The 1,153,433-nt window shown below is 39.1% G+C and overlaps 11 protein-coding genes, 4 long non-coding RNA genes and 2 pseudogenes across 45 annotated transcripts in view; 9 read left to right on the top strand and 8 right to left on the bottom strand.

Moving 5' to 3' along the window:
• HTR4 (5-hydroxytryptamine receptor 4) overlaps positions 1 to 351,122 on the top strand; it is a 369,414-nt gene extending 18,292 nt beyond the window's left edge. Inside the window, exons 2-10 of one of the 3 annotated variants that reach the window (XM_079916531.1) lie at positions 82,997 to 83,067; positions 158,031 to 158,273; positions 193,655 to 193,727; positions 272,068 to 272,193; positions 273,471 to 273,671; positions 297,233 to 297,386; positions 298,317 to 298,358; positions 300,988 to 301,556; positions 350,300 to 351,122. In XM_079916531.1, coding sequence (XP_079772657.1) covers positions 193,702 to 193,727; positions 272,068 to 272,193; positions 273,471 to 273,671; positions 297,233 to 297,386; positions 298,317 to 298,358; positions 300,988 to 301,556; positions 350,300 to 350,381 — 1,200 coding nt within the window. In that variant the 5' untranslated portion in view covers positions 82,997 to 83,067; positions 158,031 to 158,273; positions 193,655 to 193,701 and the 3' untranslated portion in view covers positions 350,382 to 351,122. Of the gene's footprint in view, positions 1 to 82,996; positions 83,068 to 158,030; positions 158,274 to 193,654; positions 193,728 to 272,067; positions 272,194 to 273,470; positions 273,672 to 297,232; positions 297,387 to 298,316; positions 298,359 to 300,987; positions 301,557 to 350,293 lie in introns of all 3 variants that reach the window. The other 2 variants (XM_079916530.1, XM_079916532.1) reach the window with 2 other exon arrangements.
• On the bottom strand, positions 28,000 to 31,379 carry ADRB2 (adrenoceptor beta 2). Its single transcript, XM_079916529.1, has one exon. The coding sequence runs from the start codon at positions 30,176 to 30,178 to the stop codon at positions 28,922 to 28,924; it is 1,257 nt and encodes a 418-aa protein (XP_079772655.1). The 5' UTR covers positions 30,179 to 31,379; the 3' UTR covers positions 28,000 to 28,921.
• A 4,604-nt stretch (positions 351,123 to 355,726) lies between the features above and the next one.
• On the bottom strand, positions 355,727 to 410,575 carry FBXO38 (F-box protein 38). Of its 8 annotated transcripts, none has more exons than XM_079916521.1 (22): positions 410,433 to 410,575; positions 403,277 to 403,466; positions 399,210 to 399,343; positions 396,241 to 396,404; positions 395,866 to 396,031; positions 394,443 to 394,580; positions 393,143 to 393,280; positions 391,152 to 391,245; positions 390,007 to 390,137; positions 386,064 to 386,234; positions 384,273 to 384,415; positions 383,163 to 383,373; positions 375,572 to 375,691; positions 373,951 to 374,130; positions 371,641 to 372,378; positions 366,476 to 366,576; positions 366,163 to 366,265; positions 363,128 to 363,294; positions 361,071 to 361,216; positions 360,483 to 360,586; positions 359,878 to 359,991; positions 355,733 to 359,089 (listed from the first exon to the last, which is right to left on the bottom strand). In XM_079916521.1, exons 2-22 carry the CDS (start codon positions 403,402 to 403,404, stop codon positions 358,911 to 358,913), a joined length of 3,570 nt encoding a protein of 1,189 aa, XP_079772647.1. In that variant the 5' UTR covers positions 403,405 to 403,466; positions 410,433 to 410,575; the 3' UTR covers positions 355,733 to 358,910. The 8 variants fall into 8 exon arrangements, with proteins under 8 accessions (XP_079772653.1, XP_079772654.1, XP_079772647.1 ...); XM_079916522.1 differs by lacking the exon at positions 410,433 to 410,575 and adding an exon at positions 409,914 to 410,360; XM_079916524.1 differs by having other exon boundaries at positions 355,734 to 359,089; positions 371,866 to 372,378.
• Positions 410,576 to 410,639: 64 nt separating this feature from the next.
• LOC307183680 lies at positions 410,640 to 420,065 on the top strand. The gene is made up of 3 exons (XR_013827556.1): positions 410,640 to 410,762; positions 411,076 to 411,203; positions 417,655 to 420,065. It is a non-coding gene; the product is annotated as an uncharacterized lncRNA (long non-coding RNA).
• A 23,860-nt stretch (positions 420,066 to 443,925) lies between these two features.
• LOC307183679 (uncharacterized protein) lies at positions 443,926 to 497,857 on the top strand. Of its 12 annotated transcripts, none has more exons than XR_013827551.1 (8): positions 443,926 to 444,203; positions 481,137 to 481,235; positions 482,094 to 482,131; positions 483,085 to 483,199; positions 484,144 to 484,322; positions 492,797 to 492,862; positions 493,210 to 495,890; positions 496,852 to 496,863. XR_013827551.1 is itself a non-coding variant. In XM_079916535.1 (7 exons), exons 1-6 carry the CDS (start codon positions 444,083 to 444,085, stop codon positions 492,824 to 492,826), a joined length of 561 nt encoding a protein of 186 aa, XP_079772661.1. In that variant the 5' UTR covers positions 443,926 to 444,082; the 3' UTR covers positions 492,827 to 492,862; positions 493,210 to 497,857. The 12 variants fall into 12 exon arrangements, 7 of the variants coding, with proteins under 7 accessions (XP_079772661.1, XP_079772665.1, XP_079772664.1 ...); XR_013827553.1 differs by lacking the exon at positions 496,852 to 496,863 and adding an exon at positions 486,463 to 486,483 and having other exon boundaries at positions 484,144 to 484,301; positions 492,801 to 492,862; positions 493,210 to 493,259; XR_013827552.1 differs by lacking the exons at positions 492,797 to 492,862; positions 496,852 to 496,863 and adding an exon at positions 492,669 to 492,796 and having other exon boundaries at positions 484,144 to 484,301; positions 493,210 to 493,286.
• SPINK7 (serine peptidase inhibitor Kazal type 7) lies at positions 446,739 to 450,180 on the bottom strand (the record flags this gene model as incomplete). Its single annotated transcript, XM_079917854.1, is given in 5 exon segments — positions 446,739 to 446,780; positions 448,196 to 448,248; positions 448,251 to 448,323; positions 449,141 to 449,166; positions 450,021 to 450,180. Coding segments are annotated over 5 exon segments (255 nt in total). The 5' UTR covers positions 450,082 to 450,180.
• Positions 497,858 to 523,675: 25,818 nt separating the features above from the next.
• Positions 523,676 to 538,497, bottom strand: SPINK6 (serine peptidase inhibitor Kazal type 6; the record flags this gene model as incomplete). The annotated part of the gene is made up of 4 exons (XM_079915724.1): positions 523,676 to 524,067; positions 525,954 to 526,069; positions 535,672 to 535,694; positions 538,440 to 538,497. The coding sequence occupies 4 exons, from the start codon at positions 538,495 to 538,497 to the stop codon at positions 524,022 to 524,024; spliced, it is 243 nt and encodes an 80-aa protein (XP_079771850.1). The 3' UTR covers positions 523,676 to 524,021.
• On the top strand, positions 529,386 to 622,051 carry LOC307183354. Its single transcript, XR_013827449.1, has 4 exons — positions 529,386 to 529,418; positions 538,850 to 539,007; positions 610,696 to 610,776; positions 620,473 to 622,051. It is a non-coding gene; the product is annotated as an uncharacterized lncRNA (long non-coding RNA).
• Positions 601,105 to 924,911, bottom strand: SPINK5 (serine peptidase inhibitor Kazal type 5). 4 transcript variants are annotated; one of them, XM_079915720.1, is made up of 30 exons: positions 924,883 to 924,911; positions 839,402 to 839,449; positions 817,658 to 817,749; positions 704,233 to 704,322; positions 678,890 to 678,984; positions 672,002 to 672,128; positions 670,671 to 670,696; positions 665,338 to 665,465; positions 663,415 to 663,484; positions 652,422 to 652,549; positions 650,636 to 650,702; positions 647,025 to 647,152; positions 645,528 to 645,609; positions 643,281 to 643,408; positions 641,726 to 641,807; positions 640,488 to 640,612; positions 639,969 to 640,050; positions 639,495 to 639,622; positions 636,469 to 636,517; positions 628,497 to 628,624; positions 627,786 to 627,846; positions 625,326 to 625,453; positions 623,650 to 623,761; positions 622,060 to 622,187; positions 618,371 to 618,443; positions 617,343 to 617,470; positions 617,111 to 617,189; positions 610,694 to 610,824; positions 608,164 to 608,251; positions 601,105 to 602,789 (listed from the first exon to the last, which is right to left on the bottom strand). In XM_079915720.1, the coding sequence occupies exons 6-30, from the start codon at positions 672,054 to 672,056 to the stop codon at positions 602,781 to 602,783; spliced, it is 2,343 nt and encodes a 780-aa protein (XP_079771846.1). In that variant the 5' UTR covers positions 672,057 to 672,128; positions 678,890 to 678,984; positions 704,233 to 704,322; positions 817,658 to 817,749; positions 839,402 to 839,449; positions 924,883 to 924,911; the 3' UTR covers positions 601,105 to 602,780. The 4 variants fall into 4 exon arrangements, with proteins under 4 accessions (XP_079771846.1, XP_079771844.1, XP_079771847.1 ...); XM_079915718.1 differs by lacking the exon at positions 601,105 to 602,789 and having other exon boundaries at positions 607,944 to 608,251; XM_079915721.1 differs by lacking the exons at positions 601,105 to 602,789; positions 665,338 to 665,465 and having other exon boundaries at positions 607,944 to 608,251.
• On the top strand, positions 622,165 to 625,835 carry LOC307183355. Of its 2 annotated transcripts, none has more exons than XR_013827450.1 (3): positions 622,165 to 622,375; positions 623,899 to 624,014; positions 625,328 to 625,835. It is a non-coding gene; the product is annotated as an uncharacterized lncRNA (long non-coding RNA). The 2 variants fall into 2 exon arrangements; XR_013827451.1 differs by having other exon boundaries at positions 625,302 to 625,835.
• Positions 765,116 to 767,207, bottom strand: LOC307184892 (eukaryotic translation initiation factor 3 subunit E-like; annotated as a pseudogene). Its single transcript has 2 exons — positions 767,191 to 767,207; positions 765,116 to 766,052 (listed from the first exon to the last, which is right to left on the bottom strand). The product of its transcript is annotated as a eukaryotic translation initiation factor 3 subunit E-like (transcript).
• On the top strand, positions 815,593 to 823,424 carry LOC307183351 (uncharacterized protein C5orf46 homolog; the record flags this gene model as incomplete). Its single annotated transcript, XM_079915723.1, has 3 exons — positions 815,593 to 815,662; positions 820,033 to 820,180; positions 823,376 to 823,424. The coding sequence occupies 3 exons, from the start codon at positions 815,593 to 815,595 to the stop codon at positions 823,422 to 823,424; spliced, it is 267 nt and encodes an 88-aa protein (XP_079771849.1).
• SCGB3A2 (secretoglobin family 3A member 2) lies at positions 861,424 to 864,682 on the bottom strand (the record flags this gene model as incomplete). The annotated part of the gene is made up of 3 exons (XM_079915722.1): positions 861,424 to 861,559; positions 861,956 to 862,158; positions 864,628 to 864,682. 3 exons carry the CDS (start codon positions 864,680 to 864,682, stop codon positions 861,536 to 861,538), a joined length of 282 nt encoding a protein of 93 aa, XP_079771848.1. The 3' UTR covers positions 861,424 to 861,535.
• LOC307184891 (serine protease inhibitor Kazal-type 1-like) lies at positions 915,664 to 922,249 on the top strand (the record flags this gene model as incomplete). Its single annotated transcript, XM_079918652.1, has 4 exons — positions 915,664 to 915,718; positions 917,437 to 917,468; positions 919,035 to 919,141; positions 922,204 to 922,249. 4 exons carry the CDS (start codon positions 915,664 to 915,666, stop codon positions 922,247 to 922,249), a joined length of 240 nt encoding a protein of 79 aa, XP_079774778.1.
• Positions 923,086 to 951,670, top strand: LOC307183353. 2 transcript variants are annotated; one of them, XR_013827447.1, is made up of 3 exons: positions 923,086 to 925,477; positions 932,871 to 933,031; positions 950,887 to 951,670. It is a non-coding gene; the product is annotated as an uncharacterized lncRNA (long non-coding RNA). The 2 variants fall into 2 exon arrangements; XR_013827448.1 differs by lacking the exon at positions 950,887 to 951,670 and adding an exon at positions 943,129 to 943,205.
• Positions 951,671 to 951,680: 10 nt separating this feature from the next.
• JAKMIP2 (janus kinase and microtubule interacting protein 2) lies at positions 951,681 to 1,126,489 on the top strand. 4 transcript variants are annotated; one of them, XM_079915714.1, is made up of 22 exons: positions 951,681 to 951,973; positions 1,055,554 to 1,055,829; positions 1,067,269 to 1,067,766; positions 1,071,342 to 1,071,551; positions 1,073,382 to 1,073,480; positions 1,074,741 to 1,074,887; positions 1,075,778 to 1,075,918; positions 1,077,960 to 1,078,016; positions 1,078,936 to 1,079,055; positions 1,079,993 to 1,080,121; positions 1,082,780 to 1,082,863; positions 1,083,547 to 1,083,609; positions 1,086,144 to 1,086,242; positions 1,087,544 to 1,087,642; positions 1,089,337 to 1,089,390; positions 1,090,704 to 1,090,769; positions 1,094,828 to 1,094,896; positions 1,096,451 to 1,096,528; positions 1,099,279 to 1,099,482; positions 1,104,662 to 1,104,727; positions 1,125,096 to 1,125,218; positions 1,126,429 to 1,126,489. In XM_079915714.1, exons 2-21 carry the CDS (start codon positions 1,055,701 to 1,055,703, stop codon positions 1,125,144 to 1,125,146), a joined length of 2,463 nt encoding a protein of 820 aa, XP_079771840.1. In that variant the 5' UTR covers positions 951,681 to 951,973; positions 1,055,554 to 1,055,700; the 3' UTR covers positions 1,125,147 to 1,125,218; positions 1,126,429 to 1,126,489. The 4 variants fall into 4 exon arrangements, with proteins under 4 accessions (XP_079771840.1, XP_079771842.1, XP_079771841.1 ...); XM_079915716.1 differs by lacking the exon at positions 1,083,547 to 1,083,609; XM_079915715.1 differs by lacking the exons at positions 1,125,096 to 1,125,218; positions 1,126,429 to 1,126,489 and adding an exon at positions 1,118,688 to 1,118,866.
• A 12,202-nt stretch (positions 1,126,490 to 1,138,691) lies between these two features.
• LOC307183982 (ruvB-like 1) lies at positions 1,138,692 to 1,140,062 on the bottom strand (annotated as a pseudogene). The gene has a single exon. The product of its transcript is annotated as a ruvB-like 1 (transcript).
• Between the last annotated feature and the right edge of the window lie 13,371 nt (positions 1,140,063 to 1,153,433).

The raw sequence follows: 1,153,433 nt of genomic DNA, 5'->3' as shown, positions 1-1,153,433 counted from the left end.
ACATTCTGTGTCCCAAAAGAGTATTTGGTGGCAGGACACAAGTGCACAAAGGGAAAAAAAGAGCAGGAAAATTTGTGTTGGCTCTTCTAACCAGGAGCTCAGATGGGGAGTGTAAAGAGTGACTGTTGGGGCTTCCTTCCCAGTGGATAAGACTCTGCGCTCCCAATGCAGGGGGCATGGGTTCAATCCCTGGTCAGGGAACTAAGATCCCACATGCTACACAGTGTGGGTACCCCCCCGGCCCCCCCAAAAAAAGAGTGACTATCTTCCACTTAACTCTTTGGTTGCTCTGTGAGGCTCACATCACACAAGCTGTGCATTCCCAGCCAGCACACTTTGCTCTCAGGTAGCAAAGCAACTTCCACCGGAAGAGAGGGGCAGCGAGGAGTGAGGGTGAGGCCAAGGCAATGAGGCAAGTCCTGCACAGTGGAACAGAACCCTAGACTTGGTGTCTCAGCCCCTATCAATTTCCCTCATATGTGGAATATAAAAAAATAAAAAATAAATGAACAGGCCAAACCACATGAGAATAAGCATATAAATACAGAGAACAGAGTATTGGTTACCAGAGGAGAAGGGTTGGGGGGAGGGCAAAAATGGGTAAAGGCTGTCACTTGTATGGTGATGAGAGGAAAATAAACTTTTGGTAGTGAGCACACTGTAGTGTATAGAAATTGAAATATAATATTGTACACATAGATATATAATAAAGTTTTATTTTAAAAAAGCCAGCTGGGGGAAGGGCAAAAATTCTGGACTTGGGGCCCAGACCTGGGCTGAAGTCCCACCTTACTAGTTGTGTTATCCTCTATGGCAGTGGTCCCCAACCCCCAGGCCGCACAGCAGGAGGTGAGTGGCGGGTGAGCAAGTGAAGCTTCATCTGCCTTTCCCCATCGCTCGTGTTACCACCTGAACTGTCCTCCCACACCCCCACACACCCGCGTCCTTGGAAAAACTTCCACAAAACTGGTCCCTGGTGCCAAAACGTTTGGGGACCGCTGCTCTACATCACAGGTTGTGATGGTATTAAACCGGAAACCACAGGTAAAGGGACTGCTGTAAAATGCACAGTGTCCCGTGTGAAACAAAGATACCATTCCCCAGAGATGAGGAAACTGAAGCATAACAGGCAAGGTCTTTGCCTGGGCCCAGAGCAGTAAATGAAAGGCAGAGCTGAGAGGAAGGTTCCATCTCTTCAGGCCAGATGGGCAGGTTGCAGGCAGGCCAGGGTCATCTGAACAGCCAGGTCCTTTGCTTCAGCCACAGGAGCCAGGCTGGGTCTGATGAACACAGCCAAAGTCATATCTGCTGCACATTTCAGCAGCCCCAGCCTTTGCCGCCGCCCAAGCACACAGGTTGGTTGTGGGGAAGCCCTGGGGAGCCGAGAGGAAGAGCTTGGAGAACATGGGGGAAATTGAGCCCGCCAAGAGAAATGAAAAACACCTTAGCTGGTGTGAAGGGAGGAGGATGCAGAGACGTTATCCATACCTTCAGTGTTTCCATCATCTATGGCAGAAAGGTGAAGGTGACTTTCTGCAGGGCCAGCCCCAGTCCAAAGCCCAGGCTGCTTAAGCAAAATGCCTTTAGACTTCTCTGTCAAAAGTTTTGCACGTAAAGTGACAATGACAAAATCACTGCAATATAAATGTGCAGAATTTCCACAGCTTGGCTTCCAGGTTGGTCCATGGAAACCAACTTGTGTGTACTTTGAGGAATGGAGTGGGAATGGGGAGACTGTAGTTTAGTGACACATTTCCTGACTTTCTGAGTCAAGAGGCAAGGATGCAGGTGGGCTTCCACATCAATTGGCTGTGGTTTGCTGAACAAAGTATCTATCTGCCCTGCTTGAGTCTATTATTCCTCAGCAAGACATCTGGATGGGAAGAGTTATGGGGTCCTTTCTAGGCCTAAAAATGTGAGGCATGTGGGAGAAGAAGGGGAAAGCATGGACATTTATTAAGTATCCCTAGTTGCTGAGGAGTACTAGCTTACATATTTTATATTTATATATATATATACACAATATATATAATATATAAAACAATATATATAATATATATAAATTATATATATATATATATATATATATACACATACACACATTAAAGTATACCCTTTAAGGTTTCCCTTTGAGGACTGTGTTACTGTGTTATTGTTCCTAGTTTAGATATGAGGAATCTGAGGCCTGCAGAGGTTTCAGACTCATCCAAGGTCACACAGCCAATAATCACAAAGTTGGGATTCAAAGTCATGTCTGTTGCCCTTCAAAGACCATGGTAAAATAGCGGGAGCAATACTCTCGCCCCTGAGAATGATGCTGTCATTGAACATGCATCCCTTGTTTCCCTCATGGGCCTGTGCCATGTCCTAGTTCTGGATATTTTAGGGGAAAGATCTCTAGCTTTGGAGATGGGACAGAGAAGTGTGTGCTGGAGCTGGCTTACACTGTGTCAAAAGAGTCAGTTGTGCGCATCTCTTTCTCAACTCCACATTCAGTGACGTCATGTTGGTGGCTTGAAACTGGCCATGGGAGGAGTATGGAAACAGGCACACTGCAAATCAAGGGCTTGCCCCCACCAAGAGCTGGCTTACTAACACACCATTGGATGTTTTATCTCCATCAACACCTGAGACACTAAGCATTTAGAAACCCAGATAGTAAATGTGGTGTTGCTGTGATATTCAAGTACATGAAAAGTGAACTTGTCTCATTGAGCTGGGTTAGACTGGTTGGGTGTTGGTGAGTATCAGAATTACCTGGCATGCTAAGAGAGAGAACAGAGACCCAGTTTCCTTGAAATAGGGTAGGGCTTACTGTGTTTTTACCACATTCCTCCGTGATTCTGATACCCATTACAGTTTGAAAACTGCTGGTCTATAGTACAGACTGTGAATAGGAATCCCTCCCTTGACCTTCCTCACAAGAATGATTACTGGAAGTATAAACAAACAAAATCAACACTTAAAAAGGAAAGAAAGCATCATATAAGTGCCACTGAGGCCCCATCTCCTTGACTATAAAATGTGGATAATTCTGCCCTTGCCCATTGGTTATAGAGAAGGTAATACTGTAGTAATGTTTTTATAAGTGGGAAAACTCTGTATGACATGTGGCATTGTGATGATAAAAATAGAGGATGAGTTCTCCTTTGGCTCTACTTTCCTTGGAGTGCTGGGGAACACCCTTTTTCACCTTCTGTTCCCACACCCTATTTTTGAACCTGGCATATTTTGGCCGAGGGATTAAATGACCACTGGGGAGAGCGAACCTGCGTGACTGCCCTGCCCCTGCATTTCCCAGCCCCTCTGCTCCTTGCAGCAGCTGACCCGCCTCCTCCCAGTGCCAATCACTGGCCTCCAGCCCGGGCTGAAGACACCCAGCAGCTCCATCTCCTTTCCCAGGGTTGCTTTTTAAAATCTGACACTTAGCTTTTTATGTAGTAGCTACCTCACCTCAGGAGGCTACTCAGTTTTAATTTTTTATATATCCCTTTCTCCCCTGTGTTTTGCAGTAAAGCCAACCTGACCCTAGCCAGTGACCTCTCCTATTCTTGGGTACAGCTCAAGTCCCCAAGCCTGTGGGGCAAGGGCCAACATTTTAGTGTGCACTTGCTACGATCGTGCCAGCTGGTGTTCCTTCTCAGGGTCTCCCTTCCTCCTTTGGTGTTTCCCACAAGGGAGCTGTTGGCATTTTGTGTGGGATGATTCTTTATTGTCCCGGAAATTGCAGGGAGTTTAGCATTCCTGGCCCCCAGAACTAAATGCCAGTAGTGTCTGTTTTGTCAACAGTGACAACTTTAAGCATCCTCACACATTTTCAAATGGGCCTGTGGGGCTGCTTCTGCTCAGGGACTGTGTTCTGAAGGGCCTCAGTTTCCTCATCTGGTAAATGAACAGGAGAGACTCCCCAGAACCAGAGGGGCCTCACTCAGGAGCAGCTACAAGAACTGCCTGGGGCTGGAAGGAAAAGCTGTGTCTCTGCCCTGATCTGACCAAAGCTCTGCTTGGATTTATTTAATCTATAGCGGTTCCACAAAATAACTTGTTTGGAGAAAACCTTCTGTGGCTGAAAAAAAAAGTGTGAAAACCACTGAACTGGATCAGAGGTTGCCAACTGACAGCCCAAGGGTCCAATGTGCTCTGCATACATGTTTTGTTTGACATGGGATTTTAAGATATTTGGAATCAGTGTTGAAAAAAAATCTGGATTTTAGGCTTCTCAAAAAAAATAAAAACAAGCAAAAAAGAAAACAGGAAGATTTGGCGACACTAAGCCCAGATTTCTACAAGCAACGGTGGGCTACAGCCGAGCACAGGCTGCCCGCTGAAGTGGAGTCTGTCCTGTCTTCATTTCCTCTACTTGCCTAGCCTCGGAGGCAGCTTGATGTGCAATGTTTGGATTAGATCCGTGGTTCTCAACCCAGAATACCTGGAGGAGCTTTTAAAATTCCAGTACTAGGACCCTAAGCCAAACTAATTTAATAACTGTCTCTGGGCGAGGGGCCTAGGTATGAGGTGATTTTACTGTCCAGGCAGTCATGAGAGCCAGCAGACTCTAGAGGATCTCTAGTTTGGAAACCAGCTCCAAGAAGTCCAGATTCATGGCAGGGCTCCTGATCCCTACCTTTCTACCCCTTAGGCTCCCCAGCCTCCTACTCTTCCTCTGGAAACCCTTGATCTGCCCCAGACTCAGCCCATCAATCTCCTTGCTTGATTAGTGGGTTCTCACTTGGCAGATTGTCCACCTGGCCTCCCCTGGGTTGAGTGCTTTCCAGTTGGATCCAGTCATTGCTCTGTTCTTACCAAGGCCCCCGGGCTCAGTGCCCTTTCTTGGGGCCCCAGCCCCTCCCCCCCATCCAGGGAAACTCTGCAAGCCTCATAACTCACCAGCTCCTGTCAGCCTCTACCACAGAAGCAAGTCCAGGCTCCTTCCTAATACTAGTCCTTCTGGACTCACACCTACAGGACCCTCTTCTCTGGGCCTTCATTTGCATAAACACAGAAAAGCAACTTGTAAAGCAGGGTTCTCAGCCTCAGCATTTTGATATTTTGGGCCAGATAAATCTTTGTTATGGGGGCTGTCTTTGTGCATTGAAGGGTGTTTAGTAGTATGCCTGGCCTCTACCCACTAGATGCCAGAAGGACCTCAATCCCCTGCTCCCCCTGCCCCTGCAAGTCATGAAAACAAAGAGTCTCCAGACATTACTAAATGTCCCTTAGGGGCAGAGATCACATCCATTGAATACCACTGCTGTAAAGTAATTCAAGTTCTCACTTTCTCTTAAGGCGTAGGTAATATTTGCTAATACTCCACTTCTTATGCCATCCACTTACCTGTACACTCTCCAGCCCGTGCCCCCTAGAACCACGTTTCCCTTTATAGTAAATAGTTCTCTCTAGTCCCATCCACCTCTAATGTTCCTTTACCACTTCAATAATAGCACATCAATTCACCCTGCTGCTCAAAAGCCTAAAAGTTTTCTTTGAGTCCTCTGATTCTCAGTTTCCATAACCAGGCCATCAGCAAATCTGTTTTTTTTAGCAAATCTGTTTTTAATAAATTTGTTTATTTTATTTTTGGCGGTGTTGGGTCTTCGTTGCCGTGCGCGGGCTTTCTCTAGTTGTGGCGAGAGGGGGCTACTCTTCGTTGCGGTGCACGGGCCTCTCATTGCGGTGGCTAGTCTTGTTGCGGAGCACGGGCTCTAGGCATGCGTGCTTCAGTAGTTGTGGCTTGTGGGCTCTAGAGCGCAGGCTCAGTAGTTGTGGTGCACGGGCTTAGTTGCTCCGTGGCATGTGGGATCTTCCCGGACCAGGGATCAAACCCGTGTCCCCTGCATTGGCAGGCAGATTCTCAACCACTGTGCCACCAGGGAAGTCACCATCAACAACTCTTAATAGGATCTATGTTTAGACATATCCCAAATCCTTCCACTTCTTTCCATCTCCATTGTTACTAATTTTGTCTATCTTTTTTTGGTCAGGGCTATTTCAATGGCATCATTCTGTCTTCTACAATCCATTCTCCTTCCTGCAGTCAGAGGGGTCTTTAAGAAATATAAACTGTAGATCTAGTTGCTTACCTGCTTAAGAGCCTTCAGTGGCTTCCCATTCTTCAAGTAAAACCCAAACTCCTTACTAGGGCCCATGAGGCCAATCTGGTCCCATCCTACTCCTCCAGCCACTTCTCATGCTACTTTTCCCTTATTACATTCCAAGCCATACTGGTCCCCTTTCCACTCCTTAAATCTACCAAATGCTTTCCTGCCTAAGGGTCTTTGCACACACTATTCCCTCTACCTGTAACTTCTTTACATCCTGGTGTCCACAGCTGCTTCCTTCTCAAGTTTCAGATTTCGCCTTAAGTGCTGCTACTGCAAAGAGTCACTCCCCCATCCCAAGTTAGTCAATATCCATTCAGTAAAGTGAATTAATCCATTATATATTTTTTATTACCTTTCAAGCAGTTATTACAGACTGTAATTATCTTGCTTGTTTCTTAGTTTCCTGTTATTACGTATCTTGCCCCACTAACGTACGTGAGGGCAGACATCTCATCTGTCTTATTGATGTCTGTATCCCAGGCCCTAGCACAGTGCTTGGCACGTGGCACAGGCACAGTAAATTTCTGCTGAAGGAACCAGCGAATGGATACCCATAATCTTCAGGTCCCAGACTCCTCAGTGTACCCATAGTGGATGATGATGACAGATGCCCTTCCAGCTCTGACATTTTAAGATGCCACAGACTCTGCACCATTAAAATGTCAATTCACAGTGGGCCACTGGGAATGACATGAGTCAGGGGATTATTACTATCTTAGTGCCTCTGGGACCATAATAGACCTTCTTTGGTAGAGGGACACTGATTTCTTAAATGTCAGTGCCAGAAAGGAACTTACAGACAATGAAAGCACAGTCTCTTCATTTGTCAAGTAAGATATAAACTCTTAAATTTTATCATCCACTGACCACTGTCCCTTGCTACTAAGATACATTAAAAGTTACAGAACACAGGACCATTCTTGCTGAGAGAGTCAAACCACCTTTTTCCACTGGTAAAAAATATTGCCTTTCTCTTGGGCCTGGTGTGAGTGCCCTGACGCTTGGTCAAATGTTCTGGCCATGACCTGTACTTTCTGGTACAAAAGAAGTAGAAGGGAAGGGATCATACCTTACGATTTTCACCGGTAGCCTTGAGGTTGGCAGAAAGGCTGATCTCAAAGAATTTTTGATGATACTGTCTTACCTGATAGCAAAGGGAAACTGAGTTATTTAGAAAAGTTTACACCCACTCAAAATAGATATAGCTTAGTGCTCAGTTTTCGTTGTCCATCAGCAGAGTATAGAGGAAAAAGTCTGTGAAACTGAGTTGTCAAAGATTATTAGGAAGAAGAGATAAAAGACTAAAAGAAAAGGAAGAAGGAAAAGTTGAAAGTACAAGCTACTATCTGAGATTAATTTGAAATCCCAAGGTCCAAGGAAGAGAGAGTTTCCTCTTGGGCTCCATGCCTCTCTCTGCCAAGAATTTGGTATGTGACAACGTGCAAACTCCATCCTCTGTCTGGTCCTCTGTAAAATGAAAACGGTGGAGCAAATGGTCTTGAAGTAATTTCTAGAGTCCTGTTTATTTGTCGCTTTTTGATTCAAAACCACAGACAGATCCCCAAATAGAGCTGAGAGCGGGCTCTGACATCCTTTCAGTTATGTGCCAGTTTATTCAAAATCAATTGGGGATTTCGAAGCCTGATGGCCCAGAGTGACAGACTGAAGTAACAACCAGTAAAAAGCAGAGCTGCTTCTTTTTACTTAGGCAGTTAGCTCTGCATATAAAGTTCCTGATGACACCTGAACACCATCCCATTTTTTTTTTCCACCAGAGCCTAAAGTCCAAAACACTTTGGATTAAAAAAACCAATAATAAAAGCCCTTACATTTGTATATATGCCTTTTGAAGCTTATAAAGTGCTTTTTCTGATTTTATTTCATGTAAGTCTAACAAACAAATGTGAGAGTTATTATTCTTCTCAAATTGCCAATGAGGAAACTAAGACTCTGAGGGATGAAGTGATTTGCCGAGGGTCACCTGGGGTGCCCATCAGCCTGTGTTTGTTTTCTTCTCCTTTCTGCATACTTCCTCTGCTCTGCTCTGCATCATGGGGACCTCCACCCTGCAGGTTCCCCACCCTGTTGCTTCAGGGAAAGTTTGGCTAATGGGAATCTATGATAGAAGACTGGAGGTGAGGAGGGGAGAAGTGGCTGTTTCTCCTCTCTTTCTGTCTCTTGTGGTATCTTTGGCAAATGGCTTCGTGTGTTCTGTGCCTCAGGCTCCTGCCAAATAAGCGCCCTGGCTTCTGGGATCTTGTAACACCACCTTCTCCTCTGTCCCTCCAGACCCAGGAGCAGCAGCATCTTCCTGCTGTTGCTAATCTCTGGTTCTTCACCATCCCCTGTTTGGCTTTGCAGCTCTTCTATCACCTGTGCATCCAATTCCTTATATTAAATTTCTTATTTTGAAAGATCTAGAGTGGTTTCCATTTCCTGGTTGGACCCAGTCCAAATCCCCTGACTGGGTAGTCACTACTATGAGGAGCTATAAGCATGGCAGAAATAGCTTGAGATAGCATATCATACTAGTGTATGTGTGTGCATTTCATTATTAAATGGTGAGAGCCTTTTCACCCAGGAACCGAGTTTATACAGCTTTAGGTCTTGAGGTTCTAGCACAGCGCCTGGCACTCAGCAGGCACCAGTACAGTAAATGTTTGTTGACCTTATATATTTGTTTGGTAAAACAAACCCAGCCAGAGTGGCTGTTTAGTTTATATCTCTGCGTGTCTATTTAGACATAAGAATACAGGTCCTTCCAGTCTATACAGTGTACCCCAGTGAGCCATTCGGCCACGCTCTACAAAGCCACACAGGGAACTGCATCATTTGCAATTTCTATGGGATATTTCTGACTTTGAACCATAGTAGTTATTTCAGATGGGAAGATATTAATGAGTTGAAACTTGGAAAAATATACAATTCACCAAAAAAGAAAGTGGATGAAAACCATGGGAAAACAGGAAAATAGTTTTTTCTAATTATGTTAGTTTTCATATGCTTATATAGGCAGAGTTTAACTGAGTATAATGCTGGACTGGGATTGGAAGATTGGGTGTTTGTGTCAGCTCTGCCACTAACCAATTGTGTGGCCTTGGGCAAATCATTTCTCTCTGGCCCTTGGTTTCCTTCTTGGTAAAATGAAGTAAGATTAAATGATCTCTTGCTAAAATATCCAATAGCTCATCAGTGACTAGAGAATCGAGCCCAAATTTATTGTCATATAAAATAAGACCTCACCTAGTCTGACCCTAACTTACCTTTCTAGCCTCACCTCATTCACCAACCCTCTATGCTGCCTGCTTAGCCAGCTCCTTACAGACCTTGACCTTTAATCCTGTTTTCTCTACTTGCAATTCTCTTCTCTGCTCTCTTCACCTCACTACATGATGTGACTCAGCTAAAATTTCCTTCCTTTTCACAGTGGTCTCATGTTCCCCTTCCTTATGGGATAAAAAGAATAAGATTCCTTGTCCTGAAGAGGCAATGTGGGGTGCTGGTTAAGAGAGTGGACTTTGGGGCCAGAATGAGTGTGTTTAATTAAGCTCTGGGCCTGCAATTTACTAGCTGTGTGACATTTGGAAAGCTACTTGCTGACTATGCCTCAGTGTTTTCATCTGCAAAGTCCTGATCGTAATAGTACCCACATGAAATTTCTTATGTGGAAAGACCTAAGGTGATTCCCATCTTCCTGGTTGGGCACAGACTAAATTACCTGGCTGGGGAATAATAACCAGGATGGGAGCCATAAACATGGCAGAAATGGACTAAGACAGTATATTAGATATATGAGTGTGTGCATTTCCTTATTAGGCAGAACAAGTATTTCCACTCTGATCAAAGCTTATATATTTTTGGACCTCTGGGCTTAAGCATAGTCATTGACATGGCAGGCACTAATGAAGGTTTGCTGAATTTAATCCTGACAAGGATTAAATTAGATAATACATTCTGTGCTTGGCAGTGTATGTGGCACACAGAGATGCTTGGTGATACAGCTATTATGAATATTAACCACTATCTGTTCTCCACAAGGTTTTTACTTTCCTGTATTACAGCAGTTATTATCATTCCATTTTTGGGCACGTCCATCCCTTTCATTAAACTGTGAGCTAGTCAAGACTGTTATTGACTGAATTGTGTACCCCCCAAATTCATATGCATTGTGTACCCCCCAAATTGATATGCTGAAGTCTAAACCTTCACTATCTCAGAATGTGGCTATGTTTGGAGGTGAAGCCTTTGATGAGGTAATTAAGTTAAAATTAGTCCATTAGGGTAGAACCTAATCCAGTCTGACTGGTGTCCTTCTAAGAAGAGATTAGGACACACAGATAGACACCAGGGATGTGGGTATACAGAGGAAATATCATGTGGCGAAGCAGGAAGGTGTCCTTAGAGGAAGTCAACTCTGCTGGCACCTTGATCATGGATGGCCAGCTTCTAAAACTGTGAGAAAATATCTGTTGTTTAAAGCACCTAGTCTGTGGTATTTGTGATGGCAGCCCTAGAAAACTAATACAGAGACTATGTTTTTATTCATTCATTCAACAGATATTTATGGAGCATCTATTACGTGCCAGGCACTGATCTGTGAAATAGGGTATAGAGTGCTGAGAAAACAAGGAAAGAAAAAGAGCTTCTGCTCTCAGGAAACTTATAGCCTAGTGGGAGAGATGGACAATCAAAAGATCACATGAGTAGTGTGGTAAGAATGAGGGAGAGGTTGCTGTGCTCTGAGGGTGCGTGATGCTGGATGGGGGTGGGGGATGGTAAGAGAGGGCTGTTTAGTTGAATGTACTGTTTTATCCTCAGCACAGTTGCTGCAGTGCTGTGCTCACAGCTGATAACTGTAAATCTTAGTTGGCTTTTGTTGAAGGCTACAATCTCTCAATTCTCTACGTGGAATAACTAGAATTTTTAGCACTCAAGGAAAGAGAGCCCACAGGCAGATGCTGCCAAGTGTGACAGTTTATAGGGCCCCACGAAGCTGGGGCAGTAGAAGGACTGATGGATGAGAAGAACGAGGAAGTTGTTCTCATCTCAGCCCTGCCACAAGCTGGTGGTGTGGGGACCTACTACAATGCCCTTGTCTAGACCTCCGTTTCCTCATCTTCAGCAATGATGAGGCTGGGCTGGAGTAGTTCATCTCTAAGATCCCTTCCAGCTCTGTGAAATCTTTTCTGAAATCTAGTTCATATACGACTAGTACTGAAAAGAGGAAGGAAAGGACAGAGGGAGGCAGGGATGGGGGAGGGAGAAGCGGAAAGAAGCTCCACCATTATTTGCTACGGGACCCTGGGCAAGAGGTTGCCCCTGATCTGAACCTCAGTTTCCTTTTTCTTAAAGTGAGGAAGTTATTTACGTTTAATATTCCTTTCAGTTCATGAAGATTTTATAAGTCTGTGAGTATTTGGAATTCTTGAATCTTCCCTGAGCATTAATTTCAACAGGAAAACACCCTTGGGTTAAGAGTGTGCATTGAAGGTACCCTGATGGCCTCTGTTTCCCTGTGCACTCCATTCAGTTGTGAACACTTACATTGGCTTATGTTTCAAACAGGAAGTTTTAGAAACACAACTCTTTACTAACCACAAATCTTAATAAATAGATCATCAACTAAGTCAATCCGCACTGAAAGAGGTCACAAAAAACATACAAAACTAAGGGTTGGTCTATAGATATTTCGTGGAAAGGAAGTAATGTCTTTTTTCCAACTACTTGCAGTGAGAAACAGTTACTCCAGGTACCTTAAAAGCCAGGTTCTATCAGAATGGTTTGCACAGAAAATAGATCAATTAGAAAAAAATTAAATTGTCATTGTCCAACAATAGGGAGTTGCTTAAACTACTTTTGATACATCCATATGAAACTTTATGCAGCACAGAAAATAGTGTTTAAAAAGATTGTTTTAATTTTTATGGAAATATGTTAACATAAATGTTTCAGACATTACATGAAATTTCTAAAAATCTTAAAAAAAGATTGTTTTATAACATGTGGAAATACAGTATAGAGATAAATTAAAAAGCAGGATATAAACCATAACTTAGAATAATCTTAATTTTTAAATATATACTATATATCATATATATGTATACACACAGAAAAAAAAACCTGAAAAAAGAAATAATCCAAAATATTAACAGAAGTAAAATCCAGAAGGGGGAAGTATGAGTGATTTTTATTTGCTTCTTTATACTATTCTGCATATTCAAATTTCCTTCAGTATGTACTTATTTGTTTGTTTAGTTTGCTGAATATTTAGAAATATTCAGCAAATATTTCTTATGTATCAACTATGAGCCAGTTGTGTTGTCGAGACTAAAGACAGAAGCAAATCTCAGCTCTCCCGCAGCATACCCTCTAGTGAGTGGACACAGATAATAAAGAAAAATAAGTAAACGTGCAAGATGATGCAGATGGTGGTCCATGCTGTCAGTGCCTCCAACCAAGGGGATGGGAAGGAGAATGCGTGGGGTCCTGCATCAGCCTTGGTCAGAGAAGGCAACCCTGAGGTGGTGTCTTTAAACTTGAGACTGAACAGCACAAAGAAGTCTGATCTGGGAGAAGAGCATTCCAGTCAGAGGGAACAGCAAGGTTGCAGGGACCTGTCCACACATAGGCTTGGGAAGAAGTTTGACTTCCTACTTTAGCTGCAGCGGGGGCCACAGAGAGCTTTCTCATGGGGAGTAACAAGGTTGCACGCCCCTCAGACAGATGACTCTGGCTGCAGAGTGGAGAGAGGCTCCTGCTGATAGAGGCAGAGTAAAGCAAAGAGACCTACTACGAGACATGTTTTCTTATAATTTGCCAATTCTGTGACATCAGTTTCCACTACTGTAAAATAAGGCAGTAGGGCAAGGTCAGTGATTTCTAAGAGCCCTTCAGTACTTAAAAAATAAAAGCATTATTATTTTGCACACCTTTTAAAAAAGTGTGTAAGCTTCTTAAACCCAGGGCCTAAGTCTTACTCTACTCCTCTTTTGATTCCCTGCATGCTGCCTTGCACCTCACAGGACTGAATGAAGGGACATGCTGTGGGCTGGTATCACTTGAGGTGCATCATTACTTCCCAGCCTGAGTTTCCACTGTGCTTCTGTGGGCTCACCTGCTGAAGCCTTTATCCTGAAAGTAACAGGGAGCCACTGAAGGCTTTTCAGCAAAGGTTGACTTCTGTGTGTTAGAAAATTCACACTGACAGTGATGAAGGGGGTCTGGAGTGGTCCACAAGCAGAAGAAGCACAGAGACAGAGAGACACGTTGCTTCCTTGAGAATCCCCCTGGGCTGTGATACTGAGACCTGCCAGTGGGAAAAGGACACCTCACCTGCACAAAACCACCTCGACAGGGGGCCCTCACACACTGGGAGAAAGTGCGAGATTCCGCCTATTTATAGTTGGGGGGAAATGAGGCACAAAGAGACAAGTGGCTCATATGCCAAGGATTTCTGGCTTCAGGGCCCCTACTCAGCTAATGTGAAGCCAGGCTGCACTTAGCATGTCATGGGGCGGGAGGACTTTTGCTTGTGCCAGAACAGAAGGGAGCATCAGGGGCTGGGGCAGGGTAGGGAAGGGGGAAGACACGAATCCTGGGCAGAAGTGGTGACAAATGTTCCAGTACCTTCATTTTGACACTCCCATAATCCAAGAAGGGCTAAAATTGGCTGTAGAGCTTGTGTTACGAAACCAGAGCAGGTCAAACAAAAGAAATAAGCAAAACTTGAGTCAGCCGGATGATAATCCTTGTGGTGAGCATGCAAATCCAAGCGAAAATAGATCAGAGACATTTTCCCAAGAGACACAGAACTTGGAGATCCTGGAAACAAACCCATCACGTGAAAGATGGGGAGGCAAAGGAGGGAAGGGAGGTTAGCATCACACCCTGGAGAAGGAGGCAAACTTTGCTGGCAGAGCCAGGACTGGGACTCGAACCCAGCTCTCCCCATTCTGACATCAGAGCTCACATCACTCCTTCAAAACTAATTATGGGTCTAACGTTTTATTTGCCAAACCTACTGATAGGCAAAAGAGCAGGAGGCAGTTAAAGTGATTTCAAAGCACCCTGTGTATACTCAGTGTGGCCATGCGCACACACACACACGCACAGAGCTTTAGTTTGGCGAAATCTTTCTTTAATTAAGTACTATGGACTAATTAAATATCTGCATTCACTGCCCCAAATCAGAGGCACAGCTCATGGGACCTAGAAGCTATCCTAGTCCAGCCTTTTTATTTTATAGACAAGAACTGGAATCCAGAATGGATGAAGTTGCAGTCACTTAAACCAAGAACCAGGGCACCCTGCCCCTGAGTTCAGTGCTCTTTCTAGCCCTGGCCCTAGCACCACAGGCAGGAAAATTGTAACCTTTAATACACATGCATTACTTTATGTTCTTCAGCATGGATTCTCAAAGGGAAGGTGTTGGAGACAATTTCCAGTGTATTACTTTGACTGGGGCCTGAAATCTTGGCACACTGATTAGTGAATTTCAGGAGAAGGCTTTTAACTTCTTTAGAAGTTTTTACCATGATGATAACAATCACAGTCTTCCATTAAATAAACATTTATTGAATGTCCACTATGTACCAGTCACTCTGCTGGGTCATTTATGTACTTTTAATTTCTTAATTTTCATAGTACTATGATACAGGTGTCATCATTCCTGTTTTATTTTTTTTTCCCCCCACAGTGGGGAATACAGTTTGGAAAGTTTAAACATTTTGTCCAGGTTATAGACTCAGGAAGCGCAGAGCTGGGATTTGACCCTCTGTTGTCTTTTATTATGCTGAGCACCTTAGATATGAAGTGATCTGTACTATACCACGGATACTGCATGGGGCAGTCTCATAGTTCTAGAGGTGTATGAGGCTGGGTTTCTCCAGATCCCATGTTTTTCTGGGCTGCTAAGTTCAGCTGTGAGCTCTATGCTACATCTCAGGTTTATAAGCCACTCCCAGAGGCTCAGAGTGGGGTTTCCGACAACCAGGACCCAAGGTAGCTGGGCTGGGCTATGAAGAGGCCCAGACCAGAGCAAAGATCATTAACTTGTGAGGACTAATCTCCTAGAAGGATTTGGCTTATAGATGTGAAAGGAACATAGTAACAGTGACTCCAGGGTGGATGGACTCAGACGGCAGAAAGCATATAGATCATGGGACAAAGTTGTTTTTTTTTTTTTTTTTAAATTTTATTTATTTATTTATTTTTGGGTGTGTTGGGTCTTGGTTTCTATACGTAGGCTTTCTCTAGTTGCGGCGAGTGGGGGCCACTCTTCATCGCGGTGCGTGGGCCTCTCACTGTCGCAGCCTCCCTTGTTGCGGAGCCCAAGCTCCAGACGCGCAGGCTCAGTAGTTGTGGCTCACGGGCCTAGTTGCTCTGCGGCATGTGGGATCTTCCCAGACCAGGGCTCGAACCCGTGTCCCCTGCATTAGCAGGCAGATTCTCAACCACTGTGCTACCAGAGAAGCCCTTTGGGACAAAGTTTTAAAGAAAGGTTTGCTGTTCTGTGTTTTATGTAAATAAAACTTTCATAACAGACCCGGAGAATTTCCTACACATAACAAGAATTTCCTCTAACGTCCCTGATGGCATTTTTGTTTCTTCTTTAATGTCTCCAGGAACAGGGAGCTCATTACCTTTCAGACTCTTGTAATTGTTAGAAAGTTCTAGTCTTCAAATTAGATAAAAAATCTGTCTCCCAGATGTGTTCATGCATTGGGTCCAGATCTGCTCTTCGGTTTACAAAGACTAAATCTGCTTCCTTCCTACTCAGCAAGACTTTGGATATTTGAAAACAACATTTATTTTTTATATCAGCATTCCCCAGAGTGCGCTGAGCAGAGTAGTAAGTTTTCACAGTGTTAATAGGTGTCCTCTATAAAACAAACATATCAAAACAAACAGACAAAAGCCCATAAATAGCACTCTGTGGGCATGCTAGGTTAAATCAGGTCAACCAGATACGTTTCCTGCAAGGCTGCTCAGGACGTTTACTACGCTGATGCAGAGTATGGATTCCAAAGTGGAAATACTGGGCATGCAGTGTTTCCCAAACTTTCAACCTCCCAGATTTTTTAATCTCAAAACCCTTTTTTTCCCCCAGTATACCTTTTACTATTTTCCATATATACTTTTAGAAACTCTGTTTGGAAAATGCTTCCCTACACAAGTCTAGGTTCTTACTCTTTTCTCCAAGCTAAAAAGCCAGGCTCCTTCAACTATTCATTTTCAGACAAAGTGTTGGGTTTCCTCACAGTCTTCCCTCTGGTTCTCTACTAGGGCTGTCAGTTTAAAATACAGGATGCCCAGTTAAACTTGAATTTCAGGTAAACAATGAATAATTTTTTGGTATGAGCATGTTCTATGCAAAATTTGGGACATACTTATATGAAAAAGAATTTGTTGCTTATCTGAAACTGGATGTCCTGTATTTTTATCAGCTGAATCTGGCAAACCTAGAAGGGCCCCGAATGCCCTTCTTCCCTTGAAAAATGTGGCCCTCAGAGCTGGGCACATTATTTCAGATGTGGACCAAGACAGAGACAATTGATAACTTTGTGAGCCACCATCAACTCCGATTTTCCCAGAGACATTTTTAAAGGGATGATAGAAATATTTTTTGTAGATGATTAGAGGCCAATCTGAGACTGATCCAGATATCTTTCTGAATCTACTGGCAAAATGCAGAAGCCGATTTCCCATCCCTCACTCCTGTTCATAAGTATACTTAAGTTTCTCTGGTGTGAGTATTAGGGAACTCGATCCAAATACCATTTATAATTCCCTTTTCGTGGTCTGTCTTCTCCATTAGACCGTAAGAAACTAAAACAACAGTGACCAACCATGTCTACCTCAGTCATGGCTGTATCCCTGGTAGTTAGTACAGGTTCTGGCATATAGAAGTCTTCAAACATCTTTTGAATGAATGAATGAGCAAATTAGTCACACATTGCTTAGAAAGCTAAGTAAACCAGATAAGCTTACACTCTGAGGAGAAGAGATGGCCAACAGGAGCTTTCCTTGTGGTTGGATTTGTCATCCACTCCAAGCTTTCCCAGATCCATTAAATACAGTTAACCTGTGCTGAAGGCACCTCTATTGGAAGATATGTGTGTAAAACAAGAACACCTAATTGCTCTGACTAAAATAATTTCAACCCAACACAAGCCATTTTCAAGAAATTGAAATACTTCCTGGAGCCTGCAATTTTTATCGAGGTGTGGAACTTGGCCCTTAAAAGAAGGCTGGGCTGTGGCCCAATGTGTGTGGGATTGGGGCAGCAAATCCCACTGGGTCTTCCCACAGGAACATCCTGATCCCAGAGGAATTGGGCAGAGTGAACAAGGACAGCCTCAGTGGAGCCCTAAGTTGCCAGCAGGGCATGTATGGGAAGCTGGACATGTGATTCCATAGCTCTGACTTGGTGAAAGTGCATCTGGTGACTGTCATGAGGAGCCCAGAAGGCTTGGAGCTTCTGCTCTAAGCCATAGTTGATAGAGCTGGGCCCTGCCTTCTCTGAGCTTGAGCTCACACAATCTCGGGGCTTGTCAGTATTGAAAGCATCCTGGGGACTGTCCCTGGAGCTGGCAGTCACTTATCTGCTGCTTGGCAGCTGTGGCTGCTGTGCTGGGGAGTGTTAACCGTAAAATTTTAAGTTAAAATGCAGCAGAAAGCAGGAAAATATAGTGAGAAGAGTCCTGGGTTCTAGGAGGGTAGCAGAGTGTGAAAAAACTTCTTTTTTTTTCTTCATATTTCATATGAGTATGAAGACCTAAGTTTAAGTCCCAGCCCTGCCATGTCTTAGTGCCATGCCCTTAAGCAGGTTTTGAACCTCAATCTTTTTATCTGTGAAATGTGAACAACCATGTTGACCTCAGAGTTATGAGGATTAGAGAAGATGGCATATAAAAAAGCCCTTTGTAAACTGCTAAGTGCTGGATCAATGTGAGGGATTTGCTACAACAGTAGCCCCATGAGCATAGTGCTGTGGCCTTCAGTCCTTGATGCATCTGGTACTTTGCTGCTGTGACAGCATAAAAGAACCACCCAACTGAAAGAAAAGAAGGATGTTCCTTACACAGCCTGAAGCAAAATAAAAAGAGCTTCAAATTACATTATATAATTCCTTTTAATTATGGAGGAAAACATTTTGCAAGCACATATTTGAAAACATAAAATATCAGTGGGTAAGAGTCTTTAGAATATATACATAAAAAAATCACTTGGGAACATCCTTAAGACCCTAAGATGTAAGGCTCTAGGTGAGCCTTTAATTCTGCATGAATGTTTCTGTTGATCTCCCTGGAGCCTGTCACTGCCTCTGGTCAAGGCCTTTGCTGGTAAACAGGAGCAAAACTACAAGTGTCGTTCTAGTTCATTTGAGGGAAAATAATGCAAGGTATTGTGGCTGATAATTACTTGCTACTTCTTCTGCTGTGAGATGGTACACCCACTGGGGGAAAATTTGTATGTGTAGATATGTATGTACATGTGTTTTCTGTGCCAGGGCAGTAAGGGACACCTCGTCAGACATCTTGCCTTGAAAAGGCTTTCTTTCCTGGCTTTCTCTTTTTCTTCCTCCAGTGTCACGTTTCACACAGTGGTTAGTTATGGAGCACATTACTTGGAGTCCCATTGCAATCGCCATAAGGACCCACAGACCTCTGATTGTGGATCCTTATGTTAATATCTTGGTATAGCTGACTCTGTGCAAAAATTACTTCAGGCCTGGAGCTGGGCAGAGGCTCTGCTTATAAAGTTCTGGGGGGGCACAAGGCAATCTTTATGCAACCTGACCTGCCCACCCTCACCTCCCTGCCTGGGCCAAGAATCGTGAACGATCCTGTTCTGGAAGAAACCCCACCTTGCCACTGAGTGCTTTGAGCCAAGAGAAGGGGGAGCAGAGCTGGAGGCACAGGCATGAGGCCAAGCCACAAAGCCCAAAGCTCCAAAGTCAGAGGGTTCAGATCTGATACACCATTTGCCTTGTCCCTGCACCGTGGACTGGCTTTGATAGGCCTGATGGTACCTGGCAAGGAAGGTGTTTCTCTGCCTCCTGATGCCCACTGGATTTATATGTACCATGAATATAAACACATAAGAGTATGTTCACAGAGGCAGAGTTTGCAAGTGAATACTTATATGTAAGTGTGCATTTTAGGAAAACATACACAAGTGTACATAGGAACACATATGTGTGCACTTACCTATGTGAGAATGCTTTTGTATGGACAAGCATATCTTCAGAGAGTCTTTCAAAATATACATCTGATCTCTGCTGTAAACATATTAATGGCTTTTACATGCTTTTAGGATAAAGAACCAAAACCTAATGCAGCTTATAAGGCCCTTTATGTGTGGCCCTGCTATGCTCCCTCTCTCTGCACACCTCTACACTGATCTTTGCTTAGTCCTTCTTATGCATGAGGTTTCCTTTCACCACAGGACCTTTATACATGCTTTTCTCCCTGAATGGTAAGTTCTTCCCTTCTCTCCTTTTCTAGAAATTACCTAGTCATCCTTCAGCTCTCAGTTGAAGCCTTACTTCTATGGGGGAACCTTTACAAACCTCTCAGAATTAGTCAGATTCCCTCAAAACACTCTGAATCTCTACATAGAAATTGCCACAGTTAAAAATCTGTCTTCATTAAAAAAGAAACTTATCCCTCCCATTACACAAACTCAATAAGGGCAGAGATAAACGGTTTTTGTTCACTCACTGATCTTCAGCACGTAACAATTCCTGCCACTTAATAAGAACTCAGCAGACATGTATTGAATCAGGGGTGTATACATTTACCTAGGAAGAAGGGCCAGTATAGGAACTTGTGTGCCTGTGTGTACTTAGATAGCGGTGGGACCATGATTACGTGACATGGCATATTTTCTCATTTGGAGCACACGAAAGTGTGCTTAGGAATACCCATGTGTATTTATCTAAGGGAGAATGTTTAGGTTGAGTACACCTGTGTCCTGTACGTGTGAACATATTCATATGGGAGCATACACAAAAGAACATAGATGTGTCCGTACATCTAAGTGAAAATGTATGTGTATATACTTGTGTTGATATAGATGTAGGCATCAATGTAAAAGTCTGTGTGTGTTATGTGTGTTTATTTGGGTATGTGCATATATGGAAGTGTATGTATATGTATGAATCATCCTGCAGCTGGGTGGGTCCTCCTTCAGATTTCTAAGTAGGAGGGTTTATGTAAATTAGGCAAATTGATTCAGATAGACTTTAGTATGATTTGACTTAATCATAGCAGAGTGTCCAGGAGGAAGGAGCACTGGACTAAGAGTCCATCCCTGCAGCAGAATCCTTTTTTCTTCCTGTGCTGCTATTTCTTGGTCTACATGCAGAGGGTTCAGGACAATGAGACAATGATGCTGTTGTGGAGGTACAACTGTGTAGATGCCATGTTGTCACAAAACACATTTTAAATCAAGTGCCTAATTGCTCAATGCACTTTATTATCACCTTCATCTTTCATAGTAACTTTTTATCATTTATAAATTATATTCATCTACATTGTTTTATTTGATAACACAGGGAAATTAGGATTCTGTTTATTTGACAGAATGGTTATTTTTGTGAATGTATGCAGATGTACAGGATCAATTTTTACAAGCCTACATTTTGTGTTCTTGAGCAGGAAGAGTGGGCAGGGGAAGACAGTGAGATCCCTAGGTACCCAAATTGCCATCCTAGGAGCACCTGCATCACAGTCCTCTGGGGGAAGTAGTGACAAAATGCAGATTGCTGGCCCCCAACCACAGTCCTGTTAGAATCTCAGGGAAGGGGGTCAGGAATGTGTATTTTCTCAGTGCAGATCATTTTTGGCCTCTGTAAGGTTTGGGACCCACTGCAATAACAACATAATGTCAAAAGACTCACTACCTAAACCAACAACACAATTTTATAGAAAGAAATTTCTAAGGCTGCCCACCTCAGGCCCTCGAGATTGACCCTTGCTTGGTTCTCTTAGGTTGAGGAGGCTAGGTGAGCATCTGGATTTATAGAAAGACACTGTGGGAACTAAAACAAGAAAGGAAGTCTGACAGGCTTATTGTTGCAATACATATTGTGAGAACTGTGAATCTCTCTCAAACAAAACAATAAAAACCCAGCAGATTGTCAGGGTTGACTGTAGTATTTAGAGACATATAGTAGAATTTTTATAAAGAGAAACACTAGGCAGTCGCATAGAGACAGAATTGTCTAAAAATGAAGGAATCTCCCCAACAGCAGTTGTGGCTTCTGGGCACAAGGCCTGAGGCTGCAACGCCAGTATGGTGTGGTAGAAAAGAAAGCAAGCAGGGATTACCTAGGACTCCAATTCTGCTTTGTCATGGGTGTTGCCGTTATGATTTCAAAAACTGTTTTCCCTTCCTGGAGAAATGAATACATGCAGACACTCCAGTCTTTCCCTCATAGCACTAGAAAAATAATAATAAAACAAGCCACGAGAGATGCTCATCTCCAGGTCCCTGTGTTACCTTGCCACTGACGTTGCCTCTTGGAATCTGGGGTCTCTTAGTACACTAAGGGCGTATGCACTCTCTCAATGCCCCTCCTACCCTGATATTCTCTATTGTGGAGACTCAGATGCAGACACAGACCTGGGCAGAGAAATGGAAAGAGCACCCCATTTCCAGCTGTCAGGAGCTTCCTGACCCTAAAGCAGTGACTTGACTCAGCACAAACCCATGTGCTGTTAGCAGGCGCCTCCCTCTGCCTCCTTCCTGGCCTTGGTGGGGGAAGATCACTCAAACTGTGCCTGAATAATGGTGAAAGAGTGTGCTCCCAACTCTCAGCACAGATTCTAAATGCAGATTCTCCCAACTCTCAGTCTGGTTTCCTAGCTGATACTTAGCCACTGCCTACCTAGAGGGCATAGGCTTGCCCCTTAGCTCCAAGGCTCAGAAATCCATCGGACCTCTCTGAAAAGAGTCCCTGGAGAATAAAATGCACCCATTAAAAATCTCCTCTCATCATTGTCTCCCTCCTTCTTTCTTACCTGATCCCCAACAGGAGGAAATATTGCCTATCTTAATGGTAAAGCACACGGGCTCTGGCTCAGAATACATGGGTTTTACTGCAGTATGGTCTGTAATCTTCAGCAACTTAGTTGATCCCTTCGAGTCTCAGTTTCTTGATTTCTAAGATAGGGACAAACATAATAGTACCTATTTTGTAGGGTTGCTGTGAGTACTAAATGAGATCATGCATGAGAATTGCCAAGTACAAGGCCTAGTTCATGGTAAGTGCACTGTGTTTATTAGCCATCATGATCACAGCAAGTGCTCTATGGAATGGAAACCTGCTGTTGCACTTTTCAGATGGTAGGTATTGGTCACTATAAAACTTGATTAGACTTATTTTAACACAAGTCGACAGGCTGGGTCAGAGGCACTTAACAATGCAGAAAGAACCCTGCCCTGGAAGTTTGGTGGTTAGTTTCTCATGCTCTGAAAGCAGATCAGAGCCCGTGAAAGGAGCTTTCAAAGAGACAAGTACAGCATAGAAACATCTTTTTCAACCACCAGTAACAGGAGAGGGAGCATTCTGTTTAATTTACAAAATTTATCTCTGTAACCTTGTTCCTCAAAACGTGGTCCTTGGAAAAAATCCATGGGAACATGCTAAAATGCAGATTCTTAGGCCCCAGCTTAGATTTCCCAATCCAGATGCTCTGGAAATGATGATTCTTTTGTACTCCTAAAGGCTAAAAACTGCTAAATACTCTGCCAGGCTAGTAGCAATTACGATATCTGGATCATATTATATATAAAACATACTCAAGGAGGTATTTGTTAAAGTGTTATCAGTGGGTACAAAATTGTATGAATAATAATCATGTATGAATAATCTAATTCTGTTTTTATTCAAAAAAATATTTCTACCCATAGCCATGCTTAGGACAAAGGCTAAAAGTATATACATCACATTTAACAATGGCTGTCTCTAGGTGGTAATGTTGTATGTGATTTATCTCATTTTGTGCTTTCGTATATTTTTAAGTGTTTTACAATGAGTTCTGTTACCTTTTTTTTTTTTTTTTTCCTGTGGTATGCGGGCCTCTCACTGTTGTGGCCTCTCCCGTTGCGGAGCACAGGCTCCGGATGCGCAGGCTCAGCGGCCACGGCTCACGGGCCCAGGCGCTCCGCGGCATGTGGGATCTTCCTGGACCGGGGCATGAACCCGTGTCCCCTGCATCGGCAGGTGGACTCTCAACCACTGTGCCACCAGGGAAGCCCTCTATTACCTTTTGAACAAGGTAAAAATGTGCTTTTAAAATAAGAGCCATCCAGCCAAATGTGCAGCACTGAAGACTTCCTGAAATCTGACAGAGTTTTGGAGAAAGAAGGAAATGCAGGACTTATGTAAACCAAACCATCTCTGCTCAGAGATGATTAAACAGGTCTAGAGAAGGGAAGTGACCTGCCTGAGGTTGCCCAGTGATTAGGGGTAGGCTATACAGTTCCCAAGTCTTCAGGACCTTAGGCCAGAGGGCTTTGAAGTGCTCCCTGTGCTGGCCAGGGACCTGCCTCCCTTCCTTTCCGTCCTGTGAGGGTGATGGAAAGACCACAGGAAGTGCAGTGATTCTGAGTGTGGAGAAGGATGTAATAGACTTTGCAGAGAGGACTTTTCAGCTCTCATTATTTTCTCTCTGGGAGTTAGTAGGTCATTTGCAAAAGGCATGGGAAGAGCAGCTGATGAAAAGGTTTAATAGTTTGGAAAACTGCTTAACCATATTGCTCTATTTCTGGATTTCCCCCCATGGCCAAGGACTGTTGAGATCCTGATTTTCCCCAGAGGTTTCCTGGTTAGGAATGTAGTGAAACCTCTGAAATCCCAAGGAATTGGGGAGAAGGCCAGCTGGAGTTAGGGAATGGTCTGAATACTTTTTAAGAACATTTAGGTCTGTTGTTTTCAAGGACATAGAATCACAGATTTGGAAGGTTAGTCCAGGCCCTGCTCAGTGTAGGAACCCCTTGTGCTTCATCCCACACAGAGCTTTATTTGGACTTCTCTTGAATGCTTCCAATGAAAGGAGACTCACTACTCTGATAGAGAACCTGTTTCACTCTCAGAAAATTTTTCTTTCCCCTGAGCTGGAATCTATCTTTCTGTAGTGTTCTACTTGCCTTCTGGTATTCATCTAAAACAGGTATGCTCCTTTTTCCCAGATGGTCCTTAAATATTTGAAGGCAGTTATCATGTACCAAATAGTCCTTCACAGCATTCTCTTCTGCAAGCTGACCACCCCCAGTACCTTAAACCGTTATTTATATGACAAATGTCATCAACTCTAATTAGAAACAAACTGTTGTCTCTAATTAGCCTCTTAATTAACAGCTATATAAATTCAGAGCTAAGCAGAGCTTAGAGACCACCTGCACTAGCCTCATTATTCTACAGATGAGCAAACTGAGGTCCACTGAGAAAACAGGAAAACTGCCTTACCCAACTAGAGAGAGAGAGACAGAGAGAGAGGAGAGGCAGAGTTGAGACCTGAAATCTAGTTGCATGAATCCCAGTGCAGGCCTCTTTTCGCCTCACCCGGCTTTGCGTTATTCGTGAGACGCAAGAATTTCTCAAGTTCTTGAAAGTGGCTGGGAAGTTTGTTCTCTTAGGTATTTCAAAAATTCCTCCTTAAAATTATATTTGCACTGTTTGTGAAGTAGGGATTAGCATAGGGCTGAATTTAGTGGAGGTTATACTGTCAATGGAAAGCATCCTTCAAAGTGTATTAACTCTCATTGCTCTCTGCTGTCAGAAGTTCATTTCCATTGCCCTAAATGCTAGCTCAAAATGGCCAGCACATGTATAGGGCCACCTAGGCCTGCCAAATTTTCCATAAGGTCCAGATACCTGCTCAATGTAGGAGACCTTCCCAACTCTGGAACCAGAAAATGAATTTGCCAGGACGTGAAGCAGGCTGTGTTTCTGCTTTACCCTGTGCTTGTTTTAAAGTTTCGTATCCTCTTTTCAGTCTGGACTGATTCGCTGATGAAAAGACAAAGCAAAGACTCAGAGAAGCAAACTAGACACTTCAGTGATTGGTTTCCTTTCCCAGTCCACAGCAAACTCTGCAGTCACATGCTTCCAGGGGAACATTCCTCCCTGCCCCAATCCACAGCAGTCTCCCTCTTCTCTCAACAAGGTATTGCATTTCCAGTTTTTACACTTGTTCTGGCATGGATTATAAATTGCCTCATGCTGCTCTCTGGTTTCCATGTGTGCAGGAATCACTGCACCTGGGTTTCAGTCCTAACTCTGCAACTAGCTGGCGGTGTGGCTTTGGAAGGTGACAACCTTTCTGAAACTCAGTTCCCTCATTTGTTAGATGAGGACAGTTTTGCTACCTACCTCATAAGACTGTCAAGGTCACATAATGCCTAAAAGGTGCCTAGCACAGTTCCTAACATTTAGTAAGATTTTAGAAAAGATATCTATGTAGTATTATTAATATTATGCTCCAGAATTCAGAGACAGAAACCTGTATTTTTCTCCTGCTGCACTCAGTAGTTGTAAATACCCCGATTGATCCTGGTCTAGTCTTCTTTTGGCAGTAGATACATCGGAAACATTCTAAGCATCGTGTAATGACAGTTCCTATTTCCCAGCTCCCTTTTCCCCAGATTCCCTCTCTCAATAATGATCTCAGTGGGGAGGCCCACCCTGTCCTGCCACTTTGCACACCTGTCAGCTTGCATCTCAGCATAAGTTTCTCATTTGACAGACTCTGAGAACTTGCTGTCCAGGCAAAGACAACTTTATGATGATGAATCCAACACAAACCTTATGTAAGCAACCTGTCAGCAAACAGAGGGACAGGGAGACACTGACAAATGCCCACCCCCAAAAGAAACAAAGCAGAACAAAAGGAGAGAGAAAGCAAGGGGTTGAGATAGGCCTAAAATGCTCTTGCTTGTCAAAACCCTTAAAACTGGTCAATGTTCTTATATTTAAAGTATTCCCAAATGAACATGAATTAGGCTAAACTGCCTTTTAGCTGAGAGTCTGTGAACTAACATTCATAGCAGAGTTCTAAACTGAAATTACATTAAAATGCATCTCTAACCAAAAGAGTATATATACATTGTTTATTAATAATATTTATTGTCCATGGGACTTAACAAATGATGACAGAAAAGTTTCCAACTTTTTTTTCTTTTAAATAAAACTGTGGGAAATTTCTACCTGGAGTGGCTTGAAATCCCTTCAGGTCATAAAGAGTTAAGGAATCTCCCAATTTCCCTAAATGCTGAGGATATCCTAGTGAACTCTTGCCGAGAAAAAGGAATAATTCTTTCTTTTGTCCCTATCGCAGATTATTTGTTTATTGCCTGCGTTTTGTATTAAGGATGTGAAAGAACTAAAAATATCTGCTGAAATGAATTTGTTAATGTGACAACCCCAGGGAAAAGCTTCCGCAATTGAGGGTGAGGGCAGAATTCAATGACAATGTGGTGGAGAGCATACACCAATTCCTGGTATGACAGCCAGATTCGCTGGCTTTAGCCCCATCTCTGACATCCTTGGCTTCTTACTTTGGGCAGGTCATCCCCCCTCACAGGCTTTTGGTCTCTTTGGATGTCAAATGCTTTCTATGCTTTCTCTTGCAAGTCTGATATCCCATGAGGCTATGAGGAGTGTGAAGATTAGCTGGAGAAGCTGCCTGCATCTCTGAGTGCAGGGCCCAGAGCAGGAGAAGAATGTGATAATAGGTATGAAAGCCCTTGGAGAAAAAGCAAAGTGCTAAAGGGCACACGCTCTCCAAGGCTCGATGGCACATTCTAGAAACACGGGCAGCTAACTTTCTCTTGAGAGCTCAGGACTCACCCAGAAACACCCCATCACTGAGCTGACAGGAAGCAGAGGAGACTAATGCTTTTCTGGTTGGGGACCATGGCTGGGACAGAGGGAAGAAAGGAGTGGAGTCAGCTTCATGAGCGAGTGAAATGGCAATGAACCCTGCAGGCTGATCCTCTCCAGGCTGCCGTTGCCAAGCAGGATGATCCACTTGGTCAAACCTGGGCCAAGCTGTGGCTCAGACACACAGGCAAAAATAGAAAGGGGGTGGTAGAAGAAATGTGTTTACTTTTGTGATTTTTCCTTTACGTGCCTCTTAACACTATTATAATCTCTCCACAAACAGGCAGTAACGGCTCACAGTCCTCGCCTTCATTGATAAACGCTCCAAAACAATTCATGTCTCACAGGCAGTATGTGGGCAGCTGGAGAATCAGCTTGGCAGGCAGCGTGATGGAGTAGAAAGAGCACTGGCCCGGGGTCTGTCACTAACTGGGTGAACCGTGAGAAATTCCTCTCTGACGCTCTGCACAATGAAGTGGTTACATTAGGCAGAATCTAAAAATCTGTTTAGATTTTTGAAGTTTCTAACTGTAGTTCTCAGCCAGGGGTAATTTCATTCCTCAAGGGAAGGGTACTTGGCAATGACTGGAGACATTTTTGGTTGTCACAACTCAGGGGATGCACTGGCATCTAGTGGGTAGAGACCAGGGATGCTGCTGAACATCTGACAATGTGTAGGACAGCCCTTCACAATGGAGAATTATCTGGTTAAAAATGTTAATAGTGCGAGGTTGAGAAATTTCGATTTGTACAGAAGTGACTAGAGTCACAGGGAGAGGGGAAAAAAGGGACAGCAGTTCAGAGGAGGAGGGGTCAAACCCTGTTTCTAGGTCATGAGGTATTCACCAGTTAAGTGTTTCCCAGCTTTTCTCCCTATAACCCACGACCTTTTCATTTCCCTTGGAATTACCGGGCTATGTTTGAGTAGCTTTTTCACAAGAACTTTCTTATCCTTAAAATGCCAAGCCCTGATGCAGTACAAAGATCTCTACTGTAAGACACGGCAAAGATAAAAATATAAGCAGCTACAAAACAAGTAGAACTGGAAGGTGGGCGGTGGGGGCACATGAAGGGACACAACAGATGCCCTTAACTCTGTTTCCATGAGTCAGTGTTTCTGATGTTACAACACAAGAATAATACCCGTAGGAAGAGCAAGATGAGCTGTGCTCAGGGCGGGCAGAACTGATGTGGGGGCACCAGTGTCAGGAGAGATACAGGTTTACAACAGCAGATTCAAAGGCAAATGAACAGGTTAAGCAATCAGTGCATGTCATTCCACATTAAGTCACTGGGAAGTTATTGCAAATAGTTACCTGCAGTTTTCAGTGGGGGAGGCAGCCACACTCCAGTCAAGGGGTTTTGGAGAAACAGGTGCAATTAAGTCATGGTCAAACAATTTATTTACTGTAAACTTTAGACTTTGCTCAGGAAAACAACCAAAGCTGCCCCTCAAATCCCTGCCTACAACACCCCGTTTGAGCAAATAAGAGGGGCGGGGAGAGTCCATGTTCACAGCAAAAGGTCCGAGAGACTCGAGTTTGTCCAGTCCAAGGGTGCAGGAAGGAAAGTCTCCTTCAGATACAAATTACCAGCAGCAATATATTACCCCTAATACTTGATCAATGAGGTAGATATGCGGGAAAAGTCATTAAAACATAGCAGCCCCAGGTCCTCTGAGACTGAAGCCCTTCAGACATAAACTTACGAGTTCCATGCAAAGAGGAACTGAACTGTACAAGAAACAGTCACTCAAATACGTTTTCTCTTTTTTACAACTTAAAAAAATAAAAAGGCAGAAGGATATCCTTCCTCCTGCACATCTCTATACAAGTTTATTCTAAATTTATTACACTCAAGTTAAATAGTCTGTTTAGTGTTTTGTTGGGTGGGGGGAGAAGGGGTCTTAAAAAGTAGAAAAAGCGCATTACAGCAGTGAGTCATTTGTACTACAGTTCCTCCCTTGCGAATCAGTGTTATCATTGGGCACAGTACCTTGCCGGTTCACAAAGTCTTCCGTGCCTGGGAGATCCTCACACAGCAGTTCATTGTCTTTCTCCTCCCCCAGGTGATATCCACTCTGTTCCCCTGGGTAGTCAGTTCTGCCATTGCTGTTGCTGGAGTAGCCATCCCCAGAGGCCTTCAAGGAAGACTTGCGCTGGCACAGGAGCTCCTGGAAGGCAATCCTGAAATCTGGGCTCCGGCAGTAGATAAGGGGATTGAAAGCAGAGTTGACATAGCCCACCCAGTTTAGAAGGATGTAAACTTCCTTAGGGATGAGGTTATCCTGGATCACGTGCACAATGTTGACAATGAAGAAGGGCAGCCAGCACAGGGTGAAAGTGCCCATGATAATGCCTAAAGTCTTAAGGGCTTTGTGTTCCTTCAAGCAGAACTTGGAGGCCCTGCGTTGTCCGGGCCCGCTCCGCCCATCCTGCTCCATTTGGCTGATGTTCTGGGTATGGAAGCGGCCCTCAGATTTGTCGATCTTCTGGAGCTGCCTTTTGGCTACCTGGAAGACCTTGGAGTAGACGAAGACCATGACCACCAGGGGCAAGTAGAAGGACACAATGGAGGAGGCAATGGCATAGGCTTGGTTCGTGAAGAAGTCACAGCAGGTCTCCTTGGCATAGCAGTTGATGGCTTCCTGGTGGGTGGCCCGGTACCAGTGCATCTGAATGGGCAAGAAGGAGGTAAGGCCGGACACGACCCACACCATCAAAACGACCACCCGCGCCTTATTCTTGGTCAGCAGGCACTGATACTTGAAGGGTGATGTGATGGCAAGGTAGCGATCCACAGCGATCACGCACAGGGTCTCAATGCTGGCTGTGACGCACAACACGTCAATGGACGTCCAAAACTCACACCAGAAGTTGCCAAAAGCCCACATTTTCATGAGGATGTGGCAGGCCCCAAAGGGCACCACCGCCAGGCCCATGAGCAGGTCAGCACAGGCCAGGGAGGTGATGAAGTAGTTGGTGACCGTCTGCAGACGCTCGAACTTGGCGATGGCTGTGATGACCAGCACGTTTCCAAACACGATGGCCAGGACGATAAGCGACATGACGATGCCCATGCCTACCACCCACGCCTCGTCCCGTTCCTGTGTGACGTCTTGGTCCGGTGCGTGGCTTCCGTTGGGCGCCAGCAAAAAGACGCTGCGGTTCCCGGGCTGCCCCATGGCGCGCAAGCTGGCAGGTGAGCGCACGGGCGGCCAGCGCACCAGCCGCCCCTCAGCGAGCGGACCTCCGGCGGGGCGCTGCGGGCAGCAAGCGGGCACCTGGAAGCCTCATTCAGCGGCCGTGGGGTGGATGTGGTGGGGGCGCGTGGTGTTCTCAGCTCCGGGGGTGCTCTGGGCTCGCGGTGCCAGTCAGTCCCAGCCTGCGCTCTGGAGAAACAGCCTCGGAGTGCGCGGGGCCCGTTATGGGCACAAGGCTTTAGGGGAACTGCCCTCACCGTGACGTGCTGGAACTTTTGACCAATAGCGTGTGCGGGAAGCCCCGAAGGGGCGAGGCCCTCCGCCCCTTCCCTCCTCTCTCCCGCCCCCTCCTGGGGGTGGCCCGGGCGGGGCACCCCCCCGCCCCCCACGGCCCCGCCGCTCTCGGCGGGCAGGCGGGCGAGCCGGCCACCGCTCCCTCCCGGCTCCCTTGGCTGGCGCCGAGGGCTGAAGCTGGGGCTGGCGTGCTTACCAGCCAACCCAGGAGGTGCTGGTTCTTCCGTGGCTGCTACCTGTCTGCGCGGGGCGCCTGTGCGGCCTGAGATCTCGGAGCAGAGGGCGGTAGGCAGGCCTTCCTTCCCGTTCGGAGATGGATGAGAGCGCCCACCGAGACACGCACCGGACAGGCAGTGTACCCCGACAGTCATGCACAGACTTACACGGAACTAGAGCCACAGACATTCATACACCCGTCCAGCGCACCGACAAGTGCGCGCGCAGGCACAGAAGCGGACCGGCACAAAGTCACCCCTGTCCCAACACAGAGACACGGCCGGGGGCAAACCAGGAGCACCCAGAAGCACAAAGACATGGGCACACACACAAAAAGAAGTATGTAAACAACATGCAGACACCCACTTGGAGGCAAGCAGTGCTCCACAGCTAAGGACTTCCCATCCAGGTACTCCAAACTCCTCAACCCTGCATCCTGGACATCCACTCCCTCTTCCCCAACACGGGGGCACGCGGCATATTCCCTTTCAAACATTTGGCAAGACCACAGGAGGTGACTTCAACAGCAGCCGATTTCCTCAGCACGCTTGCCGTCAAGTACTTTTGGTGCCCTCCTTGGGAATTTGCAGGCATTGAGACATAATTTTACACTTGGGATTTCATTCGGAGCTGGGGTATACACGTATGTGCATGGGGACGGAAAGTTGTATGCTTTAATTTTTAATTCTAGGGAGTGTGGCATCACTCCATTATCTGTTAAAATGAAAATGCGTTGAAAATGAGATTATTTTCCTTTCAAGTTCAACTTCCTCAGTAATCCCTTTGCAACTAGAAAAATCATCTGCTGGGTAGTTGGTTGATCTGTTGGGCTGAGCCATATGAAATTGTCACTGTTCTGTTGTGTCTGACTTTAAAAAAATGGCAATTTCATATGGCTCAGATTATTAAGAACGTGTTAACATTAAGAATGTTTTGAAACCACAGAAAGCAAAAGATAATTTCTCTTAAAAAAAGAGTCAGACCAAATCTTCAAACTAGGGTCTTTGCCATGAAATACTATCCTTCGCATCTGGCATATGCCTTTACTGTTAAAAGGAAAATATTTTTCAGGATTTGATTTCACATGTATCAGTTGTGCTTTTGAAAAATGGAAAGTATTTCACGCAGTGTAACCAAACATTTTCTAGATTACGTAATATCATAACTATGGCTAACATTTATGGAACATTCTGCTATCCGCTTTTCATGCATTATTCCATCTAATCCTTCCCACAGTCCCATGGTGTGTGTTGTTGGGGGGGTGGGAGGGTGTAACTATTTTTAGCTTAATTCACAAATGGGTCTCAAAGAAGAAAATAGTTTGCCCATGGGCACAGGGCCAGGCAGTGCCAGAAGCAGGAGTTGAACCCAGTTCTGTTTGACTCTAAAATCCATCTTTTAATTCTTTCAATGTACTGTATCACCGCATGCAGAAAGGAATGGAGGATGGGGAAGAAGGATCACAACTGGAATTGGAATATCAGCTTCCAAATCCCCATCTTAGAAGTTTCTAGCTCACATTCCTTAGACAAATTAAAAATGTGGACTCTAATTTCCTCCATGTCTAAATGGGGAATAAAGTCACTTCTATTGATCTGAGTGAGAATCCAATGATATAATGACAAACATAATAGTGTTTTGCATGTATAAATGCCACACAAATATAGGTTATAAATAAAATTTATATAAATTAGTAGTCTAGAATATGTTGTTAGTGTTCTCTAATAGAACACTAAGATACTTTAGGACCAAAGTAACTTGGGCATTTACACTAGAAGTATAACTCAGAAACAAAATTTAACCTACATGCCCTTTTTAACTTCCTTCGCTAGCAGAAATTGTTTTTGCATGAAAGATGCCTTAAAAAGCAAGTAGTTTCCATAAAAACCACGTGTATTAATTAAGAATGTATTATGTTCACATAGTTTGCAAAATATACCCATCCCATATTTGTGTTTTCCAAAATTGGCTCTGGTGTGATGCATTTTAGGAAGAGGCAGTGTGCATTATGCAATATTTCTTTAAATATATATCTACCCCAAACTGTGGAACTGAGCCATTTAAAGCCTCCTTCCTCTTTGTGAAGCTATGGAATAAATAAGCATATTGTTTAAACTTCTCATAACAAAAAAGGAACAAAGAAAGCCCTTTTAGGACAAACACTAATTGATCATTTAGATATACACATAAGTCACTTAAAAATTTAACTTTGATTATTTTGGTAAGCACCTTTAAAAAAACCCACAGACATTAAATCTAGAAGGGAGGTCTGCTCATGTCAACAAAGTTCCGGACCATTGTCTCATCAGCCTTGCCAAATGGACAATACCTCTCCCTCAGTCTCTTCCCCTTTCTTTTTCCTGCATCACCGCGGCTGGTAGGAATTTCAAAATGTCTTCACGCCAAGAGTCTTTTTCCTGACCTCCCTTTTAGAATTATAGGATTAAAGAGAGTTAGAATGGGAAAGAGTTTAGTAGATCATTTACTTTATTCCCCCCAGTCCTCCATTTTGCAAATGAGGAAAATGTCCAGTCAAAGGTGGCAGGGAAGATTGGGAGTCCAGGTCTGTTCCTGGCCTCACACGTTTTCACTGCCCAACATTGTGGCGTCATTTCCCAGTGGAAGAATGTGACCAGCACTGCTTATTGAGCTTGTGGTCTTAGCTCATGCTTTAGTTGAACTGGAAAGTTCTTAGTAGATTAAATGCACTTTTATCTGATATAAGAAAAAGCAGGCTCTTTTATGGTGATTGATAGTGTCTAATTACATGTATTTTGTCAATACCTTAAGACACTGATTTGTCATTTCCTGCCTGCCAAACAGGAAAAAAACCCCACATTTTGATTTACCAAACAAATGTTTGAATAGGAGTAAGGCTGTGTGAGCCAGGGAACGCTCTCACATGAATATCTGGACGCTTTAGGAAAATCTTATCCTGGTCTTGGCTTGGACAAGATTCCTTCCATCTTTTAAAACATTTTTTTGTTGCTGTTGAGGTGTAATTGACAAATAACATTATATCGGTTTCAAGTGTACAACGTAATGATTCAGTATTTGTATTCACTGAGAAGTGATCACCTCAATAAGTCTAGTTAACATCTGTCACCATGCATCATAGTTAACTTTTAGGATTTATTTTCTTGGCAACTTTCAGGTATGCTCTACAATATTATTGACTACAGTCACCGTGCTGTACATTACATCCCCGTGACTTATTTATTTTATAATTGGAAGTTTGTACCTCTTGACCCTCTTCATCTGTTTCACCCTCTCCCCATCACCACTCCCCTCTGGCAAATACCATTTTGTTCTCTGTATCTATGATTTTTGTTGTGTTTTCTTTTGTTTGTTCATTTGTATTGTTTTGTAGATTTCACATGTAAGTGAAATCATACGGCATTTGTTCTTTCTTTGTCTGACTCATTTCACTTAGCATAATTCCCTTAAGGTTCATCCATGTTGTTGCCAATGGCAAGATTTCATTCTTTTTTTATGGTAGAGTGGTAGTCCATTTATGTGTGTGTGTATATATATATATAGATAGATAGATAGATTCTATCATATATCATATCATTTCATATCTCCCTTATCCACTTATCTATCAGTGTACACTTAGGTTGCTTTCTTATCTTGGCTATAGTAAATAATGCTGCAGTGAACATGGGGGTGCATATATCTTTTTGAATTAGTGTTTTTGTTTTCTTCAGATAGATACCCAGAAGTGGAATAGCTGGATCATACAGTAGTTCTATTTTTAATGTTTTGAGCAACTGAACCCCCATACTGTTTTCCATAGTGCACATTTCCTCCAGCAGTGCACAAGGGGTTCCCTTTTCTCCACATCCTTACCAAAACTTGTTATCTCTTATCCTTTTGATAATAGCTGTTCTAACAGATGTAAGGTGATACCTCATTGTGGTTTTGATTTGCATTTCCCTGATGACTAGTGATGTTGAGCATCTTTTCATGTGTCTGTTGGCCACCTGCATGCCTTCTTTGGAAAAATATCTACTCAGATTCTCTGCATATTTTTTTTAATTGAATTATTTGTTTACTATTGGGTTTTATGAGTTCTTTATATATGTTGGTTAGTAACCACTTATCAGATATATGATTTGAAAATATTTTCTCCCATTCAGTAGGTTGTCTTTTCATTTTGTTGATTGTTTCCTTTGCTGTGCAGAAGATTTTTAGTTTGATGTAGTCCCACTTGTTTGTTTTTTATTTTGTTGCCTCTGCTTTGGATTCAGATCCAAAAATTTTTTGCCAAGATCAGTGTCAAGTAGCCTACCACCTATGTCTTCTTCTAGGAGGTTTATACAAAGTGGATACAGAGGGCATGTACCTCAACCTAATCAAGGCCATATATGACAGGCTCACAGCAAACATCATACTCCATGGTGAAAAGCTGAAAGTTTTTCCTCTAAGATTAGGAACAGGACGACAAGGATGTTCACTCTCCCCACTTTTATTCAACATAGTATTGGAAGTCTTTGCCAGAGCAATTAGGCAAGAAAAAGAAATAAAAGGTATCCAAATCAGAAATGAAGAAGTAAAGCTGTTACTATTTGTGGATGACATTGATTTTATATAGAAAACCTTAAAGATGCCACCCCAAAACTGTTAGAATAATTGAATTCAGTAAAGTGGCAGGGTATAAAATAATATACAAAAATCGATTGTGGGACTTCCTTGGTGGCGCAGTGGATAAGACTCTGTGCTCCCAATGGCCCAGGTTTGATCCCTGGTCCGGGAACTGGATTCCACAGTTAGATGCTGCAACTAAGAGTTTGCATGCCACAACTAAGGAGCATGTATGCCGCAATTAAGACCCAGTGCAACCAAACAAATAAATAAATAAATATTAAATAAAATCGAGGGCTTCCCTGGTGGCGCAGTGGTTGAGAGTCTGCCTGCCGATGCAGGGGACATGGGTTTGTGCCCCGGTCTGGGAAGATCCCACATGCCGCGGAGTGGCTGGGCCCGTGAGCCGTGGCCGCTGAACCTGCGCGTCCGGAGCCTGTGCTCTGCAATGGGAGAGGCCACACAGTGAGAGGCCCACGTACCACAAAAAAAAAAAAAAAAAATCGATTGCATTTCTCTATACTTAACAGCAAACTATCAGAAAGCGAAATTAAGAAAACAATCCCATTTACAACTGTCAAAAAAGAATAAGATACCTAGGAATAAATTTAACCAAGGAGGTGAAAGATCTGTACACTGAAAATGATGTCATTGATGAAAGAAATTCAAGAAGACACAAAGAGAATAATATTCTGTGCTCATGGAGTGGAAGAATTCATATTGTTAAAATATCCATATTACCCAAAGCAATCTACAGATTCAGTGCAATCCTTATCAAAATTGCAATGGCATTTTTCACAGAAATAGAAAAAGCAATCCTAAAAATTGGAACCACAAAGGCCCCAAATAGCCAAAGTAGTCTTGAGAAAGAAGAATAGATCTGGAGTCATCAAGCTCCCTGATTTCAAGTTATATTACAAAGCTATTGTAATCAAAGTAGACACAAAGATTAATGGGACAGGATAGAGGACTGAGAAATAAACCTGTACATATATGGTTAATTAAGTTACAACAAAGGAGGCAAGAGTATACAGTGGGGGAAAGAACAGCTTTTTCAATGAATATTGTTGGGAAAATTGGACAGCCACATGCAAAAGAATGAAACTGGACCACCGTCGTAACACCATACGCAAGAATTAACTCAAAATGGAGTAAAGACTTGAATGTTTCCTAGAAGAAAACATAGGCGGTAAGCTACTTGACATCAACCATGAAGAGTCCTTCCATCTTTACAATCCTCTAAGCAGAGAAACATCTATAGATTTTTTTCTAAATGATGGTCTCAAATGTTTGTCTTTAGTATTATCTCTGTACAGTATCATCTCATTAAGCTTACATTAAATGAGACTAAATGCATGCAAAGCTTAGCATGCTGCCTTGGAAAAGAGATAGCCATTACTGAAATCTTATTTTTGAATCAAAATGTATATATACAATACATGTCTTAATCAGATCATGTTGTGAAAAGACACTTTGAACATAATGAGTAATTCATTTTTAATTTGAATTTCTGTGAAAATGAATTTAAAAAGGGATAAAACTTGGTTCCTTAGAAAGAAGAATGATCCTAAAAATGACCATCATCACTGAGTTATATAGCTGGATGGGATGTTAGTGGTTTTTGAATGAAGCATCTCACAGCCTAGTCAGCTCCTTCCACAGTGCAACCACCAAAACTCTTTGACAGCCATCTCTAATGAAAGCAAGCTCACCAGTTCCTTTCATCAGTGTGTATTTCTCCAACTATCCAGATATTGAACTGAAATCCATCTTCTGATAGCTTCTACCCGTGGATCTTAAGTCAGCCCCCTTGAGGCCACTCAAACAAGTCTCCTCTCTCTTCCCCAAGATTGTCCTTGAGATTTTGGTAGAATCCCTTAAGAGTTCTCCTGAGTCTTCGACTCTTCAGGTTAAATATTTCTGTTCCCTTGGGTCTAGAGTCTTCTTTACCATCATGGCAGGTCTCTTACTAGTCATACTTGGGTTTGTCAATGTGTAAACTTAACATCAGTACCTAGAATGATCCAAGAACAAGTCATCAAACAATCAGTTTACAATTACCTTGGCAACCATAAAGTAAGCAAGAGCAACCAGCAAAGTTTTCAGAGCAATACCAGATGAATTTAATTTCCTGCTATGCTAGCATTTTATGAGAGACATGCTAATAAATTCTCTGTGTCTCAGGGGGACTGAACAAAGAAAGATGGCATTAAATTAAAGCAGGAGGAACTTCAGATGGTCATATGAAGGACTCTTTGGCCTGAGGACAATTAATCTTCAAAAGGGGCTAAACTCTAGCAGCTTTCCGTGGTTGGGGTTTTGCAAGAGGATTAAACCCTACAGAAAAATATTTGAGTGGTCATTCTTCCCAATTCTCCCAAGGATGGTACAAAACTATTACCCTACTAAGAACATATAATAAAATAGATGCCTTAGGGAATAGGGCTTAATTTCTCTTACTGAATCTGAGTAGAACTGCTTGGAGTCTCCTTTAGCTGTGGGAATGAACAGTGTGTGATGGTAAATACAAGTCATCATCAATCTGATGCAGAGGAGAGAGCATGAATTGGGGATAAGGAGACCTAGGTTCTGGTCCCAGAACAGCTATAATGTTATCCATAACCTTAAAGAAGTCACCTTCTTTCTTAGAGTCTCAGTCTTCGTCCATAGTTGGCATCTAAGAGCCTTCCTTTTCTAAACTGAGCAAGCCTGTAGTGGGAAGGAAGCACATTGAGGGCCATTGAGGAGCTGAGTTCCTGCTCTGAAGAGCTACTGAAGAGTTGGCAAGCAAAAACTGTCAGTATCCCACAGAACAACTTGGTTATGTTTGGTTTCTTTTTGGCATACTTCACCATTGTGATTCCTGCTATTCTGAGTAGCAGGTGTACTATTATTTACTGAATACTTCTTTTTGACACTGACTTCTAAAACTCAAATACATTTATTTATCTATTTATATTTTTAAAATCAATTTTTTTTTGTTTTTTAAATTTTATTTATTTATTTTTGGTTGCATTGGGTCTTCGTTGCTGTGCACAGACTTTCTCTAGTTGCAGCGAGCGGGGGCTACTCTTCATTGCGGTGCATGGGCTTCTCGTGGTGGCTTCTCGTTGTGGAACATGGGCTCTAGGCATGTGGGCTTCAATAGTTGTAGCACGCGGGCTCAGTAGTTGTGGCTCACGGGCTCTAGAGCACAGGCTCAGTAGTCATGGTGCAAGGGCTTAGTTGCTCCACGGCATGTGGGATATTCCCTGACCAGGGCTTGAACCCGTGTCCCCTGCATTGGCAGGCAGATTCTTAACCATTGTGCCACCAGGGAAGCCCTCAAATGCATTTATTTTTAAAGAAAATTTTGTATTACTGCCATTACAGCAGGAGAAGGTAACCATGAAAACGAAACAATGTTAATAAATTCTAGCTAGATTTTGTTGCCTGCCAAAGTTCTAAGCCTGGGGCCTGCTCTCATTTTATTGAAAAGGAAGATTAGGAAGTGCCAGGAAGATATTAACGGTATTCTAGTAATAAATGGGACTTTCTCCATTTATTTTAAAAGATCGAAATAAAATTGAAAAGCATAAAAATAACTTCAAAGTAGTACACTGTTATTCAATGTAGTGTTACTGAAGTGTTTAAAATAATCTCTTATTACATCTAAAGGTATCTCAGCCCCAGGCTCGGGCTAATGGAACACACTGCTGTGAAGGAAAGAGCCTTGGCTTTGGAGCCAAATGGATCTGGGTTCCAACCCTGATAATGCCCTTAACCAACTGAGCGCTGCAGGTAATATACTTGAGACCTCTGGGCCTCAGAATGTTTGTATGTAAAATGAGGATAAAATCTCTTGGATGACTGTTAAGGAAATAGAAAGAATGTATAAAAAACTGGGTTTGGAAAGGGAGGGAGAAAAACCAAGAGATGAGGCAACAGAAGAAATCAGTCTAAGTTGGATTGGCTGGGGGTTGAGGAGATGAGTCAAAGGAGTGGGGGCCGTTGCCCAGCAGGTGTGAGGAGAGCAGTGGCCTAAGTGTCTGAAGCACAGGAAGGAGTGATGAATTCCGATATAGCCACATCAAGTTGGAGGTTTTGGTTGGACATCAAAATGGAAGTTAAAATATCATAATGTTTAGAAGATAAACACATTTGGGGTGATGTGTCTGTTGGTGGTTGCCATTACAGTGGAAGCATTCCCTGAATAGCAGTACTCTCAGAGGACACTTTTGATGGTTAAATGAAATAATGCATTTAAGTTACTTAACACAGTGTTTCCAAAAGAAAGTGTTTATCGTTGTCATCATCATCACTGTCATCATTATCGTCATCTTAGACTTTCTAGCACGGCTTCAATTTCACAACACTATATTTGTTTCTCTGAGGGCAGTCCTTTAAGTGAATTAATAAATTTATCCAACATGGAAAAAAAATCCTTTGTATATATCAAACTACTAACAGTGATAACCTTTGGGGTGGATTGTTGGAAGAAGTCTTAGGTTGGATTTTCTAGCAGCAGCTGCTGAGATGAGGGTTTGTGAGCCAGTAATTGTTGAAGGAACAGCTCCCAAGAAAAACCCGTCAGAGAGTGGGAGAAGCAAAGCCAGTGGTGGTTTCAGACAAAAACCCGGGCATGACCTGATTGATCCTTTGAATGGGTGTTCTAGAGTGTCTCTGGAGCCAACTGCTTGGTTTGAAGCCCTGCTTCCTCCAGTTCTTAGCCGTCAAACCCTGAGCAAGTTACTTAATTTCCCTGTGTCTTGACTTCCTCATCTGTAAATTGGGGCTATTGATAATAATATCTCACAACCTCTTGGGGGTGTTCAGAGGAACAAATGAGTTAATATCTGCAAAATGGTTAGAACTGGCCTGACACATAGTAAATGCTGAATTAATTACTGATATTAAACCTAGAGAAGCCATGGAAAGGTCTGCTGGCCATGGAACTGAGGAAACCTCTCACGGGGAAGAGATTGTACATGCAGCCTCTTGGGCTGAAGAGCCCCTAAGCGCTAACTGCCCAGTGCTGGAGCCCAAGAAAAGGAACTGCAGTTGCGGGCCCTGTAGGAAAGTAGGGATGAAACAATTGTAGGGATCAAGAACTGTCTGCTTGAAGAAAAGAAGCAGAACTGACAGGGAAACAATGGGAGAAGGTAAAGCCAACTGTGACTGGGGAAGATGAGCAAAGGAGGAGAAATGCCTTCCAGGTGCTTGAAAGGGAGCAGGGCTGGCCTCCTTCCAAAGTGGTGCCTTTTGCTGATGCCACAGAGGGAAAGATCTCACTGGCTCAAGGTGAGAAGGTACAGATGCCCCGCTGAGTCTAATCACTGCGGGGTGGTGAAACATGTGCTGGCCTGGAGGAGGAGAGTCCATCCTGGCCCTCACCCCTGTTGTGCAACTGCCCCTCACTGGGCCTCAGTTTCCTCAACTGTAAAATGGGAAAGTTGAATCACATGATCCCTTCATAGTTCGTTGGTGGTTGTTACGGGGTCTGAAAGACAACAGGCATAGGTTTTATTTATTATGTGCATATTCTACATACCAGGAGCTATGTGTAGCACCTTACCTGCAGTCTCTCATCTTTTATCTCATCTCATACAGCACTACGAGGTGGCACAGTTATTCCCATTTCACAGATGAGAAAACTGAGGTTTAAAGAAATTAAGCAGCCTGCCGCAGGTTACACCATAGGTAAAAGGAAGAGGAGAAGGGCTTTAGACCCAGCTCTGTCGGATCAAAAGCCTGCCTCTGAACCACTTAGTCAGGATTCAGACTCAATGAAAGTACTGCGTGTTAAGGCTGCTGAGGTGGAAGCGCCCCAGTTGTCAGGGTCTTGGAGCTAGGTTTCACCACACTGCTGGAGACTGGAGTAGTGGCAGCACTGTCCAGTTACCAGTGGGGAGAGAGGTTGGAATTCGTTGGCCATGAGCCTCTGGGCTTCATCCAGCCTCCTTCCTCTACTCATAGTAGCTCCCTATTCCACCTCCTTTCCTTCTCCCCTCATCTCCTGCATGGTCCCCATCCCCAGCGCACACGCACGCGCACACACACACACACACACACACACACATACATACACACATACACACATACACACACACACACACACATATACACTCACACTCACACACACTCATGTTTTGTCAGCTTCCTCCAGGAAGACTTGCTAACTATGAAACCAGGTTAGATGCCTCTGGTATGTGCTGTTGTGTCACACCAAACAGTAGCACTTGCCCTATGTTAGTATTATTCCTCATTTTGCTTTCTAGTACTAATTTATTCATCTTTGTATCACTAACACCCCAACTCAGGGTCCAGAATACAGAGGGCAGATACTATACGTATATGTGTGCGTGTATACACACACACACACACAAACACACACACACACATATTTACTTAGATATCCTTAAAGTATGTGGCTGAGGAATGTAAAGAAATGAACAAGGCAGGGCTCTTGGCGTTGAAGAAACTCACAGGCTAGTACTGGAGGTTAGTACATAAACTTCAGTTCCATATAATGAAGTAAATACTGTGAGCTGGGAACTTGATTTTATGCACAAAAGAGGACTGATTCAGTAACCAATTTCCCCACATAAATACTGGGGAGGAGGCATGGGGAAGACTTCCAAAAGAGAAGGGAGTATTGGATAATAAAGAGTCTTTAGCCAAGAGACTAACAGGATTTTAAAAAAGAAAATAAATTGGCACAGCTGTTTCGAGAGTAATTTGGTAGAATTTATTAAAATGTAAAATGTATATATCCTTTCACCTAGCAATTCTCTTGCTGGAAATTTGTTTCTTTTTTTTTTTTTTTTTTTTTTACGGTACGCGGGCCTCTCACTGTTGTGGCCTCTCCCGTTGTGGAGCACAGGCTCCGGATGCGCAGGCTCAGCGGCCATGGCTCATGGGCCCAGCTGCTCCGCAGCATGTGGCATCTTCCCAGACCGGGGCAAGAACCCATGTCCCCTGCATTGGCAGGTGGACTCTCAACCACTGCGCCACCAGGGAAGCCCTGGAAATTTGTTTCTTAAATGTCAGATGTTTATGTAAAGATACTGTTTCACTTGTGATTAAAACAAAACTAATTGTTCAAAAAGGGGAAATGGTTCAGTAAATTAGAAGAAATATATATTGTGACGTGTAGTTATTAAAAAGAATGAAGTAGACCAAAGCTTGCAGACTCAGGAAGTTGTCCACGCTTTATCACTAAGGTATGAGAGCAAATTATATGCCAGATTGTATGAAATGGTTTCATTTTTGTCATGTTCAAAACATACATATGAGAGTTTTGGGGGGCACCTTAGTTACTACTTCTGGGTCCTGCTGAAAGCTCTGGGGGGACACAGTTAGCTGCCTCCCAAAGATTTACTGTAACACAGTGAAGTTAAGAAGGCAAATTATGATATAACAGGATGTGTGATAAAGGCTGTAAAAGAGGTATAAAAGAGGCCTGCATTCAACAGAGAGCTGGTCTTGTTAGTTATGTGGGCGAAGACAAAGAGAAATTATAAAAAGTTTCATTGACTTGGTGGCCATTGAGCTTGGCTTGAGGATGGATGTGATTTGGGTAGTCAGGAAACAGAAAGAGAATACCACAGAGGAGATATGATGTGAACAGATGTGGAAGTGGGAAACCTTGAATTATGTTTGAGTAACAGTAACTATTGCAGGAGAGCTATAACACCTGATACATGAGGAGAATAACAGTAAGATGTGAGTCACAGTATGTATTTTGAAAGCCCCTGAATGCTGGGATAAGCAGTTGAGGTTTAAGAGAAATTACAGAAGGAGGCAGGCAGGCCATGTAAAGCTAAAATCTGGAAAAAAAAATTGGTGGTAGGATAAATGAGGCTATTTCACAGAAATGTGCCCAGCAGCTGTGTGCCAAAGGAGCAGATGAGGAAAGAAACCAATTTGGCAAGGGGCGTGATATGGCACTGCTCCTGTGGGCCTTGCTGGGTGACAGGTCTTTGTTTCCACATTTGTAAAGCAGAGTGTTACTGCACTCCTACCTGCCCTCAGACTGGTGGTGAGATCAAGTGCACTATGTGCGTGCAATTGTAGGGCTGGATGCCGGCAAAGGGCTGATTTCCTATAGAGGATTGTGATTAATGCTGCGAGAAAATACAGGACAGACCTCACAAGCAGGGAACTCAGGTTGACACAGGGAGAGGGATGTGTGACAACCTGTGGGAGCATATGGCGTGGTCATCTGGGCACTGAGGGAGGAAAGGAGGGAGTAGATTGCCATACAAAATCCAGAAACAACAGCAAAAATTTTTTTCTCTACCACACTGGCAAAATCGAATGCTTTACAAAAACTCAGGGTTGGAACCAGACTAGGATAGACACTGTTATTGTCTCATTGAAATTTAAAGTGCACATATTCTCTGACTCAGCAATTGTACTGCTAGGAATCTAGGAATTTCTCTTGGAGATATATGCACACGGATATGCAAAGGATATATACAAAGGATATTCTTTGCAGTGTTGTTTAGCATAATTTAAAAGCTCCCAAACTGGAAATAACCTAAATGTTTGTAAAAGGAAAATGGCTAAATAAATTTATGTATTGACAGTCAGTGGATTATTATGTAAACATAGATGTTTATAGCAGCTGTATTCATATTTGCCAAACTTGGAAGCAACCAAGATGTCCTTCAGTAGGTGAACAGATAAATAAACTGTGGTACATTTGGACAAAGGAATATTATTCCGCAGTAAAAAGAAATGAGCTATTAATCCATGAAAAGGCATGGAGGAAACATAATGCATATTACTAAGTGAAAGAAGCCAGTCTGAAAAGGCTGCATACTGTATGACTCCAACTCTATGACATTCTGGAAAAGGCAAAATTGTGGAGACAGTAAAAAGATCAGTGGTTGCCAGGGGTTAAGGATGAGGGAAGGATGAATAGGCACAGCACAGGATTTTTAGGGCAGTGGAACTACTCCATATGATACTACAGTGGTGGATACATGTCATTCTACATTTGTCAAAATCCTTAGAATGTACATCAAGAGTGAACTCTGAACTATGGAATTTGGGTGATGATGATTTATCAGTGTAGGTTCATCAACTGTTAAAAAATGTAGCACTTTGGTGGGGGAGGCTATGCACGTGTGGGGCAGGGGGCATATGAGAAATCTCTGCTTTCCTCTCAATTTTGCTATGAACCTAAAACTGCTCTAAAAAAATAAAATGTCTTATCAAAAAAAAAAAAGAAGTAGCTCTGTACCAGCTGATATGAAGCAATATCCAAAATATATCATAAAGTAAAAAAGCTAACTGTACAACAGTGTAACATGTCCCCATTTGTGTAAACAAAGCATCGTATGTGGCATCTTCCTAACAACATACACATCAATAAGGAGATGTGTAAATTGATTAAACAAATTAGTGTAACCATACAGTGGAATGTGGAATTTTATGCTGCAGTTCAAAAGAATGGGATAGTACATGTGATAGATAAAGCTCTCTAAGATATTAAGTGAAAAGGGTTGAAGCAAAACAGTATGTGTATCACCTTTTTGTATAACATATGTTTCTATTTTCACAAGCATATTTTGGAAAGACACTGAGAAATAATTAACAGTGTTTGATATATAGGGGACCAGGGACTGGGAGATGGGGCTGGTGCGGAAGGCAGGACAGTATACTTTTACTTTTACTTTTTACTCATCTGCTCTGCTTGAATTTTCACTCTGAGTACTATTAAAAAGCATAGTTTAGGGCTTCCCTGGTGGCGCAGTGGTTGAGAGTCCGCCTGCCGATGCAGGGGACACGGGTTCGTGCCCCGGTCTGGGATAGATCCCACATGCTGCGGAGCGGCTAGGCCCGTGAGCCATGGCCGCTAAGCCTGCGCGTCCGGAACCTGTGCTCCGCAACGGGAGAGGCCACAGCGGTGAGAGGCCCAAGTACCACAAAAAAAAAAAGAAAGAAAAAAAAGCATAGTTTAATTTAAAAAAAAAAAGTAATGCACACAGAATTCTAGAAAATACTGTCATGGCCACAAGAGTCTTTTCCTTTGACTACTCTTTTTTGGTGAAGAAATTGAGGTGCAATTTAAGCAAAAGTTAGTGAATTCTCTGTAATTATGGAGAGTGAGGGTGGGTTTGGGGAGGGGAGGGGAGTGCGGTAGATAACAGCAAAGAAATCAAAGTAGAAATTATTAGAATTTTTCAGTAACTTCTTTGGAGGGAGAAGAGGAAGGATGTGAGAAGAAACCAGGAGATGAAAATAAAGATGGCAAAAACTTGAGCAAATGCGGAAGCTATAAGAGAGAAGACAGAGCTTGTTAAAGCAGTTTCTGGGGCCTGTTTTCTATTTAGAGTGTACATGAGTGTGTATCTCTGCTGATGCGGCCCTTTTTGACAGTCCAGTGGATTAACAGGGCTGTGAATCATTCCACCCTGGAATTGGAGTGCTCTTGAGGATTGCCTAGCTCAGAAGGGTCCCCACTTCAGCAGAAGGCCCTCAGAGGCAGCCACAGACACAGGGAGGTGGGTGGAGGTCCTGGGTTCCCACTCCAACCAGAGCTGCTCCCCTTGTAGTTGCCTTTTTATATCCTGCCTCTGCATACAATTAGATTTGTGCAAATCTTCCATCGCTAAAAAGATACCCATTAAAAAGATATTCCAACCCTCTCACAGTAGGAATGGGGAAACTGAGATCCATAATGAGGAAGAAAGTTGAGAAATGTCGCAAAGATAGTTGGAGGGATGTGTCAGAAGCCAGGGCTTCTGACTCTCAATCTTTCTTATGGCTTTTTATTCTTATGTTTTAGTTGAGACTGAACAGAAGAGGAACAGGCCTGCAGGCAAGCTTAAATTTCAGTGGCTTAAGTTGTAAAGGAATGTTTCTAGGGAAAAAATACTAGACTCACAAAGACCAAAAAGGAGGAAAAACAAATCAGATTGACAGAATGACAGAGGAGAGTAGACAAAGGAGGAAAGTTAAGCCTAAATATGTTTGAGGATGAAATGGACCATAAAGTGGAAACTTACAGAACTGGACAGCAGGGATTAAAATATATATTAGCTGGTGCAACCAACAAATATGTTTTGGTTACCCGCTATGGGCCAGACACTTTTTATACCCGTTACAGTGATGAATAAATGAGCTGCAATTCCTGTCCTCAGTGGATTTGCTGTCTAGTGTACAGTTCGGCAGTTTGCACAAAACAGGACCATGGATTCATTTATACAAGCTGTCATTTGACATACCCTCGTGACGTACTAATTATTTGCAAAGAGCTGCACAGCCTGCTGTGCTGTTTGGCATAAAAACGATGTTGGCCTCAGCCTTTGTAAAGCCCCTAGTCAAGAATGAAACTAGCCTTCAAGGGCAGCTGTTGAGGGGGAGAGACGTAAGGCATTGCTTACTGGTTATGGTTACAGGAAAGTGGAGGAGAGGCTGGGTAAACAGAACAGCCAGGGGAGCAAAGCGGAGTGTTGCTAAGAGGAAAGGGAAGGAGGGACAACAGAGGCTCCTGCCTGACAGTGGAGCTGACATGCTGTGATGTACTAAGTGGGTGAAGGAGCCAGTTGGTGACCACCCAGCTCAGAGGATGCAGTATAGACTCTCAGACCCTTAGAATCCTAGAGCCACCCATCTCTGTCTGCGTAGTGGAGGAACCTGAGGCCCGCAGGTGGGAAGGAGCTTGCTCTGTCACACAGCAAGTCGGAGGCCGTGCTGGTAGCAGAACCCAGGAGTTTTCTTATTGCTCCATCCTTCCCTGCTAAAAGAATATCACAGAGCTTAAATGCAGTGTATTTTGGAGTCACATAGACCGGGGTCTGCATCCTAGTTCTTCCACTTGTTGCTGGCTTTGTGATCTTAATAACTTTCTTTCTTAGCCTCTGTTCCTTCATCTGTACGGTGGTACTGTGGTGGCTTATCTCCAAAACAGTCATCATTGACTCCTTCCCTCCCGTATGCACATGCCATTGCCCCATCAAAAGATGGGCTTTATTCTTCCACCCCCTTGAGTCTGGTCTGACTATGACTGCTGTGACCAATGGATACAACAGAAGTGACACTGTGGCATTTTGGGTGCTAGTTTTTATGAAGACTGGCAACCTCTGCCTATCTACCTGAATAACTTGCTCTGGAGGAAGACCTCTGCTATATAACTACCCAGAGACCTCATGTGAAGAGGCAGCACAAACTAGCCACGAGGTGGAGAAGCCCCTTGGAAAGAGATGCCCCCTGCTCTTCCAGCCACTCTAAATAGCTCAGCCCCAGCCACCATCTGGCTGAAAATGCACGACGAGTCCCAAGCAAAATCCACCCAGCTGAGCCCCTGTCACAATCAAGAGACAGGATAATGAAATGATTGTTGTTAAAGCCACTGAGTTTGGCAGATGTTTGTTACACAGCAGTGGTAAAGGGAGCATGTACCTCCTGAGGCTATTGTGTAGACTCATGAGACAATTATTTAGAACAGGGCCTGGGACATGTGAAACTGAATAAATGATAGCTCTTTATTTTAACTAAAAGCAAATAACAAATCCTAAACACTCCCATCAGTCTCTCATGGAAAGTGTGTCTGTGGCACCCCTAATGGATGCATTTGCAGACTGCACAGAACAAGCCTCATGAGGATAGCCTCCCAAGTCCCTCATGGGGTGCTCCCACCACACTGGCCTTCTCAGTCCTTCCTGTGAGTCAGGTATTTGCACATGCTGTTCCTGATGCCTAAAAGCCTTTCCTTCCCCCTGTTTACATCATTAGTGCTCACTCATCTCTTAGCTCTCAGATGAATCATCATTTCCTATGGAAGTATAGGTCCCCACCTCTGGGACACACCCTCAGAGCACTATACCCCTCTCCTTCCCATCACTTATCTCAGTTTTGCACCTTTGCATTTGTTTTTGAGATTATTTTATCTGTATCTTTCCAGAAGACTCCCTCGGGGTAAGTACATCAGTTTTATTTGCTTTTGCTTATCACTATCGCCCCAAAACCCAGCACCAGCTGGAACCCTGCCACATGTAGATGCTCAATAAATATTTTTGCCAGCAAGCCAGCCAACTCCTCTTTCCTTTGTGCCTTTTCTTCAGGCTAAGCATCCCCAGTCCCTTCAAGGTATAGGACTTGGTTCTGACTTTATTCCTCCTCTCTTCTCTTGACCTCTGGTCCAGATTACTGAGCCCACATGCCCTTCCCTCCCTGCTACCTTCTTGGCTCTGACCTCAAACCCTGTAATGGGTGGCTTGTTTAGTCTTTTTGCTATTTTGGGAGGAGGGCTCTCTAATGCTAAGTGGTTCCTCCTCTCCAGTTGTCTGTTATCAAACAAGGTACTTCCTTTCTCAAACTTGAACAGTGGGTCCCCAGGGCTTTAGGCAAAGCTGTGACATTGGTACCCCTCTTGGGCACCTGGCTCCTCCCTACATCATCAGTTCTCCCAGCACTCCCCCCGCCCCCCACCACCGCTTTCCTCTCCACTGCCCCAGTTAAGGCACCAATCATTCCTCACCTGGAATATTATCTTTCCGCTACCTCTAGTTTCTTCCCACTTCAATCTCTCCTTCATACCAGGTGCCTCAGAAATTTTCTCAGGAATTTTCTGCTCCTGTTACTTCCCTGCCTAAGACCTTCAATGAACACGCCCCTACCCTCTTTGCCTTTAGCAGAGGTTGCATATTGATAGCTATAGGCCACATTTGGCCTACAAATGTCTTCGGTTTGGCTTAGAGAGAGTTAAAACATTAATCAGGCACTAACATTTAAAAATTGGGGACTTTCACATATTTATATGCTCAGCTCGTCTTAGAAATATAAGCGATCCAGCCACACTGGAAATATGGAAGAATGAGTTGGGGCTAAGTAGCCCTTGGAGCACATGGTCTTGAGTTTGCCACAGCCTACACCACTCCCCAGCAGTCCTCACCTTTCAGGCCAGCGTTCAGCTGCCATTTACATTGAACTTGCAGTGGTGCGTCTCAGGTGTTTCACTTGATATCCCACCTTCCTGTTTTCTGTAGGCCCTTGCGTTGCCACCTGGTCCTGGCTTATAAGAATTCTCAATTTCTGAATCTGTTAAGAAGTAGAAAAGAAGGAAAAGAATAAAGAACATTGTCACCAGTCAGACCCTAGTAGTCCAGTAGCATTTGTAATTCACAGAGGAATCTTAATTTTGTGTATGTGGCGGTGAAATTGTAGTTAATTTTTATTTTCTTCTCTGTGCTTTCCTATAGTTACCAAATTTTCTGCACTAAACATGCATCGTTTTTTGCAAAGCTAGAATTAAGTAGGGGATATACCTACAGAATTTCAGCTATGTCTATAAAATCTAGAGTACTTAGCTCTGCTTTATATAGTTATACTATTGGCTTTGTTATCTAAGTAGATCACTTCTTATCACATGATACTTTTTAGTCCATAAATTAAACTAAATTTAAATCGCCTTTTACTTCTTACAGTTTTACTTTTTTTGGGTAATTGTTTTATTGAAGTAAAAAGCATACATGTAAGTGTAAAAATCTTAAGCATATACTTAGTACATTTTTATAAATGCACTTTAATGCTTCATTTATTTTATTTTATTAAATGACTACACTTTTGTAAACAGCACCCAGAATGAGTAGGCACTTCCACACATATTAGCTCATTTGATCCTTATGATCTTGAGACGCAGGCAGAATTGCAGGCGAGGAAAATAAGGCTCATAGGAGGCAAAAATAAATACCTTGCCTTAGGTCTCCTGCCTGGCATGTGGTTGTGCTGAGACTTGAACTGAGTCTTCTACAGCATGGTTGGACTCCCAACAAGGCCACAGGGGGCAGAGAGCAAGGCCAGGCCAAGGGGACTGGAGAAAATATTGTTGCTGTGCATCAGACACACAGTATATTTAGGCCCTGTGTGCACACAAAACATTTTTTCTTTTCACTTGCCTCCTCCCACTTGCTCCTGCCTCCCCTGACCCCCCACCCTCTGCAATTCAGTTATTTGGTCACTTAACTAAATGTGAAACATTACCCTTAATGGCTATTTTGGGATTGGTTTGTCTGAGACAGTCACCATATTGGAGAAATGCAGCCCTAGCTTCCTTCCTCTGCCTTCTTTGGAGCATGTAAACAGTAGCTGCAGAATGGGAAGAAGGAAATGTCTTATTTATATGATGGCTAAAGCCTGAGATTGGATCCTCTAGAGTGACATCATCATTCAGAAATCCCTAGCAACTCCCTAGTGCTTCTGCAGTCAAATCCCTGCTCATACATAGAAAGGCCCTAAGAAATCATCTAGTTCTTCTCCCCTGCCACGGATGGGGAAATTGAAGCTCAGAGGAGGGAAGCTGCTTGCCCAAGGACATAGTCAACCTGTGACAGAGCCATGGTTTGAAACCCACTGGCAGGAATCTTTCATAATTATGTGAAATATATATACCTTTGTATCAGATTCTTAGTTTGTGCTAGTTATGTGTCCATTGCCTCTCAGCTTGTATCCCACCTTCCTATCCCTGCTCTGTGATTCTGGAGTTGGGAGTCTGCAAACTATTGTACATTGCCTAGACTTCCATGCTGGGTATCTTGAGGTTTCCCTCTGACAGTAGAGGACAGACATGGCTCCAGCTCCAGCAACCTTCAGCACACCCTGTATCACCTATGGTGTTCTCCAAATCGGAGGTCTAAGCTACAGCCATGTGGTTTCTGCCTGTCTGAGATCTAAGCTTCAGCCATACCTGACACCCTCCTCTAACTCTTAGTTTTTGGTAACATTTCCATTTCCCTTCTATTTCCTCAGTCCTAGGAGTGGGAGCTGCTTCCTGTAGTCACTCATACCTGGATTTTCTCAGCATTCTCTGTTTGCCTTCCCTTTCTTCCAACAACTGTGTAACTTTTATTGGAAATAACTAGCACGGATACTGATCTTCAAACTAAACTCCAACTGATACTCTGCTTAACAAAATTTTGCTTTCTAATTTTTTTCTAAAAATTTTGCTTTCTACTTTTTTCTCCCTCTAACCATCCATAGAAACAAAATAGGTGGTGCCAGAATCTGGAAAGAGATGTTAGCATTCATTAATTCAACAAATGTTTACTTAGAATCCATCTGGGTTCTGAGACATAATTTTAGGGAATCTTTGTTGAAAAGATATTTGAAGTCTTGTGGGGAGACAAGCAGTAAACAGGCAAGTATGGTGCCAAGTGATAAGCGTCGTGGAAGGTGTAAGCACAGGGACACTAGAAGATATGAAAAAGGCTCTAATCTAATTGGTGGGTTTGCAAAATGTTAGGGAGGAATTATCCTAGAAAGCAATATCAACTGAAACTTGAGAGATGAGTAAGAGTTTGCCAAACAAATTGGTGACTGTGTTAGTTTGTTGGAAGAGATATTATGGGCAAAAATGGTAAGAGAACACGTCAGGGCCTGTTATCGGTTGAGTTATATCTCTCCAAAATTTGTATGTCGAAGTTCCAACTCCCAGTATCTCACAATGTGACCTCATTTGGAAATAGAGTTGTTGTAGTGTGAGGTCATACTGGAGTAAGGTGGATCCCTACAATATGACTGGTGTCCTTATAAAAAGGGAGAAATTTGGAGACACAGGAAAAATGCCATGTGAAGATGAGCGCAGAGATTGAGGTGATGTATCTGTAAGCCAAGGAATGACAAAGATTCCCAGAAAACCACCAGAAGCTAGGAGAGAGGCCTGGAACAGATTCTCCCTCCAAGCTCTCAGAAGAAACCAACCTTGCCAACACCTTGATCTTGGATTTCTAGCCTCCAGAACTGTGAGCCAATGAATTTCTGTTGCTTAAGCTACTGAGGCCACGATGCTTTGTTACGGCAACCCTTTCAAACTAGTATAGGTTCTAATCATGAAGAGTATTAAAAGCCTTGTTAGTAATACTGTACATTTAATGAGCACTTATACATCATGCTCTGTTCTAAGGGCTTTATAGGAATTAACTCATTTAATCTTCATGACAACTCTAAGAGGTAGGTACTATTATTATCTCATTTTGACAAATAAGGAGAATGAGTACCAAGAGTTCAAGTGACTTGGTGAAGATTACACAGTTAATAAGTGATATTATGAGGCTGGGCTTTGAATCCAGGCTGAGAAGGAACATCTAATCCACTATGTAATACCACCACCCTGTGAAAAGTTAGATTTTTACCTGGAGAGCAATGACTATCATTAGAGATTTTTTAAGTCGGATTTATTGAGATGTAGTTTACACACTGTAAAATTTACTCTTTTTAGGTGTGTGCTTCTATGGATTTTGACAAATGCATAGCATTTTGCAACCACCACCATTATGAGCTATGTAGTCACCGTTGTTGGGGGGTTTTCAGAACAGTGACATGATAAAATTTTTGTTTTAGAAATATAACCCTGGCTACAGTATAGAGAATGAATTGGAAGGGGGTGAGCATGGAGACAGAGATAAGAGATGGTGGTGGCCTGGATGTGAGCAATGGTGGTAAACATGGAGAGAAGTGAACGGGTATTAGAGATCTGGAAGAGGTAGAATCCATGGACCTTAGAAATAATTTCTTGGGTCAAATACAATCTGAATGACCCCAGATCATCTGCGATCTTTCAGTAAAGACATTTTTTAACCAAGTTATCTGATACACCAGCAATAATGTCTATTCACCTATTGTTGCTCCTTTTCTGTAACCTACTCTGGCCAGGAGTCTCTCAATTAGGCTTAGAACAATTAGTATTTACAATGAAACCTGAGCAAATTATATAATTTGAGGCTACTAACTTATACTAAAATTACATCATGAAATTGGATTCATGATGGAAGGTTTATTGACAAAGGGGGAACAGGCTTAAACCAAGCTCCCACATGCATCTAATTTAAATTTGAGGCAATTTCAATAGTTATTTAACAGCTGTGGGCCTTCTTGGGTATTAATGCCTATAGTTCCAATTCCTTGTAGCCTGTGTATACTCATTTCTTACTCCTTCCTTCTCATCATTCTGTTCTTTGCTCAAAACTCCCCTCCCCAGAGTGCCTTCACTGACCACTTCATATAAAACAGCCACCACCCTGCATCTGTCACTTTCAATCTCTGACCTTATTTTATTTTCTTCATGGGCTAATCTTTTTCTGAAATTTTCAACCTGTTTATTCTGTATTCCTCACCCCTGCAACACACCTAAAATACAAAATCCATGAATACAGGCACTTTGTTTATATTGGTTATTATCATATTCTCAGTGTATGGAATGGTGCCTGGCACATAATGGGCACACAGTAAATATTTGTGGAATTAATGAATAAAGCTATAGCTGACTAAGGAACATCCTCAACATCCAGTCATTTGGATTTGCAGATGAGGAAACTAAGGCCTAGGGAGGGACAGAAATTTGCTTGAGCTTCCAAGCAGGTTGGCTGGGCCCCAGATGTTCCCTAAGTTCCCTGGTTCCTGGCCAAAACCTCTTTTGACTGCTTTATATGGCCTCGCAAACCTGTCCAGTCCCAGCACAGCAGAGTGGGTTAAGAACATGGACCTCAAAAACCAGACCTTGGTTTAAATCTAAACTCTACCATTTGCAGAGGTGTTGCTCTACATCTCTGGCTCTGTCTCACTCACCTGTAAGTCAGGGATAAAATAAAACCTACCTAGTAGCATTGCTGTGAACCTTAAATTGATAATTCAGTCAAAGTACTTTGAGCAGGGGGCCTGGCACAAAATAAATTGCCCATAAATATTGGATATTGCTGTTCTTTCATGAGAACCACCAGTGGGCATCTTGGATGTGATTTTGCAGTGATTTACGTCATCTTGCAGTGATTTACGTCAACGAGTGTTCTTCCTATGTTTTCCTCTGAGAGTTTTATAGTATCTGGTCTTACATTTTGGTCTTTAATCCGTTTTGAGTTTATTTTTGTGTGTGGTGTTAGGGAGTGTTCTACTTTCATTCTTTTACATGTAGCTGTCCAGTTTTCCCAGCACCACTTATAGAGGAGGCTGTCTTTTCTCCATTGTATATTCTTGCCTCCTTTATCAAAGATAAGGTGGCCATATGTGTGTGTGGGTTTATCTCTGGGCTTTCTATCCTGTTCCATTGATCTATATTTCTGTTTTTGTGCCAGTACCATACTGTCTTGATTATTGTAGCTTTGTAGTATAGTCTGAAGTCAGGGAGCCTGATTCCTCCAGCTCTGTTTTTCGTTCTCAAGATTGCTTTGGCTGTTCGGGGTCTTTTGTGTTTCCATACAAATTGCAAAATTTTTTGTTCTAGTTCTGTGAAAAATGCCAGTGGTAGTTTGATAGGGATTGCATTGAATCTGTAGATTGCTTTGGGTAGTAGAGTCATTTTCACAATGTTGATTCTTCCAATCCAAGAACATGGTATATCTCTCCATCTATTTCTATCATCTTTAAGTTCTTTCATCAGTGTCATAATTTTCTGCATACAGGTCTTTTGTTTCCTTAGGTTTATTCCTAGATATTTTATTCTTTTTGTTGCAGTGGTAAATGGGAGTGTTTTCTTAATTTCACTTTAAGATTTTTCATCATTAGTGTATAGTAATGCCAGAGATTTCTGTGCATTAATTTTGTATCCTGCTACTTTCCCAAATTCATTGACTAGCTCTAGTAGTTTTCTGGTAGCATCTTTAGCATTCTCTATGTATAGTATCATGTCATCTGCAAACAGTGACAGCTTTACTTCTTCTTTTCCGATTTGGATTCCTTTTATTTCCTTTTCTTCTCTGATTGCTGTGGCAAAAACTTCCAAAACTATGTTGAATAAGAGTGGTGAGAGTGGCCAACCTTGTCTTATTCCTGATCTTAGTGGAAATGGTTTCAGTTTTTCACCATTGAGGACAATGTTGGCTGTGGGTTTGTCATATATGGCCTTTATTATGTTGAGGAAAGTTTCCTCTATGCCTACTTTCTGCAGGGTTTTTATTGTAAAGCGGTGTTGAATTTTGTCGAAAGCTTTCTCTGCATCTATTGAGATGATCATATGGTTTTTTACCTTCAATTTGTTAATATGGTGTATCACAGTGATTGATTTGCGTATATTGAAGAATCCTTGCAATCTTGGGATAAACCCCACTTGATCATGGTGTATGATCCTTTTAATGTGCTGTTGGATTCTGTTTGCTAGTATTTTGTTGAGGATTTTTGCATCTATGTTCATCAGTGATATTGGCCTGTAGTTTTCTTTTTTTGTGACATTTTTGGTTTTGGTATCAGGGTGATGGTGGCCTTGTAGAATGAGTGTGGGAGTGTTCCTCCCTCTGTTATATTTTGGAAGAGTTTGAGAAGGATAGGTGTTAGCTCTTCTCTAAATGTTGGATAGAATTTGCCCGTGAAGCCATCTGGTCCTGGGCTTTCGTTTGTTGGAATATTTTTAATCACAGTTTCAATTTCAGTGCTTGTGATTGGTCTGTTCATATTTTCTATTTCTTCCTGATTCATCTTGGCAGGTTGTGCATTTCTAAGAATTTGTCCATTTCTTCCAGGTTGTCCATTTTATTGGCATAGAATTGCTTGTAGTAATCTCTCATGAGCTTTTCTATTTCTGCAGTGTCAGTTGTTACTTCTCCTTTTTCATTTCTAATTCTATTGATTTGAGTCTTCTCCCATTTTTTCTTGATGAGTCTGGCTAATGGTTTATCAATTTTGTTTATCTTCTCAAAGAACCAACTTTTAGTTTTATTGATCTTTGCTATCGTTTCCTTCATTTCTTTTTCATTTATTTCTGATCTGATCTTTATGATTTCTTTCCGTCTGCTAACTTTGGTTTTTTTTTTGTTCTTCTTTCTCTAATTGCTTTAGGTGCAAGGTTAGGTTGTTTAACCGAGATGTTTCTTGTTTCTTAAGGTAGGATTGTATTTCTATAAACTTCCCTCTTAGAACTGCTTTTGCTGCATCCCATAGGTTTTGGGTCATCGTGTCTCCATTGCCATTTGTTTCTAGGTGTTTTTTGATTTTCTCTTTGATTTCTTCAGTGATCACTTCGTTATTAAGTAGTGTATTGTTTAGCCTCCATGTGTTTGTATTTTTTACAGATCTTTTCCTGTAATTCATATCTTGTCTCATAGCGTTGTGGTCAGAAGAGACACTTGATACAATTTCAATTTTCTTAAATTTACCAAGGCTTGATTTGTGGACCCAAGATATGATCTATCCTGGAGAATGTTCCATGAGAACTTGAGAAAAATGTGTATTCTGTTGTCTTTGGATGGAATGTCCTATAAATATCAATTAAGTCCATCTTGTTTAATGTATCATTTAAAGCTTGTGTTTCCTTATTTATTTTCATTTTGGATGATCTGTCAATTGGTGAAAGTGGGGTATTAAAGTCCTCTACTATGAATGTGTTACTGTCGATTTCCCCTTTTATGGTTGTTAGTATTTGCCTTATGCATTGAGGTGCTCCTATGTTGGCTGCATAAAGATTTACAACTGTTATATCTTCTTCTTGGATCGATCCCTTGATCATTATGTAGTGTCCTTCTTTGTCTCTTGTAATAGTCTTTATTTTAACATCTATTTTGTCTGATACGAGAATTGCTACTCCAGCTTTCTTTTGATTTCCATTTGCATGGAATATCTTTTTCCATCCCCTAACTTTCAGTCTGAATGTGTCCCTAGGTCTGAAGTGGGTCTCTTGTAGACAGCATATATATGAGTCTTGTTTTTGTATCCATTCAGCCAGTCTGTGTCTTTTGGTGGGAGCATTTAATCCATTTACATTTAAGGTAATTATTGATATGTATGTTCCTATTCCCATTTTCTTAATTGTTTTGGGTTTGTTATTGTAGGTCTTTTCCTTCTCTTGTGTTTCTTGCCTAGAGAAGTTCCTTTAGCATTTGTTGTAAAGCTGGTTTGGTGGTACTGAACTCTCTCAGCTTTTGTTTGTCTGTGAAGGTTTTAATTTCTCCATCATATCTGAATGAGATCCTTGCTGGGTAGAGTAATCTTGGTTGTAGGTTTTTCTCCTTCATCACTTTAAATATGTCCTGCCACTCCCTTCTGGCTTGCAGAGTTTCTGCTGAAATATCATCTGTTAACCTTATGGGCATTCCCTTGTGTGTTATTTGTTGTTTTTCCCTTGCTGCTTTTAATATGTTTTCTTTTTTTTTTTTTTTTTTTTTTTGCGGTACGTGGGCCTCTCACTGTTGTGGCCTCTCCCATTGTGGAGCACAGGCTCCAGATGCGCAGGCCCAGCGGCGATGGCTCACGGGCCTAGCTGCTCTGCAGCATGTGGAATCTTCCCAGACTGGGGCACGGACCCGTGTCCCCTGCATCGGCAGGCAGACTCTCAACCACTGCGCCACCAGGGAAGCCGCTAATATGTTTTCTTTGTATTTTATTTTTGATAGTTTGATTAATATGTGTCTTGGCGTGTTTCTCCTTGGATTTATCCTGTATGGGACTCTGTGCTTCCTGGACTTGATTAACTATTTCCTTTCCCATATTAGGGAAGTTTTCAACTATAATCTCTTCAGATATTTTCTTAGTCCCTTTCTTGTTCTTTTCTTCTTCTGGGACCCCTATAATTCGAATGTTGGTGCGTTTAATGTTGTCCCAGAGGTCTCTGAGACTGTCCTGAGTTCTTTTCATTCTTTTCGCTTTATTCTGCTCTGCAGTAGTTATTTCCACTATTTTATCTTCCAGGTCACTTATCCGTTCTTCTGCCTCAGTTATTCTTCTATTGATCCCTTCTAGAGTATTTTTAATTTCATTTATTGTGTTGTTCATCATTGCTTGTTTCACCTTTAGTTCTTCTAGGTCCTTGTTAAATGTTTCTTGCATTTTCTGTATTCTATTTCTAAGATTTTGGATCATCTTTACTATCATTATTCTGAATTCTTTCTCAGGTAGACTGCCTATTTCCTGTTCATTTGTTAGGTCTGGTAGGTTTTTTTTTTTTTTTTGCGGTATGTGGGCCTCTCACTGTTGTGGCCTCTCCCATTGCGGAGCACAGGCTCCGGACACGCAGGCTCAGCAGCCATGGCTCACGGGCCCAGCCGCTCCGCGGCATGTGGGATCTTCCCAGACCGGGGCACGAACCCGCGTCCCCTGCATCGGCAGACGGACTCTCAACCACTGCGCCACCAGGGAAGCCCAGGTCTGGTAGGTTTTTATCTTGCTCCTTCATCTGCTGTGTGTTTTTTTGTCTTCTCATTTTGTTTATCTTACTGTGTTTGGGGTCTCCTTTTTGCAGGCTGCAGGTTCGTAGTTCCCGTTATTTTTGGTGTCTGTCCCCAGTGGCTAAAGTTGGTTCAGTGGGTTGTGTAGGCTTCCTGGTGGAGGGGACTAGTGTCTGTGTTGTGTTGGATGAGGCTGGATCTTGTCTTTCTGGTGAGCAGGTCCACGTGTGGTGGTGTGTTTTGGGGTGTCTGTGGCCTTATTATGATTTTAGGCAGCCTGTCTGCTAATGGGTAAGGTTGTGTTCCTGTCTTGCTAGTTGTTTGGCATAGGGTGTCCAGCACTGTAGCTTGCTGGTTGTTGAGTGAAGCTGGGTGTTGGTGTTGAGATGGAGATCTCTGGGAGATTTTCACCGTTTGATATCACGTGGAGCTGGGAGGTCTCTTGTGGACCAGTGTCCTGAAGTTGGATCTCCCACCTCAGAGGCACAGCACTGACTCCTGGCTGGAGCTCCAAGAGCCTTTCATCCACACGGCTCAGAATAAAAGGGAGAGAAGGAAGGAAGGAAGGAAGGAAGGAAGGAAGGAAGGGAGGGAGGGAGGGAGGGAGCGAGGGAGGGAGGGAGGGAGGGAAGGGATAGAGAGAGGGAGGGAGGAAGGAAGGAAGAAAAGAGGATAAAATAAAGTAAAATGAAATAAAATAAATTTATTAAAATAACTAATAATTATTAAGAAAAGAATTTTTTAAAAGAAAACAAACAAAAAATGGACGGACATAACCCTGGGACAAATGGTGAAAGCAAAGCTATACAGACAAAATCTCACACAGAAGCATACACGTAGACTCTCACAAAAAGAGGAAAATGGGAAAAAATAATATATCTTGCTCTCAAAGTCCACCTCCTCAATTTGGGATGATTTGTTATCTATTCTGGTATTCCACCGATGCAGGGTACATCAAGTTGATTGTGGAGATTTAATCCGCTGCTCCTGAGGCTGCTGGGAGAGATTTCCCTTTCTCTTCTTTGTTTGCACAGGTCCCAGGGTTCAGGTTTGGATTTGGCCCTGCCTCTGCGTGTAGGTCGCCTGAGCGCGTCTGTTCTTCGCTCAGACAGGACGGGGTTAAAGGAGCCGCTGATTTGGGGGCTCTGGCTCACTCAGGCCAAGGGGAGGGAGGGGCACGGAGTGTGGGCCGAGCCTGCGGCGGCAGAGGTCAGCGTGATGTTGCAGCAGCCTGAGGCGCACCGTGCGTTCTCCTGGGGAAGTTGTCCCTGGATCCCAGGACCCTGGCAGTGGTGGGCTGCACAGGTTCCTGGGAGGGGAGGTGTGGATAGTGACCTGTGCTCGCACACAGGCTTCTTGGTAGCGGCAGCAGCGGCCTTAGCGTCTCATGCCCGTCTCTGGGGACCGCATTGATAGCCGCGGCTCGTGCCCGTCTCTGGAGCTCCTTTAAGCAGCGCTCTTAATCCCCTGTCCTCGCGCACCAGGAAACAAAGAGGGAAGAAAAAGTCTCTTGCCTCTTCGGCAGGTCCAGACTTTTTCCCGGACTCCCTCCTGGCCAGCCTTGGTGCACTAACCCCTTAAGGCTGTGTTCAGGCCGCCAGTCCTCTCCCTGTGATCCGACCGAAGCCTGAGCCTCAGCTCCTAGCCCCCACCCGCCCTGGCGGGTGAGCAGACAAGCCTCTCGGCCTGGTGAGTGCCAGTCGGCCCTGATCCTCTGTGCGGGAATCTCTCCGCTTTGCCCTCCGCACTCCTGTTGCTGTGCTCTCCTCCGCGGCTCCGAAGCTTCCCCCCTCTGCCACCCGCAGTCTCCGCCCTCGAAGGGGCTTCCTAGTGTGTGGAAACCTTTCCTCCTTCACAGCTCCCTCCCACTGGTGCCCGTCCCGTCCCTATTCTTTTGTCTCTGTTTATTTTTTTTTTCTTTTGCCCTACCCAGGTATGTGGGGGAGTTTCTTGCCTTTTGGGAGGTCTGAGGTCTTCTGCGAGCGTTCAGTGGGTGTTCTGTAGGAGTTGTTTCACCTGTAGATGTATTTCTGATGTATCTCGACCGCGACGACATGGTCTTGAAGCACTTCACCCGGTTCTTCCTGCGCTGCTCCCATGAGCACAGCCGGCGGGCCCAGGGCCTGATACGCCTGCAGAACTAGCGCGGGGGCTGCCTCAACTTCTAAGACATCAGGAGCCAGTCAGTGACGAGTGGAAGAGCGGCCTCAAGGCCATGAAGTGTGCCTTGTTCCTGGAGAAGCGCGTGACCCGGAGCCTGCTCCACCTGCCTCTATGTCTTTTAATTGAAACTTTTTCAAGTATTTTCAAGAATATGAAGTTTTATAAGATTGTCTTTTAAAATTTTTTAGATAGAAGTCTTCACGTAGGATTAAAAACTTGCAGTTATGGAGAAACATAAAGCGTTAACAGGAGCAGGTGTCTTCAAGGCTGTGCTTCCAGGCTTAAGGATCTTGGTAGGGGCCTTAAGCCCACTTGCTTTTAGCATAGTTGTTGTGCTTAGTATGTCAGAGCTGTTTTTCCTTCTCCTGTTGCCACTATCTTTCCCCAGTTGTTGATACAACTGTGGGTGTTTCTATAGTGAAGTCAGTCTCTGGGTTAAATCTCTCGCTGCCACCTTGGTCGCCACCAGTCACCCCCACGTGCCCCACTGCAGCAGTAGGAGCAGCAGCAGCAGCAGCAGCCGTGTGGCCGTTGCCTCCTGCCTCCTCCTGGGATCATTTCTCATTTAAATTTTAAGCTGTTGATGACAGCAAAGTACTAGGAGATATGTTAATGTATGATGGAAAAAAAGGGGAAAGGGTTCCCCTGCATGGGAGGGAGACACACATATGGAAAGAACTAGTCCCTTCCTCATTAAATCCGATTTTACTTATCTGTAGAGTGGAAGGCTGCGCTCCATAATCTCTATGATACTGTCTGTCTGGCATCTGATGATTCATCCCCTGAAAATAGAATGAGGTTAAAATGGCTCATGCTGAGTATGAGTTTAGAAGTTGAAGGAAGGTAATCTTGTGTGCCAACCTCTTTTTTTACCCCCCTAACAATAGTGGATTGCTTTGAAATTCATTTCTTTCTTAATGAATAGGTCAACACATGTCTATTATATGCTGGACCCTGTGATGAAACTGGGAATGGCTTTGTCTATGAGAATCTGAATGGAGGGGTTTTCCCAACTTCCTTCAGGTCAAGGGTGCTCCTGGGCCAAATGCTCTGTAGATCACTGTGTTAGTTTCCCTGGGCTGTCATAAACAGGGTGGCTTAAAATAACAAAAATTCATAGTCTCACAGTTCTGGAGGCTAGAAGTCCAAGATCAAAATGCCAGTGGGTTAATTCCTTCTGAGGACTTTGAGGGAGAATCTGCTTCTCTCTCCTCTCAGCTTGGTGATTTTCCAGCAGTCTTTGGCATTCCTTGACTTATAGATACTTCACCCCGATCTCTGCCTTCATCATCATATGATGTTCCCCCTGCGTGTCTGTTCCTGTGTCCAAATTTCATTTTTCATAAGGATGCCAGTCATACTGGATTAGGATATACCTCATTACCTTAACTTGCTCATTGGCAAAGACCCTGTTTCCAGATAAGGTCACATTCACAGGTACTGCGGGTTAGGACTTCAACTTCTTTTGTTGGGGACACAATTCAAACCATAACAAGCACCCTTCCAGCCTTAAATAGCAACCCTGAGCCTTCCCTACAGAGTCCAAAATGTGTTCTCTTGGCTTTGACTTCCCATGGAATTAGGCTCAGAGCTCCTGAATACCATGAGACCATTAGTACAACCCAAGATTCCATTTGTGTTTCTGGCAGTCACCTCCCATCATGGGCTCATTAAGCTTGTGGTCAATTAAAAGGCCCAGATTTCTTTCATATTAGTTGACAAACCAGTTCATCATACCCAGTGCTTGAACAGCTGATTTATGAAACTAAGTACCAAACTTTACACAGATTCCTAAACAATTAAATTTTGAATGGCTCACGTTGGTATCATGAGAACTTAAGTTATTAACAACTTTAGGTCCAGAAATAATTTCTTTAGTTGCCATTTCTCCATGACCCCAGGATCCAGTTAGAGGGCTATTTTGTTCAAGCAATTGGTTCCATTAGTCACAGGCCTGTAGCTGCTCGTAAGCATTCTATCCCAGCACTGGAGACTTACTTGTAAGGTCTCCTCAGGCACTGGTGCTGGAGGTCCCCAGATATGGCTGGAATGAGGGTGAGGTGAGTGAGGCACTTGCCTCAGGCACAAATTAATGCAAATATATCCATGATGAGCAAAATATCCAAATTTTAAATAAGGACCAGAATTAGAATGAGGTGAGTGAGGTGAATCATACAAAAGCAGGGTTAGATACTATCTTTATTTAGAATTTAAATATTTTGTTCATTATGGATGTTTTGTATTCTGATTTTTAAAAATATTGCGTGAAAGTATTAGCTTAGCATCCCTTTAAAATTTGCACTTTAGGTAAGTGCCTCACTCAACACACCCTGGTCCTGGCTTTTGGTCCAGGTGTGGATTCTTGTGGGTCAGAGTGGAGTCTGAGATCAGCCTCATAACTGGAAGTCAGGATACCTGGGTCTCATCGAGTTCTACTATTAATTACCTGTGTATAATTGAGTAAGTTACTTTCCCTTGGTGGGTCTCAGTTTCTCCAAATGCTAAATTATGTGGATAGAATATGATCTGTGACTTTGGGCAAGTCACTTCCCAGTTAAGACAGACAGACTTTCTTCTCTCCACTAGCTAGGGTGCAATTGAAATGATCTGCAAGGCTCTTTTGAGTTCTGTACTTCTCTGATCCTTTTTCTGTTTAAATGTAAACAAGAATATCCAAACACCATAAAGTACTGGCAGCTAGGAACCAGTTGCAAGCAACTATATTTTATCAAAGGGACTTTCTTAAGAGCAAAGTTAGTTATTTGGCAAGATGTCAGGAAGCCTTCTCTACAGGGAAAGAGAATTCAGTGTCAAACAGGCAATATCTAAGTATTGTTTAATTTTGAAACACCCTCATTAGAAACTTGAGTTAGTGTGTTTTGCTGTTGAAGACGAAAGTACGGATCAGGGTACTGTATTTTTCATTGACATGTTGACATTTCATCCAGTGATGTGGAGAGGGCCCTCATGGAAGCTCAGTGTGAGTGTAACCTTGAGAAAGGCTCATGACTTGTGTGGAATTCTTTTTCCACAGAAAATGATAGGGACAACAAGACCTGCTCGTGGGGTTGCTGCAGAAATCAAGTAAGGTCTGAGTATAGATGGAAGTACAGTTTAAGCTAAAGAGTTCACATAAGTTATGAAATCTCATTCAAAATTACCAGAGGGCAATTTGAAAATGCGTATCAAAGACGTTTAAAATGACTCAGTAATTCAGCCTCCAGGTATTATGTTTGGGGAACTAATAAAGAATATAGACAAAGATGTAGTTGCTGTGCATTTATTGCAGCACCTTTATAATGGAAACACACTAGCAAAAATGAGCTTTCTGGAATAATAATAGAAGATTGGTTGAGCATGTTGTAATAGCTCCATTTGGCGGAATGTGTTGAAAATGACTTCGTAGAAGCATATTTATTGACATACATAGATGCTCAGAACATATTGTTGAGTGAAAATTACAAAGTAGTATATATAGTGTAAGCCTATTTTTGTAAAAATAAGCATGGGTTATCTCTGGGTGGTGATATGATAAGCTTTATCGCCCCCTTCTTTTTGGTTTTATCTAAGTTTTCTGATTTTTCTACAATGAATATATATGACATAAAATTTTTAAAGGCTTTCTTAAAAACAGAGATATATTCAAGAGATTGTTCTTCTGAAAATAGTGTTGAGCACATGTTAAAAAATTAATAAATATCAGAGGATTTTATGATTTTTTTTTAGGAAATGTTAGTGTGGGATCTTGATCTAGAAAATTATATTCATTTTGCCCAAATTTTCCTGCTGTATATTCTTTTGCTGAGTCCTCTGCATATACTTATTCACTGATTCATTCACTGATTCATTCATTCATCTTGCCAACACGTGTTGAACACTTATCATGTCCTGGACAGTAGGCTAAATACTACAATCAGTGCTGCAATATGGTTGCATAATGATTGATTGGCCCCCTTGTTCTATTCTGTCTCAGTTTCCTCAACAGAAACTTCAGCCATCTCCAGAGCTCCTAGAGTTGGCATCACCATTCATTCCACTCCATATCAATTGTGTCATAGTTGCTGCTGATGACTACCTCTAGCTCCCCAACACCCTCTCCTCCCTAATGCCACTCCCATCAAGTTCCTGATTTAATTCCTTCTTCTTTACTTTCACAACCATATCTTGATGCAAGCACTGTACATTTCCTTCTCCAGGTCATCTAATCTAGCAACCTCCAAGCTTTTTGTGATCAGACATACATCCTTAACCATAACATTTTTGACCACCCAAACGCAATGTATATATTTATAAATCATATGTGCCACTTTCAATCCATTTAGTAAGTATTAGAGTATTCATTTCTTTATGATTTTTTGAAACAATATAAACAGATATGATATTTTCTTCCCATGCTCCACTGGATCATCTTGTAAACTCCCTGGAATGTTTGGAGACCTTTGCTCTACCTGTAGTTCTAAACAGGACACAAAAAGTGACCTTCTTATGTTTTTATTTGTTATAAACTTAGTTACGAACTTTGGTAAGTTTACACTGGCCTCATATTAACCCAAAATGCCTGATCCCTGGATTCAAGGGCTATTACTCATTACATCCCTCCAAATAGGTCTTAGCTGGTTTTAAGCTGAAGTTGTTACACTGGGGTTTCCCAAGGTGTGTGTTTTCTTGTTTTTTTTTTTAAATTTTGTTTATTTATTTATTTTTGGCTGTGTTGGGTCTCCGTTTCTGTGCGAGGGCCTTCTCTAGTTGCGGCGAGCGGGGGCCACTCCTCATCGCAGTGCACGGGCCTCTCACTGTCGCGGCCTCCCCCGCTGTAGAGCACAAGCTCCAGACGCGCAGGCTCAGTAGTTGTGGCTCACGGGCCCAGTCGCTCCGCGGCATGTGGGACCCTCCCAGACCAGGGCCCGAACTCGTGTCCCCTGCATTGGCAGGCAGACTCTCAGCCGCTGCGCCACCAGGGAAGCCCCCCCAAGGTGTGTTTTATGTGAAGAGTCCTGCAGTTGAATAAGGTTGAGGAGCCCTGCCAACTTCAGCCCTGTTGGAGTCTACTTGCAAATGACCACCCTGAAGGTTCAGAGAAGGCCCTAGTAAAGAGGGAAAAGCAACATTTTCTAGACTGACTCGACCCTTTATTGTGTAACATTTATTCGCACACCTTGAAACTACTGTTAGCATAAGATTCTTTGGGAAATACTAAGTTACACAGCTTACTGACTTCTGCCTACATCACCACGTATATATTTGCCATCACCAAGAATGGCTTCCTGCTTCTTATGTCTTTTCCTCACTAGGATCCATGTTCATCCCTTAATGAAATCATCCCAGATGGACCATGACAAGCCACAAAACTTTATTATTATTTAAGAAATCACCTGGTCTTTCATGGACAGCCCTGTATAACAATCAGTTATACATTAGTCTTTTAAAAGTACAGATTGTATATGTTATTTCTCTGCTCAGAATCCTTCATTGGTTTCCCAAAACATGCAGAAGAAAATACAGCCTCCCTAGAGCCCCATGATCTGCCCCATCTGCTTCTCCAACCTGATTTTCATCCCCTTCTTACATCTTTCTAGTCACACTGGCTTTCCCTCAACCGTGCCAGCTTATTCTTGTTTTGGGATCTTTGCACTTGCTCTCCCTTTCACCTGGGATGCTCTCAGTCCAGAACCCATGTGGATCACTCCCTCTCTTTGCTTAGGATTCTCTCACAGATCACCTTCACAGTGAGGTCATCCTGGACCTATGCACCTCAAGCCCCACTCCCCGCATTGGCTACTTTCTGACCCCATGCTCTGCTGCTTTTTCTCCATAGTCTTACCACTACCTCCCTTATGCCATACAATCATTAGTTTATTTATTTCTTGTCTTTATCTCCCACAAGAATGTAAGGCCCAAAAGGGAAGGGAATTTGGTTGCCTTCTTCATCACTCTATCCCCAGAGCCTGGAAGAATGGTTGGCACATAGTAGGAGTTCAAGAAATATTTGTGGAATAAGTGAATAAATAAAAATGCTTAGTCAAGGTTAAAATTCTGGTTGTTTGCATGATTTAGTGAAATAACTGGGCCTCTATTTATGTTTCTCTCCCATAGGGCTGTTTTAATAAATGGGACTGACTGATTATTTTTATTATTATACTCAGCTCAGTAACCCAACTACTAGACTATAAATTTGAGAAGAAAGGAATAGTATTTTATTTATCATTCCATAGCCCACTGACACAAGCACAGGACCTTAAGAATAAAAGGCACTGGAAACTTGATTCCTTCTAGTTCTGATTAGCACAACTCGCTAAAACTTGGAGATACGTAGCTTTCTTTAGAGTATTTCAGTTTGACAGTAATGAAAGCTTTATTATGTTTTTTATTATTTTTCAAGGCAAAATGCAATTTTAACCTTCAGCACGCCAACTTTGTTCTTTATGAAGAATCTATACAGTCTGAATGGCTCCTAAATACAGTTGTAGGTGTTCTTTGTTGTTGTTTGTATTGAATTTTAGGCATTTTCTGATTCGCAGGCAGTGGGTTAAAGGTACTGAGGCTGGAAAACCTTGGACTACACATTCACTTGACTTCCTTCAAAAAAAAAAGGAGATGAGAGGCCTTAATAAACATTGAGTTGAATTCGTTGGTAAACAGAAATGTGCCCAGCTCTAATATTCATTTCTGGTATGACAGTGGGCAAGTCACTTGACCACTTTTGCAAAACGGGTATAATGATAGTACTTGCTGCATATGGCTATTATGAAAATTAAATGAACAATGCATGTAAGGTGTTGGGCACATAGATATTATTCATTCATTTTATTGTTTTTTCTGCACTGACTCCATTGCCTAGCACATAATAAGGATGGAGAAAACGTTAGCTAATATAATTATTAACTCAGATACCTCCTTTTCCCTAAAGTTTGCAGACTGATCCTTTACCAATCAATCGATGCATATTTTCAGAGGTTTTTCCTGTATTTGGCACTCTACAAGGCATTGTAAGAGGGTATGTATACATATGAGATATGTACTTGAGATGATTGTAAGTCAGGGAGAAAGCATAAATGTATAATATCATTTGAAAACTGGGAAGACTTGAAAATGGACTGTAAATGATGAGATGCCTGGATAAGTTATGCTCTGAAGGATAAATACTACTTGACATACAGGGAGAGGAAAGGGCTCTCCAACGATGGAGAACATAGAGAGGAAAGGGGCAAGATCCAAAAGGGAGAGGTGTGGTGACAAAGGAAGGGGGATTGATAGCCAGGAGGATAGTGAGACATGCAAGGAGAGATAAAGCCAGGGAGAGATAAAGCCAGTATGGGAAGAATCATGGGTCTTGGTGACTATGAATGATTAAAGTAGAGGCAAAGGAAGAAGACGGACTATCAGGTTTTCAGCTTGGGCTACCAGAAGGGGTGGTGCTGCCTGTAACTAGATGGGGGTCCAAGAGGAGGAGTGAGTGTAGGGTAGAAGAGGAAGTAAATGGCACTGTGAAGACGGAGAGTAGCTCTGAGATTAAGTTCCTGGGGAAGGTTGGAAGGAATGAGGAAATGGAGGATTTGGCTTAAGGAAAGAGATGTTTCCCAGAGATTGGAGGAGGGATGGGGGGAAGATAATACCAGTGATTAAATCAGATGTGCATAAAAGTACATTGATAATAAGTATCATGTAACATGCCCTTGTCAAGTATTATCTCATTTAATGCTCATGGTGGTTCTATGAGACAAATTCTTTGAGGATTACATAAAGGCCAAGTAATAAAGGTTGCTTGTCCAGGGTCACACAAAACCTAAGAGCAGAGATCAGATTTACATTCAGAGTCAGACTCTAGAATCCACTCCTCAAACCTTTTGCTGCCAGTTGTCCAAGGACAGGGAGGGCTATGATGCATGCAGGAGTGAGGCTGGGGTTAACTCAGGAATAAGTGATAGGCTGAGAGAAAAACTGGGAAGTGGCGTTGGGGAGAAAGGAGAGGCCAGAGTCCTGCGGGGTGAGTTGAGGATTGAAGGAAAGAAGTCGTCCAGAAAAATCACTGTGGGAAAGTATGTTGGGTAGAAAAATGCGAAGGAAAAAGGAGGCCTGACTCAGAACAGCATGGGGATCTGTTCACAGTGGGGCAGAGAAAGTCATTTGAGGTGAAGCCTGGAGACACACGGAAGGCTTTCGTCCTCATCACCAGGGCAGCCTTTTAGAGTTCAGGGAAGGAGTTTTCAGTATCTCTCCTGTAGGCTGAACATCGCTCTTTCCTGAGTGGGTAACTCTGAGATCTGGATCTGCTTAGGGTGCAGTGAAGTTGTGGCTCTCTGTGGGTCTGAGAGGCAGAACAGACCAAGATTCAAACTCAGCTCCTCCACCACTGGCTGTAGAGCCAGGGGCCAGGAATCCTTGTGCCTCGGTTTCCGTAACTACCCAGCACCCACTTCAGAAGAGTGTTGTTAGAATTAAGTAAAGTTTATAACATAGGCTGTTGTAACTTCCCTAATGTATACATTACATCCTGAGAACTATAAATGGCTATACCAAATAAAGGGAAAAAAAGATTCAAACCATGGCTATTGGTTATTGGTTTAAAGAGAATTATATTCCAAAAACTCTATATAAGCTGTTGAACTTTAGGCATTATGTAGATATCATATATCACTATTATTACTTGCTGTAAGCCAAGTAATGATTTTTTTTCTAGACCCAACTCATTGGGTTAGCCTTTTGCTTGTCCTTTTGCCATCTCTCTCATTCTGTTATTCACTTTTCACTGAATGACACCAGTTTACACAAAGTACTTTTCACTTATATTATCTCATTTCATTTTTAAAGCAAACCTATCAAGTAGATGCATTTATTAGTCCCATCTTATAGATGAGGAAGACTGAGGCCCACATACAGAAGGTGACTTCCTCAAGGCCCCATGAATTTTCTACCTCCAAAATCGTTTTTTTTTTAAATGTGAAAATGACTCTGCCAACACCCCTCAAAAAACGGCTGTGTTGATAAAATAAGAGACGTGATTATGCCTTGACCACATAAAAAATGCTATAGTAGGTTGTGGGGTTTGGGAAGCAAGGATGGAGGACAGAGGAAACCAGGATGACTTGGCTTGGAATCCTGGCTCTGCCTACTTGGGCAAGTCACCTAACCTCTTTGAAATTCCATTTCCAGTTACTTATCATCTCTAATCCCTTAGCTTCTGAAAACATATAATAATCATTTTTACTAATGGAGTTGTTATGAGGATTAAAAGGCATAGTGCATCTGAGCATTGATCCTAGCCTAAAATACACTGAGTTAATTATGAATTCCTTCATCTTTTATTTCATACAGTCTCTCGTTGGTCCACAAACCACCTATTTATCTTTAATGCAAGGAGGGCCCCTCCCTTGCCAGCTTCTCGTAGATGTAGTAAAATCCCCTAAAGATTTTAGGAGCTTGGTCTAGTGGTTAGAAAGCAGAGTCTGAGTCACAAAGTCTGTTTCCAAAGTGAGTCACTTTGTAGCTAGCATTTTGCCTCAGCAAGAGTCAGCTGGGGAAGAAGGGAGACCCATCAGTGGAGTAGGGGTTAAGGATGGGACTTCTGCTTTCCATGGAGAGCAGCTCTGTAAAGACCAAGTGGTGTTTTACTGGATGAATTATTTCAGTTTATCATTGCTTCCATTGTTTACATGTTACCAGCTCCTTTCTTTTTACTCCTCAAAAACTTGCCCTTGGAAACATCAGTTGTACTTGCTGTGTGCCCTTGGCCAGGTCTCTTCCCCTCTCTGTACCTCATTCTCATCTGTTAAGTGATGGGATTGTGTCTGACATCCTTAAGGTTCATTCTTCTTTGGCATTCAGACCCTCTGGGATGGGGAATGGAGACTCAGGTGTGTTCTTTCTGTGCCAAGGAAAAGAACATGACATGATCATCACACCCAGCTTTTCCTGGTCCCTGACACATCATCCTGTAATTTTTGACTGGCTCCCAGGGCACCTCATGCCAGAGAGTTATTTTCCATCCTCCCTACAGCTCTGCCATTCTCCTGGCATGAGGAAAATGGTGCTGGTGCTAGAGAAATTTAGAATTTTCAGGGGGACAAAATACCCCAAGGGCTGCTTGCTTCTTTAAGCCCCCAGGTGATGGCTCAGGAGCCAGAGGGATGGCTTCAGCCTGAAACAAAACCATTCATCAGGGGTCATTTCCCATTTATGGCTGGTTGTTGTGGTTACCAAACAGATGGACATATATGGAATTGTATTTTCCCCTCTCTCTCAAGTTTTTAATAGTGAGGTGGGGCCATTATAGGATTAGCTTAGAGCTGTGAGTCACTGGGTACAGGGCATGTTCCTATTTGTCTTAGCATTTTATTATTATTATTGAAGTGTGTGAGGCCCTGTGGGTACTGAGCCCTAGCTCCACCACTTCTTCTCCTCCAGATGGCCTCCGTGTTCCCATATGCATCACGAGCACGATGAGGAACAGCTATGTAGACATTCAGTAATGAAAGACATGCCTGTTGAAGATACCAGATTTCTGCATACCTGACCAGTTTGCAGGCTTATAATAGTTGAAAAGATTGGAGAATTTTCAGAAAGGGGAAAATGGAGAGAACATTGAATTGGGAACCAGGAGTTTAAGCTCAATTATTAACCATTATATAAATTTGGGTGAATGATTTCACTACTTTAAGAGAGCAGGGTGATGGGGAGAGATAAAGAAAATAAAGTTCATCCAGTTTGCCAGAACCAATTAATTGGTAGTTGCTGTCTGATGTGGCATGCTGAGAATTATGGGGCATGATTTGGGCTCCAGGGAAGAAGACCCTCTAGGAAAGTGACAGCACTGGGACTCTGTGTGCAGAGCTGGGTTCAATTAGCAATGTCCATGACTGGCTCTAGGGGCAAGAGTGTCAGGGGGTGTCAGCCATTCAGGTACTAGATGATCTCTAAAGTCCCATTTAGCTCCTCCAAACATTTCATAATTAGAAATTAAAGAAAGAAACTTGTCCCAAATCTGTCACCACTTCAATTTTGTCAGTGGGACTTGATCACCAGGGTATCTAATTGTCAAATATAGCTATATTCCTGGAAAAGTGAATGTTTCTGGGACTTTTGTTACATGCACAGCACACATTAGCTCTGAATAAGATTCCAAATAAGAACTATAAAGAACTTTAAGTCATCATAAAAGAGATGTCCTCTACAATTTTCAAGGGGACTGAACGTAGGGTGGATGAACAGCATGTGCAGTTTTAGAAACAAGTGTGTTCCTAATACTTACTGCTTTCATATTATAAACTTCAAAACACAACCTCCCCACCTCCGTTTCCCCGAAACCCCTTTCAAATCTTGACTCATGTATGGGGCATGTGTTTAGAAGGCATAAGAAATATTGCCAGTCATAAAGCTGAGGCAGCTTTTTGAGAAGAGTAAACGATGTTTGGATGCAGAGAGGGGTTGCTGGAGTGACAGAAAGTGAGGTAGGAGTCTTTGGTAAACACAAGCTCTAATACACCAACTAAATTTTTGGGCTGCTAAAAAGCTGAGCTAATCTTCGGCTAAATTAATAGACGTACAATAAGTGTAAAATTTCTCCATACTGTAACCTAGCAGATCTACATATGGGCAACTATACTCTTGTCTGAGCATCATGTGATCAGGATGGCGAGATATTTGGAACCACGTGTGATTGTGCACGATAGGAAAGTCAGGGAGAAGAGAACTGGGGAACCAGAGTTTTATTAGGGTTCCCTCTGGTTGTCTCCCATCTCAGCTGTCACCGCTCAGCCCCATTTCCTCCTTCTACAGTTGGGATTCCTCCACAGTGACATAGGCCGGGTTTTCTGGGAAAACAGACTGTAAGATGGAGATCTGTTTGGAGAGTTATTCAGAACATCAGCTGTGGAGAAGTGAAGGAAGTGGGGTGGGGTCAAGGGAAAAGTTAGGCTGCAGTGCTCTCACAACAATGGCCTTAGCCCACCCACCACGTGGGGGTCTGGAGCTGGGAGAGCTCTTCAGAATTGTCCTGGGTGGAGGCACAGGAGCCAGGTGTTTCTACTCTATATTAGCCAGTCACTGGATGTGGGCTGTCTGCACCTGGAGAGGGCATAATCATGCTCCAGACAGTTCCCTTAGCTCAGAGGAAAGACTCAGCTGTGAGCCTCCAGCAAGCAAAACTCATGGCATTTGGGGGAGTAAATGCAATGTATCAATCCTGAATCTGGTGGCACATCTGGTGGCCCATCACAGCATCCACTGCAATGAGGCCAAAGACATGGCTACCGGTAGCCCTAGATCTATACTTTCCTAGCCCTATGACTTCAGAGAAAAAAGAGTCTCAATTCTGGCTTTAGTTTTAAAAAGTCTTGGAGAAGACTGGGTTGGCTTGGGGCACCAACTCTGGCCAGACGTTGAGGAATTATGATTGACTGATTTTGAATGTGGTTGACCATTATGGCAAAGTGGATGAAACTGGTTAGCAGAAGAAAGAGTGATAGCAGTACTGTGGGGAGCAGCCAGCTTTTGTCATGTTACCTGTCCTGGGAATGAGGGAGCTCATTGGCTCTGCATAGCATTAGAAGGCAAAAAGAGAGTGAGTTCAGCTCCATGGAAAATTAATTCTCTTTTAGTAATTAAAAATGCTTTCTAGGGAATTCCCTGGCTGTACAGTTGTTAAGACTCCATGCTTTCACTGCCAAGGGCCCAGGTTCAATCCCTGGTCAGGGAACTAAGATTCCACAAGCTGTGCTGCATGGCCAAAAAAAAAAAGCTTTCTGTGGGGAAGAAGCTCCATAACTAGAAACATTCCAGCAAAGGCTATATGCCTCTCTTTCCAGTACTCCGTAGAGAGATTTTCTATATTTGGATCACATCAGAATTAAATGAAGAACTTTAAAACGATACTGATTGCTGGGCTCTGTTATGAGAAGTTCTGATTCAGTAGGTCCAGGGTGAAGAGTCCATTCCAGGACTCTTGTATGTTTTAAAATCTTCGTATTTGATTCTTATAAGCTGCCAGGTTTGGAAATCCCAGAATATGAAGCAGATATTAACAAAACTGCTCTGTTGAATTGTTTGAAGCACCAGAGGGAAGTATAGGAGGCAGGTAGAGACAAAGGAACTGAGTTTGCTTGTCCACCCTGTCACCCCGTTCTCATAAAGGTGATATCTAAGCCATCTATATGGGACAGAATTTAAAATCCACTATACTAAAATTTTAGACTACTAGCTCTAAAAACTCATTGACCCCCATGGATATTCCAGGTAAAATAAAGCAATAACTGTGCTCATTGTTCTTTACTGTTTCGGATAAATTTGCGCATTTCTGAACTGAGACTTACTTGGTGAAAAGAGGTTTATTAGATCTGTCTTATTTGTAAATGTTTCCTCAGACTTGCATAAGGCACAACTAATTGTGGGCCCAGGAGTAAAGAAAGAAAAGCGAGTTACCTTTGGAAACTTTAGAATTATGACCGGTCTCTTCTGATTCAGCAGAGGAGATAATTTGGGAGTGACCGAAGATATTTTTCCTTCTTTAAAAAAAATGCATGCTTGCATAATACTATGAGGCAATTAAAAAAAACAAACTCTTTTGAAACTATTAAGCTGTTAACCCCTTGTCTTTGATATCTTCCTGTCATTATCAAGGTGCAAACAGAGATTTTATGCAGCTCTACATGGGTTTATGCAATCTATTTTATTTTTTCCACTTGGCATTATTTTATATATGCATCTTTATGGCTCTTGTAGTTCTTTCTTTTATGGCTATGTAGTATTTCATTGCCTTAATATGCCATGGTAGACTTTTATCTTACTCTAATTTGGGGTATTTGGGTAGTTTTCATTTTGTCAGTATACATTTGGGTCGTTTCCTTTTTGTCACAGTGCATTGCGTTGCCATGTACCATCTGGTACCCGTCCTCACCTGTAACTGCCCCACTTCCAGAATTCCTAACTTTGAAGCTCCTTTCCCTGACTACAAATTCTCTCTGGTCACTATTGTCATGTAAGGTTTTTAGCTTTAGTACATAAGGATTGCTCAAGAAATATCAGCTATTATGATAATGACTGTGATGATAATCATGATTATTGAATTCAGGGTCAGTGTCTTACTCATTGTTACCCAATTCACTACCCAAGAGTGTCTGACCCACAGACATCCCATCACAAAGTTATTTGCTCAATGAATGGATGATTTTAATATTATTTTTATCAAATGTTCTTTCTCATGTTAAATAATAATCCATTTTACCTTTTTTAATATAAAAATATCACAATGAATTCCTGGAAGACAGAAAACATATCTTATTTTTCCTTTTATTCCCAATACCAGTCTGATTTCTGTCAAAATTTGATAGAGAATTTTATCAAAACTCTTTTTGATGGTTTCTGCTTTCCTTTACTGTGTTAGTAGTTTTCTTTGAATTTTTCCAGTTTTGTTATGATAGGATAAACTATATTTAATCACAGATAATGAGAATAATTTTCTTACTATATGGATGAATTCTATTTGCATAGATTCAGTTTAGAATAGTCTCATAATAAAACGAATTGCTTATAACAATTTTCTTGTTATTTATGAACAGGGAGTTTTCTAAATGAAAATTTGAAAGAAAAATTTCCTGTAACACCAATTATCTTTTTGTAATAACATTAACAGTTCTTTAAAAAATTTTCCAATTTTCTCTTGGTTTTTTAGTAAGTTTACACCTCTTTATTTCTTTCTGGTCACTTTTGGTCATTTTTAGTTTTGTAAAGGCTCAACCATGTCACTGTAAGTTCAAATATATTAGCATGACACTGTGAATAATACAAACACTAACTTCTTAAGGCACTTTTCCCTTAATAATTAATTTCCTTAATAATTAAGGAAATAAGTAAAGTAGTAGTAATGCATGCATATATTTAAATAATTCAAGATATAGTTTTTAATGAAAAATAACAATTCTCTGCCCTACATATTCATATCTTAGCTCCAGTTCCCAGAGCCAACCACTTTCAACTCTTCTAACTGTAACCTCTATTATCTACTTCAGTATTTCTGCATAACCTACTTATGCTGCCATTAGTTTTTCAGGTAATCTACATGTGTCTTAGTTCTGCTCTATTCTCACTCTCAGAAATCCTGGGACCCCAATTCCTGGGTGGCTGGTTCTGCAGCTGCCCCCTCCTTCCAAGATTTTGTGGGCATCCCATGTTGGAGACTGTCTTCTCTTCTTTTTGACTTACTACTTTAAAAAAATATCTTGTCTTATCTATTTAGTAGGTGTCAGGAGGATATAGAGATAAAGCATATTCACCACTTGCCATGCTTAACTACTAGTCTCTAATAACTTTTTAATGAATTCAGTTAATTAATTAATTAATCATGATAAATAAACTAATCTCCATGCTCAAAATTCAGAAGGTATAAAAAGTTTTAGAGTGAAAACACTCCTTTTACCATGGCCCCTGGCCGAACAGTTCTCTGCAACTAATGTCAGTGGTTTCTTGGACAGCCTTCCAGAGATACATTATGCATGTATGTGCAAATATATGAATGTTATTTAGTCCCTCTATACACAGAATTCTGCACACTGCTTTGTTCCCCTCACTTAGCAATACGTCTTGGAGAACATTTTTTATCTTTATATAAAGAGTTTATCTTTTAGTGGCTACATAATATACCATGATTTATTTAAGCAGTTCCCTGTTAATGTTCACTCATATATTTTCTAATATTTTGCTCTCATGACCAGTGCTGCAGTAATTAACCTTGTTTTTTTGTCATTTTGTAAGTCTGTTAATTGATTTGTAGGATAAATTCCCAGAAGTGCAGTTGCTGGGTCAAAAGTACACCCATTTGTCATTTTGTTAGTCTGCTAAATTACCCTCCAGATAAGTTGTATAACTCACATTGTTCATTTTGGCAAAGTTTTAACGTGTATTTTTCTCATTACGAGTAACGTGGGTCATCTTTTCATATAATCAAAGCCACTTGAATTTCCTTTTCTGTGAATATTTCATCTATTCTTTGCCCACTTTTATAATGAGTGTTGTTCTTTATCATTTTTCAGAGGCTCTTTATATGTTAAGGAAACAACATGTGGTTGATCATATGAGTTGCATTTTTCCCAGTGTGTCATTTGTCTTTTAATTTTGCTCATAGCTTATTTTGCTGTGTAGACATTTTAAATTTTTATGTAGTCAAACATCAAACCAAATTAATCAAACATCAAACCAGAGAGGATTTTTTACAGGCCTTGAAACCCAGTGGAATTTGCCCCTTGGGTTTCAGACTCACTTGGGACCAGAGACCACTTTATTCCTTCCCATTTCCCCCAGTGGGAATGGGAATGTCTATCCGATCCCCATCCCTGCATTTTGGATCCAAGCATATAACCTATGCTCTAGTTTTGCAAGACCACAGATAGAGAGAAATTTTGTCCCTGGATGGATGAAACCCAGACTCTCATTCAGGCTTGATTTGAATAATTTAGATCATGAGGTTTGGGACTTTTTGAATTGATGAGATTTGAGACTTAGAGTTGATGCTGGAATTGATTAAGACTTTAGGTGATGTTGGGGTGGAATGAATGTATCTTGCATGTGTGATGCACATGAATTTTGAGGGGCCAGAGGATAGACTGTGGTGGGTTGAATAGTGTGTCCCCCAAATTCATGTCCACCTGCAACCTCAGAATATGACCTTATTTGGAATAAAGATCTTTTAAGATGTAATTCAGGTGAAGGTTGAAATGAGATCGTACTGGATTAAGATAAGCCCAAAATCCAATGAGAGTTTCCTTATAAGAGACAGAAAAGGAGACACAGAGAAGAAAGTGATGTGAAGATGGAGGGAGAACTTGGAGTGATGCATTTATAAGTCATGGGACACCACAGATTGCTGACAATCACCAGCAGCTAGGAACGAGGTGTGAAACACTGTCCTTAGACCCCAGAAGAAATCAACCCTGCCAACACCTTGATATTTTAGACTTCTGGCCTCCTGAACTGTGAGAGAATAAAGTTCTGTTACTTTAAGCCACCCAGTTTGTGGTAACTTGTTATGACAGCCCAAGGAAATGAATAAACACTAACCTGGAGTATAGGAAAAGGCAGAGAGCTGGCAGTGTATGGGAATACTGAGGGATGATGGTTAAAATCATGGCAATTTATAGGTTCACTCATTTGACAAATATTTACCCCCTGAAACATCTGAACTCCTCTTTGGTGCATATCTTGTATATACTGGGATATACTGGGATATATTTATTACAGATATATTTATTACAATATGCTCACATCCTGGGATGCCTAGGTTGAGAAGGGCAAAAAGATGAGATGGTGAATCTTAGGAAATACCATAAGTAGAGCAAGCCTCAGGGAAGAGTTGAGGAAGGAAACAGAGAAGTGGTTGGGGACACAGATGGAAGACTGTGAAGGAGCTTTATCACTGAGGTCAAGAGGGGAATGGTTGGTGGTGGAAACTGCTGAGGGGGCCGTTTGAGTTGGGAAGCCTTTTGGATTAGACCGTTGAGGTCACAGATGACTTATAAGAATGGTGAGAGCCTTGAGAATCAGAGTTAATGTGTTAAGGTGCCATTTTTTCAGAATCTCAGAACTAATATCTTCCTCACAGGTTGTCTTTTATTATCTGTCAATTCATCCCCCACAAAACATGGGCCAGTACTGCACCAGGTACAAGTGTACAATGAGGAACGAGGGCATGGTCCCTGCCCTCTTGGAGATTAAAGTGCATTCAAAGAAACAATATTAACCGATACAATTATGGAAAGTATTATTTTATTTCACCTGAAACAAGTGTTATGAAGGAAAGTGCATTGGGAACATGTGAAAGGCCAATCTTACCTAATTTTCTGGGGGAACTGAATGAAGTAGCTTGTCATGGGAGCATGTGGCATATCTTATGCTTAATATGCACCAACTGATACTAAAAGAAGTCTTTTTGCTTTAAAGCTGAAGAAACTTAGGCCCAGAAAAGTTCATTGACTTGCAGTGTGTTGTTAGAAAAGCCAGGATTATAATTTAAATCTTAGTCCTCTTTCGTGTTCTTCTCTAAACTATACTAACTCCCATAATCACACAAACACACGCACACGCAAGTACGAATCTCTACCTATATCTATATCCACATCTATATCTATTTCTGTATACACATATATGATGTATCACTTATATTATTAAAAAGTATAGTTTATGAAATATGAGTCAGTTTAAATTTTGGATTGCACCCATACATGAAGGAAACATTGTATATAATCCTGTCTCTTTACCTATATTGTCATTGGCCACCCAGGTTCTTTCTAGAAATGGATGAGTTATACATCATTAATTATGGAGTGGTTATTTTATCTGTGGCCTGGGGATTCTCAGCTCCTGAGCCTTTAGGAAATACTCCAGTGATGGTGTTACCTTTGTTGGGGCTATCTGTGTCACAGGCTTCCCTGCAGGGCTGGAGAGGATTTTCATGGTGAGAAAATTTTATTTACTTGCACAGCCCTCACCCTTGGTGACTCTCATGGCTCCATTGCCCAGATGTCAGTTATGACGGTCTCTGCAGGCCAGCCAGGGCTCCTCATACTCAGTGAAGAGGTCTGCTCTCTAGCATTTACAGCCTCTCCTCTGAGTTGGGGCCACTCAGGAAATCCATGTTTACGTGTACAGGCAGTGCCTTCTCTTCACTGTAATGTTGTTCTGGAAAAAGCAGTTGGAAAGCAGATTGCCAAACAGCAGGTTTAATTTTCCCAATAATGTTATCATTGGTTCTTTGTTGGTGACCAAGGATTCTGCATCAAACCAGTCAAGAGGAAGACCAAAAGCAGGTCTGAAAAGCAAAGGTACAGCTATCAACCACCACTAATATTTGAGGTTAATACGTTATGCTTACTTCCAAATCTGGAAAAACAATCATAAATAGATTGTGTCCATTGATTATTGCAAGGGGCATCTTATGCCGTAAGTAATACATGCAGGACATGAAATTTAACCTATGTCATTAGGCTGACAATATTTTTCTTACTGTGGAAAGGGAGAAAGCAAATGAATTTGGGGACCAGGTGCATCAAGTGTGAATTTTGGCTTTATTACTTCTAGCTAGATCACTTAAAGTTAAATCTCTTCTGAGACTTTTTTTCTTCCTCTGTAAACTGAGAATGATTTCTACACTAAGGGCATATTATGAAGATTTAAAGAAAGTAAAGAATGTAAAATATCTAGCACAGTGCCTAAGTATTTTTTTTTTTTTTTTTTTTTTTTTTTTTGTGGTACGCGGGTCTCTCACTGTTGTGGCCTCTCCCATCGCGGAACACAGGCTCCGGACGCGCAGGCTCAGCGGCCATGGCTCACGGGCCCAGCCGCTCCGCGGCATGTGGGATCTTCCCGGACCAGGGCATGAACCCATGTCCCCTGCATCGGCAGGCGGACTCTCAACCACTGTGCCACCAGGGAAGCCCCTAAGTATTGTTGACATTCAACAAATATTAATTTTCTTAACTCTGCATTTTCCCTTTATTTTTCAAATGTAGAATGTCTGGAGGATGGTTTGAATGAGTCAGATCTCTGACAAAAACTACTTTGATAATTTTGAATGTCTTGTGGGAAGAATATTTTTAAAAGTACTAAGCTAGTTGTTTTTTTTTTTATCTCAAGTTACCCCTAACAGTTTCTACAGTTTTTATAGCCCATGGTTAAATAATACATAATCTGATAGGAAAACACTGTTAATTTGCAACAAGAAAAAAAAATACATGAGAGGGAAAAAATATTTCTTGAATCTGGATTTTACATGTAAAGAGCCAAGCCAGAAAAGTCCCAGCAAAGATTATTTATCGACCATGGATTAGAAGGATGGAAATAAGAAATAAGAGCAACTCCTGCCATACCAGGGCAGGGGTGGGAGGCATGTGGAAATACCCCAAAAGGTTTAGGAGATAGCAGGTAATAGATGCTAGGAAGTGGCATGGGAAGGATGTAACTTCATATTTGGCAAGGTGCATAGCATTTATGTCCATGTGGCAGGACAGTGTAGAGAAGCAATGCCAAAGGGAGATGCCTGGGTGAGTGGGGTGGGTGCGGGAGGAACCCTGATCACTTCAGCTTGGTGAGAGTTTCCTGGGCCCCCAGAGAGAAGTGTGAAAGAGTTGAGTGTTTTGACAGACCAGAGGGACTGTGTTTGGGCTGAGAAGGTCCTAGACTACAGACATCTTATGATCAGAGTCCATAGTCAATGGACATCAGTAGTGGAGGCCAGTGCCATGACCTCAAATCCAGTTTGGGGAATCATATCCAGTTGATACCAGTGGAGGGTGCCCAGAGTCTGGGGCCAAGAAGGTCAGTTAGGTTCTGGATTCCAGCCTCCAGATTTGATATTCCTCACTCCCTAACCCAAAGATGCCATGCTTGGGAGCTACCCCGCTTTCCCCTAGATGCCACTGCAGGACAGAAGGGGAGTGGAGAACCCTGAGTGGGGTAGAATAGTCCTGATATGGAAATTGAAATATGCATTGCTTCAGCTTATACCTTGGTGGTAAAAAAAACTCCTAAGTTTAAAAAAAAAATTAAATTTCTGAAAAAAGTTTTTTGGAGGGAAGGAGCATTTAGAAAGAAAATTAAATTTTGTTAGAAAAGTAGGGAATTCCCTGGTGGTCCAGTGGTTAAGACTCCAAGCTTCCACTGCAGGGGGTACGTGTTTGATCCCTGGTCGGGGAACTAAGATCCCACACGCTGCACGCTGCGCGCTGCTTTTTTGTGGCCAAAAAAAAAAAAAAAAAATCCATTCCTGGCCATTTGATTTTTTGAGTATAATTTTTATACCTGCTCCAAGCATAGGACTTCATTCCTCCTAAGCTGATCAGCAAGAGGAGGATATCCAAACCCTTCATGAGTATAGTGCATAGCATCTTTTAGTATGAATGCCTGTTTACTTGCCTGTCTCCCCCACTAACACGAAGGAACCTGAGGCCATAACTGTATGCTGTTCACTTTCCCCAGTCTGGATAGGACTTGGCATATGGCAGGTGCTCAATAAATATTTGTAGAATCATTTAATGTCACTGGCTTTATTGCTGACACATGAGATAGATGTGCCTTTTAAAAAATAACTGGTAGGAATCTTTTGCATGACCAGACTGTACACAAATGCATCTATAAACATATATTAAAATTGAACCAGTCTCATATTAGGAAGGCTGAATTGAATGGAGCAAAGTGACCATCCTGTGTAAGCAATGAAGTTCCTAGAAATCACAGTGCTTTTTACAGAACAAGATTGCATATTACTATGTTACATTTAAAATTAAAAAAAGCATTCAAGCTGTGCTAAATCAGATGTCATCTTATACTTGATTCTAGTATTGACCAGAATTGTAGGAACCAACAAGTATAAAATAACTAATAAAATTCAGAAAGTTCTGTTTACTAAATATAAGTGCTTTGCAAAGTACAATAGGCAAACTAGTGGTGGAATATGGATAATTTTAGAGGCACATAGATGAACATCTTAATAGTTATTTGTGTGTTTTAATGAGTATTAGAAAAAATATGACCAGCACAAAAGCCCCATGATATCACAAATCTTATTGCTTTGGGTGAAGCTAAAGTAGATATCTGAGTATAAGAGGTGTGTTGATTTGAAGAACAATGTGAAGTAAAGAGTAGCACAGGAGGTACAGTTTTGGCAAAAGGCACAAAGGAAGCACTGAGATCACAGAGGTTTGGCATGCCCAACATTAACTGTTTTTATTAAAAAAAACTTCAATTATTTCCCAGTTGGTTTATTTTGAAGTGGATTAGACAGAGTGGATGGATTGCCTGCTTTGTAGTTTCCTGGTTCTCATCAGGGGGTAATTTCCCCTGATGGAGCAAGTCAGGGGGCTAGAATCCTCATCTCTTACATGCAGAGGTTGGACTGAGCCAACAGTTTCGAGACTATATTCCTTAAAACTAGGGTTCCATACTTCCTGATTTGCCCAGGGCAGTCTCAGTTTACATCGGTTATCACAGCATAGTTATTAATGGAGTCTCTTTTCATGCTCAAGTGTCCTGATTTGGCAATATATCATATGGCCCCTTTACTTGGAGCCAACTCAAAGCACTCCAAGCAGTGGGTACAGGGCTGGGCATTAAGGAACATGAGCAGGCATTGCTCAGGAGCCCCTATTTCACATGGAGCAGTTATACTTTTATATAGTAGGGTTTTGCATAAGATCTCATTTGGGGGACAAAAAGAGGATTATAAAAATAACAAAAACAAAAACTAAAACTGCTTCACAAAATGAACTTCAAGTTCCTTTCTCTCTCCAGCTCAGTTTGACTGAATTCAGTGTATTCAGTCCCTGTGGGGCTGTCTGGAGATCTGAAAGTGAATGAGAGAGCAGTGATTTGCATCACTGTGTGCAAAGTCTCAGGAAACAGCAGGCTAACTTTCCAGTCCACTGTCAAGGAGGAGAAATAGCAGAGCATTGTAGTGTTGGTTTTTCTCTCCTAATCGCACTTCTTTTGATTCTAGGTGTCGCCAGCACCAATAGACTGAAGACGTCTGCAGAACATCAGGGTTCTTCCTTCACAGTTAAAACTCAGGTAACATGGCTTTGTGAGATTAAGATAATCTTAATCTCAGGACTTCTTTGATATTTCACATCTCTTTTTAAACATCAGTATATAAAACTGTATTTCATAGGCCACAGGGGATAAAAATAGGGTCATGACAACACAAGACAATGTGTCTCTGGCTCTGCCTTCTCTATGGAAACATCAGTTGCTCTCAATTTTTTCTGTACAGTTTTAGGAGTCCCCAAGAGGAGTCTCCCATGTAATTCAGAGACTGGCTCTCCAATTGGCCAAATGGGATCTGCCATTTCTCTTGTTGTGTTGATGTCTGGTTGCTAGTGTCCCTGCTGGTGGCAGTTATGCTACCAAGAGGGCTGGGGTGGAAAGAGCATCAGCATATGATATCAGATTCTGCTCACACAGAGTCATCATACTTCCATCATACTTTCATCATACTACCAGAAGACTCTGGCTTCAGGTTGCCTAGAACAAAATCCTAGCTTTGCCAGTTGGTAGTCATCCAGCTCCTCAGACATCAGTTTCCATGGGGGAGACAATGATACCTGCTTGACTGGGCTGTTTAAGAGAGACGATTGTGTAGAGTTTAGTACTTTGCCTTCATTAAATGTTAGTTATTTCTCTTATTACTACTATTGTTTTGAGTCACTCCCTCCACCCTTCTCTGGACCACTTCTCAGAATACTTTTTAGTGTCTCATGTAAATAAGTTTCTGACAGACCTGCCGCATAGTTCTTTCCCTTGAATCCTAAAGAAAACACAGCTTAGGCTTAAGCTGTGTGTCTGCAAATAATTGATTAAATTCCAATCATTTAGAAGTTGAGCTAAATATTTAAAAAGGTACTTTATTACATTTATTATATAAATTAACTTATTTGTTTATATTATTAAACAGATGATACAAGCACATGATATATTTAGGCAAGACAAAAACATTTCCAATGAAAAATGTACCTCCTCCTCTCTCTATATCCTCAGCCTCACTGCCTTGAGGCAACTGACTTCAGCAGTTTCTTGCATGTTCTCCCAGAAGATTTTATGCACATATGCTGATGTACATGTGTGATTGGAACAGGTCTGGGTTTGCTTCATCATTTTAGTGTAATAAAAGTCTCAGTTGCCAAGTACGAAGATTGATAGTAAATGAAATCTGTCATGCTTGAGGGATTTGCCTTCCTTAGGGTAGTGTAAGACTCTTAGGAGGTTAAAGGCTATGGGAAGTGAGGAAAGCTGGGTCCTAATAACAGTGCCGGCGCCCACCATTATGACTCCTGCTGTGGCTGCTCCATGCTGCTGGCCATTACTGGTCCTGCACATGGGCTCGGAGGTGGCTGTCATACCCTTTCTCTGAACTGAGCCAGGCTCAGCTACAGAGACCTTCCCTGCTTCTCTCAGGAACATATGGCTTAGGGTCTATGATCCATAGATATTTAGCAGTCAGTATTCCAGAAAGTTATCTGTAAAAACTTGTGAACCGCTACAATATTACTTAATCTCAGATAAGCTATCTCTCAGTTGGAGCTTTCCTTCTCTTTAATGCAAAGCCTGAGCTTCCATCCCTTCTGGAAACACTCAGAAGTATCCCCTACATGCCTAGAAAGGGCTGGTGGGATTTGTCTTCCCTAATCCAACAACTTTTGATTTTGGCTGTAAAACCAAGAGCTCCTGACAATCCTGTAGAGCAAGAGTGCCGTAAAATCCTGTCTGTGAGAAGAAAGATGTGTTAGGAGCAAGGAATACAAACACAGAGACAGTTATTCCCTTCAAGTAGTTTACTGTCTAGAGTAGAAGAAAGACAAATGAAAGATTTTAAGCAGTGTGCAAAGCATCAGCGTAAAAGGATGAACAGATACAGTGAAACAGTGGAGATCTCAAAATTAGATTTGGGGAACATCCTGGAAGCTTTGTGGAAGAAGTGATGCATAGGTGCAAAATTTTTAAAACATCGTTTAAAAATAAGGCATTTTTGTGTAGCATGAAATGTTCAGACATCAGTTATATAAACTTGAGCTGGAATTCTGGGCTGTACCATTTGTCAGTTGTGTGACACTGGGCAGGTGATATGCACATTCTTTTAAAGTTTTGTTTCATCATCTATAAAATAGTGATGAAAATAGTACTGATTTCATTCTGTTATTGTGAAAATAACATAAAGCACATACAGTTCTTAATCTAGTGTCTGGAACATATTTACTATTCAGTAAATAACTATTTGTTATTACTTTTATTGTTATTATTTCACACATTAATCAGTATGTGATCTAATCAGATTTTCTAAATATTTGGCCTTCTCTGTATTTTCAGAAATATTACAGAAATGCTTCATTCTTTTATCAGAGGAGGTTTTGGGGTAGAGGTCACAAAATGCACTTGGGTGTATGAGGAATCTATGAGAAGGTGCCAGAGAGGAGGCTGTGTGGGACCCTGGGTGAATGCCAATCAATCGGGATTTTAATCTGGAAACCTCCCTGTAATTTGGAAATGACTCTGGAAGCCAAGGTGGGAAGGGGTGGGGCTGCTCTGGGATTTCAGCATCCCTAACTACTTCAAATCTCTTCCCAGCTTGAGTGCATTGCAACATCAACAATGAGGCAGGCGCCTACCCCACCTTCTCTGGACTATCTTCTCCATCTCCAGAAAAACACAAACAGAATGGAAGGAAGGAAAAGGCACAATGGGCAAAACATTAGGAAACACTTTCCTTTTAGAGTTTCTGGCAGCGAGCAAGCTTTTCTGTTTTGGGGTACAGTTATTTGGACATTTAAAATATCATAGGGTCATAGAAGGAAAGCTTTATGGAGATCTGACAAGACTAGTCCATCTGTCGATTTTATAGATGAGAAAACTGAGACCCAGACAAGTCCACAGAGGAAATGAAAAGAATCAAAGTTGGTGAGATCTGGAATCAATTATCTGAGGGGTTTCTAGAGGGAAATAGCAAAAGGCTGACTGAGGACCAATGGGTGGTAATGTCAGGGGACACATTTTGTTCAATAAAGAAGGTTAATAACTTTCAAAGCTGCTCAGAGATAAAAAAGGATACCTTGGGAGGCTAGGCCACCACCTAATAGGAGTGTTTCAAAAGTTGTAGGGTGGAAGTGGTGAAGAGAGAAGAGGAATAGTGGGTCTGATGACCCTCTAAGAATCCTTTCAACTCTGAGCTTCTAATGTGTTTAAAAGCAGCCAAAGAACGTTAGGATCCTTTTTACTTGGTGATCCAGTAATTTACATTTCAGTAAATTCAGTACATTTCAGGTACTTTCAGTAAATACAAATAAACTTACCTGTATTTCTGGCTAACCCATGTTCTAGAGGTGGGAAATAGTAAAGAAGGGCATTTGGAGTTGAAACACTTATTGTCTGTATGCTTTTGGGAAAATCACTGGCATAGTCCCTGTGTCCTCATCTGGAAAACAGGCAGTTGTGTTGACTGAATAATGTAGCATATGTGAAAATGCTTTGCTAAATTGCTGAAATGATTAATAATATTTAAAGATGGAAAATAGCAGTGAAATATAGGACCACACAGGTTAAGACTTCTGTGTGCTGAAACTATTTATAAATATAATGATTTTCTTTCATAGCTAATCCAGGGCATAGCTAGAATTTCAAATGATTCATGACTTTTGTGTGTGTACAAACCAGAGATAATCCCCAGGTTTCCAGGTGAGAAGTTTTCTCTAGCTGGGAGGGAGCTAGGCAAGTAGGTCACCTTACAAGAGAGGAACTCTTGTAATCAGCTCTAGGATGACCAAAGTTTGTTGTGGCAGAAACTTTTTTAAAGGCTTTATAGTTAAGTTGAAATTTAGATTATCTTGTCCAACAATCTGGAGCAAACACCCTAGCTCCACCACTTATTAGTTAGGATAACCTTGGCCAAGTTATTTCAACTCTTTGCAAGTAGATATCCTCATCAGTAGAACATAATGGTTGTAGAATAGTGCCTGGAACATAGTAAAGTTTTAATAATTATAAGTGGTTGTTATTATTATTGTTGTTGTTGTTTATTTTATTATTAGAAGTTAGTGCCCAGAAAGGAGTCAGGACTTGTCCAGGGCCACACAGTGAGGTGTACACTATGAATAAAATCCATTTTTTTCCCTTGCAGATTATTTCTTTTTTCAGTACAGCCCCTTTGCTTTCTAGCTAGCAATCTGTGTTCATAGATTTCAGCTTGTAGAGGCCATTAAGCTACTGATCAAATTCCACAGCCCTAACCCAATTTCTACCAGCTTCCACTTGTACATCAACAGTCTCAAATCCTACTCAGACTTGTCAGTGCAGCTTAAGTCCAGCCACCTCCATGAAACCTTCCAGTATGTGGCCCAGAGAAATATTGACAACCCCCTACTTGGAAGCAGTGATCTTAAAGCAAGTCCAAGTCCTTTTGCAAGACCTGTCACTTCCCCTCTCTGGACTTTTATTTCCCCAGTTGTAAAATGAGAAGGATGTAAAAGAGTCAATAAACAGTTGATTGCTGACTGGGGGCTGGGCAATGTGCTAGACGACAGAACAAAAGATGATTTAGACCAGCTCCCTGTCCCCAAAGATTTTATAGTTTACTGCAAGAGACAGGAGAGGAAATGTGAAGTTGTATGGACTGTTATAAAAGTCTCTGCTCCCCAAGCAGTAGACTCTTAACAGAGATTTGAATAAGTAGGTGGGGAAAAATGAATGTACCAAGAGTGTGGGGAGTTAGAAAAAGTGGTATTCAATTTAGGTCTTCTTAACAGGGAAGGAAAGAGGAAAGGAAAGAAGGGTAAACAGCATGTACAAAGGCTCAGAGGTATCAAGGAGTAAAATAAAGTGGTTAATTATGGCAAAAAGTTTTGTGTGCTGGGGAAAATTTAGGGAGGGCAGTGATGGCAACAGAGGAAGTAGAGGAAGATGAAATTGAAACTGGTCTCTTGTCTCCCTCATTAGACTATTGGCGAGGGGAGGACAGAGATCTCAGTCACCACTCCTTCCTTTTTTGTTTTGTTTTGTTTTGTTTTTCCAGCAAATAGGATGTGAACAAAAACATTTGGTGAAAAAACCAAAGGAAAGAATCATATGCCATGAGAATTATATGCCATGCTCTGGCATTTGGACTTTCTCTTGTCCAAACAGGGGCTCTGAAAGTTGTTAAACAGAAATAACATAATTAGATTGGGTCTGTGGAAAAGATGGGTAGAGGACAAAGCAGGGTAGAGGACAAATAAGAAAAGATTGAGACTGGAAGTAGGACAATGTGTCAGGAGACTATTTCGCTCATTTGGGAGAAGGATAAGGCTCTGAAATCAGTGGAGGTAGATGAAGAGAGGAAATTTAAAAAAAAAGAATTGCTGGGACCTGGGAGCTCGCTGGTTGTGGAGAGTGAAGCAGGCACGAAGCCTCAGGAATTATTGAGATTTCTTTCATTGGAAGTTGGTGAATGGTATTCTGTTTGGCCTTTTGGGTAAAAGTTACTAGTGAGTCGTCTAGGAAAATGTGGCCTCGTAGGCAGTTGATATCTAAGTCCCTTCCAGGTCTCTCATTCCAAGCTGTTCTACCTAATTTCAACTTTGCACTGCCATCTCTCTAGTAAATGTTAATAATACATCTCGCCTGGACTACTGCAGCAGTCTCCCAGCTGTTTCACCCACATTAATTCCATTCTCCGTGCAGCGGCCAGAATACTTCTGAGACAAAAATATGATCATTTTCTCTTTCCTTAAAGCACTTCAGTGGCTCCTCATTACAATGTATCATTCACAATGTCCTAGATACAATCAAAATTACTAACATACAAAGAGCAGGAAACTGTTGACTCCTACTTGAGAAAAAAGGCAATCAAAGGAGACTGACTTTGAGATAACCCAAATGTTGGACTTGGCAGACAAAATTTTAAAGCAGCTATTATAACCATGCTCAGAGATGCAAAGTTAAGTAATTATTGTAATTAATAGCCAAATAAGAAATCTCAAAAATACTATAAAAACTGAAAATTCTAGAGCAGAAAAATGCAGTATCTGAAATAAAACATTTACTGAATTGACTTAACAGTGAGGAGAGATGATAGAAGGAAGAGTCAATGAACTTGAAGACAGAGCAATAGAAATAATTCAATCTGAAAAAAGAAAAAAAGACTAAAAATAATTTAATACAACCTTTGCAAATTTTAGGGATCATATTGAAAAGATGAATATATAAGTGGAATCCCAGAAGGAAAGGATTGAGAGAATAGAACAGAAAAAATCTTTGAAGAAATAAATGTACAGATAAATTTACAGATTCCAGAAGAACAGTAATCCCAAATAGAATAAATACAAATAAGACTGTATCTAGGTACATCGTAGTCAAACTGCTGAAAACAAGAGATAAAATCTTGAAATCTGCCTGAGAAAAGTGGCACATTCTATAAGGGAATAACACTACATATCATCTCTGACTTCTCATTAGTAATGATGGATTCCAGAAGAGAGTGGAACTACATCTGAAAGTGCTGAAAGCAAGGGGAGGTGGGTGGGGGAAACAGACAAACTTCTCAACTTGGAATTCTACATCACTAAAAACATCCTGCAAGAATTAAGGTGAGGGCTTCCCTGGTGGCGCAGTGGTTGAGAGTCCGCCTGCCGATGCAGGGGACACGGGTTCATGCCCCAGTCCGGGAGGATCCCACATGCCGCAGAGCAGCTGGGCCTGTGAGCCATGGCTGCTGGGCCTGCAGGTCCAGAGCCTGTGCTCCGCAATGGGAGAGGCCACAACAGTGAGAGGCCTGCGTACCGCAAAAAGAAAAAAAAAAGAATTAAGGTGAAATAAAGATATTTTCAGATAGAAGAAAACTAGAGAATTTATCACCAGCAGACCTACACTTCAAGGAAAACCAAAAGATGTTTTCCAGGCTAAAGGGAAATCATACCAGACTGAAACATGGTTCTTGCAGTAAGAAAAGAAAATATCAGAAATGATAAACATGCGGGTAAATATTTTTTAAAAAAGTAATTTTTCTTCTTAACTTCCTTAAAATACATATGACTATTTAAAGCAAATATTGTAACTTTGAATTGTGGAGTTGCTAACATTTATGTATGTAAAAACTATAATAACTATAGCATAAAGGACAGTGTTGGGGGTGGGTAAATAAATGTATATGGTTACAAGTTTCTTTCATTTAACATAAAGTAACACAATATTAACTCTAAGCAGACTGAAATGTTAAAAATATATGTTGCAACCCCCTAGAGCTACCACTTGAATAATGAAAATAAAACAATAATAATGCAAAGGCATATAGCTAAGAAGCCAATAGATAAAATGGAATTCTAAAAAAGAAATATTAAATTATCCCTAAGAAAATCAGGAAGGGAAAAACAGAAGAACAAAAAACGAGTGAAACAAATAGAAAATAAATAGTAAAACAGAAGGCCTAAATCTCCATTAGCATGTTGACTCCATAAAGACAATGACCGTATTCATTTTTATTCATGATTTATCTGAATGAGTAGGTGAGGGAGTGAGTGAATAAACGTATGCTCTGAGCAACAGCTCCTCCAGTCCTGGGGTCTCCTTGATGACTTCTTGTGATAAACAGGACATATTATACATTTGTTGATGTTCTGTTCGCCAGAAAGTTTTCAACAATTTGGGTTTGTAATTCTTCGGGTAACTTCTTGAAATATATGGAAAGACATGGGCTAAAAGTTGAATTGGATAATCCTTTATATTGAAATTCTGCAAATCTACTTGTCAAGAAAATCAGTCCCATTTCTCTACATGGAAACCTGGCTGTGGACAGTGTTGCCTAAGGAAGCCCCCCAGGATTTGGTGGGTTACTTTGGCTTTTACTGTGAGACATGACTGTTGAAAACTAATAACAAATAATTTAATTATATGATTGATTTTGATTTGGAGGGGATTCCAGCTGTAGGGAAAAGTAGAAAGTCTCGAGTCACGTTCAAGTATTTCATGGAATGAGAATGAGAGGCAGAGGATTCTTCTAAGGACCAAAATAGTCTAAATTTTTCTGAAATGATGTTTAAATATTGATACTTGGAGACTTTTTTTTTTAGTACTCCAAGGACCTCTTCTTTGGAAGATAACTCCTAACTGATGAGTTCCCACTGAGGATACAGTTTTCCTATCAAAAGTGAGGGGTGGACTGAATGACTAATACATTTAGCAACTATTTGTCAAATATTGATTGTGACCACTCAAGATTTTAATTTTTTCTCAGCTGAAAAAAATTATGCTTAATGGGGGAACTCACTTTAACAGAAGCCAGATATAGTATAAAGAGAGTAGATTGGGAATGGGGGGATGGTCCTCATTCACCAGTTATTTATATGATGTCTGCTTTCTCAAAGGAATTTTGGGATTCCGTGGGAGACCTGAGGTCAGAAAACCTCACTTTCACTCCCACTCTGCCACTTAGCAGCAGGTTACGCTAAAACAAACCACATGACTTCTCTGAGCCTCCGTTTCCTCCTCTGTAAAATGGAGAAGTAATAACATCTTTTCTACAGACCTAGGATGAAATGAGAAAATAGATGTGAAACAGTGGAGCGCTGGATGAGTATGAGAATAATCACAACCAAGAAGAAAAATTTTATGTTTTTTTCTTTATGAAAAAAATTACATTTTAAATTTGTTTGCCTTTTTACTTTTATGGGGCTTGAGGCAATACTAAATACCTTGCATGTTCACTTTGATGTCTTCTATAATGCTTTTATTAGTAATAGTGCCATGTTAAACAGCAAACCAGTCAGTAATATACCCAAACACATAGGGAACTAAATATACAATAAAGGGAGTATTTAAAATCAATAGAAAAAGAAGGATTATTCAGTGAACAGTTTGGGGAGGCATAAAGTTCAATTCTTACCCTTATAAATTCTATGAGAATACAAAATTTAAATGTAGAAATGAAATCATAAAAGTACTAAAAGAAAATATTGATATATATTTAAAAAATCTTGCTTGGAGTGAGGAAATTCTTTCAAAGCAAGACACAGAAACCTAGCAGCTATAAAATGTGTGATTCATTTACCCATATAAATGCCTGCTAGGCAGAAAAATAAATTGCAACACATAAGATGGTATGCTATTTTTTTTCTGTTAAAGAGCTATAACAAGTTTGGAAGAAAAACAATGAAACTGGTTAAATGATATGAACAGGAAATCCACAGCAAATAAATAAAATGACTTCTAAATTTATGAATGTGTTCAACCTCATTCATAATTAAAGAAATGTAAATGAAAACACTGAAATGCCATTTTGCCACTCATAAGGTTAACAGATATTGAAAAGAATGGCAATATAGCAGAGATTTATCTTCATATGCTATGTGTGTGAGAGTACAGTTTGGTGCAGCTTCTTTGAACAACAATTTGGCAAAATCTGCCAAACTTCTAAATGCCCTTCCTTTGGACAGCAAAGATGTACGTACATGATCATTTATTATAATAGTTTATTTTGTAGTAGCAAGAAGCTGGAAAAAAAAAACCTTTGTTGTTCATTAGTAGAAAACTATTAAAAATTTATGGAACATCTGTATAGTAGAAAAACATGACACCATAAAGAAAGAATGAAGTAGAACTTTATTATAGCTCTAAGGTATATTGTTACGTGATTAGAGCAAAATCCTAAACAGCAGGTATGGTATGTGCCCTTTGGGTTATAAAGAAAAAAAAATTTTTTTTTGCATATTTATATTAGTAGTCCCAAAGGAATTAAAAGGCAACTGCTAAACAAATGTTCTTTAAATGGATTAATTCACTTGCTTTAATCCATGACATAATAGGCTCTGGCTGCCTGTGAGGAAGACATACTTTTCAAGGCTGGAATCTCCTCTCAGCATTCCTCCTCATTAATTTTTAATGTGCTCAGAAGAAACATTCATACACACACACACACACGTGTGCGTGTGTGTATATACGACCCTTTAAATAATGAATAAGGAAGAAAGGAAGGAAGGAGGGAAGGAAGGGAGGGAGGGAGAGAGGAAGGGACTTGGTCTAGCAACATACATGGTTAGAACCTTAAGATACCAGATGTAATTATGCCCAAGGAAAAACTTTTGACTCAAAACTTAAAATTTTTGAAAAATTTTTAAGCAGAGATTGATAACAGTTAAGACCAAATAGAAATAAAAAGTGTGCCTCATGTGTTTATTTTATTTAACATTTTGTTTCTCAAGAACATTTATTTCCTTTTTAATGGTTATGACATTTTAGTAAACTCTATAAAACATGTTATTCTCATTCTTGGTTTAGGAACTTTAGGAACTCTCTCCATCTGGACAATGAAATTGAAGGTACTGCATCACCACTTACCTTGCTCATGGATAAAATACCCAAGAGAAATCCTGAGAATATTTTGGGCAGAGCTTTCCGTGGAAACAATTAGATAACATTAGCAGACAGCACACAATTTGAAAACTATCAAGTATGGAAATATAGACAAATTTCAGTAGGTGTTATGAGTAGTAGGAATGGAGTTGGGATCGCTGTGGGCTGGAACCTTTGGCTGGGTTTTCATAGAGGACTTGGCAATGAAAATAGGACTTGGAGTAGTTGGGAAGAATTTATAGAGAAAAATAACAATGGAAAGTGGGTCAGGAGCACCAGCAAAGACAGAAGAAAGGCACAGGATGTGCTTGAGAGCCAGTAAGAGAATTCAAATGACTGGAGTACAGACTGTGAGTGAGGAAGGCAAAGCAGATATGATAGGCCAGGCTCAGGACTTGCATGCTGAGGAGAGATGTAGCCATGTGGAAGCTATTGGAAGTTCTTGTGTCTAGGACTGACATGAAGAAAGTGTGTAAGGAAGATTAGCTGTATGATGGGTAGATTAAGAAATGGAGGGACCAGAGGCAGGAAGAACCATTGCAAGGGTCTTGTAGGGCTACGACCACAAGGAGAGAGCCAGGAGTAGGCAGGTAGTTCTGGAATAGACACTACCACTATGATTTTCAAGCTTGGTATGCTGACCAAGCCCTGCAAAGGAAAAAACATTTCTTATGGTTCCCAGTGTTGACATGTTTCTTTTAGTATAATGTTATCTACATGTACATAAACGTAGGAATACCTTGTTCATTTTATAGCTTGTATACAACTAAAATGACAAAAATAAAGTTATAAACTGAATGCAAATAAAATGACAAAGTAACTACAATTTAAGTGGACAAATTTAATTACATATGAAAGATAGTCCTGTTTGGCTGAAAGGAATTCTCTGCTTACACCTGCTCTGACAAGGTCCTTTGGAGTTTGATTTGTCTGTACTTACTTGAGCCTCAGATCTCCCATCACAGGTTTTCTATTTGCATTGTTGCAAAACTTTTGTTCCATGAAGTTCTGTGATGTCATTTGGCTTTCACTTGCTGTGAAGACATCACTTATTCATTAAGACTTCTTTTTTTTTTTTTTTATTACCCACGACAGCTAAGTAGTATTACTTGAGGCCAATGCCAATTTGCTTACAAACACAACAAATACAGGCACTTAAATCTCATAAATAGTAATGCAGGTGACCCAAGTATTAAAAGTGTTTGAATGGTTATAAAAGTCAAAGGAAAATTATAACATTATCATAGGATGCCCAAGAATTTGTGGATCTCTGAGACTCCACTGAGAAGTGGAATACCTATAGAAAGGTTTCCTGGGCTTACAGCCCCTTTCTAAGGGAGCTGCCTTTTCTAAGCCTCTGCTACTTAAGTGACCATGTCCTGTGCCTTATCACCCATTGGCCTTTCCCCACCCCCACCCTCTCTGGCCACTGTGGGTTGGGTCAGGAAGGGAGGGTGCACTTGAGCCAACGATATGCAATCCACTGGCTAGTCAGTAGCCAGAAATTTTTAGACAGCAAAAAGAGAGTTGGCTGTATTTCATCCCTCTAACTTCTCTCTCCCAAATATGGAGAGAAGTTGCCAATTGACAACACATATGAATGCAGAAAAGTGATGTCAAATGGGGGCTAGAGACCTATGTTGCCCATGAGCAAAGTGAAGTTATGGGGAAATGGACACTGAGCATTCTGAATCACTCCTCAGTTGCAAGTATCAACAGAGCCAGCACAAGTTATGTTAATCAAAGAAAGGAAATGTCATTGCTCCAAGATGGGCAGGTCAATCATTTCACCTGGACCAAGTTTCTCTCCTTCCAGTTGTTCTACTTTCCTCTATGATTGCTTCATTTCCAGATACCACATGATGGTAAGAAGGAAAGTGGACACACCTCTCCACTAAACATTAAAAGTCTTCTTGTATCTCGTTAACTCTAACCAAGTCTATAGGCCCATCCCTGAAGAAATTTGTGGGACCTCCAAAGTCTAATACTGTTACTCACGTGCCCCATCCTGAGAGTGATAAATGGTGTTGTCAGATCTTCTTAAAGTACATGGACTGAAAACGGGAGTGTGTTCCCCAGAGGAGGACTAGGACAAGGATGGAGGGATGTTTGGCAGCATCATTACTTATCCACTACACATCTTGTCTCTGCACCCAGTTTCTTTGTAAAATGATAATAGTAATCCTGCTCTGCTCACCACTCAAGATAGTTGTGAAAATGAAATGAGGCAGTGGGTATAAACACATTTCTAAACTATAAAGTACATACAATATGAAATAATATTGTTTCAAGGGCTTGCTATCCCCCCTTGTCAGGTACACAAGAGCATAATCGAGCTGCATGGGCACTTTTCACCCTACTGACTGCAGCTTCAAGTTTCCTGGGACCAGTTCCTCTTGCAGGATTCAAGGGTATTCCCCTTAGTTTATTTTGGGCAGCACATGTGGTTCACAGAATGCAAATATTGCTATTTTAATGGCAGCTGCTAGAGGTTTACGGAGTCATTAATTTTAATAGTCTGAAGGCTTTCTCATTATCCAGAGTCTTTCGCTTCACAGTTAGAAGGCATGTACAACTTGCATATTTACTGGAATCTGGACTGGCAGAGAATGATTATAGCTCAAAAGAGGAGGGGCACTCTAAGAAAGCTGACAGTTTCTGCATGTTAAAGGCTTCCTTGATTTTGAAATGTATGTGATTCAAAGAGCCAAAGAACACTATACTCTTTGTGTGTCTTCTTTTGGACAGTGCACAGTTTGATGCAAGAGTTGTTAGGGTAGATTGGTGTTTAAATAAGCAACCCCTCAGGAGGGAGGGTTAGTGGTGAGAGGGGCAGCAGACTTGGAGCCCAGAAAAAACTCTCATGTGGCAAAAATAATAGTTAATCAATAGGGCCTACTTGCTGGGTTTCTTTGATGTGAAAACTGAGCCCAGATATGCCTGAAAGAAGCTGGAAACTAAGGCATAGATGGAGCAATTCTGATTGGACTTTGTGTTCTAAATTGGAAAAATGTAGGTGAACTTCTTGGATTTATATCACTGTGTTGAATACAAATCCCATCCTCAATACCAGGAAAGTTCAATATGCACTTTTGGCTGTATTTTCTGTATAACCTGTGTCAATGTAAGGATTATGGAATTTGTTATTAGATAACATTTGGAGGAAGATGGCTTGGAAATACAGCAATTACTGTACAGTCTGCAGGCCACTCTGGCAGAGTGCCTTTGTGTGAATAACAAAATGGCATCTGCTCCAAAGGAACCAAGAACAGGAAAGCTCTTTCTCCTCTGGGCTAACACAGTGCTTTACCAAGGCCCATGGCTGGCCCTGGCAGCCCTCTTGGCTGGGGTCCTGTGTGCAGGCACAAGGGTATACACACTCCCAGGGAGAAAACCTGGGAAGGTATGTATCCTAGTTTGCTTGAATTAGGGGAAATAGGAGGGACAAAAGAGTCACATTTGTTGTTTTAATCAGCATTTTGGGGGCATCTCCTTGAAGCAGAGTTTCTTAAGGAGGGGACTTAATAAGAATTTACTGAAGATACATTTTTAAATTTGGGTGCATAATTCTCAACCCGAGAAATTCCTATTTAGGATGTCTGGGTTAAGGGCTAGACATGTGCATCTTGAAAATACTTTCTGGAATATGCTGATGCTCAGTCCTGATGTCATCAGTTATGTTCCTTTGGGGTTAACTGGATGTTCTCTTTCCCTTCCTCACTGAGTTCAGTGGCTCCTTGATATGTGGCCAGATATATCCTTGTGAGAAACCACTACTCCCCACTTAGGGCTTCACTATGATGTCATTCCTGCCTCTTCTGAATTCCTTCAGCACTTTGTGTTGCTCACACAATACTTATCTCCATGTTCTGTATTGGAGTTATTTATGAACGTGTCTTATCTCCTAACACACAAGTCCCAAAAAGGCTGAGACTCTGTGACACCCAGAGGTCACCCACTGGGGCCCTTGGATTGCATCCTGTCTGTAGATATGTTTTCCTTGGCTTAGAGTATTTAAAACTTTTTTGAATTACTTGCCAGCTTTTAAAATCATAGAGGTATTCCTCCCACCCCTGACTTTCCCCCTAAATATAATGACCATTGTGCAATAATTTTTCTGTTGAAATATCTGAAGTCCTGTCAACACAGGCCCCACATTCCTGCATTGCTGCTATTGACTAGAGCTGAGTAAGTTTCCCATTTCAAATGGGGATTGCACTCTCCAGTTCACTACGGTCCCCACCACTCCCTATTGTATTACACTAGACTGCTTCTTTCATTAACCTTTCTCTCCTGGCACCTGTTAGGCATTTGAATTTGTAACCCCATTAAGCATTTTTGATTTCTTCACAGTATCTGACTTTTTTAGATGCTTCATAAATATTTGTCACATGGCAAAACGAAAGTCTAAACTGCTCCAGGGGTATGGGTGCTTAAGTGGACTTTTTTCTCTAAGCTGCCAGATAGGAGTTCATAAGAAGAACAAAAGAGTATATTATATTAGATTTTGTATTGTGGTTTTCCCCAGTCAAGAATTATGAGCTTGTTCCTCATTTTCAGGAGCTTTATCTAAATCTCTTTACTTACCAGTTGCCAAGTAGCTAAGCAATCCTCCTCAAGCTAGAGGAAATTGATACTAAACATGGGAATTTGAGTGAGCAGGTTGTTCTCACCCAGTCTCTCCCTGAATTTTTCTGTGTTAACCTGCTATTTGTCAGGGCTTTCAAAATTGGCTTTATGTACATCTCCACTGGAAAGCCCCTTGGGCTGAGCAGTTCTTGTCCAGGAGTATCCTTTTTTATGGCTGCCAGGATCATCATCATGGTTTTTAGGAGATATAAATGGAATAGTGCTTTCAGTGCTGATTTCTGAAGTAGCAATCTCACCTCCTTAGCTCTCTAATTAAAATTTCTCAGTGTCCTCCATTCCCACATCCTATATAGGATGTGAACCACTCGACAAAATTTTAGGAGGCATGTGAGAATTTTATTGGTCTTGTGCTCAATTTTCTGGTTACCTGTTCTTAATGGCAAATGATACTGTCTTTCTGTATATAGTATTGACAATATTATTAAGCTTTCCTTTAAAATATTTTACATAAAAGTTAAGTTTATTGAAAAAAAATAAGGAAGTAACAGTTCTGTTGGAATGAGGCTGTGGCAGAAATGCTAAGTTTGCTATGGGTATGACACATGTTTGGGAAAGACTAAATTTTAAGATAAAAGTCTGAGGCCTTCTGCAAACAGGCCTCAGCTCCCACCAATGTCTTTCCCCCTTTTCCACTCTACATCCTAATATAACAGGAACATTTTACTGTTCCTCAAATATCCTGGGAGGTTTCCCCACCTTTCAGAAATGGTTTCACAACGGTTAAATGTCTTCTTCCTGGAGAGCATTGGGTATTCTCTCTGCTAAAAGGATCCTCTGGGCCCCCACTCCCACCTCACCATCTTGTTCCTATGACTAATGGTTCTCATCCTTCATTTGCAGCTACAATGCATCCTCCTCCAGAGTCCTCACTGGACCACCCTATATAATATAGGCCTTGCCTCCTATTTCCTTCACAGCATCCTACCTTTTTCCTTCCCAGTTCTTCCAACAAACTGTATTTAAAAAAAAATCTATTTCCTCTCTTGATTAGTAAATGTCTCTCTCACTGCATTGTGAGTTCCTTGAGGACAGGGCCCTTGTATCCTGTTCACTGCTGCATCCCTAATGGCCAGGAGAGTGCCAGGCACACATAGTTGCTCAGTAGATATTTGACGAATGAGTGAATGTTCTTCCTGCCTTTGTACCGTGGTGAATTCCTTCTTATCTTCAAGGTCCATCCAACCCATGAACTACTCACCTGAGGACTTCCTGCACCTTCCTCAACCAAGACAGAATAGTCTCTCTCCTATCTGGGTCCACAGGCATCATCTCCACATGACCATTACAGTATCAAATACATTGTATTATAGCCAAATACATATAATCAAATACATTGTATTATAAAGGTCTATTTATCCAAAAAGACTGTGTGCTTCTTGAATACACAACACCTCCACCCTGGCCCCGCCATCTAGTATTCATCCTCTATTTCTAACCATGATGCTACTCACACCAAGGGAAACCATCTCCTTCTAATGACTTTGTATCCAGAGCTGACTGGGGTGGGAAGTGAGGAGGGAGAGCAAGGACAATGAGAAAACATTCTTGGTATTTATGGGATGTTCAAGCTAAGTATGCATGGCTTGTAGATGTGCCCATAAAACTATCTTAATAAAAGATGTTATTTCTTTAGAGAATTGTTTGACTTAAGGTAAATCCTCCCACTCAGAGATCTCCAATGTGATGTTTCCATCTGCAGAAAAAACTGAACTTTGCCAACTAGTGGTAGAAATCAAGAACTGCAGACATACATTCATTTTTCATTTATTCTCTTTCTCCCGCTCAGCGTCTATTTATTGACCACTTAGTATGTGCCAATAATTGATGCAGAGAAGTCTCTGTCCTTATTTAGTTATTCATATATTGATCACTTTCTATGGGTGGTGAATCATGTTGTTTGGAGCTTTAGTGTCTACAGGTTTAGATAAACAGACCCAAGGGAAGCCAGGTCTATTGGTGCAAAGGCCAAACACTGGCATCTCGGGGCTCATGCAAGTTGATTTTTAAAAATATAAACAAGTTGGAGAGACTTACACACACACACACACACACACACACACACAGACAGACAGACTACATGGACTTCTGGCTTCTCTGGCAAACAGTGCCCTGCATTCTTGCATTTCAACAGTTGGCCGGAGCTGAGAAGAAGCTTGTCCTTCTAGCTGGGGTGACTCCGTCAGCCCCGCATCAGCTGTCTCGTGCACTTACTCATTTGCGTGTGATCTCTTTTTGGACATATCCAGACACTTGGATTTTGATTCTCTACCTTTATTCTTAAAGAAGGACATCTCCAAATCTCTCCAATACTTCCGAGAAGGCCCCTCTTTCCAGTAAGTGCAATTATAACTGCACAATTATCAGTAACATGCTTCTTGATGACCCCTAGATTAAGGGCCATTTACTCCTCTGTGTTTCTGTCCTTAAGAAAAACCTCTTTGCTCAAATCCCGCCCCCTCCCCCCATACTTGATTGTTTCCCTTTCCTACCTTGCTTGGTGAGATAGAAGATTCTTATGGAAATGTTGAATATTTCTGCCACTTATTTGTTCAACAGAGACTTAATGAACATTTCCTAAGGGCTAGGGCCTCTGGTTCATATGGGAGATGTAGCTGAGTATGCAACACACATACCCTCATTGGGGCTGGCTATGTGGCCATCATAAAAGGTCCGTAATGCCATGGGAAAGTATACAAGGAATGCATAAAAGGAGCGCTGGACTTAATATAGGGGTAGAAATGGATTGAAAAGTGTCCCTAGAGAAAGTAACATTGAACCTCAACCCTCAGGATCAACAGGAATTAGCCAAGGGGGGATAAAACCTGCACAGATGCCCAGATTCAAGAACACTGTTGAGCGTGGAGAGAGAAATTCAGTAGTGCCTGTGAACTCTTTGCAGAAGCACAGACTTCATTCTACAGGTGATGGGGAGCAAGAAGAACCGACAGTCAGCGGGTAAATGTAAATGTTCACATCTTCGTTTTCAGAAGATCCCTCCACCCAGAAATCCATTTTAAGAAATTTGGCTGAGAGCTAGGGCTGCTGGTTCCTTTGAACACCTCCTAGTTCAATTCTGTATGGGACAGTTTTGTGGTGAAGGACTCGGGAAGAAGCACCTTTGGCATCCTGAAGGCACGGTGCTGATGGCTATTGTCCCATCCCTGTAGCAGTTTTTGTTTTGCCCTTTAAATTCTTGTTTTTCTGTCTCCACTTTCCTGGGAGTTCTCTCTGTTTTCTCCGTAGTTCCTCGTCACTTTCCATGTAATTCAGGCATCTTCCTGGAGCTGCTGTGGGTTTGCGGTTGCCTAGAGAACCACAGCAACAAGGCCCTGAACTCCCCACCCACCCCAGGGAGCCCTTATATCAAAAAGTTAGCTTCAAAGCCTAGTTGGAAGTAGTCGATATGAAGCAAAAAGTCAACAAACATTTCCCTGGAGTCTTGGCACCAGAAGGTCTTTTTCTTTTTCCTTTTGCTCAATTCCCAGCTGGTTAGCAGCCTGAACTTCTGCCTACTCATCCGATCCCCATGGCAGCTACCAACTGGGCTGTAGTAGTGCCTGTTGTGGTAGGATGTGATCCTCCCCCCATCCAGGAACCCTTTCCTTTTCTGACAGCAGGCCAGTCTCCTTTTAAAATGAACTGGTTTAGGTTCACCCCATACAGGAGCCCTTTCCTTTTCTGACAGCAGGCCAGTCTCCTTTCAAAATGAACTGGTTTAGGTGCCTAACACACCCACATTCTGGTTTGAGCTGCTGTGATTGCTGGCTGTGTCATCTCAGGAAACTTATTCCACCACCTTGGGCTCGGGTTTCCTTGTCTGTAAAATGGGAATGATAGTCCCTGTTCTGCCTACTTCACAGGGTTATTTTGGAGAGGAGAAAATGACTCTACAGATTATTCAACCATTTACAAAACAGTTATTGATTACTCAGCCATGTGCCAGCTGTTGGGGGATGAAAGCCCTTGTTAAACTGTAGCGTGCTACACAAATATGACATTCTCAGATGCAAATAATTCACTACCGACTGGGTCAGATTGGGTGTGTTTGTTCTGCTTCCCTCACCTGTCTTGCCCCCAGGTAGAAGCAACCACTAGCTACCCGAGTACTGCCCGCCCATACGCATTCAAGGCAAAGCTTTAGTAAGAGAGTAATAAATAGAAGATATCAGCTAGCAATCGAAAGATCTGTGGTGGCTGGGTTGTGTTTGGAAGCTTAATTAAGTCCTGCACCAGATGCTGTAAGAGGATGGTCAGCCATATTTTCCCTATTGCTCCAGCACTGAGAAGAAGGGCCCAAACAGTGGACAAAGAGGAGTTAGTCCCTTATTCCAAAAAGAGTTTTCAACAGTTGGGGCCAGGACATCCCTCTCCCCACAAATCCTCAGGGCTTCCTAAAAGTCAAAACTGGCCTTCCACCGTGGGCCTTTCAGCTTCCTCCATCTTCCCCTCCAGGCTACGTAATAGAAGTCTAGGAGAGGAGAGGAAAGGAGAGTCATTACAGGGTCATCTTTGTTGGGAGTGAAGTGCTCATGAGAAGGTGTGTAAGGGTTAGGGTCCCAGTGGGAAACAGATGGGACCTCACATTAGAACAATCTAGGGAACGTTTATCTACAGAGAGGAACCACAGAGGCTGGTCAAGCAGGGGTAGTAGCAGCAGAGCTCTCACCACTTCTAGGCACAAAGAAATGAGGGGAAGGAACTGAAACCAGAACCCAGATGGAGAGAACCCTCTTTAGACCAATCAGAAATCTTTTTCAGTGGTTGGCCAGGGTATTGATGAGCCCCATATAAAAGTGACAAGAGTATTGGAGAGAAAGGTGAAAACATGAGAGCTATTTGGAAGGCAGACTTCACGAGGCTTGCAGATGGAATGGATTGTGAAGGAAGAAGGAGAGCGAGGAAAGGGAAACTTACAGGTTTCAGGCTTGGGCAACTGGGTGATTGATGGTGCTGTTAATTCTAATTGGGAATGCAGGATGGAGGTTGGGAGGGTTGGAGGATCTATGTTCAGTCTGGAACCTGAAGGTTGAGATGACTGTAAAGCATCTAGATGGAGGTGTCCAGTATTCAGTTGGATATGGCATCTGAGGCTCAGAAAAGAGACCCCAGCCAGAAATACAAAATTATGCTATATGTGAACAATTATAATTACATTTATTAAAGGCTGCTATGTAACATGTACATGAGGCTGTGAAATCTAATGCTTCATAGGTGAAGAAATCAGTCCTTGGCATTTTGAAAAATTTTTTTTGCTACCACCCTGGAATTATGGCCACACCTGGAAAAGATAATACCATTATGCTGGCCCATGCTAATTACTGTCCACAAAATAGCCATTTTGTGGTAGAGGAAATTGAGGCCCAGAGAGATGAAGTATAGTATTCTTCCAAGTGACCAAAATCTCAGTTTAAACCAGCTTAAATAAACAAAGAAATTTATTGGCTCAGATCCAGGGGTGCTTTTTGGCTTCAGGCACAGTTTGATCCAGAGGCTCAGAAAATGTCATTAAGGCACAGTGTCTGTACTTTTCTGTTTGTTCTGCTTTTCTTCATGCATTTGTTGACTTCATTCAGACTGGCTCAGATTCATGAAAGCAAGATGGCTACATCAGCTCCAAGCCTCACATGCTCATGCCTTTAAATCTAGTGAACAGATACCAAACTTTTCTCTCACAGAAGCCCTTTTACAGGTGTCAAGTCTTCTCATTGCTCCAAGCAGGTCCTGTTCTTAGCCCTGATCCATCACTGTGGCCAGAGGGTTAGGATGTGCCAATTGGATTGAGACAGTAGAGCTTACTCGAGAACTGGAAGAAGTGTCAGTCCCACATAAACATTAGGATTTCATAATAGAAGAGGGGTGTATCCACAAGTGAAAAACAGTGCGGTCACCTGAGAAGAGATGCTGGAGAGGGGAATAAACAATAACCATGGGAAGAAGGGACCTGTTTGAGGTCACCCAGCTTGTCAGCATCAAGTCTAGAGCTCAGGTATTCACCCCATCTTACTTTCTTCAAACCCTACTGCCTCCTGAAAGCTTTGTTTCCACCAGTGTTCCTAGAGACTTCAGGTGGTCAGAGACCAGGAATGGGTTAATAAGAAAAGTAGTAGTACTAAAAAAAACATTAGAGAAGTCACAAGTCCTTCAGGATCTTCCTCTGGTCCAGGGTCACAAATTGGCCAAAGTTGTCTCCAGAGTAACAAAAGGAAAGGCACTGCCCCAAGTGGGCAGGCAGGAAAACAAGCTGGTCAGAAAAGCTGCTGCTGACCACTTCCCCAGCCCACACTCCCTCAGCCTGGAAGAAGTCAGACCATAAGCAGCCAGGGAACTTTCAAGACCTGCAAAGAGCCGGTTAGGACCAGTCCACAGTGGTTTCTACACGCATCTCCAGTTCATTATTCACTGTCAAGTTATTCCATGTGACTGTATCACTCTTTTCTCTCTGTCTTTTCCAGCCTCAAAAAGTTTTGCTGCTTCTGGTTATTTTTAGCTCAGTTTGGCCCTTGGGGATCATCAAATCCAACTCTCTGGTTTTGCAGAAGAGAGAAATGAGACTCAGTGTTTCTAAGTGAGTTATTAAGGCCACACACTTCCTATCAGAGTTGGTTGCCCTACTTGGGTCTCCGGGCTTCCAGCCCATGGATTCCATGGCACCTGGCTGCTTTCAACCACCTGTTTGTGGTCTCCGCAAGGTGACCAGCTGGGCTGTGCCTTATTAAAGAGCCAAATGTGGTCCCAGCACTGACAGACACAGATCATTTTTATCTTAGAAACAGGGTGGATTCCCAAGGAAGATTTGCAAGTCGATTTTTCAGTTTAGGAACAGTTCCCATAGAAAAAATGTTTTGTTTTATTAGGTTCTCAGTCTCACAAAGCCCACTGGACCTGAGATACCATAGACCAATAGTGAAAATTAGTTAATTCCTGTTTCTACTCTTAAGGGGCGGATACTAAACTTCACTTTGGGACTTCTTTACAGGAAAGCTTTAGGGGCCTCCACAGGATGCTTTTCTTTGGCATTTTGTTTGCAGCCTGGGGCCCACTTAATTTCTTTGCTCTTGAATGATGGCTTCTTTTTTTTCAGGGCTGGCGTCAAGGGTTTGCACTCTGTGTAGTTAGTTGTCCCGGACCCACACTCAGCATGTCCTGTGTTTAGTTTAATGCTCTGTTGTGGCTATCTTGAAATTCTTAATAATTTTATCTTTGAACTTGTGTTTTGTAAGTAAAGTCCAATGGGACAATGGAGCATTCATGTGAGCAGAGGAGATGCATATGTAATATACGTGTCCACTGCTGTTCCCCACAGACCCATTTGCATACAGCATTCACGATGTCCCATGAACATGGAATTCAGCTGCACCCATGATGCATGGAAGTTCAGTGAAACTCACGTGAGTACCAGGCAAGTGTGTTATAGGTACCACTGAGAGGCCATGCTTCTGTTCAAGTCAGAACTTGCTCTGAAAACAGAAGGAAGACAGTAGCATCCTAAGAAACACGAGTGACCAAGGGTCCCCCCATCATATCCTTTCTTATTCATGTTACTTCTGTGTATTAGACAATACTTAGGCTGAAAATTAGGACACAGGAAGAAAGTATGTTTCTTTCCTATAGTTCCTTTCTTTTCAGTCCTTCCTTATAGGTAAGGTGAAGGTAGGCAGTGTTGGTAGAATGTACAGGTAACAAGAAGTGAAATAAAAGTTGAGTTAGTACTTTTGTAGCATTTCCATTGTTCTGGTAAGAAGGAAATACATATACATGTGTGAACTACAAAATACGTATTCAGCATATGAATTTTGGGGGACACAGTTCAGCCCGTTACAAGGGCTTTTACACTCTTTTCTTTTTGGCGGTACGCAGGCCTCTCACTGTTGTGGCCTCTCCCATTGCGGAGCAGAGGCTCCAGACGCGCAGGCCCAGCGGCCATGGCTCATGGGCCCAGCTGCTCTGCGGTATGTGGGATCTTCCGGGACCGGGGCACGAACCCGTGTCCCCTGCATCAGCAGGCGGACTCTCAACCACTGCGCCACCAGGGAAGCCCTACACTATTTCTTTTTATAATAACCTTGAGGGAGCAGCCAGTACACTTATTTTGTAAATCCATTCATTCACTAATTCAACAAATACTTACTGGGGACTTACCAATTGCCAAGCACCAGCTAGCTGCTAATGATATAATGACCAAGAAGACAGGCAGGTTCCTGCTCTTGTGGAAATTAGGCTCTAGTGGGAGACAGGCAAAAAACAATTAAGCAAATAAAACAATTACAGACAGTGGTAAGTACAAGTAAGATCCTGCACACAGTGCAGTGATAGAAAATAAAGTGGGTTAGATTTTTGATAGGGTCATCAGGGAGGGTCTCTCTGAGAAGGTGACAGTTAACCAGGTTTAAGCACTGAGGATTCCTTAATGCAAATGAGCTCAGTAGAAGAAAGAGTCAGCAGGGGAAACAGCGAGTGTTCCCATAGGTGGGAAAGAGCTTAATATGTTCTAGGTATTGACAAAATGCCAGTTTGTGGGAGCATAGTGTGTGATGTGGTGGTGCAGTGAGATGGCAGGAGCAGGAAGAGGCAGGGCTCTGGAGGCCTTGGTTTAGGGCTTTAGGATTGATTCTGAATGCAGTGGGAAGTCACAGAAGGGTTGCTGGCAGGACAGTGGCCTGGTCTGCCCTACAGTGTAGAGGATGACTTGGTGGTGGGCAGGAGTGGGAGGTAGAGAAACTGAGTCCCGGAGGTGTTCAGTGACTGCCATTCACACCACTTCTAAAAGGCAGGGCCGGGCAGGTAGACACTGAAAGCTGGGACGTGCTTTCATGGAGGATACATGGAGGAGGGTGCCCTCTGCTGTTCCAAGTATTCTTTAACCCTCCTTTGAAGGCAGGTCTTCTAGGAAGTGAAGAAAGGAACCTCCCAGCTCTTGATTGTGAAATTCTCCAATCACATTTCCAAAATAGACATATCAACATTTTGAAGTGAAGAAAAAGAGGGGGTGAAGACCTTACCAACCAGAATGTGCAACCTTTTCAGTAAAGCTGGGTTGGAAATGGAATAAGCTGGCCCTTTTATTTTTAGGAGTAATTAGTCATGTTACTTTTCTTTTAAATTGTACATGCTCATTACAAAAAAAAATCAGGCAATACACAAGCATAAAAAAGCAGAAAATTACTCCAGATCTTACCACTCAGATGTAACAAGTAATAACATTCAATGAACATTATTTTAGTCATGTGCATGCATATAGATATACAGGTTGGATAAAAATGTCCTCTATAAAGATCCCTCTACAGTTAAAACAATTAATATAGCAATTTGAAAGACACAGTCTTTTTTTGTTACATATTTCAATTGTAGTTATATGGATATATTTATGGATATATTTATATAGATATATTATATAGATATAATATAGATATAAATATAGATATACATATATATATCTATATATTTATATAGATACATTTATATAGATATATTTGCAAACATTTTTTTGTAAAGGGTCACAACCATTCTGCTCTGACATTATAGCAAGAAAGCGGTCAGAGACAATACTTAATGACTGAGCATGACAGTGCTCCAATAAATCTTTATTTACAAAAGCAGGTGGTGGGCTGGGTTTGGCCCGAGGCTGTAGTTGGCTAAACCCCTACTACTAAAGAGAATTACTGTGCTTATTTTCCTTCCACCTCACTATTCCAGATTTTGCTTACAATATTTTCACTTTGTTAAGGCTCTGATATGTATATTCTTTTATGCTTCCTTCATGTCTACACACGATTAGCTTTAGCTGTGAAATTAAGTAAACTTGATGTTTACCTTAGTCCATTTGGACTGTTAAAACAAAAACACCCAAAGCTGGCTTATAAACGACAAGTATTTATTTCTAAGCGTTCTGGAGGCTATGAAGTTCAAGATGCTGACCTCAGTAGATTTGGTGTCTAATGAGGGCCCACTTCCTAGATGGTCATCTTTTTGCTGTATCCACACATAGTGGAAGGGGTAAGGGATCCCTCTGGGCTCTCTTTTATAAGGGCATTAATCCCATTCATGAGAGCACCACCCTCATGGCCTAATCACCTCCCAAAGGCCTTACCTTCTAATACCATCACCTTGGGCATTAGGATTTCAACATATGAATTTTGGGTGGACAAAAGTATTCAGACTATAGCAGCATTTCACAGTACTTCTCTTTTTCATCGTTTTTTCACTCATGAGTTCTTTATTTTATTTTTATTTATTTTTTTAAAACCCATGAAATATTAAGGGATAAATTTAATAAACTATACAATACACACAATGAATATCACAAAACATTGCTAAGTGAAATCAATCCTTAAATAACTGAAAGAATATAGCATGTTTGAGATTTAGAATACCCAATGTCTTTTTTTTTTGAATTTTATTTTATTTATTTTTTTATACAGCAGGTTCTTATTAGTCATGTATTTTATACACATCAGTGTATACATGTCAATCCCAATCTCCCAATTCATCACACCACCACCCCAACCCCCTGCCGCTTTCCCCCCTTGGTGTCCATACGTTTGTTCTTTATTATTGAGTTCTTTATTATTATGAGTTCTTTATTATTGTTCGACTCTTGTTCAGCTAGGATTACAGTTGATTCTTGAACAATGTGGAGGTAAGGGGCACTGACCCCTGTGCAGTTGAAAATCCTTGTATAACTTTTGACTCCCCCCAGACTTAACTACTAATAGCCTACTGTTGACTGGAAGAGTTACTGGTAATATAAATAGTTGATTAACACGTTTTGTATGTCATATGTATTATATACTATATATTCTTACAATAAAGTAAGCTAGAGAAAAGAAAATGTTATTAAGAAAATCGTAAGGAAGAGAAAATACATTTACTGTACTGTACTGTATTTATCAGTACTGTATTTACCATAAGTTTACATTATCTGAATTGTCTGTCAGTACCTACATTAATATTGTCTTATATGATACAAAACACTGTAGATGTTATACGTAATACTAAGACTAGACATCAAAAATGAAAAGATAATATGCAAAAGCAATTCATATTTATTTACAAGTATAACAATTCGTGCATTGATAACAAAGAAGTAGCAATATAATTGCTTTATGGTAGCCTAGCTTATACACTAATTTATAATGTTGTTATAAAATTTTTATGGCATACAGTATTCCAGTCATATGCATAATACAGTATTGGAAACATTGTTAACCTTTTTTTAAAAAAACACTTACCTGGGATGGTAGACCAATACGCAGTTTCTCCACTTATGGGAGAAAGAGGGGCAAACTATACAGTAATGTAATTCTTTGAAAGCAAAGTTATAAAACAGTAAGAAAACTAACATACTATTAATTTTATATTAAATATCCCTATATAAGGATAGACTAGTATCTACATATATTTTATGCATTCATGACATAACATTTCTTAATTGTTTTGATATTTCTAGAATACACAGTTTGTGACTTTTTTTTCAGATTTCCACAAAATTTTCCGATGTATTTATTGAAAAAAATCTGCGTGTTAAGTGAACCTCTGTGGTTCAAACTTGTATTGTTTAAGGGTCAACTGTATTTGTCAAATAGCTTTGCTTAGTTTGTTTTGTTTTAAAACGAGTTCATGGGTATTATATTTCCTGAACTCTTTCATATCAGAAATTATCTGTCTTTTATTTCCATACTTGGTAACACCCTGACTTGGTCTAATATTCTTGGGCACACTGCTCTCAGAAGTTTGTAGTCATTGCTCCACTGTCTCTGGGCATTGGAGTTGAAATGGAGGAGCCTTGAAACCCACCTGACTTCTTCCCCTCATGTGGCTGACTTGCCTTTATCTCCCTGAATGTCTGAAAGATTTTTTTCCCTTAACATTGAATAGTTTAACCCGGAAAGATCTCAATTTTGATCATTCTCTATCAAATTTTCTTAACCTAAGGTGTGCCCCTCTTATCTGTGAATACAGTTTTTCCTTTCAGGAAATTCTTCCTAGGTTATGTCTTTGAATTCATTTTTGTTTTTCTTTATACTCTAAGGATGTAATGTCTCCATGTTGGATGATTTTTTCTCTATATATCTTCTTTCATCTGTTCTTTAATCACACTGTCTTTTCACTCTGCAGTTTCGATGATTATCCCCAGCCGCTTCTCTGTGATGTTTTCAACCCCACTTTTCTCTCTTTTGCCATTTATAACTTATTAAATCCGTAACAACGTTGTTTCATTTCTCTGTTTTTTTCTTAGCTCTACAATCACTTCTTTCATCTTAGTCAATTGTTTTATGACTTTTCTTTGAGGTCTTGTCTTATTGAATTTGTATCTTAATGAATTCTTCTCTATAATGAAGCATTGAAAGGGAATCAGCATTTCTCCTTTGGGTTTTATTTTCTTCCTGAGGGTTTTTGTTTGTTTGTTTTATCTTTGTCTTGCCTGATATATTACTCATTTTCATTGTAGTAGATTTGTATAATTTCTGTACTACTTCTTTTCATTTTGCTCACGTTTAACGATGAGTAACTTCGCTTTTAGCTTCTCTGAAGTGGTGTAGATGGATTCTCCTGAACACCTTTCCCACTTTAACTGGGACCAACTTGTCTACCCTGCATCACAGGATTGTTTAAGAGCTGAGTGCAGCTTTCTATTTACTTTTCAATTGACGACATCATTTTGAATTCCCAGTATTTTGTTGACTAACTCTGTTTTGGGAGATGGGTGTGACCTTAGGAGTTGTCCTCAGTCACATTGGAGTCTCTTTTCTTTTCATGGCTACCAAACCTAAAAGATAGTGGTTCAGGTGCTACTCTTTTCCTCTCTGGTTGCTGCTGATTAATTATTGGCCTTAAAGAAATAACAACTTCATCAGATGTGGGAAGAAGTTTCTGTGATCTTGTTTTACTCTGCTATCTTTACGTGGAAGTTGGGTGTTGAAGAAAGAGCCAAGTAAAATTTTGGAAGGATTGAGTTATGAAATGGAACAGACTAGATGAATGTTTTTTTTTTTTCAGACTTCAAGAAAGACTAGATGAATTTTAAAGTCGCATTTAGTTACATCTTCTGAGACATGACTAATATAACAGTTGAGGTCACGCAACCACTAAAAATTGTCAGGGGCTTCCCTGGTGGCACAGTGGTTGAGAGTCCGCCTGCCGATGCAGGGGACACGGGTTTGTGCCCCGGTCTGGGAAGATCCCACGTGCCGCGGAGCGGCTGGGCCCGTGAGCCATGGCTGCTGAGCCTGCGCGTCCAGGGCCTGTGCTCCTTAACGGGAGAGGCCACAACAGTGAGAGGCCCGCGTACCGCAAAAAAAAAAAAAAAAATTCTCAGGAAGTGCAAAAACAATTTAATGATGAGGCATTGCAAGTTTTAGACCGCTAGAGGGCAGGACTTGGCCACAACTTGAAGTAGTTCCATAATACAACTATTGTCAAAAATATTATACTGGATTTCATTTAAACTATTGTAAAAAGTGCAAAAAGGAAAAACAGTGAGGGGCATGGAGCTAGAATTATCTGGCAGACAAGAGCTACTCACTGGTAAGATGGATCCCATGTTTCTTTCTCTGGGCATCTAAATCCAACCCCACTTATGAGCTCATTTCTGTCAATCCCCCCGGTCTTCTATGTTTGCAAACTATTAAACCACACCCCAGTTCTCAGTCATCTGTGCTGTTTTCCAGCTAGAGTGCAGAAAGGTGAAATGACTTGCCCAGAGTTACAGCCACCTACCTTGTAAATGGTAAAGACCTGAAATGGAGCACCCCTGTATTCTGGGCTCCTGGGCCTTCTACGGGTTTCTCCAGTAGAACAAGCTCTTGCTTCTGATACTCTGTGTTCAGGATTGCAGCCTAAAGAGAACCAATGCCAGCAAGAAATAAATCAAAGTCCTCCCTTCAGCCCTAGTTGTCTGCAGCTCCCTGTGGCATTCTGCGTTGTTACTCCTGACTGAGTCTTTTGTGGCCCAAAGATAAGCCTCTGTACAACAAAGATGATGGAAACCTGCCTTTGCTGGCAGCAGCGTAACATTTGTTTCTTAGACTAGATCTTATTGTTGTAAGTACCATTTGCCAATATGAACTTTCAGCTTCTTGCTCACCAAATTCCTCCTTATATCAATTGCAGTGCTTCAACAGGGAATTTAAGGCTCAGTTTTTCCTTCTTGGGCTGCATTCTTAGCCTCAAGTCTTTAGTGAAATGTTTAATCATGTACATTTAAGATAAATGTCCACTCATCATTGTACTCAGGGAAGCCCTGAACCCACAAAATCACTCAAACCCTGCCAAAGATTTCAGGTTGGGGTATAAAGTACTCTGTCATAACAGATATTGGGAGTATCTTCAACAGGACTGCATCCTTACAGAGAAGAGGCATTTTATTTATTTACTTTTTATGTAGATTTTATTTGGTCTGTCCCAGAAAATCATGTTGTTTTCCTTGGGAAATACGTTGGCTTAAATACTGTCGTTAGGTTTTCACAAAACCAGATCCCTCCCAACAGGAAGCAGGTAGGTTTGATCTTTCCTTCATGATGAGGTGTAAGCATGAGCTATAGCTGGTGTGGTGCAGTTCATTGTGGGTTAAAGTGTCCAGTACTCCCTCCCCAGCACCTCCCCCCTATCTTTTACGCTGGAAAAAGATGCAGAGAATTACACTTTCTACCACTGGAGTTGCTTTGTTTGGACTCCAGCATGGGGGCAATGATATATGCTTATTGTTATTTTCCATGGTGAAGAAATGAATAGAGCCTCGGATTAGGGCGGGGGTTGGCTCCGCTTCCTCCTTTCTCTGGGGCTGAAGGAAGTAAAAGCTTGGACTTGGGGCAAAAGAGAAAAACAACAAAGCTCTCTTGGAGGAGGTGACCCAGTCCTTGAACTATACCTCTGTGTAGTGGGGAAGGAAACCAGTTTCAGACCTATAGATCCTAGGAGCTGTGCTGCTTAATATTGAGTTCAAAATTTCTTTTTCCTTGCATTATTCTCAAGATTTCAATAGTATTTTATCACTCATGTGCTGGATTATGGAGAATTAGGACAGGGCTTGTACCCTCCTGGTGTGGGCCATACCAAGACAGGGGGCATGTCCTTCAGGCTGTACCCTTTAACAAAGTCTTGTAGTGAGAGCCTGTAAAACAACGGTGAGATGGTGAGAGGTGACCAGCAGAGGGGTGCAAAGCGGTGGTCCATAGTGAGAGATGGTAAATGATGATCAAAGTGGATTTGTTACAATGTGGAATTATGCCCTGAGGATTCTCAGGAATAATAAGGAGAAGCCCCCCCACAATAAATATGGATATTTCATAATAAATAAATAAAATATAGGATAGGGCCCAGCAAAATTAGTTGGATATTAAGCAGAAGGGCCTCCCTTGAACACTAAAGAAACTTGAGAAATTGGGGGTACCTATTGTTAGGGCTTTCTTGTTCGATTGTCTGCAACTTTCCATTTCCTAAAATAAACTCAAATGAAGAAGGCTGGGACAGAGCTTCCCTGGTGGTACAGTGGTTAACAATCCACCTGCCAATGCAGGGGACACAGGTTCGATCCCTGGCCCGGGAAGATCCCACATGCCACGGAGCAACTAAGCCCATGTGCCACAACTACTGAACCTGCGCTCTAGAGCCCATGTGACATAACTACTGAAGCCCGTGTGCCTAGAGCCTGTGCTCCGCAACAAGAGAAGCCACCGCAATGAGAAGCCCGCACACCACAACGAAGAGTAGCTCCCGCTCACCGCAACTAGAGAAAGCCCATGCACAGCAACGAAGACCCAACACAGCCAAAAATAAAAACAAATAAATAAATTAATTAAAGGAAAAAGAAGAAGGCTGGGATCACCTTTATTGACAAGTTCAAAGAAGAAAATGTATATTATCTTATGATCAATGTCTGGCTGGAGTGTACCTAAGGGAAAAACAGAGTGGAGTTCATTGCTAAGCAAACATACAGTTTAGCCCTAGAGGGAAATGCAAGATGTTTACAATGCCAGGAACAAGAACTAGGAGCATATCTGCAGAGAATGGAGCCATGTAGGTAGTGCAAAGAGCAGCCTATTTAATTACTTTATGGTTCTAAAAGGTGATGGGAAAATCCTGTGTCTTAAATAGGAGTGAGTTTAGTATTACAGAGAGTTATAGATCTATGGAGTGAAATGAGAATCTCAGTAAAGATGCGGCTAGGTGTAACAATGTATCCTATGCTTAAGTAAAGTATTCCATAGAAGGAAGATTGGAAAGATTGATGAATAATAAGTGATATTGGGAATAATTGGAGAACAATTTGGGAAAAAAATTATCTTAGAATGATACCTTATACCATGATATACTGGAAAATTGTTAAAATAATCTTGAATCTATTCCTCCTTCCTATGATAATAAACCTTAACTTTGCTTGGGGGAATAACCTCTTCTTTTGCATGTGCACTGTGGGTGGGACTATAAATCAAGGTTCATTGCCTTTTTCTGGTCAAGGGGTGGCTGTCACCCAAGTCAGAACAATCAGAGTCTGTCTCAAGAAACTGTGAACAGAACAAAGGAGGAATATGTATTGAGTACCTACTGTGTGCCAGGCAGAGGTCCCTGCCCCCATGGAGCTTACGTTCTGGTGGGTGAGGAAGGGGGCAGAGGACTGTAAGTGCCCCTTCCTTTTGCTGCCATATTCCTTTTATGTCTGATGAGTGGTTTCTCCTGCCAAGATCCCCAGAGCTGCCTGGTTATTCCCTCTCCAAGCCAAGCTCATCAGCTTTCACTTCAATTCTCCCCAGTCTTTCCAGTAAATTCCTTTTTGGCTTAAATTATTCTGAGTCAATTTATTGCCTGCGAACATAAATGAAAAATAAATTTCATATGATTTAAATAAGTGATTTTCAAGCTTCAGAAGAATCACAGAGGGTGGTTAAAAATACACATTTCTATGATCCTTCTAGAGAAATTTTGATTAATTAGGTTTGTCATGGGTATTAGCAATGGGCATTAAAATAAACAAGCAAACAAAGGAGGTAATCTGGTGCAGATGATTCTCAGACCACCCTTTGAGAACCATTAGGTTTAAGAGTCAATTATGGGCTTCCCTTGTGGCACAGTGGTTAAGAATCCGCCTGCCAATGCAGGGGACACGGGTTCGAGCCCTGGTCCCGGAAGATCCCACTCCTGAGCCTGCGAGCCACAACTACTGAGCCCACGCACCACAACTACTGAAGCCCACACACCTAGAGTCCGTGCTCTGCAACAAGAGAAGCCACTGCAATGAGAAGCTCACGCACCACAATGAAGAGTATACCCTGCTCGCTGCAACTAGAGGAAGCCCGCGTGCAGCAACGAAGACCCAATGCAGCCAAAAATAAATAAATTAAAAAAATTTTTTTAAATAAAATTTAAAAATTAAATTAATGACGACAAAAGATTCAAAGAAATGACAATAATGCACTGGCTAGGGTAGGCTGCAATTATCAGTCTCCTGCCCCACTGGTGGCAGTTTAATTGGGATTGAGGAAACTCTTGGAAAGCTATATTCCCAGAAATGACCAAGGTGTTCTTCTCTATTTTTGAGGTCCGTGAAACCTTTAATATAAGACTTCTGCTTTTAGAATTTATTGCTATAAAGGAATAAGTCCCAGCTCATCCCAAAGTCCAGCTCCTTCAGTCCTTCTGGCCTAAGGCTTGTTGTCTGTTAAAGACATAAGGGCCCAAGTTCCAACACTGCTCTATGCTAGGGCTGCCAGATTTAGCAACAATTAATAATAATAAAATATAGAACATGCATTTAAATATTATGCAGGATATACTTATACCAAAAAATTATTCATTGTTTATCTGAAATTCAAATTTTAACTGGACACCCTGTATTTTATCTGACAGCTTTACCCTAAGCATACATATCCCATCCTTTCTCTCCTATGAAGCTTGCAAAAAGACCCCCATTGAACAGTCCAGGAAAACCTCCAGCTCCAGGCATTAGTGGTACCTTAGATGCTTGATTTCTTAGAACCATAGAGCACAAGGGCATGACATTTTTCAAACTTTCACATCTACTAACTCAACCAGGGACCTTTAATTCAGAAGCTAGGGTCACTTTTAGTGGGGTGCCTTGACTCTTGACCCTCAGACTCTTGACCCTCATATAGCCAACAATGACCCTGGGAGTAGGTGGATTCTTGAACAGCCAGAGATCAGTCCAGAGGAAGACTCAGTCACCTTCTTCAAACTTTGCATTCCTTGTGTGGTAAAGGAGTGTGAATAATACTATCTCCCTTCAGTGAAAATAAGAATATATATTTTCTTTTTTTGTGTGTGTCTGCAGAAACTAAGAAACCAGACAGATAAACAAGAGACGAATCAAAGTGGTTACCTGTAAGGGGTGAGAGTGGGAATGGGATAGATGGCGATAAAGATGGGGGGTACTTCTCAGGTATAGCTTTTTGTATCATTTTAGTTAGGAACCATGTGAGTGAATTATACACTTGAATAACCTCCCTTGCAAGGCTGTTCTGAGGATAAAATGTGGTCATGCAGGTACAGTGCCCAGCACACTCAGGGGTACTTGTAAAATGGTGCTAACATTATTTCCACCACAGCACCTTGAACCTGTAGGGGACCTGTTCCTTGTCTGGCACCTAATGGCGCATACACTAAGCAGTGACAAAAATCATCAACTTTGTTCTCAGGGAGCTGTTCTAATATTTATTTAAACCCTAAAGTTTGTGGTGACTCTTGCTTCCATGACTTCTGCATTCTTTCCTTCCTGCCTTGCTCCACCCATGTCTAGTCCAGTTTGGTGCTTCATGATTTCATTCTGGCTCACTACTACCCACCCGTTTTCCTTCCACCAGTTAAATGCTACCTCTTCTTGGACAGTGCAGCCAGTAACTTGTTATGTCTTAGATGAAGCAACTCTAATAGCAGGTGTCAAGAACTGTACCAAGGAAAGAGTTGGCTCTGAGTGGATGTGGTCTTGTGGGAAAGCAATGAAGTGAGGAGATTTAGGAGGCATTTGATTAATACCAGTAATTTAGAGATTCATTTGCCATTACTGGATTCCAGAAACCCTTCAGGCTGACTTCATCCAGTTTCTGGGAGTGTCTCTCTGGGTCAGGATTTTTTTTTTTTTTTTTTTTTTTTTGTAGTACGCAGGCCTCTCACTGTTGTAGCCTCTCCCGTTACGGAGCACAGGCTCCGGACGCGCGGGCTCAGCGGCCATGGCTCACGGGCCCAGCCGCTCCGTGGCATGTGGGATCTTCCCGGACCGGTGCACGAACCCATGTCCCCTGCATCGGCAGGCGGACTCTCAGCCACTGCGCCACCAGGGAAGCCCCTGGGTCAGGATTTATTTGTGATAAGATTCACTTTCCAGCAATGAAAACAGAAGAAAGGAAGAACAATAGAAAAACTTGTATTCCAGATTTATGAGAGGTGGCTGGGAAAGGAAAGAGATAAGGACTGAGGGGCTTTAGGGCAGGAGGTGTGGAAAATTCCTGGTGTGAGTAGCCCAGCCTCAGCATTCAAGATGGGGATACACATCTTCACTGGGCTGTTGCCATTTGTTTAATGGGTGATCCAAGTTCTTTCTGAACCTGTAAAATGAGGACACCAGAAGGCTCTGCATCCTTCGCCAATCATGGAACCTCAAATGAGCCTACTTCATTTACTGTAAATTTGTCTTAGCAAGAGCTACTCCTAGGAGTTAAATGAAATCATGAGCCAGTGATTGGAACTCTAGATTCAGAAAGCCGGGGTTATAATCCCACTTCTGCCACTTGCTATCTTTGTGACCTGGGGACAAGGTATTCAATCAGTTATTTTTTCCAGTTTCTTTATGTAAAAAACAGGAATAAAATGTATTGAGCACATACAGTTGTTGTAAGGACAAATAAAATGATCTATGTAAAACATGGAGAACAATACTTGGCAGAAAATAAGTGTCCAGTGAATGTTTCATGGAGTAGTGATGGTAATATTAGTAGTGAAAGGTAATGCATATAAAGATGGGTGCAAAGCCTGGCACATAGTAAGTCTTCCGTATGTGGTATCTGTTATTACTCTGGCTTCTCCTACCTTCAGGATCTCCTCACAACTGTGTCTGCCCCCAAGTTCTGCTCCAGCTCTAGCCCTTCCCTGAAACAGGAACTCCATCCCTACGAGCAGGTGTGGACTGAGAGTAGTTTGGTGCCCTGTGGTAAGGGGAGTGATGCAAATGGGCATTTCTTGTTTATCATGGCTATGATTTTCAAGTCCTCAGGACTGTACTTGTGCCTGGTTTTCTGAGGTTATTACTGTATCTCTGCCACATCCAGAACCTGGCAGTGTGTTCCAATCTGTCCAATAAACTGATTCCTCCTTCCTTTGGCTTGTTTAACCCTACTCGGGTCCTATTTCAAAGCTACCTGGGACTGTGATACTACCACTCACATGATGCAGAATATTCTCTGGGCATTGACACTTGCTACAGTGCTCAGCTCTCTGTATGAGCTACCTTGGATATCCAAGCCTGCTGAGGCTGGGTGGAACTGTCTGTAAGCCTGCTGCCCTCCTTTGGGGGACCAACTCCTTATTTAGCCTAGGATGCTCCTCTTGAGCTTTTTGTCTTATGTTTCCTGTCTTCCTGGTCCCAGTTCAAAAATGTTCATGAAACTTTCAATCATGGGGTTCTATTACCCCTTGTTGAACTTGAGAAGCATATTATAACTTCAAAAATAAGTCTCTGTGTTGTAGAAAAGGAGCATATGTCAAAGATACGGCAGGAAAGGTCTTGGGTCAGAATTTCCTTTGAAGCTCAATAATGTGGAGGTATCTGGAGAAATAGACTTACATTTTTGTTCACTCCATTTTTCTTTTAAAAACATTTTTGGTAAGTATGTGCTGGCACCTAGCAAAATCTTGGGACTTCTCTCTGTCACAGTTTTTGTCTGTTGTTTTTTGTTTTTTTACTTTTCTTGGGAAAAAATGCAGCAAGCTCAACTATCAATGGAAAACCTTAGGACGTGGCATTTATTAAACAAATGTTGAAAACTAGTGCAAGTTATATTCATGATACTACTGTATTATGTTTCAGCAAGAAGTGTTGCTTGCTAATTTCATCCTCCAAGTGACATTTTAGAAGGTTTCATTGAATTGAGGCATTTGCCTCAATGAAACCTCTGAACATGGACATGAAACCTCTGAAAGTTTTGGCTTCTGAGTAAGGAATGTAACACTTAGAATACAAATTTGATTTTATACCCTGAAATCACTCTATCTTTAGTTTGTGCATGAATACATTTTTGAATTGCTCAAGACTTTCATTGCTAGATATGGAAAAACTGACTGTAATGAAAACTGGGTTATTTGGGTTGGAGCTATTATCTCTATTTAGGTATATGTTTGAAAATTATTAGCATAAAAAGTTAAACATGCATATTGCACAATGCCGTGAGTGATTCAGATTAATATTGCTTTTCTCTGCTCTCAATGAACATGCAGTTTGGTGAGGAGAGAAGCTAGGAATAAGACAATTATACTAATTCATGCAATTTGCGTTACCTACTAAAACAAGACACTTTTCAATAAGTAATGGAGATACAGAAATGAACAAAATAAAGTATCTACCTTTACAGAGTTTACATTATTGCTTAATAGGATCTTACTTAATAGAATTTTGAATTACAGGTTTCAGAGGAAGAGAATTTTTTTTTCCACCTGCGAACTGGTGGTTGAGAAAGACTTTTTTTTTTTTTTTTGCGGTACGCGGGCCTCTCACTGTTGTGGCCTCTCCCGTTACGGAGCACAGGCTCCGGACGCGCAGGCTCAGCGGCCATGGCTCACAGACCCAGCCGCTCTGCGGCATGTGGGATCTTCCCGGACCGGGGCACGAACCCGTGTCCCCTGCATCGGCAGGTGGACTCTCAACCTCTGCGCCACCAGGGAAGCCCAGTTGAGAAAGATTTTGACATAGGATGTGGAAAGGTTCAAGACTTAAGGAGTCGTCTTAACGAAGGCACAATGGTGTAGATATGCAAGATGTATCCAGAAAGTTGGGCTATAGTAAAAATTTTACTGCAATAATAAGTGGAAGCATGGACAGATTATGAAGGAACACACTTCTAATTTTCCTTTCTATAATGTTAAATCTAATATTTTAAACAAATCACTGAGCATAGGCAACTCCTACATATAAGTTTTAAGGAAACCAAGGATCAAAATTTGGAAACATTGGCCAAAACATCTGATTGCATTGAGAATTTTTCAGGTAGAGAAGAAAGTGGAAATGTTAATAAGAAGAAAGTAACCGATTGGCTGGTCTTCCATTTGATGGGGTTAACTCACCCTGGGTTAAAATGACCTTGGCAAACACAATGGTACTGATTAAATTCCTACTCAAAACTGGCATAACGAGAATTTTTACCTAGCCATGTTCAATTGGAGTTCCACCAGTCAGGAAAAGTAACATGTGTCTTTGACATGGGGCATTGATTCTTTTTTTTTTTTTTAATTATTTATTTATTTATGACTGTGTTGGGTCTTCGTTTCTGTGCGAGGGCTTTCTCTAGTTGTGGCAAGCGGGGGCCACTCTTCATCGCGGTGCGCGGGCCTCTCACTATCACGGGCTCTCATGTTGCGGAGCACAGGCTCCAGACGCGCAGGCTCAGTAATTATGGCTCACGGGGCTTAGTTGCTCCGCGGCATGTGGGATCCTCCCAGACCAGGGCTCGAACCCGTGTCCCCTGCATTGGCAGGCAGACTCTTAACCACTGCGCCACCAGGGAATCCCCGGGGCATTGATTCATAATGAAAGAGTAATTTCAGACAGAAGGTAGCTAGGTCAGTATAGAATTAAAATGAAAGGAAGCTGAAAATTTTAAGCACCAAGCTGGAACATTTGATAAATTGTCATCTTCTCTCTGGGAAAAACTCTACCTCACTTTCTGATGAATTACAAACCTTCCCAGTGGGCAATACTAGTCACACTGACCATTCTTAATCAGAATTTCTCATTTTTAAAGACCCATTTTCTTGGGCTATGAGAGAACTACATGTCAGGGATTATATTGCTTGAGTCATATTTTAGTCTTCTCCATCATATATGAGAGGCACCCTAGTTTAATCAGCAGCACATTCTTAGATCTTATTACTTCTGCAGATGGTAATCTCATCTGCTTCACATGGCTTCTCTGGAGGGTGACTCATTAAAAAAAAATTTCATTGCTTATTTTCTTAGTATAAAAGTAATACACATTTGATGTAGGAAATTTGAATATAAACATAAACAAAAGGAAAAAACCCAAATCTTCTATAATTCCATACATACGAAAGGAAACGTATATACCTTTTGATAATTTGCTTTTGCTACAATGATTTAAAAAATCTTTCTATGTAATTAAATATCCAGGTATGAGATTCTTTTCTTTTTATTGAAGTATAGTTAATTTACAGTGCTGTGTTAGTTTCAGGTGTACAACAAAGTGATTCAGTTATAGGCATACACACACATACATATTCTTTTCCATTATATATTATTACAAGTTATTGAGTATAGTTCCCTGTGCTATACAGTAGGTCCTTGTTGTTTACCTATTTTATGTATAATAGTGTGTATATGTTAATTCCAGACTCCTAATTTCTCTCTCACCACACTCCCCCCCTCCATGCTATCCCCTTTGGTAAGTGTAAGTTTGTTTTCTATGTCTGTGGGTTTATTTCTGCTTTGTACGTAAGTTCATTTGTATCATTTTTTTAGATTCCACATATAAGTGATATCATACATTTGTCTTTGTCTGACTTACTTCACTTAATATGATAATCTATAGGTCCATCCCTGTTGCTGCAAACGGCATTATTTCATTCTTTTTTAAGGCTGAGTAATATTCCATTTTGTGTGTGTATATATACACACACACACACAACACACACACACATATATTATATATATATATATATATATATATATATATATATATATATATATATATATATATATATATGCCACATCTTCTTTATCCATTCATCTATTGATGGACATTTAGGTTGCTTCCATGTCTTGGCTATTGTAAATAGTGCTGCTGTGAACACTGTGGTGCATGTATCTTTTCGAATTAGAGTTTTCTCCAGATACATGCCCAAGAGTGGGATTACTGGATCAAATGGTAACTCTCTTTTCAGTTTTTTAAGGAACCTCCATACTGTTCTCCATAGTGGCTGTACCAATTTACATTCTCACCAACAGTGTAGGAGGATTTTTTCTCCACACCCTCTCCAGCAGTTATTATTTGTATACTTCTTAATGATGACCATTCTGACTGATGTGAGGTGATACCTCATTTTAGTTTTGATTTGGATTTCTCTAAGAATTAGTGATATTGAACATCTTTTCATATGCCTTTTGGCCATCTATATGTCTTCTTTGGAGAAATGTCTGTATAGGTCTTCTGCCCATTTTTTGATTGGGTTGTTTGTTTTTTTTGATATTAAGCTGTATGACTTGTTTGTATATTTTGGATATTAATCCCTTTTCAGTAGCATTGTTTGCAAATATTTTCTCCCAGTTCGTAGGTTGTCTTTTTGTTTTGTTTATGCTTTCTTTTGCTGTGCAAAAGCTTTTAAGTCTAATTAGATCCCATTTGTTTATGAGATTTTTTAAAAATAGCTACACAGTATTTTATTGAGTGCATATTCCCTGCTTTACTTAACAAATCCCATGTTGTTGTATATTTAGGTTAAATATATTAGGTTAAACGTTTTGCTGCATTGAACATTCTTGTAGTTTATTTTTACTTTTGTTTAACTTTCCCACTCAGTCATGGTTATTTTCATGAGACGTTTCTATATGTAGAATTGCTTGGTCAGTCTACATCCACATCTTAAGGCTTTTGCTAAATATAGTCAAACTGATCTCTTAGAAGGTTGTATAATGTATATTCTGAACTGCATTGTTTGAGGATGCTTGTTTTCCTAGATGAAGTGTGTTCTTTTTGACTTTGTCTCCAAATTATGGAGTTTTCAAATTTAGAACCTATGAATTATTTTATAGATGGTGACTGTATGGGAAGAATAGTGAATTCCTGCCAATGATTCCTGCCAATGTTTGTTACATTTGTTAATAAAATGAATAAATTAGGTAAGAAAGTTGTTTTTAGAAACAGTAGTACCAAATTCAAAGTCTTTAGTACAATGGAAAGGACTGAATATCAACGTAGGTGACATGGCTTGAATTCTGGCTGTGTATTCTTAAAGAAGTAAAATTGCTATAAGCTTCAGTTTTCTCATCTGTACAAAGAGGCTCCAATCTGCCTTATCTATTGGTAAGTGAAATGAAGACCATGTGGTCTAGATTGACTGATTCCATTCCCACTTAGAGGGTAGGCTTTGATTGATATAAGCCCAAAAGTATAATCCTCTCTCCCTTACCTGGTAAGGTTCAGGGATGAACAACCCAATTTATCCCAGTCAGCACATAGAATTTGTAGTAGATTATGCTATGTTCAAAGTATATCAAGCTCATCCCATCTACCGATGATCCGACCAAAAGATCTTAATCCCATCCCACTGACAACACACTTAGGCAATGATTTTCTTTGCCCCATAAAATGTGGGTGGTACTTTCATGTGCCACTTCCAAGTGGAAGTTTTAAGGGGCAGCATGTGGTTCTGCCGTCACTCTTCCCTCTCCCACAAGAGTAATAATGCTCTAGAAATGGGCTGCCCCTTCAGTCTTGGACATCGCAGTTATCCCATGGCTTCCATCTAGTAATTCCCTCCCCATTAATGCACCATGCTCTGAAAACTAGACAGTTTTAAAATGCTCTCTTTTGTTAACATCTTGATTAAATAATTTTTGCTGTGCCTTTCTTATTTTACCATACAGAAGATGAATCAGTTAGGAACTGTATTTGGGGGCTAGTAACAGAAACCTGAAATAACATGGTTTAACAAGATGGAGGTTTATTTTTCTCTCATATATAGGCAGTCTGGTGGCTGACTTTTTATAGTTATTACAGTTGTTCTATGACACAATCTGTGCCCTAAGCTTCTATCTTTTTGTTCTATCATCATTAGCATGTGACTTCCAATTTTAAGGTGCAAGATGGCCACTGCAGCTCCAGACATCAAGTCTATATTCCAGGCAGAAGGAAGGAAGAATGGGAAAAATGCAAAAGAGCCTCCTACCTAATTTAGCAGCCCTCCTGAAAGCCTTATCCCATACTTGCTTACCTGGCTACCCTTTTCATAATGTGATGCTGGATAAAGTAGTTTTGTATCAGTGCACATTGATGCCACCAACAAGATCAGGTTTCTATTATTAAGGAAGAAGTGATGATGGGTAATTATCAGCTTCTGTCACACCACATTCCTGAAGTATGTCTTAAATAATAATTCTTACCTGAATAATAATTACTAATATTTGTACAGTGTATTAGGGTGTCAAAACCAAACACTTCAATGGTCACGGCCTCTTGTGGTCCTGGGTGATTTAGAAGAACACAGAGACCATTTTATCCAGAAGAACATTAGGAAATTTTATTTGCTACAGGGTACCCAGCCATAACCCATCTGAAAGAGAGACAAAGGGAGAAACCTTCTCAAAGATTTTAATAAGTTCAAACATTATATTGACTTCCCTAGACGCCTCCTAGTAGTTTCACCTGCAGTTACTCTGGAGCAAAACGGACAGAGTATGAGGTTCTGGTGCTTCCTTTGCAGAGGCCCTGTCTAATCTCTTGCTCTTCCGGTTGGATTTATGTCATTTCCAATATCTTCAGCAGTGGGGTTTTTTTAAGGTGAGTTGCTTAACGTGTTAGTCATCAATTGGAGTGCATCCCAACTGGGGAATCAGGAGGTCATTGCAGAATTCTAGACCTGGGGCAACAGGAACAAAACAAAAGATATTCATTGTGCAACTATCTGGCCATTGACAATTTTCAAAATTGTTCTGCCTTGGGGAGATAATGACAGATGGTTGTGTGTGGGGTGAACGGTGTGAGCAGTGCAGGGAAGAGACAAATAGAAAAAGACTGGACAATCTTCTGAGTTTGATGTAAGGAAAATACCCAGCAGATAGCAGGTTAGCAGGTGCTCACTCAGTGTTAGTTCCCTGTGCCTTTGTGGTTCTGGGACTAGGAAGTTTAAGAACTGTGAGGGAGATTATCTCACAAAGACATTTCATTTCAACTTATTTTTGTGCTATCACCTAGAAATAATGAGAGAAACTGAGGCAAAAGTACTGAGACCTTTTTCCTACCAAGGGTTAGAAAATATTTCCTCCACCATCTTCTTGGAATCATGTAGTATTTGTGGGTTAGACCTTACCCAGAAGCTGTTTCTGTCAGCAAAATGCAGCTTCCTTCTGTCCCACCACCCACTTCTTAGTTCAGGTATGGAAAGATGTCATTTTTCCTGTGAGGTCTCTTTGTCCTCGTCTTCTGCCGATGCTATCTTAGAACAGCCATCAGTATGCAAAGTTCAGAAGCAGTGTCATTGTTTGGGAAGAGCATATGGAACCTGAATTTCATTTCTCCCCTGGGACATATGCTGTAAAGGCAGATTCTAAAGATTGCAGTCAGAGTATGTATTGTCACACTGGAGAGAACTGAAAAATCCACTGAATGTATTTCAGCTTCATGTCAATCATTTTATATTTGAGTGAAAGTAGTGAGCTATTTGTTGTATATCACATTTAACAGAGGTGGTTAATACACTGCTTAATATCCTTCAGTGCATTCCCAACTCTTTGGAGAAAGTCTGAACTCCCTAATATAGTCTCTAAGACCTTTTGTGACCTGATCTCTGGCCATTTACCTTTTCAGCCTCATGTTTTACTACCTTCTAATATATACTTTATTATCTAGCCATATCAAGCAAATAATAATAATAAAAGCCCACATTTGGGGGCCAGCATCTATGCTGAACACTTAACATAAACCTCATATAGCTCAAAGTAAGAATCCCAGAAATAGGATTCCTGAGTAAATTAAGGTCTCAGGGGTATGCTCCTTATAGGCGCTTGTATACATTGTTCATTGCTGATTGTTTTTCTGTTCTTTTCACATTCCCTGAAACCATCATGTGTCTTTGATCACAGTTTCTACCAATGTCCCTTAGTTGGATTCCAAGTTGATGCCGCTGGGCTGCAGGGCCATTCTTCATACTGCGCCAGGTCTGCAGTCAACCCGATTGCTAGCTCATCTGCATCCTCTGAGCTGCAGCCATTTCCTTTTTTTTTTTTTTACATCTTTATTGGAGTATAATTGCTTTACAATGTTGTGTTAGTTTCTGCTGTATAACAAAGTGAACCAGCTATATGTATACATATATGCCCGTATCCCCTCCCTCTTGTGTCTCCCTCCTATCCTCCCTATCCCACTCCTCTAAGTGGTCACAGAGCACAGAGCTGATGTCCCTGTGCTATGCAGCTGCTTCCCACTAGCTATCTATTTTACATTTGATAGTGGATATATGTCAATGCAAATCTCTCACTTCGTCCCAGCTTCCCATCCGCCCCCACATGTCCTCAAGTCCATTCTCTCCGTCTGCGTCTTTATTCCTATCCTGCCTCTAGGTTCATCAGAACCACTTTTTCTTTTTTTTTTAGATTCCATATATATGTGTTAGCATACGGTACTTGCTTTTCTCTTTCAGACTTACTTCACTCTGTATGACAGTCTCTAGGTCTGTCCTCCTCACTACAAATAACTCAATTTTGTTTCTTTTTATGGCTGAGCAATCTTCCATTGTATATATGTGCCACATCTTCTTTATCCAGTCATCTGTCGATGGGCACTTAGGTTGCTTCCATGTCGTGGCTATTGTAAATAGAGCTGCAATGAACATTGTGGTACATGTCTCTTTTTGAATTATGGTTTTCTCAGGGTATATGCCCAGTAGTGGGATTGCTGGGTCATATGGTAGTTCAGTTATTAGTTTTTTAAGGAACCTCCATACTGTTGTCCATAGTGGCTGTACCAATTCACATTCCCACCAACAGTGCAAGAGGGTTCCCTTTTCTCCACACCCTCCCAGCATTTACTGTTTGTAGATTTTTTGATGATGGCCGTTCTGACCAGTGTGAGGTGGTACCTCATTGTAGTTTTGATTTACAGTTCTCTAATGATTAGTGATGTTGAGCATCTTTTCATGTGTTTGTTGGTGATCTGTATATCTTCTTTGGAGAAATGTCTACTTAGGTCTTCCACCCATTTTTGGATTGGGTTTTTTCTTTTTTTGATATTGAGCTGCATGAGCTGCTTGTATATTTTAGAGATTAATCCTTTGTCAGTTGATTCGTTTGCAAATATTTTCATTCTGTGGGTTGTCTTTTCATCTTGTTTATGGTTTCCTTTGCTGTGCAAAAGCTTTGATGTTTCACTAGGTCCCATTTGTTTATTTTTGTTTTTATTTCCATTTCTCTAGGAGGTGGGTCAAAAAGGATCTTGCTGTGATTTATGTCATAGAGTGTTCTGCCTATGTTTTCCTCTAACAGTTTTAGAGTGTGTGACCTTACATTTAGGTCTTTAATCCATTTTGAGTTTATTTTTGTGTATGGTGTTAGGAAGTGTTCTAATTTTATTCTTTTACATGTAGTTGTCCAGTTTTCCCAGTTTTCCCAGTTTTCCCAGCACCACTTATTGAAGAGGCTGTCTCTTCTCCATTGTATATTCTTGCCTCCTTTGTCAAAGATAAGGTTCCCGTATGTGCATGGATTTATCTCTTGGCTTTCTATCCTGTTCCATTGATCTATAGATTTGTTTTTGTGCTGGTACCACACTGTCTTGATTACTGTAGCTTTGTAGTATGAAGTCAAGGAGCCTGATTCCTTCAGCTCTGTTTTTCTTACTCAAGATTGCCTTGGCTATTAGGCATCTTTTGTGTTTCCATACAAACGGTAAAATTTCTTGTTTTAGTTCTGTGAAAAATGCCATTGGTAGTTTGATAAGGGATTACGTTGAACCTGTAGATTGCTTTGGGTAGTATAGTCATTTTCACAGTGTTGATTCTTCCAATCCAAGAACATGGTATATCTCTCCATCTGTATGTATTGTCTTCGAATTCTTTCATCAGTGTCTTACAGTTTTCTGCATACAAGTCCTTTGTCTCCTTAGATAGGTTTATTCCTAGGTATTTTATTCTTTTTGTTGCAGTGGTAAATGGGAGTGTTTCCTTAATTTCTCTTTAAGATTTTAAATTGTGAGTGTATAGGAATGCAAGAGATTTCTGTGCATCAATTTTGTATCCTGCTACTTTACCAAATTCATTGATTAGCTCTAGTAGTTTTCTGGTAGCATCTTTAGGATTCTCTATGTATAGTATCATGTCATCTGCAGATAGTGACAGCTTTACTACTTCTTTTCCAATTTGGATTCCTATTATTTCTTTTTCTTCTCTGATTGCTGTGGCTAAAACTTCCAAAACTATGTTGAATAATAGTGGTGAGAATGGGCATCCTTGTCTTGTTCTCGATCTCTGAGGAAATGGTTTCAGTTTTTCACCATTGAAAATGATGTTGGCTGTGGGTTTGTCATATACGGCTTTTATTATGTTGAGGTAGGTTCCCTCTATGCCTACTTTCTGGAGAGTTTTTATCATAAATTGTTGTTGAATTTTGTCAAAAGCTTTTTCTGCATCTATTGAGATGATCATATAGTTTTTATCCTTCAGTTTGTTAATATGGTCTATCACATTGATTGATTTGCGTATATTGAAGAATCCTTGCATTCCTGGGATAAACCCCACTTGATCATGGTGTATGATCCTTTTAATGTGCTGTTGGATTCTGTTTGCTAGTATTTTGTTGAGGATTTTTGCGTCTATGTTCATCAGTGATATTGGAGTGTAGTATTCTTTTTTGTTTGTAACATCTTTGTCTGGTTTTGGTATCAGGGTGATGGTGGCCTCATAGAATGAGTTTGGGAGTGTTCCACCCTCTGCTGTATTTTGGAAGAGTTTGAGAAGGATAGGTGTTTGCTCTTCTCTAAATGTTTGATAGAATTCGCCTGGGAAGCCATCTGGTCCTAGGCTTTCGTTTGTTGGAAGATTTTAAATTGCAGTTTCAATTTCATTACATGTGATTGGTCTGTTTATATTTTCTATTTCTTCCTGGTTCAGTCTCAGAAAGTTGTGCTTTGCTAAGAATTTGCCCATTTCTTCCAGGTTGTCCATTTTATTGGCATAGAGTTGCTTGTAGTAATCTGTCATGATCCTTTGTACTTCTGCAGTGTCAGTTGTTACTTCCCCTTTTTCATTTCTAATTCTGTTGATTTGAGTCTTCTCCCTTCTTTTCTTGATGAGTCTGGCTAATGGTTTATCAATTTTGTTTATCTTCTCAAAGAACCAACTTTTAGTTTTATTGATCTTTGCTATTGTTTCCTTCATTTCTTTTTCATTTATTTCTGATCTGATCTTTATGATTTCTTTCCTTCTGCTAAATTTGGGTTTTTTTTGTTCTTCTTTCTCTAATTGCTTTAGATGTAAGGTTAGGTTGTTTATTTGAGATGTTTCTTGTTTCTTGCGGTAGGATTGTAGTGCTATAAACTTCCCTCTTAGAACTGCTTTTGCTGCATCCCATAGGTTTTGGGTCATCATGTTTTCATTGTCATTTGTTTTTAGGTATTTTTTGATTTCCTCTTTGATTTCTTCAGTGATCTCTTGGTTATTAAGTAGTGTATTGTTTAGCCTCCATGTGTTTGTATTTTTTACAGTTCTTTTCCTATAATTGATATGTAGTCTCATAGCATTGTGGTCAGAAAAGATACTTGATATGATTTCAGTTCTCTTAAATTTACCAAGGCTTGATTTGTGACCGAAGATATGATCTATCCTGGAGAATGTTCCATGAGCACTTGAGAAGAAAGTGTATTCTGTTGTTTTGGATGGTATGTCCTATAAATATCAATTAAGTCCATCTTGTTTAATGTATCATTTAAAGCTTGTGTTTCCTTATTTATTTTCATTTTGGATGATCTGTCCATGGGTGAAACTGGGATGTTAAAGTCCCCTACTATTATTGTGTTACTGTCGATTTCCCCTTTTATGGCTGTTAGCATTTGCCTTATGTATTGAGGTGCTCCTGTGTTGGGTGCATAAATATTTACACTTGTTATATCTTCTTCTTGGATTGATCCCTTTATCATTATGTAGTGTCCTTCTTTGTCTCTTGTAAGTCTTTATTTTAAAGTCTATTTTGTCTGATATGAGTATTGCTACTCCAGCTTTCTTTTGATTTCCATTCCATGGAAAATCTTTTTCCATCCCCTCACTTTCAGTCTGTATGTGTCCTTGCTTTGAAGTGGGTCTCTTGTCGACAGCATATATATGGGTCTTGTTTTTGTATCCATTCAGCCAGTCTATGTCTTTTGGTTGGAGCATTTAATCCATTTACATTTAAGGTAATTCTCGATGTGCATGTTCTATTACCATTTTCTTAATTGTTTTCAGGACGTTTTTGTAGGTCTTTTCCTTTTCTTGTGTTTCCCACCTAGAGAAGTTCCCTTAACATTTGTTGTAAAGCTGGTTTAGTGGTGCTGAATTCTCTTAGCTTTTGCTTGTCTGTAAAGCTTTTAATTTCTCCATCGAACCTGAGTGAGATCCTTGCTGGGTAGAGTAATCTTGGTTGTAGGTTTTTCTCTTTCATCAGTTTAAATGTGTCCTGCCACTCCCTTCTGGCTTGTAGAGTTTCTGCTGAAAGATCAGCTGTCAACCTTATGGAGATTCCCTTGTAGGTTATTTGTTGCTTTTCCATTGCTGCTTTTAATATTTTTTCTTTGTATTTAATTTTTGATAGTTTGATTAATATGTGTCTTGGTGTGTTTCTCCTTGGATTTGTCCTGTATGGGACTCTCTGTGCTTCCTGGACTTGATTGACTATTTTCTTTCCCATGTCAGGGGAGTTTTCGACTGTAATCTCTTCAAATATTTTCTCACACCCTTTCTATTTTTTAAAATAAATTTATTTATTTTCAGTTTTACTTTATTTTTGGCTGTGTTGGGTCTTCGATGCTGTGCACACACTTTCTCTAGTTGCAGCGAGTGGGGGCTACTCTTCGTGCAGTACATGGGCTTCTCATTGCAATGGCTTCTCTTGTTGCAGAGCATGGGCTTTAGGCACGTGGGCTTCAGTAGTTGCAGTGCATGGGGTCAGTAGTTGTGGTTCGTGGACTCTAGGTCACCGGCTCAGTAGCTGTGGTGGATGAGCTTAGTTGCTCTGTGGCATGTGGGATCTTCCTGGACCAGGGCTTGAACCCATGTCCCCTGCATTGGCAGGTGGATTCTTAACCACTGTGTCACCTGGGAAGCTCCTCTCAGACCCTTTCTTTTTCTCTTCTTCTTCTGGGACCCCTATAATTTGAATATTGGTGCGTTTAATGTTGCCCCAGAGGTCTCTGAGACTGTCCTCAATCCTTTTCTTTCTTTTTTCTTTATTCTGCTCTGTGGCAGTTATTTCCACTATTCTATCTTCCAGGTCACTTTTCCGTTCTTCTGCCTCAGTTATTCTGCTATTGATGCCTTTTAGAGTATTTTTAATTTCATTTATTGTGTTGCTCATTATTGTTTGTTTGCTCTTTAGTTCTTCCAGGTCCTTGTTAAACATTTCTTATATTTTCTCCATTCTATTTCCGAGATTTTGGATCATCTTACTATCATTACTCTGAATTCTTTTTCAGGTAGACTGCCTATTTCCTCTTCATTTGTTTGGTCTGGTGGGTTTTTACCTTGCTCCTTCATCTGCTGCGTATTTCTCTGTCTTCTCATTTTGTTGAACTTACTGTGCTTGGGGTCTGCTTTATGAAGGCTGCAGGTTTGTAGTTCCTGTTTTTTCTGGTGTCCTCCCCCAGTGGGTGAGGTTGGTACAGTGGCTTATGTAAGCTTCCTGGTGGAGGGGACTGGTGCCTGTGTTCTGGTGGTTGAGGCTGCATCTTGTCATTCTGGTGGGCAGGGCCACATCTGGTGTTGTGTTTTGGGGTGTCTGTGAACTTAGTATCACTTTAGTCAGCCTGTCTGCTGATGGGTGGGGTTGTGTTCCTGTCTTGCTAGTTGTTTGGCATGGGCTGTCCAGCACAGGAGCTTGCTGGCCGTTGGGTGGAGCTGAGCCTTAGTGTTGAGAGAGAGATCTCTGGGAGAGCTCTCGCCGATTAATGTTACATGGGGTCAGGAGGTCTCTGGTGGTCCAACATCCTGCACTCGGCTTTCACACTTCGGAGGCTCCGGCCCGAAACCTGGCCAGAGCACCAGGACCCTCCCAGCTGCATGGCATGGAAGAAAAGGAAGAAAACAAACAAACAAACAAAACGAACAGACAGAACCCCAAGACAAATGGTAAAAGCACAACTAAACACACAAATATCACACAAAGAAACATACACACTCACAAAAAGAGGAAAAAAGAACAAAAAAAGGAAGAGAACAGTGAAACCAATAAACAAACCCACAAATGAAAACAAACATCAAAAACTAAACTAACATAAACATAAAACCAAAAAAATCAAATGCAGAAAGCAAACCCTAAGTCTACAGTTGCTCCCAAAGTCCACAGCCTCAGTTTTGGGAACACTCATTGTCTATTCATGTATTCCACAGATGCAGGGTACATCAAGTTGATTGTGGGGATTTAATCCTCTGCTCCTGAGGCTGCTGGGAGAAATTTCCCTTTCTCTTCTTTGTTCGCACAGCTTCTGGGGTTCATCTTTGGTTTTGGCCCCACCTCTGCGTGTAGGTCGCCTGAGGGTGTCTCTTGCCCACCCAGACAGGAGGGGTTAAAGCAGCAGCTGATTAGGGCTCTCTTGCTCACTCAGGCTGAGGAGAGGGAGGGGTACAGTAGTCAGAAGTGGGATGGAGGGAGTGCCTGTGGCGGCAGAGTCTGGCATGTAGTTGCAACAGCTTGAGGTGTGCTGTGTTTTCTCCTGGGGAAGTTGGCCCTGGATCACAGGACCCTGGCAGTGGTGTGCTGCACAGGCTCCTTGGGGGTGTGGGTTGTGACCTGCATTTGCACAGAGGATCCTTGTTGGCAGTGGCGGCAGCAGTAGCGGTCCGTGCCCGTCTCTGAGGTCCAAGATGATAGTCATGGCTCGCAGCCATCTCTGGAGCTTGCTTAGGCGGTGCTCTGCCATCTGTGGGCACACAGAGCAGGGAGCCCCTCTCCTCACACACCCCGAGAGACCTCAATGGTCTTTTGCGCCTTAGGTAGTTCCAGACATTTTCCCAGACTCCCTCCCGGCTAGCTGTGGCGCACTAGCCCCCTTCAGGCTGTGTTCACGCCGCCAACCCCAGTCCTCTCCCTGGGATCTGACCTCCGAAGTCCGAGCCTCAGCGCCCAGCCCTCACCCGCCCCAGCAGGTGAGCAGAGAAGCCTCTCGGGCTGGTGAGTGCTGGTCGGCTTTGATTCTCTGTGTGGGAGTCTCTCTGCTTTGCCCTCTGCACCCCTGTTGCTGTGCTCTCCTCCGTGGCTCCGAAGCTTCTCCCCTGCCCACCCCCCATCTCTGCCAGTGAAGGGGCTTCCTAGTGTGTGGAAACTTTTCCTCCTTCACAGCTCCCTCCCAGAGGTGCAGGACCCATCCGTATTCCTTTGTCTCTTTTTTTCTTTTGCCCTACCCAGGTATGTGGGGATTTTCTTGCCTTTTGGGAAGTCTGAGGTCTTCTGCCAGTGTTCAGTAGGTGTTCTGTAGGAGTTGTTCCACATTTAGATGTATTTCTGATGTGTTTGTGGGGAGGAACGTGATCTCCATGTCTTACTCCTCCGCCATCTTGAAGGTCTCTCTCTCCTGCAGCCATTTCCTTGAAGCCTCCTGGGGCTGCTGTTACACTTGCATTTCAGAATGTAGATTGACACCTGTCCTTTGTTACCCTTAGGGGAGCTCAGTCTTGTTACCTACGCCATCTTGGTCAGCTGTTATGGGTCAACATTGCTTGCCAGAATGCAAAATAAATGGCACAGAGGAAATTAACAGAGTAAACTATACATCTTGATCAATACTTTCCATGCAGCCCGTTCTTGAGCTCTCAATTGGTGGTGAACAAATGTGTGCATATAGAGTGCATTATAATGATCCATTTTGTGTAACTTACTGTAATGATTTATATGGATATACAGTATATTTTAATAAAAATACATCAAAGACAACTTTATTACAAAGCAGCATTTTCAGTAGGGTCTAGCTGTACATGTTTCCTCATTTAGTTCTTGCAAAACCTTTGATTTAAATAAATTAGATTAAGTACTGTTATTATTACAGATGTGGAAACCGAGGCTTAGAACAACCTCAGTGGTGTGTTTAATGTGGCATACAGCAGAACAACTCAGCCAGTATACCAGAGGGAGTGCACTAATAGCTCTCAGGTTGAAATCAGCCATAGATTTGGGGATGGGGGGAGAGAAGAGGGCACAGTAGGTTTTGTTATTACAATTTTAGACATTCAAATTTACTAACAATTTCATACATGCATCTCAACACAGACTTGTATTTCTGTTGAAAAATGAAAATTTGTAGGAATACTAGGTCCTGCCTAGCATCAGTCACTGGAGCTGTGGGGGTTGATCTTTTTGAGTGCAGCATGCCCTCCGCAGTTTGCCACAGTCTCACTACTCTCTCTTGTCCTTCCCAGGACCTAACCGACTCCACTCATTCACATTACCTCTGGCTCCTATGGACATTTGAGGTTAAGACCACTGAATAACACACACTCTCTCTCTCTCACTCACTCTCTCTAGCTCCTCCAGAGCACTATAGTTTGCCCTTTCCGTCCTTTACAATTGCTCAACTGTCCTATCACTTTAACTCAACCAGTACAATTCACTTCCTTTCCTGCCTCTCTATCACTCCCTCTTCCCAACACTTTCCACCCCTGCTAACACATGCCTCTCTCAGCACTCTGGGCAAACCTCTCTTAGTCCTTCTGCAATGTACTGTAATTGTCCTTTAAATGTGTTGTTCACACAAGCCTACTGACAGCTGGGAGTAACATAAATCTCGAGGCCTAGCTTGCTCGTGTTCAGTAAGGATTTGAATGAGTAGATGAATGAATAAGTGGATGGATGGATGTGTGAATGCATGACTTGTTGACCAGAACTCAGGTGAAACCACTTTCTACTCTCCTTTCCAGAGTAGGGGAAGTGAATATTAAAAGCCATCGGTAGTGATCTACCCTTGGCTTTTGACTGGAGCATAGCATGTGCTTGAACTGCTTGCTGGTCTGCTCAGCTATTGCTCCTAAACCAAAAATATCCAGGAGGAAAGAATACGATGTCTTTTTCTTCCCAAAGGAACTCAGAGCAGCAAATACTATTAAACCATTGATAAAGCTGAATGGTCATTTAGTTTTTAAGAATTGAAAAGAGCCAGTCTGTAGGATCTTAGTCGCTATAGTTGAGTGCTGAATTTAGCCTGAACTAGTAGTAAAGGCAATTCTAGTCCACTTAAGAGAAACAGTTATTAAACAAGACATTCTAGCCAGAAAGTTAAAAAAAAAAGCCTCCTTATCTGATCACGTTACTGAAATATTTTAGTTCACTCTTATTTCAACTAGGCATTCTGCCATCTGCAAATAATGATATTTTACATATACTTTCCCAACAGTTAGATTTTTTTTCTTCCTTTCTAACCATTACAATTGCACAATTCTCCAATCCAACATTAATTGTGAAGTTAAATGCCAACCTTGTTCTGGCCCCTTCTTAAAAAAATTATCAAAGTAATACATTCATAGGGTAAAAAAATGAAGCAGAAGGCTCACAATAAGAAACAGCTGTCCCTTATCCCTCCTCCCCAGTTTCTCTCTCTAGTAGCAATCATTTCAAACTATTTTTAGTTATCTCTTATTTTAACTAAATATTTCTAAATGCTCACCTTTACTGCTTTTCTATAGTTATTAATTTTAGATATTATGTACTTGACTCCTTGTTATAGAAGATGGTGGTTCAACTCTCATACCATCCTTCTTCTACTCTATCCCCTCATCTTTCTCCATATGTACAGCAAACACTACTATTTTAAAAACAAAATCTGTATCCAGTCATTGTTACTTTTGCATGCAGTAGCCCCTCAAAGTCGCCTTGTTTCTACCCTTGTCTCCTTACATTCTAGTCTTAATAGCAACCAGAGGGCTCCTTCTAAAACGCAAGGAAGGTCTTGTCTTTTCTCTGCTCACAACCTTGCAATGTTTCCTCAACTTACTTGGTGTAAAAGCTCAAGTCCTTACAATGCCCTTCAAGGCCCTGCACTATCTGACTCTCATTACCTTCTGATCTAGTCTCTTGCTACTCTTTGCTTTGTGTACATCTTTCTAGACATGTTGGTCTTCTTGTTCTTTGTCAAGCATCTCAGACCCACTCTTACCTTAGGGTCTCCACTAGGGCAGTTGCATTGGAATGTAACACCCTTCTAAATATTTTTATGGTCAACACCCTTACCCTCCTCTGAACCTGCCCCCCTCCTGCCTCTTCTCATCATTTTTAGGTCCCTTCATTCTGTTAATTGTAATTTTTCAATAGCCTTTTACTTTTTCAGTAGCAGTTATAACCTTCTAACCTACTGAATTTATTTACTTATGTCTCAGTTTGTTGTCTGTATTCCTGCTCCTTGCTAGAAGCTCTGTGAAAACATGGATCTTCATTTTGTTTACTAATGTATGCCACATACCTAGAAGAGTGCCTAGCACATAGTAGCTGCTGAAAGAATTGGATAAGTGAATGAATCAATATTATGATTAAATGTGACACACTGTAGGGCCAGGTATAGTGTCATGGGGAGGTCATTGCCTTTCTTACAGTTTTCTTTTTCTCCAAGAGTTTATAACTATGCTTTTTTTCTCTTATCCCATCTGTTATCCATTCATTCTAACTTTCATCCCAAATGTTCTGTAATATCAGGGTTTCGCTTTTAAGGAGAATGACTGATGTCTCTCTAATAAGTATAATTTTGGCTTTGTCAAAAGATTTTTTTATCATGTTAAGAGAGCATTCTTAAACTATTTTAAAACAGCTTTTTTTTTTTTTTTTTTTTTTTGCGGTACGCGGGCCTCTCACTGTTGTGGCCTCTCCCGTCGCAGAGCACAGGCTCCGGATGCGCAGGCTTAGTGGCCATGGCTCATGGGCCCAGCCGCTCCGCGGCATGTGGGATCCTCCCAGACCGGGACACGAACCTGTGTCCCCTGCATCGGCAGGCGGACTCTCAACCACTGCGCCACCAGGGAAGCCCAAAACAGCTTTTTAAAGATATAATTCACAAATCACACAATCATTCCTTTAAAGTGTACAGTTTGATATTGTGGAAGAATTATGTCCCTTCAAAATTTATATGTTGAAGCTCCAACTTGCAAGACCTCAGAATGTAACCATATTTGGAAATAAGGTTTTCAAAGAGACAATAGTTTAAAATGAGGCCATTAGGGTAGGATCCTAATTCAATATGGCTGGTGTCTTTATGAAAAAGAAGAGACACCAGAAGTGCAGATGCACAGAAGGATGACCATATGAGGAAAATGAGCAGCAAGAGGGTGGCCATCAGCCAGCCAAAGAGAGAGGTCTGGGAGGAGACCAATCCTGCCAGCACCTTGTTTGTGAACGTATAGCCTCTAGACTGTGAGATAATACATTTCTGTTGTTTAATTCATTCATTCTGTGATATTTTGTTATGGCAGCCCTAGAAAACTGATACAGATGTTCTTTTAGTATATTCACAAATATGTGCACACATCACCACAGTTAATTTTAGAACTATTTCATCACCTCATAAAGAATCCCCATACCCTTTAGCTACCAGCACCTTCTACCCTCTCTGTTCACCCCAGACTTGGGCAACCACTATTTTGTGTCTTCATAGATTTGCCAATTCCAGAAATTTCATATTAAAGACATCATATAATATGTGGTCTTTTGTGACTGACTTCTTTCACTCAGCAGGTTTTTAAGGTTCATCCATGTTGTAACATGTATAAGTACTTCATTATTTTGTGTGTGGCCTAACACTGTTCTTTGTGTGGGTATACATTTTAATTTATCCATTCACCAGTTGATGGATATTTGGGTTGTTTCCACCTTTTGGCTATTATGAATAGCCCTGCTACAAACTTTTGTGTACAAGCTTTTGTGTGGACATATGTTTTCACTCTCTCGGGTATATACCTAGGAGTAGAATTGCTGGGTCATAAGGTAACTCTATGATGAATTGTTTGAGGAACTATCAGACTGCTTTCCAAAGTGGCACCATTATATACTCTCACCAGCAGTATATGAGGGTTCCAATTTCACCATATTCTCACCAACACTTGTTATTATCTGACTTTTTTATTATAGCCGTTTTATTAGGGGTGAAGTGGAATTTCATTGTGGTTTTGATTTGCATTTCTCTGATGACTAATTCTGTCAAGTATCTTTTCATGTGGTTATTGGCCATTTGTATATCTTCCTTGGAGAAATGTCTGTTCAAGTCTTTTGCTCATTTTAAAATTGGGTTATTAGTCTTATTGTTATTAAGTTGAAAGACTTCTTTATATTTTCTAGATACAAGTTCCTAATCAGATATATGATTTGCAAATATTTTCTCCCATTCTATGGATTGTCTTTTCACTTTCTTGATAGTGTCTTGCAACACAAAAGCTTTTAATTTTGCAGAACTCCAGGTTACCTATTTTTTCTTTTGTTGCTCATGATTTTGGTGTCATATTTAAGAATCCATTTCCAAATCTGAGTTTGTACAGATTTACCCCTATGTTTTTTTCTAAGAATTTTGTAGATTTAGCTTTTAGATTTAAGCCTTTAATCCATTTTGAGTTAATTTTTGTATGTGATGTGAGGTAGGGGTCCAACTTCATTCTTCTGCATGGTGCTATTCAGTTGTCCCAGCGCTATTTGTTAAAAGAAAAGACTAGTCTTTCCTGAATTGAATGGTCTTGGTATCCTTGCCTAAAATCAGTTGACCACAGACACATGAATTATTTTTGGCTTTCAGTTTTATTCCACTGATCTATATGTCTATCCTTATGCTAGTACTATTCTGCCTTAATTATCATTGTTTTGTAGTAAGTTTTAAAATTGTGAAGTTTTAATTCCTCCTACTTTGTTCTTCTTTTTTAATATGGCTGTGAATATTCTGAGTCTATTGCAATTCGATAAGAATTTTAGAATCAGCATGCCAGTTTCTACAAAGAAGTCAAGTGGTATTCTGACAGGAATTGTGTTCCATCTGTAGTTAAATTTGGGGAGTATTGCCAGCTTAAAATATTAAGTCTTCTGGGCTTCCCTGGTGGCGCAGTGGTTGAGAGTCTGCCTGCCGATGCAGGGGACACGGGTTTGTGCCCCAGTCCGGGGAGATCCACATGCCGTGGAGCAGCTGGGCCTGTGAGCCATGGCCGCTGAGCCTGCGCGTCCAGAGCCTGTGCTCTGCGACGGGAGAGGCCGCAACAGTGAGAGGCCCGCGTACTGCAAAAAAAAAACAAACAAAAAAAAAACAAATAAAATATTAAGTCTTCTGATAGTGAACATGTGATGTTTGCCATTTATTTAAACCCTTTAACATTTCTTTCAATATTGTTTTATAATTTTCAGAGTATAAGTTTGCATGTCTTTTGTTAAACTTATTTTTAAATGTTTTATTCTTTTGATGCTAGTGTAAGTGGAATTGTTTTCTTAATTTCATTTTTAGATTGTTCATTGCAAATGTACAGAAATACCATTGACATTGTTCTTTTTTTTTCTTTCATTCTTTTTTCTCTGTGTTCTTTGGATTGTGTAATCTCTATAGATCTCTTCATGTATGCCAGTTCTTTCTTCTGTCAGTTCAGATCTGCTGTTGAACATCTCTAGTGAATTTTTCATTTCCACTATTACACTTTCAACTCCAGAATTTCCATTTAATTCTTTTGTTAATAATGTCTCTTTACTAATATTCTCTAGTCAATGCAACATTGTCATCATATTTTACTTCTTTAATCATGGTTTTCTTTAGCTCTTTGAACATATTTTTTTGATGGCTACTTTGAATGCCTTGTCTGTTAAATCTAACACTTGGTTGTCTCACAGGCAGTTTATTCTATCTGCTTTTTTCCTCAGTGTATATTTCATACTTCTCTGTTTCTTTGTATGTCTTTGCAGTTTTGTTGGAAACTGGATATTGTAGGTAGTATATTGTAGCAACTCAGTACTGCCTTCTCCCTTGTTGCTTTTCATTGCTGTTTGCTTAGTGACTGGATGGATTATTTTAGTGAAGTCTGTTTCCCTCCTGCATAGTGTTAAGCATCTGATTTTGCTTCTTAGGGGGTGCAGCCTTGTATATGTCTACTGTCATTTTGGGCTGACAAAGGTTTTGGTAGTGCTCTCTTTGACCATCTTTTTCCCTGTCCACAACCAACTGTTAAACTCCATTAACTGCAGGTTGATTACTCCATTAAAAAAAAAAAAAAGGGGGCTTCCCTGGTGGCGCAGTGGTTGAGAGTCCACCTGCCGATGCAGGGCACACGGGTTCGTGCCCCGGTTCGGGAAGATCCCACATGCCGCGGAGCGGCTAGGCCCGTGAGCCATGGCCGCTGAGCCTGCGTGTCCGGAGCCTGTGCTCCGCAATGGGAGAGGCCACAACAGTGAGAGGCCCGCGTACCAGTAAAAAAAGAAAAAAAAATGCCCTGGAGTATAAATTGCTCCACAGATGAAAATTTAGTCTCTTTTGAAGGAACAGTACCCAAGGTCAGTGTTTGTGATTTGTTCTGACCCTAAATGTCTCCTCCCAGCTGTGCCTTTCCCTGGTTCTCTTGGATAACTAGCTGGTTTACAGTTCAGGCTATAAATCCAGTGAATCTACCAATCTCCTCCCAATTGCCTTTAACCACAACTTTCACTGTTCTTGAGAGTGTCCTTAGGCTTGAACTTCTCTACATTCTATTCCAAGTGAAGTCAGTTCCTTTGGGAAGAGATTAGGATCTACCTACGTTATGGCCTGCTTCTTCCCTCAGGCAAAATATCTGAGAGGGTTCTGGAGCTGAGGGTGGGGATAATGAACCATTTCTCTCCAAGTGATACCACCACTTTAGGAGCTGAACTCCTGGTGGAGGTGGGAGCAGTAGCCCCAGTCTTCTCGGCTTGCCTGTCCTGCATGGCACCACCGCCTTAGGGCAAGGGCTGTTGGGACTCCAATATTCTCAGAGACAGCATACCCAAGGTAGAGCCTTCACACCACAAGTGGAGGGTGAGTGGAGGAAGAGAGCTCCCACCTCTCAGTGGCATTTGTCTGGAACTTAGCCTCACCAGCAGGTAGCTAGGGGCAAGATGAAAAGTGCTAACGTTCTGCTCCTCCTGGGAAGATAGCCCTTTGACTGGGAGCTGAGGGAGAGGGAGACCCATTTTTCTATCTGCACCAGTCTGGAGCAGAGTTTCCATCTCACTGATTTCAGAGGGAGAAGGACAGAGTATGTCTCAGTTGAAATACCAGACTTGCTATTATTACCAAACTTTAATAGATTTTCTTGAGTAAATTTCATTTGCTGTGTTTCCTTGGGACCATTTCCAGAGACTCTAAATGGTTGTTATTTTTTTTATATATATAATCTTCACCAGTTTCATTGGAGAGCAAGTCTGTGGAGCTTGTCATGTTGTCATGCTGCCCTTCACTATTTTTAAACCATCCAAAAATCAGGAATGGGTCTTAGGTTCTGTCAAATGACTTATTGCTTCTATCAGTGTGATTTTTTTGTGTGTGATGAAGCTTTTGAAATGAAAATATTAAGTAGAATATATTTCCCTTTTGTTGTATTCTTCTAGCATGCCTGTATTCTGCTGACATCTTCTAGCATGTAATAATTTATCACTTTATTCAATTTGCTTTTTTATTGAAAAGTTTATGTCTATAAGGGGAAAGCTCACCATTGGTGTGTGTGTATGTGTATACCCTAATCACTATTAGGAATAAAACCAAGTTTTTCTTTTATAGTGGTTTAGGTAGTTTGCTCTTATTTTCTTTTTTGGAGAATGAAATACGTAGTTAGGTTACTATTTGCTATTTGAAAGTTTGGAGAAGTTTTGATCAAAACAAGTATATCCAGTTATGTGTGTGTGGTGTGTGAACAATTTTTCAACATATTTAGTTACTAGATATTCAAGCTTCCTCTTCCTTACTGTGACTGTTTTGACGTTTTACATTATTAGGATGAAAATGTGGAAAAGTATAAATAGTATAGGCCTTACAGATCTGAATTTGAATTCCAACTGCATCTCTTAGTAGCTGGGTGACCTTGAGTATACAGCTTCATCTCTCAAAGCTTCAGTTCTTTATCTCATGGGGTTATCACAGCAACAAAAGGAAAGAGTGCACATAAAACACTCAGTGCTGTGACTGGGTACCAAGTCAGTACTCAGTAAGTGATAATTCCCTTGCTTTTGAGAAAATAATTTATTTCAGATAGAACTTAAAATAATTAGCATTTAACTGTGCAAAATGTTTCCTGATAATTTTTTCCTATTATCGTGGATGCTCTATTTCCTGCCCATTTCTAATTATATTAGTTTTCAAATTAGACTTGCTGTTTTTGGCCATTTGTTAGTCTTTTCCAAGTTATCTTCCAAGTTATCTTTGGTTATATCAATCACTTCTTTATATTTTAGTTATTATTAAACTAATTTGTTGTTCATTTTATCACATTCACAGTTTCTTATCCTCTTTTTTACTCATTTCCTCATCTTATATAATAAGGTGATAATTTAGTTGATTTTCCTTTATTTTTTAAAGAATGAAGACAAAGTTATGAGCTCTCCTCTAAATATTGTTTCAACCACTTTCCATAGATTTTTGATTCATAATTATTATTCTCTTTATATTCTGCTGCTGGATTCTGAGCACATGATTAGAACCAGACTTTCAGGGATGGACTAGAAGTAGGGACTAGTTAAAGAAGCTATCACACTTGTGAGCTGAAAAGCTATACCCAACTATCTAGACTGAGAATACTGTTGGGTGCCAGAATATCTGGGGCTTAGTAATAAAATCAACCAATACCAGCTGAATGCCTATTATGTGCTGAACACAGTTCTCCTGATAGCAATTTTGCATATGTATCTCCTTAATTCCCACATCAGTATTGTGACCCATATCTCATTCCTTCTTTTCTGCAATTGAAGATATTGAAGTAGTCAGATGACTTGCCCAAGAGCACAGAGCAAGTATAATCCATTCATCAGGAATCCTGATTAGATGTTCTCTTCACTGCTATGTCCTGTCACCCCATTATACATCTCTCATAGGCTTCTTCTTAAGCCAAGTTGTATTCTCCAGACTGTCAATGGTGAGCATTGTTATCTTTTAATTAACTTTTTGGGGACAGAAATGGTTTGTGTTTACTTTGCAGTGTTACTTAAGATGAGTTACCCTAAGAGAAAACAAGGGTGTCACTGGGAACAGTTTTCAAAGATAGGAGAAAACTTACATGTGGAAGAGCTTACTGATCTATTTCACAAGCTTCCATAAGACCAAGCTAAGTAAGAACAAGGTGTAAAACACTAATAGTAGCTACAGTTAATTAAATAACTACGATTTGCCAAGCATTGTGCCATAAGACTATTACACGCATTATTTCAGTTAATCCTTATCACAGTCACAAGAGGTGGGTATTATTTTTTTTATTCTTCCTTATTTATAGATTGGGATATTGCCACTCCAAAGTATTAAGCAGTTCATCCCAAGTTGCAGAACCAGGAAGTGGCACAGCTGGCAATTAAATTTAGGTTATCTGACTTCAGAACCAGAGACTTTATCTTTTTTGCTTAATTGCCTCCCCTGGAAGCTATAAGAAGGCAGACTATTAATCAACACAAAGGAAAATATTAAGAATGTTCTACTTCAGGAGGTGGTGGACATTTTTGTTTCTGGAAGGATCCAAGCAGAGGCTTGTGATCCTCTGTCCACAAAAATAAGAGGAAATCTGTGACCTGCAGGCCACCGTGATACTGACCCTGAAAAATACTCTAGAATAATTGTAAGAAATAGGGTAGTATGTGGTAGAAAAATCAGACTGTCTTGTGAGGTAGTGAGACTCCTGCCAGTGAGTCAGGTGGGGTAAATGGTATATCTTTTTGCAGATAGAGTCTAAATTTGGATGTGTAATTTAACTCAATGGCCATTTAATTTTTTCTGATGACATTTTAAGGACGTTTTACAATCGAATATCTTAAATATTAATTTTGATTTTTTTCCAGAAATAGACATTAGAACAGCAGTGTTCAGGTTTTTGTGTATGTGTCTTACATTCAAACACTAAAAGTTTAGAGCTTCCCTCAAGGGATCAAGAGATTCAAAGAGCTCTAAACAAGTCAGCAATAACTGCAATGTAAACACTAATCCCAGGTACCGGTGCCTCAGATAGTCTGTAGAAGCATCCATAGTTTGTACTGTGTAAATTCATCACCCATCCGCATTGGGGAGCTCCTAGGGGAGAGCCTTTTATTGCTCTCTCCTGCTCCTCCTATACTCATGCAGCCATATGCCAGCAAACATGCATCCTTTCTTAGATGCCAGCTGGGTACTGAGCTGTACCAATTATTTAAAACATGTTCTACCAACTCTACGTTATTTCAGTAAACCATTCAATTCAGCGTTACACCTGACAAGCTGCTGTAACAGTGTGAATCAACAGTTAAAGCAAAATTAAGTTTACACATTGAGTAACTGTAGGAGCACACCTGTGATGAGACCATAGTACAATTCTTATTATGTGATGAGCACTTAAGAAACTGTTGTATTTTGATCACTAATGCTGCCTGGGACACAAGCTGGTGGCTGAATTAAGAAGCCTTTTATCATTACTGTCCATGAACTAGACATTGTCAGTAAATCTGGAACATATCTTAATTCAGAGAAAAGATCTGCCCCTTATTTTATCGTGGGCTAGAATAACCCCTATCTGAAGTCTTCAGACTGCATGGGGAAATCTGACTGTGACTCAGTGACCACTGTTGCCCAAGGTGAACAAACTCCATGAGCCCCTGTTTCCAAGCCTCATACCCTTCTGTTGACTTATTGCTATGCAATCTAGGCAAGTCACTAAATTTTTGTGATCCTCGATTTCTTTATCCGTAAAATGGTTATATTAATATTTTCTCTGTAAGATTTTACTGTGGAGGCAAAATGAAGTAAAGACTATGAAAGATCTTTATAAACTATAAAGTGCCATGAAGGAAAAAGAGTAATTATTATTTTAAAAGTGATGTTCTGGCAGAGCCTGGACTGTAGCCGAAAGCAAGCTGACTCAGAAGCAGGTTTGTAGGGGAACTGGAAGCCTGCTGGGGCATTTCTAAGGAAACCAGCAGAGAAATGTACGTTACTGAGCCCCATCCTTATCTGCCCACTGCAGAGTATCTACCAAGAGCACAAACAGTGCAAGGGACCGGTCATGGATAATTTGGGAAGGGAGAGAAGGTGGGAGCAGGCTCCAAAGAAGGAAAATATTCCTCTTGGTTACAAAGAGGAAAACACTTCCTGAATATTTCTAATCGACATGTATAATGCCATCTGGAAGGCAGAGGGAGAAAGCTGGCTCTTAGGTTTCCTTTCAGAAGGAGAAGCCTTTGTCCCTGGCATCATTTTTTTTTTTTTTTTTGCGGTACGTGGACCCCTCACTGCTGTGGCCCCTCCCGCCGCGGAGCACAGGCTCCGGACGCGCAGGCCCAGCAGCCATGGCGCATGGGCCCAGCCGCTCCGTGGCATGCGGGTTCCCCCCGGACCGGGGCACAAACCCACGTCCCGCGCATCGTCAGGCGGACTCCCAACCACTGCGCCACCAGGGAAGCCCCCCCGGCATCATTTTGATATTTGTAAGTAGATGAAGTTTAGTAGCATAAGCCCTGGGAGTCCCTGGGCTCAGCTGATGGGTTCCACTGTCAGCTTCTTTGTTGAGTATAACAAGTTCAAATAAAAATGAATCTTGTGACCCTGGGAATGAAATTGTGGAAAGTTCTCAATGTGTCCCTTTGAATCTCTGCAACATCTCTCATATGATCCCCTTCCTTGCCATGAATACTTCTCCTACCATTGTCGTGATTTCCATGATGGGTTATTTTCCTTGCTCACTTTATACCTGAAATGGAGGATACCTAATAAGCGTTCTAAATTCAACTTTCCTTAATGGAACTCCTTATTGCCCATTCTCACCCTTAAGAGTGCTTCTCCCCCAGCATTAGAATTCTAGCCACTATTGGACCACTTAAGTTACGAACCTTGAGGTTATTTTGACCCTTTTTATTGTCTTACCTAGTATAATATCAAAACATCCTACTGAATTTATCTTCCTTGATCTGCCTAGTCCACTGGGACTTTCCAGATTTGGGCCTTCACCATATCCTGCCTGGACCATGGATTTGGGCCTCACCTCTAGCTTTCAGTCACTTTAATACCTCTTCCTGAAGCAGCTAAATCCACCTTTTCAAAAGTTATGGCAAACTTTTTCTGTAAAGGGCCAGATAGCAGATACTTTAGGCTTTGCAGGCCATATATTCTCTGTCACAAGTACTCAGTTCTGCTGCTGTAGCATGAAAGGAGCCATAGACAACATGTAAAAGAAGGGGTATGGCCATGTTGCAATGAAACTTTATTTATGGAACTGAAATTTATATTTCATATCATTTTCATATGTCATGAACTATTCTTCTTCTTTGGATTTTTTCCCAACCATTTAAAAAGTAAAAATCAATCTTATCTCATGAGCTGTACAAAAATAGGCAGTGGGGCCAGATTTGGCTCACTGGCCCTAGCAATTTAACTCATTACTTTGGAATACTCAGTTCTCTCCAATTTACAGTTTAAATCATTATGTCAAATGATTTGCCAGGAACAACCTGGCTTGATGATACTGCCTTTTCAGTATTTATAACATGGCATCACTCCTCTCTGCTTTGTTAACTATTACATATTCTTTGAATCTCAAATTTGTAATTCTATTTTTAATTTTTTAAGGAACCTCCATACTGCTTTCCATGATGTCTGTACCAATTTACATTCCCACCAACAGTGCAGAAGGGTTCCCTTTTCTCTACATCCTTGCCAGCACTTGTTACCTCTCATCTTCTTGGTAATAGCCATTCTGGCAGGTGTGAGGTGATACGTCATCAAGTTTTGATTTGCATTTCCCTGGTGATTAGTGATGTTGGCACCTTTTTGTATACCTGTTGGCCATCTGTATGTCTTCTTTGGAGAAATGCCTATTCAAGTCCTTTGTCCATTTTAAAGTCATGCTATTTTTTAATTTGCTGTTGAATTGCTTGAGTTCTTTATACATTTTGGTTATTAACCTCCTATTAGATATACAGCCTATATGTTATATGGCAAATACTTTCTCCTCTTCCGTAGGTTGCCTTTTTATTTTGTTGATGGTTTCCTTTGCTGTGCAGACACTTTTTAGTTTGATGTAGCCCCACTTGTATATTTTTGCTTTTGTTGTCTGTGCTTTTGGTGTCAAATCCAAAAGTTATTGCCAAGATTTATGTCAAGTTGCTTACTACCTGTGTTTTCTTCTAGGAGTTGTATGGTTGCAGGTCTTATGTTTTGGTTGATTTTGTGTATAGTGTGACATAGTGGTCCAGTTTCATTCTTTAGCATGTGGCTATTTTTTAGCCTTAAAAAAGAAGGAAACCCTGCCATTTGCAACAAGATGGATGGACCTGGAGGATATTATGCTAACTGAAATAAGCCGAGCACAGGAAGACAAATACTTTATAATCTCTCGTACATGCAGAATCTAAAATAATCAAACTCAAAGAAGCAGAGAGTAGAATGGTTATTGTCAGGGGTTCTAGGAAGCGAGAAATGGGGAGGAGATGGTCAAAGGATACAAAGTTTCAGTTATGCAAGATAAATAAGTTCTGGAGATCCACTATACAGTATGGTGCTTATAGCTAACATTACTGTATTGTACACTTTAAATTTGCTAAGAGGGTAGATATTTATGTTAAATGTTCTTACCACACACACACACAAAATAATACAGAGAACAGGAGGAAACTTTAAGAGATGATTGATATGTCTACGGTTATGGTGGTGGTGATGGTTTCAAGTGAGTTTTATAAACTCACTGAGTTGTATAGATTAAATAGGTACAGCTTTTTAGCATGCCAATCATACCTTAATAAAGTGGTTGAAAATCTCAATGGGAACTTCAGTTCTTAGAAAAACCTTTCAAGAACCATAATTGGAATTAAAGTATGTTTTCTCATAGGTTCTTGTACTTTTGGGCACTTATAATTTGTATTTATGTCTTTATTTGTGAGATCAGGTAATTACACCTGATCTCCTACAAAACTGCAAGCATCAGGAGAAGAGAAACCATGGTCATCCTTTTCACCACCTGTTGTATCCTAAGCTCTAGCAAAGTGCTCGACACATAGCGGGGACTCCATAAATGTTTGATGAATGAATGAAATATAGTTTCCTTTTATCTGTTCCTCCTCCTGCTTTGAAGCGAAGCAGGGCCCCTAAAAAATGGCACTTGAAAAGTCAGACTAACTGTGGAGGCAATAGGAGAATTTCTTGCTCAGGTCTTAAAATGAGGGCAGTTAGAACTAAACTCAGAACTCAAACATGGAGAAGAGTTTGAGTTGCAACAGGGAATCACTTCCCACATTCTGAAAGCTTGACCTCTGTTAATTAGGTCATTGTTGCTCCTAGCTCCCCCTATTTCATACTACTTACTGCAGTTGTAATTACACATTTATTTTTGTGATCATTTTATTATTGTCTTCCCTCCATGAATGGAGGGATTATGTACATTTTGTCTAAAAATTGTCAAAATAGGAAGACTTTTAAGACAAACACAGAAGTGGGAAATTGTATTAGATCAGATAAATGAGCTGGAAAATGAGTCCATTAGGCACCTTTATTTGGAACACAGTTTTTGGTCAACTTTATTTTTCAGCTCTTAATTTTGTCTAGTTCTTACATTGTCAGGTTACTATAACTCTGACTGATGCTCTGACAGGTTTAGAATATGTTTAACATATTGTTTTAAGATAATGCCAGAGAAAGGCTGAGAATTTATTTATTCATTCAATGAATATTGAGAAATGCAAGATTACAAAAATATGGTCCTAGCCTTAAAGAAGCACAGTGTGGAATATGCATACCACTTCCCTTCCCCGTCCCTATCCCATCCTTGGCTTGCTCTTGATTCTGTAAATTGGCATTTGGTTTAGATCAAATCTGAATTACTCTAAGGAGCCCATGACCAACAAGAAAGTTTGCACTGGTTTCTGGCCCTCTCTCTTTTCCTGAGATATTAGCATAAGTGAGGGGGGACTGTCGTGTCTTGTATCCTCTACAGACTGAGGATCCCCTTTCTCTGTCCCTGTGTGGAGTGAGACCCCAACAATAAGATTTGGCCACAACTCTGTGTGAGGAATCTCCTGCCAGTGAAGGAAAGAAGTCTGAAGGGCACTGGATGGCAATTTGGAAACCTTGGTTTCATCCTGGCTCCTCCTCAAACTCACTACATAACCTTAGGCAAATAACTTTTCTCCTATAGGACTTTAATTTCCTATAAGAACAAGAAAATGAAAAATTAGACAAATGACTTCTAAGATGTTATTCAGGGCTCACATTCTCACTTTCTACTTATCACTGTACTCCTGTAGTTGAGAAAGCACAATTATAAGATACATTGTTCTTAGTTTACTAACCATCCTGTTTGGTTAAAATTAATTTTTCACTGTCTCTAAGAAAACAAGTTCAACCCCTTTATTAGGTCTCTGGCTGAAAACAGATGAAGATTAACAGGCTTTATGGTATGAAGTGGCAATTGAAATTTTTTAAGGAAGGGGAAGGCTTCACCTTGATCTTGAAGATCCTTTTGGGGGACTTCTCTTTGGATGAGCCCCAACCTGATAACAGGCAGAGGGAGAAGGCTTTTATAATTCAGAACAGTTAACATTTATTGAGCATCTGTTAGATACCAGGCACAGACCTAATTGCTTTGTATGTATTAGCCTCATTTAATCCTCTCCACAACAGTGTATCATTCAAACAGAAAATTGAAAGAGTTCTCTTCTAACAGGCCAGCAAGGAGCAGGATGCCTAACATCAAGATGAAAGTATTAAGGGAGCAATTAAAAATGCATTTTTATGAGTTCATGGCTCTGCAATGAAATACCAGTGTTTATTTTATTCACCAAAGGCTTTCTAGCAGTCTTTTTGGTCCAAAGCCACTAGTTATCTCATGTCACTGCAGCTTAAATCCCATGCTTAATTGAAAAGGATAATGGAGAGGAATGAGGTGAGCCTACTAAAGAGAAAAAGACCTGAACAAGTAGGTGAAGGGGAGTATGTGTTTGCTCTAGATTTATTAGCCCAGGGGATAGTTCATGTAGTTTTAAGTGAGAGAGTAGTTTGGAAGGGTAAATTGAGGAAAATTACTAGAAAGATTTATTCTATGATAAAGTTACTGTGTTTGTTTGCAGGGGACTCAGAAGCCAGATTATGAATGCTTGGAAGTGACAGATATAAGCAATTGTAGGAAGTGCTAGTAGGCAACAAGGGCTCATTCTGGAAAAAGGTGGAGGCTACTTCAGGATGAGGAAGGCCCAAGAATGTGTGTAGGAAGGGAGCAAGTAGTGGAGGGAAGGAGGGAGAAGGGAGAGAGCTCGAGAAAGGGAGAGTCAAACTCTCCCTTTAGCTGTTCTACTTGGATCTCTCAAAGTTTTTACAAAATCAATATTTCCCACTTTGCGGAAGAAAACAAGTTCAAACCCATTTTATTCTAAACACTAACTTTATCATAGAATAAAATGGTGCTGAACTTGTTTTCATTCTATCACAGGATAAAAACAACCCCTTCCCGGGCTTCCCTGGTGGTGCAGTGGTTGAGAGTCCGCCTGCCGATGCAGGGGACGTGGGTTCGTGCCCCGGTCCAGGAAGATCCCACATGCCGTGGAGCGGCTGGGCCCATGAGCCATGGACCCTGAGCCTGCACGTCCGGAGCCTGTGCTCCGTAACGGGAGAGGCCACAACAGTGAGAGGCCCGCGTACAGCAAAACAAAACAAAACAAAACAATCCCCTCCCTAGTTTTACCCATCTCATTAAAAAGCATAACCCAATTGTTTATACCTGAAACCTGGGAATCATTCTTGATTCCTTCCCTGACCCCCTACATTTATAAAACAAAATTTGTTGAGTCCCTATCATGTAGCACACTCTGTTCCACATTCTGGGTATCTCATGGAAGCTTCTCCCATTCCAGTGCAAAGAGTCGAACAGTGAAAAAAAAAAAAAATGAAATAACACAACATGTTAGAAGGTGGAAAGTGCCAAGAAGAACATTAAGGCAGGAAGGGTTATAAGGATTGCCAGCGTGGGGGCATGCAGTCTTAAAGAACATGGTCATGGAGGGCTTTAATGAGATTCATTTGTGCAAAGAGGAGAAGAGTTGAAGGGGTGAACCAAGAGAGGAAACTGGTGAAACATCCTGGGGAAAATTATTTCAGGCAGAGGGAAGAGAATAGCTGACAGCATGGCTTTAATGTTCAAGAAACAGCAAGGAGGTGAGTGTGGTTGGAATGAGAGGGAGATGAGAGCAGAGTGGTGAGGGGAGGGGCAGATCCTGCAGAATCCTTACCTTACACTGAGTCATAAGAAGAGCCATCAATGGGTTTTGAACAGAGAAATGACACAAGAAGTCCTTTCAAAATATTCCTCAAGCGCTTTTACATCTCTCTGTCTCTACTGCCACTATCATTGTCTAAACCACCACTAGCTCTCGTTGAAATTCTTGAAAATCTCATTCCTGGCTTTTACATTTTGTTACTCACCCTGTCAAAACTGTTGTCTGTGCAGCAACCACATGATCTTTGAAATGTATATTGGATTATAACACACTCCTGGCTAATAGTGCTTCAGTGACTGAAATCCTCTCCACCACACATAGTCAGTTTCTTTCTTTTGTACTCTGCTAAGGGCCACATGAACCTTCTTTCCATTCCTCAGCCCCCTGACTCTCTCTGCCTGCAGCTCTTTGTACCTGCCTGGAACAGTCCTCCCCCAGCTCTTCATAGACCAGACCCTTCTCATCTTAAATGCCTCATCCTAAGAGATGCCCATCCCCACTCTTCCTCTGTTAGTCTCCATCAGAGCTCCTTTCTAGTTCCTGCACCTCCCCTGTGCAGTTGGTAAGGATGTGTTTATTTGTTTGCTTGCTTTTTAAGTTGTCTATTTCTCCTGTTAGACTGTGAACTCTGTGAGGGAAGAACTCCTCTTACTCATGGTTGTGTCCCCAGAGCTGGCCATGGTGTCTGGCAGGTTGTTGTTTGCACTTGTAAAAAAAAAAAAAAAAAAAAAAAAGACTGAATGAATAAATGAAAAGAAGAGAGAGAGGGTCATAGATACAGACCCTGCAAGGACCTATATATTTTTTGTTCTGTCACAGTCAGTTTGGGCTGCTATAACAGAATATCGTAGACTGGGGGACTTAAACAATAGACATTTATTTCTTACAGTTCTTGGAGGCTGGGAAGTCCAAGATCAAGGTGCCTGCAGTTCTGGTGTCTGATGAGAGTCCTCTTCCTAGTTTTCAGACTGCCAGCTTCTCATTCATCCTCATATGGCTGAGAGAAAGATCATTTCTCTCCTGTCTGTTCTTACAAGGGCACAAATCTCTTTCATGATGGCTCCATCCTTGTGACCCAATTACATCCCAAAGGCTCCACCATCATATTGGGAGTTAGGATGTCAACAAATGAATTTTGGGGGGACATAAACATTTGGTCCGTAACACTATACAAATAAATTGTATTATTAGGATAAAGGAGGTAAGCTTTGTAAGTAATAAAAAGCTATCGTTTTATAAGCTGTCTTAAACATTTTCCTAAAAGAAAGGGCAGCAAATATAATGTGAATACTTAAAGAAGTGACATTCTTTTTACTTTGTAAAACGATATTTTTAGTATGTTCATTTCTCTTCTAATTGTTACTGCATTTATTTTGGTTCCCATGCGAACCTAGAGAGGGACTTTCCCTATTTTCCCCACCCCTTTGGGCTTCAGTAAAGGAAAATGGACATAAGGGATTCTTCAGGAACTGCTTCAAAATTCACTGTTCATCAGGTGGTTGACGATAGCAAGTACTTGCTGGGACTTGCTCAGTGCCAGATACTGTGCCTGGCATTGTGGAAAAGGAGGTGAATGAGATAGTGCTTACCAGGGAGGTTGGTGGCCACTACCTGAGTCATTTCAAAACAGTGTAGTAAGTGATGTGATGGGCTTTGCACAAGGTGTCAAGTGCAAAGAGATAAGTCAAAAGAGCTTCTGGAGAGACAGTGCCTAAACTGTGTTTGAATATTGTCCTGTAGCTACCCAAAAAATGGAAGGGAGAGAGAGTGGGAGGAACTCTCTCATCAGTTGTTAATTATTTTCCAATTTCAATTTAAAATCATTAAGAAGAATTGAAGCACACAAGGAAAAAAAAAGAGAGGAATTAAACCTCCGAAAAGTAAAAAGTACATCCTGCCCATTGCTTATGTCCTGTGCAAACGATTGACATGAGTCTAGGTAAAGAAAATTATGAACTATGTAAGAAAAGGAAATAACTAGACTTTTGTCATCTTAGGTTTTCCCAGATCAAAAAGGTCGAATAGCCACCTTTGGGATGTATTCAATAATATCATGTAAGGGAGTACCTTAGAGCAGGGGTCCCCAACCCCCGGACCTTGGCCTCTTAGGAACTGGGCTGCACAGCAGGAGGTGAGCAGCGGGCAAGCGAGCAAAGCTTCATCTGCCGCCCCCCATCGGTCCCCATCGTTCGCATAGCCTGAACCGTCGCTACACCCCCGCCCCCGAGGTCTGTGGAAAAATTGTCTTCCACAAAACCAGTCCCTGGTGCCAAAAAGGTTGGGGACCGCCGCCTTAGAGTACATGTGGGGTGGGGAGGGGTGTATCAATCTGAAAGGGGGTAAACCTGACCAGGTGACTGTTGGACTCTGCAGCCAGTAGGAAGGCTGATAATGCCACAGGTGAGGGGGTGATAGAGGGGGGTGCCCTGGTTGGTCTAGGACTAGTGTTTTATCAAAACACATCCAGCTATGTACAGTCATTTAAAAATAAACCAAATCCTTTGTAAATATGTCTCAACAACTGAAGTGGAAACATAATCCCTAAGGACTTTCAAGTTCTCTCTTTTCCTGCTTTCTCCTAGCTACCTCTCAAACTGCAGATTCTCCCTTCCAGTTTCTCTGCCCTCTCTCTCCCCATATCCTCATGTTCCTTCTGTTACCCTCACACACATCATTTCCTTTTGATCCTGCATCTTATAATCCCAAGAATGATAGGGAGGATCTCCCTTCCCAGGCAAGGAAGGACCTTCAAAAGCTAATTATTTTCATTCTGTCAGATGCTCATTAATTGAATCTGCAGAACTCAATTCTGCTACAGACATAGAATCCTAAGATGTGAGAAGCAGAAGGAAATGCGGGATCTTAGTACAGTGCTCTTGCTTTACAGATGAGAAATCTGAGGTACATAGAGGGGAAGCCAGAGTAGTTTCTCAGGACCGGGAACTATCTGATAAGTGAGGCCATATGTTCATATTTTAATAACTAAACTCCCTTGAATGAGGCTCAGAACTTAATTTCCTTATATTGAATTCCCATCCCCAGAAGATTCCTATTGTGTCACAGTGGGAATCACAATGCTACCTTAAAGATTCTTCTCATGAAGCCAGAATACATTTTTCCCTTCTACTTCTATGTTTGAACATGGTAATAATGTTTTTAAAAATTGCCTTCCTTGTTGGCATTTTTATTGATTCTTTCCCGGCAACTACCCAACATAATTAAATACATAATATGGAGCAAAATGTATAGAATCATCCAAATGCTTATTCTTGGTTATGATCTGCCAAGTTAAAACCTTGTAGGGAGAGAGTTTAGAACAAATGATAATAACAACGAGGTGCCTGGCACTGAGCCTAGAGGCTTGCATGCCTCGCTCAAGCCTTACAACACTCCTGTGAATGATGGGCCGTCATGTTTCCATTTCAGTAAGTCAAGGTTTAGAGAGATTAGGCTCCAGGTCAGATGGTAGAGCCAGACTCCAAGCCTACGTATGGTAGAATCAACGTCTGGGCGCTTAATCCGTCCATTTTACTCATCAAAAGACAAAATAAATCGATTCAAAGGTGTAATAACTTTACATTTCACAGTCTAGTTGTCATAGATGGATGCCATGAGAGTAAGCAGTTTCCACTGTGTGTAGAGCCCTGAAAATGATTTAATTTGGGGGGACTTTTTCCTATGGGCTGTGAGAAGGCTCATTAGATAGCCCCTTTGGGGTAGATCAACCAAAGTATCTGGTGACAGTTTCAATGTCTTATCAATTCCTGCCCTGCAATTCTATCTCCTTGTTCCTCCCTGTTCTCCAGTGTGTGTCTCCTGGAAATCTTTTTGGATTTCTGAGTCAACAGCAAAGTCAGTCCTTCCTGAGCAGGTCATGTGGCCTCACTGGTCATACACACACACACACACACACACACACACACACATATCATGATTGTCTCTTTTGCTTCACAATTCACTGTCAGTGTTTTTCTGGTTCAGGTACCAACATAAAACTATCTTTACATTCCTTTGATGATTATTACAACTCTGCTTGTCTATTAACTTTTTTTTTTTTTTTGCGGTACGTGGGCCTCTCACTGTTGTGGCCTCTCCCGTTGCAGAGCACAGGCTCCGGATGTGCAGGCTCAGAGGCCATGGCTCACGGGCCCAGCCACTCCGTGGCATGTGGGATCTTCCCGGACCAGGGCACGAACCCGTGTCTCCTGCTCGGCAGGCAGACCCTCAACCACTGCGCCACCAGGGAAGCCCTGTCTGTTAACTTTTAATTATTATTAAAAATAAATAGGGGGACTTCCCTGGTGGCACAGTGGTTAAGAATCTGCCTGCCAGTGCAGGGGACACGAGTTTGATACCTGGTCCGAGAAGATCCTGCATGCTGCGGAGCAACTAAGCCCGTGTGCCACAACTACTGAGCCTGCGCTCTAGAGCCCGCAAGGCACAACTACTGAAGCCCGCGCGCCTAGAGCCGGTGCTCCACAACAAGAGAAGCCACCTCAATGAGAAGCCCGTGCACCATAATGAAGAGTAGCCCCTGCTCACCGCAACTAGAGAAAGACCGTGTGCAGCAACAAAGACCCAACACAGCCAAAAATAAATAAAATAAAATAAATTTACTAAAAAAAATTAGACAAGTTATCTGTAGCTAAGTAATTTTTAAAGAAAAAAACTTAAAAAAATAAATAAGTAAATAGGATACAGTCACTGTTAAGTAACTAGGCTTTAATCAGGAATGAAAGCATAATGTAATTTCTCTTCCTTTCTCATCAGCCCATGGAGAAATCCAAATAGTGGTAGCAACTGTTCTTCAAGGTTAACATATTTTCCTGTAACTTTTTGTGGACCTAAGAATGCCTTAACCTAACAGATGACCCCCTAGGAAGGATTTTAGGCTTGGTAGTGGTCATCCATGCTTGTGGCATTAACAATGTGAATAGGTGCTTCATTTCCATTTCTAGCCTAATCTCTCATCCAAGGTACCAATGCTTAACCTCAGATAACTTGGAGGCATTGCTTTCTACATGTCCTTCAGCCAAAACAAATTGAATAAGTTTAAAACTGGACTCATTGTTATTCTAGAACTGTACTCTTCAGTATGCCATGTGTGGCTATTGGGCACATGAAATGGAACTAGTCTGAGTTGAGCTGTGCTCTAAGTGTCACCCACACTCAACTTCAAAGACTGAGTACAAGAAAAAGAATGCATAATATCTCATTAATGGTTTTTATATTGATTACATGCTGAAATGATCTTTCGTATGTATACAATTAAATAAAACATATTAAAATGCATTTCAGCTGTTTCTTTTTACTTTGTAAAATGTGGCTATTAGAACATTTAAAATTATGTAGCTTATGTATATTTCTGTTGGACAGTGATATGCTAAAATATCAAAGCTGGGAGGGATTGTCTAATCTCATCCCTCATTTTATGATTGAAGAGGGATAATAACTCATTATTGAGTAAATTTCACATACCTGATAATGTACCTTAGCACTTACATGTATTATCTAATTTAATCTTTACTGCAATCCTATGGTAGCTACCATGGTTATGCTCATTTTGGAAATGAAGTCTATGGAGGGGAAGTAGCTTGTCCAGTGTTGTAAAGCTTGTAACTTGGATGCTCTCTGTGTAGCTTCAAATTCCTATGAATGATGAAATACACAAGTACTTTTCAAGACATAGATACCATGGGTATGCTTCCGTGGTTCTCTCTCACTGAATCCACCTTTCTGTGGTAGCCACAGTACTATGGGCTAACTCCTCAACTATCTTTGCCTCCAATTCTGATCTCATTTCTCTTTGAAAAGAACATATACCCAGTTTAAAGGAAAAAGTCATTCCCTTGGAGCAGGGACCTCTACGATTACTGCAAAATTGATTTTATTAACTACCAAAGTCAAAGGAAAGTGACAAAATGTTAAGCTCTGTGATGGAAGGTGAGTTTCCATTCTTCCTAAAGCATCTTGCCTGTCACAGCAATGCATGCCCATGTGCCCGTGCACACACACGCACACTCATACATGTGTTCACACACGTCGCAAATCACTCTTCCCAGACTTAGTAGACATTTACAGTGTTTCATTTTCTCCCTAAAATCATGATGATTTTGCTTTGTGTTTAAAAGTCAATTGGCTAATTCATTTCAAAGGTGACTCTTCATATACATTTTATTATATATAAAATAGATAACCAACAAGGACCTACTGTATAGCACAGGGAGTTCTACTCAATATTCTGTAATAATCTAAATGGAAAAAGAATTTGAAAAAGAGTGGATATATGATTAACTGAATCACTTTGCTGTACACCTGAACATTGTACAGCAAACATTAATACAGCACAAACAACACAACATTGTAAATCAACTATACTCCAATATAAAATAAAAATTTTTTAAAAAGAAAAAAAGGTGCCTCTTTGACTTTGTGTTCTTAATCTGGAGTTTGTTGTAATTACTGGTGCCAACAAGAGATATCTATTTCAACTTTGTACCTTCTTTCCTTTTCTTTCCTCAAGGTACTTTATGACCCAGGTTGCCTTCTGGATCAGAAAGATACTGGAAGCTGTAAAACACACAAAGCCAGGTTTTATCACCTATGTGTGCAGAAGGACACCAGCCCTGAGTGTGTGCCACTTCATGCCCCTGTCACGTGATCCTCTGTTTACCTGACTCCACTTTTCCGGGTCCATCCCTGGATAGAGGATGAAAGAAGCCACAGTAAAACCTGGCTGCCTCGGGCTAGCTGCCCATTCATAGAGGTGAGTTGCTGTGTTCCTATGTTCATGTCTGTTTAGAGTATGTGGAATGCACTCTCAGGCTACACCTGCTGCTCTTAGCCCTGAGAGTGTGGCCCTCAGCACGAACGTGAGGACAGCCCAGTTAGCCTTTGGGGCGAGGCTGCTTCATTTCTCATCACTCTCAGCCCAGGTGTGGTCATATCCCCTGCTCTAGTTTCCCTCAACACAGCTGATGCCAGCTGGTGTTCCAGAATAGCTGTGTTATAAATGCTCAGGACTCTTTTCAATTAAAAAATATTTTAAACACATTCGGAAAAAAGTATATTGCCTTTTTCTGATCATCAAGTAAGATATGTAGAAAATTTGACAAATGCTGAAAAGTGTAAGTAAAAAAAGCAAGCATGAACTATGATTCTGCCACCCAGAGACATCCACTGCTAATATTTGGGGAAATTCCTCAGGAAATTCCTCATAGATTTTTAGTCCTGTACCACAGGCATTTCTACAAGTAGGATGCTATTAAATGTGCTGTTAGGCATCCACTTTTTTCTCTTCATATTATTTTGTGAATATTTTTACATATCATTTAGTAGTCTATGAGACCTGTTTGAAAATGTTTGTATGTGTGTATATACATGTACACAGTGCTTTCTAGTGATTTCTTCCATAATTTAAAATTTCTCTTAGATGGAGAATTATCCTGCATTCTGTATAACATTAATCTTCATGTGTGGTAGCCCTAGAGCTCCCCTAAATCATGTATTTTGGTGTTTTACTTCTTACTCTGTGGCCTCTCCATGACTTATTATATTGTCTTCATATTTTATTTTTTACATCAAAGTTTTAAAAAATCACATAATGCAGTGCTTATAGGAAAGAGATAGTCATCTGTCTATTTTTTCAACTATCCAAGAATCATTTGTCTCCAGAGAAGAGAATTTTTCGTTTGAGTTCATCTATCAGGACTGTTCAGTTTTGCAAATTACAGAAACATCAGCTGTATTGGTTAAGAATAGGTTTACTGAATATAATAGAAAATACAAATTAATAGTACGTTAAACACTTTATCATTTATTTTCTTGGGTAAAAAGATGCCTGAAGATATTCAGTCAGTCTTTGCTATGTAAGCTCCACATTGATCAGGGACCTGGGCTCTAATTTCCCCACTTCCTCATGGCTTCCATTTTCAAGGTTTCAAAATGCTTGCTTCTGGAGCTCCTCCGTCCACACAACAGGAAGGAGTAAGGAGCAAAAGAAAGATGGCATGCTCTAGCCATATTAAGAAACTTGAAGGAGTCTTCCTGGAAGTTCCATACAGAACATCTATTTAAATTTCATTGGCCAGAGCTCAGCCAAGTTCTGGGAGTTTGAGAATGTAGTCATTTATTTGGGATCAGTGCACCACTGAATAAAATTGGGTGTTTATTACCCATAGAAGTGATGAAGAATACTGTGTAGGCAATCAGGAAATATATTGCTTTACATAACTAAATAATTCAAGGTTTATCTATGGCTTCAGGTACAGTTTGATCCAGCTGATGATAACATCATCGGACTTTCGTTCCATTTCTCAGAGATCCTCTGGCTCATCTTCCTCATGCATTGTTTTTACCCACAGATGGGATCTGCCTAGAATGACAGAGTTGACTGGAGTATTTTATGATATTGTATCCTACACCTCACTGCCCAGAGAAGGACATTTTTTCTTTCTTCATTTGTGGTTGTTCATTGACCTCCCAATATCATATTCTCAATTCCTTCTCTGGTCACCTCTGCAACTTTAAATAGCACAATTAAACCTTCATTTCTTATTCCATTAATCACAGGGATGGACATCTCTTGACTCCCACGTTGTATGATAAGGACATTTACCACACGTTTAACCATTTACCACACCTTCTCACTTTTACCTGTCAAACTTTGCCAGTTTTACCTTTATTTATATAATGTTGAGATGGAGAAATATACGTTCTGAGCATCCTAGTTAAGTCTTCTTAAATGCCCCTAGGCTGATTCTAGAAGCTTAAAACAGAAAATAACATTTAAATCATTATGATATTATAAATATTGTCCTTGAGCATCCAAATGGTATGCTAGATGGTCAAAGAAACAAGTCTGTGCCACTCTAGTTAAAATCCTTCTAGTTTTGTTGTTGCTGCTGCTGTTGTTGTTTGGCCATGCCGCACGGCACACGGGATCTCAGTTCCCCGACCCGGGATCAAACCCGTGCCCCCTGCAGTGGAAGCGTGGAGTCTTAACCACTGGACTGCCAGGGAAGTCTCCCAATCCTTCTGTTTTTAAACACCACCAAACACCTTTACCATTTCTATAAGTTTTCTAAGATCCTGTTTAAACTGATTCACCTTTTTGTGTTTTTCCATAGAGAGGTCTTTTCCATGGTCATCTAGGCCAAATTAGACCAAGTGCTCCCAAGACCAGCAGCTTGGATATCTTATATCCAAGATGTAGGTCTGGAGCTCTGAAAAGAATTCTGGGCTAGAATGTAAAATTTGGGACCTGTTAGCATACAAATGATAAGGCAAGCACAGTGGATGAAATAGTATAGGGGCCTATAGAGAGTAAAAGAAGAGGAAGGGCTTTGACATTTAAGTGTTAGCCAGAGAAGGAGCTGGCAAAAGAGACTGAGCTTTTCAGATTTCAGCATGAGAGAATCAGTGAGCTGGGGGAGTAGCAGAGGTGATGTTGAACCTCGCACCTGGAACAGGGGTTCTTGCTTCAGCATTCCTGGCAGATGGCACCCAGCCTGTGCTTTGATACCTACAGTGCTAGACGGCTCCAAATGTTGAGACAGTCTTACACCAAGCTGAATTGTTTCTCCATAATATCCTGGCCCCTGTTTCGCTTTCTCATGCATGAAAAATCCAGCCCGATTTTATTGTGTCTCTCTGCATAATAGCTTTTGAAATAGTATGAGATAGTTAAGCGCCCAATACATATAATATCATCAACCATTAATGTTGCTTATTGTTATTATTATGATTTTTATTTCATGGTTGCTCTCAGCAAAGTCTTTGAAATCAGACAGCCTGAATTCTAACCTTGACTCTGACCCTTTCTAGCCATGTCATATCATCTCAATACCAAGTTCCTTAACCTTTTTTAGCGATGTGATTAGCAAATCATATGCACTCAATAAATGTTTGTTATGTAATAATAAAGAACAATAACACATACCATGAGCTCCATTTACCACTTGTGCTACCTTATTAACTTTTACAATGTGTTGAAATGATCTGTGTCCAACCCTATCTCCTGTAATTGGCTCTGGGTGCTTTGAAAAGAGGGATCCATCTTCTTATCTTATTCATCATATCCCCATGGTTGAGCACAGGGTCTGCCACAGAGGAAACTAGTAAAACTTTTGTGGGACAGATATTTGCCAACCCCCTAGCTACCCAGGTTGCCCTTCTTTAAACATAAAATGATAGCTCAAATCATCCACTAACCATCCTATTGTAAGTGCCCCCTTATTATCTGTGGGAGACCCCAAAAAGGGATTCTACACATGTACCTGGAATCCAAAGATGTCAGCCATACTCACCTTGTCCCTCTTTGCTCTGACCACCTCTGTTGCCTTCAGTGCTTCTTGGTGACAGGTCACTGCTGCCTCTGCCCTTCATGGGACTGTTGGTGTCTGTGCCAAGGAGTCTGGCTCTGAATGACCTGCTTCTCCAGGTGCAAGGATGGGCTTCCTCCCTGGGTCTGAGCTCTGCTTCATTAGTTGGGCCCTGAACACAGAGTATTGACTTGTGCCCAGCCTCTCACAAATCCTTCCTGAAGGGTCCTATTGGTTTTTGCTTCTAATCCCTTCTTGCTACAACTTAAACCAGTCCAAAGAATCTGGTGGGGTGAGAGGCCACTCCGTATCCCCAACTTTTCTCTTCTTCCCACTGTAGCTTCTACCCTCATTAGAGCCCCATCTTCTAGTTCCAGGGAAAAAGCTTCCAAATTTATGAATGGAACAAACTGATATAAGGCAGGGGAGGATGGGCAGTGTGGAGGGAGAAGCGACTTGTTCATATTAGGCAAAGCTAGTCAAAAGTATCCCACTACATAGAATATCCCCAAATACCCTGGTCCATGTTAAAATTAGTTTTGCCATATCCTGAATGTGGTGGTGGTTACATAACTCTATACATCTGTTAAAACTCACGGAACTGCACACCAAAAAATACAGTTAATTTTTACTATGTACAAATTTTAAAATAAGTTGTACAGTTTCAGTTGTGTCAGAGTTTTACCTGGCAGATCACACTCATGATGTTTTTCTTATGACTTGGCTGTTCTTGGAAGATTTGATTTTTATTGATAATAAAACATGGATTAGTTAACGGCCTTTTCAAACATAAATAGATTAAACCCAACAATATCAGGATGACTAGAGGACAAAGAACAACAAGCACAAAAAAGGGCCAGGAGCCTCTTATCTGGACAGTGATAACTCTGCTTGGCTGCCCTTTATTTGCCTCTATTCTCTGCTAATTCAGGCATTCAGTGTTCAAAGCAGGTTCATACAGACTTTGCCACATAGCAAGTTACTAAAAAGAGCCTATCTTTGAATTCTTGTGGTCTCATACTCTCTTCCTTAATACTGTTAATCCCCTTTGGAATAGACTGACTTCTGGACAGCTCTTTTCTGGCCAGAGGCAACCTGAAGCTTCTCTCCTCCTTCTCTGGATCCTCATCCACTTTTCATTTGCAGACATAATGTCACAGCATCTGAACCACCTGTTCCATTTCACAGCCCCTCCTGCACACTAGCCTATATCTCCCAAAGCCACATCCTCTCACAGAAGTGCATGATCATCCTTTCATTCACAGGGTTGTGGGTTCCTTTGGCCTCCAAGAGCCCTTGGTTCTTGGGCAACTCTGACCCACTGGAAAGCACAAATGCAAATCCAACTGTCTGTTCCTATTTCTATCCATTCAACTCTTACCAAGGAGTATCCGCTCTAAGCCAGGCTCTTCCTGAAGTTCAGAGTCTCTTACCTCTAGTAGCTTATGTTTTACTGGAGAGGCAGAGAGTAAGCAAGTAAAAAAAATACATCAATGAATTAGTTACAGAGTGAGATGAGGACTGTAGGTGACATAAACGGAGTGCTAGAACAAAAAATAATGGGATAGGGGATAGCTGGTCAAGGGGAATCCTCTCTGTACAAGAGATACTTAGGGCCAACCAGAGGAGAAGCATTTCAGGTTTATGAAACAGTAAACGCAAAGGTCCTGAGGCCAGAGAGCCGTGCGTGACTAAAAACCTATAGACCAGCATGGGTAGAACTCAGTGGGAGAGCAGAGTGTGTGAGCTGGGGTAGAAGAGGTAGCAGAGTTCAGGACAAAAGCTCCCTGGAGGCTGAATTGAGGAGTCTGAGCAACAAGCCTTGCTCATCAGGTCTGATTTGGGTTTGGGGGAGTGGGAGATAATTATATACTCCAGAATGTGTAGCAAAGTAAGAATAAACACGACCCTCTGTGGGAAATTTGATTGTTACAAACAACAAATTGCAAATGTTTCTCCATTTTCAACTTTAGAGGAGGCTTTGTTAGAAGTTGTTTCCTGACATAGAATGATTGTCTACAACAAGGTTCCCCAACCCCCAGGCCGCAGACTGGTACCGGTCTGCGGCCTGTTAGGAACTGGGCCACACAGCAGGAGGTGAGCAGCGAGGGAGCAAAGCTTCATCTGCTGCTCCCCATCGCTCGCATTACCGCCTGAACCATTCCCCTCGGCCATCCCGACCATGGAAAAATTGTCTTCCACTAAACCGGTCCCTGGTGCCAAAAAGGTTGGGACCGCTGCTCTACAAGGTAAACGGAGGACTCCAGTGAATGAATCATGTGAATGACATGTGCCCAGGGATGCCACAGTGTCTTGTTCTAGGGTCTTATTTATTCTGTGGTGTTTATTGAAATGAAGCCAGCCACTCTGGCTTCATTATAGGAAAGGTATTCACAGTTTGGTTTCCGTTATTTTACAGCTGCATTAAAACTCTTTGTCCAGCTGTTTAAATTTTTAGCAGCTCTTAGTGGATGGAAGGTATGCAGACTTCAGGTTTGTGAGTTCAAGAGAAGTTTTGATTTATTTCAGCAGTTTGGATTTGATTTCCATCTTCTTTGTTCCTTCCTCTTTGTCTCTGCCTACTTTCTTTCTCTCCGTCTCCCTCTCTTTCTCTCTCTCTCATACACACTCTATCTTGCAGCTAAGGCACCCAGAGTCAAATAAAGTTAAAACAAGCTTTGAAACTTTTAAGATAACCCCCATGGTGTGTTGCTGATAAGGTGCTTCAGTCCGTGGCAGGCTGCTATGCAGTAAATACGCAACAGGACATTTGTACCAGTTGAGCAAAGTGTGGACAACCAGAAGAGAAAAAATAGTATTTTTTTTCTGTAGACTAGAAGAAATTAACAATAGAAAACCTTAACATTTTTAAGTTTATAAATGAAGTAATAGAATCAAAGCTTTCTTAATCTCCTGTGAATGGTGTTTCTGGCCTGGTAGCTCCACTGAGCTGTTTGTACCAGAGGCTTCCTGGCAGGGAAGCTTGGCCTGGAAGGCAGAACAGCATGATGCCAGGCACATCTCAGGGGCTCGTAGTGGCCATTTATTATTTTCAGGCTGTCAGCTTCCATTTTGCCTTCCTAACAGCACCCCAAATTTACTGGGGAAGTAAAATCTCCCCTACTGTGTGTAGTCTTGGTGAAAGGACTAGGTCTTTCCTTCCTCACTCTCTGATTCAGAACAGGGGAAGGAGGGGATACAAAGTTAACTTCAGCCTGTCTGGTGTGTTCTCCAGTGACTTTGGACTTGGTTGAGTGACCCAAGGATGGAGAACTGGTAGAGGCCATTCGCCATATCAGGAGGGATGGCACACGGTCCTGATGGAGTTCCTCTGTGAACCAGGTGCTTCACTTTCTGCTTTTTGGTTCTCTGGAACTCTTCCTGGTACCTGATTCTCCAAGCTTGGCTTCCAGTAGCTCAGCAATTCTGTATGTCCCTAAATAACATTCCAATAATTTCCCTTTTGCTTAGGTTATCTAGAGTTCTTTTCTGTTGCTTGCTGTTGAAGGCCTTAATTGAGATGGTACAATAAATGTTCCCAGACTGAATGAATTAATGGAATGAATTATATTTCAAGCCTTTTGTGATTTTCCCCTTCTTTTGTCATAGTCAGAGAATTAAATCTCATCTGTAGATGAATTTTCTTGGAATTTGGAAAAATATCAAAGTTTTATACAATTTTCCTATTGGAGGCAAAGCTATTTTAAAAAAACAATTAAACCTAAGTTTTAAATATAGGCTTATTGTATGGTAGTTAGGAAATAAAGATAAACATAAAAAAGAATATAAAAAATTCATAAACATCTTTCTATGTAATAAATATCAGTTGACAAAACAATGTTTGATAACTGAATGGTATCTCATGGTAGAGATAATATATTTAGAGAATCCCCCATTACATTTGGGCTATTTCCAATGATTCACTCTTATAAAAGATCCTGCATTGAACATGCTCTTAGATAATCCTCTGTAAACATAGGCTTATTATCCTTATGATACATTTTAAGTAGTAGAATTGTTGGACCAAAGAGTTTGCATGATTATAATCATTTTACTTATAATAGTAGCCCCTTTTAAATGAAGTGGATAAAAAGGAACTTTTATTGTGGGAGTCTTCTTCAGCAAAAGCAAAACAAAAACAAACATAAAACAAAGAAAAGGAAAGAAAAGTCTATGATTTAAGCTATGAATCAAAGCAGTCCCATTTAAAACCTCATTGCATTAACTGAGGTGCTTCAATTGACCAGCCCAATTAAATAGAGCCAGACGGTACAAGAAAAAATTATTAATAGCCCTGTCTGTTCAACACAACCAGACATTGCACTTGCTCTCTTCATCCATTCATTCAAGAAATGGTTATTGAATCCCTACTGTGTACCTGGCATGGATCTAGGGGCTGGGATGTAGAAAGGGAGGTAAGACCTGTTGTCCACCTTGGAGGCACTCACTACCCAGTGTCCAAGCAGAACTTTAAATAACTCACAGTCACACAGTGTGGTGGTAACTGCTGCAGTAGAGAGAGGAAAACAGCATTGTGGGAACAGAGAACCTGGAGCAGTTTCAACCTGTACATGTAAAGTCCATTCTTCTCTCTCGTTCCCTTCTCTCCCATTAGAAAGCACCAATTGAAATGGAATATACCTTGAAAAATGCAAAGTTCTTTGTATTTGAGAAATTAAGGAAGGGAGAGATCACGGACAGCTCCATGGAATCCATGAGCGTTGAAGAGAGGTACGACAGGCAGCATCTGGAGGAGGGCACTCTGGAGAGGACATTGTGAGCACTGGTACAGACAAAAGAAAAGCAAGTGTTCAGGGAACAGATTGCTTGAAACACAAGGTTTGGGTATACCAAGAAGGCTGAAAAGAGGGGCTGCCTTGGATTGCTGTTAATAATAAGACAAGGCATTCATGTGTACCTCCATAAGTAAAAGAGAGGCATTGCATTAGTTACCTATTCCTGGTGCAACAAATTACTTAGTGGCTTAAAACAACCCAAATTCATTATTGTTCAGCTGTCTAGAGCAGAGGTCTGACATGAGTCTTACAGCACTAAAATCAAGGTGTGTTCAAGGCTGCCTTCCTTTCTGGAGACTCTAGAGGAGAATCTGTTTCCTTGCCCCCACCTCAGCTTCTGTATTCCTTGGCTTGGGACCTTTCTTCTTCCTTGAAGGCCAGCAACAGCTGCTCAAGTCCTTCTCACACTGCATCACTCTTGACCTCCTCTCATGCCCATCACTTCTACTTTCAAGGACCCTTCTAAAGGCCCACCTGTGCAACCAGGATAATCTCTCATCTCAAGATCCTTAACTTAATCACATCTGATTCAGTCCAATGGGAATAGGGAGGAGAGAACAGCTGCCTGTGGAAGAGTGGGGAGAGACTCCCTAGGAAATGGGAAGAGGTTGAGTGGAGACTGGGGAGAAGGGGAAGAGAGGTAGAGAGTTGTCAGAGATGATTCAGGCTTTGCACTCCCAGGAGGGTGAGGATAATGGTGTCATTCATCAGGAATATTTGGTTTAGGGAACTGGCATAGTGGTAAATTTAAGTTTGGATCCTTAGAGAAATAACTGACTTTTCCACTTTCAAATTTTGAATGGGGATATAAGATCAATAAAGATTCAAGACATCTACAATCCAGGGAGAGAAATAATGGGTGGGAACGGCTGAGAGTGAGGAGTGTTGACACAGAGACAGGGCACAAAGAAAGTAAAGAAGAGATACCTAGGGTGGGGAGAGACTGAGATGGGAAGAGAGAGATAGAACAGAGAAAAAGTGTACAAGTAAGATGGGGAAGAAACACAGACCATGAGGAAGACAGACCAGGCTGGCAAAAGAAGGAGGAAGAGAAAGGCAGGAATATCAACAGAGAGAATCTCAGAAAGGGACCAGCTCAGAGGTTTCTGGCATGAATACATTAGTCAATTTAAATTTCCAGTTCACTTGGGTTGTGCTCACAATTGTAAGTTAATCATTTTTAAGATTGTCTGGAAAGATTTATTTACTTTTGCAGGTTAATTACTGTCACAGCTCCTCTGTTTGTCAGGCTTCCACGTAGACTCTGTGTTCCTGGAGGGGGTGAATTATCCTACCTATAGGACCTTTGGCCCCTCACCTGTCTCATCAAAGGAAGACTTCTTTCCTCTTCCCTTCTCCAAATGGCCTAACTCTTGAATTGTTTTGTCCCTGGAATCTGAGGCCTTGGAAAGATGTGTTGAGGAAAAATGTTTTTCATTCTTTCACAGTTCTTCACAGATATTACAATGCACTAGTGACACACAGGCAGGAGCTTTGGACAGTCTCAACACAACTGGGAGTTTATGGTCCCCGTTTTACAGATGGGAGCAGTGAGTCTGGGCTTTCGTCTAACCCCATACTCAAGGTCACAAGTGGAAAAAGCTGGGAGAATAGGCTTCCTGCAGATGGGGGAAGCAAAACAAGTATTGGCAGGATCACTTAGGAAGACCAGTCGATTGAAACACTGACCCTGGAAAACCTGGAAGCCTTGTATCTAAGGGACTACGGATCTCACTCTGAACCCTGCTCCCAAACTAACTGTGCCCAGGCAGAGTCAGAGGCATGAGAAGGAAGTAGGCTGTAGATTTCCCTTAGCACGGACACCACAGGCACTTTCCGTGTTCACGTTTATTATCTTTCAGTAGAGGAATGAGTACTCAGAGAGGTTAACCAAGTTGCCCAGGGTTACCTAGGAGCCAGCAGTGAGCCCAGGGCTAGCTTCCTCTGTTGGGCAGCGCTCCCCGGGGAAGGCGCCCTGCTGGCCCGCCCCGAGGGGTGAGGTCCCTCCGTCACCCCTGCGCCCACTGCCTTGCGCGCCCGGACGCGCCACAGCCACCCTCGGCGTCCGCAGGGGGCGGCCGCGAGGACCACGCGGGCTGGGGGCTGCTGAGCCTGAGGAGCCAGTCTCGGCCGGCCGGGAGGAGGACGATGCTCGGCCAGCCCCGGTGAGCCTGCGCTGCGGTCCCTCCGCCCGCAGACCCGGGCGGGCCCGCGCCTCGCGCTCGCCAGCCTCCCAGTGCGGGGGATGAAGCCCGCACCCGAGGGGGCGGCGGGGAGGGCGCAGGCAGCGGCTGGGAGCGCGGCGGCAGAAGCTTGGCTCCGCGGCGAGAGGTGGCGGGTCCGGTCCGCCGGGGCGCCTCGCTCCCTCGCCTCAGGCGGAGGGTAAGGTGCGGCGAGGGCGCAGGGGTCACGACCCTGCGAGTCCTCGTGTTGGCGGGGACGCGGCGGGGGCGGGGCAGCGCGACGGCGACGCGCTGGGGGCTCTGGACTTATGGGACCCGGCTTTACCTCAGGGATGGGCTGCATGGCGGCTCAGGCTGTAGGTGGGCTGGCTGGTCGTGTAGGACATGCTTCCAGCGTGGGACCACTAGGGTTGGGGCTAGTGCCCTACACTTGTGTACGTAAGTACTTGTGAAACTGTGTGCTCGCTGGCTCTGTGAGGTAGTGTGTGTAAAGGGTGTGTGTGAGAGAGACATAACATAGGCTGTGCGTATATAACCGTGTGTGTGTGTGTGTGTGTGTGTGTGTGAGAGAGAGAGAGAGAGGGGGGGGGAGAGACAGGGAGAGACAGGGTACATGTGTGGACAGTATGGATGATCCTCTGTCTAACTGTGTGTGTGTGTGTGTGTGTGTGTGAGTGAGACAAGATATGCATACCCGGAGTGTATACCTGGCTGTGTGTGTAAGTGACCGTGAGTGTGTGGCCATGCTGTGCTGCATGAAATGTTCGCTGTGGCTGCCAGTGCTAGCTTCCTGTGGTTGTCTTTCACAGAATCCCAATCCCAATTTAAGATGCATTTCTTCTCAACTTGCTACCCAGTGTGTGGCACTGTGGTGTTAGTTGCCTTTGGAAGAAGTGGTTGTTGATACAGGGAAGTGATGTCTGGCAGAGGTGGAGAAGTCATGGCATGAGCTTGTCTTCCTAGAAGACATTGGTTTGATTTCCCATTGGTTCATTAAAATACACAAAAAATGTTTCTTAGGGTACAGGTTTGGCATGAACCAAACGGTGGCTTTTGATGGAAGGACACTGAGGCTAGTTTGCTCTCCTGTCTTAATATTGCTGGGACGGAGTCCCCAGGTCAATAGCTGTGGGTGACCCTGGAGGTGGTGGGTGGTGTTTGCCTAGTCCCCTGTGTGAAACTTCAGCATCGGTGATGAGGGAGGAGAAGTTGCTGCGTGCTGCTGGTGAGCCCAGATGATGAAGGGAAAGGACACTGGTGATGGATGCAGTTCCCTAGAAACAAGGAAGAAGTCAGGACATGGGATGAGACTCGTGGAGCTCTGAGGAGCAGCTCTCAAGAAACGATGAGTGCGGAAAAAATTAGTATAAAGTAAAGAGGATTTGCATCATCCTCAAGTCGTTTTTCTGTCTTACGTTTATTTTTTCCATGCCACCCTTACTGAGCCTACACTCACTCCTGTGTTTTGGGAAATGTCTTCGTTATAATTATTATTGTGCAGTTCAGTGGGTCATCATTTAAACTCCAGGAGAACTATAGCACATCAGGCTAGCAGGAGCTTCAGGGAGTGTTCAATTCAGCACATGTTGAGCAGACAGAGGTCCTAGGGCTCAGAGGACAGTGATGCTCTTGGTTCCTCTGAGTTATCTGGATTTCACTCCTGAAGCTGCTCCTTCTAGGGGCCACAGCGGCCTTGTAACCTCCAAACTGAATGTGTTTTCTTCCATTCGAGTTCTCCCGGACCTCCCTGACGCTGTTCATCCCCTCATCTCTTTCCTTAACTTCACAGACTGAAGAACAGCACCTGAAACCCAGCATAAGTACCTGCTACCCAGATCACCTCCTGACTATCCCATCTATTACTGAACCACCACCATCCTTCAAGTCACCCTGGCTGGGAACTGAAGTCACCTCTTTATTTCTCCTCTTTCTTTATCAGTAGCGACCACAGCTTAATCAATAGTCGGGTCTTATCCATTTTTGCTCCATGTCTCTTGAACCTAGTTTTTTTGTTTGTTTTTTATTCCCACTTCCAGCACCTAATCAGGTGAGACCCATATTCAGGGATTTCCAGAGATAGGAACAGATGTAGACTGTGATCATTGAAAAATGCAAAATAAAGGCACATAGAGAAGTCCCTTGATATTATCAGTGAGTAATAAATAAGTTCTTTGGAAGAATCTGGACCTTCTGATGGTTGTAGTATTATGTGGCCTAGATCAAGTCTCTTGGCCTTTCTAAATCTCAGTTTCTTCATCTGTGAAATGAAATGGAAGATTTCAACTAGAATCTATTTGCTAAATCATATCCAAGGTTTTTTCCAGCTCTAAAATTATCTGATTATCATCGATGTTCTTTGTTTTAGTGAGAAAATTTTATCCTAATGTCTTATGATTACCTTCCAATATCTAACCGTCTTTTTTAAAAAAGAAATTCAGTTTGTCTTCAGGGAAAGGAATTAGGCAAAGGGAAAAGGGTGAAAATGCACTATTGACTTAGTTTTGTGGTTGAGCATTAACTGCACACATCAAGCCTTAGAGTTGAAAAGGTCTTATAGGTCACCCATTCTCACCTCCATCAAGTGCCAAAATCTTCCATACTATTGCCTTTTTGAAAATTAAAAAAAAAAATCCGTCAAGCCTTCTTAAGATAACTTCAAACAACATTGTAATTCAGGGTTTCTCAGACCTCTTGTACCATTAATGTTTTGGGCTAGATAATTTTTTGTTGTGAGGGCCTAGCTTGTCCATAGTAGTACGTTTAGCAGCATCTCTGGCACCAATTAGATGCCAGTAGCAACTCCCTGTTGTGATAACCAAAAATATCTCCAGATATTACCAGTATCTCCTTGGGGGACAAAGTACCCCCCAAACACCTGTTGAGAACGACTGTTGTAATTCAAACACAAGTCTTGGGGTCTTGAACAGACCTTACAACAAAGTATTTTAGTAGATAGATGAACTGCTGTGTTGCTTGCTGCTTTTCCACCCCTTTCCAAATTAGCCACCCTCACACGTTCACCTTTATCCCTTCTGGTTTCTCACTGCCTTGTTGCTATGTCTGGAAATGCTCAAGATGCTGCTGAAGGCTGAGGAGTGTTTTAGAGACAACATAGTAATGATCCTAATAACTTACATTAATCCAGCCCTTATTATGTGCTAGACACAGTTCTAAATGTTTTACATGGATAATCTCATTTAATCTGCATTAAGAATCCTATAAGAGAGATACTTTATTCTCTCCGTCTTAGAGGTGGGGTAACTCATACTTAAGAGAGGTGGAATAACATGTCCAAGTTCATTTAGCTGTGAAGTGGTGGAGCTGGGGTTGGGTTGTGTGCTCCAGAGTCTTTGTTCTGAAACTTTATTCCCCACATTAAACTGCCTCTGAGAATGGGATCTTGATGTTACAGGGTAGAAATGATCTTAAACATTGTCTGTTTCAGTTGTAGAATCAAGTCTGCTTCTAGGAAGATTAGACACTGTGAGGTTGATAGTTGTGTTCAGTTGACATATTGTGACTTCTTAGCTTTTTTGTCTTCTCTCTCTCTGTAATTCAGGTTATTCAGAAATAGCTCTAAGGCATATGCAGAGTGAGAGAGGTGGTGGCAGGGTTGGTTAAATTGGGGGAGAAGGGCTCAAGGGAAAGGAAGAATGGCAGAAAGAAGCAAACAATGGATGAGACATTTCTTTTTCCATTAAGTCCTCACTATTATCTAAACTTTTGGTATCTCTTCTATCACCCAAACTAAAGTTGCCATATTTTTATCAATTCCCTCCTTCTGTATTCTTCTTGGCCTGCCCTTTCATTCTTCCATTCTGCTTGCTGTTTTTATACTTTGGGGCAGTAGAAAGTAGTACACATTTGGACAGAGGGAAATATAAGTGTGATATAAATAGCCACCAAACAGGCTTATCGTTGGGGCTAACCTTAAGTACAGTCAGAGTAAGAATGACTACTTTACCAATTACCATTAATATTGAAGATCCAAGGCAAGCCCTAAGAAGGTTGACTTTAAGACCCTATATCAACATACAGATTGCTGATCCCCACTCCTAGAGTTTCTGATTCAGCGCTTCTGGGTTAGGGTCTGAGGATTTGCATTTCTAACTGATTCTCAGATGATGCTGATGCTGCTGGTCCAGGGACCACAATTTGAAAACCACATGGTTAAGACCCTATAACCAAATAAAGCTCACAACTCACCCATTTGAAATTTTTTAAATAAAAAGATATCTTATTTTTAAGATAACTAAATATTTGGATTTAGGAGAATCAATAAATAAAGCAAGATTGAAAGACAATAACTGCTAGGGGCTAATTGACATCTCTCACGAAGCGTCTAAGCTTTGCCTCTCGTTTTGAATTTCAGAAAAATGTATTCTTTTTCTCAGCTGTGATACTTCTGAGTTAATAGTTATGATCTTAGATCTTTTCTTGTTCCCTCCTTCCACCTACAACTCAATTTGGGTGATAAAAGTCCTCATTAGTCACAGAATAATCCCAATAAAAAGTACTTTAATATCTTATCTACTGTCAGATAAATTCTGACCAGTCTTTCTGAGATTAAGAAATATATGTTATCTGTGCATCCAGCGTTTGCTTCCTGTTGCTTTGTACATTTTTCCCTTTCGAATCATCAGCAGCACAATGAAGAAACCCAACAGAAACTCCAGTCAAAACATTAATATGTAACTGATTAATTTTTTTTTAATTTCAATCAGAAAAGTTTCTTTTAAAACCAAATTTCAAACTCAGTCAACTCCTTCCTTCTTCTTGACTGCCAGCATCAGTCTCTTTTTGCATGACCACACATCCTCCACCTAAACAAGGTGTCTCCGAGTACTTACTCAGAAAGATTTAGTTATTGTGAAACTCAGATGCAATTAAAATAATGTTTATTGGATATTTACTCTGTACTGTGGAGTTGTTACACCTAGTCTTTTTAAATTTTTCAATCAGTCACTGAGAGATGAGGGGTTTTTGTTTTTGTTGTTTAGAGATGAGGAAACCAAGGCCTGGAAATTTAAATAAACTCTTATATTATTAGAAAGCTAATTGTATTAGTAAATATATATTTTTCCTCATACATAATAAAAGCCAACTTTAGCTTGCTTAAACAGAAAGTGAAATTTATTGGAAGGATAATGGGGCTTCTCATAGATCAAGGAACTAGACCCCAGGAAGGACAGAAACCAGGTCATCTCTGGAGAACTCAGTTGCAGGCATTCACAATCTTCTCCCCATTGCTCTTCAGTTAATATGACACATTCCCACAAGTGTGTCTCTTGGTTCAAACTCTCAAGAGAAAGGATCTGATGGCCCAAGGTCATAGCAGAAGAGTAGTTGCCGTGGGCTCATGCTTGTATTGTGGTAGGTATTCCTAGTAAAAGTGGTCTAGAAGATGCTTGAATGAATATCTCCTGTTGTCACATACCTAGTTGGCAGAGACAGAATTTGAACTCAGGTTTGACTCTAAATCTGATGCATGTCTCCTACCAGAGGGATAGTTGAGAGAGAAACACATTAATTTGGCATGTAATAATGGCCATTTGCCTTTGTTTTCAAGGTCCTCCCCATGTTAACCATTCCCTGTGTAGGGTCCTGCACCTTTCGTTTGTGCATACCTCCTGGTTTCTCATACTTCTGTGACTGCATCCTGGCTCCTCTCTGTCAATCTGGTCTCTATGGCTTCTCACTCTGCTTATGCATGTCATGCCTCTGGCTCACCTAGCACAGCTCTGACTCACAGGTTGTACGAGCTGAAGGGATCTATCATCTTGTCCCATCTTCTACCTCTATAGTAAATAATCATTTCTAAAATATGACAAGCACTTACCGTGAGCATTGCTGAGAGCTCTATATCTGATCCAACTCTTCTACCAAACGTGTTGTTGCCTTTGTGGGGGTTTATTTCCCAATATTTTATTGTAAAAAAACGACTTAAAAGTTGAAAGACTTGTATAGTGAATACCCATATACTTACCACATAGGTTCTACAATTAACATTTTACTAACTTGCTCTATCATATTACTATCTATTCACTCCTCTATCCATTCAGCAATTCATTTTTTGGATGATTTCAAAGTAAGCTGTTGTTCCTTTTTTAAAAATTTTTAAAATTTTTTATTTTTATTTTTTTAAACATCTTTATTGGAGTATAATTGCTTTACAACGGTGTGTTAGTTTCTGCTTTATAACAAAGTGAATCAGTTATACATATACACATGTTCCCGTATCTCCTCCCTCTTGCGTCTCCCTCCCACCCTCCCTATCCCACCCCTCTAGGTGGTCACAAAGCACCGAGCTGATCTCCCTGTGCTATGTGGCTGCTTCCCACTAGCTCTGTATTTTACATTTGGTAGTGTATGTATGTCCATGCCACTCTCTCACTTCGTCCCAGCTTACCCTTCCCCCTCCCCGTGTCCTCAAGTCCATTCTCTATGTCTGCGTCTTTATTCCTGTCCCTCCCTAGGTTCTTCAGAACCTTTTTTTTTACATTCCATATATATGCGTATATGTGTTAGCATACAGTATTTGCTTTTCCCTTTCTGACTTACTTCACTCTGTATGACAGACTCTAGGTCCATCCACCTCACTACAAATAACTCAATTTCATTTCTTTTTATGGCTGAGTAATATTCCAATGTATATATGTGCCACATCTTCTTTATCCATTCATCTGTCGATGGACACTTAGGTTGCTTCCATGTCCTGGCTATTGTAAATAGAGCTGCAATGAACATTGCGGTACGTGACTCTTTTTTTTTTTTTAATTTATTAATTAATTAATTTATTTTTGGCTGTGTTGGGTCTTCGTTTCTGTGCGAGGGCTTTCTCTAGTTGCGGCAAGTGGGGACCACTCTTCATTGTGGTGTGCGGGCCTCTCGCAGTCGCGGCCTCTCTTGTTGTGGAGCACAGGCTCCAGATGCGCAGGCTCAGTAGTTGTGGCTCACGGGCCTAGTTGCTCCGCGGCATGTGGGATCTTCCCAGACCAGAGCTCAAACCCGTGTCCCCTGCATTGGCAGGCATATTCTCAACCACTGCGCCCCCAGGGAAGCCCCATGACTCTTTGAATTATGGTTTTCTCAGGGTATATGCCCAGTAGTAGGTTTGCTGGGTCGTATGGTAGTTCTATTTTTAGTTTTTTAAGGAAACTCCATACTGTTCTCCATCAGTTTACATACCCACCAAAAGTGCAAGAGGGTTCCCTTTTCTCCAAATCGTCTCCAGCATTTATTGTTTGTAGATTTTTTGATGATGGCCATTCTGACTGGTGTAAGGTGGTACCTCATAGTAGTTTTGATTTGCATTTCTCTAATGATTAGTGATGTTGAGCATCTTTTCATGTATTTGTTGGTAATCTGTATGTCTTCTTTGGTCTTCTGCCCATTTTTGGATTGGGTTGTTTGTTTTTTTGATATTGAGCTGCATGAGCTGCTTGTAAATTTTAGAGATTAATCCTTTGTCAGTTACTTCATTTGCAAATACTTTCTCCCATTCTGAGGGTTGTCTTTTCAACTTGTTTATGGTTTCCTTTGCTGTGCAAAAGCTTTGAAGTTTCATTAAGTCCCATTTGTTTATTTTTGTTTTTATTTCCATTTCTTCAGGAGGTGGGTCAAAAAAGATCTTGCTGTGATTTATGTCATAGAGTATTCTGCCTATGTTTTCCTCTAAGAGTTTTATAGTGTCTGGCCTTACATTTAGGTCTTTATTCCATTTTGAGTTTACTTTTGTGTATGGTGTTAGGGAGTGTTCTAATTTCATTCTTTTACATGTAGCTGTCCAGTTTTCCCAGCACCACTTACTGAAGAGGCTTACAATGGAGCACCATATACTCCATTGTATATTCTTGCCTCCTTTATCAAAAATAAGGTGACCATAGGTGCATGGGTTTATCTCTGGGCTTTCTATTCTGGGCTTTCTATTCTGTCCCATTGATCTATATTTCTCTTTTTGTGCCAGTACCATACTGTCTTGATTACTGTAGCTTTGTAATATAGTCTGAAGTCAGGGAGCCTGATTCCTCCAGCTCTGTTTTTCTTTCTCAGGATTGCTTTGGCTATTCAGGGTCTTTTGTGTTTCCATACAAACTGTGAAATTTTTTGTTCTAGTTCTGTGAAAAATGCCATTGGTAGTTTGATGGGGAATGCATTGAATCTGTAGATTGCTTTGGGTAGTATAGTCCTTTTCATAGTGTTGATTCTTCCAATCCAAGAATATGGTATATCTCTCCATCTGATTGTATCATCTTTAATTTCTTTCATCAGTGCCTTATAGTTTTCTGCATACAGGTCTTTTCTCTCAGGTAGGTTTATTCCTAGGTATTTTATTCTTCTTGTTGCAGTGGTAAATGGGAGTGTTTCCATAATTTCTCTTTCAGATTTTTCATCATTAGTGTATAGGAATGCAAGAGATTTCTGTGCATTAATTTTGTGTCCTGCTACTTTACCAGATTCATTGATTAGCTCTAGTAGTTTTCTGGTAGCATCTTTAGGGTTCTCTGTGTATACTATCTTGTTATCTGCAAACAGTGACAGCTTTACTTCTTCTTTTCCAATTTGGATTCCTTTTATTTCCTTTTCTTCTCTGATTGCTGTGGTTAAAACTTCCAAAACTATGTTGAATAATAGTGGTGATAGTGGGCAACCTTGTCTTTTCCTGATCTTAGAGGAAAAGGTTTCAGTTTTTCAATATTGAGAACGATGTTGGCTGTGGGTTTGTTATATATGGCCTTTATTATGTTGAGGTAAGTTCCCTCTGTGCCTACTTTCTGGAGGGTTTTTATCATAAATGGTTGTTGAATTTTGTCGAAAGTTTTTCTGCATCTCTTGAGATGATCATATGGTTTTTCTCCTTCAATTTGTTAATATGTTTTATCACATTGATTTGCATATATTGAAGAAACCTTGCATTCCTGGGATAAATCCCACTTGATCATGGTGTATGATCTTTTTAGTGTGCTGTTGGATTCTGTTTGTATTTTGCTAGTATTCTGCTAATATTTTGTTGAGGATTTTTGCATCTGTGTTCATCAGTGATATTGGCCTGTAGTTTTCTTTCTTTGTGACATCTTTGTCTGGTTTTGGTATCAGGGTGATGGTAGCCTTGTAGAGTGAGTTTGGGAGTGTTCCTCCCTCTGCTATATTTTGGACGAGTTTGAGAAGGATATGTATCAGTTCTTCTCTAAATGTTGATAGATTTCACCTGTAAAGCCATCCAGTCCTGGGCTGTTGTTTGTTGGAATATGTTTAATCACAGTTTCAATTTCAGTGCTTGTGATTGGTCTGTTTTATTTCCTATTTCTTCCTGGTTCAGTCTCAGAGGGTTGTGCTTTTCTAAGAATTTGTCCATTTTTTCCAGGTTTGTTCGTTTTAATGGCATATGGTTGCTTGTAGTAATCTCTCATGATCCTTTGTACTTCTACAGTGTCAGTTGTTACTTCTCCTTTTTCATTTCTAATTCTATTTATTTGAGTCTTCTCCCTTTTTTCTTGATGAGTCTTGTTAATGGTTTAATAATTTTGTTTATCTTCTCAAAGAACCAGCTTTTAGTTTTATTGATCTCTGCTATTGTTTCCTTCATTTCTTTTTCATTTATTTCTGATCTGATCTTTATGATTTCTTTCCTTCTGCTAACTTTGTGGGGTTTTTTTTCTTCTTTCTCTGATTGCTTTAGGTGTAAGGTTAGGTTGTTTATTTGAGATTTTTCTTGCTTCTTGAGGTAAGATTTTATTGCTATAAACTTCTCTCTTACAACTGCTTTTGCTGCATCCATAGGTTTTGGGTCATTGTGTTTTCATTGTGATTTGTTTCTAGGTACTTTCTGATTTCCTCTTTGATTTCTTCAGTGATCTCTTTGTTATTTAGTAGTGTACTGTTTAGCCTCCATGTGTTTGTATTTTTTACAGATTATTTCCTGTAATTGATATCTAGTCTCATAGCGTTGTGGTCAGAAAAAAAAACTTGATATGATTTCAATTTAAGAAAATTTACCGTGGCTTGATTTGTGACCCAAGGTATGATCTATCCTGGAGAATGTTGCATGAGCACTTGAGAAGAAAGTGTATTCTAGGGCTTCCCTGGTGGTGCAGTGGTTGAGAGTCCACCTGCCAATGCAGGGGATGTGAGTTCGTGCCCTGGTCTGGGAAGATCCCACATGCCGCGGAGTGGCTACGCCCGTGAGCGATGGCCGCTGAGCCTGCGCGTCCGGAGCCTGTGCTTCACAACGGGAGAGGACACAACAGTGAGAGGCCCGTGTACCGCAAAAAAAAAAAAAGTGTATTCTGTTGATTTTGGATTGAATATCCTATAAATATCAATTAAATTCATCTTGTTTTATGTATCATTTAAAGCTTGTGTTTCCTTATTTATTTTTATTTTGGATCATCTATCAATTGGTGAAAGTGGGGTGTTAAAAGTCCCCTACGATTTTGTTACTGTCGATTTCCCCTTTTATAGCTGTTAGCATTTGCCTTATGAATTGAGGTGCTCCTATGTTGGCTGAATAAATGTTTACAGTTGTTGTATCTTCTTCTTGGATAGATCCCTTGATCATTATATAGTGTCCTTCTTTGTTTCTTGTAATAGTCTTTATTTTATTTTTTATTTATTTATTTTTTTTGTGGTATGCGGGCCTCTCACTGTTGTGGCCTCTCCCGTTGCAGAGCACAGGCTCCGGGCGCGCAGGCTCAGCAGCCATGGCTCGTGGGCCCAGCCACTCCGTGGCATGTGGGATCTTCCTGGACTGGGGCACGAACCCGTGTCCCCTGCATCGGCAGCCGGACTCTCAACCACTGTGCCACCCGGGAAGCCCTGTAATAGTCTTTATTTTAAAGTGTATTTTGTGTGATATGAGAATTGCTACTGCAGCTTTCTTTTGATTTCCATTTGCATGGAATATATTTTTCCATCCCCTCACTTTCAGTCTGTATGTGTCCTTAGGTCTGAAGTGGGTCTCTTGTAGACAGCATATATATGGGTCTTGTTTTTGTATCCATTCAGCCAGTATATATCATTTGGTTGGAGCATTTAATCCATTTACATTTAAGGTAATTATCAATATGTATGTTCCTATTACCATTTTCTTAATTGTTTTGGGTTTGTTATTGTAGGTCTTTTTCTTCTCCTGTGTTTCCTGCCTAGAGAAGTTCCTTTAGCATTTGTTGTAAAGCTAGTTTGGTGGTGCTGAATTCTCTTAGCTTTTGCTTGTCTGTAAAGGTTTTAATTTCTCCATCGAATCTGAAGGAGACCCTTGCTGGGTAGAGTAAACTTGATTGTAGATTTTTCCCTTTCATCACTTTAAATATGTCCTGCCACTCCCTTCTGGCTTGCAGAGTTTCTGCTGAAAGATCAGCTGTTAACCTTATGGGGATTCGCTTGTATGGTATTTGTTGCTTTTCCCTTGCTGCTTTTAATATTTTTTCTTTGTTTTTAATTTTTGATATTTTGATTAATATGTGTCTTGGCATGTTTTTCCTTGGATTTATCCTGTATGGGACTCTCTGCGCTTCCTGGACTTGATTGACTATTTCGTTTCCCATATTAGGGAAGTGTTCAACTATAATCTCTTCAAATAATTTCTCAGTCCCTTTCTTTTTCTCTTCCTCTGGGATGCCTATAATTTGAATGTTGGTGTTTTCAATGTTGTCCCAGAGATCTCTGAGTCTGTCCTCAATTCTTTTCATTCTTTTACTTTATTCTGCTCTGCAGTAGTTTTTTCCACTATTTTATCTTCCAGGTCACTTATCCGTTCTTCTGCCTCAGTTATTCCACTCTTGATTCCATCTAGGGAATTTTTAATTTCATTTATTGTGTTGTTCATCATTGTTTGCTCTTTAGTTCTTCTAGGTCCTTGTTAAATGTTTCTTGTATTTTCTCCATTCTATTTCTGAGATTTTGGATCATTTTTACTATCATTACTCTGAATTCTGTTTCAGGTGGACTGCCTATTTCCTCTTCATTTGTTTGGTTGGGTGGGTTTTTACCTTGCTCCTTCATCTGATGTGTGTTTCTCTTTTAATTTTGCTTAATTTATTGTGTCTGGGGTCTCCTTTTCAAAGGCTGCAGGTTCGTAGTTCCCGTTTTTTTGGTGTCTGCCCCCAGTGGCTAAGGTTGGTTCAGTGGGTTGTGTAGGCTTCCTGCTGTAGGGGACTGGTGCCTGTGTTCTGGTGGATGAGGCTGGATCTTGTCCTTCTGGTGGGCAGGACCATGTCCGGTAGTGTGTTTTGGGGTGTCTGTGACCTTATTATGATTTTAGGCAGCCTCTCTAATGGGTGGGGTTGTGTACCTGTCTTGCTAGTTGTTTGGCATAGGGTGTCCAGCACTGTAGTTTACTGGTTGTTGAGTGGAGCTTGGTCTTAGCTTTGAGATGGAGATCTCTGGGAGAGCTTTCGCTGTTTGATATTATGTGGGGCCAGGAGGTCTCTGGTGGACCAGTGTCTTGAACTCAGCTCTCCCACCTCAGAGACACAGGCCTGACACCCGGCCAGAGCACCAAGACCCTGTCAGCTACACGGCTCAGAAGAAAAGGAGAATAAAAGAAAGAAAGAATGCAGATAAATAAAATAAAATAATTAAAATGGAAAATTTAAATAAATTATTAGAAATAAAAAAATTAAAAAGTAATTAAAAAAAAAGGAAAGCAAAAAGCAACCAAACCAAAAAACAGATCCACCAATGATAACAAGTGCTAAAAACTATACTAAAAAAACAAAAAGCAAAAAACAAAAAAATGGATAGACAGAACCCTAGGGCAAATGGTAAAAGCAAAGCTATATAGAGAAAATCACACAAAGAAGCATACACAAGAACACTCACAAAAAGAGAAAAAGAAAAAAAAATATGTCTATATATGAAAAAAAGGAAGAGAGCAACCAAATCAATAAAGAAATCTACCAATGATAATAAGCTCTAAATACTAAACTAAGATAAACATAAAACCAGAAACCAGTCAGGCGCATACAGCAAACCCCAAGTCTACAGTTGCTCCCAAAGTCCACCACCTCAATTGTGGGATGTTTCGTTATCTATTCAGGTATTCCACAGATGCAGGGTACATCAAAGTTGATTGTGGAGATTTAATCCTCTGCTCCTGAGGCTGCTGGGGGAAATTTCCCTTTCTCTTCTTTGTTTGCACAGCTCCTGAGTTTCACCTTTGGATTTGCCCCTGCCTTTGCGTGTAGGTCGCCTGAGGGCATCTGTTACCTGCCCAGACAGGACGGGGTTAAAGTAGCAGCTGATTAGGGGGCTCTGGTTCACTCAGGCCAGGGGGAAGGAGGGGTACGGATGCTGGGTGAGCCTCCAGCTGCAGAGGCTGGCATGACATTGCATCAGCCTGAGGTGTGCCTTGTGTTCTCCCGGGGAAGTTGTCCCTGCATCACGGGACGCTGGCAGTGGTAAGCAGCACAGGCTCCCAGGAGGGGAGGTGTGGATAGTGACCTGTGCTCGCACACAGGGTTCTTGGTGGTTGCAGCAGCAGCCTTAGCGTCCCATGCCTGTCTCTGGTGTCTGCGCTGATAGACATGGCTCGCGCCCATCTCTGGAGCTCATTTAGGTGGTGCTCTGAATCCCGTCTCCTTGTGCACCCCGAAACAATGGTCTCTTGCCTGTTAGGCAGGTCCAGACTTTTTCCCGGACTACCTCCCGGCTAGCTGTGGCTCACTAGCCCCCTTCAGGCTGTGTTCGCGCAGCCAACCCCAGTCCTCTCCCTGGGATCTGACCTCCGAAGCCCGAGCCTCAGTTCCCAGCCCCCGCCCGCCCCGGCAGGTGAGCAGACAAGCCTCTCAGGCTGGTGAGGGCTGGTCGGCACCGATCCTCTGTGCAGGACTCTCTCCGCTTTGCGCTCTGCACCCCTGTTGCTGCGCTGTCCTCTGTGGCTCCAAAGCTTCCTCCTCCTCCCCCTCCCACCCCTGTCTCCACCAGTGAAGGGGCTTCCTAGTGTGTGGAAACCTTTCCTCCTTTACAGCTCCTTCTCTGAGGTTCAGGTCCCATCCCTATTCTTTTGTCTCTGTTTATTCTTTTTTGTTTTGCCCTACCCAGGCACGTGGGGAGTTTCTTGCCTTTTGGGAAGTCTGAGGTCTTCTGCCAGCGTTCAGTAGGTGTTCTGTAGGAGCTCTTCCTCATTTTTGATGTATTTGTGGGGAGGAAGGTGATCTCCATGTCTTACTCCTCTGCCATCTTGAAGGTCTCTCTTAAGCTGTTGTTTCTAATTCTCGTTTTTATCACTGGGAAACTGAGACCAAGACAGGTGACATGACTTGCCTAACGTCATTCCTGAGGAGGTAGTGGATTTAATGCTGTTGCTCTGACTCCCCCAAACCATTTTCTTAACCTCCAAGCAGCATTGTATCTCCTGGAAGGGGAGAAAGAAAGACTCACTCAGGGTCACTTAGTGGCAGGGCAATGACCAGCACCCAGGTCGTCTGATTCTCAAGCTCCTGAAATTTCCATTGCATTGAGCCGTGATAGTCTACTTTCCACGTAGAAGCAGTGTGTCTTCTGCTTCACAAATATAGGTACTTTACAACCTACCAAATCTCTGGAAAACCTGAGTTTTGACAGATGATTTTGCAAAACACTCTTCCTTCTCAACATTTTAAAATAATTTGTGGAAATGATAGGCTGGGAAATTATCATTCTAGATAACTTTTTACAGTGTTCAGAGAACTTTCACATGTGTTATCTTATTTGAACTTCATGAGTTATAGCAGATATGCAAGACAGGTGGGCTGGATATCTTAAACATGTTGAACAGCTGGAGACCTTGCGCTTATGGAAGCAAAATGAGGAACTCAGTGTCACATACTGCTATGAACAAAGTTGGGCTTTCGTAAAAAAAAATTATTCTCTTTCAGGTGGCGGTAGACATTCTGTAAGTTTTGATGAGCTACATAAATATCTAATTAATAAAACTGAACTGGAAAAGTTGATCTGCATCCTTTATGGTATAACTTAATGGTTGAAAGGTCTGGGCTCTGGTGTGGCCTTGGATAACATCTTCTTTCTATGCCTGAGTTTCCTTGTCTGTGAAATGGTATAATTGTAGTACTCCTTTGTAGCATGATGTGAAGATGAAATGAGGCAATGCCTGTGAAGAATTTGGTACTTAGTATGTGTTAAACAAATATCAGTTACAGAAACATGTCATTACTCCTCTCCTCCATCTTCCCCAGGAGCCTTCTCTTTTGTGTTAAGTGGGCCCCTTTAAAATCTATGGTTTGGTTTTATATTTTCCAAGAGGTTTTTTGGGGAACTATTGGTAGGAAACTGTGGGCAGCAGCCTTTTGGGAGGTAACATCTTATTAGTCCAGTAAAGATGCAGCTTCTGCCCAAGAATTTACATCTAAGCTCTAAATAGCACACGTCCTTTGAGATTGCACTGGCGTCCTTAATTGTATATGATAATCAGCACATGATATCTGAAGTAGAGAGTTCTGTATACACTGCTTTCTACTCCAGGAGGTTCAGGAGAAATGGAAAAGAGTGAGGACAGAAGAGGTATATATGCTGGCGGAGACTTTTCTTTTGGCATGCATAGCAAATATTGTAATCCTGGTCTCTCAGCTGATGAGGCATTTAAACAGATACAGGAAAACAATTAAAGAGGATTTCAGAAGGGTGTGCTCACCTGGTGGATTGCAATCCAACCTTGATGTGTTTTCCAAACTGCTGTCCATGAATCATCTGCACCAGAATCACTGAGACATTTGTTAAAATGCAGATTCCTAGACCTGGTGATTCAGATGTTCTTTGAGTGAGGCACCTGAATCTGCAGTTTTGCAAGTGATTTTTAGGTATTCGAATGTTTGAGAACAACTACTGTCAGCAGCATAATTCTGCGAGATACAAAACAACTAATTTGGAAGCTTAATTTAGATGGAATGCAGATTTTGGCTTGACCTGCTCCCAGTTCCAGGCCTCTGAAATCGGTGGTGACAAAACCCTTAGGGTATTTTCAGGTTCAGCTTTCAGGGACCTATTCTGTAGAGAAGAAGAATAATTTCTGTAACCACATCCCAAAGTAGGGGAGATCAGCCCCCAGGTGCCTAGCTGCCTTTGTGGAGAAGTAGAGTATGAAACATATAGACTCCAATGACTGAGGCACTGCCAAACTGGAGACCACCTTGATGCAATAGCTGGCTAACATTATATTGTGAACTTTCTGGGCACCTGCTTTGTAAGTATTCATTTTCATTTATTTTTTGCAGTAACCTTGTAATATTGGTATTATGCTTACCCCTGTTATACAGATGAGGCCACTGAGGCTAAGAAAAGTAAGTAATTTGTCCAAGGGCATACTGGTAATTGATGCCTTGAATCAGGGGCTGGCAAACTATCTGATTGGCTGCCTGTTTTTGACTGGCCTGCAAGCTCAGAATGGTTTTTACATTTTGTAATTGTTGAAAAAAATCTAAAGAAGTATACTATTTTGTGACAAGTGAAAATTATATGAGATTCAAATTCAGTGTCCACAAATAAATTTTATTGGAAAACAGTCATGCTCATTCATTTATGTATTGTCTATGGCTGTTTTCATACTATAACACCAGTTGAGTAGCTGTGATAATGATCTGATGCTTGAAAAAGCCTAAAACATTTGCTAAATGGCCCTTTACAGAAAACAAAAAACAAAAAAACAACTGCCAATCTCTGCTTTAAACCACTATGCTAGCATTTCCCAAACTTCAGTCATTTGAGTACTACCCTTGTGATTCTTGCCACCTTCTCATGCAAGCATCTGGAGCATTATCTACATAGCACTTTTCTTTAGAACAATTAGTTTTCCTTAAATAAATTTATTTTACAGAGAAAGAAAATTATAAGTGGAAACCAGTACCAATTGCAAGAGATGGAAGGTAACTGTAAAAAACAAATGCAAAAAACACAATGTATCAGATTTCAGCTAAATAGTTGGAGCAGATACTATCAACTGTTCCTCCCATTTTCCCACAGATCCCCTTACCATTTCTTTGTATACCATCCTGACTTCCAATGATGAACCAACATAATTTTTGGAGGGCTGTCCTCAGTCTGCTGAAATCAACCTTTCCCACAAGCAGAATGGACTGGAGATGCCTGGGAATCCATGTCCCCCTGTGGACAGCTCTTAAGCAATACAAAATGGCTGTGGGAGTATCAGTACCCCAGTTCCCTCCCCATTTGTCCAGGATAATTCTGAGGCATACGTTTTACACTGTTTCCCAGAAGTTCCCTGTGGGATTAAGCTTCAGTGTCTTATAAGCTGCCTTTCATCCTCTTTCCTGTATCATTACTTCCCTGCCAGTGTACCTGCACCTGCCAAATCAACTATGTGCATCTATTTAATCCTCACCTCAAGATCTGCTTCTTAGGGGGACCCCAGTAAGACAGTAGTGTTTCTAACAAAAGACTGTGAACCTTCAACCTGTTTTTTATTATAAAAGAGAGATTACCAAATATCAGGAAGGACTCGAAGATAAGCTAACACGTATATGAATCCTTTTCTTCAGTGTAAACAACAGTGATTAAAAAAGAAAATGAATAAACACATTTTTTTACCATATGATCCAATGGTACTTCTATCCACCTATTGCCTAATATCATGTGCTTTCTCCAGGAGACATGAGAAAACTTTGGGAGATCTATGTTTTACCTTAAGGAGTCATCCCAAGAACAGCAGCATCAGCAATACCTGGGCATTTGTTAGAAATGCAAATTATTCATTCTAAACTTACTGGATCAGAAACTTGGGGGTAGGACTCAGCCATTGTGTTTTAACAAGCCTCCAGGTGATTCTCATGCATGCTTAAACTTGAGAACCACTGCTCTACAGTAAACAGTCTCTTATTTAGTTCTGCTCTTGCTGCATTCCTGGATTTCATCAGAATTCAGAATCATCCAAGACTTGCTTCGTCCCCTCAAACGTGACTGACGGATGGTTTTCTGGATTCTGTTTGAGCCTCCCACTGAGGTGGACCTTGTTACTTGCCAAGGCACACAGGTCAACAATTGGACAGCTCTGATGTCAGATGATTTACCTCATAATGCGGTTCAAACTTCTCTTGAGACTCCCACTATCTCCCCTTTGGCAACACAAAGACAAGGCTACTTGCTTCTCTAATTATGAAGTTGAACTTTCATATCATGTCATGCCATTCATTCAAAAATACTGGTCACGTACTGTGTCTGTTTCCATGTAGAACCTGTGACCATATTGGGAGTGGGACATTAATCAAGTGATCAGAAAAATAAATATATAAATAAATGACTTGAATCTTCTTTTTTTCTTCAGGAAATATCCAGATCCACATTTAATTGGATCTGATTTCTTGTAACCTCACAGTCCTCATCACGTTATTTGGGGGTGGTGGGGGATCTATACCTTAAAAAAATATGATTTCTAGAAATGCTGTAGATATACTCCATTCAGTTCTACATGAAATGGAAGTTCATATTCCTCCTTTACATTTCCTGTAATCCATTTTTTCCCCAGAGGTAGAATGGGTATGCCTCTTAAATATTCTTTCATTGGTTAAGGGCTGTTTTCAATATCAGTTTTTTAATAAAGGGACTATAGCTGAGAAATGTTTTCTTACCTAGAAAGAATATTCTTAATTATTTTGAAAAAAATTAAAAGCCATTTTGCATGCTCATTGTATATGTTAGCGTGGTGGTCCCTTAAGTGTAACTGAGTTGGCATCTGTTTGGATTTTCAGTTATGGAAATGAAACAGCTAGAAGGTTTTTATTTAGACTAAATCTTTCTAGATGACTTAGCACAAGTGGCATTTTGACTACCAGCCCTAGAAAGAGACACTTGCAATGAAGATCCAGCTCCTGGAATACAGACTCTTTTTTTTCATGGTTTATATGCATTTGCACTTGTGAACTACCATCACTTAGTGTCTAGATAAACAAATAATGTAAATGTTTTCAGGACTAATTTACAGAGAGAAATTCTTTTAGAGGGTATGATCAGCTGATTGAAGTAAAAAAAAAATGGTGAAATAACATCCTATAAATTCCAAATATTTCCCAGAAAACAAAGTCATAGTAAATAGCTAAGAAGAGGGCTCTTTTTCTTCCATTTAGTGAGAATTTGCACGGTTGCAATTTTTCAGATGATCCAAGAGTTTTTATCACAGTGAAGGTTACTAGGAAATCATGATCACCATGGGATGCAGAAGACTATTTGGGAGAATGCTTGTGTGTTTGATCCTGGTGAGATTGGCTGTTTTGGTACATATGGCTGGTAGTGAGTTAGGGTAATGAGGTGATGAGGCCAACAACAAGCATTTGACAGCTAACTCTTAGCGAATATCTGGCTTTAGTTAATTGCACATTACATTGCTCTTCTTTTAGTCCCACCTGTTCCGAAATGTCTGTGATCATGCTCAGGAGATGGAGCCTGTTTGGGACAGTATATGTGAATTGATCATACATTTTTTTAATTTGGAAAATCATTCAAAACACTTGGTCTTTTGCTGGGGATTTGAGCAGAACTAACACAGACTATCACGGTCCTACAGTTTTAGCATTGGAAGAAACCTTATCAGTCACCAGAATCACATTTCTTGTTTAGACATCCTTAAATAATTACCCACAAGCTGCCTAAATGCCTCTAATGACAAGCAACTCACCTTTTCAAAATTTCCTTTAACTTCCGAGAAGTTCTAATTCCTTGAAATTTCTCCCTTTGTTCACCCTGTCCAGTACTCTCTGGCCTAGTTGATTCTACAGTTGGGACAGTTGAGACCTAGACTGATGAACAGACTTGCTTAAGAATAGGAACAGTGAGTTAGTAGCAGGTCAAGCTAAGTGACTCCTGGTCCAGTGTTCCTTCCATTGTGCCAAGCTCCCACCCTCAATTTGGCAATTAAGATAAATAATGTTTTACTTATTCCTGACACTTGTCCAAAACAAAGGTATTGGAATATGCCCTTTGATGTAGAAATTTAACCCATGTAGGCATACTCTATAAAGAAACGTGGTCAATCCATGCACAGTTATGCATGAATATCCGCCCATGCGGCCAAAACCAAAGGAAAAAAACCGAAGTGCAGCAAAGCAAACTGAGGTTATGACATAGCTCCAAGTTGGCAGGTGTTGGCACTGTACCAAACTACATCAATATTTCACTCCAATAGGTGGGGACTATTTACAGGTGAGCCCTGTGCTCACACTTCTCATAATAGAGATGCAACTACACACCTTCTGTTAACCATTAACAGCTGTTCCACAGCAATCTTTCAGAGTATTCTGAGTAAAAGAACAAGGGTAAAGATGGGGTGTGCTTACCTTCGGGGTTTGCCCTTTAGTTTTTTAAAATTTGTAAGCCAGAAAACTAAGGGTTGGAATCAGCATTTGGTGGCATAAAGAATTTCACCTCTTCCTCCTCCTTCTCCTCCCATTTTGAGGAAAGATCAGTCTCAATGTATCCAACAAGGAAAAGAAGCTCCAAGGAATCTGATGGAGTTGTATGTTGCTTTACTTTTGTGACAGATAAAGTGTTTTGAGTAATTAGTGACCTGATGTCCTATTGCTGAGATAATACTGAGACCTTCATTTGTACCTCACATGGTAGAAGGGTTTATTTGGCTCCCTCTTCCACCCCTTTCCCAGGACTTGCTGTGCTTTTTTTCTGATTATGAAGATCTAGGAGTGTTTCTCTGAAGGAGCTAAGGATACAGCATGACTATCATTAAAACACACACATACACACACATGCACGTGTACCATATGCACACGAGGTCTAATTGAATTTCAAATTAGAACTTTTAAAAGGGATATTATATAGCTTATATCTGAGCATGGGAGATGCTCTCAGTTGATTGTACTTTTAATTAACTGGGTAGTATTTTGTTAAGGAGTCAGAAATATAAGTATGCAACATAAAAGCATGGTTCCTTGCACATACCTGTCACTCTGAGCAGTCTTCCCAGCAAGTGGTGTCCCTATAATCACAGCTCAGATTAGATATCCCTGGTGAGCACGGCAGAAAATAGCAGACTATAATCGATGAATCAATTCAGGATAAGTACTAATCACCAGCTTCTCTTTTGTTACTGTTCCTTTATCTCTAACAAAATGCATGTTCTCACTGGCTTGTTAAATGGCAGTCATTTTAAATTTGCTCATTGAGTTTCCATGATCAAAATATAACAATGTACATTGCTATGAATATATGATTTTCCCCATGTTGTAACATTTTCAAATGCAGTTTCAATGAATGAACTTTAGCTAGCTTTTAACTGTTTTCCTTACTTCCAGCTTTTCTTCCTTCTCATCTGTATACAAATACAATGTGGATTTTCTTGTATATAACTAAGGATGTTTTTGTTTGTTTCAAATAATGGTTGGAACCCAACTCAGATTGGCTTACAGAGGAAAAAAGAGAATTTTTTGGCTCAATATAATTGGGAAGTTTAAGTATAAAACTGTCTTAAGACACTGCTAGACCTTAAGCCTCAAATTATCTCATCAGGACTCGGCATTCTCAGTGTTGCAACTCTGTTTTCCTTTGGATGTTAGCTTCGTTTTCAGAAAAGCTCTCCCCACAAAGTGGCACTGATGGCCACCAGCAGCTTTAAATTGAAAGTCTATCAGTTTAGCTACAGCAGGGGAAAGACAGGCTCTTTCTAGCAAAAATCCCAGGGCTGGCTTTACAGTCTAGCTGGTGAGTTAATGAATCCTTGTGGCTAGAGAATGGACTATTCTGATTGGCCAGTCCTGGTCATGTGCTCATCAGTGGGATTGAGGCAGGGGAGGCATTCCACAAAGGAAAATCAAGGCACTGTTCTCAGAGAAAGAGGAAATAAATGGTCAGCAGAAAATTAAAGCAAATATTCAGTTTCATGAGGAGTTTCCCTTGTTAACAGTGGGAGGAAGTGTGATAGGATGACAAAAGCTATGCAAGATAAAGCTTGAGTTTCAGAATTCACAACCCTGGATTGAATTCTCAGTTTGGTTAAGTGCTAGCTGTGTGACTTTGGCAAGTCAGTTAACCTCTTTGACCCTTAGTCTCTTCATCTAACAATAGACATAAAGTCTCAGAGGTTGGAGGAGAACGAAAAGGACAGGATTTGGCACCTGTTAATATTTAGTAAAGAGTAAATAAATAAGAAGAACTGGTTTTTGATACTTTTAAAAATTACAGTATTTATTCTGGAGTGGTTCATATACTACCTCCCAGAGGGAAAGTCACAAGCTCTCAAACCTCAGTTTCCTCATTTGCACAATGAATTAACTACTTAGTTGACTCAAGAAATATCTATGAAGAGAATACTTTAGGCATTTTTCTAGGCACTGAGGTTATAATAGTGATCAAGATATAACTATGCCCTCTTGAAACTTATATTTTAGTAAGAGAGATAGATCACTACTAAAGAAGCAATGGCGTATATATAAGGTGTGTACGAAGAAGAAAAAAATAGAGTGGATACAGAGGATGGAAACTTTCAGAAAATGAGGTCTGAAATTTTATTTAGATGGTCAGGGAAGTGACAGCCTTATTTCCTGTGTCCCTAAGGAAGTAAGGGAGTGATCTACATGGTAGCATTCCAGGGAGAGGAAACAAGTGAAAAGGCTTTGAGGTGAGAGCCTACTGTGATGGTCAAGGAAAGACACAAAACCAAAGAGTTCAAAGGTGGTGAGGGGGTGGGGCATGGCTAACGTTGAGTTGGAGAGGAGCTGGGACCAGATCATGATAAGGAGTTTGGATTTTATTTTAAGCATGACAGAAAGCCACTAGAATTTTATATAGGCAAGAAATGATCTGACTTCCATTTAAAAAATATTCTGGCTACCATGGGGAGAAGAGATGATAGTGGAGCTAGCAGGAGACCAGTTAGGAAAGTTAGGAGAGTAGTTAGGACACCAGTTGGGAAAGGAGATGGTGGCTTGGACCAGTGCTGGTTTTGGAGGTAATGAAAATAAGTCAGATTGAGGAATCATTTTCAAAGCAGAGGGAGTGAGTTTGCTGATAGTTTGATTGTAGGATGTTAAAAAATGTGTTTTATCTGTGCGACTGGATAAATAGTGGAGCCATTTACTGAGATGGAGAATACTAGGGGAGGAGTAGGTTTTTGTGCTGGAGTGGGAAATGAAGGGTTTAGTTTGAAATGCTTTTTAATCATACAAGTTGAGATGTCAGGTAGGTGATATGAGTGTGGGAAAGGCCTAGACTTTATAACTTTGGAAATCTCTAGTGAACAGACTGTCTTTTAAGCAGTGGGAATGGATGTTAATCTGTTATTTTTTGCTCCTTCCAGAAACATAGGTTATTTATACAATCTGCATTAGGACACTAGCTAGTGAAAATAGGTAACTGTATTGTTATGATTAAAATAGTATGAGTATTTTCAGTTTTTTTAAACCGTTTTTGAGGGTGGGTAATCGTATCCCTTTGAGAATCTAGTAAACTCTTGATCATCATCTGCCTAGAAAAAAAATAGATGTGCACACGCATCATCTCACTTCAGGAATGATTTTAGATAGAGGGGTACAAAGGATGGAACCCTGCCGCTTCAGTAGTTAGGGCTTTGTACTTATGTACTTCAAATAAAAGATTATTCCAGATTCAAAATGTAAAAGAGATAGAAGTAGACAGAAGTGCTTTGCTTGAGATCAGAGTAGGGGATTGAGTCCTGTAGGCTGAGCCTTCCTCATACCTGTCACAAACCCAGAAATGCCCTTGGGAGCCCTTGTTAATCTTAGAGGCTTTAAAGAATAAACTTTGAAAAACACAGAGAAATCCATGTCCTTTCCAGCTCTGGTGGCCTGCCATTCTTTTCCTGGCTGCCAGGCATATATGTTTGGTTCACCCTGACCAAGGAATCCAAGGGCCCAGGCTGAGTTTCATGGTTTTATGTAGATAAACAGATTTACAGTTTCTTCCCTGTAAAATTTTATTGGAAAACCAGCAGATGGAATTATAGAATGTCAGAGCTAGAAGTAAACCCAGGGATCATCTCTTCCAATCCCTTCTGTTTATTGAGAAGTAGAGGATGAAGTTAGAAGGAGAAAGGGTTTTGCTTAGGGTAACCCCAAAAGAAACAGACTGAGATCCACCCCTACATTCTCTGGTTCACCATGTTTTAGAACAAATGTGGTGAAAAATATAGAAATTCTTCTGAAAACTGAAACTACACAGCCAGTTCAGAGAGCTGACTTGGTGGAGATCAGTGAGTGTCCATCCATTAAAGGGTATAAGGTCTTCTGAGGGTCTATGCTAGAGGAACTTACAGTAGTTTGAAAGTTGATTCCTCTTCAATTGTGAGTTCTTAGCCTGGGGTTCATGGAGGGGCCTCAAGGAATTACGGGCTCCCCAGAAAGTGTGTATGTATGTACATGCACATCTATTTTTTTTTTCTAGGAAGAGGATTCTCAGGAGTTTACTAGATTCTCAGAGATTTATCCATCCTCAAAAAGGGTTTTTTAAAAAAACAATCTGAAAAATCCTCATAGGAAACAAGATGGCTGACCATTTTAGGCAGTGTACTATTTTAATCATAACAATGCAGTTACCTGTTTTCACCAACTAGTGTCCTAATGCAGATCATATAAACAAGCTATGTATCTGGGAAGAGCAAAAAATAAAGATTAAACATGGAGTAAAAAGAAATACTTCTACGTTTTAATCTCTAAGAGATTAGTCAAATGTAAAGAAACTTTTTGCAGTAGTCAGCTGTGCCATACCTCAGTATGCCAATAGCTTTTTGCTGTAGTGTTATTTATTAAATACTTTTCTGACATGCTACAAAAGTCCTAATAATTAGGAAGCAATGATTATTGGCATTTGTTCCCTTCACGACTTTTATTTTCCTACATTACATTTTTGTCTAATCTCTTTTTTATTTCCCCATTATAGTACCCTGTGCACACTGAAATCCAACTCACCCATGCCTATTTCCTGTAATGGACGAACTTGATGCTAATGTGAGGTATGTTACATTTCTGTATATATTGTGCTGTAAATTGTGGTCATTTGAACTCTAAGGTCTCTGAAAAGTCTGTTGTAGTAGAGTTACAAAGCTAATAGATGTGGATTTTCTTCAATATTTCTTATATAATTGTGAGTGTGGTACTGTTTGATTATTAATGTTTTTTCATTTCTGCTTAAATGATAAATATAATATGGCTATAAATGATTCCAGATGCCTATACTAAAAGTCTGCATTACGGGAGATGCTCCTCCATGAAAATAGATATTCATCTCTGTAATAGGAAGAAAGAAGATGTATTTACATGGGGGTAAAAATAGCTTAAGAATATTTATCTGTACATCTAAACTTTAGATATATGTTTAAATAGCTTTTTGTGACAAGTGCTAGTTTGCCACTTCTTTTATCAACCAGGTCATTAGATTATGTGACATGATGGTTGCATGGTATAGTTACATAAAGCTAAATGATTTTTGTTTTGTTTTTCTGTAATTTCCTGCAACCCTTGGAGATCAAATAATAGGATGGCTTCTAGGGATTTTTTTTTTTTTCTTTAAAGGCTTGCTGCATTTTATTCGGTACAACCAAATATTGTGGAGAAAATTGTATTCAATAAGGCTTAAATATTATGAATTGGCATTTGAGGCTGAAGATATCATCGATAGCAGTAGCTGGAAGACATGCTCAGAAAATACATTCTTGGTGCAATCACAGGAGCAGTTTTTCTTTCATTTGAGATCTGTAGGAAAGCACATTTCAGGTATAGGTCAGGGGCACTATGCCTCTGTGTTTGACGTAGGAGAACGCTGTGACAAAATGGAGCTGTCAAATATCTTGACAGAAACTCACACAGAAACTCGAGTGTAATGTGACTGGAGCTGCAAAGATGTACTATCACCCCAATGCAGGGGTTCCTTAAAGATAGAATATGTCTCATGAATAATCCCTGGCACATGGTGGGTATTTAATAAAGAGTTATTGATCAGCCAGTAATTGTACATATATTTCAAATAGGGTGATGTTCTAGTACACTTAGGTATGCACAGAGACTCTATATTCAGCAGTAAAACATTTTACACTCCCAATGGAAGCATCGTGGACTTTGATATTTACCAAACACACTGACTTGGTGCAGTCTTAGGACTTTAACAGAGATTTTTAGGCTAGTACCACATACTTAATTTTCCTCTGAAAATTTGTGGCATTATTTGCACAGAGAAAGCAAAGTGGAATCTAGAGAGTCTCCATTTTATTTTTATTAATTAAAAGGCCAAAGTGAGCAGTGTCAATGGTGATAAGTTTATCAAATTATTTTAAGTTTCAGACACTGTATTAAGCTGGATCAGTTGGTTAAAATCAGTACTTCTTTCTGGATGATTCAGATAGTATGATCCCTAACATTTCCAGCTTTTCAACGTTTATTTATAGCAGCATTGGATTCTAATAGCAGAATACAATTCAATTAAATGAACATTAGCCATTCTCCTGGGTGCTGTAGATCTGCAATGCAGGCTACAAGATGATATCACCCCTCCGAATCTTGTCTCTGGACTATCCTCTCTGTTTGATTTCTAACCTGATCCCGTCAACGTATGCTCATCCTCACCTACTCCCCATCTCTACCCACAATATTAGTAACATGCAAGTGCCACAGACTTTCCAGCCATTTCCTTCTCAGCCCACCCTCTGGGTGTCCATAGTAAAGGACCTTTATTTACCAAATCGTGATGCATGGATCAGTAGTAATGCATGATGATTTTAGGTGGTACATGAATATATGTTTTATTTTTAAAAAAATATTTATTTTAAGGTAACCTTATGGTGGTAATACTATTTTGCCACTGATAGTAGTGAAATAGAGCTTTCTTTTAAAATACATTTACTTAAAATTTGAAAGTAAGTTTTACTTAAAGAAAAAAATTATTAGCAGTGTTTTATCATTATTATTATTGGCCATTTTGGGTTTTTGTTGCTGCACGTGGGCTTTCTCTAGTTGTGACGAGCAGGGGCTACTCTTTTTTTTTTTTTTTTTTTTTTTTTGCGGTACACGTGCCTCTCACTGTTGCGGCCTCTCCCGTTGCGGGGCACAGACTCCGGACATGCAGGCTCAGCAGCCATGGCTCACGGGCCCAGCCGCTCCGTGGCATGTGGGATCTTCCCGGACCGGGGCATGAACCTGTGTCCCCTGCATCGGCAGGCGGACTCTCAACCACTGTGCCACCAGGGAAGCCCGGGGGCTACTCTTTGTTGCAGTGCGTGCGCTTCTCATTGTGGTGGCTTCTCTTGTTGTGGAGCACGGGCTCTAGGTACGCGGGCTTCAGTAGTTGCAGCACGTAGGCTCAGTAGTTGCAGCACGTGGGTCCTAGAGTGCAGGCTCAGCAGTTGTGGTGCACAGGCTTAGTCGCTCTGTGGCATGTGGGATCTTCCCAGACCAGGGCTCGAACCCATGTCCCCTGCATTGGCAGGCGGATTCTTAACCACTGTGCCACCAGGGAAGTCCCTATACAGCAGTGTTAATTATATTTATCACGTTGTACTTAGGCGTTTGCATCTTTTACCTGCCTTCATCCTTGTTAAGAGAGTAAATCCTAAGAGCTCTCATTGCAAGAAAAAGTATTTTTTTTCTATTTCTTTAATTATGTATCTGTATGAGATCATGGATGTTCACTAAACTTATTGTGGTACTCATTTCATGATATATGTAAGTCAGCTCATTATGCTGTACACCTTAAACTTATACAGTGCTGTAAGTCAATTATATCTCCATAATGCTGGAAAGAAAGAAAAATAATATGTACTTTAAAAATATTCATTAATAAATGAATGTGAAAAAAATCACAAGGGTACTATGCAGATGACTAGGGTCCAGAAACCCATGTTCTAGGAGTAACTAGATAGAGTAAATTTTATCATTTGAAGAATAGGAACCAGAAATTTTTTTTTGGTAAGGAAATGTCTTCACTTGGTAAAGTGCCTGTATAGAGTGAAAGCCAAAGGGTCTGGGTCCCTGGTACAGGAGAGGAATTTTTTAACTTGCTCTGAAGACAGGAAATTGAGTGACCAGAGGAGGGAGAAGGTAGGAAGAGAGAAGATTCAGAGAAGGAGAGTCTGGATCCTGCTTAGCAGAAGGTGGGATATCTAGCTGCGTGGTGGCTGTAAGACATTGAGAGGAGTTAGGTTGCATCTTTTTGTTTGTTTGTTTAAAAATGCATGATGTGTGCTGACCTCTCCCAACACTGAGTTCTTCAGCAAAATTTTCTACCTTGGCTAGGAAAAGAGTGTGGAATGTTTACTATGTGTGAGGTCATCATGAGCTATAACCTTAACGTGTATTGTCCTTCTAATTTTTAAAACAATCCTCTGAGGCACATCATTATTATCCCCATTTTACAATGTGTGATAATTAAGGTACGAAGAGGTTAAGTAAACTGCTCAAGGTCATAAAACCACACTGCCTCCTACTATACTACAGATATTTTATATGAGTGTGTGTGTGTGTGCGCGCGCACACGCGCATGTGTAAATTGGTGAGATGCCTGACATTCCTGTCTGGGTAAACGTAGTTTGGAAGAGAGAATGCATGTGTGAGAATGAACAACCCAAAGGCACAGGATGAGTGTGAATCTGAAATCTGAGAGAAAGATTTCTGCGGGCTATAGAATTGAGAGTCTCCAGCCAATTTTCCCCACATATCAAGGAACAGAGAAGTCCTAGTTGACACTTAGGGCTAAATAAAATGTCTAGCATTTAAGTATTTTGTCAGGTCATACTGGTTACTTAATTTTTGGTTTGTTTGGTTTCATTTAATTGAGTTTGCTATTTCACCATGATCCTTGCTATTGTATATCTACCAGTGTTATTGACTATAAACATCAGAAACTAACTTGCTGGGTTTCCCTGGTGGCACAGTGGTTAAGAATCCGCCTGCCAATGCAGGGGACATGGTTCGAGCCCTGGTCTAGGAAGATCCCACATGCCACAGAGCAGCTAAGCCTGTGCACCCACAACTACTGAGCCTGTGCTCTAGAGCCTGCGAGCCACAACTACTTAGCCTGCATGCCACAACTACTGAAGCCTGTGCACCTAGAGCCCATGCCCCGCCATAAGAGAAGCCACCGCAATGAGAAGCCCACACCACAATGAAGAGTAGCTCCTGCTCGCCGCACCTAGAGAAAGCCCGGACATAGCAATGAAGACCCAACCCAGCCATAAATAAATAAATAAATTTATAAAAAAGAAAGAAAGAAAGAAACTAACTTGCTAACATATTCAAAGGTAATTTTTGGGAAGCTACAATGTATATGTTCAAAGAATTAAGGTGAAAATTCTGGGGGACCAGGTTTGTAAATAAACAAGAACTTTGAGAATTCTAGTAGAGCTAGGAAGTGGAACAGTGGCCAGCCATGGGAAGAAGTGGTCAGTACATTTCTGTGTCATGGATAATGTCCAACCATTTCCTCTTTCTATATGCTACTCAAGAGTCAGAGTCAGACATCTGATTGACCAGGCTAAGTCATGTGACCACTTGTTGTCCATTTCATAATGGGAGGCAGGTATCACTCAAGATGACATGCAGTGGAGGAAAGTTAAATCCTCCAAAGTAATTGATGCTTTTTAGGAAGGGGGAATTGAGGCTTGGTAGCCAAAATATGTTAATGTCCAGCTCCATTTGTTTTGTAGCGGTTGGATTTATTTATGGTATTTCAATAATGCTGCTCCATTGGTAAATAAAAATATGTGAGGGTTCCTTCATTAGTTTGATATAATTAGTTAAGCACCTAAACGATGTGCGAGGAAGAGTTAACATAAGTGCCTGTTCTTAAGGATCTCAAGCTAGAAGACAGTTGCACAAATAGCATGTAATACAATGACAAAAGAACCCAAATAGTGGGCTATACAATGAGCTGTATTCTCTGTGAACTAACTATAAGGGAGGACTAAAAAAAAAAAAAAAAAAAAAAAAACTGCTAAGTTTGGATTTTAGAAATAGGAGAAGCATTACAAGCATTATTTCCCTTAAGAGCTTTCACTGCAGAGAACAGTCGATATAGGATGGATTGACTCAGGATGAAAAGCTAGCAGTGAATCAGGCCCTGGTTGGAGCGGCAAGTTCCTGATGAGTCCTGTCCCTTGGTAAATACCGTAGTGTCTCACAAACTTAGCAGTCACCCCTTTCCAGGCAGTCTGACACCCACCTGATGTCAGTTTTTGGTCTGTTTGCTTCTTGTTGGGGCTCTAGAGGAGACAGCTGCATTCTTTTTGAAGGGTTGAAGAAAGGAAAATGGAAACAGTGGCTTCAGTGATTTTGTAGCAGATACTCTTTGAGGATATCATTGGCCTGTGTTTGGGCAGCGAGCCTGGTGGTGCCTTACCCCAGTGCTATCCCTAAGCCCCTGAGGCTGCTTAATGCAGCCCTGAAACACTGCCTGACTTCAGAGATAACCCATGCCTTCTGTTTTGTTTTAACTACCAGATTCTTCCCACTGACATGTGGTTTTCCTCAGCTCAAGTGTGATCCCTAAAGGTCACCCAGGTCTCCGTTCTTTTCTTCCTGCTGTTTATTACACTTATACAGTTTCTGCTTTCTAAGAATTTTTTTTTTCTATCAATTTCTAGTTCCAGAAAGTACAGGGTTCAGGCAGAAGATGTAAGGGGAGGAAAAGTCCAAATATACACACAGTTGTTCTTTGAAGATTTCTCAAGATAAATACCTCAGACTTTGAGTGGAGAGAAAGTTTATTTTTTAATCTTGATTCTTTTTAGCTGTGGCTTCTTCCTAGCCTTGACTCAGCGCCCTGCCCCAGTACACTTTCCTGCTGCACTGCCTCTCTTTAGTAAGAATACCTTGGTTTAATACTGTTTCTCCTCTACAGAAAAACTGTTGTGCTTTCTCATTAATGTTTCTCACTAGCAACCAAAAAAGCATCATATAAGAATGATTAATCATATAAATGGTAGCATTTCCCTCCTTTTGCTACGGTTTCTAGCAAAGTCAGAACCAAATTTATAACTACCACTGGCAACTATAGAAGATCTCCAGGCACTTATTATGGCTGTAACATGCCCTTATTTTATTTTTCCAGCCCTTTTTGTCACTTCATCTTACTTTGTTTGCTTTCTTAACTGCATCTTATATTGTTTATTTTTGTAAGCCACTTTAAGGAAAGAAGGAAGAAAGATAGGGAGAAAGGAATCCAAGAAGAAACCTTTTTTCCAAGGGAGAATCTTTCTTCCTTCTTTGGTAGGGCTTGATGCCATGTGCTGGGGAGCCAGTAATCATTGAACAGAAGATCAAGATGGCAAGCTTTTGTATAAAGCACAAAAAATCTGAATAAATGCCAAAAGCTGAATACTCTAAAATATAAAATACATACACGATGTAAGTACAACCACCTACTGTACACACATCACAACATTAATTAAAAGCCGTAACAAAGAAGAGTATCTGGCTTCGAGTTACAGTTAAACTTTGAACAACATGGGTTTGAACTGCTTGGGTCCACTTACATGCAGACTTTTTTCAAAAGTAAATGCTACAGTACTGCATGGTCCGAGATTGGTTGAATCCATGGATGTGGAACTATGGGTACTGAGGGCCAAGTATAAGTTATACACAGATTTTTCAACTGCTCAGAGGGTTTGTGCCCTTAAACCCCGAGTTGTTCAAAGGTCAACTGTAATTACCCAGTTGCTTTAATTCTGTCATGGCACTAATTTGCAATTCATTACTTCAAATCAAGAAATAAAATTAATTGTAAATCGATGTGCCTATGAGAATTAATTGAAATCCAATTTTAGCAAAGAGAAAAAAGAACAATTTTTAAAATAAGGGAGTTGATTTCTGGTTTGATTATTAGTACTGGTGACAATACTTATATTTCACTAAAGTCTCAGGATGAAGTTGGAATTTTTAATGCTAAATATTCTAAAGCCTTGAAATAACTCCTAGAGTTTAAAATCAATGTGTGCAAGTTGTCAGCCCTAAAGACTTATCAATATGTAATTGATTTGGAAGCAGAGTTAATTCATGTTTGTAACCTGGCAGTTGCAACTGTGAACATGTGCAACTTTAAGTCAGTGAAACGTTTTGCAGGAAATCTCTCTTCAGGCTTTGAAATTGTGACATGTATTAGCATATAAGGAGAAAGTGAGTGGGTACCATTTAAAATGGGTTATTTTTATGTTGCTTTAGAAATGTAAATAAGAATCATACTCAACTTTATTGCTTGACTGATACAATGGTGATTATTCAGTTAGTCTTCTAATTAGATCATGAGCATAGTGACTATGAACTGGAACTTACCCTGTAGTGGAAACCCCTGTTCCTCATGGGGTCACAGGGGACCTTAAGGGAGAGGGTGACATTTATGTTCCTAAAACAATGGTCTCTTGCAATGGGTGAAATTCGCTGGTTGTGGCACAAAGCTAGCAGTCCTCTACATCAGGGGGTCCCCAACCCCCGGGCCTTGGACCGGTAGCGGTCCACGGCCTGCTAGGAACCGGGCGGCCCAGGGCAAGCAAGCGAAGCTTCATCTGCCACTCCCCATCACTGACATTACCACCTGAAGCATACCCCCCCACCCCCCCACCCCCCGCCTCTGTGGAAAAATTGTCTTCCGTGAAACCGGTCCCTGTTGCCAAAAAGGTTGGGAACCACTGCTCTACGTGATGTCACACTACACAGCTTCTGAATTACATATATCACAGTGATTTCAACTGGCAGCATCACAGGAAGCTGGAAGAGTGGGATTTTGGGAAACAAAATGATGTGGGTTCAAGTCTTGGCTTTCTCATTTACTAGCTATATGACCTTGAACTAATTATTTCATTTTCAGAGCCTTTAGTTTTGGCATCTGAAAATGTTTTTTTGTAAGGATTATAATGTAGGTAATACTCTTAGCATAGTATCTCACACATACATGGATCGAACAAATGGTAAGTGTTGTCTTTGGTGCTCACAGTAACCATGAGATATTGGCTTTATTACCCCTAGGACTGATAATTAACTACTCTGTAAGTTTCTTGATTGCTTAAATTTGGTGTCCATTTAATTGGCTGACCTTATTAATCAGTTGTTAACTTTTTTTGACTATTTGTCCCGGATTGTGCCCATTCTCTGTTGAGGAAACTGAGGCTCCCAGAGGTGATAGAAACAAGGGGCATAATTGGGATGAGACCACGGCTCTTCTGTGCTCTATTCGGCACTGTTTTCTCTTTACTCTGCAGCTTCCATGAATGTGGATCCATTCCTTTTTGGGAATTGGAGGATCTAGGGTTCAATCCTGTGACTCTTTGACTCTTAGTCTTGTGTTCTATTCAATAAAGACAGCTCTCCATTATATGCAATGCATCCCTAGATTGAAGATCTTTGTTTAGAGGAAAACACCTCTGACTTGTTTCTTTCTGCTTCTATATTTATCAGTGTCCAGTTGGGAAAATAGAGGCTGTTTAATAAATTTCAAGAAAAGGAGGTTTAATGCAGGGCATTGGTCACAAAGCTCCCTGGAAGGGCAAGAAGAAGGGGATGTTAACCAGAGGTCATGAAGCTTCACGGATCCGCTGCAAGCCCTGCTCCCATCACATCTGTTGCTTAAGGAATCATCATTTGCTGCTGCTCTCACTGCTAATGGCACCTCCAGATATTGGAGAAAAAGGTTCTTTTTCCTTCTCAAAGTCCAGTTTCCCATTCTGAACCTCCTATGGAGAACATAACCAGAAGCTAGCTGGCAAGGAAGTATGGAAAATGTAGTTTTTAGGCTTCTACCCTTTCTGATTGAGATAAGTGCCATCATCCAGAGTCACATTTCTAGTAAGAAGTGAAGCCAGTGTTTTCACCCAGTTTGTTTGATGTCAGAGCCTAAGTTTCAGTTTGCTTGTGCAAAAATTTCTGTGTTGTAGAGTATCTGTTCTATACATTTTTAGACTTGGGTTCCCAAACTAAAGGCCTGGCACATATGTTTTACTGGCCTGTCTCAGTTTTTTTTTTTTTTTTTTTTTTAACATCTTTATTGGGGTATAATTGCTTTACAATGGTGTGTTAGTTTCTGCTTTATAACAAAGTGAATCAGTCATACATAAGTATATGTTCCCATATGTCTTCCCTCTTGCGTCTCCCTCCCTCCCACCCTCCCTATCCCACCCCTCCAGGCTGTCACAAAGCACCAAGCCAATATCCCTGTGCCATGCGGCTGCTTCCCACTAGCTATCTACCTTACTACGTTCGTTAGTGTGTATATGTCCATGACTCTTTCTCGCCCTGTCACAGCTCACCCTTCCCCCTCCCCATAACCTCAAGTCCGTTCTCTAGGAGGTCTGCGTCTTTATTCCTGCCTTACCCCTAGTGTCTCAGTTTTTAAAAATTGACTTAAGCACCTGTGGGGAGGCTGGGCACTCTCCAGTTTACCAGAGAAACAATGAATCCTGTTGCCTGCAAAGAACCATTACATTACCTTCCATAGCTACAGCGTCCAGTTGGTCAGGGAGTTTGATCTACCTACCACACCCTTGAAGGCATTTTATTTTATCACTTAAATTTTGAAAACAGTGGTAAGAATCATTTCTAATTTTATAGATCATATTATGACACTTAGTACCTGCTATTTTTTCCCTGGAAATTTGTCTTATTATCATTTAGCAAATAGGGTTGTACTGAATTAAAGAACTTTTTTCAATTAAAGAATTGGAACAGGTTTCTAAGTAAATATCTGCTAAGCGATTACCACTTGATCAGTCAGGTAATGATGTTCAGGCAATGTTCTTATTTGCATTTCTAAAGAACTGTAAGAAGAATCTTTTTTTTTCCCACTCTCTTCCGCCTACTCACTTGCTCCTGAGCTTATAATGGCTTTATTAATTTAAGTGCTTGCAAAAAGTATTATACAAAGTACTCATCCTTGAATGTTCCATACTATCGTGCCCTTTGCATAACAGATACAGATGCATATTTATTGTAAGGTCTCACTGTCAACAGTGTAACTGACATTTTTAGCCTTACCTTATCTCAAATGCCAACATTGTTCATTATGTATAATTATTGCAATCCAAACTGTCAAAAGTTGAATTCTAGAAAAAGTGTATGTGTAGATAGTATAGAACTCTGAAGTTGCTTTTTAAATATGAATAAAAGACAATTTCTCAGCATTCAAAAAATATTGGTAATAGTAAATGAAGAAAACTAGATATGGAAGGTTCATAAATGTGACCAGTCTGCACAAAAGAGGGAAAAGTCATGTCAGATATTGTGGGAGGATGACTCTGAGTACAGGCTGAATTACAGTGGATGACAGGAGTTATGGGCTCAGGGACTCAGGCGACTGTTATACTTGTCCAAGGGATGGTGGATAAGGACCGGAACTAGGAATGAGGGAGTAGGGATAGAGGAAGAAGACACAGATTCTAGAGGAATTTAAGAAGTAGAATTCATGGTAGAAGGTGACCAATTGAATGAGAAAGAAGAGGAAGACATTTTGAAGGTGACCATGGAGCAGTAGGGTGTCTGAAGAAATAGAGCATAGTTCGGAGCTGGTGGAGATGGAGGAAACTGTGAGACATTCTGGTGATAAACATCTAATAGAAAGTTGGCTAAATTGGTGTGGGGCTCAGAGGGGAAATGTTTGGGGAAAGATTCTGATCCCATCTGATGCATGATGGATCGAATGGAATAGAAATCGATCCCCAAAGCTCTAATTATCTTCTAGACAAGAGAAAAATGAATGTAGCTCTCTAAATATTAATATCAAAGAGACTGCCTGTATATGAAACTTCTTCCTTCTTGAGACTTCAGGGGTTATTTCATTCTCTAACTTGCAAGTAATAAGGAAGTTTTGCACAATTAGGATGTGTGTAAGAGTTACAACTATGACCCTACTGAATTCCTAACCTCAGAAAACTTATGCAAGCAAGCCACCTCCTGTACATCTGGAAATACTAAATTATTTCCTTTGTAATTTCATTTCTAGTCAGTGTGATTGTGGGAATTGAGTCTAATATTTTTCATGGTAAATAAATTATTTATGACTCATGGGGTTATGATGTAAGAAAGGCACAAGTATTTGGAAAATAAATAGTGCATTGATTTACTGTGAGTTTTAGACAGGCTATGTTAATTAAGGATTTCAACCAATGTAGTACTACTTTAGTAAAGGATAGGATAGAATTCCCTCTGTAAAAGGGAATGTTTTCGTGGCTTGTCCTGGGATTGAATTTTATCATTGCATCACTGACAGAAGTTTTGAAAACAAACTGAGTTGCCCCAAAGAATCCAGAGAATCAGAAAAATGTGGCAGATTTCTGTTTGCAACTACAAACGTGTTATTTTCTATGGTTGTGTTACTGATGGGCTATCCAGTTTGACACTCCTAATTGACAGGAAGAAGTACCAGCCAACCAGTCTTCTAGCTTGTTGAGAGATTTTATAGGCCTCTCAGACCAGTTCTCTGGTGAGTCAGCCTGAGGTTGGGGTTATGACTTTTTTATACTAGTGAAAGAGGAATTGGCTCTGAGTAAAGATCAGCTTTGGAATCTGGGAAGCGCATTTGTGGGAACAAAAGCAGAAGAGAGAAACATTCAATCCACTTCAGAAAAAACTTTGCTTCTAAGAACCTCCACTTTAATTGTTTTCAGGAACATTGATGCTGCTAATTAAAAGTAGCAAAGTAGAAAGGTATTTAAAATATCTCATCTAGTCAAAAAGCCCTAAGCAGTTAGTCATATTTTTAAAAAATTTGTAATTCATATTTGATTGTGACATGCTTCTATGCAAGTTATGCTGAACTGATGAGGTTTTACTCTGTGGGAAAAAAAATAACTAGTAACCTTTTTACACCAGCTTAATTTTAGCACTGTTTTATTTAGAATTATGTAACCTTGACTCTGCAACCCTCTCCTCCTCTTCCTGTCATTTCTGTCATTAGACCTCACCATTTCTTTTCTGAGCGATTGGCGTCATCGCCAAACTCCTTTCTTGACTATGGCTGTCCCACCTCCAGTTCATTTAGAAGTCACATGACTGGCCATCTTTCTATAGCTTATGATTAATCATGCCCATCCCCTGTCTTTTGTCAACTTCCTATTCACACTTTGAATTCAAACTTATCTTCTACAGACCCACAAGCCTTCCCAACCTCTCCAGATCTCTGTATACAAATTGCTATTATCAATTGTTTGTAATTGTCAGAGTTGATTGTAGTTATTTGTTTAATATGTCTACCTCCTCTGCTGGATTTCATGTGGCCAGTATTTATCACACTGTCTGGCATATTATAGTGTTGGAGGAATTTAACTAAAATTGAGAAAGCCTTTATATTTCACTTTACAACTCTTTAGACAAGATCTCATCATCACTCCAGGCCTGTCATAGACAGGTTTGTGCCCAGTAGATATTAGCAACCACCACCTCTTCCTCCCACCCCCCATACACCAAATTTCACTTGGAGTTATGGATTCGGAGGCTATGAGATTTGGAGAGGAGACAGGAGGATGGAAAGAACACCAGTTCTCTATTTGAAGTTGAGAAAGCCTCTCCGGTGGGGCTGTTTACAGATTCGCAGCATGACCTCTAGTGACAGGTTTGGTGCTCCCTTTATTTTGCGTCCTTTGCCTGGGATGGACTCTTCTGCAGTGCTGCCACCACCATTCCTGCTGTGTCTCACTAACAGGTATTGAGCACTCAATAATGTAGGTGCTGTGCTGAACCCTTTATCACTACTTTTTCATTCACTCTATATAACAATTCTATGAAGGGTGTGATCTTATCATCTGCATTTTATAGGTAGTAACACTGAGACATAGAAAGATTAATTAACTTGCCCAAGTTCATACAGCTAACACATGGTAGAGTCAAGGATCCAAACTTAACGAGGTCTGACTCCTGAGCTCTGTCTCCTGACTCCTGTACTGCAGCTTTCTCTGTACCACGGTACCACGGTGGTGCATTACTGATGCTGGTATTATTATGCCAAGCTCTCAGACCACCATTACTCATTTACTTCTACGTCTGCTACTACTTCAACTATTATTATTAATTCTCTTATTTCTACTGTATTTAGAACCACAACTTTGAGCTCCTAATACTTTCTTTGTTCCAAATACTATGCTAAGTGCTTTATCAACAGTGTCACTGGGGAACAATACAGGTGGCCAACTCTGAGAAAGAAAGCCTGTGTCATGCCAGAGAGAGGAGCTCGTGTGCTCTGTGATCAGAGGAGATTATGCCCTTTTCAATAGGCTTTCTGTTTCTCTTTGTCTCATTCTCCAGGAATTCTTCCTCACCTCTAATAAGAAATCCATTAGTTGTATCGCTTCTGGTTTTTTTTTTCCCCATATTCAGAGGAGACTGAGATTGGGTGGGGACCTAGAATGTTAGCATAATTATGGTCCTTCAGAGACCTTAAGAGAGTTGAAGCCTCTCCCATATCAGAATTCCCACTGTGGTGTCCTAGAAAGTAGATACCTGCTTCTGCTTGAAAATTCCACTCCTCTTTTTAAGTATGTCCAGATAATTGGTTAAATTAGACTTAATCATCAGTTCAATCCAGATTATTATGTATTTCAGTGAAGAAAAGCAACCATGGTGAGACTGTCAAATTATGTAATATTTTAATAGTCAGGTCTGGCAATAGGTTTTATTTTACAGACTATTAAGTTTGCCCTCTGCGCCTTTACTCGTTCTCTCATTTTCTGTGCTGTTGTTTAACATGCTACTTCTTTGTCCAGTTGCTGCCCCTGTCTCTTCCCACAGAGCAGGCATCATCTGCATCTGCCTCCAGGGAACAGGTTTGCTGGGCTGGACGGCTTTCCTTAAGACAACTTTAGGGAGCTAGTTCTTTCCTATCTACTTGAAAGCCAGGAGCCCATTTCCATCTCAGTCCCTGGGTTTCCCAAGCAGATAACTCTAGTTTAAGAATGACTGACGCCTTTTCTCTTCTGTCACCTTTTCCTGTTCCCTGCTGTCTTCCTCTTCTACATTGTGTTCCTGGCATGTCACCTTGCATCCCTCTCTCCCTGTCTCCCCTAGTTCTCTTTTTCTCTTGCATTTCTACTCTGCTTGGCACTTCTACTCTCATTTACAACCCATCGTTTTCATCCTCTTCTTTTTTCTCAATATTTTTATCTCCCCTAACCCCTTACTTAGTTCATTGTCAAATATTTTTCTTTTGTTTTACAAATGGATTTTTAGGAATACTTGCATACAAACTTGACAAGTGTTCACCAACTATCTACAATATGTATGGGTGTTTGTGGTTGAAAAGAAGTGTGAGATAACAGTTCTGACTAGTGATAAGACCTCATATTAATAGTTTATTTACAAGGTATTTCAGAGTTTACAGTGTGCTTTATTTTAAAATTTTTATTGGAGTATAGTTGATTTACAGTGTTGTGTTAGTTTCTGCTGTATAGCAAAGTGAATCAGTTATATGTGTACATATATCTACTCTTTGTTAGATTCTCTGCCCATATAGGTCATTACAGAGTCTTGAGTAGAGTTCCTTCTGCTATACAATAGGTCCTTATTAGTTATCATTTTTTTTTGGCCGCACCACATGGCTTGGGGGATCTTAGTTCTCTGACCAGGGATTGAACCCATGCTCCCTGCAGTGGAAGTGCAGAGTCTTAACAACTGGACCACCAGGGAAGTCCCTAGTTACCTATTTTATATACAGTAGTGTGTATGTGTTAATCCCAATTTTCCAACTTATCCCCCTCTCCCCCTTTCCCCTTGGTAGCCATAAGTTTGTTTTCTACATCTATGACTCTATTTCTGTTTTGTAAATAAGTTCATTTGTACCCTTTATTTTTAGATTCTACATATAAGTGATATCATATGATATTCATCTTTCTCTCTCTGACTAACTTCATTCAGTATGACAATCTCTAGGTCCATCCATGTTGCTGCAAATGGCATTATTTCATTCTTTTTTATGGCTGAGTAATATTCCATTGTATATATGTACCACATGTATATCCATTCTTCTGTTGGTGGACATTTAGGTTGCTTCCATGTCCTGTCCACATCCATTGTTACCTAATTCTCACAACATCCAGCAAAATAGGGCAAGTATTATTACCCTAACTTACAGATAAAGGAAATGAAATTTTTTTTTTTTTTTTTTTGCGGTACGCGGTCCCCTCACTGCTGCGGCCTCTCCTGTTGTGGAGTTCAGGCTCTGGACACGCAGGCCCAGTGGCCATGGCTCATGGGCCCAGCCGCTCCATGGCATGCGGGATCCTCCCGGACCGGGGCACGAACCCGCGTCCCCTGCATCAGCAGGCGTACTCCCAACTACTGTGCCACCAGGGAAACCCAGGAAATGAAAATTTGACAGGTTATGAAAAAGATTTTTTGTGCTTAAGGTCACACCACTGGTATATGACAGAACCAAGATTAGAATCCAGGTGTTTTGATTCTGAGTCCAGTGTTATTTTTACTATACATTGGGCAGTAAGTACACACAACAGTATCATAAGTATATCAGCATGGTAACAGTGGTGTTATATGGTGCTAAAATGTAAGTAGAGAGACATGATGTAACTAGGTATTTGTTCTAGGTTGGGATATGTGGAAGTGTTAACTGAAGTCTGGTGAGAAGTGGTGGAGACCTAAAGACAAATTATCCATCAGGATAGGTTTGTTTACAAAGAAACATAACAGGTACATGATGGAATGGTTAGTCCATGAAGTGATGTTATAACAAGCAGCTGGCATCAGGCAAACCCAGCAAATGGTAATATTCCTACCCAGCAGTGGGGAATCTGGAAGTTGACCATTTAAAATCATATAGATCATTGTCCTTAAGGAAGTTTCTCAAGATGTACTAGGGACCAGTGGGAGGAATGGTGAGGGAGACCTCTGACGCTGAAGTGACTGGGGTATGGGAGGTTATTACAAGAGGAAGTCAGAAACATAGGGGTGCATTTGGATACCAGTCAAAGCTGGAATGCAAATTGGCAGCTGGGTCTCAGGCTCCATACTGAAACCGAGAGCCCAGAGCTGGGATGTAACCCAAATGAGCAGTAAGGATGACTTGATGTCGAGGATTGTCAGTAACTCAGCATGAAATATTGACGTGACCTTTGAATTCTCTTGATTATGGATGGACCAGATTTCCAAGGCAGGTTCTAATAAAGAAAATGTGCCCTACAGACCATTTGTTGAAAAGGACAAAATAAAGGGAAAATTCAGGGTGAGCTTACATCAACAGGGGAGCCTTCATGAGAAGTTGCCTTTGAAATACAGGAAAAATATAGATTATCCACGTAGTGGCTAAATATTGGAAGAGTGCTGTTAGTCAGAATTCTTCCAGTTTCAGGCCAATTCAGAGTAGCTTAAGCAACAATGAGAATTCATTAGCTCACCAAACTGAAAAGTTCAGGAGTGCAACTTGCTGGACCAGGGTCTCAAACAAGATCCTTGGAATTGGTCTCTCTCTCTCTCTCGACTCTGCCATCCTCTTAAAGCAGGGCCTTTCAATGTAGCAATGCCTTTAAGTTCTAGGCTTACAACCTATCAGCTTCTAATATGGATAATACAAAGGTCTTCCTTCCTAACAGAGTCCCACAATTAAGTCCATTGGATCAGTTTACATCCATGTAACCATCTCTAAACCATTATGGTTTGCATTATATTTCTGTTGAAATGTCTAGGGGAATTAAATATGGCAATTGGCAAGACCTAGATTCTGTGCTGTCCCTGGAGATGAGATGGGAGAGAATAGGCTCAGTCCCACCCAAACCTCAAGATGGTTCCCCCAAGGAAAATGGAATTCTTTTACCAAATGAAGAGGGGATGCATGCTTGACAGCTTAAAATTGCAGATGTTCAATACAGGGGCCAAAATCCTTGCTTAAAGGAGACTAACCTCAGAGATCTTTGAGGTTGAGTTGTGAAGGAAATCCTTTGTTCACTGACGTAAGAGTGTATCATTTTGCAAATTTTTGTATAATTGTATCATTATGTAAAATTATTGTATCACCATGGTGGACCAGACAGAGTTTAGATCAGGAGTTTGATGTAGTTGGCACGTACTGAGAGATAGGTATGCCAGGTGATAGGTTCCAGTGAAATTGACAAGGCCGTAAGGATCAGGTGGCTCTTAGGATTCAGAGAGAGCAAAAGTCCAGAGAAGATGACTAAGAGAGCTGGATCCAATTGTGCTGGTTGGTAAATCACACTAGAGTTTTTCATTCCAAGATACAAGCTTGGTTTTCATGCTCAGTTATGTATGAGCAGCCCTGGAACTCTTGATAACAGGTAGAAGACTTATGCTAGAAATACCTCTCAGTGAACTGGCTTCTTGTTAGAAAATGGGAGACACAAAGTTCAAACACTTCTTTTGAATTTCAAAGCATTTCTTCTTGTTAACAAGCATTAATGACTCTCCCTCATTCAAACAAATGATTGCAGTTGACAGTAGAAATGTAAATCTCACTGTAACTAATGATGCTGCTGATACTCCTACCTATTTATGGATATTATTCTGACATATACGAATATGATTGTATACATATATGGTAAGTGGTTGTACACGTGAGGAGGTGATGGTGACTGTTCTTCTAAGTAAGTGTATATTCCTGAGTGGGTGTGAGTTGTGGTGTGGATACAGCAGTTGTTGAGTCTCAATGTGGTTTTCTTTTTTTTTTTTCTTTTTTAACATCTTTATTGGAGTGTGTTAGTTTCTGCTGTATAACAAAGTGAATCAGCTATACGTACACATATATCCCCATATCCCCTCCCTCTTGTGTCTCCCTCCCACCCTCCCCATGCCACCCCTCTAGGTGGTCACGAAGCACCAAGCTGATCTCCCTGTGCTATGCAGCTGCTTCCCACTAGCTATCTGTTTTACATTTTGTAGTGTATATATGTCTGTGCCACTCTCTCACTTCGTCCCAGCTTACCCTTCCCCGTCCCCGTGTCCTCAAGTCCATTCTCTATGTCTGTGTCTTTATTCCTGCCCTTCCACTGGGTTCTTCAGAACCATTTTTTTTTTAAGATTCCATATATATGTGTTAGCATACAGTATTTGTTTTTCTCTTTCTGATTTACTTCACTCTGTAGACAGACTCTAGGTCCATCCACCTCACTACAAATAACTCAATTTCATTTCTTTTTATGACTGAGTAATATTCCATTGTATATATGTGCCACATCTTCTTTATCCATTCATCTGTCAAAGGACACTTAGGTTGCTTCCATGTCCTGGCTATTGTAAATGGTGCTGCATTGAACATTGTGGTACCTGACTCTTTTTGAATTATGGTTTTCTCAGGGTATATGTCCAGTAGTGGGATTGCTGGGTCGTATGGTAGTTCTATTTTTAGTTTTCCACTTACAGCACATCAGAATTTGGACCACATTTCAAATGTTAAATAACTACGTGTGGCTAGTGGCTACCATAATGGACAGTGCAGTCCTAGAATCAAGTTCCAAGATCAGCAGATTACTTGAATGAGCCACCACTGTCCATTCTTATCCCACCCCTCATCCCAACTGCAAATGATACTAGTCTATTACTCTGCATTCCCATGACCTGGTTCTGTGACCTTACCATCCTTCTGGACAGTTTTTGAGGCTGTCACTACCAAGTGACCAGTTACTGGACAAGTGACTTAAAACCATTTTGCCAATGCAGATAGTTCAACCTCTGATTTTTCCTCTGTATACTTCTCACTGGGTTCTGCTACAGGTGTCCTGTCCTTGCCTGACCTTGTCCTGAGTAAACATGTAAGTCTTTCCCTCGTTTTCCCCCAATATACCAACAAGTTTAATTTCCCACACTCAGTTTGTCTATTGCCTGTTCTTGTACCTGGCTGTTTATTTATTTTTTTAGGGGATTCTTTTGTATATATGTCCATGCCACTCTCTCACTTCGTCCCAGCTTACCCTTCCCCCTCCCCGTGTCCTCAAGTCCATTCTCTGCATCTGTGTCTTTATTCCTGTCCTGTCCCTAGGTTCTTCAGAACCATTTTTTTTTTTGGATTCCATATATATGTGTTAGCATACAATATTTGTTTTTCTCTTTCTGACTTTCTTCACTCTGTATGACAGACTCTAGGTCCATCCACCTCACTACAAATAACTAAATTTCACTTCTTTTCATGGCTGAGTAATATTCCATTGTATATATGTGCCACATCTTCTTTATCCATTCATCCGATGATGGACACTTAGTACCTGGCTCTTTATAATGGATATTTTTAGCATGAAATACCTCAGAGCTTAAAAGGTTTTTTTTTAATTCTTTTTAATAATATCAACTGCCTCATTTCTGAATAAACAGGCTACATTTTCCAAGCTCCTTCTTTTCAACTGATATGTTTCATGTTTTTCTGTTTTATTTTGTGACTCTGTCAAGTTACAGCTCATTTCCTGCTTCGGCCTTTTTCTGATCTTCCTCCTACAGCTTCCACAGTCTTGGCTGGACCAGGCAACCTACACAAAGTAGTGCAGGGACTCCCTCCTCTTCAGACTTTCAGCTGTATTTCTAATCTTGCATTGCATCCATGGCCAGGCTGTGTGGGCTCCTGCTGGCTTCAGTAGTGCTTTTCTTGGGCTTCACTGAAGATCCCTATTGATAGCCCATGTTGTCTGTACGTAAAATTTGGTCTGAGGCAAGAAGCCGAACAAAAACAATTTTGTTTTGAATTGAGGTCAGTGCCTTAGGTTTCCATTCCATTTTTGTTTTCTTTTTTTTTTTTTTTGTGGTACGTGGGCCTCTCACTGTCGTGGCCTCTCCCGTTGCGGAGCACAGGCTCCGGACATGCAGGCTCAGCAGCCATGGCTCACGGGCCTAGCCGCTCGGCGGCATGTGGGATCTTCCTGGACCGGGGCACGAACCCGTGTCCCCTGCATCGGCAGGCGGACTCTCAACCACTGTGCCACCAGGGAAGACCCCATTCCATTATTAACTTAAATGATTGCCTAGTTTTCAAAAATAATTTACTTTCTTGGTCAAGAGAGGCATTTTTATCCAACTTAGTAAAATATCTTTATTTTCTTTGAACTGGCCGTGTTTGTGAGTGCATTTGTTTTGCAGGCATCATTAATTGTAGTTCATTAGGACTAAACATATTATTCAAATCCCAGTATTTGACAGATCAGATCAATGAGACCCAGTGAAAGACCCAGTGGTCCTAAGTCCACGTACAATGAGTTATAGGCAAAGCTGGGGTGAGTTTCCAGGTTTACTGACTCCAAAGTCAGAACTCTTTATCACTATGTTCCTTTTTTTTTTTCAAATTCCCTCCCTTCCTTCCTTCCTTCTTTCAGTTTTTTCTAGGGAAGCTAGAGCAACTGCATTAAAGTATAACCTTCACAAGGTATATTCCAGATACACACTACTAAATCAAACGAATATGAAAGCAGTTGGAATCACTAGTATGTGTTACAATCTTCAGTGATTTCTGTGGTTGCCAAAGCTCAGATAACAGTGACAGGTAACTTGTATTAAATTGACTGTAGCCCTTAGCCTTGAACTTTCAGTGTTCCCGTTTATTTCTTGAATGAGGATTTTAATGGTTAACCAGATTTGTGGTTGATCTGAAGGAGCACTGATAAGTTGAGCAACCTGATAGGAGGCTGCACCTGGCAAGGTCCCCTGGAAAGAGAATATGAATGGGGTAAAGGTGTGTGCAAGGTTAAAAGAACAAGGGGTGGTGGAGTACCCTCTGGCTCACACAGCATGGAGCTGTTACCACCCCTGTGTCTGAGGAGCAAAGGGAGAGAATTATTAACAGAACTGAAAGAGGATCTGTAGTTGGTTGTAGAAGTTTATCCACGAGGAGCTGTCTTCATTACAGCGATACAGCTACTGCCAACTGGTGGACCAGCAAGGAGGGAGATGGAGATATTCTCTGACTTGACTCTCTTGTTGATGCCTCCTGTTGACTAAACCCAACCAGAAACCAGAGGAAAGGGAGCTGATTGATATGATTCCTGCACAGAGCCCAGGTGGAGAAGGGTGGCGAGCGGATCTGAAGGAGCAAATGGAGCACAGAGGATAATGGTACCCCCTTTCCCTGGTAACAGCTCCCTGATTATGCTTTAGGGAATGACCCCTCCTTGACTCTTGTGCTTTTGTGTTTATTGGATATGGTAGACTTTGTCCCCAGATTCCAGAGTGAGCATGTCCTCTAGGCCTGGCCCCCCTCAGAGTGCCTGGCCTCTGGCCACAGTGGTTGGTCATCAGAGTGACTCCTAGGATTAAATCAGAGGAATGCTTTTTCCTCTGGAATTCCTGAGAACATAGAAGCCTAGAGATGCTGACTAGCCATCTGGTCACTATTAGGGGAAAGCCTTCCCAAGAATTAAGCCATTACAGAAGAGGGAATTGCTGGGAGGTAGAGGGAGTGAGGCCTTGTCCCAGTGACCTTATTTGAGTCCATGGATCCCACTATGCATTCAGCTAGCCCCTGCTAATGAAACTTTCAGCCATATAGCTATACATTTACTTTTGCTTCAGCCACTTTGAGTTGGGGTTTCTGATGTGTAAGACTGAAATTCATTAATGTAAGAAGCCAGGTTAAGAGACTTGTACTAGGTTCATGCTAATAGAAATGGAAAGGAAATAATGGTATGCGACTGGGGAATTAATAAAGCTAGCTGTGGTTATGTTCAGGAGATGAACAGGAAGATGCAATAAGATTAGTAAAATTATCTGTAACGGTCATTTATTCTGTTAATTATCCCAAGTTTTATGGCAGTGCTTAAATAATTATGGCATAGTATAGAAGCCATTAAATACTATGTTGGCTATAGTTGAGTTTATAAGACATGTTATGACTTCACGTATACAGGTGATGCAATTCTGTAAGAAAAATAATCTGTGTGCATATGCACAGAAAATAATCTAGAGTGATGTGCACCAAGATATTTACATTGGTTGTTTCTTGTGAATAGGATAATGGATAGTGATGTTCATTTACGTGTCTGTATTTTTCTGCTTTTTTGTTAATGATTATGCATTGCTTTGTAATAAGAACAAAATAAAACAGACTTAATTATAGTCAACAGCATTATATTTTTCACCACAACTGAATAGGGTAAATGCTGATCACAGGGGATGGGAGTTGCTGCTAAGGAGATAGAAAATGCCCTTGTAATTAATCAGTTAGGTGAGATGAACTGGTGTGGATGGGGAGGAAACAAGCAGAGATCAGGCTGAAGGCTGTTGAAATAGCCCGAGTTATAGGTAATGCAGGCTTGAACTTGGCAAATAGAAATAGAGGCCATTTTTACCTAATTTCGCCATTCAAGCTGATAATCATTACAACATACTGTGCCAACTTTGCATCGAGGAGAATTTTCAACACATCTTGGAAAAATAAACCACCAGAAAGGCTTAAAATAAGTGTGCCTTGTCCCTTCTCAGGCAAATCCAGGAGCATGTGAGTCAAAAAGTACTAACTCCTGTGGTTATCAAGACAGTTCACTCACAGGCTCCTATTTCTCCTTCGTGCAGATGCTCAGGATCCATTCATTGAGCTCATATGTGGCCCTTGTTGCCTAGCAACATGAGTGGAATTGCTATGTTTGCTTCTTAATCACTGTGAAGTCTTGTCCTTTATTTTATATCAAAAAATAGAAAGGGGAGAGGGAAAGAAAGACTATGGAAAACAAAGTGAAAAAGAAAATGCCCAGACAGTATCTTCCAGCTGCAAATTAATTCATAGCATCTGAATAAATTTAGGCAGGGGAAATATTTTTTAAAAATATTTTTGGTTTCACCTGAGGGATTGATTGACAAATGAAAGTCCTGAGTCAGCATTTTACCTGAGCAGTTGGCAAAAAAGGAGTTCACAGAACGCCATCATTTCTTTAGGAACGTTCATCTGCAAGGTCTTGAGGGCTGGAAAAAGCCCCCACTCATTCTTTTTCTTGGATAGTTGTGATGAGCAATGTTTTTTTCGGAAAGATAACATCATACTAGGGTTGTTTTGAAACCCCTCTAGTTTCTTTCATAACCCTCCTGGAACTTATAAAATTGGTATAAATTGGGATTTTTAGGTTCTACAACTCTTAGGGTAGTGAATTCCATTATTTACTTTTCCTTGAAGTGGAATTTCACTCAAGGGTTCTCAGGGTCAGTGCCTAAGGTATATTTTCACATAGTAAAAAATCATCCTTAAAAATTTCTTAAGCTGTAAGCATTAAAGTACACTATACAAAAGTGGAGACCAGAATGCCCTCTTTCAGTAAATCCACATCACCACTTTTCTTCTCTTGAGAACAATATTAAGTAATTGTCTCATATTTTGCAGAAGCATGCTTTTGGAAATTCAAAAATGCCTTTCTTTGATTACCAGAATTACAACCAGAGTAGCAAGGATTGTACCCAGTGAGGGACAGTGGGAACCAAGTTGACTGAATGAACAGCTGATACCCAGTTCCCTTCTCATGCTTATTTGGGGGCATGTGGTCATTCAGTAGAACAGTGAGCAGAATGCCTGTAGTATTCAATTGGTCCCTCCCTTTCTCTCAGAGTAAGTTAAATGAATACACAGTGCAACTTCATTTTAAATAGTGTGCTTTATTTTTATGTCTAATATCTTACCAATTTTTAGGCAACAAGGGGATCCCTACTTCTATTATTCAAGAAATCAGTGAATAAATAATTATTTACTCTTAATCCCTATTGCCAGCACAGAATCAAAGTACTGCAGACTTGAAAGGGATCCTGAGTGAAGTGAACCAGTCCCCTACCTGACATAAGAATCCCTTCTGTATTAATATCCCTAATAGAATATATCATTTTGATTAACCACCTAGGAGTGATGGTTGAAGATCGGGCAAGCTCAAAAACTAATAAAATATTAAGTCCTACTGCTTCTATCTCTTAGAACATTGTCATCTCTTCTTCTGGCTTATTGCAACAGCCTCTTCCCTGGTCACACTGAGGGACTGATGGAAATGTTCTCCTCTTGTCTCCCTTCAATCCATTCTGCACACTGCATCTGGAGTGACATTTCTAAAACGTGAATCTTGTTATGCTGCTTCCCTACTTAAAAGCCTTTAGCAGTTTCCTGTTGTTCTCAGATTAAAATCCAAATTTCTTAACATGGCTTTTAAGAATTTCTGCAATTTGGCTCCTGCTCTGTCTCTTTTGTATCATACCACCCTCCCCTTTACTACTTGCATCCAGTCCTAGTGCAGTACTTCCATTTTTCCATCTATTGCATTCGCTTACTACTGAGAGCATTCTTCCCTGTTTCTTCACCTGGTTAGTTATATCACATCCTCCAGGTCTCAGATGTTGGTTTCACCCGGAAGCTTTTGTGGACCACCTAAGCTTGTATTACCTGCCCTTCCAAGCTGTCCCCCTAATATTTCATTATAGCACTTATGATTTTGTATGATAATTGCCTATTTATTTGTTTCCTCTACAAGGTCTTAAGGTATATGAAGGCAGAAACTGTCTTGTTTTATCCAAATTCTTAGCATAGTATATGCTCAATAAATATTAGTTGAGTAAGTGCAAAGGTAAACCAGGTTTACACTTTGGGCTCTGACATAGCCATAGTTGCTTCTTGATAAGATAGCTCTTCATCCAGACAAGACTATATAGACTATATTTTTGGATGGACTTCAGATCTTGTGGTGTGGTCCAGACTACCTGAGTTTCCAGTTGTAGTTAGACAGTACAGAGTAAGTGTCTAGGCTTCTGGACTATTCTTAATCTTAGCTGTCTGTCTCCAGTGTTCTGACTGGAATCCACTAGGGATCACGGACTTGGCAGTATAAAACTTTGCCAAGTTAACTTTGAAAGTCTAAAGAAGTAAGTTTCATGTTTTTTTTCATTTCTACATTAACTCACCTAAAAACTAGTCACTGAGTGAGGTGGGGCTTAAACCATGGAACTTAATTATGTTTTAGATTCTAAGTATTCAAATATAGTAGGAAGGAAATAATAGAGAATCTTCTCTTGGTAGTTCCTACACGTCTCGTTATTCTTAGGAATGGACCAACTTGGGTCATGTGCACCATGATGAGCCAATCACTGTTGCCAGAGAAATTTGGTTCTCTGATTGGCTGGGCCTGTGTCACATGCTTCATCTCTGGAGGCAAGTGGTGACCCTCCCCCGAGGCCACTTGGACTGTGAGTGGGAGTAGAGAGATTTGTCAAAGATGATTTAGGGCCCTGTTAGGAAAAGAATGGGGAAAGGATGCTAGAGAGAGGGGTATAAAAACAACAAAGATCCATAAAAAAAAGACTAATTTTATTTCCTTCAACTATCTTCAGTCAATTATGACCCTTCTATAATATGCATTATTGCTGCCTATGGTAGAGAATTGGACAGGCCAGGTCAGTGTTGGAACTATCTCAGACTGTCTGGTCCAGTCTGTGCCCACTGCTTTTTTCAGTGTTTATGTGGTATTCTGAGAAAATGGAAAGGAAGTAAATATGTGCCTAGGCACTGTGTTAAGAGCACAGGTATTTTATTTCAGTACTTTATAAATGAGGGATTGGATACCTGAGAGACAAAGCAACTTCTCTGAAGAGGAAGGAATACTATTAGACTCCAGTCCAGATCAAGCTGATTCCAAAGGCAGTGCTTTTTCCCCACAATACATTTTTACTTCTCCGATGATGAGTAAGGTTTAACTGAGACAGGATCAGCTTTATTCTTGAGAAATGGTTTACTGTAGTATTGCTCAAGTGAGAGGGGTATAGAAACATTACCAGGTAGGCTTTATGTCTACAGAGTATCCACATCCTTCAATCAAATGTTGCGTACTTCCAACATGCTATTATTTTTTATGTGAGGCTAATCCATGGAAGTTAACTGAGTTATAGACCCCTTTTATACATATATAAAAAGATAGGTTCCCATCACTAAGTTCTTTTTACAGACTTGAGCCATAGCATCACATACACAAATTGTAATAAAATTTACAGTACCTCAATAGCTGATTTTTAACCATCATTACGTACAGGCTTGAGTATATATGTTACTCTCCTTTATAGTGGTAGCTGTGGAGTATGAGGATCAGGAGCTGTCAGATACTTGTTTTCCCCATGTAGGGAAATCTAATTTGCAGTAGCAGAGAAAGACTCAAACATGTGGAGAAAAGCAGAGACCTCAGGAGAACACACAGGAACGTGTCCTGGCCACATTAGATTCCCTAGGTCCAGTTGGTCCTAATACCCAGCTCAGCCAACACCCTTTATTGTGGTTATGTGAGATGTTTCAGTGAGTTTCTATATTGCCTGAGCTATGAAATAGAATGGGTATAATGATATCTTACTTTACATCACAGTTTACAGTTTGCAAAATGCTTTCCTTCCCTCATCTCATTTAATACACTCATTTAATGGTAGCCAGCCATCTTCTCCATCTTCTTACCCAGATGGCCCTGGGAAGTGGTAGAAAAAAATGTTATTCATGGAACAGCTGTGCCTGTGATTTTACTGTTTTTACAACAGTTGCAGCTATATGAGGGATGAAGTATTCTGTATTTGTAACCTTCTATATTATGTAAGTGGCATTATTATCTTGTTAAGATGTCAGTTTTGATAAAGGTGTATCTGGAATCCTTTCAAATGAAAATTGGATTATAAAATCAAAGGAAGACATCAGGAAGACTAGGAAATAACTTACGTAAGAGAAAACAGATAGAGGAAGAGCCTGATGAGAAAAGCAAATATGATTAATTATTTTTAAGTAAAATTTTTATTGAAGTAGAAAACGTACCTAGAAATGTGCCGAGACAAGGATACACCTTAATAAATTTTCTCAAATGAGAAGACTTATGTAACCAACACCCAGACCAAGAAATATGTTTCCTACACCAGAATGCTCAGTCACAAACCCTCCCCATCAAAGGTAACCATTATCCCACCATCTAACATCATAAATTAGTTTTGAATTTCATTTAAATGGAATCATAGATTATGTGTTCTTTCACTCATCATTATATCTTTGAGATATCTTTATATCTTTTTTCATTTTGTTGCTTGTAGAAGTTGTTAGTCCATTCTCAAGACCATTAAGTATTACACTGTAATGAGTGTACCACAATTTATTTATTCATTTTACTGTTGAGTCTTTGAGTTGTTTACAGTTTTAGGCCATTATGATTAATGCTGTACAGACTTTTTTTTTTTTTTTTTTAGTGGATATGTACACCCATTTCTTCTGAACCTGAGCTAGCATTGAGATTGCTTGGGCCACAGGATATGAGTGTGTTCAGCCTAAGAAGAAACTATCAGTTTCCTATCAAAAGTATATGAGAGTTCTAATTGCTCCATATCCTTGCCAATGCTGGTATTTCTTTTCTTTTTTTTCAATGCTGGTATTTCTAATGAGACATTTGTTCAAGTCTTTTGCCCATTTTACTATTGAATTGACTGCCTTTTTTTTATTGATTGTTAGGAGCTCTTTCTACAATTCTGGATTAAACTCCTTTTTTCTGCCTATATATGTATTGTAAATATCTTCTGCCACTCTCTTAAAGGTGATTTTCTTTTCTTTTTGGGCATCAGGTCTTTGTTGCTTCACGCGGGCTTTCTCTAGTTGCAGTGAGCGGGGTCTACTCTTCGTTGCGGTGTGCGGGCTTCTCATTGCGGTGGCTTCTCTTGTTGAGAAGCACGGGCTCTAGGCGCATGGGCTTCAGTAGTTGTGGCTCGCGGGTTCTAGAGTGCAGGCTCAGTAGTTGTGGCGCATGGGCTTCGTTGCTCTGCGGCATGTGGGATCTTCCCAGACCAGGGCTCAAACCCATGTCCCCTGCATTAGCAGGCAGATTCTTAACCTCTGCACCACCAGGGAAGCCCCAAAGGTGATTTTCAATGAACAGAAGTTCTTAAAAATGCAATCCAGTTTATCAATAGCATTTTTTATGGTTAGTACTTTTTTTTAATATCCTTTTTAAGAAATTAGGTTACCTCAAGGTCAAGAAGATATACTTGGAAGAGTTCTTCAAGAAAATTTATTAATCACTCATATTCAGATTTATAATCCATTTGAGATTGAGTTTTTATATGGTATGTGGCAAAAATTAAAATGAGTTTTTTCAATATAGATATTTAATTGACTCAGCACTGTTCATTAAAAAAGGCATTTTCCCCCATTGCACTCAGTATTCTAAGTCAGTGATGATTATGTGGGGGTTTGTTTCTGGACTCTGTTCTGTTCTTTTGGTTTGTTAATTTCTTCTTATACCAACACCACACTGTCTTAATTACTGTAGTTTAAGACATTTGATGTACGACTATGCATCTATAAATAGCATCATTTAAAATTTCATTTGCTAATTATTTTGTTGCTGTTATGTAAAAATAAAATTTACTTTTAAATTGACCTTGTATCTAGCAAATTTGCTAAATTCTTTAATTCTAACAGTTTGTTTTCATATTATTTGGGATTTTCTATATATATAACCATATTTCTTTGCAAATAATAACAGTTTTGCTTCTTTCATTCCTATTTTTGTACCTTATTTTCTTGCCTTATTACCCTGGCTAGGATCTCCAGCACACTGTGTCTCCAGACATAGTGAAAGTGAACATCTTTGCCTTCTTCTTGATCTTATAGAAAAACTTTCACTATTTCTCTATTAAGTATGATATTTGGTGCACAATATCTTTATATGATATTCTTTTATACTAAGGAAGTTTCCCTCTATCCCTAAGTTTGCTAAGAGTTTTTTTCTTTTTAAATTACAAATGGAGGTCAAGTTTTCTCAAATGCTTTTTCTGAGGTGATAATATGAGTATTCTTTATTTTTTTAATGGGAGAATTGCATTGATTTGTGTTTGAATATTAAACTAACCTTACATTACTATAATAACTAATTTATTGTTTTAGATATTGTTGCATCCAATTTGTTAATGTTTTGTTTAGGATTTTTGAATCTATATTTAGGAGATAAGTTTGCTATAATAATTCTTCTTGTAATGTCCTTTCAGATTTTGGTACCAAGGTCATTCTGGCCTTTATTTTCTAGAAGTTTTTGTGTAAGATTAGTGTTACTCATTTCTTAAATGTTTGGAAGAATTCACCAGTGAAGTTATCTGGTCCTGGAAACTTTGTGGAAAGGTTTTTGGTTAGAGATTCAATTTTCTTTGATAGACGTGGGCTATTTAGATTGTTAAACTTTCTTATTGAGTCAATTTGGTAAATTGTGATTTTCTAGGAATTTGTCCATTTAACCTAAATTTTAAATTTATTAACACTAAATTGTTCATATTCTCCTTTTATTACCATTGTAATGCATATAGAATCTCTGCTATGTTCCATATTTTATTTCTATGCTAGTAACTTGTGCCTTATGTCTCTTTCTAAAATTTCTTTAATAATATCTGTCTCGGGTCAACTTTATTAGTCTTTTCAAAGAAGGAAGTTGGGGTTTATAATTTTCTGCACTGTTTGTTTTAATTTCTGCTTTAGCTTTTTCTGTTTCCTTCATTCTACTTTCTTTGGGATTCTACTTTCTTGAACTTGCTCTTGTTTTTCTAACTTCTTAGGTGAATATTTAAATAATTTTAAAAGTTTTTATTTTTTATTATATTCTCAGTAAATGCTTTTTTACAATATATGCTTTTAAGGTTATAACTTTACCTCTAAGCCCTGCTTTATTTACATCCCACACCACAGATATAATCTATATAAAATATATCATATTTTAATTTTTATTCAGTTCAAAATACTTTCCATTCACATTTTGATTTCTTCTGTGACCCATGGTTTATTTAGAGACATACTGCTTGATTTCCAAATATTTTTTAAAAATATTCTAATTTTGCTGCTGATTTCTAGCTCAGTTCCACTGTGATCAGTGGATTACTCTGAATGTTTTAATTTTTCAGAAAATTTCTTGAGATATGCTTCTGATCAGCATATGGTCAGGTTTGATAAATTTCTGTGTGTACTTGGAAAAAAAAATTCTGTCATTGTTGGGTACAGTGTTCCATGTGTCAGTTAGGCCACATCTGTTAACCCAGATCCTCTATCCTTACTGATTTGTGTGTGTGTGTGTGGGGGGGTTGCTACCAGTTCATGAGAAGAGAGTGTTAATGTCTCCCACTCTGATTGTGGATATGTCTATTTTGCCTTTTAGTTTTGTCTCTTTTTTTTCTTTATATGTTTTGAAGATATGATATTAAATACATAAAATTTTGGAATAAATATATCTTCTTGATGAATTGATACATTTGCCATTTTGAAACATTCCTTTTTACCTCTGAAATACTTCTAGCTTTAAGTTTACCTGTTCTGATATTACAATAACTATATCAGTTTTCTCTTAGTTAATGTCATATATATGTGCATGTGTATATACATGCATGCATATTTTTATATGTATATATATATATATTTGACCCTTCAACAATGTGAGGATCAGGAGTGCTGACCTCCCAGCAGTCGAAAATCTGTATATAATTTATAGTTGGCCCTTGGTATACACAGTTTATCTGCATCCCCCATTCCACATTTGTGGATGGAACCAACTCTGAATCCTGTAGTATTTACTATTAAAAAAAATTCACATATAAGTGGAACCACACAGTTCAAGCTCTGTCATTCAAGGGTCAAGTGTATTTATATTTATGTTTATATTTTACTTGTGTCCTTATACTTAAGCTATATTATAAGCAGCCTATATTTTTTAATCCAGTCTATCTTTTCCTTTTTATTGGTGTATTTAAACTGTTTACATTCCAATATATTTGAGTTTGTGTCTATTATTTTAATTTTCTAGTTGTCCTATCTGCTTTGTGGTTATTTTCTTTGCTTTCCTGACTTATTTTGGACTAATAATTTATTTTTTTATTATTGTATTAACTTCTTTATTAGCTTGTTAGATGTACATCCTTTTAGTCATTACTCTAGATATTAAAATGTGCACTAATGTGTTATTAGAGTTTAAAACTAATTTGTACTTTTACCACTTCTCAGACAACCCTAAATTCTTAAATACTTTTTCATTTATCTTCTTCCCTTCTTTTATGTTTTGCATGTTAAGTCTACATAGATGCTGAACACCGCACTATGTATTGTTTGTACAGTTAGAAATAATTTAGATTTATGCATATATTTAACCTTCCCATTGTTCCTCATTCCTATCTGTATTCCCATGTTTTTCTTTGGGGTCATTTTCCTTCATAAGGAGAACTCTCTTTAAGATTGCCAGGGGAGACTTCCCTCGTGGCTCAGTGGTTAAGAATCTGCCTGCCAATGCAGGGGACACGACTTCGATCCCTGGTCTGGGAAGATCCCACATTCCTCAGAGCAATTAAGCCCGTGTGCCACAACTACTGAGCCTGCATTCTAGAGCCCACAAGCCACAATTACTGAGCCCATGCACTACAACTACTGAGCCTGCAAGCCACAGCTACTGAGACCACATGCTTCAACTACTGAAGCCCACACTCTCTAGGGCCCACATGCCACAACTGCTAAGCCCGTGTGCTGCAGCTACTGAAGCCCACGCCTGTAGCCTGTACTCAGCAACAAGAGAAGCCACTGCAATGAGAGAGAAGCCTGTGCACTGCAACGAAGAGTAGCCCTCGTTCACCGCAACTAGAGAAAGCCTGCATGCGGCAACGAAGACCCAAAGCAGCCAAAAAAAACCCAGATTGCCTTTAGTGCAGGACTAATGATGGCAAATTCTCTTAGTTTTACTTGGGTGAAAGTGTTTTTATTTTTCTTTCACTTTTTAAGGATATTTTCACTGGATATGGACTTTCTAGGTTGACACTTTTGTTTTCTTTCAGCGTGGCAAAAATATCATTATGTTGTCATTTGACTTCCATACTTCTTGTTGAGAAGTCTAGTGTAAATCTTTTTGCTTCTTTGAAGGAATGTCTTCTCTGGCTGCTTTACAATTTTTCTATTTGTATTTGAGTTTAAAACAGTTTTTATTTTTTATTTGGTGCCTAGATGTGCCTTTACTTTGTACTTATCTTGGTTGGGTTCATTGTATTTCTTGAATCTGGAGTTTGATGTATTTTAGTAGTTTTTAAAATGTCTTCAAATAATGCCTTTGCCTCTTTCTTCTTTTCACCTTTTCTTGAATATTGTGTCTACGTTAGATCTTTTCAGTGTGTCCTATCTACCATGCTATTTTTTTCCATTTGAGTTTTATCTCCAAGATTCAATCAGCATTTTTCTACTTACCTATCTTCCTATTTTTTAATGTTCTCTTAATCCGTATCCAATCTGCTATTAAATCCATCTATTACATTCTTAATTTCAATAATTGTATTTTAATGTTATAGAATTTCCATTTGAGTTTTTAAACAGTATTTAAAGTTTTTATTGTGAAATTCTGTCTATCTTGTCATCTATTTTCTTGGACATATTAATTACAGTTATTTTAAAGTCCATGTCTTTTTTAAAGTTCAAGGTCTAGATCCCCCACCAGTGATTCTACCAGTGATTCATTCTATCATTCAACATGAATTTTGTTACCAGAAGGAAAGCTACTAGGCAGGCAAGCCCAAGGACGTTAGCCACACTGCTAAAGGAGTAGGTTTAAGTAAAAGTAGGTTTAGTTAGAATCTATTAAGCAAATGTTTATTTAGTACCTGCCATGTGCCAAGGCACTTTAAAAAATGCTAAATTATGTGGCTTGAAGATCTCACTGACCACTAACTTTCACTTATTTCACTTATTCTTATCTCATCTCCTGGCTTTCTGAGCATCACCTTCCTATTCCATTTCTTCATCCCCCTTCCTACCCCACTGCAATCTATCCTTCCCTCACTTTCTCCTTATTCCTTCTGACTGTCCTATTCTACTTGCACTTTTCCTGGTCTACTGTTTCCTCTTAATCTCAGAATCTTCACTTAGAGTTCTCTGGAGTCAAGCTTGATGGATCCTTAAGTAATCTCAGATGAACCTTTCTCTGCCTCCAACAACATTTAGTCAAGAGCTTTGAATGCCTGGGTAAGAACTGGACTTTGAACAGTACACGGTGAGACCCAATCTAGGGTTGACATTAGGGAGTGACTGAATTTGAGGTTTGTTTCAGGAAGATGAGTTAGGATTATTTGTCAATGAGTTAGGGGTAATTGTACCATTTCAATGAAAACATCAAAACAAGAGTTTACTGGGACACATTCAGAGACTAGTAGTAGGGCATTATCATCAAGCCCTAATGTTTTTATAAGCACATTTTCACACACGTGTTTGTCACTTAAAATGGGTGTCAGATAGCTACAGTCTATACATTTTGGGGTTGTGAGACTTCTCATTAGCACTTGTTTAATTACTGTGTCTTCATCTGCTGCTCTAGGTTTAATAGAAGCACAAATGCCATATGCTGTGATTGATTTCCAGCCACAGTCTTTGATCGGAAGTCTGTGGGCTGCAGATTGGTGTCTGAAGCAACTGATCTTCTGCACGATATTTTTAACTAACTTGGAAAGATAAAAACATGACGTTGCAATGATTATTAGTCATAGCAGTAAATAAGTGTGTCACTACTGTAACTCATGCAGCTCACAGTTTTATGGATTTCATCCCGGTAAATGGGTGGTATCATTTTTAGAATTTATATCATTTAAATTGGAAAAAGATTTTTAAAACAATCTTTTGAGGATGCTGGAGGGTGGAGTGAGTAGGGGGCCATAGAAAATTTAGAAATTATCTCTCACATCTAGCATAAAGGACTAGAAAAGGACAAACTGAGTTATTTATTACATTTGGAATCAATATTAATTGCTTTCAGCAAGGTGATTTATATAGAATGGTCGATGTGTCAGTCTCAGCAGGCTAATAATTAATATAATGATGTCATATAAGTTAAAGCAACAAATATATATGAAGATTTCTCCTGCTACAAATGTTATATCACTGTATTGTAAGATCTTTAAACAGGTCTCTGGTGTTTGGGGCATTTTTCGTTCTTTGTGGGTAGAGTATGTCCTGTGTCCTGGGTGCTGTCAGTCATATCCACTTCAGTGAATTACTTGGAAGAAAAGAATGTGAGGATGCAGATGCCGTGGGAAATCCATTTTCTGGCTTTGGGAGGCAGTGGAGGATCTGGCTTTGGCAGGAGATCAGTACAGGTGGTGTTGGCTCTGATGCCTACCCAAATCCAGAATGTGAGCTGTGCCTTCTGTGCCCAGTGGTGGTAGCAGCGCTGAAATTTTCCCTGGAGTACTCCCATAATGTTGTTTGTGTTTTTTCTGATTGAGTGGCTCCAACCCCAACTCTTTTGTCTTCCTAGAGATTCTGGAACTTTCTAATGTTTTTTAATAAATGGCTTTTCTATCTAAGTTAGCTAAAGAGTATTTTGCTGTTTGCAACTAGAAATTCTGACTAATAACTCATGTATGATCCTATATTTGGTTAAAAGAGATTATGTTTCCATAGAAAAAAAAAGTCACAGTGCTTATTTCTGCCAGATGGAATTTCTAGAGGTTTCAATCTTTTATGTGTTTGCTTTTCTTTAGTTTTGAAATTTTCTACAATGAGTAGAAAGTATTTCTTATGTCAAAGCTTCTGGGTAGTAAATACATGGGAAAACTTGTTACTTTATAGCATTAATCCATTAATGGAAGATGAGAAATGAGAAATCCTATTGATTTTCTGAGATTAGGTTGAAATTATTGTAAAAAATATTATAAGTCATAGCCATAGCTCTTTATGAAGATTTATGAGATCGGGTTTGTTGCCAGCTTTGCCTCTGACTAATTGTGTGACCTTGAGTACCTCATCACCTCTTTGGGCTTATGTACTTTCATTTGCACAGTGACTGGGGTTGGGGTAGATGAATGATTTTTAAATTTGGCTCTGTGTAGCCTCTGTGTTTCTGGCAAAAGAGAGATAGATTACATGTGCCTAGGGCCGCAGTATCCTATACTGTAAATTAAACCAGAAGAGACTGACGTGTCTGTCTTGCATGTTGGATTTCAAAAGGTTTTTAAAAATAAAAAAACAGTTTCCTGGCTAGTAACAGATCTGAGAAACTATGGACCTAAATTATCTCCAAGGTCACTTTTTGTCCTAATATTCTATGATTTCATTACTTTTCACACTGAATTGCCCTTATTATAATACTAGGTAGCTTTACATACACACACACACACTCCTAATGCAAAAGTACAGAATGTTGAACATCAACTTTTTACTGTTATAATTTCTAATCATATCTAAGAAACTAATTCCCCTTTAAGAGCTTACTTGCCTTAAGACAAGCATTTATGTTTATGAAGAGTCTATTATTATATTTGCCATTGAAAGTATGTTTATAGGACATAAAATATCTTATTATTAGGAATATATATTATGCCGTGACTGAATATGAACAGATGAAAGTAATTCCACTAGAATTACCAAAAAAGTAGAATATTGTTGCTGACTACAACAATTTAATATGCTTTCACTACTAAGCATAATGAAGAATAACAATTTCATCATCAGGAAAGATATAATAATTCATGCTGAGAAGCTTGCTCATGGATTTTATGGATCAGCTCATTGATTTTTTGTAGCATATTCAAAATACATTCTGGGGAATTGAAGTAGATTGAAAATCTACTGTGGTTAAGGCATTGGTCATTTGGAGGCACTGAGGGGAAATTAGTAAGAGATAAAAGCTTAAAAGAGAGATCAGATTATCTATGGTCTGAATTTCATCTTAGATTTTGAGTTTTATTTTGAAGGCAATGGAGGGGGGCCGTAAAGGTTTTTAAGCAGAAGAGTGACGTAATTCAGTTTGAATTTTAGAAAGATCAGTCTGGCTGCAATGCAGATAATGAAGTAGAGGAAGTCAAGTCTTGTGGCAGAGGGAGTAACTAGGAGGCATATTTCAGATATGAGATTAAAAAACTAAATTAGTTACATTAGAGATGGAGGAAAGTAGATGCATTCCATTAAAGAGATAGAAGCTGTAAGACTCACATATTCCGATGTGGGAGTAAAGAAATATGAGGCCTATGAAGGATGATGTGTTATTTTCTCAGTTTTCTTTTTTAACATCTTTATTGGAGTATAATTGCTTTAAAATGTTGTGTTAGTTTCTGCTGTATAACAAAGTGAATCAGCTATAAGTATACACATATCCCCACATTCCCTCCACTTGCGTCTCCCTCCCTCCCACCCTCTCTACCCCACCCCTCTAGGTGGTCACAAAGCATGGAGCTGATCTCCCTGTGCTTTGGGGCTGCTTCCCACTAGCAATCTGATTTACATTTGGTAGTGTATATATGTCCATGCCACTCTCTCACTTCGTCCCAGCTTATCCTTACCCCTCCCCATGTCCTCAAGTCCATTCTTTACATCTGTGTCTTTTTTCCTGTCCTGCCCCTAGGTTCATCAGGACGATTTTTTTTAGAATCCATATATATGTGTTAGCATACGGTATTTGTTTTTCTCTTTCGAACTTACTTCACTCTGTATGACAGGACTCTAGGTCCATCCACCTCACTACAAATAATTCAATTTCATTTCTTTTTATGGCTGAGTAATATTCCATTGTATATATGTGCCACATCTTCTTTATCCATTCATCTGTTGATGGACACTTAGGTTGCTTCCATATACTGGACGTTTTAATAGTGGTGCAATGAACATTGTGGTGCATGACTTTTTGAACTATGGTTTACTCAGGGTATATGCCCAATAGTGAGATTGCTGAGTCATATGGTAGTTCTATTTTTAGTTTTTTAAGAAACCTCCATACTGTTCTCCATAGTGGCTATATCAATTTACATTCCTACCAACAGTGCAAGAGGGTTCCCTTTTCTCCACACCGACTCCAGCATTTATTGTTTGTAGATTTTTTGATGATATGCATTCTGACCAGTGTGAGGTGATACTTCATTGTAGTTTTGATTTTCATTTATCTAATGATTAGTGATGTTGAGCATCCTTTCATGTGTTTGTTGGCAATCTGTATATCTTCTTTGGAGAAATGTCTCTTTAGGTCTTCTGCCCATTTTTGGTTTGAGTTGTTTGTTTCTTTTGATATTCAGCTGCATGAGCTGCTTGTATATTTCAGAGATTAATCTTTTGTCAGTTGCTTCGTTTGCAAATGTTTTCTCCCATTCTGAGGGTTGTCTTTTTGTCTTGTTTGTGGTTTCCTCTGCTGTGCAAAAGCTTTGAAGTTTCATTAGGTCCCATTTGTTTATTTTTGTTTTTATTTCCATTACTCGAGGAGGTGGGTCAAAAAGAATCTTGCAGTGATTTACGTCAAAGAGTGTTCTTCCTATGTTTTCCTCTAAGAGTTTTATAGTGTCTGGCCTTACATTTTGGTCTTTAATCCATTTTGAGTTTATTTTTGTGTGTGGTGTAAGGAAGTGTTCCACTTTCATTCTTTTACATGTAGCTGTCCAGTTTTCCCAGCACCACTTATTGAAGAGGCTGTCTTTTCTCCATTGTATATTCTTCCCTCCTTTATCAAAAATAAGGTGACCATATGTGCGTGGGTTTATCTCTGGGCTTTCTATCCTGTTCCATTAATCTATATTTCTGTTTTTGTGCCAGTACCATACTGTCTTGATTACTGTAGCTTTGCAGTATAGTCTGAAGTCTGGGAGCCTGATTCCTCCAGCTGCACTTTTCTTTCTCAAGATTGCTTTGGCTATTCGGGGTCTTTTGTGTTTCCATACAAATTGTGAAATTTTTTCTTCTACTTCTGTGAGAAATGCCATTGGTAGTTTCATGGGGATTGCATTGAATCTGTAGATTGCTTTGGGTAGTATACTCCTTTTCACAATGTTGATTATTCCAATCCAAGAACATGGTGTATCTCTCCATCTGTTTGTATCATCTTTAATTTCTTTCATCAGTGTCATAGTTTTCTGCATACATGTCTTTTTTCTCCTTTGGTAGGTTTATTCCTAGCTATTTTGTTCTTTTTGTTGCAGTGGTCAATTGAAGTTTTTCTTTAATTTCTCTTTCAGATTTTTCATCATTAGTGTATAGGAATGCAAGAGATTTCTGTGCATTAATTTTGTATCCTGCAACTTTACCAAATTCATTGATTAGCTCTAGAGTTTTCTGGTAGCATCTTTAGGATTCTCTATGTATAGTATTATGTCATCTGCAAACAGTGACAGTTTTACTTCTTTTCCAGTTTGGATTCTTTTTATTTCTTTTTCTTTTCTGATTGCTGTCACTAAAACTTCCAAAACTATGTTGAATAATAGTGGTGAGAGTGGGCAACCGTGTCTTTTTCCTGATCTTGGTAGAAAATGTTTCAGTTTTTCACCATTGAGAATGATGTTGGCTGTGGGTTTGTCATACATGGCCTTTATTATGTTGAGGTAACTTCCCTCTATGCCTACTTTCTGGAGGGTTTTTTATCATAAATGGGTGTTGAATTTTGTCGAAAGCCTTTTCTGCATGTGTTGAGATCATCATATGGTTTTTCTCCTTCAGTTTGTTAATGTAGTTTAGCACATTGATGGATTTGCGTATATTGAAGAATCTTTGCATTCCTGGGATAAACCCCACTTGATCATGGTGTATGATCCTTTTAATGTGCTGTTGGATTCTGCTTGCTAGTATTTTGTTGAGGATTTTTGCATCTATGTTCATCAGTGATATTGGCCTGTAGTTTTCTTTCTTTATGACATCCTTGTCTGGTTTTGGTATCAGGGTGATGGTGGCCTAGTAGAATGAATTCGGGAGGTTCCTCCCTCTGCTATATTTTGGAAGAGTTTGAGAAGGATATGTGTTAGCTCTTCTCTAAATGTTTGATAGAATTCGCCTGGGAAGCCATCTGGTCCTGGGCTTTTGTTTGTTGGAAGATTTTTAATTGAGTTTCAATTTCATTACTTGTGATTGGTCTGTTTATATTTTCTATTTCTTCTTGGTTCAGTCTCAGAAGGTTGTGCTTTTCTAAGAATTGTCCATTTCTTCCATGTTGTCCATTTTATTGGCATAGGGTTGCTTGTAGTAATCTCTCATGATCCTTTGTATTTCTGCAGTGTCAGTTGTTACTTCCCCTTTTTCAGTTCTAATTCTGTTGATTTGAGTCTTCTCCCTTTGTTTCTTGATGAGTCTGGCCAGTGGTTTATCAATTTTGTTTATCTTCTCAAAGAATCAGCTTTTAGTTTTATTGATCTTTGCTATCGTTTCCTTCATTTCTTTTTCATTTTTTTCTGATCTGATCTTTATGATTTCTTTCCTTCTGCTAACTTTGGGGGTTTTTTTTGTTCTTCTTTCTCTAACTACTTTAGGTGTAAGGTTAGGTTGTTTATTTGAGATTTTTCTTATTTCTTGCAGTACGATTGTAGTGCTATAAACTTCCCTCTTAGAACTGCTTTTGCTGCATCCCATAGGTTTTGGGTCATCATGTTTTCATTGTCATTTGTTTTTAGGTATTTTGTGATTTCCTCTTTGATTTCTTCAGTGATCTCTTGGTTATTAAGTAGTATATTGTTTAGCCTCCATGTGTTTGTATTTTTTACAGTTCTTTTCCTATAATTGATATCTAGTCTCATAGTGTTGTGGTCAGAAAAGTTTCTTGATATGATTTCAGTTCTCTTAAATTTACCAAGGCTTGATTTGTGACCGAAGATATGATCTATCCTGGAGAATGTTCCATGAGCACTTGAGAAGAAAGTGTATTCTGTTGTTTTGGATGGTATGTCCTATAAGTATCAATTAAGTCCATCTTGTTTAATGTATCATATAAAGCTTGTGTTTCCTTATTTATTTTCATTTTGGATGATCTGTCCATTGGTGAAAGTGGGGTGTTAACATCCCCTACTATTATTGTGTTAGTGTTGATTTCCCCTTTTATGGCTGTTAGCATTTGCCTTATGTATTGAGGTGCTCCTATGTTGGGTGCATAAATACTTACACTTGTTATATCTTCTTCCTGGGTTGATCCTTGATGATTCTGTAGTGTTCTTCTTTGTCTCTTGTAATAGTCTTTATTTTAAAGTCTATTTTGTCTGATATGGGAATTGGTACTCCAGCTTTATTTTGATTTCCATTTGCATGGAATATCTTTTTCCATCCCCTCACTTTCTGTCTGTATGTGTCTCTAGGTCTGAGGTGGGTCTCCCGTAGACAGCATATATTTGGGTCTTGTTTTTGTATCCATTCAGCCAGTGTGTGTCTTTTGGTTGGAGCGTTTAATCCATTTACCTTTAAGGTAATTATCAATATGTATGTTCCTAATCCCATTTTCTTAGTTATTTTGGGTTTGTTATTGTAGGTCTTTTTCTTCTCATGTGTTTCCTGCTTAGAGAAGTTCCTTTAGCATTTGCTGTAAAGCTGGTTTTGTGGTGCTGAATTCTCTTAGCTTTTGCTTGTCTGTAAAGGTTGTAATTTCTCTGTCGAATCTGAAGGAGACCCTTGCTGGGTAGAGTAATCTTGGTTGTAGGTTTTTCCCTTTCATCACTTTATTAAATATGTCCTGCCACTCCCTTCTGGCTTGCAGTTTCTGCTGAAAGATCAGCTGTTAACCTTATGGGGAGTCCCTTGTATGTTATTTGTTGCTTTTCCCTTGCTGCTTTTAATATTTTTTCTTTGTATTTAATTTTTGATAGTTTGATTAATATGTGTCTTGGTATATTTTTCCTTGGATTTATCCTGTATGGGACTCTGCGCTTCCTGAACTCGATTGAGTATTTCCTTTCCCTTACTAGTGAAGTTTTCAACTATCATCTCTTCAAATATTTTCTCAGACCCTTTCTTTTTCTCTTCTTTTGGGACCCCTATAATTCAAATGTTGGTGCGTTTAATGTTGTCCCAGAGGTCTCTGAGACTGTCCTCAATTCTTTTCAGTCTTATTTCTTTATTCTGCTCTGTGGTAGTTATTTCCACTGTTTTTTCTTCCAGGTTACTTGTCCGTTCTTCCGCCTTAGTTATTCTGCTATTGATTCTTTCTAGAGAATTTTTAATTTCATTTATTGTGTTGTTCATCATTGTTTGTTTGCTCTTTAGTTCTTATAGGTCCTTGTTAAATGTTTCTTGTATTTTCTCCATTCTATTTCTGAGATTTTGGATCATCTTTACTATCATTACTCTGAATTCCTTTTCAGGTTGACTACCTATTTCCTCTTCATTTGTTTGGTCTGCTGGGTTTTTACCTTACTCCTCCATCTCCTGTGTGTTTCTCTGTCTTCCCATTTTTGCTTAACTTACTATGTTTGGGGTCTCCTTTTCTCAAGCTACAGCTTTGTAGTTCGTCTTGTTTTGTGGTGTTGTTGTTGTTTGTTTGTTTTTTTGCAGTACGCGGGCCTCTCACTGCTGCGGCCTCTCCTGTTGCGGAGCACAGGCTCCTGACGCACAGGCTCAGCGGCCATGGCTCATGGGCCCAGCCGCTCCATGGCACGTGGGATCCTCCCAGACTGGGGCACAAACCCACGCCCCCTGCATCGGCAGGCGGACTGTCAACCACTGCGCCACCAGGGAAACCCTTCCCGTTGTTTTTGATGTCTGCCCCCAGTGGCTAAGTTTGGTTCAGTGAGTTGTGTAGGCTTCCTCGTGGAAGGGACTTGTGCCTGTGTTCTGTTGGATGAGGCTGGATGTTGTCTTTCTGGTGGGCAAGGCCATGTCCAGTGGTGTGTTTTGTGGTGTATGTGAATTTATTATGATTTTAGGCAGCCTCTCTGCTAATGGGTGTGGTTGTATTCCTGTGTTGCTAATTGTTTGGCTTGGGGTGTCCAGCACTGCAGCTTGCTGGCCATTGAGTGGAGCTGGGTCTTAGCACTTAGATGGAGATCTCTGGGAGAGCTCTTGCTGGTTGATGTTACATGTGGCTGGGAGGTCTCTGGTGGTCAGTGTCCTGAACTTGTCTCTCCCACCTCAGAGGCTCAGGCCTGACACTAGGGCAGAGCACCAAGACCCTGTCAGCCACATGGCTCAGAAGAAAAGGGAGAAAAAAAGAAAGAAAAATTAATTAATTAATTAAAAGATTAAAATTATTAAAAATTACTAGAAGAAAACATTTTTAAAAAAGTTATAAAAAAAAAAGAAGAGAGCAACCAAATCAATAAATAAATCCACCAGTGATATGAAGCACTAAAATCTATACTACGATAAACATAAAAATCAGAAAGAAGTCAGTCGCATACAGCAAACCCCAAGTCTACAGTTGCTCTCAAAGTCCATTGCCTCAATTTTGGGATGATTCGCTGTCTATTCAGGTATTGCACAGATGTAGGGTACATCAGGTTGATTGTGGGGATTTAATCCAGTGCTCCTGAGACTGCATGGAGAAATTTCCGTTTCTCTTCTTTGTTCGCACAGCTCCCGGGGTTCATCTTTGGTTTTGGCCCTGCCGCTGTGTGTAGGTCACCTGAGGGCGTCTGTTCCCTTCCCAGAGAGGATGGGGTTAAAGTAGCAGCTGATTAGGGGGCTCTGGCTCACTCAGGCTGGGTGGAGGGAGCAGTACAGAATGCGGGGCAAGTCTGCAGTGGCAGAGGCCGGAATAACATTGCAACAGCCTGAGGCGCGCCTTGTGTTCTCCCGGGGAAGTTGTCCCTGGATCACGGGATCCTGGCAGTGGCAGGCTGCACAGCCTTCTGGGAGGGGATATGTGGATAGTGACCTGTGTTTGCGTACAGGCTTCTTGGTGGCTGCAGCAGCAGTCTTAGCGTCTCATGCCCGTCTCTGGTGTCCGCACTTATAGCTGAAGCTTGTGCCCCTCTCTGAAGCTTGTTTAGGCAGTGCTCTGAATCCCTTCTCCTCGTGCACCCTGAAACAATGGTCTCTTGCCTCTTAGGCAGTTCCAGAACTTTTCCTGAACTCCCTCCTGGCTAGCTGTGGCACACTAGCCCCCTTCAGGCTGTGTTCATGCAGCCAACCCCAGTCCTCTCCCTGGGATCTGACCTCCGAAGCCCGAGCCTCAGCTCCCAGCCCCCAGCCACCCTGGTGGGTGAGCAGACAAGCCTCTCAGGCTGGTGAGTGCTGGTGAGCACTGATCCTCTCTGCGGTATTCTCTCCGCTTTGCCCTCTACACCCCTGTTGCTGTACTCTCCTCTGTGGCTCTGAAGCTACACCCCCTCCCACACCCTGTCTCTGCCTGTGAAGGGCCTTAATAGTGTGTGGAAACTTTTCCTCCTTCACAGATCCCTCCCAGAGGTGCAGGTCCTGTCCCTATTCTTTTGTCTCTAATTTTTCTTTTTTCCTTTGCCCTACCCAGGTACGTGGGGAGTTTCTTCCTTTTGGGGAAGTCAGAGGTCTTCTGCCAGCATTCAGTAGGTGTCTGTAGGAGCTCTTCCTCATTTTTGATGTATTTGTGGGGAGGAAGGTGATCTCCATGTCTTACTCCTCCGCCATCTTGAAGGTACCCCCTTAGACAGTTTAATGGAATAAAATCAGAAGAAAGAGTAATTTGGGAGCAAATGATGAAAAATTGTATTTTGTAAGGGAAATGTGAGGTTCGAATTTCTGCTACTTTACTAGTCCGGGAACTGGCAAGCCAAGAAAATATCGTAAAATTGGACCTGACAGGTCTCCTACCTGAAGAAAGTTCAGATATCTTCTGGAGAGAAACATGCCAAACCTAGGTTGTCTAGAATTCTCACAAAGTCCCACCAAAGAAGAACTGAGTCCAAAATTGCAAAGTATATGAGAGAAAAGGTTGCTTTCACTAAGAGTCAGCAGACCCCCAAATCAACAGGATTTTAACTTAGAGAACTTGAAATAGTAGACCAATTTAATAGAAACTACAAAATAATCGTTTACAGTGAATAAAGCTATAAAAGAAGGAATCAAAACCATAGGACAGTCATCAGAGGCAATATTCAAAGAAATTATGGCTGAAATTTTTCCAGAATTGATGAAAGAGATGAGTACTAATGTATAGGAATCACAATGCGTCCTAACTAGAAAAAATGAAGAGTAAATCCATTTATAAACACATTTTAGTGAACCTGTGCAACATTAAAGACAGAGAGAAGACTAAAAGTTATCAGAGGAAAGAACAAGGTTATCTACAGAGCAGCAGCAGACTTTCAGCAACAATAGAGGCCAGAAGATGGCCTCTATCAAGGGACTATATCAAGGGACTATTACCTTCAAAGAGCTGAGAGGAAGTAATTATTAATTTAAGTACCTGTATCCAATCAAAAGTCTTTCAGTATTAATTCTGAAACAACCACATCTCAGACAAGACTGAGAGCAATTATATATCAGTCCCTGACTTAAGTATTAAGGGTGGAATTTAGGAGGAAGGAAACTGAACCAGAAAGTAGAAATACAATGCAAAAAGCAATATTAAGCGAAGAATTTGATGAACATACGCATAATACTAAGCAAGTATTTGTTATGCTGTTCTATAAAAACAAAATAAAAATAATGGTAGTGATTTGGTGAAATAAAAACAAGATAGACCTGAAATCCCGGGGAAATAGCATTTTAGATTGGAGGCGTATTACAAAGACCTAGTATGGTATTAGAGTAGGAAAAACATCTTTAATGAGACACAAAAATCATAACCTAATAGTAAAAGATTGCTATGTTTGACTACACTAAAATTAAAGCTTCTGCCTGGCAAATATACCAAAACAAAATTTAAAAAACAAGCCAAACTAGAGAAGTTATTTGTGAACCATATAACCACTGCTTCCCACTAGCTATCTATTTTACCTTTGGTAGTGTATATATGTCAATGCCACTCTCTCACTTTGTCCCAGCTTACCCTTCCCCTTCCCTATGTCCTCAAGTCTATTCTCTACGTCTGCGTCTTTACTCCTGTCCTGCCTATAGGTTCGTCAAAACCATTTTTTTTTTAGATTCCATATATACGTGTTAGCATACGGTATTTGTTTTTCTGTTTCTGACTTCCTTCACTCTTATACACTGAATTTTAGTGTACTGGTAATTTCTGGGGAGGGAGGGTGAAGGAATCAAGGCTTATAGCTACACCTAGTTTTTCCCTATCGTCGAAGTCCAACACTGTCCTAGAGTTTAACCTGTAGTCAGCTGTCATAGAACCCTGCCATCACACTTGCTCCTGGACCTCAGAGTTTTTCTCCGGTAAATATTGCTCAGGCCTGGGTGTCTGGTCTTTTCATCCTTGTTTTCTGAACTCAGTGTATTATTTTCCTTACTTTTTGCAATGTTTGAAATGTTTCATAATTTATAACTGTTCTAGAATTTTAAAAGAGGCTCTTAATCAATAATGCCAGGTGGTGCCGCAATTAAATCAGACAGATGCTGAGAAAAGTCTCTTGGTCCTGTAGTCACAGAACTGATTAATGGTTTAGCAGGGGAGACCCAGAGCTGGTTGGTGGCAGAGAAGGAACTAGCTTTGAGTCTTAGGAGTCTTGTTGTTTGAAATTTCTTCCATCTAATCACAGTGCTTTCTGTTTTGGTTAAAATTACTTCCAATGTCCCTAAATCTAGTTAGAAGGGAGCAGGGAAAGGCTGATAGTAAAAGGGGTGAGGTAGGAAAGGCCCAGGGTAGTTACCCCCCCCCCCCCCGCCACCACGCAGAGGCTGTCATGGCCAGCAGAGGAAGTGTAAGGGTGTGGGGGCTGCCAGTACAGCTAGCAAAGCGCCTTCCAGGCACAGCTTAGATACCTGCTGCGAGGTGCTGAGTCTGATTTACTGACTCTCGCTTCTTGGTGGGACTTTCTCTGGAGCCCAGGTGGGAGGATGTGCAAGAAAAGAGAAGAGAATTCTCCAACTGGAGTTTCCCTCTGTTCAGGACTGTCTCGTTTCTTCAGAGGTTTGGTTAAAGGAACATTATTCTCTTCTAGAGTAAACAATAATTAGTTATATAAAGTGGCAGAAAAGATACAGATACAAATTAGTGAAGGAGGATGAAGGCACAGATATATCATTATGTGGGAGGAGCAAGCATCCTACCTTTCAGAGTGCTGCTGGGAGGAAAAGCCTGAAAAAGGTGGGCTCAGCCCAGACAGAAACTTGATGATGTTCTGAACTCCTACCCCGTACCACCCAGCCTCCTCCCACCTCCAGGACCTCAAAGCATCCCTACCCTGTACCAGACCAGTTTGGTGTGATATAAGCAAGTTGAGTTCCATCCCAAATCTACCACTACCTTACTCTGTGATTTAAACATGCCGTCTGCCTTTCTAAGCTTCACTTTCCTCATTCTCAAATGAAAGAAGTGGAATCAGACCACTTCTACAGTTTTTCTACCTCTGATATCCTATATAGCTATAAATATCTTTAAAATATTTCTCTCCATGCCACAAAATTAGTCCTGGATCCTTTACTCATGGTCATGTTTTATCTAGTGCTAAGAGCTGGGGAAATTACATTTTAGCCCTGATACCAAGATGGTAAACTCAGATATCTTCCGGGACCAGGCAGGTAATATAAATTTCTGAAGCAGGCAGGTGTGACATAGTAGGGGGCTGTGTGGGTGTTGGGGAACTGGAGAGTGTCTGCTTACCCAAAGGCATTCACGTGCAAATGTTTCATAAACACCATGCTGAACAAACAAAGATTTTCTGGGGCTGGGTTTGGGCCAGGAGCCACTAGTGTACAGCCTCTGATAAAAGAAAAGGAAAATCTGTGATGGGATTTCAGCCATTGATCACGGGAGGTTTAAGAGGATTGGGGCAGCAGGGAGTGAAGAAATGAGAGATGTAAGGGCATATTACAGTCAATCATCATTTCCTATCTCATCCAGCATCTATCTAACATTTTAGACAGGTGGCCTGTGATAGATTTATCCCCAACCTCACCCCCTATTACACATTAGTTGAATTCAGTCAGTTGGATCTTGAGGCAGGTCCTGGGCTTCACTTTCCTCCTGTTTCACATGAAAGGGTTGGAGTAGCTTTGTTCCAAGATCTCTTCTGCATCATATGTTCTACAAAGCTAAATATGAAATGCCTTCAGGATTCATTCATTCAACATAAATTGCCAAGCATAGCTCACAATTATTTACCAGATGAAGATTGCTTCAGGAACCTAGAATTCTAGAGCTGAAATTCAGTGTTCATTTGACAGATATTTATTGGGTGCCAATTTTGGTTTCAGGCATTGTTCTGGCCTCTGGAAAGCAGTTGTGAGCAAGGTAGACAAGATTTCTATTCTTATTCAGACCAGCAACAAGCATGTTGGAAAAAATTAGTAAGATAATTTCAGCTGGTTACATGAGCTAAAAAGAAAATGGTTGAGTAGAGATGATAATCTTTCAGGGGGTGGTCCAAAAAAGTGGCATTCAAGTTGAGACCTAAATAATGAAAGAATGCCATCCAAATAAAATGAAGGAGGAAGAGCAATCAGATGGAGGGGACAGAGAGTGTGAAAGTCCTAAAACAAGAACAAGTTGACAAGTTTGAGGAAATACAACCAAGACCACACTTAATGGTGCATAGAGAGAATGAGAGGTTAGAAAATGAAAGGACCACAGGGATCAGATTTTGTTTCTCAGTCATGATGGTAGACAGCAAGGCATGCCTTGTGATGGTATACAAACATTTAAATTCAGGAGTATTCAGATACAGACAAAAAATAATGCAAGAGGCATCAGCAGGCTGGAGTTCTACTCTGACACCTGCCACTGGCTGCTGTGTGATCTAGGAAAGTCTGCAAGTCACTTCACCTCTCTGGGATGCAGTTTCCTCATCTGTAGAATAGTTGATCATAGCAAATTCTAGTGCCCCCACTAGAATATAAGGACTATGAGAACAGTGGTCTTGTTTCAGTTATTTACTGGTGTATCTACAATGACAGTGCTGCACATACATTTGGCACTCGATAAATACATGTTGGATAAACCTTGAATGATCTTTCTAGCTTTAGCATTCAGGATTCTGAGGCAATCTTCAGTGAATATTCATTAGTCTTGTTTTTGTAATTTGTGCCTTCCACAGCCAGTCTAGATATAAAGTTGTGAGGGTAATACATATTGTTTGCTGAGCAATTAGATTGACTCTGCATATATCCCCTGGTTATACATTGGATAATAATAAAATAATTTGAGTGAGATTCCTGGATTTAACCAGGCTACCACATACTGAGGGCTTGCAGTGTGCTGGGCACCATTATAAGCACTTTATGTACATTATTTTATTTAATCTTAAAATAATCCTGTGCGTTGGGAAGTCTGACACTCAGAGAAGTTAGGTAACTTTCTCAATGTCAGGCAGCTATCCAGGACTCAAACCCAGGTCTGTTTTGGGCAGTGTCTTTATCCACTATAACAAATTGCTTTCTGAATTGTTGTTTCTCATCTTGAATAAAAATACAAGTAGTTCAGGGCTGGTGAAGGAGGTCAGGGGTATCAAGAATCCACACTCCTTCTATCTTTCCATCTTATTGTCCCTTATGTAAGGCATCAAATTTAAGTTGAGAGGGAAGAAAGGGGAAGGGATGATGCTCAGGAGAGCAAAAGCTTTCCTTAACTCCCTAGCCAACTTCTGCTTATTGGCTAAAATTTTATCTTGTCACCCCTGGCGGCAGGGGAGATTGGAAAAGAGAGTAGCTTGATGGAGCTGGGCATAATGGTGCCCCCAAACAAAATTGAGGTTCTGTCACCCAGGAAGAAGGAGAGGATGGCTACTGGGAAGGTAGCTGTCAGTGTTTTCATTATGTGTGTAGAACAACCTGGCCACTCAATCATCACAGAGAATCTCTGCTTGCTCACTAGTGCTTTTAAGCTCTAGTGAGCTATTTTCACTTTAAAATCATTTATTTGGGTTTTTATATGTAAACACACACACAGAATGAAAGAAGCTAATTACTAAGCAGAGCCTTGTTGGGGGTGGGGAGGTATACACCAGTTGCCTGGTGGGGTCATGTAATTGGAGAGGATACAGCCCTGAGCGAGTGAATTCCTGCTGCCCATCTAGTCCTGGTTCTGCCTCTACCTCATGATTTTAAGAAAATCCTTTCTTCAGTTTTTCCATCAGTAAAATGAAGAGTTTGAACCAGATGAAATCTAAAGCGTCTTTGAGTATCACCCTTTGCTGACCTTATTTATGTTGATTATGGATTGACATTTGAAGAGAATGAAGGGCGTTAGTTTAATAGGAACAAAATGTTTTATATGCTTTTATAAGATGTGAGAGAGCTTCTGAATACCACGTGTCTCCACTGAAAGTTGGGTAAGAGGGGGTGAAAAGCTTTAAAATAAATAACAGGTAAAATTAGGTAAAGGAAGTTGTATAACCAGGAAACAAAGATCAAATGTAAAGGCCAAGAGGGCTGCATTTTGCACCTGGCAATGCAAATTCCACCATCAAGTTGGTGGTAAGAGACTGGAAGCTTCTGGATTCTGGTGTAGTCGGTTCCAGGACTAGAGTTTCAACAATAGCTCTCTCTAGGATATTAAAGAAGCAGCCAAAAAAATGACCAAGCATCTTCCCAGGGAACAGCAGCTCCTTAGAAATGCCTTGCAAAGTGCTCACCGTCTCCACGGTCTTTTCCTGGCTTGTGTGAGGAGTGGGTGTGTGGAAGGTGCTACTGTAGGCTTTTGGGGTTCTCCTTTCTAATGTAAAAGTGATGATGATGGTGGTGGTGGTAGTGGTGGCAGCTGATATACATTTGTGAGTGTTCATAGTATGTGCCAGATCCTGTGATAACTGCTTTATAGATATTATCTCTAAGCCTCAATTTATTCATCTATAAAATGTGGGTGTATTAGTCTCTGCCTTATTCTATTGTAGAATGCATAATTTTAGAGACCTAATCAGCAGCAGTCACCCAAGGAGCTTCTGTACTAGGCTTATTTCAAAAGGTCTGTCCGGAAAATGAAACAATGAAAACAGAGAGACTAATCCTGAGTATACTGAGTACCTGGAAGTGTTTGTCTTTGTTTCTTTGTATCCAAATGACTTTTTCGTTGTAGTGAGCACCTTTGTCTCCACTGTATGCCCAAAGCTTATGGGGCCAAAGTGGCTCACTGCTGAGTGTCAGAACTTGGAGATGCCCCCAAGATTTCCTGCTCCCTGGAGTACATGTTCCTTCTCCTATGTCCTTAATGGAATACTAATCTAGGTACTGCTGTGAAGGGATTTTGCAGATGAAATTAAGGCCCCAAGTCAGCTGACCTTTAAATAGGGAGATTATCCAGGTAGGCCTGAGCCAATCACATGAACCTTTTAAATCTAAGTCTAGAAGTAAAGTCAGGTAAGTCAGAGAGGGAGTTGATGTGAGGGAAAATCCTACTGGCTTTAAAGATGGAGGAAGCCCCATGGCATGGAATGTGGGCAATCCGTAGGAGCTAAGAGTGGCCCCAGCTGACAGCAGCAAGGAATGGGGTCCTCAGTCCTTCAACTGCAAGGATCTGAATTCTGGCAACAACCATGTGCACTCAAAAGAGGACCCAGAGCTCCACATGAGACCCTGATCTGCCTACGTCTTGATTTCAGCCTGTGAGATCCTGAGAAGAGAACTCAGTCATACTGTGCTCAGACTTTTGACCTATAAAACTATGAGCTAAAGAATGGATGTTGTTTTAGGCTGCTATTTAGCTATAGAAAACTGATGTGCTTACCATGAGGCACGTGACTACCCCATGACAGAGCTAGGATTTGAATTCAGGCCTGGCTAACTCTAAAGCTTTTGTTCTGAATCTCTCTTACACTGGGGAATGATGCAAATTCCAAATTTTATGTTAGATATTTTTTTAATTTATTATATTTTTTTACACAGCAGGTTCTTATTAGTTATCTATTTATACATATTAGTGTATATATGTCAATTCCAATCTCCCAATTCATCCCACCACCAGCATCCCCCGCTACATTCCCCCTTTGGTGTCTGTACGTTTGTTCTCTACATCTGTGTCTCGATTTCTGCCTTGCAAACCGGTTCATCTATACCATTTTTCTAGATTCCACATATATGTGTTAACATACGATATTTGTTTTTCTCTTTCTGACTTACTTCACTCTGTATGACAGTCTCTAGGTCCATCCACATCTCTACAAATGACCCAATTTCGTTCCTTTTTATGGCTGAGTAGTATTCCATTGTATATATGTACCACATCTGCTTTATCCATTCGTCTGTCAATGGGCATTTAGGATGCTTCCATGACCTGGCTATTGTAAATAGTGCCACAATGAACATTGGGGTGCATGTGTTTTTTTGAATTATGGTTTTCTCTGGTATATGCCCAGTAGTGGGATTGCTGGGTCATATGGTAGTTCTAATTTTAGTTTTTTAAGGAACCTCCATACTGCTCTCCATAGTGACTGTATCAATTTACATTCCCACCAACAGTGCAAGAGGGTTCCTTTTTCTCCACACCCTCTCCAGCATTTGTTGTTTGTAGATTTTCTGATGATGCACATTCTGACCGGTGTGAGGTAATACCTCACTATAGTTTTGATTTGCATTTCTCTAATGATTAGTGATGTTACGAAGCTTTTCATTTGCCTCTTGGCCATCTGTATGTCTTTGGAGAAATGTGTATTTAGGTCTTCTGCCCATTTTTTGATAAGGTTGTTTGTGTTTTAAATATTGAGCTGCATGAGCTGTTTATATATTTTGGAGATTAAACATTTGTCCGTTGGTTCGTTTGCAAATATTTTCTCCCATTCTGAGGGTTGTTTTTTCATCTTGTTTATAGTTTCCTTTGCTCTGCAAAAGCTTTTAAGTTTCATTAGGTCCTATTTGTTTATTTTTGTTTTTATTTCCATTACTGTAGGAGGTGGGTCAAAAAAGATCTTGCTCAGATTTATGTGTTCTTCCTATGTTTTACTCTAAGAGTTTATTAGTGTCTAGTTTTATATTTAGGTCTTTAATCCATTTGGAGTTTATTTTTGTGTATGGTGTTAGGGAGTGTTCTAATTTCATTCTTTTACATGTAGCTGTCTGGTTTTCCCAGCACCACTCATTGAAGGGACTGTCTTTTCTCCCATTGTATATCCTTGCTTCTTTTGTCATAGATTAGTTGACCATAGGTGCGTGGATTTATCTCTGGGCTTTCTATCCTGTTCCATTGATCTATACTTCTGTTTTTGTGCTAGTACCATATTTTCTTGATTACTGTAGCTTTGTAGTGTAGTCTGAAGTCAGGGAATCTGATTCCTTCAGCTCCGTTTTCTTCCCTCAAGATAGTTTTGGCTATTCGGAGTCTTTTGTGTCTCCATACAAATTTTAAGATTTTTTTTTTCTAGTTCTGTAAAAACTACCATTGGTAATTTGATAGGGATTGCACTGAACCTGTAGATTGCTTTGGGTAGTATAGTCATTTTCACAGTATTGATTCTTCCAATCCAAGAACATGGTATATCTCTTCATCTGTTTGTGTCATCTTTGATTTCTTTCATCAGTGTCTTATAGTTTTCTGCATACAGGTCTTTTGTCTCCTTAGGTAGGTTTATTCCTAGGTATTTTATTTTTTTTGTTGCAGTGGTGAATGGGATTGTTTCCTTAATTTCTCTTTCTGATCTTTTGTTGTTAGTGTATAATAATGCAAGAGTTTTCTGTGCTTTAATTTTGTATTCTGCTACTTTACCAAATTCATTGATTAGGTCTAGTAGTTTTCTGGTGGCATCTTTAGGATTCTCTATGTATAACATCATGTCATCTGCAAACAGTGACAGTTTTACTTCTTCTTTTCCAATTTGTATTCCTTTTATTTCTTTTTCTTCTCTGATTGCTGTGGCTAGGACTTCCAAAACTGTGTTGAGTAAGAGTGGCAAGAGTGGACATCCTCCTCTTTTTCCTGATCTTAGAGGAAATGCTTTCAGTTTTTCACCATTGGGAATGAAGTTTGCTATGGCTTTGCTGTGGGTTCCTCTTCGATTTCTTCAGTGATCTCTTGGTTGTTTAGTAACGTATTGTTTAGCCTCCATGTGTTTGTGTTTTTTTACGTTTTTTTCCCTGTAATTGATTTCTAATCTCATAGTGTTGTGGACAGAAAAGTTGCCTGATATGATTTCCATTTTCTTAAAGTTACTGAGGCCTGATTTGTGACCCACGATGTGATCTATCTTGGAGAATGTTCTGTGCGCACTTGAGAAGAAAGTGTAATCTCCTGTTTTCAGTTGGAATGTTCTATAAATATCAAATCTGTCTGGTCTATTGTGTCATTTAAAGCTGTGTTTCCTTATTTTCTGTCTGGATGATCTGTCCATTGGTGTCAGTGAGGTGTTAAGGTCCCCCACTATTACTGTGCTACTGTTGATTTCTTCTTTTATAATTGTTAGCATTTGCCTTATGTATTGAGGTGCTCCTCTGTTGGGTGCATATATATTTATAATTGTTATATCTTCTTGGATTGATCCCTTGATCATTATATAGTGTCCTTCCTTGTCTCTTGTAACACTCTTTATTTTAAAGTCTATTTTATCTGATGAGTATTGCCACTCCAGCTTTCTTTTGAATTCCATTTGCATGGAATATCTTTTTCCATCCCTTCATTTTCACTCTGTACATGTCCCTAGTTCTCAAGTGGGTCTCTTGTAGACAGCATATATATGGGTCTTGTTTTTGTATCCATTCAGCAAGCCTGTGTCTTTTGGTTGGAGCATTTAATCCATTCACGTTTAAGGTGATTATTGGTATGTATGTTCCTGTTACCATTTTCTTAATTGTTTGAGGTTTGTTTTTGTAAGTTCTTTTCTTCTCTTGTGTTTCCCACTTAGAGAAGTTCCTTTAGCATTTGTTGTAAAGCTGGTTTGTTGGTGCTGAATTCTCTTAGCTTTTGCTTGTTTGTAAAGCTTTTGATTTCTCTGTCAAATCTGAATGAGATCCTTGCCAGGTAGAGTAATCTTGGTTGTAGGTTCTTCCCTTTCATGTCTTTAAATATATCATGCCACTTCCTTCTGGCTTGTAGAGTTTCTGCTGAGAAATCAGCTGTTGACCTTATGGGAGTTCCCTTGTATGTTATTTGTCATTCTTCCCTTGCTGCTTTCAATAATTCTTCTTTGTCTGTAATTTTTGCCAATTTGATTACTATGTGTCTTGGCGTGTTTCTCCTTGGGTTTATCCCGTATGGGACTCTCTGTGCTTCCTGGACTTGGGTGGCTATTTCCTTTCCCATGTTAGGGAAGTTTTCGACTATAATCTCTTCAAGTATTTTCTCAGGTCCTTTCTCTCTTCTTCTGGGACCCCTATAATGTGAATGTTGGTGCATTTAATATTGTCCCAGAGGTCTCTTAGGCTGTCTTCATTTCTTTTCATTCTTTTTTCTTTATTCTGTTCTGTGGCAGTGAATTCCACCATTCTGTCTTCCTGGTCACTTATCTGTTCTTTGGCCTCAGTTATTCTGCTGTTGATTCCTTCTAGGGTAATTCATTTCAGTTATTGTATTGTTCATGACTGTTTGTTTGTTCTTTAATTCTTCTAGGTGTTTGTTCTTTAATTCCTCTAGGTCTTTGTTACACATTTCTTGCATCTTCTCAACCTTTGCCTCCATTCTTTTTCCGAGGTCCTGGATCATCTTCACTATCATTATTCTGAATTCTTTTTCAGGAAGGTTGCCTATCTCCACTTCATTTATTTGTTTTTCTGGGTTTTATCTTGTTCCTTCTTCTGGTACATAGTCCTCTGCCTTTTCATTTTGTCTATCTTTCTGTGAATGTGTTTTCATTCCACAGTCTGCAGAATTGTAGTTCTTCTTGCTTCTGCTGTCTATCCTCTGGTGGATGAGGCTAAGAGGCTTGTATATATTAGATATTTTAAATTGCTAAGTGCAAGTTTAAAATGCAAGTAAATGATGTGGATCATTTCTGTGGATGATGTGGAGTAAATACAATGATGTGGAGTAAATACTGAGAACTATGAGGAAAATAAATTACCTGGAAGTTATACATTCTATGCATAACTCAAACTAAAATATTATTAAAATGAATGTGAAAAAGGATGGTTGGCCATGCCACCAGCCCTAGTTTAAAGAAAGAATGGTGATGTATAAATACTTAAGTGTAGTTATCTAGTTGCCAAATTAGCCTGACAGGATCTGACAGCTATGAGTGAGCTGAAGAAATTCTCCTGTACAAAAAGAATGCCTGGAATTTGGACAAATAGAACTTGGTGTGCAGGAACCTAAAGACTGGACATTGCCATGGGTTCTACAGTGTTTTGAAGTGCAGCTGATTTCCAAAGGCTCACACAAGTAACAGAGGTGGGCAAAGGAACATCATAATTCTCCTGTGAAGTGACCATGAATTGGGCTTGGGGTAAGGATGCCATCATAAGAACCCTTCCCCATAAGGCATAGACAGTAGCTATAAATAATAATAATAATAATAATAATAGTATTTGTCAAGAACTCCCTGTGTGCCAGACATTTCTCTAAATGCTTTACCTGAATTTCCTCATCTAATCCTTAAGCAGTCCTGTGTGGTTGGTACTTGTGATTATCTCTGTTTTAAAGATGAGAAGCCTAAAACACAGAAAACCTGAATAACTTGCCCTAGGTAAATATTAAGCATTAAGCAGAACTCAGGCATGTCTCCAAAGGCTATTTTCTTAGTTGCTGTGCCCATCTCCCTGGGAAAAAAAGCTAAAGTTCTAGGAAAACGTATTTTTGTTAGTGAGGAAAGTATATTTATATGATCAAGAGATAATGTTAAATGAAAGTATACATGTTACATTATCACTTACATAAAAAGGAAAGACACACATGTTCAAACAATGCTATATATATTGAGTAGAAAAGAACTAATATATAAAGCAGAAACTAACACACCATTGTAAAGCAATTATACTCCAATAAAGATGTTTAAAAAATAAGAAAAAAAAAGAAGCTGCTCAAGCCAGTATAAACTGAATCATAAAAAGGAAGAAAAAAGAAAAGAACTAATAATTAATATCAGTAGATATCCCTGGAGTGTGCCTAGAATGAGGCTTTGGGTACTAGTCAAAGTGAGGTTTAAGGTTATTTGAAATGTTTGAACTTTTTCTCTAGAGTATTTACAATTTATTATGATGTAGGTCAAACTAACAAAATGGCACATAGTATAATGGAAAAAATTCCCACATACCGTTATCCAGGATAGGAAATAAGGCATGACAAATACAGTTGAGTCCCTCATGTTTGCATCTCCTTGCTTCCCTCAACAGAGGCGATTGCCCCCGAGAATTTAGAGTCTATTGTTCTGTTTCATTTCTTTATACTTTTTAGTATGTAAGCATGTATTCCAAAAAATATATTAATAGGTTAATAAAATATTCATGTTTTTAACTTTACATAAATAATATACTGTAAGTATTATTCTACAGCTTACTTTTTTAAACTCAGCATTGTATGTGCAAAATGTATTGATACTGGGGCTTCCCTGGTGGTGCAGTGGTTGAGGGTCTGCCTGTCGATGCAGGGGACATGGGTTCGTGCCCCAGTCTGGGAGGATCCCACATGCCGCGGAGCGGCTGGGCCCGTGAGCCATGGCTGCTGAGCCTGCGCATCCGGACGGAGCCTGTGCTCTGCAACGGAAGAGGCCGGGAGAGGCCGCAGCGGTGAGAGGCCCGCGTACTGCAAAAAAAAAAAAAAAAAAAAAAGTGGTGATATTGATGTTTATCTACTTTAATTTTTTTCACTCCTGGGTAGTAGGCCATAATTTATTTTTTGGTTATCTTGTTGATGAGCATTTAGGTAATTCCCAGTGTTTTGCAGTTACAGAAAATTATTTCATAAATTATCATGTCACTTTGGGTATATGTGTGCATTTCTGTAGGTTCTATGCCTAAGAGTGGTTTTTAGGGTATATACATCTCAACGTTACTAGGCAGTGCCACAATCCTCTCCAGTGTGGTTGTACTCCTACCAGCAGTTCATGAGAAGCTCCATTGTTCCAGATCTCTGTCAACACATGGCCATGTCAGATATTAATGATTACTAATCCAATTTTGTTAACTGAAGAATGTGTTCATGTTTTACCCATGTAATTACAAAGAAAGGGAAGGGGGAGGAGAGAGAGAGGCAGAGAGATAGAGAAAAAGAGAGAAAGGGAAAGAGAGAAAGAAGGAGGAAATCAGGCATAAGGCATAGGAAAGAAAGGAATCCTGTTGCTAAACTAGAGTGTGGCTTTGGTGTTTGGTTAGGGCCAAACTGGAGCCCCAGGCAGGCTGAGTTGAGGTGTAGACCTCTAGGTAATTGACCAGGGCTGCTTGCCTCTCCTTTTATTAAAGGCTATAGTAGCCCCAGAACTGGAGGTTGAGAGGAGCCTGTAGTGACTCCAAGCTAGTGAGAAGAGACCGGTAGAAATAGGTAGACAGAGAGGAGATGCACTCAGAAGCTCTTCTCTTGACTGGACCATCAGCCAGTCAGCCCTTTTATCTACAGATGTTTTGGCTCATTTTCAGGGTGCTTGGTCGTTAACTCTCATGCGGACCTAGTCATTAGTTATCCTGTAATTCTGGCTTCCTCTTGGGATATAGTAATCAGCTCCACTATGAGGACATTTTAACAGCATAAACCAGAGAAAATTATTTTATGTCACTTGGCGATTTATGAAAAGTAAAATGAATTCCATGGTGGGTAAAAATTTGACTTAATGCAGAATATCAAAGATAAATAATTTACCTGAGAACGTAAGAACTGCCCTATGTTATAGGACTCATGGTCCCTCAAGCCCAACCTTCCATCACTGACTCTGGCAATGGGGAGGCGTTGGGGGGTGATGAGGTGGCCCTTTCTCTGCTATGTCAGCTTTGACAGGCTAGCAAGTCCATTTTTGGCATACACCCGTTCAGGGGCTTTCCTGCACACCACATATATAGACTTAACAGTATTTAGTTAAGAGTGAGTGAATGAAATTAATCTTTTTGAACCTGAGTTTCCTTGTCCAAAAGTATCAATTATAATAACAATCCTAACTGCTCTGAAAAATGTACATTAAATAAGAATAACAAGGAAAGCTTTTGCTAACTGAAGGCTGAATTCAGATGTTAATTTTAAAAATCTATTGTGTGTGTGTGAATGAGACAGGCTTTAACGCAATTTCTCACGTGTTTTATCCATTGTTGCTTAGTCTGACTGGCTGCTAATGGGCTTGGGTGAACAACAGATCATTTCCTCACCTAACCATTTGCTGTCCTATCTGTTGCTGAATAGACTGCTAGTCAGGTTCTGGTTTTTATAAAGAATCCTGATAGCACTAAAAAGCTTGCTATAGGGGTTTCTCCCAGTGGAAATCTTTTGCCTTGCTTTCTGTTTGATTTTTCAGATCATTATCTCTCCTTGGGGAGAGAGGTAATGTGATTGACTCTTGTGGAGAAGAGAAGCAACGATGCAATGATGATGGTCAGCCCATGTTTTCGTCTGCTTTAGTTGAGTAAGATTCACTCCAGTGCTTGGCCATTTAGTTGGTTTGAGAACTAGTTATTTCTCTCTAAAGATCTGGCTGCATTTAGTACAAGGTTCTACAATGCCTAATTCTTTTTATATCATTGTGATAAAGGACTCATGTAGAAACTTAGAACTATGGGCTTCCTTATTGTTCCGTTAGTCTATCAGATAGAGGATAGACATTATGGTGTTTTTTGACTTACCGTCCTCTAACCTTTTCTCGCACCCGTCTGATGTTGGGGAGCTCACTGCATTGGGAAGCTTTGTAGGGCAGCTCTGGTGATTAGGGTAGGAATGAAAAGTACCAGACTGAAATGCCAGAATGTCTTATCTGGACCCGTGAGGTACACCACTGCTCACTGTGCATTATGCTACTCACTGTCCTCTCCTTCTGGGCACATTGTAGGTTTGAATATCCTACCTTCCTTATGGCTGTATGGGGCCATGTGTCTAGTTCTGTCCAGTTGTTGAGTGGAAATGACACGGACCACTTTCAGACAGGAGCATTTCATTACCAGTTTGTGATACACACACGCACCCACCCACTGCCTGAGTTCTCTTTCCCTCTAGAATGGCAACTGGCAGCATTTAAGATGGTGGCTACTCCATCAGTCTGGGTCCCTGAGTGAACGTGATGAGCAGAGGCTCCTTGACCACCCACCATGGACACATACGTTGAGTGAAAAATAAACCTTTGTTCTTTGAAAGTACTGAAGATTGAGGGTTGCTTGTAACCAGAGAAAAATCTAGCCCATTCAGACTGACACAGTGATGATTGAAGGCCCATTCTCAGTAACCTTCTCAATATAGCATTTCAGCTATACAAGTGGATTAAACTTGTAATATGAGAAAAAAAAGTATTTGTCATTTTGTCTTTGGATGAGTTGAATTCTACCGTCCAGTGTTTTCCCTCACTGGTCCCAGTCACACTTTTTAGAGCTACTTGACAGTATTTCAGAGACTAGAGTTAGGTACCCCAGCACCTTTGAGTCTTTTGGTCCTTAGGCTGAAATCCCCATTTCCTCAGCTGCTCTGCTTGTAATGCTGGGAATAATTCGAAGGGCTTTTTAAAATTCTGGTAAACTTTGTCTAGATATTTTTGTATCTATGAATAATTATTATCCAGGACAGTTCTCAGGGTAGCCTTAGACTTCTAGCAACTTTAGCATGCATATCTTTAAGATCCCATAACCTGCCTGGGGTGTGTCATGTTCTAAGGTAAGAAGGGTGAGGGCTAGTGAAAAAGTGTTAGGATCAGTGGATTGACTATCCTGAAAGACTGAAAGAATTGCTAGAGTCAGACTGCTGAAGGAATGAGTTCTAAAGATAGGAAATGATGGTTGGAGAGTGAGATATTTGAAATTGAGATTGTTGGGAGTTACAGCTATTGGTAATGACAAGTTCAAGGTTTGAACATTGGAGTGAGTAACTGAGGAAGTATGGAACACAGCTTACTGAAGAACAGGTTTAGAAACTTGTAGTTCTCAAAGGAGTTTCCAAAACATTATTTAAGAGGTAGCATTTATATTCGTCTGTATTCCAGATTATGTATTTTAACTTTTAGATTATCTTCATAAATTTTGCCACTGATTATGAAATTTTCTCTAACATATTGGAACATTTATCCTAGTACATCATAGGTTCTGGAGTTAGGGAGATCTACATTCAAATCTTGAATTTACTGTTTACTGGTTGTATGACTTTGGGCACATCAATTCAAATCTTTGAGCTTCAGCTTCTTCATCTGAAAATTGGATAGAGTAGTAATACCCATCTCTGTAGACTTGTTGTGACAATAGAATGAGTTAATGCATGAAAAAGAGCATTCTTGCTGGCACGTGGTGGCACTCAGGTAATGATAATAACTATTCTTTACCCCATTATTATTAAAGCAGAGAGGCCAAAGAGGCCTGAAGGATTGGAAAGCTGCCACAGTCAACCATAAGAGAATATCCTAATTATATTACATTACATTATGTTACATTACATATTACAGCCTAGCATTTATTTTCAAGCTAACCAAAAAATTAATTTTTCTATCTAAGCAGTTTCTAGCATGGAAGCATTTCTACCCCATAAATTATTGAGAATGAATAACACACACACACACACACCAGAATTCCACAAACTTGATTTGCAAATATTGTCAAATTAGATATTTATAAGATAATGAAATACAGCTTTTTACAGAAGATGTGTATTACAGCTGTTAAAAATCCTTCAGGACTATGAAAGAGAAAAGCTTGAAGCTAGAACTTTCTAATTTTCTTGATAGACAAGTGGTATGCTGCCTCTGCCCCTGCTCTTTTATTTCCAACCTTTGACATTCACTGATCTTCTTTAACTGCATATTTCCAGGATTGATAAATCAGGAATACTTCAGTGCTTTCATTTAGACAAGACACCTGAAGTTCAAGAGAACAAAACAGCCAAGCTCTTGTAAGTCATTACACTTTGCTAGACCAGTGATTCTTGACCATATCAGGTCAGGCACTACTCTGCCCTTTTTTAAACAAATATTTTGTAATACCCCTTGACTATACTGAAATGAGATCCATGAGTAATATAACCTGTCTATTCACAATTAAATTATGCACATACTTCCTTAACTGCAATACAAAATAGCAATAAAGCAAAAGTTATTTATAATATAGTATTTGTTTCATTATAAATGCTCAGACTTGTCTACAGTAGGAAACATAATAAAGTAGTCAGATATGTGTGGCTTGTACATTAAATCACTGTGAATGCAACAACTACTGATGAAGTCCAGCACAGGTGTGTTGGGTTGTCAACTCTAATACCACGAGTACCACGAGTGGCATCACTGTTGGTGACATTTAGAGAATCCCTGTTCTGAACAAAATGAAAGTGTAATTCCCCTTCATTTAGTGTATATAAATTACCATGCAAAAAATTATTTGTGTTTATATGTAAAAGGAGTTAAGTGCTAAATTGGGTAACTATAAACAAATTTTTCACTTATACAGATGGCTGATAGGACATTCTAAAATCATGGAGAATGTGGGATGTGATTTTTTAAATGAGAGATTGTCCTTCATATTGTAATGTCACCTGTCCTCTCACTAAATGCCTATAGTGTTCCCCAATCATAACCACAACCCACGGCCCCACAAGTATCTCAGAGAACCTCTGGGGGTGTTACCACTTCTACTGAGAATCATGTTCTAGGTATGTTGACTGGAGTACATATAATTAAAAGGTTTTAAAATTTCTAAGGCCAAAGTCCATCCAAATATAACTCACAGTTGTCCCTCTACACTCTAGACATGTCAAAATGTAAATCTGATCATGTCATCCTTAATGCCAACCTTCTTTAAACAATTTGTGACTCCCCACTGAACTCATAATGAAGACCTAAATACTTAGTGCAGCCTGTGGTCCCCTCCTGATCTGACCCTTGTTGGCCCCAAGTGCTGGTGGCTCTCCTGGCTCCCGGCACTACAGTTATGTTGGTCTTCTTTCAGCTGCTGGAATAAATCACATCATTTTCACCACTGCACTTTCAGCCCTGGCCCCTGACATTTCATACTTTTTTTCAGTCAACTCCTGCGCTTCCTTGAAATTGCAGCTCAATGATCACACCCTCAGAAGAGTGTTTGCTGATCTCAAAACAGGGTTAGCACCACCACGTATACCTCTTCTCATAGCCTCCACAGCAGGGGTAATTTTACGTATATGTATAGTTGGATTCATGTCTGTCTGCTCTGGTAGCCTTTGAGCTTACTGAGGGAAGGAACCATGCCTGCTGTCTCTTCTCAGTGACTGAAATACTTAGCCCCTCACATATTCCATTGAGTGCATACACAGATGACTGAGTAGACAAAGGGATGGTTGAATGAAAAAACGAGCAAACATATGCCTATAGCTAAGCTGACATTCCTGGGTCAAGCCTAGTTGGGTCAGTGAGTTTGTTTTCTAATCACAGCAGAGCTCACACCCAACTGCTTAGAGAAATTAATGCTCTCATGTATGACTTATTTGGCAAGAACAATATGTTAACCTTCTCGTGTGAAGTGAGAAGGGGTGTGGTTGAGAAGTGCAAGGGAAGATGAGATTCACAGCAGAGGGAGTAGTACTTCTGTATTCTTCAGCTGAATAAGTAATAAATAAATCTATTCTTGTCATTTCAAATTCTGATAATACCCTGAATGAAAAAGTTTCCCATTACCTTCTAGTCCTCTGCCCAAAACATTTATGATTAACAATTGGTTGTACATTCTAATGGCCATAACCTCTGAATTTAATTATATATATATATGCATAGATGCAGACATAGCTCTCCTTCTCTCCCTGTTTTAATTTTCCTTCAAATATAATTTTATTTGGATATAAAATACGTAAAGTCTTGTGGAAAAGATAGCATGTTCGATTTGTAAGTAGATGACTAAAGTACCTGAAAGCAGTACTTTGGTCAAAATAAATAACGACATGTTATTTGTTATAGATGAATTGTGCCTCCCTCCCACTCATATGTTGAAGCCCTAACCCCCAGTGTAGTGGCATTTGGAGATGAGACCTTTGGGAACTAATGATAATTGGATTTAGAAGAGGCCCTCATGGTGGGATTAGTGCCCTTATAAGAAGAGATACCAGAGCGCTTGCTCTCCCTCCACTGTGTAAAGACACAGAGAGAAGGCAGCCTTTTGCAAGTTAGTAAGAGAGCTTTCACCAGGAGCTGATCTGCCAGCATCTGGATCTTGTACTTTCCAGCCTCCAGAACTATGAGAGAATAAATTTTTGTTGTTTAAGTCACCCAGCCTGTGGTATTTTGTTATGGCAGCCTGAGTGGACTAAAGCATTATTGTAGCAGGTGATATAACCATAATTTCCAGGATAATCTAATGGCATCGTTTATTCCTTAATTTAAACAAATATTTGTTGAGTACCTACTATGTGCCAAGAAAACAAAGGCTCTGCTTTCATGATGCTAACAGTCTATTGGAGAGTGGGGGTGAAGGGGTTGGGAGATGCATTCAGTAGACACTAAAAAGCAAAGAAACATATGCTAGATAAATGCCATGAAGAAAAATAAAGCACTGGAAGGAATTTTACAAAATTCAGATGTAAGAAATGCCAGATTTCTTTTAATCTCTAAATTAGTAAACTTTTTAATGAACCTTCAAATGGGTTTCAAGGGGAAATTTAATCTCAGACATTTTGTGGACTTCTTCCAGTTTCCGGGACAAGCTGGACCTTTTTTTTTTTAGTCCACTCTGATTACCACACCAGGCTAGTTGTCCACTTTTACCTGGTCCCAGGAAGAAAGGAGGTTTTGCTGCTTCCATATCAAGCTTGACACTGGGGCCTTTGATTATAGCGGTTGGTCTCTATGGGTGCCGAGAGGGAGTGTGGTGTTCCCTTTTGCTGTTCTTGGAATCTGCAAACCCCTGCTTTCTCCTTGTTATAGCTCTACAGATCTCCCTCCCTCCTTAGTTAGCTACTTCTGCCTTTAGGTCAGATGACTATGCTCTGGTGCCAGAAACTGCTGCCTTCAGCTCTGCAACTTGAAAAACCCATAACCAATGTTGCTGATAACTCAAAACACAAATTTTAGTTATCTTCTTACAAGAGAGAAGAAAGATAACCATTCATTCCTCCTAGTCTTTTTTTTGTGTGGTTTTAATAAAACGGTCACAAGTTAACCTCTCAACAGTTATTTTCCTGGACCTTTATGTAAATACACATTTTTATAAAAAGTTGAACTTGTGATTTACTGTTTCATACCTGCTTTTAGCACTGAGCAATACTTATGAGAACTTTCCCCTGTTGTTAAATATTCTTTTCAAACCTGGATTTCAGTGGCTGTGTAAATATTAAATAAATATGAAATTGTTGATGTAACTGATACCCAAATTTAGACAATTAGGTTATCTCCAGTTTTCCTAATTAGAAGCAATACGGTTGTGAGTTATTTTTTATATATATATATATATATATATATATATATATATATATATAAAAATCTTTAAGAGCAGCTCTAATAATTTATTTCTTTAGGATAAATTCTTAGAAGTGGAATTATTGGAGCATGAATGTTTTTAAGATTCTTTTTACATTTGTCATAAGCATAGTCTGGACATGCATTTATGAACTGTAATACAATACAGTTCTTAGATTTGCCAGGTGGGAATGCTCCAGCAGTCATTTTTGTTTGTTTGATTTTTTGTTTTGTTTTTGTTTTTGTTTGTTTTAACATCTTTATCGGAGTATAATTGCTTTACAATGTTGTGTTAGTTTCTGCTGTATAACAAAGTGAGTCAGCTATACATATACATATATCCCCATATCCCCTCCCTCTTGCGTCTCCCTCCCACCCCTCTAGGTGTTCACAAAGCACCAAGCTGATCTCCCTGTGTGATGCAGCTGCTTCTCACAGCTATCTGTTTTACATTTGATAGTGTATATATGTCAATGCTACTCTCTCACTTCGTCCCAGCTTACCCTTCCCCCTCCTCGTGTCCTCAAGTCCATTCTCTACGACTGTGTCTTTATTCCTTTCCTGCCCCTAGGTTCTTCAGAACCATTTTTTTTTTAAAGGTTCCATATATATGTGCCATATAGTAGGAGCTTAATCAATATCACAGTCTCCCCACTTTCAAGGAGGAAGTTTTAAACCTAGAAGCAAAGAAAGTAATTTGCAATGGAGAAATGAGGGTTAGGGTAAAGGGCATCTTTCAAAATGCTGTAGGTCAACTGGTCTTCAAAATTGTAGTCCCAGACCAGCTGCATCAGCGTCACCTAGAAACTTGTTAGAAATGCAGATTTGGAGACTCACTCCAGATGTACTGAATCAGAAACTGTTGGCGGGCCCAGTGCTCTGTGTTTTAATCAAGCTTTCCAGGTAATTTTGGTGCTCCCTTGTGATTCTGGAACACCACTGCTTTGAAGCTCTTATTATGAAAATGTTTTATATGAATTATTTAATTTAGTCCTTCTGTTTTTTTAAAAAAAGCATTTTTAAGAAGAGAAGCATACTGTTAAAAAAAAAAGTTAACTGGGCCACCTGAAAAGTTATTAAAAACCCAACATAACATAAGCCAAATAATAAGAAATTCTTTCTCCCTCAGAAAAGACTTCTACCTAATTTGAAAATATAGGATTCCAGGTAAGTGTACATCTAGAGCATATCTGGAATGTGGAAACAAAGATCACACGAATCAGAACAGAGGCTATTTATCCAGAGCTTGCTATAGCAAGTCAGCCATCATCACTTGCATTTAGCAAAAGCTCAAAGTCAGGAGGCGGAGTAGAAAAGATTATAATGAAAAAAACAGGGCTTCAGCTGTGCTCTAACCAGAGGTTGTTGACCTAGGAAAGCAGGAGGTACACAAACAAGAAGTGGGACATCTAATGTAGTTGCTTTGGGGAGCATATTTGGCTTTCTGTGGTTAGTCTTGAGCTGGAAGCAGGTAGGAGGAGAAAAATAAGGAAGCTAGCAGTCATTGAACAAGTCCTGACCTTCCTGGGCTGGTTGCCACAGAGATTGTCAGCGTTTTATTGTTATTTATAGGGTCTGGCTATTGTTTGTATGTCAGTCTCTCAAGAAACCTAGAAAGAAAGGGCACATATATAAAGGTATGATGTATGCTTTAAAAAGGTTACAGTTACATTATTTATCAAGTTTTTTGGTTGTAGGGAAAAACAGTTAACATACTCATGGACCCTACTATTTCTGTTTTGATTAAAAAGGCATTTTGAACATTAATTTATATAAGAAATAGTGCCAATCCAAATATTATCTGAATTTAACTTTCCTACGTGTATTCCAACTGTCACGGATTTTGTTCATGGGGAGTAATAGAGGTAATGAAGACAATACATGCATGACATAATTAGTGGTAAAAAAAAACAACATATTCTGTCAAAGCAGAAATTGCACTGGACAAAGTTAACAGGTAAGGATGACTTCTTTCAAAGCTATTGCAATAGAGAGAGAGCCCAGAATATAATCTGAGCTCAGTTTCACTGAAATGACAGTCAGGAGAGGCTTTCAGAAATGGAGTGGGGGGCAGGGACCCTAAGCCATCTGTGTTTGCTAATTGACCTTTCCCAAAGGAAAGAGGAGGTAGTTTTACAACTTGGAGCAATGTGCCCACAGAAGGTAGGAAGATAGGCTTCTACCCTTTTATAGAGACTGGAGATGGGGGCTTTCTCTTCCTTGATGATTACATTTCAGAGGGATGGTTACCAGACCCTTGCAGAAGAAGACATCCTAGCTTGGAAAACTGGCAAGAGGCTTTTAAAAAGATTTACATCCCAGGGCTTCCCTAGTGGCACAGTGGTTGAGAGTCCGCCTGCCGATGCAGGGGACATGGGTTCGTGCCCCGGTCCGGGAAGATCCCACATGCCGCGGAGCGGCTGGGCCCGTGAGCCACGGCCGCTAAGCCTGCGCGTCCGGAGCCTGTGCTCCACAACGGGAGAGGCCACAACAGTGAGAGGCCCGCGTACCGCAAAAAAAAAAAAAAAAAAAAAAGATATACATCCCAAAGGGCCAGAGAAAGAATTTACAATTACAAGTTTTCTGAAGTATAACGCTCTAAGAAAAGGGAAGCCAGAGCCTAGAGTCAGGAAGAAGTCTATCTAAAGTTTAGTCAAGCTGAGTGAAAAGTTAAGGCCCTCTTGTTCAACACCCAGTCTTGTATTGCTATAGAAAACACCAGGGACCTTACACTTAAGGTTAATAAAATTCACACTGAGAAGAAAACATCCAGTTTTAGTCAGGCTCTCATTTAATTCAGAGTGTTTTTGCATTCTTTGTGCTGACTGTTGATTGGTAAGAAAATGAACACTGTTTGCTGTAATTTAAATGCAGTTATTTCATAAAGGATTGTGCAGTGGTGGGCAGGATGGGTGATGAAGGCCCTCAGATAGGGAGTATTTTGAACTGCTTGGAATCCTTAATGGATGTACTGTGTGTATTTTCAAGAAGAGCGTTTCCTGTGTGGTTGACACAACGGTGGCAGAGGAGAAACATTCTGCAGAGATCATTGGTCCAGTGATGGAGCTCTGTTGTCAAACATAATTTTATTGCAAAGCTCAATGCATAAAAAGAAAAGGAAGAACTACTATAGTTATGCTGCCTCCTTGCTTCGCTTCGTTCCCAGAAGTGGCCCTGCGGTATTCCCAGGGAACTATCAAGAAACACATTTTTTTCTCACTTGACACTTTCTTTGCACTTGGCTTCCACAGCAACACACTCACCTGGTGCTCCTCTGGCACCCCAGTGATGTCTCCTCTGCTTTCTTTCTCAGTTTCCTCGGCTGGTTCCTCCTTCTCTACTGCATATCTCAGTATCAGAGTTCATCAAGACTCTGGCCCTCTTCTTGAGTGATTGCATCCTTCCCCAAGGCTCTAAATTCCATTAAAATGCTGGAAATCCCAGTGTGTATCTCTGGCCCCATCATCCTTTCTGAGCTCCAACGTGAGTATCCATTTGCCTACTTGACATCTACACCTGAATGTTTTATACATATCTCACACTTAACATGTTTTCCCATCTCATTAAATTGTACCATCGTTTACTCAGATGAGCAAATCAGAATTATAATTTTCATTTCTGCTTCTTTCTATCCACTCATGGAATCTTTTGTTCTTACCTATCCCTTTACTTCTCAAATATACCCACTTCTCTCCATCTCCACAGCCACCACCCTATTCCAAGCCATTGTCTTCTCTTACCTGAACCCTGGCAAGGGCCCCTGACAAGTTTACTTACTTTCTCTCACATTTACATCCCCACTGTCACTTTTCTCCTTAAATCACTTTATTGTTTTCTCATTTGTTGTCTAATAAAACATGAACGTCTCACCAGCACATCCAAAACTCTCTGGATCCAACTTCTGACTACCTTTTGGAGCTCATTTCAGGTTCTTTATTCTGTGTTCATTCTTCTCTGATAGTACACACCAGATGTCTTTCCTGTCTCAGGGCCTTTGCACTTGCTCTTCTCCTGGTTCCTCTAACTCATGGATCCTTCATGTGTATCAGAAGAGCTATATCCACTATCCTCTGATTGCATGTTTTCCCTTTAACCTAGTTGTTCTCTATCACCATCATGCCAATGTCCTTGATAGTCTTACTGCCCCAAGTGTGATTCACGAACGAGTGGCAAGAGCATCACTGATGCTCTTCATGAGCCTATGTATGGGCTTGTGAGGAATGCAGAACCCCAGACCCCACATCAGACCAAATAATCAGAATCTGCGTTTTAATAATATCCCCAAAAGATGCATATAAACATTAAGGTTTAAGAGTGTAACTTTGAAACACTGATCACAAATTGTATTTCTTCGTTAGTTGTATACTTGCTTATTGTCTGTTTCCATCAGTGGTGTGAATTCCATGAAGGTAGGGACCTTGTCAACCTTTACTGTTGTATTCCAGTACTTAGCATAGGTCTTGGCATATGGTTGGTAATAAATACATATCTGATAAATGAGAGATTTATTCTAACTTCCTCAATTGATCCAGGATAAAACTGAGGCTCAGAAAAGGGAAGTGACTTTTTTGAAATTACATAGCTATTGTTAACGAAGCCAGTGCAAAAAAAAAAAACAGAGAGAGAAAAGTATTCTTGACTACTTAACAAAGTTTATTGTGTGTGTGTGTGTGTGTGTGTGTGTGTGTGTGTGAGAGAGAGAGAGAGAGAGAGAGAGAGACCTTGAAACCAATTATTCTGGATGATATAACAAGGCATAACCTAAAACTTCCTTAGCTATTGTCCCTAATGGGCTTCTGATATTAATAACAGTGATTACTTATTTATACTATACTTTGTCATTTACAGAGTGTTTTCACGTATACTAACCTATGTGAAAATTTACCCAGAATTACTGTCATGTTTTCATTTATTAAGAACAGAGAAAGTGGTAAACAGAGCAAATTGTAGAATTTCTTTATTCATGGATCAAGAGATCACTGGAAAAGGAAAAAAGAAGAGAAAGTAAAATTTCTCATAAGAATAACTGTCAAAGAACTGATTTAGTGGAGTGGATAGCTCTTTGGACAGATAAGAATTGTCTGGTGGTGGTTGACAGTAGTCTTGGAGGGTATCAGAGGTAATCCAAGGATCTAACATAGAGTCAGTAGAAGTGGTTCATAATTTATTTTAATTATCATTACTGGACTTCCATTTAGTTCAATGGACAGTTCCACCTAATTAAAAATGCTATGGTTACATTTTGCTCTTCACTCACAGTTTAAAGTTCAGCTATTTCTAGCTCCTAATTGGCATGCCACAAATAACTTATAACATTGAACTTGCAGTTCTCTGAGCCTGACATTCCCACCTAATTTGAAATATACATTCTCTGGAGCCAGAGGTGTTCACCTCAGACTCTGAATCTGTTCTTTTCTCTTACAAGAGGAAAGGCAGTGCAGGGGAGATTGTTCTCATGGTGAGGGTGTGGTTGATGGACAATCCATGTTCTGAGGATATGTTAGGATCACTGTCCATAGACAAGAAAGGGACCTAAAATCATCCAGTCCCACCTGCCTCCAGAACAAGAAACTATACAGCATCCTGATACAGGGCCATCCATGTATTCTTCTTTTTTATTGTGATAAAATATATGTAACATAAAATTTACCATTAATACATAAAGTAACCATTTAACATGTACAATTCAGTGACAATAAGTTCATTCACAATGGTGTGCAACCATCACCATTATCCATTTCCAGAATTTTTTCATCACCCCAAATAGAAATTCTGTACTCATTAAATAATTCCCCATTCCCCTCTCATACTACTTTGCTTCTCTATGTATTTGCCTATTCTAGGAATCTCATATAAATGGAATTATACCATATTTGTCTTTTTGTGTCTGGTTTATTTCACGTAGTGTAATGTTTTCAGGGTTTATTAATGTTGTAGTATGGATCAGAACTTCATTTTTTTTAATGACTGAATAAAATTCCATAGTATGTATATACTACATTCTTTCTGTCCTTTCACCTGTTGATGGACACTTGAGTTGTTTCTACCTTTTGGATATTGTGAATAATGCTGCTATGAACATTGGGGTGAATGTATCTATTCATGTCCCTGCTTTTGATTCTTTGGGGTGTATACCTAGGACTGGTACTGCTGGATCATATGGTCATTCTATATTTAGCTTTTTGAGAAACCACCAAACTGGTTTCCACAGCAGTTGCACCATTTTACATTTCTACCAGGAATGCACAAAGGTTCTAGTTTCTCCACATTCTCACCAACATTTGTTATTTTTCAGTTGTGTTTTGTTTTTATAATAACCATCCTAATGGGTGTGAAGTGGTATCTAATTGACACCTAGGTATTCGTAAACACTTCCTGAGCCAGGGCACTCAAAACAACACCAGAAAGCTATTGTGGATCATCCATTACTAAATCTTGCCTCCCTCTAGCAGTGATTCTCAACCTTGGTTGCACATCAGAATCACTTGGGAGCTTTTAAAAATTCTAATATTCAGGCTGCAAACAAGACTAATTAAATCAGCGTCTTTGAGGATGGGAGCCTAACATCAGGATTTTCTAAGGCTCTTCAGGTGATTTCTGTATGTAGCCAAAGTTGAGAACCACTGTTTACAGCCTGCTCACTGGTCCTATGTAGTCACATAACCTCAGGTCATAAAGTGTGACAACCCTATCACTGAGCCTTCACTGACAACCCCCATAAAATAGCCATTTCTTCACCCCGCCACTGAGAGTTCTCTCTTCCTTTCTCTCCTTGATTTCTTGCCATAGTTCATATTACTAGCTCACTTCACATATTTTCTTGCTTATCTATTTATTGCTATCTGTTTTGCTTATTTTTGCTTCCCTAAGACTACAACAATGCTTAATGCAGGATAGGTGCTCAGAAAGTATTGTTGAATGTGCACATCCACCAGAGGGCAGAAAGCAGAAGCAAGAAGAACTACAGTCCTGCAGTCTGAAACAAAAACCACCTTCACAGAAAGATAGACAAGATGAAAAAGCAGAGGGCTATGTACCAGATGAAGGAACAAGATAAAACCCCCGAAAAACAACTAAATGAAGTGGAGATAGGCAACCTTCCAGAAAAAGAATTCAGAATAATGATAGTGAAGATGATCCGGGACCTCAGAAAAAGAATGGAGGCAAAGATCGAGAAGATGCAGGAAATGTTTAACAAAGACCTAGAAGAATTAAAGAACAAACAAACAGAGATGAACAATACAATAACTGAAATGAAAACTACACTAGAAAGAATCAATAGCAGAATAACTGAGGCAGAAGAACGGATAAGTAACCTGGAAGACACAATGGTGGAATTCACTGCTGAGGAAAAGAATAAAGAAAAAAGAATGAAAAGAAATGAAAACAGCCTAAGACACCTCTGGGGCAACATTAAATGCACCAACATTTGCATTATAGGGGTCCCAGAAGGAGAAGAGAGAGAGAAAGGACCCGAGAAAATATTTGAAGAGATTATAGTCAAAAACTTCCCTAACATGGGAAAGGAAATAGCAACCCAAGTCCAGGAAGCACAGAGTCCCATACAGGATAAACCCAAGGAGAAACACGGTGAGACACATAGTAATCAAATTGGCAAAAATTACAGACAAAGAAGAATTATTGAAAGCAGCAAGGGAAAAATGACAAATAACATACAAGGGAACTCCCATAAGGTCAACAGCTGATTTCTCAGCAGCAACTCCAAGCCAGAAGGGAGTGGCATGATATACTTAAAGTGATGGAAGGGAAGAACCTACAACCAAGATTACTCTACTTGGCAAGGATCTCATTCAGATTTGATGGAGAAATCAAAAGCTTTACAAACAAGCAAAAGCTAAGAGAATTCAGCACCAACAAACCAGCTCTACAACAAATTCTAAAGGAACTTCTCTAAGTGGGAAACACAAGAGAAGAAAAGGACCTACAAAAACGAACCCAAAACAATTAAGAAAATGTTCATAGGAACATACATATCGATAATTACCTTAAACATGAATGGATTAAATGCTCCAACCAAAGGACATAGGCTTGCTGAATGGATGCAAAACCAAGACCCATATATATGCTGTCTACAAGAGACCCACGTCAGACCTAGGGACACATACAGACTGAAAGTGAGGGGGTGTAAAAAGATATTCCACGCAAATGGAAATCAAAAGAAAGCTGGAGTAGCAATATTCATATCAGATAAAATAGACTTTAAAATAAAGAAGGTTACAAGAGACAAGGAAGGATACTACATAATGATCAAGGGATCAATCCAAGAAGAAGATATAACAATTATAAATATATATGCACTCAACATAGGATCACCTCAATACATAAGGCAACTGCTAACAGCTATAAAAGAGGAAATTGACAGTAACACAATAATAGTGGGGGACTTTAACACCTCACTTACACCAATGGACAGATCATCAAAAATGAAAATAAAGAAGGAAACAGAAGCTTTAAATGACACAATAGACCAGATAGATTTAATTGATATTTATAGGACATTCCAATCAAAAACAGGAGATTACACTTTCTTCTCAAGTGCGCACAGAACATTCTCCGGGATAGATCATATCTTGGGTCACAAATCAAGCCTCAGTAAGTTTAAGAAAATTGACATATCAAGCATCTTTTCTGACCACACACTATGATATTAGAAATGAATTACAGGGAAAAAAACCATAAAAAACACAAACACATGGAGGCTAAACAATGCATTGCTAAATAACCAAGAGATCACTGACAAAATCAAAGAGGAAATCAGAAAGTACCTAGAGACAAATGACAATGAAAACACGACGATCCAAAACCTATGGGATGCAGCAAAAGCAGTTCTAAAAGCCTACCTCAAGAAACAAGAAAAATCTCAAATAAACTATCTAACCTTACACCTAAAGGAACTAGAGAAAGAAGAACAAACAAACAAAACCCAAAGTTAGCAGAAGGAAATAAATCATAAAGATCAGAGCAGAAATAAATGAAATAGAAACAAAGAAAACAATAGCAAAGATAATAAAATTAAAAGCTGGTTCTTTGAGAAGATAAATAAAATTTATAAACTGTTAGCCAGACTCATCAAGAAAAAGAAAAAGAGGGAGAGGACTCAAACCAATAAAATTAGAAATGAAAAAGGAGAAGTTGCAACAGACACCGCAGAAATACAAAGCATCCTAAGAGACTACTACAAGCAACTCTATGCCAATAAAATGGACAACCTGGAAGAAATGGACAAATTCTTAGAAAGGTATAACCTTCCAAGACTGAACCAGGAAGAAATAGAAAATATGAACAGACAAATCACAAGTAATGGAATTAAAACGGTGATTAAAAATCTTCCAACAAACAAAGATCCAGGACCAGATGGCTTCACAGGTGAATTCTATCAAACATTTAGAGAAGAGCTAACACCCATCCTTCTCAAACTCTTCCAAAAAGTTGCAGAGGAAGGAACACTCCCAAACTCATTCTATGAGGCCACCATCACCCTGATACCAAAACCAGAAAAAGATACTACAAAAAAAAAAACTTATAGACCAATATCACTGATGAATATAGATGCAAAACTCCTCAACAAAATACCAGCAAACAATCCAACAACACATTAAAAGGACCATACACCATGATCAAGTGGGATTTATCCCAGGGATGCAAGGATCCTTCAGTATATGCAAATCAATCAATGTGATACAACATATTAACAAATTGAAGGATAAAACCATATGTTCGATCATCTCAATAGATGCAGAAAAAGCTTTTGACAAAATTCAACACCTATTTATGATAAAAACTCTCCAGAAAGTGGGCATAGAGGGAACCTACCTCAACATAATAAAGGCCATATACGACAGACCCACAGTAAACATCATTCTCAATGGTGAAAAACTGAAAGCATTTTCTCTAAGATCAGGAGCAAGACACGGATGTCTACTCTCACCGCTATTATTCAGCATAGTTTTGGAAGTCCTAGCCATGGCAGTCAGAGAAGAAAAAGAAATAAAAGGAATCCAAATTGGAAAAGAAGAAGTTAAAGCTGTCACTGTTTGCAGATGACATGATACTATACATAGAGATACTAAAGCTAATCAATGAATTTGGTAAAGTTACAGGATACAAAATTAATGCACAGAAACCTCTTGCATTCCTATACACTAATGATGAAAAATCTGAAAGAGAAATTAAGGAAACACTCGCATTTACCACTGCAACAAAAAGAATAAAATACCTAGGAATAAACCTACCTAGGGAGACAAGAGACCTGTATGCAGAAAACTATAAGACACTGATGAAAGAAATTAAAGATGATACCAACAGATGGAGAGATATATCATGTACTTGGATTGGAAGAATCAATATTCTGAAAATGACTGTACTACCCAAAGCAATCTACAGATTCAGTGCAATCCCTATGAAATTACCAATGGCATTTTCTACGGAACTAGAACAAAAAGTCTTAAAATGTGTATGGATACACAAAAGATCCCAAATAGCTGAAGCAGTCTTGAGGGAAAAAAATGGAGCTGGAGGAGTCAGACTCCATGACTTCAGACTACAGTACAAAGCTACGGTAATCAAGACAGTATGGTTCTGGCTCAAAAACAGAAACATAGATCAATGGAACAAGATAGAAAGCCCAGAGATAAACCCACGCATCTATGGTCAACTAATCTATGACAAAGGAGGCAAGGATATACAATGGAGAAAAGACAGTCTCTTCAATAAGTGGTGCTGGGAAAACTGGACAGCTACATGTAAAAGAATGAAATTAGAACACTCCCTAACACCATACACAAAAACCAACTCAAAATGGATTAGAGACCTAACTGTAAGACCGGACACTACAAAACTCTTAGAGGAAAAGATAGGAAGAACACTCTTTGACATAACTCACAGCAAGATCTTTTTTGATCCACCTCCTAGAGTAATGGAAATAAAAACAAAAATAAACAAATGGAACCCAATGAAACTTAAAGGCTTTTGCACAGTAAAGGAAACCATAAACAAGATGAAAAGACACCCTCAGAATGGGAGAAAATATTTACAAACAAATCAACGGACAAAGGATTAATCTCCAAAATATATAAACAGCTCATGCAGCTCAATATTGAAAAAACAAACAACCCAATCCAAAAATGGGCAGAAGACCTAAATAGACATTTCTCCAAAGAAGATATACAGATTGCCAACAAACACATGAAAGAATGCTCAACATCATTAATCATTAGAGAAATGCAAATGAAAACTACAATGAGATATCATCTCACACCAGTCAGAATGGCCATCATCAAGAAATCTAGAAATAATAAATGCTGCAGAGGGTGTGGAGAAAAGGGAACCCTCTTGCGTTGTTGGTGGGAATGTAAATTGATACAGCCACTATGGAGAACAGTATGGAGGGTCCTTAAAAAACTAAAAATAGAATTACCATATGACCCAGCAATCCCACGACTGGGCATATAACCAGAGAAAACCATAATTCAAAAAAGACACATGCACCCCAGTGTTCATTGTGGCACTATTTACAATAGCCAGGTCATGGAAGCAAGCTAAATGCCTATCGACAGACAAATCGATAAAGAAGATGTGGCACATATATACAATGGAATATTACTCAGCCATAAAAAGGAACAAAATTGGGTCATTTGTTGAGATGTGGATGGATCTAGAGACTGTCATACAGAGTGAAGTAAGTCAGAAAGATAAAAACAAATATCGTATATTAACACATGTATGTGGAACCTAGAAAAATGGTACAGATGAACTGGCTACAGGGCAGAAAGTGAGACACAGATGTAGAGAACAAACGTATAGACACCAAGGGGGGAAGTGGTGGGGTGGTGGGGGTGCTGTGATGAATTGGGAGATTGGTATTGACATGTATACACTGATGTGTACAAAATGAATGACTAATAAGAACCTGCTGTATAAGAAAATAAATAAAATAAAATTCAAAAAAAAAAACTTTGGGGTTATTTAATAATGAAGCATTCAGAGAACCCCTTTAATTTTTTTCCTATTTATTTTAACAAAATTTTCTAAGGAAAATTTATCATAAACATATAAATAATTTTTAAAGCATGTTTTAAAGAGAATATTCTATATACTTAAAGCATCGTCTCTTGGTTAATTAGCTGTTTTAGCAAAGAGGGTATATTTTGCTTTAAGAAGTTTTCTTTATAATATGTAACTCTTATACAGTTAAGAGTTGTATGTTAAACGCAGCAAAAAAATAAACAACAACAAAGTATTGTGGAATGAATGAATGAATGCATAAATCTACTCTTATTTCAAAGGACCGTCCTCAGATAGTTAAAAATAGCTTTTATGTCTCATCCTTGGGTCTTCTCTTGTCTAGGTAAAAGCTTTTCTATACCTGCAGCCTGTCTTCAAAGACATTGAAGAATAAACCTCACCATTATGAACACAGTGTCTTTCACTCAGCAAGTAATTGTGCACTTCCTATATACTGCATCCACCTTTACACTACACATGCTGTAGATTAGACACCGTGCCAGGTGCTGGGAATTGTGGTGAAAAAGATAACCAAAAGTGAGTCTGTGGGGGTAGGGCACAGACAATAACAGAAGTAATTTCAGATAACAATAAATGTTATAAAGAAAATGAAAAATGTTTGTTGGCTGTGGCACATTAAATGGGAGTTAATTTTAATCTGAGACCTGAATATTGAGAAGAAGCATTCCAGGAAGAAGGCACAAGTGTAGAGACCTTGAGGGGGGAACAAGTTTCAGAGGGGCTCTGAATCAGAGCCTCTGAGAAGGACAAGGAAAAGAGCATTATCACCTCCTTTATTAGATACTTTACCTCAATTAACATGGCCTAAAATCAAAATAGTTTTGGATAGCCAAAACATGCTACTGAATTCTTTTTCCTCATTGAGTTAAATCTTACTTGTCCATTTTCCGTACTGTCGATAGTTGGAATTTAGGTGTGGAAGGGTGATTTAGATGGACGTACCTCAAATTTCTTTTCATCTGAACCCTAGTCATAAGGACTTAAGTGAAGCAATAAAACCACTTGTGAGCAGAGTGGAACTTTCTGACTCCTTATTCCAGTTGTCACCTTGTCTTCCATGCTAGGCCTAATGGAAAAAGTTTTGGACAAAGCCAGAGCCCAGACTTCATGGGCTGCTGCGATTTGGGACCAGCAGCCATCTTGGTTTTCAGTCAGAAGAGCTCAGTAAAGACAGATCTTTCTTGGTTCAGTGGGACCTGTGTTCCTAGTGGTGGCCTACAGAACAAGCAGCTTCTCCCAGACTAGCCACTAATATGCTCTGACAACTCAGTTCCCCTCTCTGGGCCTTAGTTTCTCTGTATTGAAATGTGCGTTTGGGTCTAAGAGTTTTAAGATCCTTTGAAACTTCATTTAAAAAGAACATTTTACTACTCTATTAAAAATGAAACTTTTCCTGTAGCTTCTGAATAACCTGCATTCATTATGCTTTTATTGATAGGGGACACTCACTTCCAAGTTAGTAAGACAAAATGCTGAGTTGACAGTAGGAGGGCAGGGTTTATAGAATCAAATCAGTTGCTGAAATTTACAAGAACACAAATTTGAACTGTTATATTGGGCACCAAAAGAAATGTAGTTCAGGGCAGTGAAAGGAGTCCCTGAGTTTATTGATTGTCTGCTGTCTTTCCAATGGGTTTTGCAGAATACGGGATCAGTTTGTCCAGGTCAGCCATATAAGAACAGCCTTCAGCCATGACCTACTCCTTGGACAGCCCACATGCACACAGCAGCTTCTGCGTGGGCTGGGATGCAGTACTGAAAACAGGGTGGTCCTTGTATTCACACAGTGGTTCAAGTTACTGTCATTCACTCATTCAAAGTCATCTTTCCTGCATTCGATAAATATGAATGATACATTGAAATTGAATTTGTCAGTGGATAAAACAGACGGTGTCCCTGCCCCATGGAGCTTACAACCTAGCTGAGTAGGTGTGCCAAACAAGAATCAACCAAAAAACATTTCTGAGCACAAGCTGAGGTCAGTGCTCTGAAGGAAAGCCTCAAGTTCCCTGATGGAGAATCACTGTGCAATCTCAAGATAGTTAATCCACCTCTCTGAGCCTCCTCATTATGTAGGAGTTAACCAGGATAACATGTAAAGTGACAAGTGCAGACATTGGCATATATTAGGTGCACAATATATGTGTGTTGCAGCTTTGATAGTGAAGTTACCTTCCTGAAGATGAATGAGGAAAAGACTAATTTTCTTTCCTGTGTCTCAGAGTTTCCTTCAATTCTTTGTGTTTGTGTGTCTTCCAGTTCCAAGGAGGGTTTCGGGACAGTGGAGAAAGTTGTGCTGCTCACATTTCTGTCGGCTGTTATCCTGATGGCAGTCTTGGGGAACCTGCTGGTGATGGTGGCTGTGTGCAGGGACAGGCAGCTCAGGTGAGTCACGTGAGGCAACCTCATGAGGAAACCTGGGTGGAGTTCTGGGCTGTCCCTGGAAAACTGAGGTCTGAATTTATAATTTCCATTATAATTTGTAATTATGAAGGGAAAAAGATTCATGGGAATGATGTTTGGAAAATAGAGCATGGAAAAAAATCACGTATAATCCCATAGTTCTAACATAACCAGTAGTACAAGCACATAAGTGAATTTCTATCCTGTGTTTTTTCCTCTGTTTCCTATGTTGTTTTTTCTGTAATAGTTGTGATCACTCTATATATAATTGCTGAGAGCACATCTAATCTAACCTCCCCACTTTATTAATTGGTTCAGAGAAAGGGTAGATGACTAGTAGTTGATCTAGGATTTAAACATGGGTCTTCTTCTCTTTCTGCTTCATCCTTGGCTGCATTTAGAATCACTTGAAGACCCTTTTAAAATTACTAATATGTGGCCTGAGTATGTCCCATGCAATATTTGTGATATATTAGAAAATTATTCGTTGTTTATCTGAAATTCAAATTTAATTGGGCGCCCTATATTTTATCTGGCAAACTTGGGGGTGGGTAAGTGGGTTAATCACACAGAGTCCCTGGACTAATTGATCTGGGGTGAGACCTGGGCATCAATACTTAGAAAAATTTACTAGGTGATTCTAGTGTGCAGGCTAGATTAAGAGCCACCAAGCCGTAAAGGGGGATAAAAGATGCAGTCCTATCTCATCTGCTGCTTCCTCTTTAAGCAAGACATGTTCTAATCAAGAAAGTGTAAAAACTAAATTCTAACAAGTGTGGCAAATGTGAGGCACATGGTAGTCAAAGAGTGGAAGACGGTGGAATTTGACACTTTTTTTTAAGGGGGCCCCTTGGGAGGGTGTTCTGAGAATGACTAAACCGAGGCCTAAAGGGTAGATGGAGTGTAGCTAGGCCAACGGTGGGGAGAGAGAGCACCCTGTAAAAACCCTTGAGACTCAGGGACTCTGTGCATCGGGGGCTCAAGTCAGGCCATTGTGGTCACAGGGGAGGGCAAGAGAGGGCTTCTGGTGCAAAGGGGTCTGGAGAAGTCTGAAGTGACTGGACCACGCATGTGACAGAAGGGGAAACTGAATCTCACAGAATATGTTGCACATCTGACTTTTCTTTCCTTTTCTTCCCTCCCTTCTTTCCTTCTTTCTTTGCTTCCTTTCCCCCCTCTTTTCTCTCCTACTCCTTTCCCCCTAACCTCCTTCCTTCATCCTTCCCACTGCTTCCTCCCTTATACTTTTTCACCCACAGGAAAATAAAAACCAATTATTTCATTGTGTCTCTTGCCTTTGCGGATCTGCTGGTGTCAGTGCTGGTGATGCCCTTTGGTGCCATTGAGCTGGTTCAAGACGTCTGGATTTATGGGGAGATGTTTTGCCTCGTCCGGACATCTCTAGATGTCCTGCTCACAACGGCATCGATTTTTCACCTGTGCTGTATTTCTCTGGATAGGTAAGGCCAGAGCCATTTGCGTAGTGGAGCTCCGTGCTGGAGACAACAGCCGGATGGCTATTGGGCTGTGTCTTTCTTTCTTCCCTAATTCATTAGAGGAAATGAATCTCAGAGAGGTAAATCTGGCTATTCACGTATTCATTCACTCTCCAGCTTTAGCAGAGCACCCTTTTTAGTCAGGCATTCTCTAAGGTGCTGCAGACGTAGAGATTAGTAAGGCCAAGAACCTGCCTGCAAGGAGCTTACAGTCTAAGCTGCAATCATGTTTCCCACAGATAAAGCCCTAAGTTGTATACTGATGGCACGAAGAAAATTCTGAGGATGCTGAGAAGCAAGAATTAATCTCTCTGCCCAGTAGGCAGCAGGGTGGTTCAGAATGAGAGTATTCTGTTTGAACATGACCTTCTGAAAATGTGTCTGTATCGTCATTTTGTGTGCATATTTAGGTTTGTGCCTGTGACCGGGGAGCCTCTTTTCCAGAAAGTCAAAGGTGATTATAAAATCCCAAATAATTGTTTGCTTTTTGGACCCAAGCTAGCATTTCATTCTTGTTGCATAAATGTGTTCTTCTTCTTCACATTTGACTTCAGGAGGCCTAAAGATTTCTATCTTTGCCTCATTTGTTGGAGGTGCATGTTTACCATTTGTATCAGCACTTTTCATTTTCCAATTCCTGCTTATTTATATTCAATAATAAAGTCAGAATGCAGTTGAAAAGTCATACTATTACACTAACATATGCTGCCATCACTGTAGTCATATCTTAAGGGTAGTTCCCAAAAGAAAGTGTGGTGTGAACTATCTCATGTTAGCAGAATTGCCAGGGACAATCTCTTACTGTCTCTTGATTAGTCCAGAAGACCCAGCTTTCCACCTAGTCTTGGGATAGGTCACTGTTTCTTTATTAGAGGAATAGGAAGAATAGTTGACTTAAAATTAGAGATTGTGCTATACCTAAAATATATACCTTTTACTGATGAACCTAGTGGCAGGGCAGGAATAAAGATGCAGACGTAGAGAACAGACTTGAGGAAGGGGAAGAGGTGGGGGGGAAGGGGAAACTGGGACGAAGTGAGACAGTAGCACTGACATATATACACTACCGAATGTATAATGGATAGCTAGTGGGAAGCTGCTGCATAGCACAGGGGGATCAACTTGATGCTTTGTGACAACCTAGAGGGGTGGGATAGGGAGAGTGGGAGGGAGGCTCAAGAGGGAGGGGATATGGGGACATATGTATATGTGTAGCTGATTCACTTTGTTGTACAGCAGAAACTAATACAACATTGTAAAGCAATTATACTCCAATAAAGATATAAACATTTTTTTAAATAAAACAAAAAATGTACCTTTATACACTAAAATCAGAGTTTTCCCAGGTAATTACTCATGCTGTGAAAGATCCTTAGGGACTGAAACCAGCTGAGGGAACAGCAAATTCATCTCCAATTTTATGGAACAGGTGCTTATTGATTAGAATGGCATGCGTAATGGCCTGATCTATTTAAATTGTACATGTTCTCTCTCTCTTGCTCTGCCAAGAACGTATAGATGAATGTACATAATTTAAATGCAATGTATAATGAGATTCCACTCTACAACTAGAGAGGGTAACATGGGTAAAACAGAACTGTTGGTTGGCAGGCAGAACCATAGTGTCACAATTTGAAATTTGTGTTTATTAGCTTATTTGCAACAATCTGATTTCAGTGCGTGAAAGACTTTTTAAGACAGTCAGTATATACTGTAAAAAAAGTTCACATTAGAAAAAATAAAATGTGAGGAAGCAGAAAATATATGGACATCCTGCAGGGTAGCCTACATGTGATCGTTGCCAAAATAAGTGGTGAGACCAGAAGTATTATAGGAACTTGGAGAAGGCAAAGTTGAGTAGCTCAGGGCACCTGGAGGTAACCTTGAGGTTTGGGCAAAAAGCCTGAGTGGGTGGGCAGTGAAGAATGGGGGAAAACGTAGAATCATCTTCCTGATGTGGATGGTTTTCTCTGGGCAGCCTTGAGAGAAGAATTGAAGGTTTCCTAGGAAGGTTTGGCTTCAGAGTTCCAGGTTGACTATCACCTTTTGAAACCATGAAATTTTCCCTGAGTAGGCCTCAGTTGTCATGAAGCAGTATGGGCTGGTAATTAAGAACCATCAGCTTTAGAACAGAGGTAATCCAGGTTCAAATCCCAGCTCAGCCAGTTTTTAGCTCTGAGAATGGTGATAAGTTACTAAGCCTTGCTGAGCCTCGGTTTTCTTACCTCTGAAAATGCGGGCAGTAGCACCTATTTTATCAGATGGCAGTTAGAGTGAAGTTAGATGATCCATTTAAGGCATAGCATTGGCCCAGCTTGGTGCAGCCCTCCATGTTAGTGGGTGTTAGTTCCAGTTTCTTGTAACTATCCATACAACTCATGATCTTTCTTACCAAACTTGGACCTCCTGCTCAATGCGTGGCTTTTCCAGCAGCTGCCACATCCAGAAACCAGGTAGTTACTCTAGACACGGTCTTCCCTTATCCCCTACATTTAAATAATGACAAGTCCTACTGATTTTCCTTCCTGCACAGATCCTAGTCTATTTCTTCCCATTTCTGTCATCCTAGTGCAAACTAATATCATCTCTTGTATGTCGCTGCAACAATCTCCCATTTTATCCCCACTAATTTATCCTCTATTTTATCCCTGCTAATCCGCTTGATACTTACAAGATCTCAGTGATCTTTTAATACTGCAGCTCTTATCCCGTAGTTCCTTTGCTTAAAACCCTTCAATGGCTGTTCATTGCATCGAGGATAAGACCAAATTACTTGACCTGTAGGGTTTTGCACCATCTATTTCCTGTCTATGTTCCCATCCCCACGTCATGCCCTTCATGCCCTTCACCAGCTTCACTCGACATTTTTTCTCTTTTTCCAGTGCTCTGTGCTCAGCCACTTCAGCCTTGGCTCATCCCTCTGCCCAGAAAGCTCCTTTGCTCCCTCCTCGCTTGAATGTCTTTCACATTTTAGCTCAATCCTCTCTTCCTTGCAGAAGTCCTCTCTGAGCCAATCAAAACCATCCTTCTCCTTTGAAAACTTAGTGCAATTGTGATTAAAACCACAATTGATTTTTCTTTAATTTTTTCTTAAATGTCTCTATCTCCCCCAATGGGAAAAAGATCAAGGACATGAATAAGGACAAGGCTCCTCCCCTCACAGAACTTACCTTTTAATTGGGAGATTGATAGTTTACTAGTAATTACATAAACACTGACTTAGGTATTTTGTAAACACCATTGAACAAATGGACCGTTCAGCACATTCTCTTTTTTTAATAGTTCTGCCAATAATTCCATTTCCTTCTCTGATAGTGGACATCAAAATTCTAATACTGTAAGTTAAATGGAGTCAAATGGTTTTGTTTTCTTCTGGGAGTCTTGGAAACTTGCCATTTATCTCCCATCATTTCCTGTCCCAAGAGTGACATTCTCATTGAGGTAGAAGGTTCACTCTGGATGTTACAGGACATTTTAGCCTGAAAGAGTATGATTTATTTACATCTAGCTTCTATTTTGCTGTATTCCTCCCAGCATGACAATTGGGCTGCCATGAGACAGCCTGAAGTACAGAGTGAACGTCTCAGAGAGGTGTGATGTTGCTGCTCGCCAAGTGACTCCTAGCAAGGTATCTTGTCCTTCTCTCTAAAGCTGCCCTCAGTCTTTGGGGGTGACTGATATAGGGTAGTGCCTCTCGAGCAAGAATGCTCACCTTGATTCCTAATTCCACCCAGATGGCAGACTTCTGTATCAAAGTAAAATGCAAGACTTCATTAATATATTATTGAATGCATTTCTCCAACCACCATCTTCTATCCACTGTGCTTCCTGGTGCTTTGAGAATCGAAACCTATTAATGAAAGTTTATTGACTCATTAGAAGTATTTTCCAAAATATGATTTAAATACATGCATCATATAGTATGGGTCACGGGAGGTCAAAACTGCATTAAAGCTTTACATACAGTTGATTATTTTAAATCTGAAGTTACTGTGAAAATTAAAACCAACCAAGTATTTGTAACAGAGTACTGGTTTTTAAGCGGAACATAATGCAGCCATTAAAAACCATGAGAAATAGCTCATGTGTTGTCCTAGAAAGATATCACTGGTTTATTATGTGGGGAAGAAAAGCAAGTTTCAGACTTTAATGTTTAGAATAATTCCACTTTTTTTTTTTTTTTTTTTTTTTGCGGTATGAGGGCCTCTCACCGCTGTGGCCTCTCCCGTTGTGGAGCACAGGCTCCAGATGCACAGGCTCAGCGGCCATGGCTCACGGGCCCAGCCGCTCCGTGGCATGTGGGATCTTCCCAGACCGGGGCACGAACCCGTGTCCCCTGCATTGGTAGGCGGACTCTCAACCACTGTGCTACCAGGGAAGCCCTAATTCCACTTTTATAAAGTAAATATATAGATGTTTGTATCTGGGTGTACATGAATGAGTGAGTGTGAGAGAGAGTAGGAATGAAATTGTACCAAACTATTAACAATGGTTATATGGGCACAGTAGGGGGTAGTGTTGGCTAGGCTGGATGGTCGTTTGGATTTTTGTTGGGAGCCTTCATTTTTACTAATTTCTGAAATATGTATTCAGTTTTCTCTTTACTAGAAGTTAATACTTCTTGAATGTAAGCATGTCCACAATAGCCTTTTAGCTGAAAGTGCTCCTGGGACAGCACATTCCTCAAATCGCTGAGAACATTCTGACTTTAGTGTTAGAAGTTCCCTCTGAGGTCAGAACAAGGTGGGGAGCATGGACATCTTTCTGACCAGTGAGTTCTCTCTGCCTCCTCACAAAATGCCCTAGGATCTACCCCCAAGGGAGCCTTCACCATCTCCTGTTGGCAGATTCTTCCTCGCGAGGACCCTCACCGTCATCTTTGATCACCCCACCCCAGTTCATGACCTTGTGTTTGATCTATTCCGGCAAGATCTTTTATAATCATCACAGTTTTTAAAAAATCATAATAATAATACCTGAGCATTGTAAAAAAAAAAAAAGTTATTTCACAAGTAAAAATGTAAAAATGTCCCCATTTCTTCCTCTCCACTTCCACCGCTGTACACCCTAGAGAGTTAACAACTGTAAATAGTACCCCCCTCTAAATCCCAATCATTTCACATACAATAAGCAGACTTGTTATGAACATGTTTTTAGTTTATTCAAATGGGTTTATTAAATAAGACTTTGAAGACGGCTTTCTCTGTATATATCCTAATGAATTGCCTGAGTATAGTGTTTTTACCAACTTGCTTCTCGGATGATGTATTACTGAGGTCTTTTTCAGCATCATGTAACAGAAAATAAACTGATTGGTTCGTAGCTGAAAAGTCAGGCTTCAGACATGGCTCTGCAGGGCTTGAACATTATCATCTAGTCTAGCTCTCTCCCTGTGTCTCTGTCTCCCTCTCCTTTTTGTCTCCTTCTTTCCTTCTCTTTCTCTCTGTGTCTCCCTCTCTGTCTCTATTTCTCTATGTCTGTACCCATATTTATATCTGTCTCTTTGTCCCTATGCTGTTTTGTTGTTGGATTCATTCTCAGGCTGTGTTCAGAAAAATAGCTATAGGCAAACATGTGTCTTAAACCATCCTTAACTCATGAGTCCAAAGAAGAGAAACAAATGCTATTTCTCATTGAAGAACTTTGGTTGGCTTTACTTGAGTCAGACACTCTCCTCATGACTAACCATCGTGGGGTGGGGATGACACATCAGGTTGCTGGTCAGAGGTGAGGCACTGTGACTGCCAGCTTTACCAGAAGCATATGTTGCAGGAAAATGACATTTCCTTCTGGAAAGAGGGATGTTGGGCAGACAAGGATAGCAGATATCAACTTCTCTTAAGCTGACCAAAGGACTTACAGGTATCTTTATGGAGCCTCTACAACATGACAGAGGTGTGTCATCCCCAAGTCTTCTTTATATTATGCCACATATTGCTAGATCCTTCCACTGGCTTCATATGCCATACTTCTCAGACTTTTAACCATTCCTATCCTCTTTCTCTGATCATGCTGTATTTTGCCCTGCATTTGGCTCAAATGTAGTTCCCTTTAAAAAAAGCTATTTCACTTCATTGAGGGTACCATCATCTATAGCATTGCAAGATTTTCTCTTTGATATGTCCATCTGAATTGTCACCCTTCCGCTTGGCAGCCCAGGAATTTGATGTGTTTTATCTGCAAAAATCCTCCAACAGTTTCTCAGTCACAGATTTTCTTTTAAAACAATTTTGCTTGTACAGTAAAACATACAATTCTGACTTAAAGATTGCATATTTCATCCTGTGCTGGAGATAAGTGTGCCTGCATTTCTTAACGATCTCCCTGGAGCATAACTCAATTTTGCAATGTATAAATGAAAAGTGTCTGTCACTGTGAACTTGTGTCACACAATTACATTTGTTTTCCCAATAGGATTGAAATACATTTCTGCAAGGAGTGGGGATTATAAGTTTCCCCTTCTCACATACTCTTTGAGGTTCATGCTTTGTATGTAATAATAATATTTGTTGAGTTTCATGCTAGAGGATATGAAATCTCATTTTTATATTAATTTCATCAAATACTTATTGAGTGCTTACTAATTGCCACAAGGTGAGTAGAGCACTGGAGGTGCAGTGGTGAACAATCAGAAAAGCTCTGAATCACAGAGATTTTAGTCTAGTGGAGAATACAGATAGTGAATAGGTAATTATAGTAAAATTGGTGGTCATTGAAATAGAATAAGGGGAAGTCAAGGAAGTTGTTGGAGCATGTGACCTCCAGTGCAGGGAAAGCTTTCAGAAGAAGTGATGCTGAAGCTGGGATCTGTAGATGATGTAGATGCCAGTAGGTGAAGGGGGAGAGGGTGAGGTATGGGGAGCGACAGTTCTAGACATCAGCATGTGCAAAGCCCCAGAGGTTTTTCAGTTTCACATTATCAAATATAGGCTAAATTCTTAGCTTATCTTTCAGTCCTTTTCCCAGAATTATCCTCAGTCTTTGTCTTTCGTATCTCTACTCCCACCCATGAGTGGTCTGTTATCATTTCCTGAGTATGGTGTGTTTCCTCGTAATTCCATGTTGCACCTGTATCTTGAGTTTCTTTTCTTTTCCTGGTGAACCATCCACCCTTCTTCAATACTCACCTTCTCCACTAACTGGCTGAGCTTCATTCCCAAAGAAAATTTGTTATTTCTTTCTCTGAGCTCCCATAGAATGTTAAATATTAACATAGCAGTTATCACTCATTTTAATAATTGGTTTATTTATCTGTCTCACCCTAGACTACCAGCTCCTTGAGAGTCAGCCTTTATCTCATCTGTTTCTGTGTTCTTCTTACAGATCCCCTGTAGCTGCTCCAGGCATGTTTAGCTGAGCATAGAATGCTCTCAGATGTGACTTGTGGTTTGATATGACTTTAGTGTTAGCTTTTCTCCTCTTTTAGAAATCTTGATATATAGATATATAAGAACGAGGCCTGGGGTGCTAGGTTTCCTGGATTCGATCCCAGATTGACCAGTTACCAACTGTATGATCTTAAGGAAGTCATTGAAATTCTCTGAGTTTAATCTTCTCATCGGCAAAATTGTATTAATTATAGTGTATTCCATTTGGAGTTTGTGAAGACTAAATTACTGATTATATGCAAAGAACGTAAACTAGTATGTGGCAACTAGTAAGCATTCAATAAATGTTAACTACAGTTATTATTCCATTATTGTTTCCCTTTCCCAATGCAAATTCCTGGTGACTCTTGTGGGTGCCTTCCTAGACACTGATACTTGTCTTTTGCTTCCTATTTGCATAGCTGAGTGTCCTTCAAGGTTAGACCCTCAGCCTTCCAGCCCTGGGTATCTCCCTTCTCTTTTTTGGAGACCTCACCCATCCTGTGGCTTTGCTTGCCTGCCCTCATCTCTCCTGCAGTCTTGTCCCATGCTGGGTCCTCTGCCTCTGTTGAACAGCTAGCTGCCTGTTCGACATCTTGCCTTAAGCATCTTTCTGTCTTCTCAAACCCAGTGTGCTCAGAATGGAAATTTCCATTGTAAACAGATATCCTTTTCCACTTTGTACATCAAAGGTGCATTTATTAGTCAACTTTTAGTCATTTAAAGGTAATTCTCTGAGGACATCTTTAATTTATTTACCATGACCAGCTGAATGCCAAGTCATAGCTATATTTTCATAAATATCTTTCAAACCCATCTTCCTCCTCTTTATACATTTTTTCATCCCATTTCGGATTATTGCAGTAGCTTCTTAGTTATTATTCCTGTGTATTATCTTATCTATCAGGTTAATCTTTAAATATGTCTTTTTTCTTGTGTCCTCAGCTAAAAAAGCTTAAAGGGCACTGCATACTTTCCTTCCTCTTCCTAGATAGGGTTACTTCTGTCTAGCCTTGCTTTTTGTCAGCATTACTACGGCATGGACTTTGGCAAATGTAGGTTTAAGTCCCAGTTTTACCATATCCTGGCTGTGTGATGTTGGGTAAATGGATTAAATTCTCTGGGCCTCAGTTTCCTTATATTTAAAATGTGGATGTTGAATGTTGCCTTGCAGAGTTGCTGTAGGAATTAGATATAATGTAGAATATACTTCTGACACAGAATATGTTCTCAAAAAATAGGTGGTGTGTATATTAGGAATAGTAGTAATTGTAGCAGAGAAGGAAGTGGATAATTATTACAGTTAGAAAAATGCTATGTCACAGATATCTCCAAGGTACTATAAAAAACGAGGATGGAGTTCCCTGGCAGTCCAGTGGTTAGGACTTGGCTCTTTTACAGCTGGGGCCTGGGTTCACTCCCTGGTTGGGGAACTAAGATCCTGCAAGTCACGTGGCATGGCCAACAAAAACCCCCCCAAAAACAAAAAAACCAGGACAGAGATGGAGAACCAATCCATATCTCTGACAGAAGGGAGTCTCTCCCCTTTGGTCCCTATTCATGATCTCATGTTGATGCATGCTAGATTTTTTATGTGACAGCTCCTGGCTCTGAGAAACCAAGGGTCCTCTTAACAGTTGGGCCTCGGACTGGCATACAACACTTCCAATGTACTCTGTTGGTCAAACAAGTCACAGGGCAGCCCTGTGGGAAGGGGGCAGATGCCTTACCTCTGGATGAGAGAAGTGGCCATCCTTTTTTTTTTTTTTCTTATTTAACATCTTTATTGGAGTATAATTGCTTTACAATGGTGTGTTAGTTTCTGCTTTATAAGAAAGTGAATCAGTTGTACATATACATATATCCCCATATCTCTTCCCTCTTGCGTCTCCCCCCTCCCACCCTCCCTATCCCACCCCTCTAAGTGTTCACAAAGCACCGAGCTGATCTCCCTGTGCTATGCAGCTGCTTCCCACTAGCTATCTATTTTACATTTGGTAGTGTATATATGTCCATGCCACTCTCTCACTTCGTCCCAGCTTACCCTTCTCCCTCCCCGTGTCCTCAAGTCCATTCTCTACGTCTTTATTCCTGTCCTGCCCCTAGGTTCTTCAGAACCATTTTTTTTTTCAGATTCCATATATATGTGTTAGCATACAGTATTTGTTTTTCTCTTTCTGACTTACTTTACTCTGTATGACAGACTCTAGGTCCATCCACCTCACTACATACAAATAACTCAATTTTGTTTCTCTTTATGGCTGAGTAATATTCCATTGTATGTATGTGCCACATCTTCTTTATCCATTCATCTGTCGATGGACACTTAGGTTGCTTCCATGTCCTGGCTATTGTAAATAGAGCTGCAATGAACATTTTGGTACATGACTCTTTTTGAATTATGGTTTTCTCAGGGTATAGGCCCAGTAGTGGGATTGCTGGGTCATATGGTAGTTCTATTTGTAGATTTTTAAGGAACTTCCATACTGTTCTCCATAGTGGCTGTATCAATTTACATTCCCACCTACAGTGCAAGATGGTTCCCTTTTCTCCACACCCACTCCAGCATTTATTGTTTGTAGATCTTTTGATGATGGCCATTCTGACCTGTGTGAGATGATACCTCATTGTAGTTTTGATTTTCATTTCTCTAATGATTAATGATGTTGAGCATTCTTTCATGTGTTTGTTGGCAATCTGTATATCTTCTTTGGAGAAATGTCTATTTAGGTCTTCTGCCCATTTTTGGATTGGGTTGTTTGCTTTTTTGATATTGAGCTGCATGAGTTGCTTGTATGTTTTGGAGATTAATACTTTGTCAGCTGCTTCATTTGCAAATATTTTTTCCCGTTCTGAGGGTTGTCTTTTGGTCTTGTTTATGGTTTCCTTTGCTGTGCAAAAGCTTTGAAGTTTCATTCGGTCCCATTTGTTTATTTTTGTTTTTATTTCCATTTCTCTAGGAGGTGGGTCAAAAAGGATCTTGCTGTGATTTATGTCATAGAGTGTTCTACCTATGTTTTACTCTAAGAGTTTGATGGTGTCTGGCCTTACATTTAGGTCTTTAATCCGTTTTGAGTTTAATTTTGTGTATGGTATTAGGGAGTGTTCTAATTTCATTCTTTTACATGTAGCTGTCCAGTTTTCTCACCACCACTTATTGAAGAGGCTTTCTTTTCTCCACTATATATTCTTGCCTCCTTTATCAAAGATAAGGTGACCATAGGTGTGTGGGTTTATCTCTGGGCTTTCTATCCTGTTCCATTGATCTGTATTTCTGTTTTTGTGCCAGTACCATACTGTCTTGATTACTGTACCTTTGTAGTATAGTCTGAAGACAGGGAGCCTGATTCCTCCAGCTCCATTTTTCTTTCTCAAGATTGTTTTGGCTATTCAGGGTCTTTTGTGTTTCATACAAATTGTGAGATTTTTTCTTCTAGTTCTCTGAAAAATGCCATTGGTAGTTTGACAGGGACTGCGTTGAATCTATAGATTGCTTTGGGTAGTACAGTCATTTTCACAATGTTGATTCTTCCAATCCAAGAACATGGTATATCTCTCCATCTGTTTGTATCATCTTTAATTTCTTTCATCAGTGTCTTTTAGTTTTCTGCATACAGGTCTTTTGTCTCCTTAGGTAGGTTTATTCCTAGGTATTTTATTCTTTTTGTTGCAGTGGTAAATGGGAGTGTTTCCTTAATTTCTCTTTCAGATTTTTCATCATTAGTGTATAGGAATGCAAGAGATTTCTGTGCATTAATTTTGTATCCTGCTACTTTACCAAATTCATTGATTAGCTCTAGTAGTTTTCTGGTAACATCTTTCAGATTCTCTAACAGTGACAGATTCTCAAACAGTGACAGCTTAACTTCTTCTTTTCCAATTTGGGTTCCTTTTATTTCTTTATCTTCTCTGATTGCCGTGGCTAGAGCTTCCAAAACTGTGTTGAGTAATAGCGGTGAGAGTGGACAACCTTGTCTTTTTCCTGATCTTAGAGGAAATGCTTTCCGTTTTTCACTGTTGAGAACGATGTTGGCTATAGGGTTGTCATATATGGCCTTTATTATGTTGAGGTAACTTCCCTCTATGCCTACTTTCTGGAGGGTTTTTCTCATAAATGGGTGTTGAAATTTGTCGAAAGCCTTTTCTGCATCAATTGAGATGATCATACGGTTTTTCTCCTTCAATTTGTTAATATGGTTATCACATTGATTGATTTGCATACATTGAAGAATCCTTGCATTCCTGGAATAAACCCCACTTGATCATGGTGTATGATCCTCTTAATGTGCTGTTGGCTTATATTTGCTAGTATCTCTGTTGAGGATTTTTGCATCTATGTTCATCATTGATATTGGCGTATAGTTTTCTTTTTTTTGTCACATCTTTGTCTGGTTTTGGTATCAGGGTGATGGTGGCCTCGTAGAATGAGTTTGGGAGTGTTCCTCCCTCTGCTATATTTTGGAAGAGCTTGAGAATGATAGGTTTTAGCTCTTCTCTAAATGTTTGATAGAATTTGCCTGTGAAGCCATCTGGTCCTGGGCTTTTGTTTCTTGGAAGATTTTTAATCACAGTTTCAATTTCAGTGCTTGTGATTGGTCTGTTTATATTTTCTATTTCTTCCTGGTTCAGTCTTGGAAGGTTGTGCTTTTCTAAGAATTTGTACATTTCTTCCAGGTTTTCCATTTTATTGGCATATAGTTGCTTGTAATAATCTCTCATGATCCTTTGTATTTCTGCAGTGTCAGTTGTTACTTCTCCTTTATCATTTCTAATTCAATTGATTTGAGTCTTCTCCCTTTTTTTCTTGATGAGTCTGGCTAATAGTTTATCAATTTTGTTTATCTTCTTAAAGAACCAGCTTTTAGTTTTATTGATTGTTGCTATCATTTCCTTCATTTCTTTTACATTTATTTCTGATCTGATCTTTATGGTTTCTTTCCTTCTGCTATCTTTGGGTTTTTTTTGTTCTTCTTTCTCTAATTGCTTTAGGTGTAAGGTTAGGTTGTTTATTTGAGATGTTTCTTGTTTCTTGAGGTAGGATCGTATTGCTATAAACAATACAATGGAATTGCTTTTGCTGCATTCCATAAGTTTTGGGTCATCGGGTATTCATTGTCATTTGTTTCTAGGTATTTTTTGATTTCTTCAGTGTTCTCTTGGTTATTAGTGTATTATTTAGCCTCCACGTGTTTGTATTTTTTACAGACTTTTTCCTGTAATTGATATCTAGTCTCATAGCGTTGTGGTCGGAAAAGATAGTTGATATGATTTCAAGTTTCTTATGTTTACCAAGGCTTGATTTGTGACCCAAGATATGATCTGTCCTAGAGAATTCCATGAGCACTTGAGAAGAAAGTATATTCTGTTGTTTTTGGACAGAATGTCCTACATGTCCATCTTGTTTAATGTATCATTTAAAGCTTGTGTTTCCTTATTTATTTTTATTTTGGATAGTCTATCCATTGGTTAAAGTGGGGTGTTAAAGTCATCTACTATGATTGTGTTTCTGTCGATTTCCCCTTTTATGGATGTTAGCATTTGCCTTATGAATTGAAGTGCTCCTATGTTGGGTGCATAAATGTTTACAGTTGTTATATCTTCTTCTTCTTGGATTGATCCCTTGATCATTCTGTAGTGTTCTTCTTTGTCTCTTGTAATAGTCTTTATTTTAAAAAGTGTATTTTGTGTGATATGAGAATTGCTACTCTAGCTTTCTTTTGATTTCCATTTGCATGGAATATCTTTTTCCATCCCCTTCACTTTCAGTCTATATGTGTCCCTAGGTCTGAGTTGGGTTTCTTGTAGACAGCATATATATGGGTCTTGTGTTTGTATCCATTCAGCCAGTATATATCATTTGGTTAGAGCATTTAATCCATTTACATTTAAGATAGTTATCAATATGTATGTTCCTATTCGCATTTTCTTAATTGCTTTGGGTTTGTTATTGTAGGTCTTTTCCTTCCCTTGTGTTTCTTGCCTAGAGAAGTTCATTTACCATTTGTTGTAAACCTGGTTTGGTGGTGCTGAATTTGCTTAGCTTTTGCTTGTCTGTAAAGGTTTTAATTTCTCCATCGAATCTGAAGGAGACCCTTGCTGAGTAGAATAAACTTGGTTGTAGACTTTTCCCTTTCATCACTTTAAATATGTCCTGCCACTCCCTTCTGGCTTGCAGAGTTTCTGCTGAAAGATCAGCTGTTAACCTTATGGGGATTCCCTTGTATGTTATTTGTTATTTTTCCCTTGCTGCTTTTAATATTTTTTCTTTGTATTTAATTTTTGATAGTTTGATTAATATGTGTCTTGGCATGCTTCTCCTTGGATTTATCCTGTATGGGACTCTCTGCACTTCCTGGACTTGGTTGACTATTTCCTTTCCCCCATATTAGGGAAGTTTTTAACTATAATTTCTTCAAATATTTTCTCAGTCCCTTTCTTTTTCTCTTCTTCTTCTGGGACCCCTATAATTCAAATGTTGGTGCATTTAATGTTGTCCCAGAGGTCTCTGAGACTTTCCTGAATTCTTTTCATTCTTTTTTCTTTATTCTGCTCTGCGGTAGCTATTGCCACTGTTTTATCTTCCAGGTCACTTATCTGTTCTTCTGTCTCAGTTATTCCGCTATTGATTCCTTCTAGAGAATTTTTAATTTCATTTATTGTTTTGTTCATCATTGTTTGTTTGCTCTTTAGTTCTTCTAGGTCCTTGTTAAACGTTTCTTGTATTTTCTCCATTCTATTTCCAAGATTTTGGATATCTTTACTATCATTACTCTGAATTCTTTTTCAGGTAGACTTCCTGTTTCCTCTTCATTTGTTTTGTCTGGTTGGTTTTTGCCGTGCTTCTTCATCTGCTCTGTATTTCTCTGTCTTCTCATTTTGCTTAATTTATTGCATTTGGGGTCTCCTTTTCACAGGCTGCAGGTTCGTACTTCCTGTTGTTTTTGGTGTCTGCCCCTAGTGGGTAAGGTAGGTTCAGTGGGTTGTGTAGGCTTCCTGGTGGAAGGGACTGGTGCCTGTGTTCTGATGGATGAGGCTGGATCTTGTCTTTCTTATGGGGAGGACCACGTCTGATGGTGTGTTTTGGGGTGTCTGTGGACTTATTATGATTTTAGGCAGTCTCTCTGCAAATGGGTCGGGTTTTGTTCCTGTCTTGTAGTTGTTTGGCATGGGGTGTCCAGCACTGCAGCTTGCTGGCCGTTGAGTGGAGCCAGGTCTTAGCATTTAGTTGGAGATCTCTGGGAGAGTTCTCGCCGATTGATATTGCATGGGGCTGGGAGGTCTCTGGTGGACCAATGTCATGAACTCGGCTCTCCCACCTCAGAGGCTCAGGCCTGACACCTGACCGGAGCACCAAGGCCCTGTCAGCCACATGGCTCATAAAGAAAAGGGAGAAAAAAGAGAACGAAAGAAAAATAAATAAATAAATAAATAAAAAGTTATTAAAATAAAAGAATATTATTAAAAATACAAAAAATAGGGCTTCCCGGTGGCACAGTGGTTGGGAGTCCACCTGCCGATGCGGGGTATGCGGGTTTGTGCCCCGGTCCGGGAGGATCCTGCATGTCACAGAGCAGCTGGGCCTGTGGGCCATGGCCACTGGGCCTACGCATCCAGAGCCTGTGTTCCGCAACACGGGAGGCCGCAGCAGTAAGAGGCCCGCGTACCACAAAAAAATAATAATAATAAAAAAATAAAAGAGTAATAAAAAGAAAGAAGAGAGCAGCCAAGCCAATAAACAAATCCACCAATGATAGCAAGTGCTAAAACTATGCTTAAAAAAAAAAAAAAAGGACAGACAGAACCCTAGGATAAGTGGTAAAAGCAAAGCTATAGTGAGAAAAATCACACAAAGAAGCATACACATACACACTCACAAAAAGAGAAAAAGGAAAAAAATATATATATATATATAAAAAGGAAGAGAGCAACCAAATTAGTAAACAAATCTACCAATGATAATAAGCTCTAAATACTAAACTAAGATAAACATAAAATCAGAAACAAATTAGATGCAGAAAGCAAACCCGAAGTCTACAGTTGCTCCCAAAGTGCACTGACTCAATTTTGGGATGATTTGTTGTCTATTCAGGTAGTCTAGAGATGCAGCGTACATCAAGTTGATTGTGGAGATTTAATCCGCTGCTCCTGAGCCTTCTGCGAGAAATTTCCCTTTCTCTTCTTTGTTCGCAGAGCTCCTGGGGTTCAGCTTTGGATTTGGCCCTGCCTTTACATCTAGGTCACCTGAGGGTGTCTGTTCCCCACCCAGACAGGACGGGGTTAAAGTAGCAGCTGATCAGGGGGCTCTGGCTCACTCAGACCTGGGGGGTGGGAGGGGTCTTTAGCTGATCTTGATTGGAAATTTGGGCTCAGTGATCACCCAAGATGCTGTCTTCAGCCATCTCAGTTAGAAGAACTGGGCCTGGATTAAGTCTATGAGAGGATACTACATCTAATCAACCCCTTTGATTGTAGCCAGTATGGTCTTATCGTTTCCATTCACCTTTAGGGACCAACTCATTTACCTTTTGTTTCTTAGAATCAACTACTAAGAGAGATGTTGAACCCAGTGGCTTCTATTTTATTTGTTAAATAATTTAGAGTCCCTGGTTCCAAAATGTATTTAACTTTGTTTACAGTAACATGCATGAAATAAGTATATGTATACATATAAGATCAGAGGGTCTGAGAATAAAAATAGTAACTGCTATTTATTAAGCTTTATGTGCCAGGAACTTCCTAAGTTTTAAACGTATTATTTCATCAATTCCCACAGCCAGTCAATGAGCTGGACATAATGATCTCCACTTTACAGATGAGGAAACTGAATCTTGGAGAGGTTAAGTAACTGATCCCAAGACCACAGAGTTGGTACCCAGATGCAAAAACGTATGATGACTGCTAAAATCTCCTCTGATTCTGAGAGTCTAGGGTTCCAGGTTGTTCTGTTTGCTCTTTCTGCCTTCACTGTGCTTGGGAGGGCAGGAAGTGAGGAGGAAGAATTTTCCTTAATTGCAGGTAGAGTGGGGAAGAGATTAGCATGGAACTTAAAATACATGACTGCCTTCTAAGAGTTGTCAAAGTAAATTGTGTCCCCAGAGACATTTAAAAGCAATTTGCTCACACATTTACACATGGCTGTGGTTGGGGAAGCTGATGGCTGGTCTACCAAAGTGGGTTTTAATGGAGTTTTGTGAGCAATACTTAGAACTGTTTTGCATAAGATATTACTTTGTAAATATCCTTGCTACATTTTAGTTAGTCCTGACCATCTGGAACCTCACTTGTCATTTGAACATTTACTTAACCACTGTGTAAAAGTTTTCTAGTTAAAAAAGAATGCCAATTGTCCAATGGAAGTCTAGAGAACAGACCTAATAGATTAGTCCTGAGATGAGACAGAATTGGTTTTTCTGATGAATACTATCCACCTAGCCTGTGAACCAACCACTCTGTCTCTTGAGTTTGTTGTAATTCAGCTCCTTTGGTAGAGCAGTGTTGATTGTGATGGACATTTTCCAGTTCAAAAAGAACTTTTGGTGATTCCTCCGAGTATAGCACTCCTCTAAGACAGTAGTTCTCAAAGTGTGATCTCCAAACCACCAGCAGCAACATCACTTGAGAACGTATCAGAAATGCAAATTCTTGGGCCTCATTCAAGATCTGCCTACAATCGGTGTTTCAACAAGCTCTCTAGGTGATTCTGAAGCACACTATGTTGGAGAACCATTGCTCTGAAATCTGCCCTTCAGCCAGTTTTCTAGGCTTACTTCTACTTCCAAATAAACACTCTACCATCCAGTTAACTTGTACTCTGTTATATTTATATGGGTATGTGGATACATGCATGTATATTTATAGATGGATATATATTTATATATATACAATTTCTGTGTCCAGGTCTTTGTCCATGCTCTTTATAGCAACTGGATTATACTTTCTCCTCCACTGTCCTTGCCCAGTCTCTGAAATCCAACTTAAAAGACACTTATTGGAGATAGCCTTTCCCCATCCCTCTACTAGATATGACCTTTCACATCCCAAAAACCTGGTTCCACATTTTAATGTAATTTATTTTAATTGGTAGTTATTCAGGGTTTACTATTTATTCAGCCCTTTTGTGAGCATTACTCTATATCTAGCATTGTACTAGACATTGAGGATACAATTGTGAACAGGCAAACATCTCTGGAACTTATAAATCAGTTAGGGGTAGACTTTTCTCACCTCCTGTCCTAGATCATAGCTCTGAGAAGGTGCAGGTGTCTTGTACTGCTGGGTGTCCCACAGGTTGTATTAAGTTATGGCAGGCAGGATAGAAGGTGACGTTCTTTCTTTTCTGGTCTGTATAGGATACACCAGAGTATTATGGTCTCCTTGTGGCTCCCACTCTTAAGAGGGAATGGCACACTGTAACATACAGAGGACACAGAGCCCCTGCTGTTGGTGAAAATCACCTCCTCTAAACCGAAGTTTCTCAAATGTGGCACTACTGTTCTTGTAGACCAGATGATTCTTTGTTGTAGGGGGCTGTCTTGTGCCTTGTAAGACATTTGGCAGCATCCCTGATCTTTACCCACTGGTTGCCAGTAGCATCACCCTTTCCAGTTATGGCAACAAAATATGTCTCCATACATTACCAAATATCCTTTGGCATGCAGAATCAACCCTGGTTGAATACAACTGTGAATATTTTTACCTGCAGAAAATAAAACTTAAGAGGAATGTAGAAGCTCTCTTCAGATATCTGTAGGAGTACTGTGCAGAAGAAGAATTAGAGATAGAAATTTTAAATTGAGACAGAGGGTAAAACTGGAAGTTACAGAAAATCCATTTTGGAGGAGACCTTTTTAACTTCAGGAGAGCCTTGAGTTTAGAATGTACTGTTGTAGGACTTGGTGAATTCCCAGTCCTTAGTGCATTCATGCAGGCTTGGATATACCTCATTTTAGAAGGGACTTGGGGATTTCAGGATTTTGAGGATCCTTCAAGTTTTGAGATTCAATATTTTTATGTTTCCAAAGTGGCTTGTAAAGAATTAGAATAATCCCTTGGGGATTTTGGGAAGGTGACAGAGTGAAGTGATAGTAGTGAAATTAACCTTCTGATCCTTGTGTCAGGCTGCCTGGGCCAGATCCCAGCTTGGTTCTTACCACCAGTGGGACCTTGGACAAATCTTAGCACTTCTGTGTTTCTGTTTCCTCATCTGTGAAAGGGGTGCATTTATAGTTCCTATTTCAGAAGTAGTTGTGAGGACCAAATGAGATGATACAGGTAGACCTCTTGGTAAGTAAATGAAAAGTAACTCTTATTATTAACTCAGCAAGTGTGCTTTGCCTAAACTCCAAATAACTTGCAAATTTAACTAGCTACTTCTGTGTATTTGTGTTGTACATGTGTTTGGGAGGCAGTTCATAATAGGACAAACATATTTGTTATTAGCACTGGTAATATAATCCAAATGTAAATATTAAAAAGCAACCATGATAGGTAAAGATCAAGTTTTCTAATTTCTAACTGGTCCTTGATCTGTAGACAAAAGTTAGCATTTTAAGGGTCAGTTAACACTAGAACTCAATTTTATTATTATTATTATTTTGCGGTACGCGGGCCTCTCACTGTTGTGGCCTCTCCCGTTGCGGAGCACAGGCTCCAGACGCGCAGACTCAGCAGCCATGGCTCACGGGCCTAGCCGCTCCGCGGCACGTGGGATTTTCCCGGACCGGGGCACGAACCCATGTTCCCCTGCGTCGGCAGGCGGACTCTCAACCACTGCGCCACCAGGGAAGCCCTAGAACTCAATTTTTATTAATCATTTTATTGAGTGATGTTTGTTTTCACATACTTAATTTACACTCTTGAATGCAGCCTTCAAGAGGATGTTTATTTTTCAGATCCTTTGCTAGAAAGCAAAGATTGGAAAGATATAAGGAAAGAAATTAGAAGAATATGAGGTGGCTTATTTATGGCAGCTGTCTCAAGGATGCCAAGGCCTTGGTAAGAATCTTGGGCCCATAAAATCGAGTGCTCTAATTTGAGCTCCAGATAAAAACCTTATATTCTCTACTCCGTGCCACTTAAAAATCATATTATTTTTACTGTAAGATATAGCACCAGATTGAAGATGTAGAGGAGAAGATTTAAGTAAAACACATACATAGACAGAATGTGGTATTTTTCTTATTCATCCTTACTATTATTCACAATTCAATCGGTATAATTTGAAGAAAATGAAATTCTTTTTTCCTTTTACTTATTGCTAACTTTTAAGGTAGGAAATGAAGGATTTTTCCCAGGCTTGCCCAGCCACCTCACATCATGCAAGAGTAACTTTCTACAGCTCTCTGTGCAAGAAACCATGGCTGTGTCCCACCTTAGCCCCCTGGGAAATGAGCTGTCCAAGGAACTTTATTGCAAGCACTCATTGTCCAGGGCACTGACTATGTATGTAAATGCATAAGGGATTGGTAGCATGTGTACTACATCCACAGGATTCCCCTTGAAGTTGAATTTCAAAAGGAAACCCGTCACCATTATTTATTTCTCTGTAGCAGCAGCTCCTAATAGCCTAGGGTAATGCAAATTAAAGCATAGAACATTTGGACAGCAGAACTTGGGGATTTCTTATGGTTGACAGGATATTCATCATGCCATGGGAATCAGACAGTCACCTGCCAAGTTAGACTTAGAAAGAAAGGCTTTCATAAAAATGTTATGAGCACCAATATAACCATGTATTCAAATACTTTGAATATAATCTACATGTTCTTCTGTAAATTCTATTGTCTTCCCAACATAATCCTCTAAACATCCATATCTACTTATGGAGGTCAGAAGAACATCTTGCTTCCTCAAATATACCTTTTGTCCTGCAAGGTGTTTAATTTGGCTTTGTCTTTTTGAATTTTTAGATTTATATGACAATGGAGATCCAACCCAAATTCCTAAAGTCTTATCTTTACCCAATATCTTGACATCTGTTCCAAACCTCAAAAATTATAAATTATACAGCAAAGGTAGGGGGGATATCTATTGGGTTAGCCAAAAAGTTCCTTTGGGTTTTTCTGTAAGATGTTATGGAAAAACCCAAACTAACTTTTTGGCCAACCCAATATTTTTCACTTATCCCTTGATTGCCTTCTTTGGGTTGGTAGATGAAGGGATGCTATAATTTGAGCTATGATCTGGAGGTATATTGAATAAAAACAAAGGTATTCTTACTTAGAACAAAGCATCTATGAAGGACATATCTGGCATTCAAAACCATTTTTATTGAGGCAAGGTACTTTGGTTGCAAGTAACAGAGGCTGCCTTTAGCCAACTTTGTTAGCTTTTGCTAGGGCTATCATAACAAAGTACCATAAACTGGGTGGTCTGGAACAACAGGATATTTATTGTCTTACAGTTCTAGAGGCTAGAAGTTTGAAATCAAGGTGTTAGCAGGGCCCTGCTCCCTCTGAACCTGTAGGGAAAAGATTCTTCCTTGTCTCTTCTAGCTTCAGTTGTTTTGCTGGCAATCTTTGGTGTTCTTTGGCTTGTAGAAGCATCATTTCAATCCTCTGTCTTCACAATGCCATCTTCTCACTGAGCATATCTGTCTGTGTCTAACTTTCCCTTTTTGAAAGGATTTCAGTCATGTTGGATTAAGGCCCACCCTAATGGCCTCATTTTAATTTTATTACCTCTCTAAAGATCCTATTTCCAAATAAGGCCGTATTCCAAGGCACCGAGGGTTTGGATTTCAACATATCTTTTGGGAGATGGGGACACACTTGCACACATAAGATCAACTTAAGCAAAAAGGAAATTTTGTGGGAAAATATGAGGTGACTTATTTAATTGAAGGAAGACCTAAAGAATGAGGACCCAAAGGGGCAAGAGCATGACTGCCCAGAGATCCAAGGAGCAGGAGCTACTCTCAGCCCCACCAGGAAGCTGCTGTGGGAATAGAGGAACCTTCTCTGACTTTGCCATTTTTGCATCACTCTGCATGACATTCAGAGTCCCAGGAAAATGTCTGATTGGGTCACTCCCCGGCTGGAAAAGTCAGTCCCATCATTTTTTTCCCCAGCTACATGACAGCAACAGAGAAGAGAATTCCCAAAGGATTTGGGATGCTATTACCAAGAAAAAGGAGGAAAAATGGTAAACGTACAAAACCAGTATCTAATCTAGGCCCTCTAGCAGGAAATAAGGAAGGGAGCAAAATTTGAAGAAAAAAGTATATTTTTATGTACTCCAAATTCATCAGCTCTATGTTAGTAAACCTCTGATGATTGTTAATACAGCCATTCAAGGAAAACTTGCCACTGTGATATAATTTGCCTTTCTTAAATAAGTGATGAGTGTGGAGAGAATTCCAGCTAATCATGGTTCTTTCCGTTACTGAGTTAGCTTTAGTTAGATTTGGCTACCATGTCAGTTTTACAGGTAGAGAAAGTTAGTTCCTGAGTAATTCCCTCTCCCATTGTTTGGTCTGTTGTTCTATACTCCGGTCCAGATCAGGATACCCCACTGTCTTGCTGGCCACAGGGAGCTCCCTGGTACAATGTGGTTAGCTACTCTTTGATGCCCTGTAGGGAAGGGTATAATCCCCTTGCAGCGCCTGAGGCACGCTCTTCTCATGCTTTAACACTAGGCTCTCCTTCTCATTGCACCCTCTCTCCCAACTCATCCTACCACCACCTTTTCAAAGAATATAGCCATTGTTCTATTAAGTTATGCTTTGAATTAAGAAAAGAAAGGAAGAGGTTGTAAAAATTAACAAAGTGAACTGCATAAAATGAGGGATATAAGGGGGTGGCTCATCATTAAATGGTGAAAAATCTTAAAGAATAGACTTAGCCCCCAGGCTGTCTCTTTGCATTTTTTCTTTGACTCTTCCAAAGACAAATGGCTGATAGAACTACCATGGTATTTTGCCTGTTGCCAGTTCAGTGAACTTCCTGGGCATGGAAGTAGTGATCTCCATGACTGGAACAACATACAAGGAGCAATCTGGGAGTTAAAGACCAGATCATTGAGTTTGGCAAGTTGCACCTCTCTCTGGAGATAAGAAGAAAGTTAGTACTCTAGGCAGAATCTGGGCTCAGGAAAGCGTGAGCAGAGAGTCCCATGAGAAGATCGGACCCTGATAAATGGGGATGAGATGGTCTCTACCAGTAGGTAGGAAATGATGGAGCAGGAAATATTTGGAACTTGACATTCTTGGCATCAGAGAAACAGTTAAATGGTTCAGCCCAGAAGTAACACATGTCAATTCTGTTCATGACTCGTAGGCCAAGTCACTCGGCCCCACTTAACCACAAGGAGGTCAGGAAGTGCATGTGCCCAAAAGGGGGAACTGGACATACCTAGCAAACAGCAGTAATGACTTCCACTTGTCAAAATGCAAACTCCAGATTCCTCCCTAACAGGCTCTAATTCAGGAGATCCTTGGAATCTGCATTTTAAGTAGGTCTCCTGAGGTGAGTCTGATGCAGGGGAGAAGGGCGGAATTTTTGGACCACAATTTAAAGAACACTGACTTAGAGCATCACCTCAGTATAGGTAGGTGATCAAGAGGATGGGGACAAGTTTGAGATACTGTTCTTAGAGCTCAGATATAGGGCCAACCCTGGGTCACCTCAAGTTGTTATCAGAGAGGACTGCATACATCTAGACACTGAGGCCCAGAGAGCTGGACAGAAGCTCTTAAAATGCCCAGGCATGAGGGTAGTGTTGGATCCGTGTCTGAGACTGAGAAGACCCTCAGGTATATGTTGAGCTTCTCAGATATTGGGAGAGGAAGAGGGATATGGGACCAATGCCTGGTTCTCATATGTATGATCTAAAGTTTATATTTATAATAGTAGAAACTCTTTGACCAATATAACATTTTATTGTACCATTGCTTTTTTCTTTCCTCTGTTCTTTTCCCACTTCTCTCTCCTTCTCCTTCACTTCCTCAACTACCCACTCACCCCATTTCCCCCCATTATTTTCTCTTCCTTCCTTATTTTTATTCTCTACCTCCCCCTCTAATTTTCCTCTTTCCCAATATCTCCTCTGCTTATTGCCCTTCTCCTTCATCCTTCTCCCCTCTTCTCTCTCATCAATTATGCTCCCTCCTTCTCCCTCTCATCCATCCTTTCCCTTGGCACCCCCCTATCCCCTCTCCAGGTATTATGCCATCTGCTGCCAGCCTTTGGTCTATAGGAACAAGATGACCCCTCTGCACATCGCATTAATGCTGGGAGGCTGCTGGGTCATCCCCTTGTTTATCTCTTTTCTCCCTATAATGCAAGGCTGGAATAACGTTGGCATAATTGATTTGGTAAGTACTCGTGCAGACCCCACTGGTTTACTGTCTGACTAACTTTGTTTGCTTGGGATTCTAAATAAACAATGTCAGGTTAGGTGGATATTCTAAGAAAGATTCTGGTAGCGGTCTGAGTAACAACAATAACAAACAAAAAAAGCAGGCTAACATTTTCAAAAGCTTACTGCATGCCAGAAAGTACACTATGTACATATAATCCTTACAGCATCCCTTTGGGAAAATTACAATACTTTTCCCCCATTTCACAGATGAGAAAACTCAGGGTCAAAAAGTGAAGTAACATGCCCAGTGTCACACAGCTATTGAATAGCAAAACAGGTGTTCAAAGCTTAGCAGACATACTCCAGAGCCTGAGGGAAGTGATGTGCCCCAAGAGGCGTTCATCTCATTTCATGCTGAGATCCTATGAGGCTTACAGTGACCCACAGAAAACCTGTCAAGGAGGTGGGGGCTTCTGGAGAATGTTTGGGCCAGAAGTCGAGAGAACTGGACCCTGAGCTCAGCTCCATCCCTGACCCACTTCCTGAAAGTCTGTGATGAGAAAATTCATGGGTCCTCAGTGGGAACAGTGTCTTCCAGTGGTGCAGGAGAACAACACGTGGCACAGGTGCCAGGCTTCTGCCAAGCCCTGTCTAGATGCTCATGAAGAGTTTCCAGCTCTGACATACTATGTTTTTAATATCAAACTTGTAATGAAGATCGAAAGCTATGGTCTGGATCCATTAGCAGGTATGTATATTCCCTAAGGAAGTTGTCAGGCAATCACTTTAAAATGGATCCCAGGACCGTGTTGTGGTAGGGAGGGGAATGGGGAGGAGAGATTGAGAGTGAGCTCTGGCCCAAGAGGACCAGTCAGAGTAGGAGCTGCCCCTTCCTCTCTCCATCCCATTCCTAGCCCCTAATCTTGCCTTATTCTTTGTCCAGGAAAGGATATCCAAACCAAGGCTGGGCCAGGATTTGCATGTGGTATGTCAGAACGAGAGTTCCTTGGGCTTCTGAAAGAAATGCTGGGCACAGAGGAGCGGAGAAGTGAAAGGGGATCCGTACAAGGGAGACTGTATTGATATTTTCTTAAATCCTGTCCCTCTTCTTTCAAACTTTCATTTTTATCATTCTTGGGGGAAATGAGATTCAAATTTCGAATAACCAGTAGAATAATAATTATAATGGCCAACAAATGTTGAACACTTACTGTGTGCCTAGCCCCGTGTTAATTTAATCATTATTATCTCGCTCAGGCCTCACAATAATAGTATATGTAAATCCTGTCATTGTCCTCAGGAAACTGAGGGTCAGAGAGGTTAAGTCACATTGTTAGAGAGTGGTGGTGACTATATCTAAGCCCAGACTTACTGGACTCCAGAGTCTGTGTTCTTATGTTTGTGCTAAACTTAATCCCTAATGGAGAAGCCTTTGGAAGCATAATCTTCTGTGCATTAAAACTTGTAGCAAGGGTACAGCACTCTTACCTTCTGACGTAGAACTTTCAAGGAGAATAACCTAGGGAATTTTGTTCATTTGTGAGAGTGAGATAGAAGCATCCCCTGTTTACTTCATGTAACTGAATGGGGCATCTGCTTACTGTTAACCTGCCTAGTATTTGCTCCATGGTATTACGATTGCATTTCATATCTTTTTACTCATTTGCACATTGAATCTGCCTAGAGGGAAACTAGCATAACCCAGATGTTCATAACACATGTACAGTTGATCCTTGTTATTCATGGTAATTAGGGTCTATAAAGCTGCTGCAAATACTGAATTAGCAAATCATGAATCTTTGTTCCTAGGTGAAATGTGACTTAAGGCAAGTAATACTTAGGTAAAAAGAGATTTTGTAATGATTAAAAATGTCAGTTCAATAGGAGGATATACTATAACCTTACAATATATCAATACTATAGGACAAGATACTAAATGTGTACACAATGAATGAAATAGTGTGTTATGTATCAAAATATATATGATACATATCTCTGTTCATGTGTATCTTCACACTGCATGCATGCTGACCTCCGGAAGGGAAGAGTCATTGGGTTACACAGCTCTCTTCAGCCAAGGACTATTTCTAGAGAAGGCTGGTAACTAAGAGCTGTCAGCAGGCAGAGTTTATAGGTGGAAAAAAAAGTCTCAATTCTTAAGAGGGATCTAGTATATCACAGTATCCAATACAAATGAGGTTTATGCCAGGAATTTAACACAATCAATGTAATTCACTATGAATAAAAGAAACAAGGGAAAACCCACATGATCATCTCATTACTGCCAAAAATGCATTGACAAAATTCAATATACAATCATAATTTTTTTTATGATGATGAATGTGTAAGTATACACAGAAATTTTATTTATTCTTTTTTTTTAACATCTTTATTGGAGTATAATTGCTTTACAATGGTGTGTTAGTCTCTGCTTTATACCAAAGTGAATCAGCTATACATATACATATATCCCCATATTTCCTCCCTCTTGCATCTCCCTCCCACCCTCCCTATCCCACCCCTCTAGGTGGTCACAAAGCACTGAGCTGATCTCTCTGTGCTATGCAGCTGCTTCCCACTAGCTATCTATTTTACATTTGGTAGTATATATAAGTTCATCAAACTAAGAATAGAAGGGAACTTTCTCAAATAGAGTGCATTGACAAAAAACTTACAGCAAGTGTCATACTTAATAGTAAAATATTGAAAGCTCCTCTCCTGAAACCAGGACAGTAACAATGGTGTCCACTATTACCCCTTTTATTCAGTATTGTACTGTTGATCTTATCAAGTTCAATATGCAAGGAAAATTGTATTAAGACTGGAAAGGAAGAAGTGAAATTGTCATTATTTGCAGATCACATGAGTATTCATGGAAAAAATTCAGAAGAATCTAAAGATGAAATATTAGTTACTAATTTAACAAAGTTCCTGGATACATAGCCAATATACAAAAAATTTTCACTGAGTTCTGTGTATTAGCAACAGACAATTACGAATAAGAATTTTAATGTAGTACTGTTTGCAATGGAATAAAAATAGAAATACTTAGGATTAATCTAATAAAAGATGTGTAAGATATTTACACAAAAATGTAAAATATTACTGAAATTCTAGAAGACTTAGGTAAAGGGAAAGAATTATCATGTTTGTGAATTGGAAGACTTAACATTGAAAAACTGTTATTTTTCCTCAGTCATTCTATTCTAACTCCAATCAAAATTCTAAAAGATTTTTATGGAAATTGATAAGCTGATTCTAAATTTTATATGGGAAATACTGAGATATAAGAATACCCAAAGCAGCCAAAAGTATATTCCTTTTCTGCCATCATGATTCTATGTGCTGTAGGCTTATTAGAAGAAAAAGAAAAGCTTTGCTGATAAACCTTCTTTTTTATTTCCTTTCCCTTCACCTTTTTCTTTTATTCATCCCTCCCTTTCCTTCACTATTCTTCTCCCCTTCTTTCTACCTTCCAAACCCTCCTTTTCTCTTCTTTTTTATCCTTTTCCTTTTCTTACAATTTTTCTCATTCCCCTCCTGCTTCTTCCTGTTCACTTTTTCCTTCCCTTTCTCCCTTCCTTCCTCATTTCCTCTCTCTCTCTAACTCTCAGATAGAAAAAAGGAAGTTCAACAAGAACGCTAACTCTACGTACTGCATCTTCATGGTCAACAAGCCCTATGCCATCACCTGCTCTGTGGTGGCATTCTACATCCCGTTTCTCCTCATGGTGCTGGCCTATTATCGCATCTATGTCACAGCTAAGGGGCATGCCCACCAGATTCAGATGTTACAACGGGCAGGAGCCCCCTCAGAGGGCAGGCCCCAGCCAACAGACCAACATAGCACTCATCGCATGAGGACAGAGACCAAAGCAGCCAAGACCCTGTGCATCATCATGGGTTGCTTCTGCCTCTGCTGGGCTCCATTCTTTGTCACCAATATTGTGGATCCATTCGTAGACTACACTGTCCCTGGGCAGGTGTGGACCGCTTTCCTCTGGCTTGGCTACATCAATTCTGGGTTGAACCCCTTTCTCTACGCCTTCTTGAATAAGTCTTTTAGACATGCCTTCCTCATCATCCTCTGCTGTGACAATGAACGCTACCGAAGACCTTCCGTTCTGGGCCAGACTGTCCCCTGTTCAACCACAACCATTAATGGATCCACACATGTGCTAAGGTGAGTGCTTCAGGGCTTGTTAGACTTTGCTCATTTGCAGGACTCAGAAGAGGTAACTTTCCAGTTTTCTGTTTCCAGATAGATTATTCTTGAAAACTTGTGCAGTACTTTCAAAGGTTAAAAAAAAAATTCTACCATCCATTAATGGAATAGAGTAAGGGCTCAGGGTAAGGGCTCAGGCACTGGGGGTGAATGACCTACATTCAAATCCAGCCTCCATAGTTCTTTGATTTGGGGAAGTCATTTAACCATTCTGAACCTTAAATTCATTAAAAAAAAAATGAAAATCATAATCACGATTTCTACATCACAGGCTTTTTTGAGGGTCAAATTAGCTAATATATGTAGAGCACATAGTACAGAGTCTGACACATAGTAAGAACTTAGTAAATATTATCTACTCCTACTTACAGGTAGTATTTTAGGATAGTGATTAAAAGCATGGTAAAATAGTCTTTATTTTGACTCTCAGTGCCACTGCTAATCATTTGTATGATCCCTTTTGATTTTTATTTTCTTCAACTGTAAAAAATGGTAATAATAATGATACCCATCTTATAGGGCTTTTATGACAGGGATAATGTATTCATATAGAGCCTGATACATAGTAAGTGCTCATAATACTACTAATGTGAATAGTAGCATATAACCTGATACCCTAAGATGACCATAAAATAACATGATAAACTAAACTAAAATAAATAGAATGATAAATATGCAATAGTAATGTTATGTGATACATGATATATTGGAAGTATGGACAATGTAGAGTGGAGATATGAGTAGGAAAGAAGCTGGCTTGGTTAAGGGAATCAGGGAAAACGTCACAGAACAGCATTTTATAAGAATTTGAGACTTGGAGGAGATGTCAAGGAAGGCATTCCAGACAGAGAACAGCATGAGGAAGGAAATGGAATATGAAGGAGTGTGGAAATGTCAGGTGGTTTACCCAAGGTCACGTAGGTTGACGGAGGTGGGAGTAACTTTGAAGTTCAGTGACTAGGCATGATGCCTCTTTCCAAACTGAGAATTTTCTTGCTACCCTGGCTTAGAGTTGTTCTCAGCTGTGTAAAGCTATGTGTGATAAATACATTCATCCTGTAGCAAAGATGAATTGTCAACGACAGTTTTTTCCTTTGCCCTGAGATGCACAGGAATTTCCAAAGAGCAGTTCCTTCTTTGAGAAAAGCATTTAATTTCTCTGATGATGACAATATTTAGCTGTTCTGGCAGCTGAAAACTGGGGACTTTTCATCTGCATGTGTAAGAAAAGAAGAAAAAAATAGGAATTGCTATGAAATATCAATGCTTTGCCTCAGAGACTGCTCAGAAGCATGAATTCAATTTTCTGCTACCAGTGTGGGCAGCCTTGTAGCTAAAGCCTAGTATGATGTTGAGATTCCAGCTGGTGGAAAGGCCTCAAAGGATACTCCTATAGGCTGTCATTCTTTCTTAATTATTGTGCCTTCGTCAGTGTCATAGAAAGGATCCAACAGTAAAGTGTATGTACAAGAACTTCTGTGCGGGTGCCAGCGAGTTTTTAGCTATTTAAGCTTAGCAGTTGCCCGAGTACAGGCTGCCGACTACTTACAGAGTGTGCTCCAGCAGTGCATTTACTAAGTCAGTTGTTTAGAACTGGTACCTTTTCCCGTAGAAACAGTCATAGAAAGAATTTAGGGTTTCTAGGGCATCCCAAGAAACCTATTTTACTAATACTATATTATTTTATCCCTGCTGCTTTTGGAAATCTGCAGCATGATTGTTAAGCAGAGATGGCAGTTTAGAGATGGCTTATGTGTATATTCTTCACACTTTATTCCTTACATTTATTTCTTCCTGAGGTCATGAGAAGTACAGAAAGTTGGTCTGAGGTGTTTTTCTGTGGGGGTGAGGAATCTTATAAGAGTGGGGGTGGCCTATACATAGAAAACTATTTGAAACTTGAATCCACTAGAGTGTAAGCCTTGCAAGGACAGGAATCCTGCCTGTTTTATTTCCTGCTACATAACAAATAACCCCATATGTTTCTTCATGGGTAAATTAACAAACCATAAAATTAATTCTCCAGATCAACTGTTTTAACTTAACACAATCTAAGGAAAATGTGTGTTTTTCTTAAAAGTCCCACAAATAGGACATCAACAAATTCACATGAGTTCATGAAATATAAAACCAAAACAATGAAAAGTAAAATCAGCTTTTATCCTGCTAATCCTACCCCTAGCCTCAGAGACAAGAATTACCACTAGTCTGCTAATCTTTTCAGTGCATTTACAAACATTCATAAAAACATACAAATTCATAGATTTTTCTCCCTTCATTTTACATAAATAGAGCCTTCTGTGTGTATTTTTCTGCACCTTGCTTTTTATCCATTAACAATATATTTCAGAGATCATTCCACATCAGAACATATAAATCTAACTCATTCTATTTAACTGTTCCATAATCTTCTGTACTAAAAATACATATTAAATTTTATTTAATTATTTCCCATTAGTAGATATGTAGGTGTCTCCAATCTTTTGCTGTTACAAACTGTACTATTTTTAATGCCTGGAACACATTTCTTTGTACATATGCCATTATTTCTCTCAGATAACTACCAAAAGTGAAATTGCACTGTTGACATGTATGTGCATTTAAAAATGTTATGCTTACCATGAAATTGACCTCCCAGAGCACCATAGTGCTTTGCATTTTCATCAGCAGGGTGTGAGAGTATCTGCTACTCCTTACCCTCACCAACACTGGATACTAAGCATCTTTTATGAATATACTAATTTAAAATATGCTCTTTCGTTTAATTTGCATTTCCCAGATGACTTGATAGATTGAACCTCTTTTAAATTAGTTATTGACTGCACCTTCATATGTTTGGTACTTTATCTGACAACTTTGTTCTGTTTTTCTGATTAATTTCTGGATGCTCTTTATTATATTCCAAATATTAATCCTTTGTTATATAATTTTCAAATACATCCTCCCATCTTCTGCTTGGTTTTGAACTTTGCTTAACTTTTGTCTTATAGAAGTTTCAGATTTTGAAAAAACTATTCTTATTTGACCTCTTACAGTTGACTCACTTCCTTCTTGAAAAATTTTCCACATTAATTTTCCTAAACACCATACTTGTCTGGTTTTCCTCCTAACTCACTAGCAACGCTTTCTTAGAATCCTTAACAGGTTCTTCCTTCTCTGTCTGGCCTCTCAATGTTGGAGTTCTTCAGGGCTTGCTTCCTGATACTCTCCTCAAACTACATTCTCACTTGGTGTGATTTAACCATCCATAGCTTTAAATACAATTGTCATGCTGTCAGCCCTCTCTTTAATTAATATCTCCAGGTCATAGCTGCCCTCTAAACTCCAGACCACAAGATCCAATTTGCTTCCTTGACAACCCCAGTTATGTGCTTCTTTGGAATATCAAATTTCATGCATCCAAAACAGAATCGTCCTATATCTCGTACCCCAACTGCAAATTTCCTGAGTCTTCCCTATCTCCATAAGTAGAGCTATCATCTACCGTGTTACTAAATCCAGACACTTTTTTTTGTAGTTCTGATAGGAAACTAACATGTTATAAGGCAGACTTAAAGATTTTAGAAAGGAGAACCAATCAGCCGGTATTGGAAATATGGAGTTAAATTGAAATAAATGTAAAATTCAACCATAGGAGCAAAATATAAACCACAGAAATGTAAGATGATGCCTGAACAAGTTTATAGCTGCATATATAAAATTTGGAACTTGATAAGTGTGCCTTCAGTTTCCTCATCCAAGGCATCTGTTGACAAAGTACTGGGCAGGCCACCAGAGACCTCCTTCCATATTAATGATAATGATTGTGATTCCTAACATAATTCCAGAAAAGACTGTGCCAGTTACTGTATTTAAGAACTCTGAATGCATCATTGCATTTAATTTTTACAACACTCAAAGAATTTGATATTATAATTATCGTCATTTTAAAGATGAGAAAACCAAGGTTTAGAGAGGGTAAGTAACTGGCCCAAACTCACACAAGTAGTAAATGATGAAGCTGGAATTCAGACGTAGGTCTTTCTGATTCCAGAGTTCAGTTTTGTCCAGCCCACTTAGAGTTGGGAATAGGGTTACCACTTCTCATGTTTATCTTGATTCTTTGGATAAATTTGGTGAAATATTTATCAAAAGGTCAACTCTACCGTCCTGCTTATATTTCTCTATCTTGTCTGCAAACCGTGAAGATTAGTAACTTGTTCAAATCCAGGCATTTTTCAGTCTCTTTTCTAAAAAGGGACTAAGGTTAGATCAGGTGGCCCTATTCTTAGTAATCTCAGATTGAGTCCTGTCCCTGGGTACATGTTGACTATTCAAAGAAATAATCAATTTAATACAAGCTCACCTCAGGGTAGGGACTAAACTCTACTATAGAAATCACCCTTTTCACATTTTTTCAATTGGATCATTTGTTCTTTTCTTCTACTTCTGAATGGCAGTGGCCTGTTCACAGTACTCTTTTTCATGGCATTTGTGCTGCTTTTGATTATAGAGTTCCTTATTTGACTCCTATAAGGCCAATTATTCCTTGAGGGTAGAAACTATGGCTTTCTTTTCTCCATGTACCATATAGCCCCTCACACAGTATCTGCAAAATAGTATATAGTCAAATGATCAGTACATTTTTACTGATGAAATATCTTCATGATTATCTTCAGGTTTATGAAGGATTCACATGCTCAAAATTGAAAATTATCTGTTTTTTCTTTTTTTAATCTTCCCTGAGGCTCTAAAAAGTATAGAGGACTTAGTCTACAACCCAAGACTCACATTGAGGAAAGCCAGTTCATGGCAGCACTATGAGACTATGAACTTTTTTCTCTTAAAATCTTTTTGAGAGAATGGAATTGTACTTTTCCAGGTTGAATTAAAAATGAGCTAGTCTGGCCTCAGTGGTTTAGAATAGTAAGTTTCCCATGCTTGGCCCTGTCCTCATAGCCCTTTGACTTACATGACATTTTATTATTAAACAAGCAGTTGGGTAGCCAGTGAAATAAAATATGCTTTTGCAAGACATTTTTAGAGGACTCTGATCACTCAGATTGTACTAATTACACACAGTAGCAGAGATGTCTGCAGTTGTGTTTGGTTGTTTTCTGTTGGATAATTGTCTTCTTTGGGAATATCCAGCCACAATCAAAATAGAAGTGAAGATAACACTTGGTTGGCTGATGAAATAGTTTGTCCTATAGATATGTACATTACATAGTCTTTTTTTAAAATTAATTTTTGGCTGCGTTGGGTCTGTTGCTATGCGTGGGCTTTCTCTAGTTGCGGCAAGCTGGGACCATTCTTCATTGCGGTGCACAGGCTTCTCATTGCGGTGGCTTCTCTTGTTGCGGAGCGTGGGCTTTAGGCACACGGGCTTCAGTAGTTGTGGCACGCGGGCTCAGTAGTTGTGGCTTGTGACCTCTAGAGTGGAGGCTCAGTAGTTGCAACGCATGGGCTTAGTTGCTCCACGGCCTGTGGGATCTTCCTGGACCAGGGCTCAAACCCATGTCCCCTGCGTTGGCAGGCAGATTCTTAACCACTGTGCCACCAGGGAAGTCCCGGGTACATAGTCTTTTTAAAAAATAGCTTCCAAACATGAATTAGTATCATAAAAATGTTTCTTGGGGCTATTTTAATTTGTATGCACACATATATAAGAAAGAGGCATAATGCCAGCATGTGAGCAATGGATTCTAACAGTTTCATCCTGTGTATGAACTGATTCTTAGTGAATTTGGAGCCAGCGTCTCTCTCCTTGTCACATCTTTAACCTGATTCTGTAACTGTGTTTTCCCCATCTGCCAACATCTCTCCTAGTCTCATAGAAGTTACTTTTGCCACTCTAGGAAACTCACATCAAACATAACAGCAGAGAAAGGAAGAAATATCCTAATGAGAAAACATTGGCTGCTTTCCTACTCAAGTCAGGAATAAGACAAGAATGCCTTGTCATCTCTGCTGTTCAACATTGTGTGTACAAAATCCAAATGACAGAAGGAAGAAACATGATAATTTTATCTGATGTTAACCAGTAAAATATGGGAGAATATTCTTTTGGAAGCCTGGCCTCAGCTCAGTCATTCTTCAAGCCAAGTGATACTCCCTACTTGGGAGGCATAGCGTGAACATATAGACTGTGACTACACAGAGTCACGTGGGTGACAGGTGATAGGAATAAGCCATATTGATTTGATTTGAGGTTAAATAGGGATTTGATTCTGGAATTCTTTGTTCACTGGATAAACGCCAAGGATTTTGCCAGTCTTGTTCACTGCTGTATCCTCTGAGCCTAGTAAAGTACCTGGAACATCATGAGACTTGACAAGGGAATGAAGGAATGCTTCTGTTCCTTCTCCCCTGGCCTAGCTTCTCTTCTATTTAGCTGTCTCTATGCTGATTAGCTCTGAGGGTCCATGGCAGAGTAGGGACTCAGGGTGCTGACAGTAACTTTAGACAGAGATTTTTCTGTACGTGAAATCCACTGAGGATTCCAGCTTTGGCTTCTTGGGTAAATAATTCCTATCCTGCCTATGTCACTACCTCACTGTGAAAATCAAACAAGATAATAGATGTGCAATTGCTTTCCTAACTGCAAAGCTCTGTCCTCATGGGAGAGATAAGTATGTTGTAAGAGCAGACTATTTATAAGTTAGGTAACACAAGCAGAGTTTACATGCAAAGTTTAGCTTTGTGGATGGGTTTCTCTACTCATGCCAGGCTTCAGCATCTTCCCTGGTTCTCCAAGTATAGATCTTGCTCAAACTTAGGTCACTCACCTGATTCCTAAGAAGGCTGAACATCTCTTCAAGCACTTCCCAAAGAAATTCTTACATATCTAACTTGGCTCTTGGCTGTCATCCTCTGTTCTCCACCCTCAATCCCCCGATGAAAAGGTTTTCCATTGACCTGGAGGTCTCTAGACCTGCCCTGTCCAATAGGGTAACCACTAGTCACATTCAAAGAGCTCAGTGGTTACATATTGTAAGTGGCTACTGGATTAGACAGTACAAATGTAGACTATTTCATTTATCGTAAAAAGTTCCAGTGGACAAAACAGCTCTAAAGCTGTTCTAAAGGTTCTAAAGCAATTTGAACCTTCTCTCTCGAAGGAAACAATGTATATTTTCCCTCATACTTATTAACTCCTGTTATCCACCAGAGCTTAATAATAAATAAACTGATTCTAGTGGATGGGCTATATTAAGTCTTTGACATTTCAATGCATAAGATTAGTATATTCAGATTTATATGTGGAATCAATAAAGAAAAATATGAAGATAGGGAAAAAGTGAAAGTAAGAAAGAGGCAAAGAGAATGAGGTTCCCCCAAAAAACAGTAGAAGGAAAAAAAATTCTTTCAGGTCATTATTGCCTCTTGTTATCAGAATTTATAATTGTATTCATGTCTTGTTTACTTCTTTATTATCTATCTTCCAGTCAGACTGTCAGTCCCTGAGGGCAGATAACATCCATTTTATTCCCAAAAGTTCCCCCAGGGTGTAGCACATTGCTCAGTTAATACATTTGCTGAATGAATGAATGGATGCCCTTATCAGACCCTATCTAGACCCTATTGTTCACATGGACAGTGTATACTGAAATAAATTTTCACCACTTAAAAATTTTTTTTTGTTAATTCCTTAACTGGAATAGTTTTTTGTTTGTTTTGTTTTTCCACTATGTAGACACTTGCCAACTTTCTAATTCACCCCATCAGAATTCCCCATTTAAATAAAGGTTTTCACATAGTAGATTGGAAGATTACCCATGGATGAGGAAATAATTTAGGTTTGATTTACTTTGGATCCTTAGAGGTTTCTGCTTGGAGGTTTTTGGCCTTTGCCTTGAACTTTGGAGGCTACAATTGGATTCAACATTTGCCTCATTGTTTTGAGCCAAAGCAGACTTAATCTGGGTAAACCAAGGCTGGGTGAGCATGACCTTGCCTTCTCTCCCCCAGTCTCCCCCAGGGGTGGCTGCATAATTCGCAGCCCCAATGCAAAATGAAAATGTGGGGCCCCTGGTTCAAAGGGCAGGAACACATTTCTGTTAAAAGTATTAAAATGGAAATCCTTTTTCCTTCCTCCTCAGTCTTTCTCTCAACTTGTCATATGTATTTTATTTGCTATTTACCTTTTCTCTAGTAGAAAAACAAAATGCAATTTTAAAGTATTAGCAGAAAATTTACCGTCTGTCTTTATATTGTGCACTGACAGTTTTAAATGCAAAAATAAGAGCATTTAACCTGTGTGTGGAGTCACCAAAATTATACAGATTACACAAATTGTATTTTGTAATTCAGACATGCTTATGTATTTTATTTTTACCAGACAGTGCACAAAACTAACGCAACTGTTTTTATTTCACTTCTTGATACACACACATTCTACTAACATTCTCCCTTCAGCTTACTGGGGAGTAAAGAAGGACTGAAGAGAAAAGAACCATGATTTGCTCTATCATATCCTTTCTTTCTATGTCAGTATTTTCAACATAAGTGCTTGGCTAATAGAGGAAGGCAATGCATGTGGAAAAGACTTGGTAGGGTTCCTTGATGGTTCCTTTTTCTTAGAAAATCACTGCCTCCTTTCTGCATCTGGCAATTTCTGGTTCAAATGGAAAACATGGGCTCTCAGGGCCACCAGCCATCTGCTTACTCAGTCATAGATGTGTTGATAGGAAACATGAGTGCAGAATTGTAGTGGACCCACGATCTGTGGGAATTCAGCAAGACTCAGCAAATACAAGGTAAGCATGTTACAGAAGCTGCTGACAAAAAGACGATGGGAGAAAGGAAGATGCTTTATATACATTATGTATTCACGTGTTTGCTTTGAGTCTTAGTAACTCTTTATGTATGGTTGGTCTACCAGAATTCTGTGCTCACAGGGCATCACTAACGTGAGAGGCAGCAAGGAACTATGGTGTACACACATACTGCACGTGTCATCTCTGCTCACATGCATGCTTCATTGTCCCTCAGAGATCACAAGTTCAAAGATAAAGTTATTGAGAATTCCAAGATGAGGACAAGCAGAACATTACACCAAGCTCTGGGTTCCTGTGTGACTGCTTTGGTCACACAGCCATGAAGCTGGCCCTGTCCTCAGTCCTTCCCCAATCCCAACCTGAAGGAGCTCTCACAAAACATTGTTCTTGTTGAGATCACACCGGGAAAACAGTGAGAATAACATCAGAAGAGCTCCACTTGCCTCATCAAATACTCAGGGTTAGAAAAGTTAGTGCTGTTTGCAGAGTGTACTTGCAAAAGTTCGGTAATCAAGTGGCTTAAGCTGCCCTCCAGGATGCCTACTGCTGGACTAAAGTGCTGAGGCCTAAAACATCATCCTTTCCACTGTCTCTGACTCAGAGGAAGGTGAACTTTGGTAAGTAAACAAAGGGGCATTGGACCCAATGTAGCATAATGGCTATAGGGGCTGGAGTCTGTCACATCTGGATGTCAGTCCTGTCTGAGATCTGTCATTTACTATCTATATAATCTTTAGCATGTGACCAGACATCTCTAGGCCTCTGTTTCCTCACCTGTAAAATGGGAATAATATTAGAACCCATCTCCTAGGGCTTTTGTTAAGGTTAAATATGATAACGTATGTGCAGAGCTGAGCCCAGCTTCTGTTACACAGAAAGTGCTCCATGCACGGAAGCTGCTGTAACTGTTGTTATTATAATTGTAGATATAACATTGTTCATATCTTGGTTAAAACAAACAACTTCTCCAGTTATTTTCTCAGCCTCCTGATAAGCATCTCTTAAGAAATGAGTCAATAGAAATCTCTGTGTTCTAAACACTGCTCCTTAAACAAGGAACGCAGAGCTCCCTCTGTTAGAAGAAAAGCCAGAAATGAATGAAATTAAATTAATTACACTGTTTATAAATAATTGTTTAAACATGAGACAAGACCTGTTTCCTGGGTACATCATGCCCTGTGCTGAACAGTTGGGACTCTTATTTTGAATATGCCTTCTGGCTTTTAAATTACCTGTAGGCATTTCTTTGATCCGACATAAAACATGCTAACTTGTCTAACAAGTTGGTTACAGTCTGTGTGTATTTGTTTTCCCCCTTTGGCTCTGCAGGTGCTCTTGTTGCTAGGTTGTTAGGGTTCCATGTACCAGCCCTCTGAGATTGGTGCCCACTGTGCATGTCATACTTCAGGGCAAACCCCAAACCACACCCAGCTGCAGTGGTGCTCAAGGTGGTTTATCAGAGGTCAAGAATAGAGGCAGTGTGATGTGGGGCTCTGGCCCTTGACCCTGGCTGCACACTAGAGTCACCTGGGAGCTCCTGGGTTCCACATGTAGAAATTCCATTTTAACTGGTCTGGTTGGGGACCAGAAATGCGTATGTTTTAGGAGCTCTAACGTACAGCAGGATTGAGAACCATCAGTGTTCTCAATGGACACTGGAAAGAGCAGGAAGCCTGTCTTCTAATTCCTTACTGATTGCTGTCATTTCTCTCAGCACCAATAAAATGAGAAAGTTCACATAGATAATGCTTCAAGTTTAGGTCTAGCTCCATGTCTTAAACTATTGAGATAGTCTGGATTTAAACTGGTAGTTCTCAACTGGGGACAGTTTTGTTTACCAGGGGACATTTAACAATGCCTGAAGGCATTTTTGGTTTTCACAACTGGTGGATGCTACTGGCATCCAGTGGACGGAGACCAGAGATGCTACTAAACATTCAAGAATGCATGGGACACCCCTCCCCAGAGAATTCTCTGGTCCCAAATTTCAAAATAAATCTGTGGTTGAAAAACCTTGCTTTAAACCAGTCCTCTGGGATTTGTAACAAAGAACCTCCTTACCTCTGCCAGGGGACAGCAGGAGGAGAGGTCTTTGATCAATGCCAGGAGTTGTGTGTGCTTTTATCTGCCTACTACAGTGCAGCCCCTGCATCCCTTGGCTCCTCTTAATCCACATCCACACCTAAGACAAGACAAGGGGGAAAAAACCCTGTAAAAGGCAATTATTTCTGAGAGGAAGGGCCCTGAATGTCCGTGGTTAGAGTGCCAGTAGTAACCTTGCAGATAAACCCTTTCTCCGAGGCAGGCTCTGTGAACTTGTTCCCTTACGGCATGCACTTGCCAGAGACACAGTCCTCCTAATTTAGTCGGAGCAGCTGTTCAGGAAGGAATTGCCTCCAAAGCACACTTAAGAGACCTACTAGGAAACCATATCCCTGTGTAAATGTGTGCTTAGTCCACACTGTAATGATACCTGACTCTGGCCCATAGAAGTGGTAAAGCTGCTTCTTACTCTGGGTGTCGACAAACTAGAGTGTCTCCAGGAGAGGAAAAACATCATGATTTTCTTTGCAGAATTCATGAAGGAATGGGGCATGATGAGTTTAGGGCTCAAAGAAGATTCAGGTCATGAGCGTTGTTTTTAATATCTCTGAAGGCTGTTTTGGGAAAGAGGGATCTGATTTGTTCTGCATGGTCTCAAGGGAAAGAGGTAGGTACAAAGGATTGAAGTTTTAAGAATGCATGTTTCAGCACAAAATGGAACGGATCCTCTTACTAAGTGTTGATGGACCATCAGTCACTGGAAGCATTGACTGATCATTTGTCAGCATGGCCAAGGAAGGGGTGGGAGGTCAAAGGAGATATTGTCAGACCCTTTCTTTGTGATTGTGTGAGTTACAGAACCACGCAAGTCCTCCCACAGTGCAGTTAAACATGAGAGAGCACAACCTACTTTAGCCAGTGTAGCACTTTGTTTGGTTGAAGCTGGAGACCTTCTGGAAAGGTTACCAGTGGGAAGAGATGTGCCAGAGGTGATATTGTCAATTGCAGGGACCATTTTCTTTTCCTTTATGATTCTTCTAGCAATCTGGCTAGTAGGAAATTTAGACACATCTAAGGAAGGAATCCATTCCTGGGTTCTATAGATGCCTGCTTAGTGGTTAAGCAGTTGATTTTATTCCTGAGATCCTGTTTGAGAAAAATGTTGTCATATCCACCTATCCAGATAAATTTCTGTTCTTTGAGGCTTTAATATGAATGGAATTGCTGTTTAAAGATTTGTAAGGAGAAGGACTGAGATTAAAGAAATATCCCCTCAACCTGGTTTTCATGTTCTTCCTTTTTCACATGGGGACAGTTAAGACCTGGACTTCTCTGGTCTGAAAGTAGTTAAGGCAGGGTCCCAACCTAGAGGAAATCAGAGTACTGATGAAGAAGTTTAGTGTTATGGCTAAAAGCATAGGACTTGGCATTTGATGAACCTCAGTCTGAATTCAGGTCCTGCCACTTTGAACCTGCATGATCCTGGGCAGGTTACTTGACCTCTTGCTGCCTCGGTTCCTTCCTGTGCAAAAGTGGAAGTAAAGGTGGTTCTTGCCTCATAACACTGTTACGAGGCTGGTGTGAGATACTGTACATATAGAGCTTGGGATAAGTAACTTATTGATATATTGTGATCTCCTTATCATAATCATCATCTTAGTAGGCAAAAAAGCAGGAACACTAGGTTGGGAAGACAAGGCTTCTTTTTCTGGAACACTGGTGCATTGTCAGAACTGGGTCTGAGGGGAAATGGTTTGGGGTCAAAATCATCATAATATCCTCCTCATAAGGTACAGGATAGTTCCTGAGCAATAAGTTCAGAAGCAGAAGGAAAATTACTTCAACTGCAAGGATAGGGGAACTGTGGGGAAGGGAGTGAGGCAGAAAGTTCTAGCTTCTGTGCTCCAAGAAATGCTGTGAAATCATCTCCAACCCTTGAGCAAGGAAACCTGGTGGATGGCTTCTGGTTATATAAACAAATATCTGAGTGTGCTCTGGGTTGTATTCAACCAAAGAGCCAAGAACCTGCTTTTTACCAAGTGATTTCTGAATTATTTTCTCATTCTCATTTTTTACAAGATTCTTGGAAACATTCACAGTTAGAATTGTCCTTGGAGAGCTTTTTGTTCTCTAAGAAATGGGTGAATCTGTATTTTGATAAACCTGACAAACAAATATATTTGGTGCCTACTCATGTTCCTTTTATTCTTTTCAAACTTTTATTTCCTTTGCTGGCTTGTATAATGGAATTTTTCTTCTATTTGTGAATTTTCATTGCCTGCTTAGAGTTTCTGACTTTGGCAAAAGGAGTGTGTGTGTGTGTGTGTGTGTGTGTGTGTGTGTGTGTGTGTGTGTGTGTATGATTGTCATGTATAATAACTAGTTGCCTAAGAATAACTTGGTTTCTTGGTCCAGACATCACCATCTTTATTATCGTCATCTTAGCATCTACCATTTACTGAACACTGGTTTTATATGCCAGCCATTGTGCTAAGTGCATTACATGTGTCATCTCATGGAATCCTTAATATAATCCATGGAGCAGGTATTAAAATCCCCATTTTACTGATGGGGAAATTGAGACTCAGAGAGATTAAATAACTTGGCTACTGTCCTGTAGCTGGTGAGTGGTAGGCCAGGATTCTAACACATGTTCACCTAATTTCAGAGCCCTTGCTGTTAACCACTAAGCTGTGCTCCTTGCTAGTTAATTAATCACTCTTGAAATAATGCAGAACTTTGGTTCTTAGACATGGAAAGGGCTTCAGAAGTGATCTGGTCAAATATCCCAACCAATGCAGTGATCTCTTCTACAACTTATCTAGTAGGTAGTTGTCTGTCTCCCCTCCCAATGAGGGGTAACTTATTATTATCCAAGGCAAGACATTGGCTGGGTTGCAAATTATAATTTTTTTGCCTCTGGTTTTCTTTTGGGACTATGTGTATAATATAACCATAAAGAGAGAAGCTATTTCATGTGTATCGTTTAAGAGAATGTTAAGGCCATTCAAACATGTGGGATTTTAAACTGTAAATGCCAGCTGGATTGAGCTGTAATAGAATAGCCTTGAGCAATATAGTGTGACTTGCAGTGGGCAGATAGTGAAGGGCATATAAAGCCCTTCTTGCCTGACCCAGTCTGGTTTTCCAACTCATTTCCCTCAACTCTCCCCCGACCTAACTCCCTATGCAATAAGCATGCAAGATTGATCAGTTTTCCCTAGATAAGTAGTGAATTCTCCAGCCTCTGGATTACTTCTGCTGTCTCAAATGCTCTTTCTCACTTTGCTGCCTGGCACAAGCCTACTCATTCCTTGAGGCACAGTTCCAATATGAGCTCTCTCAACTTTCCTGATCCCTACCCCCTGAATATTGGAGCTAACCACTTCCTCCTCTGGGCTCTCACACCTGCTTCTCTTTTTCTTGGAGGCTCAGCTCATCCTGTGGGATCTTAAGTAACTTTATGCACTTAAAACACCCTCTGCTCACATGGACAGCTTCTCGAGAGCAGGACATTTCCTACCTGCAGTGTCTAAGAGTCGAGGGTGCCTGTTCAGTGAAGGTGCACATTTAGTGAAGCTGGTATGATAAGACTCTGAGTTGGATTTGCCTGGTTCAGCTGGTGGCTCCACCTCTCCCTAGATGATTTGACTTGGGCAAATTACTACGCCTCATTCCACACAACTTGAGCCTGTAAATAATAAAACCTATGTGATAGGATTGTTGTGAAAATTATATGAGATAATCCATGATTAGTTTAGCACAATCACTGACACATAATAAACGCTCAATTAATATTGGCTGATATTATCACGGATCCATACTTTTCTCCTACATATTTTTAGGTTCTGTCATATCAAAATAGTTCAGCAGAAGAAGCAGGCAGACAGTCTGATCCCCCAGACTCAAAGTTCCAGTCTTTTATTTGTGCTTTAGGAACTGTGGTAGACAGTGGGAAAAAGCCACACAAGGAAATTGGTTTGACCTTTAATTATATGTGCACATTGAGAAATAGAAGTGCATTCGGATTAGAATAAGCCATGCGTCCTGACTTGATCTTGCACTTCAGCATGTTGAAACATGGACATATCTGAGGCTGGTGGTGCAATTAAAGAGCCCCTGAGAATATGTTTTGTCCAGAGCTACAAGGTTAGGCATTCCAAACTGTGCAAAGTTAGCTATCTGGGATTCTTTCTGCAAGCAGCACAAAATAATAGAAAGATCCCAGAGTTCCCACCCTGAGGATGCATTGCTTTATGTCCTTGTCAAGACACTGTCCTCCCTGCAACTAAGTTTTCTCATCTGGTAGGGTTTTTTGTCATTTGCCTGCTATTTTCACAATTTTTACCCATATCAACATTCTGCCCATGCTATTATTTATTTACTATATATCTTTAAATACATTTTTAATTTAAATAAATCTGTTTGTAAATGGAACTCTCTATTATGACCTTAAGTGAAAAATCATATAGAGAAGATGATTTTAAAATTAAATACAATGAAAACAAAACAAATTATTATTATTTGCATAACTTTTTTACTATTAAAATTTAATAATATTGTTTGCCAAAGTCTCTGAGTCAAAGGCCTGCTCTCCATTTTATTAGGTAGTAGAGAATTGTTAAAGGCCTGCTCTCCATTTTATTAGGTAGTAGAGAATTGTTAAAGGCCTGCTCTCCATTTTATTAGGTAGTAGAGAATTGTTAAAGTCAGAGTGGGGCCAAACTGAGTATGTCTCTTTGAAATGAGCAGAATGAGTAAAAGAAGTATTGGATCTCCTTACTGTGATTCAGATTGTTTAACGTTGTGCCTTTTTGTTTGGCATATCACCTGTGGAAAACATCCCATGTTTGGGAAATACTAGATCTTCCAGAGTCAATATTCTCTTCTGGTTGATAGTGATCTAAAGACAAATGAAGAAATTGGCCTAGGCCATCACCTTTTGAGCCATTGAGTTTACTGATAAATTAGCACAAGTTTATGTGCCTACTGTTTATAAACAGTTCAATTAGTTTTTATCAGCTAATTGTAACCAAGCATTCTATTTTTTTCATCACATGAAAAACACCTTAAAAAATATTGCTTTGTGCATCTCTTTACATTTTTTGCCACCTCATTTTCATGATTCATCACCAAGTCTGTCCTCTTTTCATCATCAGTGTCATAAAAGCGAACAAATACCCCTTGTCCACTTTGCTAAAATGGACTCTTTGCATGCATGTCAATGCTTCCTTTCTGATCCCTTGTGCAGAATCGCTGAATGTCTCATACTGCTAGCTCTGGCCCTTCCCACTCACTTGTCCTTTCTCTTACTGCCCCCTGTCTCCAGTGCTAAACTGTGCCTCAGGTGTGAGTAGAATAACTGGACATTCACCTGCTCAGGGAATCTTATACTCCCATGTGCCTAAGAATTATGTGAGAGCACTTTTTAAAAATGCAGATTTCTGCCCTCCCCATCCCACCCCTGCCCTCTCCCCACTCCCCACTCCCACCCTCTTGTCAGAGGTCTGATGTGGATCCTGGGAATCTGTATTTGCCATAAGTACCCAAGACAATTCTGATGCACACAGTCTCTGAACAATTTTGTGAAAGATGACTTAGCTAGTGATCTCTCTCATCTTCTCCTCTTTTTCCTTCTCCTCCTCCTCCTCCCTCTTCTTCTGGAACAAAGGGAATTGTAACTCTGTTTCATCAACCGTTAATATTAAACTTCATCACAAAACTCTTCCCACTGTACAAATGATTTCCATGTTTCCCAATGGACAGAATTCCTGATTTGGGAGGCAGAACACCTGATTTATAGCACTAGATCCACTGTTACCTAGCAATCAATCTATGCCCCTACATTGTACCTACTTTCCTTCCTTACAGGTTTGTGTTGAAGATTAAATGTGGAAAATGATACAAAAATGCTTCATAAATTGTAGAGGATTTTACTAAAACTATTAAAACAAAAAGCTGCATCTTAAGTCTGTTAAAATATCAGAGATTCTTTTTTAATGATGTTTTGCATCAGAAATTTTGAGCAGCTCTGCCAGTGTTTCTGATCAAGCATGTGTTTAAGGAAGGACAGTTGTGGTCTCGCTGCATTTTAAGTTGTGGCATCTCAGGCCCTCCCTATCCTATCCTAACGAGATACATTTAACAGCTTTGCAGTGTAACTTCACAGATTCAGAAATTGAGGTCTTTCAGATTCTTTAATACAAATCCAAAAATTATCCTCCCTGTTTCCAGCGAAACCTCTTCCCTCCACACAGAATATAAAGTATCAGATACTAACAAAAGAATATTAAAGCCAAATTTGAAGCAATTACCCACAGCTTTGGAGAACAGTCCCACACACAGCTGGTACCCAATAAGAAGGTCTGTATTTGTCACCCACCATCTCTGCTCCTCATAGAATCAGAATGTCAGAGCTGCAAGGGATCTTACAGATAATCCTCCTTGTTTAAAGAACGGGGAAAATGAGGCACAGGAAAGGGACTAAGTCCTCAGAGGCATGCATGGATGGAGGCTAAAAAGGCATTGGAATCCAGGTTCCTGTCTTCTGGTTTATTGTTCACATTGCTGAGTTAGTAGGGTGGCCTTGTGGTTGAAAGTGAAAGGGGCTCACTGAGTGTTAAAGCTGTGCCTCCTGAGTGTGATTCATTGTATGGGTCGAGGTCTCTTGGGGTGCAGCATATTGCACCATGACTTTGTATCCTGAATGAAGACCTAAAAGGCAGATGATATTAAATTGTTAACTGTGAACAATTAGACTAGTACAGGAGTGTAAACTGAGACTGACACAGGCCAACCAGGACACAAGATCACCCTAGCATTATTCTCAAGTCTCCTTTTTCCCTACTTAAAGGGAGTTGGTTGTGAGTCCTCCATGGAGTTAAGAGGCTGGGCCATTTTCGTTTATTCATGACTTCTCTCCTTGGCAAGGGCTATATTGATGTTGTCTGAATAAAAAGGAGTGGTACCAGGCACCCAATAGCAATTCTGCAGAAATCTCAGCCTTTATTTGAATATTTGGAAGGATTATATGAGATAACCAATATAACATTTTGGAAACACTTCCCAAAGAGCCTCCTCCTTGATCCCCAACTGCTCTGGAGCCTTCCACTTACCCAACTCAATGCTTCACTTTAGCCCAGATCTTCCTGCTTTGTCTTGCATCCTCTCTCCTCATTCTTCATTATGTTTATTCACTTAGCCCCTTCCTCTGCTCTCTCTACTTTCCTCCTGACTCTGCAGGTTCTTTTTCCTTTTCCACCTAGTCTCCCTGGTTCTGAATCACAGAAAATATATACACCTCTTGGCAAAGATGTTCTTTTAGTGGGTAAGAGGGGTTAGCAGGAAAGAGTCCCATATTAACATCCCAGTTATATTGTGTTTCAGTAAGAGGAGGAGACACATCATACTGTAGGCTTCCCAGGGGAAGAATAGATATAATATACACCCACGTACATATTCCTTTTACCCTGAGTCCATCATAGTGGGACAAAAAGATGCTAGAGACAGCAGAACATGAACACTGGACTTAGTGGTGGTTCTCAAGATGATGAGTGACAGTGTATCAGGACAATTCAGAGCCCAGACTTTGGAATCAAAATTGACTGGAATGTAAGTCTGATTCTGCCATTTATTAACTGAGTAAATTTGGGCAAATTATTTAAACTGAAACTCAGTTTCCTTGTCTGTTAAATGGGTTTAAAATACATGAATTAATGGATATAACACACTTAGCCCAGTGCCTGGCACACAGGTGCTGCCCTAATGGGTGATGGTTTTTATTGTTGCTAATAATGATAATAATAAGTATGATACAAAGGGAATTTGGCCAGTGAGAAATGAGAAACCCTTCCTTTCTCCCTCCCTCCCTCCCTCCCTCCCTCCCTTCCTCCCTTCCTTCCTTCTCTCCTTCCTTTCTTCCTTTCTATTCATTCATTCTTTCTTTTAATAGATATGTTCAGTGAATAAAACAGATAAAAATGTGGGGCATATGTAAAGACATTAGGCCACATCTTGAGTTTTCTAGAGAGCTTATACTTGAAGAATGGCATGTGGAAAATCTGGCAGAAGGAATGTATAACCAAAGATGAATCAAAAGGTATGTTTAGAGCAAGTAGAAAACCCAGAAATAGCTGTCATTATTTAGGGACGAAATCTTGCATATTCTGCTTTAGTAAGAATAATCTTGCAACTGGAAAGAAGAGCACATCACAGGGAAAAAGTTGCTGCCTGGGATTGATGGAAAACTTTTAACTGTCTCTGAGCCAAGATGTATTATTTCTCACGGGATTAAAGGAACTGGTTGATAAGACCTCTGACTGGAGCTCTTTTGTGGACTCAGGATATGATGGCAGCCTGGAGACCAGTAAATATTGTCCCAGTTCTTAAAGGAAGATAAAAGCTGGACTGCAGAAACTATAGACTCATAGCTTGAAATAGACCTTATCAAAATTCAAAGACAGTTATTATACAAATGATTTGTATGCAAGAGTCAGTGTTGTTTCATTAAAAAATAATTCATGCCAACTAATTTCATTATCTATTAGGACAGATTTACTGCTTGACAGAGACATTTCAGCAAAGCATTACACAAAACCTTCCATGGGTGGGTCCATTCTCAGGCACAGGGATTGTTACTGTCTGCTGGGAAGGCAGTCTGTGGTGGGGTACCACAATTCTCTGGCTTAGCCCTCTTCAATCAGTAGTTTTTTCTCTTGACTGAAGATTGAAGATCTAAGAAGATCTTCAAGAAGATCTAAACTGAAAAATCTAGGTAGCAATAGATTATCTGATCTTCCTATGTGTTGGTAAAATCCTTAAAGTCTAGCTTGAGTCAGTGCTAAATAATCCTATCTTGAATGTTGAAATTGTTATGATTTAGAATGATCTCAATTGACTAAAATGATACCAAATCAATAAAATGAAATTAAACTGAGACACATGTCCTCTATTTTGGCTAAATGAATGAATGAGTGAATAAATAAATAAATAAATAAAATAAACTGTACCAATGTAATAAAGAACCACAAGAATTGACAGCTGTTTGTATCAAAAAGATAAAAGTTGGCAATGAGTATAACATATAAGCCAATAGCATATTACCATTGTCAGAAATGAACTCAATGTTGACTGCATTCATAGAAGTAAACTAAATTGATGATGAAAAGTATGTGACATAAATCAGGCTCACTGTGTAAATTTGGGCTCTTTCCTGGTACTATATTTCAAGAGAGATAATTATAATAAGGATTGTGTTTAGAGGACAGTGCCCATTATGGGCAATAATCTGGAGACCATAATATATAATGAACTATTAAAGAAAATGGAAATGTGTAGCCTGGAGAAGAGAAAACTTGGAGGATATAATTAGTGGAGGGAAGAATTTTGAGTGGGCCTGGAGGGCATAGTAGTTCCACAGGGTAGAAGCTGTAGGAAGGCTGATTTTGGCAGAACATTAATAAGCTCTTGCCAATAACTAAAGTTGCTCAAAAATAATATGGCCTGGCCGGTCAGTGGAGATTCCTAAGCAGGGGCTAAACAACTACCCATCTGCATGGCACAAGGGGCTTTCCTGCAGTGGGTGGGCTCTTTCACCAGCCTATCTGTCCATTCCAACTCTGAGGTTCTGTGATCTTCTCCCCTCTCTAGGGATGCAGTGGAGTGTGGTGGCCAATGGGAGAGTCAGTCCCACCCCCCAACAACTTCTTCTTTGGTGGCTGCTCAGCCCAGTGACACTTAGGCCCCTGGGGCAGTGACCCTGAAGACAGCCATCCCTCCAAGAGAGGGCCAGGTCCTAAGCTGCTGCTCGTGCCTGACTGTGCCCGGTATTCTCTTCACCCAGCATCCATCCATTGGTGCAGGCACCCCATGCCCATTGGGCTTTTCCTCCAGGATTCCAGCAGGTGGCAGGGGACAGGAGGGCTCCCTTGTTCACTGGGGGTTCTCCTCCAGAGATCCCCCTTGAAGGGATCTTTTTATTTCCTAGCATTCCCTCTTCCTGGCTTCATAGTCACCCTGGCCTCATAGTCTCTGTTGTCCCCAGTATATCCCCTTACTGTGCCTGGTTTGTCTCGCTCATGTTTCAAACACAGTCACTCACTGTGTCCTGTCTCAGTCATAGATGTCCGCAAATATTCCTTCTTTGCTGTGCCTGCTCACATAACACTGTCAAAACACATCCTCCCTGCACCTGCCTTGGTCAGAGTTGTGTTCCAAAAGCGCGCATCTCTTGCTTGTTTGTGTCTGTCACCGCCATGTTCAAACTACTCACCAGCTCATCTGTGTCCTGCTCTGTGCCAGACACTAATACACGTTCCTCCCAGAATGTGGGTCCAAATGTGCATCCTCCTGGCCAGCCCCCCATACCAGTCACAGACTTCCACTTGCTTTACCTTATGTCCATATCAGTCCTTCTCTTCAGGACATGCTCCATTTATTCACCATGGAAGAAACAGGGCAAAGATCCTTCAGAGGAAAACAGTCTCTGCAGCAACCTCGGAGGGAAGCTGAAGACACACAGCTCCCTGCCAGTGCCATGGCCTCAGGCCCTCCTGCTGTGGAATGCTCGCTTTCCTGGAACAAATCCTCTCCTAAAGCGCCTTGGGCAGGGCTGGCGGCATCATAGTGTTTATTGAAAGACTTTGGAATCTTTCCCACGAGCTTGTAGCAAAGCCCATGGTACCGATTTATAACCCTTGAATCTGGCCTTGCTGCTCCCAAAGGAGAGAACAATTGGAGGCGCACACTGCCGAGACTTGTCACTCACTGCAGTTTCCCCAGGTGGAGGAGGCAGAACCAAGCAGCGCTTGGGGTGGAAAACAGTGCTTGACTTCAAGTCAGAGGACCTGAATTCCAGCCCTGGCTCCACTCCTAACATGTGGGAGATCGTGACCTATGCCCTTCCATCCCTGGACCTCACTTTCTGCATCTGTCAACTGAAGTTTGGACCAAAGGATCTCTAAGATTCCATTCTGTTTCTGTGACAACAGGATGCTGCTATAGCCATCAGCTACCTCAGAAAGGTGTGGCCTGCCTGCCTTTTGACTTTGTTTCAGAGGAACTAGCCACCTCATTTGGGCCTTCTAGACCCTTGACCTTGCCAGCTTTGCCCTTCAGATAAACCTGGATGTCTTTCATTCAAAGCTAAGTTCATGGCTCTTGCCACCTGCCCCAGAGTGAAGGTCCCAGGGAGGTAAACGCCACCACATCCCAGAGCTGTGTGAGGTTTCAACTTTGGTCTTGGCTGTGATTTGATAGCATCTCATGACTTTATCATACTATCCTTGTTCCTGCTGCTTAAGAAGTCAGGTGTCATTTCCATTGACGTTTACTTTAGTTCTGGAATTGCAACAGACTGGAAAGAGACTTGGAATGAGGAAGAGAAGATTGACCCAAACCATCCAAATACAAAAAAAAAAAAAAAAAAAATTATGTGCCCTGCAAAGGCTTACAATTTTGTTGTGGAGAAAGTCATTCCTTAGGGAAGGGGAAAAGCCTCTAATGAGAAATGTGACTCGGAACTCCCAAATGCTGTTGAGAAAGACTGCGCCACGCTGAAATGCTCCTGGTGTAGGCTGGGGCTCTCACTGATCAGTGGAGCAGATTCATCTGGGGACCTATTCTCGTCATATATGAAGAAAGTTTATTTAAGTCCTTAACTCGCACATTGACTCTGGATGGACCAATCCCCTGTGCTTTTTTTAAGTCACTGTTCCTCTGCCGTTAATGAGATTGGGGCATAGGAGGCAACCACCTTTTTGAGGATGATGCTTCTCTAATACAAAGGAGGGAGCAGCAAGGTATTGAGCCCCAAGGCCCTGAACCTGGCAGGGAGACTCACACTATCTGTCTGGCTGCTGCACACGCTGTTCACAACCTCTGTGAGCACACAGTAAGGATGGGTGCAGCAGAGAAGCAGCACAGGCACTAAATCAATTGCTGACTTACTGTGTGACCCTGAACTAATAACTGGACCTCTCTGGCCTCAGAAACAATCTCTCCTGCCTACTTCACGAAGCTGCTGTGGAGAAAAATAAGATAATTTTTGTGAAGATGTTCTGTAAATCATAAAATGACATTCTGTTTATTATGACTTTGGGTTACTGTGGATGCTCCTGGGAGCTCAAGGACTAAGAATTTCTTCACCAAGGGGTGGACCAATTTAGAGAGTGAGCTTTCTATGTTGAAAACTAATACCAAGGGATCATCTTTTTGGGGTCCATTCTTCCAAATTTACCCCTCTGCATTTAGTTATTCTAGGTTACCCAAAACACACAAACATTGAAAATTTATACATCACAAACACTCTTATTTGAGGGGATTTTGTTGTTCTCAAAGTAAAGAGGTGGATGGAGAGAGATGGGGACTACAGACTAACTTTGATGAGAATGAGTATAATTTTTCATGTAACTTCAAAGTCACATGGAATAAATTCAAATGCCTTTTTGCCATGAAAACATTTATTTAGAGGAAAAAGACTTGGGTCATCGAAATTATCCCCACCCTCTCTCTCTCTCTCTCTGTAGAATCCCCTGTGAAAAGACCCCTCCAACATAAATCAGATCATGAATGACCAGCTAACAAGAATGTTACATGAAGAATCTACTAAGATACTGAACCAGATAATTTTGAGATTTTTTTCCTAATCTGATAGTCTGTGTAAATTATTGTTAATTATCATTTAGTGTTATTTAGCTAACACTTTAATTTTGTTTACAGTTTTAATAAAGCAGAATTACAAGTGGGGCCACTCATACAGTTTCTAGCAAATTGAGTCCCTTTGTGTAATCAACATATAAAGTACATGTGTGCCCATTATACAGAACATGGAACTTAATTATATAACTCAAAGGCTTACAAGTTTTAATGATGGTTGTAGTTTTGGTTTTATGAAATTGTTAGTTATGCTTCTGATTTATTTGAAGCTAAAGCTTTGAAGTACTAGGACCCCTGATTCTAATTTGTTTCTATGGAAAACACCCTTGGCTTTACAATAATCCACTTTTTGATGCAGTTTCCCAGAATGTGTTCTAGGAAACATTGATAAAGTCTCTCTATTTATTGATAAACGTTAATAAATTACACATGTTTATATTTGTGCATTCTGTACATGTCTAAGAAATTATATATGGAGGGAAATATAAAGTCTTAAAACTATTAAGGGAATTTTGAGTATACAATAAAATGCCAAAGTCAATTCCATGCCTCAGTTCTGTGCAGCTTCTCTGTAATCTCTGTAACTCAACTCATCCCTTTGGGCGTTTGAAACTGGAGAATTTTTCGTCTCCAGTATCAGGTTCTCCTCAAGGTAAAGAAAGAAGTCCAGGACTCCTAGATAATGTAATTCTACCTGTCTGTCTGTCTGCCACCTTCGTCAGCCTCGAGTGCTAGGACAGATCTCTTACATGGGTGATCCCAAGAGCAGGTGATGTGGTAGGATTCAACCCAGCCACACTCAGGGCATATGCCATAGGAGCCATTCAAGTCAGCTTGTCAGTTGTACTCTATATTCAGAGGTCTTGAATTGAGGTTATTAAGCATGTGCCTCCTTTTTCTGGTGTCATGAACAACCCAGGATTCTGGAGTCCAACTCCCTTGCCATGGAGCTCCTGGGATTTTAGGCCTAGAGTACATGTCAGTGAAATCCAGGTCCCAACTCTTCTGAGTATGGGGCAATGGAAAGACCTCTATCAGGAATCAGGGGCAGGGTACTCACCCCAGTTCTTCTGTTCAGTCCTTGGGGCCACCATCATCTCACATATGAAATGAAGAGAGGGGACAAGAATTAGGTTTCAAATCAAAATACTTTCTTCATACACAAATTTACCTGGAACTCCATTGCAATAGGTCAGAGTAGGAAGGGGAACAGGTAGATCTGGGTCCCTCATCTCTACTCATTTTAAGCCATCCAAAAGCCCTAGGCAGCTGACCAGGCACTCTCCACTGAAAGTCTGTGATGGTGCTTGGCTTCCCCTCCTTAATTATTCTAAAGCATTCATAAGACTTCTGTGAGCTATTTCTCCTGATGACTTTCCTCGGGCGGGATCACACCTGTCCACTTATTTACAGAACCTCTTCCTGCATACAGAAAATGCCTCATCTCCTGAAACATCCATCTAGAATGACAACCTGAGCCTTCACCTCCTGTGAAGTATCTGCTGTGTCAAGGCAGAGAACTAGACCTCAGAAACTCGACTAACCTAGCCTTGGATGACTATACCCTTTTTTGTTTTCCTTCCAAATTGTCTTTCTTCACTTTGTAGCAGCCATTCTCTGGACCCATGCAAGGGGGAGGAATGAACATTGATTTAGTACTCACCATGTGCTAGGTGATTTCTGTGTGCTACATAGTTTAGTTCTGTCAATGTTCAGAGAAACATATTTTTTAAACACCTACTGTGTGCCAGGGCCTGTTGCCAGAGGTCCGTTAATAAATAAACTGATAAGATCTCTGCTCCCTCATTGGGAGCCAGAAAATAAACAAGGAGATATATATATATATATATATATATATATATATATATATATATATATATGAATTAGACAAGTTTAGATACACACAAGTGCTGTAAAGAACAAAAAAAAATTGAGATGAGGCAGGGGTGTGGACGTTATTTGGGACAGTCAGAAAAGCTTCAAGGAGGTCAGCCCCTGTGACGGGGGCAAGAATGTTGAAGAGGAGTCAGTCATGTGTTAATCTGGGGGAATATTATGTCAGGCAAAGGGAACAGCAGATGCAAAGAATATGAGGCAGAAATGAGCTTGGTATGTGTGCATGGCACTCAGTGAATGTGGGGAAAGTGGTAGGAGATGGGATCAGAGAAGCACGTAAAAACTGACAATAATGTGGTAGCTTTAATTACCATTCATCAGTTCCTTACTATGGGCCAGGCTTGGTGGGAAGCATTTTAAATGAAACCCTGCAAGGTAAGTATCATTTTCCCATCACATGGAAGTTAACCTGGAATTTCCCCAAGAACAGAGATTACTTGGAGCCAGAAATGGGGAAATGGAACCCAGGCCCTGCCAAGTCCAGCCTTTCTCCCCAGAAAGGCTGAGGGGACTTGATCCACCTGAGGCCTGTTCCTTTTAGTACCAAGAACCATCCTTGAAACAGATGAATTCTCTACTTGTCTTTTTCCTTTTGCTTCCCTTCTTTCTCCGTGGAGTGGTGGCTATCTGTAAACAAATGAAGATGCATTTATACAGTGATTCTTCATTGATTTTACATATGCTAATTCCAATAGCACCTAATTGGGAGTAAAAATCAATTCTTGACTAGTCAGAAAGTGATTTCCTATAAAACTATTCATCAGAGATTAGAGGAAATTCAATCTGGTTATATAATCAGTAGATTTTCCTCGTGCACTTTTTTATCTCCATCCTTCTACAGCTGATGCTATCTTCATCTGGACTGGGGAGTTAGGCTGTAAAACACAACTTTGAGCATGAAATTTCCTGGATCAAAACCTCCAAAGGACTCCTTATTGCCAACCAGATCTGGGCTGTCCGTAGTTTTCTAAGTCTACTATTTAGAGTTTCGCCTCTGGTTATTCCTCTTTATCCCTACAAAGCAGGCAGTCTGCTCCGTGTTCCCCTCGCTTGCTCTTTGCATTTTCACCTTCAGTTTATTGGTCCTTCTATTCTTTCCTTTGGGCGTACGTCTCCCAGCATCTCTTACGTGGTCTATCTCAAATGCCACCTTCTACTTGAAGTCTTTTCCACCCTCCAAGACAGCATAAAGTTTTTTTTTATCTATTCCAATCCCCAAAGTACTTTGTTTTCTGCTATGACATTTTCATATGCTTTTCAGCGTGGTTCATTAATGATGCCTATTGTGAACTTCCCTCCTGGATCCTGGATTTTGAGCTCCTTGAGAACAGGAGCCAATTCGTACCAATCATCTTTTTCCCCCCTTTTTCTTGTGCCCAACACAGGTTTTTATACAATGAAGCTATCCAGTAAATTCACTGAATTTACTTATTTGGAAGAACTTGGAGTTTTTGTTTACAGCATCTGCACTGCACCATCCTGCTTAGCTCTTTCAGCCTTCCAGTCTCACTGCTGCTCTGCTCTTTAATACTCCATCCACTGCAAAAGCTGCAGCCTTCTGATAAGAAGAAAATCTTTCTGTGACAATTTTGAATAAAATCAAGATATTTATCATATTTCTTGCAAGTAGCAAAGGATTGCAGTTTTAAAGTACCATTATTTCCGTGATTTATGGCAAGTTTTTTCCCCCTTTTTTGATTCATGTCTGTCTATAGAGAAAGAACTTAAGCTTAAAGTTTTATATTTATAGAATGTGGTAGTGAAGTGTGAGTTACTTGATGTTGTATAATCCTAGAGAACATTGGCTACCATTTCACCAATAATGGTATTTATTGACACAGCACAGAGCATGGAGTGAATGATGGGTGATGGTCCAGGCCATGGATGTGGAATGGACACAGTGGAGTTACTCAGGCTAGGGTATGATAGAGCATGCTCAAGCAACGTCAGGAAATGTGTCCTTTCTCCCCAGCATCCTAACTTGCTGTATGACTTTGCACATGTTCCTGTCCCTCTCTGGCTTAAGTTTTGCATCTATAAATTGAGAAGCTTTTTGTGGTTAAGAGCGTGGGCTTTGTCATTAGATAGACATGGGTTTAGATTCAGGCTTTTCCAGTTACTAATTGTGTGTGACTTTGGAAAAGTTCTTGACTATCTGAGCCTCAGTTTCTTCTTAGCATAGGGATAACGATAGCCCATCCTGTAGAGTGTTGTTGTGAAGATTCAGTGGATTAAAGCTTATAAACAGTGGAGCATAGTCCCTGTCATACACACTCACTGAAGTGTAGCTGTTACTATTATTACTCTGGATTCCATGACATTTGAAATTCCAAAGCTGCATGTAGAGACATATGGAAAGGGTGTTGAGAAACCAGAGGTGGGAAAGTGGTGAAGGTGGCAGGCAGTGGTTATTTCTATGTCAGTTGTCTGATCCAGAAAAGGGCAGGCTATGAACACTATTCAGGAGAAGCTGGAAATGCTAAAGTATTTGGTTACAGAGTCAGAGAAGATTTACATGATGAAAGTGGGCAGGAAATGGAGTTTAGTTGATTCAGTGTCTTGTTACAGAACGCCTGAAATGTCTCTTTATTTTCTCCAATTCATGAATTTTCTAAGCAATAGTGACACTTTGCCTTCTTTTTTTTTTTTTTTTTTTGCGGTACGCGGGCCTCTCACTGTTGTGGCCTCTCCCGTTGCGGAGCACAGGTTCTGGACGCGCAGGCTCAGCGGCCATGGCTCACAGGCCCAGCCGCTCTGCGGCATGTGGGATCTTCCCAGATCAGGGCACGAACCCATGTCCCCTGCATTGGCAGGCGGACTCTCAACCACTGCGCCACCAGGGAAGCCCGACACTTTCCCTTCTAAGATGGTAAAGTGACACAACTTTATTGAGCACCTAAGTTATGTCAATACTACTTTGACACTTGACATATCTTATAATGTTTAATTCTCAAAAAAGAGTATTGATTGTATTGAATCCTAGCTTCCTAAGTTGCCAGCTGTGTTTCTTTGGGCAAGTTAATTAACTTCTCTGAGCCTCAGTTTCTTCATGAGTAAAACAGAGGTGTTAATGCTACCTAACTTATGAGGTTATATAATTTAAATAAAATTTTGCATATGATAACAATTACAACACCACCAGGCAGATAATTGGTATTTTATTATTATTTTCATTGTTATTTTATATAATAACCCCATGTTATGGATAAGTAAAATGAGGCTTAAGGTGACTAAGTTTCTAACCCAGGTTACACAAGTAATTATGAGCAAAGCCAGGATATAAGCCTAGATTTGCCTATCCTGAGAGTTCATACTCTTTTTTTCTGCTTGTGTAGAAGGTATGAGACAGAACAATGTCATCAAACTTTGAAGAGACATTCCCTCCAAAATTAGAAGACATTTTATAATATGTGTGAGTATCCTGGTATCCTAAATGGAGCCTTGGATGAAAGGTCAGACATTATCTGTGCTTTTAAAAAACTTGGTTGAGATCAGATAATTCAATTTCAATTGAGTCTTTCTCAGTATTGAATGCCATTGGGGGGTTACGTCATTTTATTCCAGCCTTGGTCTCCTGAATTAGCATGATAATCATTAGGATATGGTCTTCTTGTCAACAGGGTCCAAATGGGGGCCCATATGCCACTGCTTAATGATGAAATTCTTGGCCAGAACACAGACCCTCTCTCCCACCCCACATTCTTTCTCCAAAGCCTTATAGCCATCTCTCTTTATCATCCTCAGGAACTTGCCTTGGAGGAGACTGTGAGTCATCCATTCCTAAGGCTTTGTGAAAGGGAAGGGAAGCCAGGGATTCATAATTTCAAGTGAAAAGCCCCTGGCTGACTGAGCCAAGGCACCATTTCTGGTGGACCTCTTGTACCAGCCAGCCAGAGAGTGGGCAGTTGGTCAAGGGGATGTGAGTCAGTGGAAGGAACCAGGAAAGAGTGGTTTTATCAGGGCTACCCTTATTACTGCATCTCCTTTCCTCAATGCAGAGCCTTCCGGAAACATTGAGCTTATAAAAGTAAAAGCCAAAGTCATTCCAGAATTCTGTCTCATCTAATAGCAGCCCTCTCAGTGGAGAGCAGTCTCTATTTATTTTCTAATTTTCTGGCATTTATTTGCTGTTTAAACCTTCCTTTGCAACTGATGGTTTCACTTGTGATAGCTTGTATAATGGGGAAAAAAAAGCATGGATTCTGATTCCGCCTTGAGTCCCTCACCAGCTGGGTGACTTCTGGAAAGTCACTTCCCCTCTGGGTCTCAAATTTCTCATAAAACATATGCCCTAGCCCCCCTCACAGATACCAAACTTTATTCACTTGACAAAGGTTTTTGTGCTACTGGAGGAGAGATAAATCAAATTTTTTTCTTTGGCCTTTGATGGCTTCCACGTTAGTAGCCAGGAAAAGATACAGTCACAAAAACTAGAAAGCCAGGCAAAAAGTGGTAAGTCCAGTGAGGTTAATTAAGACACAGTATTCTAAAATGTATAGGAATGGGCAACAAATGCAAAGTATTATTATTATTATTCTAGTATTCCAGGTGGGAAGTCATCTCTGATTTCTTTACCTTTTATGCTTAAATTTAGTCTCCAAATTCTCTTCCTTTGAAAAGACTTAAATCTAGTCTTTTCTCCCAGTTTCACTGCCACCCCTTAGAGCTTGTTCCCCATCACCTTACACTAGATAACTACCTTTATCTTCTAATTCTTTTCCTTTTACATCTGTATAGGTTAGTCTAGTTTTTAAATCACACATATACACAAAACAACTAACGGAAAGAAAAACTAAATAACACCCCCCTAAAATGTTCTATATGCTGAAAACTTTCCATATTCAACAGCTCTACTCGAAAACTTAAAGTGAGTCCCAGTTGCTCATCCATATATTGTCCACACCCATAACACAATGCCCAACTCAGAGTGGAATGAGTAAAAATGAGCCAAGTAGCACTTCCTTTTACAGCTGTTAGGTCCATATGTGATTTCTCCCTGCTCTGCAGCAGCAGCCCACTGTGCTTCTCTCCCACCACTTGCCATTAAAAGGCAAGGCCTAGTTCATGGACTGCCTTGTCTGTGAAGCCTAATCCAGCCCACCCTGGTCTAGGCCCACAGAACCTAATTCCCTGGGGCAACAGCCATAATCTCCAAGGACGGTTGCTCTCAGGCTCACAAACAAAAGAGAAGCATCCAAACTCGCTATCTCAGCATAAAACTATCACCAACAATAAACAGTACAAAGTAAAAAAACACCCTCTAATTGACAAAGACAAATGAGTCCATATAGACTGTATACTTGAGAGTATCTTAAGAGATAATGGAATGACACAATCTTATTAAGCATACCAGGAATGTAAGGAATAATTTTTATCAATATCATTATTACCCTAATCTGCATTCAAATAAATTTTTATTAAACACCCATTATGTGCCAGGCATTGTGCTAGGTGCTAGTAATGAAAAACAAACAAAAAAAGCCTTGTTATGACAGTCTCTGTGGGCCTGATCTTGGGGGTAAAGATAAAACTGGAAAAGACCCTGTTGCTGCGTTTTGTAGCTGCTTTTACCCTGCTGGTTACCCTGAGTGTTTGTCACTGCACCCAGATTAGACAGGTGATTAATCTGGTTGGATTTTAGACAGACTCCTGTGCCAGTGGGGAACTGGTGAGCTGCTTTAGGATCCTAAGTGGGTATCTTGAGAGTATAGCAAAGCATCATACTGACAGGGGTATCTGGAAAACCTAGCACTGATCACTACACACTGGCACGTTTTATCTTTCCCTTTTCCTCATCAGGTGCAGACTACACTGCAGCAGTTTTATTGTAGTTCTAACATTTAGGGTATAATAAAACTCTTTGAGAGTCTGATAAAATCTGTGGCCTTCCCTCTAGAAATCTGGACAGAATTTTGAATACATTTCCAAGAAGTTCACTTATTCCCTGAAGTAAAAACCGAAGGTTAAAATAAAGATCCCTGCTTTATTATGAGATTGTATTGGTGGATACAACAATATTAACTTGATGAAGTCACAGACTTGTCCCTATTCTACTGTTTCTGGCTAGTGATGTATTTATTTCAAAGTCATAAATAAGTCTCCAAGTGCCATTGCTGTCAATAGAACAATTCATTGTGGAGATTATATTTCTTTACATAATATCTTTTCTCCAAATAGTTCTATGGAAATTATCTCATAAATTGTTATAGATTCCCTATGAGCTAGATAAAAGAATATGTCATTGCCTTCATTTACAGACTCAAACACAAGGTCTAGAGAGTTTGAGCAAATGGCTGAAATCTTGGTTAATCACTGAATCTAATCAGAAATCAAAATTATTTCACTCAATAGAGATATATGACATGCCTACTATGCATCAGGCACTGTACTAGGCATTGGGTCTGCTAAATCTCAGCTGTTATCTTGTCCCCAAGTCTGTTCGAATAAGAAAAACCTATTCTCTGGAAATTGACTGGGATGACTATAGCATCCCTAACTCAGTGGTAATATCTTACATTTTAACAGCATACATGAAAGCAATAGAGTATGGGTTGATACATTTTCTGGAAGCAGACAAAACTGGATTAAAATCCTGATTTCAATTACTTAAGTACTTGAGCATTAGTTTCCTTATCTGTAAAATTGAAATTATCTCTAGAGCAAGGGTCATTAAACTATGGTAGGCCACATCCAGCTCTCAGCCTATTTCTGTGTAACCCTTGAGATAAGAATGGTTTTTACATTTGTAAAGGGGTTTAAAAAATCAACAACAATGAGAACTAAACCAGCCCCCCCGCAAAAAACAAGAAGAATATGCAACAGAAATGGCATGTGGGCCCCAAATCTAAAATTCTTACATCTAGTCTTTTATAGAAAAAGTTTGCCAGCTTCTGTTCTACAACCAGAATGCCTATGTTTGAATCCTTGTGGCCTCTTACCACCAGCTTGATCTTGAGCAGATTACCCAACTGCTGTATCCAATTTTTCTCATATGTCAGTTAGAGATGATAATAGTACCTATTTCACATGATGTAATGATTACTTATGTTAACATGCATAAAATGCTGATGCTGGAGGCTGGTATATAGTAAACACTTAAGAAATGTTAGCTTTTGTTATTAATATCATTATTACCATCATCACCAATTTTTCAAAAGATGTTTGTGGGTATTAAATGAGATTGTGTCTATTAAACACCCACTAGGGTGCATTTCTCATGATAGGCACTCAGTAAATGTCAGTTAACCTTGTTACTATTATCATCATCACCATAATCATTATAGTTTTCAAAGCTCTTTCATATACATCATCTCATTAAAAAGCTCCCAATAGCCCAGTGATTGGTGTTATGATCTCCCACTAATAAATGAGAAGCAGAAGCTCAAAGAACTGAAGGGGTAGACACTGAGGCAGGAAGAGGCAGTATATAGAATAGTGTTAGATGTTGCGTCTGGACCAGTGCTTCCTCTTTCCGCACCATGCTGCCGCTCCATCAGAACATCTGGGGATCTGTTGTTTGTTTTCTCCAAATGATATACTTTGAGTCCTGGGAGCCTGACAAGGCAGGCAAACACGCCTGTGTTCTTCCCTGGCAGGGCTCTACAGACAGGAAGCTGGGATAATTGGATTCCAGCCATTCGATCTTAGGACTGCGTTTGTAACCAGCCAACTGCTGATGACAAAGCCTAATGGAAAAAGCCCTGACCAAACAAACACAACGCCCCTGCAGGACCTCATTGTTAATGCTGCAGAGAGTGAAATTCATCAACAGCAGCCAGATCCCTTCTAATAATTCCTATCCAGGGCAGACAGAGATGGCTTCAGAATGTGCTAGACCTTAGCCTGCCACTAGGGACAAGCAGAGGTCCCTGGAGTAGGGAAGTGTGAGGTAAGGAGCCAGGACATTTTTGACAGCAGAGCTGATGTGGTCAGATCAAAGCTGTATTTTATTTGGTTTTGGCCAAAGGCTAAAGCACATTTGAACAAAGTGTGCACTAAGAGTCATGTTAAAGCAAGTTGTTAAGATCATAGTGGTACAACCTTAGAGTGGGTTGATGACTATAAAAATAGGTGATATTTCAAAGTTAGCTCGTAGAAGGAGTCCCAGTCATTTCTAATCAGCTTCAGCTTAGAACAACTTTAGGTCAGATTTTTTTTTTAGGTAGTAGATTCAAATAGATGCTGTTGTTGGGCAGTATGTAAAGTTGTGTTTCCCCATATTGTTGCTGCAAAAATAATGAAAATTACCCTTAAGAAGTTTCATCATTGCCCCTGATGTATAAAGCAGAATAAATGGAAGAACACTTTGTAGATAGGGATTTGCCATGCTAGGGGAAGCTGCCTTTGGTTATGACATTAAGCTTTGCTTAGAAACAGCTCTGAGACTTGGTCCTCAACTGTTGTCCAGGAGACATAGAGCCCTTAGTCTGAGGAAGAGGATGATATGACCTCCCTGCCCAGGGAGGACTCTGCTGTGGGTCCCTACCTTGGGTCAGATGTATGCTTCTCTTCTGCGCCTATGGCAAATGATTTTAAGGTATTAACTCAGAATTTGTGGATAAGACCCTTTCTAGTAGCAAAGACTTCCTCCAAGAGTAACAGGGGTTGACCTAATCAGGAAAGCCAGGGTTCTTAGTCAAAGCAGGTGGCAGGAGCTGTCCAGGTGTTTGAAGCACTCTGAGCCGTTAACTAGGATCCCAGCTCTCTGCCTGACCTCTTCCCTCTATCTGCCACCAAGCCTTGTTTCTCTGGCTTTGAGTTTTCCTAACACCTGCTGCGAGGCAGTTGGCTAACGACCAACCAATCCCCAGCCTGTCACATCCCCATCCAAACAACAGCCAAGTCAGCCTGCACGGTGCTGTTTCCTGGGTCTGTGACCTACCTCAGCTGTGTCCCAAGCTGCCAGGCCAAGACTCTGCCTGGACCGTGTTTGAATTTAAGAAAGATAAAACAGATCAGTTAGCGTGGTCTTCTACATTGTCTGGGCAGGGGAAAGGATGTGTGACTTCTTTCCATTCAAACTTTCACAATACCAACCTCCTGGGTTTGTGGTGAGTAAAAAATAAAATGATGATTGTCAAAGGCTTTGTAAGATCGTGGTCTGCAGTACAAATGTAAGGAACAATCTCTGTATATAAAAACATAGATTCCAACTAGACGAGGTCTTACATGATCACTCCAGCCAGTAAAAATTCAAACAGCCAGAGGTCACAGGAAAACTATTCAGCAGGGTTGACACAGACGGGACAGACAGTGAGGTCTTAAATACAAATTATAAAATTTATGAAAATCTAAACTTTTATTTTATAGTAATATTTTAAATTTCATCTTGTTTCTTCAATGTGTAACTTTAATCTCATCTCCCATGTTTAAGTGTATTGCAGTGCAAAAAAAAAGTGTTTGTAAGACTTATATCTTCTGAGATTTTCATAAGGAAAGGCTTTTATCCCCCCCAGAACTGCTCACTATTTCAGACATGTCTATAGCTTACCTACACGTTGCACTCCCAAAAGTTTGCTCATTAAACTCGTTAAGGGTTATATCCAAGAAAAACAATGTTGTTACTTGCATTTAAAAGGAAATATATAAATATGTAAGAGTAGTTAAATTTTTAATTAAGTTATTATGAAGGTCTAACACATATGTGCCAAGTATTAGTTATTTGTAATAGTTTGTATTATCCTACATGTAATCCCAGCCCCCGCACAGATTCTGGAAACCACTGAACTGTGGAAGACCCAGAGCCAAGGAGTGGTCTCAGCTCCTCTTGCACTAGAATGCATCACAGCTCCTAGTGTTTGAGTGGCCAGATACCAATTGTCTGATTTCCAGGAGAGCATATCATGCAAACAGACACCCAGATATTTAAATCTGTGATTATTTATAGCCCACTGAAAGTTTCTGAGTTTCTTTCTTAAATTTTCATGCCAGCATACGAGTTATTGAAATTGAAACTTTTCATAGAATAGACATAGTGTTTGGATGAGTGTTTAGAGAGTCTTATTCGTGAAGGATATTAAGGCATGTCATCAGGCTAGTGAAGGGCTACAGAGAACCAGTTGAAGGAAGAAAAAGTTGTGGGTCCATATCACTATGTAATCATGTAGTTAACTTAATGTTTGACTAGCACAGTACTGGCTAATATTTCATGAGCACCGTGCCAGGCATAATGAGCACATACGATCATGCCTCACCATAACTGGCTGAGGGAGGTACTGCTTTTATCTCTATGTCAGAGGAGGAAACTGAGGCATAGGGAGGTCCAAGATTGGGAGGCTTCTAAGTAATGGAGCTGAGATGAGAATTTTGGACATTTGACTCTCAACCACCATTGCTTGGCTAATGGCCAATAAAATAATAACTGTGCTAGATGAATAAGTTATGGTTCTTTCCCACAAGAGGCTTGTAATTTATCTGGAAACATGCTACTTAAATGCATATACAGTTGTATTTAACAAGCCACAGTAAGGGCTGTCACAGGCAGTTTATGTCATCAAATGAATTATAGAAACAGGAAGTGCTATGTTTGTTTAAAAGAGGGAAAGGGAATAACATTGAGATGGCCAGAGGTGGCTGTAAGGAGGAAGTGGCCAAACCCAACTACATTCTCAAAGATCCCTCAGCACAGACATATCATCGGAGGTTAGCTAAAGAAGAGGGAAGAAGGGCAAAGAGGGTATGGTCTGTGCTTTTTAATCTTTATGGTGAATTATTTTAATCAGATTGCCCTTAAGAATTCTAACTCCAGGTTCCTGGTTTTCTGTCTGGTCTCTTGCCTCATCTGAAGTAGAATTTGATGTTTTGATGAGAGAAGAAGTGGGCAGAGTAGGGAGAGCCTCTTAGAACCTGGGGCCCTGAAGGTATGGAGAGGATATTTGGATGGGGTTTCCTAATACAGTATCTCTGGGAAATATGAGGAAGCCATGCATGGCTTTTCCTTCTTGGAATGGGACCCAGAGCTCGAGAAGAGCTTCGTTGCTTGCCTGGTCCAGAATCTGGGGGTGGGGAGGATGGGGGTGGTGAATAAGTTGCTCTAGCCTTTAAGAAGGGAGGCTCTGAGGTCACGATGCTCAGTTTAAAGGTGTGTGCTTCTGAGTCAGAGGACCTTGAGGTCGAGTCACGGTTTTCCCTCTTACTAACTAGATTATTTTGGTCACACTGCATTTACTAAGCCTCAGGTTCCACATTAGGAAATGAGGGTTAATAGTACCTACCTCACAAGGTTGGTGGAATATTATATATGGGGATATTGTATATGGGAATATTATATGGGATGATTCATGCAAGGATGGGGCCTGGCTAATGATGAGGAAGAGGAAGGGGAAGGAAAGAGGGTGGCTTTCTGTACATATCTTGGCCATGATACCATGAAAGGTAATTCAGAACACTTGGCTTTTGTTCTGCCTTAGATGCTAACTATTGGGTGCCCTTGGACAAATAACTTTCCTCTCTGTGCCTGTTTTATGACTTGGTAAATTAAGGTAGTAACCTGCACTGTAAACCTCCCAAGAGTTTGTGTGACTCAAATGAGATTCTGGCTATAAAAGTTCTTTCCAGAGGTACAGTGTGGCATAACCATGTTATGCTCCCCTCCTTATCCTCCCCTAAAGGCACTTTGAGCCTAGTAGAATGCTTGCTTGGGCTAAGATCACCAATCCACTAACCTCTGTGTTTTCTTTCTTTTCTTCTTTCCCAACTTCTGCTTGGCTCTTCCTCATCTGTGGCTGTTTTCTGTTTCAACTAAAAGTGGCTGTTCCTCTGTCTCCAGCTTCCTCCTGCTTTTCTGCAATAGACCAGTTCCTGTCTAGCTCTGAACGTGCTCTGTAAGTCTGTCACTGTCTGTGTTGTGAGTCTGCCTGCATCTGTCCATTCACTTCTTCCTACAAAATGCCCTTGGTTTCTGCTTATTCTTCTGTCCTCACTGGACCAGGTTGAGTCCAGTGGACACATCATATATCCTAGAAATATCATGGTTGTTGGCAGAGGCCTGCCATGCCAAGAGAGTTCCTTCTGGACCTTGATTGCTGTTGATCTGAAGGCCAAAGATTTGCATGGTTTGAGAGCTTTGTTTTATTTTCTATTCCCTAATTTTAAATTTTGATTGGGGCTTCTTCCCTGTTCTGGGAGCATAGCCTTCCCAAGCCCTCTGGGAGATGAGCACTTGACTGAGCTGAATTCAGCCAGTGTTATCGTGGTCCTCAGAGGCTCATCTGGGTTATCCCAGACCCCAATTCATCCTGCATCTCCTTGGCTATAAGTGGTGAACTCCAACTTTCTCAAACAAATGATTGTGACTAAACTGATTTTTTTCCATTTTTTAAGAAATCTTTTCCTTTGAAACACTTTTATATCTATAGAAAAATAATACAGAGATAGTACATAGCGTGCCTATGTACCTTTCACACAGCTTCCCCCAATGCTAACGTTTTACATAGCTATGGAACATTTATCAAAAGCTAGAAAATTAACATTTATCCAATACTATTAAGTGAACTACAGACTTTATTTGGATTCCCCTAGTATCAAATCAGATTTTGAGTAACTTTGTTCAAAGTCATTATTTTGAATTTCCATTATTAAGTTATTTTACACTACAGTAATGGCCTTGAGGGATGTTTGAAATATTTTCCTCTGCCCTATATAGCCCTGGTTGGTTTTGCTATGTTGATTTTGTTGACCTTCTTATGTTTCTTTTTTCTTTGCACATGTCAGCTATCATTTTTCCTGCAATCAGTTTATCTACCACTAGCATTACGTATTTCCCTTCCCATCCTAGTTTCCAGTCTCTCCTCTGCTGTGTGTGGAAGAACCAAGCTTTCTAGAGTTGTATGCAAACTAAGTTTAAATATTCTCCGAGTGAAAAACGAGGAAGACCACAAGGAAAGTCCACACCTTTGGGACAACTACTCTGATTACTCAGAGACCTTTAAAAAGAACAAACAAGCAAACAAACAAAAAACACCTCAGTGCAGGTTTCTGGATAGTTAAGGTCACTGGATACCTGACCTTTAGATAAATGCAGTGTTGCTAGTAAAAGATTCACAGAAACACGTACATGCACGTGCCCCTCTGCTAGTTCATTTTCTCTTGATGCCTTAGGTTTTCCTGAGTTAATGACTAACGGCAAAAAAGTCCTATCTCCACAATCTGTACTGTTGTTTCCTGCTCTCTCCATCCATATTCTTTCTTTGACTCCTTGAGATCTCCTGTATTAGTCTGCTCAGTCTGCTATAACAAAATACCATAGACCAAGTAGATTAAACATCAGAGATTTATTTCTCACAGTTTGGGAGGCTGGGGAATCCAAGATCAAGGTGGAGGCAGATTTGGTTCCCAGTGAGAATCCTCTTCCTGTCTGGCAGACAGATGCCTTGTCACTATCCTCACATGGCAGACAGAGAGAGAGACAGAGACAGAGAGAGCATGGCAGTGAGGGTGGAGAAAGAGGACTCAGTTCTTTTTTCCTCTTCTTATAAGGGCACTAATCCTATCATGGATGCCCCACCCTTATGACCTCATCTAAACCTAATTACCTCCCAAAGGCCCCATCTCCAAATACCATCATATTTGGGTTTAGGACTTTAACATATGAATTTGGGGAGAGATTAAAAAAATTCAGTTTATAACACCTTCCCATCCTATACCAGTTGAAAAATATTCCTTTTGTATCCACAGACTCCTAGCTTCTTTGCCAGGGGTTTTCCATGGCAATGACCCAACCCATGATGTAAGTTTTGTGCTAGGATAGCTTTCTCAGTCTCCCTCTCATGGAAAGATTGAGAACCAGAAATACCCACAACAACAAAGACCCAACACAGCCAAAAATAAATAAATAAATTTATTTATTTATTTTTAAATTTATTTAGTTATTTATGGCTGTGTTGGATCTTCGTTTCTGTGAGAGGGCTTTCTCTAGTTGCGGCAAGTGGAGGCCACTCTTCATCGCGGTGCGCGGGCCTCTCACTATCGTGGCCTCTCTTCTTGTGGAACACAGGCTCCAGACGCGCAGGCTCAGTAATTGTGGCTCACGGGCCTAGTTGCTCCGCGGCATGTGGGATCTTCCCAGACCAGGGCTCGAACCTGTGTCCCCTGCATTGGCAGGCAGATTCTCAACCACTGCACCACCAGGGAAGCCCAATAAATTTATTTTTATAAATAAATAAATAAAAGTACAGGGCTGAAAGATTGTTTCTTCTTATCATATAATAAGATATGGGCTCTGCCTTCCAGGAGTGTCAGGAGGCCAGACATATGTCCAATCAGACACCTCACATTAGCAGATAATTTGTGTTCCTGTCAACACTAAATGCTCATGGATGGTGTAGAAGTCTTCTGGAATGGGTCTTAAAGGGTGGGTAGGATTTGGATGTAGCAGAATTTGGGAAGTCATAGTAGATGTGGAAGACAGGGATCATGGGCGTTATGTCATTTAGAATACTTTGGCCTATAAGCACTAGAATGCCTAAGTAAAATTAACTTTAAAAAATAAGATTATCCATTTACAAGATAGAAAGCTTGGTTTGGTAGAGTTTGGTAGTTTTAGTATTGGTTAATTCAGTAATTCAATAACACTGTGAAGAACCCAGATGCTTTTCCTCTGCTCTTTTCAGCCTATTAGTTTTCGTTCTGGATGATACTCTCATGGTCACAAACTAGTTGCAACAGCTCCAAACATTGTATCCTTCTCACATAACCACAACCAAATGCTAGAAGATAAGGCAGACTCTTATCATACTTGTCTTTTATTCAGGAGGAAAACATTTTCCATCAGATTCCCCTAGCAGACCTTCAAGTCATTGATCAGAAGATCAGAGGCCAAACCCTTAGCTGTCAAGCAGTGTTTTTGCCTGTACTAGGAGACAGGCTGTATTAGAAAGACAGAAGAGTGTGTGAGCACATACTTTTTTTTTTTTTTTTGCGGTACGCAGGCCTGTCACTGTTGTGGCCTCTCCCGTTGCGGAGCACAGGCTCCGGACGCACAGGCTCAGCGGCCATGGCTCACGGGCCCAGCCACTCCACGGCATGTGGGATCTTCCCGGACCGGGGCATGAACTCATGTCCCCTGCATCAGCAGGCGGACTCTCAACCACTGCGCCACCAGGGAAGCCCTGGGCACATACTTTAAAGTAAATAACTCACAGTGCCTACCACAGGCTCTAAGCCCATTCATGCTTCCTGAAGAAAAACAAAGGGAGATTTATTGGAAAGATACAGAGGTATCTCATGGATCCCCAGAGCAGGAAATTTACTGGCTTTCATGGTGACAAATAAGGAATATGGGTGCTTTTAGGGATTAGTGTTCCTCTTTCCACCTCTCTGAGATCATAATCTCTTGTCTAGTTTTCACTGTACATCAACTTCATTCTTTTCTCTTTCTGGATCAACTTTCTCTGATTCTATGAACACATGGGTCAAACCTGGCTCCCCCAGGCAGCCCTTCCCATTCTCAGTTCAAGCACTAAGACCCTGATAATATCTCCAAGTCCCCAGTCACATATTTCCTGGAGGTAGAAGCAGAGTAACTTTGGACTCTGCTATGGCCAGTAGGTAGAGCCTCCTGCAGGGGTGGGGACTTGTCCTTAGATTATGGAAGACAAGGGCTGGGGAGCACTGCCACAGCTGTGTCCTATGGTGAAGAAGCACATGTAAGAGATTGTGAGCCCGTGATGGCATGGGGTGGGGAGGCCAAGAGAGGAACACAGTTAAAGGAAGCATTCCCTGTTTTGGAATCACTATAAATGTCTGTGTAAATACAAACAGCTGAATCATAGGTGTGGATTTTGATCCTGGCTCCACTGATAATCAAAGAGAGGACCTGAGGCCAAAATCCCTTAACTGTTAACAAGAATATCTGTTTTCTAATGACAGAGATAAGCTAGTCCAGAGCAGAACAACCAGGGAGCCGAGGGAGAATAGGAACCCTGGTCTATGAGGAATCCTGAAGGACTGGAGGTGTTTCTCCTGGAGAAGAAAAGTCTCAGGGGGCTTGAGGGCTCCATAATGAATGACATGAGCATCCACTTAGGTCTTCAGGCTAAACTCAGACTGGACACCCTTCACGGTCAGTGGAATCAGTGAGCATGTCCTGCCCATCACTGTCTGGAAGGTCCTTCTCTTTCCTCCTGCCCACTGCTCCTACTTGTGCTTTAGACCTGTCTTTTCTCTTCTGGAGGAACGAGGCTCCACACTGGTCTCAGTGTCCCAATCGTCCCAGTTATTCCCCACAGTGCAGCCAGTGTTCATTTCACTCTCCATTACCTAAGACTCAGCCCAACCTTCTGAGCCTAGCTTTTAAGACCCTCAGTCATGGGGCCTCTACCTCCTTTAAGCCTCATCTCCCAGCACCCCCATCCTCACCATGTAGGATACACTCTTAGAACATTCACCATTCCTCAAACGTCACTCCAAGCTCTTTCCTGCCTCTGCACCTTGCCTAGCCCATGCTGTACCTTGAAAGCCCTCATTGCCCCCATGTCCAATGCATCAGTGGGTCCTGTCAGCTCTGTTTTCAAGATATATCCTGAATCTGACTGTTTCTCAACACCTCCACTGCTACCATCCCACATCTCTGAGTCACTAACATCTCTAGACACCTTGAAAATCACCTGTGATGTATATGTGTAACTGATTCACTTTACTGTACACCTGAAATTAACACAACATTGTAAATTAACAATAAAAATTTTTAAAAATAAAAATAGAGCCAGTCCACACTGCCAAAAAAAAAATTACTCTAAGCATAATAACAATGTTAAATTAAAATGAGCATATTCCATCTAAAAAAAAGAAAAGGAAATCACCTGTGTCAGCCAAAATAATGTCCAAAGAGATCCACATCCTAATCCCCCAAATCTATGAATGTATTACCTTAGGTGGCAAAAGGTACTTTGTAGATGTGATTAAGCTACAAGTATTGAGATGGGGAGATTATCCTGGGTTATCTGGGTGGGCCCACTGTAATCGCAAGCATCCTTGTAATAAAGAAGCAGGAGGGTCAGAGTCAGAGAAGGAGATGTGATGGTGGAAGCAGAGGTTAGAGCACTGAGACCACAAACAAAGGTATGTGGGCAGCCTCTAGAAGCTGGAAAAGGCAAGGAATGGCATTCTCCCCTAGAACTTCCAGAAAGAATGCAGCTCTGCCCAACGCCTTGATTTTAGCCCATTGAGACCCATTTTGACCTTCCGACCTCCAGAACTGTAAGATAATAAGTTTGCACTCTTTTAAGCTAATAAGTTTGTGGTAATTTGTTATAGAAGCAATAGGAAGCTAAGATGGCTCCTGATTTTCCTCTGGGCTCCCACTCCAACCTCACCTCTGCCCATTCTACACACCACAGCTAGAATGTTCTTCCAAAACATGAAGTCCTCATGAATCCATTCTCATTACCTTAGCCAGCTTCCTGCTGCTCTTATGATGAGCATAACAGCCCTTAGCAGGGTGAGTCTCTGAGTCTTCACTCTCCTCTTAAAGTGATGCTCGCCGTGTTCTACTCTCGCAAGGCACACCTACCCTCAGGACCGTGGTCTTTTACTCTTGCTGGCCCTTTTGCCAACATCTTCCTCCTCTTTACCCGTTTAACCCCTACCCATCTTTCAGTTCTCATCTCCCTCACTTCCTCAGTCACGCTACCCTGACACACTAACCTCGGCCACATCCCCTATGACATGTTCTCACAGCACCGCCAAATACCTCTCATCCCTAACACTTCTCAGGCCTGCGATTTTCCATCTCACTGTGGGTCTCCCGTACTACACTGTGAGCTCCTCGAAGACAGGGACTGTAGATTTTCCTCACCGCTCTGTTACTTCCAGGGCGTGACACAGTGGTAGGCACTCAAAATATATTTTTAAACAAATAAGTGGCTGAATGAATAAATGCCTAAGATTTGAAAGTCTCACTTCTCCCTGAACATCAAAAAACACCCAAGATGAGATCTTTGTTTCCAGGTAATGGGGCTCCGGCTTTCGTGAAACTGTCTTAGGGTTGAATCTCTTTAAACTCATGCACCTTGCGTTTTAATAATTAAAACATCTTGCAGTCGCCTCCATATGAGCAATGCCATGCGGGGTAGGGCCGGGATGATGTGTAATAAAGTCTAATCATTTCCTTATAATACTAGGCTGCGCAGGCAGAGGGGGCTATTATTATGCGACTAATTACATCCAGGCTGCTCTAAGTGTGATGCTAATTGCTCAGTGAATGAATTGTAGCCTCAGGTAATTACCAAACCTAATGTGGCTTCAGTCATGCTTGAGTAAATTAATGTAAAGAGGGAAAGCAACCCAGCTTGAAGGGAGCTGCCTCCTGCCTTGCTGTTGCTTGGGAAACAGCAGTTGGGTTTTTTCATCTGGACTTGGAACTGCCCAGGTACACCCACATATCTGGGGTCTGCTTTCCCCAGCACAGCTGCAAGATTGCAAGTAAGATATTACACCAAACAGAGCTGAGAGACTTTTGCCACTCAGAACAGATGACTGTCTCTCTTTGGGGCTGTTTCTTTGTCTGTAAAGCCATCTTCAAGGTTTCTTTCAGCCCTGTGATCAATGACTAAGTGAACAAACACTTGATCAATGATTAAAGAATGGATTTCTGCACTGAATCAGCTATCAAGCATTGTGTTCAAGTCTTACCTCTGTCATCAAATAGGAACAGTTCTCATAAACATTTATGGAGTGCTTACTAGCTGGCTGTCACTGTTCTAATAAGCATTTTATGTGCGTTATTTCACTGAATGCCCACAACAACCCAGAACATTTTGAATAATTCACAGAGCTAGTCGGTGCCAGAGGTAGGATTTAACCCGGGCATTCTGACTCAAGAGCCTATACTCTTAACCATTCCATACATAACTCCTTCTCTGACCCTGGGAAATTCACATTTTTTGCACCTTGGTTTCCTTACCAGTGAAGATTTCTGCACCCACTACATGTCCAGACCTTTGCTAAGCTCTTTATAGTTGTTCATTTTATCGTCCCAACAAAGCTGTGAGGTAGGTAGAACTAATCTACTTGATTAGGTCACACAACTAGTAAATGGTAGAGTCAGGATTTGAATGCTGTTCTGCAGTATCATGTACTTTCATGTACCCTTATTAGAGAAACACTGCACCATCATTCGTTGTCACCACAACATCATGTGGACCTGAGTGCAATTCAAGCTCTGAATTCCCAAGGCAGTATGAGTTCATAAGGTGGCTTCTAGATCATCCCAAATCTGCTCAGATTGTTTATTTACTATCAAAGTGAAAATACCAAATTAAAAATATATCTCATAAGATTTGGGAAAACCTCTGCAGGCCAGACTCCATGTGAGACACACTGCCCTCTGCTAGAGTCCTGCCAAGGAAATCTCAGACTAGCTCCTCCTTTCTGGGTGCATCACCCACCACGGTGAGAGGACCAACCAAAGGTTGTAACAGAACACATGCCTGTCTGCTCAGCCTCACATGGAACGAGAGCTGCTGCCTTTCCACTGAACTCTGGAGAAGGGGAGTCTCCACTTGTTATTCTGAACAATTCACTTACTAGCACATGAGAAATAGATACTCAGGAAAGACGTGTTCAAGGCTTCTGTAGACGTGTGCCTGATTCCATGCAGTATATCTTCTTATATGATCAGAAATGCCAAAAGGTACCTCAACCAGGACACCCTCTTCATGTGGACTTGATTGATTGCCAGTGAACGTGGCTTATTGGCCATGAACAGGGCAAAGGTTCAGGAGTGTGTTTTGAGGTTAAGAGTGTGGGCATCGTGGACACTGTGACCTTACATAAATTGCTGCTTGATTTCTCTGAGCCTCAGTTTTCTCATCTGTAAGGTAGGTCCCAGTATAGTTGCTACCACTTAGGGTTGTGAAAAGTAAATGATACAAATGAAGTCATGTATGTAATTACCAAAAATCATGCCTGGCGTATATCCTAATTCCTTCATAAAATGAGCTGTGTATGATTTTCAGATACTGCAGTACAGCCCCATTTCACAGGGGTGTTTGGTTCTGAGCCCTTGTTTGAAGACCTGTATTTAAGTCATTAAGCAATGCCATTCAGGGGCAAGAGCAACAGGCAAGCATCTGACTGTGGTCCTGGCCAGGCTTTGCCACTCACTTACCATGATGCTCAGTACTCACTTAACTGAGCTGAGTCTCAGTTTTCTCCTCTGTATAATATTGGTCTTATTGCCTACCTTGCCTGGCCTGAAGAGCTACTTATAAATAAAGTCATGGGTGGGAAAATCAGTTAGTGCTGTTTTGGTACACATGCTTGCCAAAAGAGCTCTTGTGATTCTGATAAGGGAGAAAGACAAGATATGGGAACCTTCTACATCTTGAGTTCTTTTAGGTTTTACCTATAAAGGAAAAAAAGGAGGAAAATATTTTTAAACAGTAAACTGCTGTGCATATATAATTCTTGTCATTATTATATACTCATAACTAAATGAGGTATTGAGGAAAAGAAGTAAACAGAATAATTTCAGTTTCAATATTTTGAGATTCTCCTTTGTGCCAGACCCTGTGCTAGCGTTTTTCATACATGATGCAATTTGGTCCACACACCAGTACTGTGAGGTCGGTATCATCACTCTCAGTTACACTGGAGGAAAATGAGGCATAGAGAGATTGAATAACTTGCTAAATATCACAGAGATGGTTAAGTGGTAGAGCCTGGTTTGGGAATGAGGTCTGTCTGACTCAAGTCTTAGTTTTCATCACTATGCTGCATAACACAGCCTCCAGTTGGTGAGCCAAGGCAAGGGAGACACTGACACATGTGACAGCGTCTGAGAACAGTTGTAAAGGCTAAACCTTCTGGTATGAAGTATAACAGCAAACTACTCTGTCACCTGGATTATTGCTGTAACCTCCTAACTGGTCTCCCTGTGCTCACCCCACCTCCATTCCATCTACTCTCAGTAGAGCAACCAGAGAGAGCCTGCTAAGAAGTCATTTCAGATCATGTCAGGGCGCTGCTCAAACCTTTCACATGTGGGAAAAGTCAAAGCCTTATCGGGACCTGCCAGCCGTGGCTCCTCCACGCCAACCCTCTGGCCCCGGCTACCTTACTGACCTCAGCTCTCAACTCCTTCCATTCCGCCCCTCACTCCTTCTGCCTTGGCGCCCAGCATCCTTGCTTTTCTTCAGACGTTCCAGACAGGATCTAGCCTGAAGCCCTTTGCAGTTGCTGTTCCCTCCACCTAGAATGTTCTTCTCCCAGATATGCACGTGCCTCCATTCTTCATTATATCTCACAGGATCCAGACAGAAGACAGAAACCACACCAGCTATTTAAACAATATTTTAATAGTGTATATGGAGGTAGCAACTGGAGGAAGCAACTGCTCCCTCTAGGGCTGAGGGAACAAAGGGAATAACCAAAAAAATGTAGAGACTTAGAGGGATCCCACAGAGCAGAAACTTGACCTCTGAGGAGGAGGCACTATCTCTGAGGGGCTGCCGTGAAGCTGGTTATGCAAGAGTTGGAAAGACTGTAAACAAGACTTTCCGCTGCTACTGCAAGGCAACTGCCAGGCATCGCCACTGCTGGGCGGACGAAGCATGGCTGGGGTGATGCTCATGAGAAGCAGGAATAGGTAGCAGGCTCACAGGAGCAGCAAGGTCCTTCTCCTCCTTCCAGGCTTCCAGGCTCTGCCAGTTGGAGGAGCCTGATAGGAGCTAGCCGACAAGCCAACATTTGGTTTGTAGAAGCACAAAGCCAAGCTTAGAAGGGTGGTGCTGAGGCTGAGAGATTATGACTCAATAGCTGGAATGCTGACCTCCCTAAAGCCTCTACTCACATATCTCACTGGGACCTGCCCTGGCTGCCCTCATGAAGACTGTGTGATCCAACCCTTTCTATAACCCTTCCCACTTCATTCTTCTCCTCAGCACTCACCTAGCAGGTGCTTGTGGTTCTTCAGGTCATATTCCGTCTGCTTACCTCTATCTTAGCAGCACCGGAGTGACAGTTCTGTGAGAGCAGACTCATGCCCTTCACTTTGTGTTCCTCAGCTAACACCTGCTTCTATCCAGCTAGGAGGACTTTTTATTCTAGATCGGGGCACTATGGACATCTGTGGCCAGATAATACTTTGTTGTGGGAGTCTGTGCTGTGTATTGAACAATGTTTAGCAGCATCCTCAGTCTCTACCCACTAGATATCTGCCAGTAGCATTGCCCCTGCCGTGACAACCAAAAGTGCCTCCAGATTGTTCCGATTAAGACTCACTGTTTTAAATTTATAGCTACTTGTGTGAGAACCAGTTAAGCATGTGGGTGTTGGTATCAGATAGACCAGGTTTGATTGGCTGTATCTTCACATATTACCTGTACTCCTTTGGGCAAGTCACTGAAGCTATGTGTCATTTTGCTTAAATGAAAAATAAACATAATAACCATCTCATGGGGCTGTCGTGCAGATTACATAAGGTAATGCATGGAGAGAGTTTAGTACCTGGTACCTTGTATATACCAACCAGCCAACATGAGTGAGCAATAAATTATTATAATTCAAAGGAAAGCATCAATATAATTCTTGAGAAACCACCCCCAAGTTGGTTGTCAACATACGATGCCAAGTAAGTGGTATGTGTTCTTTTATTTGTTTTACTGAATGGGCTTTACACTGGCCTTGGGAATGAGAGGTAATAGCGCTCCTAAACTGTATAATGTCATAAGAATAACTGCCAGGTGCTGGAAACCGGGTTACTGATGACAGGACCCACTTGCAGTTGAGGTTGATTTAAATGCAGTTAACATATTGAGTGTAACCGTGTGATACTGCAGAAAAATAATAAACACTTGTCAAGTAGTAAATGTCACTCTGATGCTTAGAGTCAACTTGCTGTTGGATTCATCTAATCGGTTTACTATCCCAGATGTCACCAAAAGGAATCCAGCTAACAAATAGAGCTACATTGTCTTTCAGGCTCTGAGTGGTTTATTAACCTCAGTCAGAACTTGGCTATTGCTGAACCCAGAGCCATCCCTTGGGAACTTAGCATATTTAGATACTGCTTGAAGTGGTACATAGGGTCCATTTTGATGAGTAACACGAGAGCCCCAGGCTTTGTTATGGGGAAATAAATCTGGGTACCAATCCCAGCTCTGCCTCTCACCCTCCATGTACCCCTTTCCTCCAGGACTTCAGTTCCTCACCTTTAAAATAAACAGTTCAGATGCTGTTATTTGGGCTTCCCTCTTGATGAAGTACCAGCCCCTGCCTGGCCCCACCTCGCCATGCTCTCGGAAGTGTACAGCAGAAAGGAAGTCAAGAGTGGTGGGAGTGCTGTCTTCGGTGCATCTGAAGGATGCCTGTCAAATTCTCAAGCTTTCTTTCCATCCTTCCTAGGTACAGAGTTCTGCACAGTGGACATCATCAGGAATTTGAGAAACTGCCCATACACCATGACCCAGAATCCCTGGAATCATGCTTCTGATTGAGGACGTGGCTCACAACTAAGCCATTCATTCCCATTCATGTCTGCATGAACAGGATACCCTGGCATCTCTCCTGACCCTCATCACCACCAGTGAGGCATGGGGCAGTGGGACCAAGGGCCCAGGAAAGGTACATGGATGACAGGGTTGGACAGGATCCAAGGCCAGAGCATGGAGGATCTCAGAGTTGAGAAGGGACTTCAGGCACCATCAGATGCAGGCTTGCGGCCAACACAGAAGCAGAATCCTCCATAGCATCCCTGGAAGTTGGTCAGTCTTTGCTTGTACACCTCCAGGGATAGGAGCTCACTACCTCCTAAGGCAGTTCCTTCTATTGTGGAGAAGCTTTAGTTATAAGGAAGGTCTTTCCTTTGTTGGAACACAAATTTGTCTCTGCTCTAGTTGCATCTGGGAACAAGCAGTTGGCCCCTTCTTCCACTGAGAGCCCTTAAATATTGGAAGACAATGATCTGCCGCCTACCCACCCTTTTAAGTCTTTTCTTTGAACTCAACAGCTCCTATTTCCTCTCCGTTCTGGCCATCGTCCTCTGGACTTTCATTGGTGGGTGAATTAATCAAGGCTTTTATAATGAAATTAGGTTGATAGTAGTGCCAAGTGTCTGTCCAGAAGAACTGAATTATGACAAGTGAAGCATCAGTGTTTTTTGGTTCATAGACCTGAATATTTTTCTTTTTTTCTTGGGGATAGACTTTGGAAACTCTGCTTAGGTTTTGGTTTGGATCCATTACCAGAAGGCATCTTTACAGCTGGTCTGGTGTGTGTGTGTGTGTGTGTGTGTGTGTGTGTCTGTGTGTGTGTGTGTGTGTGTGTCTGTGTGTGTGTGTGTGTGTGTGTGTCTGTGTGTTTAAAGATGACATTTTCTCATTGGCATACTGGCTGTGAGGTCATTTGAAGTAAATCTTGATTCACTCCCCTTCCATGACAATGGGGAAAGGACCTACATCTTTACCGAGAATGTCGATTGAGAATTGTCCTACAATTCAGATTTTGGGAGGGAAACTCAGTTGCTCCTATAAGACACCTTTTAGGGCCTTACTTTCTTGGGAAACTTCACTGGCCTCCTGCCTGTGAAGTTCCTGGGCTACCATTTTTCTACACCTTTTCCAGTATCTCATTTCCTCCAATCTCCTAAGGAGATGCTTCCCTAATGTCAAAGCTACCAACAAATGACTTTATGTTGGGGTGAATTATCCCCTCAGGTTGAGACTCTGAGGTTTTTCAGTTGCCTTTCTTTTGGCTGCTGATAAAAACCCTACTGAAGGGGTTAATTGCTGATCCTTATAGGGAAGCCTAGGGAACAGGCAATGTGGGGGATGGTTGGGAGCATACGTAACATGAACTACAAGATAAAGATGTGCCGTAAGTTTCTAACCTCACCAGTTCTCCTTGCCCTTCTACTTGGGCTGTGGGCCCCTCCTTCCTTCCCAAGTGATCTCAGAAGCGACAGTTGCCTCTTTCTCACTCATTTCATCCATGAGGGAAGAACTCATTAGCCCTCCCTCTTCTCTCTGTCCCCAGAAATGGTGAGAAGGATGGTCAGACTCCACATAGGATTAGGGTGACCAACACCCTGGTTTTAGCACCAAAAGTCCCACATTCTAGAAAACTTCTCAATCTCAGACAAACTAGGCTGGTTGGTCACCCCCTAGATGGAACCCTCCCTGTGCTGAGGGTTAAATAAGACTCCTCAGTGTTGCATTTCCTTTTTTTTCCCCACTTTTTCATGGAAAAGGCAGAGATGAGTGAATTTGGGGGTCCAGAGTTTTCCACATGCTGTCTTAATGTGGTCTCTCCTCTCATCAAAGCACAGAGAACTTCTTAGGGAAAGACTAAGACAGTCATAGAGCCAGCTCACAGTGAGGAGGAAAACGTTTAGTGCGTTGAGGCAGCTGGTAAACTTTAATACCTCCAAAGTCAATAATTTCTACTATTTAATACATACATGCATACACACATACATAAATACAGTAGGATTTCTTCCCTATGAAAAGTTTTTCTTCCCAGGAGCTTAGCAAGCATATCTGCTTATGCAAAATATTATTTCTCAGTGGCAGTCTCCCATATTAAATGGCAACTTGAACTTGACAGGGATCTATAGATTACAACATAGATGGGAAAATGAGACCTTACCATGTTACGGGTCCGTATCTTCTGGACTCTTTGGTCATGCTTGTGTGGGCCAGCCTATGAATGGTATCTGTAGAGGTAACATGCACCCTGGTTCAGGGAAAGGACAGCAATTGCAGGAATAGGAGCCCTTGCCATTGTCAAGAAGAAGGACCCCTTTGCGGAGAGGGCCTCACAAGCAAATTCTGCTGTCTCTTTGGAGCAGAGCTGGGATGGTGTGGGTGATGCACCAAATGCTCACATTGGAGCTTCACAGAACAGAAGCAGGCTTGCTCTATCTGGACAGCTACTAGCCTGGCATTACTTAAATCTCTGGCTCCCGGGAATCTAGGTAATATGGCATGTGTGTGAAAGCCTCAGAAGGAGGAGACTTGGAGCTTGTCAAGGAAGGAAGTACTTTGCTGTCTTCTCTGAGGCCATCCTCTTTCAGAAAGCCTGCAGTGTCATGAAGGGATGCTCCCAGGGAGAAGGGCCCATGGCCCCAGCCACATCTGCCAGATTGGCCTTGACAGTCACTGGGGTGATGGATGCTGCAATTAGACTGCCCCATGCCCGGGATAAAGGGGGTTCACCTGTGCTGCTTTGCACCTTGACTCTCCAGCCTACAGGGCTGTCCAGGTAGAAGCCCTGAAACTCCCTATCCAGCTCATGATCAGCAGCTAGGAAGCAAAAGGGATAAAAACCAACTTCAGCTAACACTCAAGTATATGTTTGCAGAAAAACTCGTTCTTTCTGAGACTTCACCTTTTCATCTCACCAACATTTCCACTTCATGCTGCTAGCTTGCTCTGTCCTAAAGCAAATTTCTGTCTAGCTGGGGGATGGGGATGTGGGCATGGGGGTGGATGAGGGAGGGAAATGGGGTGGATTGCTGGGGAGTGGCTATCATTAAATAGACTTTGTTATTTTCTTCAAGTAAGGACAAAAGTAATGTCTTCTTGGTGTTGTGCTGTCTACCCGTTTTTCTCTTTGGTGTTATATCTCTCTTTGGTGAGAGAGCAATATTGCCTTTCTCTTTTTCTGTATTACTTTGCTTTACTCTAGTCAAAGTCCTTACTGTAATAGCTGCTCTAGAGGGGGGGAAAAAAAGACTAATGCACTTACCTCTTCTAGTCATAATTTGCAATCTCTTTTCCATCTAGCCTAGAAAACTGAGGCCAAATATTTAGTTTGAATTTAAACAAATCAGGGATGGATTTGAAGGCTTGAGTTTGGGACACCATGTCACTTTGGGCCTTAACCAGCACTTGCTTCACTTATGTCATCTGCAAAATGGAGAAAATCTCTGAGCTGGTAGGATTGTTGAGTGTTCCAACATGTGTCACCCAAGGATTTTTACCAAACGTGTGTCCTGCCTATACTGTTATTTACTTAATATTTTTATTTAAGTCAATTCAAGTTTTCACTTACATAAATTTATCTTAGAAAGAAACACTGTATCAGTACCCCAAGTAGAAATTCAGAATTGCCATTAATAGAAAGCAGCCATAGAGAGGAATCAATGAAAGCAAAGCAAGATTATTAAGTTCTAACGGGAAGCCAACGCACAGAGCCTCCTCTCTGCTTCCGAGTTTGAAAGGGAGAGTGTCAGAGAGCTGTTAAGGCACCTGCCTCCCACGAGGGGTTCTTTAAGCCGAGAAGAGGTGAAAGGGAATTTACCAGAGAGAACTCCCAAACTTTATGAGCTAATGTGATTTCATGACAAGCTGCATTCCACATATTGTGGCAGCATAGAGAGAAAGGAAGTGAAACTGCTTATATTTTTAACTACTGTTATACTCGGTTCAGATTAGGTTTCTCCTTTCCTTTTCCTTCCTTTTTCAGCTCTCCCTAGAACATGTCTTAGGTAATAATAAAATGATAATAATAATGTAATAATGTAGCAATAATAAGAGAAGTAACATTTAATGAGCTCCTTTCTGCCAGGTACTATGTTAAGTGCTTTGTTTACATGGATCATCTCATTTAATCCTCATAAAACCCTTACAAGATAAGTACCAGAATTTACCCTGCTTTCCAGATGAGCATGCCTCCACTGAGAGATCTGGTGACTAGTCCAAGGTAATAGACCTGGGAAGTGTGGTTTGGAATGGGAACGTCGGCAGTCTGACTCTAAAGCCCATGGTCCTAGACGTGTGCAACACGGTTCCTTATTTGGACTTACTCCACATCCACGTGGCAGACCCTGTTCCAGGAGGGAGCAGTGAACAAGCCAAGGCTGGCCCCTTTCCTCATGCTGCCTAAGAACTTCCCTTCCATGTTATCCTGGGACCTGGAAAGGAACTTGGGACATGCCTACTCCAGAGTGAAACTCTGCCACACACCCTCTGTATCTTCTTCTGCTCCCTTTCACTCTCTGAGCCTCAATTTCCATCTTCATACATTTCAGGGATTCAGGTAGATGATTGATCAGGAGGAAAGGCCCTTGCACACTGATCTTTCATAGTCTTCCCAGTATTCAGCAGCCTGGAGTCACTGAGTAACCAGCAAAGAACCCTGGGAATCAGGTGTGTGAGCCAAAGAGAGGATTAGTCTTTTGTGTTTCAGACCATCGCTGGGGCTGCCCACAGCAGGAGGGACCCCAGTGGAAGGCAGTTTGACTTCCTCACATTTCTAGTTGGAACTTGGAACACTACATGGAAATGTTCCCATACGTCCCATCAACTCAGCACTGCAGGCTTCTCAGCACTTTACAGCTTCTATGCGCTTTCACAGCAAGATCTTTGAGCCTCTCCCAGCAGCTTGCGGGGAGGGATTACTGACTTCATTTTATAGAAAAGGAAACAGACTTTGTCAGGGAAAGTGATTTGCTCAAGGACACAGAGCTTATACGGGGCAGAAATCAGGGCTGAAAACACTTAGGGTCACTCCATCCTCACGGAGTGATTTCTTCCTCCTCTTCTAAATATTTTATTAGTAAATATGCAAATTATATATTTTTAGACTATATAAATGACAGGTTATACAAATAATGTATTTATGCACTCCACCCCCATTATAAAGAGTTCTAATAATAAAGATACCACAAAATACCCCTTGACACCAACTCAGTTCCACTCCCCTCCCAAGAATTGCCCTCATCACCTGGCTTATATAATTCAAGAACGTGTTCTGTGTATTTATATATGTCAAAATGTACATATAAAAATACATGGTTTTGGTTTTTGTGTATAAATAAGATGATGCAGTATATAATAACTGCAACTTGCCTTTGCAAAGGTATACCTTCAACATCATATCACATCAATACGTGATTTTTATTCATTCTCTTTAGTTCTGTGTATTTCACACGGTAGACGTTGTATAGTTTGCAGTGTTGTCTCTATTATGTTTTTACTGCATCCTGTGTCTGAGTGGGTCATTTGAGGCCTGCATCAGAAAATCAGCAGCCTCCATATTTTGGGACTGTACTAACCATGCGAAGGTCAGCTGGAGTTGTTTCAAGTTGAAGCGGCAGCAGCAACTCTGACTGGGCAGCTTCCCAACTAAGCCACTTTGCTCAATCGCTCGGGCTTTAGAGTCAGACGGCTTCCACTACTTTTTAGAATTGTTTTTGTAAGCAAGATATTTAACCTATTACACCCTAGTTTCCCCAACAGTGAAGTGGGGGACATAATGATCATACATATTTTAAAGTGTTGGTATGAGGATGTGTATGGAAAGCACTTGGTAAACGATTTAAAAAATGCTTTCACGGTATCGTTACTTCCTCACCAGTTCTCTCTCTGTTTCCTACCATCCTGGGATCTGGTCTAAGGAACAGAAGGTTATAGGAAGATTAGTTTAAAAAAAGAAAATAAAAGATAACCCTTTCATAATAAAGGGAATTATGGTGGAAGCAATACTACCTCCACTTGCAACTCATTGTCCAGTTTACTGAAGGCTCTCATTGGATCTTCACAGCTGCCCTGTGGCGTGGGTGTGTTAGTCCGGGCCATTTTACAGATGAGGAAACTGAGGCTCCAGAATAGGGCTTACGACCATCCACGTCATCCAGCAGTCATCTGAGGGAGTCAGAATGTGAGCCCAGATTTTCTGATTCCAAATATGAAGTTCCTGGAAGAATTGTGGTGCCAGTTATTATTTAGAGAGATTGTTAGGACTCACACACCTGGCAGCATTATAAGAGGGACATGATTCTCTCTCTAAATTTGACATTAATTCAGTAATCCATCCATGAAACATTTCTTAAGGTCTTTAAAAAATGTGCCAGACACAACTCAGTTCCCTGTGGCAAGCAGGTGTGGGCAAATGACAACCTAGGGGCCAAATCCTCCAGTCTGTAAACTAAGAATGGTTTTTACTTTTTTAAGTGGTTGGAAAACAAAAGATATTTTGTGACGTGAAAATTATGTGAAACTCAAATTTGTTTCCAAAAATAGTTTTATTGTAACACAGCCATGCCCATTCCTTGATGTTTCCTCTATGGCTGCTTTCATACTACAACAGCAGAGCTGAGTGGTTGTCATAGTTGAGCCTATTTACTATCTGGCTCTGCATAGAAAAAGTGTGCTGATAGCTGCTGTAGGGCAATCACTGTCCAGCCATTCATTCCATAGACATTTACCAAATGCATCTATCAAGTTTCATTTTTTTAGTTGTCGCAGTCTAGGCATCTTTAGAATGATTTTAGAGTGGATCAGGTTGAGACAGTGAGATAGACAAACCAACAAAAATTAGAGAGCAGTGGCCTCTAGTGGCCTTACATCTAAACATTATTTGGTTACGGTTACAGTGAAAAAACAGGTTTAGATCGAGTCTTAGCTGAGAGTTGGGGGTCTATATTACTTTGAAATATCTAGAATGTCCCGTAATTTGTTTCCCACCTTTTAGTGATCAGAGTTTTAACCTGGAGAGTGGAACACACTCTTTTAATTAGAAGAGAGGTGAGCTGAGTTAAAAACAAGGTAATAAAGAGATGACTGAATGCAGCACCAAACATTCTTCCTAATATAAGTAGATGAACTTAAAGTCTTGGAAAACAGAGAACTTTGAGGAAAGAAACTGATTATCATTCATACTATGAGTGTTTGTTAGGAAATACTTGCTGGCTTCTTGCATTTCTATGAATATTAATGATGAAGGTAGAGGCAGCCTGGTGGGAATTAGGCACTGAATTCTTAATTCCGCCTGGCCTCAACCAGCCCCTGACTGTGGGTTAGCCATTTTCCCTCTCGGTTTCAATTAATCCCCTGTAAATGAAGGGGTTGGACCCTTACACCTCATATAGACCATAATTACATATTCTGTTTGGGAAGAGTTTCTAAAATATTTCCACAGAACTTCAGTTTGTGCCATTTATTGAGTTCACTCAGCTAGCAAGTGACAAAGCCAGCCCTCAGACACAGGTGTTGCTCTGAAGCTTTTTTTGCTTTAACCCCTGACACTATGATACTGCATATTATCACTGCCATATATCAGGTGAATTTCTCTCCTTGAGAAAGGAGAAAGGCCATCTCCTGAAGACCAGATATTTGGGGAAATTCTGCTGTTCCCAGTGTTCTGTCATAAAGAGTTCTGTGAGTTAAACATCTTGCAGCCACAGAACTTTAAAAAAAGAGATCAGAGATTAGACTACACTGAAATCTTACTTAGACACAACTACACATTCCTTTTCTGTGTAGTATTTGCTACTCTTCTTTAAAATGAGGGATTCAGTTCCAAGGCAAGAAAAAAGTCTTTAATAAATTTTTATTTTTATATTCAAGATAAAGCATATACACAATATGGAAATAAATAACTAGAAATGCTTTGGAAACTTTTCCATTTCCCCCTCAAACTCAGTTTTTTTTTAAACCTATGAGTCTTTTTTTTACTTCATTTTAAGAAATATGGCAACTACAATACCAAGAGGAAAAAGAACCACAATTTTGTACAGAAACAAACATACAGCCACCTCTGACCATAGGGTTTAGTTGGAGTTTTAACAGTAACACAAAAAGAGCACGAGAGACAAAAAGACGCTTCAACAGGTTTACTCAAACAGCTCTGCTCGAGAAGAAAAAGGCACAGATTTAAGGGCGTGACAGTGATGATTAAGAATATAGTAAACAGGGGCTCAGCCAGAAAGTGACACCTTATGAACTGCCTGGAAAAATGAACAAAATGAACTCTTTCCAATTCTCTGCCTTCATTAAAATGAATTTTTAAATTAAATTGTATAAACATATGATATAAAGTTGGTACTTAGGAAATATCTTTGTGTATTTCCTCTATGTACAAATCTTTGTATACAACTTCAATGTTCCTTATACATTTCCTATATACCAAAATGCGCCGGAGCCTCCCAACTGCATGCCGCAAGCCTCTGTGAAGCTCTCTGGCAGCTGGATGGCCCCAGCAGCTTACTGCCAGAATAGCTGGAAAGAGGAGGGACCAGTTAAATGTAGTCATCTTCAACAGGCTCTCCATTGACGTCACAATAGTGGATAAAAATTGCCACTACTCGCTGAAACACGCCCTTCTTCATCTGACGCATCTCTGAAATTTCCTCTCCTATTGTTTCCATACAGATGTCTGCAGACAGCTGCCCTTTCCTTCGAGGAGCATAGATGGTGCCTTGGAAATTAGAAAGAAAAGGGGAAACAAGATTATCAGAATCATTTGGAAAGCCACTCTGATTTAGCTGGTCCATGAGATATGCCTGTATACTCTCATGCAGTGTAACTGATGTATGCATAGCTCATGGAATGGGTCCCCTCAGTTTGGTTATATACTCTGTTTGATGCCAAAAAGAGCACACATGATTAAAGGCCCAAGGTGAAAAATGTACCAGAGAGGTAAGTCATACATATATACATGTAGTTTATGAAATCGATTTCCTCCTAAAATATATATTTTTTTAACTTCCTACAAATGGATATTCAAGGGTGCTAACACTTAGAAGAACTATATTCCAGAGTTCCTTCAAGATCCCCCATCAAGTATCCACACCTAAATCATAAGTTCCCACATGCTACCCAACAAGAAGCAGCTCATAAGTAGCAGAATAATTAGTATAACGGGAACAGCTTTGAAACAATATAGTTGACCAAATTCTTCAATAAGGAGTAACAAGATTATAAACATTTAGGTAATAAAAAAATCTAGGTAGGACAATCTGTCTGAAGGAATCCTTTCCACCAACCTTCATATATCCCTAGTAAGTCAACTGGTTATCTATTGTATACATTTAGAGCTGTTTTTTTTTTAGCAAGGGGTGAACCAAACAATAACAAAAAGCAAAAACATTTATATGGGAAGTGATAAAAAGCTGCGCCGCTCGTAACTCAGACAAAATACTAAGTATCTAACACCGTAGGATAACCTCAAACTAGAGAATAAAAATCAAGTCAGGACATAATTACTTTCTTCATCATCCTCAAAATCATATCTGGCAAAGCTGTTGGGTTCTGCTGCCCGTAGTGATCTCAACCAAGGGAAGTCAGAAATCATGGAATACGGCGCTCCATCCACAACACCTAAAAGAAGACAGATCAACAGTGCTACTGGGGTGGAAGTAACGATAGGGCCGAACGCTGTTAGTATTTTGAAAGCAGCATCAGATATAAATTCCAATTCTAGCTCTGCTACTATTTAGTCATGTGATTTTGGTCATCCTTTGCTTCCATTAAGCCTCAGTTTCCCTTTCTATATATGTGTACATATATATACACACAAAATAAAGAGGCTGACACAGGTTTCCTCAAGTCACTGCAACTTTCAAACTGTATAGCAAGTTTCAATTTTCTTTCACTTTTTGTGTTTCAATACTGCTGATTATTTTAGGGATGGTAAAGACTCATACAGGGAGAGCACTATTTATCTGGTCCCTGCTACCTGCAGATATTCAATATTCCCATTATTTTGACAAATTGTTAGGCTCCTACTCCAATCTTCCCTAAGACATGTCTCTCCATCTAATTAGTTAACAGTTATTTAGCTTTCCAACCATTTACAAATAAATGCTCACCTTCTAAAGTATAGATTTCTCTACCCCATGGGTACTTGGGATACTTCTTTAAGTCATCTTCACTTCGTGTGGCTTCTGGGAAGAATTCATACTTAATGAGCTCTCTGGAGGCAACAAGAAAAATTAAATAAAAATTATAAAACTGAAAATAATGTTGGGATGTAGGTTAGAAAGGAACTATCAAAATGTGTTATGCCTAGATTCTAATGAAGGTCTCAAACAAAATATTAAAATAACAAATGCATAAAAAGTCAAATTTTCTGATGATGTAAAACATCACAGTTTTAAGATCTTTAATATCTCTTTTCCGTGCTGTAAGGCTAAAGGAATGAAACTAAATGTACATGTACGGTCTGTTCTTGTGATTCTTCTCTAAGTTTGAAAATAAAAAGTTACAAATATATATGTATGCATTTTAGTTTTAAGTCCTCATTTCCCTTTTTTTTTTCACATTACATTTCATGTTTCAGTGCCTGAAAAGCCCAGATGAAATCATTTAAAATGAAAAATAATTAGGATTTGTTGTTTCTGGGCATCCTTGCTCTGGGAACTGACTTAGAAGGTCGTCAGGGGCTGCAGATAACTTACTGGTTAATGTTTGCTATTGTGTCCATCCAGCTGCGAATGCGCACCTTGTTCCGGACATTGGGAGGGTTACTGAATTCATGGATAATACAGATGTGATAGGGGTAGGGACCACTAAATAGCTTCTGCTCCAACGTTAGTGTGTCCACCTGTGGAAAACACGAGAGAGAGGATTTTGGACCAAGGAAGAGAATGCCTTAGAAATCTATCTCCTAGGGCTTGAACAATCTTTCCTTGGGACCTCAGTTTTTAAATCTCTGGCTGATTTGAAAATCAAAGAGTCACATTCCACCCTGAACACAGCTTGCCATGCTAGGGATGAGGCTTAGCAAATTCAACTGTTTAGCAAGCTCAGCAGTTTACATCTCACTGTTATATAAATGTGAATTAAACCAGAGAATCCAGATTCAGGTAACTGATCCCAGCAATCCACTTCCGAATATATGCTTTACAGGTTTAAATTTTGACTGCACTATAGAACTGTGAATGTGTAGTACCATATACCCCATTCTAACTGGACTAATGTCCATTCCTAAAGACAGAACACACTTCCTTGCCCCCTTGTAACCTTTGTTCACATTGCTTTCTTCTCATGGAATGCCCTCATCCCTATTTTACTTACGAAATCCCACTTTGTCATCCTAATGACATATATGTCTACCCCCTTCGTGGAAAGGCAAACTTCTCAAGAAGGATGATGTCCTGTGTTATTTTTCAGCCCCAGCAAATTATAAACACTCAACAAGCAATTTGTGTGTTGAAATGATTCTTTTGAGGCCAGGTTCAAACACTGACTGCAAAGGTTCATATTTCCTTTAAACCTTCTTTTGACATCAAGCACAGAGTCTTACACACAATGTTACTCTTTTTTCCCCTAGTTTTATTGAGAAATAATTGACAACACATCACTGTATACCTTTAAGGTATACAGCATGATGTTGTTGGGTTTTTTTTAACATCTTTATTAGAGTATAACTGCTTTACAATGGTGTGTTAGTTTCTGCTTTGTAACAAAGTAAATCAAGCTATACATATACACATATCCCCATATCTCCTCCCTCTTGCGTCTCCCTCCCACCCACCCTATCCCACCCCTCTAGGTGGTCACAAAGCACTGAGCTGATCTCCCTGTGCTATGTGGCTGCTTCCCACTAGCTATCTGTTTTACATTTGGTAGTGTATGTATGTCCATGCCACTCTCTCACTTCGTCCCAGCTTACCCTTCCCCCTCCCCGTGTCCTCAAGTCCATTCTCTGTGTCTTTATTCCTGACCTGCCCCTAGGTTTTTCAGAACTTTTTTTTTTTGATTCCATATATATGTGTTAGCATACAGTATTTGTTTTTCTCTTTCTGACTTACTTCACTCTGTATGACAGTCTCTAGGTCCATCCACCTCACTACAAATAACTCAATTTTGTTTCTTTCTTTGGCTGAGTAATATTCCATTGTATATACGTGCCATATCTTCAGCATGATGGTTTGATTTACATATATTGTGAAATGTTTACCACAATAGGTTCAGCTAACAGCCATCATCTCATAGATACTATAAAACGTTTACTATTATAATAATGATGATAATAGTAACAGCAACTATCATATGATTGCTTACTACATTCCAGCAACTATTCTAGCACTTAACATGTATTAATTTAACCATCACAGTAACAGCAGGTTTTTATTCTTCTAATTTTAGAGATGAAGAAACTAAGACATAGAAGTTAAGTAATCTGCTACAGGTCAGTGAACCAGAACTGGAACCAGGAAGTCTGAAACCAGAGTCTGTGCTCTTTACCACAGGCAACTTTTAATAAGTATAAAACTTGCTGTATAACAACTCCCCTCATCATATAACTTGCTAAAAGCCCACAAAAATCTATCAGAAAAGCACTGATGAAGAAGATTGTCAAGGTAGTCTAGGCTGGTTAAAAAAACTCTGTAGAATCTAAAGAATCATTACTGTGGGTTCAGCAAATGAATAAAAGCCAATTTCAAAAAGGCTGAACACTAAAAAATATCACTGCAATATGTGATCACCAAAAAGAAGCAGAGCTCATTACCTGCTGCATGGGGCGTAGGTATATGATACGGTTTCTCTCAGGAGGCATCCTTAGTATCTGGTCTAGTACCTGATCCATATTCAGTTTCTTGCACTGTGCATAGTCAAATCGGTTTACAATTGGTGCATTTTCTACTTTTAAATGTTTCAGTACCCTGCACCTGGTAGCTACAAAATGAAAACAATGGTAAGCTCTACAGATAATTTATACAAAATTATAGAGCAACATATAACCTATTTGGAATCCTCTTTGGAGGACTGGCATACCTTTTGTTAGCATAAAATATTGCAGATGTAAACATCTTTAACATAGGTCAAGTACTAGTGCAAAGGACAACTGACAGTCATCAAAATGACTTGAAAATATGATTCTGTCCTGTTCAAAAGAAGGCAGTCACCCTCATGCTAGAAGGGAGATACCTTTTCCTATCTAAGATGTTACTGGCAAGAAATTCAAGTTCCAGAGAATGAGTTGCCTAAATATAGGGATTGTTTAGGAAATACATATTGAAGAGAATGAATGACGGCAACTACTGAATTATACAATTTTATGGGTAATGGTTCCTGGGATAATTCACATACGTTATCTTACATTCACCCATAGGAAATGAGCAGTGTTGATTTTAATTCTTACCTCAGGTATAAAACCAGAACCTTAAAAAAAAAAAAAAAGACCCAGAAATATTTGGATACTTCGGTCTAAAGTTGTACAGTCCAATGTGGTAGCCACTAGCCACCTGTAGCTATTTAAATTTAAATTAACTGAAGTGTAATAAAATTAACAATTTAGTTCCTCACACACTAGTCACAGTTCAAATGTTCAACAGTCACAAACAGCCAGTGGTTACCATATCGAACAGTACAGATACGGAACATTTCCATCACTGCAAAAAGTTCTGTTGAAAGTGCTGGTCTGAAACATGATTAAATATTCTTCCCATTTAACATACAAAATATTGAGGTTATAGAGAAAAGTAATTGTGATATAACAGACACATTTAACTACAACAGTATACCAACTTCAGAAAATTATCCCCTTCCTTTTTTTTAATCTCACATTTCAATCTGATCCAGTTTTTACCATAGATTTCAACCTGGTCCAACTCAAGAGACAGAATCAGATCAAAGATATTCTATCCATAAGGCCAACATGCCTGACCTTTTAAACATTTCATAAAAGACATGTTCTGTAACATCCTTGATCCAAATGTCATCATCTTACTGAGCAATCTAGCCCTGTAATTTTGATGTTTGAACACTGACCAAGTCTTATGCCTTTCAGACTCATTTTCTCCTGTGACACGGCAGGAGGAAGAGGAAGCAGTGTTGGGGACGGGAAAAGAGGGAAGAGAGGACTAGATGGCGATAAGGGTTCAGTGGTTCCCTGCTGTAAAACCAGACTTGGCTAAGGTCAGTTCTAATCTCATTTAGTCATCTCATCCACCGTTAACAGACAACCCATCCATCAGTGGGTGTCCAGGGACTGAGCTTCTTATCTAAGATCTTCTGTCCCACAATAAGCTGAGCTAAAAAGTTTGGTTTAAGGAGAGAAGATTGGGCCTGAGGCCATGTGATCCACCACTAATGTTAAAGAAGATATAGAGAGAATCAGCAAAGTCAAGTGCAGAGGTAAAAACCAGTCAGATTCTCAGAGAGCTCAGAATAGAGACAGGAATGAGAAGTTAACCAGCAGAGTCCGAAGGTAGAGTCTCAGACCTCAGAGAGTAGAGTGCTGACACACTGAAAGCTCTTATGCTAGTCTGGGCTCTGCTGTTGGCTATGATCTCTGAGCTTTTGAAAGACCCCCATTCCGTTTTAGGGGGACACTTCAACATGAGATAAAGTACCACCTTGTAAGGGTAAACACGGGGTTTGGGGTCCCCATGTCTGGAGTCTTCTAGAATTCAAGAGAGAGGTAGTGCTTAAATTTGTTTTATCTCTCCTTTTTGGGATTTTCCTAGTTTATGACAAAATGTTTGGTAAGGATTTCCTTGTTTTGTTTACTACCAGTATTGGAGAAGTGCAAAAAATAGAAAGCCCTCAAATATTTTTTTGCCATACTAATACTAATGAACATTTACTAGGCTTTTACTAGAGGTCAGACCCTCTACTGTGTTTATGTGTAGGTACATACATCCACATATACACACGTGTGCATGTATCAACCACTCCATTTAACCTTCACAAATGCTTTATAAGGTAAATAAAATTATGTATACTTCACACACCGAAAAAAATGAATGCAGAATATATATAAACTGCACAAGGCAAGGAACAAGTCAGTTCTTCATAATTTTATATGGATAGGTATCAAAAATATAAATTTGAGTAATAATGGAAAAATAAACAGATCATGTATGAGACATATTATGTATCTAAAAATTTAAAAACTCACACAAAATAATACCCTATCATTTGTTCAGAGGCAAATATGTCTATAAAAAAAGACATGAAAGATAGACTGAAAGGACATAACATTAAATACCTGACTACAGGTGATGGGAGCCGATGCGATTGGCAATGAGGGAGAAATGGGACTGAAAAGAAAAGTGGGGCTTGGACTAAGGATAATGTGCCATGAACTGAGGTTATGATTGATGATATCAATCAAATCCAGTGCAGTTAAGCACTTACAGCTCAGTCACTATTCCCCCCTCCTCCCAAAACATACATAAAACATGTCCAATATCACACAGCTAGAAAATAGCAAAGACAGGATTCGAGGTGAGGTCTACTTGACTCCAAAGCCCATATATGCTGTTAACTTAACCTCTGTCAGATCAGGTTGTAATTATCATTTGGAGGAAACTGGAGGAGAGGCTATATATTAAAAGATGAACCAAGGCTCTGCACATGGTCCCTTGTAAATACGATGGGATAATTAGTTGAGACCTACAGAATGAGGACAGAATTAGAAAAATCTAATAATGATTCTTTTGAAAAAGTAATATAGTAATGTTACTGTAGTATTTATGAGACTTTAATGCTTTAAACTCAATCATGATGCTCTTGTATGACATGGGCCTAAATACATACCATGGATAAACATCATCTTGGGACAGTCTTTCAGCACTAGATCTGTGATTCCACAGTTGGTCATAGTGACTCCAACAAGATTTTTGGATTTTAATACAAGGACCTACAAGAAGAAAAATTTAAAAGATGTATCTTCCTGTACTTTCTTTCTTTTTTTTTTTAAAGCTTAAGTGTTTTCACTGGCACAAGTGAGAAGCAACTACTACCAGTCTCTTTAGGGCAAAGAAACTATGTAAAGATGGGAACTTTAGTTCCTTTACATTATTCAGGAACTTGGCTGGACCAAAAGGTAAGCAAGGATTTTCTCCTTCACCTGCACATGGTCATCCTCAATCACAGGATCACTGGTACTGGTGGACTTATCTGCTGTCCGCTTCCGCTTCATGGCATGACGTGGCTTTGTTTTGGCAACCTCTAAAAAAGGCGAGAGGAAAATCCAAATTTTAGCCTTGCTGTCTTTCCTTCAAAGAGAGCACATTCAACTGCATATGTATGAACTCCACCAAGGAAACTCTCAATTCTACTACTTGGTTCCCAAAGGAATACAGTCAGACTGCCATTTCCAATTGCCTCTTCCAAAACAAGATCACCTTCCGCTGTCTCAAACATATCAACATCAAACATAACACTGCGCTCTTCACACCTGGCCCATTCCAACAGTCTAATCAACATTCTCGTCTCTAGGCACTCAACCCATCCTAAATACTACTGGTAGATTAAACGTACCACTTTCCTGCTAAACAACTTTAAAGCATTGACTACTACTGCTTAGTGAATACATTTCAATGCCTGACATTTGGAGCTATGCTTTAGCCCCAAATGTTCTCAATTTTATTCCATACCATATCCTAGTCATCTCCCATTGCCAGTGCCTCTGAAGCCATTAATTGTTTTAGCTTTTTCTGCCCAGAATACCATTCTTGACTTCATTTTTTGAAATACTACCCATCCCTGAAAGGTCCAGCTTAAATGCCACCTATTCTAATAAGTCACTTGTATCCCCAAACATCATATATGGTTCTGCAATTCCCTGTATATCTGTTTTATTTCTCCATTTAAACTAAAAGCTCCCTGAAGACAACATCATTGTCATTTCATCTTCGTATCAATGTCAGCCACTAACAATGAGCTAAAATGAACATTTATTGAATGAACTGGCACTCAACATTCACTGAATGAATGAATGTATCATAGATACGTCAATGTAATAACAATAACAGCAAATATTTACTGAGTGCTTACTGTGTATCAGGCACTTTTCTCAGGGTTTTACTTGTATTAACTAATTTAATCCTTTTAAAAGCCCTCTGAGATAGATTATTCTCTTTATTTTACAAATAAGTAAACTGAGACATGGGAAGGGAGAACAGTTTGCCAATGTATTTATCAGTATGCTAGAAAACCTGCAATCATTTACCTGCCAAACTCTGCCTAGTATGGCCCTAACTCATTTACTAGTACTGTTCTAAAATGTTATAGTTTAATTATAAAAACAAATATTATGTTGATATTATTTAAATACAAGTTCTAAATTCATCTCAAAAACTTAACAAGCACATACATATTGCAAGACAAGACACTAAAAGTCACTGTCTTCATTTTGAGAGTCACTCTGTAGCAGAGCATATATCGAATGAAAAAAGGTTGACCTTTACGAATTAAATCCCACCATACTGCACACTGCTACTACTACTAGATTACAGGGTTACCACTTGGTTAACTCTCTCACTTCAAACATGAAAGATTACAAAGAAAGATAGGGAAATGAGGTACAAATACTACAAATTCCCAAAGGCCTGGAGTTAGACAGGGACTCTACAGATCTAGTTCAAGTGTTTGTTTATTTTTTTCTTTTTTTCAATACACCAGAACCCTTTCCTCCACCATTCGAAATCTTTGTGAAATCTTATTATGCAAAACAATTGAAAGCAGCTAATTTGGTTGAAGCCTAAAAGGGAGCCCAAGAGTTTTATCCATCAAACTTTCTCCAAGGACCCTGAACCCAAGCAAAACACTGGGTTTCTGGAAGAGAAAACTACTGATCTAGGTGACCCACTGGAGGCCACCTTCCACAGTATTCCTGAAGGAGCTTCATGAACAATCTATTTTCACCGACAAGGAATCTTCTAACAGCAGCCACCATTTCATACAACAGCCAAAATTCATACTCCTGTTACAACCAATAATAGGTCCTGGTTCCCTCTCCCGGTACCACAAAATGAAGACAAACAAAAACAGGTCTGTTTCCATCCCTTCATCACAGTGTTCAAATAAGAATCTTCTATTAGCATGCTCCTTCTATGCTCCAGTTTTCAGCCTCTCACCTTCATGGGTTGCTTCCTTCCCCTACTCCTTAACTGATCAGAATATGGGATTCAAAGCTAAATTTCCTGCCCTCCTGAGTACCCAAACTGGCAGTTTGTTTTCTAAGAAAAGTTTATAAGACTAAGTCACACTTTATATGTAGATAATCTTGAAAAACAAATGCTTCCCAATGTAAAAAGAAAACAGAGTTCATTGTGTTTGTTATTTCCTTATGTCTCCCTCTGTTTATTAGGGACAGTAAATCTTTGTTTAGGGACAATCCTTAATGATTTCATACATCCACCAGCATCAACATACCTCATATGATGGCTCCTACCACTTATTAAGTTCACAATTATTCACTGAGCCCCATACCATGTAAGACATTGTGCTAGAAGCTGGGAATATAATGGTGACCAAGCAGACACTGTCCCTGACCTCATGGAGCTCATAGTCTACTGGAAAAATAGACATTAAAACACGGAATTACAACACACGGTGTAGTTGACATTAGCAAAGATGCTACAGAAACACAGAAAAGCAGACCAATCCAGTCATGGGGTGTCAAGGAAAGAGGTCAGTATTCATGAGAACCATATCATATTCATCTTAAGTGCTATTCTTTGACAATCCAATTAGTTATTTTTGTGATATTTATTTTATAAAGTATTATACAATGAGGGTAAAAGGAACAACTTAGAGGCATTTATTCCCAAAACAGGAAATCACAAGACAAATAACTACTTCTAACACGGTTTTAACACTATGTAAGGCCGTATATCAAAAACCAAATTAAAAACTCAAATATTTTCTTTGAAGGGATTAAAAAAAATACATAACAATCAAGTTCGTTCCTTTATTAGTTTGGATTTACCTCCTTAAAACTTTTAAAGCACAATGGCCAACAGATATCAAAAACATGCTAGATTAAAAATAACAGGTTGAAAGCCACCCAAATAACTTGTTCTTCTTTCCAAAAGAGACCTGGATAATTTAAAAATCAGCAGTTTGACATTTCTCCAGAAAAACTGTTATTGAAAGTAAATGGACATTTGTATTGTGTTTAAAAATATTGGCAAGTAATTTACCTACCATATACACATGAGCTACATACATTAGAAGTCTTCTCAAATTGGGAAAAAAAAAATCATTAAGACAACAGATATAATTAACCTTAAAAAGTAAAAAGCACTACATAAATGAATTTTTTAAAAAAATTCTAGAAAATTATTTAACCTAAGAAAAGGTTCTGGTCATGAAACAAGTCAGAAGAAAATGACAAAGGGAACAGCAGAACATAAGGCAAAGAAGATGTTAACCCCCCTCCCCCCAATATGGTTAATGTGAAGGACCCATGTTAAAAACAAAAACAAAACAAAACCCACCAAAACAGTAACAACTATAAAACTTTACCAAGACACATAAGACAAAATAGTCCCTAAATAGGAAGACTCAATGCTGTAAAAATGACACTTATCTTTTCAGTCAGTCAATGTAAAGGAATTGCAAACACAACACAAGAAGATTTGTTTCTGAAACTTGACAAAATTATTATAAAATAAAACTATAAAAATAAATGATAAATGCATGTCTAGCCAAGAAAATTTTGCGAAAGAGTAATGAAAGAAGACAGAACACTGGAACAGGACAGCATGCCCAGAGATAAACCACACTATGGTCAAAGTACATGATAAAAGAGCATTTCAAAATGACATACAGATGGATGTCAATAAATAGTATTGAGACAACTTGGTGACAATTTGTAATAAAAAATAAAATTAGTTCCCACAGATTAAGATAAAGAACTAAACTAAGATAAACAAATAAATGAATAAAAGAATGAGAAGATGTGAACAATTATCCGAGCCGGGGTAGGGAAGGCTTTCCACAGCATAAAAATAATGAAATCACAAAAGTAAACATGTAGATCTGACTTAACAAATATGAAAAACCACGCAACAAAGGGTGTCATAATGAGGTGTTTCTGTTTAATGGATACAGACTTTAAGTGTGGGAAGATGAAAAAGTCGAGACAGATAGTGGTGGTGGTCCCACAACAATGCGAATGTACCTAATGCCAATGAACTATATACTTCAAAACGGTTAAAATGGTAAATCCTATGTTACGTATAAAGAGATAAACCATTTAAAATTCAAGCTGGGAAAAGTATTTTCATCATGGCAGAACTGATGTTTGCAAAGCATAATAAAATCTGCAAATAAAACTCATATACTTTAATATGAGCTTAGGCTACTATGATAATTAGCACATAATTAATTAATATCTCCTATGTATCTTATGAAAGCTTGTTTTTGTTAGTTTAGCTCCACATGATTCAATCAGCTCTGTTTATTGCAATAGCAGATAAAAGGAACTCTATGTACTGGGTGCTGATTTTAAGATTTTCAAATTGAGTAAGGTTTAGAGAAAATAAAATATTATTATTCATTGACAGGTATTCATGACTTAGTAAAGGCAGGAGAGATTATTTAAAACTAAGATCAGAAATATAAACAGGATTATAATTAAGGAATGTGTTACCCCCGCCGAACCCCATGCCTCGGCATACACCTAAATGTTATTAATGAAATTATATACATATATGTGTCTTGAGGATATCTTCACCAAAATGATTCTCAGCTAAACTACCTGCTTTACTTACCTGCTTTTCTCCTGGCAAGCCTAACTGGCAGCAAAACTAGCCTTTGGGAAAAATTACTCAACGCTACAGAGGCAGGTGGAGGGGGGGCACCCGCACGCCGGGCTCCCCCAGGCCCAGCGACTTCCAGTCCTTACCTTTCAGCTAAGGTTTTAAAACTGCACTAGGAGTTAAGCCTCTGCAGTGTGGGACGGGAGCAGAGTTTACATACTGGGAGTGAGACGTGGGACTGGCACTGTATATAAGGTCAGTACACACACACAGTCGCACTCTTCTCAGAAGCTTAACTCTCTGTGCCTCTCCTGGCTGGTATTTTACAAGCTGTTTTACGTGCCACCCCCGCTCCCCACCCCCACCCCGTCACTGAAAGTGAGCTCAAAATCTGTATGAGCGCAGAACCCCAATGTAGAAATCAATTTGCCCAACTGGCTTAATGTAAGAAAACTTATGGAAGGAGCAAATGCCCTTCTCAAGTCCTAACCTGCAGTAGCTAATCCTGGCAGCGTTGTCATACCTGACTCAGATACCAGCGGTACATGGGAGAGTCTGCTCCTGGCCCTTGTTAGGGGCCTCCGAGGGTAGTCTTCATTAGACTGCACGTCACAGCTCTCAGGCTGGGAGCTCCCCCTCCTGTCCTCACCTGTAGCCCCAGAGCCACTCCCATTAGTCCTCTCATCATGTGCTGGGCCTGAAGACCCCCCTGGTGGCAGAGTCCTAAAGGAAAAGGCGGATCTCGTACCATCCGGGCCATTCACAACACAGGCTCGGCTGGTTGAAGGACGTTCCTCATCAGAACACCTGCTAGTTCTCCTTTGGGATTCCTGGGGCCTGTGACAGCAGCATCTGGGGCAGACAGAACTCTCTGCATCTCCCTCCTCCATGGCCTCAGAGTCCTCTGACCCACCGGGGGAGCAGACACACTGCCTGGACACATCCACTTCTGTAGGGCTAGGCTCGGAAGAGCCGCTGCTGTTCACCGTCCTTACAAAGTCGGGGCTTTGAGAAGCAGTGCTGTGCGAGCTGGAGTTCCCCACTGTGCTGGCGGTGGTGCTGCTGCAGCTGGGATAAACATCCTTGTTTTTTTTCTTTTCAGGAATATCCCTAGCTGCTTTCATATCGGCTTTGATCTGCTCACTGGTGACCTGACAGCCTTTCTCACAGCTGCTTTCCTCGAGGGGAAACTGCTTCGACTGGCCCATCTGATGGGAGTTGTACCTCTTTCGAAGTGGAGTCTTGCCTTTTCCACTTACTGCTTACAGAAAAAGAAGAATGGCCCGAGGAAAAGAAAAGATTTCAGTACAAATTCTGGACAAAAGGCAAGAGTAAATCTGGAACAGGAAACAATGTAAACTAATTTTCCTAAAGTATAAATGGTGACCACATCACTCAGCTGCTCACAAGTTCTCTATGGCTCCCTAGTGCCTACCTGGTTAATACTCCTTAGCTCAGCCTTCAAGGCTTACTGTGACCTAACTGAAAACTAACTTTCCATTCTTGTCTTCCCTATAAACATTCTACACCCCAGTCCGAACTTTTCTTTGAATATATCTCTGCCTTATTACCTTGGAGCCTTTACTCTCATCAATCCTTCTGCTTTGGACCTCTGTCCAATCTCTTTTGCACCCCACCCCAAAGCAAGTGCAGTATATGCCCTGTAATATTGTTATCTATGTTTCTGACCTGACTCTTCAGCCAGACTACAGAGAGAGAGAGAGACAGAGAGACAGTGAGAGAGAGGGACACAGAGAGAGAGAGAGAGAGAGAGATATCAAGACTTATTCATCTCACCCCTCACAGCACCTAACACAGTACCTGGGGCACAGTAAGCCTCAATGAATATACAAAGGAATACTTAAATAATGTTTTGTCTGGCTGACAGAAGATCTGGTTTCTAAATTCAGAAACTAAACTTTCTAGGAAACATCAGGTTAGTCAGCTGGTCACATTACTTTTCCTAAATTTCAGTGTCCATTAAAGCTCTTTCAATCACAGTGTAAAGATATCTGAATTTCTTAAAAGGAATAAAATGAGAATTGAGTAATCAGTCAGTGGTTAGTAAGTTATTCCAAGTCTAAAGAACTGAGCTTACCATACACTGAAGTGTGTATATATTTCAGGTTCAGTGTTACATGTATACAAATGTATACTAAACATTCAGATACATTAATGAGTAGGGTACCCAAGGAAAAATAAGTAGACAATTTTAAAAAACCTCATCCTTTGCAGAAAGTGGTAAGCATACGGTTCTGGGAAACAGAAGGGAAGACAAGGAAAGAAGTATAAATCTAAAAGTTAAGAGAATTACAGTTTCTTGGTGAGGCAAATGGCAGAAGGTTGTTGACTGGATTTAAAGGGAAACAAGGGATTGTAAGAACATACTTTAGGACTTCCTCAAGCACCAAACTAGCCACCAACATTTGCTAAACACAACTGGACAGATTACCAACTGGGGAATGGTTGTTTTTCACTGCTCTGGATGACTCAGTTGTCATCTTTTATGTAACGCACAGGCCCCTTGCTAATCCCTGATACTCTGATGCCACAACTTCCTAAAGCCTCCACTGTGGGACTGACAATCCTCACATCTTCTCTTCCCTGAGCCCCAATTCCACAATATTCTTATTGTGCTGCACCTGCCCTTGATAGCACCACCCAGATTTTCCTCTCTTGCTTGGGCTGCTGCCTTTCTTGCCTCCTGTCACATTTTGTAAGGATATGTTAACTGCACCACAAGCTGTGGCAGGGACACCATTATATAAAGGCCAGTGTGTCTGTTCTCATGGTGACTCTCACTAACAGGTCAGAGTAAGACACAGTCTCTCACCTGATAATTCCCTGGACTGTACAGACTCTCCGGTTTTTTCTTCACGCTCAGAGAAACGCCGGGCACCATTCTTAGGAATCCAGACTTCTTGGAGTTCTAGACTGTCTTCCTCATCGTCACTCTCTGAGTCATGGACAGTAATTGGGGTTGGTTTTACTACACGCTGAAGACCGCTGGGTCCTAAAAGAAAGAGCACAGGCGTAACAGTCACTTTTTGCCCAACAAAGGGTCTCACTCAAAGTACTGTTTCCAGGGATCTGGGCTCAGAGATGCTTTGGCTCTACGCAGCGTCCCTGATCACTCATTTTAATGAGCATATACTTGGATAAGACACTGAAAACACGTTAATTCTAAAGTAAACATTAAGTATGATTAATATACCACCCAACATTATATATCTCTAAAGGAAAGTTAAAGTAGAAGAGCATATGGCATCTCCCTTCAGGATCTTCACTGTTTGAAACAGTCACATAATCATCCTAAAAATAATCAAAATAAGAGTCATAATAAAAAATTTAAAAAAATAGAGTCATAATAATCATTTAAAAAATAGGCTAGATATTTTCCTAATTTTGCAAATGTATGAATGAAAGCAAAGCAAATGAAGATGAGCCTCTGACACCTATGGGACTGGTGAGAACTCTGCATTCTTTAATTAAGTATAGGTCTAATGCATTGGATGTCACAGACATGTTCTTGAAAGGCTAGATGCATGTTACAGTTTGCTTATTTGATTATATTTATGTCAAAAATGTTTTATCTTCTTGGCATTACACATTGTAAACCTTCAGCTCTTACAACCCACTTTTGACTGATATCTGCTCCATCAATAAAATGTAAGCTCCAAGGAACCTTCCCTGTCTTTTCCCTGTCACACTGTACAATGCCTAGCACAGAGCAGGCACTCAATAAATATTTGTTGAATAAGTGACTGCATCTGTAAGACACTTAAAACAAGAGTAGTTAAAGAATATGTTCAATTCAAAGACAAGGCAGCATCTGAACAGACCAGGAGTGAGAAAACTTGAGTTCTCATCTCAATTCTGTCCTTTGATCAGTAGCTGAGTGGTCTTGAGTAAATCATTCCAACTTTTGAAAGAATATTAGTTTCCCCATCTGTAAAGATGAAAGGTTATATTAGGTAATCTTTATGTACTCTATGACTCTTAGCCTGCCGTAAGTGACCCAGTGGCAAACTAGACTAGATCTTGGTCTGTTTATTAAATCAACCTCTCCACTGCTCCTTCTCCCCACCAAAATGAAGGGAGAGGACAAGCAGGATATTTAATCAGGGTGTTTATTTTCCTAGCTATAATTTGAGTGCTTGCTATCTCCACACACACGCACACACACGCACAAATATGCACATGTGTACAACAATATAGAAAGAGGAGTTGCTGCCACAGTTACAAAAAAATCAAAACCAAACTTTAATAAGACATGTATACACATGCGCAGCAAGAACATCAAAATGTAATACAGGCCTCGTCAAAAATAAGCAGCATGTAACACATCATTAGCTGAAATGCTGAAAAAAATAATCGTTCTCAGTGTTTTACTTTCTTCATTAGAGTCGGGCCTAGTTTTCAGAACCATGAACGTGGGAAGTCACACACTTTACCTGCTTGTTCCTCGTCGACGTCCACAGGAATAACTGCCTGACTGTGAGCTGGAGCCTCATGCTCACTCTCAGCCGTCACCTCTCCATCTTCTGGAACCATGTCTTCCATCTCGTTCAGTGCTTAAACAAAAATAATCACAGTCAAAATAAAACCAGGAGATGTCTAAAACAACCACAATGGCAGGCAAAACTGTGGCACCCTTGAGAAATGAACAGCCTCATGATCATTAGGCCCATTCGGAAAGAATATCATGTAATTGTGCTTCATTATGTCAACATCAATAAGGAGTGTCCAATTCTATAGGAGGGGAGATCACACATGGGAAAGGATCACTTGGTAGAGAAAGTCCATCATTTTAAGGTGAAAGCAGGGAGAAAGGCACCGCTGAAAGAAGAAAGCACCTGTTCATTCCTGAAGATGTTACCAGGGATGGCTTATGAGGCAACTGTTTGTCTCCCTCTAAGCTATTTGCCTGATGGCAGTGAGAGCCAGCTACTGGAAGACCTTACAATCATCTTGTAAGCAATTAGTCTTATAGTATCTGCCAGTTGAATCAGGATGCATTCATTGAGCAGGCAAGCTCAAATTGTGTATTTCTTTTCCTGCTCTCTAGAGATTGCATCATTTTTGGCTAATGTGTGGCAAGGATTATTAAACACTGTAAGTATATATTTAATATTTTAATATCACTCAAATGTTTTATTTGCATCTAAGTCTTCACTAGAGTTATTAGTGCCTATCAGTGAATGGGAACGTTTATATTTTCCCCAGATGATAAGCACAGTGAACAATATCAGACTGATAAGCTTCAATCACTGTACTACATCTTCTTAAGATACAACGGTCACTTTTCTACGAGGATCCTAAATAAAATAATTCCTGGCTTTGCCAGCTTTGTACAAGATTAAATCCAAATCCCTCAAGTCAGTATTCAACCCAGGACCCTCTTACTACCTACACCTAGGCTTGGGTTCCTGGTCCCAGTTTCAGTCAGGACAATACCAATACTGTCCTTTACATTTATAGCTCGGCCAGGACATAGAGGGCGGCAGACTGTGTTTACCCTGTGCACCACTCAACGCCTTCAGGTGCTCAACACTACTGCTGTGAAATCAACCAACCATCTGAATGAAACGAATAAACCAACACAGAAGAAAACAAGATCCTGTTCCAGAAAGAACTAAAGAATCTACAGAATTTGTAAGTAGACAGGACAAATTCATACAGTCAACAAAGAAACAAGATAAAAATATGAGTAAGCCAGAAAGATACCACTCAGATAAATGCCACTGGAATATACAGCAGAGAAGTCTGAGATTTCAGGGGGACAGTGGGGTTTGCTTTGGTCTTAAATATACACAACAGTACATTCCCCCTCATGTTTAGCCTCCCATCCCAAATTTTTGCCCAGCCCTAGCCCTCAATAACTACACTTTATTTAGGGCCAAAAAGAGAACTCACCTTGTTCGGAAACATTACATGATAAAAGCCAATCAATTTGCTTCTTTCATTCAACAGTGATTATGAACAGCGGCTAGTAATTAATGTGTACATACTCTATGTCTGGCTCTATGCTAAATGCTCTTATATACATTACCATATTTATTTCTTATAGCAATCTTACGAGGGTATTACTACTAGCCTCATTTTTGCAGGTGAGGAAACTGAGGCTTAGAAAGGTTAGTAATTTGCTAGGATTTGGAACGAGGTCTGTTTCCAGAGCCTGCTACAATACAGGGATGATGAATAGAAGGGAAATTTATAGTCCCTGCTCTCAGAGAATGCACACCTTCGAGCAGAAATGTTAGACACACAGAATAAGGTCAGAATATACTCATTAAGTGCTAGAACAGTCCAAGTAAGGGGGACATGGACAAAAAAGCAGCAGTTAATTTTCCTGTTCGACAGGGAAGGTTTCACTGAGTTGGGGTGACATTTCATATATACTAGGAAGCACGTTACATTTTCCAGAAGAGTAAGTAGCCCAGTGATAAAAAGAACAAGAGTTTGTGTTGAGATGAGGGTATGAAAGAGAAAAGAAAGCTAAAAAGGTTGTCTGGGTCCCAGATTGTGAAAAGCTTAGAATTGCTTCTTATAGGCAGAGGGAACCACTGGAACAGTACATTCTTATATCTACATGATAAGGTTTTCCAAGGCTGTTGAGCAACTGCATTTTAGGTTGCCACAACAACCTGTGGAAATATTTAATATAATATCTCAAGGTTATTTTAAACTAACTTCTTTAATTGTATCCATTCATTTGAATATTTATTTAGCACCTACTACAATGTGTTACTGTTCCTAGGTGCTAAGAAACAGTGGTAATATTCAATATCTCTATTTTCATGGAGCTTATTCCAGTTGAGGAAGGAAAAAAAATTTTTAATCAACAATAATGAAAATATCAGAAAATAATATCTTATGTAACAAAATTAAAAGAGGATGATATAACAGAATGAATTGGTGACAAAGTGGTAAGGTGATCAAAAGGTACAAATTTATAGTTACAAAATAAATATAAGTCATGGGAATATAATGTACAGCATGGTGACTATAGTTATTAATATGTATTGCATATTTGAAAGTTGCTAAGAGCAGATCTTAAAATTTCTAATCACAAGAAAAAAACGTTGTAACTATGTATGGTGATGGATGTTTACGAGACATCCTTACTGTGATCCTTTTGCAATATATACAAACACTGTCAATTATACCTCAATTGAAAAAAGAAAAAGATTAAGGTGGTAAGAAAAGACAGCTCTGAGGTTAACATTTAAGCTAAGACCTGAATATCAAGAAGAAGCCAGCCATGCAAAGATGGAGGGAGGGACATTCTAGGAAGAGGCAGCAGTTGGCGACAGCTTGGCACATTCATGCATGGTGTGTGAGGTGGGAAGTAGCACAAGGTGAGGACAAGCCAGATCATGTAGCACTTTATGGCCCAAATCAAGAAACTGGATTTTTTTCTAAGGCAATGCGTAGCTACTGGAAAGTTTTAAGAAAGGGAGTAACACTGTCTGGTACATGTTTTTTAAAAACTGCCCTGGCTGCTCTAAGAACTAATTTTACTTTGAAAGCTGTTAAAACATTTAGGTAAAAAAGGTCTGGTGCAGGGCTTCCCTGGTGGCGCAGTGGTTGAGAGTCGGCCTGCCGATGCAGGGGACACGGGTTCGTGCCCTGGTCCGGGAGGATCCCACATGCCGTGGAGCGGCTGGGCCCGTGAGCCATGGCCACTCGGCCTGCGTGTCCAGAGCCTGTGCTCTGCAACGGGAGAGGCCACAGCAGTGAGAGGCCCGTGTACCGCCAAAAAAAAAAAGAAAAAAAAAAAAAAAAGGTCTGGTACAATGAGGAAGGAGAACGTAGATGGATTGGGGAGATGTTTTAGAGACAGTCAACAAGACTCGCTAAAGGACTCGATGTTGGGGAGTGCAGGTAGGTGCAAAGAAAGGATGATGTCTCAACAGATGTCTCTGGTAATTAAATGAGATGATGCTACCCTTGGGCTAGGGAAAATGCAAGTGATTCTTGGTTTTGATTTTTTTTTCTTTGTTTCAAAATATTTTATCATTGGGCAGTACCTCTTTTTCAGAACAATTTTAAATTACAGAAACGATGTAAGCTATCTTTTAATCAAGTATCAATGTTTACTAAATATTCTGTTCAGGAGAAATGTTAAAAATCCTGTTACCAAATATAATCATAAACCTTAATGGATCTGAGCTATTTTAACAAATATATTAACTGGTCTCTTTTATATAAAACCTGATTCTAAATTTATAGCCTTCATTAACCATTATAAAATTAAAAAGTCACTGACATTTAACAAAATAATTTGCATGCAACAATTTCTGGTATCAGGAATAACTATTTAGCGGTTGACAAGTATTTGCCCCCAAATAGAAAACAAAATGAATCTACCGGGATTATTTTTCACATTGTAGCTGGTCCTCAGACTTCAAAAACAAGGATTTCCAAAAGTCAGTGGTTTTCAACATAGGATTCCCAAACAGCAGCATCAGCATCACCTTGGAACCTGTTACAAATGCAAATTACCTGGTCCCACACATACCTACTCAGAGCCTCGGAAGTGAAAGCCAGCAACCTGTTCTAACAAGTCCTCCAGGTGATTCTGATGCACTCAAATTTGAGAACCATTGCCCAAAATTAAGTGCTGCAGAGCAATTTCACTTAGTGGTTACTTTGTGGAGGTAGTGGTGAGGGAATGGAGTGGCACCCCACTATTAAAAAAAAGCAGTATGTGGGATTTGTTTTAAATCCAGATAGAAAATTAGTTAAATGATGTATAGGCAAAACTATGCTTTGTTGTTATAATTACTTCAAAAGTAATTATATTAAAATAATGTGGCAAAATGTTTTAGCAATTACAGAATCATGATTTTGACACATGGTAATGTTATGTTAGGCAATGTGAATTGTTAGAATATATGAACATCTCTTCCTGTTCTACAGTGCTGCAAAATGAAGGTAATGAACTTGTATTTTCAGTTAATATAACTAGCTCACAATAAAGCATTCTAAATCTTAACACTTTTGGAAGTGCAAATCTAAGAAAGATAATATCCTTAACCAAATTACAGAATTTTGGTAAATTAATACAGTACTCTGTAAAACAACAAAAGCATATTTTTGTTGGAGTCATCTATTACCTTAATGATAATGTTCACTATAAAACACCATATTTTATTTCAGTGGTTTATAAGGCAAAGACACAACTTATACAAATTAAATTGCTTTTAAAATTATACAGTGCCCTTCTTTGATAGGCAATTACTTCATGCAAGCTGATTAAGTTAAATACAACAGAGTAAAAGAGTGAGTGAATCCGCTTCATTCCAGCGTTGGTCCAAAAGCTCATGCATGGAAAGTTTTAAAATTCTACATTAAGGAAACTCAACATGTGAATACCCATTTCTAAACTAAACTAAAGTAATATTTAAAATATTGTTATGCTTGTACTTAAAGATTGGAAGCATCAATGTTAGTCATTTCAACTAACGTTATTTCCCAATGATCCCTTTTATTTTTAATCCCTGTACCACTCTTTATGTTTTTTCTGTTAGTTGTTTCTCTTTCTTTTATTTGAATTCTTTCCACCACTCCTGGTTTTGATCAACAGTCACATGGCCTTTCTCCAGGTCCCCCTTTTTTTTTTTTTTTGGGCCATGCCATGTGGCTTGTGGGTCCCGTGGTCAACCCAGGCCACAGCAATGAATGCACCAAGTCCTAACCACTGGACTGCCAGGAAATTCCCCTGGTCATTATTTTTTATTTAAAAGGATCAACCTGACATGTATGTAATAATAAATGCACATAAACATATTGCCAAGTTGGAAAGACCCATGGAACCTAACGTTTTATGCCAATCTTCATTTCTCTAAAATTCTGCCACCATCTTTGGTATTCTTAGGCTTCCTCTTGTTGAAGCTGTTGAATTCCTCAATCTTGGCATTTATGTCACTAATTCCTTTGCTTCTCAGCATTTGAAAATATCATATTTGACAAATACTGTACCTCAAGTATTTGGTTTGTAGTCATGTCTCTCATCTACTGAACCTTAGTTTCAAATGTTAGTAGATTTAAGTTTCCATTGTTCTCTCTTAAATCAAATACCGTGTTCTCGCATAAGTTTTAGCTCCTGCTGCATCAATATATGACTTCACAGTGGAAGGCATCCTCCATTCTATACTGAGAAGCCAATGGCCATGTAACTTTCTAGTGGAGTCTATAATCTGTCCAGTACATCAACTTCAACCACAACTGGGTTTGTAGGATTTGAGGAGTTCTGCACTGCAGCTGCTGTAACAGTTTTCTATGAACGGTTGGGTATTCTCTGAAGTCCAGATCCTTATGATGGCACTCAAGAACAAGGCAAAGAAACAATACCTGACCTCACTCCCCCCTCCTTCACCCCTAGCACCTGCTGGCTCTGCACTTTTGTTTTTCTATTTTAGGAGGAGAGATTTAGCCATAAGTTTGAAATGCCTAAGAGTACTCATGTGGAAATTAAAAGTATGAAATTGGATATAACTGCAAGTACTTTAAAAAATAGAAATATCAAAGCCGAAAATACAGGTTTAGAATTCATTAGCATATAGTTGGTACTGAAGCCATGAGACTGAATGAGGTCATCTAGAGAAAATGTGTAGAGAAAAAGGGAGAACAAGGACAAGAGTGGAATAGAGGAGGTGGTGCAAGCAAAGGAAACTGAGGAGGCATGTCCAATGAGATAGGAGGAAAACCAGGAAAATGGTTTCAGAAAGGCCAAGAGGAGCAAATATCTCAGGAAGACAGAAGTGGACAACAGTGACAAATGCAGCTGAGATGAGATGTCAAAGAAGATGCAAGTGGAGAAATGACCACTAGCCTTTATAAGAGAGTCACTGGTGGCTTTGGCAAGAGCCAAAATGGACAGTTCTATAGAGAACCTGTGAGGTAAGGAAGTGAAGACAATGCCTACAGATGATTCTTAGGTCAGGACATGCATACTCAGAGTGATCCTAAAGGAAATTACGCTCTATACACAGAATACTTTCATTATGAAAGGAGTTAATGACACCAGGGCACCCCATTTCTCATTAATTACTCTGCCTAAAAGAATGAGTGAAAGGGCAACAACCAAATAGTGGCTAGAAGAGATTCCTTTTTCAGTTCTTAAGGGTCAACTGGGAACCTGGAAAATTTTTTAAGGAAACAATTTCACTCCATTTTCACTCATCAACACAGGGGCAGATGAAGCCTAATAACACATGGGCTGGCACACAGCAGGAGTTCAGTCAGTATCAAAGAACTGGAATGGATAGTTACATAAGTGAAATCCCATAGGTCCTTATTAGCTCGTGTACTTAATTTTCTGGGTGGTTTTGAAGACTTAATGATGAAAGGTATATGAAAGGTTTCCAACACAGTGACTAGCACATGACTACTATTCATTTTTCCAGTTCTTGGAACACCCAAAAATGATCTCCACGTTCAAATCCAATGTAGCTATCTATTGGTCAGCAAGATATTGAAAGATGCTCCTTCACCCATATCCTGACAGTTAAATCTCCATTAAGCCAGGCCTCTAAGGCTCACTGTACCTTAATTCTCATGGCATCTAAGTCCTTCCCTTTCTGTAAACACCCCAATAGATTCCATGGACAAGAGGCATCACAAAGATAACTTTAAAATAAGCAAGCAGACAGGCAAACTCCATCCACCCCCTCATTTGTTTTTTGTTTGTTTGTTTGTTTTGCGGTACGCGGGCCTCTCACTGTTGTGGCCTCTCCCGTTGCGGAGCACAGGCTCTGGACGCGCAGGCTCAGAGGCCATGGCTCACGGGCACAGCCGCTCCGCGGCATGTGGGATCCTCCTGGACCGGGGCACGAACCCGTGTCCCCTGCATCGGCAGGCGGACTCTCAACCACTGCGCCACCAGAGAAGCCCCCCTCATTTGTTTTGTTAGCAAGGTCCCCCAACGTGTAAAGTGACAAACTGAAATAGGCGGTGAAGGAAAGAGAAGAGAGTAAGAGAAATATGACCCAAAGTAAAAATCATTTCTATCTGGAGCTCACAAAAGATCTGGGTTACCGTCGGCTGCAAACTGCTGCTCTCCTGGCTGCAGGTCTTGCCGGAAGTCATTCTCCTCGTCTGAGTCATCTGGGTGATGGTGATTGTTGTCGTGGATGTTGGCATTATTCTGCGCATTATTATCATTGTCATTGTTGGAGTTCTGATTGCTAACAAGGGCCGAGGAAACCCCAATTCCTGTGCCTGCACTCAGACCAACCCGAGCACAGCCCTAAAGCAAGAAGAAACCACGTGCTTATTAATTTGGGTTAGTGTAGAACCCTGCATTTTTAATATTCCTCCATTTCATCTTTACACAGAATATTTATATGGCACTTTATGAAATACTTTCACATATTCATAAAGGACCTCATTTAAGGCCCAGAACGCTTCAAGCAAGAAAAAGCGTTATCACTCTTGATTTACAGATGATGACATGCACAATGGGAAGGGATCTGCCCAACAGTGCACGACCAGTAAGTGGTACACCTGGGACTTGAAACCCAATAATCTGTCCTCAAACCCTGAGCTTTCCCCACTATATCACACTGCTTCAACAGTGGGAATATAACCATTAAGAACTGACAAGAGAGAACATAATTTGTTGAAACATTAAGTTTTTATTACGATGCGAGTATAAAGCTTTATGTGTTAAGCAGTTTTAAAATAACATTTTGTACAACTGGGCAACCTCAGATTTCCCCAGATATGCAACTGAACAGAAAAGGTAGCAGCAAAGTAAAACATTCCCAAAACAAAATTCCTAATCCTTACTTATATTTTGGGTTGCTAATTAGAGATTTAATCTTCCAACTAATTACTCTTGAGTAATAACTTTTGCTTTAGCTTAAATTTCCACCTTTGCTCTTACCTTCACTTTATAAACCTGATGGAGACAGCTTTGCACTTACTTTTTCCTTTCCTTTCTCTGGAAATCCCTTAATAGTCATTTACCAGAACAAGTGGCTATACATTATTATAACCTTTATGCCTTCCTTCACTGAGGCTGGCAGTAAAAAGTCAAATTAGAACATTGTAAAGGCATATTATTAAGAAAAAAAATTACTTAGGTTGTTTTATTTTCTTCCTTCAGTATCAAAATAAACAAAAATGCTCTCAAATGTGACTTACTTTGGGTGGTTCACGAAACATCTGGTCCAGTGAAATAAACTCCAGGCTGGGCAACAATTCAATAAACTGGCCAAAGGAGTCCAGCTTCAAAGCATGGCAACGCACTAAGTTGATATCAACCAATCGAGTCCATCTTGAGTGGTCTATTGAAGAAACGATATGGCCAGAGAGAATGTAACGAACACTTTCTCCATTACTCATGAATTTTGCTATAGGTCACAAAGACTTTCAAATCCTTTTTCCCTGAGTAAATTTTCTTTTATTTCATGATCTCTAACACTTGATGACTCTAAACTATGATGTTTCCTTACCTAATTTCATTGTGAGAAATAGATGGCTTGGAAATCATTAACTTGAAACTAAGTCAGCCTATACTTAAATGTGATTCACTTAAAAACCTACATGCCTATTTAACGATAGGATACTAGTTAAAAGAAATGTTGGCATATTCCTTTCATAAAACAGTATGCAGCTATTAAAAGAATGAAGAAGAACTGAATATGCTTACTAATATGGAAAGCTCTCCAAAATATTCTTAGTGCAAAACACAAGCTACAGGACAATGTATACACAGTAAGGTCCTTTCGTATATGTAAATCATTTTTAAATGCTATATATGTATAGGCTGCAATATGCACAAAATAACCTGTCCAGAAGAATATACAAGAAACCGTTGATGGTGGTTACCTTTGAGAAGAGGAGACTTTTCATTTTGTACCTTTCTGTATTGTTTGATACTGTTTATCAAGTGCATGTATGACTTTTAGTTTTTAAGTGTTAACAGGAGTTCTGAGTGATGGGATTATAGGCCATTTTTTATTTTCTTCTTTATACTCTTCTGTATTTAAGAAAACAAACAAACCAAAAACCCAATAAATGTTATTTTTTAAAAGCGATCTACGCCGCATACAGCCTAAAGTTTATTTCGCAATAACTTCTTGGTGCTGCTGGGCAAGGGGTAGAACTTCTCTTCTCATGGGTGAGACATGGCCATTCTAACAAATGATCTCAGCAGAGGCCTGGGAGCCCTACAAAAGGTCTGGAGATGGGTTTTGTAAGGAGCTACAGTATCCCTGTGCGGTGGCTCAGACGGCAGAAGAGACTGGTCTGCAGGTGTCAGTAAGGGGGCTTGGTTTGCTAAGAGGATGTCAAAACGAAAATTCTCTAGCTCTGAATTTATTTAAAGGCTTGTGAATTTAGGTTTTTAAGAAGGGCTTTAAAAGAAATAAATAGCATTACTCTCTCAGGGAGGGAAATAAACTCCCCTCATAAGGAAAAATACCAAGTGCAAAAGTCACACTTCTATACACAAGAGATACTGTATGGAGGGGAGATTTGAAATAGCCTAGGATTTTAAGGCAATAGAAAATTTCACAAGTTAATGTTTAATATGTCACCTAACTCAAGTTTTTAAAATACATACCCACTTTGTTGGTTCAGATGATATGCCATTTGAAGTTAATACAGAGAAAACAACCATAACATCCCAGGCAACAATTCCTAACCTAAACTTTACATGCCTGGCCCAAAGAAAAACAAATAAGTAAGGATCAGTACAACTGAATTATAACTTGGACAGTGCTAATTTCTAGGCAGAGAATTTCAGGAGTTCAAAGAGGCATTGAAAATATTTCCAACTCAGTTATCAAAGGTTCCCAGAACTTCTATGAATGATCCATATAAAATATCTACATTTTATATCAGGAATGTTAATTCATGACACACATGGAAAACAAAGATACATATTATTTTGACATTAATAAAATAGAGCCGCACTTAAGCATACAGTACCTGAGATCCAATTGTATGGGTTATGTAGATGGGGGCAATTATAAATTGCCAGATATTTGATACAGGAAAAAACTTCATTGACTGCCTTCATCCCTATATCAGTGATGATACCAGGATTTTCTACCACATCAGCCAAACCATACTTCACCAGATCTGCATTAGCCATTCTGCCTAGAAAGAGAAATTGATTTAAAAAACAAAAAAAGGTTCTTAAAGTGTCATGGAGTGTTGCCAATTCTTTACTTTAACATCCAGTATGATCAGTCTCTATGATCATCCGGCGTCATCTCTCCATCATCAGGTTCAGGTTCAGGTACAATTTTAGGTTAGGTATTCTGTACGAATGGTAGCCTTTATTTTGCAAAATAAAAATTTATGTTAAAAGTTAAGGGACAGCTAGTAGGAAAAGATTTTCAATTGTTTAGAAAAGGAAAAAAGAAGACAAAGTCTTAAAGCAAAACTGAGGGATAAATTGTACTGGTTTACATTTATGGTGAAGTTTTAGTTTAAGCTTTTAAAAAGAAAAGTAAAATCTTAAAAGTGTAACTCTTTCACTCTATAAGGATAATGTTTTTGGAGTCGGGTGTGGCCATGTGTAGAGAAGAGTACACTTTGAAATTCAGATTCATTTTTAGAACCATGTATAGGTTAGTAAATATGTACCTAACCTCAGAAAGTGGACTTTTAACTCACATATACACCCAACTCTCTCTGCCCTTGGGCTTTAGTGCCTACTGTCTTGTCACAGACTAGGGAGTGGGTTTAGTAAAAGGATCCTCCATTCTAGATTATGCTACAGGAAATCACACCTTATCCCTTGCTTCCTATCATTATTCCTGCCTCCTGCCTGACCTTTGCTCTACAGGATGGTCCACTTGACTATGAGCAATTTGAAGGAAAATGGGACTCTGCCTAGTTAGTTTATAGTTACATTTTCAATGTCCAGCATAATGCTGGGATATTATGATATAGGAACCCAATAAATGTCTCTCATGGTCCTTGCAATCAACTGACATAAAATACAAAGAAAACACTTGCTCTGGACAAGCTGCCCTGCCCTTCAGGGCAGGGATTCATACCTTTAGCCTGGACATGTTTAAAACAACCAGTCTACTCCCAACTCTTCCAGTTTCACTTTCCATACAGTTCATGGTCTCTCTCCTAGAGTCCCTGTTTTTTGTATTTACTGGCATTTCTTGGAGATTTCACCTTAACCAATTCTTCATAATTTTTCTGAGCAATTTTCTTTAGTCTCCTGGTAAAAACTTCTTTCTTGCCCTTTGGACTTAAAATTTGCCTTCTCCCTTATGATCAGGTAGATTTTGAACTGATCCCAGGTAAGGTGTTGTCAGAATAATTGCTACAGCCTAGCATGATAAATCTGTCTTACATTCATTCCTTTGAGACCTGTTCCTGCTCTTAGGGTCTCCTGATCATCACACTCCCTCAAAACTCTGATGACGTCACCTAGTACTCAGATTGTTTCTTTCTGATTCAGCCCAGAGGTCAGCTAAAAGTAAAAGCTATCATTCACTGAATGCTTTCTAAGTGTAAGAGATTGTAATAATAAAATACCATGTTTTCTCATTTGTTAAATGGAGATAAGACCGTTTCCCACTTTTTTATTGGGTGGTTTGAACCCAAGAAATAACTTGCCCTAGGTCCCATGATTAATGAACTTCCATCTCACTCCCTCTTTCCAAAGCCCCAGCCCTAAAGACTACTCTATACTGCTTCTGGATCTGAATGAGTTTTGCACCCCTATCACCTTCACATGAATCTCTGAAATCATGAATCTGTGTAAACAAAGAACCCCTAAGTATTCATCCTTGGATCACTTTTCTTATATTCCCAGTACACAGCATCTACTTTTCAGCACACCCATTTCCCCAATCTGGCACTGTCACTTTTACGATAAGTGTATGGGGACAAAGATGATGTTTCTATTTATATTTTGCCAGAAACTTTGTGACAAAGAATTGCTGCAAGTTTTACCAGGAGCCACCCTAACCTCCTGGAGAGATGCTTCAAAATCTAAGTGGCTGAGAAGCAAGAGATTAAGTGAAAGAGTATAAGCAGTGACCTCTCATTCCTCTCTACATAGTCTGTTAGACACACCTGGCACCTATTTTCATACAGAGAATCCCAGACTGTCTTTGGAGTAATAGAGGAGAGTACGTATACAGGAGAAATGGATGAACTGCAACAAATATGAAGAATGGTTTATAAAAAAAAATCAAAGCTAAGAGACTATTAAATATTAAGGAGACTATGAAACAAGTTACTTTGAAAAACGAGATAATGGTAGTCAAAAGGTAAAGTGTTGGGACTTCCCTGGTGGCAGAGTGGTTAAGAATCCACCTGCCAATGCAGGGGACATGGGTTCGAGTCCTGGCCCGGGAAGATCCCACGTGCCGCGGAGTGACCAAGCCTGTGCGCCACAACTACTGAGCTGCAACTACTGAAGCCTGCATGCCTAGAGCCCGTGCTCTGCAACAAGAGAAGCCACTGCAATGAGAAGCCCACGCACTGCAACGAAGAGTAGCCCCCACTCGCCGCAGCTAGAGAAAGCCCGTGCGCAGCAACAAAGACTCAACGCAGCCCCCAAAAAAGGTAAAGTGTTTTTCTATTGAAAATATGTGTTGAGGGGAAAGAAGCACTATAGGGAAATAGCTGGTTCTAAAGATAATTCTCAAGACATTCTTTCAGTGGACCTAAATGTGGCAATCATGAAAATACAAAATTTGTCAAGTTTTTAGCTTTCGAGAAAAACAAAAAACAAGACAGTAGAAAAAAACACCAATTACCAAGCTAATAATCTTAAGTTACTACATAGATACTATAGAAACAGAATGTTAGCAACTTCACTGAAAACCAGAAAAGCCTGATACCAAATACATTAATTTTATTTGAAATTACTATGCTAGTTTAGCATTTTAAAGCTACGTTGGTAAAAAGCTGATCTTTTCAAAGCTATATAGATTAAAAATGATTCCTGTGTTAAAAAGGCTAGAAAATAATGCTTTGATTTTTTTTAATGCTTCTCCTGTATTGGTGAGAACTGCAACAAAGTAAAAACAAAACAAAAATCCCAACTATTATTGTGACATATATCAGAAATGAAAAGGGACAAACAAGTCATATTGTTTGATCTAGACTAAAAAGAATTAAGCCTTCTTATGTTCTTCTACAATGCAAATTAGATCCAAAGAAAAAATGTCATCTGGTATGACAATGAGAGTTTAAGAAGACTTGTTACAAATTACATGGGTAAGAAACTAATTCTTGCAAAAATAAAAACATGCTGAAGGTGTAAATGTTTTTCCATGTCTGACTAATGTCATGTGGAAAAAAAGTTTGAATAATGAATTGACATGCATTCAAACCCAAAGGAATGAGTTCCCAATTGTAAATACATTCCAGAAAATGCTGTGAACAAGCCTTCCAACAGCAATCATCATTAAACGAATACTGACCATTATGTGCTCACACTATCTGGAAAATCCAGAACCCCCAGTGGGCTTATTACAGAAATGAAGAGCATGGGCAGGGAATGGGACCTCATCAGAGAGGACCATCAAAAGCTTCAAGAAGTGTGGCAGATCAAATTCAACAAATGGAACCAGGGATGACATTCTGTGAAAAAAATGAAGCAGAATGGGAAAGAAACTTGGGGAGCAAAGGGGGGACAATATCAAATGTAAATAAGGATCTTTTTTTGGGTAGACAATCACTACACTTTCTATAATATGCTAAAATCAGAGGCAATATAGAAAGAAAAAAATCACTGACACTTCAAGTTTAAATTTTTTAAGAAGTGAGAGCACCTAAGATTTTAAGCTGTTTTATATTCAAGAAAATAACGGCACATCCCAATTCAGAGTTCACTTTGTCAAGTAAGTTCCTGACAACAATTTTAGGGATTAAATGAGATGATTCTTACTCTGCAGCAAAAACTCATCTACATATCCCAGATGAAGGGTTTCAAACTGGGGGAACTCCAACTCTGCCATCTTCAGGGCAGAAAAGACGCCATCTTTGGTTAGGGAAGGCTGGATCCGAACTTCATGTAACCTATGAACAAAGAGATACATATAAAAGTAAAATGAAAGCCATCAGAATCAAAGGTACTTCCTAATGTAAGGCTCTGAAAGAAGTTTATCTTACTGAAGTGTCAAATGCAAACAACTTTCCCCCCTCCACTAAAAAATATCGGATGTTTCCTTTAAAAGGGTATTTTATAAAGTGCGGACACGCCTTACGTGTACACTGAAGTTACAGTAAATAATAATGAGTTACACTGTTATAATCTTATATCCTTTCTGGTACTTTCTTAAACCTGATTAAGTCAAGGCAAGAATCTGCATTTCTTTAATATCTTTTTTAGGCTAGTATTAAGTCCCATTTAAACAAAGAGTATAGTTCTATAGTAAGTAACAATATTTACTCACTTAAACTTAGATAGAGTTTTGTTGTATTTATATTCTTAATATTCTACTGATGGAAAGTAAGAGTTTTGTTTTTTAATAAATTGAAAAATGGTTAATTCAATTTAAGTATTATAAAAGTAAAAGTAGAGGTAGACTTTTGATATGTAGGAAATAATAAACATGGCATAAAGTGATGTGAAAATAGGTTAAAAATATAAAGATGTTAAAGGTCAGGACTCTGAAAAAGCTGACTTACAACACTGATTTCTGAATAGCAAATATTATCACCAACTAACTAAAACAACTGGGAAAACCATCTGGAGGTTAAAACAATGGCTCCTGAGCCGGCTGCTGACACCAAAGCATCAATGCTGACTTCTGTTGGAGTCTCAGGCACTTCCAGATAATTGACTGCTTTTCTCTGATGAGACCACACCCATTCAAAGCTTGCTAGGTCTGGAGTGCAGCTCAGTTGGTCATCAGTTGTAACAGAAGACTCCCACTAAGTGATAACCTACTGCTATTTAAACAACTCCTTTGTATTTTAAATCTGAAAAAGGCATGCCTCAAACTTCAAACACATATTCCCACTAATTTTTATAAAACAGGAAAAAACATAATTCTAAGACAAAAGAAACAATGGGAAGAGGAAACATACCTACGGGCAGCAGTGATGATGAGGTAACCAAGATCTACTTCAAGTGCATTTTTGCAAGCTCCCAAAACAATAGTGTGCAAATTTCTAAAACCACCTAGTTAAAGGAACAAAAACAATAATTCTTCCATTTGACCACAGCACTGTCAGTAAAGCATTTCTACATACTTTAGATGATAACTGTTTAGGCGTAATCATTTTAGTGCTTGTATATCACATTGTGGTTTTAATTTGCATTTCCCTAATGATTAGTGAAATTTATCCTGTTTTCATGTTTACTGGCCATTTAGATATCCTCTTTTGTGAAATTTTTTCTATTCAAAATGTTTTCCCATTTTTCCTATTGTGTTTTCTGACTTTTTCTTACTAATTTTAGTTCTTTCTGGATACAAGTCCTTTGTCAGCTGTATTGCAAATAGCTTCTCCCACTCTATAGCTTGGCTTTTTACTCTCTTACTCATGCCTTTTGATGAACAAAAAAATCGTTAGCACAGTTTACCAATTTTTTTCTTTATGCTAAGTGTTCTTTGGTATACTATTTAAGAAATCTTTGACTACCAGAGGTCAAGAAGACGTTCTCCTGAGTTTTCTTTTAAAAACTGTATTTTTTACATTTGGATCTATGAATCATCTGGAATTAACTATTGTGTAAGGTATGCTGGCTCCTTAAGTAAAATATAAGGTGGAGTCATTCTTAAACACTTATTAGGGAAGAAAAGTCTCTGCTGCTCTTTTAGGCCCTTTATGCAAACTCTTAGCTTTTGGTACCTCTCTCCAGGTCTTCTAATGAATGACTGCACTGTGGTCTTCTTTTCCTTTCATTTTTTAAGTTTATTTTTTACTTTTTATTTTTACAAGAGGTAAATAAACTGACACCAAGCATTCTTTTCCTTTCTGATTTTACCCTGTTAGCTAGAGCCATGGAATAAAAATTACACTGTTGGGCTTCCCTGGCAGCGCAGTGGTTGAGAGTCCACCTGCCGATGCAGGGGACACGGGTTCGTGACCCGGTCTGGGAGGATCCCACATGCCGTGGAGCGGCTGGGCCCGTGGGCCATGGCCACTGAGCCTGTGCCTCCGGAGCCTGTGCTCCGCAACGGGAGAGGCCACAACAGTGAGAGGCCCACGTACCGCAAAGAAAAAAAAAAAAAAAAAAAAAAAAAAAATTATGCTGTTGATCTTGAGGAAGTCTCCATCCCCTTCACACAATCTAATGACGTGTACTTGTACCAGACTTGATTAACTGACAAAATGCTAAAAATGTACTTACTCATATTTTAACAGTATTAATGAGAATGTCTATTTGTTACCAATGGTACTAGATAATTTTTCATTTATATTTTGGATATTCACAGTTACATTTTCTGATCCCAACTATTAATTATCTATATAGCTAAACTTCTTGGTCTTTTTGTTGCAGTGAGGAGATAATTAACGTGGAGCACGTTATGCTACATATGATCATTTAAAATATAATTATGGGAGCTAGAAAGTAAAATCTTTTTTTCTTTTAAAAGCCAACATCTGATGGATGGACCTAATATCCAACTGTTAAACATGAAAACATTTTATATACTATTAAGTATTAAGCAAATGTTAGATTAACAATACTAGTGCCTAAGTTCTTTTGTAGAACTAAGTTGTCTAAGTCAAAAAACATCTCTTCCCAGCAAAAGGCACTAGGATATCTCTGTTAACATCTCTCAGAAAGAGTCCAAATATAACATGAGTTATTAACTAAGCAATAAGTATTAACAAGCCAGAAAACATGCCTTATCACTCTACTATTTTGAGAAGGTTTAACACTGCATAAAAAGGAAATGAATACTGGCCACACTCATGGTTACTTATTCTTCACTAAATACATCAGACAGAAAATACAATTACTAACAAGCATTTTCTTTTATAAAGACTCAGAAGAGAAGCTAAATAAAAGCTTACTAAATTTTAAACTGATTTTTTAAAATATTTAGTAACTAAAGGAAAATGAATACCTGATCTCCAACTGTCTTCAACTACATGTTGGATAAGACCTCCAAGGAAAGGAACTCGAACCATTTCCAAATGTTCCAAGTTGCGGGCAGAGGCTAAGCCTGTTACTAAAGGGACATATTTCAAGGAGTTTGTGGGTCCTGGAGAAAGACAATTTCAATGGAACAATGTAAATTATAAAGATGATTTTTCAAATCAGCAACTGAAATGAATAACTTATAAATTCTATGTCTGAAAATGACAGCCAAGTGGCTGGCTCTCTGCGATTTATACCTCTCATTGGAAAGAGTATTAGTCTGTTAACCACATACTTATTCAGCATAAGGATTTTTCAGTAACGTTGGAGATTTAGTATTTTTTGTAAACTCCCTGAAGTTTCAATAGTTTTGAGCTCAAAATAAATAAGGGGAAAAGGCAAGTTGAAAATTTGATCCTTCACTCTAACAAACAGCTCAATGACTTAAACATCTCTCTATGTGACCAGTGTTATATTAGGTGTTATGGAAGATTACAAAAGATAGGATCCTATCCATCAAAGAGCTTGCAACTGACGCAAACATAAAACTAACCTGAATAATTATAAAAGAGATAAAACGGCAGAACATATCAGGTACAAAAATAAGATCCGATATACTACATAAAAAAGAAAAAAGAAAGTTTGAAGAACAAAACTTAAAAAATGTATACAAGTGAAGAGGAAGAAGGAAGTGTAAACCGCAGGACAAGGAAACAATAATACGGAAAAACACTCAGGCGAAAGCTGGTATGGCTGTTTGGGAACAGTGAGTAGGCAGGCCTGACAATAAAAGGAGTACCTTAGAAAGGAGTCTGAAATAAGGATATCAAGAGGGGCCCTGGGTATTATGAATTCTGAAGCAGAACAGTTCCCACTTGACACACTAGGGCAACAGAAGTACTGAAGGTTTCAGAACAGAAAAGTAGTATCATAAAAGCAGTGTTTTATGCTTTAAGGTAGATTAGGTCAGACAACTATTTACATGCAGAATGATCAGAAGGCCAGAGACAAAGAAAGTAAAAAAAATTTATTAAAACAATCCTATAAAAAGTGCCTATAAGAAATATGTAGAGACATTTTGACACCTTATTTTTTCTGCTAAGGGTCAAAGAAAAATCATATGTCTACTGTCTTTAAAACAAAAAGTACATTTACCTTCATAAGGTAAGTTACAGACATAAACAGTAATAGCATAATATAATTTCACTTACAAATGTAGCTATGGAGTTTGCTTTAGGACATTTTTAGAATAGTATATGTATAATTCCACAACTATGTACCCTTACCTGCACAGTTCCTCATGACAAAAGTTCGTAAGCTGATGCAAAGAAAATCTTTGAATGGCTGTGGTTTAGTGAGTCTTACCCACTTCATGTAAAGGTGCCTTAGCATTGGGATACAAGGAATTTCAGGAACATTCACCCCTAAAGCATATATACAAAAAAATAAAAAACAAGAAAACCACTAAAAGACTGTATTCTGTGTATAAGTTCAATAGTCTATTTTTCAAGTTAACAATATATCCTTCCTGTATATTTTCATCAGAACAAATTACCTAATTAACACGTAGGAAGATAAGCTTATTTAAAACAGGCTTGTAAAGAACAGTTTAAGAAAACAATAAACAGACTATTATTTCTTTAGAAAAGGCATATGGGAAGATGGAATTTAAAAAGTACTTCTACATTTTATACACACAAGTTTTTCTTGCAACTCTAACTCTTCCAGAGTTACTAGGAATCATACCTGCAGAGGACCATTTCTGGAAGAAAGGGGTTGTAGAGTGGGAGGATAAGTCAGGAGATATGGAAGGAGACAGAGCATGGGTAACTTGAAAATTCTTATGGTACGAAGCAGTTTGAGGAACCTGTCCAAGAGTCTAAACACTGTAGACTAGGGAACAGCCAAGAAGTGACACAATTCTCGGAGAGAAATACAAGGATCCAGGGTGATGGCATTTAAAAAGCAGTAGCTGGCAAAACCAGTTTAATGTAACTTTTAACCTTGAGTCAGTAGAAGCCCTGCTAGCAATAGCAACTAGAGAAAGCAAAATTGGGAGTACTTAAATTGTTGGTTCTTTGAAAGCTAAATTCTGCAGAATGCTCCTACTGTAAGGATTACTCCTTAACCTGGTCCACGCAAAAAAACATAGCTGGCTTTAGTACTGAACTATGCATAAACACTGTACTAACTGAGGATTAGTCCAAAGGAAGAAAAGCAGAAGAAGTGACGTACAGATTAGGACTCAAGATGCAAAACTCACAAAGGTACATTTAGCATCTACCATGATGGTGGTCGCTCCGACTAGGGAACCCAAGGGTAGCAAGGGTGAGACAGATCCAGACAAGACAGTTATAGTCTATGCCCAATCCACATTTTACCCCAAATCCATTCTATAAACAAAAAAGAAACAAAAAACAAAAACACAAAAACCCCAACAACTTTCAAAACTACCCAAACTGCCTATCAAAACGGGATCAGATTGGTTGTGAAATAGTAGTTCTCTCACCTACCTGTCTGCCGCCAACCCCCCACTCCCTGGGGCCCTTTAATGGGAAATCTAAAATTGTATACAAGTCTCACAAGCATTTCTTTTACCATCATCAATCAGCAAAGCCGTTTCTAAAATCCTCATTGTTCCCTTTCAGTGAATATTCAGTTGTATGGCATTTCAAGGAGTCACAAGCAACCCAAGAAACATGTACTTACCAACTAAATGTAAAGTTTGGATTTTGGCTCCTACAGGAATTTTCAGTTTATTTTCAGGAGGAATTGGAAATGCTCCATTACGATTACGAAACTTCCCCAAAATATGAACATGTGGCATGTATGTCCAAATAGATTCTACCAATTCCAAATGAGAAGTTTCCACACCCTACAGAATAATGCCAAAGCAAACACAAGAAAGGCTTTTAATTTAGCATCTAAAGCTTCTATTTCTGTATCATAAGATGCTAAGCATGCAGTGGAACTTAAAAGTTCGTTGTGGATGAAATTTTCATGTGACTGAACATGTTCTATCATTCTTTTAATTTAATATTTCATCAATTAGTTGATGTCAAATGTTCAACCAGGTGCACTCACCACTAAGTTCGGGCATGCCTGCAAAGCTTCCAGAACTCCTGGAATGCTAAAAGCCTCATGGCCCCGTACCCTTCGCCTCTCAAGGTATCTAGGGTGAAGGCCATATAGCTGTTCAACATCTGGCATCTTCTTCAATAGTGTCAGAAAACTGGAATCTGTGAAGCCTAAGAAGTTCACAAGTATTTAGAGCCAAGTTCATCTTTCTGTTGGTCAAAATTTATAGGCACTTGTAATTTTTATCAAAAGTTAAAACAACAACAAAAAAGATTTCCTTTTTAAATTTTCATAAGGCTAACACTACAGCTGAACAAATGGTTAAACAGAAAATATTTCCCTTAGTAACAGAGGAAATGTGTCAGGAACACCACTTATTCTGAGTTGATACTTTACAGCTGAAACTTTTAATTTACTATTTTCTTTTTTGTTGTTGCTCCTGCTTTTAAGGCACATAAATCTTCAACTAAGAACAACACACTTTTAAACCAGATGACTTGGACCTACTTGACTGATGTGAGAGGACGGACAACCTTTCTGGCCACCACCTTCCTCCCCCAAAGGTACTCTCTGGTCCATAAAACCTCTAGGCTCTATAGAGGTCACAACTAAAAAAATAAGTAAGATAGGATCCCCATCTTCAGGAAGCTCACAGTTCTAACCCAAATCCCATCTCAAACTGCGTTCTCTTAGTTACCCATTTCCCAATAATTACTTTATCCTGTGTTTAACTATCATTCCCAGGACATTTTAGACAACTCATTCTTTTGAAAAAGACGGATGCAAGTTAGCTAAGAGAGCATAAGCAATCCAAACTACGAGGATGCTGAACTGACAGAAAACTATTTATCTGAGAGGCCAGCTGTGCTCCACAGTGGGAAACAACCAGATGGGAGGAGAAAGATACAGGTTACTTCCACAGTACAAGTTGCTGGTGCGGTAAGTAAGGAGATAAGTCTCATACTGATGATACTTCATTATCTTACTTTTTGTTTTTAATAGAGGCCACCAGAAAGCTAACTGTCTACTCACTAATGATAAATAAAAATATTAATTTTCAAGAATAAAAATGAAGTCCCAAACCATTAAGTGTTACTACAGTTTTCAAAAGTTGTTCTGCTTGTACAGGGCTAGTCTAGATGCTATGTTAGCTTCAGATTCACAAAAAAATGAAGAGTAAGAAGGGACCTCAAGAGATTACCTGGTCTCTCTAATTATAATAACAGTTCTTATTATTGTCTTATACAGTAACTCTACTAAACGATTCAATGTGTTAATCATTTTACATATCTACTCTCACAACCCAATGAAAAGGTTTATCACCCTATTTAAAAATGTAAAAAATGAATGTGACCTTTGCCAATGTCCATCCTCTCTTGTTGTACATTACACGTTGCCTCTCTCCACCTTCTTTACAGAGATGGTGTGAGAGTCCAAGGAGATCATATATGTAAACCAAAAAGTGCTATATAAAAACCTTATTTAGCATTATTATATAGAGAATCAAGGTATAAACTCCAGAGACCAGACCAAGGTGGCATTAGCAAAGCAGGGTTAGTAAGACTTTATTCTAGGCCATAGAGACTTTGCTTTGACTCTCTTTTATATTTGTTGCAGTGATGGGAAGTCTTGGGCTCACAGGTATTTATCACAGTCTAAAAGAAGCCAGCAATGTGCAGACAAATTCTTCTCTAATTTGATACGGGGCAGAGATTTTAATTGTAAGATTGCACCACATGGGAGCTCTGCTATCCTATCTCTTTATGTAGTGCATTAACCCCATGTCCATATTTCCTACTGGCCTAACCTCCGTTAAAGAAAATCTAATAAAAGAAATGACAGTCCTTTCCACATTGCCCTGATTTTTTCTTTCCTGCTGTCTCTGCAATATGATGAATGCTTTTCCCTTACGATAGTTTCTTTAAAGTATTTGAAGACAAATGTGCTTTGCTTCCCATCAAGCTGTGTTCTAGCCTCAAGTCTCTGCAATGTTCTTCACAAAAAGATATAGTGATAACTCCGGCCAACTGATAAGAGTTATCAGTTGACTGATGACCCTCTTGAAAGCTTATGCAGCACCCCAAACTGTACAATATCTCAGTATTTCAGAGGCAGTCTGTTCTGTTCCACACAATAGAACAGAAGAAGACAATTATCTCCTCAGCCCTTCACTTCTATTAAGGACCCCTCCCCTTTGCCCAGCACCACAGCTTAATCACATTTTCAAAATATCAGGATCTGAATATTGTTGATGAAAGGTAGTTTAAAAAGATATTCAAAATTGCTAAACAACATTAACTAAAGCAGAATAATTAACAGATTGGTGTTAACTGAAAAGAAGCCTGATTAGCCCTTAATATTATTTCTCCCCTTTGAGGTGTGCTCTGCTTAACTAAAGTTATGAACTTTCTTTTCTGGTGGTCTCCTTACCTGAGGTCCATTTGTTGTGGTTAGGGTACTAACTTTGAGTTCTTCACACGCAAGGCCAATGCATTATTTGAGAAATCTCCAAGACCTAGCACAGGCCTTTTAAAAGTGCTAAAGAAATGAAAGTTCCAGAAGTGCAATTTCTGTGACCTACAACTAGAGCAGCTTTACAAAAATTGATAAATATCTGTTTAACCAGAGGGTGCATGAAAATCTGCATCATGGAAGAAAGGACACTTTGTCAAATGTGATAGACATATACTTAGCTAATCAAAGTCTCAATATGTATTTTCCAATCATATATTTGTGGAATAGACTGATGTAGTTTCTTAAGGAGTAGGAAATGAAAACAGACCACTAAAACAGTAAAGCCTCAGGCAAAACTCATTTCATCAACCTAAACTAACCTAAAAAATTTAGATAAAATCCTGCCTCCCTACCTACAAGGTGCCTAGATTGCCTATCCCAAAGTAACAAGTAGCTTTTCATGGGAACGTTAGTAGTTTCCAGTGGGGCTCCACTGTACATTACAGGCTAAATTTACTTACCACTCGGCATGTATTCCCACCATCGCCCTGCACAAAGATCCACTACCCTCACAACTCTCAGATACAGGGTGACTGCTTCCTTTAGCTTCCGGGAAAGACATTCCATACACATGATATCCTGCAGAGGGAGGTACCTTTGTAAGAGAAAGAAACTCATATTTATCAAGTGGGTAAGTACTTCATCTCACTGACAGGTTACTTTTTCCTTCCTCCATTCTCCTGCCCCTCAAATAAAATAAGACTGTAGTAATATTCACCGAGTTTTAAGATTAACATGCATACATACCTTTTTACTAAAAAAAAAAAAAAAAAATCAGCAAATACTCAAGCATCCAAATAAAGTGTGGAGCTCCCTCCACAGAGCATGTGATAAATCCTGCCTTTTTCCTTTTGATTTTAAGGACAAAGAAAATCTCAAAAAAAAAAAAAAAAAAAGGAAGGATAAAAAAATCTCAGTACATTTCAAGGTATAGTGATAAGGGAATGTACAAAAGATCAGAGAACTGATCAATTTGAACAAATATGTATACTAAGTTTATAGTGTACATTTTCCCCTAGATCTTTTACCTTTTAATCACATACTCTAATAAAAGTATTGCATAAGCATTAAGTGAAAAACACTCATCTGAATTACAATTTCCTTTTTTCCGACCTCCCCTGTTATCTCTTCCTTCATGAAGCTTTTCAACTAACCTCTACTTTTGTTGTTTCCAGTAATACCAATATATATATCTCTCTCTCAACAGACCTAGGTTAATTAAAAAAAAAAAAAAGGCAAAAGCTACCCTTTATTGAGCTGGTATTGTGTCACAGACACTGTACTACAGTCACTGTTTCACAACTTTTACAAGCTAGGTTCTTTTCCTGTTTGCAACACAGCCCTCCCCCAATCCTTTTTCTTCCCTTCTCTGTTCTGCTGTGTTCCCCACCCCTCTGACTATGAGGTGACTTTGGCCAACGGAAGGCAGGGCAAAGGCTTTCTGCTATTGCTAGTCCCCTAGCTGAATGAATCTTCAGCATCTCTTCCTGTTCCCTTAACCCTACCTACACCTCTCTGAATGATCCCTTCATTAAGTTATCTTCAAATTCCAGCCGAGGGTATCTTGTTTCCTGATACAACTCTCATTGATATAGTAGGTGCTATTGTTACTCCACTTTACAAGTGGTGAAATTGGCTCAGAAAAGTTAACCAGAAAAAAGTCAACAGCTAAATAATTTGAGAGAGGAAGAGCAAGGATGTCAACAGTTGGGTCTATTTCCTAAAAATTAAGCTAATTCTAAAGGAAAGTCCAGGTATACCTGCTGAATATTTCTCTGCTCTATTTTTTTTCTACCTCTGGCCCCTCTGCATTCTCTTTTATAACTATTCAAATAAAGAGAATAAAATAAAGTCAAATTCTCTACCAAAAAAGCATTATTGCCAACTTAATTTACAGTTTCCATAACTTAGATATGAGGATACTTTTCAGAAACTATATAACTATACACTTTATAAACAATGAAAAACTGAATTTGTTTTCTAAATCAAGTTTTGCCACTAAAACTTTTTTCCACAAATCACTGATTTTTATCCAAAGTATTTGCCTGAGTTAATATTACACTCCCTTGAAATACAAACATCAGTAATCTTATGGAGATTATCTTATATTTGCCCTCAGAAAAAGAATGTATTTTTACTCCACAGATACATAGTCAAAAAGCTGGAGTTCAAAACGCAGATCAAACATATTTTCGAAAAGATGTGTTTAACATGGCAGGTACAGCAAAGATTAAGTTTCTTTTAAGGAAGCCATGGTTTCTCTTGTTTCATGAAAACATGCTAAATGGTTATTACAGGACTACAAAATGAGTCCTCAGATAAAAACTTTAGAAGCCTAAAAATAAATGTTTATTTTTAGAATACCATATTCAAGTACTCAGCTTAGTTCACAGTTCTCCTTACATTCTGCCAATTTGCTGCATGTTTTTTTCATTATAACCAGGGTAACGTCCTTCTATTTGATTCCACTCCTTCTACTGTTATATTCTGTTCGAACCGCAAAATCAAATCCACTCTCAATTTAAAATATGATCAAATTTGTTCATAATATGCCCTACCATTAGTCAACAAACATCTAACACACATCCCTAGAAACAATTTTACCTATGCTTTCCTCTAGTATTTTAATAGCTTCATTGTTTAATTCACTGATACATTTAGAATATAGTTGTCAGATATGAGAGAGAGAACATGCTTTTATTATTTTCTTCAAATGTTTTTCGGTTGTGACATCATCACTGAGTAATCCACTCAGCTTTTCCTCACTGATGTGAATACCAAGTTTATCATAAACTAGATCCCCACGTATATTTGAATCTACATATGGAGCCTATATATGGAGTTTGTTTTACCCAACTGTCTGGCTATCTTCTCCCGTACCAAATCTTTAATTATTGTGTATTTTAGAATACATTTGAACATCTAGTAGGGTTAGACTCTTTTTCTGAAAAATTTTGGCTACAGAATTTTTCCTGCCCGATGAACTTTAGTATTATCCTGTTATGTTAAAAAAAGAAGTCTATTAGTTTAATTGGGCCTTCTATTCCCAGATAGAACTGAACAAAAACTATACTGTGTCACATAATAACAAACTGCAGAAGATAAAGACTAATACAAATTTATACTGGAAAAGAAAAATAAAGTGCCCATAGTTCCCTAAAATAACTCTGCTATCACGATTTTAAAACTTCTTAATCTGCAAATATTCAGTAATTTTTTAAAAATTCAAAACTTTTCTAGGAACTTCAAATATGGAAATCTCCCCTAGGTAAATAATCTAAAATAATGGAAAATTCAGATGCTTAGATAAATTAGTTGCATTATATAAGAGAAAAATTAGAAACAACAGAGACAAAAGAATACAAGAAAAGGTAATTATCATTCATAGTCAGTGGAATAGAAAGCAGTGACTAAAATGATAATTATGAAGACCATGCAGCAATATGAAAAAAGGCAAACACAATATAACCATTAACACTTACCAAGTGTTTATGCCATGCAGTGTATTGAGTGCTTTAAAAGCATTATCTCATTGAATCCTTATAATAACATCTTTATATCTATCACTGGTCCAGAGATAGTAAATGAGAGACTCAGGATCAAACTCTGGTCTCTCATTCCAGAGACAAAGTATATTAGGATGCGTTTATTTGAGTGGATAATGAAAGAAGAGAGCAGGAGAAACTATAATGAAAGGGTTTCATTGGTTGTTTTTTTGGTTTTGTCTCTGGTTTCTTTAACAATTGTTATAATACAGTTTAGATAAAAATATAATTTTAGGGCTTCCCTGGTGGCGCAGTGGTTGAGAGTCCGCCTGCCGATGCAGGGGACATGGGTTCGTGCCCCGGTCCGGGAAGATCCCACATGCCGCAGAGCGGCTGGGCCCGTAAACCATGGCCGCTGAGCCTGCGCGTCCAGAACCTGTGCTCCGCAGCGGGAGAGGCCACAACAGTGAGAGACCCGCATATGGCAAAAAAAAAAAAAAAAAAAAAAAAAAATTTATATATATATATATATATATATATATATATAGTTTTAAAAAAGGATTTTGAAAAAAATTTACCTCAAAACAACTTTAATGTGTGCACTGCATATACCAATGATGGGTATTATTTCACAAAACTTTTTTCATTTCCTTTCGTTTATGTGCACACAGAGCAAAAGTGTTTCTCACTGTGGACTGTAATCCAAAAGTCAGAAACACTGCCTTATATCATACACACAAGGTACTGTAATAATAAAAGTCAACAAATCTATCAGTCAGTAAGAATTCCAAGAAGCCTGGAATGTTAACACAGTCTAGATAATGGCTGCCCAATAAAACTTTCTCCAATAAAGGAAATATTCTCTATCTTCACTGTCTGTACTGTCCTATACTGTAGCCACTAGCCATACTGGATCTTTAATTTAATTTAATTTAAATGCCACATGTGGCTAGTGACTACCACATTGGACAGCATAGCTCTAGCATTTGCTCCTACATACTATACATTCCATGTAGGTTAAAATCAACCAAACAAAATCTTACCTAAAAATATGGCAAAGCACTTCATGTGAAAGTTGATTCATATAGTCCTTTGTTTCATCTGATATTGTCTCTTCAGGAATATCATTGTTCATGAGACACGTTTTAACACTTTTCTTTCGTGGACCCATTGCTGCGTTATCTCCAGTATCAAAGAGCAAATCTCTCCTTTTGGTTACTTGAGTTCAAAGACCTGAAAGCAAGCAGTGATTAGAATAGACTAAAACACACGAAACCCAGATGCAGAAATTATCTTGGTAAAACAATGTTTATTTTAGAATACAGACACACAAAGGTAGTGCTATTACAATGGTACAGACTACATTCAAATTAATAAAAATACTACACGAAAAGGCACAGAACATCTTTTTTCTGAACAGCAGTAGAGATAAAAATGCATTACTTAGAATGAGCAAAAATCCAAGGAATCAGGAGTCCTGGATTCTATTCGTACTCTGTTGCTTCCTAGCTAATTCACTCAATTTCTCCAAGCATCAAATTCCTCATATGTAAGATAAGATTAAACTAGACAAACAAAACCCTTTCCAACTCCAGGCGCTTGTGATTCTAGGACTGCCCCAACACAGCAGAAAGGAGAAGACTCTTGGATTCTAGTCCTGGATCTGCCACAAACTACTTCTATGAACTTGAATCACCTTTTAAATTCTTCCTTCTCCCACCTATAAAGTGAGGGGATCAGATTTCACTGGTGGGTCACATATCCCTTTACGAATTTGATAAAAAAAAAAAAAAACTATTAACCTTCTCCACAAAAAGCAATAACCAAAAAAACTACTTAATTTTACATGCAATTTCAGAGGAAGAATAAAACAACCCTTCTCCCTCACCCTCTCCCATAAGTATTAAGGAGCAGAGGTTAATTCACTTATGTATCAGATGTATGTTTTGTTTGTTTTTAAAATAAGCTTTAGTGAGGAAGGAAGAAGAGAAAGGAAGAGGAACGGAGTGGGGGAAATAACATAGAAGTCAGATGAGCGAACTTCTGCCCAGAGGTTTGTTTTATTTTGCAGATCAGGTTAAGAGGGAACTATGTGAAAACAGTGTCCTTTAAACAGCATTATCAATTATCTCTGGTAAAATTCGGGAAACTTATCTGGATTCAAAGTGAGAGAACTGTAGAGTTCAGAGCTTAATCATGCTACAGTGATGCAAATAACTGCTGTCGCAAATCTGTCAATCTCTGGATTAAAGTGTTTGCTCCCTTTTATGCACCAATGCTTTTTCTTTATTATAATCTGTTACTATCAAAAGTTTCTAAAGTGGACCCCATGCTTCCATTTTCTTACAGAGTTGCAATAAAAGTGTAATCTTTTCTTGATGACCTGAGGTTATCATTTGAATACACATTATATTCTGCAATATAGTCTCAAGGACTCCTGAACTATATGGAGTTTCTGAGGTTCCTTTGCTTCAGCAGCATATGGGAGCAAACTACAAGGCTAAGTGAATTCTTTTATTTCTTGTGTGTGTGTGTGTGTGTGTGTGTGTGTGTTTTCTGGTCTCTTCTCCCCTCACTGAAAGGTTATGCACTGTGACTTCTGACAGGTGTCAGCATGCTTGCTTCTCCCTGCACTCCACCCAAACACACACACACACCTCTAATTTGCTGCTTCTAATCAGCTATGGCCTGGGAAACCAAAGAAATAAGTTTTTAGAATTGTGTATGGATTAATATCAACAGGCAGTTAGTAGTATGGACTTAAGGAATTCTGCAAAGAGTAGGTACATGAGCTACATGTACATGAGTTCACTGAATTTGTTTTTAAAGAAATTTAATACACATGATCAAACAGAAACCAAATCAGCCTACAAGAAATCCTAGTTTGCAGAGGATAAAATCTTTCCAACCTGACCAAGCCACCTTTCCAATCTCATCTTTCACTTCTTATCACTTGCTCACTCCAGCCACACCAGTATCCCAGTTCATCCATTTGTTTAACATTCATCTTTTATTCCTAGTAAGCTATTAAATCTAATGTCCTTCCCTTCCTTCTTTTTTTTGGCCTGGAAAACCACTATTCTGCCTTCAAAATCTAGTTAAACGTTAAGTCCTCTGAAAAAACGTCTCCTACTAAACTCCTCTTCTGAGCTCCCTGTGAGACTTAACTAACATTAGCTTCTCCCATAGCAACTTGGATAGTATTATATTGATCATGTCTCTGCCAGGAAAAGGAAGAGAATCTCAATCTCCTGCCACTGGGTGATAACAAATCACACGTCTGATGTGTGAATATCCATCAGTCTTTCCATTATTCCATATGTGCCCAGTAGCTGCAAGGCTGCTAAGAACCATTTCACGCTCCTATTTTTGCCACCACAGCACTCAGTGATCTCAGAAACAAGCCTGTAACCCTGGCAAAAATGCAATCATACTTTACTCCAATAGGAACACATAACAATTAGCTACACTGAGGCATTCAAATACGCTGACAAGGCTATAAACCAGTACAGACCAATCCAACCATGGATTAATTCTCCAGCTATGTTATTTAGCACATGCTTCACCTTTTACACCCTCACCTTTGACAACTCTAACCGTTCATGGATACCACGTTCTTGATTTCATCCTCTAAGTGAAAATCCTTCTTGGCCCTTCCCCCTTCTTTTCCTTCAGCAAATCCACACCACTTAATAATTTCCACCCTCATCTTATGACTCCACCTTTTATTGCTCCTTATTTTGCAATACTGTGGTTTTGTGTGAATCAGATTTAGTAGCTCCAGTGCACAACATACACTTGAAATTTTAAACCAATAGATTGCACCTTAAATATCACTGAGTTTATATAAAGTTCCCTTGTTTAGAACTTACAAAAATATTTACTCACAGATATGACATTATACAACATTATAGAGAGGTTAGGTTAAGTCTCCAGCAAGCCCACAAAGATCCATTTAACCTACTATGCATTAACACTACTACCAAAGGGCCTAAATTAAGAGGACTACAACAAAAATTTAGGTGAAATTGTAACATAGTTCCCATATCACATCTAGAACTGAAAACTTGATCACAGAGCTATTTATTTGGCAGCAGGTGGAGTAGTGACTCCCCTGCTACAAGGCTTCGGTGGGAAAGGGACTTGTGGAGATGAACGTTGGGGTAAAGGATAAGACCGCCATCTTCCATCTAGGGGCTTTAACAGTTCAGGACCCATAGCTGGAGGAAATTCCTCAGTCCTCTCCAGTCCAAGTAGGTGCCCCTGGCAATATTAAGGAGATAAAAGGCTCATTCAAGGACTCAATTATTTGCCCTCACCACCATTCAAACTCTACTTAAAAAAACAAACAACAACAAAAAAACCCCACACAACTGTTTCAACTAAAGCTGGCTTCATCATCACTTAAGTGAAATACATGACTGGACTAGGCTGAGAGCATTTCATCCCAGGCACTGAGTACAGAGGCCTGGTATCCCTGTTTGAAAAGAAAACACCATGAAAGACGGAGACCTAGTGATGACAGAGTCTCTTTTATACGTGCATGTTCTCTCTCAATTGCTTGTCTTTTAGTGGGATGAGGGATAAAAGCAGGTGAGAATAGAAAACTGCCATGACTGGTCTTCTGTGTCTTGGTTTCTTCCTACCCCTATCTCCAAAATATCACCACTCACCACTTGAGAAACTCAATAAGGTAGAGAAGGTCCAAAGCAGCAGCAAGTAGAGGAAAAGAGGGAATTCCAGTTATCAACAGTAGATAAAGATGACACATAGGAACGGGCCTAGCAGAGGAGTTATGGAGGGTAAGGGAGAGGTGAGTATAAATAACAAGTGGGTATAAATATGCAGAGACTACATTTTGCAGCACTAGGTGTCATTTTTTAGGGTCAGCAAGTTCTGGCGGCTGAGATTCTAAACCTCAAAGAAATATCATTTTGAATCCCAGAAAGTTAAAAGGTGAAGAGTCCTTCACAGACTTAAAGGGTCACACAGTTCTTAATTTTTTGTGGGTCACAAACCCATCTGAGACTATATGAAAGCTGTACATCCCCCCAAGACAAAAACAAAACACACCCAGACTCATATATAATTTCAGGGGCTTCACAGAGACATGGAAGCTCATCCAGAGGACCCTATCCAAGGCTGGTCCCTCAATTTTTAGATGGACAAACAGAACCACAGGGTATAAGTCACTTGCCAAGGGCTTATATTAAGTGTCAGAGTTCAGGCTGGGATTCAGATTTCTCAGCCTACACTATACAACCTGTCATCAAGTCAATCCTTTGCAGCTCGGCTGGCTGCCTACATTCCAGAGCTATGCCCCAGTGCTTGGAGATGCACTTCTCGATGCTCTGATAGAACTGCTGCTGACCACACCCTCCTTCACAAATTAGAGCTTGTGGTCCATCTAATTTGGCTCACACACAGTAGCCTACAGCAGCCCTGGGTCTCCTACAGTCATCCTGTGGCTGGCTGTTTAGCAGACCTTAGCCACAGGAAGCATCACTTTTGTCCTAGTGGCCCAAGTATGTTCTAAGTAGTAAGCCTGAATTGTTTCTGAGCATTCTTTAAACTTGAGAAACCCAACAAGGTAAGGAAGGTCCTTCTCATTAACACATAGGTGTGCTCCTCTCCTTGCAACCTGCCGGTTCAAATCTCCTCCTATCCCAAACTAGACTACACTATCCTCTACTAAGTTAATTCATTCTGGTTGCTCCCAGATTTATCCCTATCTTTTAAACCTTAACCCTCCAGGCTACTTCAACCTCTTGTTGAGGAGCACCAACATTTCCTTGCTTGCAAAAATCATTTTCCTTTTTATTCTCTACTTTCATTATAGAGGTTTTAACATGTATTGTACACAATTCTGACAATCGTTGATACCTATAAAAGTCCTATATAAACCTACTCTTTTAGTCCCTACGCACAACTTAGAAATCTTCTTACACCTGTTCCATCTTGTCAACATCCTCTTTCATCCCTGTCTTATTCTTCTAATTACTCTCTTACTCAGATCACACTGGACCCTCCAAGGTACGTGTTTGTCTCTTACTAACATACTTTATAGGGCAGCGATAAACCGACTTACCTTACAACTAATGAGAAAACTTAGGGACCTCTTCTTTTATGAAACTTTCACAATGCTGAATCAATTTCCCCATTCTGTATCTAATTAATAGCAATTTTTTAAAAAGGAGTTTCTCCAGAGAATTGTTATTTTCTATCTATTCATCAGTCCATCCAACCAACCACTCACTCGACTACTTTTTTATTGCCTATTAGGTGCTAGGTGGTGACAAAGTCTTTCCTCCCATGAAGCTTACAGTCTCACAGTAGAGACAGATTCTACCAACAGTTTCTGACAACTCAGCCACTTCAATTACTATAACTTAAATTCCCCTTCATTAACCTCACCAAAAATATCTCTCTCCCATTTAAAACTTCCCAATGTCTTCAATCATCCTATCTGGTCAAGGGCTCCCCTGCCCTTCAGGTTTCTAACACCCTTCTTCAGTTTCTATTGGCTTCAGCTTGCTCATATCAATGTAATATTGCATGTCAATTTGACACCATTCCTCATCATAGATCTTCTATGTCTACTTCCTAGAACAGTCTCTCTTGCCTAAAGAAATGCCGCACCACATCCACCAAGCTGGTCAGATAAAAAACAAATAAGAAAACAGAATTATAGTACTGAAAATGTCCAGGAGTCATCCAGTCCAATCTTTCATTTTCCAAGATAAGGAAAGTAAGAACCAGAGAGGTAAGCTGCCTTGCCCAAAGTCACAAACCCAGAAAGTACCAATACCAGTGCTGAAACAAGGATCCATGTCTTTAACTCTAGTTCAAGTTCAATTTTATTTCACTATGTCACTTTTCCTTACTGTAATCTAGCTTTTCCTTCTTCTCCCATTGTGTATCTTTTTTTAACTAAAGTGTGTACTTCCAGGCACACAGTCATTTAAACAAACACACAAGTCTATATTCTTTACCCAAAGAGGACATAAGAATCACAGCATCACAAATTTTAAAGAGAAAGAACCTTAGTGATAACCTAGACCAGTAATTGTCAAAAAAAGTTAAAAATTACAAGCACAGATTTTTCAATCTATATGGCTACATAATATGTACTCTCCACACCTCACCTCTTCCCTCCCCCAGAAAATCATGGCTTTATGGAGCCATTATTTTATTCTTCATTCGTGCAGACTATGGGAAAGGGGATTAAGAACCTGTGACCTAATCTAACTTATTCGTTTGTCAGATGAGAAATCTCCAGTCCAGAAATAGGATGGTAATCCAGCAATTTAATAGCAGTTTTAAGATAAAAAACAAAGGTTTCCTATGTTTCACATTTGCGTGTTTTACACTGCTGGTATAGGTTTCTAAAACAAAGTCTTCAGGACAGAGCTTTCCACTACACAGGAAACATAGGAACCTTACGAAGTGCCAGTTGCCCTTGGCCGATTTGGCGTCTGGAAAGAAACATGGTAGACACCTCTGATAAGTCATCCTGGCTACACAAAATGCAGGGAAGAGATGCTTTTCTGGCCTGTCTCTAAGGTAAGATTCCTTGAAAGGGAGTTGAGAACCTGATTTTAGAGCTAGGAGGGGGATCAGAAGCATCCAACACCTTCGTTTTACAGATACGTAAACCGTGGCACAGAGAGGGTAACGGACCTGGGCAAGGTCAGAGAGTGAGTCGGTGGACGAGGTAAGTCTAGAACTCCGGGCTCCCGATCCCTTAGCTGGCCGCCTCTCAAAGATGTATTCACTGCGTCCTGCTCAGAACATCTCCTCAGTAAGCTGACTACAGTCCTTAACACACGGGCTTAAACACTGACTTAACGTTAAAATCGTGGAACTTCTGACGCCCAGAGTGGGATGGGGTCCCAGAAGTTGGCCAGGCCAAAAGTCCCCATTTTGTTGAGAAAATCAAGACTCAGGGAGGGTTCTGTATCCTGGGATCTTGGACCAGATTCAGGCAAGGTGGCAAACCCTGTCACCAGGGCCTAGAAGGCCAAGAACCACAAACCCAATCCCGGCTCTTCGGGGAGCTCTAGGCCCGAAAGGGGCCGAAGACATAGAGCCCGAGCGGTCGGGGGCCGCAGAGCCCCATCCAGCCGCCTCCACCCGCCGCACGCACCCCGGGCTCTGCAGTCCGCCGCCCGCCCCCAGCCCACCCGGCCGCCGCCTCACCTACGCCAGCCCTCCGTTTGTTGTAGTGGTGGAGGGAGGGAGAAACGCAACATACACTTCCCGCGGCCCCCACCGCCGGGGCGCTTCCGCTTCCGCCGCCCCTCGGGCACTTCCGGAGTGTTGGTATCCCGGGCTGGGCCCGCTCCCCATGCTCATGCTGGGTGTGGGGCGCGGGTGTCCAGGCCCGGCAGCCATGTTAAGCGTGGCGTTTCGGAGCGCGCTGGGGGCGCGTCCTTCATTCACGTGACAGCGACGCCACGCCCAAAGCGTCTAGCGTCGGACGCCGGATAAATGCTCGTGATTCTGCGGTTTGTTTTTTGTTGGCTTTGGGTGAGCTTTCGGTTTTCGCGTTTCTCTTTTGTAAAGTAGCGAGCTAGGTTCCAGTAGCGATATTTCCAGAATTCGTTCACCTGAAAACAGAAAATCCTTTTTTTTTGGGGGGGGGGGGCAGTTAAAGATGTCAATGTTAAATAAGCCCTTCCCTACTTTTGTGGCATTGTCCCTACACGTAATTTACAATATTTTATAGTTTCTAAAGGGTTTTCACGTCATTGTCTCATTGAAAACTCCCTGACACCGTGACGTATGGGCAGGAGTCAGTTTAACCCGTTTTTTGTTTTTTCCTTATAAAACTTATCTTCAGAGAGGATATGGACTGAAAAAAAATGCACAACCTGGAAGTTGAGAATTATGTTTTATTCAGCGCACTTGCTGAGGACTTGAGCCCGGGAGACAGCCTCTCAGATATCTCCGACGGACTGTTCTGAAGAGGTAACGGAGGAACCAAGATATGTAGGAGATTTTGCAAAAGAAAACAAAACGCAAAACAAAAACAGGTAGTTGAACATGAAAATATTACTGCTGATTAAAGAAAAAACAGACATGTCAAATTAGTGACTTTAGCTCTTTTTTATGTATGAGAAGATGTGAGAATCTGGGCTTATTGAAATCATTCCTTTGATATGTACCGTAAGCGTCTAGGGTCTGTAATCCTGTTTTTCTCCATCCTGACTCCCCGTAGGGTGCACCTTCAGGGACAGCTGCAGTGATTGATGGCTTGACGGCCACACCATTCTTTGCTAACTGAAATGGCAGGCAGCATTCGATGTCTACATAGGTAATTTCTCAGTGTCACACAGCTAGACAGAAACCCAGATTTTTACCCTCCAAATCCCGAGTTCTTGCCCCTAAGTGCAGGTAACCCTTGAATACCTCTGGGATTAGGGGCCAAAAATTCATTTATAACTTTACAGTAGGTCCTCCGTATTGCAGTCCACATCTGCAGGTTCAAGCAACCATAGAGTACTCGCTCTGTGACCTTGAGATGTCAGCTCTAAGCCTTGGGTTTGTTAGGTAAAAATGGACATCATTGTGGTACCTGCATAGCAAACCACTGCAGAATTTAGTGGCTAACACATAATTTGTTAGGATTCTGTGAGTTGACTGGGCTCAGCTGGGCAGTTCTAGATGGGGGTTTCATGCATTTGAAGTTCGATGTCAGCTGAGACTTTAGTTAACTTTGGGCTCCAATGGAGATTATATTGTAGGCACTTTAAGGTGTAAACCCTCTAGGGGCTCATCTAGAGCTATCCACCAGAGTGCCTACACATGGTCTTCTCCCTCTGGTTTGGATCTCTCAGGGCAAATCGCTGGGTTCTGATAGGGAACACTCGGAAATAGAGCAGAAAGTGAGCTGTTCCAAGCCATACAGCAGGAAGCTCAAGGACAGGACTTCATATGATCTAGCCTTGGGAGTAGAAGTTACTTCTGTCACATTTTGTTAATCAAGGAATCTCCCCAGATTCAAGGGGAGATAGGGAAGATTCCTCCTCTTAATTGAACGAGTAGCAAAGAATTTATGGCCATCTTTAATTTACCACGCTTTAATTTACCTCATTTGTTTGTTTTTAACTGTTTGTTCTTGGAGGGATGTATGTAGATTTTATTAGCACATGCATCAAAAAGGAAGGCTGGTAGCCCCACCAGTACAGTCTTGAGTCTGTACATGAATGATTCTTCACATGATTTCTTTTTAATTGTGGTAAAATACACATAACACAGTTTACCATTTTAACCAATTTTATGTGCACAGTGGCATTAAGTACCTCATTGGCATTAAGAATATTTACATTGTTGTGCAACTGCCCTGCCATCCACCTCCAGAATTTTTTCATCCCCCCTAATTGAAACTCTATGCCCACTAAGTAACAACCCCCACCTGCCCACCACAGCCCCTGGCAACCACCGTCCTACTCCCTGTACCTCATATAAGTGGACAATATTTGTCCCTGTTTGTTTGGCTTTTTTCACTTAGCATAATGTTTTTAAGGTTCATCCATGCTGTAGCATGTATCAGGCTTTTCTTTTTAAGGCTGAATCATATTGCATTGTATGCATGTATTATATTTTGTTCTTTCATCCATCAGTGGACATTTGGGTTGCTTCCCAAACGTCTGTTGTGAATAGACATTTGTGAATAATGCTTCAGGTAATATTAGTGTGCAGATATCTCTTCTAGATCCAGCTTTCCATTCTTTTGGATATGTACCCCAAAGTGGGATTGCTAGATCACATGGTAATTTTTAATTTTTCCATGGCAGTTGCACCATTTTACAATCTCACCAACAGTGCAAGGGTTCCAATTTCTCCACCACCTTTCTCTCATTTGTGTTTTGTGAGGTAATATTTGTAATCCACTTAAAGAGTGCCTGACACATAGTAAATATTCCGCAAAGGTTAGCAGTTACTGTTTGATTCTTCGGAAGCCTCTTTTTCTTCCTTCTTCTCAGCAGTGTTTGAAGTTGCAAGGGCTGAATTCTTAGGTTGTGATATTCTTAGCATGAAGTTCACTTTCAAAAGCATCATAAATTTTCCCAAGTTACATAAGGAAATGCTGTGAAAGGATGTTGTACGTAGGTATGTGCGTAGGGAATCGAAGTTTCAAAACCAAACACAAGGTGGTAGATTAGGCATGCACACACACGCACACACACAAAAGGAAAAAAGAAAAGAAAAGGCTGCATAGGAGGCTTTTATAAACATGAGGTCGGAGTGAGCATAAAGGAACAAGGCCCTTGTTTATCATTTTTAATTTGGACCATACTGTTCAAGATCAAGGTTATGTCCCAAGAAAGTGAAAAGATTTAGAATGAAACTTCAGAAACTCAAAAAGCTTTCTTTTAAATAATTAGCCTTGGTACTTCCCTGGAGGTCGAATGGTTAAGACTCTGTGCTTCCACTGCAGGGGGCATGGGTTCCATCCCTGGTCGGAGAACCAAGATCCCGCGTGCTGCATGGTGCAGCAGAAAAAAATAACAAATAAATAAATAGCCTTACTGTGTTTTCCCTGTCACTGCTTCTAGTGCTGATCTTTTAGCCTGATCTCTAGAGGTGTGAGAGTAAATAAGTTATTTTTTTAGAAAAAATGTTGTTTGAAATGCCAAGAGCTATTTACCATCAGCCAACGTTTACTAAGAGACTACATGGGACCTGGGAATATGTTAGACAGGGCTGCAAAGATGACTAGGAAACAGTCTCTGCTCCTAGGTAATCTGGGAGACATCATCTACAAGAACACTTGAGTGAAATTTGGGAAATCCTGGCACAGTGGAATGTCAGGATGCCCAAGCAGCACAGAAGACACTGAGTGAGTCCAGGCTCTATGCAGCTACACTTGAAATAGTAATTACAGACACCCTCTTCAGCTCACTTCTCCTTCCCCCATGAGCTTCTCTGTCACTACTTCTTAGTTGTGTCTCTGTATCATCATCCTGGCTCTAGTGTCTCTCTTGCAAATTCTTATCGTTTTGTTTTGTATTTTTTTAATCACAATGTCTCTCTACCAACCCTTTTAAATACATGATTATATTTAATCCCTATGAACTCTGTTGTAAGTATTGCTTGCCCCATCTTACAGGTAATGTATCTCAGGTTCAGAGAGGTTAAGTATTTTGCTAAAGCTCACACAGCCAGTAAATAAAGATAATCATTGTGAAATTTTCCCTGTCTTACTTCAAAACCCATATTCCTCTTGTGCAATCTTATCATTTTTCCTCCAAATAACAATCTGATTAATCTTCCTAAAGCACACTGGGTAATGTGTCAATGGCTCATTTTTTCTTCAACTTTAAACCTTGAAGTATACATTTGTAACTTGTTAATCAGACTTCCAAGGCCCAGTATTCATTGGTTGCAGCCTACCATTTCAATCTCATTTTGCTTCACAAACGTCACGTCCTATGTGCACACAGGACTCACTGTTTCCCCTTACATACCCTATGACTCTCCTGACCTTGACTAAATGAGCAAGTTGCCCCCCCATAAGTAGAAGGTGAATCAACCTCATCCAGCTGTTACAAGGAAAGAAATGGAAAGTGCTGGTGAACTGGGCCCAGCTAGGTGAGCCCAATACTGAGATGGAAACTGATCTCCCTTAAATTCCAAAAGTAGCAGGTAGAAAGCAGTTGTAGTTTTCAAAAGCTGGTTGCATTTTGAGCCTGACATGGTTCATTAATTCATTCAACAAATATTTTGGGGGCGAGGCATTGGACTAGGTGCAAGGGAACAATGATGATAAGTGGATATGTTTCTACCTGCAGTTTGGTAAGTGGAGACAATCAAATAAACATCCAGGTGAATCAGTTTCTCAAACATAAACGGGGGGCTGGGCACACAGTTAAGTTTAGTTGAAGAAGGGATTAAGGAAAGGATAAATACACTCAATTTTTGCTTTTAAGCACTTCAATTGTTTAACAAAAAACCTTCACAAGTAAATGTTACAAGTCTATTCAATTAAACATAAATATGGCAAATGACAACTTTTCAAAATGCCAATAACATTTACAGTCTTAATAAAATTTTTATTCTCTTAAAATTCTAAATTTAAATCAATAATTAAAAATTTCAAGTTGGAAACATAAGATTCATCCATCATATTCTTTACTATGCTATATTTTCTTAAAATATAAATATTTTAAATTACAATTATTTGTAGACTGTTTCTTAACCCAAACTACAATATAGATGTGATTTATTCCTCATTTCTATGCTTACGTTTAATCTTTTGGAGGTTATAAGACACTTACTTAAAAAATTCAATTCCCTGTACTGGGGGATTGCAGTTGCATATTGATGGGGGGGTGGCTAAGCCCCATGATTTCCCTTCTTCCCACCCCCAACCCTTTTCCTTTTGGCTCTTGAACTATGAGAACACCTGCCTGGGGGTGGTAGCAGCCATTATATCATCATGTAGATGGAGTCTGTATGGGAGATGATGAAACCAGCATGTAATGAAATTCATAGACTAGCAAAGGGCAGAGGTGGAGAGTAAAACTCCTGGCATTGCTTAAGTCTGGGGATACTGCGGTGCTTGAATTAAGACCCACCCTGGATCCTCCTAATCACATGAACCCACACAATTCTTGTTTGACCTAAGTTTCAGTTAGATTTCATCACTCTTAACCAGAATAGTCCTAATATATTTCCTATGCTACGTTAGCCATTAATCTCCTCTATTATCCCAGACGTTCAGAAAACGTTTGTTACCCCCAATAGTGCTTGAGGAATGAAGGAAGATGGGGAGAGTCTAACCTGCACCAAAGTGGTGGAGAATGAGGTGTCAGTATTAAAAGGTGAAATGAGGGGCTGCTGGAGAGCTCTGCAAAATTAGGGATACAGAGCAAGAAGGAACCATGAGAACGTAAATGCCCTGCGGTCCTCTGAATTTGGGAGGACACCAGACTGCCCATGGTTTGTGGGCCAGGATGTCAAATGATTTTGTATGGATACGAAAGTGTATTTTCCAGAAGCTTTAGCTCTCTGGGTGACATTTCCTTGCCTTCTGCCAATATAGTAAAGTGTTTCAGCTCCTGGGAGTACCATAACTTATTATGATACGAATAGGCTAAACACTTAAGTGTTGTAGAGGCAGAAAAATAGCAGGGGATTGAGCTCTGGGCAGGCCTGAGGACAGCCTCAGATTCAGAGGAGGGAAAAATGGCATCCAGAAAGGGTAGTGTCAATGCATGTTGTTTTTGCTTGACTTCTTTCATTTCTCCTGGCAGTAGTGCCTCAATATTCCTTTGGGGAACAGTTCTTTATCCTCTTCTAGTCCACGTAGCAGGGCTGTCTCGCCCCTGGCTCCTGCAATGCCTTGTAAATCAGTCCATTTCAATTTCAGTAATAGTTAAGCATGCTTGTAGCACTAAAGACTGATTCAGCAGTCCTGTCCCAACTAGTCTAATAAGCATCAAATCTTTTGTTTTGAGAAAGGAAAGTTCTCTTCTACTGAAGTTGTATCTCTAGAACTACCAGTGTCTACCACTGCAATGGGAACGGGATGGGGTGGTCAAAGCCTGAGAATGAAGACAACCTCGAGGAGAGCATGGATGGATCCAAAACATGGAGAGAGAAAGATTCTGGCAACATTTTTTGAGACTCCGTATCTAGCCATGCCTGAATTCAGAGACTCCTCTGGACTTTTCAAGTACAGGTGCCATGGAAATCCTCCCTGCCTCCCCCACTTCACTTCACATCCCCCCACCCCCCTTTTTAAAAATTCAGTCACTGAGCTGGATTTTCTTTTGGGTGTTATTCTTCCAAAGAAGTTCAATATGCTACATGTAGTTTCCCCACTAGAGGGTGTAGCTCACTCACTGTACCAGGAGCAAGCCTTCAGAGAGGTAATGCCGGCAGGCAGGCATTTGTTGTTAGACCTGTTGGGACGGTGCAGGGTCCCAGCCACAGAGGTCACATTGCTGATAGGGCCCTTGTCTTAGAAGACCTGGGAGAGCAGTCATGTTACCAAGTCCAAGCTCATACTGCTCACTGCATGACAGGCCAAAAAATCAAGAGACGAGGTATTGGGGCAAGGAATAGCAACTTTATTTGGGAAGCCAGGAGACCTAGAAGATGGTGGACTAGTGTCCCAAAGAACCATCTTACCCGAGTTAGAATTCAGGCTGCTTTTATACAAAAAGGGGAAGGAGTGTGACTGGTTGTTGTAAACTTCTTGGTGCCAGAATCCTTTGTGCTTCCAGCTGTCCACATAGGTCAGGTCACAATGTTCCTGTAAACTTCTAACAAGCCAGTGTTATTCTCTGTTCTGCAACTTTTTATTTCTATACAAATGAAAAGTCTTATACCTTTAAAGGTCAGGTTTGGAAGACAGAGCCTTGAGAATGGGCTATCATGTACATTTCAGGTTTTTTCTTCTCTGTTACAGTCAGATGACCAAGGCAAGGAAATGGAATAGGACCAGGGTGCCAGGTGAAGACTTCATCTCAAGAACAATGAAGCTTCCTTAGTCTTAAAAAAAGGTAAGGGCAAGAATGGCAGATAGATTTTGTCATCCATGCCAAATCTGATAGACACAGCATGCTTGGATTGCTATGTTGAGAAAGATTTTTGAAACCATATTCAGCTCAGTGGCGTATACTGACATTGATTTTTGATATCTGGTGTGGGCATGGAGAGAAGCAGGAGGGTTGGATGTGATAGATACTTTCCATCTATGGGTAAGATGTGTCTCAGTAGGAGTACTATTGGCATTTTGGATGGGTCCCTTCTTTACTGTGTGGGACTGTCCAGTGCATTGCAGGGCCTTCATCCACTGAATGCTAGTACTACCACTCCAGTCACTGTGACAAGCAAAAATCACATCCCAACATATTTTTAAATGCCTCTTAAGAGAACAGTACTGCTCTACTTGAAAATCATTAGATTTGACTAAGAGTGACTTGACTTGGACTCACCTGAGAATTGATCTAGAGCTTCTTAAGTTCTTCAAGACTAACAGGAAAAAGTGAGGATTTTTCTTTTAGAACCTGAGAACAGACTTGTTACCAGTAGTGGATAGGAATTGAAAATGGAGATGGGAATGAAGAGTCTCTAGTAAAGGGAAGAAGATGCTTATAAGGACGGGAAGTCAGGTAGAACCTGACAGCAGGTGATTAATATGTCATCCCTCGTTGGGGAAAGGGTAGAGGGAGCCTCAGCTGTTAGGGAAGGGGTATCCCATTAAACATCAGTGTTATTTGGAGTACCCCCATTCCACCTTAGCGTTCCATTGTCTTTAGGTGTTTCCTTAGGTCAGGAGTGTTGTCTTTATATGACAGTTCTCAGGGAGCTGCCACCTACTTTGTACCTCTGAATCCACTGAATAATATCAGCCACATTAAATTATTTTTGGAACAAGTTAGCATATAAGCCAATGAATGAATAAATAAATGAATAAACTGTTCCCTACCCCTTAATTTAAGAGTTCAAGTATCACCTATTTTCATATTCTTTATACCCCTGTCAACGCCCCTGCAGAGAGAAGTGAGAAAAGAGGGTTTGAACAACAGGCATGGTATTGTTGCCACTTTCAAGTTTTGCATTTGTCAAAGACCACGAGGAGCACTTTAGTTGGACAAATTGGGTTTATTATTCATCACCGCGAGGGAGGACACGCATGGAAGCCATAGGGTATCTCAGTAAAAGGATACTAGGAAGGATTTACTGTAGGATTTGGGATTATTAGGTTGATTTAGGGAAATTTTAAGGAAGACTGGCTTTGCCCTGGATTGGATGCTTTTAGGAAGTGAGAGTAATTCTATGATTTGGTATCTTAAAAAGTCTTATTTAGAAGGAGGGAAGAATAGCCACAGGCTAAAGTTGTAATTGGTAAAGAAGCAACAGTCACTCATATTAGCCTAGATAGGGGATGTTTGGTAGTTTGGGTAATGTTTATGTTTTGCCTGTGTTCAGGCGTAATTATGGAGTAGTATTGTCTTTGTCTTGATACATCATGGTTGCAGAGCAGCTTTGTTGGATGTTCATGTTTTGTGAAATTGTTTATGATAAACAGGAGAACATCAAGGCCTAGCTGTGAGTAGAAGGCCAAACTATAGCAATGCCATGGTCAGCTCCTGGATGTCATGGGTTGCTTTTGTCTTTCTCACATTTTATTATATTTTTTTAATCATGTTTTCTTGCTCCCTCACTGGATTGTAAACTGCACAAGGGTACAGACTTATTTTGATTACCATTGAGGACCCAGAATCTAGCCAAGTCTCTCAGTTTCATAAGCCCTTAAAGAATATTTACTGAATAAATGAATGAATTGTCCAGTTAGCCTACCAGACTGTGAGTTGCTTAAACTCAGGGGTCACTCAGTTGCTTAAACTCAGGGGTCCTACTCAGCTCTGTATTTCTAAAAACAAACACAATTCTGGTGCATCTCATTAAATATATCTTGAGTTAAAGAGGAGCTTTCCATAGGATAAGATTTATTGATTTTTTAAAAATAAGAAAATACAATGAATTCTGCTTTTTGAAGGAAAGATGATGCTTGATTCAAATCGGTTCACTCATGACGAACAAAGGAAAATCACTTCACATTCAAGATTTTTTGACCTTCTGACATTTTCCACTGTGTTGAATTGTAAGAGTGAGGTGCAAAGCTCTAAGAGAAATTGATATAAATATTTAGTGACAATTTGTATGAAATACAACCTTTCTTCCTTCTACTCTGGCTGTACCATGATAGGGATTTTAAGCAAGGACAGGTCTTGATCTGTAAACTCTTAACTTAAAAATAACCCGGAACTACAAAGATTTGCCTCTCCCTTCAATACCCCCTTCACTCTGGAGACCCTTCTAATTTGTAATCATGGTGAAATATTATTAGCGCTTTTAGCAAATGTATAAACTTGTATGTGAAGTAGGGGGAAGGGAAAACAATGACTCTCCTGAAGAACCATGGGAAAATCTTTTCACTTTTCTGAACCGGAATTTTCTTATTTGTAAAATCACCATAATTATGGTCATTTTGGCTACCTACTGAGATGGGCTCTTGGAGGCTCATAGTGAAAGTGCTCTATGAACTACAAACAAGGAGGATTCATATTGTGGGGCCGCAAAGAGCATAATGGTCAAGAAAAAGATAGATACCGCAGTGTGGAAAAACATAAGGGAAAATATTTGTCTTCAGCAGAAATGTAATAACAACAGCAAGCCAATTACTACATTCTGTGATAAATTATAGTCAGTGGACTTCTGTTATTGCATTTTTCTTGAAAAAGTGGTCCATTAAATAAAAAAAGTAACAGTAGCCACATAGGAAATAAAAAACATTGTTCATCTTCTGTAAATACTTCCTATTTGACTTGGGCAAAGCAATTAACTTTGGAGTCTTTTCTTTTTATGTGTAAAAAGGGAATAATCTCATCCCTGCCTACCATGCAGTATTGGTATGGGTTTCATAGGTGCCCTGTTTAGGAAAGTACTTTCTAAACTCTAGCAGGCTGTTAATTATATACCTGTATTATTTATAGTAATAGCCTGAGAGTAATAGTATCTTCTTCTTTTTTTTTTTTCACTTTACCTGCACCTAGCACAGTGTCTGGAACTTACTAGGTGTTTATTAAAGATTCATGAAACAAATGGACAAATAATGAGAGATTGTTTTAAAAAATTCTAAGGCTCTGGCCAAATATAAGATTCTAATCAAGATAATGTGAAGTTAAGCTTGAGGGCTCTGAATTTTAGATTTCTGGAATTGTTTCTTGGTTTCTCCCCTCATGAGCTATGAGATCTTGAATAAGTCCCTAAATTCTCCAAATCTCAATTATAAAATGGGAGTTAATACCAATACCTACTTCATAGGATTGTTTTGAATATTGAATGAGATAATTCCTATGTAGCATCAAGCACAGTGCCTGACATATAATAAACATTAAATTAAAGTCAGGTGTATTTATAAGTTTTCAAAAGCTCCCCATCATGTAGTCTCTTTAATATTTTATATTTTGGTATGTATGTAATAAATATATTTTCAAAAGTCTGGTCATACTGTATACATCATTTTATATCCTTACATTTTCTCGTTTTTAACTTAACATTGTATCATGATGGTTTTTAGAAAACTTAATGTGTAAGGTCTAGTGGGACTTTTTAAAAATCATATATGGCTTAAAAAGGATGAGCCTTTAAGCAAAATGTTTAGCCAGAGAGTTTTGGTGTTCTCAAGCAGATCAACCTTCTGACTGCCCCAGGATGCAGAAAGAAAGTATCAGATAGAACTTGAACTGGAACCTGAAGGATGGAGGCGCATGTGTTGTCAGTGTAAAAGTGTGCTTGAGCCCCTCATCTTATTATGTACATGCTCTGGCCTCACATTTGGAATGCCTTCATAATCTGAAAAGAAAGCAACTATAGGCTAAAGAAGATACTGTGAAAGTTGGGAACTCAAATAATTCTTATGTGTGAAATCTCTGAAACTGCTGGGCATGAGAAGCAGAATGGATTTCTCTACTGGCCTGGGACAAGAAGAAGATTCTCACGAAATAGGTGTACTAAACATCAGGGAGAGGCATGGACAAGGATGTTTAAGTGGCGGTACCACCCTGGGAAAAGGAGAAGATTTAATTTGAGAAAACTGTACTTCCCTTCAGTCCTGTTACTATCTTTGGAGATGCTAAGAACTATTTGGGAAATAAAAACCTTGGAAAATACTAAATTTCCTGCCAGTAAATTCAGAGGTCACTGGGGCATCTACATTTTTAGCATTACCATAAGCAGTGACACATTTCCTTCTCTGTTAGGAACTGTTAATTGCAGATATACTATAAATTATTGAAACCAATCATCTATTGTTAGAATACTTACTTTTCCCTTGTATGTTACTCTTAGAACTATTATGCTAAACAGATCTGTACATTATTGTTTGACACCACCTTTAATACTTTCTGTAGCACTCACAATAGCCAAAACAATTTGAGAAAGAACAAAGTTGAAGAATCCACCTTCCTAATTTCAAAACTTACTGCAAAGCTACAGAAATCAAGACAGTGTGGTACTGGCATAAGGATAGACATATAGACCAATGGAATAGAATTTAGAGTCCAGACATAAACCCTTATATTTATGGTCAATTGATTTTCAACAATGATGTTAAGATGCTTCAGTGGGAAAGAGTAGTCTTCAACAAATGGTGTGGAGACAACTGGATATCCACATACCAAAAGTGAAGTTGAATCCTCTACCTCATACCATATACAAAAATTAACTCAAAATGGGTCAAAGAGTTAAGTGTAAGAGTCAAAATTATAAAACTCTTGGAAGAAAACACAGGAGTAAATCTCTATGACCTTGGGTTAAGCAGCGGTTTCTTAGATATGACAAAGCACAAGCAACAGATAGATAAATTGGACTTCATCAAAATTAAAATCTTTTGTGCTTCATAGGACACCATCAATAAATGAAAAGACAATGCACAGAATGGGAGAAAATATTTGCAAATCTATATCTGATTAGATACAAGTTCCTTGTATCCAAAATATATAAAGAACTCTTACAACTCAACAATAAAAAGGCAAATAATCTGATTAAAAAGTCAGCAAAGAGTTTGGATAGAAATTTATCCAGAGAAGATATACAAATGGCTAGTCGGTCCATGAAAAGATATTAAATATCATTTCTCACTAGAGAAATTCAAATTATAACCATGAGATGCCACTTCACATCCACTAAGATGGTTGTCATAAAAAAGATGGACAATAACAGATGTTGACGAGGTTGGGGAGAAATTGGAACTCTCACACATTGCTGGTGAGATTGTAAAATGTTGCAGCTGCTTTGGATAACAGTTTGACAATCCTGTGAAATGTTAGACATAGAGTTACTATATGACTCAGAAATTCCACTCCTAGATATATACCCAAGAGAATGAAAAGATATGTCCACACAAAACCTTGTAGATGAATATTCACAGAAATATTATTTATAATAGCCAAAAAGTATATACAACCCAATGTCCATTAATGGACAAACGGATAAAAACAATGTGGTATAGCCATACAATGGAATATTACTCAGCCATAAAAAGCTTAAATAACTGATACATTGTACAACGTGGATGAACCTTGATAACCTTATGCTGAAGGAAAGAAGTCGGAAACAAAAAGCCACATATTGTATGATTCCATTTATATTGATTGTCTAGAATAGGCAAATCCATAAAGGCAGAAAGTAAACTGGTGATTCCCAGGTACTGGGGGGATGGTAGAATGGATACAGGTTTATTTTTGATGAAAATTATTCTGAAGTTAGATAGTGTTGATCGTTTCACAACTCTGTGAATATATTAAAACCTGGATTATATACTTCAACAGAGTAATATTCATCCTGCTTTTAAACTAAAACCCTAAGGATAAATTCTTAGCACTGAGAAGTTACTTTTCATTTCCCTGAAACCTTGGGATCCTAGGAAAATGGGTAGACAGTAAGTTTGAAGAAAGGATGGAAGTGAAGAGCTAGTAATAAATTTGGGAGAAGGGGTAGCAGTCATCTGTACAGTTTCTCTTCCCTCTAAGGAATGTCAGTGTGTTCCATGGAATTATCATGAGCACTCCCTTGGAAGCCTATAAGGTGAAGTTTTGAGATTGTCTGGAAGATAGTGTAGTACTGGCTGAAGATGACTATGATATAGGTTTTATGGTCTGAGTGAAGGAAAGACTTGGTAAATATGGAAGGAGAACTAGGGGCTAGGTATGAAAGCATGTTGATGGTAAGATGACAACTATTCCAGTCTGTCCGACACTGTCCTGTTTTAGCACTCAAATTTTTGCATCCCAGGAAAACCCTCAGTCTCAGGCAAACTGGGGCAGTTGGTCCTCTAGTTAGAAGCAACATAACAAGGACACTGATGGTCTCCTATGTGACAGGTATTATGCTAGGCTCCCTTTATGCATTATCTTTTTCAGTTCTCACGGCCAACCTCTCAGGTAATTACTGAGGTTAATTATCTGTCCTAGATCATAGTTTGAATAGAAGAGCTGAAATTCCAATTCAGGTCAATAAGGATCAGTGTTCACTCTTAACCACACTGTCAATTCTGAGAGATTGAGTCCATACAACAAGTGATAAAACTTCAAAAAAAGATAACTTATAAAGGATTAAGTTTAAAAGTGCTTTTTATACCCATTATTACTTTCATTCTCCCCAAGAACTCATTCATTCATTCAATAAGTACTTACAGTGCTTATGAAGTACTACACATAGTGCTAAGTACTATGAATAAATCAAAAACCTGCCTTCTGACTTCATGGAGCTTAAAATTAGGAAATAAAGAAATAGAAAAAAGGGGACTTCCCTGGTGGTGCAGTAGTTAAGAATCCTCCTGCCAATGCAGGGGACACGGGTTTGAGCCCTGGTCTGGGAAGATCCCACATGCTGCAGAACAACTAAGCCCGTGCGCCCCAACTACTGAGCCTGCGCTCTAGAGTCCGTGAGCCACAACTACTGAAGCCCACACACCACAGCTACTGAAGCCTGCGTGCCTAGAGCCCATGCTCCGCAACAAAAGAAGCCACTGCAACGAGAAGCCTGCGCACCACAACAGAGAGTAGCCCCCGCTTTCTGCAACTAGAGAAAGCCTGTGTGCAGCAACGAAGACCCAAAAGCAGCCAAAAATTAATTAATTTAAAAAAGAAATAGAAAATAAAGTGCGAGTTATAAGAATTATGAAGGAAACAGAAGCATATTAACGTGGAAAATGTCAGAGATAAATCTGTGCTAGGTAGAATGGTCAGGGAAGGCATCTGTGAGGAAGAGATATATAGGCTGAAACTTAAATGAAGAGGAAGAACTAGCCCTATGAAAATCATAGGGAAAACATTCTTATGTTTGTCCAAAGGTCCTGGAGCAGGAAAGAGCTTTGTACATTTGAAAATATTAGGAAAGAAGAGTCAGTGTGGTCAGAGCATATTTAGCAAGTGAAGCAGTAAATATAATCTCATATTTGTAAATAAGAACTCAAGGTTTGGAGGAGTTATGAGATTTCCCAGTATCACTTAACCACAAGGGCAGGACTCAACCCAAGATCTTCTGACTAAGTACTGAGACTTGTTGCTTTAATTGTTATCTTGAAAAGGGCGATTTGTCTGACAGCTATGATTTTCAAACATTTTAGGAACAAAACCTTTTTCACATAAAACCTCATATTGAAACTTAATGTTCAACACTGATAGAGGGAGGCTTCTCTGCTAGAGTTGTAGGTGAGACTCAAAATCTCACTTTAGTCCCTGTTACCCCACGCCCCTTGGATTCACCCAGCAGAACTGAAACTCCAATGATGCTGTTTTCAGTTTAGAGGATCACATCTTAAGGAGTTCACACACATTTTCCAAAATATGTAGAAGTGTTATCAGTCAGCTACACATTAGATTCTCAAAAGAGGGTTCTGTTTGGGGATTTTGGTTTTCACTTACATGTTCGCAAAGCAGTACACGCAGGAGTTAGAATATGTAACATTGTTAGAAGCACATAATGGGTTGACTCTTATGGAGCATATATGTTTCCGTTGTATAGCCTTCTTTTGATAATGATGGCACGAAATGTCCTAAAACAAAACTCATAGGTCAGACTCTCTACCCAGCATGATCTCTTAATGACTTCTAATATAAGTTCTCGGGTGTTTTGTGCAGAGAGGAGATAATGATCAAATATGTCTTCTTTTAGACGTCAAACATGAAAACTCTTAAATTCAGCAGTCAGAGTCTTTGGAATTTTCTCTGTGAAAGGCAGCTGAGGCTATTCAGCCCTAATCCTTGACTATTTTGTATCTGTAACTTCTTAGAAGGGAAGTAGATTATTCTGGGAAGTGGCAATAATGACTATAAACATTGTCCAGGTGCCTCTGGAGTCATTTTAGTTCATCAAAATCCACCCTCCTTTAACTCTTGTGCCTGGATTGGGCTACCCTGTGTGGTCCCACTCTGGCACTGGCTATAGTTCAGTCTTTTGAGGATTAGGAAGCTGGAATAGTGAGGGAAGAAGCTACCAGGTTCAGATTTTACCAGTTATCTCCCCCATTTTATCCTGATTTCTTCAATATTACCAGAGTTGGAGTAAGCTGGTCTTAGAGGAACTTGAGTGACAGAATAATTTGTCTGTAGGCAACAGGGAGACTTGGAAAGTTCATGAGAACTGTGTAATGAGCAGATTAGGAATGAGCTGCCACAATTCCCTACTCCATAGGTTCAGATCACAGTCTATCCATATATCCAGTTTTTTAGCCTACTGCCCTGTGTACAAAACTTCAGTGGCTCCCATTACGTACAGTAATGTTTCTCAGATTTCAGTTACTTGGTTCACGATTCCTTCTGAATTCATATGCCATTTTTCTTTAATTGGCTGCCTTTTTAAACTTGACTAGTCACCTTAGATTGGTCCTAAGCATGAATATTCATGATATCTTGAATTTGAAGTTGTACTTATATTTTTTCTAACACACATTTTAAAAAGCTATAATTATTGCAGTAAAAGATATTCATTGGCATATTAACTACAATCATCACTAATACTATAAGAAGGTACTCAAATCACTCTTTGGGAAATACTGTTTTTGTCTCTTACCTCGTCTTTTAATGATTAAGCCCATATGGTTTGTTTGGGAAGGATTTACCGAAGAATTGATTCTTTAGTGTGTTCCTAAAGAATGAAAATGACTTCTAAAATTGGATATAAGTATAGAAAGAAGGATAATTTAATTAGAGGGAATTACAGTACAAAGACAAATGGGAATAGCAAGGATCCCAAAATGGTTTAAGTTAGCTAGAACCTAAAGTGAGAAAAGGGGAGTTCTCCTTTTAGGGACAAAGAGGCTGGGTCAAGGAGGATATGCAAAAAGTTTACACTAAGGGTAGTAGGAGTCCTGCTTTAAGGAGGGTGGTGTCTCAATCAGATTTGAATTTTAGTAGGCCCATCCTTATGATTGTGGAGAAGATTACTGTAGGGATTGATAGACTTTTCCTATTAAGATCCAGGTAGTAGATATTGTCCAATTAAAAGCCGTACTACACTCTCTGTTGCTCAGCTTTGTTGTTGAAAGCAGCCAGAGACAGTATGTAAACAAAAGAGTGTGCCCGTGTTCCAATAAAATTCTGTTTTCAAAAAGTGGTGGCCGTGGTTTGCCAACCCCTGGATCAAACTAAGTGCAAGGAAATCGTTAGATGGCTCTTGAAATAATATGGGCAAAAAGTCAGAAGGGCTTGAATGAAAGCATCAGCAATGAACTTAGAGGGAAGAAAGTTATTAAAAAACAAAAATTAGGAGTTTTAATTGCTAGCGGTAGATAAGGAGGTGAAGGAGGAGTAAGAGACAGGGATGAGTCCTGGTTTTCCTCAGTATTTATTTTGACAGAGATGTCTAGCTTGAACCATATAAATTGCCACTGTGTAGCTCAAAAATGGTCAAATATTAGCAGTTTTATATGGTTTAATATAGTTCAACCTAATAGAAATACTACAAGCTTAGGATTGTAAAATCATTCTTATGCAGGAAGTAGCAAACTTACCTTATATGCAATGTTACCAAAAATATCTGGAAAAAAAAATTTAGTAAAAGGATCAAAAAAACGTAGTGTTGAGATGTGAACAGCTACTTTGCCCATTAAGTAACCTCATGCAAATCAATAACCATGAAAATCATAGAAACATATGCGGCTTCTTCACACAAGGTTTGTCTGACGAGGCCTGATTCCCAAACACTGTTTCCTTCCCCTCCTCATGCCTGACACACAATGTGCCGCCTGAGAATTCAGCATTAGCCCATTCTAGCTTTAATGCTGACCATAAGCAGGAGAGATTTAAACCCGGGGACTCAACATATCATCCACTGCTGGGCAGCTCATACATTGTCTAGACCCATTTTAGAGACAAGTCTAGTTCTTGATAGTCATCCTGGCTACCTGCTGACAGAACTCTTATATATATATATTTTTTAATTTCCTGTCTTGAATATACTCTTTCCAAATTCTCTATGTTTCTAAGGAAGCGTCTTCCTTTGTTTGACCTCTGTGTCAACAACTGCTTACCCAAACTATTAACTGTTCCTGTTACCTTCATCCTTTATGTCTACCTCACAGCCTTGACTTCTTTCAGCTCTGAGGCTGAAGCTTCTCTTTGCCTCCCCCTCTATCTGTGTCATCGTGCCAGCAGATTGTTTCACATCACGGACTTCCCTTGTTGGTGTCATTTTGCTGGACTTAGGAAGAGCTGAGCCCTCTCTTGAGATTTGATAACATCGGGTTGTGCTGTAATAGTAAGCCACGTCAGAAACTGACCCTGCTTTGTGTAGAAGGCCTTTGTGTGTGTGCACACGCACAACACAAGTGTGTGGGGGTGTCTGGCTGGTGGGCAAGTATCAGGAAGAAGAGGGAGGAGAGAGGAAATTGATTATCAAGTCAGAGACCGATTATTTATCAAATGTTCATTGTACATTTTAGGGATCATCCCTTAAAATATCTTGAGTCTGAACCTCTCTGTGGCAGAATTCTTGGGATATTAAAAAATGGACTCAACCACCAATAATCATTTTGGTTGAAGTAGTGAATTCGTTAACTCCAAGAGAAATGTCAAAATTTCAAAAATCCCAACATCCAGAAGTCAGTTATCATTGGCTGGTTACTTCCCTTAGAAGATCAAATGTTTACTCCCTCCCTGAGGTTCTGTGATAAATCCTTACATGAGAAATAGCCAATAGCCAAGACAGCCACAGAGAAAGGTTTCATCTTTTCCATAAAGAACAATGTGATTCATCCACGGGAGTTCCTTCAGTTGAAAGTTCATAGCAAATCCTCAAAGGCTCAGTTCTGTTGATGATCTGAGAGCTGTGGCCCCATTATGAGAACCTTAGAACCCATTATGAAGTCACTTTGCTAATAACTGTTTACATGTGACACTGAGGGCAAAGTCATCCTGTCACTAAAGAATAAGACTTGCAGGTAAAATGTTTCCTTCTTAACAGGCTTTGGAGCTGAGGCTTTGACAGCATGATATAACATTGTTTTGTTTGATTGTTAAATTATTATTCAGTTCCATAGAAGTATATATATATATATATATATATATATATATATATATATATATGTGTGTGTGTGTGTGTGTGTGTGTGTATACAGATTACTTTCCATTATGGGTTAATACAAGATATTGGATATAGTTCCCTGTGTTACCCAGTAAATCCTCTTTGCTTATCTATTTTATGTATAGTAGTTTGTATCTGTTAATCCCATACTCCTAATTTATTCCTCTTCACCTCACTTTTCCCTTTGGTAACCATAAGTTTGTTTTCTATATCTGTGAGTCTGTTTCTGTTTTGTAGATAAATTCATTTGTATTATTTTTTATATTCCACATATAAGTGATATCATATAATATTTGTTTTTGTCTGACTTTAATTAGTGTTATATTCTCTAGGTCCATCCTTGTTGCTGCAAATGGCAATATTTCATTCTTTTTTATGGCTGAAGAATATTCCATTGTATATATATACCTTCTTAAACCAATCATGTCTTGATGGGCATTTGGGTTCCATGTCTTGGCTATTGTAAATAGTGCTGCTGTTAATATTGGGGTACACGTATCTTTTCAAATTAGAGTTTTCATCTTTTCTGGTATATGCCCAAGAGTGGGATTGCTGGATCATATCATTGCTCTATTTTTGGTTTTTTAAGGAACCTCAATAATGTTTTACATAGTGGCTGCACCAGTTTACATTCTCACCAATAGTGTAGGAGGGTTGCCTTTTCTCCACACCCTTTCCAGCATTTATTTTTTGTAGACTTTTTGATGATGGCCATTCTGATCAGTGTGAAGTGATGCCTCATTGCGGTTTTGATTTGCATTTCTCTAATAATTAGCAATGTTGAGCATTTTTTCATGTGCTGTGTTGGCCATCTGTATGTCTTCTTTGGAGAAATGTCTGTTTAGATCTTCTCAGTTTTTTGATTGGGTTGCTTGTTTTTTTGATACTGAGTTGTATGAGCTGTTTGTATATTTTGGAGCATTTACCCCTTGTCAGTCGCATTGCTTGCAAATGTTTTCTCCCATTCTGTAGGTTGTTTTTTCATTTTGTTGGTTTCCTCTGCTGTGCAAATGCTTTTAAGTTTGATTAGGTCCCATTTGTTTATTTTTACTTTTATTTCTTTTGTCTTGGGAGATCTAAGAAAATATTGCTACGATTTATGTCAGAGAATGTTTTGCTTTTGTCTTTTCTAGGAGTTTTAGGCTGTTGTGTCTTATATTTAGGTCTTTAAACCATATTGAGGTTTTTTTGTGTACAGTTTGGAAGTGCTCTAATTTCATTGATTTACATGAGGCTGTCCAGCTTTACCAACACCACTTGCTGAAGAGACTGTCTTTTCACCATTGTATATTCTTGTCTCCTTTGTTGTAGGTTAATTAACTGTAGTCATGTGGGTTTATTTCTGGGCACTCTATTTTGTTCCATTGATCTATATGTCTGTTTTTGTGCCAATACAATGTTGCTTTGATTACTGTAGCTTTGTAGTACTGTCTGAAGTATGGGAGGGTTATGCCTCCAGCTTTGTTCTTTTTCTCCAGGATTGCTTTGGCAATTCTGGGTCTTTTGTGGTTCCATATAAATTTTAGGATTATTTGTTCTAGTTCTGTGGAAAATGTAATGGATTTTTTTGATAGGGATTACATTAAATCTGTAGATTGCTTTTAGTTATATGGCCATTTTAACAATATTAATTTTTCTAATCCAAGAGCATAGGTTAGCTTTCCATTTCTTTGAGTCATCTTTAGTTTCCTTTATCAGTGTGTTATAGTTTTCAACGTACAGGTCCTTCAACTCTTTGGTTAAGTTTATTCCTAGATATTTTATTTTTTTTGACATGCTTTTAAATGGGACATTTTTTTAAACTTTCTGATATTTCATTGTTGGTGTAAAGAAATACAACAGATTTCTTTATATTAATCTTCTACTACCTTATTGAATTCATTTATTAGTTCTAAGAGTATTTGTGTGGAGTCTTTAGGGTTCTCTATATAGAATATCATGTCATCTGAAAATAGTGTCATTTTTACCTCTTCCTTTCCAATTTGAATACCTCTAATTTCCTTTTTTTTTTGTCTGATAGTTTTGGCTAGGACTTCCAATATTATGTTGAATAGAGTGATGAAAGTGGGCATTCTTGTCTTGTTCCAGAATTTAGTGGGAAAGCTTTCGGCTTTTCACCGTTGAGTATTATGTTGGCTGTGGATTTGTCATAACTGACTTTTATTGTGTTGACATATGTTCCCTCTAGACCTACTTTGGTGAGAGTTTTTAGCATAAATGGATGTTGAATTTTATCAAATGCTTTTTCTGCATCTGTTGAGGTCATCATGTGCTTTTTATCTTTTCTTTTGTTAATGTGGTGCGTCACACTGATTGATTTGCATATGTTAAAACATCCTTGTGACCCTGGAATGAACCTAAATTTATCATAGTGTGTGATCCTTTTTATGTATTGTTGGATTGGTTTGCTAATATTTTGCTGAGGATTTTTTCATCTGTATTCATCGAAGATATTGGCCTATAATTTTCTTTTTCTGTAGTATCTTTGTCTGGTTTTGGTATCAGGGTAATGGTGGCTTCATAGAGTGAATTTGGAAATGATTCCTCTTCATTAATCTTTTGCAAGAGTTTGAGAAGGATCAGTATGACTTCTTCTTTTTGTTTGGTAGAATTCCCCAGTGAAGCTATCCGATCTTGGACTTCTGTTTGTGGAGATTTTTTCTTAAATTACAGATTCTATTTCATGTCTAGTGATTGGTCTGTTCAAATTATCTCTTTATTCTTGACTCAGTTTTAGCAGGCTGTAAGTTTCTAGAATCTTGTGCATTTCTTCTGGGTTGTCCAATTTGTTGAAATACAACTGTTCATAGTATTCTCTCATGATTTTCTATGGTATCATTTGTTATTTCTCCTCTTTCATTTCTTATTTTGTTTATTTGTGTCCCCTGTTTTTTTCTTGGTGAGGCTGGCTGGAGGTTTTTTATCTTGTTTGTCCTTTCAAAAAAACAGCTTTTGGCTCTACTGATCTTTTCTATTGTTTTTTTAATCTGTATTTATCTCCTCTCTGATCTTTATTATTTCCTTCATTCTGCTGACTTTGAGTTTTGTGTGTTCTTTTTCTAATTCTTTTAGGTGGTAGGTTAGGTTGTTTACTTGAGATATTCTTATTTCTTAAGGAAGGCCTATATCACTATGAATTTCATCCTTAAAACTGCTGTTGCTGCATCCCATAGATTTTGTAAGGTTGTGTTTTATTGTCATTTGTCTTGAGGTGTTTTCTGATTTCCTCTTTGATTTCATTGTTCGGTCACTTTTTTTTTTTTTTTTTGAGGTACGCAGGCCTCTCACTGTTGTGGCCTCTCCCATTGCGGAGCACAGGATCCGGATGCGCAGGTTCAGCGGCCATGGCTCACGGGCCTAGCCGCTCTGCGGTATGTGGGATCTTCCCAGACTGGGGCACGAACCCGTGTCCCCTGCATCAGCAGGCAGACTCTCAACCACTGCGCCACCAGGGAAGCCCCGGTCACTGGTTTTTTTAGTAGCATGTTGTTTAGTCTCCATGTGATTGTTTTTTTCCCATTTTTCTTCCTGTGGTTGATTTCTAATTTCGTACTGTTATGGTCAGAAAAGATGCTTGAAATAATTTCTATTCCCTTAAATTTGTTGAAGCTTGTTTTGTGTCTTAGTATGTGGTCTATCCTAGAAAATGTTCCATGCACTGTTGAAAAGAATGTGTATTCTGCTTTTCTTGGATGTAATGTCCTGTTGATACCAATTAAGTCTAGCTGTCCTATTATATCATTTAGTATCTGTTGCCTTATTAATTTTCTGTCTGAAAGATATTTCCGTTGATGTCAGTGGGGTGTTAAAGTCTTTTACTTTTATTGTATTCCTGTCAGTTTCTCCCTTTAAGTCTGTTAGTACTTGTTTGCTGTGTTTTCGGTGCTCCTATATTGGGTTCATATATGTTAACAAGTGTAATACCCTCTTCTTTTATTGATCCCTTTATCATTATATAATGTCCTTCTTTGTCTTTCTTTATGGACTTTGGCTTAAAGTCTATTTTGTCTGATATGAGTATTGCTTCTCGCGTTTTTTATCATTCCCATTTGCATGAAATATCTTTTTTCCATCCCCTCACTTTCAATCTATGTGAGTCTTTTGCCTTCAGCTGAGTCTCTTGTAGGCAGAATATTGTAGGTTCTTGTTTATTTTAATCCAGTCTGACACTCTGTCCTTTGATCAGAGCATTTAGTCCATTGACATTTAAAGTAATTATTGATAAGTAAGTACTTACGCCATTTTAAATCTCGTTTTCCAGTTGATTTTGTAGTTCTTATTTGTTCATTTTTTCTTTTGTTTTTCCTTTTGTGGTTTGATGTTTTTCTTTTGTAATTTGCTTGAATTCCTTTCTTTTTGATTTTTGTGAATCTGTGTTTTTAGTTTGTGGTTACTCTGGTTTTCAAGTATGTTAACCCATAACTATATCTACTTGCTTTAGACTTATATAAATTCAAACACATTTTAAAAGTTGTACAATTTTTTACTCCCCTACCCCACATCTTGTGATTTTGATGTCCTGTTTTATTTTTTATCTTCACATTTATCCTTTTTCTCTTCACTTTTACAAAAAAAAAGTTTTTTGATTGTTTTTTAATCTATGTAATGGCTTATTTAAGTGATCTTCAATCCCTTTATATATTTGCCTTTCCTATTGTGTTTTTCCCTTTCCTGTAGAACTTTGCTTCTTTTCTATTTAGAGAAGGTCTTTCATTATTGCTTCTAGGTGAGGTTTAGTATTAAAATAGTATTTAGTATTAGTGTTTAGTATTTAATATTTTAGTTTTTGCTTCTTTGAGAAATCTGTTATCTCTCCTTTTTTGTAAATGATAATCTTGCTGGGTAGGGTATCCTAGTTTGCAGGGTTTTCCCTTTCAGGACTTTGAATATATCATGCCACTCCCTTCTGGCCTACAAAGTTTCTGTAGAAAAATAAGCTGATAGCCTTATGGGGGTTCCCTCGTTATTGACTCTGTTTTTCTCTTGCTGCATTTAGAATCCTCTCTTTATCTTGAACTTTTGCCATTTTTAATTATATGTCCTTGTGTGGGTCTGTTAGGGGTTATCTGGTTTGGGAACCTCTGTGCTTCCCGTACATGGATATCTATTTCTTTTTAGGCTTGGGAAGTTTTCAGCCATAATTTCTTCAAATATATTTTCAATTCCCTTTTTCAGGAACCCCTATTATGCATAGGGGTTTATATTACCCCATATATCTCATATTTTGCTTTCTTTTTTTTTTTTTCATTTGTCTGTCTGCTGTTCTGATTGGTTGATTTCCATCATTCTCTTTCCCAGATCACTTGTTCATTCTTCTGCATTATTTAGTCTGCTATTCATTGCTTTTAGTTTGGTTTTTATCTCGGCAATTTAATTGTCTAATTTTGATTGGTTCCTCTTCATAGTTTCTAGTTCTTTGTTACAGTGATCTGCATTTCACTGTAAGACTGTAAGACTGTTACAGTCTTAATTCCTTGAGCTTTTTTATTACCTCCTTTTTGAACTCAATGTCTAGTAAACTGGTGAGGTCTGTTTCATTATTTGTTCTTTCAGGGGATAACTCTTGTTCTTTTAATTGGGAATAGTTCCTCTGCTTTTTCATTTTACTTAGCTTTCTCTGTCTCTGTGAATTTATGAGAAACAGTTATCTACTGTGGCCCTGAAGGGGTGTTTTTATGTGTCCCTGCGTAGACTGTGTGAGTCCTATATTTTTGGCGCCAGGGCTGTTTTTGGTATAGATGCCAGCCACGTCTTTCCTCAGAGTGTGCTGTCTGTTATCCCCTTAACAGGGGGTGTGCTGGTGTTGTGGTGTCCAGAGCCTGCACTGGATGTTCAGTGGGGCCTCCTCTTTGCTCTGTGCCTGTCACAGCCCTGTTGGGGGCCCTCTTGGCAGTCTTCACACAGCTAGACTGAGTCGTCTCCCAGGGCCCATCTTCCCAAGATTCAGTGCCTAGGTGCAGTTTGTACCAGCAGCTCTGCCCAGTGTGCACTTTGGTCTGGGAAGTGTGGCAAGGAGGCAGCTGTCAGTGCTGTTCTCTCTCCACCCTGATTGCTAGCAAGCCAGCAATGCGCACTCCTAATGAGCAGAGTCCAGACCCCTCCTGCCCCTCTTTCTGTCTTGGTGGACCTCCCAGCAGGCAAGGAGGCCTCCCAGGGTGAGGGGCCACTTGTGTGGACCTTCCATCCTTTACAGATCCCTCCTAGGGACACTAGTCCCATCCCGATGCCCCCCCTTTTTTTGCCATTATACTCTGTGACATGGGGATCTTTCTTGCAGCTTTGGTTATATAACAGATCTTCTGCCTCCCGGTTTTTGTGAGAATTGTTCCACATGTATATATATTTTTGATGTGTTTGTTGGGGGAAGGTGAGGTCCACATCCTCCTGCTCTGCCGTCTTTATCCTTTCCTAGAGTGATCTCTTTACCCTTTATTATTACCGTACCCATTCCTACTTCCCTGTTCATAGCATCTGCTATCTCATATTTAACATAAAACATATTAAGTAAATAACCAGGGTGCATGCATGGAGACTCAAGTCCATTATATGTGATTTCTATTATAATATGTGGCTTGTATAACAAGGCAGCGTCCTGCAGATCATGAATAAGCAGTAATTCTGTGCTGAAGGTTGTGTTATGACCAGGTGCAACAGGGCTTAATTCATATTGTTACCAAAACAAACACATGAGAAAATCAGGCCTAACTCCTAAGGAAAGACGTCTTATTTTAAAAATACCATCAGTTCTCAGATTTCCCCAGGATGCCCCACTGGGAAATTTGACTCCAGAGCTCAACAACTTAACCACTCTATTATTTAACATTTTGGCTCAATATAAACAGTTCATTGAGGACAAGGATGATCTTACTATTGCATCTTGGGCCCCTAGCCCAGTGCCTGGCATATGAGTGGTTAAAAGATAGTGAGCAAACAATTTCCTGAATCTTCAGGATACCTAACAGTGACACAGGGAGGCCTGTGCCTTAGGGAGGCCTGAATTCCCCATCTTCAGGGCTATCCAGACAGGAGTAAAAGTTGAATAACGATCTCTCAGAGATATGGAATCAGATTCCTCTTTGAATGGAAAAATTAAAGGTGTTTGGTCTTTTTCAAGCACTGAGATTCTGTGATTTCTTGATAGTCATAAAAACGCATTTTCACAGTGTCTGCCAGGCAACTGTGAGGTGACAATATCTGAGAATTCTTTGGGCAGAAGACAGTCATGGGGCTGCCGTTGTCTGGGGCATGGCTAGGGCAGTGCTGAAAGGGAGATACACACTGAAGACAGATGGAAAGCAAAGGCAAAGGGACAGGAGGCAAGTGCTATTCTCATTTGCTTGAGGTGACCAGGGGCAGTGAGGTAAAGTCAAGACAGGTAACCTAGCAGCGTCAGCCAAGCCTCCTGTACTTGCATTATTTTCGTAATTCATCTTGATTATTAAATCATCTCTTAGTGATTTGAGATGGTAAAAGCATGCTAGAAGTTTTTGCCAAGCTGGGAGAAGGCTTCATTTAGGAATACAAAGCTTACAGCCAGAAAGTAGAAATAGGAATACAAGACTCAAACTTCTCAGGGATACCGCGTGTACTGCTGGTCTGTACTTTAAAGTATTTAAGACCAGAAGAGCTTCTTCAAACTAACAGCCATGATAAATGTAGATTCTCCCTGATATTATAATGAATGACAAGGTCTTTTAGAGTCCGAAGGAGTCAGCTTTACCAGTATGCTACCTGTGTTCCGGTAGTACCTAATGGTGTTCCAAGCATATTCTAATAACAGCAACAGGAACAATAGCAACAACAACGTTTATATGTTTTAATATTGCTAACATTTTTATATGTTCTAAGTACTTCCCTTCCATGCTAATTCTTACAGTAGTTTTGAAAATTAAGTATCACTGCTACCATCTTTAAACCTTTGCAAAAGGGACTTCTTTGCCCTTGACCCCCAAGTTTCTCCAGCCATGCCTCTCCCTATAGGGCTAGGAGCTTGTAGGTCAAAGACATGTGCTGCACACACTTGTAATCTCCTTCTGGACTATACCCTGGAACCCTGAACTCCTGAATTCCCATCCCAGGCAGACTTGATTCTGCTTACAGGGCCTATGTAAATGTCTTCCTCGGCTCCATTCTCCAAGGCAGCCTGTGTTGCTGGGATATACACCCTTCACCCCAAGATGTGACCTAGGCATGACCATTTGCTGGGGTTTGAGTGAAGTTTGGACATGCAGGCTTTGGTGTGTAGGTCCATGTGCATGAGGCTCTTCATGAGGCATGACAGGATTGGGAGTGGAGAGAAGAGAGATACTGCATGCAGTCCAGGAGAGAGACTGATGACCTGGGGCCAATTTCTCCCATGCCACCATATTCCAGGAAAGAATTCTAAGGAGTCTGAGAATTTTACCTTTCAACCTGAGTTATCATATTGCAATAAAGCTATTATTTGCCAAGGTAGGAGGATATAATTTTATTTAAATGTGTCTTAGCTATAAATTTTCAGTACATGGGCTTCCATCTTAATTTTTGCCCTGAGCTCCCAAATATAATGCATGGGCCTAGATATTACTCTCATTTTAAAAATGTGTTAACAACTCTAAGATGACAAGTGACTGGCTTATAATCATAAAGTGAGACTAGATTTGAGACCAGCACTCTTTGGCACATGCCTATGCCCTTTCTGCCACATGTTTCCTCTCACATATATCATGACATGGTCCTCATTTTATGAAATGGGGTTACTTCTGTTTCCATTTTCGCCACTTTTCGAGGACTCTGACTTAGAGACCTGAAATGACTGGTCCAAGGTCCCATGGCACAGCCAGTCCTTAACCCATCTTTTGACTCAAATTGGTAAGTATTGTCATATGTCATGCTTAGATGAAGAGAATATTTTCCAAGAATGTTTAACCTGGAAAAGAGAAGACTGAGTATGAACCATGAAAGTCATTTAAAATCTATGATAGCCTGTCACTAAGAAGAAGAAACAGACTTGTTCTATGTGGGCACTGCGAGACAACTAGAACCCATGGGTAGAAACTAAAGGGAGAAATAGAGATTCAACATACGGAAGAAATTTCCAACCATTCAAAGCTTTCAGTTGTCAAGTTGATGAGCTCTCCATTGCTAGAGGTGTCCAAGTAGAAGCTGTCACCGATGTTGTGAAGAGGGTTTCTGCATTTGGTATCTGGATGCCTTTGGCTTTTCTCTGAAGTCCTTTCTAGAAATTCAAAATTCCAGTACTCTAATTCTATAACCAAACGGCCTTTAGTTGAAAACCACTTCCAGGGTGAGTGGAAAAATCCAAGCAGCCTCAGGGGATGTACCTGATATCTTCAGTTCACTTCTCCCTTCTTCACCCTGCTCTGTGCCCTGGGACGTTAACTGCTGTGGACTTTATCACAGGACTGTTTACCCTGTAGCTCCTGGTTAATTCATCCAATGGAGAGTGCAGGCAGGAGATGGAGGAGGGAGGTGCCCTCCCTATAGGGTCTCCATTGACTACTTTTCTTTCAGTGTGTCAGGTTCTGTCAGATCATTTTCTCCACGGAGGGCTTCCTCTTTCTGGGTTTCCTCCTGTTTCCCCTTCAGGCCTAGGGATGGTAAGGATGTACTTCTTTTTTTTTTTTTTTTTTTTTGCGGTACGCGGGCCTCTCACCGTTGTGGCCTCTCCAACTGCGGAGCACAGGCTCCGAACGCGCAGGCCCAGAGGCCATGGCTCACAGGCCCAGCCGCTCCACGGCATGTGGGATCTTCCTGGACCAGGGCTTGAACCTGTGTCCCCTGCTTTGGCAGGCAGATTCTGAACTGCTGAGCCACCAGGGAAGCTTGCAAGTTCCTTGTTTTATGTTTGGTAGAATTTCCCATTAAAGCCATTCAGTTCTGGACTTTTATTTGCAGGAAGTTTTGTTTTTTGTGTTTTTTTGTTTTGTTTTGTTTTGTCTACAGATTCTATTTCACTTCTAGTGATTGGTCTGTTCAGATTATCTGTTTTTTCTTCTTAACTCAATTTTGGTAGGCTGTATGTTTCTAGAAAGTTGTCCATTTCTTCTGGGTTGTCCAATTTGTTGGAATATAACTGTTCATAGTATTCTCTCATGGCTTTTGTTGTAGTTCTGTGGTATCAGTGTTATTTCCCCTGTCTCATTTTTTATTCTGTTTATTTGGGTCCTCTCTCTTTTTTTCTTGCTGAGCTTGGCTAGAGGTTTTTGTTTTGTTTATCCTCTCAAAAAACCAGGTCTTGGTTTTATTGATCTTTTCAGGTTTTTTTAAGTTTCTATTTTATTTATTTCCTCTCTAATCTGTATCGTTTCCTTCCTTCTGCTGACTTTGGGTTTTGTTTGTTCTTTTTCTAATTCTTTTAGGTGGTAGATTAGGTTGTCTATTTGTGGTAGTTCTTGTTTCTTGAGGAAGGCCTGTTATTGCTATGAACTCCCTCTTAGAACTGCTTTTGCTGCATCCCATAAGATTTTGTAAGGATGTGTTTTCATTGTTGTTTGTCTCAAGGTATTTTCTGATTTCCTCTTTGATTTCACCATTGACCCACTGGTTTTTCAGTAACATGTTGTTTAGTCTCTGTGTAATCGTTTTTGGGTTTTTTTTCTCATTTCTCTTTCTGTGGTTGATTTCTAGTTTCATACCATTGTGGTCAGAAAAGATGCTTGAAATGGTTTATGTCATCTTGAATTCGTTGAGGCTTGTTTTGTGACCTAGCATGTGATGTATCCTAGAGAATGTTCCATGTGCACTTGAAAAAAAAATGGGCATTCTGGTTTTTCTTTTGGATGTAGTGTCCTGTATATGCCAATTAAGTCCAACTGGTGTTGTGTCATTTAGGATCTGTGTTGCCTTATTGATTTTCTATCTGTAAGACCTGTCAATTGATGTCAGTGGGGTGTTAAAGTCTCCTACTATTATTGTATTTCTGTCCATTTCTCCCTTTATGTCTGTTAGTATTTGTCTTATATATTTCGGTGCTCCTATATCAGTGCATATTTGTCAATGGATGTAATATTCTCTTCTGGTATTGATTCCTTTATCATTATATAATGTCCTTCTTTGTCTTTCTTTATGAACTTTCTTTTAAAGTCTCTTTTGTCCAAGTATTGCTACCCCTGCTTTTTGTCATTCCCATTTGCCTGAAATATCTTTTTTACATCCCCTCACTTTCAACTTATATGTCTTTCACCCTGAAGTGAGTCTCTTGTATGAAGCGTATTGTAGTTCTTGGCTTATCTAATCTTTGACTCTATGTCTTTTGATCCAAGCATTTAGTCCTTTGACATTTAAAGTAATTATTGATGAGTATGTGTTTATTGCCATTTTTACCTTGTTTTCCAATCGATTTTGTAGTTCTTCTTTGTTCATGTCATCTTTTTGTTTTTCCTTTTGTGATTTGATGGTTTTCTTTTGTATTACGCTTAAGTTCCTTTCTTTTTGCATTTTTGTTTGTTTTGTCAGTCTATTATATGTTTTTGATTTGTGATTACCCTGCTTTTCAAGTATGTTAACCCATAGCTCTATCAACTTGCTTTAGACTGATACTTGTATAGGTTGAAACACATTCTAAAAGGTCTACACATTTTTCCTCCCTTCTTCACATTTTGCGATTTTGAGGTCCTATTTTACATCTTTTTGCTGTTGATTATAGTTATAATTGCTTTAAAAATTTTTTTGATTGTTTCTTAGTCTGTGTACTGGTTTCTTTAAGTGATCTTCAATCCTTTTATGTATTTGCCTTTCCTATTGTGTTTTTCCCTTTCCTATAGGTTTTTGCTTCTTTTCTATTTAGAGAAGAACTTAACTATTGCTATTATGTTTAGTATTGTTGTATTCTTTTAGTTATTGCTTCTCTGGGAAATTCTTTATCTCTCCTTCTATTGTAAATCATAATTTTGGTGGGTAGAGTATCCTAGGTTGCAGGTTTTTCTCTTTCAGCACTTTGATATATCATGCCACTCCCTCTGGCCTACAAATTTTCTGCAAATAAATCAGCTGATAACCTTATGAGGGTTCCCTTGTAACTTTTTGTTTTCCTCTTGCTGCCTTTAGAATAATCTCTTTAACTTTTGCCACTTTAATTATGATGTCTTGTTGTGGGTCTTTTTGGGTTCATCTTGTGTTGGACCCTCTCTGATTCTCATATGTGGATATCTTTTCCTTCAGGTTTGGTAAGCTTTCAGCCATAATTTCTCAAAATATATATATATATATATTTAACTAATTAATTTTATTTTTGGCTACATTGGGTCTTCAATGCTGCGTGTGGGCTTTTTTCTCTTGTTGCAGATAGTGGGGGCTACTCCTTGTTGTGGTGTGTGGGCGTCTCATTGTGGTGGCTTCTCTTGTTGTGAAGCATGGGCTCTAGGCATGCATGCTTCAGTAGTTGTGGCACACAGGCTCAGTAGTTGTGGCTCGTGGTCTCTAGAGCACAGGCTCAGTAGTTGTGGCGCACAGGCTTAGTTGCTCTGTGGCATGTGGAATCTTCCTGGACCAGGGCTCAAACCCATGTCCCCTGTGTTGGCAGGCAGATTCTTAACCACTGCACCACCAGGAAGTCCTCCAAATATATTTTTGATCCCCGCTTCTCTTTCTTCCCCTTCTGGAATCCCTATTATGCGTAAGTTTGCACACTTTATATTATCCCATACATCTCGTATGTTGCTTTCATCTTCTTTTCATTTGTCTTTCTGTCTGCTGATATGATTGAATGATTTCTGTTATTCTGTCTTCCAGATCACTTATTTATTCTTCTATGAAACTTAGTCTGCTATTCATTACTTTTAGCTTGGTTTTTATCTTGGCAATTGAATTGTCTAATTTTGATTGGTTCCTCTTTATAGTTTTTAGTTCCTTGTTACACTGATCTGCATTTCCATTGATAATCTTTCTTATTTCCTTCAGCATTTTTATTACCTCCTTTTTGAACTTGGCGTCTGGTAGACTTGAGAGGTCTGTTTCGTTGTTTGTTCTTTCAGGGGATTTCTCTTGTTCTTTTAATTGGGAATAGTTCCTCTGCTTTTTCATGATACTTAACTCTTTCCCATAAACTCATAGAGACAGAAAAAGTTATCTACTATGGCCTTGAAGGGGTGTTTTTATGTGGGAGCATCCGTGTGTAGACTGTGTAAGTCTGGTATTTTTGGTGCCAGGGCTATTTTTGGTATGGATGCCAGCCAGTTCTTTCCTCAGCATGTGCTGGCCATTATCCCCTTGATAAGGGGTGTGATGGTGTTGTGGTGACCAGAGCCTGCACTGGATGATGGGAGGGGCCTCCTCTTTGTCCCGTGGCTGTCACAGCCCTGTTGAGGGTGGGGTCTCCTCCCCAGATTTTAGAGTAGAAGCCCTGAGGGTTGGTTTCATTAAGGGTCCATTGCCTTTACATGTGTGCTCTGTCCCCAAGGCGGTGAGTGCTGAAGCAAGTGAGGCCCATGTGGTCAAAGTGAACCTATGGGCTGCACGTGCAGGTGTTTGTGGTTCTGCCCAGAGGCAGCCCAATTTTGCATCCCTTTCTCCATTGTGTTTGTCCCAGACCTAGTGCTAGGCTCTGGAGGCTGGGGTGTTGTGGCTCCAGGAATCGAAGTGATTTTGCTGCTGCCTGGGACCTGGTCTGCCTCGGTGGTAGGGCTCCCCCAGGATCTGTTCACCCTAGATGTGCTTCCAGGCTGTGGTGTTACGTGGGCAGAACCAGAGTGCTCCTGCCTTGAAAGGGACCTCTGGGTACTCCTTCCCAGGTGCTGGTCATTGGGATCCTGTGATGCCACCCACTACCTGGTGAGTGTACCAACAAAGTCCACAGCTGCTAGATACACCCCTGGACCCACCCCTGACGTGTGCATACATGATGTTGATTTGCCCCATCACTAATGATGCTAACTTTAATCACTCGAGTAAGTTAGTAGCTGCCAGGTTCTCCACTGTAAAGTTACTCTTTTTTCCTTTCAAAATTAATAAATACGTTGTAATAATATTCCTTGAGATTATGTAAATATCATTTTTATTACAATTTTACTCATGCTATTAAGTGGGGCCATGTTCAAATGGGGCAAACTATAGGTAAATGTGTATAATCTTATATGTTTAAACTACATATTCTCCTTTTCACTTTCTAGTATCAATTTCTAATGAACAGAAATGTTCCCATTTCTCAAACCAAGGAAAAATACCTGAGAATTTACTGGTCATGAGACTTTAACATGCCAAGCATATTGCAAAAAAAATATGGTATATGTTTTTATGCTTTTGTAAATGTTGGAGAAGAAAGGGCATACACATCATAATCATCCCTTTCATTTCTATCAGACTTTATAATTTACAAAGCATGTACACATGCATATCTCATCTGATTCTCACAATATACAGGTTAAACTAGGGATTATTATTCTCTTTATTTTATCAGTAAGGAAAAGGATATTGCACATATAGAGTGACCTACCCATAGCTACACACCTGGTAAATGTTCAGGTTGGGGTAAGCACACAGTCTTCTATTTAAAGGTTCGTTGAGTTCTCATGAGTTGCTTGGTGGAGTTTTATAATGAAGACAATGATGATGAGGTTGATAAAGACCTCAGTGATGCAAATGTTTATGAGTACAGAGAAGCGAGTAAAACTAAATAAAATCATGTGTTCTCCAAGGCCTAAACCTGGAAATGTAAAATTTTAAAAATAAATTTACTTCACATTTGCATTTGTGATTAGATATCTGGCTTTCCAGATCCAGGCTTATAATCCAGAGCTCCAAGTATGTGGGCAAGACTGATCCCTTCCCCAAAGTTCCCAAAGAACACAGAGGTCCCAGGTCATTGGCTTGAGGAAGCCACAAGTGCATCGTGTCTTCACTGGTGCGGCAGAATGACTGTGGAAGGTGAGGAACTTATTTGCTTGTCCTACCTCTCAGGCAACTCTGTGAGATTGCTTATAGACACGGTGGGAAATAAACAAGACTATTAGAAATAGACACTTCCTGGCAGCTTTTTAGGCACAAACTGATAACCAGGAGACCCAAGCTGAGAGAGACATGCAGTAAGGCAGACTCAGTTAGGTCTCGATAGAAGCAGCTTGTCACAGAGCCACAGAATTGGCTTGAAATCATTTAACTTTAAAGCAACTGGAGTCAAAGAAACAGTTCAGGTTGAAAAATGATTTTGTTATAAATGAAAATTCCTTAGCCGTGTTTTATTTTTTCTGTTATCTTGTGTTTTAAATTTTTGTTTTATTTCAACTTCAGCCTTTCAGTACTTGGGGAAACCAACAACAGGGACTTATTTGTACCAGTGTAAATAGTCAACAGTAAGATATTAAATGGAACAACCTGCATATTTATAAACTGAAAATGAGTAACTCACTATTTTCTCATGCATAATGACTTTCAAATACAGTTCTTATGGCCAGATCACTGGGGCCACCAGCAATGATCTGGTCGTCTATAAAGAGTCACGTGTGACCATATACCTAAGTACTTATTGACACACAAAGTGAGATTATAGCTTCCAGTGACACAGTCACACACAAGCAGAGTACCGTATTCATATAAACAGGCATTTTGATTCAATCAGTGAATAGAAATAAGACCCAGAGACAACAAAAAATTTGGTTGACAGTTTTAAAAGTTCAGGACTGACTTCAGTGTTGGTTCTCAGATTTATTTATATGAAATGAATCGTATGCAGAATAATGTTAAAGATTTCTATTTCGAGGTTTGAGTTAAAAGAGAGAATTAAGAGTTGGCTTTTGAGGAGAATGGTTAAGAATTACGCTATAGAAGTAACTGTGAAAGGTAAAAATTGGGATTTAGATATAAGGTGAACATTGTTTGGATTTATGTGAAATTAGTATTTATTTCTAAATGTTGAGATATAAGCTATAAATTAGGCCTCAAACCTAGGTAAGGATTTGACTACAGAATAATATATGTGATAAAAGTTTTGGAGGTGGGTCCCAAGCTCTCTTCATTTTGAGACAAATGTCTAAAAATATAAATTTTTCTGAAGGGTGTATGTGGGTATATGTGCTCATCTGACCATCGCTGCAAAGGGATTTACAGTCAGACCTTGAGGTATGGATGTTGGAAGGCTTGAATAAATAAAAGATACTTATGGGGGCTAGAGAGAATGAGAAAAAGGTATTGAATTTAAGGAAAAGTTAGGAAAAGTTAAAAGAGCAATAAAAAAATCACAGAGAAGGAATATATAGAAAGAGAAAAAAATAAGATAGAGAAAAGGAAAACTATTTGATAGGAAAAAGGAAATGAAAAGGAAGGAGAAAGAGTGGTCTTTTGTTTTTCTTCACTACTCAGCATTTCTGGACCAATATTTCTTCTCTTTTGTGCACTTACATACTGGTTCTTCATGTCTATGATTGGGTTGAGAAGGTGTGTCAGAAACATCAAAGGCTGAGAATTATTAGATTACTGAGCGTCTTACTGTGATTAACAGATTGGAGTCAAATATTGTGAGCTCAGTGTTAAGCATAGATTTGAGTTAAACACTATGAACTGGCTAGGTTTATGGATAAATTATGCATTTAACATTAGGATTAGAGGGTTGGGAGTCTAAAATCATGGGTCGGTATTTATTAACATGGAATAGCTGACGTTGGTGGCACAATTAGATTGATAATTAAAATAATAAAGGTGGTTCAGAGCTGTGTTAAATTTAGAGTAGCATTTACAAGTGTGCCCTACTCCCTGAGTAGAGTCACACAGCATCGTTGTTAAAACAGACTGGTATGTCAAGTAAAGAAGACTTGGAATTAGTTTCATTAGAACAATTAGAAAATAAATTACCCAAATAGTGTCTCTTTCATTGCAGATGAAAATTTTTTTGCCAATTCTAAAAATATACTTTTTAAACCTTAGGATTAAGTTAGATTGTTTAAGCTGTGTCAGAAAGTTCCCTGGTTTATTTTGATAATTTTTGCTATAAAATTATTACTATAAAAGGTATTTATGGAATAAGTTTGTAGTTATGAAGGCATGTCATTCCTAAAAAAATTTATGACCATTGCTCTTGGTGTTATACATATTTTGCTCTTTATGTTGCATTTAAAATGGGTTTTTATCTTTTGATCTGTTAAGGTTACTAGGTAGATGATAGTTCTACAAAGTTTTTAATAAGCGTAATTATTTTATTTGATACTTAGACCTCAACAACGAATTGTTAGAATTTCATTGTACTTTTTAGTTTATTTTGACATGTTTGTATTTGTCAGTCAGTGAGGTGGGGAGTCTGAAGGAGAGTGCAACTTTCTCCACCCAGCAAAGATGACACTGAATCTGTGTCTGCTCCCTCCCTACCAACCCCATCCCCTGGGAACCTGTGCCAACATGAGGGAAAAGGCCCAGGGATGATGAAGATGACAGTGACGGTATCCTTGCTCTGTAATCACGTCTGTGGAGAAGTTAACATCTTCCTTCACGAAGAAACTGAACTTTTTCAGTACTCTTCCTATGGGAACAACACAGTTAACAGGATTCATTAACACAAGAGGAAATTTTATACAATATTAGAGCTGAAAGGAACTATAGAGATTATAGGCAGAACCTCATCTTACAGATGAGGAAAATGAGTCCCTAAAAAGGAATGTCCTGGCCTCGGGCAGTTCCTGACAGAGGCAGAAGCAGAATGTCCCTAGACCAGTGACACTTCCATCCCACCTGCTGCCTCCACTTATCCCAGAGCCCAGACTGATCACCCAATGTGTTAAAACAAAAAAGAAGGAGGACTTCTGACAAGGAAAGCTGAGGTGGGCTTCCCCTCAGCCTTTTCTGGTCAGCAGGGCCTGTGATGAGGCTGGATCCTGCACTAGTGAGGAGAACTTCCACCACATGTCCCCTTCAGTGTCCTTGGACACAGGCTGGTTTCTAGGCTGAGGACCCAGTGTCTGTGCACATTAGAGAATCTTCCCTTTTGTGAAATAAAAGTTCCTGAGTAGGAATCGGTATGTAGACATATCCTTCTGGGCTCAGGCCCTAACTCCGTATTTTAACTTGGTAAGATAGTCACAAAGATGAAAAAACACAAGATCTGAGATAAGTGGCCAAAATCCAGTGGTCTAAAAGAGAGTTAACAGTGAGCAAAGGGGACTTGGTGTTAAGATAGCAAATGCTGAGTTGCCTGTTTTGTACCAAAGAAGTGACATCTGCCTGGTTGTTATTGCCTTCCAAAACCCTGTGCAGGCCAAACAAAATACTTAAAACATGTTCATGGGATTCTGGTCCAAGTACTGACAGCTTGTATTCCCCTATTTTAGATCAAAGAAAATATAATCTTTGTGGTAGCCTTATCCTCCCTGTCTCCCTAAGGCTGCAGATATTTAGAGCCACTAGGAAATTGAGGAGGTAAAGACCCTCTGGCTACAGTTTATCTAAGAATCATCTGTTGAGTCTCTTAGAAGTCATGTAAGATAGTGGTTTTCAATTTTTTAGTGTGGGATTCAGAACCCTTTCTTCCAATAAGAAATTATTTGGAACTCTACTCCTTAAAATAGTCCAAAGCTGGTTGGGGTTGGAGACCAACCCAAACGATCCCCTTAACCTCTTTGGTGGCTCCTGCCTTGCCTCTATGGAACCTCTGGGCTCTGGGGACAGCAGTTTGGAAGCTCATGGTCTTGTTAGTTGAGTCTAACAAGACTCAACTCTTTCAGTTGACAGACAGGAATTAGAGGTTCTGTCATGGAGGGACCAGTCCAAGCTGGCAGAGCAGGTGGCTCAACCCTAATCTGACTGTGAGGCAGCAAGTTTTCTATCTCTCTGGGTGGGCAGAGTATAGCTTCTGGAGAGTTAAGCAGGCTTGTGGAAAGAGGAGAAGATTGCAGTGGAGGACGCTGCCCTAGATGCTTTTTCTTCCCATGCAGTACTCCCAAGCTCTCAATACGCAAGTGGCATTCATTCCCATAGGTGATGTAGTCAGACCACAAACAGGCAGGTATGTGATGGGGCAGGGGATGGCCACCACTGGGTGCTTCTCATAAATGCTGCAGTCTACCTGTGACAGTCACAGGAGGATGTCCTGCTTTTCTCCTGGTCCTCAAGCTGGGCTACCCTGGCTTCTCCTGGACAGGAAGCACAGTACCATCTTGGAAGTCCCAGCTCCAATATTCTGATGCTGCTGTGGCTACTTCTATTGATAATAATATGACCACTCTGACAAATACTAGTACTACCAGCACCACTTCTATTATTTATTTATATGTGTGTGTGTGTGTGTGTGTGTGTGTGTGTGTGTGTGTGTGTGTGTGTGTGTGTGTGTGTGTGTATACATATGTGCATTTCTTTGCCAGGCATTAAACTTAAATCTTACATGAATTTTCTTTGTTTAATCTTCGGAACAACTGAATAGGGTAGGTTCTACTATTACCCCTATTTTACAGATGAGGGAAATTTGGGCTTAAAAAGAGAACTTGTCTAACATAAAAGCTGGTAAGAGGTAAAGCTGGGATCTGAATCCAGAGTCTGTGCAGTTAACCAAGGTAAATGTCTCTTGCCTCTCACATGTTATCCCTTCCATGAAGACATTACCATCTTCTCAGCTAGAAGTCCTCTCCTGCTCTTTCTTAATTCTGGAAAATTTTCTTTAGGCTGTGGTTATTTACATATATGTATGTCATATTTCTTCAGCTGCCTTCTGAAAAGCAAAGGCAATTTATCTGTGGCTGCCTTCCCTTTCACCCCCCCAAGCATACTGAATTAATCTTACATATATATTTCATAAGTATTTGTTGGCTAAATATAGTAAATAGGAAATTAAAGTAAAACTAAATAGGAAATTAAACTGAAATTAAAGTGTGGTTCAATATACTCACTGTTTTTAAAGGCAGACTGGCAGCTTCTGAAAGAGATATACAGTTGGAAATGTTAAAAATAAAGCAAAGTTGTGATGTCTCATTAATTAACAGAAAGTCTGTTGATTGAGACTCTGTAGTTCTCTGGTGATGAGTTTCAGCACCTACCCCGTCCTTTCACAAAACCCAGCTGTTTGCTGAGGAAGCCAAATGGCCAATAGGTTAGGTAAGCCTTGGTTCAAGTAAGAGAATCATCCAAAGTTCCTCCGTTTATTGACCATGGGACGTTTTCTGGAGTTCATCGTGTTTCTGATAATGTTTTACATCAGATAGCAATAAAAATATTGCAGTCACCACTTCTAAGAGCCTGAAGCACCATCTTTGATATTCTCCCCCTCCTAGTCGATATAAAGGAATGTAATGGAATATCTCCAAGGCATCAGAATCTTATTTAAGTAATTTTTCACTGTTTAAAAGTTTAATTGTTGACTCCTGGGTTTTGGAGAATCATGCTTTATATCAATCCTCCTGTATTGATTTGGAGAGAGATCCAAGTTTCTCTGAGTCTTTGCACTGAGTAGTATCTAATAGCACCAGCAATTTCTAGTGTCCTAATAAAATGGAAGACTTACGAAAAAATAAGGCTTTTCTGGTTTTTTGGTTTTTTTGGTTCCATGAATGGAAATAGAAATCCTTAAAAGGAATGCACTAGATCCAAATCCCTCAACTCCAGGTGGGACATAAGTGTCTCCTTTTCCAGGCCAGGGCTGTTTCTGTTACAAACCAGTATACTTTAAATCCACATGACAAGACATTTCTCTGAGATGTTCACATCCTATGAGGGGCTATTTCAGAGAACAAGCTTAATGGCTATACAGGGCACTATCTACCCTTAACTTACCTGAGCAGGTGCAGAGATGGGCCACTGTACAGAACAGAAGGAGATCCCCAATGATCTTCATGATGGAGATGGCTGTGATTCAGAGGCTGCTCAGGACCGTCACAACAACTGCATCAGCCATACCCTAGGAAAGGGGCATGTTTATAAGGCAATGCTTGGTTTCTCCACCTTTCCTGTGAGGTCATCCAGAGTCAGTGTTGGCTCTGAGAGGCTCTCAAAGCACAGTGTCACACCCTGGGTGGTGATACAGTCCTTGTCACTCAATTGCTACTTCCTGTCTGACCAACAGATTGATTATGCAAGGTGAGAAGTATTTTTCTGTCTGCTCTAGAGATGGGGAATGTTGTTACTTAGATTTCCAAACCTCATATAGTAGAAGAGATTAAGTATAGGCTGCTTGGCCTATTTACGAAATAAATGAAAATATCAAAATTTCTTTATTTCACCAAAATAGAGGATATTAAACTCAGATCAGACAGGTTACACTTAGGTTTATATTTTGGCTCCTGGGAAAATGTTGTTTTATTTTCGAGGCAATAAACCCATGAAGCAAGCTGGGATATAGTGGAAGGACTAGTGACCTTAGCACTTATGAGGCTTGGAGAAAGGCATTAACATTTTCTAGCTGTGTGATCTTGGGGAAGTCAGTTGTGCCATGAGCCTATATCAGTTAGGAAGAGCTGGTTATGTTGTGGTAACATATAATCCCAAGACTTCTGTGACTTAAAACAGTACAAGTTGATTTTTACTCAAGCTATACATGTATGGTGGTCAGCTGATGGTGCCGCATGCCTTCAATGGATTCCAAGTAGACAGGGTAGTCACCATTTGGAATATTGTTCATTGTCAAGGTGAAGTGAAGATGCATTCCTGAGGATTTCCATTTACAGCAATTGAATATTCCATCTCAGAAGTGGCACCAGTGTCACTCTCCTTCACTGTCATGTGGATGTGGCCTGGCCTAACCATAGAGGTTACTGGGTACAGTGTTACCTTGTCTCTCTCTCTTTTTAAAAAAAATTATTTATTTATTTTTGGCTGTGTTGGGTCTTCGTTTGCTGTGCACAGGCTTTCTCTAGTTGCATTGAGCAGGGGCTACTCTTCGTTGCGGTGTGCAGGCTTCTCATTGCGGTGGTTTCTCTTGTTGCGGAGCACAGGCTCTAGGCACATGGGCTTCAGTAGTTGTGGCATGCAGGCTCAGTAGTTGTGGCTCCCGGGCTCTAGAGTGCAGGCTCAGTAGTTGTGGCACATGGGCTTAGTTGCTCCGCGGCGTGTGGGATCTTCCTGGACCAGGGCTTGAACCTGTGTCCCCTGTGTTGGCAGGCAGATTCTTAACCACTGACCACCAGTCTTGAAAACCGGAATGGGAAGAACTGGAAATAGTTGGCAAACGACACAGAGACCACCCCAGAGCCTTAGTTTCATGCCATGTCAAGTGGGACCTATTGCTAGCCCCAATAGAGTTCACATAATTGGAGTCTTTTACATGAAAGTCTGTTTTCAAGTGCAGTGCATGTAATTGTTGCTGTGATTGTTATTATTATTATTGACAGGCCAAGAGTCTCCGCTGTGAGTTGCTGACATTAGATTTTAAACTGTATTTTCCAAGCACAGTTATCCAAATGTCTGTTATTTATCTTTTGATCTTGAGGACATATGTATGAAAACCTGGGGGAAGGCAGTAGAGTCTGCTTCACCAGTGCTTTGCTTGGCAGGCTTATTGTAGTACATTCTGAAGCATAACACATACAAAAGATAATAAATGACATTGCATGCCTCCCTAAAATTTACACTTTTACCTCTGTTTGGGGAGCAGTATAATCTCTTAGTTAAGAATATGTGCATTGGGACTTCCCTGACGGTTTAGGTGGTTTAGTCTTAGTGGTTAAGACTCCATGCTCCCAATGTAGGGGGCATGGGTTCGATCCCCAGTCAGGGAACTAAGATCCCGTACGCCACATGGTGCAGCCTTAAAAAAAAAGTGTTCATTGAGTCCCATGGATCTTATTTGCAATCTTGTTTCTAATAAATGTTGGCTGTGTGACTTTGAGTGCATAAGTTAAGTTCTGATATTTTAGTTTCCTCATCTGTAACATAGAAATAATACCTCACAGAGTGGTTTTGAGTGTGAAATACAATTATATATATATATATATATATATATAAAATGTGTCTATAAATAGGTAAAATCTCTGGTGTGTGTGTGTTTGTATATCAGATGCTAAGATCATAATTAGAGCTTGATATAGGGTAACTAATGATATGGAATGTTATATTCATGACAACTGATTGAGGGAGGAATTTTTATTATCCAGTTTTATCAGTGAGTAAGTTGAGGCTCAGAGGATTTAAGTAATCTTCCCAAGATCATGATACCAATTAATGTAGGAAACTATTAGGTTCAGTCACGGAAAAAAGGGGAAGTGAATGTTCTAATAAAGAGAGTGAATTATAAGCTTTATTGTTTACTGTGAAAGTTTGAAGAGAATGAATACTGAGAAAAAGCCATTATATTTCAAGAAGAGGTGTTTTGTTGCAGTTTAAAATGCAATTTTAGCTAAAAGGATTGGGAATGGAATCAAAGGGTGATCAGGATGAAGTGGAAAGATAGGGTTATTTTTTTTTAGATGTTTGATAGTCAGAGGAGAAGAATGGAAAAAACAAAGGCTTCAGCAAGATCTAGGATGGACTGAGCATGTCTTAAAGACAAAGGGAAGAAGAAGAAATTTAAGGTAACATGATGGAGGGTGTCTAATTAGAGGAGTATAGAAAAGTAAGAAATAAGATTAAGAGCACAAGTGTAACACCATTCCCTATGACATGGAAGACAGAGAAGAGTGGATGAGTATAGAGACATATTGTGAAAGGAAGAGAAAGAAAGGTGAAGGGGTACCCATTGTAAGCTTGGCTCTGACTGTTAAGTTCTGGGGTTGCTTTTTGCAGTGGAAGAATCAGGTTGGTCTGGAAGCTGGAGTAGAATGAAGAAGGCTTGGCACAGACCTGGATGGGAGCAAGTCAGGTAGTCAACAAAGGATATAAAATTAGTGGCCACTAGACAAAATTAGTACTAGTTTTTAGCAGACCCAATCAATACCATGCTTAACATTCTTCCCAAAATATGTTATGACACTGAGTCACTGTGGTTTTTGCCCTGTTACTTAGCTGGGGCAACAGGGACTTAGAGAAATGGCTAGTTTATGGTTAAGGTTAAGAGCCCATACTTTTTACTCACTCTGGTGTATTGCCTTTAAATCGAAATCTTAGAGGTAGACCTGAAGACATACTGGAAATTGGAGTAATAGGAGTAAAACCAGCCACATCAGAGCAGTCAGGAAGGAGAGCTGATGTTTTAAGTGAGCAAGCAGACAGGGCTGAGCACCAGGTCAGGGTGCATGGCTTTTTCATGTGTGAGAATCATCTGGAAAGAAGGGGGATCCCAGTGGGAGAGGGGATGATTGAGAATCAGGAGACAAGGCCTCATCCCCTGTCCTCCACCTTCATCTAAGGTGCAGTGCTGTGACAGTCCTTTTGCCACCTGGTGCTTTCTGCTTCCCCCACAGCTAGAGAGATTAACTAGACTGGTGCTTCAAGTTTTCAAGTTAAAAACCCCTCCTAGGAACCCTAATATGTACAAGTAATAAATAAGGCTGAGGATGGGGGCTGGCTGGGGAGAAGTTGGAACTCTACTACTTAATTCTGTTTTTCTCTCCTAATTTCTGTACCAGCTCACCCCCAACCCCTGGCTCCTTCCTTCTTGGCATCCAACACCTTCAAGGCCTTCTTGTGGCAGTTTAAAATCAGTGGCCTAGATTTGACTGAACTAGCTCTAGCCTTTTGTCTGTCCTCTTCTCCCTTCCCTATGTGGCCCCTTCACTCTCCAGCTCTTTTTTTTTTTTTTTTTGCCACACTGCACAGCATGTGGGATCCTTATTCCCTGACCAGGGATCGAACCCATGCCCCCTGTGTTGGAATCGCAGAGTCCTAACCACTGGACCCCCAGGGCAGTCTACTTCAACTCTTTTCCTCTCCCCTCCTCTTCCCTTCCTCCCCTTCCCCTCCTCTCCCCTTCCTCCCCTTCCCCTCCTCTCCCCTTCCTCCCCTTCCCCTCCTCTCCCCTTCTCTCCCCCTCCCCTCCCCTCCCCTCCCCTCCCTGTCCCCTTCTGTCCCCCTCCCCTCCCCCTCCTCTCCCCCTCCCCTCCCCTCCCCCTCCTCTCCCCCTCCCCTCCCCTCCCCCTCCTCTCCCCCTCCCCTCCCCTCCCCCTCCTCTCCCCCTCCCCTCCCCTCCCCCTCCTCTCCCCCTCCCCTCCCCCTCCTCTCCCCTTCCCCCCTCCCCTCCCCTCCACTGTGATCACGCCTCTGTGCACTGAGTCACAGTGACCCAGAGATCTGAATATTTGCATTTTGATCTTTGCATTTTGATTTGTGTCTGACAGGACCTTGTTCCCTGCCTCTTGTGGGAACAGGGAGTTAGCACATCTAGGGATCCTATGCTTTGGTTCTATTCAATTTCTTTGAATCACTGAGGCTTAATAGTTTCAATCATGGGACAAGATGTTGTGAATTAACAGTAAGGACTATTTCCTGTTGGTTCATGTTGCTTCTACGTGACCTGACACTATCTGGATCTGGATTACATACACACACACACACACGCCTCCCAGCTCCTGTTAGTAAAATCCTGTCTATTGTGCTCGGTGCTGAAGGGAACACCTGTAACCCTAGAGTTAGCCAACATTAGAGGATGTATTAGCCTGCAAGGGCTGCCATAACAAAATACCAAAGACTGGGTGATTTAAACAACAGAATTTATTTTCTCACAGTTCTGGAGGCTAGAACTTCAAGATCAAGGAGCCAGCATGGCTGGTTTTTCCTGAGGCCTCTCTCTTTGGCTTGAAGACAGCCGCCTTTGCACTGTGTCCTCACAGGGCCTTTGCTCTGAGTGTAAGAGGCCTGGTAACTCTTCCTCTTCTAATAAAGACATAAACCCTATTAGATTAGGGCCCCATCTTTATGACATCAGTCAACCTTAATTACTTCTTTGAAAGCACTTTTCCAAATACAGTTACATTAGGGGCTAGGACTTCATCACGTGGATTTTGGAAAGGACACAAATCAGTCCATAACATTCTTCCCTCTGCACTCCCACCCTCTACCAATTCATGTCCTTCTTCCATGCAGAGAACCCTAGACCTTTGATCTTCAAGACACTGGTATCCCATGAAATGTTAACTAGTATTTCTTGAAAAAGGGACTCTTTGGTCAATTAGACTTGGGAAACCCTAGACACTCTATTTCTTTTCGGGAGATTCATAATGCACTTTATTTTATTAAAGGTTCTATTAAATTTTCTACAATACAGAAATTTTTTTTCACTTTAACTTAATTTTCAGCAAACTTAATTTGCCACAGTTTACCCATTACATAACATCTAAAGAGATGTTGGTGTTTTCCTTGGACATTAACAAATAAGGAGTTACTCCAGTTTCCCATAAAGTCATGATGTTCAATATAAAGACTAGTTACCAAGGAAGATCATTGAATTTTTGGTCTGTTTGGACTGCTCAGAAGTTCTTTATCATATTGAACAGAACTGCATCTCTATCTGGTTTCCATATATTCTGGTTCTCTACAGTGGAGCCCAATAGAATGTGTCTGCTCTCTCCAAGTATGCAAAGGCAGCTCTAGAGTGCCTAGTCAAGGTCTCTTTTTTCTCCAGATGATATAGATCAGCTTCTTTAATATTTTTTTATAGTATATAATCCTGTATGTCCTCCCTACCCTGACATATCAATGCAAAATTACTTAATAATAATACAACACAGGTAATAACCTCACCATTTCCCTTCTCTGTTCCAGGCAGTGTTATCCACACTGGAGATACAGAGATAAATAAGACATGTGAGGACTTTATTTCTTGGACCTTACTTTCTTGTAGAGAAAATGTTTTAAAAAATAATATGATTTTGGATTTTTGTTGTTGTTGTTGTTGCATTACGTGGGCCTCTCACTGTTGTGGCCTCTCCCGTTGCGGAGCACAGGCTCCGGACGTGCAGGCTCAGTGGCCATGGCTCACGGGCCCAGCCACTCCGCGGCATGTGGGATCTTCCCAGACCGGGGCACGAACCCGTGTCCCCTGCATCGACAGGCAGACTCTCAACCACAGCGCCACCAGGGAAGCCCTGTTTTGTTTTTTAACATCTTTATTGGAGTATAATTGCTTTACAATGGTGTGTTAGTTTCTGCTTTATAACAAAGTAAATCAGCTATACATATATCCCCATATCTCCTCCCTCTTGTGTCTCCCTCCCACCCTCCCTATCCCACCCCTCTAGGTGGTCACAAAGCACCGGGCTGATCTCCCTGTCCAAGAACAGTTTTTATCACATAAGAAAGTTAAGGTATAGAGGAGAGAGGCTAACTAACTTGCTGAAGTTCACTTAAGTAACATGAGATCAAGTTGAGGTTTGAATTCAGGTAGTTTGGTTTCAGAGCTTGTGTTCTTAGCCATTTACCACTAATGACTAATGATGCTGAGGTGAGCCTTGTTCAGACTCATTAACACTTAGCCAGGCAATGTCTTGGGAGCATATGTGTCTCCCAGGAAAAAACACAAAACCATTGGGAAAAAAAAACAAAAAAAACCCCACTTCTCTTTCCCAAAGTCTCCTCTAAGGGGTATACATCAATGCCTCTCAACCTGAGATGCATTAAAATTCCACTGGGGATCTTGATAAATTGTAGAATTTGACCCAGCACGTCTGCAGTGAAATCTGCAATTCTGCATTTTTAACAAGCTCCCAGTGCTGTTCCTGACCATGCTCTGAGGAGAAAGGGTCTGGAAAGTCAGGAGGCAGATGAAGAAGTGAGAAATCCGCCATAGTGTTTACAGATAAATTACGTTCAGGAGTTGCGTCTAGAGGAGCAGGCTGTAGCTCAAAGTATTAAAGGAATACCCTTTTAACGGCTTCTCATCTCATTCAGAATAAGACCTAGACTTCTATCCGTGGCTTTAAGGCCTACCTACATGACGTCGTTGTATTTCCCAGGTCTCTCTGATCTCAACATCTGGTCTTGACTTCTCCTAGCCCCTCTAGCAATCTCTCTGCTTATAGCAGGCAGCATCCACTCCTGACCTTGCTACTCGTGGGTTTTGTTTATTTGTTTGTTATCATTTTTCCCCCAGCACTATGCTCTTACCAAGGTCATCTGAATGTGAACTCCTTGAGAATACAGGCCTTATCTGCCCAGTGCCTAGAACAGTGTCTGACACAGCATAGGCACCCAATAAATGTTCATTAAACAAACCAATAGGTTTTATTTGCCTGTGCTCTGTAAAAAATTTCTTACTGTTTTGTAGAGAATAAATAGATCTGGAGATCAGAAAACAGAAATGGCGATCAAGCCTAAAAAGTTGATGCTAAGTGAGTATTAACTAATTTACTTTAAATATCTGAAAAGTAAGCAGGAAACTTGGCTCCCATTTGAGGAATGATTTTATAATTTTGAAAACAAAATTTTATTTTGTTACATTATTTGTCCATTAGTGCATCTAGGCTCTCTTTTTCTAGTCCCTTTTGGGTTTGTAGACAACATAAGGTTGTGGTTAGGAGCAAGATAATTGAGTTTAAATTTCAGTCCTTTATAAACTACAAGATTGCATAGTTTACCTTGTCTAAGTTTAGTTTCCTCATCTGTAAAATGGGGGTGACAATGGTAGCAGGCTTATAGGACTGTGGAGAGGATTAATTGACATAAAGCAAATAAAACACAGCACTTGGCATGGTGCATGTGCTCAGTGAACATGGGCTAATTATTGTCAGAACTCTACCTCCTCTTTTAAGGCTGGGCCAAGATGTCAAACTGCCCTTCCTTTACTGGAATGCCTGTGTTCTCATCTAAAACTTCAGATGGTTATTTCCATTCTCAGCTTACACTTCATGTGAGCTTAGTTACCGTGTGTGTGTTCCTATCTGTCTCTCAGTCAGCCCAGCATTTTCACACAACAGAGAAGATGCTTGTTAAGTCGGGGATTTCTAACTATGCCTGTTTATTTTCCTACTAAAGTAGAATAATTGTGGGCTCTCTTTTTTTGGGGGGAGGGGAAAATAAAAGATAGAATTTTCCTGGTTCTCTCTTTTTTATTCTGTGGTAGGACAAGTTATACCTCCCACCCCTTTTTGAGGAGAAGATTCTGCTTTTGTTATTTTTGGTGAGGCAGAGATGGAAAGGTGAAATAAAGAAATAGTGTTCAACTATACAAGATGATAATTAACAAGAGAAGGTCTGTATTTTAAGAGACTCTTCATTTTAAGGGACCTGAGAGACCTGAAACTTTATCACCCCAGCTCCAAAAAGAGCCACCCAGCTGGATCCTACTGGCCTGGAGTGCTGGGGGCAGGAGGGAGGAAGACATAAGAGGACGAGGGTCTCCCCTGCTAGCAGAGGTGGACTGTGTATATATGCTGGGAAGGTGATGGAGAAAGTAGACTTGTGCATACCTTTCTGGACCTGTCTGGTTCAACTCGTCGGATTAAGTTAGAAGATTGAGGCTGGCATCTAGTGGCAACAACAGGTACTAACACAGAGCACACATGGCAAAGGAGAGAGCTCTTTTCATTTCCCCAGCCTCAAGTAAAATAATGACTTCATCTCCCTGTATTAGTCAAGACCTTTCAGCTACAAGTGACAGATTATAGACCAGATCAAGCAAAAAAAGAAAAGGGAATTTACTGAACGATGTAATGTGAACAATGGGATGGAGTGAGGATTAGGTATACTGCACTTGGGGGTCAGACGATGAGCACTCTCTCCCTTTCTCTCAAAAACATGCTTGTTCCCCAAAGCTCTTGGCTCTTCTCTCCTTCTGTTAGCATGTGGACCTTTTTCTCTTCTACTGAAAGTGGGCTTCATTTATGAATATGGAGTAGAAATTCTCAAACAACTGTGTGCATGTGTGGAGGGGATATTTTCTCTTTTGTTCATGTCTTTAAATGAGATTAGTGGGGCAGCGTCTGACCTTGCAGATAAGCCTGCAATCTGGAATAAACTGAATTCAGGGGAGTGTTCATAAGCACGTTTGATAACAGGCCTCAGCCCCAAGCAAACTGGGAGCTGACTTGAAACAATCAGTACCCAGAGATGAATATCTACCACCTTTTTCAGTATGGTGTTTATTTCTAATAAATGTGATACTCAGTTCTCCATTAGTTTTCTTTTGTTTCCAATGTTGTTCCAAATTTGGGTGCAGCATGGAGTTGTGTTATTTATTATAGACCCTCAAATTCCAAAAGAAATAGTTTTCAGAATTTAGTGAAAAGAATAAGCAAGTATATAGTACTCTGTTATCCATTAACCACATTTTCTGTATTTATCAAATTCAATATAAGGACCAAATTCCCTAAAGAAAAGAGAAGAAAAAAGAGATTAGTATCATAAGGAAAGGGGGCCTTGCTTCACATCCTTTCTCTTCCAAATGAAGTCCTGAGAAAGGGAGCTGCTTCTACAATTCTCTTTACCTCTGTCTCTTTTCATGGCCACCACAGTTGGCACATTCCCCCCCATGTCTTGATTATTCAAAAATTGCTCTGTGAAGTTTTTCAGTAGAGAGTCTTTCATTCCCCAGCCCATTCCCATGTTAATACCTTTTCATTCAGTGTAGCAATGTCAAATTTTTCTACCAAGAAGTAAAAGATAACCACAGCAATAATGCTATGCATAATAATTCACATAATTCACACGCTACTCAAATTTTCACTAGGTTTACACTGCCCATAGACTACAGTCTGTTCCCCTTACTTTAGGATTTATGTTTCCCAGAAGACTAGCCTCTGCCTAACTTTCCACCCTTATTTATTACTGTCCTTTAAATACCTGACATTCCTTTCAACACAATTTTTATCTTCCTTATTTCCCTAAAGACATTGCAGTTTCTCAGTTCCATGTGTTTTCCCAAGCAATGAGCCCTGTGTAAATTGCCCATTCTATTTTCTTTTGCACTTTTTCTTTTTTTAAACCTCTCAACATAGTATTAGCTTTTTATTTATTTATTTATCTGGTTGCTCCGGATCTTCACTGCAGCAGGCGGGCTCCTTAATTGTAGCTCGTTGTCTCCGTAGTTGTGGCTTGTGGGCTCCTTAGTTGTGGCACACGGGCTCCTTAATTGTGGCATGCGAACTCTTATTAGTTGCAACATGCATGTAAGATCTAGTTCCTTGACCAGGGATCTAACCTGCGCCCTGTGCATTGAGAGCACAGAGTCTTAACCACTGCGCCACCAGTCCCTGCACTTTTTCTTTAAGAATACTTTAACTGCCTCATGACAAAGGAGGCAAGAATATACAACAGCGAAAAGACATTCTCTTCAATAAGTGGTGCTGGGAAAACTGGACAGCTACATGTAAAAGAATGAAATTAGAACATTCTCTAACACCATATATAAAAATAAACTCAGAATGGATCAAAGACCTAATTATAAGGCCAGACACTATAAAACTCTTAGAGGAAAACATAGGCAGAACACTCTTTGACATACATGGCACCAATATCTTTTTTGATCCACCTCCTAGAGTAATGAAAATATAAACCAAAATAAACAAATGGGTCCTAGTTGAACTTAAAAGCTTCTGCACAGCAAAGGAAAGCTTAAACAAAATGAAAAGACAACCTAAGGACTGGGAGAAAATATTTGCAAACGATGAGACCAACAAGGATTAATTTCCAAAATATGCAAACAGCTCATCAGCTTAATATCAAAAAAAAAAAAGACAACCCAATCAGGAAATGGGCAGAAGACCTAAATAGACATTTCTCCAAAGAAGACATACAGATGGCCAACAGGCACATGAAAAGATGTTCCACATCACTAATTGTTAGAGAAATGCAAATCAAAACTACAATGAGGTTATACAATGAGGTATCACCTCACACCAGTTAGAATGGCCATCATTAAAAACTCTATAAATAATAAATGCTGGAGAGAGTGTGGAGCAAAGGGAACCCTTCTACACCATTGGTGGGAATGTAAATTGGTGCAGCCACAATGGAGAACAGTATGGAGGTTCCTTAAAAAACTAAAAACAGAGTTACCATATGATCCTGCAATCCCACTTCTGGGCACATATCTGGCTAAAACTCTAATTTGAAAAGATACATGCACCCCAATGTTAATAGCAGTATTAGCCAAGACATGGAAGCAAACTAAATGTCCATCAACAGATGAATGGATAAAGAAGATATGGGGTGTGTGTGTGTGTGTGTGTGTGTGTAATGGAATATTACTCAGCTGTAAAAAAAAGAATGAATTAATGCCATTTGCAACAATATGCATGGACCTAGAGATTATCATATTAAGTGAGGTAAGTCAGAAAAAGAAAGACAAATGTCATATGATACCATGTATATGTGGAACCTTAAAAAAGGATACAAATGAACTTATTTACAAAACAGAAATAGACTCATAGACATAGAAAACAAACATAGGGTTATCAAAGGCAATAGCAGGTTGGGGGGATAAATTAGGAGTTTGGGATTAACATATACATACTACTGTATATAAAATAGATAAACAACAAGGACCTACTGTATAGCACAGGGAACTATACTCAGTATCTTGTAATGACCTATAATGGAAAAGAATCTGAAAAATAATATATATATATTGCCTGCACTCCATTTGGATGGGGAACTGCTACTAGATAACTGTTGCTTATTTCTTGAATGTGAAATCCTAGCTTACTATTAATGTTTGATTTTTTAAAAATAAATTGGAAACCTGTATTTTTAGGTAAAATCTGATTTTTGAAATACTGTCAACCATAAAAACTTACTGAAATACTCTTCTGGTTAAACAGAACCAATACTGTTTTCTGTTATCATGAATTTTCTTATGTAATACATTCTTTTTGCCACATAAGACCACAAACTTATGAAGAGTCTGGGATCTGTTTCATACAACTCTATTTTCTTTTTCTTTTAATTTTTTTTATTTTTATTTTTTTGTGGTACGCGGGCCGCTCACTGTTGTGGCCTCTCCCGTTGCGGGGCACAGGCTCTGGACACGCAGGCTCAGCGGCCATGGCTCACGGGCCCAGCCGCTCCGCGGCATGTGGGATCTTCCCGGACCGGGGCACGAACCCGTGTCCCCTGCATCGGCAGGCGGACTCTCAACCACTGCGCCACCAGGGAAGCCCGACAACTCTATTTTCTTGGTAGTTATTATGAGGGCCCTACACTGAGTAGGCTTGGGGGATTCCTTTAAGGATAATGACTGATTTTTTTTTTTTTTTTCAATTCTGAGCAAGACGCACACTTCAGTTTTCTGTTTTTCAAGGGAGTTACATTGTTCATAAATGGCGGATATCTCTCAGGATTGTGAGTCCAGTTTCTCAGAATTTTTCTTCAAAACACTAGCTAAGAGCAGAGACAGAAGAATTACTCTTCTGCCTCCATTACTCAAAAGAGCATAATGACTATTCTTGTTGCCCCGAGATCCAGAAATGGCATGAAGGCCACGTTTATACATGCAAGTCACAGTGAGAATTAAAACAAATATACAGGCAACTGTACCATCCCTGCCATTGGCATCAGTGTTCTCTGTGTTCCAGAAATAGATATGTTTGATAAGAACTATGTTCATAATGGCTCCAATGAGAGAACCATTTTTTTCTTTTTTAATCAGCAGAGGCTCCTTATTTATACTTTGATTGAGAAAAAACAGTGTTCATAGTATATCTGGCAGACTTACAAGATAGAAAAGAAGGAAAGGAAGAAAGAAAGAAAGGAGAGAAGGAGAGAGAATGAGAGTGAGAGGGTGAGAGAGTGCCACAACAGATCAGAGGCATGCTGATAGAGCTTTTGAGACTTTCTCAAGTCTCCTAGATGAGGCTGAAAAAAATCTCAGAACCATCTTTGAGAAGCCGTTTGGTTGTAGCAGAGTGGAAAATCAAGTCCCCAATATAATTCTGCATCAACCTATGCTGATTTTCAGAAGCCCAGACCATTGTGGGTGGGTCCTTCTTATGCTGCTCATTTTAATGTTGTGCATCCAAATACCAGACAGTGTGAAAAAGGCTTATGTGGAAGAGCTAAGAAGACACTTCCCAAAGTCTTTTGCCTAATTAGCCCTGCCTGAGAAAGTGACAACCACCACATTTGGAAGGAATGATTATGTAATTTAATCATTCTACATAGTCTGCTAATATTCATGAATTCTCATTCATCTTTCTTTGAAGTCGATGGGAGATACTTGGTTAATTCACGTTTTTCAGTTCCCATTCTTTTCCTTTATGGTTAATTCACATTTTTCAGTTCCCATTCTTTTCCTTTAAAGTCATCCTCTGAGTCTAGTACTTGCTCTGAAGATGAGCAAGTATTACCTTTATTGGACTAGTTTCTACACCTCGTTTCCTTCAGTGCTCAGAAATAATTGCAGTGGCATGCTAATGTGATGCCAGAAGTCCGTGAAGATTCTTCTCAAAGGAAGATATGCATTAAAGAGTTAGCTCAGCAGACTTGAGATGCTCAAATCAGCTCATAGGAAGTAATCTCTACACCCTTGGGATATTCTGGCTGATAAGAGTAACTTTGTAACCTAGGGCCATAGGTCATGCCAGATAATTTACCCCGAGGTGAATGCCTGTTTTTGTTCACCTGGTGCTGAGCCACTCTGTATCAGTTTAACTCCTAGGGGGAGGGGGCTGGAGACTAAGTAGTTGTCAATCATGTAGGTGCTGCATGTCCCCAGTAAAAACCCTGGACACCAAAGCTTTGGTGGGGCTTCCCAGGTTGTCAATACTTTATATAAGTTATGACACATGATAGCTGGGAGAATTTAAGCACTGCCTGTGTGACTCCCCTGGGAGAGGACGACTGGAAGCTTGTACCTGATCTCCTAGACTCCACCCTATGAGTTTTCTGCCTTTGCTGATTTTATTCTGTATCCTTTCATTGTAATAAACTGTTAGCATGCATATAACAGCTTTTCTGAGTTCTATCAGTCCTACTAGGGAATCATCAAACCTGAGGGTACTCCTGGAGACTCCCAACAGAGAGGATCTCATAGGTCATGGAAGAGTTACTGACAAGACACGATAAGGCTGATTTGTAAAAACAATTTCAAATAGAGCTAAAATATATCACAAGGAATATTATTAACTTTTTAATCTAAATTTCCCATTGAATTTATTTGAAAGGCAAAAAAATTTGACAGTTTTTTTCCATGTAAGACCACATAATCACTTTGTTACTTACGTGTATATCTACACCTGTATTTATGTCTGTGTCTGTATGTCTGTATCAGTATCTATATTTACTTCTTCCAGGCAACAATATGGGTGCTACTCATAGGGATGTCACTGTGACTTGTTAAAGAAAATTTGATTTTTTTAAGATGGATTTCTATTTATTGCTTGAATATAATATATAGACTATCTACTAATATGATCTCTGTACAATTCTGCCAAAATACCATGTAAGCTTTTCTTTCTTTTTTTTTTAAATGAGTCAACTTTGAATGTTAACTAAATTTTTTAAAAAGACTTTTCTCTTTACTATGTATGTAGTCTGTCCTCAGTCTTTTGTGAACAATAGAAGCTATTAAAAAAAAAAATCCCATGCATCAGCAAATCCAGTTCCTTGCTAAAATTATTGGAAATTTCTGTGAAGAAATATAGAGAAAAAATAATGGTATTTTATTTTGAACTTACCACTGATCAACACAAAGGAGACACTCATTCTTGTAAGTGTGGCCATTTGTAGCACAAACATATGCTGTCACCTCAGGACAGTTTGCGTCATAAAGAGGATCCAGTGGGTAGTACATTTTACATGGGGGCTACAAACATCATAAAATATCGTATGAATAACAACTGATAGATTTTCCCTCATCTATTCCTGGCCTGTCACTTCTGCCCTACATAGAAATAATATCAAATGTTACTAGTCAATTGATCTTTTTGCAAGATTTCCTCTCCTCTGGGCTTTGGTCAGGCAAGTTTTTTTCTAACTACAGTATCCTCACTCATTCATCATTTGCTAGTCATAAGCAGTATAATAACTCAGCTTAAATCCCAAACGCAAAGTTTTCACTTAAACTTGGAGTCCCAATGCCAGTAACTCATTATAAGAAGTTTGTGAGTAGAGATAGTTATGTGTCTCTGAACTCCTAGAAGATAGGGGCTTAAGTGTAGTTTTTAAGAGTGAGGGTTCTGTATTGAGACTGGGATTAAATTGTGTATATACCATTGTTAAACTCTGTGGCCTTGGACAATTGACAGGTATTAATTCATTTAATGTTCAGAGATGCATCTTACTATTACAACGCTTGTGCTACATGGGAGTAAATCTAAGCCTGAAGAAGTTAAGATACATGCCCAAAGTCACATAGAAAACTTCCATTCTACTTAACCACTATGAAGTTTTAGGTCTCTCATGTCAGGAGAGTGATCAGATTAAAATCAGAATTCAGAACTTAGAAATTTAAATTTACCATAGGCCATTTAGAATAGTCATGGGGTTTGAAGATTTCTGCAAATAAAGTACAGACACAATAGGTTAAAAGAAACAGTTCTCCGTGGAGTTTGATTTCACTCACTGAAGTTACTGACTGAACAAAGAAATGTAATGCAATTACTTATTTGCACAAAGTATACAAAATAATTTGTGGCAACAAAATTTGTGGGTGGTATTCCTTTGTTAACTACTTCATCCATTTATTTATTCTCTCCTTTTCACAGTCCTGACTTCATTTATAAATTTGCTGTGTCATTGAGGAAAGAGTTAAAAACCATTTGGGGTTGTATGCTTAACTTGCAAACCGTGTTATTTTCATTAAGTCACTTGACTTTTGTTGGCTTTAGTTTCCTCGTCACGACAATTAGGATAAGTGTATGCATTTTAAAGATGGTTGTAAAAATTAAAAGTAATATAGTAAATAAAGGATTAGGCCAGTTCCTACCAAGATGCTGAACTAAAGAGGATACTAAGAATGATGACGAGAAAGCTTAGGAGTTCCTTGGCTCTGGAGAGACTGAGGGATATGGTGAACTGATTTGTGCGAGGAGTGCTGGTGTTGCTTAGGGATAGAGGATGACCAGCTGGCTATGGGAGAATAAAATAAGAAAAGACCTATTGAAGTTTTGCCCTATTTCTCACTGTTAGGTGATATTTAAAATATCCAAGAAAATTCTAGCTTTCCAAAAGTCAGAATTTACAAAGTTAGAAAAGTTGTACGATTTTAAAATCTTCACATAAAGGAAACAACAAGCCTCCCAACTTCTCCAGGAATAGACTATGCTGTTTACATATGTACTCTTTCAGAAAATAAAAAAGATGGAATGCTCCTCTCTAATTCTAAAAAGCCAGAATATTTTAATAACAAAAGCAGCTGGATATAGTTATGAGAAAAGAAAAATAAAAGCCTTCATCTAGTAAAAATAAAGTAATATATATACACTGCATACCATACATAAGAACAAACTTCAAATGGACCTGGATCTGAACATAAAAAACAAAACAATACAAAGATCAAAATATAACACAACTGAGTTGCTCTTTAATCTTAATATACGAAAGACTTTCTGATAATGACTCATTAATCTCTGGGCAGTAACAGAAAGGACTGATACATTTTATTACATCCAAATAAAAATAACTTTTTCATGACAAAATATAAACATAAACTAAAAAAGATATCTGATAAACTGGAAAAAATATTTGCAACACATATCATAGATAAAGGGCTAATATACCTGATACATAAAGAATACTTTAAAATTGAGGGGAAAAAAATCCCAATTGCTGAATGAGTTATATACATGGACCTACAATTCATACACACACACAAAACCCCGAAGATATGGAAATGACCCTTAAATTTGTGAAGGATATTCAAATGCAGTATGATAAGAAAAATGCTAATGAAAACTATGTTGAAATACCATCTATTACTGGTGAGAATGCAAGTTGGCACAACTTTTATGAAGTGAAATTTGTCAACGTTGAACAAAACTACTTTGCATTCACATTCAATCACAATTCAAGGAATCTACCCTGAAGATAAACTCCCAACGATAGAAAAATACATATGCATAAGATTATTTATTGCAGCATGGTTTTTAATTGCAAAATATTGGACACAAACTAATGCCCGTACACCTAAGACTGGTTGAATAAACTTTGGTACATCCATCCAAAAAAGTCTTATGCTGTTGTATAAAAGAATGAGGAAATCCCTGTGAACTGATATGTACTGCTTTTCAGAACATTCTGAATTGGGAAAAGCAGGATGCCAATAGGTACCTAAAATAAGACTGGTTACATAAAAGATGAGGGTGGGACTGCAGTGGAAGGAAAAGGGTATGGAGGCAGTGACATATCTTTGAACCTAAACTTTTGTTCATTTTGGTTTATTTTGTTTCATTTGTCATGTTCAAAATAATTTTAAATTGCTATCCAATAGCAATCCCTTTCCAATAGTGATACCCAATTGATACCCCATTTGTATTATCAAGCCCAAAGGCCTATGTTTCAGCAAAACTTTACCCATCCAGTCACAAATGACTCTTTTTCTCTCCTGCAAGTAAAAGACATATGCTTACCTGAAAAAACAATCTGTGCCAAAGTGGAGGATACCAGGAAAAATATGGTCATGCAGGGAAAGGCAGCCATTTGATCTCATCTAACGTCCTGCTTTGGTGAGGCCTGTGAAAATGCTCAAGATAGTTTATTCGTAATCTCTTGCATAACTGGCTTTCCAAACGTGAGAGAACCCACTACTCTGAATTGGTGCCGTTCCCATGAACTTGGCCATGGTGATTCCAAACTGGCCTGGTCTCTAGGGATTCAGACCTAAGAAGGCTCTTCTGCTCTAAAGAGGGAAAGAAAACCATTAAAATAACTTTTTTTTTCCCCTGCCAACAGCCATTGTACCCTCACTGTTTTGGCTTGGAAGAGGAATTAGCCTCAGGGCTCTCACCAGGGCTGACCCCGGCATGTTACGTATAAATAGGTTCATCCTACAATATATCATCTAAACTGAGACACTCATGTTAGTGAATATGGACACTAAGAATTCATAAGAATTCTGAGAAAATAGGTGTGAACTGAGGACTATGCTGCACAATCAGGGATGTGTCACTTTATAATACACATTGTTTGATCTCCTGGGATAGACCAGTTTCTCCCACATTCAAGTCCTCCATTTCCTAAGTAAGTTTCTTCTTCCAGGACAGTTACATGTGCTCAAATACAAAGAATAGATTGAAAATGGAATTGTTGGTCTGGGGTCATAAAAATTATGTATACCTTTCCTGATACACAAATCAGGATAATTGATTTTTATCATTTTTATGATTCATATATAGTACACATGATTTTGATGACACTGGTAAGTTCAAATTCTAGCTTCAACATTTCTTAGAAGTATGAGCCTCAGAAAAAGCATGAACATCACAGGATACTGAGAATATCAACTGATATTAATGTAAGTAGAGTTTAACTGTATTAAATTACCAGTTTCTTTAGCCAAACTCTTCTTTTGTAAGAATGGAACTATTTGGCCTAGAGAGAAGATACATTCCAAGTCATTTACTCAACTTCCCATGCCCTACTCTGCTCATTCTGTCTCTTCTCCAAATTGCAGCTGGTGGACACATAGAGAAATGAGAGAGAACCATATTAGCTGTGCAGAGGAAACAAAAGGAGGGTGCTGGAGGAAAACAAACATACTGGGAAACCTAGTGACAGAGAAGAAAGCCAAAGAGATACCATCACTGACTTAGAATAAGGAGGTGAAGAGATGTTTACCTGAATGAGCTTGCTGCAAAATGTGAGCCCACTGTAGTCACCCTGAGGTCACAGCTAGCCTTGAGCAAAGTTGCTGTTCCATGAGTCTGTGGCCCAGGGGCATGTTGAGCAGAGGAGGCAGGCTCCTTGCTCAGTTGGGTGACCAGTTGATTGGCAAGATATTGCGCTAATAGCTGTTTCCTAGTTTGACCCCTCTCTTAAACCACCTCCTCTGATGTTTCATGCTCCAGCAGGCAGGGACAGACCTGGAGGTTCTGTACTTGTGGTTTCTGATTGTGGATCATGAGAACAAGATGACATTTGCAAAGCAGGTTAATTACCTACCTTATTCCAGATAATCTGGTATACACTCACCAAATTCAAGGCTGATTCATTTTCCTGGTCTCTGCCTCCAGAGGTCATTTAGCCCATCCTGCTTCTCAGAAGGGTTATCTGTTTGATCTTTGTAGGACATGATTTCTGACATCAGCCAGGGAAACTCCAGCACCACGACTAATAATCTTTGCAATACCTAAGTCTTCTGAAGTCTCCATGTGTTTCCCTCCCCTCCACCTTAACGCAGGCAAGCCTGAAATTTTGCCATAATCTGGAAAATTTCTATCTCACACACTTTAAACTCTCCTGTAGTTAGTACTCCTTTTGCTGCTTGTCTTCCCTTCTCAGTCTGAGTCCCATAGACTGACATTTATATTTAGCCCCTTGGCATGAGCATGCTCTCTTGACAGCCTGTTCTTGGTTCTTCCCTCTTTCTTCCAAGCCGGGATAAATTCAGCATGCTATTTTCCTGCTCCAGACCTTGGCTGTGGAGCAAGGATGGAACAACTTCCATACAATGGGGTCTACAGTCCTGCTATCATCACTACTGACCTAGGCCCTCTAGACTCCTAAGGAGGTCTCTTATTATTTAATGTCAGGTTGCTACCTATGCCAGCCATCTCCATATAATTTCCATTTTTAATCCAATTTTTTCAACTGTTTGACCACACCTCTGCTACATTACTTTGAGTAGTAAACTTCACCTCTTCTTTATTGTGTAGGGAAACCTCAGGATGAACTAGCTTCACTTTTTTCCCCTTTGCCTTGTAATTCTGGAAATTTTATTATCTATCTTTCTACTTCTATCCTTCTCTCCATATCAACTTACCTAGGGATTTACACATTCATCCATTCCTTTCTTTTTGCCAGTACCTGGCTATGTGGTTTACATTTCTCATCATATTTATTCCTCACAATAATCCCATGAGGTTTATATCACTCTGAAACTTGTGTAAGGGGAAAAGAAAATGAGGCTGAGGGGAGTAAAGTCATTTGCTGAAGCTAACTAGCTACTAACAAAGCTACAAATGGACAGAGATGAGATTCAAACACAGGTACCTTTAACTCCAAAGCCCACGTTCCATTACTTTCTCTAAGTTTTCTTTCATCTTAGAGAATGAATGTTCCCTTTAATTTACTATCCATAGTCTTCTTAGACCAGTCTTGTGTGATACCCTATGCCTTTCTTGGCAGCGTCTTTGATTTTGCCCTCTAGCTCCTTCTCTCCACAGTCAGTACTCCTAATCTCTCCACGATACTACCCCCTAGATAATGAGATTGCATGCTCTATGAAGGAGAAGACCCTATCTTTACCTAATTTTGACCTTGTAACTGCAATGCATTGCAGGGTGTTGTTTTTGTTTTTTTTAAAATCACTTGATTAGTATTCACTAATACGTACAGAAGGAGGGAACAAAGAAATCCATCCATTTTTTTTAAACTGTGTTCTTGGATATTCTTGAGAGCGTATCATCATGGATATATTTTAGATACACTGTCTAGTCCACTAAGACATAATTCTACTGGAATTTTTATTGGAGTCACATAAATTTGGTAAAAGTAACATCTTTATAATATAGTCTTTTTTTACATTAGTATTTTTTATTACAAAAGGTCAAACATACACAAAAATGTAGAAAATAACATAATGAACTCATATATACCTATCATATAGATTCAGTAATTATCAAGATTGGCACATTCAATTTTTACCTATTCAATTTTTTAGAAATTTTTACCTTTTCAATTTTTACCTATTCAATTTTTTAGAAAAATCCTCAAGCATTATAAAGTGCTTCAGGCATAGTCATTTCATTCCTACAACTTCAGCCGGCACCTCTTATACACAGGAACATTTTCTTCAATAATCCTACTGAGATTCATACACTTAACATTAACAATAATTCTTTTGTATCATCTAAAATGATAAATGTTTATAATCAAATTGCCCTGTTGTCTCAAACATGCTGTTTTTTTAGAGTTTGAGTAAGAATCCAAAGAAGGTCCACTCTTGACACTGGTGGTTATTTCTCTTACAACTCTTAATTCGGAGCAGCCTACTTGTCTTCCTCTTCTTTCTCTGTGTCCTTGACTTGTTTAAATTGGATCAGTTTTTTTCATAGAACATACCACGTTCTGCATTTGCCTGTTAGCTTCCTTGTGGTATTATTTAACTGTTCCTCTGTATCAAATACATTTTGGAATTGTCAGTTTTCTATTTATAAATGCCTTCCTTGGACATAGATGAAGAAGCTAGGGGAATTTATTGGGATGAAGATAAGCTTTATTTTTCTCAGAAAGGCAGAACTGAATTTTTTAAAATTTTATTTGATTATAGTTGATTTACAATTTTGTGTTAGTTTCAAGTGTACAGCAAAGTCAGTTATACATATACATATATTCATTCTTTTTCAGATTCTTTTCTCACATAGGTTGTCACAGAATATTGAGTAGTGTTCACCATGTTATATAGTAGGTCCCTGTTGGGTATCCATCTTATATATAGTAGTGTGTATATGTTAATCCCAAGATCCTGATTTATCCCTCCCCCTACATTTCCCCTTTGGTAATGATGTTTGTTTTGAAGTCTGTGAGTCTGTTTCTGTTTTGTAAAGAAGTTCATTTGTATCTTTTTTTAAAATTGGATTCCACTTATGAGTGATATTATGTGATATTTGTCTTCGTCTCACTTACTTCACTTAATATGATAATCTTTAGGTCCATCCCTGTTGCTGCAAATGGCATTATTTCATTCTGTTTGCTGCAAATGGCATTATTTTGTTCTGTTTTATGGCTGAGTAATATTCCATTGTATATATGTACCACATCTTCTTTATCCATTCCTCCATCAATGGACATTTAGGTTGCTTCCATGTCTTGGCTGTTGCAAATTGTGCTGCAGTGAACATTGGGGTGCACGTATCTTTTCGAATAATGGTTTTCGCTAGATATGTGCCCAGGAGTGGGATTGCTGGATCATTTGGTAGTTCTAGTTTTAGTTTTTTAAGGAACCTCTATTTGTTCTCCATAGTGCTTGTACCAGTTTACATTCCCACCAACGGTTAGGAGGGTTCTCTCTTCTCCACACCCTCTCTAGCATTTATTTTTTATTTATTTATTTATTTTTCCTGTGTTACGCGGGCCTCTCACTGCTGTGGCCTCTCCCGTTGCGGAGCACAGGCTCCGGATGCGCAGGCTCAGCGGCCATGGCTCACGGGCCCAGCCGCTCTGCAGCATGCGGGATCCTGCCGCACCGGGGCACGAACCCGCATCCCCTGCATTGGCAGGCAGACTCTCAACCACTGCGCCACCAGGGAAGCCCTCTAGCTTTATTTTTTGTAGACCTTTTCATGATGGACATTCTGAATGGTGTGAGGTGTTACCTCATTGTAGATTTGATTTGCGTTTCTCTGATAATTAGTGATGTTGAGCATCTTTTCATGTGCTTTTTGGCCATTTGTATGTCTTCCTTGGAGAAATGTCTGCTTAGATATGCCCATTTTTTTATTGTTTCTTTGTGGGGGTATTGACCTTCATTTGCAAATATTTTCTCCTATTCGGTGGGTTGTCTTTTCATTTTATTTATGGTTTCCTTTGCTCTGCAGAAGCTTTTTAATTTAATTAGGTTGCCCTTGTTTATGTTTTTATTTGCATTACTTGAGGAGGTGGATCAAAAAATATATTGCTGAGATTTATGTCAAAGAGTGTTCTGCCTGTGTTTTCCTTTAAGAGTTTTATAGTGTCCAGCCTTTATAATTAGGTCCTTAATCCATTTTGAGTTTATTTTTGTGTGTGGTGTTAGAGAATGTTCTAATTTCATTCTTTTACACGTAGCTGCCAGTTTTCCCAGAACCACTTATTAAAGAGACTGTCTTTTCCCCATTGTATATTCTTGCCTCCTTTGTAGTAGATTAATTGACTGTAGGTGTGTGGGTTTATTTCTGGGCTTTCTATTCTGTTGCATTGATCTATATTTCTGTTTTTGTGCCACTACCATACTGTTTTGATTACTGTAGCTTAATAGTATAGTCTGAAGTCAGGGAGTGTGATTCCTCCACTTCTGTTTTTCTTTCTCAGGATTGCTTTGGCTATTCAGGGTCTTTTGTGTCTCCATACAAATTTTAAGATTTTTTGTTCTAGTTCTGTGAAAAATGCCATTGGTAATTTGAGAGGGATTGCACTGAATCTGTAGATTGCCTTGGGTAGTACAGTCATTTTGACAATATTGATTGTTACAATTCAAGAACATGGTATATCTTTCTGTCTTTTTGTGTCATCTTTGATTTCTTTCATCAGCATCTTATAGTTTTCAGAATACAGATCTTTTGTCTCCTTAGGTAGGTTTATTCCTAGGTATTTTATTCTTTTTGATGAGATGGTAAAGGAGACTGCTTCCTAAATTTCTCTTTCTAATCTTTTCATTGTTAGTGTATAGGAATGTAAGAGATTTCTGAGTATTAATTTTGTATCACACAACATGACCAGATTTACTGATGAGCTCTAGTAGTTTTGTGGTAGCATCATTAGGATTTTCTAGGTATAGTATCATTTCATCTGCAAACAGTGACAGTTTTACTTCTTCTTTTCCAATTTGGATTCCTTTTATTTCTTTTTCTTCTCTGATTGCCATGGCTAGGACTTCCAAAACTGTGTTGAATAAAAGTGGCAGCAAGAGACATCCTTGCCTTTTTCCTGATATTAGGCAGGATGCTTTCAACTTTTCACCATTGAGAATGATGTTAGCTGTCAGTTTGTCACATATGGCCTTTATTATGTTGAGGTAAGTTCCCTATATTCCCACTTTCTGGAGAGTTTTTATCATAACTGGATGTTAAATTTTATCAAAAGCGTTTTCTGTATCTATTGAGACGATCATATTGTTTTTATTCTTCAACTTGGTAATGTGGTGTATCACACTGGTTGATTTTCAGATATAGAAAAATTCTTTCATCCCTGGGATAAATTCCACTTGATCATGGCGTATGATCCTTTTAATGTGTTGTTGGATTCAGTTTGCTAAATTTGGTTGAGGATTTTTGTGTCTATGTTCATCAGTGATATTGGCCTGTAATTTTCTTTTTTTGTGGTATCTTTGTCTGGTTTTATTATCAGGGTGATGGTGGCCTCATAGAATGAGCTTGGGAGTGTTCCTTCCTCTCCAACTTTTGGAAGAGTTTCAGAAGGGTAGGTGTTAGCTCTTCTCTAAATATTTGATAGAATTTGCCTGTGAAGCCATCTGGTCCTGGACTTCTGTTTGTTGGAAGTTTTTAAATCACTGTTTAAATTTCATTACTTGTGATTGCTCTGTTCATATTTTCTGTTTCTTACTGGTGCAGTCTTGGAAGGTTGTATCTAAGAATTTGTCCATTTCTTCTAGGTTGTCCATGTTATTGGCATGTAGTTGTTTGTAGTAGTTTCTTATGATCCTTTGTATATCTGTGGGGTCAGTTGTAACTTCTCCTTTGTCATTTCTAATTTTATTGGTTTGAGTCCTCTCCCTTTTTTTCTTGATTAGTCTGGCTAAGGGTTTATCAATTTTGTTTATCTTCTCAAAGAACCAGCTTTTAGCTTCATTGATCTTTTCTGTTGTTCTCCTCTGTTTCTTTTTTTTTAGATTTCTGCTCTGATCTGTATTTCTTTCCTTTTACTTAACTTTGGGATTTGTTTGTTCTTCTTTCTCTCGTTGCTTTAGGTGTAAGGTTAGGTTGTTTATTAGAGATATTGCTTGTTTCCTGAGGTAAGCTTGTATCACTATAAACTTCTCTCTTAGAACTGTTTTTGCTGCATCCCACAGCTTTTGGACTGTTGTGTTTCTGTTGTCATTTATCGCTAGATATTTTTTGATATCTTCCATGATCCATTGGTTGTTTAGTAGCATATTGTTTAACCTCTATGTGTTTGTGTTTTTTACAGTTTCTTTTTTCCTGTAATTTATTTCTATTTTCATAGCGTTGTGGTTGGAAAAGATGCTTCATATGATTTCAGTTTCTTGAATTTACCAAGGCTTGATTTGTGGCCCAAGATGTGATCTATCCTGGAGAATATTCCATGTGCACTTCAGAAGAAAGTGTATTCTCTTGCTTTCAGATGGAATGCTCTATAAATATCAATTAAGTCCATCTGATCTAATGTGTCATTTAAGGCCTGTTTTACTTTATTGATCTTCTGTCTGGATGATCTGTCCATTGATGAAAGTGGGGTGTTAAAGTCCCCCACTATTATTGTGCTACTGTCAATTTTTCCTTTTATGGCTGTTAGCATTTGCCTTATATATTGAGGTGCTCCTATGTTGGGTTCATATATATTTACAATTGTTATATCTTCTTTTTGGATTGATCCCTTGATCATTATGTAGTGTCCTTCTTTGTCTCTTGTAACATTCTTTATTTTAAAATCTATTTTCTCTGATATGAGTATTGCTACTCCAGCTTTCTTTTGATTTCCATTTCCATGGAATGCCTTTTTCCATCCCCTCCTTTTCAGTCTGTATGTGTCCCTAGATCTGAGATGGGTCTCTTGTAGTCAGCATATATAAGAGTCTTGTTTTTGTATCCATTCAGCCAGTCTATGTATTTTGGTTGGAGCATTTAATCCATTTACATTTAAGGTAATTATCGATATGTATGTTCTTTGCCATTTTGTTAATTGTTTTGGATTTTTTAAAAGATTTATTTATTTATTTTGTCTGTGCCAGGTCTTAGTTGCAGCACACGGGATCTTTCTTGCGGCATATGGGATCTTTTGTTTAGTTGCAGCATGCGGCCTTCTTAGTTGCGACATCCAGAGTCTTAAATCGCGGCATGCAGACTCTTAGTTGCAGCAATGTGAACTCTTAGTTGCGGCATGCTTGCGGGATCTAGTTCCCTGACCAGGGATCAAACCCAGGCGCCCTGCACTGGGAGCACAGAGTCTTACCCACTGCACCACCAGGGAAACCCCCTGGATTTGTTTTTGAAGGTCTTTTTATCTTCCCTTCCTCTTTTGTTCTCTTGTCTTGTGATTTGATGTCTATCTTTAGTGTTGTGTTTGGATTGCTTTTTTTAAATACATAGTTAGTTAGTTAGTTAGTTTTAATATTTTTTGGGTACGTCAGATTTTAGTTGCAGCACATGGGATCTTTGTTGAGGCATGCAAGATCTTGTGGCATGTGGGCTTCTGTCTACTTGTGACATGCGGGTTTTTTTTCTTCTCTAGTTGTGGCGTTCAGGCTGCAGAGCACGTGGGCTCTGTATTTGCAGCACATGGGCTCCAGAGCACGTGGGCTCTGTAGTTTGGTGCCCACAGGCTCTCTAGTTGAGGTGCCTGGGCACAGCTGCCCCGTGGCGTGTTGGAACCTAGTTCCCCGACCAGAAATCGAACTCACATCCTGTGCATTGGAAGGCAGATTCTTTACCACTGGACCACCAGAGAAGTCCCCTGGATTGCTTTCTCTTTTTTGTGTTTCTGCTGCAAATTTTGGTTTTGTGGTTCTCTTGAAGTTTTGATACAGCAGTCTATATAATGTACAAGATTGTTTTAAGTTGCTGGTCTCTTAATTTCCAGTGCATTTCCTATATCATGTACTCTCATGTACTCATGTACTCTCTTCTCATGATTGCTGGTTTTGATATCATATTTGTGTGTGGATGATTTCCTACCTTTACTTTATGTTTGCCTTTGCTGGTGAGCTTTTCCATTCATAATTTTCTTGATTCTAGTTGTGGCTTTTTCTTTTCTGCCTAGAGAAGTTCCTTTAAGACTTCTTGTAAAGCTGGTGTGGTGGTGCTGAATTTTCTTAGCTTTTGCTTGTTATACTTTTGACTTCTCTGTTGAATCTGAATGAGAGCCTTGCTGAGTAGAGTACTCTTGGTTGTAGGTTTTTCCCTTTCATCACTTTAAATATATCATGCTACTCCCTTCTGTCCTGCAGAGTTTCTGCTAAAAGAATCAGCTGATAACCTTATGAGGATTCCCTTGTATGTTATTTGTTGCTTTTCCCTTGTTGCTTTTAATACTTTTTCTTTGTCTTTGATTTTTGTCAGTTTGATTAATGTGTGTCTCAGTGTGTTCCTCCTTGGGTTTATCTTGTGTGGGACTTTCTGTGCTTCCTGGACTTGAATGAGTGTTTCCTTTCTCATGTTAGAGAAGTTTTCGCCCTTAATCTCTTACAATATTTTCTCAGGCCCTATCTCTCTCTCTCCTCCTTCTGGGACCCCTATGATGCGAATGTTGGTGCTTTTAATGTTGCCCCCGAGGGTCTCTGAGACTGTCCTCATTTCTTGTCATTCTTTTTTCTTTATTCTGTTCTGTGGCAGCGAGTTCAGCCATTGTCTTCCAGCTCACTTATTTGTTCTTCTGCCTCAGCTATTGATTCCTTCTAGTGTATTTTTCAATCCAGTTATTGTTCATCTCTATTTATTTTTTGTTTAAATCTTCTAGCTCTTTGTTAAGCATATCTTATAACTTCTCAGTCTGTGCTTCCATTCTTTTTCTGAGATCTTGGATCATCTTTACTATCATTACTCTGAAGTCTTTTTCAGGTAGGTTGCCTATCTCTACTTCATTTAGTTGTTCTTGTGGGTTTTTACTTGTTCCTTCTTCTGGAACATATTTCTCTGCCCTCTCATTTTGTCTGCCTTTCTGTGTTTGTGGTTTACTTTCTGCTGGCTGTAGGATCATAGCTCCTCTTGCTTCTAGTCTGTGCCCTCTGGTGGGTGAGGTTGGTCCTGAGGCTTGTGCAGGCTTCTTGGTGAGAGGGACTGGTACCTGCCCATTGGTGGGTAGAGCTGGGTCTTGTTCCTCTGGTGGGCAGGGCCATGGCAAGGGTGTGTGTTTAGAGGTGGCTGTGAGCTCAGTATGGCTTTAGGCACCCTGTCTGCTAATGGATGGGGCCGTAGAACTGAGTTTTAATGCCAGCTTCTCCACTTAGTTGTTGTATAAATTCATATTTGTATACATTTTTTAACTTTTCCAAGTTAGTTTTATTATCAATAATTTCATGGGGTTGCTCTTTGTCCTTCTTCTTAAGTGAAGGAATTTCCCGTATCACTTTCTGGCAAATTTAAAATAAAAATTGAAAAGGTAATGCAGAGCCTTGGTACACTGAATAGCAAAAATTCCCAGAGCAGCCACAGCTCAAGACGTGTCAGTGAGCCCTCTCTAATATAGTCTTTTCATATATGAATGTGATATGCCTTCTTTGTGACTTCTAGGGAAATCTATCCATTCTCTCAATATTTAGGAGTTTCAAGAATGCTATTTCTGAGACACAAATCTGATGTAGTTGCCCTATTCAAGTCTTCCACTGGCTCTTCATTGCTTATATTATGCGGTTATTATTTATGGTAAAACTTGAATGTGAAGAAATGTAACATTTTATTTTGTGTAACTGAAATCTGTTTGTTCATGAACATCCATGAAACATGTACACCTGATAATAGGCAAAAAGTATGTTGGGGACTTGTGTCTTCTGGGGCAGGAGATGGAGGCTGAATTCAAGTATGGATTACAAGAAAAAGAGTATAGAGAAGGGTGAAGTAAGTTAGAAGGTCTTTAAATATGTTTAGCACTAGTGTCCACTTTTTGAGTGCCTTTAGAAGCACTTTAGAAATTAAATTAACATGCGAAAAGAAAACTGCCTGCACCCTCCAACTGAGGAGAGTTTTATCTGCTAAAGATTCAGAGTCCTTTGGCTACTAATTACCTGTTGCATCCCTGGGGCTCCTTTTCCCTTGTTCTCAAGAGCCAAAGTGATCCTTTGTTTACTAGCATAATTTTAGTTTTGCCAGGCAGAAAAACACTAATATTAAGATTAAGAAGATTTCCTTATCCCTATTAGAAAATGACACCTGGGTAAGTCAGATCTCCTCACACATCTCCACCCCGAACCCCCAAAATACAGATTAATTTGGAGAGCACATAAAATTGCACATGGCCTATGTCTGGAGCATAACTGGAAAAACAGACAATATGATCCACTTTGCATTCCCGAATTGTGTCCTTCAATCATAGTAAGAACCACAAGGGCCATTCCAGCCACAGCACTGGGAAAATGGGGCTGCCACAAGTATTCCAGGCCTCACACATTCCTAGCCGTTAGCATCTCCATCATTAGACTGAGACTGACATAATACATGTGCTTAACATACAAAGAAATGCAACTCTGTACAGAAGGTTGGTTGAAGTTCACTGTATTTGTTAGGATACAGGCTAAACTACTATAACAAACGTAAAAGACTATAGCACCCTTATTTACGATTTTATTTGTTTCCATGTAATGGTTCCAAGGTAGATGGATAGATCTGGGCCGCCATCCCCAAGTTAAGTCTTCCGTTTTGGGGTAGATGACAGATGGTGGTCCATTCCTGTCCACTTCTAAGCCAGTGAGAATTATGCTTAACTGGAAAGCCAAATGCTCATTTAAAATTTTTTTTCTAATGAAATGTACAATTAATATTTGAAAATAAGAGTATACCATAGTTACCATGTCAGGTTCATGGTAATGACTCCATAAATATTTTGGGGAATGGAAGGGTGATAAATATAACACCCTTTATAATTTGTAAATAAATTATAAATATAATTTAATATCTCAGGTGTCTATTCTTTATGTATTCATTAGAATGAAAATTTACTGAACAACATTTACTTGACCTCTAATAGATTTGCTTTTGAAGGAAAGGAAAATTTGCCACCCCTAAATGGATCTCTTTGGCATGAGGATTATTTTGGGTTGATTGTTTTTAAGAAAGAAAAGACTCAGGAAGAACCTTTGACCTAACTGCCTAAAGAATGTAGATAGAGGACCTGTTCCAGGAAGGGAGCTATCACCAGAGATACCTAGAGTATAATATAAACTGGGTGTGGTAGACAGGGAGGAACCTAGCACGCAAGCGCGTGCGTGTATCATTTTGCCTGTCTTTGGGATTTCTCATGTTTGGATTCGCCGTATTTAAATAATTAAATTTGATTTTCTCCTGTGAATGTCTCTTATGTCAATTTAATCCTTAGACCAACCAGAAGAACTTAGAAGGGTAGAGGAAAAAAAAATTTTTTTCTCCCCAGCACTTTCATCAAGTTTTATTCTTTCTTTAACAGGTAGTTTGTATAAGAGATACTTTAGCAAATGGTGATTTTTCTTAAAAGTTCTAAGAGTTTAGACCCCAGTTGAATTGACATTTCCAAACTCTTCTTTTTTCCTGCTTGATTCTCTTGTTCCTTTCCAACTCACATGCTTGGAAAGTTTTCACATTTCTTTTTTCCCCACATACCTTCTTACTGTAAAATCTATAACTGCAGGTATTTCCTTCTTTCCTCCTCATACTTCTGGGTTCATCAGATCAAACGGTCCCAAGCCCCCTGCTGAGGGAACATGTATTGCAAGGTATCTGTGAGGCATCACTCCTGACCTACTGAATACCCCCCAGGCAAGACACGGAATATCTCTGCCTCTTATCTGCCCTGAGTGCTCTGTATTACCCCACCAATCTCCTCACTCACAAGTCAGTAAGAGTGGAGATGGATGGTCAGGAAGGAAAGGTGAATTAGATAGCCACTGTTGCTTCACTCTTGATCTCTCCGTCAGGCAGGTCAAGTGGGGAACCTAGGGAAGTAGCCCTGGAACACTGCTGTCAGTATTGCTCCAGATTTATCATTCCAGAAATACCTATTGCTGTTTGTCAGAAGAACACACAGAGATTCAAATGTGCGTGTTTACTCGAAGTGCAGCCAGGCTCCTTGTGGGTTGACTCAAAGATTGGGGAGAATAATCAGCTTCTTCTCACCTATTCACAGAGCACTTTTCATGGGTTTTCTCTCACACTTTAGGGCAGTCTTCTGATGTCGTGATATTTCTTGCTGAATTGTAGGGTTGGGGGAGCAACAGATGGGACAGTCCACCTTAACTTGGGATCTAGGGAGTTGGAGTAGTTCCTCTACAAGTAAAACACTTTCTAAGTTTGTCTAGATTTCATTTACCTGTCTGTTGGAAATGGGCCATGTATCTCTGTGCCATTGTTTCAGACATCCTGAGGAGTTTCTCTGACAGATTCGATAAAATGCCTCTCACCTCATCATGGATCAAAGTGATTTTCATCATCTTGGCCATTACTCTTTATTCTGGTGAGTAAATTTTTCAGTCTTGGGGAAAAGACTTCATATATCCTAGAAATGCAGGAAGCATTTTGCTGTAACGTAGGAATGTAGTGGTGGTTTCATTGATTCGTAATTCTTAAATTGGTAAAGTGACACAGGGTTTACTATAAATTCCTTTTAAATGTTTCATCATTGAATTGCTTCTTCTCATTTCCCATATTAGAGAAGTTAAAACAGAGTGGTGCATTAGAATGGGCAGTAGACCTTATCTCTTCGTTTAACTAAATTATTTTTCCTTTTGGGGCCCAGATTCTATGGTTGTAATTACAAAGTGTGGGGAAAGAATGAGCTCTTCTATATCTGGTATTCCTTATAAATCTAAAGTTTTAGTTATCAGCTCTGAGTCCCCGAAATTAAGGCATTGTGTTAAGAAAGAACTCATTCATACCTCTGTTGACCAGTTATCTTCCTTAAAGTTCAAGGTGGCCCATAAAATTAGGGGAATAAAAGGAGCTGTTATATAGGTATTGAATAATACCCTGATATCGAGCAGAATTTCTTCACATTTAAGTGACTTCACCCAGGGCATTGTCTTCATCACAGTGAAATGTCTCTTTTACAGAGCTTTAAAAAATTGGTATCTTCAAGCAGGGTATTAGGAGTTACTAAAAAATATAATACATAATACCATTTTTCACAAAGCTAGAATAATTGGGGGATTATTTTTTTCTAAGATTTGTATATATTTGAGAATTTATGTTTTTGTTACTACTACAAAATTCTTACCTCATTAGTTGTAGTTCCTTGAATTGGCCACTTACATAGATTTCTACTGCCACTGTGTGTGTGGGCTTCTTATTTTTTTAAACTGTTCTGTGGTTGCAGAAACTGCTCTTACAAAAACATCAAGTTACAAGCATTGGGTAAGTTACTGCTGGTTCATTTGGAAGTTGAAATGTAAATTTTTAACCATTTTCAGTTTTTAAAATCACAGCAAAATTGATCAAACAGAATGTAAAAAACACTCCTTCAAAAAGTAAAAGTGTGTATGTATTATTATTACATCAAGGTTAAGAAATAGAATCTAGCAAGTAATACAAAACCATTTAGCAGTGTCTATACAAGGTGATAGCGTATTTATCCTATTACCTTAAATTTCCTATCATGGGTAGTTACTTGCTGCACACAAAACTGAGAGCTATAGAAAGTATGTTTAGAGTAGAATTATTCATCCTAACAAAATGAAAGGGAAAAAAGCACCATCCCAATTACCAGTGTGTAGGAGAATAGACAGTGATGATTTCTATATGGCCAAATAGTGGAATATTACTTAAGGGTGAAAGTAAATTACAGCTCTGAACATCAGTATAAATAAAGGTCATAAGGGAGTATAAAAAGAAAGGCATATAGAATACATATTGTATCATTTATTTGTGAAAATTACCAAGATACCCAAAACTATGAAATATATAAATATAGTGAAAATATATATGTATTGATATGTAGTGAAATTCTAGAGGGAGGTAGAAACTCAGTTTGGTGACTTTCTTGTGTGTGTGTGTGTTTGTGTGAGTGAGAGAGTGATAAGAAAAATATCACCTAGGAGGGGAAGGTCATGGGTGGGGGTGGGAAATTGGTTACATTATAAAAATAAACTCAGCCAGTTGCATGGCCTTTTTGTTAATACACTATTTCTATAAAAATACTGATATTAGTTTCTTATTTACTGGATGTGACTCCATAAAGTTTTCTCTTTAAATCTAAACATATATTGTATTTATCCTTTTCTGGATGTATGGCATTTCATATTAAGATTTAAGAAGATTGTATTCAAATATTCATTGTCTAATGTATATTATCTCTCTATATTTGACAGGTAGAATGGGGTCCATACAGTGGTGTGAAAACATGCACAAAAGAATATCATCCAGTCTTTGCAACCAATGGCCACACTTACTGCAATAAATGTGTTTTTTTTGTGGTTCACTCAAGTAAGAACACAATAGTGAATATTTACTCTTCCAAAGTAATTAAAAAATCATGAAATGATAAGAAAATTCATTTGCTGATAATGTAGACACAACATACACAGAAAATAACTATAATATTTCTCTAAAAGCCAAGGAGACACACTTCTACCATGTCTTAAAATTCTTACTTCTGAAAGTAGTATTAAACTATCACTATAACCATGCTGGATGTTTTGCAAATGAAAGAACTAGTTAACTTAGCTTAATTTAATTGATTATGAACTACTAATGGCTGACTAGTGGCCAAGATGATGTTATTCCAAAGCTCTGATGCTCAACAGAAGATCTCACTGAAGTCATGAGAATCAGCCTTGCAGACCTCCAGCCACAGGGGGCATAATTGAGCAAAGAACAGACTCATGATTACACACTGAAATCATGTGATTGTCAACTTTGTCTCCTGAAATCATCATGGCCTTTAAAACCTTCCTGAGAGTGCAGAGCAGTCTAGGACACCTCCACCCAAACTCACATCCCCCTCTCCTCCACTCGGAAGGAGTTTGTGGTCTAAAGCTTTGCCAGCCTTTTCTGCAACACTCCCCCATTTTGTTACACATGTGTTCCTCATAAAATCTTTGCCCACTTACTCCCAAAATTGTTTCTGCCTCTTGGAAAATCTGGATTAACACAATGCCTAATGACTTCCTTTCTTAGGTCTAGTCCAAAGACTGAGTCAGGACTGAGCAGGTAGGAAGGATCAAACAGCCCCACAGTAGGGAGAGGACATGTATAAGGCAGGGGAGCAGGCAGGGTCCAGCTCCTTCTGGAAGTAGAGCACAGCCTTTCTGTAATGTCCCATAGTTCAGATCTCCTCATTTAGAAACATTTTGTGTACTGCCACAGTGTTTAATTTTCTGTGTTCTTTTAATAATTTTTTTTCACTTTCTGTCTGATTCTTTCTACAGAAAAAGTGGTGGCAAATTTGCTATTGCTCATTATAGTGAATGCTGACTTTTTCCTGGAGCAACACATTCCTACAACTTCTACTGTGATCCCATTTTGCAGTGGATTCTACAGACAATTAGAGTTGCAGAATCGGGGTCTTCCATTCTTAGAGGACCAGGTGAACCCGGTAGAATACAAGGTGGAATGTAGTATATTCCAAGTTCTTTCTAACTTTAAGATCCTTTCATTTCAGCATTTTTACTCTCTATGTTCAGTTCTTCAATGACAGTTTGAAAAATTAGTATCTTAGTTATATGTTTGATAATGTAAAACCTAATGCAATTTAAAACCCTAAATATTTTGCTCCATGAAATGTTAAATGGTGTTACATTTTATTTTAACATGCCCGTTGTTTATTTCGTTGGGTAATGGGTTAAGACATAAACAATTTTTGATACCTATAGCCAAAAAGATATTTTCCAAATATGACCAAATATTAGATTACTTGGGTATTTATAAAAAGTACAGGGCTTCCCTGGTGGCACAGTGGTTGAGAGTCCGCCTGCCGATGCAGAGGACACGGGTTCGTGCCCCGGTCTGGGAAGATCCCACATGCCACGGAGCAGCTGGGACCCGTGAGCCATGGCCGCTGAGCCTGCGCATCCGGAGCCTGTGCTCCTCAACGGGAGAGGCCGCAACAGTGAGAGGCCCGCGTACCACCAAAAAAAAAAGTACAGATAACTGGATTCTGTCTGTTCTAAAGATTCAGAACTTCTAGGAGAGGTTTATGGGAAATTGAAATCTAACAAGCACCCCAGGTAATATTATGATCATGAATCTTAGGTAATACTGACTCTAAGACCTCGGGTATGTCTATAATTGAATAAATTTCAGAATGTATAGAAAGATAATATAAGATTTATGAGGCTTGGGAAAAATTTCTATGTTTTTCATTCTTGATCACAAGTCAGTTGAGAGGTAAGTGGGTGCTCCTGGGATGAGAAGCAACACGGCCTTTATTGACTTAGGACTTGCTTTATTAGAGCCAAGTCAGATGTCTCTCCATTAGTCTCAGTTTTCCAGCCACAAGAAGCAGGCTTTAGTTGTGTGCCCAAAGGATCATTCAGACCTTGAATGTAGTGGCAGAAATGTAGGTTGACTGTTGAATGACAACTGGGAATCTATGACATAGGCTATGCTAGGCATGCTGTTCTTATCAATAGATACTTTTACATCTAAAGAGTAATCAGTGTGGGAGCTATTAAATCATTTAAAATCTCAAATATCCCTCTTAAGGAAAGTATCCATTAGAATGTTAATTTGTAGAGCAACGTTATAAAAATGCTTTCGGCCAATTGCACCACTTTTTCTTTGCAGAGGACTTTGTGAAAAAGTTCTTCAGTGAACATGTGTATTCATTTATGTATTCTTTTTTTTAAAATTCCACATAAATAAAGGTCTATGTGTCAAGCCCTATTTAGATGCGAGAAATAAGATAACAATGATCAGCTCTGCTTTACTTATCATCTAGGAATTTAAATGTTATCGATTAAAAGTATTATCCACTAATGAATGGAAATCCTCCTTTTTGCATGACTGTTCTCCTCAAAAGCTCTGTGAAACAGTTTTCTACATGTTACCTAACTCAGTTCTTCTAAGGATCACATTAGGTAGACATCAGCTCTCTATTTTACATATTATGAAAATGAGACACAGGAAATCTTACAGTATTTTAAACCTGACCTTTTGGTAAAGAGAGTTTGAATACAAAGCTTGAAATTTTATTCTTTTTAAAAACCAGTTTATTGTTGTAATTACATACCCAAAATTAATCAGTTTTAGACATGATGTAATAATTGAAATATATAGAGAGAGGGAGAGAGAGAGAGGGAGAGAGATAAGCAACCATCAACACAATTAAAGTTTAGAGTGTTTACATCACCCCCAAATATGTGCCTCTCATCCTTTGGAGGTCATGCCCTCTTCCTACCCCCAACCCAAGGCAACTACTCATCTACATTGTATTCTCTTGTTTTACCTTTTCTAGACATTTTCTGTAAAGACAATGAAACAGTATGTTGTTTTTATATCTGCTTCCATTTTACAGGTTTTTGTGGTTCATTCACACTGTAGCTTATACATCAGTAGTTCATTACTTTTTAATGTTCAATAGTATTCCATTTTATATTGATATACCATGTTTTGTTTTACTTTTTCACTAGGTTATGAACACTGGAATTGTTGCCACTTTTTGGTTATTAAGAAAAATGGTGCTATGAACATTACTATACAAGTCTTTTTTTCTTTTCATTTTTTCTTGGTTAAACACCCAAGAGTAGAATGGATGCTTTGTATGGTAGGTTTATCTTGCGCTCTTCCAGAACCTATCAGTGTATTTTTCAAAGTGGCTGTATCTTCTTAACCATTCCCACCAGTAATGTATGAGAATTCCGTTTCCTCCACATCCTCACCAACAATTGTTACTGCATACCTCTTTTTTCTCTTCCAGTTTTATTGAGATATAATCGACATACAGCACTGTGTAAGTTTAAGATGTACAGCGTAATGATTTGACTTACATATATCATGAAATAATTATAGTAAGTTTAGTGAACATCCATCATCCCATACAGATACAAAATTAGAGAAATAGAAAAAAATTTTTTCTTGTGATGAGAACTCTTAGGATTTACTCTTTTAACTTTCATATATAATGCTCAGCAGTGTTAATTATATTTAACATGTTGTTCATTGCAAGCCTAGTACTTATTTATCTTATAACTGGAAGTTTTTACCTTTCAACTACTTTCATACAATTCCATCTCTCCTCACCCCCTATCTTTGGTAACCACAAATCTGATCTCTTTTTCCATGAGTTTGTTTTTGAAGTATAATTGACCTACAACACTGTGTTGGTTCCTGGTACACACATAGTGATTCTATATTTCTGTACATTTCAAAATGATCACCATGATAAATCTAATTGTCTTCTGTCACCACACAAAGATATTGCATAATTATTGACTGGATTCCCCACACTGTACATTTCATAGCTGTGATTGATTTATTTTGTAACTGAAAGTTTGTACCTCTTAATCTGTCTCCCCTATTTCTCTTCAGCCCCCAACCCCCTCCCCTCTGACATCTGACAACTACTGGTTTGTTCTCTGTATCTGTGACTCTGTTTCTGTTTAGTTGTGTTTCGTTTCATTTGTTTTTGTTTTTTAGATTGTACGTATAAGTGAAATCATATAGTATTTGTCTTTCTCTGTCTGAATTATTTCAATTAGCATAATACCCTCTATGTTCATCCATGTTGCTGCAAATGGCAAGATTTTGTTCTTTGTTATAGCTAAATAATACTCTGGCGTGTGTGTGTGTGTGTGTATCACTATCACATCTTCTTTATACATTCATCTATTGATTGGGCACTTAAGTTGCTTCTGTATGTTGGTTACTGTAAATAATGTTGGAATGAATATAGGGGTGAATCTATATTTTCAACTTAGTGGGGGTTTTTTCTTTTCTTTTTTTTTTTTTTTTTTTTTTTTTTTTTGCATAAATACCCAGGAGTAGAATTGCTGGATCATATGGTAGTTCTTTTTTTTAATTTTTGAGGAATCTCCATACTGTTTTCCATTGAGACGTCACCAATTTACATTCTCACCAACAGTGCATGAGGGTCCCCCTTTCTCTACATCCTTGCCAACATTTGTTATTTGTTGTCTTTCTGATAGTAGCCATTCTGACAGATATGAGGTGATATATCATTTTGGTTTTGATTTGCATTTCCCTGATGATTAGTGATGTTGAGCATCTTTTCATGTGCCTGTTGGCCATCTGTAGATCTTCTTTGGAAACATGTCTATTCAGGTCCTCTGCCCAATTTTTAATTGGGTTGTTTGTTTTTCTCATACTGAGTTATATGAGTTTTTTGTATATTTTGGATATTAATCCCTTGTGAGAAATAAGTTTGCACATATCTTCCCACATTCAGTAGGCAGCCTTTTAGATTTGTTGATAGTTTCCTTCTCTGTCCAAAAGCTTTTTAGTTTGATGTAGTCCCATTTGGGTTTTTTTGCTTTTGTCTTCCTTGCCTGAGGAGACATATCCAAAAACAAAATTGCTAAGACTTATGTCAAAGAGTGTACTGCTTATGTTTTCTTCAAAAAGTTTTATGGTTTTAGGTCTTAACATTTAAATATTTAATCCATTTTGAATTTATTTTTGTGCCTGGTGTGAGAGAAGAGTCCAGTTTGATCCTTATGTGTGTAGCTGTCCAATTTTCCTAACATCATTTATAGAAGAGGCTGTCTTTTCTGCATTGTATATTCTTGCCTCCTTTGTTGTAGATAAATTGCCCATATAAGTATGGGTTCATTTTTGGGGTCTTATTTTGCTCCACTGATCTATGTGTCAGTTTTCGTGCCAGTACCATACTGTTTTGATCATGGTGCTTTGTAGTATAGTTTGAAATCAGGGCGTGTGATACCTCCAGCTTTGTTCTTCTTTCTCAAGATTGTTTTGGCTATTCAGGGTCTTTTGTGTTTCCATACAAATTCTAGGACTGTTTGTTCTAGTTCTGTGAAAAATGCCTTTGATGTTTTGGCACTGAATCTGTAGATTGTCTTGGGTACTATGATCATTTTAATAACATTAATTCTTCAAATCCATGAGCATGGTAAATCTTTCCATCACAGCAAATGTTTCCATCTGTTTGTGTCATTGTCAACTTCTTTCATCCAGTTTCTTATATTTTCTGGGTGCAGGTCTTTTTATTCCTAGGTATTTTATTTTTTTGATGCAATTGTTTTCTTAGTTTCTTAATGGTGTTCATTTCTTAATTTTCTTTTCTAATAGTTCATTGTTAGTATATAGAAATGCAATAGATTTCTGTATATTAATTTTGTATCTTCCAACTTTGCTGAATTCATTGCTGAGCTTTAGTAGTTTTTTTGGTGGCATCTTTAAGATTTTCTGTGTATAGTATCATGTCATCTACAGTCAGTGACAGTTTTACTTCTTCCTTTCCAATTTTGATTCCTTTTATTTCTTTTTCTTTTCTGATGGCTGCAGCTAGACTTCCAATACTATGTTGAATAAAAGTGGCAAGAGTGGGCATCTTTGTCTTTTTCCTGATCTTGTAGGAAATGCTTTCTACTTTTCACCATTGAGTATAATGTTAGCTGTGGACTTGTCATAGATAGCATTTACTATGTTGAGGTGTGTTCTGTCTATACTCACTTTTTTATCACAAATGGATGTTGAATTTTGTCAAAAGCTTTTTCTGCATCTATTGAGATAATCATTATGACGTTTATTCTTCAGTTTGTTAGTGTGGTGTATCATATTGTTTGATTTCTGGAAATTGAACCATCCTTGTATCCCTGGGATGAACCTCACTGGATCATGTTGTATGATCCTTTTAACATACTGTTGAATTAGGTTTGCTAATATTTTGTTGGGGACTGTTTCATCTATGTTCATTAGTCTTTTGGCATGCTTTCCTTTATTGTACTTTTCAGATACTGTGTTTTTTGAAAATTGAAGGTTTGTGGCAACCCTGTGTTGTCAGATAATGGTTAGCATATTTTAGCAATAAAGTATTTTTAAATTAAGGCATGTACATTGTTTCTAAGACACAGTGCTATGGCACACTTAATAGGCTACATATGTATAGTGTAAACATAATTTTTTGCATTGGGAAACGAAAAAATTTGTGTTACTTATTTCATTGCAATATTCACTTTGTTTCAGCAGTCTGGAACCAAATCCTTCCGTATCTCCAAGGTATGCCTGTTATGTCATACTCAATAAAGCTGGAATATATATTTGGGGCAGGGGAACCTTGTGACAGTGTAAAACAGACTGCATTATCTTGTGCTCAGGGATCATCTAACAGGATCTCCTAAGCACCATAAACTTTGGAATATTAGAGAGGAAACACAGACATGTAGTTCAGCGTTCTCCAGCTACAGTTAACTCTAAATAGACAAAAGAGGCCGGGTAGCCAAAGTTCACCCATCACCACTTCAAATAAGTTGTTCCATTTGTATATGTATATATAACAGGAAGTTTCTCCAGAGATTTCCAAATTTCTCATTTACAGAACATAACTATGAATTGTGTTAATTAGAGAGGAATATTTTCTTCACATATTCAGCACTTAAATAATTTGGAAGTTAAACCATGTTTGTAGATGAAAATTCTTAAAAGTAAAAAAATAGAAATTATGACTTCATTAACTTATTTAATAAACAATTTCAGCTTATTTCCAGATGGAGAAATTTTGTCACTGAACAAAATCATCCAAATATATACATTTTATATTTTTGTATATATTTAACTGTGAGTGTGAAAACATGAATATTTCAGATGACACTCATTTGGTGAGATACAGAGAACCAACCATACTTGTAATCTGTCTTTTTCATAGTAAGATGATATAAGGCTTTCAGGAAGTAAACTGGTCTTATCTTTAAAATTTAAACTGCACATATTATGTGACTCAAAAATGCAACTACTAAAAATATAGAACTAATTGAATGAGCATGTAGTGACCTGCACAACCATGTTCATTACAACACTGGTAGCAAGAATAACTTAAAAGGAATTGTGTGTTTGTATATGCTTATATGAAGATATACCATTGATTGTTAAATGAAAAACTGAGTTACAGAGAAATGTCTTGATTTTATTCTTCTGTCTCTATTTTTATCTATCTATTTATCACCAGTCATCTTTAGGGCCAGCATCTTCAGATCTCTCTTAACTCCATCTTCATTTGGCCTTCTTTGTGTGTCTGCATCAAATCTTCTTCAGTCTCCCTTTTATGAGGATACTTGTGATGACATTTAGGGCTCACTTAGATAACTTACATATATAGATATCTACGTATATCTATCTATATGCTCTGTGTGTGTGTATATATATATATGTATCTATATTGTTAATGTTATTACATATATATGTGTTATTACATGTAAATGTTAGTATATTTGTGAATATATAGATATACAGAATTATATACATACATATATAGACATATATACACATGCATATATCTGCATATATACACATATGCATATATTTATATGTGATTTTAGTATAGTTGTATATTAAATATCTGTAACTTTGCAGTATAAATGTATTTATGCACATTAAACATTTTCAGAAAAAATATGCATCAAATAACCCACACATCTAACATTCCCTTTCATGGTTAATTTAGAAACCTCATGGCCTGTTGTATCTCATAGGCAGTGTCTTCTGCTCTTAACCTCTGCTAATGAATGCACATAAGAGAAAAAATCCAGTGTTGTGGGATTCAAGGACTGTACAATCACTTCAACTCTAAACTTCAGTTTAATTTTACCCTCCAAGGTCGTGTGCCAGAAGGATTATCTGCACAGATGTCTCTGATGGTATCTATGTAAATAATTCAAAATCTAGCGAAAGCATAATAACTTCCTATAATAAAGGAAAAATTTTAGCACTTACCAGATTTTGTATCCTCCCATTAAATTGGCACGGAACAGTGCTAGACTCAAAGGTTCTTTTCTCAATCTTGGCTTTCTTCACTGAAAGAAAAAAAGGTTCGGTTAGGGTGACACATGTAATCTAGCACAACTTTAAGTGCATCCTGTTTTAATATTTTATCCCTAATATTTATGGCAAATCGTTGAGACAGAAATTATTCCCACATTTAAAATTAGTAAATAGTGGATTAGGAAGTCTGAATATTGTCTCAAGGTTACTCAGTGGTAGATGGCATTTGAACTCAGGACTTTCATTTGCCAAAGTTCTTCCCACAGAGTCAGACTGTGAAGCAGATTAATTAAATAGCTCATATTATATACCTCTTCCTACTACTTCCAACCCTGCACAGTTTCCCACTTTACTTTGAGGTAAAGATCAAATTATTCATCATATAGTTGAGGGCATTGTCCCCTGTGGTCTCAATTTCATTCCCAAGCCTTCTTTCTCTTCTTAATATTCACATTCTGTCCTCTACCTCAGGTTTCCATAGCTGGTTGCCCTGACAGTCTTTTTGAACATTCTTGGTTGTGAATTTGTACCATAATTTTACAAGATGTTCTCAGTGGGGGAAATTGATTAAAAGGAACACAAGAACTCTCCGCATTAGTGCTTACGGCTTGATGAGAATCTCCATTCAACTCAAGATAAAAAGTTTAATAAAAAAAAAAAGTTTAATAAAAATCAAATCTCCCATTGAGTCTAATGGACTTCTACTGTCCTTCAAAATACTAAGGGTGTAGGTATGTATCTAATTATAGTTCCCCAAACTCGTTCTTTTCTTTCTTGTTTTGATTATCCTTTATTTTCAACTCAGGAACTCGGAAAGCTTCCCATCTCTTCTGTACCTTAGAGTTTCAAAGAATTGTTGTCACCTTCTCCCTTCCTCATACATGTGTTCATCAGATAAAATTGTCCCAAACCCCTGCTGAGAGATGATCTTCGTGAGGAAGAACACAGAAAACCTCAGGGTCTTATCTGCTGGGGGCCATCTGTTTTACCCCACCAGGCTGGTCACCAACACTCCAATAAAGGAGACTCTTCAGCTGGGGGAAGTGGTTGAGAAGGAAAGGGAATCAAAATAGGCACAGTCCCTGGAGCTGCAGACCTCACTCTCCACAGCCTTCTCTGTTTCAGGTAGGTCAGGTGGGGATGCTGTGGAGGTAGCCCTGGTGTGTCACATTGCTGTGAGGACTGCTGCAGGTCAGTCCTTGCTGAAATAACTATTTCTGTTTTCTGAGGAAAAACTGAAATTCCAAAGTGCATATTTCTTTAAATGCAGCCAGGCTCCTTGGCTGATCCAAGGGTTGGGAGGGTAAACCGCTCCTCCTTAAATGGGCAAAGAGAACTTGTCCTAGTGTTTCTCTCAAGTCTTCTACAAGGCCTTCTGTTCACATGTATGTCCTGTGGGTTGGGGGGAAGATTCCCACCATAATTACAAACCTAGGAGAGGGGGGCAGTTCCCTTAGCTGTAAGAAACTTTCATTTGGAAATGGGCAATTTGTCCCTGTGCCATGTGTTATAAGCATTCCTATGCATTTATTCTACAGACTTGATAAGATGTCTCTCTTCTCAGCATGGATCAAAGTTATTTTCATTATTGGCTTGGCATGTCCTCTTTATTTTGGTGAGTAAAATTTTCAGACCTGGATGAAGCAACTAACATATTTTAGGAAATGTAGGAAACAACTGCTATTATCTAGGAATGAAGGAGATTGCTGTTGGGTATGTAATACTTAAACGGGCAAAATGAAATGTTACAAATACCTATTTAAAAATTACATCAGTAGATTGCTTTTTCTCATTTCCCACCTTAGAAGGGTAGAGACAGAGGGGGTTAGAATGAGCAGTAAAATTTAGTTTTCTGTTTATTTATGATTAAAGATATTTACCTGATTTTTTCCCCCTTTTTGGAGGTCAGATTTCATCGTTGCTAAATGCAGAGTGTGGGCAGTAAAAAAGTCCTCTAGATCTGGTATCCTTGACAATCCTATTTGTTGTTTGCCAGCTCTGAGTCCACTAAAGTCAAGGCTTTGTGTAAGGAAAGAAGTAATTGATCCCTCTGCTGAAAACTTATCTTTCTTAAAGCACAAGATGGCCCATGAATTTCAGAGTAAAGTAGCTGTGAGATATTAACGAGATCCATGATACTCGAGTTGAATACTAAGTAGTAATTAACTTCTTCATATTAAGTGGCCTTAAGCAAGGCATTGTCTTCTCTGACTAGGATGTCTCTATTTATAAAAATGAAAAAAAGTGGTATCTTCACAGCAGGGTTTGGTGATTATTAAGCCATACTTAAAGTTATTTTTCAGAGTGAGATGAATTTAGAATTCTGTTTCCAGATTTGAAGTTATTTTGTGAGATGATTATTTTGATACTACCACAAAAGCCTCACCTCATTACTTGCTGTGTTTGAGTAGGTGATTTGCATAGATGTGGGTACTTCCCACCAGAGACACTGTTTTCCCCTGTTCGTCGTCTTCTTTTCAATTTACCTTTTGTGTGATGGTTGCAGAAACTGCTTTTGTACCCTTAAGAGAGACACGTGAAACTGTAAGTTCATACTGATTAATGTGGGAATTGAAAAAGGTAAACTTTTAATTTTTTTTATATTTTAAGTTTTAACAGCAAATTTTATCAAAAATATCTATAACAGAATAGTCCTTCAAAAAGTAAGATGAAGTGTCATTCTTACACTAAGTTCAAGAAATAGAATCTTGCCAGCTATATAAAACCATCCGTCATTTCAGACAAGGTAAAAATATCCCATTATTCACAGTTTTATTATTGAGCATAAACCTTGTTATATACAGGCATCAAAAAACAGTGTTTAAAGTGGAATTGTTCACCCTAGAAAAAGAAGAGGATTAAAAAAAACTAATTTAGGGGGCTTCCCTGGTGGCACAGTGGTTGAGAGTCCACCTGCCGATGCAGGGGACACGGGTTCGTGCCCCAGTCCAGGAAGATCTCACATACCGCGGAGCGGCTGGGCCCGTGAGCCATGGCCACTGAGCCTGTGCGTCCGGAGCCTATGCTCCGCAACGGGAGAGGCCACAACAGTGAGAGGCCCGCGTACCGCAAAAAACAACAACAACTAATTTTGGGCTTCCCTGGTGGTGCAGTGGTTAAGAATCCACCTGTCAATGCAGGGAACACGGGTTCAAGCCCTGGTCCGGGAAGATCCCACGTGCCGCGGAGCAGCTAAGCTGGTGTGCCACAACTACTGAGCCTGTGCTCTAGAGCCCACGAGCCACAACTACTGAAGCCTGTGCACCTAGAGCTTGTGCACCGCAACAAGAGAAGCCAATGCGATGAGTAGCCCCTGCTTGCTGCAGCTAGAGAAAGCCTGCACACAGCAATGAAGACCCAATGCAGCCAAAAATAAATAAAATTTTAAAAAATAAGTAAAATAAAATTGAAAGCAGGGACTCAAACAGATATTTATTTTTAAAAAACCCTAATTTTCCACTTACAGGAATATAAAATAATTTTCATAAAATCACAGATTGGAATATTACATAGAGGTGAAGAAAATCAACTGTATTTCTAAACATCTAAACAAACATTTTTAAAGATGCCTAAAAAGCAGCTCATGTAAGGATACACACACTATTGTTTATTTATGTAAATTACCAACACTGCCATCACTACACAAATTATATATATACACGTATATGGTTAACTACATATATACAAACATATATATGAACACATACATATACAGTGATAATCTGAAACTATCAGATTATCTATTAGTGAAACTATTGAGGAAAACAGAAGAATTATAACAAATTCACTTTTATAATTTTTTGTGGTATGAGATAATGGTGAAAATCTGATCCATGTATGAGGTGAAGTAGGGGCAGAGTGGCTAAATTATTAAAATGCGTTTAGCCATTTGTATGTTTTTAAAAAATACAAAAAATATTGGGGTTGCAAAAATATATCAAAATATTTTTATGTCTCTGTGCATGACTTATGTCTATTTTTAAATCTCAATATAGACTGTAGAATATATTTCATTTTGATGCATACCATTTTGTATTAGGAATAAAAAATATTTTATTCAAAAAGTTTATTATCTGAAAATTTTTATGTTGTCTGTTTAACAGCCAGAATGTAACGTGTATGTGGATCGGTTACATTTTTGCACCAGAGAAATGGACCCAATCTGTGCAACGAATGGCCGAACGTACTCCAATAAATGTGTTTTCTGCAGTGAAAAGCTGTAAGAACACAAGACTAAATATTGGCTCATCCAAAATAATGAAGAAACAATCACAAAATTATAGGAACCTCCATTTTTCTGATAGCCAGGTCACAGTATAGATGGAAAATAACTGTACTTTCTCTGTTAAAGCCAAAGAAACACACTGGTACCTTTCCCTTAAGTCTCATTCCTAAAAGTAGTTTTCATTTGACCTCGAAGTATACCCATCCCTGTTGGATGTTACCCAACTGTATAAATCAATTACTTTAACTTGATTTAATTGCTGTGACTTACTAATGGAAGTCTGGTGACCGATATAATGTAATTCTTAACTCCAGAGGCTGAATGAGAACCTCTATGATGTAGCTCCAAGCTACAGGGAGCATAACTGAGCAAGAAAAGCCACTGACTTCAGAAATTTAAATCCATCACAATGGACAATTTATGCTAGAAAGGAACTCCTCCAGTGGTCCATTTTGTCCCCTGATCTCCTTGACAAGACTCCAAACTTTCCTTAGAGAGCAGGGCATGCTAGGACACTTCCACCTAACCTCCCTTGCTGCCTCATTCCCCCGAGGGAATTCTCAGTCTCAAGGTTCAGCCAGCCTTCCTACTTCCCACCTCATTTCCTCTCACTGGTGTTTCCTCTCATTTAATCCCCAAATGGGCTTCTCCTTCTAGAGAACGATGAAAACAATCTCTAATCCTCCTCTCTGAGGTCTCTCCTCAGTGGGTTCCAAGGCTGAGTCAGGACTGAGCATGTAGGAAGAGTCAAGTAGCCCCAGGTCGTTGGGAGGACCTGTGTAGGGTAGGGGGGTAAGGAGGGGCCCAGCTACCTGTTTGAGGAAGGGGAGCACAGCCCTCCTAGCACTCTTATATTCAGATTCTCCTCATGGAGAAGGGCTTAGTGCAGTGCTCAGGCAATATTAAATACTTTTTTAAGCATAATTTTTCTTTTTTGCTTTTTCTTTCTTTACAGAGAAGATAGTGGAAAATTTGGTTTTAGTCATTGGGGTTGTTGCTGACTCTGCCTCAGCCACACATTCCTATGGCTTTTATAGCAATTCTATTGTGAAATGGATTCTACAATTAGTCTTCTCCATCAGGGCTTTAAATTCCTAGATGATCAGACAAAGCCTTCAATACTACAGAAGATGGAATATAGATCGTTGAAGAATTTTTCCAACTCTAAGAACCTGCCAATGAAAGATTTCTATTTTGTCTTCAGTTATTCAGTGACAGTTGAAAACCCATCTTAATTGTGTGTTCAATAATACAAAACCTAATGTAATTTGTAATCATGAATATTTCAATCAATAAAATGTTAAATAGTATTATCTTTATTAAAATACTCTGGTTGGTTGGTTAGTGTATTAAAAGACATGAATACTTCTGGTAACTGTAATTAAAGAAATAGTTTCAAAGATGAACAAATAATCCATTACTTGGGTGTTTATTAAAAGTGCAGAGAGTTGGGCTTCTCTTTATCCTAAAGAATCCAAAACTCTAGAAGAGGAATCTGGGAACTTGAATTCTAACAAGTACTCCAGGTCAATCTTCTGATCACCAGTGTTAGCCAAGACAGCTAAAACATAGCACATATCTATAATTGAATGAATTGCAGAGACTATTCAAAGATATTGTGTGATTTCTGAAGCTTGGGAGAAAACTATATTATTCTCTCTGTCTCTCACAAATAAGTCAAGAGATAGTTTGGTGATCCTGGCAGGCCAGGCAACTCTGCCATTACAGATCTAGGATATTCATTTGTGCTCCAAGTCTGATGCTTTTTTATTTATCTTCACCACTCAACCAGCAAGAAACAGGCTTCATTTGAGTGGCCAAATGTTCATCTATATATATTTTTTTTTTGCGGTACATGGGCCTCTCACTGTTGTGGCCTCCCCTGTTGCAGAGCACAGGCTCCGGACGCACAGTCTCAGCGGCCATGGCTCATGGGCCCAGCCGCTCCACAGCATGTGGGATCTTCCTGGACCGGGGCACGAACCCGTGTGCCCTGCATCAGCAGGCGGACACTCAACCACTGCACCACCAGGGAAGCCCCCAAATGTTCATTTAAAGCTTAGTTTTAATGGCAGAAATGTAGACCAACTACAAGAAAGCAAGTTTCAAGCTGCTATATCTGTGATATCAGACCTGCTCTGCTTTTCAGTAAACATTTTCACCTCTAAAAGAGTGACCCACATGGGGGTTACTTACTCATTTGCATTCTTCAGTACTAATTTTTTTGTGTGATACGTGGGCCTCTCACTGTTGTGGCCTCTCCTGTTGCGGAGCACATGCTCCGTACGCGCAGGCTCAGCGGCCATGGCTCACGGGCCCAGCGGCTCCGCGGCATGTGGGATCTTCCCGGACCGGGGCATGAACCTGTGTCCCCATCGGCAGGCGGACTCTCAACCACTGCACCACCAGGGAAGCCCAGTACTAATTTTTAATGAAAGTATCCATTAAAATGTACAGATTTAGAGCCACATTATAAAAACGCATTCAACCACCTTCATATCCTTTTTTTTTCCTTAGAAAAGACATGTATAAAAAACATTCAGTGGGAGGACCTTCAAGATGGCGGAGGAGTAAGACATGGAGGTCTCCTTCCTCCCCACAGGTACATCAAAAATACATCTACGTGTGGAACAACTCCAGCAGAACATCTACTGAACACTGGCAGAAGACCTCACACTTCCCCAAAAGCAAGAAACTCCCTACGTACCTGGGTAGGGTAAAAGAAAAAACACAGACAAAAAAATAGGGGTGGGACCTGCACCTCAGTCAAGGAGCTGTGAAGAAGGAAAAGTTTCCACACATTAAGAAGCCTGTTCACTGGCAGGGGCGGGGTGGGAAGCTCTGGAGCCACAGAGGAGAGTGCAACAACAGGGGTGCAGAGAGAAAAGTGGAGAGATTCACACACAGACGATCGGTGCTGACCAGCACTCACTAGCCTGAGAGGCTTCTATGCTCCCCACCAAGGCGGGTGGGGGCTGGGAGCTGAGGCTTGGGCTTCAGAGGTCAGATCCCAGGGAGAGGACTGGGGTTGGCTGCGTGAACACAGCCTGAAGGGGGCTAGTGCGCCACAGCTAGCCGGGAGGGAGTCCGGGAAAAAGTCTGGACCTGCCTAAGAGGCAAGAGACCATTGTTTCGGGGAGCATGAGGAGAGGAGATTCAGAGGCCGGCCTAAAGAAGCTCCAGAGATGGGTGCGAGCCGTGGCTGTCAGCGCAGACACCAGAGACGGGCATGAAACACTAATGCTGCTGCTGCAGGCACCAAGAATCCTGTGTGCAAGCCCAGGTCACTATCCACACCTCCCCTCCCAGGAGCCTCTGCAGCCAGCCACTGCCAGGGTCCTGTGATCCAGGGAAAACTTCCCCAGGAGAACACATGGTGCGCCTCAAACCGTTGCAACGTCGTGCTGGCCTCTGCCACCACAAGCTTGCCCCACATTCTGTAACTCTCCCTCCCCCTGGCCTAAGTGGGCCAGAGCCCCCTAATCAGCTGCTCCTTTAACCACCTCCTGTCTGGGAAAAGAACAGATGCCAGAGGGCAACCTACATGCAGAGGCGGGGCCAAATCCAAAGGTGAACACCAGGAACTGTGCAAACAAAGAAGAGAAAGGGAAATTTCTCCCAACAGCCTCAGGAGCAGCGGATTAAATCTCCACAATCAACTTGATGTACCTGCATCTCTGGAATACCTGAATAGACAATGAGTCACCCTAAAATTGAGGCGGTGGACTCTGGGAGCAACTGTACACTTGGGGATTGCTGTAGGCAGCTGACCAGTTTCTGATTTTTAAGTTTATCTTAGTTTAATTTTAGCGCTTGTTATCACTGGTAGACTTGTTTATTGGTTCGGTTGCTCTCTTTTTTTCACGTTATCTTAATAATATTTTTTTACTTTTTTGTTTTAATAACTGTATTATTTTTTTCTTTCTTTCTTTCTTTTTCTCCCTTTTCTTCTGAGCTGTGTGGCTGGCAGGGTCTTGATGCTCCAGCTGGCTGTCAGGCCTGAGCCTCTGAGGTGGGAGAGCTGAGTTCCGGACATCAGACAACCAGAGATCTCCCAGTCCACGTAATATCAGTTGGCAAGAGCTCTCCCAGAGATCTCCATCTCAATGCTAAGACCCAGCTCCACTCAACAACCAGCAAGCTCCAGTGTTGGACTCCCCATGCCAAACAACTAGCAAGACAGGAATACAACCCCACCCATTAGCAGAGAGGCTGCCTAAAATAATGTTTGCAGACACCCCAAAACACACCACCAGACACAGTCCTGCCCACCAGAAAGACAAGATCCGGCCTCATCCACCAAAACACAGGGAACAATCTCCTCCACCAGAAAGCCTACACAACCCACTGAACCAATCTTACCCACTGGGGGCAGACACCAAAAACAACGGGAACTACAAACCTGCAGCCTGCAAATAGGAGACCCCAAACACAGTAAGTTAAGACAAATGAGACGACAGAGAAATATGCAGCAGATGAAGGAACAAGGTAAAAACCCACCAGACCAAATAACTGAAGAGGAAATAGGAAGTTTACCTGAAAAAAAATTCAGAGTAATGGTAGTAAATATGATCCAAAATCTTGGAAATAGAATGGGGAAAATATAAGAAACATTTAATAAGGACCTAGAAGAACTAAAATAGCAAACAATGATGAACAACACAATAAATGACTAAACACTAAACTAAAACAATACTAAAAATTCTCTAGAAGGAATCAATAGAAGAATAACTGAGGCAGAAGAACAAGTAAGTGACCTGGAAGATAAACTAGTGGAAATAATTACTGCAGAGCAGAATAAAGAAAAAAGAATGAAAAGAATTGACAGTCTCAGAGACTTCTGGAACAACACTAAACGCACCAACATTCAAATTATAGGGGTCCCAGAAAAAGAGAAAAAGAAAGGGATTGAGAAAACGTGAAGATATTATCATTGAAAACTGCCCTAATACGGGAAAGGAAATAGTCAATCAAGTCCAGGAAGCACAGAGAGTCCCATACAGGGTAAATCCAAGGAGAAAGACACCAAGCCACATATTAAGCAAACTATCAAAAATTAAACACAGAGCTTCCCTGGTGGCGCAGTGGTTGAGAGTCCACCTGCCAGTGCAGGGGCTGCGGGTTCGTGACCTGGTCCGGGAGGATTCCACATGCCGCAGAGCGGCTGGGCCCATGAGCCATGGCCACTGAGCCTGCGCGTCTGGAGCCTGTGCTCCACAACGGGAGAGGCCACAACAGTGAGAGGCCCGCGTACTGCAAAAAAAGAAAAAACACAAAAAATATTGAAAGCAGCAAGGGAAAAGCAAAAAATAACATACAAGGGAATCCCCTAAGGTTAACGGCTGATTTTTCAGCAAACACACTGCAAGCCAGAAGAGAGCGGCAGGACATATTTAAAGTGATAAAAGGGAAAAACCTACAACCCAGATTACCCAGCAAGGATCTCATTCAGATTAGATAGAGAAATTAAAACCTTCACAGACAAGCAAAAACTAAGAGAATTCAGCACCACCAGATCATCTTTACAACAGATGCTAAAAGAACTTCTCTAGGCAAGAAACACAAGAAAGGAAAAGACCTACAAGAACAAACCCAAAACAATTAAGAAAATGGTAATAGGAACACACATATTGATAATTATCTTAAATATAAATGGATTAAATGCTACAGCCAAAGACACAGACTGGCTGAATGGATACAAAAACAAGACCCATACATATGCCGTCTACAAGAGACCCACTTCAGACTTAGGAAGACATACAGACCGAAAGTGAGGGGATGGAAAAAGATATTCCATGCAAATGGATATCAAAAGAAAGTTGGAGTAGCAATTCTTATGTCAGACAAAATAGGCTTGAAAATAAAGACAGTTACAAGAAACAAAGAAGGACACTACATAATGATTGAAGGATCAATCCAAGAAGAAGATACAATTATAAATATTTATGCACCCAACATAGGAGCACTTCAATACATAAAGCAAATGCTAACAGCCATAAAAGGGGTAATAGACAGTAACACAATCATAGTAGGGGACTTCACACCCCACTTTCACCAATAAACAGATCATCCAAAATGAAAATAAACAAGGAAACACAAGCTTTAAATGATACATTAAAGAAAATGGACTTAATTGATATTTATAGGAAATTCCATCCAAAAGAACAGAATACATTTTTTTCTCAAGTGCTCATTGAATATTCTCCAGGATAGATCATATCTTGGGTCACAATTAAGCCTTGGTAAATTTAGGAATATTCAAATTGTATCAAGTATCTTTTCTGACCACAACACTATGAGACTAGATATCAATTACAGGAAAACATCTGTAAATACAAACACATGGAGGCTAAACAATACACTATTTAATAACCAAGAGATCACTGAAGAAATCAAAGAGGAAATCAAAAAATACCTATAGACAAATGACAATGAAAACACAACGATCCAAAACCTATGGGATGCAGCAAAAGCAGTTCTAAGAGGGAAGTTTATAGCTATACAAGCCTACCTCAAAAACAAGAAAAATCTCAAATAAACAATCTAACCTTACAACTAAAGGAACTAGAGAAAGAAGAACAAACAAAACCCAAAGTTAGCAGAAGGAAAGAAATCATAAAGATCAGAGCAGAAATAAATGAAATAGAAACAATAAAACAACAGCAAAGATCAAAACTAAAAGCTGGTTCTTTGAGGAGATAAACAAAATTGATAAACCATTAGACTCACCAAGAAAAAGAGGGAGAGGACTCAAATCAATAAAATTAGAAATGAAAAAGGAGAAGTTACAGTGGACACCGCAGAAATACAAAGCATCATAAGGGACTACTACAAGCAACTATATGCCAATAAAATGGACAACCTGGAAGAAATGGAAAAATTCTTGGAAAAGCACAGCCTTCCGAGACTTGAACCAGGAAGAAATAGAAAACATAAACAGACCAGTCACAAGCACTGAAATTGAAACTGTGATTAAAAATCTTCCAACAAATGGGGCTTCCCTGGTGGCGCAGTGGTTGAGAATCTGCCTGCTAATGCAGGGGACACGGGTTCGAGCCCTGGTCTGGGAAGATCTCACATGCCGCGGAGCAACTGGGTCCATGAGCCACAACTACTGAGCCTGCGCATCTGGAGCCTGTGCTCCGCAATAAGAGAGGCTGCGATAGTGAAAGGCCCGCACACCGCGATGAAGAGTGGCCCCCGCTTGCCACAACTAGAGAAAGCCCTCGCACAGAAACGAAGACCCAACACAGCCAAAAAAATAAACAAATAAACAAATGTGGGGTTTAAAAGAAAGAAAAAGAAAAGAATTTTTTAAAAAAATTAAAAAAAAATCTTCCAACAAACAAAAGCTCAGGACCAGGGCTTCCCTGGTGGCACAGTGGTTAAGAATCTGCCTGTCAATGCCGGGGACACGGGTTCGAGCCCTGGTCCAGGAGGATCCCACAGGCCACATAACAACTAAGCCCGTGTGCCACAACTACTGAGCCTGCGCTCTAGAACCCACGAGCCACAACTACTGAGCCCACGTGTCACAACTAGTGAAGCCCACGTACCTAGAGCCTGTGCTCTGCAATGAGGAGCCACTGCAATGAAAAGCTCATGCACCACAACAAAGAGGAACCCCTGCTCGCCGCAACTAGAGAAAGCCTGCAAACAGCAACAAATGCCCAATGCAGCCAAAAATTACTAATAATAAATAAAATATTTCAAAAATCTTAAAAAAAAAAAAAAAAAGCTTAGGACCAGATGGCTTGACTGGTGAATTCTATCAAACATTTAGAGAAGAGCTAACACCTATCCTTCTCAAACTCTTCCAAAATATAGCAGAGGGAGGAACACTCCCACACTCATTCTACAAGGCCACCATCACCCTGATACCAAAACCAAAAATGTCACAAAAAAAGAAAACTACAGGCCAATATCACTGATGAACATAGATGCAAAAATCCTCAGCAAAATACTAGCAAACAGAATCCAACACACATTAAAAGGATCATACACCATGATCAAGTGGGATTTATCCCAGGGATGCAAGGATTCTTCAATATACACAAATCAATCCATGTGATACACCATATTAACAAATTGAAGGAGAGAAACCATATGAGAATCCCGATAGATGCAGAAAAAGTTTTTGACAAATTCAACACCCATTTATGATAAAAACTATCCAGAAAGTAGGCATAGAGAGAACTTACCTCAATATAATAAAGGCCATATATGACAAATCCACAGCCAACATCATTCTCAATGGTGAAAAACTGAAACCATTTCCACTAAGATCAGGAACAAGACAGTTGCCCAGTCTCGCCACTATTATTCAACATAGTTTTGGAATTTTTAGCCAGAGCAATCAGAGACAAAAAAAAATTTAAAAAAAGAAATAGGAAAAGAAGAAATAAAACCATCACTGTTTGCAGATGACATGAGACCATACATAGAGAATTCTAAAGACGTTACCAGAAAACTACTAGAGCTAATCAATGAATCTGGTAAAGTAGCAGGATAGAAAATGCACAGGAATCTCTTGCAATCCTCCACTAATGCTGAAAAATCTGACAATGAAATCAAGAAAACACTCCCATTTACCATTGCAACAGAAAGAATAAAATACCTAAGAATAAACCTACCTAAGGAGAAGAAAGAGCTCTGTGCAGAAAACTATAAGACCCTGATTAAAGAAAGCGAAGACGATACAAACAGATGGAGAGGTACACCATGTTCTTGGATTGGAAGAATCAACATTGTGAAAAGGACTATACTACCCAGAGCAATCTACAGATTCAATGCAATCCCTATCAAAGTACCAATGGCACTTTTCACAGAACTAGAACAAAAAATTCCGCAATTTGTATGGAAACACAAAAGACCCAAATAGCCAAAGCAATCTTGAGAAAGAAGAACGGAGCTGGAGGAATCAGGCTCCCTGACTTCAGACTATACTACAAAGCTACAGTAATTGAGACAATCTTCTTGGATTGATCCCTTGATCATTATGTAGTGTCCTTCTTTGTCTCTTTATTTTATAGTCTTTATTTTAAAGTCTATTTTAAAGTCTTTTTATAGTCTTTATTTTAAAGTCTATTTTGTCTGATATGAGAATTGCTACTCTAGATTTCTTTTGATTACCATTTGCATGGAATATCTTTTTCTGTCTCCTAACTTTCAGTCTGTATGTGTCCCTAGGTCTGAAGTGGGTCTCTTGTAGACAACATATATACAGGTCTTGTTTTTGTATCCATTCAGCCAGTCTATGTCTTTTGGTTGGAGCATTTCATCCATTTACATTTAAGGGAGTTATCGATATGTATGTTCCTATTACTGTTTTCTTAATTGTTTTGGGTTTGTTATTGTAGGTCTTTTCCTTCTCTTGTGTTTCCTGCCTAGAGAAGTTCCTTTAGCATTTGTTGTAAAGCTGGTTTGGTGGTGCTGAATTCTCTTAGCTTTTGCTTGTCTGTAAAGGTTTTAATTTCTTCATCGAATCTGAATGAGATCCTTGCTGGGTAGAGTAATCTTGGTTGTAGGTTTTTCCCTTTCATCACTTTAAATATGTCCTGCCAGTCCCTTCTGGCTTGCAGAGTTTCTGCTGAAAGATCGGCTGTTAATTTTATGGGGATTCCCTTGTATGTGATTTGTTGCTTTTCCCTTGCTGCTTTTAATATTTTTTCTTTGTATTTAAATTTTGATAGTTTGCTTAATATGTTACTTGGTGTGTTTCTCCTTGGATTTATCCTGTATGGGACTGTCTGTGCTTCCTGGATTGACTGATTATTTCCTTTCCCATGTTAGGGAAGTTTTCAAGTATAATCTCTTCAAATATTTTCTCAGACCCTTTCTTTTTCTCTTCTTCCTCTGGGACCCCTATAATTCGAATGTTGGTGCATTTAGTGTTGTCCCAGAGGTTTCTGCGACTGTCCTCAATTCTTTTCATTCTTTTTTCTTTATTCTGCTGTGTGGTAGTCATTTCCACTATTTTATCTTCCAGCTCACTTATCTGTTCTTCTGCATCAGCTATTCTGTTATTGATTCCTTCTAGAATATGTTTAATTTCAGTAATTGTGTTGTTCATCATTGTTTGTTTTCTCTTTACTTCTTCTAGATCCTTGTTAAATGTTTCTTGTATTTTCTCCATTCTGTTTCTGAGATTTTGGATCATCTTTAATTACTCAAATTTTTTCAGGTAGACTGCCTATTTCGTCTTCATTTATTCGGTTTTGTAAGTTTTTACCTTGCTCCTTTGTCTATAACATTTTTTGTCAGTTCATTTTTTTTTTTTTTTTTTTTGATGGGTGTTGCTGTATTCCTGTCTTACTGCTTGTTTGGCCTGAGATGTCCAGTATTGGAGTTTGCAGGCAGTTGGATAGAGCTAGGTCTTGGTGCTGAGATGAGGACCTCTGGGGGTCCTCACTCCGATTGATATTCCTTGGGGTCTGAGATTCTCTGTTAGTCCAGGGGTTTGGACTTGGAGCTCCCACCACAAGAGCTTGGGCCCAACCTCTGGCCTGGGAACCAACATCCCGCAAGCTGTGTGGCAAGGTAAAAAAAAAAAAAAAGGAAGAAAGAAAGGAAAAAAGAGCAGTATAATATCAAAGAATAAAAAACAAAATAGAATTAGAAAGATAAAAATTATATTAGGAAAAAGAACTATAATTGAAACAATTGCCACAAGGCAAAATAAAACCACAAAAGAAAAAAGAAAAAAAAAAACGGTGTGGGGGAATAAGCCAAAAGAGAACAAAAGAAAGTATAAAGAGTAAAACAAAATTAGAAAAATAAAAGATTTAATTAGGAAAAATAAAAATATAAAAGAATCAGTAACAGTGAATCAACAAGGTAAATGAGGAAAAAGAGAAAAAAAAAAAAAAGCCTTGTCTATGGGGGTGGAGTTTAAGCAGGGGTGGTACTTAGGCAGAGGCAGGGTTCAGTGTGGGGCAGGACCTGGGGGGTGTGGAGATGTTTGAGCATGGGGAGGGGCCTAGGCGGGGCCATGTTCAAGTGTGGGATGGGGCCTCTGCTTAGGACCTGTGTGGAAGGGGAGAGGCAGTACATGGAAACGAGGGCCTCTGGAGTGTGTGTTTCCAGAGTTTGGAGGTAGGACCTTGAGTGAGGCTGTGTGGGTGCGGTTTAGGCCAGTGCGTTGGAGCGGGTCTCTGAGTGTAGAGGTAGGGCCCTGGGTGGGGGTTAGGGGTGGGGTTTGGGTTCTGCATGGCAGGAGGGAGGCTCTCAGGGCAGAGGATTAGGACCAGGAATGCAACAGCCTCCTCGGTGCCTAAGTGGAGAGAGAAAGCACTGACCCCATTCCCTTCCATTCCTTTGAAACCCTCCCCCACCATTTCCCCCAGGGTCTCCCCCATCGCTGCTGGACCCCTAACTGTGGGTGGGTCTCTCTGGGTGTAGGAACTCCTCCCCTCACCCAGCCACCCCTCAGAGGTGCTGGTTCCAGAGGTCCGGCCTTTACTTTTGCTCCCCCTTCCCTCCTTCCCACTCCCTCAGGATCCACCCAGCTGGAGGGGACCTAGGTGGGCAGAGGATCAGGCCTGAGGTCTCAGCAGGTTCCGGGGGCCCAAGTGGGCAGGGGAAAACTGGTCATGCTCCCTTTTGTTCCTCTGCCCTCCTAATGGTTCCCCAATTTACCACTTTGGGTATGGGATGTCTTCCCCTATCCCAGCCGCCCCTCAGGAGGCCAGTCCCATCCTGCCTCCACTTCTCCTCCCCCTTCACTCCCCTCACACCCCACGTCTTACCAGTCACTGGGGTTTCCTCCCATCCCCTTAGGTGTCCGTGGTCCCCCACCGGTGTCTGGTAGGTGCCCTAGTTGTGAGGAGACATGAATTCCACATCCTCCTAGTATGCCATCTTGACTTCGCCCCCCCAGACATTAATTTCTAAAGACAATTCATTCTCTTTTATGTTCTCTCTTATTTAGCATGATTTAATTTTCAAAGTTTTATTTTCTCCCTTTTTGTTGCTTAGTTTCCTTTTTAATTCCCTTTTGTATGGTTCCATAAAGAAATCAATTTTATTTCTTTACTTTTCATTCGACAAACATTGAATACCTATGTTGTGCCAGTAACTTGAAATTCCATTGTAGTCTTGTCAAATTTCTAATTAAAATCTTACAACTGAATTTTGCCTCAAGAAAGCAACTTTTGCTTAGAAAGAGTCAGAGACTGAACAGACAAAACAACTACATGTAATCTCAGATTAAATCCTACACCAAGAGAATGATATTTTTGGGACAGCTGGTGAAATTTGAACAAGATGATAAATTAGCTAACAGTTATGTATAAATGTTAATTTCCTGATTTTGATTATTGTACCAAAGTTATATAAAATATTAACACTTGGGGGAGCTGCATGAAAGACATATAGTATTTCTTTGGACTATTTTTACTACCTGTATAAAGTTAAATTATTTCAGAATGAAAAGATTTTTTAAAAACTTAAAATATAAAAAGTCAGTTTAGACCTTTCCATCTTAAACTAAATCTTTTGGTAAGATGTATGGATCACAAAAACTTATCTCAAAATTCTTGTAGGTGTCTAGTTTTCAGAAAATAGAAATACTGTATTTCACATCTGATAGTTATCTTGTATATTCTCTAACATTTGCTGAATCTTTCACTCATTCATAAATTCATCTGTCCATCTACCAGTCCATTCATTTATCCATTCATCCACCTATCCATTCATTAGGTGAGGTATTTATTGAATTTTCTCCATGTTTAAAGACCTAGGATCCACACGAGAGAAAACACTTTCTCTGACCTTAAAGAGCTCACATTCTAAGAGAGAAGACTATCCGTGAAGGGTAGCATAATATAAATGTTGAATTAAGTATGTTAATAAAATCCAATAGAAATGCAGATGAGAAAGTAATAAATCATTCATAGGGATGACAGAGTAGAAGTGATTTTGCTCTTAGGAGATTTCCATAGATGTAGGGTACATGAGGGTAGATTTAAGGGTCCTTCTAAATGAGAGAATGAGCACACTTTTAACGATGGTGTGACTGGTAATTGTCTTTCAGAATGAAAGAGCAGCCTTAGCCAAGGCATATGAAAGGTCCTGGTATGCTAGAAACAGTAGGGCCGTTTAGTGTGGTCAAAGCATTGGGTCATAGGTGGATAGAGAATGAATGAGGCTGAACAAGGAGATTGTCAACAGATTGATAAGGGACTTGAAAGCCAGCTAAAGAATTTGGATATTATCTTCTTGGCAGATGAACATTATGACTTTGAAGTAAGAGAGTCATATGAATAAAGTTAAAATGTTAGAGCATTCTTTGGTATTAGTGTGGAGGATGTTTGTTGAATGAATTAACTTTAACTTTTTTAAAGTACTAGAGTTGTTTCTCTTTATAAGTCTTTATAAATATTTTGTTTAAAATATTTAATCTTCAATTAGAAATTTGAAATGATAAACGTAACAGTTATTAAGATTAAATCATTAAAATAAAGATTTAATAATAGTTCATTTTTATTTAGCATTTAGTATGCACTGAACACTTATGGGCTGTACAGAAATTAACTCATGTAATATTGAATTAAGTACTATTATTAGCTGAATTTTATTGATAAAGAAAGTGAGGCACAGAAAGATGAAGTAAGTTACCAAAAATCAAACATTTACTGAGTAACAATGCTGGAATGTAAACTTGAATATTCTCTTTCTCAAAACCCGTATTTCAAAGAGAAAACTATACTGACTACATTTAAAAAATTTTTAAGGTATACAGCTATTTTTTATGATTGTAGACCCTGTTATTACAAATTACTCTCTCAAGAATGTAGATTCTGTGATTACTAATTGCCAAACAAGCTACCAAAGATTCAGCATCTGTGAGTCTGGCAAGTACTCTCTCTCTATACCCAAGTGTGTTTAGTAAAATTTAGAGCTGTGATTCTCCAATTTTAATGTCAGGGGGCTTCTTAAAATGTAGATCCTAGGCCTCGACATCCCTAGATATTCTGGTTCAATCAGTAGGTCTGATATGTATGTGTAGGGAAGAGGAATGCATTTTATGAAGCATTCGTAAAGACTTTTATGAGCAAGGCACTCAGATCTAGAGTAACCGTGAGCTCTGAGTTGCCTGGATAGTCTCAGTTGATGATAGTCTTCTTGAAAATACTATGTAAAAACTACTTTCACTCTCAAAATTATCCTTATTTAGAAAACAAAAGATATTCATCCCATATTTTTATAAGCAATGTACTGCTTTAACGGCTTTAACTGTATATATACTCTTTCTATGGAAATGTGACATCTGACTAATTTAAAGAAAATGGGAGGTAATTTTCAAGTCCTTTTCTACTGTTAAGGAAAAGGCATCTGCACTAACAATGACATTTTGTCTAAATAAGCATGTTATGCTGTCATTCCACCTTCTCACCAGACCAACCAAATGAACTCAGAAGACCTTAATAAAATAGTCACAGTACTTCCCAACTCAAGATCACCTTTGTTGTGAGACAACCTCTTGTAATAGAAAAGGGCCCACGAGAGTGAGAAACACATACCCGAGAGCCTCCTTGTCTCACAGCCTCTGCAAGGAGAGAACAATGATAAATCACCACAGCTCAGGAAGATTCAAGAATCAGAATCTTAGAGTTAAAATTATCCTCAGAGACCATCAATTACAACTGTCTTGTTTTATGGATGAAGAACTGAGGCCCAGAGAAGGGAAGAAAACTGCTCCAGGACACACAGCTTGTTAACTACACAGCTGAGCTAGAGGCCAGGTTAAAAATGACCAGTACAAAGCTCTTTTCACTACATTTGCTATTGATGATTTATGTGGCTTTTATATAATCATGTTCACTTTAACGTTTACCTTAAAACTAGGCTATATCTTAAGAAAGGAAGGCAAAAATATATGCCAAAGAGACATATATTTAACCAGAAAGAAGTTGAAAATTCCAAAATCTAGAAGCCATTCGATTAAAGGATAATCAAGACAATTGGGCAACAAAGTGCTTATATAATAAAAAAAAAATACAAAATAATTTGGAAAGCACTGAAAAACAATCGTATAATTTACCACCATTCTCACTATCTACCATATACTGAGGGATTTCTATATCTCAAGCACTGAATTAAATCTTACATGCATTAAGTCATACTAATAATTCTATTTTAAAGATAAGGAAACTGAAATCTGGGGCAAATAACTTGTCTAAGAACATGCACCTTGTAAATGACAGAGCCAGGAATCAAACTCAGGTCTTAGATTCTAAAGCCAATGTACTTAACCATAAACTTTTATTGAAGTCTCAGAGCAAATGAGGTTCACACTCTATTTTAATATGATGAAGAGTAGCCAGAGAAAGGGAGTAAGTTGTTCAATATTAAAGAAAAAGATAGTAGCATGATGAAGATTAGAGGTCAGATATTAGGATCCTAGTCCTGGGCTCTTTCACTCGCGTGCTCTCTCTCTTTCTCTGTCTCTGTATCTCTCTCTCTGTCTCTAATTATCTTTTTTACTTTGCTTACCTACAGGGTAACTAAGAATGCCTCAGCTTTCAGTAAAATGGAAGCATCTCAGGAACATTCTGGTAGTTGAAGCTCTTTAGATAAGAATTTCTTGAAGGTGACTTTATATGAGAATTTCTAATTTCAATATAAGTTGTTACCTTGAAAAATAAAGCTTATTTGCAACCTTATGCTCTTAATTGTGGTTTGCTGAGGGCAACACAATTGTCCTGGAACTTATAGATTAGACATTTGGGGCCCATTTGGCCTAGGACAGACCATCTCATCCTATGAGGTATAAAATGGTTTTTGCAATTAGGTGACACTATGTCTTGCATAGTATTATAGTGGTAATTAAAGCTGCTAATTCTGTAAGTAAAAGTTTCCTCTAAAATTATAGTGTGATGGGCAGTCACCATCATTAACCATCCTTATCATCATCATCATAAACAATAACATCACATCATGACTGCTGACAATGACCAGTCTGGTCCAGAATTCCATTTTGTATATATATAGTACTCACCAGCAAAGATGAACAAATAGGTCACACTGACCAAAAGCAGAAGGGTGACTGATGACTTCATGGTCAATGATATCCGCTGGGTCTGCAGGGAATGTGTCAATAGAGTTCACCACTGTGGATGTTCTACAGGCTGTATTTATAAGTAGATCTATATGCATGCTTCTAAGTACCTATACATTTGGCAGCCAGCTGGATTCTCCACCCTGATTGTGTAATCTATTTCCCCAGCTATTAGAGACACCAGAAACTAAAGAAGCTTATTTCATGCCATTTTCAAATAGTCAGGAACAATCGTCCAAAATGTTATTTAGGCAGAATGAAGTGAATTGTATGTAATACACTCAGAACTTGCTCTCACCAGCATTCGGCAATAATTGTGATCAAGTAATTTTCTAACAATTTGCATATTTGAATCTGCCCCCATCAGAGCCTTGGGACCAGTCTGTACAATTTGTGCACAATATTAATAAAGTTTGTTGTCACAACTACTAGAAAAATAAAAATGTGAGGGATTTCAAGGTCAAGGAATTTATTAGAATGACTGAGAGAGCATACTCCTAATGGTCATTAAATTAAAAACCCTTGATATTCCCCATGAATGTGAATTAGGGGGCTATTTTCTTCAACCCCTTGCTTTTAGGCAATACATGCATGATGGTTCCTATTTGGCATTTTTATTTTAACAAGTATTTCACAGTTGGATTTTAGTCATTGGGCATAAATTCCATCCACACTTCTTTCTCTCTCTCAATTACACCAGGTACTTTTCACCTTATGGCTCTTGCTCTTATTGTTTCCTCTGCCTGGAAAATTCCTGGCCAAGAAACTTGAATAGCTAGTTTCTGGTTTTTTTTTAGAAAAATCAGTTCAAATACTACCTGCTCAGTGAAGATTTCCCTGTCAATTCAAAATACCTCCACCCCACCTCAGATCAATGTGCTTTATTGCTTCCATAATGCTTTTCAACATCAAAAATTGTCTTTCTTACTTATTTACTTGTATATTTTCCCACTACCAAATAAATACAATCATATAGACAAATGTAGGCACATACACATTAGGATATAAGCTCATGGATCTTTTTCCACTCCTGTGTCTCCATGTACAGACAATGTCTTGCACATAAAAGTATGTAGACATACTTCTGATTTTTCAAATGCTAACTAATAAAAATTCCTTCACTCAAATAATAATTGAACACCACTTACTCCAAGTATTGCTAAATGCTGACAATGAAATAAAGACAGATTCATACAGCTTACATTCTTTATTCTTTTCTCAAATAGTTCCTGAGTGGAACCTACTGATTCCAGGTACTTTATTTGATTCTGGAAATTTAAAGATAAGTAAGAGAAGCTCACAGGCTAAAGGAGAAGAAAACAATCTGATTAAAGTTACACACAAATGAGTAGGGGCGCACGGAAGAGAGCACATCCATTTGAGTAGGATGAAGGTATGGCAGAGAGGAGGTGGTCACAGCCAGACTTCACAGAGGATTTGGCCCTCAGAGTTATTAGAAAGTTGGAGACACATAGAGTGATAACCAGTATTTCAAGAATAAGGAATAATATGGAAAAAAGAAAACAAATAAGAGCTAACGTATATGTTTAGAAATGAAAGTAATGGTTAGACTCAAGTGCAGGCCTTAAGATTATAGATTTCACAGGCTATGCTAAGGATTGTCATATTTCTTGTACTTGGGGTCCATTAAGATGCCTGGATCTATGGGTTTCTTGTGTTCATCAAATTTAGAAATTGTGTAACTATTATTTCTTCAAATACATATTTTTATTCCCTCATCACCCTTTCCCAAGCTGCATGAAGTTGTCCCACAACTTACTAATGCTCTCTTCAATACTTTTTTTCTGTTTTTTCCCTCTGTATTTTATTTTTGTTCATTCCAATGCTGTATCAAGTTTACTAATCTTTTCTTCTGCAATAGCTAACCTACTGTTAATATCACATGGTGTATTTTCATTTTGCTTTTCTCAATACACTCTGGTTCTTTATATCTATTTATCCATGTATATCTTCCATCTATTAACATGCTCTATCTTTACCTTCTAGAACATAAGGGATAACTAATTTAATAATCTCATCTACCAATTACATCATCTGTGTTATTGCTGGATCTCTTTATATGATTGATACTTTTCCAGAAAATAGACTGACAAACTACTTATAGAACAGATGCAGCAAGAGCACATACAGAGTGATTGCTAATACAGATAGGGTTGATAGTGAGGACTAAGGCGGTCAAGGCCCCCAGTGAAGAGATAACCTTTGAGCTAGAGGGGCAAAGACAGAAATTCATGAAAAAGGATCATTCTTTTGTCATCTTTTTGTTTTACTTTGTCTACTGGCCTACACATTTCTGTCAAACAGGGCTTCCCTTGTAGTGTGTTTCTGCAGTATTGCACTTCTCACCTAGGCAGCATGGTTCAACAGTTTCCTTCAAACCAGGCGTGTAAAGAACTTATTAGCAGGTAGATGCAAGTTTCTTCCCAGACTCTAGGATCTAGAATCTAGGATCTAGGGAACAAAAAGCTTGGGTTCCTGAGAACGTTAGAAATGAAATGGTACCCGGTGATATGTTTATGAGATTCTGCCGGTTTCACTTACATAAAAGAGTATGAAGGTTTTCAGTAAGTCCCAGAAATTAACCTATAGTTATGACATCTGTAGGAGGGACTCAGTGCCTCTTTATAGGCTCAGAAGGAAGTATTTAATGATGTCTGCTTAAACTGTCCATAAAACAGTTTCCAAAGCACTGCACATCTAACAAGATTATTACCACAAAATGAGTGAGATTTTATTGGATGAACAAATAGTTTTCTGTGTAATGGCAACTTGACGATGGTATTTATTAAGTCAAATTATTCCTATGAAAAATAAAATAATTAAGGTAACTGCCATTGTTGCTCTGACCTGACAACTGCATGGTTCCCTTCTCCCACTACTGCTTCCCTTTCTCAGGAGATGATCTTACATACTTTTTCAGTACTGGAGTATTAACTTTAGTCACCATACTGTACAATAGAGCTCCACCACTGATTCACCTTATAATTGAAAGTTTGTAACCTTTCTCCACCCACCCAACCCTAGGCAACAACCATTCTCTCTAGTTCTGTTAATTTGACCTTTTTAGATTCCACATGTGTAAATGAGATCTTGCAATATTTATCTTTCTGTGTCTGGCTACTACAGTTAGCATAATGTTCTATAGGTTCATTCTTCTTGTCACAAATGGCAGAATTTTCTTCTTTATTTTTTTGGTTGAATAATATTCAATTGTATATATTGTTAAAGTAATTAAACAAGGAGGCCATTAGACTGAGGAGGCTCTAGTGACTTAGTAGCTATGTAGTAAGCAAACCCAAACTAAGCTAGAGTCAGTGCACTCGAATCCAAAAAAACAAAACTTAAGAACAACTAATTGCTAGCCACCAGCTAGGCTTTCCCAAATAAGGCAACCACTTAAGCTACAGCTTATCAAATAATTCTTTGCTTTACTTCCGCATCTTCTCTTTAAAGCCTTTCCCCTAGCTTGTCAGCAGAGCACTCCTAACCACTTTCAGTTTGGCACTGGCTGATTTAAATGGTTGTTTGCCCAAATAAACTCTTGTAAATTTTAATGTGCCTCAGTTTATCTTTTAACAATATATACCAGAATTTATTTATCTATTTATCTGTCGATGGCCACTTAAGTTGTTTCCATATCTTGGCTATTCTGAATAATACTGCAATGAACATGGGAGCACAGATATCTCTTGAGATCCAAATTCATTTCCTTAGGATATATACCCAGAAGTGGGGTGGCTGAACCACACGGTAGTTCTATTTTTAATTTTTTGAGGAATTTCCTTGCTGTTTTCCATAATGACTGTACCAATTTATAATCTCACCAACGGTGTACAAGAGTTTCCCTTTTTGCCAGCACTTGTTCCCTTTTTTTAAGAAAACTTTTTATTTTATATTGGACTATAGTTGATTTACAACGTTGTGCTAGTTTCAGATGTACAGCAAAGTGATTCAGTTATACATATACATGTATCTATTCTTTTTCAGATTCTTTTCCCATTTAGGTTATTACAGAATATTGAGCAGAGTTCCCTGTACTATACAGTAGGTCCTTGTTGGTTATCTACTTTAACTATAGTAGTATGCATATGTCAATCCCAAACTCTCAATTTATCCCTCCCTCTCACCTTTCCCCTTTGGTAACCTTAAGTTTGTTTTTTAAAGCTGTGGGTCTCTTTCCGTTTTGTAAATAAGTTCATCTGTATCATTTTTGTTTTTAGATACTGCATATAAGTGATATCATATGATATTTGTCTTTCTCTTTCTGATTTACTTCACTTAGTATGATAATCTCCAGGTCCATCCATGTTGCTGCAAATGGCATTATTTCATTCTTTTTAATGGCTGGGTAGTACTCCATTGTATATATGTACCACATCTTTATCCATTCATCTGTCAATGAACATTTAGGTTGTTTCCATGTTTTGGTTATTGTGATTTGCATTTCTCTAATAATTAGCAATATTGAGCATGTTTTCTTGTGCCTCTTGGCTATCTGTATGTCTTCTTTGAAGAAATGTCTATTTAGGTCTTCTGCCCATTTTTTGATTGGCTTTTTTTTTTTTTATATTGAGCTACATGAGCTGTTTCTAAATTTTGGAGATTAATCCTTGTTGGTCGCATCATTTGCAAATATTTTCTCCCATTCTGTGGGTTGTCTTTTTGTTTTGCTTATGGTTTCCTTTGCTGTGCAAAAGATTTTGAGCTTAGTTAGGTCCCCTTTGTTTGTTTTTATTTCCATTACTGAAGGAGATGGATCAAAAAAGATATTGCTGTGATTTATGTCAGAGTGTTGTTCCCTTTTGAATTTTTCATAATGGCCATCCTAACCATGTGAGGTGATAGCTCACTGTGGTTTTAATTTTCATTTTTTAAGATGGTTAGTGATGTTGAGCACTTTTCACGTACCTGCTGGCCATTTGTATGTCTTCTTTGGAGAAATGTCTGTTCAGTTCCTCTACCCATTATTTAATCAGATTTTTTTTTTTAGTTATATGAGTTCCTCATATATTTTTTTTATTTTATTTTTAAAAATAAATTTATTTATTTATTTTTGACTGCATTGGGTCTTCGTTGCTGTGTGTGGGCTTTCTCTAGTTGTGATGAGTGGGGGCTACTCTTCGTTGCGGTGCACAGGCTTCTCATTGCGGTGGCTTCTCTTGTTGCGGAGCAAGGGCTCTAGGTGTGCAGGCCTCAGTAGTTGTGGCACACGGGCTTCATTAGTTGTGGCACACGGGCTTCATTAGTTGTGGTTCATGGGCTCTAGAGCGCAGGCTCAGTAGTTGTGGCTCATGGGCTTAGTTGCTCTGCGGCATGTGGGATCTTCCTGGACCAGGGATCGAATCTGTGTCCCCTGCATTGGCAGGTGGATTCTTAACCACTATGCTACCATGGAAGCCTACCTTATATATTTTAGATATTAACCTCTTATCAGATATATGGTTACAAATATTCTCTACCATTCTATAGATTACCTTTTCACTTTTTTTCTTAATATCTTTATTGGAGTATAATTGCTTTACAATGGTGTGTTAGTTTCTGCTTTATAACAAAGTGAATCAGTTATACAGATACATATGTTCCCATATCTCTTGCATCTCCCTCCCTCACACCCTCCCTATCCCACCCCTCTAGGTGGTCACAAACCACCGAGCTGATCTCCCTGTGCTATGCGGCTGCTTCCCACTAGCTATCTGTTTTACATTTAGTAGTGTATATATGTCCATGCCACTCTCTCACTTTGTCACAGCTTACCCTTCCCCCTCCCCATATCCTCAAGTCCATTCTCTAGTAGGTCTGTGTCTTTACTCCCGTCTTACCCCTAGGTTCTTCCTGACCTTTTTTTTTTCTTTCCTTAGATTCCATATATATGTGTTAGTATACGGTATTTGTTTTTCTCTTTCTGACTTACTTCACTCTGTATGACAGACTCTAGGTCCATCCACCTCACTACAAATATCTCAATTTCGTTTCTTTTTATGGCTGAGTAATATTCCTACCTTTTCACTTTTGTTAACTTTTTTTTTTTTACTGTGATGTAGTCCTACTTGTTTAGTTTTGCTTTTGCTGCCTGTGCTTTTGGTGTCATATCCAAAATATCATTGTCAAGGCCAACGTCAAGGAGCTTTTCCCTATTTTTGTTTTAGGAGTTTTAAAACTTTGGGTACTGTTTTTAAGTCTTTAATCCATGTTAACTTGATTTTTGTATATGGTATTAGATGAGTGTCCATTTTCATTCTTTTGCATGTGGATATCCAGTTTCCCCAATGCCATTTATTGAAGAGACTATCCTTTACCATTGTGTATTCTTGGTGCCTTTGTTGAAGATTAGTTGATCATATACATGTTAGTTTATTTCTGGGTTCTCTATTCTGTTTCATTGGTCTATATGTGTCCATTTTTATTCCAGTACCATACCACTTTGATTACTATAGCTTTATAATAAAATTTGAAATCTGGTAGTGTGGTGTCTATAGCTTTGTTCTTTCTCAATATTGCTCTAACCCTTCAGGGTCTTTTGTGGTTCCATATGAATTTTAGGATTAATTTTTCTGTTTCTGTAAAAAATGCCATTGGAATTTTTATAGAGAGTGCATTGAATCTGTAGAATAGTTTAGGTAGTATGGACATTTTAACAATATTAATTCTTCCAGTCCATGAACACAGGATATCTTTCCACTTATTTGTGTCTTCTTCAATATCTTTCTTTAAGGTTTTAACAAGAGATAAAGAAGGTCATTATTTAATGATAAAGGGGTCAAGTCATCAAGAGGATATAACAATTGTAAATATATATGCACCCAACATTGGAGCATCTAAATATATAAAGCAAATTTTAGCAGAACTATAAGGAGAAATAGCAGTATAATAATAGTAGAGGACTTCAGTATCCTACTTTAAACAAAATATCATCCAGACAGAAAATCAATAAGAAACATTTGATTTGAACTACAGTGTACACCAGATGGACCTACGAGATGGACCAGATGAAACAGAACATTCCATCCAACAACAGCAGAATATACATTCTTCTCAAGTGCACCAAGAACATTCTCCAGCATAGATCATATGTTAGGCCACACGAAAAGTCTTAACAAACTTACAAAAATTGAGATCATATCAAATATCTTTTTCAATCACAATACTACTGAACTGGAAATCAATAGGAGGAAAACTGGAAAACTCACAAATATGTGGAAATTAAACAACACATTCCCCAAAAACCAATGGGTCAAAGGAGAAATCAAAAGGGGGGAAAACTTGAGACAAATGAAATTGGGAACACAGTATACTAAAACTTATGGAATTGTGCTTTCTTGTGTTCATTCCTTTAGTATACACATCTTATCAAATCTAAAAGGTAGCTGTAGTGAGGTAAACTTGGCCTACAAGGACACATTTTTTGGTTAGTTTAGGTCTAAATCTTTTCAAACTAAAGAAGGAAAAATCTGTTCAGCTTATTTTCCCTTAAGTCAAACTGCAGAACTGTAATGAGCCAAAATTCTGTAAAGTCACAAATACCAGCACTGGGAAAGAAGAAAGGAAAGTGTGAGAGAGACAGGGAACATTTCACTAAATGCCTATTTTAGGGTTAGTAGCCCTTTTGAACCAGGCCTTCTCAGGCTAGAGCTGTAGGCCCATCACAAAATTAACATAATTGTTCACATATTAGGAATTATGGAAGACATATGCCACCCTCTTTACATATTTGCTTAAGCCTTTGTTGAATTACGACTACTTCCATTTCTGATGTCTCCAAATATATACGATATAATCCCTCCAATTTAACACTTACATCCAAGTCACTCAAATTACTATGATTATGTGAAAGGTAGTTTAGAAACATGGGGTTGGCGTAACCATGTTGAGTAAATCCAGATTCTGAAACACACTGACTATAGGATCATGGCCAAATCATTTATATCTCTCTACCTCAGGCTTCTCTTTTATAAAATGGGACTATAACTTCACAACTATTGCTAAATTTTAATGTGATAATGTTTGTGGGCTTATCACAGTGACCATGGGAAATAGTATATAGTTGGTTAACCTTATTAGTGGTGAATTATTTCAGTCTTTATCTTAGTTATTATTTTCTCTGGCCTTTTTTCCCCCTCTTTTTCCCCTTTTCATTTTAGAGTGTGTGTGTCTGAGTTTGTGTGTGTCCACTTCAAGAAACCTTTACATTGGCACAGAAAAAAACCCAGACAAGCCCCCTTCACTTAAGCCTAATCACTGACACACCATTTCATATTTGCAAGGAATTTCACTTCAAAAAACCAGTAAATGGAGAAGAGCTGAGAAGGATGTGACTTGGCAACAGTTGGTGTGGGAAAAAAAAAAAAACAAAAAACATGCCTGAGGATAGTTAGTGGTTATAAGTTTATTGTGACCCAGTTTTGACAATGTTCCCATTGTCATCTGAAGGTATAATGATAGATATGGGTGTTCAGATCAAATAAATTTTTTTTTTTATGCTTTGAAGAGTACAAACTATACTTGAAACATTGTGTTCCTTCCTGGATATCACAACAATGAGGAACATAAACAGAATTATCAGTATCTGCTCCTGTTGGCAGAGTTTGTGTGTTTTAAAATATCATTAAAAAAAACACTTGTGGGCTTCCCTGGTGGCGCAGTGGTTGAGAGTCCGCCTGCCGATGCAGGGGACAGGGGTTCGTGCCCCGGTCCGGGAAGATCCCACATGCCGAGGAGAAGCTAGGCCCGTGAGCCATGGCCGCTGAGCCTGCGCGTCCGGAGCCTGTGCTCTGCAACGGGAGAGGCCACAACAGTGAGAGGCTGGTGTACCACAAAAACAAAAAAACACTTGTAAGGAAAAGTTTTAAACATACAACAATGTTAAAATAATTTTACAGTGATTCCCTATAAACCCACCTTCTAGATTGAACCATTAGTATTTTACTACACTTGTTTCATCCCATATTGATCCATTTATTTATTAATCCATCTTTGATGCAATTTAAAATAAATTGCAGATATCAGTGCCCTTCCCTCTGAGAACTTCACTATGCATGTTATAGCTAAGACTATACTACATGTTTACACCCTTTTCTTTTGATGTAAAATTCACAAAATATGATATGCATAAATCTTTAGTGTACATTCACTGAGGTTTGACAAATGTATACATCTTTGAACCCAAACTCCTGTATTTTGAGCATTGATTTTTATATATGACTTGCTTCTTCTTTCCAAGAAGCATATGATTGCTGGTCTTCTGTGGTTTGCTTTTTATATGCTTCCCTTTCATACCCAAAGAGTAGCTCAGAACTAGACAAGAGATAGTATTTTGCTCACTTACTCAATTATGGCACTGGAAATAAGCCTGCAAATAAATAGTAGTCTTAAGATGTAGATATGAGATTTGTATGAGGGAGAAAGGCAGGCAGAGTGACAGAAGGTGGCCCAAGAGGCATTTCAGGCAGGAGAGGGCGAAGTGGTAGAAATGTAATTTTTGTGTGGACACCTGACAGGAATCTGGCCTGGCTGGAGGTGAAAGTTCCAATAGGAGAAAGGAGGAGTGAGCCACGTAGAGAGGTAGTACTTCCAAAAATGTGAAGTGATTCAGTTATCAAAATACACACAGCACTCTAAATGTTGATGTTCGAGTAGCTAAATAACTTCAGGGAGCAGAAACTAAAGAGAAAAGGGCTTAATTTCTCTAATGAGCAGGGAATTTAGTACACAGATAAAATTGACAGAAAAAACCACCTCGTGAATTTTCAAAAATGTTAAATGAACAGAAGATAGACATTTTAAAAACTATGTAAATACTGAGAAAAAGAGCAAAGGTGTCCTGATCAGTGCTTTATAAAGACAATATAATGCTGAAATTGAGGACAGAATATAATAATAAAAGTTACTGATGTTTGAGCTCTTGTTACATATCAGAGACTAAGTGCTTACATGCATCATTTTCTTAATTTTCACAGTACATTTAGGAGGTAAAGACTAGTATCCCCATTTTACAGGTGAGTAAATCACAATACAAAGAAGTCAGATGACGTGTTCAAAAACACATACCTTATATCAGAGTCATGACTCACATTCTGGTCAGTACAATTCAAAGATCCACCCTCTTAAGAATCACCTTATCCTAATTATGTATTATGTAGTTATTTTTCTTCAGCAAGGGGAGCAACCTTTAAGCATGGAAGAGTGCAAATGCCACACTTGACAGAGGAGAAGGTATTTATTTTCCCTAGCACAACCTAATCCACTGCCAGGCTCTTTACCTAAATATCAAATGCATCCCCCAGTTTGGTTAGGCCCTCTTCCATTATATACATAAAGGGTAACATCTATGTGCATAAAATATAATTGAGATTTTACAAACAGAAACATGATCTTAATATCTATAGTTAACACACTTTTATATATAAAAACAAAAGAAAAAATCTTAACAATGACTACAAAATCTTTCATGATTTGGCTCATGCATCTCTGACCTTATCACCTGTAATTTGCCCACACACTCACTCCTCTTCAATCACCATGGCTTCCTTGCTGAACCTTGAATAAATCAGGTGTGCTTCAGCCTTCAGGACTGTGTTCTAGCTTCTTCATTTGCTGTTCTACAAGAAGTTTTTTGGCTAACTCCCTCATCTCCATGTCTTCCTAGTTAGGACTCTTCTAACCATCTGACTTAGAATTGCAATTGGCCTTAAGTATTACTATGTTATTATTATGGGGTTTTTTTTTTGTCTATTTCCCTTTCCTGGAACGTAAACTTCATTAAGATAGGGATTTTTTTTTTTTCATTTCTCATCCCTGTCCATCACTGGATTCTAAGCACGGAGAACAGAGCCTGCTTCAGAGTAGGCACCCAGTAACTGTTTGCTGGCAGAAGGATGATCACCTAGAAAATGCGTCTAGAGAGGACTTCTGTGTGAGTTCACGCAGGAAGATGTTATTTGTAAATACATGCTTTACTGAATTAGAGTACTCAAAGGGAGATTTTTCAATACTTCCAACTGGATGGCTAAGAATGAGATATTTGTATATTCAACTTGTTTACCGAGGATTGAGCCAGCTACGTGGAGACTGAGCTAATTATCAAAAGAGCTTTTTTTTTTTTTTTGGTACGCGGGCCTCTCACTGCTGTGGCCTCTCCCATTGCGGAGTCCGGAAGCGCAGGCCCAGCGGCCATGACGAACCTGCGGCCCCTGCATCGCCGGCTGACTCCCAACCACTGCGCCACCAGGGAAGCCCAAAGAGCTATGTTTTAACCTTGACTTTTCTGCTAACTGGAGATTTTTTCTTTGGCAGTATAAGTAAGCTTTCTCTGGGCCTTAAGATTTCTCACATTTCATCCAGTTCTCTCATTCCATGATTAAGATCAATTAACTACATTCTTTAATGTGCACACTTTTAGAAACTTTGCATCTATTCATTATTCATTGAATATATATTCACTTCTTTCTGTTAGACCCTTCGATGTTGCTGGGAAACCAAATAAACCGTGTCTTTATGTAATGTCTATTACGTAGTAATGTCATCCATCATTCCATAGAGATAAGAAAACTATGGTCCAAAGAGGATAAATGTTTTATTTTTATATAAAATACTCTTCCTGAAATTGGAAAGAACCTATAATTCATGATCTAAGACTTAAATGGTAGATATTGGAAAATAATTATAAACATATGGTCATTTTGTTAAAAATTATTCACATTGAAATTCCAAGAATAAGAGAGGGAGAAGGGATTTTCCTAAGATCCCACAGTGACTGCATGGTTGATTTTGATCAGAAAAGCAGATCTTTTTATCCAGGTTTACGCCAGGTCAATATTCCATATTGTATGTTTTCTTGATCACAAAGTAAAAACACAAACAGTACTTCTACAGAATTTACTTTATTGACGAGTGAATCAAGGGAAATATATATTGAACTCCCCAAGCTCAAGGTAGAGTAGAAGGTGTGTCTTTATAAATTGAAGGGATTCACTAGAGAAAAGTAAGAGCAGAGGCAAGAAAAGAAGGATGAGGGAGCTGGCAAGTCAGCAGAAAACGCTTGTTCTGATTCAGCATTTTCCAGGGTGCTTTAGGCTGAGCTTCCCACCACTTTTCCTACAAAAAAGAAAGACAAATATATGCTCAGTGCAATATCATTAGTATCCCTCACAGAGGTTGGAAAAAGGTTTAACTCTGTCATAGTCCATGTAATCATTTGCTTTACAGGTGTCCATGTCTGTGATTAGGCAGGGGTTATTTAAATGCACTCAGAGGTAACATCTGCCTAATTGCAGAAGGCCTGAATCTTAACAAACTTCAGAGTTTTACTAGGGTTTAGACTTTTTGGTTTTAACTGTTCATTATCTGAGAACAAATATGTATACAACTAGAAAAGGTAAAAGTGACAGGAGATATAATGGCAAGGAGACTATACTGTCATAGTTCTAACCTGATAGAAGATGTAAGAAGTTGAACCAAATATTCAGGCATTTGGCATTTTATAGCAGACATATATCAGGCCTTCTCAGCAATATGGGACCATTAAATCAAATCGCACCTTACCCTACTGCACTCTTCCTGGTAGATTTTGGTATTGATTTTTCAGATATGTTATATAGAAACATAGGCACACAGGTACTATGCATTGATTCAATATTTATTTATATCATTCTATGTGCTTAGCCCTGTTATTATTGATAGGGATTTATATAATCCCTGTGCTTAGGAATTTTATGACTAAATTGAGAGAAATTAAGGCATTCATAGAAGAAACTCTAATACAAGAAAATGATGACAGCGATAGAGGAAGTGAGGTAACTTTTATCTGGGTTAAACTTTTATCTGGGTTAAACCCCCTTGCTTTTAGAGCAATCAGACCAAAAGATTGGTTGGCTGATTGAATAAATTTTTATTAATTATAAATTATATTTAATCAGGAATCCCACAGTCAATTGGCTAAAATCTACAGCACCGTTCTTTCTTATAAACATGTAAATTCAATAAATATTGGCCCTTGATAGGATCTTCCTAGTACACTATCTGTAAAGTTTGAATGTCTGGATAATAAGGGATAATCCTCTCCTCTATTCTTTATTGAAAGGCTCTTTTCCTCAGACTAAAAGAGAAGAATGAATGGGACTTGGTGCCCTAGCAACATATAATTTGTGATAAAATAAAATGTCTGAAAGTAATTTGGTTAAAGTAATATTTTTCTTGATAAATTTTCTCACAAGTTTTTGATTTTGATGAATTTTCAAACTTGACTGCACTTTTATAAATTTCTTTCATCTTTTCCAAAATTATTAATAATAGCAACAAACATAACTGAATGAAAATTGTTGAAATTTTAATTAGAAATAAAGGAAAAAATAAGAAACTGTGTCAAAATCCTTAAAGATGTATAAATTTTAAAAATAATTTTCCTGAGTCAAATTTAATAATAACAAAGTAAACTAACTGTTTATGTTTTCAAATAATTTAGATAATTTTTTTGGTTTTTTTTGACCCATATGTTTTCTTTTTTTTTTAATTTTTTAATTGAAGTATAGTTGATTTACAGTGTTGTGTTAATTACTGCTGTACAGCAAAGTGACTCAGTTGTACATATACATGCATTCTTTTTCATATTCTTTTTAATTATGGTTTATCACAGGATATTGACTAGAGTTCCCTGTGCTATACGGTAGGAACTTGTTGTTTATACATTCTATATATACTGGTTTGCATGTGCTAATCCCAAACTCCCAATCCAAACCTCTCCCACCCCTCCCCCTTGGCAACCACCAGTCTATTCTCTATGTCTGTGATTCTATTTCTGTTTCATAGATAGGTTCATTTGTGTCACAGACCCATATGTTTTCAACCCATCTGCCTGCAGCTTATTTCTTCAGTTTGTATGGGTGGGTATGAGTAGAACTTTCTAGAATATCTCAAGGAAAGTGTTATAGTCTTATTCTGGAAGTTTGTGTTTACAAGGAAGTTTTGGTGAGTATGATACTTACACCATTGCCTTACAGAAGGTACACTTATTGCCATATGTCCGGCCATCAGAACCACAGTGGGGATTAGATTCTCGAGTGCAGTGGACCTTGGGGTCCTGGAACTCACCACAGTCAATCTAGCAAAGTAAACACATTGACATTGATATTAGTGCATTCTAAGGGACTGTCCCTCAGAACAGAAGTTTTGGACAGCAAACTTAGAATTATCTATAGTACTGTATGTAGTTGTGATGTAAAGTTTCCTGAAATAGGAAATCACTTTCCTTTTCTAACTAGAATATATTAAACATAATTAAGACTTTTTAAGAAATAGGAAATACATGGCTATAATTATTGTATTCAGGAGTAAGATAATGATGTAAGGCAGATGTTTACTTTTTACAGAAGAAGTAAGGCAAATGCTATAGGTATGACTTTCTGCTCCAACACTAAATTGTTCCAACTAAGAATAGATTTTGGTCTTTAAATGGCATTTTTTTTTTAAACTGTATTAATGTAACTCCAATAGCACTCGTTCTGCACTGCTTTAAAGATCACTGCTAGGAGCTCCCAGATGTTATCTGTTAGCTTGTTAGTTTTACCTGTGACTGCTACATCCATTTATTAACTCTTGAAAACAAAATTCCAATGTCATTATGTTAATTTACTCTGTCCCAGAGTCTGTTTGTAGAATTTGAACTTTTGTGCCTACTACAATAACTGAGTAATGGCTACCCTAAACTGCTCTGTTTTGAAGGATTCTGAGGTTGCATCAAGCCTTGGTGAGAACACACGCTATGACTGATTAATATCATCAAGTGCTCTATAGAAGGAATGATAGAGCTTATGCTACTAATATATCCCCTTGGTTCTAGTGGTCTCTCAGAAGTAGTCTGAAGTTTTAAGATTCTTTTCAATTCAGTGTCAGTTGAGTCAATATCTGCCGTGCAAATAATATTTGAGCCATTTTATTCCAGAGTACAGGCAATATGCAGTAGGTAGAACTGAACTTCTTCAGATGGCAGCTATGTTGAATGAAGTGACATTTAAACATGAATAGAGGGACCATACTTTACCCCATCACAGTTCCATTAAAATAATACTGTCTTATGTTTATTTATTGCTTCATAATCTCCAAACTATTCTCATATGGATCAACTCAGTGGTCTCACAATAACCCTGAGATGCACACTGAACAATATTATACATATTAGCTAATATGTATAATTGTTTTAAAAAATTATTTACTTATTATTTATTTTTGGCTGCATTGGGTCTTCGTTGCTGCACACGGGCTTTCTCTAGTTGCAGCGAGTGGGAGCTACTCTTCGTTGCAGCGTACAGGCTTCTCATTGCGGTGGCTTTTGCAGAGCAAGGGCTCTAGGCGCGCAGGCCTCAGTAGTTGTCGCACGTGGGCTCAGCAGTTGTGGCTTGCGGGCTCTAGAGCACAGGCTCAGTAGTTGTGGTGCATGGGCTTCATTGCTCCGCGGCAATGTGGGATCTTCCTGGACCAGGCCTGGAACCCATGTCCCCTGCATTGGCAGGCGGATTCCTAACCACTGTGCCACCAGGGAAGCTCTAGCCAATATGTATAATTGATCCTCAGGAAATTAAGTGGCTTACCAGTGCCACACAACCAGAAGCATTGAGACCAGTGCTTGAACATACTCCTCATAGCTGACCCAGAATTTCCAACAGTATACTATGGTTGATTTCCAACACATCCTCATAGAGAGAAATAAAGACCAAGTGTCATGGTATACCCTTGACCATGCTTATAGTCAGGCCACGTAGGCTTTATTAAAATACCTTATTAGGGGACTGTATGGGCAGAGGTAAGAGGAACCATTTGTTTAAAGTATTAGCAAACCATTATATACTGATAAAGCCCTCTGAAGGTTTGCATGAGAAAATGCCCAGCAAAAGAGCTATACAACTGAGTTTAAAAATATTATCACATACATCAGATTTAAGGTACCTGAGACTCTTAAATATATACTTTTTGTTGAAATTTGGCATCTTGTACTATTAAGATTGAGTAGTATGGTGCTAACCAGAGATTTTCTTAGTGCATGGTCAGATAGGAGATACCTAGGCTTCTTACAGTCCTACCTACAGGCCCACTCTCTCCTGTGCTCTTAAAGATCATTCCATCCTCTCATACCACTTCCAGGAGAGTAATCTTTTCTTTAGGTCTCCAAACAGAAAATAAAAGCTGGAAAATCTTTAGGATATTATAAAACATAGAATATATTTTTTTCAAAAGCTAATGCATTTTGTATTTATGTCATTAATATATACATTTGCAATTGTGTGCTTGAGTCAAGAAAATTCTTTAAACCACAGAATAATCATAGATATTTTCCTTTATTTCACAAAGAGCTAATGGGTAATTACTGATAGTATTTTGAAAACACAGTTTGGGTGCTAGTGATACAAAGAGGAAGTGGTTATAAATATCTCGATAAGCTCACCATCTTATCTGCATTAGGGAAACAGAGGGACAGGTAATTTCAGCACAACGTGTTGTAAATGACGTAGTGGGACAAATAGAGGCAATGTGGAAGCCGAGAAAAGGGCATCTCAAGTCAGAGATATGTGTGTCTCTACAGGTTCTAGATAAATATTTTCACGATAAACTTCTTTTCTGTAAGCATCTTTGCCACAAGCATTTTTGTCACAAACACTTTCACTGATAGCTAGTTGACCCTAAGGCAATTTTGCTCTAAAAGATAAAATTACTAAAAATAAAAGAGGGACATTAATGAGGATATAATGAAATTTATTTTTCATAGCAAAATTAAAAAGACTTTATTGCAAAATACAGCATGTTTGAATTCATTTAAAATGTGTGCAAATTCAGGGCCATATTGCACAAATACCTAATTTAATTTTGTGGGCTGTACCTAAGCATTTGCCATCAACGTCTTTAGTTCATAGTATTATATCTTTTTTTGCTTGATTCGTCTCCTCGTTTGGCATCGGCATCGCACTGTTTCTTTTTTGCTAAAATTTCTGCCTTCATTAACAGTGGTATTGTTTTCCAAATACTAGGATGCACATTTGTAACTAAGCTTTGAATTGCCTCGTAAAAGCTTCTACACTGTTGTTTGTTCCTGGTATATTGTCAAGTAAGTATTATCACCATGTTTTCTATCGAGCCCATACGTGTAGTCTTTATCATCCACTATTTTAAGACTGCCAGTGTGCTCTTCACCATCTAGACTATTATGAGGGCTAAGATTTATGTAATATAAAAATTGGAGTACTGAATCAATGGATAAATGAAACCAAACTGCCTACCAGTGCAAACCGAATCATCAACCCGAACGATCAACCTGTTAATCTTTTACGATCAACCTGTTAACTTTTACGGCAAAATTGCCTTACGGCTAATTAGTTACCCATGGATAAAACACCCGGGGCAAAGATGTTTACGGCAAAGACGCTTATGGGGAAGATAGCGGAGGTGGCGTCTCAGGGCAGGTAAGGAAAAGAAAAAAAGAAAGTCTCTTACATGAAAGAGACGCCTCCTTAAGCCACCTTTCCCTGGCAGCCGGCCTTCTCATCTTGTGATGTAGCGCCTTTTGTCCTTTAGAAAACAGATATGGGAGTGGCACTGGGGGAGGGTCTTCGTTTTGAGAATTTCTAGAACCCAGCTGCTTCCCCAAACCCACTTGCCGCTTCCACTGCCCCGTGGGAATGAGACTAGGAAAAGCAAAGGATTTCAGCGAATAAAACCTAATCAACCAAACGGTATATGAACAAACCTCCTTAACATAGATACAAGCCTACATACCTGTAAATTGCAGTGGCCTTTCATGATCCCTGAAGTAAGCTCAGGAATCATATTATAGAACTTGTTCTGCCATTTGCCATTGGCCAGTTGTGTTATCTTGGACAAAGTACTCAATATCTGCCCCTCAATTTTCTTAACCAAAAAATTAAAACCCCCAAACCAGAAAACACAGCTGCCATGTCTCATTCCCAGGGTTTTTATTAGGATCAAATGTGGTCACCTGAGAGTTGTAGAAAGTCAGTGCGGAATATTTGAAATAGTCCTGGAGGAGGAGTGTAGAAAAGAAACTATTCATTGTAGGCCTGCCCTAACTGTGTCTCTCATCACATTCTGAAAGGCTCTGTAACTCATAGAAGATGCTAAGTACCGTCAGACTAGATAAACTCTAATGATGGTCCAGCTTTGATAACCCAAGATTTAGCTGTGACTTCTTCCGGTGGAGTAGCTTAAGTAAAGCTGGGTCCTTAGTTGTGCAGTTGGGTGGGAGAACAACAACTATTGCCCAAATGCTTCCTCCTTTATGTCTAGAGGATCCACTACACTCACTGTGTGAAAATGTTTAGCTTGGTGACTGGGGGCAGAAAAGGACCACTCTCTGAGAGCGCCAGAGGTTGGGCGAGGTTAAGAATGCCTTTGTAGAGCCAGCCAGAAATCCCTTTTGTGAGACAAAGAGTGAGGCAGAGGAATGTCAGAGTTGAGACTAGAAAGAGCCCACATCTCTCAGAACCAAAAAGAAGTAGGCTGATTTTGGAGTGTCGTGTCATTCTTCTGCTGAGATTTTCTCTCCTCTTTTGTATTTTTATTTTAGACTCCTTTAAACGGAATCCAAGCAATTGGCTTCTCAGTCCAAGCTGAAGCAGGTCTAGACAAAGGGTGACGATAGGATTATCTTTTCTCCTTTAAAGTGTCCTCCATGAGGCATTTGGGAGACCTAGGAGAGCTGAAAGACAACCCCTACCCCCGCCTACTTCAAGTGCCCTAATACTCTGTAATTCTAGGGGATTATCCTGAAGATGGGATTAGACTAACCTAAATCTGAATTCTGTTTCTCCCACTTATTAGCTGCATTATTTTGTGCACTCAGTGTTCTGAGTTTAAATTTCTTCATCTTTAACAAGGGGCCGGTAATGCCTGTTTTCTAGGGTTGTTGTAATGATAAATCCTATGAAAACACTTTGTAAAGTGTCATGTGTAAGATTACTATTATAAACACTAATAATGTAAATTGTATCACGTTCTAGAATTTTTGAGCCCATTATTTCTTACCCTACTTTACTTAGCTTAAAACAGTTTTTTTTTTTTTTTTTTTTGCGGTACGCGGGCCTCTCACTGTTGTGGCCTCTCCCGTTGCGGAGCATAGGCTCCGGACGCGCAGGCTCAGTGGCCACGGCTCACGCGCACAGCCGCTCCGCGGCCTGTGGGATCCTCCCGGACTGGGGCACGAACCCGTGTCCCCTGCATCGGCAGGCGGACTCTCAACCACTGCGCCACCAGGGAAGCCCTTAAAACAGTTTTTTAAAAATTTTAGATTGGTGTTGAATTTAACAGGTGCCTCCATTTATTTCCTTAGATAGTCCAGCTTTCGGATACTGCTTCCAGGCATTGGGTGCCAGTGTTTAGTATCAGCCTGACCTCTTATGGTTCTTCAAAGAACTGTGCCTTCCTAAATATTTTGGAATGCAGTGACATTTTTGTTACCCAAATTAGTCATCTTTGCTAACAGTGACTACAAAATCATTTAACTTGGGTGTGAAGTGAGTTTATATGGTCACTAAATCAACTAAAGAGTCAGCATCATTGCTATTTTAGTTTAATATTTTAATTCTACAAATAAAGCCAAAGAAAAATTTGAGACCCAACTTCCCTCGGATGTAGGACTTCATTTCTTCTTCCCTTTACTACTTATGTGGTTAAATCAATCCCTTTCTTTATTGTACCAGTTTTCCTAACCCCTCCCTGACTTGGCTTCTACTTTCCCGGTTTTCACGCTCCTTCCACACTACCAAAACTGGTCTAAAAAAATGACATCTTTCAGGGAACATCCATTGGCTATTTATAAAATGTTCATGATTTCTTTATATGTGCTACTCTTGACCACTCCCATCTTTTCAAAACTCTTTCCTGATTTCTGTATATGTCAGTACTCCAGTTCTCCACCTGTATCTTCTCTATCCTTTTTATTGTTTTTTCTAGTTTCCTCCTGAGTATTCATGTTCATTTTCAAGAAAATTTTATACACTTGATTTTCTCTGAGAACATATGTTTTCCCAGGTGATGCTAATGAGTCCTAGACTTTTTTTTCTTGAGTCTTCAGCAAAATCTCTAACTCTAATGTCTGTTGGTCACAAATGTACAAGACACTTTTAGTCAACAATCTGATTCTTACTTAATATTCATTTATGACCAAAATATAACTTTATTTTTCCCTCCAAACTAGTTTTACATTCTAATTTTTCCATTTTTCATAACAGCACCATTCTTCAGATTCCCCAGCCTACCCTCAGATTAAAACATCATTTCTATCCCCTTGCAAGTGTTGTCTTTCATGTATTTCTTTATCTTAAGCAGCTTCACTAATTCCAAATTTACTACCTATACCCACCCTCAACATTTCTGACCTGAGCCAATGCAGTCAATTCTGTTCTCTTTTCCTCCATTTCCTTCAAGTTTCAGAATTCCTTCAACATGTGGAGACAGGTTATCTTACTTGAAACTATTGTTTTAATTACTTCTTTGTTTAAGACATGTATTTGTTAGACAATTATACTGCTCAAAGCACTTTCCCATGAACTGCACAATGGCTTTCTGTTGCTGGTTATAGGTAGCATGGAGCTGTGGAAGCTCACTCAGTATGGAGTCAGGGGTCCTGAGTTGTAGACTGCATAGCTTTACTGCTGTTGGTAAACTTGACTCAGCAAGGTCCTCTTTCTGAGGCTTCAGTTTTCCTCTGTAGTTAAGTCGTAGAGGCTGGTTAACATCTCCAAATTGTATTTAGGTATTCTGTCAGTATATTAATTATAAGTGAATTCAAGCTAATTAGGAAAAATGAACAGCCCCAAACATATTCTAGTCATGGAGCATTGTTTTACTATTAAAATTTACCATGTATTTATCTTAAAATACAAATAAAACTGAACTTAGATATCCCCAAAATTATTGTAAAAGAAAATGGTTGCCAATTATTGTTTTTGAGAGGTTTGTTAATTCCAATCAGAAATATTCATTTAAACATCTTTTTAAGTATATGGTTCCCAAATACACAGCCTGATAGGGGAAATAAGAAAAATAAACATAGTGTAGTAAGTGCTTCTAGAAGCAAAATGTATCCAGGTTAAAGGACTATCCTTATTCTGAGATTATGACTTTCAAGCATTTGTTATTATACTACAATTTCTGTAATGAAGGGTGGTGATGGTAAATTGTAGTTTTTAAGTTATTTTTATTTTATTATTATTTTATGTTATTTAATGTTCCTACTTGGAGTTGGTAGCATATTAGTCATTTACATTTACAGGGAAGTGACCATGAATTTGTAGGACCATGAATTCCAAAAGTCTCAGAACATGCTTTTTGTTTAGCTTAAATAATATTTTTGAAAGAATGAGAAACTTTTACAAATCTCTAATTTAGACTGCTAGCGGTAATCTCCCATCAGATGCTTCATAATGAAGAGACTTCTTGGCATGAAAAGATTGACTTGAGTGTTGGAAAAAATCATTCTTCCTTTTGTCTTGGCTGGATCAAACTTGGGCAGGCATGCTTCTAAGGTTAGTTTCAGCTTTTTCTGCCTGGCTTTGGGACTGTCACCCTCTTTCCAGGCATGCAGAAGAGAAGGGGTAGCCTTGATGTCATCCTAAAGGTGATACACTCTTTGCTCTTTAATTTGTGTATTTATTTATTTTTGGCTGCGTTGGGTCTTCGTTGCTGCGTGCGGGCTTTCTCTAGTTGCGGCGAGCGGGGCTACTCTTTGTTGCGGTACGCGGGCTTATTGTGGTGGCTTCTCTTGTTGCAGAGCACGGGCTCTAGGCATGTGGGCTTCAGTAGTTGTGGCTTGTGGGCTATAGAGCGCAGGCTCAGTAGTTGTGGCGCACGGGCTTAGTTGCTCCACGGCATGTGGGATCTTCCCGAACCAGGGCTCGAACCCATGTCCCCTGCATTGGCAAGTGGATTCTTAACTACTGCGCCACCAGGGAAGCCCCTGCCCTTTATATTTGAATGGAAAAGAGACAGCAGTCTTCGCAAGGCATGCTTGGTTCAGACTGATTCAGATACCTAAGCCAGAAGGGGCTTTAAAGATCATTAAATCCAACTCTTCATTTTACAGATGTAGAAACAAAGGCAATGAGAAGGGAAAGAGACATCCTTCAAACTACACAGGCAGGAAGTTTTCAAATTGGAGCTCATCTATATAGTCTCCAACATACTTGAGCACTCCAAAGTCAGTACATCCCAGCACTAGATTCTTAGAACGCAGATTCAAAACCTCCCACCTGGGATTATTGTTCAGTAAGCCTGGCATGGCCCCTGAGGATCTGCATATTAATATTTAGTAAGCATCCCCAGAGATCCTAAAGCAAGCAGATAGATTATTTTAAATGTACTTTAGGAACCACTAAAAATCTGGGAAACATTAACAATCTGGGAAATGAGAGCCCAAAGAAGGGAAGTGACTTTTGTGTTAATGAGAAAATCAGGATTAAAGTCCATATTTTAAAAACCTATGTGTAATGGTCTTAATCATATTTTACTACCTAATGGGATATAAAATGTATTGGCTGGATCTCATGTCCTTTTCATGTTTCTTTTTTTGGATATTTAACATAGGCTGTGCTACCATATGTATTTAAACATAAGAAATCAATTTTAAAATGTACAATTATGTATACCAGTACAAACACACGTGTGCATGCATTAGACACACACAGGTGCATGCACACACACACTCACAGAGGCAATTAATTGTAAGGTGTGTTTCATTGTAAGATACATTCCAATTTCTGAGATGCTAAAATTTGAAAAAAAAGTCTTATGCAATGTAGTAGTTATATTAGGATTGGAAAATATTTTTCAACTTCTTTGCCAACTCCAATTAGTTGGCAGTAGTGTCTGGAAACTTTTGATGCCAAGGTTTCTTGGGCACAGCAAGGCAAACAACAACCAGTGCCAAGTCAAGTATTAATGTTCAATATGGACACGGGATGTGATTGGCAGAGCAAATACCTCGTTTCTGTTGCCTTTTTGATAGTTAGAACAAGAAAACTGGAAAAATGTTGGTGGATTAATTTGGAAAAAATCAGCCAAACAATAAAGATAATTTGTGCCCATTCCAATTTTTAACCCAAGTTGTATTTAAGTTTGATTGATCAGTTTGTGTATACTCAGTACAAAGCACTAAAGAAGTTTTCTGTCAACTCTTGGTTGCCTTACTTCTAAAAAGAATATAATAACCGCTGTCTTAACTCTTTCAGAAGCTGTTAATTATTGATCAATAACTAATCCTTTCATAGTTTTTGTAACTATGCATAGTTTACCAAATGCTCCCACATAGTTTATGTAATTTAAGTCTAATTCTATGAGGTAAATAATAATATCCCTTTTCTATAGCTGTGGAAATTGTAGCTCAGAAAAGCTGAGTAACTTGCCTAAGATCACACAGTGAAATCAGTGAAAGAGCATAAATGTTACCACAAGTTCATTCTATTTTTATTTATATTCATTTTACTTTAACAAAATCTGGGGGTGGGTGTTTAGTTTCTTTTAAACTGAAAACAATATTCTCATAAAGATATTGTGGTTAGAAAACTAAGTACTTCTGCTGTTTTCTTCATCTGGCCTGCTTGTCCATTTCTTTGCTCTTTTACTCATAGACAACCTCTTTGGTCAGGGAGTACCAGCCAACAACCACTCAGGTCTGAAGGATAAATAAAATTATGTACTGACCTGAACTCCTTGACTGAAGACACCTGAAAAAAAAGCATAAAATCCAAACACTGTAATTTCTGAATACGCAAAAAGTGAGATTTGCAAAATGAGGAAATCCCCAAGTCTAGGATGATACTTGTTCTTGGTTCTTGGCCATCTCAACAAGTCATGGCTTGGTTATTTTCTTTTATATGTGCTCTCCTCTTAGGGAACAGTAGAAACTTGGCAAGTGATATGTGGATATGGACTGTGATGAGGTAATATTTCTTGGAGGTTGGAGTGGGGTGAGACAAATAGTCTAAGGATCTGGAGATTCTTGTTACCGTCTTGGCCCAGTCACTAATTTACTGTGGGAATGATTTTTATCATTTCTGGCATCACTTTGGAGAAGTTGGGTTGGAAAGTTTCCTCTAACTCTGCCATTCCAAATTTCAGTGCTTTTGGTCCCTCCCCAAAGACTTTGTCACAGGCAATTGAGGAAAGGGATTGGGTTTGTTGTTTGTTCTTTGAGTCCTAAATTGTTCTTCTGCTTTCTATACTCAGCTTTAAAGACTTGGCCCAAATTTAGACTGGCAAGGACAAACTAATTTTCTTTGCTGTGACTCATTTTTCCTGCTACATCTCTCTAAATTCCCAAAAGAGAAGAAGTCCATAAATACAGTCTTGCATCTTTATAATTGTATGTGTGATTTTAGGTTGTGGCTAATTAGCACAGTAGTTTAAAATCCTGAAATAATAAAAGTCTTAGCTTCAATCCTGGTACGAGCTGCTGAATTTTGATAAGGATAAGGAGCTTTTAAATTTGAAAAAATGTTAATGCTCATCTACTGTAGTGATTACGAACCTTAATGCAATGGTGTGACTGATTATTAAAAATACAGATTCCCAGGACAACCATTTGAAAAATTCCATTATATAAGACCAAATACGGTCTGGAAGTCTATAGTTCTGTAAACACTCCAAGTGATTTTTATAACCAGGGAAGACTCATTGTTACAATATTCAGTCATTTCTCAGCTGTACAGATCTTTGATCAGAAGAGGAGAGATTTTGCCCAACGTCTTATATGTATGAAATGTCAAAGTGGAAGCAAGCTTAAATAACAATGCCTGAGTCCAACTAGTACTCTTGTTATTAAAACTTAGTAATAGTAACATTAATAGACATTTTTTGAACACTTAATATGTTCCATCCACTATGTTAAGCACTTTACATGCATTTTCTCATTTACTTCCCTATTTAGCGCTAGTCCTTTTATATTCCCATTTTACAGATGAGGAAAATGAGACTCAGAAAGGTCACACAGCTATAAAATGGAAATGCCAGGACTGAAATTCATTTCTCTTGGTCTCAACATTAAGGCTCTTGGGCACTATGCATTTCCAAATGCCAACATGTCTATCAAGGACCCTGTTTTAGTATTATTGATAGTATTTGTTTGTATTGGTCAACCAGGTCCAATTAAATAGATCAATTAGCCTTTCTAAAGAGAAGCAATACGAGGATTGTCAGTTGATTTCTGAGTCAGTCTTTGCAAGTAGATTTTAATATAGTCAAATCTGTTTTTATGTCATCTCAGCAGTTGACTGAGCCACTTACTCGAGTTACTTGGCTTTAGTAGTCAAACTTACTACATAATATCACAGAAATCGTTTATCCATTTTTTTATATTTCTGAATGGATTTGTTTATGAAAATATGACCACTTTCCCGTGAACAATGACTTCTTCATCTGCTCAATCTCATTGAAAAATTGTTGTTTTTACATGTTTGGGCATTTAAATTTCTGATAGCAGCAAAATTCAACTACTTTTGTCATAGAAAATGGTACACCAGACCTGGAAGGTCCCAGGACTCAGTCTCATGTCTAGGATTCTAAAAATGAGAGAATCTCTCAGAGAGTTGAGCTGTTTCTCTAGTTGACACAGGACACTGGTAGATGAGATGGGCCTAGGTTTTGGGTCCAGAGACTCTAGTGTGTATTTTGCCCACTACAGTAGCATAGAGTAGAATAATAAAGAAGGAAAGAAATAGATGCAATGGCCCTGTTCATTCACACAGATGATGATGTGATGAAAAACATCAAACTGAAGTACAGTTGTCCTTTGAACAATCTGAATTCATAGAATATATGACTATTGCTCATTTAGGTGGCCAAAGATATTCCCCTACTTGAAGAATTATTTAGTTCACCAATAGCATATATGTTTCTGAATTCTAAGGTTCAATAACTTTTTTCTGAAGGATTCTCCAGTTGAGTTTCCTGTTTTCTGCTTGTTTCAATTTCAGTTGAGTCCTAATTAGAAGAATAATGAGGACTGGAAAGCTTTCCCTTGTCTTGGAAAGCCAAGCTAATATTTAAAATAAGTATCCATTCTCCATACTGTTTCTGTGGAACAGACATCATCTGTGATGTCTAAAGACCCGGATTCAAATTCCAAATTCTGCTTACTGGTTACAAGTCCTTGCAGTTTTCTTAACTGTTGGTGCCACAGTTTTCTTATATATGGAATTTGGATATGAATACCTTGCTATGTGTATTGGAGATAATGCATAAAAGCCCTGTACATGCCTAGAATATAGTATATGCTCAACAGATGAAAGTTATTTCTGTAATTATTACCATCACCATTTTCATCATCACAGTCACTATAATGATCTCTCAGAATTGGTCTTTTATATAAAAATTGTTAGGATTTTGAACTATGGTGGACAAATTCATTTGTCTTTTCCCGTTTAGTATAAGTATTGGATTTTAATTTTAAGGGGAAAAAAAACACAACTCACCTGAATAAAAGCCGAAAAGAGCCAGAGAGAGGAGCAGAAGGACACCTGATATTTTCATGGTGCTGGTTAGCTCACTCAGATTAAGGCTGCTTTGTCCAGCTCAGGTTCTCTGTCAAGACACTCCCCAGAGCTCTAAAACACACACTCAGACATATATATATAGACATGATGGAGGGAGCTGGGATCTCCACCTTCTTTATAAACTCACATTCTAAAACCATATGCAGTACTATATAGGCATTTATTGGAACCAGTCACCAACTTAAAGAATGCTTTATGCTTCCCATCAATCTTAAAAATTAGGGCAATTGTATGAGTCGTACCTTAGATCTTATTAGAGGATGTCATTTTCTGCCAGCAATCTGCGCTTTCCTAATAGCCAATACATCCTCCTTGCTCTTCCCTCTAAGGTTTTGCTGCATGAAAGGGTTGACTGACTCATTGATGGAGTCCCACTTGGTGCTATGTCTACATGTCTGTGATCCAGATGAGTAACCACAGGGGAATGGAATCTTGGGTGTAACTTGGATTTTCAGAGTCCACGTCATCCAAGGTGTACCTGAAAGAGGTAAGTAGTCTACATTGTCACCAGAACTGTATCAGCAAAATCATTTTCTGGGCAGAAATCTGATTGTTATTTTTTAAAATATTGTTGTCAAATGCCAGTGATTTTCAATTTTGAGCCAAAATGAACAAGGGAGTCAATGTATCTTTTTTTAATTTGTAAAAAATATTTTTAACAGTTACTGAACTGAGGAATATTTGAGATGCAGAATATTTAATATTTCTCCTTTTTCTGAAAAGTAAAAAAAGTAGTCATAATAAAGCTCTTTATGTTTTGACTCCTTGAAAATATACTTTTCATACAAAATTAGATGAATCCTACTGTCATGGCCAATTTAATTGCTAGACAGGTCAGAGTGGGATGCCAAACCTTTCTTTAAGGGAACAACAACAAAAAACCCCACCATGGTTATAGTGATAAACTATGAGAAAGTCTGTCTCAAATCATAAACTGCTACTAAAAATATCATGAAGAAAAATATAACAATTTCGAGTATGGGAAGACGATGAAAAATGTGCCCAATTTAAACACAAGTGATTAATGCAATGTATAAATAACTAACTTAGAAGTTATATATCTAAATAATTGGTTTCCTTTTAAAACAGTCACTTCAAGAAAATATATAGAAAGTTCAGCTACTATTCCCTTTAGTTCAGGATATTTGTTTTCCATTTGGAAGTTACATATTTTTAGGAATTTTACTTTGATTCATCTCAATATTTAGGATGCATTTTCTGTCTTTGAAAATGGCGACTATATTTCACTGAATTTGATAATCAAATAAGATATTACTGTTTATTCAGAACTGAAGCGTGACTGTGATAAAAGTGAGAGTTATTTTCTTTTCATTGCCTCCCTGACAATTTTTAAAGACTTGAACTTAAATGATAGAGGAGAGAGGAGTATAGATAGGATTGGGAAGGGAAAGTATGTGCCTGGCAAGTGTTAACCAAACCAGTGTTAACCACCCAATGCACAGCAAGCCAAATGCTGAGCTGCTGAGGTTTGCAGCAGAGAAGGGGTTTCTTCATGAGGCAGCCAAGCAAGAAGATGGGAGAACAGATCTCAGATCCACCTCCCTGAAGGCAGTGCTTGGAAACTTTGAAACATTGCAAAGGCTTGGTTTTAGGTATGGTGCTCCCTTCCTCTTCCCCATTCCACTCCCAATGCTTGCACTTTTGCCTTCTCCGTTTCTTTCTTCTTCTCTGTGATCAGAATATTTAGGGCCAGTCTAAGCATAACCTTGTGTTTCAAAATGAAAACAGTTCAAAAGAGTTAACACAGAATGAAAAACAGTGGTGGTCAGTGATATTCCATCATAAAAATCCATGGTGTCCTTCCTAAGATATCTGCTTAAACTTCTCTCCCCCAAATTTCATTTATGGTAGTTGCTTCTGTACCTTGCTCTAAACTCTCAGGATCTCTGTTTACCTAATGTTACTGTCTCTTCACCTTCCACTCTGTCCTTCCCTACCTCCCCCATCCTTCAAGAGCTTTCCTTCAATAGGCGCTTTGGTAGAATGATTCTTAGGAAGAATGAATCTACCCTCTTTTTCTGAATGTTTTCAGTTTTGTTTCTTCATCATTTACCCTGTTCACCACAACAAAGCTTGGGAGCACGAAAGCACAAATTAAATTTTGACTCTGGGCAGGTGTTGGGGAGGGAATATTGTATCAGTGGTATATATAAATATTTTAGGATATGTCCAGTATCTTGAACAATAATTTTTGTTAGGTTTTTGAGCCCATGTGAAAGATTTATTTTCTTTTCATACAACTTAAAGGGAAAGGTAAGCAACATGCTATGGGAATCACTAAATTAGCTCCTTTACTAAGAAGCTGAGATAATAGTTTACAGAGAAACTAAATGCTAAAGAAGCTGTGTATTTCTAGTCTTTTGGCTACAAGTAAATAGATGGGAGAAGTTTGAATTTTGTTTTCTGTAATACTCTGAAAGGAATATCGGAAATAATATAAGGGTAAGTTTCAATGAGTTGAATCATGTACACACACACAAAATAAATAAAAGGAGGTATGGGAGAAGGCAGTAAAAGTCATGGCTTTTATATAGACGTAGTAGAATGCAGTCCCAACATACATTCAGTTGACTTCCAAAAATTAGCTATGCACATTTTCTTTTATGTAATTAAAAGCAAAAACTCTGTAAAATTACATTTTCTGTTACATAAGGTGATACATTTACCCACAGGTATTACCATTCAGAGTAATATACACAAAATCATCTGTACACATTTAAAGAATTTTAAATTAAAATTTTAAATTTTAAATTAAAAACCCACACAATGTTTTTTAATTTTTAAAAAATAGTCCACGACTTTTACAGTTTGAATATTTAACAGGAAAATAAAACACAAGTTTGTTTTTTTTAATATTTGGGCCCTTCATTGCCATGGCAAAAGTCAGCTAAAGTTTAGTGGTAACTGCCACATTCAAATGTATTCTTTACTTGCTAACCCTAGAAGGCATTTGAGTTTGAGAATCTTGCCGTTTGACACTAGTAATACTTATTTTTCATAGTTCTTATGACATGTGTCTTTGCTTTTCTTGTGAAACTGTCCTACTTTGTAAAATTATGCCCATCAGACATATCCTCTATTTGTCTAGATGTTCCTTGTGAACAGAATCTATATCTTATTAATCTTTTATCCAAATTTTTGTCTTGTATTTAGCAATTCCACATTTATTCAAAAAAACAAATATGATTTTTAAAAAATAACTTGCACTATGTGTTCACCACAGGTCATTAGTTATTATTCTAGCTAACATTTTCCAAAGTCTGTCTTCTTCCTTGTTTTAAATATGTAGATATTTGCTTATGTCTAGTTTTCTACCATTCCTTTAATTTCTTTGATTTCCTGTAGCCACATTTCAACAGGACTGTAATCTCACTTATAAACCCCTCTATCATTCCCTGCTTCCTAATGAGATAGAAGGAATAGGTTCTAATTCTCACTGACTCTCATTCAGGAGCACATAGTTAATCACATCATTGGGAGTCAGATTTTGCAATTTGCACGTTGTTGAGTGGCAGCTCTCTCTCCCTCTCTTTTAATTCATGTAACCTGCACCACTGATCACCTCTTCCCCATAATCCACACTCCCTTCGTATCCTATTTCACTATGATCGAAGCTATCTACACTTATTTATATTACTTTAGCCACAGTGGAAATCAATCTAAGTCATAAAGTATAGTTTTCTATATAAAACTTTTGGAAGTTAACTGATGTTATAACTCTTTTTTTTGAATTTTATTTTATTTGTCATACAGCAGGTTCTTATTAGTTATCTGTTTTATACATATTAGTGTATACGTGTCAATCCCAATCTCCCAATTGTCAATCCCAATTCATCCCACCACCACCCACCCCCCGACCCCCCTGCCGCTTTCCCCCCTTGGTGTCCATACGTTTGTTCTTTACATCTGTGCCTCTATTTCTGCCTTGCAAACCAGTTCATCTGTATCATTTTTCTAGATTCCACATATATGTGTTAATATACAATATGTTTTTCTCTTTCTGACTTCACTCTGTATGACAGTCTATAGGTCCATCCACGTCTCTACAAATGACCCAATTTCGTTCCTTTTTATGGCTGAGTAATATTCCATTGTATATATGTACCACATCGTCTTTATCCATTCGTCTGTTGATGGGCATTTAGGTTGCTTCCATGACCTGGCTACTGTAAACAGTGCTGCAATGAACATTGGGGTGCCTGTGTCTTTTTGAATTATGGTTTTCTCTGGGTATATGCCCAGTAGTGGGATTGCTGGGTCATATGATAATTCTATATTTAGTTTTTAAAGGAACCTCCATACTGTTCTCCATAGTGGCTGTATCAATTTATGATGTTATAACTCTTAATATTGTCTTAAGAAAATTCATTCAGAGATTTCTCTCCTCTTGACTTTCTTTCTTTATTGTTTTTGTATACTTCTACTTGAATTCATTTTTAAGGTTGCATTTTGTATATGTGTTTTTATATTAAGCCTCCTCAAATCTCTTATTTTTAAATTTAAGTGTTACAGCTTGGCATTAATTTGGGTAAGAGAGAAAAAGAGATTATTATAGTATAGGTTTAGGGACACTGTGGAAGGATGCCATTATCCTTAGGTGTCAAGAAAAATAGGTCAGAGTAATTTTGTTGTCTTCTTTGACATGGTAACTAGACTGGTATATCTAAGGTATACAGTAGACACATATATATTCAGTACCAATTCAGGTTGGTACTGAACTGCTATGTTACAGTATTTACTGATTAATTCTTGTTTGGTAGCTTTATCTACAATGTGAGATTATGAGATTATAATGATCCTGAGGGCAAGACAGGGGTTTATCTTACTTTTCTTCTAAATTTTCCTACTGATATTTTTGAATGAAAAAATGCAAACTGTTTTCATATTTATTTATATTTTTTTACTCACTAATCTTTTGGTTACCTTAGCTCAACTGCCTCCTAATTTTCTATACCATTCTTGGAGTGTTGAGGCTTTTGAACGGTTTCTATAGGATTATTTGGCTTTGCTTCTTCTAGCTTCTCATAGCAATTTGCACGTTTTGAATTTAGCACTCATAACATTGTGTTATTCTTGTACTCGGGGAGCTCACAATTTAGCAAGTCAGATATAGACAATATAATTCAAATATAATGTAATAACATTCTAGAAAATATATTTTTCAAGGTGCTGTGAGTGCATAAAGATCCAATTAATTTTTCTAAGATAGTATCATCTTATACATCTTTTCTAATGATAGTATCATCATAGAAGTTCTCATTAAAAACATATACTTGCACAACTGTGAATCTTGAAGGAAAATAAGAGTTCTGTAGCAAAATAAGACTGGATGATGAAGTAGAGGAGGAGGGCACACAGGTATAGATAAAATCAAGCTGAAATCTACGAGAATAGACATGAATGTGTGAAGACTACTGACTATATGAATACCAAATAGTTCAGTAGGCTGAAGCATAGGATACCTGGTCAAGATAGCTGAAAAGGAGATTGAAAATAGGCCAGGACCCAAAAGTTCAGAGTGTTGTGCTGTTTACAGAGTGTACAGTGGCCCAAGGTGATTCAACTAGCTCTGAATCATATAGCATTAAAAATTCTTGCTGGCATACTGATTTTCTCTACCACCAAACAAAATCGGAACCTTTATTCACCCTCTGGAAAATATGATGGAAAGCAAGCTAGGGTAGATTGCATATTGGTAACAATAGGAAAATGGAAATAGTTTCAGCCCAACTCAATGTCTGACTTTGCCTGTTCCCTTTGAAGCTTAATTATAACCATCAGAGGAAGCCTCTTAAATGTTTGCTAATACATTCTACCATATGGGGGGAAAGTTTGCCAAAGTCTTTTAAAATCACAAGGAAGCAGTATTTCACAGGTCAAGTGATTTAGTTCGAACAAGGCATTATTAGGTTTGCCCTAAACTAGAGAAAAGCTTCTGCAAGAATTTTTATTTCTAAGTTCAACAATACTGTTATTTCTGCTACACAGATTCTCTCCCATGTCTATCAGCTCTGGTCCAGACAAGTTACTCCAGGTAAACAGTAACTGGGAGTGCCTCCCCATTGCTTACAAAGCTTAGCCAATAAAGTTAAAGAGCCTTAGCTTGGGATTCACGGTTCTTCTGTGATCTGGCCTACCTTCTGTTTCAATTTCATCTCCTGGTTTCCTTGCCAAGCATCAGAGGCTCGTACCACTAGACTCCTGAGTAATCTGTATTTTCTCTTCCTGCACTTCTGGTCATTAATATTTTCTCTAAAACAATTGTTGCTACCCCTGCCTATCAGAATCTGATTCAACTTGCCTGAACAAGCTAAAATAAAGACTGTTCTGAAATGTTTTCCACAGTTGCCCAAGAAGAAATCAATCTCTCTCTTCTGACTTATAATAAAACATAACATTTTACCTTTCATGGCATATAACATGTGTTATATTATGAGTATATACCTAACTTATAGATGTTACTCATTATTACTCTGTAGCCTTTGAGGGTGAAGATTTATTTGTCATATGCCAGTATCCTTCCTAAACACTAGAAAAAATAGTAGAAGCTAACTATGTTGGGTGGGAGGATCAATGCTTATATGATTCAATTTACAAAAGCTAGATTTTATTCAGTTATGTTACATATAGAAGTCAATATGTATGACTTGGTCTTGTTGCCTGAGTATACGAAAAACTGAATCCATCCTGTATCTGTCGGATAGTACAACCCAATAACCCCCTTATCTCCATACTCTTGATGCAGGTAAATTTCACATCATACCTTTTATTACAAATTATGGCCGTGCTTTGTGGCATGTGGGATCTTAGTTCCCTGACCAGGAATCAAACCCATACCCCCTGCAGTAGAAGCTCAGTGTCCTAACCACTGGACCGCCAGGGAATTCCCTACAAATTGTTTTATGTAGGATAATCTCAGTTATTGTAACAAATTACCCCAATGCATAATAACTTACACAGGAGGAGGTCTGTTTTTTCAATTGTGTCAAGTCCAGATGACTATCCCTGATTTACAGGCAGCTTCTCTCCAAGCTGTGATGAAGAGACCTAGTCCTCTTTCATTTCTGACTTCAACACATGGCTCGAATTTGCCATGCTCATTTGCATCAAGGTGATGGGAAGAAGAATATTATTGCGAAGGAGTCACACATGATTTTTTACCAACTTGGCTTAAAAGTAAAACACAACACACTCATCATTGCTGAGAACTAGTCACATGATCACAGTTACATGCAATTTGGGGTAGAAAAATCAATTCCCTTGTTGGGCTTCCACTTCCCAGCAATGATTGTATATTCTAACAGTGGAGTATGAATTTTGTAGACAATTATCCCCTGTGACTACTAGATAACTTTGCACACCCTTTTCCCCACACTTAGGACATACCCACTCCACTCCTCAAAGGAGACAGTATAAAGTGTTACCCAGTCACTGCAACCAGCAAAAAGTTTAGGATTACTGAAAGCAGCTCTTTATGGAGACCTATACATTATAAGGCATGTTGTCAGCCCCCATCATCTCCTCATACTCAGTAGGTAATGGGGGAGCTTGAACAGGATCACCTTCTTGGTGTGTACCTCTTTAGAATGCAGCCATCATGCTGTAAGAAGCCCAAGGTACCTGAGAGTGTCCCACATAAATGTTCCCGTCAAAAGTCCCAGCTGAACTCAGCCTGGCCAGATGTCAGAACCTCCAGATGATTTTCCTTCCCAGTCATTCAAGTCATCTCAAGCATTTGAATCTTCTGGAACTGAAGTTCCATGTCATGGACCAGAGAGAAATTATATTGCCTGTTGTCTGTTCCCTGCCCTGATAGAATCCATGAATACTATCAAATGGTTGTTATTTTATACCACTGATTTAAAGTTGGTTTATAATGTAGCACTAATAAGTATAACCAAATTTGGTATCTGGAAGTTGTGTGTGGAAGTAACAAATACATATAACAAACATCTAAACATATGGCACTGGCTTTGGGACTGAGTGGTAGGCAGAAGCTAGAAGGGCCTAGAAGAAACTATTAGCAGAAGGCTGATGAGCCTCAAGGAGGCCATTGGAGAGGGCTTAAATAAAAATGACAAAAATGTTACAAGAAGCTGGAGGAAAGAAGGCTTTTTTAAAAATTTAGTGATGAAAAGTTTAGCAAACATGGAAAATAGGAAAAATGTCATCTAATAAACTGATAAATCTTGCTAAGGAGATTTCTAGGTTAAATGTTGAAAATATCAACTGATTTCATCAAGAGGCACAGAAAAAAGAGAGCTGAGCTAAAGAAGGAATTGTTCAGTTTTCAAGCAGAATCTAGAGGGGATATAAAAACCTACGGCTTTCTGGATTTTAAACAATTGTCTCTCATCCCTAGTCTCTCTCAGAAAGAGACTCGGGACAAAAATAAAAGCCTGGTTGCTTCCAGTAAAACATCTCAAGGTGTATACAAGTATGAAACTATCAAACCCTCTTAAACCTCAGATGGTTTTCAGATGATCCTTCATAAGCCCCTTGTACTAGTTAGTCAGGACCTTCTAAGGACCCTAAGGATATATCTCATCAACTCTCTGTGAAACAATAGAGCACCTACTTGGCATTGTCTGACAGTAACCATACAGGGACCAGAGGTTGAGAAGGACTTCTCTCGAATAGATTTGAAATGTGCCTTTTGTCCAGTAAAGTGTAATGCAAAATGGTACCTGCAGAACCCAAAACATTTTTGAAGAAACTAAGCAAGCCTAGGCTGAAAGGGACAGACGGTAAAAAATGAAGAAGCCATGTTTTGTGAAATGTGATACAAAATATTTATGGGCAGAAAGTAGGTTAAGAAAATTACTTAGCTGTAAACATAAGCCATTTTTTTATGGGGGGGTTCTCCAGGGGAGGAGAGGTGATTCAGAGGGAATAACCAAGGGACCAGAGGACAAAATAAAAAACAACAGAGAATTGCTCCCAGGTAGGAGTATGGGGCCTTCATCAAAGAATTAACGTGGTTATTAGAGATTTATGATGAAGGAAGTGGCATGATAAAAATTTTATTTAGACAGAATTATTCTGGCTGAATGTGTTGTGTTGATGTATAATGTTGAATGCGTACTGAAAGAGGAAGCAAGGATGGTAATTAGAAGATTGTAATAGTTCAAGTGAAACAAGACAGTGGCTGCAACTGAGGATTAGCAATGGATTTAATGAAGAGTGGTTAGCTTTAGGGCATATTTTGAAGATAGAGCCAAAAGAATTTGCTGATGGGTCACATGTTGGGTGTGAGAAAAAGAGTATAGTCAAGGATTTGGCTTAGCAACTGGAAAAACTGGAGTTGCCATTTTATGAGTTGGGGAGCAGTAAGAAGGAAACAATTGTAGGAGGCATGTGGGATCTTAGCTCCCTGACCAGGGATCAAACCTGCACCCTCTGTGTTGGAAAGTGGTCTTAACCACTGGACCACCAGGGAATTCCCGTGCAATTTTTTAAAAGAATTGACATAAATGGAATCATGCGGGATGTACTCTTTGTCTGGCTTCTTTCACATATCATGATGTTTTAGATCCATCCCTTTGATTTCCAAATATACATTTTTGGTTGGCTTATTTACCATCCATATATATGCTTTGACATGTCCATTCAGATCTTCTGCACATTTGTATTTGGTTGTTAGTTTTCTTTATTAAGTTTTGAGAGTTTTATATGAGCTAAATTCCATTCTTTCATCAGATACGTGCTTTGTAAAGATTGATACTTTCTCTAGTTTGTCTCATCTTTCTTCCTTAAGTGTTTTTAAAAAGAAGATTTTAATTTTGATGAAGTCTATGTTGCACCTAGTTATTTTATAGATAATGCTTTTGGTGTCGTATCTTAGACTTTTGGCCAACCTAAGGTCACAAAATATTTTCTTCTAAACTTTTTATAGTTTTATATTTTACTTCTAGGATCCATTTTGAATTAGCGTTTGTATGTGATGTAAGCTGTGGATTGAAGTTCATTGTTTTTGCTTAAATACATCCAATCATTCTAGCACCATTGTTGAAGATTATCATTCTCCACTGAATTGTCTTTGCATCTTTGTAAAAATTAGTTATCTATAAGTGTATGGCGCTATTTCTGGATTCTCTATTCTTTTCCTTTTATCTATTTGTCTATTCTGACTCTAATACCACACTGTCTTGATTACTGTAACTTTATAATTCTTAAAACCAGTTAGCTTTCAAACTTTGCTTTTTTCGATGTTGTTTTGACTTCTCTGGGACTTTTATATTTCAGCAAATTATTTTTTCAATGTACAGGACATGCACAACTTTCATCACATATTTCCTAATAGTTCATATTTTTGATGCTGTTAGAATGGCATTATTTTTCATTTAAATTGCTGATTATTTCCTCTTAGTATATAGGAATAGAATTTATTTTGTATTTTGTTCTTACACCCTCCACCCTTGCTAAACTTACTAGTTCTAATAGGTTGCTTTGTAGATTCCATCATACTTCCTATATAGATGATCACGTAGTCTGCAAATAAAGACAATTTTATTAATTACTTTCCTATCTGGATGCTTTTTCTTTTCTTTCCCTTTTTTTGGCTGTTTCCTGCCTTATTGTACTGACTAGAACCTCCATACAATATTGAGTAGAAGTGTTGAGAGCCGAAACCCCTGTTTTCTTTCTGTTTTTAGGGGGAAAACATTAGGTTTCTCATAATTAAGTATAATGCTGGATCCAGATTTTTCACAGATACCCTTTATCTGGTTAAGGAAATTCCATTCCATATCTAGTTGGCAGAGAGTTTTTGTTTTGATTTTGTTTTATCCAGAAATACATATTGCTAAATTTGATTTGCTAATATTTTATGGAAAATTTCTGTGTATTGATTTTTTTCTTATCTTTGACTATGATGTCTGGGTAATGCTGGCCTCATAAAATGAGTTAGAAAGTGGTCCGTCCTCTTCTGTTTTGTGGAAGAGAGTGTGTAGATTTGGATTAAATCTTCATTAAATATTTAGTCGAATTTATATTTGATCCATCTGGCCCTGGAAATGTCTTTATTGAAAAAATTTTTAACTAGATAGAACTGTTCACATTATTTCTTCTTGAGTGAGTTTAATAATTTGTGACTTTCAATACATTGTCTATTTCATCTAAGCACTTCAATTCATGTGCATGGAGTGCATTCATCATATTATTATCCAACTAGTATCTGTGAGTTTCCTCCACTATTTCTGATACTGGTTATTTTTACTCCCTTCCTGCCCCAGCCCCCCTTTTTGGCAACCATTTTAAAATAAATGGCTTTTTGTTTCACTGATTTTTATCTGTGGTTTTCCTTCTTTCAATTTCACTGATTTCTGCCCTTACCTTTGTTATTTCCTTCCTTCTACTTGCTTTAGATTGTATTTACTTTTCTGTTTCCTGTTTCTTTAAATGGAAAACTTAGATTACCGATTAATACACTTCTTTACTTACACCATTAAATGCCATGCACTTCCCTCTAAGAACTACTTTAGATGCAACCCACAAATTTTGATAGATTGTGTTCATATATCATTCTGTTAAAAACTGCTTGAATCTTTCTCTATAACTCATGGGTTATTTAGAAACCATGTGTTAACTTTCAAATAATTGGGGATTTTTGAGATATTTTTCAGTTGTAGACTTCTAATTTAATTTCTTCTAGAGAACATACATTGTGTGATTTCTATTCTGTGAAGTTTTTAAAATTAGTTTTATATCTCATGATATGGTCTATCTTGGTGAATGTTTATGTGCAATTGAAAAAAATTATGTAATCTGCTGTTGTTTGGTGAAGTGCTCTATGCATATCAATTACAACAATTTGGTTGTGTTGTTCAGGTCTTCTATACTCTTAATGATTTTCCATCCACTTGTTCTATCAATGACAGAGAAGTGTTGACATCTCCAATTATATTTGTTAATTTTTAAAATTCTTTCTTAGAGTCTTATTGATTTTTGCTTAATATATTTTGATAATCTGATTTTAGATGAACACACATCTAGGATTGTTATTAGGTGAACACACATCTATAATTGCCTCCTTTATCATTATGTAATGTTCCTGTTTATCCCTGGTAATATTTCTTATTCTGAAGTCTTCTTTGTCTGCCATGTGGTTCTTCTAGCTGTCACTAAGATTAAGGAAGGGAGAAGTAAACTAAAAGAATTGCCCGTTTTTCAAGAAGAGTGTAGATGAAAAGCTCAGGGTTCAGGAAATTCTCTCCAGCCAGAAAAAAATATGTTAAAATTGAATTAATATTATTTATGGCAGAGAAGCTGAATAGAACAGATGCTCCCAGGTGATGGTTATGGCTGAGCTCCATGATATCAGGCGGTACCAACTGCAGCTTTGTGAATGAGGTTATTTTGAAGCTTCCAGCCACACTAGTACTCCAGCTGACCCCATGTGAAGCAGAATTAATTGGTCAATCCCCCAAATTGTGAAAATAACAAATTGTTGTTATTGTTTTAAGTCACTCAGTTTTGGAGTATTTGCTATCCAGCAGTTGATAACCAAAGCACAGTGGCAGAGTGAAATCAGGTCATAGAATTGACTTCTTCTAGATTTAAACAAATGAACCACAAAAATGAAAAGTGTGTCAAAATTTTCCATCAGCATCCAAAAAAATACATGGGGAACAGGTTATAAAGTACATTGCAAAATTTGAAAATAAGGAAAGAAAAAGGTGTCTCGTATGTCAAAGCTTAACTCGTAACCTGAAATTTAACCTCAGATGCAGAAATAATGAGATGACAAAATTCTGCAAATTTTTCACAGATAAGACTATTTGAAGATTTGGAAAAGGGCAGTTTTATTGTTTTCCTCTTCTGATAGGTTGGGTAGGTGAGGGGAAGAATGAAGAGAGACACCATGAAATAAAGGTTGAAAGAAATGAATTTAAAAATTAGATTTAGTCATCTCTGACGGAAAGTTAAACTCCGAAGTTCCGCACCAAAATGGGAGAATAAATGAATCACTAAGCTATTCTTTCTGTGTGCTTAAGATATATTACTGCTCATGTGAATTTTAAAAAAGGAGAGAAAGCAGAGGGAGCCTAATTCTTCCAGCAGTGAGTATATTCTTTCTAGCTGACCTCTCTATTTAATCTTAAAACTTAGACACCACATAGTTCTAATATGAGCCACTTGTTGGATATATGTATTGGAAACATTTTCTCCTGGTTGGTGGTTTACCTTTTACTCTACTAATGGTGTATTTTGATGAATTGACATTCTATTTTAATATTGCATGGTTCACCATATTTTTATTTAGACTTAGTGCTTTTTTTTTTGCCAGTTTAAATAATATTTGCCTACACTAAGTTCATGAAGACATATTTCCCTTCAAAAGATTTTTCGAATTGTTTTTATAAGTATCAATTCAAATTAAGATGAGTCAGTATTCATTTTCTCCAACGGGTATATCCCATGGGTATATGAAAGGATGTTCTCTTTCATAATTTTGCAGTGTCTTTTGTTGTTAATCAAATGATCATATATGTATGAGTCTGTTTCTAGACTCTAACTTCCATCCCAGTGGTCTCTGTCTATCTTTGCACCAATATATTTTCTTTATTATTATTGCTTGAGAATAAGTCTTGTTGTCTGGTAGTGTAAGTCCTTCATCTTTGTTTTTCTTCAAGATTATATTGTCTGCTCTTTATTCCTATTACATTTTCATATAAATTCGAAAATCAAATTGTTATTCTCAAAAAAAACTGCTACCTATTTGAGTAAGATTATATTGAATCTACAAAACAATTTAGAGTGAGTGTACCTGTTTATAATATTGAATTGTTTAATTGATGAATGGGTATATACTTGCATTTAGTTAGAGATTAAAACAAAATATTTCATGAAAGTTTTGTAATATTCAGAGTAGATATGATACACGCTATTTATTAGAGTTTTTCCTTATACATTTGTTATTTTTGATTTTCTGAGAAATATCTTTTAAATGTTTCATCTTCTATTTATTACACACATTTAAATTATAATTTCTTTTTTTATAAATTTATTTATTTATTTATTTTTGGCTGCATTGGGTCTTTGTTGCTGTGCACAGGCTTTCTCTAGTTGCGGCAAGCGGGGGCTACTCTTCGTTGCGGTGTGTGGGCTTCTTGTTGAGGTGGCTTCTCTTGTTGCGGAGCACGGGCTCTAGGTGTACGGGCTTCAGTAGTTGTGGCTCACGGGCTCAGTAGTTGTGGCTCATGGGCTCTAGAGCGCAGGCTCAGTAGTTGTGACACATGGGCTTAGTTGCTCCGTGGCATGTGGGATCTTCCTGGATCAGGGATCGAACCGTGTTCCCTGCGTTGGCAGGCAGATTCTTAACCACTGCACCACCAGGGAAGTCCCTGATTTCTTCTTCTTTTTGCATATGGACCTTGTATTCAGCAAATTCTCATTTCAAAAGTAGCATGTTCCTGTTTTTATGATATCATTTCTATTGCACTAAATCTATATACTTAGTCATTAAGGGAGAGAGAGGAACAGGAAGAGTTCAGGAAAGATTTTCATCTAATATTAATGACAGTGTGTCTTAGTTTTAATGTTTTGCTTAATTTTATTTTTTTATTTTTTTCATGTATAAGCCTTTTCATTATGCCAAGTTACAAATGTTAGAGCTTGGTTAATTTTATTTTTTAATTAAAATTTACTTTTCTGTATTTTTAAATTCTTCTTGAAGAGTATATATTATTATTTCAAAGCAAAATTACATTGAAATACAGATTTAAAATTTAAATTGAAGAAAACTAACTGCAGTGTAGGTTGTCTTATTTTTTGCATGCTGTCTCAAATAACAATGAACCTCTTTGGCTGCCTACACAGACCCACACTCCAACTAATTCCTAATTTTTGTTTGGAAAATATATGGTTAACAGTTTACTCAGTTCTGACTCTTTGAATTGATTTTCTTCGGGTAAAAAGGATCTAATCAGTAGGGGAAAAAATAAGCCCATAGAATTGTAAGAGTAATGTCTCGTTCATTAGTTAGAAACATTTCTCAACTCTCATCTAATGTGAAACCCGAATAAGAGCTCAGCATGGACTATTTTAGGAGCTCTCACCTTCCTGGGAAGAAGAAAGAAAGAAAAGTAACATCAGAAATTGCTGACATCTCTCTCCATCTCAAGCTTTCTCCCTTAACTGTGTTCAGAAATGGGCATTAATAAGTAGGCAATGAAACAGGGGCCCTCTTGTTTCTACCTAAGATTTTGCCCCCATTTGTTACTCACCTGGACATCTATTTAAACTATTTAACCTTTTAAAGTTTAAACCTATTTAAACTTTTTGGACCTTCATTTCTCCTCAAAATCCAGTATATGCTATTATTATCACCATTTTATTTTATTTTTAATTTTATTGAAGTATAGTTGAGTTACAATGTTGTGTTAATTTCTGCTGTACAGCAAAATGATTCAGTTATATATATATTTCTTTTCCATATTCTTTACCATTATGGATTATCCCAAGATATTGAATATAGTTCCCTGTGCAGTACAGTAGGGCCTTGTTGTTTATCCATCCTATAGATAGTAATTTGCATCTGCTAATCCCCAAATCCCAATCCATCCTCCCACCATTGCCCCCCTTCCTCCTTGGCAACCACAGGTCTGTTCTCTGTGTCTGTGAGTCTGTTTTTGTATCGTAGATATGTTCATTTGTATTGTATTTTAGATTCCACATATAAGTAGTATCATGGTACTTGTTTTTCTCTTTCTGACTTCTCTTAGTATGATAATGTCTAGGTCCATTCATGTTGCTGCAAATGGCCTTAGTTCATTATTTGTTTATGGCTAATATTCCAGTGTGTGTGTGTGTATGTGTGTGTGTGCGCACACACACATATATATACACCACATCTTCTTTATCCATTCAACTGTTGATGGACATTTAGTTTGTTTGCATGTCTTGGCTATTGTAAACAGTGCTGCTGTGAACATAGGGGTTCATGTATCTTTTTGAATTATAGTTTTGTCTGGGTATATGCCCAGGAGTGGGATTGCTGGATCATATGATAACTCTAGTTTTTTGAGGAACCTCCATACTGTATTCCATAGTGGTTGCACCAATGTACATTCCCACCAACAGTGTAGGAGGGTGCCCTTTTCTCCATACCCTCTCCAACATTTATTATTTGTAGACTTTTTAATGATGGCCATTCTGACCTATGTGAGGTGGTACCTTATTGTAGTTTTGATTTGCATTTCTCTAAGAATTAGCGATGTTGAGCATCTTTTCAAGTGCCTATTGCCATCTGTGTGTCTTCTTTGGAGAAATGTCTATTTTAGGGTTTGTGCCCAGTTTTTGACTGGGTTGTTTGTTTTTTGTTATTGAGTTGTATGAGCTGTTTATATATTTTGGAAATTAATCCCTTGTCAGTTGCATCATTTGCAAATATTTTCTCCCTGTCCATAGGTTGCCTTTTCATTTTGTTTATGATTTCCTTTGCTGTGCAAAATCTTATAAGTTTGATTACATCCCATTTGTTTATTTTTGTTTTCACTTCTATTGCCTTGGGAGACTGGCCTAAGAACAGATTGCTACGATTTATGTCAGAGGATGTTTTGCATATGTTCTCTTCTAGGAGTTTTATGGTGTCATGTCTTACATTTAGGTCTTTAAACTATTTTGAGGTTATTTTTGTGTGTGGTGTGAGGGAGTGTTCTAATTTCATTGATTTACATGTGGCTGTCCAACTTTCCCAACACCACTTGCTGAAGAGACTGTCTTTTTCCCACTGTATATTCTTGCTTTCTTTGTTGAAGATTGTTCATAGGTGTGTGGGTTTATTTCTGGGCTTTCTATTCTGTTCCATTGACCCATATGTCTGTTTTTCTGCCATTACCATGCTGTTTTGATTACTGGAGCTTTGTATTATTGTCTGAAGTCTGGGAGGGTTATGCCTCCTACTTTGTTTTTTTTCCTAAAGATTGCTTTGGAAAGTCTGGGTCTTTTATGGTTCTGTATAAACTTTAGGATTATGTGTTCTAGTTCTGTGAAAAATGTCATGGATAATTTGATAAGGATCACATTAAATGTGTTGATTGTTTTGGGTAGCATGGGCATTTTATAATATTCTTTCAATCCAAGAGCATGGCATATCTTTCCATTTCTTTGAGTCATCTTCAGTGTACTTTATTAATGTTTTGTAGTTCTCAGCATATAAATCTTTTACCTCGGTGAAGTTTATTCCTAAATATTTTATTTTTTTGGATGCGATTTGAAAAGGGATTGTTTGTTTACATTTATTTTCTGATATTTCACTGTTAGTGTAAAGAAATGCAACCAATTTCTGTATATTAATCTTGTATCCTGCTTCTTTGCTGAATTTGTTTATCAGTTCTAATAGTTTTTGTGTAGAGTATTTAGGGTTTTCTATATATAGTATCATGTCATCTGCATATAGTGACAGTTTTACCTCTTCCCTACCAATTTGAGTACGTTTTATTTCTTTTTCTTGTCTGGTTGCTGTGGCTAGGCCAGTACAATGCTGAAGAGAAGTGGCAAGAGTGGGCATTCTTGTCTTTTTTCAGAGTTTAGCAGGAAGGCTTTCAGCTTTTCACTGTTGAGTATTATATTGACTGTGTGTTTGTCATAATTAGCTTTTATTATATTGAGATATGTTCCCTCAGTACCCACTTTGGTAAGAGTTTTTATCATGAATGGATGTTGAATTTTATCAAATGCTTTTTCTGCATCTATTGAGATGAGCATGTGGTTTTTGTCTTTTCTTTTGTTGATGTGGTTTAACACGTTGATTGATTTGCATATGTTGAACCAGCCTTATGACCCTGGGATGAATCCAACTTGGTTGTGGTGTATGATCTTTTAAATTTGTTGTTGGATTCAATCTGCTAATGTTGAGAACTTTTGCATCTATATTCATCAAAGATATTGGCCTATAATTTTCTTTTTTGGTAGTGTCTTTATCTGGTTTTGGTATCAGGGTGATGGTGGCTTCATGGAATGTCTTTGGGAGTGTTCCTTCCTCTTCAGTCTTTTGGAAGAGTTTAAGAAGGATTGGTATAAGTTATTCTTTATATATTTGGTAGAATTTGCCTGTGAAGCCATCTGGCCCTGGACTTTTGTTTGTAGGGATTCTTATTTTTGTTTTTTATTACAGATTCTTTTTTGCTTCTGGTGATTGGTCTGTTCTAGTTATCTGTTTCTTCTTGACTCAGTTTGGTGGACTGTGTGTTTATAGAAAGTTGTCCATTTCTTCCAGGTTGTTGAATTTGTTGGCACATAATTGTTCATAGTATTATGTTTTTTTGGTATTTCTGCAGTATCGGTTGTGATTTCTCTTCTTTCATTTCTTATTTTGTTTATTTGGGTCTTCTGTTTTCTTCCTGGTGATCCTGGCTAGAGGTTTGTCAATTTTGTTTACCCTTTAAAAGAACTAGCTATTGGTTTTATTGATTTTTTTCTATTTTTTTAAATCTTTATTTTCTTTCTGACCTTTATTTTCTTCTTCCTTTTGCTGATTTTAGGTTTTGTTTGTTGTTCTTTTTCTAATTCTTTTAGGTGGTAGGTTAGGTTGTTTATTTGAGATTTTTCTTGTTTCTTAAAGGAGGCCTGTTTCACTGTGAACTTCCCTCTAAGAAGTGCTTTTTGCTGCATCCTGTATGGCTTGTGGGATCTTAGTTCCCTGACCAGGGATTGAACCTGGGCCATGGCAATGAAAGTGCTGAGTCCTAACCACTAGACCACTGGGGAATTCCCCATAGATTTTGTGTGGTTGTGTTTTCATTGTCATTTACCTCAAGGTATTTTTTAATTTCTTCTTTGATTTCCTCATTGACCCATTGGTTTTTTTAGAAGCATATCATTTATTCTCCATGTAATTGTTTATCATTTCTTTTTCTGTGACTGATTTCTAGTTTCATGCCATTCTGGTTGGAAAAGATGCTTGAAATAATTTCTGTACTCTTAAATTTGTTGAGGTTTGTTTTGTGCCCTAGTATGTGGTCAGTCCTAGAGAATGTTCCATGTGCACCTGAAAAGAATGTATTCTGCTTTTTTGGGGTGTAATGTCCTGAAAATATCAATTAAGTCTAACTCTTCTATTGTATCATTTAGAATCTCTGTTGCCTTATTAATTTTCTGTCTCCAAGATCTGTCCATTGATGTGAGTGGGAGGGTTAAAGTCTCCTACTATTATTGTATTCCCATCAGTTTCTCCCTTTATGTCTGTTAGTATTTGTTTTATGTATTTGGGTGCATAAGTGGTGATGAGTGTTATATCCTCTCCTTGTATTGATCCTTTTATCATTATATAGTGTCCTTCTTTATCTTTCTTTATAGCTTTTGTTTTAAAGTCTATTTTGTCTGGTATGAGTATTGTGACCCTGCTTTCCTCTCATTTCCGTTTGTATGAAATATCCTTTTCCATGCCCTTACTTTCAATCTATGTGTTTCCTTTGCCCTAAAGTGAGTCTCTTGTAGGCAGCATATTGTAAGCTCTTGGTTTTGTTTTGCTTTTTAATCCAGTATGCTACTCTGTGTCTTTTGATTGGAGCATTTAATCCATTGACATTTAAGGTAATTTTTAATAGACATGTATTTATTGCCATTTTAAACCTTATTTTCCCATTGATTTTATATTTTTTTCTTTGTCCCTTTTTCTTTTTGTTTTTTCTTTTGTGGTTTGATGATTTTCTTTTGTATTATGCTTGTGTTCTTTTCAGTTTTTGTGAATCTATTGTATATTTTTGATTTGTGGTTACCCTGTCTTTTGAATATATTAATCTCTTCCTATGTCTGCTTGCTTTAGACTGGTAGTTATATAGCCTCAAACACATTCTGGGGAAAAAAATCTACATTTTCTTACTCTCTTCCCCACATTTTATGATTTTGATGTCCTCTTTTATATCTTGATGTTCATCCTTTTGCTGTTCATTGTGGTTATCATCGCTTTCATAGAAATTTTTTGATTTTTAAAAAAAAAATCTGTACTGGCTTATTTGAGTGATATACTTTCCAATTATGATTTTGTCTGTCCTAAAGATTCTTCTTTTCTATTTTGAGAAAACCTTTCAATATTTCCTTTAGGATAGGTTTAGTATTGCTGTATTCTTTTAGGTTTTGCATGTTTGGGAAATTCTTTATCTCTCTATTCTAAATAATAATCTTCCTGGGTAGAGTATCCTAGGTTGTAGATTTTTCCCTTTCAGGACCTTGAATATTCCTTGCCACTCCCTTCTGGCCTGCAACATTTCTGTAGAGAAATCAGCTGGTAGTCCTCTGGGGGTTTCCTTTAATTAGCTCTTTGTTTTTCTCTTGTTGCCTTCAGAATCCTCTCTTTGTTAGCTTTTGCCATTGTTATTATAGTATTTCTTGGTGTAGTGCTGTTTGGGTTTATCTTGTTTGAGACCCTCTGTGCTTCCTGTACCTGGATATCGGTTTCCTCCTTTAGGTTTGGGAAGTTTTCAGCCATAATTTCCTCAAATACATTTTCAATCCCCTTTTCTCTTTCTTCTCCTTCTGGGATCCCTAGTATGTGTAGATTGGCAAGCTTTATATTATCCCATAGGTCTCTTCTATTGCTTTCATTGTTTTTCATTTGGCTTCCTGTCTGCTATTCTGATTGGGTGATTTCCATTGTTCTATCTTGCAGGTCATTTATTTGTTCTGCATTATTCAGTCTGGTATTCATTGCCTTTAGCTCAGCTTTCATCTCTGCAAATGAGTTCTCTAATTTTTCTTGGTTCCTTTTTATAGTTTCTAGTTCCTTTTTATAGTAATCTGCATTTCTATCAATAGTCCTTCTTAATTCCTTCAGTATTTTCATTATCTCCTGTTTGACTTCGATGTCTGTTAGACTAAAGTGGTCTGTTTCATTGATTGTTCTTTCAGGGGAATTCTCTTGATCTTTTAATTGGGAGTGGTTCCTCTGCTTCTTCATTTTACTTATATTTCTCTGGCTGTATGAGCTTGGGAGAAACCATTATATACTATGGTCTTGGAGGGCTATTTTTATGTGGGAGCGTTCCTGTTTAGCCTGTGTGGATTTAATATATTTTGTTGCGAGGGCTATTTTTAGTGTGGATGCCTGTTACCTCTTTCCTCAGTATGTGCTGGATGTTATTTCCCTTGATGGGAGGTGTGACTGGTGTTGTGACCAGAGCCTGCACTGGATATTGAGCAGGACCTCCTCTTTGCACTGTGGTTGTCACTGCCCTGTCACGGGCTGGGTCTGTTCCCTCGTTGTTGTAGTAGAGGGCCCCAGATCCATTTCTGAGCTGCATTTTTGAGCTGTGTTGGGAGGTAGGTGGGATTGGGGTGCTCCCACTGGGAAAGGAGCTACTGAGTATTCCTCTGCCAGAGCTGTTCACCAGTGAGTGTGTTCTGTTTTTTCACCTGTCACCCATTGTGCAAGCTCCCAAAATACACTGTTGTTGGCACTGCCCTTGGCCCTGCCTCAACCATGGGAATGTCGGCATTCAGCCCTAGTGTCCCTCAGGCATTGTTTTCACAAGGCCACCAGCACAGAGCCATTGAAGTCAGGTCCCAAGACTGCTGTAGTCATGCATCTGGACCCTCTGTGGCCTACAGCTGCTAAGGCCAGGTCCATCTTGGTCACAGGAGCACCCATTGTCCACTCGGATGTCTTGCAGGTGCTGAATTTAGAAAGCCAGTGGTGGAGGTGTAACTGAGGCTTGCGCAGCAGCAGGGAGACACTTTAGCCTTGCTTCCTAGCTTGTGCAGCCCCTGGGGCTTAGTTCTGGTTTCAGCCCTGCCTCTGCATGTGGGCAACCCATTGGCAATTGTTCCTGGAGCCCGCCAAGGTGGCAGTTGGGGTGCAAGAGCCCGCTGAGGTGGCAGCTGGGGAGCATAATCTGCTGAGGAGGGAAACCCTAAGACAGTGGCTGGGGCGTGCTCTCCTGGAGCCTTTGGAGGTGGGGGCTGGCGTGTGGATAAAGAGGCTGCTAAGGTGACCCCACCCCCCCCTTTTGCATGCCACTTTGCAATGGCACTTTGCTTCTATGGCAGGCCTGGGCTTCTTCCGCAGAGACTCCCAGATGAGACCATATCACACTCCAGCCCCTTCAGGCTGTCTTTGTGCAGCCAACCGCATTCCTCTCACTGGGTCTGTCCTCTAAACCCCAAGTTTCAGCACCCAGTCCCAACCCATACCAGCAGACGCATGTCTCAGGCTGGGGCGCACAGGGTGGTGGCATGACCATCTGTATAGGTCTCTCTCTGTTCGGCCTGCCACAAACTGTTTATTATGCTCTTCTCTGAGCCTCTGAAGCTCTCTTTCTGTCCCAGCTGATCTCCCCACAGGTGAGGGAGTTTCCCAGGGTGCGGGAACCTTTCCTCTTTTTCAGCTCCCTCCCAGGGGTGCAGGTCTTGTCCTGCTTCCTCTTTTTTTTTTTTTTTTTCCATTCATCCTATTTGGTTACGTGGAGATCTTTCTCGTCCTTTCAGGTGTTTGAGGTCTGCTAGTGTTCAGTAGGTGTTTTGTGAGAATTGTTCCATTTGTAGAAGTATTTTTTGATGTGTTTGTGGGAGGAGGTGAGTTCCACGTCCTTCTACTCCGCCATCTTGAGCCCTGTATTATCACCATTTTAAGTGGTGAGAAATATGTAGCTCATTGAGCATTAGCAGCTTGCCTCAAAATCATATTATTGGTATGTTATGAGTTGCTCATAGGTCTAGTCAAAGTTACTGATTTAAACGGCAGTGCTTTACTGCCACCTTATGGGTAAATGGGGTTTGTTAAAAGTCCTTCAAGAGTTATTATGGTTAAAGTTGGGCATAGAGTGCCTGTAGCAGATGAAAAACGTGTCTTATGAGTCATACTAAGATGTTTGTATTATAAGACAAAAAATAGTGCTTTTTAAAACAGATCATATTTAAATCATTATAGAATGGAGGCAGAATTATGTCTGGGAGAAGGGAATGGAGGCTGAGGTAATAATAAGAACATAAAAATAAACCATGAAATGTGATGAAGACTTGGATTAAATACATGTTTATGGGTTTAATTTATACTTAAGATGAAATAAGGAATATATAGAAATTATATATTGAAATTGAGTTTGAGTGAGAAAGGACTCAGTAGTGACATTAACTTTCATTAACTCTAAACACATGGAGGAGCACATTTAGAAAGGAAAAAATAAAATTTATATTGGATAGATTGATTTTAAAAATTCTGAGCCAGTGAAATTAAGATGTTTACTATCTGATACTAGGAAGATGGGTACCGTCTCATGATGTGAAAATGTGAGTTGTAAGTATATATAGGCAATAGAGTAATTATAGTTGTTGAGAGGGATTGTCAAGCAGAGGAGGTGGGGATGGGTAAAGAGAAGATGGCAATGACAAAAACCTGGGACTGATCAACAATGAGGGATTTCAGACAGACAGAGGGATTTCAAAATTTAAAACATCTGCCAGAGAGTGGGGGGGGGGGGAGGGAGGGAGAGGGAGAGGGAGAGAAAGCACAGGCAGTTGTTGTCAAAGCTAGGAACGCTAAGGGGGACTCTCCTTTCATGTTGACAATGGTGGGGTATTTGTGGAATTGATCATCTTTTAGGGGTTGCACTAAAAGGAAGGAAGTCTTGCATTTAGGTAAATATGCTCATCTCCTTTCCTTTTTTGAAAATGTCTACTCTCAAATAACAGAAAATAATATTATTATGAAAGTTCTTACTGTTGTGTATAGCAAATTTAAGTAAACGTGTTATTATCCTCTTTGGGGGGGGTTGTATTATTACAGAGTATGATCTTATCTTTTGGAGTCCTTAGAAAAAGTAAAATAATGATATTGTACTCTAGACTTTAGAAGATATCAGAGGAAAACATAAGTACAATGACATGATAAAGATAAAGCTGACTTCTACTTTCGGATAATATGGAGTAAGAGAGACCAGCTATGCTTCCTACCTGAAAAGACAAAAAATCAGACAAAATATATGAAACAATGACACTGTCTAGTCAGACAATGAAGAGTGCTGATTGCTGAGAGATGGGAAACAAATATGGTAAGCTCTATGGTTGGCCTTGGTTTCTGCATTGTGAGAGATTCTAGGAAGAGGAAAGAGGAGCCCCGAGAGGGCAAGTGGATTCCCTGAATTGAGGAGACAGAGCTGAGAGGAGAGAGACCAAAGTGGCTGTAGTTTGCAGGACCATGGGAGAACTGGAGAGAAAGCTCAGCAGAGTACTGATTTGTGCTTATGTGTGAGGAAACTACCCAAGGCTAAGAAAGAACCACCAGAGAGGATTAGAGATAACAGAGCCCATGTCTCATACAGAGCTGGTAACGGTGCTTGTTCCTATTAGCCAGACCAGAAAACCTTATAATCCATTGTGCAATGAGTAGAGTACTCAAAAGGGTCTTGCCTCAGTCATGAGGAGTAATTAGCCCACTTAGTGAATACTGCACTGATCCCATCTAACTCTTAAAAGCAAAATTCCAGAGGATCACAATGTTTCCAAGTAACTGAGCTATGTGTCAGAACAAAGCTCAGGAATATTTCTAGAAATACAAAAATATTCAGAACCAAACAAGGTAAAATTCATAATGTCTAATATCCTAAAATATAATCTATAATGAGAAGAAAAGCAGCAAACCCAGAATGGACACAGATATTAGAATTAGCAGATAGAGCCATAAAAATAGTTATTGTAACTGTATTCCAGATGTTAAAAAAAGTTAGGAACATGTAAGATATGAATCAAACTTGTAGAGATCAAAATTAATGTTTGAGATGAAAAAGCTACTGAATGGTGTTAATCGAAGATGGATTACTACTGAAGGAAGAATTTTGTGAACATGAAGTCAAAGCAGTAGTGTTGGAAACCAATCCTCCCTGGAGTTCTTGGTGTTCCTGCATGGCCCAGGATTCAGAGCAGTGGAAATTGACACACTATAAAGATAGAGACTGTCATTCTCCCCAGAGCTATTTGCTTTTCATATTCTAAAGATGATAGACCCAAGGTGATTGTTTCCACTGATTTACCCTAAGCTCTGTATGGTAGAGACTGCATATTGTGCCAGTTCAGATGGCATCCTTCCCTTGGCACCTCTGTAACAGATACCCAAAGTGTCAGTGGGAGAAGTCCATTGGCTTCTTTCTAATAAGATGCTGAGATAATTTTAAGAGGACCCTGGAGCCATGTGTCCCCCCATGTAATCAACATGGTAGTTAAGGTTAAAGAGCCAACAGAACATATAAACAATCTGACAACAGTCTTATAGGATATTCAGAGTCAAAAGAGATATTCTTTCCCAGGCCAGTAAGGAGCAAGCCACTGAGGAAAAGAGAACATGTTAGTTTTATGTTAGTCTTTCCATATAAAGTATGTGTGTGTGTATATGTGTGTATATGTGCGTGTGTGTGTGTGTGTGTGTGTGTGTGTGTGTGTGTGTGTGTGTATATATATATATAAAGAGACAGAGAGAGAGGGAGAGAATATAACCCAAAGAAGAACATGTCCCTATATGTTTCAAAGGTTAAAATGTGTCAAGAGTGTCAAGAGAACTTAAGAAAAAAACCAATGGTCAGGGTCTCCCCTGGTGGCGCAGTGGTTGAGAGTCTGCCTGCCGATGCAGGGGACACGGGTTCGTGTCCCGGTCTGGGAACATCCCACATGCCGCGGAGCGGCTGGGCCAGTGAGCCATGGCCTCTGAGCCTGCGTGTCCGGAGCCTGTGCTCCGCAATGGGAGAGGCCACAAAGTGAGAGGCCCGCGTACCACAAAAAACCCCAAAAAAACCAATGATCAATGGGACATTCATGAATACCATTAATGTAGACCTCCTCTACTGAGAAAAGGGGGGCTGTTGAAAATGTAGGGCCCTGCTGATCCAAGCCAGACATGCATAAATGCCTCTGCTTAAAGGCTGAGTCCAAAAGTGAAATTGTTTAATGTGGAAAGTGGGAAACAGGAATGGCCAGGAAGAGCACAACACTCCACGTTTCCTTTTTTTTTATTTTTTAATTTTATTTTTTTTTATACAGCAGGTTCTTATTAGTCATCAATTTTATACACATCAGTGTATACATGTCAATCCCAATCGCCCAATTCATCACACCACCCCCACCCCCAACCCCCGGCCGCTTCCCCCCCTTGGTGTCCATACGTTTGTTCTCTACATCTGTGTCTCAATTTCTGCCCTGCAAACCGGTTCATCTGTACGATTTTTCTAGGTTCCACATATATGCGTTAATATACGATATTTGTTTTTCTCTTTCTGACTTACCTCACTCTGTATGACAGTCTCTAGATCCATCCACGTCTCCACAAGTGACCCAGTTTCGTTCCTTTTCATGGCTGAGTAATATTCCATTGTATACACGTACCACATCTTCTTTATCCATTCGTCTGTCGATGGGCATTTAGGTTACTTCCATGACCTGGCTATTGTAAATAGTGCTGCAATGAACATTGGGGTGTATATGTCTTTTTGAATTACGGTTTTCTCTGGGTATATGGCCAGTAGTGGGATTGCTGGATCACATGGTAATTCTATTCTTAGTTTTTTAAGTAACCTCCATACTGTTCTCCATAGTGGCTGTATCAATTTACATTCCCACCAACAGTGCAAGAGGGTTCCCTTTTCTCCACACCCTCTCCAGCATTTGTTGTTTGTAGATTTTCTGATGATGCCCATTCTAACTGGTGTGAGGTGATGCCTCATTGTAGTTTTTATTTGCATTTCTCTAATAATTAGTGATGTAGAGCAGCTTTTCATGTGCTTCTTGGCCAATTGTATGTCGTCTTCAGAGAAATGTCTGTGTAGGTCTTCTGCCCATTTTTGGATTGGGTTGTTTGTTTTTTTAATATTGAGCTGCATGAGCTGTTTATATATTTTGGAGACTAATCCTTTGTCTGATGATTCGTTTGCAAATATTTTTTCCCATTCTGAGGGTTGTCTTTTCGTCTTGTTTATGGTTTCCTTTGCTGTGCAAAAGCCTTGAAGTTTCATTGGGTCCCATTTGTTTATTTTTGTTTTTATTTCCATTTTTCTAGGAGGTGGGTCAAAATAGATCTTGCTGTGATTTATGTCAAAGAGTGTTCTTCCTATATTTTCCTCTAAGAGTTTTATAGTGTCCGGTCTTACATTTAGGTCTCTAACCCATTTTGAGTTCATTTCTGTGTATGGTGTCAGGGAGTGTTCTAATTTCATTCTAATTTCATTTTACATGTAGCTGTCCAGTTCTTCCAGCACCACCTATTGAAGAGACTGTCTTTTCTCCATTATATATCCTTGCCTCCTTTGCCATAGATTAGTTGACCACAGATGGGTGGGTTTATCTCTGGGCTTTCTATCCTGTTCCACTGATCTATGTTTCTGCTTTTGTGCCAGTACCATATTGTCTTGATTACTGCAGCTTTGTAGTATAGTATGAAGTCAGGGAGTCTGATTCCTCCAGCTCTGTTTTTTTCCCTCAAGACTGCTTTGGCTATTCGGGGTCTTTTGTGTCTCCATACAAGTTTTAAGATTTTTTGTTCTAGTTCTGTAAAAAATGTCATTGGTAATTTGATAGGGATTGCATTAAATCTGTAGATTGCTTTGGGTAGTATAGTCATTTTCACAGTATTGATTCTTCCAATCCAAGAACATGGCATATCTCTCCATCTGTTGGTATCATCTTTAATTTCTTTCATCAGTGTCTTATATTGTTCTGCATACAGGTCTTTTGTCTCCCTAGGTAGGTGTATTCCTAGGTATTTTATTCTTTTTGTTGCAATGGTAAATGGGAGTGTTTCCTTAATTTCTCTTTCAGATTTTTCATCATTAGTGTATAGGAATGCAAGAGATTTCTGTGCATTAATTTTGTATCCTGCCACTTTACCAAATTCATTGATTAGCTCTAGTAGTTTTCTGGTGGCACCTTTAGGATTCTGTATGTATAGTATCATGTCATCTGCAAACAGTGACAGTTTTTCTTTTCCAATTTGGATTCCTTTTATTTATTTTTCTTCTCTGATTGCCGTGGCTAGGACTTCCAAAACTATATTGAATAATAGTGGTGAGAGTGGACATCCTTGCCTTTTTCCTGATGTTAGAGAAAATGGTTTCAGTTTTTCATCATTGAGAATGATGTTTGCTGTGGGTTTGTCATATATGGCCTTTATTATGTTGAGGTAGGTTCCCTCTATGCCCATTTTCTGGAGAGATTTTATCATAAATGGGTGTTGAATTTTGTCAAAAGCTTTTTCTGCATCTATTGAGAAGATCATATGGTTTTTCTTCTTCAATTTGTTAATATGGTATATCACATTGATTGATTTGTGTATATTGAAGAATCCTTGCATCCCTGGGATAAATCCCACTTGATCATGGTGTATGATCCTTTTAATGTGTTGTTGGATTCTGTTTGCTACTATTTTGTTGAGGATATTTGCATCTATATTCATCAGTGATATTGGTCTGTAATTTTCTTTTTTTTGTAGAATCTTTGGTTTTGGTATCAGGGTGATAGTGGCCTCATAGAATGAGTTTGGGAGTGTTCCTTCCTCTGCAATTTTTTGGAAGAGTTTGAGAAGGATAGGTGTTAGCTCGTCTCTAAATGTTTGATAGAATTCACCTGTGAAGCCATCTGGTCCTGGACTTCTGTTTGTTGGAAGATTTTTAATCACAGTTTCAATTTCATTACTTGTGATTGGTCTGTTCATATTTTCTGTTTCTTCCTTGTTCAGTCTTGGAAGGTTATACCGTTCTACGAATTTGTCCTTTTCTTCCAGGTTATCCATTTTATTGGCATAGAGTTGCTTGTAGTAGTCTCTAGCATGCTTTGTATTTCTATGGTGTCTGTTGTAACTTCTCCTTTTTTATTTCTAATTTTATTGATTTGAGTCCTCTCCATCTTTATCTTGATTAGTCTGGCTAGTGGTTTATCAACTTTGTTTATCTTCTCCAAGAACCAGCATTTAGGGCTTCCCTGGTGGCGCCGTGGTTGAGAGTCCGCCTGCCGATGCAGGGGACGCGGGTTCGTGCCCCAGTCTGGGAAGATCCCACATGCCGCGAAGCAACTGGGCCCATGAGCCATGGCTGCTGAGCCTGCGCATCCGGAGCCTGTGCTCCGCAATGGGAGAGGCCACAGCAGTGAGAGCCCCGTGTACCTAAAAAAAAAAAAAAAAGAACCAGCTTTTAGTTTTATTGATCTTTACTCTTGTTTTCTTTGTTTCTATTTCTTTTATTTCTGCTTTGATCTTTATGATTTCTTTCCTTCTGCTAACTTTGGGTTTTGTTTTTTCTTTCTCTAGTTCCTTTAGGTGAAAGTTTAGATTGTTTACTTGAGATTTTTCTTGTTTCTTGTGGTAGGCTTGTATAGCTATAAAGTTCCCTCTTAGAACTGCTTTTGCTGCATCCCATAGCTTTTGGATCATAGTGTTTTTTTTTTTTTTTTTTTTTTTTTTTTTTTGGATCATAGTGTTTTAATTGTCATTTGTCTCTAGGTATTTTTTGATTTCCTCTTTGATTTCTTCAGTGATCTCTTGGTTATTTAGTAATGTATTGTTAGCCTCCATGTGTTCGTGTTTTTTACGTTTTTTTCCCTGTAATTCGTTTCTAATCTCATAGCCTTGTGGTCCAAAAAGATGCTTGATATGATTTCAATTTTCTTAAATTTACTCACGCTTGATTTGTGACCCAAGATGTGATCTATATTGGAGAATGTTCTGTGTGCTCTTGAGAAGAAAGTGTAATCTGGTTCTGGATGGAGTGTCCTATAAATATCAATTAAATCTATCTGGTCTATTGTGTCATTTAAAGCTTCTGTTTCCTTATTTATTTTCGTTTTGTATTATCTGTCCATTGGTGTAAGTGAGGTGTTAAAGTGCCCCACTATTATTGTGTTACTGTCGATTTCCTCTTTTATAGCTGTTAGCAGTTGCCATATGTATTCAGGTTCTCCTATGTTGGGTGCATATATAATTATAATTGTTATATCTTCTTCTTGGATTGATCCCTTGATCATTTTGTAGTGTCCTTCTTTGTCTCTTTATTTATAAACTTTCTTTATTTTAAAGTCTATTTTATCTGATATGAGTATTGCTACTCCATCTTTCTTTTGATTTCCATTTGCATGGAATATCTTTTTCCATCCCCTCACTTTCAGTCTGTATGTGTCCCTAGGTCTGACGTGGGTCTCTTGTAGACAGCATATACATGGGTCTTGTTTTTGTATCCATTCAGCGAGCCTGTGTCTTTTGGTTGGAGCATTTAATCCATTCACGTTTAAGGTAATTATCGATATGTATGTTCCTGTTACCATTTTCTTAATTGTTTTGGGTTTGTTTTTGTAGGTTCTTTTCTTCACTTGTGTTTCCCACTTAGAGAAGTTCCTTTAGCATTTGTTGTAGAGCTGGTTTTGTGGTGCTGAATTCTCTTAGCTGTTGCTTGTCTGTAAAGCTTTTGATTTCTCCATTGAATCTGAATGAGATCCTTGCCGGGTAGAGTAATCTTGGTTGTAGGTGCTTCCCTTTCATCACTTTAAGTATATCATGCCACTCCTTTCTGGCTTGTAGAGTTTCTGCTGAGAAATCAGCTGTTAACCTTATGGGGAGTTCCCTTGTATGTTATTTGTCGTTTTTCCCTTGCTGCTTTCCGTAATTTTTCTTTGTCTTTGATTTTTTCCAATTTGATTACTGTGTGTCTCGGTGTGTTTCTCCTTGGGTTTATCCTGTATGGGACTCTCTGCGCTTCCTGGACTTGGGTGGCTATTTCCTTTCCTATGTTAGCGAAGTTTTCGACTATAATGCCTTCAAATATTTTGTCGGGTTCTTTCTTCTCCTTCTGGGACCCCTATAATGCGAATGTTGTTGCATTTAATGTTGTCCCAGAGGTCTCCTAGGCTGTCTTCATTTCTTTTCATTCTTTTTTCTTTAGTCTGTTTCACAGCAGTGAATTCTACCATTCTGTCTTCTAGGTCACTTATCCATTCTTCTGCCTCAGTTATTCTGCTATTGATTCCTTCTAGTGTAGTTTTCATTTCATTTATTGTATTGTTCATCTCTGTTTACTTGTTCTTTAATTCTTCTAAGTCTTTGTTAAACATTTCTTGCATCTTCTCGATCTTTGCCTCCATTCTTTTTTCCAGGGTCCTGGATCATCTTCACTATCATTACTCTGAATTCTTTTTCTAGAAGGTTGCCTATCTCCACTTCATTTAGTTATTTTTCTGAGGTTTTATCTTGTTCCTTCATCTGGTACATAGCCCTCTGCCTTTTCATCTTGTCTATCTTTCTGTGGATGTGGTTTTTGTTACACAGGCTGCAGGATTGCAGTTCTTCTTGCTTCTGCTGTCTGCCCTGTGGTGGATGAGGCTATCTAAGAGGCTTGTGCAAGTTTCCTGATGGGAGGGACTGGTGGTGGGTAGAGCTGAGTGTTGCTTTGGTGGGCAGAGCTCAGTAAAACTTTAATCCGTTTGACTGCTGATGGGTGGGCCTGGGTACCCTCACTGTTGGTTGTTTGGCCTGAGGCAACCCAACACTGGAGCCTACCCGGGCTCTTTGGTGGGGCTAATGGAAGACTCTGGGAGGGCTCACACCAAGGAGTACTTCCCAGAATTTCTGCTGCCAGTGTCCTTGTCCCCATGGTGAGCCACAGCCTCTCCTGCCTCTGCAGGAGACACTCCAACCCTAGCAGGTAGGTCTGGTTCAGTCTCCTCTGAGGTCACTGCTCCTTCCCCTGGGTCCTGATGCACACACTACTTTGTGTGTGCCCTCCAAGAGTGGAGTCTCTGTTTCTCCCAGTCCTGTCGAAGTCCTGCAGTCATATTCCACTAGCCTTCAAAGTGTGATTCTCTAGGTATTCCTCCTCCTGTTGCTGGACCCCCAGGTTGGGAAGCCTGATGTGGGGCTCAGAACCTTCACTCCACTGGGTGGATTTCTGTGGTATAAGTGTTCTCCAGTCTGTGAGTCACCCACCCAGCATTTATGGGATTTGATTTTACTGTGATTGCGCCCCTCCTACCGTCTCACTGTGGCTTCTCCTTTGTTTTTGGATGTGGGGTATCTTTTTGGTGAGTTCCAGTGTCTTCCTGCCGATGATTGTCCAGCAGCTAGTTGTGATTCTGGTGTTCTCGCAAGAGGGAGTGAGAGTACGTCCTTCTACTCTGCCATCTTGGTTCAGGTAAGACTGGTAGTTCTGAGAATGCTCTTATACCTTCATTTAATTTCTAGATAGCAGTTTCCTCTCAGACAAGAGCTGTGAAAGCTTAGAGTACTCTCCCAGGGTGTACTTTTTCTATTCCAAGTCTGTCTTAGACAAACTAGAGCTGGTGGATGGATGAATACTCTGGTTAGAGCTGCGAGGGGAAGCTCAGCTGGTTATTTTAGGCATGTTTCCTATTAATATATATATTTTTTTAATTCTGAAGGAATATGGAAGAAATTTCTGTTGTGTTCTTTGGAAGACAACCAGGAGCCTTTACGTACTGATAGATTATTCCACAGTTTACAGTATCAGAGACCTGATTAAGCCCTGTGTTTGTCTCTGACCTTTGGCTCAAATGTTCATTTTGTTCTACTTCTGAGGCTTGAGATACGGATCTGAGACCCATGTTAAATGAGACTTTCAGAAAAGTTTATTTATTAGGGAGAATATGGAAGGCAGCGAATCAATGAGGGGAGAGGTCTACAAGCTCACTAGGGGTAGCTCTCTGTCACTGAGAACACATCTAAGGAGGGGTGAGTTGCAAGAGAAGGATTTTCTCAATGGAAAGATAAAAAAAAGGTACTTCTTTCATGTCTGAGTCCACTCAGCATTTTCCATCCTGCAGAAATCTAATTTTTCCCTGAGATTTCCTGAAGGAAGAATCAGAATAAATATTTCATTAATATAATGTCAGAGCTACAAAAATACTTGTAAAATTATCTATCACCCTTATTTTATATTTGAGGAAACTAAGAGCATAAAGGACATTGATTACAGACAAAAGCCAGGTTATTGGATTTCCTACCCTGTTATCCTTCCATGATTCCAAGATGCCACTGAAGATATTATGACCTATATTACAAGCTCTTTGAAAATAAGTTACTTAATCAGACCTCAGCTTATGATATATGAGGCATATCAGTCCTCATCTTACTCTGTCAATACTCTTACACTTTGGCTGAATTCCTCATTAGTGGGGGTGGCCTGAAGTTTACACATTCCTGTCTCATTGCTCTTTGTGAAAATTACAAAATGATCATTGGGTGGAGGGCTTCAGTCTGGTGCCACGGGGAGAGTTTTTCTCCCTGTGAACTTCACTGTCTTATACAGAGATCAACCCTGAAGCCACAGTTTAGTGAGACTTAGTGTCTAATCACTGATAATCATGTCACATAAATCCAAAAACTAAACTAGCCAGAGGACCCAAACTTTATAGTCACCTATCCTAGCTCAGAGTTTCAGACACATATGAAGTTGAAGATATCTGAGAGAAGGCAAAAGTATAGTTTGTTTTAAAATCAAAGAATTTTAAGGACTCAAAGGGATATTTAAAGCTTCAAGTGAAAAAAAAATCTATCAATTGGCATATGGGAATGAGAAGGCTGAGAGAAGAAAGGGCCTAGCAAACACTACTGAGTACAGCGAGTCTGCTTTCTACTCCAGTGGGCTTTGTATTGCCACATGTTCTCCTGAGCAGGGACTGATTATTATCTGAGCAAACTGGAGCAAATTCCTGGCTTCAAGGCTGTTGTACTTGGTAGAAGAGGTAATCACCTTGCACTAAGCTTTTTCATTGTTCTCTTCTTTTCTCCCAGTACTACTCACATGCTCCCAACATACAAGATGCAGGGATTTTCATAAGTTACCAAATTGTTGCCACAGATGGGTTGATATATACCAGGGCAGGGGTTCACTGTTCCATTGAACCAACTCAATCTACTTTCTTATATGGACATTTCACCTGAAATTGAGTTGAAAAGAATGATATGATTAGAATTACACTCACAGACACCCCTGGACTTTACTAGGAAAATCTAAACATAGAATCATATCCTAGTCTGACAAAAGCTCTCTAGCTTCCCCCTCCACAAAGCAAGGGAACCAGAACCCACGTATGTCCATCAGCTAACAACGTACGTGATGCCCTTGTTGTCAGGACCTCCTGACAGGAAGAGAGAAAGGAGGCCTGCTATGCTATAGTGGGAAAAGGAAGAGTGCGTTAACAGGACAGATTTGGGAAATTTAGCTTCTCTCTCAATCTCCTTTATTCTCAGACTATTTGACCTGGAATTAGTCTTAGAGATTTTCTGTGGTAACTCAGCTAAGGAAACTGAAGCCCCATAATTGGAAAAGATGTTTCACTGAAATCTATATGCCTTGACTTAAAATATTTATCACATCTTATCTACTAAAAATATCTCCAGGCTAACTCTTATCTTGAAGGTGTGAAACATGAGATCATTTAGAGTAACTCCCTGATTTTGTAGGGAAAACTGAAAACAAAGGAAGGGGCATGTCTCAGTGGGACCAGAACCCATGTCTGCTTGCAATGTTGGTATCAGTGATGGCTTGAGAGCAGTGACTCTGGGATGATTGAGCTTGACAATGATAGTCTCAGGGGCTCTATGATTACCATACGATAGGTAGATAAAGTACCTCTAATACAAGGTGGGTAGGAGTTTGGGCTATTTAGAGAAAGAGGGATCATATTTGAGCTCTTCTCCCTTCTTCCCTTATCCAACACCAGCACCATGGCCAGGTCACCACCATCTGTCTGTCACCCAACTACTCCCTCCACTTTCTCCTTTCCTCTGTAGCCTCTAATTTCTGTAATTTAAATGTCCATTGAATCATATTATTCCTGTACTTATGCTCTTTTAATTGCATTTCACTGCACATAAAAAATTTCTTCTTAGTATAAGCTAAAAGACCCTATGTGATCTGTACCCTTCTGACTTTTCCAACCTTGTCTTATACCACCTTGCTCTTTGCCATTTTCCATGGGTTTTTTTTGTCTTTTTAAAAATTTTGTTTTGTTTTTGCTTCAAGTGCTCCATAGTCCCTCCATCTCAGAGTCTTGTGGTTTGTCACGACCCCCCCATCAAATGTATTGTCTTTTTCTTGAACCTAAACTCATTCTGCCTTCAGAGCTCAAGTTATGACCTACTTTCTCAGAGAGTTCCCAAAATACAATCCCAACTTTCCATTCCTTTTTTAGTATCTCTAATCAGTGTGTAATAAAGCATTTATACAATTATTTGACTAATTCCACACTCCAAAGAATTATAAGCCCATAAGGGTAGGGTCTGTTTCTGATTAGACTAACCTTTGTGTGTCCAGCACATATATTGGCACTTAGTCTTGCTCTATAAATATGTGCAAAATGAATAAGATTTTAAATAGTTCAAACTGAATGAATATAGTCAAATAATAGCAAGAGTAATTAGTATCATCTTTAAATATAGCTTTTCTTTCTCTTTAGAGTAGGATGTATATTCATCGAGTGAGTAGGCTATGTATTCATCTGCTGTGTAACTATAACATCTGCTGCGCCCTCTCCCTCCCTCTCTGTGTTCCAGTCACACAGGTCTTTAATCAGTGACTCAAGTAGGTAAATCTTCCTCACTGCTCTCCATCTGGGTGGCTCCTTCTCACCCTTCACATCTCAGATATCCCCATGCCCAAGAAGCCTTCACTGACCACATTGTTGATAGTAGTATCTCTACTTTCAAAAGATATTCTCTATTGTACCATCCTATTTCTTTTATTTATAGAATTATTTATAGAATTTACTATAAAAACAGTCACTCTCTTCGTTTTTTCTGGCTATTTTTGTAAGCTTCATGAGAAAATAAGTAAGAATGAGTAAGGTTATTTTTGTTTATAAATTTATGGACAAGTGGAGGACTACTCTTGCAGGCAACCTTCTTAAGAGGAAAACTCTAGGACTCAACTCTATGAGACTAGAGTATAAATCCTGGACAAATTCTATAGACTTTTTTGCTGGAGCTATAGCCTCTGACAGATTCTACACTCTGATCTCTGCGTCCCTTGAAGGCCAAGCTGCCCTCAAAACATCTTTCTCACCAGTCAACTCATGAATATATTTTTTAAGAAGTAAAATTTAAAATTTACTAATGAGACAAAAGCTTAAAGTGCAAGTGCTCCTGAAGTGAAGGAGTACAGTGATGCAAATCCACATCAAAAAACCAAAACAATCTTTCATTTCACTATTTCCCCCATTTATTAAACATTTATTTTACCCCACAATATATTCAGTGCTCAGAGGTATAGCTGAAAATGAAAAAGGTGTCTCTGTCACTTTGCCCTCATACAAGTTGGAAACAGAATTTGAGGCTCTGTTCAGAGATTTCCTGTTCCTTCACATTTCCTCAGTCTATAACTTAGAGTTGGCGTTTGCCATTCACAACTCCCATAGGCATTCTCTGCGTATCACAGGGCAGTTAGGAGCATTCTTTCCACCAAACTGTGAGCCCCTCCAGAGCAGAAACCATGTTATGCCCAAGTCTGTGGGCATATAAGAACCTGCCCTGTCCCCTGGCAACCGCCAGTGTCCATAAACATTTTCCAGGCACTACCGAGGGCTCTGTGGTATACCTATGACCAAATCTCAGCTTGGGTCCCAGTTTGGATTACTCTCCTCTGAGCTCCTATACCTACAGTGTACCTGCCACATTCATGTGACATTGAAGAACATCACTTGCCTCAGTAAGGTTCTAAAATAGTAATTCCAAAGAAAACTCAGAGTCTCGTTCCCAGGAAATTTAGAGGAAAATTACCTTAATATTTCCATGTGGTGGCCACCAGTGTGGAGGGCCTGAAACCATAACAAATGAAAATAGTTAAAGAATCTAGTATCTGGTAAGTCATAGCTTAATTTGTTGACAGAATAAAAGAGTTTTATGTAGTACCCAGAAAGCTTGCAATAATTGAAAACATTATTTCATTTATACGTATATTCATTCATTTTTTTAAATGTGGGGTAACTCTTTTACTCCTGGTAGATAATCAACAGAAGACTATATAGGTGCATCACTGCCAGTCCAGTGTACCAAATAATTTTTTGATTAACAGTAATTAGCCTGGGCTTGAGAGGATTCAGAGCTGACAGCCAATATATGAAAGAAATTAAGAAATGCTAGAACTTTAAAGAGATCTTTTAACCCAATCCCCATATCTTATGAAATGCCCAAGAATTCATGGCAGATATGTAAGAAAACTAAGCTCTTCAGTCTTTGAAGCTAGGTCGCTCTACATGACTTCTCTAAAAAAGGACACAAAAGATAATGACCCAGTCAAATATATGGCAGAGCATTTTCAAAAGTTCTGAATTTTTGTGATGCACTGTCTTGGAGGCATATTGCCAGTCACTTTCACACGTTACCTCACCCAGTCACCCAAGCCCCTGGTCCCCACGAGTTAGGTCTTATAGTCCGCATTAATAGATGGGAAAGCTAAGGCCCCTGCCCATTGGCCCAGAGCCTTTTTTTTTTTTTTTGATCACACTCCATTGTCTGTCTCTCTATATATACAGATATATAATATAGTAAAATGATACACTTAATAAAATATATATACACAAAAATCTCAAAGCATTCTCTTCTAGATTATCATGTCACAGCCCAGCAATCAACCTTACATCCCTGCGCAAAACAGCTACATTACTCACCAGAAGGTAACGTCAAATGTATCACGACAAAGAACAGAAGTGAGCAGAGTACTGGGAAGGATTTGGCCACTTTTTCTCCTGGCGTGTCCTTAGAATAATTCTCTGAGATACTGCTTCAGGATGTTGCCTTTTGATACAATCACAAAAGAAGAGGTTATCAGGATATTAAGACCACTTCTGAAGTGAATATTCATCTCCAGTATACGTATTGTATGCTCCTTCTCCGAGAACAAATGCTCAGGAATAAACTTTGGTTAGTTATAAATAAATGTATAGATCTCAGTGACAGACCTGTGACTACTTAGAAGACAGAAGTAAATCAGAGGTTACTGTTTGGGAATAACTGTATTATGTTAGGATGGAGATATTTTAAGTGTCTTGAAAAGGCACCTTACCTGATGATTCTCTCAAAATTTTTTTATTTGAAAGGATACAAAGAAAATGATGAGACTGCTAGAGGCTTCTAGACAACAAGGGCTTCTCAATAGAGGAAGCGGGTCTGTACTTGGTCATGAAGCAGAGATTGCCTCTTGAGATTAAGACAAAGATTTCTAATACTCCAGGCCTACTTGGCTGTGCTGAGAATCTTCTGACTCGGAAAGCTAAACCCTCTTGGAGCATTCTGAGAGACTGCATAGGGAGAAAAAAAGAAATACTCTATCTCACAGGAGTTCCCAAGCTATTTCATCCAGAATTCAGTGAGCAAATCCTCCCTTGGGATTGCCTTTCCTTGTAGCAGCCTTTCTGACCCTAAAGAATGGTATATGGAGGTTCCAGGTCCTGACCAAGGACCACATTGAACTCTCCCTATCTTCCTGTTCCTGCAAAAGTGACCTGGTCCTCCCTATGTCCTAGAGACCTTTTTCTCTGCTCTGTAGCATATGTTGATAGGTAATGTACATGAACTTGCCTTTATGCTATGGTGTGATATTTGTTATCTGAGACACTGAGATGTTTCCACAGTGTTCCACTCTCCAGGATGTCTGGAGGCTCCTGGCACAATGTCCAGAGCTGTCTGCTCGGCCCGCTCCTGAGACAGTCTAGGACTCCATGTTTTTCTAAATACATCCCCATCTCTTCCTGACATCTTCCCTGGATTACTTTAGGAATGGAGCTTCAACAGTGGAAGATCCAGCTGTATCAGAACACAATGCCAGATGCCCACTCTCCCTACCACGTGTACCCAGGTTGACTCACCTCAGAAAGGAAGTGAGATGTAATGTAATTCTTTGTGGCTGGTGCCTCTCCTTTAAGGAGCATGTGTTAGAGCCTCAAGAGGGGATAGAATAGCTGTGTAGGAGAGGGAAGACACTGATGCATTGTGTGCTGGGCTGAGCAGGCCCTGGGAGGCCAAACATTTAGGATGAGTCAAAGACAAACTCAGCAGGAGGTGTTGGGGAAGGGAGTACAGAGATGCCTACAAGACTTGGGTGGTGGGAACGGATCGCTGGCCAGGGCAGCCCTGGGTGGGCAATCCAAAGAGGCAATAGCAGAAGAAACATACCACAGTAGGAAAGAGCATAGAAGTATCGAATGTTCCACAACAATAATTAGTGCCTTTGGCCAGAATGAAAAATGTGGAAACAGCTGAGGAAGAGAGGAGGTTGCAGTGACAGATGAAGTCTGTGGATGCCATTTGCAGTGGGTCCAGCCTTGTCCTGTAGCAATCCAAACCTTTGCAGCTTTGTAACAAGGAAGATACCTTATCAGAGCTGGGTTTCCTCCTAATTTCTGAACTTCCTGCCTCTATGTTACATTTTTTAAAAAGCAATTCTTCTTATGTCAAGGAAATACAAGTTTAGAAAATTCAAAAAGTAGAAATATTAGAAAAGAAATAAAAAGACAAGAAACCTCAAAACCCATAGATAACTGTGAAACATAAACTGTATTGAATTATATCATTCCAGTTTTTTAAAAAAAATCTATATATACATACACAGAAATGAACACATATACAAGTTCTTGTCATATTTGATCAAATTTTTGTAGTATATATTGTTTTACACTTTTTTGACTTAGAAATGTACTGTGACATTTTCTTGATCTTTAAATATAGTCATATAGAACATGAATTTAGATGCCTAGTGTCATATTCTATCACATATATGGATTTTTATTATATTAATATTCTTCCATAGTTGCTCAATTAGGCTGATTTCAATTTCATTATTCTTAACAATACTGGAATGAACAAATTTTTATTTACCTCAGTTAATTTGTCTCATTACTTCATTTCAATAAAAGCCTAAAAACAGACCTACTGGAAACTTCCAGAAAGGACCTGGGTCACTTAGAATATGAAAGAAGTGGTTTTCATCCAACCTGTGGGCTCTGTAAGTCTAATATGGAACAATTTGAAAATACCCTGTCATCTTCCTAAGTATATCAGTCATCTCCCAGTTCAGAGAGGTAGAGGCATCCCATTGTTTAGGAAGGATTCTGGACATAAAAGCAAAAGATCAAGTTACAATATTTTTGTCAACTTGAAAAGTAATTTTTCCTCTCTGGACGGAATTTTCCCATTTTCACAATGGGGTAATCAAACCTTCCTTAAGGAACTCTTTGGAGGTTTAAGTGAGCTAACATTTAAACAGCTTGGAAAACTGCCTGCCTCTGCTACTGATATGGGCTTTATAGGCTCAGAGCCACAGATTGATTGCATTGTATGAGTATTCAAAGGTAATAATGAGCGTGAAATTACTTCCCACCTGATAATAAATAATTTACATTTTTCTCAACTTTGCTTTGTCACAAATTTTGTTATTAGCAGGGTATCACTGGTTAAATGAGTTCCCGTAGGCCTTCTACTGTTTGGGATTCTGGTTTGTCAGGAGTTGTGTGGGCACTGGAAATACAGCCGTGAAAAAGAATGGCATATTCTTGACCTTAATGGAGCTTATACCTTGGCAGGAGAATATTATTAAACAAATAATTACTCGTGGAAGGCAGACTTGAAGAAGCAGATTTTAACATTTGAGTTTCCTGACTCTTGTGACATTCCAGTATGAATCATGGCCCCTCTGATACCCATCCATAACAGCAATGAGAAATAAAACAATAATTTCCACAGATCCAATATCTTGACTCGGTAAAAGTGAAGCAGACCTTCCTAAGATAAAAGGAATTGCATATTATCAATATGTGACCCTGTTTAATAGCTGCAAAAATAAGATAACAGAGAGAGGTCTACAAACAGTATTTAATCCTGTAGATTAAATACATAGAGGAAAATACATAGAAGAAAAAGAAAAACATAGGAAAAAATCAAGCTAAAATAGTTTTAGCTTTTCCAAATTCCAGTTGAACTAATATTGGGAGAGGAGAGTAAATAAGACTGAGGGATCCCATCTTCCTCAAAGAATCCTTAGTCTTTGACTTCTTCATCATCTCTCATACCCATGGTTGAATTCCAGAAGCTACAATTTGGGGCTTGGTTCCTAGATGTCAGGCCCTATTCCTAGCTATGAAATAATTCAGTTTGTATGTTCCAGTGTCACCTCAAACGAATATTTTAAAAAGCCAATTCCTCACTGTACAGTCCAAAGCAGATTCTTTTTTTTTAAGTTTATTTTTTTATTGAAGTATAGTTAATTTACAATGTTGTGTTAGTTTCAGGTGTACAGCAAAGTGATTCAGTTATATATATATATATATAATAATACATATATATATTCTTTTTCAGGTTCTTTTCCATTATAGGTTATTACAAGTTATTGAATATTGTTCCCTGTGCTATACAGTGGGTCCTTGTTGTTTATCTGTTTCGTATACAGCAGTGTGTATCTGTTAATCTGAAACTCCTAATTTATCCCTCCCCCACCCTTTCCCCTTTGGTAACCGTAAGTTTGTTTTCTGTGTCTGTCTGTTCCTGTTTTTTAAACAAGTTCATTTGTATCATTTTTTTTTTTTTAGATTCCATGTGCAGGTGATATTATGTGATATTTATCTTTCTCTACCTGACTTCACTTAATATGATAATCTCTAGGTACATCCATGTTGCTGCAAATGGTATTACTTTATTAATTTTTATGGCTGAGTAGTATTCCATTGTACACATGTACCACATTTTCTTTATCCATTCATCTGTCAATGGACCTTTAGATTGTTTCCATATTTTGGCTATTGTGAATAGTGCTACTGTGAACTTAGGAGTGCATGTATCTTTTTGAATTGTAGTTTTGTCCAGATATATGCCCAGAAGTGGGATTGCTGGATCATATGGTAGCTCTATTTTTAGTTTTTTAAGGACCCTCCATACTGTTCTCTGTAGTCGCTGCACCAATTTGCATCCCCACCAACAGTGTAGGAGGGTTCTCTTTTCTCCACACCCTCTCCAGCATTTTAATGATGGCCATTCTGACTTGTGTGAGGTGATAGCTCATTGTAGTTTTGATTTGCATTTCGCTAATAATTAGCAATGTTGAGCATCTTTTCACGTGCCTGTTGGTTATCTGTACGTCTTCTTTGGAGAAATGTCTGTTTAGGTCATCTGCCCATCTTTTGATTGAGTTGTTTTCTTTTTTTGTTTTGTTTTTGATATTAAGCTGTATGAGCTGTTTGTGTATTTTGGAAATTAATCCCTTGTCAGTAGCATCATTTGCAAATATTTTCTCCCATTTTGCAGGTTGTCATTTCATTTTGTTTATAGTTTTCTTTGCCATGCAGAAGCTTTTAAGTTTAATTAGGTCCCATTCGTTTATTTTTACTTTTATTTTCATTACTCTAGGAGATGGGTCCAAAAACATATTACTGCAATTTATGTCAAAGTGTGTTCTGCCTGTGTTTTCCTCCAAGAGTTTTATAGTATCCAGTCTTACATTTAGGTCTTTAATCCATGTTGAGTTTATTTTTGTATATGATGTTAGAGAATGTTCTAATTTTTTTCTTTTACATGTAGCTGTCCAATTTTCCCAGTGTCACTCAGTGAAGAGACTGTCTTTTCTCCATTGTACATTCTTGACTCATTTGCTGAAGGTTAATTGACCATGGGTGTGTGGCCAAAGCAGATTCTTACCACCATTAGGGATGTGGAAATCCTTCACAGGATTTTACCTAAGACTGCATGTTCTCCAGTAGAAAGGAAAGTCAATTCCACTGCCCAAACCATAGAACTTTCACAGTCTAGTCCATTCTTTAACCAATTATCACTCCACCACAGTACTAATCTGCCATTCTTTAGGTCCTCAGAGCTGTTTCTCCATCACAGGAAAGCCACCATACAAGTGATTGGTCCCACCCTGGACCATAGGGGAAAGTCTTTCCCTTCTCAGGGTTTTTTATTGAAGCCACAGGACAACATTGTCCAGACTTGCATATCTGCCTAGGAAAATTTTGTTTAGACAAAAGCAGAGTTTATGTAAGTAAACTCACTTTTTCAATTTATAGGTTAAAAAAGAAAATTATGTAATTATTGTATAATTACATATATTTTTAAAACATAGGTTATATAATGTACTCTACAATATATCCACTCTACAATATGTAGACTTTGTCATTGTTGTTGTTTATAGTTAAGCAAATTATTTATTATTACAGGGTCAACACCCATGTGCCCACCATTCCAGTCATGAGCTAGCATGACCGTCAACCTAAAGGTCTCGCATGTGTTACTGCCTGAATATTTATAATCCCCCAGAATTCATATGTTGTAGTCAATCCTCAATGTGATGGTATTAGGAGGTAGAACTCTTCAGAGATGATTAGGTCGTGAAGGCATAGCCCTCATGAATGGCATTAGTGCCCTTATGAAACAGTGTCCGGAGAGCAACCTTGCCCCTTCTACCATGGGAAGACACAGCAAGAAGATAGTAGACTGTGAACCTGAAAGTGGGCTCTTACCTAGCACCAGATCTTCTGGTGCCTTGATCTTGGACTTCTAGAACTGTGAGAATATAAATTCCTATTGTTTAAGTCACCCAATCTGTGGTATAGACAGTTCCCTACTTATGATGGTTCAAATAACAATTTTTTGACTTTATGGTGATGTGAAAGCAATATGCATTTAGTAGAAACTGTACTTTGAAATTTGATCTTTCCCTGAGCTAGTGATAAGCAGTACAATACTCTCTTGTGATGCTGAGCAGTGAGCCACAGCACCCAAGTCAGCCATACAGTCACCAGGGTAAACAATCCGTATGTTGACAACCATTCTGTACCCATACAACCATTCTGTTTTTCACTTTTTCAGTATTCAATAAATTACATGAGATATTCAACACCTTATTACTTTATAAAATAGGCTGTGTGTTATATGATTTTGCCCAACTGTAGGCTAATGTAAGTGTTCTGAGCACATTTAAGGTAGGCGAGGCTGGTACGTTAGGTGCATGTATGATATTTTCAATTTATGATGGGTTTATCGGGATATAACCCCATCCTAAATGGAGGAAGATCTGAATTTTGTTATGGCAGCCTGGCATACTAATACACTAGCTCATTATATGACTAACAGCACCCTCACTCACCCTCCACATTGTTGCCAGAGTGATATTTTTAGAAACCAAATCTGATCTTGTTCAAATATTTAACTGATTCCATCAACAGAAAGCCCCCTCATGACCCATGCTTATCTCTCCAGTCTCATCTGCTCTGCCTTTTATCCCAGCTGAATTTAAGGACTGAATTCCCAGTGTTTCCTGCTCCTGAACATCCCTGTGCCTTTGCTTCTCATATTTATCCTACTTTGCATGCCCTTACCCACTTCATCCATCAGACTGACCGCTACTTCTCCTTCAAATATCATTTTACTTTTGTAACAGTTTCATGGCCGCATTTCTCTCCCTCACCCACCACAATGGGTTAGGTGCCCATCCTTAAAATGAACTGTCTTTACTACCACAACCCCATGTTTGCCGTTCTCTTATAGTATCACATTTCAAACTCTATTAAAATTATTGACTTTCCACTCACATAGCTCTTTACCCCTAAATTATCTCTACTTTTGTGTTCTTGAATTTTTTTTGTGCTTTTTAAATAACTTTTTTACTGTTATTAGTGTTCTTAAGTCCCTAATGTTCTTTTCTTAACCTGCTAATTAGTTGCAGGATTAGAAAATAACCACATGTATATCAATCTGCTCCAGTTAAGGGCTACGAATAAAGTTTGTGGAGTCTTCCTCTGGGTAAATAAATTATACTTTAGGTTTTGTGTTTAGGCTGGTCAGGTGTCTTATCTATGACTACTCATAGTCATAGATCATTTCTAGAATACATATCTGAAAACACTTTTTCTCGATGAAAGTGAGAAATTGTTAAAACATTTTATATTAAGAATAAATAAAATTTCTGTGTATACTTACTATATATATACTATATATATACATAGTATATATACTATGTATATATATAGTATATACACTATAGTATATATATAGTGTATATATAGTATATATACTATACTTACTTACACTTCATCATCATGAAGTTTCCTGAGTTGAGATCCTTTCTGTCTGGAAAAGTAGATTTTATTGAATGGGTCATACAGTTATTTGATATTTCATAATCTACAGAGTAAAACATAGTCATATGTCATTTTGTGCTGTCTGACCTGAACTAAGAATGAAGAGTGCTGGTTAATATTCTACCCTAGTTAGCTGATATTTACCATTAACATCCTTGATAGATGATCATTTTGCAAACAAATAAAAATATAAAAAATAAGACCAACATTAAAAGGAGATTGGGCACTTTTAAAATAGTCCATGAATATTCAGATGGAAATCAAAAGCATAATATAGTGTGCAAACATTTCTGCAGTTTTAAAAGAAAATATGCACACATACATCTCTGGCATTTACAGTTTATGTAATTTTGTTATAGTCATTTCTCCTTTCTGAGTATTAGATTTCTTCCTTCTAAAAAGAAGATATGAGAGAATATAATCAATACCATCTCAGTCTTCAGTCTCTGATGGTTTTATTAGGGCATGAATTTGCATATCCTGAGAGACTTTATTTTGGATAACACTTGCTATTATATTTATAAATTTTCAGAAGGTCTAGAAAAGGAGGAAAATTATAAAAAGGAAGAAGAGTTTATTTCTTTGAGTATTCACTCTTTGTCAGCTGCTTAGCTAAGGTTTGACATGTTTTATCACAGTGAATCCTAAACACTATTATAATTTCTGTCTTACTGAATACAGAATTGTGCAGCGAATTGGGTATTTGCCTAATGTCACAGATCTACAAACTGCAGCCTGGATTCTAATCCAGATGTATGACACCAAAGCCCATGATTTTTTTTTTTTTTTACATCTTTATTGGAGTATAATTGCTTTACAATGGTGTGTTAGTTTCTGCTTCATAACAGGGTGAATCAGTTATACATATACATATGTTCCCATATCTCTTCCCTCTTGCGTCTCCCTCCCTCCCACCCTCCCTATCCCACCCCTCCAGGCGGTCACAAAGCACCGAGCTGATCTCTCTGCGCTATGCGGCTGCTTCCCACTAGCTATCTACCTTACGTTTAGCAGTGTATATATGTCCATGACTCTCTCTTGCTTTGTCACAGCTTCCGCTTCCTGCTCCCCATATCCTCAAGTCCATTCTCTAGTAAGTCTGTGTCTTTATTTCTGTCTTACCCCTAGGTTCTTCATGACATTTTTTTTCTTAAATTCCATATATATGTGTTAGCATACGGTATTTGTCTCTCTCTTTCTGACTTACATCACTCTGTATGACAGACTCTAGGTCTATCCACCTCATTACAAATAGCTCAATTTCATTTCTTTTTATGGCTGAGTAATATTCCATCGTATGTATGTGCCACATCTTCTTTATCCATTCATCCAATGATGGACACTTAGGTTGTTTCCATGTCTGGGCTATTGTAAATAGAGCTGCAATGAAGATTTTGGTACATGACTCTTTTTGAATTATGGTTTTCTCAGGGTCTATGCCCCGTAGTGGGATTGCTGGGTCATATGGTAGTTCTATTTGTAGTTTTTTAAGGAACCTCCATACTGTTCTCCATAGTGGCTGTACCAATTCACATTCCCACCAGCAGTGCAAGAGTGTTCCCTTTTCTCCACACCCTCTCCAGCATTTATTGTTTCTAGATTTTTTGATGATGGCCATTCTGAATGGTGTGAGATGATATTTCATTGCATTTCTCTAATGATTAATGATGTTGAGCATTCTTTCATGTGTTTGTTGGCAGTCTGTATATCTTCTTTGGAGAAATGTCTATTTAGGTCTTCTGCCCATTTTTGGATTGGGTTGTTTGTTTTTTTGTTATTGAGCTACATGAGCTGCTTATAAATTTTGGAGATTAATCCTTTGTCAGTTGCTTCATTTGCAAATATTTTCTCCCATTCCGAGGGTTGTCTTTTGGTCTTGTTTATGGTTTCCTTTGCTCTGCAAAAGCTTTTAAGTTTCATTAGGTCCCATTTGTTTATTTTTGTCTTTATTTCCATTTCTCTAGGACGTGGGTCAAAAATGATCTTGCTGTGATTTATGTCATAGAGTGTTCTGCCTATGTTTTCCTCTAAGAGTTTGATAGTTTCTGGCCTTACATTTAGGTCTTTAATCCATTTTGAGCTTATTTTTGTGTATGGTGTTAGGGAGTGATCTAATCTCATACTTTTACATGTACCTGTCCAGTTTTCCCAGCACCACTTATTGAAGAGGCTGTCCTTTCTCCACTGTACATTCCTGCCTCCTTTATCAAAGATAAGGTGACCCTATGTGTGTGGGTTTATCTCTGGGCTTTCTATCCTGTTCCATTGATCTATCAATCTGTTTTTGTGCCAGTACCATACTGTCTTGATTACTGTAGCTTTGTAGTATAGTCTGAAGTCAGGGAGCCTGATTCCTCCAGCTCCATTTTTCGTTCTCAAGATTGCTTTGGCTATTCGGGGTCTTTTGTGTTTCCATACAAATTGTGAAATTTTTTGTTCTAGCTCTGTGAAAAATGCCAGTGGTAGTTTGATAGGGATTGCATTGTATCTGTAGATTGCTTTGGGTAGTATAGTCATTTTCACAGTATTGATTCTTCCAATCCAAGAACATAGTATATCTCTCCATCTATTTGTATCATCTTTAATTTCTTTCATCAGTGTCTTATAATTTTCTGCATACAGGTCTTTTGTCTCCTTAAGTAGGTTTATTCCTAGATATTTTATTCTTTTTGTTGCAGTGGTAAATGGGAGTGTTTTCTTGATTTCACTTTCAGATTTTTCATCATTAGTGTATAGGAATGCCAGAGATTTCTGTGCATTAATTTTGTATCCTGCTACTTTACCAAATTCATTGATTAGCTCTAGTAGTTTTCTGGTAACGTCTTTAGGATTCTCTATGTGTAGTATCATGTCATCTGCAAACAGTGACAGCTTTACTTCTTTTCCGATTTGGATTCCTTTTATTTCTTTTTTGTCTTTGATTGCTGTGGCTAAAACTTCCAAAACTATGTTGAATAAGAGTGGTGAGAGTGGGCAACCTTGTTTTGTTCCTGATCTTAGTGGAAATGCTTTCAGTTTTTCACCATTGGGGACGATGTTGGCTGTGGGTTTGTCATATATGGCCTTTATTATGTTGAGGAAAGTTCCCTCTATGCCTACTTTCTGCAGGGTTTTTAGCATAAAAAGCCCATGATTTTAACTACTAATCAGAAAGGAGTGAATTCAAGTTGTTGGAATGAAAAAAAAAAGAAAGTTGTTGGAATGGCTGGTAATAACCATTCTTAAAATCTCCTAGAAGCTGAGATGTTGTTTATAGTGAGGACTTAATATTTAATGGATGGGGCTGGTGGTAGTGAGGATTCCAACTAATTCCAACTCTGCGTTTGGGCTTTCATTCTCTTCCCTAGACCTCTCCAGACAATCAGAGAAGCAACATGATTCTCCTCTGGGGTATGAAGGATAGATCAGTCTTATAACAGTGTCCATGGCTAACAGCCCAAATATAGACAGCTGTCTTCTGAGTTTCCACTAAGTGATAAGAAAGATGTAACACAGGAGATTCATGAAACTTTGACCAAGAATATATTTCCCACCTGAGACCCAGTTTCCTTAAATGTAATGTGGGAATAAAAATGTCTATATGTAGCAGCTAATCTGAGGGACATTGTAGACTATAAATGAGAATTTGGCTGGATAGCAAAGAAATATATACACATATATATTCTTACATATAGCTATTTTTTCAAAACAAAGCAATGTCCAAAGAGTACTGGAGGATCATGACAAAAGGTAAGGTTTGTAAAACCATGTTTTTAAAAACCAAGCAGATTTTGGCCAATGTGAATTTTGTGATCATAAAACAAAAGCAAAACAGGGCTCCAAATTGAGTACTGTACTTACTGATTTAGCATACAAAACATGCATTCATTACTGTGAGTTTTCTGATCTATGTCACATAATGGTCTCCATTCCCTTGTGCATGCAATCCTGGCACTTTTTCTGTTGTATTTGGTGCAGTCCACCTGTAATTGGAAGAAAAATAATACCCTACATTCTCTTCCTTCAATTCTGCGTCATTCTCATATTGAGATGGTAAAGAGGGAGACGAGAGTGGAAAGAGTACTAGTCTCTTTAACTTTTCAGCAAACATGTCTAGAAGATCTTTTATGGACCAGGTGCTGCGCTGCAAAAATAAATCAGACCTAGAATAGTCCTTAAATGAGAATTAGCAGTTTAAGAAGGAAATATTAATCTCTCTTTTTAGGGTTATAATGAGAGTCCAGTGGGATAATGAATGTGAAAAATACTGAGAAAAGTTTAAAATGCTACCAAAAGGTAAAACTTTACTTTATCTGCTCTTCTCCTTTTGCAAGGAGATTCATTTTGTAACCTTTAAAGAAAGAAACACCACCAGGAAAGTACAGTAGGAACAGTTTTATATCCTAGGGAATTATTTCAGCCCACTGTGAGTCAGTTTAGCTACTTTCATGACTCATTTACACATTAGCTCTGATTTCATTTTTGCCAAGAGCATGCCGAAAAGGTACTCACCTCTGTCCCTATTGCTTGATGGCCAGAAGAGAGTAGGACGAGATTCATTTCGAGAGAAGGAATTGGAGAAATAGAAAATTCCACAGTTAGAAATGCAAAGCTGAATTCATTGTTCACAGTAACTAAAACCCATTTCCCAACATCCCTTGCCCAGGCCAGACCTAAAAGAGGTCACTTCTTTACTCAGGGCCAACTCGGGGGGAAGTCAGAGATATATGATTCTGACCAAAAACAAAAAAAAAATGAGGTGGTAGGGGCAATCTCTGGTCATTGGAGAAAGGGCTGTCCAGGAGATCCTGTGGGCATGCCCAGGGTAGAGTTGGAGTTATGGTCTCAAAGTTGTATAGGTGGTTTCTGAAAGGCCAAGTCAGAAACCTGAGAGATCCCGATGAGGAACTGAGCAGAAAGCTCACAATCCTTTTATTCTTCTCAGTCTCTCTTCCTCTTCCTCTTCCTCAAAGTCTGATTCACCCCCACTCTGTTGATTAGACCAATCAAAATAGATGTCTTCTAAATTTTCTTTTGACTTTAACATTCTATAATTACTGAAGGCTGAATATGTTGCAGTTAACGTTGTATGAATATTAAAAAGGAATCCTAACTTACCAGCTGGTGTGACAACCCATGTAGTGGCTGCCAGAGCAAGGATGACAAAAGCAGTGATGCTCTTCATAGTGATGATGAATGAGGGTAGTAGAGAGATGCTGTTCTGAGGCAAGAAGTTCAGAGAGAAAGAGAGAAAAAGCAGTCTGCCAAATACACATATATATACTCAGGGCAGGGTCCCATCCTCATTAAAATTGGCCTTTGCAATGATGATTGGCATTAATCCAAGCTAGGGTATTTATTTCATGTGTCAAGGAATGCTTCCTTATTATCTTGAGCTACAGACATTTGGAATAGTTACATCCTGAAACTCATCTACCAGAAGATCCCTTTGATCACTCAGCAAATATAATGGTGTGGCTATATTTGAGAACAAATAAAATCATAGGTGTAGTAAAGAGCAAATAGACATTTAAATGACGTGTAAAGGGTATTAAGATTATATTAGATGCAGGAAAGTTGAAAAGGATCATAGAAGCACATTTCTTTAAAATGTACTGTAGTAGACAACATTAATAGCACTGTAAACCTTGCTTATCTAGAGCATGAACACACTTTACAACATTTTATGAAGGCTTGTTAAATGATTAACCTTATGAAACAAGAAGAGCAGTATTATTGCTATTCTGCAGATGAAACAACAAAAACAAAAAAATTAAGTATATTCTTTTGGGCTTTCTTTGTGGTGCAGTGGTTAAGAATCCACCTGCCAATGCAGGACATGTGGGTTCGAGCCCTGGTCTGGGAAGCCCCACCCACCAGAACACAGGCACCGGTCCCTTCCACAAGGAAGACTACACAAGGCACTAAACCAATCTCACCTACTGGGAACAGACACCAAAAACAACGGGAACTACGAACCTGCAGCCTGCAAAAAGGAGATCCCAAACACAGTAAGTTAAACAAAATGAGAAGACAGAGAAATATGCAGCAAATGAAGGAGCAAGGTGAAAACCCACGAGACCAAACAAATGAAGAGGAAACAGGCAGTCTACCTGAAAAAGAATTCAGAATAATGAGAGTAAAGCTGATCCAAAATCTTGGAAATAGAATGGAGAGAGTACAAGAAACGTTTGACAAGGACCTAGAAGAATTAAAGAGCAAGCGAACAATGGTAAACATACAATAAATGAAATTAAAAATTCTCTAGAAGGAATCAATAGCAGAATAACTGAGGCAGAACAGATAAGTGACCTGGAAGAAAAAATAGTGGAAATAATTACTACAGAGCAGAATAAAGAAAAAAGAATGAAAAGAATTGAGGACAGTCTCAGAGAACCCAGGGACATTAAATGCACCAACATTTGAATTATAGAGGTCCCAGAAGAAGAGAAAAAGAAAGAGTCTGTGAAAATATTTGAAGAGATTATAGTTGAAAACTTCCCTAACATGGGAAAGGAAATAGTCAATCAAATCCCAGAAGTGTAAAGAATCCCATACAGGATAAATCCAAGGAGAAACACTTCAAGACACATATTAATCAAACTATCAAAAATTAAATACAAAGAAAAAATATTAAAAACAGCAAGGGAAAAGCAACAAATAACATACAAGGGAATCCCCATAAGGTTAATAGCTGATTTTTCAGCAGACATTCTGCAAGCCAGAAGGGATTGGCAGGACATATTCAAAGTGATGAAAAGGAAGAACCTACAATCAAGATTATTCTACCCAGCAAGGATCTCATTCAGATTCGACGGAGAAATTAAAACCTTTACAGACAAGCAAAAGTTAAAAGAATTCAGCACCATGAAACAAGCTTTACAACAAATGCTAAAGGAACTTCTCTAGACAGGAAACACAAGAGAAAGAAAAGACCTACAAAAACAAACCCAAAACAATTAAGAAAATGGTAATAGGGGCATACATATCAATAACTACCTTAAATGTAAATGGATTAAATGCTCCAATCAAAAGACATTAGACTGGCTGAATGGATACAAAAACAAGACCTGTATATATTACTGTCTACAAGAGACCCACTTCAGAACTAGGGACACATACAGACTGAAAGTGAGGGGATGGAAAAAGATATTCCATGCAAATGGAAATCAAAAGAAAGGTGGAGGGCTTCCCTGGTGGCACAGTGGTTGAGAGTCCACCTGCTGATGCATGGGACGCGGGTTTGTGCCCTGGTCCGGGAAGATCCCACATGCCGCAGAGTGGTGGGACCTGTGAGCCATGGCCGCTGAGCCTGCATGTCCGGAGCCTGTGCTCTGCAACAGGAGAGGCCACAACAGTGAGAGGCCCGTGTACCGCAAAAAAAAAAAAAAAAAGCTGGAGTAGCAATTCTCATATCAGACAAAATAGACTTTAAAATAAAGACTATTACAAGAGACAAAGAAGGACAGTACATAATGATCAAGGGATCAATCCAAGAAGAATATATAACAGTTGTTAATATTTATGCACCCAACATAGGAGCACCTCAATACATAAGGCAAATGCTAACAGCCATAAAATGGGAAATTGACAATAACAAAATCGTAGTAGGGGACTTTAACACCCCACTTTCACCAATGGACAGATCATCCAAAAGGAAACTAAATAAGGAAACACAAGCTTTAAATGATACATTAAACAAGATGGACTTAATTGATACTTATAGGACATTCCATCCAAAAACAACAGAACACACTTTCTTCTCAAGTGCTCATGGAACATTCTCCAGGATAGATCATATCTTGGGTCACAAATCAAGCCTTGGTAACTTTAAGAAAACTGAAATTGTATCAAGTATCTTTTCCGACCACAATGCTATGAGACTAGATATCAATTACAGGAAAAAAATCTGTAAAACATACAAACACATGGAGGCTAAACAATACACTACTAAAAATCCGAGAGATCACTGAAGAAATCAAAGAGGAAATCAAAAAATACCTAGAAACAAATGACAATAAAAACACGACAGCCGAAAACTTATGGGATGCAGCAAAAGCAGTTCTAAGAGGGAAGTTATAGCAATAAAATCCTACCTCAAGGAAACAAGAAACATCTCAAATAAACAATCTAACCTTACACCTAAAGCAATTAGAGAAAGAAGAACAACAACAAAAAAAAAACCCAAAGTTAACAGAAGGAAAGAAATCATAAAGAAATGAAAAATAAATGAAGGAAACAATAGCAAGATCAATAAAACTAAAAGCTGGTTCTTTGAGAAGATAAACAAAATTGATAAACCATTAGCCAGACTCATCAATAAAAAAAGGGAGAAAACTCAAATCAACAGAATTATAAATGAAAAAGGAGAAGTAACAGCTGACACTGCAGAAATACAAAGGATCATGAGGGATTACTACAAGCAACTATATGCCAATAAAATGGACAATCTGGAAGAAATGGATAATTGTTAGAAAAGCACAACCTTCCGAGGCTGAACCAGGAAGAGACAGAAAATATAAACAGACCAATCACAAGCATTGAAATTGAAACTGTGATTAAAAATCTTCCAACAAACAAAAGCCCAGGACTAGAAGGCTTCACTGGCAAATTCTATCAAACATTTAGAGAAGAGCTAACACTTATCCTTCTCAAACTCTTCCATAATATAGCAGAGGGAAGACACTCTCAAAGTCATTCTACAAGGCCAACATCACCCTGATACCTAAACCAGACAAAGATGTCACAAAAAAAGAAAATATAGGCCCATATCACTGACACACATAGATGCAAAAATCCTCAACAAAATACTAGGAAACAGAATCCCAACAGCACATTAAAAGGATCATACACCATGACCTAGTGGGGTTTATCCCAGGAATGCAAGGATTCTTCAGTATATGCAAATCAATCAATGTGATACACCATATTAAAAAATTGAAGGAGAAACACCACATGATCATCTCGATAGATGCAAAAAAAGCTTTTGACAAAATTCAACACCTATTTATGATAAAAACTCTCCAGAAAGTAGACATAGAGGGAACTTACCTCAACGTAATAAAGCCCATAAATGACAAACCCACAGCCAATATCGTTCTTAATGGTGAAAAACTGAAACCATTTCCTCTAAGATCAGGAACAAGACAAGTTTGCCCACTCTCACCACTATTACTCAACATAGTAGTATGTTGGAAGTTTTAGCCACAGCAATCAGAGAAGAAAAGGAAATATAATGAATCCAAATTGGAAAAGAAGAACAAAAACTGTCACTCTTTGCAGATGACATGATACTATACGTAGAGAATCCTAAAGATGATACCAGAAAACTACTAGAGCTAATCAATGAATTTGGTAAACTTGCAGGATACAAAATGAATGCTCAGGAAACTTTTGCATTCCTATACATTAATGATGAAAAATCTGGAAGAGAAATTAAGGAAACACTGCCATTTACCATTGCAACAAAAAGAATAAAATACCTAGGAATAAACCTACCTAAGGAGACAAAAGAGCTCTATGCAGAAAACTATAAGACACTGATGAAAGAAATTAAAGATGATACAAACAGATGGAGAGATACACCATGTTATGGGATTGGAAGAATCAACATTTTGAAAAGGACTGTACTACCCAAAGCAATCTTCAGATTCAATGCAATCCCTATCAAACTACCAATGGCATTTTTCAGAGAACTAGAACAAAAAATTTCACAATTTGTATGGAAACACAAAAGACCCCGAATAGCAAAAGAAATCTTGAGAAAGAAAAACGGAGCTGGAGGAATCAGACTATACTACAAAGCTAGTAATCAAGACAGTGTGATAATGGCACAAAAACAGAAATATAGATCAAGGGAATAGGATAGAAAGCCCAGGGATAAACCCACACAATATGGTCACCTTATCTTTGATAAAGGAGGCAAGAATATACAATGGAGAAAAGACAGCCTCTTCAGTAAGTGGTGCTGGGAAAACTGGACAGCTACATGTAAAAGAATGAAATTAGAACACTCCCTAACACCATACACAAAAATAAACTCAAAATGCATTAAAGACCTAAGTGTAAGGCCAGACACTATAAAACTCTTAGAGGAAAACATAGGCAGAATACTCTATGACATAAATCACAGCAAGTTCCTTTTTGAGCCACCTCCTAGAGAAATGGAAATAAAAACAAAAATAAACAAATGGGGCCTAATGAAAGTTAAAAGCTTTTGCACAGCAAAGGAAACCATAAAGAAGATGAAAAGACAACCCTCAGAATGGGAGAAAATATTTGCAAATGAAGCAACTGACAAAGGATTAATCTCCAAAATATACAAACAGCTTACGCAGCTCAATATCAAAAAAAACAAGCAACCCAATCCACAAATGGGCAGAAGGTCTAAATCGACATTTCTCCAAAGAAGATATACAGATTGCCAACAAAAACTCGAAAGGATGCTCAACATCACTAATCATTAGAGAAATGCAAATCAAAACTACAGTGATTATCACCTCACACCAGTCAGAATTGCCATCATCAAAAAATCTACAAACAGGGCTTCCCTGGTGGCGCAGTGGTTGAGAGTCCGCCTGCCGATGCAGGGGACACGGGTTCGTGCCCCGGTCCGGGAAGATCCCACATGCCGTGGAGCGGCTGGGCCCGTGAGCCATGGCCGCTGAGCCTGCGCGTCCGGAGCCTGTGCTCTGCAATGGGAGAGGCCACAACAGTGAGAGGCCCATGTACCAAAAAAAAAAAAAAAAAAAAATCTACAAACAGTAAATGCTGGAGAGGGTGTGGAGAAAAGGGAACCCTCTTGCACTGTTGATGGGAATGTAAATTGATACAGCCACTGTGGAGAACAGTATGGAGGTTCCTTAAAAAACTAAAAATAGAACTACCATATAATCCAGCAATCTCAGTACTGGGCATATACCCTGAGTAAGCCATAATTCAAAAACAGACATGTACCACAATGTTCATTGCTGCTCTGTTTACAATAGCCAGGACATGGAAGCAAGCTAAGTGTCCATTGACAGATGAATGGATAAAGATGTGGCGCATATATACAATGCAATATTACTCAGCCATAAAAAGCAACGATATTGAGTTATTTGTAGTGAGGTGGATGGACCTAGAGTCTGTCATACAGAGTGAAGTAAGTCAGAAACCGAAAAACAAATACTGTATGCTAACACACATATATGAAATCTAAAAAAAAAAATGGTTTTGATGAACCTAGAGGCAGGACAGGAATAAAGACACAGATGTAGCGAGTGGACTTGAGGAATGGAAAGGGGAAGTGTAAGATGGCACGAAGTGAGAGAGTGGCATGGACATATATACACTACCAAATGTAAAATAGATAGCTAGTGGGAAGCAGCTGTAGAGCATAGGGAGATCAGCTCAGTGCTTTGTGACCGCCTACAGGGGTGGGATAGGGAGGGTGGGAGGGAGATGCAAGAGGGAGGGGATATGGGAATATATGTATATGTATAGCTGATTCACTTTGTTTTACAGCAGAAACACAACACTGGAAAGCAATTATACTCCAATAAAGATGTTAAAAAATTCAGGGTTCAAGAATAATGATCTAAAAATTCACTATCCATGTTCTTCTCTTTCTGGAAATACTTATACGAAGAATTAATGTGGTCAACAGCCAACATGACTGCGTTTTCCTTTCACCATCTACTCAGTAACTAAGGATTTAAAAACAGTATATACAATTACCTGAAACTCAACATCATCACAATACATTGCCCAAATCAAAAAACCCTTCAACAAATCCACGCTCATCTCTATTACCAGTTCCTTAACAGGCTCAGTTTTTTTTTTCCAAAACTAATTGATTAGGTGTGATTCTGGGGCAGCCAGCCTTTAATATGGACATGCACTGCACAGGAATTCCTAGCAATCCCCAACATGGGTCCCACACAGAGTAGATGTCAGTTTCCATCAATAAGTGTATATGTAAAACATTATCTGTTTCTTTTTCTCTAAATAAAATTATGTCTGACTCTGAGGTCTTCATTCTGCCTAGATTTGGGGAGATTTGGTCTCATTCATTATAGGAGTTTATGAGGATCTGAGGTGCTTAAGCAGTGCACAGAAAATGAGAACAGGCCCTATTATCTCTGAACAGGCATGGTTGCTGCCTGCATCTCAGCAGTGCAAGCCAGCCTTCAATGGTTCCCCTCACTGAGGCTGCTCCATGATTCTGTACCACCCATGAGACAGGGTGATTTTTGACTGAGATTGAGAACCCCATGAATCTAGGGTTCAGCAGATACTTTGTATAGTCATACACTCAGCAGACTCTTCCTCTTCAGGAAGCTGCCGGGCAGCAGTCTTGGTCAATACTCCGTCCCTTTGATTTCTTTTGAAAATTTAATTTCTTCTGCTTTGGTTACTTTCTAATGTACTCAAGCCATTAAGAGTAATTTTTTGCCCCTTTTTATGTTTTTGTCCAGTTTATTTCAAATATCCTGTAAAGTAAAAATGCATACCTTTTTCTTCAAGCTTTGTGATAGAGAGTGAAGGAAAGATAAAAAGAAAACTAGTTAATAGCTTTTAACTACTGCCTTAGTTGTTGATGCTGTGTTATTACTTCTTGTTTGACATATTGACATTAAAATGACTATGTCAAAATTCCATTCATCTTTAAAAACCTACCTTGTGCTTCCAGATAAGTGCTAACCTGGGGGTAAACAGCTCCACCAGAAATTCTTCAGTGGGTACTTATAACTGGAGGTTCTCCAACTACCTACACCTCTCCTGGGTGCCTGGGAAGAGCCTCTGGGTAGAGACGGATGGGGCATTTCCTTCGTGAATCATCCATGTCTGTCTTGTGACCAGAGGCCAGGACCTAAGCAAATATCCTTTGTGAACACAACTTGTCAGAGCTCATTTTTAGAGACCTTGGCAGTAGGAGTTCTGGCAACTTTCTAACTTAAAATTTAAGGAGCAAAGTGGATCCAGAGATGAGAATATAATAGCTGGCAACTTTCCATTTTATTACTGCTCCCAGGACTTCTTTCGTGTTAAGTCAAGCCATTAGAATTCACTTTTCATTGCTAATCCCATTACTCTATGCTAAAAAATCTGCATGTGTACTGTCTCCTGCCACATGATCCATAGATTTGGAAGTGAAGTATTCCACAGATTAACAGACGTGACTGTTTCTGTAGATAATGAAGTTTTCTAGGATCATTTGATACAAAATCCACCCTTTTGTCTGAAAACATAATCAGATAGATAATTTTATTTACATGAAAAGCATGGAACTGTGGTTCATGAGGCCAGAGGGAGTGGTGTAAGGGACATGAGATTAAAAACCATTTACTTGAATTTGTATTTCTCCTTTGCACTCATCTGGGTAGGCTTAGAAAAATCACTTCCCCTCTTTTGGCTTCAGGATTCCCATATACTAAACATGCTGGATAAATCATCTCTAATTTTCTTCTAGCTCTGTCAGCCTGGGAGTTTATCAGTCTGAAGTAAAATAACCTTTCCCTGATTGAGATTTTCTTTATAACTACATATCATATATTTAGCTGATAAAGAGCAAATTAATTAGTTGAAAGTTACAATAAGGCTAATTATAACAATACACTTCACAGCATATTTTTTTCTGGGCTCCTACTGCTTTTGCATTCCTCTTTAGCTGCAGCCTTTTCTAATATTTCTGAGAAACATCTCATGAATCTAGCCTTCATCTGGGGAGGAGATACATTTTATAAGTTCATATTTTCAGGTAATTTTAGCTTGTTTCCAACCATCAGTGCCAGCAATTTTAAATTTGTACCAGGAAGGGAATGCAGAATCTCTAAGTTCTTTGAAAACAAAAGTCCTTGTAGGCTTTATGTCATTGACCATAACTGAGAGTGCCTGTTTTAAATTTTCTTTTAAGTCTCTTAAGGGTCTAGCTTTAGTCAACAACTTTTAATAAGCAACACTCCATGCTAGGTATTTTGCTAGGCACTGGAAATAAAAACAAGAACATTAAACCATCTCTTCTCTTAAAGAATTCACAGTCTAGTGAGAGAAATGGACTTGTAAATAAGCAACTAGGAAACAGTGACAGCTGGTAATATAGGTGAAAGGACAGGGTGTTATGGGAGCATAAGAAAGGAATAACTAATTCACAGAGGGGAAAGAAGTCATGGAAGGCTTCCAGAAAAAAGCTACACCTTTAATGGGGTGAGAAAAAATTATTCTAGAGTTTGAAGGAATGAACCTTGTGAGATGGAAGGAAAAAGTGGGAGAAGGACCAGGGGTGGATAAGGAGGATATGTTAAGAGGAGAGGACATAAAGGAACAAGTTTAAGGAAATTATTCAAGGGTAGAAGGGAAAGAGGAGAGTGTAAGAGCTGAGCCTGAAGAGGTGGACAGAGAGGCCTTGCATGTCAGGAGGAGTTTGGTGTTCATCTTGGGGGCTAGAGAAGCCACTTAAAAGTTTCATGCATATTACTATCAAATTTGGATTTCAGATCATCACTCTGCAGTGGAGAATGCAATGGATGGGAGAAGGCTGAAGCAGGGAAATCATGTATAAGGCTGTTTCAGTCAATCATGAATGATTGATGATGGTTTAAACCAAAGATTTAATAGATTTAGTGATTAACTGTACAGAGGATAAAAGGTATCTGGGAAGATAATGCCTGGGTTTCAGGTTTTTCTCGTTTTACTGTGTTTTAGTGCAGTGTCGCTGCTTAGTAGGAGTTTTCAAAAAAAAAAAAATTAAAATGGGGAATTATACAGATCTGTGTTTTGAAGAGGTCATTTGGAGATTAAAAAACAAGAAAGCTGTAAAGGATGGAGACAGGCAAGTCTGTTAGGCCATTGAAAAGTCCACTGAAATGAAAAACGGGATCTAAAATTCATTAAAGAAAAAAAATAAGGTAAATGTCTTTAGGCTAGAAAGATATTTACAAGGACTGTAACAGATAAGGATAGAGTGCATGGAATAGCCTGGAGGAAGACAGCTCATCATCCCTCAAAATAATCCAGAAGGAACTACTGTCAAGTGAAAAGTCCATCAAGGATGATGAATGTTTTATGAGATTTTTTTTCTTGGGACTGATTTTCAAATGACCGAGTCTTTCTTTCTATTCTCCCTTCATGCTTGAAGAATGATTTATAGTCACATATTATTTATATTTAACTTTAATTTCAATACTGGAAAGAAAAAGGGACTTGTGTGCCAGGATGGTAACAGAGAAAGAACAAGATGTCTTGTTATGCTTTTTACTATGAGGGAAACAAGTATTATCCATCATTGGTAAAGGCCACAGGGAGTGCTATTTGAGGGCACATTCCCTTCATTTACCATGATCTAATTGTGCTATATATGAGACTGGCCTTGGACAAAGTCAACCAGCAAGGCCACAAAGAGTATTGGATTGGAGTACAAATGTGCATTTTGAATGTGCTTTTCTCATTTGTAAGCACATATTAAATGTTTAGAGATGTCAACATTTATTATCTTCTATTATTATCATAGAATAAGAAGTGTGGTTGGTGTTTAAGTGTACAGAAGGGAGCAAAGAAGACAATTAAGTTACAAAGAAGAAGGATAAGGGAGATTCTTTTTTTAAAATTGAAATATAGTTAATTTACAATATTGTCTTAGTTTCAGGTGTAAAGCAAAGTGATTGAGTCATTATCTATCTACATCTATATCTATCTATATAGAGATATATTTTTTCAGGTTATTTTCCATTATAGGTTATTGTAAGATATTGAATATAGTTCCCTGTGCTACACAGTAAATCCCTGTTGCTTATCTATTTTATGTATAGTGGTTTGTATCTGTTAATCCCATACTCCTCATCCCTCCACCCCTCCCATTCCTCTTTGGTAATCATAAGTTTGTTTTCTATGTCTGTGAGTCTGTTTATGTTTTGTGACTTCACTTAGTATGCTATTCCGTAGGTCCATCCATGTTGCTGAAAATTGCAATATTTCATTCTTTTTATGGCTGATATTCCACTGCCTATATATACCACATCTTAAACCAGTCATCTGTTGATGAACACTTAGTTTGCTTCTATGTCTTGGCAATTGTAAATAGTGCTGCTATGAACATTGGGATGCATATATCTTTTTGAATTAGGGTTTTCATCTTTTCTGGATATATGTCCAGGAGTGGATTTACTGGATCATATGGTAGTTCTATTTTTAGTTTTTAAGGAACCTGCATACTGTTGTCTGTAGCGGCTGTACCAATTTACATTCCCACCAACAGTGTACAAGGGTTCTCTTTTCTTCACATCCTTGCGGATGTTTGTTTATTTGTGTTCTTTTTGATAATAGCCATCCTGGCTGGTGTGAGGTAATAATTCATCGTGGTTTTGATTTGCATTTCCCTAATAATTAGTGATGTGTTGAGCATCTTTTCATGTGCCTGTTGGCCATCTGTGTGTCTTCTTTGGAAAAATGTGTGCTTAGATCTTTTGCCCTTTTTTTGATTGAGTTTTTTTTTATATTGAGTTGTATGAGGTGTTTGTATGTTTTGGAAGTTAATCCCTTGTCAGTTGCATCGTTTGCAAATATTTTCTCCCAGTCGGTAGGTTGTCTTTTTGTTTTGTCGATGATTCCTTTGCTGTGCAAAAGCTTTTAAGTTTGATTAGGTCTCATTTGATTTTTTTAAAATTTTATTTCTTTTCCTTGGAAGCCAAATCTAAGAAACTATTTCTACGATTTATGTCAGAAAATGTTTTGCCTATGTTTTCCTCTAGGAGTTTTATGGTGTCATGTCTTTGTGAGTTTATTTTTGTGTATGGTGTGAGGGAATGTTCTAATTTCATTGATTTACATGTAGCTAAAGAGACAGATTCTTAACTATAACTGAGTTACAGCCTACAGGTCAAACTTGGCCCACCACCTGTTTTTATAAATACAGTTTTATTGGAACATAGCTATGCATATGAATTTACATAATGTAAATTCATTATATTAACACAACAGCAGCATTGAGTGGTTGTGACAGAGGTTGTTTATCCCACAAAGTCTATCTAGCTCTTTAGTGAAAAAGTTTTCTGACCTGTAGTCTATACAAGTGCTCTCTGTACTTGTTTCTGAAGCCTTGAGAGAGAGAGGGAGACTTCAGGTGAGTTCCTGACATGAAAAAATAAGGAGTTTAACAGTGGTACTTCTATGAAAACCCACATTCTGAAAGTGGAATCTGAAGTATAGTTATAGAGAAATGCGTAAGTCTGTGGTAGTGACCAGGAAGAGGTGATAGAAATAGTCTGGCCTTCTTTAGGTCCATCTCAGGATCATTTGTCACTTCCCGGTTTAGAATTTTAGGGCTGGTTTGTGAAACATCAGTAAGATGGGTCTGGTTTTCATTTACCTCCCATTCGGATGTCAAGATGTAACTCAGGAAGCAACTCAAAAATCAGTTTACTTGATAGTTAATACAGCTATTTTGTTGTGACCATTTTGACACAGATGACATTTTATATTTGCCTCCAGATTGTGTCTCCAAAATAAACAACTTTCAGTTGTTTTTTTTTTAATCTCAAGTAATGTGTTCAACACATTCACACTCTTAACCCCAATCCCAGAGCCTCAGTCCATTCCCTGCTTTATTTTCCTTGGTTCTCATTTCATCCCTGACCTCTGTCCCCCTCTTCACCCTTGACTTTGACTGGTCCCTGGAATTTTCTCCATTCCTGTGTCTCATCCTGTTCTAGACCACCCTATCCTTCACCTCACCATATCCCTGAGCCACACTTTCTCCCTGGTGCTCAGAATTATTATCAAGGGTTGCTTAAGCCTTGGGTGTGAGAGAACATAGTCTTCTGTGCATATTACCTGATAATCATAATCAAAATAATAATGAGGAAGGCAGTCCAGGGGGCTTGTTGTTGTTATCTCAATAAAATATTCAAAATGACATAAAGTGACTACTTCTCAAAAATCATATGTCTTGGCCAGGAAAATGGTATTTCTGGATTTCCTAGAAATAACCAAGAAGGAGATACAATCTCAGATGTTATAGTATCTGTAAACCCATTCTGTATGTCCTGGAATTACCAAAGAAAATAGCAACATTGTTTTCTCTTTTTTTTTTTTTTCTGAAATGGCTCTGTGTTTTCCTGCTTGAAAAATGATTTACAAGTCTTCTTTCTTTTTTCTTAATGATAACATAAAAAGAAAAAAAAAAAACATAGGGAATGATTTATCTTCACTCAGTTAAAGAGGACAAAGATCATAAAATCCTACTATAATGGGCCTAGTGGCAACTTATCTAAAAGAAAAAGGGCAGAGGAATCAATACAAAATTAACTCCCCAAATCCAAGTAGGCCTGCCATTCCCAGCACAGTTCTAGAGCTGAGAACAACTAGAAGCATGGTGGATTCCCCACAGCTTCCTCCATCTACAGTGTGTTCAGCATTAGCCTGGAATCTGCAAGTGAACAATGTAACTAGATACTGTCACAGGACACCGGTAGCAAGGTTCTGAGCATGAGAGTGTTTCAGCATTGAGGCAGGAGCTTATACGTGTTCCATCCACTATCTAGTGCTTATATTCTCTGGTGGATTTCTCATGTGTATTAGGTCGTTGTCTAGTTTAGTAGCCTCTAGCTATAATACATGTAGCTCTTGAGCACTTGACATGGGGCTTGGTAACTCTTGTTGCCTTGGTCTTCCCCCAGACTATGTATGGGTCCAAGGCCCTGATACAGGGAATTATGAATTATTGATTCATATCTGGTTTGGCTTTATATAGCTGTTGGCTGCCTGGGAACCCCTACATCCCCACCTCTCTTCTAGACATTCCTTCCCAGCCGTGACAGCAACTTGAATTTGAAGAAAGCATTCTCCATCCACCTATAGGCTTAGAAAAACAAAAAGGTAGAGTTCATTCAGCTTCTGCAAAAACAAGTTCCTATTTTCCAGGCAGTGACAAAGAAATCCCAGAAATGGCGTTCTGCAGGGTTTACTTTTATTGAACAAGCAGTTGGACAGACAGCATTGTGATCAGGAGGTTTCTACAGCACAGACTGGGTGAAGATGTCTCTGTGCCCTCAGATCACAGAATCTAGGAGGAAAGAGATGGAAAAGACTGAAAGTCAGTGAGTCCATTCCCCCAACGGTTCTGTATTGTTTTCTATAGTAAATAAGACGAGCTCTGAAGAATTCTTTGTATATACAGATGGTGAAGGTAGGCAATTCAGAATTGGAATACACATTTTTCCCTCATGGCTTTCACCAACTCTTTCATCATTTGACCTACAAGAGAAGATGGGTAGGTTAGATGTTAGAAACTCAAAGACGTTGTAGAAATGCAGGCTATACATTTATGATGGTAATAACATAGTCAAAGAAATCCATAGATTCCTGCATTCTGCTAAGAATGCACAATTTCAAATCACTTTCACATTTTATTCAGTTGACTCAGTGAGTATTTATTGAGTATCTAGTATATACTACCTGTTGAGGTGGATACAAAAATGAACTCTGCTCTTGATTACATGAGACCGTCATGGTAATGAAAAAAGGAAGGTGTCATTCACATCTTTTCACAAAGGAATAAATTAAACTTCAGAGAAGTTCACTGACTTGCCAAGATGTCACATTTGGTCAGGACTTAAGTCTAATTCCTCTAACAGTTAATGCTTTACTATTATAGTTTGTTTTAGGCCATGAGATTTTAATCAGCTGTCTTCCTGCCTGACTCATCCATGTAGTTGTATATTCTTGAAATCAACATTTAAAACATTAAATCAACGTTTAAATTTTTAAAAAAGGTAACTGCATCTTGTCTGCTGGTACTACCTGGAACACTAGCAGCATTATTATTCCAAACTCAAACCTCCACTTTAGTTCTCACATTAACCCCATCAGGCTTCCTTTGATTTGAGTTGGCAAGCTATGGTCTTGTTGAATCCTGGAAAATCTTTGTCATGGAATTGAGAATAGTCATTTATTCATCTCAGAAAATAGTACTGGTATTTTTCTTAACATAGGAATTTCCTTCCAGTGTAGCTAATCTTTATTTAATTGAGATAATGCCTTTTCTAGAGCCCTTGGTTTTCAGAATCTCCTGACAACTAAAGGATGGTGGCAGAGCACAAGAAATGAAGTCAGGGCTACAGTGGACCCCGAACAAATACTGATTAACTTTGGTAAATTGCAGGATTTCTCCCAGGCTGATTTTCTGTAAAGTGGGAAAGATAATGATCCCTGCCCTAAATACAGATTTACTGTGAGGACGCAGAAGGAAAGAGCAGATAAAGCTCTATATTAAATTAATCTTAGTAGTTACTGGATAATGAAAAGTACCTCGTAGAATAGGAAGTAAAAGTAGGATTTTCAGTCTATTTTTCCAGGAAAGTTGTGACTGCCAGGCCTTTTATTCATTCTTGGGATTCCAGACTCTCTTAGAGAATCTTCTACAGAGGAACAAGGTTTAGGCAATAGTTTCCAGCCTCCAGGATTTACACCCATAATGGTTTTCAGAGCAGTCCTGAGCCATGACCCACCCATATCACCTTGGGGTATCCAATATCACATAATTGAATCATACAGCAGGAATTGAACCCATGCCCAGGACACCTCTTGCTCTAATGATTTGTTCCATCAGATAAAACCATAAATAATTCCTGTCATTAATAATGCCTGTTATATAACTCTAGCGAGAAAAAAAACACCCCAAAATGAAAGGAAGGAAGTTGCAAAACCTTTTGTTCTTAGCTCTGGCAAGATGCTTCATTATTTGAATAAATACATCTTATTACTTTATTCTATGGCAGATTCCTCATAAAGTAGTTTGCATCATGTTGTCTACATGAGATTACAGCAAGGCATAGTCTAAGGTGTGGTCTATAAGACTTGCATAAAGATTATTTTTACCTCCCTGTTTGAGATGTACGTGACCAGGTATGTTTTTAAGATGGGGAGACAGGATATTCTGGCAATAAAATGAGAAGCAGACCACTAACAGTTTATATCTAATAAGATTAAGAAGATAGCCAACACAACATAGGGACTAGAGCAAAAGTTTAAAACCTCTCTTTATATATGTGTAATGCCCAGAGTAGATATATGACTTTTTTAACCCACATGAGAAAACAGTGAAGGTCTCCTGACTTCATTCCAGTACCCTGCCTCCTACCCTGCGTTCCAGCTGCCAGTGTGAAACCAGAAACACCTAGCTTATAGCTCTTGTTTTTCCACTTTCCCATATCAAGGCTCGCTGAGTTCTTCTGAATATGGTCTCATCTAGTATTGCTTAAGATCCTCACGTCTGGCAGAACTGTTTTTAATTCCATTATTGCCAAAGCTTTCTGTGCCAGTGGAATAGAGTAAAAACAGTTGTGAATAATAATAACTAGCTATCAAATCTTACTAAAATATTGTTTTATTAAAGATAAGTATATTTTAATACCAAATATAAATTTATTAAAATTATTTAAAAGAAATAAGCATTGTGCCAGGGTCTGTTTCTCTACATTCATACTTTAGGCTCCTAGGCCTGATAATAATAATAAATGCCATTGCTTTTTAAACACTGGGCCAAATGCTTAAAAGTATTTATTAAATATTTTCAATAACTCAGTGAGAGCTTTGGTTTACGTATTTATGTGATTTGCCAAAGGTCTCACATATGAAAAACATCAAAAACTCTGAACCCATATTTATCTGGTGACAAAAAGTTTTCTCTTATTTGAAAATTCCTAGTTTTTTCCCCAGGTCACATATCATCTTGCCTGAGGAAGAGATTCCTCAAATGCCATCACCAGGGAGAATGTTAAACTCAACACATTGGTCTTCCTTACCCTCGGGATATATGTTCCAAGATCCCCAGTGGATGCCTGAAACCACAGATAGCACCCAACCCCATATATACTATGCTTTTTTCCTATACATACATACCTCTGATAAAGTTTAATTTATAAATTAGGCACAGTTAGAGATTAACAACAACAATAATAAAATAAACAATTATAAAGTTATGTGAATGTGGTCCTCTCTCTCTCTCTCTCTCTCTCTAATATCTTATTGCACTGTACTCACCCCTTCTTGTGGTGATATGAGATAATACAGTGCCTATGTGATGAGATTGAGGTGAATGACATAGGTACTGTGGCATAGCATTAGGCTACCATTGACCTTCTGAATAGGTCACAAGGAGGATCATCTGCTTCAGGTAATCCATCAAACTATGACGATGTTGATGTCTGGATGACAGGAGCAGATAATGTCAATGGTTGGGAATCTTTGATAGCTTAAGGGTTTTTTTGCCAAAAACTTTTGGAAGGACATTGTAATCGGAAGGTGTCACTCTTTTTTTCTAACTCATCAAAGTGTTGCTGCAAAGGTTGTAATCCTTTGGTGATCATACGGGTGACTTTAATGCTGTGTTCCATCCAAGGATCGTATTCCATAATTTTTTCCTTTAATATCTGTGCAATTTGAAACACTTTGGCAAATTTTGGTAATGTTCACATTGCTGGTTCTGCTTCAATTTCTTCATCTTCCTCTCCCTCTGTAGATGACTCAGTAAGTTCTTCCAATTCCTCAGTCTTTAACACTTCTCAGTGGCCTTCAATATGTTCTTCCACTTCATCGAGCATGTCAGAATATCCTTCTCCGTCAACTTGTCTTGCCCTGTGAATGATTTTCCTAACTTCTCCATTGATCCCCAGGAAGCCTTTAAAATCATTCATGACTTCATACATTTTTCCAGCAGGCATTTACAGTTTCTAGGTCTAATTTATCCATTGCAGCTTCGAGGAATGTTATTGTGTCAGCAATAGTGAATGGTTTCCAGCAGTGCATTTTGTCCAGATTAGGGTCTGCATCAATTGCTGATCAAATGTAATCAAATACCAGGCGGGTGTATGTGACCTTGACAAATTGAATGATGCCCTGGTCAAGGGGCTGAAGTCATGAGGTTATATATAGAAGCAAAAATACAACCTTGAAATTTTCATTTTCATAGCAAATAGATTCAGGATGGCCAGGTGCATTGTCTGTTATTAGGAGGACTTTAAATTCCAAGCCTTCCTCTTCCAAGTATTTTTTCACTTCTGGGTTGAAGCATTGGTGGTATCATTCCATAAACAAGATGGCTGTCACCCATGCTTTCTGATTATGGTATCAGAACACAGGCAGATAATTTTTGTTTTTGAGAGCAAGTGGGTTCTTCACTCTGTATACTATGCCTGGCTTAATCATATGCCCTGTGGTATGTACCAGAGTTAATCTGGCTTTCCATGTTTTATGCCTTGGTGCCTCCTTTGCACTTTTATGAATGCAGGTTCTGTTGGGTATCTTCTTTCAGAGGAGCCTCATTGTAATTGAAGACTTGTTTTGTATGACATCCTTTCTCTTTAATCAACCTTTTCAACTCTGTCAGAAATGTGGCAGCAGCTTCTTCACTGGCAGACGCAGCCACTCCAGTAATTTTTATATTTTTCAGTCCAAACCTATTCCTGAATCTCTGTAACCATACTTTACTTGTAGTAAATGGCTTGGTGTCACTGATTTCACGGCATCCCTTGCTGAAGTCTTGGTAGAGGCTTGATGCTTTCTGGCCCAGCACCTTGCCACCAGTCAGAACACATTTTCTATTCATGTCTTCCACCCACAAATCTAATGCCTTTTCCATCTTAACTAAGCACTTATCACACAATGTGGCTGTAACTTGTGCACTTTGAGGTGGAGCAGCAAAACTAACAAATTTCTTTTTCCTTCTTCACAATTTCGTGGATAGAAGATTCATTCTTACCAAAGGTCTGAGCACCTCAGCACACAATATTTTTTTTCCCCCTTATTAAGGTGAGAACTTTTAGTTTGCACATAGAAGAAGAACTTTTGGGCTTTTCTTTGGCATATACAAATTGCCAGCGTCACTACTCTTGCACTCTGGGGGCATTATTCCTTCAAATAAGGGTTATTTGAACAAAAGACTGTGATGTCATGACAGTTGATCTGATAACCTAGATGGCTAGTAAGTGACTAAGAGGTGGGCTATGCTGGAAAAAGGTGAGATGGAGCAGGACGGTACAGGATCTCATCATGCTACTCAGAACAGCACATAATTTAAAACTTGTGAGTTGTTTATTTTTGGAATTTTCCATTTAGTATTTTTGGACCTTGGGTAACTACAACCATGGAAAGCAAAACCTCAGATAAGGTGAAAGTACTGTAATGTGTGTCATAACATCCTTGTAGGGATTTAAATGAAAAAGGCAACTTTTCATGTTGGTAAACAGCTTAATGCAAAGTATTGATACGAGGATATAACGTTTAAGTCCGCTTCTTTCAGTATCTGACCTCGCTTGGTCTCTGTCTCATCTTTGTATTGCAGATCACAGAAAATAAAATCAACTCTGCAGAAGTGTTACATTATGTACATTGCTCATAGTCTGTCATTGATCCCAGTAAACTGTAAACATTTAAAAATGTTAACTACTATATTTTTATTTCCACATATTTCAGTAATCACTTATCTTCACAATGAAGATTTGACCAGTTCTGGGGTTATCTAACCTAGTATCATTTCCCTGGCCAGAGAACTGTCCATCACTCAGTTCAAGAGAACAGAAGCAGAACCACCTGGTTCTGACACTGTAATCATGAACACCGGTGTACTTACAGATGCTGGCATGCTGAGAGGTGTTGTTTCTGTGTTGCTCTCCTCACACCTTCCTTCACTGCGTATGCGTATATTAGTTTGGCGTATTCTAAAACAGAAGAGGAAGTTTCAAAGATGGGAAAACTCAAAGTTATAATGAAAAAAAAAGACAAAACACAACCAAGGATCAATATGACATTTGGGCATCAAACCAGAACTGAAATTAGGGGTAGGGGCCGGGATCTGCATTCAACTGTTTTCCAGCAGGCATCATTCAGGTTTATTCTCTCTCTCCTGATTGAGCCCCAGATTTGTGCTCCAGGCCTGGATCTATTTCATCACATTTCATTCTCCTGTACACTATACAGTCATGGAATTGTTGAATGTCAGAAATAAACTTGGAGATCATCTAGAGCAAAAGCCATTATTTTATAGATGGGAAAACTGGATCCCAGAGAGAAGTTTGACTTTATTGGATACCTATAATGTGACTTGGAGATTATAAAATAGAATATATTTTGTAAAATGTACTTTATATAAATATATATAAATTCTATATGTATGTTATAAAATATAACAATATATGATCATAGAGTATGAATTTTATATCAATAGTTGGAAAGAATCTTAAAAGATGAATTTTAATGCCTTTCTCGTAAGAAATATTATATAGCAAACATCTACTTGTTTGCTCTGGTGATAGGAAACTCACTGTCTATCAGGACAGTTCATTTTGTCTTTGAACATTGTGCAAGTTGAAACTGCTTCCCTATAACTTCCTCTAAGACCATGGAAACCAATAATGTTCCATCTTGCCTGGGGTAGCCTGAATCTTCTCTTCCTAATGTATACTCACAGTTCTTTAGCTAAACAATCCTTTATCAATATTTTTATTATGGGCATTTCTGTAATTTCTGAAGCTCCCTTGAGTAAACTTACTGTGGGTTTATACAGTGAATGGAATGCTTGTAGAGCACTGGGTGGATAACTTAGGGCCTGACATTTACAATAAAGAGAAGTTGAAGGATTTCTGCGGTGAAAATAAGACATATATAGCAACAGATTCATGAATGGTTGTACTCATTCCTTAAACATTTAAGGCATTTAAGAATTAAGATTCCTTAATTATTAAAACTCTGTAAGATCCATGGATAGATCTCAAGAGATTTATGTGCCCACAGATATTATGCATACAGATTTTTAATGTTTCAGCATTTTCTTTTCCTTTGTGGAAAGAGGTAACTTTCTCTATATTATCAAAGGAATCTTTGCTCCCCAAATGTTTAAGGAACTACTGCCTTGGATATAACAGTAGTGTAGTGGAGAGAAAAGAAAACTGTGTTTAGACCCAAATCAACAAGATTAAAATCCAGTCTGATCTACTTCCTAGCTTTGTCATTTTAAACAAATTACCTGGACTCTGAGCCTCAGATTAACCATCTGTGCAATGAAGATGATACCACTCTGGAGTGAGCAGTGAGGATTCAGTGAAACTGTGAATATGAAAGTGACTGACTTACAGATATAACACATAAAGCACTCATATTCAGATTTTAGTCTATGTATATGAACTGCAGAATGGCTCTTGCTTTTGTGAGTTAGTTGATTTAAAAGGAAATAAATGTAAATTCAGATATTTTCCTGGGATTGAAAAGCAATATCAGTCCCATCCTCAAATTCTGGGCCTTGCTTACAGTGTTCTAAGAAGGAGAGAATGAACATATATGGACTGCAATGTAAGTTTGAGGTGGGGTGGGGTAGAAAAGTCAAGATTTGCCACCATGCCCTTATTTAAAGCTGGTCAAATGAAGGCTGGGAACAGGGTGAAGAATGTGAATGGAGGTGAGAGTAAATAGCATTCGAGCAGAAAAGCAACAACAAATCTACAACCAATAATTAAAGTATTAAAACAAATTCCTTGTATTTAACTAAAATAAAAATCGCTATTCTTCTCAATAATCCTGTGAAGTCAGCTGGCCCAGAGAACTATCTCAAGTTTTCCAGGGAAGAAAGTGAATCTCAGGATGAGATAATATGCCTGCAGATAGATTGTGATAAATTGAGAATAGGTCTGCCGGTTGCTCCAGTGTGCTTTCTTCTGCACGATAGCACTTCCTGCTCCAAGAAGACTTGGAGAGGATGGGAAATCTGTGACTATCAGGTAGTCATAAGGCCATTAGAGATTAGAGGCTGGGCTGGCTCTGTATCGCAATGATTTTCAACTTTTTTCTCTTTACACGAAGGGTAGATGATGTTCACGCTCCCATGAGTGCACATGGGCTTAGATTTTCTCTAATTATTGTAACCCCACCACTTTTTCCTTTCTCTTCCACTCAGTAAACTATATGAACAGTTTTATTAAAGGGATAACCTTAAATCCTCTCTATTTTATGCATGAATAAGATCATTCACAACATTTGAATTTTAACTGCTACGATTAGTAAATTGTTTGCAACACACCTCACATTCATATCAGTACACTGCTGTGGGTCAGCACTGTCATCAAGAGCCTCTACACTGGAAGATGGACTCATTGGACTTGTATACTTACAGATTTTCATGACAGAGCCTGCAAGGATTGCCGTATGTCTGGCCATCATCACCACAGACAGGCTGTAAATCCACTGGACAAAGGTAACCCATCCTGGGTAATACTCGGTAGTGTTTGCACATCTCAGAGTTCTGAACAAGCAAAACATAAAGTACATTTGCTCAATGGCACTCAAGAGATATGAGCTTGGGGAAAACCTCTTGATTTCCTCAATCATGTATGAATAAATGGTTAGTAAAGGAACTGTAACATAGGTTATACAAACTCACATATTCGTTTCACACCACTGTTAGGTAGATTTAACCTCCTAGATTTGGCTTCTTTTTACTAGGGAAGTTAAGTAGCTAAACCAAGATACAAGGAAAAACAAAGCAATAAGAAAACAGAAATCCTACATGATACTGGGCACAGATAAACTGAGGTATGCCCATAGGACAAAAACTACCATGCAAGAAATAATATCCCTTTTTTTTTTCTTAAATGAAGACACTGGTTATATACAATCTAGAAAGGAGAGACTCAGAGGTAAATGCTGGGTAACCATATGGGTTTTTGAGTCCCAGCTCTGCCACTAATTAGAGAAGTGATTTATCTGACTTCTCTGAGCCTTAGTTTCTCATCTGAAAAACATGAATAATTATAGCTCTTGCCTCATTTGTTTTAGGGAATCAAATCAGATAATGCATTTATATGCATACATAATACAGTGTTTGGCACACACTAAGTGCTCAGTATATGTTAGTTGTCAGTATGTTTCCCAAGGTGAAAAATACATAGATTTTTCATGTAGAAGAAGGAAGATTATTTGTTGTTGCTAGTCTTTTGGAAGTGTGAGTTTAATAATGATGATGATGATAATAATAATAACAACAACTTTATTAAAGTAGGACCAAAGGGAAAAAAACACAGAGAAATTTTAAAAATAGGATTATGAAAGACAAAAATTCAGTGGTGTCAATAATTACATTAAATATTAATAGGACCAAGTACTTCAGTTAAAGAACAGACATTATCAGACTGGAGAAACAAAATGACTCAACTTATAATATTAACAAGAAGTATACTTTATATCTTTTTTAAATAATAACTATTTTTAACATCTTTATTGGAGTATAATTGCTTTACAATGGTGTGTTAGTTTCTGCTATATAACAAAGTGAATCAGCTATACTTATATGTATATCTCCATTTCTCCTCCCTCTGCATCTCCCTCCCACCCTCCCTATCCCACCCCTCTAGGTGGTTGCAAAGCACCGAGCTGATCTCCCTGTGCTATGTGGCTGCTTCCCACTAGCTATCTATTTTACATTTGGTAGTGTATATATGTCCATGCCACTCTCTCACTTCGTCCCAGCTTACCCTTCCCCCTCCCCGTGTCCTCAAGTCCATTCTCTACGTCTGTGTCTTTATTCCTGTCCCTCCCCTAGGTTCTTCAGAACCTTTTTTTTTTACATTCCATATATAGGTGTATATGTGTTAGCATACAGTATTTGCTTTTCCCTTTCTGACTTACTTCACTCTGTATGACAGACTCTAGGTCCATCCACCTCACTACAAATAACTCAATTTCATTTCTTTTTATGGCTGAGTAATATTCCAATGTATATATGTGCCACATCTTTATGCATTCATCTGTCAATGGGCACTTAGGTTGCTCCATGTCCTGGCTATTGTAAATAGAGCTGCAATGAACATAGTGGTACATGACTCTTTTTGAATTATGGTTTTCTCGGGGTATATGCCCAGTAGTGGGATTGCTGGGTCATATGGTAGTGCTATTTTTAGTTTTTTAAGGAACCTCCATACTGTTCTCCATAGTGGCTGTATCAATTTACATTCCCACCAACAGTGCAAGAGGGTTCCCTTTTCTCCACACCCTCTCCAGCATTTATTATTTGTAGATATTTTGATGATGGCCATTCTGATCGGTGTGAGGTGATACCTCATTGTAGTTTTGATTTGCATTTCTCTAATGATTCTTTAACTATATCTTTATATTTCAACCAGTAGATTAAAAGTAAAAGGATGGAAAATATATACATGCAAACAAACACTCATCATACAAAAGGTGGTATATCTATATTAATATCCCACAAAGTAGAATTTAGGACAAGAAGTAATAGCAGAGATAAAGAAGAGAATTTCTAATTATAAAATAATAAGTTCAGTAATTAACAATCCCAAACATTTATGTACCTATAGTTTCAAAATATCTGAGGCAAAAATTGACTGACTGAGGGAGAAATAGGCAAATTTGCAAACATAAATGGAAATATTAACATACTTCTTTTTATAATTGATACCCCAGACAAAAAATATCAATGTATAATATTTGAAAAACAAAATTAACCAGCTTGACCTAAATGACATTTATAGACCTCTGTATCTGACAGCTGCAGACTATACATTCCTTTCAAGTGGACATGAAGTTGTTGCCAAAATAGACCATATTCTGGGTCATTAAGCCAGTGTTGATAAATTTCAAAATTGAAGTCATAAAATGTAAGTTTTAGGATCACAGTGGAATAATTATAGTAATAAATATGATAGCTATAAAATTCCTCAGTATTTAGAAATTAAGCAACACACTTCTAAAGAACTCATGACTCTAATCATAATGGAATGTAGAAGTGTTTTGAACTGAATGATAATGAAAATACAAAATATCAAAACTCAGTAGCTAACTCAGTGATTTGAAGGAGAGTTTTAAGTAAATACATAAAAAGTTTTAAAATCAATAAACCTCCATTTCAAGAAACTAGCAAATAATAAGCAAATTAAGCTCAGAGGAAATAGAAGAAAACAAATAATAAAGAAAAGAAATTTATGAAATAGAAAACAGAACAAAGCCAAACATTGGTTGTGTGAAAAGATTAATAAATCGATAAACTATTTACAAAATTGACAAAATGCAAGAAACACACATTAGCAATATTAAAAATAAAAAGTGGTACACTATATAAATATAGATATTAAAAGGATAATGTGGAAATGTTATTAATAACTGTGTGCCAATAAATTAGACCACTTAGATGGAATTAACAAATTCCTTGAAAACCACTTTCTGAGAAGAAATAGAAAATGTAATAGTAGTCTGTTGATAATTATTTCAGAGGCATAAAGAAGTATTTTCTAATTTGTTTTGTTAAATAATTCAAACATCTAAAGGGACTGTTTTAGACTCTGGTGAGTTCCTTATCAATAGAGATAATTCAGGGAGAGTTTAGACAAGCCCCTTCTAAGAATCACTGGTAAAGGTAGGACTGAACCAGGTATATCCTTAGTATTTTTCAGGTATCTGCTGCCCCAAGATTGAACTACTAAAATAAAGGATTATAAAGAAGCAACAAAGACAGAATTATGCTTCTCTTTTCTTACATAGCACATCAACTCTGAACAAATTCTCCACCTCCAAAACAGACTTAGGATTCATCCACTTCTCATGACCTCCACCACTACCACCATAGTATAAACCAGCCTCTGTGGATTACTGCTGTGGCTAACTAGCTGTCTAGCTTTTTCTCTTGTCCTTCTGCAGTGTATTTTCAATTCAGCAGGCAGAGGCATTCTTTCAAAACATAAATCACATCACGTCACTGCTCTTTTCAAAACCTTCATTCAGAATAATAGCTAACGCCTTTAAAATGGTCTACAAAATCCTACATAAGATGGCCTCCTGTTACTTTAATGATTGCCTCCTTTATAATTGTCTCTGTGGTCACTCTGTCAACTGTACTGGGCTCCTTGCTGTACTGTGATCCCTGCCTCAAGGCTTTGCTGTTCCTCTTCTTGGAATGTTCTCCCCTCACTTACATGTATGGAATTGATCCCTTTAGGAGGTGCAAATGTCACCTTCTCAGAGAGCTCTTACCTGTACAAGCTACTTAAAATTGTATCCCAGCATTTACTATAGCATTTTTCTACTTTATTTCCCCCTTGCTATTACATTTTATTTATTCGCATCATCTATGATCTGTGTTCTTCCAGTATAAACTCCATAAGTGTAGAGAGTTGTATCTGTTTTGTTTATGGCTATTGTTCTCATATGCACAGTAATGCTTGGAAAATAGTAGGTGCTTAATAATTATTTGTAGAATGCATAAATGATAGCTAAATAAATGACAAAATGAATAATGAATGTTGTTTTCTTCCCCAAGAGAAAGCTCAGCTCAAAACCAGGTTATTCAGGAGGAAGCATGATCGGGTTTCTGGTCTGCTGGTGATATCTTATTTCTTGATCTGGTGTTAATATCACAGATATGATCACTTAGTAATAGCTGTACACTTATGATATATACACTTTTTCTATATGACTATTATACTTCAGTAAAATGTTTTTTTTTAAATAACACATTTTGGGAGGGATAAATTGGGAGATTGGGATTGACATATACACACTACTATATATAAAATAGATAACTAATAAGAACCTGCTGTATAGCACAGGGAACTCTACTCACTACTCTGTAATGGCCTATATGGGAAAAGAATCTAAAAACAAAGAGTGGATATATGTATAACTCGTTCACTTTGCCGCATACCTGAAACTAATACAACATTGTAAATCAACTATACTCCAATAAAAATCTGAAAAAAAACCAGATTTTATTATTCACAAGAGCCAAGACACACACACACACACACACATACAGAGACACAGACAATGGACTATTATTCAGTCATGAGAAAAGGAAATCCTTCCATTAGTGACAACTTGGATGAATCCTGAGGGCACTGTGCTAAGTTAAATAAGTCAGACAAAGAAAGTCAAATACTGTATGACATCACTTATATGTGGAATCTAAAAAAGCTGAACTCATAGAAACAGAGAATGGACGGGTCGTTAACCAGGGGATGGTATTGGAGAAAATGGGAGACATTGGTCAAAGGGTACAAGCTTCTAGTTAAAAGATAAGTTCTGGGGCTCTAATATATGGTATGGTGATTATAGCTAATAATACTGTGTTATATACTCAAAGTTGGTGAGTAGATCTTAAATATTCTCACCACAAAAAAGGAATGGTAATTATGTGAGGTGATGGAGGTGTTAGCTAACACTATAATGGTAATCATTTTACATTCTTTAAGTCTATCAAATCAATGTGTTGTACACAAATTTACATAATGTTTTATGTCAACTATAGCTTAATAAAGCTGGGGGGAAAATAGCAGATTTTGTGAACAGCTCTTCTCCATGCTTAGGGATCCCTAGTATAGTGCCTAATTTACTAGAAATATGTAATTACTATGTATTTCACTAGTGTAACTCATCTATTATTCTACTTGATTTGGGAAAATAATTAGATAAAATTCATGTTTGATACCTTTCTTTCTTCTTTTTTTGGGTCATCAGATTAGGTGCTAAAGTCTCCCTTCTAGGACCCAATTCAAGATTGCACTTTGTGAATGAATATACTTCATGCTCTCATATCTTCTTTACTTCTTTCTACTCCTGACCTTGGCAAAGCTCTAAAAAAGCAATCCCATTAGGCTCAATGTAAATATAATAAGTATAAAATTACATATTTATATTTACATACGTATATAATCAGTATAAGTAAGTTCAGCATCGCATTCCAGGCTGTTGGGAAAAGGACTTGGTTTGGACGGGGAGTGGGAGGAAGTTGGGTGAAGAGCCTTTCTGGTCTGCTGAAAGAGTATTTCTTCTTGTTTGAAATTGCTAAAATAGATATTTTAAAACTTGAAAAAAAGTGATCAATATTAGAAATAGAATAGATATCCAGTAGAGATCATTTGAAGTTGTACAATAGTCTTTTCTCAAAGCTATTCATCTACCAAAATGCATAATTCCCAACGTGCTTTTCAAAAATGAACATTACTATTAATGTTTCATTTTGTGTAGTCAGTATAGAACTAATGAAAAGTTGCCTCATTAATGGGAAAACTTTCCTGGGGAAATTTCACTATTTCACTTTTCTAATTGAAGTCCATAGATGGATTAGAAGAGATTGTGCTGTTGTCATATTCTATGTGCTGCTATCATAAAGCATTGAACCTTATTTTTAAAACCCCCAATTGAATACAAGATGGCACTAGAATGCCAAGTCAAGAATTTATCATCTGGAGCTCCAAGCTTTTGATACTTTTTTTTCTTGTGTGTAATTTTGGCATCTATTTGCTTAATTGTTTTAAAACTTCAGAAAAAAAATCCACTTGATAATAACAATAATTTTACAATTACCACTGTTCCTGCAAATGTGTGGTAATTGCATCAGAGTTGCTCTTAGGGCATTGAATTCCATGCTGTTTCTTTGAAGTTCTGGCCGTGTCTTTCTTGTTTATCATTATATCCACAACGACTGGGACAGAGTAGGCATTCCATAAGTATTTGTTGAATGAATCAATCTTGCAACCAATCATCCAAATTTAAGTATAAGCACATCTAACATATATTACCTCTTTTCCATTGTTCTTTTCAACTGTGTTTGTCATGTAGTCCTGCTCTTTCGTTTTTCTTTTGGCTGCTTCCCTTCCCCTTGAAGAAAAACATGAGAAGAAACGCTTCAACTAAAGTGAACAAACACCTCAGGTGTGCTTTAAAAATAACTGTCATTTTCTCAAGCTGATGAGAAATGATTATTTCCTTTAAGACTCACAACTAAAGGCCCATTTTTGAAAAATAACTCACAGTTTTTCCTTACACATAGCACATATGTTGCCATGTGTCCTGCCATCTGGACCCTGGACAGGGTCACTTTCTTGGGTGCAAGTAAGTTGTCCATTTTCCATTTGACTTCTAAACTGATCACATACATCCTGAAAAGAAGGAAGGATTACATTGGAAATGGCTATTTTCACATAGTATTTGAGCTTGAAAATTGGAAGATTTTGACTCAGGAGTTGGGCAGCCACTTAACCTTGCTGTGGGAGGCTCTGTAATGGACCACAAAGGTGTCCAAGTTATAATTCCTGGAACCTGAAAATATGTAGCCTCACATGGCAAGCAGGAATTAAAGTTGAAGATGGAATTCAGGTTGCTAACCAGGTGACCTTAGAATGGAGAGATTATCCTGGATTATCTGGGTGGGCCCAGGGTAATCACAAAGATTCCTATGAGTGAAATAGGAAGGCAGGAAAATCAGTGTCAGAATGATGCAGCTTAAAAAAAAAAATCAGCTGGCCTCTGCTGATTTTAAAGATGGCCACAAGCCAAGGAATGCAGGCACTTCTAGAAATTTTTTAAAAAGGCAAAGAAATAGATCTTCCCCAGAACCTCCAAAAAGGAAAGCAGCCCTACTGACACCTCGGCTGTAACACAGTGAGACCCATTTAGGACTTCTGAACTCCAGAAATGTATGATGATGAATTTGGGTTGCTTTACCACTGTTGGTAGTAATCTGTTACAGCAGCCGAACCTCATTTTCCCCATCTATAAAATGAGGTTGAAAAAAAACTTAGTTGACCAGGCTATTGAGATACTTAAACTACTATTTATAAAACTGTTTTATAAAGTGTTAGACCGAAAGATTTCCATCTGGTGTTAAATTTCTACACTGAAAAAGTTATCAGGGATAGATATTCCCATTAATGATGACTTCTGATGTTCTAAGGGCAATATCCTGACTGGTAACATTGACAACCTCCTTCCACATTTTTGATAGTTAAGTAATGACTTACAGAAAGACCATTCTTGCCAAAACCTAGTTAATGATTCACCTTTCCTAATGCTGATTCATTCCCATTTGATCTGTTCCGAGAATTCTTTTTGTTTTCCTCTGCTTCTTTTTGCCTGGAAAAGAAAAGAGTCAGTAGTCATCTTGCAGACACATACTCAGATTTGGAAGGGGCCTTAGAGTTTATGTATACTAAACCACCTCCTTCACAGAGAACCTCTCTGCACCTCTCACAGATGGACAGTGACTTTGGTTATTAAGAAGCTCCCTCATTACAGGGTAGATATTCTAGGCAGATCAAGTCAAATTAATCTCAGAGTCTCCTTTATTTGTACCAAATTCATCTCCCTATAGCTTTCATCCTTTAGTTTTACTTCACATTCTCAGGAAAACACAGAACAAGCCTGCTGAATCCATTACCTCTTCCTGATATTAATCCTTTAGATATCTAAAGGCAAGTTTCAGGTCTCCAAGTCCGCCTTCCTCAGTTCTTTCACCTTTTTATCATAAGCTGTGGTTTTAATTCTTTACCAATTCACCATTCTTATTCCTCAATTTGTAGGTCAATCTATTATAGTACTATTTCAATTCATTATAATATCATTGGAGCCCAAGATAGAAAGAAGACAAGTGATATAGGAAGTACCTTAGGATCATGGTTTTTTGGGGTTTTTTTTTTTAACCTTTCACCTTTCTGATAAAATATTTATGCCAGTGGTTCCTAAGTTTTCATGTACATTAAGAATCAGCTACGAGATTTTTAAAATCAGATTCACCGTCAATCCCAACAATTTTACTGACAAGATCTACACTGGGATTCAGTAACCTGATTTTTAACAAGCAAGCCAGGTGATTCTGATGCAGTTGACCCAAGATCCAAATACTGCAGAACTCTAGTACACGTATTTCTCCTTCAAAGTTTCATTTGGTAGTGTATATATGTCCATGCCACTCCCTCACTTTGTCACAGCTTACCCTTCCCCCTCCCCGTATCCTCAAGTCCATTCTCTAGTAGGTCTGTGTACCAAACGTAAAATAGATAGCTAGTGGGAAGCAGCCGCATAGCACAGGGAGATCAGCTCGGTGCTTTGTGACCACCTAGAGGGGTGGGATAGGGAGGGTGGGAAGGAGGGAGATGCAAGAGGGAAGAGATATGGGAACATATGTATATGTATAACTGATTTACTTTGTTATAAAGCAGAAACTAACACACCATTGTAAAGCAATTATACTCCAATAAAGATGTAAAAAAAAAAGTTTCTTTTGGCTTTATGCTTAAAAGAAACGTGTATGAATGTATATAACATGAATGTGTGTGTGTGTGTGTGTGTGTGTATTTTACGGAGCTCCCTTTTCATATATAAGAAATAGGGAAGTGGTAGTAAATGTATCCTGAGGATTCAAACAAATATAATAAAGTCATGACATCTTAATCAAATACTAGGAAAAAGAGACCACCTGTAATGATTCAGTCTGGTGGAATTCAATCTACAATCACAGCTCTGCTCAAAAATCTCCAGTGGCTTCTGATCACACATAGAATAAAATCCAATGTCCTTCTCTTGGCCCAAAAAAGCCTTACATGATCTTTCCAAATTAATTTCTGCAATTTTCCACGCAGTAATCTTGAGACACAATGACCTCCTCTCTCTTTCCTGAGCTTGTGAATTTCATATATATATATACACAGAAACTTGCAGTGGCTCCTGCTCTGCCTGAAACTTTCTTCCTTCAGATGGCCAGCTGGCTCATTTCACTCCCTTTTTCAGGTCTCCCTTACTGTCAGGCTTTCCCCAAACACCATAAAGTAGCACCTCCAATCCCTTTCTGTTGCCTTACTCTGCTTTACTTATCAACACCTGGTCTTGTTATGTAGCTTTTTACTTCTTTGTTTATAATCTGTCTTTCCTATATTATAGTTCCATATGGCAGGAATTTTGTCTTGTTCACTTGAAGAGCACCTGTCCGTGAAGAGTGCCTATTATATAGTAGGCCATCAAAAACCATTTATTGTCAGATGCATGGGTTCCAAAGATTGTAAAATTATTTGATTTATGTTGTTAAATACTTTGTTATGTTGTTAAATATTTTGTTACCTGGAGTACCAGGTAAGTATCTTTTTGTTTTGTTTTTTGTGGTATGCAGGCCTCTCACTGTTGTGGCCTCTCCCGTTGCGGAGCACAGGTTCCGGACGCGCAGGCTCAGCGGCCATGGCTCACGGGCCCAGCCACTCCGCGGCATGTGGGATCTTCCCGGACCGGGGCACGAACCCATGTCCCCTGCATCAGCAGGCGGACTCTTAACCACTGCGCCACCAGGGAAGCCCCAGTTAAGTATCTTATAACATAGATGACATGGATTGTATCAGCAAAGTTTTATCTTAATAATTGTTTGCATCTGAGATTCATCATTTGTTCCTTCACAAAATTACCCACTATTAATATGTGATGCAGAAAGAAATAGTCATATGTGAAGAGCTATCTCAATTATGTACATCATACCTACGAAGTATGAGGTGTGCAAAGGGGCAACATAGGGTAGCATAAGAGATCATAATAGTCATTCTTTTATTGCTATTAATGGCGACACCTGTTATTTGCTGAACACTAATGACAGTGCTAATAGTGACCATTCACATTTTTTGTGCACCTCCTTTGTGCTAGGCACTGTGCTAAGAGTTTTACATAGTTTTTCTCATTTAACTTTCAAAAGAAACATCATGTGGCTACTATGATTATGGCTGCCCCACCCCCACTATAAATATGAGCAGATTAAAGCCTAGGGACGTGAAATAACGTGTCCAAGAACATGGAGCTGAAATAACCATATGATGCTAATACCCTAGCACTGCCCCATTCTGCCACCCTGCTTCTATTAAAGAATATTATGACATGGAATAAATACTAGGCTGGTATTCAGAAGAACTGGATTCTAGTTTCAGCTCTGAAGTCACTCCCCCATGAGACCTTGTACTTAAAGAAAAAAAATTCAGTTTTTCTCATCTGTAAAATGCAGCACTTGGAATAACTAGATTTTATCACATGGCCTGTAGTACCACAATCACAAGATTGTGATTTTTTTTCAAGGAGAAAAAAAATGTGTGTGGAGAAGCATTAAGTGCTCATTAAATGCATATCAATTAAATACCATAATTAATAACACTGTGATATATGCATCAAATTTTAGAACTATAAGTACCCATCAAGGTTACCTAGAAAACTACCTCAGTATACAGATGGGACCAATAGTGGTTATGTTACTTGCTGCAGTAACACAAATCAAGAGTGGCTGAGCTGGATCATTAACCACTCCAATCAGTACCATTCACCAAAAGAAAATAAATAGAAGGAACAAACCCTGGATTGTGCAATAAATGTGTCCCATACATACGACATGAAGCCACCCTCTTAAACTATGTTGGTTAACTATTCCAATGACCGTTGCAAACCATCCTTAGGATTTAGCCATGATGTGTTCTAAAGAGCAATTATCTACCATGATGACACAGTTCACAGAATTATGATAGAAAATAGAGTAGGAATCAGCCACTGATTAGCTGCCCTTACTAGGGCTCACTGTTCCTTAGGGGATGCAAGAGAAAGAGATAATATTTGAGAATTAACAAAAAGGGTAGTGTTCACGAAAGGAGCTATAGGCAAATGAGAAATAACCATTAATTCAGGAGGAACAGGTGGCTATCTTTTAAACATGCAGGTTGAGAGAATTACTTACAGTTTCTCTTTACACATGGCACACTTATTGTTGTATGATTTGCCATTTTCATTGCGTACAGGATCAATCTCCCGAGTACAGCTGAGTGGTCCATTTTTCATTTGTTTCCGATACTCAGCACATTGGTCCTGAAAGGGAAGAAGAGAGCAGGCCTCTTGGATGACTTGGTCTGTTGTATTGTTATTAAGTTTGTTAAATAATTTGAGTAAGAAGTTCTTGTCTATGTTCTCTTATAAGGCATGTAACATCTAGGATTGCTGTCTACAGAAGAGGAGGGGCTGGAATCATCCATATTCTAAGACATCTGTTGTCATGGGTAATGTTGCTTTTAAGGTTCTACAAAGGGAAATGATAAAGCTGGTTGGGATGTAATCGCACAAATCAAGGGTAAGCAGACTATAGCCTACAGGACTAATCTGTCCTGCTGTCTGTTCTTACATAAGAAGTTTCATATATAAAACTTGAAGCGCACCCTCATTCATTTAAATATTATTTATGGCTGCTTTCCCACAATAGTGGCTATTCAACAGAGTTGAATAGTTGCGACAGAGACCGTGTGACCCGTAATGCCTAAAATATTTGCTATCTGGCCTTTTACAGAAAAAAAAAATTTTGCTGACCTCTAATGTAGATAGAAGGGAGAAAGAAGTGCTGGGAGAAAGCACAGAATCATGCAAAATGCCAAGGAAGACAGGCTTGAGCAAATTATGAAGATAGAAAAAGGGTCTTAACAAGTCTATCATTTGAGAGTGAGAACTCAGGTTCCTACAGGAGAAAATATGGAAAAACAGAAAAGCCAAAATTTATCAAAGGCAGATATTGGGCCTGTGTCAGATCTGGAGGCAAAGAGATGGTCTTGATATCCCCAGGTCATAAGAATAGAAATAAGGTGGCTGTGATCTCAGGCAGTTGTGTTCACATGCACGAGGAGTGAGCTTACATGCAACACTGTCATGCTGACACTTAAAAAAAAAGTCTCAGGAAATGTGCTAAACACTTGCCTAAATTATTTTATTGTATCCCTGTAAGAGTAGTGCTAAGTAAGAAAAACTAGAGTTGAGTGAGATGAAGTGATTTATTCAGTGCTTTGCAAGTCCAAGTGGCATGGGTAGGATGATACCTCAAACTATCTGACTCGAAAACCTGTGCTCTTTCACCATATTATTCTGCCTAGGAACAATAGAAAATATACTTCCAAAAAGTGGCTCCATTCAGGGAAAGAGAGAATAATGAAAGGAAATGAAGAGCATGTGATGCTGATGTGGAACATCTCCACATTTATACCACTTACTCTCCTAGGATCATTTATTGGCCTGAAAGCTAGATGATATAAAGAGGAGTCAAGAGACTGGGGTCTGGTATTCATGTTAATTATTTCCAAGTTTAAAGAAGTCAAAGTGAGCCCTAGAGAAACTAAAAATTGCTCAGATACTACTCTACAGTCTTAAGGGGAAAATCCCCTTTCCTTCCAAGGATGCTTTCCAACTCAGCACTACACACATTCATAGCCTTTGACCATAGGGTCTGCCGGGGTCCCAGTGCCATTGAGTTGAGCCCACTCTGGTTATGGAAGTTAGAGGCTGCTCTCACCTCAGCTTTCCCTCTTCTGCCACGTTTGCAACCACTCCGTACAGCTTTTCTCTGATCTTCCTTTTCTTTTCTCTCCTTTTCTTTTCTCTTTCTTGCTTCATCTTCTTTCTGGCTGGAAATTGGAAAGTGGGAGGTAGGGAATAATAGATTACAGAGAGTGGAATGCATTTCTGTGAGTTTCTCATCATATGACCAGATTAGATTTGTATGGAATTCACCGGCATTTATTGAACACCTATTACATTGCAGGTCCTCTTCTTTGAAAATATCAATAGAAAGATGAATTATGTCACATCCTTTTGCCTGGAAGAGCTCTCATTGCAGTAGAAGAAAACCAGCGTTTACATAACCTCAAGCAAGACTAGGTGAGCAATTAATTAGCATTTTGTAAATGCTCATGTGAACCTCCAGCTGGATTTCTCTCAAATACCTCATGTTCAAAAGGTCCCAAAATAATTATCTTCTCTGCCAAATGTGTTCTTCCTCCTGGATTCTCTTTCACAAAGAACAAAACATTGGAGCCATCCCTAACCGCTCCCTCTCCTTCAGCTCGCATAGCTGTTGCCACAGGACGTTGGTTTCACTTTCAGTGTCTCCTATGTTGACCCACTCACCTTCTATTCTAGCTCCCTTGCTCTAGTTACCTCTCACTGGATTATTGTAATCCCCTACTACCGCCAGCGGTATTCTGAATTTTAGTCCCTTCCTCTTTTCTCCTTTTTACTGCTGACATATGAATCTTCCGAAAGGAACCATATTTACGCCACTTACTCTCCTAGCTGAAAAATTTTAGCAGCTTGCCACTGTATATAGAATTGACTTCAAAATCCATGATCTGGCATTCACAGTTGGTGAAGTGGGTAAGCTCTAACTAAACTAAAATGACTTGCTCTCTTTATGTACATACAGTACAGTTTCTTTAATTTTAGATTTTACTTACACTGTTCCTTTTTCCTCTCATTCCTTCCCATACTGTTCACATATGATCCAAATTACCAGATCTAGTTCTATTCTTCCATAAAACTTTCTATTAACGCTCCCTTTCCTAAACTACCATAACACACTGTATATATCATTTTTCACTTAGCAATTCCTCCTTTGTGTTATATTAATTTATGCCCATGTCTAAACCTTACTGAACTATATGATTTTTGGTAATACTGTTTCATTCAACTTTGTATAACCAACCGTTATACACATTACACATTGTACATGTTCAGCAAATGACTGTTAATGACAAATATTTTAGGTGTACTTCCAAACTTTGTGTAAAGCTATTTTTAGTTTCCTAGAAGTGTGATTGTTTTTTTTCCAAAAATGCAGGTAGAGGCGTTAGATTGATAGTAAAATCTGTGTATGTTCTTCCCGATGGGGATTACAAAATAATCCAGAAAAGGGATCCACCTGACAGCAAAGGGCTTAAGATTTTACCAAGAAAGATGGTGTGATCATTGTAAGGTGCTACCCCAGAACTAATGGAGAATGTAGTGTAATAACTTAGTCACCTATTGCCTATTTCTAGAATTGTGAATCTTAGCCTCTGTAAAGAGAGGTTCACCCCAAAATGCTTTAGAGATCATCATTTGTCATTTTTACATGTAAGGAAAGGACAAACACAATCTATATTATCTTCCCGGCTCTGCCACCCACAGCATGGGCTTCATCTGTGCACTCACAGGACTTCTTTGCACATGGCGCACTTGTTGCCATGGGTCTTGCCATCTGGGCCACGCACAGGATCATTTTCTCGAGTGCAGAAAAGACTTCCATTTTTCAGAAGGCGCCGAAATTCACTGCATGTATCCTAAAAGGAGGAGAAAAGGCAAGAGCTTGGGTATTTTCTTGGAAATTACTTTGTTGGGTCCCTACTAAGTGCTTCCTGGAAAAAAAAAAAAAAAAAAAAGAAAATGACCTATGAATGTTTCTTTCTGGCAACTGTTTTGTTCAAATCCTAGTAAGCACACAGGACTTAAAAAGAGGTTTCTGTTTCTTTGTCCTTGAGATATAGCCTCCAAATCCAGACTGAACCTGCAGTCACACACAAGCAAGAACCTCTTAATAAACTGGGTTCTCTGCAGACTGGTCACAGTCCTTAGTCAAGATTTTATTGTCGCTCTCTATTATATTATAATGCAATAAAAACACTGCACATGGCATAGAAGTTTAAAGAATTAAGGTTTAGGTAGAACTTTGAAGTTCACCTGGTGCAACCATCTGTACTACGTCTCAATCCCCTTTATGTCATGCCTGCCAAAAAGTGGTCTAATTTGCACTGGAATACCTGCAGTGATGAGTTCGTTACCCTCCAGATAGTTCATTCCAAAATTTCTTAAATCATTCCCACAGATTAGCCATAGTGCTACTTTGGGAGGATCTTGGAAAATATCTCTAATCAACCCTATAGGATCCTTATCCTTAGAGTTTTATTTTTCTAAGATGTCACTGCATGGGATGAATACGTTCTTTCAAACCAGTAAGCAAAGTCAACATATTTTACTTCCCTCAGAAAAATTGAGTATATTTTCCTTCCTGCACGCAGAAAGTCCTTCATATATTTGGAGAAAGCTTTCTTGTCCTTCTCCATAGCTCCCTATGTGCTTTTCCAAGAGCAAAGCATCCCCAGATACTTCAGTCTTTCTGTTCCAATCTGTTTCAGTCATTTGCACCATTTTGCATTCTTAATTCTTCCCTTTCAACATAATATTCCAGGTATGTCCAGACAAGCCCAATATGTTGACAGCTATATAATATCATTAGTTAGAATTCCATTCTGTCACCAAGAGACCTTGGATGAGGGGGTCTTGCCTCTCTGTGCCTCAGTTACCTCTTCTATAAAATGGAAATAATGATAGTATCTGTTTCACACAGTTAAAATAATAATGGCCAATATCTATTAAGTATTCAATATATGTGCTGAATTGTTATGAGAATAATGTGAAATAATGTATATCTGCTATATCTACAATGACTGACATCTAGGAAGTACTCAATAAATTTTAGCTTCAGAGTTATGAGGAATTGAGATAGAATAAGCAAATCACTTAAGATCATATAATTAATTACTGGTGGCAAGTAAGACTGAACTTGTGTTTTTTTCTGTATCTTTTAGTTCAAGTCAAAACTCAGTGAGGACAAGAGTGAGTTTTTTCCTAGCTTTCCTTCAAGGTTCACTGCCTGATTCCCTAACTGGTCATATTTAGCAAAAGAAATATGATATGAGAGGATAGTTTATGGATAGTAGCTAATGTGAAATCAGAAATCGTCTGATACTGAAGAATATTTTCTTATTGATGTTGAAAAGGGAAGCATATGAGCTCATATTATTTTTAAATTCAGGCTCACAATTGTGGGGAAAATAACTGTAAACAAACCAATCATACAGAATTCCAAGTGATACTTCATTATAGATTATTTTTAATATCAATAGTTTTTTGATGGGGGCAAGGAAATATCCACAAACCTGGAAAAATCTACCTGGAGTCATTCATTTTGAAACCAAGAAAATATTATTGGGGAAAGTTGCTCTTCTATTTTTCTGCCAACTGCTGACACCAGAGAGAATTAAAGTTAAAGCAAGGAACACACCTGGTTTGACCAAATGTGCTCATCCAAAGCTACATAGTGTGTTAGGAATAATGCTAGATTTGGTGTCAGGAAGTCTAAGTTTGAATTGTTTCTGTTTTGCAGCTGTGAGAACTTTGAAACAGTATGAAGATTCTGATACCAATAGTCTCACTACCTTTGTAAGCAAGTTCTTCCTCCTTCTGGATTTTAAATCTTCATTTAAAAATAGGGCATGGAGTAAATCAGAGGTTTGCAAACTATGGCCCATGAGCAAAATCTGGCCTACCACCTTTTTTGTGTAAGTAAAGTTTCATTGGAACACAGCCATGCCCATTTATCTGCATATCATCCATGGCTGTTCTAGAGCTACAATAGCAGAGTTGAGTAGTTGTGACAGAGACTGAATGGTCACAACCTAAAATATCTACTGTCTGGCCCTTTAAGAAAATTTTATCAACCCCTGGACTAACTAAACCTTGAGTTCTCTCACATAGGCCTTCAGTGATTCCATGAGTTATTTTTAAAGAGAAACTGCAAACCGCATTGTGGTATGAAGCTTCCAAGATAACTACCTTTTCAGCTCCTCTCTTAGGTCTTTTGGATTCAGCTTCTTCTTCTTTTGCTTCTTGCTGGCTATAAGAGAAAGGCAGGGGGAACAATCATTCCTAGTACCCAATACATATTATCCTAAAGGGGAATCTCTCTTGATAGATATATTCCATTACTTGTACACCTATACCAACTTAGCTTGGGAGTAGAAAGGTAAATGTACACCTCTCCATATTGTTCTTCTTGTTTTTAGTATTGCTTAAAGAGTAAGACACATATGCCATGGCCAGACAGTAAATAAATTTTCACTACTCTGTTTATTTTGGAAAACAAAGGTATCGGCCTTCTCCTCAGAAAGCAACTAGGATACTTAAAAAATGACTAAATATTAGCAAATTTTTAATTTGCTAGCACCCAGTGATTACATCTTTGGATTATTCATGACAGTATGTACGCAGAGAACAAAAATTCCAATCCTTATATGCCATTAACTCTGGAGGAGTTTCCTCTTAGCACATGGTCCTCCCTTAATGGCAATTCAGGTACCTTTCAGAACACTGAGAACAGTACAAAGAAATGCACCGAGTATATGGCTTTGTAAGAGTAAATCCCCAAACTCAGTGCAAAGATAGCCATCTGCCTCCTAGAAAAAACCTTCAATATCATCTCTCTTGCCCACCACAGGCCTGTCTTCTCCGACACTCAGCAGGAGCAGTGACTGCAGGTCTACTCACAAGAAGGCTGCACACATGAAGCAGGTGTTGCCGTGGATTTTCCCATCTGGGCCCTCGATGGGGTCGTTCTCTGTGGTGCAGGGAAGACGTCCGTTCCTCACATAGTTACGGTATTCACGGCACAGCTCCTGCCAAGTGAGGGAGGGTTTAAGAATCAGGTAACTAGGGCTTCCCTGGTGGGGCAGTGGTTGGGAGTCCACCTGCCGATGCAGGGGACGTGGGTTCGTGCCCCAGTCCGGGAAGATCCCACATGCTGCGCAGTGGCTGGGCCCATGAGCCATGGCCGCTGAGTCTGCACGTCCGGAGCCTGTGCTCCACAACGGGAGAGGCCACAGCAGTGAGAGGCCCGTGTACCACACACACACAAAAAAATAGAATCAGGTAACTAAATATTGAAAGCTTCCTCCACATTACCCCTCTGAAAACTATGATATAATGTCCCAAACGTAATGGATGCATCAAGAAGACGATGCAGAAGGTTAGTATTAGCCAGATGCTGTTCAGAGGCCTAGGTCACACATTGTTTGGAATATGAGATTGCTGTCACTTATCTAATTATAAAACCTTCAATTTACCCGAATATTATTCTGGGCTAGGCACTGTGAGAGATACAAAAAAGAATGATTTATTGTCCCTTTCGTAAAGCAATTTGTGGTTGGCAGAATAATAGCTCCTGCCCCCAAATTTGTCCAAGTCCTGATATCCAGGACCTGTGAATATATTGCAGGGCAGGGGGGACTTTGCAGATGTGTTTAAGTTAAGGACCTAGAGATAGGGATATTATCCTGGATTATCCTAGTATGCCCAATGAAATCAAAAGGGTCAGTCCTTAAAACTGGAAGAGTAAGACGGGAGAGAGTGAGAGGGAGATATGACTACAGAAGAACAATTAGAGATGCAATGTTGTTGGCCTTGAAGATGATGGAAACAGTCCAGGAGCCAAGGAACATGAACGCCCTCTAGAAGCTAGAAAAAGCAGAGACATTCATTGCAGAGTTCCTGGAAAATGAAGAAAATATGTTCTCAGAGTGGTTTCCTATCCTCCCTACACTTTTGTCTATTATGAAGACAAGTAATGCAGAGTAAGAAGTAAAAAGAAAAGTGATTACATGTAGCAGTAAGTCAGTAAGCATTTAAAAGTCTTCTATCGGGGCTTCCCTGGTGGTGCAGTGGTTAAGAATCCACCTGCCAATGCAGGGGACACAGGTTCGAGCCCTGGACTGGGAAGATGCCACATACCACGGAGCAACTAAGCTCGTGCGCCACAACTACTGAGCCCGCCTGCCACGACTACTGAAGCCTGCACAGCTAGAGCTCGTGCTCTGCAACAAGAGAAGCCACTGCAGTGAGAAGCCTGCGAACCACAATGAAGAGTAGCCCCCCCCTCACTGCAACTAGAGAAAGCCCGTGTGCAGCAACGAAGACCCAATGCAGCCCAAAATAAATAAATAAATTAAATTAAAAAAATAAAAGGCTTCTATCATAGACTCAGAATTGTGATGTCACTATAGTGGATCTGTAAATATTTACCATCAGCATTCTTTTGAGGGTGCTTAAATATTGGTGCAGGAGAAGGCTGATAAAATTGGTGGAGAGCAATATAAAATATATATGTTTATGATGTGTTGCACATCACAGTCTATAAAAGCTAGGAAAGATCAAGGTGAGGAGATTCAACAGGCCTGGAAGGGGAAGCTTCCTGGAAAAACTGAGAGTATACATACAGGATAAACCCTAGGAAAAACACACCAAGGCACATATTAATCAAACTAACAGAAACTAAATTCAAAGAAAAAATATTAAAAACAGCAAGGGAAAACCAAAATATAACATACAAAGGAATCCCCAGAAGGTTATCAGCTGATTTTTCAGCATAAACTCTGCAAGCCAGAAGGGAGTGGCCGGATATACTTAAAGTGATGAAAGAGAAAAACCTACAACCAAGATTACTCTACCCAGCAAGGATCTCATTCAGATTTGATGGAGAAATCAAAAGCTTTTCAGACAAGCAAAAGCTAAGAGAATTCAGCACCACCAAACCAGCTTTACAACAAATGCTACAGAAACTTCTCTAGGTGGGAAACACAAGAGAAGAAAAAGACCCACAAAAACAAACCCAAAACAATTAAGAATATGGTAGTAGGAACATACATATTGATAATAACCTTGAATGTAAATGGATTAAATGCCCCAACCAAAAGACACAGACTAGCTGAATGTTTACAAAAACAAGACCCATATATATGCTGCCTACAAGACACCACTTCAGACCTAGGGACACATACAGACTGAAAGTGAAGGGATGGAAAAAGATATTCCATGCAAATGGAAATCAAAAGAAAGCTGGAGTAGCAATACTTGTACCAGATAAAATAGACTTTAAAATGAAGACTGTTCCAAGAGATAAGGAGGGACACTACATAACGATCAAAGGATCAATCCAAGAAGAAGATATAACAGTTACAAATGTTTATGCACCCAATATAGGAGCACCTTAATACATAAGGCAAATGCTAACAACCATGAAAAGAGAAATCGACAGTGACATGATAATAGTAGGGGACTTTAACACCCCACTTACACCAATGGACAGATCATCCAAACAGAAAATAAATAGGGAAGCACAAACTTTAAATGACACAATAGACTAGATAGATTTAATTGATATTTATAGAACATTCCACCCGAAAGTGGCAGAGTACACTTTCTTTTCAAGTGCACATACAACATTCTCCAGGATAGATCACATCTTAGGTCACAAATCAAGCCTCAGAAAATTTAAGAAAATTGAAATCGTATCAAGCATCTTTTCTGACTATAACGCTATGAGACTGGAAGTCAATTAAAGGAAAAAAACTGTAAAAACCACAAATACATGGAGGCTAAACAGTGTGCTACTAAATAACCAAGAGATCACTGAAGAAATCAAAGAAATTAAAAAATACACAGAAACAAATGACAAGGAAAACACGACAACGCAAAACCTATGGGATGCAGGAAAAGCAGTTCTAAGAGGGAAGTTTATAGCATTCAATCTCACCTCAAGAAACAAGAAAAATCTTAAGTAAACAATCTAAACCTACACTTAAAACAACTAGAGAGGGCTTCCCTGGTGGTGCAGTGGTTGAGGGTCTGCCTGCTGATGCAGGGGACACGGGTTTGTGCCCCGGTCCAGGAAGATCTCGCATGCTGCGGAGTGGCTGGGCCCGTGAGCCATGGCCGCTGAGCCTGCGCGTCTGGAGCCTGTGCTTCGCAAGGGGAGAGGCCACAACAGTGAGAGGCCCGCGTACCGTGCGGAAAAAAAAAAAAAAACAACTAGAGAAAGAAGAACAAAGACAACCCAAAGTCAGTAGAAGAAAAGAAATCATAAAGATCAGAGCAGAAATAAATGAAATAGAAATGAAGAAAACAATAGGAAAGATCAATAAAACTAAAAGCTGGTTCTTTGAGAAGATAACAAAATTGGTAAACCCTTAGCTAGACTCATCAAGCAAAAAAGGGAGAGGATGCAAATCAGTAAAATTAGAAATGAAAAAGGAGAAATCACAAATGACACTGCAGAAATACAAAGGATTATAAGAGACTACTACAAACAACTATATGACAATAAAATGGACAACCACGAAGAAATGGACAAATTCTTGGAAAGGTACAATTTTCAAGACTGAACCAGGAAGAATTAGAAAATATGAACAGACCTATCAATATAAACAGTAATGAAATTGAAATCGTAATTAAAAATCTTCCAACAAACAAAAGTCCAGGACCCGATGGCTTCACAGGTGTATTCTATCAAACATTTAGAGAAGAGCTAACACCCATCCTTCTCAAACTCTTCCAAAAAATTGCAGGGGGAGAAACTCCCAAATTCATTCTATGAAGCCACCATCACCCTGATACCAAAACCAGAAAAAGATATCACAAAAAAAGAAAACTATAGACCAATATCACTGAGGAACATAGATGCAAAAGTCCTCAACAAAATACTAGCAAACAGAATCCAACAGCACATTACAAGTATCATACACCATGATCCAGTGGGATTTATCCCAGGGATGCAAGGATTCTTCAGTATATGCAAATCAATCAGTGTGGTACAGCACATTAACAAATTAAGGAATAAAAACCATATGATCATCTCAATAGGTGCAGAAAAAGCTTTTGACAAAGTTCAACACCCATTTATGATAAAAACTCTCCAGAAAATGGGCATAGAGGGAACCTATCTCAACATAATAAAGGCCATATATGACAAAGCCACAGCAAGCATCATACTCAATGGTGAAAAACTGAAAACATTTCCACTAAGATCAGCAACAAGACAAGGATGTCCACTCTCGCCACTCTTATTCAACATAGTTTTGGAAGTCCTAGCCATGGCAATCAGAGGGAAAAAAAGAACTAAAAGGAATACAAATAAAACTGATACAAGGAATACAAATAAAACTGTCATTGTTTGCAGATGACATGATACTATACATAGAGAATCCTAAAAATGCCACCAGAAAACTATTAGAACTAAGCAATGAATTTGATAAGGTTGCAGGATACAAAATTAATGCACAGAAATCTCTTGCATTTCTATACACCAACAATGAAAAATCAGAAAGAGAAATTAAGGAAACACTCCCATTTACCATTGCAACAAAAGGAATAAACTTATCTAGTAATAAACCTGACTAAGGAGGCAAAAGACTTGTACTCAGAAAACTATAAAACACTAATGAAAAATATCAAAGATGACAAAAACAGATGGAGAAATATACCATGTTCTTGGATTGGAAGAATCAATATTGTGAAAATGACTATACTACCCAAAGCAATCTACAGATTCAGTGCAATCGCTATCAAACTACCAGTGGCATTCTTCACAGAATTAGAACAAAAAATTTTACAATTTGTATGGAAACACAAAAGAACCCGAATAGCCAAAGCAATCTTAAGAAAAGCAGAGTTGGAAGAATCGGGCTCCCTGGCTTCAAATTATACCACAAAGCTACAGTAATAAAGACAGTATGGTACTGGCACAAAAATAGAAATATAGATCAGTGGTACAGGATAAAATGCCCAGAGATAAACCCACACACATACGGGCACCTAATTTACAACAGTGGAGGCAAGAACATACAATGGAGGAAAGACAGCCTCTTCAATAAGTGGTGCTGGGAAAACTGGACAGCTACATGTAAAAGAATGAAATTAGAACACTACCTAACTCTACACAAAAATAAACTCCAAATGGATTAAAGACTTAAATGTAAGACCAGACACTATAAAACTGTTAGAGGAAAACATAGAAGAAACACTCTATAACATAAACCATAGCAAGATCTTTTTTGACCAACCTCCTAGAGTATTGGAAATAAAAACAAAAATAAACAAACGGGACTTAATTAAACTTAAAAGCATTTGCACAGCAAAGGAAACCATAAACAAGACAAAAAGACAACCCTCAGAATGGGAGAAAGTATTTGCAAATGAAACAACAGACAAAGGGTTAATCTCCAAAATATACAAAGAGCTCATGGAGCTCAATATCAAAAAAACAAACAATCCAGTTAAAAACTGGGTGGAAGACATAGACATTTCACCAAGGAAGACATGCAGACGGCCAAGAGGCACCTGAAAAGATGCTCAACATCAGTAATTATTAGAGAAATGCAAATCAAAACTACAATGAGGTATCACCTCAGGCCAGTCAGAATGGCCATTATCAAAAAATCTAGAAACAGTAAATGCTGGAAAGGGTGTGGTGAAAAGGGAACACTTGTGCACTGCCGGTGGGAATGTAAATTAATACAACCACTATGGAGAACAGTATGGAGTTTCTTTAAAAAACTAAAAATAGAACTATCATACGACCCAGCAATCCCACTATTGGGCATATACCCTGAGAAAACCACAATTCAAAAAGAGACATTTACCACAATGCTCATTGCAGCACTATTTACAATAACCAGGACATGGAAGCAACTTAAGTGTCCATTGACAGATGAATGGATAAAGAAGATGTGGCACATATATACAATGGAATATTACTCAGCCATAAAAATAAACGAAATTGAGTTATTTGTAGTGAGGTGGAGGGACCTAGAGTCTGTCATACAAGTGAAGTAAGTTAGAAAGAGAAAAACAAATACTGATGCTAACGCATATATATGGAATCTAAAAAAAAAAAATGGTACTGATGAACTTCGTTGCAGGGCAGGAATAAAGATGTAGACATAGAGAATGGACTTGAGGACACAGGGTGGAAGGGGGAAGCTGGTGCAAAGTGAAAGTAGCATTGACGATATATACACTACCAAATGTAAAATAGTTAGCTAGTGTGAAGCAGCCGCATAGCACAGGGAGATCAGCTCAGTGCTTTGTGATAACCTATAGGGGTGGGATAGGGAGGATGGGAGGGAGGTTCAAGAGGGAGGGAATACGGGGACATATGTATGCATATGGCTGATTCACTTTGTTGTACAACAGAAACTAACACAGTATTGTGAAGCAATTATACTCCAATAAGGATCTATTAAAAAAAAAGAAAGAAAGACATATCTGAAACAAAGATATGGGGGAGAGAACAAATATGAAAGTATGATGCCTGGAGAAACTGACACCTTTCTGGGAGTTACTTGATAAAGTCCAGGGATGGGGGATGCATATTTGAAACAGAAGAGTAACAATGGGAGTGGAGAGGAGGAGGAATGTGTTAAGACCATTTGAAAAATCTAATAGGATTTAGAAACTGATCAAACATTATGGATAAAACAAATTTTCAATTCTGAATTACTAATAAAAAGATGGTTCCAGGTAACAGAAAGTTACTGAGAAAATGAATCAGTTTAAAGGCAACATTTTAAACTGTCAACTTCCCCCCCCAAATTATTAGGCTTATACTTTTGAAGCTGTTGTTAGGAAACAGAATAAATAAAGGTAAACCTTGTGTAAGGCTATGTGAGAGTAATCCTACATCTATGTAAAGACAGACTTTGCTCTGCTACTTATAAAATTGTAAAATTATAGAAATGTGAAGTAGATTAAAAATAATTAGAAAGTCAAAGGATTTAATTAATAGTCATAATTGAAAGTGAAAATACTAGTATTCCTCCATAGCTGGGTGCTGACAAAGATCAACTATGATAATATATGTGCTCTTTGTTTTGTAAATTGAACTAATGTGAATGATAGGGATGTTGTACTCTCTTTAAAATAGCTAAGAGGTAGGAATTATGTAACCTGAAATTAGTAAATTGTAAAAATTGATAGTAATAACCTGTGCCTGACAACAGAAATCTTAAGAAAAGCCAAATAAGTTAAACTCCATTTTTAATGAACTAAACCTTAAATTTTGAATTATCATGAAATAAAATTGATACTCAGGAAACTTGTACTTAAGACTTTTTTTTCCAGGTTAAAGGTTATATTTATTCATTTTTTAAATTAATTTTTATTGGAGTATAGTTACAATTTTTAAATTAATTTTTAATTTTTTAAATTAATTTTTATTGGAGTATAGTTACAATTTTTATTGGAGTATAGACTTACAATGTTTGTTAGTTTCTGCTATACAGCAAAGTGAATCAGTTATACATATACCTATATCCACTCTTTTTTGATTCTATTCCCATATAGGTCATTACAGAGTATTAAGTAGAGTTCCCTGTGCTATATAGTAGGTTCTTATTAGTTACCTGTTTTACATATAGTACTATGTATATGTCAATTCCAGTCTCCCAATTTATCCACCCCCATTTCCCCTTTGGTAACCATAAGATTGTTTTCTACATCTGTGACTCTATTTCTGTTTCATAGGTTCATTTGTACCATTTTTTAAGATTCCACATGTAAGCGATATCATATGATATTTATCTTTCCTGTCCCAAAAAAACAGGAAAACATTTATGCTAATGAGATATCTAGAATGTTATTGCAGAGAAAAAATGTCAGGGTATAATATAAGAATTTGTGAGAAGATTACCTTTGCAGTTTGTCTTTTAGCCTTTGCTCTTGCTCTTTCTTCTTGTTGACTGTAAGAAACAGGAAAAAAGAGAGACAGAAGAATCTTAATACAGTAGTATAGATTCTTAACATTCACAGGTTGATCATTCATTGCTTTGATTATTCTCAAGCAACTCCAAAGATCCACTCATAGTAGGTGTAATTTTATTGGGTAATAATTAGAATGATTTACCACATCTCAAGAGAATGGTGTTCAAGGGAAAACCCCTTAATTAATGAGTAAACCTATTTAGCTTCCCAGCAAATATCCTGGAATAGGACTTTCTTATTTGCTGATTCTTTTTCATCTGCAAAAGGTGCAGAACTCTTTATAAAGTGGTGATATTTAGCTTCTGGGAGGCAGTATAGCATGGTGATTAAGAAGAAAGTTAAGAAGAAAGACTCTGCAGCCAAATAGAATAAGGAACACAAAAAGTGTCTTAACCTCTCTGTGTTTTCCTCATCTTTAAATGGGGAAATGGAGTGGAGGGATAGAAGAGGTCATAAGAATACTTCTCTCATAGGACTGTTGTGAGCATTAAATAAGTTGATACATGTAAAGCAGTTAGAATTAGTATCCGGTACATAATAAAGTGATTGATAAAAGTGATTGTCATCATCAGCATTGTAAGCATTATTGAAAGTGAACACTCCAAAAACAGGCATATTGGTCTTCCCTGGTGGTGCAGTGGTTAGGAATCCGCCTGCCAATGCAGGGGACACGGGTTCGAGCCCTGGTCCGGAAAGATCCCACATACCGCAGAGCAACTAAGTCCGTGTGCCACAACTACTGAGCCTGCACCCTAGAGCCCCCAAGCCACAACTACTCAGCCCACGTGCCACAACTACTGAAGCCCGTGCTCCTAGAGCCCGTGTTCTGCAACAAGAGAGACCACCGCAATGAGAAGCCCGTGCACCGCAAGGAAGAGTGGCCCCCTGCTCACCACAACTTGAGAAAGCCCGTGTGCAGCAGTGAGGACCCAACACAGCCAAAAATGAATAAATAACTTTTATTTATATAAATAAAATAAATAAATAAAAACAACAAAAAAACAGGCACATGATGAAAATGAAATGAGAGTAATAGCTGTTAACCATTTTGGATGAGTAACAGTGTTAGAAATTGAGTTTAATATACTCAGTCTGCAGCATAATTAGATCTATAATGCAGATAATTCAATCATGTTGTAGAGACAAATAATTTGCTAAAACGTTTTCATACGTTACAGTCAACGTAAAAACTGCTCATTGATCAACTTAAAACTTTTTTAAAAGTTGAAAACACTATTTGTATATGATATTAAAGTGTTTAAGAAATGACTATGGAGGGAAGTATGGTTCTTAAGAAAGGCAATAGCCTTTGCTAACATATCCATAAAATATGAGGCAATAAAATTTTAGTTGGATAAGGAATTTTTATATTGATGGAACAAACTAAAATAGCTCCAAAATTGTGGGGTTTCTTATACTTCTTTATATGGATACTGATCCAAACTTTACTGTGAGTCTAAGTTGACTATAAAATTTAAGAAGCATTTTCTTTGCATAATGAAAACTTGTCAGAGGAAACAGCAGAGATGACCACTAGGTGGCAGACTTACTTCCTCATCTCTGAAAGATTAAGGTAAAGAAAAACAGACTGAGATGAGCGTAACAGGCAGATGTTACTACCAGAAGTTGATAATGGCTTTGCTAAATAATTATACCCTGTCTACACCCTACATTGAGAAATCTTATCATTTTCTTCATTTTTCCTGGGCCGAAATTTCCATCATTCTCATCTTCTCTGGGCCTTAATTTTTTTCCATCTATAACTTGGGATAATACAGAACCCATTTCATACGGTTGTTGTGAAGATTAAATGAGATTGGGTAGCAAAACCCAAGTATATGCCGATTATATGCCAATAAATGTTGGTTATGATAATTATATGGTCATCGTCATGACTTCCATCTAACAGATTTTTTAATGCTTCCATGGCTCACTTACACTATGGGACAAATCTGCTGGGTTGTATTGCTCTCCACTAGGGAAGACGGAATGACTGAATCCTTTCAGAGATTCTGGGCATCTAGAAAATAGAGTATCCCTTGGGACAAAGACTTAAGGAATACAGCAGACTCTGGTTTGAGAGGACATACCATGTTGTCTATTCTAAACTCATACTTTAGTCCCCTGTAAATGAGGTATTCAACTCCTATACAACAAAATCATCATTCCTGAAGCAGCCTTTCTCTAACTATTGCAGAGTTCATCTTCATGTTGTGCCCAAATCTGTCTCCCTGTATCTCTCATCAATTTTAATTCTGTTCCTTGAGGTCACACAGAACGAGTAGAAATAAAAATCATGAACCAACACAAAACAAAAATTCCTAAAATTTGCCATGCACCATAATGATATCAATATATTACATGTAATCTCATGCATTTCCTCTTTCAGCTGATAATCCTTCAGAAAACTAAAAGCAATTAGTATGGTTGTCATAGAGTATTCTCTTCTCTGAAAAAAGGATTCGGAGTTCTTTCTGAAATGTCCTGAAATTATTCTGCATTTTTTATATCACAGTAGTTATCATCTGAAAGCTCTCCACTTGGTTTTGGAGTTTTTTGTGTGTTTGTTTGTTTTTTAGTTCATTTAAATGTGACACACAAGAAGAGGAAAACTGGGCTTCCCTGGTGGCGCAGTGGTTGAGAGTCCGCCTGCCGATGCAGGGGACACGGGTTCGTGCCCCAGTCCGGGAAGACCCCACATGCCGCGGAGCGGCTGGGCCCGTGAGCCATGGCCGCTGAGCCTGCGCGTCCAGAGCCTGTGCTCTGCAACGGGAGAGGCCACAACAGTGAGAGGCCTGCGTACCGCAAAAAATAAAAAAAATTAAAAAAAAAAGAAGAGGAAAACTACACTGAAGTTTTACACTGAAGAGGAAAACGCATTATTCATAATTGTTGGAAAACTGCCCTTAGCAGTTCCCTGTCCCCACTGCCTCAGAAGCCCCAAGCTCTACTCACAAGAGAGCCTCACACATGAAGCAGAGGTTGACGTGCTCCTTCCCATCTGGGCCCTGGATGGGGTCGTTCTCTCTAGTGCAAAGAAGATGTCCATTCTTCATGGATTTGCGGTATTCCCTGCACAACTCCTGTGAAATCAAGGAGGGAAGTTTGAGGTGTTGAACACGGGTTGGATCAGATTGCAAAAACTGCTCAAGTTTATACATTTTTCTTAAATGGCGGTCAGCACTTAGCAAATTTTAGAATAGTTCTTAACTTTGAAGACGTGAATATTTTTAAATGATAAAAGTTACAGACCCTCAACCTAGAAATAGTCACATATGCACATGTGTACATGCACACATATAAACAAATACACAAACCACAAACTGTATCAATGTTTCATACAGTTTAAGGGAATTTATGGGTTCCCTGAACGCCATCTATGGATCCCAGGTCCATATGCCTCTGACTTGTTGAAGAAGGTCCCCTCACCTCAAAGGAAGATGTATTCTCAGATTGCCTTTTATTTTTTGATTCATCTTCCCTGTTTTTCTTTTCTTTTTTTTCTGCTTGGCTAAAAAAGAGTGATTTAAAAAGAGATGAGTAAGAATCATAGAATCTCCAGATTGAAAGTGATCTAAAATACTCAAATATCATTCAGTTATTACAGTTATATATATTATGAACCATGTATGAACTGATGTACTGTTTGGCATATTGATATGTTTGCTAGTGATCTGTCGTGTTTTCAGATGATTTCATATCCCACTCTGCAAGGGTATGATCCTTGTTTCATGTCATTTACACTTTCACGGGAACTCAACCAGTGATTGATATGCAGGAATCATTCTTTGACAATTATGACATTGTGCAAAAATGTGTCACAAAAAAATGCCATTGATAAGAAACAAACACAATTTAAGAAACAAAATAGAATAAAGCTCCAAAAAAGAGAAATGAAGCAGAAAGGACAAAACCCTCCCTCATTTTCCCAGCAGCAGCTCTACTCACAGCATAGTCGCACACATGGAGCAGGGGCTGTTATACATTTTCCCATCTGGGCCCTTGGTGGGGTTAATCTCTTTGGTGCAGGGGAGTGTTCCATTTGTCATAAACTTGAGGTATGGTCTGCACGGCTTTTGCCAAGATAGAGAAGGTAATTTGGACACACGTTTTATTCCCATTCAGAGCAGAAGTTTGAAGCATCTACATTGGTAGAAACTAATCTTTGAGCCCAGGATTTTAGTTGTGTTTTCTCTCACATATAAAATTCAATTGAACAAAAAAAACCCTCGTGATTTGCTAAGAGATGGAAACAAATAAGACATAATAGGATGTATAATAAAAGAGGTAGATAAGTAAACTCCACTATAATCTAAATAGAATAAAATAAGTGCAAACATACAGGTACAAGAAAATCTGAGAACTCAGAGGTTGGGACCATGAAATCTGATTGTGGAAATCAGGGAAGATGTCAGGGAACTAGGATACTTTGAGTGAGACTTTGAAGAGTAAATAGGATTTTCCTGGTTAAGAAATGGATTCAGAAATACACATTTTAGATTGCTAAAATAAGCTGAGAAGCACATGTCAGAAACTACATGGCCTATAGCAGAACATGAATTTCTGAATGACGGTAAGGAGCCAAATAAGAGAGTTAAGGAGATTGAAATGCATCCTTTAGTTGCTAATGAGTTATTTGTGCATTTTAAGAAGAGCAGTATTATGATCTAGTTAATATTTTGAAACTACTCCAGCTGTGTTAGGGAGGATGGTTGGATAAGAAAAAGAATAGAACTTAGAGGGAAGATTAGGAGACTTTCATCATCTAAAGAAGAAGTTAACGGTAACTTATATAAAGCCATGAAAATGAATATTGTAATATTTCAAAGGTAAAAACTATGTTTTCTGTGTGTGTACAATGTATTTTGAACCCAACTCAGATGTGAAATTTCAAAAATTCACATGTAGAAAATATACACTAAGTGTCTCAGGAAAGTGGTAAGCAAAAGCTAGCATAGTCTGTAAATGATGAAACTAGAACTAGAAATCATTTTTTTTCAGACTGCAAATAAGTTCTTTTTACTGTACAGAGTTAGTCTCCGAAGCAGCAAGAATTGATCCACTCCCATATCATTCATCTCAATGTCATCTCCAGATTGAAAGGTTAAGGTTTTCTGGGGATTTTTGCAGGGCAATATTCCAGCCTTTAGGCTCTTTGAAGTGTGTTCAAATTACAGTCTACTCACTGCATATGAGTCTACTCTTCCAGGTTCTCTTTTACTTCTTGCTTTTGCTTCAGCCTTTTTCTTTTCTTCAGCTTTTGCTTGGCTGAATTAGAAAAAACAAAACAAAACAAAAACAGGACAGATCCATAGGACCAAACACAGTCAATGGTTTCTCTACATTTCTGCATTGCTAATCTGTCCTCCCTCCTGAAGAAGGAGCAACTTTGCCCCTTTATCACTACATACTAATGAGAAGCAACAAAACAGCCTCCAGTATAAGATACCAGAACTTCTTCATAGTTTCTGCATAACACTGAAATGAAGATAGCATTACTTGTGGATTTGGGAGACTTGCTTTCTGTAAATTACCTTTTTTGGCTGTGGTCAGAAAAGGAACATCATCAGTGTTCATCAAGGAGATATCAAAACTAGTACCGTGGGCTTCCCTGGTGGCGCAGTGGTTGGGGGTCCGCCTGCTGATGCAGGGGACGCAGGTTCGTGCCCCGGTCTGGGAAGATCCCACATGCCACAGAGTGGCTAGGCCCGTGAGCCATGGCCGCTGGGCCTGCGCGTCCGGAGCCTGTGCTCCGCAATGGGAGAGGCCACAACAGTAAGAGGCCCCAACAGTGAGAGGCCCGCGTACCGCAAAAAAAAAAACAAAAAAGAACTAGTACTGTGGTGACATTACACCTGGAGCCTGAAAGTGGCCTTAATAAAGCACATTGACTGGTTCCCTTGTTTCACAGAGACAAGGTGAGGTGGTGAGGGCTTTGCTTATAATCTCAGGATATGACAACAACTAACCCAAATTTCTCCTCTCAAGTCTATGTTCTGTCTACCACGTCGTGTATGCCGTAGCTTTATTAATTCAGTTTACCTGTATTGCTTACTCATGGCTGTGTTATCTGTAAGAAAATGTAGGATGGGTGGAAAAATAATAATTTCCGTACATTGATAAACCAAATGAGCCAAATTTGCTTTGTACAATGGAATTGCATGGTATGTACAGTTAACTGATGGTATTTCAACCATACCTGGTTGTCAATCAAATTACAAAAGACCAAAGATTCTAAATGTAGTCAACTACTTAATCTGAACTCAATCAGATAAACTGAGTACAGTCCCAAATTTTGAAACCAAACTCAGTTATAACTTACTGAGAAATGTCACATTATATAAAGTAACATTTACTGTAATTTAATAAGAGTTCATGGTTGTTTCATGGGCAACTTCAATAATCAGTTTCTGCAGTAAGTGTTAACTTTGGGTCTTTGCCTCTCTGGAAGATGAGATGCCTATAAACTTGTACAACGGGTTCACAATATGAAGCTTCAGCAGTAGGGAGAATTTGATATTTGCATAAGTCAGGATGTTCCAGTGCTAAGAGAATGAGTGTCGGGGCTAACAGACATCTTGGCATAAATGCTCTAGGTACTTATTCCCAGCTCTATTACTTACATTCTCCATGTAATTTCCTGAACTCCCTTCCCAGTTTGCCCATCTATGAAACAAGCTGGTTCTATTAGATTACTGTAGGTTCCCTTTTCTCTTCGACATTCTAAAACTCTGTACTCACTAGAAGTCTTGACACATGGAACACAAGTTGCCATGCATTTTCCCATCTGGGCCACGAATAGGGTAATTTTCTTTGGTACAGAAAGGGATTCCATTCATTGCATGATCCTGATACTCACTGCAGAGTTTCTGAATAAAGAAAATAAGACAGTTTAGATATGGTTCTCTATAAACTTTAGATACTCTTTATCAAAGATATTGGAAAAGAGGAATTAAGGATAAAAAAATAAAACATTTAGGATGTATAATTGTCCAAAAGTTTTGTGATATTTCTCTTCTTGTAAGATTCATCCATTTGGGGCTTCCCTGGTGGCGCAGTGGTTAAGAATCTGCCTGCCAATGCAGGGGACACGGGTTCGTGCCCGGGTCCGGGAAGATCCCACATGCCGTGGAGCAGCTAAGCCCATGAGCCACAACTACTGAGCCTGCGCTCTAGAGCCCACGAGCCACAGATACTGAGCCCACATGCTGCAACTACTGAAGCCCGCACACCTAGAGCCCGTGCTCCACAACATGAGAAGCCACCACGATGAGAAGCCCGTGCACTGCAATGAAGAGTGGCCCTGGCTCGCTGCAGCTAGAGAAAGCCTGTGCGCAGCAACGAAGACCCAGTGCAGCCAAAAATAATTTTAAAAATAAATTAAGATTCATCCATTTAAGTGTTCAACAAATATATTAAGTTAAAGGGATTAAATATGAATGTGATTTAGCGCTTTTATGTCAAGTGAAAAGGATAAGGAATTGCAATATAAAAAGCTAAGGGATATGACACATGTCTAAATTAAGTATGCACTAGCATATAGGAAAGAATGATCCAAGGAAGTTCAGAGAAGAGCTTATATTTGAGTTGTATCTTTAGAATGTGCCTAGGAGAACAATGTGGCAAAAAAGTCCTCCAGGAGGAATTATGATATGCAAAGACACAGGCGTAAAAGAATATGTTATTTTGAGATAATCTATTACAGTCAGGAGTATAGTGGCTAAAGAATTAGCAGGACACAAAGAGGAAGGTTTGGGAACTCGTTAAAAGGAGACCTTGAAGAAAGTCAAAATCAGACTTCTAAACTTTGAAAGGACTTTGGACTTTATTCTTAGGAAATGGAAAACAATATTTATAGCAGAGAAGGACCTAATCAAATCTTTGTTTTAGAAAGATTATCCAGTCGGATGTGTGGAGGGTTTAAGTGACTAAAGACTGAAGCTAGGGAAACTATAGAAGAGAAGGAAGGAAGGGAGGGAGGGAGAGAGGGAAAGAGGGAGGAGGGAAGGAAGGAGGGAAGAAGGAAGGAAGGGAGAAAGGGGGGAGGGAGGGAAGGAGGGAGGGAGGGAGGAAGGAAGGGAGAAAAAGAAAAGGAAGAGAGAAAGGAAGGAAGAAATTGAAAGTGAAAGATAGGATAGTTGAGGGACATTTAACAGCTAAAATTAAAAGGACTGTGTAACCTAGGACTGAAGGAAAGAAAGCAGTTGAAACAGGCCTTAGCAATTAAGATATAGTTACATGAAGGCAGAAGGTGGACTACGGGAATGAGCTATTTTATGAAACTGAACTACACTTCATAGAAGGTGGGATAACTCTAAGGAATAAGTTAAATAGGGTCTCTTTAATGGAGTGAAATGGTCCAAATACACTCTAGAATACCTGTAAACATTAGATTTTCATAATGCCATTGGTTCATGGAAGTATTTCCTACTCTGTGAAAACAACATGGAAGAATAATTGAATCTTGAAGATTGAGGAAGATGTTGGCTAGAAGTATAGAGAACAGGCAGGATGCTAATGTATCAATGCAAAAGAAAGCTATTAGGTATCTGTGCTAAGATGACAGCAGTGGAAAAAAGGGAGATGACTAGTTAAGAGGTGTTTTAAAAGTAGAATGTCGTATGATTTTAAAAGGATCATACTAAAATTTTACATTGCTATTGCTTTCAAAATGAAAACCCCAAAACAACTGTCACACATTTGAAGAATGTATATCAGCTTTGAATTCAGGTAAGCCTTGATATATCACCTTCATTCAGGAGTGTAGAACTGTTTTTATTAATGTGCCTTAATTTCCTCCAAATAGAGCTGAAAATTGTAATGTCATAAGTATTCTAAATCTTATAAAATAGTAACTAAAAATTAGTCTCCAGAAACCCATTAGTAGTGGAGGAAAAATAAATAAATATTGAAAATGCATTCTAGAGTAAAGTACACACATGCACACCCTACAAAAGTCGTAACTGAATTGATCAAACTAATCCTCACCTCAGTTTCTCTTTTAACTTTTTCTTTAGCCTTTCTCAGGCGTTCATCTGCTGTATTTTTTTCTTCTGAAAAATGCTGTTTGCTGGAGTAAGAAACAAAAATAAGGAAGTGAATATAGATGTTTTGAATCTTCAAGCTACAAAATGGTCATTTAGATGCAAGTGGAAAAAAACAGCTAAGTGTTCCTGAGTTTTAGAACAAACATTTTCAAACCACCCTAAAGCCCCTTATGAAATTGAAATCTTCACCATTTCCCCAAAGAACCCCTTGCATTTTGCCTTTAAGTTTGCCATTTCCTTCCACTGTAACAATCTTTTTCTTTTTTTTTTTTTGTCATCTTCCCTTTTAAACCTTCCCAGCTTAAATTCTACCTTCTTTAAGAAGACATCCCATACCTCAAAGTGGAAATGAGTTCTACATCTTTCAGTGTGTTTTCATACTTGTATATTCTTCTCTTATAGGACAGTTTTCATTCTGTCTTGCAATGTGTGTGTGTGTGTGTGTGTGTGTGTGTGTGTGTGTGTGTGTGTGTGTGTACATCCAAGGATGATTTTTGCTATTAGCCTTAAGCTTCTTGAGAGCAGGGATCTTTGTCCATACATTCATTCATTCACTTATTTATTCAACATTTGGTTAGTAATTATTTTTCAGCAAGCATTGGAAAGCACTCTGGGCATATAGTTCAGTAGTTGACAATATAAACACATACCCTATCTTCTTAGAACTTACAGACCAGTAGAGAAGAGTGACAGTCAACAAATAGTACTAGAAATAATTATACAAATACCAACTATGATGACTAGTATAAAATAAAATTATCAAGTGTTATAAAGATTGAATTTAATTAGTGATTTTAGGAGATTTCATCCAAGGAAGGATAATCTTGAAATGCAAACCATAGAAGAGACATTAGCTGGCCAAAACAAGAACTGGCAGTCAGAAAGTGTAGGAAAGAGCTCATAGAGTTCAAGGATCTAAAAAAAAATGTGATGAGACCTTTCCTGAGCCATCTTTATAAGTGCCATAATTTATATGTTGTGGGATTTGCTCTTCCCCCAGGGTCAGATGTCCAAGATGAAAAGATAGAGTTAATCCAGTTCACATATGAACATGGATTTTTTTGTGGGCATCCCATCTATTCTGCCACAATGGGGTAATTACTGAAGGAAAAGAATCAAAGTCCTAGTGCCTGCTTTTAACCCTCATTCTGTACTATGACTAGCTCATAAAAAGGCCTACAAAGGTCATGGGAGAAAATGTAAACAAGTATTTTGTAATCCAGTCATCCTACTGGAAATTAGAATCCATTTGTATTAAAAAAGAAATGTATAGCATTAGAGCCTACTTATTAGGTGGTATTATGATTTGTAGAGGACATAAAACAGCTCAAAAATTCTCAACAACAAATATTCCCATGAACATTGTTCTTATTCATCATTTTAGTCACTCTCCACTTCACCTTTTGAGTAACTCCAAAGAAACCACATCCATACTTACAAAATTTCAGCACACAGGGCACATTTGTTGCCATGCATCCTGCCATCAGGGCCACGGACTGGCTCACTCTCCCGTGTACAAAAAAGTCTTCCATTCCTCACTTGGTTTTCATATTCCTTGCAGAAATCCTTTAAAAAGACAAGTAATTACATTTAGCACTTTTCTATTCTTTAATCTAGAAAATGTGCATCATGGATTTATAGTCAAAGAATGTCATATCTAGAAAGTGTTGGTGAACACACACAACGTATTAATGAGAAATAGTAATTACATTGTCAAATTACTCGGTACCTGTATATACTATGTCGTGTATTTATTAAAAGGTAAAAGATCCTAGGAAAGAATAAGGCTGAGCAAATACTTTCTAAAATCAGATAGTTTTTGTTCACTTTCAAATCTATGGGAAAAGATAATAAATAAAAGATCTGTCATGAGGTTCCAACAAAGACATAACAAAACACAGCAGCCAAGACAAAACAAAAGTGTTGCCAATGAGCAGAATATAGAATCTGTAAGATGAGATACTTAAGAGCTACTTAATATGGAACAAGTCAAGAACAATTTTACTTAGTTTGCAAGGAAAAAGGAATAAGATGGTATCCAACAGCATTATGCTTACTCTATTTGTTTCCTCTGTGGATCTGTGGACCATTTTTATATATACTCTGCCACCTTTATCAATGTTCATTTCTAACACTGCAGGTGGAAACCTCAGGAGTGAACCTAATTTTCCTTCATTACCCACTTAGAAATGCAGACCGTCAAGACTAATCTTTATTTAGAAAACCTAAAAATGTTGTGACTTCCTCCCAAAATTCAGAAGAGGTTTATACACACAAATTTCCTGATTGATGCTTGAATTCAGTATTTTCAAGTTTCTCTCTGTGTTTTGAAAATTCTATTTGATAAGGGCCATATATATGTGTGTGTGGGTATGTGTGTATACAAAAGTTATATTTAATTATATATGATAAATATATATATAAACTTTAAAACACTATACCAAAACACTACTTGATAGCATATATTACTATAATATAATCTATAAAAATGCTTCCTTCTCTGTGGCCTTTTTCAACTGTATGACCCTCATCTTCCCATTTCAGCTAAAAAAACGTGAGCATAAAGAGTATGGTTTATTCACTGCCGTATTATTTACAATAGCCAAGACGTGGAACAACCTAAGTGTTCATCAGTAGATGAATGGATAAAGAAGATGTGATATATACATATATACAATGTGTATGTATGGATGGATGGAATATTATTCAGTCATGAAAAAGAATGAAATCTTTCCATGTGACAGTATGGATGGGTTGTAAAGGGTATTATGCTAAGTGAAATAAGTGAGACAGAGAATGGTAATTACTGTATGACTTTCCTTATATGTGGAATCTAAAAAAACAAAACAAAGGAACAAATAAAACAGACTCATAGATACAGAGAGCAAACTGGTGGTTGCCAGTGGGGAGGGGAGTGGGGTGGGGTAGGGGAAATAGGTGAAGGGGATTAAGAGGTACAGACTTCCCATTATAAAATAAATAAGTCATGGAGATGTAATGTACAGCAAAGGGAATATAGTCAATAATATTATAAGAACTTTGTATAGTGACAAATGGTATCTAGACTTATCATGGTGACTGTTTTGAAATGTATATATATATATATATATATATATATACAAAATCAGTGTGATGTACACCTGAAACTAACATATTGCATATCAATTATACTTCAATTAAAAATTTTATTTTAAAAAAGAGTGTGGTTTGGAGTCAGAAGGGAAATTAAACTGTGGCTCTAACTCACTGGGAGACCATAGCAAAGTCACATCACCTTTGAGACTTCAGTCTCACTACCAACACAAAGGCAGTTTTCAGAATAGCTGCTCTTTAGGACCTTTTCTAGATCTAGTATTCTCTGATTTTAAAAAATATATAACTCACACTTCATTAGGACACTTTAAAAGAGAATCTAATGAGGAGATATTTGTCTTTAGAGGAGTAATGGGTGTGTTCCGAACTTCCTGGTTGTAACAATCTAGGAATACAGACGCAGAAGACAGTCACCTGATAATCACAGTGTGGTAATAAAATTGATGCTCAATGGTTCCCATAAAAGAAACAATGATAATTTCAGTTTATAAGTTGTGATTCATCCAAGGAGATTCTAAAGAAATGCTGCTGTGTGATCAACCCACTGACAGGTTAATTATGGGGCAAATATTGAGCCATCACAATAATGCAGTCCTGTTCAACATAATCATGTCCAATGACCCCACCAAAACAATGATCCCAGCCACAGACAAAAAGAAGGAAAAGTAGCTGAGGCATGATGAAAGACAAGGGAAAAGAAACTCCCTGTTTATGAAGTAATAAAATGTTGAATATCACAAGATGACCCAAAGTGTTATACTGAAATTTAACAACCACCACAACAAAATTGCTTTTCAAATCTCAGTGAGTGTTGAACACATTATGGATAATTATGAATGCTCTGTGTTTCTTAATTTAAATTCTGAATGCCCTATTTAGGGTGGGACATTTGTTTCATTGAATGGCATTATGAAGTGGAAGTTCAGCTCTTAAATACCAAAAATTGCACCTGTGTCTCCCCTTAGGAAAACATATGCCCTACAATCCACAAAAATAGTATCTTTTTATTAGCACCAAAGGGTGCAGGACACAGAATCAGAATCCAACAGGAGGGTAAAATTGAGATCATTTACCCAACCTCCTTATTTTACTAATAATGAAAATTGAGACCTGGACAGAAGAGATGAGTTGCTCAGTTTCACACACCCAGAGAAGGACTAAAACTCAGGTGTTCTGACTTTTCAACAAAAGACTACTCATTACCAAAGTAGCTGCTATCACTTTCATTGAAAGTAGGGTTTAATAACCTTGGTGATTTAAGAAATCCAGGCTGTGTTATCTACAGTGCATATTCAATTAACGAAAGGAATAATTTTTTATACTAGATTGAAAAACTAAATCATCGAATAATTTGAAAAACCTTAATTTTAAGGTTATTTTAAAAACAATATCAATAATTGTTTGAGGTTTTTGTTTAATCAGAAGCATGACCTTTATAATTGCATGCCTCTCTGAACATAATAACCATAATGGAAAAATGAATAACTAATTTGCATCAGTGGGAATATACATAAAATACACCAGTGGATATACTGTTTAAAAGATTCTGGAATTATTTTCAAGTTAGTCCTGTCAAATTTATATTAAGTTGCTTTTTTAACTAATTTATTCAAAGCAAAAGTAATTTACACTAAGTCAAAGAGAAGTCTGGTGGAAACTAAGCAGAATTTAAGTTGCATAAACTTTGTCTTCTCTTGTTTTTTTTAAGCAAGCAGAGTATTTTGAGCTTTAGGTGGGAAATGCTATTTTAACTTTGAATCTAGTGATTAATATACTTAGGAATATTATACTAGGAATACTGTACTAGGAATTCAACTTGGGAAACTTTAAAATTAAGGAGAAAAGTTCAATGTAATAATGAAGAACAATGACATGATTGAATTACCTTAAAGGTTCAAGTATAAATTGTTAATATTTATGTCCACAAGAACCAAATTGTGTTGATGAGAAATTTACCTTTTCAGCAGTTCGTCGAATTCTGGTTTCACCTTCTCGCTTGGCATTTTCTTCAGCTTCTTTTAAGCTGTTAAGAAAGGAAAATAGTTGGTCGGTTTATGACTTTATCATATCTTCAGTGTCCAGTTCTGTGCTAAGCACTTCCATATCCTTTGCTCAACTTGCTCAACCCATCCACTTACATGAGACAAGCTTTGCCTGTCTTGAATGTTTGAGCCAGAAAATTGCCAAAGATAAGGATGGGTGTGAAACTGACTCACTGACAATCAATTAGAAGCCTTGTTCTGTAAAACTGGATGGGTGTGACTCCTTGATTGACACACAAGATTGTCAGGAAAACTTGCTCTAACAGGAAGAACCAAGAGCTTTAAAACAATGCTGTGACAAGGATGAAACCAACTAAGCATTTGAAGTACATGTTGTCATCCACACCCTTATGTATAGCTTTTTTAAACCTTGTAAAGTACTTGTTTGCCTTCACGTAAAAGCACCCTTGTCAATAAAAGCTACATTGAACTGAGCTTCTAAGTCCTTTCAGATCTATTATCTAACTGCAGTTCAACTTGGAGATAGACAAGACTATCTTAGTTCTACAGAGGAAAAAACCAACCAGGAGTCAGGGAGGTCAGATTCTCTTTTTTAGCTAGCACATGGAAAGAAACACAGAATCATAGAATTAGGGCAGGTTTGAGCACTAAAAGTGCATGCCTCCTAGATAAGAAAGTGGAAATGAGGATGATTTCCTGTCTGGAAACCAGTTATAATAACTATTTTTAAACCTGAGAGGACATGCCCTTGAATTCCACACAGCATACTATAATTTTCAAAGACAGATGTGAAGTCCTTTAATCTGTTAAATCTTTCTCTCTCCTGATTTTAAAAATCCAGTGATATAAATAGAGCACTTTAAGGCTTGCTGACAAACGGATTAGAGAATCTATGCTTTAACAGTCAGAATATTAAAGACTCTGTGGATCTTACTCATATCTGTGTCTCAGTGCTCAGAGCAGTGTCAGGCACTGAGAGAAAGATTAACCCAACAGTTCTTCCCTTTCATAAAGTCCCACCTTTCATACAACTAATAAATCCAGCCACATGACATTATTTTAAATTAGACTGTCATCTTCAGTGAGAGTATCTATACATGCCTGAATGAAGCAGTACATGTCAAATGACTGACTTAGATTATTCCACAAGAGAGCACCTTTTAAATTTTGAAATATTATGCCTTATAAAACACTGTGCATTTTCAAGTCATTATAATTAAATAAATTAAATAACTAGCATAACCGCTTTATCTACTCCTTTTTTTTCTTTTCTTTTCTTTTTTTTTGCGGTACGCAGGCCTCTCACTGTTGTGGCCTCTCCCGTTGCAGAGCACAGGCTCCAGATGCACAGGCTCCGGATGCGCAGGCTCAGCGGCCATGGCTCACGGGCCCAGCCACTCCGCGGCACGTGGGATCTTCCCGGACTGGGGCAGAACCCATGTCCCCTGCATCGGCAGGCGGACTTTCAACCACTGCGCCACCAGGGAAGCCCTATCTATAGTGAGAGGCCCGCGTACCGCAAAAAAAAAAAAAAAAAGAAAAGAAACTTTATCAGATAATATGAATTAAAAAGAGAAGAAGCCACTCTGGGAGCAAGGCCCATTTCACCTTATAAAGACAAAGGATAACATGCTTGAGGAAAAGGACTTTATCTCTCTGTGGAGTGGTTCTCAGGATAGCAACCAAGTACATTCTCATCAGGTCCACCTGCTGGCCAGCTTGGGGGTGATGATACTTACAATAGCTCAGCACACATCACACACTTATTGACATGTGTCCTTCCATCAAGACCAAGAACTGGTTCATTTTCCCTTGTGCATCCAAGTCTTCCATCCTTCACATAAGGCCGAAAATCACTACATATATCCTGAAGAACAGGGAAAGAAACTTCACATTTACCATCCGGATGGTAATGCTTTCAGAAATTTTATAGAGCCCAGTGCCCCTCTGCCTAGTGCACACTAGCTACCTAGAGCAATGCCAGTCATGTAAAAGTAGGTCAGTAAGTACTGTATAATTCACATGGTTAACTATAGAACTCGTTTACTTGTTTATTCATTTATTAGTAAACGTGGATAACCTATGATGTGTTAGAACAAAGGTAGAACACAATCCTTGCCCTCAACTTGCTCACAATCTACTGGGTGATACAAAGAGACATTTAAAATACAACGTGCTACAGAGAACTGTATTCAATATCCTATGATAAACCATAATGGAAAAGAATATTAAAAAAAAGAATGTATATCTATAACAATCACTTTGCTGTACAGCAGTAATGAGCACAACATTATAAATCAACTATACTTCAATAAAAGAGAGAGTTACAAAAGATAAAACAATGTTACCTTCTCACTGTTTTTCTTTAATTATGGAAAATGTGGCTTTTTATATAAATAGGTTATTTATGTTAACATGTAAGGGGTTTATTGTAATTTAAAATGAAAAATAAACATATTTTTCAAGTTCTCAGTTTTTACTCCTGATACAATAAATATCTATAGATATAACTCACATAAACAAAGCTCCTTGGGGTCCTCAATAATTTTTAAGGGTTTAAATGAGTCCTAAGACAAAAAACATTGAAAACCACTATCCTAGAGTAATCCTACTTTCCAGGGATAAATGTATTTGTGATTTTTTAGGTATCTCCCTTTTTTCCCTAAGCATATAAAAGCAAAAGCATATTTACACACATATATTTATCTTTTTCTCATAAAAATAATGCTATACAGCTAAAAAAAATACAATGTGCTAATATCCTATGATAAACCATAATGGAAAAGAATATAAAGAAGAATGTGTGTGTGTATATATATAACTGAATCACTTTGCTGTACAGCAGAAATTAACACAACATTATAAATCAACTATACTTCAATTAAAAAAGACAAAAAATATAGTTTAAATACATCTAAAGAAAAAAATACAATGTGCTAAATGTCTTGATGGGGGTAACCTCACTCACTTCCCCTATTATCACAGGCTCACAGAATTTTAGCATAGAAAGAAGGTGTTAGCCCAACTGAAACGTTATTTGGCAACTCATCATTGTGACATAAGCCAGATATTCTGATTCAGAGTTAACTTGAACTTAATTTCTATCTAAAACCAAAGAATATGGTTCAGAACTTAATTTCTATCTAAAACCAAAGAACATTGCAAACCAAATTTTTTGATGTCATTATTGTCATAACAAAAATGTCTTTATTATAGATTTGGAAAACTTAGGATATGGACCTGTGACTTAGTATGGCACACAATATCAAGAATAAAGTAGGATAGACACAAATGTAAAATAAATTTTTGAACCAGAAGATTACACTGAGGAACTCTCCTAGAAGACAATTAAAAAGGAAAAAGAATTTAAACTAGAAAAGAAAATCTATGAAACATACCCCACTCTTCATGTCATATATTTAGGAAGAAGTTAAAAATAGAGTGAAAACAGGTTAAGTCATGGCCATATGTGCTACCCCATTCACTTGGTTGTTCATTTATTCCTCAAAACCCATAACCCATTTACTAGGCTCTAGGCACTCCACTAGACTGTGACACAGCAAAAAAAGAGAAAAGGAATATGTACTCTAACGGATTTACATTCGTTAAATAGGGGAAGAGATAGACAGTAAATACAAAAACTTTAAATTATAACAAGTGCTATGAAAAATAAACTGCACGATATGATAGCACCCAGAATAGGGGCTATTTTAAATATAGTGTCAAGAAAGATCTTTCTGCAAAGGTAACATTTGAGGTGAGATGGCATTAATGAGGAGGAGCCGGGCATTAAAGACTTGTGGAAAGAACATTCCAGACATGGAGAACTGCAGCTGCAAAAGATTTGTGATAGGAACTAGATTCTCCTGTTTAAGGGGCAGAAAGAAGAGAAGTGTGTTTGGAGCATAAGGAAAAAGCAGGAGCGTAAGGAAAAGCTGCTGATTTTCTCTCAAAAATCATTTCTGGAGAAATTGCAGAAGCATGGGGATAGGGATCCAAGCAATCAACTTGGGGCCATCACTCCTCTCCCGCTTCACCAGTGAAACCAACAGCAGCCTACTAGGTCACAGATGTTGGCAGGGTGATGGACAGATCAAAAGCCCAGCTGGGAGGTGATGAAAACAGGTGTAAGCGTTTACTACTCCACCTCCTCCTCCTCCAAACCCCAAGGGCTGGTGGATCACAGCCTACAGTGAACAATTCTTCCTGATGCTGACAATTTCTGAGAGCTTACAGATGGATTCTTGACATGCTGAAGTGGCAGCAAACTGGAGTTAACACTGGTTCTAGAACCTTCAGCTCTGAGTCTTATCCTTTGTCCTCTCCTGACACTTACCAGGAGAGGCAGAGGCTGAAGCTTGGCTTCAGTATTTTCTAACTCACCTTAGCAGAAAAAAATTTACTACAGAAAAATTAAAAAGCCCACAAATATTATAATAGGATAAGAAAAGATACAAGGCAAAAGTGAATAAGAAGAGAGCAGAAGCAAAAATATTAATATATAGAATTCAGTCCCAAATGCATCATAAGTAACAAAGAAGGACATTACATAAAGTAAAAGGAAGAAAAGAACAAGAAGGTATAATAATCATGAGCATACAGTCAATAATACAGGCTCTAAATATGTCAAGTGATAACCAATATAATTAAATAAATCAATAACTGGTGTTAGAGTTTTTAGCACACACTTCTCAGAAGCTGATATATCAAAGGAAAAAATTAAGGTACTTAAGTCATTAGATTTTAATAGAAAACTACATCGAAGAAACAGAAAATAAACCTTTTTTCAGAAGATATAAAACATTTATAAAAGTAGAATATTTATCAGGCCACAAAGAAAGTCTTAGGAAATTCCAAAGGATCAGTGTCATATGGCCCATGTTCTTTGACCACAATTCAATAAACAAGTTAATTTAAAATGGAAAAAAAGTACCACATATTTGTAAATCAAATAATGTGTTACTAAATAAATTTGGGAGGGAGGAAAGTTAAGAAATATTTGGCAAAGAATGACAAATGAAAACACTTCAAGTACAAATCTGAGACAAATGAACACTGATACCTTCAAATACACTTGTCATGAAATTTAGAAAGTTAAAATTTAAAGACTAAGTATTGCTCAATTCACTGTAAAATGAGCAGCAGAGCAAATAGGAATGAATAACATAAAGAACAGAAACTACAGAGAAAATTAATAAAAAAGCTAATGTTATAGTTTTCTAGTACAACTGATAAAAAAAAGAAAGAGAAGATGACAATTTAAAAATATATATAGTGATATTGGAAATAACTGAACATTAAGAAATAATACAATGAAAGCATATTGTGAGTATCCATATGCTAATGCATTTGAAAACCAAAATGGAGACATGGCTACAAAAAAAGTAGAAAATACCTCCGCTGGTGTCCTAAGCAGGAGGAAAGTTGAACGTATCAATAAGTATATTAACTAATTGATATACTGGTCTGAGATATTCTCTCCCCAAAATGCCCCATTTCTAATAGACTTAAAATACATTTTTCTAAAACTCTGAATTTAAGGAGTATGTACTGGAGACATAGTTGGGGTTTTTTCTTTTTGGCATATAATAGTCTCAGCCTTTTGATTGGGATGTTAAAACCATTTACAGTTAATATAATTATCGATAGGATTGTATTTACATATGCTATGTTTCTATTTGTTTTTAATATACTCTTGTTCTTTTTACTTCTCTATTCTTCCACTATTGCCTTCTTTTTGGGTTAAATATTACTAGTGCGTCTTTTTTATTCTCCTGCTGATTTTATGCATTTATTATACATGTCATTTTCTGATCGGTTACTCTAGTGATTACAATAAGCATCCTAATTTATCACAATCTACTACCAATTAATACTTAATTCTAGTAAAATATAGAAACTTGGCCCCAATTGTAGCTCTATTTTCTCTGTCTCCTTTCGTACTGTAACTATCATACATGTTATATTTGTACACCCAATAAAACAGCATTATAATCACTGCTATATACAATATTATATCTTTAAAAGAAGCTAGGTGAAAATAAGGGACATATATTTATAGAGTACTTCATATTAACCCCTATATTTACCATTTCTGGTGCTTTTTATTTCTTTTTCTAATTTCAAGTTACCATCTGGTGGTCATTCCTTTAAAGAACTTTATTATTACTTATAAGACAGATCTGTTAGCAACAAATTCTCTCAGATTTCATTGATATGGGAATATCTTCATTTTGCCTTAATTTTATAGGGTAATTTTTGTGGATATAGAATATTGGTTAACATTTTTTTTCTTTCAGCCCTTTGAGCATCTCTTTCCATTGCCTTCTGACCTTCATTATTTTAAATGAGAAGCCAGTCATATATAATGGGTTATTTTTCTTTTGCTACTTTTAAAACTTTCTCTTGATCTCAACATTTTGATCATAATGAGCCCAAGTGTAGATCTCTTTGATTTGTTCCATTTAGAGTTTGTTGAAATTCTTGAATATAAAGATTCATTCTTTCATCAAATTTGATACATTTTAGGCTGTTATTCGTTCAAATAATTTTTCTATCCAGTCTCTGTCTTCTATTTCTGGCATTCCTATTTCACATATACTGGCATTCTTGATGTCTCAAGGACTCTGCGACTCTGTGCAATTTTTGTCAATATTTTTTCCTTCTGTACTTCTTTTGTTAAACTTTATTAATCTTTCTTCAAGTTTACTAATTCTTCTTTTACTATACAATCTCAAAGCTGCTTTTGAGCCTTTCTACTGAATTTTTAAAACTTGACTTATTGTGCCCTTCATCTCCAGAATTTTCATTTGGTTATATATATACATACATATATATGTGTATATATATATATATATATATATATATATACACATATACAAGTGTATATGAGGGTGTTATATATAACTTTTCACTGAAAATCTCTATTCATTGTTATTACATTTTCCTTTAACTCTTCAAATATTGTTTTCTTTAGTGTTGGACACCTTATAAATAGCTTCTTTAAGTCTCTGTCTGTCAAACTAACATCTGGAACCACTCACACAGTTTCCATTAACATTTTTTCATGCCAACTATGGTTCATATATTCTATTTACTTTGCCTATTTCATAATTTTTGTTGAAAACTGGACATTATGGATAATATAGTTTAGCAACTCAATTTATTCCAAAGATGATTTTCGCTGTTTTATTGTTTGCTTCTTTGGTTGAGCTAAATCTCTGATCTCTTGCTCTCCCACAGTGTGCAGCTGTTGATGTGTATGCTAAGAAAATGTTTATTCAGTCATACCTTTGTATCCATTGGGGGAGTGGTTCCAAGACCCCCATGGATACCAAAATCCATAGATACTAAAGTCCCTTATATAAACTATGCACATCCTCCTGTATACTTTAAATTATCTCTAGATTACTTACAATACCTAACACAATTTAAGTGCTATGTAAATAGTTGTAAGTACAATATAAATACTATGTAAATAGTGGCCAGCATGGGGCAAATTCAAGATTTGCTTTTTGGAACTTTCTGGAGTTTGTTTGTTTTTAATATTTTTGGTCTGTGATTGCCTGAATCCATGAATGTGGAACCCACAGACATGGAGGGATGACTGTAGTTTTTTGGTTTTTTTAAGCCTGACTTTTTAGGTTTTTTCTCCCTGGATCTGTGTAACTTAGCAGTAGGCCAATGATTAGACAGAGTTTATGCTCAAGCTAGTAAGGTGTCTATCCTCCACAGATGGACCTGTGTATGTAGGAGAGGGTATTCAAATTTCAGGCTACTTTTACGTCTACCCTAGCATTTGCTTTCCACTGGGATTTTCTTGTGTCTTCTAAGTGCTTGCACACATCCCTATGATTGTCCAGGACTTTATGAATTGCTTAGTCCCTTTTTGTCTCTGCTGCCCTGTTATGAAGACATAGCCAGAAATATGCTTACTGCTATAACCTAAGATCATTCTCCTTACTGGAGTAACCAAAAATATCTCTGGATATGTCAGTTGCCCACTACTCAAAATTAAATAAACCCCTTTCAACATTTGCAGTGCAGTTGCTGATCCACATAGCCTGCTCTGTTTTGGTAGACCCTCCATATCAACCAAGCCATGGGAGTGAGATGGGACTATCATTAAGCAAGAACATCATAGAATCCCATTGCTCTTACCCAGAGTTCAACAGTTTTTCAAGCATAACTGATTGTCAGATTAACATAGGCTGCTGGTCAATTTCCAGAATGCTAAAATGGTTGTTTTACTCAATTTTGTGTAGCCTTATAGTTGTTCTTTGGGGAGGGAATTAGCTGACCTCCTTATTCAGCAATAGTCTGAAGTGCCACCCCCTCAGGGTAATTTTATATTGATTCCCAAACCAGATAACAATAATTAGCAAGGGGAAAGTATAGACTCATTTTACTTACAAAAATAGTTTCAAATTTTCTAAATAATAACTATGCAAATTCAACAGTGTATTAAAAAATGCATTACGATTATGATTTACCCTAAGAAAATAATAATGATTTAACATTTAGCATGGTTATCAAAAAATGTATTATGTTAATAGACTGAAAGAGAAAAATTGTAAAATTATTTCAATAGTTGCAGAGAAGGCATGTGATAATGATCAAAACATATTCAGAAGAATAAAAACAGAAAGGAACTTCTAAACTTACTAAAGTTTATAGAAAAACACCTATGGTAAACAATATACTTAATGGAGAAACTTTGGCTATATTGCATTTAATATAGGCAGAGAAAGGGCAGATTGAAGTCCATTATCATTGCTACTGTTGAACTACTGTATTGAACTCTAGATCCTCACCAATGATATAAGGAAAGAAAAAGAAAGAAGTGACAAGATTGAAAAGGAAGTTATAAAGCTTCTATTATTTGCAGATGATGTGATCAACTTACAAGAAAAAGACAACAGAATTAAAAGATAAATTATAAGAATTAACAAGATATCATAAAGGTTTTTAACAGAAGATAAACCTATAGAAATCAATAGAATTTGTCTATGCCAACAATAATCAGATATAAATACCATAAACAACAAAATACCACTCAAAAGAGCAATAAAATTACAAATTTTCTAGGTATTGGCAAAAAATACCTGTGGAGAATATTTTATAGATTTCATAAGATACACAAAAGTTATATGAATTAATAAGATATTCTATGCCTTTGACTTGGGCACGTTACTATTGTAGAAAGTCAATTTTACCCAAATTAATTTATAAATTCTCTGTAGCCTTTACCACATTGAGTTCTCAAACTCAAGTTGGATTTTTAATAAACTTAGTAAATTTTTTATTTCAAATATATATGTGGAAAAATATATATCTGTGCATAGGTAAGTCAACTTTGAAAAAGTGAGATAAGAAAGGGGACTTGTCTTATTAGTTATTAAAGAAATGAACAATATGAACAAAAAAGGGAACTTAGAAACACATACACACCTATGAATTTAATATCCTACAAAGTTGGCAACTTAAATCAATGAGAAACACTGAATGAATGAATTGATCAATTAAAAAACAAAAGTTTCTACATAGGCCAAAGATGTTAGTGATTAGAAATTATGGAGGATTTCAGAAAACTTGGGTGGTAGGAATGGAAATCATGAAAAGGAGTCAAATTGGAATATACGTTGGATGCAAAACCAAGACTTGTTGATGGATTGCATATCAGAGTCATAAGGTTAAAGGATGACATACATAGTAATGAAGAATAAATTGATGATGCAAGAGAGAGAGGATGTCTATAGGAGGAAACTTCTTGAACAAAGCATCTTATTCTGAGAGTAAGAAGCAGGGTTAATTTTCTTTTTATTAACATCTTTATTAGAGTATAATTGCTTTACAGTGGTGTGTTGGTTTCTGCTTTACAACAGTGAATCAGCTATACATATACATATATACCCATATCTCCTTCCTCTTGAGTCTCCCTCCCACCTTCCCTATCCCACCCCTCTAGGTGGTCAGAAAGCACTGAGCTGATCTCCCTGTGCTATGCGGCTGCTTCCCACTAGCTATCTATTTTACATTTGGTAGTATATGTAAGTCCATGCCACTCTCTCACTTCATCCCAGCTTACCCTTCCCCCTCCCTGTGTCCACAAGTCCATTCTCTACCTCTGCATCTTTATTCCTGTTCTGCCCCTAGGTTCATCAGAACCAATTTTTTCTTAGATTCCATACATATGTGTCAGCATACGGTATTTGTTTTTCTCTTTCTGACTTACTTCACTCTGTATGACAGACTCTAGGTCCATCCACCTCACTACAAATAACTCAATTTCGTTTCTTTTTATGGCTGAGTAATATTCCATTGTATATATATGCCACATCTTCTTTATCCATTCAGCTGTCAATGGACACTTAGGTTGCTTCCATGTCCTGGCTATTGTAAAGAGAGCTGCAATGAACACTGTGGTACATGACTCTTCTTGAATTATGGCTTTCTCAGGGTATATGCCCAGTAGTGGGATTGCTGGGTCGTATGGTAGTTCTAGTTTTAGTTTTTTAAGGAAATGCCATACTGTTCTCCATAGTGGCTGTATCAATTTACATTCCTACCAACAGTGCAAGAGGATACAAGACGAAAAGACAACCCTCAGAATGGGAGAAAATATTTGCAAATGAAGCAACTGACAAAGGATTAATTTCCAAAATTTACAAGCAGTTCATGCAGCTTAATATCTAAAAAACAAACAACCCAATCCAAAAATGGGCAGAAGACCAAATAGACATTTCTCCAAAGAAGATGTACAGATTGCCAACACACACATGAAAGAATGTTCAGCATCACTAATCATTAGAGGAATGCAAATCAAAACTACAATGAGAAAAAAAAAAAAAACTACAATGAGGTATCACCTCACACCAGTCAGAATGGCCATAATCAAAAAATCTACAAACAATAAATGCTGGAGAGGGTGTGGAGAAAAGGGTTAATTTTTGATGGGAAAAATCTAAGCAGAGAAAGTAGATTGTTTTCTTTTACAGTTAAGAGGAAAATAACAACAATAAAAATATACTATAATTGCATTAATCTATTCACACACAGACAAGTAAACATCTAGACAGAAATTACTTGAAGGCAAACAGCTAAATATTAACTGCCTTAATTTATAAGTAAATAATTTCCTAGGTAGCAAAACATGTAACCATAGGAACTTTATCTAGAGGTCAAAATTATAATTCAGGCATAAAATGGTAACAGAGAAGTATAATGTCTTAATATTCTATCATTTTATTTCTTAAAAATCCTATTTCATTAAAATTCAGTAAATGTGTGTCTACATATGAAAACGTACCACTAGTAATGTTTTAAAACAGTAGGTTTAAGAATGGTGTGTGTGTGTGTGTATGTATTGGGGGGATTTTTGTTTGTCACTTTCTTGTATTTTATATTTTTAAACACCAATGATATATCAGTTTTTCAGGAAGAAAAAAGAGGAGGAGGAAGAGAATGGATTTTATAGCATAAGCCTCTCTCTAAATGTCACAAAGAAAGGCAGATTTGAAAAGTATCAGTAAAGTTTTCTGACCCTCACAGATTTGGGGGAACATAGAAGCAGCTCCCTTTTGCTCAAAGAGTTTGTAGTTATTGACCAATTGTGTGGTGACTATGTTATTGTTTTAAAAGTGAGACTGGTTGAGCCCGGGCAAAGATTTGGTTGACTCGGTCTACTGCGGAGGCTGAGGTGCTCAGACAGTCCTGAGTAACACTGACAAGGAGAATGGTAGCTTGGTTAGACCAGGGATATTCATGTAATTTGGGTGTGCCTTCCCTGACTGATCATTTTAGTTATGTGTCAGAGGCAGGAGAGGAGGAAGAGAAAGAAGATATTGGAGAAGAAGCTACATAGGAGACCTGGAATAATATGAGTAGTTGTCAGAATACCTGGCAATAGCCCCAGCTTTGTCAATAACTTATTGTAAGACATCGTAGACAGAGAGTTCAACAAGTCTGGGCCTATAACTTTTATTTTTTTGTATAAATAAGAATTTTTGTATAATAAAAAATTATTTATAAAGGGAAATGGTTATGTGTTGGGTTGCATCTGTATAGTTTCTTTCATTTTATTTAATTAAAATTTTTTTTTTACCACAGAACAGTTTTCTCCAACAAATATTAGCCTGAATCCCAATTTGCAAAACAGATATAAATAAGCAAGTCTACTTGAATTAGGAGAAATCTCCAAGTATTAGAAAATATGTTCAGTCAGAAGAGAAAGAGGAAAAGAGAAAGGAAATAAAATGAGTCAAATGTCTGCTAACACATGTTAAACATTGTAGCTGGCTTTTAAAAGTTAGTTTCTCATTTGATCCACATTCCATTTCACAGGTGAAAAAACTGAGACCCAGGTATACATAAATTGTCCGAATTCTGAGACTTGAACTTAAGTTCTACAGTCCCGTGAATTCTCTTGTTGGAGCTAAGACAGGACAGTAGAAATGAGAAACGGCCGTGGAAGGCAGACATCACACTGGCTTACACCACCTCTTAGCATCTGTCAGTGCCCCAGATGTTTTCAGAGAGTTGGGTCATGGGTTGGACCTATGGACAAGCTGTACCAGATATTTAGCCTACCCCTGGACTACGCCATGTTCCCTCCCTTCTAAGTAGCTGGCCTCACAACAGGTATGACCTAGTAATTAAGAAATAAAGAGATCTGAATAGAGTTGAACATAATCTCTAAAGCAAATATGACAAGTTGACTCCAAATAGTCTCACCTTTGCTGGGGCAGTAGCCCTGGCTCTTGCTAAATGCCTGGCCCTTCTCTGGGATTTTGCTTCTTTTTCTCTGGAAGATAGCAAAGAACAGAATAGCTCAGATATGCTTGACCAATTTTAGGTCTAACATCATACATGGTAAACTTAATTTTGGCTATTCTTCTCAGCTTAATCTAGCTTGTCAGAAGTGGCGGTATGTCTGGAAATAACCACAGGTACTGTAAATCTCTCCTCAGGGCTGAAATATATCTCAAATGTGGTTCTATTAAAGGCAAGAATCTTTACTGTTAACTGTATAACTGATTACCCACCTTAAATACTTCCATCATCCAGGTGGTCACCAACTCTAAAAGCCATTTATATCATTTTTGGAATGCTCTCTTTGAAAGACCATATTCAGATTGATCCAAAATCTACCCACCTGTCCTGGTCTGAGGTTCCAATCTCTAAGGACCCACAGAGCAAATTCAGCAATTTAAAGATAACTTTAATGCCTCATACAGTCTCCTCCTTTCCAGGTTAAGAAGCCAAGTTTATCCCAATATAATTTACATAAGTAATAAAGATAATAATTGCGTGAGTGACCTCAAAGTGATAAATAACCCGCCTTGTATGTCTAAAGGCATTTAATTTTTATTTTAAATTATTTTTCAATAAATTTATTCTATTTATAGTTTCAGTCTCCTAACAAAACATCCTATGTAACAAGGAGGAAACTCTTTAGTAAATATTACACCTGCTGGTTTACATTCAGCTTTCAAGAGGCTAAGAAAGGATTGTTCAACTTGCCCTGGGAGTCCTTCCTCCCTAAATTTTGCCCTGCCTTCCTTCATCTTCCTACAGTGTCTTCATTAGGAGCAGCACATGTGATCAGAGCTTTGTTATCCCAATATCAATGACTATGTCAGATTAAATGCCTTGACACATTACCAACTTGGCATTTTAAAAGCTGATTATAATATAATTATCTTCAGTGGGTAAGTTTTGTGTTGGCTTGGTACCAGAGTTGAAGGTTTTTTTTTTTTTTTTGTGGTACGCGGGCCTCTCACTGTTGTGGCCTCTCCCGTTGTGGAGCACAGGCTCCGGACGCGCAGGCTCAGTGGCCATGGCTCACGGGCCTAGCCGCTCCACGGCATGTGGGATCTTCCCGGACCGGGCCACGAACCCGTGTCCCCTGCATCGGCAGGCGGACTCTCAACCACTGCACCACCAGGGAAGCCCCCAGAGTTGAAGTTTTGATGGTGGTCAGAAACCGAGAATGAATTCCCTGTTCAAAACCAAATTCGGTCCCTTTGATTTGAGGACTTGCAACTGATAACTCAAGCCTTTACCACCTATGGAGTGTCACTGGAGAGAAGGAAATAGTTAAGAAGCATTGCAAAGATGTCAGTAAACCTCCAGGATATTAATTCTTTCTGAGTTGTGGGGAGTTGGAAGCCACAGTCAATCCTAGGGTCCGTCTCATGCTAGCATAATCCTAGATGTCTGAAGACACTGGCAGCTCACAGAGTCAGGGTGTATCCTGATTCTCCTGGTTGGCTCTCACAAGAAGAGTCTGGCATCATTCTCAGGGGTACAACAGAGTCAGGTCTTAACAGGCTCAAGAATTCTTTTCTCCCAGGGTCAGAAAACTCAACTTGGAAGTACATCCTCAAAAAACTATTAAGTGTTGCATGAGGTACTGATACCAGGCCCTCTGGGATATTTTGGAATACCATGAGTTATTATTAAAATCTTTCAGAGTGGGTGGCATTTATCCAACTTTACTTGATGGTAGCTATCACAGTGATCTGCTAAGCATTTTTATTTACCCACTTAGATTTAGAAAAGTATATTTGACAGAAAATAAAAATAATACATTTAGTAGTTCAGAGAATAACTTGTAACTCAAAACACTTGAAAGAAAGATTGAACTTTACTCACAATATCATTTTGCATGTGGCACATTTGTTGATGAACACTATTCCATCAGAGCTTTGAAAAAGGTTTTTATCTCGGGAACAGAACAGTTTTCCATTTTTCATCAGTGCCCTATATTCATTGCATGTTTCCTTAGGAAAATATGAAAAAAGTGCTTACAGAAATCTCATCAAAGCAAGACTTTACCTTCTAAGAACAATATTATTTCATGACCACCACCCGCTTTGTATGGAAGACATTCACTCAGGTGATACAGATAATACAAAATAAAAGTAATGAATCTGGATTGTCTGTTGGAGATTGAAAATTCACCTAAAAGCATTCATCTAAAGTCATTAGTGAAATGGAAAGAACAAGGGACTTGGAGTCAAAAGATCTGAGCTTATCTTCCAGGGTTCTCACTTACAAGCCCAATAGCCATAGAAAATGAACTTCTCAAAGGCTCATTTACTCTATCTGTAAAAACAGAGGATATAAGTATATGTGTTTCACAAGTTTCGTGTGGATTAAATATCATAAGCATGTAAATCCCTCAAAGAGTGCCTGATACATAGCAGATATTCAATAATTAGATTCTCTACCTCTCCTCTTCCTCCTGCTTTATTATTATAGTTGTTGTTGCTATTGCCATTATTATTGGAATATGCTAAGATGATGCATATAAAATACCTAGCACACAGTTCAATAATATTGGCCATTAAAAGGTATATGAAAATGTTGCAATATATTTGATGAAGGCCTGCTATATGTCACTCACTTTTTTTCTAGGAGCTTAACATTAATGGTGCATTTGCACTACTTAGTAAAGTACTGATTTAAAATGTTATACTACCTATTAGTTTAGGAAATCCACTGGTCCTTTAAAGCCTTTGTAATCTATGTTTTCTTTTTTTTTTCTTTTGGTTTTTTGTTTTGTTTTGACTTTGAAAATACAAAGCATAAAGATCCTCGCACCAGAAAATATAAGTAAATCAATCAAGCCTTTGCTCCAACTCTGACATAGGCAACCTCTTCCAAAGGACAGATTATAGAATTCTATTCAGCCTCCTATATCTTCATAATAATCATTCAGTTAATCAACAAACACTTATTATGAGGATGCTATACTTTCCTGGGTGTCATGGATACAGCAATAAATAAGGCAGGAAGGATCCTTGCCTAAATGGTGCTTACCATCTAATGGATAATGATGTAACTAACCTAGCATCCTATAAACAGGAGGCAGTTGGTAGCACTTGCAGAATAAATGATTAATGGTGAAGAAGAATAAATAATTTCAGAGACCAGCCCTAGGAAATTTCGCTAAGGGTGACCTACTAAAACATCTCTAAGAGTATTACCACCACCCAGTGATCTTATCTGAGTAGCAGAGCAATAATTTCTGGCAACAGACTGACAACGGGGCCTCTTGAGATCCGTGTCTGGTCTCTGATTCTATAGTATCTTATGCCAGTATTGCAAGTTACTGCTTAGCTGGCTGGATATAACTGATTCTATAAAGTCCAGATAAAAACATTGTCATAGAACCAGAGAACAGCCTGGTGACTCTGTAATAGAAATATATCCCTTGTGAGGTGGGTCTTAAAGAAAGTGCTGAAAACAAAGATTCATGATAACACTAGAATAAAGCTTTAAATAGTTTTTAGTGGTCAACTGAAAAAGAACATTCTCAATCAAGATAATTCCTGAATTGGACTTCTCCTGTGTCATAATTAGAAAAATACCTAAATCCTAGAAAGACACACTTTTATTTTTATATGAATGGACAACTGAGTCCCAGAGAACAGGTAAGAAATTTGTTCACAGTTTGTAATTAGTAAAGATGGAACTCGATGCTATTTTTCTGAGTTATGAGGTTATCCAGTGTGTTCTTTTGGGAAATAGGAAAAGGCCATAAAAATTGAAATCAGCAGTTGTGTTTTTCTCTGGGAAAAAGGAAATAACCTCCCAATGACCATAATAGAGAGGGCTGAAACAGGAACAGGTCTGGACCGTAAAGGAATCCTGAGTTGGTGAGATGACTTCCCAGCAACCGATTACTTGCAATCTAACTTCCAGTCTTTGGCTCATTTTTGTTTTGTTTTGTTTGCTTTAGTTGCTCTTTGTGTTTTCTCCACTTGTCTCAGAGAAACTGGAGCCCTGTAGGGCCAAGCTCTTTCTGTTTTCCTTCACTGGCTGTGATATTGCCCAGTGTTTTCCATTTTTCCTCCCCAGGCATCACCATAAACCCCTCAGGAGCTGGCATCACCCCTGCTCTGTGTTAGAGCATCATCAAGGTTGCCATGGCTTCGTATTAACTCTTCTGGGATGACAAATTTAAGCATATGGTAAAGATCCTTGCAGATTACTCCAGTGCTTTTCTGTGCTATTCTGGCTCATGTTTGTAAAATTCAACATGTTTTTATGTTGTACTAGAAAGAACTTGAGCTACTGAACTTGGAAAATAAAATTTCCAGCACTATAAGAAAGACTAAATTAATAGTTTTCATTTCTGACAAAATATCCAAAGACTATGATCAGAAATATTTCCAGATAAATAATTATGTTTTATATTCTTTTTTGCTTATGCCAACACGAGAGGTGGCTAAATTTGTTTTTTAAATGTTTTTCAGTGAAATAGAGTTCAACAGTATGAGAAATATCAGTGCAAAACTTGAAATATCCACCGAAACTACTACCCATTATCATAGACACTGAAAAAAGAAAATCATGGCTTCATGCTCAGTAAGATTTACACAATACCCTTCTTTTTCCAGTATGAAATATCCAAATGAGCATGCTCTTCGATTCTCAAAAATCCAGGCTTTTTTTCTACCCTACCATCCCACTCTACTTAGGCAATAGAAGTTTCTGAACCTCTCTTTAATCAGCAAACTTAAATGTAAGGCCAGAAACTATCAAACTCTTAGAGGAAAACATAGGCAGGACACTCTATGACATAAATCACAGCAAGGTCCTTTTTGACCCACGTCCTAGAGAAATGGAAATAAAAACAAAAGTAAACAAATGGGACCTAATGAAACTTCAAAGCTTTTGCGCAGCAAAGGAAACCATAAAGAAGACCAAAAGACAACCCTCAGAATGGGAGAAAATATTTGCAAATGAAGCAACTGACAAAGGATTAATCTCCAAAATTTATAAGCAGCTCATGCAGCTTAATAACAAAAAAACAAACAACCCAATTCAAAAATGGGCAGAAGACCTAAATAGACATTTCTCCAAAGAAGATATACAGAGTGCCAACAAACACATGAAAGAATGCTCAACATCACTAATCATTAGAGAAATGCAAATCAAAACTACAATGAGATATCATCTCACACCAGTCAGAATGGCCATCATCAAAAAATCTACAAACAATAAATGCTGGAGAGGGTGTGGAGAAAAGGGAACCCTCTTACACTGTTGGTGGGAATGTAAATTGATACAGCCACTGTGGAGAACAGTATGGAGGTTCCTTAAAAAACTACAAATAGAACTACCATATGACCCAGCAATCCCACTACTGGGCATATACCCTGAGAAAACCATAATCCAAAAAGAGTCATGTACCAAAATGTTCATTGCAGCTCTATTTACAATAGCCCAGAGATGGAAACAACCTAAGTGTCCATCATTGGATGAATGGATAAAGAAGATGTGGCACATATATACAATGGAATATTACTCAGCCATAAAAAGAAACGAAATTGAGCTATTTGTAATGAGGTGGATAGACCTAGAGTCTGTCATACAGAGTGAAGTAAGTGAGAAAGAGAGAGACAAATACCGTATGCTAACACATATATATGGAATTTAAGAGAAAAAAAATGTCATGAAAAACCTAGGGGTGAAACAGGAATAAAGACACAGACTTACTACTAGAGAATGGACTTGAGGCTATGGGGAGGGGGAAGGGTAAACGGTGACAAAGCGAGAGAGAGGCATGGACATATATACACTACCAAACGTAAGGTAGATAGTTAGTGGGAAGCAGCCGCATAGCACAGGGAGATCAGCTCGGTGCTTTGTGACTGCCTGGAGGGGTGGGATAGGGAGGGTGGGAGGGAGGGAGACGCAAGCGGGAAGAGAAATGGGAACATATGTATATATATAACTGATTCATTTTGTTGTGAAGCTGAAACTAACACACCATTGTAAAGCAATTATACTCCAATAAAGATGTTAAAATGAAAAAAAAAACTTAAATGAAATAATAGAGACTATAATGGAATTCTCTAGAATATTCCTGTTTCTTTAAAAAAAAAGTAACAATAAAATACAGCAAGAGTATTTTAACCACATTTATAAGAGTTTTGGTGTAGAAAAGAATCTTTTTACTATTTTATTCTTTCAATGTTCGTGGTCTTTGAGAAACATAGCAAATACCTGCTACATAAGTAGAAATATTTTCAATCTGAAATAATGGCACAGTTGTGTGTGTGTGTGTGTGTGTGTGTGTGTGTATAATTGGCTCTTTCAACGTGTCTTTCAAATAGATTAAAAAATGTTTAATTTCTATAGAAAACGATTCCTTCATTTCTCAATCAAAAGATCCCTTAGAGTTGGTGCAGACCCTTCCAGAGTCAGGGCCTCTGCCATCACAGGTGCTTCTGCCTGGTCTGCTGAGAGTTACAAGTAACTTCATGATTCACTCCCACCTCACCTTTAGATCCATGTTCTAATGCTATCTTCTCAGAGAGAACTTACCTGACTATCTCATAAGAACTGATACCATCTCCATCCCCAGAAATTCCTGTCTTCCATCCTGCTTTATTTTTCTTCTAGCACTAATCATTATTTAATGTTGTATATATTTTACTAATTTACTTATTAACTTGTTTGTTTTCTTCCACTAAAATGTAAGCTCCATGACGGCAGCGTTCTTTTTTGTTTTTATATCCCTGGCATCTCAAACAGGATCTGACATACAATAGATGCTCAGTAAATATGTATTGAATGAAATATATACACTGACTATATACAAGATACAGACAGCCCCTTTTTGCATAATGATCACAAGAAAAGTTATTTCAGCTTCCTATGTGTATCATGACTTTTCAGCTGTTAAACTGAACAATAGTAATTCACTAGTGTGTTTGTTTATGGAATTTTAAAGCACTCCTTTAGTGTGGTAGATTGCCTCTTGCAGATATCCATTATCATTAAGACGTTGACTGGTGTGTGTGTGTGATTCATGTCTTGATTCATAAAGACCTGTTTCTGTGTTTTTAACAAAAGCTATTAGTACCCATGAGTATAATATATCTGTATTATAATATGAAGGTGTTGGCCACAGAACATTTTTCTTTAGGGATCTTGGAATGAATTCAATGAAGAGCAAAAGCAGGACTAACCTGATTTTCACCTTCACTGGCAGCATCTGGGACAAAAATACAGAAACCAAAGTTAAGGGAATGTAAAACATTTAATAAGTAAAACAATTACTGAGTGTAGTATCTTGCTTATTTTAATGGCAGTATATTTTAAAACCACAAATTGATTTGAACACATTAAAATTTACCACGGCAAATGAAGTGAGGGCACTGCACCAGGCAGTATATACAGTCAGAAAGATCTCTCGCTCATAAAGTTCCAATTACTTTGAAAAATCATACTTACTCATATGCTTTCTTACCCCCTCAAAATATCTGATTTCTAAAAGATCCTTTCAGAACAAAGTATTGCAGGCCTCTTTTAAAATTATAACATAGTACACATATCAAATATATCAATTATAGTTTTAAGGTATAGTGTAGCATAAAGTTTATATCATATATATACATAAAATTAAATTTTCTGAATTCTGGTAGCTCCGCCTCCTCATTATAGCCACAAAAATTAGAGATCTGGTAAATATTAAGATTAAACTCACAGACTAATATACTCTCTCATTAACAGACTTTTTTTGTACCCATACACTTTTTTAGGAAAGTGGGCATCATTTGTGTATAATGGTCTCCTCACTCTCCATCTCTGAGGTTTCCTTTTAAAATATGTAAATGCTTCATAGCAGGTTAAGTCTAGGCAATCTTGTGTTCCCTTCAAATTCAAATAGCAAAAGCAAAAACCTACTTCCTAGCTCCCACAGAAGTCCCTTACCAATTAGATGAAATATTTTCAATCCATTTAGGATTTGAAAACACAAAAATAAAATTTGCTAGAAAGCACTACTGCTTTAAAATAAAAACAGATGACTGAATTTGAGTTTTTAATGTTTTATTTACAAATATAGTATTAAAATATACATATTAAGTACATGTAAGTTTTAAATATCTGTTATACACATAATTCATATCAGCATCAATTCATAGGCTTAATATCCTACATATGTATAATATATATAATTCATATTGTTATGAACTTTTATGTTTGGTGAGGGGAATATGGAAAAGAATCTATTAGCTTTTCAGAATTAATGTTGAATTAATGGAAGGATTTCTGATGGATAAAAATTCAGATTATCTCAAACTACTTGTCATTTCTAAAGATAACATAGCTATAAAACCACGTATGTAATTCTTCAAAACTCTACATCTGGCAAGGTATTTCAGGGATATATATATATACACACATACATACATACATACATACACACACACACTGAAGAAGGAGGGAGAGAGACAAGTCCCTGTCCAGAGCTTTAGGATGTCTGGCAAGAGGCTTAGACTACAGGTAAATTGCTCACCTTGTATGAGGCAAAGAGCCAGGGTCAGAAGCATTGGCACTGCAGCTATCTTCATGTTGAAGACGATGTAAGTTGGTTACACGACTGCTCCTTGCATTGCTCACCAGCTGGTGCTCTAAGACTGAACCTGTGGAGATGCAGCTCATTTTTATAGTATACTATGGGTGACACCCACAACAACAGCCAAACTGTAAAACCAGTTGTTCAAGGTCATGCTAAACTTAATATACCACATCAATTTAGTTTCCATCTTTTAGGATCCTGTCAAGGTGGCAGATTTGAACAGATATTATTTCTAAAGTAGTTCTAATGTGTCTTCATGATACCTCCCCTAGAATGCAACAGATAATGTCCAAGGACCCTGCTCAAAGTTTAGTACTCCATAATCCTATATCAGAACTGAATTCCTCACCAACACCAGACACATTTCCTCATAGACAAACATGTTTCTAACTCAGCTCCCTTCATAAGTGGGAGGGGAGGGAAAAAGAAGACAGATGGGTTGTCCTACAAGCCAAGTAAAGATTTAAAGATTTCTACATCTGAAGAAAGCTGCATATAGCAAGAGCACCTAGGATTCCGTTTGCTTCCATCTGCATCTGTTCCAAAGTGTCTCAATTCAGTGTCACAGACACATATATAAGTTAGAATTGATGGGATCAAAGCCCCTTTAAATATTGTTCCAGAAAACTGATCTAAGGCTATCCAACGCTGAGATTGTGTCAATATTCCGAATCCCATCAAAGCTAGAATATTTCCCTTTCTTTTTTTCATGAATTAATTTCTTTCCTATAAAATATAATCATTGGTCTTAAGGTCTGTGCTATAAGCTTTATTTCTTTCCAGTGGGTTAGTGAAATTAGTGCCCATGGAAAACAAGTTCAAATTGCATGACTATCACAGGTTAGAAAATTGACTGTCTTAGCTTAATGGAAAAAGAATGGGACAGGGAGTCAGAAAATTTGTTTCTATTCCTGTCTTTGCAACTACACAGTGTAATGGAAATGAACCTGGCTTTGATGCATTTATAGATCTGGGTTCAAATCCTGACTCACGAGTTACTAGCTATGTTGTCTTGGGCAAGTCACTTATTTGCTTTCAGCCTCAGTTTCCTAATATGTAAAATAGAGACAGTAAAACTATATTGCACAATTGTTGTAAGAGTTAGAGGTAAATCGTGTGTGCGTGTACTGTTTAGAACAATTCCAAGCATATGTGGTAAGTTTTATAGTTAATGATAGCTGGCCTTGCATTTTTATCTCATTATAATGATGTGATTTACTAGGTAATTTCTAAGACTCCGAGAAAAGTCAACATCTCTTAAACGTGGTCCACAATGACAGATTTAAGTTTACTCGGCATAGAAATAACAATCCCCAAACATTCTGAAGTGAAATCAAAAAGTCAGGATATAGGTTCTCTTTTTCATCCTATCATTGTGTTCTAAACCATGACACCTGAAATAGATCAAAGTATTAACCATCTAAACTTTGTCAAAGTCATTGCTAGGTTTCGGTCATCACTGATGTCTATAAAAATCCTCCTCTGCATAATGACATACCAATACTAATCTTTTAATCTTCCATTTGCTCTGTTAGACCATATGAAATGTGTCCCAACCATACGGTAGAAAAGTTTAATGCCTTACAATAGAATTGGTGACTGTGTACTATGTTCTGATGAACACCAAATCTAGCCCAAATGGACAGTATTTCCAGGAGTGGAAGTAGTGATAGGGTGTAACAAAAGAACCAAAAGATGATTGCATCTCTAAAGTATCCCTGCTATGAGGGAAGGTTGAAGGAGTTGGTTTCTTTCTTACTGAAGAAGAGTTCCTTACTAACACCCAGAACCTTCTGAAATGATGAATAAGAGGATTCAGACTGATAACCTCTTCCAGCAGAATAAGATGGCCAAGAGAAGATTCAGTGAGCACCCCCAATACTGGAAGTACATGTCAGCCGGCTCTTGTCATCAGACCTACTTCTGCATTTCATTTTAGAAATGTAAATCCAGAGGTGATTAATCATACACTCTGTTAATCACTCCTTATTTTTGAAAACCATGGACTTTAAATTCAAATGAATGGGACTGAGGTTTTAGAGAACTGAGTTTTGGGTTAATAGAGTACTTTTATATTAGGTTATCAGAGTACTTTCCTGAAATTCTAAATTCTATTTTTTTGGGGGGGTGGCCAGCTCTTTCAATTATTCATCAAACGTGTAAAACCCTTTTTCTTCTCATTAAAAAGGAATGGAGTTAGGTTGTAAAAAGTATAAGCTTTACAATTCAAAACATGTATCGAGTGGCCCAGAATCTGAATTCACATCAAGGATATTGACACAGAGGGAAGAGATAAGAAAAATATAAAGTAAACAAGATTCTGTAGATCAGTAATATTACTAAAGACAAAGGTTATTTCCAAAATCCAAAGTTAGCAATTCATTGTTCAGATCTTCTCTTTTTCTATGCTGAGATATCCTTGATGATCACAATAATAAATAATTATAGTCCCTTACAATTAAATCACCTTCCGCATCTTTCCAAACAATCTGTCATCCATTGGCTCTCATGACTTGTTTATGCAATGCAGTGATGCAGCAGAGTAGGTGTTATTGTCCTTTCCTCACCTGCCCAAAATGGCGCCATTAATAAACCTCAGAGTAGGAACTAGCTTGGATGGTAATACCAGCCTTGCCACTTTCTCACCTTTTACACCCTATGTGGCCATCGCATAGCATTTCAGACAGTTCAAAGAGAATCCAGACGTTAACAGTGCTTTAAACTAGGTTCAACATTCTACTGCTAACGCAGTCCTTTATGTTTATCCGCTGCTCTCACATTCATACACACACACACAACCGTAAACCCATAATGACAAAAAGAATTACGTTGTGACCATGACTGAAAAAGTATATGTCCTAACAGTTCTTAGAAGATGAATTAATTTCTTTTTTATTTTCTTAATTTTTAATTTCCTTTCCTAAAATTCTCATGTTTTCCCCCATTAATTGAACATGTCTGTATTCTCCTTTTTTAAAAGACACTAACTGGAAAATAGATTTTACCCCCCTTCTTATCTTGAAATGTCCCATTAACAGGTACCTTTACTCCTTCTCTGGGAGTTCCTTTCTGTTTGTCTAGAAAGGCTGAGAAACTATAAAGATAAGCATGTCATTTTATCTAAGAACAGGATGAGATGGGCATTCTTTGATCACTAAGCATACAGACCCTACTATTTATAGACATAATTGTTGCTTATGTTAGATTAGGATTAAGAAAACAGGAATGTTTTAATACCTAATTTTTAACTGTATTAAATTTTATGTATCAGGTTATATTTTGTTCTTAAATACAATATCCAGCTTCTCCCTACAGCTGATGCTACTGGAACTCCTATTCCATGACCCTACACTATCCATCACTTGAAAATTCTGTACATTCTCAAGTCTCCTAGGATTCATTCTGACTGTAGAAAACAAGTTTGTGGAGCTATAGTCCTTTGGGAAAAAAATCACAATGAATTAATTCTGAAGTAGCTAGTATAATGAGTTTTGGCAAAAAAGTAACGCATATTTTACAGTGAAATACTTTTATGTGTGTGTATATACAATAAGAAAACTGTTAGATTTATAAGCAAAATTAGACAAAGGTGGTATATATATCTTTATTAAATTATTTGCAAAGAAATATAAAATTTGCTATCATTTATGGTACACTTACTAAGTGACAGGTACAACAATAAAGAGTATCATTTTTTTCTTTTTTTACAGGTTAAAAAATGGAGGTTTGGTGAGATTCTATAACTTTTCCAAGGTCATACAGCCTGTAAGCAGTGGTCTTTGCAAATGATAACACTCAATGAAAATAAAGGCAGTGAAATCCAGAGTCCAAGCTCTAAAATAACACACACTGTAGTGACCATATTATTTACACCTATAACTAGTTTATCTCAGACACTTCCTGTTATAGACTGAACCGTGTCCCTCCAAAATTCAGATTTTTAAGTCTTAAACCCCAGTATTGCAGAATGTGACTGTGTTCGAGGAGAGGGCCTTTACAAAGGTGATTAAGTTAAAATGAGGCCGTTAGGGTTGAGCCCTAACCCAAACTGACTGGTGCCCTTATAGGAGGAAATTTGGATGTAGAGAGAGACACCAGGGATGCCTGTGCACAGTCACTTACACCAGGCCACATGGTCTGTAAGCAGTCAAGCTGTGGCTCACATCTAGGTTTTAAGACTTAAAAATTTCATTCAAACAAGTAGCAAGTTAAATAGCACCAACCATTGTGTCATACAACAATCCTGATTCACTAGACAGAAAAAAGCAGTAAGAATGAAAAATAAATCAGAGAATCCTCAGGTATGGGACCAAATTACCAAAATGTGATTTAACAAGTTAAAAATATAAGTCCAAAGTTAGATGTTATGGTATTCCAATAGATTCTATAATACTCCCCACATGAATACAACAAATATTTACTGAATGCATACAATTATCTGTTATCATGTGAGAGCCCAGCATTAAGCTTGTGAATAAAATAGATGTGGTCTCTAATCTCTAAGAAATTATACTCTAGTGGAAGAAGCAGAAAATAATCATACAAATCATTGTTCACCTGACTCTGTGAAAATCTTTTAAAAACGATGTCCATAGAGTAAAACTAGCATATAATACAGATATTTGGCCTCTAGAAGGGAATTCCCTGATGATACTCTCAATTCTTAAAAAAATAAGCTGGGGTTAAAAAGGTGTATAGCCTTCAATCATCTGAAAAATTCAGTTAATCCAAATGAATCATTCCTTGTAGAAAATAAACTTATAGTTACTGGGGGGGGAGGTAAAGCAGGAGAAGGGATAAATTGGAAGATTGGGATTGACACATACACACTACTGTATATAAAATAGATAACTCATAAGGACCTACTGTATAGCACAGGGAACTCTACTCAATACTCTGTAATGGTCTATATGGGAAACGAATCTAGAAAAGAATGGGGGCTTCCCTGGTGGCACGGTGGTTGAGAGTCAGCCTGCTGATGCAGGGGACACAGGTTCGTGCCCCAGTCCGGGAAGATCCCACATGCCGTGGAGCGGCTAGGCCCGTGAGCCATGGCCGCTGAGCCTGCGCGTCCAGAGCCTGTGCTCCGCAACAGGAGAGGCCACAACAGTGAGAGGCCCGCATACCACAAAAAAAAAAAAAAAAAAGAAGAAGAGATATATGTGTATGTATAACAGATTCACTTTGCTCTACACCTGAAACTAACAACATTGTAAATCAAGTATACTCCAATAAAAATTTAAAAATATATATTTTAAATGAATCAGAGAATGAAATTGTGTTGTAGTCATTTCTTTTACCTGAATTTTAGTTTCCACTATATTACTAGTTAGTTAACTAACACTACTGGGGATGGGGGCAGGAGTTATTTAAAAGTGAATTTAAAAGTGAATACAGAAATTTAAAAGTGAATATAGAAATTATTTTGCATTTAGTGGGTTTTTTGTTTATTTTGAGTGACACCTCCCACATGATATTAATGCACTTCATCACCACGTCCTTACTATAAAACACCTCTATTTAAGAAGGTATTTTTCCAGAAAGTAATTTTAATATTTCTGAGCAAGAAGCTGTAAGTAGTGGACATTTGTTATCTACATACACAACCTTGGAAAATGCAATAACCAGCTTTAGTCTATTTTTTCTGTCACTTCTAGATAGAAAATACTACTTATGCTTCTGAGAAGTATTGTAAAACTGTATAGGAAATTATTTAAGAATTCTATGCAGTTACTAACATTAATAAAGGCTATTAATATACTTATTATTATTGTAGTTATAGAGCAATTGCATATAAAATTTATTTTTATAATAGGATATTTATATAATAATAGAATGCAATACTAATTTGTACACAATATGTATATATAAAAATATTTATATACTGTCTATATTTTATATATTTGATCCTCACATTAACTCTTTGAGGTAAGCAAATAATATCTTATTTCCATTTCATGGTCAGTAAAACTGAAAATCAGCATGGTTGAATGATTTTCTTCAAGTCTGTTAGCCATAAGTGCAAGAGCTGTGACAGGAATTCAAGTTTCCTGATATATATATATATGTATTTGTTCTGATATATTTTTTTCACACTCTCCCATATTTAACAGAGGTCTAAACACAAATTCAGTGAGATTAGGATAGGAAAGAAGAAAACATGGAAAGAGTACAAAAGAGAGGCATGTATTCAGAAAGAAAATAAAGGAACAGAAGGACACCAAATATACTGAAAGAGAGAAAAAATCAAGTTTGAACCAATCTTGGTGATGAAGGGCAATAATAACATGTAAAATGCTTTACAAATTACAATTTTTAATATTCTCATTTGGGCCTCATGAACAACCTTCTGAGTAGGTTGGACATACATTATTGCTAGCATCCCCATTTTACTAAAATTTAGAGAGATCGTTCCCAAAGATACAAACAGTAAGTGGTGAAAGCTGGACTCAGACTGAAGTCTACTCAATCAAGATTCCATTGTCTTTTCCCTATGCCCTTTGGTTTTTTTTTTTTTTTGAAGATCAAAGTTTATTTACTACCTGCATACAAAAACATATTGCACATCAAACAACCAAAATCAAAAAAATAATAATAATAACGGAAAAATGGGAAAAAAGAAAGAAAAAAGGGGGAGAAAAGAAAAGGAAAAGATACTCTACTGAAGACTAACATGTAGTTTATACAGAATAAACCTTCTGGAACACTGTGAAAGATGCTTGAAGCTTTCATAATTTCATTAGGAAGAAAATGATGAGAAGGCAAATAAGAAAACTAAAATAACTGAGTTATTTTCTGAAAAGAGAAACAAAAAAATATGTTTACCAGGATATACCAGGTTTTGTTTTGTTTCATTTTTAATGATAAGATTTCCACTTCTGGCCAAGATGCAGTAACAAGGAAAGAATATTTCCTCCCACCTGAAACAATAAAAGAAAAAAATTAGTTAAAAAAAAAAAGCTACATGAAACAAGAGTTTTCTGACACTGGACATTAGATAATGCAGGTCATGATCCTTGGGAGTGGGAATAGAACCCAAGTTAGCTCTACATTGCCACAGCTTACTGTCTATAGTTTCCAGTCTGTTGAATAGAGAGAGAAAACACAGGTAGAGCACAGCAGTCTCCCCGAGATGAGGATACAAAGCTAAGAGTTGAGGAGACCAAGGGAGGTAAAATTTACATGGCATGATACCAAGAAGAGAGAACTTCAAAGAGAGATTTGCAGCAAATTGTCCACCTAGAGTCTTCAACTGAGTGATAGTCAGTAACTGTGTGTGAGAAAACTACTCAAGGCTATGGAAAAAAGGGTGCTAAGAAGTAGAGGGAATAATATCCAGAGTAAAACAGGAGAGGAGATGGCTTGTGTTCCCACCAATCAAAGGGAAAAACCTGTCATTTAGTTAGAGATCTGAGAATGGTATTTCCCTAGTAGTGAGAAAAAATTAACCACAAAAAGTTGCTCTGGTTCCACCTAACAAAGCTTAAAAGCAAGGCTAGAAAGGATCAAAGTATTTTCAAGTAACTTTACTGTGTCCCAGCACAAACCTCAAGGACATTTAGAGGAAAGAAAAATATTCATCACTGAACAAAGTAAACATAAAATGACTAGCATACAATCCAAAATTATCAGACAAACCAAGAAACAGGAAATAGAATTTATGTTAAGAAGAAAAATCAGTCAAAAGAATTGACTGGACTCATGATTCTAGCCAAAAGAAAGTAATAGGAACTGGAGTTATATTACTGCCTGCAATAAGTAAACAAACAAATAAAAACAAACATAAAATACATGAAACAATGGTTTTCAAGATACTGGACAACAGTCTCTTGAAATGCAGACAAGTGATCCATGAGAGACAGTAAACAAACAAGCTGCGACTTGTAAGCTGCCCCAGCTTACTGTCTTAAGAAAATTTCCAAGTCACAGAGAATGAAGGAGAAACTCAGGCACAGCCATACAGACTCTGTTAAGGAGACAGCTGAGATTCCAGAGAGATGAAGGCAGCTGGAATTTACCAAAACAGAATACTGGAGATGAGAGAGCTGGAACAGAGTGGGTACCCTAGAAATATGAATAACACTTAAGCATTCAGCACAGTATGGATCACCAAAGGCACATGACATAACTATTCAAGACCAAAGAAAGATCCACCTGAAATAATTAGAGAGAATAGCACCCTATGTTCATACAGGGTCAGGACTAGTACCTGTTCCTATCAACCACACTGGAAAAATCTCAAAATTCATAAGGCATTGGATAGAGTACTCAAAAGGGCTATGTGTCAGTAGTAGGGGATAATTAGTTCTAGCCTGAATATTTCTCTGGTCCTACCTAACAAATGGTAATAGCAAGATCCAAAAGGATACATACACTTTTCCTAACAGAACTGTGTCCCAGGACAAAATTAAGAATTATTTATAGAAATACAAAATCATTCACTACTCAATAATATAAAACTAACAATGTCTGGTATTCAATAAAAAATTACCAAGCATGCTAAGGAAGCAAGAAAATATGAAGAGCAAGAAAATAGTGAGGAGAAAAATCAATCAATTAAAACTAACTCAAAACTGTTACGGATGTTAGAATGCAAGGACATTAAAACAGTTATAAATGTGTTCCATATATTCGAAAATATAAAGTTGAGATATGGAAGACATAAAAACAAAATACAAATTGGACTTTGGAGTATGAAATGAAAAATATACTAAATATGATTAATGATAAATTGGATGTCATAGAAAAAAAGATGAATGAATATGAAGACACATGATATAAATGATACAAAATAAAACACAGAGGAAAAAAACCTAAAGAGCATCAGTGAGCTGTGGGACAACTAATATAAGAAGACTGATATAAGTGTAATTGGAGCCCCCAAAGGTAGGCCTGGGAAGGCAGAAAAAAATATTTGATGTAGTAATGGCCCCAAATTTTCCACACTATAAACCAACAGGTCAAGAATCTCAATGAACTCCAAGAACAAGAAATGTGAAGAACTTATACCAAGGCACATCATTATCAAGTTGCTCAAAAATAGTGAGAAAGAGAAAATCTTCAGAGCAGTTGCAGGGGGTGGGTGAGTGGGGCAGGGAGAGAAGGCTCTGTTATATACAGAATAATAAAGATTAGGAAAGCGGCAGATTTTCTCTTTGGAAATAACACAAGTAAAAACACAGTGAAGCAACATCCTTAAAGTACTGAAAGAAAATTCTGTCAATCTAGAACACTATGCCCAATAAAAACATCTTTTAAAAGTGAAGGTGAAATAAAGACTTTTTTATGTATAAAAGTTAAAAGAATTCATCCCTTACTCCATACATTTACTGGAGAAAATATTAAAGGAAGACTTTCAGGCAAGAGAATAAAACATACCACATGAAAATATGGATCTACACAAAGGAAAGAAAATCATTAGAAAGGATAACGACATGGGTAAATATATGAGAATTTTTCTTATTATTTAAATCTCTTTTAAAAATAACTGCTTTAATAGTAAGAACTAAAGATCTATAGGTAGTAAATTAACAAAGGAGATGTAATGAAATCATAAAATACTTGATTTATCCAAAAGCAGAAAAAAGGAAAAAGGTAACAAGAAAACAGAAAGGACAAATAGAAAACAAAAAGATGGCAGACTCAACTCTGACCATATCAATAATCTGTATTATATTTAAACCTATATATTTTATGTAAAATATATATTAAATGTAAATATATTCTATATAAATGTATTAGACATAAACATGTGTGTTATATGTCAATATGTAAATTAAGAGACAGATTGTCAAATTAGATAAAAAAAAGGAAAATCCAATTATTTGCAGCTTTCAAGAAACACACCTTAATGTAAAGATAGAAATAGGTTAAAAGTAAAAGGACGGGAAAAGATATATGATACTAACATTAATCAAAAGAAAGCTTGATTGGCTATATGAATATCAGACAATCTAGATTTCAGAGCAAAGAATATTACCAGAGATAAGGAGAATCATTTCATGATGACAAAGATATCAGTTCACCAAGAGGACATTTTTACCACTCAAAGTGTTTGTACCTAACAAAGGAGAGGTAGTCAAGAGTTATAGAAATTACATGAGAGAATATTTCTTATTGTTTCATTAGATGAAAACCAAGCATTCATATGTTTATAAATCATAGTATCTGTTTATAACTCACCTTAAGCCAGAATTGTTACTCACTGGCATTTTGAATACTTAGGAAAGTCTTGAAATTCTTTATGATCAAGCAGAAAAAAAAAAGTTTTACTCCATGTAACCCAAGAAAGTAAAGCTAGAACCTGACTGAAGTTAGTAAGAGGCTGTTATGACTCCATTGAAAGGGAAAGCTCTCTAACAATGAAATCTGTCCAGATATGAAGCACATGGCTGCCTTGGAGAGACTGTCTTTTATGCCTCTGGGGATGGCAGAAAAACCATAAGTAACACTTAATAGATCACATGCATGGGCTGCTACTATCTGGGCCTAGGGTAGAATAAGCGGATTTTAAACTATAAAATTTGAATGCTATGTAGAAATTAACTAGATGCAATGAAGATAAAGATGGTATAGGATTAAGAAAATGTTCAACACAGAGATTTGAAATTAAGCATTTTCCTCTTGTATACTTATCTATAAGGATATTAATGCCAATCAAAAATTTAGATCAATATCAATTTGTAGGAGGCATGTTGAATTTCAGTAGTTGAAAGCTTGAAAACCATAGGTGCTGGAAGTAAGGAGAAAAAAATAAAGAATTTTTCTACGCTAAGGAATCTAGCAACCTGGTAAGGAAGACAATACTTGCCTCAGAAATAATTCAATAGAATATAAAATTTTTTTAAATTAATTAATTTATTTTTTGGCTGCGTTGGGTCTTCGTTGCTGTGCGTGGGCTTTCTCTAGTTGCAGCAAGCGGGGGCTACTCTTCATTGCGGTGCACGGGCTTCTCATTGCAGTGGCTTCTCTTGTTGTGGAGCACGGGCTCTAGGCATGCGGGCTTCAGTAGTTGTGGCACATGGGCTCAGTAGTTGTGGCTCCAGGCTCTAGAGTGCAGGCTCAGTGGTTGTGGCACACGGGCTTAGGTGCTGCACAGCATGTGGGATCTTCCCGGAGCAGGGATCAAATCCATGTCCCCTGCACTGGCAGGCGGATTCTTAACCACTGCGCCACTGGGGAAGTCCCAAACAAAATATTAAAGTGTCCTAAAATAAGTCCAAATGAAGTGTCCAGGAAAGATACAGTATTTCTATCTGGAAGATAGTAATGATTTTTTTGAACGATGTGGACTTTGGATTGGGTGGGCCTTGAGGCTTGAGAATATTTGAACATGTGGTGATGGGAATGTAACTGATATTTTAGCACAATGACATACGCAAAGTTCCAGGAGCAAAATAATGTGGGGTCTCCATGAAAGACTATGTAATACCTTTTATTTATTTATTTTTTTGTGTGGTACACGGGCCTCTCACTGTTGTGGCCTCTCCCATTTTGGAGCACAGGCTCCGGACGCACAGGCTCAGCGGCCATGGCTCACGGGCCCAGCTGCTCCGCGGCATGTGGGATCTTCCCGGACTGGGGCACGAACCCGTGTCCCCTGCATCAGCAGACGGACTCTCAACCACTGTGCCACCAGGGAAGCCCTGTAATACCTTTTGACTGCAACAATATATGAGAAAGTAAAGAGTAGAAAGTAATTTTAGAAGAGTGGGAGGTCAGAATGTAGCTAAAATAAACGATGGTGACCATCAAATGCTGGCAAGTATTTGGAGAAACCAGATCTCTCATACGTTGCTGGTAAGAATGTAAAATGGTGCAACCACTCTGGAAAATAAGTTGGCAGCTGCTTGAAAAAACTAAACACGTACGAATTATACTACCCAGCAGTTGCACATCTTGGCATTTACCCCAGGAAAATGAAAACTTATATCCACACAAAAATCTGCACACAATCATTCACGGTAGCTTTATTTGTAATAGCCCCAAATTGGAAACAACTAAAATGTCCCTCAGTAGGTGAATGGTTAAACAAACTTTAGTACACTGCACCACGGAATGCTATTCAACAATAAAAAGGAATGAATTATGTATACATGTAACTACTTGGATGGATCTCAAGGGCATTATGCTAAGTGAAGGAAGGCTATCTCCAAAACGCACATACTGTAATTCAATTTATATAACATTCAAAATTACAGACATGGAAAACAAATTAATATTGGCCGGGGGTTAATGATAGCTGTTGGATGGGGAGTGGGGGGTGTAGATGTGACTATAATGAGGTAGCATGGGGGAGGTCTTCGTGGTGATGGAAAATTGTATATCCTGATTGATGTGTTAATTACACAAAACTACACATTCGATAAAATAATATCGAACCACACACACACACATTTCATCAAAATCAAATTCCTAGTTTTGATTTTGTAGTATAATTATGTAAGACTTAATTATTGGGAGAAATTGGGTAAAGAGTACACAGAACTTCTTTGTACTATCTTTGCAAAATTCCAAACAAAGTTTTTAAAAATGTAGATTACAAAATCCTATGTTCTTTCTATAAAGTTTACCATGTACTTACGATAGGACCCAGAAATCTCACTCTTAAGTATTTACTCAAAAGAAAATTAAAACATATGTTCACACAAAACTTACAAAAGAATATTTATAGCAACTTTGTTCATAATCACTGAGAAACAGACATGACCCAAATGTACATCAATTGATGAATGGATTAAAAAAAAAACTATTGTACATCCTTACAGTGGATTTTTAATCAAGAATAAAAAGAAATGAACCTTCTCCAACATGGGTGAACATCAAGAACATTATTCTAAATGAAAGAAGCCAGATATAAAATTCCATTCGTATGAAATGATAAATATTTATTATGAAATATTTATTAATATTCATAATAAATACATAGTTATTTATTTATTTGGCTGCACCAAGTCTTAATTGCAGCACGCAGGATCTTTAGTTGCAGTTGTGGCATACGGGCTCTAGCTCCCCGACCAGGGATCGAACCCGGGCCCCCTGCATTGGGAGCACAGAGTCTTACCCACTGGACCACCAGGGAAGTCCCCATATGACATTTTTTAAGTGACAAAATTACAAGGGCAGAAATCAGATCAGAGGGTGCGAGGGGCTATGAATCAAAGGAGAGGATACAGGATTGACCACAAAGGTGCACATGAAAATATTTTGAGGTGATGGTAGTTACATAAGTGATTGTCAAAACTTATGTAACTGTACACCCAAAAGTTTAAATTTTGCCTTTATAAATTTCACTTCAATAAACTTAACTTTGGAAAAAAATTGACATTAAATATCATACTATTTTTAAAACATTTATACACTTAAGTATTAAGGAAGATAGAAATGGATTTACAAGAAAATCCTAACATTTATTATCTCTGGTGGAATTACTTATGATTTTTTAATGTTCTCCTTTCATTTTCCTTGTCTGATAAGTTTTTTGTACCAAGTAGGTATTATTTTTAAGAATAAAAATGCTATTTCTATAAATTCGTTAGGTATTTTTAGGGCTAGATAGAACACTGAAAGTCATCCAACTCCCCCCTTTAGTTTACAGATGAAGATATGAGGGCTAAGACAAATAGAATGATTTTTCCTAATTATTTCAATTAAAACCACACATCCTCAGTACCTTCATCCCCTAAGCGATATGATCTAACTGTAAATGTCATGATTTACTTTGATGGGGTGGGGGAGATTTTCATCCTTCCAAACCCCCACTTTGTAATGCTAAAGCAAAGTGTCTCAGGATTTTCCTGGACCATCTCCTGGAGGTGGATCCCAACAGTGTCTGGACAGAGAAGATTACTTCTCCAATCTGCACCACAGGAGACAAGCGGTTTTTGGAAATGTGTGACTTGCTAGCATTTTGATCTCAGACAAATCATGATAAGAGTATCATTCACTTGACAGAACTGTTGAGCAGATTGACATGATTGTGTGAAAAGGCTAAAGCAACTATTATTATTGGTAGCTGTTCAAGTTATACATGCTGAAGTCCTTCTTGAGAGCCAAAGGAGATGTAACTTAGAACTGTGTTGGGCTTTGGAGCAATGCTACCTGGATTTAAAAACTGGCTTTTTTGCTGTGTAACCAGGGACAATTTACCTAAACTCTGTCTCAATTTCTTCACCACTAACCTGAGAAGGGTAACATGATTGCCATGAGGATGACGTGAGGTAATTTATGTAAAGCCTTTAGATAGTACCTGGCGTATGGAGAGTGCACAGTGTTATCTGTTGCTAGAAAGGTCTTCTTGTTAGCCTGCTGGCTACATTGAATCAGAGATCACAATAGGGAAATCCACTTCCGGGTCTTTTAAAGTATTGAATATTTTGTGGGAAGTGCTAAAAACCAGTGCTAATTTTAGGGGTACAACTAATAGCCTCCAGGGTGAAGGAGTCATTTCCTCATTAGTGCCCCTTCCTTTGGACAACATATTGTACTTCAGGTGGTGCAGCTTTTGTAAGGAGTTGGGTCACCCTCAGTGAACGACAACCACACATGGCTGGATGGACTGACAGGTCATCTGAGCCATCAAGAAGTGACACCTGGGCTTCCCTGGTGGCGCAGTCGTTGAGAGTCCGCCTGCTGATGCAGAGGGGACGCAGGTTTGTGCCCCGGTCCAGGAGGATCCCACATGCCGCGGAGCGGCTGGGCCCGTGAGCCATGGCCGCTGAGCCTGTGCGTCCGGAGCCTGTGCTCCGCAACGGGAGAGGCCACAACAGTGAGAGGTCCGCGCAAAAAAAAAAAAAAAGAAGTGACACCTTTTTAAATAGTTCAGAAAATCAAAGAGCTCATTCTAAGCTCTTAAATTTTCAAACATTTTCCCTCCTTAAAAGAGAGGAAATGTCTTATTATCCAGCAGGGGATGAGACTGGAGGGAATGCCTTTTCTTACCATTACCAGTCCCTCTTATGCCTTTAGCTCATTTGCAAGTTCATGAATGAAGTCAAAATAGTGTTTGATGTGGAATTAGGAAGTCTGTGTTTTAATTCCAGTCCTCACTTTTAGCTGAAGTGAGACAGATTGCATTCCTAAACTACTCATGATGTGAGGCACATTGGGAAATGAACAAAGGGAATGAAAAGAAGGTAGGCCAGTTACACTGTACTGATGAAGTGTATCAACCAATATAATAAAGATATCTTCACTGAGGACTTTTAAGATAGTGAAACTACTCTGTATAATACTATAATGGTGGAAACATGTCATTATACATTTACACATTTGTCCAAACCCATAGAATGTACAATATCAAGAGCTAATTATATAAAGATATAATTAAACAGTACTAGTGGACGGACTCATGAGCTATAAGGTGCTGAGCAGAAGCTAGTTGCTGTTCTTGGTGTAGATTGGTATTATGTGCCTCAAGCTGCCTCAACTCCTATTTTATCAGGAATATTCACTTAAAAGGCTAGCTCATTACATCTCAAAATTTCAAACAATTATGTGGGGTTTGGGAAAGAAGAGAGGGAAGAGCTAACACATTTTTTTGCCCCTAGATTAATGACTATATGCAATTTTTAAATTAGTTAGTCCTTAAAAAATACAATTTGTCATCACCTGGGTGTGGCTGCATTATAAGATGCCACTGCTGTGAAGGTGGCTGGCAGGGGCACCAGGCCAAGTCCATTGTGGGTGTGGAGACATCCGGAGTAATAAAGCAGCACTCCACCCTGTTGTCTCGTTGCCTAATTAACTGCTGTGCTCTGAAAACAACTCTTGGGAGTCAGAATAATCTCTCCTCTTAGAGTTGTGATGCAATGGGAAAATGGCAGCCTACTTAGGGCAGAAATGCAGAACATCCTCTGATGTTGGTTTTCTGGGAAGAGAGGCAAGTGGACAGAAATGGGCTCTGAAATTCCCGTGGAAGTTCACTCTTGATTCCTTGCCCACTTGGCTTATGTTTCTGAGCTCAGCAAAAGGTGCTTGCATAACCCAGACAGCCTAGCCCCAGGCCTCTTCTCCAGAGGTGGAAAATGTGAATATCATCTTAGGGCCAAATAAATGCCTTTGCCAGAGCACACTTCTTTCCTTCCATTTCTCGTGGAAGTAAACAGTGAGCGTAGACATGGGCTGAATCCTGTTGCAAAAGGAAGAAAGAAAGACTGAAAACCTTTCAGGTCAGGCCCTGGCAAGAAAACACACTTAGCTCTCTTGAGTGTCCAGTCCTTGAGAGAGTTCAATACCCAAAGAACCAGGTGTGTGTACATTTATGAATAGTCACAAGCTTATCATAGTCTTTGAACAGGAATGGGCTGTGGTGTATTCTAGTATATTCAAATATCTTCTTTTTTTTTTTGCAGTACGCGGGCTTCTCACCGCTGTGGTCTCTCCTGTCGCGGTGCACAGGCTCCGGACACGCAGGCTCAGCGGCCATGGCTCACGGGCCCAGCCGCCCTGCGGCACGCAGGATCCTCCCGGACCAGGGTACGAACCCGCGTCCCCTGCATCGGCAGGCGGACCCCCAACCACTGCGCCCCCAGGGAAGCCCCCAAATATCTTCATTTTATCAGTAAGTCCTGACAAGGGGAAGCCATAGATTCAAGGACAAAAAATTAGAGACTGGCCCAGCTGGAACTCATTTCACTTCTCCTGACTCCTAGCCCCATGTGTTTTTCCCAAACCACAACTTTTTCAATCACTCACTCATGCCTGATTTGGGGATTGACTCTTTTTTTTAATCACCCTGTATTCCAGGGAACAAACTCAGACTCATATATAGTATTTTATATAATGGGGTTTGACCGCTAGTTTACATTTTTATTAGTTTTAATCTATTTTAAATAAAGGCAATTTTGCCCCCCAGGGGGCACTCAGCAATGTCTGGAGACATTTTTGGTTGTCACATTTAGCGATGTTCTACGGCCCCTAGTGGATAGCGGCCAGGGATGCTGTTAAACATTCTGCGATGCACAGGACAACACTCCCCACCCCAACAAGGAATTAGCCAGTCAAAAATGCCAACAGAGCGTTCAGAGACTCTACTCTAGAATTATTATCCAGAATTAGCTTCAAAGCTTCATTAATTATCTTGGTGATTATACAGCTGATTCTGGAACAAGGGATTCTGCTATGCCCCCAGAGGGTATAATGTACTGATAGAAAAGCCAAGTGATACTTATTTTTTAATGTCTTACAGGATTGGAAACTTTCTTATTTCTGATTTTAAAAATCAAATCCTCACCTGAGTGTAGAGTACATGAACAAATGTTGAATCCATCAATAACCCGTTTTTGCCAGAGAAAGGACCACTTTCAAAAAAAGATGTAGAATACTGGACATTTTACTTTGTCCTTCTTTCTGTTTCCTCCATGTCTTCCAATCATTATTTTGTCATTAGCATTTCCAGAACTGAACTTCTCTTAGATCTAACTTCAAGACCCTTTCCATCCAAGGATCTTTTTTCAGTGACTTTTCACCTTTGATGAAACTTCACCAAGCTACCTAGGAGTTCACAGCTGGTCACATACTAAAGGTTTATTTCTATTTCTGATTCTCTTCACTGTTAAAACCATGGTCTACCTTAAATTTGCATTCCAGAGAATGCTTTCCTATCTTCCATTCTTCTTGATTCTTTAGAACTTTCCTAAGTGTCTTCTGTTGTTTCTTTGGAGATTGGAACATTTCTGTCTTTGCAACATGTAATTCAATTTAAAAAAAATAAAATTTGTTAAAATAAGATCTTGAATATAACCATAACATACATAATACATAAAAGTGTTTTGTTTTCAACCAGAGATGGGAGGACTAATATGCCTCACCCAGCCTCCCCTTTTATTACAAGTGCAGAAACCGTAAGTTTTAAAATCTTGGAGAGGGGTACCTGCAAAGAAGTGTGTACTTATCTTATTAATCAAAATGAAAGAAGGAAGAAGTATAAACAGTTTGAAAATAACAACGATGCCAAGTGTGGACTTTTCACCCTATTTTCCCCCTGCATCTCAATTGCTCGGAGGTATCCTAAATCTTGTATCTGTTGAAAATTCCTCATGTTGTGAAGAATTGTATTATCCTCATTGAACGCATTATTCAGATTTGCTGCCCCTTTTCTTCATTTTTAAAGACCACTTCTCAGGCTTCCCTGGTGGCGCAGTGGTTGAGAGTCCGCCTGCCGATGCAGGGGACGCGGGTTCGTGCCCCAGTCTGGGAGTATCCCACATGCCGCAGAGCGGCTGGGCCCGTGAGCCATGGCCGCTGAGCCTGCGCGTCCGGAGCCTGTGCTCCGCAACAGGAGAGGCCACAGCGGTGAGAGGCCCGCGTACCGCAAAAAAAAAAAAAAAAAGACCACTTCTCATTTTCCATTAGCTCTACCAAAACCATTCACTCATTGTGCTTGCTTTGGCAGCACGCATAGTCAAACTCATCGATTCGCTGAGTCATTACTGAGCATCAATTTCAAAGTCAGTGGAAGTTACTGAAGATGAATCAGATAAAAGTCTTGCCTTCAAGGGTCTTGTAATAGAGTAGACAAGGCATATGCCCAATATAGCTTTACTTTGAAATAAAAAGTGATAACTGCCGAAACATAAAGTGGCATGGGAATTTAGAAGGAAAAAAATTACTATCAGCTGAAATATGAAGAAAAGGATTATAGGAGACATGAAATTTGAAAAAAAGCCTTGAGAGATGAATGGTCTGAACACATAGATATATGGGTGAGGCTCAGGAGAACTATATTTGGAGGAAAAGTAATATTGCAGCGCTTAATTCAACTGTGACAAAAGGTGACTGAAAATACTGATAGATACAATTATAAAAGGATATTGGGACCAAAATGTAAAGGGCACAATACCTGGATCTTGGGTCTCATTCTGCTTTATCTCTCGTGGCTCTTTCTACATGATTTTTTTAAACATCAAATATTTTATAGGAAGTCTGTATACTGGATTAATGTTCTATTAAAGAAAATCTTGGTTACCTATTCTGCTTTAAGTATTTGCTGATATGGACAAATTTTGGCATGCCAAATTGAAGAGTAATCTGATATACCTTCATAAGTTAGAGAATATAATAAGTGGAAACTTATCACCTACATATAATCAATAAGGAAATATTATTTAAAAACTTGGCCGAAGGTAACACAAATGACATTTTAGAATGAAATTGAACAGGTAATATTACTGGAAATGAGCCAAGCTTTATGTGTAATATTTTGAAAAAAGTAAAAAGAAAAATCATCAAATTTGTTTAAAAAGGATACTGCAAGCTTGTGGTTTTAAAATATACTTGTATATCTAATGAAAGGGTTGGCAAGAAAATCTATTGTTCCCAGAGATGAAGGCAGGGGTTCGAAGTATTGCAATTACATTGACACAGTTGTCTACAAAATATGGAATTCAAAATTGTAAAATTACTTATTAGAGAAATGCAAATCAAAACTACAATGAGGCATCACCTCACACAGGTAAGAATGGCCATCATCAGAAAATCTACAAACAATAAATGCTGGAGAGGGTGTGGAGAAAAGGGAAGCCTTCTGCACGGTCGGTGGGAATGTAAATTGATACAGCTACTATGGAGAACAGTGTGGAGGTTCCTTACAAAACTAAAAATAGAACTACCATGTGACCGAGCAATCCCACTACTGGGTGTAAACCCTGAGAAAACCATAATTCAAAAAGACACATGTACCACAATGTTAACTGCAGCACTATTTACAATAGCCAGGACATGGAAGCAACCTAAGTGTCCATTGACAGATGAATGGATAAAGATGTGGCACATATATATATAATGGAATATTACTTAGCCATAAAAAGAAATGAAATTGGGTAATTTGTAGAGATGTGGATGGACCTAGAGACTGTCATACAGAGTGAAGTAAGTCAGAAAGAGAAAAACAAATATCGTATGTTAACGCATATGTATGGAATCTAGAAAAATGGTACAGATGAACCAATTTGCAGGACAGGAATAGAAAGGCACATGTAGAGAACAGTTGTGTGGATGGCAGGGGAAGGGGAGGGTGGGATGAATTGGGAGATTAGGTTTGACGTAAATACACTACCATGTGTAAAATAGATAGCTAGTAGGAACCTGCTGTATAGCACAGGGAGCTCAGCTTGGTGCTGTGTGATGGCCTAGTTGGGCGGGATGGTGGTGGGGAGGGAGGTCCAAGAGGGAGGGGGTGTGTGTATGTGTATGGCTGATTCACTTCACTGTGCAGCAGAAGCTAACACAACATTGTAAAGCAATTATACTGCAATTAAAAAAAACTATAAAATTACTTAACACCAAAACATGTCTATAGCAGTTCACACACTTGAGTTTTACCTTTATGACTATGCACTGATTGTAACGTAATATTAAAACCTTAAAAAATAAAACTCTGGCACCTCAGCTTTGTAGGTCCCTTAAGTACATTGTCAGTTTTCCAATCGGATCATTTATTTGAACTACTTTTGGTCTTCCAAAAGCCTTTTGATGGTTCCCCTAGGATCCTTCTTTCTTCTTTTGTATTCAAATTGGGTAGAAACTACATAACTTGAGATTTATCCTCTTAAAAAAATCTTAAGTGTACTGTACAGTATTAACTGTAAGCACAATGTTGTACATCAGATCTCTTCAGATTTTTTTCATCTTGCATGACTAAAACATGCATGACTGAACAATTACTCCCCATTTCCCCCTCCCCCTAACCCCTGGAAACCATCATTCTACTTTCTGTTTCTGAGTTTGACTACTGTAAATACCTCATACAAGTGGAATCATATAGGGACTCCCTGGTGGCACAGTGGATAAGACTCTGCAGTCCCAATGCAGGGGGCCTGGGTCTGATCCCTGGTCAGGGAACTAGATCCCACATGCATGCCACAACTAAGAGTTCGCATGCCACAACTAAGGAGCCTGCGAGCCACAAAAAAAGGAGCCCACCTGCTGCAACTAAGGAGCCCTGCAGCCACAACAAAGGAGCCCATGTGCTGCAACTAAGACCTGGTGCAACCAAATAAATAAAATAAATAAATAAATATTTTAAAAAGTGGAACTGTAGTATTTGTCCGTGTGTGTCTGTCTTGTCTCACTTAGCATAATTTCCTCAAGATTTGTCTATGTTGTAGCATGTGACAGGACTGCTTTCTTTTCTGTGGCTGAATAACATCCCACTGTATGTATATACCACACTTTCTGTCTATCATCCTTCTTTCTTACTGCCACATGATATCCTCACAATTCATTCCCATTACTAGAGGTAGCTTGGGTAAAACCTCTTCTCCTCAGAGCCTAAAGAACTAATACGTTTTCCACCTGTCATCTGATTTAATGTTCCCCATAGACCTATGTGATATTTTATCTCCATTTTAAACTTAGAAAGTGAGGCTAAGAATCTTAACCTAAGTCACAAAACTAGAGAGTGGCACAGACTGGATTCAAACCTAGAAATGTGTGACCACAGAGGCCATGCTATTGTGCTGCCTTCCAGACTTAAAATGCCAACAGTTGGGAATGTAAATTGGTGTAGCCACTATGGAGAACAGTATGGAGGTTCCTTAAAAAACTAAAAATAGAGCTATCATATGACCCAGCAATCCCACTCCTGTGTATATAACCGGAAAAAACTATAATTCGAAAAGATACATGCACTCCAGTGTTCATAGCAGCACTGTTTACAATAGCCAAGACGTGGAAACAACCTAAGTGTCCATCGACAGATGAATGGATAAAGAAGATGTGGTACATATATACAATGGAATATTACTCAGCCATAAAAAAGAATGAAATAATGCCATTTGCGGCAACATGGATGGACCTAGAGATTATCACACTCAGTGAACTAAGTCAGACAGAGAAAGACACATTGATATTACTTATATGTGGAATCTAAGAAAAAGATACAAATCAACTTATTTACAAAACAGAAACAGACTCACAGACATAGAAAACAAACTTACGGTTCCCAAAGGGGAAAGGGGGTGAGAGAGGGACAAATTAGGAGTTTGGGATTAGCAGATACAAAGTACTATGTATAAAATAGATAAACAACAAGGTCCTACTATATAGCACAGGGAACTATTATATTCAATACCCTGTAATAAACAGTAATGGAAAAGAATATGAAAAAGAATATATTTATACATGTATAACTGAATCACTTTGCTGTATACCAGAAATTAATACAATGTTGTTAGTCAGCTATACTTCAATAAAAAAATTTTTTTAATGCCAGCAGGCTGTGATCTCACACTTCTAACTGACAATAATAGTGTAATATTTTTCATAATACTTTCATATCTTTAGCCAATTGGATAATAAGACTGTTTTACTTGTTCCTATGTAGGATATAAATGAAAAAGGTAATGACATTCTCATTTACAGATGAGGAACCCTAAGATTCCACCCAATTTGGAGACTGTATAAAGTAAACTACTGCAGAGCAAAAGACACATGCTTTAGAGCCAACCTGCTCCACGTAACAGGTACATGAACTTCTGCACCTCTTTAGTAGAGAAGGAGAAATAATGACATTGATCTCACAGAATAATGGGAGGATTAAAGTTAAATGAAATCTAGCCCAATAATGGGCAAATAAAAGGTGTTCAATAAATGACTGTTCTCTTCCTCTTCCATTCCAGATCCCACCCACCAATTCTTTTTAAGAACGAAATCACACTGTCCTTAATAGCCACAAAACTCTTCAAGGTCAAATTATAATGTGAAATGCATGAAGTATGATTCATCATATAGGATTTCCTTAGATTTAAAGAATGTCATTTTATCCAGGACTACTCATGTCTGTTTATGCTTACTTGCTAATTTATTTCCACCCCACCTTCTTCTAAAAAGTATTTGAGGCAGACAACTCAACTCCTAAATCAAATTTCCTAGATATAAACAGTGACATAAATATGAAAGAGCTCATTCTTTCTGAGATCTTCCAAGGAAACAATTGCCTATAGAAAAGGAAAGACGTGTTAAGGCACAAAGATCTGAAAGCCACATACATTTAGAATTGAGTACTGACTTTATCGTCAAAAAAGCTACATTCTAAAAATTTGCCCTCTCTGAGCCCTAATTTCCACATTGGTGAAATGAGAACGTGGGATTAGTTGATCCTTCATTTTCTTCCCAATTTTATGATGTAATGACATTATGGAAGAAGAGCATCAATCATGGAGTCTGCCCACTACCTTAAAATTGAAGTGCAGGAGAGTGCCAGCTGCTACAAAGAGCCTTCCCTGTCCACCTGGCTTCAGGAAACACTCCCTCCTCTAACCTCCTCTAGCATATATATATTGACTTGATCACCCATTTGACACATTATTTTAAGGATTAAATTATGACTTGCTTTTGTTTTCATAGCTGTATATCTAACAGAACAGAGACAGTACCTTATACATTTTCATAACCACAATACATGATAAAGTGTCAAAAGACAGTGACTGCCTGCTGATAAGGGAAACTTTTCATTTGCCCAAAATTTAAATTCTTTAATCCGTTTACAATTATGAATACTCCCTGGTCCATGCAGAACATTTTCTGTCATTAACATTGGTCTCAGACATTATAAACCACTTTCACCTTAATTATTACATTTGTTGCCTCCAATAACCTCAAATCTTGCACAGTTTTGTCTGATCTACATTTCTAGAACATTTTACAAGCAGGGAAGCACGACAAGTAAAGAACAATACAGATTAGGTTATGGGGCCTAAATCCACCATTACCAGCCATGAAAACCAGAAAATTACTTAAAATTTCTGAGACTTGGTTGAGACTAAACTATTTCATAGAATTATTGTGAGGATTAATTAGAAAATATTTGAAAATTCCTAGGATTTAGTAGGTACTTAATAAACGGTAACTATTAGTTCCATAAAAAATTAAGGTATTGGGAAGGAAAACATAAAACTATCTTTGTGCACAGATGACATGATCGTCTATGTAGAAAATCCAAAACAATCATAAAAAGACTCCCAGAATTAATAAGCAATTATGGCAAGGTTGCAAGATACAAGGTTAATATACAAAATCAATCACTTTTCTATATTCTAGCAATGAAAAATTGAATTTAAAATTAAAAACACAGGGCAGCTTGTGCTCTAGAGCATAAGCTTGTGCCTCTCCATTCTTCAATCAAAGAATGAAGCTTTCCTTTGCTTCTGAACTGAGCTCAGTTTTGTTCTATTGTCCTGAGAGGCACTGGGCAGGAGGACTGTTGTTAGGGACTGACTCCAGAGGGTGGTAACAAAACCAGCCATGTGGCTGACAGGGTCTCAGTGCTCCGGCAGGGGGTCAGGTCTGAGCCTCTCAGGTGGGAGAGCCAAGTTCAGGACATTGGACCACCAGACACCTCCCGGCCCCACGTAATATCAGTTGGCAAGAGCTCTCCCAGAGATCTCCATCTCAACACAAAGACCCAGATCCACTCAAGGACCATCAAGGTGTGGTGCCGGACATCCCATGCCAAATAACTAGCAAGACAGGAACACAACCCCACCCATTAGAGGAGAGGTTGCCTAAAATCATACTAAGTTCACAGACACCCCAAAACACACCACCGGACGCGGTCCTGCCCACCAGAAAAAAAGATCCAGCCTCATCCACCAGAACACAGGCACCAGTCTCCTCAAGCAGGAAGCCTACACAACCCACTGAACCAACGTTACCCACTGGGGGCAGATACCAAAAACAAGGTGATTTACAAACCTTCAGCCTGAGAAAAGGAGACCCCAAACACAGTAAGTTAAGCAAAATGAGAAGACAGAAAAATACGCACCAGATGAAGGAACAAGGTAAAAACCCACCAGACCAAACAAATGAAGAGGAAATAGGCAGTCTACTTGAAAAAGAATTCAGAGTAATGATAGTAAAGATGATCCAAAATGTTGGAAACACAATGGAGAAATTACCAGAAACATTTAACAAGGACACAGAAGAACTAAAGAGCAAACAGACAATGACGAACAACACAATAAATGATATTAAAAATTCTTTAGAAGGAATCAATAGCAGAATAACTGAGACAGAAGAACGGAGAAGTGACCTAGATGATAAAAGAGTGGAAATAACTACCAGAGAGCAGAATAAAGAATAAGACTGAAAAGAATTGAGGACAATCTCAGAGACTTCTGGGACAACATTAAATGTGCCAACGTTCGAATTATAGGGGCCCCAGAAGAAGAAGAGAAAAAGAAAGGGGCTGAGAAGATATTTGAAGAGATTATAGTTGAAAACTTCCCTAATATGGGAAAGGAAATAGTCAGTCAAGTGCAGGAAGTGTATAGAGTCCCATACAGGATAAATCCAAGGAGAAATACGCCAAGACACATATTAAGCAAACTATCAAAAATTAAATACAAAGAAAAAATATTAAAAGAGGTTGAGGGAAAAGCAACATACAAGGGAATCCCCATAAGGTAAACAGCTGATCTTTCAGCAGAAACTGCAAGCCAGAAGGGAGTGGCAGGATATATTTAAAGTGATGAAAGGGAAAAACCTACAACCAAGATTACTCTGCCCAGCCAGGATCTCATTCAGATTCAACAGAGAAATGAAAAATTTTACACAGAAGCAAAAGTTACGAGAATTCAGCACCAACAAAACAGGTTTACAACAAATGCTAAAGGGACTTCTCTAGGCAGGAAATACAAGAGAAGGAAAAGACCTACAATAACAAACCCAGAACAATTAAGAAAATGGTAATAGGAACATACATATCGATAACTACCTTAAATGTAAATGGATTAAATGCTCCAACCAAAAGACATAGACTGGCTGAATGTTTACAAAAACAAGAGCCATACATATGCTGTCTACAAGAGACCCACTTCAAACCCAGGGACACATACAGACTGAAAGTGAGGGGCTGGAAAATGATATTCCATGCAAGTGGAAATCAAAAGAAAGCTGGAGTAGCAATACTCATATCAGACAAAATAGACTTTAAAATAAAGACTATTACAAGAGACAAAGAAGGACATTACATAATGATCAAGGGATCCATCCAAGAAGAAGATATAACAATTGTAAATATTTATGCACCCAACATAGGAGCATCTCAATACCTAAGGCAAATGCTAACAGCCATAAAAGGGGAAATCGACACTAACACAATAATAGGGGATGTTAACACCCCACTTTTACCAATGGACAGATCATCCACAATGAAAATAAATAAGGAAACACAAGCTTTCAGACACATTAAACAAGATGGACTTAATTGATATGTATAGGACATTCCATCCGAAAACAACAGAATACACTTTCTTCTCAAGTGCTCATGGAGCATTCTCCAGGATAGACCATACCTTGGGTCACAAATCAAGCCTTGATAAATTTACGAAAATTGAAATCGTATCAAGTATCTTTTCTGACCACAATGCCATGAGACTAGATATCAATTACAGGAAAAAATCTGTAAAAAATACATAAACCTGGAGGATAAAAAATATACTACTTAATAACCAAGAGATCACTGAAGAAATCAAAGAGGAAATCAAAAAATACCTAGAAACAAATGACAATGAAAATATGACAACCCAATACCTATGGGATGCAGCAAAAGCAGTTCTAAGAAGGAAGTATAGAGCAATACAAGCCTACCTAAAGGAACAAGAAACATCTCAAATAAACAAATTAACCTTACATCTAAATCAGTCAGAGAAAGAAGAAGAAAGAAAACCCAAAGTTAGCAGAAGGAAAGACATCATAAAGATCAAATCAGAAATAAATGAAAGAAATGAAGGAAACAATAGCAAAGATCAATAAAATTAAAAGGTGATTCTTTGAGAAGATAAACAAAATTGATAAAGCACTAGCCAGACTCATGAAGAAAAAAAGAGATAAGACTCAAATCAACAGAATTAGAAATGAAAAAGGAAAAGTAACAACTGACACTGCAGAAATACAAAGGATCAGGAGGGATTACTACAAGCAACTATATGCCACCAAAATGGACAACCTGGAAGAAATGGACAAATTCTTAGAAAAGCATAACCTTCCAAGACTGAACCAGGAAGAAATAGAAACTATAAACAGACCAATCACAAGCACTGAAATTGAAACTGTGATTAAAAATCTTACAACAAACAAAAGCCCAGGACCAGATGGCTTCACAGGCGAATTCTAACAAACATTTTGAGAAGAGCTAACACCTATCCTTCTCAAACTCTTCCAAAATATAACAGAGGGAGAAACACTCCCAAACTCATTCTACAAGGCCACCATCACCCTGATATCAAAACCAGACAAGGATGTCACAAAGAATGAAAACTACAGGCCAATATCACTGATGAACATAGATGCAAAAATCCTCAACAAAATACTAGTAAACAGAATCCAACAGTACATTAAAAGGATCATACACCATTATCAAGTGGGATTTATCCCAGGGATGCAAGGACTCTTCAATATACACAAATCAATCAATGTGATACACCATATTAACAAATTGAAGGATAAAAACCATATGATTATCTCAACAAGTGCAGAAAAAGCTTTCAACAAAATTCAACACCTATTTATGATAAAAACCCTCTGGAAAGCAGGCGTAGAAGGAACTTACCACAACATAATAAAGACCATATATGACCAACCCACAGCCAACATCATTCTCAATGGTGAAAAACTGAAAGCATTTCCACTAAGATCAGGAACAAGACAAGGTTGCCCACTCTCACCACTATTATCCAACATAGTGCTGGAAGTTTTAAACACAGCAGTCAGAGAAGAAAAAGAAATAAAAGGAATCCAAATCGGAAAAGAAGAAGTAAAGCTGTCACTGTTTTCAGATGACATGATACTATACACAGAGAATCCCAAAGATGCTACCAGAAAACTACTAGAGCTAATCAATGAATTTGGTAAAGTGGCAGGATACAAAATTAATGCACAGACATCTCTTGCATTCCTATACACTAATGATAAGCAATCTGAAAGAGAAATTAAGGAAACACTCCCATTTACCACTGCAAGAAAAAGAATAAAATACCTAGGAATGAACCTACCTAAGGAGACAAAAGACCTGTATGCAGAAAACCATAAGACACTGATGAAAGAAATTAAAGATGATACAAATAGATGGAGAGATATACCATGTTCTTGGGTTGGAAGAATCAACATTGTGACAATGACTATACTATCCAACGCAATCTACAGATTCAATGCAATCCCTGTCAAACAACCAATGACATTTTTCACAGAGCTAGAACAAAAAATTGTGCAATTTGCATGGAAACACAAAAGACCCCAAATAGCCAAAGCAATCTTGAGAAAGAGAAATGGAGCTGGAGGAATCAGGCTCTCTGACTTCAGACTATACTACAAAGCTACAGTAATCATGACAGTATGGTATTGGCACAAAATAGAGATATAGATAAATGGAACAGGATAGAAAGTCCAGAGATAAACCCACGCACATACGGTCACCTTATCTTTGATAAAGGAGGCAAGAATATACAATGGAGAAAACACAGCCTCTTCGATAAGTGGTACTGGGAAAACTGGACAGCTACATGTAAAAGAATGAAATTAGAACACTCCCTAACACCATACACAAAAATAAACTCAAAATGGACTAAAGACCTAAATGTAAGGCCAGACACTATAAAACTCGTAGAGGAAAACATAGGCAGAACACTCTATGACATAAATCACAGCAAGATCCTTTTTGACCCATCTCCTAGAGAAATGGAAATAAAAACAAAAATAAACAAATGGGACCTAATGAAACTTCAAAGCTTTTGCACAGCAAAGGAAACCATAAACAAAATGAAAAGACAACCCTCAGAATGGGAGAATATATTTGCAAATGAAGCAACTGACAAAGGATTAATCTCCAAAATATGCAAGCAACTCATGCAGCTCAATATAAAAAAAACCAAATAATCCAATCCAAAATTGGGCAGAAGACCTAAATAGACATTTCTCCAAAGAAGATATACAGATTGCCAACAAACACATGAAAGGATGCTCAACATCACTAATCATTAGAGAAATGCAAATCAAAACTACAATGAGATATCACATCACACTGGTCAGAATGGCCATAATCAAAAAATCTGTAAACAGTAAATGCTGGAGAGTGTGTGGAGAAAAGGGAACCCTCTTGCCCTGTTGGTGGGAATATAAATTGATACAACCACTGTTGAGAACAGTATGGAGGTTCCTTATAAAACTAAAAATTGAACTACCATATGACCCAGCAATCCTACTACTGGGCTATACCCTGAGAAAACCATAATTCAAAAAGAGTCTTGTACCAAAATGTTCATTGCAGCTCTATTTACAACAGCCAGGAAGCAACATAAGTGTCCACTGACAGATGAATGGATAAAGAAGGTGTGGCACATATATACAATGGAATATTACTCAGCCACAAAAAGAAATAAAATTGAGTTATTTGTAGTGAGGTGGATGGACCTAGAGTCTGTCATACAGAGGGAAGTAAGTCAGAAAGAGAAAAACAAATAATGTATGCTAACACATATATATGGAATCTAAAAAAAAAAAAAAGGTTCTGAAGAACCTAGGGGCAGGACAGGAATAAAGACTAAAGATGCAGACGTAGAGAATGGACTTGAGGACACAGGGAGGGGGAAGGGTAAGCTGGGACGAAGTTAGAGAGTGGCATTGACATATATACACTACAAAATGTAAAAGAGATAGCTAGTGGGAAACAGCCGCATAGCACAGGCAGATCAACTCGGTGCTTGATGACCACCTAGAGGGGTGGGAGGGAGATGCAAGAGGGAGGAGATATGGGGATATATGTATACGTATAGCTGATTCACTTTGTTATACAGCAGAAAGTAACACAACATCGCAAAGCAATTATACTCCAGTAAAGAAGTTATAAAAAATTAAAAACACAATATCATTTACATCAGCACCCATAAAAATGAAATACTTAGGTATAAATATAGCAAAATGTGTACAAGATCTATATGTGGAAAACTATAAAACCATGATGTATGAAATTTTTTAAACAACTTAATAAATGAAGTTATATTCCATAGTCATGGATAGGAGGACTCAATATTATCAAGATGTCAGGGGCTTCCCTGGTGGCGCAGTGGTTGAGAATCCACCTGCCGATGCAGGGGACACGGGTTCGTGCCCCGGCCCAGGAAGATCCCACATGCCGTGGAGCGGCTAGGCCCGTGAGCCATGGCCGCTGAGCCTGCACGTCTGGGAGAGACCACAACAATGAGAGGCCCGTGTACCGCAAAAAAAAAAAAAAGATGTCAGTTTTTCCAAACTTGATCTACAGATTCAATGCAATCCCAATCAAAGTCCATCAAGTTATTTTGTAGATACTGACAAACTGATTCTAAAGTTTGTATGAAGACACAAGACCCAGGATAGTCAATTCGATGGTGAAGAAGTAAAACAAAGTTGGAAGAGAGATGCTATAAAGTTTAGACTTACTATAAAGCTACAGTAATCAAGACAATGTGGGATTGGCAAAAGAAGACAAAAAGATCAATGGAACAGAACAGAGAGCCCAGAAATAGACCCACATAAATATAGTCAACTGATCTTTGACAAAGAAGCAAAGGCATACAATGGCACAAAGATAGTCTTTTAAATATATGATGCTGGAACAAATGAACATCCACAAGCAAAAAATAAATAAATCCAGACATAGACTTTACATCCTTCACAAAGATTAACTCAATAGAAAGATTACCTTAAAATGTAAAATGCAAAACTATAAAACTCCTAGAGGATAAAGCAGGAGAAAACCTAGATGACTTTGGGTACAGTGATGACTTTTTAGATACAATACCAAAAGCATGATCCATGAAAGAAATAATTGATAAGCTGTAGATAACCAAAATTGAAAACTTCTGCTCTGCAAAAGACAATGTCAAGACAGTGAGAAGACAAGCCACAGACTGGGTGAAATATTGGCAAAAGATATCTGATAAAGGGCTGCTAACCTAAATATACAAAAAACTCTTAAAACAACAATAAGAAAACCTGATTTAAAAATGGGCTAAAGACCTTAAAAGAGACCTTACCAAAGAATATATACAGATGACAAATAAGCATATTTTAAAAATGCACCACATCATATTTCATCAGGGAAATGCAAATTAAAACAAGTGAATAAAAACAATGAATAAAAAAACATATTAAAACTACACAGCTATCAGAATGGCCAAAATCCAGAACACTGGAAACACCAACTGCTGGTGAGAATGTGAAGCAACAAGAATTCTCATTCATCGCTGGTGGGAATGCAAAATGGTACAGCCACCTTGGAAGAGAGTTGGGCAGTTCCTTACAATACTAAACATACTTTTACAATACAATCCAACAATACTGTCCTTGGTATTTACCCAAAGGAGTTTAAAATGTATGTCCACACAAAAACCTCCAATGGATGTTTATAGCAGCTTTACTCATAACTGTCCAGACTTGGAAGCAGCCAAGATGTCCTTCAGTAGGTGAATGGATAAGTAAAGTGTAGTACATCCAGAAGCAGGAATATTAATCAGTCTCAATAGAAATGAGCTATCAAACCATGAAGATATATAGAGAAACCTTAAATGCATATTACTAAATGAAAGAAGCCAATCTAAAAAGGCTACACACTGTAGGATCCTAACTATTGATATATGACACTCTTGAAAAGGCAAAACTGTAGAGATAGTAAAAAAAAGTCAGTGGTTGCCAGGAGTTGGGTGTGGGGTGGTGTTTAGAATGAATAATACAAGCAAAGAGGATATTTAGGGGAGTGAAAATACTTTGTATGATACCATAATGAAGGATACGTGTCATTACACATTTGTCCAGACCCATAGGTACATCATAGGATGTACAACACAAAGAGTAAACTATAATATAAACTATGGACTTTGGGTGATTATGATGTGCCAATGCAGGTTCATCAGTTGTAATAAAGGTGCCACTCCCATAGGGGATGGTGATAACGGGGAGGCTATGCATATGGATGTTGCAGGGGGTATATGGGAAATATCTGTATCTTCCCCTCAATTTTGCTGCTATTTTAAAACTGCTCTAAAAAACTGTCTTAATTTAAAAAAAATTTTAAATTAATCTTACCTTGTGACTTCCAGCCTCAAAAGTCTTCCAATGACTCCTCCCAGCTTCAGAATAAAAATCTTCCTACTCATCTCTGCTTTCAAAGTTCACATAATTTAGCTATGACTTACCTATTGGAATATATGTTGAATCTATGTGAGTTCTTAGACTTTGACAACATCCTGGCTTGTGAATATATCTTCTTATTCCTCCACTTGGCACTGTAGAAAGAGTAAGAATTTTAAAGCTAGACACAAACTGAGTTTGAATTCAGGCTCTGCCACTTCATATCCATGGGACCCTACACGTTTCACTTAATCTAGCTCCATCTGTGAAAAGGTGATGGTAACATAAGGATTGCTGATAATATCTATAGTGCTTATAACTCAGGACCTGGCACAGAGTAGGCACTCACTAGTTGGGAACGGTAGTGATAATGAGGATGATGGGTTTTTGGCCACTGAGCAGAGATGCAGAAAGTGGTAGTTAGTGGGAAAGAAAGAAGGTGATCTGATCAGAAAAGGGACTTTAGTTTTGCATCTTGGGGACTGAGGATTTCCATGTCATGATGAGGCCTAGGGTGTGTCTGCCAATGTGGAAAAGAACACATAAATGAATAGAGAACAAAATCAGCCTTCTGTTAGGAGAAGCGTGGAACACATGCTGAGTAGAAAACAGCACTGGTCACTAGAGGCCAATACATGGGCTTATCTCCAGTGTGGCAACAGGACCCACTTGAAGGAATGCTTCAGTCCCAAGGTTAGATGATAGCATTTGCTTCATAAATTCCTTTAAAATTGAAGACCTGATATTTTAGAGTGACAATACAATAAATACATTTCCATGGTTTATTAACTTGAATGACAGAAAATAATCATTTGTGAAGGATGTAAGAATTAAAGTAACGGCATGCTATTTTTTGTCATTCATTCACAAAGTTCATTACTTTAACAAGCAGTCACTGAGCAAGTGCTGTATGCTGGATAGAGTTCTAGACAGTGAGTATACCAACATAAATTCATCAATGTGTGTGGTCTAGGGGTGGGGGGAATGGTGACAAACATGTAAGTTATCACAATGCAACATTTTTCTTCCTATTCTATACAAAGTAGAATGGAAAAATGGTCCAATACACTGGGTCAAGTATATACATATACGATGAGAAATAATAAATACAATAAATAAGCATATGCTTACTTTCATCTTAGTAGCAACAGAATGGAGGATCTTTATTGTTGACCCTGTTACATAGACCCTAGGTATTATAGGTATTAATTCTAATTGAAAAATGAAATTGCATACAGATATAGATAGGTAGCACGGCTACTTTCCGAAGTGCAGTTCTAACAAGTCCAGCAGGCTGACAGCTAACTAACTACAAGATGTATTTGCTAAAGATATTACAGACAACTCTCTATAAAGAATAATAATTTAAAAGTGGAACTCAGAGACCCTCTAAGATCCCCCCAGACGCGGGCCCTCACTGATCCCCTGCGGATACCAGGGTCTCACCTGGGGGCCACCTCAGTGCCTGCCACCTCCCAAAACCAGTGCAGGGTCGGGGGTAGGGAGAGATTCATAAACAGTAACAGGACCCGGGATGGGCACTCTCTGGATGGAAGCCTAGAGCCTAAGTGTTCAAAAGGCTGCAGAGGAGGAAGATGGCGGAAGAGTAAGACGCGGAGATCACCTTCCTCCCCACAGATACACCAGAAATACATCTACACGTGGAACAACTCCTACAGAACACCTACTGAACGCTTGCAGAAGACCTAAGACCTCCCAAAAGGCAAGAAACTCCCCCACGTACCTGGGTAGGGCAAAAGAAAAACACAGAGACAAAAGAATAGGGACGGGACATGCACCTCTGGGAGGGAGCTGTGAAGGACGAAAGGTTTCCACACACTAGGAAGCCCCTTCGTGGGTAGAGACTGCGGGTGGCGGAGGGGGAAAGCTTCGGAGCCACAGAGAAGAGCACAGCAACAGGGGTGCGGAGGGCAAAGCGGGGAGACTCCCGCACAGAGGATCGGTGCCGACCGACACTCACCAGCCCGAGAGGCTTGTCTGGTCACCCGCCGGGGCGGGCGGGGCTGCGAGCTGAGGCTCGGGCTTCGGTCTGGAGCGCAGGGAGAGGACTGGGGTTGGCGGCGTGAACACAGCCTGAAGGGGTTAGTGCACCACTAGCCGGGAGTGAGTCCGGGAAAAGGTCTGGGCCTGCCGAAGAGGCAAGAGACTTTTTCTTCCCTCTTTGTTTCCTGGTGCGCGAGGAGAGGGGATTAAGAGCGCTGCTTAAAGGAGCTCCAGAGATGGGCGCGAGCCGCGGCTAAAAGCGCGGACCCCAGAGACGGGCAGGAGACGCTAGGGCTGCTGCTGCCGCCACCAAGAAGCCTGTGTGTGAGCACAGGTCACTCTCCACAACTCCCTTCCGGGGAGCCTGTGCAGCCCGCCACTGCCAAGGTCCCGGGATCCAGGGACAACTTCCCCGTGAGAACGCACGGCTCGCCTCAGGCTGGTGCAACGTCACGCTGGCCTCTGCCGCCGCAGGCTCACCTGCACCTCCCTCCCCCCGGCCTGAGTGACCCAGAGCCCCCGAAGCAGCGGCTTCTTTAACCCCGTCCTGTCTGAGCAAAAAACAGACGCCCTCCAGCGACCTACACGCAGAGGCGGGGCCAAATCCAAAGCTGAGCCACTGGGAGCTGTGAGAACAAAGAAGAGAAAGGGAAATCTCTCCCAGCAGCCTCAGAAGCAGCAGATTAAAGCTCCACAATCAACTTGATGTACCCTGCATCTGTGGAATACATGAACACACAACGAATCATCCCAAATTGAGGAGGTGGACTTTGAAAGCAAGATTTATTATTTTTTCCCCTTTTCCTCTTTTTGTGAGTGTGTATGTGTATGCTTCGGTGTGAGATTTTGTCTGTATAGCTCTGCTTCCACCATTTGTCCTAGGGTTCTATCCGTCCGTTTTTTAAAATTTTTTTCCTTAATAATTATTTTTTTTATTTTAATAACTTTATTATATTTTACTTTATATTATTTTATTTTATTTCTTTCTTTTTTCCTTCCTTTCCTCCTTCCTCCCTTCCTTCCTCTCTGGTTCCCTCCGTCCCTCCCTCACTCCTTTCTTTCTTTCTTTCTTTCCTTCTTTCATTTCTTTCTTCCTTCCTTCCTTTCTTTCTACTTCTACTTTCTTTCTACTTTTTCTCCCTTTTTCTTTCTTTCTTTCTACTTTTTCTTTCTTTCTTTCTAATTTTTCACCCCTTTTATTCTGAGCCATGTGGATGAAAGGCTCTTGGTGCTGCAGCCAGGAGTCAGTGCTGTGCCTCCGAGGTGGGAGAGCCAACTTCAGAACACTGGTCAACAAAAGACCTCCCAGCTCCACATAATATCAAACGGCAAAAATCTCCCAGAGATCTCCATCTGAACACCACCACCCAGCTTCACTCAACGACAAGCAAGCTACAGTGCTGGACACCCTATGCCAAACAACTAGCTAAACAGGAACACAACCCTACCCATTAGCAAAGAGGCTGCCAAAAATCATAATGAGTCCACGGACACCCCAAAACACACCACCAGACGTGGACCTGCCCACCAGAAAGACAAGATCCAGCCTCATCCACCAGAACACAGGCACTAGTCCCCGCCACCAGGAGGCCTACACAACCCACTGAACCAACCTTAGCCACTGCGGACAGACACCAAAAACAATGGGAACTACGAACCTGCAGCCTGCAAAAAGGAGACCCCAAACACAGTAAGATAAGCAAAATGAGAAGACAGAAAAACACACCGCAGATGAAGGAACAAGATAAAAACCCACCAGATGTAACAAATGAAGAGGAAATAGACAGTCTACCTGAAAAAGAATTCAGAATAATGATAGTAAAGATGATCCAAAATCTTGGAAATAGAAGAGACAAAATGCAAGAAACATTTAACAAGGACCTAGAAGAACTAAAGATGAAACAAACAATGATGAACAACATAATAAATGAAATTTAAAATGCTCTAGATGGTATCAATAGCAGAATAACTAAGGCAGAAGAACGGATAAGTGACCTGGAAGATAAAACAGTGGAAATAACTACTGCAGAGCAGAATAAAGAAAAAAGAATGAAAAGAACTGAGGACAGTCTCAGAGACCTCTGGGACAACATTAAACGCACCAACATTTGAATTATAGGGGTTCCAGAAGAAGAAGAGAAAAAGAAAGGGACTGACAAAATATTTGAAGAGATTACAGTTGAAAACTTCTCTAACATGGGAAAGGAAATAGCAAATCAAGTCCAGGAAGCACAGATAGTCCCATACAGGATAAATCCAAGGAGAAATATGCCAAGACACATATTAATCAAACTGTCAGAAATTAAATACAAAGAAAACATATTAAAAGCAGCAAGAGAAAAACAACAAATAATACACAAGGGAATCCCCATAAGATTAACACCTGATCTTTCAGCAGAAGCTATGCAAGCCAGAAGGGACTGGCAGGACATACTTAAAGTGAGGAAAGGGAAAAAACCTACAACCAAGATTACTCTATTCAGCAAGGATCTCATTCAGATTTGATGGAGAAATTTAAACCTTTACAGACAAGCAAAAGCTGAGAGAGTTCAGCACCACCAAACCAGCTCTACAACAACTGCTAAAGGAACTTCTCTAGGCAAGAAACACAAGAGAAGGAAAAAAGCTACAATAACAAACCCAAAACAATTAATAAAATGGGAATAGGAACATACATATCGATAATTACCTTAAATGTAAATGGACTAAATGCTCCCACCAAAAGACACAGACTGGCTGAATGGATACAAAAACAAGACCCATATATTTGCTGTCTACAAGAGACCCACTTCAGACCTAGAGACACATACAGACTGAAAGTAAGGGGATGGAAAAAGATACTCCATGCAAATGGAAACCAAAAGAAAGCTGGAGTAGCAATACTCATATCAGACAAAATAGACTTTAAAATAAAGACTATTAGAAGAGACAAAGAAGGACACTACATAATGATCAAGGGATCGATCCAAGAAGAAGATATAACAATTGTAAATATTTATGCACCCAACATAGGAGCACCTCAATACATAAGGCAAATACTAACAGCCATAAAAGGGGAAATCGACAGTAACATATTCATAGTAGGGGGCTTTAACACCCCACTTTCACCAATGGACAGATCATCCAAAATGAAAATAAATAAGGAAACCCAACCTTTAAATGATACATTAAACAAGACGGACTTAATTGATATTTATAGGACATTCCATCCAAAAACAACAGAATACACATTTTTCTCGAATGCTAATGGAACATTCTCCAGGATAGATCATATCTTGGGTCACAAATCAAGCCTGGGTAAATTTAAGAAAATTGAAATTGTATCAAGTATCTTTTCCGACCACAACGCTATGAGACTAGGTATCAATTACAGGAAAAGATCTGTAAAACATACAAACACATGGAGGCTAAACAATACACTACTTAATGACGCAGTGATCAAGAAGTCAGAGGAAATCAAGAAATACCTAGAAACAAATGACAATGGAGACACGACGACCCAAAATCTATGGGATGCAGCAAAAGCAGTTCTAAGAGGGAAGTTTATAGCAATACAATCCTACCTCAAGAAACAGGAAACATCTCAAATAAGCAACCTAACCTTGCACCTAAAGGAATTAGAGAAAGAGGAACAAAAAACTCCAAAGTTAGCAGAAGGAAAGAAATCATAAAAATCCGATCAGCAATAAATGAAAAAGAAATGAAGGAAATGATAGCAAAGATCAATAAAACTAAAAGCTGGTTCTTTGAGAAGATAAACAAAATTGATAAACCATTAGCCAGACTCATCAAGAAAAAGAGGGAGAAGACTCAAATCAATAGAATTAGAAATAAAAAAGGAGAAGTAACAACTGACACTGCAGAAATACAAAAAATCATGAGAGATTACTACAAGCATCTCTATGCCAATAAAATGGACAACCTGGAAGAAATGGACAAATTCTTAGAAAAGCACAACCTGCCAAGACTGAATCAGGAAGAAATAGAAAATACGAACAGACCAATCACAAGCACTGAAATTGAAACTGTGATTAAAAATCTTACAACAAACAAAAGCCCAGGACCAGATGGCTTCACAGGCAAATTCTATCAAACATTTAGAGAAGAGCTAACACCTATCCTTCTCAAACTCTTCCAAAATATAACAGAGGGAGAAACACTCCCAAACTCATTCTACGAGGCCACCATCATCCTGATACCAAAACCAGACAAGGATGTCACAAAGAAAGAAAACTACAGGCCAATATCACTGATGAACATAGATGCAAAAATCCTCAACAAAATACTAGCAAACAGAATTCAAGAGCACATTAAAAGGATCATACACCATGATCAAGTGGGGTTTATTCCAGGAACACAAGGATTCTTCGATATATGCAAATCAATCAATGTGATAAACCATATTAACACATTGAAGGATAAAAACCATATGATCATCTCAATAGAGGCAGAGAAAGCTTTCGACAAAATTCAACACCCATTTATGATAAAAACCCTGCAGAAAGTAGGCATAGAGGGAACTTTCCTCAACATAATAAAGGCCATATATGACAAACCCACAATGAACATCGTCCTCAATGGTGAAAAACTGAAAGCATTTCCATTAAGATCAGGAACAAGACAAGGTTGCCCACTCTCACCACTCTTATTCAACATAGTTTTGGAAGTTTTAGCCACAGCAATCAGAGAAGAAAAGGAAGTAAAAGGAATCCAAATTGGAAAAGAAGAAGTAAAGCTGTCACTGTTTGCAGATGACGTGATACAATACATAGAGAATCCTAAAGATGCTACCAGAAAACTACTAGAGCTAATCAATGAATTTGGTAAAGTAGCAGGATACAAAATTAATGCACAGAAATCTCTGGCATTCCTATACACTATGATGAAAAATCTGAAAGTGAAATCAAGAAAACACTCCCATTTACCACTGCAACAAAAAGAATAAAATATCTAGGAATAAACCTACCTCAGGAGACAAAAGACCTGCATGCAGAAAATTATAAGACACTGATGAAAGAAATTAAAGATGATACAAATAGATGGAGAGATATACCATGTTCTTGAATTGGAAGAATCCACACTGTGAAAACGACTCTACTACCCAAAGCAATTTACAGATTCAATGCAATCCCTATCACACTACCACTGGCATTTTTCACAGAACTAGAACAAAAAATTTTGCAATTTGTATGGAAACACAAAAGACCCCGAATAGCCAAGGCAGTCTTGAGAATGAAAAACGGAGCTGGAGGAAACAGCCTCCCTGACTTCAGACTATACAACAAAGCTACAGTAATCAAGACAGTATGGTACTGGCACAAAAACAGAAAGATAGATCAATGGAACAGGATAGAAAGCCCAGAGATAAACCCACGCACATATGGGCACCTTATCTTTGATAAAGGAGGCAGGAATGTACAGTGGAGAAAGGACAGCCTCTTCAATAAGTGGTGCTGGGAAAACTGGACAGGTACATGTAAAAGTATGAGATTAGATCACTCCCTAACACCATACACAAAAATAAGCTCAAAATGGATTAAAGACCTAAATGTAAGGGCAGAAACTATCAAACTCTTAGAGGAAAACATAGGCAGAACACTCTATGACATAAATCACAGCAAGATCCTTTTTGACCCACCTCCTAGAGAAATGGAAATAAAAACAAAAATAAACAAATGGGACCTAATGAAACTTCAAAACTTTTGCACAGCAAAGGAAACCATAAACAAAACCAAAAGACAACCCTCAGAATGGGAGAAAATATTTGCAAATGAAGCAACTTACGAAGGATTAATCTCCAAGATTTACAAGCAGCTCATGCAACTCAATAACAAAAAAACAAACAACCCAATTCAAAAATGGGCAGAAGACCTAAATAGACATTTCTCCAAAGAAGATACACAGATTGCAAACAAACACATGAAAGAATGCTCAACGTTGTTACTCATTAGAGAAATGCAAATCAAAACTACAATGAGATATCATCTCACACCAGTCAGAATGGCCATCATCAAAAAATCTAGAAACAATAAATGCTGGAGAGGGTGTGGAAAAAAGCAAACACTCTTGCACTGCTGGTGGGAATGTGAATTGGTACAGCCACTATGGAGAACAGTATGGAGGTTCCTTAAAAAACTACAAATAGAACTACCATATGACCCAGCAATCCCACTACATATACCCTGAGAAAACCATAATTTACTAAGAGTCATGTACCAAAATGTTCATTGCACCTCTATGTACAATAGCCCGGAGATGGAAACAACCTAAGTGTCCATCATTGGATGAATGGATAAAGAAGATGTGGCACATATATACAATGGAATATTACTCAGCCATAAAAGGAAACGAAATTGAGCTATTTGTAATGAGGTGGATAGACCTAGAGTCTGTCATACAGAGTGAAGTAAGTCACAAAGAGAAAGACAAATACCGTATGCTAACACATATATATGGAATTTAAGAAAAAAAATGTCATGAAGAACCTAGGGGTAAGACAGGAATAAAGACACAGACCTACTAGAGAACGGACTTGAGGATATGGGGATGAGGAAGGGTAAACTGTGACAAAGCGAGAGAGAGGCATGCACATATATACACTACCAAACGTAAGGTAGATAGCTAGTGGGAAGCAGCCGCATAGCACAGGGGGATTAGCTCGATGCTTTGTGACCGCCTGGAGGGGTGGGATAGGGAGGGCTGGAGGGAGGGAGACGCAACAGGGAAGAGATATGGGAACATATGTATATGTACAACTGATTCACTTTGTTATGAAGCAGAAACTAACACACCATTGTAAAGTAATTATAGTCCAATAAAGATGTAAAAAAAGATAAAATAAAATAAATAAAAGTGGAACTCAAATCTTATTTAAAAAAAAATAATAAATATGACCCATGCTTTAAGTACGTAGACAGAATACAAATACAATATTATTTAATCATCAGAAAGCCCCTGAGTAGGTATTATTACTACTACTACTATTATTATTATTATCACTACCATTTTACTGATGTTGAAACTGAAAATCAGAGGACGTTCAGCAATTTGCTCCAGGTATATGAGTAATGACAGATGAAAGGACGGATCCCAGACTTTCTTTTCTCCAAAGCCTGTGCTGTTAATGATTCAACCAGTGTTTTTCAAAACGTGGTCCATGGTCTACCTACATCAAAACCACCTGAGATGCTTGTTAAAAATGCAAACTCTTTAGTTTCACCCAGGCCCACTGAATCAGTATTGCTGAGATGGAGCCAAGAATTGTGCATTTCCTTGTGTTTTTTTGCCTACTGACTGTTAACACATTGCTAAGCTACTCTGCCTTCTGACATTTAAGACACCATTATGGCAAAAAGATGAAAATCTTACTAATAAGTGCATATGACCAAAGACCTTCTGAAGGTTATCCCATCTAGAAGCCTTCACCGAATAGATAGGAAAACCCAACATCTAGAAAGTATAGGGTCTAAGCTTTGTGTAACAATCCTAAAGTTACACTATGAGCGGGAAGGCCTGCTGATACCTGAGAATTCTGGAACTTTTCCCCTCCTTTCCAACTCCAATTTGCTCTATGACTTCGAAGAGGTCAATTTTTATGCCTGGGCATTGGTTTCTTTGCTGTTAGCTCTGGTGAGCTGACCTATGCTTCACAAGGCTGATCCCAAGATCCACACAGAGAAGGAACTTTCTCAGACTATATAGCTGAATCAAATGCTCCAGAATTTCTAGTGAGGGCAAAGATATGTTCAACAAAGCCAGGCAACAAAATATCACTTTTCACTTCTCTGTTTCAATGTCTTTGAAAACATTTTCCTATTATCATTTCCCACTATCCCTAAATTCTTTCAAGAGTAGAAGTGAATATAACATGTAAATAAATGTCTCTCCTAATTTCTTCCATATGGCCACAAAAAGTAGCAAGTTTAATAAAGTTTCCCCCAATTTTTTAAAGTGATAAAGAAGAGACCTTAAAAATATTTATTTTAACCCTCTTTGATTTTATAGGTGATAAAACCAGCCAGTGAATGGACCCAGTGGAATACTCCTGTGTTATTCCACTACACCTAATGAATGCTTATGCTTCTAGTCTCTGCTTCCTCAAAGCAGTGCTAGTGTTGCTATAGCTGCTGTGTGTTTTTTTATAACAGTAACCTTAGCCTGTTGCCCTGGGGCAGGGTAGTATTTCTCAAAGTTTGGGACTCCCTACTCTGGTCGACTACAAGAAGATTTAGTTGGTTTTAAGTAATACTGAATCACATAATAGAAAAATAATTCCTCTATCAATTTAAAAAATCTTTTTACTTACTTCAGAGAGAAAGTCTCAGGATGACTCCAATACAGGCTTAGTAGCTCTGTGACTTGGTAATCTCCCTTTTTAAGAAATTCAAAGTAGGCAGTTGATCACCTTTTCTTTATGGCAAGTGATATAAGCTTTCCAAATATGATAATGATGTGAACTTTTCTTTTAAAATCAATCAACTTAAAGAAGAGTATTAAGCTAATAATACTATAAGGGACATGATAAAAATTGTATGAGAATGATTAAAATGATGAAATGATTCAAAATACAGACTCTGGAGTCAAACACACATGGGATTCCAATGTGCGGAATCTTCTAGATGTCTAAGATGTAGAGTAGGTTATATATCCTTTCAGTGATTCACTTTTACTGTTGGCAGAATGAGGACATTTGTAATGCCTACCCATGGTTTGTTGTGAGGATTAGCCAAATGATCACTGTCAAGTTCTTACCACAGGGCCTGGCCTATGGTGAGTGGCCAGCAACTGCCAATTGCTATTTTATCAGCAGTGGCAGCGCCAACATTACCTTGGCTGAGGAATGTTGATACATTTTATTTCCTATAATCACAGATTATAAAACCTAGGGAATATAAAAGAAAAAACCTCTAAAGATTATCTAATCTAAATTTCCCCAGACCCCACCACCTGAGGGTGTTGAGAAAAGGGAACCCTCCTACATTGTTGGTGGGAATGTAAATTGATACAGCCACTATGGAGTTTCCTTAAAACACTAAATATAAAACTACCATATTACCCAGCAATCCCACTCTTGGGCATATATTCAGAGAAAACCATAAATCGAAAAGATACATGCACCCCAATGTTCACTGCAGCACTATTTACAATAGCCAGGACATGGAAGCAACCTAAATATCCAACAACAGAAGAATGGATAAAGAAAATGTGGTACGTATGTACAACGGAATGTTACTCAACTATAAAAAAGAACGAAATAATGCTATTTGCGGCAACATGGATGGACCTAGAGATTATCATACTAAGTGAAGTAAGTCAGACAGAGAAAGACAAATACCATATGATATCACTTATATGTAGAATCTAATAAAAAATGATACAAATGAACTTATTTACTAAACAGAATTCACAGATCTCAAAATCAAACTTACGGTTACCAAAGGAGAAACGTCGGGGGAAGTAATAAATTAGGAGATTGGGATTAACATATACACACTACTATATATAAAATAGATAACTAGCAAGAAACTGCTGTATAGCACAGGGAATTCTACTCAATATTATTTAATAACCTACTTGGGAAAAGAATCTGAAAAAGAATGGATATATATATAGATATATATATATATATGTATAACTGATTCACTTTGCTGTATGTACACTTGAAACTAATACAACATTGTGAATCAACTATACTCCAATAAAAACTTTTAAAAAATAAAAATAAAAGCAACATGTTTTCTAGAATAGCATGTCTCCTTTTAAGCTAACCAATGAATAAGAAAAATAATATCTGTTTAAAAAGTTTTAAAAAACAAACAACCTCTAAAGTTTCTCTAATCTAACCTTCCCCAGACCCCACCACCTGAGGCTTAAAGTTCCTCTAAAGGAGTTTTTAACCTTTATGGTTTATGACTTTTCATTTGTTTTAAATATTTTTAATGCTTTTATTAATCTTAAACTAAAATTTAGCATACATTTTAATTATGATATAGGCAGTAGTATATGCAGTACTCTGACGTTGTCACTAATAGAAATCACAGCCATTTTCACATTACATCTCTTGAAATATTTATATTCTTTGCCACTTAGAGATTTATGATCGCTATTAGAGCATCTGATTATTAGCATATTAAAAAGAAGCAAATTTATTACTAGATCACAAACTTATAATACTTTGATAACTGCATTTCAATATAATTGGTTTCCTTGTAATCCTATGCGTTTTATGTTATGCATTTACAAGCATTCTGAGAAGAAAACCACCGGCATTATCACACTGCCTCAGCTGTCCATAGCACACACAAAAAGTTTAAAGACCCCTGCTCTATCACCTTGCCAAGAAACGTCGATGCAGTCCACTTGCACACCTTGGGAGATTCCCCATCTCCAGAGAAAACCAGTTCTTAACTGCCCCGTGAGCCCTTAACACCATAGACAACAAATTCTCCTTGGTTATAGAAGAAACAGAAACCACTGTGCTAAAACAAATTTCTGAAAAACAGAAACTAATTCTGATATATACCTTGCAAAAGTATTTGATTTACCAGCCAAGAAAAATATTAACATAGGTGGCTGAATTTCCAAGATTTAAATCACCGAGTGAATCAAAGTAGCAAGATTTCATTCTATTTCATAGCATACTCTGTCTACAAGCCACTTATCTACTAAGTCAGAACGAATACTGCTTCACTGTTGCTCACACATCACTTGTATTGCTAACGACAAGAAGAAAGCGGTGTGGGGGGAGCATCAGCTTTCAATCATCTTAACTAACACACCTTCTCTGCAAAAGACATGTAGCTAATTAAATCAATTTTGTTTTATTTTTTCAACAAATGTTTTTCTCTTTTCAAAATTAGGAGGCAGTTACCTAATTCATGACATAACAAAGGACAAGAGAGTTAGGTTGGTGGTCAAGCAATGTGCAGATCCAAGGCATTTTTGCTTCCAATCGAATGCTCTCTCTAGCACTCAGGACCAGAGAAGAGGATTTGGGGAACAGGAGGTAGACGGAAGAAGAGAGAGAAAACGAAGAATAAATTAATAATTTTACATTTAACAAACGATTTCCATAGAATAGCTTTTCATGCTTCCCCCCAAACCCTGTGTAATATTATCAATACTTTTTTGTTAAAGAAATAAAAGACCAGAAAAATTAAGTGATTTGTTCAAATTCATGAAGCCAAAAGGAGCAGAGTCAAGGTTTGAGCTCAGGAAGGCTAGTTAAGAGGCTGCCTCTGACTTTGTCCTTGCCCTGCCTCAATCCATCCCCTTACAGAGCTGGTGGCACAGTCTTTCTAAAGGAAAGATCTGATCATGCCACTTTCAGATTCATTATCTTTTCAGAACCTTTGCAAAAAAGTCCAGGGCTTAAGAGATCCATCTTGATCTGGCTACTGCTTACTTCTGCTGTGCTACAGCTGGCTCCACTGGCCTTTGAGAAATGATTGTTAAATACTCACGAATTTCCAAGTCAGTTGATAAACTGTTGGTAGCTTGAATTTGGCCTTGGTGAGAATATTTACACCACAGAAATTGGCAAAAGTTACAAACGAAGGCTCTCTTTTTTTTTTTTTTTTTTGAGAAGAAATTTACCAACACACCTCTGCTCCGTAGCACACATCATTTGAACACACACCCCCCCTCTTATTTTCATCCATGCTGAATTACTTTCTGTTCCCTAATAAGCCATGCTATTTCTTTGCCTAGAACACTATTTTCCTTCTTCTCTTTCCCTGGCTCTAATCCTATGAATGTTTCAAGTTTTAATTTTTGTATGGCTTTCTTCCTGACCTTCATTGCCTTCTAACTTTCATCCCTGCAAAGCTGGGTGAGATATCCCACCCCAACACCCCACCCCCATAGCACACTAGGCTTTCCCCTCCCAAGGCAGTGCTGTAATTACCCTACTACTGGCCAGATTATGTCACTTGACTACAAACTACTCAGGTGCAGAAACTCCTTATTTTTTTATTTTAATACCATTCTCTACCATGTGTCTGACATCTACTGAAAGATCAATATTTGGTAAATAAACATGGTGAATGACAGAGTTAAGAAGGTCCCCAGGGACAAAATCCCTGAAAAACAGGACTTGTAACTTATATTCAGAGGTATGATACCAGGAATTGGGAAAATCATTCTCAAACCATAAAAGAACCCAAGGGAAGAAAAAGACAAAATGAGGGTCTTAAGAAACAGGGATGTCAGTTTATTTCTGGTTCTAGCCCAAGGATGACAAACAGTTATTTAGACGGCACCACTACCTATTACCAAGGGCATGAGATCCCCGTTTGATCTCTGCACCCTTTTCTGCTGGGCCCAGGAGACTCCTCCACGCCAGCGCCACTGTCATCAATCAAAGCCAGCATCTAAAGTGAAACACATTTGCCAACCCAGAGGAGGTCATGTGACAACGAATACTGCCTTCCTCCTAGAAGCCTTTCTGCCGTACTTTCAAGTATCTCACCAGGTTGCTTCCTCCCTTTTGGAGTCAGGATTGAAACTAAGAGAAGTGAAGAGGCGTAGGAGGAGGAAGTAAGGAAGCTGCATGGAAGGGGAAACTTCAAAAAGAGGATGTTAGGGAGGGCCCCCTGTAATCTGTTCTCACATTCCTCCTCCCCTTTCCTTTCTTCCCTTGAGTTTCTTCTTTTTCCTTCTTACTAATTCTCTCTGTGATTGTTTTCCCTTCTGCCCATCTCATTCCAGCTTTTGAGTCTTTGTTTACCTTTTCTCTCTGCAGCAGCTTCTCATTTCTTCTCTGTTCCCTTTTCTGACCTCCCCATCTCCCTTTCTCCTCTACCATCCTCCTTCTTTCTCAACTTTTGTTTCTTACCCTTCCTCCTGCCTTTTAACAGGTTCCAGTATCTCTCTCTGAATTTTTTTTCTTCTGTCTCATTTCCCTCTCTCTCTTTGTCAACTAGATTCTAGAAGAATTAATTACCTTTATTTTGGACACCATTTTCCTCCTCTTTCCCTGGTCCTACTTCTGCTTATCCTTCAAGTTTTACCTTCTGTATCACTTACTTTCTGACATCCATTCCCTTTAATTTTTATAAAGGAAAAAATTTATTTAGAGCACATTTTTCCCCCTAATAGATCTTTCAACTAAATAGCAAAATATTTTATTTCATCTAAAGGCAATAGATTAAAAAACAAATTGTACCACATACATAGTAATGTAATCTTGCAAATTATTTTCCAGCTGGCTTTATAAATTTTGCATATATTCTAAATGGATAATTTCATCAAACATAGTTCTCTTTAAATTAAAGCCTAACAAGCAGTGGCACAAAAAGAAAATTAATCTTGTCATTTCTTGAGCATTTACTATGTACACATCGTTCAATATATTACTCAAATTCTAAAGCCTTTGATTTTCCTATCTATCTTTACACGTAATCTGATTTCTAAAGATGTTTCATGGGAAATATTGTTTTTAAGTGAGCGCAGGCTGATTAGAGCATTTACATTTTTACTACCTGTTAGGGAACCTTGACTACCTGTAGTTCTTGGATAGAAAAATTATGTGTGACCTCCTTTCTTAATGAATATCTGTGCCTTATCTCTCATTAGTTTAGAAATATAAAAATGTAATACTGAAAAAAATGTAATGCTCTTTCTTACAAAATGGAACACAAAAATTCTGAGTTAATAGAAGTGTCATAACTAGGAAGACGCAGGTCATCATAGGCAAGGCATTCTGCAGAGGGTGGAGAAGCTTGGTTAACCTTGTTTTAGTAGAGAGGCATCAGTGTTTCCTCAAAGTCTGTCATTCCAGTGGCTGACCAAGTGCAAAAACAAGCTTAGAGCTAACAAACAAAAGAAATTCAGCAAATCTCTTAAGAAAATCCCCAGTTACCAGACCAGAAAAAAACGGAAACATCCTACAGAGAACTCTCTTATTTCCACCAAAAACTTACGACAGAAGAGCAATTAGGGAACATTAAGTCCAAATCCTCCACTTTACTAGGAAACACTTTGGTTATAATTAAAAATATGAGCTTTAGAGATAAAAAGACTTGGGTTTAAATTGTCACTCAGAAACTCACAACCTGTGTTCTAAGATAATAATAACACCTGAATATCAGGTTGCTCTAAGCATTAAATAGGTGAGGCTCATAAAGGTATGGCAACATAAGAAATGTTCAATCAATATTAACTATAAGTTCCAGAGAAGGAAAGGGTATTTCTTGAAGTCACATACTTGTCGAAGAGCAAGTTTAAGGCCAGCTCACTGTCAAATTGATTTTTATGTCAATGCTCTTTCAATTTCCTGAGATCATTAAACTATGGCCCACGGGCCAAATCTGGCCTCTTGTCTGATTTTGACAAGAGCCACACTCATTCAGTTAGGTACTGTTGATGGTTGCTCCAGTGCCAACATGGCAGAGTTGAGTAGCTGTAAACTGCAGAGCCAAAAATATTTACCAAAAATCCTTTACAAAAAAGTTTGCTGAGCCTTGTGACTAGGACTTGATTTCAAGTCTAGATCACTTAGGGAGACTGAGTTAGCTTTACTATAATCCTTCCTCTACCCTTAGCGGTCTTAGTCAAAAAGGTAAAGGTTTAGTGGTGAATTCTTACCTTCCCAAGTCTTAGTTTTGGTAGCTTAAACCAAAAACAAAAATAAAACAAGCAGGAGAGTAATTTGTTTCCTGTAATGAATAGACTTCAGATTCAAAAGGGTGATCAGAGTTCCTCATTCAGGTCTTCCAATTCCATGCAAATCTCAAATTTCTACCCTATTTTGCTCTCTACCAATTTGAGAATCTCTAAATGCAGTTAAAATTTATAGGCACCCCTCCTCCCCATGCAGCTATGTTTTCTTTATCAGGGTCAAGGAATGACAGTGCTAAATCTGTCCTTAGCACCCTCTTTGCCCAGATGGAGAAACTGATGTCCAGACAGGGACACTCTCTTGTCATAGATCCCAAGCACAGTGTTTTTTTTTTTTTTTTCATTAAACTAAAACTTCCCCCATGATTTACTTTATGTTGCTCAACTATTTAGAGTTTCAGTGGTGGCAAGTAAGATCACAGATTTAGAATTTTACAGTAAGAATTGTATCCTTTATTAATTTTTTTTTTTTGGCCGCACTATGCAACTTGCAGGATCTTATTTCCCCTGCCAGGGATTGAACCCTGCCTGGGTAGTGAAAGCACCGAGTCCTAACCATTGGACCACCAAGGAATTCCTATTAAATTATTTTTTAACTGCTTTGCTGGGAGAATGAAAGTCAGTGCTCACCAGCCAGGGATGAGAACCAACCACCTTATTTGAGTTCCTTAAAATATTAAAGTTATAGACTTACTTTCACACACAATTATAAATATTCCTCTGAGATTGCCTTTTTCGCCAAGAGGTGAGAAGAGGCCCTAATGGACTCAAAAGTAAAGGAGACCGCATGACACTGGGAAAAGGGAGAGGAAGGAGGTCCATGCAGCCATGAGCAGCAAAATTCAAAGAGGTCCTTGGAAATGTTGCTAATATACATTTGGAAGAAATGGTGAATTTATCTGGAAAAAAAATTATGATCTATAAAAGGGTTACATTACATTTGACCCTTGAACTGCAAGAGTGTGAACTGCATGGGTCCACTTACATGCAGATTTTTTTCACTAAATTTGTACTCCATACAAATTATACTACATAATCTGAGGTTAGTTGAATGTGCATATGCAGAACCACGAATACAGAGGGCCAACGGTAAAGTTACACATGGATTTTTGACAGTGTGAAGGGTTGGCACCCCAGCCCCTGCATTGTTCAAGGGTTAAATGTATTTATTAAGGATATATCTTTAGTTGGGACTTTAAACTCCAGCCCCTCAACCACTCCCCCCCTCATTATTGACAAAAGGCACTGTCATATATTCTGCAGGGCTGATGGATTGATTGCTTTCTCTGTGATTCACCGGTCTGTGGATATACAATAACATATTCACATCTATATGTCCACTAGGCTATCAATTTTATAGTGATGATATAATTGTTCATCATCCCAGTCAGGTCCTCCTCTGACTCCTGAGCTCTCTTAGGGTCAATCAACAAAGCATGAACACTTGAGAATCTCTCCTGTCTCTGGTATCCAGATTCAATCAGTGACCAAATCTTTTTAGTGTTTCCCTCTGAGTTATTTCTTAAACCTATCCTCCGCTTTCTATTTCTATGATATCACTCCAGTTCAGACTACCAGTAGTTCATGTCACGTTATTTCTCATCTGCGTATGGTCCCTCCTAATTCTAATCCTGTCAAACTACCACCAAACCAATATTCCTAAAAACAGTTTTGATCAGGTACCTCTCCTGCTTAAATACCTACAATATATCTCCTTTAAAGTCCAAACTTTTAATCAGGCATTCAAGCAACATTCTTTCCAATCCCATTTCTAGGATTTTGTTTTCCTCTTTGAAAACAAGGAGGAATAGCCTGCGTTTCATATGTCTGCATGTGTTGGGGAAGAAGAAATTTTCCCTTCTAGATTCTTTTGGCTGGTCTAAAAATTAAATTGACATGAGATAGATTAACAGGAGAAACATCAAACAAAAGTCGAAAAACATGAATATACAGGAGAGACCCAGGTAAAATGAGTAACTTGCCCAAATGGTCAAAGACCGCACCTTAAATATCATCTTTAGCTAAAGGCAAAAGAGGATGTTCGGGGTTGTAGTTTGGGACTTCAAAGGGGAGGAAGGTAATTTACATGGAAAAGCAAATGTTAAGTAAAAAAATGTTTGCTGGCCGTGCAGAGACAATTGGACACAGACTGGACTCTGATATCTAGGTCTTGCCTGAGTTTCCCCCTCACCACACCTAGCCCATATTCTTTGCAGACATCTCTGATGATAGCTCTATTCCTGGAACAGGCCTTTTATCTAAATTAGTTAGGCAGCCAAGGGGGAGGTATAAAGAAAGGCCTCCTTAGTCTTCTGGTTCTTAAAAATAATCAGCCTAAATCAATCCTCATGCCAAAGAGGCACAATTTGGGCTGGCAAATTTGGTTCTCCTACAGGGACAATTGGAGGAGATGGACATAGTGAGAAGTGAGGAAAAACCATCTGTCTTTGGTGCTATTAGATTTGTGCTTTTCCTGATCAATACCACAAGTCCTGAAGTTATTTGTTCTGTCACTAAACCTTGATTGGCAGTACCTTGAGATCTGCTATAGAGGCCACAGAATAATAGCTTTTCTCTCTAAATTAAAATTACCTCAGGCAGTAAAATCTTAGAGGTTACCTTTGAAGCAATTAATTTGCAAATCTGTTGTTCCATTTATAAAACATTTTAAATTACCCATATTTTAAAAATCACTTTGTCAACTGAAGGAAAAATGCACAATATTAAGAGCTGTAGGTTTCAGCTTTATTCAAGGAGCTTACTGAGGACAACAGGCTGGGAAACAGCCTCTCAGTAGTTCTGAGGGAATTGCTCCAAAAAGGTAGGGGGAGAAGCCAGTATATATATGATCTCTGGCTAGGGAATACACTCAGTCAAGCACACATCTTGGTAAAAGAAAACTGCTAGTCACAAGGAACAGATATCTCAGTCAATGATTTCAGTTCTTTTCTATGTATGGAAAGATGAATGAATTTGGGTTTATTAAAATTCTTCCTGAGATATACATCTAACTATCTAAGGGGCCTGTTTTTCCAAAGCACGGAGTGCCTCATTCTGCTTTTCATTTTGAATTCCTTTCAGGGTGCACTGTCTGTCAGTGACTGCAATAGCTTATGACTTAATCCTTGCAGAACTGGATGGTGGGCAACATTCTTTATTTTACAGCTTTAAAACAGCCTCTGAAAAATACTTGATTGATAACTTTTTAAAATGTAGTCAATTAAATACCCTAAAATTTTGAAAACTACATTTACAAACTTAATTTCCCTTTCAAGTATTTTAATTGTTTGATTTAACAAATAAATAATTTTTCAGTACTAATGAATTTTCATAAATTTAGCAAAATTGATAAACTTATCTGTCTTAGATATTGCAATTCTGAGAATAATATAGCAAAATATCAACATGAAGGGATAAATGTAAATCAATTATTCAATTAACCATTTCAAATCTATTTATGAGGTTATAATTTCAATTAACTAAACTTCCTTGTTTATTATAAATATATGAAATTACAAATATGCACACCCTACTCTTTCTTTTGAGATGTAACTGGCATACCCTAAATATTTTAAATGTACAATTTCATAATTTTGGACATATGTATACATATGTAAAACCATTACCACAATCAATGAAATAAACATGTCCATCACCCCCCAAATTTTCTCGTGCCTCTTTGTAAAGAATTCTCAAAACTCAATAATAGAAACAGGATTTCAAGCCAAATTGAAAAGTGGGGAAAAGATTTGAACAGATATTCGACCAGAAAGAAACAATTAGCACATAAGCACATGAAAAAATGTTTGGCATCATTAGTAACTGGGGAAATGAAAAGTACAACCACAATTAGATACTCTCACACACCTAATCGAGTGACTATACAGTAAGTCCCCTACACACGAACCTTCAAGTTGTGAACTTTCAAAGATGCGAACGTGCGTTCACATGTCCAATCACATAAGTTGGTTCATGTGTCTGGTGTACATTGTCACATGTGTGCATCCTCTACAAATGGTTGTGCTTTTGTGTACTTTACTGTACATACTGTATAGAGTACAATAATATAGTATCTTTATTTCAAGCCCAGGATGTCTGGAAGCAAGTGTAAAAGCAGCAGTGATGTAGCTGGTTCTGTATTGTACTTTTCCAGGTACTGTACTATAAGATTAAAAATGTTTTCTTTACTGTTTGTGTTTGTTTGTTTTTTATGTATTATTTGTGTGAAAAGTACTATAAACCTATTACAGTACAGTGCTATATAGCTGATTGTGTTAGGTGTGTATCTAGGCTAACTTTGTTGGACTTACCAACAAATTTGACTTACAAAGGCACTCTCCGAACGGAACTCATTCGTATGTACAGGACTTACTGTAATTAAAAAGATTGACCATACTAAGTGTTGGAGAAGATGTGAAGGAATTGGAACTCTCATATACAGCTTCATGATGCACAGTGGTACTGCAGAGTGGAACACCACTTAAAAAAAATAATTTGGGGGCTTCCCTGGTGGCGCAGTGGTTGAGAGTCCGCCTGCCGATGCAGGGGACACGGGTTCGTGCCCCAGTGTGGGAAGATCCCACATGCCTCGGAGCAGCTAGGCCCGTGAGCCATGGCCGCTGAGTCTGCGCGTCCGGAGCCTGTGCTCCGCAATGGGAGAGGCCACAACAGTGAGAGGCCCGCGTACCGCAAATAATAATAATAATAATAATTTGGCAGTTTCTTTAAATAGTTAAGCTTACACCTACTATTTCTAGCCATTCTCCTCCTAGGTACTCAAGACAAATGAAAGCATACTTTTATGTAAAGACTTGTGCTGGAATGCTCAAAGCAGTTTTATTGTAATAGCCAAATACTGGAATCTACTCAAATGTCCAACAACATTTGACGGAATGTATCAGTAGTCTGGGGAGGGAGGGAGGAGTGGGAGAGATAAGTTACAAGGGCCTTACAGAAAAGTTTGAAAGTTATGGAAATATTCATTGTTTTGATTGAGGTGACAGTTTGATGGGTGTATGCATGTGTCAAAATCTACCAAGTTATGTACTCTTAACTATGTGCAGGTTATTGTCTATCAATTATGCCTCAATCAAGTTTTTAAAAAATAAAACAATTGATCCAGTGCCAGTTAAAAAGCCTTTCATTTTTATTGCAGAGGATCAAGAAGATCCTCATTTTTTGGCTGTCAAGGAACACCTATAAAAACAGATAAAATTTTAAAAATAATTTATGACTCATGTCAAAATTAGACCTTGTTTCATATATCTGTTACTACCATTCTCACTTTTTAGATTATATAGAAACCACATGTATCAATGCGGATATGGCAGGTGATGCTGCATTGCAAACAATCCTAAAATCTCAGTATCTTTGAACTATAAAAGTTATTTTTTAAAACATCACATGGCCATTGTGGATCAGGGACTCCACTTATTTTATGACTCAGTGACCCAGGCTGAAGAGGACTCACAATACTGAATGCTGCCAGGTAATGCCCAGGCAGGGTGCTCTGGAGGGAACTTACAGTGAAATGCTCAGCCCAGAAATGACAAAGCTCATCTCCACTCGAAACTCTTTAGACAGAGGAGCTAAGGCGTAAGGTCCCACTCAAGTTCAAGGGCTGATTCACACCCAGAGCGTGACAGAGCAGGACTGTGAGGTTTCATCACACAACTCAGAAGAGCCTGCAATTTTAAACTTATGATTTATTTATGGAATTTTCCATTTAATATTTTTGGACTGCTCTTGAAATAGTTCACAATAATCCTCATTTATCTGTCATGATAAAGGAGTACTACAAAGAGAAGATAGCCTTCTGTTTTTGTTTGTTTGCTGTGTTTTGTTTTTCATTATGTTTTGCTTCACTGTTCAAAAACTAAAATTCTCATTTATTGAACTGAATGTCAGGGACCTTCAGGGTTAGTGTATACTGATGAAGAATCATGCCTCCCTTTCATGTTGGTCACCAGTTTCATTCACCTACCATATAACATTCTTTCCTTTCTTTCACTTTGAGCACACCTCAATTTAACAAAGTCCTGTTAACTCAAACTTAAGATTCTCTTTGGAATCCAGCACCTACTCTTTACTGCCATCAACACCACGTTAGTTCACATCCTCATTCTTCTCAAACCCGGGTCATTTCAATTGTGTCTATACTGATTTCTGTGCTTCCAGTCTCTCTCCTCCTTCTCATCACACACAGAAGCACACACAGGGTCATCTATTTGACATGAAAATATTATTGTTTCACTATTTTCTGAGTAATAAAGAACTGTAAAGGTCTTGAAGTAAGGGAAAGTTCACAATCATTATGATTGCATAAATGTTCCTCTTAATCTAGTCCAGGAGACCCTGCCAGTCTCCTCTCCAGTAACTGTCCCTCACAACAACAAGCTACACCCTCACACTAGTCTTTCCCCAAATCCAGTAATTTCTTACAGGTCTCCTTGTCTTTGTTTGTGCTATCACCTGTGCTTGGAATGATTCCCTCCCCTCTGTCCATTTGACAAATTGTCCATTTCCTGCTTAACTACTCAAATGTCTTCTTTGATGCCTCTTGACTTTCTGAAGTAGAGACATCTCTCTTCTCATGCCCATAAAATTGTGTGTTTTCTCTAACATGATATTAGTGATATGACACCTAGTCACATGTGTGAGTGTATATAGAGGTCTTCTTTACTAGTATTAGCTTCTCAAAGTCTTCACTATGTCCTTTTCATCATCTTGCCCAATATATGTGATACCCATATATATGATATGCAGTATATGTGTTATAATATGTTTCCTATATATTATACACAGTGCCTTGCCCAGTGGCTCGTAATGAATGGATACAAGCAAAACATCCAGTGAATGTTTGTGGAATGAAAAAATGGGGTCCATGGCATTAATCCAAAGAAGTACCTGAACCATAAAGATCTTTATTTGAAATCCTAGGTGCATTCTATAGGTAATGGGTTGGGATTTGGAGTATTTAAGAAATCTAAGCAAGAAAAATACCTGATTTTATTTATTTTCTTTAGAATTTAACTTTGACAACTTTGCCAAATATGGATTAAAGAGGAAGGGTGAGGCTGGAGACCCAGGCGAAAAGCAATAGATCAGACCACTTTCAATTAAGTCAAGTAACCATGGAAATGGAAGGAATAGAGACAATGGTTATTCAGAAGGTAAATTTAATAGAATTTAGTGATTAATTGGATGTAGAGAGTGGGGAGTGAAAAGGCAGAAAAGATTAAATTCCAGAGTTCTGGCAAGTTAGAATGAGTAGATAAAGATCCACAACAACACCAGGGATATACAAGGAAGGGCATATTTTAGGGGTAAAATTATCAGTTTTGGAAAGGTTGAATGAGAGATTTCTGAGATAGGCCTAGTTACTAAGTCACAACACCAAAATATTACAAGTGCTATACTAGAAATATGAATAAGGAAGGTTTTTGTTCAAAAATGAATTCAACATATGGCAAAAAGCATGACACATCCAATTACCTATAATACCATGTAATAAATATTACTCTAACAGCTTAGAGTGCAATAGAAACAAAGGGAGGTAACAATTAAATCAAATCAAATCTGATGAGAACTTCACAGTGCAGGTTAAGTTAGAGCTGGAGTTTGAAAAGTAAATTCATTTTTGTAGGAGACAAAAGGGACCTGGTTCTGTCCCCACAGGGCTTGCAGTTGCTCAGAGTTGGAGATAGGTAATTAAACAGAAATGTCATTGGAATTATAATGCAGTGTAATAATGACAATATCAGTGCTGGTTGGGACAGGAGACATTTTAAAGAAAAAGGTCAATAAGAACAAAAATATTATAAGGCATACTTCTCTATGACCATTCACATAGACATTCAGAAAGTAGACATCCAAGTCCTGTATCTGGTATCCACCATTGAAACTAAATATTAAGAAATGTTATCCCATCTGTGGAGACATTTGGGGAATACAGTGCACTGGGAAACATACAATGCTAGCAACAGAAATTAATCGTTAGACTTTTGCTGAGCTTCCTTCACTTCTTGTCCAACCCACCAAAATAACACAGGCATCTGGTGAGTTCCTGCTTTTAACCACGTGATATACAATTCTTTCACTGTAATTGCAATAATTATTCCGTGAAAATGATTTTAATAGGCATCACATTCTCAGGAAGATGCTCGTTGAGCATTTCTTGAACATGAAGTTGAAAAAACAAAAGTTTTAATCTCATTTATCACGCCTTATGATAATCTTTTACTTTCTTTCTTTCTGATGGATGATTTCTCATATAAGTGTATTTTGCATTTTAAATCAGTACGTTTTTCCCATATCTGACGGGGATCCACCTGCAAAGAGCACTCAAATTTCTCTCCAATTGGGAAATGATGGCACATTTAAAGTTTGCAATGCATCCATTTTCTTGTAAAATAAGGTCTGATTGATCATTCATGAGGCAATCTGCTCAAGTAAGGAAAAAGAATGAAACGATCACAGGGGCAAGTGGCATGTCTGCCCCTCTGTCTCACTTCTGTTGGGCTGGCCATCGCAGAGGGGCAAGCTATCTGGCTTTCTGCACATGCAGCCCTTGAATCTGTATGTACTGGTCACACAGGTGCTCCTTCAGGCTTATCCTGCCCAGGTTCTGGGCCAGTCATTGTTCTAGTCAAGAGAAGTATAAGGCTAAGGGACCAAGGGAGCCGTCCTGCTCCTACAACCCTAGGTTCATTTCTAGTAGAGCATAATATAAGGGAAGTCTGAGCCTTCCACTCCAGTTCTGCCATTGCTTGCTTCCCCATGGAACTTAATGAGTAACTCCTGCATTTGAACTTTAGTTAGCTTTTCTATAGAATCAGAAAATTGTACCACATGGTCTTTCAGTCTCTTCTGAACTGCAACATTTCTAATAGTTAAGAGTAGACGTGCTACAGTAAAATAAAAACAACCTGGATTCAAACCTCACCTCTGCTACTTACTTACTCAAATGTGTTGATGAGCAAATTATTTAACATCTGCACCTTGCTTCATACATCTTTAAAATGAGGATAACAATAGCACCTGTTTCATAGAGTTACTATATAGGTTAAAAGACACAATGCATACACAGCTCTTAGCACAGCGGCTGGTGTATAGTATTTGCTCAATAAATGTTGGCCATTATTAATATTATGATTACCTGTTCTCCAGGGTTTTCCCCCACATGTCAACTCATATTGGTTAGCCCTGTCTTCTGAAGCTACCCACAAACCTCAGTATAGTTCTACACCCTGTATGTGGCCAGAGCACCTAGACATATCAGAGCCCTCTTTTAAACTACCTTTGCGGCCCTCCTAGATTGTGTGCCCAACTCATCACAGGTATATTAAGTCTCAAAATCTCACCTCTTCCTGCTCTACCCTGTTTCACTGAGAGCATTAGCCTTGGTTCTGACATAAGTCTGTGATGAATCCATCAGCTGGGCTCCTGGTAATGACTTTGACCACAAATTGACATCATCTATCTGACAAACTGGGCTTTGTACCGAAACAGGTTCTGGCAGCCAAGTGGAACTGTTTACTTCAGACTGAAAGAGCAGGGTTTTAGTTCACGTTCCCTGAACCGCGCATTCCCATTCAGTCTTTTGCATTTCAGCTCCATGCTCTTCATCTACCCACTGCTCTCTGATGTTGTGCCGTCTGCTTTAGCACACAGCATTCTCTCTGTGTCATGGGAAACTTCCAATGAGCTCCTACGAGTGCTCTCAGTAGGGCTGGCCTCATTATACACTAAGTCCCCTAATTTCTATTGCAAAAAATCCTTTCAGAAGCTACTTCCCTCTGAGGGGTTAGAACTGGCATGTATCATTTCTGTATTAGTTCTATAATCAGTAACTTTAAATTCCTGACACTTCCCTTGTCAGTCTTCACGAGTAAATCTCTTATTCATCATCACCAAGCAAAGTATAAAACAAATTGATCTAGCCTGCCTATTTCAGAGAAAGTTGACAATAATGATAACGGTTATGTTGAAAATTAGTAGGTAATACTTATAAACACTCACTATTTTCCAATCTGCCAGGCTCTATGTCAAGCCCTTTTCCTTCATTTTCATTTAATTCTCAAGTAACACTAGGCAGTAGCTACCACTTTATCCCCATTTTAAGAGTGAAGAAATAAAACAGAGGGCTAGTGAGTTAAATTAGTGAAATTAATTCACCCAAGGTAACACGGCTAGTTAGTGAGTACTAGGATTCAAACACTGTTCTGTTTGACTTTAAAACCCACAAAGAAAAAGGAAAAAACACACACGCACATGCCTAATTCTGACACAGATAGGTATTACTAAGAGGCATAAGAGTAGTATTGGTAGAAGTTTGTAGGTGTCTAAAGAAGAATGAAACACCTTCCCGCTTAAAGGGAGAAAGTGGGAATGTGCATCTTTGGTATTTGAGCTTAGCTTTGAAGGATGGAGAGAAATCAAAGGACTAGGACAGAAAAAAGAGCAGGGACATCATGGAGATAGGAAGCCATAGGACATATAAAGTGAACATCTTTATTTTTGACTGGAGCCAAGCTTACCCATAAATAATTGATGAAAAAACACTTTTGAAAGAAATACTGGGACCAGAATGTGGGATACCTTTAATATTAGGCTAAGGATGGCTTCTGAGTAAAGTTTTACGCAGGAAAGAAATGCATTATCATATTATCATATTTGTGTTTCAGGGAGAGTCTTCAACTAGGGAATGAATGATGTAGTTTGAAGAGGGGAGAATATAGGCTGGGAGATGAGCTAAGTTATTTCAACAGTTTGGGTAAGACTTATGAGGGTCTAAACTGGGGTGGGGTGGGAGTGGATGACATTAGGAATGGAGAAGAGAGAACAAAGATGAAAGATGCTTGCTTCCAACATTGTATTAAATATAAAAGACTTTGTCTTCAAAAACTTCATAAGCTTCTTGGGAAGAAAAGGTGTATAAAAAACAAAATCAAATTATTTAAAATTTGGCAGTAAGTGGCACAAGAATACAGTGGAAGAATATATCACCTAAGGTTGAAACTTCTGGGCAACATTTTTAATAGCGGAGGTAAATTGAACTTAACCAGGGAAACTTTGACAGTGTCTGTAGACCTATTTGATTGTCACAGCTAGAGGGGGAGTCCTACTGACACCTAATGCATAGAGGCCAGGGATGCTGCCAAACATCTTAAAAAGCACAGGACAGCTTCCCTCAACCCTTACCCAACAAAACAATTACCCAGCCAAAAATGTCTATAGTGCTGAGATTGAGAAAGCCTGCTTTAAATGATTGCCAGGAATTTGATAGACACTGGGAAAGTTGACCCTGCTTCCTCATTGTAAAATGGAGCAATAAGAGCAACAGTATCTCCTTCATAGGGTTCATGACAACTTTAAAAAAGATGCTGGGGCTTCCCTGGTGGCGCAGTGGTTGAGAGTCAGCCTGCCAATGCAGGGAACACAGGTTCGTGTCCCGGTCCGGGAAGATCCCACATGCCACGGAGCGGCTGGGCCCGTGAGCCATGGCCGCTGAGCCTGCGCGTCCAGAGCCTGTGCTCCGCAATGGGAGAGGCCACAACAGTGAGAGGCCCGCGTACCGCAAAAAAAAAAAAAAAAAAAAAAAAAAAGATGCTGGTTAACTATTTATCATATGGTAAGTGTTTAATAAACCTCTATTGAATATCATCAGTTTTTTTTTCAAAAATGGGAAACTGAAGGGACAATAAATGAATTCACAATGAAAAATTTCAGCTCATCTGAAGTCACCATCTCTGCTACCAAGTCTAAAATATGTAACCTCAGTTCTGACCTCCCTACCAGACTCCCTTCCCACCACATGCCTGCCATTTTCATTTGACTGTCTCACCATTTTTCCAAACCAAACCTATATAAAATATAACTCATAATCCCCTTACTAACTCACCTCATTGTTTGTAGCAAAGACACATTCCCTTAGTTACTGAGTTAAAAGAAAGACAATGAGTGTGATTCAGGAAAACTGTCTTCATGATTCCTGTCTGTTACTAATATGGTGTATGCTGTGCAGCATTAGCAGTTCTGTTTCTTTTCTTGGCCTCAACTTCCCAACTGTAAAGTTGAGAATGTTACCTGAGATGATCCTATAGGCTCCTTCCAGAACTAATATTTTATCACTTGTAGTGAGACTTACTTTCTTTCTTTCTCTCTCTCTCTCTCTCTCTCTCTGCCAGATAATGCCAACAGTAATGTCAATTCTTTTCTGGAAATATCACTCACATCTGCCCACTCTTCCCCTGTCCCAATGGAAGCAGACCGAAGCAGGTGCTTGATGGTTTTTAAAAGGTAATATTGCAACAAATTCCTAACTGGGTTTCCCCCCTCCAGCCTTTCTTTTCCAATCCACTCTACATGCCACATGCATCCTCTTTACACAAATCATTTATGCTCCACACCTGCTCAGAATGCTTTGATGGCTCCCAACCACATGAGTCATTCACTAAAACGCTTCCACCTGGTACCCAAGGCGCTCCATGATCAAACCCGTCCCCCTTTCCAGTCTCATCTCCTATGGCTCTCCTCCATATACTACTCTCTGATCCAGACATTCTTTTCTCCTCATCAACACTCTAGCATGACATATTCATTCCTTACATGTTTCTTACATTGTTATGCCCTCTGAAATGCTTTTATGCATATCCAACCATCCCACAAATCATTCGGAAATATTAATCAAAGGCCCACTCAGACATAGCAAACACATAGAACACTATAGTGAGCAAAAAAAAAGCATGGTTTCTGCCCTTACAGAGCTGGCAGCCTAGAGGGAGAAATGGACATTTCTCAAGTAGTCTCATAAGTAAATGTGAAATTGTAGCTCTGTCGAGTACTCTAACTAAGAGGCACATTGTGCTATTGAGACAGGCAGACAAGAATGCAGCCATTTTAGAAAAGGACCAGGGAATGGCCTTGGACAAAATAGGCCCTGGAAGCTAAAAAAACAAAGGCCCACGGGGCCTGAGCCCCAGAGGAAAAAAAGAAACGGGCTCGAAGGAGTAAAAGATTAACTTTACCTCTGTTGCAATAAGGAGTATACCTAATTGCCACAAGACAATAAGCTCAACTACAGATTTTAACTTTATCCATTCCTATGCTCTCTAGAAGAAAATTCTCATGCATTTCTTTTCCCAAGGAAAATCAGTCCCTATTCCTGATAGCTACCATGGAGCCACAGGCTGCTGATCAAAAACGTTTGATGATTTCTGAAAATTATCAGTGATCAATGAGAGAAACCCTCCCTACTGTTATTAAAGCAACTCGTCCCTCCTATTCAGGGAACTGGCATTTCTCCCTTGTGCACAAGCGATCGCTTTTAATAAAAAGCTTGCTTGCGGCTAGAAAGATGGCGGAAGAGTAAGACGCGGAGATCACCTTCCTCCCCACAGATACACCAGAAATACATCTACACGTTGAACTGCTCCTATAGAACACCCACTGAACGCTTGCAGAAGACCTAAGACCTCCCAAAAGGCAAGAAACTCCTGCACGTACCTGGGTAGGGCAAAAGAAAAACACAGAGACAAAAGAATAGGGACGGTACCTGCACCAGTGGGAGGGAGCTGTGAAGGAGGAACGACTTCCACACACTAGGAGCCCCTTCGCGGGCAGAGACTGCGGGTGGCGGAGCGGGGAAGCTTCGGAGCCGCGGAGGAGAGCACAGCAACAGGAGTGCGGAGACCAAAGCGGAGAGATTCCTGCACAGAGGATCGGTGCCGACCAGTACTCACCAGCCCGGGCGGGCAGGGACTGGGAGCTGAGGCTCGGGCTTCGGTCGGAGCGCAGGGAGAGGACTGGGGTTGGCGGCGTGTACACAGCATGCAGGGGGTTAGTGCACCACGTCTAGCCAGGAGGGAGTCCGGGGAAAAGTCTGGACCTGCCGAAGAGGCAAGAGACTTTTTCTTCCCTCTTTGTTACCTGGTGCGCGAGGAGAGGGGATTAAGAGCGCTGCTTAAAGGAGCTCCAGAGACGGGCGCGAGCCGCGGCTAACAGCGCGGACCCCAGAGACGGGCATGAGACGCTAAGGCTGGTGCTGCCACTACCAAGAAGCCTGTGTGCGAGCACAGGTCACTATCCACACCCCACTTCCGGGGAGCCTGTGCAGCCCACCACTGCCAGCGTCCCCTGATCCAGGGACAACTTACCCAGGAGAACACACGGCGCGCCTCAGGCTGGTGCAACGTCACGCCGGCCTCTGCCGCAGGCCCGCCCCGCACTGCGTGCCCCTCCCCCCTCCCCTCCCCGGGCCTGAGTGAGCCAAAGCCCCCGAATCAGCGGCTCCTTTAACCACGTCCTGTCTGAGCGGAGAACAGACGCCCTCAGGGACCTATACACAGAGGCGGGGCCAAATCCAAAACTGAAACCCTGGAGCTGTGAGAACAAAGAGAAAGGGAAACCCTCCCAGCAGCCTCAAGAGAAGCGGATTAAATCTCCACAATCAACTTGACTACCCTGCATCTGTGGAATACCTGAATAGAAAACAAATCATCCCAAATTGAGGTGGACTTTGGGAGCAAGATATATTATTTTTTCCCCTTTTCCTCTTTTTGTGAGTCTGTATGTGTATGCTTCTGTGTGAGATTTTGTCTGTATAGCTTTGCTTTTACCATTTGTCCTAGGGTTCTGTCCGTCCGGTTTTTTTGTTTGTTTTTTTACTTAAACAAATTTTTTTTCTTAATAATTATTTTTATGTTAATAACTTTATTTTATCTTACTTTATTTTATTTTATCCTCTTTCTTTCTTTCTATTTTTTCTCCCTTTTATTCTGAGATGTGTAGATGAAAGGCTCTTGGTGCTGCAGCCAGGACTCAGTGCTGTGCCTCTGAGGTGGGAGAGCCAACTTCAGGACACTGGTCCACAAGAGACCTCCCAGCTCCACGTAATATCAAATGGGGAAAATCTCTCAGAGATCTCCATCTCAACACCAAGACCCAGCTTCACTCAATGACCAGCAAGCTACAGTGCTGGACACCCTATGTCAAACAACTAGCAAGACAGGAACACAACCCCACCCATTAGCAGAGAGGCTACCAAAAGTCATAGTAAGTCCACAGACACCCCAAAACACACCACCAGACGTGGACCTGCCCACCAGAAAGACAAGATCCAGCCTCATCCACCAGAACACAAGCACTAGTCCCCTCCACCAGGAAACTTACACAACCCACTGAACCAACCTTAGCCACTGGGGACAGACACCAAAAACAAGGGGAACTACGAACCTGCAGCCTGTGAAAAGGAGACCTCAACCACAGTAAGATATGCAAAATGAGAAGACAGAAAAACACACACCAAATGAAGGAGCAAGGCAAAAACCCACCAGACCAACAAATGAAGAGGAAATAGGCAGTCTACCTGAAAAAGAATTCAGAATAATGATAGTAAAGATGATCCAAAAGCTTGGAAATAGAATAGAGAAAATGCAAGAAACATTTAACAAGGACCTAGAAGAACTAAAGAGGAAACAAGCAATGATGAACAACACAATAAATGAAATTAAAAATACTCTAGATGGGATCAATAGCAGAATAACTGAGGCAGAAGAACAGATAAGTGACCTGGAAGATAAAATAGTGGAAATAACTACTGCAGAGCAGAATAAAGAAAAAAGAATGAAAAGAACTGAGGACAGTCTCAGAGACCTCTGGGACAACATTAAATGCACCAACATTCGAATTATAGGGGTCCCAGAAGAAGAAGAGAAAAAGAAAGGAACTGAGAAAATATTTGAAGAGATTATAGTTGAAAACTTCCCTAATTGGGAAAGGAAATAGTTAATCAAGTCCAGGAAGCACAGAGAGTTCCATGAGGATAAATACAAGGAGAAACACACCAAGACACATATTAATCAAACAATTAAAAATTAAATACAAAGAACACATATTAAAAGCAGCAAGGGAAAAACAACAAATAACACACAAGGGAATCCCCATAAGGTTAACAGCTGATCTTTCAGCAGAAACTCTGCAAGCCAGAAGGGACTGGCAGGACATATTTAAAGTGATGAAGGAGAAAAACCTACAACCAAGATTACTCTACCCAGCAAGGATCTCATTCAGATTTGATGGAGACATTAAAACCTTCACAGACAAGTAAAAGCTGAGAGAGTTCAGCACCACCAAACTAGCTTTACAACAAATGCGAAAGGAACTTTTCTAGGCAAGAAACACAAGAGAAGGAAAAGACCTACAATAACAAACCCCAAACAATTAAGAAAATGGGAATAGGAACATACATATTGATAATTACCTCAAATGTAAATGGATTAAATGCTCCCATCAAAAGACACAGACTGGCTGAATGGATACACAAACAAAACCCATATATATGCTGTCTACAAGAGACCCTCTTCAGACCTAGGGACACATAAAGACTGAAAGTGAGGAGATGGAAAAAGATATTCCATGCAAATGGAAATCAAAATAAAGCTGGAGTAGAAATTTTCATATCAGACAAAATAGACTTTAAAATAAAGACTATTACAAGAGACAAAGAAGGACACTACATAATGATCAAGGGATCGATCCAAGAAGAAGATATAACCATAGTAAATATTTATGCACCCAACATAGGAACACCTCAATACATAAAGCAAATACTAACAGTCATAAAAGGGGAAATTGACAGTAACACAATCATAGTAGGGGACTTTAACACGCCACTTTCACCAATGGACAGATCATCCAAAATGAAAATAAATACGGAAACACAAGCTTTAATTGATACATTAAAAAAATTGGACTTAATTGATATTTATAGGACATTCCATCCAAAAACAACAGAATACACATTTTTCTCAGGTGCTCATGGAACATTCTCCAGGATAGATCATATCCTGGGTCACAAATCAAGCCTTGGTAAATTTAAGAAAATTGAAATTGTATCAAGTATCTTTTCTGACCACAACACTGTAAGAGTAGATATCAATTAGAGGAAAAGATCTGTAAAAATTACAAACACATGGAGGCTAAACAATACACTTCTTAATAACGAAGTGATCACTGAAGAAATCAAAGAGGAAATTAAAAAATACCTAGAAACAAATGACAATGGAGACACGACAACCCAAAACCTAAGGGATGCAGCAAAAGCAGTTCTAAAAGGGAAGTTTATAGCAATACAATCCCACCTTAAGAAACAGGAAATAACTCAAATAAATAACCTAACCTTGCACCTAAAGCAATTAGAGAAAAAAGAACAAAAAATCCCGAAGTTAGCAGAAGGAAAGAAATCATAAAGATCAGATCAGAAATAAGTGAAGGTAACGATAGCAAAGATCAATAAAACTAAAAGCTTGTTCTTTGAGAAGATAAACAAAATTGAAAAACCATTAGCCAGACTTATCAAGAAAACAAGGGAGAAGTCTCCAATAGAATTAGAAATGAAAAAGGAGAAGTAACAACTGACACTACTGAAATACAAAGGATCATGAGGGATTACTACAAGCAACTCTATGACAATAAAATGGACAACCTGGAAGAAATGGACAAATTCTTAGAAATGCACAAACTGCCGAGACTGAACCAGGAAGAAACAGAAAATATGAACAGACCAATCACAGCACTGAAATTGAAACTGCGATTAAAAATCTTACAACAAACAAAAGCCCAAACCAGATGGCTTCACAGGCGAATTCTATCAAACATTTAGAGAAGAGCTAACACCTATCCTTCTCAAACTCTTCAAAAACATAGCAAAGGGAGGAACACTCCCAAATTCATTCTACGAGGCCACCATCACACTGATACCAAAACCAGACCAAGATGTCACAAAGAAAGAAAACTACAGGCCAATATCACTGATGAACATAGATGCAAAAATCCTCAACAAAATACTAGCAAACAGAATCCAACAGCACATGAAAAGGATCATACATCATGATCAAGTGGGGTTTATTCCAGGAATGCAAGGATTCTCAATATATGCAGATCAATCAACGTGATATACCATATTCACAAATTGAACAAGAAAAGCCATATGATCATCTCATTAGATGCAGAGAAAGCTTTTGACAAAATTCAACACCCATTTATGATAAAACCCTGCAGAAATTAGGCATAGAGGGAACTTTCCTCAACATAGTAATGGCCACATATGACAAACCCACAGCCAACATCATCCTCAATGGTGAAAAACTGAAAGCATTTCCACTAAGATCACGACAAGACAAGGTTGCCCACTCTCACCACTATTATTCAACATAGTTTTTGAAGTTTTAGCCACAGTAATCAGAGAAGAAAAAGAAATAAAAGGAATCCAAATTGGAAAAGAACAAGTAAAGCTGTCACTGTTTTCAGATGACATGATAGTCTACATAGAGAATCCTAAAGATGCTACCAGAAAACTACTAGAGATAATCAGTGAATTTGGTAAAGTAGCAGGATACAAAATTAATGCACAGAAATCTCTGGCATTCCTATACACTAATGATGAAAAATCTGAAAGTGAAATTAAGCAAACACTCCCACTTACCACTGCAACATAAAGAATAAAATATCTAGAAATATACCTACCTAAGGAGACAAAAGACCTGTATGCAGAAAATTATAAGACACTGATGAAAGAAATTAAAGATGATACAAATAGATGGAGAGATATACCATGTTCTTGGATTGGAAGAATCAACATTGTGAAAATGACTCTACTACCCAAAGCAATCTACAGATTCAATGCAATCCCTATCAAACTACCACTGGCATTTTTCACAGAAGTAGAACAAAAAATTTCACAATTTGTATGGAAACACAAAAGACCCAGAATAGCCAAAGCAATCTTGAGAACGAAAAACGGAGCTGGAGGAATCAGGCTCCCTGACTTCAGACTATACTACAAAGTTACAGTAATGAAGACAGTATGGTACTGGCACAAAAACAGAAATATAGACCAATGGAACAGGATAGACAGCCCAGAGATAAACCCACACACATATGGTCACCTTATCTTTGATAAAGGAGGCAAAAATATACAGTGGAGAAAAGACAGCCTCTTCAATAAGTGGTGCTGGGAAAACTGGACAGCTACATGTAAAAGTATGAAATTAGAACACTCCCTAACACCATACACAAAAATAAGCTCAAAATGGATTAAAGACCTAAATGTAAGGGCAGAAACTATCAAACTCTTAGAGGAAAACATAGGCAGAACACTCTATGACATAAATCACAGCAAGATCCTTTCTGACCCACCTCCTAGAGAAATGGAAATAAAAACAAAAATAAACAAATGGGACCTAATGAAACTTCAAAGCTTTTGCACAGCAAAGGAAACCATAAACAAGACCAAAAGACAACCCTCAGAATGGGAGAAAATATTTGTAAATGAAGCAACTGACAAAGGATTAATCTCCAAGATTTACAAGCAGCTCATGCAACTCAATAACAAAAAAACAAACAACCCAATCCAAAAATGTGCAGAAGCCCTAAATAGACATTTCTCCAAAGAAGATATACAGATTGCCAACAAACACATGAAAGAATACTCAACATCACTAATCATTAGAGAAATGCAAATCAAAACTACATTGAGGTATCACCTCACACCGGTCAGAATGGCCATCATCAGAAAATATGCAAACAGTAAATGCTGGAGAGGGCGTGGAGAAAAGGGAACCGTCTTGCACTGTTGGTGGGAATGTAAATTGATATAGCCACTATGGAGAACAGTATGGAGATTCCTTAAAAAACTAAAAATAGAACTACCATACAACCCAGCAATCCCACTACTGGACATATACCCTGAGGAAAGCATAATTCAAAAAGAGTCATGTACCAAAATGTTCATTGCAGCTCTATTTACAGTAGCCTGGACATTGAAGCAACCTAAGTGTCCATTGACAGAAAAATGGATAAAGAAGGTGCAGCACATATATACAATGGAATATTACTCAGCCATAAAAATAAACGAAATTGAACTATTTTTAGTGAGGTGGATCGACCTAGAGTCTGTCACACAGAGTGAAGTAAGTCAGAAAGAGTAAAACAAATACTGTATGGTAACACCTATATATGGAATCTAGGGGGAAAAAAAATGTCATGAAGAACCTAGGGGTAGGACAGGAATGAAGACACAGACCTACTAGAGAATGGACTTGAGGCTATGGGGAGGGGGAAGGGTAAGCTGTGACAAAGTGAGAGAGTGGCATGGACATATATACTCTACCAAACGTAAAATAGATAGCTAGTGGGAAGCAACCGCATAGCACAGGGAGATCAGCTTGGTGGTCTGTGACCACCTAGAGGGGTGGGATAGGGAGGATTGGAGGGAGGGAGACGCAAGAGGGAAGAGATATGGGAACATATGTATATGTTTAACTGATTCACTTTGTTATAAAGCAGAAACTAACACACCATTGTAAAGCAATTATACTCCAATAAAGATGTTAAAAAAAAGAAAGGTTGCTTGCTTAAGTGTATTTTGGAAGCAATATTCATTTCTATGGTATTGCTGTCCAAGAATCTGGAAAGAGTCCGGTAACACCATAAGAGAATAATGTGAGATTTGACCTATTTGAGGAGGGTTGGGGGGCGGATTCCAGCAGAAGGTCAATTGATCTGATACCTGCATAACAAGCTAACCAGGCCAGAGGGGCTAGAAAGCCCATTGTGAAAAAACAGAGGAGGTTTAAAATGCAAAGTTGACTTCTTATATATGTAGATATCAAAAATTTTTTAAATGGCATTAAGCTCAGTTACTTGGCGTTCCTTTAATTTATGCAGAAACAATATATGCTAACTCATTTGATCTTGATGGGAACTCTGTAATCATTAATAAGAGCCATTTTATAGATCAGTATGTGAGTTCAGACTTGTTAACTGGCTTGTCCAAGGGACAGAATCTGGAGTAAAACTATGGTCTCTGATCCCTAGTGCAGGACTTTTTCTCCTCAACTACTGTCACTGCCCCTGCAGTTTGCAAAACCCATTTGTCTCTGCTCAACAGGCAGACCAAGTGTGACTTTTTTCCTGAGGGCTTCTCAGTCCTTTTTGACCCACAATCAAATATAACTAGAGGAAAACAATGGTATCTTACAAACCAGAAAAATACCTGTAACATAGATGACAGATAGGAAAGGGTCACCATAAAAAGAGCTCATAAAATTGATGGGGAAAAAAAAATGAGAATCCAGTTAACAAATAAATAAAATTCTTGAAAAAGAACTACAAGGGGCTAAACAAATACAAAATAAAATGTCAACCTTTGCTAGTAATCAAAGTGCAAACAAAAGGGATAACTTTTACCCATTAAGCTAGTATTCTTTAATATATAACAAAAGGAAGAGCTGTGAAACTTGCCACAAAAATGGCATTAATGGGTTTCCCTGGTGGCGCAGTGGTTGAGTCCGCCTGCTGATGCAGGGAACACGGGTTCGTGTCCCGGTCCGGGAAGATCCCACATGCCGCGGAGCGGCTGGGCCCGTGAGCCATGGCCGCTGAGCCTGCGCGTCCGGAGCCTGTGCTCCGCAACGGGAGAGGCCACAACAGTGACAGGCCCGCGTACGGAAAAAAAAAAAAAAGAAAAAAAAAGAAAAATGGCATTAGTGTACATTGTTGGTGGGAGCACAATAAAAATAGCGAACAGTTACACAGAATGTGCAGTACCTTCCATACATCGCCTCAACTCTATAAAGTAGGTACATTGTGATTCCTGTATTAGAGATGAGGATGCTGAGGCACAGAATGTTTAAGTAACTTTCCTAGACCCAAATAAAGTAATACAACCATACTGACGATTACTGAGACTCTTTACAAGAAAATGTAAAGTATCAAAATTTGACCTAGTATCGATATAATAACTTACTGAAAAGATTTATGGACGAATGTATTCAAGACAGTGTTAGCATTCACATTGTTCCTGATTTTTCTCACTGTTATAAATGTGAATAGTAAAATGAAAGCGGGAAAACTTGGAATAATAAGAGAGGAACTGTTAAATAATTACAGTCTATCTGAACGGCAGAATATCATTCACCCCTCCAAAATAATATGAGTAATAAATTGTTGATCGACAATAAGAAAATGTTTTGGAATATTACTGAAAATGTTAAGGGAGAAATATAATACAAAATCATATACAGTATAATGACTCCAACTTTGTTTTGAAAAAGTAGTCAGTAAATATTTGAAATGCAGTAAATATTTGAATGCAGCTTCAAAGACAGATACATCATCCTTGGCTTGGAGAAGAAAAACGTATGTATAAATGTATAAATAAGAATATGGTACATCTCCTTTGAAGGAGCAACACAAAATTTACTGATTTAAGAACACTAGGGAGAATCTTGTTTTAAAAAGAGAATTGTGATGTATATTATATTATTATCTTCGTAAAATTGTTCAGAGTTTACAAATTGGAGGAACCTAAACCTAAACTTACTTTACACTTAAATCTTTCAAAAATGAATCACATTCATGAAGCTTTTTCAGTATTACATGAACAAAACTTAACTAAATCTGAACTACTTGGCCAGAACCCTGCTCTTCAGGTTTGGCCAGTCTCCTTGACCAGCTGGGGTTAGGTCCAGCTGACCCTCTGAACCCAGGAAGTGAGATTTAGGTGTCCTGTTGACTCCTTAAAGTATAAGAGTTCAGTAGAAAGAGCCTCACCCTCTGGTCCACCCAAAGGAAAACCTGCAGCCATCTCCAAACTCTAAGAATCTTCCTTCCTCTCCTGAGCCTGTATGGTCCCCTGAGATTCCAAAGCTAGCTACTGTCAACCCTATCTCTCTTCTTTTACTCAAGGCCTGAATATAATCCCCATGCCTCAGAATGCTCCTCACTGGGTTTGGAGACTGCACTGTACTAATGCAATACTAACAGAGCCTGGCCTGGTTCAGACCCTAACCACAGAGATCAAGGTCCAGCAAGACCCAAGTTCCTAGGATGTGGTGAAGGAATCCTACATCTCCACTTTCTCCTGCCCACCCTCACAATGAATGCAGGCTATAAATTTGGTCCAGTTACCTTGTCTATACATCTCCACTTTCTCAGCTGGAAAATGGCTATAATAATAATACTTATCTTGTTAGAAATATGCCATTAAAAAGTTTTTAGCACATAGGCACCAGGTCCATAAATGCTAACTACTATTATGGTAATGAGGAGGTAATGATCACCAAGAAGAGCTGGCCAATTCCCAGCCAGAGCAAGTACAGAAATTTAGCCAGACTGTAAACTCTTGGCTGTTTTAACCCATTATTTTATCTTCAGTACGTATAGTATAGTGAAGGCACATAGTTGACCCTTGAAAAAATATAGATAATTGAATAAGTAAATGGATTTGGCAAATCCCTTCCAGTAGCCCAGATTTTAGGCATCCCTGAGGAGTAGTGAGCTCTCACATATCTGGATCAAGACCATGGGATGTCTGGGAGGGGTATCTTGGTTTCCTAGCTGCTTCCAGAACCAGTGTCTAGGTATACTTTTCCTCAAGTGGCTGCCTTTTTTCCTAGATCTCTATATAACTCTAGGCAGAACTAAAAGTTCCAGTTAAAACTGAAATTTGTGCAAACACTGTCTGAGGTCACTCCCTCAGTTTGGGCAAAACAAGCTGGCACTGTTAGAATTGGAAGTCTGGCTGTGCAGACACATCCTGCCAGACCCTTGTCAGTGGAGAAGAGATTATATGAATTGCTCTGATTCAAGAAGCCACTCCCTGTAACAACCATCTGAGAAGTCCTGCAGCTTCTCTGTATGGGATGAACCTCATTAAACTCCATGAGGCAACAGCCACAGATTCAAGCAATCAAAATCTTAGGTTTACACAGCAGAGTGCAAGGGAGGGACTGTACATGGGTGGAGAAAGCTGCTTCTAAAAGTACCTTCCCTACCCACCTCCTCCTTGCCTAATTCTCATCTGCCCTTCTATCCCTTAGAATAAGAAATTCAGTAGCACAGACAGGTCCCTGTGTGCCTGGACAGGAAATTTCAGAAACTGGGTTTCTATTTTTTGATTCCCAGAAGACAAGCAATGCTACCACGTTAGCATTCCTAATTACCTAATATGCCATACTGTTTGTATTATGGACACAGATTTTAATGGGTATTCTTCAAAAGCAATTTGGCCCATTGGTTTTCAATGTTTAGTCCCTTGAACTGTATATACAGGAATAACCTAGGCAGCTGATTAAAAATTCAAATTCCTTGTCTCAAAACCCAGATATTTCAATTCAGTAGAGCTTAGATGGGGCCCAGGTATTTCCTTCCTTTCCTCCTTCCTCCCTTCCTTTTTCGTCTTTTTTTTAAAAAAAAAAAAAACTAAGTTAGAAGATGATGTTCAGTCAGGGCTGAAAGTCACAGATCTTCCAAATTCTAATTTCTGGTTTAACTCTTGAATCCTCTCCAAAATAGTCACATCCAATGATTATCAAATCCATGTTTGAAAACTACTAGTGATGGGAAGCTTGACTTCTAGAACTAAACCATCTTTTTACATAGTTATCCAGCTCATCATAATTTTACACTTTCAGTCTAGTTTTATCCCTCTTGGGACCTTGAAAAGTAAGTACAATCCTTCTTTCACATCCTAAGTTTCTTTGTTTGACATGGCTCTTTGTACAAAAATTAAAGGAGTATTCATAATTCAGTCTTTCACAAATTATGTTCCTGAGAACAGTGCTGCTAGGATGTGTTCCATGAAAAAGGTGGTCTGTTGTCAAAGAAGTTTGCTGCTTATCAAACACATAGGCTACATTCAGTGGTAGCAAATACATGCTATACAAGCAGAAGAAAGATGGTGATCCCCTCACACATGCACTGGAGGGGATTTTCACACTGGATGAAAGGACTAACTTTAATCTATGATCTCTACTCCCTTCATCACTGATATCTTTATGAAGAGGATAGAGTAATTCCTTCCTGCTCACAATACCCCAGTCCCATTTGAAACCTCATAGAAAAGCAGGGAAAAGTGAGCATTCCGTGTGTAATTCATCCCCAGTCATCAAGAGTCAGCCCTAGGTCACACCCCATCAGGAGGGTTTGTCAATTAGTCATGATCTTGAGGGATGGGCGGGGTCTGTCTACTCCCAATATAATTCACTTAGTTCTCATCAATGGCAATAGAAGAATTCACCCTTCAATTAGTAAAGGCTCAGCAGATTTCAGATGAAAGAGGATCAGAAGTCAAGGAGGTCCACACCTACTCTTTCCCAGACACTTGGGAAACTGACCTAGTTTTGTTTTATACCTTGTATACACCTTTTGGTAGTGTTAAATAAATTGTTTAAGAATGTGCACGTGTTATGACAACCTGTTTCATCAACGGCTACTGTTTTCTCACACATTATTATAATCCTACAGCAACCACATACATATTTTACATAGCTGTAATCATAGTGCACATATAATTTTGTGCTCTTTATTTCACATATATTGTACACATCTTTCGTATTTTTATGGTAGTCCTATTTATCATACAATATATATTCGGGAAGTTCACACTAAGTTCCTTAACATTTCCCCAACTTTGTGATTTGAACTCACTTCAAATATTCACTATGATAGAGTTTTAAACATTTTTGTACATAAGAATTTTTCCTTGTCTTTAACCCTTTTCTAAGTGTGGATTTTTATGAGTGGGATTATTGACCCAAAAAGCATAAACAATTTAAGGCAAACTAATCTTTTACAATGTTACACTAATTTATAATGATGCCAACAGGTATTAGAATTAGTGTTTTAGAATACACATTTCATTACAAATTTACCACTACGGTACAATATATTTTTCTTCTACATTCATCTACATATACAGAGCTTTTACAAAACTTTTAGAGAGAAGTAATGTACCGCTAGAATTTCTTTTCAAACATCACAGTACATATTCATACAGAAAGAAATTCTCAAGTAAGTCTTAAAAAATATTTCTCAAAAACCATGCAAAATTTGTATGATTTAAATTAGGTGTTGTGGTGGCAGAATTCTAAGAAGCCCCACGATTCCTGCCCTCTGTTGTACATACCTGGTGAGTGCCCTTGAGTGTGGCAGGTCCTATAAATAGGAGAGCAAACAACCACCAAGATTACGCTATGTTATATGACAAAGTAAAGGAATTTTGCAGGTGTAATTAAGTTCCCTGATCTATTAACTCTAAGTTAATTAAAAGGTAGATAACTAGGTAGGCCTGACTTAATCAGGTGAGCCCTTGAAAGGTAGTCTAGCAAGAGGTCAGAGACATAAAGTCAGAAAGTTTCAAAGCAGTAACATACACATTTCTGCAGATCTTGGAGAATAATACTGCCATATTTTGAAAAGGACCATGTCTCAGGTAATAAAAGGTGACCTCTAGGAGCTGAGGGCCTCAGTTCAACAGCTGTGAGGAACTAAATTCTGTCAACAACCAGTGACTTGGGAATAAACCCAGGGCCTCAGATGAGATTTCAACATCAACTGACATCTTGATTTCATCCTGTTGAGACCCTGAACATGGGACCCATCTAACCCTTGTCTGGATTCCTAACACACAGAGACCGTGAGATAATAAATTCATGTCATTTTAAGGCAGTAAGTTGGTGATAATTTGTTACTCAGTGAAAGAAAACTGACACATTGAATACTAAAGGTAAAAAAATCTTACAGGGCTTCCCTGGTGGCACAGTGGTTGGGAGTCCGCCTGCCGATGCAGGGGGGCACGGGTTCGTGCCCTGGTCCGGGAGGATCCCACGCGCCGCGGAGCGGCTCAGCCTGTGAGCCATGGCCGCTGAGCCTGCGGGTCCGGAGCCTGTGCTCCGCGACGGGAGGGGCCGCAGCAGTGAGAGGCCCGCGTACCGCAAAAAACAAAACAAAACAAAACAAAAAATCTTACAATAATCAAAGAAGCCAACCAACATTAGAGAAAGAATAAAATAAAATAAAGCATTAACTGCAAAGGGAACAGTTGGAGCTAATAAATATCCCAAATTAATGTAATGTTTTGAAGAAGTCTAAGTCATGATGAAAAAATAAAACAAAGTAGTTATAGATGGTTTCATTCTCCAGATTAAACAAAACAAAAAAATGCCAATAAGAATGGTCTCTTTGGGCTTCCCTGGTGGCGCAGTGGTTGAGAGTCCGCCTGCCGATGCAGGGGACACGGGTTCGTGCCCCGGTCCGGGAGGATCCCACATGCCACGGAGCGGCTGGGCCCGTGAGCCATGGCTGCTGAGTCTGCGTGTCCGGAGCCTGTGCTCCGCAACGGGAGAGGCCACAACAGTGAGAGGCCCGCGTACCGCAAATAAAAAAAAAAAAAAGAAAGAAAAAAGAAAAGAATGGTCTCTTTTTCCTATAAAATTAAGTTTAAAATTTATTTTATATGAGCATAAATAGATAATTTTATGGTTAATAATGTTTGAAATTATATTAGGAAATAACTAATGGCATAAAAAAAACCTTTCTCCTCACACAAAATTTTAAATGTAAAATCAAAAAAGGAGATCATCTGTGCACTAATAGTCAATCAATATAAATAAATCCAAGGAAGTAAGCAAAAAGATAACAAATATCAAATTATGAAAAATTATTCAGTGAATATAAAGGGTAAATATTCCTGATCAAAGGCAAGCAGTTTCCAACTGCACCTGAAAAGAAATTTAGTAACACTGCTTTTAAGAGACATTTCTAAAACAAAATTACAAATTAATTAACTACTATTTAATTAATTTAAAAGGCCGGGGGTGGGGGTGGGGTGGGGAAAATGTTTTAAAATAATGTTTAAACAAAAGAAGAACAAGGTTGCCAATATCAATCTCAGAAAAAAATATATGAGAAAATTAAAACATAGTAAGCAAGTTTCAGAGGCTTATTTTATAATAATTAAAGTTATAATAATTTAAAAATATATAAAAACATTATGAATGAAAGGAATTATAAAGTGTAATATGTTATACATATTTTTAAGTGATTAAAAACAAATATAATATTTTATGTTAATGCAAGAAATGAATCTATAGCAGATGAAACAGAAATTTGTGACAAAAGCAGACCACTGAAAAATATTTAAAATAATAAAAATTTAAATCCTACATACTAGTGTTTATAGAATCTGGTCAAAGAATTACTTAGAGCAAAAAATAAAATAAAACTGCACTACAAGAAAATTAAAAAAAGAAAATCAATTACATAAAAGTTATGTAATTGTTATGTAATAAGAAAAGTTGTTATGTAATAAGAAATTAGAAGCACATTTAAATTAATCAAGCCCAGCTCCTTAAATATTACTAGCAATATAGACCAAAAAAAATCATGGAATCTAATCAAGAAAAAAGCAGTAGCATAAACTTTGTAATATGGGAGAATACATTAGTAAAATGGTCATTTAAAGGAGTATGAGTTTTTTAAATAGTGCCATCAACATGAATGACGTTATATCAAAACATTCAAAATATCAAAAATACAATGCTAGAAGAAAACTGAACAAGGCTGAAAATAATAATAATAATGGAAATGTAACTTTATCAAGATGATTTTCTTTTCTTCTTTATGTTTTATGATAGAGGCAGTAGTCATATTTAAAGACCTTCCTAAATTAATACAAGGGCCTTTTTGTGTTAAGCCTCTTACATGGTTTATACTTCTCTTAAAACTCTTACTTATACATACACTTTTTTGGACAAAAGAATTTTCATTATTCCCTCCTGTGTGTGTGTTTAGACTTAGCACCAAATAAGGATACTCCAACATCCTCAGTGTGATACTAGTAAAGCTCTCAGAATCGCACTGAGAACACTGAAGTGTCCTCACTTCTTCTATGAAGTGTATTTTGGTAGAGGGTAGATTTTTATAAGGTCAGATATATGTTAGGCAGTCATTAAAAAAAGCTTCCTTCAAACAACCTAAGCATCCATCAACGGATGGATATGGAAGATGTGTACATCTCCTCCTTTCTCACTCTCTCTCTCTGTCTGTCTCTCTCTCTCCTACAATTTGCTCCTCATCATGTGAAGAATACCACACTGATGCTTACCTAGCAGCTGATGAGGGGAAGAAATACAGACCTGGCATATAAGGAACAGGCTTGCAAAATGATTAAGAGCTCTGGATCTGGACTGCCTGCACTCAACTCCTGAACATCTACTGTGAACTTGGGCAAATTGTGTAAGTCCTCTCTGCCTCAAATATAAAATATAAAAAAAAAAAGAAGAACAAGAAGGAGAAGAAAATAATAGTAGCTCCCTCATAGAAATGTTATATCACATGAGCTAACATATGTAAGCATCTAGAAGGGAGGGTGACACAGCTAATAATGTTCAGAGTGTTAGCAATTACTGATATTATAGCATAAGTAGTATCTGAATGTATGTTGAATAAAATGTCCATAGCTAAGTATAATCTACATACTCTAGGCTTCACCAGGATGTGACAATAAAGTGAGGGTATACTTCCTTTTCATAACCAAATTGTGATGGGATTAATGATCCTCTGGTCAAAAATCATCCATCCTTACAGGTCCCTCAAGTATTTCCCAGATTTTCCCCATTCCTGCTATTTATGTAGTTAGGAAATAGAACTTCTAGTTCACCTGCCCTCAGCTCTTTATCAAGCTGCCATTCTAAAGTCTCTGTTGCTGGTGACCCTTGGAACTTAATATTTTGTTGGTTACATTGTTGTCCGGAGGAGGTCAGCATTGCTACTCTCTTTGCTATCAGCTGGAGAAGGTGGTTTCCCCAAACTGTTGTGCCTTTGCTATTCAAAACATCCCTGAACAAAGGCTCTACTTTTTGACTGGAATTTACTGAAGCTTTGTGAATAATGAAAGGAAGGTAAAATACTGAGAATAACTTTAAAAGGCTTTTTGCATGGCTGGTTCCTCTTAATTTAAGGGTCATTTCCCCAGAGCGACCTTCCCAGATTATTTTCCCCTAACACATTTTCCTATGCAATTATCTTCTCCTCCTCCCTCCTCCTCCTTTTTATTCTTTACCAGAACCTGAAATTATCTTATATATTTGTTTACTTGTTTATTTATTCCCTTGTTTTAGAAAAGAAGTGCTTGTTCATTCCTGAGTTCTTGGAACCTAGAACATGGCATGTCTCACTGTAGGAAAACAACACACGTTTGTCATAAAAAATGATGAGTGAATGAATAAATAAATGAATGCACAGAACCAGACCTTCCTTAGGGTGTAGCTAATTTTTGTTCATTTTTTACGTATCAACTTGCACATGACTTCCTCAGGCAAGGTCCTCCATGACCCACTACACAGGATGAACACTCCCTGCTACATGATCCTTCTGTACCCTTTATTTATCTAAAATCATTCATTTCATTATCTGTCTTCCCTGCTTGATTGTCAGGTCAAGAATTATGTCTGTTTCATCTCATAATGGGTCCCCAACTCCTAGACAAGTGCATCCCATACAGTTGGTGTTTAACAAAACTTTTCCAAAAAAAAACTATTAAAAGATTATTCATCTTGATGAAATAACATACAATTAAGAAGTAGCCTTCTTATTTAATGGAAAACACAAAATTGAAACTATGTGAAGAAATCATTCTAATATAAAGGTGACCTGCCCAAGTTTTTACAAATTGCTCTTTTCTTTCTTGACTCTTAACATCTCTCACTCATGAGTCATTCTGTTCCCACCACGAATAAATATTACAAATTCTTTCACTGTCATTATAAAGAACTTTTCAGAATACCACTCAACAATAAATGCATCATTTAACCAATAAAGTACTAATACCTGCCACTAACAAATCTAATGACTAAGGAAATAGTTTCCCAATGTATACTTTCACATTATTCTGTAAGGGGGAAAAATTGTAATGGTCAGTGCTCATATTTCTTACATTTGGTGTCATCAGAAGAGAGCCACATTCAAAGTGACGTGTCTGGGAGTCAACCTGCTTAAGGATTCTCAGTCCTCAGGAATGTGAAGATGGTAGCATATTCCTACCCAAATTTCCATGGCCAAAGCAGTAAAACAGTCACTCGGCTATTTTAAACAGTCACTCGGCTATTTTCATGCTTAGGCTTTTTTTTTTTTTTTTTTTTTTGTCTGCGTTGGGTCTTTGTTGCTGTGCGCCGGCTTTCTCTAGTTGCGGTGAGCGGGGGCCACTCTTGGTTGTGGTGCGCGGGCTTCTCATTGCAGTGGCTCCTCTTGTTGCAGAGCACAGGCTCTAGGCGCTCAGGCTTCAGTAGCTGTGGCATGCGGGCTCAGTAGTTGTGGCGCACGGGCTTAGTTGCTCCATGGCACGTGGGATCGTCCCTGACCAGGGCTCAAATCCGTGTCCTCTGCATTGGCAGGCGGATTCTTAACCACTGCTCCACCAGGGAAGTCCTGCTTAGGCCTTTTTTTGTATTGTTTTTTGTTTTTCATGCTTAGGCTTTAAACACTACTTTTCACATATGTTCACACAACAGCAAAAAACACCATTTAATTAAAGAAAAAAAATCACAATTTAAATAAAAATTAAATATACAAGTATATAAAAACAACATTATACTATTTAATTTTATGGCAAAATCTCAGCCTAGAAGCACACTTTTTTTCTGCTTTGGAAAAAATATGTATTTTTTACAGTGCCGCAGTTTCCTCATTTGTAAAATGGATATAATAATGGCCATAGAGTTCAGAGAATTGCCTTATGGTTTAAGGGAGTTAGTAATCATGAAAACATTAATTATAGCTCCCAATTATGGTTTAAGAGAGTCAGTAATCATGAAAACAATAATTATAGCTCCCATGTATGGTTTACCATGTGCCAAGTATTGTGTTAAATATCTTATCTAGATAACCTAAATAAACTGTACAAAAACCCTATTTTATTGATAGATTTCAAATGAATAAATAAGGAACCAAGACACAAGAGATTAAATAACATGTCAGTGAGAACTGTCATAGTGTAAAACTCTAGTTGGCACCATTGATGTTGTAGTCTATATGTATGGCAATCCCTGGAATCACATACTCTGAGTGCCAGAGCCAGGATTAAGTATGGGGACAGATGGTTACTAGACTTACTGTGGTGAGCATTTTGTAATGTATCTAAATGTCAAATCACTATGTTGTACACCTGAAACTGACATAATGTTGTATGTCAACTATACTTCAATAAATAAAAAAGCTCTTAAACATAACACTCTACCACTTGGTTAACTATAAAGTACAGCACTAATGCAACAATATTAGCTAGTATCTCCATAAATGATTATAAATATTAAAATAATTTTATTTTGAATGTCTTGTTTAGACTTTCAAAGTACGCTAATTAAATGTATTTAAAAGAGAAAAATGGTTACAAAATTTACCAGAAATGAATTCAAGAGAAAGAGCATCTGATATGGGCTTGGAAGAAGCACAGGTTGACCCAAATAGGGTAGAAGAGAGTAGACCACTGGCTGAGTTTAAATTAGCATGATGGTACCATTCCCTTTCTCATTAACATCATGTAATGAGGTATAATTATGTTTTGCGGGTTCAGAATACAACAGCTATAGAAGCAGCAATATCACATGTGCTTTATGCAAAGAAAAACTGAGATTCAAGTCATATCTTATAAGGATCCATTGTATTTTCTGAGCAAAGTTTTTAGTCCAAGTTTCAGGAAACTAGTGTGTATCTTAAAACAAATCTTAATACGAACTTAAAATCTCTTTTGTTTCCTTAAGAATAATACAGAATGATTTACTAATAATAACTAACAATACTTATACTTAGTGAGGGCTTACAATGTTCCAGGCTCTGTGCTAATAATGTCACATTGATGACCTAATCTAATCCTTCCAACCACTCGAACAGTTATTAATATTATTATAATTTCCTTTTACAGATGCAGAAACTGAGGCATGAAAACAGTATGTTGCTTGCCAAAGGTCATAAGCTAGATGTTCATTTTTTGAAATGAACATCTTTACCAGTCTATGCCAAAGAGAAAAATAAGGCAATCATTTTAGGGAATAACAAGTTTCCAAAGGAGAAACTTCAGGTTCTTAGCTATTAAAAGTAGCCCCAAAATTACCAGTTTGCTAAACACTTAACCTGTATTACCTCAACTCAGTGAGAAGTGTACTGTTTTTTTATTTCCAGTTTGTACTTTACAGAGAATTTAAGCAATTTGCCCAACTACACACAGTTAGTGATAGAACTGGAATTTGAACCCAGCTTTGCCTGATCTTAAAGTCACCTCTTGTAACCACTATGTTTTGCTGACTCTCTCCACTCAATCTTATAGATGGTTCCACCAGCTGTCCCAACTATGTCCATGTGTCATTTCTTCTCTAGCCTCTTTACTGGATGAGTATCATCACCTTCCTTGTTTTTCTCCCTATTCATCTAGCTTAATTCACTGAATGATTTTGGAAGAGGCTATAGAAAAAATTTTATTCTTTTGTTTTTCTCATTCATAATTCCCAGAACCCACAAGCTTCTTCCATTTCTAGAAGCTTCAGTGAAAAGGAATAGAGAATCAAATCCTGACTCTAATTCTGGAAACTTCCTCCACAGACCAGGGAGGTGCAAACCCCAGAAATGATGTTCCTTCCTCACACAAGTGATCATCTCTGCTCAACTGTCCCATAATAGGGACTGTCACTCAGGCAAGAGTCTCCAACCATCCACACATATGCACAGAGTGAGTTTTATTATTAATAACAAGAACAATGACAACAATTAGCATTTATTAGAGTCTTCTATTTTTCTCAGTACTTGCTAAATGTTTCTTATACTTTACCCTATTTCATTCTCATTTCCACACCCTAAAGTAGGTATTACTATAACCACTTTGCAATTGATGAAACTAAAGTTCATGCAAATTAAGTAATTTTGTCACAAAGCCTGTAAGCTGGCGTATGAACACTGGGCTTTCTGATTCCCAAGCCCTTGCTCTGAACCCTTGTTCCATATTACATCTGATCCCATCCCATCAAAATATAGTAATGTTTGAGCATAAATATAACACTGATGTATTAGTACAAACAAATGCACGCATGCATACACATTAAATCACCATATTTACACATTATGCAATTCCACACCTACAGGTATTTTCTCACAGTGTCTTTCAAGTTTCACTTAGCAGCGCTGTGACCAAGCAAGCCATATGAATCCACAAATAGTATTGCTAGTCTGATGCAATTCAGTGGAAGCCCTACTATTATAATAAAACTGTCTGTGGCTTTTTACAGTTTACAAACATTTTATCTAGTTCTTACTTGATGTTCATATCAGTCATAAAATGTGCAATTATCTCATTTTGCAGAAGGGGGTACAGCTTCTGATAATTACACAACAACCTGAAATTAGAGGCTAGCAGAGGAAAGAGTGGGGAATTTAATCTCAGCTCAAACTTTCGTATCACTTCCCACTGCCTTTCTTCCTGTGTTTCATGGATTATTTCATCCTAAGCTATTCTCTTCACTCTGTAGTTGCTGATACTGGTCATTTTGTGGAGTCAAATATTTCCCAGATGGAAATCTCCAATCAATTGTGTTACACCAGAATGCTTTTACCTGGATGGAGTGCTTATTTCTTCCTCTAAGTATTTTACTTCCCAGTGAAATGCCCGCATACAGTTCAAAGTAAAATGAGTTAAATGGCCCCATGTCCTCTAATGCTGAGTCAGCTGAAGTGGGGTCTACGTGACTGAAGACAGTCTATCTCCAAAGGCAGACCTCTTTATCTTCTGGGTAGTCCCAGGGCTAAGAACCCAACAAGCCAGCACTTTGTCTGGGATGGTTTCTGGCTTCTACACTGCAGCACTTTTGTTTGTGACCTCTGTTTTCTAAGTGGATGAGTAGGAAAGATAAAAGCCCTCTCCCGTCTGAAACCCTGCATCTATAGTTATTCAATGCCTGCACATGTTCTGATTCCATACACTCATATGAATAGGACATTCAGCAATAATTCCAAGATAGGACTTGTTGTGAATTAATGTTAACTCCTACAAACCACTACCTGTAGCCCCATAAAAAAACCTACGGTCCCAATCCAGCTAAGAAAAGCCACTTATAGGATTTATAAGCAATTCCACAACACGGCGCTGCCAAGGCTGGTAAACAAGCTAGATAGCATGACCTATTCTTTATGTCCCATAGGCCAAACCACCATATGGCCTGCCTACACTACTGCAATAGCCACCAAACTATTCTCGTATATATTCTCGTACCCTTACAGTCTAATCACCAAAGATCAGCCAATGTGATATTTGAAAACATAAATTATATTATGTCACTCCCCTTCTTGCCACCATCTTATGGTTTCTCCTCAGTCTTAGAATAAAATCCAAACTCCTTACAATGCTGGTTAGATTTTATTCAGAGAACATCCTCAGAGGGACTCTTGGTAAATTCAAGAAGATCATCAGTCTATGAACACTCAGCAGAGAAAATATTTCCTATAAAATATTTGAATTCATGGGGAAAACCTGAGTGCTGCAAGACAAAGAGATCTTTACAATGAAAAGTGACAGATTGAGAGATAACCACCCAAAGCAAAAAATATGTTTCTAACGGAGATCTGAAGAAAAGCATTAAGAATCTATGCTGTACAATCCCACTACTGGGCATATACCCCAAGAAAACCGTAATTCAAAAAGAGTCATGTACCACAATGTTCACTGCAGCACTATTTACAATAGCCAGGACATGGAAGCAACCTAACTGTCCATCGACAGATGAATGGATAAAGAAGTTGTGGCACATATATACAATGGAATATTACTCAGCCATAAAAAGAAATGAAATTGAGTTATTTGTTTTGAAATGGATGGACCCAGAGTCTGTCATACAGAGTGAAGTAAGTCAGAAAGAGACAAACAAATACCATATGCTAACACATATATATGGAATCTAAAAAAAGAAAAAAAAGATTTTGAAGAACCTAGGGACAGGACAGGAATCAAGATGCAGACGTAGAGAATGGACTTGAGGACATGGGGAGGGGGAAGGGTAAGCTGGGACGAAGTGAGAGAGTGGCATGGACATATATACACTACCAAATGTAAAACTGATAGCTAGTGGGAAGCAACCGCATAGCACAGGGAGATCAGCTCGGTGCTTTGTGACCACCTAGAGGGGTGGGATAGGGAGGGTGGGAAGGAGGGAGATGCAAGGGGGAGGGGATATGGGGATATGTGTATATGTATAGCTCACTCACTTTGTTATAAAGCAGAAACTAACACACCATTGTAAAGCAATTATACTCCAATAAAGACGTTAAAAAAAAAAAAAAGAATCTATGCTGTAGTTAGGTTTTTACCAAAAAGGATTATTTGGCTGGAAATCAAGCAATGGATCTTTACTCAGTCATTTTTTATTTAAAAAAATGTTTTAAAGATTCTTGGGATTATGGGACCTGTGAAGCTAAAATGGAAACTAAAAACCAGCTATGCAAAGACCTCTAATTCATGGATGAGGAAAGTAATTCCCAAAGGAGAATGAGCGGCCGAGGGTCTCATATGAGTTGGTGTCAGGGCAGGGCTAGAACCGATGACTCCACACTGCCTCAGCACTTTCAAACAATTAGTTACAGAGAACCAACTTCTTTTTATCTTCTTTCTTTTCTTTCTTCTTGTTTGTTTTCTATGCTTCACAAAGCTTTAAATTAAATGAAACATACACAGCCAACCCTCCATTTCTGTGGGGGATTGGTTCCAGGACTCCTCATGAATACGAAAATCCACAGATAACTCAAGTCCCTTACCATGCATATGCCAAATGTGAGTCTACATTTCTCTACTGGTAGATTTAACAGACATAAAGCCACTCTGTAAGACTGATAAACAGCTGTTTAAATGCTTATTCCCAATCCTACAATCATCACATGCAGATCAGTAACAGTTTGAGGACCAGCGGCAGACTGCACTTTGAGTAGCGATGTTCTACGTGTCGTGCCTCAGCCATCACCCTTCCAGGTTCACAAGATCCCTCTCAGTAGCAAGTTGGCACTCAGCTTGCATAAACCATTACAAACCAGGCTGTTGCCATCTCCACATGCAATCTTTGTTCCTTAGAAATTAATCTCATCGTGAACTCACTTCCTCTGAGGAGAAATCCTGAACCTAGAAGTGACTTCAGGTAGAGGAGAGAAGGCCCCTCACGCTGAGCATTTTGGTCATCTTTAAAAAGACTCAGAATGACCGATGTTAAAGGACATACCAAGAATTTCTTCAGACATTTATTTCCCAAGGAAGATCACTGAGGAACATATCGTTTTTCCAAAACTGCCCTGTGGCATTTTCCTGTTCCTACCAACACTTCTCAATCTGTCTTGTTTCATTTTTTTTCCACATAACCATTCAGTCTTCAACATATTATATTTTATTTGTTTTCTTATATCCTCCAATAAGAGCAATATACATAAGTAAATTCATCAGTTACTATCCTAAGTGCTTTATGCACATTCATTCATTTAATCCTTAGAACTGTGAAGTAAACACTATTACTATCCTTATTGCAGATATGGGGCATAGAGAGAAAATGGATGGGTTCAATTTTGAACTTGGTGAGATTAAAACACCTGTAAGATACTCATGCATAGATATCCAGCAGGCTGCTGTACGTGATCCTGGAACTCAGGAGAGCAATGCCATTTGAATTAGACATTAGAATCCTCAGTCATTTGCATATGCAAATTAGGGCAGCAGACCTGGAGGAGATCTCTTAGGATCATTTGCAGAGTTCAAAAGGGGGCCAGACCTCTAAAGAGCACCAGATACACCATGATCTGTCATTAACAGCATCACATAAGGACAGTTACTAGATCCTGTGTAACTGAACTGCTACTGAGAGCATGTCCCTTTATAAAGAAAAAGGGGCCTAGTTTCCACAATCTTTTGCCTTCAAAAAAGGACAGAGACAAATTATATTAGAACATGATGTCAATGACTATGCTTGACAGAAACAGTGTATCTGTGGGAACAATGAAGAATGGCATGGAAATCAATAACAACAGGGCAAACACTCCATCAGCCTGCAGCCTTCTGAAGGATTCCCATTGGAGGCAATGGGGAGACTTGTTCTTTGTGGTTGAAGGAGATGAAACTAGGACAAGTGGGTGAAAGCTACAGAGAAACATGTTTCAGCTTGTTTAAAGAAGTGTTTCCCATAGCTCGAGCTCTCAAGGTGGACCTGATTGCCTGTCAGCAGTCACTATTGGGTAAAGGCCAGGTTCCAGTTGAGGGTTAGACAGGATGGGTCCTCTCTGTACCCATGAGAAATGCTCACAGCCTTTCCCACGGTTGTGAGGACAGAATGGGTATTTTTCCTGGTTGGGCAAGAACTATGGGACAATAGCTGTGTGGTTCTCTGACAGCTCTCCTTGACAGTGACGTGGGTTGTGAAAAGGTCAACAATAGTGCTCACCGAGCAATGGCTCTTTGAGTCCTGTTGAGCAGTACCTTAAGTGACCTCCCAACATGTAGTAGGAAAACTCTAGTTGCAAGTCTCTCTTGCATCCTGGAATTCACTAAAAGGCAGACTCACAGAAATCTCCCAGCTGGAATGACCTCAAAGTTCTAGCTGACCTCCCACCCACATAGGAATCTCTCTTGCAGCATCCCTGACAAATGCCTGCCTAGTCCTGTTTACATACCTTCCATGATGAGGAGCTTTCTGCTTCACAAGGTACCTGCCCATAGTTCAGCAGTTCTCATTTTTGTTGATAAAGATAAAAACAATAGCTAACATTTATGCAGTTCTCACTATGTGCCAAACTACGCCGAATACTTTCCATGCATTGAACTATTAATCCTTGCCACAAACTTATTAAACAGATGAGGAAATTACAATGGTAAGAATCAGAATGTTAAGAATATTTCCAAGTCCATGAAAAGTGATAGAGCTAGTTTCAAAGAATATGATTTTCACAAACTTCAATCACTCGTCTATCATTTCATTTGTACATGCCTGAAAATTCACCCTTGCTGTTATGCACCAAAAATTTCTCTTTAAATGATTTTGTTTCATTTTTTTAAAAAGTAAAATATCTACTTTAACCACTTCTTATATATCTGAAATCACAAAATTTGTCTACTAGTTATATATTTTCCCTAGTATGTATATTTTCCCTATATATTTCCCTATATATTCCCTATATATTCCCTAGTATGTATATTTTCCCTATATATTTCCCTATATATTCCCTATATATTCCCTAGTATGTATATTTTCCCTATATATTTCCCTATATTAAAATAAACTCAGAACTAATGAAAAATTTCAAAATGTTCAATCATGTCCTAAATAAAAACATCTTTCTTAGCACCATTTTGTGCTAAGAAAATACACTGTATTTTGGTAAACACTGTTCTAGGCTATATTACTTCTCTTTTTGTAAATATGTATTTTTGAATCAAAAACTTGATTTTTGCAATTATTTTTCACTGTTGGTATTAACTCTGCCCTGTAAGCTTGCAGAGAAAAAGTCTTGGCAATTTTGTCTTTAAGACTGGTTTTCAAGCATCTGAGAAGATTATATCTCCCTGAAGTCTTCTCCAGGTTGGTCATTTTCTGTTCCTCTAACTCTTGGACAGGGTTTCTAGCTTCCTCTAGACCCTCTTAGGCTGGTCACTCTTGCTTGAACTACCCTATTTTGTAAAACAGCCACAGTTGTTATTATATAAGGGCCTATACAACCCTAGATGTAGAGCCCAGAATCTTTACACCTATATCCAGTAGCTGCTTCTGTGCTCAGGTTCAGATCTACCCAGGGCTGGGGACGGAATACATACCCAGCTGGAAAGAACATGGTCCCAGCCCAGAAGACATGAACTATTTCACAGCTCTGCCTACCATTTGGCAATCACTTGATTTATAGGAGTTTGAGTTTACTCAATGGAGAAATGAATATGTCTTGTCTTGCCAGCCTCCCAGCATGGTTGTGGAGATAAAATGGACAAGTGACATGTAGATTTTTGTAAACTATGAAGAGTTACAGACAATAGTTATCATTAAAGTAGACCACACGGCCTCAGTACACCATTACTTAACCCTATGAGTGACCTGTGAACCCAGGCCGCCTTATAGATCTTTTAGAAAATATCGAGTTCAAGAAAGCATATGTGGACAACACTTGATAGTCAAGTAAGTCACCATGTAAGGGATTGCTATATGCTAGTCACTGTTCCAGGCCTGGGATATAGTGTTGAATATAGGAGACAAGTAGGGTTGATATTCAAACAGTACAAACTAATGGTCATACTGATTGCTAAGATCAGTATGCTAAGATTTCCACAATAATGGGCACATAGTTCACATGCATTGCTTAGTTAATAGGCATTGCTAATTAACATGCATTGCTTATGTACTCCAACCCCTCCCTCAGGACTCCTGGGCCTCCCCACACACCAACAATTTAAAGGTCGGAGGGCAGGTTAGGGGGCCTCCTGGACCCTGTCCCAGGACTTTGGCCATGGTCAATTCTGATTGATTAGTGCCATGTGATACTGGTTGCTAAATATTTGGAATATCACCCTGGGAAAATGGGTTCCATTCTACGGAGAAGATACAGAGTAAACAAGTGAAAGAAACAATGTATAATTCAGTTGCAGATTGTGATAAGAACTATAAAGGAATGAGATGGTGATGTGGGTGGAGCGGGGGGTGGACCTCAGATTGCATGATCAGAAAAGGCTTCCTTGAGGAAGTGAGATGTGTGTTGAGACAGGAAGAAGGAAGAAGGAATGAGAGCCAGCCATGCAAATATCTAGGGGGAAAGCATTGCAGGCAGAGGAAAGAGTAGGAGCAAAAGCCCTGGGGCAGGAGTGGGTTTGGCATGTATGGAGAAGAGAAAGAAGGCCTATGTGTGTTGCCCAAAGTAGGCCAACGGAAAAGCATGCGAGTGCTGGCAGTCTCCAGTAACAAGTCTGGGTTTTATTCCAAGTGCGAGGAGAAGTCATTAGAATGACTTAAGAACATTGAAATGTGGTTATCATATTTACAAAATGCCTTGTTCTGAGAAATTCAAATCTCGGAAGAGAGTTCATTTCCTATTTTCTCTCAACTACAATTGCAGACCTGAGGCTGATGAATGATCTGATAGATGTATATGTGGTGGATGATAACAACCAATTCACCAGCCTAGAGGGACCAACTTAGGAGGGAAATCAGACACCTAGAATTCTTGTCATGCAAGGCGGGAAGAACAGGAAATGACCAACCTATAGAAATCTTAATGGGAACATAGTTAATCTTTTCAGACACTTAAAAGCCAGCCTTAGAAACAAAGTTGCCAAAATGTTTTCCTTTCTTTTTTTTCTTGAAGTATAGTTGATTTACAATGTTGTGTTAATTACTGCTGTACAGCAAATGATGACCATCATTAAAAAGTCTACAACTAACAAATGCTGGAGAGGGTGTGGAGGAAAGCGAACGGTCCTATAAGCCTGGTGGGAATGTAAATTGGTGCAGCCACTATGGAGAACAGTATGGAGGTTCCTCAGAAAACTAAAAATAGAACTACCATATGATCCAGCAATCCTACTCCTGGGCATATATCCGGACAAAACTATAATTAAAAAAGATACATACACCCCTATGCTCATAGCAGCACAATTCACAATAGCCAAGACATGGAAACAACCTAAATGCCCATTGACAGAGGACCGGATAAAGAAGATGTACATATATACAATGTTTTCCTTTCTATAGTCTGATTTCCACAACAACAGGGTAAAGTGATTCAAGCAGAAGTTATCATTTCTTACCATTTTATAAGAAGTATCCGATTCTGAAAAGAAAATTACATTTGTGCTCTACAGAGCCATCAGCAGGAGTTATTTCACCTACTTTGCTTATTGAGAAAGAAATCAAGAATATTTGCCTGATGTTACATACAATTATCACCGTTGGGTTAACACTAGAATACAGGTGCTCTGAGCCTCTTTATAGTACTCTACTACCTCCTTATGACATTTGGGGAGCAGGAGAATTTTGTAACTTTTGGGCAAGTCAGTTGAAGAATGACCCAGCCAATTCCCAAGGTACTATTCAGCCCACACATGTGATGACAATCTGGTCAGGCATTCAGACAAGCTGCATGCTTTATCTAGTGTAGAGAAGGCATACATGCATTCAGTTTGGCATACATACACTGCAGTTCATTTTCATTTTAAATGTTAGAGATGGCTAAAATCTGCCCAGGAAATTACCTGTGATTGAACTGCCATCCAGTCAAAAAAAAACAAAAACTAAGCTTTCTAAAGATGACCCAGACAATCACAGTGGTGTAAGGGAAAGACAGGTGGATGAGGAAGAAAGAAACGCTTCTTTGTTCATTTTCCTAGAGACCCCTAACTCACCCATGGGTATCCAAAAAGTACAGCATAATAGAGGCATACATGTTCATGGTCATGATATGGCACTACTGAATAAGAGAATCTCAGAAACATGGGGAAAGGCTGTTGCCCACAGGATGGAACTGTATGTCAAGGCGGCCTTTCCCACACCTTTGCAATGGAGTTTCCCTCTGGACCCTCCTCCATGCTGCGTAGGTCTAACTTCATCTTCATTCAGTTCTTTCCCCATAACTTTACCACTCCTTCACCCATTCCCTTTGCTTACTTTGGTATTTTCTCTCTCCCATTAGTCTGCAATGTTCTTTGCGGACAGGGACCATGTCTCCTTTTCCTACTTCCATAGTACCAAGCGTGGTATTTTTCAGCACATCTTTATTAAATAAAATAAAATATAACTATGACTGCCATTTATGGAGCAACATGTACCAGGTATGACATTAAGTGTTTTACCTAGTTTTATTTTATTTAATCCTTTTAGCAATCCAGTGATGTGGGTGTCTTCAGTCTCATTTTACAGAGGAGCAGACAGAAGATTGAGGAAGTTAAATAACTTGCCCAAGGTCACATAATTAGTAAGTAGCAGAACTGGGACTCCATCCACATTTTTTCTGATGCAAACACAGAGTAACTTACACACTAATCTTGGCTGCCTCTCTGTACAGATTATTTCATTATAATATTGAAAGAAAAGAGCTGGAATGGTGAGACAGAGTTAGACAAGCAGCCACTTGCATTAAGGAAGCTGGACCAGTCGAACGGCCAGCAGAGTCCACATTCTTGCTGTGTACCTGGGTATTAGAGGGTGGGCAGGTATCTGTGGGAAAGGACTCATTCAGACCTTAAGCTAGTTGTCATGCCCTTTTAATACCAGACAAACAAACTGAAAAGGAGCTGCCCTGTGCTGAGGTGTACTACATGCTAATCTGCTAATCCTGTACTCCTTGGAAGAAGAGAAGGAGTAGGAGATGTTTTCTACAAGTCCTTTGCTTGGCAGAGAGCTGAGTCAGAGACAGTTGGCTGAAATTGTGAAAAGGCAGACCAGCAGCTTAAGAGAGGGTGGTGCAGATCTCTTGTTATTCAGCCTTTCCCAGGAGCTAGAAAGCAGGATGCTCTCACCACAGTGAGAATGGGGATTTAGAAAGAGTGGGAGGTATCCTGGTGAAGGGGAAATATGCCAATTTGGAAATCCAAGGTCTTGGAGTTGTTGAAAAAGTTATTGAAATGAATGAGGTAAAGGCAACACAACGGGGTGTGGTTTAGTAGAAATGAGCACTAGCCTTGGACTTAGGAATCGTACCTTTGAACTTCAATGTTGGAACAAATATTAAAAATTATGAAGATGGATAATATTTTGAAATATTAATTGTTTGTTTCCAGAATTTGCTTCATTCCTTGTTCCTTCCCACATTCAATCAGCTAAGCATTCTCCATAATTGCCTTGGAGGTGAACTGACAGAAGAAAGCAAAGAGAGTTGGTTGCTGGTTTTGAGTTTAGCAACCTACATATTATGACTCAGCTATAGACACATGAGATTTTGAGAGAATATATGATATGATGATGATATAAATGATAAGAGAAAAATTACCTTAAGGCAAAGGATGGGTTCCCAAGGCTGAGAAGAAAAAGATAAGAGAGACTTAGAAGACAGTTGGACAAAGAATGAGGAGACGTCGCCAGAGGGACCATAAGAACAGTATTGAGTCAATATCCAGGGAAAGGCCAGTCTCCATCAGAGCATGATCATATGTAGCTAGGGCCCAGGGACAGAAGCTACTGCCTTCAAACATGAAGTCTTATATGCTGCATGGACTGAGGAGCTATGATGAGTTCCTTCCTTTGACGGAAGTTAGCATCTGGCACACTGCTCATCAAGCAGGAGTGATAGCCATTTATACCTTGACCCTTAAGATTGTTCTGTTCCCATCCAGCATACCCTACCTAGAACTGTCAAGTATTTTGTTTTAATGAAAAACAGCCAATTTTGTTCAAATTCTCCAAAATTTATACTCATTATGTTGTTTCCAAAATGCTTCACGTTTATATAATGGTTTTATTATTTCACCTTTCTTTTATAGTTTTTATATTTTTTCTGTACAGTTCTTCAGTAGAAGCCAAAGTCCTGAGTTGCCCAGTTAAGAGCCTCTGACCTACCATTCTGATTATGTTTCTTCTCAATATTCATGACCAATATCTGGCTTCTAAATGAAAGGCTTTTGGCCTTTTCAATCACTTGCTGATAGGATGAGACTACACTGTCACCCATAACCACATGACCTAATTTAGAATCAATCTCGGCATCCAGTCTTGCATTTCTAATCAAATTTACAATCCACCTTTCAGCTTCTTCTGGAGTCACGATCAGTTTATCTGCCAACATGTTAATGCTGATACACTGATGAATGCAACAAAAAGTCTCAAATACAAAGAGACGGGTATTTTCAATGGACTCCTCCGGACAAGCCACCGAGAAGAAATCATTCACTAGCACTGATTCATAGTCCTTCAGCTTTTTCTGAGCCCCATAAAAGTCAAAATTAACATATAAGCACTCAACGAACTCTGTAATGGGTTTTTTATATGTGTAAGACTCCTATTGAATAACTTTGACCAGATCATTTAGCACGTGCCGGCGTTTTCAAACATCTTTGTTTGTTATGACTGCTGTGGTCAAATAGCCGAGAATATGTGGACACATCATCTGAATTACATTAAGGTACTGTGGCTGGTAGAGGAAGAGATCAATAATGTTATCACGTCCTTTGGGGTGATTGAAGAAAACATAGAGACTAATGAATGAGCATGTTTGCTGCTGAAGAGACTAGAGTGGCAAACTCACAGAATTATTATCTATGGTCTCTTTTAGCTACATAAGGTCTTCCATGGCTGCATTCCAATTCTGCATTAAGATTTCAGAGACCAGTTTTCCCCAGAGTGAACTCAAAGCATTTCTGTCCATTGTGGGAACCAACACTCTAAAGAAGTAAAGATATTCTGCTGCTCCAGAGTAGTTTCCACATTTATATTGGAATTTTGCATAACTTTAGGGTGTATCTAAATATAGAATTGTCAAGTCTAAATCAGCCTGCTGGGACACTTGTATACCAAAGAAATAGACACTTAGAGGGGTGGTAGTGTAGAAGAAAAATCCCCCAACACATGGACTTACTAGGTGGGAATGAATGAAGTCATCTAGGGATTTCTCGTGTAGCTGACAGTCCAAAAAAACGTTATCCTCTATGATTTTCAGGATAATGACCCCCCAAACGTACCTACATCCTAATCCCTAGAATCTGTGAATATGTTGCTTTACACGGCAAAAGAGACTTTGCAGATGTGATTAAGTTTAGAATCTTGAGATGAAAAGATAACCCTGCAATATCCTGGAGGATCCAATGTAATTATAAGGGTGCTTATAACAAGGAGGTAGGAGGGTCAGAGTCAGAAAGGGAGCTTTGTCAATGCATGGAAAAGTTGGAGTGATGTAGGGCAGTGAACCAAAGAATGTGGGTAGCCTCTAAAACCTGAAGAAGGCAAGGAAATGGATTCTCTCCTAGAGCCTCCAGAGGGAAACAGCTTGTCAATAACACAGAATCTTGAGCCTTTCTCTAAATCTACTAACTCAGATTATCTGCATTTGGGCCCAGACTTATGTATATTTTAACACTATCCGAGGCTATGCTATACAGCCAGTCTGTACTAGCCCATGCACAGCAGGTAGAGAAACACTGGATCTGAACTGACAAATGGGTCTCTGAGACCACTATCACATTCAGAAATGTTAATGTCCTTACCACATGAACACCAAGTGGTCACTCAGTTTCATAAGAACACTTAAAGGGATTATGATCTCATCACCTCTTGAATATTACTAACAACTTCCATTTATTGAACATATCCTAAGACAATCAGTGTGCTAATATTCTTATGCATTATCTCATTTAACTTCAGAGCAACCTTATAAAATAATTATTAATGTTATAATTTACAACAACAGCAAAAAAGGTCTAGGAAAGTTAATTGTAACCACATGGAAAGTCAAAAGTATCGTTAACATGTAACTGGAATTGCTGTTTTTAATGCAACTGGGTTGGAGCAGACAGGATCTCAAACCAGTTCTATTCATTCCTACCAAGGTACCGATGTGAGGATTCCCTTCCACATGATCTCTCCTCCTACAGGTGTTCAGGAGACATCCTGTCATCAAAGCAACACCTTAGAATATACCTAGTGAGTAAGAGTTGTTTCCACACAGGGAAGGTAAAATAGAGCTGAGCAAAGTTTTGGTCCCAAAGAGCTGCAACTCTCATAGGACAAAGACCAGCACTCTGCTAGTGTTTCATTAGGAGGTCTTTTCAAGATGTAATGAGGACAGCTGTATGGCATTGATGATTTACGACACTGGTCCAAATGCCTAATGTGATCCCATGATATCCATTAATGAGCTGACTCCCACCTTGTGATAGATGGTGTCTCTCTATTGGTAGTTGATGAGTCTTAGTGCCAGTTCCACAGCTCTCCCCCCGGTTCCCTTAGGCGTGTTGAGTCCCAGGCAGGCTAGGCTCCACCAATCTCCTCCCTCAACATTGTCTTTCCTCCACACATTAACTTCCAGCCCATGGAATTTTTATTTGGTCTTAGTGGGCAGTGCTGTGTGACTCCTACTTTATATTTCCAAACCTACTATTTCAGCATATACTTTGTGTTCTACTTCCTTCCAGACATTCTGGCCTTAGATTCTAAAAGCCAGACTCAAAATTCCTTTTCTCAAACTATTCTCTCAGCCTTGAATTTCAAAATCCTGACAGTATAAACTGGCAGTTGGCTGCATGAGGTTCAAGGACATGTAGGAGAGGGAAAAAAGAGGTCTATACATACAATATTGCAATATATTATTCTTCTCCATAACCATAATCCCCAGGGTCAAACAGGCAAGAGATGAAGCCAGGAATTATTCTCACTTCTCTCTGATGTCAAAGTCTATACGACACCCAGTTCATCATTGGACATCTCTAGCTAGTGAACCCAAGCCTAAATCCCAGCAAATTCTACCATAGGTCCTAGATCTGGGCTTATGAAACAGCTAAGTTCCTCCTTTTCCAGGACAGTCATTAAGATACTTGAAGATAATTATTTGGGCACCTGAGTCATTTCTGAGCTAAGTTACCACCCAGTTTATTCTACTCTTCTTCACAGACACGGTGTTTCTTATTTTTCATTATCCTGGACCTCGTTTTGAATGTGCACAATTTTGTGTGTGTGTGTGTCCCTCTTGACTTGTGACTTTCCTAAATAAGCTGCATCATCCCAATTAGTGAAGTCCAAAGTCAACTACAGAAACATTTCTGATCTTGTTCCTGACACCACATTCCTAAAGCAAAGGATATTTGTACGATGCAGCATGTGTGCAGATTTCTACTTCATCTGTCTACAAGATACGTACAAGCTCAGGGAAGACATTTGGGATGAATTTAGGGTATGCCTCAATCTCTTGCTTCAGCCCAAAGAGCACTCACATGGCCAGCACATACCAAGGTTCATAAAAAGACTAGGAAAAAGGCTTGTGAATGTATTACATAGTAGTAGGTCTAGTGCTAGAGAGAATCTGAAGTCACCACAGGTGAGCCTTACTTCAGAAACCCCAAGCTGGAGGACAGCAAAAGATGGGGTGGGCAGTGAAAGGGGCAAGGAGCCTGTAGCTTATCTGCCAATAACTTGCTCTGGGATTTTGAACAATCGTTTCATCACTCTGGATTTTATTTTTCCCACAAGTAAAACAATACAGTTAGACTAGAGTGGTTTCCAAAAGTACTTGATTACACACTTTGATCAGAAAAACATTTCTGCACATGCACATGAAATTATGTCTATTTTATTTATTTATAAAGAATATACATTCAACCCCAATATATAATATATAGTATAAAACATAATACAAAATATTTCTAAATAATTAGACTTCTAAAATGTAGTCAAAACCTTAATATATTTTCCTGTATCCCAGTGGGTCATCATAAGCATCTAGAACAGGAGTTAGCAAATTTTTTCTGTAAAGGACCAGATAGTAAACACTTCAGGCTTTGTAATCCATATATACGCTGTCCTAAAGACTATTTTGTCTGATATTAGTATAGCCACTCCAGCTTTTATGGTTGCTGTTTGCATATTACATCTTTTTCCATCCTTTTACTTTTAACCTATTCATATCTTTGAATCTAAAGGTGTCTCCTGTAGACAGAATGTAGTTAGATCTTGTTTTCTAATCCAGTCTGACATCTCTGCCTTTTGACTGGATTGTTTAATCCATTCACATTTAATGTTATTATTGATATAGTTGAATTTATATGAGTTATTTTTTTTCTATTTGTTTATATCCTTTTGTTCCTATATTCTTACTTTACTGCTTTCTTTTGCATTAAGTAAATGTTTGGTAGTGTAACATTTTAGTTCTTTTATGTTTTTTTTTTTTTTACCACTTTTAGGGTTTCTTTTGTTGTTTGTTTAGTGGTTGCTCTAGGGCTTACTATATACATTTTAATTTATCACAACTTACTTCAGATTTATACTAATGTAATCAAAGTGAGATAGAAATGTTACTCCTATATAGCTCTATTCCCTCTTTCCCCTTTTTGTGCTATTATGTTATACATATTATATCATATCTGTTACAAATCTAATAATACTTTATTATAATTATTACCTTATATTATTTTACATCTATTAAAGAAACTGAGATACAGTGTCCATTGCAACTACTCAACTCTGAAATTATTGCATTAAAAACAGCCTTCGGCAATATATATATGAATGAACATCACTGTGTTCCAATAAAACTTTATTTATGGACACTGAAACTGAATTTCATATAATTTTCATGCATTATAAAATATTCTTCTTTTGACTTTTTCCCTGTTATTAAAAAATGTAAAAACTAACTCACAGGCTGTGCAAAAACAGGTAGGGGGCAGGCTTTGATTCAAGAATGCAGTTTGCCAACCACCTGACTTTCAGCAATGATTTTCCAAACCCTTTTATGTGGCACCTTGGGGTTAACAGACATGCCTCCGGGCCTGCCATGGTGGCAAAGGTAAGATCAGAGACTGGGCTTCAGCATCCTACCTCCATTTCAAGAAGAACAGTTCTGCTTATATTTTGCTTATTTTTTCCAAACTGAAAAGATTCTGTTTAACAAAGTGTCCCTGGAAGGAAGAAGGAAGGAAGGAAGGGGGGGAGCAGGGGAGCAGGATAGAAAAAAGGAAAGGTAATCTCAAATGTTCTTTCTAGCTTTGAAATTCTATTACATTCATCTAAAATTGTACAAAATCATCAGCGACACTGGAACTATACTTCAGTTAACCTTGAAATCTAAACATTTGATATTATGCTGTACTTTCATTATTTCTATTAAGTTTTTCCTGAGTTTTGTAATCAAAGTTCTTTTCTGAAAATGGAATGAGCATTAAAGGAAAGAGAACGTTCTACACCTGGGCCTAAAGAACCAGAAGAGAGATCTTTTAGCACTGTCTTGTGTCCATAATTAGTGATAACAGCAACCCTGCTAAGTATTGGGGACATCTAATAAGGCCTAAGGCATCAGGGTGAAATGCATGGAACAAAGAACTTGAGGTAGTGACAGGGTTTGTCATTCCTTTTTCATACTGATCTGCTCTATTCAAATAAGTCTTCTACAAACAAGAATCCCTTACAAAGAAAAGTTCTTCCTTCCTCCTCTTTATCAAAATGCTACCCACTCTTTGAGAAAAAGTTGATCATCTTGAGTTCACCATAATAATTTCTTCTCTGCATAATTAGAGAAGTGAAGATTACTGGTTTTATTTATTTTCTCACATTCAGTTCCTTTATTAGCTTAGATAGCCAAAGGTTATTTGGAGAGATTTTTTTTTTTTTTCTTTTTGCGGTATGCAGGCCTCTCATTTTGTTGTGGCCTCTCCCATTGCGGAGCACAGGCTCCGGACGCGCAGGCTCAGCAGCCATGGCTCAGGGGCCTAGCCACTCCGCGGCATGTGGGATCTTCCCAGACCGGGGCATGAACCCGTATTCCCTGAATGGGCAGGTGGACTCTCAACCACTGCGCCACCAGAGAAGCCCATTTGGAGAGATTTTTAAGGTAAGATTACTGGTTTTAACATCAGGTATAAGTCTCAACTCTGCTCTTTACTAGCTGTGTAACACTGGGTACATCAGTTAACCTTCTCTCCTAAGTGCTTCTGCCACCACTTATCAATGAATGGAATCCCACACACCTAAGCATCGTAGCTTCCCCTATGATTGAACTAAGCAAAGTCACCTCCCCTCAAAAGTTAGAATTGGAGGCATAAGCCACAAAACAAACATTAAATTAGTCTTCGTCAAAATGAAAAACTTTTATGTGTCAAAGGTGTAAAAAATTAATAAACTAAAACCTCAATTGAATGGAGTTGGGAGACCAGAAGGGGGAGCTCTCGTGCCCCGCAACAATAGCAGAGACCAACACAAAGTAGAAAGACTCTTCTTTCCTGGCAACAACTCAGTCAATGAAAATCCATGGACTCTTTGTTTACTACAGCCCTCCCAACTTCCTTTTCCCCTCTATAAAAGAGTTCTTCTCTCCTTGCTGTGTAGGGACTTGCATGTGGCTAGCTAGCCATGGTTGCAGGCCCCAAATTGCAATTCTAATCCCAAGTAAGTCCATTTTTACTGGAGAAATAGCTGGCCGTCTGTTTATTTTAGGTCAACATTTTGGTGGCACATACAGGAATTTAGAGGAGACCCCCCAATGACTCCAGAGCTGGTGAGAAACAGGTGCAGTACCCACACTGAGCCCATTGTTGCTCATTGATTTTCTCCCTGACCGCGGAGTTCAAACGTATGTCTTTCTCCTGGATCCAAGCTTCCCCGCTCTTTGGATCTTGAAGTTCTCTAGGGTTTGTTTGAGATCTGTTTGAAGGTTTCAACTTTTCTAGTTAAGGCCTTGTTCTATCTGCGAGTGCTCATTTAGCACTTCGATCTGATTTGAAATCAGATTGTTCCAGTTGGGACTGGTTCAGCCTTTGGCCATATACATATATATATATATGGAATATATATATATATATATATATATATATATATATATTTGGAATGAGGGCTGTTCTATGGGAACTGAGCTGAGAAGGCTTCAGCTAGGTTCCTCTAGGACCAGACTGTTCTCTTAGAAATGGCTGGTATTAGGCCTACAGGTTGGTAGAGATATCTGAACTGTTTGAGCTATAAGCTGTTTGAGCTGAAAACTGTTTAGGTGGTTTGAAAATTATTCTGAAATAATTTTCAGAATAATAATAAATAAAATAATAATAAATCATAAAAGAAATTAATAAAAAGAAAATTATTCTTTTTCTGGAGGAAAAATTATGAGAATGGGACTGCAGTTATCTAAGTATTTTGAGGGCACTCCCCTACAGGGATTTGAGCTGATTTTATGTTTAAAAACCACGGTCTTTCCTCAAGTGCATTTCTAACTAAAGAAGCCAACATAATCAAAGGCAATTTAGAATATCAGTGGCCATTAAGAGGAATTTTGAAATCCCCAAACTTACTCTTCTTAAAAATAAACTGTTGAGATGATCATATGGTTTTTCTCCTTCAATTTGTTAATATGGTTTATCACATTGATAGATTTGCGTATATTGAAGAATCCTTGCATTCCTGGAATAAACCCCACTTGATCATGGTGTATGATCCTTTTAATGTGCTGTTGGATTCTGTTTGCTAGTATTTTGTTGAGGATTTTTGCATCTATGTTCATCAGTGATATTGGCCTGTAGTTTTCTTTCTTTGTGACATCCTTGTCTGGTTTTGCTATCAAGGTGATGGTGGCCTCGTAGAAGGAGTTAGGGAGTGGTCCTCCCTCTGCTATATTTTGGAAGAGTTTGAGAAGGATAGGTGTTAGCTCTTCTCTAAATGTTTGATAGAATTCGCCTGTGAAGCCATCTGGTCCTGGGCTTTTCTTTGTTGGAAGATTTTTAATCACAGTTTCAATTTCAGTGCTTGTGATTGGTCTGTTCATATTTTCTATTTCTTCCTGATTCAGTCTTGGCAGGTTGTGCATTTCTAAGAATTTGTCCATTTCTTCCAGATTGTCCATTTTATTGGCATAGAGTTGTTTGTAGTAATCTCTCATGATCTCTTTTATCTCTGCAGTGTCAGTTGTTACCTCTCCTTTTTCATTTCTAATTCTATTGATTTGAGTCTTCTCCCTTTTTTTCTTGATGAGTCTGGCTAGTGGTTTATCTATTTTGTTTATCTTCTCAAAGAACCAGCTTTTAGTTTTATTGATCTTTGCTATTGTTTCCTTCATTTCTTTTTCATTTCTTTCTGATCTGATTTTTATGATTTCTTTCCTTCTGCTAGCTTTGGGATTTTTTTGTTCTTCTTTCTCTAATTGCTTGAGGTGCAAGGTTAGGTTGTTTATTCGAGATGTTTCCTGCTTCTTAAGGTGGGCTTGTATTGCTATAAACTTCCCCCTTATGGAGAAAGGACAGCCTCTTCAATAAGTGGTGCTGGGAAAACTGGACAGGTACATGTAAAAGTATGAGATTAGATCACTCCCTAACACCATACACAAAAATAAGCTCAAAATGGATTAAAGACCTAAATGTAAGGCCAGAAACTATCAAACTCTTAGAGGAAAACATAGGCAGAACACTCTATGACATAAATCAAAGCAAGATCCTTTCTGACCCACCTCCTAGAGTAATGGAAATAAAAACAAAAATAAACAAATGGGACCTAATGAAACTTCAAAGCTTTTGCACAGCAAAGGAAACCATAAACAAGACCAAAAGACAACCCTCAGAATGGGAGAAAATATTTGCAAATGAAGCAACCGACAAAGGATTAATCTCCAAAATTTACAAGCAGCTCATGCAGCTCAATAACAAGAAAACAAACAACCCAATCCAAAAATGGGCAGAAGACCTAAATAGACACTTCTCCAAAGAAGATATACAGACTGCCAACAAACACATGAAAGAATGCTCAACATCATTAATCATTAGAGAAATGCAAATCAAAACTACAATGAGATATCATCTCACACCAGTCAGAATGGCCATCATCAAAAAATCTAGAAACAATAAATGCTGGAGAGGGTGTGGAGAAAAGGGAACACTCTTGCACTGCTGGTGGGAATGTGAATTGGTTCAGCCACTATGGAGAACAGTATGGAGGTTCCTTAAAAAACTACAAATAGAACTACCATACAACCCAGCAATCCCACTACTGGGCATATACCCTGAGAAAACCAAAATTCAAAAAGAGTCATGTACCAAAATGTTCATTGCAGCTCTATTTACAATAGCCCGGAGATGGAAACAACCTAAGTGCCCGTCATCGGATGAATGGATAAAGAAGATGTGGCACATATATACAATGGAATATTACTCAGCCATAAAAAGAAACGAAATTGAGCTATTTGTAATGAGGTGGATAGACCTAGAGTCTGTCATACAGAGTGAAGTAAGTCAGAAAGAGAAAGACAAATACCGTATGCTAACACATATATATGGAATTTAAGAAAAAAATGTCATGAAGAACCTAGGGGTAAAGCAGGAATAAAGACGCAGACCTCTTAGAGAACGGACTTGAGGTTATGGGGAGGGGGAAGGGTGAACTGTGACAGGGCGAGAGAGAGTCATGGGCATATACATAGTAACAAACGCAGTAAGGTAGATAGCTAGTGGGAAGCAGCCGCATGGCACAGGGATATTGGCTCGGTGCTTTGTGACAGCCTGGAGGGGTGGGATGGGGAGGGTGGGAGGGAGGGAGACGCAACAGGGAAGACATATGGGAACATATGTTTATGTATGACTGATTCACTTTGTTATAAAGCAGAAACTAACACACCATTGTAAAGCAATTATACCCCAATAAAGATGTTAAAAAAAAAAAATAAAAAAATAAAAAAAAAAATAAACTGGACTACCATAGTTCTAAAATGTCTCAAACTAAATAGAATGTCTATTTCGATTTGTATTTTGAGGATTCCAAACTTTATCAGAAGGCTAAAATTGCCTTTCTGCAAAATAATATTTTAAGATTAACTGATGCAAAGAAAGGATTAAAGAAAGTGAAAATGGCCCCAAAAGCCACAGGGCCTTCCTCCTTGGCTCCTTCGCCCCTGGTTCTTTCTCCAGGGCCGTCGTGTCTCTCCCTCCATTCCTTGTGCCCAAGCCCTGCCTCTGGCGCCATCCTCCTCCTTTCTTTCTAGGCCACCTACAGCCCTATACCCTCAGTTCCCCCATCGAATTCTCTCACTGAACTTCCTTTTTTCTCAGAAACTGACCTCACTTCCTTTGCCTCTGAACTTATCAGAATGTGTCCCTTTAAAAATTAAGCTTTCTGAGGATCCAGAGACTAACCCTTAATTTCTTATATTTCCTGGACTAAAGCTAAACTGTAAGCCACAAAGATCTTCCCAAAGCAACTGAAGATCCTCGCCGATTTGCTGAGGAATTTAATGCAGTCATTCAGACCTATCAACCTAGTTTCTGACTTATGTCAGCTAGTTCATATGCTTGTCAATGAAGGCCAGACAGCATTGGATGAAAATCACTAACTGGGAACATTCTGAAAAGTCTCTAAAATTACAACTGGGAGACCAGCCTGCTAACTTATCATACGATTAGGCTCAGGCAATGGGTGGGAGACTTCATCCAGTAATTTTTAGGGTGTTTCCAAAGCCTACTGACTGGTACAAAATTCAGGATTGCACATAAATTCTGATGAATCTTGTCGTGACTATTACAATGAACTTCAGATTATTTTTAAAGAAAATTTTGGTCTTCCTTCAGATGTTGATTCCACCCAGGTAGCTTTTACTTTTTTTATTTTTATTTTTTTTGAGTTTGGTGATGACTTTCATTTTATTTTTTTTACACCTTTATTAGAGTATAATTGCTTTACAATGGTGTGTTAGTTTCTGCTTTATAACAAAGTGAATCAGTTATACATATACATATGTTCCCATATCTCTTCCCTCTTGTGTCTCTCTCCCTCCCACCCTCCCTATCCCACCCCTCCAGGCGGTCACAAAGCACCGAGCTGATCTCCCTGTGCTATGCGGCTGCTTCCCACTAGCTAGCTACCTTACATTTGGTAGTGTATGTATATCCATGCCTCTATCTCGCTTTGTCACAGCTTACCCTTCCCCCTCCCCATATCCTCAAGTCCATTCTCTAGGAGATCTGTGTCTTTATTCCTGTCTTACCCCTAGGTTCTTCATGACATTTTTTTCCCCTTAAATTCCATATATATGTGTTAGCATACGATATTTGTCTTTCTCTTTCTGACTTACTTCACTCTGTATGACAGACTCTAGGTCTATCCACCTCATTACAAATAGCTCAATTTCGTTTCTTTTGATGGCTGAGTAATATTCCATTGTATATATGTGCCACATCTTCTTTATCCATTCATCCAATGATGGACACTTAGGTTGTTTCCATCTCCGGGCTATCGTAAATAGAGCTGCAATGAGCAGCTCATACAGCTCAATAACAAAAAAACAAACAACCCAATCCAAAAATGGGCAGAAGACCTAAACAGACATTTCTCCAAAGAAGATATACAGACTGCCAACAAACACATGAAAGAATGCTCAACATCATTAATCATTAGAGAAATGCAAATCAAAACTACAATGAGATATCATCTCACACCAGTCAGAATGGCCATCATCAAAAAATCTAGAAACAATAAATGCTGGAGAGGGTGTGGAGAAAAGGGAACCCTCTTGCACTGTTGGTGGGAATGTAAATTGATACAGCCACTGTGGAGAACAGTATGGAGGTTCCTTAAAAAACTACAAATAGAACTACCATATGACCCAGCAATCCCACTACTGGGCATATACCCTGAGAAAAACATAATTCAAAAAGAGTCATGCACCCAGGTAGCTTTAAACTTTACGTCAAAATGGGTTATTCATGGGCTGAACCAGGACCTTGCACTTCTAGTAAAAAGAACCAGGATGGAATGGGAAACTATGTCCACTCCAGATTTAGTTAATCTGACAGACCAGGTCTCTCTCACTGTGGATGAATCACCTCAAAGGAAGACAGCTAAAATTCTCTATTTTCTTTTTAGGATTTTTTTAAATTGAAGTATAGCTGATTTACAATGTTGTGTCAGTTTCTAGCATAGAGCAAAGTGATTAAGTTATACATATATGTATATATATATACTCTTTTTCATTATAGGTTATTACAAGTTATCAAACATAGTTCCCTGTGCTATACGGTAGGACCTTGTTGTTTACCTATTTTATATAGAGTAGTTTATATCTACTAATCCCAAACTCCTAATTTATCCCCCCTTTTCCCCTTTGGTAACCATAAGTTTGTTCTCTATGTCTGTGAGTCTGTTTCCGTTTTGTAAATAAGTTGTTTGTATCATATTTTGGATTCCACATGTAAGTGATATCATACGGTATTTGTCTTTCTTTGTCTGACTTACTTCACTTAGTATGATAATCTCCAGGTTCATCCATGTTGCTGCAAATGACAGTATTTCATTCTTTTTTATGGCTGAGTAGTATTTCATTATATATAGTATACATATTATATGTATTATTACATATATTATAAATTATATATACATATTGTATATGTATATATATTATATATGCGTGTGTGTATATATATATACCACACCTTCTTTATGCATCCATCAGGACAGATAAAATTCTTAACCTTCAACTTCAGCAAATGAAGGTCCCTAAAAAATATCAAAACCCTCTTGGTTTCTGCTATTATTGCAAAGAGCCAGAACAATGGAAAAAAAGATTGTTACAAGTTTAAGCACTTCAGGTGCCTTCAGCCTTTCTAACATCCTCCCAGTTTTAAATGACAGGGCTTTCCCCATTCCCTTCTATTCATCAGCTTGGAGAAACATTTTTCCAGATTAGGGATGAATCTCTTCCAGTTCTAATTGACACCAAAGCCACACTCTTGGTGCTCAACCCCACTATAATAAAGCAGCCCCTGCCTTGGAGTACTAAAATAACTCAAATACAGAGGATCTCTAATGAACCTTAAGAGGTTCCTGTCCATGAACCTGTTGTCTTTTGTTTAGGTCCCTTGAGAGATACATACCCTTCTCTCTTTAGTCCTGCTGCCCTTATCCATTTATAGGCAAAGACTTCTTAGAGAAATATCATGCTGGAATTTCTTTCTCCCAAACAGGGAAAATAAGTCTAGAATTTGACAGTAAAAAATCAAAGCAGCCAACCAGATGAATTAAATGATGCTTTTATGTCTTTATTTTCTCCATTTCTGACTATACTAGAGCTCATTCTGGAAACACTGACCACGTGTCTCTATTGAATCAACAACTACCTTTCTTATGGGCAAAATCTCCAACTGATATTGGCAAAATTCATAGCACATCTCCCATCAAGATTCAGATAGATCCCTCAAAAGCTCTCCCCAGAATGAATCAATGCCCTATGAGTTGAGAAGCCCTTCAAAGCATAAAGCCCATAGTAGAAGATTATAAGGCTCAAGACCTCATTATCCTTGGTACTAGTCCCTGTAATACTCCCACAACAGTGAGAAAACCTAAGGGCCAGGAGTGCAGGTTTGTTCAGGACCTGTGAGCTATAAACATTGTTATCCCTTGATACCCTGTTGTTCCTAACCTTCATATGTTATTAACATCCATTCCCACTGGAAGAAAATTCCTTACTATAATTGATGTATGCAGTGCATTCTTTAGTATTCCAGTTGATGAAGGTAGTCAATACCTTTTTGCCTTCACTTGGGAAGAAAAACAATTCACCTGGACAGTAACACCTCAGGGTTTTACTGAGAGTCCTTATTTCTCACCAATCCTGAAGGCTGATCTGGATGAAATAAAGTTCCCTAGAGGTTCTACTTTTTGTAATATGTGGATGATTTACTTCTTCACTCTCATTCTCAAGCCTTCTCACAGAGACAGTATCCACTTTGTAAAGCTTTTAGCCTTAAAAGGACATAAGATCACCAAGGAATAGTTGCAGTTTGCCCAAACCTAGGTTTTATATTTATGGCATCTGCTATCAGAACAAGGACTTCACCTAGATCCAGATAGCATGGTGTTCTAAGTCTCCCAAACCCCCAAACTAAGCACCAACTGTGAAGTTTTCTCAGGCTCGTTGGTTATTGCTGGAACTGGATTCCAAATTTCTCTCTTATGGCTAAACCTCTGTGTGTTTTACTGAAGAATAAGAATGCCAACACAATTTTATGATAAGAATCAGTGACATCACCTTTAAGGCTTTAAAGAAGAGTTTGGTGAATCCACCTGCCCTTGAGCATGCCAATTATCAGATTACCTTTTTCCTTTTTGTATATAAATAAAAAGAATTGGAATGCCCTTGGGATACTCATCAAAAACACGGGGACCAAAGACAAAATGAAATATCAAGGAGGTTTGTGCCTGAGATCATGTTGATGTGAAACCATGGATGGCCACCTTGTGCCAGATACACCAGAAATACATCTACACGTGGAACAACTCCTACAGAACACCTACTGAATGCTGGCAGAAGATCTCAGACCTCCCAAAAGGCAAGAAGCTCCCCACATACCTGGGAAGGGCAAAAGAAAAAAGAATAAACAGAGATAGAAGGATAGGGACTGAACCTGCACCAGTGGGAGGGAGCTGTGAAGGAGGAAAGGTTTCCACACACTAGGAAGCCCCTTCGCGGGCGGAGACTGCGGGTGGCGGACGGGGAAAGCTTCGGGGCCGCGGAGGATAGCACAGCAACAGGGGTGCGGAGGGCAAAGCGGGAAGATTCCCGCACAGAGGATCGGTGCCGACCGGCACTCACCAGCCCGAGAGGCTTGTCTGCTCACACGCCGGGGCAGGCGGGCTGGGAGCTGAGGCCCGGGCGTGTCGGTAGGAGCGCAGGGAGAGGACTGGGGTTGGCAGCTTTGTTTCCTGGTGCGCAAGGAGAGGGGATTAAGAGTGCTGCTTAAAGGAGCTCCAGAGACGGGCACGAGCCCCGGCTAAAAGCGCGGACCCCAGAGACGGGCATGAGACACTAAGGCTGCTGCTGCCGCCACCAAGAAGCCTCTGTGCGAGCACAGGTCACTATCCACACCCCCCTACCAGGGAGCCTGTGCAGCCCGTCACTGCCAGGGTCCCGGGATCCAGGGACAACTTACCCGGGAGAACACACGGCACGCCTCAGGCTGGTACAACGTCACGCCGGCCTCTGCCGCCGCAGGGTCGCCCTGCATCCGCATCCCTCCCTCCCCCCGGCCTGAGTGAGCCAGAGCCCCCGAAGCAGCGGCTCCTTTAACCCCATCCTGTCTGAGCAAAGAACAGACGCCCTCTGGTGCCCTACACGCAGAGGCGGGGCCAAATCCAAAGCTGAGCCACGGGAGCTGTGAGAACAAAGAAGAGAAAGGGAAATCTCTCCCAGCAGCCTCAGAAGCAGCAGATTAAAGCTCCACAGTCAACTTGATGTACCCTGCATCTGTGGAATACATGAATAGACAACCAATCATTCCAAACTGAGGAGGTGGACTTTGAGAGCAAGATTTATGATTTTTTCCCCTTTTCCTCTTTTTGTGAGTTGTATGTGAATGCTTCTGTGTGAGATTTTGTCTGTATAGCTTTGCTTCCACCATTTGTCCTAGGGTCCAATCCGTACTTCTTTTTCTTTTTCTTAAAAAAATTTTTTTTTCCTGTAATAATTATTTTTTATTTTAACAACTTTATTTTATTTTACCTTACTTTATTTTATTTTACTTTATCTTCTTTCTTTCTTTCTTTCCTCCTTCCCTCCTCCCTCCCTCCCACCTTTCCTCCTTTCTTTCTTTCTTTCTTTCTTTCTTTCTTTCTTTCTTTCCTTCTTTCTTTCCTTCTTTCTTTCTTCTTTTTCTCCCTTTTATTCTGAGCCATGTAGATGAAAGGCTCTTGGTGCTGCAGCCAGGACTCAGTGCTGTGCCTCTGAGGTGGGAGAGCCAACTTCAGGACACTGGTCCACAAGAGACCTCCCAGCTCCCCGTACTATCAAATGGCGAAAATCTCTCACACATCTCCATCTCAACACCAGCACCCAGCTTCACTCAACGACCAGCAAGCTACAGTGCTGGACACCCTATGCCAAACAACTAGCAAGACAGGAACACAACCCCACCCATTAGAAGAGAGGCTGCCTAAAATCATAATGAGTCCACAGACACCCAAAAACACACCATCAGATGTGGACCTGCCCACCAGAAAGACAAGATCCAGCCTCATCCACCAGAACACGGGCACTAGTCCCCTCCACCAGGAAACCTACACAACCCACTGAACCAACCTTAGCCACTGGGAACAGACACCAAAAACAACGGGAAATACGAACCTGCAGCATGCAAAAAGGAGACCCCAAACACAGAGAGATAAACAAAATAAGAAGACAGAAAAACACACAGCAGATGAAGGAGCAAGATAAAAACCCACCAGACGTAACAAATGAAGAGGAAACAGGCAGTCTACCTGAAAAAGAATTCAGAATAATGATAGTAAAGATGATCCAAAATCTTGGAAATAGAATAGACAAAATGCAAGAAACATTTAACAAGGACCTAGAAGAACTAAAGATGAAACAAGCAACGATGAAGAACACAATAAATTAAATTAAAAATACTCTAGATGGGATCAATAGCAGAATAACTGAGGCAGAAGAATGGATAAGTGACCTGGAAGATAAAATAGTGGAAATAACTACTGCAGAGCAGAATAAAGAAAAAAGAATGAAAAGTACTGAGGACAGTCTCAGAGACCTCTGGGACAACATTAAATGCACCAACATTCGAATTATAGGGGTTCCAGAAGAAGAAGAGAAAAAGAAAGGGACTGAGAAAATATTTGAAGAGATTATAGTTGAAAATTTCCCTAATATGGGAAAGGAAATAGTCAATTAAGTCCAGGAAGCACAGAGAGTCCCATATAAGATAAATCCAAGGAGAAATACGCCAAGACACATATTAATCAAACTGTCAAAAATTAAATACAAAGAAAACATATTAAAAGCAGCAAGAGAAAAATAACACACAAGGGAATCCCCATAAGGTTAACAGCTGATCTTTCAGCAGAAACTCTGCAAGCCAGAAGGGACTGGCAGGACATATTTAAAGTGATGAAGGAGAAAAACCTACAACCAAGATTACTCTACCCAGCAAGGATCTCATTCAGGTTTGATGGAGAAATTAAAACCTTTACAGACAGCAGAAGCTGAGAGAGTTCAGCACCACCAAACCAGCTTTACAACAAATACTAAAGGAACTTCTCTAGGCAAGAAACACAAGAGAAGGAAAAGACCTACAATAACAAACCCAAAACAATTAAGAAAATGGGAATAGGAACATACATACTGATAATTACCTTAAATGTAAATGGATTAAATGCTCCCACCAAAAGACACAGACTGGCTGAATGGATACACAAACAAAACCCATATATATGCTGTCTACAAGAGACCCTCTTCAGACCTATGGACACATACAGACTGAAAGTGAGGGGATAGAAAAAGATATTCCATGCAAATGGAAACCAAAAGAAAGCTGGAGTAGCAATTCTCATATCAGACAAAATAGACTTTAAAATAAAGACTATTACAAGAGACAAAGAAGGACACTACATAATGATCAAGGGATCGATCCAAGAAGAAGATATACCAATTGTAAATATTTATGCACCCAACATAGGAGCACCTCAATACATAAGGCAAATACTAACAGCCATAAAAGGGGAAATTGACAGTAACACATTCATAGTAAGGGACTTTAACACCCCACTTTCACCAATGGACAGATCATCCAAAATGTAAATAAATAAGGAAACACAAGCTTTAAATGATACATTAAACAAGATGGACTTAATTGATATTTATAGGACATTCCATCCCAAAACAACAGAATACACATTTTTCTCAAGTGCTCATGGAACATCCTCCAGGATAGATCATATCTTGGGTCACAAATCAAGCCCTGGTAAATTTAAGAAAATTGAAATTGTATCAAGTATCTTTTCTGACCACAACGCCATGAGACTAGATATCAATTACAGGAAAAGATCTGTAAAAAATACAAACACATGGAAGCTAAACAATACACTTCTTAATAACAAAGTGATCACTGAAGAAATGAAAGAGGAAATTAAAAAATACCTAGCAACAAATGACAATGGAGACACAACGACCCAAAATCTATGGGATGCAGCAAAAGCAGTTCTAAGAGGGACGTTTATAGCAATACAATCCTACCTTAAGAAACAGGAAACATCTCGTATAAACAACCTAACCATGCACCTAAAGCAATTAGAGGAAGAAGAACAAAAAACCCCAAATTTAGCAGAAGGAAAGAAATCATAAAAATCCGATCAGCAATAAATGAAAAAGAAATGAAGAAAATGATAGCAAAGATCAATAAAACTAAAAGCTGGTTCTTTGAGAAGATAAACAAAACTGATAAACCATTAGCCAGACTCATAAAGAAAAAAAGGGAGAAGGCTCAAATCAATAGAATTAGAAATAAAAAAGGAGAAGTAACAACTGACACTGCAGAAATACAAAAAATCATGAGAGATTACTACCGGCAACTCTATGCCAATAAAATGGACAACCTGGAAGAAATGGACAAATTCTTAGAAATGCACAACTTGCCAAGCCTGAATCAGGAAGAAATAGAAAATATGAACAGACCAATCACAAGCACTGAAATTGAAACTGTGATTAAAAATCTTCCAACAAACAAAAGCCCAGGACCAGATGTCTTCACAGGCAAATTCTACCAAACATTTAGAGAAGAGCTAACACCTATCCTTCTCAAACTCTTCCAAAATATAGCAGAGGGAGGAACACTCCAAAACTCATTCTGCGAGGCCACCATCACCTTGATAGCAAAACCAGACAGGGATGTCACAAAGAAAGAAAACTACAGGCCAATATCACTGATGAACATAGATGCAAAAATCCTCAACAAAATACAAGCAAACAGAATCCAACAGCACATTAAAAGGATCATACACCATGATCAAGTGGGGTTTATTCCAGGAATGCAAGGATTCTTCAATATACGCAAATCAATCAACGTGATACACCATATTAACAAATTGAAGGATAAAAACCATATGATCATCTCAATAGAGGTAGAGAAAGCTTTTGACAAAATTCAACACCCATTTATGATAAAAAACCCTGCAGAAATTAGGCATAGAGGGAACTTTCCTCAACATAATAAAGGCCATATATGACAAACCCACAACGAACATCGTCCTCAATGGTGAAAAACTGAAAACATTTCCATTAAGATCAGGAACAAGACAAGGTTGCCCACTCTCACCACTCTTATTCAACATAGTTTTGGAAGTTTTAGCCACAGCAATCAGAGAAGAAAGGGAAATAAAAGGAATCCAAATCGGAAAAGAAGAAGTAAAGCTGTCACTGTTTGCAGATGACATGATACTATATAGAGAGAATCCAAAAGATGCTACCAGAAAACTACTAGAGCTAATCAATGAATTTGGTAAAGTAGGAGGATACAAAATTAATGCATAGAAATCTCTGGCATTCCTATACACTAATGATGAAAAATCTGCAAGTGAAGTCAAGAAAACACTCCCATTTACCATTGCAACAAAAAGAATAAAATATCTAGGAATAAATTTACCTAAGAAGACAAAAGACCTGTATGCAGAAAATTATAAGACACTGATGAAAGAAATTAAAGATGATACAAATAGATGGAGAGATATACCATGTTCTTGGACTGGAAGAATCAACATTGTGAAAATGACTATACTACCCAAAGCAATCTACAGATTTAATGCAATCCCAATCAAGATACCACTGGCATTTTTCACAGAACTAGAACAAAAAAATTTCACAATTTGTATGGAAACACAAAAGACCCAGAATAGCCAAAGCAATCTTGAGAACGAAAAACGGAGCTGGAGGAATCAGGCTCCCTGAATTCAGACTATACTACAAAGCTACAGTAATCAAGATAGTTTGGTACTGGCACAAAAACAGAAATATAGATCAATGGAACAGGATAGAAACCCCAGAGATAAACCCACGCACATATGGTCACCTTATCTTTGATAAAGGAGGCAGGAACGTACAGTGGAAAAAGGACAGCCTCTTCAATAAGTGGTGCTGGGAAAACTGGACAGGTACATGTTAAAGTATGAGATTAGATTACTCCCTAACACCATACACAAAAATAAGCTCAAAATGGATTAAAGACCTAAATGTAAGGGCAGAAACTATCAAACTCTTAGAGGAAAACATAGGCAGAACACTCTATGACATAAATCACAGCAAGATCCTTTTTGACCCACCTCCTAGAGAAATGGAAATAAAAACAAAAATAAACAAATGGGACCTAATGAAACGTCAAAGCTTTTGCACAGCAAAGGAAACCATAAACAAGACCAAAAGACAACCCTCAGAATGGGAGAAAATATTTGCAAATGAAGCAACTGACAAAGGATAAATCTCCAAAATTTATAAGCAGTTCATGCAGCTCAATAACAAAAAAACAAACAACCCAATCCAAAAATGGGCAGATTACCTAAATAGACATTTCTCCAAAGAAGATATACAGACTGACAACAAACACATGAAAGAATGCTCAACATCATTAATCATTAGAGAAATGCAAATCAAAACTACAATGAGATATCATCTCACACCAGTCAGAATGGCCATCATCAAAAAATCTAGAAACAATAAATGCTGGAGAGGGTGTGGAGAAAAGGAACACTCTTGCACTGCTGGTGGGAATGTGAATTGGTTCAGCCACTATGGAGAACAGTATGGAGGTTCCTTAAAAAACTACAAATAGAACTACCATATGACCCAGCAATCCCACTACTGGGCATATACCCTGAGAAAACCATAATTCACAAAGAGTCATGTACCAAAATATTCATTGCAGCTCTATTTACAATAGCCTGGCGATGGAAACAACCTAAGTGTCCACCATCGGATGAATGGATAAAGAAGATGTGGCACATATATACAATGGAATATTACTCAGCCATAAAAAGAACCGAAATTGAGCTATTTGTAATGAGGTGGATAGACCCAGAGTCTGTCATACAGAGTGAAGTAAGTCAGAAAGAGAAAGACAAATACCGTATGCTAACACATATGTATGGAATTTAAGAAAAAAAATGTCATGAAGAACCTAGGGGGTAAGACAGGAATAAAGTCACAGATCTACTAGAGAATGGAGGATATGGGGAGGGGGAAGGGTAAGCTGTGACAAAGCAAGAGAGAGGCATGGACATATATACACTATCAAACGTAAAATAGATAGCTAGTGGGAAGTAGCCGCATAGCACAGGGAGATCAGCTCAGTGCTTTGTGACCACCTAGAGGGGTGGGATAGGGAGGGAGGGAGAAGCAAGAGGGAAGAGATATGGGAACATATGTATATGTATAACTGATTCACTTGTTATAAAGCAGAAACTAACATACAACTGTAAAGCAATTATACTCCAATAAAGATGTAAAAAAAAACAACAACACGGGGACCACTATCGACCCATAACAAACAACTGGACCCTGTGGAATGGGGATAACCCCCTTGCCCTAGAGCCATCACTGCCACTGCCCTTTTGCTTAAGACCACTGAGAAAATCTTTGTGTGATCTCCTTTAACCATTTTTGTACCTCATGCAGTAGAAGGCTCCTAAAGTCCCATTACACTCAATATTTCATAACCAGTCACCTCACCTCCTATGAAGTCCTTTTTTCAAACTGATGCTCACATAACTCTTTTAATAATAACACTGTAATAACATTGACCCTGCTACTCTTCTCCCCTTTGTCACCAATAATGTCCCTCACAACTGCTTAATGCTGATGGATCACTTCCTTACTCCTAACGATGACCTGCAGGAAATACCTTTTGGTAACACTGACTTCTCATGATTTACTGACGGTTGTTATTTAAAAATATGACAATGATAATTAATATGGTATTGCCACTCCTTTTGATATTCTTGAGACAGCATCTTTACCTATGGCTACTTCAGCCCAACAGGTTGAATTATATGCTTTTACATGGCCTTTCACTTTAGTTAAGGGCAAAACTGCCAATATTTTACTTACAGTAGATATCCTTTTGGAGCAGCGCATGGTTTTGGGATGTTGTGAGAACAATATGGCTTCCTTACTTCCAACAGAAATAAAATTTTAAATGGCCCCTATGTTCAAGAATTTTTAGATACAATACTTTTACCTGCCACTTTCGCTATTATGAAGATTCCAAGGCATTCTAAATTTGGATCTCTGGAAGCTAAAGGAAATCACCTAGCTGATGTTTCTGCAAAGAATGCTGACCTTAAAGGGACCAACAGCAGCCAAAACTCTGCAATGGTCCAGAGGGATATTTCCCCAAATGATAACTTAGAAAAATTGACTAGAGAAACCCAACAATTGGCCTCAGAAAAGAAAAAAACAAGATTGGAAATTCAACGACTTTTGGTTTGATACAAAGAAAAAGCTCTGGTTTGGGCCAGATAACAATTCAGTCCTGCTGGAGACTCTAAAATTACCACTTCTAACCACTCTACATGCATTAAACCATTGGTCTACTGACAAAATAATAGCATTCATGAATCAATATTGGTAGGGAAACATGAACAAAGCCGCAAAAACTGCCTTCCTTACTTGTCCCACTTGTCCAAAGTACAACCCAGGGAAGCATGTTGGTACTGCTTCCTGACATGCTACATTGCCTAATGGACCATTCATGGTCTGGCAAATGGATTTCATACAACTTCCTCCATCTCACAGATATAAATATGTGTTAGTCATGGTCTGTATGCTTTCACACTGGACTGAAGCCTTCCCTTGCAAATAGACTACTGCCTCTTCTGGGGTTAAAGTCCTTTTGGAAAAGATTATCCTTACCTGAAGAACTCCTCTTAAACTCTATAGTGTTCAAGGAACCTATTTTACTGGTCATGTATTCAACAAGTCAACATTATTTGACCGGTTTTACACTTCCACTGTGCCCTCAATCCTCTGGTTTCGCTGAACACAATAATGTCATTTTTAAGACTCGGCGGGCAAAATTTGTAAAGGCCCTCCAAATACCTTGACCAAAAGCATTGCCATTGGTCCTTCTAAATCTTAGATCCACCTCTTTTGGAACTCATAAGCTCTCGCCCTTTGAGATAGTCATAGGACATCCAATGCACTTGGTCCCTGCCTCTTATGACCTACAACTGATAAAAAGAGAGATACTCCACTATTGCAAACGTCTAATTGCTTCTATTAAAAATAATCATGTTCGGGCTTCCCTGGTGGTGCAGTGGTTGAGAGTCCGCCTGCCGATACAGGGTACACGGGTTCATGCCCCGGTCCAGGAAGATCCCACATGCCGCAGAGCGGCTGGGCCCGTGAGCCATGGCCGCTGAGCCTGCGCGTCCGGAGCCTGTGCTCCGCAATGGGAGAGGCCACGACAGTGAGAGGCCCATGCACCGCAAAAAAAAAAAAAAAAATCATGTTCTAGTAGAGCAGTCTTTTCAGAGTGCACTCTCAGGAGATAAAGACCTTAAGTATCACACCTTGCAACCGGGAGATTTCATCTATTGGAAAAAACATCTCCAGAAAGACTCTCTTCAACCTCACTGGAAAGGCCCTTATCAGGTCCTGCTAACAACCCTCACGCCTCCAAATTCCAGGGAATAGACTCTTGGATTCACACTTTAAGAAAGCACTGAAGCCTGACTAGACTTGTATGTCATCCGGCAACCTGAAAGTAAAGATTTCCTTGAATTGAAGCAGACAACATTGGATGAGACCACTTTCCCAAGATATCTAGACCAGGCCTGTTGGAAATTTGTCATCAAACCTTTGATGATGACCTAGTGCTTTAGATGATCTCCAATATCTATGATCTTGACAACATATGGACTTTAGATAAAAAGTAGAGAGTTTTTACTGAGAGTTCTCCCTCCTACCCTTCCTAGTTACTCATATGTGACCTCAATAGGTTTCCAATCTGTGCACCAACATGAGACACTATGCCTAAGAAAGGTCCTTCTTGGCATGAGAGAGAAAAAGCGACTAAAAATGTAAAACCTGTCTCTTGATCAGTGATGCTTCAGAGAAAGATCTTGATCAAAACGGGAAATGTAAAAAGAAATTAATAAACAAAAAAATCAATTAAATAGTCAGGAGACCAGAAGGGGGAGCTCTCATGCCCTGCAACAAGAGCCCAGCTAGAAGGACTTTTTTCCTGGCAAGGACTCAGCCAATGAAAAGCTATGAACTTTTTGTTCACTATAGCCCTCCCAACTTCTTTCCTTAAAAGAATGCTTTTTCCCTTGCTCTGTAGGGACTTGCAGTGGCTCTGTGGTTGCAGACCCCAAATTGCAATTCTTTCTGATCCCAAATAAACCCATTTTTGCTGAAGAAATATCTGACAGTCTATTTATTTTAGGTCAACAAATGATACTATTAAGAAAGTGAAAAGACAACATAACAAATGGAAGAAAATATTTGTAAATCATGCAGTCTATTCTTGCAAACAATGAATTAGCAAAAACTGAAACACTGCTCCTAGGTATAGATAGATAGATAGATACATACATACATAGATAGATAGATAAACAGATACAGAGCTCAAGATAGAGAGTAAGATATATATACATGAATGGTATATATGGAGAAGAGATATATACAGAGAGAAGAGATCCCTTCTATCGCTCTCTCTCTCTCCATATACATGTATATATACACACACATGTATAATGTATGTGTATCCTTTCTCTATATTTTTAAAAAGAGAAAACAAAGTTCACAAAAGTTTAGTGACTTGCCTGAGGCAAATGCCAGAGTTGGGATTCAACTATAAGGGACTATTATCAGAATATATAAAGAACTGTTATAACTCAACAAGAAAAAGATAAACACACAATTTTTTTAAAATGGGCAATGGACTTAGAAAGATATTTCTCCAAAGAAGATACACAAATGGCCAAAAAGAACATTAAAAAGGAGATCCATATCATTAATTATAGGGAAATAAGAATCAAAACTTCAAGGAGATACCTTTTTACACCAACTAGGATGACTATATTTTTTAAAGAAGAAAGAAAATAAGTTTTGGCAAGGATGTAGAAAATCAGAACCCTCACACATTGCGGATAGGAGTGTAAAATGGTGCAGCCGTTGTGGAAAACACTTTGTCAGTTCCTCAAAAAGGTAAACATAAAATTACCACATGGCCCAGCAATTCTACTCCTAGGATATACTCAAAAGAATTAAAAATAGGTATTCAAACAAAAACTGCAGCACTATTCACAATAGCCAAAGTGTGGAAACAAGACCAATGCCCATCAACAGATGAGTAGAAAAACCAAAGTGATATATCTATACAAAGGAAATTATTCAGCCATAAAAAGTAATAGTGTATCTATACAATGGAAATTATTCAGCCATAAAAGGAATACACGCTACAACATGGATGAACCTTGAAAACCTTTGCTAAGTGAAAGAAGCTAGGTACAGAAGTTCACATACTGCATGATTCCATTTATATGAAATAGAATGGGTACATCCATAGAGACAGACAGCAGATTAGTGACTGCCAGGGCCTGGAGTCAGTGAGAAGAGGAGTGACTACTTAATGGGTAAAAAGTTTCTTTGGGGGTGATGAAAATATTTTGGAGCTAAATAGAGGTGATGGTTTTACTCTGTAAGTACTAAGTGCCATTGAATTATACAGTTTAAAATGGTTAACTTTATATTACATGAACTTTACCTCAATAAAAAAAAGTGTATAACCAAAAAAGTTGAAATTGAAACCAAAAGAAAGCTTTATCTTTTTTTCAAGATTGCAGCATCTGTTGACATGTCGGTTCAGAAACAATCAAATGGTTATCTACCACCTGCCAAGTGGACAGAGGAACTGAGAGAAAGCTGTTCTAGAGAAAAGTAAAGAAGAAAGAAATATAATCTACAGTCAGGAGCATAAATTCTGGATGGAGAGAGAAGACAGATGACATTCCAGACTCTAGTTTCAATTCTTTCTTCTGCCTATGGACTTCTTGAGACACCTCCTGATTCTTATAATTCACTTTTTTTTCTTCAGAGTTATTATTCTAGTACCTGTAATCAAAAGTGTCCTATCTATTGCACAAATCCAGCTGAAGGATTACTTCTGCCATGAAGCCTACTGTGGTCCAGAGAAATTATTGCATTTTGAAATGTACTATAGAAATGTTGACTCTTAAGATTTGAAAATACCTTAATGGCTCTTCTTAGTGAGACACAATCCCTACACTACCTCTTGCAGTTATCAGCAGACTCTGCTTAAGAAAGCCAACTAATGAAGACATTATTTCCAAGGGCAGATGATTCCATATTTGGGCAACTCTGGCTATTAGACAATTATTCTGTATAAATGGGCGGAAATTTGTTCATCTAAAATATTATAACATTTGGAGTCATTTGGAAAAAAAACATGGAATTCCTTCCCCTATGACAACTATTTAGCAATTTAAAGACAGAGACCATACCTCCACCATACCCCTTCCTCTTTCTTCCTTTGTGTGTAACACGCATATACACACAGACTTCTCCCTGTAAATATTATTTCCTTTCCTACCCCTGTCACAATATCTTAGAATGGCTAAGATGACATGTTGTAACATCAGACTTGGATTTGATTTCAACTCTGCCTTTCCTTAGATGTGTAACTCTGGACAGATCAGTTACTCAGTCTCAGTTCCCTCATCTGTGAATTGAGCATACTAAGAGTATTCTATACAAAGGACTGTTGTGAAGAGTAAATAAAATAATTCAGCGTCTGCCACAAGCAGGCATTCAGTAAATGCTAGCTATTATTATCTTATTAATAATATTATTAATACTTGCTATTATCATTGCTCTTATCTAGCAATCTAGTTTTATTTGATAATGTCTTCAAACTGTGATATACAAAGACATCCTTTTTGAGCTCTCTGTGATTACTATAATACCAGGTACCATAGGACTGGTAGAATATCCCCTTTTACAGAGGAAACTGAGACAAAGGTTAAGTAGCTTGCCCACGTCACCCAGCTAATTCATGGCAGAGTAAGAATTTGAATCCAAGAATTATGGCCCAAACACTGTTGTAACATGCCAGCTACACCAGCATAGCTCATTATTTATCCACAAGGTGATGTTCAGCAATACATTATGGCTTGTTCGGCTAAGCCCTCTCATGAAAAGTACAAGCAACTCAAAAGGAGGCCCCTGGTGGTGAGTCAGTATTTTCAACAAAGGCATTTTTCCTCCAAGGGCAAGACTTTAAGTTAGTTTTTAAGGAGAGTAAAAAGTCATGGGGATGTAATTTACAAGGTGACTATAAATAATAATATTGCATTGCATATTTGAAAGTTACTAAGAGAGTAAAAGTAAAATAAAAAATAAGAAGATTAGGGCTTCCCTTGTGGCGCAGTGGGTGAGAGTCCACCTGCCGATGCAGAGGACAAGGGTTCGTGCCCCGGTCCGGGAAGATCCCACATGCCGCGGAGCGGCTGGGCCTGTGAGCCATGGCTGCTGAGCCTGCGCGTCCGGAGCCTGTGTTCCACAATGGGAGAGGCCCGTGTACCGCAAAAAAAAAAAGAAAAAAAAAGAAGAAGATTAGATAGGTGGTTTGGTCAGTAGCACAAATTTAGGCACAAGAGAGGCAATTAAATGCTTGAAGAAAATATGAAGGAAAAACTTTTATGAATGTTAACCAAAAAATAAGCAACTTTCTGCAACTACCTACCCTACGTCTGGGTCTCATACGACAAATTTCACATCCCCTTATCTGCTCTATGAATTCAGTCATTCCCTTGGAGAGATGAAAACAAACTATAATAAATTTAAACTATGTATGTATTAATTCATGTGTTCATTATCTTTCATCCTTTCCCACTGTATTAAAGAAAATTCTGCCTTATTCTGGGTTTTTCACTACACCTCAATCCCTCCTCAACTTCAAAAGGCAGATTCAGCATGCTCCAGTTCTGCTTCTAGCCCGTTTTTGACATAGAATTGGCAAATGAGAAGAGAGAAAAATGGAGAAGTGAAGTGAGAGAAAGGCAAATACTTAACTCAAGAGCATAAAATATAGAGGCTAAAGGATAAGAGAAGAAAAACAAAGAGTAACTAAGGCTTAGTTTTGTTTTGTTTTATATTTTTATCAAGATGAGTTTCGTGGAGGATTGAGGTACCTGCAGAGTTTGAGAGTTGTGAAGACTGGGAGGAACAGGGACAGAGCAGGACTGTAGATGGACTAAGTATGAATTACATTCCTGTTGATGTTTGCCAAGAGATTCAAGTAAAGATCGAATCACTTTCAGGACTTCCCTGGGGGTCCAGTGGTCAAGATTCCACACTCCCAATGCAGGGGGCCAGGGTCAATCCCTGGTCAGGGAACTAGATCCCACATGCCACAACTAAGAGTTCGCATACTGCAGCTAAAAGATCCCATGTGCCGCAACTAAAAGAACCTGCATGCTGCAACTAAGACCGGTGCAGCCTAAATAAATAAATAAATAAATAAATAAATAAAAATCTTAAAAAAAAAGATTGAGTAACTTTAATTACTTTTGGATATTGAACTTTATTCCGTGGAAGATGAATGCACGGAGAACTTCAGCCAGCTGGAATCCTCAGGTTTATTCTGGCTAGAACAACACTTGTCAGAGATATCCACACATGCACCCACCTTGCTGGAATGCACAATTCTTTTTCTTTTTTAATTGTGGTAAAAGTCATATAATATGAAACATACTATTTTAACCATATTTAACTGTACAGTTCAGTGGCACTAAGTACAATCACATTGTTATGCAACTCTCACCATCAACCAACTCCTGAATTTTTCACCTTCCTAAACTGAAACTGCGTCCGCGTTAAACACTAACTCCCCCTTCCCCTCCCCAACACCCCCACCCCCGGCCCCTAGCATCTGCCAGTGTACTTTCTGACTCTATAAATCTGACTATTCTAGATACCTCGTATAAGTGGAATCAAACGGTATTTATCTGCACCTCATGTATATTGGAATGCATTTTTAAAGTTAACTTTATATTTATATAAAGTTAACTCTATATTTATATATAACTTTATATGTCCTGCAAAGAGATTGTACCTTCTTTTTTGTTTCCCTCTGTGCTATACAGTAGGCCCTCACCAGCCATCTACTTCATATATAGTAGTGTACATAGTAGTCGATCCCAATCTCCCAACCCATCACACTGCCCTGCCTTGGTGTCCATACATTTGTTCTCTACATCTGTGTCTATATTTCTGCTTTGCAGATAGGTTCATCTGTACGATTTTTCTAAATTCCACATATATGTGCTAATATATAATATTCGTTTTTCTCTTTCTGACTTACTTCACTCTGTATGACAGTCTCTAGGCCCATCCACATCTCTGTAAATGGCACAATTTTGTTCCTCTTTATGGCTGAGTAATATTCCATTGTACACATGTACCACCTCTTCTTTATCCATTCCTCTGCTGATGGACATTTAGGTTGCTTCCATGTCCTGGCTATTGTAAATAGTGCTGCAGTGAACATGAGGGTGCATGTAGCTTTTCAAATTATGTTTTTCTCCAGGTATATGCCCCCAAGTGGGATTGTTGGGTCATATGGTAGCTCTATTTTTAGTTTTTTAAGGAACCTCCATACTGTTCTCCAGAGTGGCTGTATCAATTTACATCCCCACCAACAGTGTAAGAGGGTTCCCTTTTCTCCACACCCTCTCCAGCATTTACTGTTTGTAGATTTTTTGATGACAGCCATTCTGACCAGTGTGAGGTGGTACCTCATTGTAGTTTTGATTTGCATTTCTCTAATAATTAGTGATGCTGAGCATCTTTTCATGTGCATCTTGGCCATCTGTATGTCTTCTTTGGAGAAAGTCTATTTAGGTGTTCCACCCATTTTTTGATTGGGTTGTTTGTTTTTTTTGATATTGAGCTGCACAAGCTGTTTGTATATTTTGGAGATTAATCCCTTGTCATTTGTAAATATTTTCTCCCATTCGGAGATCAATGTAACAGGACAGAAAGCCTAAAGATAAACCCATGCACCTATGGTCACCTAATCTATGACAAAGGAGGTAAGAATATACAATGGAGAAAAGACAGTCTCTTCAATAAGTGGTGCTGGGAAAACTGGACAGCTACATGTAAAAGAATGAAATTAGAACACTCCCTAACACCATACACAAAAATAAACTCAAAATAGGTTAAAGACCTAAATGTAAGGCCAGACACTGTAAAACTCTTAGACGAAAACATAGGCAGAACACTCTTTGATATAAATCGCAGCAAGATCTTTTTTGACCCACTTCCTAGAGTAATGAAAATAAAAACAAAAATAAACAAATGGGACCTAATTAAACTTAAAAGCTTTTGCACAGCAAAGAAAACCATAAACAAGATGGAATGCACAAGTCTTATCCCATTTGCCATTCCCTGCCCCAAGGCAGAACTGGTCATATAAATCATTTTCAAAATACTGATAAACCAATATGAAGCAAATGATGCTCCCTGGCCATTTTAAAGTATATAATGTAAACACAAATCCCTTACACACATGCTGGTCTTTACAGTTTCCTTTTTCATCTCATTTGAACTTCACAACATTCCTGAAAGCAAGCAAGGGTCATTACTACTATTTTGCAAGATGAGGGAAAGGAGGGTCATAGAAGTTGCATGGCTTTCACAAGGTCACACAGTCTGTATGTGGCAGAACTGGATTTTAACTTCGATTTCTGACTACAAGTCTACTGGGTTCCATGGGACTTGTCAGCATACTTCTCCACTGTTCAAATGTGCTTCAAATACTATGTAATGGAGACCGCTGTGTATGTAGAGGCAAAAACACTTGGCTTAGAGTTTGAAGATATTGGTTCCAGTCCCTACATTCTATAACTTTGGATAAGTCATTTTTCTGCTCTGGACCTATGTTTATCAACTTCTTCATCCATTTGTATTTTAGAACTTCAATGTTCTACATTCGTGATGAACATAGCTATTATTACTGAAAGTTATAGCAGACAGACCCTAATGACAGGTATATGGATTCATCATCCATTTAATCTTCATAACCTTGCAAGGTTTCAGAGGGGTTAAAATAACTTTCCCTAACTGGTAAGTAGCAAAATCAGGATCTAAACACAGTCTGACAGATTATTTTTCCCAGTACGATATAGCTTCAAAATCTCTTGTTGAATTATCAGAACATGTGAATGATTATGAAAGAGGCAGACCACTCTAAATTGGTAGATGGCAGGCTTATTAAGTAAGGGAACATACATTTGAGGTTTGTCTTGGATGCCACAAGATGAGTAGATCTCTGCATCTGCCTGCCAGAATCTTAAAAGTTTATATGGAAGCCTTGAAGAGGGTTCAGTCATGTATCTAGTCCAGATGGTCTCAACAACACATTACACTTTCAAGGCTGTGGCTTGAAAGCGGCTCCAGCTATGGGACTGGTGGGTGGAACAGACATTCCAAGGGCAGGGGAGAGGGTGAGGAGCCTCCATCTGCCTGGGTTTGACTCTTTGGTTAACCAGCAGTCATGTCCTCTCAATAACCTCCTCCCCAGGTTTGGATCTGGGTTTGCCTTCCTCTGAATCTATGTTCTTAAAAACTACATTGCAATGCCCAGATAAGTGGGACTTTTGTGTGGTTCTTATACCTGAGCCTCTGTTTTGACTCTAGATGTGCAGAAGAACTTCTTTAAGTGTGACTAGAAGCCTCTGCTCCATGACCTCAGTACCCTTTTCTCCATGCCTACTTCCTCTTGTTGGTTGAATCCCCTGTCCAGAATTGCTGGTGTATTACCATCTACCTTCCTTTCCACTGCACTAAACCAGGATCTACTAGCTTATACAATTTCTATTTATCAGTATACAGGAAGGTAAACTTTAGGAACTTGATAAGAAATCCTTCTCTTCTTCCCATTAAAGGCTTGGGAACTTTATGTGGGAGAGTAGACAACGTCAAAATACCTGTTCAGACAAGCTTTTGGCTTCATTCTGGATTGTGGCTATATTTTTGAAACCCACAGCCTAAGCAAGTGGGACAGGTTTGGGCACTTAATCTATGGCAGAAGGCCCCCTTCAAGCCAAATGTAGGACTCTCCAAATCCTTACACTGGGAGAGGAAGCCAAGCTTTCACTGGGGAAAACACCATCTCCATGTCAAATAAGAAGATCACCAGAATTCACCTCTGAACTTCATGGGCACCAACCCACGGTGCTCTCCTCGCCCACAGGCAAGTAGGAATTTCCTACTCAGCTCAGACATAACCCTAGCATTCTAGACCATGACAGAGTCACCAGGCTGATCCCACGCCCTCTGACAGAGGCAGAAACTAAGGGCCAGAGACTTACTCAGTGACAGACGACTCCTATAAACTGTGCTCCCAATCCCCACCCTTTTATGAAAACTTGATGCCTCCTCTTGGGAAACCCAATATCCACTGGGAGTTATCCTGACCAGCAACTCCTGTTGGCAAAATCCTCCTTCCTTCCTGACTTTTCTAAGACAGATCCACAAACTTTAATACTCACAAATGGCCTTAAAGAGCCAGTCTAACATCTTCTCCAAATTATTGTGACAGAAAGAGAGAAAGAAAGAGAGAGAGAGAAGGAAAGAAAGAAAGAGAGAAAATGAGGGATGGAGGGAGGGAAGAAGAAAGGGAAAGAAAGGAAAGAAGGAAAAAAGAAAGGAAGGAGAAAGGGAGGAAAGAAATCTTTGTCAGCAAGTGCCAGAAATGCTGGATTATTCCAAGTTAAAGAGGTGTTTTACTTAGAACTTCTTGAAGCCTTTAATATGGTAAGAGTGTACCATGATCTCCTGATAGAGGAATAAGTTCGCCAACTTAATTTGTAACACATATCCTTTTTATTTTCTCCATTGAGAAGCACACATGTTTGATGTTCTATGAAGCATACTTCAGGATATACTAATGTAGTCCAGTATTCTTAAGATCCCATTTGCAATGTTCAGAAAGCTGAAATGGCTTAATGCCTTGCAGTGTGCATTTAAAAGAAGGAGGCATGACGATCCGTGAAATATTAGAAGAAAGAAAAATCATGATTTGTTTAACTATGAGATCACAGTCCTAAAAGTTGAAAAAGTACTTTTTAACTGCTGCAGCAAAACATTCTTAGGGGGAGTTGGTAGGAAACACAATGAACATCAGCTCTGAAGAGGAAGAGGATGAGGATGAAAACAAAGATAATGAAGATAATGTGGAGGATGGAGCTGGTCCACCCAAAGAATGAAAGGAAGAGAATAAGGAGAATGATGGCAAGATGAAGCAAACTCAGAACTGGGAAAGAATGCAGACGAAATAGATCTCTCATACTCAAAGAAAGAAGAATTTCAGAATGCATATTATGATGACTATGTTGACAGGGAGAGAGGAGAAGACAAAGAAGAAGGTCTTCAAGGGAAAGAGAAAAAAAATTTGAAGGATGAAAAAGAGAAAAAGACAGCTACATCATTTTAAAACCACATCCCTTAATGCAATAAAATGATCATTAGTTATTTCTATAGAAAGTAAGTAACATGTTACATTTCACAGGAAGAATGTATTCTACTATTTTCACATTGTCTTCATTCAAAATAAGCTTTATCTACAGTAATCAAAACAGTATGGTACTGGCACAAAAACAGAAATATAGATCAGCAGAATAGGACAGAAAGTCCAGGGATAAACCCACACACCTACGGTCACCTAATCTATGACAAAGGAGGCAAGAATATACAATGGAGAAAAGACAGCCTCTTCAATAAGTGGTGCTGGGGAAACTGGAGACCTACAGGTAAAATAATGAAATTAGAACATTCCCTAACACCATACACAAAAATAAACTCAAAATGGATTAAAGACCTAGAATGCAAGGCTAGACACTATAAAACTCTTAGAGGAAAACATAGGCAGAACACTCTCTGACATAAATTGCAGCAATCTCTTTTTTGACCCACCTCCTAGAGTAATGAAAATAGAAACAAAAATAAACAAATGGGACCTAATGAAACTTAAAACCTTTTGCAGATCAAAGGAAGCCATAAACAAAACGAAAAGACAATCCTCAGAATGGGAGAAAATATTTGCAAATGAAGCGACTGACAAAGGATTAATTTCCCAAAATATACTAACAGCTCATGCAGCTCAATATCAAAAAAAGAAACAACCCAATCAAAAAATAGGTGGAAGACCTAAGCAGACACTTCTCCAAAGATATATGGATGCACAACAAACACATGAAAAGATGCTCACATCACTAATTAGAGAGATGCAAATCAAAACTACAATGAGGTATCACCTCACACCAGTCAGAATGGCCATCATCAAAAAATCTGGAGAGGGCCTTGAGAGAAGGCAACCCTCCTATAGTGTTGGTGGGAATGTAAATTGCTTCAGCCATTATGGAGAACAGTATGAAGGCTCCTTAAAAAACTAAAAATAGAGCTAGCATGTAATCCAGTAATCCCACTCCTGGTCATATATCTGGAGAAAACCATAATTTGAAAAGACACATGCACCCCAATGTTCATGGCAGCACTATTTACAATAGCCAGGACATGGAAACAACCTAAATGTCCATCAACAGAGGAATGGATCAAGAAGATGTGGGACATATATACAGTGGAATATTACTCAGCTGTAAAAAAAAGAATGAAATAATGCCATTTGCAGCAACATGGATGGACCTAGAGATTGTCATACTGAGTGAAGTAAGTCAGACAGAGAAAGACAAATATCATATGATATTGCTTATATGTGGAATCTTAAAAAAGGGTACAAATGAACTTATCTACAGAACAGAAAGAGTTACAGATGTAGAAAATAAAATTATGGTTACAAGGGGGTAAGGAGGGGGGTAGGGATAAATTGGAAGATTGGGTTTGACATATATACACTACTGTATATATTGTAAAATAGATAGCTAATAAGGACCTACAGTATAGCACAGGGAACTCTACTCAATACTCTTGTAATGGCCTATATGGGAAAAGAATCTAAAAAAGAGTGGATATATGTATATGTATAACAGATCCACTTTGCTGTACAGCAGAAACTAACACAACATTTTAAAACAACTCTACTCCAATAAAAATTTTAAAAATAAAAAAAATTTTAAAATTTTAAAATAAGCTTTATTAATCTGTCCTTATAAGTAGAGAAAAATTTTCATTGATCTCATTGTCAAATTCCCTAGAAATATATTGTCTTAATTTTTCTCATTATCTTTTTCTTGTTAGTTATTATTAGCCATCAATTAAAACATGACTTATTTTACACAGGTTTAACATGGTACATTTTTTTCATAACGTTTTAAACTTATTTTTAAAATAACAGAAGTTGCTATACTATGAAAAGGCAACAGATTTTCCTTTTGAATGGAATGTTGATTATTTTCAAAACTGACCCAGAGATCTCTAGATTGAAAGCTCTTAGGTTTTTGTTTGCTTTTTTGTAAGAGTTTTTAATTTTATAAAAATATGTTTGTGTTTAACTGTTTTGTTACATGAGTAAGTTTGGAGAGTAGAAGCAAAGAAACAAAGATTCTATTCAGCCACATAGTGCATAGATTTTAACACTCATATGACAGTACACAGTCACATATATATATATATATATATATACACACACACACACACACACACATATATTTACGCATATTATATACACACACAGATAGATAGATAGATAGATGTATATACACACACGTATATAGAGTTAAATTCCTCATGAATCTCTTCTTAAAACTTTGAAATTATTACTCTTTGTGCAACCATGTTCTTTTAAGCTTTATTGGGTATAATTGACAATTCAAGCTCATGTATATGTAAGGTATACAACTTAACGACTTGATATACAGACACATTGTGAAATAATCACCACAATCAAGCTAAATAACATACCCATCACGTCACATAATTGTCATTGTTTTCGTGTTTGGTGAGAACACTTAAGACCTACCCTCTCAGCAAATGTCAAGTGTACAATACAGTATTGTTAACCACAGGCACAGTGTTGTACATTAGATCTCCAGAACTTACTCATCTTGCACAGCTGAAACTTTGTACACCTTGACCAATGTCTGCCCGTTTCTCCTTACCAACAACCCCTGGCAACCACCATTTTATTCTCTGCTATGTTCATTAAGGATATTAGCCTGTAGTTTTGTTTCCTTTTAGTGTTTTTGTCTGGTTTTGGTATAAGGGTGATGATAGTCTCATAAAATTAGTTTGGAAGTATTCCCTCTTCTTCAATTTCTTGGAAGAATTTAAGAAGGATTGGTATTAATTCTCTTTGAATGTTTGGTAGAATTTACCCATGAAGCCATTTGATCCTGGGTTTCTTGGTGTTGGAAGGTTTTAGATTACTGATAAAATCACCGTATTTGTTATTGGTCTGTTCAGGCTTTCCATTTCTTCTTGGTTGAGTTTTGATACATTGTATGTTTCTAGGAATTTATCCATTTCTTCTAGATTATCCAGTTTGTTGGCTTATATTTGTTCATAATAGTCTCTTAAGATCCTTTTTATTTTTACTGAGGCATCCATTGTAACGTCTCTTCTTTCATTCTTGATTTTATTTGAGTCTTCTCTCTCTTTTTATTTTTCTTAGTCTAGCTAAGGATTTGTCCATTTTGTTTCTTTAAAAAAAGAAACTCTTAGTTTGCTGATTTTTTTTCTATTTTTTATTCTATATATAATTTATTACTGCTAGATGTTTTCCTTTTGCTAAATTTTGGTCTCAGTTTGTTCTTCCTTTTTTCTGGTTCCTTGAGGTTAAAGTTAGGTTGTTTATTTCAGATCTTTCTCTTTTTTTAATGTAGATGTCTTATCACTATAAACTCAGTACTGCTTATGCTGCATCTCACACAACTTCCAGAATAATGGGCCAAAATGACTGACCATGGCTCACACTCACTCCAGAAACATTGAGGGATCTCTGCTGTCAACTGAATAGAATTAATTCCTCAGAAAGGCATTTAAGCCTCTCGTGATCTGATCCCTTAACTTACATTCTCAAGCTTAATTTCAAATACTTCCCATCCCACAGCCTCACCGCAACTTAACCCTTTACCATCTCTGAACGTACCCCATAAGGTTTCACCTGGTACTTTGCTTGCTGGTTCCTCAGCCAGCAACACCCTTCACCTGCTTGCTCCGCCCCACTCCCAATCCCACATCTAAATTATGCCTTTTACTGTTAATCATCTCTCAACTATCAGACCAAATGCCACTATCTCCACTCTGAAGGATTAGGAACACCTTGGAGTGAATTGAAAAAATAGCAACAAAGATGGAGAGGGGCTTTAAAAACATGGCTTTTGAGGACAGTTTGAAGAAACTGGGATATTTACCACAGAGGAGAGAATATTTAATGATGAGGGGTTGTTGTGGGAAAGTAGATTAAACTCACTGCTGCTGTTGCTGCCCAGACCCAAGAACAAAAGCTAGGGCCAATGTTTGGGAATTAGAAGGAAATATTTTAGGCCAAAACAATTAGGAAATATTCCATGAGTCAAAGTTGTGAAAAAGAAAATAAAAAATATCTATCATTTTTTAATATATTCTCTGTGCTGGAGGCTGTGCTGTTTGATCACACTTAAGTTTCTTAACAAGTCTGAGAGCTAAGTATTATAATCTCCACTTTACAGACAGGAAAACTGAGGTTTAGAGAGCTTAAGTAGCTTGCCCAAGATATCAATTGGTAGAGCAGCAACCAAACCTAGTTCTGTCTGACTTCAGAGCCTGGAACAGAACAGAAGCCTGCAGCACACTCCCCATCCCCCAAGTTCCAAGGTTCCTCCATGTTCCCTGCCTCGTGTTTGTAGAAAAGCTGAACTCTCCCAGGCCTCCCTGAGTCACAAAAGAGCAGGCTCAAGCAGTTAATATCTGATCCACATTCCTGAGTCACTTGACAGATACTATAGCTGCCACCAGAGGGAAAAAGTTAACTGCACGATGACCAGACTGCAGCTGTGACATAAGCTGCCCCATCTTGTGCAGTACTGAATCTATGGCTAGCACAATTCCAAGAACTAGCCTTAAGAGAATGGGATTGGGCTTCCCTGGTGGCGCAGTGGTTGAGTCCGCCTGCCGATGCAGGGAACGCGGGTTCGTGTCCCGGTCCGGGAAGATCCCACATGCCACGGAGCGGCTGGGCCCGTGAGCCATGGCCGCTGAGCCTGCGCGTCCAAAGCCTGTGCTCCGCAACGGGAGAGGCCACAACAGTGAGAGGCCCGCGTACCGCAAAAAAAAAAAAAAAAAAAAAAAAAAAAAATAGAATGGGATTAACACTATTGCTCAGAATAATCCATATTTTTGTGGGCATCAAAATAATTGTAGCTTGTTCTGCCCATATATGTAAATGGGCAACTCAAACTGTCAGCAAAGAGATGTGACAGACCCATGTCCACATCTTCCACACTAAGAATACAGCACCCTATGTCAGCATGAAGTACAGAAGGCGGACCTTTGTTCCTAATTCCATAGAAATGGAATGATGTTCTGAGAAGTGGGGATTTGTAAGCAGCTTCTGGCAGGAAAGAACTCTCTGCAGGAGGCTCCTTTTCTCTTGTCACTTTAGCAAAGCTATATTGTAACTGAACAAACCAGGCACCCCCATGCTCTACTCTTCTCTGGCCCAAGCACACCTTTTAAATCTTTTGATCACACAATATCTTGCCTAACCCATTCTTTCTACAGCTCAAAGAAGTAGAAATGAAGAAAAAGTAATTAACAGATGACCAGATCTCTTCCCTAGCTTCCCGTTCAGTAATCTCAAGAACAAACTGTGTGACCAAACTGTGTGAATGAGATAGCATCTAAATAAAGATCACAAGAAGTTGACGAGCCTGTACAGTGAGGGATGGTGACAACTCTGACGCCCTATCTCAATGATTAACTGAGATTACTTCCCTCTTTCCCTTTAAAAACTTTCACGGCTGGACAGAAGCTTGGGAGTTGGTGTTTGGGAACACTGAGTCTGCCCTCTCCCCAGATTTCTGGCTTTCTGATTAAAAGCAATGTTTTCCATTTCTACTAATACTTGCCTCTCGGGTAATGATTTTCGAGCTTCTAGCAGCCGGACCCGAGTTCAGTAACAAGCCAATGCCATGGAGCCACCACTATGCTGTCTGAAGAGGTAGTGAATGCCCGTCTCTAGAAGCGTAAAAGCAGTCTGGATGCACACTTGGGGGAACAATAGAATGAGGCTCTAAGCAGCTGAGGAGCTGAATGCAACCTTTGAGAATAATTCCAACCCCGACTTTAGCCTTCCCAATCACATGAACCTTTAAATTTTAAATAGTTCTATAATCTGGTAAATTCGACGGGACATTTAAGATGCAAGCGGCAGAACTAGCAAGAGCAGAATATGATTTCTCTCTGTCTCCTCTCTATGCCGAGATTATGACTTCATCATATTCTGCTTTATATTAAGGTTCTTTATATTTCACGTACTTCTGAAGTGGAGTGGGGCTGTCAACACCTGTGTTTCACAGATAAGGAAACCAGCTCTGAGACATGCTTGTTCCCATGGAACCTACTTCCTTGATTCTCTCACAGCGTGTAATGAGGCTTATCACCACCACTCCACTGGCACTCCTACAAGTGACCAAAGACCTCGCTGCTATATTTATAAAATATCACAATCCTTGTCTTCCTTGATCTCTGAGCCACATCCAACACAGCAGAACGGTACCCCCTTCCGTTAAGCCTCTCTTCCCTTAGCTTCTGTAGTATCTAAATATCCTCTTTTTTCCTTCTTTATTTCTGACAGCTTTTTCTAAATTTCTCCTACAGGGCCTTCTTGCTTTGTGGGGTCCTTACGTGACGATATTTCTTAAGTTCCTGTGTAAGTGCTCGTCTAATTCTAACCACTATCCTTGAATAGTCTCATCTATTCCCGTGGCTTTATTTTTCAGTGATGACTCTATCTTATGTGAAGTCCTCTCTTCTGAGTACAGGTCAGAAAATATTTGTTGATAAATGAGTAAATGCAGGAATTAATAAATAAGTTTATGAGAAGTAACCAGGTTCCCACATTTCAGACTAGAAACAAGTAAAATATATTCTTATCACTGGTTTTGTTCAAGTTTAAGCTCTCCCTTACTAGTAGCATGACACTGGATTAGTGAATTGAAAGACCTACACCTTAGTTTGTTTTACTTTGTCATTGTCGCTGTTAATTTTTTTCTTTTTAATAATTTACAAAATGAGGATAATTATACCGACTCTGACCTACATTGCAGGTAGGGTAATTGTGAGCAATGCATGAGTTCTCACATGGGAGAGGGCCTTAGGAATAGGAATTAATCTTACTAAACTGTATTGAACTCTTCTATCAAGAAAGACAGCAGGATGCCTAGCAGTGTACAAGACAGATGTTTGGCTTTGTTTTGTTTATCCCAAGGCTCTGGGGAAATATTGATGGTACCTGCTCACAGCCCAGCCATTAACAGCTTGGTAAAGGAAGGCTATGAAGGATACACAGCGGTGGCCAGATTAACTCCAGCCCTAGACATGCCCAGCACTCACCTACCTGTAATGTATGGTAATGGCTCAGAACGTGAGCCCAGCCCAAACCTCAACCAAAGTGCCTGGTCTCAAAGACTGAGGGAATACAAAGCAACTAGAGAAATCACCTCTTCAGTCATCATAGAATGCCAAGACTAGAAGGCATTTTATTCTAGTCATTATCCCATTCAACATTTTCATTGGAAAAATGGAGAAACTTGGGCCCCAAATGGGCAAAAACAAGTTAGCTGCATAGCTGGAGTACAAATGTAAGCCACCACCCCACTATACATCCCAGCCTCTCCGACTACCTCCACCATCCACAAGGCTATTATAATATTTGTTTCTTTTTCTTGATTTGGATATAATTTACTTAAGGTAAAATATTAAGCTATAATTTACACACGGTTTAAATTTACCCTTTTTACCATGAAGTTCTGTGAGTTGTACCAAACAAAAAAAATTATAACTAAAACCTTCCTCATGGTATAAAATGTCCATCACCCTGAAAATTCCCTCATGCCCATTTATAGTGCTATTAGAAATTATATATTTTAATTTCGACTTCTATTTGTTCTTCGCAAGCACAGAAAACATCCAATTGACTTTTGTACCTTAGTCTTGTGCCCTGCAATCTTATTAAATTCACTTAACAGTTCTAATAGCATTTTTGTAGTTTATTTAGGATTCTCTACATAGACAGTCATGTCTTCAAATAGAAACAATTTTATTTCTTCCTTTCCAATCAGTATGCCTTTTAACTCTTTTTCTTGCTGTACTACACTGGTAAGGACTTCCAGTGCAATATCAAAAAGAAGTAATGACAGAGTATATCTGTCTTTTGTTCCTGATCTAAGGGGGAAATCATCCATCTTTCAATATTAAACATGAAGTTAGCTGTGGATATTTTATAGATACTCTTTATCAAGTTGAGGAATTTCCCTTTTATTCTTGGTTTGTTGAGAGGTATATGCATATAATGAGTATGGAATTTTGTTAAATGATTTTTATATCTATTGAGATGATTACATGGCTTTTCTCCTTTAATCTAGCCACATGATAAATTGCATTTATTGATTTTCAAATTGCATTCCAGTTATAAGCCTAACTTACTTGATATGCTAGTACTTTCTTTGGGGTTTTTATGTTTATGTTTCTGAGGGATATTGATCTGTAATTTTCTTGTCTTATAGTTTCACTTTCTGATTTTGGTAGCAGGGCAATATTGGTCTCATAAAATGAGAGGGCCAATAAGCACAATGAAAGATGCTTAGTATTAAGCTATTCAGGAAATGCATATCAAAATCAAAATTATATACTACTTTGCACCTACTAGGATGGCTAGAATCAAAAAGACAATAACAAGGGTTGGCTATGAAATGGAAAAACTCATACACTGCTAGTGAGAATGTAAAATAGTGTAGCTGTTTTGGAAGAGTATGGCAATTCCTCAAAAGCTTAAACACACAGTTAGCATATGACCCAGCAGTTCCACTCCTACCTATGTATATACTTATGAGAAACAAAAACATACGTCCATTTAAGCACTTGTACAAGATTATTCATAGCAGCATTATCCATAATAGCCAAATAGTGGAAACAATCCATATTTCTATCAACTGATGAATGGATAAATAAAATTCAGTATATCCATACTTTGAATATTATTTGGTAATAAAAATGAAGTGTGATACAGGCTACAACGTAACTGAACCTTGAAAACATTATGCTAATGAAAGAAGCTTGGTACAAAAGGCCACACGTTGTATGGTTACATTTATATGAAATCTCCATTACAGGCAAATCTATAGAGACCAAAAGCAGATTAATGACTGCCTAGGGCTGGAGGGGGAAGGATTAGGGAGAGATGAGGAGTGGCTACTAACAGGTATAGGTTTCTTTGGGTGAGCAATGAAACAATGATAAAATTGGTATGACAACTCCATTAATACACTAAAAAAGACTGAACTGTGCACTTTAAATGGTTGATTTGTATGGTATGTGAAATATATCTCAATAAATCTCTTAAAACAATTAGTGGGGAACAGTTCCCTCCTCTTCTACATGCTGAATGAGTGTTCTGTAGATCCATTATTATTTGTTCCCTGATAGAATTTACTAGTGAAATTATCTTATCCTGGAGTTTCTTCTATTGGAAAGTTTTAAATTATGAATTTCATTCTTTAATAGATACGAAACTCTTCAAATTAGCAATTTATTCGTGAATGACCTTCTTCTGTTTGTGTCAAGGAATGTATCCATTTCATCTAAGTTATATCTATGGGCCTAGAGTAGTTCATATTATTTCTTATTATTTTTATAACTGTACAGTCTATAATGATATCCCCTCTCCAATCCTGATATTGGTAATTGTGTCTTTAATTTCTCTCTCTGTCTCTCTGATTGGCAAGTGTGCCCAGATATTTATCAATTTTATTGTATTTTTCAAAGGGCCAGATTCTGGTTTTACTGATTTTTCTCTTTCTCAATTTAATTGATTCATGTTCTTATCATTATAGTTATTTCTTCCATTTGAGTTTATCTTGATCTTTTTCTAGTTTCTTAAGGTAGAAGGTGAAGTCATTGATTTTATTCTCTTTTAATATATGTCTTTAACGCTATAAATTCACTGCTAAGCTCTGCATTAGCTGCTCTCATAAATTTTCATATATATATTTTTTTATTTTTATTGGAATATAGTTGATTTACAATGTTTAGTTTCAGGTGTACAGCAAAGTGAATCAGTTATACATATACATATATCCACTCTTTTTTTTTTTTTAGATTCTTTTCCCATATAGGCCATTACAGAGTATTGAGTAGAGATTCCTTTGCTATACAGCAGGTTCTTATCAGTTAACTATTTTATATATAGTAGTGTATATATGTCAGTCTCAATCTCCCAATTTATCCCTCCCCCTTTATCCCCTGGTAACCATATGTGTGTTTTCTACATCCGTGACTCCTGTTCTATAAATAAGTTCATTTGTACCCTTTTTTTTTTTAAGATTCCACATATAAGCAATATCATATGATATTTGTCTTTCTCTGTCTGACTTACTTCACTCAGTATGACAATCTCTAAGTCCATCCATGTTGCTGCAAATGGCATTATTTTGTTCTTTTTATGGCTGAGTAATATTCCATTGTATATATGTACCACATGTTCTTTATCCATTCCTCCGTTGATGGACATTTACCTTGCTTCCATGTCCTGGCTATTGTAAATAGTTTTTTAATCCAATTCAAAATATGTTTCAGTATCCCTTGGGGCATCCTCTTTGACCCATGGATTATTTAAGACTTTTAAAATTTAATTTGCAAATATTTAAGAACTTTTGACATACCTGATTTTTTGATTTCTAGTTTGATTCCATTATAGTAAAAAATATACTTTGTATTATTTCAATTCTGTTAAATGTGTGAGGCTTATTTAATGATCCAATAAAGTCTATCTTGAACAGTGTTTCCTTTGCAAACAAAAAAATGTGTATTCCACTGTATGAGGTAGCATATTTTATAATGTAATTTAGGTCAATTTGGTTAATAGTGGTATTCAGGTTTTTGCATCTTTCCTGATTTTCTATCTTGTTCTATCGACCACTGAGAGACTAGTTTTGAAGCCTTTATCTGTAATTGTGGACTTGTTTATTTATACTTTCTTGTCTGTCAGTTTTTGCTATATAGATTTTGAGGCTCAATTGTTAGCTGCATACACATACAAGATTATTTATATTCTTAAGGAATTGATTCCTTTATGATTATGTAATGACTCTGTCTCTGGTAATATTCCTTGATCTGAATACTACATTTTCTGACATTAATATAACCACTCCAGGTTTCTTTTGATTAGCGTTTGATGATATATGTTTTTACATTCACTTATTCGCATTATGTCTTTATATTTAAAGTGAGTTTCTGTATACAGTGTAGTCTGACAATCTCTGTCTTATTTTTATGGGTTTATACTGTTTACATTTAATATAATTATTAACATGGCTGTGTTAAAATCTACAATGTTGTGAGATGTTTTCTTTTGATCCCACCTATTCGTTCTTTTCCCCTACTTTTTGCCTACTTTTAGATTAAATGAATATTTAATCTTTTAATATTTTTAATCTATTTAATATTTAATAGATTTAATTTAATCTATTTAATATTTTTTATGGATCTATTTTTATCTTCATTATTATCATTATTATTATTTTGGCTACGTCATCGGGTCTTCGTTGCAGCATGTGGGATCTTCGTTGTGACATGCGGGATCTTTTGTTGCAGCACGTGGGCTCTTCATTGCAGCCCATGGGCTTCTCTCTAGTTGTGGTGTAAGGGTTTTCTCTTTCTAGTTGTGGTGTGCGGGCTCCAGAGTGTGTGGGCTCTATAGTTGTAGAACACAAGCTCCAGAGCGCATGGGCTCTGTAGTTTGTGGCACACGGGCTCTCTAGTCGAGGCACGTGGGCTCACTAGTTGTGGTACACAGGCTTAGTTGCCCCGCAGCATGTGGGATCTCAGTTCGCTGACCAGGGATCGAACCTGGGCCCCCTGCATTGGGAACGTGGAGTCTTACTCACTGGACCACCAGGGAAGTCCCTATCTTCATTATTGACTCAGTAGACATGCCTCCTTTAATTAATCACAGTTTTCCTTCTATTTATAGTTCTCAATTTATAGTTTGACAATTTATAGTTTTCAAATCAATTCTGTATCTACTACCTCATTTGATACAGAAAAACCTTGTGATTTAAGTATTATTATACCCTGATCTGGCAAAGATAAATTATATATGACTGGCATAGAAATTTTTACACTGTGAATTTAGTGCTAAGGTCTTCATAATTTGGGGGAAAGTCACTATTTCCATGTGATTAATTTATGCTTAATTTTTTGTTAACTCCCCATCATTCCATCCCGTGTGCCAAAGGCATGACCAAGTACCTCTTCTGGAATGTTGCCTCCACCCTCGCCTGTAGCTCTAGCTGCTAGAAAAACAAAAGCCACTAGACTTTTAACTAACCTTCCTTGTTTAGACCTAGTCTGTTAGTCTGAGTTTTGGCTCTCATTCCAGTGGAGCTCATAAATCACCTCTGCCACTGACTCCAAACATCCATTTACACATTTAATGAGCATCGATTGAACACTCACTGCATTTATTCATCACACTGTGTAATTGGGAGTCATGGTTGTGGGCGAATGGTATTTGAGGACAAATAAGGCATGGTCCACACTTGAGGAACTTGTAGCTTAATGAAGGTGTCAGAAATAAAACAATAACTTATGATTCAATGCAATACATACTACAATGGAGGTGTGTGCAGTGTGGGCCCACAGCAGAAGTGGTGAATTCTGCCATGGATTAGGTCAGGGATGTGACCATGATGTTTTTCTGAAGGATGTAATATTTGAAGTTGAGTTGGTGTGGGTTGGATAATCCATGCAAAACGAACAGGGTGATAGAATAAGAATCAGTCTGGAGGTATGCCTAGTAAAGTAGGAGGGGAAGTCATGTGCTCAGAGAGTGGTGGGAAGTTATAATGCAAATAGTAACATGTATTAGACCCGCACTGTGCTGAGTTTTTGTAGCATGATCTCATTTATGCTATAAAAATTTTATGAGGCTGCCACTCTTGTTATTTTCATAATGAAGAAGGAGAATTGAAGTTAGAAGAGTATCTCCAACTTGCCAAATCACACTGTAAAGGACTGGTAGGATATTGTACTATATAACAACGAGAACACAAATACTGACCCTTCATAGTGGACTGGATATAAACAAACAGTGTGAGCATTCCATACATGCCAGGCAAATACTAACCCTGATGAAATCAGAAATGGAATCCAGGCCATCAAACTGTAGACCCTGTGCTCTAAGACTTATTCTATACTACAACTAAGATAAAACTGGAACTATTGATTGAGAGTAAAACATGAAGGGCTTTAGGTATACACAGTAGGGAGACATGGAAATTATTAGAGATGGGAACTGACAGAAGATGTAAACATAATCATGTTTGAGAAAGATTAAATGACAGCAATGTTTAGGAGATGGGGGAGACATACATTAGGAAGACTAGACTACTATTGCAATAGTCAAGACAATGGCCCAAATTATGACACTATGTGGAAATGAAGAGAATTTGATAAAGCTGAAGGCTATTTGAGTGGAGAATTGATAGGACTTTGTGAGCAAATAGGTTCTGTGGTGAAAAGAGAGTTAAAGAAAATTTGTACTTCAGGTAATTGGATGGATGGCAATATGCTTATCTAAGATTGGAACAGGGAAACAAGAGCAGGGGAAAAGCTGACTCTGAGCTCTAATACTTAGTGGTTTGTGATTTCTTACTCCCCCCAGTGTTCTCTGTTTCCTCTTCTCCCTTTCTCTCTCTCTATTATCTCTTCCTAGCATGTTCATTAATTAAAACGAATTTCAAGATTCAGTTAGCTCACTTTAATTTTCACTTCTAATATCAAAACTCAGGAATTTGAGGGGTCATTCTTAGAAATATGCTCACTCTTCCATGCCTCTGTGCCTTTGCAGATGCCATTCCTCCCATCAAGGAGTCTTCTCCATACCTTGCTTGCATAGTGAACACCTACAAACCCACTTTTCCAGGCTCCAAACAAATGATACCCGCATGATTTCCTCCCCACGCAATGTTCCCACTCCCTGATAGTCTTCCATAGGAATCAGTTCATACCTCCATCAGTGTTTCTCGTATTTATATTGCAGTTGTTTGGTTACTTGTTCACCTCCTCAACAAAGGCGAGGTCAGGGACTGGTGTTTTGCATTTTTTTTTTGTCCCTGGTGCCTAGCAGAGCACCTGGCAAACGATGAAAAAGCTCAAGATGTGTCCACTGAATAAGAAGTTAATGAATTGATGGGTGGCATGACGATTGAATAAGTTATAACGTATGTGTAGAAAGGTGATTAGGGTGACAAAGCATATGGATACCATGGGAATGGGAGCTCTTCCTGCAGCCACGTGCATCCCTTCCAGGGCTGGTCTGAAACTTTAGGTACAGTGAACCAAGGACAAGAGAGGGGCTAATGATTTTCTTATGAGGAATACAGGTGTGAAATATGCCCCAGATGTGATATTAAAGAGGAACTGGGACTTTTCAGTAACTTCCACTTTCCATATATTATTTTAACTTCTCACATACTACCTTTTAATCAGTTCTTTGATTTCCCCCCCCTCAGTCCTGTCCTTAATTCTCTGATCTGAGGTTCAAAGTAAGAAAACACTGATGAGGGCCTCTCCAGGAAGGGTTGCCAGATTCAGCAAACAAAACTACAGGATGCCCAGTTACATTTAAATTTCAGCTAACCAACAAAATTTCTTTTTTTTTGTGTGTGTGTGTGTGTGGTACGCGGGCCTCTCACTGTTGTGGCCTCTCCCATTGCGGAGCACAGGCTCCAGACGCGCAGGCTCAGCGGCCACGGCTCACAGGCCCAGCCACTCCACGGCATGTGGGATCTTCCCAGACCGGGGCACAAACCCGTGTCCCCTGCATCGGCAGGCAGACTCTCAACCACTGAGCCACCAGGGGAGCCCCAGAATTTCTTTTAGTAAAGTATGTCCTGTGAAATGTTTGGGACATACTTATACTTAAAAAATTACTCACTGATTATCTGAAATTCAAATTTCATGATGCATCCTGTATTTAATTCTGTAGCCTTAGCTCCAGTTCACTTTCTGCCAAGGATCGAGAACGCGCTCTGTACCCTGCACCTTTGATAGATCAAACTGAGCTCAAACACAGGTGAATGATGCAGGTCAATGGGAAATCTAGAGACGAATGGGGAAAACAGACCAGATACAGATGGACCTGTGCACAAACAGGGCGGTGACTGCAGGGTTCATTGCGTGACCCCGACTTTCCGCCAGTTACAGCACTGAGCACATGCCGGTGCAAATAAGTTAATAGTTAAGAGTACAGACTTTGACAGGGAACCTTACTCAATACTCTTTAATGACCTATATGGGAAAAGAATCTAAAAAAGAGTCGATATATATATTATGTATAACTGATTCACTTTCCTGTACAGCAGAAACTAATACAACATTGTAAATCAACTATACTCCAATAAAAATTAATTTAAAAAAAACAGCACAAACTCTGAAGTCACATGTCCTTGAGTTCAATTCCTTGTTCTGGCTCATACATGATTTGTAACACTAGGCAAATTATTTAACTTCTCCAAGCTTGAATTTCCTTATATAAAATTAGGATAATAATGGCAGCCTCTCAATAGCTTTGTTGACATATTTCATCTAGTTTGATTCCTGGTCAGAGTTAACAACATTAGACTACTACTATTACTATTACTACTACTATTATTATTAGTATTATCATCATCCCTAATGCTGCTTGCATGACTCTCACTCCCTCCTCTGGGACAATCCAAGGTAGAACAGGATAGAATAGGATAGGGTAGGATAGGATAGGATAGAATAGAATAGAAAAGCAAGTTTACCATTTAATTTTTGCTTAGTATATACAAGATACTGTGTTGTTTGCATGTGTTTTTCATCAGTCCTCATAACAACCCTGAGAGATAGCATTATTCCTATTTTGTAGACATTGGATCCAAGGCATAAAGAAATTAGGAACTATTTCTAAGATCACACAGATACACAACTTGTAAGTGGCAATCTGAAACTTAAACTCAGTTGTCTGATTCCAAATTTCAACCACTAACACACACGTCAAGAGCTGGCTATGAGATTTCCAAATCAGACTACAAGCATTTCCTACCTGAAGAAAGAACTCTGATGACTTTCAGTTACACATGGAAATGTTCATTGGAATTACAGCATGCCATATTCCTTTTATTTTCATATCCTCTTGCCAAACTAGAATGGCATTCTGAAATAAGGTACTCATTTCCTTTTCCTAGCTTGGGTAAAACTGTCTTTCATAATCCCAGTTTCTCCTCTACCTAAAGTCAAATTCATTTGCATATGTCAATGGAGGGTAAGTCACAAGTTCTTGACTGCTTTTGATATGGTACACATTAAAGGTTCTCTACATTTTATCAGGCATTTTATCTGCTACCTCCTAGGTCCTTAAGATAGTGCAGATGACTAGGTGGGAAATTATGTTTCAGTTTTACAGATGAGGAATCTGAGACTTAGAGTGGTCTCAGCCATTTGCCAGAGTTACAAAGATAATAACTGATAGAACTATTACATGAGTCCATGCTTCTCTTCTGAAAATTATTTATTAACTCATTTATTCAGTACATATTGATGGGTATCTTTTATATGTAAGGCACTATCCTAGAAACCGGAGCTGCCCTTAACATATCTATAGGCTAAAGGAGAAGAGAGCTATTAAAGTACTTAGTTCCCAGACAACTGGTCAAGGGCAATATGGCAGGTGATGGCAGGTGATGGAGCGACCATCTGGAGAAGGGTGGAAGGGCCATGATGGAGATTTTGCAGAGAAGGGGGCATTTGAACCTGAGCCTGAGTAATAAGTAGGAATGTGTCAAGGAGAGATAATAGGGAAGCTATCCCAGGAAAAATAAAGGGCCTGAGCAACGGCATGGGAGTGTGAATGGGCATGCCCAGGTGGAGACAAGACACTAGCTCAGAGCATGGGAAGGAAGCAGAGCGCACAGGGAGGCAAGGAGGCACGCCTCACCAACTGTTGTTGCTTGCTCCTTGGCACTGAAAAGCAGTTCTGCCTGATCCCCATCTAATTGTCAATGCTGGCAGTGCAACTAACTCCAAAAGAATGATTCCGGTGCCATTTATAAACACACATTAGAAAAACCAAGAGGGTTTTTCTTTCCCTATCTGTAAAACCCTTAGTTTGAAAGCTAGGGCAGGGCTCATCAGTAGAGATCCAAAAGCAAGCTGTGTCTATCTTACGCAACAACCTGAATTCCATAGCAGATGATGTCACCTATAAATGCCCTATAAATGGAGCAAGGCTTCAGGTGCATCTGAACAATTTAACTGCATCGATACCCACTGCTACAAACATGGCTGTCTCAGTGCTACAGCTGACAGTTGTTTGGGGACTGCTTGTCTTAATCCTGACTTGCCAAGCCGGTAAGTACCTGCAATCACAGCTCACGCATTGTGCAGTAGTTAGCCATGACTGGAGGAAGTCAGTGGCGCAGATCCAGAACATAAAGGGGAGAGAAGGGAACTTTGGGCACTGCAGAAAGAGCACTGGACTGGGAGACAAGAGACAGATCTTCTAATAAAAAGAAAGTAGGACTTTTATTCAAATGTGCTTAGGTTACAGTCTCTATCAGTGAATGTACGACGTTTAGAATGACTTTTTTTCTTATATCTTCATGTGATATAGTGACACTATTATAATTTCCTTGAGAGCTGGGGGTGTTTATTTTTTAATGATTATAACTAATAATATTCAAAGGTGAAGAGTCTGGAATAAGACTCCTAGGCCTCGCTCTACCACTAGTCAGAAATGTAACTTCAGGCATGCTCGTTAACCTCTAAGGGCTTCACACTTAAAAGGGAATATCAGTAGTTAACTTTCTCATTTAGCTGTCATGAAAATTAAATAAAAGAGACAAAACATATTGGAAAAGTGTCTGGTCCATCATGAGCACCCAATAAATATTAATTGTTATTTTTATCATGTATCATCTCATTTGATTCTCATAATCTTTTTAAGTAAACGTGCACAGTTTTATCATTTCCCTTTTTGCAGGTAAATAAACTGAGCTTGCAGAGGGAAAGTTACTTGAGCATAGACACAGGTAGAAGTGGCACACTTGGGATTGAAACCCAAGTCTTTCGATTCTTTCTATTATAAAGCATCTACTTCTTTCAAGTCTGTTCCAAGCACATAGAGGACCAAAAGGCAGCATGCAGAATTCTCACTAATTAATTTTTGGTCTACAGAAGGCAGTGAGCTCTTAACTTATCTCTGATCAGAATGATAGGTCAGAAAACACAGACAGTACAAATAGTAACAGAGCTTTCTGAGCTCTTCTACATGTAACTTGGCAGAACTCCCACCCTCCATCACCCACTGTCCACTGGCACAACCCACAGGCAGACACTCCAACAAAGCTACAGCAGGGATGGGCTCAGAGACTACTGTGTCCATCTGCCCCTATAGTAATCACCGTGGTAAAGTAAAAAGTGAGATTTATATCTTAGAGACCAGTCCCAAATCTGTCTCTCATGAACTCTGAAACTGGTTAAAATCAGTTCACTGCTTTCAACCTCAGTTTCCTCATCTGTAAAATGGGATAATTACCAACTGCACCAGGTGAAATGAGCATGCTTTTGTAGTCACTTTGTAAACTATAAAATCTGTATAAATATCAGCATTACTGTATTTTTTCAGAACTTTATGATTATATTGACTAAGAAAATCAGGTAGTTAATGTAAATAAAGGCTACCCCATATTACAACTGAAAGGAGAAAATATTCAACTGTTGGCTTTGATAATTTGTTTCTGGTATGTCAAATGTCTTCATTTTTATTATTTTTCAGCATTTTCAAAGTTCTTAATATTTTAGCAGCATTTTAAAATTTTCGTATCTTTAAGCACTAGCGGAGAAAGCTACTATGAATCATTCTGTTGCTACTGTTATTAACAATAGTAATAATCATACAGTGAGCATTTATTGTGGGCTCACCTTAGACCTGGTACTGCAATAAGTGATTTATATAATATAGATATGCATATATATACATACATATCTATGATATACATCACAGATAAATAAAGTATCTTTCCATCTTGACAATAAGAAACTGAGAGAGTAATTAAATATTGTTTACACGGTTACATGGTGAACTTTTTGCTGAGGACAGAATCAAACTCAGGTATATAGGACTCCAAAACATCACCCACCATACTCTCATACCTCTCCTTACATATGCGATCCAAAGGCTGGAGCCAAGGATTTGATCTTCACACACACTGCAATCCAGGGCTCCTTGCATTTTGAAAAGTTAGCATTTAGCATCATATTAAAATAAAACGTTAAAGTAAAAATAATAAAATTAAATTGTTATGCAAGTAGGCAGATAGGAACACAGAAAAAAAAAGAACTCACTTTTCATGCAAGGAATTTCTGGTTCGCAGCTGGTAAATGTCTCCAGGGGACAGTTGCTTGAAGGCAGTATTATATCATATAGGGAACATGCTCTGTGAAATTAAAAAAAAATAAAAGTTCAAACCCTGGCTCAGCCACTTTCTATATGTGTGACTTTAGGAATTTCTCTGAGCATCTGTTTTCTCTCCTGTAATCCTATCACTGAACTGAATAAGGATTAGGCATGTGATAAAAGCACATCCTAGTACCTGAGCATCACAAATATACCTTCTCTTTCCTTCCACTTCATGTAATGAAAACAAAGCAATTCTGGTCACCGTGGTTGCCCTGTGCTTTATGTAACGGTCATGTCCATATATGTCCATTTTTGCCTTAACTCTTAGCAGCGTATGATATGTACATAATAGTAGGCTCAAAAACACTTGTTGATGAAAAAACCAACAGCTGAATAAATAAATACTTGGTGGTTAGTATACTGATCTTGGTTATAGGTCCCAGACTGGTAGTGCTCCTATTGAATCTTTTGCAGTGGCATAGTAAACAATAAATGTTTGCAGAATTGAAAGCCATATTTTTTACTAAGACTTTCTATTTTAGGATATAATATAAATGCGACTCTTCTCACTAATTTGACAGCCTCCACACCAAAAGCTAGTTACATCTCCTTCATTCAGAGTAATGGGGTAAATTGTACAGAAGTTGGGACTTCTTGAGTCAAAATTTGTGGTGGGGGGCTTCCCTGGTGGTGCAGTGGTTGAGAATCTGCCTGCCAATGCAAGGGACATGGGTTCGAGCCCTGGTCTGGGAAGATCCCACATGCCGCAGAGCAACTAGGCCCGTGAGCCACAACTACTGAGCCTGCGCTTCTGAAGTCTGTGCTCCGCAACAAGAGAGGCCGCGACAGTGAGAGGCCCGCGCACCGCGATGAAGAGTGGCCCCCGCTCGCCGCAACTAGAGAAAGCCCACGCACAGAAACGAAGACCCAACACAGCCAAAAATAAATGAATAAATAAATTAATTAAATTAAATTAAAAAAACATTTGTGGTGGGATTGACAGATAAAATACAGGGCACCCAGTTAAAGTTGAATTTCAGATAAACAATTTTTTCATTTAATTATGCACTAAATATTTCATGGGTCATTCTTACACTAAAAAAGTATTGTTATTTATCTGAAATTCAACTTTAACTGGGCATCCTGTAATTTTATTTACCAAATCTGCCAACACTACTTGTGAGGCTACAGTAAAACTAAAAGATTAAGGTCCTACTTCATCCTGGCACCAGGGTGGAAAGGGGAGGCTGTTCGTATCTTTAATTGCCGCTCTTGCATTGCTTTTAATCTCCCAAACCACTTAGACCACTAAGCAAAGCCAAACCCCCAGCCATGTCACCAACTTCACTCTGGACCTTTGGCCTCATTCCAAAAGGCATTTGACTAAATATCAAAAGTAAGAGACCTGCAGTTACAGTACCATCTTCTCTTGCTATTTGTAAGATCTTCTGCAGGTCACTTAATGTTCTCAGTTTCTGAGTCCAGTGAGCTCTGCATACTCCACAAGATTGGTCAAGCTTAAACTTACACAGTAGATGTAAAATCATTATTTACAGAACTATCACATGCTGTACAAGTGATAGAATTTCTCCTCGTCATCATTATTATACTACTTTCAACCTTATAATACACTTGTAGTTAGATCATACCTTTTCTGTCAAAGACTATGCAGTTCATCACAGAGTGCTTAAGAACCTGGATTTTAATACCAGGCAAACATGGGATTGAATTCTGATTCTGCCATTTACCGTCTCTGTGACTTTGACCCGCTTCTAAACCTCTCTCAACTTCCATTTCTTTACCTTTAACTTCGGATAATAACTTTGCCTCCCTCATAGTGTTGCTGTGAGAATAAAATGAGATAATGCATGGAGATTGCCTGTCATAGGTATGTGCTCAGAAAACACTACCTATTATTATATCATCCTCCTTATTATCATTTCCATAGGTCCAGGGATTACATGAGAAAAATACATTAAAACCAAGCAATCTGCATTTCAGTCCCAGCCCTGGCATTTACTAGCTGCTTTAACTCTGAACAAGTTACTTAACCTCCGTGAGCTTCAGTTTTCTCATCTGGAAAGAGAACCAATGTCTGCCTAAGCATCAATATCTGTTGCTCTGTTTGGTTTCAGGAATAAGTGACATAACGCACGTGAAGACAATAACCAGGCAGGCACTAGATATGCAATAAATGTAACTATATGAGGCTATATAATTAGTGAGAGGGGGTATAAAGAGCTCTAGGGTTCCCTACAATGAAAGAAACTTCCCTTTCTTCTTGCTGAGAATCACCCTGAGATTCCATTCTGTTTTTCAGATAACAAACCAGAGAGCAAGTCAGATGACAAGCCAGATGACTCGGGCAAAACCCTAGAACCAGCCTTTCCAAACTTCCTAAGCCTCTTGGGCTCGGAGATCATTGAGAATACGGTGGAGTTCATCATCTGCTCCATGATGAAGAGCAAGTAAGCACTGAGACAAACCTTGCTTTTGTCCAGTTCGCCATTAGTAATGACCGCATTGCATTAAAATGAATGAGAAACAAAATTGCATGCATGCCAATGTATTGTTTTAATTGAAACTTGTTGCCTACCTTAAGATATATTTGCATCTGCATGAATTTCCCTGAACTCTTTTGGGGTGAACACGTTCCCAAGGAATTTATGGAACAAGGGGTTCCATCAAATATTTTTAATTTCAGGACCGAGTAGGGAGGAAGAAGGCCACCGGACCGAGGGACGGAAAGCCGTGTTCTGGTCTTGACACAGGTGTTATTTACTGGGTGATCTGGAGTTAGGTTTTCCCTCCCTGAGTGCCTCAGTTTGCTAATCTGTAAAGTTAAAGGAATAAAGGACCCACCCAGTGCAGACACAGTAATTTGCTGATGAAGGTGGTGGGTAGAGGTGTGCTCATCAGTGAGAGGTATGGTGAGTCCCGTCTTTATTTTCTGGTTTGAGTAATTCAAGAGGGTTAGCAGACACAGTAGCTAATCTCTCCTCAGAGGCAATCTGAAGAACCTCTCTTATGAGGGTTTGTTTTGATCACGAGAGATTGCCTTGATGGCAAATTCCACAACCCTGACTCTTCCTATTATTTTCAACCTGCTTCCAAGCTCCTGTGCCCAACTCGTAATACATCCTACCCAAGTTTACATAGCTCTGATTTTTACATCTACTTTACCCTTTCTTCATTCTTCCGACATTAATCTTCCCAAGTTCAGCTCTCCAGGGTCTATTTCGTTCTTTTGAATTTCTAGGTGCTTTCAATCTCCACCTCTCTGAGGCTCTGCTCTCTAATTCTCTCCTTCACAGGCCCCTAAGCAGAGTTTGACAAAGTGCAGTCTATTACCTGCTTCAGAATCGCCTGGAGAACTTATCCAAAAGGCAGGTCCCTTCATCCCATCTTGCACTTTCCTGGAGCAAGGCTGTATAACAAGCCTTTATAACAAGCTTTGTAACAAGCGTTTTAACAAGCTTTCAGGTGATTCTTATATACAACAAATTTGAGAGCCCTTGATTGGATGCTCTGGGCTACGTGGCTGAGCCTTAAAGGTCCACACAGCCTTTAAATTTGTATTCATCTTTTGTGTAGATGTGAATCTTTGTATTTTTCTAGGGAAAGTGCTTCTGACTTTATAAGATTCTCAAAAAGGTCTATTACCAGTAACAGATTAAGAGCCACTTCTATATAGAAGTGATCAGGGGCCATTTTGTATCCCTTGATCTGCTTAAATCCATATATTACTATCATGTGAATGGGCATAATTCTGCATACAATCATCATGAACAAACTGTTAAAACACAGATGTTTATTTTGTGTTTTTATTTTTCATATTGTGGTTGCTTTTGCAACGGTTGAGTTCCCATGACTGTTAGTGTAAACAAGGGAAAAACTGAATAACATCTATTATGTACAAAGTAGAGTTTAGACTCCAGTTGAATTCATATGGTTATAAATCACAACAATAGCAAGGCCAAGAATTAGAATCATAATTCTTTTTATTCCTTCCCTGGGGAATCCCCTAGACATAAAATAGCCCTTGTCTTCTCTGTTAACTCTGAACGTTGACCATCTGAAATGCTAAAGAATTGTTAGCTCTGGGTTCAGAAACGGCACATCTTCTACCATTTTCTTTTTCCCTCATTTTATTCTGGGTATATGATATTCTTTCTGTTCTTGGAACTTACAACTGTCTCAGGCTCTCTGCTCGTCCTTTAATTTCTGCCTAAAATGCTCTTTTTCCCCTCCTAGTTAGTGCTTTGTCTTGCCTTGCATCTAAAAGTCACCTCCTCCGAAAACGATGCTATAACCACTCTTATTAATACAACTTCTTTTATTCCCTGGTTATTCTCTATCACTATATCTTGTCATTATGTCATTATAACATATCACCATGTCACATGATTATTTTTAATCATGTAACTATATGAAAGTAGAGATCAGATCTCTCTAGCTCATTGCTATAGCACAGTACCCTGTAAGTCATATCGGGCACTTAGTAAATAATTGTTGAATTAACTAAATAAGGAAAGGAATCTTAGAGATCAGATCTAAAGCTCACATACCCCTATTTGACTGAGACATTTTGAGGGATCTTTGTTGAAAGATACAGCAGTCCTTGCTCAAGGGAACAAATCTAACTGTCCTCACTCTGTCCAAGAAAAGACCATAAATATAACAGGGAATGGGAAATGGGAAGAGACCAGCAAGAAGTATTCCTAAGAACTTAATACATGCTTAGGAAAGTAGGGGCAGGAATTGTGAAGGAAAAACGTCTAGACTTTAAGCCCCTTCTCCTCAAAGAATTTGCCGTCCTTATTGTATAAGATGGCATGAGCAAATACAATGATAACTAAAATGCTGAATAAGGTAAATGTCAGCCAAACATCACAGTTAATGTCTAAGGAAAGGAGCTGTCACTGGGGCCAGGATGCTTAGGGGAGAGTTTCTGGCAAAGGTAAGAAGAAATTTGGGTCATAAAAGACTCAATGAGATTTCATTAGAAAGAGAAAATTACAAAAATATGGAACTTCATAAAGATAGAAAATTTGCTTTATTTAGTCCTATGTACCCAATGCCTAAATACTGTGTCAAGCACATAATAAATGCTGGACCATAATTTACTCATCTCTTACCTTCTCAGCAGCTACCGCACACCCAATCCTTAAACAGTGGAATGGCCTCTGGTATTAATTCATGCTTCTGGAGACCTAAGTTTTAGACTTTGCTTTGCAATTTACCAGCCATGTGACTTGGACAGGTTTTTAATCTCTTTGAGCTTCAGAGGTTTTTTTCATATGTAAAATGATTAAAATTCATTCATGTATCCATTCAACAAATATTTATTAATTCATACTATATGGTAGGCACTGTTCTAGGTGCTGGGGATATATTATGAAACAAATATATCAAAATATCTGTCTTTATAGAGTTTATATAGGAATAGACATCAAACTAATAGATTTGTTGGCAGATTTAAAGAGATAATTATGTATAATGGCTTGTCAAATTTGAACTATTATGGAAATCTTAGACCTTACTACTTTATGACATAGGAAAACTTGAAGTATTGCTCAAATATTATAAGATACCTTAGTGATGATTCTAACATTCCTGATCAGTCTAAATCATAATTCATTTTTTCCTCTTTTTTTTTTAAGAGGATATATGAAATGTGATGAGAAAAAAGAAGAAGATTCATCAGAGTGACTTCAACCAGGTGATTTTAACCTAAAAACTTACAACCAAAAAAATAGTATATTGAACAAAGGAAAAAGGGTCTGTCTGATTTACTTAATAAATTTGGGAACCCACATTTACCCATAAGCAGAAAAGGGGTATTTTGTGTGTGTGTTTTTGCTTTATTCTTGTAGTCGTTTTTTTAAAATTGATTTTAAGTAGATGTATTTTTATCATCTCAAAGTCACTGACTTAATAAGATTCTCTTAAGAGAAGAAGCACAGTTGTGGGGTGAAACAAGTAAGCACTGGAAGTGAGGAGATCTGGTCCTGTCACAACTCTGCTTGGAACTTGACTCGTGCAGGTTCCGCCTATGAAAGGAGGGGTTATATGCACTAAAATCTAAAGACCCAGGTAAACAGGCCATTAGTTACTCATGAGAAGAGTGAGATTTACTGAACCTAACTCCAGGAGAAAGGACTAGTAAGCTCTCTAATCCTGCAGTTAGATTTATGTGCAAACAGTCTGGTTTGAGTCCTCAGAGATACCTGCTGTTTCCTTATCCAGTTCTCTCCTGAGAATGGATATTGAAATATAAATACAGAAATGTCAGACTTGAGAAAGTAATTCTATAAGTAACTAGCATGAACTTAGTACTTCTGTTTTAGGCAGTAAATTAATGCTGTATATGTAGTACCTAATTTAATTCTATCTAACATTCCCTATGAAAAATATGTATTGCTATTCTTAAATTTTATAAATAATGAAACCAAGTCTCAGGGAGCTTAATTAATGTGGCCAAGTTAATACGGGAGGAGGGGTGGATCTGAATTCAAACAGCCTGATTCCAGTCTGTGCTCTATCACTCAGCAATAGAGCTACTGAACAGCGAATAGTGTAGGAAGAGGCAGTAGAGAATAGTGATTAAGCTGTGTGATCTTAGACATACCTCAAGGTGCCCATAGAAGTAAAACCCTACCCCTTTGGTTAGTTGAATTACCTTATATGCATCTCCAGGAATTATGGCCTTTCCCAACTTTTTCCCTACTGGCTTCATTTCATAACAAGGGAGTGATTGGCGTGAGCTTAGAAAGCTATTATCATATTACCCTGGAACTTAGCCCACCCTTTTCCTTAAGCTTCTAAGGAGGGAAATCAGACTTGCGCATTGGAATCAAGATGTGCTCAATGCAGACACACCTGAATCTCACCCCAAAGAGAGCTAAGCTTCTAAAAACACTCACTTATGTTTGCATCTTCCCATTCCCATCTTCTCAGGGAACAGCCTACCTCTTGTTGCAGGTATCCTAACCCTTTGCCTTCATTCAGGCTCATTGGTGCTCACACCCTGAATCTTTGGAGTGCCATCCTAGAGGCTCAATGTATGAGACAGTCCAATAAGCAAGTCAACATGAAATTTTAGAAAGAGCAAAAGCCATAGAGAAGATGTAAGTTCAGCTTCTATCTTGGCCTCTTATTGGTTGTGTGACCATGGGGAGGTCAGTTGGTCTCCATGAGTCTCACTTTACTCCTTATTAATACTTAAAACATTTGGAACTTAATTGTTCCAGACCTTAATGTCGGAAATTTTTTAACTGCATATAAAAAATCTTTGAGTGGATTCACAAACCAACTGTAGATGCCCTAATGGGCAGAGAGGAATGGCTCTGTCTAGGGATATAAACCAAATGGACTAGAGAGAAAGACGCTTCTAAGGCAGAGATTAAATTTTGGATGGTTTGATCAAGGCTGTCTCTCCAAACTCCAGTGACTGTTCATTTAATAAATAGTTTTAAAAGTTGCACTTGTATGATAAGTGTCTCATCAAATCAAAAGCAAATCATGACTTTAGAATGAGTGATTCACAGCAATGCCTATTTCTCCAGTATAGAAAATCTGGCCAAAGTTTTAGGTATTTCCTAAAGTAAGATAGGTAGATATATAGATATCCCGTTTTTCTCCTACGACATATGCCTCTATCTTACATAGTCCTTTAATGCTTATTTAACCCACGCCTACTATGTGTCAGATTCTGCCAATGCTACCAAGATGAGTAACACTGTCTCATCATTAACAAGTTTATGGTTTGGACTATCACCTAGCACAGTGCACCCCAGGATTGTGCAGGAAAACAATGAAGTTCTATGTACAAGTGCCGTGGACATGCCTTGGAGGAAAGGGTGGGCATTAAGAGGGCTTCACAAAGAAGGTGAATTTCCGCATGCAATCTCAGATGATGAGCAGAAAAGGGCAAGTTCTCAAAAACTAATCATCCAATAATTGGACACCTAATTAATCTGAGATTCTCCCAACCTCAGCTCAATCACATTGACATGATTTCGTTATGTTAATAATTTTACAATCTTAACTCCTAATGTCCTGCATCACTTGAAATCATGGGGATTCAAGTCTCCCAGTGTCTTAAGTCATTTGACATCTTAAAGTGTAAATTACCTTTCTTGTGTTAAAATAAGAATCCAATGAACCTCACCAAGATTATGAAACAAGTAAAAGATGGGACAGCACTTTGTGAATTCTTAATATCTATGTACATTTTTGAAATTAAGAACATAATATACTTGGACACACTCGATGACATGTTTCGACCTGCTGAGTCAGAACTTCCTAGTGAGGGAGCTAGGAATAAATAAATTTAATAGGAAATCCTCAAGTAACTAATGAGTAAAATTGCAGATGGGCATGACATCATTCAATATCCACCCCATGAAGTCTGATGGGAAATATTTCTTTTAGAATTTAGAGCAAGAAAAAAAAAATTCCTTCCCTCAGTACTGCTTCCTCATTTCTGGTTATAAGATTTATGTAGCTTGGTTTATTTCATTTATTTACTTTTCCTGTCTATCCAGAAACTCAAAGAGAAACTGATGACTCAATTTACTCCAGTAAACATATGTGCATTCTCCCTTCATCCCTGTTGTTGATTCTTGCCTTTTCATTTTTGTTGTTGTTGCTTGTTTCTTCAAATATATATTATAGTTGATTTCATTATAAATCATCTCAAGTTCTAAAGGGCAGAGATGTAAAAATGTTAAAGAAAAGATTAAAATATCTTTGTATTTTTCTTAAGTCTTTAAGCCCTCTTTAGCTGGTAATTGTTTCCCTGTCTCTGGTTTATATTTCTAAGGACACCTGCATGGCTCCAGAATAAGCCAAGGGCACCTGAATCCTGCTTTTCCAGTTTTCTGTTTCACAAGTCCTCCAGGACAGAGGCCTCAATGCAGCTTCCAGCAAGTTCTCAGGATTCAGGTCCTGGCTTCAACCAAAGACAGCTTCTTTTGAACATCCTGACTTTGCATTTTTGCTTCTAGAAGTCAAAATAATTGTGTCCTCTTTGGGGACACATATCCTACTTCATTAAGATTTTTGTTGGTGGAAGTAATTTTTCCTGAAGCATGTTTAAAGTTTTTAATTGATGCAAAAAATATGAAATATATAAAAATTATTATTATCCAGAATAACTGAAGAACATTTCAAATTAAGAAAACTAAATTTCAGATAACATCAGGCCAAAGTCACAGAACCAGTAAACAACAGAAAGATTTGAACCTGACTCCAAAGAAAAAACCCTTAACCCCTAAAAATGCATGAGGTGAATTTCAGAGTTAAAAGTTTCATAAACCCTTTTAGGAGAAGTTTTTCAAAAAAATCTGAGCCTACACTCCTGGGCTAGTAATCTAAAAACTGACCTTTAAAAAAAAATTAACAAGGTTATTGCTGTTCCACAGTTTTTATTACTCTCATAGAATAGCAGAGTGCCCTTGAAGACATTTGAAACTGGTGGATGGAAGAGTCCTTGACAAGTCTAGTGCAGTTCTTTCATTTCTTCTACCACTTGTTACACAGATGTAGGTTCTCAGTGGCAATTGGTGTGGTTCTTGCCCACTTGTTCATAAAGGATTGAACCATTGTCAAACCTGACCCAACTGAGCCAAGAAAATTCTCCCAGAATTATTTAATATGGACATAAGACGAGACTGAAATCATAAAGCACAATGACAGTTATGGCAGCACTCTAGTCTAGATGGGAGGGAAGCTCAAGAGGGAGGGGATATGGGGATATATGTATACTTATAGCTAATACACTTTGTTGTACAACAGAAACTAACACAACATTGTAAACTAATTACACTAAAATAAAGATATTAAAAAAAAATCTATGTGCTTCTGTCCTGGATTCCTGTTCTCCCAAGCACTTTGACTCTGAAAGCAACTCCAGTGTATTTTTAATAAACCTTTTTTTTTTAACATCTTTATCAGAGTATAATTGCTGTACAGTGGTGTGTTAGTTTCTACTTTATAACAAAGTGAATCAGATGTACATATACATATATCCCCATATCTCCTCCCTCTTGCGTCTCCCTCCCACCCTCCCTATCCCACCCCTCTAGGTGGTCTCAAAGCACCGAGCTGATCTCCCTGTGCTACACGGCTGCTTCCCACTAGCTAACTATTTTACATTTGGTAGTGTATATATGTCCATGCCACTCTCTCACTTCATCCCAGCTTACACTTCCCCCTCCCTGTGTCCTCAAGTCCATTCTCTACATCTGCATCTTTAGTCTTTATTCCTGACCTGCCCCTAGGTTATTCAGAACCTTTTATTTTTTTTTTAGGATTCCATATATATGTGTACGGTATTTCTTTTTCTCTTTCTGACTTTCTTCACTCTGTATGACAGACTCTAGGTCCATCCACTTCACTACAAATAACTCAATTTCATTTCTTTTGATGGCTGAGTAATATTCCATTGTATATATGTGCCACATCTTCCTTACCCATTCATCTGTCGATGGACACTTAGGTTGCTTCCATGTCCTGGCTATTGTAAATAGAGCTGCAATGAACATTGTGGTACATGACTCTTTTTGAATTATGGTTTTCTCGGGGTATATGCCCAGTAGGCAATTGTTGAGTCGTATGGTAGTTCTACTTTTAGTTTTTTAAGGAACCTCCATACTGTTCTCCATAGTGGCTGTATAAATTTACATTCCACCTACAATGCAAGAGGGTTCCCTTTTCTCCACACCCTCTCCAGCATTTATTGTTTGCAGATTTTTTGATGATGGCCATTCTGACTGGTGTGAGGTGATAGCTCATTGTAGTTTTGATTTGCATTTCTCTAATGATTAGTGATGTTGAGCATCCTTTCATGTGTTTGTTGGCAGTCTGTATATCTTCTTTGGAGAAATGTCTATTTAGGTCTTCTGCCCATATTTGGATTGGGTTATTTGTTTTTTTGATATTGAGCTGCATGAGCTGCTTGTATATTTTGGAGATTAATCCTTTGTCAGTTGCTTCATTTGCAAATATATTCTCCCATTCTGAGGGTTGTCTTTTGGTCTTGTTTATGGTTTCCTCTCTTGTGCAAAAGCTTTGAAGTTTCATTAGGTCCCATTTGTTTATTTTTGTTTTTATTTCCATTTCTCCAGGAGGTGGGTCAAAAAGGATCTTGCTGTGATTTATGTCATAGAGTGTTCTGCCTATGTTTTCCCCTAAGAGTTTTAGAGTGTCTGGCTTTACATTTAGGTCTTTAATCCATTTTGAGTTTATTTTTGTGTATGGTGTTAGGGAGTGTTCTAATTTCACTCTTTTACCTGTAGCTGTCCAGTGTTCCCAGCACCATTTATAAAGAGGTTGTCTTTTCTCCATTGTATATTCTTGCCTCCTTTATCAAAGTTAAGGTGACCATATGTGCATGGGTTTATCTCTGGGCTTTCTATCCTGTTCCATTGATCTATATTTCTGTTTTTGTGCCAGTACCATACTGTCTTGATTACTGTAGCTTTGTAGTATAGTCTGAAGTCAGGGAGCCTGATTCCTCCAGCTCCATTTTTCGTTCTCCAGATTGCTTTGGCTATTTGGGGTCTTTTGTGTTTCCATACAAATTGTGAAATTTTTTGTTCTAGTTCTGTGAAAAATGCGATTGGTAGTTTCATAGGGATTACATTGAATCTGTAGATTGCTTTGGGTACTATAGTCATTTTCACAATGTTAATTCTTCTAATCCAAGAACATGGTGTATTTCTCCATCTGTTTGTATCATCTTTAATTTCTTTCATCAGTCTCTTATGGTTTTCTGCATAAAGTTATTTTGTCTCCTTAAGTAGGTTTATTCCCAGGTATTTTATTCTTTTTCTGGCAATGGTAAATGGGAGTGTTTCCTTAATTTCTCTTTCAGATTTTTCATCATTAATGTATAGGAATGCAAGAGATTTCTGTGCATTAACTTTGAATCCTGCTACTTTGCCAAATTCATTGATTAGCTCTAGTAGTTTTCTGGTAGCATTTTAGGATTCTCTATGTATAGTATCATGTCATCTGCAAAGACAGTTTTACTTCTTCTTTTCAGATTTGGATTCCTTTTATTTCTTTTTCTTCTCTGATTGCTGTGGCTAAAAATTCCAAAACTGTGTTGAATAAGAGTGGTGAGAGTGGGCAACCTTGTCTTGTCCCTGATCTTAGTGGAAATGGTTTCAGTTGTTCACCATTGAGAACGATGTTGGCTGTGGGTTTGTCATATATGGCCTTTATTATGTTGAGATAAGTTCTATGTCTACTTTCTGGAGGGTTTTTATCATAACAGGTGTTGAATTTTGTCAAAAGTCTTTCCTGCATCTGTTGAGATTATCATATGGTTTTTATCATTCTATTTGTAAATATGGTGTATCACATTGATTGATTTGCATATATTGAAGAATCCTTGCATTCCTGGGATAAACCCCACTTGATCATGTTCTATGAACCTTCTAATGTGTTGTTGGATTCTGTTTGCTAGTATTTTGTTGAGGATTTTTGCATCTATGTACATCAGTGATATTAGCCTGTAGTTTTCTTTTTTTGTGACATCATTGTCTGATTTTGTTATCAGTGGATGGTGGCCTTGTAGAATGAGTTTGGGAGTGTTCCTCCCTCTGCCATACTTTGGAAGAGTTTGAGAAGGATAGGTGTTAGCTCTTCTCTAAATGTTTCATAGAATTCACCTGTGAAGCCATCTGGTCCTGGGCTTTTGTTTGTTGGAAGATTTTTAATCACAGTTTCAAGTTCAGTGCTTGTCATTTGTCTTTATATTTCTATTTCTTCCTAGTTCAGTCTTGGAAGGTTGTGCTTTTCTAAGAATTTTTCCATTTCTTCCAGGTTGTCCATTTTTTTAGCATAGAGTTGCTTGTAGTAATCTCTCATGATCCTTTGTATTTCACTAGTGTCAGTTGTTACTTCTCCATTTTCATTTCTAATTCTATTGATTTGAATCTTCTCCCTATTTTTCTTGATGAGTCTGGTTAATGGTTTATCAATTTTTTTAACTTCTCAAGAACCAGCTATTAGTTTTATTGGTCTTTGCTATCATTTCCTTCATTATTTTTTCATTTATTTCTGATCTGATCTTTATGATTTCTTTCCTTCTGCTAACTTTGGGGGTTTTTTGTTCTTCTTTCTCTGACTGATTTAGGTGTAAGGTTAGTTTGTTTATTTGAGATGTTTCTTGTTTCTTGAGGTAAGATTGTATTGATATAAACTTCCCCCTTAGAACTGCTTGGCTGCATCCCATAGGTTTTGGGTCACTGTGTTTTCATTGTCATTTGTTTCTAGGTATTTTTTGATTACCTCTTTGATTTCCTTAGTGATCTCTTGGTTATTTAATAGTGTATTGTTTGGCCTCCACGTGTTTGTATTTTTTACAGATTTTTTTTTACTGTAATTGATATGTAGTCTCATAGCGCTGTGGTTGGAAAATGTACTTGATATGATTTCAATTTTCTTAAATTAAGCAAAGCTAGATTTGTGACCCAAGATATGTTCTATCCTAGAGAATGTTCCATGAGCACTTGAGAAGAAAGTGTATTCTGTTCTTTTTGGATGGAATGTCCTATTTATAGCAATTAAGTCCATCTTGTTTAAAGCATCATTTAAGGCTGGTGTTTCCTTATTTATTTTCATTTTGGATGATCTGTCCATTGGTTAAAGTGGGGTGTTAAAGTCCCCTACTATTATTGTGGTACTGTCGATTTCCACTTTTATGGCTGTTAGCATTTACCTTAGGCATTGAAGTGCTCCTATGTTGGGTGCATAAATATTTACAACTGTTATATCTTCTCCTTGGATTGATCCCTTGATCATTATGTGGTGTCCCTCTTTGCCTCTTGTAATAGTCTTTATTTTAAAGTCTATTTTGTCTGATATGAGAATTGTTACTCCTGCTTTCTTTTGATTTCCATTTGCATGGAATATCTTTTTCCATCCCCTCACTTTCAGTCTGTATGTGTCCCTAGGTCTGAAGTGGGTCTCTTGTAGACAACATATATATGGGTCTTGTTTTTGCATCCATTCAGGCAGTCTATGTCTTTTGGTTGGAGCATTTAATCCATTTACATTTAAGGTAGTTATCGATATGTATGTTCCTATTGCCATTTTCTTAATTGTTTTGGGTTTGTTATTGTAGGTCTTTTCCTTCTCTTGTGCTTCCTCCCTAGAGAAGTTCCTTTAGCGTTTGTTGTAAAGCTGGTTTGGTGGGGCTGGATCCTCTTAGCGTTTGCTTGTCTGTAAAGGTTTTAATTTTTCCGTCAAATCTGAATGACATCCTTGTTCGGTAGAGTAATCTTGGTTGTAGGTTTTTCCCTTTCATCACTTTAAATATGTCCTGCCACTCCTTTCTGGCTTGCAGAGTTTCTGCTGAAAGATCAGCTGTTAACCTTATGGGGATTCCCTTGTGTGTTATTTGTTGCTTTTCCCTTGCTGCTTTTAATATTTTTTCTTTGTATGTAATCTTTGGTATTTTGCTTAATATGTGTCTTCGCATGTTTCTCCTTGGATTTATCCTGTATGGGACTCTCTGTGCTTCCTGGACTTGATTGACTATTTCTTTTCCCATATTAGGGAATTTTTCAGCTATAATCTCTTCAAATATTTTGTCAGTCCCTTTTTCTTTCTCTTCTTCTGAGACCCCTATAATTCGAATGTTGGTGCTTTTACTGTTGTCCCAGATGTCTCTGAGACTGTCCTCAATTCTTTTCATTTTTTTTTCTTTATTGTGCTCTGTGGTAGTTATTTCCATTATTTTATCTTCTAGGTCACTTCTCCGTTCTCTGCCTCAGTTATTCTGCTATTGATTCCTTCTAGAGAATTTTTAATTTCATTTATTGTGTTGCTCATCATTGTTTGTTTGCTCTTTAGTTCTTCTAGGTACTTGTTGATTGTTTTTTGTATTTTCTCCATTCTATTTCCAAGGTTTTGGATTAGCTTTACTCTCATTACTCAATTCTTTTTCAGGTAGACTGCCTATTTCCTCTTCATTTGTTTGGTCTGGTGGGTTTTTACCTTGCTGCTTCATCTGCTGTGTGTTTTTCTGTCTTTTCATTTTGCTTAACTTACTGTGTTTGGGGTCTCTTTTTCGCAGGCTGCAGGTTCACAGTTCCTGTTGTTTTTGGTGTCTGCCCCCAGTGGTTAAGGTTGGTTCAGTGGGTTGTGTAGGTTTCCTGGTGGAAGGGACTGGTGCCTGTGTTCTGGTGGATGAGGCTGGATCTTGTCTCTTTGGTGAGCAGGACCACGTCCAGTGGTGTGTTTTGGGGTGTCTGTGACCTTATTATGATTTTAGACAGGCTCTCTGATAATGGGTGGGGTTGTGTTCCTGTCTTGCTAGCTGTTTGGCATGGGGTGTCCAGCACTGGAGCTTGCTGGTCCTTGAGTGGAGTTGGTTCTTAGTGTTGAGATGGAGCTCTCTGGGAGAGTTTTCACCATTTGATATTTCATGGGGTTGGGAGGTCTCTGGTGGACCAATGTCCTGAACTCGGCTCTCCCACCTCCGAGGCTCAGGCCTGACACTCGGGCAGAGCACCAAGACCCTGTCAGCCACACGGCTCCCATCTGCATAGTCTGTATCTGCTCCACCCCACCAGACGTCTGAGTCAACCTCCTCTGCGTCTGCTGTGTCAATCCAATAAATCTTTTGTTTGTTGTCTTCCTATTTATACTAAGCCAGGATAGGTTTGCATGCAACACAAAGAATCTTTAATAATGCCGATAGCCAAACAAAGAGTGAATATGTACTAAATATTGAAAAATACATATTACTTTCCACAATAAATTTAGATAATCCACCCTCTAATTTTCCAGAGACCTCCAGTTTCTTTTTATCCCCAACTTCATTGAAATATAATAGACATATAACATTGTGGAAATTTAATATGTACAACGTGATGATTGATATACATATATATTGCAAAATGATTCCCACAACAAGGTTAGTTAACACATCCATCACCTCACATGGTTACCTTTTTGTTTGTTTGTTTTGTAGTGAGAACTTTTAAGATCTACTTTGTTAGCAACTGTCAAGTACACAATACAGTATTAACTACAGTCACCATGTTGTATATTAGATCTCCAACTTATTGATCTTATAACTGGAAGGTTGAAACCTTTGGCCAGCTTCACCCATTTCTCCCACCACCTCCTCTACCCCTGGCAACCACCCATCTTACTCTCTACTTCAATGACTTCCATTTATTTTTTAAGATTTCATATATAAATGAGGTCATACAATATTTGTCTTTCTTTGTCTAACTTACTTCACTTAGCATTACATCCTCATAATTCATCTATATTGTTGCAAGTGGCAGGATTTCCTTCTTTTTTAAGGTTGAAAAATATTCCATTATATATATATATATATATATATATATATATATATATATATATATATATATATACCACATTCAACCATTGACAGACATAGGTTGTTTCTATGTCTTGTTTATTGTAATTAATGCTACAATGAATGTGGAGGTACAGATATCTCTTTGAGATAGTGGTTTTATTTCCCTTGGATATATACCCAGAAGTAGGATTGCTGGATCATATGGTAATGCTATTTTTATTTTTTTGAGGAACCTCCATACTGTTTTTCTTTATGGCTACACCAATTTACGTTCCCACCAACAGTGCACAAGTGTTCCCTTTTCTCCACACCCTTGTTAGCCTTGTTATCTCTTGTATTTTGATCATAGCCATTGTAACAGGTGTGAGGTCATATCTCATCATGGCCTTGTTTTGTATTTTCCTAGTGATTAGTGATGTTGAGCACCTTTTCATACACCTGTCAGTCATTTTTATGTCTTCTTTGGAAAAATGTCTATTCAGGTTTTTTTAGGTCTTTTTCCTATTTTTTTAATAAAAAAATTTGTTTTTGCTATTGATCAGTATGAGCTCCTTATATATTTTGGAAGTTAATTCCTTACCAGATATATGATTTGCACATATTTTCTCCTATTCCATAGGTTACCTTTTCTTTTTGTTGATCATTTCAATACTGTGCTAAATTTAAACATCACATCCTCTTAATCAAAGTTACCTAAGGTTTCTATGATATTCATCATCTGACATGCAGACTGCTTCTTCCCAACAAATGTGAACCAAGAATCCCTCTTCATATTCTGAGTGCCTAACTTGTGCTTGGGAAATATATTTACTATAAGTAAAAGAATCAGTGTACTCCCTATGTGAGAGAGACATGCCCTATCAGAGCTTTGTCTTTAGCTTCATCTGTTTGTTGTACAATTTGAAATCTCACTTTCATGTTGGTAAAATAGCAAAACACAACACAACAAAACAAGCAACAACAACAAAAAAAGCAGGTACCGAATCAGTACTGGATTTTGTGCACTACAAAGACAGACCTGTTTAAGATCTCCAGCAACCTATAGAGATTTTGAAGATTTCCCAATTGCTTTACAAGGCATGTTACTTCTCTTCCCACCCTCCAATAAGACCCCTCTCTGCAGCCAGCAGGAACACCTGTCTTTGTTTTGTTTTTTTTTGTTTTGTTTTTGTGGTACGCAGGCCTCTCACTGCTGTGGCCTCTCCCATTGCGGAGCACAGGCTCCGGACTCGCAGGCTCAACGGCCATGGCTCACGGGCCTAGCCGCTCCACGGCATGTGGGATCTTCCTGGACCGGGGCACGAACCCGTGTCCCCTGCATCGGCAGGTGGACTCTCAACCACTGTGCCACCAGGGAAGCCCTGGAACACCTGTTTTTGAAGATGAAGAATCTCTCACATCTTTACGGTGTTTTTGTTTTGTTTTGTTTTGTTTTTATGGTCCCTTCAGACTATTATCTCACTGTAACCTTTAATTGCCGTACAGTTGAAGTAACCTGGTCAGGCATTATTTTCTTCACATAACAGGTGAGGAAACTGAGGCTCAGGGAAGGTAATGGACATCATGCCTAAGATATGAGAGCTGATGGAGGCTGAGTGGGAGGTTGGTCCAACCTCCAACACAACTCTGCTGCCCTGTGACACCCTGAGGACACAGTCTACTGCATCGCTCTGTCCTCAATCCCAAAGTCCCTACCATGAAATCAGCACTTGAGGGAATTCACCTCTTGCTCTTTACAGAGATGCTGAGCAGAAAGAGTACTTCTATTAAAATATAATTCAAATTGTATAAGTTCCGTCTGCTACTTCCCATCTCATTCTGAACAAAAGCTAAATTTTAAAATTTTCTTACAATGGTGGCTGAGAACCTCCCTGAGCTACCCACATCACATTTCTTCTACTGCCACTCATTCCTTTGCTACCTCCACTCTAGCCTTCTGGGATCCTTGCTGTTCTCTAACACTCCTGGAATGTTTTTTCCTCAGAGCCTTGCATTTATTCTATCTTTTGCCTAAAATACCCTTCCCCAAGACAGTCACTGGCTTGCTGGTTTGCCCCCTCAGTTCTTTAAATCTTATCTTTGAGATCACCTTTGCAGTGAGACCTTTGTTGGGTACTCTGCTTAAAATTGCACCTTCCGGGCCCACCATTTCTTATCCCTTTGGGCTGCTGTATTTTCCTCCATAGTGCTCATCTTTTAACACAATTTAAAACTTCTTCATTTATTTTGTTCCTTTTTCTGTACCCCGAATAGCCTATAAGCTCTATGAGGCAATAATTTTACCTCTTTTGTTCAATATTCCTGGAACTATAGTGAGAAATTAGAACAGTATCTGTCAGAGAATAACTGGTCAATAAATATTTATTGTGCTCTGTTTTAAGCAAAGAAATTAAAATCATAGTATTTCTACTTAAGGACAAGATAGTAAGGATGCAAAGTTGGACATTCTGTGGTTCTTGCCTTCAAATAGCGCACAACCTTGATGCAGAAGATATGAGCACATAATCAAGTAACCAAACTCAGCATGATCTTGTGTAACACAGGCACAAACACAGTAGCATACAAACTGGGACAGCCATTAATGCTCCCTTGGAAACTCTGGGAAGACTTCTCAGTGGTAATAATATTCGAGCTGTATCTTGATAGATGAGAAAGGATTTGGAGACACAGAGGAAGTGGAGGAAGGGTAATTCAACCACAGGGGACAACTTAAATTAAAGCTCAGACTGTGACAATACTTGACATTCAATGGTGGCTCTTCAAAAGCTAACTAAGTTGGTAAAACAATAGATATTGTTGGGACATTACCCATACTTGGACCTTCAGAAATGTTGTCTCATTTAGCCCTCACTTTAAGGGCAAAAATTAGGTATTAGCATTCCCTTTTGAAATAATGCAATTGAGAACCTGAAAGTTTAAGGAAACATCCCAAGATCACTCACATCACTACCGCTGGAGCCTGAACCTGAAGAAAATTCTGTGTGAGCCTAAAACCCTTGGTTTTTACTTCACTGCTTTTTAAGTTTGTGATAGGAGTTCCTTCTGTTTTTTTTGTTTTTATTTTGAGAGGGAGGGGAACTTACTGTCTAATGTGTATTAATTGACATGATGTTTTATTTAAAATTCCTCTTCAAAAATGATTAAAGTAGCATATGCTTACCCTAAGGGGACAAATGATGGGGAAAGTGAGAAAATGTATACATTTTAAAAGTTAATCACCTCCCACTCAAACACCATTATCCCCAAATCAGCATTCCCAGCAACCAATATTTACTCCATTCTCCTGTCCATCCAAATATACATACAAATGTAGAGGGAGATCTGTGTGTGCCCTCTATTCTGCAGTTTGCCTTCTTATTTAACAATATCTCATTGTATTTACTTTAGATAAGTAGATACAAATCTTTTAAAGGCTACCTGATAGCTCAAAATTTAAAACATTATGATTTCCCTATTGATGGGCATTCATAATACAATTCTTTCTACTTTTTCAGCTCTTAAAGGATGTTGCCATAACCATCCTTATACGTATAAACACATGCACTGATTTTTTATTTCTTTATAAAAGACTTCTAAAAACTGAATTGCTAGATCAAAGGACATTTTTATTATTTTTGGGGGGGGGGTAGCAGTATTTTATTTTATTTATTTATTTATTTATTTATTTTTAACATCTTTATTGGAGTATAATTGCTTTACAATGGTGTGTTAATTTCTGCTTTATAACACAGTGAATCAGCTATACATATACATATATCTCCCATATCTCCTCCCTCTTGCATCTTCCTCCTACCCTCCCTATCCCACCCAAGTATCTTTTCTGACCACAATGCTATGAGACTAGATATCAATTACAGGAAAAAATCTGTAAAAAATGCAAACACATGGAGGCTAAACAATACACTACTAAATAACCAAGAGATCACTGAAGAAATCAAAGAGGAAATAAAATACATAGAAACAAATGACAATGAATACACGATGACCCAAAACCTATGGGATGCAGCAAAAGCAGTTCTAAGAGGGAAGTTTATAGCAATACAATCCTACCTCAAGAAACAAGAAACATCTCAAATAAACAACCTAACCTTACACCTAAAGCAATTAGAGAAAGAAGAACAAAAAATCCCAAAGTTAGCAGAAGGAAAGAAATAATAAAGATCAGACCAGAAATAAATGAAAAAGAAATGAAGGAAACGATAGCAAAGATCAATAAAACTAAAAGCTGGTTCTTTGAGAAGATAAAAAAAATTGATAAACCATTAGCCAGGCTCATCAAGAGAAAAAGGGAGAAGACTCAAATCAATAGAATTAGAAATGACAGAGGACATTTTAAAAAATTATGATGGATATTGTCAAAAAATCTTCAAAATGTAGCAATTCTCTTACAGGCCCAAATTGACATTGTATTGACAAAAATTAGCTTAGATCTGTATCTCACAGTGTATGAGTAACTTTTTATAACTTTACTGAGGCATAATTGATGTATAATAAACTGCACATATTTAAAGTACACAATTTGAAGAGTTTTTACATATGCATATACCCATAAAACAACCACCACAATCAAGATAATGAATATATCCATTACCCCCAAAAGTTTTCTCTTGTCATTTGTAATTCATCCCTCCCTTTTACCACTCCCTGTTCTAGCCACAGTCAACTACTGATTTGCTTTTTGATACTATAGATTAGCTTGTATTTTCTAGAATTTTGAGATTGACTTTGAAGTACTTATTTTTTCCTTACCATGTTCTCAGTCCTGTCTCACACACTGACACAACACTTGACAACATCATGTGTCTAGTTTGCTTATGTGGGTCCTGAGCTACCTTGAGAAAGACAATACACATGATTGATATACCTCTAGCCCCAGGTAATATGTGAGGGAAATCAGGGGATTTCTAGCTTTTCAGTGTAATCCTCTTACCAATGTGGGTGGAGAATATAATGTTAATTTACAGCCAGACTAATACTAGACTAATACTAGGATAATGCTAGTATTAGTCTAGACTAATACTAGACTAATACTAGGATAAGTCCCCTATGCTTTCTTTAAAGAAAATGCCTTCTAGAGTATCTAGAAAATGAATCATCTACTAGGTGTGTATTTATTCATGTTACTCAATCATTTAATCATAAAATACTTACCGAATATTACTATGCCCCATGCTCTATGCTAGGTATTAGACTCTACCCTCTTGGAGCTTGCAAACAAGTGGGAGAGACAAATAATGATCACATAATCATGTATAAATATGTAATTATTTTTGAGAGACATGCTCAGGAAGGAAGGAACATGATTCTACTAGAGCCTCTAACAAATATATCTCACCTGGACAGGGAGGAGGGTTTCCTAAGACAGTGAGACCTGAGCTGTGATCTGGCAAAAAAAAAAAAAAATGACAAGGAGGTAATGAGAAAAAATTCAGCAGAAGTAAATGAAGAGGAAGTACTTATGAGTGAACAGCCTTTGAAAAATCCCTGTATCAGGCATCCTCACGCCAGAAGGTCAAGTGGCTGTGAAACAAATGAGAGCAAGAGAGGAAAGCAAGTGGTAGGCCTACAGCACTCACAGGCTTAATCAGGATTTCATTCTTAACTCCAGGAACAATGGAAAGCCACCAAAGGGTTTTAGGCATTAGAATGAGAATGATCATTGTTCCATTTTGAAAAGATACTTGGCTGCTGTGAGGACCAGACTGAGGGGTCCAGAGTAGAAGAAGGAAACCTTCTAGGAAGCTCTTACAAGAGAAGAGAGGGACTTGGATGAGGGAGTATCAGTGCAGATGGAGCCATGTGGGAGGATTCAAGAGAATATTAGGAGGCGAGGTTGATAGAACAAGGTGATGAGTTGGATATGATGTGTCATGGTTTCAAAAATGACTCCCAGTTGTCTGACTAATATAATTGGACCTGTGGTGGTGCCATTGATGGAGATTGGGATACTGGACACAAAACTGCCCATGACTCTCAGGATATTTGCACATTCAGGAAACACAACCCAGAATATTCTTTGGCCAAGATGGGTTCTTCACAAGCTCAAGTCCCAACTTAAGTGACATTTCCAAAGGGGGACTTCCTTAGCCACTCAAAATAAAACAGGGAACCTCTTGTCACTGTTACCATTCTTAAAATCTTATTTTTTTTATTGTTCTGATCATAATTTGTAATGATCTACTTACCTGTGTTTACTCACACAGTTTCTATGTCTTTCTTTAGACTGTAAAATCTGTGGAGCCATGTTCATTTTGTTTATCACTGTGTGCTCAATGTTTGGCACAGATACGGTAATTAATATTCAATCACCACTTGTTGAATTAAAAACATAGAGAGAACATATTTAATAACCAACTATTAGTCATATTAGTGGTTACTATTAGTCATATTAGTCATATTAGTGGTTACCATTATTTAATCACGAAACAAGTTCTCATTAGAAAAAGACCCACCTAGCTAGTGGCAGAGCAAAGAATTCACCCTTTAAAGACGCTCAAAATAAAGCCAGAGGTAGGGGCTTCCCTAGTGGCGCAGTGGTTAAGAATCCGCCTACCAATGCAGAGGACACAGGTTCGAGTCCTGGTCTGGGAAAATCCCACATGACGTGGAGCAACTAAGCCCACGAGCCACAACTACTGAGCCCATGTGCCACAACTACTGAAGCCCGTGTACCTAGAGCCTGTGCTCCGCAACAAGAGAAGCCACTGCCACGAGAAGCCTGCGCACGTCAACGAAGAGTAGCCCCCGCTTGCCACAACTAGAGAAAGCCCACGAACAGCAACGAAGACCCAACACAGCCAAAAATAAATAAAATAAATAAATTTTTTAAACATTAAAAAAAATAAAAGTAAAGCCAGAGGTAGTTACTAGAAAGGAGGAACATCAGATAATTTTCATTTAGTTGTGTTTCCCAGTGAAAAATTTAATAAATAGAAGGTGCTGATATTTCTTACTATATATCTTGAATAGATATATAAATAAAATGTCTCCTTTGATGTTGTTAACGACCTATGGGTATCTCCTGCTGTCTTTAATCTGCTTCAATAGCCTACAAGCTTTTAAGCTGGTTCCTTTCCAAAATTTAAAAAAATGCAGCAAATAAGTTTTACTTTATCTGTTTGTTTGTATTACTTGACTTAAACATGAAGGCCAGAAATAATATGATTCAGGTATTGCATCTCCAGACCTTCCAACACATCAAGCCGAAAAGGGATTTATTTCTTTCTCAGGCAGAACAATCATACCCCAAGCATTGTCTTTGGTCCCTAATCCATCTTTGGTAATGGACCTTCTCTGACCTCAATAACCTCAGATCCCAACTGCTCTTTTACATGGAACTTTGTCAGTAGCTATCAAAATTTTAAACACTAAAGAATTCTAGGCATTGCATTTCAACTTCCAAGATTTTTCTGAAGAGATAAATAGAAAACTACATGCAAATATATGGATGTTTACTGTAGAACTCTTTATAATAACAAAAATATACTAGAAATGATTTAAATATTCACATAGATGTCAGTTTAAATACAGTGTGGCTTATTCATATAGGAATGCTTTTAAATGAGCAGAAAATGTTTTGAAAAATCACATAAAACTGTGAACGGGTTTCTTCTAGTTTGTTGAACTTATGAAAGAAAGGAATTAAAGTTAAATATGTAATTATACACACATATAGTTATACATATATGAATATATATATCATATACAGAAATATAACTTATATTAATTAAATTGCATATAATATATATTTCTATATTCTGATTATCTCCACAATACTTTTAACTAAACTTCGTATTTTTTGATAATCATAGAGTCACGTGCAGTTGCAAGAACTGCATGTTCTCTACTAAGTTTCTCCAAATGGCAACATCTTGCAAAACGATGCTACAATATCAAAACCAGTATATTGACATCAACACATACATGATACAAAGCATTCCCACTGCCATAAAAATTTCTCATGGGGCCCTTATATAGCACACTCACTTCCCTCCTACTCCCATCCCCTTCTTAGCCCCTGGAACTCACAAATTTGTTTTCCTTTTCTGTAGTTTTGTCATTTTGAGAATGTTTATGTTTATATAAATGGAATCATACAGTATTTAACTCTTAGGATTTGACTTTTTTCACTTAGCATAAGTCTCTGAAGATTCATCCAGGCTATTGTGTGTATCAATAGTTTATTCTCAGGTTATTGATGATAGTATTCCAATCCTATAGTACAGCAGTTTGTTTAACCATTCATCCATTGGAGGACAACTGAGTAGTTTCTAGGTTTTGACTATTACAAATAAAACTGCTATGAACATTTGTGTACTGGGTTTTGCATAAATATAAATTTTATTTCTCTGGATAAATGTCTGGGAGTACAATTGCTGGGTTGTATGGTAGTTCCATGTTTAGTTTTTTAAGAAACTGTCAAAATATTTTTCCAGAGTAGCTGTACCATTTTACATTCACACCAGCAATGTACTAGTGATCCAATTTTTCTATATCTTTGCCAGCTTTTGGTGTTGTCACTTTCATAATAAATTGTATCAACTTCTGCCAAAATCATCAGGTTCTGCCTATGTTCCTAAACATAGTCTGTCTTCTAATTCCTTCTTAACTAAGTCATTCCCTTTGATACCCACTCAGAAAAAAAACCTCCAGACCCAACAGGCTGCTATATTACATTTATTATTCAAAACTTTGTGACACAGAACTCTTTCCTCAGACTTCTCCATTTAGCACCTTGAATGAAGGCATAATCATCCTCTCAAATATGCAAAACACAGCAAGCTAAGAGAAATAGTAATGAATAGCTTAATAATATGACTGATGGGAGAGAACAAAGGGTCAACCCAACAAGATAAAACTTAACAGAAAGACATCCATCTATTCAAAAACACAAACCCAATGCTGACTACCTACGAGCTCTGTGCTATGTGCTGAGAAAACAGACATAAATAAGTTTAAGTTCCTATTTTATTTCACAGTTGAGAAAGGAGATTTTGAAATAAGTATGAAAATAAGTATGTCTAAATCTGTGTTTTGAATATGTTTGTTGGTTTAAAATAGTGTCTGACTTTTTTTCAATCAGCACTAAAAAACTTTCAATGAGTTTGAAGCTAGGGAGTGACTCGTATTTTAAGAAATCACTTTTCCTTTTGTGCAGAAGACAGATTGGAAAAGATCAGCTTTGGGAATACAGAGGCCATTTGGGAGATTAACACAGTAGTCTGGTGAGGAATGACAAGGTTTTGGGAAAAGCAGTAGCTGTAGTGATAATGAAAATATGCATATGATAGATAAGGAAAAGGCTTATAATTAACAGGGCTTTCTTACCAATTAGAAAATAAGGCTGAGAAGAGGGAATACTTAGAATGATCCCCAAGTTTCTGACCCATGCAACAAGGAAAATAGTGCTGTATATTGAGATAGGAAATTAGAACATCAGAGTGTGTTTTGAAAGACAGAAAAGAAGTTCAGATCAATGTCTGTTGAGCTGAACTTTAAAAAACAGCATCTGTTGGAAGTGATTTATGGGTAATTGAATCTCTTCTCCTCAAAGGAAAAATACAGGTTGCAGCAATAGATTTTAGAGTACTTAACATGGAGATTATATTGACAGCTACAGGGACACATGAAAACTCCCAGTGAAGGCTATATGTAAAGTGAAAAGAGAAGAAGAATCAAGTTTAGAATTTTTGGAGGCATCAACATTCAGAGGAAGTCAGGATAATGAGGGCCATTTTAAAGAAACTGAAAAATAATGGTCAAATAGTAAGAAGGATACTAGAAGTGGGAGGAAAGAAAATCCAGCAGAGCAGAAAAGTACAAGTAGAGGGGAGATATGGCAGGTGGCAGTTACTTGGAAGTAGTCAAGTAATGTGGTAAATTACATTATGTTAACCCATATTTGGCACCCTTCCATTTGTAGAAATGTATATGCCCTTCCTAAATAAGTCAGGCATCGTCTTGTGACTTGCTTTGGTCAATGAAACAAGACAGGATCACTTCCAAGAAGAAGCTTTAAAAATTAGCCCATGGTTCACTAAGTTCTCTTTCCTCATGAGCCATGATGATCAGAAATGCTCCAGACAAAGACTGTTCCATCAGTTCTGGGTCACAGAATTCAGGCAACATGGGGAGAGCTATAGTCAACCCAAGATGGCCATAGTATGAGAAAAAAATTTAAATGTTGTGGATGTAAGCCCCTGAGATTTGGAGTTATATATTAATACAGCTGGGCAACCCAGTCTGTTCTTAGTAGACGCAGGCAAAGTGAGAAAGGAAAACAGGAAGTTTCACAAGGTTCAACAATTTTAGCTGTAAAAAACACGGGGGTTAAGAAATGACGGGAGGAGGAGACAAGGTGGAGGGATAGGAGGTTGCAGAATTTGTCTCTCCTCACAAGTACATCAAGAATCCATCTACAGGGCTTCCCTGGTGGCGCAGTGGTTGAGAGTCCACCTGCCGATGCAGGGGACACAGGTTCGTACCCTGGTCCAGGAAGACCCCACGTGCTGCGGAGTGGCTGGGCCCGTGAGCCATGGCCACTGAGCCTGCACGTCTGGAGCCTGTGCTCCGCAATGGGAGAGGCTACAACAGTGAGAGGCCCACATACCGCAAAAAAAAAAAAAAAAAAGAATCCGTCTACAAATGGAACAATTCTCACAGAACACCTGCTGAACATTAGCAGAAGACTTTGGACACCTGAAAGGACAAGAAAAATCCCCTCGCCAAGTAGGATGAAAGAAAAAAAGAAAAGAGGAATTAGAAAAGGGACCAGCCACCATGGCAGGAAACTGAAGGTGAGGAGAGATTCCTGCACTCAGAAAAACCCCTGCACCATGGGGAAATTAGCTGGGACAGAAAGAGACCTTTGGGGGATCAAAGGGGAACACAGCAGACAGACTGTGGAACGCAGGAGAAAGTAAGAACTGTGCACACGGTCTGTGTTACAGCCCTGCGCACCCCAGCCTGAGTCGTGTGTCTCCTGTTGCAGAGAGGGGCTGGGTGCTGGAAGGTGAGGTTTGAAGCATGGACCCAGGGAGGGGACAGCTGTTGGCTGTGAAAAGACAGCCTGAAGAGACAGGACTAAGGAGCTCTACAACCAGGAAAGTCTGTGGAGGGAGCCCGGGACACCATAGAAGCAAGGTGTCATTGTTGAGTGGCGCTCAAGGGGCAGGGCCACCACTGCAACCCCCTTCCCCACCTGCCGGCTTCAGCCTTCATGGGCACTGGGAGGGGCAGCCATCTGAGCAGGCTCACCCATCCCTCAAGCCAAGGCCTCCTCTGCCCATGTAGGCTCTGGGGTCCTGAGTGCTACTCATGCCAGAGCCTCCTTGAGGTGGTAATCTGCCAGTGCTGGCAGGGGCTGAGTGATTAAGCATGGGATTAAGAGAGCAGATCCAGGAAGAGGACTGCTGTTGGCTGCACGGATACAAGAGAGGGAATGGGAGTGACTCTGCAGCCAGGAGTGCCCTAGAGGAAGAATGGTCTGCCTAGGAAACAAGTTGCCATTGTTGCACATAAGGGGCTGGGCCACCACTACCCTCACAAGCCAGCCCCTGACTCTGCAGGCACTGGAAGGGACTCCCACCAGAGTGAGCATGCCCCAGTCTGTTGCAACTGCCTGCTGGTCTCTGCCACTTCACACACACCCCAGTTGTCATCACCGTACCCCTCCCCAGCCTGAGTAAGTGTGCCCCAATCAGCTGCTGCTTTCGCTCTCTCTCTCGCCTGGGTGGGGAACAGATGCCTGAGGGTGGTACACATGCAGAGGTGGGACCAAAACCAAAGCTGAGCCCCAGGGACAGTGTGACTAAGTAAGAGGAAGAGAAATCTCTCCATGCAGCTGCACAAGCTGTGGATTAAGTCCCCATGATTGGATTGGTAAATCCTGCATCTGTGGAATATCTGAATAGACAATGAGTGTTCCCACAACTGAGAACAGTCTAGCTTTAGCAGCAGTGGACTCTGGGGCCAAGTACACATGGGAGATGGGCCAGGTCAGAGTCTGAGCTGGCCCCATAGTACCCACAGCAGGTCCAGAGACCTAGCTAGAAGTACTGGGGGGCCTCTTGGAGAGGCAGGGGTTGGCTGTGGCTCACTGTGGGAGCAAGAACACTGAGAAAGAGTCCCCAGGAAAATATTCTTATTACTATTATTCTTTTCTTATTTGTTTCATTTTGCTCTGTTGTTGTTCTTAATATTTTTACTTTTTTTAATATATATTTTTTCTATTTTTACTTTACTTTGTTGTTGTTTTGTGTGTTTTTTCTTGGTTTTGCTCTTTGGAGTTTTTTTGATCATTTTTATGTGTTTGTTTTATGTATTCTTTGCTTTTTTTTAGTTGCTCTCATTTTGTTTTGTTTTTCATTTTTTGTTTTTGTTAGTTTAGGCTTTATTGATTGTTTTCATCTTTGAGTTCTTTGTTTCTTGTTTTCTTTTTTTGTCTGTTTCTTTGTTCCTGTTTGTTTGGTTTTCTTTTATCATTTGTCTTGGGTTTAGTTTGTCTGTTTATTTGTTTTCCTTCTTTTTTATGTGTTGTTATCATTGTTGCTGTTTGTTTTTGCTCTTTGCCTTGGGTTTTGTTTTTTGGATTTCTTTCTTTTTTTGTTTTTCTTTTTTCTCTGGCTGTGCTGTGTGGCTTCGTTCCCCAGCAAGGGATCAGGCTTGGGCCTCCGCGGTGGGAGTGCTGAATCCAGGACGCTGGACCACCAGAGAATTCCCTGGCCTAGGGAATATTAATTGGCATGTACTCTCTGGAGGTATCCGTCTTGACACCAAGACCCACCTCCACCCAACTGCCTGCAGGCTCCAGCGCTGGACACCTCACACTAAACAATCAGCATGACAGGAACACAGTCCCACCCATCAGCAGACAGGCTGCCTAAAGATGTACTAAGCTCACAGACACCCCAAAACACACCACATGATGCACCCCTGCCCATCAGAGGGAAAAGACTCAGCTCCACCCACCAGAGCACAGGCACTAGTCCCTCCCACCAGGAAGCCTACACCAGCCCCTGGACCAACCTCACTTACCAGGGGACAGAAAACAGAAGCAAGAAGAGCTACAACCCTGCAGCCTGCAGAAAGGAGACAACAAACAAAGTAAGTTAGACAAAATGAGATGACACAGAAATATATTGCAGATGAAAAAGCAAGGTAAAACCCACAAGACCAAATAACTGAAAAGGAAATATGCAATCTACCTGGAAAAGAACTCAGAGTACTGATAATAAAGATGATCCAAGATGTCAGAAATAGAATGGAGGCAGGATCGAGAAGATACAAGAAATGTTTAACTAGGACCTAGAAGAAGTAAAGAATAAACAATCAATGATGAAAACACAATAACTGAAATGAAAAATACACGAGAAGGAATCAATAGCAGAATAACTGAGGCAGAAGAATGGATAAATGAGCTGGAAGATAGAATGGTGGAAATAACTGCCATAGAGAATAAAAAAAAAAGAATAAAAAGAAATGAGGACAGACTCAAACAGCTCTGGAACATTAAACACAACAACATTTGAATTATAATGGTCCCAGAAGAAGAAGAGAAAGAGAAAGGGTCTGAGAAAATATTTGAAGAGATTATAGTTGAAAACTTCCCTAATATGGGAAAAAGAATACTCAGTCAAGTCCAGGAAGGGCAGAGAGTCCCATATAGGATAAATCCAAGGAGAAACACGCCAAGATACATATTAAGCAAACTATCAAAAAGTAAATACAAAAGAAATTTTAAAAGCAGCAAGGGAAAAATAACAAAAAACATACAAGGGAATCCTCATAAGGTTATCAGCTGATTTTTCAGCAGAAATTCTGCAGGCCAGAGGGAGGATATATTTAAAGTGATGAAAGGGAAAAACCTACAACCAAGATTACTCTACCCAGCAAGGATCTCATTCAGATTCGACAGAGAAATCAAAAGCTTTACAGACAAGCAAAAGATAAGAGAATTCAGCTCTACACCAAATGCTACAGGCAAGAAACACAAGAGAAGGAAAAGACCTACAATAACAAACCCAAAACAATTAAGAAAATGGGAATAGGAACGTACATATCGATAATTACCTTAAATGTAAATGGATTAAATGACCCAATCAAAAGACACAGACTGGCTGAATGGATACAAAAACAAGACCCCTATATAGGCTGTCTACAAGAGACCCACTTCAGACCTAGGGACACATACAGAATGAAAGTGAGGGGATGGAAAAAGATATTCCATGCAAATGCAAATCAAAAGAAAGCTGGAGTAGCAATACTCATATCAGACAAAATAGACTTTAAAATAAAGACTATTACAAGAGACAAAGAAGGTCACTACATAATGATCAAGGGATCATTCCAAGAAGAAGATATAACAATTGTAAATATTTACGCACCCAACACACACTCCAATACATAAGGCAAATACTAACAGCCATAAAAGGGGAAACTGACAGTAACACCATAACACTGGGGGACTATAACACTCCACTTACACCAATGGATAGATCATTTAGACAGAAAATTAATAAGAAAACACAAGCTTTAAATGACACATTAGACAAGATACACTTAATTGATATTTATAGGACAGTCCATCTGAAAACAGCAGAATATACTTTCTTTTCAAGTGTACACAGAACATTCTCCAGGATAGATCACATCTTGGGTCACAAAAAAAGCCTCAGTAAATTTAAGGAAATTGAAATTGTATCAAGCATCTTTTCTGACTATAACGTATGAGATTAGAAATCAATTACAGGAAAAAAAAAACCGTAAAAACACAAGCACTTGGAGGCTAAACAATATGCTACTAAATAACCAAGAAATCAAAGACAATATCAAAAAATAACTAGGAACAAATGATAAGGAAAACACGAGGACCCAAAACCTATGGGATGCAGCAAAAGCAGCTCTAAGAGGGAAGTTTATAGCAATATAATCTTACCTCAAGAAACAAGAAAAAACTCAAATAAGCAACCTAATCTTACACCTAAAGCAACTAGAGAAATAAGCACAACAACAACAACAAAAACCCCAAAGTTAGTAGAAGGAAAGAAATCATGAAGATCAGAGGAGAAATAAGTAAAATAGAAAAGAAGAAGACAATAGCAAAGATCAATGAAACTAAAAGCTGGTTCTCTGAGAAGATAAACAAAATTGATAAACTTTTAGCCAGACTCATCAAGAAAATAAGGGAGAGGACTGAAATCAATAAAATTAGAAATGAAAAAGGAGAAGTAACAACTGACACTGAAGAAATACAAAGGATCATAAGAGATTACTACAAGCAACAATATGCCAAAATAATGACAACTTGGAAGAAATGGACAGATTCTTAGAAAAGTACAACCTTCCAATACTGAATCAGGAAGAAATAGAAAATATGAACAGACCAATCACAAGTAATGAAATTGAAACTGCAATTAAAAATCTTCCAACAAATAAAAGTCCAGACCCAGATGGCTTCACTGGTGAACTCTATTAAACATTTAGGGAAGAGCTAACACCTATCCTTCTCAAACTCTTCCAAAAAATTACAGAAGGAGGAACCTCCCAAGTTTATTCTACAAGGCCAATATCACCCTGATACCAAAACCAGACAAAGATATCACAAAAAAAGAAAATTACAGGCCAATATCACTGATGAACATAGATGCAAAAATCCTCAGCAAAATACTAGCCAACCAAATCCAACAACACATTAATGGGATCATACACCTTGATAAAGTGGGATTTATCCCAGGAATGCAAGGATTCTTCAATATATGCAAATCAATCAATGTGATAGGCTGTATTAACACATTGAAGAATAAAAGCCATGTGAACATCTCAGTAGATGCAGAAACAGCTTTTGACAAAATTCAACACCATTTATGATAGAAACTCTCCGAAAATGGGCATAGAGGGAAACTACCTCAACATAATAAAGGCCATATATGACAAATCCACAGCAAACATAATTCTCAATGGTAAAAAACTGAAAGCACTTCCTCTAAGATCAGGAACAAGACAAGGGCGTCCACTCTTATTCAACATAGTTTTGGAAGTCCTAGCCACAGCAATCAGAGAAGAAAATGAAATAAAAGGAATCCAAATTGGAAAATAAGAAGTAAAACTGTCACTGTTTGCAGATGACATGACACTATACATAGAAAATCCTAAAGATGCCACCAGAAAACTACTAAATATCATCAATGGATTGAGTAAAATCGCAGGATACAAAATTAATACACAGGAATCTCTTGCATTCCTATACACTAACAAAGAAAAATCAGAAAGAGAAATTAAGGAAACAATCTCATTCACCATTGCAACAAAGAGAATAAAATACCTAGGACTAAACCTATCTAAGGAAGCGAAAGAACTGTATGCAGAAAACTATAAGATACTGACGAAAAAAATCAAAGATGACACAAACAGATGGAGAGATATACCATGTTCTTGGATAGGAAGAATCAGTATTGTAAAAATGACTATACTACCCAAGGCAATTACAGATTCAGTGCAATCCATATCAAATTACCAATGGCATTTTTCACAGAATTAGAACAAAAAAATTTTACCATTTGCACAGAAACACAAAAAACCCCAAATAGCCAAAGCAATCTCAAGAAAGAAAAACAGAGTTGGAGGAATTAGACTCCCTGACTTCAGACTATACTACAAAGCTACAGTAATCAAGACAGTATGGTACTAGCACAAAAACAGAAATATAGATCAATGGAACAGGATAGAAAGCCCAGAGATAAACCCACACACTGATGGTCACCTAATCCATGACAAAGCAGGCAAGAATATACAATAGAGAAAAGACAGGCTCTTCGATAAGTGGTGCTGGGAAAACTGGACAGCTACATGTAAAAGTATGAAATTAGAATACTCTTTAACACCATACACAAAAATAAACTCAAAATGATTAAAGACCTAAATATAAGGACAGATGCTATAAAATTCTTAGAGGAAAACATAGGCAGAACACTCTTTGACATAAATCTCAGCAAGATCTTTTTTGATCCACCTCCTAGAGTAATGAAGATATAAACAAAAATAAAGAAATGGGACTGAATGAAACTTAAAAGATTTTGCACAGCAAAGGAAACAAGACAAAAAATCCTTAGAATGGGAGAAAATATTTGCAAACGAAGCAACTGACAAAGGATTAATCTCCAAAATATACAAACAGCTCATGCAGCTCAATATCAAAAAAAACCAAATAACCCAATCAAAAACTTTGCAGAAGACCTAAATAGACATTTCTGCAAAGAAGACATACAGATGGCCAACAAACAAATGAAAAGATCAACATTACTAATTATCAGAGAAATGCAACTCGGAACTACAATGAGGTATCACCTCACACCTGTCAGAATGGCCATCCTCACAAAATCTACAAACAACAAATGCTGGAGAGGGTGTGAAGAAAAGGGAGCCCTCTTACACTGTTGGTGGGAATGTAAATAGATAGTCACTATGGAGAACAGTACAGGGGTTCCTTAAAAAACTAAAAATAGAACTACCATACGACCCAGCAATCCCACTACTGGGCATATACCCTGAGAAAACCATAATTCAAAAAGACACATGCACCCCAATGTTCACGGCAGCACTATTTACAACAGCCAGGACATGGAAGCAACCTAAAAGTCCATCAACAGAGGAATGGATAAAGAAGATGTGGAATGTATATACAATGGAATATTACTCAGTCATAAAAAAGAGTGAAATTGTGTCATTTGCAGAGACATGGATGGGCCTAGAGAGTGTCATACAGAGTGAAGTAAGTCACAAAGAGAAAAACTAATATCATATATTAATGCATACATGTGGAATCTAGAAAAATGGTATAGATGATCTTATTTGCACAGCAGAAATAGAGACACAGATGTAGAGAACAAACGTATGGATACCAAGGGGGAAAGGGGGTTCAGTGGGATGAACTAAGAGATTGGGACTGACATGTTTACACTACTATGTATAAAATAGATAACTAATGAGAACCTACTGTATAGCACTAGGAACTCTACTTGGTGCTCTGTGGTGACCTAAATGGGAAGGAAACCCAAAGTAGAGGGGATATATGTGTATGTATGGTGGATTCACTTTGCTCTACAGCAGAAACTGACACAGCAGTGTAAAGCAACTATACTCTAATAAAAATAAATAAATAAATAAAAAGAAATAGCAGCAATCAAGGTAATCTTCACAGAGGAGATGAAGTTAACAATATATTAGTCAGGAACCAACCAGGAAACAGAAACTATTTGTATGCTTAGAACAGAGGAAATGTAATGCACAGAATTGACTCAATAGATGATAGAAGACCTAAAAAAATCAAATAGGTGATGGTGAGGCAGCTTAGAAACTGATAACAGCAGGAAGCCACTATGAACTTCAGCTGGAGAGAAAAAGAAGAGATGGTGTAACAAGAGTCCAGGGACTGGAGTCACCAGCCAAAAGCTGAAACAAATATAAACTTATCCAGCAGGACCTGGTGGCTCAGACATAGTGCAGGCACTTCCAGAGACTTCTCCTAAATAGAGAGAGAGAGAGAGAGGGGAGGCCACACTCTGGGCTTTCCCCTTTTCCCACCTCCCATCTCCTGCCTGGGCCTCCTGGGGCAGAATGCAGCCCAAATGTCAACTGACATGGGAACCTGAGAAACTGACCTGGGAACCACCTGCAGGGGTCAGCATCATGTCCCCTCCCTCCCCCTAATATGGAGCAGAGCATGGAAAGCACGGGGAATGGATCTAAGAGCAAATAGCCCCAAGACTGGCACAAGCCCAAGTCTGGAGGCAGACCACAGCAGACATCGTAGGTGGGAAGAAGCTTGAGTTTTTTCATTAAGGCATAAAAGTGTTAGCAGCAGGGTTTCCCTGGTGGCGCAGTGGTTGAGAGTCCGCCTGCTGATGCAGGGGACATGGGTTCGTGCCCCAGTCCAGGAAAATCCCACATGCCGTGGAGTGGCTGGGCCCATGAGCCATGGCTGCTGAGCCTGCACGTCCGGAGCCTGTGCTCCACAACGGGAGAGGCCACAACAATGCAGGAGAGGCCTGCGTACCGCAAAAACAAAACAAAACATACAAACAAACAAAAAAGTGTTAGCAGCAAAGAGATTTAGTTATCTCTTCAGCATGGCTGGGGCTGGAGCACATGTGAAGAAAGGAATATTGATGAGACTAGACATGTAAAGTAAGGCCAGATCATGAAAGACCTTGTATGCCATGCTAAGGAGCTTGAAATCTATTTTATAGGTGGTCGTATAGAGCCAGAATTATGTCTTGGAAAAGATGATTCTGTAATCATAGTACACGGTAGCATTGGGGAAAGGAAAGGATAGTTCAGAACCATTTGCCAGAGAATGACGTAGCAGAGGCCTAACTTGGTGGAAGGGTCTGTGAAGCTATGGAGTGGCACTAATATAACTGCTAACTTAATCAAACCTCACATTCTGGTGATGTAGACTCCAAACAAATGAAGCTTGTAAAACTTCCCTTTTCTTCACACTCTCTCCAGCATTTATTGTTTGTAGTTTGTGTGATGATGGCCATTCTGACCAGTGTGAGGTGATATCTCATTGCAGCTGTGATTTCAATTTCTCTAATAATTGGTAATGGTTGAGCATCTTTTCATTTTTTGGAGCATCTACTCTATCTAAACTATCAGAGTGTCACCAGGTAACACCAGTGGAAGAGCTATCCAGGTGAACCCAAGGCAAATTGCAGAATTATAATCAAATAAAGTGCTTTTATTTTAAGGTTTTTTTTTTTAAAAAAATTCTGGACGAGGGGGAAGATGGCGGAAGAGTAAGACACGGAGATCACCTTCCCCCCCACAGATACATCAGAAATACATCTACACGTGGAACAACTCCTACAGAACACCCACCGAATGCTGGCAGAAGACCTCAGACCTCCCAAAAGGCAAGAAACTCCCCACGTACCTGGTTAGGGCAAAAGAAAAAAGAATAAACACAGACAAAACAATAGTGACTGGACCTGCACCAGTGGGAGGGAGCTGTGAAGGAGGAAAGGTTTCCACACACTAGGAAGCCCCTTCGTGGGCGGAGACTGCAGGTGGTGGAGTGGGGGAGCTTCGGAGCCATGGAGGAGAGCACAGCAAGAGGGGTGCGGAGGGCAAAGCAGAGAGATTCCCGCACAGAGGATCGGTGCCGACCAGCACTCACCAGCCCGAGAGGCTTGTCTGCTCACCCGTCAGGACGGGCGGGGCTGGAAGCTGAGGCTCAGGCTTAGGTCAGAGCGCAGGGAGAGGACTGGGGTTGGCTGCGAGAATACTGCCTGCAGGGGGTTAGTGCACCACGGCTAGTCGGGAGTGAGTCCGGGGAAAAGTCTGGACCTGCCGAAGAGGCAAGAGACTTTTTCTTCCCTCTTTGTTTCCTGGTGCACAAGGAGAGGGGATTAAGAGTGCTGCTTAAAGGAGCTCAAGAGGCGTGCGAGCTGCGGCTAACAGCCCGGACCCCAGAGACGGGCATGAGACGCTAAGGCTGCTGCTGGCGCCACCAAGAGGCCTGTGTGCGAGCACAGGTCACTATCCACACCCCCCTTCCGGGGAGACTGTGCAGCCCGCCACTGCCAGGGTCCTGTGATCCAGGGACAACTTCCCCGGCATGGCGGCCTCAGGCTGGTGCAACGTCCTGCCGGCCTCTGCTGCCGCAGGCTCGCCCCGCATCCGCACCCCTCCCTCCCCCCGGCCTGAGTGAGCCAGAGCCCCAGAAGCAGCTGCTCCTTTAACCCCATCCTGTCAGTGCAGAACAGACGCCCTCAGGCGACCTACACGCAGAGGCGGGGCCAAATCCGAAGCTGAGCCCCAGGAGCTGTGAGAACAAAGAAGAGAAAGGGAAATGTTTCCATGCAGCCTGAGGAGCAGCGGATTAAAGCTCTACAATCAACATGATGTACCCTGCATAGGTGAAATAACTTAAAAGACAGTGGATCATCCCAAATTGAGGAGGTGGACTTTGAGAGCAAGATATATTATTTTTTCCCCTTTTCCTCTTTTTGTGAGTCTGTATGTGTATGCTTCGGTGTGAGATTTTGTCTGTATAGCTTTGCTTCCACCATTTGTCCTAGGGTTCTGTCCATACTTTTTTTTTTTTTGGTATGTTTGTTTCTTAATTTCTTTAAAAAATATTTTCTTAATAATTATTTTTTATTATTTATTTTAATAACTTTGTTTTATTTTATCGTACTTTATTTTATTTTATCCTCTTTTTTTCACTCAACTTTTTCTCCCTTTTATTCTGAGCCGTGTGGATGAAAGGCTCTTGGTGCTGCAGCCAGGACTCAGTGCTGTGCCGCTGACGTGGGAGAGCCAACTTCAGGACACTGGTCCACAAGAGACCTCCCAGCTCCACGTAATATCAAATGGCTAAAATCTCCCAGAGATCTCCATCTCAACACCAACACCCAGCTTCACTCAACGACCAGCAAGCTACAGTGCTGGACACCCTATGCCAAACAACTAGCAAGACAGGAACACAACCCCACCCATTAGCAGAGAGGCTCCCTAAAATAATAGTAAGTCCACAGACACCCCAAAACACACCACTGGACATGGACCTGCCCACCAGAAAGACAAGATCCAGCCTCATCCACCAGAACACAGGCACTAGTCCCCTCCACCAGGAAGCCTACACAACCCACTGAACCAACTTTAGCCACTGGGGACAGACACCAAAAACAACGGGAACTACGAACCTGCAGCCTGCGAAAAGGAGACCCCAAACACAGTAAGATAAGCAAAATGAAAAGACAGAAGAACACACAGCAGATGAAGGAGCAAGATAAAAACCCACCAGACCTAACAAATGAAGAGGAAATAGGCAGTCTACCTGGAAAAGAATTCAGAATAATGATAGTAAAGATGATCCAAAATCTTGGAAATAGAAAAGAGAAAATGCAAGAAATATTTAACAAGGACCTAGAAGAACTAAAGATGAAACAAGCAATGATGAACAACACAATGAGTGAAATTAAAAATTCTCTAGAAGGGATTAATAGCAGAATAACTGAGGCAGAAGAACGGATAAGTGACCTGGAAGATAAAAGAGTGGAAATAACTACTGCAGAGCAGAATAAAGAAAAAAGAATGAACAGAACTGAGGACAGTCTCAGAGACCTCTGGGATAACATTAAATGCACCAACATTCGAATTATAGGGGTCCCAGAAGAAGAAGAGAAAAAGAAAGGGACTGATAAAATATCTTAAGAGATTATAGTTGAAAACTTCCCTAATATGGGAAAGGAAATAGTTAATCAAGTCCAGGAAGCACAGAGAGTCCCATACAGGATAAATCCAAGGAGAAACACACCAAGACACATATTAATCAAACTATCAAAAATTAAATACAAAGAATACATATTAAAAGCAGCAAGGGAAAAACAACAAATAACACACAAGGGAATCCCGATAAGGTTAACAGCAAGCCAGAAGGGAGTGGCAGGACATATTTAAAGTGATGAAGGAGAAAAACCTACAACCAAGATTGCTCTACCCAGCAAGCATCTCATTCAGATTTGATGGAGAAATTAAAACCTTTACAGACAAGTAAAAGCTGAGAGAGTTCAGCACCACCAAACCAGCTTTACAACAAATGCTACAGGAACTTCTCTAGGCAAGAAACACAAGAGAAGGAAAAGACCTACAATAACAAATCCAAAACAATTAAGAAAATGGGAATAGGAACATACATATCGACAATTACCTTAAATGTAAATGGATTAAATGCTCCCACCAAAAGACACAGACTGGCTGAATGGATACAAAAACAAGACCTATATATACGCTATCTACAACAGACCCACTTCAGGCCTAGGGACACATACAGACTGAAAGTGAGGGGATGGAAAAAGATATTCCATACAAATGGAAACCAAAAGAAAGCTGGAGTGGCAATTCTCATATCAGACAAAATAGACTTTAAAATAAAGACTATTACAAGAGACAAAGAAGGACACTGCATAATGATCAAGGGATCGATCCAAGAAGAAGATATAACAATGGTAAATATTTATGCACCCAACATAGGAGCACCTCAATACATAAGGCAAATACTAACGGCCATAAAAGCAGAAATCGATAGTAACACATTCATAGTAGGGGAGTTTAACACCCCACTTTCACCAATGGACAGATCATCCAAAATGAAAATAAATAAGGAAACACAAGCTTTAAATGATACATTAAACAAGATGGACTTAATTGATATTCATAGGACATTCCATCCCAAAACAACAGAACACACATTTTTCTCAAGTGCTCATGGTACATTCTCCAGGATAGATCATATCTTGGGTCACAAATCAAGCCTTGGTAAATTTAAGAAAATTGAAATTGTATCATGTACCTTTTCAGACCACAACATTATGAGACTAGATATCAATTACAGGAAAAGATCTGTAAAAAATACAAACACATGGAGGCTAAACAATACACTACTTAATAACGAAGTGCTCACTGAAGAAATCAAAGAGGAAATCAAAAAATACCTAGAAACAAATGACAATGGAGACACGACGACCCAAAACCTATGGGATGCAGCAAAAGCAGTTTTAAGAGGGAAGTTTATAGTAATGCAATCCTACCTTAAGAAACAGGCAACATCTCGAATAAACAACCTAATCTTGCACCCAAAGCAATTAGAGAAAGAAGAACAAAAACACCCCAAAGTTAGCAGAAGGAAAGAAATCATAAAGATCAGATCAGAAATAAATGAAAAAGGAATGAAGGGAACAATACAAAAGATCAATAAAACTAAAAACTGGTTCTTTGAGAAGATCAACAAAATTGATAAACCATTAGCCAGACTCATCAAGAAAAAAAGGGAGAAGACTCAAATCAATAGAATTAGAAATGAATAACAAGAAGTAACAACTGACACTGCAGAAGTAAAAAAGATCCTGAGAGATTACTACAAGCAACTCTACGCCAATAAAATGGACAACCTGGAAGAAATGGACAAATTCTAAGAAACGCACAACCTGCCAAGCCTGAATCAGGACGAAATAGAAAATATGAACACACCAATCATAAGCACTGAAATTGAAATTGTGATTAAAAATCTTCCAACAGAGGCTTCCCTGGTGGCGCAGTGGTTGAGAGTCCACCTGCCAATGCAGGGGACATGGGTTCGTGCCCCGGTCCGGGAGGATCCCACGTGCCACGGAGCGGCTGGGCCCATGGGCCATGGCCGCTGAGCCTGCGTGTCTGGAGCCTGTGCGTCCGGAGCTTGTGCTCCGCAACGGGAGAGGCCACAACAGTGAGAGGCCCGTGTACAGCAAAAAAAAAAAAAACAAAAAAAAACTTCCAACAAACAAAAGCCCAGGACCAGATGTCTTCACAGGCAAATTCTATAAAGCATTTAGAGAAGAGCTAACACCTATCCTCAAACTCTTCCAAAATATAGCAGAGGGAGGAACACTCCTAAACTCATTCTATGAGGCCACCATCACCCTGATACCAAAACCAGACAAGGATGTCACAAAGAAAGAAAACTACAGGCCAATATCACTGATGAACATAGATGCAAAAATCCTCAACAAAATACTAGCAAACAGAATCCAACAGCACATTAAAAGGATCATACACCATGATCAAGTGGGGTTTATTCCAGGAATGCAAGGATTCTTCAATATATGCAAATCAGTCAATGTGATACACCATATTAACAAATTGAAGGAGAAAAACCATATGATCATCTCCATAGATGCAGAGAAAGCTTTTGACAAAATTCAACACCCATTTATGATAAAAACCCTGCAGAAAGTAGGCATAGAGGGAACTTTCCTCAACATAATAAAGGCCATATATGACAAACCCACAGCCAACGTCGTCCTCAATGGTGAAAAACTGAAAACATTTCCACTAAGATCAGGAAGAAGACAAGGTAGCCCACTCTCACCACTCTTATTCAACATAGTTTTGGAAGTTTTAGCCACAGCAATGATAGAAGAAAAGGAAATAAAAGGAATCCAAATCGGAAAAGAAGAAGTAAAGCTGTCACTGTTTGCAGATGACATGATACTATATAGAGAGAATCTTAAAGATGCTACCAGAAAACTACTAGAGCTAATCAGTGAATTTGGTAAAGTAGCAGGATACAAAATTAATGCACAGAAATCTCTGGCATTCCTATACACTAATGATGAAAAATCTGAAAGTGAAATCAAGAAAACACTCCCATTTACCACTGCAACAAAAAGAATAAAATATCTAGGAATAAATCTACCTAAGGAGACAAAAGACCTGTATGCAGAAAATTATAAGACACTGATGAAAGAAATTAAAGATGATACAAATAGATGGAGAGATATACCATGTTCGTGGATTGGAAGAATCAACATTGTGAAAATGACTCTACTACCCAAAGCAATCTACAGATTCAATGCAATCCCTATCAAACTACCACTGGCATTTTTCACAGAAGTAGAACAAAAAATTTCACAATTTGTATGGAAACACAAAAGACCCCAAATAGCCAAAGCAATCTGGAGAACGAAAAACGGAGCTGGAGGAATCAGGCTCCCTGACTTCACACTCTACCACAAAGCTACAGTAATCAAGACAGCATGGTAGTGGCACAAAAACAGAAAGATAGATCAATGGATCAGGATAGAAAGCCCAGAGATAAACCCACGCACATATGGACACCTTATCTTTGATAAAGGTGACAGGAATGTACAGTGGAGAAAAGACAGCCTCTTCAATAATTGGTGCTGGGAAAACTGGACAGGTACATGTAAAAGTATGAGATTAGATCACTCCTTAACACCATACACAAAAATAAGCTCAAAATGGATTAAAGACCTAAATGTAAGGCTAGAAACTATCAAACTTAGAGGAAAACATAGGCAGAACACTCTATGACATAAATCACAGCAAGATCCTTTCTGACCCACCTCCTAGAGAAATGGAAATAAAAACAAAAATAAACAAATGGGACCTAATGAAACTTCAAAGCTTTTGCACAGCAAAGGAAGCCATAAACAAGACCAAAAGACAACCCTCAGAATGGGAGAAAATATTTGCAAATGAAGCAACTGTCAAAGGATAAATCTCCAAAATTTACAAGCAGCTCATGCAACTCAATAACAAAAAAACAAACAACCCAATCCAAAAATGGGCAGATGACCTAAATAGACATTTCGCCAAAGAAGATATACAGACTGCCAACAAACACATGAAAGAATGCTCAACATCATTAATCATTAGAGAAATGCAAATCAAAACTACAGTGAGATATCATCTCACACCAGTCAGAATGGCCATCATCAAAAAATCTAGAAACAATAAATGCTGGAGAGGGTGTGGAGAAAAGGGAACACTCTTGCACTGCTGGTGGGAATGTGAATTGGTTCAGCCACTATGGAGAACAGTATGGAGGTTCCTTAAAAAACTACAAATAGAACTACCATATGACCCAGCAATCCCACTACTGGGCATATACCCTGAGAAAACCAAAATTCAAAAAGAGTCATGTACCAAAATGTTCATTGCAGCTCTATTTACAATAGCCCGGAGATGGAAACAACCTAAGTGCCCATCATCGGATGAATGGATAAAGAAGATGTGGCACATATATACAATGGAATATTACTCAGCCATCAAAAGAAACGAAATTGAGCTATTTGTAATGAGGTGGATAGACCTAGAGTCTGTCATACAGAGTGAAGTAAGTCAGAAAGAGAAAGACAAATACCGTATGCTAACACATATATATGGAATTTAAGAAAAAAAATGTCATGAAGAACCTAGGGGTAAGACAGGAATAAAGACACAGACCTACTGGAGAACGGACTTGAGGATATGGGTAGGGGGAAGGGTGAGCTGTGACAGGGCGAGAGAGTGGCATGGACATATATACACTACCAAATGTAAGGTAGATAGCTAGTGGGAAGCAGCTGCATAGCACAGGGAGATCAGCTCGGTGCTTTGTGACCGCCTGGAGGGGTGGGATAGGGAGGGTGGGAGGGAGGGAGATGCAAGAGGGAAGAGATATGGGAACATATGTATATGTATAACTGATTCACTTTGTTATAAAGCAGAAACTAACACACCATTGTAAAGCAATTATACTCCAATAAAGATGAAAAAAAAATCTTTAGAAGTAGGGAAATAGGAACATAAGGCATCTGGAAACATTGTCAGATAAACAACAGTTGAAGAAAATGGAGACCTTCAATTTAGAGATAAGGAGATGGAAAAAATCATTACTCCTTACTGAAAATGCGAGCTGTCTTTATAACAACAGGCTCTCTAGAGTTTATAACACAAGGAAAAAATTATGTAGTTAGGCCCTTCTGAATAGAGTTTCCCAAATAAAAATAGGACAAACTGAAGTCTGTTCATTGTTTTATTCATTCTTTTCAGGGGTCACTGAATTTTAGGATGGAAGGAGTTTCAGCCAGGGTGGAGGAGAGCATCATCTCCCTCCCTCCTCCACTCTTGCTTTTTTCTGCTGTCACACCAAATATGAGAGTGCCTCCTGAAAGTCAAAAAGGCAATATTAAAAATAAGAGCAGTTTACATATCATTAGCACATCTCCAAAAATAGTCACTATCCTATTTCGCTACCATTTTACTTACAAAGAAACAAAAGCTCAGAGTGGTTAAGTCCCATCCAGAATCACAAAGCTGGGAAGTGGCACACATTTCACGACTAGCATATGTCTCCCTCATTCAAAAATTCCTTCTAGAACTGTGGATATTGCACTTTCCTTGAGATTCCAGGACATGTGAAATGTGTATGAGTACAGTAAGCGAGGGGGAAATACAGGTTCACAAATGAGAACAAGGTGGCGTGGGAGTGGGTGGAGAGGGTGGGCACTCACGGTGACTAAGCCCTGCCCTTTGATGAGTCAGCCCCACAAGCTGTAGTTACCAGCAGTTTCTTCACGGCCTCAGAGGTCTCTGGTCCCAGCTCACTCACACACTTCCTTAGCCCTTCCACAAGGTGCTCAACAGAAATGCCCAGAGTTTTCAGAAGAAGCTTAAGTGGGTCCATGACTGGGAGAACATTGTCCAGAGGTAAAGGTAAAGCCTTGTTGACAAGAAGTGGCAAACTGTTGATGAGGAAGGCGGTAGCTGCGGAGCAAAAGAGATCCCAGGTAAAACAAGGCAATTCCAGTTCGTATGACCTCACCACCTTCCACTCTCTCCATTAATGGCTCCATTCCAGCCCTACTCATCTTGATTTCTCAAGAAAACATCTGCTTCCGGACCTTTGCCCCTCCCATTCCACCTCTCTAGAACTTTCTTTCCCCAGATAACTACATGCCTTTCTTCCTTCCTAATTTGGTCTCTCCTCAGATGTTACATTCTCAGAGATGTATCTAAAATGGTATCACCCGTCACCCTCTATCTTTATTTTTTCTTACCACTACTTAAAGTATTAAATCTTTATTCATTCCTTTACTTTGCCTTCATCCTGTCACTAGTATGTAGGATTCAAGAGAATAAGAAATTTGAGTTTTATTCATTACCATCACCCACGCCTAGGACAGGGCATATAGTAAGCACTCAAAAGATACTGGTGATTGACTAGATGGGAGTATAGTTTGCATGTGGCTGTCTCCATAGCCCACAAGCTTGAAACCAAAGGGAAGATGCCATAATGAACCTCCACTTGGAGATGTGAATGGACCCAACCACAGCCCAGGAAACTGCTCCCAACCAGTCCAACTCAATGCTACAAACATAAGTGAATACAGACTCTATGCCAGTTGGTGCAGATACACAGATGAATAAAACAAGATATTCCACTCAGAGAACTCACACAGTCTGGTGGAAAATAAAGATTTATGTATGCCACAGTGCAGCATGTGCTATGCTAATATTATGGACAAAGCTCTATGGAAACACAAAAGAAGTGATGATTAATTCTAACCTAGGAGAATGCTACAGGAATCTTCCAAGAACAGATGTTGCAGGAGATGTGTCTTGAGGCAAATGCCAGGATCACAGGTAAATAAGGGGAGCAGCATTTTAAAGAGGAACAAAATTAACCAAGGCATTGAGATATTAAGGTGAAAGTGCATACACAGGATGGTGAGTCTTCTTCAGAATTCCAGTGTGGTGTGCTAAGGAGGGATAAAGAAGGTTAGGCTGCAACTTGGGTGGGGCGGATTTTCAAAGCCTTGAATGTCATACAGATGAGTTTGAGATTTTTTTCCCCAAGGGTAATGGGGAGCTATCAAGCCTCATATGGAATAATTGCATTTTTATACCTTCAGCTTTAGAAAGATAACTTTCACACAGAAGAGGTTAGAGAATGAGGATAATGCTTATGATACATATATTTACAAAACACATTTGCGTATGTATAAATACATACATGCAGAAGCGCACACATAAGACACACATCCTCCTGCTGGCTAAGACCCTGCCAGTACTTCATTCTCTTTGTAATACTTTTTATTTTCCCATTCAAATCTTAAAAATGAAGCTTGCGCACCTATTTCCCCTTCATCTTCTACCACCCATTTTCCCTCCAAAACTCTCCCCCAGAAGGGGGATATTTATTTCCCCTCCACCCATCTTTCTGCTGCCACGTCTTCCCATGTGTCCTTAGACACTAAAGGACAACAAAATAGCCAAAACTGGTGAAGTTACAAATCAGTTCAAAAATTCAAAAAAAATTCACAAGCCAAAGTTGCCAATGTAGGCATGGGTATCACACAGTTTCTCACGATTAATCTCCGTACTTCTTACTTTCAACACTTTGGTGAGTGTCTTCTTTGTACGTACCTACATATTCCAGGGGGGAGACCCTCAAAGCTTTTTGTTCTCCAAATGAGCAGTGGCCATGATGATGGATTTTGCAGATGCGCCCAAATATCTCTTCCTATATGACTCCCTCCAAAAAGAAAGGATCAGTTTCCATTCTCCTCCAAGAAATCAGACTCTATACCCTACCTAGAAATGGAACTGTTCACCCCTCAGCTCTCCCACAGAGCTCTATCTGTATTGTCATTGTGCATTAATGACTGGTCTAGTACGGCCGTAACTTCTGTAGAAGTCTTCTCTCCCTTGCCAGACTGTAAGAACCTTGAGAACAATATTTATGTTTGATTCAGGTCTGAATCTTCTAATGCCTATCCAGTGACCAACAGCTTATAGCCATTCAGCAAATACCCATTGATTGTCTGAACAGATAAATGTAGCTATGTCTCAAGAGAACCAATGCTGCAATCTGATTAGAGATGATAGCAAGAATGACTCCATATAGTTTCAGAAACATAAAAGAAAGAAGTCACAAAATCAGATCTTAACTCAAAATTAAGGAAAATTAATGGTGGCCAAAGTTCAATAATGAAGTGCTTTTGTTGAACCTCTGTGGTAGCTGGTTAACTTCTTTGTAGGATACACCAGGGATGTACTTGTATTGGGTTAGAGCTTGGAGCTGGGAGCAGGGGGCATCTGAAGTCCCTTCTGACCTTATTATTCTGTGGCTCTAAAACTCCCTCCACCATATTCCACTGGGAGCCTAGGCTTAATAGTTGTGTTCCTGTTAACAGAAAAATAGAGAAATATCATATGTTCCCGGCTACTTACCAGAGTAACTGCAAATGCTGATGGTCACCAGCAGGAACACAGTGACCAGCTTCATTGTACGTTATCTGTGATATTTACCTGGAGTTTAAGATTAAACTGGAAAACCTAATGAGTCCACCAAGCCAGTGGTTCCCCTTGCTGTACCAAGTGTGGCAGTGGCTTTTGCACACACCCATATTTATACACCAAACAGGGACCTGAATTTCAGTCACTACCACTTGACTCGCCCCAGGGAAGAAAAGCATGGAGGTCGTGTTTTCTCACTAAACAAATTGGAGGTTTTTTTCCGTTTTCCCTCATGTTCCCATGAGAAACAAAGCCCTATCTTAAAACACTCTCAAGGATCTCTTGCATAAGCTCTTAAACAGAGTTGCGGGTGGGAAGCAAAGAGTTCTAAAAGTCCTTCTGGAAGAACTCTGAAAAGAAGGGAAGGTTTCATATTGGGATTAAAGAGGGTGAAAATTATGTTGCTTTCCTCCAGTTTCCTAATAAAGTTTGGAGAAACATATTAACTGATGAGCTCGCCAGGTGTAGGAGTAATCCCGACCTCCCTTTAGCCCTGAAATAATACAGACTCAGCTTACTGGCATCTAGTGCCACATTTCTCTGGAATTTACCTCCACCCACCCCATCCCTGTTCACACATCTACTATGGCAAGATCTTCTACCATTTCTAGTGTCTCCCACTTATTTGGGGAACACCCAGGGTCATGCCTTCTCTGTGTTCTCATATAGCTCAGGATCGAAAATCAAAATGCCTTTTTAAAAACCTGGGATTCAATATTTACTCTTTGTGTAACCTTAGATTTGACGTATTTCATTCTATAGTATTGTTCTCCTCATCTAAAATGGGACATTTAACAGCTAACAGCAAGATGGTCTCAAAGGTGTGTGACCCTGAGAAAAAAAATTTTTTTACAACACCCCATCTATATGGACAACTTGGGTCACCAAAACATGCATGTCAGTACCCTTCTGGCAGTCCAGTCCCTTGTAATCATGCAAAAGAAATATTGTGCTGACCACAGGAACAATCTGCTTGCAAGGCTGCCCTCCTGCAACCAGTACTCAGCCATGGGGCCCTAGGATGACCCTATTTGTAAGCCCAAGTCCTAGCGTTCCTTGGGGTATCTGGTACCGGAAAGAGAGAAAGAACGACACTTGAAGGGGAGAAATAAGATCCAGGGTCCAGGTGGATCCCAGTCCCAGCTCGGAACTCCCTGACCAAATGACATTGCTGGCCCCAGCCTCCCCCTGCCACTGAAGGGGTACTCAGAACATTGTGAGGAAGATACGTCAAGGCATAGTCCCCTCTAGGTGCAAGGCCAGGAGTTGGGGCCCCACTTGAGGGTGTGTTATTGTTATGAGGATTTAATGTAGTTACGTAGATCCAGGATATAACTGTACCAAACCAAGATTAACACCTAACAAGTGTCACCTGCTATTCATTTGTGTACATTACCGAGTTATAACTGCCATTTCTTTAGTTTTCTGCTACATTATAAACTGCATGGAGGAGATCATGTATTACTGCCACATGTACGCAATCCTGCCCCTTCTACTGCTTTCTCTGCCAGAGACGGCTTCAGGTTTTCCTGGGGAACTATCACCTAGCCAGGGATGTTGATGTTCCAGAACTCTCACAGGGCCAAGGTTGTGTGTGGTAAAGTGGTGGCGAGTTGATGCCATCCTTTATTTTTATGTTATGACCTTTCTATAGGATACGAAAACTGTACTGCCCTCATCTCTGCTGGTTGTTTCCATTTTGCTCTCACATCCTTTCTCACATCCTTTCTGTGCATGTCCCCCCCTCTGCCCTGCACTATAGGAAGCTCAGTTTTACAAACTGTGGTCTCCAGACTTCCCAGCCAACTGCTTTCTGGTTAGGATCGGCTAACGGGAGGCACTGGGAAAGATTGGAGGGGAGAGAAAGGGAGAAATCAGGGTGCTTCTCCCTCTCTCTGCTTCAGGAGACATCTCGGGCAGTGACGGCCACTTCTCCATGGCTCCAGCTCCTTCCAGAAAGGCCCTTTCATCTGCGGTCCCTCACACACCAGGCAGTCCCACCATCAATCCGGCTTCCACGGTGCAGCCCCAGTCGGGCCCAACCTGCTCTCCCTATCCCTCCCGGCAAAGAAGTAGTAGCAGCTTCCTGCACTTTCTAATCTCAGAGTTGACTCGCCTTTCCCCTGGTTGCTTTAACTGCCTTTCTAGCATCTTGTAAATTATCCTTCAAGTTAAATTTTTCCTGTTTGATCACCTGGCATGGTTTTGACTTTCTGGCTATGTTCTGACTAACACAGCATACTAAAATATAGTAGAGCTTTTGGCAAAAAACAGATATTTCTGTTTGGAAACGTAGCCTCCCTCTCGCAACTGCCAAGTTATGAGTCCACAAGGAGCTGGACCAATCCAGGAGAAATAGAGCAATACACACAACGGATGCTTCTCCCTTTCTACCCCTGAAGTGTGTGGCACTGTCTCCAGCTTGTCTGCTGGTCCTGGAGGTGAGTTCTTTCCCAGGAAGTTCCTCAGACCTCAGTTCTTTCCCAGGAAGTGCTAATAGATTTCTGGTGGGCCCATCTAATAGTCAACTAGACATCATCTTGACCAAAACCTGGTAGTAAACATGGATGGCTTAGACTAAAGGCTAGAACCTCCTCCATGCAAAACACACACACACACACACACACACACACACACACACACACCCCCTCTCTCTCTCTGTCACACTCACAAACACAAATGTCCACATGCTTACACATATATGAACAGTAATATGTGCACGTGAACAGACAGACATCACATAACCTTCAAGCACTACTGTTTTCACTTCTTTTGTTCAACAAATAGTTATTGAGCATCTGCTCTGTGCCTGACACTGTCAGGAACTAAGACTGGAGTAGTAAATGAGGCAAGCAAATTTCTTGCTTTTGTGGAGCTGACAGTGTATGGGATAAACAGACAATAAACAGATAAACAAATAAGAAATAGTAGTAAGTCCTATGAAGAAGCTAATAGGGTGCTCTGATTGTAAAGAACAAGAGGACTGGGAGTACAGTCAGACCTGAAAAGAGACTCAGAGTTGGCTACTCCCATGCTTCCTGCATTCTGAGCCCATGTATTAGTCATGTCTTTTTATTCCATATTTCTGATGCTTTGACATTTTAGAGGCTTGCTGACCTTGGAGGGACTGCCCCTCCCAGGGCTAGCTAATTACTAGAGATAGCAAATGGCTCACCTGGGAGTGTACCTTTCATATGCAAACCAACCAATCCAGAGCCCACACTGCCAACCACCTCCTTCAGGGAGTCCTTGTCCTCCACCGGGCCACTGTCCACCTGCCTCAATCACCGCCAGGCCCAGGCAGGTACCACACAACTAGGGACAGTCCCTACACCCCAGAGCCCACTGAAATTATTCAAACTAGCCTATCCTAAACCTGCTTACCCTGTCTCCCCACCCCTTCCCATGGAAAACTCCTGGGAAGTTTGAGTAAAGGCTCCTGCCCACTCACCTGCCCCACCCTCCTGACAAACCCAGCGCCTCCCATGTGCCCTTACTGCCCTGTGGTGTGGCAGGACACTTTTCTTGGGAATCTGTCAGTAAAACAAGCTATCTTTTCAATGGCAGTTATCTCCTGATCTGATGACCTGAATAATAATAAAACATATTTTAAAACAGCCTTCTATGCTTTTCTTGTGCCTTTGTTATGCTACTGATACTGATATTATTTGTATTAATGTTTTCTTTCCCAGATGTTTGTTAACATCTCAGGCGGCTTTGTCTTGTTCACATTTGGATCCTAACACAGAATCCTACATACTTGATAATGTTATTAAGAACCACCAATCAGTGCCAGGCCCTAACTTTGCATATGGTGTCCATTTCATTCTCATAAAACCCCTGAAGATAAGAGCTTTTATCCCATTTTATAAATGAGAGGTCTGAAGCTGGAAGCAATGAATTAATTGCCAAGGTCACTTAGATAATATATAATGTGGCCAGAATTTGAGTCCTTTCTTCTGATTTGTATTTCTTTACCTTTAAACACTTAATTAATATGCTTTTCCAGTAAGCATTTGTTAGTAAATTAATTCATGAAAAGAAATGAAAAGGAGATGAATGCCAGTATTTCTAAATTAATTTTCAAAGTTTTTTCGAATGAATTTTTTGTGGAGATTAAATTTATAAGCGAGAGTGGAAGTTCAATTAGCCATTCAACAAGTATTTATGGAGCATGTTTGGTGGATCTGCCTCTGTGGTAGATTCTGGGAATACAGCAGGAAGAAAGCCGGCATGACTCTTGCCTCATCTTAATTATATTAAAGGAAACTGTTAGAAGCAAGTCAGTAAGTCCAACATAATAACAGCCATATACGACAAACCCACAGCTAACATCATACTCAATGGTGAAAACCTGAAAGCGTTTCCTCTAAGATCAGTAACAAGAAAAAGATGCCCACTCTCACCACTTTTATTCAAAATAATTTTAGAAGTCCTAGCCATGGCAATCAGAAAGGAAAAAGAAATAAAAGGAATCCAAATTGGAAAAGAGGAAGTAAAACTGTCACTGTTTGCAGATCACATGACACTATACATAGAAAATCCTAATGACACCACCAGAAAAACTACTAGAGCTCATCAGTGAATTTGGTCAAGTTGCAGGATACAAAATTAGGTTGCATTCCTATGCACTAACAATGAAAGATCAGAAAGAGAAACGAAGGAAACAATCCCATTTACCATTGAATGAAAAAGAATAAAATACCTAGGAATAAACCTACCTAAGGAGGCAAAAGACCTGTACTCCAAAAACAGTAAGATGCTGATGAAAGCAATTGAAGATGACACAAACAGATGGAAAGATATAAAGTGTCCTTTTTGTCTCTGTGAGGAGAATGACAGTTTTAAAGAAGCCAGCTGAATGTAGATTCAAGACACAAATCAGAAAAAGAAAAGAATCAGCCTGAGATTTCATCTCACACTCTTTCTTCTAGCTGAAAAGAGACAGTTATTGGGAAGTCACACTGGAGACATCCAAGTAGAGCTCATTATCTTCTCTTCTACTTTCTGTAAATTGGATGGTCAAAGTGACTTAAAGTGAAACCTAAATAAAACAGGATATAGCCTCAAAATTTGTCTTGAAAACACAAGCATGTAACAATCAAATGTCACAGCTTTGAATACCAACCTTATAGAGTTTGGAGAAAAGCAAAAATAATAATAACCTGTTCCTGGCTCTCTCCCCTATTGATTGAATCCTACTTAGTGAAAAATCAGTCCACTGTTGTTTAAGGCTAACTTTTAGCCCCTTTAGAGGCACTGCAAGGAAATCCAAATGGAACATGAGCCCATGAGGGTGAAACACAGGAAATGACACGTAAATCAAGACCAAATCAAAGTAAAAATCTAGGAAGCCTCAAAAAAGGAGAAAAGTGATTTGCCCAGGCTGGATGTTTCAAAGATGACTTCAAGTGGTTCTTGAATTCAAAAATTTGGATAAGAAGAGAAGATGAGAACTAAAAGTAGAATTTGTAATGTTTTATTTTAAGAAACTAACTGAGACAAGTAAGTAAGCTAAAAAGGAAGATGTGTGGAAAAAGTCTCTTTCTTCTTTCTCTCTCCAGCACTGTTCATCCACATGCCTGACCATGGCAAATTTCAAACAAATGTTTAGTTTACAATCAAACAATCGATGAATTGCATCAGATGAGTTAGTGAGAAGGTACGGCTATAAAAAACTAAACTCTGACGGCCTGAATGAGACTACCACTTGGTCTGGCAAGACTTGATCCATAGTGAGAAATATGGGTTCTTGAGCAGGGGCAAACCTGGTCATAGGGGTTTGTAAAGCAGATTAGTGTAAGGGAAGCGGAAAGGCCATTCAGTGAGGAGTCTGGGCCCAGATGACCCCGTACTCCCAATCCATGTTGCAGTCCCACATTCACAGCTAATGTCACTATCTTGTTAGGGGGCCAGAATTGCATCTGCTATAACTTCCTTCCAGCAAGGATGTCAACCCTCCCAGAGGGCAGCTCTTCAGTGCCTAGCAGACATTCTCCATGACATGAAAGTCCTACCTTTCAACTATCTTTTATAGGGGAATGACTTTACCATATTATCTGGTAACCTTGCAGGGATCCACATATGTGAAGGGTCGAACCATTGCTTATCTGGGTCTTGGGGGAACACCTAGAGATCCTCCTGGAACCTGAGAAGATGGGAGGACTACAGTAGCTGCTATGAGCCATCTCCCACGTGCCTTCACATCTCTCCAGGGAAGCTGTTGTAAGACATTGCCGCCCAGGTCCTATGAGGTGTGGGACTTTCTGCCCTAACGCCCCTTGGAACAGAACTGCAGAATATTAAAACCTAAGCCTCTCAGCTGCAGTGTAGAATTAGCTCCCCACAACCGGCCTTGGAGTCATCCAACCCCTTCTGTTTCGTTGTCATCCTTTTTAATGTATGGGACAAAGATGATAGGGAGCTGACACTTTTGGTCTATTCTTCTCTTTGCTGTCTATGTAAAGTGATAAATTGTCTAAGTCTAAAAGTGGCTCATTGTATCTTTAGCAACTAAATAAGTCAAGGCCTCGGCCTTGCCTGCTTTTGAATATGTGAGGTTAACACCCTTCCAAGAAACAACCAAACTGCACATTCACCCTGTGGGTGTGACTCAAAGAAGAACATGAAAAGTTCATGGTGTACTTTTCCAAGTTACAGGTCCTCACTCAGTGCCTCTGCTATAAATCATTTCCCCCTTTCCAAATGTTTACACTATGACTCTTGACCAAAAGTTCAGGGAGGGATAGGTCTTTTTACTAAGATGAGTGGGCTCCTGGCAAGCCTCAGGATGAGCATTCTATTTATGTTAGATATGATAATGATGATGATGATTACCATTATTTCCCTCTCTACGTTTTGTTTTCCAGCTTCCTAATTGTAACCTCACAGCAGCCACCATTACCAACAAGTTCATCAACACCATTTCTCCATTACTTAATTTTGAATGATATTTGGGGATTTTTATTTACAATTTTCTCTTTAAAGAATTCTGTATTTCTTTTGGCTTGCTTTATAGAATAGAAGGAGGGGAATGGATAATCACTGTATCCAGTAAAGAAATAATGGAGGTTTTTCTGGTATAAAGTTTTTAATTTGAGACAACTTCACCCTTACAGAAAAGATCTGAGTACAGTACAAAGAATTTTTTTTGGAACCATTTGAAACTGAATTGCTGACCCAATGCTCCGTCACTCAAGGAATACTGGTGGGTACTATGTGCAACGACACCCTCCTACGTGACCATAATCAGGAACTTAACATTGATACTTTACTACCACCTACTGAATTATACCTAATTCAAGTTTCACCAACTATCTGAATACTGTCCTTTGTAGCAAAAGGATGCAGTTCAGAATCATGTATTACACTTTGCCATTATGTCTTTTTAGTCTTCTTCAATCTGGAAGAGTTGCTCAGCCTTGCCTTGACTTTCATGAAATTTTTGAAGACCACAGGCCAGTTTTTTTGTAGAATGTTGCTCAGTTTGGCTTCATCTGATGTTTCCTCATTGGCAGGTTCTGGTTATGCAAGAAGCCAGGCTGTGTTCTCAGTGTATCCTATCAGTTGGTACATGATTCTTCCCCTTACCGATTTGAACTACTCATCTTGATCTCATGACTAAGGTGAAGTCTGCCAGACTTCTCCATTTTGCTCATTTTCCTGTTTAATTAACAATTGTTTTGTGGGAAGTTACTTTGAAACTATGTAAATATCCCATTCCTAATCAAACGTTCAATTTCTGCTTAAATACCAGAAGGGACTCAGGGTTTCCTACTTTATTAAATGGAGTATCATCCATTACTGTAATATTATATTTGATAACCAAAATGTCTCCAATATTGCCAGTGAAAGCCCCTGCAAGCTGGCCTGCCTGCCTTTTGGTGTGTCCTTGTCATTCTTTGTGCTTGCTTTCTGGTATTACAAGATGATCCAGGCTCATCTTCAATATTCTCTGCCCCAGCCCAAATAAACTCTTTTTCCAAGAAGTGACCCTTAGTTCTTTTTAGAAGAAAAGTAATATTGTGGAGTCATCCAGGTATTAGGTTACTCATTTCAATCAGGATGTCCTGCTTCAAGGCCCTCCCAGTGGACAGAGCTAGAAAGGATATGTATACATATGTAGGTATATGTAAATGCCCTCTTCTCACTGCAAGGGCTTTGACTCTCTTGCTATTCCGTGTTCCCTCAGTAAATGCCCTTCTTACTCTACTTGGGCCCTGACTCCCTATGCCAGGCCAAACCCCAGGGATGCCCTCACCTCTCTTAGTTAAATCAGTTCTCCAGAGAAAAAAAGTTGTTCTCTTCTTATCCTGTGTTCATGCCTCAGTTTGCCAGTTTTATTCATTTACATTAATGATGAAACAGAAAGAATATTTGACTAGGGTCAGAGAAGTTTTAATCAATCTCTTTCATTTAATTCCCATAGCAAATCATTCACCTTTCTGAATCTCAGCTCATTAACCTATAAAGGAAGATCATATATTAAGCATATATGGTTGTATGGATTAATTGAGATGGTGCATGTTCAGATCCTTGGTTTACACGTAGATATTACAATAATAAAATAATAGTTATTGTTCCATCAAATCTAGAAAAAAATTCAGGACTCATTCTTTGATTGGCAAAAGAGGGAACTGAGAAATAAGACAGAACTAATTTCAATGATCTTTTTTTTTTTTAACATCAATATGAGCAAAACGTGTTCTGATCTCAGAAATCATTTCAAACCCCACAGGCTCTGAAGATACAGCTATAAAAATCTACCAGAACTGTAAAACTGTGGTGTCAAAATCAAAGAAGAAAAAAACTTTATTTTGTTACTGGTTATTAGTCACAGTCAACATATTTAGATCTGAGTCTAATACTCTGAAGCCATTTGCAACCTGGACCTATTAGTTATTTAAAGCTGCATAACAAATTACTCCAAAGCTTAGTGGCTTAAAACAACCACAGTTTATTATTTTCATAATTCTTTGAAATTACTGCATTCTTCTGCAACGTTCTGTTTACTAGTGCACTGGGATGGCTGGATATACAAAATACTGGCATTTGTAGTTGGCTTTGGCCAGGAGCTCAGCAGCAGGCTGTCTGCAAGAGGCCTTTGTGGTCCATGAGTTCATATTGAAAGATATGAAAATTAAAACTGTAGATGTTCTAATGATTAGCCTCAAAAGATACACAGCATCGGGCTTCCCTGGTGGCGCAGTGGTTGAGAGTCCGCCTGCTGATGCAGAGGACACTGGTTCGTGCCCCGGTCCGGGAGGATCCCACATGCCGCGGAGCAACTAGGCCCGTGAGCCATGGCCGCTGAGCCTGCGCGACCGGAGCCTGTGCTCCGCAACGGGAGAGGCCACAACAGTGAGAAAAGATACACAGCATCTTTTACACTACATTCTGTTATTCCAATCAAGCCATAGGACCAGTCCAGATCTGAGCGGAGAGGAAACACACTCTACTTCTCGGTAGGAAGAATTGCAAAGAACACGTACCCATATTTAATCCACAACAAACCCATATTAAGAGGGTGTCCAGACTTTTGAAAGATCATATGAGAGACAGTTAATGAATGTGGGAACATCAGCCTGGAGATAAGACGAATCAAGGAGACCTTAAAATATTGTTCAAATACTTGGGGACCTATCACGATGAAGGAAGAATAGACTTGGATGTAAAATAGAATTTGAGAGTTCTCTTGAAATGCGATTAGAAACTACAGGAATGTACAGTTTAGTGTATCAGTATTGAAACCCCAAAATAGAGGTTAGCTAATGTCACATTTACTGTAGAAAAGGTTCTTATAATAGATAAAAGGATAGATTATATCCTCTTTATTACCCTTTCCAAGTCTATGATCATAGATTCCAACAGCTTCCTTAACCTGAAGCTTAATTCAAGAAGAAAGTGCTCAAGATTGCAATAAACCACTTTAAAATTAGTGAAGCTTCTCACCACCATTTCTCAGACTGCATCACAAGCAGAAGTCTCCAACTCAGTGAATGCTGATGCACAAATATTTTTCCCTATGGGTCTCAAATTTTTTAAGGTGTGGACTATCAAATGAGTAAAGTTATAATAATTCTTTTTTTTTTTTTGCTGCACCACGCGGCATGTGGGATCTTAGTTCCCTGACCAGGGATCGAACCCACACACCCTGCACTGGAAGCACATAGTCTTAACCACTGGATTGCCAGGGAAGTCCCAGTAAAGTTATAATAATTTAAAGTCAAAAGGAAAACTACTTGGTGCCCAACACCAATTTAAATGCTTAAAATATTTCTTTTTTAAAAATATTTAAAATAACTCACAGTGCCTCACCAATATTTAAAAGAGTAATGCTATCACAGGTCCTGCCATCTGGGGCTTTCAGGATGAGAAGCTGAATTAGATTATGTCTGATATGCCTCCCTGCTCTAGAAGCTCCACAAATGTACGTTTTATTTCTTCCACGGAGGAGTAAGTCCAAACCACGGGAAGCCGTGAGGGTTTGTGAAATTTGATGTTGAACCCAAATCAATTTTCAAAACAGTTCACAAGCGCCCTCTTGTGGCCAGTTCAGAGATTGTGTTACAGTTTGCTACAAAACAAAACAAAACAAAACAACAGACAATGGGTTAGTGAATACCTTCTTTATGCCAGGGCTTGTGCTACAGAGCAGTAATGAATTGCAAAGTTAAAAGGGAGGGTGGGGGAATTATTGTTTTTGCTTCTTGTTTTATTTCTCAAATGATAAGCTAAAAGAAATACTGTCTCAACTGTAGCAGAAGGTTTGGAAACTACATTACACTGGATTTGGAGATATGTGTGGGTGTTTACGGTTGGGGAGAGGGGGATGGCGTGCAGAGTGATGGCAGAGTAAGCAAAGTGACTAATGTCCCTGGAAGCCCTGAGAGCCTCTAATCCTCAGAGGTTTTTACAGCATCCTAAATATTTAGCAGTGTAGGGGGACACCTTCAGGATCTTTCTGTCATTCCAGAACGTGGATAAATAAGAAGGCATTCTGGTGAACACAGGCTGCGTTAATATTCAATCCTCTCTGCATTCCCTAGTCTATGGGTGCCAAATACAGGACTTCCAAGATATTGTCATCAGTAATAGTAGAAAGCATTTAGAAAGGCTAGACCTGTTTTCTGGTTCCACGTATAAGGAGCTTCAAAGTCACTGCTCTGTTCTAACAACAAGTAAAAATCTCAAAAGACTAAAAAAATCAACAACTCGTCTTGGATCCATAAGACCCATGAGGACACCAGGTAAACTGCCCCAAGACTGGAGAGAAAGCCAGGTGATCACAAGGAGTCACCGGCTTAGCGGCGCAGACTCAGGAGTGGAAACCACCTGGGGACCTAGTGCTGGGGTAGGAAAACCTGAAGTATAATTGAAGAAATGCTGGAAGCTCAGCATGGACAACTCTGGGAGTTAAAAACTCCAGAGGGACTCAGTCATGGGTGGGGAGAGGCACAATATTATGAGATCTATCTCCAAGAGCTCAACAAGATTTCCAGAGTAAATATCAGAGAAAAATCTCTTGGGCTTCAGGCAGAGCAAGGAGGAAAAGGAATCAATTTGAAATATACCAGAGCACTTTGTTCTTAACAAGGCCTGCCATCAGGGAAAGCTAGTTAACCAGAGCCTAACCAGCTGGAGTATCATCAGAGCCTAACTGATCTGGGGAAGGGAAACACCCAACTCCAGCCCACAATCCAGAGGCACAGGCTCACTAAGACTGAGACCTGATCGTAGGATGAAATGTTACTTTCCCTCCCCCAAAACCTCACCACCTCATTACTAAAGGCCTATTTACACCAGTTCCTTTTACCCAGTTCATCATATCCAGCTGTAAGAAAAAAAAAAAATTACAAGGCAGGCCAAAAACTACAATTTGAAGAAATTGAGAGAGCAAGTATCAGAATTCAACATGGCAGAGATGTTGGAATTATGAGACTAGGAATTTTAAACAAATATGATTAATATACTCACGATGCTAATGGATAAACTAGGCAGCATGCAAGAACAGATGGGCAATGTAAGCAGAGAGATCAAAATCCTAAGAAAGAACCAAAAAGAAATGCTAGAGATAAAAATGAACAAACACTGTCACAGACAGAAGAATGCCTTTGATGGTCTTAGTAGTAGGCTGGGCTTAACTGAGGAAAGAGTCTTTGAGCTAATTGATGTATCAATACCATCCCTGAAAACTGGACATCAAAGAGAACAAAGACTGAAAGCAATAACACAGAATATCCAAGGACTCTAGGACAGCTACAAAAGGTGTAACATACATGTAATGGGAATACCAGAAAGAGAAGAAAGAGAAAGGAACAGAAGAGATACTCGAAACAATAATGACTGAGAATGTCCCCAAATTATTGTCAGACACCAAACCACAGATCTGGAAACCTCAGAGAACACCAATCAGGGTGAATGCCCAAAAACGATACCCAGGCATATCATTTTCAAATTACAGAAAACTAAAGACAAAGAAAAAATTCTGAAAGAAGTCAGAGGAAAAAAAAAACACCTTACTTAGAGAAGAACAAAGACAGAATTACATCTGACTTCTCAGAAACCATATAAGCCAGAAGAGTCGACCAAAACATTTAAAGTGTTGAGAGAAAAAAAACATCAACCTAGAATTCTATACTCTGTGAAATTATCCTTCATGAGTGCTTTTATCCTTCATAAAGACTTTCTCAGACAAACAAAAATTGAGAGAATTTGTGGTCAGTGGACATGCCTTGAAACAAATGTTTTTTAAAGAGTCCTTCAGAGGGAAAGAAAATAATGTAGGTCAGAAACCTGGATCTACATAAAGTAAGGAAGAGCATCAAAAAAGGAATAGATAAAGGTAAAATTAAAATTTTATTGTTCTTATTCTTAATTATCTAACAAACAACAGTTTGTCCAAAATAATAATGGTAACAATGTATTTGCTTATATATGTTATATATATATATATATATATTTAGTATTCTTAACATACTTATTTATGCATATATATGAAAGTGAAATGAATGACAGCAATGATACAAGAGATAGGAGGGGGGAATTAAGATTACTTTGTTATTATAAGTTATTTGCACTACCCATGAAGTAGTATGATGCTATGTAAAAGTGGACTTAGATTAGTCATAAATGTATACTGCAAACTCTAGGGCAACCACTAGAAAAAGTTTAAAAAAAAAAGAAGTATAACTAATATGCTAAGAAATGAGAGAAAACAGAATCATATAAAATGCTCAATTAAAACCCCAAAAGGCAGAAACACAGTGGAAGACCAAACAGAAATAAATAAAAAATAGTAATGAACATGGTAGATATTAATCCAACTATATCAATTATCACTTTGAATATCAGTGGCCTAAATGCATCAATTAAAAGACATAAATTTTCACAGTAGAGCAAAAAACATGACCTAATTATATGTTGTTTACATATAAAAACAAACCTCTTTAAATATAAAGACACTTATAGATTAAAAGTAACTGGTGCGGGGGGGAGCATCCCATGCTAACACTTATCAAAAGAAAGCAGGAGTACAAATTTTAAAACTCTTTGTTCTAGTTCTGTGAAAAATACCATTGGTAATTTGATAGGGATTGTATTGAATCTGTAGATTGCCTTGGGTAGTATAGTCATTTTAACAATATTGATTCTTCCTCTCCAAGAACATGTATATCTTTCCATCTGTTTGTGTCATCTTCAATTTCTTTCATCAGCATCTTATTGTTTTTGGAGAACAAGTCTTTTGCCTCCTTACATCTGTTTATTCCTAGGTACTTTATTCTTCTTTCATGCAATGGTAAATGGGATTGTTTCCTTAATTTCTCTTTCTAATCTTTCATTGTTAGCATGTAGAAAAGCAACAGATTTCTGTGTATTAATTTTGTATCCTGTAACTTGACCAAATTCATTGATTAGTTCTAGTAGTTTTCTGGTAGCACCTTTAGGATTTTCTATGTATAGTATCATGTCATCTGCAAAGTGACAGTTTTACTTCTTTTCCAATTTATATCTCTTTTATTTCTTTTTCTTCTTTGATTGTTGTACTATGTTGAATAAAAGTGGCAAGAGTGGGTATCCTTGTCTTGTTCCTGATCTTAGAGGAAATGCTTTCAGCTTTTGACTGTTGAGTATGATGTCAGTTGTGGCTTTGTCATGTATAGCCTTTGTTATGTTGAGCTTTGTTCCCTCTATGCCCACTTTCTGGAGAGTGTTTATCATAAATCGGTGTTTAATTTTATCAAACGCTTTTTCTGCATCTATTGAGATGATCATATGGCTTTTATTCTTGTTTGTTAATGCGGTGTATCACATGATTGATTTGCAGATATTGAAGAATCCTTGCATCTCTGGGATAAATCTAACTTGATCATGGTGTTTGATCCATTTAATATATTGTTGGATTTGGTTTGCTAGTGTTTTGTTGAGTATTTTTGCATCTATGTTCATCAGTAACGTTGGCCTGTAATTTTCTTGTTCTGTGGTATCTTTGTCTGGTTTTGGTATCAGGGTGATGGTGGCCTCATAGAATGAGTTCAGAAGTGTTCTTTTGTCTGCATTTTTTGGAGTATTTCAGAAGGATAGGTGTTAACTCTTTTCTAAATGTTTGGTAGAATTCACTTGTGAAGCCATCTGGTCCTGGACTTTTGTTTGTTGGGAGTTTTTAAATCACAGATTGAATTTCAGAACTTGTAATTTGTCTTTTCATGTTTTCTATTTCTTCCTGGTCCAGTTTTGGGAGATTGTACCTTTCTAATAATTTGTCCATTTTTTCTAGGTTGTCCATTTTATTGGCATATAGTAGTCTCCTGTAATAGTCTCTTATGGTCTTTTGTATTTCTGTGGTGTCAGTTGTGACTTCTCTTTTTTCATTTCTGATTTTACTGATTTGGGCCCTCCCCCTTTTTTTCTTGATGAGTCTGGCTAAAGGTTTACCAATTTTGTTTATCTTTTCAAAGAACTCGTTTTTAGTTTCTTTGATCTTTTCTATTGTTTCCTTAGTCTCTATTTCATGTGGTATCTCAGAGTGCTATTATTGCATGCTTCTGACACCAAAGTACAGGACAACAGAGAGGTTAAAGGTGCCCTCTACCTTGTATTCCATAAACATGAGGTATTACTGTTATAATTAATATCAAACTCAACTATGCTTATGCACTCTTTTATTGGTGTTTTAAAAAATATTTGTTTAAAAACATTAGACAGAAATTCCATCAAGGATAAGGTTACATTTCCTAAAAGTTTCAATTATCTGGACACATAGCCACCAAACTTCAAGTTCCTGGTAAGTAAAAAATGTTCTTATCCTGGGTTCTTACCCTAAAAGAATTCTAGGATTTTAGACAGACAAACCCTATTACATGTCCTCAAGTTGCTCTCTTCAAATGCTTAGGGAATGGGTAGTATAAACCAAATGAAAAATAATAAGAACAACAAAAATAACATCAACAAAAATAATAATAACCAACATCATCAAGTATTTTTGATGTATCAGATATATTTCCAAGTATTTCACAGGATTATCCCTTTAGAGCTTAGCAACAATGCTATAAGGTATTAATACTACATATCCATGTTAAAGAGAAGGAATATAACACTCAGAGAGATTAAATCTTTTGCCTAAGACATTAGATGGTAAAAGTAAAATAAGATGTTATTTCTAAGACATATATTGAGACAGTGATTTGATACATAGGCATTGTTGCTGAAATTAAGCATATACCACGTACTATGAACAATCAGAGGAAGAAGCAACTCAGTCCACTAGAATATGAGTGTGCAGGAATTCACCAACAGAAAAGGGTGTGGGGGAGTCATTCTAGGCAGTAAGAACGGCATAAGCAAGAGCCTGGAGGCATTAATAGTGAAGTCTGCTCTTGCCATCTTTTCCATGATAGTGACTTTCCTCCTAGGCTTGTCTGGCAATGGCCTTGTCATCTGGGTGGCTGGTTTCTACACGCCCTGCACAGTCAACACAGCGTGGTACCTCAATCTGGCCGTGGCTGACCTCACCATCATCCTCTCGCTGTGTCTCCAGTTCGCCCTGTGGCTCTGCACTACCACTAGCCCTTTGGCTGATGCTCTGTACGCTAAATAGCACCATGTCTATCCTTAACTTTCCGGCCAGTGTCTTCCTTCTGATCCTCATCTCCATGGACTATTGTGTTGTGATCTTCTGGCCAATCTAGTCCCCAAAACCATCTCATACCAGCTAAAGCAGTTTGGGGGCTTTGAGAGGTTGACTTTTGGCAGTCTCCTTCTGTATCCCCTACTTGGTCTTCAAGAAAACAGTTCGGGTAGAAGGGGTCACCTATTACTTCAAACACTATGACCTGTGGAATGAAATTCAGGGGCGTTACCAACTGTGGAGGGAGATCATCATTCCGCAGTACCAAATGCTGATCTCTAGCCATTTTGTCCTTGGCTTCATTCTCCCCCTGGCCATAATCATCTGCTGCTCATCCTTGCAGCCTTGAATTAAGACAAAGCCAGATGACCAGGTCCAGCCTACCCTTCTGGGTCCTTGCAGTCATAGTGATTGCCCTCTTCCTCTGCTGGTTATCCTTGCAAGTGTCCCTGTGGCTGGACTTTGCCTCCTCCCAAGAGAACAGAGGGGACCTGTACCAGGTGACCTTACTCATAAGCCCCCTCGCCTGGTCTATGGCCTTTACAACAGCTGCTTCATCCCACGTTTCTATGTCTTCATCGGGCATGATTTTGGGAGCACCTAATAGTCTACAAAGGCCAAAAGAAAACAGCCCTTCCCTGCTTAACACTTATGATATACATAATGTAACAAATTCCCTTTGGGTTATAAATAATAAATCTTCTCCTTAAGTGCTAAGTGGTTCAGATGTTCATTTTTTCTTTGGTTAAACCCATACAGAGGAAAGACCTAGAGGGGAAAAAATAGATCAAATACGAAAAAGAGGACCTAATTCCTTAAGAGGCAGGCAGGAGGTAGGATGGAAGATATTTGCCATTTCAATGAGAACATTGTCTTGTCAGGGATGATGCACATGGATGAATAATAATCCCAAGGTTAGAGCCTATGCCAGGAATTATAAAATCTTAAAGGATAAAGATTTGCAATACATGATTTCAGAGACTAAGGAGATGAGTTCCTGGTCAAAATTAAATGAACTAAAAAAAAAATTATGTCAAAATTAAACTACTGAACAAAAAATGCATTCTGTGAATAAATAAAATAATCAATGTGAACCCTAATAAACTATGCTAAAACAAAGAAAAAAAATTAAATGAACTAACCAGCAAATCATGACAGCTGTTCCCAGTTTATACCCAATTCACAGTTAATTTATTGCTAAGAAAAAATCAGAAGAGAATATCAGAGCTCTTGATCAGAGCAAAAAAGGACAATAGGAGGACAATAGGAGATCAGCTACAGGTAACACCACTAACAACTAAAAAGGAGGTGGAACTTGGAATGATGTTCCTACAAAAGAGAGAAAAGCAAAATTTTGCTTATAGGTTTTCCCACAGAAAATTGCTTTCAAGGGAATCAGTGATAACCAATTGCATAGTCAATCTTGAGCATAATTCAAACACAAGTTACAATCTAGATAAACATTTTGAATATTTGTAATTCAAAGTTGCAGAGATAGAATTAAATCCTGAGTGCTGGGATGAGAATTAGCATAAGTGGCCCCAGGGGTGGGAAGATGACGAACACTGGTAATGTCTGAGAAAGTCTTCATGGCGAGTGGGAATTTAGGCCAGACGTAGAGGAATGGCCAAAACCTAGGAACATACAAGTGGGTGAGGGCAGATGGTATGACAGGAAGAAACAAGTAAGGCAGAGAAAATTCCAGCTATACTATCTCAATAAGCTTCCATGAAAATACCATCAGAAACTCAAGTACTAATGGGACCCTACATTCAGTCAGATTTGTGCCAGAAACCTCTGAACAACTAAAATAATGGTATTTGGTAATCACAACATTAGCAGTGTTGGTACTAGGGTGAAACTAGTAAGATACTCACCTCAGGTGCAAAATTTAGGGGAACACTGAAAAATTCAGCTTCAAGATAAATAATACCCTGATGCAATAATTTTTTACAAATCAAAATTAATGCAAAAATGTCCATGATGAACAAAATATAAAATTTTAAATGAAGACAAGGTCAAACTTTGCACTTGATGATTTGATGATGACCTCACTCCCCTCACCCTGGTCCTGGTTCTAAACAACAGGCTAGTGTTTCATCATCAAAGAAAGAGAAAAATAAACTCATACAACTCTGTATAGTAAATAAGAGGAAAGACTAATTAATTTTTTAACATCTTTATTGGAGTATAATTGTTTTACAATGGTGTGTTAGTTTCTGCTGTATAACAAAGTGAATCAGCTATACATACACATATATCCCCATTATCTCCTCCCTCTTGCGTCTCCCTCCCACCCTCCCTAAATATTTTTTCAACAAAGGTTGAAAACTTAAAATATTAAAAGAGATAACCAGCATTGAAAGGCCACGTGTATTTCAATGAATTTTAGGAAACAGAATTTTAATGGTGACAAATACATGCTTAATAACAAATATCTTTTGCAAAAGAGTCATCAGATAAAGCCAGTGCTATGAGCCATGACACTGCGCACCGTGGCAAGGTCCTTGCCTTCAGTAACTCCCTGTCTGGTATGTAGATGTTCAATTTCTTGGATGCAGAGGGAGAATGATAGTGGACGTACCAAAGGGCTGAAGGACGTACCAAAGGGCTGAAGGGAGGACTAAATTCCATCTGGGGAGGCAAGAAAGGCTTCACAAAAGAGGTGTATCTAAGTAAGATACAAAAAATGCCATAGGAACTTAATAGGTTAAAAAAAAGTGGGGTAGAAGATAAGCACTGGAATGGAAGTCAACTTCATGAGAGATTTGAGATTGTTAGAAACACTGAAAATTCTAAAATTGTAGGAGTTCAAGGTTTTGGTGGAGAATGATAAGAGAGAAAGAGTACTAGTCAAGGACCAGATTTTATTTTATTTTCGCAAAATTATCACATATACATGGCTTGAATGATACAAAAGCGTGTCTTATTTATCCTTTGACCATTTATTTATGTAAATAAGATAAAATATAAACAAGTTATTTTATTCCCTCTCTTTCATACCCAAACGATGGCATGCATCTCTTTTTCCTTCTGCTTCCAATATAACCTAGAGCCTTTTTCTAAACATGCAGTTTCTTCATTATCCTTTTTTCAGTTGTATATATTTCCAGTGTGAGCATACATTGGAGTTTAATTATTAAGTGCCAGGTTTTTAATTTTGAATGTCTTAATGAGAAGTTCACACAGTTTTCCTAGAGTCCATAAGGAGCCATGAAAAGTTTTTAGATGTAAATGGTATGATAAGAGCCATGTTTTGGGAAATCTACTCTAGCTGCAATGTGGTATGCAGTGAGGTGGGGTGCACCTGTGGTGATGGTTAGAGAAAAGGCATCAGAATAGACAACACAGTAGGAAAAATGTTGATAATTTCTATCTTAGTGCGCCTCTGAGTCAAGAATTGGATAATTGAGGTATTGTGCACTCATGAGGCAGCCTGATGCCATGGAAAGAACTTAAGAGGCAGGGCATATGGCCTCTAATCCCTGCTCTGCTTAACAGCAGCTGTGTAACCTCTGGCAAGGCATTCTTTCTGAGCAGAGGATTTTAAATGAAGGGTGCTGTGTTTGATGATCCCAAGCCTCCTTCCAGCACTAACATTCTACGTATCTACAATGGTACCTGCCTCCCCTGACCCAACACTCCTGAGCTTTTCCTTTGGGATCAAGAAGACTGGAGGTCTTTCAAAAGAGTGAGTAGTGTCTGAGAAGGCAGACAGCCAAGAGCCATAGATGCCTCATGACAGGTAACTGCTGGTGGCAACTGCTGATTTCTAAGTTCCTATCAGCTTTTCTTCTAGCAAAACCCTCTAAGGTCAGCTGTCCCGCCCAAATCTTCCCCAATGAGACTTACCATTTCATAAGCCCTAGACAGCAAGGCTGACATGCCTATAGCATTTCGAGAATAAATTTTTCCTAATTCAACAAGAGTAGCCGGGTTATTCCCTAAACTCTCACAGTTGCTCAGAATTCACCAACTCCTTGAATTTCCTTGTGGAAATATATACATAACACAAAATTTACTGTTTTAACCATTTTTAAATCTACAGTTAAGTGGCATTAAGTACATACACTGCTGGGCAACCATCTTCACCATCCATCTTCAGAACTTTTTAATCATCCCAAATTAAAACTTGTACCCATACAGTAATTCCCCATTTCCTTCTTCCCCCCAGCCCCTGGCAGCCACCATTCTACTTTCTGTCTCTATGAATCTGACAACTCTAGGTTCATGTAAATGGAATCATACAATACTTTTCCTTTTGTGACTGGTTTATTTCACTTAGCATAACGCCATCAAGGCTCATCCACGTTTTAGCATGTATCAGAATTTCCAAGGGAAATCAGCTCGGTGCTTTGTGACCACCTAGAAGGGTGGGCTAGGGAGGGTGGGAGGGAGACGCAAGAGGGAGGAGATATGGGGATCTATGTATATGTATGGCTGATTCACTTCGTTATACAGCAGAAACTAACACACCATTGTAAAGCAATTATACTCCAATAAAGGTGTTAAGAAAAACTTCCTTCCTTTTTAAGGCCAAATAATACTCTGTTGAATATATATACTACCTTTTGCTTATTCGTTCATTTTTCAATGGAAATTTAGGTTCTTTTCATCTTTTTGCTACTGTGAATAATATTGTTATGATTCACAGTACAAATATTGTATTAGGTGTACCAATATCTGTGAGTCCCCACTTTCAGTTCTTTTGAGTATTACCCAGAAGTAGAATCGCTGTATCATGTAGTAATTCTATGTTTCATTTTTTTGAGGAGGCTTTTTACTGTTTTCCACAGTCTGCATCATTTTACATTCCTACCAGTAATGAGCAGGGATACCAATCTTTCCACATCCTGGCCAACACTTGTTATCTTCTTTCTTTTTTTTTTTTTTAATAGCACTCCTAATGGGTGTGAATTCTCCGTTTCCTTTTTCACTCTAACTTGTCTTCCATACCTCTATTTACAGAGCAGAGTAGGAGTGTTCAAAGGCCAACACTATCACCTCCATAATCATAATCATTATTATGGTTTTACAGTTTACAAAGTTCTTTTTGTAAACTATAAAATATATATATTTGAAATAAATATATAATTTCATGTAATATCCACAAAGTACAGGAACTTGGCAAGTCTTAATATCTCTATTATGCAGAGAAGTGAACAGGTTTGGGTTCATTCGAATGGTCCTAATGTCATACCATAAACTGGTAGTCGGGATTGGACTCCAGATCTTCTGCATCTCATTCTAAGTCTCTTCCTGCTACCCAATGAGCAAAACTCAAGGCTCATCATGTGGCTGTTTTTCCGGTGGTCTATGACTGTCCTCAAATCTGTGTGACCTACACAGATGTAGGTGTTTGATCAGATTGGTAAATCAAAATGAGATTCAGGGAGGTACCCATGGCCCTGACCCAGCCTTGTAAATGACTGGGTCTATTCCCACCCTCTCTTCCAGGGAAAACAAAAAGTTATGAGGTCCCAAATCACTACGAAGAAGATAAGTAGAATTACACTCTCCTGTCACCAGCTTACTGGGCAACCAAAAAAATTGCATCTTACAATTGCTTATCAGTGAGAGACGCAGGTGAAGCCACTTATATACGACAGTGATTCTGAAAGTATAATCCTCAGGTCAACATCGAGGATTTCTCTAGAAACTTGTCACCAAACTCTCTGGCTCGCTCTTAAACCCATTGATTGTAACAGAAACTTGGCCTGCAGCCCAACAACGTGTGGTTTCATAAGCCCTCCAAGTGATTCTGATGCGTGTCAAAGTTTGAGAACCTCTGATATAGAAGAAAGAACGCTTGTCTTAAGATCAAATAGACCACAATGCTAGACAACTCTTGTTAACAGCACTGGCTTTGGGCCCAATACTTCATTTTAGCTGCTTTTATTCTTTAAAATTGGAAAAGTAGAGCCTCACAGTCTTGGTGAGTATTACTGAGTCATGTGTATTTGAGAACATTTAGTACTTAAATATCTTTAAGGAAATGTAGGGGGTTATGATTCTGCTGCATAGGCTGAGCCTAGGGATACCTGCTGTGCTGATGGAAGGAAGCTGCCTCTCCCATAGCGCCTATTTACTCGATGACCATGAGGGTTATCACAAGATCCCAATCCAGAGGCTCTAATGGATTTACCCCGGGACCAAGCACTAGCTCCAGAGCAGACAAGCTACAGGCTGGCCTGAGAACTAGGAACTATGGTACGACCTAGCGCACACACGTGCGCACACACACACACACACACACACACACACACACACACACACACACACACTGAGCTAGGTCAGAATTTTCATCTTAGAAACATGAAAATGTTAATCCAAGAAAATGAAGTAGTAGGTGGTAGAAGCTGAAACCTAAAGACTGCTTTGAGTCAAGACAGGTTATGGCAAGGTGAAATTATAAGGAAGCAGAAACTTTAAGAAAGATAAAAGATATAGAGAAGTTGCTGTCAGAGAGAAAGAGTAGAGCAGAGAGGAAGCAGGGTTGCCTTAAAAGATGGCAACCAGGGGCTTCCCTGGTGGCGCAGTGGTTGAGAGTCCGCCTGCCGATGCAGGGGGCACGGGTTCGTGCCCCGGTCCCGGAAGATCCCACATGCCACGGAGTGGCTGGGCCCGTGAGCCATGGCCGCTGAGACTGCGCGTCCGGAGCCTGTGCTCCGCAACGTGAGAGGCCACAGCAGTGAGAGGCCCGCGTACCACACACACACACACACACACACACACACACACACACACAAAGATGGCAACCCTGTGACCCACAAGAGGGGAAAGAGGAGCTGATCCCTAAAGCAATCGCAGCTTCTGATGGCTTTCTAGCACCACTTTGAATCCCTTCTAATGAATGACATTTTCTCTTGAGTGGGCCCCTGTTCCTTTAAAGCCAAAATCCTCAATTCAATACCTTTTCATTATTACCACATTTAGACTGTAGAAAAGAAGATCCAGCCTGGCAAGGAGGTGGGATAGTGGGTCGTTGCCTTCAGTTACATGGTGGGCTATGATAAAGATACAGGGCTTAGACCATGCGTCTCCAAAAGCCTGAATCAGAACAAATACATAGAAGTTATGATCCATGAGGGCTTAGAAAGGAGGTCTTTTCTAACAAGAAAATTTCCTTTTTATACAGCTTTTCTTTTACCAAATTTTATCATGAGCATGCTTTACAGTTTAAAATTAAAAACTGTTTTTTAAAATGTTTTCAAATATTGGATCTTTCCTGTAAACTTTAGAAAAAAATATTTCCTTTGGTAAACATTGTATTAGCAGTCAGTGTTTGTTAAATTCTTAATGTAAAGTTCAGCAGATGACTTATGGGATTTTAAGACTCTTAATTGGCCACAGTCTGTAACCTGAACTGTGTGGACAATGTAGGGTTTCACCAAGGGACTTCCTTGAGTGCTCAAATTCCAACCTAAGAGTCAACATACTGTTCTTTAGCGATTTCCTCCTTAATCCTTTCTAAAGAAGGAACAACTTGCTCACATGTTTAAGGCATAACCTACTTTCCAGAGACACACACAAATATTTCATTTCCACCAGTTTTAATGGAGCATGTAGGTGTAGAAGATGGCTTCTAGTGTGTGTAATAATGTGACTGTGTATTTACTAGGATCTGCTTCTAACTGCCAGTTCTAACAGTGTGGCCTCAAGTATGGCAAGTAGGATTCATAACACACATAACCTTAGTTTTCTTATCTGTTAAATGGGGATAATAATAGTCCCTAATGTGTTTTGTAGCATCAAATGAGTTCTATGGAATACGGCACAGTTGTTGGTACACATGAGTTCTTTTCATTATTTATTTTTATTATTTATCATAGATTTTTACTGCTACTGGTGCTTTTATTAATAATTATTTTTGGTTTTGCCATTATTATTGACTGAAGAAGAATTACTTTTGGCTTCTAAAGAATTACCAGTAATGCAAGCTGCCTTTTCAGTCCTTCTACCTAGTAACCACATACCTACAGAGGTAGACATTTTCCTAAACTAACTATATGTGATGATTTAATTTTGATAATGTCTGAATCAGGCACTTTACCAGCTTCAGGGACCACCAGTGCCTGAGGACCATTCTCCCCTCAACTCTGATAAGGCCCAAATTTAAGGGAGAAGCCAAATGAGAATGGAAGTTGAATATATAAAGAAACTCCAAAACCTTTCAAATTTTACATTTCAACAAGGACCTACTGTATAGCACAGGGAACTCTACTCAATACTCTATAATAACCTATATAGGAAAAGAATCTGGATAAGAGTAGATAAATGTTTATGTATAAATAAGTCACTTTGCTCTACACCTGAAACTAACCCAACATTGTACATAAACTATACTGCAATATAAAATAAAATTTTTTTTAAATGCCAAAAAATTTTTTTTACATTTCTAGGTACATCCCTTTCTCTTCATGTTTCCATCAGCTTAAGGGGACGTATCCTGTTGAAAAGAACGTTAAGACCTTAATTCAATGTCCCATCCCTCTGTAAAATTACTTCTGTCCTGTGGCCACCCATGTCCTCCCAAATAACTCAGGTAATTCATTACCTATTTGGACAGTACTGACCATTGACAAGTACTTTAAAATATTTGCCTAATAATCTGTCTTCTTTTACTTATTGTTCCTACTTCTACCTTCTGGTGCCACAAAGGAAAACGGTTTCCCATTTTACTCAATAACCCTTCAGATATATCTTATATCCCTTCATATCATTCTTGTATGTTTTAAATTATTACTTATTTACTCAATTCATTCAGAAAAGAAATTTTACCTACCACCCTATCAGATGCTGTACTTGGCATTAGGGGAGTACAACAGGAGGGAAAGTGATGCAGTCCTTAACCTCTTGAAGTTTATGTTACCGTTAAGTCTGTTTTCCAGGTCAAAATTTCTCAAGACATTCTTTTTTCAACTCAATAGCAAAAAAACTAAAAATCCAATTTAAAAATGGGCAAAGGATCTGAATAGACATTTTTCCAAAGAAGACATCCAAATGGCCAACATGTGCATGAAAAGGTGTTCAACATTAATAATCATCAGGGAAATGCAAACAAAACCACGATGAGATATGACCTCACACCTGCTAGAATGGCTATGATCAAAAGGACAAGAGATAGCAAGTGTTGGCAAGGATGTGGAAATAAGGGAAGTCTGGTGAACTGCTGATGAGAATGTAAATTGGTGCAGCCACTATGGAAAACAGTATGGAGGTTTTTCAAAAGTTTAAAAATAGAACCACCATATGATCAGCAATCCCACTTCTGGATATATATCCAAGGAAATGAAAACTAGAATCTTGAAGAGATATCTATACCCCCATGTTCATTGCCATGTCATTCACAATAGCTAAGACATGGAAACAACCTAAATATCCATCAATAATAAATGAATGGATATTACCCATGGATAAATAATAGATAGATATTATTCAGCCATGAGAAAGAAGGAAATCCTGCCATTTGTGACAACGTAGATAGAAATGATGGAAGGTTATTGAATATCTAGATTATTCCCAAATAAAATAAGATACTGAAACATTACTGAACATAGGCTTCCTTTTACAGAAAAACTAAACATTTTTAGGACTATTAATAAATATGTTTGGTGCCACATTGAGACATTTTCTGTAAGAAAGCACAGTTTTAGAAATTATAAATAGCATCTATAAGATTGTCATTCTACAGAATGCTAATGTAAAGCACAGTTTATAATTGCTTATTTCTTAGTTTTTACTAGAAATTAAGGTTTTTAAAGGTTAAGGATTCTAATTAAAATATGAAATTAAAACTAGTAAAAATTAATAGGGAAAACATCATTGCATGCAAAAGAAAGAAGGTATAAGGAATGGAAGTGCATTTTGTTATGGGAAAAGTAGGTGATTTTGTCCTAAAAAGAAGTTAAAAAAAGAGAAAAAGAGAAAGGGCTGGAATCTGAAGGTGAAGAGAGAATCTGTAGAAGTTTTGTGGAAAAGAAACCCTGAGAAAGGAGTTTTATATGTGATCAGAACTGGCTAAGATTGGAATGAATTGTAATATTAACAGTAAGGTGGTACAAAGTTAGAACTGGTTTTTCTCCCTGTTAAGAGGACAAAGTTTTCTTGGACTATTGATCTGATTTTTTTTCCTTTTTATTGAAGTATAGTTGATTTACAATGTTGTATTAGTGATCTGCTTTTGATAACAGACTATAAAATTTCTTTACCTTTTAAGTAATTTGTTGCAACACTCTGTATTTGCCTTTGAAATCTTTTATTGTCACTAAGCTCAATGAATAAGTATTGTTTCACAGTGACCTATGATCTTATTTGATCAAGTGTTTTAAAACCTTTTGGTATCTTTGATAAACTTCCTTAAGTCAAATTCTAATTGAAGTTCTTTTGACCTCTAGCTAACTTCGACATGATTCAGAGAGCCCCTGGAACATATCAGAGAGGCATTAAACTAATTAGGCTTATTTAGTATGTTAAATTACATGGAAATTATTGTCAAATGAGTGGTGATAAAACTTCTTAGGTTATATTGTATGAGTAAATGTCAACAATATAAATGTTCTAGGAATTATATGGAATTTCTAACAATTGAATGCGTCATGGTATAATGTTATCAGTCATAATTCTAGTTAATATTTTAATATTGTATGTCATAAAACTAACCAAATTTCTTTGACAATTACATTGTAATCAGGCCTTTAACTGTGACTTTTTGAGTCTTTTTTCATTTACAGACACATTGTTTTACTATGATGCTTTTGCAAAAATCCTTCATCTTCAAGAACCATAGAAAGGACTTTTTGACAAGCACAGGTTTCTGATAACTTTCAGATCATACCACTGAACTGGGTAATAAATTAACGAATTCTAATGGAAAACCCAATGGCTTCATAAAACTGTTAACAGAAGTCAAGATCAACAAGAATTAGTTACATAGGGCTGAATGATAATTTTTATGACTTTTTTTCTGAAATATTACTGGCTTTAATCTTTGTTTTCCAGATACAAGGAAACCTTTCCCCTTCAGCTAATTATGGCTTACAGCAATTTGGTAAGTTACACCTCTGTGAGCAGAATTGAAACAGTTATCTTTTCTCTCTAACTGATCCCTCCTCAATCTAGAACCTCAATAAGATTCTTATTTTCATGACAATATAATTATTTGCATAAGTTTAATGAGAATCTGTTTTTCCTATAATAGGACATAATTGGAAACACTGGTCGTATTACCATGGCTTTGACTGGAATGTCATATTTGAGAATGTGCATAGAATCAGGTTAAGACCAGACAGCTTTAAATAACTAAGGTGAACTTTATGGAGCCAGAAAGCTCCTTGGAAAAACAACCTGGTACCTTGCTTACAGGGTTCCCAGAAACCTTACCAGGTAAATAAAAAAGGTCACTTTCTGACAGGTACAGGAACCTCAAAATATTTTGAGAACCTTGAGAAGAGAGGAGCCAACACAAATCTGTAGACATTGTAGGTGAAATCTGATGACAAGTCCTTGGCAAGGCTCTCCAGGTCTTGAGAGATCTTTTAAAAGTTCAATCTGAGATTCCTTATGAAAAGTTCCAGCAAAGCCAATTTAAAAGGGCCTATATCAGGACTTCTCTGGCAGTCCAGTGGTTAAGACTCCGCCAAAACAAAACAAAACAAAAAACAAACAAAAAAGAAAAAGAGCCCATATGATCAATTACACTTATGTAAATAATCAGACAAAGTTTATTAAAAGCCAGAATTATTTCGCAAACAAATTAGTCTTAAGTTGACCATATTTGGTAGAAATGAAGGTAATGAGGTAAATTTAAAGAGAAAATTATGCTTCAGTGGATATTAAGTTCTAGTTTTAACTGTCTTTGTATTTAGCCTAAGTCTCACTTCCTAGATGGCTCCTTGTTACTATGTTGCATTATTGTAAAGTTTAATTGAATTATTAAAAGGACATTCTAAGCTTGTTCCTGAAGCTTATCACTTTAATCTATCTTTGGATGAAGATCAGATGCTCTGTGACCTGCAACCAGGAGATTATGTGCACTGGAAAAAGCATCAATTAAAGGACTGTCTTCCAACTAGTTAAAAGGACCCTTTATCAGGTACTCTTAACTAGCTCATGAGCAACAAAACTGAAGGGAATTAACTCATGGATTCATATTTTTCACTTAAAAAGGACTCCTGCACTGGATTGGTCTATAGAGAGGACTGCTGATCTTGAACTCATCTTAAAACAACACTCAAACAGAGGAGAAATGACACCCGTATCAGGATGAGAAGAAGATGACATTACAAGTAGATGGCTATCCCAAGATGCCAGACATGACCTGTATAATTATTCAGAGTGTTTTCTTGATTTCTTGGACTTTTGCATATGAATCAAATGTTTTTCTATCATGGGTTCAATCCTATGAAAATTTTAGAAATCAATCCAATGGTGGGGTTTGTAGTCAATTACCTACATCCAGTACTTCTGATTTACCTTGGTGGATTTCTTCTCTCTCCAGCTCTGATTGGATGATCTTTATAAAATTTATTTTAGAAGAAAGAAGTTGTAGTTCTGTTAAGACAGCTATTGATATTGCTAAATGGATCCCCTCATTTGGCCAATCAATCATACTTGCTCTGACCATGGCCATAAATAATAATTTTCTTTTAAGTTACTCAAGTTCAATCAGAACAACAAGCTTTCAGTCAAAGAATATAACTAATCAATTATTAGGAGGGACCCACCCTCAGTTATGGGATGGATCTATATGGCTAACACCAAGCTATGGTCAGTTAAGTTTAAGGCTCCCCTGTGTTGGGAACAATTAAATCATATGAAGATTATCAGCCTAATAATGCTAGAAAGTTAGGCTGGGTGCCTTAGGAAAAATGCCAACATATAATTTCCCCTAAAGAGAGAGATTGGTATGGAACAGACTGGGTCAGGCAACCAGGAATATACGAGGTCACACCTAATGGAACTCAATGGTTTTCAGCATCAATTTGTGGTCTTGGCTTCCTCCACGATGAAAAGGAAGATGTACCCTAGGATTCCCTTGGTCTCAAGGCCACATGCATACCAATTTAGATATGGCTCCAGCAAATTTACCATTGTACTAGCCAGATGGACCAAGAGATCTGTATCCCATTGGTATGACCATTTAGCACCTATTTTTGTGCCTTCAGTAAAACTGGAAGATGTAATTGCTCACGTCGAAGTCTTAACAAAATTCACCCAATAGGCCTTAAAACAATAGTGATCAGGCTATCAGCCTACTGAATTCTGAGGTCACTTTGATGAGAAAAGTGGTGTTACAAAATCACACAGCCCTCAATATCCTTCCAGCATCTCAAGGAGACCCCTGCACCATAATTCAAACTGAATGCTGTGTTTTTATACCAGATGAATCCTCTAACATAAAACATTTAATGACCCACATGAAAAATCAGATTTCTGCCTTAAGTGATCCACTTCCTAATATTGGTCATCTTCTAAAGAGTTTAATTCTGGAAGCTCATGGCTTAAATCCCTACTTATGACCTTATTAGTGCTATTAGCTATATTACTCATATCCTATCTATTTTATAAAATTGTTGTTTTTTGCATGTGTAACCAAGTCTCTGACAAACTTAATGTTGGCTAAACATCTTGAGGCAATTGATCACATATATAGCTCTACATAAAATTAATTGTATAGGGGACTTTCCTGGGCAGTCCAGTGGTTAGGACTCTGCGCTTCCACTGTAGGGGGCACGGGTTTGATCCCTGGTCAGGGAACGAAGATCCCACATGCCGCGTGGTATGGCCACAAAGAAAAAGAAAAAATAATTAATTGTATAGTGTAACTCTAGTTACAGAAAGAAGCAACAAGGGAAAACATTTCCTGGATCATGGTAGACAAGTAAGACATATGATCCAGAGAATTTATAGATTATTAACAGAGCCTAATCTAGATAGAGCACATGAATGGCCTATCAACAAAATCCTTACCTGAACTAGGAATGAGCCTTCAATAGCACTGTGGGACAAATCAGTCACAAAATGCCTCCCAAACCTGGGTCAAATTTATGACCAAAAGAGAGCAAGCTCCAAACAAAAGGAACAAAGATGGTCCTCATTATCTCCTGTGACAAAGTCACAACCCATTGCAGTTGCATACAAACATTGCACTCTGAGGGGAATTCAGGATGGAAAAAACAGGAAGCATTCTGTGCTTTGGTTACAGGGGCCCCTAGATAGTAAAGATGCATATCTAAGAAAGAAGTTCAAGTTCAATGACCTCAGACTCTTGCATCTTACCATACATAGAAAAGCACTAAAATGATTAACTCGATATGTCTGTTTTAATGATTAGCAGTAATCTTTTAATGCTCAACTACATTTGTTTTTCAGCAAAAACTCCTATATATCCTAGCTCCTCCCTTACCTCTTTAGAACAGTTCCTCAGAGCTATCTGAGAAGCTGTCTCCCAGGCTATATTTCTCAGTAAGATCCCTGAATAAAACTGAAACTCTCAGTTCTCATGCTGTGCATTTTTATTTCAGTCGACACTCTCCCAGTTAAATACCTTCAATATATCCCCTTTAAAGTAAAGTACAAACTTTTGACCAGGCATCCAGGCAACATCCATTCCAATCTGGTCTCTAGGATTTTGTTTTACTCCTTTATTCCTTACTCTTTGTATATGTTTCATTTAGGCACCAAAATTTGGGGAAAGGTATGTCTCATTCATTTTCACATTCTCTCCATACTCAGTAGATGCTCAAATGATGGAAAAGCAAATGTTTGGTAAACAAATATTTGCTGGGCCCTACAGAGACAAAGGGACACAAAGAAATTTTAACAAAGACTTTGCTAGGTTCCTCCGTCTTTACACACATAGTCCCTACTACAGATATCTATGTTATAGCTCCCTTCCTGGAACAGATCCTCCATCTACATTCTTTAGGCAGTTCAGGGGAAGCTCAAATAGTATTCCTGAGTCTTTTGAGCCTTAAAAATAATCAGCCTAAATTAATCCTCAGGTCAAAGAGACACAATTTGGGGTGGCAAATTTTGCTCCCCTACACATTATTAAATTTTGTTCTATTTTCTCCTTTCAATCTGTAGCATGTCAATTTAATTCTCAGACCAGACAGAAGGACTTAGAAGGTAGAGGAAAATTTCTTTCCTCCCCAACAAAAAGGCTTTCATATAAGGTTAAGGACTTCACAGTTTCTATCTACCCACATCACACTCTGAATGCTGATGTGCAATTTTCACAACAGTAAAAGAAGCTGGTAATCAAGTTTCCTTGTGTAACAGGAGCCTGATAATTCAAGGCATTAGTAATAAAAGTTTGAAAAAGGGTAGGTGCAATATCTGTCATATTTTGTCAACCAATGTACTCACATGTTCGTATCCCAGGAAGTCTTAATAAGATTGAAGTGATGTTTCCTCCTTTCTCTGTTAATCCAAATCTTAAGTATCTTTCAAGGCTCATCTCAAGAACTCTTTTAATGATGTTTCCAAGAAAAACTCTGGCAAGTATTAATTTCTACACTGTTCTGACCATTCATACAAGCTAAGAACTCTTATTTAATACAGTTCTTCATTTTCTTTTAACACATCATTCTCTGTGTCATGTGTCCAAGTCTTATATGACTTTATCCACACTGAGGACCCATGAATATGCTTTCATAGCAAGTGATTTTTATGCTTTCCAACACAACCCCTCAGCCCACCTTGATTTCATTATGAACAGCTGTGATGACCAGTTTTGTGCACACTGACAGTGTCTCATTTTAGAACTCTGTTGTGCCTCTCAATCTTTCTGCCTCAGAATCTTTTCCCTCCTCTAAGAAGCTTAAAAGCAAATGCAGGGAAGTTCACCTCCTGGAGCCAACCCTAAGCAATGGGAGCCAGAATTCCATAGATAAATACTCTGGCTTCCAATTTTATACATGTCCTCAGAGACCATCCAGTGGGGATTGAGTCCCAATTGCCCACAACAGTAATCAGGTCAATAATGCATCACTTTTCTTTTCTTTTTGGTCTTACACATCTAATTCCTTTCCTCCTGCTTCCTGCCAAGTAAATTTCTTGCCTTAGAATCTGTATTGTCAAGAGGAGGGGAGTGTTTGTGGGGAGAGGGTTCATGGGGGTTCATTATTTCATTCCTCAACTCTATTTTCTAGCATAATTTATATCTGTCAGTTGATTAAAATCACATAGAATTTTCACAAACCTACTCCATTACATTCAAACTAAAAATCTGTAAGAAGCCACCATGCCCATTTTTCAAATGAGGACACTGTGGTTAGTTGCCATAGTAAAGATTACGATATTATTCATTCAACACAGTTTATTCACAGCCTAATACCATGCAGTCAGAGCACTAAGGAAACACACAGAAAGGTTTTCTAAACCCATGTTTGGGGAGTGGGGCATTGGTGAAAAATGACTTCCCAGAAGAAGTGAAATCTAAACTGAGATGTGGGCGAATTGGTTCATAAAAAGGGGACAAATCATAAAGGATCGATTATGCCATGTTAAGGAATTTTTATTTTATCGTAACTGTATTCCATTATCATTCCGCTTCCAAGTGAAGAACAGATTAGAGGATTAAAAAACTGGCAGCAGAAAAATGGCTGATTCTAGGGCTGAGGGAGGGAAAATGCAAGATGAGTTCATGCATCTTGTAGTGACTGAAATTAAGGAAATGTTCCAAAAAACCCCCTAAAAAACAAAAGAAAAAGAGCACGCCATAGGGCTACAGGAGCTGAGTGGAAATCACTCCCAATGGCAAAGCTGGAATGATTTGACCAACAAAAGAAACAGCCTAGTATTAGATTATTTTAAAAATATAAAATAAATATTCATGAGGTTTTGCACTTACTTATATCACTATCTAGACTGTTGGGGCTCAGGGCAAGTCATCATATTGATTATTTTGAATTAAGGTGACTTAAGAAATGGCCAATGCAGGAAGGACACTCTAACCCTCCTCTCTGTCTCCCTGAAAGCAGGAAATAAATCTCATGTGAAAAGTGCACTCCCTGCATCTGCAGGTAGGACACCCTTATCGCCAGAGGCAGAGAATTAGGGCCAAGATGCCTGTATAAACAAACCTTGTTACTTCTTTACTTTGCTACCCCAAGTCCAAACTCTGTTTAGATTCTTCACTAATTGTGCACCCAAAACCTAAGTTTCTTTGTCCTGTCAATTACTCATAAATTTATTGTTTCTTTATCTAAAGAGTATAAAAGCTTCCTACTTTGGCCACCTCTTAGGTTCCAAGTCTATGAACTTCGTGTACACAAATTAAAATTTGTTTCTTTTTCTTCTATTAATCTATCTGTGTCAATTTTATTACTGGTCCAGCCAAAGAACTCAAGAGGGGTAGAGGGGGAAATTTCTCCCTCCCTGAAAATACTGATAATTATTGGATACATGAACAAACAAATAAGGGAGAAGAGACAAATATTCCGTATAGAGGAATTCAAAATAATTTATATAGATTCTCCCTCTTCAAGAAGATTGAACATAACTTCTTTTCTCCCTGATGTAGGCCACACTTAATGATTTTGTTCCAAATAATAAACTATGAAAAGAGGGAAAAGGTAACTTTGTAGTTGAGGAAATTGGCCAACACTACCTGAACAAGGTGACCAAGTTTAACATCATCAGTGTCAAGTCATGTTAATTGACTTGCCGAGATGTATGCCGAGAAAGGGTATTGCATCATCTCTGTGATGTTTTTCCCAAAATCTACAACCCCAGTCTGACCATGAGAAAAACACAAACAAACCCAAATTGAAAGACACTCTAAAAATACATGGCTAGTACTTCACAAAACTTGGGCAAGAATAGGCAAGGGGATTAACAAGGGATAACTGAGGAACTGTCTCAGATCAGAGGAGACTAAGGAATCATGACTATTAAATGTGATATTGTACCCTGGATGAGATCCTGGGACAAGAAAAGGACAGCTGTGGAAAAAGTAGTAAAATCTGAATAAAGTCTGAAGTTCAGTTAATAGAAATGTTCCAGTGTCGGTTCCTTAGTTTTGACAAAGCTACCAAGATAATGTAACAATACAGAAAACTAGATGAGGGGTATACACAGTTTCACAAGCTGAAATTTGTGAAAATTTCAGTTTCACAATCTGAAACTATCCTAAAATGAAAGGTTTCCTTTAAAAAAATAGTAGGATGTATTGAGAACAGTTCAGAGACTGTTTCAGTGAGTTGATAATGGTCTGAATTAGAGAGACACTGTCCCAGCAGAGAACAGAGTGAAGATTTTGAAAGTAGGTTCAACATGACTTGGTGACTGTGTTAGGGGACAAAGGAAACTGGTGATACAGAGATAGAGAACAGAGAGTACATTGCTGGTGAGTGGATTAACCAAGTCGTAAATCCAGGTCCTATGCCCCTTTAGAACTATTAGGTGCATAGCGTATAGCATATAGGAGAGCCCACCTGAAAGAACACAGGGAACTAAACCAGGCATGGTACAGAGTGATAGAATCGGAATAGAAAGAAGGATGTGGATCAGAGATGAACTAGGAAAATTGTAGTTGATTAGATCGAGTGCCATGGAAAAGTAGGGACAAAAGATGGCTTTAAGCCTAAGATTTGAAATGATGATGGCTCTCTAGCTTAGGAGAAGTTTGGAAAAGGAGGATTGATGGAAAAGATGATCAGATTTATTTGGTAAAGTGTTTGAAAATGATGTCAGGACATCAGTGGAAATGCTCCAGGGTAGAATGAAGCCAAGTAGAGAGTCTGGAGACATAAACCATAAATCTAGAGATGTGAGAAAGACTAACAAAAGATCATTTGAACTGGCAAGAATGAATTCATTAATAAAATGTGAGAGGTTAGTTTAAGAATAGTAGGACCAAAAGCCAGAATCTACTCCAATTGTTTTCATTTGCTTCACATTCTCTCCCTCTGGCTGTTCTTGTTCCATACCAACCTGCATTTTCTTGTTCGAAATGTGGTTAGTTATATATTGATCTTTTGTCCCTAAATATATGTTTCTACCTTTAGCCATAGAACTTTTCTTGGTTTCCATATCTCCCCAAAACATTTTGTTTTCTTCCAGTAAACATTTACATATCTCAACTAGACTGTTTCCTTCTCCCCTATTTGAGCATTTAGTTAATCATTGCTGGAGAGGAATCAGTGCCAGACTGGGAAGAGAGCAAAGCTGCTGGAAAGTGAGACTCAGGGCTGTATCAACAAGGAAACATGGGTGGGAGGTGGTCACAACCACTCTGGGTTCAATGGAGGTGGTCTTCAACACTGAAGGCTTGCCCCTTTTTTAAAAAGTTAATGCAAGAGTAGTTCAGAAGTTCCCTATAAATTAAATATACATTAGAGAAAGATTTTACCAATCAGAGAAAAGAGAAAGGGCAAGAAGTTGATCCCAAATCTATCATAAGCTCTACTGTGGCAGCAGTAGTAATAGTAACCATTTATTAAGCCTTTAGTGTCATGGTCTGAGCCATGAGCTTTATATACATTACCCTCTTTATTTCTAATGCCAACTCCATGAAGTAGGTATAGGTCCACAGTCCTTAATTCATAATCCCAAACCATACAGAGTTCTGAAATACAGAAGTTTTGTTTTATTTTGTAACTCATTTGACAGCAAAATCTGTCAAGAGATAATTTAAGGTTATTTATTTTCTTTATATTATGTGTTTTGCTGCAGAATTATTAGTGTGCTTTTCTAGAGAGTGCTGCCCTAGACACCACTGAGCTCTCTATAATGAATAGTATATGCATCATATGACTTTTCTAAAATTAAAAAAAAACCCTCTGAATTCCTAAACTCATCTGGCAACCGCGGGTTTTGGAGAAAAGATTGTGAAAACTGAGGGTGATAAATGTGAAGTTTAGCTCAAAGCCACACAGGCAGAGATTTTTTTTTTTTTTGGCTGTGTTGGGTCTTTGTTGCTGTGCACGGGCTTTCTCTAGTGGCGAACGAGGGCTACTTTTTGTTGTGGTGCATGGGCTTATTGTCATGGCTTCTCTTGTTGCGGAGCATGGGCTCTAGGCACACGGGCTTCAGTAGTTGTGGCATGCAGGCTCAACAGTTGTGGCTTGTGGGCTCTAGAGCACAGGCTCAGTAGTTGTGGCACACAGGCTTAGTTGCTCCACGGCATGTGGGATCTTACTGGACCAGGGATTGAACCCTTGTCTTCTGCATTGGCAGGTGGATTCTTAACCACTGTGCCACCAGGGAAGCCCCAGGCAGAGATTTGAAATAAGGTCTGTCATTCTCCAAAGACGGGGATTTGGGTCATTATATAACATGCTGAAAATGTTATTATTTTAAGAGCTGTCACCAGAATTTACCTTGGGGGAAGAACTGTCTTCATTGGGAAAGGAATTTGTTGGGTATGATATCTTAAGGATCTAGGTGTCATCCGGTCCTGCTTTAGAAGCTTGTTGTTTTGTTCTTGAGTAGACGGGGTAAAAAGAGAAGGAACAACCAAACATTTGTGGGTTTCGCTTCTGTTTGGGGGGAAATAGCCAAGAAAGATTCCCAAGACCTAAAGACCTATGTGTTACTTTATAGTATTTTGTTGTCCGGTGTGTGATATGATTTCCTCCATCATTATTTGCAAACTTATTAAAGTCTACTATGCCCACAAAGGCTTAGAGTGAATCATTTTCCCCATCTTATCAGGTGCCTCTAGAATAAACAGCATGTTTATCTCTGGAGAGGAAAAAAACAAGTCATGACCTCAAAGGGTTTAGTCTAGTAGAAGAGATAAGAAAAATAAAAAATTAGAATTTGTAGTTTAATGTTCTATAATTGAAGCATGCCTAAGTGCACGGTTTGCACAAATAAGTGAGCAATTCTTTCTGTCTAGCAGAGCACCATTATTCTAGCTGGGTACCCACAGGGGCAGCCAAAGCAGGGAAGACCGTATTCACATGACACTGAAAGCTATGTCTTTAATAACTGTTATTTGGAAATATACTACTAGGATTCCCAATGCAGGAAGAAATTTCCTTATTGAGTTCCAGAGTGCCTTTTGATCTCTGTAAGAAGTCCTTTTATTCAAAAATATGATTGCCTGGAAAGTTGCTGAGTGTAAATCTTAAAAGTTCTATTACAAGGAAAAATATGTGCAACTTTGTGTGGTGACACATGGTGACCAGACTTACTGTGGTGATCATTTTACAATATATAAAAATGTGAAATCATTATGTTGTACACCTGAAACTAATATAGCATTGTATATCAATTATACTTCACAATATAAAAAAGATTGTCTCAATCGATTTTTTTCCTTTCCAACGGTAAACACTTACCACTTGCCTTTCATGTGTTGAATACAGGAAGGCTCTGTTGAGGGTTTATGACATTATTTTCTTCCTACTCTGGTAAATGATTAAAGGAACTAGCAATTTTCAGTTTGCAGAAAAGAGTGTTTAAGAGATAGACTCACAGCCGTTGAAAACAAACTTATAGCTACCAAAGGGGATAGCAGGTGAGGAGGGGAGAGATAAATTAGGAGTTTGGGATTAACATATATACACTACTGTATATAAAATAAAGAAGGACCTACTGTATAGCACAGGGAACTATACTCAGTATCTTATATTGATGTAACAGAAAAGAATCTGAAAGAGAATAGATATATAACTGAATCACTTTGCTGTATACCTGAAACTAACACAACATTGTAAATTAACTATCCTTCAATAAAAAAAAGAAAAGAGTGTTTAGAATGGGCCTGATAGTTGTCTTCAGAAGTCTATATTTGAAGTACATTGTTTCGAATCTTAAGACCATTTTTGACCCCATGGCCACCTTCAGGAACAGCCTCTATTTCCTACTGTCTTTAGAGCAAAATTTCTTGAAATAGATGTCATTCTCTTTGTCTCCATTTTCTCACATTCTGTTCACTTTCTAACTTTATTTTTTTTTTGTAGATCTTTATTGAAGTCACAATACTGTGTTAGTTTCTGTTGTACAGCGAAGTGAATCAGCCATATGCATATATATATCCCTATATTCCCTCCCTCTTGCTTCACCCTCCCACCCTACCTATCCCACCACTCTAGGTCTTCGCAAAGCACCAAGCTGATCTCCCTGTACTATGCTGCAGCTTCCCACTAGCTAACTATTTTACATTCAGTAGTGTGTATATGTCCATGCCACTCTCTCACTTTGTCCCAGCTTACCTTTCCCCCTCCCCGTGTCCTCAAGTCCATTCTCTATGTCTGCGTCTTTATTCCTGTCCTGCCCCTAGGTTCATCAGAACTTTTTTTTTTAATTCCATATATATATATATATATATATATATATATATATATATATATATTAGCACACGGTATTTGTTTTTCTCTTTCTGACTTACTTCATTCTGTATGACAGACTCTAGGTCTATCCACCTCACTACAAATAACTCAGTCCCGTTTCTTTTTATGGCTGAGTAATATTCCATTGTATATATGTGCCACATCTTCTTTATCCATTCATCTGTCGATGGACACTTAGGTTGCTTCCATGTCCTGGCTAATGTAAATAGTGCTGCAATGAACATTGTGGTACATGTCTTTTTTGAATTATGGTTTTCTCAGGGTATATGCCCAGTAGTGGGATTGCTGGGTCATATGGTAGTTCTATTTTTAGTTTTGTAAGGAACCTCCATACTGTTCTCCATAGTGGTTGTATCAATTTACATTCCCACCAACAGTGCAGGAGAATTCCCTTTTCACCACACCCTTTCCAGCATTTATCATTTCTAGATTTTTTGATAATGGCCTTTTTTTTTTCTGGGCTTTCTATCCTGTTCCATTGATCTATATTTCCATTTTTGTGCCAGTACCATATTGTCTTGATTACTATAGCTCTGTAGTATAGTCTGAAGTCAGGGAGTCTGACTCCTCCAACTCCATTTTTTTCCCTCAAGACTGCTTTGGCTATTTGGGGTCTTTTGTGTCTCCATACAAATTTTAGGATTCTTTGTTCTAGTTTTGTAAAAACTGCCATTGGTAATTTGATAGGGATTGCATTGAATCTGTAGATTGCTTTGGGTAGTAGAGTCATTTTCACAATATTGATTCTTCCAATCCAAGAACATGGTATATCTCTCCATCTGTTTGTATCATCTTTAATTTCTTTCATCAATGTCTTATAGTTTTCTGCATACAGGTCTTTTGTCTCCCTAGGTAGGTTTATTCCTAGGTACTTTTTTTGTTGTTGTTGCAATGGTAAATGGGAGTGTTTACTTAATTTCTCTTTCAGATTTTTCATCATTAGTGTATAGGAATGAAAGAGATTTCTGTGCATTAATTTTGGATCCTGCAACTTTACCAAATTCATTGATTAGCTCTAGTAGTTTTCTGGTGGCATCTTTAGTATTCTCTATGTATAGTATCATGTCATCTGCAAACAGTGACAATTTTACTTCTTTTCCAATTTGTATTCCTTTTATTTCCTTTTCTTCTCTGATTGCCGTGGCTAGGACTTCCAAAATTATGTTGAATAATAGTGGTGAGAGTGGACATCCTTGTCTTGTTCCTGATCTTAGAGGAAATTTTTTCAGTTTTTCACTGTTGAGAATGATGTTTGCTGTGGGTTTGTCATATATGGCCTTTATTATGTTGAGGTAGGTTCCCTCTATGCCCACTTTCTGGAGACATTTTATCATAAATCGGTGTTGAATTTTGTCAAAAGCTTTTTCTGCATCTATTTAGATGATCATATGGTTTTTATTCTTCAGTTTGTTAATATGGTGTATCACATTTATTGATTTGTGTATATTGAAGAATCCTTGCATTCCTGGGATAAATCCCACTTGATTATAGTGTATGATCCTTTTAATGTGTTGTTGGATTCTGTTTGCTAGTATTTTGTTGAGGATTTTTGCATCTATATTCATCAGTGATACTGGTCTGTAATTTTCTTATTTTGTAGAATCTTGGTCTGGTTTTGGTATCAGGGTGATGGTCACCTCATAGAATGCGTTTGGGAGTGTTCCTTCCTCTACAATTTTTTGGAAGAGTATGAGAAGGATGGGTGTTAGCTTGTCTCTAAATGTTTGATAGAATTCACATGTGAAGCCATCTGGTCCTGGACTTTTGTTTGTTGGAAGATTTTTAATCAGTTTCAATTTCATTACTTGTGATTGGTCTGTTCATATTTTCTGTTTCTTCCTGGTTCAGTCTTGGAAGGTTATACCTTTCTAAGAATTTGTTCATTTCTTCCAGGTTGTCCATTTTATTGGCATAGAGTTGCTTGTAGTAGTCTCTTAGGATGCTTTGTATTTCTGCGGTGTCTCTTGTAACTTCTCCATTTTCATTTCTAATTTTATTGATTTGAGTCCTCTCCCTCTCTTTCTTGATGAGTTTGGCTAATGGTTTATCAATTTTGTTTATCTTCTCAAAGAACCGCTTTTAGTTTTATTGATCTTTGCTATTGTTTTCTTTGTTTCTATTTCATTTACTTCTGCTCTGATCTTTATGATTTCTTTCCTTCTGCTAACTTTGGGTTTTGTTTGTTCTTCTTTTTCTAGTTCCTTTAGGTGTAAGGTTACATTGTTTACTTGAGATTTTTCTTGTTTCTTGAGGTAGGCTTGTATAGCTATAAACTTCCCTCTTAGAACGGCTTTTGCTGCATCTCATGGCTTTTGGATCATCGTGTTTTCATTGTCATTTGTCTCTAGATTTTTTTTTTTTTTTTTTTGTGGTACGCGGGCCTCTCACTGTTGTGGCCTCTCTCATTGCGGAGCACAGGCTCCGGACGCGCAGGCTCAGCGGCCATGGCTCACGGGCCCAGCCGCTCCGCGGCATGTGGGATCCTCCCGGACCAGGGCACGAACCCGTGTCCCCTGCATCGGCAGGCGGACTCTCAACCACTGCGCCATCAGGGAAGCCCTTGTCTCTAGATATTTTTTGATTTCCTCTTTGATTTCTTCAGTGATTTTGTTTATTTAGTAACGTATTGTTTAGCCTCCATGTGTTTGTGTTTTTTACATTTTTCCCCCTGCAGTTGATTTCTAATCTCAAAGCATTGTGGTCAGAAAAGATGCTTGATATGATTTCAATTTTCTTAAATTTACTGACGCTTGATTTATGACCCAAGATGTGATCTATCCTGGAGAATGTCCCATGTGCACTTGAGAAGAAAATATAATCTGCTGTTTTTGGATGGAATGTCCTATAAATATAAATTAAATCTATCTGGTCTATTGTGTCATTTAAAGCTTCTGTTTCCTTATTAATTTTCTGCTTGGATGATCTGTTCATTGGTGTAAGTGAGGTGTTAAAGTCCCCCACTATTACTGTGTTACTGCTGATTTCCTCTTTTATAGCTGTTAGCAGTTGCCTTATGTATTGAGGTGATCCTATGCTGGGTGCATATATATTTATAATTGTTATATCTTCTTCTTGGATTGATCCCTTGATCATTATGTAGTGTCCTTCCTTGTCTCTTGTAACAATCTGTTTTAAAGTCTATTTTATCTGATATGAGTATTGCTACTCCAGCTTTCTTTTGATTTCCATTTGCATGGAATATCTTTATCCATCCCCTCACTTTCAGTCTGTATGTGTCCCTAGGTCTGAAGTGGGTCTCCTGTAGACAGCATATATACGGGTCTTGGTTTTGTATCCATTCAGCAAGCCTGTGTCTTTTGGTTGGAGCATTTAATCCATTCACGTTTAAGGTAATTATTGATATGTATGTCCCTATGACCATTTTCTTAATTGTTTTGGGTTTGTTTTTGTAGGTCCTTTTCTTCTCTTGTGTTTCCCACTTAGAGAAGTTCCTTTAGCGTTTGTTGTAGAGCTGGTTTGGTGGTGCTGAATTCTCTTAGCTTTTGCTTGTCTGTAAAGCTTTTGATTTCTCCATCGAATCTGAATGAGATCCTTGCCAGTTACAGTAATCTTGGTTGTAGGTTCTTCCCTTTCATCACTTTAAGTATATCATGCCACTCCCTTCTGGCTTGTAGAGTTTCTGCTGAGAAATCAGCTGTTAACCTTATGGGAGCTCCCTTGTATGGTATTTGCCGTTTTCCCCTTGCTGCTTCCAATAATTCTTTGTCTGTAATTTTTGCCAATTTGATTACTATGTGTCTTGGAGTGTTTCTCCTTGGGTTTATCCTGTATGGGACTCTCTGTGCTTCCTGGACTTGGGTGGCTATTTCCTTTCCCATGTTAGGGAAGTTTTCGACTATAATCACTTCAAATATATTCTCAGGTCTTTTCTCTCCCTCTTCTCCTTCTGGGACCCCTATAACGTGAATGTTGTTGCATTTAATGTTGTCCCAGAGGTCTCTTAGGCTGTCTTCATTTCTTTTCATGTGCAGATATACATTTTATATACATATATACGTGCACACACATATACATAAATGTATATACAGATATCTTTGTGGATATATGTATCTATATAGAGAGACACAAATATATGTATGTCAGTAATTGATCTCTGTGACCAGAAACATGAAAACTGAAATCTCTGTGCTTCAGTTTCCTTACTTGTAAATGGGAATAATAATGCCATAGGGTTTCTAAATGATGAAAATAAAGTCCCACAGTGCCCAGAATAAAAGTTTTGAAATTTTTCAGCTGCAGTGGTTATATTGTAATTATAGTAATGATGATGATCTAATTTTTAAAATTATTATTTTTTTAATTTTATTTTATTTTATTTATTTAATTCTTTTAGGCTGCATTAGGTCTTTGTTATTGCATGCAGGTTTCTCTAGATGTGGCGAGTGGAGGCTGCTCTTCATTGTGGTGCGTGGGCTTCTCATTGCAGTGGCTTCTCCTGTTGCAGAGCATGGGCTATAGGCATGCAGGCTTCAGTAGTTTCAGCACGTGGGTTCACTAGTTGTGTCATGTGGGCCCTAGAGTGAGCGGGCTTCAGTAGTTGCAGCGTGCAGGCTCGGTAGCTGTGGCGCATGGGCTTAGTTGCTCTGCGGCATGTGGGATCTTCCCAGACCAGGGATCAAACCATGTCCCCTGCATTGCATGCAGATTCTTAACCACTGTGCCACCAGGGAAGTCCTAAAATTATTATTATGTGATAGGTTTATGAACTGCCATGAGAGATTAAAGAGTAGGGGGAATCATTACTAATTGAATCAAGCACCACAGATATTTTAGCCAAGCTTTAGAGGATGGGTACAATTAAAATCACTGGTACTTGTTTGGAAAGTAAGCAGTAGAAGGAAAAGAAGGCATCATGTAAGAAAAGTCATGCAGGTCCATGAATAATGAAAAATAAGATTTAAGAGTTAAGATGCAGCTAAGTCAAAGAAGGTCTTCAAATTTCAGGTTAAATATATAAGGCTCTGTCTCTCCAGTCTCCATCATTTTTCATGCTAGTCAAACCTTGGGCACAGTATGTGAAAATCAACAGGTGCTCAACCAATATCACCATTCCAGCCAATATTATCTGTACTATTAGAACAGTTCTCTTAAGGTTTGTTATCATTCTTTATTCAGGTGAATAATTTGTCCTTGAAACAAGGGAGAGTAGGTCATAATATATCTGCTTGAGTTCCTGATGATATACATACATGGATATGTACACAGAGAGGTAAAATGAAGGAGAGATTTACGCAAGGCTGGGCCATGCAAACACATTAAATATGACTAATAGTCTAGCATAGTAACAGAGTTGTTCCAGCCAGTGCCCATCCCATCCCCTAGGGCAAATAGTATTTATTCTGTCAAGATATTAATCATATGAAGCTTAAATGCATTATCCATTATTCCAGTCCAGAGCAGGAAGTTATATTATTACCAGCTGGCAATTATTATTTCAGGGGAGATGGAAGACAATATTTTTGTACAATATTTATTTACTTTTCTAGGTTTATTCTCACTCCAAACAAATATATTATGATGTGCATTTTTATAGTTGAAGAAAATGATTTTCCCAGAGTCCTATCACAGTTGAAATGGCAGGCTTGTAATTGGAGCCAGGTTTGTCTCTTCATGTCCTCTTCAACTTGCTGCCTCCAAAGAGTCATTTTCCATCATAATTTTAGGGTGAGTTTCTAATTAGAATTTTATCTAAATTTTACAGCAATTAAGAAAACAAGAGTTGGGGACTACCGTGGTGGTCCAGTGGTTAAGACTCCGTGCTCCCATTGCAGGGGGCCTGGGTTTGATCCCTGGTCAGGGAACTAGATCCTACATGCCACAACTAAAGATCCCACATGCCGCAACTAAGACCCGGCACAGCCCAATAAATGAATGAGTGAATGACTAAATTAATAAATAATAAAAGACAGTCTTCACCCAAAAGAAGCTTACGTATTAAAAGAAAAGAAAAGGAAACAAGAGTGCATGGAGTCCATGGGATATCACTGTAGTGAACAGGTTTTCAAACTGCAGGTCAGGATTGGTGAACTGTGAGACAGGACAGAATAAAAAGTACCAAAAATCATCACATATAAAAAGGTTATGCTTGGGCTTCCCTGGTGGTGCAGTGGTTGAGAGTCCGCCTGCCGATGCAGGGGACACGGGTTCGTGCCCCGGTCCGGGAGGGTCCCGCATGCCGCGGAGCGGCTGGGCCTGTGAGCCGTGGCCGCTGAGCCTGAGCGTCCGGAGCCTGTGCTCCGCGGCGGGAGGGGCCACAGCGGTGAGAGGCCCGCGTACCGCAAAAAAAAAAAAAAAAAAAAAACAGAAATAAAAACAAAAGGTTATGTTTTATTTCTTAACAGTCTTACTTGTCTATACATATGTATGTATATACTAGGCCATAACACAAAATTTACTTTTTACTTTGGGTCCACAGTCCAAATGTTTAGTAATCATTGTTTTCGGAAGAGCCCGGGCTTTGGCATCAGATGGGTCTAAATCTGAATATTTCACTGCTGCTATTATTATCTAAAGAGTTCCTGCCTCAAGATCCAATTCCCTCTCCTCAGACTACTTGTGAAACCAAAGAAAAATCCCTTTTCTCAAATATTAACTGCTCCCCACCCTTTACAGTGGTTACTGGAACCTTCCTATTGGCAACAAAACTACTATTTAAATTATGATTTGAGATAAAATTATGATTTGAAATGAGTAAAGAATAAAACTCTACTCATTCAAACTACATCCATAAATGCTTAGCCTAAACTCCATGAGGGCAGAAATGATATGCATTTCCCTAGCACTCAGGCACCAGAGCTTTCAAATAGTAGGGCTCTATGAATATTTGATTATAACAATAGTTGAATAAATAAAAGACTGAAGAAACCAATGAATGACTACTCTATATCAGGCACTGAAGACACAGAAATGAACAAGGCATAAATCTGGGTCTTCAAGAAAATCTGTATATACAGGTACTACTTAATTCATGTTTTCAGTAAATATTTATTTAGAACCTACTATTTTCCAGGTACTTTGCTGCTACTACAGTAAACAAAAGACCAACTCTGCTCCCTAAAGGTGAAGAGATATTTCAGAATAATCATACAAACAGCTATAGAATAAAAGTTAAGCGCTATACAGGGTATCATGAAATGATAAAATAGCAAAGCTTAATCTAGATGCAGAAGAGAATTAGGGAAGGCTCAGAAAAGCAGCTCCATGAGAAAATTTAGCCTGAATCTTGAGCATTAAAAGCTAGATGCTTTTTCTCCCCCTCTATTATGAGGGAACAGAGAAAAGTCCAATGTAGCTTGACAGATTGAACAAGGAAGAAAATGGTGGGGGATAAAGTGAGAGAGGTAGAAAGGAGCCATATCATTCAAATCAATCCTTCCTGAGGATTTTGAACAATGGGAAACTGGAGAGCAGCATGATCACATTTACACTCTATAAAGATCATTGAACTGTTCTATGGTGAGTAGCTTTGAGGATGAAATAATGGTAGATGTTGTTGGGAAACTACCTGAAGGTAATTTCAGAAAGTCAAAGTGGAAATGATGGCATCATCTTAGATATGACAGTGTAAGGTAATGAGAAGTGTCCAGAATTGAGGTTATTTTGGACACAGAGTCAAGAAGAGAACTTGGTAACGAATTAAGAGTGGAAGATGGTCCATGGTAAGGGCAGAGGGAGGCATCAAGGAGAACACTTAGGTTTTGACTTGCCCAACCAGCTGGAAGGAAAAGAAGCCAGGAGGAGACTGAAGAGACAAATATTTGTGGTAAATGATTAAAACAGTAGTATAGAACATTAAATTTGAAGTGCCTATAGGATGTCCAAAATTGTCAAGAAGGCACTTAATATTTGGTATGAAGATCAAAGGAGAGATATAGGAAAGAGATACATATTTGAGAAATATATATATAATTATATATGTAATTTAAATAATGTGGATAAATGAGCTCACCTACAGAAATTGAAAAGTGAGGAAGGACTAGGACCCAGGACCAATACTTGAGAAACACCAAGTCTTCACTCATTTGAGGAGGAAGTGTCAACAGAGAGAATGGAGATGACGTGAGGATGAAGAAGGTATGAGGAAATGTAGGAGACTGTGGAATCATGAAACCCAAGAAAACAGATTATACTGCATTTGATCAAGTTTGAAGAATTAGAGGTCATGTGCTCTGGAAAAATGTTTACGGAATTAATCAACCTGAATTGGTGACCTAAACAAGGTGGAGGAAGCTAGGATGGTAAAGGTTGAAGCATCAGTGGAAGATGAGGGAGCTAGTTATATACACAAACAGTTTCAACAGTGTATTATGTATTATATTCAAGCATGTTCGAGATACCATGGAAACTCAGAATGAGCTGAGGACGCTTTCCAATAAGAAACAGCATTCAAAGTGAATTTTAAAGACTTGGGAAAAATTCATTGCTGTGTAAGTTTAAAGAAGAACCTTCTGGTTAGATGGAACAACATTTTAAATACTGAAAAAATAACACCAATAAAAATAATAGTGATGGATAATATTTCTAAATGTTTACCATGTGCCAGAAACTGTTCTAAAAGCTTTATATGTATTAATTCACCTCAACTATAAAATCAACCTCTTTCTTCCACTTTCACCATCGTCTCTTGGTTGGACTATTATAATAGCCTAACATTAGGATTTTTTGCTGCTGTTGTTGCCTTATAGTTTATTCTCATAGAGCACAAAACGCTTTTAGAAGGAATGTCATATCATGTCATTCTTCTGCCATAACTCTCCAATGGCTTTCTGTTGGTTAAAAACCAAAGTCCTTACTATGGCCCACATGGCTCTTCATTATCCAGGCCCCCACTATTTCCTTTATCTTACTGCCTATGTTTCTCTCTATCACTTTGCTCCAGCCAGACGGTCATCTTGGATGTTTCTCAAACACATCAGCAAGTTTCTGCCTCAGAGACTTTGCACTTTCTATTCCCTCTGTCTGGAGTGCATGTTCTTGGATATTTGCACGATTCAATTCCTCACTTCCTTCATGTTTCTGTTCAAGTGTCAATCAGCAAGGCATTCTCTGGCCAATCTGTGATAACTACCTCCCCAAACCTCTAGGTTTATCTTCTCTATTCTTTTTCTCCATAATATTTATTATAATCTTTATAATTATTTGATTACTTTTTTATTGCCTGTCTCCCCCAACTTAAATGCAATGGAAGCTCCATGAGGACCGGGGCTGTCATTTTCACTCACTGATCCATCCACATATATGAGTGCAGTTCTTAACATACATCAAGACCTGGGAGGGTCTATGATTATACCCTATACTTGGAAGCTGACATGTTAGCCTGCCACAGTTAAAGAGATGCTGGCAGAAGACACAGACTCCTGACTCAGACAAAAGAGATATAATCATTCAATAGCAATAGCCAGACTGCCAGCATTTGCTCTGGTTCCCAGGCCCAGCCTCCATAGGGTGACACAAAGAGGGCCAAGGGTACCTGCACAGGAAGCACAGTGTGTTACAAGGGAAGGATGCCAAGGTTTTAAAAATCCCTAATCTTGTAAATACAGCTGCAGTGAACATTGTGGTACATGACTCTTTGAATTATGGTTTTCTCAGGGTATATGCCCAGTAGTGGGATTACTGGGTCACATGGTAGTTCTATTTTTAGTTTTTTAAGGAACCTCCATACTGTTCTCCATAGTGGCTGTATCAATTTATATTCCCACCAACAGGGCAAGAGGGTTCCCTTTTCTCCACACCCTCTCCAGCATTTACTGTTTACAGATTTTTTGATGATGGCCATTCTGACTGGTGTGAGGTGATAGCTCATTGTAGTTTTGATTTGCATTTCTCTAATGATTAATGATGTTGAGCATCCTTTCATGTGTTTGTTGGCAATCTGTATATCTTCTTTGGAGAAATGTCTGTTTAGGCATTCTGCCCGTTTTTGGATTGGGTTGTTTGTTTTTTTTATATTGAGCTGCATGAGCTGCTTGTAAATTTTGGAGATTATACCTTTGTCAGTTGCTTCATTTGCAAATATTTTCTCCCATTCTGAGGGTTGTTTTTTCGTCTTGTTTATGGTTTCCTTTGCTGTGCAACAGCTTTTAAGTTTAATTAGGTCCTATTTGTTTATTTTTATTTCCATTTCTCTAGGAGGTGGGTAAAAAAGTATCTTGCTGTGATTTATGTCATAGAGTGTTATGCCTATGTTTTCCTCTAGAGTTTGAGAGTGTCTGGCCTTACATTTAGGTCTTTAATCCATTTTGAGCTTATTTTTGTGTATGGTGTTAGGGAGTGTTCTAATTTCATTCTTTTACATGTAGCTGTCCAGTTTTTCCAGCACCACTTATTGAAGAGGCTGTCTTTTCTCCATTGTATATTCTTGCCTCCTTTATCAAAGATAAGGTGACCATATGTGCATGGGTTTATCTCTGGGCTTTCTATCCTGTTCCATTGATATATATTTCTGTTTTTGTGCCAGTACCATACTGTCTTCATTACTGTAGCTTTGTAGTATAGTCTGAAGACAGGGAGCCTGATTCCTCCAGCTCCATTTTTCTTTCTCAAGATTGCTTTAGCTATTTGGGGTCTTTTGTGTTTCCATACAAATTGTGAAATTTTTTGTTCTAGTTCTGTGAAAAATGCCAGTGGTAATTTGATAGGGATTGCATTGAATCTGTAGATTGCTTTGGGTACTATAGTCATTTCCACAATGTTGATTCTTCCAATATACACTACCAAATGTAAAACAGATAGCTGGTGGGAAGCAGCCACATAGCACAGGGAGATCAGCTTGGTGCTTTGTGACCACCTAGAGGGGTGGGATAGGGAGGGTGGGAGGGAGGGAGACGCAAGAGGAAAGAGATATGGGGATATATGCATATGTATAACTAATTCACTTTGTTATAAAGCAGAAACTAACACACCATTATAAAGCAATTATACTCCAATAAAGAGGTTAAAAAAATCCCTTTTTATTTTTTAAAAAAATTATTTTTATTATTATTATTTTTTTTAATTTTTGGTTGCATTGGGTCTTCATTGCTGTGTGCGGGCTTTCTCTAGTTGCAGCAAGAGGGGGCTACTCTTCATTGCGGTGCGCGGGCTTCTCATCGTGGTGGCTTCTCTTGTTGCAGAGCATGGGCTCTAGACGCACTGGCTTCAGTAGTTGTGGCTCGCGGGCTCTAGAGTGCAGGCTCAGTACTTGTGGTGCCTGGGCTTAGTTGCTCTGCAGCATGTGGGATCTTCCCAGACCAGGGCTCAAACCCGTGTCCCCTGCACTGGCAGGCAGATTCTTAACCACTGCACTACCAGGGAAGCCCCCCCAAATCCCTAATCTTTTAATCTTTTTTTTTTTTTTTTTGCGGTACGCAGGCCTCTCACTGTTGTGGCCTCTCCTGTTGCGGAGCACCGACTCCGGACGCGCAGGCTCAGTGGCCATGGCTCACGGGCCTAGCCGCTCCACAGCATGTGGGATCTTCCCGGACCGGGGCACGAACCCGTGTTCCCTGCATCAGCAGGCGGACTCTCAACCACTGCGCCACGAGGGAAGCCCCCTAATCTTTTAAAAAGAGCACTATGCCTGCCTAAATTTCACCCTGGTGAAAGATACTATCTTATTACACCCAACAGTAAACAAACCTCCCCTTTACTCCAGAGAGAGACAGTATTCCACCTCCCAAGGTTGTTTGTTATACAAACCCTCTTGAAAAAGTTGTTTGAAACACAGGCAGTCAGTGTCTCTACTCATGACACATGCAGAAACATGAGAGATAATTGAGAATTGTCTCCCCAAACCACACATGACAGACACAATGCATATTTTAGAATGAAAGACCAACACTTTGAGGTAGCTACTATTATTATTTCTGTTCTCAGATGAATATACTGAAGCTCAGTGAAAGTGAACTACTTGTCCAAGGACAAAAAGCTGGTAAGCGTCTCTGGTGAGCCCACTCTACCTCGGAGCACACACACACCTTAGGGAACTGAGTCCTCCCTACCTCTACCCTGTCCCTCTCTCAGCTACTTTAGGCTTTGTGAATGAGTGATAGAAAAAGAGAGAAAAGAGAGAGAATAAAAAATGGAAAAGCTGAAGGAAAGGAAGAAAGAATGAAGGGAGTTTTTTAGATATTCACACCTATTCATGCACCCAGAACTACAGAGTACAAGGACCTTGGAGTTCACCTTACAGATGAGAAAACCAGGGCTTGAGAAAGGAAGGGCCTCTCCATAGTCACAGAGGAAGTTAGGGCAAGAACCAACTAACTAACCACTAGTCATCTCTTCCTAGCAGTCTTTACCTTGCACATTTTAGGCCCACAGCATTCCTCTCACCTTTCTTACACTGGTGCTGTGCTGGGTCCAGGCTATGCTACGGAGTCAATCAATAACCAAGGAGATCTGTGACAAAGGGCAGTAGGTGGAGACTGGGATACCATCCTGCCTGTATGAACCTTCCAGTCCCAGGATTCTAGAGAGAAGTGGTAAGTTGAGTTCAGTTTTTGACTGAGCCCTGGAGCCAGCAATCCAGCCATGAAGGTAGCCAGCATCTTCCTTCTCACTGCCTTGGTCCTATTGAGTTTATCTGGTAGGTGGCTTTGCTGATTTTGCTGATTTTTCTGATTTAAGTAAAACCTTTTTGACCAGTTGCTTTACTGACCACATTACTTTCTAGACTTAGAGTCTACTCTTGGACAGATCTTTTGGTCCCAGTGAGAGGAAATAAGATCAGTGGATGAGAATTATATATAGAAAGAGGGATTTTAACATAACACAGGAAAACAATTTTACTAGTGAGAACTGTCCAGACATGAAATGGTTTTCCCCAGGTAATGAGGCTGACTCTTTGTCAGAACTATGGTAGAAAATAGAAGGGATTATTTCAATATCAAGTATACTTCTAACTCTGTAAATATTTAAGGCCAATTTACAAATTTTATGTTCTCATGGAATTGCATAAATAGCTAACAAAGATTTCCAGTTACTCCAGTATAAACGGCAGAATTTGATTAAAATTTTTATTTTTGACCTACAGAATATTTCTAGAAAAAATATTCTTCTTGAATAGACTGTATGTTTATATCTTCAAACTGTCTTAATAATTTTGACAGATGATCTGAACCCCTGGCATTGGCATCAGCTTCCTTTTTGTCTTCGGAGATGGTTAACACTTTTAAATTTTTATCAGATCTAGCAAAGAAACCTACTGACAGCCAAATCAGCACTTCGCGAAGAAAAGGAACAATACTATTTGCTGTATTTGCTAAATATTTATGGGAGCAGTGGTCCCTTTTCCCCTTCTCATGCATATTAATTAATACATATAGATGCCTGCGGTGACTACGTGCTCATTAAATTTTAGACTCAACTCGATTCTAAAATTCAGTGGGACTCTCACCGCATCAGGTTCTGACTATTCCAGGGGCCTTCTTCTCCAAGCCCCTACTTTTCAATACATTTAGGTAGGAAGAACTACTTCCTCTAGATGACCTCAGAGATTGTTAGTATCAAAATCAAATCTCACCAACATTTCTTCCTCTGGATACTATCAAATTAGTTCTCCTTCCCTGCAGTGAGCTCACCCACAATCACCATCTCCTGATGGTGATGTCAACAAGACCTGCTATTTTCTAGAGAATGCAGCATGGCAATTTTAAGTATCTACCTGTAAATTCAAGAAATGTGAATTGAACTAATAGTCAGTATAATGCAATGGAGAGAGGGAGCTCTTTGGGAACTGAAGGTAAATTGTCAAAAGAGCTCCATTTTTTTTAAAACATTACTTACAAAAGAAGACTTACATGTAAGTGCAAAAGTTAGTTTTTCATCAGAAGACCTGGTTATTGCTAGTGTTCACAGCTAGTTATAGAAACTTTCCATATCTTTATCTATAAACTGAGATAAAGATACTTATATTTCCTACATCACTGTGAGATCAACAAGCTGGCTGTTACTAGAATGTCAGTGAGCGTTCAGAAGGTATTTGCTCTGTGCCTGACACATTTGAAGCAGTAAGTACATCATTTCTATTTTCAAGGAAATGGGTCAACTTGTCTTAAATATCAAATTGAGATACTTTGGTCCTAATCAAATTTTTGCTTAATTTTTTTGAGGTTTCAGCAGGCAGGGAGTGAATGGACACCAATGAGACATACTTGAAAAAAAATGGTAATAAGAAGGGGTGGGTGGTGGAAGAGGAAGCAGAGAAGTCACAGACTTAAATGGAAGCAGAAAATTCTGAATGAGAATACCTCAGGCTTCTCCCATTCATGACCCAACTTGACATGTCTGATTTATGTTTTCTAGGTAGTACTAGAGCTAACTTCCTGGAAAGAAAGGTAAAGACAATTTTGTAAATTTTTATTTCTGGGGCTAAGACTGTTTGTTCCACCCAAAGCGTAGTCTAACTCACCTTTCAATTTAAGTTAATATGAGGAGTATGAATGCTGGCAAGACTTAACCCATTAAATGTGGATAGTAATTGTAGTTCCGCCACAGGCGCTTATGTTGAAGGACAAATTGACTGACACATAGGCAATTTCTCTGTAGTCATATTATGCTTGCTGTGAAGGAGTTTTTATATATACTAGGGCTATCTGGTAGGACAAGGATTTTAAGTGGAAACCTTCTAAACATCACTCCAAGCAGCCCTTCCTCCTTACAGCCAGTTTGACCATGTTGCCATAAAGTTCTCTTCATCAGCAAGGTGGAGCTCTAATTTATAATGAGCAATAATAATAATAAACTAGGCTCTTCCTCTAGAAAAATATTCTATATCTAACTTTTCCAGTTTTTCTTGTACTTATAATGTAAATTTCAGTAAATTTGGATACCAGAGGATGAAGCGTCCCTCTTCTCGTTACATTTATATTTAGTGGGAAGGCCGATGGCAAACCAAAAGTGTATAAGTAAATAAATTACTACATTGGTGATGTGTTATAAAGAAGTTCTGGTTCCATTAGAAACCTAGCCTAGTTAAATCAGGGAAGGTGCCCTAAGCCAGTGAGATTTATTTTCAGCCCTGAAGGATAAATGAGTGTTAGCAAAGGGAGAAGTAGGAGAGTAAAGTGGTTAAGAGCTAAAGCTCAGGACCTAGATTGACTGGGTTTAAATCCTGGATCCAGTAATTATTAGGTGTGTGGCCTTGGGTGATTCAATTTCTTTGTGCCTCACTGCCTTTACCAGAAGAAGAGTATAATAAAAAGTTCATAGGATAGTCTATGAGTTTAAATATAATAATATTATTAATAATATTATAATATTAATATTATAAATATAATATTTATATATAATATTATAATATTAATATTATACATATTAATATTATAAAAATATAATAATACATGAAAAGCACTTAGGACAGTGTCTGCCCTGTGAAAGTCATTTGATAATTACTAGTTCTTACTGACAGTAAACAGGCTGTGCAAAAACCCCAAGGGTAGAAGGCACCGCGTGTCTTTAATTGCCTTAGAGAAGACCAGGGTGACAGGACTAGTGTGCAAGGAAGAACACGCCTCAAGGTGTGGCTGACCTGAGAGAGCCAGCACAGGTAGTAATTGTAAATTTGAACATTATCTCACTCACTTTATTCAAACCTCACAACGCCATGATGAGATAGGTAGGGAAACAACATCACTCCCGTTTTGCAGATGAAGTGACTGTGGTTCAGAGACACCAAGAGATTTACCAATGTCACACAGCTTGCAGATAGCAGAGGCATTACTTAAAACCAGGTTTTCTGACTCCAAATTTTGGATTCTTCCTCTTGGAACACTTAGTATCACTCTCCCAATCACAATCATGCTTCCACTTTAAGCTGATCAACTCCAGGGAGATTTTAGAGACTCTGCTATAAATTCAAATGAAAAATGATGGGAAATGATTCTGTTTCATTCCATTTTTAGGCTAAATGTACAAGTGCAGTGAGTGGATGTCCCAAGATTTATAACCCTGTCTGTGGGACAGATGGAGTTACTTATTCTAATGAATGCGTGTTATGTATTGAAAATATGTGAGTACAAACCTGAATTTCTTTTAAAATATATGTTTTAAGCTAGAAGTCTTCAAATTTTTACATATATTATCCCTTTAAGCCTCAAAGACTATACCAATAACATTAATCTCACCATGAGAGAAACAAAATACCTAGTTTTCCCCCAAACAATTCTTGATTTCTTTTTCTCCTTATTATATATGTTACGATTATATAGAGAGGTGTGCATGTGTGTGTGTGTGTGTGTGTGTGTGTGTGTGTGTGCGCGCATTATGATAGAAAGTAGTATTTATTATGTCAAGCATTATGCGAGGCACTTAATATTCACAATGACTCTATGAGGTAAATAATACTCAGCTTAATATACCCATGAAGAAATTGAGACTCAGTTTAAATAACTTGCTCAAGGTCACCCAGCCATGAGTGGCAGATCTGGTACAAAATCCTTGCTCCTTCCACTATACTTTAAAGTCAGGTACTAGACTAAATATTTGTGAGATCCACAAGAAAATCCAACATGTTTTGTCTCCCAGTTTGCTTACACTCAACGCTAACACGGTGTGGTCAATGGTAGTATAAGCAAAGTGCTCCGAGAGCACAAAACTAAAAAGAACTAATTGTGCCTGCTAGGATTTGGAAAAGTCTAAGTTTTCTCTAGAACATAAAGAAGGAGAGAGAGGTATTTCAAGATGAAGAAAAAACTGAACAAAAGTGAGAAAGGAATTAATAACATGGTGCTGTATAAAAGGTGTTAAAGAAAGGACAATGGGCTAGAGGAAGGAAAGTGTTTGAATGTTTCTTTCAATTAAATAAAAAAAAATCACTTCTACGATAAAAACCCAACCTTTTATAGCGAACAAGAGATAGTCTGGATTTTTTAAAGCCCACATACCCAAAATACCATTATACTTAAAAAATCATTCTTGGTGATAGCAATGATTGTGTTCACTAAAGCCCTGAAGTATGCAAATATGAATTATATAGATTAGGTGACCAAAAACATATTTTTGTAACACTTTATGTAATACTTTAGTGAACACAATCACTTATGGATGTGAGACCTAGCCTCAGTGGAGTTTCTGAACTGATTGTAGGTGGGTAGGTGATGGGAATTAGACTCAGGTACTCAGAGAAATAAATTCGCCACAGATTTTCTGTCTTACTCAGCTGCTGAACACTTATGTGCCAAGCATTGTGCTAGTCTCCTCTGCTTTCCTAGTGGATATAACTGAAAGAAAATAGCACAGATAAGGTAGCTTCTTGTAACTTGTGACAAGAAGTCAAATGAGGTGTGAGCAACATGCTACAGGAGTGAAGGAGAAATACAGATTGCTTCCTACTGGAAGGGTCAAGAAAGGATTCATGAAAAGGGTGTCATTTAAACTGGACTTTGCATTTTCATAGCATCACAAAAGCGCTCCAGGTTAAATAAAGGTGTAGAATGATCAAAACAAATAAAAGAGATCCCACAAGCCACCCAGAAAACTCTGTTATTTTGGAACTGATGTGGTATTAACACTTTGATTTAGGTTCAAATGACTGCATGCATTCCACATCTCTAATTCCTTGTACCATGCACCCTCTCCTTGGTCTGCTTTAAGTGGTTTCAGAAAATTCTCAGTATTTAACAAGAATTGTGGAATTAGGTCTCCAGGGAGAAACATCTAATATCCTGAAGTTTTAGGCCCAAAACACTGGATGTTCTGCTTTTTCAAAAAAATTTCCACATTAAGGACTTGTAAAAGGAACTTGAAACCACTTGTTAAAAGGAATTTGAAACCACTTGTTAATTTTCTCATGGCTTATGTTCTTGACCTTAAGGTCAAACATCATATTTCCATCCAAGGGGAGGAGAAAGCAACACAACAGCCTTGAGGCTTGGTCAATTTCCAAGAGCTGGCAATCAAAAGGCCCAGTATTTAGACTGAACCATTGGGAAAATATGAGCATAGAGCTGGGACACCCGGTTTCCTTAGACTTTAAAACCTACCAGTCTTACCTGCTCTTTCTATTCTTTTAAAATTATGTAAATATGGGAGCAACATTTGAATGCCAGAAAATGTAACTTCTCTTCCTATATTTCTCTGATAAGAAAACAGGTCTAGAGAGAAAATGTGTCTTTTTCAAATGCAACATATTTTCCAATGTACCATTTTGCCTTTGTCTCTACTGCCCATTAAAAGCCCCAAACAAATACATTGTATGGTTAACTAGAGCCAGGCTCTGACCTTAGTTGTTGAGCTTTGAGATGGGTAGACAAATAAGGGCTTGCATCTCCTTGATCATTAAGTGCTTAGCAGGTATATTCAGTAAGAACTTTTTTTTTCTAATTCCTGTATGTCTTCTTAGGAAATCTATACTGGCAAATTCTTCTCTATAGACTACTATTCTCCTGTAGAACTTTCTGCAATGACAGAAATGCTGTCCAATACGGAGGCCTCTAGCCATGGTACCAGCACTTAAAATGTGGCTACTATAAATGAAATCCTGGATTTTTAATATTACTTAACTTTAACTGATTTAAATTTAAATAGTTATATGGGATAGTGGACAGCACAGCTATGGAAAATAAGCCAATCCGTGGGCTCTGTCTAGATGCTAACTAAAGCAGCTATCATATGGGATAAGGATATAATTTCCTTTTGCAAGATCTCACAGATGAGAATCCCCAGAGTTCTGAGGCAATGGATCAATCAATTAGAAGGTCCTGAAGTAGCCCAGGCACCAGCTAAGATGGAAACCTGGTAGCTAGGACAATGCCGTCAGAAGGAAAAGAAGCAACAATGGATTAAAGATTAATTTCAGAAGCTTTTTATAACGCCCTGCTAGATCTGTAAACTCTGTAAGGACGGACATTTTTCCCTTTTGTTGTATCCTTAATGTATGTTATCGTTCTCAATCAATATTTGAGGAGTTAATGAATAAGTGAATGAGTAAATGAATAAGAGAAATTGAAATGGAAATGAATCTCAAACCTCTCTATTTTAAATAAAGCTGATCTTTTTTCCTTGTTTTTCTCCCGTTGTCACGTTTTATCAACAAAGTTTAAGCTGATTTTTTTCCCCCAATCTCTTCTATAGGAAACACAAGACTCCTGTCCTCATTCAAAAATCTGGGCCTTGCTGAGAACCAAGGTTCTGAAATCCCATAAGAACACTATGACGCGGTGGCTGGCCTGACTGTTGAATAAAATGCATCTAAACACTTCCTGTTGCTCCCATATGCTTTCTCCTCAAAGGCACGTTTGATTATACTGGGGACGGAGGATGGAGGCAAACTCAGAATAAGCCAAGTTTTACAAAATACAGCAATCCTGTAATTTTGGACAGGGTTTCCTTCATGCTTTTTCCTTCCCCATCTTCCTCACATTCTGAGGACTCTGTCTCAGGAAATGTGATTGCAGATATTAAGTGACAGGACATGATCGATCATGAATACATGTAATCCCATGAGGACTAGACTAGCATTTTAAGAAACAGTTGGAAAACTCTCAGTCCAGAAACATGTTGCCCATCACCTTTCACCGACTGAAATAATTCCTTTAGGGTTCCTTGGGATTTAACTGAGCATCTATTGTGCCTGGCACTGGTCTGGGTACAGAGGCATATGATTTTGAAATGCTGCCTGTCTGGTGAAACAGAGTTTAGTCTTAAGATTTTCCATATATCTCACAATGTAGATTTCAGGTGAGACACGACTTTTTCAAAGAGGCTCTGAATCATTGAGGAAACCAAAAAAGCTACATTTTCTCAACTATGCAGTGGAGAAGCCTCTGCATTCAGCCTTAATTCTCCCCCAGCAGAGGCCATTCCCTACTAGTTACTGAGGTGAGTAGCAGTGATGTAGAGCTCCCCATTTTCCCTGGTAGCCTGAGGACTATATCTCAGCCTTGACTTGGAGATCTGCTTCTTTGGGTCTGACAGGTTTGTGCTGAGATAACCAAAGAAGAACTAAGGCCTCATTTTGAATTAACTTTTACCACCAAACCATCCCCAAGAGATGATTTGCCATGGAAGGAAGGGACTACAGACCAGATGAACTGATCATGAGGCCGCTGTGTAGTTCACTTTGCTTTACATATGAGCCACAATAACCCTGGAAGGTTATCCTTATCTTGTGAGTAAACTTAGAAAAGTTAAGTAACCTGACTAATATCACCAGCAAATAGGTGGCAAAGTTAGGCTTTTAATTCAGGGCTGACTCCAGATCTAATGCTTCCTAGTCTAAACCACAATCACCCCAGGTGGACTATTCCTTCCCGATTTCTTTCACAGGAACTTTAGGTAACATCCTCATATTAAACGGCCTATGTGTTTATAGTCAGGGACAGCAACTAAGGTAGAAATAATGAAGTGCCTCAAAAGTAGAAAAGTATCTATAATCACAAAAAAAGAATAGGAGAAGCAGCTTGAATTCCTAAGCTCATACAAAGCAGCAGCCCAGAATGGAGAAGTGGGTAGAGGGTTAAGTGAACCTGAGATGCATCAGGTTCCCTGATAAATAGTGGAGAATACATCACCCACTGAACCAAAGGTAGCCAATAAAATCTGTGCCACACTTGGAAAACACAGTTGCCGGACACTCTAAGGGTTAGGTTAATTTCTTGTGCAATTCAGAATATACATGACTTGAGGTTTAAATCTGACCACTAGGGGATGCTGTGGTCTACCAAGTGACTCAGCCAAACCACCACCTCACAGTTCAGGTAAGTTATGAATGCAAGATGGCTTCCAGCATCTTGTCTGTGATGCTAGAGGACATTTCAAGGACAACGCTAAGCTTAAGGAACTTGGATACAGTAAATGGATTTAAACATTGAATGCTAGAAATTTTCGTGTCTAATTGGACCATATTACAGGAGAGAAGAGGTTTGGAGATTACAGGCAGAGCCAATACATAAACCCAGATTGTCTGCCTTTAATGGTTCTGCTCTCTTTCTGACCTGTTAATAAACTTAGGCAACCCACATTTCTGCCTGGCCATGCCCCCAAAGTGTTGCCAAGCCAAGTTCTCAGGACACAAAATAAGACGAACAAGAGGCAATAGCTGCCCCTGGGAAAGAAAGGATGGACAACGAATGGTACCTGAAAGCAAATTCACAAGTCACACAATTCAAGGATCTGAAACCGAGCAGGATCCTGTGGGGCCCTCCTGGGTACAAATCCTTTCCCTGTCCCCCATTTCTTGTTTGCAGGAAGAGGGCTTCAACCTCCTAGACCTTCCCGGAGTTCCAAAGAGCACATTCAAACAGTTGGTGGTCAGGAAAGTAAGAGAATGCAGAAACAAAGGCGGAGCAATCAAGAAACTATAGTGCGGTGATTAAAACCTCGAACTCATTCCCCCTCAAGGGATATACTTAACAGTATCTTTGAGTTCTTCTGCAGGAACTAAAGCCCCCACCCAGGTGGAGGATGGTAACTTCAGGCTGAGCCCAAGATTCCTGGAGCACCTCCCCGTTACCTCACCAACAACCAATCAGTAGAAAGTCACATCCTCTATAGCCCTCATCCCAAATTGTACCTATAAAAATTCCTCCCTGAGAAGCATCAGGGAGTTCGGAGGTTTTTGAACATGAGCCACCCTATTCTCCTTTCTTGGTCCTGTATTAAGCCTTCCTCTGCTCCAGACTCCGACATTTTGGTTTGTTTAGCCTCACTGTGTGTTGGGCACAGAATCTTGTGTTCCGTAACATTAAAATCTTACAAATGTTTTTCCCGCCAGTCTGGATTTGGAAAGGAAGGGACAAAATGAAACCTTACCTTCCTCTCTCGACCAGGCAGCACAGAAAGAAACAGAGATGGGCCAGCTGACTTCGGTAAGGATTCTTACCCTCGGCCAGCTCCTGCAGGATTTCCCTGGATCCTGTCTGTGGGTTCCAGAGAGAGTGGGGTGTCCCAGGGGGTTTTCCCTCTACCCTTCACGGTGAGCGCTTGGCTGAGACTCCATTTTCTCCAGGGCGCGTCATACACGAATAATCTTGTCTAGGTTCAAAGTTCTCCATTGCGGCCATTGTAATTCATGTTTATCTTTGGTAAGATTAACCTGCTCATTCTGCCTTCAAACAAAATTTTATTCGCCCGAGGCGTCACTCCGGACCAGTCCAGCGTTAAGTCGGACCAAGTCTGACGCGGGACCCGGTCTAGTTTCAGAGTCGGCCCGTCCATCACCGGAAACAGTCCGGTCTCTTATGTCCGTTGCATTCCAACTCCGGCCAGTTTCAGAACCCAGGCCAGGGGGAAAAAGTGCTCAAAGTCTGAAAGTTCTTAACACACAATGGATGGATGGAGGATTCGAGTGAATTTACCCACCACCTCCAGAGGCGGCGAGAAAGCCGCGACTCAAGGGCCTGTGCAGGTACCTTCACTGCTGTTTCTCGTCCCCCTGAGGGCTGTTGAGGGTCTCCTTGGGTTCCCTCTTCTGTCACCAGACCTGTGAAAAGATAAACTGAGGCATATTGAAAATTTTAAGTTTGAGGGGCTTCCCTGGTGGCGCAGTGGTTGAGAGTCCGCCTGCCGGGTTCGTGCCCCGGTCCGAGAAGATCCCACATGCCGCAGAGCGGCTGGGCCCGTGAGCCATGGCCGCTGAGCCTGCGCGTCCAGAGCCTGTGCTCCGCAACGAGAGAGGCCACAAGAGTGAGAGGCCCACGTACCGCAAAAAAAAAAAAAAAAAAAAAAAGAAAAATTTAAGTTTGAGCAAAAATTGATTCAAATCGGGCAGCGTCCAAACTAGCTGACAGGAAGGAGCTCCAAGGGTCAGTGCAAAATGGCATTTACAGCCAGAAAGGAGGGGGGACAAGGAAGTTACTAGACAAAGTTATTGCAATGTCACTTTCCTTTAGGGGATGGCAGGGGTTTAACAGGCAGATTATTTAACTAATGCTGATTAGGCGATTTCTGATCTACTAATTTAAGATTCCATGTCTCGAAATGGAAACTATAATTCAGTTAAGTCTTGGTTTGGTGACATGGGTCTTAGCGTAAGCAACTCCACTGGGGGCCTGTTGCCTTATTTTTAACAGAGCCATCAGAAAGCATGTGGATTACTGTGTTCATGTCTGGTTGGTTCATTTTTTAAAAAGATATTTACAACTGGAATATGTTTAGAGGAGACAGATAACCATGATAGATAAGAACTTGAAACTTTTTCCTATGATAGATGGTTGGAAGAAGTAGGAAACTTTTGTTTGAGGAAAGGAAAACCCTTAGAAATCTGCTGACTCTTTTCAAACAATTTAAGGGAGAGAATGCTAACACCATGAAAGCAGAAACTTTGTTCTTTTTTTATTGCTGTATTACAGGCTGGAAGACAGTACCTAACATCTACGAGGTGCTCAATTAATATTCTTTTTGTTACATAAATGAATGAGGAAGAGGAATAAACATGTTCTTGTTGGCCCCAAACGGTAGAATTTAGAATAATTGCGTAGGGATTAAAGGGAGATTGATTTGGGTTCAGTAGAAAAGCATATAGTATAATGGTTAAAATCAGGGTCTCTGATTTAGCGTGCCTGGACTGGAATCTGGTTTCACCACTACTTAACCATGTGTCCTGGAAAAAGGCAGAGGATTTCTCAAAGTCTCAGTTTTCTCATCTCTAATATAGGGTTAATAATAACAAGTCCCTCTTAGGGCAATCAGTACAATGCCTGCTCTACAGTAAGTGCTCAAGAAGGACTAACTATTATTATCACTGTTGTTATTGTTCATCTCATAACCCTTCGAGCTCACTAAAAAGGTCTCCTGGTACATGAACATTTCCCTGATAGGAAGAGCTCTGCTTCTTCAGGTAACAATTCACTGCATTATTGAATTGTTACCCTCTGGAATAGATTCCTTAACTGGGTACAAGAGTAGACTAAAATCACTCTGCTTTTAACTGTAGAAAATTCCAAGGTTATAAACCACACCCCCAAAACAAGAACTCAAGGGTAGTGACTGAGAATAAGTTTTGTGGAAGGAGAAGGGTTTTGTGGCCATGGTGGAAAATAGGGTAGTAAACCCAACTTCCACTGTTAGTTCCTCATCCCTAGGGAATTAGGAATGCAGGACAGTTGCCTTTACTGGTTTCAGAGTATTTGAAATATAAAGCTATCAGACAAAAATAGTATACAAAAAAATATTTTTGTCCCATTGAAGAAGTAAACTTGTTTGAAATAAAACATTTTTTAAAGTATTTCTAATAGTTTTTAAAACTATGATGATTTTTCATAGTTTATGAGCCTCCTGAGAAATAGGAACATGAGGAACATTGAAACTTTTATTTCCATTTCTCTTGCCCAATTTATCCCCTAAAAACCTTTACTTAATCCAACTAAGTAAAAATAAAATGTATTTGCATAATAAAAGAAGCAATTGCATAAAAAGGTGCAAAGCTCTTACATTTCAAAGCTCTTTTTTTTTTTTTTCTGGATTTTTAACCACTGCGCAGCCAGGGAAGTCCCTAGGAATTTGCATTTTAAGCCAGCTAAGCATCTGATGGGCTTGGGGGTTGGAGAACCTACGTGGGGGTAGTTGGGCACAGGTAGGGACCTCAGAACAGTTTTCTTGCCAAGAGGGTGCTAGACGCATGGGGAGAAATATTGAAAATGGGGATGGGGAAAAGACTTATACTGAGTAAGTATAAAACGTATACTGAGTACTTAGCACTGCTAACAATTTCCTTTTCTTTTTTTTTTTTTATTTTTTATTGGAGTATAGTTGTTTTACAATGTTGTGTTAGTTTCTACTGTATAGCGAAGTGGAGTTCCCTGTGTTATACAGCAGGTTCTAATTAGTTATCTATTTTATACATACTGTGTATATATGTCAATCCCAGTCTCCTGACGCATCCCACCCCCGCCACTTTTCCCCCCTTGGTGTCCATACATTTGTTCTCTACATCTATGTCTCTATTTCTGCCTTGCAAACAGGTTCATCTGTACCATTTTTCTAGATTCTAAATATATGTGTTAATATACAATATATGTTTTTCTCTTTCTGACTTACTTCACCCTGTATGAGTCTCTAGGTCCATCCACATCTCTACAAATGACCCAATTTTGTTCCTTTTTATGGCTGAGTAATATTCCACCATATATATATACGTGCCACATCTTCGTTATCCATTCACCTGTTGATGGACATTTAGGTTGCTTCCATGTCCTGGCTATTGTAAATAGTGCTGCAGTGAACACTGTGGTACATGCATCGTTCTGAACCATGGTTCAGAAAGGTATATGCTCAGTAGTGGGACTGCTGGGTCACATGGTAGTTCTATTTTTAGTTTTTTAAGGAACCTCCATACTGTTCTCCATAGTGGCTATATCAATTTACATTCCCACCAACAGTGCAGGAGGGCTCCCTTTTCTCCACACCCTCTACAGCATTTATTGTTTGTAGATTTTTTTTTTTTGCGGGGGGGGGGGGTAGGAGTTTATTAATTATTTATTTTTGCTGTGTTGGGTCTTAGTTTCTGTGCGAGGGCTTTCTCTAGTTGTGGCAAGCGGGGGCCACTCTTCATCGCGGTGCACGGGCTTCTCACTATCGCGGCCTCTCGTTATGGAGCACAGGCTCCAGACGCGCAGGCTCAGTAGTTGTGGCTCACGGGCCTAGTTGCTCTGCGGCATGTGGGATCCTCCCAGACCAGGGCTTGAACCCGTGTCCCCTGCATTGGCAGGCAGATTCTCAACCACTGCACCACCAGGGAAGCCCCGTTTGTAGATTTTTTGTTGATGGCCATTCTGACCCGTGTGAGGTGATACCTCATTGTGGTTTTGATTTGCATTTCTCTAATGATTAGTGATGTTGAGCATCTTTTCATGTATTTGTTGGCCATCTATGTGTCCTCTTTGCAGAAATGTCTATTTAGGTCTTCTGCCCAATTTTGGATTGGATTATTTGGTTTTTTTTATATTGAGCTGCATGAGCTGCTTGTATATTTTGGAGATTAATCCTTTGTCAGTTGCTTCATTTGCAAATATTTTCTCCCATTCTGAGTGTTGTCTTTCCGTCTTGTTTATGGTTTCCTTTGCTGTGCAAAAGCTTTTAAGTTTAATTAGGTCCCATTTGTTTATTTTTGTTTTTATTTCTCTTACTCTAGGAGGTGGGTCAAAAAGGATCTTGCTGTGATTTATGTCAGAGAGTGTTCTGCCTCTGTTTCTCTCTAAGAGTTTTATAGTGTCCGGCCTTACATTTAGTCCTTTAATCCATTATGAGTTTATTTTTGTGTATGGTGTTAGGGTGTGTTCTAATTTCATTCTTTTACATGCAGCTATCCTTTTTTCCCAGCACCATTTATTGAAGAGGCTGTGTTTTCTCCATTGTATATTTTTGTCTCCTTTGTCAAAGATAAGGTGACCGTATGTGCATGGGTTTATCTCTGAGCTTTCTATCCTATTCCATTGATCTATATTTCTGTTTTTGTGTCAGTACCATACTGTTTCGGTGACTGTTACATTGTAGTACAGTCTGAAGTCAGGGAGGCTGATTCCTCCAGCTCTGTTTTTCTTTCTTAAGATTGCTTTGGTTATTCGGGGTCTTTTGTGTTTCCATACAAATTGTAAAATTTCTTGTTCTAGTTCTGTGAAAAATGCCATTGGTAATTTGATAGGGATTGCATTGAACATGTAGATTGCTTTGGGTAGAACAGTCATTTTCACAATATTGCTTCTTCCAATCTAGGAGCATGGTATATCTCTCCATCTGTTTGTGTCATCTTTGATTTCTTTCATCAGTGTCTTATAGTTTTCTGAGTACAAGTGTTTTACCTCCTTAGGTAGATTTATTCCTAGGTACTTTATTCTTTTTGTTTCATTATTTAAGCAGTACCTAACTTTTAGCTAAATAATATGAAACATGTAGATAATAAAATGATGTTCATGAAAAAGGAATAATATAGGTTTTTGCTTTTCAACAAGTCAACATTCAACATTCACTGGAAAGCCAACAAACATCAAAAGTAAAATAGGCTTGTTGGAGATAAGGTCAAAAGACACTTGGTTTGGTGGATTGCTATTTGTGGCCATGCATTTTTTTAGATAGTAGTAGGTGACCATTCTATTTATTGCATGTGTAGTCATGAATGAAGCATGTAAAATAAAATTAATACTATTCTGGGGGGGCTTTTTATTATTCCCTGTTGAAGGAAGGACTAACAGAAAGTGGCAGATTAGGAGTCATCGAACAGTTGTGTTAGAAACAGAAAATAAACACAAAGAAAACTACTGAGTAAGAAAAATACATACCTGTGGAATTTAGAGGAGCAAAAAGCAGGAGCCATGTGTACTATAAAAACAAATAGACAAGAACAACAACAAAAGAAACATAGAGGGAAGCACCTGAATAGAATAGAAATAGAAATAGAATAGAAAAAGAATGAGAAGCAGAGAGAAAGACAGTGAAAATTTAGGAACTTTTATAGTGATTATAATTCTTCAAGGCCATATTCAATGTAAGTTATTATATTTTGAACTGCTTATGCTACATATCAGGGTTTTTAAACTCTTTTGTTTATTGAAATGTATGTGCTTTTCCTTAAAACTTACAGCTATATTTTTGAAATAAAGTTTTTTTTGATTTCTAGAGAACTTTAAAATATTCAAAAGAATGACTTAATGGAAATTAGCTTTCAAACCTTAACAATGTAAATTACTATCAGGTGAAAGTTAATGAACAATAATAAATAGGAGCCAACCTGTATTGAGTAATTAATCCCATGTGCCAGACCCTATGTTAAATGCTTCCCTTGAATTGTCCCACTGAATCCTCACAGTGACCCCTGAGATCCTCATTTTAGGAATGAGAAAACTGAGATTCTCATTCACTCAGGGTTAGAGCTATTAAAACCGCAGAATTCCTTGGCTTATCTGTCATGTTACACTGCCTGTCCATCTCTTACTTATAACTGCTACTGCCTCTGCCTTCTGTGACAGCATTTATAGCCTCCCCTTCTTTAAAAGTAATTACTCCAGGTTCCCTGAACCTACCATGCTCTCTGGCCTCTGCATTACTTCTCTGAGTTGTCCTTATTGTTCAACCTCCCCACCTTTCACACACACATACACACACACACACACACACACATTATTTGCACACAATCCATCTGTCTAAGTTTTTCTTGGTTTATCAGATGCAGGTGTGACCTCTGAGAACTCTTTCTTAATACAACTCTTCTTAAGTGCCCCCTCTTTTTGGTTCTTTTATGTGCTTGGCCAGTTTCTCAAACATCTTTTCAAGAGCTCTGCCACTGCAGAAACCACGGTCTCCCCAATGTTTTCTAGGTTTTCCTCTTTTCTTGATTTTCTAGGCATTCTAAGCACTCTTAGGTATATGAGTCAGGTCAGTAAATCTGTTTCATAGCCAAACACTACACCCCCTTCCCCCACTCATGCTCATCAGAAAAATCAACTGTATCTAGTAGAGCTAAAAAGTGAGGACCAACAAAATTTTCCATAGAACTTGGACAATGGAATCCATCCCTAAAACACTCTCTCAAATCCAACCCTTCTTCTCCATTTCCTCAAATACTGCCCTCTCTAAGCCCAGCATTACTTCTGATGTGGTTTAATATAACTCACTAGGTGCTCTATCTGTCCAAGGTTATTCAGTCTGTCTTCCTTCCAGTGTATCCTCCTACTCTATACACTGCACAGTACCAACTCTTTCTGAACGAGTAAATACTTCTAGACCCCACAATAAAGTAGTACTTTGATTTTTTAAAAAAAAGCTGTAAAGGCTACAGATTGTCTACTGAAGAAAGTCCTAATTTAGCCTGGTGGTTATAACCCCTCAGGAATATAAAACCTCACATGTTCTGTCTTCACTGTAGGCATTTTTCTCACGATAATGTCTTTCTGCATTCCTTTTTTACCTGTCACTTTTACCTATTTAATAAACATCACACACACATGTGTTATCACTTAAGGTAGTAGTTCTCAAACTTTAGACTCCATGAGAATCCCCTGGAGAGCTTCTTTACAATTGCAATGGCCAAGCCTCACCCTCCAGAAATTATGGATCAGTTGATTTGAGGTGGATCCCACTGATTTGTCATCCATCTCAGTTGTTAAATCTCCCATGAATTTTTCCTGCTCTCCCAAGCCTATCTCTTCCAAATTCCCATAATAATTTGTTGGTTCCTCTCATTGTAACCACAGTCAACCTTGAAATATAAGAAAGTGTGCTAATGTTTATTTGTTTTAGTTTCCTAAGGGGAATGATTGAGTCCTAAGTATCTCTGTATTCTGTATTACACAAACACAGAACATTCTCAGTATACTGACTCAATAAATAAACGAAAATTAATTTTATATCATGAATCTGGTGGTGGTCAATACTTTTAAAGAGTTGGGTTTCCTTCTTTCATATTAGGTGAAAATTCCTGTTTGAAAATTGATGTGTGGAGAAGGACACCTTTTTCTTTACCCAATTATATTCAGTATCTGGAGTCTGCAAGTTAAACTGATGTATTACAGATTAACAGGAGAAAAACGGCTGATTCATATGCATATGAAAGCTAACAAAAGAAGTAACTAGCTCACTAGATGGTTAAACATAGAGGCACAGATGCCTAACTCAGTAGGGGAAAAGGAGGGAGAAGAAAAGGCTTCTGTGGGAAGAACAAATAGGAGAGACAAATGGGTTTTTAGGAGAGCAGATGAAAAAGTTTGTGATGATGTTTGTCTGTGCAGGTGTGAATGGTCTTTCCCTCTTCTTCACGGCCTTATTTTCATTTATAATAGGTTTACTCATCTTCTTTCGTCTCCCACTAGACCTGCCCCAAAGATGGAATTTACGGCAGTCTTATTTCCCAGAAGTTGCCTGGATCTATGGATAAGCTGTTCCTTCTGTTCAGTAGATAAAATTCTGCACATACGAGGATGGGAGAAAACGCCACTGTGCATGGAAAAAGAAAGCAAGACCTTCAAGGGAGGTAAGATTGAGGGATTGGGCGTTTTATGCCTATTATCCCCCCTTTCTGCTTTCAGTGTAGATGGAAATGAGAACAAGGTTTCTTAGGGGTGAGAGGGAAAGGAACATGTAAAGGCATGGGGAAACCTACCTAAGCATCAAGGAGGCTTATCTTCAAGGAAAAGATTATCACTGTTCTCAAAGATATCATCCTGATGCTAGATTTGTCACTTGTTTCACATCCCTACTACCAACACTCTCCGAAATCCCTGCTCCAGTGTAACTTATGCTTTACTTCTCTCATATCTTGTTCCTACCTTTATCTGTCTATCTCTACCACATTTAACTGGAGGTCTATCGGAAGACAGCGAAGTGTACCATCCCTACAAATTGTGTCTATGGGAACAAAAATGGGTTTTTTGTACATGTAACTAGGAAGGAGGAGGCTTATTGATGATTTTGGAAAGTGAGACAGAGTTTTCCTCTCATTCAAAAAGTCAAAGCCAGAAGTTACTTACCTTATATAAAGTACTTTCAATCAAACATAATTGAGAGACACTGGTATTAAGGATGTTAAGTTCTGAAAGAGAGAAGAGGGATAATTTGGCTTATTCTAAGGAAGCTGGGTGAAATACTCTATTTGAATGTCACTAGAGCAGAAAGAGACTGAGGCTGGGACACAGCAAAGTCCCCTAACACCCAGGCAGCACCAGCTTTCTCAGGATAACATTGGCTGGAAGTCCGTTTCAGGTGGTAGGCAAGGAACTAAGAGAAAATTCACCTCTGTAACAGGATCCTTTTAGCAGTGAGAGGTCTGCACTTTGCTCCCAGGAGAGGAAATTGTAAGCTTCCCTAGAAGGGATGGAAGGAGAAAGCAGAAGCAGGAAGGAAAAAGCCCTCTCCACTCTGACCTGTGTGTCCTTGACAGTCCTGTATTGTCTGAGGTGAAGTTCCTCTTAGAACCCAGAATACCCAGGTGGGAAGACCTGGTGCTATTTATAATTCCCAGTGTGGCCCTGACACCTGCCAATGAGGTTGCTGTGTAATTATCCACCCATCCTTTCAAAATGAAGGGAATTTCAGGGGTCACTTGTTTTTCATTCCTTAAAAAGGAAAACAGTGAGTTGGGCATCAGATAGAAACATCTGCCTCTGTCCTCCTCAACCTCTGATTTCTACCCTTCAATAAGCACCAAATTCCCACCTAATTCCCCTTAAAAACCAAACAGTAGAGAGGTGTGTATATTTCAGTTCCTCCCCCACGATGTGTGCATGTTACAGAAAGCACTGAAGCATGCTGCAAGACAATCACTTGAAATTAGCTTTGAGAGGGCAAGGTTTGCACGGGTCAGTTATTTCCCCTGAACTGGGAGACAGCACTTTCAGTGTGAGAAAAGGAGAAACACAGCTGTAAGGGACATTGAGGACAAGATTGGCCAAAACGTGTAAAGTAAGGAACAGAGCAAAACCAAATCAAGCATTAGAGGAGGATTTCTCAGGGCTCAGATCATGCCCATATCATATCCATATCAAAATGATTTTTAGGGTTCCTTTCCCTTCATCCCAGCTAAGCTCTTCAATTCTCTCTGCCGAGTCCCAGGTAAACCTAGGCCATCACCTGACCCAGCTTCTAAATCTTAATCTTTATCTGTTTATCCTACTGTTCTCACCTGGATGTATCTGTTGCCCAAGGCAGGCTAAGTGTAAGACATGTCCATCTGTCTCCAGAGATCAACTTAATTAAAATGAGCATATCCTCGTTGCAAACAAGATGGGTTTTTATTGATGTTTCAGGAAAACTCGGATGGAGTCATTCTCCTAAGATAGAGTACTGCATTTATTTACTGAAAGCCACTGGGAAGGAATGATTGATGGGCCAAGGTTTGCATTTCACCATATGTAACACAAGGAGTCTGTACTTAGTGTTGCTGTGTCCCTCAGTATGCAGTCAATGGAAAATATATTTGACTGGAGCAAGAGAGAGCTACTTAAGTGACCTCCTTTATTTTAGTATTAATGTTAGACCACAAATGAATCAGGTCTTCTATATAAAAACTGGTATTTTAAAAGTCTTTTAAGTAAATAAAAAATTACTAACTTTCAGCGTGGAAACCAAGAATGATCTACGTATTGAAGCACATGAGACTTTTTAAGATCAGATATACTGATTCGTTGGCCTATGAGACTACTATAAACGCAAATGGGAGATCCCAACTGAAAGGCTTCTTTCTAAAGATTCGTATGACATTCGCTGTATGAATACCGGGATCCTGCAGTAAATGTGCCCTCATGTTTAACTTGTTCTTGCCATGTCTGCTTACCTTGACTTTCGGATTAGTTTTGTTCCCACTGCTTTTTGCACCTGGGTTTCCCTTCCCAGGTGCTTAATTGCAGGAAACTGTCTCGTATTCCAGGGAATTTATTTCTAATGCTCTTTACTGCACCATATTTGAGGCATTTCCTTTTATCGTGGACGGGCAGAAAATCACATCAATGCCAATGCAGTGAGATTTGTGAGAGAAGAGGATGGAAAAGGCAGAATTTGGCTGTTTTTAAACTCTCTTGCATAAGTAGGCTCTACAGGGTATTTGAACTGTACTTCCTTGAAGAATAATTACGTATATCATAAAATTAGTCAGCAATGAAAATTGTTACTAGACCAAGTACAGGACTAAGATAATCCCTCGGCTGTTCAAAACCTCAAGGAACACTCCTATCAGGTGAGAGTCACAGAGCAGGACCTCAGGAGTCAGAGGGAGGAGACAGAAGGTTCTAGTTCATTTCCTACCTCTTCTAGCTTCTGCTTTACTCATTCGCTATAAACTAAGTGTGAATTTCCTTTATTCAGTCATTTGTTGGCTGGCTTCATTATCTTGGGGGAGTCAACCAGTTAGAGGAAAGAAACTCTGAAGGAGAAGGGACATTTCATTGATTTTTTAGGACCTTCTTTAATCCAGAACCCTGAGAGGCAAAGAAAAGAGATTTCCTAATCATATCAAAAATCTTGGCAGATTTAAGCAAGATAATCCCATATAAAGCCTTCAGGTATCTCCATATTTGAAATTAGTCCAATCTCTGGAAAGAGAAGGGGATAATAGATGCCTGTAGAGGTTTAAAAGTTTTGTGAGCTCCAAAGAGGCTTCATGAAGCATCTCCTTTCATTGTCCTTCTATGCCTACCTACACCGAGTCCCTACCACAAAGAAAGGGTCTGAAATAAAACCCAGCCTTCTGTTAAACCTCTCTATGACTCCGTCCATGCTGGGACTGAGAGCTATGAGGGAATGGGAACAAGTACTGGAGGTTCACAGGAAACTGCATGCCTTCTGATTCTACTTGTTGCCCATGGGAGGTTATGACCTACAGCAACTGTCTAGTAGTTGAGGCCTTTATGAGAGACAGTAGAGCAGAGACCCTAGAGAGCTCGTATACTTCTGGGTGCAAGAAAATGACAACCTCTCTTCAGAATTTTTTTTTTTCTGGGTCACAAGGACCCTTCTTAGATAATTCTTGGAGAATAAGAAAAGGCTGCTTGAAACCATCATTCGATGGCATCCTCTGATGCCTACTTGTTGTCCTCTTCCATGAAACCAAAGTAGAGAAAACTCTGGGAGAGAGAATGATCCTTCCCTTGTCCCTTTCTTGTTCACTATATGCCATGACTTGAGTCCAAGCGGAGTAGTCTGGGAGAATGCAGAATAGTTTAGGATATATGACATGAATATTCATTTCTCCTAATTTCAGCTAATCTCTTCCCATCATCCTGACTATTAAAGCATCTCCAAGGTCTTCATTTGAAAGACTTTGCACTCATACTAAGAAGTTAGAACTAGCCCATCCAGAAGGAAGGGATAGAATTAGATGCACTCTAAGTGTCCATGTATAATTTAGGAGGCTCTGACTTACCATTGTCACCCACACCAGAGTGATGATGCCTGAATAAAAATTTGGCAGATAATGACAACCAAGTGATGGTGTCTGAGGCTCAGAGTCAGACAGGACAATTCGCTTCCTTTAATATAGCAGTGGGAAACCTGGATATATATAGCTTCTTAAAGTATTCTTCCCAGACTGGGTCTCTCATACTAAGAATCAGGGCATGAAGACCCTCCTGTATAACTCTGACAAGCTTAAAGGGGATTTCAAGAAGCAAGCCCTTCCCTGATGTCACATAACTCTGCATTTCTCTGCCGTTAAGCATGAGTGTAAAGTAGATAAGAATTTCAAGGAATGAGGGCATTACTTGAGGCACAGAATCCTTTTTTTTCTTTCCAGTCTTCTCTAGATATCAGGGCTTAAAACAATGGGGAAAAAAACTTGGGAATGTAGGAAGCACAATAGAAGATGCAATATGAAGCTTTATTCCTCTTGATTCTCCAACACTGAATTTGTTCCCAAACTCTAGCTATAGAAAGCCCACCCCCAGGGAGTTCCCTGGTGGTCCAGCGGTTAGGACTGGGCACTTTCACTGCCATGGGCCTGGGTTCTCTCCTTGGTCAGGGAACTAAGATCCCACAAGCCACGTGGTGCAGCCAAAAAATAAATAACTAAATAAATTTTTTTTAAAAATCCCATGCCCCCAATTCTATGGTACTAGACAGAAAGCATACCACACAGTTCACTAGTCTACAACTTGACAATATTCTTCCAAAAGGCATATTTTTAAAAATAAGTAAATAAACATAGCCCTGAAGGTCAAATTTAGAGAGATCTGGTTATACTATTGGGAGGGAAAGACACTCATTATGCATTGTAAGGACCTTACATCTCGTAAAGGCTGGAAGAGAGAGGTAGATTATCTCTAAATGTTCTTCCCTGGAGAAGGAGCTCATAATAATTGATTCTCAATGAAGGTCCCAACACTAGTGAAAAATTTGCTGAGAATTTTATAGAAATTTCTGACCACAAGAATAAAGCATACAGCTTACTTCCTGTGGAATGAAAGTGTCTCCTTTAAGAAAATGACACCAGGAGATGTGAGCACTCATAGGTCAGAATCCTGCCCACCTAAGAGGAAACGTGAAGTTTCCTCTCCAAGGCTGAGTCTCTTATCCTGAAGTATGTCATGAAGGCACCTCCTAGAAAGCTCTGAAGGGCTAAGAGACAAGGAAGCATTGTCTCTCGGCTTCAGTTCCACTCCTCATTACTTTGATTTGCAATATTAGGGCTGGGATTATGCAAACCCCATTGCTGCTTGGCCAGTAAACTCTGCCAATAGCAGGTGCCGGAGGGAGACTAGAAGACTGTAGGAAGGAGAAAGGACTGGTTCTTTCCCCTTTGCATCCTGTGTGTTTGAGATTCCTGTGAGCGTCACTGCAGCAACACTGGAAGGAGGAGGGAGGGCAGGGGAGAAAGAAAAGAGAGGAAAGGGGGAGGACAAAGAGAAAACTTACAGAGAAAAATTCAGACATTATGTTTTTTCCCCTAAATACTGTGTGTATTTCCTAAAAACAAGGGCGATTTCTTTCACAACAAGAATTCAATTATCAAAAGGAGGAAATTAAGAATGATATAATTCTAATCTATATACCTTATTGAAATATTGCCAGTTATCTCATTAGTGTCCTTCATGGCACGTTGTTTTATTTTGCTTCAGTTCCCCAGGATGCAGTCCAAGATTCCAAAGCACTTAATAATCATGTCTCTAGTCTTCTCTAATAGGGAAGATTTTCTCAGTCCTACTTTGTCTTTCATTACTTTAACATTTTTGAAGCGTGCAGACCAGTTATTTTGTAGAACATCCCTCAATCTGGGTTTATCCACTGTTTCCTCATGGATTAGAATTGCAATGTCATGAGTTTGGCGGATTCCTTGGAAGGAATGTTGTGTTCTTTCCCCTGCATCATGTTAAGGAGGCACGTGAGTTCTATCTGTCCTACTCTCGGTTATCTTTAATCACTTGATTAAAGAGATGTCAACCAACTTTTTGTCACTATAAAGTTACATTTTTTCCCTTTGTAATTAATAGGGGCCTTGTGGAGAGATAGTTTGAGGCTCTGTAAATGTCCACTTCCTCATCAAACTTTAACTCATTACTTTTAGCAACCATTGATGATTCATGCCTAAAAATATTACTATGATGTTTGCTAAATGATGGTTTGCCAAATGATGGATCATTCCTTTTATAGTTATTAATTGACATTCTACTGTAGAAGGGAACTATCCCTTTTCCCCTATTTATTCCATTTTTTTTATTTGTTTATATATGTTGGTATGGACTCACGGGATTCTGATTTTATTCAATGTATTATATTCCATTACTACAATTATTCATGTTGATGCTCAGACTTTCCCAGATTTTGCTAGTGGGAGTCTTTCAAGCTGGCTCATTTGATTTTGAAGTGTCCCCGTCGTTCTTTGAATACTTCTCTACTTTCTGGCATGGCAAGATGTTCCAGGCTCATCTTGTACTTTACTGCCTTGCCCTGGAATCAACCATTTCTCCCACGAGCTCTTGTTTCTTTTCTTTTAGTGAAGTATGGTATTTAGAATTCATGGTCTGGATACTGGTGTGTCATGGCTGCTAGGCCTTCTCAGCAGACAGAGCTGACAATTATGTTTAAGTATTCTCTCTCTGCCTCTCTCCCCCATCTCACTATCAATTTGCATTCACACAAGTAATCAATGAGAGTGTCTGTTTCTCCATGACTTCATCAGCAGAAGCTGTTTTCAATATAATCTGATTTTATAAGACAGTTTCCAATGGTCTTTTCTAGTCATAAAGACATGATTCACACAGATCTGGGAAGGGACATTGCTCACTGTGCCACTTAAAAGTGTGTGCTGTAGCATAGGGAGATCAGGTCCGTGCTCTGCCTGCAGCTCTCAGTAGAAGGCAGGCTAGGTATTCCTCAGTAATCTCTGTCCACCTGCTCCCTTGTGTGTGGGAGACATAATAACTGTGATCACAAATTACAGGAAATACATGAAGCCCTGACTCAAAGGCTGGTCCCTGATATTAGATATGGATTATTAAGACTCACTGCTAATTCTGGAGTCCTCACGTGTGTCTCAGTGAAAAAATCCTCTCTTTCAACTTTAAAGGCTACACATGAAAACTGGCCAACAAGGCAATTAAGAGTAGAAAAGAATATTGGGGAAAGAGTGTAAGACATAAAGCAAAGCATTCCAGTACTGCCCTTTGACCTGTCCTCCATGCTAAGATTCTTGCCATAGTAGAAAGTCACTGAAAACAGAAACAGGATAAAAAGAGTTAGCATGAAGCTCTATTCCACTTGATTCTCCCATAGCAAATTTGTTCACCAACATGTGAAAACCCATCCCAGACTGTTTAATAGCATAAGATATACGATATACCCATGACTGCCCCACAGTTTAGATGAGGTCCTGCCAGAAGGCATGACTCAAAAGATCCTGGTCTTGATGGTTAGACTCAATAAGTTCTGGGTATGGTCCTGGGAGGGGTGAAATTCAGTGTTCTATTGATGAATTTTTAATCAAACCAAGACTGGAGGAAGAGTTAAGTAAGATGTATTCTAAAGGCTTTTCACTGGAAAAGGAAAGTACAATTCTAGTTTCCACCTTTAGCTCCCATGCACAGCTACAGAGACTGAGGGTTTTGCAGGGACAGTCATGGAATCACTCCTCTATTGAGGGATAGAGGTGGAGGGGAGATGTCCATACTAAAAGGACACTAGGAGTGTTGGTGACACGTCACTCACATATTTGTTAAAGGAGATGGAGAGAAACTGCATCAGGGTTCCTCTTCAAGTTTTGGTCTCTCAGACTAGGCTCTGAACTAAGAAATTACTACCGTGTGCTTGGAATTTTTGGTCTCAATCATCTTCATTTTCACATCCTCTATTTCATACATGAATCTGTCTGACCTGAAAATAGGGTGCCAAATGGAGGAAAGTATGAGGATTGAGGGCATTGCTTCATTGAATTTTGTGGTGTATTAGCTAAAGCTTAGGTTAAAGAAATCTGGAAAGCCCAGGAGATGTTAGCAGCCAAAGAAGCTCCTTTTCCTTTGTCTCATACCATCTGCTTGTAAAATCCTATTTATAGAGCCTTACCTAGGTTGATCTGAGAAACTGAGGCTCAAAAACTAAATTTAATATCTCTTACAAGCTTTGGTTCAAGAGATAGAAAAGATTGTCATTATGACCTATAAGAGACCAGGACTTTGACTTAATCTAATTTAGGTCACAGAAGCCACAATAAGGCATAAATGTCCTTTCTGGGCTTGATATCTCATACTGAGGTCTGGGACATGATGACTCTTCCTTCAGGGAAGGTATGCGAAATAAACCTACCCTTGTTCTGTAATATCTCCATACAGATCTCCACATAAAGTCAGACCTAGGACAGTTTCCAGAAAATTCTGGAAAATTAGGACATTGCATGATTCAAAGCACTTTGTTCTTCCTCTTTGACATCCTCATGCTGTTGTGTATTAGAGCCAAAATAGAAATGGTTGGAAAAATGGAGGAAATATTAGGAGCTCCATCACCTCTGATTCACTGTAAGTTTTTTAATCCTATTAATTATGTATTAAAATCAGATAGTCATTAGTCATTCCACTGTATCAAAAAAAAAAGAATGAAGATCTTCTCTCAGTTATGAAGAGCAAACAAATCTTAAAAATTACAGAGGAATTTGCACGAAGCACAATACGCCACATCTCCTTTTGCTCTTATATTTAAAAATTGTTCCTGGGACTTCACTGGCGGTCCAGTGGTTAAGACTCCGTGCTTCCACTGCTGGGGACACGGGTTCGATCTCTGGTTGGGGGAACTAAGATCCCACATGCTGCGTGGTGCAGACAAATAAATAAATAAATATAAATAAATAAATAAATAAAAATTGTTCCTGGTTACAGAGGCTGGGAATCTAGGGGACATAATCATGAAGCAATGTGACCTATTCCTCCTGTCTGGGTCTTCAGTTCAGTGACTAAAGATAAAATAAAGAAGGCTTGGAAATTGAGCTGTTTGGAGGTATAGAAAGAATGGACATTTTTCTTAGTGTTAATTTGCTCCTGATGTAATGACTTTTAAAGCCTCACCTAGGACAATAGAGTAGGCTGAGGCTAAATTCACCACTCATGGCATTCTTACATATCAGGAGGGGTTAAATTCACCACTCATGGCATTCTTACATATCACGCCTTTCAGGAGTTAAGAGGATGATCTAATAACAGTACAGTCTTGAATTCTACCACTGATACTCTGTTCTCATATCGAAGGCAAAACACCCAAAACTCTGGATAAGTCCTTGGCCCAGTTTTCCTTATTATAACATAAAATCTAAATTTGCCTGGTGTTGGGATGATGTAAGTGACCCCTAAGGAGACCTCTGTGGTGTAAAATTCATTGACTCTCTGCATTGCCCAGAAGCACAGCTATAATAACTCTGTAGGGAACTATGGCTACATGGTGTTAAGCTTTCTAAGAGGAGCTTTCATTTGAAGGGGACACTAAAGAAGTAGTGTCCACAGACTTTACAGTTCTATTGAAAAGGAGGGGCATGAAGTCCTTTCCCCGGGCTGGATTTCTCATACTGACTCCAGGCTAGGAAGTCCTCTGCCAGACACTCCAGATCAATCAAGGGAAACTTGTGAAACAAAATTTCCTCTCTTCTCATGACTTCAAGAAGCTCTCTTTTATGAAGACAAACAGTGCGATTAACAGGAGATTGGGGCATGAGCAAACTGTACAAATAAAAGTGTCTGTATTTTCTACCGCTGTCCTACTATACTCCAATGTGGAGACAGTGACGCACGAAAAGTCAGACAGATGATAGGGTTGTAGCATTAGGCTGCACTGCATTTCTGTAGCTCACTCTCAGTTTATCCAACTGAAAAGAAGATATGAGAGATTGGAGGAGGAACCTAAAACTATTTGTTGTATAACCAATATATCGTGACCCCTGATTTGCCTGGGTGAATGAATGAGCCCTGACCTATTCACCCTGAAAAGTCACATTCCTGCCAAATACTCCCTTCTGCCCTCCACGTCCTCTGCTTCAATAGCTCTCTAAAAGACCCCAAGGGGATTATTATATGAGCTCAATAATCCGTGCCGCAGCCTCTGGTCTTTGCTTCTCAGGACCAGGCCTTCATCAGAGCCCGTAAACATGTAGAACCGTTTTGCTTCCAGGTGCCCTGCACACATGGTCTGCTGAGCTTCTACAATCCTGCACAGCCCTCTTCTCCTCCACCCACAGTGGTTGACCCTGCCCACCGATGCCCTGGATCCTTGTCAGGCAGGAAGGCTTAGCACCTTTCAAGGTGAGGAAAAATTCACTCTCACCTCTACCCTTTAGGGAAGGAGAAAGCTCTTTCCCTTTATGCAAAGCTTTTTTAGTGAGGTGAGAACAATTCTCTCTGCCTTCTTTCAGGCAGGAATACTTGGGCCCCAGTGTGTGAAAGTGTTGAGTAGGGGGAATCTTTCAGTTTCCACACAGAGCACATCACATCTGTGATGAGTCAAGACTGGTTCAAGCACCTGTACCACATTCTACCTGAAAGCATTGTTCTCATCCATTCTTCTTTTTTGTTCTTTATTTTCAGTTACTTATCTCTTTGCCGTAAATAGAGTTGTAAAATGGGAGGATATTGTGAGAGACAAAGACATTGCATGAAATGAGAACACCCCAGATTTAACTTTGGGCATGTTGTGAGTCAGTGGATGAGGTTAAAAAATTATCTGGCAAAACAAAGAAAGGTTAGGAGAAAGGATATGAAATTCCATTTCTCCAACTTCAGTATCAGACCATTGTACCCTTATCATCCTGTGATGAGGTCTCTCCCAGGATCAAGAGAAGAGATTAATATTCATTCCGTCTCTTGAATCAGGGGATACAAGAGCTGGCTATTATGACTGACAAAAGATCAATCACTAGTTTAGTTTATTCAGGGTCATAAAGATCAATCCTGTGCATAAAATGTGCATCTCAAGGCTTGAAGCTCCAGTTGACTGCATAAGAAAAACCACTCTTTTCCTTTCATTTTTCTATTTCCTATGAATATTTAGCTTCTCAAATGCGCTTTGGACCAGTTTTAACATATTACAGGACCTCTGATTTAATAAATAAATAATAAATGAGTAAAGTCACTAATGTGTACATTTTGCATTTGCCTAAGTGTCATGATTTTACCATTTTGAAAATTATACTTCAACAAGAGTTAAGAGTTTACAGATTTACTTGAGAGATGGATTGGGATTTTGTTAAGAATTGACAAATTTCTTAGAAGAAGAAATAGATGCTGAGAAAAGAGAAGGAATTTGGACTTAGGGAAAAAGAAAAGAGGTTTAATAGAGTTAAAAAGAGAAAAGCTGCTTTCCTGAAATTTAACTCCCCTCTCTGGGTTTGGTCCTGCCTGCCTTCCGTTATCCACATTCAGAATCAAACCTACTTGGTCCCCAGCGGTAGTCTCTGACTCCTCGGGAAAGACCCTTGTAGCATGAGCGAGAGCCGGGAACACGTTAAGGAAGAACACCTGGAGGAGGCAGTGGACAGATGCAAGAGATCTCAAAGATTTCCTTGCAGAATGCTCTTGTCCTTGGTAGGGGAGGAAAAAACCCATGAAACTCCAATTTCTTCATTGTGCATTTCTCTAGCATGAAAGTCTTAGCAAGCTCCAGGCTTCCAATTTCACACTTCAGATCAGCTATAAGAAACAAATCAAATAGTAATAAAATGTAAATGCAGGATGTAAATATTTAAAGAAAGTTGGCTCATAAATATGTGAGACAGACCATGAAATCTGTAAATTCCACTTTTAGACAACGCTTTTCTCCTTTCAGTTCCTTTGTACCTGCCCTGTCAGAGGAAAATAAGTACTCAGCCATTGAGGGATCAAAGGAATAATATGGGGGTCTTGAGGTGGGAAGTACTAGGGAAGTTGTCCAAAAATTTAGGGGCTGGAAGGAAAAGATTGAGGCTTTAGTGGCTTTAATAAGAAAGGTTCAGATATGGAGGAGGAGACAATATAATAGAACAGCTGGAACTCATAGAGATCCTTCCACATGCCAGGCATGGACTAAGATTTTTACTAACATGATTTATTTAAACCTCCATTCAGTAAGCAAAGGCAGTTTTCACCCAGGCTTCATAGATGAAGCAATGGAGCTAAGAGAAGATAAGGTTTCCAGGTCTTATGATTAGAAGGTGGCTGAATCAGGACTGTAACCCAGGAAGAAGTCAAACTCGTTGTGGAAGAGAATATGGTTTAGAATGTTTAGGAGGCTCAGCATAGAGAAAGGCCATTTCTTGTTGGAAATCCACTTCTCAAAGCTTGGGGATTTTCTGAGTCAAAATCATGGGGTTCTCCCAGGCCTCATCTATCCCTTCCCAGCCAAGCTACTTCCACTGCGGTTGCCTAAGCTCAGTGATGATTTGCCCAGCGCACCAACTGGTCATCAATGCCTAATTCTCAAGGGCACTAGGCCTGGGGAGGGAGGGAGGAGGGACCCCCCCGAAAGTTGGGCACTTAGAACCCTTTCGAGTTTCTCCACACTTTTTCAGAGCCAGAGCCCTGAGGCCTTTCCTCACCACAGAAGGTAAAAACCAAACCTCTTCCATTTCTTCAAAATGGAAGAGTTAGTTGTCTACTTAGAAGTAATCCTTAAAAAAATTAAAAAATTAAAAAGTGATCCTTGATATTTACCCCTTCCTCAGCCCCAGCTTTCAATGCATCAGCAAGTCCTCACAATGCCACCTCTAATATATATTCATTTGAGATAGTCCAATTTTCTCCCTATCCACTGCCACCACCCTAATTCTAGCCACTCTCATCTCCAGCCTAGGTGACCACTGCATCCTAACTTCATCCACTTTTGCCCTTCAAAACTTCATTTCCCACAATGCTTCAAACAAAGTTTAAATTCTTCATGACTCTTCATTGTATTTAAGAAAAACTCCAGTTGCCTGACAGTGGGCTACAAGGTGCTGCATATTTTGGTTCCCACCCACCTTCCCAACTTCCCCTCATGGCCCTTTCCCCCATGGTCACCGTATCCAGCTACACTGGCCTTCAAAGATATTTCTCCTCCCTTGCTTTTCCTCTCCTCAGAGCTCATCTCCGTTGGAAACTCTCTTTTCTTAGCTCTTACAGGGCTGGCATAATCCATACTTCATTTCTCAACTTAAATGTCACCCCACAGTGAGTCATTCCTCTCCATCTCTGGTCCTCATCTTCCCCTCAGTTGTTCATTGCTTCATGGCACTTGTGAAAATGTGCTATTGTTTTAGTGGTTGGTTTTCTTATTCTTTGGCTGCCCCATCCACTAGACTCTAAGCTCAGCTAGGACAGGAACTAAGTCTGTTTTGTTCACTGTGGGATGCACACGCTTATCGTACTACCTGATTCACGTTCTCTCCTCTTAGTGCTGGGAGTAATGACATTTTGAGTTCCTGAGCACTGTAAAAATTCTGACAATTATGGTGCCTCCCATAGTAAAAATTATACAAAACTTAAAATAAAACTTCTACATATACTGAAATTAAACTAACTTATTTGCAAATTTTCTTTTTTAAAAAATTTTTATTGGAGTATAGTTGATTTACAATGTTGTGTTAGTTTCAGGTGTACAGCAAAGTGAATCAGTTATACATAACATGTATCCACTCTTTTCTTTTTAGATTCTTTTCCCATATAGGCCATTACAGAATATTGAGTAGAGTTCCCTGTGCTATACAGCAGGTTCTTATTAGTTATCTATTTTATATATAGCAGTGTGTATATGTCAATCCCAATCTCCCAATTATTTATAGATTTTCTGATTACAAAATTTTGGAAAAATTCATTGAAATGGAACTTTTCCCATTTCTTTGGTGTCCCTGATTTTCTGGTAACCTAAGCACATGTGTTGTCTGCCTTTGGGTAATAACAGCTGCCCAGAACCAGAAAGGAAAAAACTGCTTCTCATTTCAGCATCAGAGCAAAGGTTGTCTTATCGAGTAAACCTTATTAATAAATCTGCAATGGAGCAGTGGTCACTGTTAGCATTACACCTCTTTTTCTACTATGAGAACAACAATGAATCCTTTGGCCTCTCTTCATGCTTTCTCATCCCACATAGCCTGTCAGCTCCTTAGCTACTGACAAACTCTAATCCCTCAAATAAATTAACAGAAGGAAAACCTAGAGGAAAGAACTGTGTGTCTATGTGTTAGGGGGGAAAGGAGGCTGATTCTTTCAACAAACACATATGTGGCACATGATGTGCACAGGTACTGTGCTAGGTACTAGCATGAAACAAAAACTGAATAACATGCCTGTTTTCCACACCTCAGACCAGCATACATTTCCCTCTCTTTGTCTGAAGCCATCTGCCCGCACCCTACTCCACAATTCCTCCAAGAATGTCTTCCGAGGCTCTCAAACTCAGTTATGTTCTCTCTTTATATGCTCTCAGAGCTTCCTGTAGTTCTCTGTTATAGCCCTCATCATTTATTTTAAGAAATTTTGTAGTGTCTCTTTCATTTTAGATTATAAACTTTTTTTTGAAAAGAGTGTTCACATCATCTTATGCACAGCTGTGTCCCTGGTACCTAGTACAGCATTAATGTATCAGTAAACAAATGAATGAATGGTACTGCTGGCCTCAATCAAATAGGAGTGAAAGACAAAAAAATATTTACCGTTCAACATCATGAGCATAGTAATAAAGATGTGACAAGGGACAACGACAATGGGAATCTCATTTCTAATGCTAATCTAATGCTAATCCTGGTATCAGTGAAGAGTCCTTGAAGGAGGTGATGGATAAATCTTGAAGGCTGAAGAATTAGGGCAGGGAAGGGACTTCCAGAGGATACAGGGTGAGCAAAGGCAGAAGTGTCCGCCTGCTAAGTAGAGTCATCCATAAGATGGTTGGCCATAGGACTGTAGAGTTCATGGCAGAGTTCCAATATACTTGCTTCCTGGTAGTATTGGTAAAGGACATGCAGTGAGGTCAGAATGATATCCTTATCCTTAATGACCTCAAGAAGATCCTGGCTACTTACATTTAATGTTTTCTGTACATAGACAATATGTTAATAACCTCTTACAGAATAGACAGGGAATAAACAACAGTCACTTCTGTGACCCCTAGCTTTTTGTCCCTTTTGGGGGGGAAATAAGGACATTGGCCTATCTCTGAGGTAAACATTTCCAGAATTCCTCATAGTCTGCTGGTAGCTGGTCTGCGGTCATAACAGCAAGTTCTTAGAATAGCTTGGCGTGATCTGAGTATTCTGTAAACACCTAGAAAAATGTGCTATGCATAACCATGGTTATTAAGAATTATGTTAATAATAATATTAGCTAACATTACTTATTTATTACATGCGAAATGCTTCTTGACTCTTTGTACACATGAACTTTGATCTTCAAAAGAAACAGGGGTACAGAGAAATTAAGCACTTGCCCAAGGTCACTCAGAAAAAAAAAAAAAATGGTGAAGTGGGGACTCAATCCAGGTAGTCTGTCTCCAGAGCCCACACTTTGCAGCTTCCTCCCATTATGCTGTGGTTCCTCCTGAAAATTTAATGCTGCTTTTGGAGCCAAGACACACACATCCTGTACTTTTTCAGACATCTCGTAGAATTCAGAAGTCAAAGTTGGAGAGGTCTCAGGAGGGGTAGACAGTCTGGCCACAGTTAGTAGATGCTAACATATGGAGAAGGTGCTCTTGAAACAAAATCAGTGTTTCTCAAAGACTACCAGCAGTATACTAGGTGACTCTGAATATGTATGGGCAAACATTTCCATTTTAATAACTATATACTTAAAAAATATGTAATAGATACACATTATGCTAATATGCATGTATGCTGAAAAGATAATTATTATAATTTCTTTTTAATTTTTAGAAATATCAGAAATAGATAACTGGAAAAATAATGTTATAATAATAACTTATTTAGCCATGATTCAATGCAGAAGTTGTTTGATATTTCATTTATTTACTGGTTTGTTCATTCAACAAATATTTATTGAGCATCTAATATGGGTCAGGTACTGTTTACAAATAAACAAACAAACAAATATCTCTACCCTTTCATAGCTAACATTCTAGTGGGGAGAAACAGATAAAAATTTTAAAGTATAAATAAATAACATAGTATATTAAAACATAATAGATACCATGGGAACATAGAGCACAGTAACAGGAAATGGCAATGGAGAGAAGGAATGAAATTTTAAATTTTCTTTTTTTTAACTAAGAATTATTACAAGTGAAGTTGAAGTCTTTGTTTAACTAAAAAAATATATATATATATTGTTTTACATTAAGTTCCTTTCTCTGGGAACATTCTGTTTACCATGCCTAATTTTATTAATGTTTTGCCAAAGCCAGAGACAAATTTCCTTTTAAAGTAAATAAATAACAAATAATTAAAGTAAATAAAAATAAATACCACACAATTAAATATCTAAAGGAAAATATTATTAAATAACGGTAACAGTGCTGCATGGATATAGCGCCCCCCCTCCAAAAAAAAGGAAGAGTACTATTTGAATGGTTAAATTAGGGAATTGTTTAAATAGGGAACACCAAACACTTTTCCCTTCCTATTGCCTCTGTGTTGATAGGAGGAGAGAAAACTAGAATCACTCACCCCAACAAAATCAGCTCTTGGTGCTCAAGATAAAAGGCTTCCTCACAAGGCTGGTGGAGAGGATTCCAACACCTAAGCACGTCTGAGTTTCTACCACCTGCAGCTTTCATCTCTGCTTACTTTACATGACCATTTTTGTGGAGACAGCAGAAGATGAAACAGAGAATACAAAAGCTAGACTATCACAACGCATTCCTTTATGCTACACAGCTACACTCACGTGCTGCTGACGTGCAAGTGTGTGTAGACTGACTGTCTAGGTTCTGGGGGAGGGAGAGGCCCCTAGCTGCACAGAGCAGGATGCAGGCTCTCCCCTGGAGAGGACCCGGAGGCAATGCCAAGTGTGGAGGATGAGTTGCAACCCTTTCCTCAACCACCTAATTGCCTTCCAATCAGTTTTGCTAGAATAAGGCCCTGACATTAAGTGTGAACCCAAGCAGGAAAATGTCCTCTCACATTTTAAAATTAATTACTTGAGAATGAGTAACAAAGAATCTTAGCTAGCACTTTGTGCTAGACATTGTGCTCATGCTCTACATGCATCATCCTATTTGATTCTCACGATGAGGTTCTACAATTATTTCCATTTCACAGATGAAGAAACATAGGTTCAGGAAAGTTAATTAACATGTCCCAAATCATATCTAAAGTCAGTCGAGCCCAGGCTGTCTGACTCTGAAATTTGTACTAATCCTATTTGAATCTGTAAATAACCCTATGGATTAAGAACAAGAGTATGTCCATTCCATGGAGGAGTAGCAGAAAATGTAATGGTTAGGAGAGCAAATGCTAGTGTTAGAAGCATCAGAGTTTTAATTCTGGCTCTGCCATGTATTAGCCGTGTGGATTTGGGAAATTTATTTAACTCCTTTAAGTCTTACAACGTCCTTAATTGTCACATTTTAGAGAACTTTTAATCTCTTAGGGCCTCGCTGTTTTTGTCATCATCATCATTGTCACCATCATCTTCTTCTTCATCATCATCATCATCACAGCTATCATGTATTAAGTGTTTTCTCACCTTAATTTTTTCCCGTGTCTGAAATTTCCACTCTATTCCTTCAATCCCTTGGATCAAGAAGTGGCTACAATGTACTACCACCACTACTAATAATAGCAATAAGAGTAAACATTTATTATATGCTTACTACATGCAAAGTGCTTTTAGTGCATTATCTCATTCAATCTTTACAACTACTGCCTGAGATAAATACTAGTGTCATTTATAATGTATAGTTAGAAACAATTCATCTAGAACTCAGCACTGCTGATTTCACATCCTTTTTTTCCTACTCACCACCCAGACCACCAGCTAACTTGGGACCTCCAAAAGGGCATCCTTGAAATATCATGGAATTTCCTGCAGGATATTGAACACTCCAGGAGTCTGACACTAAAAAGGTTTGAAACTATCCACCAACTGAGAGCCGTGGTTGCTCAAGGAATTTCTGATTCCTCTGTTCCAACTTCCTTTTCCACAGGGGAGTGCCAAACAACTCCAGATCCTCTTCAGAGGGGGAGCTGGAAAAACAATGACTCACCTGAGAAGAACAAGCAGAGTAGTGCCAAGGAATCAAACAGACTCTTTTTTAATTGCAAAGTCCAGCCACCCATTTTCCTTGTTAACAACCTTGAGTGGCTTTGAGTAAAAGATGCTATAAAGAACAAACATATTTGGAGTGATAATAATCTCCTATTACATTATATAACTTTCTCCATATTTGTTATTATTTTTTCTGATTGCAAATTTAATACATTTTATTGGAAAACCATAGAAAATGAAAAAATAGCTAAGCTGTTTTGTATGATTCAGTCTAGACTTCAATAAAATTGAAATATTCTCTTCCCATGGCTATACACCCTTACCCCATTTTTAAAGACCTGGAGTCCAGGGTAGGAGAGACCAAGAGCATCCCAGAGAGCAGCAGCGCAAATTCACTCCCCTCCAACCCCTGCAGCTCCTTTCACCCATCTCGCCTCCCTCTTAGTCTGGTGGCTTACCATTGGTCGTTGCCATGACAACCAGCAGCAGCCAGGGCTGGCAGCCTCTACCGCAGCAGGGGTGGGGCTTTGGAGGAGGGGGCAGGAGAGGAGGAGCCAGAGGAGGTATCTGCTGCAAGTTCCTGGCTGCTTCTGAGCTCACCCCATCCTCCGAGAGGGAGGAGGCCTTGTGGTGATGCTGCTGCTTCTGCCGCCTCGACTGCTGATACTCTAGTGAGGCTGGAAGGGTGGTTCCTATTCGCACCGTCGCCAACCAGAGAGTGAAGGAAAAAAATCCCAGCAGCCGCTGCTGATGTTGGGTTCGGAGGCTGCATCCGACTCGGTCACAAGGAAAATGGATTCAGTTTGCATCTCTCCCTCCTTTCAACAGCTTCTCCGCGTCTCAGCATGGTAAGTAGCAGAGAGCGGGGTTATCTTCTTGGTTTAGCTGGCTATTAAATGACCTGTGTATACATTTGTGGCCTGCACTTGAACAATGACTCCCTCAGAGAAGGAGAGGAAGATGTGGAGACAGTGATGGGGATGGGAGAGAGGAAGGTTGCCAGGAAGAGAGAAGTAAGAAGGCATCTGCTTGTGTTAAAAAAAAAAAAAAATGGTGTTGTGATTTTATCCTGAACTGGCTCAGAATGCAGACTGAGCCACTTGGTTCCTTTCCTTCCAAGCTTAGCAACAGAATCAGGGGGTGGAAAAAGAGCTGACAAGAAATGGATGTTATTGAAGGGAATCATTTAATTTGCGGCTCTCACATACAGGGTTGGGCCTTCCTCAAAAACACATTTGGTGCTTCCTAAGCTTTCCGGCCTAATTATAAGGTGATTTTGCTTATTTCCCTCATTGCTAAGAAAAGGTAGCCCCAGAATTTAGCATTTTATTTCATATTCCGATGTACTCTTGCTGAGAAACCATTTGCCAGATAGAGTTTCATTTTTAGTACATAGATTTGATTGTGAACATACAAATGGATACCCTATGGATATGCATATGATACATACACGTTACTTAGCATTTATGAAACATATTTATATGCAGAGTGTGCTTTGCAATCATTTTTATGGGTTACAAATGACCTTGCATGCTTGGAGGTAATTGCATATTTTTGAAACTGTGCTTCTGGTTTGTATTATTATTCATTGGCTTCATTTGGATTAATGCAAGATTTATTCTTGTTATTGTCCCTTAGTTTCATTGTGACCAATTAGGACAATCTGTATCATAGCACTGGATGTGAATTCATAGCCTGCCTCTTTTCTTTATTTTTAATTGGGTTTGTGGGGGGTGATTTGAGAGCCCTGAATTTACAATGATAGGAAAGGGAGGTGGCTTGTGGTATTATTTTGTGTCTAGCATCTTGCCAAATGAATGTTGAAACAAATCAGTTTTCTTGAAATTCTACCCCAAGCGTTTCATGTTTGTACCTGTGTCCCAGGAAGCACAGATGAGTTGGAAGGTGAAATGCATTCATTTTTTTAATAGTGCTGCTTATTCCTTCAGTATCCAGACACCATTTTACAGTTCCCTCAAATGTTGTGTTATGGGTCTACTTCTTTAGGTGGTTAAGTAGGAAAGTGGGACTGTTTTGAAAATCTAGGTGTTCCCAAGTACCTTAGCCATCTCCAAATTAACCTGCTTATACAATGAAATGAAACAAGAGAGTGAGCAAAGCTTAGGGTGAGAATGTGTGGCTTGCAGGCAAAATGGGGGGCTATTGTAGTTCACAAATGCTTAGTGTGATCTGCTTGACCTTTTATTATGTCACAGCTTTAAGGCAACTCAGGATACTAAGGACGCCTGAGATGAGTAGGGTACAGGGCTCCATTACCACCCAGGATAATAGAAATTTCATTGAATTAAAGCCAGAAAAATCCTTGCAGGTAAAACTGTGTTAGTAACATTACATTTATCATATGGACTATTTTTTATCCATCTCTCTCTTCTCTAACAATATCATTGTCAGGGCAAACATTTTTTAAATGTAAAAAAAAACGTTTGTTCTAATCCTGCATTTTATTTTACACACTGCTCCCCTTCATTTACAATCTTTACATGTATTTGAATCAGGTTTATAGTTTAACTTCTCCGAGAATAAATGTCCGGTTTGGTTTATATATGGGAAGGCTCTTCAGTAACTTAATAGGAAGAATGGATTTAATGTGCTCATGGCATGTCATATATTATATAGATTCACAGCTCCATCAAGTCATGCTACCATAGGCCTTATTATCACAACTACATAAAGTAGAGCAGGGAAAGGGGTACTGGGCTTGTATGTCATAACAAAAATTTTATAACACTCTGCATCCTGAATCGTTAATGATAACTTTTGACTGGCAAAAATTAAAGTTTCAGTAAGCTTTAAAAAATTAAGACATGTTGTAGTTGCAGCTGCATTGTATTTCATGCACTGAAAACAGTTACCTTGGGCTTTGTTTTATTTCCTTTGTTTCGAGTTTTCATTGGGATGTGGTTTTATAGGTGAAGTTGGTACAGTTTGAGCAGAGGCAAATCACTCTGAGTCATGGACATAGAACTGACTCTCAGCAGTGAGTTTCAGCTGTGTGGTCAGACCCTGATGGAAATAAGGGTCTAGTTTTTGATCCTACAACTTGAGACGATTATATGACCTTTGCTGAGGGGTCACAGAAAAGTGAACTGTTTTTAAAGGACTACAAGTTGAACCCTCTAAGAAAGGATAAGGAAATTAGGATTATTTTATTGGGAGAAGTGAAACTAAGAGATGATGATCATTTACTTCAAAGAGCTGGACATTGCTTACTGACATTTTTTGGAGCCTAAAATATGGTCACTGGGCTTCAACTTCATTAGAAAGAATGAAGATTAGAAATACACAATGTAAAACTTCCTGATAGGAAATTTGAACTGTCAACTGGATAACCAGATAAGGCAGTGCATCCTTCTTCAAAACCTCCAAAAGTATGCCATAGACATGCATTTATTTTGAACAGGCTAAATTCTTTCTCAAGAACTTTACTGGCTTTTTCTAGAGTAAATTGTCCATTTAAGAGTGTGCTTTAGTTGTTTAACATCAGGTACTGCTAGACCTGCAACGGTAAGACTCCATGTTGTAATGGGCTTCTAAATTACAGAATCTGAATATTTTTAAAGAAATCAATTGACCGTATGCTTGGAGAAACGTGTATGTTATCTTGTCAGGATGCAGGGACCTGAACATTGTCCTCTTCATAAGACTCCTTTCTCAGCAACTTTATGGAATGTGGTGCCTAACAGCCGTATTAACATTTTTCCCTTTGTATGGATAATTTTAAAAAATGAAACGGGGTTTAGTGGGGTCTAGATACAAAATATCAATAGTTCAAGAGCCATCAATTTGATGTCAGAAAAAACAAAATATATGGAAGATACATACATTTGATTATTTAAATGCGCTATTTAACAACAAGCAAATTAATTAATTGCCTTTTTCTCAAATACTATCTTGAAAATGCCATTCTTATTGCAATATTAAACATTTTCACTGGCATTTAAACTTTTGTAAAACTTGTTTTAATTGGGATAAAACACATATTATCTAATTTCTCACTTTGTGATAGGATGTTCCTTATTTCTTCAAGTGACTTCAGAACATATTTCAGTCTTATGTACATGCTTCAAGTCTCCATCAGGGGAACTTAGAAAATAGCTGGAGGTCAAATCTGTTTTCTACATTTTTCATGGTTTCATAAAAAGATTAATGCTTTGTTTTCCATAGTTGGAACCAAAAAGAAAACAAAATTTATCTTGGAAGTTTTAACAGAAATTACTTAATTGTTTTTTACTGAAATAAATTGGATGTATACTTGGGTGTTACTCTGAGAGGTCAGTTACAGTTCCCCCTGTTTGCACATCCCAAATGTTATTTTACCAAGTGAAAATGTGTTTTCAGACATGATGAATTAATCAGTTGAAAAACAACTATTTGTAGAGCTCTTATATGACTAGCACAATTCGCATATCTAGGAACGTAGAATTTCCTTGTGGGGGGTATATAAGCTATACACATGTGCAATAGTTAATGACGAAAACAATATAGTTGTAATTAGCACCATCATTACACCTTATCTTAATATAATCTTTTGTAGTTCTTAAAGTCATTTTACGTTCTTTATTTGTCATCTTATATTCCCCAAAATTCTGTCATGCCAGTAAAGCTTGTGTCATCATAATTATTTTACATTAGTGGAAAGAGGCTCGGGAGATTAGACTTGTTCAAGTTTGGGTTTGGTAAATAGCCTAGTTGGGCCCTAATTCCAACTCACATGAGCTCAAATCTGCCGTATTAGAAAATTTAGCAAATTATCTTGCCGATTTGAATTTTAAAATATCAAATATAGTAAACTCTGCATTAAATGTAGTTCATTTTTATTTGGACATTTATTTGGATATGATTTGTTCTTTGATCATATTGGATTGCCACATAGATTAAATTCATTCTTCAGTTATCAGCCAAAAACAAGGTAGACACAAAAATTATTTTGGAGAAAATCTGGGATTCATGATATTTCATAAAAGCATGAAGCATTTGGGGAAAACTTGGAACTTTGTTGGACTGATGTGCACTTATTTTATACCTAAGTATTATTTTTATTTTTAATGACATAAAGTTGGGGGGTAGCACAGTTTTTTTTCCTGTGCTTAGGACCAAATTAATTTCTATAGGTCCTGGACCTTGAAGAAACTTAGCCCATACCTCCTACCTGTATGTCCTAAGCATCTCTCTACCTACATGTTCTTAAAAATTAAAATGATATTAACTCATAAATAAGTGTACATCAGTTTAACAACTTTCTGATATTTCCTGGACAAATACTTTTATACTTTTCTGAAGTATCAAAAATCAAATACTTTTCTCCAAAATATTGTAGTTTTTTGATGTCTCCCTTTCTTTGCTAACACTGTAGGCACGTACTTTGTCCAACTGTTTGGTAATTCAGCACTGGCCAAAGAGTAAATCATGCCATCTGAACTATCATTTCACATTTGTGAAGTATCCTTTATAATTAATTAGCTTGCAGTACAAGTGACATCTGTCATATTAAAGGCATTCTGCTTTAAATCAATATTCACCAATACAATTAAATTTTCTTTTAAAGGCTCTCTTATTTTACATTTGAAACATATATCCAAATTGTTGGAAAAGAAAGGATAAAGCAGAAATGTATAAGAAAATCCCCCATAAGCCTACCATCAAGAAATAATTACTGTTAGTACTTTGAAATATTTCCTTTTAGATTTTTTTCTATCTGCCAGTATAAACACACTCAGATACACCATTTCATAAATGGGACCATACTCTAAGCATTGTTTTATAGTTTTTTTATTTTATATAAGGTGGCCATCTTTCCATGTCAATGAAATATGTCTCTAGTAAATTTTTAATCTCTGTGTGCATTTTTCTTGATGACTCAAGATATTTTCCCCCACTTTGGGGTCTTCACATTTTGCTTTTAAATACAGGTAGCTCCTGCTTGATTTTCAGTAGCTGCGAGTCAAGCATGATTTTCAGGAAATAGGAGATCTTTTATTCTGACCTGCCACTGCATCTCACAGTGGGTATTAAATTAACCTCGGTCATCTCTTGTCTGCTGATAATGAATGAGTTTTAAGCTCAAGTCAGTGAAATCCCTGTTTGAATTGCTAGGAATTTCACCAGGCGCATGCATGAGCGGCAATTAAAAAAACAAAAACAAATCTCTTCCAGATTCATGTTATTCTTCCTCAGTATAGCAGTGGCATCCTGTAGTCTTAACCTCAGTGACCAACTTAAATTCTTCATAAAAACATTTAAACAACATACCTTAGCTGTCACATGACTTCTCAGACTAAACTAAGATATATTTTTGGCATCTGTATGTTTCTTAAACTGGTATATAGTTTTTAAATGAAAGCCCAGTCATCTGACTCTTCCCTTTTTAAAATATGAATGGTTGGATTCTTCTTATACTTTAAGTTTGAGCTTTAAATATAACTCCTTGAAGAGGTTTCCTTAAGTATATCTCCACTATTACTCTTCATACCTTCTGTTTCCTTTGTAGCATTTATCAAAGTTGTAATTATAGAGCTATTTATTTGCTCACTTGATCTTCCCTGCCCTTCACTAGATTGTAAACTCTGTGAGGGCAGAAAATGAAACTGTCAATTAATAACGAAAGCCTTGGCACGACATATGTGCTCAATAAACAGTGGGTGACTGAACGAATAAATGGGTGCTCCCCTGAAGGACCTCTGTTTTCTAGCAGGTCTTCAGACTGTGACTCTCATTCTTGTACTTTGGCTGTGAAAACAAAATGATTGTATTCATATATGTGATATTCTCAGGATTTTAGGATGTTCATAAAGGAAAGCCAAATTCTTAAATGACAAATCACAATATTTAAAAAAATCCATCGTTAAAAATTGTTCACTACATACTATGACATAAATAAGAAAGGCTGTGAATATTTCTGTGGCTTCATTTATTCCCTTTCAAAACTGAATTGCAAGTCAGAAATAATGAGACAAGGGAATACCTTTGGATTCACTATAACTTATTAAAATAAATTAGTAATTTAATTATTATTAGCATCAAATTATATGATACACACTCAAAGCTATTTTGCTATTCTAGAAATCCACTTTACTAAATTCTCTAATCATAAATAAATCATTCCTTCATATCTATATCCAAAAATGAGGCTGAAACAGTAATGGAGACAATAACCTTACTCAGAAGATGAATTGAGGAAAAATCTTGCTTTCATGGAAGTTTTGAAATCAAATATAAAGAGAGTGACCTGGAGGAGAAGGGGTATGCTTGGCAAATACAAAGAAATATCTTGAAATCATTGGGAACAGCCATCTCTATAGGTGCCTGACCTGCTGATACATTGAAATTTAAGTAAGAGGAAAAAGTCTTTGTTCCCTGTCTTTGTTTGGCATCTAAATCAAGATCACTCACTGCACTGCTTGAAATTCTAGAGTCAACTGCAGTTAAAATATAGATGGAAAATCAAATCTGGCTAAGTTTAGCTGACACTGTCTGGTCAGAAAACAATTCATTGGTATTATTTTCAAGAAGGAAATTTTGCTGAGGTCATTATGACTCTAAAAAAGCCTTGTGAGCATGTGCTTCAGAAAAGAGGGTGATATTGTCAACCTGCCTTCTGATCCAAACTGGAAATGTTTCCTTGGAAAATGCTACCCAGTATAACCACGATGAAAATGTAAACCAAGCAAGTGTTTCTCACCCACATGCCTTATCTGGCTCTTTCTTGTGCAGCATTTCTTGGAGAGAGGTACCTTCCAAAAATAAGCATTCATGGAGAGGTACCTTCCAAAAATGAATGGCTTCTCTAGTCCTTACTGACCCATATTTAAGGCCTGTAAACTCTTCATAGGTCAGATATACCTAATTTGAACATATTTTCCAAAACAAAAAATGTTTTTTTTAGATGCAATTATACTGATGAAAAGAGCTAGACAGAATATTTTAAATGAGTCCCAGTCTGTAAAGTCTAGGATATTGTGTCATTCTACCAGCAAGCTATTAAAAGAATAGCAAGACAATAATTTTATATATAACAATAACCAATTTATATTAAAAATAAACACACTGAATTCACATGAATTCTCAAGATGGTAATTCTGCTAATTGGCACTGAGGAGACAGAGAAAGGGACTTAAGTGTTTTGAAGATAGTATAGATCCCAAACTTGCCTTCTTACGAATTTCCTAGATAATTCAGATTGTGAAAATGGGAACTCCGGAATTACTGGAGTTTCTCCGTTGTCTGCTCTGCTAGGGTTACCTAGACCCCAGGAAGGAATTCCTCCTACTCCACAGGCTTAGTCTTTGTCTCCTGCATCTCTTAAGTAGGAATTTAAGTGGTTGCTAATTAACCATAAAGGGGAATTTGTATTTCAGAGAATATATGATTCTTTGTTGTAGTAAGGAGAACATTTGAATTATGACTTAGTTTTATTTTAAAAGCACTTCATTTAATAAAAGTGCCTACAAAGTTTAGAATTTATAGTATTTTGAGCTAGATTCCTGAAACATTAGCAATCATTAAAAATAAACCCTAGCTTTTAAAAACCGAATTAACAAGGACCCCCTTACTCCTAGTTAATTTTACATAGAAGGAGCATTTTAGCCATCTCGCTCTCTTCTTAGCTAGATTGTCCACATTCCAGGCTCCACAGGGTTCAGTGTCACCCTCTGAAACAGAGAGGAAAATATCAGCCTGCAACAAGGGAAATTGATTCTTCTACCACTGTAGACCTTCAGGTTTTTTTCCTCTATAGATTGAAAAGAGCCCAGTCTCTAAATGCATGCTTAAACATGCCCAGTTCACATGAATGCTCTCATCTGGACAGGTTTAGCTACACACATTGTCCAATCTCTTTTAAGTGTGGTGTATTATTTTATATTTTTCTCTTTTCACTCTATTTACAGTTTTTGAAATCAAACCTAAATGGCTTAGCCAAGACCCCTGGAAGGTAGTAAAGAGACAAGATTAATATTTCTAGCCAGTCCCTGGCTATTTGCTTTCTGCACTTTCACTAACATTTGTAGGGCTTGAAAACATTAACTGTCTAAATTTATTTTGTATAATCTTCTTGTTTTGAAACATCTTGCTTTGATCTTTGGCTGTATAGTCAACTGTAATCTAAGCGGAATTGATCTGTTCTCAGTTCACATGGTGCCACTGCTAACCACATTCTTGATGTCCTCAAATGCTGTTTTTCTAACGAAAGGATCTTTATGACAGAGAGTAGCTGATGAAATAGTAGAAAAGCATTTTGTTCAGGAGACATTTTGCAAAGAAGCACTCTCTCTTGGGTCAATCTGAAATTTTTTTTCAGACTTGATGCTGACTCTATTCTTTAGAAGAATTGAAGACATCTGTAGTATCGAGTTTCCTTTATAATTCAAGTAAACCAATTTATTCCAGGAACAAATGAGACAGCCTTGACCCTCTTAATAACAGGAATATCTGACATGGTCTGAATATAACAAGAATAAAAAGAAAACTTACTTTTACAACTTACTTTTCAAAGTTATCCAGAAAAAGAGCTAAATTCTTTGAGTACCTCTTATGTATTTCTTATACTGTTTTCACCCATGTCCATTTTTTCAGTCCTCACAAACAGAGGCATTGTTCTTCCCACTTTGCAAGAGGAAAATGAAGTTGAGTAAGTTAAATTCTTAGCCAAAGCCATTCAGTTAGTGAGTTTGGAGCAAAGACTGAAGTAAGAGCTATCTGATTTTATAGCACAGTGGTTAAAACCTGAAGCTTTGTGGACTGGACCCAGCTCAGGGAAGTGTTTATAAACATATGTCAAGTGTTTGTAAGCAAAAATATATGTTTCCAGCACAATATTTTAAAAAACACTCTTTTGTCCAAAATTTTATAATTTTGACATTTCAAAAAATATCTCAGTATCTCCCTCCTCTTAGAAAATAAGAAAATCTGGCATCGCTAGGCCCACATCTCTTCATGGTAGACACATCTGGAGTTGAGTGATAGGTATTCCTCTGAGTGGGTACTGTGTTCTTCAGCATGTGCCACATCAACACCCCAAGCCCCTTCCCCACCAGTGGATTCACGTTAACTCTTTGGCTCTTGAGACAGTTGGAATTCTGACTGCTGTTTAGCCCATTTTCATTCCACTATACCATGTTATTTCCCAGCTAAGCATGGTTTTTGTTCTTTAGAGAAACACTCAGGTTTCATTAATATGGAAGCTGAAATGAATTTAACCCAGCAGATGAGCATTTGATAAAAATGAACTATCTGTATGAAATTTAATGCTGTTGATCTGATTTGGGGGCCATCACAATTACATTTCAACCAATTTGTAGCTTCAGGTGTTTCCTCTGTGCACCGTCAATTATTTGTTTTATTTCTTTCATAGTTAGTAAGCAAAGGCATTTTCACAGGAATTAATGTGTTCAATACTTTATTTTACAAGTTACAAAGGACTTTTGATACTTTAAATCTCACAAGCATATAGGTAGAGAAGATATTATATATTATGTTATATTGTATTATATTACATTATGTTAATTTATGTTATATCATTTATAATCAACCTCAGGTTAAAGTTCAGATTGTCTACCTGTATCCAGCATCACCTAATCACTAAGTGAAAAGTATACAACTCAAATTGAGGTTTCTTTACTTCAGAATTTATTTGTTCTATGAGATGTGGCCCCACACAACCGAATGATCCATCAGTAACGTGAATCAGAGCCAGAGAATTATGACATGATCTGACCTTCACTCTAAATCCTAACTCAGGTGCTAAGGGAATTTAGGTCCCTTGGTTATCCTCACCAAGTCCTTCCTTTCACATATGATTGGTGGATGTGTATCTGTATATGGACACAACTAAATAAACCAAGAACCTTTGATGGGGGTTGTGGAGGATGGGGGGGATGAATAAATAGTTCCTACATGTGTATCATTACCATCATCACTAATACCACAAAAGCCTAATTGAAGTTCCTCAAAATAGAAAGCATTCATAGACTTCCAATTGTTATCCCTGGTCCCTGTCCAAAAGGAACTTCTGTTTTTACAAGGAGAAAGGGCCAAATTTAAATAGAATATTAACACATGTAACACTTAGATGGAATACTTCAATAGCACCACTGTTTTCAGCAGAAGTCTTTGTTTTTGTGATGTGACCACGATGGCTTCTAGCTAATTGGCCTCAACTATTAACATGTGTGTTGACATGGATGGTTTTGAATCAGTATTCAATCCTATCTTTCTTCTCTAAAGATAGATGTTTCATTTGATGAGCCAAATATAATAATCTTTACATTAATAAATAGAGATTATGAGGCACATTAATCTACTTTTTGGACCAAATTCAGGTTAAAATACCTCTTTGAAATTTCTTTCAAAACACACTTGACATTAATGTTAATTGTTGTTGCATTGTTGGTTTATGTTTGTTTCAGTACCCTTCCTAGATGCCAAGCATTGCCCTAAAGTTGTTACATACATGCACCAACACGCTTTGAAGAAGGTCATAGCATCTCTATTTTATGTATAGCTCAACTAAGGTTTATTACCATACAACAATTTAATACTTACTGAAGATTATCTAACTGATAACAGATGGAACTAGATTCTGAACTCAAGTCTGCCTGACTCCAAAGTCATCTTAAGTAATGAACTAAACCACTTCCCTCTTGTAGTGAAAACTTGATTGTGCTCCCCAAAGTTAAATAAAGAGAAAGGCAAATATATTTTTAATGTTATTATTATTATTATTATTTTTTTTTTTTTTTTTTTTTTGCGGTACGTGGGCCTCTCACTGTTGTGGCCTCTCCCGTTGCGGAGCACAGGCTCCGGACGCGCAGGCTCAGCGGCCATGGCTCACGGGCCCATCCGCTCCGCGGCATGTGGGACCTTCCCGGACCGGGGCACGAACCCATGTCCCCTGCATCGGCAGGCGGACTCTCAACCACTGCGCCACCAGGGAAGCCCTATTATTATTATTAAATATTAATGAAGACCCAATTCTTGCTAAGTAAAGGATAGAAACACTGTTAAAATTGACATTCAAGAACAAAGTCCACATAACCATAGTTTCCCCAGTGAAGAAAGGAAATAAGGGGCTGAATAAATCCCAGTCCTAAAATAAACCATTTGGAGATTTTGTGTTTTAATAACTCTTAGGAGATCATTTGTGAGTTACATATATTTGTACAATGTAATCTGGGATTCTCTTTTTAAAATAAACATTTAAATAGGTATTAAATATATTTTAATAAAAGAAAATTACCTAGTTTTCCTTCCTACTTTTTTAAAGCAATAAAACCCCCAGAAAACATTTTGTGCTGTGTTTTCCACAATTCTGTAAGCTATGAATATTTTCTTTTTTCTAAAGAGATTCAGAGAGCAGTTTTACAGGAATTTCATTTCTGGAAAAAAATCCTCAATTGCAAAATAGACTGAGCAGCACAAATTCCAAACTTGATGCTATGAAGAGCACAGTTTCTGTGCTCTTATAGTTTCCATGGTTCTAAATTCATGCAACTTTAAGATTCTTTTGTTTCAGTTTTTTGCTTATAGTGAATAGCAGGAGTTTTGACAAGAGTAGGTTTGGGTGAGAAAAGATTGAAACCTTGATTTGCCTTTCCATGTATATATGATAAATTGTGACCTATGCCAACCTTAGAATGTAATGAAGCTTTCTAAGCAGTATGTTGTAGAAAAAGGTTCAGTGACTTAGGAAAATATGTAAGATACGTCTTTTAAGTTAGAAAAAAAGAGGTCAAAAATCAAAAGGTGGAATTTAGTCCCAATTTTGTGAAAATGGAAAAAGTTACATGAATATATATATATATTAAGTATAAATGAAAATATTAACAGCAATTAATTCTGGGTGGTAACTTTATGAGAAATTTCTTCATTGATTTTTTTTATGATTTTCAAATTTACTAAAATAAAATTTATTTATTTAGCAAATGTGAATATTTTTGAAAGAACGATTTGGTCATCAAAATTTCTAAGTCATCCACAAATCCAAATAGCTTAACTATCTGCGTGACTCGGTAGGGCTTCTGGAAGATGGAAGTTTTGCTCTCTCTGGATCAGAGGTTCTAAATTTGTTTCCATAGATAACCACAGTGTCCCTGGTAAGCCATAGAGAGAAGAGAAAGGCTGGGAGGATAGGGTCCAGGCTCTCTAAGCACACACACACACACACACACACACACACACACACACACACACACACACACACACACACACACACACACACACACACACACACACACACAGAGATACCCACTGGATGTCCTCCTAAAGTTTTGAGAAAGAAGATCCTTTCACAAAATGATTTGAAAACCCAATGATATATCTGATGTAATTGACATTCTATGTACCAAAATATTAATTTCTTTAAAAACTAAATTTTTTAATTTTCACTTGGATATTCATCATCTTACTTTCATCAGCCTCTAGTGGTTTTAGTTCACAGTGTTTGTTAGAATCAGACAAAACTCCAAGCTTAACATCGTGTGATTCAGTCATAATTCATTTCCATGGAAGACCTCAAACAAGGATTAAATGATGAGAGAGAAAAATGCACAAAAATTCTTCAAAATTCTCACCTTTGTCCCTTTAAGAAGTAGGTGCACTTAATCTCCATCATGAAGGACCTGTTTACACTTTCGCTGCCCTCTCTGTAGTTTAGATGAAGTGAAATCTTTCTATTCTTGAGCCTAATAATAATGATGATGTTGTAATGATGATGATGCTAATGGAAGTTCATGCTTTGAGGGTGGGGTCTGGAGTTGCACAGCCCCAGGGAGCACTGTGAATAACACTTCCCAGAGTTGTGCAGGGGAGCAGTACTGAATAAGTACCTGCTGCGTGCCCTGTGAAGTTCTGAACACTTTATAAGCATAACACCTTGGTCATAGGTACTGTTGTACCCCCTTCTTACAACTTTAGTTGAGGAAACTAAGACAGAAATGTTCAACCAGCTAACAAATGATTTACTGAATGTTTCCTAAGTACTTGTCTTTATATTACTAGGTATATGGGATAAAGATCAGGGCCTTATTCTCAAAAGGCTTATAAGTAGTAAAGGAAACAGGTCTATAAACAAGAGTTAACAGTAAAACCTGGCAAACATTGTAATGGTATGGCTTTCCCATTCAGCTACCAAAGACATAGACTCAAAAAAACCCCACAAAAAACAAAGAATACCTTAACATTTGCAATCAAGATATAGAGTCTTATTTTAGCTGAATTGTATTTGATCTTTACTGAAGAAATAAAAACAGGATGTGAACAACTTTTTAGTGACTATTTCCTGTTGATTTATGTTACACATTGTAATACTGTACATTAGGTCGTATATTTTAACACTATCTGACCAAACCCATCTAATTGATGAGTTGTAAGATAATTCAAATATCTTATTTCTTAGGTGAATTACTAACCAAAGTTAGATTTTTCTCTTCATAACATCACCTGGTGAACCTGTTCAATTAGAAACTAGGGATACATTTAAACATTTTGAATTAGGTCTTTAATATAGTCTTCAAACCAAATGCAAATTAGTATTCTTCGAATTTGTGGCCCTGATTTTAATGCAAAGGAAAATGATGTTTAAAAATAATTCTGACACCTACGATGTGTTCTTCTAAGGTGTATGTGTGGAGGAGTAGAGAGTGGGGAGCATACAAAGATGAGTAAGACTCAATCCCAAAGGTATAGTAAGCAGTAAGCATTTAGGCGCTAAAATTATGCCAAGAGACACAGAGACCTCTATCAGAACATAAGAACATCTGCAAATTGGGTATCACACATGTGAAAATCTATACAAGAAAACTGAGAAACATCCATCAAGGCACATAAATGAAGAAATAGAGTAAATTCATGATGATTAAAGATTGAGTTTCCTCACCTGAAAGTGGGGGAGGGGCATTGTAACCTGCCTGGCCTTAGAGTTATAAAGGAATGTTTTAGTGATATGGAATCCAACCCTTTTTCAGAGAATAATGCAGACTGTGAATTTTTAATATAAAGCAAAACAGAAGAACATAAACATTAATCACTTAGCAGCATGAATAGTTTGCTGTGCTCTGAATTTTAATATACTTGAAGTTTTATCACTTGGGATGTATTAGAAAACAGAGTGTAAGACTGGAGTAAGGAATGGCTGTTAAATCCTGTCGAGGAAATTATGAATGGCTTCCTACAGTTTTTTTTTTCCCTTTGAACCTTTCTTGGCATGTGAATGTAATGAGGCCACATGCACAGCAAGTATTGGAAAACGTGTTAGATACATTGATTCCAGTTACAGTCAAGGGACTCTTTCATGATTATTTTTTCTGTATTTAGTACATAAAAAGGTAACCCAGAAAGTGAGGGAAAACGTAAGTCCAGAGGGGGAAAGGTAACTGAGTATTTAATGAGAGTATTGATTCTGATCCACCTGCCTTCATTTTGGTGTTTTTCCTTTTTGAGCTGTGATTATCAGTACTCCACCCTCTATATTAAATAATCTATAAACCCTCTCTCTCTGTGTAGTCAAATGCCACTGAAGCAGAAACCTGTAAAAGCCTAGCAAATCTTTTAAACTCTTTATTTCCTTTTAAGTAAAAGGAAAGTCTTGGGCTAGTTTTCTACAAGAAGGACCCTTCCAGCTGTAAATATGTTTTTGACTCTGTGACTGTCCATCACATTTTCCATCAGTCCTGTGTCCTAATAAATGCTTCCCAAGGTAATAAAGCAATATTAGCTTTTTATCATTTTTCTCTTTCACTGTGTATAAGTGTGTGTGTGTGTGTGTGTGTGTGTGTATGTCTGTGTGTGTCGTTAAGTTTGGCAAAAAGTTCACGAAATCTAAGCCATACATCTAAAAAGGCATAGAATGTGGTATACTGCAGGGCTAATTAGTCAGACCAATAAATGAAAGTATTGACTTTACTTTTTCTTGGCTTCAGCCCAGATCCTGTGTCCTCCATAAGTGCTTACGTTCAAGCACAAGGTGAATGATTGATGGACAGAGGTATTATTAAGAGGTTTCCTAGTTTATTTAAGGGGCTGTATTAGATTATATTCAAAGACTGTTTCCACTCAACATTATGAACATGTGGAAGTAGACCCCCAAGCAGGAGCATTCTCTGTCCTACAAAATATTTGCTCTTGTGCATTCAGGAAGTCACTTTCTAGATTTCCCATTGGGGAAGCCAGCTTGCCATATGTGTGATATTTTAATCCAAGTATGAATATAGCTGTGCTTGACAGAAAAACATCCAAGGAAAGGATACAGGATTGTCCTTTTCATTCTCTCCCATTTCTCAGGAAAGGTTTTACTGTTGTATATCAGGTCAGTGGAGTTTCTTGTAAAATCAGAGCATCCCTTCACTAGACAAGTATTCTTCCCACAGTTTTTGTCTTGATCCCAAGTTCACTTATCCTGGCTGTAATTTTTTTTAAGGGTGAGCCTGTGTGACACAGTGTGAAAGCACAAAACTGGGATGCAGAAGTCCTGGGTTTAATCTTTGTTCAGCCACCAACCAGCTGTATGACACGAGCAGGTGTCCTATCCATTCTTTTATTTTATTTTTTTAACATCTTTATTGGAGTATAGTTGCTTTACAACGTTGTGTTACTTTCTGCTGTATAACAAAGTGAATCAGCTATACGTATACATATATCCCCATATCTCCTCCCTCTTGCGTCTCCCTCCCACCCTCCCTATCCCACCCCTCTAGGTGGTCACAAAGCATGGAGCTGATCTCCCTGTGTGATGCAGCTGCTTCCCACTAGCTATCTATTTTACATTTGGTAGTGTATATATGTCAATGTCACTCTCTCACTTCGTCCCAGCTTGCCCTCCCCCTCCCCATGTCCTCAAGTCCATTCTCTATGTCTGTGTCTTTATTCCTGGCTTGCCCCTAGGTTCTTCAGAACGATTTCGTTTTTTAGATTCCATATATATGTGTTGGCATATGGTATTTGTTTTTCTCTTTCTGACTTACTTCCCTCTGTATAACAGACTCTAAGTCCATCCACCTCACTACAAATAACTCAGTTTCGTTTCTTTTTATGGCTGAGTAATATTCCATTGTGTATATATGCCACATCTTCTTTATCCATTCATCTGTCGATGGACACTTAGGTTGCTTCCATGTTCTGGCTATTGTAAATAGTGCAGCAATGAACATTGTGGTACATGACTCCTTTTGAATTATGGTTTTCTCAGGGTATATGCCCAGTAGTGAGATTGCTGGGTCATATGGTAGTTCTATTTGTAGTTTTTTAAGGGACCTCCGTATTGTTCTCCATAGTGGCTGTATCAATTTACATTCCCACCAACAGTGCAAAGGGTTCTCTTTTCTCCACACCCTCTCCAGCATTAATTGTTTGTAGATTTCTTGATGATGGCCATTCTAACCAGTGTGAGGTGATACTTCATTGTGGTTTTGATTTGCATTTCTCTAATGATTAGTGATGTTGAGCATCCTTTCATGTGTTTGTTAGAAATCTGTATATCTTCTTTGGAGAAATGTCTATTTAGGTCTTCTGCCCGTTTTTGGATTGGGTTGTTTGTTTTTTTTTGATATTGAGTTGCATGAGCTGCTTGTATGTTTTGGAGATTAATCCTTTGTCCATTATTTCATTTGCAACTATTTTCTCCCATTCTGAGGGTTGTCTTTTCATCTTGTTTATGGTTTCCTCTGCTGTGCAAAAGCTTTTAAGTTTAATTAGGTCCCATTTGTTTATTTTTGTTTTTATTTCCATTTCTCTAGGAGGTGTGTCGAAAAGGATCTTGCTGTGATTTATGTCATAGAATATTCTGCCTATATTTTCCTCTAAGAGTTTTATAGTGTCTGGCCTTACATTTAGGTCTTTAATCCATTTTGAGTTTATTTTGGGGTATGGTGTTAGGGAGTGTTCTAATTTCATTCTTTTACATGTAGCTGTCCAGTTTTCCCAGCACCACTTACTGAAGATGCTGTCTTTTCTCCATTGTATATTCTTGCCTCCTTTATCAAAGACAAGGTGACCATATGTGTGTGGGTTTACCTCTGGGTTTTCTATCCTGTTCCATTGATCTATATTTCTGTTTTTGTGCCAATACCATACTGTCCTGATTACCATAGCTCTGTAGTATAGTCTGAAGTCAGGGAGCCTGATTCCTCCAACTCTGTTTTTCTTTCTCAAAATTGCTTTGGCTCTTCGGGATCTTTTGTGTTTCCATAAAACTTGTAAATTTTTTTGTTCTAGTTCTGTGAAAAATGCCGTGGGTGGTTTGATAGGGATTGCATTGAATCTGTAGATTGCATTGGGTAGTATAGTCATTTTCACAATGTTGATTCTTCCAATCCAAAACATGGTGTATCTCTCCATCTGTTTGTATCGTCTTTGATTTCTTTCATCAGTATCTTATAGTTTTCTGCATACAGGTGTTTTGTTTCCTTAGGTAGGTTTAGTGCTAGGTATTTTATTCTTTTTGTTGCAATGGTAAATGGGAGTGTTTCCTTAATTCTCTTTCTGATCTTTCGTTGTTAGTGTATAGGAATGCAAGAGATTTCTGTGCATTAATTTTATATCCTACTACTTTACCAAATTCATTGATTAGCTCTAGGAGTTTTCTGGTAGCATCTTTAGGATTCTCTATGCATTGTATCATGTCATCTGCAAACAGTGACAGTTTTACTTCTTCTTTTCCGATTTGGATTCTTTTTACTTCGTTTTCTTGCCTGATTGCTGTGCCTGAAACTTCCAAAACTATGTTGAATAATAGTGGTGTGAGTGGACAACCTTGTCTTGTTCCTGATCTTAGAGAAATTGGTTTTAGTTTTTCACCACTGAGAGCAACGTTGGCTGTGGGTTTGTCATATATGGCCTTTACTATGTTGAGGTAAGTTCCCTCTATGCCTACTCTCTGGAGGGTTTTTATTATAAATGGGTGTTGAATTTTGTTGAAATTTTTTTCTGCAAATATTGAGATTATCATATGGTTTTTATCCTTCAGTTTGTTAATATGGTGTATCACATTGATTGATTTGTGTATATTGAAATATCCTTGCATTCCTGGGGTCAACCCCAGTTGATCATGGTGTATGATCCTTTTAATGTGCTGTTGGATTCTGTTTGCTAGTATTTTGTTGAGAATTTTTGCATCTATGTTCATCAGTGATATTGGCCTGTAGTTTTCTTTCTTTATGACATCTTTGTCTGGTTTTGGTATCAGGGTGATGGTGGCCTTGTAGAATGCGTTTGGGAGTGTTCCTCCCTCTGCTATATTTTGGAAGAGTTTGAGAAGCATAAGTGTTAGCTCTTCTCTAAATGTTTGATAGAATTGTCCTGTGAAGCCATCTGTTCCTGGACTTTTGTTTGTTGGAAGATTTTAAATCACAGTTTCAATTTCATTACTTCTGATTTGCCTGTTCATATTTTCTGTTTCTTCCTGGTTCAGTCTTGGACGGTTGTAGTTTTTAAGAATTTGTTCATTTCTTCCAGGTTGTCCACTTTATTGGCATATAGTTGCTTGTAGTAGTCTCTCATGATCCTTTGTATTTCTGCAGTGTCATTTTTTACTTCTCTTTTTTCATTTCTAATTCTGTTGATCTGAGTCTTCTCCCTTTTTTTCTTGATGAGTCTGGCTAATGGTTTATGAATTTTGTTTATCTTCTCAAAGAATCAGCTTTTAGTTTTGTTGATCTTTGCTATTGTTTCCTTCATTTCTTTTTCATTTATTTCTGATCTGATCTTTATTATTTCTTTCCTTCTGCTAACTTTGGGGGTTTTTTGTTCTTCTTTCTCTAATTGCTTTGGGTGTAGGTTAGGTTGTTTATTTGAGATGTTTCTTGTTTCTTGAGGTAGGATTGTATTGCTATAAACTTCCCTCTTAGAACTGCTTTTGCTGCATCCCATAGGTTTTGGGTCATCGTGTTTTCATTGCCATTCGTTTCTAGGTATCTTTTTATTTCCTCTTTGATTTCTTCAGTGATCTTTTGGTTATTTAGTAGTGTATTGTTTAGCCTCCATGTGTTTGTATTTTTTAGTTTTTTTCTTGTAATTGATATCTATTCTCATAGTGTTGTGGTCAGAAAAGACACTTGATATGATTTCAATTTTCATAAGTTTACTGAGGCTTGATTTGTGACCCAACATACGATCTATCCTGGAGAATATTCCATGAGCACTTGAGAAGAAAGTGTATTCTGTTGTTTTTGGATGGAATGTCCCATAAATATCAATTAAGTCCACCTGGTCTAACATGTCATTTAAAGCTTGTGTTTCCTTATTTATTTTCATTTTGGATGATCTGTCCATTGGTGAAAGTGGGTGTTAAAGTCCCCTACTATGATTGTGTTACTGTCGATTTCCCCTTTTACGGCTGTTAGCATTTGCCTTATGTATCGAGGTGCTCCTGTGTTGGGTGCATAAATATTTACAATTGTTATATCTTCTTCGTGGATTGATCCCTTGAACATTATGTAGTGTCCTTCTTTGTCTCTTGTAATAGTCTTTATTTTAAAGTCTATTTTGTCTGATATGTGTATTGCTACTCCAGCTTTCTTTTGATTTCCATTTGTATGGAATGTCTTTGTCCATCCCCTCACTTTCAGTCTGTATGTGTCCCTACGTGTGAAGTGGGTCTCCTGTAGACAGCATATATACATGTCTTGTTTTGGTATCCATTCAGTGAACCTGTGTCTTTTCGTTGGGGCATTTAGTCCATTTACATTTAAGGTAATTATTGATATGTATGTTCCTATTACCATTTTCTTAATTGTTTTGGGTTTGTTATTGTAGGTCTTTTCCTTCTCTTGTGTTTCCTGCCTAGAGAAGTTCCTTTAGCATTTGTTGTAAAGCTGGTTTGGTGGTGCTGAATTCTCTTAGCTTTTGCTTGTCTATAAAGCTTTTGATTTCTCCGTCAAATCTGAATGAGATCCTTGCTGGGTAGAGTAATCTTCGTTGTAGGTTTTTTCCGTTTCATCAGTTTAAGTATGTCCTGCGACTCCCTTCTGGCTTGCAGAGTTTCTGCTGAAAGATCAGCTGCTAACCTTTGGGGATTCCCCTGTATGTTATTTGTTGTTTTTCCCTTGCTGTTTTTAATATTTTTTCTTTGTATTTAATTTTTGATAGTTTGATTAATATGTGTCTTGGCGTGCTTCTCCTTGGACTTATCCTGTATGGGACTCTCTGTGCTTCCTGGACTTGATTAACTATTTGCTTTCCCATGTTAGGGAAGTTTTCGACTACAATTTCTTCAAATATTTTCTCAGTCCCTTTCTTTTTCTCTTCTTCTTCTGGGACCCCTATAATTTGAATGTTGGTGCATTTAATGTTGTGCCAGAGGTCTCTGAGCCTGTCCTCAGTTCTTTTCATTCTTTTTTCTTTATTCTGCTCTATGGCAGTTATTTCCTCTATTTTATCTTCCAGGTCACTTATGTGTTCTGCTGCCTCAGTTATTCTACTATTGATTCCTTCTAGAGTATTTTTAATTTCATTTATTGTGTTATTCGTCATTGTTTCTTTGCTCTGCAGTTCTTCTAGGTCCTTGTTAAACATTTCTTGTAGTTTCTCCATTCTATTTCTGAGATTTTGGATCGTCTTTACTGTCATTACTCTGAATTCTTTTTCAGGTTAGACTGCCTATTTCCTCTTCTTTTGTTTGGTCTGGTGGGTTTTTACCTTGCTCCTTCATCTGCTGCATAGCTCTCTGTTTTTTCATTTTGTTTAACTTACTGTGTTTGGGGTCACCTTTTCACAGGCTGCAGGTTCGTAGTTCCTGTTATATTTGGTGTCTGCCCCCAGTGGGTGAGGTTGGTTCAGTGGCTCATATAGGGGACTGGTGCCTGTGTTCTGGTGGATGGGGCTGGATCTTGTCCTTCTGGTGGGCAGGGCCACGTCCGGTGGTGTGTTTTGGCGTGTCTGTGAACTTAGTATAACTTTAGGCAGCCTCTCTGCTAATGGATGGGGTTGTGTTCCTGTCTTGCTTGTTGTTTGGCATGGGGCATCCAGCTCTGTAGCTTGCTTGCCATTGGGTGGAGCTGGGTCTTAGTGTTGAGATGGAGATCTCTGGGGGAGCTGTCGCTGCTTGATATTACATGGGGCCAGGAGGTTTCTGGTGGTCTAGTGTCCTGGACTCGGCTCTCCCACCTCAGAGGCTCAGGTCTGACACCCGGCCAGAGCACCAAGATCCTGCCAGCCACACAGCTCAGAATAAAATGAAGGAAAAAATAAAAATGAACAGATACAACCCCAAACCAATGGTAATAGCAGTACTAAACAAAGAAGCATCACACAAAGGAACACACACACACACACACACACACTTATAAAATAAAAAAAGAAACAAACAGCTAAAAAAGCAAAAGAAAACGAACAGAGAACCCTAGGACAGATGGTAAAAGCAAACATAAACAGACAAGATCACACAAAGAAACATACACTCACAAAAAGAGAAAAAAGGAAAACAACATTAAAAGAAAATAAAAAATTTAAAAAACAAAATAAAAATAATAAAATTTTTGGGCTTCCCTGGTGGCGCAGTGGTTGAGAGTCTGCCTGCCAAATCAGGGGATACAGGTTTGTGCCCTGGTCCGGGAAGATCCCACATGCCGCGGAGCGGCTAGGCCCGTGAGCCATGGCCGCTGAGCCTGCGCGTCCGGAGCCTGTGCTCTGCAACAGGAGAGGCCACAACAGTGAGAGTCCCATGTACCGCAAAAAATAAATAAATAAATAAATAAAATTTTTAAAAATAATTTTTAAAAAAAGGAAGAGAACAACCAAACCCATAAACAAATTCACCAATGGTAACAAGCACTAAATCTAAACTAAGATAAATGTAAAACCACAATCCAATAAGATGCAGAAAGCAACCCCCAGTCTACATTTGCTCCCAAAGTCCATCACCTCAATTTTGGGAACATTTATTATCTGATCAGGTATTCTTCAAATGCAGAGATTTTCAAGTTGATTGTGGGGATTTAATCTGCTGTTCCTGAGGCCGCATGGAGAAATTTCCCTTTCTCTTCTTTGTTCACACAGCTCCTGGGGTTCAGCTTTGGTTTTGGCCCCGCCCCTGCATGTAGGCTGCCCTCAGGCATCTGTTCCCCTCCCAGACAGGAGCAGGTTAAAGCAGCAGCTGATTAGGGCTCTCTTACTCACTCAGGTTGGGGAGAGGGAGGGGTATGGTAGTCATAATTGACATGTGGGGCGAGCCTGTGGTGGCAGAGACCAGAGTGACATTGCAGCAGCCTGAGGCACACCGTGTGTTTTCCTGGCGTAATTTGTCCCTGGATCACGAGACCCTGACAGTGGCGTACTGCACAGGCTCCCAGCGTGGTGTGGGTAGTGACCTGTGCTTGCACACAGGATTCTTGGTGGTAGCGGTGGCATCGTTAGCAGTTCATGCCCGTCTCTGGGGTCCAGGCTGATAGCCATGGCTCGCGCCTGTCTCTGGAGCTCACTTAGGTGGTGCTCTGCCTTCTGTGGGCACATGGAGTGGGAATCCCCTCTCCTCACGCACCCCAAAACAATGGTCTCTTGCCTCTTTGGCAGCTCCAGACTTTTTCCCGGACTCCCTCCTGGCTAGCTGTGGCTCACTAGCCCCCTTCAGGCTGTTTTCATGCAGCCAACCCCAGTCCTCTCCCTGGGATCTGACCTCCGAAGCCCGAGCCCCAGCTCCCAGCCCCCGCCCACCCCGGCGGGTGAGCAGACAAGCCTCTTGGGCTGGTGGGTGCTGGTTGGCACCGATCCTCTCTGCGGGAATCTCTCCGCTTTGCTCTCTGCACCCCTGTTGCTGCACTCTCCTCCATGGCTCCGAAGCTCCCCCCACTCCGCCACCCACAGTCTCCGCCCGTGAAGGGACTTCCTAGTGTGTGGAAACCTTTCCTCCTTCCCAGCTCCCTCCCAGAGGTGCAGGTCCCGTCTCTATTCTTTGTCTCTGTTTATTCTTTTTTCTTTTACCCTACCCAGGTACGTGGGGAGTTTCTTGCCTTTTGGGAAGTCTGAGGTCTTCTGCCAGCATTCAGCAGGTGTTCTGTAGGAACTGTTCCACTTGTAGATGTATTTTTGATGTATTTGTGGGGAGGAAGCTGATCTCCACTTCTTACTTCTCCTCCACCTTGAAGGTCCTCTCCTATCCATTATTGATTTTTGTTTTTTTCAACTATTAAAAGAGAGAAGAAGATATGCCTCTTCTTTTTTTTTTCTCTTTGCTCCTCTCAAAAGAAAAAAAACAAAGTGTTCAGAAGGGTCTTTTCATTCCTTTGCCTTCAGATGCGTAGGCATATTTGCAAACTGATGGAGGAATTCTCTTTTGAAATCCAAAGTCCTTTTATTTGCCTTTGGTACTGATTACAGTTATTTATGGACCTTGCTTATTTCTCCCATTAGCCCACAATCTCCACAAGGGAAGTGCAGTAGGGAGAGAGAGGGAGAAAAGGAAGGAGAAATACAATCTATGGAGTAAACTAGAATTTAAGAAAGGGTGATGGAATTGCAGATGGCTCAAAAACGCACATAAATTTATCCTTTAAATTTATAATATATAACTGTAAAAAGTAAAACTGCATAAAATTGCCTTGAATGCTTGGAATATAGTGAAGATATGGTGAAAGAACATTGCAGAAGGCATGTGCTATAAACATTTTAAACAATATTACAGGTACAAAAAATTTAATTATATGGAAAGACAATTAGAATATAATTAGTGAAAAGCCTAGATTTTAAAACTCTATGTCTATTGAAAATATGTTCACATATGCATAGGGAAAAAAGACATGAAGGAAATATAAAAATGTAAAAAGTGGGAATTCCTTGGTGGTCCAGTAGTTAGGGCTCCGAGCTTCCATTGCCAACAGGGGATGGGGATGGAAGCTCAGGTTTGATCCCTGGTCTGAGAACTAGGATCCCACAAGCTGTGCAGTGTGGCAAATAAATAAATAGTAAAAAAAAAAGTTTTAAGTTTTTTTAATGTAAAAAGTGTTAAGGTGGTAGAAATATAGGTGAATTTTATTTTTCATTTAAAAATTTTTGTTGATAAGGTTTCCTAGGTTTTTTCCAATAAACATATATTACTTGGTTAATAAGACAAGAAGCAAACCAAAAAGAACTTTTTTGTTTTTGTTTTGTGTTCTTTGGTTTTATATTGCTCTTTTTTTTCCTAGTTTCCTAACATGAAAGCTTAGGTTATTTATTCAAGACCTTTCCCTTTTTTCAATTGAAGTATGGTTGATTTACAATATTGTGTTAGTTTCAGGTGTACAGCAAAGTGATTCAGATATAGATAACTAAAAATATATATATTAGATTGTTTTCCATTATAGGTTATTACAAGATATTGGATACAGTTCTGTGCTATACAGTAAATCCTTGTTGCTTATTTATTTTATGTATACTAGTTTGTATCTGTTAATATGATACTCCTGGTTTATCCCTCCTCCCTCTCTTTCCCTTTTGGTAACCAAAAGTTTGTTTTCTATGTGTGTGAGTCTGTTTCTGTTTTGTATATAAATTCATTTGTGTTTTTTTTAATTCCACATATAAGTGATATCTTATATTTGTCTTTCTCTGTCTGACTTCCTTCACTAAATATAATATTCTCTTGGTCCATCTGTGATGCTGCAAATGGCAATATTTCATTCTTTTTTATGGCTGAGTAATATTCTATTGTTTGCATGTGTGTGTTGTGTGTATACATATGCCACATCTTCTTAAGCAACCCATCTATCAATGGGCACTTGGGTTGTTTCCATGTCTTGGCTGTTGTAAATAGTGCTGCTCTGAACATTGGGGTGCATGTATCTTTTTGAATTAGAATTCATTTTTTCCAGATATATATCCAGGAGTGGGATTGTTGGATCATATGTCAACTCTATTTTTAGTTTTTTAAGGAACCTCCGTACTGTTTTCCATAGTGCTGCACCAATTTACATTCCCACCAACAGTGTAGGAGGGTTCCCTTTTCTCCACACCCTCTCCAGCATTTGTTATTTGTAGGCCTTTTCATGATAGCCATTCTGAATGGTGTGAGGTAATAATTTTTTTGTAATTTTAATAATTAGTTTTAATATTAACATAATAGTTATTGCATTTTTTAAAAGATTTATTTATTATTTATTTATTTTATTAATTTTTGGCTGTGCTGGGTCTTAGATACATGCAAGATCTTTGTTGAGGCACATGGGATCTTATGTTGTGGCATACAGGCTCTTCGCTGTGGTGCACGGGCTTCTCTCTAGTGGCATGTGGGTTTTTTTTCTCTTCTCTGGTTGTGGTGCGGAGGCTCTAGGATGCATGGGCTCTGTAGTTGTGACTCATGGGTTCCTGAGCACGTGGGCTCCAGCACGTGTGGGCTCTGTAGTTTGTGGCATGCAGACTCTCTAGTTGAGGCACGCAAGCTCAGCAGTTGTGTTGCACAGGCTTAGTTGCCCCAAGGCATGTGGGATCTTAGTTCCTTGACTAGGGATCGAACCTGCATCCCCTGCGTTGTAAGGCAGATTCTTTACCACTGGACCACCAGGGAAATCCTGGTAATAATTCATTGTGGTTTTGTTTTGCATTTCTCTAATAATTAGCGATGTTATCTTTTCATGAGCCTGTTGGCCATCTGTGTTTTCTTTGGGGAAATGTCTGTTTAAGTCTTCTGCTCATTTTTCGATTGGGTTGTTTGTTTTCTTAATATTGAGTTGTATGAGCTGTTTGTATATTTTGGATATTAACCTCTTGTCAGTTGCATCATTTGTAAATATTTTCTCCCAATCCACAGGTTGTCTTTTCATTTTGTTTATGGTTTCCTTTGCTGTGCAAAGGATTTTAATTTTGATTAGGTCCCATTTGTTTATTTTTGCATTTATTTCTTTTGCCTTGGGAGACTGCTCTAAGGAAATATTGCTACAATTTATGTCAGAGAATGTTTTGCCTGTGTTCTCTTCTAGGAGTTTTAGGGTGCTATGTCTTTTAAACCATTCTGAGTTTGTTTTTGTATATGGTGTGAGAGTGTATTCTAATTTCATTGATTTACATATAGCTTTCCAGCTTTCCCAGCACCACTTGCTGAAGAGACTGTCTTTTCTCCGCTGTATATTCATATATTAATTGACCATAGGTGTATGGGTTTAATTCTGGGCTCTCTATTCTGTTCCATTGATCTATATGTCTGTTTTTGTGCCAATCCCACACTGTTTTGATTACTGTAGCTTTATAGTATAGTCTGAAGTCTGCAAGGGTTATGCCTCTAGCTTTGTTCCTCCAAAAAAGACTTCTTATGTTGCCTCTAGCTGAATATTTTAGAAAGTTTCTGATGGATATTAGGGAAGGAAAAGCAGGCCTTATATTCTTTCACCATTAAGATAAATTGTTTCATTGTTCTCTTATTTGTTTTTTTAAAAAATATGAATTAAAATAGTTATCAATCATAAGTATATGTAGGAAATGAAAGCCCTAGAATTTAGACAAGCCAAATGAAGACCAACAATGCTCTCCTGCCAGTTTTAAGCTGTTATGATATTAAAGAAAAAGCCATAAGATCAGGTCAAGCAAAACAGAGTGATTACATTATCATTGTCAATAGAAAAAAGTGAGCCTTCTTGATGTTCTGTCTACTAATAGTTTTGCAAATTAATATTGGGGTCATTTCTTTTTTTGAATAGATAACCAATTGGTTTTTATTCACTGATATTTTTCTTAATTTACAAAATGATAAATCATTATTGTTATCTATTAGTATTTATTCAGCACATACTCATACTGTAATCCTTCTTAGTCATTCTAATTATATTTTGTTGTATCTATTATGAGCATGAATTGCTTTTTCCATAGACTATAGGTCAGTTGAAGAGTTTCATTTGTCACTTTTGCTTAATTTTATTCAGTGTCCCTACCATTTTTTTGTATCTGCTCCAGCATCCCTTACCTCACCCACCCCCTTTCAACATCCTCTTTCCACAATTTGCTTCTGTTACTTATCCCAGACACCCAGTATGTAAGACCCAACAATTTGACGAATGTTTCACTGGCGGAGTAGTGCTGTGCACTCAGTTCTCCCTTTGTCTGAATTCCTATCATGCTTGTGATCACTGCCACACTGTTTAGTGCATAATTGTTCTCCTTGTTTCAAGTGTTCTCATTTTGTCTCCATGTGTATATTGAAAGGCTCTTGAAGAATTTACAGTCCTCCATTTTCCAGAAGTGGAAGGAAGCCTCTGTTTTATGAGTGCATCCAGTACGCCATGTACTATGCTGGGTGTTTTGCTTATCTCATTTAAGCCTGTTAATTCTTCGTTAAACTGGTATCAATATCCTCATAAGTCATGGAAGAAGACTAAACTGAGAGAGGTTGCATACTTGCTTGAGGCCACACAGCTGGTTAGTGTCCCAGCTGTCTGACTCTGGGTCTCTAAATGTTTTCCATTCCACCATATTGTCTGACTGGTTGATAATACGTCACTTTCACATTGTAGCTCATTTACCATTTTATTTAATTTTCTACTTTTGTATACTCTTGCTTTGTGTTTGACATAATTGAGGTAAAATGTCATGATAGAAACATTAAATATAATCAATTCTTGCTTTTAAATGGCCTTCCCTGTTCATGTCAAGTTTTCTTCCTCTCTTGGTACCTTCCCCATGATTTTTTTTCCACTCACCAAAACTACATTAAACCTCAAAGTGCCTAATTCATTAAAGTACTCCTCTATTCCATGAACAGTTTAAAGACATGAATACATGGATTTGCTCTCTCTTTTCCCTGCATGAAAGAAGCTACCTTCTCTTTATTTCAATCTGAGATTCCTCTCCCCCTCTAAATTATTCTCCCAATAGTGGAGGCAGCACACTTGAGACAAAAGGCAATGAAGTGGAAGCAGTGTTCTGAGCTTAATTCCCTGTAGTGCCTGTAGGATATGCAAAAGCCTGTAGTAACCTGACCTCTGCAGGAGACAGCAGAAGTGAATATTTACAGAGAGAATCCTGAGTAGGAAAAGCCTCCCTTTCAACTGTGTTAACTTACAGAAAGCTAGAGAAGACAGTCTCATAGCCTCCCCCAAATTAACCAGCACATGCCCACTCTTCTGTCCCACCATGTTTCTCTTTGTCAGAAAGTGCCTGGGTTTTATCTTCTTAATGTGGTGTGTAGAACTAGGAGGAGGAATTTAAAAACAGGCGACAAAGATACTAAAGGAAACTCTCTGAATGAGTCAATCCAGGCTCTTCTAACTCTTTTCCTTCCTCATGAAGTTCTCTGCAGAATTCAGGTGGGACTGAAAATGTTGTCGTCTGGGGCCACTCACCGCATATTGTAGACAGTCAAGAGACAATGGCCTGAGCTGAGATTTAGTTGAGGGTTAGAGAATATTACACATGTATATTGTTCTTTAAAATGGTGGTGTTTTCATTCTCATAGTCTACTGGTAGAAGTTCAAAGGAAAACACGTTTCCAGAAAACAACTTGGCAATTCATACCAAAAGCCTTAAAATGACATACTCTTTGACCTGGCAATTATGCTGTTAGGATTATATCCTAGGGAGATGATAGAATAAAAATCACTTTATCATTTATCATCAGTATGATTTATACTACCAAAAAATTGGAAACAACCTGTTATAGCCTGGATTGTGTTCTCCCCCCAAATTTATACATTGAAACCCCAAGCCCCAATATGACTGTATTTGGAGATAGGGCCTTTAAAGAGGTAATTAAGATTAAATGAAGTCATAAGGGAAGGAGCTTAATCCAGTATGACTGGTGTCCTTGTAAGAAGAAGAAGGTTACTCCAGGAATGTGCAGACACAGAGAAAAGGCCATGTAAGGACACGAGGGGAAGGCAGTTATCTGCAAGCCAGAAGAAAGGCCTCATCAGAAACCAACTTTGCTGGCGCCTTGATCTTGGGCTGCCAGCCTTCAGAACTATGAGAAAATAAAGTTGTGTTATTTAAGCCACCCAGCCTCTGGTGTTTTGTTATGGTACCCCTAGTAAACTAATACACAACCTAATCATCCAATAATAGAAGAAGATTACGTGAATTAGAGTACAATCCAACAATGGAATATAATGCAATCATAAAAATAATGATTTATACCTACTTATTGATATAGGCAGTGCTCCCAATATGGTGACTCCCAAGGAGGTGACTGAAAAACACACATAGTATGATCCCATTTATATAAAAATGTGTTTGTATGTGTGTGCATGCGTGTGTGTGTGTACAGTGTCTGGAATTATATGCAACAGATCCTCACATCCTTTCCAGATATGGTTTTATTCCTCTTTCCCTCTCACCCTCCTCGCCTTCTCTTTTTTCTTCTTTTGCTTGTCTGTAAAGCCTGTTTTCCAATGAGCATGAATTATTTTTAGAAATATAAATTCCTATATGTATTTCTCTCTATATAATTTAGACATATATATTTTTATCCCATATTTTTAAAATGGCTTTTATATGGAATAAAATGTGTCAAGATTGTAAAATTCTTGAGCTCAGCAACTATTACTATCTTATAAACCAATGCATATAATATCATTAAATATTTAATTATCTTCTTCATCATTTAATTTAATCTGTTTTATTCCCTTAATCAAAAACTTCCCTTTCTATACCCCTTGTCATATTTATTCAGCATTTTTGAGTGATGAAACATGTAAACTTTTTACTTTTTCTGTTTCTAAAACTTATATAGCATTAAGTGCTGAGAACATACACTTGTAGAGAGAAAGATCCAGATTTGAATGCTGGTCCAGCCACTTAAACAGCATAATCTTGAGAAAGTTATTTAATCTTTCAAAGTCTCACTTTTCTTAGCTGTTAAGTGTATAATAATATACTTTTCTTAAAAGTTTTTTGTTGAGATGCAATGAGATAACATATCCAAAGCACAACAGAGAGGTTCAGGGCAAGGATTCTGGCATCAGAATGCTGAGGTTTGAATCTCAGCTCCCTGACTTTTTTTTTTTTTTTTTTTTTTTTGCTGTGTACGGGCCTCTCACTGTTGTGGCCTCTCCCGCCGCCGAACACAGGCTCCCTACACGCAGGCCCAGCGGCCATGGCTCACGGGCCCAGCCGCTCCGCGGCATATGGGATCTTCCCGGACCGGGGCACGAACCCGTGTCCCCTGCATCGGCAGGCGGACTCTCAACCACTGCGCCACCAGGGAAGCCCAGCTCCCTGACTTTTTAGCTGTGTGATACTGGACAAGTTAATAACCTCCCTGTACCTCAGACTCCTCATATCGGAATAATGATGCTACGTACATAATTGAGATTGTTTTGAATATCAAATGTGTTGATATTTATTAAATTCTGATAACAGTATGGCACATAGTAAGACTATATGGGCATTTATTAACTATGAAGAATTAATATAGGGGTAGTATATAGTATTTACTATCAAAATCATCATCACATTGTCAAAATATAATAGTCCAGGTGTTTTAGTATATCAAAACAACTGTATATTTGTCAGCTCTTTTCTTGCTGTGTAACTTGTGAGAGCACCTTGATTTAGGAGCTTTTTTGAGAATTTGTTACTTTAAAAATTTCTATTTATTATAAAAACAGATATTAAAGGACACAAGGAGGAAGAAGATTCCCCTTAGTATCCTCACTTAACTCTTCAAACACTCCTCTTTCCTTCCAGTCTGGCTAATATGTATACGAGGTAGTAGTTCTAATTAGAGTGTATATTTTTGTGTATGGGCCTCATACTTTTCTCAGTAGAAGAGACTCCCTGTACCTGTCAAGGCCAGAGAGGAGCCTGTGAGTTCTGGATCCTATCCCCTCTCATCTTCTCAAGGTCTTTTCTCCTGAATCATCCATTTCTTCCTCTAAACTGAATTTCTCGCATTAGCACGTAGTATGCTCTTGTATCTCAAATCTTAAAAAATTCCTCTTTTGACCTCAACATCCCCTTTAATCGTTATCCCATTTATAGTCTGCCCTTCACAGCAACACCTGTTGAAAAATCTGTTTCTTGTGCTGTCTGCACCTATCACCAACACTTTCTCCTTGACCTGCTCTAGATGGGCTTCCATTCCCATCACTCCTCTGAGACTGCATTTTTCAAGTCCCCAACAACCACTGTGATGGGAAATTCCAGTCATTTAGTCCTTTCCTTATCTTGACCTTTTCTTATCTTGACCTCAAAGAAGACTGTTGACCAGTCCCTTCTTGCTTTTTTTCCCTTTATGGATTCTATTACTACACACTCATTGACATTTTCTTCTCTTTCACTGGCTCCCCCTTCTCCATTCTTCTGGCTGGTCCCATTTCTACTTTCCGCCTCTAAGTATTTGAGTTCAGCAAGGCTCAGTCCCAGACCTTCTCCAGCTCTCTAGCTATACTTTCCCCAGGTAATCTCACGCATTCTCATCCATGGGATGGCAACACCCATGTGCAGTCCTGCCTTCTCAGAAGTCCAGACACATATTCAGTCACCTCTTCAACATCTCTGATAATATATTTACTAGTCTCTCAAACTTAACTGGGACAGAGCAGAACTCTTGACTTATGTGCACGTCACCCTGAGCACAAACTGTTCCTTCACCAGTCTTCATCTTGGTAGATGACATTGATATCCTCTAAATCTTTAAAGCCAATCTGTTTAGCTGCCCTTGATTTCTTTCTTTCCCTGATACCCCAAATCCAATCTATGCACAATCCTGTTACTTTTACCTCAGAACATCCCCTAAGCTGGTCTAACTTTTTCACCTCTCTTTCCACCGTCCTAGTCAAAGCCACCATCTTCCACAGCTGGAAACACCTCAACAACTCACTAGGGGGATTGCCTGCTTCTCTCCCCTCTTACAGTAAATTCTCCTTACAGAAAACAGAGCAACCCTTTTAAACATAAATCAGATCACAAATCTCATTTCGAAATCATTTAATAAGTACAGCCTCCTTATCAAAGTTTACAAGGTCCTGAAAATTGACCTTGCACACCTCTCTAATGTCAAATAATACTAACTACTCTCTTCCTCATGTGCTTCCTTTCCTTTACCTCAGACACGCTGTTCTTGGAATGCAATTCTCTCTTACTTTAAGAAGTTGCCTTCTTCTTATCATTCAAATCCCAGCTTAATGTCTTCTTTTCAGAGAGGCCCTCTCAGATCATCCAATCTAGAGAAGCCAACAGACACTCCTGTCACCTCACTCCATCTTAATGAGATGTATAACACTTGTCTCTGATATTTTGTTTAAGGATGTGTTTGCGTTTTCTCTACCACCAGCACTCTATCTGTTCATTTCCATATCCCTGAAGCCTAAAACAATGCCTGAAGAGTAGGCACGCAAGTATGTGTTGAATCAATGCTCTAGACCAGAGATCACATAAGCATTTCCCCATGTGACTGCATCGTCCACAGAACTATCCTTAAAAAATAATAATTAGGGGCTTCCCTGGTGGCACAATGGTTGAGAGTCCGCCTGCCGATGCGGGGGACACAGGTTCGTGCCCGGGTCCGGGAAGATCCCACATGCCGCGGAGCGGCTAGGCCCATGAGCCATGGCTGCTGAGCCTGTGCGTCCGGAGCCTGTGCCCTGCAACGGGAGGGGCCACAGCAGTGAGGCGCCCGCATACCGCAAAAAAAAAATAATAATAATAATAATAATAATCGGGCTTCCCTGGTGGCACAGTGGTTAAGAATCTGTCTGCCAATGCAGGGGACACAGGTTCGAGCCCTGGTCCAGGAAGATCCCACATGCTGTGGAGCCGCTAAGACCATGCGCCACAACTGCTGAGCCTGTGCTCTAGAGCCCGTGAGCCACAACTGCTGAACCCATGTGCCACAACTACTGAAGCCTGCACTCCTAGAGCCTGTGCTCTGCAACAAGAGAAGCCACCGTGATGAGAAGCCAACGCACCGCAACAAAGAGTAGCCCCCACTTGCCGCAACTAGAGAAAACCAGCGCGCAGCAATGAAGAACCACTGCAGCCAAAAATAAATAAATTAATTAATTAAAATAATAATAGTTAATGTAATTGATGTACCATCTCATATTTTTTGGACGTTCAGGTCATTTCCTTTTTTCTTCTTTTCTCCTCTATTGATTCCTTCCCTCTCTCACTCCTTGCCTTTTTTAAAAAATATCCACCTGTGGACTTCCCTGGTGGTGCACTGGTTAAGAATCAGCCTGCCAATGCAGGGGACATGGGTTCGATCCCTGGTCTGGGAAGATCCCATATGCCGCGGAGCAACTAAGCCCGTGTGCCACAACTACTGAGCCTGCGCCCTAGAGCCTGCATGCCACAACTACTGAAGCCTGCGTGCCTAGAGCCTGTGCTCCACAACAAGAGAAGCCACTATGATGAGAACCCCACGCACCACAACGAAGAGAAGCCCCCACTCGCCGCAACTAGAGAAAGCCCTTGTGCAGCAATGAAGACCCAACACAGCCAAAAATAAATAAATTAAATAAATAAATAAATAAATATCCCCCCGTACCTTCCTTCCTTTATTTTCTTTTGTTTTCCATTATTAGATAATGCTGATATGAACATCTTTAGGCATGCAATTTTATTCTTCCTCTCAATTATTTTCTGGGAATAATTTGCCTAGGGATGGAAATCAGATCAAAGAGTAAGACGCACCCTGTAACCATGAAAATCTGTTACCTCTCTCCCCAACCCTTGAGTCCTCTATCACCAAAAATGAGAGACGGCACAATGGTATGAGGAGATACAGAGGTTTCTAAGAGTAATAGAGTGAACACTGAATGCTTTCCAATAAGTAGTAAGAGAATTAGTCAGTATGTGAAAGGCCTTAATGATGCCCCTGAACTACACATAGCTTCATAAATTGCACTCTTGGGACCTTTGTTTCCCTTTTTGTTTGTTTGTTTAATTTTTGCATACATATATAGTATCTTTCTGTGTGTTCTACTGGGATTTTCATTGTATAAAACTCTAAAGCCGTTATATTTGATTCTTTTGAACTTTTTCTTTGTGAAATACAGTTTCTATTTTTTCAAACTTTAGAAAGTTATTGCTTTGAAGAGCTGATAGTCCATTTTTAGCTTTTTCTATGATTTGAAAGTCATAGTTCACTTATTAAGCAACCTGAAGTTTATTTTTATATATGGTATAAACTGCAGGTTGTCTAAGTTTTTAAAATATATTTTTCTTTGCTCTATTTAATATTATATACGTATACCTTCAAAGAAGTTACTTTTACCTTTCCTAAAATTAGCTGTCATTTGTATTTTAGCAATTAATCATTAAATCCTTCTGTTACCAACAGAAATTATTTACATTATTTGTTACAATGCCATATACATTGCTATAACTGTTTAGATAAAGTTGTAAAATTAGGAAAAAGTGTACATTTTGATTACCTCAGTACTTCTGTGTTCTCATTATTTTCTTCACACTTTAATTGGAGGAATCAAGCTTTAGGGACCCATATTATTTTCTGAATCTTTACTAAACTGTTCATTACTGCATCTATCTTATCTAAGATAAGTTGATGATGAATAGCCTTTTAATAGATAAATTTGTCCTTTAAAAGTTAAATAACGTATGTTATTTTAAAAAGTTAAATAGGGCTTCCCTGGTGGCGCAGTGGTTGAGAGTCCGCCTGCCGATGCAGGGGACGCGGGTTCGTGCCCCGGTCCGGGAAGATCCCACATGCCGCGGAGCGGCTGCGCCTGTGAGCCATGACCGCTGAGCCTGCGCGTCCGGAGCCTGTGCTCCGCGACAGGAGAGGCCACAGCGGTGAGAGGCCCGCGTACCGCAAAAAAAAAAAAAAAAAAAACCCTCTGAAAAGTTAAATAGCTTATGGATTAGTTTAAAAAAATTTATGGCTTGTATTTTGAGATGAAAAGCAAGTTAATCATCATTAATACTTGATACATTCCAGAAAAGAAAAAAGAAGCTGATCTTGTGGATTGATGTGTATGTATAAAATTTTGTATTGATTGATATACATAAATACATCAAATTTTCTATCATATGTCTTTATCAAAAATCTTCAGAATGCTCTAAAAATGGTATAGATTGATATTAAGCCTCACAAGTAAGTGCATTATCATCCCAGGATTTAAAAAAAAATGCTACCAGCATAAAGTAATATGTATTGAATTTTTACCGCCTGCCTGGCACTGTGCCAAATGCCCACATTGCCTCATCTCATTTCATTATGATAATTGCCCTGAGTGGCAGATATTACAGATGTTATTGTTATCGCCCATTTCACAGAAAAGGAAACCAGGATCCAGAGATTATATAACTAGGCTCAAGTTAAGTGGCAGAAACTGGATTCACGCTCAGGCCCATCTGACTCCAGAGCCCCTTTGATACTATGCCTGACTTGCTTTCAGTAGCTCTCTTGTCTTGTGAAAGCTATAGCTTTTTTTTTTTTTTTTTTTTTGCGGTACACGGGCCTCTCACTGTTGTAGCCTCTCCCGTTGCGGAACACAGGCTCCGGACGCGCAGGCTCAGTGGCCATGGCTCACGGGCCCAGCCGCTCCGCGGCATGTGGGATCTTCCCGGACCGGGGCACGAACCCGTGTCCCCTGTATCGGCAGGTGGACTCTCAACCACTGCGCCACCAGGGAAGCCCAAAGCTATAGCTTTTCAAAGGTCTTCTCTAGACTTCTACAAAAATGTCAGGACCGAGTTTAACTCTGTGGGTAGAGGGAGTAAAAACAAGTCTCCCTAATGCCCCATCACAGTCTCCGCTCTGCTACCAAAGGCAAAAACTCAGGCAATGACTTCATTTATGAAGAGTTCTCAGCTAGAGAAGAGAGATCTATGGTTAATTTGTATTCTTTGTGCCAGTGGCTAATTCCGTCCCTTGTCCCTTGAGTTCTTCGTTTTTGGTAGTAATGTTATATGTGAATGGAATGAGTCCTACCTGGTATAATCACTACACAGAGCATACAAGCTGACCTTGACCCAGCACTTCACCAGCCCTTTCCTTCATGCCTCCGTGCTAATACATAAATTAGCTTATTTCATGACCAGCAGTTTTAAATCACAGGGTTTCTCTTTTTTTCCTCTACGAATACTAGTTTCCTTTAATCAGATAGCATAATTTATGTGAAAGGGAAGAAACTAAGTATTTATTAAGTGCCTACTGTAAATATGACAGCATCTAGCATAGTTTCCTAAACACAAGAAGCACTAGTAATTGTTCATTTTTCTTATCTTCCTTCTTTTATCTCCTACCCTCTGCATGTTTAGTGTTTTGTTCCCTGTTACTCACCTGTGTTAACAGATGGCAAACTCTAGAAACAGCAGCTACCACCTGGGAGGGGTAGAGCGCTGGCTGTTTATAGAGACAAGGACAATCAGAGGAGAAATGTGTGCAGCCGTGAACTTCTTTGGTGACTTTAGGTGACAGAGGGTGCCTATCCGCCCTCCTTTTCTCCTCTCAGCCTCTCTTCTCCCCTTACCTGTCCCCAGTATCCATTGACTGGGGAAGAGTTCCCACAAACGACTGTCTTAAAGAGATTTATTAGGTCTTGTTTGTAAAGCTTTTTCAATTATTCAAACAAAGAGAAATGTAGTACAGCACGTCACACAGAACAAGATTTTGTTTAATGTTTTATAAGCATGAGAACTCTTCATGAGCAAAGCCTTTCTGAATAGCTCAGAGGTGAAGTATGTAGTAATTCCAAGGCTAAATGGTTAGACTATTCTAATCTCTTTACGTACCAGGGTAAGGAGGGAGGGCAAGAGCCTCCCTGTTGGATTCTATTGACCTTGACTGACAAATTATTTCTGCTGTAAAGACAACACGAATGTAGATTGTCTTCAGTAGAATGCTTCGTTCTGATGCTTTCGTCACTAGGTAAAAATATAAGGTGCTTTGAAAAGGAATTCTTTCAAAGCATTTTACTTTCATTTAATCCACTACAGTTGGAACATTAGTAATGTTTATGTTGGGCCTTTCTCTTTGTACTGATATACTTATCTGTTTATGATACTTTTAAAAATTTATTTTATTTATATATTTTTGGCTGAGTTGGGTCTTCGTTGCTGCTCGCGATCTTTCTCTAGTTGTGGAGAGCAGGGGCTACTCTTCGTTGAGGTGCGCAGGCTTCTCCTTGTGGTGGCTTCTCTTGTTGTAGAGCACAGGCTCTAGGTATGCGGGCTTCAGTAGTTGTGGCTCAGAGGCTCTAGAGTGCAGGCTCAGTAGTTGTGGTGCACGGGCTTAGTTGCTCCGCAGCATGTGGGATCTTCCCAGACCAGGGCTCGAACCCGTGTCCCCTGCATTGGCAGGCGGATTCTGTTTTTTTTTTTTTTTTTTTTTTTTTTTTTGGCAGGCGGATTCTTAACTACTGTGCCACCAGGGAAGCCCCTGTTTATGATACTTTTATATAAATGTTTTTAAGTAAGCTGTGTTTCTTTTTGTTAAAGCAATATAGGATATACACACCTATGTAGATTAAAGTAAATTATCTCAACTATCACTATGGGTCCCCAACTGGAATATGTCTACCTCATTGATACCCTAGTATTAGTGAATGCTCAGACCTCTAGCCATTAAATACTTATAGATGGAATAGCTGTAAAAAAAAAAAAAAAGAAAAGTTACTGTACCTTGGTTAATTTTAAACAATTAACTAAAACAAATTACAGAGGCTCTGAAAAGAATTGTGCTTAATATCTGGTTAAACCTTATTGTTAACATCCTTGTGAAACTGTTGTTGGTGTTGCTATTGTGTCTTAGGTCTATTTCCTCTCATTCCCACACTTTGCGTGGTGTAGATGATCTCCCCTTTTTTGTGGCTCCTAAATCTATGTTTTCAAGACAAGTTTCCATATTACCAGTTATTTGTTGGACTTAGCAACTTGAACATCCATAGACCTTTCCCTCATGTTCCACATTTCACATCAACACCTACTCAGTTATTCAAGCCAGAATTCCCAGGTCTGACGTCACACAGACCTGGAATAAAATACAAGTTTTGCTAATGACTAGCTATAAAGCCCTGGCTAAATTACTAAACCTTCTGGACCTCTGTTTCTTAATCTGAAAAATGGGCATTTAAAACAAGTTAACTCACTGGGTTGTTATGAAGAATGGAGTATAAGTGCTCAGTATAGTACCTTATTTATAGTAAATTTCTGATAGATAATAGCTTGTATTACCCAGAATGCACCTCTTCTTACACCTGAATTCTGAAACTCCAGCCATCCTTAAAGTTAGAGCTGAGTAGTAACTGTTCCTATATAGCATTCCTTGACCTAGACTTCTCCCAGGTCTGCTCACATGAAGTCATTGTTAATCATCCTTTTATCTAAGTTCCCAGAGCATTTTGTAATCCTTCTATTATAGTGTAGGTCTCAATCTTTTATTATTTATGGATCTGTTTCCCCCACTGGAACATGAGTGCAGGGCAATGTCTTGTTCATTTTGTGTCCTGGGACCTAGCACAGATCCTGGCATATAATAGACATTCAGTAGTTATTCACCAAATTCAATTCATTAGATAATTTAAACATCCTACTTCCCTCCTCGTTACACCATTTAGTGGTTGTTTTGCTTAAAATTGAAAAGATAAGCCAGTGATAGCATTTTCTAAGCTCCCACTTTAAGAAATTAATTTAAGCTGGCACCATCGATATAATATCCAGTCTCTAAAAAGCAGACTTAATAATAAGAAATGAATCTTTTTTTTTAAAGGAAGCATTCAATATCTTTAGTTCTAAAATTGCAGGGCTTGTTGGCACAGTGAGGTCAGTGTGTTGCATCATCGCATTAGAAGAACTGTACGAATTTATTAGCCACTCAGTATGACAGGGGCTTTCACTCTAGTCATCAGGCAGATGTTCAAACATCAGAGAATGGCTACAGAGTGCTAGACACAAAAAGCAAGTGCCTAGTGAAACCTTAGCTGTTATAAGGGAACATCTTTAACAAAAAGTACATTTAACTGAGCCCACAGGGACAGTATGTTAGACCAGATTCACCAACAACTTTTACTAAGGAGTAGACTAGCTTTTCTCCCCACTAGAAAGGAGGTTAATACACAGAGAAAAGTATGAGAGATGCCTGCCAGGATTGGTTTCTCTACTGCTTGCTCTAGGACAATGTACTTTTTTTTTTTTTGAGAGTTTTCATTTTATAAAAAACTGGATTTTCAACTTCTGTTGAAAAAGCAGACCTGGTAATATTGGGTAGCTGCTTTTCCACAGAGCAAGCTTCAGTGGCAGCCAAGAAGCAATTGCCCACTTAAAGAAGGCTGTCATCTCACAGTACATCCAACTACTGCATCCCATTGTCGATACTTGCCTCCCCTTCACCCATTTCTATCTCCTGACTCAGCTCTGTAGGGCTGGGAGTTGTGCTTTTGATCCCTTGCTCTAAGCCTCAGTTTCCAAATCTGTAGAATTTGTATAGCATCAACTAGCTTGCGGGATTTTTGTAAGGACTAAATAATGTAATTTGTGTGCAGCGCCACACTGAGTTCCTGATGTCATAGTAAGTTCTCTATGAATGGTTACTATTTCTTCAGTTTGCTTTCAAAACCGTTATTTATGGAGCTTCTTCTATGTGCCAGGTGCTAGGCTGGCTGTGGAGATATGATGATGTGCAATGCAGGCATGACCCCTGCCTTCAGAATGTTTATGGTTTAGCTTCCAAGGAAATGTCAGCTATCATTCTACTGGCCATGTGGGTTTTGTTTGTGTTATGCAACAAGGGGGGAAAAGTCATTGGGTTGCTTTGGGAATAACTGCACTGGACTGAAGGGGGAAAAAGGCAACAGAGAGGCTTTATAAAAATGCATTTCGAACTGAACATTTTCCAACAGCTCTTCATTCGTACTGTTTCCACGAAGCTGCTCCTCCTCAGGAGCTTCCTATCTCAGTACAGGACCTTGTTAATCTACTCAGATGCTCAAGGCAAAACGCTAGAAATGTTTTGATTCCTCTCTATCCATTCCTCTCTCCCCCACCATGTTTAGTTCTTCAGGAAATTCTCCCAGCTCTTCTTGCAAAGCATGCCCTAGATCTGTTCATCTCTTGGCATCTGTACTGCTATCAAACACACTGGTGCAAGCCACCATCACCTCTCCATTGGATGACTGCACAGCCTCCTGACTATTCCGCATGCTTCCCTTCCAGCAAACTTTGTCTATAAAGGGCCAGTTAGTCAATATTTTAGGTCTTGTGGGCCATATAGTCTCTGTCTCAAGTGCTCAGTTTTGGCCTTGTAGCACAAAAGCAGCCGCAGACAACAATTAAATGACTGGGCTTGGCTGTGCCCCAGTCAAACTTTATTTACAAAACAGGCTGCAGCCTGGATTTGGCCTGCAGACCGTTGTTTGTAGTTAGACTCGCTTAGCTTAAACCCCTGCAATGGTTTGTCAGAGCACTAAGAATCCCCAGCTCTCCTGATCATGTTCTACGTGGCCCTCTTGATCTAGTCCCCTTTTGTACCCCAGCCACGCCATCCTTCCTTCTGATTTTCAGGCACATCGAGGTGATTCCCGCCACAGGGCCTTTACACTAATTGCCCGGACTTCTCCTCCCCTGTGTTAGCACGGCCATGACCACAGTTCAGACTCTATCCAAAGTATAATTTAAAGTTATCCATTGCTATCTTTTATGATCTTTTCAGGACTTACTATCATCAGAAAATATTGTGTATGTTAATCTGGTTAACTGCATATTGTGGTCTGTATTTACATCCTAGTTTGAAGCTGGAGGCAAAGACCAAGGCTGTTGTTTCTCTGCTCTATCCCCAGAGCCTTGCTCAGTACCAGTCACACAGCAGGCCTCAAAAAATATTTTTGGAAGAAAATTAAGAAAATAAATACTCTCAATCAATGGAAACCATAGTACCACTAAACCTGCAGAACCTTATCAGTCAGTGCTGGCCATGGTTTTATTCTGCCTCTTGACCCACAATTGCCAAGCATGGCTGGCTGAAAGAGATGGAATTGTACCATCCCTTTCAACTGGAAAGAATTTAAATTTCAGAAGGACAAAGAGTAAAATCCATGTAACAAAGAGCCCGTATCATTGCTAAGTTTATACTGATGCCTGCTGTGTGGCTGGTCTTTGTCTTCCCATGGCCCTTTGCTGGTGCTTGAGGTCTGGAGGGAGGTACTTAGAGATTCCTAATAAAGAGATACTTTATAACACAAGTGCTATGTGTGGGGTGTTAATATTTTTTTCTTTTTGTCTGAAGTATGAAAGTCAGATCCAAACTACATTTCCCAAATGGACTCCTTGACTTGAAAGAGACACAAAAGTCCTTTGTCCAATAAGCCATCCTCATTCTTCATTGGAAAAATGTAAACATATTGTTATAGGAAGACAGGAAATAATGTAATACAAATATTAGTCTGTTCCTGCTGTCATAATGGGACACCACAGACTGGGAAGCTTAAAAACAGAAAAATCGCTTTCTCATGGTTCTGGAGTCTGGAAGTTCAAGATCAAGGTGCCAGCAGAGTTGATTTCCAGTGAGGCCTTTCTTCCTGGCCTGTAAAAGGCCACCTTCTCACTCTGTCCTCACATCATCTTTCCGCTGTGCATGTGCATCTGGTGTCTCCTCTCCAGATAAGGCCACCAGTCCTATCAGATTAAGGCTCCATTCTTATGGGCTCATTTAACCTTAACTACCTCCTTAACAGGCCCTATCTCCAGTACAGCCACATTGGGGGTTAGGGCTTCATCATATGAATTGAGGGGCACATAATTAGGTCCATAATAGTCAGGGACCTTCAAATGCTGCAATTTCATGTAATATAGATTTCTTTATTGATTAATTGGGAAAAATACATATTATAATATAATATTTGCTAGAAACATGAGTGATATATTCCTTGGGAAATCTATGTGTTCACTCTTTATTTTATCAGCTCTAATATTTTACACCCAGTTTTAATTTTGCAATTCTTAATACATTAGGCATCAGAGTTTCCAGATAAATGAGTTCTACATGTGAAATTCACTCTGTCAGTGAGACTGGAGAACAAAGGAAAACCTTCACTGTAGGGCCTTTGTCACACATTGTAAAAACACAAAGACACCCAGTGGGGTTTGTGTCCCCTGGGTTAAGAATGGAGCCGCTTACCACAAAATGGTCCCCCTTCCTGCCATTTCTCACATGCTTGACCCTTTCAGGGCACTTCTCCCTAGAGAGTTATTTATTTTCTGTTCACTCATCTTTGCTCAAATTTATTTCACAATATCTGGGGTCTTCCCTCAGGAAGATTTTACATCTGGAAAAGAGCAGTTGCTTGAATGATCAAGGAGCTATTCTTTAATTATTTGACTTTTTTGTTGTTGTTAATATTTATTTATTTGGCCGTGTCGGGTCTTAGTTGTGGCATGCGGGATCTTTCATTGCAGGCTCTTCACTGCGGCGCGTGGACTTCTCTCTAGTTGTGCAACACGGGCTCCGGAGCACACAGGCTCAGTAGCTGCGGTGCACGGGCCCTAGAGCGCGTGAGCTCAGTAGTTGCTGCGTGTGGGTTTAGTTGCCCCGTGGCAGCATGTAGGATCTTTGTTCTCCGACCAGGGATCGAACCCATGTCCCCTGCATTGGAAGGTGGAGTCTTAACCACTGGACTACCAGGGAAGTCCCTATTTGACTTTTGAAAATATGTAAGTTTTTATTTACAGAGCCAACTTTGCTGAGTGCTTACCATGTATGAGTCACAGTGCTAAGTAGCTTTATGAATGTTTACATTTAATTCTATCAAAAACTCTAAGAGGGAGTATTATTCTTATCTTTTACTTGTCCATGAGGAAACCAAGATTTAGAATGGATAAATAAAACAAACAAAAAAGTTAGTATGCTTGGGGATTGATTCCAGATGAATCCAGTTTCAAGGCTGAGCCTCTTCACTAATGTGAAAGTTGTTTCTCATTCATTAGCCATTTGTACAAGAAGTGGACTCAAGCCCTTTGTCATTATAACTTAACATGTCAGCATACAGGCAAAACATTTTCTGTGCAACATTTGATGCTTCACGATCCAACATCCCACATGAAATTCAGTTCAGTCCAAGGTTTATTAGCATGTACTTCTCGGAAGACACTGTTAGGCAAGCGGTGTGAATAGGACAGGGTTCTGCTTTTCCGGTGATTGACAGGTTGGCAGTGGTGTCCGACAGAAGCACAGCTAACGAAGTGCCCAGTGACATAGAAATAGCTTCCGCTAAGAGAGCTGGAGAAACAGAGGAGTAAGGGAATAAATCCAGCTAAAAGTAAGGCAGGGTGGTGTTTCAGATAAGAATCTGGGTTTGAGTCCTAGTTCTGTCACTTATAAGCTGTGTGACTGAATAAGGTTCTGTAAAGCAGTTTCCTCCTCTATAAAATGAGGATAAGGGTGGTCTTCAGTTATTAAATCCGCTGTGCAAATTAATGAGATAAATGCATGGATAGTGTTCAGTACCATGCCTAGCACATAGTAAGTATTCGATAAATATTAACAAATATGGTTGTTGCTGTTATTGTTTGCCCTCAGGGAAATCACTAGATTGAAAACAAAGACAACTGGTCTGCAGAAAGTGAGATTAGAGATTTAGAGTTGACAGGTTTATGTGTGTGTTCTGTATCTGTCACACATTTGCTCCATAACTTTGGACATACTTTCAACTTTCCTAAGCTGCAGCTTCTTCATCTCTTAAATGGAAATAATGAGGACATCTACCTTGTAGCATATGGTGGGGTATAATAGTAGCAGCAGCTGATATTTATATTGTAATTACGATGTGCCAGGAATTGTTCTAAGGGCTTTATATGTATTATTTCACATAACAGTCCCCACAATAACTCTGTTAGGTCTTAACTGTATTATAGCTGTGCCCATTTTACACATGATGACACTGAACATACAGAAGGTAAATAAATTCTCAAGTTCATTGGCAGGTAGGTGGCAGAGCCGTGACTTGAAACCCTGGCACTCCGCACTCTTTAACACTGTACTTTTCTCACTTGTTACACAAGTCTAGGAAACCTTTAGCAGAATGTCCATTACAGTGTTAATGTTCAGTAAATCTTCCCAGTTATTGTTATAAATAATAACATATGGGAAAATGGTTCCTCAGAAGAGGTAGCCTATGAGATGCACTTTGAAAAATATATGTCAGGAAGTAAATAGTTAAGCAAACTCAGACCTTGAGGGAATTTTTGCATTTAGACATTCTAGACAGAGTAAATAGCTTATGCAGAGATACAAAGACAGGAAGTCACAGCACATATAGGGAGAATAGTGAGAGTTCAATTTGGCTGGAACTTAGGATGAGGGAGGAGGTCTTGGATGATAAGCCTGGAAAAAGGTCAGCTGGGGTTAAACTTTGGAGTGGTTTAAATGGAATGAAAGGAATCTGATTTTGAGTAGAAAGAGACACTCTCAGGCAGAACCCTGATGGCACCTTGAAGATGGGCTGCAGGAAGCAGAGCCTGGAAAAGGGGAGACTGGTAGATGGCTACTGAATTAGTTCACGTGCCATATGATGTTGTCCTGAGGTGGACCAAGTGGCCGTGAAACTACATCAGAGCATCATGGCAGCCTCTGTCCGTTTATTTACATCTTTGGTAATTACCAATTTTTATTGCTAGAATCGTCGTGTTTTCAAGCCAGCTGTGCCCAGGGTTGTAATTTTTGTCCTTCAACTTGTTTAATTTACCCTCAGAACGTAAACTCTTGGTAGCTGGGCAGAAGTGTGCTTTGAGCAATTTTTCTTGCAGGGACATTTATATGATAAATGATTCCAGCCTTTATCCCCATCAGAGAAATGGAGAGCAGTTCATTTCCCTGTGCTTGATTGCACAGCCTTCTCTCGATGTACCATGGCATCACCAACATTTAAAAGAACCTTATTTTTTAAAAGAGTTCCTAATGACTCTACCAGGTAAGAGATGAAGGCACTGTGGCATGTGAGCAAGTAGGGGGCATTCGCATTTACATTACACGGAGTCTTTTTCCTGTCCTATGACTTGTAATGCTGACTAATCGTTAATAAGCATTAGAAACACAGACAGCTTTTTCTGCATGCAGGCTTGGTTCTGGTGAAGACTATTATGAGAAAACTTCAATCTCCTGCCTTAAAAAGTACCAACTTATGGGCACTGGCTTATCTGGTGACTTCATTTCTATTAGCAGAATAAGTGTGTGACTTATACATGTTCAAAGATGTAGGAATCATGAAACAGATCATGCTAAAGCAAACCAATGGACTACCGGTTATTAAGTTAAATATGTGAACAGCAGTAGTTCTTCAAATTATGTAACTGAGAATTTCTGAGTAAAAATCATTTTTAGAAAACAGAAAAGTGTATATTTTTATACTAATGGGTGGACAAATAAAGATGTATGTATAAAAATGGAGAAAAATGTAGAGTTATATAATTGGCTGGTGTTTTGGCAGGTATTAATTCTGCAGTAATGGAAGTAGCTAATGTTTCTTGAATACTTTACAGGTTTCAGGCTCCATGATAAATACTTTGCGTGTGTGTATACATATATATATATATATATATATATATATATATATAAATTATATAAAATAGAAATTTATAAATTATATATTTTATTTAATATATTTGTTATTTGTGTTTCCTATATTTATTTTACTTATACATATTAATATATTTATGAATAGTTTATAAGGTATAAGCATACCTAAACTCTCAGGAGAGCAGTTGAATCCAGAAAATTGTTCTTCTTCTGACAGATTAGAGGTCTATCTCCGTGTTAATTCTATTACTGTTTTTTTACCCATGAATACAACTTAGGTCATCAGGCTTTTTCTAGGGAGGATTAGATGAGGAAATACCTCTATCAGGCACGTCTGAATGAAAGGCCACTAAGCCGCTTGGAGCTTGGTGAAACCCTGCTATCCAGGATGGCTTGGACACTCCAGAGAATCCTGAGAAGTTTACCTATTCCTCTGTTTCCTCTGGCTAAGTCTGATGCATGCAAAAGTCCATGTCTTTCTAACCATATACTTATTTTGGATTTTCTCAACTTGGATCCTATACTCTCAGAATTTCAAAATTTGATTTCACCTCCCCAGAATTCATCTTTCTGGAACCCTCATCTATCTTTAACACAAGTAATAATCAGAAACAGTAATGACTAAAAATGCTTGCCTATATTATTATAAGCACACGATATATTTTTTAACTATATGACCGTATTAATACTCACCAAAATTCTGTGCACAATTTTATGGATGATGAATCTGAGGCTCAGAAAGTCTCTGAATAAGCAAAGGAACAAAAATAAACTCACAAAAGTTCAGGTACTAAAGTTGATAACTTGTATCTTGAATTCATAATAACATCACCCCAAGGCTGTTTGTGTCTTTCTTTTTGTTTTTAAACGTTGCCCACAGAGTTGGTTCTTTAAGCTCTTAGGAAAAAAGTAGTGTGTAGGTCAGAGGAGAGTCTATTATTTGCAGGCTCAATAGCAGATGTGAGAAATATAATCGTTAACAATAAAAGGGAAGAGTTACAAAGGGCCACAAAAATCAACCATAAGAACTGAAACCTCAGTCTGGAGTGATGAGGGAAGGGTGTGTATTGTTACCTCCTGGGTGGATTCTAAGAGAATAACTTGGCCACAGCAAAGACAGTCACTAATCACTGTAGTGGTGATGCAGAGACTACAAGCTAAGACTTTGTTAATCTTGGGAGTCTCTGTTTAATAAAGCAAGGAGTGGTTAATCCAGCAGAATCTACTAAAACCCAAAACCTTGGGAATCTAAAAGAATAGGTCTTGAGTTGTCCAAATCGCTGCAAAACAGTTTTAGGCTTTATTTTTCTGCACTGGTAAATATTTTGCTGATGTGCTGTCCTCGGGTCATTGGTCAGTGTTTGTTAGTGTAAATCTAAGTTTCATCCCCCTAGGTTTGTCTGTCTGTATTTTCCCATAGGATCTGTTGCTTGGGGAGCACTCAGTGGGTCTACAATACGGGCTGAGGGCAGACCTCATTTCCAAAGAGGGTCTCACATTTAAACTTTGACACTATGTCCACGTGAGGTTCTGTGTGCAGTCACAGAGCTACCTTGACAGGATTGAAAAATGTCCACCATAAAATCTAAAAATTTTGTCCCATTGCAAGACCTTACAGCCTTTAGTGAACTATGATTAGTTTTATATAATAAATGCTGTAATTATTTTTTTGTGAGGAGCACAGTTATTTTGCTTTGTATCTTTTGCTTAGAAACAGTACTGATGGGTTTAATAGGTTTAAAATACATAACTTTTGAAGAATTGTTTTGGACTTTATTTATTTTTAACGTCTTTATTGGAGTATAATTGCTTTACAATGTTGTGTTAGTTTCTGGCGTATAACAAAGTTAATCAGCTATACGTATGTGTATATCCCCATATCCCCTCCCTCTTGCGTCTCTCTCCCACCCTCCCTATCCCACCCCTCTAGGTGGTCACAAAGCACTGAGCTGATGTCCCTGTGCTCTGCGGCTGCTTCCTACTAGCTATCTATTTTACATTTGGACTTTATTTTTTTAATACAGCTGGCCTTTGAGAGCCTTTGGCAATTTATTTATAAACATCATAGAATGTTTCTCCAGTACATTTTTTTTTTTTTTTTTTTTGGTTGCATTTGATCTTTGTTGCTGCGGGCGGGCTTTCTCTAGCTGCAGCGAGCGGGGGCTATTCTTCGTTGTGGTGTGCACGCGGGCTTCTCATTGCGGTGGCTTCTCTTGTTGTGGAGCACAGGCTGTAGGTGCACGGGCTTCAGTAGTTGTGGCACGTGGGCTCAGTCGTTGTGGCTCGTGGGCTCTAGAGCGCAGGCTCAGTAGTTGTGGTGCACGGGCCCAGTTGCTCCGCGGCATGTGGGATCCTCCCGGACCAGGGCTCGAACCTGTGTCCCCTGCATTGGCAGGCGGACTCTCAACCACTGTGCCACCAGGGAAGCCCTCTCCAGTGCATTTTTAAGAGTCTTAGCATGTTCTTAATAATGTCATAGAAAAGGTCAAGTTGGAACCTGGTGGCTCCTTGTCATAGACATAGTATCATCAAAAAAATATGACAGGGCTTCCCTGGGAGCCCTTTCTTGACCATGCTGCATGAATAAACCTCCACCTCTCCCTCCCTTACCCTGCTTTACTTTGTCTTCTTAGCACTTATCATCACCTGCCATACTGCGTACTTATTTTTGTTTTGTTATTGTCTCCTTCCCTCACAAAACTGTAAGTTCCATGAGAATCAAACTTCACTGGTAGTTTCCTCTCCCCCTGGCACGGAGTAAATGCTCAATCAGTATTTCTTGAATAAATGAAGGAACGAATGAATGAAAAAACAAACTTGCTGCTCCCCACAGAAGAGCTCAAGAATGAGTTGATTTATGAAGAGAGCAAGATCTCAGAGGGAATGAGCCTGCCCAGGAGGCTGGGGTTCAGAGGGGGCTGCTCTGTACCTTAGTTGCATCAAATAAGCAGCAGGGTATGACACACACCACCGAGCCAGTAGTGCAGCAGCGACTAGCCCTGCCTTTGTGACAGTTTAAGGTGTCTCTAATTATCTTAAGCAACGTGTTGCAATCCCACCAGGGTCCTACAAAAAATCCACTAAAAAATACAGTAGTGTAGGGCTTCCCTGGTGGCACAGTGGTTGAGAGTACGCCTGCTGATGCAGGGGACATGGGTTCGTACCCCGGTCCGGGAAGATCCCACATGCCGCAGAGCGGCTAGGCCCGTGAGCCATGGCCGCTGAGCCTGCGCGTCCAGAGCCTGTGCTCTGCAACGGGAGAGGCCACAACAGTGAGAGGCCCACGTACCGCAAAAAAAAAAAAACAGTAGTGTAAAAATATGTATGATCCACTTGGTTTGTGGGGTGCCAAGAGAGACAGTCACAGGTAAGGCGATATCAAAGTCACAGTACACTGTTTGGCAGTGTGGTTTGATAGTGGCAGAACTGTTGTCTTTGAATATTGTGTGCCTGTGTGTATATATATGTGCATTCAAATGAAACCTTGAGCTGGGTCTCTTATAATTGGGTCAACATTAATGGTGTTGTCACCTTGATTGTTAAGGTTAAGTGACCTGGAACAGCAGCAGTTCATCTCGAATGCTGTTTCTTTTCAGCAGTTTTGCTGACACCTATACTCACGTTTCAGTCAGGCTCAGGTATTGATTGTACTGACCATTGATTCTACACCAGTAGCATTAATTCAATACTTAATTACAGCTCATAGGCTTTCCCTGAAGCTAGGAAGAAAACACTTTTCTTGTGCATTGCTGAAAGGAAATTACTTTCCTGTAGTTAAAATCTAGAATAAGTGCTGCCCACCTCTATCAGTCTTCTGGATAAGTATTTTCTTTCATGGAGTAACACATATATTATCAAACTCTATAGACAATTACAAAGTAAAACATAGATTTCTTAATTTTCTGGTGAATTAATCAACGAAGCGAGCAAAATTCCTTGCCTTTTGGAAAAAGGTACATACTTGTATTTATAACCTTTGCTTTCTTATATATTGAGCAAATTATATGTGTTCATTTTAGAAAATTAGAAAACAAAGTAATAAAATTCAAAGGACTAGACACATAATAAATGCTCACAATTATACTCTCTGGGCTTCCCTGGTGGCGCAGTGGTTTAGAGTCCGCCTGCTGATGCAGGGGACGCGGGTTCGTGCCCCGGTCCGGGAGGATCCCACATGCCGCGGAGGTCCGGGAGGATCCCACATGCCGCGGAGCGGCTGGGCCCATGAGCCATGGCCGCTGAGCCTGTGCGTCTGGAGCCTGTGGTCCGCAACAGGAGAGGCCACAGCAGTGAGAGGCCCGTGTACCACCAAAAACAAACAAACAAACAATTATACTCCCTAAGAAGTAGCATTTTGGCAGTCACATTCTGAAGCTGGAAAAGGTATATTTGTTGAAAAGTAGATTATCTGATAAGTTTTTTGCAATGCAGTTATCATCAAAGTTATTTTAAATATACCGTAAGTGTTTTTAATTTTTATTTGGAGAAGTGCTGAAATTATTTTAATATTTAGGTAAGTTTTTCATATGGTAGCCTAACAATTTAGCTTAACAAGTTTGTGTGTTAGGTAATTAGGTTTTTTGCATCAGGCTATGTCTGTAATGTACTTCCAGGCCTGAATGGACAGTGTTCTGAACTCATCAACTCCATCATCCTAAGAAGGCAGGCCCTTATGAAGAGTTAGTTGTGTAGGATACCATGAAGGGCTGCAATAAAGTATCTCACTGGGCCTTCCAGCTCTAGCAATTTATGATTTTATTCCAGTGCTTCCCCACATAAAAGGAGCTCACAGGTCATTTTAGAGACAGTGTTCCTCTTCACCAACCCTATATGTGAGGTTTGCTCTTCAAGATGGGTTGCAGTCATGATAACAAGCATTTTATTTTCCAACTGTTATTTATCAAGCACATCCTAAGTGTCAGTTGCTGTGTTAAGCTCTGGTTGTGAAGACAAAGTCTGATATCAGAGCTTTGACTCTAGTCCGTTCATTATGCCACATGATTCCTGAAAGATGAGAGAAGAACCTGCAAGACAAGATTTCAGGATTATTGTGACCATCCCATACTACTTCTAAGTTGTCTGAAAATTTTTGGAAATGCACATATGCTGAGCATCAATGGGGAGAGAGATGGCATTGAAGGGAAGTGTCATGGGGACAACCCCCAGGTTCTAGCCTGGGAAAGGCTCTCAGTCAACAGGGAGTGGCTTATCCTTTAGAAACAAGACTATGACCAGGCTTACTTGTCCCAGCTGCCACACTTAGCTCTATAAGCCCCAGCAAGGTACAATATGGCTTCAGAGTACGCTGACAATATATATTTACATACGTCATGGCAATCAGTCTTCCATTTCTTCTCTATATCTGAGTAATTAATGGGTGTCCTCCATTCTGATTCTATAATTAGGCATTAGATCTTAGTGATGCCTACATTCCTACCTTACATTTTATTTACCCTTACATGACCTTGTGCAGGAGTATGTGTAACAAGAATGCCTTCTCCATGGTGGCCTCTGGCCAAAGCCAATATAGCCGGTTAGGAGTGTGACTCAATGGGTCTGGTGTCCAGGAAATAAGGTTTTCTAGTTGTTAAAAAAAAGTGAAAAAACTAGTTATACCCATAATCAGCTGTACTTTGAACAAGCATGGCTCATGGAACATGTTAAAACACTATATTTTAATTTTCCATTGTTCCCTTTAAAACTTAGATTCTAGGCACAGTCTTTCCATGACCATGAGTGGAAAATGGGCAGGGCTGTGACTTTTCTGGTCAGTCTTAGGTAATAGAAAGTCCTGTGATCTCTTTAAATCACACATAGTCTTATTTTAGAAACTGGACTGTCTAGTCCCAGAGGGTGATCACAACTCTGAACTTGATATGATGTTAGATTTTCTCTGACCAATATTGGAAGCAGGCATCTTGCAGTGTGTGTGCGTGCGTGCATGTGTGGGGGGTGGGGTGGGGGGTGTCCTTATCTTTTTCTTACCCTCCACGACAGTTGGAGCATTGAGAAAGGGAAGGGCAAAGGAGCATGTGGGAGTTCTTTTTACTTGAACCGGTACTGTTTCAAGATAGCTTTGTGTTCTCTTCCCTGTGGCCTTTTTGCTTTTTCTACACAAGAGGAAAGAGTTCAAAGCTGACTCTTCTGCCTTGTGGACATTTTTGAGAGTTCTTCAGAGGCTATCGTATGGGCCCTGGAGCTGTTACCCTCATGAGTGAGGCAGTGTCGCCTCTCTGGCTGGCCACCTGCTCACTCCACTGCCAGTGTTCTAGAGGGACACTCCAAATGGACTCTCATGGATGAAATCCCATTGCCTCTTCCAGGTAGCACTCTTGGGCATAAGTGAAACACCCCAAGGCCAGCTTCTTCTCTTATGTGGCTTAAATTTGATGGTAAACTCACATATTCTTTGATTTGTTGTTAGAGGGAATACAGTTGCAGGAGGAACTCTCTTCTACTGTCCCAATAAAGCAGCTTACCAGCCTCTCTGCTGCCTTCCAGATTTCCCTGGTGGGAGTCAGACTCGAATCCATTCCCTTTAAGGATCTGGGAGAGCCGTATCAAGCTCTTCCAGTGGGCGCATTAAAGTCCCTCACTAGGCTTCAGTGGTGAGGATGGGTACCCCCATCCCTTCCCTTTGGTGAGGTTTAAGGAGCAGGTGTGACGTACTATCCTCTGAAGCCTCTTTTCCAAAATCAGCTAAACAAAGCCCTCCTCTTTTCCACCCTCCAACATTTTATATCCTACATCTTCTTTTAAGATCCTTGGGTGAAGACCCAAGGGTCATGAAACTGGTTCTCAGGATATATGCTGAAAATGTACTGTATTTTGATCTGGTATCTCTCTTTGGCTTGCAACACCTATTATATCTTCAGCCTTCATTAACATTAGTGTTCATCACCTTATGATCATCTCATGATGTTATTAAATCCCAGTAACAGTCATGTGAGGTGGCTGATATTCTTATCACTTTTCTTCCGATGTAAAAGATTAAAACTTAGAAAAGTAACTGCCTCAAGGTCACACTCCTGGTAAGTGGCAGAACCAGTAATTGATCCTAAGTTTTTCTCACTACAAAGCCAAGCTGTTAATCATCAACTTCATATTTATTAACACACATTATAAATCTAACAGTTCTGTAAAGGAAGTGCTAAAATAGTGTTCAGTACTAAGTAATCACCTGACCTATACACTGAATTTCCATACAATGAATTTTCTTATAAAACACACAACCTGAAATACTCATCTTCAAGGCATTGCTGCTTAAACCCATCATATTAACATTTTGAAAATAAGTGTGTGTGTGTGTATATATATATTCCATCAGACACTTGTGTTCACTGAGACATTTAAGTCACTCAGCTTAATCAAGGAGAATCCTGACTACCTTTAATGAGAATGTTATTTTCCAATAGAAGAACAAGCATGTTTCATGAGCAGAATCTTAAAATCAATCAGCAGCTGTTGGAATCAATTCCTGTATACTTTTTAGATAGCTAAAACTAGAGATCTATCACAGCTTAAATGCATTCTTGGTCAGAATGTGTACCTTAGGGACTTCCTGGTGGCGCAGTGGTTAAGAATCTGCCTGCCAGTGCAGGGGACACGGGTTCGAGCCCTGGTCCAGGAAGATCCCACATGCTGCGGAGCAACTAAGCCCATTGACACAACTACTGAGCCTGTGCTCCTAGAGCCCACAAGCCACAACTACTGAAGCCCGCGCGCCTAGAGCTCACGCTCTACAACAAGAGAAGCCACCACAACGAGAAGCCCATGCACCGCAACAAAGAGTAGCCCCCGCTCGATGCAACTAGAGAAAGCCTGCACGCAGCAACGAAGACACAACGCAGCCAAGAATAAATGAATTAATAACAACAAAAAAAGAATGTATACCTTAAAGATTATAAAGGTCGGAGAATTGTGGGAAGAGCCGGTTCAGAGTGACATCTCCAAACTTTGATGGCTTCACTTCTAAATTTGTATCATTACCATCTCTGCTAAGGGAAATTAAAATCTCAGTGCTGTTTATTAGTGAGTACTTTCTTCTTTATTTCTCCCTGTCTCCAGGAAAAAAAAAAATACTTGAATGTCTTGATCTAAAACCAAAAAGATTAAAAGTTATAACCTTCTTTATTTATAGTCCTGATTTATAACACCAAAAGAGCAGAGTTACAGCAAGGCTAGAACAGGGCAGAAAGAAAAGACATAGTGAGAATCATATGCTTTCAGCTCTATAATTAATTTTATTAGGAGATGTTTTGACATTAAAGTGGGAAGTATTTTCATTGTGCAAAGTCAGGCAATACTAAATCTAAGAAATTAAAATTAAACACAGCATTCTAAAAGTCTATTATTATGATAAATATTTCTGGAAATATTCTGGCTTCTTCTCTAAATCTGTGTTCTTTAGTGGAGATTACTGGGCCTGACATTACCTAAAAGGACAAACGCCCATCCCAGTAGTAAGAGAGGTAAATGAACATGTATAAGGTCTTAGAAATCATGTGTCTTGTCACTTGAAAAAGAAATGCACAACCTAAAAGTTGAGATAAAGCTGAGGACTTAAGCCCCAGGTCACAGCATCTCAGATAACTCTGAGGGACTGCTCCAAAGAGACAAGAGGGGAGCCAGGATATATAGGAGTTTTTGCAACAAAGACCAGGCAGTTGAAACATCAAAAGATTATTGTTAACTAAAGAAAGCCAGATACTTCAAGTTAAGGAATTTAGTGCTTTTCTATGTATGGGAAGATGCAAGAGTCTGGGCTCACTGAAATCATTCCTTTGATGTGCACCTCAGCTATCTGGGGCCAGTGTCCTGTGGCTTCTCATCCCGAGTTCCCTCAGGGCGCATCGTTGAGGGGTGGCTGCAGTGGCTGATGACTTGATGGCAGGCAGCCTGTTTCTGTCCTCAGTTCCCTCAGGGCTCACTGCTAGGGTGACGCTAATGTGATGGCTTGATGGCTGCAACATCCTTTGTTTACTGATCTGGCAGGCAATATTTTTCATTCACTATATCATGTGATAATAGTAACTATGGACACATCAAATCTCTATCAGGCTCAGTGTCTCTTCTGTCTCTTCTAGTAAACTTCTGTCTTCCCTTGGGAACTCAGCTGGGCAATAGAAATACACAGCAGGTGTGTATGAAGAATCGGCCTTACAGTCTTTAAGTTGCTACCAGTTACCAGCATATCTTCAAAATTTTAACATTGAAACAATACGGGGCTTACATAAAATCTGTGTAAAAGATCCTTGTAAATACTCAACATCAGAAACCTTTAAAATACGGGGTTTTGATGAAATGAACTTTAAGATACCCCTTAGTAGCTAATGTTCATTCTTTAAATCAAATGGATTAATCTTCCTGGAATGTTCTTGGTAGTAATTGAAACAGAATTTTCATCTTAATCAGGAAATTACACGAACTAGAAAACCCCATCTCTTGAGAGTGGTAGATGAGAAGCAGTTTACTGTGTTTCTTTCTTAAGCCAGGATAAGGAATAGGAGGCGGGAACGAGCATTAGTTTATAGGAATTGCCTCATTTAATCTGCTCTGAGGCTCAGAGGGGAATGAGTTGCCCAGAGTGGTAATAAGTTGGACTGAAAACTGAGACCAGGACCATCAGACTCCTGACTTCTCAACCAGTGCTCATTCTAGTGGTACCTAACTGAGTTACCAACAGCAATGTGTGCTAGAAAGTACAGTAGAAACATTTAGTACATGCCTAACAAACGGAATTTTGAGATGGCCAGTTAAGGCTAATCGTTAACAAATATGAGAATTCAGTTGGTGGAAATACTTGGAAGATAATTCCTGTAATAATAACAAGAAACACTTGAAGTAAGCTTTACTGTTTGAAAATCACTTTCATATTCTATAAGTTGCTGATTTGAGTGTCATGCCATGCATTTTTTTCAAACAATGGAACTAAGACAGTTTTGGTAATTTGACCATGGTGACATTGTTGGCAGAGCTAGCATTCAAACTGAGGTCTAGCAGGTGAGAAACATATTGAAATAGAGACACCGGAATAGCAAGGATCTCCTGGGTTCTGACCCCAGCTTATGCAGATCCACAAGAGTCCATTTTCTGGGGATTCCCTTCTGACCCTCTGCATTGAACCTTGCAAAACTGGTAGGCAGTCTGCCTGGGAGAAGGCTGTTTGCTGTTTCTTGCAATAGAGCGTTTTCTTCTCACACAGATGTCTGCAAGGACCCTCAGGGTGCCCTCCTACACCTCCTCCCTTTACACAGAGGATAAATCAGACTCTGTTCATGCTCATTAGACACAGAAAGCAGTTTATTAGCAGTTTGTTATGATCTGCATGTAGTTTGTAAGTCTTATCCCCAAATCAATTTCTGTTGTTCTTCTTGGAAAGCAGTCTGTTTTGTCAATAACCTTACTTACAAAGATGCTGAAACAGCAACAGCAAATGGAAGGACAGAAAGTATATCAAGAATAAATAAGAAAACAAAAGGGCATAGGGAGCAAAATGGAAAATACCAACCCAAAAGGATAATAATTAGGAAAGGCAAGAATCAGGTAGTACAGTAACAGCATAAACATGAAGACAGACCTTTTCCTTTGTTCCTTCCCTCCTTTGTCAGACACAGAGCCCAGCATGGACTGAAATTGCCCATTTCAGTTTTTCAATACAGAGCCTCTCTCACAACCAAAGTGAGTGATATTATCATGAGTAAAGTTTTTTCTTCTTAATTCACATTTATTCAATAAGCATTAGCTGGTGACAACCACCTGTCAACTATCATGCTCATCAGTGGGGATGAAATGATTGAGAGCATCTCTCCCATTAAGAACCTCAGTTTAATGGATTTAAAAAATCCTCACCTGAACCATAGTTTAATTACGAGTAACAGCTTTGCACAGGCAATGTGTTATCAATTTTAAATTCTATAAGCATCATAAAGATTTTTTTTTTTTTTTTTTTTTTGCGGTGTGCGGGCCTCTCACTGCTGTGACCTCTCCTGTCGCAGAGCACAGGCTCCGGACGCGCAGGCCCAGCGGCCATGGCTCACGGGCCCAGCCGATCCGCAGCATGTAGGATCCTCCCGGGCCAGGGCACGAACCTGCGTCCCCCTGCATCGGCAGGCGGACTCCCAACCACTTCGCCACCAGGGAAGCCCTCATAAACATTTTTACTTTAGATATTTCCTTGAAGGTGCTGGGAGGACAGAAGAATTCGAATATAACATTGTAGGATCAAACGGCAGGGTGGTGTTAGGTATGTCAGAAATTCATATTATAAAAGAGAAATATCATAGCATGAGATTAAGAGCAAATTCTAAAGCCGGACAGATCTGAGCTTAAACCCCCAGCTCATGAAAAAGTACCAGCTGTGTGACATTGGCAAGCCACTTAACCTCTCTAAGCCTTAGTTTCCTTACTTGAACAATAGGAGTGATAGTACTTACGTCTTCAGTTTTTTGTGAAGATTAATGACATGATGCAGGTAAGATCTTTAGCACCTAATAAATATTCAATACACATTTGTTATTATTACTAGTAGTATCAGTCATTATTATTATTATCTGAAAGATAACAATAAGCCCTATGTTTTCTCCTATATCCACCATTGAGGCAGATAGGGAGAAATGGCCATATTTAAATGATAACACACTCCACTTTTTACAAGAGATGGAGGCATCTCTTTTTTCTGTGATGATGATAGCAGCCATGAATAGAACTCTGGAAGCCACACAAATACGTGGTAGAAGAGAAGGACGTTAAGAATTACTCCAGCAAGATGGGGGAAGGGCATGAAAATGGCAATGATTCCAAATGAAGCCACTAATCTTTTTTATAGTTATGTTGGGTGTTATGGGAAATACACGGAGTCACATGACCTGTTCTCTTAGCTGCCATTTAATCAAAGCTTTATACAGAGTCAATTAAATGTGCCGAAAATAACTTACTAAACATGGACTGGAAAGCTAAGGTGGTTGGAATTTGGAGATGCAAATCAGGAGTCTGTATTAATCACCTTTCTCAGAATAACAGCTCAGGGACAGGGAAAGAGATTGCCCATGCAGAATATAATCTAACTTGCAACCGTTCGGCAGTATTTACTTTTTAAGACCCACGTATTCCAACATGTTCCAAGTTTTTCTGTAGTGATGCTTTGTATGCACAACACACTGATCCTAATTGAAATGCTGAGTAGTTTGTTTCTCCGAGGTTCAAATTCTTGATACATCTTCTGAATATCAAATACCCAGAACAATGCTGCAACACTGGCAGATGGGCAAATAAATGTGTTATGTCAGGTTTCAGCCGTGATACTAAGAACGGCTCATTTCAAAACCATCCTCAGCCCCAGATGGCTCGAAACAAAGTAGTTTTGAAATCTAGGTGACCTATTTTTCAAAACTATTGTTGTGATTGTCTTGGAGCAAAATAGTCTAGATAAAAGGAAGAGGAGAGCATTGCTGTGTTCTCTGGGACTCTAAATCTGAGGCTCTTTTTCCCGAGTAAACATGACCATGAATTTAAGAGATGATGCAAAACCTCTAAATAACATACAGCATGTTATTCGAGGATCTGCTGCTTTCACAATTCCTGTAAAAACCTTATCCAGAATCCCTCCAAATAATCCCCTGATATTGTCAGGCCTCAGAAGTAGGGGCAACTGTGTATGATTCCTAGTCCAGACCTGGATACTTCTATTTTCTTATTTTTTAAAATATTTATTCATTTATTTGGTTGTACCAGGTCTTAGTTGTGGCAAGCAGGCTCCTTAGTTGCAGCTCCTGGGCTCCTTAGTTGTGGCATGTAAACTCTTAGTTGTGGCATGCACATGGGATCTAGTTCCCTGACCAGGGATTGAACCCAGGCCTGCTGCATTAGGAGTGCAGAGTCTTATCCACTGCACCACCAGGGAAGTCCCAAGACCTAAATACTTTTAGAGCACTGTTAATTGTTACACCAGAGAGCAGCTGCGAAGCAAGTCTGTCCCGAGTGAACTGGAATATTACCATTGCTTATCCCACATCCCCAAAGGACTTTTTTCATCTTTAATGATTTCTTTCCCCCTAAAAATTCCAAGCAGTGCCCTTTATTGCCAAACTAGATATTCGTGGCTTTATTGATCTCTCTCCCCTAGACCATTCAAAATGGAACTGATACACGATTCTCGTTTCTGCATCACATTGTCCTGTGTTTCTGGCCTGAAACCCTCAGCATCCTTCCCTGCTCATTCACTTTTTTCCAGTCTAACAAACGTGCCTCGATTCTTCCTAGCACCTCTATCTGCTTGCATTCCCTATTAACTTAACATGGCCTGAAATCACTCAGGCTTGGCCCACAGTTAAAAAAACAAACACAAGTGCATTGGTAGAAAATCACTCAGTGTACCACTTTGCAGAGCTTGAGCATTTTCTATGTGCCAGGCTCAGAGCCAAACACAATGCTGTGCACTTTGCATACATTTCTTATATTTAACTTTTGCAACCATATTTTCAGATAGCTATTATATTATTAAGTTTATTTTGTAGACAGGAAAGTGAGGCTTAGGGAAGTTAAACAACTTCTTCGGTCTTGTAGATGATGAAATGGCCAAGCCCATTTCAAACCACGTACAGCTGACCTCAAATTTCCCTTCCCAACCCCTGAATTTGCTGCTTCCCCATTAAGGACAAACTCTTGTGTTTCTCTCTCTGCAGGGAAAGTTTTTCAGGGAATAAACATTTCAGAGAACAAAGCTTTTTATGTGACAGCATCCAACCCTGCCTTCGCCTTTTGAAATTATAGCACTTTGGAGGGGTAAAGCTTGGTGATTTTTCTGTCCTTTATTTTCTCCTCTCCCCCTAGTTTTTATTGATGACACTTGAGCATATTCTTTAGGTTTCCAAAGTGCTGTCTCAAATATCCTCTCATTTTATCCTCCTGAAAGTAAGGAGGCAAGCTAGGCAAGGATGGAATTAAGCCTTTATAGATGAGAAAGCAAACATGGAACTGTTAAATATGTTGTCAAGGTCGTGCATCTGTAACTAAAACTGATGTTGGCCAACTCTTAATTCAGGGATACCCTTATCATATAAGGAGTTCTATCTATCTGTCTGTCTGTTTACCTATCTATCTATCCATCTACCCATCTATCTATCTAGACAGTGATTAAAAAGGAAAAGAAAACTACTGATCCAGCTCTTTTGCAAATCAGTTTAAACTGCCCCAACTTGTGAAGACATCGTGAAGATGGAATGGGTACCAGAAAATCTTCCTTCTGTATCACTATTCCATGCAGCAAACTTGAGTTTGAGTTTGAGCTGAGCTTCTTATTAGCCTGGTCAACTCAAGGGATTTAGTAAATCACTCTCAATCTCATTTCTTCACATTAAATTAAAATGATGGTAGTTCTTACCTGATGGAGTTTTTCAGATGGGTTTAAAGTGGATGCCTATAAAACACATAGCGCAATGCCAGGCACACAGGACACAGCACATTAGATGGGTTTTATTTTTATTGTTGTTATTGAAGAGCAAGAAAGACATTAAAAGATCCTTCTCTACAACACCTTGTCTCATTATCTCAAGTGGCAGGTGTAGTAACAAATAAGAGGAAGATGACAAAAATAATAGTGCTAGAAAATGTACATTTGGCATGTTTACATGGGGCCTTCATTTATGAGCATATGGTACATTAGATGGTAAAAGAAAACTGCTTTGCATTATAAGTATTCTAGAATAAAAAAACCAAATTGAAGTCAAGTGTCTTGTATCCTTGGGACTTAGCTCAATGCTTGGCAGTGTTTTTTTAAAAATGTAGAATTATAAACAAAGGAATAATTTGTTTAATTAACTTCTTATTTGTCTTTTTAACCCTGTCATCTTACAGTGTGCCTGCCACAAAATAAGGTGTTAATTCAGCATCTGGTAAAGTGGATTGTTCTTCTTTATAATAAATAGCATCTTCTTGATATTGGATTGAATTTGATTGAAGCCCCTTTGGAGAAGTGAAAATGCCTTCTCACAGGTGGTGGGAAAGTACAAGATCATTTTAACACCATATGTCCCAGATATGTTATGCATCTCCTCTTTGGGGTTTTAGACAATTTATTATATTTTTTAAAAAGCTAATGTGTTCGAGATTGTTATCCCCAGGCTACCGTGAAGAGACAACTGTATAGCCATAGCTGGTGAATAAGATAGAATGAGCACTTTTTAAGCTATGTGCTCTTCTTTCCTGTAATGTCTAATGATGGTTTATACAGACTGCATAATGAATGAGCACAGGCAGAGCTGTAATTGCTAAAAATAACTACGGCAAAAGGCATAAAAGAGTAACAGAGAATCATCTTGTGAATATTGAGTATCAACTTTTTACTATATTTGGATCAATGATTACCTGTTTTTAAAAATTCCGTATGATTGAACACCCAGCATTGACAGCAAAAAGGTTTTTTTTCTGAAAACAGTGACCAAACTTCGCCCCATGGCATTGTCCAAAATTAACATTAATAACCCGAAGGGGCAATTGTAAGAGAACATACCACCTGGAATGTACAAAGTCATTGTGTTTAACTCTTCCCCTACCCTGTTTGAATAATTTTTTTAAAAGAGCACATTAACGTTTCCTATTATTGGAAGAGTTACTTTACTTGGTCTCCATATTCCAGTTAACATATGTGGGAGGCTGCTGATTTGTTGAGTTTAATTGTATCTTATTCTCAAAAGATGAAATCTTCTCTCACAGATTATGTGCAGAAATGGAACTGTTTTGTTTCTTAAAGATTTATGTAAACTAGAAAGTGGGTATTAAAATCACAATATTATATTCTGGTTTATAAAATGTTTAGTTAAGATACTCAGTGTCATATAATTCAACATACAAAATACATATATATACATATACATATATTTTTGGATTATGTGGGATGTATGATATTGTTTTTCTCTATGTCTGATATTAAAATGGGAGTAACATAATAAATGCTGGAGAGGGTGTGGAGAAAATGGAACCCTCCTATACTGTTGGTGGGAATGTAAATTGGTGCAGCCACTATGGAAAACAGTATGGAGGTTCCTTAAAAAACTAAAAGTAGAGCTGTCATATGATCCAGCAATCCCACTCCTGGGCATATATATGGAGAAAACTAATTCAAAAAGATACATGTACCCCAATGTCCACTGCAGCAATACTTACAATAGTCAAGACATGGAAGCAACCTAAATGTCCATTGACAGATGAATGGATAAAGAAGTTGTGGTATATATATATACATTGGAATTCTACTCAACCAGAAAAAAAGAATGAAATAATGCCATTTGCAGCAACATGGATGGACCTAGAGATTATCATATTAAGTTAAGTAAATCGGACAGAGAAAGACAAATACCATATGATATTACTTACTTGTGGAATCTAAAATATGATACAAATGAACTTATTTACAAAACAGAAACAGACTCACAGACATAGAAAACAAACTTACAGTTACCAAAGAAGTAAGGAGTGGGGAGGGATAAATTAGGATTTGGGGATTAGCATATACAAACTACTATGTATAAAATAGATAAACTGGGCTTCCCTGGTGGCGCAGTGGTTGGGAGTCCGCCTGCCGATGCAGGGGACGCGGGTTCGTGCCCGGGTCTGGGGGGATCCCACGTGCCATGGAGCGGCTGGGCCTGTGGGCCGTGGCCGCTGAGCCTGCGCGTCCGGAGCCTGTGCTCCGCAGCGGGAGAGGCCACAGCAGTGAGAGGCCCGCGTACTGCAAAAAATAAATAAATAAATAAGATAAACAACAGTGTCCTACTGTAGAGCACAGGGAACTATGCTCAGTATCTTGTAATAAACCATAATGGAAAAGAATATATATATATGTATATGAATCACTTTGCTGTACACCAGAAATTAGCACAACATTGTAAATCAACTACTTCAGTAAAAAAAATAAAATGAAATGGGAGTAACGAGGTATAAAGCGCCAGTATTTAGAAAAGTCAACCCTATTGAAATGTAAAATTTATGGATTATATTCTAAAGTCTCTGCTATTTCCTTTAGATTCAATACCGTGCTAATGATGCATGGTTAAATTTTTCAAAATTCAAAATGTAATTAATCCCATAATATTCATATTTTTCCTCTCCCAGAAATGCTTTGCTGATGCTGTGAACTAACCATGCTAGCATTGTAAAGGTAATGCATCCTCCCCTGCAATAACAATATGAAATGAGGTTGCAGGGGAAAGAAAAGAAAAAAGGTTACAAATGGAAAGGAACTATATTTTCTGCTTTTAATTTTTCAAAGTAGGTAATTCTTTGAGAAAATTAGTTATTGTGGCAGTGAAAGAACAGTAAATTACAGATAGATTTGTTTTATCAGACAAAACAACAAACTTGACATCTTCAGAATCAGATGGTTTAGTTTTTTATTTATTTCACTTCTAATATAACCAAAATACTGTCACCATTCTCCTATTACTAACATAGTCCCATGTTATCCTTTCATTAGCTATACTTTGCTGGGGCTGGTGGTCACATACTTTAAAAAAAAATCTCAGGTCAACTTCTCTTCACTCTATAAGATAGAAAAGAAATAAGAAATTTCCATCTGTGGTATTCTGGAGCTCTCTGGTGCAAATCCTCAAGGATTTAGAAATTTGGGAAATCGTGGAGAGGAATGTTCAGGAAACCGCCACTCCTTACACAAAGAACCTCCCATGTGCACAGCACATAATCAAAAACAAAGAAAAAATAAAGGGGAGAGAGGAGGGAGTAGAAAGGAGAGAAAAGAGAAGAAAGGGAGGGAAGGAAAGGAAAAAGGAGAGAGGAATAACTAAAAAGAGCAAGGAGACAACCCTTAAATATGTGATAGCAAGTTACAACAGCATTCTTAAAAGATTGCACAGGTATTTATAAAAGCATCCATGTGATAATTACAGCAAGCAGTAAAATACTAAGATTATTCATTTGCAGCAAAGTTGGGTAGACAGTACAAATAGCAATTCCCAATTAAAATGTTAAGCTGTGGAGGACCCTTTAGAAATCATTGAGTTCATTGGCTTTAAAATGTTGGACCTTTAAGTATAATGTATGTCAATTATACTTAAATTAAAAAAAGAAAGAACTGTAAAAAAGAAAAAGTAGCTTTGAGAAGCTTGGCAATCTATGATCATTCTAACTCTGATTTTGTAGATTTGCATATTCAAATAAATCCAGATTCTAAATAAAAAAAAAATGTTCCACCTTCAAATACTTTTGTATTGCAAACTATTTATGAATACCTAGGGTAAATAGGACCTGTTGAAAGTATGGTGGAGTATGGTATTCCATAATGGTTTTTGAAATACTTATCATCTCTAGGGGAAGTCCTTCCTAAGAGGTCCCAGCCATGGGAAAAAAATAAGGAGGTTGACATCCATTTCCTCCCATACTTCAGCATGGAAGAAATATGATTTAAAGCTAAAAATATCACGAGACGTCTTGAAGGGGCTATCTTTTACTTAGAGAGGAGTGTTTAAAAAAAAAGCCTCCCTCTATTTATGGAGTTTTCCCTTTCTCTTTATAGTTCAGTCAGCTTTTGCTTTTTTTTTTTTTAGGCTATGTGGATAGTTACACACAAATTTAGAGCTGTTAAATCTTCCTGTGGAATATGAATTTTATCATTAAAAAGTTACCCTACTCATCTCTAGTAAAATTTATTTTTCTGGTATTAATGTAACCACCACAACTTTCTATTTTGTTTTTATGTTACATAAAATAAATTCATATAAATATACATATTTTTAAGACTATTTTATATCCTTATGTTATAGATAGGACTCTTTAAATTAGGCTATGATTTTGGCTTTTTTTGTTTGTTTTTCCCAGTGTGCCAATTTTATCTTTTTAACTGGTATATTTTATTCATCCAAATTTATTGTGATTAATGATATTTGGCTTTACATCTACTACTTCATTAAATGTGTTCTGTTTGCCCCAGGAGTTCTATATCGGTTTTTTCCTTCTCCTTTCTTAACTACTTTTGGATTGATAGGTAATTTTGTTATCATTGAATTTCTTCTTTTTTTTAATGTAGAAGTTATAGATTGTTTATTCTTTTAGTGCTAATCCTAGTAATTATAACATATGCTTGACTTATCAAAGTCTAACTTTAATCTACATGTCTTCTTTCTTCTCATCCTTAAAGCTATACTTACTCTTCTTGAATTACAGAATTATATGCTTTTATTTTTGTGAATTATAATTATATAGATACATTGCAAGAAATATGTTCATTTAGAATTTGCTTAGATTTTTATCACTTTTTCTGCTCCTTTTCCCTTCCTGTATCATTTTCCTTCTGCCTGTGGAATACTCATTAGGACTTTCTTTAGTATGCATCAAAAATGTCTTTATTTTACCTTTTCTCTTAAAGGATATTTTCGGTAGACACAGGGTTCTTATTTGGCAGTTACTTTCTTTCAACTTATTGAAAATATCATTCCACTGTCTTCTGCTTTTCATGCTGCTATTGAGAAGTTAGCTGTCAGTATAAATGTTCTTTTGTATGCCAGCCATCTCTCTTTTTCTCTGACAGCCTTTTTTTTCTTCTTTTTTTAATTAATAATTTCAAGCAAGCTGACTATATTTTTACACATCTTTTATTTATTTATTTATTTTTGGCTGCACTGGGTCTTCGTTGCTGCGCATGGGCTTTCTCTGGCTGCGGAGGGCAGGGGCTACTCTTCATTGCTGTGTGCAGCCTTCTCATTGTGGTGGCTGCGAGCTTAGCTGCTCCGTGGCATGTGGGATCTTCCTGGGCCAGGGCTCGAACCCGTGTCCGCTGCATTGGCAGGTGGATTCTCAACCACTGCGCCACCAGGGAAGCCCTCTCTGACAGCTTTTAAGGTTTCCTCTTTATCTTTGATTTTTGCTGGTAATTTTTGGACTTATTGAGTCTATGGATTGGTATGTTTCAACAATTCTGGAAAAAATTTAGCCATTATCTCTTTAACCGTTGCCTCTGCCCCATTCTGTCTTTTGGATCCCTCCATGGCTCTGTGGAACGTGTGCCAAACTTTTACTCAAAATCCTGTGTCTTCTCTTGTCTCTTGAGTCATTTTTCATCTTTTGATCTCTCCATGCTTTTGACCTCTCTTTCATTTACTGAGTCTCTCTTTTTTTTTTTTTTTTTTGTGGTACGTGGGCCTCTCACTGTTGTGGCCTCTCCCATTGCGGAGCACAGGCTCCGGACGTGCCGACTCAGCGGCCATGGCTCACAGGCCCAGCCGCTCCGCGGCATGTGGGATCTTCCCGGACTGGGGCACGAACCTGTGTCCCCTGCATCGGCAGGCAGACTCTCAAACACTGCGCCACCAGGGAAGCCCCTGAGTCTCTCTTCTGTTATACCTAAAATGTCAATGGACTCATCTACTGATTTCTTCATTTTTGTTGCTATTTGATTTTTCAGCTTAATACTTTCTATTTTGTTCTTTCCCAAATCTCCTATATCACTTTTTATACTTTCAGGTTGCCTTTCAACATTTTTAAGCTTGATTTTTATCTCCTTGAATTAAGTACGCATAGTTGTTTTACAGGCCCTTTCTAATGATATTACAATGTTTGAAGTCTTCGTGTGTTTCTGTTGTATCTTGGTTCTGCTGGTTCTTACACATGCTATCTTGTCTCATTTATTTGGTCACCTGTGATTGTATGCTGAGCATGGTATTTCAATAATTGTTAATAGAAATTATTTGAGTTCTCCAAGTCAATTTCCTTTTGCCTTTCCCAGACTCCTGAGGGTAACAGCAATTTGGGTTTACCTTAGTCTATATTTGGGGTTTGAGATTTTCTGGGTCATCCAGATGTCTCACAGCCAGCCTGGAGTTTTTATGAAGATTCGTTTGCTTGTATTTCATCTTTTCTTTTAGTATGCAGTACTCTGAGTTCTCAACCCAAAGCAAGGACAGTTTAATTGGATTCCACCTTTTTTCCTCTAGACCTATTGGTCTATCAACAGTTCAATTCAGCCTTTTAGCCATTCTCTCCTGAATCAGCAAATATGGTCAGACCAAAAGCCTCAGGGTGCTTTGTGTTCTTGGCTCTGGGTTTCTATTTATCCCCAAATCTGACTGGTAATTCTTTATAATCTTATTTGCTTTTAACGCTTTTTAAAATTTGGGATTTTTCTCCCCAGCCTTTTAAATGGTCTTTACTGGTTGAGAGTTGGTCAGAATTATCCAGTCTGCTATTAATTAAATTGAATCCTCAGTGTACTTAAAAATTTATCATTTTTCCTACTATTAATTTCCTTATAAATAAAAAAGGAATTACCTGCTTCTTTATACTGATTTAAGTGAATTGATGCGTGTAATGCCCCAAGAATAGTATATGGTAATTAGTGAACATTCAATAAAGTTTAGCTTATATTGTTTTTCCTAACATTATTGCTATTTGTTAAAAATATCTCATGTAAAAAATGGAAACTTGATGTTAAGGAAGGCTCATATTTGCAAAAAGACATAGTCAACTGTCAAAAAGTTAAACAAATGTTAAGCAATTTTTATTAGTATAATAAAGATATACTAATTCTACAATTTACAATCTTTGAAGTGCAAAGAAATTTGAAGTCAGCAGCATTATATCATTCCTGGCTAGAAATATCTTAGATGTAAAGTGTAACAAATTAAATTTATACAATGCATTATTAATATTCAGGATGTGTTTATTTTTGGAGATTGCCAGTTTTGACAGTTTCCTTTACTCTCACTTTCCTCCCCTTCTTGTACACATATCTAAATTGTTAGCCATATTTCTTTTTTTTTTTTTTAACATCTTTATTGGGGTATAATTGCTTTACAATGGTGTGTTAGTTTCTGCTTTATAACAAAGTGAATCAGTCATACATAAACATATGTTCCCATATGTCTTCCCTCTTGCGTCTCCCTCAGCCATATTTCTTAAAGGAATCTGCCTAACTAGAATTACTTGAGTTTATGAACTCAGCATAACAAAGAATATTTATTTCAATCCTTAGCTAGGGTTATTGTTTAAGCTTTGCCTTGAGAAGGAGAATGGGAAGTGTCTGTGTTTGAAGCTGGAATGTGTGCCCTTCCATTGTTGCTTGTAAACATTCATAGGCATGACCATTATTGCCATCAGAGTGGAAGGGGTGGGTGCTAGGTGCTGTGTGGTCATGGTGTCTAAATTAAGATGGATGAGGGAGCAACTGAGTGAAACATCCAATTCCTAGCTTTAAAATATTCCCTCCCCCCTCCACTAACTGATATTGGCAGAGCAATTTTATAATGTGAGAAAGACACACAAAGAGAGGAGAATAAAGCCCTGTGTAAGTATTATTAGTGGAAAAACTCCAAAATTTGCTCCCTGGCTTGTGTGTTCCTACTGTTTCAACAGATTTCATGGGATTTTACAAAGGACTCTATGCAAAATATGATCATTTTCACACCAAAATAAAAAAGAGAAACAGGAATTTATAAAATGATGGATACAAAGGTGTTATCTAATCAAATCTTGTCATTTAAAAGCATGCAAAAAATGAGACCTTACGGAGCATAATTTGCTTTATTACAAATAAAATTCGCTAAATACCTTCCTCAGGATGGGGCAGACCAGGTGGGAATCTTGATCCTAAGAGTCCAGGCAGTTATTATCTGGAGTAGGTAGGAAACATAGCTTCTGCACATGAGTGTGGATTGTAGCCAAGAAGGGAAGTCCAGAACAGGAGAGGCTGTTTCAGACATAGATCTGATGGTAGGTATGAAGTTAGAGACCTGAGACAAAGCCAAAGGTCAGAACTCAGAAGATTGGATCAGAAAACCAAGTTCCAGAGAGCTTCAAGATGGCAGAGGAGTAAGATGTGGAGATCAACTTCCTCCCCACAAATACATCAAAAATACATCTACAGGGCTTCCCTGGTGGCGCAGTGGTTTAGAGTCCGCTTGCCAATGCAGGGGACACGGGTTCGTGCCCCGGTCCGGGAAGATCCCACATGCCGCGGAGCGGCTGGGCCCGTGAGCCATGGCCGCTGAGCCTGCGCGTCCGGAGCCTGTGCTCCACAACGGGAGAGGCCACAACAGTGAGAGGCCCGCGTACCACCAAAAAAAAAAAAATACATCTACATGTGGAACAACTCCTACAGAACACCTACTGAATGTTGGCAGAAGACCTCAGACTTCCCAAAAGGCAAGAAACTCCCTACGTACCTGGGTAGGCCAAAAGAAAAAAGAAGCAGAGACAAAGAATAGGGATGGGACCTTCACCTCCTGTGAAGGAGGAAAAGTTTCCACACACTAGGAAGCCCCTTTACTGGCGGAGACGGGGGATAGGCAGGGGGGAAGCTTCGGAGCCATGGATGAGAGTGCAGCAACAGGGGTGCAGAGAGCAAAGCGGAGAGATTCCCGCACAGAGGATCGCTGCCGACCAGCACTCACCAGCCCGAGAGGATTGTCTGCTCACCCGCCGGGACAGGTGGGGGCTGGGAGCTGAGGCTCGGGCTTTGGAGGTCAGATCCCAGGAAGAGGACTGGGGTTGGCGGCGTAAACACAGCCTGAAGAGGGCTAGTGCGCCACAGCTAGTCAGAAGGGAGTCCAGAAAAAAGTCTGGAACTGGCTAAGAGGCAAGAGACCATTGTTTCGGGGTGCGCGAGGAGAGGGGATTCAGAGCACCGCCTAAACGAGCTCCAGAGACGTGCGCAAGCCGCGGCTATCAGCGTGGACCACAGAGACGGGCATGATACACTAAGGCTGCTGCTGCCGCCACCAAGAAGCCTGTGTGCAAGCACAGGTCACTATCCACACCTACCCCCCCTAGAGCCTGTGCAGTCTGCCACTGCCAGGGTCCCATGATCCAGGGACAACTTCCCCGGGAGAACACACGGCATGCATCAGGCTGTTGTAAGTTACGCCAGCCTCTGCCGCTGCAGGCTCACCCTGCATTCCGTGCCCCTCCCTGCCCCTGGCCTGAGTGAGCCAGAGCCCCCGAATCAGCTGCTACTTTAACCCCGTCCTGTCTGGAGGGGGGGGAACAGATGCCCTCAGGCGACCTACATGCAGAGCCGGGGCCAAATCCAAAACTGAACCCCTGGAGCTGTGAGAACAAAGAAGAGAAAGGGAAATCTCTCCCAGCAGCCTCAGGAGCAGTGGATTAAATCTCCACAATCAACTTGATGTACCCTGCATTTGTGGAATACCTGAATAGACAATGAATCATGCCAAAATTGAGGCGGTGGACTCTGGGAGCAACTGTAGACTTGGGGTTTGCTTTCTGCATCTAATTTGTTTCTGATTTTATGTTTACCTTACTTTAGTATTTAGAGCTTATTATCACTGGTAGATTTGTTTATTGATTTGGTTGCTCTCTTCCTTTTTTTTAAAATATATATTTATATATTTTTTCCTATTTCTCTTTTTGTGAGTGTGTACGTGTCTGCTTCTTTGTGTGATTTTGTCTGTATAGCTTTGCTTTTACCATTTGTCGTAGGGTTCTGTCCATTTTCTTTTTTCTGTTTTTTTTTTAGTATAGTTTTTAGCACTTGCTATCATTGGTGGATTTGTTTATTGGTTTGGTTGCTCTCGTCTTTCTTTTTTTAATTATTATTTTTTTATTTTTCATAATTTTTTTAATAATTTCATTTTATTTTATTGATTTTTTTTTCTTTTATTCTTTTCTTTTCTCCCTTTTCTTCTGCGCTGTGTGGCTTACAGGGTCTTGGTGCTCCGGCCAGGTGTCAAGCCTTAGCCTCTTAGGTGGAAGAGCTGAGTTCAGGACACTGGTCCACCAGAGACCACCCGGCCCCACATAATATCAAATGGCGAAAACTCTCCCAGAAATCTCCATCTCAATGCTAAGACCCAGCTCTACTCAATGATCGGCAAGCTCCAGTGCTGGACACCCCATGCCAAACAGCTAGCAAGACAGGAACACAACCCCACCCACTAGCAGAGAGGGTGCCTAAAATCATAAGTTCACAGACACCCCAAAACACACAGTTAGACGTGATCCTGCCAACAAAAAGAAAAGATCAAGCCTCATCCACCAGAACACAGGCACTAGTCCCCTCCACCAGGAAGCCTACACAACCCACTGAACCAACCTTAGCCACTGGGGGCAGACACCAAAAACAACGGGAAATACGAACCTGCAGCCTGCGAAAAGGAGACCCCAAACACAGTAAATTAAGCAAAATGAGAAGACAGAAAAATATGCAGCAGATGAAGGAGCAAAGTAAAAACCCACCAGACCAAAAAAATGAAGAGGAAGTAGGCAATTTACCTGGAAAAGAATTCAGAGTAATGATAGTAAAGATGATCCAAAATCTTGGAAATAGAATGGAGAAAATATAAGAAACGTATAACAAGGACCTAGAACAAGTAAAGAGCAAACAAACAATGATGAACAATACAATAAATGAAATTTAAAATTCTCTAAGTGGAATCAATAGCATAATAACTGAGGCAGAAGAATGGAGTGACCTGTAAGATAAAATAGTGGAAGTAACTACTGCAGAGCAGAATAAAGAAAAAAGAATGAAAAGAATTGAAGACAGTCTCAGAGACCTCTGGGACAACATTAAACACACCAACATTCGAATTATAGGGGTCCCAGAAGAAGAAGAGAAAAAGAAAGGGACTGAGAAAATATTTGAAGAGATTATAGTTGAAAACTTCCCTAATATGGGAAAGGAAATAGTTAATCAAGTCCAGGAAGCACAGAGAGTTCCATGGAGGATAAATCCAAGGAGAAACACACCAAGACACATATTAATCAAACAATTAAAAATTAAATACAAAGAAAACATATTAAAAGCAGCAAGGGAAAAACAACAAATAACACACAAGGGAATCCCCATAAGGTTAACAGCTGATTTGTCACCAGAAACTCTGCAAGCCAGAAGGGTATGGCAGGACATATTTAAAGTGATGAAAGGGGAAAACCTACAACCAAGATTATTCTCCACAGCAAGGATCTGTAGATCTAAACAGCAGATTCAATGGAGAAATTACAGCCTTTACAGACAAGCAAAAGCTAAGAGAATTCAGCACCACCTAACCAGCTTTACAATAAATGCTAAAGGAACTTCTCTATGCAGGAAATACAAGAGAAGGAAAAGACCTACAATAACAAACCGAAAACAATTTAGAAAATGGTAATAGGAACATGCATATTGATAACTACCTTAAATGTAAATGGATTAAATGCTCCCACCAAAAGACACAGGCTTACTGAATGGATACAAAAACAAGACCTATATAAATGCTGTCTACAAGAGACCCACTTCAGACCTAGGGACACATACAGACTGAAAGTGAGGGGATGGAAAAACATATTCCACACAAATGGAAATCAAAAGAAAGCTGGAGTAGCAATACTCATATCAGACAAAATAGTCTTTAAAATAAAGACTATTAGAAGAGACAAGGAAGGACACTAAATAATGATCAAGGAATCCATCCAAGAAGAAGATATAACAATTGTAAATATTTATGCACCCAACATAGGAGCACCTCAATACCTAAGGCAAATGCTAACAGCCATAAAAGGAGAAATCGACAGTAACACAATAATAGTAGGGGACTTTAACACCCCACTTTCACCAATGGACAGATCATCCTAAAAAATAAATAAGGAAAGACAAGCTTTAAATGATACATTAAATCAGATGGACTTAATTGATATTTATAGGACATTCCAACCAAAAACAACAGAATACAGTTTCTTCTCAAGTGCTCATGGAACATTCTCCAGGATAGATCATATCTTGGGTCACAAATCAAGCCTTGGTAAATTTAAGAAAATTGAAATCATATCAAGTATCTTTCTGACCACAGTGCTATGAGACTAGATATCAGTTGCAGGAAAAAAAGTCTGTAAAACATACAAACACATGGAGGCTAAACAATACACTACTAAATAACCAAGAGATCACTGAACAAATCAAAGAGGAAATCAAAAAATACCTAGAAACACCATGACCCAAAACCAATGGGACGCAGCAAAAGCCATTTGAAGAAGGAAGTTTATAGCAATACAATGCTACCTTAAGAAATAAGAAAAATCTCAAACAAACAACCTAACCTTACACCTAAAGCAATTAGAGAAGAAGAATTTTAAAAAAACCCCAAAGTTAGCAGAAGGAAAGAAATCATGAAGATCAGAGCAGAAATAAATGAAAAAGAAATGGAGGAAACAATACCAACGATCAATAAAACTAAAAGCTGGTTCTTTGAGAAGATAAACAAAATTGATAAACCATTTGCCAGACTCATCAAGAAAAAAAGGGAGAAGACTTGGATCAATAGAATTAGAAATGAAAGAGGAGAAGTAACAGCTGACATTGCAGAAATACAAAGGATCATGAGAGATTACTACAGGCAACTACATGCCAATAAAATGGACAAACTGGAAGAAATGGACAAATTCCTAAAAAAGCACAACCTTCCAAGACTGAACCAGGAAGAAATAGAAAATATAAACAGACCAATCACAAGCACTGAAACTGAAACTGTGATTAAATATCCTTCAACAAACAAAAACCCAGGACCTGATGGCTTCACAGGCGAATTCTATCAAACATTTAGAGAAGAGCTAACACCTATCCTTCTCAAACTCTTCCAAAATATAGCAGAGGGAGGAACACACCCAAACTCATTCTACGAGACCACCATCACCCTGATACCAGAACCAGACAATGATGTCACAAAAAAAGAAAACTACAGGCCAATATCACTGATGAACATAGATGCAAAAATCCTCAACAAAATACTATCAAACAGAATCCAACCACATAGTAAGAGGATCATACACCATGATCAAGTGGGGTTTACCCCAGGAATTCAAGGATTCTTCAGTATATGCAAATCAATCGATGTGATACACCATATTAACAAATTGAAGGAGAAAAACCATATCATCGTCTCAATAGATGCAGAAAAAGCTTTTGACAAAATTCAACACCCATTTATGATAAAAACTCTCCAGAAAGTGGGCATAGAGGGAACTTCCCTCAACATAATAAAGGCCATATATGACAAACCCACAGCCAACATCATTCTCAATGGTGAAGAACTGAAACCATTTCCACTAAGATCAGGAACAAGACAAGGTTGCCCACTCTCACCACTATTATCCAACATAGTTTTGGAAGTTTTAGCCACAGCAATCAGAGAAGAAAAAGAAATAAAAGGAATCCAAATCATAAAAGAAGAAGTAAAACTGTCACTGTTTGCAGATGACATGACACTCTGCATAGAGAATCCTAAAGATGCTCCTAGAAAACTGCTAGAGCTAATCAATGAATTTGGTAAAGTAGCAGGATACAAAATTAATGCACAGAAATCTCTTGCATTCCTATACGCTAATGATGGAAAATCTGAAAGAGAAATTAAGGAAACACTCCCATTTACCATTGCAATAAAAAGAATAGGGCTTCCCTGGTGGCGCAGTGGTTGACAGTCCGCCTGCCGATGCAGGGGACACGGGTTCGTGCCCCGGTCCGGGAAGATCCCACATGCCGCGGAGCAGCTGGGCCCGTGAGCCATGGCCGCTGAGCCTGCACATCCGGAGCCTGTGCTCCACAACGGGAGAGGCCACAACAGTGATGGGCCCACGTACCGCAAAAAAAAAAAGAATAAAATACCTAGGAAAGGAGACAAAAGACCTGTATGCAGAAAACTATAAGACACTGATGAAAGAAATTAAAGATGATACCAACAGATGGAGAGATATACCATGTTCTTGGATTGGAAGAATCAACATTGTGAAAATGACTATACTACCCAAAGCAATCTACAGATTCAATGCAATCCCTGTTAAACTACCAATGGCATTTTTCAGAGAACTACAAAAAAAAATTTCACAATTTGTATGGAAACACCAAAGACCCCGAATAGCCAAAGCAATCCTGAGTAAGAAAATCGGAGCTGGAGGAATCAGGCTCCTGGACTTCAGACTATACTACAAAGCTACAGTAATCAAGACAGTATGGTAGTTGCACAGAAACAGAATATAGATCAATGGAACAGGATGGAAAACCCAGAGAGAAACCCACGCACCTATGGTCACCTTATCTTTGATAAAGTAGGCAAGAATATACAATGGAGAAGGGACAGCCTCTTCAATAAGTCATGCTGGGGAAACTGGACAGCTACATGTAAAAGAATGAAATTAGAACACTCCCTAACACCATACACAAAAGTAAACTCAAAATGGATTAAAGACCTAAATGTAAGGCCAGACACTCTCAAACTCTTAGAGGAAAACATAGGCAGAACACTCTATGACTTAAATCACAGAAAGATTCTTTTTGACCCACCTCCTAGAGTAATGGAAATAAAAATAAACAAATGGGACCTAATGAAACTTAAAAGCATTTGCACAGCAAAGGAACGCTCTTGGATTGTTGGTGAGAATGTAAATTACTATAGCCACTATGAAGAACAGTATGGAGGTTCCTTAAAAAACTTAAAATAGAACTAACATATGACCCAGCAATCCCACTACTGGGCATATACCCCGAGAAACCATAATTCAAAAGGAGTCATGTACCACAATGTTCATTGCAGCACTATTTACAATAGCCAGGACATGGCACCAACCTAAGTGTCCATTGACAGATGAACAGATAAAGAAGATGTGGCACATATATACAATGGAATATTACTCAGCCATGAAAAGAAACGAAATTGAGTTATTTATAGTGAGGTGGATGGACCTAGAGTCTGTCATACAGAGTAAAGTAAGTCAGAAAGAGAAAAACAAATACCGTATGCTAACACATATATATGGAATCTAAAAAAAAAAAGGAAAAGGTTCTGAAGAACCTAGGGGCAGGACAGGAATAAAGATGCAGACGTAGAAAATGGACTTGAGGACATGGTGGGGGGAAAGGTAAGCTGGGATGAAGTTAGAGAGTGGCATGGACATATATACACTACGAAATGTTAAATAGAAAGCTACTGGGAAGCAGCTGCATAGCACAGGGAGATCAGCTCGGTGCTTTGTGACCACCTAGAGGGGTGGGATAGGGAGGGTGGGAGGTAGACGCAAGAGGGAGGAGTTATGGGTATATATGTATATGTATAGCTGATTCACTTTGTTATAAAGCAGAAACTAGCACACCATTGTAAAGCAATTATACTCCAAAAAAGATGTTTTAAAAAAAGCTAATCCAATACATCTAAAAAAAAAAGAAAGAAAACCAAGTTCCAAGTGCAACATGTCATACATTTTAGAGATCTGAATTATGAATAAGGTAAGGTTCCTTGTAGAATGTTCTAACATGGCATAAATAAAGTCTATTCAAACTGTTCAGAGTTGTATAGCTGGTAAAGATATCTTTATCGACACCTTAAAGTCTAACACTTAGTAAGAATTTACTATTTATCGCACACTATGATTTACACCCAATTGTTTCATTTAATCTTCCAAAATACTCGTGACATTGGTGATAACACTGTTCCATTTTTATCCATGAGGAAACTGAAGCTTAATAAAATTAGGCTGCCCCCAATTCCCATAAGTATCTGTCTCTTTAAGCTCTTTGCCTTCTTAGAGACACAGTACCCTGGTCCATGTTCTTTAAACATTTGTTTTCTCTGCCTGATTGAAAAGTCTGGGAAGGAAAGAACCCCATCCTTTTTATTCACTACTGAGTCCCCACTTCCAATCACAGTACCCATAGCAAAATAAATAATTGTTGAGTGAACTAATAAATGAGTAAATGAATAGAGTATATACCATTTTATCATTACTTCTGTGGACTGGGAACTACGTCATTATGACTCTAGGAAATTGCAGGCTTTGTGTTTGTTCCCCTTGCATTAGGCACAGACATCTATTTCTTGGCAGTAATAGTCATATTCTGTTTTGCCATCAAGCCCATGTTCTCAAAGTCCCTCTGAAAATAAAAATAAGAAAAGTTATTTTTCAATAGCCAAGACATGGAAACAACTTAAATGTCCATTGACAGATGAATGGATAAAGAAGATGTGGTATTGATACATACCTACAATGGAATACTACTCAGCCATAAAAAAGAATGAAATAATGCCATTTACAGCAACATAGATGGACTTAGAGATTATCACACTAAGTGAAGTAAGTCAGAAAGAGAATGACAAATACCATATATTACTTATACGTGAAATATAAAATGTGACACATGAATTTATCTACCAAACAGACTCACAGACATAGAGAACAGACTTGTGGTTGCCAAGGCAGATAGGGAGTGGGGGAGGGATGGATTCCGAGTTTGGGATTAGCAGATGCAAAGTATTATATATAGAATAGGTAAACAACAAGGTCCTACTGTATAACACGGGGAACTACATTCAATATCCTGTGATAAAACATAATGGAAAAGAATATGAAAAAGAATATATATATATGTATAATTGAATCACTGCTGCACAGCAGAAATTAACACAACATTGTAAATTAACTATACTTCAATAAAAAATGTAAGTTGCAGAAGAAAAAAAGTTATTTTTAAAGGTAGATCCATTTATGTCTCTACTGTCACAGAATGTTGTCATTTTACATGTTATCTTTTCGACATTAGTGAACAATTTTCAGAAAGATTGAAGAGCCTAATTGAGACTTTTTAAGAAATAGTATAAAGATTTCTATTCCTCTCTGTTCAAATACATTAATTTTTTACCTAGTCGTTTGCTACTTGGAATGTGTCCCTGTAACTGATTCAGAAATCTGTATCAAGATATAAAATAATAACATTACCTTACATTTGCATAATGTAATTAAGTTTTCAGAGCTGCTTCCTGTCACATCTATCATTTTAGTTTTTTTATGTTTCTTTTTAGCAGAGCCTTGGTGCATTTTGAATTCATTGTGCCATAATAATATATAGCTGGATACCATTAAAACATTGGTATTGAGGTATAAAATTACAGCCTTCATTCGTACAGCACTATATAAACTGCTTTCACATATATTATCTTAATGGACCTCACAACAAGCCTAAGAATGAGATAAAGCCAGTATCATAATCTTTATTTTACAGACCAGGAAATGGAGCCTTAGAATTCAATTGACTTGTTTCTGAAGGTCACCCAGCTAGTAAATGGCAAAACTCAGGCTGGATTCTAGGATTTCTGATGTTTCAGTGAAATAAGCTACTCACAAAAGAACACAAATTGTATTTTTTACTTTTCCTTGACACTTCACTGTATATATAGTGCATACCTGTTGGTTTTAGATATTTTATTTGAATTTTCTTTTGTTGATAGCTAATATATTTAATGGAAGAAATGATAAAGTTGTGTGTCACAGCAGAATCTATATAATCTCCATAGTGTTATGGAGCACTTATAATAGTTTATGAAATTTTTAAAATATGTGAAACAAAAAAATCTCCAAGATCCCTTGGAGGCTAACTAAACCAATTCTGTAATTGTAAGGGTGAGTAAATTGGATTCCAAGGAAATTAAATGACTTGCTTAAGTTTAAGAAGGTAATTAATAAAAGAGCTCAGAATGGAGCTTGTGTTTCCTGACTCATCTATTCATTTAGTACTCCTTCAGATTTTATTAAGCCTCTGTTATATGCAGATCACTGTGTTAGGCACTGAAGGATTCGAAGACTAGTAGAGTATCATTGCCTTTAGATAATTTGTAGTCCAACGGAGAGCTGAGGCAGGCACAGTGATAAATGAAGTACAAAGCAGAGTATGATGTGACCTTAAGAAAAAAGTACAAGCAGGAGAACAAGAAAAGAAAGACTAGAGTAATATTTTCACCTCCCTTTCTTTTAAAAAAAAAATTATTTATTATTTATTTTGCCTGCACTGTGTCTTAGTTGCAGCATGTAGGATCTTCATTGTGGCATGCGGACTTCTTAGTTGCGGCATGCAGACTCTTAGTTGCGGCATCCATGTGGGATTTAGTTCCCCGACCAGGGATCAAACCTGGGCCCCCTGCACTGGGAGCGCGGAGTCTTACCCACTGGACCACCAGGGAAGTCCCCAATTTACTTTATATTGACTTCGGAGTAAGTCATTAATATGTGACTTGCTCAGTTACAATAGACCACAGAAAATATTTAATTGCATTTTTAAAATATCTTGTAATGCATACTATATACATCAGTATATATGTACATATCTATATAGAGATACATATATAGATCCATGTGCGTATGTATAGAAATATTTATATATGTGTAATTGTAGGCATGTGTATATATATAAATAATTATAGATGTGTACCTAAACATGTGGGGGGTTGTTTGTATGTATATTTTCTTTTTTTCTTCTGTGTACAATTTAAAATTTTTCCCAGTTTTACTGAGATGTAATTGACATGTAACATTGTATAAATTTAAGGTGAACAATGTGATTTGATAGGTGCATATATTGCAAGATGATTGTCACAGTTAAGTTTAGTCAAATTCCATCACCTCACATAGCTACAATTTTTTCCCCTTGTGATAAGAACTTTTAAGATCTATTCTCTTGGAAGCTTCCAAATATACAATACAGTCTTGTTAACCATAGTCACCATGCTGTATATCTTATACCTGGAAGTTTGTACCTTTTGACCACCTTCACCCATTTTGCCCACCCTCCATCCTCCACCCCCACCTCTGGCAACCACCATTCTGATCTCTGTTTCTGTCAGTTTGGATTTTATAGATTCCACAAATAAGTAAGATCATACAGTACTTACCTTTCTCTGTCTCTTGTGTGTGTGTTTTTATACACAAATACATACATGCAAGTATATATAACAGTTTCGTAATGTAGATCCTTAACATTCTCAGGAAAAAAGTGAGATCGTCTCAACTCTCCTAACGTAATTAAGTTTTCATTACACAGTCTTAAAATATCATATAAACATTGGACAACTCCGTGAATCTAAACTATTTATATCGTTCATTTGATAGGTGTTATTTGCCACCACAGCTCAGCTCCTCAAGTTTTTCAAAATACCTCTTTTTAGATTAAAAGGTCATTCTTAGGCCTTTCTACACCCATCACCCATACCAACCATTGGCAGTATTTGAGGGCTGATTCTCACAAGGAAACAAAATGTGCTGTTGTTGAGATGTTGATGGGCTTCACTGCTTTAGGAGAGTCACTGCATTGCTAAGGAGCAGGGCTGCCTGGGACCTTGGGCAATCACCCAGGTTCCCTCACCAATCACCTCAGCTTCACACTGCTTTCAGGGTACTCATGATTCAAACCCAGGAATCCACAACATTACACATGGCCTCCTGGCATGGACCTTTGAGGTCACTGCAAATGTTGTATTTCTTTGATTCAGACACAGTTCACTGTATTATGTAACATTGATTTGCGAACATCTTTTCATGAAAAAAAATGTCGATTGTAAGAAGCATCTCAGTTTCAGGAGCATTGTGTTGTGAGGGAAGGGGGAGTTCATATTAGAATGGAAGGAACAGGAGTTAAAACTGTGAATGAAAAATAAGTTTTAAGAGCTATTTATTTTGCAGATTGATTACTAAGCTAATCATAATTAAACTAAGTGCCGGCAATCATAATTCTAGCTTGTTCTACCTCCCCTATGACTAGCTGTCAATTAAGCCAGAGTTTTGAAATGTGGGGTGCATCAGAATCACCTGGGAGCTCGCTAAAGATGAGATTCCCCATTCTCACCCAAGAGCTCTGGATTCAGAATTTGTAGGGGGTGGAGCCTAACTGGGTATATTTAACAACTGCCTCCCAACCCCCGACCCCAGGTGATACTAATTCTCTTCAAGGTTTGAGAATCAATGTCTGAAACCCAGTGTTGAGGAAAATGTGAATCTTTCTTTGGTCCACATTCCTTTTCTTATTTTATTTTATTTTGTTTTTAGTTTATTCTTTTCAAGCTGACAGTCTTCTTCCTTTGTCACGTGAATCCTCGTTTGTGGCTAGGGTCCACATGCTAGATACACGTTTCACCACGTGTATTTAAATGTGAAAAATATTTTCATACTTTTTGACTCAATAATCACACACTTCCAAGAATGTCTCCTAAGGAAATATTTGTTGACATGTATATAATATCTATTTAAAACTCCCTTCTCTCTGGCTTACAGTCTTAGGAAGCCTTGCTCAGAAGTCATCCTCAGCTTAAGCTTTTTTCTGACTTTCCTCAGACTAGTCAATGTAGCCTACATCAGAAGAGCCCAGGTTCTGTTCTGTGGAAGCATTTGGTTCAGATTATGGCTCCTTGCCAACAACATCTTGTTACAATTCCATTTTTCTAAAGAAGACTCTTTACTTACTATTTGTGACCTGATTTACATATCAAACATTGACTCATCACAAATTCAGTATCACAAACCCGCTGTTACCTACCACATCAGTAGTCTGAGTCAAACATTTAAGGGAGAATGCATGATGAAACATGTATATATCTGTCCATTTTGGAGTGGGATATGTCACCAGGGAGGGTGCACCAATGCTAACTGCACTGTGGTAGCAACAGCGTCATAAAACTGAGTGAGAGAATCTCACGGGGCATAGGGGGGCATTGTTGCTCTGCCTCAATCTAGCATTAATCCAGGATTTCCCAAAGTGTATCGTTAGATGGGACACTGACTGGTTTCTTTTTCCCCGTAGCAATGTATTTATTGTAGCGTGTACTAGAAAATGTTACTAGCATACCACAACTTTGGTTTTACTTGGATGGAGGCTAAAGTTGATAGACTTTAAGGGAAAATAATGAATTGATTTAAAGAAAAAATAAAGAAATAATATTGTAGTTGGTGTGTAGATATAGTGAAAATCGTGAGGGAAGAATGAAAATGCCTGACGTTTGGGAAGCGCTGCATTTAACAATACTGATTATACATGGAACATGGGCAGCCAGTATCACTGAGAGCACATGTCCATTTCTGGCCTTTCTGGCCTTTCTAATGCTGGACTGTACTTGCCAGGGACGTAGCACCGTGCATGGGACATAGGATTAATATGAATTAAATCACAATGCCTTGTATAAAGTGTTTAACTTCCTGTATGAAAAATACACAGTTGCCCTCAAAGAAGGCCTAGGAGTACAACGCACAGGTAAACACTGTTAAGCTTTCATAGCAGAAAGAATGAAGCACTAACTTCAACCCCTCACTAGCTGTCATTCTCTGAGTAAATTATTAAACCACTTGGAGGCTAAATTTTCTCATCTGACAAATGGAGATAATATTTAGGTAGATCATAGTTTTTTTGATAAATGGCAAGATCTATATAAATTTCTAGACATACTGTGTGGCACATTGTAGGTACTCCATATTGTAATTGTTATGTTTTTTTAAGAGGTGTTCATTTTATCAGGTGACTATAATGTGTTAAGAAAAAGTTTGTATTTCTTTTTTTATTTTTTAATTATTTTTTTAAATTAATTAGTATATTTTTGGCTGCTTTGGGTCTTCGTTGCTGCATGCGGGCTTTCTCTAGTTGAGGAGAGTGGGGGGCTACTCTTCATTGCCGTGCATGGGCTTCTCATTGAGGTGGCTTCTCTTGTTGCGGAGCACGAGCTCTAGGCGCACAGGTTTCAGTAGTTGTGGCACACGGGCTCAGTAGTTGTGGCATGCGGGCTCAATAGTTGTGGCTTGCAGGCTCTAGAGCACTGGCTCAGTAGTTGTGGTGCATGGGCTTAGATGCTCCAAGACATGTGGAATCTTCCTGGACCAGGGCTTGAACCCGTGTCCCCTGCATTGGCAGGCGGATTCTTAACTACCACACCACCAGGGAAGTCACGAGTTTGTGAGTATTTCTGATAGAAAATAGTAACACACAAGCATCATTGATAAGAGACCAACTGTAAGAAGAGGAATAAGGCAAGGGAAGATACCATGAATGGATACCTCAGCCGAAGTCCCAAGATCCCATCCTTGCCAGTGCTGACTGAAAAGAGTTGCTGGTCAGTTCTTTATTGGAATGTATTTGCTGGCCTTAGACCCATTCTGGATACTCAAGTCTTAAGGAAGATAAAAAAGAGCTAGCATCACTTTTGAGCTTTTCTTTAAATCAGTTAGCTAAGGTAATTCACTTTTGCAAGTCTTTCCTTATTAACGTATTTTAAGATTTTTCGGCCAGGGCTACCTTTTATTTGTAAAAGCTGCATGATATTTCACGGTAGAATTTTTCTCATTGATATTTACGTTGTTGCTAGTGTTTTGCTTCTATTACAAACAATGCTATAATGACTATACTTATACAAAGGTAATTTCACACGTGTAAGTATATGTATAGCATAAATTCCTAGAAATAGAATGTCTAAATCAAATGGTGTATGCACTTTCAGTTATTAAATATGTTGTCATATTGCTCTGCAGAAAGGTGCTGGTTTACACCCCCACTGCAATATAAAAGTGTTTCCCCACATTCATGCCCAAACAGTGCATTTAAAAAATGTTTTCTTCTGATAGGTAAAAAGTGGAATTTTAAATTGCAAGTCCTTCATCACACATAGGGTTGAACTTTTGCTCTCTTTCGATGTTTTGTGTCAAACTGAATGACCAACCTCCCAACCACACACTTTATCCTGAGGTTAGAGTCAGAGCATTTCTGCCCTGGAATTGACTGTAGGTTTCCCTTAGTCCAGCACCCTCACTTTGCAGACCTGAGAGTTGAGGCCCATAGTGAAGAGGGTTTTGCCAATGTCACGCAGTTCCTCAAACATATTCTTTACTTGCCAAGTGACCATTTACTGTCTCTGAGTTAAGTAGTCTTTGAATTCCCTTCTTCCAGTAATCCACTGCTTAAGGTGCAGAAAAGATGTCACATAAAGTGACATCTTTTAGTGAACTCACATAAAGAACTCTGAGGTTCAAACACAGCTTGAGCAAGACACGTTTTTCTGTACATTCACAATGGGCTTAACTGATGCAAAAGAAATTCCAAATAATCAAGAAATCAGAGGACAATTATCCTTTAGGGAAAAGCATATTCTCTCTTACAGCACCAATGAGCAGATTTCAAAGAGATTTCCATTCACGCATCTTGGGTGTAGCAGATGATGAGATAAAATTATCCCAGCTGATTTGCGTGTGTTGGGTTGTTGGCCTGTACCTTGCTATTCGCACTCTGCTGTGTTGTTAGTGCTGTTTTCTCTCTCTGGTTCTATCCAATAAATGCTGCATTTTTCGGAGAAGTGAACAAACACAGCTCCAGCAGGCCTCTGACTGCCTGCACACACTGTCACACTGCAGGGCTGTTTCTTCAGAGGAGCTTCTTAACTCCACCCCAGAGCCTTTCTTCAAAGTCAGGATTGTCAGCAGTATCAAGTATTAATACAAATGATTATTGACAGCCAAAGATGTTTAGAAGTTAAGGAAGGAAAATCTCAGCCAGGCTTCTCTATTGAGAAATGACCATGTTAGTTATCACAGAGAATCCAGTTGATTTTCCATGGAGAAGCTGATTGATTATTAATGGATAATTTAGTCCCCAGAAAGAGTAAATCCCTCCTCCCTGCTTGCCTTTCCTCTTACTTTGTTCCACCTCTAATGTTGGAGACTCTTCCTCTTGTCCTCTCTAGCACCAAAAGCCCAAGTAGGGGGAGGCAAGGAGAGAAAGGGTAAAGTACAACCCCATCTCTTCTTAAGAGAAGAAAGTATGGGAGACCTGGATTTTAGTAGTAGGTCTATCATGAACTGACTACAGAACTTAGAGCAAGTCAAAGCATTTCCCTGGGTATCATCTTTATCTCTGGGGTTTTATACTACTTTGAATTCTAGGATTGGCTTTTTTATGCCTCGTGAAGCTTCTATTTTATTGCAAATAAATTCCATCCATTTCAAATTTTGCCAAGTGCATTTGTCAGAAGTTATTCTTTTGCAAGCGACAGAAACACAAAGTGATGTAAGCAGTAAAGATGATTTATTATGTCATGTAAATGGAGAGTCTGGAGGGAGAGATATACTCAGACATGTTAGTGCTGTTTTCTCTCTCAGTGTTCTGTCTTGCTGACTCTCAGTCTTCCTCCCTCTTGACTTCTACTGCACTCTCTGTGTTAACTCTTGTGTTGGCAAGGTAGCCACTACCTGATCCAGACAAACATTCCATCAATTCAAGCAAAATAATTCCATCGAAAGTCCTGGAATTGAGTTTCACTACACAAAATTGTGTTCATCCTAGAATCACAAAATTGTGTTCATCCTAGAATCAGTTGCTGTGGTCAGTTCTGGATCATGTACCAACCTTTTGCCAGGCGAGTAGGAGAGAGGAAGAGGGGGAAAGCAGTTGACTCTACTGAAATCATATGAACTGGGAATGGAAGAGGGATGTTTCCCTGAAGGAATTTCCCTGAAGGAGTTACCAGAAGAATGCAGAGATGATGAGCAAGCAAAATGAGTGAGCAGTAGGTTTTAGAATCATTGAAGCCTAACTTTTGCTAACAAGAAGATTCTCTCCTTACTTTTCCAGTAGACTGCTTGTAATCTTTCTTGCACTAGTTATGAGGATGAGGATAAAGAATTAGCATTCTCTTTATCTTTAAAATACTCTGCCTTTACCACTCAACCACAAACCAGTGTCTGATGGCAAAATGAATTAACTTATTCCTCTGTCTTTGGATACAAGCTTTCTTCTTCAATCTAATCCCAGGATACCCTCTCCCTCCACCCAGAATCATATTCCTTCTTTATATCTTGTCCCTATCCTTAGAGATTTTTTCATTCATTACATTGGTCCTTACCACATTTTGTTCCTTCCATATTTTGTTCTTGTAAAACTGAATCCTTACTATAGCCTACAAGGTTCTACATATTCTCACTCCCAGCTATCAACTTTTTCCTCTATCACTTTAGCCACAATGGGCCCTTCATAAATGCTCTAACCAGTTGAATATGCTTAAATATCAAAGAAGCCTCCCTAAATTTTCCTTCCTACTAGAATGAAATAATTCATGACAGGTTCATACTCCCACTGAAAATAACAAGAAAAGCCAAACATGTTACACAAGTAACACTTTAAAGGCATTAGAGAGCTGCAGAAGCAAGGAAGACTAGAGGGACTAAAATTCCACAGAGGTGAGAAACTTTCGGAGGTGATCTGAAGATCTGCAGTTGCTGTCTTCCCTTGGAGAGTTGCTAATTCTTGGTTCTGGCTACAGGCTGAGACCCTGGGTTTGGTCCTGATCAGAGCTTTTAGCAGTGACACAATGAGCAAACACAAACACATAGCTGAATTTCCCTCACAAGACACTTGCTAAATTCTAAAGCTGCCATTACCTCTTCAAATGTTACTTCTCCCCAGGTTTGCCTACTTTCTCCTCCTGGAGATATCATGAGATACATGTTAGACTTTCTTATTCTGGTTTCCATTTGTCTTAACCTCTTGTATATGTTTTTTGTTAATCTCTGTCTTTTTGTTCATGCTATTGAAAACTTTCTTCAGCTCTGTCTTCCAATTCACTCAATATTTCTTCATCTGTATTTAACCTGATGTTCACCACCAATTTAATTTTTAACTATATTGTTTTCTACCTACAGGTTTGAGTTATTTTTATTTATAAAAATTCAATTTTGGTTATTTTATAAATCATATTTATATGGTTATTTTCATTATCTTATAAAAATTTTTCTATTTTTATAACTAGCACTTATATTTTTAATCCCTTATTTTATTTTAAAGTATTTTTAACATACATAATTTACGTAGTATGCTTGATAATTTCAGTGTTTGAATCTTTGTTAGTCTGATTTTGTTGTCTGCTCCTCCTCAGTAAACTTTCTACCTTGGAACATTATTTGGGGTAATTCTTTGAGGTCTGTGTTAAAGGTATGTTTCACAAAGTGGTTTCGAGTTTGCTTCTCTCTGCTCACTTAGAGCACTGGTTTTTCAACCAACGTGTTTTTACCTAACACAAGTAGTTAAAAACAGGTAGTATACGTTCAGCCCACACATCCCCATGAAGGATGACTTGTGGTTCCATCTCAGGAAATTGTTTTCTCCCTTCTTCACACATCATCGAGTTTGAAATAGGCATTTTGTCTTAGTGTTCTTCTGGTAGAGCAGGTTGATTTTTAGTTCTCTTTGGAAATCTTACACAGGCTCCTTCATAAAAAGTAAGGCCTTACTCGTGGCAAACACTAGGGTTTATTTCCTGTCCCCAGTGCTCAAGAGTCATCACATTTTGGCAGATGTTCCTAGGATAAAGCCATCTGTGGTATTTGTTTACATTTCTGGCATCCTATTTTTATTATGTTACTGGATGCTGCTATTGTTGTTAATCTATAAATTTTAGGTAATTTTTAAGTGGGTAAAATGTTCAAGAAAACTAGTTCACTGTATGGATGGAAATGAAATTCTCCTTAATTCCTCTTTATTACCCAAGCCCCTCAGCCGTATTCCCACCTCACTTGTCTTTCTACGCACTCTCTTTAGTCATGGTTTTATTCTTAAAAGACTCCTTCTCTAATTGTTTTTTTTTACCACTGTAGACAACTTCCCAGAATGTGTCTGTCAATTATCTTTTCGTACCCTGGAAATCTCACTACATCTATCCTTATCCATATCCAATGTGGCTAGATCCTGATTCTGTCTTGTTTAACAATTGCAATACTTTTCTTACCAAATCCATTTGTCTTACTAATACACAACTCTGCTCCTGTCATGCACCTGTTCAAACCATTAGCAAACCCTGTGACCTACTAAATAAGGCCTTTAACTGGCCTGAATTACCTTTCCAGCTCTATTTTCTTTCAGTTTCCTTCGCCAAGAGCACAAACTTGGTGTGCCTTAGTGTTTTTCATACACTATGTAATACTTGGGTGTGTATATACTCTCTGCTCTATTAGGTGGGGGTCACAGCATGAGCAAAGGCAGGAGGGGTAGAAGAGTATAGGTTAATTACAGCAAAAGGTGGGTAGCGAATAGATCCTTTACCGCCAAATCTTAGATTACACAGATTGTGATAAATGAAGTTTGGACCAGATAACAAAGAGCTTTTAATGCTGAAATGTCATTATTCTGGGGATCACAGTGCACCAATGAAAGACCATATTATATATATTTTTATATCACCACTTTGCATAGCACTAGGGAGCATACATGAGTGACATGCTCTGAAGCTGTGTAACGTGTCAGTCTCAATAACCCTCATTTCATATAGAAAAAAGTCTTAAGCATGGCTGGCATTCATTATCTGCTTACTAAATTTTGTCCATCCTCCATAGGGATTTGTCTTAACATCCATTTTGTAATTACCTAACCTTTGTTGGGACAAGAAAAGTTAAGACAGTTAGCAGTCTGTATATTGGGAAGATCTCCATAGAATCTTGTTCTGTTTTTGTCTCTCCTTTAAAATGGAAGCAAATTAGCATAATATTATATTCAGATTTTAGATACTGGATCCATTGTGGCTTTAAAATATATAATATAATAGAACTATGTATTATTCTGCATAACTTTTTCAGAAAAAATGTTTTGATTTTATATAATTTATGTCTAAGTCAAGTAAGTCCTCAATTCCTATAAATCAGTATGCATTAAATGAGTATAAATGAAGAAAAAGTCCCTGAGCTTTCTCTCTCTCTCACTCTCTCTCTCTCTCCCCTTCCCCTTCCACTCCCCCTGCCCCCACAAAGATAGACCCTCCACTTCTGTAACATAGGAGAAGAAAGAAACAAGCCTTGCTTTGCAGGTCAGAAGCTAGGGAGGAGCATACACGTCTGGGCACAGGCTAGGGCTGCTGCAGTTGGAAAGTGCTGTTTCCATTAGATAATGCCATAGGAAGGAATCCAGTGCATCTAGCTCTCTCTAAAGAAATACGGGAACCTGTGTAGCCAAACTGCAGACTAAGAGAAGCCATCATAAATTTCATCTGCCTCAAATCTGAGGGAAAAAAGCCTGCATCCTTGAGAGTCTTCTACCCTGTGGAGTGTTATCGAATGGGGGTCCCACTGCTCGCCACTTACAAAATCAACTACATACTTACAAACTTCGGTAGAAAGGAAAGGTGGCTTTAATCAGAATGCCGGTAGTCTGGGGAGATGATGGAATCAGTGTCCCCCAAAAACCCCCTCTGAAGATTCTGCTCAGCATGAAACTTTTAAAAGGAAACAGGGAAGTAATCTCAGTTAATCACTGAGATAGGGGGTCAGAGTTGTTGCCATCCCCCGCTGAGTGCAGGCTTGTGTGCAGGCTTGTCCTCTCCTCATGATCTTCCTGTAGATGTTATCTTGTTCACACAGTTTGTTCACACAGTTTGTTCAGGAGATTACTGAAGGGGAAGCTAAGGAAGAGATCTGGTCATCTGTTAATTACTTATTCTTCATTTCTAGTTCTTCAATCTATGGAAAGAACCGACAAGTTAGGCAGTGTATTGTGTGATTAAAAGATTTGAAAGATGAGCTTGAGCCAGAGGTGGGTATAGTACCGGGGTGCCTGGTTAAAAGTTACAATATAGCTTTGCTAAAGTGACAGGGAAAGAGGCTTCCTGCTGAAGGCAGTTTCCTGCAAAGAGCTGCTTACAAATCCCCACTTGTCAGAACATCATTCCATTTCTATGGGATTATGGCCAAACATCTGTCTCTGTAACTTCTTCATGCTGACATAGGGTGCCATATTCTCAGAGTGGAAGATGTGGACATGGGTCTGTCACATCTCTTTGCTGACAATTTTAATTGCCCACTTACATATACGGGTAGAGCAAGCTACAATTACTTTGATGCCCACAAAGATATAGATTATTGTGAACAATAATGTTAATCCCATTCTCTTGAGGCCAGTTCTTGGTATAGTGCTAGCCATAGATTCAGTGCTGCTCTGAAGACAGAGCAGCTTATGTCATAGCTATAGCCTGGTCATCATGCAGTTAGCTTCTGCCTCTGGTGGCAGAGATAGTATCTGTAAAACAACTCAGGAGTGTGCAGCAGACACTGAGTCTATGACTCGATTGTCCTAATCATTAACTGCTCTGTTTTGTACTTGGAGGGGGCCCTGCAGGGTTCTGCTCATTTCCACGGCTGTGGAAGGAAGCCTGGCAATTGGTCCCAGTTTGCTTTTCTCTTCTATCCTCTCAACCAATATAGAGGCTTTTCTTTGTTTAAGCTGGTGTTAAAGAGCAATTAATTTAACTGGATTGGTAGCTATCTATAAACTGCCAAATTTAGTACAAAAATTACTCCATAAGAGTCCTGAGTGCTGATGTGGAAAAAAGGGAACCCTCCTACGCTGTTGGTGGGAATGTAAATTGGTGCAGCCACTATGGAGAACAGTATGGAGGTTCCTTAAAAAACTAAAATTAGAGTTACCATATGATCCTGCAATCCCACTCCTGGGCATATACCCAGGCAAAACTATAATTTGAAAAGATACATGCACCCCAATGTTCATAGCAGCATTATTTACAATAGTCAAGATATGGAAGTAAACTAAGTGTCCATCAACAGATGAATGGATAAAAAAGATGTGATATATATACACACACACACACACACATATATGTATATATATAAATACACACACAATGGAATAGTATGCAGCTGTAAAAAAGAGTGAAACAATGCCATTTGCAGCAACATGGATGGACCTAGAGATTATCATACTAAGTGAAGTAAGCCAGAGAAAGATAACTATCATATGATATCACTTATATGTGGAATCTAAAAAATAATAGAAATGAATTTATTTACAAAATAGAAACAGAGTTACAGATAAAGAGAAAAACTAGTGATTACTAGCAGAGAGAGGCAAGGGGGAGGGGCAAAATAGGGGTAGGGGGTTACGAGGTATAAACTACTATGTATAACATAAATAATATATTGTATATTAGCCATTATTTTATAATAACTTTAAATGAAGTATAATCTATAAAAATATTGAATCACTATGTTGTACACCTGAAACTAATATAATTTTGTAAATCAACTATAATTAAAAAAAGCTCTGGGTGTTAATATTTATGTCTTCAGTTTGGTATGATTCTAATTTGATCATGAATACTCATCCTCAGTCTGAATTTGAGAAAGGCAAGAAAATCCTTCTGGTCCTGTATCTAGGAATGGTCATACAGTAAAACAAATTGGCTTACTTGCATGTACTTCTATTTTATTCTATGCCTTCAAGTTACTCGGCCTCCATTGTAGAACCTTAAACAAACACAACATCTGTCACAATTTGATAAGCTCTGAGCCACATATATATGCATTACTTTTGTCAAAAGGCTAAGATGACATAAAACTTAACTTCTATCCCTGTCAAAACAGTTTAGTTCTCTATGTTTTATTTTCTTTCATTTTGTTTCCGTCTTTACTGTATTTTTTTCAAAGTTGAACTCTGACTCTCAACAACAAAGAAGAATGAATCTGAACAATACTAAGAGATAAGAAAACTTTGAGAAAGATGCAGTCTCAAAAGAAGATGTAACATGAAGGCACATTCAGGGAGTCAGGAGAGGCCAAATTACACACCAGACTGCAAAAGCTGCAGATGGAAATCACCAGCCGCAAAGAGGGAGTGGGAGAGAATGAAAAACAGTGGCTTTGACAAGCATAGCCTATCCGTTTTCCAGACAATGATAGGATCTGCAGGAATTTTGTTGGGGTGGCTCATTTTCCTGCATGGCCTCTCCATCTCTCAGGAAGTTCTGGCCTGGGGTAATGACTACTTGTGATGTAGACAGCCCACTGAGGAGTCCTGTTTCTATTTTAGCTGCCCATAATCGAAATGTGATCCCAAAATTAGCCACGAAGGCAAGACAGGAAACACCCTAAAAGATAACAAGCTGCTGGCATCCCTCTCAAATGAACTTTATCTTCTCTAGCCAAAATAGACCACTAAAGGAATTTTTTAAAACCTCAGTATTTTTCCAGTATAAATGGTAGCAACTGTCAGCAGACAACTCCATTAAATCTAAGATGGAATGAGAGTGATCTTCTTTGACACCAAGAGAAGAGCTAAGTTCCAGTGTGGCTATTCTGATCATCAGTTTAAATATATTAATTAATTTGCCATAAAATTCTTTAATAAACCAGTTAATGGAAATGTTGTTAGAAGTAAGTATTTATTTGAGAAGGAGGGAACACCACAGATATGCTTAATGGATTTGATTTTCTACTGAAATCTGATTTGTGTGATCAGAAGTTCAACCCCCAAATTAATTATAATTCTGAGTCTTTAAACCATTTAAATCATTCTGTTAACCTGAGTTTTTTACAATCCTTTGAAATTTTGACTTGACAGGACTAAGACTAAAGTGCAAAAATCTGAACTTAAAAATTACCATAAAAATAAATTAGTTGCTTCAAAAGAATGGAAATAGGGCATCTTAATTTTTAATTCCATTTTTTGACATTTTACTCCCCCTACCACCTTGCCAGAAGTAAAAGATTAATTAAGCTTTCAGTACTTCTTATTACAAAGAAATGTGTTTGCAAAATCTCTTTGTCATCCCTAACCCCACGCATCATCCACCAGTCTATTTTGTTCATTGCTTTTTAATTCTGGAAGATGAACACGGAAAATGATTTGTAATTTGTAACTTATGACATAAATAGGTGAGATTATCTCAGTGACTACTTACCATGGTCTCATCAACTGTCAGATGTCTAATAGTAATAATAATGCTAAAATGTATTGAGTTTTACTAAGTGCCAATTACTCTTGTATGTATTTGCATGTATTAGCTTATTTCATCCATACAACAACCCTATGAGACAGAAATTAAAAGCTGGGCAGAGAGGAGTTAAGTAATGTGTCCCAGGTCACACCCTAAGTGGCTAGGGCTGATCTTTAAGCCTGGGGTCTGATTCCAGAGCTCTTGCCCTTAACCATTATGCAACATCATTTTCCTGTACTTTTTAAGATATATGAGTATGTGATGATGTTTGTAAATAGCTAACATAAAGATAGGAAAAATATATATATGACTTCTGTTTTCATTAAATAAAAATTATCTACCATTTTTAGTTGTATACACAATTGATGGTACAAATAATTAGATCATTGTACTGTTTGATAAGACAGTGAAAAAAATCCACTTTCTCTAACTTACAGAAAGAAATCATTTGTTTTCATTTTCTCACAGTTTTACAGTATTTATCATCAGCATTGGTGTTGACAGCTTTCCCTGTTACCATGGACTGTTTTGTCAATCTTATCAGTCCCCACAGACTTTTGAAAAGACAAATGTTCTAATCTAACTTGACAAAAGCAAGAAATCAGAGAGACAGAGATTGAGGGAGAGATAAGAGACACAGAGTTTGAGAGAGAAACAGAGATCTTTGTTTTGGTTTCAGATGCTTTTCCCATAGTCCCAGGCCAAAATTACAAGTGCCATTCTCTCTTCTTGCCAATCATCAATCTATTCATTCATTTACTCTTTCTTTCATTTAAAAATGTTCATTGCATACCGTGCTGTTTTTATGCTAGTCACTGTTGGGGTTTTTCTCTTTACCTCATTATAGTGATCAAAACCCAACACTATCCATTTTCATAGGGCTTCCATTTTAGTGGGGGGATAAATATTGATCAAAAAAAAAAAAAGCAAATATATAACGACAAGAAGCTGTGATACAATGCTATTAAGAAAAAAGTAGCTGATGCTATGAAAACATGCACTAGATGAACCTGGCCTATTCTGGAAAAGCTGGATGACTTCTGTTGTAGTTTCCTAGGGCTAACGTGATGACCACAAACTCGGTGGCAAAATGACAGAAATGTATCGCCTTATAGTTCTGGAGGCCAGAAATCTGAAATCCGGTTATTAGTAGAGTTGGCTCTTTCTGGAGGCTCTGAGGAGACCTCTTCATGCCTCCTCTCCTAACTTCTGGTGGTTGCTGCCAATCCCTGGTGTTCCTTAGCTTGTAGATGTGTCACACCAATCTCAGCTTCCATTGTCCAGGCCTTCTCTCCTTTGTGTCTGTGCGTTTGTGTGTAAAGTTTTCCTTTTCTTAAAAGGACACCAGTCCTTGGATTAGGGCCCTAATCCAGTATGACCTCATCTTAACGTGATTACATCTGAAATGACCCTGTTTCCTAAATAATGTCACATTCATGGTACCGGGTGTTTGGACTTGACCATGTCTTTATCAGGGAGCACAATTCAACCTACAACAACTTCCCTGAGTCAGTTACATTTGAGCTGAGATCATTAGACTCTGAAGGAAAAGAAGACCCTGCAGAGGGAGTGGGATGTGTAAAGGTCCTGAGGCAGGAAGGGGCATTCTATTTGATGACTTGGAAGAAGGACACAGAAACAGTTGCATGCATAGGGAAACACAGGAGTGAAGACTCAAGAATGTGCAAACTCAAGGACGTGCAGACTCAAGAGGCACAGGTGCAGCACATAGGCTCCCACTCGGTGTCCCCTCACACAGCTGTGGACAGTCACAAGCTTGACCACCTCCACTGTAGTTCCAGTGCTCCTTCCTCTGCATCCCAATAATCAACAGCACCTCCTGTGTCCTTGAGCAGAAAGAGGAAAAAACACTCCCCTCTTCCGGGTGAGGCTGTAGGACAGAAAGTCTTTTTGGCCAAGCTTGGGTTGTGTTACATGAACACAGTGCTTGGAAGAAGACAAGTTAGGTTATATCCCAGCTTTGTAACAACTTGGGTAAGTGACTTCATGCTTTTGAGGGCCAGTTTTGTCATCCATAAAGTGGGGATCATAGTATGTCTCAGAGTCTCATTGTGAATGTTAAATAAGATAAAGCATGTTCGAGCACTTCGTAAATTTATAAACTTGTAAAAAACAAAAAAGGAAAAAAAGGAGAAAGAATGCTAGGCAGTACTAGGACCAGGGAAGATTAAAAATCCTTGGCCTTTTAAGCCCAGCGCAGTTCATGCAAATATCTTCCCAGTGACAGAAAAAGCAGGGCTGGGGGATGGGGAGATTTATTAATATCATTTCCCAATCTGTCTACTGTGGAGGAGGTGAGAAGGTTCATAATAACAATAACATTTAATCTGTGTACAGTGGGAAAGGTGGGAGAGTTTTTTGTTTTGTTTTATAAATTTATAAATTTATTTATAAATTTTTTTTTTGTCTGTGTTGGGTGTTCATTGCTGCACGCAGGCTTCTCATTGCAGTGGCTTCCCGTGTTGCAGAGCATGGGCTCTAGGCACGCGGGCTTCAGTAGTTGTGACGCACGGGCTCAGTAGTTGTGGCTCGCAGGCTCTAGAGCACAGGCTCAGTAGTCAGGGCACATGGGCTTAGTTGCTCCGCCGCATGTGAGATCTTCCCAGACCAGGGATCAAACCCGTGTCCCCTGCATTGGCAGGCAGATTCTTAACCACTGTGCCACGAAGGAAGTCCGGGAGAGTTAATATTAATCATTTTCATAACTGAGTTTATGTACCGTGGTTTATGGTTAACACTAATTTTCTCATATAAAATCTCATGCAATGCGTGTGTCTCCTAAACCCCTTTCTAAAATAAAACTCACATGTCAGGGGGATGGGAGAATCTGTAAACACAAACCTTATCTGCTAGCATGTTGGCTGGAGTGGCTTATCATGTTTACTGAGCTTGGGAAGGCTGAGTGGAGTGAGGCACTGGGCCAGAAGATGGTAACAAAGGTGGGAGAGAAAGAGGCCAGAATGAGGCTCCAGTCACCTCCACACCCCCAGGAAGATCCTGGGAGAGAGGAAAGAAACAGAAGAGATTTTTTTTTTTGCCCAGGACTGACCTGTCCACTCTAAGGGTCTCAGCTTTCCCAGAGACAGATCAAAGTATGTCACTGTCAGAGCTGTCATGAAGGTGGGGCTTATCACACAGAGGACGACACAATGTATCTTGCAGCGGCCACACTGCCACACAGCTCTGGAGAATGACCTGCAGACTGACCCACAATTGAGAAGGGAGGAGTTGGAGGCCTGGGAGCAAATGATGTGAAGCATGTGGGAAGCTTTTTTGATCCCTTCATCCGTGTCTTTCCAAAATGTATTGTGACTTCTTATACATATATGTGCACATGGTGGTATATGTGTGTGTGTATATTAAAAATTACACTTTGTGTTTTGTTCATCATATTGCTTTTTTGATTCAGTAATATATCTTGAAGTGCAGCTAGTCTCATTGGTTCACTATATCTACTTATGTATCTTATAACTATTGTATACTAGTTTATAGGCTGGACATACCACTTTATTAAGCCAGTTCCTTTCACATGGATGTTACAATGTTCCTAATTTTTCCCTATTACAGTGTTGTGCAGGTATGGGTTTGACCTTTATGAAGTCCTTCATTGTTACCTTTTAACATGCTATATAATTTATATATTTCTCTTGCTCGTTTTTTGTCTCGCTCTCCTAGAATATAAACTCCATGAGAGCAGGGATTTTTGTCTCTTCTATCTACATTCTATCTATTGGTCTTCAGCACCTAAAACCGCATCTAGCAGATATTCATTGGAAGAATGCATACGGCCACATTCTGCCTCCACATATAGCTGTGGTATATTGTCCTTTTACTAGAGTTAAGCTCTCAAAGGAGCGGGGATAGTCACCCTCATCTCTTTCATCTGCAGTGCCTGGCATAATGCCTTTCTTAGAGTGGGAGCTTAATAAATTTCAGAGAGAAACACTCTAGCGTACTGTTTAATACTTCATGCAGCTCTATGTGACTTTGCATCTCAGCTTAACAACTGATTCATTGTAATTGTGGCCAAACACCAACTTAGAAAGGATTAACAGCAGCTTATATCTGGTCCCTCTTACCACCTCTACAGCTCTCACCCTGACCTAAGCCACCACCATCTCTAAGCTGGTTTTTTGCAGTGGCTTCCAAGCCAGTCTCCTTACTTCCACTCTTATGAAAATTCTTCTACTCTTACCATTGCAGTCAGTGAGATGCTAAAACCCAAGTCAGATCAGGACACCGCTCCTGTCAAACCCTCTAATGGGACCTCACTCTGAGTAAAAACCCAAGTCGATGTAAAATGGCCTAAGAAGCGCAGCATGGTCTGCACATGCTGCCTTCCCATTAATGCCTGCCCTCAACTTGGCTGCTGTCCTAGCTTGCTCACTCTCTCCAGCCTGGCTGGCTTCCTTCAGCTCCTGGAACTTGGATGTCTGTGCCCACTGCTGAGCTCTTATCCTTGCCCTGCACTCCTGGAATGCTTCCGCCCGGGCATCTGCATGGCTCACCCCTTCCAGTCTTTAGCCAACTAACACCTGCTTGGTTAGGCTTTCCGTTATCTAAAATCACAACCTACCTGGACACTTCCCATCACCTTCCATGCTTTTATTTTTCCCCATAGAACTTTGTCATAATCTAGCAGAGTACTTATTTATTTATCATGCTTATTGTGTGCCCCTCCCAACTAACATGTTACCTCCATGAGCTGGGGATTATGTCTGTCTTCATTTATTTACTCAGTGCCAAGACCAGTGATTGGCAGCTATGAAGTGTTCAAAGAGGCATTTTTAAAAAGACCTCTTATTGGATACATACGGTGCTAAACCCTTCACCTGCCTTAGTCCATGGAATTTTCATCACCACCCTCCAAGAGAGGCACTGAGTGATAGAGTGAAGACATGGGCTGTACAGTCAAACGGCTTGGATTAAATCTTCCCCAGTCAGTACTTACCAGCTCAGGGCTGAATGAAGGTCAATCATTAATCTTCACTAAGTCTCTGTTACCCCATCTGAATGAATACACGGGAAATATTACTAATTACTGTTTACTACTATTGGTTGTATTTTGTCAGACTGTCTGAAGGAACCAGGTCGACACTATAAGTTTTTCAACCACAGCCCTAGATGAAGGCTTCCAATCCCATCTTATTTAATTACCTGTCTCATGTGATCATTTAAGACTTAATAGCTATTTTGTGTGCACTGTTTTGCAGGAGTAAAGTACTCCCTTGTCTTACCCTATTTCACACAGGAAAAATGTTAACTGCTAGGTTATAAGTGCCCTGAAGAATGGGATTTATCACTGAAATGCCCTAAGTGACTACTTCAATCAGGGCTCAGCGCATTGCTGCAATAATGATACGCAGCCTTGTGTTACATCTTTGAAACACCCTGGACAAGAAATGTGTTTGCAGCCTTATGCTTTGATTTCTATAGAGCAGGACTTATTTTTGATTCATCTGAGAATTTTAAAGCTAATAATAGATAGAAAAAAAGGAAAAAAAAAGATATTCCCTTTCTGATCCTAAAGGAGAGACAAGTGCTATGGAGTGGTTAAAATGAATGTTTTCGAATCAGGCTGACCTGATTTTAAACTTTGACAGACATATCATGGGCTGTCAAGAAACAACTGAATCAATGAATGGCTCATAGACATGCAAGCTGTGTAAAGTTGGGCAGATTTAGAATTTTTAATGTCTTCTCTTGCATAATGGGAAAATGATATCTACATCAAGAACATGTTTTAGAGAGAGACTACATGTGCAACGGTAAATACTGTGTTTGACATATAGAAAGATTTCAATAGCACTATTATTAAACAATTTTTTAGTCTACAGCTCAGCATGCGGAACCCTCCTCCCCCAAATTTAATGTTTTACATGAGGTGTAAGAATAGAGATGCGCTTAGTATCAGATATAAAAATGAGCCCTTTCCAAATTCTCTCTTCTCCCTCCTCCATCCTCCCCCAACTCGAGTTAATCAATAGTCTTGGCATATACATAATTCTTACGAAATCTTCTCATATAACATTTATTCAGTTCTTCCTTATTTCCTCAACCACGTGACAAATCATCTCTCATCGTTCAAGACTCTGCTCAGCCATCCCTTCTGTTAGAAGCAGCCCTAGTCCCCCCCAGGGAATTGGGTCTCCTCCTCTGTGCTCCAGTAGTGCCTGGTTTGCTTCCCTGTTACAGCACTCGTTACATCTTCAAACTTGCAGTTCATTATTTACATGGCAATCCCTCCCAGTGGGGATAGCTATAAAAAGTATTCATAAGTCATACATTTGAGACTGGACTAGATGACTTGTGTTCCTACCTCAGAGCATTAAAAATATAATGCATGTAAACAGCTTAGCCCAGTGGCCGGCAGTAGTAAATGGTCAATAATAATAATGATGATGATAGTTAGCAGTAGTAGTAGTATTCAGCTGTCACAGTATGAGGTGAGTAAGTAGATGAAGTATAATAATTATCTGTACAAAAGCTATGATGATCTAGAATATTATAGACCAGCACTCCAAGGTTTTGGAATATCAAAGATTGCTTACCATACAAAGAGGAAATAATGGATCTCAGAATCTTTCTTGTGGGTCTGTGTACAGAAAAAAAAAAAAATTGAGTTTTCTTTTCCTAACAAAGTTGTTTATAGAAATAGTTTAAAATCTTAAATGAGAAATTAACACTACACTGTATTTCCTCCTCAATAAATGTCTGCTGAATGAATGAATGAATGATGACTATAACTCTTCCATTGATAATATATTCCTACATTAAGATTTGCTCTCAAGCAGTGGTCCTTATTTTAAAATGCAATTGCTCCTGAGAGCCTGTCTCTAAATTTTCTGGTATCTTTATCAGAGACTTGGTTGCAGAGAAATTCAGCCTCGGTGGCTATGGGAGGTATCCGATTAAGGACAGGGTAGGACCACAGTATAAGCTAAAATTCTCACCTTTGGTACCTCACCGCATTGCCTGAGGCTAGCACTACCATCATTCAGCTAAGAGCTGGAAACCTAGGGATCACTTAAAATTCCTTCAAGTTTTTTTAAGTTATGAAGCCGTCTCCCCCTGCCCACCCACCCCCACCAGGATTGGCCCTTAGTTGAACAAGGCTTCTGTCTCTCCTCCAGATCGTCTGCTACATCAGATGTTATCAGCAACAGGGGCTCTGAGGGTGGCCCAGAAACATTCCATCTGTGTGCAGTGATCCCTTCAAGCTCTCCTTTATGCTCTGGAGCACGCTCCTTTGAGGGGTGGTGTCCCTCTGCATGTGGCAGCCTTTCTTGAAGGCTGACCTCAAACTGCTTAAGGAAAGGCAGCACAAGTGCCCATCAACTGATGAAGGGATAAATAAAATTCAGTTTCAACCATACAATGGAATATTATTCCGCAATAAAAAGAAATGAAATATTGATACATGCTGTATTATGGGTGACTCTTTTGAAGTAGAAGAAGCCAGTTAATTAAAAAAAAAATCCACATATTGTATGATTCCATTTATACAAAATATCCAGAATAGACAAATCTGTAGAGAGAAAAAGTAAATTAGTGATTGCCTGGGTTGGGAGAGTTTGGTGGGCAATGGGAAATGACTGCTGACAGGTATGGGTTTTCTCTTTGGCATGATGAAAAGTTCTAAAATGGATTGTGGTAATGATCGTGCAACCTTGTAAATATGCTAAAAAACTGAGTTATGAATTTTATGATATGTGAATTATACCTCAATAAAGCTGTCCAAAACGGGGAGGGGGCAGCACAAAGCAACAGAAGCATTTTAGTGAAATTATATATGAGAATCATGAGATTGTCAGGCACGCGTCACAACTGGAAAAGACTTTGGAAAGTTGCTCTCCAACAGAGGGCTATGTAGGGCCATACGTATGAACAGCTGCTTACCTCAAGGTATCTATAAATTGATTCCATCCTCAAATTCCTGTGATGCTTTTTTCTCTCCTGAACATGTCTAATTTATTACTCCTATTCTTTTTCCCAGCTTTTATGGGATGAAGTTCACAATAATTCCCAGACTAAAAATATGTGAAGTCAGGCACATATTTTATATTTTTTGGAAAGGATTATAAATTAAAATGTAAAATATGGCTGTTGCTTTGCACATTCTTGCTGCAAGCAATGACAGAGAGCTGGTACTCGTTATTTACAATGGGACAGAAGCATGTAATGTTTAAAAGTAGGACATGATTCCATCAAAGTCTCCGTGTGACAGAGCTGCCACCTCCTTTTTCATCCCCACGGCCATGGCCTCATTCAGGGCTGCATTATTTCTCGCCTGGACCATTGAAGCAGACTTACTAATTTCCTGCCTCCAGTCTCTCCCTCCTTAGTAACTCATCCTCCATCACACTGCTGGAGCTACCTTTCTAAAACGCAAATATGAGGCAGGCTAGCCCAGGGTACACACCTTGGGTCTCAGTTTCAAACTGCCTGGATTTGAATCTGGGCCTCACCAGCTTTCCACTCAGTCCTCTTAGGCAAGTTACTTAATCTTTCTGTGAATCATTTTATTTCCCCCACTATGTTTAGTGAGCATTAGATGAGAGCAGTATTTTAATTGCTAAATCCAATGACAGGCTCATGGCAATCAGTCACTGTAAGCTTTTATTATTATTACACTTATATGCAAAGGCTGCTATGTTTCTCCATTTCTCCATAATGAAATCTAATCATTATGAATTAAATTTAATCATCAATTATTCAGGAGCCTGTGAAATCTAACCCCAGTCTCTCTTCTCCCAGTTCACAACCTTCTCTACATACATCAGTTGTGTGGCTCCATGTTTTTCTCAAGTTCCTTCCTCTGCCATTTAAGTATCTCCAGTTAGAAAAGCCCATTCTTCGTTCAAGATGACGATATGGCCAGGAAGTGACTGGGAAGCTTTTCCCAAACTGTCCTTTCCTCTGTGTTGTGACAGCACCATAGGGGTTTGAGAGAAGTTGACCAAAGTGAGACATATTTTATAGGTAAAACAAACCAGACTTCCTAGTGGACCGGATAAGGGAAATAAGGGATAAAAAAAAAAAAAAAAGGATGATTTCTAAGCTTAGATCTGGAATAACTGGGCATGTGCTGGTGCCGTTTATTGATATGGGAAAACTTGGGGAGGATAAGGTTTTTGAGGAACTAGTAAAAAAGACCTCTGTATTAGTTAAGTTAGGTTTGAGATACCAATTGGATGTCCAAGTGGATTTGGTAAGGAAGCAGTTGAATACATGAGTCTGGGGTTTGGGGAATGGTCAGGGCTATGGATATAGCACTGAGAGTCATAACCCTGTAGGTGGGGCCAGTGGAGATAACCTGGACGAAGCCCTGGGGACCAGCAACATCTAGAGAGCAACTAGAGGAAGAGAAACCTGTTAACTGTATACATGTGAGTTTACTCACCCAGAACCTGCTTGGAGTTAAGTACTGTCTTACTTATCTTTGTGCCTAGTGGTGTTTGTCATACAAATTTTCAATAAATGCTTGTTGAATTCATTTCAGTTCTAAAAGCAAAGGATGGTAACCACTTAGAAGTCTCCCAGCCATACACTTTAATGATTTCGCAACATTCGCAAAACAAGCATGAAGGACAACTCCAGCATCTAGCCGAGGGTGGAATATGGTGGACAGGTCCGTGACGGCTGGAGACAGGCGGATCCAACTTCCTAACCTTTTCCTATCCCCTTTCCCTAGGGACACTCTCCAAAGGGCATGGCCCCAGTGCTCATGGGTAGATGGCAGAAAGTCCAGGATCCCAGCATGGTCCTCAAGGCTGAATACCAGGGGTCTTGGTAGAGCAGCAGCTGCTAGAACATATGGGTCATCAGCAGGAATTCCCCTTAGTTCTGGACTGAAGCACCTAGATGTACACAATACTCAATTTTCTGAAAGGTTGCATGGGAAACTCTCTAGTATCTTCTTTATCTAGTCATGTTTTTTTTGCATGGACTCTTAACAGTTTAGTATTCATATTTTCCTTACCTCCTTGTTCCTATGACACATTTAAGAATTTGTAAATCAAGATACATCTCTCTTTTTTCTCTCCTCTTTCTACTGTTCTGACTAGGCCTTCATCATCCTTCACCTTGGCAAGTTTAATAGCCTTCTATCTGGTCTCCCTGCCTTCATTCTCTCCCCTCTCTGCCACCAGAATAACCATGCCAAAGTACTGCTGTATCAGGGCATCTACCTGCCAAGAGCTCCTACAGCTTCCTTGTTACTTACTGAAAAATAAATAAATAAATAAAAGATTCCATAATTCTAAGGATGGCATACCAGGTCTCCCAGAATCTATCATTTCCAGGCAACCTTTCTAGCATTAATGCCCACCAACCATATCCTGGGTTGTAACTAATCAGGCCCCCGTTTCCCCGAGAATAGTTACTGTGCTTTCTCTTTGCTGTATCTTGTCACCTGCTGTTTCCTTCACCCAAGGTTCACCTGTTTCTCTACCTGTTACAATCCTACCCGCTGCTCAAGTTCCAGGCAATGCCACCGTCTTCAGGAAGTCCTCCTTACTCCTTACTTCTTTCTTGAGAAGTCTATATTTTTGAAACAACTAGTGTTTATTTTTTTAAGGCAGTTATCAGATAGATGATGGTGATGATGATGAAGATAGATAGATAGATAGATAGGGATAAAGGTTTGTTGTTGTTTTTGCCTTGGAAAGCTAACAATTTCAATTTCAACATACTGTACTTAGCACAACATATACAAGCCTATTGACTAAATGAATAAGTGAGTGACCCAATTAACTCAGCATAATTAATCCCCACTTCTCCCAGTTTATCCACTGTATAATTCTAGATCTTTATATATCAGATTTTCTTAAAGTTGGGTCTCTCTGTAGGGCGACCATAGGTCATCATATAGGTGACTTCCTTTCACAAATACTAATTAAGTGCCTGGTATGTCCCAGGTCTTGTGATGGACCCTGAGAAGCAAGTTGTAAATACAAACAACACATTCCTGCTCTTACAAAGCTTACAGATTATGGAGGTGACCGCACTTGAATAACAAGGGCATGTATTAACCTGGGGGTAAGGTGGGAGGCTTCGAGGAGGAACTGATATGCCAGCTGAGACCTGATGGAGTCATAAAGGTTAGTCAGACTAACCTGTCTGTGTGGCAGCGTGTGAGGATGAGGATACGGGGAGGATCATGTGAGCAGGCTGGGCAGAGGATGGAGAAAAATGAAAAGTCCTTATGCGAAGAGAGGAAGAATCAGAAAAAGACATTCCTTACGGCCAGGGTATAAGTGAGTGATGTGGAGGAGGTGAGGCTAGGAGAATGGGCAGGTTCAGGCATAAGGAGCACTCTGAGGTGTGAAAGGTATACTCATATATGTCTTCATAGGTCTTTGAAGGGTTTTAAGCAGGGCGTTGACATGACCAAACTCGCCCTTTAGAAAGCCGGCCCTAAATTGAAGCACCAAGTGGACAGGAGCCCTAGGGAGGAGGCTCGTGCAGGCGGCTCGGGCTGAGTGCCTGACGGGCACGTGGCCCAGGTCTTGGTCACAGCGGTAACTGCTGTCTCTGCCTCTCCCAGGGCTTCTAGGACAGCGGCTGAGGAGACCTTCCCGAGGGGCAGCACGCAGTAGCTGCTGAGCCATCGCACCCGGGAGAAGCAGCAGTAACATGGCAGCCCCTGCTTGAGAGGAATTAAACACCAACAGACTCCATTCAGAGAGGAACAATGTCCAAGAAAGGGCGAAATAAGGGCGAGAAGCCCGAGGCGCTCATTGTCGCCCTTCAAGCTGCCAACGAAGACCTCAGGACCAAGCTCACAGACATCCAGATAGAGCTACATCAAGAGAAGTCCAAGGTGAGTGGGGCTCCCCAAGGCTGCAGCCTGGGAGGCTCTGGGCCGGCTCTGCCCGCTGGCCTGCCTCAGTGGGCCTCTGTCTGCTGGTTGCCAGAAAGGGCAACAACCCCTGGACAGAGGGAGATTCCCTGTGTGTGGCAGGAGGAAGTTGACCACAGGATACACAGAACATGAGAAAAACCTGCCTGTGGGGCTGAGCTCTGCCTCCCCAGGGGGCCAGATGTAAAAATGGAGACCACACCTGCCCCCACCTACACCTCTGGACACTTCATAGGCATACGGCCTTGGGTAGGTTCCACCCTTGCCCTCTGTAGTCATTTCCCCTGTGGCATTTCTCAGATGTGTCCCTGGTGTCACTCCACTGCTCAGAACCCTGCAACGGCTTCCTGCCTCTCAGTCAGGACTTTCCCCACCACTGAGGACTCTCCCTCCAGCTGTCTCCCAGACCCATCTCCCACTGCTGTCCCCCAGATCACTCTGCTTCAGCCTCTTCGCTGGACCAGGAGACATATGCCCATCACATTTGGGCCTTTGCCCTTGTTCTTCCCCAGTCAGCGGCATGCTCCTTCCTCACCAACTTCAAGTGTCAGCCCTAGTACAAGCATCTGACCACAGTGTCCAAAACAGAGCACTTCCTGGGCCCACATACTGCTTAAGGCCTGCCTCTTCTTGATTCATCTCAGAGCAATTTCTATGTTTATGTATTCAACTTGTTTAGTGGTTCTCTCTCCCCAGTCAAGTGTAATCTCTATGACAACAGAGTCTCATCTTATGTCTCTATTCCTAGAGCCTAAATAAATGTCCAGAACTGAAAAGCTCAACATATATTTGTTAAATGAGTAGATGAATGACATGACCAAGAGGTGATTTCTTCACTATACCTTAGCTTCTTCATCAGTCACATACTGTTTTCCTGTTGAGCTGGGATGAGGTTTAAGTTAGACAAGTACAAAAAGGAGTCATGAGGAGTACATGAGAAAATTCACGTCAGAGGCTCAGAGAGCTGCCTGGCACATAGCAAACTCTGAAAAAAAAATGCATGGTAATATCCCTTCTAAAATGCTGTATGCTTGAGTCAGTTGCTATCTAGACTTAAGAAAGTCTCTTTAATTCTCTGAATCTCATCCCTTAAATGAATATGCTAACACTTATCTTACTAGAGTGGTATGGATATCAAACAGGGTCACGGACAGGAAAGCATTTTGAAATATGTGACAGGCATAAGACATTTTTGCAAACTAGAGACAGCCTTGTCAGCATAAAGTTGCCTTAAAGAGATAGAGCCTTGTGTAGTAAGGAAACGTTCTTGGTCAAGCTATAGATCACAAACCAACAGATATCCTTATTCTTTTTAATCTACCTCTTCTTCCTTGACGTTGCTATTACATTTTAATTAGTTATTTTCACCCAAATCTATTTCTCCTGGTTTGAGCAATAATAAAGCTTGGATTGGCCAAAGCTCCTGGCCTCCCGTCTCAGCTAGGCCTTGACCTTGGATAACCAGACCCCAATGTAAAGTTTGTGAAGGATATTATAGTTTCCACGAAGCTAAAAGGACTGGGATGTCCCGAAATGAAAACAAACAAACAAACAAACAAAACCCAAAAACTTTTGTGTAAGAGTCAGAAAACCAGAATATTGTCTTTATCTCTCCTTGGGGACAAATTTCAGTGTTTCAGTATCTCGATCTGTAATTCAGTGACTGAATCTGTTTCTCCATATCTGTGTCCCTCAAGCATCACTGGGCGTTAGAATAACCTGAGGGAACTTATTAAAAATTGAGATCCCTGGGCCCACAACCCAAGGATTGTGATAAAGTAGGTGGGTTAAGGTTCAGGACCGCAATTCCAGCAAACAGTCCAGACAGTCCCCATGGAGGTGGCTCTCTGCCTTCATGTTGACAAACACTCCACTCCACGATTCCTTCCAGGTTGACAACCTATAAACATTTCATTGGTTTTAACTTTCCCTGGGGCAACATAACATTTCAAGGGAGGCAGACTCCTTTTTTTTTTTGCGGTACATGGGCCTCTCACTGTTGTGGCCTCTCCCGTTGCGGAGCAAGGCTCCAGACGCACAGGCTCAGTAGCCATGGCCCACAGGCTCAGCCGCTCCGCGGCATGTGGGATCCTCCCAGACTGGGGCACGAACCCGTGTCCCCTGCATCGGCAAGCGGACTCTCAACCACTGCGCCACCAGGGAAGCCCGGCAGAGTCCTTTAATTGTAGTAACAACAGAATGACAAACTACCTTCACGGGAAGAAACCTATCTGTCTAACGACCGGCAACTATAACCTGCTGCTGATTTACAGAGAGCAAACTCATGAGATTTTAAAGAGGCAGAGGCCCGACAGACACCACCCTGCCATTTTCCACACATTCAAGCTTTTTTTTTTTTTTTTTTCATTCAAGCCTTTTAAAAGGAGTAACTCTTGACCACGGACAGAGCTGTTTATCCTGCCTGTTTATCCAGGGCCTGGCCCTGGTGTCTAAGCCAGCAGGTCAGGGGTAATCTCCCTTGCCTCTGACAAGAGACGAGAAGCCAGACCCTGGAATAAAAGCACTGCCCTATTGTCCCCTCTGCTGCCCCCTCCCCAGTCTCCCTCTCCGCGGTCCTTAATTACAATCCCAGCACAGGGGCCACAGCAAAGCCTCACTGCCTGTCAGCAGCTTTCCCCAAAGAGCAAAGGGAATTTAGAGGGCAAACAAGCCATAAAGCAGTTTTATTAAAATAAATACGATTGTGTTTCCAAAGGCCCAAGCTTTAAGAGAGAGAATATGAACAATGCCAACGTGTGAATTCACACTCTCAGTTTGGCTCCAAGGCTATGATGATAAAATGACAGTTTAGCCACTGGGGAATGGACTAGTTAAAGAGCAGAAACCTTTGGAGCAATGGGGCATTACTCATTTTTCCAGAAAGACAAATCATCCCATTGACATTTGCAGAACACATTGTAGTAGAGCAGAGTCACAAATGCTGGACTGTTTTGAATGTTTACTCTCTGTGCCACACTGTAAGAACTGCATTTCCTCCTGACATAATCCCAGCTCTTTCCCTTAGCGCCTGAGTGACCCTGAGCAGGTTATGAAATCCCTCTGCATCTTCCTTCCCTCATCTGTCATATAGGATAATAGTCATGTTTACTTCCTAAGTGTGTTATTTTTTGAGGAGTTAGTGTCAAACATGTTGTGTTATAATTCAGTCATCTCACTTCATCCTCACTACCATTCTCTGAGGTGGGCATTGTTGTGATCCACATTTTACACATGAGGAAACCGAGGCTTGGTGAGGTTAAGCAATTCACCCAGAGTCACATGCTAGTCGGTGACAGAGCTGAGTCTTTAACTCCCCTTCTCTCTCCTCCCAAGCCAATGCTCCTTTTTTGAAATATGTTTTTTCCCCAGTTTTATTGAGATATAATTGACATATCACATTGTATTTGTTTTAGGTATACAACATAATGATTTGATATATGTATAAATTGTGAAATGATTACACAATAAATCTAGTCAGTATCAGTCACCTCACATAGTTACAAAGTTTTGTTTTCTTGTGATCAGAACCTCTAAGATATACTCTCCTTGCAACCTTCAAATATTGTTAACAGGATTGTTAACTATAGTTGCCATGCTGTACATTACATCCTCAGAACTTACTTATTGTATAACTGGAAGTTTGTACCTTTTGACCCCCCTCGCCCATTTCTCCCATCTCCTACATCCTGCCTCTGGCCACAACCGCCAGTCCGTTCCCTGTATCTATGAGCTCTAATTTTTTTTTTTAGATTCCACACAGCATCTGTCTTCCTCTGTCTGACTTATTTCACTTGGCATAATGTTGCAAATGACAGAATTTCCTTCCTTTTTATGGCTGAATAATATTTTGTGTGTGTGTGTGTGTGTGTGTGTGTATGTGTGTGTGTGTGATATATCACATTTTCTTTATCCATTTTACATCAGTGGACACTTAGGTTGTTTCCATGTCTTGCAAAGCCTATGCTTAAAAATGTGAAGGTCTGGAAAATACTGAAAAGTTTAGGCAGAGGAAGAGAGGATGTAAGAACTTTTCTTTACACTATTGTGCAAAATTTCAAATGGAGAAACAAAGTGGGAGAGGGAGTGGGAACATACCCCTATCGTTCTCCCACAGATGCCTGCATTTCCACTGCAGGGAAATGAAACAAAAATACTAGATACAGTCAACTTCTGGTGAGTAGAAATTATCTAAAAGATTTGCCAATCGCTGATAGGAATAACCATGCAGATAGGTAGGTCATTTTGACTGGACTCCAGGCATAAGGGCCAAGAGGATATAACTGTGAAGAGCCTGTGGTGGATAGGAAAGAACACAAGGCGGGGTCTTTTTCTTTAGTTAATTAATTTATTTATTATTTTCTTATTTTTTTGGCCGCGTTGGGTCTTCGTTGCTCTGCACAGGCTTTCTCTAGTTGCGGCGAGTGGGGGCTACTCTGTTGCGGTGCACAGGGTTCTCATTGCAGTGGCTTCTCTTGTTGGGGAGCACGGGCTCTAGGCACATGGGCTTCAGTAGTTGTGGTTCGTGGACTCTAGAACACAGGCTCAGTAGTTGTGGCACACGGGCTTAGTTGCTCCGCAGCATGTGGGATCTTCCCAGACCAGGGCTCAAACCTGTGTCCCATGCATTGGCAGGCAGATTCTTAACCACCTGCGCCACCAGGGAAGCCCAGGGTGAGGTCTTTATGCTGGATGATCTTGTCATTTCTGGCCTGCACTTGTGCATCTATAAAACGAGCAGATTGTAGACAACATAAAAGAGCTAAGGTCCTTGCAAAACGGTCGAGATTGGTTAGGAAAGGAAACTGCTTTAGCTCTTCGGGACCCTTCCCTGACCACCGAGTTAGATGACACTGTTCCCCTAGTTCCATGTACTCTGTTACATCGCCCTGTAATACTTTAATCACCGGGCTCTGTACTGTCTGAAGTTATGTTATTCGTTTATTTGCTTGTTTATTGCCTGCTGCCCCCACCCCAATGAAATATATGCTTCTATGGGTAAGAGACCATGTCTGCTTAAGGGATCCCCTAAGTAAGGTATCCCCAGAGCTTGCAGTGCTGCCGGGCATGTAGGAGACATGTCCTACTTGTTGAATGAATTTCCATGGTTCTTTTTAAAACATTCCCAACCACCCCAAGGGATAAGTACATTATAGTATTTATTTAGGTGGGCATCCCCAAGCCTGGGTGGAGAAAGTATTTCCACCCAGGTCTGTTTTTCTTAGAGCAGCACTGAGCCATTAAGCCATGGTATTTCCCTGTCTGTCTGCTCCTTGGACACCATGATCCGCTGATCAGGGTGTGTAAGCACACCAGGGATTGCTGTGAGATGTGAAATCCACCCACCCGATTCCCCAGGGTTTGGTCTTCTCCCTCAGAGGCAGCCTGCAGCTAGGGTGAACCCCACAGGCACAGAGGGGATGAAGCAGGAGCAGAGGACAGGGCTCCAAGGGTAGGGGCAGGGGGGCAACAGGCCTGGGATGCAGGCTCTGGGAGGAGTCGGCTCCAGACAGCAGTTGCCACCTTGGACAGCCCTTCAGCCTACAAAGCAGTCCTCACAGAGAGCCTGGGACAAAGGCAGCATGCGATACTATTCTGATTTCACTGAGAAAGAAAATGAGTTCTAACCATGTAACTCATTTGCTCCCAGTGACACAACTAGTAGAGCAGCCAAAATGGGAATTCCCATCTTCTCCAAGGCGGTGATCAAGGTAATGCTGTCTTATTCCACCGCGCTCTGTTGCCTCCAGGGCACTCTCAGAAAACCAGCCAACCTTCTCTATCCTCAGGCTAGTACTCTAGAGCTTCCAGGTTCAGGGACCACACTGGGCATCCAGTATTTCTTGCTTTCTGCAAATTTAGTTTTATTTTCAGGAAGCCTAAGTAGCTAAAAGCAAGAAATGGAAAGAGAGAAGCTTTTATTACTTCCCCAGGCTGTATAAAAAATCTCCCTTATGGGTCACGTTCCTGTGGCGGCAGCCTTTCCCTCTTCACATCTCCTGTTGGAGAGTTACTCAGTGCCCGTGAAAATCCCTGCCTGCCTACCATGAGTTTAGATCTCCAGCAACATCCGATGCAGATAATCCAAGCTGAACCTTTTGCTAACTTGTCTTGTCTTGATAACCTCTCAATTCTCCTTATCTTCGACAGGCTGTCCAATGTTTAATCCTAGATTTCTAAGGTCACATTAAAGCTCAAACACCACCCTCTTTATCTTGGCAGACCTTACAGTGGCATTTTTCAAAGGCCAGAACAGAATGAAGACAGAAGAAGAAATTATAATGTGAGGCCTGGGAGGGCTAGTCATGAATTTTCTTCCTTCTGTCATAGTGGAAGCTTTCCCCAGCCGGATTAAATTTTCCTAATGATCTTTATTTATTTTATTTTACTTTTTGGAAAACACCTCTGGGGTAAAAGGGATATGGGAAGTGTACCATTCAAAGCTCTGTTCAGTGCTCACCCCCTGGCCCTGTCCCACCCCACCCCCAAGTCCTTCGTACACATAATCCAGGTATCTTCCCAGTTAAGATTAGATGCCACCAGGGAACTCAAGACATCTTGAGGAAAATGTTATCTTTGAACATCTCTTTCTATTAGGAAAATCGTTGCTATGGTCTTGATAATGTAATAATAGTAACATTCGTCTTACTACCATAATATGGGTATTTAGATTTATGGTTTTGTTGGTATTAGTATATCACTGCATGATATAATGTTAATATATGCTATAATGTTCATCAAAATTAATATCTAGTATCTACCATGTATTAATAAGTATTAACCTCCCATGTGTTCCAGCCTTTCCAAAGGACTTTTGCTACATTATGGAAGTCAGTCCTCGCAACAATCATATGAGAAGGATATCACCAATTCTAGTTTACACGTGAGACTGAGGCTGAGTCAGGGGCCCCAGCTTGCCCAAGGTTTCAGAGCAAACTAGGAGACCTGGGATCTGACCTGACCTGGCTCCTGGCCCACACTGGACTCTGATCAGCCTTCTTTATGTTGTGCTTATGTAGAGCCTGTTCCCCATTTTTCTCATCAGAAATTCAGGTGCAACAAATACTAGCTACATCATAGAGCTGTCTAGGAGGTTAAATGTACTGATAGGTGTAAAGCCTTTAAAAAATCGCCTCATACATAGTAAATTAAACCCTCAATAAATGCTTACTATTTATGTGATCGAGCTGAAATTTTTCTCCATAAAACATTTCCACTAACAAAATTGATTCTCTCTCCAATTAATAAATAATTTTTTCCATTTCAAAGTATTATCATCTTCACATTTTTTCAGTTACTCAGGGGTAGTTCTTCATCTTTTCGTATACTCATTCTCATGATTTACATTAAGATATTAAGATCTATTTCCTTAGTGGTGCAATCTAAGCTGCAAATAATTTTCAGAAAATGATTTTACTACAGAATTTCTATTGGTTCTTTTTTCCTCCCAGATGTCAGTCACATTCTTTGTATCTCCTTCACAGTGAAACTCTTCTCCCAAGCCTAAAAAAATCATACCTAGAAATCCTGCCAAAAATGACAGTTTCCATGACAACCAAAATAAGCAGACATAAAAAATGCCAAATGTAATTCAATACCTTTGAATTTTCTTTGAGTTCTGTGGATCCCTTTTATGTGATAGACAAAAAGGCCAGTGTTGGTTTTGTCTTCATGCTGGAATATATTTCCCATATACCTGTATTTTCACTTTTTTTTTTCTTTTTCATTCATTTCCTCTCCAGTCTACACACAAAAGATTAGTGTTTATAAATAAATTTGAGAGAAATTACAGAATCACAAAGTGGTACAATCTAATGCACCTGCAGAGAATTTGACAAATAATTTTAGATCAAGAGTATCTCCTCTTATATCCAATAATAATATCATTACCTTACATTTTATAGTACTTTACAGTTCAAGCTACTTTCCCATTCACTATCTAATTTAATCCTAAAAATAATTCTTTTACAGGTATTTTTAAAATTGTAATCAGAGATCCTCAGAATAAAGCAACCTTCTTAGAGACAGCAGATGATGAAATCAAAATACAAACCCAGAATTCATTACCCTTTATCCATTTTTACTACAACGTTTTATTGTTTTAGGAAGAGTTGCTAAAATTCCCTTAGTAACTTGTTACCTATCAGCTCTTAATGGTCATGATACTGTTCCAAATGCCTAAGGAACATAAATACGTCCTGCTGAAATTGAAGATGATTCCGTTTCATATCACTCAAGCTAAAGTTAATTTCCCCAAGGTCCTAGATGGAAGATAAATTACAGAGTTTCTAAATCAGTGAAAAATAAGGCCTCTTATGTCAAAAAGTGCGTTATCTAAAAGAAGAATCAGCAAACATTTTCTGTGAAGGGCAAAACAGTAAATATTTTAGGCTTTGTGGGCCAGACAGTCTCTGTGAAACTACTCAACTTCATTGTAGCGTGAAAGCAGCCATAGGCAATATGGAAATGGATGGGCCTGGTTGTGTTCCAATAAAACTTTATTAACAAAGACTGGGGGTGGGGCAGGAAAGATTTGGCCTATGAGCTGTTGTTTGCCCACTCATGGTCTAGAAGATACTTCTTCAGTTCATTGTAGAAAAATGGAAAGTTAGATTTAGGTTTTCATCACTGAAGAACTGAGAGAAGCATCAAACAGAGGACAGGCAAACATTATATGTTAGGGTTTTTTTTGTTTTATACAGGGAAGGGATGGATGAGGGCTGCTCTGGGTAACAGTGCAAGCCTATGTTCGTTCTCTAAATCGTTGACAGGATATATTATTCCTGCCTCTGGTTACGAGGCTAGCCAGGGAAACATATTGGCTTACATTCTTTAATTCCACACGTACGCTTTGTCTTCTTATCATGTGTTGTGCTGACAACCAATGGGTAGACAAAGATGAACAAGGCTCACTGGCAGCCTTCTAGGAGTTTCCAGTCTGAGGTGAGGTAGGAGAGGAGGTGGTGAGGACAGACAAGTATGTAAAAAAAATACAGCATAAAGAAAAATGTGGAAGAGACCAGTAAGGAGGTATTAGCAAACTGCACTGAGAAGACAAATGCAGGAGAAATAAGCTTGGTCCTGGGTGATTGGGGTGTCATGATCAGAGAGGGTGACATTTAGTTGGGTCATGAGGAATGAAAGGATCCCAAAAGGAGCTGAGGGAAGGGCAGGTCAGGAAGAAGAATCTCAGGTAGGCACACAGGTACAGCGATGTAGGGCATGTGCAGAAAACAGGATAATCCCCCGTGCCTGGAGAGGTAGTGAGGAGTGGAAATGGGAGCTGGAAGTCCAACCAAGTCTTCTGAGAGCTGAAAGATGCAGCTGAAGTGTTGGGATTTTATTCCCCGACAGAAAGGAGTCCTGGCGCATAAATCAGATCATAACAGGACTTTACTAAGAGAATGTCAGCAGCAGTGTGAAGAAAGCTCGGTTCATTAAATGAACCTCCAAGAACTCTGGAGCAATGCTGTCCAAAAGAAACATAATATGTGCCACAAACGCAAGCCACATATGTGATTTTAAAATTTCTTATAACCACAATTTTAAAAAGTAAAACTAAACAGCATTAATTTTAATAATATACTTTATTTTACCTAATTTATCCAAAGTATTATAGTTTCAACATGTAATCAATGTAAAAATTATTAATGAGATATTAATGTTTACCTCATACTAAGTCTTCAAAATCGGGTATGTATTTTACACTTAGGGCAGGGCTCAATTCAGATTTTCAATATTGCAAGTGCTCAGTGTGGCTAGTGGCCACCGCATGGGACAGCACAGCTCTAGAACATATGAACTAAAGGGCATCCGGGAGGGGACCTGAGCCTAGGCTGGAGGCAAGACCCAAGGACAGTCATTTGGGGATGCCTGGCTGCATATTTTGCCAAGTCTCCTTGTGCCCTGAGTTCTTTTAGAATAACCTACATGGGAATAATTGCTGTGCCTTTAAAATAAAATGTTCATAAAATGCCATGTGGACTTAGAAAATCCTGTTCTAGCTAAAGGTAGGTAAACTGTTAAGGTAAGTGAAATCTCAGACACTTTACATTATAATTACAATGGTTTCAATAAGGAATTTGGATCTTAACATTTTTCAGCTGGAAGGGCTCTTAATTATTTTATGAAACGTTCTAGTTTTACAAATGGCAGAGACTCAGTATCACTCACCTAGATATTACTCCTGGGGCTGCCCAGTTCTTCCCTTTTTCCAGGTTACTGTGTGGGTGTATGTGTGTGTGTGGTGTATGTGCAAACAACAGAGACAGAGGAACAAAGGCAGGCAGCAGAGATGAGGAGGGGGAAGGAGAACAGTACAAGAGCCTGGTGAGTCTTTTTTAAGCTACAGATGCTGGGGCCCTACCCTGATCTACTGAATCAGAGATGGACTCACAGACAAATTAAGGTAGTGCCATTGCTAATCTATGAAGAGACCTATATTATCATTAGAAATAGTACAAAACACAGGAGAATTTTTTAAACCAGAATACCTGACAGATGAAAATTTGAAAAGGAGTACTTTATTAAATTCCTTGGAGTGTTGGCTTAGGTGGGAGAGAGAGGGAGATAAAAGCACGGGGTAGTGAAGGATGCAGACACCCATGTAGCAGAAATAACAACAGCCACTGAACGCCTTTAGCACAGGGCCCTGCACTGCGGGGTTTTGGGCTGGTGTGTGTGTACCTGTAATAATTTTGGGGGTGGAACCAAGTTGCCATAGTAAGAAAGGTAAGGTTGAGGACATATCAACTGTCTTCATTTCTCACCCCCCCCCCTTAGCAGCAATTAGCTTCTCTTCCAAAAAAAGGGGCGGAAGAATATTTTATACTATCACTTTAGGCACCAATTTATTAGCCTGATCATAATATTGAACTATGGACCAACCTGGGTGTCCCGGTACACCCACATTTATCAGTTTGGACCTTGTTAGGGATGTGTAGTCTAGAAAGCTCTCCAGGTGATCTGTTTTGAACTCCTCACCAGGGTGAAGACTATTATAGTACCGCTTCCTAATTTTAATGTGTACACCAGTCACCTGGGGATTTGTTACACTGCAGGCTCTGATTCGTAGGTCTGGGATGGAGCCCCTGCATTTCTGACAGGCCCCTGGGTGATGGCTGTGCTGCTTGTCTGCAGACCACACAGAACAGTAAGGCCCCAGAACATCAACTATTTTTCTGAACAAAGTAATGTAAGCACCCTCGGGTATTTCCTCCTTTCCCACTGCATTCCCAGCATTAAAAGGCCTGTGGTTCCCCTCGCTCCTTCCACAGGGGGCTGGAACTTGAAAAGAGATGAGGCATTAAGAGATCTCAGGGGCCTGAGCTGCCAGTCCTGCCTAGGAGCACACCTTTTTGATGAGGCTCACCTCTTTTCATCCTTTCACCTCTCTGCCTTCAGGTATCTAAACTCGAAAGAGAGAAAACTCAAGAAGCCAAGAGGATCCGTGAGCTGGAGCAGCGCAAGCACACGGTCCTGGTGACCGAACTCAAAACCAAGCTCCACGAGGAGAAGATGAAGGAGCTGCAGGCCGTGCGGGAGAATCTCATCAAGCAGCACGAGCAGGAAATGGCCCGGACGGTGAAGGTGCGGGACGGGGAGATCCAGAGGCTCAAGTCGGCGCTGTGTGCGCTCCGGGACGGCAGCAGCGACAAAGTAAGGACAGCGCTCACCATCGAGGCCCGCGAGGAGGCCCGGAAACTGTTTGATGCAGAGCGCCTTAAGCTCTTACAGGAAATTGCGGACCTGAAAACGGCCAAGAAGCAGGTGGATGAGGCGCTAAGCAATATGATCCAAGCGGATAAAATCAAGGCTGGGGACCTCAGGAGTGAGCATCAGTCCCACCAAGAAGCCATCTCCAAGATCAAGTGGGAGTCGGAGCGGGATATTCGGAGGCTGGTTAGTAACCCAGGGCAGAACCATTCTCTTTCCAGGCTTCAGAGTGCTTTGGGGTTTGCTTTTTCATGAAAGGTGTCTTTTTCATGAAAGGTGTCTTTCATGAGAGGATTGTGAACAGTACCCTCCTTCTGTCTAGTGCTATGGCCAAGATGCAAGATAGGTCAATAGATAAGTAGATGCGCCCAGGCCAAAATTGGCATTGTAAAAGGTAAAAGATTTTGGAGTCACCTTTCTCATGGAAACTGGATTCTTCCAGCCCCACATGTATGGAGAGTATGGGTTTAATGACTCCTGTTTTCTTGGATGTCCATGGAAATATTCTGAATTATGAACTCTTCCAAAATCAGCATGTTTTGTAGGCTTTCCATTTATAAAATGTTTGGGGGTTTTTACCGGGGAAAGGGAAGTTTCTTTGGCTTTCAAGGTGTCTGAAAATGGCAGCCACTGGGAACATCCTCTGGGATTCACCTGTCTTCTCTCCAGGAACCGTGTCTGAAAGCAAGAAATAGAGCTATAAAACCCCTAGTCATTTTACAAAGAGATCTTCTTCCCCAGAATAAACAGAGGCCACTCAAAATAGGGGCCATTATAATTCTTAAATTGGATGTCATTCCTAAATAGCTTATTTGCTATTACAAATTTCCAAGACTTCCTTCAACCCCTACTGAGTTGAGTCTTTCTTTTTAATATGTATGACCAAAAGCCACGTCAGTCTCTCACTATGCTTAAAAGTAAAACAAATAGAATTATTGTGTGAAAGCTATAATGTTGCAGATTGGCCTTCTCTTAGAAGTATTTATATGCATCTATATTCAGAATGTTTCGCATTAGTTATATCTTGGTTATATATTAACTATCACCTGTTCGAGTGTACTTTATGCTTCTCTAAAAATATTTTCTTAGGAAAAACTACACCTTCCTTCTTGTGTGTGCCAGGTCTAAGCATTTATATTCTAAGAATTCCAATTATGTGTCTTAGACAGTATCTCTAGGATTTCAATTTTATGTAAAAAATGGTTATGGTAGAACATTTTAGAAAACTAAACATATGATTTTCTTTGTACTGCAATACAGTGTGACTGTAAAATGTTGCCTTTGCTACACTTTCCAAATTCTTTATCTGCAATTCATACTATCGCATTGGTTGACAATAAAGACCAAACACAGTGCAGAAATATTGGTCTCTGCCCTGCCTTTGGTTTTTAAGACAACAATGGCTGATGAAGAAAGAATCAAGACTGTGAACTCTGGAGTCAGCAGGTAGGTAAGGAAGCTTACATTAAATATTTTTGCTTGTCGATGCTTTTAATGTAAAATCTTAAATGAAAAGGAAGCTTTACATTAAATATTTTTTACATTGTATTTACATTAAATATTTTTGCTTGTCGATGCTTTTAATGTGAAATCTACACATATGTCTACCTGTTGGTCTGCAATTTCTTCCCTGATTTCCTTTCACCAGCACATTGCAGAAGCAGACTTGAAATCCCTCTTAATAACAATGTAAAATCTAATCTGTCTGAAGATTGGTTCAAAAATTGGGTACAAACAGAGAAACAGGGGAAACTTTTTCATTAATACAGATGCACTTCATTTTTTCCTTCTAATCCTGTTCTTACTGCAACACCCAGTTTTATTTTTGGAACTGAAAAGGAGAGAAATGGGAGCTATTCTGTGTAGAAAATTTTCCCAGGGAATTCTGGTATGTACCCATCTAATTAGAAATTTGGAAGATTTTCAGTATTCTGAAACCAGAGTCCATATTTATAACCAGCATGCAATAGAGACTGCTTGACACTAGGTACTGGATAGTCTACAGAAAACCACTTTGGGAAAATGCTGGAAGGATAACCTTGGCATAAGTATAGCATAGGGCCAAATAGAATGGGCTCTAGGGTCATAAGACTGTATATTAAATCAGTCTTCATCATTTATTAGCCATATGACCATGAACAAGTTCTTAACCCTTTGGGTCCTCAGTCGTCACCTGTGAAATGGTGATAACAGAACCTATATAATAGGATTGTTATAAAATTAGACAAGGTATGTAAGGCCCTGAATGCCTTGAATGTAGAAAAAGATCAATAAATTTCAGTTATAATGATGAGGCTGATTATATGGGTGTAATGGGGTGATTTCCCAGCCAGTTCAGTTATGTAGGGTACTTAAGAACCAAGTAAGAGCATGCAGATCTGGAGCTACGGTAAACTGGAAATAAACCATAGATGACAGATCTAACAAAGGAACGTGCTACTTAGATAAGAGCAACACTGGACTCAAGTTTCCTGCAAGGAGATAAAATGAAGACAATGCTTTTACTCCCAAATTAACAGGACAGCGTTTGATTACTTGCCAAGTTATCAGATGATGTCACAGCACCATGGCCTCCCAAAAATGATCTAAAATTTTATCCTGTGACTTGGAGGCAGTAGCTCACAGAGAGTTACATGTGGGAAGATGTGATTGTATAATACAGTTTCTGTTCCAAATATATATAAATATGTATTTTGGTCTTAGGAACACAGCAAAGAAAGATTTATACCAAGTGATTTGTTATATATAAGGAGACATTTTTATAAAGAGGAGAACAGTATACTATTGTTTGCATTAAATGTGTCTATTCTATTTCCATTTTTAAGATTCTCATGGAATATAATGAAATGAGAAGAAAGGTTTTACCCAATGGCTGTGCTTTCTTCAGAGATTGTTTATAGATATTAACTTCACTAGCCCTCACCCAGGGATGGCAAAAAGTTTTCAGTCCAGTGGAACTCTGATCAATTGGTATCAAATGCTTTTGGCCTTTAGTTGAGAAGTATTTCTGAGGCCATGCCCAGGCTTAACAAAAATGAGTGTTGGGATCAATAAATATATCCCACAGATATAGGTGGGAAAATAGTAACTAATACTAGCAGGTATTTTCTATTCCAGTTCTTGTCCCAACCATGATTTTCTGACTATAATAGTAAAATGGTTGCTAAGAACTGGCTGCTCTGAAAAATGGATAGGAATGGAAAGAACCATACAACATGAACCATGGAAGGACAAATTCACCACTTGAATGCAAACATATTGGCCTTAGGAAATGATGAGGCTACTGGAAATACTGTAGCTTCTTCAGTTACAAATGACCTGTTCATAGTTGTTACTGCTATTTAAACTGAACTCAAAAGTCATTCCCCCAAACAGGAGGTAACATCACACATTGTCCTGGGAAACATTGTAGTAGAATATTTAGCATCTGTCCTTATTAACACTAATGCCCTGTTTTAAAGTTAACTTTTGCTTTCCATATCCAACCAAACCAGACTGTTTCAAACAATATATTGAATCACAGCACCTACATAGGATATACTAGAGAGAAAAAATTACCCTCCTTGACACCTAATTAGTCTAGGATGGCCGTTCATTACCTATTCTTGCCTTGTCTGACTCCTGAATTCAGTATACTTGTCATATTCATGATTTTTTTCTCTATATCAATCAGCAGAACAAAAGTTAAGCTCATACCATTGTAAAAATGCATTTCTTTGCAGCATTGTTAAATAAAATGTCATGGGTGTCATTTAATTCAGATGGATGAAATCAAAGCCAAGGACAGGATCATCTTTTCCCTGGAAAAGGAACTGGAGACCCAAACAGGCTATGTACAGAAACTCCAACTGCAGAAGGAGGCTTTGGATGAACAGCTCTTTCTGGTCAAGGAGGCTGAATGTAACATGAGCAGTCCAAAACGAGAAATTCCGGGAAGGGCAGGAGATGGCTCTGAACACTGCAGCAGTCCTGTAAGTCTATTCAAGTTGAAGTTAAAAACTCAGGAGTCATCTTTTATTTAGCGCCTAAGTTTTACTTTTCACTTAAGCTCTTTTCCTGTTTACTACAGAGCAATCAATTCCACCTCCTACTATAAAACAAGCAAGTACCTTGGGAGCAGAGTTTTCTAAACTCATAGACAACAAAGTGGTCTGTACTGCATTAGCTGATCACAAGAGAATTACATATCTTTTAAAATCCTTTATAGAATTTTTCTAGCCGTGATACCTGTCCAAACATCAGCATATTATAAGAATCATAAATTAGATGAAAATACTTTGCCTCTTGCCAAGACTGGTCATTTTCCCTTGTGTGAACAATTGAGTTGAAAATTGGTAAAAATGGTTATCATGTACAGGGGTCAAAATGTATAACTGTGTAAAAGACTAAACCATTTATAATCGTCACCTGAAAGCTTCAAGTCTGATTGTTCGACACTTATTTTCCTGGAGTTTCCTCATTTTATATGAGAAATTATTTTCAGAAGTTTAGTGATAGAAATCAGCTTGTATATAGTTTACTTTCATATCTTATACCTTGCAAATTATTTAGCGCTAAAAAAGATGACAATGTATTTTTTAGGAACAGAGGTAGGTTCCAAAGTAGTACTTAGAACTGACTAATAAATAATTTATGAATATATGTGTATATATATATATATATATACATATATCCCAGTAGGTGGCGGAAAGAATACTGAACTAGGATTCAGCAGATGTAAGTTTTAGTTCTGTCACTGACACTTAGCTGCAGTGTAGTAAAATTGTCAAGAGAATGAGCTCTAGAGTCACACCCTTTAGTTTAAATCCTGGATCTGCTGTTTGCTGTGTGACCTTAGGCAGATCCTTTGACTGCTCAGAGTTTCCTCATCTGTAAAATAGAGGCAATAGTGGTACTCCACAGAGCTGGTCTAAGGTTTAGAAGAAAAGATATGTAAATATAGAACATAGTGTCTGGCACACAGCATCCAATACATATTAGTATAGACCTTGAACAACTTACGACCTCCCTGAATCTTACCGGTTCTGCTGAATCCTTTAGGATATTGTGAATCAAGGAATAGTGTGTGAAACTGCTTTGCCAACAGTACAGCACTATCAAAATGTAAGATGATAATGGAATTGCAAGTATATATGTCCTATGGACTCTAGAGCACAGACTTAATCTATGACTGCTGCGTGTAAAGTGATTCCATGACTATTATGCCAGTGGGGAAGCCAACTGATCTGGGCAGAATCTACCAGCGAAGTTTATCCTATAATCTACTGTCTTCTATACATGAAAGTAATGCACCAGCCTTCTGAGTCTGACCTTTTTCTCCGGGGTATGCAGGAATTTGCAAATCCCATCCCTCTATCCTGCTCTATCCTCTCTTTGGCTAAGAGTAATAGCAGGACATCTGTCTAGGCTTTGGGAAGCAATGTGCAGCCATGACACAAGGGATGAACCTCATGTAACCATGAACCTCATGTAATCACAAAGTGACCTTGGTCTCACAGCTCACAGATCTCATAAACTGATCCAACCATCTACCACTTCCTTTGCCAGGAGCCAGGGCTCCAGGGAGTATCTGCCACATGGAATTCATTTACAACTTCAAACAGGCTTGATCTTAAACCCAAGCAGAGAATATTGGGGATTGGAATAGGGTAAATATTTACTCTTCTCTGAATAAGAGAACATTTTACTCTCAACTCATGAGCCAAATGAAAGGAACCAAGCCTATTACTTTTATGAGCAGTATTCTAAAATTTTGTGAAAAGTATCATTGAAGAAATAATAATTTTAATTTTCATGTGTAGGATTTGCGAAGAAATCAAAAGAGAATAGCTGAGTTGAACGCCACTATAAGAAAATTAGAAGACAGGAATACCTTGCTTGGAGATGAACGAAATGAATTGGTGAGTTCTAAGCAAATTTTTTTTATTTTATTATTTTTTAAACATTTTGTTATAGTAGTATATACGATGTTATAGAAGTATAGCACAGTAAAGAAAAGTGCACAAATAATAAAGGTATGGCTCAGTAAATATGCCCCAGTGAAGCATATTATGGGCGAAGCACCGATATAACCACTACCCAGGTGAATAAGTGGAAGATTACCAGCATCTCAGAACTTCCCCTTTGTGTGACCTCTTTCAATCACCATCCTTCTAAAGTTAACCACTATACTGAATTCTCTCTCTACAGATGTCTATCGCCATTTTTAAAATGTGTTGTAGGGAATTCCCTGGTGGTCCAGTGGTTAGGGCTCGGCACTTTGATTACTGGGGCCTGGGTTCAGTCTCTGGTTGGGGAACTAAGATTCCCGCAAGCCGTGCGGCCCAACCAACAACAACAACAAAATGTGTTGTAAATGGAATCATATGAGAATTACTCCTTTGTGTCGGGCTTTTTTGCTCAGCATTCCATTGGTGAGAGTCATCCACTGTGTTGCATGTAGAATTCATTCATTTTCACTTTCTATCATATTCAATTATATATGATATAATTATATATTTATTGTAAAAGTATAAACAATATATGATATGTATATACAATTATATGATAAATATATATATATATTCATCTATTGTTAATGGACATTAATGTTGTTTCATAACAATTTATAGCTGTTAATGGTGCTGCTACATGTCCTGGTGAGAAAATGTGCTCATGTCTGGGGGGAATATACTAAGGAACAGAATAACTGGATCATAGAGTATGCATGCAGTCAGCTTCAGCTGTTGCTACCAGTTTTCCACAGTTGTCTTAATAGCCACATTTCCCCCAACAATGTATGAGAGTTGTAGTTTCTCCATGTCTTTGTCAACATGCAAAGTTAATTGGTCATTTTAGTCATTTTGGTGGGTGTGAGGTATATTCTTATTGTAGGATTTTCATTTTTATTTTCCGTCTCACTAATGAGGTGGAGTAACTTTTCAAATATCTATTGGCCTTTTGGGTATCCTGTGTGATTTGCCCTTTGTCTTTTGCCCATTTCCTCTTGTGCGTTCATTTTCTTATTAGTATTAGGGATTTTTTACGTCATTTTTGGTTGCTTGTGTTTAAAATATCATGCTCTGTGCCTTACATTTTACATTCTTTTTGGTGGCTCTTGGTATAATGAAGTCATTTTCAGCCTCTAAACACGAGGGACACATTGTCTTATGTCTTCCCAGTTAAAACGCGTGCGGGAAACCGAAAAACAATGTAAACCTCTTCTGGAAAGGAACAAGTGCCTCGCCAAGAGAAACGATGAACTGGTGGTGTCTTTGCAGCGCATGGAAGAGAAACTAAAAGCCGTTACCAAGGAAAATTCAGAAATGGTGTGTACCACAGACTCTGCAAAACTGCAGCTTCTTTCCTTTTATTACACTGTTAACCTGACTTCCTGGTCTTTCCCAGTTTATTTTTAAAATACAATGCTATTTGTGAAAGCTTAGATTTTTCCCTTATGTAAGCAAGGAACACATAAGGAAGAAATCAAGAGAAGGTTGCTGGCTTTGAATTTTGTGGGGTTTCTAAATTTTGCAGAATGATGAGAGCACTTCCAGGAATCTGTACACTCTCCAAAAGCTCCAAAATAGAGAAGCAGAGTTTCAACCTAGCTCCTCAGCCACAGAAACCTCCTTCCAAGATAAACAAGGTCCTACTGTATAGCACAGGGAACTATCTTCAATATCCTGTGATATTCCAGAATGGAAAAGAATATGAAAAAGAATATATATATATGTATAACTGAGTCACTTTGCTATACAGCAGAAATTAACACAACATTGTAAATCAACTAAACGTCAATAAAACTTTTTTAAAAATTAATAAAATTAAAAAAATAGAAACCTCCTTCCAAGAATTTCACTAACGTGCACTTTGTGGAACTGTAGAGTGGGTACCCAACATCTCCTGAGATCTTGCATAGTAACTGAGAACAGATGCCATCATTTTCATTATATATAGAGGTGACGTGCTAACGTACTCCTTCACAGACTTCCCGTCCTGCTGTAGAGATCTTCAGACATTCCCAGTGATTTCCACCTATTACAGAAGACAAAATGTACTTGAGGGTGTTAGTTGGTGTGTGTGTGTGTATTGAAGCTGGGCCATTTTCACATTTAGCTGTAGCCTCATAAAGTTTCTACAGATATTTTATGTTAACCACTAACGTTTGGGATTTTCAAAGTCTCCACCTGCATTTTCTTTTTTTTTTTCAACCCAGAGAGAAAAAATTACATCTCATCCACCCTTGAAGAAATTAAAATCTCTGAATGACCTCGATCAAGCTAATGAAGAACAAGAGACAGAGTTTCTAAAACTTCAGGTCATTGAACAGCAGAACATTATTGATGAGCTCACAAGGGTAGGTCTTGATTAATCTATAAACTCTAAGCTGTTTCCAAGGACAAGTAGCCAAGAAATCAACATACACTTAGAAGCAGTTAATAACTTTGGTAACACAAATAATAGCTGCAAAGCACATTAAAATAATTCCCAAATGCATTATAATGTGAGTAGGTGGATCGTGTGATGTATCTTATAATTGCTTTCCAGTATCAAGATTCTGAGGCTCAGAGATTAAATACTTGGCCTACAATAACAGGACCATAGGTCTCTTGTTTCCCAACACCTGATTCAGTGTCTGGCGCATAGTGGTAGTTTAATAAATATTTGTCGAATGAACACCAATATCATAATGACATAACAGCTGAAATTCCAGTCCCGATCTTCTGACTGTGACTTCAGTACCTGCTGAAGTAGGTAAAGCAGTTACTCCCATCTGCATCTGGCTGAGGCCTGTGTTACCTACAGCTTTGGGCTGAGACCTGTATACGCGTTTGGGTTTTCTTGTTTGCCTCTGTCTTTATTATGTGAATGACATCTGTGATCACTCCTGAGGACCAAGCCAAGGCTTACAGATGTCAACTAGTGATGGGGGAGTTTCAAGCAGTAGTCTCCAGAGTAGGGTGAGCAAGATGATTTACTGCCATTGAGGGAAGAAAAGATGATAAATTCTGCTTTATAATTATTTATGGTTCACCTTTTTAAAAGCTTCCATGTTGAGTGTATGTTATAATGCATATGCTACATTTGGAGGGTCATCTAAGTATAAATTTTAAAAGTTTTGGATATATTAAGGTTGCATGATCAAATTACTTTTACTTATAAAGGTGAAAGATCAAAAAAGTTAACACCACTGGCTTAACCAGATTATTTCTTAAACATGTGCTTAAAAGCTCTATGCCCCTCACTTCACTTCCACATCCTTAATAACTCATAAATCTCACAGATTCACTAGTCCAGGAATTTGCTTGGCTTTGAGTATCCTGAGTTTAAGCTAAAAGTTTCTTACAGAATTTTGAGGCATGTCCACCAGACTTTCAAGAAGACATAAGTGTCACTTATTCCATCCACTTTTTAAAAAAATATTCATTTATTTATCTGGCTGCGTTGGGTCTTAGTTGCGGCACACGGGATTGTTGTTGCAGCGTGTGGACTTCTCTCTAGTTGTGGTGCACGGGCTCCAGAGCACGCAGGCTCAGTAGTTGTGGCTCGTGGGCTCTGTAGTTGTGGCACACGGGATTGCCCTGCAGCATGTGGGATCTTAGCTCCCAGACCAGGGATCGAATCCGTGTCCCCTGCATTGGAAGGCGGATTCTTAACCATTGGACCACCAGGGAAGTCCCTCCATCCACTTTTGAATTTGTACAGTAAGTATATGGAGTATTTAGCAGGTGGACACCAAAGTCCCAGGATATCTCCTTTCACAAAAAGAATGAATTAAGAAATCGATTGTTATTTCTAGATATTCTTTGAATTTCCCAGAACATTCTAACGAGGACCACCCCCCATCCAAAAAAAGAAAACACTAGATGATTCCAACCAAGCAGATACCCTGTCCCATTTTCAGAGGCTACAGGTGAGAACAAGGATCCAAACATAGTCAAAAGATAGCTTTCTATGCTTTTCAAGTGATTAAGTGAAAAGAATGTTTTATTCTTTAAAATAAAATAATATTTTTTTCCACACCTAAATTTAAAATAATTTGGGATCTGAGAAAATTGAAGAATTGTGCTTTGGGAGAACATGAATGACTATTTTGTTCTTGATTTCAAGTATAACACACTTGAAATCCAATTAGCAACACAGTGTACACAGTGTACTTCCTGACTGTGAGGCTCTCAGATCCACATAATCAGGAAAGGTTGTAGAATATCCTTCCTTTGAAAATACTTAAGTATCAAACCCAAAGTTGCCAAAATTTACAAAACATAATCTTATTTTAAATAGAAATATGTAATGCCTCAGGGGAAAAACAACTCTGGGGAAAAAAAAAAACCCAAAACCCTATGGGGAGATATGTACCAACTCAAGATCTGAAAAGTCGTTAATCTATTTTCCAGGACCGGGAAAAGCTCATTCGTAGGAGAAAGCATAGAAGAAGTTCCAAGCCAATTAAGGTAATGAGAAAACTAGGTTATCAGGCTTTTGCCACACACAGAGCCGGAGAAGTGAGGCTTGCCAAGGAATCTTCCTGCAAAGATGTGATAAATCACATGTTCCTGAATTGCAGCAAACCCTGGGGTTTATCTGCCAGAAGAAAACCTCTTCTCTTGACAGTTCTCAGAAGTCCAAAAATGATTGCGTTGTGGATCTTAACCTGAAAGGGTTTGCTTTAATATGAGTTCCTCTTAGTGAAGAAGCCACTAGGTTTGACATAGAAAGGGTTATCTGACAAGCTGGAGAGTCACACTCCAAGAACATGAAAGAGATACTTATTATTTGATGTCTCCCCTGAATAATATTAGCATCTGGTACCCATCCTATAATTGATTAATATATTTTCATTATTCACTTGGGCAATATTATTGATAATGATACTCTCAATCCATGAATATCTGTATAGCCTCTTATAATCCACAAAGTTTTGTTATTTAATTTGTCAATGTGTTTGATTTTTGCTTTTAACAATTGCATCATTTGATTTGGATGTGGAATTAGATGATATGAGTTGATAATCCCTTCCCATAGATGCCTGGACTTTCAGAATTCCTTAATTATATTTTAAATACTGGACAGAGTAAATGACATAAAATCATCATGGTATAAAATGTAACATAAAAGAGGATACAGTGTTTTTATGAAGAGCCCAAATATTAATGAATCTTCCTCTGAAATATCAGAAGTGAAATAACGTAGGACAAACATTTATTGGAATTATTGTGTTCATGCCTAATATGTTTATTTCATCAAAGAAGCATTAAAGGATCTATGTCTTCTCTGTTCATTTGCATGTTTGCCAGTTGACAGTGCTTTAATAATATGTTGACTTTCCCCACTGTAAGTTTTATTGGTAAATATGTACTGTCCCTCCATTAGAGGCCTGTTTTGGACCCATTTATCGGCTACGATGAGGACTCCATGGATTCAGAAACATCATCCATGGCCTCATTTAGAACAGACCGAACGCCAGCTACTCCTGATGATGACTTGGATGAAGTAAGCTTTTTCACTTCTCTCTCCTTTTGTGATATTGTCACCACATCTTTCCTTGAAGGGGGAGAAAAACCATTTCACTTTTTATCTGCTTTATGAACAGCACATAATCTCATAATAGTGACCAATTTTGAGACTGTGCTTGACTTTGTTACCTCTTAGAAATAGCTTCACCTATGTTATGTAGCCCTTGTAGAAACTTCTCTGAAGTTCAGCTCTGTAACTTGAAGACTTCTTTCAAAATAAAATTATTCTTCCAGATTCTTCATCCAGAGGAGGTGTGAACCAAAGAAGAAGCTTAGAGGAATAGCTTTTAAATAAGTCTAAGACAGTGTTTAGCCAAGTTTCTTTGTTGGCCACCTTCATCTGAACTATCTAGGGGGTTCAATTACCATGAAAGTTCCTGGACCACACAACTCCTGACTCAGGATCTTGAGGGTGGAACCCCCAAATCTGCATTTTTCACAGAACGCCTTGATGATTGTATTATGCTCTGAAGTTTGGGACCTAACGCTGTAAAACTATGTTTTTATCATTTATCTGGGGAAGAAGTTGTTAGATATGAATGTATTGAAAGGAACTGAAACTAAAACTCTGATTACCATCTCCTCAAATTTGGATCCAAAATCTGGGTGTACATTTTTCTCATTTGGATCCAAAATTGTCTGTAATCCAAGCCCAAATGGGTAATAATCAGAAAGGTATAAATAAGCAAATGCTTCTCTTATTAATGAATACTTAAATATTTCTGAAATGCGCATCTGGAAATTGTCATAGTATTTGTGCCCATACACATACTTTAAAATTAAGAATAAAATCACATAGAATCCAATATCATACAAACCTTTATTTCTCTTTAAAAAATGGACAAATGCTAATATTTCACATTGAACACAGGACCTGAACATAATTATTTTTTGACTTTTTTTTTAACCTCAAGAGTCTAGCAGCTGAAGAATCTGAGCTACGATTCCGACAATTAACAAAAGAGTACCAGGCTCTCCAAAGAGCCTATGCCCTCTTGCAGGAGCAGACTGGAGGCATCATTGATGCTGAAAGAGAAGCCAAGGTTAGTGTACATCTGGGAGAGTGCCCTGAATAGGCTTGCGACAGTCATAGCATAAAAGTATTGCAGACATAAAAGTACGAATAGGGTAGCTTTCTCTGTACCCTTCTCTCCACTGCAGTTTTGAACTGCTTTATCTTTTATGTCAACAAACCTTGGATCTAGAGACATTAGAACCAGCTTAGAGCGATGCTTTTGTTCCTTTAAAGATAGTTGAGTACATAGTTCTTATTTTTGCTATTTGAAAACTTATATTTTCAAAGCTAAACAATGTTGAATTTTGGTAATCCATGTTTTTTAGTTTCTTGCTTAATAAAAAAGAAAACTTTTATCTTTCAAAAGCAATGGGTAGCCAGTTCTTTTTCTTAGTTAATAAGTGCACAGCATTACATTGACAGCTTACTGAGAATTGTCACTAACAATATCTCACTTAACCCTTGTGCCAGCCCCCTAAGGTGGGTATTTTATAAAAGAGGAATTTGAGGCTCAGAGAGGTTAATTGAATTGCCCCAGATCACACAGCCAATAAGTGCAAAACTGGGATTCCAAGTCATATCATACTGGGTCAGTTGTTTTTTCCATTATGTTGCAACTGCCTCTCATAAGTCTGTTTTTTTAAAAAGCCACATACAGTACTAATACTTGACATTTATTGAGTCGTTGCTGTGTTTTAGGCATTGTACTGAGTACTTTATATGCATTATCTCATGTAATCCTAAAACAACTCTATGAGTTAGATGCTATTATTAACTCCTTTTTACAGGAGAGGAAATAGTAGCCTAGTAGAAGTTAAATGTAGCTTAGTTAGGTTAAAACCAGGGTATGTAGCTTAGATGAAAGCTAGGATATGAACCTCGTCCTTCTGAGTTCAGTCATAACCACTATGCCATAACTTCCTTATAGGTTAGTTTACTTGGGGCAAGAAAGAGTGTGACCATCCAGTGATTTTATCCTACTTCCTAATTAGAAGGTCTACAATGTACTGAGGAGTGTTGTAGGAACTACTGTTAGTTGGTTAGTGGGAAAGGATAGATATTATAGCTGTATTTTTAAATGGTAGCATACATACATACATGCACATACACATACATAGAGAGCAAACATTAAAGAAAACCCACTGTGATTTGGAATAGACACGTAAACAATCATTAGGAAGGGATGTGTGTGTGTGTGCTTTCATGTCTGTGCCCTAATACTATAAGAGTTGTGGATTCCTTTATCAGTATTTACTACCCATTCTTAGCAGCGTAGGATTGGTCAATTGAAATAATAGCATATGCCTTGTTTTTTGGAGAGGTGACGACATAGAACCCAGTTCTCTTTCTCTAGTCTCACTCTCCCATCAAAATACAGGTTTAGCATTGTTTATGGCCATTAAAGTAAGACAACTTAACTATTCTGAGCAAAATAGTCTAAAACAAATCAAGATGTTGGGAAAAGAGTAGTAGAGTAAATTCAAAGAAAGTAGAAGTGCAAAAATAGTATAGATGAAAAAGTATCAGTGAAAACAGAAGACCTAATCACTTCAAGACAAGGAAAAAAAATAGGTTATACTCAACACCCATTCAAAGTTAAAATAATTCTTTTTTTTTTTTTTTTTCCGACTGCGTTGGGTCTTCGTTGTGGTTCACGGGCTTCTCATTGTGGTGGCTTCTAGTTGCAGAGCACGGGCTCTAGGCACACGGGCTTCAGTAGTTGTGACACACAGGCTTAGTTGCTCCGAGGCATGTGGGATCTTCCCGGACCAGGGATTGAACTCGTGTCACCTGCATTGGCAGGTGGATTCTTAACCACTGCGCCAACAAAGTTAAATTAATTCTTAGCAAACGAAGCTTGGAATTTTTTAACCTGATAAAGAAGCTAACACTAAATATAACACTTAACAGTCCAAAGAAATATTCTCCTCACAGCGAATAATAAGAAAAGAATACTTATCATCACTGATTTTGTTCAACTTTGTTGAACCTATCCAGATCATAAGACAAGGAAAAAAAATATGTGTGACCAGAAAACAAAAAAAGCTATTTTTCACAAAAAGTAGGATCATATTAAGAGAGAATACAAGTGAATCTAAAAAATTACTAGACTAAATGAAGTAAGGTTGTTCCGTACAAATCAGTGTCCCAAACTGCTGATGTGCGCACATGCGCGTGCACACACACACAAAACACATGATAGATACATATGTACATACCTACATACATAGATTTGGATTTAGATTTAAATATAGGGCACAAAGTTGGCTTCAAAAGAACAGAAGGATTTTGGGGAGGCAAAATGGGAGAATGCTTTCCAGAAGGGGAAGTCGTTCAAATAAAGAGAGAAGCGGAGAGGTACAAGGCATATTTAGGAAACAAGGAGATCACCAGCAGGTAAGGGATGGACCCTGCATTGATAGTGGTGGGAAAAGGTTGGAAATATAAGAGAAGTTCTCGAATCCTAAGCTAAACAGTTTGAATTTTAACCAGATGGTAAAGGGAGCCACTGAAAATTGTACACAGAGAATTTAGGTTGTAAAAATAGATAGAAAATATTCTTTGGTGATAGAAAATTCTTTTTTTTTTTTTCTCAATTGTTGAGTTCTAATCAAGGAACACGAGGGGAAGAAAAATGTTGAGTTGCCATTTTACGTACTGAGTTCTGGAATTCTGATTTCACTAGGCTCAAGAGCAACTCCAGGCAGAGGTGCTAAGGTATAAAGCCAAAATTGAAGATCTGGAAGCGACTCTGGCTCAGAAAGGGCAGGTAGGCATTTGGTTGCTCCCACTTCTGCAGATGCAGACAATTCAAACTGACCTTCCTCTAGATCACCCTGTGCATGGGCCCATCCAGGACACGGCTTGGCTCTCCACAGTGACCTTTCTCAAACTGTGTCAGAATGTTCAACTCTCTGTTTCTGTCCCTGGTGTTTGGTTGGCCAGAGTGTGAACCCAGCTACAACAGTGAATGAGGCTGGGCAAGAGAGAGAATGCCAGAGGAAGAGGAGCCCTGTACACGTAGCCTAGAGTGGTCATGAGCTGCTAAGACCAAGACCCACCCCTCAAGCTGCATTCTTTGCCTCTATGCTACATTTATGGTTCTGCATTTTAATGTTTTCCATCCATATGTATCTAGCCTGTGTGCATTCTGACCCTTTTCACTTTTTGCCTGTGTGGTCACTTCTGAGTCCCCAGAAGGCTGGTCCTGGATTATTCAGACTTAAAAAGATAGGGATAGTGAGTGACAATAAAAAGGGGGTTCAATTTTCCCGGCAACTTTGGCCCCAGTGTCTTGGAATAAGGAGCAGGCCGGGGTGGATGTCATTTACCAGTCGTTGGCAGGCAAACAATCCGGGTGGAGAGAAGATGGCTCTGGCAAAGTGGTTTGACGACACATGCTCTTTCATGCCACTCTGAAATGCTGACTGCGCGATATTCTTTGTCAAACAGGATTCACACTGGGTAGAAGATAAACAACTTTTCATTAAGAGAAACCAGGAGCTTTTAGAAAAGGTATGTGGGGCGCAACACCCTAGTGGGGCAGAGGAGAGAATGATGAGAGATCCAGGAGCAGCAGGGGGTCCTCTCAGGAGTGGCACAGGGGCTAGGGGACGGGGAGGCTTTTCTGGCGCTGTGCTCCCCTCTGCTGAGTGCCCAACTGCATCTCTGTCACTGCCATCACCATCAGTTGAGTGGCACGTGGTGTGCATGGCTCTGCGCTGGGCGTTGTGCCGACTTGAAAGGATGTGATCCCTGAAACCTATTGATTTGTTACCCATATATATATACTGTATATGTAGTGTACGTATATATATATTTACACACCCACACATGCACACATCCTATGTGGTTGTCCATCTACAAGAGCACCCTTTGAATAGGACCTGTTATTTTGTGCAAGGACATGCTGCAACCTAGCATAGAGTGTGTTCTTACTGTTAATTTTTTGCTAATGTTCGCTGCTTGTTTGTTTATTTTTTATGAAAGAACATTTCAAAAGATACATCCAGATCACAAAAGAGCATTTCCAGGAGGTTGGAACAAATCAAGATGCAAAGGCTTGGTTTCGGCCCAATAGATAAAATTAGTTTGGGTTAGCTGAACATAGACTTTTGATTAGGGGCAGTGAAATACAACAGAGATCATTTTAAGTTCAAACGTGGCTTTTCCTTTGGTATTTCCCTTTGATGATGTGAAACGATTACAAAATAATCTCATATTATTCTTGACAGAAAGAGAATTTGAAAGCCCATTTGAAAAAGGGAAATAATTCTGTAGGGTGATGTAGAGTTATATAGAAATTATTTTAGGATTGTTTCTGCCAATATTCACTAGCCTTGACAAGTAATAAAAGTTAACTGCAACACCCTGGTAAGCATGAAAAGGTAAAGAAGACGCTTGTCCTCCCCTCCCTCTCGTCCTGTCTCACTTTCTACATGATGAGAGACAGAGCTGATGTATGGAAGGGGGGTGGGTGTTCCGGGATTGAGGACTGGTACTCTCAGAAAGGTTGCGGGTCCCTATAAAGAAACTTTATGGACATTAGCCCTGGTCTATGAATTGTAGCCACCTGTGAACCACTAATATTATGGCTAGTGCTAACCACCAGAGCCAGGCATCTCCCCAAATATCCCATCTCTGATGTCAATCCAAGATTCTAGGAAATAGTCAACTTCTAAAAACTTTCAAAAGTTTACTAGACCACAAAAATCTAGTGGAAAAAACTTGAGTTGGCTACATAAATTAATGTTACATAGTATCTCACTTTCCCCCATCTTTATTTTCTATAATTTTTCTATATCAGGAGACTATGAGAAAAAGAAGATTTTAGTAGTCTCCGAGATACCCAGTAATAAGTGTTATTACACTTATTTATCATCTAAAAAATAACTCCCATTATGTCTTCTTTCTGATTTTCTTTGGTCTTGATTTCTTTGGGCTAAAAGGGGAATTTTTTGAGCTCAGGCTTCTAAGAGTAAAAGAAAACCAAAGTGACAATAAAGCTAAACATTCTACTTCAAGTGTTTATCCTTGAGAAAGTAAGATTCACCCTACATTAAAAAGCCCCTGATTTTTTATTTCTAAATTCAAGATTTTAAACAGTTTACTGTACAGAAGGCCCACCCACACAGCTAATATCGAAGGCAGCCCCAAACCTATTGCAAATCATGAAAATGTTCTGATCCCTTGTGGACGTGGGCACTGTGTACAGGGCAAGGCAGGTTTGTACACAACTAACTTAATTCCATGCTTCATCAGGTTACACTAGATGTCCTACAGGAAAGCCCTATGGGAAAACAGAAGGGAGAGTTGTCACTTTGGATTAAGGAGCCAGGGGGAAGGCTCTTATGGTAGGAGACATCAAGGAAGTATAGGATTTCCTCATGTAGAAAAGGGAGTTGGGGAGCCCTTTTCAGGCAGAGGTGAGCACAGACAGAGCTCCTGGAGTAACCAGAACATAGGGTAGATCTGGGTTTCTAGATTCAAGTGTATGTGATCACATGTGAGAGTGTGTGTGTGTGTGTGTGTGTGTGTGTGTGTGTGTAGACATGACAGTGATAACACGTAAATCTGGTGAGCAGATTATTAAGGTTTTTGAATTCCATTGAAGACTTCAGCTTTATTTTGCATGTAACTGGAATTCAACAAATTTTTGTGTAGGATCAGAGCTGTTTTAAAAAAATATTTCTTCAACAACTTGTAACTCCAGAAATAAGAGGTGTCAGTCTCCATTATTTGCACCATTAAATCTAGTTCTTGGACACTGTCCCAGACAGCAAGGGACAGATTCAGTATTCATAGGGTCCCTAGACTTTATCTCAATGAATGGAGGCATCCTCCAGTATTTTCTTCTATGACCCGAAAAACTCAACCAAAGGATAACTAGAGGGAAAACCAAAGATTTAGTTTATTCAAATCTACTTGGGACTTTTTTTCATGGTCTAGACAATTTATTCACCCTGTAAATGAATGCTGTCCATGCTTGCTTTGCAAAGTTGTAGATGCTTTTCGCAATGTCCACCTAACTTGAGGATTTACTTTATCAGATAGAAAAACAAGAGGCAGAAAATCACCGGCTCCAACAGGAACTGCAGGATGCCAGAGACCAGAATGAGCTGCTGGAGTTTCGAAATCTAGAGCTAGAAGTAAGGAAATGATGATAATGATAATAAAAATATTAACATGCACTGAACCCATTCTTTGTGTGAGGTACTAGCTTAAGCATTTCAGATACATACTCTCATTGGACCTCACAACCACAACCAAGATTTGACTGAGGTTAAATAACTTGCCCAAGTCCTGTGACTAGTACGTGGTGAAGCACTGATGCAACTCAGAATTGTCTGTTCAGATACTGTACTTTACAACACTGTTGCCTTTATGAACAAGGCTAATGAATAATTTTAAAATAATTTGAATAATATATTTCAAACTTTATCAATATTTCATTGCTTTTAAATAATCATTTCCATCCTTCATTGAATTCTGACTCAGGAAAATATTACTTCAAGAATTATATTTTAAAATGTACTATATACACAAATATTTTATTGGTAAACCCTTGAATCTGTAAGTAAACTTTTTATTCTATAATGCATTATGCAAAAGGCTAAGAAGCAAGGTAATTTGTTTTAGGAAATACTTTGTTTAACTTGACCAAGTTTCAGAGTCTTTGTTTTTAAGTAAAACACATCAATCAAATCAGATTTTGATTGTATCATGCAGAATACGGCATAGGGTCTGGTTGAATGTGCATGATATGTAAAGGATAAGAAAATTTCCCATTTGATTTCTTTGTTATTTCGCCAACAATTTCTTCTTGAGGTTATTTTACATTAGGTTTGGATAAAGTTAGTAGTTGGTATGCTTCAGTGAAGAAGAGTTAGGTCATCTTTGGTAGCCCACAAATCTTACTAATAAAGCTTGAGTGGATTGAATATGCAGAAGACCATGAGCTGCCATAAAACTTCATGGTCAGAAGAACATTCTTTGTGATACGTGAAAGCTCTAAATATTCATGTAGTTTAAATTGGAACTCCACTTCCCACATTTCCTTGATCCAAAAATTTGCAAAACGGGCCGCCGAGTGGCTAGGCCCATGAGCCATGGCCGCTGGGCCTGCGCGTCCGGAGCCTGTGCTCCGCGGTGGGAGAGGACACAGCAGTGAGAGGCCCGCATATCGCAAAAAAAAAAAAAAAAATTTGCAAAACTGGATGACACCATGTTAAATTCTTCTCCCACATCTCTTAGTTGACTTATCAGTTCTTTTCCATTAAATTCAAGCATGAAGATCTTGAGTTCGATTTTTTTTTTTTTTTTTTTTTTTGCCAAATGGCATATTGATAAGCTGCTGAAATAGCATAGAGGCCACAGACAACTGGTTTAGTGATTAATCAGTTGTTGCTTTTTTTTTTTAATTCCCACATATTCTTCACTGTATTTCAAGGAAAGAGAGAGACGATCCCCTCCATTTAATCTGCAAATTCACCCATTCTCAGATGGTGTGAGTGCTCTACAGATCTACTGTATGAAAGAAGGTGTCAAGGTAGGCAGATGTTTCCCTGTGTATGTTGTAGACAGTAGAAAAACTGGGAATTGGAAAAGGGGAGGTTGTTTGTGACTGTTTTGTCTTTCGGTCACTGGTTGTCATTTTGATACAAACTATGTAGGAACTGAAAATAGTCACATCTATGGGAAAATCGACAGAACATACACAAAATAAATGTGTGACAGATGTATGAATGGTAACAGCAAAAACAAAAACAAAAAACTAGGAAGCCATGATTATTTAGAACAGTAACGTAAAGAGTGATACAGAATCAAAATATTAAGATAATTACCCTTGATTATCTGGAAGAAATATTAAATAAATTCAATATTTTAAGAAACATATCTCAAGGATGCCAGATAAAAAGGTATTTGTTGAGTCCCTTTGTTGTGCTGTTCTAATTGCTATGGAATTCATCATCTTGGAATTTCAGTATTAGAAGAAACCTTGAAATCATCTTGCCCACCATCTCTTTTGATATGGGTGTTTTAGGGAGGATTTCACTTTTGGAAGGCCTTGGGGATTATAACATGTTGCTCACTTAGACAAAATATAATTTCATCTTTAGTGATATTGGAATACATTTTAAATATTAAGGTCGAGTGGAGGTGGCTCCATCTCCTGGAAAATATATTGTCCCTCAATGTAACAGAATCACATAGTGACTGACTATTCCAGAGGTAAGGCTAGGAAGCCTCCCGCTCTTTCTGGTCTCTCCTTACCTTCTGCATGGCCCTTCCTGTTCCCACTCTGAGCTGCCAAATATACCTGCTTTAGTTGCCTTCTCTCTACCTCTGAGATTGAGCTAGACTTCTGTATTTCTGGCAGTAAGGATCTGCTAAACTGTTATCTGAACCTGAGTAAAAGGAGAACGTGGTACTAATGGGGGGGAAATTAGGCCGAAAATTGTGCTTCTTTGACTTCTGTCTTAAACCACTCTCATGTTGTTTAAACTTCTGGCCTTCCTGGGCTGCGTGAAAATTTGTAAACCAAAGGAATTTTTTGATTCAACTCTAATTCAATGAGAAGCACTTTACTTTGTCTTTTCCTTAGATGTTTTGTTTTTAGATAAATCACAAACAACCTAATCAGTGCATGTAGTTTATATACAAAGGAACTCTTTTAAATGGAGTTCAGCTGCTTCAAATTGACTCCGGGACTATAATAAAAATCAGCTGTTTTCCATAGGATGGAATTAATGCTAAACACCTAAAAAATAGAACTGCTCTGCAGTTTTCTATGTGGCAGTCAAAATCTCAACCAGGTCAGAATTCCATTAATTAGAATGAAATTGGTTGGTTATTTAAATTTCTTTCTTGTTACTTTTCTTAATACTTGAAATCTACCACAGTTGAAACAATTTTCAACAATTATAAGAAAAAGAGTTACTGAGCAAATCCTGAGTCCTTAGTACATCCTAGATGCTTTCATGTACAATCTCTTTATCCTCAAATCAGCCTATGAAGAAAGTATTTATTTTGCAGTTGGCGAAATTGAAAATGCACTGTTAAGTAGTTTTCCCAGGTTCACACAGCTTCTATGAAGCAAAGTGGAAATGTAAAACCAGCTGTGCCTGATTGAAAACGAACCAAGGAAGAGCAGGTCTCAAAATGTCCTCTCTAACTCAAGGTTCAGGCAGGCACTGATAGAATGGTAAGCCACGACTTGAATGAATCTCCTTGATTTTGCAGGATGTGAACATCCCTGATCTCATAAAGCAGCTTGATATCTTGGGTGATAACGGGGTAAGTAATGAATTGATTAAGTACAGTAAAGATACGCATTTGCCTGAAGAGAAGCAAGAAATACTTGCCAATGCATTACGTGTAAAACAGTAGCAAGTGAAGGGAACTATACTCAGTATTTTGTAATAACCTATAAGGGAAAAGAATCTGAAAATATAGCTATACACATACATATGCATGTATATATGTAGTTATACATATATATGTGTATAACTAAAGCACTGTGCTGTACACCTGAAACTAACACAACATTGTAAATCAACTTCAATTAAATAAATAAATAGAAAAAAACAAAAAAATAACAGCAAGTGAGACAGCAGGTTCACTTAAGCATGCGGCTTCTGGAAAAGAATCAGCAATCTATCAAACCACTCAGCTAAGGGATTGTAAGGATCTCTGGAAGGTAGTGGCAGAAGTGGGAACTGGTAAGGTGCTTTTCATGCGCAGGTTTCAGGTTTGAATGCCAATGGAGTGTGCGCTGATTAAAGCTAATTACCTTCTGACTGTTGCTGGGAGGCATGGGGGTGAAATTAATCAGTCATGCAGTTGCAAATGCTGCTAAACAGTAGGGTTGGTGGCAGCCCCATAAAAATGCGCTAGGAAACTATAATCCCTTTTCTTTCTAAAAACACCTTCCAGACAGGGTCAAGCCATATTAATTCAGTGGGAGGACCATTCATTGAGATACTAGATGAATGATGTATGTAGGTTGAAATAGTCACACTATTTTTTTTCCCTTGAAAAATTACCAAAGGAGAGAACAAAATCGATTAAATCACATCAAACTGCTGTGAAGAGATTACTCTTTATTTCATTTCTTTAATATCTTTATCGGAGTACAATTGCTTTACAATGGTGTGTTAGTTTCTGCTGTATAACAAAGTGAATCAGCTATACATATACATATATCCCCATATCTCCTCCCTCTTGCGTCTCCCTCCCACCCTCCCTATCCCACCCCTCTAGGTGGTCACAAAGCACTGAGCTGATCTCCCTGTGCTGTGTGGCTGCTTCCCACTATCTTTATTTCATTTTGGTTTCTGCTTTTCTTATGACTATTCATGCAGTATGCTTACAGTGAAACAAAATCAAGTCAGCACTAGAGATATAAAACCATCACATTTAATGTACTTTTTACAGCTTTTGAATGAACTCTTTGTTAGGAATTATTACTAAATAGAATAGGCCGTTTGTGAATGTTCTATGCATGCGTATGTGGCAGGCAAGTTAGGCAGTATCTTCTGATAGTATAAATGTCAAAAAGTGTTTTCAGCTTATTTTCTTTCTCCCCACCCCTTCAACCCCCGCCACAGAATTTAAGAAATGAAGAGCAAGTGGCTATAATTCAGGCCAGCACTGTGCTGTCCCTGGCAGAAAAGGTAATAAATCATACTAACATTCAAATCATCCCAGTGTCTGGCTTAACACTTGGGGTTGAAGGACAATCTCTGTGCACATGATTTTGCATTATTGAATACCTAATAAATATTTTATTCTTCAGGGTGATATAACCCAGATAGAATGAGAACACACAAAAGAAGAGTCTACACACTGATTTAGGGTGGGTGGATAATTCTTGCTTTGAAGTCTCTTAAAAATATAATTCTGTAAAAATGCAAAACCTGGATTACATTACTTAAGCCATCCTTACCAAGCTGGGAAACCAATAAAGAAGGGTTTTGTTAAGTGGTAAATTGGAGCATGGCTCTGTCTGTGGGCTTTTCCTTGGGTGTGTACCTACCAGTTATTCCAACTGATTCTGTAACTTGTGGTGGCTCCCTGCACCTTCATTTAGAAAGCCCAACCTGGGGACTGTCAGAAGAGCAACACTGCGCGTTCTCTCACCCCCTTGTGTCTAAACCTGGTAAATGCAAGAGAGAGAAGAAAGGAAAGAGCCAAGTGAAGAAACCTGGTAACTGGCTGTATTCAGGGCACCTTGAGAATCAGCACATAGTTGACGGTCATGTGTACATGGCTGGGTAAAGTAAGAACTTATGTACTATAAGTTCCTTGAGATGCTTTCTTAATTTCTAAATGCATAAAAAAGCATGTTGTAAATTAAATGAAACCATGAGCAAGCATTCACCTTGCTCCAGTCTGAAATGAGGCAATTCTACTGGTCAAATGACCCAGTTAAGTTACTCAAACAAAACAATGACATTTAAAAAAATGGCAGAGGGAGAGGGAAGAATTGCTATGAAATAAAAAGTTACTTAAGAAATATTGAAATGGTCGTTTTTTGCATCCTGATTCAAGCAAACCAAGTGTGAAACCAAGGACATTTTGCTGACAGCTGGGGAAATTTTAATATGGACCAGGTATCAGATGACAAAAGGAATTAATATTAATTTTGCAAAGTGTGGAAATGGCCTTGTGGTTATGTTATTTCTTAAAAGACCTTAAGTGTTAGGGACACATACTGAAGTATTTCATGTGAAATATCTGGGATTTGCTCTTTTAAAAACTTCCACCCTTCACAATTTAATAACAGACCTTATCACTTTCCCTTTCCTCTTGTGATCAAATTAATAGCACCACATTTTCCCTAACATAGGTCTAGAATCCAGAATTTGGCAAGAGGGCCCCCTTGGAACTGGCCCTTACCTATTTCTCCAGCACCCCACTTCCTTCCTTGGTCACCAACCAAGGTCCAGCCATGCACAGATCCTTTGGGGGCTCCAGTCTCCTCTCTCCTCTCTTCTCTCTCCTCTCGCTCTCTGTCTCTCTATCACTCTATCTCTGTCTCTGTCTCTATCTACCTCTACATATTTTCATCCCTTGGTCCTTTACACTGTTCCTTTTGTCTAGATTTTCTCTTCTTCCCTTTCTAGCTTTGTCTGGCTAAATCTTAATCATTAGACCCTCCCATACATGGGGAAGGCTTCCTATTCGCCCAAGCCCAGTTAGGTCTTCTCACTCTGTGTTCCCACAGTGACCTGTGCTTCTGCTACCATGGCTTTTAGCAACTGTAATACAACCACACTTTTTTTTTTTTTTTTTCTGTAGTTCACTAGACTCTACGCTCCACGAGGGCAACTCTGGAATCTGTTTTTCACTCTTTGTTTTCCTAGTTTTTCACACCAGAACATCTCATCCAGTTGGAGTCATGAAGGGCTATGATTCTTTATTGCAAGCGTTCCCTCAAGCTTCCTACTAAAAGCAGAAAGTACCCTATAGCACGTAGGAACTGTTCTAGTAAAGCTTTGACGTATTAGTTCGTGCCTCCACTTACCTCCTTTGCAAAACAGGTGTGAGGGGTTCGGATTAAACAATCAAGGGGTGATGCCTATGCGCTTAGCACTGTGATTGAAAGTGAGGAATCAGCTGAATAAGACACAAGCTTGTCCTTAAAATGCTCATGGTCTGTGCAATTGCCTTTTGTGCAAATCTTTGCAATTCATAAGCTAAAGTCACCGCCTCCCCCCATGTTTGGGATTCACAGATAAACATTTCTACCTCCAAGTAATTGTAAATATCATCTTGAACTTCCTGAGACCACACATTTGAATTATCTCTCTACCATCTGAGAGTGTGACCTTTAGCCAGAGGTTGAGCCTAGACAAATTTCCAACAAGGAAATCCTATTGTGACTTCGTATTAAAAATAATAAGAGCAGTGACCTTATGTGAGGACATGTTACGGGCCAGGGACTATGCTAAATACTGTCTGTGCACTATCTCATTGCTCCCCACAACCACCCTATATTCATCCACTATTTTCATTTTATCTGTGAGAAGACTGTGGCCTGGGCTTTTCATTCCTCATCCTGCATCATCCATGTAGTCAGAGTCAGGAGCCAACATACAAATCTATAGCTAAAGCCCATGACCGGACTACTTCACTTCACGGTTCTCTTAAAAACATAGTGTGGGATTTCCCTGGTAGCACGGTGGTTAAGACTCCGCATTCCCAATGCAGGGGGCCAGGGTTCGATCCCTGGTCAGGGAACTAGATCCCACATGCATGCCGCAACTAAGGAGCCCACGAGCCACAAGTAAGAAGCCCGCCTGCTGCAACTAAGACCCAGCGCAACCAAATAAGTAAATATTAAAAAAAAAAAAAACATGGTACACAAGAGAATTTGTTTCTCAATGGTAAATGGCAGCAAGCAAGAGGAAGCATTTTAATAAAGCTTGATGGTACACAATTGCAATATGAGGGTGTTTACAAGAAACCCATGACTTTGGACTGAAATTTGTTTCATGAGGGAAGCCATGTGTACGTACAAGAGCTGAGAGATTAGCACCTCTCCAGTCTCCACGGCCTTTTTTCTTTCCCCATGTTCCTTACAGCCAAGGGGCTGTTGGATATGGTGGCCCCTTGTGAATACCAAGCCTTTAGTATATAGAAAAATGCTCAGTACACCACATAATTTATCACAAACAAACTAAGAAGAAATAGTTGGTAGTGAGGCAAATTTCTAACAGTGTGGAAGTACAAAAATGAATGTTAACCAAAAACAAGAATGTATTGGTTACCTAGTACGTGCAGTACACTGTCAGTAGGACCTTAGGTTTATTACATCCTTTAATCTTCACATTATTATTAATCCCATTTCACAGATAAGAAAGTTGAGGCTTAGAGAAACCAGGTAACATTTCAAGGCCACATAGCCATGAAAAGCTAGGATTGGGATTAGACCCAAGGTAGTCGGCCTCTAGGACCCACACACTTAATTATTTGCCCAATTGCCTCCCTGAGGGATAAGTTTATGGTTAACTTGATGGAGACCCATTATAACAATTTATTCTCTGAAACCATATATGTGGTAGGCTCACAGTATATTATTCAAAGTCTAAATTCATTCAGGGTGTTGATCTGCGCTAATATCAACACCATCTAACAGAATGATATATTCTAAGTGTTAGGAAAGATAAGTTCTTTCTGTGTGATTTAAAATTTGTCTCCACTCGACAAAAATGATTCCTCAACATTTAGCTGTAATCAGTGTCATATACTGAAAAAAATGCCATTTCTCCAGATTCACCTGGCCTTCTTTCTTTCATCATGCTCCCTCCAATCATGGAGAATTAGACATACCTTCTGCTTGGAACTTGCCCCTCCCCTTTGCTTAGTCATCTCTGACTCATTCCTTACACCCAGTGCAACTGTCATTTCCAATAAAGCCTCCCATGGTGTCCAATGAGGGCAAAACATGTGTTGGTCTTATTCACCATCACAGCCCTAGTACCTAGCACATTGCCTCACACATGGTAGATATCAATGAAGGCTTTCGTTGAATGAAGAATGAATGAATGAGTGGAAATTTATAAACTTGTTTCTGAGCTAAGAGTTAAAATGTACCAAGTTTTCACTCCAATTCTTAGTCTGCTTCCTGAGATATAAGGGGAAGAGACACTAAGCAGCTCAGGAGGCAGCACCATTTACACCATATCAAGCAATCATGTCAAACACTTGTGTCTGGTTTACCCCTTAGTGGATCCAGCAAATTGAAGGAGCAGAGGCTGCCCTGCACCAGAAAATGATGGAATTGGAAAGTGACATGGTGAGTAAAAATGAGATGTCAGAAAACAAAAGAAAAATTGACAAGACAAATGGAAAACAACTGTTTTCTAGCAGTTTTATCTGGCACGGATGGAAGTTTGTAGCCTTGCCATTATTTTGTGTATAGACTGTGAAACAGAATGCCCAGAAGTACCCCACAATTTCAAGTTATAGCCTCCAGAAATATCATGTTGTAATTTTGTAGTATTTCCAGAACTAATGCTGAAGAAAATCCAGTTAGGTGTTTTCTTTCTTAGGCTAAATAATTTTTCCACCAAATTGACAGAAATGATGGGTGTAACTTTGGTATTAAAAATCCCCAAGCCACCTCACTCCCATTAAGATGGCTACTATCAAAAAAACCCAACAAAAATCAGAAAATAACAAGTGATGATGAAGATGTGGAGAAACTGGAACCCTGTGCAGTGTTGGTGGGAATGTAAATTGGTGCAGCTGCTATGGAAAACCGTATGGTTAGTGGTTGCTCAAAAAATTCAAAATAGAATTTCCATATGATACAGCAACACCACTTCTGGGAGTACACCCAAAATAACTGAAAGCAGGCTCTTGAAGAGAGATTTGTACACCTGTGTTCAAAGAGATTTGTACACCTGTGTTCAAATTTTAAAATAAAATTTATTTTAAATTGTGGTTAAAAAACCATACAGCATGCAATTTGCCATCCTAAATTATTTATTTATTTAGGACACACCAGGGTCCAAGTTCCCTGACCAGGGATCAAACCCATGCCCCCTGCAGTGAGAGCACAGAGTCCTAACCACTGGACCACCAGGGAAGTCCCCCATGACTCTTCTTAAAGCAGATGCCCACCCCCAACCCCCTGCCTCCACCACCCCTTCGTAAGTCTTAGCGAGACAGGCAGATGGATAAATTGGTCTGTTAGTTGGTATGTGGATGGAGCAGTATGTGTGGTTAACTTTGTGCCCACTCTCTAAATTATCTTTGTGTTTGCTAATGATACACCGATGAGTTTGAATAAATTGTTTTTTATTATACAACTTTGCTCTATTACATTTCATGACATTCTTACAAAAATATACTATCCCAGTATATTTACACAGATATATTTATTAGCATCTATAGCATTTATCTTGTCAGAAGTCTACCCTTAGGGACTTACCTGGCGGTCCAGTGGTTAAGACTCCATGCTTCCACAGCAGGGGGCATGTGTTCGATCCCTGGTCGGGGAAATAAGATCCCACATGTCGTGCAGTGAGGCCAAAAAACAAACCAACAAACAAACAAACAAAAATCTATCCTTAATGACATACTCTTAAATTGGTATAGAAATCCTTTAAGACATTCCATGTGGATTGTTTGTTATATATTTTTTCTTCTTTCCATTGATTTGTACATTCCCTGTGTGAAACTATAAAAGTTGAACTATTTCCCTAAAAGACAAAATCTGTGACCCTACAAATACTAGTGATTTGTCTTACAGTGGAATTAGAGAAAACGCTAATCAATACAATATATATATCACTTTCTCATTAACTAAGCTGACTCTATCTATTAATGTCGCCCTTTTTTCTAGGAACAATTCTGCAAAATCAAAGGCTATCTGGAAGAAGAACTAGACTACAGGAAACAAGCTCTCGACCAAGCATATATGGTAGGTACAACAAGCATTGGAGACACTCCGAGTGTTTACGATTACATGCTCTGGAGTAAAGCATCCTGTGTAATTTGTCATGTCATGTATTTGAATAGACCACAACGTGCAGCTCATTTATTCAGAGTTTTCCAGTTCTCATTCTAGAACAAATATATCTCTAGTTCTTTGCTGTTACAATACTCTTATAATAGTTAATAAATATTTCATTATACTTGATTTTTTAAAAAATTGAATTGTGTTGTTAAATAATATTTAAATAAACAACAGATTGGATGGCAATGTAGATTAAAGAGAAATTTTATTAAATCAAATCTGATTGTTGGGGAGCCTAGTCTAGGGGTAGAATAATGATGTATTTAATGTGATACATATTTTTAATTCATTTATTTCTGACAACAACCTTAAGAGGTATAGGGAATATTATTATTTATATATTACATATGAGAAAATGAAGGCTTAGAGAGAGAAAGAACTTGGCCCAGCTTGGTACACAAGTAGGTAGTGTTTAGATCTGACTCCAGACATTGTGGCCTTAACTACCGTCATCCAGCCACAGTAAGAATATATGGGTATGTATAAAATGGATAACTAATAAGAACCTCCTGTATAAAAAAATAAATAAAATTTAAAAAAATTTTAAAAATGTATGGGGAAATGGGCTGTGCCTTTTTCGCTCCTCCAAAAGATTGTGCTGAAGGAGGAGCACATTTGATCCACCCCCCGAACCAAATTCATAAAGCATCATTCCTAATATTGGACTACAGCTTGCACTTCTTCTCTCCGTGTGGACACCACCCTGCCCCCCACCGTAATACACTGTAATGACTCAAGAGAAAAAGAGGAACATTTTGAGGAGTTGCTAGTAGAGGTTTTTATAATGCTTTCCTGGAAGCAGCCTGAGTCACTTTTGGGAAAAGAGTGAAGCACTTAGCCCCTGCTTATAACAAAGATGAATTAGTACTCCCCACCCAAGATGAATAAGAGATTCTGAGCACTGATGATGGGGAAAGGAGAGGATGAGTATTGGCCGCTGATTAGAGAATAAAGAAGGAGGTAATTTTTCCCTCCCTTCCTATCCTTTTAGCCTTGCCTTCTCTACCTACACACGGTAAGATTAAACTGCATGTGTGTGTGTTCCAGGACTGAAGACTCATTCAGATAATTATTAATATATTTAACTTTTAAGAGATGAGACCTGCTTAGTCCAGGACAGGAGCCTGGAGAACATCCCTCACCAGGGCGTGTCCTTTCACCTATGTCAGAGTCACAGGGGATAAGATGATAGATTTTGGAAACTGTATCTGAAGCATGTGAAAGAAAAGAAAACTGGGGTATAAGAAGCAGTAGACTCTTCATCTAAAAAAGAAAAGCCTCAAGGAAGCATTTTATAGCTAGAGCAACTATAAATCTCAGAGTATTAAAAAACAGACCAACTCCAAAGACTCTAGGCTATATTTCTCAATTGTTATTTTTATAAGAAAAAAATGGAGACTATAAAGCCATCTTCAGAGGTGTGTCATGTGGAAGAGAGGTGGCATTGTGTGTGTGAAATACCTCCAATTTCAAGTATTTTACTCCAACTTGGACCACTTTTCAATGCTTATTTATAAAAATATGGCCACCACGATAGATGTCTTTAAATACCTGTCAAATGAAAGAGAGAACAAACTTATTTTCAGCTACATTTGAGAATAGAAGGATATACAGTTATTATAACAAAGTAAGGACTTGCTAAAAATGAAAAGTATGTGACATGGACAGGATCACAAGAAAAAGAACAAACTCTCCATCATCGGAGTAGTTCACGTATTGGCTAGATGATCCTTATGGCATCTTATAAAGGGGATCATCAAAAGGATATTTAAGGTGGAGAAGCTTTTTTTTTTTTTTAATTATTTATTTTTGGCTGAGTTGGGTCTTCATTGCTGCACGCGGGCTTTCTCTAGTTGTGGCGAGTGGGGGGCTACTCTTCGTTGCGGTGCGCAGGCTTCTTTTTTTATATATAAATTTATTTTATTTACTTATTTTTGGCTGTGTTGGGTCTACATTGCTGCGTGCGGGCTTTCTCTAGTTGTGGCGAGCGGGGGCTATTCTTCGTTGCGGTGCGCGGGCTTCTCATTGCGGTGGCTTCTCTTGTTGTGGAGCACAGGCTCTAAGCAAGCAGGCTTCAGTAGTTGTGGCACACGGGCTCAGTAGTTGTGGCTCGTGGGCTCTAGAGCACAGGCTCAGTAGATGTGGCGCATGGGCTTAGTTGCTCTGTGGCATGTGGGACCTTCCCGGACCAGGGCTCGAACCCGTGTCCCCTGCACTGGCAGGCAGATTCTTAACCACTGCGCCACCAGGGAAGTCCCAGTGTGTGGGCTTCTCATGGCAGTGGCTTCTCTTGTTGCGGAGCACAGGCTCTGGGAGTGCGGGCTTCAGTAGTTGTGGTGCACAGGGTCAGTAGTTGTGGTGCGCAGGCTCCAGAGCTCAGGCTCAGTAGCTGTGGCGCACGGGCTTAGTTGCTCTTCGGCACGTGGGATCTTCCCAGACCAGGGATCAAACCCTTGTCCCCTGCACTGACAGACAGATTCTTAACCACTGCACCATCAGGATAGTCCCTAAGCTGGATAAGCTTTGAAATTTATTTTGTTGCTAGGATCCTGTGAGACTAAAATAATACATCCCTCCACATGTACACACATGTGTACATTCACACACCACACGTAAGATGCTAAATTCCAAGGTTTTCTAATTCCATTTGCCAGAGAATCCAGGAACTAGAAGCGACTTTGTACAATGCTCTGCAGCAAGAAACTGTTATCAAATTTGGTGAATTATTAACTGAAAAACAGCAAGAGGAGCTGAGGACAGCAGTGGAAAAGTTACGGCGGCAGATGCTGAGGAAGAGCAGAGAGTACGACTGTCAGATTCTACAGGAGAGAATGGAGCTCTTACAGCAAGCCCATCAGGTGAGGATGTAGTCACTACATCTGTGTTGGGTGGTACTAAGAAAATGGGACCAAGTGCTCGGTACATAGTGTTGACTATAAGTATGGAGAAGCCTGGGAGCTAGAAGCTATTTTCAAAGAGTAAAATAAGTAACTGTTGTTTTCCACCTACACTCAGAAACAGGACCATGGTTTTATAATGAATTAATCTGAAGAGAGTTGGCACTTCAGAAGCACTGTGTCATGCTACTGTTTTTGCGACTACTTTGTCATGAAACACCCCTTGAATCTCATGGAGCCTGATTATGTCCCTTATGCTGGGAAGGGACTCTCTGGGACTCAGTCCAGGACACAGATAATGCTTCCCCGCTGTTACTCATCCCAGTCCATAACCTAGCCTGATCAAATAATCCGAAGAGGGTAAAAGGGAACAAGGACCTTTCTCTTTATTCCCAGAATAAACAGCAACAGCAACAAGGCATGGAAGCTGCCTCTTACTTACTGGCCTGTGCTATAGGTCAGGAGCTAAACTAAGGGCTCTACTTCTATTGTTTCATTTAATCTTGGCAATAGCCCACTACTGTAAGTATTCTCATTATCCCAGCTTAAGAGATCATGATACTGAAGAAAAGAGTGCTTAGGTGATTGGCCCAAGATGACAGATAGTAAGCAACAGAGCCAGAATTACACCCCAGATCGGCCTGACTCCAAGGCCAGTGCACATAAACATGGCACTGTGCTGTCTTCTACAGCTTGAATCATCTATAATTTATATGATTTATCTAGACCGGCAAGGCTCAAAATAAACACCCAATATTAACTTATAGCCAAAATTCTTAATTCCAACTATTTGTTCATGTCACAGATTGACAGGCAAAGACTAGGGTCCTGGTCAAAAAGCAGATTCTGAAATAATTCCAGAATTGAAAGTTCCAAGCTAGGGTATTCGGTACTCATAAGCTGAAATGAGCAACTGGTACGAAATCCAGATGGGCTCTACGGGAGGTAAGAATCACGTGGTCATTAGAGATCAAGGTGAGTAGAAAAGGAACAGGGGTGATTTTTTGTGGATCTTTACAGGCTAACAAATTACCCAAGTTAACAGGGAACTCTGAAGCCATTTTGTCCCAGAGATGATAAACACATGCATGTTTGTTTCACTGGTTCTTGAGATTCCATCATAAAGGTTTGGATTTTGACTCTGAAGAGAGTTTTAAAGCTTTCAATAATAGACTGTGCGGTATCATTGCATTAATGCAGGCATTCTTCCCTTCTATAAGGGAATGAACATGTCCTCTGCATAAATTTCTCAGGCTGCAATAGCATTTAATTAATTTCAGCAAAGAAGGAGGTGTGTCATAGAACCGCAGAAGTGTTTATTTTTAAGATGGACAAGTAGTTATCTAAATTTTTTTATGATTAAAGCCTTGTCAATGCTTTTGTGTCTCTTCAGTCAGCTAAGGTACTTCACTCCCAAAAGAGATGGTCCTGTTTGTTTTGTTTTAAGTTACCCAGTCTGAACTGTTAAGTACATTATATATCTAAGCCTCAGAGAGTTTCATTGACATTTTCTGTCTCCCAACCAGATATTCATTAGAATATGCCTTTCCAGTTATTTCTTACTTTCCTTTCAATCAGTAGCTTTGATTTGAGAGAATTATTCCAGAAAGCATTGGCCAGGATTTGTCATATATAAGTTTATAATGCAGTCTAAATTCTAGAGCATATCACTAACCACTCATTAGACATTTCTGTTTGAATGTTTTAGAGTGAACTCAAATGAAACATACCTAAACACACATTCTTATCCTTATTTCTCCCTTCTCTCCCCATCTGCCTGTCTTGGTTAGTAGAGCTACCATATGTCAAAGCACTCAAGCTGAAAACCCTGGGGTCTCCCCTGTCCTTCTCCCCTTTTCTGATGTCATATTCTTTCTCAAAAGCCTCCATGACCCCAATTTCCGGTTGAGTCTAGTCGTGCTATCTCCAGGTCCTTCAGTAGCTGGCTACTCCTCCCCTAAAACCCAGATTTGAGACAATCTTCATAGCTTACCTTTCTCTCTGTTCATGCAGAACTCTTCCCGTACCCCTTAGGCCATGATTTCCCACCTCCAAGCCTTTGTTTTCCTGATTGCTCACCCCAAAATGTCTTTCAGAGTCTGCTGCACTTATCCAAATCTTCCCATTTTTCAGTTTAGATCCAGCTCTTCAGAATGCTCTCCCTGATGAACACAATGAACTACATACTACTGAAAAAATCGACATTCCATACCCTTTTCATACACTCATTCAGAACCATTTATTGAGGGCCTGCTTGTGCTGGGTGCTGGGAATGTGATGGTGGAGAAAGACATAAAGGTCATTGTTCTCATGTATCCTACCGATGAAGAGGGAAAAAGCAACAGCGCAAATGAGCAATAGCCAGGGCAATTTCAGAGAGTGGCAATAAGTGCTCTGAAGATGTGTGCATGTGTGTGTGAGAGAGAGAGAGAGAGGGAGGGAGGGAGGGAGAGGGAGAGAATGAGAGTGAGTTTGGGAGTAGGATTAGCCACTCTAGACTGGCTGATCAGAGCAGGCCTCTCTGAAAATGTCGAAATCCCAAGAAATCAGCCACGCAAAGATTTTGGCGAGGTGTCCCAGAAGTTAGGGTCAGCAGGGGCTAAGTCTCTATCATGGGAATGTTTGGAATATTTAAAGAGCAGAGAGAAGGCCAGTATGGCAGGGGCACATGGAGCCAAGGGAAGGTGGTTATGAGATGAATCTGGAGAGGTGAGACAGGCCAAGGTCATGCTGGGCCTTGAAGGAGTTTGCGTTTTATTCTGAGAGCAACTTGGCTAACTGTCCCTCTCCCTCTTCCTCGCCCCCTTAAAACTCAAGGACTGCCGTGATCATTTCACACTCTAAGAGTTCACACTGGCTGCTATAGGTGGATGTAGGATGCACAAGATTAGAAGCAGGAAGAGCCGGCAGTAACCTTTCACACAGTCATGATGGGGGACTTGGTGTACTTAGTAGCAGTAGAGACCAAAAGTCGTAGAAAAGGGATCTATTTTGGACTCCATAGAGTTTACTGTGAGACTGGATGGCAGGCTGGCAAGCAGATGGGACGGAAAAAGACATAAAGCCCGCAGCACACAGTGGAGCTTACCTAACTCATTGAATAAATATGTATACGCAGCTGCTTTGTGCTAAACACTGTACTGGGTATTAGAGGTTGGCGATGAGGTTGTGCATAGCTTCGCCATTGTTTACTTTTTCTGCTTAATCTGTTTGTCCCTGTGTTTTACATTTTTTCTCCCCATCTGGATGTGATAGTTCTTTGAGATCAGGAACTAATTGATGCCTTGCCTGTATTCTCCATCACATCCAGCACAGTCCTGAACATGTGAGAAGGTGCCCAACAAGCACAGGCTTGGTGGCTGCATAGATGCCGTAGTAATCTCATGATTTTGTAGTGCTTGCCTCTACATCCAGCAGACATAAGAAGGAAGTTCTGGCACACTCAAGGTAGAAACAGCTAGCAAATTTATCCTTTCACTGTGTAGCTTTGGAGCGTAAGCCGCACTATGGAAATACAAGCACACACATCACACACATTTATCATTCACTGTCACACACATCAGCATTCATTGTCACATAATTTCATGGTCCTTCTGACAAAACACACCCTCCTCTCCTGCACAGACCTCACCCTCTTTCCTTTAAAGCAGGATTTCCCAGTCTCTGCACTACTGACATTTTGGGCCTGATGATTCTTTATGGGGGGGTGGAGACTGATCTGTGGATTTCCCAGTCTCTGCATTACTGACATTTTGGGCCTGATGATTCTTTATGGGGGGGGTGGGGGGTGGAGACTGATCTGTGTACTGCAGGATGTTTAGCAGCATCTTTGGCCTCTACCCCTTAGGTGCTAGTTGCACCCCTTCCCCCAGTTGTGACCAGTGATCACATGTGATTCAAAACTGTCCAGAAATTAGATAGTGGTGATGGTTGCACAACTTTGTGAATATACTAAAACCACTGAATATTACACTTTAAAATAAACTAACTCACTTTTTTAAATGTCCAGACACTGCCAGATGTCATCTGGGGTGCAAAATCACCCCCAGTTGAGAACCACTTTAGAGAGAGGAAGATATGATTTCCAAGTTCAACTGTTCTTTGTTCTAGCTTCCCTTTTGTCTCCCCACATTGCATTGTAAAACCTCTCCTTCTATATTATCACGTTGTTTAGCTTCCACTGTTTTCTTCTTAAACTCCAGTTCTCCATTTTCTAATTATTCCCAAAAGAGGCATTAAATTACAAGCTTGCCCTGTGTAACCCTGTACCATGAACATACAAGGCCTTTAGATTGCCAGAAGGAAATTTGAAGACTCTTTTCACTTATAAATTAGTCTATGTAATGTCAATTTCAAATCTGTGCTATTTAAATTACTGGAATTTTGTTATAGTTTACAGGTAATTTCAAAGACAGTTCTGGAACTTTTTTGTCTTCAGGATTACTTGTGTTATTCTTGTTATGTTTGGGTTTTTTTTTCCCCTAGTTTATCAGTTCCTTCTTTTGAATTTTTTTGAAGTGGAATCGCTACCTTGTTTTGTGAAAATTGGTCAGTCCTGTTTCGTGAGGAAATTCCACCCTGAAACAGATTTGAAATAAGGTTGGAAAAAAAAAAAGGTAGAACAGAAACTGTTGGGATAGTTGCATTTGTGTGAGCCAGTTTTAGCCATTTTTTAATGAGGTAATAAACAACCAAAAACCTTAATCAAATGGTTTACAACAAAATTTGTTTCTTGCTCTCTAGTTCTGGGACATACAGCTGTCTCTACAAGGATGTGGCTTTCCCACATCTCACTCCCACTCACGTTCCACTGGCCAAAACAGGTCTCCTGACCAAGCCCAAGGACAGTGGGGTGAGAATCATGCCTCTCTCACAGGGAAGGGGTCTTCAGGGATAGATTGACCCAGAAGAGAAAGGGATGGCAAATATTTTTAAAATATAATCAGTGAAAATGATTTTCACTGTGAGTACAGGTAATTTTTGAAACATGCAATAACCCACTGGGTATAGAAAAACGTATATGTGACATTTCCAGATGTTATGTTTTTATAGAAAGTTCTGTGTTTTAGGTTGGTGAATGATCTTCTTGTTTAACTTAACAGACTGAAAAGCTTCTTTTTCCCATCCCTTTCTTTTTCAGAGAATTCGTGACTTAGAAGATAAAACAGACATCCAGAAAAGACAGATAAAGGACTTAGAAGAAAAGGTACATGTGAAGTTCAATATGTATTTCAATCTTTATTTTTTAGATCAGACAATAATATTGTTTTCACTCACCGTGTTTTCTTTCTTCTCAGCTATTGTGTATCTTGTGTAGGCAGGTATAGTTACAGCAAACGTAAACTCTGCCTGTAGTCAGGCACCAGGATTCTAGCAAAGCTTCTGCCTTCAGTTACATTTTTGCCTTTTGTGTTGATTCCTGTCCTTTTCTATCAGTGTTTTCTTTCCTCAGTTTTCCCTGTCCCATCTTCACTTCTTTGCCAAAAGTTTCTTCTGAGTTTTGTTACTCTACGTTCCTCTTCCTTTTAAAAATCCTTTTAGTCCCTTTTTAAAAAAGTCTTTCCCATTATTCATAAAAAGCCCTTCCTCCTTGTGCTGCAATTTCACCTCAATAATACATTCAGAAATTTAGATTGACACATGAAAACTATGCCCTCATGTCACTTCCCCAGTGGTCTGAGAGAGGAACTGCTTCTTCCAAGTCAGCCAACACTTTTGGCAGGGGTGGGGGTGAGGTAAAGAGGGCATTTGGAAATGTGTGTGTTCTGGGAGAAGGGAGAGGGCTAGCGCAGGGATGCTCCTTAGCTGCAGTGAGTTCAACAGTCTTGCATAACAAAGAATTATCCTGCCTACGATGCCAGGGGCGCCCTGCCAAGGAACACAGCAGGGATGGCAAGAGGTGTTCTATGGAGTTCCAGTCTCATTGACTGGAAGTAGCAGCCTGAATCCCTGTGTTGCGAAAAAGCATGGTTGTTTTGCAGTATCTCATGGTCACCCAAGAAGCAAATAGCAAACCACCTGCCATTTCTGAGATAGTGATTAGAATTTGGTTCATTCCAAATGGCTTTTATCGTTGCCCTTATGTGAGCTCAAAGGCCACTGGTAGGGTCCAGTAGCCAAACAATCAGCCACCTAGATTCTTATGTAGTCTGGGTCTTCATGTACTTATTTGAGCTTGGGTAAGTGACTTTACCCACTGTGTCTAAGCCATATCTATTCAATAGGGATGGTAACACTCACCCTCACCTCCTCTCATGGGTTCCATGAGGAAAAAAATGAGGTCACTTACATGAAAATTAGGAAATACTAAAAAAGTATAAGTCAAATTAAAGTATATTTTTTAAAATTTCCAAATGTAAAGTTACATATCTTATACAAAATTTTAAATTTGAATTTGCCTCTTTTCCAAACTGTGCTATTTAGTTCTTCAGGGTAAGAGTGTAGTAAACGAAAAGCTGCATCTAATTTCCCAGTGTTTGGCAGAAAGACCCATAGAAAGCAGGGGTTGTCCACAGTTTCCCTGGCTGTCAAAGGACACACCTGCTATCTTCCATTTTCCACGTATTTAAATGGCTACCCTTGGTCCTAGTCAGTCTCTCTGCTAATTTGTAAACAGTCCTGGGGTGGCTCAAGGAGGAAGCTGCCAGCTCTTCCCCAGAAACTTCGTTCAGTTCAGTCCCCACTTAACTGAGGAAAAACAAACAAATAAAGGAATTTTCTAACATCTAGTCAGGTCACCACCCTAGCCAAATTAAATGTGAACTTTTCATTTTACAGGCCTGAGCTTCCTAAATATTTATGATAATAGGTTAATGTACTTAACAGAAAATGACGATTATTTAGCTATCAAAGCAGCATATTCCATATGTAGTACTAAACTAAGCCACTTCAAAAACAATCCAGTTGGTTTTTGATTAGAGGTTAGAATGACAGATGAGGTTTATAAAGTACCTTCTATTCACTTGACCTCAATTCTACTCATCCACAAGCATAGTGAAAAGGCTAAAGATCACTTATGTCAGCGATAGTCTTCATTCTTTCCCCTGGAGTACTTGAACACCTTCTCAGGGTACATACAGTATTCCTTCTTTGTTCCTAATTCCCATGCACACAGTGAGTATAAATCAGGTGATAAAAACAAACATAGCAAAATTGCTTCCCACGTGCCGCTCTTCACCATCCAAGGCACTTCCACATTCATCATCTCATTTGATGATGAATTATCATCATTCATTATAATTATTAGTATAATAAATAATAATTATTATAATTAATTATAATTATCCTGAGAAACATACCACAGATATTATGTTCCCCTTTTATACAGATAATAAAACAAAGGCTCAGAGACATTAAACAACTTTCCCCAAATCATATAACCAGTCTATGGCAAATCAAGACCAGAGGTCAGGTATCCGACCCTAAGTGCCACAGCCTGCCTACCACATAGCATGGAATTTAGACTCTCATTGTAAATCAAGTGATGGGCGTCCCCTCATGCCCAGAGAGGTAGCTCTGACACCTGACCTTCTCATGGGAATAGTGGAAGCCTTCCATTCCTCTCCTCCATCCACTCCTGTTCCATGTGCCATCCTATTACTATCCATCTTCAAGGAATGGAAAAAAAAAAAAGGACAGAGTTTCTGCTTTTCATAGTACTAGACCAGTCACTAATACATGGCTCTTCACACCATGTCTATAACTTGTTCATGCAATTTTGCCACAGGGAAGCAAGAGCCTTATAAGTATGGCATTAAAGGAAATGTGCAAATAATATGCCCAATATGAGACTGCCATACAGGACCCTATTCAAAAATGTCATGACCAACAGAAGGCTCCTGAAGTGTGATAACAAGGCAAAAGACTTCATGACTCTGTAAATCACCGAGGAAATCAGTATTCGAAAAAACGGATCTGACCTATGACATTTTATAGTTTGTATACAGTTGGTTTTCTACCAGTGCTACACAAGCATGTTTTCCATCCAAGTATCTGCTTCTCTGGTGAAGGTTCTTGGTGAAGAGAGAAATGTCGGACTCCATTTAACTTCTATGAGTCAAATAAGGAGAAATCTATCTCAGAAGCATGACAGCCTGGAGTGGCAGCATCCATTCACTGTGTGTAGTTACCTCTGATGAATAAGCATAGTTCATACCAGTAGGAGGACCACATATCCTCACTCAACCAGGACAGACCCAGGTTATACCTGTTGCCCTGACGTAATTACTAATACAATTCCATTTCCCTCTGAGGAGTGCCCCACTGTGGATAAGTGATCATATGTTTACCCTACAGATTAATACCTTAGTCCTAAAACCTAACACGTTCATCAAATAACGATAGCATTGAGTGATTGTGTACACTTTGATCATTTTTAATTTTTTAAATTACCCTCTCACACATTAAAAATAGAGACAATAACATGTAATAGAGTAGGACTTGGAAGGTCTAACCTCTAGGCTTCACTATACCATCAGATTATAGGCAATTAGACTATTGATTAACTGCTCTGTGCTTATTTTTCTTACTTATAAAATTAGGAGCTTAGGCCGATGACCTGTTAAGACCCTCTCAGAGTTCTAAAATGTATCAGTCGATGTTAGTTGAACACCAGTTATTCATTGCATTGCTTTACCAGTGGATAAATAACAGGTATGGTTTTTTGAAATAAAAGGTGTTTGGTGTATATATGAGAAATGGTCAGATTTGAGCAAAGTGGAAAAGCTGAGGTTTTGTACGACCTGAATGGCAGTACAGAAATTCAGATTTACATAATCTTCTTCTTTTTCTTCTGCAGTTTCTGTTTCTATTCTTGTTCTTCTCTCTTGCCTTTATTCTATGGCCTTGATGTCAAGGTGCCTCTTACAGGTAAGATTCCATTTAATTCTCAAAATGTGCTTCTAAGAGGTATTTGATAAGAAGGATGCTGCATATAGTTACTATGCCCATGTTTTTTTTAAAAAAATACACTGGGTATTTAAATGCCATAAACTGAGAAATAGATCCAATCCATTTGGGTGATTATTAAAGAAATGAAGCGACCATGAAGCATGATGGAAATCAAGAACTTTTTTCTAGCTAACTGTCTTGCTTTGGGAAGTCATCATGTCTGTGGATCTGTGAATTCTCATTGTAGCCCCTCATTACACTGAAAGAGTCGTTTCTGTATCTGCAAAGTAAAAAAAAATGAGTATGTTTTTAGTCTCTCTTCCAGGTTGAAAATTCTGCTTCTGTAAATCTAACAAGTTAAAAATGACTGATTTTTTTAACCCTTTCTCCCAGTCCCTCTTCATCAGGACTCAGGAAAAAAGACTGTTTAGGGAAATTGGATCTTGTTTTAAAATAAGATAGTTTTCAATGTCAATTTAGAAAAAAATGAAGACTCACTATTATTATATTATCAAGTCAATTTCTTATGAATACAAGTATAAATCATCTTAGACAGTGATTCCCAATGCTATTAAAAATACAGATTCCAAAGCCTTACCTCCGATTTAATGAAGCAGATTACTAGACGTGGGGATGAGACAGAGGGTGAGAGAGGTGGAGAGTAAAGATTGATCTATATTTTTAACAAGCATACCAGGTGATTCTGATGTCTGCCCAGGTACAGAAACCACAAACCTTAACACCATTATTTAAAAATAAACAAGGGCTAGCTGCTATTCTAAATCTGTTTACCATGGTGTGTGTCCACCTTGATTATCCTATTAAGTTATATTATGCAGGGATCTTTCGTGGACCTCACGTTACTTAACATTTTCTATAACAAGTTGAAAAATGGAAGAGAGACACTTTCTCTCTCTGTGGGTATCAACTCTGTTACCTGGATGTGAAACAGAAAAGCAAAAGTACTTTAACATGACCTGATACAAGGAAAGAGTGAAGCAGATATCCCCAGAAAGTTGTATCCTCATATACCCAACTCCCTGGCTTTATTCCTTCCTCCAAAAGATTTTCTTTTCAGACTGAAAATTATCCTCTGTCTGACAAGAAGGGTGGTAACCTTGCAGCACATAAAGAAGAGGACTTAGTTTCTTAAACTGAATGAGAATATCTAAAGAGAAATAGGTGAGATTCTCTAGGAAAGGATCAAAATGGCCAGAGCATGAGAAAACAAACAGCCCTCCCATCCCCCAAATAGCAGTCAATCAATCAATCAATCAATGAGGCAAATAAAGTTCATTGAGACACAAGTACTACATGGTAGCGTAGGGAAGAAAAATCAAACTTATACATAAATACTAGCTAGGAAATGAGTAGGCTTGAACATTAATATCAATAATGACTAACAATTACATGCTAGGTGCTGTTCTAAGCAATAGATACATTAATCCTCACAAAACCCCCTAGAAAGTAGGTGTTGCTTTTATTTCTTTTTTTAAAAGTTGGAGAAACTACAGCATGTGATTCTCCCAAGACCATATAGCTACAGTGGGCAGGACTAGGGTTTGTACCCAGACAGGCTCACGCCAGAGTCCACTTTTAACACCATTCTGCCTCACAGATGAAAGAGGGCCTTTCTCTCACATTTTGAGCATTATTTACATTCATATATATCAGCAATCACAGGGGTCCTGTCTACAATCTGTGTACTACTACATAGCTCTTGGGTTTTGAAATTGCAATGTGCTCATCTCCATACCTTTTCCAATTGTTTGTAACTCCTCGAGGGATATACAAAATTTGATTTGCTTTTCCTCCAGAGGCGTGCGTGGTTGACACTTAGGAATGGTCAAATCAAAAAATGCAATTATAATTAATAATAATAATATAGCAAATTAATGTGGCAGTGAATCTGGGTAGTAAAAATATGTAGAGGAAAAAGGCTGAGTAGAGTGTACAGCTTTGAAGTTAACTCTAGTGTTAAGTTTGAATCCTGCCATATACTAGCTATGTCATGGTAGGTTTAGACCAAGATTAGGTTTCCTATTCCATAAAATGGTTATAATTATATTAACTCCAGCATGGCATTATGTTGAAAGAATTAAATAAGATTATACATATAAAGGATTTGCCACATTGACTGGCACATGGTTCAGTAATCAGCAACTCTTAGCTATTATAAAAAAGAAAAAAAAAGTTGGCTGTCACATTTACTGAGTTTGCAAATATACAAGTTTGAAAATAAAACCTCTAAGTACTGCCGAGTAGTTTACTACCTAAACCAAAAGGAGTAGTTACCTTTTCATCTCTTCTTTTCCGAGAATAATCTGGATTTCAATAATACAAGGGAATAAAACGTTACTGGAAAGTGATTAATGCTACTTATATGTCCAAAGCAGGCAAGAGAGAGGTAGGAGGAAGTAAGGAAGAAAAGTGCTTTCTTATTGGCGGGTAGTAAGAGCATGCTGCAAATAACCACAAAAATATTTTTCCTATTAAATTAAAGATTTATATTCTGCTCTAAACCTAAGACTAACTTAAATTGTATATAAAGATAGCCTCCTTAAAATGAAATGACTTATGCTTCTTTCCTTGTAGCAATTACCTAAGTCATTCTTGTCAGTGATGAACTAGAAGCTGCTGAAGGCTCCTGACTCCTTACTGCTTTCAGTGGTTGCTGACTAAATAACTCCGTTCACGCGTCATCGTGGGACTTTTACCTTAAGTAGGGGAACCCCACGTAGTTTCAGGAGATACCATCTGCTCATGCATTCATTTTTTTCCTTCCAGTTTTATTGTGATATTTTTGACATACAACACTGTATAAGTTGAAGGTACACAGCAGAATGATGTGACTTACATACATCGTGAAATGATTATCACAGTAAATTTAGTGAGCATCTACAGAATTAAAGAAATAGAAAAAAATTTTTTTCTTGTGATGAGAACTCTTAGAATTTACTCTCAACAACTTTTATATATAATATACAATCACATTAATTATATTTATCATGTTGTACATAATATCCCTAGAACTTATTTATCTTATAACTGGAAGTTTGTACCTTTTGATTGTGCATCCAGTACCTCTTCCCCCTACCCCTCGCCCCTACTAATCACAAATCTGATCCCTTTTTCTATGAGTTTCTTTGCTTGTTTTTGAAGTATAATTGACCTATAACATTATGTTAGTTCCTGTTACACAACATAGTGATTCGATATTTCTGTACATTTCAAAATGACCATCACAGTAAGTCTAGTTACAAGCTGCCATACAAAGATACTACAACTTATTGACTATATTCCCCACATTGTACATTTCATACCCAAGGCTCGTTTATGTTGCAACTGGAAGTTTGTACCTCTTAATCTCCTTCATGTATTTCTTTCCTCCAAGTATTCTGTATTTTTATTCTAATAAATAGTGTACCACTAATTCTTCCATGTTAGACACTTACACAGGAAGGCAAAGGAAACAAGAAAATGAGAGGACTGCAGAAATAGCTATCACCAGGTTAGTTGTTACATCCAGGTTACAATGACCATTGAAAATCCTCCTCTTCTGAGGAGGGATGGATTAGTGAAGAACAAAACAGAACCAGCTTTGTTCATTTTGAAGTTGGGAAGACCAGACAGAGAACAGGTGAGCGTGATTCTTCATCCACATATTCTAGTTCATTTTTAATGATACTTCTCTGGTGTCAACCATGAATTTTTGAACTTGATAGCTCAATATTTTCGCTTCCTGTCTAGTAACATAAACCATGTTAAAAGGCACATAATATTGCGTTGTTGTTCTGATCCCAAAAAAACTTAACAATAAATGCTGTATTATAAAAACAGCCACAGCTGATTAGTTACAAATTCTCCATTAAAATATACGAATGTTTATTTCTTATTACATTTACATTTTTTTCAATCCCTCTTCCCACTAATGCCTATAGGTAACATGTGGAAAACAAATGGCAATTGACCAATATCTACAATATACGTTGTTTAAAATCGGAGAATTTTGCTCCTTGTTCTTTTATATTGGTAAAAGAAGTCCATTTGATGCAGCATTATATGCTAGCTAATCAGCCCTTCCTTTATGTAAACATATCCATTAGCCTTTATCTAGTCGTATTAAAATTGTTTCCCTATCCGTCTCACACATTAGACTGTTAGTATAGCATAGGGTAGGGCCTATGCTGTATTCATCTTTGTATCTTCAGTGTCTACAACAGTGCCTTATATTTACTTAGGTGCTGAATAAATTTTAAATTGACAGATGGACTGAAGGGCAGATGTATGAATGAATAACTAGCTGGGTAAATGAAGGTGAAAGCAGATTTGTGACCTGTTAGATCAGGGCCCTGGATAGCATAGTAATGTAACACCAAGAAAACTATCCAGTTTGTTCTTTATATGTCGTTTGGAGAATAACTTAAAGAATGAGTGAACAGAGGAAAGAATACATAAATACATTCTCCCCCAGCTCCGCAGGGGTGATATCTTACTTATTGGAGTCAGTGCTTCTCCTCAGACACTCTCATAACTCACTCTTCATACAGCAGCCCGAATGAGTTTTAGGAAACACCAATCTAATCATGCCCCCTTCCTGGGAAAACATCACCATTAGGATCAAATCACGGTTCCTTAATGTGGCCAAAAAAGCCCTGTCTGATCTAACTACAGACTAACTGAGGCCTCGTGTTGTTCCAGGATTTCCCTTGATGAGCTATACTCCCTTCTGCCTACCACAGAGGTCTGCCCATTCAGCCCTTGTGTGCAGAGTAGAGTCAGTTCTCTATGTCCACAGGTTCCGCATTCTTGGATTAAACCAACTGTGGATGGAAAATACTCGGAAAAAAAAATTCCAGAAAGTTCCAAAAAAGCAAAACTTGAGTTTGCTGCATGCAGGCAACTATTTACATAGCATTTCCATTGTATTAGGTATTGTAAGTAATCTCGAGGTGACTTAGAGTATATGGGAGAATGTGCATAGGTTATACGCAAATACCACACCACTTTATATAAGGGACTTGAGCATCCTTGGATTTTGGTGGGAGGTCCTGGAACCAATCCCTCATGGACACGGAGGAACAACTATACTTTCTGTGCTGCTTTATCTAGTGAACACCTTCTCACTCATCCTTCAGATCTCAGCTCACTTGTGATTCCCTCAGGGAAGTCTTCCTAGATTTCACTCCCAGTCAAATGTTATACGCATTTGGAGTTTTGGGTTTTGTTTTGTTTTGTTTTTTAATTACTGCCTCTCGCCTTCCTTGCATATAAAGTTCATGAGGGCAAAGACCATAGATGTTTTCTTTACTCTTGTATCTCAAATACCTAGACAGTGTCTAGCACATAGTTGACAATCAATAAATGCATTTTTAACGATAGTAATGATACTATAATAAGGAAGAGGACATCCTGTTTTGCAGTTGAAAAAGTACATTCCATGTCCATTATTTTATGTAATACTTACAACAGTTCTGGAAAATAGATACTATTATACCCCTCCAAACATTAATTTCCTAACTAAAAATTAGCAAGTAATAGCATCTACTATTTTTCTGAGAATTAAGTAATATTATATAAGTAAAGTAACCAATATAGTACCTAGCCCATAGAAAGGATCATTAAAAGCCAAGTTCCTAGGACACACCAAGCGTTCTGTTTTAGATCATGCATTCTGAGACATGCTTCCCTCTACCTGGACCACATTTCCAACAGCACCATCAACTAGTTAATGTCCATTTGTCCTTCCCATCTCATTGTAAAATTACGGACTCAGGGAAGCCTTCCTTGATCCTCTAGCTTCAGTTAAGTTTCATTCAATATTTTTATCTTCTTTACTAGGATTCTCAAGGACCAATTATCTAACAATCCTCCATACCAGTTTCCTCATCTATAAAATGGAAGTAAGAATAACAGCTACCATTTATTGAATACTGTACGATAAGTTGTATATAAGGGTTGATAGATTGAAAAGTATTGGGAATGGCCCTTAGGGTCCCGGATGGTACAGTATAACTGGTTAGATGGTGGTACCCTTTACCATGAAAAGCATATGTGGAAGTCAGGAATAGGGCGTGATTGCTGTTCATGAGTTTTGGCTATTTGTCATAACCAGAGAACAGGAGTTAGCTACAGTTTGTTAATCAATGCGCCTCTAAGTACGTGGTCCATAAAGGATCTGAACCAACTTCTAACAGTTAGAAGACTCTAAAGAACAGTGAACATAAGTAGCCTATCCATTGATCTCGGCACATATTTGCTAAGTTTCTCCTGTGAACCGAGCAATGCAGCAGGTACTTGGATACTGGAGTCAGAGGTCAGAAATGACATCACTGTATTCATCAACTTAGAGTCTGGTGGCATGTCATAAACTCTCAGAAGGGATGACTGCAGTCACTGTTTTACAGAGGAGGAAACTAAAGCTCAGCGCTGTAGAGCAATACATTCAAAAGAATCCCTGAGGTTTTGTAATATCCAGAAGGGCCTTCTGAATCAAAGATGGATTTGTATTTTATACAGTTTTAGTTATAGCATACTGACCTTTAGGTCATTGAAAATGGGTCATGTGTGGTGACGCACTGGATACTACTTCAGTTATTCATAATGCCAGTTTGAATAAACCTGGCTTTGCTGTAGAAATCATAGTTCCTTTTATAGATACTCAATTTGCAGAAATTTAACATTCTGGGAGACTGCCTATAAATCCATTTGTTTTTTAAAACCAACATGGTTTTACTCAAATGATGGGCTTTACTTCAGTTGTGACGGGGAGAAATGGTGCGTATGTGCTTTGAAACAGAATTTAGGATTTATCTCTGAGGTTATATATATAAATTGAAAATTTGCAAGTAGAAGACTTTTATGTTACATATTTATTTTATATATAAAAACACACTGGGTGTGTGTGTGTATGTATATACATATATATTTATAGAGAGAGCGTGCACACGCACACAGACACACACACACCTTAAAGCATCTTTTATACACATTCAGATTAGTTCTCTTCTTTACCAGGGATTATGGGAATCTTATAGCTGTAACGAGTTGTTTGGGGCTCTCATCTCAGTGGGATGTAAGTCTGAGTGCAATCTATTTTTTTTTAAATAAATTTATTTATTTATTTTTGGCTGCGTTGGGTCTTCGTTGCTGCGTGTGGGCTTTCTCTAGTTGCGGTGAGCGGGGGCTACTCTTCGTTGCGGTGCACGGGCTTCTCACTACGGTGGCTTCTCTTCGTTGCGAAGCACGGGCCCTAGGCTCGTGGGCTTCAGTAGTTGCAGCACATGGGCTCAGTAGTTGTGGCTCGCACCCTCTAGAGCGCAGGCTCAGTAGTTGTGGCGCACGGGCTTAGTTGCTCCGCGGCATGTGGGATCTTCCCGGACCAGGGCTCAAACCCGTGTCCCCTGCATCGGCAGGCGGATTCTTAACCACTGCTCCACCAGGGAAGCCCTGCAATCTATTTTTATCAAACCAAGGCTTTCACTTATTTCCCTCTCTCATCCTTTAATTAAATCTTAGGTTGGTTCCCCAGTTTGTTTTCCCCAGTCATTTCCAGTTCTTGAAAGTCTAGCCTAATTTAAAAATTCAGCTTCAGTCTCTGCTTCATCTCATTTCTTCCCTTATCCCCATGGTGAAGGAGGTGCACGAGCTGGCTCTAAGAGGTCTCTTCCTCTGCCCTCTGCAAGGTTCAGCTCTTCTGGAGGGCAGGGAAGAGGAAGAGGGAAAATGATCCATGCCTCTCAACCCATGGGCAGTGGTTATGGCCCCCTCCCTGGTGGTTGAAGCTGTTTTTCTGGCTATTACTGACCAGTTCTTGTTGTATTTTCTATGAGAGGTGATGGGGCCATTTGGAGGGTCATATGTGTGATTTCTTTAGAAGCCCATTGCACTATCCCCTGCCTGGCCGGGGCCCAAGCCCTTCCACTGAGACTCTGGATCTCGTCATTGGTGGTACTGGCCTCAGCTTCTTGTTGGGAAGGAAGTTACTGCCCCGTCTCGCCTTGCCATTCCTCTCCAGTTCTCTGCCTAGATAGACAAAGGAGGATGAGAAATAGATGAGCATTGCTCTGTGTTTGAGCAATAGAATGCAAGTCTCCTTTGTGCCGGCACCACCTTTTAGCACCCTCCCCTCCCTCCCACAGTGTACTTTCATCCCAACCACTGCAGTTCCTTCCCACTGGTTCTCTTCTGTGACTCGGTCACTCTTTCATCTCAGTCTAATCTAGTCTTTGGAAGTAGACAAAGTGGCTCTGCAAATACAAGTTCGAAATATTTCGAACTTGCACCTGTGGCACCTATGGCAGGAATTTCTTTGGCAAATCTCTAATTTGCCTCTGTATGGTGGACTGGAAGCATCCTTAAGGTACTACATGCCCCCTTTTCCACCACTTTGGATCTTGGTCACTATTTCTGGAGTGCCAGTAAAATCCTGCTACAGAATTAGTACCTTTACCTTATAGACAGGGAAATTAAGCCTTGGAGAATTTAAATGACTTTTCCATGGAAATCCCATTCTCTCCATCCATGCCATTCACATTCTAAAGGCCATGTCCTTAGGCAGCACGTGGTAACATGTGCTCTGTGCCATTTTCTGGCTTTTATTGGAATAGCATATTATGTCCTAAACTTCTACCCAAGCAAAAACCCAGACACATGGACTTAAAGAGGAACAGAGCTAGGAGACTTGACTGGCATAGCCCAGGGAAATACCTTTTCAGAGATACTCTGAGACCAAACAGGAAATCTGTGTGGCAAAATTCCCAAGGAATCCTCAGGTCAGGGCCTTGGGGTAGAGACCATCTGCCATTAAATACAATTGTTGTGACATAAAAGTAAGTCACTGTAAAACATAGATAGACCGGCTTTTAAAATAGTATCTTATGCTACTGACAAGGGCTTAATTTCCAAAATATACATACAGCTCATACAACTCAACAACAAAAAAACAAAGCGACCCAATCAAAAAAACGGGCAGAAGACCTAAATAGACATTTCTCCTTTCTCCAAAGAAGACATACAGATGGCCAATAGGCACATGAAAAGATGCTCATCATCGCTAATTATTAGAGAAATGAAAATCAAAACTACAATGAGGTGTCACCTCACACCAGTAAGAATGGCCATCATTAAAAAGTCTACAAATAACAAATGCTGGAAAGGGTGTGGAGAAAAAGGACTCCTCTTACACTATTAGTGGGAATTTAAATTGGTACAACCACTAGGGTTGTATGAAAGTTCCTCAAAAAAATAAAAATAGAGTTGCTGTATGATCCAGCAAATTCAAAAATATAAATGCATCCCTATGTTCATAGCAGTACTATTTACAATAGCCAAGACATGGAAGCAACCTAAATGTCCATTGTCAAATGAATGGATAAAGAAGATGTGGTGTATATATATATATATATATATATATATATACACACACACACACACACACAATGGAATATTACTCAGCCATCAAAGAAGAATGAAATAATGCCATTTGCAGCAACATGGATGGACCTAGAGATTATCATACTGAGCAAAGTAAGTCAGAAAGAGAAAGACAAATACCATATGGTATCACTTATACTTGGAATCTAAACATATCTATGAAACAAAAACGGACTCACAGATATAGAGAACAGACTTGTGTTTGCCAAGGGGGAGGGGTTTAAGGGAGGAAATGAATGTGAGTTTGGGATTATCAGAGGCAAACTATTATATACAGGATGGATAAACAACAAGGTCCTACTGTATAGCACAGTGAACAGTATTTAATATCTGTGACAAACCATAATGGAAAAGAATATGAAAAAGAATATATATATATGTGTGTATATATATATATATATATCTGAGTCACTTTGCTGTACAGAAGAAATCAGCACATTGTAAATCAACTATACTTCAATAAAATTTTTTAAAATACAATAAAATGAAAATAATATTTTAATTGAGCTTCTCAAGGCATTGGCTTAGAAGGTCCCAGAGAAGAAGGCAATAATGATAACAGCTAATATTTCAGGCCACTTATATGAGACAAGAACTGTTAATTGCTTTACATGCCTTACGTTGCAGTAACCCTTGAAATAGATACTTCTGTTCTCTCATTTTAAATTAAAGAAATTAAGCTTAGAGATTTTCTTTATATAACATGCACAAGATCATGCAGTTCCAAGAGGTGGTAAAAAATAAAAGATGGTTTTTTCTTTTAAAAAAAGAGTTTGTGCTTTTATTCTGTTTCAGCTATTGACAGAAGTGATGATTAAAGAATTTCTCCGTCTGTTTTACAGAGTAACCGAAAACATGGATAAGACCGCAGAAAAGCAGATACTTCTAAACCTTCAAAGATGGCAGAAATGTTTACAGCAGTGAAAGGGAGATCAAAAGCTTAGAACTATAATGTAGCCAGGACTACAACTGTGTATTTTAAAGCCATTATTCAAGGTTTCTTACTTGACAGTTCCTACATGACCCTGTTGAAAATCTACAATATATGCTGCATTTAATGAAACATGTATAGGTCAAACCAGAAGGAAAGAACTATAAACATAGATTGCGAGAAGAAAACAATTCAGCAATGGAAACAGTTTCAGCAGATCAAGCAAAGATGTGTCTTGGGCATGGAACCAAAGTTACAAAGAAACATTCTACCCCTGCTGTGCAGGGGATGTCATTTTAATGTAACACTACACCCCATGGAATCACTAGTCCTAAAATAAACATCATTTTAAAAAATCAAACAAAAAAATAAGGGTGGGTGGGGATTGAAGCACGAGGAATACCCATGAGGAGCTATTTACAATAAAATATTTCATTTGAAAAGTCTGGTTTCTTACTACAGGGATTTGCTTTTCTGTCTTTATTATTGTTTAAAACTCAGGAACTGAGACATCTGCAATTTGAGTGAGAAGAAAAGCAGTGTCTGGTTTGTTTTTCTGCAAACGGTGGAGCTTGTGGAATGCATTCCACACATGACAGATGAGAAGTGGATCACAGTGACCCCGACTAAACTGGCAACCAAAGTGAAAGACCCAGGCGAATGCAACATACGAAATAACAACAGATGTTGATGCTTCCTTGGCCTTCTGTCACATCTGTGGTCCTCCACGAGCAACAAACTGATCTCATTCATATTGAAAATTAAGAAGATGATGCTCTAAATCACAAGCTCCCTGACTTAGTTCTGTTTAGAATGTCAACGACTATAGGGCCAGAGGCACCTCTGAATACTTCCATTTCCAAAATACTGGTCTTCAAATGGCTGCTTAAAATTGCCTGCAAATAACATGTTATGTGATTTGATACAAATAGAGGCGATAAGTAAACTTCTACCAACAGTTGAATTTACCACAGAGATGTGACTATTAAATGAAATTATGATTATTTTTAGAAGTATCCTGATATGCTTAGAGCATTCTGACCTCTTGTCATTTAGACTGATAACGTTTTTCTTTTTCCCCAGAGATCTGACAGCAACAAGGTAGCTCTACTTTTTTATATAAAAGTAACATTGTGTTACTGATAAGGTCATTTTCTACCAGAGACAATTAGAAGACTGGTACTTTCCTAGGTTATGTAATACTGAGTCTTGGATTCAGCTCTGAGAGCAAATAAATGTTCCTGAAAAAACTAATTTTAGCCTCATTTACTGTAGATAACAAAACAGCCTCAATTTTTCAAATTGTCAGCGTTTTATTTACAGGGCTAGCATTCCCATGCATTAAGAATGTGTGTAGGGAACCAGAAACTCTTTCTGTGAAATGCTACACAAATTCTTCCTTACATGGGTTCAGTATCTTATTCTTCAGTTTTAGCACTGGCATTTTCAAAGCCAGAACAATAACTGAAGAATGTACAAGAAAAGCTACAATGCGGGAATCCCACTTTTTGTTCTTATATTTACTGCTGACCCAGGTATCTTTGGCCCAGTCACTGAACCTCTCTGTGCCTCAGCTTCCTCGTCTGCAAAATGAGGTTAAAATGCTTTTTCATAAAGGTTTTTTGTTTGTTTGTTTTTTCTTTTTTGTTTTTTGAGGTTTTTTTGCAATTCTGGAACAAGAGGTGCTTAAAGTAGCACAAAGTGCTTTGTAATTATAATGACTGCTATATTTGACTTTCTTGTGTTGTTGAGAAAGAGTCCCCTGTGTAATAAAATAGTGCTTCAGTTTGGTTCAATCTAAGCACGGTAGCACTGAAGCTTTCCCATCAATTACTAGCAATAAAGATTGAGCGATCCAGAACCAGGATCCCTAATCACCTATAGTAAATAGATCATTCTCATGCTATTGAACAAGTTAGAAGAATGTGTAATTTCAATGATAAGCATTTTCTAGCTCTCCTTACTGTATATGCATGCCATAATACAAAACTCCACTTTTATCATAGGAGAGCCAGCCATGAAATTAAGATTTGAAGTGAACTGAGAATATCACATAATTAGTCTAATTATCCCTTTCATTTGGAGGGGGAGGTCTTGTGAGATGTCCTACTGGGAATATACAATATAACTATCCTTCTGCTGGATTCTTTGTTCAACTGGGTAGGTTCCATATTAAGTATGAATAGTACATGCATTGTGCAGGCAATATGAAAAAGGGTGCTACTACAGTTTGTGACCCAACACTTTCAAATCTCAGTCAGAACATATGGAAGAGGATAAATTACTCTCCCATGTCTTAGACGACTTTTCCATTGGCCATTCCAGTGTGCATCTGAGCAAATTCATACCCCATCTGCTCCACCAAACCTACTTTCTTCCTCTTCATCTTGCTTTCCCCACCAAGAAACTTGTAGGCTAAATTTTATATCCAAGCACTGACTGGGGTTTGAACAATCAGAAATATTTATTAAAATAATGTAGTTTAATCATGTACCTTATCTGCTATAAATCTGATTGTATCACATACACACAAAATCATACAAGAGCGATGCCCATGAGAATGGCCATCTAAGCAGCTTTAGATGTGTTTACGGAAAATGCAAAAAAAAAAAAAAGGAGGGGGATTTAGCTTAAGATCCAAAAGAATAGCAAATTTCTCTAAGATTTTAAGGTAAAAGGTGGTATTTTTACCGTACCTTACTCATGATCCTCAAAATTAACATATCTTGGGGTAGGGCTAACTATTTTGATAGGCATATTCTCTGTTATCCATTTCCACAATTATAAAAAGCATCAGCAAAATTTTACGTGTGTGTTCCAGTCACTCATGGGTCCACAGAAATGGATCATATCTAAATGAATGCTTCCCTTGCATACTATGTTCAGCAAGCGTAAAAAGAGTGTCTCAATAATGGAGAGGTTTATTGTGACTCCACTTCTTACAGAGATCAAATGATCCCCACTTGGGTCTTTAATATCTGCTTTAATTTCTACATCTTAACTATCCTGACATATTTGGCCAGTGGGTTAGCAGCAATCAGAACAGCATTCTTCAGAGTTCATTTTACTTAATTTTTCTTAACAAAGTCTTCATCTCTTGGAAAATAAACTTAACTGAAGATATTAAAAAGATAGTTTGAGATAAAACGAAAGTCCCAATTTAACACGGCTATTGAGGACAGGAAAAGTTTCATGAGAAAGGAAAAAGAAATAGAAGACTGTATTTGACTATAAAACTAGAAAGCATCTATTACTAAATTGTCTAACTTTTTTTAATGGCCACCCAAGTTTTGTTTTAGGTAACACTAGAATTTGCTAAAAATAACTATCAAATCCCTTTTAACTTACATCATATAAATGAAATTTTTGCCAATAGCAAGGTTTTTAGGGGTGGAAGAATAAATTTTGCTTTGATTTTTTTTTCCATTTGTTAAAAAAACTGCTCACGTAGGTGGCATGGTTCTTCTAAAGGACAGAGATGATGTAGAAGGCTCATGGGTCATCACTGGAGTAGAATGAGGACATACGTTTTCCACTAGTAATAGAAGAAATAAAGTTTTGCCAAACCAATTTTTGCTACAGTATTTGAACTTACTGTTGTGGTTTTTCCATATAAAATAAATCTCTGGCAAATTTGTTCCTTTTTGCCTATTTATTGTCAACTTTTTCTGTAAACCCATTGTATAATTCATGTGTTCAATGTCTTTGATGTAATTCATAAGTTCATTGTTTTAAAATGAAGAATGTCTTTTTAACCTGCCTAGGTTTTCATGGAAACTGTAAAAATAGTATTCATCTGTTTTGTGTTGATGCTAAGTAACTGGATCATATGTGTTATATTACATCAAAATAGATGGGCAGCATAGACATTTTATTTTTAAAATATTTAATTGCATTTTTGATCTGTCAAAGAATGGTACAGTATATATATGTATACATATATACATGAATGTGTATGTATATATTTATCTGCTATATTGAAAAAGTTTGATATAACTTGAGAGATAGTCATCAAAGCAAATCTTAGATGACTGTTTATGTCATGAGTTAATGCTTCCAGGGTGGACCCAAGCCTCTCCTTAAGTGGACTTCTACTTTCTAAAGGGAAAAGAGTAGGTCAAAAGGTCTTGAGGGCCAAAACCTTCCATTCTGTTCAACTGCCTTGTCATTTCTATATAATATATTGTCCTGAGACTGAACCTCAGGCATTGTGGCAGGAGGATTCAGACATAACAGAAGTTGGAGTTGATCCTCTGTGATCCCATTTCAGTACCAGGCAGAGCAGATTCACATTCCTTTGCTGCCTTTAGTTTGGCAGTTTAGTTCTTTCTAAATAAATCTTCTATCGTTAAGAGTACAAGACCAATGTTTAATCATAATCACTAAAGATATACTTCAAGGGGCAATGTGGCAAAAATAAAAGGACTATAATTTGCTATATTCAACCTAGTATATGAAACTCAGAGGTACAGGTGGTTGATTGGGTGAAGTTCCCTGTTTTTATCTTTGTGTTTGTGCATTGAGGTCTTTGAACCCATGCTTATATTTCCATCCTTGTGATATCAAAGTTCTGTAGGATGGGAGTGCTGTAGATAAACAACTTGGAGTCCAACTTTGCCTACAGTCAAGCCTCTACAAACTTCCTATACTGTGGATGATGCAGTTTCCCAAAAGCAGCTCCCCAGCATCCCTTGATAACAGCAGTCACTTATATTTGATGGATAAGTCACAAAATGTGCCTATTTCCCCCCATTAACCATAATAACTTCCCACAATGAGGCAGATCAAAATCCAAACACTTTTCTAAATATGTGATGTAGATATATACACATATACATTCTGTATATAGTATGATGGTTGTGAGCGCTTACGACATGTGTACTTCTGTCCTAGGACTGAGGAACTGGCAAGGGGTTTTCTGATGCTGCTGGGTAACTCATGTTTTTGTTTAGCATCTGGTATCTGTGCTCTACCCCTGCTTGCCTGTCTCTTCTCTCTTTCCTCTACCTTCTGTCCATTACTGCTATTCCCTGGTTTTGACTGAGGCAAAGAACTACTCATTGGTTTTCCAATTACCCAAGCCCATAAACTAGCCTTCTGGTGACACCAGTGGTTTTTCTGGAAAGAGCAACAGAGTCCAGCACAATCTACAGTATTAATATTAGCCCAAAGGCACATATTTTTATCATCTAAAAATCTCATTCCGTAAAGGGTTTATGCCTGCTTGAACCTCCACAATACAGTTCTGCGGGGACTCAAGTACAAAGCCCGTGCATGGGAATACGTAATTCCCCAGATGTCTACTGTTTTAATGCAGCCAGGGGGTCAATTTCTCAGAGTTCTCATTCAATCAACTGCTTCAGTTGGGGTTCTTTCTCTCCATCTCATTAGCATGACTCCATATATTGCTTCAGTGCTTGTTTATCAATGGAAGAAAAATATAAATTCACTGAGTTTCACCAGAATGATCCTCTGAAGTACACCAAACATGTACATGTACTGTATGTTATTACCGTAGAGATTGGAATCAACTTACTGTATGTAAAGTTTTATGAATGGTTATTTTATAATTTATGTATTTAATACAGGAATCAATGAGCTCTGGTGTTTTAGTTTATATAAAAATAAAACAAACTGCATTTTTAAAAACTTTATCTTGCATCGTCCATAGGTTTTTGTTTTGTTTTTAACTCTTAATCTACTTTAGAAAAGCAGGGTGAGGGAAATCAGGGTTATCCGTATAATGTTGGGGAACAAACTCTACATCAAAGATGGTAAATAGGTTTCTTTTCATCTATCCACTCTGAATTTTTTATTGTACCTGACAGGGGCACTATGGTGAGGAGTCCAAGGCACAATTTACACTCATGAGGAGGGAACTATGGTCATTAGCACGCCTGCTCTGAATATAGTTTGGGGAAGAATCTTGCCAGCTATTTGCCATTCTTATTCTAGCTATTCCTTTATCCACCTACCTTTTTTCTCTACCTTGTAGACCCACTAGATGTAACAAGTTAACAAGCATCTGTTACATGACCATCAATATGTGTCCATCCCAATGGCCTGGTATGAATGGGTCGACCCTCAAAGAGCTTACAGTTTATGTGGGAAACGACCCATGTATACGTGAAACAAATAACCAATATGGCACAATGTGAGGCATAATTTTATAGGTCACTATTGAGAACAATTAAAAATAATATTAGTCTTTGGGGGTGGGCTTGAAAAATCCATGCTAAGAATGGTTCTTAAGTTGCAACCTCTTATCTTTAGCAAAAAGTGTCACTCATCAAGTTAAAGTTCTGTTACCCGTTTATAGGAACCATCTCCTGTGTCACGTCAGATCCCTAAAACAGAGAATAAGACATGACCCCAGCCCTCAAGACATCATGACTACGTTATCTGATGAAGACTTACAATTGCCTGAGTCTCTATGAGAAAGGTACCAAGCATATCAGCATGCCATGAAATAGGCAGTTATTGTTATGGATTCTGTCTAATGGTATAAATGAAAAGTTTTGATGAACTCCAGTTCTGGTATATAACTCAAATATGCTAATCATGTCAACAGCTCAACTGACTTCTTCTAGCTCCAAAACAAAGTACCCTGGTGTCTTTTGGAGATATTAATGGGGGCACACTTCCTACCATAGCAAGTAATACATTACTTGCTATGGTAGGAAGTACCTACCATAATGGTAGGAAGTACCTACCATTAATGTACCTATTGGTACATTAATATGTACCAATATTAATGGAACACACTTCCTACCATAGTGCCAGTGGGACAGGTAAACATCCACTAGGTTCATACAAAGCCCACACAAAGGGACTCCTCCTATGGGCTCATGATACAGCTGTGCCTCTGACCTACAGGTGAGCAGCTTTCATAGGGGTGCAGATATGTAGTCAAGTGCTTACCTACCCCATGGGTAAAGGTATGTGTCCAGTGACTGATAAAGAATGCTTACTTTATTTAAGCTACTTTGTATTTACATACGAAATGTCAGAGTGAATGATGAAGGCTTTTTTGCTCACTGAAAATGCTCCAAATAAAAATGTGTTTAACAAATACATTTTTGCATGCAGATGCACTTATTAATGTGAAAACATTGGTTTTGATCAATAGGCTCTATAACAAAGAGGCATTGGGAATCTGTGCCTGTATTCCTGTAAAAATATTGAGAACAAGGGCCACTACATCTATATCATCTTCATGAAGCTCCATATGACACTCTTTTTTAGAATTTAGAAGGAGAAGGAGAAAACAAAACAACAGCCACTTCAAGAACTAGATTCTTCTTCCTTTATAATAAGAAATAAATAATTTATTATGTAAATTATTTTGCCCTGACTGCCTAGAAATGCATGAACAAATCTAAAATTTAATTATGGAATCTTGTCAATTATTTCTATTTTCTTTTTACTTTATTGATTTCACTCTTTTGCCTTTAATTTACTTTAGTTTTGCCTTTAATTTACATCACCTCAGATGTATTTTTGTACAGCCACAGGGTATAAATTCAATATTTTTTAAGTGCACATTAAATATTCTTAGAGCTACTATAGGAAAGTATCAATATGTAGAAAAATATTCAAAATATGGAAGTAAAGCAAAATGATGAATATTTGTCTTTCTAATTTCATTTCAGAGTGGTTTCTAATATGTCAATTGAAAAGTCTTTTGACTCTGGGGAAATGCAGCAATTGATGAGAACCCCGTTGTTTTACAGCCCTGTAAAGCTAGAAGCTAACTTGCAGAAAGTTGATAAGGTGAGACTTTTTTTTTTTCTGCATGATAAAAAAAAGAAAAACTCAAAGATGAGGCGTTTGTCCTATATGCAAATTAACCACTTTGGTTTCTAGCATACTGCCTTCTTTCACTGTACTTTGCCTCATTCTTCAAATCTTTCTTGAATCAGGTCAGTTATTCTACTGGTTTCTTTATTTAATGGCGTACATAAAACTTGGACACATGCTCATTAATTTTTATGAGAATGACATTTTTAACAATTTGAAAAGAGTGCTTTTTCAAGAGGCATTCTAAGGGATATAAGACAAGATATGTTCCTTGCTCGCAATGAACTTCTGGTAAGATAAGGCACTTAAGTCCCCAAAACAATGAAATAGAAATCAATACAGGAGGGTTAAAAGCCACCATCTGCTAAGTATCCTGAGTTAATCTTTGAATCCAGACCTGTTCCCTCTCCTAGTTCCCCCAAGTCGGTGAGAGCTGTTAGACAGAATTAGGATAGATTCATGGGCTCAGTTCTCTCCTGCTTTTCCCTCACCCTCCACATCCAGTCCTTCACAAGTTCTACTGATTTTACTTCTCCCACCTGTCTTCTATTCTCCATCACTTCTATTAAGAGCTTCTCGCCTGAACCCTTGCAGCAGCTTCTTAGTTAAATTAACTGCTTCCACTTGTGTCCTCTTTATTTTTACCCTACGTGCTGTTTCCAGCTTGATTTAATGTGCAAATCATAGCAGCTTGTTCTCATCTTTAAAATTACTCCTTGCTTTCCCATGCCTACCTGGGGTTGACTCTCAAACGCTTATGGAGCTAAACATGGGATTTGGGGCTGGGGTAAGACACTGCAGCCAACACAAGCCTGTTACTTTGTCTAACCAAGCTATAGGAAATAAGGCTCAGACTCTCAGCGTGGCCATTTATGTCCTGGATACCTCTTCTAAAACTTGAATATTCAGCTTAGCCATCGTCTTCCTCAAGAGTTGGACACAATATCCTTTGTTCTCCCAAAGCATTCTGTGTGTACTCATCTTGTCATTTACCAGGTAATTAAAATTATTTGTTCTGTTCATCCCCACTTGTACCCCCAATTAAATCTGAGTTATTTGAGAGCAGAGAATATGCGTTTTTCAGTTTTCAATCTTCAGCAACTAATACATTTCCTAATACGTAGCACAGTCTCTGTGGAGGGAGTCCTTTTTCCATGTTTTTATTGAAGTAGACTTGATTTACAATATGTTTCAGGTGTTCAACAGAGCTATTCAATATTTTTATAGCTCATACTCCATTTAAAGTTATTAGAAAATATTGGCTATATTCCCTGTGCTGTACTTACATCCTTGTATCTTATTTATTTTATACCTAGTAATTTGTACCTCTAATCCCTTTCCCCTTTCTTGCCCCTCACCCATCCCTCTCCCCTCTTCTCACCACTAGCTTGTTCTCCATATCTGTGAGGCTGTTTCTGTTTTGTTATATTCATTTGTTTATTTTTTAGAGAAGTATCAGTTCTCATTTGGATGATAAAAAAGGCTCCATGAATGTGGAAATAGGTAAACTGGGTCATTGTTTGGAAATTTATTTTATTGTTGTTTCTGGGGTTTTGTTGGTTGGTTTTGTTATTATATAAGGGTTTTGCTATTTCTTCCTGTTGTTACCTTATTTTATATTTTGAACAATAATTTTGGTCCATAGACCAAAAGCTCTTCAGAAAACAGGCAAGAAGACTAACACATTCCCTACTCGCTTCCCTTATCCTTCCGGTTGAAGTTCTCTATTCCCCTGTATTCTACCCTCTGACCACAGGAGGGGAGCATTTGTCTAGAAGTCCAGGAAAAAGTGTCAGCTCAAAGAAAATCCGAAGTTGATTTTATGGGGCATTTTGTGTCTCTTGATTTTGTGTTTCTCTTCCGCACGTCCATATGAAAGCAATAATCTAAATATAAACACTGTCTTGTCCACTTTTCTGGCATGGTTTTTCACCATCTTGTTTTTTTCAGTCTCTCCTTACTTCAGGGAAGCTGAGTTGTTGTCTTTACCCAGGCAGCAAATTCATTTGCAAACACAAAGGCTCAGGGAAACTTAAGAGACCAATTATAGCTTCAAAATATTCCAGACTCACTAAGATGCCAGACAAAAAGGGTCAAGGCAGTCCATCAAATTCACTCCCTAATTCTCCCCCTCCAAAGCAAGTCCTTCCCAGAGAACAGACAAGGGAAGGTATGTTATTGTGTCTAGAGTTTCTCTGTGTGAATGTACTTGAATTCTTTTAAATGGCAGTGTTATGTTTTAAATATCTTTGCCAAAACATATTATGTTTCCTAAAGGAATTTTTAAAGAAAAAATAGTGATTCATCCTTAAAAAATATTTACCTCCCAAGAAGCACAAGAATGAAAAAAAGCAATAATTTCTGATTGTTTGTACAAAACATTGACTAGATAAGCTTTTATTCTATTAGTCTGCCATTCTTAACCGTAAATGACATTTTATATATCACTCTGTAACTGACAAAGGATCCCTGCTTCTTAGTGCTGGCATCTCCCCAGTTATATAGGGGCTGCTGTGGGAAAGATCACACAAGCCAGGTACTTCCATTTTATTTTAATTACTGATGGACATAAAGCAGAATCCCAATTATGTTGGTCTTTTCTCTTTCTGGCCTATTTTTCTTTCTACTCTGTTATGAGAGGGAATATGTGTTTGGAAGACAGACGGGGTCCCAGCCCTAGCTTTGCCACTAGGTGTGTGTCACTGAGTTACTGAAACATTTGAAGCCTTCCTTTCCTTTTTTGTAAAATGGGATAACTAAGATAATTTCCCTTGTTAGGCTGTTGTGAGAGTTAAATGAGATATGTAGCAGGGTTAGTACCAAAAGTTTTAATGTGTGGCTGAGATATAAGGACTCGATCAACAGTAGGCTTCATAAGTCACATTTTAATTATTTGTAAAGTCTTCAGTTCACTTATAAGTATAAAAGGATATAGTATAGAAGATCAATATAAAACCATAAACTATGAAAGAATAGTATATGCATCCTACCCCAGACATTCCTGCCTTCACAATCCTTCCTGACTCCTGGCACTCTCTAACAAAGCCAAGCAATGTGTATTCTGCCAGAGCATTGCAATATTACGTGAATACGCAGGCATTTATGTAGAGGACTAAGCAAAAATCTTACTCCTCAGGCTAGGGTTAATAGGCAGCAGAGGAGGAGCAAACAGGGGCGGCACAAACAAATCCTGGGCAAAATGCCAACATCAGGCATTACCGGGAAGCCTATGCAATAACCCTTGCAGTACCCCCTTGGCACCACAGGGGTCGCTATAAGGAACCGCTGTGGTCTGGGGTACCTCTGACTCAGACTACTGACAGTGAAGTTTTCATTTGAGCATTAACTATTTAATTTTTCATTTGTGTACATCACAACGAGAGTCAATTTTTTAAGACCCAGAAGAGACAAACATTTACTCATTCGTTGATTCCTCCGTTTATTTCTTCAGTTTTCAACAAATTTTTATTGAACAGCTACCATGTCTCACTCATGCCTGTGTATGAAGGAGAATTACTGGTGTGTAAGTGACTTGCCTTTTGGCAGAACTAATAAAGAGCAGAGCCAAAATGTGGGTCAGATGATCCGACTCCAAGTTTAGTCAACTTTCCACTTAATTCATGTAATTAATGCATTGTATAATACATTATATAATCCTATATATTATGATACTTAATTATATTAATATAATTATCAATATAACTAACATATAATTAATTATATATTAAGTGAATAACAACATAACAATTGCTGAGCCCCTACCAAGTGTCAGAATTTTTTAATACATTTATTTCATAGGCTGTATGGCTTCCAGAGTGGTCTTTTGAATCCCAGTCCTGTTCCCCATTTGCTCTATGACCTTAATCAAGTTAATGAATGTCTCCGAGGCTCAATTTTCCCATCCATAAAATGGAACTAATATAACGCACCTGGCGGGGTTATGGTAAGGATTAAATTTAAATAAAGTAAAATGAAACAGTATAAAAACAGACATAAAATGCATGGTACAGGGTAGGGTTCCAGTTCTTACCATTTGTGTTTTAAACAACTTTGCATTTACTAATGAGGAAACCAGCACATAAAAGTTTGGTAACTTGCCCAAGTTTATTCAGCTAGTAAGTGGCCGAGCTAGGATTTGAACTCAGCTCTCACTTGAAAGCTTGTACTCTTTCCGCTCTACTGTGCTGCCAGTGTGCTTTTTTTGTCTCCAGTTAGTGGGTCATTGAGGTGAGAGAACATTTAATACTTCCCCACAGCGCGTGAGGAAGTATACATATAATAGTCGACACAAGTCTGTTAAGTGAGCAACATACTTAGACAAGGGGAGAAGACAGAATAGCAAAGTTTTGTTTTTGTTTCTACTCTTTTTCTGTCTACAAGTAATGTACTAAGGGTACCGGGAAACACAGCACACCTGTTGACTAACGATGAAAGGATACGGCCCTTCACTATATGAAAGCTTATGAATCCACTGTGATCTGCAAAGAATCCCTTTGCGTTTTGACCCCTTTTCAACTGGAAAGCAAGGTTCTCCTCCCATTTCCCATCCTCTGTCTCAACAGAAGGGACCACTGACTTCCCGCAGCCTACAGAGAAAAAGATGGGACCGGGGGAGCCAAGGCAGGGCTGACCCTGAGTGTGGATGACTCAACACTGCCTGCTTGGTGGGAATGGAGAGGGCACTCAAGACCCCATTGCTCCTTCTACTGCCTCTCTCTCTCACACACCCAAACATTCTCTTGGAGTTAAAAACGAATACATATTCCAGAAAGTCCCTGGGCAAAATGAAAGTGAGTTACCAAGAAAGGCCGTAATGAAGGTATTAGAATCCATTAACAGAAAATTCTTTTTTTTTTTTTTTTTTTAAGACTATCTAGCTGCCTAGTCTACAGCCCTGAGGAAAAAAGCATCATGAATGATAAGGAAACATCCTGCTGGGGAATAAGGTTTTACCGAGACCGAGTTGAGGAGACATATATGGGGAAATTGGATCAGCCGCGACAAGCTGTCAGTGGCCAGGCAAACAGCGATGTGCTGGTCAGCGGCTCAAGCAAGAGAGGGCGAGCCTTGGTTTATACGCTTGGCAGATTTCTCTGAGGTAAATGCTTCCACCGTGGCTGATTTCAAGCTACCAATGACAACATTCCTGAATATTTAACAACTGGCCTTCAGGACTGTTATAAGCTCAAGCACATCCTGACCAGTCATTTTGAAAGGATGAGGTAACTTCCTGCCAATTGGTTACCATATGAACAATAATGTGCCTTTTTAAAGTAGGTATGTGTTTATCCCTTTAAAGTGTAGTGTGCTCTACACCCCACCCTACCACTATAATAGCAGTGCTCACTGAGGGGTAAATAGAGTTAAGATGGGGTGTCACCACAAATCAGTGCATGTCAAAACTGGTGAAATCGGGATCAAGTCTGTAGTTTGTATTGTTCCAAAGTCAATTTCCTGGCTTTGCCATTGTACTATAGTTCTAAGTTGTTGCCATAGGGGGAAGCTACATGGGACTCCTATTTTCCTAACTTTGTGTTTACAATTATTTTAAAATAAAAAGTTAGGGGGAAAACCTTCACAAAATATAGGAAAATATAAAGGTGACAGTAAAATTTCCCCCGAAATTATACCATACAGAATTAATCATCAGCATCGTTAGGTGACCATCATCTTAGACATTTTTCTTTGTAAATATTCAGGTGGAAGGAGAGGGGTTAAGGCTACTTTTAGGGAAATGGAGTTCTATAGTAGATCCTATTTTTAAATACAAAATAATTTAACTGTATTTGAATGTAACAAAAGAACCTGATATTAAATTGTAAGAATCAGTGAATTTCAAATACGTTTGCTGTGACCGTGCGTGCATGCACGCACACACACACACACACACACACACACACACACAATGGAGTATCAGGTTTCTTAAGTGACCAGACAAAAGCCTGTGGGACCATTTCTTTGGCCCTAAAATTAAGGCTCTGAAAATTATAAGTTGAGTTCATCTATTTCCTGTTACCAAAAATCATACCACTAAGAAAGAAAGCCTTGAGAGAGCCAGCCCACTAAGGTTTCAGAAAAGAATGCAAAAACAATGAGCATTAACATTTCAAAACATCTTACAGCCTTGAACCACAACTGTGCATTCTGAATTTGACCCCCCGCTTTGTTTCATAGCTAAAGCTTTTGACCTTACTGTCCTCTTTTATATCTCTTAAGGCCACTGATACAGTAGTACAATATTAATGAAAAATAACAAAAAAATTTAATATTGATATTTTGTCAAAGAATTCACTGGTGTGTACTTCAATGAAATAATAAAAGCCATCTTACAGATACAGCAAACTTTACAGTTTTTAAAGCTCTGTACAGTTTTTACCTCCTTTGAATGTCATAGCAACTCTGTGCAAGAGTCCAGGCTGGTATTTTATCCCCATTTTACAAGTGGTGACAGTGAGGCTCACGGCAGGTGAGCAACTTGCCTACGTCATAGGGAGTAGGTAGAAGGGGCCATGGGGTTTTACAGATTCCTGGACTTTTTCCCTTTCTATCACATGTTAATAGAAGCTTAGTATCATGTTAGGACCCTTAAAACCCCCAAATAGTAAATGTAATTTAATACAGCTTGTAATACACTCAGGACATTAAAGCATACAAGAAAATTGAAATCTTCTCTACTCCCCTAAAGAAAAATATGTCAAACCTACTAAGAGGTTAGTAGGATTTTTTAAAATCATATTAGCGGATTATCCCATCTTACAAAGCAGGATCCAAGGGAATAGAACACAGGACAGATAAGGTTTTATCGTGGATAGAGAAAATACTAAGGGATAATATTTTTAATATGCCATGGCAGTGCTACATATTTATCTGTATTACCTCGTGCTCAAACAATCCACTGATGTAGACATAATTGTTATCCCAAATTTGCAAAAGAAGAAACTGAAGTTTGAAGAGATGAAACAGGTAGGAAGCAACAAAGGATCTGGGATTGGATCCCATGTTTATCTGATGCAAAATCTTGCATTTTTAGCCAGAGTGAGGCCATACTATACTGTGGAGACTAGAGGGAGGCCAAACAATCAAAACCCAAGACTAATTAAAGGTACAGCTGAAACAACTGAAAAAGTAACGTTGATTTTTGGGATTGTCATGTATTCTTGGCCCCCTTCTCCCCATAGCTATCCAAAGCCACTGGGTATTTCCTCTCATCCAGATCTAACGTTACTCTCTAAAAAGTGTCTGGATCTCATTTAACATAAGGGACAAGTGACTCTTCACAGTTTTAAAATCCTTGCTCCTGAAGCTTTAGATCAAGCATTAATTAATCCTTTGGAAGCTAAATTGCTTAGTTCTCAGGAACTGGAGTTTGAGGATAGAAAAAAAAAAAATTCTCAAAAGTGTGACATGTAGTCAGTTGATTAGTTGATTCTGATTGAAATGTCAAGACAGGGAATTCCCTGGTGGTCCAGTGGTTAGGACTCTGTGCTTTCAGTGCCAAGGGCCCTGATTTGATCCCTGGTCAGGGAACTAAGATCCCACAAGCAGCAGAGCCAAAAAAAAAAAAAAAAAAAAACGAAAGAAAGAAAAAAGAATGCCAAGACAATTAAATGGAGGAGAAATAGTCTTTTTAACAAATGGTGCTGGGACAACTGGTCTCTACATGTAAAAGAATGAATTTGGATTCCTACCTCACACCATATACAAAAATTAACTCAAAATGTATCATAGTCCTAAATGTAAGAGCTAAAAGTATAAAACTCTTAAAAGAAAGGCGTAAATCTTCATGCTCTTGGATTAGGCAATGTTTTCTTTGATATGACACCAAAAGCATAAGCAACAAAAGAAAAAGTAGTGAAACTGGACATGATCAAAATTAAAAACTTTTGTGCTTCAAAAAACAGTCTCAAGTAAAAAGATGACCCCCAGAGTAAGAGAAAATTCGGAAAATCTTATATCTGATAAGGGACATGTGTCTAAAATATATAAACACATCTTCAAACTCAGTAGTAAAAAGCAAATAGCCAATGAAAAAGTGGCCAAAGTATCAAAATAGTTCACTCAAGGAAATATACAAATGGCTAATAAAGACATGAAAAAATGCTTACCATCATTAGACTTCAGGGAAATGCAAATCACAATGAGATATCACAGTAAGATGACACTAATCAAAAAGAAATATAATGATCACTTTAGGCAAGGAAGAAATTGTAACCCTTATAAACTGCTGGTGGGGATGTATAGTGGTGCAGCCATTTTGGAAAACAGATTGCAGTTGCTCAAATGGTTAAATATACAGTTACCACATGATCTAGAGATTCTACCCCTTGGTGTATACCCAAGAGAACTGATAACATGTCCACCAAAAACTTGCGCGTAAATGTTCATAGCAGCATTATTAATAATGGCCCAAAAGTCCAACAACCCAAATATCCATCTACTGATAAATTAATAAAGAAAACATAGCATAACCATACATTGGAGCATGATTTGGCAATAATGATGTACTAATATATGCTACAACATGGATGGACCTTGAAAACGTTGTGCTAAGTGAAAGATGCCAGTCACAAAGGACCACATATTATATGATTCCATTTATGTAAAAAGTCCAGAATAGGCAAATCTATTGAGATGGTAAATAGATTAGTAGTGTCCTAGCGCTGGGGGGAGGTGGAAGGTTTGAAGGTAATGGCTAAGGGATAAGGAGTCTCTTTGGGGGGTGAAAAAAATATTCTAAAATTGTTGTGGGGATGGATATAGTACTCTGTGAATAAATTAACAGCCATTGAATTGTACCCTTTAAAAGTGTGAATTATATGGTATGTGAATTATATTCCAATAAGGCTGTTTAAATATAGCAATGCAACTGATGGGACTACAAATCAAGACTATGATAAGATGTCACTGCAAACCTATTAAAACAGATATAATAAAAAATAGTGACAATACCAAATACCGGCAAGGTTGTGGAGAAACCGGATCTCTCAGCTATTGCTGGTAGGAATGTAGTACAGTCACTTGGAAAATAATTTGCCACTTTCTTAAAAGTAATCTATACATTCACGTACCATACAACCTAGCAACCACACTCCTGGGCGTTTACTCCAGAGCAATGAAAACTTATATCCAAATGAATTCCATACATTATTGTTCATAGCAGTTTTGTTTGTAATTTCAAAAAACTGAAATAACCAAAATGTCCATTCAAAAGGACAATTTGCTTAAAAAATTTACGGTACAACCATACCATAGAATACTACTCAGCAATAAAAGGTAATGAACTACTGATACATGCAACTTGGGTGGATCTCAAGTTCATTACATTGAGTGAGAAGAACCAATCTTATGAGGTCCCCTATGTGATTCCATTTATACAACATTCTCATAATGTCAAAATTATAGAGATGAAGAACAAATTACTGGGTTGCCAGGGGTTAGGGATGGTGGAGGCAAGGGAATGGGTGTGGCTATAAAGAGGTAGCATGGGGAAGACCTTAGTGGTGATATAATAGTTCTTTATCTTGAGTCAGGGAGTGGTTACACTAACCTGTAAATGTAACAAAATGACATAGACCTATGCATACCTTGTACCAATATTAGTTTCCTGGTTTTGATATAGCACTGTTGTTAGCTAAGATATAATCACTGAAGAAAACTGGGGAAAGTGTACACAGGAACCTCTCTATACTATCTTTGCCACTTCCTGTAGATCTATAATTATTTCAAAATAAGTTAAATGTATGTATGTATGTTCTTATCTACCTATCACAATATAAATACACTGCCATAAATATATATATTTATCTATGACAATTCAGTTGGCAGACACTCAGTAACTATTAACTGAGCTATTTCTTGAGGAGATATGTATAAATGTATAGGAAATGCAAGAAAATTTATTAAAGTTAAGCACACTACTCCTCACTCCTCTCAGACGACGCCCAAGATAAAAACCAAGAGAAATGAGTCATCCTCTGGAGAAGGATGTGCCTTATCTACACTGAAAATGTGTGCAAATAAATGATAAATAAACATGCCACACTCCCTAAATTTTTCCCGTTCTAAATATACATTATAATAGTGGATTTAAGTTTCTCAAGCTGTCTAAGTCATGGCTGTGATCCCCCAGTCTGGAGGAAATGCTGTGCTTGCAAGAGCTATGACTTCATTTCCTTCCAGAGCAAGTTCCCCCCTTTCAGGTTCTTGCACATGTGAAATTCCCTCGTCTTTCACTCCATGGGGCAGCTGGTTCCCAGCCTTGGAGTAAATTCAAACATTGTGGTTCAGAACATGCCAGCAGCTGCCAGAAGGATCCTAATCTTTCAGTTCCTGGGCCATTGGGGAAAGGGTTTTTGGCCAAGGTAATCAGAGACTGACTCCACTTAATACAAACCAGACAGCCAGGGTGGAGGGCTTCCCCTCGGGAGCCTGGCTCAGCTTCTCATCCATACAGACTCCTTTCGCAAGGTCTCAGCTGCATGAACCTCATCCCTCACTGATCATGTCCCTCCCCAGCAGGAGTGGAACAAAGGTCTGTGAACTCGGTGGCCACACACAAACTTGTACTCCATCTCTTAGGCTGCCGCGGCCCACCAGGCCAGGATGGACTCAACAAGGATGCCCTCACCACACTGGAACCCACCTCCAATGATCTTTGTATCTCTAATTACAATTCCTCAAGCCTGCTACCCAACTCCCAAACTTCCTGCTATTCTTCACGTTGTTATATGTATTTTGTTACCCCCTACAAAGTGTCTTACCACCCACATCAAAGTCCAATTACTATGCTTAGCATTATTATTGACAGTCACCATTTCAAAAAAGCTTATTATGTTCTAGGATTTTGTATACAGTATTTAATTTAGTCATGACAACAACCATCAATGTTAGACAATTACTTTCTTAATTTTCCAAACAAACTAAAAACAATATCAGCAACAACTGAGGTCTGCATATTTCCAAGTCCTTGCTTATAATGTTGCCACCATAGGTCTACCTGTGATACAGAAGGACCTGTCTTTCCATGGTCCATGCTGTGACCTTCGGAATGTGAGACACCTGAGCTTGAACCCTGTTAGATGACTCTTGATCAGTGGCCCTTGTACAGCACATAGGCGTCTGAGCCCATTTCCTCATCTGTGAAAATTGAAGATGAAAATAAAGCCTGCCTCACTAAACTGTTGAATGAATTAAATGAGATAATAATGTATGTAAACTACTCAACCTGATACCTGACAAAAAATGGACCCCAGTGAATGTCTCTCAAGTGAATTAGGAAATGAGTCTATAGCAATTAACATGAATAGGGGAGAAAAGAGACAGAAAATGCCAGTGACTCACAGGGCTCAAAGTCATATTTGGCTTTGTGACACTGGCCAGACACATTTGGATAAGGGAGTCCCATGGCTCTCTCCCAATTCTATTGCCTGTTGCTGTCTGTAGAAGTTCAGTGCTAATCAGGCCACACCATGCTCTTGGGAGCAATTCACTTTGGTTCTATAGGCACCAATGACATCTCTAAGGCAGCTGTTCAAAAACACTTTTTTAAAAAAAATTTATTTATTTTTGGCTGCATTGGGTCTTCATTGTTGCACGCGGGCTTTCTCTAGTTGTGGCGAGCAGGGGCTACTCTTCATTGCGGTACGCAGGCTTCTCATTGCAGTGGCTTGTCTTGCTGTGGAGCACGGGCTCTAGGTGCATGGGCTTCAGTAGTTGTGGCATGTAGGCTCAGTAGTTGTGGCTCGTGGGCTCTAGAGCACAGGCTCAGTAGTCGTGGTGCACAGGCTTAGTTGCTCTGCAGCATGTGGGATCTTCCCAGACCAGGACTTGAACCCATGTCCCCTGCATTGGCAGGCGGATTCTCTTTTTTTTTTTTTTTAATCATCAAAATAACCTATCAGGGTTTATTAGAAAACATACCAGATAAGGCAGGGTTCTTCAATGCAACCACGGGAGGAGTCACAATAATTTAAAAAGAAACCCTTCTATGCTAAACTGACAACACTGCCACCTGCCCGAGTGAAGACAGAGCTCAACCTGGGGGCAAGTATCCTACCCACAGGCTGGACCGGGACCGGGCCCACCCAGAGTCTCCTTGCAGAAGACCTCGGCCATCTCACTTCTTGTTCTTGTCCTGCTGGTCAGCCAGGATTTTGGCTGAGGACTTGGCATCGTAGAAGAGCTCACTGATCTTCTTGATGTGCTCCTTCTCAGTGCCGTCCTTCCCGTTGATCTTGGCCAGCAGGTTGGCCGGGGTCAGCAGCTGCACCGTGTACCTCAGAGTGCTCTTGGTACCAATCTCCCCCAGGTGGTTCAGCGCCTTCTCACTGATGTTGATTCCCTCTGTCTGAGCTCGGGTTTTAATGATCTGTTTCAACTCCTGCAGGGTGTACAGCACGGTCTGGATGATCATCACTCGGTCCAGAAGGTCGAGAGGGATGCCGTGAGGAGAGGTGATGTCCTCCGTGCCCCTGATGACAAAGTTACCTCGGTTGGACGCAAAGATGACAGTGGGGGCGATGGAAGACTCCAGCGCCTGGTGCAGGTAGGTGAAGCACTCGATGTCCAGCATGTGGACCTCATCAACGAACAGAACCCCCAGAACCAGCTCTGCCACGCCCTGGTGGATGTACTTGTTCACCACCTTGTTAATCTCCCCTCAGAGTTTGTCTGTGATCTCCATCTTCTTTGGCTTCATGAGCTGGCCCATCAGGGACAGGATGTCGTGTCCCCACTGGGGCCATGCGTTGGCCTCGTCCAAGTCATGCAAGGTCACGTCTTGGATGATTTCCTTCTTGTTGTGCACATCTCCCTTGGGCAAGGGGACGTACTCTTCAGCTTCAAGGTCAAATTCTGTGGCGTAGGTATCACACCTGCCCTGCCTCTTCACGGCCCCACTGTTGGCTTCGATGTAAATCACAACTCCAGCTTTTACTCGCTCTTTCTGCAAACTTTCAAAAACGCTGGGGTCCCGTTTCAACTGCTTGGTCCCCTTGGCTGTCTTGAACCCTATAATTATGTGGCTGTTGGTCTTGCCCTAGCCCTCCATTGGGTTCTCCGTCTCACATGGGGTGAGCTCTGTGACCTCGCCTTCATATACCTCCTTGGTCTCCTTTAGCCGCAGCCCAATAGCCCCGTGGAAGTTCTCCATCAGCACTTCTGTCTCCTTGATCTCCGTGGAGTAAACTTCACTCCCCACCATCCGGCAGAAGGGGACCTTACTACCCAATTCCTGAGCAATAGCCAGAGCTAGACCTGTCTTGCCAGTTCCAGGAGGCCCTGCCAACAAGACAGCACTTCCAGCCATTTTCTTGCTTTTGATTAATTCCACTATCACACTACGTGCCTTGCGCGCGTTCTCCTGGCCTGCGAGCTCTGAGGCCACCGCCTTGGCCAGGCCTCTCTCGACCAGCTCCAGCCCCTTCACATGGCTGTGGGAGGTGATGCGCTGTGTCTTGGTGGTGCTGTTCACCTTCTCAATCTTCATCCTGTGCACCTGGAGCCTGAGCACCCACTGAGCCCTGGCAGCCCACAGGTGGATTCTTAACCACTGCGCCACCAGGAAAGCCCCCAAAACACTTCTTTTTGAAACTGGAGTATATAATGATTCATAATGTGTTAGTTTCTGTTATACAGCAAAGTGATTCGTTATATATATATATATATAAACCAAATATATATATATATATTCTTTTTCATATTCTTTTCTGTTATAGTTATCACAGGATACTGAATATAGTTCCCTGTGCTACATAGTAGAACCTTGTTGTTTATCCATTCTATGTTAAAATAATTTTCATCTGCTAATCCCAAACTCTAATCCCTCCCTCCCCCACCCCCCTTGGCAACAACAAGTCTGTTCTCTATGTCTGTGAGACTGTTTCATAGATAAGTTCATTTGTGTCATATTTTAGATTCCATATATAAGTGATATCATATGGTATTTGTCTTTCTGTTTCTGATTTACCTCACTTAGTATGATAATCTTTAGGTACATCCATGTTGCTACAAATGGCATTATTTCATTCTTTCTTTTTTTTTTTTTTTTGGAGTTTAAATTTGATATTTTTATTCCTCTTCTGTCACAGAATTGTCTCACATTTCTGTTCCCTCTATATTTCGTTCAGAAACCAGCTTCTTGCATTTTACAGTAGTCTTTATAGTTTTTTTTTTTTTTAACATCTTTATTGGGGTATAATTGCTTTACAATGGTGTGTTAGTTTCTGCTTTATAACAAAGTGAATCAGTCATACATAAACATATGTTCCCATATGTCTTCCCTGTTGCGTCTCCCTCCCTCTCATTCTTTCTTATGGATGAGTAGTATTCTATTGTATATATGCACCACATCTTCTTTATCCATTCATCTGTCGATGGACATTTAGGTTGTTCTCAAGTCTTGGCTATTGTGAATAGTGCTGCTATGAACATAGGGGGTTTATGTATCTTTTTAAATTATAGTTTTGTCCAGATATATGCCCAGCAGTGGGATTGCTGGATCATATGGCAACTCTATTCTTAGTTTTCTGAGGAACCTCCATACTTTCTCCATAGTGGCTGCACCAACTTATATTCCCACCAACAGTATAGGAGTGTTCCTTTTTCTCCACAGCCTTTCCAGCATTTGCTATTTGTAGACTTTTTAATGCTGGACATTCTGACCAGTGTGAGGTGACACCTCACTGTAGTTTTTTTTTTTTCTCACTGTAGTTTTGGTTTGCATTTCTCTAATGATTAGTGATGTTGAGCATCTCTTCTTGTGACTTTTGGCCTTCTCTATGTCTTCTTTGGAGAAACATCTATTTAGGTCTTCTGCCCTTTTTTTTTTTTTTTCTGCCCATGTTTTGATTGGGTTGTTTGTTTTTCTGTTGTTGAGTTGTAAGAGCTGTTTGTATATGTTGGAAATTAAGCCTTTGTCGGTCACATCAATTGCAAATATTTTCTCCCAGTCCTTAGGTTGTCTTTTTGTTTTGTTTATGGTTTCCTTTGCTGTGCAAAAACTTATGTTTTGATCAGGTCCCATTTGTTTATTTTTGCTTTTATTTCTATTGCCTTGGGAGACTGACCTAAGAAAACATTGGTATGATTTATGTCAGAGATTATGATTTATGTTTTGCCTATGTTCTCTTCTAGGAGTTTTATGGTGTCCAGTCTTATATTTAAGTCTTTAAGCCATTTTGAGTTTATTTTTTTGTATGGCATGAGGGTGTGTTCTAACTTCATTGATTTACATGCAGCTGTCCAGCTTTCACAATACCACTCTTTGAAGAGACTCTCCTTTCTCTATTGTATATTCTTGCCTCCTGACTATAGGTGTGTGGGTTTATTTCTGGCTTTCTATTCTGTTCCATTGATCTATACATCTGTTTTTGTGCCAATACCATACTGGGTTTTTTGTTTGTTTGTTTGTTTTTATTTAACATCTTTATTGGAGTATAATTGCTTTACACTTGTGTGTTAGTTTCTGCTTTATAACAAAGTGAATCAGCTATACATATACATATATCCCCATATCTCCTCCCTCTTGAGTCTCCCTTCCATCCTCCCTATCCTACCCTGCTAGGTGGTCACAAAGCACCCAGCTGATATCCCTGTGCTATGCAGGTGCACAGGTGCAGGTGCTTCCCACTAGCTATCTATGCAGGTGCTTCCCACTAGCTATCTATTTTACACTTCATCCCAGCTTACCCTTTCCTCTCCCCGTGTCCTCAAGTCCATTCTCTACGTCTGTGTCTTTATTCCTTACCATACTGTTTTGATTACTGTAGCTTTGTAGTATTGTCTGAGTCTGGGAGGGTTATACCTCCAGCTTTGTTCTTTTTCCTCAGGGTTGCTTTGGCAATTCTGGGTCATTTATGCTTCCATATAAATTTTATGATTATATTTTCTAGTTCTGTGAAAACTGTCATGGGTAGCTTGATAGGGCTCAAATCTGTAGATTGCTTTGGGTAATATGGCCATTTTAACGATATTAATTCTTCCAATCCAAGAGCATGTGATATCTTTCCATTTATCTGAATCATCTTCAGGGAGTTCCCTGGTGGTCCAGTGGAATCATCTTCAATTTCCTTTATCAATGTTTTATAGTTCTCAGCATATATCTTTCACCTCCTTGATCAGATTTATTCCTCAGTATTTTTTATATGATTTTAAAAGAGATTTTTTTTTTTTTACTTTCCTTTTCTGATATTTCAGAAATGCAACAGATTTCTGTATGTTAATCTTGTATCCTGCTACCTTGCTCAATTTGTTTATCAGTTCTAGTAGTTTTTGTGTGGAGTCTTTAGAGTTTTCCATATATAGTATCATGTCATCTGCATATAATGACAATTTTACCTCTTCCAAATTAGATACCTTTTATTTCTTTTTGTTGTATGATTGCTGTGGCTAGGACTTCCAATACTATGTTGCATGGAAGTGGTAAAAGTGGGCATCCTTGTCTTGTTCCAGATTTTAGTGGGAAGGTTTTCAGCTTTTTGCCATTGACAAAAACACTGTTTTTGAGAAGGTCTCACCCAAAAATGTTATATCTGAAGATCCCTCTCTCTCTCTCTCTCTCTACTGCTAGACAGAGGAATAACTCCATACAAAGGCAAAATTCATGGGAACACTGACTCATATCTGTGTTGAGCCCAGTGTCTCTATATCATCAGCTCATCAATTCTGAGACTTTGAGATTTTACCTACTAGTAAAATAGGAGGGAAATAGGGAGAAACCTCAAAAAGGTATTTTGTAAAATAAAGAAGATTTTAAAGCAAAAGCATAGAAAGAACTTATCTCCGTTGTTTTTTTGTTTGTTTGTTTGTTTTGTTTTTGTTTTTGTTTTTTTTTTGCAGTACACGGGCCTCTCACTGTTGTGGCCTCTCCCATTGCAGAGCACAGGCTCCGGACGTGCAGGCTCAGCAGCCATGGCTCACGGGCCCAGCCGCTCCGCGGCATGTGGGATCTTCCCAGACCAGGGCACGAACCTGTGTCCCCTGCATCGGCAGGTGGACTCTCAACCACTGTGCCACCAGGGAAGCCCCTATCTCCATTTTTTAAAATTGTATAAAATTTGATTAACACTCATCACAGTGATCTTTTTTTTCTTATTCTACTATATACCCATGAAAACTTTGTTATGGAACTAACCTCAATATATGGACAGGTATTTAGGAATGACTGCAGTATATTATTTGTTTCATAAAAATCCAGAAACACGGGCTTCCCTGGTGGCGCAGTGGTTGAGAGTCCGCCTGCCGATGCAGGGGACACTGGTTCGTGCCCCGGTCCGGGAACATCCCACATGCCGCGGAGCGGCTGGGCCCGTGAGCCATGGCCTCTAAGCCTGTGTGACCGGAGCCTGTGCTCTGCAACGAGAGAGGCCACAACAGTGAGAGGCCCTAGTACCACAAAAAAAAAAAAAAAAAAAATCCAGAAACACTGTTACTATTCTCAGTTTACATTGGAAGAAACTAAAGATACTTAGGGTAAAGAGATTTTTCAAAGACACAGTGCATTAGACTGAGTGGGTGGACTCAGACCCAAAGAGCTCAGAATTAGGAAGTTCTCATGATGCAGTGCCAGCAACCTATGAAATGCTAAGTAATTCACAAAAGCTTAGTCACAGCAAATTTTAGTCTACAGTTATGTAGTTGTAAATATATAAAAGAAAATTGAAATTTTCATCAATTATCTTTAGTTTTTCCACTCCCCAAAAAACAAATTATATATCTAGATAATCTAAAAATAGGGTTACTGATTCAATATAAGAATAATATTCGTCTATATATTGCATTTATATATATATTCTCAAATTAAGAGAACACAGCTTCATCATTCTCTCTTTCTCTGTCTTCCTCCCCTGCTTCTCCTCTTTTCCAACATCTAACACATAGTCCCCTACAGTCTCAGTGCTACCTAATGTCTTGACCTTTCATATACTCTGTACACTACAGTAGGAAAGTGTTGGGGTGAGTAAAGTTTTTATAAGTTTGTATATGGTTTCAGAAACAATTTGATAATGATAACATCTTGGAAACTCAGCTAATTAAAAGCCACTCAAACTCTGATGCCAGGTCCCCATATCACGATAAAGTATTTCCTCCTGAGGTAAGGCTGCCTGGCTCAATCTGCTAAGACTTCTCAGCTCCTGCGTCTTTAGAATTACTGCCCTTTAGAGCCACTATTTTAGAGCAATGCCTAGTGTCACCATAACTGTTGCATTTTTTGGAGGACTAGATGCCCTGCATGCAAACACTTGAGCTGACCGCGCACATCTGAGTGAGCCAGCTTATAACCAACTCCACGCTTGGGAATAATCAGCGGAGCTCCCAAACCAAGTCCCATGGACCTCCATTCTTCAGGGTGTCATTATGCGCGCCTTTCTGCTCCCTCACTCCAAACAACGGCAGGTGCAATAGAAACAACAATGCTTCATATTCAGATTTATTTAGTTAATGCTGAATTATGTTATTTTCATATAGGCCTGCTCAGAAACTGTATGCTAATATTCATGATGAGTTTCCAAATACACTGAGTTTGTCAAACATATTAAACTAAAGTACCCATTTTTATAGGATTCAAGGAGGTAACTTAAAAAAAAAAATTCCTGCACTATTATTTGTGGAAATGTGTCTTGGGAAATTATGTTCAAGCATCAATGTGTTAAAACCAGAGTAGTTTACTTGAAACTTTTCAGATGTGTAAAATATTTCCCTAACTTTATACCCTAGAGTGAAAAGATAAATTGCAGATGCTTTTATTCTCCAGAATTCATGACTCCCTGGACTTGGGCCTGAAACATTCTATAATTTTTCTCCTTTCCAGGACCCAAGGCCACCTCCCTCCATAAATCTATCCTCAGCTATAATTATAAAAGCAAGAGTTTAATAAAAGCACGAAGTGTTCCAATAACCATGCTGCATGCAATATTTCACTTAAACCTCTGGTTAATGCTGTGAAATACCTATAATTATTGTTCCCATTTACATATGAGGGATCTAAGTCTTGCTAGGTTAAAGCATTTTTGAGATCACTTGTATAATTCTTGGAACTGAGGCATACTGTCTGTAGAGCCAGCATCTTTCAACACCTATTCTTTCTCTGCTGCGTTAAGTCCTAGTGCCTATACTGATTCTTTATTATATTTGACCTTGTAAAAAGCTGCACATGACTCACACACTTCTGCGGCCCCCGGTGCCTTAACAGTGTTTCATCAGCCCTTTTGTATTTAAATAGAGATAGAAAATAGCCAAAAGGATCAAGACATCTGCAGAGGGGCAAAGGGGACTGACTGGCTCTCCCTTCCCAGACAAAGGCTTTGTCCATCCTAGTCCTTTGTGAGCTGCTCCACACTTGAGGGATCCTCAGGGAACACAAAAGACTTGGGAAAAGGGAAGAGCAGTCCAGCTGACTGATAAAAAGCCTTCTCTGTGTCGTGTCCTTCTAACTTGGACCCCAGTGAATACCATTTGTTTAAATAATGATGAGCACATAATAGATATGATGGGGTTGCCAAGAGCCCATCCATTCAGCCTCTATTTGGCTAAGGGAAAAACAAAAAAAAGAAAAAGAAAGAAAAAAACCCACCCTGATATGGTTAGGACATGATTCATTGGGCTCAGATTTTGCCAAACTGAAGTTTGAACTGGAATCCCAAGATCTATCAGTTCTAAGGAATAAAGAAGTTGGCAGATGAACAGGACCTGCCTCCACCCTCAAAACAAAAGTGGGAGGAGACAACTGGTAACTACTTAGGAATAACTGTCAGAGCAGCAGACCTCAGTGGTACTCCCTGTTACTGCCTGAGTTGGGTAATGGGGGATGGGTTTTAGATGGCAGAAGTATACAGGGGAAAGATACTGACCTTTGGTGTCACTGGATTGAGGTTGGAGGCCTAGCTCTTTCTTGCTCAGATTATGTGCTCTTGATCAAGTTAACATTACTTCTCTGAGACTTGGTTTCCTTCACTGGAAAAAGTGGAGAAAATATAGCCAACAACTTTTATGAAAATTCAATAATTTAGTATGCCTATAGTCGAAATAGAAAAATTTTGTTCCTCATTGAAAGCAGAACGCCCACCACTGAAGCCATGGATGATGCGTTAACCTCTTCCCATCTCTACCCTCACCCAAGAGCCCTAAACTCTCCTCCCTGTTTTAGCCACACTTCACATAAAATTTTAAAAAGGAGCATGTAGTGCTTAAAATCCAGTATAGTCGTTAAAAAAAAAAAAAAATAGAGATGCTGGTGAAGCCATTATGTTTCGAGGTATCCATGAGGCTTAGTCATCTCCAGGGAAGAAAATGGGAGATTGTTATAACTAACTCATCATGCCCCAAAATTCACAGCTATCCCTTTTGTACCCTGAAGCCTGACATTCTAACTTAACAGAGGCATCAGCACACCTCCCTGGCCTCCAGCAGAGGGAATTCAGAACTGCCCATTGAGGAACGGCCACTGAATATTGTTCTTGCAGGTGGAGACTGTTGTGATGCAGACTTCTCTGGCAGGAATGCTGCAGCCCAACTAGCATAACTTGTATCTCATGGTGTTGCCGATTTTATTTCCCTTTATCCAATTCTCTGTGTAAGCAAGGGGAGGTACCAGATGGTAGTAATACACTCGCCCATTGATTGGAACCCGACACACCAAGAAACCTTACTATCTACATAGTAAGTGTTACCAAACTCAGGTCCTCCAAGAGGCAGTTGTTTGTAGCAAGGGAAGTTGCTTTTAATCAGAATGCCAGCAATCTGGGGAGCTGGACTCAGTGTCTCCCAAAAACCACTTTCCAAGATTCTATTCGGCCATGAAGGTTTTTAAAGGGAAAAAGAAAAGTAATCTCAATTAATCATTGAGATTGGGGGTCAGAATTGTCACCATCCCCCACTGCGTGCAGGCTTGTTGACTTGTGATCTTTCTTTAGATGCTATCTTGTTCACACAGTTTGTTCGCAAGATCACTGAAAGGGAAGCTAGAGAAGAGATCTGGTCAGCTGTTAATTACTTATTCTTCATTTCTACTTCTTTGATCTATGGAAAGAACCAACAGGTTAGGCAAGATATTGTGTGATCAAAAGATATGAAAGGTGTGCTAGGGTGGGAGATGAGTAGAACCTGCAGGACCCTTGATTTAAAAGTTAGTTACTATGTAGCTTTGCTTAAATTGACAAGAAAAGGGGTTTCCTGCTGAGGGCAATTTCTTGCAAAGAGTTGCTTACAAACGTACTCAATAAATGGAACCGACTTTATAATTTAAGACAAGACCAGTGGGGTGAGAACGTTCTTTCCAAGATAGGAAGAATTTAAAACCAGGTACAGATCATCATCAAGGCAAGTCCCAGATATTATCCTCACAATTCCCAGAAATATCATCTAATCTCCATCAGTTTTGCCCAGACTTTCATTTTCTTTAAACTCAGTCTCTTTAAGCTGGTGCCTGATTAACTTGTTATTCTTCAAAATATCTTCTTTGTCAACTTCTGCCCCATAGTTCCTGTAGGGGAGGAAAAATAATTTCCCCCCTACTCTTCTAGGCTCTTGGCTGAGAACCCCACGTAATAGGAGACAAATTAACAGGAGAAAAACAAAAGTTTAATAATATGTATACCTCCTATATATGTGGCAGATACCCAGGAAAACTGAGTACCTCCCCAAATGGCCCAAGTCACCACCTTAAATACCTTCAGCTAACGACAAAAGAAAGATGTGTTGGGCGGGGAGGAGGGCACCTATGGAAGTTTTACAGGCAAAGTGCAGTAAACAAGGATTTAAGTCCATGCCTTCTCCATTGGTAAGAGTTTCTAGAGATTTGGCCATCCTCCTCTTCCTGGTAGAGACATTACAAATAGAGATTTCCCTTATAAGTGTAAGTATAAAGGGTAACTTCTGCTTGTTTTCAGAGATTCTCCTGTGTCTGCAGCTTTTCAAAAATAATCAACCCCAAATAACCTATATGCCAAAGAGGAGTATTTTTTTAAATAAAGATTATTTTATTTATATTTTATTTTATTTTACTTAAAAATTTTTTTAATTTATTTACTTTTGGCTGCATTGGTCTTCATTGCTGCACGCGGGCTTTCTCTAGTTGCGGCGAGCAGGGGCTACTGTTTGTTGCGGTGCGCGGGCTTCTCATTGCTGTGGCTTCTCTTGCTACGGAGCACGGGCTCTAGGCGCACTGGCTTCAGTAGTTGTGGCACCTAGGCTCAGTAGTTGTGGTGCACGGGCTTAGTTGCTCCACAGCATGTGGGATCTTCCCAGACCAGGGCTCAAACCCACGTGCCCTGAATTGGCATGCGGATTCTTAACCACTGCAGCACCAAGGAAGCCCCCAAAGAGAAATATTTTGAGGTGGTATGTTTTTTTTTCCCTTCACTCCATTCTCTTTCCACTGGTGCATTGCCTCCTTTCTATATAAGTGGACTCTATTTATATCAGAAGTATACCCAAATTATTCTAAAAATGATTTGAGTAATCTCATATGTATTTATGTCAACAATAACCCCCAGCCAACTGACACACATACACATACAAAAAATTATTATGTAAAATCAAGAGTCTGAGGTTTAAAAAAATGACCAGGTCACAGCAAAGAAACCAGACATCCTCTACCCCTCCCCCACTGCTGTGGGTTTGCAGAGAAGGATTTGCAATCCTCACACTAAGAAGCTGGAGGGCATGCTAGGCTCCATGGGAATAAACAAGAAAATAGCAACCAAGTGAATTTGACATAACTACCTAAATAATTCAAGTAAAGGACAGCATTTGCTCAGTAAGTACCTGAACATTTAAGCCTTGGAAATTTTATCTTGGCCTGATTTGGTCAATTAATTAAACTATTTTAGTTTACTCTTTTTCTTTGTCTAACTGTAACTACCTATCCCCAAGCTAAACACACCCAGGGTGGTATTTCAAGATAACCTAATCTCCCAATTTTGATCTCAGTGTGAGGCCTTTCAGAACTCAATCAGTGGCTTCCACAATCAAACAGCACTTAAGAATCTGCTCTTTCAGTTTTCATACAGAGAACTTCCTGGAACACAGGCAGGTGCCCGACTGACTCAGCCTGACATCTACATCTACCATGGCCCCCACCCCACTAGACCACCAACCCTTCAAGGGCCTCCCAGTAAAGGCGGAACAAGTCATTTTTCCCGGTACAATCATGGCTCCCTCTGCCCCTAACCTGGTAAGGGAAGCAACAAAGAGTGATTAAGGGTTTGTCCTTGTTGAAAAAGTTATTATCAAGTATTACAAGATGATATAGCTGGCAAGTTCCTCAGCTGAAAAGAGAAACACAAAAGTCTAATTCTATACTCTGTTTTTAAATGCCAGTTAAAAAAAAAAATTCAAATGATAATGATTATGCAAGAAAAACACAAGGCCCCACCAGACTCCCAGAAATGCATATGAAGATACAAACTAAAGAAGCCAAGAACTTCCTAAGGAAAGATCTGTGAATGGGGTCCAGAGGGAGGGTCTTGGAGGGAAAAGAAGTTAAAGCCAGCAGACTAGGTGATGCTGAAAACTCAGCCTCTGTGCCCTGGTGCCAAATCGAATCTCAGAGACAGAATTTGGGGTGAAGTAGAAAAGAACAGTTTTATTGCTTTGCCAGGCAAAGGGGGACACAGCGAGCTTATTCTGCTCAAAACTGTGTGTCCCAACCGGGAGGATTTGGCGAGGAGTTTTATAGCAAAGCTTCAAGGGCAGGGTTGCTGATAAGGATCAGGGTGTGTGCAGGGCCTGCGCTCCTTTAATCTGGTCTCAGGTGGTGTCCTGATGAGCTTCTCCGGTTGTAAACTGTGATCTCTGGAATGAAGAATGCTAACCTCTTCCATCAGTTGGCGGTTTTAGTTCTGTAAAGAGCTCAAAGATATTGTTATGAGTATCCCTTGAGGTGGAATCTGTCCCCCTCCCTGGCAGGACCCCCGGGGTGGGGGGGTGCACAATGCATATACACAACTGTGTACATACTATGTTTCCACAACAGAACTTTGAGTACACAAAGCGTATACACAACAGTGGACATACAATGTTTCTACAAAGGAACTTTGGGTACACATTGCATACACACAACTGTGTACATCGTATGTGTCCACAAAAAAACTTTGGATACGCAATGCACATACACAATAGTGGACATACTATGTGCCCACAGAGGAACTATGGGTACACAATGCATATACACAACTGTGGCTGGACCCCAGCAGGGTGCCCGGGCCCCCACTCAGGGAACTTTGTGTACATTATGTATATACACAACTGTGTATGTAATATGTGCTCCTCCCTTTTCTTTGCATTTCCTCCTTTCCCTGATTAGCAACTGTTGGAATCTGCCCTTTGGGATTCAGGGAAGGTCATGGAGGCTGGAGTCTATTCCCTACAAACAAGAAATAGGGGACAGAAAGGCTCCCATCCCCAGGAGCCCCACAGTGTACAGCTCGGTTTCATAGGGAGGCCATGGAAAAGGAGATTTGGGAAAAAGAAAGAACATGGTCTGGCACCAGGACAGAAAACAGAAAAAGAACAAAAACAGGAAAAGTGGATTTTATGAAATCTGGACATATATTTGAGATGTTAGTGTATTTGCAAAAGAAATGATTCAATCTTACAGCTGCTGATGGGTGAGCAGAGATGGCTAGGCGATCCAATCTCATTTGAGTTGTAGATCCTTTTTTCCTGAATACTTTGAAAAGGCAAAACGGGATCGATTTATCTCTCTAAATTCATTGCCATTTAATGAACATTCTTTTCTATTTTGACAGCAGATTTTTTTTTTTTTTTGGTGCAGTGGGAGGGGGGACTAGGGGACATGAGTGAAGAGTTCTGCTTTTCCCCTTAACTAACTGTTCTGTGATGATCTGATTCCAATTCAGCTATACTTCCATATAACCATACATGTATAACTATTCCACAAACTGTAAATACATACTTTGTGTTAAGCATCTTCAGATTTTTATGATCTCTTCTTTATATAAAAGAACTAAAGTTAAGAGGTTTAGAAACTTATCCAGAATCCATGGCCAAGATTTGAAGACACGTTTTTGGCTCCTAGATCGAAGTTCTTTCCACCACACCTGTGTAGATCTCAGACCAGCCATATCAGCATCACCACCGGGGAGGGCATTCATTTCTAGCTATGGCATTCATTACTCTGGATATGAAATAGCTGAGAAAATTTCTGTATGAAATTTGAAAAATCTATGCCGTTAAAACACCATATGGGATGAAAGAGTAAGCGGCAAAGCACTGTGTATAGAATAATTGCATTTTAAAATAAATTTTATATAAATAGGCATGTATATCTATGCAGAGAATAATGACTGGAAAGATTTAGATGAAAATGTTCTCTCTGGGGTTGGAATTATGGGCAATTTTTTTCTTTTTTTAAGTTTTCTTTAAGAAACACCTATTAAATTTTAAAAGTTAGTTTTTGGTAATCTTCTCTGAATCTAGATATCTAAGGGAAGAGAAAAGTAAGGCACAGAAAAACTATACGTTGGCATAAAAGAGCCCCATAGCCTGTCACTACTGAAGTTTTCTGGGGGTAAACCCACCAAGCCCAGAGGCTCGCAAGCATTCTCACCTAATTTAAGTTAAATTAAATTAAATTAAATTAATTTAATCGTACAATTTAATGCAGCCCCTCCACTCCCTGCCAGAGGGGCTCACTCTTCTGGCCCCCAGGGGGCAGCCCTGTGTAGGTTTACAAGCGCTTTCTTTCCCCTCCCCCATCCCCCCCTTACCCCCCCCTCAGTGTGACTAATCAGACGTCCTGTTAGCCGTAACTCATCTAAAACCAGGGTATGACGGATTCTGGGTGCATTAACAACAACAACAACAAATACTGCAGGCACAAAGAGATAATATTTTATAAATAGAGGCAAAATCCCCAAAGAAACAGAAAAAACAGAACACGAACCACCCGCATTGCTCAGCCCTAGCACCAAAGAATCTCTAGCTACAATGGTATCTTGTTTGTGGGGAGTCGGGGAAGGTGGGAAGCACAAATACAACAGAGACACCGGATGCAGGTCAGATTGCTTAAGGAAAGGTCGAGTTGTGCTGTCGAGCTGTTTAACCTTGGGCAAGTCCCTGAATTCCTGTTCCTCTATTTCATACCATTGTCAGTTTCCCATTCCCCAGCTTTGAGGATTGATGGAGTGCTTTGATAACTGTCAAGTTTACAAATGTGAGAGTTTCCCTGCTGTGCTGGTCTAAGGAAAACCACACTCCTGTGTGTCTCCTCTCCTCTCAATCCCCTTCTACAACGCTATTTCCCTTCTGACACCAGACCTGTGAGTTTTCCATACATCAAGCAATTCTGCAACACCACCTGGGTGTCCTACAATTTAATTCAGTTCTGAAGCTATCTACCTGGAGAGAGCTCAGATCCCACAGGTTAAGGGCTCCGTCACACAAGACAGCCCTCGCCCTCCCCCTACTGCCAATGGGAATCTCATGTCCCTGGTTTCCGCCTGTTCTGACCTAGGGGCTGTGAATCTCACATTCCTATGATGCCCTCCTTGGTTTCAATTTATTTGCTAGAGCAGCTCATGGAACTCAGGAAAGCATTCACTTACTAGACTACTAGTTTTTTATAAAAGGATATAACTCAGGATCAGCCAGATGGAAGAGATAGATGCACAAGGTAAGTTGTATGGAAAGGGCCATGGAGCTTCCATGCATTTTCTAGACACACCAACTCTCTCACCACCTCCAAGTGTTCACCAACCCAGAAGCTCATCAGATCTTGCTGTTCTAGAATTTTTATAGAGCTTTAGTCTCCAGCAGCCCTCCCCTTCCCAGAGGTCAGTGGGTAGGACCAAAAGTTCCAACCCTTTAATACATGGCCTTCCGTGTCTGGTCTTAAGCC

Source organism: Stenella coeruleoalba (genome assembly GCF_951394435.1).
Source record: "Stenella coeruleoalba genome assembly, chromosome: 3".
Classification (NCBI taxonomy): Eukaryota; Metazoa; Chordata; class Mammalia; order Artiodactyla; family Delphinidae; genus Stenella; species Stenella coeruleoalba.
The sequence above is the reverse complement of the archived record's forward strand: the minus strand, read 5'-3'. Positions and strand labels throughout refer to the sequence as shown.

Coding starts and splice junctions, on each gene's coding strand:
- ADRB2 (XM_079916529.1), bottom strand. CDS start 30,178: ATGGGGCAGCCCGGGAACCGCAGCGTCTTTTTGCTGGCGCCCAACGGA.
- FBXO38 (XM_079916521.1), bottom strand. CDS start 403,404: ATGGGTCCACGAAAGAAAAGTGTTAAAACGTGTCTCATGAACAATGAT. Junction 393,281..394,442: donor TGTCATGAGGAACTGTGCAG/GTAAGGGTACAT, acceptor GTCTTTCTCCAG/GACCCACAAACTCCTTGAAA. Junction 375,692..383,162: donor GCAGCAGTTTGCAGCCGACG/GTAACCCAGATC, acceptor TTTTTGTTTAAG/CACTGAACGAGATGGAAGAC.
- LOC307183679 (XM_079916533.1), top strand. CDS start 444,083: ATGTGGGCAAGACTGATCCCTTCCCCAAAGTTCCCAAAGAACACAGAG. Junction 482,132..483,084: donor CATCAAGTTACAAGCATTGG/GTAAGTTACTGC, acceptor TATATTTGACAG/GTAGAATGGGGTCCATACAG. Junction 483,200..484,143: donor TTTTTTTGTGGTTCACTCAA/GTAAGAACACAA, acceptor TTCTTTCTACAG/AAAAAGTGGTGGCAAATTTG.
- SPINK5 (XM_079915718.1), bottom strand. CDS start 672,056: ATGAAGATAGCTGCAGTGCCAATGCTTCTGACCCTGGCTCTTTGCCTC. Junction 663,485..665,337: donor GCCACATGCAAAATGATATT/GTGAGTAAAGTT, acceptor GCTATCTTCCAG/AGAAAAAGAAGCAAAATCCC. Junction 640,051..640,487: donor TCCATGTGTGCGACTATGCT/GTGAGTAGAGCT, acceptor ACTCTTTTTTAG/CCAAGCAGAAAAAAAAGAAA.
- JAKMIP2 (XM_079915714.1), top strand. CDS start 1,055,701: ATGTCCAAGAAAGGGCGAAATAAGGGCGAGAAGCCCGAGGCGCTCATT. Junction 1,071,552..1,073,381: donor CTGAACACTGCAGCAGTCCT/GTAAGTCTATTC, acceptor TTTCATGTGTAG/GATTTGCGAAGAAATCAAAA. Junction 1,075,919..1,077,959: donor TTATTGATGAGCTCACAAGG/GTAGGTCTTGAT, acceptor TCTATTTTCCAG/GACCGGGAAAAGCTCATTCG.